Here is a 934,565-nt window from a genome sequence, read left to right on the forward strand (position 1 = left end):
TTACACTACGGTACACATTCATCAAAACTCACTGACCTATTCACTTAGGATGAATTTTGCCATATGGAAATTACACTTTAATCTTCAAAATATGAAGCCAGCATTGGCATTTGTCTTCGGTGTAAATTCCTGTGATGCCGTATCTATGTTCAGTCTTCTTCAGTGGGGCTTGTCCATGCTTCTCTCTCCCCTCTCAGAGTCACTGAAACAAATGCAGGTTTCCCACAGGCTTCCAGCCCTGGAGGAAATTGCTATGGCTGCTTAGTTAGCAGAAGTGACACTAGTAAAGAAAGCCAGCTTGGGATGCTGGCTAAATAGACAGGGAAGGGGCTCTGTCAGAGCTGCCCTTTATACACGGTAACATATCCTCAGTGATCACACAGAGAGTGGAAGTCACTGAGGTTGAGCATGGCCACCATAAGCCGTTTCTCACCTAGGCTCCAGGGTGAAAGGGATTGGAAGCAGCCCTGCCTACCAGGTGGTCAGCACCTGACAAGCTTAAGTAGGCCCCCAAATCCAGCTAACTCCATTCTTCCCTCATCCCAAAAAAGTACTGCATGTCATGGGGCCACTGTCCTTGTGAGCAATGCCGCACTCTTCAGCCAAACAGCCATCTGACTTTGACTTAGAAAAGGCAGAGCCAGGCATCACTCCAAATGGATAGACCCCAAATGTCCCTTGTTTCCATGATGGGCAAGGTCCATTTCAGAGCCAGTTTGGGAAGGTGGCTTCTCTCCATCACAGGAAGCATATGTTTCTGGAAGCCAGCCTTCCACTGGTTCTGGAAAGAATCCTTTGGACCAGAGATGAAGTGGGGCCTGGATTGCTCTGCCAGATGAGTTCCTGTCCGGTCAGCCATGCCCAGGGTGGAGCCCTACCAAGGCAGACCACTTCCCTACCGCGCGGAGGCCAATGGGGGCCAGGATGTGCACCTGACTTCCTGCTTCCACCTTGCCCCAGCTCTGGGCTTCCAGGCTTCTCTCCATTATTTTTCTCTTGTCGTTTGTTCCTAGATCTTGGCTACTCTGACCAGCAGCTTTCTCTCTCTCTCTGTCTATTAAATGGCATTATTAAGGTATAATTGACATGAAATAAGCTGAGCATTTAACTGTACAATTTGATAAATTTTGACATTCATATATACCCAGGTAACCATCACCACCAAATCAAGATAGAGAACACATCCATCACCCCCAAAAGTCTCCTTGTGCCCCCTCGGTCATCCCTCCCTCCTGCCCTTGCCTGTCCCCCATTCCCAAGAAGCACCAATCTGCTGCCTGTCACTAAGGATTAGTCTGCATTTTCTAGAGTTTTACATAAATACAATCACACAGTATGTGTTCTCTCTCTTTCTCCCTCTCTCTCTCTCTCTTTCTCTCTCTGGTCTGTCTGCTTTCACTTAGAAAAATTATCTTGAGATTTATCTATATTGCTGCATGTATCAATAATTTATTCTGTTTTCTTGCTGAGTAGTATTCCATCATATGGCTATGCCATAATTTCTTTACCTGTTCATCTGTTGGTGGATGTTTACATTGTTTCCAGGTTTGGGGAAGCCTTTCTCTTCAACCAGCTGGGCTGGCGGTCCTTCAGAAAACACCCAGCACTCCTTGCTGCCAAGGCTTCTTGCTCTGACCACTTCTGACTTGCTGCAGTGGGAGCAGGAGAGTCACTCCACAGAGTGCAGGAAGATTTGCGAGGAGAGGTGGTCGCATCTCCATACAACCCCTCCACTTCTCCCTGCTCCTCCCCACTACCTCTATTTCAACAGCCTCTCAGATCACAACTGCCCCTTGACTTGAGCCAGGAAGAGAAGGGACCAGATAGCAACTGGGAGGAATGGGACAGGTCAATAGTGACACCTTTCATTTCATGAGTATTTCCCACTGTTTGCCCTTTGAGGACAAAGCAAGTCCCTGTGGAGCGGTAGTTTGCTGACAACTTTTATAACACTGACTCTTAGAATATGTCTTTTAAGAGATTAATAAAGAATGTTTATGGCAGTGCTTCTTAACCTTTGATGTGGACACAAATCATTAGAGGGTCATGTAAAATGCAGATTCTGATTCAGTAGGCTGGGGATGGGACTTGAGACTGCATTTCCAGCAAGCTCGCAGATGACTGGATCCTGCTGTCTTCAGGCTGCATGCTTCAAGGGGTCATTCGCAGGTGTTTAGTTGTTTAATAATTGCTTTTTAACAAGTGTTTAATCACTATCTATAAAACTCTAATAAGTACAGGCTAATGCAAGTTGTCTTCTCTCCTGGAGATCCCCTGCAGCTATTCTGAATTAACCAGGGCCTCCTACTGAATACCCCAAGTGTTCCCTTGAAACTAGGATTGGTGTTAAAGCTAGGTGGTGTCAGATTTTAGCCTGCCAAGAACAGCTCCTCCTGTTGGCAAAATATCTACTGTTTCTCTTGTTTGCTGCCTTATACTGATCTTGGTTCCTGGGAAGTTTGGAACTTATACTGCAAAAATGGGTTATGGTGAAAACAGATGGACTACAAGGATGCAGGAAAAAATGAAAAAAATAGGTTATGGGATAACTTGAATAAGATCTTTTTTCTGTGGGGCCCAACTATCACAGACCCATCTAGGGTGGAAATGAGCTGGTACTGGTAGCTGTGGAAACCACAGATCTCTGGATGCAAAGTTGTGATAAAGTGATCCATTCAATCATGCAAATGAATGTTTATGTCCTGAAACATGCAAGGCACTGTGAATACAGTCCCTTCCCTCAAGGGAGAGCAAGACACAAACTGATATAGCACTCATTTATACCCAGAGGTACAAACTATACAGGAAAGCAGGTGGTGGTTACCTGAATGACAGCTGGGAGCTGGCTAGGACAAAAGCAAGGGAGATATTCCAAAAAGAAGGAATGACTGGAGTAAAGCCACAGGGTAGGAATGTCCAGTGTGTCTTTGGAGAAAGGAAGTTTCAGTCTTCATGTCAGGAGGAATGGAATTGGAGGATGTGAAGGGAGGCCAGAGGCCTGTCTTGACTCATTACCACCCGAATGAAATTTGGTAGCTAATTAGGGATACAGACATCAGAACCAAGATGGTGTTTTATGATTGATTTGGTGGCAATACGCTTTGATGGAACAGTGGAGTGAGTCAGGAGGTAAAGAGAACAGGTAGGAGGCCACTGTATCGATTGAGGTGTGCAAACCTCAGCCAGATAGGAGTTCCAGCGATAGAAAATGTAGGTTAGATGAAGGAACAGGGGAAGAAGACACCCCAGGACTGGGTAGCTGTATGGCAGGGGTGATGGAGAGAGGACAATGATCATGCTGCAATTTTGAGTCTTTCTGAGAGAATGGCAGTTCTGAACCATGAGTTTGGTTTTAGTTAAACTGAAACACTTATGTGAAAATGTCCAGCAGGCCAGCAGAGACATTAATCTGCAGCTTTAAAACCAAAGGGCTCAGCTGGACATGGTGGCTCACGCCTGTAATCCCAGCACTTTGGGATGCCAAGCGGGGTGGATCACCTGAGGTCAGGAGTTTGAGACCAGCCTTGGCAATATGGTGGAACCCCATCTCTACCAAAAATATGAAAGTTGGGCAGGCGTAGTGGCGGGTGCCTGTAATCCCAGCTACTTGGGAGGCTGAGGCAGGAGAATCACTTGAACCTGGGTGCAGAGGTTGCAGTGAGCTGAGATCACGCCATTGCACTCCAGTCTGGGCAACAAGAGCAAAGCTCTGTCTCAAAAAAAAAAAAAAAAAAAAAGCAAAGACCTCCTGGAGACAGACATTTAGGTTACCCACACTGAGTTATTTCATTTTTCCTACAAACAAGCAAGCAAAAACATGAGACTCTCTGGTAGTCTACACTGTGCTACTCACTGGGGCTACAAAAGTGAGAAAGATGGGTTTCCTCCCCTTGGAGTTGTCAGATCCATGGAGGAAACATGCCTCTCCTGCATTAACAGATTCCAGCACTGCAGTGGAAGGGGTTGCCGAGCGAGGTGGGGGAAACCCTTAGGTAGATGAGAGCACTGAGGAGGGAGGGCCCAGAGGGGGTAGATTCTTTCCTTGTAAGTTTACATCTTTCTATTGCTCACAATGTGCCAGGCACTGGTTTGAGCACTGCCAAGTGCAGACTTGTGACCACTGGAGTATACTGTCCCACTCAGTGAGGTCGGCAAGCAGTGGGAGAGAAATTACTCGGAGAAGGAAATAGAGAAAGGCCCCAGGGATAGGAAATCAAGTTACTGAGAAATCCCTGAGGTCAAAAAGGAAGTGATAACAGTGGTCATCGGTGTCAAACGCTAACAAAATGTCAAGAAGGATAAGAATGAATTGGAGATGGTTGATTTGGGAACTTGGTGAAGTCACGGTCATCTTTGGCAGCAATTTCAGTTAAGAAGCATCAGAGAAAGTCACAGAATGAGAGAGTTATGAGGAAGTGGAGAAACATGGAGTGTAGATATCTCTTTTTTTGAGAATTTTGGTAGTAAAAGGAAAAATGAGTGCCAGCAGTTCAAGGTGAGAGAAATTTAGGAATTTTGGGGGGTGGGATTATAAGAGAGTCTGAGGCATGTTAGTAACCAGAGGATGAAGGAAACATTGGAAATGTTCACAGATTGAGGAGAAAATGAAAGGAATAGCTTCCATGGAGAGTGTGTCAACTCTGCTTGGCTGCTCACCTGCTCTTCATACAGCACCACTTAGCCCTGGCTTGTGGTCACTGCCCTTGAGGGGTTGGCACTATAGCCTTCAGAACACTCTGGTTGGACCCTAGTCCTCCTGGAGCCACCAGGCCCTAATCAGTGGTTTCTCCTTTGTGCTGCATTTCCCTGGGAGTGAATTAGTGGTCTAAAGCCCAGTTTTCTCGGTGAATGTCTGTGTTCTGGCTTGTAAACAAACTGTTGACCAGATCTAGAGATTTCAGGAAACTGGTTTTCCTAGTCCTGAACACTAGAATGCTCCAATGACAGCTCCTCCAAGTACTGAGCATTTGTCAACCCAGATTTCTACTGAACCCCAGCTTTGCTTCTGTAGATTTGGCATTTGGTTTGAAAATTTTGCTGATTGTCCTAATTTCAAGAGACTTTACGTGGAAATCACCTTTTAAACCCACAGCTAGCAAACAACTATTTTATTTGCACTAAATAGCTAGCTTTAGGCTCTCTCTGGGTTAGTTTAGTATGCATTGCCTTGGCTTCAGTGTTGACAGCAGGAGAGACTGTGATAAAGAGCAGAGGTAGGTGGGGTGCAGCCCTTCCTTCTGGAAAGTTGAAAGGAGAAGAAAGGGCGGGGCATAGTGGCTAATGCCTGTAATCCCAACACTTTGAGGGGCCGAGGCATGAGGATTGCTCGAGCCCAGGAATTTGAGACCAGCATGGGCAACATGGTGAGACCCTGTCTCTACAAAAAACTGTAATAAATTAGCCAGGCATGGTGGTGTACACCTGTGGTCCCAGCTACTCAAGAGGCTGAAGTGGGAGGATTGCTTGAGCCCAGGAGGTCGAGGCCACAGTGAGCTGTGATTGTGCCCCTGCACTCCAGCCTCAGTGACAGAGGCAAGACCCTGTAAAAAAAAAAAAAAAGCCAGGTATGGTGGCTCACGCCTGTTATCCCAGGACTTTAGGAGGCCAAGGTGGGCAGATCACCTGAGGTCAGGAGTTTGAAACCAGCCTGGCCAACATAGTGAAACCCCATCTCCACTAAAAATACAAAAATTAGCTGGGTGTGATGGTGCACAACTGTAGTCCCAGCTACTCAGGAGGCTGAGGCAAGAAAATGGCTTGAACCTGGGAGGCGGAGGTTGCAGTGAGCCGAGATCGCACCACTGCACTCCAGCCTGGGGAACAGAGCAAGATTCCGTCTCAAAAAAAAAAAAAGAGGAAAGATTAGGAAATTCAAGAAGCAAGTCAACCTAGAGATCCTCATTCCCCAGCCAGTCATCCATCCATCTAAATATTCATTTACTCATCCTCTTAATTTTTCATTTATCTGTTCATCCAGTCAACAAAATTTGTGGATCACTCACAATATGAGCCTCCAGAAATAAGAGACAAAAACACTGAGAAAGCCGCAGGAAAGACTGAAACTAGCCCATCAGTGACTCAGAGGCCTAGACACGCCTAAATTATCTTTTGCTTTCAGCTAAAGAGAAAGGGAAAAACCTGTTTTATTCACATACGTCGATGCTGGGGCTTCGACCAATTAGGATCTCAGTCTTCTCTCTCCTGTCCAGTTCTCCCCCAAGGAGGCATGAGTAAAGCTATCATTTAGCAATTCTGGGCAATAAGGCAAGTGCAGGGTATCAAGTCACTTAAAGACCTTGCCAAATCTAGAGGTGGGGAGGAATGCTACTTGCATAATATTTCTTGCTATTCATTACAGCAACAGGAAAATAAGCATTTTATAACAAATTTAACACCAGGTCCTGCCCCAGCAGGAGCTCCTTTAGGTACCAGAGGTTTTGCAACCTCCCACTGCTTAGCAGTTAGCGACCCAGCAGGGGCCCCCACTCATCACAGTTTCACTCTGGAGATGCTGCCCCTGGCTCCACTTCCTTGCCTGGGATTATCACAAGACCCAGATTCCCACCAGCTTCAACTGCTCCTCCAGGACTAGAGTGGAGCCCAGCCTTGGGCCAGGGAAAGGAAGAGGCAGGGGTATCAATGAAAAGCAGGAAGAATGTTCCACCTCATTCTACCACTGTCAGACACTGAACATGAAACAGACCCACATCTAAGTCACGCTCATTTAAAACTGGATTCTTATTTTTTAAATTTCCAACTAAAAGCAAAAATATTCCTGTAGATCATCTGAAGCAGAAAAAATAATAGGCAAAAAATATATAGAATAAATGAGACATTTAAAAATTAAGAAAACAATCAAAAATATTGTTATACTGAAAATTTGTAAAATACTGAAAAGGACTGAGAAGAAATAAAATCATCCCAAGCCCTTATCACTCAGAAATAAACACTGTTAACATTTAGTCTGTTGCCAGTCTTTTTTCTTTGCCTATATATACATAATGTATTTATAACATTGTTATCTGTGTTATGAATACTCTTTTGTGATCTGTGTAATCTGGGATTACAGGCATGAGCCACCTACAGATCACTTTTGTGATCTGCTTTTTATTTCACTTAATATATTGTGTCCATTTCCCCATGTTTTCAGATGTTCTTTTACAGCATATCTAATGGCCATGTTGTATGCACAGAAAAAATGATAGTAGCTAACACTTAGAAAGTAGCAGACACTTTACATGGAGTAACTCATTCTCACAATAATTTATTGAGTCAGATACTATAAAATTATCCTCATTTTACAAAAGAGGAAACGGAGGCACAGAGATTCCACACAGTTATTAGGCAGAGAGCCAGAATTTGAACCCAGGCAGTCTCAGGGTCCAGGCTCTGAACCACTAACCCACATTGCAATGCAATTTACCTCACCTATTCCTGATTGTTGGGTGTTATTCTGACTCAGGGGCTCTTTTTTGCTGTCATAAACAATGCTGACTTGAACATTCTTTGTTTTTTTTTATCTATTGCCCAGGCTGGAGTGTAGTGGTGTGATCATGGCTCATTGCAGCCTCGACCTCCGGGACTCCAGTGATTCTCCCACCTCAGCCACCCAGGTAACTGGAACTACAGGTACCTGCCACCATGCCTGGCTAATTTTTGTACTTTTGTAGAGAGAGTTTTGCCTTGTTGCCCAGGCTCGTCTCAAACTCCTTGATTCAAGGGATCCACCCGCCTTGGCCTCCCAAACTGCTGGGATTACAGGTGTGAGCCACTGCACCTGGCCTGAACATTCTTAAATACACACTTTTGTACACATGTTAAATTATTTCCTTATGATACTTCCTAGGCCAAATGGAAAACTTACTTTTAAGGCTTTTGATACATATTGCCAAATTTTAGAAACATACCAAATTATGTTCTGCATATATAGCAGTACTACTTCTTAATGAACTTTTACTAATGTTGGTTATATTTTTCTTTGTAATTTATTTGGTGAAAATGTTTCCTTATGATTGTTTCAATATGCATTTTCTTGCTTACTAGTTTTATGGAATTTAAAAATAAAATTATTGGTAATTTGCATTTTTGTCTTATTTATTTATTTATTTAGAGACAGGGTCTCACTCTGTCACCTAGGCTGGAGTGCAGTGGCGCGATCTCGGCTCACTGCAACCTCTGCCTCCTGGGCTCAAGCGATTGTCCCACCTCAGCCTCCCAAATAGCTGGGACCACAGGCACACTGCCACCGGCTAGTGTGTGTGTGTGTGTGTGTGTGTGTGTGTGTGCGCGCACGTGTATTTTTGGTAGAGACAGGCTTTCACCATGTTTCCCAGGCTGGTCTCGAACTCCTGAGCTCAAGTGATACACCTGCCTCAGCCTCCCAAAGTGTGAGCATTTTTGTTTTAAAAATAATTCATTTGCTTACATATTTTTATTTCTTTTATTTTTATTTTTGAGACAAAGTCTCACTCTGTCACCCAGGATGGAGTGCAGTGGTGTGATCTTGGCTCACAGCAACCTCTGCCTCCCAGGTTCAAGCAATTCTCCTGCCTCAATTTCCCAAGTAGCTGGGATTACAGGCATGTGCCACCATGCCCAGCTAATTTTTTTATTTTCAGTAGAGACAGGGTTTCATCATGTTGACCAGGCTGGTCTCGACCTCCTGACCTCTAGTGAGCCACCTGCCTTGGCCTCCCAAAGTGCTGGGATTACAGGCATGAGCCACCGCACCCAGCCCATACTTACATATTTTTCTATTATACTCTTTTATTTGTAAGAGTTCCTTGTATTAAGATTTTAAATCTTTTGTCTGCTATGTATGTGGGAAACATTACTCAAGGTTGTCATTTGATAGACAAATGGAATTACTTAAAACTAAAAAGCTTCTGCACAGCAAATGAAACTATCAACAGAATTAAGAGATAACCTACAGAATGGGAGAAAATATTTGCAAACTATATATATGAGAAGGTGTTAATATTCAGAATACATAAGGAATTCAAACAACTCAATAGCAAAAAAAATCCAATTTTTACAATGGGCAAAAGATCTGAATAGATGTTTCTCAAAAGAAGAAATAAAAATACCTGAGGTATATGAAAAAATCCTTCAACGTCATAAACATCAGGGAAATGCAAATTGAAACCACGAAAAATATCATTTCACTCCAGTTAGAATGGCTATTATTAAAAAGACAAAAAATAAATGCTGGTGAGGATGCGGAGAAAGAAACTCTTATACACTGCTGGTGGGAAGGAAAATTAGTACCACCACTATAAAAAACAGTAGAGTGATTCCTCAGAAAATTAAAAATAGAACTACCACATGATCTAGCAATCCCACTACTGGGTACACATCCCAAGAAAATGAAATCAATATGTCAAAGAGATACCTGCACTCCCATGTTTACTGTAGCGCTATTCACAATAGCCAAGACATGGAATCAACCGATGTGTCCATCAGTGGATGAATGCATAAAGAAAATGTGTTATATTTATACAAGGGAATACTATTCAGACTTAAAAAAAGAATGAAATCCTGTCATTTGCAGCAACATGGATAAGACTGGAGAATATTATGTGAAGTAAAATAAGCAGGTGCAGAAGGGCAAATACTGCATGATCTCACTCACATGTGAAATCTAAAAAAGTTGATCTCAGAGAAGTAGAGAGTAGAACAGTGATTACCAGAGGCTGGGAAGGGAAGAGGGGAGAGAGGATGAAGAGAAGTTGGTCAATGGATTCAAAGTACAGATAGGAGGAATAAATTCTAGTATTCCATTGCACAGTAGGGTTACTATGGTTAAGAATAATGTATATTTCAAAACAGCTAGAAGAGAAAATTTTGGATGTGCTCACCAAAATTTTAATTTTGAGAATTAAAATGAGAAATGATCAATGTCTGAGGTGATGGGTATGCAAATTACCCTAATTGAATCATTACACACTGTATACATGCATTGAAATCCACTATATCCCATAAATATGTACAATTATTATGTGTCAATGAAAAATTAGAATAAAAGAGATTGTCATTTGCCTTTCCTTTAGTATTGTTTATAATGTTTTCTAAAAAAAAAATAGTTTTAGTTTTTACTTGGACAAATTAATTGACCTTTTCCCTTACGTTCTGTTTTTAATGCCATGCTTGGAAAGCCTTTCTCTATTTCAAGAAAAATTCACTGTCCTAGCGTTCTTTTTAGGCAACATCATTTAATGACTTTCTGATCAAATGAGGAAAACTACAGATAATCAGAACTTATCCAATGACTTGAGTGATTGTCCAGCACAATATCTACTTTTCTGCCATTTAGAAAATGTCCCCCTTGGGGGAAGACAGGACTCAGTGCCATTTTGTGTGTCTCCTGGGAGCAGCGTGTCATTCTGACTCAGGGACTTTCATTCCCTATGTCCCCCTGAGGCTTCATTTCCTATCTCAGACGTGGCCTGCTTGAGTCAAGATGACTTCTTTGCTGCTGTTGATGGGAGTTGTGGGTTTACAATCTGTGTGCACTTGGACCACTTTCCCTGTCTCTCCAGGCTTCTCCAAAGAATATGTTTAGAAAAAACAAATACCTAGAGCTTCCAAAGACATTGAAAAATTGGTTCAAGGACTCACCCATTTCCTTTCTTAAAAAAAAAAAAAAGACAATGGTCTTTATGTAAGTTTGTTCAACCTTGTCCATGCAGGAACAACCCCACCCAGGGGACCAACCTCTCTCTCAGGCCATGATCCTGATGCAGTCTGGTTGTTTTTCAAGCCCCACCCAGGCCCTTGCTGAGTGACAGGAAGACAGAATATTGAGCTGCATTCTCTCTGCAGCCAAGAAATACAAAAAAGATCATCTAAGTGCATGAGCATCATTCACTGCTAGCCTAGTGTTTCTCTCTAAACAGGCTTTACCAGGTGGGGATGAAGGAGATACAGCATAAATGCCTGAGCAAGAAGCTAGCATTCAGGCAAATGGAGCCACTTGTGACGAAAAGCCTATGAATTCACTGTTCTTTTAATATATCTCCCTCCTCCTTTTGAGGAAAAGTTAAAAAAAATACTTTCTTTGCATAATTTATCTTTATCCCCTAACTTTACCATCTTTTTTATTCCTCTAGTAAAATTGCTACCAAGGTTTTTCAAGAGAGTTCTCTAAGAGGTGTTTGCTGTTTACCATGACAAAGCTATAAGTGAAAGGAGCTGTTGCAAGAGATGGGGGAAAGGGATTAGGCTCAATCTGCTTGAATTGCTAGAAAACAACATTACTGTGTTAATAGCACAATTTTCTCCCTATAATACCCCCCAACTCCCACCATCAGGAAGATGCAGGCCTGCCAAAGCGGCTGCAACCCTGAGGCAAGGGCCAGCAGTGAATCTTAGGTTAGCAGCCACCTACCTGTTCCTTCTCCCGAAGCAAAGAGGACTCAAACTTACAAAGACAGAATGACTATAAAATGTCAACTTCCACTCACTTTCCATTTCTCCCCCTGATATGGTTTGCATTTGTGTCCCTGTCCAACTCTCATGTCAAATTGGACGGGCCTGGTGGGAGGTGACTGGATCATGGTGGCAGATTTCCCCCTCGCTGTTCTGATAATGGGTGAGTTCTCACCAGATCTGATGGTTTAAAATTGTATAGCACTTCCTCCTTTGTTCTCTCTCTCTCCTGCTGCCATGTGAGGAAGGTGCTTGCTTCCCCTTCACCTTCCGCCATGATCGTAAGTTTCCTGAGGCCTCCCAGTATGCTTCCTTTTAAGCCTAAAGAACTGTGAGCCAATTAAACCTCTTTTCTTCATAAATTACCCAGTCTCAGGTAGTTCTTTATAGCAGCCTGAGAACGGACTAATACACGCCCTTTATAATCTTTCTCACACAAACGTACTTAAAACAGTTTTAGATAAGGATTGAGGGATTGCTGGGGGAAAACATTCAAAGTAGAAATGACAAATTCTTTTTTTTTTTTTTTTTTTTTTTGAGACGGAGTCTCGCTCTGTCGCCCAGGCTGGAGTGCAGTGGCGCGATCTCGGCTCACTGCAAGCTCCGCCTCCCGGGTTCACGCCATTCTCCTGCCTCAGCCTCCCGCGTAGCTGGGACTACAGGCGCCCGCCACCACGCCCGGCTAATTTTTTGTGTTTTTTAGTAGAGACGGGGTTTCACCGTGTTAGCCAGGATGGTCTCGATCTCCTGACCTCGTGATCCGCCCGCCTCGGCCTCCCAAAGTTCTGGGATTACAGGCGTGAGCCACCGCGCCCGGCCAGAAATGACAAATTCTAAGAACTTCAATACAACATACTGTAACCAATAGGTTTTAAAAATATATATACTTTCTATTTTAGCCTGAGAAATTTATTGTGAAGATTGTATAGAGAATGTCCATATACCCAGTTTCTCCTATTATTAATATATTTCATTAGTGTGGTACATTTTGCACAATTAACAAATATTGGCTGGGTGTGGTGGCTCACACTTGTAATCCCAGCACTTTGGGAGGCCAAAGTGGGTGGATCACCTAAGGTCAGGAGTTTGAGACCAGGCTGGCAGATATGGTGAAACCCCGTCTCTACTAAATATACAAAAATTATCCAGGTGTGGTGGCAGGTGCCTGTAATCTCAGCTACTTGAGAGGCTGAGGCAGGAGAATCACTTAAACCTGGGAGGCAGAGGTTGCAGTGAGCTGAGATTGCATCACTGCACTCCAGCCTGGGCGACAGAGCGAGACTCTGTCTCCAAAAAGTAAAAATAAATAAATAAATAAATAACAAATATTGATATGTCATTATTAACTGAACTCCACACATTATTCACGTTTTCTTAGTTTTTACCTAATGTCCTTTTTCTGTTCCAGGATTCCATCCAGCACACATCACATTTGTTTGTTAATATCTCCATAGAATCCTTTGGCTATGACAGTTTCTCAGACTTTACTCATTTGTGATGATCTTGACAATTTCAAGGAGTCAGGCGTTTTGTAGAGCATTCTTCAATTTGAGTGTATCTGATATCTTTCTCAAGATTAGACTGGGTTAATATGTTTTTAGGAGGAAGATCAAAGAGGTAAAGTATCATTTTCATCATATCATATCAAGGGCACTTATTATCAATATAACTTCACCACTGTTGATGTTGACCTTGATCACTGGCTTGAGGTAGTGTTTGTCAGGTTTCTCCACTGTAAAGATGCTCTTTTTTCTCCCCCTTTCCATTATGCTCTTTGGAAGGAAGTCACTATGTGCAGCCCACACTAGGAAGTGAAGACTTTACCTCCTTAACGATGGGGTATCTACATTAGTTATCTGGAGCTCTGAATGGGAGATTTGTTGCTTCTCCCACATTTATTTATATCACTATTGACTCATGGATATTTATTTTACAATTTAGGCTATAATCCAATACTACTTTACCCAGTAGTTTAAAAAAATTATTATGAAGAATTTTTAACAGATACAAAAGTAGACAGTGTAATGAGCTTTATGTACCAATTACCCAGCCCCAATAACCATTAAGCCATGGGCAGTTCTGCTTTCCAAACATCATATCATTTCATCCCTAAATATCTCTGTATGTATCTCTGAAAGATAATGATTTTTTCAAATACCATAATACAATGACTACAGCTTACACAACTAACAATGGATCTTTAAGAGCAAATATTCAGTCAATGTTCACATTTCAAATTGTTGTTTTCTAAAAATTAGTTCTTTTTAAACAATGGGACCCCTTGTTGGAAGAAGCATGGTTTTAGGAACCCAAAATGACAGCAATTACAATGAGAAAATAAAAGAGCAAGAAGGGAAACCCCAAAGGGGTTTAGGATCTGGGCTACGCACACAGCTTCCCCCACCCTCAGTGGTCTGTACATGTATGAACATGCCAGCATGAGAAACATATACATTAACACGTGATTTAAATATTCACATTTTAAACTGCCCAGCGCAGGAATTCCTCTATAACACTTCCGACAATGATCATACCACTCTGTTTGAATATTTAATAAAGGTAATTTACTTTAAAAGGAAATTCTTCTTGTTTGTTTAAAATGCTTACATAATTAAATTTATTTTTAAAAATCGCAACTTCTCAGAAATTTTATTTTATTAATTCATTACACAATTTCTTATCAAGCATTGAGTTCTAGATGCCAGGGATACAGCAATGAACAAAACAGACATAAATTCACATCATGATGAAACTTCCATTCCCATAAATCAACTATGTTAAATAAATTGATGAAAATAAATTATATAGTATGTATCTTCATCCTTTTGGGCTGCTATAACAAAATACCATAGGCTGGGTGGCTTATAAACAATAGAAAAATATTTCTCACATTTCTGCAGGCTGGGAAGTCTGACCTCAGGGCGCCAGCATGGTCAGGTTCTGGCAAGGGCTCTCTCTGGGTTGTGGGCTGCCGGCTTCTGGCTGCATCCTCACTTGGTGGAAGGGGCAATCAAGATTCCTCAGGCTGGCCAGGTGCAGTGGCTCACACCTGTAACCCCAGCACTTTGGGAGGCTGAGGTGGGTGGATTACTTGAGGTCAGGAGTTCGAGACCAGCCTGGCCAACATGGCAAAACCCCGTTTCTACTAAAAATACAAAAATTAGCTGGGCATGGTGGCACATGACTGTAGTCCCAGCTACTTGGGAGGCTGAGGCAGGAGAATGGCTTGAACCCGGGAGGCGGAGGTTGCAGGGAGGCAAGATTGTGCCACTGCACTCCAGCCTGGGTGACAGAGTGAGATTCCATCTCAAAAAAAAACAAAAAAAGAAAAAGAAGTTTCCTCAGGCCTCTTTTATCAGGGCACAAATCCACTCCATGAAGTCTCCTCTGTCGTGATCTAATCACTCCCCAAAGTGCCCACCTCTTAATCCCATCGCCTTCCGAGTTCGGTTTCAGCATATGAATTTGGGAGGGGACATAAGCATTTAGACCATAGCAGCGTCTTAGAAGGTGACAAATGCTGAGGATAGATACACAGCAAGGTAGTGGGTCGGGGGTTGCATTCTTAAATAGGGGGTTAAAGGAAGCCCTGTCTAAGAATGAGTCACACTGGAAATCTGGGGGAAGAGTGTTCCACATCAGGGAACCACAGGAACAAAGCCAAGCTACAGCCAGGCAGCCAGTGTGGCAGAGCCTAAACCTATATTTTGGGTTTCAAAACCAGACAGGTATCCCTTACAGATTCCATGTTACCTCATCACAGTGTTTCTCACTATATGAACTTACCTTGTTCTGTAATTTGTTTTTCTCTCCACTAGAATGTGAGCTCCATTAGAGAAGGAACATTTTGTTTTTCTTATTCACTCCGTACCACTGTACTCCAGCATCTAGAACAATGCTACAGTAGTAGGTGCTCACTAAATATGTGTTGAATGACTGACTGGCAATGCATGAATGATAGCTTAACCCAAGACCATCTCCAGGGCCCCATTGCCCTTGCTCTTCTGCACACTGCTGACCCAGGGAAAGGAAAGGGGCCGATGATGTCAATCACACTGGCTGGTCCCATCTCCCGCTGCAGCTTCTCAGGAGTGTGAGACATTTCAATTAAAACAAAGGGAGAGGACAGTGCTATTGCTGGAAAGGCAAACATCTGTGGAAGAGATGATTGGGGTGGGCAGAAGAGGAGGATAAAAAAGGGAACTTGTCTGTCTTTTGAATCATTTTGCATAAACAGAGTTTAGGTCCCATCTTCCCTTTCAGCTTCTAAATCTTCATGTGTGGAGGTTGTGGGGATTGCTGCTGGGTATTTGATCTTTGGTCAGCAGCCCTCTTTTATCAGAAACAGGAATTCAAAGGTGCAAAGGTTAAAATGCCCTCACAGGTTCCAGCATGGACTTCACAGCCTGTTAGAATTAACCGCTTAATGTTGGGGTATAACCCACCTACTGATTTTATGATTATTATTTTTCAATCTGGAAATATACAGTAGCAGGCCTGATTTAAAGGGAGATGTACATTGACCTGCTTAGAATGCTGATGATCTGCCAGAACACAGTGGAATCCAGGGCAATATATTTTTTTTCATAATTTTTAGAAGACAAGCCTATTCAGGTGCCAAGAACAAAAGAAAAAGAAAACAGCTGGGCTGTAGATCAAATAAAATGGTAATTCTGGACCTTAAAAATCAGAGTTGAATATATGCCACAGGGCTCAGCACTCTTGTCAAACATGTTTCAAGAACAGCAGGTTTCTTAAGTACATCACCACATGTGGTATTGGCAAGCTTGTGCGGTCGCTTCCCCGCCTTGTGAAAATCTGTGCATTTATTCATCTTAAAATACCTCGAGATTGTCAAATATTAAAACGTAAAAATATGACTCGTGCTGTCATGTCAATAGGATTCATGAACCAGATAGGACTTGCCTGCCAGAGAGCAAACACTAGAAGCGTCTAAGAAGCTGGAAGCTTAAAAATCTAAAGGGTTTTTGAGGTCCGGTGCGGTGGGTCACGTCTGTAATCCTTGCACTTTCGGAGGCCGAGGTGGGCAGAGGCCAGGAGCTCAAGACAAGCCGGGACAACCTGGCAAAACCCTGTCTCTCCTAAAAATACAAAAAATTAGCCGGTGTGGTGGTGCTTGCCTGTAATCCGAGCTAGTCAAGAGGCTGAGGCAGGAGAATAGCTTGAACCCGGAAGGCGGAAGTTGCAGTGAGCCGAGATCGTGCCACTGCACTCCATCCTGGGCGACAGAGCGAGACTGTGTCTCGGAAAAAAAGCGGGATCAGGGTGCCGGGAGGGATTTTATATTACTCCCCAAAGCCAAGGAAGCAAAATAAAAGTGATGCCAAATTACTGTTTCTGCCAGAGAGTTTAAAATCTTTCTAGGGAAAAGTCCACTTGTTTAGACAAAAGAACACCAGTCCCTTGGCCATGACACAGGTAAGCAATCTTAAGAGATGTGGCCCTGTGCCTCAGACTAGGCACACCAAGCCTACAGATATGTCAAATATGGAGGCGATTCCCTCCAAAAACAAACATCAGTCTAGCCATTTGGCAAATGAACAGGTAAGCACCCTGTTGGCAGACAGATAAAAACTGAAGCAGAAAGCTTAGAAGTTTCTGTAGCTTCTCTCACAATCAAAGACACAGAAAGTTGTTTATATCAGTCAGCCCAATATGGACTAGAAAAACTGGTATCAAATATTCAACTGCAGCAGAACTTGTATCATATGAATGATAAATCTAACTACTGTAAATACATATACCAGTCAGTAGGTATCTACTTTAGAAGAATTGTCATCCTTTAAGTTTTATCATGTCATCATAGGTTTTAAGAACAAACTTAAAACTACTAGCAAGTTAAATCAAATTACTTCAGTTGGTAAATAGGTGTCTAAAGATGACATAAGGAAATGTAAAGAAAGGCTGAGTCCATTGTCTTATTTTTCTTTGCACCTTTACTTCTGTTTATTTTGCTTCCAGGCTGTAGCAAGTCCTTTCTTAATGTCTTAGAAACTGAAGAATGGGTAAGAGCAGATATAGGGACATACATAAAATGTTGAGATATCTTCTAAAACACATGACTTAAATGACAAAGAATATTTTAAAAAATAGTTTGAAATCTGAAGCTATTTTCTTTTCTTTTTTTTTTTTTTTTTGAGATAGAGTCTTACTCTGTTGCCCAGGCTGGAGTGCGTGGCGGCCTGATCTCGGCTCACTGTAACCTTCACCTCCCAGGTTCAAGGAATTCTCCTGCCTCAGCCTCTAGCTGGGATTATAGGTGTGCACCACCACACCTGGCTAATTTTTGTATTTTTAGTAGAGACGGCATTTCACCATGTTGGCCAGGCTCGTCTTGAACTCCTGAGCTCAGGTGATCTGCCCTTCTCAGCCTCCCAGAGTGCTGGGATTACAGACATGAGCCACCGTGCCTGGCCTGAGACTATTTTCTAAGACTTACGTCTAAATATTAATGTCAAACAACTTTTTAAAACACCAGGCTTTTCCCAAGATTAGACTACAGAGAAAAATAAATAAATAAAACACCAGGCTTTCATGAATTTACTTGAAAAAAATGTTCATTATGCATGTTGGAACCAAAACATCTTTAATTTTTTAATCCCCTTTTCTTCATTCATACAAGCAAAATAATAATTTCCATCTTGCTGCTGGATAGAAAAATATGCCCCCACACGAAGATGCTCAGCAAAGGAGGCTGATTATGTGGACAGCTTTGGTCTCTCTTGTCCATAATCTACAGCATTCATCCTCTATATTTACTGAGAACTACAACGTTCAGGAAAATGAGCTAAGGGCTTTGGTGCATATAGAGATGGTTCAGATATGGATCATTTTGCATGGGATGTCTAGGACAAGGAGCACACAGGATTAGGAATTGGGTGGTTGAGTTCTAGTCCTGGCTCTCCCACCAACTAGGTGGCTCTTGGCAGATCACTTAACCCCTGGAGGCTTTGCTTCCCTCACCTATAAAACAAGGGAGAAACTAGATCAGTATTTCTTAACCTGGGGTTCATGACCCACAAGGTGTTCAAGGATAGTATGTGGGGTCCATAAACTTGTATGGAGAAAAAATTGTGTTTGTTATTTTTTTTCTTGACACAGGGGGGTCTTCCTCTGTCACCCAGGCTGGAGTGCAATGGCACAGTCACAGTTCACTGTGACCTCGACCTCCCAGGCTCAAGCAATCCTCCCACCTCAGCCTCCCAAGTGGCTGGGACTACAGGCATATGCCATCACGCCCAGCTAATTTTTTAAATTTTTTGTAGAGATAAGGTCTCGCCACGTTGCCCTGGCTGATCTCTAACTCCTGGCCTCAAGCAATGCTCCTGCCTCGGCCTCCCAAAGTGCTGGGAAAATTGATTTTTATTTTCACTAATTTCTCATTGCAAATAGGCATTTCCTTCAGTTGTGCTGTAAGTAACAAACCAGAGTAGAATTAGCAATGTATTAGCTGTGTTTTGGCAAACAGAAATCACAGATACATTCATATTATATGGCAGTTGTTGCAGATATCTCAAAATATTGTTAAGGCTTATCATTACTTTGATATTATGGTAGCTATTAGACCAGCTGCTAGAGTTTTTTTTAACTCATATGCTAGTAAAAGCTTATAAATTACTATATAACAAATTGGTTTTTAAAAATATATTGAAAACTCCACCTCATATCTATTAGGATAGCTACTACCAAAAAACAGAAAATAGCAGATATTGATGAGGATGTGGAAAAATTGGAAAGCTTGTACACTGTTGGTGGGAATGTAAAATGGTGCAGCCACTATGGAAAACAGATGATAGTTCTTCAAAAAATTAAAGTTAGAATTTATGTATGATCCACCAATTCCATTCCTGGATATATACCCAAAAGCATTGTAAACAGGGACTTGAACAGGTATTTGTCTGCTAATGTTCATAGCAACATTATTCACAATAGCCAAAAAATGGAAACAACCCAGCTGTCCATTGACAGATGAATGGGTAAACAATATATTGTAGATACATACATTGGAATATTATTCAGCCTTAAAAAGGGAAGGAAATTCTGACACGTTGCAACATGGATGAGCCTTGAGGACATTATGCTAAGTGAAATAAGCCAGTCACAATAGGACAAAGACTTTATGATTTCGTTTATATGAGGTAATTAGAATAGTCAAATTCGTAGAGACAGAAAGTAGAAAGGTGGTTGCCAAGGGCTAGCAGGGAGAGAAGAATGGGGAGTTATTGTTTAATGGGAATGGGTTTCAGTTTTGCAATACAGTAAGAGATCTGGAGATAGATGGTGGTGACATTTGCACAACAATGGGAGTGTACTTAATGCCACTGAACAGTGCACTTAAAAATGGTTAAGTAGGTCAATTTTATACTATGTGTATTTTGCCACAATTAAAAATAATAATCAAAAATATATATTGATGACTATTTCAGCATCACTTACATTTTTAGGATTTTGTGCATTTTATTTTATGCATTGAAAAATTATTCTGGAGGGGGTCAGTAGGCTTCACCAGAATGCCAGAGGGGTCTATGACACAAAAAGAAACTGCTTAAAAATCTCAAAAGTCGCTGGGCATGGTGGCTCACTCCGTAATCCCAACATTTTGGGAGGCTGAGGCAGGAGGACTGCTTAAGCTCAGGAGTTTGTGACCAGCCTGGGCAGCATGATGAAACCCTATCTCTACAAAAAATTTTAAAAATTAGCCAGCACAGTGGTGATGTGCACCTGTGGTACCAGCTACTTAGGAGGCTGAGGTGGGAGAATTGCTTGAGTCCAGGAGGTTGAGGCTGCAGTGAGCTGTGATCACATCACTGCACTCCAGCCTGGGCAACAGAGTGAGACCCTGTCTTAAAATAAACCAAAAGACCCCTAAAACTCAAAGGTGTTTTCAGTTCTGAAATTCTATAATTCTCTGAAATGGAAAAGGAAGCAAGAGAAAAATAGATGTTTTATAAAATGGATGAATGCATTCCTATATGTAGGAATATTTAAACCTTCAATAATAAATTCAAATCCTTTTTTCCTTTTAACAATTTTAAACTGAATGCAGAAATATTGAAAATGTTCTTTTTTCTTTTTCTTTTTTTTTTTATTTTTTTGAGACAGGGGCTTGCTCTGCCACCCAGGCTGGAGTGAAGTGGCATGATCACAGCTCACTGTAGCCTTGACCTCCTGGGATCAAGTGATCCTCCCACCTCAGCCTCCTGAGTAGCTGGTACTATAGGCACATGTCACCATGCCCGGCTAATTTTTATATTTTTTGTAGAGATGGGATTTCACCATGTTTCCCAGGCTGAAAATGCTCTTTAAATCCTAAGAAAAAAACAATAGTTTTATAAGTTCTCTGCTGTCCTTTTCTTCAAAATATTTACCATGAGAGTCTGGTCAAGGACTCTATGGATGATTTCAATTGTTGATTATAACCAATTAAATCCAATTTTTTTCAACATTTATCAAAATATTCTAGCAGGTTAAGAACAAAGACTTTGACATCGTTTCGCAATAGGAAAAAAGTAGAAAGATCTCCCTCCACTTTTTAAAAAATATCTTTACTTAAATTCAAACGGGAAGAAGAAAATATCTTAGATTTTTAAGGCAGTTTCTCTGCTCTGACGCCACTGGGTAGGAACTGAGCCTCCCACTGCTTGCCCCAGTTGGCCCTGCCATAGGAGGCCCCGGGCAGTTTAAGCAAAAGTAAAAATAATTTCCTTTCTCAGGGAGAGGTAAAGTCTTCTTGATCAATTCTGTTTCCCCTAAATAATCTCCAGAGTTTTATCTAATTATCTAAGCTGTAAATAGGTCGTTTTCAGTTGCATGTTAGTCCATTCTTGGGTTGCTATAAAGGAATTTCTGAGGCTGGCTAATTTATAAAGAAAAGAGGTTTAATTGGCTCACGGTTCTGCAGGCTGTACAAGCATGGTGCTGGCATCTGCTTGGCTTCTGGGGAGGCCTCAGGAAGCTTTCATCATGGTGGAAGGCAAAGGGGGGAGCCAGCATGTCATATGGCGAAAGCGAAAGCAAGGGTAGGGGAGGTTCCAGGCTCTTTTAAACAACCAGATCTTTTGTGAACTAGAGCGAGAACTCACTCATCACTAAGGGGATGGCACTAAACCATTCCATTCATGAGGGATCTACCACCATGATCCAAATACCTCCCACCAGGCCCCACCTCCAACACTGAGGGTTACATTTCACCATGAGATTTGGAGAGGACAAATATCCAACCTATATCAAGTTGTAAATAACTTTTATATAAACTGCTAAATAATATGTCATTGTTATAGTCTGTATGTCTAACGGAATGCTTTCTTCTTCTTTTTTTTTTTTTTTTTTTTTTTTTGAGACAGAGTTTTGCTGTTGTTGCCCAAGCTTAGTGCAATGGTGCAATCTTGGCTCATTGCAATCTTCGCCTCCTAGGTTCAAGCAATTCTCCTGCCTCAGCCTCCAGAATAGCTGGGATTACAGGCGCACGCCACCACACCCGGCCTTTTTTTTTTTTTTTTTTGTATTTTTAGTAGAAACGGGGTTTCACCATGTTAGCCAGGCTGGTCTTGAACTCCTGACTTCAGGTGATCCACCCACCTTGGCTTCCCAAAGTACTGGGATTACAGGCGTGAGCCACCACATCTGGCTGAAAATGCTTTCATATCCCTTACTTCAGTGGTTCTGAACCAGGGTGATTTTGTCCCCCAGGGTAGGCTTGGCAATATCTGGAGACATTTTTTAATAGCCATGACTAGATGTGAGGTGGAGAAGTATTGGGGGTGGTGCTACTGGCCTCTAGCAGATAAAGGCCAGGGCCGAGGATGCTGCTAAACCTCCAACCATGCATGGGACAACCCCCATGACAAGAATTTATCCATCCCAAAGTGTCAATAATATAGAGATTGAGAAACCCTGCTTTATCTGATTTTGTTAAAAAGAAAATGATTCCCAGATGCCTCTTGAGAGCCATCTTGGGTGAGGAAAGGGGAACATAAAATACATAAAATCAAATTGAGTACTTTAGGCTTTGCTTATTAATACCTGTAATGCTCACCACAACCATGTGTTTTAGGTATTTTCTCCATTTGCACAAGTAAAGAAACAGGCTCCCTGAACTTAAATCACTTGTCTGGGTCACAGAGTATTGGAAGCATATTAAGCATGGGTCAGTTTGACCCTAAAGTCTATGCCCTGTCCATAATCTGTGCTGTAAGCAGTAAAAGTTCAGCTAGGGTGTCATAGAATGGACTCGCCCAAATAGGAGTCCCAGTCTTCACTAAGTCCTCTCATGCCAGGGACAGAGACCTAGGGTCTTATACAACACCCCATCTAGCCTAACTCTTTGTTGCTAAGTGGCATACAAAAGAACTATGAGATTGCTCTGAGGGAGAAGAAATGAATTGAGAAAAAAAGTGAAACTGTATGAAACTATTAAAAATAACAAAGTATATTGTGGCGCAGTATGTTGGCATTGGAATAATAGCACAATATATTGGTAAGTGTTGAATTGCGTGGCATGGACAGTGAGTGCTGCTGTGTGAGTTTGGGAGGGAACCCTTCAGTGTGCACTAGAGTAGACTGGACAGTTCCATGGAGGGAGTAAGAATTGGGCTCTCAGCGAGCATAGCATTTGAAGGCAGAGTTAAGTTCAGGAGGCTAAAGCTATACACACACACACACACACACACACATATATATATATATATTTGAGATGGAGTTTCACTTCTGTTGCCCAGGCTGGAGTGCAGTGGTGCAATCTCGGCTCACTATAACCTCTGCCTCCCGGGTTCAAGCGATTCTCCTGACTCAGCCTCCTGAGTAGGGGGGATGCGCCACCACACCTGGCGAATTTTTTTTTGTATTTTTAATAGAGACGGGGTATCTCCATGTTGGTCAGGCTGGTCTCGAACTCCTGACTTCAGGTGATCCGCTGGCCTCAGCCTCCCAAAGTGCTAGGATTACAGGCGTGAGCCACCAAGCCCGGCCTAAAGCAATATATTATTGCGATGAGTATGAGTATATTATTGTGATCTCTTGAATCAGATTCCCTAGGTTTAAATCTTTTTCTTTTTTCCCAAACAGTGTCTCACTCTGTTACCCAAGCTGGAGTGTAATAGTGTGATCACAGCTCACTGCAGCCTCAACTTCCCAGGCTCGAGTGATCCTCCTGCCTCAGTCTCCTAAGTAGCTTGGACTACAGGCCTGTGCCACCATGTCTGGCTGGGTTTTTTTATTTGCTTTATAGAGACAGGGTCTCCCTGTGTTTCCCTAGCTAATGTCAAAATCCTGGGCGCAAGTGATCCTCCCACCTCCACCTCCCAAAGGGCTGAGATTACAGGTGGGAGCTGCTGTGCCTCTCTTCCCTAGGTTTAAATCCTATTTCTGGCACTTAGCAAGCCATGTGACTTTTGGCAAAGCAATGAACCCTTTTGCATTTGTTTTGTCACCTGCAGAATGCAGATAATAGTACATTTTACACTGGGTTGCTATGAGAATTAAATAAGATAATGCATGTAAAGCCTTAGCATGGTGGTGTTTGCCCTATAGTAAATGCTCATTGAATGTCAGCTTAAAAAGACAGGAGGGGTGTGTGTGTGTGTAAAAGTTCTTATTTGAAAGCAACAAAAATTTAGTTAGTTTAAGGGGAAAATTATTAGAAGGCTACAAGGGAGCTCATAGAATTGACAGAAGGCAGGATAACCTAGATCAAGAAACCAAGGAGGAACCAAGGGCAGCTGGGTGGAAGAAACGGCAGCCACATCATGTGGTGACAAGCAGGGTCCCATCTCCCATGGAGACCACACAATGGGGAAGTCCCTGAAGTAGGAGAGGATTAAGATATTGGGTAGCTCCTAGATTAGCAAATAGCTACTAAGGTAGATATTATGTTTGGGGGAATAAGAGTAGATTCTAGGGTTTGATGGTGAGGGATAGGAGGAGGAAACCATGAGGGGGTGCAGGGTCTGGGGGTGCAGATGGAGCCCTGACAGTGCCAAGGACAGCAAGGAAACGGAAAAGTGGCTGTAGTGGAAGGCAACACTTCTAAGTCTTCCCACTGAGGCAGCTTAACCGCAGGTAGAGGAGAAGGAACTCATGCCCTTGAGGGACCCGAAGGAGCAGCCCAGAGGGACCTGAGGAGAAGGAATTAATGACTTGGAAAGACCAAAGGAGCAGCCCAGAGGGACCTGAGAAGAAGGAACTCATGCCCTTGAGGGACCTGAAGGAGCAGCCCAGAGGGACCTGAGGAGAGGGAACTCATGCCCTTTAGGGACCTGAAGGAGCAGCCCAGAGGGACCTGAGGAGAGGGAACTTATGCCTCTGAGGGACCCAACAGAGCAGCCCAGAGGGACCTGAGGAAAAGGAACTCATGCTTCTGAGGGACCTGAAGGAGCAGCCCAGAGGGACCTGAGAAGGAACTCATGCCTCTGAGGGACCGGAAGGAGCAGCCCAGAGGGACCTGCCACAAATTCAAAATTTCTTTGAAATGCCCTATTTAGTCTTAAAAGTGCTTGTGAATTTGATACTCTTCTTCATAACAGATGTTTGTTTTGATATACAATGTAATTGGAGTTACATATTAAATTCTTTAATATTTTCCCCTCAAGTCTTCAAGTATAACAGATGCTGCAGGAAAATATACTTTATTCACGTGACTTCGCGTATCTCCACCCAAATTGGCCTTGTACTCTGCAGGGGCATATGCAAACTATCAAGCATCCATTCAACAAACATCGACTAAGCTCCTACTGTGAGCTAGAGGCTAGGTATACAGAAGCAAGTCCTAACCAATGTGGTGCCTTCCCTCACCAAACGATGGTCTATTCTGCACTCCAGTCTAAGGAGCATAAATCCTAGAAAACTGTGAGCAAATGTGATTGAAGAAATATGGTTGGGGCAGATCATAGAGTCAGTCTCAGCTCAAGAAATACTAGGTCTTGGCTGGGCACAGTGGCTCACACCTGTAATTCTAGCACTTTGTGGGGCCAAGGCAGGTAGATCACTTGAGGTTAGGAGTTTGAGACCAGCCTGGCCAACATGGTGAAACCCCATCTCTACTAAAAATATAAAAATTAGCCGGCTGTGTTGGTGGGCACCTGAATCACAGATACTACTCGGGAGGCTGAGGCAGGAGAATCGCTGAAATCGCTTGAACTTAGGAGGCGGAGGTTGTGGTGAACCAAGGTTGCGCCACTGCACTCCAGCCTGGGCAACAGAGCCAGACTCTGTCTCAAAAAAAAAAAAAAAAAAAAAAAAGAAGAGAAAAGAAATACTAGGTCTTGAAAAAAGACTTTACACCAAGTATGAGAGGCAGATAGGAAAAGGAAAAAAATCAGACTCAGAAAGTGGGCAAAAAATACATAACACATATGATACTTGTGATGTGGCACCTAACAGACACAGGCATAAGGGACAGCACAAAGGAGGCAGGAATGAGTTCTGCAGGGGAGGATGTGCTTGCTGAAAGAAGGTTTTAAGAGATGACTAGGAGCTGATGAGGCAGACAAGGAGGGCAGGGCATTCTTGGCAGAGAAAGATGCAGTGTTGTGAAAGGGCATGGCGTGTTGGGATGTCTTAAGTGTAAGGAAGGAATGAAGAGAAGAATGGAGAGATGAGCAGGGGCCGGGTTGTGGAAGGCTTTGTCTGCCTGCCATGTGAGTGCTGGGACTTTCACCTAAAAGCAGTGGGGAGTCACTGAAAGGCTTTTTGATAGGGATGTCAAAGGATCAAATTTGTTTTCAAGAAATGTAAGTCAGGAAGCAGTGGGTGTGTCTAAACGAGGCAAAATCGGTGGCTGGAAGACAACTTCTGAGACTACTGAGATAGTCTAGCAAGAGATCATGGGAGCCTCAAGTGAGGAAACTACTGTAGGGACAGGAAGAGGGGAGAACCCAGTAGCAATGAGGAAGATGATGGTAATTATAACAATTTTTAAAAATCAGGTAAGATTAATAAAACCATTACTATTCTTGCTAGGCACTGTTCTAAGGACATTAAATGAATTATTTTCCTTTATTAATTCATTTAACAAATAGGTGGGTCAGGTGCAGTGGCTCATGCCTGTAATCCCAGCACTTTGGGAGGCCTAAGTGGGAGAACCACTTGAGCCCAGGAGTTTGAGACTAGCCTGGACAACATGGCGAAACCCCATCTCTACACAAAATAGAAAAATTAGCTGGGTGTGGTGGCATGCACTTGTGGTCCCAGCTACTCAGAAGACTGAGTGAGATGGGAAGATCACTTGAGCTCAGGAGGTCGAGGCTGCAATGAGCTGAGATCGTGCCACTGCATTCCAGCCTGGGCGACAGAGTGGGACCCTGTCTCTAAAAGACAAAACAAAACAAATAAACCAAAAACAAACAGGTGAATAAATCAAACACTGATCCAGGCAATAAGATACAGCAGCAAATAAAACTAACAAAAATCCTTACTATGATGGAGCTTACATTCCACTGAGGAAACAGACCATAAGCAAGATAAATAAATAAAATTTAGTAGCATGTTAGATAATATTGAGTGCTAAGGAGAAAAAACAACACAGGAAAGGGGAAATAAAGTGCTGGGGAGGAGTGTAAAATTTTAAATAGCAGAGCCAGGCAAGACCTCAATAAAAGGCGACATTTGAATAAACCTGAAGGAAATGAGGGAACTAGCCACAAAAATATCTGGGCAAAGAGCAGTCCATGCAGAGGGAACAGCATGTGCAAAGGCCTAGAGGCATGAACACACCTGCTAAGTTCCAGTAACAGTGGGAAGGCCAGTTTGTCTAGACTTCAGTGAATGAGGGGAGAAGTTGGAGATTAGGTAAAGACATAGTGGAGTCCCAATCTTCTTGAACCTTGGGGGCCCTAATGAGGCTTTGGCTTTTACTCCAAGTGAGCTGGGAGCCACTGGAGCATTCTGAGCAGGATAGCAATATGATGGAACATACATGTTAACAAGATCACTCTGGCAGATTTTTGAGGATAGATTGCAAGGGACAAGAGCAGAATCAGAGAAACCACTAGTGCTATATTCCTGGAGAAAAATGATGGTAGCTCAGAACAAGATGGCTGCAGTGGAGCGGGTGACAAATAGACAAACAATCAATTTCTGATTATAACTTGAATATAGAGTCAATAAAACTTGAGGGATCTCTGATGGATCAAAGAGAGAGAGAGAGGAAACAGGGATAAGTCTAAGGGATTAGGCTGAGCAGCTGGAAAAATGGAGTTGCCTTTAACTGAGGTAGGGAAGACTGGAGAGAGCAAGTTATGTGTGAGGGGAGGGAGATACCAGGAGTTCAGTTTAGGACCTGTCAGATTTTAGATGTCCAGATGCCAATTGGATACACTGGCCTGGACTTCAGGGGAGTGGTCTGTGTTAGAGATAACAATGTGAGAATGATCCGCAGATAGGTGATATTTAAAGCTATAAGACTAGATGAGATCAAATAGGGAGTGAGCATATAGACAAAAAGAAGGGATCTGAGGACTAGGCCCCTGGACATTCCAACGTTCAGAAGTTGAGGAGTTGAGGAATAAGAAACTATTATAGGAGATGAAAATGGGCTGGGCACAGTGGCTCACGCCTGTAATCCCAGTACTTTGGGAGGCTGAGGTGGGTGGATTGCTTGAGTCCAGGAGTTTGAGACAAGCCTGGGCAACATGGCAAAACCCTGTCTCTACAAAAAAATACCAAAAAAGTTAGCCAGGTGTGGTGGTACATGCCTGTAGTCCCAGCTACTTAGGAGGCTGATGTGGGAGGATTGATTGAGCCTGGGAGATGGAGGCTGCAGTGAGCCGAGACTGCACCATTGTGCTACAGCCTGGATGACAGATCAAGACCCTGTGTCCAACCAAAAAAAAAAAAAAAAAAAAAAAGGTGGGGAGAGAGGGAGAGAAAATGGAACCATCAGAAAAGTTGGAGGAAAACTAGGCAAGTGTGCTATTCCGGAAGCCAAGTGAAAAAAGCGTTTCAAGGAGGACAGCATGATCAAACAACTGTGTAAAATGCTGCAACAGGTCAACTCAGATGAGGATTGGGAAAGAATCACAGGATTTAGCAATATGGAGGTCACTGGTACCCTGTTCAGAGCAGTTTCAGAGTAGAGATTCAAGAAATAATGGGAGAAAAGACATTGATGTCTGTGAATCATATGGTTTGGATCTGCATCCCTCCAAATCTCATGTTGAACTGTAGTCCCCAGTATTAGAGGTAGGGCCTGGTGGGAAGTGCTTGGATCCTGGGGGTGGATTTCTCATAAATGGTTTGACACCAGCCCCTTGGTGCTTTTCTTCTGACAGTCAGTTCTCGAGAGATCTGGTTGTCTAAAAGTGTGCAGCATATCCCCCCTTGCTCTCTCTTGCTCCTGCTCCCACCATGTGAGATGCCTCACCCCCCACCTTAATTGTAAGTTTCCTGAGGCCTCCCAGAAACTGAGCAGATGTCAAGATCATGCTTCCTGTACAGCCTGGAGAACTGTGAGCCAATTAAACCTCTTTTATTTCTTTTTTTTTGAGACGGAGTCTTGCTCTGTCGCCTCTGAAGCCGGGCTGGAGTGCAGTGGTGCGATCTCAGCTCACTGCAACCTCCGCCTCCTGGGTTCAAGCAATTCTCCTGCCTCAGCCTCCTGAGTAGCCAGGATTACAGGCACGCACCACCACACCAAGCTAGTGTTTGTATTTTTAGTAGAGACAGGGTTTTGCCATGTTGGCCAGGCTAGTTTCCAACTCTTGACCTCAAGTGATTCACCTGCCTTGGCCTCCCAAAGTGCTGGGATTACAGGCATGAGCCACCATACCCAGCCAAACCTCTTTTCTTTATAAATTACGCAGTCTCAGGTATTTCTTTGTAGCAATGTGAGAATGTACAGTGAGTATAGACAATTATTTGTGTGTGTTTGTTATTGTTTTTTAGAGGTAGGGTCTCACGCTGTTGCCCAGGCTGGAGTGCAGTGGTGCAATCATAGCTCAGGGCAGCCGAAACTCCTGGGTTCAAATGATCCTCCTGCCTCAGCCTCCTGAGTAGCTGGGATTACAGGCATGTGCCACCACGCCTAGCTAATTTTCATTTTTATTTTTTATTTTTGTAGATACAGGGGTATCAATGTGTTGCCCAGGCTGTTCCTGAACTTCTGAGCTCAGGTGATCCTCCCATCTAGGCCTCCCAAAGTGCTGGGATTACAGGTGTCAGCACTGCGCCTGACCTCTACAATTCTTTTAAGGAGTTTTGCTCTAGAAGGAATTGGGGGAATATAGCAATAGCCAGATGGGAAGCTGGGGCCAAGAAATATTTTTTTAAGATGGGAGAAATAGCACCATGCTTGGAGGTTGATGGGAATAACCTGGTAGAGAGGGGGAAACTGATGAAGAAAGGAAGGAGAATTTTTTTAGGAGGGAATGACCTCTAAGGTACTAGTGATGAGTTGACCTAAGCTAGGAGCTAAGTTCCTCTACAGGAACAGGAGTGAACAAAGAATACAAACACAGATAGATGCTTCACATTTACATTAAATATTAAATAAAATTTGAAATTCAGTTCCTCACTTGCAGAAGTCACATTTCAAGCACTCAGTAGCCCTATGTAACGTGTGACTGAGGCTATTTTATTGGACAGAGTGGCTGTAAAATATATCCATCATTGCAGAAAGTTCTTTTGGACAGCACTGGCCTAGGGTGTGACCATGGGTATAAGTGGCTGAGTTGGATGGAGGACAAGATCACTAGAGAGGCCAGGGTGTTAGAAAGATCATCTGTGTGTAACTTGAAATTGCTAAGACCCAAGACAGAGGTAATATTGAGGTGAGTGAAAGTGGGTCAGTTATTAAAATTATAAAAAAGTGATTAATAAATGACTGGAGACTAAGTGATATGGTCTGATGATAAGATAATTATGGAGGAGGCAGGGGGCATGGTCTAGAAGCAGCAATGAGAAGCAAGAAGAACCCTACCCCAACCTTCAGGTCCTGTGGAAGGGAAGCCAGCTACCACTGCAGAGGGCTTCAGGGAAGCAGTGTCACCAGGGGACAGAGCCAAGTTTCAGTTACTCCTCCAGGGGGAGGGGAAGGACACACTCAGAGGAGAGCACGAAGGAAAGGATTCTGCTGACGATTGCAAGTGAAAGGGTTTCGGGAGATGAGGAGGATGGCGAGTGAGGCTAGAAAAGGGGATGGGCAGAGTCAGATGGGGATTAGATGCCCAGGGATGAGAGGTGACCTGGGAGTCTTGGGTTTCTTGTGGGACAGACATCAGTGGGGATAAGGGACATGATGAAATTAGTCCTGATGGTCACAAGGTACATAGTGAAGGATTGGGGGTGGGGTGGGGTGTCTTGACAGGAGCTGGAGGGGTTGGGGATCCCCCTTGATGGTTGCTAGGAGAGGCGTGGAGTCTGGCTGAAGGGGCATCTTACACTGAGCCATGCCCTTTCTTGGTGGCTGCCTAATGGAGGCCTTACTTGATCCCCACAACTCTATAAAGTGCACACTATTGTTATTCCAATTTTACAGAAGCAGATATATTTAAAAAGCAAGGACTTGGTGAATGAGGGCCTTTAAATTGCAGGTTGAATCTTAATCACCAATGAGGAAGTTGAGAAAGGGAGTCTATTTGGGTGTGAAAGTGGAGGGGAATAAAGGACTGGGAGGTGGATTCTGGTTTAACATGTCTGGAGTTGAAGTTGCAGGCAGCGGGGACTGCCACGTGGAAATGAGTTGAAGGTGCTTGGAACTATGGAAGTTGGCTCGGCATAGGTGTCAGAGCTGGAGAAGTGGATTTAAAGTCAGCAGTCCAAGCCAGAGCAGATTTTTCACCCCCAGATCTTCCCAGGTCTTACCACCTCAGGGAAAATGGAATTGTTTTCTAGGGGTGAGAAACAAGAAGGGATTAGAAATAAATTTCAAGGCCGGGTGCAGTGGCTCATGCCTGTAATTCCAGCACTTTGGTAGGCCAAGGCAGGCAGATCATTAGAGGTCAGGAGTTCGAGACCAGCCTGACCAACATGGTGAAACCCCGTTTCTACTAAAATACAAAAATTAGCCAGGTGTGGTTGTGGGCATCTGTAATTTCAGCTACTTGGGAGGCTGAGGCAGGAGAATTGCTTGAACCCAGGAGGCAGAGGTTGCAGTGAGCTGAGATCTCACCACTACATTCCAGCCTGGGCAACAGAGCAAGACTCCCTCTCAAAAAATAAAATAAAAATAAGTGAATTTCAATTTAGGAACCTGATAAAATCCCAGCTGTTGCCCTCAAACTACCTGTATAATATCTTTTCTCTCGCAGTGTTCTGAAGGATTTTCTCAATTTTATTGCAGGTTGAAGGCTAATGCTTTTGAAATATTGCTTTAATAGTGACCCCTAGTGTTATAAGGAGATATCTGCTAACTGATGAGGTAGTTTGGAAACGAAAATTCCCTTAACCTGAAAGTCATTGCATAGATTGATATTGCCAGAAGGTATCTTCATAAATTATTCAGTCCATCTCTCTGCCTTTAGGGAGGATCACACTTGAACAATTCCAGGTCACTTCCCTTCAAGAAAGATGTAATGGACCTGAAGAGAGTTCAGAGAATGGCAAGTAGCATAAACAAGGAGAGAAATGTACTTTCCTGTGAGAATGGATTGAAGAAAAGGAGAAAGAAGAGGACAAGGAGGAGGAGGGACAAGAAGAAACTGCAGACTAGAAAATGGACACATACAAAACAGTGAAGTAATATAACAAATCTTTACATACTAGCTCTAAGAGGCACCTCTTTGAAACTATGAAGGGGCTGCATTAGCATAATCCTGGCGACCATTTTTGAGCATTTGCTCCATGGCAGGCATGCTTACAACCACCCATAAGGTAAGAACCATTATGATCTCCATTTTAGAGATAAGGAAACAAGGTATAGCACTCAATTACTCAGCCGAGGTGCCAGATGCTATGTCTCACACCTGTAATCCCAGCACTTTGGAAGGCTGAGGTGGGGGAATTGCTTGAGTCAAGACATTTGACACCAGCCTGGGCAACATAGAGAGACCTCATCTCTACAGAAAATAAACAAAATAAGCTGCATGCAGTGATGCACATCTGTAGTACCAGCTACTCGAGAGGCTGAGCTGGGAGGATCACTTGAGTTCAGGAGGTTGAGGTTGCAGTGAGCTGAGCTCATACCACTGCCCTTCAGCCTGGGCAACAGAGGGTGAAAAACATAAAAATAAAAAAATTGCTAAGCTGAGACAGCTCCAAGGGGCAAAATCAGGATTGGAACTCAGGCTTTTTGACTCCTAAGTGTGTGCTTCTAACCTCAATGCAACAGCCCTTAACTAATAAATAGGAATGCTAATTTATATGCAGAAAGCACATAAGTCATTAAACTGGCAAAGGCTAAAAATATAAATTTGTTCTAGAAAAGTGTGGATGTGGACATGGCAGTTTGGGAACATCTGTGATGTTTTCAGGCAAATCCCCTGATCTGACCCGGTGTGCTAATTCTCGTGTCCTTACTACACATCAAATCTGCGGATTTTCAGAGTAGAAACCTCATGCAGACCAAGCAGTACATTTCAATTTTTTAAAATCTGCAACAGCAGAGAAATTCTTCATGTCTAGCTAAATCCCTCCTGTTGATGCCCATTTTCTTTTATCCTGTCATCAATGAAGATGGAAAACAGCTGGACATAATCCTCTCTAACCTTTTCTATATGTGAACACCATTAAGTCTCTCCAGGTTTCTGCTCTATCCACTTTCAAGATACATAGTCCTCCTTCCCTTTGAATATCTCCACAGGTTTTGTTATTTATCTTGTGATTTTAATGACCCTTAGGGAAGCATTTCCAATCCTAAAGAGAAGTTTGTGCTGATGTAATTAGTAAACCATAAAAATGTCTTCATTCATAAAAGCAATGCAATGCCTCTAATTTTCAAAGGAGTTCCATATTCCTTATCTTGCTTGATTCTCACATATTTGTCCCTGTTTTACAGAAGTGAAAGTGAGGCTCAGAGAAATTAAGTGATTTGCCCAAGTTCATATAAGGAAATAGTGGAAAAAATTAACAAGATTGTTAAAAAGAGGGAGCAAGGTATATGATGACTGAGAAAGTCAAAGGGAAATTTTTAGAAGACATGTAAGTGTCAAAAAATAATCCTTTTTGCCTTTCTGTTTGTCTTTGGTAACTATCAGCATCTGGAAATATAAATATTCAGCAAACAAAAGTACAGCCTCCCTTTCCAGTCACCCATACGGCTTTCATTTTCAAAACTGGAGCCCAGAGACCCTCCTTCCACTTATAGGACTTAGGGAGCTGCCAACTCAGTGCCACCTAATTATTATGAAGCCAGGCACTCTTCCCACCATCCCACCTGTATTCACTTGCGGAATCTTTACAACTCTCTGAGCTGGGTGTTATTGTTACCTCCCACTTCACAGATTTGGAAACAAATCCAGTTAAGTTAAATAATTGGCCCAAGGTCATACAGAGAGTCTTGGTAAATATAAAGGTAAAGTTTAAGTAAAAGCCATGTAAATTCTGCATTTAAATTATTAAGCAGTAAGTATTCATCACAGACAATGATCCAGTATAATGGCTGTAAGATACGTAAGACAAATACGATCCCTTGAACGCACATGGAAATTGAGTCCCAGTGAGGTTAAGTCATTCCGTCTTGATCACACAGTGAGGCAGGGCTGATACGGTTAGCATCCATTAGCATGGCCATATTAGTTCTTAAAATGTTCAGTATTTCTGTACAAATTGGTATTAGTTGCTGCCCCAAGCCCTCCATGGGCCTCTCCCCTGTGAAACCTTCAGATCTCCCCATAGTCCAGCAACTTGTGGGGTCCCTGCTCGGTGATGATTGCACTCAGCCCTTTGGCAGGCTCCCTTTGGAAATTGGCATGGGGGACAGAGAGGAGGAGATGCTCTGCAGTAGGTCAGGTGCTTGGGAACAGAGGGTAGCCCAGGACAGGAGCCTTTAAGAGGTATCTGCTGCACAGTCGGTTTTACCCTTCCCCTCTGCATTATTACCCAAAAGGCAAAAATAGGGTTCAGGAACAGCAGAGAAAGTATCTTTCCCTTCATTCACACATTAGCAGGAGAAACTCTAGGTGTTAGAGCAAAGTAACAACCCTGCCTATGGTGCAGTGGTACCCTGGGGGGACTTAGGAGAAAGAAGACCAGTATTTGGGGAGAGCCAGAGGGCTGGAAATGAAGACTAAGGAGTTTCTCTCTTTCCTGTTTGGTGTATACATGATGATACACATACAAGAACCCCTGATACAGTGTCAGGCCCTTACCTGGTGCACAATAAATGTTTCTGAACTTTCTGGACTGATTAGATTATGATGTGAGCTGTTTAGAAAAAGGCCGTGGGAGTCTGCTTTCAGCCTTGAATTTAGTAGAGGATTATTACTAAGGCACCAGAGCAGATATGCAGGGGCCAGGGAGGAGCTGCCAAATAAGAGGACATTGTCTTGGTAAAAAAGAGAGTCTCTGAAATGGGCCAGCAGTTATAAATATCAATGGCAAATGCCTGAGCACTGATGTAAGAAGATGAATGCAAGAAACCTGACCGTCTTGGAAAAGACCTGAGCATGATGGATTCTTCCAAATCTAAATCCACTAAATTAGTTCTGAGACTACTCAGTGTTACATGGAAAGACGACAGCAGACAAGGCACCCCTCCATCTGCAAAACACTCCTGCTAGTGCTTCTAGGGGCACAGGAAGGGGACAAACAGAAACAAAAACAGTTGAGAGTCAAGATCATGAAATACGACCAACACAAAGGAGTTTGTGAAGTGAGAAGTGTTACTTATTCAACAGAGAGATTCCACAAAGAATCTCTTGTATAGTTTTATGACCTCATTCTTGCAAAGGATATAGCAGAAAAAAGAATTGAGTCATAAAAAGCGAAAGATATTTCTCAATTTCCTAATCATAACTTCGTGACTTAAAACAACAAAAGCTTATTCTCATAGAGTTCTGGAGGCCAAAGTCCAAAATCAAGGTGTTGGCAAGGCCATGCTCCCCAAGAAGGTTCTGGGGCAGAACCCTTTCTTGTCTCTTCCAGCTTCTGGTGGCTCCTGGCATTCCTTGGTTTGGGGCAGCCTAACTCCAGTATCTGCCTTGGCCCTCACATGGTCTTCTCTGTGTGATTTTGTGCCCTCTATATTGTAAGGACACTAGTCATTAGATTTAGGGCCCACTCTTAATCTATGATGATTTCATCTGAGCTCCTCAACCAATTACAATTAATTACATATGCTAAGAAAATTACATCCCTATTTCCACATAAGGTCACATTCTGAGCTTTTGGGTGGCCATAAATTTGGGTGGGGGACATTATTCAACCCACTATAATGTGTGACACATGCAGAAAATAGACAAAAAAGAGAGATTATGCATTTATAACATAGGAAATAGATTTACTCTTTGTGATTACCTTGTTATTCTTTACTACAGCCAACTATCTAATGATTGGTGACAATCAGAAGCAAACTTGACCTTTATCTACATGCTGTAGGAAAATGGTTCCCAAATGCTAAACAATGAAACAGCACTGGTCCGAGGGAAAGCTTTCATAGGCCAAGGCATCTTTTCCACAATCCCTGTGGGCTCTCGATTGAAGTCCCAGGGCCTCAGTTGCTCAGCCTTAGCTAAGAGGAGCTACTGAGTAAGAGCTTGCTCTAGGCACCTGGGCTCTACCATCTGCCCCCGCCAAGTTCTTCATGGCCCGGTAAGGAATAAGGACAGCATCAGAGCGATCAGGAAACTTGCTTTCATTTACATAGAATATTCCAAATGAAGGGAAATGCCATTAAGAGTGTTACTTCCATCTTTGCTAACAAACCTTTGAGAAACTGAGTTTCATAATGAATGATAAAGATATGAGAACAAATTGAACATTGATGCTCTACTTTGTGGTGTCCTATTGAATATATAACCACAAGCTGATAAATGTGTATCAAACTAACAATTATGTACAATGCAATAGGATTTCATATAGTAACTCTTCTAAACTCAAAAATTATGTATATATTTATAAAAATATATTTCATCTGTGTCTCTCTGTTGTCAGATTACCAACTATCCTTTATGCTATGTCCTTTTTACTTTTTACATGTAAAGTATGATTTCTTTTATGAAATAGTAAATATAGATTCTTACCTTACAAAATACAAAGGGCAACTTTTGTTGGTTCCATGCTTTTTAAACATTTTCACTGAATATATTTTATATTTCAGTGATTTCTTTTTTATTGCTTTGGAGTACAGAATTATTACAGAAATAAATTTCAGAGTATAAAGGTATTTCTCCATAAGAAAACCTGCCATTTAAAAGTCAAGCTTATAGGACATATTGGTTAAAATATAATTGTATTGTTTTGATTTAAAGTAACAGGATTTGCACTTAAGAGAAGGTATACCCTAGATTTCCTTTGCACAATAAATTCCTAAAGTGCATGTATAATATGATTCCATTTTATATTTAAATCCAAAATTTCAAGAGCACAGTCTTTTCAAATTAAGTTACACCTCCTTCTATTTTTCCTGCAGACAGCTGTCAATAGGCAAGATATTCCCACTGTAGCACTCACCTCTCCTATCCATCTGTCTTTCCACCAGGCATTTAGAGATCAGGCAAATAGAAAGACTGTGTCTGGGGTAAAAAAATGACTGCAGAGGGAAAGCTGAACCTGGCTGGACATAGTTGCTCTGCCCAGAACATTGTTTTTTCTCTTTTATGGGCCTTTACTCTGATTGACTACCATTTAACAAAAATGGTAGTGAGAGCAGCGTCACCGGATAATTACAATCTCCTTAAGTGTCAAAAGACCTTGGTCTTCCTTCATATGGAAACTCTCTACCCTCTCATTTAAAGCAATCGAGGCTGGGTGCAGTGGCTAACGCCTGTAATCCCGGCACTTTGGAAGGCTGAGGTGGGCCGATCACTTGAGTCCACAGTTTGAGACCAGCTTGGGCAACATGGCAAAATCCTGTCTCTACACAAAATACAAAAATTAGCCTGGCTTGGTGGCACGCATCTGTGGTCCCAGGCACTTGGGAGGCTGAGGCAGGGGGATGGCTTGAGCCTGGGAGGTCGAGGCCTCAGTGAGCCGTGATTGTGTCACCGCACTCTAGCCTGAGTCAAACAGTGAGACCCTGTCTAAAAAAAAAAAAAAAAAAAAAAAAAAAGCAATTGAATAACTTTCATGCGCGTCCGTGTGAAGAGACCACCAAACAGGCTTTGTGTGAGCAACATGGCTGTTTATTTCACCTGGGTGCAGGTGGGCTGAGTCCGAAAAGAGAGTCAGCGAAGGGAGATAGGGGTGGGGCCATTTTATAGGATTTGGGAAGGTAATGGAAAATTACAGTCAAAGGGGGTTGTTCTCTGGTGGGCAGGGGTGGATCTCACAAAGTACATTCTCAAGAGTGGGGAGAATTACAAAGAACCTTCTTAAGGGTGGGGGAGATTACAAAGTACATTGATCAGTTAGGGTGGGGCAGGAACAAATCACAATGGTGGAATGTCATCAGTTAAGGCTGTTTTTACTTCTTTTGTGGATCTTCAGTTACTTCAGGCCATCTGGATGTATACGTGCAAGTCACAGGGGATGCGATGGCCTGGCCTGGGCTCAGAGGCCTGACATTCCTGCCTTCTTATATTAATAAGACAAATAAAACAAAATAGTGTTGAAGTGTTGGAGTGGCAAAAATTTTGGGGGGGTGGTATGGAGAGAGAATGGGCGATGTTTCTCAGGGCTGCTTCAAGCGGGATTAGAGGCGGCGTGGGAACCTAGAGTGGGAGAGATTAAGCTGAAGGGAGGTCTTGTGGTGAGGGGTGATATTGTGGGGATGTTAGAAGAAACATTTGTCATATAGAATGATTGGTGATGGCCTGGATACGGTTTTGGATGAATTGAGGAACTAAATGGAATAAGAGAAGGAGAAAAACAGGTATAAAAGGTCTAAGAATTGGGAGGACCTAGGACATCTGATTAGAGAGTGCCTAAGGAGATTCAGCATAGTCCTGCCAGCAAAGATTATTTATTTACTTCAAGAGTTTAGAGTGGCAGTTTGGGGATAGCACCAGGAGATATCAGCTGTGATGGCTTGGAGAAACAGCGTAAACCGGCAGTGTAAACAAGAGCAGGGCGTATATGAGTAGTTGAGAACGGTGAATAGGAGTATGACTAGATAAAAGATAGTAGGGATGACAAGTTTTTTGGGGGCACAGTCTAAGTTGGTCTGGTGTCAAATGAGACTGGGGCCTAATAAAAAGGAGCATGTATACAGGAGCTTAAATGGGCTGTACCTTGTAGAAGCGAAAGTGGTAAAAGTATTGTCCAGTCCTTTTTAAGTTGGTGGCTGAGCTTGGTGAGCTGTGTTTTTAAAAGACCTTTAGTCCGTTCTATTTTTCTTGAAGATGGAGGACCGTAAAGGATATAAAGGTTTCGCTGAAACCTACTAAGAGCCTGAAAAACTGCTTGGCTGATTTGACTAATAAAGGCTGGTCTGTTATCAGACTGTATAGAGGTGGGAAGGCTAAACTGAGGAATTATGTCTGACAGAAGGAAAGAAATGACTGCGGTGGCCTTCTCAGACCCTGTAGGAAAGGCCTTTACTTATTCAGTGAAAGTGTCTATTTGGACTAAGAGGTATTTTAGTTTCCTGACTCGGGCATGTTGAGTAAAGCTAATTTGCCAGTCCTGGGTGGGGGCAAATCCTCAAGCTTGATGTGTAGGGAAGGGAGGGGGCCTGAATAATCCCTGAGGAGTAGTAGAATAGCAGATGGAACACTGAGAAGTTATTTCCTTGAGGATAGATTTCCACGATGGAAAGGAAATGAGAGGTTCTGAGAGGCAGGCTAGTGGCTTGTACTATAGCATAGCCTGCCTTTGCTGGTGTGTGGCGATTAGGCCTGGTGGAACTGCCATCAATAAATCAAGCGTGATCAGGGTGAGGAACAGGAAAGAAGGAAATTTGGGGAAATGGGGTGAATGTCAGGTGGATCAGAGAGATACAGTCATGGGGGTCAGGTGTGGTATGAGGAATAATGTGGGAGGCCAGATTGAAGTCCGGGCCAGGAACAATGGTAATTGTGGGACTGAAAGAGTGAGTACAGCTGAAGGAGCCGGGGAGCAGAAAGTATATGCGTCAGGTATGAGGAAGAAAATAGATTTTGGAAGTTACGAGAAATGTAGAGAGTGAGTTGAGCATAGTTTGTGATTTTTAGGGCCTCTAAAAGTATTAAGGCAGTGGCAGCCGCTGCACGCAGACATGAGGGCTAGGCTAAAACAGTAAGGTCAAGTTGTTTGGACAGAAAGGCTACAGGGTGTGGTCCTGGCTCTCGTGTAAGAATTCTGACCACGCTAACCATGCCTAGGAAGGAAAGGAGTTGTTGTTTTGTAGAAGGTGCTGGGGTTTGAGAGATCAGTTGGACACGATTGGCAGGGAGAGCACGTGTGTTTTTATGAGATTATGCCGAGATAGGTAACAGATGAGGAAGAAATTTGGGCTTGATTGAAGTAATGGGGGCTGTCTGTGAAGCTTTGTGGCAGTACAGCCTAGGTAATTTGCTGAGCTTGATGGGTGTCAGGGTCAGTCCAAGTGAAGGTGAAGAGAGGCTGGGATTAAGGGTGCAAAGGAATAGTAAAGAAAGCATGTTTGAGATCTAGAACAGAATAATGGGTTATAGAGGCAGGTATTGAGGATAGGAGAGTATATGGGTTTGGCACCACGGGGTGGATAGGCAAAACAATTTGGTTGATAAGGTGCAGATCCTGAACTAACTTGTAAGGCTTGTCTGGTTTTAGGACAGGTGAAATGGGGGAATTGTAAGGAGAGTTTATAGGCTTTAAAAGGCCATGCTGTAGCAGGCAAGTGATAACAGACTTTAATCTTTTTAAAGCGTACTGCGGGATGGGATATTGGCATTGAGTGGGGTAAGGGTGATTAGGTTTTAATGAGATGGTAAGGGATGCATGATCGGTCGCCAAGGAGGGAGTAGAGGTATCTTATACTTGTGGGTTAAGGTGGGGGGATACAAGAGGAGGACGCAAAGGAGGCTTTGGATTGGGAAGAAGGGCAGCAATGAAATATAGCTGTAGTCCGGGATAGTCAGGGAAGCAGATAATTTAGTTAAAGTGTCTCAGCCTAATAAGGGAACTGGGCAGGTGGGGATAACTAAAAAGGAGTGCTTAAAAGAGTATTGTCTAAGTTGGCACCAGAGTTGAGGAGTTTTCAGGGGTTTTGAAGCTTGGCCATCAATACCCACAAAAGTTATGGGGGCAAGGGAAACAGGCCCTTGAAAAGAAGGCAATGTGGAGTGGGTAGCCCTCGTATCGATCAAACAGGGGATGGACTTACCCTCCACTGTGAGAGTTACCTGAAGCTCGGTGTCCGTGATGGTCCAGGGGGCTTCCGAGGCGATCGGGCAGCGTCAATCTTCAGTCGCTAAGCCAAGCAGATCTGGGAAGGAGTCAGTCAGAGAGCCTTGGGCTAGAGCTTTAGGGGCTCTAGGAGTGGCTGCTGGGCAAGCTGGGCAGTCTGATTTCCAGTGGGTCCCTGCACAGATGGGACATGGCTTGGGAGGGATCCTGGGCTGCAGGCATTCCTTGGCCCAGTGGCCAGATTTCTGGCACTTGAAGCAGGATCCTGATGGAGGAAGTCTTGTAGGAATGCTTGACTGCTGCAGCTTAGGCATTTTGAAGTTCTTGTATGCAGGAGGTGTGGCTGGGTTTTGTCTCACAGCAGAGGCAAGTAATTGTAACTCAGAAATGCGTTGCCGTCTGGCTGCTTTCTATTATTGTACACCTTGAAGGCGAGGTTGATTAATTCCTGTTGTGGGGTTTGAGGGCCAGAATTTAATTTTTGGAGTTTTAATGTCGGGAGCAGATTGGGTAATAAAATGTATTTTGAGAATAAGACGGCCTTTTGACCTTTTAGGGTCTAGGGCTGTAAAGTGTCTCAGGGTTGCTGCCAAACGAGCCATGAACTGGGCTGGGTTTTTATATTTGATGAAAAAGAGCCTAAACGCTATCTGATTTGGGATAAAGAAAAAGGAGCATTAACCTTGACTATGCCTTTAGCTCCAGCCACCTTTTTAAGAATAAATTGCTGGGCAGGTGGGGGAGGGCTAAGTCACGGAAGGAAACTGTAAGCCGGAGCAGGTGTGAGGAGGGGAGGCGATAAAAAGATTATAGGGTGGAGGAGTGGAGGCTGAGGAAGAATTGGGACCTAGCTCGGCCTGGCGAGGAGGGGAGAGGTCAGATGGGTCTGTAGAAAAGGAAGATTAGAAAGACTCAGCGACGCTTGGGGTTGGTACTGAGGGGACAGGCGGGAGGGAAAGAAGGAAGATTTGGGATGAGTTGCACTGGGCACAGAGACTAGGAAGGGACTGATGTGTAAAAGAATGCCTGGACGTCAGGCACCTCAGACCATCTGCCCATTTTACGACAAGAATTATTTAGATCTTGTAGGATGGAAAAATTGAAAGTGCCGTTTTCTGGCTATTTGGAACTACTGTTGAGTTTGTATTGGGGTCAAGCGGCATTGCAGAAGAAAAACGCTTAGATTTTAGGTCAGGTGAGAATTGAAGAGGTTTTAAGTTCTTAAGAATACAGGCTAAGGGAGAAGAAAGAGGAATGGAAGGTGGAAGCTTGCCCATAGTGAAGGAGGCAAGCCCAGAGAAAAGAGTAGAGACACGGAGAAGGGGTGGGGGTTTCTTCCCCTCCAGAAAAGCAGAGAAAGGGTTGGGGCACGGAAATAAGGGATTGGGGCACAGAGATAAGAGATTGGGGCGTGGAAATAAGCGATTGGGGGGTTCTTGCCCCCTAGGAAAAGCGGGACTTGCTGCTAAGGGTGAAGGAGAAGGGGTTGAGGGGTACTTGCCCCTGCCCCAGGAAAGCGGGACTTGCCACTGAGGGTGAAGGAGAAGGGGTTGAGGGGTACTTGCTCCTGCCCCAGGAAAGCGGGACTTGCCACTGAGGGTGAAGGAGAAGGGGTTGAGGATTACTTGCCCCTGCCCCAGGAAAGCAGAGAAGGGGTAGAGACAAGGAGAGAAGGGGTTGGGGTACTTGCCCCTTCCCCAGAAAAGCGGGACTTGCCGCTAAGGGTGAAGGACCAAGGCAGGCGTCCCTGCGTGGTCTGACACCCTTGAAACGTGGGTGTATAATCAGAGAGGCATCCCTGCAATAATTAAACACCAAGGGAAGGCTGCCTTCCCAGTCTGTGACTGGCGCCGGAGTTTTGGGTTCACGGATAAAACATGTCTCTTTTGTCTCTACCAGAAAATGAGAGGAATTGAAATTAGGAGAAGGGAGAGATTGAAGTGTGGCACCAAGATTGAAAGGAGAAAGAGGTTGAGGGATAGTGAGGGAGGTTGGAGAAGAGAGTAAAAAGAGGCCGCTTACCGGATTTGAAATTGGTGAGAGGTTTCTTGGGCTGGTCGTTCTGAGGACTGGAGGTCGTAGGTGGATCTTTCTCATGGAGCAAAGAGCAGGAGGACAGGGGATTGATCTCCTAAGGGAGGTCCCCCGATCCGAGTCACAGCAACAAATTTCATGCGCATCCGTGTGAAGAGACCACCAAACAGGATTTGTGTGAGCAACATGGCTGTTTATTTCACCTGGGTGCAGGTGGGCTGAGTCCGAAAAGAGAGTCAGCGAAGGGAGATGGGGGTGGGGCCATTTTATAGGATTTGGGAAGGTAAAGGAAAATTACAGTCAAAGGGGGTTGTTCTCTGGTGGGCAGGGGTGGATCTCACAAAGTACATTCTCAAGAGTGGGGAGAATTACAAAGAACCTTCTTAAGGGTGGGGGAGATTACAAAGTACATTGATCAGTTAGGGTTGGGCAGGAACAAATCACAATGGTGGAATGTCATCAGTTAAGGCTGTTTTTACTTCTTTTGTGGATCTTCAGTTACTTCAGGCCATTTGGATGTATACGTGCAAGTCACAGGGGATGCGATGGCCTGGCCTGGGCTCAGAGGCCTGACAATAACTACTCTGTCCAAGGTGTTCCAAGCATTGCTTACAATCTAACTGTGTTTTGTCTTCATTTCCTTGATGACTCTTTTGTGCAATTGCTTCTGGGTGTCCCTTTCTGTATTCTTAGGGAGAAAAGGCAAAAGTTTCTGGCACCTTAATAGGAACTGTTTTGTCAGCTGCTCATAACTAGAAAAGCTGAATCAAGTGGTCTTTTAGTCTTTCTGAATATTTCAAGCATCTAGAAACCAAGGTCTTATTCATTTTTGCATTTTAAATGTTGTTTGAATTACAACCAGAGGCCTTATTTACCAATATCCAGTAAAAGTCATATTTTAAGAGATATGTACATAATATGGCTGACTTGCTTTCTAGCTGACTCTCATGAAAAAGCCATATACTTACATATATGAAAGCAGATATATGCATATCTCTGGCTGATGCCAAATGAAATATCTTATCCACCTGCATGACACATAGTTTAATTTGGTACATCAAAACTGGTTGGGTCTTGCCTTCCAGAAAAGGAGCTGGCATAGACACAAGGGTGGCATGAGTCAGAAAAAGATGAAAAATACTTATCAGTTTCTTCTTGGACCTTCGTGTGCTTTTGCACTTCATGCACAAAATATATTATGTCCTTGGAAATAGCCCTTTATACCTCCTCTCCTCCTACCATCGTGTCAGTCTAATATATCATAGAGTAAGCCAGATATAAGCATCCTTTTGGACTGAGCTGGCTGGTAAATTAACTTATGCTAAACGGCTGTCTGCCCATGACTGTCAACTCTATCATCCTTGTCTGTCTCCTTTTCCCTTTCCCAGACATTTCATTTCACTATGGATGACATTTCATTTTATTCTCAGTGCATTTCATCTCCTTGCAATGTATGAAAATTTTCAGTGAACAGAATACTCCACTGACCCTTCTGAAACTGACAAGGATATTTGTGTGCCCCAAACTAGTTCAGTAATACAACACTGCCTGGCTTCCTTTTCAGTTTACACTGGAGAAGCTGAGTTCATAAAAGAGAGCATTTGTCTCACCTGCACTTGAATCCCAAAACTGAACTTAAACATTATAGACACACGCTATGTCTATAATTTTTGACATTACAGACATGAAGGTCCTTAATGGGCTAGTGGGCAAAAGCCATCTAGGAATCAGAAATCAACAGATATTTTCCGAGCACTTGTAGTGTGACCTTGGATGCTAGTTTCAAGATCACCTTAATGATAGTAGTGGCATCATGGCAGCGGCTGGGGAGGCACGGCCTAGGCTACGCACTCCACAGAGCCAGCGGGAGCTGGGAACAGGTAGGAGCCTCACCCCCTTCCGAGTTAGAGGGGCAGGAGCCCCAACCTCCCGGGCGCACTGCAGCTGCCCAGCCACAGCTGCAGACCCGGGCATCCCTTCACTCTCGGAGACCCAGGAAGCCCACCTCCCCTCGCAGGATCGGAAGTGTCTGCTCCAACTGCCAGGCCTCTCCCTGCTCCCAGTGCCCGCTCTGATTTTGGAGCAAAGTTGAGGCTAAACCCAGGCACTGTTGTGACCCAGCTGGGTGTGCACGCACTCAGGGCAGTGCTGACTCACCAGCCCTTGCCACCTCAGCCCCCTCCGGACTTTGGGCACCGAGAAGCATGGGAGGGAGGCCGAGGGGTGGTGAGGGCAGCTCGGCACAGGCCTGCAGGCCCACCTCGACATGAACAGCCTGGGCACTGTGGGCTCGTGGACAGCAGGTTGATGGCGGTAGGGGGCAGACAGGTTCCTAGGCAGAAAGCAGTGGGTCCTGTTCTGTTCCATTGATCTATATCTCTGTTTTGGTACCAGTACCATGCTGTTTTGGTTACTGTAACCTTGTAGTATAGTTTGAAGTCAGGTAGCGTGATGCCTCCAGCTTTGTTCTTTTGGCTTAGGACTGACTTGGCGATGCAGGCTCTTTTTTGGTTGCATATGAACTTTAGTTTTTTCCAATTCTGTGAAGAAAGTCATTGGTAGCTTGATGGGGATGGCATTGAATCTGTAAATTACCTTGGGCAGTATGGCCGTTTTCATGATATTGATTCTTCCTACCCATGAACATGAAATGTTCTTCCATTTGTTTGTATTCTCTTTTATTTCCTTGAGCAGTGGTTTGTAGAACTCCTTGAAGAGGTCCTTCACATCCCTTGTAAGTTGGATTCCTAGGTATTTTATTCTCTTTGAAGCAATTGTGAATGGGAGTTCACTCATGATTTGGCTCTCTGTTTGTCTGTTGTTGGTGTATAAGAATGCTTGTGATTTTTGTACATTGATTTTGTATCCTGAGACTTTGCTGAAGTTGCTTATCAGCTTAAGGAGATTTTGGGCTGAGACAATGGGGTTTTCTAGATATACAATCATGTCGTCTGCAAACAGGGACAATTTGACTTCCTCTTTTCCTAACTGAATACCCTTTATTTTCTTCTCCTGCTTAATTGCCCTGGCCAGAACTTCCAACACTATGTTGAATAGGAGTGGTGAGAGAGGGCATCCCTGTCTTGTGCCAGTTTTCAAAGGGAATGCTTCCAGTTTTTGCCCATTCAGTATGATATTGGCTGTGGGTTTGTCATAGATAGCTCTTATTATTTTGAGATATGTCCCATCAATACCTAATTTATTGAGAGTTTTTAGCATGAAGCGTTGTTGAATTTTGTCAAAGGCCTTTTCTGCATCTATTGAGAGCCCTCAGAAATAACACCGCATATGTACAACTATCTGATCTTTGACAGACCTGAGAAAAACAAGCAATGGGGAAAGGATTCCCTATTTAATAAATGGTGCTGGGAAAACTGGCTAGCCATATGTAGAAAGCTGAAACTGGATCCCTTCCTTACACCTTATACAAAGATCAATTCAAGATGGATTAAAGACTTAAACGTTAGACCTAAAACCATAAAAACCCTAGAAGAAAACCTAGGCATTACCATTCAGGACATAGGCATGGGTAAGGACTTCATGTCTAAAACACCAAAAGCAATGGCAACAAAAGCCAAAATTGACAAATGGGATCTAATTAAACTAAAGAGCTTCTGCACAGCAAAGGAAACTGCCATCAGAGTGAACAGGCAACCTACAAAATGGGAGAAAATTGTTGCAACCTACTCATCTGACAAAGGGCTAATATCCAGAATCTACAATGAACTCAAACAAATTTACAAGAAAAAAACAAACAACCCCATCAAAAAGCAGGCAAAGGACATGAACAGACACTTCGCAAAAGAAGACATTTATGCAGCCAAAAAACACATGAAAAAATGCTCACCATCACTGGCCATCAGAGAAATGCAAATCAAAACCACAGTGAGATACCATCTCACACCAGTTAGAATGGCAATCATTAAAAAGTCAGGAAACAACAGGTGCTGGAGAGGATGTGGAGAAATAGGAACACTTTTACACTGTTGGTGGGACAGTAAACTAGTTCAACCATTGTGGAAGTCAGTGTGGGATTCCTCAGGGATCTAGAACTAGAAATACCATTTGACCCAGCCATCCCATTACTGGGTATATACCCAAAGGACTATAAATCATGCTGCTATAAAGACACATGCACACGTATGTTTATTGCGGCAGTATTCACAATAGCAAAGACTTGGAACCAACCCAAATGTCCAACAATGATAGACTGGATTAAGAAAATGTGGCACATATACACCATGGAATACTATGCAGCCATAAAAAATGATGAGTTCATGTCCTTTGTAGGGACATGGATGAAATTGGAAATCATCATTCTCAGTAAACTATCGCAAGAACAAAAAACCAAACACCGCATATTCTCACTTATAGGTGGGAATTGAATAATGAGAACACATGGACACAGGAAGGGGAACATCACACTCTGGGGACTGTTGTGAGTGGGGGGAGGGAGGAGGGATAGCATTGGGAGATATACCTAATGCTAGATGACGAGTTAGTGGGTGCAGTGCACCAGCATGGTATGTGTATACATATGTAACTAATCTGCACATTGTGCACATGTACCCTAAAACTTAAAGTATAATAATAAAAAAAAAAAGAAAGCGGTGGGTCCTCGGTGAAACCCCCCTTAGGCCAGAAACGGCCTGAAGCCTGGGGGCTGAGCTGCCAGTTCCGCCGGGAGTGAGAACTTATGGTGCTTTTTCCAGGTCCGCCCATTGCTGCCCATGGACCAGTCAGCACACACTTCCTCCCCTCTGAAGCCCACCCCCAACCCCCAAGCCAGACCCTGGCAGACTAGGGGACGACCTGCCTGCGGATGGAGCCATCCACTCTGGGCCTCCTCTTCACTGAGGGCTGCAGAGACAAGGAGACAACCTGCCTGCAGATAGGAGCTACTCACTCTGGGGCCTCTCACTCTGTCTCCTCTTTGCTGAGGGCTGCAGAGAGGGTGGGATGACCTGCCTGCAGATAACAGCCACTCACTCCAGGTCTGTCTGGATGACCTGTCTGTGGATAGGAGCCACCCACTTGGGTCTCCTCTCCCCTGAGGGCTGCACAGATGTTGGGATGACCTGCCTGTGGGTAAAAGCCACCCACTCAGGGTCTCCTCCCTGCTAAGTGCTGCACAGATGTTGGGATTACCTGCCTGTGGATAAGAGCCACCCACTCAGGGTCTCCTCTCCCCTGAGGGCTGCACAGATGTTGGGATGACCTGCCTGTGGGTAAAAGCCACCCACTCAGGGTCTCCTCTCTGCTAAGTGCTGCACAGATGTTGGGATTACCTGCCTGTGGATAAGAGCCACCCACTCAGGGTCTCCTCTCCACTGAGGGCTACACAGATGTTGGGATGACCTGCCTGTGATAAGAGCCATCCACTCTGGGTCTCCTGTCTGCTGAGGGCTGCACAGATGTTGGGGTGACCTGCCTGTGGATAGGAGCTACCCACTCCAGGTCTCTTCTCCACTGAGAGCTGGACACTCATTGGGACAACCTTCCTGTGGAAAGGAGCTACCCACTTTGAGTCTCCTGAGAACTGTTCTATCACTCAATGAAGCTCCTCTCCACTTTGCTCACCCTCCAGGTGTCTGCCTACCTCATTCTTCTTGGATGTGGGACAAGAACTCAGGACCTGCTGAATGGCTGGTCTAAAAGAAATGTAACACAAACAGGGCTGAAACATGCATCCCCTGCTTGCCACATTGCGGGGAATGAGAAGGAGGGAAGAGCTGTGGTCCCTTGTGAAGCCCAGACCTAGGGGCTCCCTGAGCCAGGGCTGTGACACCCTCTTTGGGGTTTTGCAGTTCCTGGTGTCTTCAAGCTTCAGGGTGCCATCACATTCCCCTTGTCCAGAAGCGGGTGCCTGCAGTGGAAGCCAGGCACCTTAGAGACTTTAGAAGAAGGCAGAGCAACCAGTGCTCAAGGCCCATCCACTCCCATCCCAACCCCAATCTCAGCTAGAGCAGCTCTTCTTTTCCACTGAGCATTTGCTAGAAGGCATTGGGAGGGGTGGGGAAAGCAGCCTCAACAATAATAATGCATGCATGTACTCTGTAAATACTATCTGGGGATGATGGTGATATTATTGGGAATTCTAACCTATATATGAGAAAGGGAAACAACAGCTTCCTAATTTCCAAATGCATTATGTTTCATTGGGGAGAATGGTTCTATCAGGTGGATCAGGCAGAAGTAACATTATATCCTGTGAGAGAAAGATCTGAAACTTTTAATTGATTTATATTTAAACCCCAACCCTCCAACTGGTGAGCTGTGTGAACCTCAGTTTTGTCATTTGTAGTAATGGAACTCATGAACCTCCTTTATGGGATTATTGTGAAGAACCACTTTGTTTTTTGTTTTACAGCTGGAATCTCAATGCCTTGAATAGTACCAGGTGGTGGTAGGTGCTCGATAAATATTTGTTGAATTAATAAATGAAATGACGGTCATGAAACTGTCAAACCCAGCATCTGGCTCATCGAAGATGCTTCATTTTCTTCCTGTGCAGATGACTCAATTGGATGGAGTCAGAGATGTTTTCAGGGAGGGTGTAGAGTAAAATAGTAATAATAGCTAACACTCTATGTACCAGATACTGTTCTATAGGCTTTCCACATATTAATTTCTTTAATCCTCAATTCCTAGATCTTCACCAACCTGAGAAAATTTCCTAATCTTTGCCCTTGGGAAAGTTAGTTAACCTATCTCTGCTTCATTTTGCACATTTAAAAATGGAAATAACAGTACTCACTACTGACCTCATAGATTTGTTATGAGAATGAAATTGGTTAATCCATATATAATTCTTAGAACAATTCCTCATACAGACTAAGCACTCAATACGTTTTTAACTCTGATTAGGTTGTGAAATCTCTATTACTCTGTATTTTACTAATGATGTTCTTCTGAGTTCAATAAGTAAATGCTTTAAGAATTCTGAGATGAGAGAGGTCAATGTAGGCAGTAGGAGCACTTACTAGAGAACTTACTAGGATTTAAGCTGGGCCTTCACAAAATGTGGGTGGGCAAAGAGGAGTGGGAAGGACATTCTAGGAGGAGAAATATATGTAGCTAGGGGTAGTGTTAGAGTCATCCTCTAAAGTGCTTGACTTCTGGTTTGCTATTTAATAGTTTTCCCATCTGTAAAATCAAGAAAATATCTGCCCTATGGGTTACTTTTATTAGGATGTTATATGAACTAATGAACATAAAATGCTTAGTACAGTGCTGGGCACATTGTAAGCATATAGGTAGTTGGTACTACTGTTTACCATTAAGGGCAGACATAGGCCAGGTCCAGCGGTTCACATCTGTAATCCTGGCACTTTGGGCAGCTAAGGCAGGTGGATTGCTTGAGCCCAGGAGTTCGAGACCAGCCTGGGCGACATGATGAGAACCTGTCAAAAATTAGCTGGGCATGGTGGCACACACCTGTAGCCCCAGCTACTTGAGAAGCTAAGGTGGGAGGATGGCTTGAGCCCAGGAGGCAGAGGTTGCAGAGCCAGACCCTGTCTCAAAAAAAAAAAAAAAAAAAGAAAGAAAGAAAGAAAAAGGAAAAAAAGGGGGTAGACATAGAAGTTTATGAGACAATGCGAAAAATAGCCAATTCCATTCAAGAACTGAGCTAGTCGTGGTTCCCCAGAATGTATCATTAACTTTGTGATTTTTCACTTTTATATAAGACCTTATTAATAACATATATCTGGTTTAAGTGGAGTCTTAAGTTTTAATGGTTTGGATTTGGGGTATGGAGTGGGAATTGGTTTTAAGTATATGACTTAGAATAACTTTCATACTTTTATACTTGTATTTAAGTTGGTTAAAGTTACTTTGCAACTGAATTACTGAAAAGTAAACCAAATAGTAAATTTAGTGGAGAGGTGATTTGCTCTTTCTTCAAACTCTTTCATGCAGACAGAGGTTTGCTCCTTTTAACTTGCTGCCAGGGCAAGGAACAAGAAGTAACATGAGACACATGACTTTCCAGCCACTCCTTAAAATGCTTAATATAAACTTCTAGCTCCCAAAATACTTTTCTTGACCTCAGTGTTCTTTTAGACTGGTATTTCCTACTTGATCCTTTTATCCAACTCCAACCCCAACCCCAATATCTTCTTTTTTTTTTTTTTTTTTTTTGAGATGGAGTCTCGCTCTGTCGTCCAGGCTGGAATGCAGTGGCACAATCCCGGCTCACTGCCAGCTCCGCCTCCCAGGTTCTCGCCATTCTCCTGCCTCAGCCTCCCGAGTAGCTGGGACTACAGGCACCCGCCACCATGCCCGGCTAATTTTTTGTATTTTTAGTAGAGACGGGGTTTCACCATGTTAGCCAGGACGGTCTCTATCTCCTGACCTTGTAATCTGCCCGCCTCAGCCTACCAAAGTGCTGGGATTACAGGCCTGAGCCACTGCACCAGGCTAACCCCCATATCTTAAAGGAGCGTGAGTTCAGGCCTAACTTTTCCTTTCATATCTATTGTGGGAATTATTTTAATCATTTAAAAAAGTTTCTTTGTGAAGATTACATGCACACTTGGAATGAAATGGCATTTTCTCGTTGGAACTTCATGCAATCAAGGGTGGAGTTTGCAGATTTATCTACAACACATGCAAGCTCTAGGTGAATTAATAGACTCATCTTCTACAATCTATATTTGGAAATATTGTAAATGTACACTTTCTTCTTTATATATGACATGAAAGATCAAATTAAAGACCTTTACAAATTTTTCCCAAGTGCCTTGTTCATTTCTGCCTCAGGTCCTTTGCCCAGTTTTCCTTACCTGGATTTATTTCCCTGCACTTTACCTGTTCAGGCTTGAGACTCTCTGCATGAAGCCGTCCCGACTACATAGCTCATACCAAGCTCTTCTCTGCACTTTTGGAATTATTTTATCTCACTGATTTGAAACTTAGCTTTATCATTCAGTGCATTTATTCTGTCTTCCCAAATTAAAGGGTAAAATCCAAGGTAGAGAACAGGTCTTTAGTTCCTGTGTATCCCAGCTCACTACCTAACACAATGCATTGGCAGAGAAGGCCCTCAAAATAACATTTTTATGTTTATGTGACAGTCTTCTTCTCAGTTCTGAAATAGCTTCGCTAATAATGATTGCATGATTGAATAATTTTCTTTGCTCTGAAAACAGAAAACATGTCATTCTTGTATTTCTGATACTTCACTAGTTGATAATATCAGAGAGTGTCACAATGAGCAAGTCATTATGGAGATTCTGCCTGGTACTAATTCCAGACTCTATGTTCAACTTCTAGAGAGCACAAGTCCACAGATAGTTCTATTTATTAATTGGATTTGGCAAGGAGAGTTAATTCCTTGCAAAAATAGACAAGCAAACTATTAAAAATAACATTCAAAGGAGAAGGCTAAAAATAATATACAAAAAAGCGAAATTGCTTAATTCAAGTAAAAGTGTAGAAAAAGAATTCTATTAAAATTCATTTAAGTATTTAGTGATAACGTTGAAGTGTTTAAAAAAGAGGCCAAATGTGGAATGTTAGCTCAATCTCCTCAGCAACTGTTTTTTTTTCTTTCATTTTTAAGATTTTGTTCAGCTTTTAATAATGAAGACTTTATAAGTAGTGAAAAGACGAAGCAAGATTTCTTAACAGTGAATCTTCTGAAATGTTAAATAAATTTTATATACAGTTGGCCCTTCATATTCATGAGTTCCACATCTGTGGATTTAACCAAACTCAGATCAAAAATATTCCGGGAAAAAATAACAACAAAAAAAAATGGATGGTTGCATCTGTACTGAACACGTACAGACTTTTTTCCTTGTCATTATTCCCTTGACAATATAGATAACAACTATTCACATAGCATTTATATTGTACTAGGTATTATAAGTAACTTGAGATGATTTAAAGTACATAGAAGGATGTGTGTAGCTTATATGGAAATACTAAACCATTTTATATAAAAGGTTTGAGCACTCATAGATTTTGGTAACCAAGGCGTTCCTGGCCAATTCCCCGTGGATACCAAGAGATGACTGCACATGTCCCTTTTCTGGAGAAAATCCAAAGCTTTATTTGTATTCCCAAAGGGGAGCTTGTAATCAAAAGAGATTTTAAAAACACAGCGTTCTTCCTACTCACTACTCTGTTTGTTTGTTTGTTTGTTTGTTTGTTTGTTTGTTTTGAGACGGAGTCTCACTCTGTCGCCCAGGCTGGAGTGCAGTGGCACGATCTCAGCTCACTGCAGCCTCTGCCTCCCAGGTTCAAGTGATTCTACTGCCTCAGCTGGGACTACAGGTGTGTGCCATCGCACTCTGCTAATTTTTGCATTTTTAATAGAGACAGGGTCTCACCATATTGCCCAGGCTGGTCTTGAGCTCCTGGCCTCAGGTGATCCGCCCACCTTAGCCTCACAAAGTGCTGGGATTACAGGCGTGAGCCACTGCACCCAGCCTTACTCTGAGTTTAATAGGAGAGATGAAGATACTTCCAAATTACCTTTATTCCAAGTATGTCTCGAGTTTCAGTGCATTTTTTACTTACTTTGAAGCAAACAAAAACCCTCTACCTTTATCGGTCTCAAAGTTAAAAAGAAAAACAAAACACAGGTAGCATTCAAAGGCTTAACTTATATAATAATCCCTTGGACCTAGGGAACTTGACAAGGATTTCTAGAGTTGCTCTTGAGAGCTTTGAACATCTGGAGTCCTCATAGGAGTGGGGCTGCTAAGTCATTAAAAAGTGTTAGCTTTTTAGTTTGCCTGATTAAAAATATAGTATCATCTCCCTTTGGTCCCACAAAACCCACTAGAAGCACTTAACTGACTCCCACATAGTTAAACCATTCTCTGGGCAGTTAATTAGGAACTATGCCTTTCCCAGACTCCAAGAAGTTTTCAAACTGCTCAGCATAGTGTGTCTATTACACACATTATTAAAAGAAGAAAGGTTGCCTGTGCTTCTGGTAAAAACTCCTGCAGAAAATAAAAATCAAAACTATCTTGTAACCAGGAGGATTATGTGGAATAAAGTCAGTTTTCAAGAAGTCTGGCTTTTTATTTATTAAACAGAGTGGGAATGGAGCAGGGTGAGAAGAAACACCAGCTTTCAGTGAAAGTCATTTTAAAGACGCTTGTTCCTGTTTAATGTGCTCATCATAATGCAGTGAATGACACTCCAGCGGAGAACATCGGTCACTCCAGTGATAACAGAATTTGGAAAGGATGGTGAACAGTTCTAAAAATATTTTTTAAATCTTTTATGCTAAGGATAGCTGCAGAATATAATTAAAATACCAAAGAAAATACCCCAAATTAAAAATTTGAGAAAGAAACTTATCTTCTGTGCTTCACATATCCTAAAATTAAACTTTTTACTCTTCCTTCTTGACACCTGAGCCCCAACCTGTCCTACAGAACACATCTTGTTACTATACTGAATGAGAATAAAAAAGAATGGGATATTGTTTATTAATCACTTATTCTCTCAATAAATATTTGTTTTGCCTTTTGTAATTTTTTTTTCTTTGAGTGTTTTCAAATCTTCCTTTTGAGGTTCAAACCTTAAAATACAGTTTTCAGGTGGATTATTTACTTCTTTTCCAATTACTCTCCAAGTAGGATGTTAATTACCAATGAGGCCATTTGAGATCACTGACCTAACATAATTCAAGCTGCCCCATGAAAAACTATACCTCAACACAGAATTAGGAGAGCCCTGGTTATCATTCAGTGTGTGCTTTATTATTACATACTATATTTATATATATTTGTAAAGAAGTGGCAGAAAGGGAATCAGGAATATTAACAATAATATTAAAATCCCTATTATTGTTTTTGTAAGGATGTCTTTTATAGCATGACCTATGTATTTGTTCCACATATGCTCATTCTTACCAGCTTATAATTTATGGATGTTTGGTGCGGGGCAGTTACAGGGATCTCAAATGGGCTCAGTTCAGGTTCTATTTCAAGGGTAGGTATGGGAAGATTTCCCTTCCTCACCCTTACAATCTCATGAGGTCTCCAGGCCCTACTGCCCTTCTCTGGGGAGTTCAAAGAGAGGTTGCCCACATAGAGAAGTGGACAAAATAGGCCAAAGTCTAAGGCTAAGACTGGAATCATTTCTGCAAGGTGGTCACCAGGAAAAGTACTGGCTGCTGTCAAAGGAAGTCCTCTCTAGAGATGCTGAGAGGAGGAAGAGGCATTAATGCAAGCCCATAGGTCCAGGCAATGGACATTGCTCATTCCAGTGAGGGCTGGACCATCTGCAGAGCCAACTCAGCTCCCACAGCTCCTTGAACTTCAAATAATGTCCCTCCCAGTGACCTTGGCTCTAATAGTCCTCATTATTGGGAGGCTCCATTGATCTTCCTGCTCTCAGTCCCCCCATCCACTTTCTTTCCATGCCTGGAGGGAATCCTTTTTAATGTTGAGAGGCAAATCCTCTTTCCTCAAACTCTACTTTCTTGCTAACACTTGGCTATGCTCCACGTCCCACTATTCTGCTTATGATCCAGGCTTTCAAAAACAAAGATGGGAAGACTTCTCCCTCACCTCCTACATTTTTTTTTTCCTGTAAATAAGATAGCTACTACTTTCCCAGCCCTAATTACAGGTCAGTCCCTGCAAGGCCTGCCCTCTACCTCACCACACTTTTCCTTACTCTAGAGGCTTTCAGTTCCTGAACTGATACAGCCTCTCTCTCCCCCAGAGCCTTTGTCCAGAATGGTCTTCTCCTTCCTCTAGTTGCTCATGTCTACTTAACTCCTATTTATTATTCAAATCTCAGGTCTCAGCTCCTGATACTTCAGTGAATCTTTCCCTGACCTTGAGTCTAGGTCAAATTCCCATATTATGCAATTTTATAAAAGTAGGTACCACTCCTTGAGAGCATTTATAGCAATTGCAATATTATATTTGTTAGTGTCTTTATTGGGTAGTGTCTGCTTCCCACACTACACTGCCAGTTCCTTGAGGGCAGGGATTTTTTAATCACTCTCATCATTAAATCCTCAGTGCCTAACAAGAGGAGCATGACAGGCTCTTGCTGAATAAAGTCCTTTTTCTCCCCCACTGTAATCTTTAGAGTCACTAGGATTGCATCAATTCTATTTGTGAAAACCCCCTCAGTAACTAAATAAATTAGGTCAGACCAATCTGGACTTCCAAAGGATTTAGTGTAATTTCTCTAACAGAATAACTAAATCTGGAGGACAATGACCAAATTTAGAAGAAAAAGGCTGAAAGTTGAAATTCCACTTGTACATGTAGCCTAATTACAATTCCTAATTCCGCTTGTACTTGTAGCCTAAGTACAAGTAGATGTTGTAAAAGGTTATTAGCTTCATAGTAGATTTAAATTGCACATACTACAATCCAGGAATGAAGAAATATTCTTTTTTAAACAAGTTAAACTTTACTTGCTCTCAAGCCCCCATTTCTGTTTGGTAGCAGAAAAATAACAAACTTAATTTTTCCACTTAAATATAACTGTCTTGGGCTGGGTGCAGTGGCTCATACCTGTAATCCCAGCACTTTGGGAGGCCAAGGTGGGCAGATCATCTGAGGTCAGGAGTTCAAGACCAGCCTGGCCAACATGGTGAAATCCCGTCTCTACCAAAAATATAAAAATTAGGCAGATGTGGTGGCACACACCTGTAGTCTTAGCTACTTGGGAGGCTGAGGCAGGAGAAATGCTTGAACCCAGGAGGTGGAGGTTGCAGTGAGCCAAGATCACACCACTGCACTCCAGCCTGGGCAATGCAGCGAGACTCTTTCTCAAAATAAATAAATAAATACACACACACACACACACACACACACACACACACACACACACGTTATTTAGACATTGTAATCTTTAAACTGTTCCCTAGCATAACCTCTGGGTGCAGATGCAGGACTTGTTACACATAGAAAAGGCATAACTAAACAGTAAACTAGTCACTCTATGGTGTGGGGTGAATATCTTTCTGCAAAGTACTCCAAGAGTTGAGAGATGCAATTCTGGATCTTTTTGGGGGAATGGCTCCTCATTTGAGCAGGTAGTGACATGAAAATGGCTCCTATCTCTATGCTAAGTCTATTTTGTAATACAGAAAATAAGGTGTTTGGGAGGCTGAGGCAGGCGGATCACCTGAGGTCAGGAATTCGAGACCAGCCTGACCAACATGGAGAAACCCCACCTCTACTAAAAATACGAAATTAGCTGGGCATGGTGGCGAGCGCCTGTAATGCCAGCTACTTGGGAGGCTGAGGCAGGAGAACTGCTTAAACCCGGGAGGCAGAGGTTGTGGTGAGCCAAGATTGTGCCATTGCACTCTAGCCTGGGCAACAAGAGCAAAACTCCAAAGAAAATAAGGTGTAATACCAGCCAATAACCCAGGCAGTGACCTTGCATTAATGATTAGAAGAGTTTTTTGCCTTAGAAGAAAAAGTTAGGGGAAAAGAAAACAAAAGCCAAGTCTTTATTCCTAATACAGGAAACAAGACTATCTGTATCTTTTAATTTACTTTTTCCATTGAGCAAATATTTAATCATATCAATAGTCTGCTACGTATTTAGTAGGTACTCTTGGGGAGATACAAAGGAATTATACGATAGTCTCACCTTTAAAAATATTCACAATCTTCTTGAGATTTGACAACTAAGAAAAAAATAATTTAAAGTGGAGTGAAGTGGGGCTCTTTATCTTTTGATTTTCTCCTTGACACAATGGCTAAGAGTTTTCTGATCAAAGAAGCCGACTCCTTTGGCCTTAAATTAGGCTAATGTACAAAGATGAACATATAATTAATTATGTTAAACCAGCAAGTCTACTTTTTCACCAATTCAATACCATCCTATAGTTTCTATTTTACTTGGCAAGGAATTTTCTAGCCCTGTGGTGATGGTAAAATATTCAACAAGAAGAATTTGCAAGTCAAATTTAGAAAATACCCTCTTCAGTTCAGGCCAACATCATAGCATATACACTCAAGTATAATAAAAGAAGTTAAAAAAAGTTTGAGCCTTCACATTTCATTCAATATATAAACATGTATATTGAGTCAATTCTCTATTAGAAACATTTAAATAGTTTCAATCTTTTATTTTTGTTTTATGCTATTATAGTACTGCAACCTTTTTTCCAAGGTTCTGCAATACAAAAAGCTCTGAAAACTTTTGTAACCCATTTTGTGGTAAAAGCTGAATGGACGTGAACTTATTTAGCAATAAAACCTACAAAGTTATTAAGCTACTTATGATCTTCACTTAGCTGACTTCACATGAATATATGTTTCACTGCAGAATTATTTTATTGTAGGGTGTTGTTCCAGTACCTACTGGGGGTGTTATACAATATACAGCATATGCAATATTATCTTTTTTAAATATGAGAAGTTCTGAATTCTGAAACACATATGCCCCAGAGTTTTGAATATGGGACTTTGGAACTGTAGGCATTGCAACAAATATCCTTAACATTTTTGTTTTGTCAGGATAAATGTATATCGTGTATACATATCAAGTCAAATTATCTGGGTTTGAATCCTTGTTCTGTCATTTATTAGCTGTAGCTATACTTAAATTTTTTCATCAGTAAAATGGGGATAAGATTTCGAATTATTCTAGGGATTAAATGAGGTAACATATGCAAAACACTTAAAATGTCTGGCAATTAGTAAGCATTTAATACATGTCAGCTATAATTATGATAACATAAGAGTGCACCAATTTATAACCAATTTATCTTTCTAACAACAGTGCATCCATTTCCCTATGCTTTTGTCTACATTTGGTATTATCATTTTTGTCTATTGTGACAGGCCAAAAAACAAAGAGAGAGAGATCCCATTGTTTTGCTTACATTTCTTTGATTTCCAGCGATGTTGAAAATATTTTCCTAATTTCATGAACCATTAGTATTTTTACGCTCTTTTTCTTGAGTGTCACAATTTTATAAAGATCTTCCCTATTACAATATTTACATTTCCTATTACAATATTTACATCTTCCTGTATTTTTTCTTAGTATTTGCAAGCCTGTTTGTTACTGTCTTTCCTTCCTTTCTTCCTTTTCAGAGTTTAATCCTTTTAGGATTAATTTTCGTATACGACTTTAAAAATATCCTATAGAGTTAGCCAGTTGCCCCAGTACCAGTTAAATACCAGTTACTGAATAATTCATCTTTTCTCCACTGATTAAAAACTCCATTTTTATTGCATACTAAATTACTGGTATTCTTCTAGATATTATATATTAATCCTTTGATTGATCTATTATTTCTTTTCTTTCTTTTTTATTTATTTTTTTGAGACCGAGTTTCGCTCTGTCACCCAGGCTGGAGTGCAGTGGCGCAATCTCAGCTCACTGCAACCTCTGCCTCCTGGATTCAAGTGATTCTCATGCCTCAGACACTGAGTAGCTGGTATTACAGGCATGCACCACCACACCCGGCTAATTTTTGTATTTTTAAATTTTTTATTTTGTAATTTTTGTATTTGTAGTACAGCCCCATGTTGGCCAGGCTGGTCTCGAACTCCTGACCTCAAGTGATCCGCCTGCCTCAGCCTCCCTAAGTCCTGGGATTATAGGCATGAGCCACTGCACACAGCCTGATCTATTATTTCTCTTGCCCACACCATATTGTTTTGACTTCTGGTATGTCAAATACTCCATTATTTTGATTTTTCAAAATTTTCTTAGGTATTGATACACATTTATTCTCCCACATGAAAATCAGAATGCATTGGCAAAGTTTTCAACAAAACTGCCTGGGGATTTTGATTGGAATTAACTTGAGGAAAACTAGCATATTCCATATTGAGTCTTCTCATTTATTCAAGAACATAAAATGTCATTTCTTCATAAACTTTATGTATGTTTCATAAACTTTAAAGTCCTTTTTAATAGCTATAGCTGATTAACAAGTTCTGAAATAAGCATGCCCTTTTAATTTTTAGCAAATGGAAAACTAAATTGATTAACATGTGAATACCTTTATTTGTACTAGGTAGTTGTGAGGGACTGAATGTTTGTGTCGACCCCCGACCCTCGGCAAAATTCGTATGTTCAAGCCCTCACCCACAATGTGATACTTGGAAATGAGGGGGAGGTAATTAGGGTTAGTTGGGATTTCATGTTGGGAGTTAGTGCCTTTATGAGAGACACCAGAGAGCTTGCTCTCTCTCCATGCTCACACAAAGAAGAGGTCATGTGAGCACAGAGTAAGAAGGTGGCAGTCTGCAACCCAAGAGGAGAGCCTTCATCAGAAACCAACCATGCCGATGCCCAGATCTTGGACTTCTAGCCTCCAGAACTGTGAGAAATAAATTTCTGTTGTTTAAGCCACCCTGTCTGTGATACTGCAATATGGAAGTCCAAGCAGACAAATACAGTAATATATTTGTTACTTAGTGTGTCCCCAGACTCTGGGTTACTCCAGGCTTCACAAGTTAATTATAGCCCAAGGAAATAGGAGAACTGAAACAGCAAATATGGCAATAGAAAGGGCTATTTTGTTTGTAAAGTGCATTTTACTGTATTGCTTTGCATAAGGATTCAGAAAAAATAAAGGATTCTAAGTCACCTTTTTCCCTCATTCAAAATGAAAACCTCTCTGTTTTTATTTATTTTTTGAGACAAGGTGTCTATCACCCATGCTGCAGTACAGTGGCATGATTTTAGCTCACTGCAGCCTTGAGCTCCCGGTCTCAAGTGATTCTCCTGCCTTACCCTCTTGAGTAGCTGGGACTACCAGCTCCTGCCACCATGCCCAGCTAATTTTTATTTTTAAATTTTGTGTAGAGATGGAGTCTTGCTCTGTTGGCCAAGCTGGTCTTAGACTCCTGGCATCGAGCAATCCTCCTGCCTTGGCCTGAAAATAGTTTCTGGGCTCCACATTTCTAGAAATGCTGGTTTCCCTATTTTATTGCATAGAAGAATGCCAATGAGAAAACTGTTATTGATGTTTAGTGACCACGTTACCATTTGGGCATATTTGGAAGTGGTAACATGGAAGTACAATGTAGTCATTCCTTATACTTGTGGAACACTTTACTAAATACATTTATATATATATATATATATATATATTTTTTAGTATTTATTGATCATTCTTGGGTGTTTCTCGGAGAGGGAGATTTGGCAGGGTCATAGGACAATAGTGGAGGGAAGGTCAGCAGATAAACATGTGAACAAGGGTCTCTGGTTTTCCTAGGCAGAGGACCCTGCGGCCTTCCACAGTGTTTGTGTCCCTGGGTACTTGAGATTAGGGAGTGGTGATGACTCTTAACGAGCATGCTGCCTTCAAGCATCTGTTTAACAAAGCACATCTTGCACCGCCCTTAATCCATTTAACCCTGAGTGGACACAGCACATGTTTCAGAGAGCACGGGGTTGGGGGTAAGGTTATAGATTAACAGCATCCCAAGGCAGAAGAATTTTTCTTAGTACAGAACAAAATGGAGTCTCCTATGTCTACTTCTTTCTACACAGACACAGTAACAATCCCACCCCTCTTTCCTTTCTCCACATTTCCCCCCTTCTATTTGACAAAACCGCCATCGTCATCATGGCCCGCTCTCAATAAGCTGTTGGGCATGCCTCCCAGACGGGGTGGCGGCCGGGCAGAGGGGCTCCTCACTTCCCAGACGGGGTGGCCGGGCAGAGGCGCCCCCCACCTCCCGGACGGGGCGGCTGCTGGGTGGGGGCTGCCCCCCACCTCCCTCCCAGACGGGGCGGCTGGCTGGGCGGGGGCTGCCCCCCACCTCCCTCCCGGAAGGGGCGGCTGGCCGGGCGGGGGCTGCCCCCCACCTCCTGGACGGGGCGGCTGCCAGGCGGAGACGCTCCTCACTTCCCGGATGGGGCGGCTGCCGGGCGGAGGGGCTCCTCACTTCTCAGACGGGGCGGCCGGGCAGAGACGCTCCTCACCTCCCAGACGGGGTGGCGGTCGGGCAGAGACACTCCTCAGATCCCAAACGGGGTTGCGGCCGGGAAGAGGCACTCCTCACATCCCAGACGGGGCGGCGGGACAGAGGCGCTCCCCACATCTCAGACGATGGGCGGCCGGGCAGAGACGCTCCTCACTTCCCAGACTGGGCGGCCGGGCAGAGGGGCTCCTCACATCCCAGACGACGGGCGGTCAGGCAGAGACGCTCCTCACTTCCCAGACGGGGTGGTGGCCGCGCAGAGGCTGCAATCTCGGCACTTTGGGAGGCCAAGGCAGGAGGCTGGGAGGTGGAGGTTGTAGCGAGCCGAGATCACGCCACTGCACTCCAGGCTGGGCAAGATTGAGCACTGAGTGAGCCAGACTCCGTCTGCAATCCCGGCACCTCGGGAGGCCCAGGCGGGCAGACCACTCGCGGTCAGGAGCTGGAGACCAGCCAGGCCAACATGGCGAAACCCCGTCTCCACCAAAAAATACAAAAACCAGTCAGGCGTGGCGGCGCGCGCCTGCAATCCCAGGCACTCGGCAGGCTGAGGCAGGAGAATCAGGCAGGGAGGCTGCAGTGAGCCGAGGTGGCGGCAGTACAGTCCAGCCTCGGCTGGGCATCAGAGGGAGACCGTGGAAAGTGGAAGACGGGAGAGGGGGAGGGATTTATATTTTTGTATGCAAAATTTTCTTTCAGTCTCATTCTATGAATGGAGTAAACTCAGATTCAGAGAAATATACGTCTATCACAAGTTAGCAGAGAACTACAGTTTGATTTGACTTATTCCACTGAATGAAACTTTTTCTGAGAATGTATTGTATGCACACTATGGTCCCCACCCTAGGTCTTTCTGTGCTGTGGTGGTCGGATTTTCTCTTAGCTTCTTGACAGACTCAAGCCATACTGTACTTACTTAGCTCAGGCTAGATCTAAGGATCTAGCCTACCACTGGAGTCTGAAACCACAGCCAGATGTGTAGTGCTGCCTCTCCTAAGGTGCAAACCTCTCTCTGCCAGTCCCTACCAAACTGGAGCCCCTACTGGACCAGAATTGAAAAGGGTGTCTCTTAACAGCTGAGGTATTTGCTTGGAAAGCTCTCCTTCAACCCTCTCTTTCCTCTTTTCCCCATTCTGGTTAATCTGCTTTGTATACAGTGAAAAGAAGGTTTGAGATTTGATCTCAGGTCCAAATGGGAAGCCAGGCAGGCCACATGAAACTCATAGGCCTTAATTTACTCATTGTCCTACTTTATCCTGAACTAAACCTTTCACTAGTAGTTAAGTGGCCATTGGAAGTGAAATGATGTCCCAAATTCAACATAAGACTTGCTCTTGATGAAGTAGAAGGAAGCAAAAACATTGTTGAAACAGTAGGGATTTGCAAGGCAAGAATAATGAAAATAATGCCACATTAAATTGAAAAACAGGCAAACTAAAGTTGTGTTTTGAAAAGACAAGTAATATTTAGTTCTAACTTTGTAATGATTGTGTACGTAGAAGATAAATCAGGAGCAAGATATGCAGCAGTGATTGTCATCTGAGGAAAAGTTAATTTCTAAAATTTTTATTCAAAAATTGCTTATATGTCTTCTAAACTACAAAAGAGTGCACAGTAACAACTTATCTTTGAATTTAAATCTGTGGGCATTTTAAATTCTTATTTATAATAGCTTTGTCTTATTTTTTTTAATTAATTTTACTTTTTTTGATTAATTTTACTTTTTTTTTGGTCTCACTCAGTCACCAAGGCTGGAATGTGGTAGCACCATCACTGCTTGCTGCAGCCTCAACTCCTGGGCTCAAGCAATCCTCCCACCTCAGTCTCCCAAGTAGCTGGGACAACAGGCACGTGCCACTGCATCTCGCTAATTTTCTTATTTTCTGTAGACATGGGGTCTCCCTATGTTGCCCAGGCTGGTCTTTAACTCTTGGGCTCAAGTGATTCTCCTGCCTTGGTCTCCCAAAGTGCTGGAATTACAGATGTGCGCCACCATGCCCAGCCTTGTCTTATTATATTATCTTTAGATACATTATGCCTCAGAAATATTTATGGATCATGGAATGGATCATGTCATATAGGAGAAAAAAAAGAGATTGCTTTCAGTACTTTGGAAATATTGAACTTATTTTAAATATTTTCGAAAGAACTACGAACCTCTGTGATTGACTGGTACAGAATTACCAAATCTGATGGCGTCCCAGTATTTCACTAGTGATAGTGTTCTCAGAAGAGCTCTTATGAATAGTGCTACCAGCATGGATCCAGCATATTTTCTTTGCCCTCAGTCCCCTAAACTCAAGGGTAGAAAATAATACAATTTTCCTTCATAGAGTATAGATAAGAAGCATTGTGGTACATAGAGGAATACAGGACTAGGTGACAGGGAACAGCTGCATTTTAGTTTTGGCTCTGAGATATTTTTAACCAAATCATTTCATCTTTCTAGGTTTTAATTTCCTCATCTATAAAAATGGAGATAACAATTCTTTTATCATTGAATATCTGGAATGATTAAATAAAACAGACCACAAAAAAAGAAAAAAATTATTGAGGAGCCAATATATGCCAAGTACTATAGTTAAAGTGGAACTCCTAAGAGCTCCATTAGACCCATGATTGTACCAAATTACAATTTTAAATCAAATCATTAATAAAATGCTTTCAAGTAATCCTTATTTCACTCTAAAAGAAACTTTAATTTTAATACATTTTAAGGCTTACTATTACCAACTCTCAAAAGCAGAATAAATCAACAGTTGAAAAATAAAAATGCTTCCTAAAGATATTTCCTTCCAAATGTGTCATCTGTTGGCAGACTAATAATTCATAGTAAAAATAATCTGTATGTTTTACATTTTTATAAAATATTTTTCAAAGGGGATACTAAATTGAGTGTAATAAGTTAAATAAGCAAACTAGCTAAAATTTAACAATGGAAAAGTCTCAAATTATTGTTACAATATTCTACTATCTAAAGACTACTTTATAGATGGAAATCAATTAATTCCATACAATATTTTAAAACATTCTATAGATAAAACTTCCTCAAACAGAATTTTAATCCAAAGTGTTACCCATCAAATTTGGGGGAAAAAAGGATTACATACATCAAAATATGCTAAAAGGACATTTAGTTTTACCTGAAAATAAAATTCAGTAAAATCCAAAAAATAATTACATATTATAGATTAAAAACTTGAGCTGTTAAAATTAGAAAAATATCTAGGCATAACTATTACACTATAAATATCACAAGAATTTAATAAATGTTTCAATAATATATTTTTCTATTAAACACAAATATACATACAAATATTTAGGAAGAATCCATAGCTTCTAGTTACAGATGACAAACCTGATAGGGTCACAGCTTTTCATTTGACCTGATATACAAATAACTTGAAAGTAGTAAGACTCATATTTTTAATCATTTTGGTATATAGTTAAGTCAGATTTTATTTTCAGCAGGTTTCCGTAATTTCTTATTAGAAAGGTCAGCTAGTTATTTGAAAAATAATTTAAAATTACTTTATCTTTGATATTTAAGTCTAGTTAGAATACATATGGCATATATATATATATCTTTATAAAAATAAACTATTGCTAGATTTTTTTCTGAGATTAGGTAGATAAATTAAAATATTCTAGAACATAATCTGAACTTAAAAAAACAAAATAGAAATCACCAATTCAATGTGTAAATATAGCAGAAGAGTTCCTTTTATGTTTGACATATTGACCATGTGTCTAGTATAGCCCTTTGAAATACTTTTACTCCCTAAAACCTTGTTAAATAGAAATTTGTACTTTTTTATTCAATCATTATTTACTAGGGAGTTTTGCTATTCAAACCAAAGGTTTTTGCAATTAAACCAAGGATTAGCAGTTTTCCATTTTTTATGTTTAAGTGGTGTGGTACAACTCCTTTACATACCTTATATAATAAAATGTATCAGGAAAAGCTATTACTCTTTAGATGTACAATACATAGTTACTTAGGTGATAAAGAGTTAATAAAATTTTCAAGGTCTGCTAAAGAATTTTGAAGTCCGTCATTCATATCTTGACTTCTGAGAAATTTTTTCAGAGTATCTAAAGCAGTTATTGCCTCAGATTTTGATGGTAAAGGGAGTTCAGTTCCTGGAGATCCATCATCATCCTCTTCATCAGAAGTGTAAAATCCAGTTTCATCCGATTTACTTTCTTTGGTGCATATGGAATCACCATTTGGTGCTGCTTCACATGTCTCCAAATCATCATCCAGGGCAGCATATTCTTCTATAGATAAACCTTCAGGAAATTCTACTCCTGCCCCCAGAGCATCAGCAACCAAATCCAGACCAGTATCCTTCTCTGCATTTGTTATGTCACTTTCTCCCTTTTGAGATTTGAATCCTGCCTCTTCATAGCTTTTAACAATAGTCTCTGGGGTTACAGCCCTCCAGCAAAGATGCAATGTATCAACTGCATCTAGTAGTGAAAATGTAAATTCTTTGCTACCTTCAACAGAGCTTAAAAATTTCTTGATAAGACAGTGTCGATATTTGATTTTAAGGCTTTTAATAACACCTTGTTTCATAGCTATACATTTGGAAGATAAACATGATGGAAAGAATGCTAACTCAATGGATTTTAGGTTCTTTACCTCTGGATGTGCTGGAAAAGACTCAACAAAAATCACCACTCTTCGTTGCTGGGCTTGAAATTCCTCATCAAGCTTTCGCATCCATTGTTCAAATACATCGGAGGTCATCCATGCCATTCTGTTAGCTTCATAACACACAGGCAATGATTTTAAACCTTTGAAACAATGTGGAGTTCTCTTTTTTCCAATGACAAGCAAAGGAAGTTTCTCTGAGCCATCCATGTTTGTGCCAACCACCAGAGTTATTCTGTCTTTGCATAACTTTCCAACTGAACATGTTTCGCCTTTAAATGCAAATGTATTGGTAGGTAACATTCGATAAAGCAGCCCAGTCTCTTTTATATTAAAAACATTTTTAGGATGATAATCATTTAAATAATAAGGAAGTACATTTTGGTACCAGACAGTCGAAGGGTCTACTGGTACACCTGTAGCTTCTACAGGTTGAGCTCTGAATACTAAACCATACCTGGATTTAAAACGATCCAGCCAACCATTACTGCACTTAAAATCATTATGGCCCAGTTTCTGGGCAAAATCATTAGCTTTTAGACGTAACATCGGACCATTAACTGGTACATTTAGACACTGAGCAATTCGATACCATCTCATTAATGCCTCTTCCAGATCTGTGTAAAAAGCAGTTCTCAGTCTTTTTCTCTTTGGATCAAATCTTAGAGATTCAAAGGCTTCTAGAACTTTGTCTTTATTCTTCATAATAGAAGACAATGAATTTTTCTTTATTCCATATTCAGCAGCAATCTCTGCTTTTTTCTTGCCACTTTCCACTGCATTTATGATGTCGATCTTTTCCTCAATGGATAGGCTTTTCTTTTTCTTCACTGTTACAGGCAGAGTTGAGGCATCCACAGAAGCTTCTGCCATCTCAGCCAGTGCTTATGTAGAGATTACTCTTCTTAACTTCCTGGTGACTGTTTCTTTAATTAAATTTGTTTTCCAGTATAATATAGATTGCTGCTTTCTATCCTACTTTATACACTAAAAGTTGGTGTCTAATAGTCTTATTTTGTAGGAACTTGATGACAAAATATGCTTTTTCAAAGATCTGAAGAAAAATATTATATGCAACTAGAATATTTTAGAAGAGAAACTTCCTTCCTAGTACCTTGTATAGCTCAGTTTATAGCTTATTCAGAGTTGTAGAAGTCAAGCTAAAATAGAAATCTCATTATATAAAACCTGTCCAGTCCTGCTGATGTATTTTTGGAACTTCAATCCTTTAAGATGATCCATTTTATCCATGCACACATTCAACCTCCTATTAATTCTCCATAGAAGGCCTCAGAGATAAGAAAAAACGTTCAAAAGTTTTCATGCAACTATTACCCATTAATTTTCAAGTTTGTTCATGGTAAAGAAGAAAATGGTAGAATCCTTCTAGAACTTGCCAGTATATCTTCTTCTGTTGTTTGAAAAATTAAAAAAAAAGCAATTTTAGCGATATGTCAATTGAATATTAAAATAATGCTTATACCCAATTATTATGTTCTTAATAATGAAAATAATAGAAGCATGGTTCTGAAAATACAATAAAGTTTCCAAGAGAAATGCTTACCTCCCAAAGGCCTCTCTGTAAAAGCTCTCTAGTTCTGTTCTACAGATTTGAATTCTCACTTGCCTTTGAATGCTTTATAATATATAGTTCTGAAATAAATCAGATAAATTTAATCTATTTTGAAAATGTGGGCTTACCAAAATTAAAGAACTAAAAATGATGCTGGATAGATGCTTGGTGGCTATTTTTCACATGAGGTCACAGACTGCACCCTCTAACTTCTCCAAAAGAAAACATACTCAGACAGTAGTCACAAGGTTCAACTTTTAATAGCATATGGGAGACAGTGTCTCTTTTATAGGAGTCTGACAGAAAATGCTTCCCTAAAAAATCAAGTGACAATTCTATTTAAAAAAAATCTAAATCCCATTCGACCTAAAAGCTTAAAAACCCAATACCTTTTTATTTTTATGATTTAAAATTTTTCTCTCTTTTTTCTTTTTTAACCCTTATCCTGTTAGTAGGCTAAGAACTCAGTAACTTTTGTATTAATTTGACACATTAGCTGAAGGTACAGAGGCCAGAAATACTGGACAAAAGGCATAGAAACAAACAATTAGGAGAGTATAATGCAGAAAAAGATGTAGACTAAGAACAGGAAGGATAGTGACCACAAGTCTTAACGTCTCAGGTCTTCTACTTTCTATCTGTAAAAAAAAAAAGGTGCCAGGCAGTTCTGAATTGAGAAGTGACTCTGCTATTTAGTACTCATGTGATCCCAGGTAATTTACTTAACCATATGAAGCTTCAGCTTCCTTATCTGTAAAATGGGAGTAACTACAGCACCTATCTCATTATTGTGCATTCAAAAAGATTCAATGAAAGAGTGTAAAGCACGTAGCACAGTATTTAGTACTTTAAGAAAGTGCTCAACAAATAGGTGGTGATGATCTCATCATCATTATCTCTCTCATGTCTTTTGGCTGTGTGAATCTACAATTTGGAAAACTATAAAATCCTACTTGCAAACAGAAGCAAGAATCCCACCTTAAATCTATACTCAAAGTAGGGCTTTTCTTTTTTTTTTTTCTTTTGAGATGGAGTCTCACTCTGTCGCCCAGGCTGGTATACAGTGGCACAATCTCGGCTCACTGCAACCTCTGCCTCCCAGGTTCATGCGATTCTCCTGCCTCAGCCTCCCAAGTAGCTGGGACTACAGGCACACGCCACCACGTCCAGCTAATTTTTGTATTTTTAGTAGAGACGGGATTTCAACATGTTGGCCAGGATGGTCTCAATCTCTTGACCTCATGATCTGCCCGCCTCGGCTGCCTCCAGCCTCCCAAAGTGCTAGGATTACAGGCGTGAGCCACTGTGCCCGGCCTAAAGTAGGGCTTTTCTTAAGCCATGAGAACAGTCACATGGCCCCAGATAGGCTCACCTCTACTTTCCCAAGTCAGCACCTCCCTTATCAGAATCTGTGGGGCAGCCAAGATAATAACAAGCTAATTTGATGAGCAGTGTTACTTCTGTGTGAGTGTGGGCACTCCATTCTTCTTGCTGGGCTTCCTGGTTTCCCAGGTGATGCACAACTTTTTGCACAAAATCTTTTGACAAAACTTTTGCCAAAATTCTTCTGCCCTTGTTGTCCAACTCAAAGGAGGAATTTTTATCATAGGAATTACAACCAGTAAAGGAATTCTTTTTTTAAAAAAGTGTCATTTCGAAAAAAGTCTTAAAAATAATGATAGCCCAGGGTTTTAGTTTTTAAATGGTTTTACTACCTGTATTCCAAATAACTAAGGAGGAAGGTAAAACTGGATTTCATTGGTCCCACAGTTACAATGTGGTTAAGAGCAGTCCAGAATCCAGGCTTCTAAATGTCAAGTCAGCATTCTTTACAACTATATTACAGTATCTTTGAATCACACTGGTGGGACCTCCTGTGACCATAGTTACGGATTCTATGCTCCCAGCACCAACCTAAGCCAGCATTTCCAATGCCTTAAAAAAAAAAAAAAAAAAAAAAAAGCAACATTAGGCCTCCATGGAAGAATAGGCCATTATGAATTCTGTGAACACAAATAGCAACTCTATCTGTCAGCGAGGGCAAACCTAAGTAATAAGATTTGACCATACAACTAACATTAAAAAAATCTTGCTTGTATATGGGATCTCTTCTTATATTTTCCTACAATTTCCTATAAATATGCAATTATTTCAAAATAAAAATAAAATTCTTGCTCTTATTAGGAAGATACCAACCTTCAGAAATTGACATAGCAAAAACTAATTTTTCAAAGACAAAACCAACCAAATTTACTATGAGAATCTCTCAACTTCGTCCTTCCTTCTTTCCTTCCTCTTTTCTTTCCTTCCCTTTTTTCTTTCCTTCCTTCCCTTCCTTCCTCCCTCTCCCAATCCCTCCCTCTCTTCCTCCCTCCCTTCCTTCCTCTCTCCCTCCTGCCTTATCTCATTTATCAGAAATAAAATCTATCATGTCAAACAGCAAGGATTATAGAAAAAGTAACTTGAATTTCTTCTTTTCCCATCCTGGTTAAAGTGACATAATATATACTATCAGAGATTGCTCATTATCTTGAGAAAATTGAAAATGTGATAACTTTATTTAGGAAGATTAGGTTTTTCCCCTGAGTTAACATTAGTCAAAGCTACAATTTTCCATGATAAGATACATCTTTATTCCTAAAAATAATCACATTTCTAATGCCAAACAGACAAATTAGACTTTTTCCCTAGAAAAGAATAAGGCATCAATACTACCTGATCAATGAAGCTGACATTCTCCAAACTCCAACAGTATAACATCTGGGATATTCTTTTGCAAGGAGTAATGGCAGCAGCTAATATTTCTCAGAATAGTCATCCTTTCAAGCTCATTAATCATTCTCCCTCTTGAAAATATTACAGCAGAGAAATGCTATTCTACATGTTAGGGAATATTTTCTCTATGTCAATGGTTAAGCTAATCAGAAAATAAGAATATGCAAATCATCAAAAAAGACTCACCAAATTAATTTCAAATAAAGAAAACAATGGTCAATCCTACTATTAATAAGAAAAACATAATCTTCTTTTAAAAAAAACATTTTTGTTTTTGCCTATCAGAATGTCAGTATCTAGCGTTTGCTGGGGTGAGGTAACAGGTTGTTAGGAGGCACATAAATTGTTACAATACGCTTATGGAGGGCAAATTTGCAATATGATATACAAACCTTAAAACTGTGTATAACGTTTTATCTAGCAAGTCTATATCAAGGATTTTTTTTTTTTTTTTAAGAGGGAGTATCGCTTTGTCACCCAGGCTAGAGTGCAGTGGTGCAATCTCAGCTAACTGCAACATCTGCCTCCTGGGTTCAAGCAATTCTCCTGCCTCAGCCTCCCAAGTAGCTGTGACTACAGGCATGTGCCACCACGTCTGGCTAATTTTTTGTATTTTTAGTAGAGACGGGGATTCACCGTGTTAGTCAGGATGGTCTCCATCTTCTGACTTCGTGATCCGTTCACCTTGGCCTCCCAAAGTGCTGGGATTACAGGTGTGAGCCACCATGCCCGGCCTATATCAAGGATTTTATCCCAAAAGAATAATTATAGATGTAAAAATAATTTCTTACAAATGTATTAGTTTTCTACTGCTAATGCAACAAATTACCACAAACTCAATGCCTTAAAACAACACCCATTTATTATCTCACAGTTCTGTAGATCTTAAGTCCAGGTGGGCTCAACTGGGTCCTCTGTTTAGGGTCTCACAAGGTAGAAATCAAGATGTTGGTCAGAAGCTGGGCTCTTATCTGGAGGCTCTGGGGAAGAATTTGCTTCCAGGCGCAATCAGATTGTTTGCAGAATTCAGTTCCTTGCTGTTGTAGGACTATGGTCCCTAGTTTTTTTGGTTGGCTGTTGGCAGGGACTACTCTCAGCTTCTAGAGGCTTCCCTCAGGTCCTTGTCTGTGGGAAATTGTCATTTCAGCAATGGAGAACATTCCTCCTGTAGAGTCTCTTTCACACTTTGAATCTCTCTGACTTCCTCTACTGCCACAAGCAGGAGAAAACTCTCTGTTCTTAAAGTGCTCACTTGATTAGGTTAGGTCTACCTAGAATATTGCCCTTTTGATTAATTCAGAGTCAATTGATTAGCAACCTTAATTATATCTCCAAAATTCCCTTGCAAGTAACATAACATAATCATGGAAGTAATATCCCATCATGTTCACAGGGAGAGGGAATTATACAAGGTAAGTGTCACTGGAGTTCATCTTAGAATTCCACCTGCTACACGGGACTATTCCCTGCATTGCTATATAATTACAGACAAAATTGAAAATATGCAACAAAAAGGATTCATTCAATAAATTACAAAATATCTACATGCTGAAATACTATTGTGCCACACAAAGAGAATATTTAATGATATGAAAAAATTCCATGATACATTAAGTGAAAAAAGCAAAATATAAAATTATATGTCAACAAATACAACATACACTAAAAATTACATCAGAGCAGAGGCTCATGGTTATTCCTACACAGCTCACTTCCAGCAAACCATAGGGTGTCAGTAGCAATTTGTTAAATAAATGAAGAAATATATATCTACATAGATATAAAGAAAAAAAATACATTGACCAAAATGTTGAATGTTCTCTCTAGGTAAATGAATTATAAATAAGTTCAGTTTTTTCCTCTTTATAGTTAAAAACATTTTTACAACTCTAATGTTCTACCTTTTTTTTCTTCCACAACAGTCATCTTAGAATAATGTTCTACTTTTGCACCAAGTTATTAAAAAAAAAATCAGTATCAGAAAACATAAAGCTGGCATTCTTCCCATTCAGAATCTCTAGGAGTAATGAGTCACTCTCCTTTCATCAGTAGTTTATACCCCTCTGCAGAGAATCAACTACTTTCCAAACTTAAGACAGCACTCACTCATTGTCTTCTACAGATAGATAGCAACTATATCCACTTAATCCTACTTGTACCATTACCCTAAGTAGCAGGAGTTGCTGGTATTCTTGAACTTGCCTGGTATGCAGCAGACAACATATTTCCATAACTCAACTAGAATTGGCCAATTTCCTGGTGTTATAAGAGAATCAAGTAAGTCCAAAGTTCAGTTTCCCAAAAACCATCTTATTTATCATGGGAAAACATGCAAGACAGTAGTATAAAGCAGACTGAAATGGGGGCTCAAATCAAAGGCTGTAAGATCCAAAAACAGGGAAAAATGAATTCTCACAGGGAGGATAAATAATGGGTTCATGACAGAAGTAGCATCTGAACTCAACTGTAAAGGATGGATAGGTACATCACAGGTAAGGAAAAATAGGAAAACATTTCTGCTGATAAGAATAGACAATAAAGCATGGAAGAGGGAAATATGCACTTTGAAGCATATTAAACATTTCTTTGCAACTAAAGTTTCATATCTATGTCTATATTGGTATTTATACCTATCTCTATTAGTTGGCTAAATTAGCACTTTTCCTTCAGGTATATAAGAGAGTGCTCATTTGCAAGATTGAGGCCAGATCTTGGTAAGCCTTTAATGCCAGGATAAAGAATTAGACTTCATTGAGTATGCCACAAATGCCATTCAGGGCTACTAGAGTTCCCCACAAGCCCAATGAATAAATAGCACCTGATTTTTCAAAAGCCAAATAAACAGCCAATAGCAGTGCAAAGTTAAATGAGTAGATAATCTCCATGTCATAAGTATATATGGAAGGCAGCTATTCCCTTTTTTCTTACCTCTCTAAAAATAAATGACAATTCAGAGAAAAGTAGTAATCTTCTATTCTAAACAAAATGAGCAGGCAGGGTCCCCCAAGTTTTAGGGCAAAGGAAGAAAGGAAGAAAAGAAGGGAGGGAGGGAGGAAGGAAGGAAGAAAAAAAGGAAGGAAGGAGGGGAGAAAGGAAAAAAGGAAGGAAGGGAGGGAGGGAGGGAAGGAGGAAAGAAAAAGAGGAAGAAGGAAGGAAGGAGAAGGGAGGGAGACAAGAAGGAAAGGAGGAAAGAAAAAGAGGAAGGAGGGAAAAAAGGAAGAGAGGGAGAGAGGGAAGAGAAAACAAGTCTCCTCTAAGCAGGGCCAGGCTTAAAATGATGTTTTTCAGTTAGTACCAAAAATATTCCCCAATCCAAAGAACGCTGGTTTGCTGCTTCCATTGTCTCAAAGGATGTATAGAATTCCACTATTTTCCATCACCAGCTGAAGTAGTTTCTAGTGTTTTCTTGGAGCCAGACTACATTCTAATTTCCTTCAGGGCAGTGGAAATCATGGAAAGATTAATCCTGTGTATATATAGCCTTGCACAGCGTAATACTGTGGATGAGGATTAATCGTACACAGTACCAGAATTCACTGAAGAGTATCTAACTTGGTTAGCATCTTCACCAAGCAGAAGTTAGCATTAGTTCCAAATCCATCTGAATCTCCATCAAAACCATCAGCAGCTGCCAAGGAAACTATGAACAAACTAAAGCAAGTCTTCACCTTTCCAAAATAAGAAACACTTCAGAGTCTGACAGTCTAATAGTTAGACTAACTTTAGTCAAGCTAAGCATCTCCAAACTCAAGAGACAGCTAGCAGGAATCTTTAAGATAACAGCCAGCAAAAACAATTTAGTATTCATTGTCCACATCATTCAAGCACCGCTGAGTCCTACCGTACACTTCCTCCAAGTCACCCTTCTGAAACCCTAGGAACAACACTTGTACTTAGCTGCAAGTTCTGTAGTTGCTCAGTTCCTACACAATTACAGCAGTAATTAATTTAGATTGGGATTATTTTCTTATAATTGAGAAGACTAATGGTCTCCAAACCAACAAGATGGCTTTGTACAGAAAAATCCACAGTAAGCTATAACAATTGAAGTTACAGTTTGAGTGGGTTGGCATATATATTTGCTCCTTTCTTTTGTTTAAGACAGAACCACTTAAGATAAGAGATTTATGTTTTGGAATTTCAGTACTATTTTTTTAAGAGGTGGTATCCTAGAGAGCTCAATCAATATTGTTATACATTGGAAACATTTATGGTGCCATAGGTGTTTACTATTCACAGATCTGGGGAAGATACCTGCCAGGGATATTTCACTACACTGAAACTCCCTGGAAATCTGTAGAGGTAGAGCTCTGCCTTTGGGCATTAGTCATTAAAAATATCTTGTCAGCTACTGTGACAAGTAAAGGCAGCTGAGAAGTACGGTCTAAAGAAGGGTAAATCTCGCCGTGTGCACAGTTACCCTTCGCATTTCTACAAGTGAAATGGGAGTAAAAATGAGCATTCAAAGCTGTCAAAGGAAAAGCAGTCCAGCAGTTCGAAGGGATATTCTGTGATGGACCAACTGTATGGTACAGTGTGTAAATGAACTTCAGGTCTATCTAGCGCCACGGGGGAGCCACGCTTTCGCACCACTGAGCTCTGGGGATGGGGAGAGTAGTGCAGGTTGGGGCCCCGTTTAGGAAACTACGAAGGGCTCTGAGAGAGCGAATTGTTCAGCAGTTTCCGTGACAGAACAATGATCTATTTAAGAAGTAATGGGGCAAGCAAAGAAAGCAGAGCTCGGTCATCCGGAAAAAGAAAGAGGAGCCGGAAAGAAAAGTATCAAGGAATCTACTGTGAGAGAGCGAGCAAAAAGCAAAAAGCGATCACAAATCCAGAGCAAGTAAGAGCTCAGGGATGCCGGGCCCGGGGGTCTAGCCTTTCTGAAGGGAGAGGGCTCCCCAGGCACGGGGGCAGCGCGAGGCAGCGCCCGCATTCCGTCTGCTGCCTTATCTTCGCATTCTCCCTACCACCCCCACCTTCCCCCCGGGACTGGAATAACCTTCTTCGTGCTCTCCGGTGGCTGAGAAAGCAGCTTTCGCTCTTCTGTGGTAGCGTGGAGGTGAGGTACATCTACCTCCACCCTCCCGGCACCAGCTCACGGTCTGTTGGGGGGGTCCTCCTAACGTGTGAGGCTAGGGTGTGTGAATGAAAAAGAGGGAGGCGGAGGCCTCCTGGAGACCTTCGACCTCTCAAGACCAGGCAGGGGCGCCCTTCCGCAAGCTCCCAGCTCTAGCCGGTGCCTCTGGCCCCGCGCGCATTAGGTCGCTGCCAGAAAATTACCCGGGCAACGACACCGCCGGAGTCCCGGATGTGGTTGCTAGGGCAGCAGAGGGAGGGGCGTAGCCCGCCTCCCGGAGAAGGGCGGAGGGATCCTCGTGGGAGGTGCGCTGACACCACCGAGACGTGGCCGGGCAAGGCCGGATTGAGGGAGAGAGAGGCCGTCCAGGGCCAGGGACAACGCTACTTCCGGTCTCCTCACTTCCGGCTTCGCTGCTCTTGGTTCTGGTTCTGGAGGCTGGGTTGAGAGGTCGCCGGTCCGACTGTCCTCGGCGGTTGGTCAGTGTGAATTTGTGACAGCTGCAGTTGCTCCCCGCCCCCGAGCAGCCGAGGTGCGTGGGGGAAGGGGAAGAAGGAAAAGGTCCGGGTCGCGTTTCCGCTCAGTTTTTGCCAGGGTTGAGGCGATTCCAGAGAGCGGCGGAAAGGATAAGCCTCGACTTAGAAGCTACCGAGTTACCCTAAGAAAGGTGAGGGCGGAGCTGGCTCGCCTGGGAAAAGGCGGGGGAAAGATGGTTTGAGGTGGCTGGTGGGGCGGGCACGTTGCCTACGGGTTCACCGTTCCGAACTTTCACAGGGCACGCCTCTCCTTAGTCTGTGCCGTATCTGCCCAAGTGTTATGCCTTTGGTTTCTTCTGTCCTTCATTCCTTCTGTCCCTCTGAGTGTGCCCCCGAAACAGTCGAGTGAAGGTGTAGGACCGGCCCTTGCAGGGAGGCACTCTCTTGGCTTTGCATACATTGGGTGGGAAAAGGAGTTGCAGGATCCAGAATCCGGACCTTTCTTGACAAAGTGTCGGAGTGGGCCACCTTCAGGCTTGCTGTCCAACCCTCATTTCTCCCCTCTTCTCCCTGCATCCCCAGCTTCCTCTCTCCCGCAGTGGGAGGAAGGGAGATAGTGACAGTCCCTCTGAGAGATTCATCTGGCAGTGGTGCAGAGAGGAGTCTTGCCTGTGAAATGTCCCAAGCCTGACTAAGGAATGCTGGAGTTTTGGAAAGGGAGTTGTTCGATTGTCTTCTGCTCCGTTCCTGTTTGCCAAGTTACTACTGTTTACGTGTCTAGGAAAAGGAAATAATTTTTTAAAAACAGTTTTTAGATGCTAGACGTTTTTCCCTTTTACTTTATTTTGTTATTACTTCCTTTGTTTTGTTCTTACCTTCCTCTTGAGCCCTTTGATTTCAAAAAGTTTACACTTTATACTTCCTGCAGATCCTTTGGCCACTCTTAGGATTTCTGTCCCCCGCCCCTACCCTGTTTTCTCCTAAAGTATAAAATTCATCTAACTACATTATTATTTGATAAGGAAAAGCCGGAAGAGATCCAGAACTTCGCATAAACTTTTGCTTTCATACTTTCACCTGTAAGGGTGTGTTCATGTTTGCCATTTAATTAACTTAATTGGCATAGAAATGTGCACCAGAAATGGTTACCTTAAGTCAGCCGTCTGTTAAGGCTTCAGGAATTGGCCTTTTCTTTTTTCTTTTTTTTTTTTTTTTTTTGAGACAGAGTCTCACTCTGTCGCCCAGGCTGGAGTGCATTGGCACGATCTCGGCTCACCGCAACGTCCACCTCCCAGGCTCAAGCTTTTCTCCTGTCTCAGCCTTCTGAGTAGCTGGGTTTACAGGTAGGCGCCACTACCGCCTAGCTAATTTTTGTATTTTTAGTAGAGACGGGGTTTCACCGTGTTGGCCAGGCTGGTCTCAAACTCCTGACCTCAAATGATCCTCCCTCCTCGGCCTCCCAAAGTGTTGGGATTACAGGCGTGAGCCACCGCGCCCGGCCGAATTGGCCATTTCATTGCTGTTCTCTCAGAGCGGCTACAGATTACTATATTTTACTGCTGCCTTAATTCTGCTTTTCTTTCGTTTGTCCTGTGGTGTTTTTTGTTTTGTTTTCCTTGCTTAGCATGACCCACGTCTTCTCCCAACTACCAAGTCTAACACACTTTTATCTGAGAAAAGAGAAAAGATTTCTAATGTATTTTGTGGATTAAATCCCTGCCTCAGTTACTTTAGTTTCTTTCCAAATTGATAAACTGGTTTTCCTTGGATTATGATTTGCCTTAATCCTGGATGATGACTTGGGGTTCATGGCCTAAGGGTCAACAACTTTCAGGGGTCTTCCTCATTCCCACCCCTGAAATTATATGCAGTTTTGTTTGAGTGAATTTTTTTCCCCCCTGGGGAAAGTGTCCATTGTTTTTATCAAATTCTCAAAGGAGATATACAGCCTCTTGATAGATTAAAACCACCACTTAGGCAGTGTCTTGTTGAAGTTAGTGAAAACAGGTTTTGTGTGTGTATGTGTGTGTGTGTTTTCCACTTAGGCAGTATCTTGTTGAAGTTAGTGAAAACAGGTGTGTATGTGTGTGTGCTTTCCCAAACTGTGCAAAGGAGATATATAGCTTCTTGATAGATTAAAACCACCACTTAGGCAGTGTCTTGTTGAAGTTAGTGAAAACAGGTAGGGGTGTGTGTGTGTGTGTGTGTGTGTGTGTGTGTGTGTTTTCCCAAACTGTAAATTGTTTGCTTTGGGACCAAGGAAAGGAGAATGCAGGGATTCTTCTAGTTTGATATTGAAATCTCTCCTTTAAAACATTAGTGTTTCTAAATTCCTTCCTAGACTTACAGAAGGAAATGAGGCTGCCCACTTTATTTCCTGATTTGTGGTTTTGAGGTTTCTTCTTAGGGATAGCTGTTTGTGGTCCATGCTCTGGAGATCCAGTGGATTTACAAACTGATGTGCCTATCTTTAATATGTATTAAATATCACCAACCAACTAGGCACAGTTCAGAGTAAAAAATTTAAATTCTAGTTGTATTTTGCTTTCATTTTCTTAATTTTTTTTGCTTGAGGCATGTACCTTAGGATTTGATTTGGCTTTGCTATGAAAAACAAACAAGATGTTTCAGTGGTGTGGTCCTTTGGAATGTTGTTGCTTATCTTGACATCCCCTTTCCCTCCATTCTGTATGAGATATTTTAATGATTGTTTCTCTCTTGTGAATACGTTAGTATCCTTCCAAGCTTAATGTAAGTTTTAGAGTACATATTTGAACTTACTGATTTGGTTGTGAATTATTTGTTGATTGAGGGTTGCAGTTCTAAAGGTCTGATACTTTTTTTTTTAGAATGTTAACTTGAAGAGACCTATACAGCTCATCATAGTCTATCATGAGTATCCAGTTTCTTCTGCTCACAGAATAAGTTTTCCTCTGTCTAGCAACCTCACTTGGGGGAGCAGTCAACATAAGTTTATAGAGAATAGCGTATGCTAGGCTGGGCACGGTGCCTCACACCTGTAATCCCAACACTTTGGGAGGCTGTGGCGGGTGGATCACTTGATGTCAGGAGTTCAAAACCTGGCCAACATGGTGAAACCCCATCTCTCCTAAAAATAAAAAAATTAGCCGGGTGTGTGTTGCATGCCTGTAGTCCCAGCTACTTGGGAGGGGCTGAGGCAGGAGAATCGCTTGAACCCAGGAGGCGGAGGCTGCAGTAAGCCAAGATCCCACCACTTCACTCCAGCCTGGCCAACAGAGTGAGACTCCATCTCAAAAACAACATCAACAACAGACTAGCTTATGCTAAATTAGTTTCCTTTTAAGGTAATGACAAATTCGGAAGATATTTTATATCTAACACTGTAACAGTTACATTTATTTGCTTACCATGTGCATTAAGCTAAGTGCTTTACATTATTATCTCAAATGATAACCTTATAAAGTGGCTAAAGTCCTCATTTCTGTAGGTGAAGAAAATAAAGCTGAATGATTAACTGAAGCTAAAGTAGTCTGCTCAGAATTGCGCTGGTGGAGCCAGTGCATGGCTCCACCTACGTTGTCTGACTCTAGACTACTACTGTAGACAACTTCTACCATGCGTCCATTATGTCCTTTTTGAAATGAGTTGGAGATATATCACCTGACTTTCTATCAGGTGTTGAGAAAAGGTTGTTTCCTTTCTTAATCTTCAGTGGATGAACATCTGGTTGAATATCATACTGAGAAGTTTGACAAAAAAGTGAATTTGGTGGAGGCAGTTGGTAGGGGTTTCCTATGGGGATGGATATAAGTCTCTGGTGTGTGTGTGTGTGTGTGTTAGAACACACACACCTACTTGAAATAAAGAATTGTAAGTATTATAAATTCTTGAAATGAAGATTCAAATAATAAGCAGATGGTGTGTGTGTATATGAGGAGGGGAAAATGTGAAAATGAAGATTATAAGTAATAAACTGGGCATTGTAAGAGTCTGGAAGTATAAATAAATTTTAGAATAATACATTTGGGATGGAAAGAATAAATTCAGAATGGAAGAAGGAGTAAATTAAACAGGAAACTTTAATATGGTTATGGATGAAAAACTAAAATATTTGTACAGAATGGAAAGTGAGTTGTTCCACTTAATATGGAAGTTGATGACTTAGGATCATGACAATCTAAAAGTCAGATATGTAGCACTACTTCTGGATGTATGAAAAAGACTATTGGCCTGAAAATAATTTTGTTTTCCTTGATCTTTAGTAGCTTTTGGCAGTCATGGAAGCTGCCGAATGGCTCTTGCAGATTAACAGATATTCTTTATGAGACAAAAGTATTTATTTTCTTTTTCTTTTTCCTTTATTCCTATTCTCCTCTTTCTCCCATCTCTCATTCCATTCTCCTCCATTCCTTCTAAGCCTTTGTCTTAGGATGGGCATAGGCAGGTGTTGCTCAAACCTTTAGTTGTTCCTGAAAAAGGAATATAAAGTCTCTTTATGAAATACACTTTTTTCCCTTAATGAACATACTTATTTAAGTGAATGCTGTTTTTCAGAGTAGGCAATCTGCTTTGAAATCTTCTTCTAGTATGACTGTCGGTTCAGATTGAGACATACAAAAATGAAGTTCTTGCCTGGCTTCGTCACTTCGTGACCTCAGTCACCAGAATCTGAATAACTTTGGGTATTTGGAAAAAATCAGATCCTCTCTTGAAAGACAAAGATTTGGGGATCTGAAGGTAGTTGCAAAACAGGCAATTGCTCAAATCTTTTGTGAAAATATGGCAGTGTCTTTACCATGTTCTCACCTAAGATAAGAATTTATATTTTATTTTTGTATATCTGTGATAGCATTGGACTAGCAGCTCCTTGATGTTGAAGCTTGAGCCTCATTGGTCCCTGGGGAACAGTGACATACTGCCTTTGGAACAGGATCATAAAAGCAGCAGAGTTAGTGGTAAGCCCTAAATCTTCCAGAGGAGGGAGTCAGTTCGCCAACTCCAGTTTCTGCTAGCCTGAGATACTCATCATGGCACACATAAAAAATGATTATAATTGTATGGCAGACTAGAGCCAGGCCCTCCTTGGTTCCTTGGAAGCTGTGGAGTGGGGGAATGGGTCACAATTTCAGCACATCTGTAATCCATTCTTGGCACACTGTTTGGAAATCTTTGCCCTAGAGAAAAGGAATATGTTACTCTGTTTAATACCTTCTGTTTGTTTAGCATGTAATAATTTACAAAGCACTTTCACATACATCCTCATTTTATTTTTACTCCAGCCATACCAAATAGGTAGAGCAGATAACATCACCACATTAGAAATAAAGAAATTGAGATTTAGGTAAAGTGCTTTGTCCAGGGTCACATACCTAAAAAGGGATGGATCAGGAATTTATACCCTCAGTGGAAAGAGCCCCTGGGTTTAAGCCCGTGATCTGTAATCTCTAAAATGGCCAGGACCTTATCTGTTTTGTTTCAGTGCTATATATTGCCCAGGGTGGTCTTGAACTCCTGGGCTCAAGCGATCTTCCCGCCTTGGCCTCCCAAAGTGCTGGGATAACAGGCATGAACCACTGCATCCAGCATAAGTATTATAAATTCTTGAAATAAAGATTCAAGTAATAAGCAGAAAATGGAAAGGATGTTTTTTCTATTCCTCTAATCTCTCCACCCACCACACCTCTCTCCCAGTTAATTTGAAAAGTAGGTATTGGGGAATCAGATGAAATATATGAGAAAGCTGTAAACCTGCACTGTCTAATGCCAGGGATGCTAGCCACATGTAGCTATTTAAGTTAGTTAAAATTAAATACAATAAAAGATTCAGTTCCTCATTGTACCAGCCACATTTCAGTGTCAGTATCATATGTGGCTGGTGGCTACTTTATTGGACAGTGCAAATTTAGAACATTTCCAACAACATTGGCCAGCCCTGATAAAACTTTAAAATGCGACATGATATGATGTGATACATAATTCCTATATTGTTGAACCACGAGTTTAAAAATCTGCTACCCATGGTGCCTAGCAGTTTTTGTTTTAGCTGATGAAATGTTATTGCCATGTTCTCTCTCAGCTTTTTGTTTTAACTAAATCCAGATGGTCAAAGTCTAAGTCTAACATTTTTCTTGGATATTTGGGGATTATAGTTAGCTGCTTTTCTAGGATAAAGATGTCAGCTTCATTAAGGGCATGAGTGTTTTCTGTCTGCTTTGAGCTGTAGATCTGTATGTCTTGCTGTCTTGTTGACATCCTTTCTTGAATATCTTAAAGGTATCTCAAATCCAGTATGTCTAAAATGAAACTGATTTCCCCTTCCCTCCCTACAAAACTGCACAACGTTGGTTCTTTCTTTGTTCCTTTTTTCAGTGAATGACACAATTATCTTTTCATTGTAAAATCCAGAAAACTAGAAGTGATCCTTAATTCCCTCTCCCTGATAGATCCAATGATTGAACAAGTTTTTAAAGTCTTACTTTCTACATGACTCTTGAATTTTTCTATTTCTTCCTGTTTCCACTACTGCCACTTCATCTTGCCTGAAACTTTTACAATAGCCTCCATTCTTATCTGTCCTCTCTAATTCATTACCCATCTTGAAGGCACAGTGATTTATTTTGAAACACACATTGGATTATCACTCTCCTTCTTCCTCCCCCAGTGCTTTTATGGCTTTCCATTGCTTCTAGGATCAAAATAAAACTGCTTAACAGCCTTTAGCTCTCCAGACTCATCTTGTACCATGTTCTGCATAACTCTCCAGTTCAACCATGCTGGCCTTCTTTAGTCCTTTGTATGCACCTTGCTCCCTGCCATTTTTGCAAGGCTTTTGTACATGCTTTTCTCTCTGTCTGGACCATTCTTTCTTTACTTTCATTTCATTTCACTTGTTAGTTCCTAGTCATCCTTCACACCTCAGCTGAAGTTTTGCATCCTTAGAGAATATGCTCACTTCCCACATTAAGGTAATAGCATCATACATTTCCCGCAGTTTGCAATTTACATTTATTCATGTGACTGTAAGATTTTCTTTCTGTTCAGTGGCCTATAAACTTCATGAAGGTAAGGTCCATATCTTGTTTTCTTTTTTGGCTCATTTTTGAATCCCTAGAACCTAGCTCAGTACCTGACACCTAAATTTGACTCATTAAATTTCCAAGTTAATGGTATTAAGGATTTCAGTTCATCGAGTTTTGTAATACAAGAATTTGAATATGAATTTTTATAAAAATAGTGTTAAAATGGTAGTACAGTTTGAACATTCCTAATCCAAAAACTTGAAATCCAAAATGCTGCAAAATTCAAAACTTTTTTGAGCCCAACATGATGCTACAAGTACATAATTCTACACCCAACTTTATGTGATGAATCAAAGTCAGAATGCAGGTGTACAACAGTTTCTCCAAGAGAAAAAAGACCTGCCTAGCCCCCTTCAGCTGCCATATATCTTTTCCTCACACAGCCAGATGCACCTACGCAAGCATGCCCGCAAAGGGCAATACAATGCCATGTGTATGTGTAAGAAATGATTGGTTATACGTAGCATATAAATTCAGAGACGGGAATGATAGTGATGTCAAACAACCACAGACTGTCCACATGAGTGGCTGAGATAGTGACACCTTTGCTTTTGGATGGTACAGTGTATACAAACTTTGTTTCATGCAAAAAATTATTAAAAGTATTATATAAAATTACCTTCAAGCTATGTGTATAAGGTGTATATGAAATGTAAATGAATTTTGTGTTTACACTTGGGTCCCTTCCTGAAGATACCTCATTATGCATATGGAAATATTCCAAATGCCAAAAAAATCTGAAATCCAAAACATTTCTAGTCTCAAACATTTTGGAAAAGGGATAATCAACCTGTAATTAAATTTTCAGTTTGACTATTTCTTTCAAGTGTATGGAAATAAATTATTAGGCCGGGCACAGTGGCTCACGCCTGTAATCCCAGCACTTTGGGTGGCCGAGGTGGGTGGATCACTTGAGGTTGGGAGTTCAAGACCAGCCTGGCCAACATGGTGAAACCCTGTCTCTACTAAAAAATATACATATACAGATTAGCTGGGCGTGGTGACCTGCACCTGTAATTCCAGCTACTTGGGAGGTTGAGGTGGAAGATCGTTTGAACCTGGGAGGCAGAGGTTGCAGTGAGCCGAGATCGTGCCTCTGCACTCCAGCCTGGGCGACAGCAAGACTCCGTCTCAAAACAAAAAATGTGTTATTAGTAGCTATATAAAATATAGCAATATAGCACAGTATTCTTACACTATTTTGTAATAGACCCTTTTATTTTTGGATGGTTTTAGTTTTACAGAATTACTGTGAAGATAGAATAGAGCTTCCCATACCCACTTTCCCCTATTATAAGATAGGCTGTGCACAGTGGCTCATGCCAGTAATCCTAGCACTTTGGGAGGTCAAGGCAGGTGGATTGCTTCAGCTCAGGAGTTCAAGACCAGCCTGGGCAACATGGTGAAACCCCATCTCTACCAAAAATACAAAAAATTAGCTGGGCATGGTGGTGCCCATCTGTGATCTCAGCTACTTGGGAGGCTGAGGTGGGAGGATTACTTGAGCCCAGGAGGCGGAGGTTGCAGTGAGCAGAGATTATGCCACGGTACTCCATCCTGGATGACAGAGCGAGACTCCATCTCAAAAAAACAAAAACAAAAACATACTACATTAGCATAGTACATTTGTCACAATTAACCAATATTGGCACGTAATTATTAAAGTCCATATTTTATTCAGATTACCTCACTTTTCCCCAATGTCTTTTTTTTTTTTTTTTTTTTCTGTTCAAGGATCCCATCTAGGATAGCATATTACCTTTAGTGGTCATGTATCCTTTCATTTTGACAGTTTCTCAGATTTCCTTGTTTTTGATGACAAGTTGATAGTTTTGAAGATTACTGCCTGGTCAGGTATTTTGTAGACTGTCCCTCAGTTGGGACTTGTCTGCTGTTTTTCTCATTAGACTGGGTGATATGTTTCTAGGAGGAAGATCACAGAAGTAAAGTGCCATTCCCATCACATCATATCAAGAATACAGACTTTTTTTTTTTTTTTTTTTTTTTTTTTTGAGGTAGAGTCTCACTCTGTTGCCCAGGCTGGAGTGCAGTAACGCAATCTCGGCTCACTGCAACCTCCACCTCCTGGGTTCAAGCGATTTTCCTGTCTCAGCCTCCCAAGTAGCTGGGTCTACAGGTACATGCCACCATGCCCGGCTAATTTTTGTATTTTTAGTAGAGAGAGGTTTCACCATGTTGGCCAGGCTGGTCTTGAACTCCTGACCTCAGGTGATCCACACACCTCAGCCTCCCAAAGTGTTGGGATTACAGGCGTGAGCCACTGTACCTGGCCAAGAATACAAACTATTAATATGACAGTACCATTGATATTAACCTTGACTACTTGGCTTGAGATAATGTTCATCAGTTTTGTCCACTGTAAAGTTACTCTGTTTTCCCCCTCCTTTTGTATATTGTACTTTTTAGAAGAAAGTCTCTCTGTGAAGCACACAATTGGGAATTGGGGAATTATGCTTTACCTCTTTAAGGGTGAAGTGTCTACATAAATTTTTGAAAAATCTTCTATAAGAGTTTTTTGTCTATTCTCCCCTTTCAGTCGTTTATTTATATCAGTCTGACTCATGGATATTTATTTTATACTTAAGGGTAAATCCAGTAGTACTTTATTACTTTGTTGCTCAAATTGTTTCAGCTGTGGCCACTGGGAGCTCTTTTAGTTGGTTCCTGTATTCCTTTGACATACTCCTGTCATTGTGAGACTTTTGTTCTTGTTTTGTTTGTTTGTTTGTTTTTGAGCACTTTTAACTTTCTGGTATTACAAAATGCTCTAGGCTCACCTTGTGTATTACCTACCACAGGCCTAGAATCAGCCTTTTCTCCAAGGAGCACTGATTCCTTCTATTGGAGAATAGTATTAGAAACCAATATCTGGGCACTATGTTTGCTCATTGCTGTTGGAATGTCATTGCTTCTAGGCCCTCCCAGTGGACAGAGTAAGGAAATATATGTGTGTACACTAACTCATGTATATACACATATCTATAAATATTTCTATATGTAACTATATATATGTTAAGCTATATTTTCAGTTTATTTCCTGTGAGCATTTTTCATTAAAAAAATTACCTGTGAATATTGAAGGGGTTTATTTTACATGGTTTTGGGAATTTAGTAACAAAAAGTAACTCTCCAATTATCCATTGCTAAGGGACAAAAGCAGTTCAGATAATACCAAATAACAGGTAACCTGTTTGATCTTTGAATGAAATCAATTACAACAACAGAGATGACCACCTCTCTTGGTTCTTGGTTGGCTTCACTGCTAATGTTCTGGAACTGAGCCATCTATGAAGAATGAGGCCACAGCATACTGAATAATTTAGAGTTAATTTACAGCTAGTTTTCTTTTCAGAGAGTAATTTAGTTTTGAGAGTCTTATCATTTTACTTCTCATTGGTTTCTCTGTAACACAGTCTGAGTGGGGAAATTTAAAAAGACTTCTGCAGACAGTCAGTTTTGTTACCTAAGAGTTGGTTATGGTGGTAGAGATAGGCATAGTTGAAAATCTGTTAGGTTAACTTTTAAATTGTTTCTTATTATGCATATAATTCAGAAGTAACTATTTTGTCAGGGCTTTCTATTTTTGAATTATCTAGACTGATGTGTTTATCTTTTTTTTTTTTTTTTTTTTTTTGAGGCAGAATCTCAATCTGTTGCCCAGGCTGGAGTGTAGTGTCACAGTCTCGGCTTACTGCAACCTCTGCCTCCCAGGTTAAGCGATCCTCCTACCTCAGCTTCCTGAGTCACTGGGACCCCAGGTGCGTGCCACCATGCCTGGCTCATTTTTGTATTTTTTTTTTTATAGAGACGAGGTTTTGCCAGGTTGCCCAGGCTGATCTTGAACTCCTGGGCTTAAGTGATCCACTGGCCTTGGCCTCCCAAAGTGCTGGGATTACAGGCTTGAGCCACCATGCCTGGCCCGATGTGTTTATCTTAATAAGCAACCTGAACTTAATTTATCAATATGTAAAAGAACTTGTAGGTATTTAGCAAAATAGCTTTTACAGATACCAGATAGTTGTTAATATAAAGACAGAAGAATAATGTAAGTTATTCTGTATTATCTTCTTTGGTTATTCTATTTATAAAAATAAATGTAATATACTTTGAACATATTGTGTGGTAAGCCATTTCCATTTCTTTTGCATTGGACAGTAAGGAAAATGATTCGTTTTTCTTCTTGTTAGGAGAACTGTCATCAGAAAACAAAATCATTTTAAATTGTTTTGACTGAAAAGCTTCTATATTTTGGATATTTTCAACTCTGAACATATAGTTTTAAAATGGAGTCATGTATGGTAACTCAATTTTTTATTGTAAACAAGTCAGTTCAACTTGAAAATTAATATTCAGTTACGAAATCAAAACAAGTCTTTTCCAGGTTTTAAGCAATGTCATCTTGGTATAAGCTCTGTTTTCTGAATATAAACCTATTTTCATTGTAATTTCTAAAAATCCAGTAGGTTTCTGGATTTTGTAAAGACGTAAATACAGATATAATTTTGCAAATTTCTTAGTATTTTATTTTGAGGTGAGAATTTTGTTATAGTTTATAAAAGATATTTTCCTCTTCAGACCTCAGGGCTATTTTGGGACCTACAAATAAGTATGACCACCAGCTGCTTCAATTCTTGCTATTCAAAAGGTTAATAGTCTTTAAGTTAAATATAATGTGATATTATTCAACAGAAAGAATATGTTTTTCCTTTTTAACCTCGAACAAATTCTGTATCTGATGTTTAAAAAGTATTTTTAAAAGTTGTGGTAATATAAAAATATGTGGAAATTGTGGCTGAAGCATTAAAAATAACTTGCAAAATAAATATATTCTAATGGTAAAGAAAAAACTGATCTTACCATTCTGTTCCTGTTTATCCATGAATGAGAAAAGATGGGCATATTCCAGTAGATTTCATCAAAAGTGAAAGAAATAGAGCCACTTAAAAAAATCTTTAGAATAATAACTGATCTCTGGAATATCAAGTCTAAAGAAACTAAGCAAAATCACTTTAAAACAAGCCCAAGTTTTGCTACTTTTTGCTCTCAGTGTTTTCTATTTACCTCCTTTTATTGTCCTTGACTCACCAGTCAGAAGTTCTTGATGCTGTATATCATTATTTATAGTACTTTTCAAACTTTTTTTTACTAAAGTACCTTTAGAAAGAGTAATAACCCTTTAGACATTTCTTTGAAGACTCATATTTTATCATAAAAATTCAGTAAATTTCTTTGAAGACTTATGTGTGTTGTTTTATTCAAGTGAATTTTGCTTTAGATTCTATATTTAGTGAAAAATAATGTAAATTCATATTCCAGTATGATGTGCCATGTTTATCTTGTCTGCTATGGTTGTATCTGCCCTCCTGTGTCTTGGGCATACCACTTCAGACCACCTGTTATATGAGTACCTGAATTTGAAAAGCTCCCATTATGATTTATGTTCAACAACACTCCTGCCACAGATCCTTTATCATTAGACTTCTGAATCTTTAAACTCAGTGTTGTCATGGAGACTCTGAAGGGGTTTTAGGGATCCTGGCAAATCTAATACCTCCTGCCCTCTCTTTCCTGGGTGCTAAGAAGACCTTAAATGCATTTAAGAGTGGTAGAGTATAAAACTCTCCCTCACTAAAATTTGGGAAATGATCTTACAAGGTTTTCCTCTGTATAGATTTGGTCTATTCAGTATGTATATATAAAAATGTGATTTTTATAGTAAAATCAAAGCAGCTACAAAGAGTTGGATGGATTTTAAACTTGAGGTGACAAATTCTAATTAATAATTCACTTTGTAGGTCTTTGGTTCTTACACTCTTTTGTTAGCAAATACCTCTGGCTGATTTACAGTAGAACCCCCAGAGATGACTTAATGACATTTTGGCCTCCAATATAACTGGTTTGTGAGGGCTGAACATCAGTGGTGGTTTTGTAATAGTAATTTATCACTCTGTTTTAAAGACAGCTTTCAAAGATAACTGAATTCATACAAAAATTAGAAAATGTATAACCTAAACAGCATAAATTATATAGGTCATTAACTTCTTAAGTCTTGTTACTCCCATGTATTTTGTTATCAAAGTTATAAACAAGAAGACCTTTAAGAAATAAATATGAAGTGGATCAGAGCACTTAAAGAATGAGCCGAGATAGCACCATCGTACTCCAGCCTGGGCAACAAGAGCGAAACTCCGTCTCAAAAAAAAAAAAATGATATATATATATATAATATATATATAATATTTAGTACCTATCTCTGTAATTCTCAGAAATTTGATTTATGTTTCTCTATCTGCCTTGAGTTATTTGGTCTTTTCCAGAGCTGAATGATAATGATGTACAGTGGTCTTCCCATAGTCTTGGGGGAGATGTTCCAAGACCCACATACCTGAAACTGTGGATAGTCCCAAACTCCATATGTACTAAGTTTTCTCCTATACATACATACCTATGATAAAGTTTAATTTGTAAATTAGACACAATAAGAGATTAACAACAGTAATAATAAAATAGAACAATTATAACAACATATTTTCTTAGTCTGTTTGAGTTGCTATAAAGGAATATCTGAGGCGGAGTAATTTATAAAGAAGAGAGGTTTATTTTCAGACCATGGTTGACAGCTGATAAACTGTGGGAAGCTAAAACATGGATAAGGTGGGGGACCTACTATATTTTCCTCATTGGTGCTGTTTTATACAGGCGGTCAAATGATAACTCCTATTTCACAAGAAAGTAAGACAGCAAAAACGAACTGCCTGAACCTTCCATTTTTCCATGTTACTCTTCACTATCTCTACAGGTTCCTTCTTCCTTTATTCTGGCCTCACTGGAAGAGATTTTCTTCTTTTATTTAAAGGGTAATTCCTCTACCTTTGTTCAGAATTTCTTACTGTTTTTAAAAAACTTTTCATCTAATTTTAGACTTGCGGAAGAGCTGCAAAAATAGTAGAGTTCCCTTACATTCCTCACCCCATTTCCCCTAATGCTAACATCTTACATAACCATAATATAATTATTACAAGTAGGAAATGAACATTGATATAATATTATTGATTAAACTATAGCTCTTATTAGAATGAAACCAAATTTTCAACTACTGTCTGTTTTCAGTCCCAGGGTCCTATATAGGAACTCACATTGAATTTAGCAATTTCTCCGTAGTCTCTTTTAAAGTTTCTAACATTTTGCTTGTCTTTTATGACTATGACACTTTTGAAGAATACTAATCAGTTATTTTTAGAATATCTCGCAGTTTAGGTTTGTCTGATGTTTTCTCATGATTGGACTGAGCCTATGCATTTTTGGCAAGAATACCACAAAAATGATGTTGTGTCTTTCTTAGTGCATTGTATTGAGGGGTTTATGATATATGTCTTACTACTTATGATTACTTGATCACTTGGTTGAGTGTGTTGTTTTTACACTGTGAAGTTACTATCTTTCCCTTTTTAGTTGGTAAGTATCTTGTTGGAGCTACGTGGAGACTGTGTAAATCCTGTTTCTCCTCAAACTATTGCTCTCTAATTTTAGCATCTCTCAAGTGGATCTTGTCTGCAGTATTTGTGATATTTGCCTGATGTTGATTGTTTCCCACTTTGCTTCCTATGTTAATTTACTTATCGTCTATTGTGAAGAAGAGTTGTCGCTTTTCCTCCATTTACTTATCAGATTGTTTATATCAATATGGACTCATTAATATTTTACTCCTTGTTTTTGATCTAGTACTATCATTTATTTTGTTGCTGTATTCGTTCCAGCATTGGCTGTTATGGGCTCCTTCAGGTTGGCTCCTGTGTTCTTTCAACAAACCCCCATCTGTTTTTGAAGTTTTCTTTATTTTCTGACACCATGTCAGCATGTGGAAATTACTATGGTTCTGAGAGTCAGAATTATTACAAAATATATCGTGTATCCAGAGAAGTGTCACTCCATCCTTAGCCTTGCTACTCTGTTCCCAAGCCCTTTCACTCTTCTTTCCACCCCTTTCTCACCTGCCCAGGGTAGGTAACCTATCTCTTTAGTTTCTGGTTTATCCTTCCGGTGTTTTTGTTTGTTTGTTTGTTTGTTTGTTTGTTTTTGCTTTTTCAGTAGAAATGTGTATTTTCTTATATCCCCCTTCATTCTTACATGAACATAACATACCATAGGGATTTTTTTGCTTTTTTCAGACTTTGCTTTTTTCAGTTAACACTGTGTCCTGGAAATCACTTCATATTATAGAGATTTTCCTCATTCTTTATTTCCCCCCACAGTTGCATAACTTGGATGTACCATAGTTTATTCAGTCACTTTCCTATGTGCCATATTCCTACCATAGAAAGGTAATTGAATATGGCACATCCAAGTTTCCAATATTTTACAATTACAAAGAATGCTAGAGTGTGTATTTGTCTTTGTATATTTGGAGGTATATTCCCAGGGTGGATTCCTTGAAGTGGAATTGCTGGGGCCAAAGTTAAGTGTATATGTCATTTTGTTACACATTACCAACACTCTCTCTAGAATGGTTGTACCAATTTGTATTCCCATCAGCAATGCATGTAAGTGCCTGTTTCCCTTACATCCTCACTAATGGAATGTTTTGTCATATTTTAAAATTTTTGCGAGTCTAATAGATGAGAAATGGTATTTCAGTGTTGTTTTAATTGGCATTTCTCTAATTTTGAGTGAATTTGAGCGATTGTTACTTGAGGGCCCTTGTAATTTTTTTTTTTTTTTTTTTTTTTTTTTTTTTTGGTGAATTGACTGTCTTTTTTCCTGTATCTGATTTTTGGTCCTTTTTCCCTTTGTTTTGTTTTTTTCCGCCCCATTTTAATGTTTACAAGTTAATAATCTCTTGATGATTGCAGACAGGTATAGCTGTTTGGTAGTACTCAGAAACATTACAGTAATGGTAGTTTTTTCAGTTGGTGTGTAGTGCTCAATAATTATATATAAAATTGCTGTCAAACCAGTAAGACTGCATTTATGCATCCATCATTTTCAGGATTGTTGATAACCTGGGCATATTTCCCCAAATAACTTTGCCTCCCTGTGTCACAAGGCCCACTTCACTCACATTTACCTCAGTGACAGTCTTTAGTAATAACACCCAAAGTTGTATACAGCGGGAATGACGGATTCTTCTTTACACCAAGTATTGGTAGGCAAAAGGTGGCTTTCAGTTCAGGTTGTGTTACATGGACTTTCTTGAAATGCAAGCCCATTGGCCTGATGAATCTTTCATATTTAGGTGGTTTTCTTGTAAAGACATCTCTAGCAAAGCAGACTTCAGTAACCATCCTCTTCCATGCCTTCTTCTTTCTCTTTCCTGTTTGAATAACTTAATGCTTCTGTTTCTCCCTGGGCACATACTTTAGGCAGAGGGACTTCCCATTTTCCCTCATTCTCTTTTCGTTTCTGTTTAATCATATTGGAAAGTACTTTAGCTCGAGATTGTCTCTCTGTCCTGCTGATAGGCAGGTACTGCTCCCTGTGGAATCTTTTCATCATTCTTTTGTTTGGTGTTTCTCTTTTCATGCATCTTGATGGTCTTTTTTATTTGTATTTTCTCAGCATGGCGCTGTTTATGATTAAGCTTAGCCTTCAGACCAATCATTTTCTTTGCCTTCTTTGAACATTCTTGAGCTTCTCGACTTTCCTTCTTTCTCTTTCTCTCATGGTAATCCAAATGGTATAGCATTTATGGTGTAATTCAATATATTCATTCTGTGGCACAGTGACGGCTGCAGAGCACCCAGAAGCAGCCCTTGGGGTGCAAAAATGCTCTCCTTTACCTTTGTTTTTAAGAATTCTTTATATATTAGCCTTTTATGGTGTATGTTGCGAATATTTCATCTTAGTTTGCTTTGCATGTACTATGTGTGTTGTCCAATTAAAAAATTTTATGTAGTCAATATTTTCTTTTATTGTTTCTGGATTCTCCTTTCCCTATACCAACTTTGAGCAGAATTCATCCATTTTTTTCTAGTACTTTCTCTGGTTTCATATTTTATATCTAGATTCCTAATCCATTTGGAGTTTATTCTGGAATATGATGTGAGATAGAGATCGAATTTTATATTTTCCAGATGGATACCTAGTTTTCCTGGCACCATTTATTGAAAAGTCCATCTGTACTTTAGTGATTTGAGATGCCACCTTTGTTATTTACTAAATTTCTGGGTATATTTGGGTCTAATTCTAGACTTTTTAAATTCCACTGGCCTATTTATGTGCTAGTCCCACACTGCTTTAATTATAGATGTTTTTTGGTGTTGTAGTGTTTGATAGAGGTGGTCTCCTTGTGGTTTTCCTTTTTCAATGATTTCCTACCTATTCTTGCGTGTTTGATTTTCCACACAACTTGAATATCAACTTGCCAAACTTTACAAAATAGCTTGTTAGTATTTTCATTGTATTGTATCGAATTTATAAAGTAAGGGAGAAATGACATCTTTATAATGTTGTCATCCTGTCTTAGAATGGGGATATCTTTCTCTTTGCTCAAGTGTTCTTCAGTGTCTTTCAGTGGTGCTGAAATTTTCCTTGTGTAGTTTTTACACATTGTTTAGTTTATTCCTAACTATTTAGTCTTTTTATTGCTATTATAAATGGGATTTTCTCTGCCATTATTTTCCCTGATTATTGTTTTTGTATAGGAGAACATTTTTGTATGTTAATTATCTTGCTACTTCATTGAATTTTATTTTTGAGTTAATTTTATTATTGATTCTTCAAGGGTTTTTAGGCTACCATTATATCATCTGCAAATAGAGATAGTTTTACTTTCTCCTTACCTATTATTCCTCTGATTGATTTTTCTTAACTAGTTGATTTGGCTAATACCGCTGGTATGATGTTGAATAATAGTAGAAATGGCCGGGCGCGGTGGCTCATGCCTGTAATCCTAGCACTTTGGGAGGCTGAGGCGGGTGGATCACCTGAAGTCAGGAGTTCAAGACCAGCCTGGCCAACATGGCGAAACTCTGTCTCTACAAAAAATTAGCTGGGCATTGTGGCAGGCACCTGTAATTCCAGCTACTCTGGGTGGTTGGGGCAGGTGCTGAGGCAGGAGAATCGCTTGAACCCGGGAGGCGGAGGTTACAGTGAGCCAAGATCGCGCCACTGCACTCCAGCCTGGGCGACAGAGCGAGACACCGTCTCAAAAAACAAGAATAGTGGTAGAAATGGTGGGCATCTTTGCCTTTTTCCTGATCTTAGTGGAAATGCCTCTGTTATTTCTTTATTAAATAATTTAATGGTTGTAGGACTAAAATGTATATATTTTATCATGTTGAGAAATTACGTCCTAATTCTTGTTTCTTTGAGTGTTGGGTTTCGAATGGGTGTTGAATTTTGTCACATACACTCCATCTTAGTGGTATGGAGAAAATTGTATGTTTCCTACCTGCCTTAGATTTATGAATACGGTATGTACTAATAGATTTCCTAATTGAACCAATCCTTTACCTCTAGGATAAATGCCATTTGGCCATGTTGTATTATTTTCTTAATGTATTACATTCTGTTAGCAAACAGTAAAATCATTCCCTCCAGTGTATTTCTAGAGTAAAAATTTGTTTCTTTGCATTATTGTAGCTAAAATGGTGTCTGGTACTTATTTGTGTGTATATTTATCTCTGTGATTAGATTCAGAGTGCTTTTAGAGCTGGAACTAGAGTTTACTTTTTATTACCCTTAGTGCCTAGCAGAATTCTTCATATGTAGTTGGTAACATCTAAATTTTACTGAACAAAAATAGAAACAGAAATAGCACATTAAACTTTTCTTGAATGAAATTTGAGTATAATGTTTCACTTAGCAAACAGTCACATCAGTCCTAAAGAGCACTAACCACCACATGAAGGTCAGGGAGATCTGAGTTCTGGTCTGGAACTTTGTTTTACATAGGTCACAAAAACTAACATTTTGGCATCAGACATCACAGTTTTTTCATTTGTCAAATCAGTTGACGCTCTGATCTTTTAAAATCTGTTTCATATCTAAATGATCTTATGAAATTAATTTTTACTTATTGCAGTGTGCATTTTTACATTTTGCCAAATAATTTTTCTGAATTTTTATTTGTCTTTAGAATGGTTTGCCTGTTGTAATGAATAGATATACATATGATTATGGATAATTTTGAAAAGCAAATTCTGAATACAAATAAATTAGTTATTATTTTCCCCATTTTTTAGTTGAACAAATTTAACCTTCAGAGAAATGGCGACTGATTTAGAGGAATTGGTAAGGCTGGAGCACAATATGGGGTTTTCTGTCTCCAGTTACAGTGTTTCTGTGCCAATCTGCCATCTGTTTATGTGACACAGTACTAGGCACAGTGTTTCTTCAACTAAGCCAAGCTACTGTGATTCAGTGTGATAAGTTTTAATGTAGGATTTAGAGCTGGATTATTTATGTTTAGTCCAAAAATCAAAGACAAATTCTTTGCACAATATGTATTCCTTGCGGGGGATTCAGGGTTCCTTGTGATTTAAAATAGCTTGAGTGTTTCACATTTGGCAAAGCAGTGTTGTAGTTACAGGTAATCCTGAGAAGCTAGAGAATTATGTATACGGTACGTATCTTAGTTCATGGATTTGATTTTTTAAGATCAGATCTCTGAATCTATCCTGTTGAGAGATGATCAGAGGAAGATTGTGCATGTGTGTTCTAGGAAAGATTGACAGCCTAGCCAATGATGGGATTCATAAAAATAAATGAAAGTATTCTGTTTGTGGTTTACTGTTGTGAGTTTTGTCTTTGTAATTGTCACTCTGATAGATGCTAAACTAGAAATTTCCTGCTCAATAGGGAGTTAAGTCTGGATGACGGTGATCTGAAGGAAACTACTGCCAAGCAATTGATTGTTCATACTTGTCTGGAAATTAACATTGAAATCCATGTTATGCATTCCTTGTGTTTTTAGCTATACCCAAATATGCAGCATTCATGGGGAACATTCTTATTAAATTTAAAAAAAGAACAGGTACGTGAGTATAAGCTGAATTTATCCTCCAATTTAAAAGCATTATATGAGTTTACAGTTAACAAAAGTACAGTTTAGGAATATTTTATGACTTTAAAATTCCCTACTCATTAGTATTCTACTAATTTAAACCTGCATGTTTAAAACTTATGGGTCAGATTTGTTACCAGAAGAACAGTAGCCTAATAGGCAACATTCATTGAGGGCCTATTAAGTGTCAGGCGTTGTATTAGGTTTTACATATATCATCTCGTTTAATGCTACAATAACCCTGTTGATGTTTTTCTCCCATTTTATAGATTAGGCAACTAAAACTTGGAAAGGTCAACATAGCTTTTAAGGAGCAGAGCTATGATTTGAGCCTCAATGAAAGAAAAGATGAGTAAATTTAGGAAACTGTATAGAAAAAAACTATTTAAAAGTAGAAGCAAGAAATTGGGGAAACAAGCAAATTAGGTATATTTTTATAACAGTGACAACAAAAAAAGCAAAGAAATTGCATTAGATATTTATTAGTTTATCCTGAGATTGTAGTCTTAATTCTTCTGTCTGTCCTTCAATATAGTAACACTAGAACATATACCTATTTCTAATATTTAAGGAAAATATACAGATATTTGCACTCTTCTTTTGTGTAACTCAGACATCTAAAAAGTGAAACGAGTACAGATCCTGCATCCAAGGTCGTATTGTTTAATAGAGGAAATTTAAATGAAATAAAATGCAGAATAATAATTCCTTTAGCGTGGTACAAGTCAAGCATTGTGGCAGTTCAGAGGAGTAGCAGCCAGGAATATCAGTGAAGGTGCCATTTATTCTGAAGTCTTATAGCGTGGGTACAATTTGAACTACTTGAACAAAAGCACAGATAAAGAACATTGAGAAATACGTATGGAGAAGAGTAAGTTTGATTTCATAGGGTATCTGAAGAAACATGATTGGTAGAAAGAAAACAGGTCAGACCATAGGAAGGATTTTGAGTGTCAAGCTGAGGAGTCGGCTTTTACATTGTAGACACATCGGGGAGGGAGACAGACCATGTTAAAGATATACGTAAGTTATTTTATAATGTAATGTAAACTAGTGTTTACTGCTGTAAAGCATAAGGGGCTAGAGTGATCAAGAGTGCTAATTGACATAGATTGGTCAATGGTAGCCCTTCTGAGGAGTTGATGTTTGAGCAGAAACCTAAATGAGGTGAGGAAGAGAATCGTGAAAATCCAGGAGTAAGAATTTTCCAGACAGAGCAAAGAGCAAGAGCAAAAATATTAGTAAGATTGGTGTGTTTGAGAAACAGTGGAGAGGGCTCTGTGGGTAGAACTGCCTGTCAGGAAAGATGGAAAGGAATGTGGTTCAAGATGTAGCTAGCAGCTAGGATGGCTTTCCCTAGAGTAAATGAATTTCTGTATCATCTGTGTTCAGTAATTATCCGGATTTCACCATATTTGCCTTATTCATTCATTTATAATAATAGGTTTGAGAATTACCTTCCTACTGAGGCCATGAAATTGCCAAGATAGATAGAAGAAAGAAAGAAACACAAGGCTGCAGACAGTAACGTTTATAATCATATTTCAAATCTGTCTTGATTGTGGTCTGTTTTAGAAAAGTACATTTAGGGTACCCATAGTGACAAAGTTACAAAGAGTAGCTGTGCTGGTAAATACTAGTATTATTGGAACTACTTCAACATTTGTTCTGTTAGTCTTGAGCTGAAATCAGTGTGCTATAATTTTACATTTGATTTTCACAACAGCTGTGTTATATATAGGTGAGGTTAAAAATCTCATTTTATAAATGAGGAAACAAAGTTATACAAGTAAAGTGAGATGCAAAGGATAAAAAGAGACAGAGCTGGACCTTAAGTCCATGTCTCTTAATATGTTGGTTAGTTCTGCAATTTCATTAAGTAGGCTTATTCACCTAATAGTTTTGAACCATGTTGAATTACCACATTGTAATAAATACATTAACCACTTTTCAAAGGCCATATTTTTACTAATACAGAAGGAAATTCCAAAAACTATTTGAATTATGAATTTAATAGAATTACTTTCTTTTTTCGTAGGCAAAAATCTGAATAATTTCATCTGACACAGAAGGCATTTGTGTTTTTTGGTATTGGAACAAAATATGATCTCTCTTGAGATGCATAATTAGTCCACTAAGCACTGCAGCCTTCATTGTCTGAAGCCATAACTAAAACAGTTAGGATTGAATTAGCTTTGTGTCTTTCTTTTCTTCTTTCACTTTCTTTACTTTCTTCATTGCTTTGCCTGGAATTGACTGAACTTAAGAATTTGATCCTTTAAATAGGAAGAAAATATAACTACTTGATAACAGAACAAAATAGCTACTTGACATATGTAGTTAATAACCTGAACATTGGAAATATTTCACAGTACTTTTTATTGCATTTTCAAATAACTTTAAAAAAATAGTAGATTTAAGAAACAGCTAGAAATACTTTATTATACCACTTTGTTTTTGTTTGCTCAGTGGTAAACTGGATTAAAGAGCAATGTAAATGTGTTTTAGAAAATATAATGTCTTACGCAGTTCCACAAATCTAACCAAGGCTAAGGCAAGTTCTTTTAGATCCTTTCTAGAAAGTTTCTACATTGTTTCTAAGCATTTTAGAAATTACGTTTTACTATGAATAATGTAATGAATAGCAGGAAACTTATTTCTGGTGTGCCTTTCTTTTGCATTATTAAGATAGTGTTTTAGTCTTTGGATGACTCTTATTTTCCATATGGTATTAGCCTATAAATGCTAAATTGTCAAATGTAAAGCTATTTATGTTAGTGTCAAAGTGTATTTTCAGGATTTGAAAAATGTAAGTAGCATGAGAAAAAAAGTACATTGACTTTTAAATTTTAGCCCTGCCTTGGGCAGCTACAGAAAAGGCTATACAGTAGGGGTTGAATTGTCAGGGAGGAGAATTACTGTGTATCCTCAGGGTAAAGATGAAGTTAGTGGAGATTTGTCCACTGTCCAAATTGGCCAGTATGAAGAAAGGAGGGGGAGACTATGGTATGAGAAGCAGCTAGAGAAGTAGGTAGAGGTCAGACTGTAAGCAGTTTTATGAGCCACGTTATCACGATTGTAGTACTGAGAAAGTTTGCTGGAGTGCTGTTTGGTCCACCAAAGGACAGGAGGGAAGCTGTTCTCCCCCAGTGCAGTTGAAATGGGTTACATTTATGACATTGAGTGAAAAGACCCATAGGGCCTGCCAATCTAAGAGGCAATTTATAGCATCAGGCAATTTACAGAATTTCTCACCCTTGACACTATTGACATATTTGGGTAATTTTTTATTTTGGGGAATTGTCTTAAACAGCATTGTACAATGTTTTCCAGCATCTCTGGCCTCTGCCTTCAAAATGCCAGGAGGACACCATTCCCAGCTATAACAACCAGACATTGCTAAATGGTGGGTGGTGGGGAGGTGGTGTCAAAATCCACCCCCAACATCCCCAGTTTGAAAACCACTGAGCTGTCATGATCAATGATAACATGTGCATATTTTTGGGCGGTTGATGCCATTTTCAACAACAGGCTTGTTATCCTGGCACTCCTAATTTCCAGGTGTCCTAGTTTAATTCTGCAACTGCCAACTGCTAGGAGTAGGAGGTTCCTGGATGCAGCTGTCTCTAAGGCTCTGGGATTAGCAGAAGACAGCCCTAATGATATAAATGGAGGTTAATGCATCAGTCTGCAGTTGTTGGAAGTGAAGGGTCAGAGTAAATTAAGAGGGGTGCTGCTCTTAACTGCTCATGATAATATGGAGATAAAAGAAACAACAGTACAAGTTGTCAACATCAAGAAAGCAGTGTGTTTGATTCATATAAATGTCTGAATGTGTATATATATAACATGTATTATATATATTTTATATATATAATATAACATGTAATATATATATTATATATAATATAACGTAATATATATATTATATATAATATAACATGTAATATATATTATATATAATATAACGTAATATATATTATATATAATATAACATGTATTATATATTATATATAATATAACATGTATTATATATTATATATAATATAACATGTATTATATATTATATATAATATAACATGTATTATATATTATATATAATATAACATGTATTATATATAATATATAATATAACATGTATTATATATTATATATATAACATAACATGTATTATATATATTATATATATATAACATAACATGTATTATATATATTTTATATATATAATATAACATGTATTATATATTATATATAATATAACATGTATTATATATTATATATAATATAACATGTATTATATATTATATATAATATAACATGTATTATATATATTATATATAATATATAATATATATAATATATATTATTTATATATATATAATATATATATATATATAGTTGGGAGGGCCTGTTCATGTATTTCAGTCACTCTAGGAGAGGCAGTGTAATATAAAGATTAAAAACTTAAACCAGGTTGCCAGGTTTGAATCCCCACGTCATCACTTGCTAGCTGTGTATCATTAAGCAAATTTCCTAATCTTTCTGTTTTCTTATGTGTGAAGAGTATTGGTGTGAAATAGGAATAATAATGGTACCTAGGTCAGAGATTTGTTGTGAGGTTAAATGAGATAATGCACATAAAGTGAGTAGAATTAAATCAGTTAATATGTAAAATTAATGTGAAAAACATAGACTAGTTCCTGATATATGGTGAGTACTCATTAAATGCTAGCTCTTATTGTTGTAGAGCTTCATTTGCAAGTGGATACATTATTTAAATTAGTTAATTTCCTTAACCTTTTTAGGCTGCAGTCTCCTCATCTGTAAGATTGGGAAAATCATATTTACTTCACCAGGGTAGTTGTGAAGGCTGAATGAAATGATTTATGTAATGTGCTTAGCACAGTGGCTGGCATGTAGTAAACTCTCAATAAAGGCCAGATTTTTAGTGATGAGTGTTAGGATTAGAGTAGGGAACTATGAAGGTATCAAACAAATTTTATAGCATTCTGACATTCTAAAAACTTGCTAGACCATTTCAGAGTTATCACCTGATACTCAAAAGCATTCATAAAGATATTGGAAGACCATATTCCATTTATCTACTTCCTGATTGTAAATCTGATGTCAAGGTCTTATGTTGTAAGCAAATGAAACCAGTTCCAGCTCATTTACTTAGAAAAGGGATTTACCAAGAGGCTATGAGGTAGTGTATAGAATTGCCTGGAGCATTGGAAAACCAGAATCCAGGCCCACATATCTAGGAATATTGATCCAAATCATGGTTGAGCAGTGGTCCAATGACGGCATCATTGCTTAACACTGGATTTGGCAGTTTGCACTGCCAATACCTGTAGCTCTGGTGACTGGATGCTGCCACTATGGTCACTTCTGACCTGGAAATTTGATCTTGCTGATTATTTTTGCCCCCTAGTGAGTTCTTTGATATCTTTCTTCGTAACCCTAGTTTCTGATTCTAAGTCTGGGGCAAGTGGGCTTTGATTTGGCAGAGCCTAGATCATGATGGCAGTGCCCTAGAGCTTGGGAAAGAATAGTATTAATGTAACTGAATATAGCACTCATATGTCAAGCGCTCTTCTAAATACTTTATGTTTTTATTTTGTGCCACAACAATGCTATGAGGTAGGTACCATTATCATCTTACAGATGAAGGAAGAGAGCTTTAGGAATTTGCCTAAGGTTCACAGCTAGTGGAGGAGCCATGAATTGAACACAAACAATCTGGCTTCAGATATTTGCTTGAATGTCTGGTATTTTGAGCTTTTATGTAATACAAGGCGGGCTCTGCCCTTTCCCAAGCCTCACAATGTGGAGGCTTTCCCCAACTTTGGTTGGGGCCTGGGGCTGGGCAGCCAAAAATAAGGAAATATACATCATACTTGGCTAAAGTCTTACTTGGCAAACCAGTTATGCCTGTATTGCTATTTTAAAAGATCTAAAATGAGGAACAGAAGAATTTTTTTTCTTCGTGATTGCATTTTATGTTCTGCCACTCTTCAGATATTTGCCTTTCTTTAGATATTCTCTTTGAGGCAGTACTTCTAATTTTCAGACTCTGGATCAAACACAGGGAAAATAGGTTTGTAAATGACACTTAGAACTATGCAGTCATTTTTCTAGTGAGAGAGTATTAGTGTAATTTATTTTTTGTGGGCAGGACACATTTTGGAAAATGACAAACTTCTTTTGCTGCTGGGTTGTGGAGCTGATATAGTTCCTCTTTGTAGGTGGGCACTGTGATCAGGGTCACACACACCTCCCGCCACCAGACTGGTATGGTATGGTTGCTCTCTGGGTGGATTGGGGGCCTGCAGGAAAAATAGGTCCTCTGCCATTAGAGATGATAAAATGTAATTTTTACCTTTTTTTCAAAATCAACAGTTTATTGAGGTAAAATTTACATATAAGTGTACTCATTTAAAATGTGCAGTCTAATGAGTTTTGACACATATATAAACTTGGAAAACCACAGTCATAATCAAGATACAGAATGTTTCCATCACCATACAGTTAGTTTCTTGTGTCCCTTTGCAATCAGTTCTTCCCTACATTACTTGTCTCCCAGGCAACCACTGATCTGTCATAACAAATTAGTTTTGTATGTTCTAGAATTCTGTACAACTGGAATCATAATAGTATGTATTCTTTTTGTGCCTGACTTTTTTTTTTTTAGCTCAACGTAAGTTTTTTTTTCTTTTTCTTTCTTTTTTTTTTTAGAGACAGGTCTCACTCTGACACCCATGCTGGAATGCAGTGGCAGAATCATAGCTCACTGTAACCTTGAACTCTCAGGCTCAAGTAGTCCTCCCACCTCAACCTGCTGAGTAGCTAGGACTAACAGGCATGTACCACCACAGCAGGCTAATAAAAAAAATTATTTTTAGAGAGCATCTCGCTATGTTGCCCAGTTTGGTGTTAAACCCATGTTTCGAAATTAATCAAGAGTTGTTGCATGCATCAGTAGTTCATTCCTTTTGTATTGCTGAGGAATATTTCATTGTATGGATATACCACAATTTGTTTATTCATTAACCTAGTGATGGACTTTTTTTTTTTTTCTAGTTTTGGGTTCTTATAAGGAAAGCTGCTAGGAGTACATGTCTACAAGTAAGGACGTTTATTTTAATTTCTTTTTGGTGAATGTTTTTGTATAGAATGGCTAAGTCATATAGTCAAGTATATATTTACCTTTACAAGAAATTGCTAAACAGTTGTCCAAAGTGAAGTACTTTTTGCATTTCCTACATTCATGTATGCAAGTTCCAGTTGCCCTTCACTCACATTTGGTATTATAGTCATCTTTACTTGAGCCGTTATAGTGGTTATGTAGTGGCATCTTATTGTGGTTTTAATTTGCATTTCCTTGATGACTAATGATGTTGAGCATCTTTTAATGTACTTACTCGCCATTCCTGTACTTTCATTTGTGAAGTGTTCTGTTACGTTTTGGCCATTTTTCATTTGTGTTTTCTTGCTATTGAATTGCAAGAGTTATTTATATGTCTTTGCTGTCAGTCATTTGTCACATATAGATATTGTAACTGATTTTCTCCTAGTCTGTGGTTCACCTTTTTGTTTTTTTTTTGATGGTGTCTTTTGAAAAGAGGTTTTTAATTTTAATGAGGTCCAGATTATCAGTATTTTTCTTTTCTTGTTTTTGCTTTTTGTGTCTAAGAAATTTTGCTTACCCACGGTCATGACTCCGTACTATTCCACCCCAAGATAACCACTGTTCTGCCTATATCATCAACACTTACTGGTTTTCTTTTTGAATTGGATCATGTAATATGTACTCTTTGGTTCTGGTCTCATTTGCTGAACATTATGTCTGTGAAGTTTTTTCCATTTTTTTTTTTAAGACAGAGTTTCGCTGTTGTTGCCCAGGCCGGAGTGCAGTGGCACGATCTTGGCTCACTGCAGCCTCCGCCTCCCAGGTTCAAGTGATTCTCCTGCCTCAGCCTCCCAAGTAAATGGGATTACAGGCATGCGCCACCACGCCTGGCTATTTTTGTATTTTTAGTGGAGACGGAGTTTCTCCATGTTGGTCAGGCTGGTCTTGAACTCCCGACCTCAGGTGATCTTCCCACCTTGGCCTCCCAAAGTGCTGGGATTACAGGTGTGAGCCACCACGCCTGGCCTCCATTTTTTTTTTTTTTTTTTTTTTTTTTTTTTTTTTGTAGCAGTAGTTTGTTGTGTTCTATTGCTGTGTGGTAGTTCATTGTATGACTCCACCACAGTTTATTTGATAGACATTTGGATTGTTTCCAGGTTTTGGCCATTATAGGTAAAGCTGCTATGAATATTCTTGTACTTGCCTTTTAATGGACATGTGTATTTATATTTCTTGGGTATATTTCCTAGGAGTGGAATTGCTGGGTTATAGGATAGTCGTATGTTTAACTCAAATAGTACTGCCAAATAGTTTTCCAAAGTGATTTTTACCAACTTTTACTTGTACCAGCAATGTATAAGAGTCTAGTTGCTCTACATACTGGCTACTACTTGGTTTTGTCAGTCTTTCTAGTTTCCGCCTTCTAATGGGTGTATAATGGTATCTGGTGGTTTTAATCTGCATGACAAGTTGAGCTGAATGACTTTGTAGCTCCTTCCCAATGCTAAGGTTTTCTGTGTGTTTTACAAAGTGGAGCCGGGCGTGGTGGCTTTTGCCTGTAATCCCAGCACTTTGGGAGGCCGAGGCATGCAGATCATCTGAGGATGGGAGTTCAAGACCAACTTGACCAATATGGTGAAACCCCGTGGTGTTTCACCACATGGTGGCATGTGCCTGTAATCCCAGCTCCTCAGGAGGCTGAGGCAGGAGAATGGCTTGAACCTGGGAGGCGGAGATTTTAGTGAGCAAAGATTGCACCACTGCATTCCAGCCTGGGCGACAGAGGAAGACCCGTCTCAAAAAAAAAATAAGTGGCAAGTGTTGTAGCATGTAAACACAGGTCCTTAAATAACAGTAGGTGTTCTTGGGTTTTTGTGTAAATACAAAAGATATTTGTATAGCTAATTTTGCTGTATTAACCTTCCTCTCTTATATAGGGCATGCTTATAGCACTGGTTCTACTTGGCTGCACATTAGAATCACCTGGTGAGCTTTTAAAACTACTTTAAATGCATAGTGGCCATTCATATGGGTCCTGACTTGTAGATGTGTATTCATAGCAGCTTTACTTACGAGAGCCCAAAACTAAAAAAAGTCCATCATTAGGTTAATGACTAAAGAAATTGATATATACATACAATGAAATATTCCTCAGCAATACAAAAGGAATGAACTACTGATGCATGCAACAACTCTTGATTAATTTCAAAAGATTAAAATTATGATCTCCGTGGAGAGGCAGAAAGCTCCCCTAGTAGTTCTGAGATGCAGAGGGTTGATAATCGTTGGCATGTACAAATGGAATATTCCATTGCTTCTCAAGGGGGCTTGCTGTACCCTTTAGGAATGAAGCACCAACTATAAAATCTTTATTAGATATGTGTCATGTTAATTTATCCCCAACTTTGACCCATTGACAGGATTCAAGAAGCTAGTTCCCAGCCTTCACTTTTTTGGTTGTACAATATACTAGCTCTCTAGGTAAGTTCTATGCTCATATTTTTAATTTTGCATTACTCTTCATGTTACAATGCTAATTCTGCTTTTAAAGTACATTCTACATACAACTCAAGAAAATCACCTATTACAAATGCACTCTTTCTGTTAGCACTGGAGCAGTAGTCATGGTCATGTAAGAGTATTTGCTCAGCTTTGATCTTCTCCTTTAACATGATTGTGGATTTAGAATGTACTTGAACTTAACAAGGAACAACACTAAAAAAGGCACATGATTTGATTGTTGCTTTGTAAAATAAAAAAATGAATAAAATGTTCAGTTTTTTGTTTATGAATATAATAGTGAATCTCACCTTCTGTTGGTATGCAGGTTTGGTACATGACGATGCCTTTAGATCATCTCCAAAAAAGTAACATCATAATTGGAATGTGACATCCATATATATTGGATTTTTAAAGATTGTTTCCAAAGATTCAGCTGTACAGAGTGTGTGCCTAATACTTTTCTAACTTGGAAATAATTCAGTGGTGGCTAAAGCTGGCTTGTACTGCCTGCAAAAGCTGATTGGTAAATTTTCAAGAATTTGTAAGCCAACTGTTAAACACAGCCATTATTTTAAAAATTATGTAAAGTTATTATTAAATACATATATTAAAAATAAAAGTAATACCTCCTCAAACTTAGTAGTTCCTAAATATGTTACTGTCTTTTACTGTTATCTGTGCTCTTAAAGTTGTGTCTGTGGTGTTTCCGTGGTAGAAATACAATATGATGTTGTGCTGGTGTATATCTCTTTCTACTATACGATGGTGTGCTGGCCAGGCATGGTGGCTCACGCCTGTAATGGCAGTATTTCGGGAGGCTGAGGCGGGTGGATCATGAGGTCAGGAGATCGAGACCATCCTGGCTAACATGGTGAAACCCCATCTCTACTAAAAATACAAAAAAAAAAAATATTAGCTGGGCGTGGTGGCGGGTGCCTGTAGTCCCAGCTACTTGGGAGGCTGAGGCAGGAGAATGGCATGAACCTGGGAGGCGGAGCTTGCAGTGAGCCAACATCACGCCACCGCACTCCAGCCTGGGCTACAGAGCGAGACTCTGTCTAAAAAAAAAGATGGTGTGCTATTCCACATCTCTTCCTACTATATGATAGTGTGCTGCTGCGTATCTCTTTCTACTGTATGATAGTGTGCTGTGCTTATCTCTACTATATGATGTTGTGCTGCAGCGTATCTCTTTCTACTGTATGATGGTGTGCTATTGCATGTCTCTTTTTCCTGCCTCTGGATTCAGTGAGGTCACGTTCGAAGCTTGAAATTGGCCACTGTAGAAGTATTGGCAACATGGAAATCGACAACAGCCACATGCTAAGGTTAAGCCTTTTTTTTTTTTTTTTTTTTTTCAGTTTGGAAAACTGGTTGTTAAACATTTACTAGCACACCCACTCTGGAGACATTGTTCTTTATTCAATGAATGCCTTCTGTGTGCCGGCTACCCTTCATAAGTGCTTTGAATAAATCTTTACTTAATTTCCTCAAGTATTATCCGATATGTTTCTTAATATTATAGATGAGAAAAACAAGATTAAGTAATGAAGATCAGAAAGCAGCTGTTATATTGTACAGCTGGGATTTTAACCCAAGTCCAAAGCCCTTAGTCTTCTCATTATAGTGTGTGGTATCTCTGAGGCTTTGGAATAAGTTTTATAGAAGAGAGATCATTTGAGCTGAGCCTTAAGTTATGGGCAGGATCTTACTAGATATTGAAGTTGGAAGAATATTTCGAGCATTGTGAACAATTTCAGCAAATGTTCATAGATATCAAAGTACATTTCATGTTCCAGAAATGGTAAGTAGTAGATTCAGTAATAGAGGATATCTAGAAGAGTAAAGTTAAAAGAAGTGAAGCCCGAAAAGTTGATTGGAACCTATTGTGAAGGACCTTAAATAGCCTCAACCTTAGAACAAAAGAGATTGTTTTTATTCCTAAAGGACATAATTATGTCCCAAAGCATTTTGTATAATTATTTTGGTTGTCTAATTTGAATTTAAATTCAATTTCAATTTAAAGCATGAGTGAGGTATCATGTATATTTTTTGTCCAGGGAGATAACATGGAGCTTTTGGTTTGGGGCCTTATTCTGCCGATTTGTATGTTGGCTGTTAATTTTCAGTACTATAATTAATGGTTAGTAAATGATGTTCCCCCAAAATGGGTCATTCTTTGTAGGGAAGAAAATGAATAGATAATAGTTGCAATGTTTGCATATCTTTTGGCAAATGAGTATTCTTGTTACCTACTTTACGGCATAAAGTAGTATTGGTTTATCATTGTCTTTCTGATTTTCAGAACATCGGTTTTTTATTTAAAGTCACAAACCCGGAACAATACATAGTTCCATTGCTGTAATTTTCTCTGCTGTATCTGCATCATGAACCATTTACTCCCCTTACCCCCAGAATCTTTTTTGCAGTATCTTCTGCCTTTTGTTGTTGTTGTTTTGAGATGAGTTCTTGCTGCGTCAGCCAGGCGGGAGTGCAGTGGCACGATCATGGCTCACGGCAACTGTGACCTCCCTGGGTTAAGCAATCCTTCCACCTCAGCCTCCTGAGTAGGTAGGACCACAGGCACATGCCACCAAGCCAGGCTAATTAAAAATAAAAGTACAGACAGGGTCTCCCTATGTTGCCCAGGCTGGTCTCAAACTCCTGGGCTCAGGCCATTCTCCCTCCTGGCCTCCCAAAGTGCTGGGATTGTAGGTGTGAGCCGCCCCGTCTGGCCTTCTCTTCCTTTTAATGTTCCACACGATTCTTCTCTTGAGTTCTTTTGTCATTCTTAACAGTTAATGCCATCCACATCCCTAAAGTGATGATTTCCAGGTTTATGTTTTCAGCCTGGAGCTCTAGACTTGCATTTTGAAATTCCAAATGAACTGGTGGACTTGGATACCCCACAAACATTCTCAAATTCAGAATGTCTACACTAGACTCAATCTCTGGCCTTTCCAAGCCAAATAAACCTCTTGCTTTCCTTATTTTGGTGAGTGACATGTTTATCTTTCTAGTTGCCCAAGCCATAAATTGGAGGACAGTGAGAAGAGGTAGGTCATTCTAGATTCCTCCTTCTTTTTCATTTCCACAATCCAGTTACTCTGTAAGTCTCTTATTTCTGCTTCCTTAATATCTGTTGAATCCACCTTTTTTCATTCCCACAACTTTGATTCCAGTTGTTATGATTTATTGACTATATTGTAAAATAGTCTTTCAAATAGCTTTTCTGTCTTCAGTCTGTGATGCTTTCCTTCAGTCTAGCCTCCCACCAGGCTGTTTAAAATACTGTCAGCCCTCCCTGTCCATGAGTTCTAATCCATGGATTCAGCCAACCTTGGATTGAAAATATTTGAGGGGGAAAAACAATAAAAAATAATACAGTGTAACAGTTACTTATATAGCATTTGCATTGAATTAGGTATTACAGATAATCTAGTGATGATTTAAAGTGTACAGGAGGATATGCATAGGTTATATCCAAATATTACATCATTTTATATAAGGGCCCTGAGCATCGGTAGAATTTTGTATCCATGGGATGGGGAGTGTGGGCTGGGGGGTCCTGGAACCAGTCCCCCACAGATACCAAGGGATGACTGTAAATTGATCAGACTCCTCTTGCTTTCTTATTCCTTTCAGTTTTTTGTTTGTTTTTATGCTTCTCTACTCTGCGTTTTTCCTCTCCTCCTCTTTTCCTGCCTTTTCATTTATTATTTGATAATCTGAATATTTTTAATGTTGATTATTGGAATATTTTTATTTGAATTCCATTTTTATTTTTCTGATTACTTTTTAGCTGTACTTCTTTGCATTATACTTTTAGTGGTTGCCATAGGAGTACAGTATATATCCTGAAATTTTGTAGTCCACTTACAAGTAATAATGCACTGCTTCACTTGAAATACAGAAATCTTACAACCTTTTAGGTCCATATTTTCCTTACCTTTCCCCTGTTTTTTGATAATAATTGTTATTATAGATATTATATCTTGATACATATTAAGCCCCAGAAGATAATCTTATAACATTTTCTTCAAGCAATTATGTGGATTATAAATAAATTAAGAGGAAAAGGCAAAAGGGAAAAAATAGGGTTATTTTTTGTATTTACCAAGTTATTTACCGTTTCACTTCCTCCTCCTTCTTTTCTGAAAATCCACCTTTCTCTCTGATTTCATTTCCCTTCAGCCTGAAGAACTTCCTTTAATATTTCTTGTAATGCAAGTCAAGTCTTTTGGTTTTGTCCAAAAATATCTATTTCTCCTTTATTCGATATAGAATTCTAGGTGGACAGTTTTTCTTTTGTTCTTCTTCTTCTGTCTTCTTTCTTCTTCTTCTTTTTTTTTTTTTTTTTTGTTTCACTCTGTCACCCAGGCTGGAGTGCAGGGACATGATCATAGCTCACTGCAGCCTCGACCTCCCTGGGCTCAGGTGATCTTCCCACCTTAGCATCCCAAATAGCTGAGACCACAGGTGCGCACCACCATGCCTAGCTAATGTTTTTTGTATTTTTTGTAGAGACGGGGTTTTGTCGTATTGCCCAGGCTGGACTTGAACTCCTGGGCTCAAGCCATCCACCCATCTCAGCCTACCAAAGTGCTGGGATTATAGATATGAGCCACCACTCCTAGCCAGTTTCTGTCTTTCATCACTTTAAAAATGTTTCAGCTCAGGTGCATTGGTTCATGCCTGTAATCTCAGCACTTTGGAAGGCTGAGGTGGGAGGATCATTTGAATCTAGGAGTTTGAGACCAGCCTGGGCAACATAATAACACCCTGGTCTCTACAAAAAATTAAAAAACAAAAAATTAGCCAGGCATGGTGGCACACTGAGGTGGAGGATTGCCTGAGCTTGAACAGTCAAGGCTGCAGTGATTCATGATCACCCTATTGCACTGCTAGCCAAGGGCAACAGACTGGGACCCTGTCTCAAAAAATAAATAAGGTAAGATAAGGTAAGGTAAAGGTAAAAGAATAAGCAAAAGTAAGACTACAACTTTCCCCCTGGGTACCCTGGCCACTGCTGGATGCACAGCATGGATAGCACTTAGCTCAAAGCTAAAAGCCTAGGAGACGGAAAGTTACTTGCATAGATCCCTGTTTCCATTCTGCAAGTGAGCACGACCTCCCCACCAGAGTTTCTGTTTACTTTCTGATACTTTCAGGGGATTTCTTTTTAAATTGTGTTCAGTTTTGTAGTTGCATTCTTGCAGGTGTGGGGAGGTTCAGTAGGGTCTTTGTCATCAGTCTCAGAAGCAGGAACCTGTGTTCTTTTTACCTGTCCTCAGAAGCCCCCTGTTATGTTTCTCCTTCTACCTTACATGCCATTCTTTATGAGTTTTTTCTGCTAGTGCCTCTTCATTTCCCTGTATCTCAGATTTTGGGATATCCCAGAGTGTAGTTTTTAGATTCTTCTGCTTCTTTTTTTTTAATCTCTACAGACTTTCTAGGGCAGGAGTCAGGCCAAATCCATGCTCATTCATTTGCATACTGTCAGTGGCTGCTTTGGGATTGCAACAGCAAAATTGAGTAGTTGCAACAGAGACCTTATGGCCCACAGAGCTTTAGATATTTACTGTATGACCCTTCATAGAAAAAAGTTGTTGACTCCTGTTCTAGGTGATCTCATCCAGTCAGAGATTTAAGTGCATTTACACACTGATGTCTTCTAAATTTCTTATTCCCAGCTTCAAGCTTTTGTCTGGACCTCAGGCTCATAAATCCAGTAACCTACTTACCTTCTTTGCTTGCATATAATAGGCTTGTAAACTTTGATATGTCCTAAACTAAATTCTTGATATTTCCCTTACATTGTGCTCTTCCCCCAATCTTGTCCAATGGCAATTCCATCTTTCCAGCTATTCAGCCAAAACTCTTGAGAGTTATCCCTGACTTCTCATTTTTCCTTATCTCACATCTGTCTGTAAGGAATTCGTGTTGTCTTTACCTTCAGAATATACCTGTAATCTGACCACTTCTTTTTTTTTTTTTTTTTTTTTTTTGAGACGGAGTCTCGCTCTGTCGCCCAGGCTGGAGTGCAGTGGAGGGATCTCGGCTCACTGCAAGCTCCGCCTCCCGGGTTCACGCCATTCTCCTGCCTCAGCCTCCCAAGTAGCTGGGACTACAGGCGCCCGCCACTACGCCCGGCTAATTTTTTGTATTTTTAGTAGAGACGGGGTTTCACCGTTTTAGCCGGGATGGTCTCGATCTCCTGACCTCGTGTTCCGCCCGCCTCAGCCTCCCAAAGTGCTGGGATTACAGGCGTGAGCCACCGCGCCCGGCCATCTGACCACTTCTTTACATCCTCAGCTACTGTTCCCCTACTCCAAGCTACTATCATCTCTTGCCTAGACTATTCCAGTAGGCTCCTAATTGTTCTCCTTCTGCCTGTGCATGATTATTGTTTAATTCCAACACAGTAGCAAAACAACAGTACTTTAAAAACCTGAGTCAGATTGTTTTACCCCACTGTTCAAAACTCTCAGCTAGATTTTCATCTTACTCAGAATAAAATCCAGAGTTCTCGTGATAATTTTTGAAGTCACACACGTTCTTGCCACTGGCCATCTCTCTGCCATTTCCTCCTTTTCTCCCCCTTGCTGTCTTCCCTCAAACCACCTGGCCTTCTTGCCATTCCTTGAAAAGCTGAGCATGATACCACCTCCTGATACTTGTACTTACTGTTCTCTCTGCCTGCAGTGTTGTAGCTGTCTTTATGACTTACTCCCTCACTTTATTCAGGTCTCACAAAAATATACCTTTTCTGAGGTTTTCCCTGACCACCATATCTAAAACAGCACAAGTGTGAACACATATACACATACATGACCATGAACATTTATGACTATATGACATGTATATTTGTTTGTTTTTCCCAACTAGAATGTAAGCTCTATGAGAGCAGGGGGCTTTGTCCGTTTTGTTCTTCACAAAACATCACAAAATATACTGTATGTCTGAAATTGTACCTAGCACATTATAGAGTTTGATAAATTAGTTGGACTGATGAATGTGTGAGTGAGCAATCACCATTCTAGCCAAGTTGCTTTACTTGCAGTTTCTAGAATATATGACTCTTTTTCCACTCTCCTTCTTATTCCTCCTATTGAGGATCTTTCCTTTACTATATTCGTAATCTGTTATCGTACAAGATTTAGCTTAAATGTTACCTCTGTTAAGTTTTTCATCTTATTGCTCACAACATTGTTTCCCTCTTCATGCTCACAACACTGATTATAATTTTTTATCTGCCAAAAACACTTTAAGTTTCTAGAAGGCTGAAAACTGATTTATATTTCTGTTTTATCTCATGCACATTGCCCACAATAGTAGGTATATAGTAAATACCTGTTGAATCACCAGCTGTTTTTAGGAGGAATGAAGTAGAACATAATAGCGTAATTTGAAAAGGTAGTGATTATTTAGAGAGCTGGATCTTAGTCTTCCTAATTAGAGTCCAAATACTAGTGTGTGTATATCTCTTATTTGCAAGGAACAGAAACTTAACTCCAGTAGCCACAAATAATCTAGATGTAGTGTGAGAATGCAGTGACAGGAAGGAAAATAGGTATTTCAAAAATGCCAAGACCATTAAATGGAGACAGGATAGTCTCTTTAACAAATCATGCTGGAAAAACTGGATATCCACATGCAAAAGAATGATGTTGGACTCTTACCTCACACCATATACAAAAATTAACTCAGAATGAATCAAAGACCTAAATGTAGACCTAAGACTATAAAAGTCTTAGGAGAAAACAGGAAATGTTTTCTGACATCTGATTTGGCAAGGATTTCCTGGTTATGAAACCAAAGCACAAGCAACAAAAGTAAAAATAGACAAATTGGACTAGAAAATGAAAAACTTCTGTGCATCAAAGGACACAACAGAGTGAAAAGGCAACCTATAGAATGGGAGAAAATATTTGCAAGTTATGCATTTGATAAGAAGTAAATATCCAGAATATATAAAGGACTTGTATAACTCAACAACAACAAAAACCCCCTAACAACCCAATTTTAAAATGGGCAAAGGACTTGAATAGATATTTCTACAAAGATGATATACATGTAGCCAACAAGCATATGAAAAGATACTCAATATCATTAACCATTAGGGTAATGCAAATCAAAACTACAATGAGATATCACTGTACACTTATTAGGATGGCAGCTATTAGAAAAAAACAGTAAATAACAAGTGTTGGTAAGATGCAGAGATTGGAATCCTTGTGCACTGATGGTGGAAATGTAAAATGATGCAGCTGCTATGGAAAACAGTATGGTGGTTTCCCAAAAAATTAAAAATAGTTCTTTTTTCCCCAAGATGGCAGACTGGAGACATTGTTAGCATGCCTGTCCCACTTGGAAAAACAAAATAGTGTGTAGAAATTCACACTGTGAACATTTTTCCAAGAAGCAACATAGGAACTTAACAGAAAAACGGAAACTACAGACCCTCTGAAAGAAGCAGCAGGCAGTAGCCTACACCATGAACCCGACAGAAAATGGTGTCTCCAGAGCTTGGGAAGGGGAGAGACAGCTGCCGTGACACACACTCCCACTGGGGAACCCAGTAATCCAGGCCATGAGGGGAAGGCTTTAACCCTGTCCAGCACTGGAGCTGATTTAGTGAGCAGTGGGGAATATATGGGAAGGAGCCCCATCAGGATGGGCTTTGCATGCACGCCCAGACTCCAGCAGGGACGGAGGGAAGCCATTCCCTATCACAGGGGACCTCATGTCAGCTAACTCAGGCTGAGGTCACAGGTTGAGAGAAGCTCCCAACTGAGATTTGTGCTATAAACTTGAGTGAGGATGAACACCTTTGGCCAGAATTAAGGGAGGAACAGTAAGTGTGCTGTAGCCACAGGCACAGAAACTGGGCACTCCTGCTTCCACAGACTGGGAATGGTGTTTCTCGGAAACTGTGATTTCTGTGTCTCTGAATAGGTTGGTGGCCTGGGGGCAGTTTTGCCTTCCAAATGTAGGCTGCCTAGGACCTAGGTGGCTGCTGCTAGCAGAACACTATGGGTTGTGAGACCTGCCTTGCCAAGTGCATAGGAGCTGAGTGGGACTTAGTGCTGCCTGCAACCCCTCCTTCCCACGCAGATTCTTTTGTACAACAAAAGCATGTGCGCTTCTCCCTGGAACATTACCCCAGCAGCCAGGAAACTACCTTCTGAACACAAGGTGCTGCTGCTTGTGCTCGTACCTGGGGAGCCAGAGAAAGGACTTGCCTGACCCAGCCCCCACCCAGCTTTGCTCCTTCACTTGCCCTGGTCGTGTAACACAATGGGCAGGGGCCTTTGGGAACCCCATGGCCCTGCCCATTACCTGAGGCAGCAGAGTACCTCCCCTGGGTAACATAAGGCAAACACAAATTCCACCACTACCACTGTAGCTGGTGCAGTTGCAAGTGCTACCTCCTGGCTGATGGACAGCTGGCACAGCCCCGTTACAGCATCTGCAGGCACAATAACACAGCACTCAGGAAAGAGAAAACTGTGGCATGACCTCAACTATTGCCATCGCCTGCATCACCCTGGCTAACTAGAAGGCCTTCAGTCTGTTCATGTACCCAGTACATTACTGCTATGCTGGCATTTCAGAAAGGCAACACACTAAGGCTCTTTACAAGGAAATCTCCATCTACGTCACTTCCCTCCCACCCCCATCGGAGCTGCTGCTGGTACCTGCTGCTGGGAGACTAGAGGACAGGTTACGTCACTGAATCTACTGCAGACATTCCCCAGCACCAGCCTGGAGTATGGCAGCTTCACTGGGCAGCTACACCCAGAGGAGCAGCAGGATTCACAGTATGGGCCCTCAGCGACTGCTACTCCTAGGGGAAGGGAGTGAGTGAGTGAGCCACATTAAGGGAGTACCCCGTGGGACAAAGGAAACTAGACTGCAGGCCTTGAATCCATGAATTTTCTACTTGGGGGAAGTTTCTTTCAGCAGAGGCACAAGTGCAGTTCTGGGCTTGGTAGACAAAGTGCAGCTCTACCTCAACAGTCAGGCAGCCCTGGTGCTCCTGAAGGGTCTTGGAGAAGGAGATTACTTCTCCCTCTTGCCCACCACTGCAAACATAGCTACAGCTTCTCCTAGGGAGCTCATTGCGGGTGCCTCTTTAGACAGCATTTCTGGAACATTTCAGGGTGACTACATCCACATAGGAGGAGTGCCTTCCAGATTCAGGTTTGCATGAGAGGTGGAGTCACAACTCTTCTGTATGTGTAACATCAGCATTCCTGCAGATGAAAAGAGGTGCCTGTCTGTGATCTGAATAGCTGGAACACTGGGTCAAGAGTGTGATTGGGAGGTAGACTGCTTTCCTGCTGGCTTGGAAGAAGAGCTGTGGTGGCCCCCCCACCCCCAAAGAAGACCTCAGTGCATTTCACCGAGAGCTTCCACAGCCACTTCTGTCAAGGCTGGGACCTCTGCCCACCATTGCAGTATTGCATTTACCCACCTGTCTTTGCTGCGGCCAGTTTTTACCCATGGGCACCTCCTACTGGCATAAACCCTGAACTGTTCAACCTGGTGAATAAAATACTGGGGAAAAAAATTTAGAAAGTGCACACTACTGGGGAACAATAAGCTTCATGAGACCTCTGCCATTCCAGCCCCATAGGAGACAGTGAACCTTCTCACACACTGTATTAGTTTGTTCTTACATTGCTAAAAAAACTATCTGAGACTGGGTAATTTATGAAGAAAAGAGGCTTAATTGGCTCATGGTTCCACAGCCTGTTCAGGAAGCATGGCTTGGGAGGCCTGAGGAAACTTACAGTCGTAGTGGAAGGTGAAGGGGAAGCAGGCACATCCTATATGGCTGGAGCAGGAGGAAGAGAATGAAGGGGGAAGTGCTACACACTTTGAAACAACCAGTTTTCATGAGAACTCACTATCGCAAGAACAGCAAGGGGGAAATCTGCCCCCATGATCCAATCACCTCCCACCAGGCTCCTCTTCCAACATTGGGAATTACAGTTCAACATGAGATTTGGGCAGGGACACAAATCCAAACCATATCACACACCCAGCACATTTCTCCTGCGACTGGCATCTGGCAAAGCCATCACACAAAGACTCTACATAACCAAGGAACTCATACAGAGTCTTCACCACTGAAAGCACCCGGAGCTGAAGCTAAGTGACAATAAACTACAAACATTTAAGTCACATGCTCAAGGGGGAGAAAAGGAAATTTTTAAAAGAACCCAGTACAATAAAAAATAAATTCAAAAAATAGTTAGAAGAAATAGTCTGCTCACATGAGAAGGAACCAGAAAACTAATTCTGGCAATATGAAAAAACAGAGGGAGAGTCACCCCCAAGAGATCACACCACTTCTCCAGCAGTGGATCCAAATTAAGATGAGATCTTTGAAATACCAGATAAAGAACTCAAAAGGTTGATTATTAAGTCACTGAAGGAGATACAAAAGAACAGAAAGGCTAAAACCAACATAAATTTAAAAAACAATTCAGGATATGAATGAAAATTTTCTAAATTGATATTTTAAAGAAAAACCAACCAGAACTTCTGGAAGCGAAAGACATATTTAGGGAACTACAACATGCAGTGGCAAGCTTTAACAATAGACTAGACCAAGTAGGAAAAAGAATTTCAGAACTCAAAGACAAGACTTTTGAATCAGCCCAGTCAGACAAAAATTATGACAGAAGAATTAAAAGAAATGAACAAAGTCATCCGGAAATAGGGAATTATACAAAATGGCCAAACTTAACAATTATAGGTGTTCCTAAGAGAAGAAAAAGAAAAAAAAATTGGAAAACTTATTTAAGGGAATAATTGAGGAAAACTCCCTGGCCTTGTTGGAGATTTAGACATCCAAATAAAAGAAGCTTAAAGAACTCCTGGGAAACTCATTGCAAAAAGGACATCACCAGGGCATATAGTCATCAGGCTATCTAAAGTCTGCATGAAGGAAAGAATTCCTAGAGCAGTTAGACAAAAGCATCAGGTAACCTATAAAGAAAAACAGACTAACAGCAGACTTCTCAGCAGAAACCTTATAAGCCAGAAGGGATTGGGGTCCTATCTTTAGTCTCATTAAACAGAATAACATCCAGCAAAACTAAGTTGTATAAATGAAGGAGAAATAAAGTCTCAAGACAAGCAAATGCCAAGGGAATTTGTCAATACTAGACTAGCCCTACAAGAAATGTTAAAAGGAGTTCTAAATCTTGAAACAAAAGGTTGATACATATCAGAATAGAAATTTCTGAAGGCATAAAATTCACAAGGATTTCATAAAACAATAATACAGTGAAGAAAACAGTCACTAGGTAACAACATGATGATCTATTTAAAAGATACAGATTGGCAGAATGGATAAAAAAATTGCAAACCAAGTATCTGCTGACTTTAGAAGACACAGATAACACATAAGGATTCTTACAGACTCAAGGTAGAGGGATGGAAAAAGATTTCGCACAAGTTGAAATCAAAAGCAAGCAAGAGTAGCCATTATATCAGATCAAACAGACTATAAAAGCAACAGCAGTAAAAAAAAAAAAAAAAAAAAAAAGACAAGGTCATTATATAATAGTAAAAAGTTCAACAAGAAAATGTTACAGTCCTAAGCATATATGCACCTAACTTTGGAGCTTCCATGTTTGTAAAGCAATTACTGCTAGACCTAAGAAAAGACACAGACAGCAACACAAAAATAGTTTGGGACTTCAGTACTCCACTGGTGACAGTAGACAAATCATTGAGGCAGAAAGTCAACAAAGAAACACTGGAGTCAAGCTACACTGTAGAACAAATAGATCTAACATATTTATAGAACATTCCACCCAGGAACCGCAGAATAAACATGATTCTCATCAGCACACACAACATTCTCCAAGGTATATCACATGATAGGCCACAAAACAAGTCTCAATAATTTTTTAAAAATCAGAATTATATCAGGTATCTTCTCAGATCACAGCAGAATAAAACTGGAACTCAATTCTAAAAAGAACCCAAAACCATACATAGACATGGAAATGAACAATCTGCTCTTGAATGTTGTCTGGGTTAACAGTGAAATGAAGATGGAAATTTAAAAAATTTTTGCAGTGAATGATAACAGTGAAACAAGTTTTCAGAACTTCTGGGATACAGCAAAAGCAGTGCTAACAAATGTGCTAAACACCTACATAAAAAAATATGAAATATTATAAATTGGCAACCTAACATCACACCTCAAGGAACTAGAGAAACAAGAACAAATCAAACCCAAAGCTAGCAGAAGAAAAATAACAAAGATCAGAGCATAATTAAATGAAATTGAAACAAAAAAATACAAAATATCAGTGAAAAAAAAGCTGGTTCTTTGAAAAGATAAGCAAAACTGATAAACTACTCGCTAGATGAACCAAGAAAAGAACACAGAAGATTCAAATAATCTCAATTGGAAATGAAAATGGAGACATTACAACTGCTACCACACAAATACAAAACATCATTCGAGACTACTGTGGACACCTGTTATGCATACAAACTAGAAAATCTAGAGGGAATAGATACATTCCTGGAATCATACAACCCCTCAAGCTTGAATCAAGAAGAAATAGAAATCCTGAACACATCAATAGCAAGCAGTGAGATTGATTCAGTAATTTAAAAAAAATAAATAAAACTGCCAATTTTAAGAAGCCCACAGCCAGATGGAGACAGCTGAATTCTACCAGATATTCAAAGAAATGATACCAGTTCTGGCTGGGCACAGTGGTTTATGCCTGTAATCCCAGCCCTTTGGGAGGCCAAGGCAGAGATCACTTGAGGTCAGGAGTTCGAGACCAGCCCAGCCAACATGGTGAAACCCCGTCTCTACTAAAAATACAAAAATTAGCTGGGCTGTGGCATGTGCCTGTAGTCCCAGCTACTTGGGAGGCTGAGGCAGGAGAATCACTTGAACCCAGGAGGCGGAGGCTCCAGTGAGCCGAGATCACACCACTACACTCCAGCCTGGGCAACACAGCAAGTCTCCATCTCAAAAAAAAAAAAAAAAAAAAAAAAAAAAGAATTGGTACCAATTTTACTGAAATTTTTCCAAAAACTCGAGAAGGAGGGATTGCTCCCTAACTCATCTTATGGGGCCAGTATCACCCTGATGCCAAAACCAGGGAAGGACATAACAAAAAAGAAAACTACAGACCAATATACCTGATGAACATAGATGTGAAAATTCTTAACAAAATATTAGCAAACTGAATCCAATAGCACATCAAAAAAATAATTCCCCATGAGGCCAGGTGCAGTGTCTCCCGCCTGTAATCCTAGCACTTTGGGAGGCCAAGGCGGGTGGATCACTTGAGGCCAGGAGTTCCAGACCAGCCTGGCCAACATGGTGAAACCCCCTCTCTACTAAAAATACAAAAATTAGCTGGAAGTGTTGGTGCAGGCCTGTAATCCCAGCTACTCGGGAGGCTGAGGCAGGAGAATCACTTGAACCCAGGAGGCAGAGGTTGCAGGGAGCCTTGATCATGCCACTGCACTCCAGCCTGGGCGACAGAGCAAGACTCTTATCAAAAAAAAAAAAAAGTAAAAAGGTAATTCTCCATGATCGAGTGAATTTCTTTCCAGGGATTCAGAGATGGTTCAGCATATGCAAGTCAATAAATGTGATTCATCATATGAACAGAATTAAAAACAAAAATGGTATGATCATCTCAATAAATGCAGAAAAAGCATTTGATAAAATTCAGCATCCCTTTATGATAAAAACCCTCAACAAACTAGGCATAGAAGGAACATACCTCAAAATAAAGCCATATGTGACACACTCAACAGCCAGCATCATGCTGAACAAGGAGAAGCTGAAAGTATTCCCCCTAAGGACTGGAACAAGGGAAGCATGCCCGCTTTCACTGCTTCTATTCAACATATTATAGTACTAGAAGTCCTAACCAGAGGAATCAGGCAAAAGAAAGAAACAAAGGGCATCCAAATTGGAAAAGAGGAAGTCCGGTGATCTCTGTTTGCCAATGATTGGATACCTAGAAAACCCTAAGGACTCCTCCAGAAGACTCCTCAATCAGATAAATGAATTGAATAAAGTCTCAGTATACAAAATCAGTGTACACAAAATAGTAGCACTGCTATACACCAACAACAGCCAAGCAGAGAATCAACTCAGTAACTCAATTCCTTTTACAATTGATATATATATACACACACGCACACCACACATACATACACACACACACACATACATATACACACACACACTTAACCAAGGAGGCAAAAAATCTTCACAAGGAGAACTACAAAACACTGCTGAAAGAAATAATAGATGACACAAACGAATGAAAATACATTCCATAAGAATCTGTATTCTGAAAACGACCATACTGCCCAAAGAATCAGTGAAATTCCTATCAAAATATCAGCATAATTTTTCACAGAATTAGAAAAAAAAATCCTAAAATTCATATGGAACCAAAAAAGAGCCCAAATAGCCAAAATCCTAAGCAAAAGGAATAAATCTAGAGGCATCACATTACCCCACTTCAAACTATACTATAAGGCTATAGTAAACCAAAACAGTGTGGTACTGGCATAAAAGTAGGTACTTAGAATAATAGAACAGAATAGGGAACCCAGAAATAAAGCCAAATACAACCAACTGATCTTTGACAATGCATACAAAAGCAGAGTGGGGAAAGGACACACTATTCAATAAATGGTGCTGAGGAAATTGGATAACCATGTAGAAGAATGAAACTGGACCCTTGCCTGTCACCACATACAAAAATTAACTCAAGATGGATTAAAGACTTAAGATCTGAAACCATAAACATTCTGGAAGAAAACCTAGCAAAAACTCTTCTGGACATTGGCCTAGGCAAAGAATTTATGACTAAGACCCCAAAAGCAAATGCAAGAAAAACAAAGATAAATAAATGCAACTTAACTAAACAAAGCTTCTGCACAGCAAAAGAAATAATCATCAGAATAAACAGACAACCTACAGAATGGGAGAAAATATTTGCAAATTATGCATCTGACAGCCAATATCCAGAATCTTCAAGGAACAAGTAATTCCATTAAAAAGTGGGCAAATGACATGACCAGACATTTCTCAAAAGAAATACACAAATGGCCAACAAACATGAAAAAATGTTCAACATCACTAATCTTCAGGGAACTGCAAATTAAAACCACCGTGAGATACCACCTTACCCCACCCAGAATGGCCATGATTAAAAAGTCAAAAAGTAGATGTTGGCATGAATGTGGTGAAAAAGGAATGCTTATACGTTGCTGGTGATAAAACAGTATGTAGAGATCTCAAAGAAGTAAAAGTAGATCTACCATTTAACCCAGCATTCCCACTACTGGGTATCTACCCAAAGGAAAAAAAGTCACTATATCAAAACTGCACATAGGTGTATTGCAGCACAGTTCACAGTTGCAAAGATATGGAATCAACCTCAGTGCCCAACAACCAATGAGTAGATAAAGAAAATGGGGTTTATATATACCATGGAATACTACTTAACAAAAAAGAATGAAATAATATCTTGCAGTGACTTGGATAGAACCAATAATGGTAGGCCATTATTCTAAGTGAAACAACTCAGGAATCAAAAAACCAGATACCACATGTTCTCACTTATAAGTGGGGACTTAGCTGTGGGTACACGAAGCCACACAGAGTGGCATAATGGACATTGGAGACTCAGAAGAGGGGAGGGTGCTGGGGAGTGAGGGATAAAAAACTACCTATAGGGTACAATGTACACTACCGGGGTGACGGGTGAACTAAAACCTTAGACTTCCCTACTACGTACTTCATCCATGTAATCAAAAACCACTTGTACCCCTAAAGCTATTGAAATAAAAAATTTTATTTAAAAAATAGAATTACAGTATGATCTAGTAATACTACTTCTGGGTGTATATCCAAAAGAATTGAAAGCAGGATCTTGCAGGATCTTGCACACCCATGTTTGTAGCAGCACTGTTCACAATAGCTAAACGTTTGAAGCAACCCAAGTATCCATCACGGGATGAATGGATACATATATGTGGTATATACATACAAGAAAATATTACCCAGCCTTAAAATGGAAGAAAATTTTGACACATGCTACCACATGGATAAACCTTGAAGACATTATGTTAAGTGAAATAGCCAATCACGAAAAGATAAATACTGTACAATTCCACTTACCTAGAGTAGTCAAATTCATAGCAACAAGTAGGGTAGTGGTTGCCAGATTCTGTGGGGAGGTGGAAAATGGAGAGCAACTTAATGGGTTATACTGTTTCAATTTTATAAGATGAAAAAGTTTTGGAGATTGATTGCATAACAATGTGAATATACTTAACAGTACTGAACTATACACATAGGTTAAGATGGTAATTTTTATGTTACGTGTTTTTTACAATAATTTTTAAAAATAATCTAGGAACAATTCTTTCATAAGGTCATAATTTAGAAGCAGTGGCAGATTTAGACAGCATTATTACTATTTTTAATTATTTTCAAGAGCAGTTTTCACAGCAAAATTGAGAAGAAAGCACAGAGAGTTCCCCTGTACTGCCTGTTCCCATACATGCACAACTGTTGACATCCCTCGCTAGAGTGGTACATTCGTTAAAATTGATGACCCTACATTGACACATCATCACCCCAAGTTCGTACTTTACCTTAGGGTTCATTCTTGGTGTTGTACATTCTGTGGATTTTGACAAATGTATAATGACATGTATCCGCCACTGTAGTATACAGAAAAGTTTCTCTGCCTTAAAAACCCTCTGTGTTCAGCCTGTTCTTCCTTCCTCACTAACTTCTAGCACCCTCTTGTCTTTTTACTGCCTCTATAGTTTTACCCTTTCCAGAACATCATATAGTTGGAATCATACAGTATGTAGCCTTTTCAAATTGGGTTTTTTGTTTGTTTGAGACAGCATCTTGCTCTGTTGCCCAGGCTGGAGTACAGTGTTGTGATGTTGGCTCACAGCAGCCTCTACCTCCTGGGCTCAAATGATCCTCCCACCCCAGCCTCCCAAGTAGTTGGGACTACAGGAATGCACCAGCACACCCAGCTAATTTTTGTATTGTTTGTAGAGACGGGTTTCGCTATGTTCCCCAGGCTAGTCTCAAACTCCTGGGCTGAAGCAATCCACTGCCTCAGCCTCCCAAAATGTTGGGATTACAGACATGAACCACTGCACTTGGCCTAGGTTCTTTCATTTAGTAATTTGCATAAATTTCCTCCATGTCTTTTTGTGACTTAATAGCTTATTTACGTTTAGTGCTAAATAATCTTCCATTTATGTATGTACCACATTTTATCTGTTCACTGAAGGGTCTCTTGATTGCTTCCAAGTTTTGGCAATTATAAATTGTTATAAATAAATAAGGCTGCTGTAAACATCTGTGTGTAAATTTTTCTGTGGGTAAGTAAGTTTTCAGTTCATTTGGGCAAATACCAAAGAACACAATTGCTGAATCATATGTAAGAGTATGTTTAATTTTGCGAGAAACTACCAAACTCTGTTTCATAGTGGCTGTACCAGTTTGCATTCCTTCTAGCAGTGAGTGAGAGTTCCTGTTGCTTCACATCCTTGTCAGCATTTGGTGTTGTCAGTGTTACAGGATTTGGCCATTCTAATAATTTTGTTATAGTATCTCATTATTGTTTTAATTTGCAATTCCCTTATGACATATGATGTTGAACATCTTTTCATATGCTTACTAGCCACTTTACATTGTCTTTGATGAAACATCTGTTTTGATAAAACATCTGTTCTGATCTTTTGCCCATTTTTAGTTGGGTTGTTTTCTTAATGTTGAGTATTAAGAATTCTTTGTATATTTTAGATAACAGTCCTTTATCAGATGTGTTCTTTGCAAATACATTCTCCCAGTCCGTGGCTTGTCTTCTCAGTCCTTCATATGTTTTCTGTGGAGCAGAAATCTTAAATTTTAATGAAGTACAGCCTATCAGTTTTTTCTTTCATGGATTATGGCATTGGTGTCGTATCTAAGAAGTCATCACCATACCCACGGTCATCTAGGTTTTCTCCTATGCTCTCTTTATGAGCTTTATGGTTTGCATTTTGCACTTAGGTCTGTGATCCATTTTGAGTTAATTTTTATGAACAGTGTAAGATCTTTATGTGGATTCATTTTTTGCATGTGGATGTCCAGCACCATTATTCCAGCACCATTGTGGAAAATACAGTCTTTTCACCTTTGCATTGCCTTTCCACTTTGTCAGAGATCAGTTGACTACATTAATGTGGGTCTGTTTCTGGGCTCCCTGTTCCACTGACCTATTTGTCTGTTCTTTCACCAATACCACATTGTCTTGATTATTGTAGCTTTCCAGCTAGTCTTGAAGTCTGGTGATAGACACGGAATTATTTTGATAACACTTGTCAACTAAAGTTTGTGGATTTTTAAGCTAGTGATCTGTTACCAACCTAATTCTACTCTGCCCTGTGCTCTCATTTGTCTTCGCAGTACTCCAGTTGGAAAAATGGAGCTGCTGTAGTTGAATTAACAACCAAGCTTGGCTTTCTGTAATTTTTTTTTTCCAATTGTAAGTGGTGTTCTATCATAACACTATTTAAGAGGCAAGGATAGTGCCTCTGGTACCTACAACAAATATGTAACTCATTTTTAATTAAGAAGTTTAGGTTAAGTGAAGTTAAAGCAGCCAGATGGAATTTTAAAATTATATATGTATTCTGTTTATTATACAAGTATTTGGTAGGTTGCAATGATAAAAAATATTAAAACGGTGGCTTGTAAGTACTATAAACATGAATATAGTCTTTATGATTTGGTATTAGTTACGGCGCTTTTTTTCTTCTTTTGTTTTAGGAGTCTACCATGGCTCAAGAATCTCCCAAAAATTCAGCAGCAGAAATTCCAGTGACTAGTAATGGAGAAGTTGATGACTCTCGTGAACATAGCTTTAATAGGGTAAGAACACTTTTCTTTCTCTTAATGCAAAGAATCATGGTAAGTCTTTAAATGTTGAGATGAAAGTAATAGACAAAATTTAATATAGGATTGTTTTCTTAGATTGGCTTCAGTCAGGAATCTAATGTTATTATATAGGGATGACAAGGAAGGCCATTTTAGTAGTTTGTCAAGATTAAGCTCCAGGCCAGTAAACTATTAGGCTTTGGTTTATTTTCAGTAATTGATCAGCACAAAAGTATGTCTGATGATTTTGGTATCTAACTTTATAAGACTATTAATTCTGTTTGTAATAAAAAGATTATCCTTTTAAAATTGGCACTAATAACTTTTCTATATATATGTCATTTAGTACATAATTTCTAAATAGCCACTTCTGATTTTGCTGTTCATTTTCTAAAGTGCCATACTTGACTCAGTGGAAAATGATACTCGGGGTGCATTTAATTTTGATCTGTCTCTCAGTCGAAATTTAATTTTATTGCATTTTAATGGGAACACCATGGGTTTGAAGATAATCTGGGTTCAAATTTCAGCTATGCCACATTTCTAGCAGTATAACCTTGAGCCAGTTATTTATTTAATCTCTTCAGGTTTTTGTTTTCTAATCTCTACAATGAATATCTTATTTACTTTCATGAAGATATTAATATTAAATGAGATAATATGTCTAATATAGTCATAGAAATGATAGTGATGGTTATTATTTCTGGAGATACTTGCATTAAACATTCCTTTTTATGACATTTGATGCAAGTGTACAACTTTAAAAACAGAGTTTTCGTATTTTTGAAAAAGTAGTGGTTGAAATGTACTTAAATTATTATGTAGTTTAAATAGGACTCTTTACTCCATGTGTTTAAGAATAAAATCTTTTAGTTAGCAGAAGGTGATAACTTAAATCAGGATTTCTCAGTCTTAGCACTGTTGACATTTTGGGCCAAATTGTACTTTGTTGGGTGTATTGGCCTATACATTGTAGGATGGTTGGCACATTCCTGGCCTCTTCCTACTATTTAATAGATGCCAGTAGTACCCTGCAGTTATGACAAGCAGATATGTCCAGATATTGCTGAATGTCTCCAGGAGAGGGGACAAATTCCTCCTTGGTTGAGAATTACTGTTATAAATAGATCGGTTTAAATAATAGTAGAAGTGTCCACTGAATTTCATTTATTTTTGCATTAACAGTCTTTTGAAAAGAACTAGTATGTCTTCAAGCTCGAGGTTTATTTTAATGGCAAGTGCTTTAACTTGGTTTCTGAGCACTTGTGGTCCAATATAGAGTGACTCATAGAACCAAGAGACTTTTAAATTCTGAGCACACAAAAGAAATTTTCATTTCAGATTTTAGTCTTTCCAAGACACACCTGCATAATAAAGAAACTCAAGTTAGCATCATTAGACTATACCAATTACCTGATAAACTTTTACTAATTTTAATACTAATTATGCCAAGATTCAAGTTAATGATTTCTTCATCTTATTTTTGGTAACAGCTCTTTTTGCAAACTTACTATGCAAGTATTTACTGAATATCTGCTCTGTACCAGGTACTGGGGATATACAGTGAACAAAAATATCTGTCATCAGGTAGTTGATATTTTAAAAGACAATCTGATGAAAGCTGAGGACCTTTATCCAAGAGTAATGCAATACATAGAAAATGTTGCATTCATGGTTAGGGAAGTCACTTGCCATCTTAAGCCTATTTTTTTTCTTCTTCTTCTTTATTGAGGTATAGCTTCTACACAGCAGAAAGCACAAATGTTAAGTGTACCACTCAAGAGAACTACCGCTCAGATAAAGATGTAGAACATTTCCAGGACCTCAGAAGGCTTCCTTATGCCCTCTAGGCAATACAACTCATCCCATCCTGGGATAACCACATTAACCTAACTCTATAATCATAAATTGCTTTTGGCTGTTTCTGAAATACCTATCAGTGGAATCATACAGTGTGTACTCTTTTTCAACTGGCTTTCACTCAACATTATGTCTGTGAGATTCAGTCATATTGTTGCTTATAGCAGTTTTTCTATCTTTTTTTTTAAATTTTAAGTTCTGGGATACATATGCAGAACGTGCAGGTTTGTTACATAGGTATACATGTGCCATGGTGGTTCGCTGCACCTGTCAACCCATCATCTAGGTTTTAAGCCCTGCATGCATTAGGTATTTGTCCTAATGCTCTCCCTCCCTTTGCCCCCCACCCCCCGAGTATTTCAGTGTTTAAAATTGTAGTATAGTTTTCCAGTGTGTTAATATACCACAGTTTGTATATCCATTCTTCAGCTGATTGTTATCTAGGTTGTTTCCAGTTTATGATTATTATGAATAAAGCTGCTGTGACCATTCTTGTGCAGATTTTTTGGTGTACTTGATTATTTGTTTTTATTGAGTACATACCCAAGAGTGAAATTGCCAGGTCACGAGTATATGAATGTTTGGCAAATGGTTGGACCAGCTGGCAACACCAGCAATGAATGAGAGTTCTAGTTGTTCCACATCCTTACTAGCTCTTCATATTGTCATACATTTCAATTTTAGCCATTCTTTTAATGGTATCCCATTGTGGTTATAAAATGCTGTTCCCTGATGACTATGATGTTGAGCACATTTTCATATTCTTATTGACCATTGGAGATTGTCTTTTATAAAGTACTTTTCCAAGCCTTTTGCCCGTTTTTCTACTGGGTGTGTGTCTTTTTTTCTAATCTATTTGTAGGAGTTCTTTATATATTCTGGGTATATGCCATTTGTTTGGATGTATATATGCAAATATCTTCTTCCAGTCTATGTCTTGTTTTTGTACTCTATTAATGGCATCTTTTGATGAACAGAAGTTGTTAATTTTAATGAAGTCCAATTTCTCAGTGTTTCCTTCTGTAGTAATTTTTATGTCGCATTTAAGAAATCTTTGCCTACTTCAGTATCTTGAAGACACTTTGTTTCTTCTAAAAGTTGTGTTGTTTTGTTTTTCACACTATGGTCTGTGATTCATCTTGAATTAGTTTTTGTGTATGATGTGAAGTAGGGACCAAGATTTTTCTTCCTCTCATGTAAATATTCAATTGATCAGCACTGTTTTTTGAAAAGACTCTTCTTTCTATACATATGCAAAAAAATTAAATTGGATCTTTATCTTACACCATACACAAAACTAACTCAAAATAAATTAAAAGCCTAACTGTAAGACCTGAAATTATAAAACTTCTAGAAGAAAACATAGGGGAGAAGCTCCATGACATTGGTCTTGGCAATAATTTTTTGATATGATGTCAAAAGCACAGGCAACAAAAAAATAAACAAGTGGGACTACGTCAAACTAAAAACTTTCTGCACAGCAAAGGAAACAATCAACAAAATGAAAAGGCATCCTATGGAATGGGAGAAAATATTTGTAAACCATATATCTGATAAAGTGTTAATATCCAAAATATGTAAAGAACTCATACAAGTCAATAGCAGAAAAACAGCTCAATTTAAAACTGGGGATTTGAGTAGACATTTTTCAAAAAAAAAAAAAAAGTACAAATGGCCAACAGGTATGTGAAAAGGTGCTCAACATCACTAATCATCAGAGAAATGCTAATCAAAACCTCAGTGAGATATCAGTTCATACCTATTAGGATGACTATTATCAAAAAGTCCAAAGGTAAGTGTTGACCCTTATATACTGTTAGTGGAAATGTCAGTTGGTACATCTGTTGTGGAAAACAGTATGGCAATTTCTTAAAAAATTAAAGTAGAACGACCATAAGATCTAGCAGTTCCATTTCTGGGTATATATTCAAAGGAAATTAAATCACTGTCTTGAATAGTTATCTGTACTCCCATGTTCTTTGCAGCATTATAAACAATAGCCAAAATATGGAAATAACCTAAGTGTCTGTTAATGGATGAATGGATAAAGAAAATATATACATACACATACACCCACAGACAATGCGATATCATTCAAGCTCTATTAAAAAGGAAGAAATCCTACCATTTGTAACAGCATAGGTGAACCTGGAAGATATTAGGCTAAGTACAATAAGCCAGACACAGGAAGACAAATACGGCATGATTCTGTACTTACATGTGGAATCTTAAAGTTGAATTCATAGAAACAGATAGTAGATAGGTGATTATAGGGAGTATGTTAGTCTGTTTTTGAGTTGCTATAAAGAAATACCTGAGGCTAGGTAATTTATAAAGAAGAATTTTGTTTTGGCTCACAGTTCTGCAGGCTGTGCAGGAAGTATGATGCCAACATCTGCTCAGCTTCTGGTGGGGCCTCAGGGAGCTTTTACCCATGGTGGAAGGCAAAGCAGGCACATCACATGGTGAGAGAGGGAGCAAGAGAGAAAAGGTGGAGGTCCCAGACTCTTTTAAACAACCAGATCTTGTGTAAACTAACTGAGCAAGAACTCACCTATTACCAAGGGAGTGGTGTTAAACCATTCATGAGGAATCCGCCCCCATGATCCAGTCACTTCCCACAAGGCCCCACCTCTAACATTGGGAATCACATTTCAACATGGGATTTGGAGGGACAAACTTTGCCCCTAGCCCCCTAAATCTCTTGTTCTCACATTTCAAAATGTAGTCATGCCTTCACAGTAGTTTCCTAAAGTCTTAACTCATTCCAGTATTAACTCTCAAGTCTAAACTCTCAACTAGAGACGAATTTCTTCCACCTATGAGTGTGCGAGACCAAAAACAAGTTATTTACTCCCAAGATACAATGGTAGTACCGGTATTAGGTATACATTCCCATTCCAAAAGGGAGAATTTGGCCAAAAGAAGGGGAATAGGCCCCACACAAATCTGAAACCCAGCAGGGAAATCATTAAATCTTAAAGTTCCAAAACCATCTCCTTTACTCTGTGCTCTGCATCCTGGGCACACTGGTGCACGGGATGGGCACCTCAGGCTTTGGGCAGCTCTGCCCCAGCCTCCATGGCTGCTCTCACTGGTTGGAGTTGAGTGCCTGTGCCTTTTCCACACTGAGATTGCAAGCTGTTGGTGGTTCTACCATTCTCGGGTCTGGAGGGTGGTGGCTCCCTTCCCACAGCTCTCCTAGGCAGTGGCCCAGTAGGGACTCTGTGTGGGGGCTGCAGTTGCCAAACTTCTTTCAGTCTTGCATTCTCTGCACCTACAGGCTTAACACCACATGGAAGCTGCCAAGACATATGGCAGCTTATATTCTCCAAAGTGGCAGCTGGCACAGCTGGGATGTGGGGAGCAGTGTCCCAAGGTTGCACAGGGCAGCAGCATACTGGGTCTGGCCCACAAAACCATTCTTTTCTTCTAGGCCTCTGGTCTTGTGATAGGAGGGGCTGTCCCAAAGACTTCTGAAATGCCCTTTAAGGCCTTTTTCCCATTGTCTTGGATGTTAGCACATGGCTCCCCTTTAGTCACGCTAATCTCTCTAGCAAGTGGCTGCTCCACAGTCTGCTCGGATTCTTTCTCTACCACAGGGCCAGCCTGCAAATTTTCCAAACTTTTATGCTCTGCTTTCCTTTTAAATATAAGTTCCAACTTTAAGTCATTTATTTGCTCTCATATCCAATCTTAGGCTGTTAGAGGCAGCCAAGTCACCTCTTGAATGCTTTGCTGTTTAGAAATTTCTTCTGCCAGATAACCTAATTTGTCACTCTTAAGTTCAAACTTCCACAGATCCCTAGGACATGAATGCAGTGCAGCCAAGCTCTTTGCTAGGGTATACCATGGGTGACTTTTACTTCAGTTCCCATTCGCTTCCTCATTTCCATCTGAAACCTTGTCAGCCTGGACTTCACTGTCCATATTTCTATCAGCATTTTGGTCACAACCATTTAACCAGTCTCTAAGAGGTTCCAAATTTTCCTTCACCTTCCTGTCTTCTTCTGAGCCCTCTCAATTCTTCCAACCTCTGCTCATTACCCAGTTCCAGAGCTGCTTCCACATATTCAGGAACATTTATAGCAATACTTACTCCTCGGTATCAATTTTCTGTGTTAGTCCATACTTATGTTGCTATAAAGAAATACATGAAACTGGGTAATTTATAAAAAAAAGAGTTTTATTTGGCTCACAGTTCTGCAGGCAGTAAAGGAAGCGTGGTACCAACATCTGCTCCTGGTGAGGGCCTCAAGAAGTTTCCAATCATAAGTGGTAGGTAAAAGGGGAGCAGACACATCACATGGTGAGAGCAGGAGCAAGAGAGAAAGGGGAGGACCCAGAGTCTTTTAAACAACCAGATCTCATGTGGACTGGGTGAGAACTCATCACCAAGGGGATGGTCCTAAACCATTCATGAGGGATCTGCCCTCATGATCCAGTCACCTCCCTCCTAGCACCATCTCCAACATTGAGAATCACATTTCAGCATGAGATTTGGAGGAGACGAACATCCAAAACCATATGTTGAAGAGGTGCGGGAGGAAGATTTTGATAAAAGGATACAAACCTGCAGTTGACGGGTAAGTTCTGGAGATATAATATACAGCATGCTAACTATAGTTTATTGACTATGTGATGTTTTATATACTTGAAATGTGCTGAGAGTAGATCTTAAGTATTCTCACCCACACATACAAATAAAAATGATAACTGTGAAGTAATGGATATGCTCATCAGTTTGATTGGTAATCCTTTCATAGTATAAATGTAAATGGAAACCACGTTGTACACCTTACAATTAAATACAATTTTAATTGTCAATTATACCTCAATAAAGCTGGGAGAAAAAAAGACTATCCTTCCTCCACTGGGGGCTTTGTTTTCAGATGATTGTATATGTGTGGGTCTGTTTCTGGTATCTCTTTTCTTTCTTCTTTTTTTGGTCTGACCTTGAAGCAATAACACATTGTCTTATTTATTTACTACAGTAATTAAAACTGGAGTAAATGTCAGCTCCAATCTTGATACTGGTAGTTTATTTCTCCAGCTTTGTTCTTTGAGGTTGCCTTGCACATTAAACTCATTCATGAGTCTTAAGAACGTTTATTTGCCTTTGAGTAGCACTGAAACAAATTTTTTTCCCCTTCCTCTCAAATTTTAACTTTAGAATAAAAAGTTTTATTTTTTATTTTTATTTTTATTTTTCCGCAAGTTATTGAGGTACAGGTGGTATTTGGTTACATGAATAAGTTCTTTAGTGGTGATTTGTTAGATTTTGGTGCACCTGTCACCAAGCAGTATACACTGCACCATATTTTATCCCTTGTCCCCCTCCCACTCTTCCCCCCAAACCACTAAAGTCCATTGTATCATTCTTACGTCTTTGCATCCTCATAGCCTAGTTCCCACATAATCAGTGAGAACATACGATGTTTGGTTTCCATTCCTGAGTTACGTCATTTAGAATAGTAGTCTCCAATCTCATCCAGGTCACTCCAAATGCTGTTAATTCATTCCTCTTTATGCCTGTGTAATATTGCATCATATATATACACCACAGTTTCTTTATATACTCATTGATTGATAGGCATTTGGGTTGTTTCCATGATTTTGCTATTGTGAATTGTGCCACTATAAACATGTGTGTGCAAGTATCTTTTTTGCATGACTTCTTTTCCTCTGGCTAGATACCCAGGAGTGGGATTGCTGGATCAAATGATAGTTCTACTTTTAGTTCTTTAAGGAATCTCCACACTGTTTTCCACAGTGGCTGTACTAGTTTACATTCCCACTAGCAGTGGAGAAGTGTTTCCTGTTCACCGCATCCACACCAACATGTACTGGTTTTTGATTTTTCGATCATGGCCATTCTTGCAGGAGTGAGGTGATATTGCGTTGTGGTTTTGATTTGCATTTTCCTGATCATTTAGTGATGTTGAGCATTTTTTCATATGTTTGTTGGCCATTTGTATATCTTCTTTTGAGAATTGTCTATTCATATCTTTAACCTACTTTTTGATGGGATTATTTGGTTTTTTCTTACTAATTTGTTTGAGTTCATTGTAGACTCTGGATATTAGTCCTTTGTCAGATGTATAGATTGTGAAGATTTTGTCCCACTCTGTGGGTTGTCTGTTTACTCTGCTGACTTCCTTTTGCCATGCAAAAGCTCTTTAGTTTAATTAGGTCCCAGCTATTTATCTTTGTTTTTATTGCATTTGCTTTTGGGTTCTTGGTCATGAAATCCTTGCCTAAGCCAGTGTCCAGAAGGGTTTTTCCAATGTTATCTTCTAGAATTTTTATAGTTTCAGGTCTTAGGTTTAAGTCCTTAATCCATCTTGCGTTGATTTTTGTATAAGGTGAGAGATGAGAATCCAGTTTCATTCTCCTACAAGTGACTAGCCAATTATCCCAGCACCATTTGTTGAAAAGGGTGCCCTTTCCCCACTTTATGTTATTGTTTGCTTTGTCAAAGATCAGTTGGCTGTAAGTATTTAGGTTTATTTCTGGGTTCTCTATTCTGTTCCATTGGTCTACATGCCTATCTTTATACCAGTACCACACTGTTTTGGTGATGGCTTATAGTATAGTTTGAAATCAGGTAATGTGATGCCTCCAGATGTGTTGTTTTTGTTTAGTCTTCCTTTGGCTGTGTGGGCTCTTTTTTGGTTCCATATGAATTTTAGAATTGTTTTTTCTAATTCCGTGAAGAATGATGGTGGCATTTTGATGGTGACTGCATTGACTTTGTAGATTGCTTTTGGCAGTATGGTCATTTTCACAATATTGATTCTACCCATCCATGAGTATGGGATGTGTTTCCATTTGTTTGTATCATCTGTGATTTCTTTCAGCAGTGTTTTGCAGTTTTCTTTGTAGAGGTCTTTTGACTCCTTCATTAAGTATATTCCGAAGTATTTTTTTATTATTATTTTTTGCAGCTATTGTAAAAGGGGCTGAGTTCTTGATTTGATTCTCTTCTTGGTCACTGTTGGGCTATAGAAGAGCTACTGATTTGCCTAGATTCATCTTGTATCTGGAAACTTTGCTGAATCCTTTGATCAGTTCTAGGAGCTTTCTGGAGGAGTCCTTAGGGTTTTCGAGGTAAACAATCATATCATCAGCAAACAGTGACAGTCTGATTTCCTCTTTACCAATTTGGATGTCCTTATTTCTTTCTCTTGTCTGATTGCTCTGGCTAGGACTTCCAGTACTATGTTGAAGAGGAGTGGTGAGAGTGGGCATCCTTGTCTTGTTCCCATTCTCAGAGAGAATGCTTTCAACTTTTCCCCATTCAGTATTATGTTGGCTGTGGGGTTTCTCATAGTTGGCTTTTATTACATTAAGGTATGTCCCTTGTATGCTGATTTTGCTGAGAGTTTTAATCATAAAGTGATGCTGGATTTTGTCAAATGCTTTTTCGGCATCTATTGAGATGATTGTTTAACTTTTGTTTTTAATTCCGTTTATGTGGTTTATCACATTTATTGACTTGTATATGTTAAACCACCCCTGCATCTCTGGTATGAAACCCACTTGATCATGGTGGATTATCATTTTGATATGTTGTTGAATTTGATTAGCTAATATTTTGTTAAGGATTTTAGCATCAATGTTCATCAAGGTATCAGTCTGTAGTTTTCTTTTTTGATTATGTCCTTTCCTGGTTTTGGTATTAGGGTGATGCTGGCTTCATAAAATGAATTAGGGAGGGTTCCTTCTTTCTCTCTCTTATGGAATAGTGTCAAAAGGATTGGTACCAATTCTGTGTTGAATTTCTGGTATAATTCTGCTGTGAATCTCTCTGGTCCTGGACTTTTTTTGTTGGTAATTTTAAAATTACCATTTCAGTCTCACTGCTTGTTATTGATCTGCTCGGGGTATCAAATTCTTCCTGATTTAAGCTAGGAAGGTTGTATTTTTCCAGAAATGTATCCACCTCTTCTAGATTTTCTAGTTTATGTGTGTAAAGGTGTTCATAGTAGCCTTGAGTGACCTTTTGTTTGTCAGTGGTGTCAGTTGTAATATCCCCTGTTTCATTTCTTTGTGAGGTTATTTGAATTTTCTCTCTTCTTTTCTTGGTTAATCTTGCTAATGGTCTATCAATTTTATTTATCTTTCAAATAACCACCTTTTTGTTTCATTTATCATTTGTATTTTTTTGTTGTTGTTTGTTTCAATTTCATTTAGTTCTGCTCTGATCTTGGTAATTTCCTTTCTTCTGCTGGGTTTGGGTTTGGTTTGTTCTTGTTTCTCTAGTTCCTTGAGGTGTGACCTTAGAATGTCAGTTTGTGCTGTTTCAGTTTTTTTGATGTAGGCGTTTAGCACCTCTTTGCACTTCTTAGCACCACCTTGCTGTTTCCCAGAGGTTTTGATAGGTTAATTTCCACCTTGTTTTCATTTTTGAGCCAGTGCTCATTCAGAAGCAGGTTATTAATTTCCATGTATTTGCATGGTATCAAAGGTTCCTTTTGGAGTTGATATCCAGTTTTATTCCACTGTGGTCTGAAAGAGTGCTTGATATAATTTCAATTTCCTTAAGTTTATTGAGGTTCGTTTTGTAGCCTATCATATGGTCTATCTTAGAGAAATTTCCACGCGCTGTTGAATAGAATGTGTATTCTGTGGTGGTTGGATGAAATGTTCTATATGTATCTGTTAAGTCCATTTGTTCCAAGGTATAGTTTAAATCCATTGTTTCTTTGTTGACCTTCTATCTTGATGACCTGTCTAGTGCTGTCAGTGGAGTATTGAAATCCCCCACTATTATTGTGTTGCTGTCTATCTCATTTCTTAGGTCTATTAGTAATTGTTCTATAAATTTGGGAGCTCCAGTGTTAGGTGCATATTTGTGTAGGATTGTGATATTTTCCTGCTAGACAAGGCCTTTTACCATTATATAATGTCCCTGTTTGTCTCTTTTAATTGCTGTTGCTTTAAAATTTGTTTTGTCTGATGTAAGAATAGCTATCCCTGCTCGCTTTTTGTGTGCATTGGCATAAAATGCCTTTTACCACTCCTTTAAGTTTATCTGAGTCCTTATGTGTTAGGTGAGTCTCCTGAAGGCAGCAGATGGTTGGTTGATGAGTTCTTATCCATTCTGTGGCTCTGTATCTTTTTTTTTTTTTTTTTTTTTTGAGACAGCGTCTCGCTCTTGTTGCCCAGGGTGGAGTGCAATGGCGCAATCTCGGCTCACTGCAGCTTCCACCTCCTGGGTTCAGGTGATTCTCCTACCTCAGCCTCCGGAGTAGCTGGGATTACAAGGCACCCACCACCACGCCCAGCTATTTTTTGTATTTTTGGTAGAGACAGGGTTTCACCGTGTTGGCCAGGTTGGTCACCAACTCCTGACCTCAGGTGATCCACCCGCCTCGACCTCCGAAAGTGCTGGGATTATAGTCGTGAGCCACTGCACCCAGTCAGTTCTGTATCTTCTGTATCTTTTTTTTTTAAGATGGAGTCTCGCCTCGCTCTGTTGCCAGGCTAGAGTGCAGTGGCGTGATCTCGGCTCACTGCAACCTCCACCTCCCGGGTTCAAGTGATTCTTCTGCCTCAGCCTCCCGAGTAGCTGGGATTACAAGCACGTGCCACCATGCCCAGCTAATTTTTGTATTTTTAGTAGAGATGGAGTTTCACCATGTCGGCCAGGATGGTCTCAATCTCCTGACCTCGTGATCCGCCCCCCTCAGCCTCCCAAAATGCTGGGATTACAGGCATGAGCCACCGTGCCAGGCCAGTTCTGTATCTTTTAAGTAGAGCATTTAGACCATTTGTATTCAATGTTAGTATTGAAATGTGAGGTACGGTTGCATTCATTGTGCTCTTTGTTGCCTGTGTACTTTTGTTTTTTGTTTTTGCTTTTTAATGTGTATTTTTGTTTTATAGGACCTGTATGATTTATGCTTTAAAGAGGTTCTGTTTTGATGTGTTTCCAGTATTTGTTTGAAGATTTAGAGCCCCTTTCAGCAGTTTTTGTGGTGGTGGTTTGGTAATGGCTGATTCTCTCAGCATTTGTCAGAAAACGACTGTATCTTTCCTTCATATATGATACTTAGTTTCACTGGATACAAAATTATTGGCTGATAATTGTTTTGCTTGAGGAGGCGAAAGATAGGGCCCCAATCCATTCTAGCTTGTAGGGTTTCTGCTGAGAAATCTGCTGTTGATCTGATAGGTTTTCCTTTATAGGTAACCTTGTGCTTCTGTCTCACAACTGTTAAGATTCTTTCTACCTCTGGACCAGCCTGCTAGCCCACATGCTCCGATGTTAATGACATCGAAGGCACCCGTCTCGAGGAAATCTCAACTGCACAACCCCTACTACACCCCAATTCAGCAGGAAGCAGTTAGAGCGGTCGTCAGCCAACCTCCCCAGCAGCACTTGGGTTTTCCTGTTGAGAGCGGGGACTGAGAGACAGGACTAGCTGGATTTCCTAGGCTGACTAAGAATCCCTAAGCCTAGCTGGGAAGGTGACCGCGTCTACCTTTAAACACGGGGCTTGCAACTTAGCTCACACCCAACCAATCAGATAGTAAAGAGAGCTCACTAAAATGCTAATTAGGCAAAAACAGGAGGTAGAGAAATAGCCAATCATCTATCGCCTGAGAGCACAGCAGGAGGGACAATGATCCGGATATAAACCCAAGCATTCGAGCCAGCAATGGCTACCCTCTTTGTGTCCCCTCCCTTTGTATGGGAGCTCTATTTTCACTCTATTAAATCTTGCAACTGAAAAAAAAAAAAAAAAGATTCTTTCTTCATCTTAACTTTGGATAACCCGATGACATTGTGCCTAGGATCTTTTTGCAATGAATTTTCCAGGTGTTGCTTGTGCTTCTTGTATTTGGATGTCTAAGTCTCTAGCAAGGCAGGGGAGGTTTTCCTTGATTATTCCTCTGAATATGTTTTCCAAGCTTTTAGAATTCTCCTCTTCCTCAGGAACACTGATTATTCTTAGGTTTGGTTGTTTAACATAATCCCAGACTTCTTGGAGGCTTTGTTCATATTTTCTTATTCTTTTTTCTTTGTCTTTGTTGGATTGGGTTAATTCGAAGACCTTGCCTTCGAGCTCGGAATTTCTTTCTTCTACTTGTTCAATTCTGTTGCTGAGAATTTCCAGAGCATTTTGGATTTCTAAAAGTGTTTCCATAAAAGTTTCCTGAATTTTTTATTGTTTTTCCTTTATACTATCTATTTCCTTGAATATTTCTCCCTTCATTTCTTATGTCTTTTTTTTTGGATTTCCTTGCATTGGTCTTCGCATTTCTCTGGTCCCTCCCTGGTTAGCTTAATAACTAACCTCCTGAATTCTTTTTCAGATAAATCAGGGATTGTTGGTTTGGATCTGTTGCTGGTGAACTTGTGTGATTTTTTGGGGGGATGTTGAAGAGCCTTGTTTTGTCATATTACCAGGGTTGGTTTCCTGGTTCCTTCTCATTTGGGTAGGCTCTGTCAGAGGGAAGGTCTAGGGCTGAAGGCTGTCGTTCAGATTTTTTTTGTCCTATGGGGTGTTCGCTTGATGTAGTAGTCTCCCCATTTTCCTATGGATGTGGCTTCCTGTGAACCAAACTACAGTGATTTTTGTCTTTCTTCTGGGTCTAGCCACCCAGAGAGTGTATCTGGCTCCAGGATGGTACTGGGGGTTATCTGCACAGAGTCCTGTGATGTGAACCATCTGTGGGTCTCTCAGCCATGGATTCCAGCACCTATTCCATTGGAGGTGGCAGAGGGTGCAATGGACTCCATGAGGGTCCTTAGCTTTGGTGGTTTAATGCTCTGTTTTTGTGCTGATTGGCCTCCTGCCAGGAGATGGTGCTTTCCAGAAAGCATCAGCTGTAGTAATGTGGAGAGGGACTGGTGGTGGGCACTGCCCTAGAACTCCCAGGAGTATACGCATTTGTCTTCAGCTACCAGGGTGGGTAGGGAGGGACCATCAGGTAGGGGCAGGGCTAGTTGTGTTTGAGCTCAAACTATCCCTGGGCGAGTCTTGCTGCAGCTGCTCTGGGGGATGGGGGTGAGATTCCCAGGTCACAGGAGTTGTGTACCTAGGAGGATTATGGCTGCCTCTGCTGAGTCACACAGGTTGTCAGGGAAGTGGGGGAAAGCCGGCAGTCACAGGCCTCACGCAGCTCGCACGCAAACTGAAGGGCTGTTCTCACTTCCACTGTGCCCCCACCAACAGCCCTGAGTCTGTTTCAAGGCAGAGAGCGTGATAGGCTTGAAAACCTGACCCAGGCTACCCACCTTCCAGCTGCGAAAGAAAAGGGCTTGGTTCTTGCATGGCCTGTGGAGTCTGCACACGGGATTTGTGCCCTCCCCTGACTTGTGGCCAGGAGGCTTCTACCACCGTTCAAATTGTTACAAAGTTCAGCTGGAGATTTCCTTCTCACTGTGGAGTTTTACCCCCTGCTCCTCTGGTCACCCTCCTGATGGATCCCTGTGGTACCAGGCAGGAATGGCCTGCTAGGGGACCCAGCGAGCTCCCAGGGCCTTTCTGCTGCTTCGTGTACCACTGTATTTCTCTTGGCTCTCTAAACTTGACTCAGCTTTAGGTAAAATCAGAAACTTCTCCCACGAACAGACCTTCAGCCTCTCCAGTGGGAGTGTGTTTGGGAGAGGAGGCTCTCCCTTTCCCACTTCCGTAGTTGGGGCACTCACAGTACTTGAGGTGTCTCCTGGGTCCTCCGGGAGCAGTCCGCTTCCTTCAGAGGGTCTGTGGGTCCTCTCGGGATTGCTGATTTGTTCTTGCAGTCAATCTGGAGCTAAAATTTACAATGAAAAGTTTTATTAGAATGAAGTGAATTAAACTGCAACATATCAGTATGAGTTATTTGCTTATTCAAAGCCAATAATTTCCTCCTTTGTGAATTGATTGATTGATTTAAATTAAATTCTCTTTTTAAAGATTCCCTTGCAATTATTTTACTTCCTATTGGAAGGCAGAAAAGGAAAACATAGGTTGTCTTGGTGGTCTCTCCTTATTGAATATGAACCTTATCAGTGGGCAAGCCTCCATAGAAGCAATAACCTATTTCACCTCCTTAAAGAAATTCAACATAATACAAATTAATTATTTCTGTTTGTACCTGCTGTTATTAAAAATAAACACATCAGATGACACAAACTAATAGGAAAACCTTCCATGTTCATGGTTTGAAAGAATCAATACCATTAAAATAGCCATACTGCCTAAAGCAGTCTACAGATTCAGTGCTTTTCTATTAAACTGCCAGTATCATTTTTTCACAGAACTAGAAAAAACTATCCTAAAATTCATATAGAACCAAAAAAAGAGTCCAAATAGCCAAAGGAATCCTAAGCAAAAAGAACAAGGCTGGAGGCATCACATTTTGCAACTTCAAACTATAAGGCTATAGTAACCAAAACATCATGGTACTGGTACAAAAACAGGCACATTGACCAATGAAACAGAATAGAGAACCCAGAAATAAAGCATCACACCTGTAGCCATCTGATTATTGACAAAGTCAACAAAAATAAGCAATGAGGAAAGGACTTTCTATTCAATAAATGGTGATGGAATAAATGGATAATCATGTGCAGAAGAATGAAACTGGACTGCTATCTTTCACCGTATATAAAAAATTACTTCAGATGGATTAAAGATTTAAAGATAAGACCTCAAAGTATAAAAATCCTACAAGAAAACCTAGGAAACACCATCTGGCCATTGACCTTGGGAAATAATTTATGAATAAATCCTCAAAAGAAATGGCAACAAAAACAAAATTGACAAGTAGGACCTAATTAAAGAGTTTCTGCATAGCAAAAGAAACTACCAACACAGTAAACAGACAGCCTACAGAATGGGAGAAAATATTTGCAGACTATGCATCTGACAAAGGTATAATATCCAGAATTTATAAGGAACTTAAACAATTGAACAAGCAAAAAACAACCCCATTAAACAAATGGGCAAAAGACATGAATAGACGCTTTTCAAAAGAAGACATACAAGTAGCCAACAAACATATGAAAAAATGCTCATCACTAATCATCAGAGAAATGCAAATCAAAACCACAATGAGATGCCATCTCACACCAGTCAGAATGGCTTTTATTAAAAAGACAAAAAATAACATACTGGCAAGGCTGCAGAGAAAAAGGGAACACTTATACACTGTTGATGGGAATGTAAATTAGTTCAACCACTGTGGAAAGCAGTTTGGAGATTTCCCAAGGAACTTAAAACTACCATCAGACCCAGCAATCCCATGACTGGGTATATATCCAAGAGAAAATAAATCATTCTACCAAAAAGACACATGCACTTGTATGTTCATCAGAGTGCTATTGACAGTCACAGAGTCATACAATCAATCTAGGTACCCATCAATGGTGGATTGGGTAAAGAAAATGTGGTAGATATACATCATTAAATACTGTGCAGCCATAAAAAAGAACAACATTATGTCTTTTGCAGGAACATGGATGCAACTGGAGGCCATCCACCTGTTTTTGTTGCTGCTGAATTAACACAGGAACAGAAAACCAAATACCATATATTCTCACTTATAAGTGCTAGCTAAACACTGGATACTCATGGACATAAAGATGGCAAGAATAGAAACTGGGAACGACTAGAGTAGGGAGGGAGAGAAGGGGGCAAAGGGTGAAAAACTATTGAATACTATGCTCAGTACCTGGGTGACAGTATCAATGGTACCCCAAACCTCAGCATAATGCAATGTATCTGAGTAACAAACCTGCACATGTAACCCCTGAATCTGAAATAAAAGTTGAAATTAAACGCACACACACGCACACACACACACAAAGAGCATATGAGTCATTTACATATTTAATAGTTTTGAATTAAAATAAAACTCAGCCATGTGCTCTCTTAACCCGTGAGTGAAAACAGTATTTCAGAAGCATCATTTGACTATTTTGAATAAATTCCCTCAAGATCTTTTAAGCATCTGTTTACCTCAATTTTGGCTTACTTTTCCCCATTTATTTTTCTGAGGAATAAATAGGAAAATTGCATTTAACTCCAAATTCATTTTTCTATTTTAATAGAGATAAAATTTTATAGAGAAAATAAGTATATTAATATATTTTATAGACTAGTGAAGAGATCTCATATGTAAAACTGAATCATAACCAAAGTTTTCTGAGGTACTTTACTTATATACATGTTTCTTTTATACTTGTTTAAAATCTTATAATGGCTTTTGTTGAATGCATAATGCACTTTTAAAAGTTTAGTCTGTTACATAAAATAAAAGTGGTAGGTTATTACGTTGTCGTAACCTGGCTGGCCAGCTGGTGTCACTGTGGCACAGGCAATGAAATTACAATTTTTTTTTTTTGTTCTTGTTTGTGTTTCTCATTGCAGATATTTGATTTTTCATTTTACTTCCTTTCTTAGTCTGTCCTAAGAGAGGCCCTGGTTAGCTTTACACTCAATATTCACATCTATGTAGAGATGATTTTGTCCTAGCAATCCCTTTGCCAGCAGTTTAGTCATTGCCTCGTATGTTAATGTTTTTAGGTTTGTTCTTTTTTTTTTTTTTTTTTTTTTTTGAGACAGAGTCTCACTCTGTCGCCCCCAGGCCGGAGTGCAATGGTGTGATCTCGGCTCACTGCAACCTCCGCCTCCCAGGTTCAAGCTGTTCTCCTGCCTCAGCCTCCCAAGTAGCTGGGACCACAGTCATGTGCCACCACGCCCGGCTAATTTTTGTATTTTCAGTGGTGACAGGGTTTCGCCATGTTGGCCAGGCTGGTCTTGAACTCTTGACCTCAGGTGATCCTCCTGCCCTGGTCCCCCAAAGTGCTGGGATTACAGGCATGAGCCACTGCACCCGGTGTCTTCTTTTTATTAAGATGGGGCAGCAACAGCCAGATGTGGAGAGGATAATCATCTTAGTATTATCTCAGTTTTTTACAGCAAAAATATTTCTGCTTCTAAATAAATGCATTTTATTTAGAAAATAAAAATAAAATTATTATTTTAAGAATTATTCTTTAAAATTATTCTTTTAAAAATTATTCTTTTAAAAAAGAGTATTACAATTTAATCTAAATAATTCAAATTACTCTGATTTGTAAACTGTGTGTAGTATTTGTAATGGATGCTGTTATAGTGCTGGTCAAAATTAATTAGAAATTTGCAACTCATACCATGAGTTTAAGAGCAGAAGCAAATCATACTAACTCCACATGGTTGAAACTTCTTGTGAATTAATTTATAGTTGGTAGATTTAAAGACATTGCCTCCTTAGACCTAGCTAAAATGGAATTTTTCCCGTGGAAGGCCCAAAACAAAAATCCACTAATGTAGGGTGTTTTTACCTATGAACACTTTCTCTAGCAAAATGTCCATACACAAACCTACCAAATTTTGCATTCAGATTTAGTGAGCTTAGGACCCCCTGAACCCTGCATAAGGGTTCTCAGGTTCCCTGAGTCTTAAGAACCCCCCACCTGTAAGTTTTAAGTGATATCACAGAGTATTCGTTCAGTAGAACTACCTTAGAGATCTCGGAGTCTCACTATGTTATTTTATAGTGGAGAAAAAAGGCCCTTGAAGTTGTTATGGAATTACCCAGTATTAATTAAATAGCTGTACCAAAAGCTTATGTGATTTGACTATAACTGCAGTGAGTGCAAGAGCGCTCTCTTTCATTACCTTATTTCCAGGGTTTGGTAACAGTTTTTGGCACTTACTACCAAAGAGGGCCTTTCAATAAATGGTGAATAAATGAATGTTTATTCACGTAAGAACGAGGACGAGGACTAGAAACCAGATTTTTAGACTTCTCTGAAAAACCAGGGAAGAGATATTGTAATCTTATATTTGATACATCTTGTGTCCTTAATTTCCCTGCATGTGGTATTTGGGTTTGTGAGTGTGAGTCTTTGTTGTTATAGTTTTATTTTTAATGATTTTGTTGAGCTAAGTCGTTTCTTCATTCCCTTGTACTTAGCAGTCTGCAATATCATACACTACGATCTGCAGAAGATTTGGGAAAGAAATACAAGAAATTGTTGGAACACTGTTCCTCCAACTCCTACCCCCACCAGTCACATGTTGTAACTTATTTATCTCCTTTTCCCAAGAGATTGGAATCACTGTTAGGTCAGAGATAGTGTGTATACACAGCACAAGTTTTGGTTCATAGTAGTTGCTCAATAAAAGAATGAATTCTAGTAAATAGACTTAAAAGTTGACATCTTTTCTCCTTCAGCCATCCTACCCTAGGGTTTTCATAGCATGTGATTACAGTTTGTCTCCATTCTATATAGGAATGCAATATAATGTTTCCACGTTACTCACACATAAAAAATGTAGTAGCTCGGTCAATGGCAATAATGATTTGATGGGGGCTTTTTCAGAGAGCCAGTTTTGACCAAATATGTATGTTGATCCCTTTTAGAGGTATGGCAAATGGTTTTCAAGGATTGTTTAACCCATACAAATCTAGATTCATTTTAATACTGTTTGCTTTTCAGCTATAGGCTATACTTTTAATACTATTACTACAAATTAAAATTTTAAGTATATTTTTAATATACACATACATTAAATTAATTCTGGATTGAGAGTCCTGTTGAAAATACAATTCATAATGAAAGGTTGAAGGCTTATCTGTCTTAATTATAATCTGAGAGTGTGCCCTTATTTATAAACAAAAGCTATTAGTAATATGTTTTTTTTTATTTCTTGGAGGAATTTTGTTGAAAATACAATTCATAATGAAAGGTTGAAGGCTTATCTGTCTTAAATTATAATCTGAGAGTGTGTCGTTATTTATAAACAAAAGCTATTAGGAATATGTCGTTTTTAAATTTTTTGAAGGAATTATTTTGAATGTAGATACATATAAATATTTCCACAGTGATAGTATGTGAATGAATTCAGTATTTCTTTGATGCAAGTTGGTACATGATTCAAGCTTTTGAACTACTTAGAATCTAGACTAAGTGGGTGAGGCCAAGAGGGTAGGCAGTGAACCACCAAAAGGTACTTGTAAGTTCTTGTTAAATATTGTTGAATGAATGGGAGAGAGGGAGAAAAGAAGATTGAAATTGTGTGTCTGTGGCAGGCAGGTGTGTGTGTGTATGGTGGTAAATGGAAAAAAATCAATAAAAATGTTAGATTTACTCTCTTGATTAGATGGAATAAGATACAGGAGGATATTGTGATCATAAAGTGAGTTATTAAACTTATTTAAAGTGAGAATCTAGAAGTGTTGCTTCCGAAGTGATGACAAGGTCTAAGAGTGGCAATTTGAGTTTAGGTTGCCTGAGTGGAATATGGGGTATGAAAGATGAAAGGCATTAGAAATGAAGATGTTAATGAAATCTGAGACTAAGGTGTAGATTGGGTTATACTAAGTCTAAAATGTCTTTTATCTGCCCTGACACTTTTTTGGCATGTTGTCCAACTACAGATTCCCAAACCTGATCCAGATTACCAATTTTACGCATTTCTGCAAGTATACGGAGGGAAAATAAAATCACATACCTTTACATATCATTATTACTATCCCCTGTCATTCTGCATCAGCATAGGTAGGCAGGCTCATGGAACAGATTTTAAGTGTTTTACAATTTATATTTTAAAATATAGCAACTTACTACCTACCATAACATTAGTGGACTGTATTTTTAATGATCGGTGAAAACTTTCAGCCTAGACAGCGAATATATCAGCTTGGAAGGAATTGCTAACTGAACATCTATAATCATTTCCTGAAAATGTGCCCACCAACATGCAAAAGGTTAGAAACACCCAGTTTAATGGTGAGAGTTAGGGATAAAGCAGAAGCCCTAGATGTGCCAAAGTCTTCAATAAATATTTGAAATTGACTGGAAAGAAGGTAGATGACAATGTTGAGGTGGGGACGAGGGCAGTGAGGAAGGTGACACACAGGAAACGGGGGGGTTGGGTAGGGGCAGAGTTGCACAAGAATGGAAAGCAGTTCTCTACAACAGTTCCTCAAAATAGACTAAGGATCGCCTGCATCAGAATCACCTGATTTCCTTGTTTTGAAATTCGGATTTCTGGGCTTCACATTCCAACTCAGTGAGAATCACCACACAGCTAAGAGCAATCTGCATTTTTAACAGGATCCTCAGGTGATTCCTACTGAAATTAAGGTTTGAGAACTGGTTGTTTAGAAGTACCAATAGAGAGTTTAGAAAATGCTGACCCTGCCTTCTAACAATAGAATATTGATAAGTAGAATGTTGGAAGATAATCAGTTTTATAAAACTCAAGATAATTGTGGAGAAGCAGAGAGGCCACTTAAGGGGGGTTAATAGTGTTACAGAACTGGGGATGTGGAGGCTGTTGTAATAATAGCTTTGCTTCTGGCAGATACTTTTTATAGACAGCTAACTGTTAAACTAACAAAGGAGATTTTAAATTAACAGAATTCATCAAACATTTAACATAAGTGTTTTAGTTTGTTTCTTTAAAAAATTTATTATGTAGATGCTTTGGAAGGTTTTGTCCCTTTTGAAGCATGAGATGTTACTGAGAAAATTTCTTGCCAAATGAAGTAATAGACACTCTGCTAGATGTCAAGAATACAAGTGGTGAACAAGATAGATAAGCTTCCTGATCTTAGCATATGGTCTTCGGAATGGGAAGAGAGGATATAGACAAATTAATTTTAATACCATGTGAAAAATGTTGTGCTAGGCCAAGTATAGCATGGTCTGAGTACTGGTGGGAGCATGGAAAGATTACCTGAGTGATTACTATATAAGCTGAGGTCTGAAGGATGACCTAGCCAGATAAAGGGTGAAAAATATTCTCATCAGAAGCAACTGTAACAACCCGAAGGAAGTGTGAGACCATAGAACTGGAAATTCATGTTGTTGGAATGGAGAATGTGAGGGCAGGTGTGTGAGAAATGAGGCTAGAGAGATAAGTAGATAGTAGATCCTGCAAAACCTTGAAAACCATATTGAAGAGTTTAGTCTTTACCTAAAAGGCAATGGAGAGCCACTAAATGCTATAAAAATGGGAGTGTCTCAGTTGGGTTCACATTTTAGAAAACTGTCTCTGTCTAGTTTGAAGAATTGATTGCGGGACTGACAGTACTAGAGACATGGGAAACAAGTTCAGTCATCAAGGGCAAAAGAGGAGTGAGACTTAGGACATTCTCAAGGATATATATTTTAAAACAAATTTACTGAACATTTTGTGTTCTTCATGTGTTGGTTTTACACTACAGTTCAAAAGTATTACCATGCTAAATTTTAAGTTCTAAACTTATGTTTTTAATGTCATAATTATAGTAACCTCTATTAAAATATGCAAAATGGAGACGTTATTTTTCACAGCTTTATGAAAGCTATTACTACAAATATTACTTTGTATTCTTTTAAAAGTACCTAAAATGTACAAAAATGTATTTGGAGCTTTTGCCAAAAGCATATTTTGTTTTAGCTTAATTGTTTGAAAAATATTTTTAAAAACTATTAAATACTCAAGCATTATGCTAAAAGCTTGAATAAAAGGTTAACTCAGGTTTATCCCATTTTATTATACACTTGTTAAGCTTGGCCTTGCAAAGTGTTAAACTTTGAATTGAATGTCAGCAACATAAAAATGCAAATTAGGAATTTTATGTTGTTAATTATAAATGGGTCCATTGTCTCTGAAATATAGTCTGGAAAATATAGGAGTAAATTCAGTAGCAGATACTTTATAAGTTGCTAAGCTAGGCACAGACTTATATAACTGATACACTTAAAAAATTTAAGGGTTGGCCAGGCGCGGTGGCTCATGCCCGTAATCCTAGCACTTTGGGAGGCTGAGGCGGGCGGATTGTCAGAGCTCAGGAGTTCGAGACCAGCCTGGGCAACACGGTGAAACCCTGTCTCTACTAAAATACAAAAGAAATTAGCCAGGTGTGGCAGCGTGTGCCTATATTCCCAGCTACTCAGGAGGCTGAGGCAGGAGAATTGCTTGAACCTGGGAGGCGGAGGTTGCAGTGAGCCAAGATCACGCCATTGCACTACAGCCAGGTGACAGAGCGAGACTCCGTCTCAAAAAAAAAAAAAAATTTCGGGTTATGTAAAGAAAGCACATTTAAAATTTTGGTGAACTGTGAGGCTATATAATATTACTTAGAGAATGAGTATTTTATTGAAAACAACAAACTCATAAAATCCCTAGTATTATCTCACAAGTCATAAATTCGTCTCACATAGCCCCTATTATTTTGTGTTTCATTTAGCTGCCAAACCACATCAGAATGATAGTTCTCTTCAGAATTGGAATTCAACCTATTTGTATCATTTTTGGTTAGGCTCCTTCTGTTAGTAGCAGCTTAGGCATAGGAAGGCCTTAGTGATTTTCAGATTTTACACCTGTTTTACCTATAGGACAGTAGAGTTTTCTTCTGGAAGAACTTTTGTTTGTTTAGTAAAGAACCCCAGCAGACAGTAGGGAGGGATTTGAGTGACTGTAATGTCCTCAGCTACAGTTGTCTCCATTTGCATTTAAGATTTTTATTGATATGTTTTGTTGTTCTCATATTGTTAATTGGTTTTTGGTTATTTTGTATAATCTTTGTTCCTTTCTTTTTGCCTGATTGTTTCTCATTATGGTTTGGTGGTTTTCTGTATTGGTGCCGTTTGAGTCTTTTCTCTTTGTCATTTATGTGTTTGCTTTACCTGTGAGTTTTGTATGTTCATGTGTTTTGATGATGGTAAATGTTGCCCTTTTGCTTCCAGGTTTAGCGCTCCGTTGAGCATTTATTGTAGTGCCTGTCTACTGGTGATGAATTACCTCAGCTTTTGCTTATCTGGGAAAGACTTTATTTCTCCTTCTGGTAATTTTGTTGGATATAGTATCCTTGGCTGGACAGTTTTTTTCTTTCTATACTTCAAATATGTCATACCATTTTCTCCTGGCTTCTGTCTCCTGAGAAATCCACTGATAGTCTTATGGGGGTTCCTTTATAGGTGATTAGACACTTTTCTTGCTGTTTTTAGAATTCTCTATTGTTGACTTTAGACTTTTTGACTATAATGTGCCATAGAGAAGATCTTTTTGTATTGTATCAGTTTGGTGATCTGAGAGCCTCCTGTATCTGGATGCCTAAATCTCTTGCTAGACTTGGACAGTTTTCATTTATTGTTATATTAAATAGGTTTTCTAACACTTTCATTCTCTCTTCACCCTCTGGGACCCCGATAATATGAATATTTGGTCACTTTATGTTGTCTCATGTCATGAATACTTTCCTCATTCTTTTTTATTCTTTATTTTTTTCTGATTGGGTTCTTTCAAAAGACCTGTCTTCAAGTTCTGAGATTCTTTTTTTTTTTTTTTTTTTTTTTGAGACTGAGTCTCACTCTATCACCCAGGCTGGAGTGCAGTGGGGCACGATCTTGGCTCACTGAAACCTCCACCTCCCGAGTTCAAGCAATTCTCCTGCCTCAACCTCCTGTGCAGCTGGGATTACAGGCACGTGCCACCACACCCAGCTAATTTTTGTATTTTTAGTAGAGGCGGGGTTTCACCATGTTGGCCAGGCTCGTCTCAAACTCCTGACCTCAGGTGATCCACCTGCCTCAGCCTCTCAAAGTGCTGGCATTACAGGCATAAGCCACCGCACTCAGCCAAGTTCTGAGATTCTTTCTTCTGCATGAGCTAGTCTATTATTGAAGTTTTTGAATGTATTTTGTATTTCAAGCAATGAATTCTTCAATTCCAGAATTTCCGTTTGGTTCTTTTTTTATGATCTTTATCTCTTTGGTAAATTTCTCATTCATATCCTGAATTGTTTTTCTGATTTCTCTCTATTGTTTTTCAGAATTCTCTTGTATCTTCATCTTGAGAATCAGTAGTTTGAATTCTTTTTCCAAGGTTTCCTGAATTTCTTTTTGGTTGGGATCTGTTGCTGGAGAATCATTGTGATCCTTTGGAGGTATTATATTTCCTTGCTTGTTCATGTTTTTTGTGTCTTTACATTGATATCTGGTGTAATCGTTTCTCCATTAGTTTGAATTTGCTATTGTAGGGGAGGACTTTTTCCTGAAGTTGTATCTATGCTATTGGGTGAGTAGGCTACTTTGACTTTGATTCTTGTGCAAGCAGTAGTGTACTCTCTGTATAATTTCTTTGGCTGTATACAGCATTAGTGGTATCTGTGATTTTCCTCAGTGGATTAAGTGTACAGTTATTAGTGGAAGCTGTGGTGAAGTTTTGCTTTAGATGTCAGATAGGTCACTCTTTGGGCCCCAGTTGTAGCAGTGGTGGGCTGAGCATGCCTGTCCTTTGGCCCCAGGGTGGTATATGCCGGCACCAGTGTTAATGGGTCCAGGCGAGTGGATTTTTGGGCCTCCAGATGGCTTACTTGGATGCCAGTAGTGGCGGCAGTGGGCCAGGCAGGTGGGCAGGTTCTTGGACCTCTAGGCAGCTAGCATAGCATGGGCAATGGCAGTGGCAGTAGCAGACGACCCTTTGGGTCCTGAGTAGTGTGCATGGGTATTGGCAGTGGCTGTGATGGGCTGGGCGGACCAGTCTCCAGGTCCTCAGGGAGTGCATGCAACTAGGTGCCAGCTGAGGTGGTAGCAGCTGAGTGGGTAGTCCAACCTCAGGTCCTCTGGAAGAGTGTTCAGGTGCCAGTGGTAGTGGACTGGGCTGGGCAATGCTGTGGCCCCCAGACTATGTGTTCTGGCACAGCTGCGGGGGGTGGGGAAGCCAGGTTGGGTAGGCATGTCCTCAGGCCCCCCATGGTGTGTACAGGTGTGCTAGCTGTGGTGGGGAGGGGTGGGGTGCAGAATGCGTGAGTAGGAGGTGGCAACAGCTGTGCTTCTGCACTTCCACTGGAGAGGGTGGTGCTGCCTTTAGTGACTGGCGGCAGCCTAGGCTGGTGGATAGAGAACATCTATGCCCCTTAGATCTCGGCCCCTGCAGTGCTTGTGCCTCAGCCCTGGATACAGTAGTCTGCTATCACTTGCACCTAAGTCCTAGGGCCTGCAGCCCATGCTTCTCTTGTTTTTCAGGACAGTGTGAGATCTGTTGGGAGCAGAGCTCTGAAATGGCACCTTGCCGTATCTGCTTAGATCTCAGGGAGCATGTGGGACCCAGAGTGAGCTTCCTTTCTGGGGCAGTGCCATCACACAATCTCCTGGCAGCTCCCTGCATTTGTTTCAGGGCCCATGAGGGTCCAGGGGCTCTCCTGTAGCTAGGATTGCAAGAGTCCACAGTGGGAATGTAGACTTCTTAGGGTCTGTCATTTACCTCTTTCCCATATTGGGAAGTCTCCCTTTGCCTCCCAGCTGATCCTGGCAGAGCAGGTTGCCTTGCTTCCTTCTCCTTCCTTGCTTTAGATATTTCCTGTCACTTTTCTGTTGGATTCCAGTGGTCTCTCTTGGATGATGTATTCGAGGTGTGATATCTACTCTTTTGGTTCTTCTTAATGGAGGAAGGGAGTGCGAAATGCCTCTAATCAGCCATCTTGAAGCCCCTCTCTTAAGTTTTCTTTTCTAAGAGGCCATAGGTGACAAGATGAAAGGTATCTCTATAACTGCTTGAAAAGTTAGGTAATCAGAATTATCTATCATATGTACTATTTAATAACACATTACTTAGCTCCCCTCCTCTCAGATAGTACTGCTATTATATCTCTTTTCCAGAAATTTACACAATATTCTATGACAGGAGAATGATTCAGATGAGTGTTGTTCTTTCTGATAAAGTTCCAAGGATACATCTAACATAACCATTCTGGACCTACACAGTCAGCTGTCTTTATCCCAGCTTCTGTATCCCAGGGTCCACATCCACAGATTCAACCAACTGCACTGAAAATGTTTGGGGAAAATGAAATAAAATGAAAAATAACAATACAATTAAAAATAATACAGATTTAAAAACAATATAGTATAACAACTATTTACATGACATTTACATTGTATTTGGTATTTTAAGTAATCTAGAGATTAAAGTATACGGGGAGGATGTGTATAGAGTATAGGCAAATATTAGGCATTTTATATAAGGGACTTGAGCATCCGCATGTATTTTGGTATCCAAGGGATCCTGGAACCAAACTTCCAAAGGACAATCCTGTGCCATTTGTATGTTGTTTGTGTTCAGATGTTAGGGTTTTCTTACATTTTTTGTATTTTGAGGGGTGTTTTGGTACTTTTTTCCTTAAGGAAAGCTGTTATACTCACTAAAACATAAGCCACTGAAAAGCTGTCAAGACTTAAGCAAGGCAACATTCAAGGAAGCCATTCCAAAAATAGTTGACCTAATGACCAAACTTGCAAAGTTTACAAATTATTTCAGTGATTTGACAGCATTTTATTTTGTCTTTCAGAGAGGGAAGATTCTAGTAATATAAATATGAATGAAAGGAATGCTAATATTTAAAACTGGAAACCATTGATTTTAGATATTGAAAACTAACTGGGAAAGTTAAAGGTCACTTATTCAGTGAAATGAACAGACTTGGAGACTCGGTTTAAAAATAGGAAGTAAATAAAAATTGAGTGTAAGGAATGTTTTCTTTTTGACTCTCTAAGTGTTCTTTAAAACAATATGTAGTTGAAGGGCGTTGTCCTGTGACAAGAGGTTTTAAGTGATATTAGGAAATGAGTGAATGGGATAAAGGCAGTTCATCTGTTTTGTACCAGTAGGAAATTACAGTTTGAGAACATATTTCTATTAGTGCGCTTAAACCGAAGCAGGTTCTGAAATAATGTTTTTTTAAAGCTATTTATTTAAATAAATCTTTTAGAAAACATACTAACTAAAATAAATTCTAAGTCTCCAATAAATTGCCTATGGCTGCTTACATTTATCATACATTACAGTTAATATCGTTTCTGGAGGCTTAGTCCTAACCATATTGCTAGTTAATATCAAAATGACACACTTCTGTGTCCCAGTTTTCTCATCTGTAAAATGGGAGTGAAAGCACTTCAAGTGTTTGTCAAGATTAAATGAGGTAATATATACACAGTTCTTGCTTTGTATAGTTCCAATATACATTAATTTCAGTTAGCACAGTTTAGTTAAATAACACCAGTCCCTCAGCAACCCAGCTTATTACTCTCTCACTTTGTTCAGGACTCTGTTCACAATTTATCTCATCAGAGAGACCTTCCCCAAATACTGCATCTGAAGTGGCAACCTTTATCTGTCACTCTCTATCCCTCTTATCCTGCCTTTAAAAACAAAAACTTATTTACTTGTTTATTACTTAATTACAGGACTTGTTACCACCTATGTTTGTTTACTATCAATCTCCTCCCTTCCTATGTCCCCACCCCCCAGAACATCAGTCTATGTGGGCAGGGACTTTATCTGTTTTTCTTTCACTGCCGTGTCAGTAGTGACTAGAGCAGTGGCTGTCATGAAGTTGGTGGTCATTAGATGTTGATTCAATACATAAGTAAATAAATAAGCCACCCCTGTTGGGTCACACCTGCAATTCCGCCACTTTGGGAGGCTGAGACGGGCGAATCACTTGAGTTCATGAGTTTGAGACCAGCTGGGGCAACATGGCGAAACTCCATCTCTACTAAAAATACAAAAATTAGCTGGGCGTGGTGGTGCATGTCTGTAATCCCAGCTACTCGGGAGGCTGAGGTGGGTGGATGGCTCGAGCCCAGGGGGTGGAGGTTACAGTGGGCCCAGATCACACCACTGCACTCCAGCCTGGGTGATAGAGCCAGACCTTATCTCAAAAAAGTAAAATAAAATAAGTAAATAAATAATTTATGTTCCATAGCTCAGGCAGTACTTCCTTCCTTCCTATTTTGTTTTTTATGGACTTAGTCTATTCTGAATTCTTCTGATACTTAGTGTTTTTACTTTGGCACCATGTTCAATTTTTATGTTAATGTCTATCTTGTCTCCAATGAGATGGCAAGGAGTGTACCTTATCTCTTTCTCTGACCAAAAAGTCTAATGTAAGAATAAGCAAATATACATTAAATTATATTTCAAAATAAACCCGTTATTATTGCAGCTTCTTAATCTACATGGCATTGAATCATAAATCCTTTAGTTCATTCAACAAATTCATTATTTATCTATTCAAATATTTATTTGATCCCCCTATATCTCAGGTACTATTTCAGGTGCTGGGTATATAGCAGTAAACAAAATAGGCAACAACCCTGCTGTCATGATGTATAGTATAGTGAGGGGACACAAAAATAAACAAATATACACATAATATATCACTTAGTGGTCATTGCTATGAGAAAAATAGAACAAGGTAAGGGGAATAGGGATTTCTTTTGTGGGGGTTGGAGGGGATTGCTATGTTGTATGTTATCTTTAAAGGAGCAAGCGCTGTAAATCTCTGATCCAAACCTCATATCCAAACCAGATGGTAAAAAGACTTTTAGTAGGAAATCTAACGTTTTGAGAGACCCATTTGAGACCCAAGACCAATATTTTTCTTTTCCTTTATAAGAGACATACTAGTTTATCTCTCTTTTTTGTTTTTTGTTTTTGTTTTTGTTTGAGGCAGGATCTGGCTCTGCTGCCCAGTCTACAGGGCAGTCGCACCAATTGGCTCACTGCAGCCTCCGTCGCCTGGGCTCAAGCCATCCTTCCACCTCACCCTTCCAAGTAGCTAGGACTATAGGCTCATGCCACCATGCCCAGCTGAATTTTTGTATTTTTTTAGAGTTGGGGTTTTGCCATGTTGCCTAGGCTAGTCTCAAATTCCCGAGCTCAAGCGATCCTCTTGTCTCAACCTCCCAAAGTGCTGGGATTACAGGTGTGAGCCATCACATCATGCCTGACCAGTTTATCTCTTTGAAAGAAAGAGTTTGATTTGGATTTTATGTACAGTAGGTAACCAATCATGTCTTGAGGTCTAGAATTCCTCAGATGCCTCATTTATTGAATATAGAGTGATGTTCTTCAGAATACCCAAGCTTGTAGTCTTTTGAGGATTTTCACAAGTGTTCCAATGACTGTTTCAAAGACCAGTTTATCTTTCAAATTCTCTTTAGCAGCCTTTCTTTGTTTATGAAAACATTCCTATCCCTACTGAAGGTACTTATTTTTAATGATCTTCCAGCTGGGCTTTTCTTGCATTTTTTGGTTTGTACTCTGTATATTCCTTACTTTTTGTATCAAACTCATCACCTTCCCTTTAAAGCATGTCTTTTTTCCCACAGTTTTTGGTCTCTTACTCAGAAACTCTATTTCTACTAAAGGTGTCGTTTTATAAATTTTAAAACAGATCTCTCCGACTTGTAAATTCTATCTAGTTGCCCTGTTTAAAGTCACTGGATATCAGAAGTTAATTATATGGTTAGTTTCCCATCTAGGCATGCTCTAATATAATTAAGATGGGGTTGTAAGTATAATAAGGGTGGAAATACTTATAATTTCATGACTTTGTCACTCAAAAAATAAAAATCACTCATCCTAAGTAATATGAAAATACATTCTTAGATATAATGGTCAGTTTTACATATAAGAAAATAATCTTTCATCATTCCAACTTCTAGTCTCCAGAAGAGTTCTATTTAAAAATTGGGATGAAGGAGAAAGACATTAATACTTGAAGTACCAGATGTTGTAGTGTACTTTTTGTATGTTGTCTATGAAGTAAGAATAATTATCCCTTAACATTATCATGTTACAGTGAAGAATCTCAGCAATTCAGACTATTTGCCTGGGGTTATGCAGCCATTAAGTGACTGAAGCCAGGATTCAAACTCAGGTATATCTGAGCTGACTTCAGAGCCCACATTGCATCCATTATATCAAACTGCCTCATCAAATGATTGCTAGGTATTATTTTTTTGAAATAATGGATGCATTTGAAATCAGAGCCAGTTCTCAGACATTTTCACTGATGTCCAAAGTGCTAAACAATTTTGTTTGCCTTCTGAAACTCCACCCTGTATCTCTCAGTCCAAAAAGCATACTAAAATGCAACAAAAGAGTCACAGAGATTACCTTGAACCTACCGTAATATAAATACTTTACACACTGAAGTTGATAAGTGTTTTGCTTTCAACTACTATTAGTAACAAATCACTTTACACACATCTCACTGCCAGTGTGATGAAATCCCAGGTTTGAGAACTACAGGATAAAGGAGCCATTCCCAGACACAATCCCCTCCGTTTAATTTATTTCCAATAATAAATTAGTCACTAACTGGACAGATATTTGTTTAGCTAGAAAAAGGAAACCAAGCTGCAAAATTGGAGATTTAAGATTGAATGGATAAAACTAAAATGGCTAAAACTAAGCAAAGATACTTATGACAGGGTAGATTTTTAGATTTCATAGACAGCCTACAAATGTTGTTAATAGACAGTAGAAGGTAAGTATATGGGTGTTTGCTTTTCCATTCTTAGGTGTTAGGATCTGGAGGGAATTTTAAAAACTATTTTTAATTTAATTGAACCAAATTGGCTTTTTTATACTTCAGTTTTTAAAATGCTTTAGTAAAAATATCTAAGAATAGTTTTAAGCAATGTAAAACTTGACCTTTCAGAATGGAAATTATATTAAATCCTGTGTACTTAATTTAAAATCACAGATTCTAATAAATGTTCATGGTTAACTAAAGAAGTTTAGTGATAGAGATTCAGCATGCTCTGGGCCTGGGTACCTAATCGTAATATAGTCCCAGAGAGTCCTCCAAAGATGATGCAAAGTAGAGAAAAGCATGACTCCATGGCCTAGCACCTAGAAGATTCTATTCATCTTTAGGAACTGTTTTGTTTCTATTCTTTATAGCCACCTATTTTCATTTGCAGCATATACCTTTTCTCAGAAGTATAGAGATGATGAACCAAGTTATCCTTACTGTATTTCTATGACGTTGTATAAGTTAGTAAGTTCCTCATTGAAAACAGTGAAAAACTTAAGGAAAAAAAGGTAATTAAGGGTTGCTTATACATTGGTCAAGAAAAACATCAAGTACATTTAAGGAGTACATTTAGAACATTAGAATCCAGATGGAAACTTCTTCAGCAAACATTCCAAAATAGGGTGTTTTCAAGTTATATTATACAACATGTCACTTAACTTGTCCTACAATATTTTTACTTCAGTAGCAGAGTAGATATAATTGTTTAAGATTAAATCTTCTTGGCTAGTGATTTAATAATCCCTTTGCATTTTGGTTCATGATTATGGAAATTAACTTCTGAAAGGGCTTCTTATTTCAGTAGTATATATTATCTTAGCTATACCACTTCATTGTTATATTTAATGTATGGCTATACCTTGAATTTTCATTAAAAGTTTGTATTTTAATTACTCTTAATTATTCTAAATTTCATCCCTTCTGTCTGTTCTTTTGGTCACCTCTCCATCCTAAACTTTAGCTGTTGAATACTTGAGATACGGTGGTATCTTATGATTAATCTTGCCTCAGTTTCTAACTCTTCCAAGCTGTTCTTACATGTCTACCAAATTAATATTCTTTAAGCAATGCTTTAACCAAATCAAGTAAACCCGTTACTCAAAATTTTCTAATTCATTTACCGCTATCTCTCAACATAGACCTTTAGCGACGTTGGCCATGGTAGCCTAGTTGCTGGCCTCCATGCTATCCCAATAATATGATAATGACTGCCCAGTGCTACCCACCCTCTTCCCTGAAAGTTTTTCTACTAGGTTGAAGATGAACCCTTCCTAACCCTATTCCATCCCTCCAGCGTTCCATATCATCCATGTTGGTCACTGATGCAGCTTAGAATCCATCTCTTCCATTAAGACTTTTTCTTCTATTGAATGCACACTGATCATTTCCTCTTCTGAATTCTTAACTACATTATAAATTGTTGTATACTTTCCTCTTTGATTGCATATTGCCTTCACCTGATTAAGATGTGTATGTTTTGTCCTAGGTTTAAAAAAAAAAAAAGGATAACTATCTTTGGAGAAATATCCTGGACCCCTGCTATAGGCTCTATACTTGTACCAGTACATCAAGAAAAGGTGTAATGGTTTAGAAAAAATATATAACAGTAGTTATATATATTTATGATCTAAAATCTGCTATCTTAAACTACGATCAGTCTAAAAATTTAGCTTACTAGCTGTGTTTACTTTTAACTTGTCATAGCCCTGAAATTCCCATGAAAATTTAATAAAGGTAAATAGAAAAGTGATTTTATTGTAGATTTAATGCCTTCATTTCAGTTTGATTTCTCTGAAGTTCTAGTCATGTGGATAGGCCAGATTTAAGTCTACATTATTCATAATTGTTGCATCACTTGAAGCCAGCAGACTGTAGCCTCAGCTTTACTTCTTGGTGATTTTACAGTTTTACTTGGCCTTTTTGCCTAATCATTACTTAAGCCCTGAGATTTAATTTACAAAGTTCTGGGAAAAAAAACTTAGAATATACTTAACTAGGATTGTGCCTTTTAAAGAACATTGTGCTTCTTGACTTTTTATACTTTTTAAGCTCTTAAGACCCAGTGTTGAATATTATTTTTATTATAATAAGGTTCTGTTATAGGCTAATTTGCAGTTAGGTTAACTATTATCATTGTGCAATGTAAATCTAAGTAATTTTTGCTTACCTCACCCTGATTGAAGTCAGAGAAGCCCTCTTGAAATGGAAGGGAAATTAACATGGCAAGTGAATGATTTGTTTATACTGTGCATTAGCCAGGCTCATTGTGATTATATTAGGTGTCAGTCAGCTTTTACATATTAGACATGGAAATTGAATGATCTTAATTTTGCTCATTAAAATAATTTTTCTGATGTATCAGTAAGATTAAAATTTTTACATTGAATTTTAATATCTGCCTGCTGCTTAATTCCAGAATGATGAAAGTGTATTGTATGTGATGTACACAATACCACTTAATACAAATCTTGCTGTATTTGCTGCTGATTATACATCATTATAGAATGCCATGATAGCATAAGGGAATACCGCATAGCAGAGAGAAAAATAATCTAAGATTTGATTAAAAGGATACAATTATTCTGAACTGTTACGTCATGTGGGATTTTTTTACAAAGTTTTTTCTTTTATTTAAATCTTGCTAAGGATTTGAAGCATTCATTACCATCTGGACTTGGTCTCTCAGAAACCCAAATTACATCTCATGGCTTTGACAATACCAAAGAGGGTGTTATTGAAGCAGGAGCATTTCAAGGTAAGAGCCCATATATTTGTAAAGATGGCTGGGATAGAGGATGGGAGAAGTTCACCAAATGCTACCTTTATTAATAAAGCACAAGAATGGAGCCCTTTCATTCTGTGATAAAACATTGATTATAAATGTATTCCTTTTTCTCTTCAATTTAAGTAATAGAATTATTTGAGTAGTCTCCTTTATATAAACAGATCAATGTACATGATATCACTGGTTATTATTTAAGAATAGGTTATAAAATACTGAAATAAAAACAAAAATTATGTCAGAAATGTAGATGTAGATTATTTTAACTTGTAACCATGAAATTTATAAATCAATGTTGATTTTTATAAATACATATTTCTTATTTCAAAGCAAATAGAAAAATGAACTTTTTACGTTATATAGGAGGTCTCCAAGACCACACTCATTAAAAGTTTGTATTTTAATTACTCTTAATTATTCCTAAATTTCCTCCCTTCTCTCCATACTTTTGACCACCTCTCTATCCTAAACTGTAGCTGTTGAATACCTGAGATATAGTGGTATCTTATGATTGATCTTGCCTCAGTTTCTGACTCTTCCAAGCTGTTCTTACATGTCTGCCAAATTAATATTCTTTAAGCATTCTTTTAACCAAATCAGCAATTTGCTAGGAGAATTCACAGGACTTACATAGTGACACTCATGGCTATGATTTATTGTAATGAGAGTAGCAAGCACGATCAGTAAAGGCAAAAAGTGCATAAGCTAAGTCTGAGGAAAACTAGGCATAAGCTTCCAAGAGTCTTCTCCCAGCTTAATCACACAGGAATTGCTTAATTCCTCCAGCAGTGAGACTGACAACATAGGTGAAATTTTGCTAACTAGGGAAGCTCATTTGAAACTCCATGCTTGGGATTTTTACTGGGGGCTGATCACATAGGTTTCTCCATCTGTTACATACCAAGATTCTAGACTTCCAGAAGGAAAGCAGGTAAGCAGCATAAGCCACATTGCAGGTAAACAGCTTAAGCACAGTGAGGCACTCGTAATCATTCTGGCAATGGAGGAAATCCTCCCAAAATTCAAGTTGCCGCATGCCAGCCTTTTTAAGGATAGCAGTTAGACCTGCTGTGTTAACTCTTTTCTGCACACATCTCATATCTATGTCTATTTTTAATAGAAAAATATTGGCTCCTTTCTTAATGCTTTTACTTGTGATAACTTTTTTAAACTTTTTTTTTTTTTTTTTTTTTTTACTCGAGTGAAAGTAAAGCCGTGTAAACATTTAGATGTGGGAAATAGATTTTCTGGACAGTACTGTAAAGTAGTAGCTACAGTTTATGTTCAGTTCAATTAAGCACATATTAATTTTAATGCTGCATTACATTTTACAAAATGAAGAAACAATTATGTCCATGCCTTTGTAAACCATAGCCCTCATGCAGATATTAGTATTCTGTATTTTTTTTTTTTAAAGATGTAGTCTCACTCTGTTGCCCAGGCTGGAGTGCAGTGGCATGATCTTGGCTCACTGCAACCTCTGCCCCCGAGTTCAAGTGATTCTCCTGCCTCGACATCCCAAGTAGTTGGGATTACAGGCGCCTGCCACCATGCCGGGCTAATTTTTATATTTTTAGTAGAGACGGGGTTTCACTATGTTGGCCAGGCTGGTCTCCAACTCCTGAGCTCAGGCAGTCCTCCTGCCTGGGCCTCCCAAAGTGCTGGGATTACAGGCATGAGCCACTGTGCCTGGCCGTATGCTGTATTTTTTATTGTACAGTTGGCCAATACTTTATTTAAAGAACAGTTTAGATTTTGAAGTATATTCTCTGCTATATGGGTCCTGGAAATAGACGTTTAGGATAATCCAGTATAATATCCTCTCCTTTAGGCTGTGAAATGAATGGACTGTCTACTGACATCATTTTTTTCTCTTTTCATACTTATGTTTAGAAAAATAAAGGGAGCAATCACGTCAGTGTCTTAGTAGTCATTCTGAAGCATCATGGCATTCTTATATCAGGGATAATTTTGAATTTGGAAGGGCTGACTGAGTACCTAAAACTAAGAGTGCTGAAAAACGTAAGGCTTACTTTGCATAATTTGGTACCATTTTTTGACTAATCACCAATTCTAAAATTTAAATGTCAACATAGAATAAAAAACTAATTTTACTATTAAGATATTTTAAATATATATATTTTTTAATTGATCATTCTTGGGTGTTTCTCGCAGAGGGGGATTTGGCAGGGTCATAGGACAATAGTGGAGGGAAGGTCAGCAGATAAACAAGTGAACAAAGGTCTCTGGTTTTCCTAGGCAGAGGACCCTGCGGCCTTCCGCAGTGTTTGTGTCCCTGGGTACTTGAGATTAGGGAGTGGTGATGACTCTTAACGAGCATGTTGCCTTCAAGCATCTGTTTAACAAAGCACATCTTGCACCGCCCTTAATCCATTTAACCCTGAGTGGACACAGCACATGTTTCAGAGAGCACAGGGTTGGGGGTAAGGTCATAGATCAACAGGATCCCAAGGCAGAAGAATTTTTCTTAGTACAGAAAAAATGAAATGTCTCCCATGTCTACTTCTTTCTACACAGACACAGCAACCATCCAATTTCTCAATCTTTTCCCCACCTTTCCCCCTTTTCTATTCCACAAAACCGCCATTGTCATCATGGCCCGTTCCCAGTGAGCTGTTGGGTACACCTCCCAGACGGGGTGGTGGCTGGGCAGAGGGGCTCCTCACTTCCCAGTAGGGGCGGCCGGGCAGAGGCGCCCCTCACCTCCCGGACGGGGCAGCTGGCCGGGCGGGGGCTGACCCCCCCACCTCCCTCCCGGACGGGGCGGCTGGCCGCGCGGGGGCTGACCCCCACCTCCCTCCTGGACGGGGCGGCTGGCCGGGCGGGGGCTGACCCCCACCTCTCTCCTGGACGGGGCGGCTGTCCTGGTGGGGGCTGACCCCCACCTCCCTCCCGGACGGGGTGGCTGCCAGGCGGAGACGCTCCTCACTTCCCAGACGGGGTGGCTGCCAGGCGGAGGGGCTCCTCACTTCTCAGAAGGGGCGGCTGCCGGGCGGAGGGTCTCCTCACTTCTCAGACGGGGCTGCTGGGCAGAGACGCTCCTCACCTCCCAGATGGGGTCGCGGCCAGGCAGAGGCGCTCTTCACATCCCAGACGGGGCGGCGGGGCAGAGGCACTCCCCACATCTCAGATGATGGGCGGCCGGGCAGAGACGCTCCTCACTTCCTAGATGGATGGCGGCCGGGAAGAGGCGCTCCTCACTTCCTAGATGGGATGGCGGCCGGGCAGAGACGCTCCTCACTTTCCAGACTGGGCAGCCAGGCAGAGGGGCTCCTCACATCCCAGACGATGGGCAGCCAGGCAGAGACGCTCCTCACTTCCCAGACGGGGTGGCGGCCGGGCAGAGGCTGCAATCTCGGCACTTTGGGAGGCCAAGGCAGGCAGCTGGGAGGTGGAGGTTGTAGCGAGCCGAGATCACGCCACTGCACTCCAGCCTGGGCACTATTGAGCACTGAGCGAACGAGACTCCGTCTGCAATCCCGGCACCTCGGGAGGCTGAGGCTGGCGGATCACTCGCGGTTAGGAGCTGGTGACCAGCCCGGCCAACACAGCGAAACCCCGTCTCCACCAAAAAAACACAAAAACCAGTCAGGCATGGCGGTGCGTGCCTGCAATCGCAGGCACTCAGCAGGCTGAGGCAGGAGAATCAGGCAGGGAGGTTGCAGTGAGCCGAGATGGCAGCAGTATAGTCCAGCTTCTGCTCGGCATCAGAGGGAGACCGTGGAAAGAGAGGGAGAGGGAGACCGTGGGGAGAGGGAGAGAGGTGAGACGGGAGAGGGGAGAGGGGAGAGGGTCTCGAAACAATTACTTGTAAAAGCAATCTTTTAAATATTTTTAATGAAATTATTTAGCTGGCATTTTTCCCCTTAAAGTTATTGTATAATGGTATTATACAATAATTGAAATCAGTTGGCCATCATGAACTGATATACATGAGCATTAAAATGCCCATCAGTTTCACTTGCTTATAGATACATCCTAATCCTTCCAATTGGAATAAGAAAATATATTTCGTGATAATGGCAGTAATATATGTCTCTCTGAACTGAGTTTGTAAAACATTTTAAAATCCAAACTGTATTGTTGATCAGTGTATTAGGAAAATAATCATTCTGCTGCTATACTTAAATTAGTTAAGCATTTGTTGGAAAGTTGTGATTGTTTTAAGATATATGTAGATAAATTGGAATGAACATGAGAAAGAATAACATACAATGGTTACAATCTGGAAAATAGGTCTTATGAAAAAATGTTAAAGGAATTAGGGCTGTGTTAGCTCTCTGGAAAGATGACTAAATGATAAATTATGACTATTGCTTAAACAGTTAACAAGAAGAGTATAACCATCTACTTTTTCATCTATCTAGAGCAAATTAAAAAGTTATACTTAAATTCAGCTTAAAAACAACAAATATTGAAATCGGCCTAGCACCAAAGATGTTGCAGAATCAGTAATAGTGGAAATCATGAATAAATCAAAGCTCACAAGAGTGAAGTGTACTTGGTACCAGGGTTTTGTTTTAATGGGGGTATAAATCTTTGCACATATGTATTCATCTTTCTAGATTTTTGTTGTTGAGATGAAATAGATTTAATTCCCCAAATTTAGCCAGTTAGTAAGATCCTGTATTATTGAGAGATCCTGTATTATTATTTATTTTTTAGTTGGTATTGGTGAATGATTTTGGTAACAGTTGTTTAAAGGGTTAAAGTATTAAAGATACAGAAAAGTGATAATTACCTTTGAAGGTAAATCAAAAAAGCTGAAGTCCCAGTTACAGCCACACTACATCATTTGCTATTTTACTTTGAAAATTTACATATCATTTGTTATATATATTATACACATCCCATGTAGTGCTATGGTTTATTTCTTATGCAAGATTAAGAAACTGTAATAACTAGAACAATAGAGCTCCTATTCCTGGGGTCAAGACATGGAAGTACAGTGGTCTTCTTTTATTTTACACTTTATTTTAGAATCCCTTATGCCTTGGACGGTAGAGATACAGTCTTTGTTTAAAATGGTGATTGAACTGGATAACCTATTAAAATGCCTTCCAACTCAGCAAGTAACTTGTAGATTAGTGATTTCTATATTGAATTTAATAATGGAGATATTATGGTGTTCAGAACATCTGAGTCTCTAATAAGAAACTATTTTAACTTCTCTGGGCTTCATTAATCTTACCGTTTAATGTGACAGTTTAGTTGATTTCCATCATCCCTTCTGGTTTTAAATTTTATAATTTAACAGATTTAAAGAGAAAAATATCTCTCATTTTGAAAGTTAACAACAATCTATTTAGTTTAGGTCTATTGCATGTTTGAATTTTAATGTGAGATCCAGTTCAAGTTAAGGTATATTTTATACTGTTAGAACTCGTGACAGTTTCTATGTCAGAATTTAGTACATCTGGAATATGACCAGTTATTACTAATAGTAAAGAAAGTAGACATGTCTTTCTTATTAGGAAATTTAATTATGTACTTAATGCATGTATTTTTTCCAGAGAACTGGGGAAGAGTGTAATTGAAATAAAAGTACATTATAGACATTAAAATATTCTCAGCTAAACATGGAAGGACTTTAATATTTTTTCAGTTTTAGAAACCTATTACTCCCTTTTTTTGTTTAATGCTAGACATTAGCAACAATGTTGGGTAGTCAGTGTTTCTTTCTTTCTTTCTTTTTTTTTTTAATTGAGACAGAGTCTGGCTTTGTCACTCAGGTTGGAGTGCAGTGGTGCGATCTTGGCTGACTGCGGCCTCCTCCTCCTGGGCTCAAGCAGTCCGTCTACCTCAACCTCTGAGTAGCTGGGACTACAGGCTTGTGCCACCATGCCCAGCAAGATGGTGTTTTGCCATGTTGCCCAGGCTGGTCTTGAACTCCTGAGCTCAAGCAATCCATCTGCCTCTGCCTCCCAAAGTGCTGGGATTATAAGCATGAGCCGCCGCTCTCAGCCAGTAGTTAATGTTTCTTACTTTGTAGCTAATTAAGGCTCAGAGATGTTTAGTAATTTGCCAGGGTGTTCCTGATATCATGTGGTAGATAGAGCCAGAATTTTAAACTCAGTGTTAGAATTTAAAACTTAGTTGTGTTTCATTCAAAAATTGTGTTGTTTCCTCTGGTTCTCAAACTTGGTTGTGTTTGAGAATCATCTTGAGTGGCTTTTGCAAAAGAATAGATGCCTGTTTCACTGATAATCAGTAGATCTTTTTGAGTATCGCAGGTATGTTTTAAAAGCTCCAAAAGTGATTCTTATAATGTCAAAAAATATTCTACATCAGCACTTCTCAAATTTCAAAGTACATACAAATCACCTGGGGAAATCTTATGAAAATGTAGGTTTGGGTTCAGTAGGTCTGGGCAGGGTCTGAGATTTTGCATTTCTAACAAGCGTCCAGGTGAATTGAAGAAGGTCCTCTATGTCCACATTATGAATAGCAATGAGACACACTATGTGACATTTGATTTGTGATTTGAAATTTTTGGCTACAATTCCTGTGAAGGCTGTAGTTCATTCACATTTCTTATAAGAGATATGAGAGCATGTTTTAATATCCCTTACATGCCTTTGAATTTTTACTTGAAGAGCTTTTCCTTTATATATGAGAGTAGCAAGTTATGAAATATTTACTGAAGCTTTAAATCATCCAGCTATGGGACTGTATTCACATTCTGTTAACTGATTTTGGAAATAGTAGAGTCCAGTTAAAATCCTGGTTAGATGTCATCTACCAGATTTCATTATATAGTTACATATTCTGTTTAGTTTTGATAGTTTGATGAAAAGTTTATATAAAAACTGAGCCTGGTAGCATACATTTATTATTAGTCCTTCCCTGAAAGAAAACAAATATATTAATTCCAACTTTTAATCCTAGTGTTTGAATATTTTAAAGGAAATATCAGTAACCCTATATTCAAAATGTACAGTATGTGGAGGAGGAAAAGGATTTTCACAGTTAAAATGTCTACCTTTTCAGGTTCCCCAGCACCGCCACTGCCATCTGTTATGTCTCCTAGCAGGGTTGCAGCTAGTCGACTGGCTCAGCAAGGAAGTGATTTAATTGTTCCTGCAGGTATTCACTGCACTGATTGGATAAAGCACTTATTGCTACTGCTGAAGCTACACTAATTTACTCAGTTTCATAATCACTTGCTTTATATTCTTAGGTGTGTGTGATTCTGACTTTTTTGGTGGCTGCCTTATTAACAATAAAGGAAATAATTTTTCTAACTGTATCCTATCTTTGTGGCTTTTCAGAATAATTCGGCTGTATCTCACACCTGAAACTTAATCCATTTTAAAATTAAAACATTATAAAATTTGATTTGCTTTAAATCATTCTTTCTTTGCTCTGGAAATTGTAGGTTTACTGTTTGATCCTAAACTCTCATCTTTGCAGCTCTGCCTTCTATTTTCAGTTAAAGGAAAAACAACCTTCAACAATTAGGTTGGTTGTTTTTAAGAATGGATTAAATGAAAAAGGTCTTGTCTTCTTACTTTTAGCTTTAACTTACAAATAGTTTGCAGATTGCAACACAATACTGTTAATTTACCAGTTATACCCAATGAAAAATACTTGGGAAAATCAGTATCTTTACATTCAATTTGCTCTGCACTTTACCGTTACTGGACTATAAAAATGGGAGAAAAAATGAACTCCACGTTTCTTCTTATATGAAATGTTAACATTTATATTTTGTTTTGTGAGAATTTTGTAAATTCTTAAATGTGTTCTATTTTATATACCATTCTTGTTCTCGGACTGGTAAAGCTATGGGAAAGATTGGTCTGATTATAGGAATAAGTGAGAGAAGAAATTTTTGGGGATTTTTACTGGGGGCTGATCCTAATTTTTTCTTTTCCTTATTTCATTATTCTTTTTAAATTATTAGAAAGTTTCCATCCAAAAACTGAAATGAAAAATATTTTGACTATGAAAAGTATTTTACTATTAAGAACTATATAGTTGTAGAGTTGCTTTCATATCAAAAATTCTTAATTGTTGGAAGAGTACATTGTCAGGAATTTACACTGCTTCTTTATTCATTATGGCTCTTTTTGGTTTTCTTACCTTTTTTTTGTGGTCTCTTGAGAAAAAAGAGGTACAATATAGATCTTGTTTCAACCCAGCCTTTCATACTAGTGATAGCATATCTTTAATGACTATTTGAATTGAACTACTGTATGAAATTTGAATTATTTTTTTCAAATTCTCCAAAATTATAGCAACATTCTATTGTTGTTGTAGTCTGCACATTACAGTGAAAGATCACTGTGGGGAATACGTGGCCTTTTAGATTTTTATCGACCAAGATACTTCTTTTTTAGTGTCATTAGTGTATAAAATTAGTTGTGGAAATTTTATTTTTCTTGAAGTAAGCGGCAGCTTATATAGAAAATAAGGCTGATTGCAGCAAGAGTTTTTTTGTTTGTTTGTTTGTTTAAAGAAGACAGATAAGTCACATGGCATTTGTGTTTAATGGACAGAAGTGTTGTTTAAGTAATTAGGAAACTATCCTCAGCGATTCCAGGAAGTTCTAGTTCTTTACTTTGTGGGAACCTTTTTTTCTTTTTTTAGATGCATAAGAATTTCAATTTGAACAATATCAGGGTTTTGTTTTCTTTCCCTGCTTGTCTTCATCTGGATTGTGTTTTTATCTTTTGTTATCTTGCAGGTGGCCAGAGAACACAGACAAAAAGTGGACCAGTTATTCTAGCAGATGAAATTAAAAATCCTGCAATGGAAAAGTTAGAACTTGTTAGAAAATGGAGTCTAAACACCTATAAGGTTTGTAATTATTTAATGTTTCCACCCTAAATGGCTCTAAAAAAGTTCATTTATATGTTTATTCAAGTCATTATGTTGCAATTAAATGCACATAGAGAAGAGAAAATGCCATCTAAACATGGTAGAAATACAGTTTGAAAATGAAGTATTTGTTTTATCATTGATCTTTGCATGTAATTTAAGAATTTAGTACAAAAGAGTAAAAAAGCTATTAAAATGCTTATTAACCGATAATGTACATAATTGAAGACATGTACTGCTTTGGAATTTATTTAGCTGTAGAGCTACTATAGATATATTTGCTCCTTCCCCTCCTTTTGATACTTTATAGGAGCTGAAGGTGAAGAGAGGTATATTAGTTCTCCAAAGTTTGAAATTCTCTGATTTTACTATAATAACTAAGCATTAACTATATGGGCAACACCAGATTGCAAATTAGTTGTGTTTCTAAAGTTTGTTAACATTCTTAGTTGCATTGCTTCAGAGTAATTGGTGATTATTTTTCTTATGCCCTCCATAAAACAAATAAGCAAATTATTTAACCCATATTGTATTTGATGTATTACAAACAGCTCAACCCCCAAATCCACTTAGTACCTTTTGAATTTTAACAGGGACAAGACTGTAGAATTCGTGGAATAGTTAGGATGAAAGCCCTAGCAGCTCAGGTTAGAACATTAGCCACAATTCTCCCTATATTCGTGAACTGATTGTGGGTCTAGTGATTGGTAAATTAGGAATTGTCTGTATTTTTATACAGAACAGGCCTTTCTTACATCTTCTCAACAGTAAAACAGAAGTGAATTTATTCTTTCAGTTAATACCTTAAAAATATGATGTAGAAGTCTTCTACAAAAGTATAGGTTTTCTTAAGATGGTAAAACCTCCCTGAAACATGTTACATGAATCTGTCCAAAAATTATTTAGCTCATGAAAGTGTAGAATCTGAGAAATCCCAGTGGTAGTCTTCAAAAAGTGATGCTTGCTTAAACTAAACTCTTCTTCTAAAATATTCACGGATTTCTATTGCATCTTCTTGCTGATTCCACATAGCCAGTCAGTCGTTAAGTCCTATGCATTCTGCCTTCTTAATATTCTTTCACCTTTTCCCCGTTCTCCTCCATCCCAGCCTTCACAGCCATAGTTCATATTTATTACTCTCTCACATTACTGTAACAGCTTCTTAACCAATTCGCTAAGACTACATGTTCGACCCTGCCTAACGTGGGTTCGCTCCTGCTTAAAATCCTTCAGTCAATCCCCACTGTTTTTAGAGTGGCATGAATCTGACCTCTATCTACCTTTCCCACTCTGTCTCTGCCTCTTTTCTATCTATGGATCAAGTGATTCATACCAAATTTCCCAGAAACTTCCTAAACAATCTGTGCTTTCTCATACTTCTGTAACTTTGTTCATAAGACTATATCTGCCTCCTCCTTGGAATTCCCTTTCATTTTACTTGTTCATCTTTCATACTAGACTGAGCAAGTTTAAGCTTTTTGTTCATTTGAGTCTTCCTTTCATGTTGTTTAGTTGATGTTTTCATTGTTCATTATCTATTTGTTCCTATGTGTTTATGTGTTATTATCTGCTATTCTTGCATCTCTTATCTCTACAATAATCTGAATTGAATCACTATTAAGATTCCATATTTATCTCATATTGATATGCCACATTTAGCCTATTAAAAATTTGTGTTAATGAAAATGACAACTCTTTAAAATGTTATACATATGGTATAGTACTATGTGAAGGAGGCATTATTTTCTTTAAACCTTATTTTTAAATGACAATTTTTTCCATTAGAACTTAACTTGGATATTTTAATCTAGGTCAAAAAAGAAAAAGAAAGTATCTGACTTACATGATTCTGTGGAGTTAATAGTCCAGTGTGTCCAGGCTGACATATTCCACTCAACCAAAAAAAGTTCATAGTGTAATGACCTCATGGGGTCTGCATGACTCTCTGTGTTCTTACTGCTTTTTGAGCTTCTCAGCTCAAATTTTAGCTAATGTTGGGCATTCACTATCATTTGGATAATGCTTCAAATACTGATTCTGATTTGGTTGATTCAGGACTGTGCTTGTTATCCATTTACTGTTTGTTTGTTTGTTTGTGTAGATAGGTCTCACTCTGTCACTCAGGCTTGAGTGCAGTTGTATGATCATGGATCACTGCAACCATAACCACCTGGACCCAAGTGATCCTCTCACCTCAGCCTCCTGAGCAGCTGGGATACAGGCAGGCATCACCACTCCTGGCTAATTTCTTATTTTTTGTGGAGAGCGAGTCTCCCTATGTTGCTCAGGGTGGTCTTGAACTCCTGGGTTCAAGCAGTCCTCCCACCTCAGCCTCCCAAAGTGCAGGGACTTACAGGTGTTGAGCCACCAAGCCCGGCCCCATTTTACTCTTGAATAACTTGATTCTGGCTATGTCTTTGGTCCTCTCTCTTTCATGCTTTCTACCTTTAATTTCTTCGGTTTCTATTCTGTAACAAATGCTTTAATGCTTTTCCTTAAAGGGAATATTTAGCTTCATTTATTGGTTGTTAATTTTGGTCCCAAGACCAACATGGTGATTCAAAGCAAATATATAATAGGAGCAATTTTAGGTTTAGACATTGAACCTATCTTCTTAAATATTATTTTAATCTACCTGATTTTATTCACAAAATTTGAATCCAAAATCTATTTTCTTATTTATTTTCATCTACAGAAATAGTTGAAATAATAAACTATGGTTTACTTAAGTTTTTGATTTTTATTTTTTCCTAGTCTAAAGTAGAGTGCTTTTTGAAGTTTGTCTTTTTTTATAAAAAAAAAAAAAAAAAAAAAAAGAATAATCTCTCAGTTTCAGCATTCAGAGCTATTTGGCATCTTTCCCAAACTTTTTTCTTAATGTTTAAGAATTTGCCATTAGCATTCACACCCTTATCAAGTTAACCTTTGATGTCTTTAAACCAGTATCTTTTAAACTTTCATGCCTGTTTTTCTTGTCATGTTGCCTCATTCATTTATTGGTTGACTTACTTCCCCTGTTCATTTTCCTTTTGTGCTACCTTCTCTATCCCTTACCTTAATAATCCTTGTTGTATCTGTCAATTGTTGCCATAAGTTTATTCTTTTGCTTGTACTTAAATATCTTTATTCTTTTTTTTTTTTTTGGCACTACAGAAGAGCTCTTGGTGCTATTTGATAGGGTTTGGCTGTGTCCCCATCCAAATCTCAACTCCAGTTGTATCTCCTAGAATTCCCATGAGTTGTGGGAGGGACCTAAGGGGAGGTAATTGAATCATGGGAGCCGGTCTTTCCCATGCTATTCTCGTGATAGTGAATAAGTCTCACAAGATCTGGTGGGTTTATCAGGGGTTTCTGCTTTTGCTTCTTTCTCATTTTCTCTTGCTGCCACCATATAAGAAGTACCTTTCGCCTCCTGCCATGATTCTGAGGCCTCCCCAGCCATGTGGAACTGTAAGTCCAGTTAAACCTCTTTTTATTCCCAGTCTCGGGTCTGTCTTTATCAGCAGTGTGAAAACCAACTAATACAGTAAATTGGTACCAGGAATGGGTTGTTGCTGAAAAGATACCCAAAAATGTGGAAGCGACTGTGGAACTGGGTAACAAGCAGAGATTGGAACAGTTTGAAGGGCTCAGAAGAAGACAGGAAAATGTGGGAATGTTTGGAACTTCCTAGAGATTTGTTAAATGGCTCTGCCCAAAATGCTAATAGCGATATGGACAATAAAATCCAGGCTGAATAACTTATTGGGAACTGGAGCAAAGGTGACTCCTGTTATGTTTTAGCAAAGAGACTGGCGGCATTTTGCCCCTACCCTAGAGATTTGTGGAACTTTGAACCTGAGAGAGATGATTTAGGGTATCTGGCAGAAGAAATTTCTAAGCAGCAAAGCATTCAAGTGGTGACTTGGGTACTGTTAAAGGCATTCAGTTTTATAAGGGAAGCAGAGCATAAAAGTTTGGAGAATTTGCAGCCTGACTATGCGATAGAAAAGAAAAACCCATTTTGGGGGAGAAATTCAGGCCAGCTGCAGAAATTTGCATAAGTAGCAAGGATCCTAATGTTAATTGCCAAGATGATGGGGAAAATGTCTTCAGGCCATGTCAGAAATCTTCACGGCAGCCCCTTCCATCACAGGCCTGGAGGCCCAGGAGGAAAATGTGGTTTTGTGGGCCAGGCCCAGGGTCCCTGTGCTGTATGCAGCCTAGGGACTTAATGCCCTGTGTCCTAGCCGCTCCAGCCATGGCTGAAAGGGGCCAATGTAGAGCTTGGGCTGTGGCTTCAGAGGGTGGAAGCCCCAAGCCTTGGCAGCTTTCACATGATGTTGAGCCTGTGGGTGCACAGAAGTCAGGAATTGAGGTTTGGGAACCTCTGCCTAGATTTCAGAAGAGATATGGAAATGCCTGGGTGCCCAGGCAGAAGTTTGCTACAGGGGTGGGGCCCTCATGGAGAACCTCTGCTAGGGCAGTACAGAAGGGAATCGTGCGATCAGAGCCCCCCACACAGAGTCCCTACTGGGGCACCTCCTAGTGGAGCTATGAGAAGAGGGCCACCATCCTGCAGACCCCTGAATGGTAGATCCACCGATAGCTTGCACCGTGTACGTGGAAAAGCCTCAGACATTCAACGCCAGCCCATGAGAGCAGCTGGGAGGAAGGCTGTACCCTGAAAAGGCACAGGGGTGGAGCTGCCCAAGACCATGGGAACCCACCTCCTGCATCAGCATGACCTGGATGTGAGACCTGGAGATCATTTTGGAGCTTTAAAATTTGACTGCCCTGATGGATTTTGGACTACATGGGCCCTATAACCCCTTTGTTTTGGCCAATTTCTCCCATTTGGAATGGCTATATTTACCCAATACCTGTACCCCCATTGTATCTAGGAAGTAACTAGCTTGCTTTTGATTTTTACAGACTCACACGCATCTCAGATGAGACTTTGGACTGTGGACTTTTGGGTTAAGACTTTGGCTGAAATGAGTTAAGACTTTGGGGGACTGTTGGGAAGGCATGGTTGGTTTTGAAGTGTATGGACATGAGATTTGAAGGGGCCAGGGGTGGAATGATATGGTTTGGTTGTGTCCTCACCCAAATCTCAACTTGAGTTGTATCTCCCAGAATTGCCATGTGTTGTGGGAGGGACCCAGGGAGAGGTAATTGAATCATGGGGGCCGGTCTTGTCTGTGCTATTCTTGTGATGGTGAATCAGTCTCACAAGATCTGATAGGTTTATCAGGGGTTTCCGATTTTGCTTCTTTCTTATTTTCTCTTGCCACCACCATGTAAGAAGTGCCTTTTGCCTCCCGCTATGATTCTGAGGCCTCCCAGCCATGTGGAACTCTAAGTCCAATTAAACATATTTTTATTCCCAGTCTCAGGTATGTCTTTATCAGCAGCATGAAAATGGACTAATACACTACTTAAATACTCAGAGTACACAGTTGACTGTTGCATAAATTCATAAACCAGTATAATGCTGATTCATGGTATTTTGTACACTATCACTGTATTTCACCCACCCTTTCCCAAGTAGAGAATCTACATAGGTCAGTAATTTACTTTAGCTTCCTTTTGCCTCTTGAATTTAGCATCATTTGTCCTGTTCTTCAAAATGAATTTTTCATTTATATGGAAAACTGAATAGGACCACCAGCTCATTGTAAGTGATCTCCATTTTCAGGGACTCTGAGGAAGGTTAAATAATTTAGATTGTTAATTCTCTTCCATTTTGAACTTGCTTTATAATATATACTGATCTCCAATATTACATTTTATTTCAGTATATACTGGAAAGCAATTTAAATAAAAATCCACTGTAGAGATCATCTAAGACACTTCCTCTAGGACCCTGATGAGTTGGGAAATTGGTGGCAACTTTATATCTTCTCACTACAACTTCCTTTACAAAGCTTCCTGTAGGAAATCTGTAGTACTCTCATTTCCAGATTCTTTAGGTTTTGCTGAAAAGTGTAGATTTATCAGATTGGAATATATGTGAATCTAGTTTTACAACTTCTTTCAAGTGTCCAGTTTATCTTAATTTGCCTTATAATCAGTATCATCTTACTCTTCCCACTGCTTTGGCTTCCTGGAAACAAAAAACATTTCCTCATTAATTCTTCACCTCTATGCCTGCTTGTAACCGTTATTTCTGTGGGGGAAAAAAAGGCCACTCAGACAGCAGTGAGTACATTTCTCTCACTGTGCTAAGAAACAATCCTTCTTCAATGAATTCTGACTTAATGGATTATTATATCTAGGCTGTTGTGACAGTACCACATGCTTTGGCTTTTGAATAGAGTAAATGTCTCTGATAATATTGCATAGGGAAAACCCTGGTGTGGAAGAAAAATATGGGAATAAGTGATGTATCTATCTCCTTTATCTTGTTAAAATTTCTGGCATTATTTCTTGCTGATGGTTTTCTTGTTAAAATCACATCTTCAGTTCAAGTTTCTCTTGTGATTTTCATTTTCTAGGAGTGTTTGTACGTTTTCCACAGTAATACTTTATCCCCTTCCGTGGTTTTGATCTCTCACCCGTCCTGTTATTTGTGATTAAGGATTTCTCTACTTTTAAAAAATAACACTCTTTTGTTAAAAAAAAAAAAAGTTTATAAGGCTCCTTAGTTGATGAGAATAGAAAATGTGTTGGGAAGTAGAAAAATATATAAGCAGATTTGTGTATATTGACAAGAAAAAGTCTCAGATTATTTTGTTCATAGAAAAGAAATATTCAGGATATTATATATAGCATAATCTCATGTTTACTCTAAAAATATCTGAGATTGTATATGTTTGAAGGAAAGTCTAGTATACCTATCAGACTGTTAATAGTAGTTTTCTACTATTCAGTGTGATTAAAGGAAGAGGAAATTCACCTCTTATTTCATGCATTATTTTAATTTTTACCACAGACATTAATTCTGTAACCAGAACTTTGAAGAACATGATAAAGAGCAAGTTTTAAAAATTGTAGTACTGGCCAGGTGCGGTGGCTTATGCCTGTAATCCCAGCACTTTGGGAGGCCAAGACGGGCAGATCACTTGAGGTCAGGAGTTCGAGACCAGCCTGACCAACATGGAGAAACCCCGTCTCTATTAAAAATACAAAATTAGCCACGTGTGGTGTCGCATGCCTCTAATCCCAGCTACTCGGGAGGCTGAGGCAGAAGAATCGCTTGAACCCGGGAGGTGGAGATTGTGGTGAGCTGAGGCTGCACCATTGCACTCCAGCCTGGGCAACAGGAGCAAAACTCCATCTCAAACAAAACAAAACAAAACAAAAAATTGTAGTACTTATTTACTACTTTTTAAGAATATTTCTGATAACATTTAATGATGAGGTATATATTAATGCCCCAGTTATTCTTAAAATGTATTATCGAATGAAGTTGAGAGTAAAACATTAATACTAGGAAACTTATTTCCATGTGCTTTGAAATTAGATACTTTTTAAAAATTACAGGTTTCTAGGCTGAGCACAACGGCTCACGCCTGTAATCCCAGCACTTTGGGAGGCCAAGGCAGGTTGATCAGTTGAGCCCAGGAGTTTGAGACCAGCCTAGCCAACATGGCAAAACCCCATCTCTACTAAAAATACAAAAAATTAGCTGGGCTTGGTGGCGCACGCCTGTAATCTCAGCTACTTAGGAGGCCGAGACATGAGAATCACTTGAACCTGGGAGGTGGAGGTTGCAGTGAGCCGAGATTGGACCACTGCACTTCATCCAGCCTGGGCAATAGAGAGAGACTCCATCTCAGACAAAAAAAAAAAAAAATTATAGGTTTCTGTATTATTATTTCTGGGGCAGAATACAATAACATAACATCATATAATACCACACTGTGTGAGTAAAAGTAACTTAGTAGTTTCTCTCTCTTCCTCTTCCCCCCCGCTTTCATTCCTTCCTTCCTGTTTCTTCTTTCTTTATTCCTCATTCATACACACATATATATATACAAGTCATTTAAGGGGGAAGATAGAAGTAAAAGAGCATTTGAAAGCAGTAGGAGAGTAGTATTTTGGTGTTCTTATTATTCCTATATTAACAGTCTATATTAGTCTTAATGCCAAATATCTCTGTTTTAGATAATCTACCCAAATGTACTAAACTTGCAAAATAATTATGTGAGAGAGTTCTTATGGCAGTATATAAGTTTGCTAGATATGTCTTAAAACTTCCTTTGATTAGTAATAATTATTAGACACATCTGGTGAATTTACTTTCTGAGTCCTGATCAAGTAAGGGAGCTGACAATTTTCAGTTTGTTACGCTAGCTTGTTTGAATCCAAAAAATGGTGTATGCCATATGCTCTAGCATTTATATTTTGTTTTGTTTTTTCTTTCTAAACAAAATGCATCTTCCACTTTTAGTGTACTCGACAGATTATCTCTGAGAAGCTAGGCCGTGGCTCAAGAACTGTGGACCTTGAACTTGAAGCTCAGATTGATATATTAAGGGATAACAAGAAAAAATATGAAAATATTTTAAAACTGGCTCAAACATTGTCGACCCAGCTTTTCCAGATGGTACATACCCAAAGGCAACTTGGAGATGCATTTGCTGACCTGAGTTTGAAGTCACTAGAACTTCATGTAAGATTATTCTAAATAACTATTAGGGATGGGAGAAAATGATAATAGAAGTATTCTAAGAGGTAATTTGTTATTGTGATTTGCTGAACTCTTAATGAAGATGGAATTCTGAGATTCTCTTTTAAGATATTTCATATCACTTTAAGAAGGCCCTCTTAAAGTGATATGACTTCTGTTAACTTTACTTTTTATGAATTATCATATGTATATAAATCTTTCATATTTTTCTTCCTGTTTGTTAATATTTTATTTTGCCTTTTACTCCTTAATCAATATCAAGGGTTACTGTTGTAATATGTTCTGTTAACTTTTTCTAAAAGTTGTAAAAATGTTGTTTTCTGTATTATTCTATTTCCAGTAACATTTATGTAGACTTCAGTGAAGTGTGTAACTTAGCTTGTGGAAATTTGGTGCCAAAAATCTTAAGCTGTCCTGCTTTTCATTTTAGTTTTTACATGCATTGATTGGTAATCTTTTTATGTGGTCCTTTATCTGCCAATATTTGCAACAAATCAAGGTCTATAATATTTTGAAGACTGAGTACAGAGTGGAGTTACATGGACATCTCTTAAATGGAAAATGGTTTTAGCATAATAAGGATAATTTTACTTTCCTGCTATTTTCTGAATTATTGAATACTTTGTCACCTAAGAAACGTAATTACAGCTATTGCAATAGCATTAAATTTGTATCTTCTAATATTTTAGTTAATTTAATATTACATTATTTGTTTCAACTGAAATTGAAAAGTGTTTTGTAACAAACTGGAGAATTATCAAATTAAATGATACATCTTAGAATATGTGATCGGTTTTTTATTTGGTTAGGTGCATCCTGATTAATCTGTTAATTAGTAAAACTTGCACTGGAAAGCTTTCACTGCTGAATATACAGAGCTAGAGTTAGTTCTTGCCATATCTGAAGGAGTCATGTGTAATGTTTACTGCACCAAGATGCAGTTTATTCAAAAAGAATGAACTAAAGCTGGTGTTGAGTGATCCTTCCTCAGTTGTGTGCCTAAATAGAGCTGAGCTTGGGAGTCAGCTAGTCACCAAGTTTACAAAGAAATATGTATTGTTAATATTTATACTTTGAGGAGAATCAGTCAAAACACAAAAAAAATGCACTTTGTTTTATGTCTGAAAGTTTTAACCAATTATTACCTAATTTGGCTGTGAAAGTTATAGTTTCTCTGATTAATAATCTGCTCTATTTTTCTTTCCAACAGCTGTGCTTATAGTATAATAGAAACAAAATGTAGAAATGAAAATATTGTTTCTACTACAAAGTAACTTAAAAAAATTATTTAGCTTTTAGGTATGTATCTGAGCTGATGACAATTTTGGTTTATTAGACTTTTTCAGTAATTATATGGCTAGCTGTGATTTCGATTCTTAAAGACGGAAAGGAAAAGTAAAACTGCTACAGCTAGATCTCTATCTAAATCACATATTTTCCCATTAGTGACGTGCTTGAGATTTTTAAGTCACTTTTACTGATTTATTACTGAATAAATTAAGGTGACTTCTTTGTTTTAGGAAGAATTTGGCTATAATGCCGATACCCAGAAACTGCTGGCTAAAAATGGAGAGACTCTTCTTGGGGCCATTAATTTTTTCATTGCTAGTGTGAACACTTTGGTGAATAAAACCATTGAAGATACATTAATGACTGTGAAACAGTATGAAAGTGCCAGGTAAGGTATACATTTTCACTGTGTTGTCTGTTTTACAGATGGCATATAATTCAGTTAATTTTTTGGTTACAAACAACAGAAACCAACTCTGGCCAATATGGGCAGGAAAAAAATGTACTGGAAAGTTATAGGATGCCTCTACAGACCTGGCAGAAAGGGAGAGAACAAGATTCTGGAAACAACCAAGAACCAAAGCCAAGTTAAGCCTCAGAAGAATCTAATTAGAACCCCTATGCTGGGTGCCTCTAGTACTTGATGCTGCCACAGCTACCATAAATAATTTCCTAAATACCCATGAATACTTGCTTCATTGCCTTGAGATTATCTAATTGAGCCTTGGTCATGTGCCCAAACCCTGCCTTCTAGTGAGTAGGGAAATGGAGGATCTCCCAGCTCTGGCTTCTTTAGAAGAGGACAGGGCCCTATGTTCTACCAGGTAGGTATTACATGGTCCTCTATACTCTCGCCTAAATTTACCTTTCATCCTTATTACCACTGCTTCCACAATAGCCAGACCCATACTTTCAGTTTCTATTGAATAAATAAGCTCATTTTGCCTCCATGATTTTTGTTTGTTAGGATATCAGTCATCTTCCATTTATCCAGATTATAACAAGCCTTCAAACCCTTTCAAATTTTACCTTTTATATAAATTAAATATTTGACTTGTATTTTGATAACTGTTCATAATGCAGTGTTTTTATACATCCTATTTTAATGGGTTTTTGTATATCCATATTCATATATATATGTATATATACAGTTTCCCTGTCTCATAACTATCCTGTTAAATGGTGAACAAAATATATATTAATAAATATATTAATAAATATTTTGAAGGGTCTAAAATATGGCAGACCTATAATAGCCTTTTTCACCTTTTGATTCCAGGCCCAATTTTTTCCCCATATGCCCTACCCCTTTTATTTAAGTATCATTCTAGTCCCTTTTGAGGTTTTTTTCTTTTGAGCACTCAAAATTCTTATTTTCCATTATACTTTTTATGCATAGTTGAAGATAAACTTTACCTTTTAGAAGGATAACTTTACTCTTTGGCCTCTTATCCTAGTTTAATGGTATGAGAAATACCTGTAAAAAACTCCAAACTCATCTAGTATTTTTGCAATTGAGTGCTTATTAAATATATATTTCCTTACACTTCAATTAAGTAAAAGCCCAAATCATTTTGAAAAGTTAATTTTTGATGTTTTCACAGGAAGAGATGCTTCTGTCCCATACCATGTTTATTTTGTCATTTTCCATTTAGTATTAAAGTATGAGATTCTTATTGACTTGAAAATGAAGGTCAAACAGCTGTGGTTGTATGGAGGGGTAAGGGTGAGGATAGCTGTTAGTAAGATAGCCTTCCGTGGAAATCTCTTCAATAACATTCTCAGTAATTGGTGTTTCAGTCTCAGTGTAAATCCTTTCATGGAAATTATATTTTTCAAAGGGTTCATTATGTATATGAATTTTAAAATTCATTTATATAAGTTTTACTTGATCCTTTTCTAAATTTTTCTGTTCCTTGTTCATAATGTCCTAATTTGTTCATAATGGTACTGTTTCTTTTATCTCTAATCATTTTAAATATTCATATTTTCTAGTCCTTCTGATTGTTTTAACATGTATGGGTTTTAAAGATGGATATTGTTTTCTTCCAAAAATACCCCCACCACCTCCTAGTTGAGAACTTTGTGAATCTAGTTTCTCTACTTTGCAATTGTCTACCTATCCTGAAATATATTTTCGTTAATAATAATCTCTTTCCCTTCAGCTTTTATTTCTAAACAGTTTATAATTAATTTGTAGAGGAGAAAACACTCTAGAGGTTAAATGGTTTGCTCACTTGTAGTCAATTTCAAAGGCAAAATAAGAACCCATTGGTTCTCTATGGTTCACATTTTATCAGTAGGCCTTATACCTGAGTATTAGTGCCCTAAGTATAATGTGGTATAAGATCTCAGATTATAAAATACAGTATATAGGTTCATTTGGAACTTTTGAACAAAATTATAAATCAAGTTACATGTACTTGGTGGCTGGTTTCTTAAGGGAAACCCTTACACAGCCTCTGTGTGTACTTTAAAAAACAACAACAGTAATGTTGTTTTTGTTTTATGTCATCCCGTAATTTATCCTTTTTTATTCAAATTACAATGTATGATCTTATTCATTAAGCTTAGCTTGGGGTTTGACTTTTCTGTTGTTTATGAAATAGCTGTGGAATTGGCTAGTTGTTAACACTAAAACCTTGCCTACTGATGGATAATAGTCAAAAAGAATCCAAGGTTAAAAGTTTTTCAGTAGCTGAATTTCCTTCTCTGTCAAAGCCAGAATTTACTGACTTTTAGGGCAAGGGTCATCTATTTGATCAGTGCAAAAAGTGGTAATTTAGGCAAATGCCCGAGTGGCCTTTTAATCCTCCCTATTATGCATTGTGTACAAGTATTTCCTAGCCCTCTGGTGCTTCATGTATAGAAAATCTTGTAACAGCCCATTCAACACTTCTCCACAGCAGCACCAACAAGGGAGTCAATTGTGGTCGAGACTTTTCAGATGTGGACACCTGTTCTCTAGAAGTTTTACATAAGCCATAAAGTAACCGTCACTAACTTTGTTGATACGGACTCAGTTCAGACGGGCAACCTTGAAGTGAAGTTGCTTTTTGAAAACTTAGTGAGCTTCTCTTCTTGGTGGTAATGAGCACTGTTAGAGAAGCTATTATGGAAAGTTTTACTTTGGTACCACCTACAAACTCTGAATGTAAAATTAAGAAATATAAGGTCAGTATTATAACTTTGAATATGTTTGAGTTAATCACTGTTGTTTAGAAATGCGCTCCAAGGCTATTGAAGGATATTTGTCCTTAGATTAAATCACCATGTATTACTATTTATTTAGTTCTACTTTTTTCTCTTTTATTTCCTATTGTTTTTAGTGTGCTTGCTTCTAGATACCCCTCTTCTAATTTGGCCATAATAATAAGCATTCTAAAGGTATCAGTTATTACCAGGTATCCTGTGTGTTTTATCTATATGAAGTTTTTGTGGAGATTTTTGTTCACATTTATAGATTGAAAAACTGGAGCACAAAGAGATGAAATAACCAGCTCAAGAATAGAGCCAAAAGGCAGAGAGGTCATTCAGCTTGGCTCCTGAACCCATGGATTTAACTAACTAGTTATTATTGCCAAGTCAGTCTTGCCTCCTAAATCTTTTGTATTTGTCTCCTTAGCTCCAATGCCTTTGTCCTGATTCAGTGACTCATTTCTTATATGTCCATCGTTTTCTAATAGGTTTCCTTGCTCCTGATTTTTTAATCATTTATTCTATCCTCCATCTCTTACACTACCACCAGGGTCATCTTTCTATCCTGATACAATCATGTCATTTTTATGTCAGATCAACATTCTTCAGTGGCTTCCCATTACTTCTCCTACTGGATTAAATTTAAACACTTTAACATGGCCTGTAGGGCTGCTTACTTTCAATCCTGCCTGCCTGTCTAATGTTAATTCCTTCCATTGTCATGTTCCAGCTTCAGATTCTGACATACCGAATTCCCAAATGTGTCATTGTATCTTACAAATCTATGCCTTTGTCCATGCTATTCTCTTCAGAATCAGAGTATCCTACTGATTTCTGTATCCCAATTCACCTAGCCAGCTTTTACCATCCTTCAAATTTTAATTATAGTATTTTAATTCTGTCTGAGATACCTTTTCAGATATCTAATTAAATAATTATTCCTCTTGATTTCCATTATACCTTACCCTCATTTATGGTAGTTCTTATTATCTCATTTTGTTGTAATTGTTTACAAGGTTCTCTTCCTCTAGAATGCGAGCTTCTTGAGGATAAACATATCTGTTCATCTTTATAGCTCTACTTTCTAACACAGTGCCTGGAACGTGGAAAGTGCTCACTTGAGAATTGTTGAATGAATCAGTGTATCAGTGAATGAATGAATGGTTCTCTTTTGACCCTGAAAGAGGCCAATTAAATTAAATCTTAACTCATACTGCTAAATTCAGTATGAGTTAAGAATAAATTAGGATCAGTGTGAAGGACTGATGTATTCTTTCTCAAGTCATATATACAATATAGATTATGTTATTTAAAGTATTGTTAATTCCCAGAATAGGAGATGTGAATTATACACCTAATATCTCCAAATAAAGAGCTTTAGTTTTAGGGTATAAGCTTTGTGATTCTGATCTTGACTAAATTAGAGGTCACTTTGCTTCTTCTTTGCTGAGTACCGAATAGTTGAAGCTGCTGGATAAATCACTGTTTAATAAGCAAGATAGTACTATACTTAGACAGGCACTGTGATAGAGCTATTATGAGGAGTTATGGGATCTTGGAGTGATGACAGTGGTGGGGTAACTATTTGAGTTGATGGGGGGAGAATATCAGAGTGAGGCATCTTACAGAACACAGGATGGTAAGTGCTCTACAATAGATACTGTTGTTACATTCTGAATACTGATGTTACAGAAATTCATCTAGAGTTGTGTTGTCAAGTATAGTAGCCACACATGTCTGGTGAGCACTTGAAATGTGGCTAGTCTGAATTGAGATGGGATAGAAGTGTAAAATACACAGTGGATTTCAAAGACTCACTACCCACTCTCCAAATGTAAAGTACCTATGAATAATTCTGTTACATTGATTACATGCCACAATGATTAATATTTTAGATATATTGGGTAAAATGAAATATATTGATAACAGGTGAAATTAATTATTATTTCATTGTAACTACTAGAAAATTTTAAATTACATGTGTTACTCACATTACATTTTTGTTGTGCATTGCTAACCCAGACTTTTTTCAGAACCATTTACACTTCCGTTAGTTTTAGTATGCCATTCTAGAGTCTGCTGTCCTTACCTGCTTTGCCTAATCAGTACTAAGCAATTCACTTGGGGTATTTATTCTACCCTTGATCTTGTTTTGACATTTATTTTTTTTAACTGGTTTTTAGATTTTGGAAATTTTACTTGTCAGTTAATACTGTGCTTTGAGAGAAATAGTTAATGAGATTAACCAGCAGCTTTGTTCTTATTTAAATAGCTCTTTGTTTTTAAAGAAATAATGATTTCAAAAGCGTCAAGTAGAATATGTGTGAGAATTTTATATATTTTATTGTATAGTATGAGACTGAATATTACGTATTTCCAACCCATTTTTTGAACATACTTTACTGTTCTTGTAGTATGCTTCACTTACTCTCTTCTTTCCAGGATTGAATATGATGCATATCGCACTGATTTGGAAGAACTGAATCTTGGACCACGTGACGCAAACACTCTGCCAAAGATTGAGCAGTCACAGCATCTCTTCCAAGCACATAAGGAAAAATATGATAAAATGCGCAATGATGTTTCTGTCAAATTGAAATTTCTAGAAGAAAATAAGGTAAATTCTTTACCTTCTAAGGTCTTTCTGTGGACTTTGAAGTCACCCTAAAGAGAGATAGTCAGTTTTTCTGTTTCTGTTAACTCTCTTGTATGACAATTGCAAGAAGGAATTCCATTTGTAATCAGTGTTTGAGTTTTTAGAAGCATACAAAATATATTTACCTTTCTTTGATAAAAGTTATCAATGCCACCGTCCCAGTCTTTCACATATAACACATGGCAAAAAGTATTTGATGGACAGCCATTGATCTTTGGATTGGCGTTGATAGCAAGTGCTTTAAAAATTGAAATAATGATAGATTATGCTCTGAATATTTTGAAGCTTTTCTATTAATGATAGGTACAGATTTCAGGAAAAGAACTATGGCATTCTTCTCAGCAATTGATAAGTGAAAAATAGCTAAAAGGTCCAGCTTAGGGCTGCAGTTAGCATAACCTAGGAGAAGGAAGCCAAGAGATCCATTTTCCACATTTTTTTCATATGTGAACACATCTAAGGACTAGAGCAACGAGGGCTGAACTGGACCAGCTGTAGGTTTCAGCAGGAAGTGGATTCATATACTAATAGGCTCCTGTGTTTTGGTTTAAGTAAAAGGATGGTTTCTCATGTTTGACATATCTCTATTACTTGCATATTCAGCTTTGTATGCAGGATTGCAGTTCTGGAAATGGGAAATGAGTGAGCATGGTACGGAATAGGTGTAGTGCAGTCCTGAACAGATGGGTCTCACCATTGCACGTTGGTAGTTTTTTCTGTGCATTTCACATCCTGTGAAGTCATGACAGGTCTTCAACTGTACTCTCTTCCAGGTACCCTCTTAAAATTGTTTTTCAGTTCTCTCAGGAAACAGTCATGTTTATATTCTCCTCCATAACATCAAAGGGCATTTTAGTAAACTATAACTGTCAGTATCTTATTGTTTTCTTTAACATTTCCTTAGAAACTCTCATGGCTACTATAAAACCTATAAAATAATATATTTCTTTGGGATCCACCTAGTCCAGCACTTTCACTGACTTGTTTTTAAGCTGCTATGGGTGAAAATTACTCACCAGAAAACATTATAGTGGCAATAAAGGAAACCTCAGCAGAGTTGTTAGAAAAATTGCCTGGCATCATTCAGACAGAGCCCAGTGCAGCCTTCTGGTATTCATTAGCTGAGCACATAAGATTGCATTCATTTTAGTCATATATATATATATATATATATATATATATATATATACACCTATTTTTGTGTGTGTGTGTATATTTATGTGTATATATAAATATATATACACATAAATATATATATACTATATATACATATATATACTATATAGTATATATATGCACTATATATAGTATATATACACTAATATATACTATATAATATATATATGCACTATATATAGTATATATACACTAATATATACTATATATACTATACTATATATACTATATATTATATACTATACTATATACTATATATACTATATATTATATACTATACTATATACTATATATATACTATATATACTATATACTATATATATACTATATATACTATATATACTATATATATACTAATATATAGTGTATGTATACTATATATATACTAATATATAGTGTATGTATACTATACATACACTATATATTTTAGTCATATATACATATTTTAGTCATATATATTTAGTCATATATATAATGGATGTGAATATATCAATATTTAGATAATAGACATTGTACATTTTAAATATAAAAATATTTTTGGCATTCCACCCTATCATCACTACACAATAATACTAAAAGAGGTATGCTAGAAGAATATACGTGTTTGATAGAAAAGTAGACTAACATAGTGAAACATAAGGTTCATGTGATTTAAAGGAAGAGTGAATCAAATGGTAATTGGAAGCCAGATTATACTAAGCCTTGACCACATACAGACTTTGAATTGTGGCCTTGGAATGTGTACACTGAGCAGGGAGGGAAGAAGGAGACACTTTCGTTTACAGAGGGAGGGAAGGAGACACTTTTCATTTATAGAGCCAGGTCGTCTCTATAAATTTTAAATGTCAATCAGATGAATGTTACTTCTGATTTTATCTTGTAAATATTGAAGAATTTTTAAAGTTGAGAGTAGCAGGAAAAAGTCATTTAGAAAGTCTCTTTCTTTCTTAAGGGAAGAAAGAAAATAGAAGCACATGTACTAATTAGGGATCTTTTATAGCCAAATGAAATGATTAAGAGCCTGAACTAGGGTCTTTGCAATAGCAGCATGAAGGAAGGAATATGGTGATTTTAAGGCTGCACGACAGGGGTCGGAAAACTAAAATGGGAAGCTGGTGTGGCCTGAACGGGGTAAGGGTAAAGGATTGGGAATTTTTTCTGTTTGATCCAGTGTTTAGTTTGAGATGATGACAGAATACTCAAGTGGAAACAATTGGTAGGAATTTGATGATGTGTGTTTAGAGTTTGGATGAACAGGGTCAGGGCTTCAGATATAAAGGCTTGGAAGTCATTGCTTTAAGAATAATGTTATTAGTACTATTAAATAAAAATAGAAAATTGCTTCTATTCTCAAGGATTTTATGTTCTTAGATGATGTCTTCGTCTTTTTGGGCTGCTGTAACAAAATACCATAAACTGAGTAGCTTATAAACAAGAGAGAATTATTTCTTTCAGTTCTAGAGGCTGGGAAGTTCACAATGAAGGTACCAGTGTCTGGTGAGGGCCCACCTTCTGACTCGTAGATGGCTCCTTGCTATATCCTCACGTGGTGGAACAGGGAGGGGTCCCTCCCATTCCTTTATCATGAGGGCACTAATCCCATTTATGAGGACTGTACCTCCCAAAGGTGATTAGTACCTTCTAATACCATCACATTGAGGGTGAAGATTTCAGCATTTGAATTTGGCAGGGACACAAACATTCAGACTGCAGCAGATAGCATAGATATTCTTTGTTTTGGCTTTCCACAGTTGTCATCAAGGTTAAGTTTGAATTTGAACTGAGTAATCAGCTATGTCTAAAGTAAAATCTATAAAGAAACTTTGGTCTTTGTATATTTTTTATTTAACTCTTCAAAACGATAAGTATTGTCGGACTGTTCTTTTAAGTAGTAATTGTCATTTAGAAGAAGACAGAGATCCATGAGAGAACTTTTCTTTGTTTTTTTGTTGTTGTTGAGCAACGTTTACTCTTTTTTGTTTCTTTTAATAGCTTTAAAAAGGAAGGAAAAGCAGGTTTTTAGCCTAGGAACTGTCATCCCTGTTTGCTTTCTTGGTAATTTGAAATGCCTCAAGTCTAGGTTTTTTGTTCTTTTGTTAAACTAGGTGAATTTGTACCTCAACATCTCTTTTATGTGTGGTTGCCAGGTAATCTACTTAGCACTTTAATTTGTTTGTTCGTTTGTTTGTTTCTTGTTTTTGTTTGAGAAGGAGTCTCGCTATGTTGCCCAGGCTGGAGTGCAGTGATGTAATCTCTGCTTACTGCAACCTCCACCACCTGGGTTCAAGCAGTTCTCTTGCCTCAGCCTCTCTGTAGCTGGAATTACAGGTGCGTGCCATCATGCCCAGTTAATTTTTTTTTTTTCTAGTAGAAACAGGTTTCACCATGTTGGCCAGGCTGGTCTTGAACTCCTGAGCTCAGGTGATCCACCCACCTTGGCCTCCCAAAGTGCTGGGATTACAGGCATGAGCCACTGCACCAGGCCCAACACTTTAATTTGAAGAAAACATAGTATACTTTTCCTATTTCTTCCCCCCAACCACTCACCATCCTCTGCTTTTTTTTAAAGATACTGGCTCTCACTATGTGGCCCAGGTTAGATTTGAACTTCTGGACTCAAGCAGTTTTCCCACCTCAGCCTCCCAAGCAGCTGGGACTACAGGCGCATGCCACCACATCCTGCTAGTCATCCTATTTCTTAACAGGAAGAAATGAAACATCAATGAATGTGCTGTTCTGTAATTTGATAATGTCCTAAAGAGTACTGCAGTATATACACCTGTTTTTGCAGCTTTTCTCTCTCTCTGTCTCTCTTTTTGGCTTTCTTTTGGTTCTCATGTCATGACTTTTGGAATATCTTTTCATAACACTTCTCTTCTAAAATGAGAAGCCAGATAACCAAACAACGAGAATAGGGCATAAAGTAAAAGCAAGTAGTCCTTGAGTATGGGACTAAAAGCCAGCCGTGTGACTATAGTAATAAGCTTTAGCATTTAGTGTTTTTCTTTGTTCCCTCTTAGAACTTTTTTAAAATTTTGAGACAGATCAGGAGTTAGGTTCTTAGCTATAAAATTGATGTGTTTATATGTACTTAGTCTAGCCTTTCTTCCGTATGGCAAAAGAAAGAGGTAAGGTATGTAAAATACTCACATTTCTGCATATATGTGTGATAAATGCACCTAAGGGTATTTGTCATTTACCCTTAATGAAAAACATGTGTTGTTCTACTAGTTATAGTTCGTATTTTCTGTCTCTTCACCCCGTGATTTAGTTGTGTTTGCCTTTAACCTAAACAATCCTTATTCATCTCTGATATTCTCTTCTTTGTTTACTAAACCACATTGAGTTGTGTAGCAGTAAAGACATAGCTCATTTGTCTTCTGATATTTCTCCTTTCATCAGTATTTCTTCTTTTTGAGACCTTTAAATAATGTAACTTGAGCTATTTTGTGACTTAAGGCAGTTTGTTTACCTGTTATTGTTTCTTTCAGAGTTCAAAACAAAACATAGGCTAGTTTAGTAAAGAGAAAGAATAATAGACATTTCTGGTGCTTTGTAGACTTTGTGAGAGTAGATACCATGCTTTCTTTTACAGCCCTCATAAAGCCTAGCAATGGTGCAGGTATATAGTACTCATTCAGCAAGTGCATGTTTGCCTTCTTCCCAGAATTAGAGGCGCACTACAGGGATTGGAAGGAGAAGGAAGTGAATGAAAGTCAACTCGGAGAGGATAAAAGGCAGAATCCTGATTACCTCACTCTTTGCTTTCATGAGGCCAAAGCATAGTCTCTCAGAAATGCTTCTGTTTTCTGCAATGTTTTCTGTTTGCATAGAAAGAGGAGGCAAAAAGTTAAAGAAAAATATGCAGATCAATGTAAGCAACTCATGTTTTTTTTTTAGATAGCTTTTTATGTGGCTTGGAAGTATAAAGATGTGAAAAAATAGTTGAAGGTTAATTTTTTCTTTAAGGTGACTAATTTAACTTGGGAATGATAAATCTCAAGGGCAATGAATATATTGGGAGTGGGATCTGAATGTATCAGAAGATTCAACAAAGCAGTTTGGGGTATAAATATAAAAAGCAAGGGTTTTATTCTTATTTTAAGAAGTGTAAAATACACTCCTACTCTAAGGTAATGTCAAATTAGCTATAACTATTAAATGCAGGTTTGTTTCATTATTATGTTATATTTTAGTGACTTAAAGGATGACAGAGGAGGCAGAAGAAGATGAACCAGACTTGGGATCTATCCTGGACACATATTTGATTTATATAGCTACTTAATTTAAAAAAATTTCTTAAAATTTATAGTCATTCCTAATCTTAGATTGATATGAAAACTGTTGTTTTCACTCACAGTGTTTCATATATAATCACAATACAGTAACATTCCTGTATATTAGGATTTCTTTTCTAATATATTATTTAAGACGCCTGTAATCCTAGCACTTTGGGAGGCCGAGGTGGACGGATCACTTGAGGTCAGGAGTTTGAAACCAGCCTGGCCAACATGGTGAAACCTCGTCTCTACTAAAAATACAAAAATTAGCCTAGCGTGCCCATAATTCCAGCTACTCCCAAGGCTGAGGCAGGAGAATCATTTGAACCTGGGAGGCGGAGGTTGCAGTGAGCCGAGATCGCGCCACTACACTCCAGCCTAGATGACAGAGCGAGACTCTGTCTCAAAAAAAAAAAAAAAGAAAGAAAAAAATGCTCAAAGCCTAGTACTTTTTTGTAAAAATACACTAAAGGTTTGGAAAAGCTTTGAGGGCAGAAGTATTCTTTGCTTACTAAAACTTCTCTTTGAGAGGAAAAAATATAAACCTCAGAATTTAAAAAATAGATACTTGTTGCCAAAGTTTAAGGAGCATGTTAATACCTAATGTGCACAAGGAGATAGATACATTCTTGAAATCTCTTTTCCCATTGTCAAAAGAAAAAGAACCCCTATTTCTTCTTGAGTACTTTAAAAATATTCATGCCAGTGACTTAATGTCACCTTTACTTCTAAAGCAAAAACAGTAGTACTTCTTGGTGTGTGCTCCTAGGGAAAGTGAGATTAAGTTATATAGGTGAAAGAACTACCTGGTTCTAAATTTTAAAATAAGCATTTATGGATTGATGTCTGTAAGCATAACAAGCAACCAGGGAGTTCATAGTGCTGGACACAAAAGAACCTGCCTTTCAACACTGTGCCAAATATTATTACATACATTTGGATTCTGTGAGTCATTCTCTTATTCATGCAACTTTAATTCCAGACTTAATTTTGGCTGTGACTGGTGCTCTCAAGGGAAGGTACATGGTCACTTAAGAGTGGTTGGGGAAGGCCTTCATGAGGGAGTGATGCCGAACACTAACATCACTTAATGTTGAGAAAGTGAGAAACTGAGAACCAGAGAGTATTCCAGGAAGAAATACCAGCATGTGCAACTGCCTTGTGGCAGGAGAGGGTGTGGTATGGTGAAAGAATGAATGTAACTAGAGCCAGTTTGACCAGAGCATAGGGAGACAGCTGGATAGGTAAGTGGTGGCCAGACTATGTAGCCCTGATAGGCCATATTAGGGAAAAGTTTAATATCAGTGGGAAGCCCTTGAAATAATTCTTAGCAAATGATAGGTCTAAAATATGGAGGATAGATCTTAGTAGGGCCTAAGAGTAAGTATAGTGGCTTAGACAAGAAATGGTAGGAAGTTGGATTACAATAGTGATAGTGGAAATGGAGTGAACTGAAGGCTTCAGGAGATATTTAAAAGGTAAAACAAATATAGGTAAAACAGTAACACAGACTGATGCATAATTAGCACCTTTCACATTTTATTCCTTTATTCAGCAAATATTGATGGAGTGGTCTTTTTATTTGTATTTATTTAGTTATTTGAGACAGGGTCTCACTGTGTTGCCCAGGCTGGAGTGCAGTGGTGCAGTCATAGCTTACTGTAGTCTTGAACTCCTGGCCATAAATGATCCTCCTACCTCAGCCTTCCAAGTAACTGAGACTACTGGTACATGCCACTGCACTTGGCCTTTTTTTTTTTTTTTTTTTTTTTTTTTGAGATAGGGTGTTGTTCTGTCATCCAGGCTAGAGTATAGTGGTGTGATCATGGCTCACTGCAGCCTCTACCTCCCAGGCTCAAGCACTCCTCCCACCTCAGGCTTTAGAGTAGATGGGATGACAGGCATGTGCTGCTAGGCCTGGATAATTTTTTAATTTTTTTGTAGAGACAGAGTTTCACTATGTTGCCCAGGCTGTTTTCAAACTCCTGGCCTCAAGCAGTCCTTCTGCCTCAGCCTCCCAAAGAGCTAGGATTATAGGCGTGAGCTGCCATGCCAGATCTTGTGGATTGCTTTTTATATGCCAGTCACTGAGTTAGGTGATAGAGGTATAATGGTCTTACACTCATAGAGCTTATAGTCAAGTAAGACAGATAGGCATTAACCAAACAATTACGTAAATACAAGCTGTGGTAAGTGTGATGAAGGGAAAATAGAAATGTCATGTGTGTATACAGAGGACTTGGCCAGGTGTGTGTGTTGCGGGGGAGGGGCTGGGGTATCATGGAAGGCTTCCCTGAGGCAGTGATATTGGGGCCGAGATAGAAAGAGAGAGGAGTAAGGTAAAGGTATGTGATGGAAGGAGATTTTAATTAGAAGAAACAGCATATGTTGACGGTCAGTGAGGCCAGAGCATAATGGGAACAGGGGAGAAATAGCACTGGATGAAGCTGGAGAGGTAGTTTAGGGCCTACACAAAGGTGAAATAACATAGGTACAAGGTTATTCATTGCAGCATCACTTGTTATTTCTACAGATGAGAAAGAACTCAATGGTTCAGCAGTAAAGGACTAATTGAATAAACTGGTTTTTTCATACAGTGAAATACTTTGCAGCTATTTAAAAAAATGAGAATGCTAATGATAGAAAACTCCTCAGGACAGACAATTAAATGAAAATAGCAAAGCACAAAGTAGTGTTTATTGTACAGTATCTTGTATGTAAGAAAAGAAGGAAGAATGTATAATCATATTTTCTTGTATTTGCACAAAGAAAAACGGGAAGGATTAATAAAATCAGTTACCTATAGAGGGAACAGGGTGAATGGAAACAGGAATGAAAATGAAACCTCTCACTGTATACTTTTTATATCTTTAATTTTGAACCACATATATGTCTTACCTATTCAGAAAAATAATACTTTTAAAAAGATAGGAAAATTAAGTTAGCTAAAAAAAAAAAAGTTAGCTAGAAAATGTTTCTTAAATACTGTGCCTTATCTTTTTTTCCAAAATGAGACTTAAAATAGACATGTATTTCCCAAATATAGTCTTTAATTTTCCTCTTAGCTCAAAATTAGATGATTAATTCTGTGTTGGTGAGAATAGAAAAAGTTAACTTAGAATGTGAGTTCTGTTGCAACATCATTCTTAAATGACAGAGTAGAAATAGTGCAATATCGTACCTTTCATTTACAGAAGAAAATATCTTAACATATGGTGCAACATTTGCTGCTGTTAGTGGTTTGTCTTTTTAAACACACATGGAAGAGGAAAAATTTGCTTGTGGTTTGCATTGCCTCCTTTCTCTCTTTAGAAATGAGGCAGAAATTAACTGTCTTTATATAAACCATACAACCAAAAAGAATTGTGAGTTGTAGGTTGATTTTTAAACTAGACTCATCCAACCCATACCTGTTTGGAATAAATCAAGGTAATTGTAATTGTTGAAGAGTGAGTAGGGATGAAAGCCTGAGTGGGTGCTGGGGAGAAGCACACCTAGCTAACCAATTCATATAGTTTTTTTTTTTTACCAGTTATGCTAAGATTCCGGCATGACAATTTTTGTAAGGGAGGGATATTTTGTATACAGTATTGAAAAGCTTTCCAGGAAGGATAGCTTTATAATTATGAATTACTGTTCTTATAGACTTGGTTCTTTTTTGGCAATCATAAGGTACTTACATATTTTCTAACCCTTTTTGGTCAGAAGCTATCAACTTACTATAGAGTAGGATTAGAGTTTCTTATTCTGCTGTATATGTTGGAGGTGAGGGAATTGTTCCTTTCACTTTGAATGAAAAGAATTCACTTTAAAAATTTACTTTTTAATCATTATTGCTGTGATGTATCTGTTCTAATGGTTGATATACATGTGTGCTCTTCAGATCCACATTTCACTTATTTTGCCAGCCTTGGGTATTATCCAACTTGATTTGCCAGGTTTGTGATAAAGGTGAGTTTTTAAGTGATCAATGTGATACTTGAACAGATCACTAATAACTGCATTGGTTGTGCTGTTGATGATGGTACTGGGTGCTTATGGCTGTGACTTTGCTATACTTTTTTAGTTCTTAGTAGTTATGGTTCCTTCAGTTTGCTTAAAAGTAAAACCTTTAATTAGCATTTCTGAGTAAAGTCTCAGAAGACACTAGCAGTGTTTAAGAATTTGACTTTGCAATGTTCTTTTTTTTTTTTTTTTTTTGAGACGAGTCTCGCTCTGTCGCCCAGGCTGGAGTGCAGTGGCGCAATCTCGGCTCACTGCAACCTCCGCCTCCCGGGTTCAAGCAATTCTCTGCCTCAGCCTCCTGAGTGGCTGGGATTACAGGCGCCCACCACAACGCCCAGCTAAGTTTTTGGATTTTTAGTAGAGATGGGGTTTCACCATCTTGGCCAGGCTGGTCTTGAACTCCTGACCTTGTGATCCACCCGCCTCGCCCTCCCAAAGTGCTGGGATTACAGGTGTGAGCCACTGCGCCCGGCTGCAATGTTCTTTTTAACCTTTTCTTGAAATTCTCTCAGTAATGACTCAGCGTTTTCATGTTGACCATAATTTCCTTCCATGACTTATCTATACTTTGCTGTGTTAGATTAAAACATTCATAACTTTTTTCCTCATTCCTCATAAACTTAATAACATCCTGATTTTCTATCCTTATTTCTTCCCTTAAATTTTCAAAGATGCTTTTTTAAAAATTCACCTTAAGTTTTTTAAGGTGCTTGTTTTGTGCAATTATGCCTGATCCTAAAGTACTATATAAGGTATTATCACAGACTGCCTACGGAGAGGCAACTTACAGTCTAAAGGAGGAATTTAAATAAAATCAATTATATATAAAATGCTAACTTAAACATGAGAAAGAAATACAGAATTTGATGAAGAAAAATGTTAGTGTGGGCTCAAAGTACCTGGTAAGCTAGGCAGTTTGACTTGAGCAGGACCACACAAGAATGGGTAACATGTGCATAGGCAGGAAAGAGTCAGGAAAAAAATTCTTGGAGAAACCCTGGATCATATGTTTAAGTGATTTGTAAACTTCTGTTGAATCATCTGTTCCCTTCTTGAAGCACAGCATACTATTACTACTTACAGGCTTTTTGAAAAGAAGAGTAATTGTTTTGTCCTAACAAATTTTGATAAGGCTTTTCCATTGGATGGGCCATTGGTTTGACTAGTTCCTATTGCCCAGTGTCCAAAAGCTGGTGAGCACAGGGTCTGCTGATCCCTGCGGTGACTTGGCCCCATTTCGTCACTTACCAGATAGCTCCAGCAGATCTGGATACCTGAGCTTTCTGTTTCTTGTTATCTAAATATGGAATTCAGTGATTCCCTCCACCCCCTCCAACATCTGCCTACATATGTATCCCTTTTTTTTGGATTTCATAGGGATTTTGTGAGTACCTCAAGGGACAGGGACTAATTCTGAACTTGAGATCAGGAATGGGGTAAAGATCTGAGAGAAGTTATAGGATGGGTAAAAAAAGAAAACATTGGTGGGATCCCCTCCTCTTTCTATTCCCTATGACCTTGCATGCTATTCCTGGGATCTCACTACCCCTAACTGTAACTATGGACTTCTGTGTGGTTTTGTAAAGAGGATTCAGTGCTGTCAAGCCCATGATTGTCAAACTTCTCTGTTAGGTTAATAACGATCTCCCAACTTTTTTTGAGATAACTTTATATCTCTCATCTAATTGATGAAATGAAATACCCAATTCCTTACCTACCCTTTTGTACCTAAATTGATTTTGGACTCGGAGATCAGATGGGAAGTTATGATACTTTATATTTTCTCTGCCAACTTGAAAGTGTGTTCATCCCTTCCTCCTCCCCATAGTGCCCAGGCCTTTCTCCAGTTAAAGCACATAACATACTATGTTGTGATTGCCTGCTAGTCGGTTTTTGCCCCTAGAGGTGCTCCATGGAGCACGGCCTTCCTACATTGAGTATTGAGTTAGTCAGTGGACACTAATCTTTGAGTACTATAATCTGTAAATGGAGGAAAGTTGCTATAAGGATTTTTATATATATAATACCTATATCTGTATAATATGTGATCTAGATGATTATATACCAGTGCACAGATGATAATGCTGGGGTTCAGAGAGGTTGAGTAGTTTGTTCAAAGTCTCACAGCCAGACTGGGATTCAAATCTAGATCTCTCCGACTCCACAGCCCTGCTTTTAGTTAAGTATAATACAATGCTGTAATGCTGCCCAAGGTGAGATTGTTCAGATAGCAGAGAGAGAAGATGGAAAGATAACCTTGGAAAACAGAAGCTATATTGATCACGTCTAAACTTGGAGCTCTTGGAAGGAAGGAAGGAAGGGTGGAAGGAAGAAAAGGAGGGAGAAAATGAGAGAGGGAGAAGGGAGGGAGGGATCAAAGGGCGGGAACTAACACTGTAAAAACATAGAACAAAAAAGGCGAAAGACTTTTTTTGCTAAAGGTGAGAAAATCTCCGCACTCAGAATGTTAATGTATGTAATTATTCGATAAAGAATTATAAGACGTCACCACAGTTCTGTGACCTGCTGTTACTGGAGTCTATAGGTAATGTTTCATCAATTTTCTTCTCTTCAGAACTCTGCCTTTTGTTTTTCCTTCTTAAGGACTTTTTTTAACCTTCTGCTTGTCAGTGATTTGTTGAAACCTATCCCAATGCATCAGAAGAATGTAAAAACCTATTTTTCTACCCCACTTGTAGTTCATATTTGTCTTTCCTTCTCTCACTCCCTTCCCAGTGCCCACACCCATATTTTTATAGTGTTTCTCTTTCTCAAACAGTAGTTGCTTTAACATGACAGGCATTTCCAAAGCCATTGCAAACTAATAAAATTATACTCCACAAACCTAATAAAAGGCCAAGGCAGGTATATTTTCTTGCCTCTTATTCTTCTGATCTCTTTCTGGGAAAAGTTCAGTGATGGGCAGGGAAAGCATAGAATGGTATATTTTTTAATAGGAGTAAAGAAAGGAGTTGATACCTTACATGTTAGCGGTTGGGGACCTCTTACCAAAATATGATTTTTACACTTTTTTCTTACACACCTTTTTCTTACAACCAGCTACTATCCCAATATTTTTGTACATTTAATATAAACCCCTATTTCATAGAATTATTGGGAAAGCCAGTAACTGCTTTGAAGAACTTAACAATCATAAATATTAGGTTGGTGCAAAAGTAATTGCGGTTTTTGCCATTACTTTCAATGGCAAAACCTGCGATTACTTTCAGTGGCAAAACCTGCAATTACTTTTGCACCAACCTAAATATATGAAGACTAATAACTTATTTTAACCAGGAATTGCTTTTTTAAACAAATTTAGTGCCTCTGAATAGGAAGGTCATATAATCTAAATTTTATTTGAAAAAAGTTAATTTGGTAGAAATAAACTGTCTTTTATATTATTTTGATGTGGACAAGGTAATGCTTATCATTAGTTTTTTCAGTCAGTAACTTTGTAAATGTTATTTATGTTCTATTGATACATGCTGTGTAGGCAAGAGAAAGTTTTCGGTGTAGTCCACTTGGCATCATCTATCAGTTCTGCTCTTAAATTTCAGTTACCTAGTTTCTATTTAAAACTCCAGCTTGTCTTTCTGCCTTAGTAGTCAGTGTTAGAGTTTGTTTTGCCCTTTAACAATGAAAGTATTGTATGATATGTTTAGGTCACTCAACAGATGTTGCCGTAGTGGTTTTGCTCATTGTTTGGCAGATGTTTACGAAAGTTCTTCATAAGTGAGTTTGTAATGATTTAGTATATTTCTAAATTGCTGTAATTGTTTCTGATATTAGGTTTTCAAAATCTGTCAAATTTGCCGCCATTCCATTATAATTGTTACCTCTATCTTCTTTTGCTCCTGTTTTAAATCTCTGCCTTTCTGTTGTATTAATATTTTATATTTTAAATCATTTCTAACTTAGGACATAAATAGTTCAATAAAGACTTTTTCCTACTCTGTAAATATGGGAAGATTATATAAAAGTTTAATGTTTTATTAATCTTCATAGTTTTAGCAAGAATTAACTTTTATTTCTTTCGTCTGCTCCAATCCTGTGTTAGATCCTTGTCCCAAGGATGTTTTAATACAACTTCAAGGCTAGAGACAAAATTGGGAACAAGGTTAAAGTGCTGTGTGTCTTTTCTACACTACCACTTTTCCTTTAAGTGCTCTGTTGCCCTTTCTTGTCTGTTTCAAATTTTGTTTCAAAGGTTTCTAAAATGTCTATTGCCCATGAATAGAAGCAGATTAAAATAGGTGAAAGGACATACTTGGAACTTGGAATAAGACATTCCTGAGTTTCCCAGATCCCAATCCATCTATCACCTGTCTAAACTTAGGCAAATTACTTAACTTTCTGAGTTTTCTTTATTTTTTGTTTTTCAACTGTATCATGGACTTAAGACTGTACAAGGCCAAATGTAGTGGCTCACACCTGTAATCCTAGTGCTTTGGTAGTCCAGGGTGGGAGGATCACTTGAGGCCAAGAGTTTGAGACCAGCCTGAGTGACATAGAGAGACCCGGTCTCTACGGAAAATAAAAAAGTTAGCCAGGTATGGTGATGCGCACCATTATTCCTAGTTATTCAGGAGGCTGAGGTAGGAGGATCACTTGAACCAAGGGGATCAAGGCTGCAGTGAGCTATCACTGTGTTGCTGCACTCTAGCTTGGGCAACAGAGTGAGACCCTGTCTCGGGTCTCGGGGTGGGCGGGGGGAGACTAAACAGAGTAGATATAAGGGTAATGCATTATGTGTCATATAGAAGGTGTTTCCAAAAGTTAGTGCTCCCCCAGTATAACAAAGCATAGTCTACCAAAAATAGCTGAAATACCTGCTCTTTCTTTCATTCTGTGCTCCTCAGTTCCTGTGGGCTGATAGCTTAAATATAGAAGTAAATTGAAAAAAGGTAAAGACCCTGAAATATTTCCTGGAACATTTTGGCTTTTTGTCCTTTCTCCTAAAAGTGGGATTTGAACTTCCTCTCACCTCACTTTCTTTGTCTCTCTCTGAAAGCCAGCGAGCGGTATTTGAGAAACCAGAATCTTTCCCAGGTTGACTTTTACAAGGTCAAATTGCCTGGTAAAGTGAACCTGATAAACCAAGTAAGCCAAATAAACTGAAATAATAATTTTATGTTCTACTGAAACTGCTTGTATAGTAACAGCATGATTCTCAAAATTGCAAAAATTTCTTATTTTAAAAGTTGTATTGCAATTCCTTTTCTAATACTACTTAATTATTCCCTTTAATTGGTAATTATTTCAATGTATTTAATAACCAAAATGTTCTGAGGATTCTCTGTAGCATATCAGGCAGAATGGCATTGAGGACATTATACACATGCATATCATAGTACAAATTAGTTAATAAAAAATAGGCAGAAAATCTTCTAAGTTTTTAATTCATTTAGTTGAAAAAGAATGTTCATATTGAGGATTGTTCATTATGTTTTGATTGGATGAGTCAACACACTATTCTTACGTAAATTTGTATCTGATTTAGAAGATACACTACCAAAGTTAAGCTTGTACTACATTACAGTAACCAATACTAATAGAAAAGTGAGATAAATTATCTGTTTTGTTATAAGCCAAATTGAGAACAATTCGCTTTTTAGAAAAAAAAATAGCTTCTTATATTTGAGGATTAAATTTTATACTTCATTTCCATTTGGAGTTTTTTTTTTTCTTTTGTTTTTACATTATAATTACAAAATTGTGAATCCTCAAAGGTCCCCTCTATACCAGGGAACTGATCTGATGTGCATGTATACTTTAAAAGGCTTTACACATCAGTCTTCTAACAATTACTGGGAGAATGTTTCTTGTGTATATGGGTATTGTATCATTTTGTTGTGAAAACTAGAATTCAATCCTAAAAAGAACCATCTTTGATTTCCCATGGATTAAGTTGCATTGTGGGGTGGGGGGCCAGTTTAAATACAACAAATACACTGAGCCTGAGCCTTTGTTAGTGGGCTACTGAGTCTTCCTCAGCTACAAAAGGAGCTGTCTCTGTGTTTAGTCAGCTACTTGGGGGTGGGGAAACAAACTGACTTATATTGACATTTGCAGGGCTAGTTAAAAATTTTTGGATGCCCTTCCCACTTTCTTTCTGACTCTCTAACTTTCTAGACTATTAACAGCAGCTCCCTGCAAGGCCAGTACATGAATTAAATCCCATACTCTGCTTTTATTCTCTCCTCTAATTCTAAAAGATTGGAAGTTAAAATTCTTTTTTTTTAAGTTATTTTTATTTTTAAGTTCATGGGTACACGTGCAGGATGTGCAGGTCTGTTACATAGGTAAACGTGTGCCATGATGGTTTGCTGCACCTATCAACCCATCACCTATATATATATGTGTGTGTGTGTATATATATATATATATATTTTTTTTTTTTTAACGGAGTCTCGCTCTGTCACCAGGCTGGAGTGCAGTGGCGCAATATCGGCTCACTGCAACCCTCCGCCTCCATAGTTCAAGCAACTCTCCTGCCTCAGCCTCCCGAGTTGCTGGGACTACAGGTGCGTGCCACCACGCCCGGCTCATTTTTCGTATTTTTAGTAGAGACAGGTTTCACCATGTTGGCCAGGATGGTCTTGAACTCCAGACCTCGTGATCTGCCCGCCTCGGCCTCCCAAAGTGCTGGGATTATAGGTGTGAGGCACCGCACCTGGCCCCATCACCTAAATATTAAGGCCTGAATGCATTAGCTATTTATCCTGATGCTCTCCCTCCTCCGGCAACCCCCCGACAGGCCCCAGTGTGTGTTGATCTCCTCCCTGAGTCCATGTGTTCTCATTGTTCAGCTCCCACTTATAAGTAGAACATGCAGTGTTTGGTTTTTTGTTCCTGTGTTAGTTTGCTGAGGATGATGGCTTCCAGCTACCTCCATGTCCATCTAAAGGACATGATCCTGTTCCTTTTTATGGCTATATAGTATTCCATGGTGTATATGTACATTTTCTTTATCTGGTCTATCATTGATGGGCATTTGGGTTGATTCCATGTCTTCACTATTGTGAATAGTGCTGCAGTAAACATATGTGTGCATGTATCTTTATAATAGAATGATTTATATTTTTGGGGGGGTATATACCCAGTAATGGGATTGCTGGGTCAAATGGTATTTCTGGTTCTAGATCCTTGAGGAATCACCACACTGTCTTCCACAATGGTTGAACTAATTTACATTCCCACCAACAGTATAAAAGTGTTCCTATTTCTCCACAGCCTTCCCAGCATCTGTTGTTTCTTGACTTTTTAATACGCCATTCTGACTGGCATCAAATGGTTGATGGACATTTGGGTTGTTTCAGTTTTAAGCTATTACAAGTACAGCTATTATGAACTTTCATGTAGAAGTCGTTGCTTTCATTCCTCTTAGGCAAATACCTAGGAGTGGAATAATTGTGTTACATAGTAGCTGCATGTAAGGTTTTAAGAAACTGACAAACTTTTCTAAGATGCTTATACCATTTTGCATTCCCAACAACTGTGTATGATAGTTTCAGTTGCTCAGCATCCTGGTCAGTAAGGAGTATGGTCAAGGTTTTTTAATTTTAGCCATTCTAGTGTATGTGTAGTGGTTTTAATTTGGATTTTCCTAATAACTAAAGATGTTGAGCATCTTTTTATGTGCTTATTTGCCATCTGTGTTTTCCTTGATGAAATGTCTGTTCAAATTTTTTACCTGCTTTTTGGTTAGGTTATTCTTACTGAATTGTAAGAATTGTTTTTTTTTTTTTTTTTTTTTTTTTGAGATGGAGTTTCACTCTGTTGTCCAGGCTGGAGTGCAGTGGCGCGATACGGGCTCACCGCAGTCTCCACCTCCCGGGTTCAAGCGATTCTCCTGCCTCAGCCTCCCAAGTAGCTGGGATTACAGGTGCCTGCTACCATGCCTGGCTAATTTTTATATTTTTAGTAGAGACAGGATTTCATCATGTTGGCCAGGCTGGTCTTCAACTCCTGACCTCAGGTGATCCACCCACCTCAGCCTCCCAAAGTTCTGGGATTACAGGCATGGGCCACCGTGCCTGGCCAAGAATTCTTTATGTATTCTAGAATCAAGTTCTTTGATACCTGTTTTGCAAGTATTTTTTCCAAATATATGGCTTTTTCACTTTTGTGTCTTTTGAAGAGAGAAATATTTTTGAAGTCCAATTTATTGATGTTTTTCATTTATAATTTATGCTTTGTGTATATTGTTTAAAACTCTTTGCCAAACCAAAGATCATTAAGATTTTCTCTTATGTTTTTTTCTATAAGTTTTTGTAGCTTTAGCCCTGACACTTGGGCCCATGATCCATTTCAAATTAAATTTTGTATGTAATTTGAGATACAAGGGTCAAGGTTCATTTTTCATGACTTAATCCTTGAATCACTTCTCTGTCCACTCTCTTAGGCGCTTATCTAGTCATGTGGCTTTAAATATCATCTGTATATTAATGACTCCCAAATTACAACTCTAGCCCAAACTGCTATTTTAAGAGATATCTCAAGCATGTCCAAAACTAAGCTGTTAATATCCACCTTTTCTCCTCTTCCATGCCTGCCCCTCTCACAGTCTTTGCCATTTCGGTAAATGCAACTTCATTCTTTCAGTTGCTTGGAGCAAAACTCTTAGCACATCTTTGAGTGTTCTCTTTCTCTGTCACCTCCCATCTTGATCTGTTGTCAGATTCCATTGGCTTCATCTTCACATTATATTCAGAATCCCACCTCTTCTCACGATCTCCTCTTTTACCACTGTAGTCCAAGCCACCATTACCTCACCCAGGTTATTGCTGTAATATTCTAATAGGTCTCTCTCTACTTCTACCTTTGCATGTTTATTAAATTAAGTGTTGTCATTTTTCTGCTTAGAACCTACCAGTAGCTTTTCATCTCATTCAGACAAGGAGCCAGATCTTTTTAATGATATCTAAGGGCCTGCACCATCTAGCAACCCATTACCTGTCTTACCGCATATACCAGGCCCTTATTCACTCTGCTGCAGTCATAGAGGCCTTGTTGGTGCTTCTCAAACATACCAAGCACACTGCCTACCTCAGGCCGTTTGAACTTGCTATTTCCTCTGTGTGGAATGTTTTTCTTCCAGATAACTTAAAAGTTTATTCTCTCACTTCCTTAAATCTGTATTCAACTGTTACCTCAATGAGCCCTTCCTATTTAATTGCAACTCTCACCCAGACATACATCTCACATTCCACATTGCTGCTTTATTTTTCTCTGTAACATGTATCACCATCTAACATACTATATATGTTAGATGTTTCTCTTTCTTCCCTCAATAGAACATAAACTTCTTTTGAGAAGAGATGTTTGCCTTTTTTGTTGATTGCTTGCATTCCCAACCCCTAGAGAAGTGCCTGACACATAACAGTATGACCCTGTGTAATATTTATTATATGAATGGAGGTAAGTAACATTTTAGGTGGTTTTTTCCCTCTGAATATAAAATGGGAACATTGTGAACAGTGCAAGTCTTCAACAAAGTTGATGTAGACAGACTTCAGCTCTCATAATCTTTTTCTCTTTTTTAATAAAAGAATGTTTAACATACAGACAAAATATAAAGAGTAACAAAAATAACAAAAAAAGCAGCCATGTTCCCACCACCCAAGTTAAGAAACAAATATTATTAATACTTTTGAAACATCCTTTGTGCTTTACCCTTACTTTATCCTCTCTACTGTCCTCCCTCTATAAACCTATTCTGAATTTGTTTATTGTTCCTATTGGTTTTCTTTATAGTTTTGCCACATATGAATATATCATTCACATATGAATATATCATTCAGTTTGAACTCTATGTAAGTGGAATCCTACCACAGGCATTCTGCAAGTTGTTTTGCTTGACCTGATACTCCTGAGTTTCATCCATAGTGATGCATGTAGCTACAGTTCATTTATGTTTACTCCTATATAGTATCCCCATTGCGTTGAGAGACCACTCTATCTGTTCTCCTGTATATACAACTTTGTGGTGGTTTTCTTGCTTTTTTAATGCTAAAAACAGTGCTGCCATGAACATAATTGTACATGTTTCATGAAACACACATGCAAGTTTTTCTATGGCAGATTCTTAGCGGTAAAATTACAGTTCCATAGGGCATTTATATCTTTCATTTTACTAGTTCGTGCCAGATTGTTTTCAAAAACAATTGTACATATTTATACACCCGTCAATAGTATATAGTTGTTATAATATTTAGTTTTCTTAATGTGGAGGGTATAAAGTGGTGTCACATGTTAGTTTTAATTTGAGTTTTCCTATTTCCTAATGAGACTAGATATCTTCTCAGTTGTAATTAGCCATTCCTGTTTCCTCCTCTGTGAAATGTTTATCTGTGTTATTTGCTCTTTTTTAATTGGGCTGTTTTTGGTTTCTGGGAGTTCTTCATATATTCCAGATACACATTCTTTGCCAGTTACATATAAAGCAGATACCTTTTCCCAGTATGTAGCTTATCTTTTCACTATATTTTCATGAATGTAGCTTATCTTTTCACTATCTTTTGATGAATATTAGGCCGGGCACGGTGACTCACGCCTGTAATCCCAGTACTTTGGGAGGCCAAGGCGGGCAGATCACGAGACGGTCTTGGCCAACATGGTGAAACCCCGTCTCTACTAAAATACAAAAAATTATCCAGGCGTGGTGGTGCGTGCCTGTAATCCCAGCTACTTGGGAGGCAGAGGCAGGGGAATCGCTTGAACCCGGGAGGCAGAGGTTGCAGTGAGCTGAGATGGCGCCACTGCACTCCAGCCTGGCAACAGAAGCAAAACTCCATCTCAAAAAAAAAGAAAAGAAATTCTAAATTTTAATGCAGTTTAATTATCAATCTTTTTCTTTATAATTTATGGGTTTTATAAGCCTTACTTAAGAAATTCTTTCACATATAACATCATACAGTGATTTTTCTACCCTCTGTCAGGGCAGATTGCCCTTGAAGCGCTCCCTAGACCTGTCCCTGACAACCTGTTCTACAGAAGAGATCTGAGACTCAGTCACAATGGCAGAGGTGACCGAGACCAGCTCAGTTTTGGAAATCATTTTCAGAAATGGCTAGAGAGAAGTGTGTGTGTGTGTGTGTGTGTGTGTGTGTGTGTGTGTGTGTGTGTGTGTAATATAGTGAAACAAATTTTCTATCCTGTTTTTTCATTTAGCATCGTGTTTCAAATATTTTTACATCATTTATTATTAAAGTTCAATTTTAATGAATGTCATATTGGATGGGAATCAGAATTCTTATTTAACATTTTGCAGTTGTAAATAAGACCTCAGATGTCCGGGCTTGGTGGCTTACGCCTGTAATCCCAGCACTTTGGGAGGCTGAGGCAGGCAGATCACCTGAGGTCAGGAGTTTGAGACCAGCCTGGCCAACATGGTGAAACCCCATCTCTACCAAAAATACAAAAATTAGCTGGGCATGGTGGTGCACACTTGTAATCCCAGCTACTCGGGAGGCCAAGACATGAGAATCACTTGAACCCTGGAGGCAGAGGTTGCAGTGAGCCAAGATTGTGCCACTGCATAACAGCCTGGGTGACAGAGCAAGACTCTGTCTCAAAAAACAAAACAAAACAAAAGAAAAACAACCTCAGGAAACAGTTTATAAATCTTTTTGATGCATTGTTTATTTCTTTAAGAAAGACTTATAGAGGTAGTATGACTTGGTTAAAATATACTCTTGATATCAGCAGAAGTAATAAGCAGTTGAAAATAATTGAGAGTCATATGAGCGTTAAGTAAATTGATTTTCTGAGCAACACTTGCTACTTGCTTGATTCTTTACAAAGAAAGTCAATATTTAAAAGTATCCAGCCTACTTGGCTTACATAAAGCTTAGATTTAATGATGTCCATATTTACTATTCATACATTGTGTAGCAATTATATATAATTTTCCCTTTTTGATATCTCACATGATTTTGAATGTACTTAGTTTGAGGAGGATTTAATGATATTTTTAATTAATCCTCTCAATAATGTTTGAAAATGGTTAATAGGGTATATATTTGGGCATCTTAAAACTGACCTATTCTCTTTAGGGTAATTAAAAAGTCATCAAAGGTTCAGTGACCCTGCAAGGCAGTGTACACTTGGTATGTGTGAAATACTTGGTCATTATTAAGCCAGCTTTTCTTCAAGAGAGATACACTATTTAATTAAGGAATGTAATAAATCACTCTCTATTTTATTGTTATTGGTGTTAATGCTTGGTCTTGTAACTCTGCCCTGTCCACAGGTTAAAGTATTGCACAATCAGCTGGTCCTTTTCCACAATGCCATTGCCGCTTACTTTGCTGGGAATCAGAAGCAGCTTGAACAGACACTTAAACAGTTCCATATCAAATTGAAAACCCCTGGAGTGGATGCCCCATCTTGGCTTGAAGAACAGTAAAATCACAGCGGAAAATAAAAAGAAAGTCGCGTTGTTATATTTCTAAACCAACCTAACAAGAATTAAGCAGAGTTGGGGGAAGTGGGAGGGGTGACAAGCATTATAGTGATTCTTGCACAAACAGCTTTAATTTTTCCCTTTTTCATACTTTAACAATTGAACTGTTAAGGGTGGTTTTAATGTAAACATAGTTTCTATAATCTGAACACAATAATTTTCCTTTTTGAGAAATCCTTTTGTATTGTGAGGGTTGATGGCTATTTCTGTAGTTTGAAAACATCTAATAGAGATTTGCACTGACAAGATAAAAATTCAAGGTTTTTGGTCCTGGAAATGAGGGCCGATTGTAACTTTTCCAAAGGGAGGTTTACATGATTTGTATCAACATCAGATATTTTATATGTGAATATATTAAACATCTTTAAGAGATTCATTTTCATGTATTAAAGAAAAAAGAAACTATTTTGCAGAGTAAAGTTATATGGTGTTCCTGCAGCGTCCACACAGAGGCAGCAGCTCTAATGAATGATTAGCTTGTGGAGTTGTGGCAAATACCTTTTTAAAAATGAATCTGTACCACTGTAATTTTATTTAGACTTTTTTTTAAAGACACAGAAATCACACTGTCATTTCTGTGAGGCTTTTAAGCTTATGAATTTGCTTCACCCGAAGTCATTGGACAGTTACATTTGCAATTTCTTTTGGTTCATAACAAAACCTGCTTAAGAGAATTTTTTTTTTTGACAGGTGGACGTGGGAATGGAAATTCTTAATGGTTTCTGGAGTAGAAATCTGTACTTAGAAAACTAGTTTTTGGGTCAGTTCCATTTTGATAGAAGTGAATACATAGACAGCTTTTATTGACTTCCATATGTAACAATACCGTTTAAGCCTTAAATCACAGATATGTGCCTTCTCAGATACAGTAATTCTTGTTCAACCAATGTACAAAATCCATAAAGAAACCCCTGTTGGATAATGTTTGATGTGTCTATTCCTTCCATGGAATGGAGCACTATGTATGAATGTTGGGTTTCTTTGTACTTGTTAAGCCACATTTGAGGTTTATGGTAAAAATCATCTTTTGAGTTTGCTCTTTGGTTTTTCTTCATTCCTTTTGAGGATTGGGAAAACAGAAAGATTCTTTGATTTGGGTAATGAAGAGGTAATTTGGGACAGTGTGGTGGTACCAGGAAGAAAGAGGATTGGAAAGGCCAGTACTGTTTTAGTTGCTCGGCACTGTTGGTTTTGTTTTAATGTGGTTGCCCTGTCCACTACATGGTTCTATCAGTAGTGTAATCCATTTTCAATGTAAAGCTCTTTTAGTTTTTGTCATAGACATAAATTAATATTTTGAGAGGCATCCCTCACCTGTTCATTTCTTCTGTGTTGAAATGAAGTACTTAAAATTACCGTTATACATGAACTTTGTGGACTGTAAGATTTGTTATATATGTTCAAATGCCTTTTAGCTGGCTTTTTAATTAATATGCCTGTTTTGAGTGCTTAATACAATGTAATGTGATTGTAAATCATACCTATTTTAAATCATTCCTTCCTGTATATTTGTACTCAGAGAGCCTTATTTTATTCTTCCAGCAGAATTACTACTTGTGATAGTTCATTTACATTCCCCAGAATGTGCCTCTAGTGTGAATTTTGTATTCTTATTAAACGTGTTTGCTGCAGTAAATCGTTTCTCTGGACCTTCATAGTTTAAGAAGTAACTATTTGGAAATTCTGAAGACACATAATTTGCGTTTTCTGAACCTTAAAAAAAAAGGTACTTCTGTCACTTATAATTGTTTTAGCTCAGTAAGCTATTTTTTTTCAATGTGAATCTCTTTTGAGAGCTGAACATGTCCATTCTTAACCACATTTCAATAACAGTTACTGTAGCTAAGGAGCTAAATAGTTTCATGGATTAATTTTTTTCAGAATAAATTTAAAATATCCATGATTCTGATAGTGGGCACATGACCAAAAGAAAAAAGTAAATCAATATATTTAGCCAATGGTACATTTACTTTGTTAGGAATGTAATTTATGTTCATTATAGAAAAGAATTAGAAGAAAATTTCAAGTAATAGAAGATAAGTACCTTCCCAAGTGAATAAATACTGCATGGAACCACTCAACACCTCTGAAGTTGGATATTTTAGTTTTGGATTTTAATATACAAGCTCTATTTTGAATATCCTTTAATATACATTTACATCTTTGCACTTTTACTTACTTACTCCCTTAGGTTATAGTCCTAGAAGTGAAAATGGGCCCTCAAAAGTATATACATACTTCTAAAACTTTGTAATATATTGCCTGTTTGCTTTCAAGAAAGACTGTGCCAATTTACACCTCTAAGAGCATACACATGTACCTGTTTAGTATATTTTTTAAGCCAGTGCTGTATATATAAAATGAAATAATGAAAGAGAAAAACAGGAAGATAAAGGCTGAACAATCACCAACTGGAGAGTTTGGGGATGCTGGGTGTGAGAGCAGGGAATGGATGAAAATGGCTGGCTTTTCTGTCATTAAAATAGAAGTTGTTATTCTAGAAAAAATAATGCACTGAGGAACTGGTCTGTGAAATTAAACTTTTCATCCCAAAGCTTCCAAATCTTAGGGTCCAGGAACTATCTGGGTTTGCAAAAGCAATTTAGCTGAAATCTAGGCTTTAAGAAGCATCTTTTCCATATTCAAAACACACTGATAATGTTACTGAAGCTTATCCTATAGAGTGTGAAACTAGAATGTTCCTTAGAGATTATGTAACACACTTTTTTTTTAACAGATGAAACTATCAAGGCTTCAAAATATGTTAAACTGACTTAGCCAACCCCCATCTCCAAATGTAATGCTGGATGAGTATTTGCAACTATATACTTCAATTCCCCTTTAAATCCTGCCATTTCAACCGCATAATTAAATCAATGTGTCAAAAGTGTCAAGTTTCTTCTAAAGTTAAGTTTAATGTGTATTAAATATCTTCCCATTGGGGAAAAAATCCATCTCCCCGCAAATGGCTTCATACTAGGTAGATTGCAAAGTATGCAAGATGCTTGCCTTTCTATCCACTGACCTTTAACTTGCAGTATTCTGCAAAAGAAATCAGGTGAGCTTGAAAAGTGTTACATAAAGTAAAATTATGTATATTGAAAAAACTAAAGATAAATTTCTTCTAATCATGGAACTGTTAATTGAAAGAATAATGTAGCTACCTCAAAATGTGCCCATTCTTTAGTTTTCACTGGAGATGACTGTAGTTTTGAAAAATAAAAGTAAATTATCTGAGTTGCTAGTCATTCAAGTATAATTTATGCTAATTTCGTAAAGTACTACTTAAATACCTATTTGCAATAGTCCTAAATATCCTTTGCCAGTAGCTCTTTTCTTTTTTAACCTTTCAGTTTGCCTGGGAGAGTTGAAACTAGCTGAAATCTTTGATCACTCATTTATTTATTTATTTATTTTTTTTGAGACGGAGTTTCACTCGTTGCCCAGGCTGCGGTGCAATGGCGCGATCTTGGCTCACTGCAACCTCCGCCTCCTGGGTTCAAGCGATGCTTCTGCCTCTCAGCCTCCCAAGTAACTGGGATTACAGGCATGCGCCACCACGCCTGGCTTATTTTATATTTTTAGTTAGAGACAGAGTTTCTCCATGTGGGTCAGGCTGGTCTCGAACTCCTGACCTCAGGTGATCTGCCTGCCTCCACCTCCCAAAGTGCTGGGATTACGTTACAGGTGTGAGCCACCACACCCAGCCCTAATCACAATTTTAACCAAATTTAGGTATTTTCAAAAATCTAATTCCCCTTTAAGACTACAAATTTTTACATTAGCTAAGACTATCCAGTTGTAAGTAGGCTATTTTCTGATCAGAAGACCAGCTGTATTTTGCATTATTTCAAAGCTTTCCCAAGGTCACAGTTCCTTTACTATTTTTACAGTATAGCAGGACCTATTAAAATAGGACAATGCAAACAATTTTTTTGAGGACTTTCATTAAATTCAGTTCTATGTTCCCACTTGAAGGTTTCCTGTTCAACAGATTTTGCGCATAAATGGGCCTTTATAATAAATTGCCAAGTGGTCATCGTAATGTACAGGAAACGACAAAGTTCAGCTTTGTTTTCATGAAATAAAGTTTGACTCTTAGTAGTTTATGTATGTTAAGTGAGGACTGTTAGTCTGGTATCAGCTCTGGTAGGGAAAAAGGAGACTAGAAATATGAGGGAATTAGGTCCAGTCTGAGCACCATAACTCTACTCTTGTGCAGTTAATTGATTAGTATGCTATCAGAACTGAGAATTCTGGGTTTTTTAAACAACGGAAACTGTTCCACAAGAACCAAAATCACAGTTTTGTTTGGGTCCAAGCTAGGCTTTGCCATAAACTCTGTCAAAGATTGCATGAATTGTTGATTCATAAGGAAGATGTAAGAGGAACAGGATACCATTTTGTCGATTTTAAAAGTAACTTTCTATGACTTAGACTTTCATATCACTTTGCCTTTGGTACAGGTGTATATGTTCATATAAATAACTTACAGGTGAAATGTACATCTAGCTGGTATAGGGCACATAGGAAGAAGAACCATAGCCATATACCTCTCACTACATCTTGAAGCTTTGATTATTGACATTCTACTAAAAGCAAACTCTGTAAAAACTTTTTTTTTTTTCAAATGAGTGTAAAGCATTATAGAGTAGTGAGAGGAAAGGTAACTTTAATCTTGCCAGCCTTCCTGAAAAGTTTTTAAATTATGAAGCCTTAGAATAATAAAGTACTCAAGATAAATTATTTATATATGCTACTTTACTGTTATTCTCCTCCTAAATGATTTCTGATTCTATGTTAGGAAGCTTTTTATAAAAACTGCCTAAGGCTTTAGGCAGATAATTATTCTTTCCTTTGAGGAATATATACTTATTATGACTAGACATTCAGCTCTTAAGAAAAGCACGGGGTAGGCTGTCTTATTCACCCTGTATCCCCAACTCCTTGCATAGTTTTCTTTTTTGAGACAGAGTCTCACTCTGTTGCTCAGGCCCAGCTAAGTTTTGTGCGTTTAGTAGAGACAGGATTTCGCCATGTGTGTCAGGCTGGCCTCAGACTCCTTCAATATACGTAATTCCTCCCGCATCGGCTTCCCAAAATGCTGGGATTACAGGCGTGAGCCACTGTGCCAGGCTTCCTTGTATAGTTCTTAATTCAAAGGAGCCATGTATAAAAATTTGTTTTTTTGATCCAAAATTCAAATGCAGAAAAATATTCAGTGCTTGCACTGCAATTTCATTTGAATGAGTTACAAAGAGGCAGTACACTTATAACTTACTCTAAATTAATGTCAGGATGTTACCTAAGACAGTAGGATGTTTACAGAAGAGTGGCCAGTTTTTTAAATAGCCGTTCTTCTGTAATGGCCATTCTTTCTGTAGTAGAAAGAATGGCAGAATTAGAGAAATCACCATGTTGAAACCATGACTGAAATAATTGATTTACACAGGGATGGCCAATGGATGCTAATATCATTAGGTGAGAGATTAATGGAAAACAGACTATTTCCATAATACCAAAGTATTACCCTACAAATGGCTCAATTTGAAATGGGAAAAAGTACCATTAATAAGAAGAGATTTGTGCTTACAACCTAAATTGTGATCAAATTTAGAATCATGAATAGTAATCATTGTGCCTTGGATATAATGAGATATAAATTATACAGTATCACGTATTTCTGCTGGAATTGTTCAATCTGCAGCTAATCAAGTATTTTACCTTAAATTCCAGTGTACAGAAGATACAGGGGGTTAAGGAACAATTTAAATGTTACCAAGAAGAATCAATTGGACAAATCCAGAATCTGAGACATTCTACAACATAATTGGCTTGGTTTCTTCAAAAAGTCCATCACAAAAGAAAAAAAAAATTAGTAATACTGTTAGAAAACAAAAGATTTGAGATCATAATTCAAAAAAAGTAGCTATATAAGACATTTGAAGGAAAAACTGAGTCACTTGAGTGTGTATTTGACACTGCTAGGAACTTATGTTTTTTTAGGTATGATATTATATTGTGGTAATATAGGGGAACAGCTTTATTAGGAATGCATGCCTAAACTACTTAAAGCCAAAGTGGCATGATGTATGCAGTTTACCTTTAAATGGCTCAGCAAAAATACATACATTCATATGTATTCACATATATGGAGAGAAAGCTGGAAGAGAAAAAGGAGAGAAAGATGTCAAAGTAAATATGGCAAAATGTTAGCAATTGTTGAAATAAGTGGGTGGATATGTGGGGTTCCATAGTACTAGTCTTTTTCTTTTTAAAAATGTTTTTCATAATAACATTAAAAAAAAAAAAGGATATTTGGTCCAGAAAGGCAGCAGGACCCACTAAATCTTTCCTCTTGCACCAGGGTTGCAATCAGAGGCTTTTTTTTGTATAGAGAGTGACACCACTTGCTCTACTCCTACAGATACTACAATTTCTCCTCTAGCATGGGAGATAAATTGATTTGTATTTGGAAACAGAAATTCAAGTAAGCATAAAGTTGAGCAGTTTGTCAATAAAGAGTACAGGACAAGTGAAGAGGCAAAAATAGTTTAGGATATGACTATGTAAAAAGATTCCATATAGGAAAACATGCATTCACTAAACTGGACCTTTTTCTCTTGTTTTTTCTCCTCGGCTCATTTCCAAATTGAAGCTTTTCGAAAAAATTGCTATATTTACTACAGGTATGTGCCACCATGCCCAACTAATTTTTGTATTTTTTGTAGAGACAGGTTTCGCCATGTTGCCCAGGCTGGGCTCAAGTGATCCTCTCGCCTCAGCCTCCCAAAGTGCTGGATTACAGGTATGAGCCACTGTTCCCGGCCCCAAATTGATGCTTTCTAAATAGCTATTTGAAAGTTCAAGGGAAGTTAAATTCAAAAACAAAACACTAACTTTCTTTTAGCCTAATAATGATGGTTTTTTCTGTCTCAATTTTTTTGCCCTCTTGTAAATTAGCATATACTACTATTCTGTACTACTATAGATTTTTTTAAATGAAGCTGCTTAGAGCTTTATTTACTATAACAACTTGAGACCGCTTAAAAATAAGTATTTATACACTGGTAATTTTTAATAATGGTTATTTCCAATCCAAAAATATATTTTGTGAGATGGCCACGTTTTCCCTAATTCACACTTCTAAAATTAATAAAATTGCTTAACTCTTTAAAGCATTCCTCAAATAAGTAAAGGATATTTATTTATATTGTTCTCAAATTCTCTTTTTCCAATTCCCCACCCCATCTCAGATAAGAACAAAGAAAATACTATGGATTAAAATTTTCTGACTAGTTTATATCAATAACAGAAGTAGCAAAAAGGCCAGGCAATGTTTGGAGAATTGAGTTTTAACCATGGCAATGGTTACTATATAATCACTAGTACTATCAAGTGAGTTAGAAAAAAAAAATGTAAGTTTAAACAGTCATGAGTATTTGCTGAATGACTGGTCAGCTTGCCTGTGTTGACTTTCATTCGCCGCCTGATTCCACTAACACCTTGAAGAGGGTCAGATGATTCCTGAAGTGGGCACTAACAATTTCTTTTTTCTCAAAATTTTGTTTCTCTGAAAAGGTTCACCATATTTTCTCTGTGAAGCTTAGTTAATATTTTTCTCCAATGAAGCCAGCCATAAAATGAGGAAAAAAATTCGTTAGAAATAGCAAATGAACAGCCATGTCTAATGACAAAATTTTGTGTGTGTCTATAAGAGACCTTGCCTAAACTCACAAGGGAAAGGCAAGTATTAAAGCTTCATAGTAGGCTGTGGCCCTAACTTGCCCCTTTGTTCTTTTAAAAAATATATAATGACATACTAAGAGGCTATTGTGCTGTCTTCAAGTTTTCAAGCTTTTGGAGTCACTATTTATGCTTATGACTAGAGCAATGAAAACAAGTCTTTTTTCCCCAAACACAAGTAGCTTCAGTCCAAGCCACTCCAGACTTCCTTGCCAGTGACCTCAACACTGACCTTGATTTATTCTAGGAAGAACTCTGCCTGTTTAGTTCTTTTAGCTCATTTTTATGTGAATTCCCATTCACTAGTAGTGAACTAACTTCAACAATTTCATTTCTAGTCTGCTGACTTTTCATTATTATGGTTTTGTTTTTCCTTACAGTAGCCTCTTTGGAATCCTGTACACCTAGCTTATGGAAACGTGTTAGCCCAAGCCATGGCAGAGCCAGGTAATTGTCTTATCAAGGCCATACTTAGTCTTGTTTAAAAGCAGGCATCCCCATCTCTTTGGCGTAGCCCTAAAAGAAGTGGAGGATCAAAGCCACATGCTTCAATTCTCAGTCCTCTTTGCCTGATCACTTTATCAAATTTCTGAAGAAAGAACTCAATCCATCCCTCTTCTTCCCAAACTGTGTCAAAGCTGGAGTTGTTTTTCAGTCCAACACTGAGCCACGTTGCTCTGGGTGGAGCATCAGCATGTCTTCTGAAAGGTTTCACTTAATTGGCCTGTATAAGTCTACATTTCTTGGTTCACCTAAAATCTTATGATACCTGGCTGTTCCCTTCATGCACTCTTACATCTTAACTCACTGGTACTATCAAGTAGATTATTTTTTAAATGTAAGTTTAAATGGTCATGAGTATTTGCTGAATGGCTGACTGGTCAGCTTACCCACGTTGACTTTCACCACCTGATTCCACTAACACCTTGAAGAGGATCAGGCTTCAAAGAGCTTGGATCTAGCAGATTTGCTTCTGGCCCATAGAAGCCTCTTGAGGGCAAGAACTGTTTTGAACATGTTTGTAGCCCTCCTCGTGCTTTGCACGTAAAGGTCACTCAATGTTTTCAATAATGATAATTAGCATTGCTGGGGCACTTAGCCTTCAATGACTGGAGGCCCACTGGCAACATTTGCTGGTGATGAAAATCACAAGCAATGTGAAAATACATTGACTACTAACAGCTGTCGAGCCTTGAAGGTAAATACTACAAAGATGTGAAGTTGAATAAGACAGGCTTGCCCTTAAACTTTTGGGTTTAATGGGGAGAAAGTCCATACAAATCATAAGGAGTGAATGGTCAGGAGAAGGGAGGGATCAGTGTGGAGAATATACAATTAGTGGTTGAGGATGGAGGCAGCCAGCCTTCAGCTCCAGACTGGAATGTCTTAATTCTGAGCATGTGTGTTTGTTGGGTGGGGAAGAAGGCATTTTACCATTCTACCATGGCAGCTAGGTCAGTGAAGATGGTCCTATCCATGTTGCCAAATAAATCTCACATAAATCTTAAATATAGTACAATATTATTTCTGTGTAGCCTTTGAATCTTAATACTTTCTTTTTCCCCACCAGACATTCTTAACATAGAATGCTTGACTCTTTTTTACCTAGTAGCACTAGAATATATTTGGACAGTTGAAGTGGCAGAATTCATCTGAAGCTTCTAGGTCATTAGGGTCATTGTTGGCTAGAACATTTAGCAATTTATATGACTTTAGTTTTGATTTAGAGGCCAGTCTAACTGCTGCCATTTTTTAGAAGGAAAATAAGTTAATAACGAGTTAGCCTACCTGTTCAAGTGTGTGGATTCTAACTACAGGCACACAAGGACTGGGTTGCATGGGTGTTTCAAGGTCACCCAGGGGAGACAGAGTCTACAAACATGGCTTTCTGGAATTGGAAGGCAATTCTGGTAGGGAAGTTCTTTTTTTTTTTTTTTTTTTTTTTTTTGGAGACTCTCTGTGTTGCCGAGGTTGGAGTGCAGTGGCGCAATCTTGGCTCACTGCAGCCTCTGCCTCCTGTGTTCAAGCAGTCCTCCTATCTCAGCACCCAAGTAGCTGGGATTACAAGGTGCCTGCCACCACAGCTGGCCAATTTTTTGTATTTTAGTAGAGACAGGGTTTCACCATATGGTCAGGCTAGTCTTGAACTCCTGACCTCAGGTGATCCACCCCCATTGGCCTCCCAAAGTGCTGGGATTACATGCGTGAGCCACTGCACCTGGCCTGGGAAGTTCTTTATTATAGTATCTATTTTTGCAATCTGATGAAGAAGAAATTGACTGATTGTGACAGAGAACACACACACACACATAAAATGTGTCTTCCTTGGTTATCTCAAGAACTTTGGCTAAAGGTAGAATAGTATATGACTTTTGTTAAAAACCTTGATGCCAATAAAAAACTGAGGATAAGTCATAACCTTCAAGTCAAAACTAATGAAAAGGGTACTTGAATTAGTTAGACATAGGAAGTGTTTCCTGAGTCATAGTGAAAATTTTCTGATTTGTAAAACAATTTAAAGCCAAGAGCACAGAATATTAGGTTGGAAGGAAGCATTTCCTTTAAGATAAAACATTTTTAGCATCAGGCCACAACAAACAGTTGGAACCCAAACAAATAAAACTTATGGGAGCTAAAAATTAGTTGAAGGATAGAGTTATCATTTTAAGCCTTTAAAATGAGGAGAGAAAGCTGAAAACAGTGAGATGCAATAAAAGTTTAAACTTTGGGTTAAAAAAATAAAAATCTCTTGTAATTTTATTAAAAGTAAATCAATACCTTAAGAAAATTTCATTGTTCTACCGAATTCTTTAGTATATAAGTGTCTTTTTAAAAAAAAAAACCCAATCTCTAGAAAGACCATTATAAATAATTTCCCTTTAATTATAGACAACTTGATCATATATAAGTTTTTTCCTTAAATCCTCTTGTTATGACTTACACAGACCATTCATGACATGCTTGGACTTTCTGGTTTGTCCTGAACATCCCTTTTTCTTAAACAACCAGTCATTTTATTCTAAGGCAGAAATCTACCATATAAAATTATTTCTCATATAAAATTATTTTCCTTTTAACCTTTCTTGCTAAAAATACCTGTTATATTTATAACTTCCTTTACCTTGCTTTTATTTACTGGTTACTTTTACCTTATTTCATAAATAACTTTTAAATAACTTTTGAATTAGACAAAAATTATTTTCCTTTAAATAAGAACACATTTCTTTTTTAGAAAAAATATTTTCCTATAATATATATTTTTAAAAAATTGGAAATGACCCAGACATTTAATGAGTATCCATTATTTAACTTAATATAACTTTAGATTCTAACTTATATGACAAGTTTATTTACAAGGATTTATTCATCACATTTATCTAATTAATTTTTTAATATTTTACCCAGATTACTTATGAAAACTGTGATAGTTATCATTTAATGTTATTTCCCAGTTAATCATTTTTATAGTCTGTGAATTTCAGGTTTTCCTAAGTAAGAACCTTACAGTTAGATAAATATTTTCTTTCCTTCCTTCCTTCCTTCCTTCCTTCCTTCCTTCCTTCCTCCCTCCCTCCCTCCCTCCCTCCCTTCCTCCCTTTTTCCCTTCCTTCCTTTTTGCCAATAACTCAGAGTTTAGCTGTTTCCATTAACTGAACAATATTAAATACCTTATTTATCAAATTTTGCACAAGCAAAGATAATTTTCCTTTGGGCTGCATTCATAGCTTTATAACCCTCATGCCAAATTTTGACATCTAGCAGAGATAAATATGAAATCATTTTACCAATAAATTTCGACACAACATACCAGAATCTCTGGGACACATTCAAAGCAGTGTGTAGAGGGAAATTTATAGCACTAAATGTCCACAAGAGAAAGCAGGAAAGATCCAAAATTGACACCCTAACATCACAATTAAAAGAACTAGAGAAGCAAGAGCAAACATATTCAAAAGCTAGCAGAAGGCAAGAAATAACTAAAATCAGAGCAGAACTGAAGGAAATAGAGACACAAAAAACCCTTCAAAAAATTAGTGAACCCAGGAGCTGGTTTTTTGAAAGGATCAACAAATTGATAGACCACTAGCAAGACTAACAAAGAAGAAAAGAGAGAAGAATCAAATAGACACAATAAAAAATGATAAAGGGGATATCACCACTGATCCCACAGAAATGCAAACTACCATCAGAGAATACTACAAACACCTCTACACAAATAAACTAGAAAATCTAGAAGAAATGGATAAATTCCTCGACACATACACCCTCCCAAGACTAAACCAGGAAGAAGTTGAATCTCTGAATAGACCAATAACAGGCTCTGAAATTGTGGCAGTAATCAATAGCTTACCAACCAAAAAGAGTCCGGGACCAGATGGATTCACAGCCGAATTCTATCAGAGGTACAAGGAGGAACTGGTACCATTCCTTCTGAAACTATTCCAATCAATAGAAAAAGAGGGAATCCTCCCTAACTCATTTTATGAGGCCAGCATCATCCTGATACCAAAGCCGGGCAGAGACACAACCAAAAAAGAGAATTTTAGACCAATATCCTTGATGAACATTGATGCAAAAATCCTCAATAAAATACTGGCAAACTGAATCCAGCAGCACATCAAAAAGCTTATCCACCATGATCAAGTGGGCCTCATCCCTGGGATGCAAGGCTGGTTCAATATACGCAAATCAATAAATGTAATCCAGCATATAAACAGAACCAAAGACAAAAACCACATGATTATCTCAATAGATGCAGAAAAGACCTTTGACAAAATTCAACAACCCTTCATGCTAAAAACTCTCAATAAATTAGGTATTGATGGGACATATCTCAAAATAATAAGAGCTATCTATGACAAACCCACAGCCAATATCATACTGAATGGGCAAAAACTGGAAGCATTCCCTTTGAAAACTGGCACAAGACAGGGATGCCCTCTGTCACCACTCCTATTCAACATAGTGTTGGAAGTTCTGGCCAGGGCAATTAGGCAGGAGAAGGAAATAAAGGGTATTCAATTAGGAAAAGAGGAAGTCAAATTGACCCTGTTTGCAGATGACATGATTGTATATCTAGAAAACCCCATCGTCTCAGCCCAAAATCTCCTTAAGCTGATAAGCAACTTCAGCAAAGTCTCAGAATACAAAATCAATGTACAAAAATCACAAGCATTCTTATACACCAATAACAGACAAACAGAGAGCCAAATCATGAGTGAACTCCCATTCACAATTACTTCAAAGAGAATAAAATACCTAGGAATCCAACTTACAAGGGACGTGAAGGACCTCTTCAAGGAGAACTACAAACCACTGCTCAAGGAAATAAAAGAGAATACAAAGAAATGGAAGAACATTCCATGCTCATGGGTAGGAAGAATCAATATCATGAAAATGGCCATACTGCCCAAGGTAATTTATAGATTCAGTGCCATCCCCATCAAGCTACCAATGACTTTCTTCACAGAATTGGAAAAAACTACTTTAAAGTTCATATGGAACCAAAAAAGAGCCCGCATCCCCAAGTCAATCCTAAGCCAAAAGAACAAAGCTGGAGGCATCACGCTACCTGACTTCAAACTATACTATAAGGCTACAGTAACCAAAACAGCATGGTACTGGTACCAAAACAGAGATACATCAATGGAACAGAACAGAGCCCTCAGAAATAACGCCGCATATCTACAACTATCTGATCTTTGACAAACCTGAGAAAAACAAGCAATGGGGAAAGGATTCCCTATGTAATAAATGGTGCCTGGAAAACTGGCTAGCCATATGTAGAAAGCTGAAACTGGATCCCTTCCTTACACCTTATACAAAAATTAATTCAAGATGGATTAAAGACTTAAACATTAGACCTAAAACCATAAAAACTCTAGAAGAAAACCTAGGCATTACCATTCAGGACATAGGTATGGGCAAGGACTTCATGTCTAAAACACCAAAAGCAATGGCAACAAAAGCCAAAATTGACAAATGGGATCTAATTAAACTAAAGAGCTTCTGCACAGCAAAAGAAACTACCATCAGAGTGAACAGGCAACCTACAAAATGGGAGAAAATTTTCGCAACCTACTCATCTGACAAAGGGCTAATATCCAGAATCTACAATGAACTCAAACAAATTTACAAGAAAAAAAAACCAACAACCCCATCAAAAAGTGGGCCAAGGACATGAACAGACACTTCTCAAAAGAAGACATTTATGCAGCCAAAAAACACATGAAAAAATGCTCACCATCACTGGCCATCAGAGAAACGCAAATCAAAACCACAATGAGATACCATCTCACACCAGTTAGAATGGCAATCATTAAAAAGTCAGGAAACAACAGGTACTGGAGAGGATGTGGAGAAATAGGAACACTTTTACACTGTTGGTGGGACTGTAAACTAGTTCAACCCTTGTGGAAGTCAGTGTGGCGATTCCTCAGGGATCTAGAACTAGAAATACCATTCGACCCAGCCATCCCATTACTGGGTATATATCCAAAGGACTATAAATCATGCTGCTATAAAGACACATGCACACGTATGTTTATTGCGGCACTATTCACAACAGCAAAGACTTGGAACCAACCCAAATGTCCAACAGTGATAGACTGGATTAAGAAAATGTGGCACATATACACCATGGAATACTGTGCAGCCATAAAAAATGATGAGTTCATGTCATTTGTAGGGACATGGATGAAATTGGAAATCATCATTCTCAGTAAACTATCGCAAGAACAAAAAACCAAACACCGCATATTCTCACTTATAGGTGGGAATTGAACAGTGAGAACACATGGGACACAGGAAGGGGAACATCACACTCTGGGGACTGTTGTGGGGTGGGGGGAGGGGGGAGGGATAGCTTTAGGAGACATACCTAATGCTAATGATGAGTTAATGGGTGCAGCACACCAGCATGGCACATGTATACATATGTAACTAACCTGCACATTGTGCACATGTACCCTAAAACTTAAAGTATAATAAAAAAAAAGAAGAAAAATAAATAAAAAATTAAATTTAAACAATAATGTATGTTGACGATTCTGGAGCCGTTTCTAATTTCTAGTTCATGAATGCCTTTAAAACCAGCTTATTTACTAAAGATTTATTCAAGTTACATGAACTTGAAATAGCATTTGACTTAAAGTCTCTATTTTTTCTGATAAGGTATTTGATTTAAAGCAACTCTTTTTTTCTTTAAGCCAATTAATTAGACCTCTTTTATATATTTTTAGCAATGAAACATATGACACATAAATGCGTAGATGTATTAGACATGCAGACAGAAGTAGATCTTTTAGGTTCATAAGACCTTTTTTTCCTTCTATTTTAGACTTCCAATTTCTTGGTAGCCTATTTTATTACCCTAGGCAGTTGTCAGCTAGATAGCCCTAAATTTGTACATTAAAGGAACTCTTAGGTGAAAAAATCAGATAGCTAAATTTACATCTCAAGGTACAGAGAGAAAGAGTCTGATGGAAATAGAGGGAAATTAAAAACAAATGCCAAATCAAACATAAAATTATAGAAATCTATCATAGGATTGTATAAGAAGACCAATTTTATTTAGATAGGTAGTTCTAAACTGGATCTCCTCTGGACTGAGCCCACACTGAATCCTGGGTCTCCAAAAAGAGAATTAATATGAGGCTAAGACCACATGATGCTTTTACAGTGCATCCTCCTTTTTTTTTTTTTTAACAAAGACATTTCCCTAAGTGTCTAATCCATACTCTTCCTTACTTTAAACTCCCAAGGGTAACCTCTGTTATAGTAACTATTTTAGTGAAAAAGAAGAAGAGGGAGAAGGAGAAGAAGGAGAAGAAGGAGAGGAGAAGAAGGAGGAGAAGGAGGAGGAGGAGGAGGAGGGAGAAGGAGAAGGAGAAGGAGAAGAAGAAACCAGGTAACATAATACAAAAGCAAGGAGTTTAAGACCTGAGATGAACTTGTCTGTTTACGCTCTTGGGATTCCATAAGGAAAAACAGAGGTTTCTCCCCAAAAGAGAGTCTGGCACCTCCTCTGTTTTCTTTAAGGAATGCCTGTTAGAAACAGGCTGTTAGAAACTATTTTAGGTTCCTCATGCAGCAGAGGGTGGCAAGAAAAAGGAGAGACAGCAGAAACAAATGAAAAAACAGATTCAGTCCACTGAGAAGAAAAAAAAAACTTGATAAAAACAAACAAACCAAGGTCCTAGGAGGGAAAAAAACAAAACAAAACATGAAGGCCTTTAAAATACAGACACACACACACACACACACACACACACACACACACAAACAATACACACAAACACATCTTGGATGTTAGCTTTTAATTAAGCTGACTTTTAACCATTAAGCTCCCTAAAAAAAATTCTTTTAAATCTCATTTCCATATTTTAGCTAGGACACATTGCTGATATTTCAAAAGTTACACGAATACCAAACCAGAAAGGGCTTGATTTAGGAACAAAACCCAGGCTGATGTGATGAAAAAAAAAGGGCAGAACCTTAGTTACCAAACTGCAGTGTGAGGTGATGCCATTGCTTTTTTAGTTTGGCTTGGTTAGTTAAAAAAAAAAAAAAAAAGGTGGCCTTGTTATGTAACTGAAGCCCTTTAGGTAATCTAAATAAAAAATCTTTCCCTTTTTTTTTCTTTTGCTGGCCGTTTTTTCTTTTTCCCTTTTTTTCTTTTTCAATTATGGGAATTTAGCCAATTCAGAGGCCTTGTTCCCCACAATTTGGACTTTCCTTTGGATTTCATCAAGGCTGATAGAGTTGGTCAAACCCAATGGGAAAAAAAAAACAAAACAACAAAAATACAAACAAGCAACAGTAACAACAAAAACAGCTAAGCAAATCAAACAAACAATTGCACAATTTATATGATTACTGAGTACTCTAATGGTAAGAATTTAAGACCAGCTGATTGTGAATCTTAACTTTAGCTAAGACAGAACCCTGATTCGGCTACTTATCTAAGAATGGGTCTCAGGCTGAAGACTGCTCTCTACCATCCTAGAAGCAGGAAAAATCTCAAATTGTTTTGAAGTGAGCTCAGACTCCACAAAAGAGTTACCTGCCTTCCATTGTCATGGAAGTAGGAAAACTTGCTCTCCTTGTTGGAAGCAAGTGAAACTCCAGAAGAGGGGTTGTATAGCCAAGGAAACTTTAGATCTCGACCAAGTTTTGGGAGATCAGGGATTCTCTAAACGGGAGGCTCCCAGGCCTCAGCCAAGTATCCTATTGGTTTGAGCCATAAAGTAAGCTCAAGCTGGTACCAAGCACCAATAAGAAATTTGTCAAAGGTCAGGGGAACCTCCACTCAGAATCCCGTTGTGGTTGCCAATTGTGAACCCAAAATATCTGAGACAGGTCTCAGTCAATTTAGAAAGTTTATTTTGCCGGGACTCTATAGTGGCGATTGGTTGTTTCGTTATGGATGGAGGGGATGATGGTAACCTTGTTATCAAAAAGAGGTTTGTGTCTGAGGCAGAACTAGATGAATGGTGCAAAAGGAGGCAAGAAGAATGGGAGAAAGTTCGAAAACCTGAAGATTCAGAAGAATGTCCAGAGGAGGTTTATGACCCTCGATCTCTATATGAAAGGCTACAGGAACAGAAGGACAGGAAGCAGCAGGAGTATGAGGAACAGTTCAAATTCAAAAACATGGTAAGAGGCTTAGATGAAGATGAGACCAACTTCCTTGATGAGGTTTCTCGACAGCAGGAACTAATAGAAAAGCAACAAAGAGAAGAAGAACTGAAAGAACTGAAGGAATACAGAAATAACCTCAAGAAGGTTGGAATTTCTCAAGAGAACAAGAAGGAAGTGGAAAAGAAACTGACTGTGAAGCCCTTAGAAACCAAGAACAAGTTCTCCCAGGTGAAGCTGTTGGCAGGAGCTGTGAAGCGTAAGAGCTCAGAGAGTGACAACAGTGTGAAAAGACTGAAACCGGACCCTGAGCCAGATGACAAGAATCAAGAGCCCTCATCCTGCAAGTCTCTCAGAAACACCTCCCTGAGTGGCTCCTCCATCCACTGCCCCTCTGCTGCAGTCTGTATCAGCATCCTCCCAGGCCTGTGCACCTACTCTGGGAGCAGCAACTCTGAGTCCAGCGCAGACAGTGAAGGCACCATCAATGCCACCGGAAAGATTGTCTCCTTTATCTTCCAAACCAATACCTTCCTTGAGGCCCCTAGTTTCTCTGTCCTTACACAGGGAGCTCCTCCCCAATGGTAGATCGGACCATTCACGCTGCCTTACAGGCATTATGTCCCTCAAAAAAAAACTCCTTTGCCTGCATCCTGTGCACAACATGACATTTTTAACCAATCCAATCTAAAAATGTGCTAGAATCCATCTGTGGCCTGAATCGTGTTTGGTTTCTCGTTCTACTCCAGTGCAGATGACCAAACCTGTCCTGCTGCCACTTTCCTCACTGATATTGGGAGGAGGGAAAGGCCCAGCTGAAGTTCTACTAAAAATGCCCTAGGAGAATAGGCACCGGTCGACTTGCCAAAGGGTTTAGGCTTCATTGCTTTCTGTTTTTTACTTTTCCCCAACAACACAAAGAAGTAAGGGCAGTTATTGGACAGGTGTTATTTAAACATTCTATTGTAGATGAATGTGTTGTTTGGTTCTACTGCATTGTGGAGCATGTGGGGGAAGAGAACTGACCCGGGTGATGAAATGGAGCCCTTCCCTGGAACTCACCAGTCCTTGATGTTGTGTGACTAAGTAAAGATGATAAACGTCATCTGCTGGGGGTGTCACTTCACACTTGGCATGCACTGTGAAAGCTTTCCGTATCCTTGGCCATTCCCTCTCCCCTCTCTATCCAACCCCATTTATGCATGAAAGGACTGCTAACAAGAAAGCTTCCATCTCAAACCTTTTCTCTGCTTGGGAAATTATTTTATGTTTGTTTTTGAAATAAAGGATTTAGTTTAAGATTCTAAATTTTAGAGAAAAAAAAAGAAAGTTTATTTTGCTAAGGTTAAGGACACACCCATGACATAGCCTCAGGAGGTCACAATGACATGTGCCTAAAGTGGTCAGGGCACAGCTTGGTTTTATACATTTTAGGGAGACATGAGACATCAATCAATATATATGTAAGATGTACATTGGCTCAGTCCAGAAAACTGGGACAACGAGAAGCACAGAGGGGCTTCCAGGTCATAGGTAGATAAGAGAGAAATGGTTGCATTGTTTTGAGTCTCTGATTAACCTTTTACTAAATACACAACTTACATGTGAGAGGGGGCATAGAGGAATAGTCACTTATACCTTGGTCTGGCTTAGTGAAACAATAAGGCAAAGGAAGCACAGATATGCATTTGTCTCACATGAGCAGAGGGATGACTTTGAGTTCTGTCTGTCCTTTGTCCACAAGGGATTTCCTTGTGTGCAAACTGTGAGGGAGATATGTCACTTTTTAATCTTGGTAGCTATCTCATTTAGAAACAGAATGGGAGGCAGGTTTGCCCAACGACGCAGTTTCCAGCTTGACTTTTCTCTTTGGCTTAGTGATTTGGGGGTCCCGAGATTTACTTTCCTTTCGCACCATCAAGGGACTTCTGTAGACTCTGTACATGAGTTCAGGGATCACCAGAGACCCCCTTTTTATGAGTTCCCGTGCAGTGGAGCTGCTGAGGTAGGATTAATTTCTCTGCCTTCTTCCCCTGCCATAGACAATGTTTAACCTGATTATGCTCTGCAGGCAAGTAGCCACCCTTGGATATTAATCTCCTTATCGAATAAGATAAACTGTGAAGAAGGCATGCCGTAAAGGAGGGAATGCAAAGCTAGAAAATATGTTCGAATCTGTCATGGGAAGCATGGAGGGAGAAATGAAGATGTGTGGACATCTAGTATTTTCTCTGCTTTCCCTTCTCTCTGGTCCTTTAAAATTTTCAATTCTCCTGAAAAGAAAAATTGTATCTTGTTTTTGTGAAGCCATTTCCAGCATGAAAACAATTCCATTTGACAGTGTAAACTGTCCTATGCTTAGCTGTGTGCTTGCCCTGCACTCCCTCCCTGCCCCCAACTGTGTGAAACAGATGCCTGCAGTGACACTGCCCATCAATCACCCCACAGGAAGCAGGGCACAATTCAAAACCCCAAAATGCAGAAACGTGTTCACCTGTGCCTTCCACACAGTGGTGGGGTAGGTAGGAAGCCTAGGGTATTACTTGGAAAACAAGCAACATTTTAAGACAGATTAAGTGTAAACTTCTTTGCTCTTTTCTCTGGCATAGTTTTGAGAAATCACCACTAATTGGATACATTGTAATGTACAGATAAATTTTCTTCTTTTTTACTATCTCATTTACAATTTAATATCTAACATACAAAAGTTGATCAAAGGCACAAAAACACTAGATAAAAGGTTGAATATTTAATACCAACCCTTCTGAGTTAATTACCAGATCCTTGTTTTTCAGTAGGAGGCCAGCAAGTTAGGAGTTAAGATGAAAGGAGTCCTAGATTTAACCCCAAAAGACCCCCCTTCAATTTTAGCCAGGTCAGGCCCACAAAGAGATGTAGATGTAAACTGATTATGATGCTAAGTGTTTGACAGGGATCCTCTTTGTGTCCAAGGCCAGTCAAAACTTGAATAATAGTATTTCCGACAAAAAGCTTGCCCCCTTTGCTTTTTAATGGTTCATTTTAATTATTTCTATAAATCTGCTTGAGAAATATTAAGATTCTGATTGTTGTGGACTGGTTTATTATTTGCTACCATACCCGAAGTATTTGCCTTCTCATTATAGAAGCTTAGTGCAAAGAACTGTCCAGAGCTAGTTCACTAAACTAAGCACACACTCGATTTCCAAGGGGAGCAGAAAGGGCTTTACCAATTGCTAAGTCACCAACATGTCCCTTTGCCCATCTTTCTATGTCCTACAAAGACTTATGTGGGGTGTGCACATAGTATTTCCCCAGGGAAACACACACACACACACACACACACACACACACACACTCTCTCTCTCTCTCTCTCTCTCTCTCTAATATTGTTGATTGATTAGGTTTGTTTGGAGACTGCTTAAACTGTGTGTGTTATGGTTTCAAATTACTGTTTGCTCTTCTAACTTCTTAGAAGGGTAAACAATTTGAAAACAGTTTAAACCCATAGCAAAAGAAACTGGCATCTGACAAACTCTTTAACTTAATTCCTCTTATTAAGACTCATATACTGTTTTCTGGTGGTAAATAATGGAAAGAAATGATAGGTTTTGATGTTATATTTTACAGCTATTTTTCTCCTCAAGGTTTGAATGTTATAACAGCCAGACCCTACACAAACACCAACCAGTTTTCTAAGCACTGAGTCAATTGTAAACTAAAAAGAGCTCTAGCTGGAGGTTTTCTGGGTGAAAGCTCAGTGATATCTACAGTTTTTTTTTTCTTAGTCTCCTCTTCCATCTCCAGCCTCTAAAACACACACACACACACACACACACACACACACACACACACACACACACACACGAAAAACAAATGGATGGACAATTTGCTCTAAGGAAATACAGTATAGATAGGCAGGCATGAGAGTCATCACATTATCTTACTACCTCATTCCTGTATGTTGGGTAAAGGTTGTCTTTAATCTCTCCTACCTTCAAACAAATCAGGCACTATTGTTGACAAAATACCCCTATTTACTTCTGGCAAGGCAAATGTCATTGATGCTACCTTAGATACTAACATCACATGTGGAAGCATTTTCTATTTTAAACTTTCAACCCTGTCTTTACAAAAAATACAAAAGGTAGCTGGGCGTGGTGGCATGTGGCTGTAGTCCCACCTACTTGGGAGGCTGAAGTGGGAGGATCAGTTGAGCCCAGGAGGTTGAGGCTGCAGTGAGCAGTAACTACGCCACTGTACTCCAGCCTGGGTGATGGAGCGAGAACCTGTCTAAAAAAAAAAAAAAAAAAAAAAAAAAAAACTTCAAAAATCACTACTTAGCATTCAGAAAAATATTTCTCCCTTTTCTCCCTCTTAATGATCAGAGCCTAGTCATTACTTACAGTATTTAAAGGCAACTTACTATTTAAATTTCTTAGCCTTCAAAAATGAAGTATTGGCTGGGTGTGGTGGCTCACATCTGTAATCCCAGCACTTTGGGAGGCCAAGGCAGGAGGATTGCTTGAGGTCAGAAGTTAGAGACCAGCCTGGGCAACACAGTGAGACCCTGTCTCTATTAAAAAAAAATTAAAAATAAACTAAAAAAATCAGAAATAAAGTATTATTTTTCAGTTCAAAAGTTGTTTGGGGCCAGGCACAGTGGCTCATGCCTGTAACCACAGCACTTTGGGAGACTGAGGTAGGAGAATGTTTGTGTCACTGTACTCTAGCCTGGGCAACAGAGTGAGACTCTATCTCAAAAAAAAAAAAAGTTATTTGGAAAATTGCCAGTAAGGTATTTGATACAAATTTGCATTTTATAGTAACAGTAACAATTCTGCTGATTTTATTTTGCACTTGCCACTCTTTGAAGGAAACAAGGTCAGAGGATTGGCAAGCCTTTGCATTTGTCTGCAAATCTGTTTAACCATAATGTGGACAGAGTTTGTTTCTTTCTGCAGTTTCCAATTTTAAAAGGCAAAGATAGCCTAGAATCTTAATACTGAACAACTGATCTAATCAAATATATATTTTAAGAAGAATAACGATTAAAGATTAAGTAAAGATCTCAGTCTGTACCCTAGAGGGCCCATGAAGTAGCTCATGAATTAGACTCTTACTCCTTAAGCGAATACTAAAAGTCTGTTTTACATGGATTCTGAAATTTGATTCATTTTGAAGGCTTTGTTTAGTTGTTCCTAATGACAGATTGAAATACAAAATACTTGATGTAGGAGAAACTAAAAGCCTCTCTGGGCCAAGGAGGCAGAAGCCATAAGAATCAAAATAAACTGGGTGTAGGAAATAAAGCATTCTGGAAAGGGCAACCCAGGGAGAGGGAAGAGCAAGCTGCAAATCGAATCAGGAAAACACAGCAGTTCTTCTGCAGGGCCTGGTACCAGTGCCTGGTACAGACCCATTTTCTGGGCCACACTGAGTTATCTAACACACTTTCTGGGAGGTTTGGCCTGGTTGGAAAAGTGAGAGCTGGTCACACTGCCCACTGCTCAAGAGGCCTGCAGTGGCAGCAGCGCCACCTCCAAGCCACGAATGCCAGTAGCTGGGCAGACTTTGGGCACACTGGGCTTCAGGAGCCTTTCCAGCCTTATTTAAAGGCTGGTTGGCACATTTGGGGGATACAGATGGACAATCAGCATATTAATAGATGAAGAATAAATTGTCTTCTAGATTTTGCAGCTTTAGATCCAATCCATCAAGATATGAACTCTATTGAAGAGTTGCGCCATGCTTCATTCAAGCACTTTTTGACCACATCCTATGTACAATTTGAAAAATAAGAGTCAAAGTAGGCCAGGCGTGGTGGCTTACATATGTAATCCCAGCACTCTGGGAGGCTGAGGCGGGTGGATCACAAGGTCAGGAGATTGAGACCATTCTGGCCAACATGGTGAAACCCTATCTCTACTAAAAATACAAAAATTAGCCAGGTGTGGTGGTGCATGCTTGTAATCCCAGCTACTTGGGAGGCTGAGGCAGGAGAATCGCTTGAACCTGGGAGGCAGAGGTTGCAGTGAGCTGAGATCGCTCCACTGCATTCCAGCCTGGCGACAGTGAGACCCCGTCTCAAAAAAAAAAAAAAAAAAAAAAGTCAAAATAAGCATGACATATTCAGGGGCAGTACGTCCCACTGCTTGAGTGAAATGGGACGCATCCAATTGTGGGAGATAAACGTAGGATGCTGCCGGATTGTCAGACTGAAGAATGCTGCCTTCTTCCTGTAGGAGCACATGGGAATCTGCAGAAGGTTTTGAAGAGGTAGGTAGTGTGATGAAATCAGACTTTTAAAAACAGTGACCTGACAGCAGTTTTGGGATGGATTTAGGAAGAAGAGAGAAGCAGAAAGAACACCAAGGTAGTGGATGTAGGTATCCAATTTAACTTCTCTAAGCTAGGAAATCAGAATGCTTATAGGATCATGGTGAGAATTAAGTGTGGTGCCTGATATGTGGCCAACAGCAGATAAATACTTGTTCCCTCTTCCACTACTTGGGGTTACTGCAGTGATGGTGCATGTGAAAAATAAAACAGGTTACTTGGGAAAGAGCAGCAAATTTAGCAAATACTTGAATTTTAAAGAATTTAAGAGAGACAAGCAAAGGAAAAGCTAGGATTTCAAACAGAAAAACCAGGTCTTAGGTAAAGAGGGGGAGGTGGTGGGTGTGGGAAGAGTACTAGTTTTGAGGGAAAGATGAGTTGATTTTTGGATATTTTTATTTGGACTTGAAATTTTACAACGATAATATGGATTCAAGAGTCCCTGACATTGAAGAGAAACCCGGAGATATACCTTGAAGCTCAAATTTCCAAGCCCCTCATTTTCCCTGGGCCCTTCCAAGGATACATGTCTAGTATTATGTTTGTAAGTTTTTATTGCTTTCCTTTAAGAAGTTCCCCCAGGAGTTATACAAGCTTCAGGTCCCACGACATCTGGATGGGTTCAGTTTGAAATCAGAAGGTATTTCTTTGGGATACTGGGAGATCGAGAGTTGGAAAAACCTTGTTACTGTCCTCAAAGGAAGAGAAGGGTCAGCAGAGAAGTCCAGAGAAGCATAGAGAAGGCCTTAGGGTAGGATGCTGCCAAGGAGATCAAAGGGATGAGGGGCTGAGAATGGGTCACCAGACTTGACTTCTCAAAAAGTAACTGTTTTAGAGTGCATGCTCAATACAGTTGGGGGGAGGCCCACTGTCACGGGGTTGAGGAGGGAGGAGTAGGCAAGGGGTGTGGACTCCCCATTTAACAAGGTCGACAGTAAGAGAAAAGAAGATGCCACTCAACTCCTCACTTTCGATCTGCTGTAATTTAACTTGAGCCTGAACAGTCAATATTCCTTTGGGATTCATATTAGCTCCCTGAGCATGACATTGTCTTTCTCTTTATTACATTTTCTTATTCCTTAAGATTTTAAGATTTTCTTAATTGGATCCATTTCTCTTCATGCACCATCAATGGCCAAGAAATGGGCTATTGGCAGGCACAGTTTTGGTTTTGGGGTTGATTGGTTTGTTTACACTAATAGTTTCTCTTTCTCGATCCAAGGCTTGACCAAGGAGGTCAGGAATTCTGTCCTGGGAGTTCAGGGACTGAGGACCAGGATGGAGGAAGCAAAAGGCGTCAGGCATTAGGCTGGAAACGTCTTGGTCGGTTATCTAGGATCAAAGAGTCAAAGGTAGCGATGACTTCATCCCCGTAGAGGGCGCCTCCCTACCCCGACAGTGGATTTTCGGTCAGCCGGTTTGCCCGGGATGTTTTCTTTGACTACTTGCTTCTCACTGGCGCCCCAAGTCACTTTGAAGAAAAAAAAAATGTGATTAAATCGATTCCCCTGTTTCTTTCTGTGAGGAGTGTGCCTTTCCCAGACAGCGTGCGTTCATTCGATGAGGCCTGGCAAAATTTTTGAGGGGTCTTTTTACGCTTTAATACAACCTAAAGGTTTCTGTTACCATCATCATTGAGAATTAAAAACAAAAACAAAATAAAAAACGGTAACAAATTTACAGCTTGGCAGGCCCCAGGGAGGAGCTGACCTTTGCGAAGCTCTAGCGCAGCCAGGTTTCAGCTGTAGGGGTTGGGACAGGTCAGTTCGCCCAAGTGCTGCTAGCTCTCCAGGGAGAAGCAAGTGTTGGGGCAGAGGGTGGTCTGGCGCGTGCGTCGGGGGGCGTGTGCGGGTGTGTGTGTGTGTGTGCGCGCGTGTATATAAGAGTGTGTGCGCGCCCGTGTGCACAAGAGAGGGTGCCTGGGAGGCTGTCGCAAAGGCTCCTTTGTGAAAGGCACTTGCAGGTTCAGAAGCCAGCTTGGCGCCTCCTCTCGCCCGTTCCCCGAGGACACCTGGCTCTTCTGGGCAGCCCAGCTATCTCCGTCTCCTGCCGCCCCTACTTCTCTCGGTGGCCCCCGGCCTAGCCCCGCACCAGCCTTCGGGTGCGGGAAGCAGTGTGCCCCGAGGCGTCTCCCCCGGGGCCCCGCGCAGGTGAAGGTGAGCGCGTGGCGGTGACGGTGGCGCGCGTAGGGTGGAAGGGGAGGCGAGGGAGGGGCGGAGCAGGAAAGGGCGCGCTGCCCTTCCCGGCCGGCCAGGAGCAGCGAGGCCGCAGCTTTGTTACCTGAGGCTGCCGCTGCGCCCCGCCCCGCCCTGCCCCCTCGCGCTCAGGGTTGGCTGGGCCTGCAGTGACCGGGAGGAGGCGGCTACGCCGACACAACGGCGGGAGGCTGCAGCGGTCTGCGCGCCGGGAGCGGGGGCGCGCTGGCCGCGGGTGAGTGCGGGTCGGGCGGCCGAGGCGGGGGCGACCGCGGCGCGGGACACGGGGAGCTGGAGCCCCGCCGCTCGGGAGGGTCAGGGTTGGGGTGTTGTCCGGGACCCGAGGCTGAGGCGCCGAGAAGCGCGGCTGATGGGTGCCGGGTCTCGGCTTCCTCCGAGCCTCACCGGGAAAGCTGGAGAGGAGGTTCCAGTTCCCTCCACATCCACCCCGGTGACTTTGGCGGCCGCCCTTACCCGGCCACGGAGAACAGCGATCGGTCCCTGGAGGCGAGGACGCGCCGGTGTGGACCCGCGTCTGGAGAACGAGCTGCATCGCCAAGGCTGCTGCGGGTCGCACCTGGGCGGTTGACTATTAGTCGTGGCTAAGACTTTCAGATCAACCGCCCCCTAGTTTATCCCGACCCTTGGGAGACAGCGGCGTCCCGCACGGAATGCGCAGCCGCGGCGCCGCGCTCGGTTCCCTAGCCAGCCGGGGGCCACGCCTGGCCCCTGACACAGTGGTGGGGCGGTGGCGGGGACCTAGTGCGGTGGTGCGGACCGAGGACCAGGCGCTTCTCGCCCCGACAAACTTGCTCCGGCCGCGCGAAGTTCGGATTGCAAGTTGCGCCCCGCGCCTGCAGGAGTGTGGGGAGGGGGAGGAAGCGGGTGGGCTGGGGATCAGCCTCCAAACAAGGGGTGTCCCCAGCTCTTGGAGAGCGGGTTCTGACCGGTTTCAAACGCCAGGAGTCTCCCCTCTGTTTTTCTCAGCGGCTCGACCCGGCTCCCTTTTGGCAGAGCCGCAGTGCGGCCGTGAGGCTTTTCCCCCGCGCCTGCGACCTGGATGGGGGACGTGGGAAGATGTCGCGGCGGAGGCTCCGGGTGGGTTGGGAGCGCGCGGCCGCCGCAGACCCGGTGTCTGCGAGCCGGAAGACCCCCCCTTTCGTTTCATTCACACGGACACCTCCCCTAGTTAGCCGTCTCCCACCCAACTTCTGGGCGCAGCGTGCTAAACCCCCGCAGAGGGGCTGGCGCCCTGGGGGGCGTGGCGTGGGGAGCGTGGGCTTTCCAGCGTGGGCCCCTCGGGGAGGGGGGCGGGGCCGAGACCCCCTCCAACTGGAGGGGCCGGGAATGGGCGAGCGGGTGCGGCGGCCGACCCAGCAGCTGCAGCCGCCGGACGGGAGAGCGGTCGGCGCTGCGGAAGGCCGAGGGTCGTGCAACGCCCGCGCTGGGCGCCCGCCCCGCAGTCCCCGCCCCGCAGGCCGCGGCTTCTCTCCCCGCCGCAGAGCTGGCGCGGCGCGTGTGGGCGTCGATCTCAGCGCGCACCGGCGCCCCACCCTCGCGCCGCGACGCCCTTCTGCCCGGCGCTGATAAGGACGCAGCTGGGGCTCCGCGCGGCCCGTGGGCCGCCCACTCGCGTTCAGTTTGCTGACCCCAGCGCGGCTCCCCGGGGATTCGCGGCCCAGCCGGTGGCGGCTGAGCCGGTGGCTTGTTGGTGAGTGGCTCGGGCGGGGACCGGGGTGCCGGGTTGGGGATGTAAGGAGGCTGCGGACAGCTGTCTAACGCAGAGAGCTGGTGAACTACTACGTATCCAAACTTGAAAGAAGTGGTGTCCCAGGACCCCCCAGGCCGAATTTCTTCCGGACTTAATGGTCGGTTTTCAAACTTCCGTGTGGACAGAAACGACCTCCGGGATTCGGCCGTCTGTGACCCCCTTCAACTGACCCACAGTTGTCTTCCTGGAAGGAGCAGCCGGCGCTCCCTTCCCTCTCTCTAGAGCATCCTTTGGCACGCATGTGCTTTTTTTTTTTTTTTTCTTGGTTTTGGGACAGTGAGAGAAACTGAAAATGAACATTCAAATACAGGCGTTTTTCCTCTGCTCTCGGGTGTTGGTCTCGGGCGCCTATGAATATTTACATTGTGCTGCAGATTGAAGGCGCTTACTGGGAACGCGTTGTCCTGGGTTCTTTCACTACTGCCTGGAGCACAGGCAGACGGAACTCACAGAAGAGCTGGACGGTCCGGCTCTGGCCCGACTGCGTAATTGTACCGACTGACATTCTGTGTTTAATAATCAAGAAAGCTTTTGAAAGATAAGTGGTGGTGGAGGAGCCTTTTCCCGAATTAGTGGAGTGGGAGTAAAAATTCCATAGTTTAGAATTGTCCGTACTTTCCCCATCCTTTTCTTCTCTCCCAAATACAATAAAATAGGGCTGTGTGTTTCTCTACCTCTGCTCTCCAAACTCGGCTTGTTCTACCCTGGTTTGTCATCAGAAGCATGTGGGCCAGCCCTTCCTGCCCCCACCTCTTCTGTGGCACATGCCAGGAGTCAAGGAGAAAGGTTTTCTGGCAGGTTTTCCTTGATGTTCCTTTTGATTATTGTTGACCAAAGGAGTGAGTGACCAGCTGAGCACCAAGACCCTCATTCTGAGCACCAGAACCACTGGTGCAGAACCACTCATTCTGAGCACCAGGACCGCTGGTGCAGAACCACTCATTCTGAGCACCAGGACCACTGGTGCAGAACCACTCATTCTGAGCACCAGGACCACTGGTCCTCGTTCAGGAAAGCCCTGAGCTCCAAACTGACGGCCAGGAACATGCTCTCCCCTTAAATACACTGTGAGATGAAGCCTATATACTCTTTTTTCTTGGCTCCCTTCAAGAGACTAGAACGTCTTTTTTTTGGTTATTGTTGTTTTGTTGTTGCGACGGAGTCTGGCTCTGTCGCCACGCTGGAGTGCTGTGGCGTAATCTCGGCTCACTGCAACCTCCGACTCCCTGATTCAAGCGATTCTCCTGCCTCAGCCTCCCAAGTAGCTGGGACTACAGGCGCGCCACCACGCCCAGCTACTGTGTGTGTGTGTTTGAGTGTGTGTGTTTCAGTGTGTGTGTTTGAGTGTGTGTTTATGTGTGTGTGTATTTTAGTAGAGACGGGTTTCACCATGTTGGACAGGATAGTCTTGATCTCCTGACCTCGTGATCTGCCCACCTCGGCTTCCCAAAGTGCTGGGATTACAGGCGTGAGCCACCGCGCCTGGCCGAGACTAGAACTTCTAGGGGTGTTTCTGACACCAAGGAAAAAGTACAGCGGGCTGTTTAGGCAGGAGAGCTTAGGAGGGGGCCAGGGGCAGCTTTGAAGACCCTTAACGAACGTTCTAAGATTTTTTGTCTGCCAATTAACTAAAAGTTAAGTACGTGATCACAGCATCGCCTTATTGAAATTTCACATAGTTGAAAGATGCTCAACTGAGCTACAGCCTCCTTGGGAGAGTCCATCACTCAAACACAACTCTGATGGGTCATGAGTAGCACTCAGGGGACTTGAGGAGACATTCCCATCTTCAGAGCCCAGCCATGACAGCTCTGCATTTTACTCAGAGCTGGGCACTTGTCAGCCTTAGCAGCTACCTCATCCTGTTGCTGAGGTTTCCAACCTGTAGCTGAGATCTTACATACAGGCCTGTCTCTGTCTGCCCAGGGGCAGATTGATGGGACTACTTAGCATTTTCCAGACAGAGTGGGGGCTAATCCCATTGTCCCTACTGGCAGTTGTCAGCTGTGAGAAACAGGCAGCCAATGTGGTCTGTTAGGGCTGCAGCATCACCTGCGTTCTCCTAGCGTACCTGGAGAGTGTGTGTTTGCATCTCTACTGCGGGCAGTACTGCAGCAAATCCATCGTTCTTTTGTGTATTCTCTATTTTAATTTCCATGTGGCTGTGGAAAGGGTTAGAATTCTGTCTGTACTCCACTTTTCCTGCCACCTCTTTCACATTGGACATCCTGGCCCAGGGGGAAACCCTATTGGAGTAAAGGTAGTAAAAGCATTAGCGTCTTGGCTAATCATTGCTGGCGAACCTATTCATTAGAAGCCGTTGGGGGGCTAGGATCCTTGTGTGTTACCCTTGGAAGAAATTAATCAGACAGCATACCAGGGACACTGTTGTACATTTTCTTTTGTTTCCTTTAACTTTTAAAAATAACATTCTTTTACATGGGGCATTGGTTAGAATCATCCCAATGCAGAGCTAACAAGTGTCACTTTTTACTTTGACAGTCGTTTATCTGGTACTTCCTCTGTGCAAAGCACAGTACTAAAACACGCACCTTTCTGGCTTTGTTGTTAGGAGACAGTGAGGTTGCATAACCTTGGAGTATATAGTCTTCCTTAGTCTTTGTCAGTATCTCTGTATTTGCATTGTGAGGTTTAGTGGCGCATCTGTCCATATACAGCACTGAATGAGTTACTGCTTTCTAGATTGGAGACTTTTTGAGCTTATCACCATTCTTAACAGGGATAATCTATAAATAAGTCAGCATATCTGGAATTGGAGGTAAATTGGAGGATTAACAGCTCTTCTATACATGAGATATTTTATGTACAGAAGTATTTTAAAATATGTAAGGATAAACTGCCAAAATTACCTGCACAGTCTTGAAAAAGAAGAGTTCAGATATAACTATAAACTGTAATTGACAATGAGTCATTTGCTTTAAGGGTGCCAACTATGAAAACAGCCTAGTTATGCCCCTAATGATAATTATGAAAACTCTTTCTAGAAGCCAGTTACATCTCAAGTGAGCTGTATGTCAGCTTGGAAAAATATTTTCTATTTTACTTATTTAAAAATTATTTGGTGGTGATGGCTGCACAACACTGTGAATGTACTTAATGCCACTAAATTGCACACTTAAAAGTGGTGAAAATGATTTTTTAAAGTATCCAATTAATAGCTGGAGATGCCATTTTCCTCCCATATAGAGGCAGTTTTCAGAACTCTAATATTCAAATGTTTCACTAAAATATTTGCTTTTGTAATATGGAGACAATTTAATAGATGATCACCAAGCATTGAGAAAGGACAGCTCTCACAAACTTTGATAGCAAAGAATGGAAATATTACAAGTTTGTTCCTAGCAGCCAGGGGTAACTTGGCATTTTATCTATAAACCCAATACATATTTTAAAGCAAATGTAATGCCTGTGAAAATAAAGGGAAATTATATGCACATATGATAACAGCTTGTTATTGTTATAAATAATAGCTAACTATGTACCAGGCATCTTGGTAAGGACCATACATGTGTTAGCTCTTTATTTTTATACAAACCAATGGAACAAGTATTTCCTCATATTGTAGATGAGGATGCTGAAATGTAGGTGACGTTACCAACCTCAGCTCATGTTGCACATCTTGAAAGTAGCAGAACTTTCTGAGAAAAAGCAGTCTATTCCTAGAATCTCCACTCTTATTCCCAAGGCAGCCCTGCCTTTTGGATGTAGTTCTGTGTAAATCATTTTGTAATATTTGAATTTGTGAGATCAGATTGTTTACTTCTGTGTAGTCTAAAATTATTTCATCAACTTGTGTTTGTAAGTATGGGCTTTGACAGTGGTGCTGTAAAAAGAAAATTACACCCCGAAGTGCCGTGTAAAAAGCCATTGTGTATGGCCCTTTGTGATCTGGAGGAAATAGTCCCCTTTCCACACTCCCATCTAGTTGGGGTACTCACTCAATAGCCTGCATGGCGTCCTTTCTACACCCCACTTACCTGTTCTCGTATCTGAAGAAATTTAGTAGTTTTGACCTCTCTTTCACATCAGATCGGTAACAGCCCAGCATGAAAAACAAACGTGAAGTTCCATAAAAATGCAACCCACTAAAGTAAGTTGGTGACTGTGTATAAGGGACATGTGGCAGATGTGACATGGGCAGCGTGTCCTTGGGCGTATCTCTTCTTTGCTAAAAGTGTCAGAAGCAGAAGAGGTAGGTGATGGTTTCCAAAGAGTGGCTTAACTAGAATCTAAGATGATAGAGGTCATTTAATGTGTTCTCCTAATTTTACAAATGAGAAAACTGAAGTCTGGTGAGGCAAAGTGACTTGTCTAAAACTATAAGCAGTAAAGCTTGATTTAGGGCTGGAATCTCATTTTTCATATCTGCTGTTCTTTTCTCTATTTGGGGGAAAGCCACATCACCAAGTAGAGCATAAATATGGTGGCCCTGATTCCAGGGAAATGAGCTAGGCCATTATTATATCATCTCCAAATGCCCTGTCTTATCCGTCCAAGGTGCAAGATGCCTTTTTTGACCCACTGATTGGTAGGAGACATGTCCAGACTGGAAAAAGGTAGGGTCACTCATGCCTAATGCTCCAGCAGTTTGGGCAGTTTCCCTAGGGGTTGGGCAACCATTGTCCAAAGAGAACGAACTAGTTAGTAAACAAGTAGTTTATTCATAAAGTGAGCAATACTTACTGAGCCTCTAGCAGGCTCTCAATATAAATGTGCTTTGTTGATTAATATAAGGTTTCCAATTGGATTTGTTGCAATTTCTCTGGCAGAATTTCCAGGTGGTAAAATTTGATTCACATTTAGAAAAGCGTTGGGTCCTTGTAATGCAACTTGGGATGTGTTGCCCCTCATTGATTTTCATATCCAACTCATATGGGAGGATTGATACTAGCCTCTGAAGGGAAATGCTGATGCGAAACTGTTTGTCTGTAACTGATTTGATATTTATTTTATCTTGCTAGGTTTGGAAGAGGACAGTTGCCCTTTATTCTGGCGGCAGATAGCAGCAGGTGAAAAAGTGCTACACAAGTTTGATGTTTGTGTCTTCTTCTCCAAGGCCAAGAAATTATCTCCATAGGAGGCAACAGTACTATGCATGTTATGAATTGTGTCTCCTTGGTCAGTGATAAAGAAAATGGGAATATTGCCACAGCACCTGGATTCATGATTGGGCAGACACCTCCTCCAGCACCTCCTCCACCTCCTCCTCCACCCCCTCCATCTCCACCATGTTCATGTTCAAGGGAAGAGTGTCCTTCCTCCCCTCCTCCACCCCCACCACCTCCACTTCCTGGGGAGCCTCCCATCCCACCTCCCCCACCAGGCCTACCCCCAACTACTCACATGAACGGCTACAGCCACCTTGGTAAGAAAAAGCGGATGAGAAGCTTTTTTTGGAAAACTATTCCGGAGGAGCAAGTTCGAGGCAAAACCAACATCTGGACCTTGGCAGCCAGGCAGGAACATCACTACCAAATTGATACAAAGACCATTGAGGAGCTCTTTGGGCAGCAGGAAGACACCACCAAGTCTTCCCTTCCTAGGAGAGGAAGAACTTTAAATTCATCCTTCAGAGAAGCTCGAGAAGAGGTAAGAATGCAAGGTGGAGGGCTAATCCTCCACACACTGCATTGTTTTGTGTTTTGGGATGTGTGTACATTTCAAATAATTGCTAGACACCCCTAAGAAATGAGATAATACAAGCGAATCTGCCTTGGAAATGCTAGGCAGGGTCTTTACGATGAGCTTGAGCTGAGTATTGAGAAAGCGTAAGAAGTATGCGTGCTGTATCCTCCCAGACGCCCTGGTGGATTATGACCTCATGCAGAGAACATGCTATTTGGGATCACTGCCCCTATCTCTAGCACATCTGCTGAAGGTTCCCCTGTTGGAGAATTCTGCTCAAGTCCGGATTGTTAGTCTCTGTTGAAACAAAAACTGAGTTTCTAAAATTGGTTGTCTGGAATGAACTAGAGCTGACTGGGGCAGACTACCTTTTGTTAAATAGCATCATCAGCTGACGTCCATCCTTAGGATTTTACCCTTATTTTCTCCTCTAGTTTTTATATAACAAGTGTTTCTAGATGGCCTTCATTCCTCAGATCTCTGAACTAGATTATGGCCATTGGGGAACAGAGGCTTCCAAAGAGACAAAGCATAAAGCTGTTTTCAGAGAGATTGTGTAGGAAGGATGTTTCTAGTTAACACTAAATATGTTACTATGAGAAAAAATAAAGCTATTAAATTACAGGAAGTTAACTGAAAGCATGACCCCAGAGCTGCAGATCACCATGTATTACAGAAACTGCATCAAAAATTACATTTATAAGTATTGTCAGTTTAGAAACTTGAAGAAACCTCTACCTGCTAGAAAAAATAAATAAAAATAAAAAGGAAAGAATGCTGCCCCGCCCACATGCACACACAAAGCACAACAACAACAACAACAACAAAACAGAGAAAGACAACAGAAATTCATCATTTAAAAATCTGTCATAAAGGAGCAGAGAAAACAGGTCAAAGATGCAGTTGATTAGATAAGAGAGTAGGCAGGGCCCTGGGATGGAGTAGCAGCTCCATGCATTATTGAATTCTTGAGCCAACAATATTGACCTCTTTTCTCTTTCTCTCTCTTAACTCCTTCTCTCCACTAATTCACTGGGGGGCCCTTAAAGCTGATTGTGTGATCTCCTGTTGAAATAGCCAAGAGTCTGTTTTTTATGAAATGCAGAAAACACTGGGGTTAGAATTCTTGAAGTGTAAACTATGGCATAAATTTGAGAAGGAAATCTTCATGAGAACCCTTAGTGCCGTCAGTGCTGAACACAGGCTTGCCTGTCTCTTCCTTTTATGCAAAGTCCTTTTATTTGCTGGAGTATCCTTTCAATATTGGAAGGAGCAAGAAGTCATTTCCTTAGTACCCTGGCCTTTGCCCCAGCTCCCAACAGAGGTTCTTTATTGTACAGTAGGTCATTTCTCACTATTGTCTGCCAGCTCTCTTTACTGAAATTCAGGAATACTGAAGTAATTATTGGGTGGACCCATGTGGAAATGAGGCCTGTGTCTCAGCAGAGCACCTGTAATAGAAGAGGGCTAGCTCACCGTGTCCCGGGGAGGCAGCTGTCAGGCTAGAGTAGGTGGCATCGTTTGTGAATTGGGAAAATTTCAAGAGGCTAAGGGGAACTTGCTGCTTTATGTTTCCACATTAAAGAGAGGTTAAGAACCACTCAGAGAGAGAGAGAGGAAAGTGGCAGGGGTGTGGCATCTTTTCTCAACTATGATAGAAGCAGAGATGTCCATTTCTAAACCAGATCTGAAATTCAGGGAAAAAAATAATCTTTCTCTTGCCTTCCTCCACCCCTGCACCCTATGCAGATTTTTACACTTTTGTCATTAACTTATTTTTTAAGAATTATGTTTTTAAATGGTTTAAAAATTATTTTTAATTGTGGTGAAATAACATATAAAATTTAGCATCTTAACCATTTTTAAAAAGTATTTATTTTTTTGAGACAGAGTCTCATTCTGTCACCCAGGCTGGAGTACAGTGGTGCACTCTTGGCTCACTGCAACCTCCACCTTCTGGGTTCAGGACATTCTCATGCCTTAGCCTCCTGAGTAGCTGGGATTACAGGGGCGTGCCACAACACCCAGCTAATTTTTGTATTTTTAGCAGAGATGGGGTTTCACCATTTTGGCCCGGCTGGTCTCGAACTCCTGACCTCAAGTTATCCGCCCACCTCGGCCTCCCAAAGTGCTGGGATTATAGGTGTGAACCACTGCGCCTGGCCTAACCATTTTTAAACAGCTTGTTGACATTAAGTACATCCACATTGTTGTGCAACCATCACCACCTTCCCTCTCCGGAACACTTTTCGTGCTGCGGAACTGAAACTCTGTACCTGTTAAATCAGAACTGTCTGTTCCCCTCTTTCCCTAGCCCCTGGCAGGCACCATTCTACTTTCTGTTTCTATAAGTTGGACTCCTTTAGGTACCTCCTGTAGATGGAATCATATCATATTTGTCTTTTTTGTCACTGGTTTATTTCACTTAGCGTAATGTCCTCAAGGTTCATCCGTGTTGTAGCATGTGTCAGAATTTTAAAGCTGAATACTATTCCATTGTATATATAGACCACATTTGTTTATCCGCTCATCTGTTGATGGACAGCTGGGTTGCTTCCACCTTTTGGCTTTTGTGAATAATGCCGCTGTGTACATGGGTGTACAAAAATCTTTGCTTTTAATACTTGTAGGCCCTAGTCTGAGAGACAACATACTAGAAAGAAAAATTAAATCACCATGACTGTGTATCATAAGATAATCTAACTTTGCAACTCTTCAGTATTCAAGTATGATAAATAGTTGAGAATGATCCCTTTAAGTGCATTAGGTAATGCTGTCACATAACAGAGATTATCCAGAATTACTTTCAATTTTCATGTTATCTGTAGCGTGGCTAGGAGTATTATATATACTTTTTTACAGTAAAAGAATATGGTACATGCTATTTTCTTCCTTCAATTTTCTTCTGAAGAAGTTAGAACTCAGCAGGGTTCTTGTCTAACAAAGATCAGTAATAAATCTTCCAACTCACTTTGCAGTAAGCGGAGTCCAGGGTCAAAAGTAATAGTCCTACCATCTGTTTGTGTGGACTGCAGAATTCCCTCCACAGCCTGTTCAGCAGAGGGACTGCTCCTGAGCCCGGAGCCACAGCATCACCATATTACAACACAGGCTGCAGTTCTGGAGGTTCAGACTTGCCCAGGCACAGATTATGACCCTTGAAATATCATAACCTCCTACAGAAACAGCCCGACATTATGTGATTGGCTTATACTTTAAAGCCTTATACTAATAAGTTCCATTGTACTCGTGAGGAAGAAATTTGCTGGAAGATAGGGAAGATTGGAGAATGGCTGAACTTAGAAAGAACAACACTTAAATAGTGAGTTAGAACATTTAGTACAGGGCCAGGCACGGTGGCTCGCACCTGTAATCCCAGCACTGTGGGAGGTCGAGGCAGGCAGATCACTTGAGGTCAGGAGTTCGAGACCAGCCTGGCCAACATGGTGAAACCCCGTCTCTACTAAAAATACAAACATTAGCCGGGCATGATGTTACACACCTGTAATCCCAGCTACTCAGGAGGCTGAGGGATGAGAATCGCTTGAACCCAGGCAGGGGAGGTTGCAGTGAGTGGAGATCGCGCCACTGTACTCTAGCTTGGGCAACAGAGCAAGACTGTCTCAAAAAAAAAAAAAAAGAAAAAAAGACATTTAGTATGGGAAGATATGAAATGTTACTATCCTTGTATCTTTGTTAACTAAAAATTAACTCAAAGAGACTGTAGATATGATGGTATAATAATAATTAAACTGTAATAAAGCAATTAGAAATAAAGACATATTACTGGGGATGAGACGAGAGAGATTCAGCTCAAACTCATCTTCTTCTCAGAGTTGGCTGATCCCATCCCCTGAGAAGCTCTGTAGTTCCTGACCCTCTATTACTGACATTCCTCAGGCCCCCTGGGAGCCTTCCACCAGTGTTAGCTGAGGGTGTGCGTGTCTGCCTCTACAGTTTGACCAGCTCTTAAGGGGAGGGCTGTATCTTAGCCATTTGGTATCCTCTAAAGGAAACAAAAGGTTACTGAACTGGACAGAACTGAACCAAGAGCACAAAGGGATCAGCTTATGAGGCATCAACAGATCAAAATTGGGGCTCACAAAGAAAGCAGAAATATTGAAACACCTCAGGTCATTCACTATGATGTCTGTAGCAATATAACATTGACCATCTAGGAAATAAGTAAAGTGGCTAATTAGAAAAAGAAGACCACAGAAGAGAGAGAGAGAGAGAGAGAGAGAAGGGAAGGATGGAAGGAAGATTGGTTTTTCTAAATTTATGACAAGTAATAAATACTTTATTCTCCCACACTATAATTCAGCTGTCAGTCATTCTCACCTTTTGTTATGATGCCGGTATGTTCCAGAATTTCGGGATATGCTCACAGTCCAGAACTGTAGAACTAGATAGAGCATTTCAAATACATTTGGGAAAAAATGTGCTTCAACTGGATTTTCATTTTTTTTTCCCCAAAGTTGGGAGAGAGGACAATTTCCAATTGACAGCCAACTAAAGTGAAAAAGAAAATGAAAAACCATCAAAACCCGAAAGCTAGGTCCATATTGGAGGATAGAGGAAGATCTTCACATTTTTGTTTTTCAGGACTTGAAGTGGGATGGAAATAGCCACTATGTAGTGTTACTCAAGTAGGTAAAGAAGCCCCCTTTGACATAAAAAACAAAAGTGGTTTAAAAGTTTCTTCCTTCACCTTGAGGACATTATGCTAAATAAGCCAGTCGCAAAGGACAAATACTGTATGATTCCCTCATAGGAAGTACTTAAGTAGCCAGATTCATAGAGACAGAAAGTAGAATGGTGGTTGCCAGGAAATGAGAGAGGGGAATGGAGAGTTAATTGTTTTTTGTTGTTGTTGTTTTGAGATGGAGTCTCCCTCTGTCACCCAGGCTGGAGTGCAGTGGCATGATCTCAGCTCACTGCAACCTCCACCTCCTGGTTCAAGCAGTTCTTCTGTCTCAGCCTCCTGAGTAGCTGGGACTACATGCACATACCACCACGCCCAGCTAATTTTTTTGTATTTTTTAGTAGAGATGGGGTTTCATCATGTTTGCCAGGCTGGTCTTGAACTCCTGACCTCACGTGATTTGCCCACCTCAGCCTCCCAATGTGCTGGGATTACAGGTGTGAGCCACCACACTGGGCTGAGAGTTAATTGTTTAATGGGTACAAAGTTTCAGTTTTGCAAGATGAAGTGCTCTGGGGATGGATGGTGGTGATGGTTATACAACAATGTGGATGTACTTAATGCCACTGAACTGTATTCTTAAAAATTGTTATGGAGCCAGGGCAATTTAGTGAGACCCCCATCTCTACAAAAAACTTAAAAATTAGCCAGACATGGTGGCTCGTGCCTGTAGTCCCCGTTACTCGGGAGGCTGATGCAGGAGGATTGCTTGAGCCCAGGAGCTGGAGGTTGCAGTGAGCTGAGATAGTGCCACTGCACTCCAGCCTGGGCAACAGAGCAAAACCTTGTCTCAGTAATAATAATAATAATAATAATAATAATAATAATAAGAAGAAGAAGAAGAAGAAGAAGAAGAAGAAGAAGAAGAAGAAGAAGCAGAAGAAGAAAATGGTTATGGACCAGGCATGGTGGCTGAAACCTGTAATCTCAGCACTTCTGGAGGCCAAGACAGGAGGATAGCTTGCGGCCAGGAATTCAACACTAGCCTGGGCAACATAGTGAGACCTCATCTCCACAAAAAAATGTCTTAAAAATTATCCAGGTGTGACAGCATGCATCCCTAGTCCTAGCTACTCAGGAGGCTGATGCAGAAGGATTGCTTGAGCCCAGGAGTTTGAGGCTGCAGTGAGCTATGATCACACCACCGCACTCCAGCCTAGGTGACAGAGCAAGACCCTGTCTCTAAAAAAATAAATAAATAAAAAGTTATGATGGCAATTGTTATTTGTATTTTACCACAACTGAAAAAAAGTTTCTTCTTCCTTCAAAGGATATGGGAGGCAGATTTTGTAGTGGATTGATGAAGTGAATTGAAACTACAAAAGTTGTAGTAGAATAAACTAGAAGAGCTGATTTGGAGGTTTTAGCAAGAGTGATGGTGTAGCCACATGTCTCACTGAGTGGCATAGTGCTGCTGACTGTTTCAGTGGGTATCAGCACAACCCTGGCCCCCTGGCAGTTGCGGGGAAACTGTGAGTAGAGCCCAGGCCCCCTTCGCATCCTAGCAGGAAATCCTTGAAATGTTGAAATGAGTTGAGTGCGTTAATTACCTCATTACCTTATATTTCAAGCTGCCTTGTTTGCCACTCTTTGGTAGGAATTTTGGGGGAAGAGGTAACGAACTCTGCAGTATGCTGACTGTACCCGTGGCACCGACTTCTGTGGCGGTCCTGCCTGCATGTCCTGGTGTGACCAGAGGAGTAATTACCGGTTGATCGGAGCTGGTGGGAGGGAGGGGATGATGCAGCTCACTCATTGGCTGGGTTTGTTTATCCCTCTTCTTTGGGCAGTTTCTTGCCTCTGATTTGTCAGCTTGTGCAGCCAGTGAGTCCCACTGGGATCCCATGTGCAGATTCCACTGCTCTGAATGATTCCAAAACACCACCCAACCCGACCCGACTTTGTTTCTGAATGGCCCAGCTTTGAGAGAGCAAGCATTTGGGAAGTGAGATAAGCTAATTTACATGTGCAGTGATAACCCTCTTTAAAGGACTTCAACAGTCACCCTTATAACATTGCTTTGGAAGGATCGAATGCGATAAAGTGGAGAAAGAGACTCCTCAGACACCAGGCAAATCTGAGGATGCCGGGAGCGAGTGGGACTGTCCCTGAATGATATCAGTTGTCTCATTTTAATGTTGTTTGGGTGAAGTGCTGGGCTCTGTTTTTCCTGTAAGGTGCTCAGTCACAGCCAGCTCGGGTTTTCCCTTAGGAATATCACCCAATTCTCTTTGTTTCTGAAACACAGCTTGAGCTGTAGAGACGCCTGCTTCTACAGCTGGGCTGCCCCTGTGTTGGGGCACCGTGGGCTGCTCCTGTAGGGCCAGGGCTCAGGCCCCTGGAGGCTCTCTTGCCTGGGGAGAACATGATTCCCATCTGTCATCTCTCAGATACAGCTCTGGGGTCACCAGGGGACTTGGCCAGGCACACGTATAGCTTCTTACACATCTGTCCCCATTCCTGGAGAAAACTCACAATGCAAGCACCATGCTGGTAGGGAACGTTTGCTACGTCTCTATAGGAAGCTCAGTAATGTGAAAACCCACAGAAACTAGAGTGAAAAGGAGTCAGAGAGAACCAGGCTAACCTATCAGTTCAACACTGCTCTGGGAAAGTTATAAAATGATGTCTATGAGGCTTAGTTTCCTTACCTGTCCAGTAGAGATCATAAGAGTAATTTTCTCCTTCACTTTTCCTGCAGCAATGTCTCCGGATCTAGGCTGAGTGAAGAGAGTCCCAGAGGGTTGAGGGGTGAACAGGATGAGCGTGGGGCTTGGTTCACGTGGGGTGTGGGAGAGCACTGCAGTCAAGGGTTGAATGTAGCAGAAGGTGGCACTTTCATGAAAGGAATACGAAACAAGTCATTTATCCATCCTAGGTGAATGCAGAGGAAGTTCTTTGAACGTGCTGTGTAACTATATCAACATACAGATTCTTATGCATGGCCTTTTAATTTATTAATTCTAATGAACCCAGTTTTCTGTCTTAATAAATCGAGATTCCTTTTTTGGTATGACCTTTTAAAGGGTGTTGAGTTTGACAGGTTTTATTCTCACCCTTTCTTTCTCTCCTCTCCTCCCTTTACACTGAACTTGAACTGCAGTCCCCAGATAGGATTCCAATAAGGAGGCCGCCCTTTCAGCTTGGGAGTTTTTACCTTATGGCTGGCAGGTGATTGTGTTAACATGAAATAAACCCCTAGGTTAGTAAATAATGTGACTGTTAAAGATTAGTCTTCAAAAGAAGGCAACCATACTCTTGTAAAAATTTAACCTTATAGCCAGGAAGTGACATTAACGTTGGTTAACAGTCTCGCTGCTGGTTATCAACTCAGAAGCAGACCCAGAGATCAGGAATTTAGCCTGAAACCTGATTCTCTTTTGTTCACAGTGAATCACATACATTTGGAAAGGAAGAGCATTATAACAACATTCCTATTTTAGCTAGTCTCCCGTTACCAAAAAACAAACGGGAAAAAACTGCAGCAGTTTTCAGGTTATCTTTCCTCCACGCAGCCGGGATGTTTACATCCAGAGACAGAAATGGCTTCTGTATTTAACAGCCAAAAAAAGTTCTCATTTCTAGTCTGATAAAGCCACCTGAAATTTTGATCAGTGAAAACCTGCTACAGCTCAATCTGGGTTTTGACAGAATAGCTATCCCATATTTCATTAAATAAAAAGATGCCATGTATTGTAAGGCACATCCTGATTCCAGAGATCAGAAAAATGCAAAAACAAACAAACAAACAAACAAAAAAGTATCTTATCCTTGGTGAAATGTATACAGCACAAGATTTTTCGTTTTAAAATTGTGAGTAAACAAAATGTAGGACACTACCTTACACCCTCCTAAAAGGTCTGTTGGACATATGTAAACTTTTTGAATGAAATGAAATTTTTCTTTTAGAAAAAAATTTAATGATGTTTCCGAAATATGACTTTATTGGTTCTTTTACGTCCATAAATCAGGGTTGGGACTCAATCTGCCTTATCTTCAGAGTTGTTTTTTATTTTCTCAGTTCAAATCTCACGCGATTCTTGTTAGGCCAAGACATCCATTTCTAAATTGGGGCTTTTAAATGTGGGTGATATTATTCTAAGAGGAAATTGCTAAATTTAAAACATTTAAAGTGTATATTTACAGTCCTCCCTCCATGACTGCAGATTTTGCATCCTCAAATTCAACCAACCATGAATCAAAAATATTCAGAAAAAAGTAGAAAATAACAATACAACAATAAAAAATAATACAAATTTAAAAATACAGTATAACAACCCCTTACATAACATAATTTACATTGTCTTAGGTATTACAAGTAATCTAGAGATGGTTTAAAGTATGCAGGAGGTTGTGCATAGATTATATGCAAAATACTATGCAATTTTATGTAAGACTTGAGCATCGTTAGATTTTGGTATCCCCAGGGGTCCTGGAACTAATCCCCTGTGATACTAAAGGATGACTGACTTTACAGATACTTCTCAACTTACGATGGGGCTGCATCCTAAAAACCCATTTGTTAAGTCAAAAATATTCTAAGTTGAAAATGTGGCTGGGCACAGTGACTCATGGCTGTAATCCCAGCACTTTGAGAGGCCGAGGCAGGTGGATCACTTGAGGTCAACAGTTCAAGACCAGCCTGGACAACATGGTGAAACTCCATCTCTACAAAACATACAAAATTTAGCCGGGCATAGTGGTGCATGCCTGTAGTCCCAGCTGCCCTCGGGAGGCTGAGGCAGGAGAATCACTTGAACCCGGTAGGCAGAGGTTGCAGTGAGCCAAGATGGTGCCACTGCACTCCAGCCTGGGCAACGGAGCGAGACTCTGTCTCCAAAAAAAAAAAGAAAGAAAATGCATTTCATATCCCACTAAACTCATAGTAAACTTGAAAAATCATAAGTTGAACCATCATAGGTCGGGACCATCTGTATATTAAAAGTTATATAATATTAAAGTAGGTATGTGTTATTATTACATTTAAGGAAATATAATACCACTGTAGAAAGTTTGGGGAGATGATAATCTTTTAATATTTGTAAAACTATGTTAGGAATATCTGTTAATCACCAGATTTATACATTGGGAATTATTCTCTGATAAATTAGTGTTGCATTTTGATCGGTTTTAATTATCTTCTTTCTCCATCTCTTTTTATTTGAATTTAGTAATCCTATGTGTCCTTATTTTTTTTTCCAGATTACTATTTTGGATGCAAAACGGAGCATGAACATTGGGATATTTCTTAAGCAATTTAAGAAGTAAGATTTTGCACACATTTGAAACTTTAGTCATATCCCTGCTGTCAGCATCAAAGTCTGTGGGTGTGACTGAGCTGGAATTCAAATTCCTCACACCTTCAAATCCTTCTTAGACGCATGGCTTGATGAGCCTGCAAGTGACTGTCACTTTCTGCTGTTTTTCTTCAGGGAAACATAACATAGTGGCTTGAAGTATATGGAGAATTGCCCCAGGGCATCCATTCAAGCCTGTCCCATCAGGGACACCTTCAGAGTCACCTTTAGTGTTGCCCCTTCAGTGGAGGTTGGACTGATGAGTCAAATAGCGGTCAGAGTTTTGTGTTCTGAAGTATAAGGAGAAGGTTGTGCAGGGGTTTCAGTGAGACCAAAGAGGATTATTTTTCTCACAACAAAAGAGACTCCCAGTGGTTGTTGCTGCTTTCAGCCTTTTTGGGATGCCCAAGGATGGTGCTCTGGGTGAAGGGCCCTTGAGTGGAGTGTTGGGTTCCCTGTTTTGAGGCAGTGGGGCTGTTATGAGCACTCACACAAAACTGCCAGCCAGTCTGGGAAGGAGGTGGGTGGGAAGGAGGGTGGAGGAGATTTAATTTCCACTGGCTTGCACCTCTGTTGGCACTCCAGCAAACGTGAAATGGAATGTGATTCATTGTCTTTTCAAGGTCTCCTCGGTCCATTGTAGAAGATATTCATCAAGGAAAAAGTGAGCATTATGGATCAGAGACCTTGCGAGAATTTCTTAAGTTTTTGCCAGAGTCAGAAGAGGTAAGAAATTCAGCGCATGAGTTGTAGATGTTAGGAGTGATCATAAAAGCTTAATATTTTTAAGTGTGTCAAAGCTCACATGGAAGGCCAGGAGCAGTGGCTCACACCTGTAATCCCAGCACTTTGGGAGGCAGAGGCAGATGAATCACCTGAGGTCAGGAGTTTGAGACCAGTCTGGCCAACATGATGGAACTCTGTCTCTGCCAAAAATGCAAAAATTAGCCCGGTGTGGTGGCAGGCACCTGTAATCCCAGCTACTCAGGAGGCTGGGGTATGACAATTGCCTGAACCAGGAAGGCGGAGTTTGCAGTGAGCCAAGATCATGTCACTGCACTTCAGCCTGGGCAACAGAGTGAGAATCTGTCTCTAAAAAAAAAAGAAAGAAAGAAAAAAAGCTCACATGCTCACATGGGAAGGGCACTCTCCTACCCAGAGCCAGAGTTTTCTCACATAAAAGTAAAAAGTGACCTGGTAGAAAAAGCATGGATTATGGAGTCAGAGAATCTAGATTCAGATTTGAGCTATTCCCTTAACTGAGAAAATGGGGCAAGGTTCTTAACTCCTGTGAACTTTAGTTTCCTCACCTGTAAAGGGAGGATAATGATGCTGACCTCATTGGATTGTCAAGATGATGAAATCCTAGTTAATGCATCTAACATGGCACTTGGCACGTGGGAGCTCAATAAATTCTCATCATCCAAAGAACAGGATTCCTTTTCTATCATCTAAACATGACCTTTGCATAGTATAAACCCAGGTTATTTTATAATCCATATACTTTTTTTAAAAAAAAAGATGAAAACAATCATTTTTGAATAAAGATGCTCTAAAATTTTGGGGAGGTAGGTAAACTGTTAATAAAATCTTGTCTACATAATTAACTCAAAGGTGGAAATTGTTGTGATAGTAATACATACTACCATGATATAAAGTTATTTATTTTGCTTGGACTGAATGAGTTAACTGCATTGTTGAATGGTTAGGAGCTTGATAGAAAAAAAACCCAGAAAAACAGTTGTATAAAACCTTCCAAAATTTTGATATTGTCCTTTATTTCTAAGGAAAAAATTCCTTGAAAAATTTCAGTAAGAAATTACACAAATACCTATGCTTATAGATACCTAAATAATATAGATTCTTACAAAGTTTTTTACTTTATAAGTAAAAGTAATAGATGACTTTCTTTTTTTGAGACAGTCTTGCTCTGTCGCCCAGGCTGGAGTGCAGTGATCTCAGCTCGCTGCAACCTCCACCTCCCGGATTCAAGCGATTCTCCTGCCTCAGCTTCCCAAGTAGCTGGGATTACAGGTGCATGCCACCACGCCCCGCCTAACTTTTGTTAGAGATGGGATTTCACCATGTTGTTCAGGCTGGTCTTGAACTCTTGACATCAAGTTATTCACCCGCCTTGGCCTCCCAAAGTGCTGGGATTACAGGCATGAGCCACTGCACCTGGCCAACTTTATAAGTAAAAAGTAAGGGTGACTTTTTAATATGTTATCCTTTTCACAGGCACTTCTGACTTCTCCCTCCCCTTTCCCACTCTTCTTCCCAGACATAATGTATGTAGCTTTACTTTAGTGTCAGGAGATCTAGTTATATCTAGGTGTTCCTATCAACCTGGCCGCTCTCTCTCCCTCAGGTTTTCTCTTTGCACATTAAGTGTAATTAACCCAAGCCAAGATTAATTAGCAGCAGTTATTAATGTTAGTAGTAGAGTCTTGAAGTCTTAAAGGAAGGGCACATTAAATCATAATTTACCCTGGATTGTACATACTGAACAGTCCTTAATCTTTTCTGTAAAGGATAGGAGTTCCAAAATCTTTGTTAGGATAGATAGTTTTTAATTAATTTGAGTTTTAAAATGATGTACTTGCTCTTGAAACCTTATTCCTGCTTGGGCTGTTTTCAGGCCTCCTTTAGGACCTCTCTATACCCACTCCTAATTGACCTCATCGTGTTGTTAAGTGAGGATCAGATTTGACAGCGCATGTGAAAGTGCTCTGAAAAGCTTTAAATTGCTAACTAAATCAAAGTTAGGCACAAGGGAGGCTGCCAGCTCAGCTTCATGCAGTGGTGAGGTGGGAAACTGAATACAATTTTCTTAATATCTTCATTTCTCATTTAAAATTCAAAGGTGATTAGAAAATGCAAAGGGATTTTTCAAAGAAGCAAGTAAGCTGTCAAACCTCATATTTAAAAGAACTTTGTATTTTTGGGTTGTGTGGGGGTATAATTCAAAAGGAAGACTGTTGAGGGCAAAGTGATGAAAACCCATCCAGGCACTGCCTTGAATCCCCGAGACTCTGTCACCCCCAGTTAGCTAACCCGGGAGATGGGGTCCTGCTGAAATGAAAGTATTGGCCTGGGACCCTGAAGTGCCTTCCCAGCCACTGAACCAGGCAGCAGCTGTTTCTCCCCACAACCTCCTGCTGCGGGGTCATCCTCAGTCTGAATATCTGGCGTGCTTGGTCACACTTCGCCTCCTTGTTTACATTACTGACTCTGAGCTTCAGCTCACCACACCCTCCAAACTCAACTGGGAGTTTCCTTCAGCAGGAACACCCTGACAGTCCCCAGAGCCGGCAGGAGCCCCTTCCTAAACCCTCCCGGGTATCTGTGCTGTGGGAGGGGGTCTCGGGGAAAGCCGAAGCCGCTCCCTGACTGCTGCCCACTGTAAGGACAAACTTTTTTGTGTCCCCTGGCACCAGTCAGACCCAGGGCCAACCCTGGAGTCTTTGGGTCTCTGGATGGAGGTTGGAGGATGCGGAAGAGGCCAAGGAGGAGACAGGGCCAAATAAGAGAGGTTTAGGAATGTGGCAGAAATATGCTAATAAATTCGTAAGTGGACACATTACCACGTGGCTCTCAGCCTATGTGTAACGCTCTGTGCTCATTTTTAGCACAAGTAAGGACTAAACCTTTATTGAGTGCCCCCATGTACCAGGCACTGACTGGACAGGGCAGAATGAAGTGACTGAGCCTAGTGCCTGGCACATAAAAAAATCAATCATAGCTATGATTCTTTTGTGTATTTTTCATTTAATCCTTGCAGCAATGTTTTAAGACACTCCTTGTTTTACAAATGAGAAACTGAGGCTCACACAGGTTAGTTATACCTTGTCTGGTGTCACATGATTGCTGAGTGATACAGCAGCGGGGTGGACTTGAGCCCTGATTCCGCTGAGCCCAGTGTGGTTCTGCTGCACTCCACTGCCTGCCTTGGAGGAAGGAAGGGCAAAGGTTGTCAAAACCCCGCCTCGCGCTGCTGGCCTGCCAGCCTTTTCATCACCTCTGCTATCACAAAGTACTGGTGTGAATAAGTGTCACTTGAATAATACTGTAATCTTATCAGCATGCTGAAAGATATAAACGGAAACAGCCCTTTTCTCTCCTGCCTTCTCAGCTGACAAGCCGACCAAAGCCAAGGTTAATTCGTTGTTGAGAATTTCTCTGCCCTCTACCACAAATCTTTTATCTGGCATGTTTGTTCATCTTTCCTCTAATAGAGGTTCACACTTGCAGAGGAAGAAGGTGGGCCCAGAAATGAAACTCTGGGAGTGTGTTCTTGTCCAGCACGGAGTTCCCAAGCCAGGGAACACCCCCACCACGCCTGACCAGCCCTTCCTCTGTTGTGGGCTGGTGCTAGACGTGGTAGAAACTTTCTGTTCTCCTGAAGCAGTTTGAGTTGCCTCTGCTGGACATTTGTAGTATCTCTTTCCCACCTTCTTGGTTGACTCTGCTGCTGGGAAGGGAATGACAGGAAGCCCATGGGTCTTCTGTTGGGTGGGTGTGTTTGTGGGAAATCCTGCCATTTCAAGCCATGTGACTGGAATTAGATAGGATGAAGGAGGTGTGCCCTTTGGAGTGTGAGAGTCTCAAGGAGCCTGCTCTCACTGTTAGGACAGCAACCAGGCACAACCAGGGCCATAATGAGTGTCTCTTGGCTCAGCCCACAAAGTTATGCCTAACCATGTTTAATCAATGTTTTTTTTGGTAATGAGAATGCATAATAATTATAGGGTCTGTTCACCTTTCTTTTTTACTTCCCTGCCGCTGTGAAGATACAATAATCCCTCTTAAAGAACATAAATCTCATCTTGAAATTGAACAAAGAACTGTATACATGGCATTTAAATTAAATACGGTCTTTCCATCACCCTTCTCTTGAAATCCATACATTTTTTTTAGCTTTTTACATAAGTGAAGGAGATTAATCATTGTTCAGTTACAGTTTAGCACATGTTTAATAGAAACATTTACCGAGTTTACTTAGCATGACCTGTTCTTACACTTTAGACTGAAAACCATGCTGTGATTTTCAGAGGTTTCACACATGCTACATATATGGTCTTATACAACTTCCCTCTGCCCCTGCCCATATATAGTGAATTGTTCAACTCTAGCTCAGAAGGGATTAGAATTCATCGTGTAGGTTTCTCAGCACAGAAGCCAGGGACTGATTTGGGCTTAGCTAAACCAGAAGTGCCATGTGCCCTTAAATTTAATAAGGCTAAAAATGGTCAATTCACTTTGAGGCTCTACCAGTAAGGGAAATGCAATTATATAAATGGCTATTTTCTGTCCTAAAAGAAGAAAATAGTCTTAAGAGTCAGACTTAATACTAGGGTGTGAACTCGAAGTGTTACATTTTATATTTTCAAATAATTGAGGTAGATGTTTCACTTTGTGGATCTTTGCAAATACTCCTTTCTTTATATTTTTGAACTGTCATTTCCTATTTTGCAAGGAACTTAAAATCACGTTATTAATCATAACCAAGGGAGTGGAAGATAATAAGCTTTATAAAGAATAATATGAAGTGTTAGCTACTTACTGGCAACAGTTAGCTGCAAAGATAGGCTGTACACTTCACTAATAGTATTAAGGTACTACTTACCATAAAGAATTTTGTTGGATGACTCTCTATTTAAACAGTGGACTTAGAAGTGGTTTTGCCATGGGAATGGCCCAGTGTTCTGTGTGGGGAAGGCATGATTTGTGATCTAATGTTGTTTGAAAACTTTCCTTTCATCTCCACTCTCACCTATTTGCTTTTTGGCTATATACCTGTTGTCAGAACTCTTCTCTTTTTCCTGTATTACGGGTGAAGGAATAATTGTTTGTGTGTTTAAAAACTTAGTTTAGTTTATTTTTTAAAGAGTGATCATGTTCATTGTAGATATCTTAGAAAATAAAAATGAGCAACAGAAGAAAATAGCAGACAACTGTAATCCTATCACCTAGTGTATGTGGGGCTTTTTGGGGGAGGGGCTTCCCTATGTTGCCCAGGCTAGTCTTGAACTCCTGGCCTCAAGTGATCCTTCTGCCTTGGCCTCCCAAAAAGCTGAGATTACAGGCATGAGTCACTACCTGGAGATGTGGGGCTTTTTCATCTTTTTCCTGTGTATGTAGGTGTGTGCATGGGAGGATTGGAGGTTAATAGATACCTTTTAAAAAAATTTATAGAAATAGATGTACATATAGTATGTACATCCTAGTGTACATACTATTTTATTGCCTAGTCTTTTCAGGCTGGAACCCCGCTTTTCCAGAAGCTGACCTCCTTTCCAGGCATCCACAGTACAACTCTTCTGCCAGGGTCCCTGGGGGCAATCTTAACGTCCCGTTGTTTAAGCAATTTTCCTATTTGTCTTCCTGCTGAAGAGCAGATGCGTACTCACCTGAAGACACAATAGACTCTTCCTTTAAAGCTATTGTATGTGAAGTGGGATTTGACCACTGAAAGAAAATCTGTGTTAGATCTTACTCAGTCTAAGTATTTTATATACAAAATACTCAAAATAAGATTTTTTTCCGTTTATGACTTAAAGAACCATATTATAATGACTCTACAGTCTTTTATTTCTTCTCCCAATGATCTCATTTCCAGATTATTGCTTACAGAAAATTTTCATCCTTAGAACTGATTCCTTTTTAGTCCCTCCCTTTTGTAACCTTCCTGAGGATTCTGCTGGCTCCAGCTCTCCAGTTTACACGAGACTGTGTATCTATAGCTACATAAGTGACGCTAGCTCTTTGCTTTCAAATTTGTGAGTTTGTATTTTTCTTTTAAAAAAACCAAATAGCAGATGGGAGGATTTCCTTTTTTGTCTTTTCTAAATTAATTTGAATTTAGCACTAAAATCCTATTTTTTTAGAAGAATTGGAAGATGAAATTTAAATAATCTTAAATTGTATTCGTAAGTGATTTTATATACCCCCCCTTTCCATTTGTCTTTTAGGTAAAGAAGTTAAAAGCGTTTAGTGGCGACGTGTCGAAGCTGTCTCTGGCAGATTCCTTTCTGTATGGCTTAATTCAGGTGCCAAAGTAAGGATACAGTCGCTGGTTATTATTCTTCACGCAGTAAGATTTTTAAACTAATGACATCAAATTCTACAGTTTTACTTTTTTATTTTTCAGCTATTCACTTCGGATTGAAGCCATGGTGCTAAAGAAGGAATTTCTACCTTCTTGCTCTTCTCTATATACAGATATAACAGTTTTAAGAACTGCTATAAAAGGTGAGTCAACATATGATCCTTCGCAGAATTTGTTTTTATTAATTTCGATAGCAGTTTTTTAAAAAAGCCAAATGAAATTGGACATGGAAAGTCCTGAATTTCTGATATACCCTTAAAAGGGAAATGAGATGTTACTAGGGATGCACTTAAGGTTGATTTCCATTGACATTTTTCCCCTGTAATGAATGTTAATTTACATATTACCCTCCCACAGAAGGGAATTTCTTTCATCTCAGGCTTCAGAGTCAACCTTGCTGGTTACGGCTTGCTCTTGTTTCTCTCCTGGATGAGCTTTCTCTGTGTATGTTGGTATGTGGTGTGTGCATGTGTGGTGTGGGCTGTGCACGTACACAAAGCCCGGGCCCCTGGCCCAGCTGCCTCTCTCCTCCCTGTCGTGGCCTCTTGGTGGCTGGGACCCAGCCTTTCCAGAAGCAGACCTCTTTTCCTGGGGTCAACCGTGTGACTCTTCTGCCAGGGTTCCTGACGTTTCTGTTCTGTGGTGTCGTCTCCCACTCCTCCATACTCCAATTTCTGCTGAGCTATTTAAATTTGAGAGGGGCAGATAGGCCATTTTCATTTATTTGAAAAACTCTTTAAATTCTTGCCTGCCCAGCTTGGATAGCCTCTTCTCAGAGCTGCCCTGCCGTCTCCTTCCGGAGGGGTGGGAGCTTTGGTTTCTGGCATCTTGGCACTGAGAATCCCGGCGGAGTTGCAGCTGGCTTCTTTTCAGCTCGGGGCCATATTCTCTGGCCCTCCCTGACCTTCACACTTTTCAGCATGCGTCAGTGCCAGCCTGATTTCCTTTTGGTCATTTTCTGGATTTCTAGTTATTGTTTTAGAATTGTTTATTCCTATTTGGTTTTCCTGTTTACTTGCTCTGGCCTGTTTTGAGATAAAATTTTTCTCTTTGGTCCATCGTATTTTCTTCATTTTAGAGAGGAGACTAAGAAGGAAAAAGATTTTTAAAAATTTCAACATAGAGGCCTTTAAACTTTTTTTCCATACACACTATTGCAGCGACTTTGGAAGGTTTGTTCTGGAAGAATGTGTTTTTATATTGAGCAATGCAAACTTGTGGGCATGGTAGAAACATTTCTTATCTGGTCATCCTTCCAAAACTGGCCTTCTTAGATAACACAATATAGGCAGTGATCCAACTGTAATTTTTTGAAAGTATTACCAGACTTAATGGAGAATATTAACTTAAAAATGTCAGTGACATTTTATTATTTGATAGTATAATTTTAATAAGTTTTCTTTTTACCTTTCTAAATGTATTAAAAATTTTAAATTTTGTTTCTTTGCATGGGTGTACAAAGGATTTGGTGTTAATAAAGAACTAGTTTACCAATATATTACAATGATAAGTTTCTTTCTAAAACTTTCAGCCAATCCAAATGAAATGTGTGGCTTTGAATAAAATGAAAAGATTCCCTGGATGCCTGGGCCCTCGCGGTTTGTGCTTTGCAAGTTATTTACATGTTCTCCCAGCTTGTTTATTTTTTATCTCTTCATAACTCATTGACTAAGCAAAACGTTGCTTGCTGTTAGTTTTCATATTCCATAAATGCGGTCTCTTTGAGACTGCATACTCAAAGAGTAGTGGATATACAAGGAAAAATTAAATAACTGCTGAGAAGGAAGTTAACTCCTATCTCACGGGATACTGCTTTGCATTAGGCTTTTGCATTTTTCACTAATTGAAAATTTTTATTATTGAACTATTTTGTGCTATTTAACTATCATACCTATTTGATTTCCAAGTAAACACTATGACACGGATTGCCGGTAGCAAATGATGTGTTAGGTATCCCATAGAATGTATTGCTTTGTTTGTTTTTTCCGTTTTATATACAGTTTAAGGTCACAGTTTGCTTCAGATACACTTGAACTTGGATGTGGTAGCTGTCTTTTGTGCATTTGAAACTGAAGGCATCTCTAAGGTGCTGTGATGTGTTCTTTTTGATAGAACTGATGTCATGTGAAGAGCTACATTCAATATTACACTTGGTGCTCCAGGCTGGGAATATCATGAATGCAGTAAGTAAAATCCAAAACAATTGTAATGTTATGTTTTCAACCTTGTCTATCTAAAGGTGTGTGTGTGTGTGTGTGTGTGTGTGTGTGTGTGTGTGTGTATGTATACATAATTTTTTCTTTTTGATTTGTCTTCTTTAGGGAGGGTATGCCGGCAATGCAGTAGGATTTAAACTGTCTTCTTTGCTCAAATTGGCAGACACAAAAGCAAACAAACCTGGGATGAATCTCCTGCACTTTGTTGCACAGGTATGTGGAAATGATTAGGACTTAGAGAACGCATATGAATACCCCTTGGAGGCAGTGAAGTTTTTCCCAGGCATAAGATGGTGTCCAGCAGGGTTAGGAAAGGGCATGGCAAGTTCCAAGATGGTTCTGTTTGTAGAAGCGCCATTAGCAGATTCCTGAGTTGTACTGCACCCAGGGCTATAGGGCTGAAGGGAAGTGGGAGAGTGAAGCAGAGAGGCTGGTGAAGCCAGCTATGAAGGATTTAAGTGTCAAAGGTGGGGAATTTGGATTTCATGCTTTAGCAGTGGGGAACCAACAGGAGTTTGTGCACAGTGTAATAGCTTGACTGGATCTCTTTTGTTTTTGTTTTTAGGCAAATAAGGCACTGTGGAGGCTGGGTTAGAGTAGAGAAAGAACTAGAAATAGGAATACACCTCCGCAGAAGTTGGCTGTAATTGTTTGGTGAGCGTTGAGGGGGAGGGTAATGGTCATAGGGACAGAGAATAGAGGATGGAGGATTGAAATTTTCTGATGTGGAATTGACTAGATTTGTGACCAGTTATGTGTAGAAAGGTCACTTCTGTCTTTCTCCGTGAACCATGCATTTGAGCACCATGCTGCTAGCACAGGGTTTGGAGTCTGATCCTATCCATTGCTTTGTTTTTTTTTTTTTTTTTTTTTTTTTTTTTTTTTTGACTGGATCTCTATAACACCAAAAAAGTGAGGAACAAAGTGGAAAATCAAGGACAGTTATATCTTTGTTTTGAAATGATCTCAGCTAATGGAACTGATTGGCTTTTCCTCCATTGAATCACTCAGTTGTTTTGACATCAGTGCTGTAGTCGTAGCTTTAACCTGGGGAGGAAGCCGTGGTGCAGTCTTGTTTTGAATGTGAGCTTCAGAACAGGACAGGACTGGGAGATTTTGACTGTCCTTTGCTAGCTCTACTTCCTCAGGCAAGTTATTTAAACCTGAAGACCCTCAATTTCTTCATCTAATGGTGAGAGTAGTGATAACTTACCCCAAAACTAGGTAATTGAGAGTGCTGAAGGAGCTGACTCCATAAAGTGCTTATCTCAATGTTTGGCCTATGGTGAGCTCTCCATAAATAACCATACACACTATTATTACTATATTCTTCAGAAGACAAAGGGCCATGTTTAGCTTGGGACTTAATTGAAAGGTTAATTTTCAGGCATTAAAAGAAGAAAATGTGTTCCTTGCCCAGCAAGGGTCGTGGATAGTATTCGGGCAAAGCTCTCCTGAATCCAAGTGTCCAGGCCCTCTGGGTAACTTGGTCTCTGTCCATGTGGCGAAGCCTCCTGGGTCAGTCATTGCTTCCTTCCCACTTGCCTTCCTCTCACCTCCTGAACAGGTGAAGAATCCAAACACTGCCATGGCTCCTGTACCTTCTGATTAAACTCTGTTTGCAAACTGGTTTAACAGCTGAAGGTATCTCGCTCATTTAAAGGCATGCTCACAGGTATGGGTGGTATTTAAGCAGGATATATTGGATTCTTTCAGAAACAAGGGGCCCTGCTGAGCTGCAGCCAAATGCTCATTAATTGTATTTTGTGTCAAGATCAATTGCTCTGGAAAGGTAAATGTATCTTGAGAGTAGGAGAGTTCTAGCAAATCTTACTAAGAGTATCAGAGTTCATGTCTCAGTGAAATGCTTTGAATGTGTCAAGTTTAAAAACAGGAGCAGTGATTTTAAGATTCCTTTAAGCCCTAAGAAAATTATTTCCTTCCAGTTTTATCAACATAGTGAGATAAAATTCTGTTTTTGTTCCAGGAAGCCCAAAAGAAAGATACCATTCTTCTAAACTTTTCAGAAAAATTGCATCATGTTCAGAAGACTGCTAGGTGAGCAAGTGAATTGTGAGAATTCAAGATTCTTTACCTTTTTATGAAAACTGATAAATAGTTAAAACTTTTAGATTCCAGTTTGAAGTCTAAAAGGTTTTGTTTCATTGAACTTTCAGACTGTCCTTCATTTGCTTAACACAGGTGTGTGTGCACCTTTGGAATTTGGGGGTTTTGAAAAATTAATCTTTATTTGTAAACTAAAGAAACTATTTCAGTCTATTCTAATGAATATCATCAGTATAAAAAATATGGATTAATAATTTCAAATCCCTCCACGCCCAAGAGATAGAGCTTAAACAGCACCACCTATTTCCTTGGGAGTTGGTATATATCAATCAAACTTTCATGGCCACATTTCACTGTTTCCTTGTAGAATCTAACATGGTACATTTATTTTCCTTTGCATTAAAAGAGTTTGTAACCGTACCAAGAGCTGTGAAATGATTTTACTTTAAATTAGTCACTCACAGAGAAAGGCACATACAGAGAAAGTATCTGCCAAACATAAGGCTCTAATTACATCACTCTAATTTGCTTCTGATCCTAATGTAGATATGTATCTTAATGTAGCTAGACTCTGTGTGTATATACTATTTTGACTTTTGTATATGTGTTTTAAAATTTATATTACATCCACACATCCCACGGTAAATGTTCAATAACCAGCTGTTGGAGAAAAAAGTCCTGATTTGTAGCATTTGCTGATTTCCGTGTTGTAAATACCGTAACCATGGCTGATGTCAAGCTGCTGACATACATTACTGAATGCAAATTAGGAAGAGACACCCACAGTTGGTTCTCATGAGCAGGTTCAGCCACCGCTCATGTGTCAAGCCAGTTCCTAGCATATACTTACTGAGTGTATCCAACTATGACATCTGTGAACCATATGCATATAAATAAATGAACCATAGCTCACAGCCCTGCCACTGGCCTGTACCTCAAAAGTTACTGATTCTATGAATATCTAGCCACAGATTACATGTCTTTCCCAAAGTGGGATTATCAGTTCAGAGGTGTAAACAGTTTATAATTCATGTTTACAGATCTCTAGATTGTTCTCTAAAAAGAATGGACATCTTATAAGATAGGAACTTTTGACTTACTGAAAGAAATTTGTGTGGGAACATTTTTACTGTAATTAGTATAAAAATATTCCTAAGAGATATATAGATAGAAATTAGCATTATATTTTTGAAATGGCGTTTCTGGTCAGAGCTGGATTGGAGCTAGATATTGTCTTAGAAAAATCCTATTCAGCAAGCTTGTTTATTTGAAATGGAAGGTGAAATACACTTGGGAAATACAAACAGGTCTCAGATATGTGCCGGTGACCAGTGAAGGTGGAAAACTTTATTGCACAAAGAAACATTTGAATTGACAATGGAAGCATGAATGCATCCTAATTTATGAATTTCACATGCATTTTAGGTTTCGCCTACTCAGTTTTCTGGGTAACAAAACCATCATTCACATTCTGCCTATCTTTTGTTTTTTTTGAGATAGAGCCTCGCTGTGTCACCCAGGCTGGAGTTCAGTGGTGCAATCTTGGCTCATTGTAATCTCTGCCTCCTGGGTTCAAGTGATTCTCCTGCATCGGCCTCCCAAGTAGCTGGGACTACAGGCACCCGCCACCATGCCCAGTTAATTTTTTTGTATTTTTAGTAGAGACAGGGTTTCACCATACTGGCCAGGCTGGTCTCGAACTTCTGACCTTAGGTGATCTGCCCGCCCCACCCTCTCAAAGTGCTGGGATTACAGGCCTGAGCTACCATGCCAGGCCCACATTCTGCCTATCTTGATTTGATGTATATAACAAAAGCATTGCAATCAATCCAACTGTTAATTTGCAGAATTAGGGCTGGCTGTGGTGGCTCATGCCTGTGATCCCAGCACTTTGGGAGGCCAAGGCAGGAAGACTGCTTGAGACCAGTAGTTTGAGACCAGTCTGGGCAACATAGTAAGACCCTGTCTCTACAAAAAATTTAAAAATTAGCTGGGTGTGGTGGCGCACACCTGTGATCCCAATTACTTGGAAGGCTGTGGTGAGAGGATCACCTGAGCCCAGGAGGTCAGTGCTGCAGTGAGCCATGATCTTGCCACTGCTCTTCAGCTTGGGCAACAGAGTGAGACTGTCTCTTTAAATAATAATAATAATAAAAATCAGCTGGGCCTGGTGGCTCACACCTGTAATCCTAGCACTTTGGGAGGCTGAGGTGGGCAGATCATTTGAGCTCAGGGGTTCTAGACCAGCCTGGCCAACATGGCGAAACCCCGTCTCCACTAAAAATACAAAAATTAAGCTGGGCATGATGGCACATGCCTATAATCCCAACTACTCTGGAGGCTGAGGCATGAGAATTGCTTGAACCCAGGAGGCAGAGGTTGCAGTGAGCCAAGATCAGGCCACTGCAATCCAGCCTGAGTGACAGAGGGAGATTGTGTCTCAAAAAAAAAAAAGTTGCACATTTGTTAGCTATGTTTTAGTTCTCTGTAAAATATAGAAAGCCTGCTCTGGCCACCTGTGGAATCTGCTATTTTCATGGAATCTGCTATTTTCTCACTGTTACCCTTAGTGTTAGAATTATCAACATATATTGCCTTGCTTCTTGTGGGTTAGAGTTTCCTATTTGTGTTTAGTGGCCCATGGAAAGCATATGAATCCCGGAAGCCGCTGGCATTTAGTTTGTAATGCTTATTGCATAAAGGTGTTCAGAGCTAGTTTATGAAAACGTTTGCAGATCCCATGGTTTTGTTTATCTTACCATCAAGAGTACAGTTACAACCTGCTCTCTTTGAACCAGTATATGTCTTTAGAAACGAATCACTTCTTAAAACAGGAGGAAACACAAAAGATCTAAATACAGGGGTAGATAAATATCATCACAGTAGCTCTCCCCTTCTGTTTCCAAGGTTGAACAACAGTTAGTCTTATTTAATATACCTACATGACACATGGCTTCCTTGTTCCAACTGCCCACTCTCCCCTTTCTTCTTTTAGATTATCTCTGGAGAACACGGAGGCAGAACTGCACTTGCTGTTTGTCAGGACAAAATCACTAAAAGAAAACATCCAGCGGGATGGTGAACTTTGTCAGCAGATGGAAGATTTTCTTCAGGTTTGTAGGTGACTCAAGTCAGTCCCTCTAATCTCATCTCCCAGCAGCACCCCGGGGCTGGTTAAATTTGCATGGGTGTATTTGTGGAAGCAGCAGTTCCCATTCATATTTTTTTTCTCCAAGTTAGTCAGAGGAACTTGGTATTTCCATGCCCATTCTTTGCAGAGGATGTTAAATGTGATCTAAGCCTGATATATTTTTTTTTTTTGTCTCTTCGTTTGTTTGACTTGTTTGTTTGTTTGTCTTGAGAGGGAGTCTTGCTCTGTCACCCAGGCTGGAGTATAATGGTGCGATCTCGGCAAACTGCAACCTCCGCCTCCCTAGTTCAAGCAATTCTCCTGCCTCAGCCTCCCGAGTAGCTGGGGGCTACAGGCATGCACCACCACACCTGGCTAATTTTTGTATTTTTTCAGTAGAGACGCGGTTTTGCCATGTTGGCCAGGCTGCTCTCAAACTCCCGACCTCAGGTGATCCGCACTCACTGGGCCTCCCAAAGTGCTGGGATTACAGGTGTGAGCCACCGCGCCCAGCCCAAGCCTGATGTATTTGTTTAGGGACAGTGCTTCTGCGAGGCTCCTGTTGTTCACTGCTCAGTTTGCACGATTGCAGTTTACTGTGGTGAACTGGTATCAGCCATGGAGTTGCACTTGGGCTATACCTGGCAACTCAAGTTTTGTTTCTAAACCAGTTAAACTTTCGGATAACAGAACAAAGTTCCACAGAAATCAAGATGCCTTAGAACTTGGGCTGTCATTTCTTCACTTGTTTATGTTGAAGAAACAAGCTGCGTTTTGGCATGTTTTATAATGAGAGCAGCAGAACACATGAGAGCTGTGCCCGTCAACACCAGGAGTACGCAGGGCCCACAGGGTGTGTCGGGAGCTGCTCCAAATAACATCAACAAAAAACAGCAGAGTGGACATGTTTGTGACAGCTCACTGTGACTCACTAATCGCATAGTCTGACATACTTCTTTTATCTTCCTTATTAAAAAAAAAAAAAAAGGCACCATCTCATGCTTTTAGTCTTCAGCGAAAGGCTATGCTACCTGAAGTGTTGTTAGTGTTTTGAGACCTGTGAGGTGGAATCATGTAGCAGGGCTGCCCTTGGCACTGGGGAGGAACAGTGTGCTCCTGAGGTTGTGCCAGCTGAAGCCTTCGCTTCTTAATTCAGCTCCTTCAAAATATTATGGCCTTCGGCGGATGCTTGATTTTGTTTGGCTCTGCTGTGAGTTTATTTTTATTATTAAACATGTGCTCTGTATTTTCCTTCAAGTAAAACCAAACTAATTTTCTTGTTACAAACACCACCACCAATACCACAAAAATACTGAACAGTAAACGAATGCATTAAACAAATCCGGAAAATCAAGAATAAGGACCATTGCACATCAAGACTAAAATTCTGGATGTTTCATTCCTCCAAGTTCTCATATTAACTATTACCATCTCAGTCAATATTCACACAGAGAAGCTTAGGATGAAGAACAGCTCTGACTTAGCCTCACCTCTGGACTGCTTTTCATAGTCAGTCTTGTTTTAACCCTTTACACTTCTTTCTGGCAGTCGTTTTTTTTTTTTTTTTTTTCCCGAGACAGAGTCTCACCCTGTCACCCAGGCTGGAGTGCAGTGGCACGATCTCGGCTCACTGCAACCTCCACCTCCTGGGTTCAGGTGAGTCTCCTCCCTCAGCCTCCTGAGCAGCTGAGACTACAGGCGCATGTCACCACACCAGGCTAATTTTTTGTATTTTTAGTAGCGATGGGGTTTCACCGTGTTAGCCAGGATGGTCTCAATCTCCTGACCTCGTGATCCGCCCACCTCCCAAAGTGCTGGGATTGTAGGCATGAGCCACTGCGCCAACCCAGTCATTTTTATCTCTATAAGTAAAACGTTTCATACAGCTGCATACTTTTCTTTCTTAAATTCAACTTCCTTTTGAATAGGTGAGATAAAATTTTTCGAGGTAGGTCAGGGTCAGGGCACTCAGGTCTCTGAACACCAGTCTGAATGCTGGACTCAAACTCTATGCCATAAGAAGTGGGGAACTCTTCAAGGATTCAGAGCAGAAAAATAACAGGAACACATTTTTGCAGATCTATTTCAGCATTTTCACCCTTGGGGTAAGAAATACTGAGTAAACTTGTTTGAAACTTCAGTGTGTAGCAGGCAAGTTAGAGATGTAAGGTTGACTTGGACACTACAGCTGCTAACCTGTTGACATTCTTGCTTTGCCAGTGTAGCTTTGAACTTTTCCATTTCTGGCCCTAATCATGTAGAACTCCTGCCCGGTAACTTCAAGTGTGGTTACTGTTCAGATCCACATTCAGAATGTTTCATTTTCCCAAGTCCAAAGGGTGACTTCAGTGTGTTTAAGATTTTCCTTCCTGGTACTCTGTCAATCCCCACAGGATCTAGAGATGAAACATACGAGGTGGAGCTGAGCTCCCATGTAGATTCTTGTCAAGAGGCCTATTTTTCTGCAGTTGAGCTGTTCTTGGCTGGAATCCATCTTTCCCCCTGTGGAAGAATGACAGGCAAAGATTTATCCTTTCATTAATACCATTCCTCCATAAAGAAAAATACAGCATGAATGCACACACTGCCTTGGGCTACTGACTCAGGTGGTTACTTTCTCTGGTATTTGGTTTCCTACATAGTTTTCGTTTCTTACTACCTCTTGAGTGTGTTTGGTTTAAGAGAAGGGCTTTTAAGGGGGAAAGTGGGTTGGAGTGGGTAATAGGTGGCGTCTTCACAGAATTTCCCTGTAGGTTCTGTAGCTCTCCACACAGGTTCAAACAGCAGTTCTACCCCTCCAAAGTGGGCAACTTTAGCTTTACCATTTCCCAGCCCATCCCCACTTCACTCAAAAAATGTTTTCAAATATAACCTTTTTTAAAAACATGATACATGTGATTTCATAAAGTAACATACTTCATTCATTCCTTCTTCATATAACCATTATTTCCCAGTAAACAAGGAAGCAACATAGGCTAGGCTCAGTGGCTTACCCCTGTAATCCCAGCACTTAGGGAGGCTGAGGTGGGAGGATGGCGTGAGGCCTTCCTGGGAAACATAGGGAAACCCTGTCTCTACAAAATATTTAAATATTAACTGGGTGTAGTGGTGCATAGCTATAGTCCCTGCTACTCAGGAGGCCGAGGTGGGAGGATTGCTTGAGCCCAGGAGGTCAAGGGTGCAGTGAGCCATGATCACACCATTGTACTCCAGCCTGGGTAATGGAGTGAGACCCTGCAGGTCTCAACATAAGACTTCAGTGTGATTCCAAATGTTCATTCTCATGGGCTGTGGCTGCTGTGGAGCCCTTTTTCTCCGCACCATACTGCTTCCTCATGCAGCTCCCCATGTTGTCACTGAACTGCCATCGGGGAAGTGTGTGTGACCCTTGGACATGGCAGATTCCATGCTGAAGGCCTTGGAAATCATTGGAGGAAAACAAGCTTCCTTTCTTCCCATCTCTGTGTTGAGGCAGTACCAGAATGCACAGGGGCCTCAGAGACTTATTTGTCCTAGAAGAATTAGGAGAAAATGAAGAAGCAAAGAGGGTGGTTTTGTAAAGGACAGTAATGCCTAGCCATTGGGACCCATCAGAATCTCCTGGGGTGGTGCTTTCAGAAAATATTAGTGTTGGGTCCACCCCAAACCTGTGAAATCGAACGGGAGGAATACAGGCATGGCCTGTTGCCAAGCTTCCCAGCTGACTTGGATCAGCACCCCGGGTTTAGGCACGAGGGTTTTGGTCCTGTGGGGGTGACCCTGACCCTCACAGAGCTCATTTGGGATTAAGCTTAGACACCCTCTCAGTGGGGCAAAATTGATAATGCATCAGTAGAGCGAGTAGCTTCAGGGACCCTAAAGTAAACTCTTGACCAGTGTAAGACTCAATTTTAAGAGGAAGAAGAACAGATGCAAAATGGATCTTCCTTGGTAAAAACCAGTTGTATACCTGTGTAATTTTTTTCAGTGACATTAAAAGTGAACATTTTGTTAGTGACGTTCTGCAGGTTAAAGTTCTTAAATCTATCTTGTTGCTTAGTCTAGGTCTCACACGGGACTTCACCTTGCTTTCCCCGAGGTTTGTTCTGGGTTGAATTATTTTCCTTTTGGCTCTGATTGCATTGGCCTTGCAATAAACCTTCCTTTTCCAAGACCTGAAATGAAACCCCAGAGCACGTCTTCTCTGGGCACCGGATGCAGTGCCCAGCGCCGCCTCAGCTGACAACGTTTACCTCAGTGTGTGTTCGTTTGTTTTTCCGCAGTTTGCCATAGAAAAGCTGAGGGAACTGGAATGCTGGAAACAAGAGCTCCAGGATGAGGCCTACACCCTTATAGATTTTTTCTGTGAAGACAAAAAAACCATGAAACTGGATGAATGCTTTCAGATATTTAGAGATTTCTGTACCAAATTCAACAAAGCAGTTAAGGTACATCTGGCAGCATCTGTGTCTTGGGGTTGTTTGGATTTTTATTTTCCTTCTTCTCGACCTAGTCATCTGCTCACCACAGAAAGGCACTTTGCATCTCCACGGTTTCGGGGACATCTGGCCCAGGTGGTATTGCCAGGCTCTCGGCTGGGATTGCTGGAAAGTGGCTCTGCCATCCCAGCCCCGAGGGCTTGCATAGCATCAGGGGGAGGCATTTGACTGCCTCTGCTACTTTGGTGCACAGGCTCCCTGACACTCACATTAATGCCTTGAGAGCATTTTGTTAGTAAAGTTCCTCCATGATGGCTGTCATACCATTTAAAAGTCTCTTGAAGATCCTGAATGTCTTTCTCTCCCGCTCCCAGAAGAGAACGTCCTCTTCCAGGGAGACTTCTGTTGTGGTGGGATGATGGAACGGCCCTCCCTTTCCCTTCTTCCAAGCTCTGCTGCCGTCACTGTGGGATTGGCACCAGGGCAACCATGTGGTCCTCCCCAGAGCGGTCTTCCAGATTCCCAAATAACCACAAAGCCTGCTGCCATACTGAGCAAGACAGCTACCTTTCTTGCCCTTCAACCACCAATTCCAGTCATCTCTGGGTTTAATGTAGAAGCCAGAAAACTCTCTGGGTTGCTTGGCTTTCAAGTAAAACTTTAATTCATCAATTGAAAGCAAACCGGCCACTCACATCCCTTCATTTCGGGTGGTGTTGAGGAAGCAAAGCTCGTGAGTCATCTCTCCCCCTCCAGTTGGAATGCAGCTTAGTCCATAGCTGAATTTCTTTGAGGGATTGGTCAGATTTCTCTCAAGCCCAGAATTGCTTTGTGTTCTCGACCCCTCCTTTCTCTATCCAGTTAAGAGAAGGAGGCTCAGCCTGTGGCCACGTTTGCACTCCTCTGGCCAAGAAGTGAGCTCAGCTGTGGGAGGCAGTGGTGGGTGTCAAGGCCAAGTTGGCTCTTAATGAGGCCCTCACTCCCAGGAATTCCATAGGCCTGTGAGGCCACCTGTGTGATGCTCTCAGCCCCACTGTCCAAAGAGCCAGGCACCGGCCCCACCACCACCACAGGCAATCTTTAAAGAAGGCCCGAGAGACTTGGGGACGAGGTGGGAGGCTGAGGCCAGAGCTGCAGGCGGAGCCAAGAGTCCCCGGCTAGAGCCCCACAGAAACTTGGAAGGGAAAGGCCATCATTGGAGGAAATTGATTGTCAAGTAAAACTGCTAACAATAACACATTTGGGCTGTGAGATCCACATATTTCCATGACACAAATCTATTTAAAGTGCATGGCCAGGTGGTAGAGTGTGCTTTGGTATGTGAGCTTGCTCTGGTGCAGTTTCGATGGGAAGGGCTGGGTTCTCTGGAGCAGGGTGAAGGTTGAAAGATTTGTAAAGCACACCTCCTCCTCTTCCTCTTCTCTGATTGTGGGAACAGGCTAGGACGTGAGAGGCAGAGCCATGTGCTGCAGGCTGCAGCTGGCAGAGCCACCATGCCACGTGTGGTGTTGCTTTACCAAGGAGCAGTCAGGGAACAGAGCTGAACAGAGCATCTCTTAATATTGTGGCTATACATTAATACATCCAAATCACTGTTAAGTAGAATGTGCTACACATGAATGTGTGTAGGACAGATCCATGCTGCACAGAAGTACAATTTGAGGCTCGCTCTTTAAATACCCACAGTATTTTTCTCAGCTATTGCCTATATAGCCCTTTCCTGGAAGTCCTCTGTGTCTTATACTGCTCAGAAACAGAGTTGGCTTTCCTTGGAGTTGAGGTCGCATGCTTATGTGGAATGGCAGCCTCCACTGAGCAGTGCCTTGGCTGGAAAGCTGGAAGTTGGGCCCAAGGATCGGATAAAAACTGTAGACAGATTGTTGGGCCAGGTCTACAGCACTCACCCCTTCTGCTCAGATCCCTAGTAGCTTTGAAGAGCCTCACCCTCCCTCTACACACACACACATGCGTACACACACACACATGCATGTGCACACACACAGCCTCTTTCTCAGTGTAAGACATGACCCTGAGCTCCCCTCCATGCCTGTATCTTTCTTTGGCTCTTAGCGTAGGTGGCTCTGGAACTGCACATTGGTCCCACATGTCTCATGCATCTTCGGGCTTCTCTCCATCCCTCAGGACAACCACGACCGGGAGGCGCAGGAGCTGAGGCAGCTGCAGAGGCTGAAGGAGCAGGAGCAGAAGCAGCGCTCCTGGGCAACTGGGGAGCTGGGGGCATTTGGCCGGAGCAGCAGTGAGAATGATGTGGAGCTGCTGACCAAGAAGGGTGCAGAGGGCCTGCTCCCTTTCCTGCACCCCAGGCCCATCAGCCCCTCCAGCCCCTCCTACCGGCCCCCGAACACCCGCCGCTCCCGCCTCTCCCTGGGTCCCTCTGCTGACCGGGAGCTGCTGACCTTCTTGGAGAGCTCCACCGGCAGCCCTGAGGAGCCCAATAAGTTCCACAGCCTGCCCCGGAGCAGCCCCCGGCAGGCCCGGCCCACGATAGCCTGCCTGGAGCCTGCAGAAGTGAGGCACCAGGACTCCAGCTTTGCACACAAACCTCAGGCCTCGGGGGGCCAGGAGGAGGCCCCCAACCCACCCTCAGCACAGGCGCACCAGCTTGCAGCCGCCCAGCCTGAGAACCATGCCTCTGCCTTCCCCAGAGCTCGGCGCCAGGGCGTCAGTGTCCTCCGAAAGAGGTACAGTGAGCCGGTGAGCCTGGGCTCAGCACAGTCCCCTCCTCTCTCGCCATTGGCTCTGGGAATTAAGGAGCATGAGCTGGTGACAGGGCTGGCCCAGTTCAACCTCCAGGGTTCCCAGGGCATGGAGGAGACCTCCCAGCTGACTCTGAGTGACTTCAGCCCGATGGAGCTAGAGTCTGTGGGGCATAGGGGCCCGCAGTCCCTCAGTGCCAGCAGCAGCAGCCTGACACCCATGGGCAGAGATGCCCTGGGGAGTCTCAGCCCAGCGCTGGAGGATGGCAAGGCTGCCCCCGATGAGCCTGGAAGTGCAGCTTTGGGATCTGTGGGTAGCAGCGACCCTGAGAACAAAGATCCTAGACCTCTGTTCTGCATCTCGGACACCACCGACTGCTCACTGACCCTGGACTGCTCAGAGGGAACCGACTCCAGACCCAGAGGCGGGGACCCGGAGGAAGGCGGGGAAGGGGATGGCTCCATGTCCTCTGGGGTTGGAGAAATGGGGGACAGCCAAGTCTCCTCCAACCCTACATCCAGCCCCCCTGGGGAGGCTCCTGCCCCCGTCTCTGTGGATAGTGAGCCCAGCTGCAAGGGCGGCCTGCCCAGGGACAAACCCACCAAAAGGAAAGATGTTGTAGCACCAAAGAGAGGCTCCCTGAAAGAGGCGTCTCCCGGGGCCTCCAAGCCCGGGAGCGCCCGGCGGAGCCAGGGGGCAGTGGCCAAGTCTGTGCGGACCCTGACCGCCTCAGAGAACGAGAGCATGCGCAAGGTCATGCCCATCACCAAGTCCAGCAGAGGCGCCGGCTGGAGGCGACCAGAGCTGTCATCCCGGGGGCCCTCCCAGAATCCCCCCAGCAGCACAGATACTGTGTGGTCACGCCAGAACTCCGTGCGGAGGGCCTCCACAGGCGCCGAAGAGCAGAGGCTGCCGCGGGGGAGCAGCGGCTCCAGCAGCACCCGTCCGGGGAGGGACGTTCCCCTGCAGCCCAGGGGTTCTTTCAAGAAGCCCAGTGCCAAACCACTCAGGAACCTCCCCAGACAGAAGCCTGAGGAAAATAAGACCTGCCGCGCCCACTCCGAGGGCCCTGAGAGTCCCAAAGAAGAGCCCAAGACCCCGTCAGTGCCCAGCGTCCCCCACGAACTACCCCGTGTCCCGAGCTTTGCCCGGAACACAGTGGCCTCCTCCTCTCGAAGCATGAGAACAGATCTTCCTCCCGTGGCCAAAGCCCCCGGCATCACTCGGACAGTGTCGCAGCGGCAGCTGAGGGTGAAAGGGGACCCCGAGGATGCCGCTCCCAAGGACAGCAGCACTTTGAGGCGAGCCAGCAGTGCCCGGGCCCCCAAGAAGCGCCCAGAGTCTGCGGAGGGTCCCAGTGCCAACACGGAGGCCCCTCTGAAGGCCAGAGGGGCTGGGGAAAGGGCCTCCCTCCGTCGGAAGGACTCCAGTCGGACCACGCTGGGGAGAATCCTCAATCCCTTACGGAAGTGATGGGTGCCTGTCCTCTCCTGCCTCCTGGGATTCAGACGGTGAAGACTGACTTCTGGGACGAGGATGGGGAAAGAGGCAGCATGTCTTTGTTACAGATAAAGCAGCCACTGGTGCCACTGCTAGTGACGCTGTTGGGATGGCACAGTCCAGGAGGCCTGTGGACTGCAGCCTGCTGTGCTGAGCCCTGCTGCAGTCCAGCGTCCAGATGGATGCACGTTCACTACTGTGACGGCCGCACCTCCCCCATGCACCCCACCCTCCCCCAAAGCCCGGATCCCGAGAAAGATTTAGTAGGAGTGTAAAGTGACATTCTTATGAAACAAGTCAAAAAAGTTTTTTTCAGGCCAGTTTTTATATATCAAAGACTTTCTTTTTAATATAAAAATTAGCTAGGTGCAGTGGTTCATGCCTGTAATCCAGCACTTTGGGAGGCTAAGATGAGTGGATTGCTTGAGCCTAGGAGTTCGAGACCAGCCTAGGCAACATGGAGAAACCCCGTCTCTATCAGAAATACAAAATTTAGCCGAGTGTGGTGGCACATGCCTGTGGCCCCAGCCACTCTGAACGCTGAGATGGGAAGGTCACTTGAGCCCAGGACCCCACCACTGCACTCCAGCCTGGATGACAGAGTGAGACCTTGTCTCAAACAAAACAAAACAAAAATGAAATGTTCTAGTTTTGGTTCCTTTTGCAGAGTGAAATGCCTCCCAGGAAAAAAATACATATGTATTTTTTTGCGACAGGGTCGTGCTCTTGTCTCCCAGACTGGACTGCAGTGGCACAATCATAGCTCACTGCAGCTTTGACCTCCCAGACCCAAGTGATCCTCCCACCTCAGCCTCCCTCAGAGCTGGGACTACAGGCGTGCACCACCACGCCTGGTTAATTGTTTTTTTTTAATTTATCTTTTGTAGAGATGGGATCTCACTATGTTGCTCAGGCTGATCTCGAGCTCCTGGGCTCAAGTGATCCTCCCACCTCAGCCTCCCAAAGTGCTGGGATTACAGGTGTGAGCCACCACACTTGGCCAGTATATCCTCAGTATGAAGATATTTTTATCTTCCTGTGTTCTCTGGCTTCAGAGTTTCACCTGCCCACACAGGGTCCGTTGCTGGCAACTGGACTTCCCCATAAGCCTTGGGTATCCTGTGATGGGCTGTGTCTCCCTGAAGATTGTCTGGCTTGCCCACTTCTCCGTGCATGACTCTGGGTGTGAGTCTGTCTAGGAACAGGAGGGAAAGTTGGACTCAGACAGAAATCAGATGCTTCCATGTATTCAGGGCGCGCATTGTGAGCAGTGGAGTATGAGCCTTGAGGGCCTCATGGTTGCAGGGCAGGCTTCCCTGCAGATGGGTGGCAGCCCCTGGTAGAATGCTGGATTTCTCTGGAATCTAGAAGTGCCATATTTTAGTGGAAAGGCATCAGGGCTGTTTGACAGTGTGCGTCTTTCCAATCCCATGTTCCTCCATTCGTGTGTCTGTTATAAAACTGAGTGAAGGCTGCTATGACCTGTGTTCACTCTGGTTACAGGGAGGTGCAAACCATTCTGTCTCCCAGCCTTTCTTCTCTCTTTGTGTGCTCCCAGCACTTCCTTCTTTTCTAACATGGCCTGGAGAGAGTCTCTCTCTCCTTGTCTCTGTCTCTTAATAATAGTTTTTAACGTGGACATCTCTTCCTTGGTACAGTGGTTTTTAAATACTGAGAAGAACCAAGTCAGGTTTTTTAAAGCAGACTAAAAGCATGAAATTGCTTTCAGAAGAATGTATATCATCGGGAAAAGTTCGGGGGCAGAGTGGGGGAATCAGGCTTTATTCAAAAGAAACAGTTGAAAACATGGGACTTTTTCTACCCAATGCCCATTTCACGACTCCTCTGAGACTAATTGGGAAACGGGGAAATTCTTGGAATTTTTTTTTTAAGAAACTTTTTTGTGTTTTTTTTAATTTTAGGTCACTTATTAGTGAAACCTCATTTTAGATCTGACATTGGTAGATAGATGGATTTAGGCAAATATGATGCGTTTGTGGGGAATCCACGTGGTTGACGTTAGAACCTCCCTTCTGCAGACTGTTGCCTGTCATCTAAGCGAATTGGAAATGCTGAGCTTCCATAAGTCAGCTGAGTTTTAAAGGTAAACGTTATGGCTGAAATAGTAAAGCACCTGACCACAAAACCTCTTGTAAAAACAGCCCTGAGTAGGTATTTCCAGGGCTCCACAAAGTTGCTTATGGGAATCCTGAGCTGCTTTTCACCATCTCAAGAAGCCTAAGAAGTTATATATTTAATCAGGTAGACAAAACAGTTCAAAGCATAAGGTCCATGGTGGTGGAAAATGGATGCAAGTGATTCTAAGTTTGTGGATTTGTGGATAGCAGAGGGATCGGGACCTCTTGGAGGAACCCTGGGTACCAAGCTCCCAGGCCCTTCCTCTATCATGGATGCTGGGTGACTTTGGGAAGTCACCACCTCTTCCCAAGCCTGTTTCCCATATCACAGATGTGGGGCCATGGCCTCGATGATGGTCTCCACAGGTCTTTCCACCTCTGTGAGTCCAAGTCAGGTCAATCAGCAAGGACCCATCTCTGCCCTGGGTCAGCTCCTCAGAACCAACCCCCAGCATCTCTAAAGCAAAAGCCTCACCTCAAGGGCTGCTCAGAAGAGAGCACCTTCAGCATGAGTTGTTGCTGGAAGATCTAATAAGCTGTGTTTCCTGGGAAGTGGTGCTTTACTTAGCCCTGTGGACAACTTCTCTATGCATCTGTGTGAGCAGATGATCATTGTATTACCTTTTATCGGTAGTAAGCTTGGAAAAATAATTTAAGAATACAATGGAGAAATGTAAATAAGTATCTATGTAAATTTGTTTAAAATAAACTGAATGTATTTAATGGTCCATTTATATGTTCTTTTATGTAACATGTAGTTTAATAAAGTTCCTGTTTATGAGAGTCATGTTTCATCTCAGCTTCTTCCATGGATGTGTCTGTGTGATCTTGCTGGGAGAGTATTCAATTTCCTGCCCAGAGAGAAGCAGAGATCCAGGAGGCTAGGGAGGGTTGGGATACAGCTGACTTGTCCTCCAAAGGCTCAAGAGCCTAAATGAGGCTGTTGGCTGTGTGTCTTCTTGATAGCACAGAACCTGCTCATAATTGAGGGCTTAGGGAGTGGGCCTTGCCCCAGGCCGTGGGGATGTAACCCCGCCTCTGACACGCAGGCTGTCGATGAAGTGCGCAGCTCACGTTATTCCATGCTGAGCTGAGTTTTTTGTCATCTCCGTGGGCCTGGCAAGTCTAAATGGTGTCCTGGGTGTCCTGCATTTTGGTTCAGGACACCATTAGGAAATCACAACTCACCTCATGGCTGACTCAGGAATGAGCAGAGAGGAGGGAGAGATGGCTTGATATGACCGGCATTGTGCATATTTGAAAAGGAGTGGCGATTGTGCCTCAGATACACCTCATACCTCGGATTATGTCATGTTTCAGTCCTAGCTACTTGCCTGCTTTATCTGAAGTGGGCTAGAGGAACATCCCTGGGTCAGAATCAGCAGATGAGAGTAAATTATGTTCTTGTTGGGAGTTGCTGCTTGCTCCCTGAACATGTGGAAGTTGGTCTTGTCTGTGTTATAAGCAGTTTGGGACACCAGACTCCTCCCTAAACCTTCAGTCCTGCTGCTCAAGGGATTACTGACATGTACTGCCCCCGTCCCCCCACCAAGAAAGCTTTTTATTTTTCTAATGGGTCTCAAGTAATCTTCCATTTCTCCTTCCCTTTTATTTTATGGCTTTCATAAAGAATCTGTGGCTTCATCCTCCTAAAGAAATTCATTAAATTAAAGGGGCCACCATCTCCTAATTGTTCATTCAAGACTGCATATTTATGTGTTAGGGTGAGGGACCCCAGAAGACTTTGGAAGAACTATTAATCCACCTTCGGGGGTGTGTACATTTGTGAATTTCTGCCTCTAAGGGTGCAGTATCCTTTCCCTAGCTCCCCCCGTATGGCAATGATGACATTTTGCAATTTTACAGAATTTTCCATTGAAACTTAAACTTAATTCATCATTATATTTTTGCTGCATGCTCCAACCCTGTCAGAAAAATAGAAGAGAGAATTTTTTTGGTGCGTGTCCCCAAACACATATAATCATCAAATGTATAAACCAAATTTGAATAAAGGACATTGCATCTGATCACTCATTAAGTGCTGCTTAAAATTATTTGGGCTGTGAGCACAAACAAACTGGGGCACCGGGGTCTCTGCAAAATCACCCTGCTCAGCATCTGTGGGGAAAGAATGCATAGCTCAGGCCGAATCTGCGGCAGGGTGGAAAACACAACCCAGAGCACCCGCTCCTCAGGGCTTTTCGTCCACTAATATCTCCCGGTTTGGATGTCCCACAGCTCACTGGATCTCCTAAGTGAAGACAAGAGTAACGTGGTAGTTGAAGAAAACGGCTTTTCTGTCTGCTGGGCCAGAGCTCTGCAATGGGGCTTTTGGCTTCCTGATTGGTAGGTAGGACAATTGGACTGGCCGCAAGCAGCATTCATAGTTGTTCATTCACAGACCCTTTACCAAGGGCCCACCAGAAGCCTGACATCCCTGACTATGAGCTGTGGAGGGAGGCACCTGGGCGTTTCAGGGAGGATGCCTATTCCAGGTTCTCACTGATGGAGTCGTGCCAGGCTCCTGGAGTCAGGTCCTGGGCTTTCCCCTGCCCCCGTCAGAAACACACTAAAGGGCTGAGTCATGCAGGCAGTCCCCAGCTCACAAGCAGAGGATGTTCCCCAAGTTTGCTTGCGGTGAGATTTGAGGATTTCAGAATGCCCTTTCCCAGAGCAACCATGTCATGCATTATGGGTATGTTTTCAGGATAGCACATTAGAAAACTATTTAACCTGTCCGCTGTGGTCTGAATGTTTGCTCCCCCTCAAATTCCTGTGTTGAAATCCTAACCCCCAAGGAGGTAGGATTAGGAGGTGGGGCTTTTGGGGAGTGATTAGGTCATGACCTGGAGCCCTCATGAATGGGATTAATGCCCTTATAAAGAAGGCCCGAGGACGCGCAAGCATCCCTTCCACCATGTGAGGACACAGCAAGAAGTGACCGTCCGTGAACGGGTTCTCACCAAACATTGGGTTTGTCAGTGCTCTGATCTTAAACTTCCCAGCCTCTAGAACTGTGAAAAATACATTTCTGTTGTTTGTAAGACCTTAGGTCTATGGTATTCTGTTATAGCAGCCCAGGCGGCCTAAGACGCCAGGTGTGGGTAGATTACACCACAGGAATTTCTACAGAAGAGAAGCTCACTTACAGCAGTGTTCCTGAAGGAAAAGGTCAGGAGTGCCGGGAATGTTTCTCTTCTACCTCCTGCCATCAAGTGGAGGTGAAGGCACTGCAGCTTCAGGGCACTGGTGACCGGAGGAGTGGTGTCCACTCTCCACTGCTGGAGAAGAAAAGATCTCTCTGCTCTTGAGGTGGGGCTGAATGCAGAGGCAGACACAGGGGTTTCCATCTCCCAGGACAACTCCAGGAAACATGGGTCATTTCTATAACTGCAATTGCCTTTTGGCTGTTCTTCCTAACAGAGAGCACACTGGGCCAACAGAAGGGTGCACATCCTCTGCCTTCATTTTCTGGGAGGGAGGCTGGATTCAGCCTAGCCTGCTAGACAACTAATGAGAAGGTGGCAGAGGCTGTGGGGAGGCCACCTGTGTGGCCAGGGCCGTGGACCCATGAGCCAAGGCTAGCTGGTAGCTGGGGAAGTGAGCCACCTTGGTGAGAGCTGGGATGTTCACTGCAGGTGGTGAGCTTTCCTCGGTGCTCCTGACTTGACAGTGTTGGAGCATCCAGTGGCACTCACAGCATGGAGTGCTCCTGCGCACAGCAGAATTACTTGGGGGTGGTGATTCCTAGTCCCACCCCAGACTCACAAGCCAGAATCTTTCTGATGGGCCCCCAGATTTTCACTTTAGCAATTTTCCACTGATTCATTTTCCCTTCTGCTGTTGAGACCCACTAAGCTGGAGAGAGGCAAGAAGGCAGACTGGTAAGAATTCCACGATTCCCATGCAGGCTAATGAGCTGTTCTCCATGCTGGACCCCTCTTAGAGCCTCTGTCCAGGCAATGTAGGTGTGTTTCACTCTGAGCAAGCAAGACAGAAGCATTTACTCTGAGCTCAGCATCCGATTAAGAGGAGAGCTGCCTCAAAGGAGTCTGGGGAGCTGGTCTAACTTAGATCTTAAAACATAAAGACTTGCAGTCATATGCATGGCCACCGAGAGTCTGGAGCTCTCAGTCACACAACATTAGAGCTTCCATAACAATGGCTCCTGGGGGAACATTGGAAGTGACACTTCACTAGCATCTTGCCATAGCTGCCCTTTGGACAGATTATAATTTAGTGTATGTGAAGCATTTTACTAACAAGTGCTGAACAATGCCACACCCCTGTCTGAGTACCCCAGTAAGAATTTTTTCAGCAAAGCTATTCTTTGGAACCCTGTTCCCTGGACTTCATGGGTGTTGGAGCTTTCCACAGCCTTCACGAGGATCACTTCAACTTGGGCCTTGGGAGCCCCATCTAGCAGCTTTGGTTCCTTCCCTCTTGCTCTGTGCTGGGGCCAGGCAGGCCGGCCGGCATCTGCCCTGACCTCACCGGTCAGGAAGGGGGTGGGATGCAGCTCTCCAGGGTGCTGACTCAGAATGCAGGCAGAAGAAGGGATGCGGCAAGACAGGCTCCCACCCTATTTTAGGATGTGGAAACCCTCCCCGGAAGAAGGACTGAGCCTGATTCTTTCCAAAGTGGCCAGCATAGAATAATTGACCATTTTCCCACTCCCGTGCTGTCAATGGCTGCTCATCAGTCTGACAAGGTTGTTGGAAGAATCTGGACAGTCTTGCTACGTTCAGGGACGGTCTTGCTAGCCTAGGCAAGTGCTGAAGAAGGGTTTGAGCTATATTTGAATGAAAACGATAGTTCAGCCAGGCTCAGTGGTACACGCCTGTAATCCTAGCTACTTGGAGCCCAGGAGTCTGAGACCAGCCTGGGAAACCTAGTGAGACCCCATCTAAAAAAAAAAAAAAGAAAAAAAAGAAAATGATGATTCAGCTTTGGAAGCTGCCTCAGCAGAAAGAACAGTGCCTCCATTCAGCTATGGCTGAGTGGAGCCGTCAGCTTCCCATTGGCTTTATTTCCTTCTTTCCCAAGGCACAAGAGGTTCCCACCAGCTGATTCATCCCCAGGGAGGAGAGGGAAGAGGTGGGCTCCCTGCAGGGCAGGCTTCTTCACCACTGCTGAGAGACAGAGGCAGCAGAACAGCTTCCCCACCCCCACAGGGCCTCCTACTCCCAAGTTCAAGATCGACTCCAATACAATAGAACTGGAGTCACTAGATAAGCAGCGGGGTAAAGTGTCTAATTGTTCTCAGCTCTTTCTCAAGCCCCTGCTTTTCTCAACCAGCTCACAATGGGTTGAACTCTGGCTGGAGCTTGTCTTCCAAGAAGCTCGTGGCTTTGCACACAGTTACTCACCACATTCCTGCTGTCCTAGTGACCAAGCAGGAGGTGAAACGTCATTCCCATTTGTCAAATATCATTCCCACTTGTCAAACATCATTCCCACTTGTCAGGGAGGAATTCCTTCCAGGAGTTGTGAAGGGGGAACTTGTGAACCAGTGGTTCCGTGTGGCTAGCATTGGCAATGTTCCTGGAACGATAGCACCAGAATGAGGCCCACCTGGTCACTGGACACTGTCCTCAGCCCTGGAACCTCCCTTTCAGGAGGAACCTTGATGAGCTGGAGTAAGACGAGGAGAATGACCAGGCAGTCAGAGTGTGGGCACCATGCTTCACGGTGAGCAACTGAGGCTGCCAAGACCATTTAAGCTTAAAAAAGGCTAATAAGAACCTAGTGGTGTTATTAATCTTATTCTGTGTTGTTCCAAAACACAACAGAGATAAATCCTCAGGGTCAGGATGAGTTCATGCCAAAGCTGCACATCTACCTACCTCCCTGGGCTGGAGGCCTCAAAGCCCCTTCCACTGGGATACTTGAACTTGTGAAATGACTGCCCCAAACTCAGTTGCTGGGCTGATCAAGTAGGCCCTGAAGGCCACTTGTCCCTCATGGGGGTCACCTCCTGGGAAGGCCAGCTGCACCTTAGCATGCCATGAGAAGAGGCTTCCTGGTTATCATCATCATCATCATCATCATCACATCAAAAGTGTTTTGTTTTGTTTTGTTTTGTTTTTGAGACAGTGTCTCACTCTGTCTCCCAGGCTGGAGTGCAGTGGCACAATATTGGCTCACTGCAGCCTCCGCCTCCCAGGTTCAAGTGATTCTCCTGCCTCAGCCTCCTGAGTAGCTGGGATTACAGGCACCCGCCACCAAGCCCACTAATTTTTGTATTTTTAGTAGAGACGGGGTTTCACCATGTTGATCAGGCTGGTCTCGAACCCCTGACCTCAAGTGATCCACCCACCTCAGCCTCCCAAAGTGCTGGGATTATAGGCATGAGCCACTGTGCCCGGCCCAAAAACGCTTCTTGAGCAGCTCCTAGGTGTAGGACCCACTGTCACCTTGAATAGCATTTGTACATTCCTCTTGGATTCACCCACATGGCAGAGCTCTGGAGTACAAGGACCGTCACCTTATAACAGATTCACAGTGGGAGTTAGGAAAAGTCTGTGACTCCTGGAAGTGCTGAGTCTTGCAGGGATTCTGGAAATGAGGTGCTCAGGTCTGTGTTGTCTAATGGCTCCTCAGAGTCCCAGTCGTCCTCCACCCCAGCTCGAATACGTCTTCTTCTTCTTCTCCTTTTTTTTTTTTTTTTCATTTTAAAACATTTTATCAAGGAGAAATTTGAAGATACACAAAAGTAGAGTGGCATCATTTCACCAAAGAGGAGATATGGATAGCAAATAAGCACATGAAAAGACGCTCCTGATTATCATTATCCATTAGGGAAATGCAGATTAAAATCACAATCAAATAGCACCATATACCTATCAGAATGGCTAAAATAAAAAACAATGAGAGGCCGGTTGAGGTGGCTCACGCCTGTAATTCCAATGCTTTGGGATACCGAGGTGAGCAGATCACTTGAGTCCAGGGATTTGAGACCAGTTTGGCCAATATGGTGAAACCCCATCTCTACCCAAAAATACAACAATTAGCCGAGCATCGGGGTGCACAACTGTAGTCCCAGCTACTCAGGAGGCTGCAGTGGGAGGAGCACTTGAACCTAGGAAGCGGAGGTTGCAGTGAGCCCAGATCACACTACTATACTCCAGCCTGGGCAACGGAGTGAGATTGCATCTCAAAAAAAACCAAACCAAAACAAAACAAAAAAACAGGGACAACATCAAATGTTGGAGAAGGTGCAGAAAAACAGGATCACTCATACATTGACTGGTGGGAATTGAAAATGGTAGAGTCCCTATGAACAGCAGTTTGACAGTTTCTTACATGCAGCCATAAAACCCAGCAATTGTTCGACTTGGCATATGTGCCAGAGAAATGAAGACCTAAGTTCATGCAAAAGCATGTACACTTTTATAGCAAATTTATCTATAATAGCTAATAACAAGAAACAATCCAGAAGCCCTATAACAGGCCAATGGGTAAATAAACTGTGGTATATTCATATAATGGAATACTACTCAGCAATAGCAAGAAATGAACTATGGATACATGCAAACACCTGGGTTAATTTCCACAGAATTATGCTGAGTGAAGAAAAGCCAATCACAAGAGGTTACATACTGTATAATTCCATTTGTACGCCATTCTTAGAATAACAAAATTATAGAAATGGAGAACAAAGTAGTGGCTATAAAAGGGTGACACGAGGGATCCTTGTATTGATGGAAATGTTCTGTAGCTTCACTGCATCAATGCCAATATCCCGATTGTAAGATTGTACTCTGGTTTTGCAATATGTTGCCATTGGGGGAAACTAGGTGAAGGGTATAAAAAATCTCTCTGTAGTATTTCTTGCAACTTCATGTATGTGAGTCTACAATTTTCTTTCTTTTCTTTCTTTCTTTTTTCTTTCTGTCTCTCTCCTTTCTTTCTTTGTTTCTTTCTTTCTCTTTCTTTCTCTCTCCTTCCTTCCTTCTCTCTATTTTTCTTTCTTTCTTTCTTTCTTCTTTCTTTCTTTCTTTCTTTCTTTCTTTCTTCTTCCTTCCTTTCTTTCTCTCTTTCTTTCTTTCTTTCTTTCTTTCTTTCTTTCTTTCTTTCTTTCTTTCTTTCTTTCTTTTCTTTCTCTTTCTTTCTTTTCTTTTTTTGGATGGAGTTTTGCTCTTGTTGCCCAGGCTGGAGTGCAATGGGATGATCTTGGCTCACTGCAATCTCTACCTCCCGGGTTCAAGCGATTCTCCTGCCTCAGCCTCTGGAGTAGCTGAAATTACAGGCATGTGCCACCAAACCTAGCTAATTTTGTATTTTTAGTAGAGATGGGGTTTCTCCATGTTGGTTAGGCTGCTCTGGAACTCCCGACCTCAGGTGATCTGCCCGCCTCGGCCCCAAAGTGCTAGGATTACAGGCATGAGCCACCGCACCTGGCGGGGTCTACTATTTTCTAAGAATACAAACCTTAATTTAAAAAAGTCTTAGGGCATATAAAAATAAAGCAACATTACATTCTCATGCCTGATACAAATGAAGGCCGGGCACGATGGCTCATGCCTGTAATCCCAGCACTTTGGGAGGCTGAGGTGGGCGGATCAGTTGAGGTCAGGAGCTCGAGACCAGCCTGACCAACATGGCGAAACCCCGTCTCTACTAAAAAAAAGCAAACAAAAAAATTAGCTGGATTTGGTTGCACACTCCTGTAGTCCCAGATACTCGGGAGGCTGAGGCAGGAGAATCGCTTGAGCCTGGGAGGCAGAGGTTGCAGTGAGCCGAGATTGCACCACTGCACTCCAGCCTGGGCGACAGAGCGAGATTCCATCTCAAAAAAAGAAAGTATATTACACACATGAAAACAATTTCTGCTATAAATATTACCATATTGTATTATAATAGCAACAATCAAAAATTGAAGCAAAGTAACTAATTAGTTTCATAATCGGTAGATGCAAAAACCAAAGAAAATATTCTGAAAAGAATCTGGACACCAATAATGAAAGCAACAAAAACACAGAACTCTTTCTACTTATCACAGGCTCTTATGAGAATTACGGTTAAATTTTTAAAAATCAGAAAATAAAAGTAATGTTAAAATGGCATTAACAAAAGGCAGCTCATTGGTAGCAAGGCCCCAGGGGAGCCATGCGTTCACAAACTAGACTGATGGTGTGGTTTTTTAAAGCCAACTTAAAACTGGCAATTACAAACATAACGAATTCGATTATAAGAAAATATGGAAACTTATGATGAGAATTTACAATAATGACAAGTGAAAGCTCAGAGAAGCAACATGAAAAGCGTCAGCCAGCTCAAATGCTTCCCTCCATCATCTTTCCTCTGACCCCTGGCCTTGGAATAGATCTTTCCCTCTCTTGAGCTCTTGGAGCACCTGGGGTCATCACACTGATCCCCACTTGCCTGGCTCGACAGTTGTTCTGTTTGTTTGGCTGCTGAACTGGGCAGTGACCTTCTCAGGGTGTGTGTGTGTTGAGGGGGTATATTTTTTCATCTGTGAAGCTCTCCAGGACACAGTGAGGGCCAGCATTAAGTGGGTGCTCACCGTGTGCAGGCTGATGGAATTGAATACACGAAGGGAAGACGCTGGGATCTCCCTGGTCCTGGGGGATCACATGATCAAGACCCACTGCCCAGGGCCCTGCTCATGATCAGATCTCTGCCTCTGCCTGGGCTTGGCCTCGGCGGGAAAAGGTGACAGCACCCAGGGCTTCTGTTGAAAGCTCCCATAGAGGGAGCAAAGAAATGGCTTCTGGTAGGGGAGGGTCCTTTGAGGCCAGAAAAGGGACAAGAGCAAAGATAAAGAGAGCACCAAGTGCCCCAGTCACCTAATCTAGGCTTTACATTGAGAGGAATGGCAAACTCATGGCATCCCAGAAATCCTCAGGCTTGTCAGGAGGCAGCTGGAGTGGCCACAGCCCCCCTGCAGGCGGCTGCCTCCACCTGTTCTGAATGCCCCTACGCCACACCCTCAAGCCCTGAGCAGGAAGGAGCAGCCATTGTGCATTTCAAGGCATGTCCCACATCTGTAGTTTGCAGAGAGCTCACCATATTCCAGGCAATATTGGGAAATGGACAAGCTGGGTGCTTGCCCTCTACCAGCAGCTAGGTAGGGCCAACTAGGCCATTTATTAGCTATTTGGCCTTAGGCAAATTGCTGAACATCTCTGCTTGGGAACAATAGCTGTATATAATCGCAGAGCAATTGAGAGGGTTAAATGACTAAATGTGTTGAAACAGTATAAGTGTTTGCCATTATCACTCTTCTAGGTCATAGCACAGACATGGCAACTTCTCAGTTGGAAATGCACCCCTGGAGTTCTGCCTGCCAGACAGAGATGGATGTAGAGACTTGTATGCATCAGGTGGGGAGTCACAGCAGCCTAATGACTCAAGGCAGTGACCTTTGATGCCTTGATGTCACCTGTATCTGCTTGGTGACCTTGGGTAGGTCATTGAACCCAGCTATGCCTCTATTTCTGCTTCCTCCTCCACTGGAGAAAGCAAGGCATGGTTCCATGACACCTGACAGCACATTAATAGCCAGATTGTGTCTAATTTATTGGATCTATAAAATGCATTTGCTTCCAAAGCCCATGATCTCATCCTCAAGGCCAAAGTCTTCAGGGGAACCCCTCCCACCCAGGACTCTTGGCATCCCTCCCTCCCGGAGAATGTTTGCCCAACACTTATAAGAATGGAAGGTGCCATCTACATAGCAGCAGGCACTGTGTCCCTTCAGGGAAAGGTCAAGGGAACACACTGTGCCCAGAGCTCTCCCTTAAGGTCAATAAAGCCCAGCAGAAGAAGGAAGAACAGGGAGGCTCTGTCTCTGGGGCCCAGGACTCCACCTTGGGATCACCTGCTTCCCAGGCACCACCTGCACTGGTGTGTCCTCCACCCACATTGATGCTGCCACCCCAGCTGTGAAGAAGGCAAGACAGGAGGGGAGGAGACATTTAGTGCTCCGGTGACTGTGGAGCACTAGCAAAGAGGATGCCACGAGATGTTAGGGAAGGAGCAGAGGCCTGGAGCTCATGAAACCTCCTGGCCTTGTCGTGGGCTGACCTGGGCAGTCACACATCCTCTCTAAATGTCTGTTTCCTCATTCTTCCAAGGGAGGTGGGCTCAATGCCTAAGTTCCCATCAGGGCTGAAGTTCTTTGATTCTCATAGCACAGTTCTTGGTAAGAGTGTTAGGGTGTTGACCCCCACTGCGGCCCACCCCTCTGCTCCAGTGCTCACATCTTATGCCAGTAGCCTCCACCCATCTCCTAGAAGGGTCTCGAACAGCCCTTCCCTCGCTGCTCTTTGTGATCCCTTCCAGAACCCTGGGGCCTCTTTGAGGACCTGTGAATACTGATGGGTGATGGCATGAGCTTTGGAACAAGACAGACCTGATTGAAATCCCAACTTTGCACCTACTGATTGGGTTACCTTGGGGAGTCACAGGTTCTCATCTGTAAAACAGTAAAAACCATGCCTACCTTTTGGGGTGGTTATTTAAGTGGTGCATAGGAAGTGCTCAATAAATGGTCAATTGAATTATTAGGGAAGTCTGTTCTGCGACTATTTCCTGTATGCTTCATGACAATGGCTGGCACTTTGTTCCCTGATGGGGACACATGTCAGAAAAATGGTGGCTAGTCAGACAGGCTTACACCCCTGTTCCATCACAAATGAGATACAACCGTAAGATAAAATAATGATGGCTTATCATCCAGCACCAAAGGAATTTCCAAAAGAGAAGTTCTCCAAGTACTTTGAGCATACCAGACCATTGCTTCTCACATAAGGGTACACTGTTTGGCTGTTTCTAACAATGAAACACATCTCTAAGGCTTGTCACCATGGAGGCTTCTTGGAGGAAAGGACCAGGAATCTCCCAGGGACCTCTATCACATTTCAAACCTGTGGCCCTCCCAGCATGGCTCCGGTGGCTCAGCACAGAGCTTCAGCCTGTTGGATGCTGCTCACGGATGTCAGATGGTGCGGGGCGAGCTGGGAGCCAGCCTGGGTTCCTGGCTGATTGTCCAGGTTTCTGCTAACTCATTGTGGGACTTAGTGACTAAGCAAGCCACTCGTTCTCTTTGTGCCTCTGCAGCCCAGAATGGAAAGACGGCTTGCCACCTGCCTATCTCACTGGAGTGTAGTACGGTGAAGGGAGCTCATTTTAAAAGGGCTTTAATCTTGAGTGACAGGTGGCATATTGGAACCAAATAGTGGTTTTAACCACATAATATTCTTCCCAGGAGCTAACTCTGAATGTTATTTTGCTGTAGATTCAAAATAACATTGCTCCGATATTTATATGTTTATAGCATATATTTATAAACATACACTCAGATGTTCATAAACCTGAGTGTAAACATAGCCATCAGGAAAAAAGGTTCACCTAGCTGTTTCTTTCTTCATTCTGCTGGTTGATAAATTGGCCTCCCTGAGAAATTTTCCAACCCCTCAATTCCAACTCAGTCCAGTAACCAATAGAACTGGTGGCATGTCCCATCTACGTCAGGATGGAATTTCTAAGAGCTTCAGACTCCAAGTCAGTTGGAACCCCAAACATTTGGAGCTAAATCAAGTAGCACAGGTTATCTTGTCTGCTGACATCTGCTGACTCTGGTCCCCAGGGAGTTGAAACTAGGGATGCAAAACACATCTGTCCTGTTAGAAGTCAGGAGGCCAGGTGGTGACCTGAAAAGGACACAGGGCAGGGAAAGAGGGATGTGGGGGGAGGGGTTCTGTGGTCTGGCATGGCCTGTGTCATGCATGATCTGGATGCTGATTACTTGGGCGTGTGCAATTCGCGAAACTTCATCTTTACAATATGTACAATTTTTTCTATGTATATATACAGTGTTTTAATAAAAAAAAAACACACACACAACAGGGCCATGCAGGATTTGGGGGCATTCATGATGGAAACCCATTTTGAAGGCTGCTTCTTTGAGAGGCACTCTGACACTTACCGTTCAGACCCCTGCTTCAGGAAAAGTCCTGTCATAAACCTTGACCAACTGCCCACATTAATACCCTGCTCAATTTCCTTGCCAGCAGCTTTATGGGTCCATGGGTTCCAGCAAAACTTTTGACTTCAGCACATCAACACATCATACCCACACTCTGCAGAGGCTTCTGGACGTGTTGTGCTCAGAGCGAATGCTGAAAAGGCTGTGGGAAAGATTGGGCCTCTAAAGGCCCTCAGCCCCGCAATGACGTCATTTCCTCCAGCCAGCATGCACTCCCATTAGAGCCGTCATTTCCTCCAGGTTCTGTGCTTACCTGCCCAGGTGAGTCAATGAGCTCATCTGAGGTTTGAGGCAGTTGTCCTGGAAAGAGAAAAAACACTAAACAACAAACATGAAGTAGTACCTGTGCCTCCTGCCCCCTAGGAGGCCTTCACCTTGAACTTCACATAGGAAAGGCCAGCTAATGCCAGTGCGTGACTTCAGACTGGGCACTCATGTGCTGAGATAAACACGGCCAAGCCCTTTAAACAAACATTGTGGAAATGTTAGGCCGAGCGGTCAGAAAATGGAACCAGGCAGAGGATGGGACACAGGGAGTGTCAGCTGGGGGCTAGAATCTTCTCCTGCCACCAAGGAGCCGTGTGACTGGGGCAACTCACCTGCCTTCTCTGGGCCTTGAGTTCCTTAACCCAAAAGTAAGAAATTGGGTCAGAGTAATTTCTAAGTTCCCTGAAAAGAATGGAATGAAATCACCATGCCCATGCAGTCAGCATTTGTACAGGCTGGTGGGCTGGGTTTGCATTGTCTTATTTTGTGCTGGACTGCAGGAGCAGAAGAGGAAGCTGACCACATGCCTCCATTCTTGGTGCACAGTTGTCATCAGTCTGTGCAAAGCCCTTCCATGCCAAGTATTATTCTATTCTCCCCCTTTATCCCTAGTCTCCTCTTCTCAGCAGGCACCCACCACAATGTATTTGATATCTGTTCTTAGATATGTGTGGTTATATATGTGGGTGTGTGTGTGTGTGTGTATGTATATCTATCTATAGATATATCCTTGTAAAATACGTAGCACAGTTTGGGGTATGTTTTAAATTTACATAAATGGTAGCATGTTGCAAATCTCATTCAGTTTCTTCACTCTGCACTCTGTTTTGATGATCCTTCCACGTTGCTGTGTGTACATCTAGCTTGTTAATCTTGTTAATTCTTACTGATGCATAGAATTTTTTTTTTTGAGACAGAGTCTTGCTCTGTCACCCAGGCTGGAGTGCAGTGGGGTGACCTCGGCTCCCTGCAAACTCCACCTCCTGGGTTCACGCCATTCTCCTGTCTCAGCCTCCCGAGTAGCTGGGACTACAGGAGCCAGCCACCACGCCTGGCTAAATTTTTTTATATTTTTAGTAGAGACGGGGTTTCACCGTGTTAGCCAGGATGGTCTCGATCTCCTGACATTGTGATCCGCCCACCTCAGCCTCCCAAAGTGCTGGGATTACAGGTGTGAGCCACCACGCCCTGCCAGAATTCTCTTTTTCTCTTTTTGAGACAGTCTTGCTGTGTTGCTCAGGCTGGAGTGCAGTGGCGAAATCTCGGCTCACTGCAACCTCCGCCTCCTGGGTTCAAGTGATTCTTCTGTCTCAGCCTCCTGAGTAGCTGAGATTACAGGTGTGTGCCACTATGCCTGGATAATTTTTATATTTTTAGTAGAGGCAGGGGTTTCACCTTGTTGGCCAGGCTGGTCTTGAACTCTTGACCTCGGGTGATCCGTCCACCTCGGCCTCCCAAAGTGCTAGGATTATAGGCATGAGCCACCGCGCCCGGCCTGATGCATATAATTCTTTGGTATGGGTTAACCACATTGTTTTTATCCATTTCTCTCACGCTGGACACCTATGTTACTTATATACCATGTAGCACACATAGCACCACTGTGAACATTTCCACATCATCCCCTTAAAGACCTCAAAGAGAGTCTCTTGGGAGCTGCTGCCTCATAAGGCAGAGGTATGTGCAGTGTCCTGACTAGATGGCTCTAGGGGTCAGGGCAGAGGAGATGGCGGCACAATGTTGGGGAGGGAGAGGCTGGAGAGGGGCCTGCTGAACAGGAGCCATTGTCTGGCTGAGTTGTTTGGTGCTGGTTCCAGATTCTCTCCTCTGGGGAAGGCACAGTTTTTTCACTGGATCCTATTTTAAGAGCTGTGCATCCCCTTACTTTATAGCCCGCATCATGGTTTGAGTTAAAGGTGAAATGATTTACTGTTTGACTGTCTGTCTCTCCTCCTAGACCATGAGTTCTCCGAGGGCAAGCACGGTGGCTTTCTCACCCACAGTTTTATTATGCCCCATGCCTGAGACAGAGCTAACACAGCAGATGCCCAGCAAACAGCCAGTGGCTTTATAAATCAGTGAGTGAGCTTGAGCTGTGACAAATATGAATGAAGCCTCCAGGGACTAGGGAGGGAAGAGCAGTGTCCAGGCCACAAAGCTTAAGGAGCCCTCACTCTCTGGTGCCCATCTGCATAGGCAAGACCTGGGAATGAGGGTCTCCCTTGTCTCATCCCAGACACAGCTCTGAGCCTCAGACACAACTTTCACCTGCTTTTTTTTTTTTTTTTTTTTTTTGAGATGGAGTCTCACTCTATCACCCAGGCTGGGGTGAAATGGCGTGATCTTGGCTCGCTGCAAACTCCTCCTCCCAGGTTCAAGTGATTCTCCTGCCTCAGCCTCCCAAGTAGCCAGGATTACAGGTACCTGCCACCATGCCCAGCTAATTTTTGTATTTTCAGTAGAGATGGGGTTTTATCATGTTGGCCAGGCTGGTCTCAAACTCCTGACCTCAGGTGATCTACCAGCCTTGGCATCCCAAATTGCTGGGATTACAGGCATGAGCCACCACGCCTGACTTAGGAAAGCTTTTAACCACAAGTTTAGCATCTAACCTGGTGCCTTCCTCTTCCCTCTCTCTTCTTTCCTCTCTCTTTCATTGAGCATCAATTATGTGATAACCCTGTGGTAGCATGTGGGCTTCCGAAACTCTCAAGAATCACTGTCCAGTGGGGGAGGGGGTTGTGAAAATAAGTCATTGCGATGCGTAAAGAAGAGTTTTTTTTTTAATGACAATGTCGTCACCTGGGACACTGGAGGCAGAGAAGAAGTGCTGGTTAACTCGGGCAGCATTGAGGAGGGGGACTCTTGGGGCTGAATTCTGTCAGGAGGGCAGCGGTGAAGAGCCATCTGAGCCAGGGCCACCATGTGGAGGTCTGAGTGAGGACAGCACAGCGCCTTCAGGTGGCGTGAGGGTCCTGAGTTTCTGGAGCAGGAGGCTGAGGCCCAGAGGCTGGGTGGTGATGGGCTGGGGCGCAGGGAGGTGAGGCTGCAGGGGGAAGGGAGGGAGGCAGAGCATATCCTGGGGGCAATAATTCATCAAAGAACAGAGGGGGAAAGAACACATTTGCACTTGAGAAGATCCTCTGGAGGTTTCTGGTGAGGAAAGACTCTGAGGGCAGGCAGGGATTGTGAGGCTATGACGTTGGTAGAGGTGACAGAAGCTGAAGCTCTGTCCCCGGCAGCTGTGGTGAAGGGAGATGGGCAGCAGGAGCAGAGGGAGGAGGCGTGGCCCTGGGCACCTGGGGCCATCTGAGTGGAGACGGGGTGGGCAGCCTTGGAAGCCCAGGGTCACTGCTTCACACACATTCATGGAAAGCTATAGAAATGTGTAGCCCTGGGTGTCCAGAGAACTGAGGATCTGCAGTCCCAGTGAATAGGGTGTCACCGGGGCAAAGAGTGAGAGAGCCCTTCTGAGCCAGAGAAGTGCCTCCCCTGTGGAATAGGGGTCCCCAGTCTCGTAAAGCAAGCAACCATCAGCAAGTTGTTTTCCAAAAAGGAGAAAAGGCCACGGGGCCGACTGTCAGCCTTGCCTGGAAGACGGAAGACATGTCCTGCCCACTTAGACCCTGGGAAAGGTTATCCAGGTTGCATGGCTGTCCCCATCCTCAGGACAGAGAGGATGTGGCCCAGCCAGGGGGCAGGCGCAGCTGTCTGGCAGAGCACTTCCATGGGACACCCACACATGGGGAGGATGGCTTCGCTTTGTTCTTGTGCTCACCGGCCATGACAGGGGAGCCTCTTCTTTCCCCTCTCCTGAAATGGAAACCTAAACGCAGCCTCTGAAATTAGTAGGGCCATCTTGACTACACCATACTGAGGAAGCCGCATTACCTGAGGGAGAAATAATTATCTTTCTGCTTACTTCAACGTTGACTTTGCTGAAGAGAAATTTTCTTCTCCTCTCCACCCATTCACCAAACTGGACTTTCAGGCTCTGCTGCTCTCTGGGAAAGTGTTCGGGGTTACCAGTGCCTCAGGTCTCTCTTCTCCTCCTCCTCCCACGGGCCCCCTATCCCCAACAGCTCGGTTTGTTTGTTTGTTTCCTCTGAATCCCTCTTTTGTCCCCTGACCTCAGATCCATGGCCAGGTGGCCAAGTTGAACGCAGGTGCAGCCTCGGCAGTCCTCCTTCCCCTAGGCAGTGCTGCCAGGCTCTCTCCAAGGGCCCTGGAATCTGTCCTCAGCACAGCCTTGTCTGAGCAGGAAAACCCCAGGCTACAGCCAGCTTCCTGGCAGAAGTGAGCTCCCTATGCTTAGAAATGATGCCAAAAATTGGCCTCTGAGGCCGTTTCAACGCTGGCCATACTTGCTTCCTTCCTGGGCCCCTCTGGCAGCTCCGTGCCCTTCCGGAAGGAGGGCCACTTTCTCTACCCTCCTGTGGGAACAGAAATTGGGGGGATTTTTCAGCCCAGCTTGGTTAGAGTGACACATAGCTGTGGACGTCTGGTTAGGGACATGTCAAAACCGCTGGGAAGCTTATGTTTTTTAAATAAAAATAGAACAAATTCAGTTGGTGTTTCCAGAAAGTTCACCCTGTGGCACTCTGGTGACCTCCCTTCCTTCCTGGCCTCCTTCAGCCCTTCCTTCTGTCCTCCCTCACTTCCTACCCTACCTGGGCTGCAGGAAGACCCCCTAGGAGGCTCAGTGGGGTACAAATCCTAGCGAAAGCTGCCCAGGAGGATTCGGATACAGCACAAAGCTTGGGAAGCTCCACCTTATCACATGTTGCTAGTGCACTGCCTGCTGTGGCGGGAGGCCGTGTCATTTAGATGAAAAATCTGGGCCTGAGTCTCTGGAGAGAAAAGGCCTGGGAAAGTGGGTAGGAAAAAAGAAGGCGGTTGTCTGGGACTGGTGGGGCAATTTGTGTCCATGAAACCCAGTGAACTATTTGTCCCTTCGGTCAATAAAACATTTGACCTCATTCCTGCAGGGTCTAAAAGTTTGAAGCCTAGACTTTCTTCCACATCTTTGAATTAGACCATTTTGCTATGATTTAAGCCAGAGTTTTGAATTCCTGGGTCTACCTACAGCCCAGGTAAAATAGGAAGAGAGAGAATATAGAGGGAGTGAGAGAGGATGTGGGGACAGCAGTTATTTTGGATTCTCAAATATTATTTATTTTGTGAGATGGGGTCTTGCTCTCTTGCCCAGGCTGGAGTGCAGTGGTTGATCATGGCTCACTGCAGCCTCAACCTCCCTGGGCTCAGGTAATCCTTCCACCTCAGCCTCCCCAGTAGCTGGGACTACTGGTGTACACCACCACGCCCAGCTAATTTTCATATTTTTTGTAGAGATAAGGTTTCGTCATGTTGCCCAGGCTGGTCCTGAACGCCTTAGCTCAAGCAATTCACCCGCCTCAGCCTCCCACAGTGGTGGGTTTACAGATGTGAGCCACCGTGCCCTGTAAGAATTCATTTTTAAGAAATTGTTTATAGTGGTTTTTATTTCAAACATTTATGCTATAAAAAAGTGCAGTGTACAAAGTAAGAGCCACCCTCCCTGAATATGACAGCCCCAAACCAAGTCCTCCCCTCAGGACACCCACTCTCAAGCGGTGCATCCCTGAGGCCCTTTCCTCTGCACCGATGCTCGGACTCTCCGTGTGTGCCATTTTGCAGTGGGGTCACGCTCCACGTGTTGTTCTGCCACTGCCTTTGGTTTCTCGACACTGCCTCGTGGACACGCAGGGAGAGCTTGCAGCTGGTGACAAGCTCTCCAGCAGGTGAGTAATCCAGCAGCTCTTTCTGCCTCGAGGTGAGTGAGGTAACCTCTCTGGGTGCCAAAGGCAGGAGCGAAGAGAGTGATTCACAGAGCTGTTCTCCTTATTTGTCCAATTGGGACCAGCCTGGTTCACTGAAGTAAGAGTCCAGGAAAGATGAGCGTTTTTATTTACCTGAGTGAGTCTCTGGTTTAGTGTTTCTTCTTAAACACTGAGTTCACAGGGCTCTTAAAGCAGACCGGAGTCGCAGAAAAGGGCACTGGACAGAGTCAGTCCACAAGTATCTGCTGAGGTCCTACTATGCGTCAGACACTGTTCAGGCACAGGGTTGTGCTGAAGACGAGAGCAACAACATCCCAAAGCTCTGTCATGTTGGTGGATGTGTCATGCTGGTGGGGGAAAGACAGAGAAGAGTCAGGTAAACATGTAAGTACCTTTAGACACTGGTCACTGCTTACAGAAAATACAGTCGGGTGAGATCATGGTCCCTTGAAGGGCAGACAGAATCAGCAGACTTGGGGTCCAGCTTCCATCCAGCAAGAACTGTGTGACATGGAACACGACTCTCCCCTCTCCTGGATTTCACTTTCCTCAGCTGCACAAAGACAGCGCTGGACCCAGTCACCTGGTGCCACCTTCTAGCCATAGAAAAAGCACACAGGAGGTGCAGACACAATGTTCTGTGACTATTTCTTCCCAGAGTTCCTGTTCTACGGTTGCAGCCTCTAGGAAGGGAGATATTGATTAAAAGTCCTTCAACCAAAGGCCAAAGCTCTAGAGAACACAGAACAGCAGGAAGAGGAACCCAGCCTTGAGACCAATATATTTTATATAAATTCAAAGCAACTTTGTGCTCTCTGGGCCTTTGCTGCCAGCCCAAGTGAGAGGAAAGTCAGATGATTCTCCAGGTTTGGGAAGCTAGGCTCCCACGGCCAGAAACTGCCGGGCAAGGCAGAGGCCCGAGACCTGGGGAGGAAGGTGGAGGGAGGCGGCGCTGGAGGAGAGGATGGCAGGAGCTTCCTAGGCCCTTGGGAACCAGGGTCTGCCACAACCCCCGTCAGCTGAACAGGCTCCCCTTCCACGTGTGACCTCCCAGCTCCACCACATTAATCCCTCATGGCACGGCCCCGCCACAAACAGGGCCAGCAGATCTCGTTTGCTGAACACTCCCAGGACCAACCCGAAAGGGGACCTGAGTTCAGGCACCACCAAGAAAATCCTGCTTTGCAAACAGGACCAGTTTAGCCCTGGAGAACCAGAGGTGGCAGGAAGGAGTGGAGAGGATCTCCGCCTTCCCCTCCCTCAAAGGAAAGTGACTCCTACAATTTCTTTCTTTTTTTAAATTCACAGGTTCACGTGCCATTTAGAAAGTGGGTTCAGTGCCTGGGGACTTGACCCTGAGCATTATGGACTCCAACAGCGGTAGGATTGTGAAGTTTAATCAATGATGAGATTTTCCCACCTCAGCCTGACAGGAATGACACTCAGCTGAGAAGATGGCAGTGGTGCTTTTCCTTTAGGGGAAGAAAGGAGGGCCCCCGGAAACCGTCTGTCCTATCTGATTCATGCTCATTCATAATGCAGCAGGCTTAGGAGCCGCAAATAACATACTAGTGCAAGAAGGCAAGCCAGTCAGGCAGTCTCATATATCACTGCTCCATCTGTCACACTGACACAAGGATTCAAGCTACTGAGGCCTGTGGCTCTTCACAGGGAGTTGAGATGGCAAGAAGCAGAGGCAACTTGGGGGAGATGCCCATTTTAGGGTTTTGATGAAAGCGGAGTGAAATAATGCTCAGTATAATAGTCAGACACAGTAAGACTGAGTGCCAACCATGTGACAGGCACTGTGACAGGCTCAAGGAATCAAATATCAGATCAAATAAGACGCTGGCATGGGTGGACCTCAAGGACGCATTTACCTGGGAAGGCCCCTGGCAGGTGCCCAGTGCCAAGTACAAAGTGCAATAAACGCAACTTAAAGTCCTGACGTTCCCAGATCTAGGATGACCCAGGAGTCCAATGGGAAAGTCCGAAGGGCAGCCACAAGCCAGCAAGGGACCGCTTCCTTTTTCTCCTCTCCACAGCCCAAGGAAACACTCCCTTGGAATCGTAGAAAGGACTAAAGATTTCTCCATTTTACAACCAACAGACATTAAGCAATATGAAAGAAATGCTTCCCTGGACTTAAAGTAAGGACTGGAGATGTGCTGATTTTGTACCTAAAATAGATGGAGATTCCTGGGAAATTTTGGCCTGAGATCCTGAACCATCTGGCCATGCCCTAAGCCTTTGCCTTTGCTGGCAGCAAATACGTTCCAAGCTCCTCTAAAAATTTGTCAGTCAAGCATTGATACATTTACAGGGAGAGTGAGAAAAAATATTACTGAGTTTGGGAGACTAAGGCCTTAACTCTGACTTTGAAAGTCTCACTAGGATTTCTTATGGGCCTTGGGGCTTGGTTTATTTTCAAAGGCGACCACTTCAAGCTGCACCCAGAGAGAAGCTCAGGTCGCACAGCGCCGAGTTTCTGAGAAGGTTACTAACAGCCGTCCTTAAAATGTACCACCTTCCCTGCCTCTTCCCTCCTTGGGAGGAGCTGTATAAAATGAGGAGCCGTGGCCCTAGGGGAGCTGGAGAATGTTCCTGAGAGATTATAGATCTGGAGGTCTGCACGCATTTGCGGAAGCTCAACTCCATCTCTTTCCCATCCTTCTGTTTTGAAGAGCCAGGTCCTTCCGCGTGGTCCTCAACAGGGTGATGGGGGTGGGCGATGTGTCAGAACAACCTGGAGAGATTTTAAAAAATAGATTTGCCACCTCCACCACCTCTTCCAGTTCTCTGGGGATGAGGGGATGGGGGAGAGTGGGATATTTGGAGAAGTGTTCCTGGGAGGCCTCATTGACTGGCCTGATGGCTTACCACCACCCCTGACCCCACAAACTTTTTGTTAGTTCTTATGTTAGTTCTTTTTGTTAGTTCTTATGTTTCAGAGAACGGGCTCCGGAGTTTGCAAGATGTGGATTTGAATCCCAGATCCACCACTTGCTTTTTGCTCATTTTCTCACCTCCCCAGGAGGGTCGGGACGATCATGAGATAATGCAATATGTCCGGTAGGTAAAGCCCCCAATACAAGCCGTCCTCTTCTTTCCCTCAGGCACGTGGGCCAGGACAACAAAGAGAATTGTCTGCTGGCAAAGGCAGCTGTGGCAGAGTCTGCTACGATGGCCACCCCCAGGAGCTCTCTCTGCCATGGCCAGGGAGTACTGGGGCAGTCCCAGAAGGCAAAACCAGTGAGAGGGGCTAGGACCCCATGGCTGCCTAGGGGACTCCTCAGGAAAAACCAAAGCTGGAGTGGCCCTGAGGAAGCTCTGGAGTGACTGAGGACCTAGTGATTTTGGGGACATGGGGCTTTCCATGCTCAAGACAGGACAGTCTGGGGCAAACCCCACATATCAGCCACTCCAGCAGCTTTCGTCTTCCTGGGGGTAGCTGGGGCATGCTGCTTAAGGACGGTCACTCCTAGAACAGCGTCTAGGATGAAGAAATACGGCTCATGAGGACATTTAAAACAACAAACCTGATCTCACTGCCACCGGGGCCACAGAACCCCACATGGGTGGATGGGGCAGGCTGAGGCCGCTCAGTGGGGTGCTGGAAAGCTGGGAGGCAGGTCAGGGGCCTGCTCTGGGAGACTTCTTTTCTTTCTGTTTCCTCCTTTTTTCATTCAAATCTCCACCTTCAAGGGAGGGGGCCTTGGACAGCTGTACCCTCATGAAAGTAAAGAGTAGCTCTTTCCGGTCTGCCACCAGGAAGCAAAGGATTAGGGGACCCCACACAGCTTCCTTTGGGGGCTGGTGGGAACAGCCAGCACTCTTTTGGGCTGAGTCACATGGAGGTCCCGTGCGTCCTCCCCTTTTCCTGCCTGAGCCATGATTTGCCCGTGGCCAATGTGTGGCCTGTGGAATTGGCACTGGGCAAGCCTGCGGCTGGGTCCCAAGGCTCCTGCTCTAGGCAGGCATCTGCTCTCTTGCCTGGCTTTCCTGCTTGTTCTCTTCTCCCTGGCCTCTTCAACCTCTGATAAATAAGTCCCTTTCTCCTCCACTCTTTACCCCACTTTCATTTCTTTCTCTTCCATCTCCGTGTCCTGAGGAATAAAGGAGGGCCTAGGCAGCTCCCTGGCCCCATGCCTTCTCCCTGCCCAAGAAGTTCTTAAATGTTTAAGGGAAAGATGGTTTTTCACAAAGGAAATGTTCACTCCTCCACTGGACTGTGAGTTCCACGAGGTCAGGGACTGTGTTTTCCCTGCCCCTTGCTGTCTCCTGGTATTGGGCATGTAAACATGTGTTCATGGATTATACAAATAAAAAAGAAGACTGCTTTTAACAAGGGTGGCCTCTGAGGACAAGTGACGTAGAGAGAGAAGGAGAAGATGTTAAAACTTTTTATTTATTTACAATTTCCTTCTCTTAAAAATGTTGACTTTGGTCAGGCCTTCTGGCCAAGTGGAATGTAGCCTGAGGTCATTGTCAGGGTCTTCTCAAGAGATGGATGTTGCAGGAGGGGCTGCTTCACCTCCAGTTCCCATGGGAGCTCCACTTATACAGGGAGAGAAATCAGGGAAATGAGAAGCAAGGAAGTGGGAGGAAGGTGCACATTTAGATGAATTTTCTCTATCACTCCATCTAGCCAGCATGTAAGCTTTGTCTGTCCTGGTTCAGAAAAGCTGGTTTCTCTCCAGAATCCAGAGGAGGGAAGGAAGGAGCTAATTTTATTCAGCATCTACTGTGTGTCATGCACATCACATAATTTATATCACTGATTCATAAGAATCTAGTTTGATTGTGATCCTTATTAAACAGATGAAGTTCAATAATTCACCTAAAGTCATGCCCACGAGAGGGAAACCCGGGATTTAAACTGACCTTCCTACGCTTAAGCCTGTCACCCTCCTTCCATTATGTTATGCTACCTGTGGTTACAAATATAAAGAAAAAATCAGTTGCCAGAGTAGAAGAGGGTAAGGGGGAAGCATCCTCTAAAAGTTGGATGAGCCTCACAGGCATATGAACAATGCTGGACGTAAGTGGGTACTTACTGTAGGATCCTATTTATATGATGCTCAAGAACAGGCAAAACTAACCTAGGATGCTGGAAATGAGAACAGTGTTTGTCTCTGTGGGTGGGGATTGATTGAAAAAGGACAGGAGAGAGCTTCACTGGGATAATGGAATTCTTCTATATTTTATTTGGGTGATGGCAGGAATAGTGTTTGTAGGAACATACTCTGGGAAACTGCTCAGGTTTTTCTTATGTTCTGATCTAGGTTCATCAAACCAGGCCAGGCACAGTGGCTCACACCTGTAATCCCAGCTCTTTGGGAGGCTGAGGTGGGAGGATCACTTGAGGTCAGGAGTTTGAGGCCAGCATGGGCAACATAGTGAGGCCCCATCTCTACAAAAAGTATGAAGAACTTAGCCCAGTGTGGTGGTGTGGGTCTGTAGTTCCAGCTACTTTCGAGGTTGAGGCTGAAGGATCACTTGAGATGCAGGAGTTCGAGGTTGCAGTGAGCTATGATCATACCACTGCACTCCAGCCTGGGTGACAGAGCAAGACTCTGTCTCAAAAACAAACAAACAAAAGTTAGAATCATGTTTGTAAATATTAAGGACTTGCATTCAGCTTTGGGCTCAAGGCCAGCTTGTAAAATTTTAGAGTGGCTCCCACTGTACATTTTGAACCCAGCTATCCCTCCTGCGGCTAAATCGATATTCCATGATGGAGTCATCAGCTGTCTATTGATTTAAACTCTTCAAACTTACTTATAATATCATCAACCTGTATTCTATCCTGGGCTAATGAATTCTTTTTCACCTGTTTAAAAAGTAGTACTTGCTTTTACCTGTTCTGTAGCTACTTTCTCCAAGTCTCAAGGAAATACTTGTTAGCTCAAGTATTCCAAAATGTTTTCCTTGTCTGAGATGTGCATGATGTCTTACATTTGAAGCATATTTTCTCTTCGACCTCCACCTTCCAGAACTGAGGTTCCCTCCTTCTTGTCTGGCCTAGTTGATTCTCTGGGCTCATCTAAATGTCACCCCCTAGTCCCCTTCAATGTGGCTCTTTGTGCCAATAATATCTCAGGACAGCCTCCCTACTGTGGTATTTAAGTGAACCTCTGGGTAATAAGATGCTCATGTCAAATTCGGTGATTTGTTGAGGGCCAGCTGGGCATTCACTTTTAATAAAAAGCCTTCTATTCCTCCTCTGTTCCTTGAGATAATCAGAAGAGAGAGCTCCAGCAGGGCCATTCTTCCGCAAGAAAGCCTTGAGCACTTCCCCCAGAGTGTGTGGGGAGGAGGAGGAAGGCCACACCCAGGCACTTATGTCAGTGGGAGCCAGTGAGGCTCTTAGCTGCATCAGCCCCAGAGACTGGTGCCAAATTCATGCTCCAGACAAAAGGTGTCAAATTCATGCTCCAGACAAAAGACGAATTCCTACCTGTCCCAGAGCTCTACTTCCCCTTGAATATTGGAAACTGTGATGGTGCAGGGTCTGCTGAATATTGAGAGAAGTGATCTCTCTTCTGCTTACTCTGGAGCAGGTCCTATGATGGACAGCCTCCTCCCAACACCCAGGGAGAGAACAAGCCAGTGTGGAGTGATTCTGTTTCTCCTCTGGGCGGGGACTTGGACTGCCCATCACTGAGCCCTTGGAGTCACCGCTCACCTCAGCCGGCCCCCATTCTGCCCCATCAGGGCTGAGACCCAATGCTTCATAGGCAATGCTTTCATGGGCATCCCAGGGGGGTGGCTGACTTTCCAGTGACACCTGAGTTTGGGGAAGGTTCAGAAGGACAAGCTTGTCTTTCTAGCCTGGGAGTGTGTGTTCTGGTTTCCCCTGAGCTATATCATTAATCTCTTTCCAATTCCATCAAGGCTAAATTAACGTGGGAATTCCTCGTGTTATGGGTTGAATTGTGTCCCCCTCCTCCCTATGTTGAAATCTTTATCCCAGTACTTCAGAATGTGACCTTATTTGGAAATAGGGTCACTGCAGATGCAATTAGTTAAGGTCATTCTGGAACAAGGTGGGCCCCTGATCCCATATGACTGGTGTCCTTATGAAGGAGGAAGTTAGGACACAGGCACACACAGGGAGAACGCCACATGAAGATAGAGGCAGAGATCGGGACGGCGCTTTTACAAACCGAGGGATGCTGAAGATTGCCGGCAGCCTCCAGAAGCTGGGAGAGAGGCCTCAGGAGGAACCAGAGTCCGGAACTGGGGGACAATACACTTCTGTTGTTTAAGCCACTGGTTTATGCCACTTTATTACGGCGACCCTAGCAAACTAATACACCTGTGCCAAACATTTTCTCAACTTCAGAACTTCTCAGAGCCTTTACTAGAAACAATCTGTGTGCGATGATTTCCATATTTGACCAAAGGATACTTTTTTTTTTACACTGGGCATCTGGCAGGGATTTCTTTACAGGAACACACCCTGGGAAACACTGTTGTAGCTTCATCAGGATCTACCCATTAGAAAGAGAAGATACTGTTTCAAAACCACAGCCTGAGACTTGTGTCGTGTGTCCTAGCACCCAAATCACTCAATGTTTCTGTGCCTCAGTTTCCACATCTGTGTAGCCAAAGTAGGTGGTCTACTCAGCGCCCGCCCTGGGTGTGATGCATTACAGGTACTTTGCAGATGCCTGGGGAACACCTTCTAGTGTTGTTTTCAGGAATGGTACCATAAATGATGCCAGGGTTGGAGGTGTGTTGGAGCTGGGGTCTCCTGTCAGCTCTGCCGTGGAGCTGGGAACACACGCAGCAGGGACCACGGGATGGGGAAAAGCTTCCCTAATCAGTCTGCTTAAAAACAATAACAGCAGCAGCGTGAGCCAGAGGCCTTGAGGACAGCCTGAGACAAGAGTTCCCAGAAGGCAGATTCACACAGTCTGGAGGCAGCCTCCTTGGCTCCTCTTCTCTCCAGCCGCCAGGCAGCTCATGCTTCACCCAGGGCTCTGTGAGCTGCACTCTCCATGGTTTCCAGACAGAAACTGTGGCCAGTGTGAGCTCTAGGAAGGGGCCGAGGCAGGCAGCATGGAAACTGGTGGCTGTGAGCTGAAAATAAAACAACACTGAGCCAGGGAGTGTCACTTCCTAATTCCTAGCTCAGGATGGATCTGGCAGATAAGTGGGAGGAGTAGGAGATGAGGGCAAAGGGGTGAGGGACACCGATTGTTATGCCGCAAAGACCCCGCCTCCAAAAGCACCCAAGAGCACCAGGGCCCCTGCACTCACCTCGCAACTGTGAAACCCACTTCTAACAGCTCACGCCCAGTGGAGGAGGAGAGGGTGGGTGGCAGGGCTGGGCAGCTGCTCTATGCGTGAGATAAGTGCAGTGACATCAGGTTAATAATTCCCCCCACCCTCAAAGCCTCTGAGAGGGGACTCCGGAGAAGCAAAGGAAGCTGCAGCCGTTCTGTGGGCCGGGCAGGGTGGGTGTGAGGTGCCTGAGAAAAATGAGGCTGGAAGGTGGGTGGAGGCCGGACCATGGGGTCTTGAAAGTCCAGCAAAGGATTTCAGGTCTTATTCTGAGGACTATGGGGAAGTGAAGTTTTTGGGGACCCAGAAAGTGACCAAGACAGGAATCTCTGAGGTACCTCCCTGAGAAGTGGTCAGGGTGGTACAGAAATCACTACAAAAGCTCAGGGCCTACGAGGCTGGTGAAAGAATAAGATAACCTTTATCCCTCCTCATACCTGCTAGAATAGCTAGACTTAAAAGGATGAATGATACCAAGTGCCATCAAGAACACGGGCAGCAAGAACCGGCACACGCTGCCGCAGGAGGCCCTCTGAAAGAGAATACAGGGGAGAGGAGAGCCATGTCCTGCCTCTGCTTCTAAAAGATGAAAACTCAAAGCTCTGACTGAGGTCTTTCTGAGAAACTGCCAAACAATTTTTCAAAGCGGTCTTGCCACTTTGGAAAGAGATTGTAAAACCACTGTGGAAAGCTATTTGACAGTTTCTGATAAAATTTAACATATATCTACCCTATCTTGCAGCAATCCTGCTGCCAGGTATTTACCAGGAAAAATGAAAGCGTATGTTTCAAAGATCTATATGAAAATGTTCATAGGAGCTTTTTTCACAAGGCAAAAAACTGGACACAACCCAAAATTTCCAGCAACAAAAGAATGGATAAACAAAGTGGGCATATTCATACAATGGAATACTACTTAGCAATAAAAAGGAGCCAACAGCCAGGCGTGGTGGCTCATGCCTGTAATTCTAGCACTTTGGGAGGCCAAGGTGAGCAGATCACCTGAGGTCAGGAGTTTAAGACCAGCCTAGCCGACATGGTGAAACTCTGTCTCTACTAAAAATACAGAAATTAGCTGGGCGTGGTGGCAGAAGCCTGTATTCCCAGCTACTTAGGAGGCTGAGGCAGGAGAATTGCTTGAACCTGGGAGGCCGAGGTTGCAGTGAGCCAAAATCACATGCCACTGCACTCCAGCCTGGGTGACAGAGCAAGACACCATCTCTAAATAAATAAATAAAAATAAGGAGCCAACTACAGATGTGCACACATGGATGAGCCTCACAGGTACATGAACAACAGATACAGTGGGCACTTACTGTATCATGCTCTTCATAGGAAGCCCAAGAACAGGAGAAACCAATCTAGCCTGCTGGAAATCAGAACAGTGACTGAATTAGTGGGTAGGAGTTGATTGGAAAAGGGTAAGAAAGGCTACACTGGGATAATGAGATTCTTCCATGTTTTATTTGGGAGATGCCAAGAATAGTGTTTGTAGGAATATACTCTGGGAAACTGCTCAGGTTTTTTCTTATGTTCCGGTCTAGGTTCATCAAACGTACCCATTAGAAAGAGAAGAGGATGCTGTTTCCAAACGGCAGCCTGGGCCTTGTGTCATGGATGCTGGCACCCAGGTCAGTGAACTTCTCTAAGCCTCAGTTTCCACATCTGGACAGACAGAATAGGCAGTCCACTCAGGGTCTAGCACAGGAGGTGATGCATTACAATAAGAACTTTTCTCAATAAAGAAAAGTTAGCTAAAACATTAAGCCAGATTAGCTGTAGTCCCTTGGAGTTATTCACTTCAGCCATATCCTCATCAGCTTTGCATTTGTTCCCTTTAGAGGGGAGTGAGAGATGGCTCACCCTTCTGTTCCTCCTCTGCCAGGAAAGGCCCTAGCCACTTCTCACTCCCTTCCAAAAGAGCCAAATGAGCAACCTAAGAGAGAGAATGTGGGGCTGGGCACAGTGGCTCACGTCTGTAATCTCACCATCTTGGGAGGCCAAGGTGGGAGGATCACTTAAGGCCAAGTGTTTAAGACCAGCCTGGACAACATAGTGAGACCTTGACTTTACAAAAATAAAAAAATTAACTGAGTGTGGTGGCATGCACCTGTAGTCCCAGCTTCTTGGGAGGCTGAAGCAGAAGGATTGCTTGAGCCCAGGAGTTTGAGGCAGTAGTCAGTTACGATCATACCACTGCATTCCAGTCTGGGCAACAGAGCAAGACTCTTTCTCTAAAACAATTTAAAAAAAATAAAAATAAAAAGAGAGAGAAAGAGAATGTGAAAGACAAACAACACGAAGGCTCTATGCGTACAGGAGCTTTTACGCGCTTCATCTCATTTCATCCTCAAAACAGACCTCTGTGGTTTCAGGATAAACACTAACCCCGTCCTACAGATGGTTGAATTACCCAGCTCAAGCGTCATAACCCAGATATGAACCCTGTTCTCCTGGCTCCTACCAGGTGAGGGTTAAAACTGCAGTGGGAGTGGTACATCTCAGTTCCTAAAAAACTTGAGTTGCAGAGGAAATGGGGTTATTTGCATGCAAACAAACAGTGATTAATTAAGAGAGGCAACTATATAAGGTACTTTCCCTGGGCAGGTTCGAATTGCAGAAGGAGGGACTGCTGGTTGTATACAGTTCACCTTGGTGCAAGACGGTGATCCGGGTGAGTATGTGCCCAATCCTCGCGAGTATGTGCCCAATCCTCGCTGACAGCAGCTGGCCAAGCTCTATGTTGGTGAGGACTACTTCTCTCTCACCCCCGTTCCCAGGGAAATCATTAGGTGCCAGGCTGGCACGTTCTAGAAGATGCATTAACTTGGAGTTTTCTGGAGGAGCAAACGCAGAGGATTCTGAGGAGAGGACTTGTCAGAATCCATTCTGTCTCCAGACAACCAGGTTAGTCAGCATTTTCCTCTTGGGCCTGGGGCCCTGTGCGGCACAAAATCCAAATGGGCCGGAAGTTCGCGAATATTCACATTCTTGCCTTCCTTCCCATAACTCAATTTTGGAGGTTTATTTTGTTTGTCAGAGTGGTTTTTTCTTTTTCTTTTTTCTTTTTTTATTTTATTTTAATTGCTCACTTGGGGACTGAGGTCTGACAAAAGATCAGAACTTTATGATTATGCCGAGTTTAGAAGTCAGGCTAAACCCAAGGACTGAAAGTGTGCTTTAGAGGAAAATGGGTGCATCCTACTAATAGAAAACTGCGTAGAGCGCTTGGAAGAGGTGATACTGAAAATACTTCATAACCCAGGAGGTCCAGGCCCTGGCCAGTCTTAATAAAGGCGCGGGGCCTTGGAGAGTTCAGCCGCAGCAAACATTTGGGGGAGATGAAGGAAAGTGGGAAGGCCCAGGGCTGCTGGGGAGCCTCCTGGGAACTCAAGACAACAGCTATCCACCAACTGCTACCAAAGTATTTCATTTTCAGCAAGCAGTTTCCCTTTACTTGTGCAAACATCTGAATACGAGCCCCGCAGCTAGCATTACATTTTAAGATGGAGAAACTAAAGCTAAGGGAGATTAAAAGATCCAGCTAAGGTCATGCAATAATACCCCAGCTCAGGCTATGACCCTTCTCTTTAGATCCTCAGCCTAGTACCAGGAAAAGCATCTCTCTAACATTTTGTAGTTAGCCTGCCTACCCATAGGCTTTGTCAATACCATAATATTTTGAGTTATTTATAATTAGATAGAAAACAGGCTAAGAGCCAAGGAAGTGTTATCTATATGAAGCGTTGGCAAATGTTTTCTGTAAAAGGATTTTTGTAAATATTTTTGGGTTTGTGGGCCATGCAGTCTCTATCACTCTGTCTTTGTAGTAGCAACAATACAAATAAATAAGTAAATGGGTGTGGCTATATTCTAATAAAATTTTGTTTATGGGCTCTGCGTTAAGCTGTTCTTGCATTGCCATAAAGAAATACCTGAGACTGGGTAATTTATTTAAAAAAGAGTTTTAATTGGTTTGTGGTTCTGCAAGCTGTACAGGAAGCATAGCAGCTTCTGCTTCTGGGGAGGCCTCAGGAAACTTACAATTGTGGTGGAAGGCAAAAGAGGAACAGGCATGTCACATGGTGGGAGCAGGAGCAAGAAAGAGAGTGGGGAGAGAGGGGCCACACACTTAAACGACCAAACCTTACAAGAACTCACTGACTATCACGAGGTCAGCACCAAGCTATGTTGCCCCCATGATCAAACACCTCCCAACAGGCCCCACCTCCAACATCAGGGGGTTACAATTCAACATGAGATTTGGGCAGTGACAAATATTCAAACTATATCATTCAGCCCCTGGCCCCCACCAAATCTCATGTTCTTCTCACATTGCAAGATGCAGTCATGCCTTCCTAATAGTCCCCCCAAATCTCAACTTATTCCAGCATTAACTCAAAAGTTCAAAGTCTCATCTGAGACTAATCTCCTTCCACCTATGAGCCTATAAAATGAAAACAAGTTATTTACTTCCAAGATACAATGGGGGTACAGGCATTGGGTAAACACTGGGAGAAACAAAGGGAGTAAGTAGTTCTTTACCCAAATGTTTACATTGGGGTAAACAAAGGGAGAAATTGGACAAAAGAAAGGGGATACAGGCCCCACGCAAGTCTAGAACCCAGCAGGGGAGTCATTAAATCTCAAAACTCCAAAATAGTCATTTGATTTCATTTCCTGCATCCAGGGCACGCTGGTGCAAGGCGTGGGCACCCAAGGCCTTGGGAAGCTCCACCCCTATGGCTTTTCAATGCTGATATTGCAAGTTGCTGATGGCTCTACCACTCTGAGGTCTGGAGGGCAGCAGCTCCCTTCCCACAGCTCCACAAGGCAGTGCTTCAGTGGGAACTCTGTGTGGGAGCTCCAAACTCACATTTCCCCTCCATGCTGCCCTTGTAGAGGGCATCTTTGGGGGCTCCACCCCTTCAGCAGGCTTCTGCCTGGGCACCCAAGCTTTTCCATACATCCTCTGAAATCTAGGTGGAGGTTGCCAAACATTCTTCACTCTTGCAGTCTGTGTGCCTGCAGGCTTAACATCATATGGAAACCACCAAGGTTTATGGCTTGCATTCTCCAAAGTGGCAGCCTGAGCTGTATGTGGGCCCCTTTGAGCCATCGCTGGAGCTGGAGTGGCTAGGATGTGGGAACCAGTGTCCCGAGGCAGTACAAAGCAACAGGGCCCTGGGCCAGGCCCACAAAAACATTCTTTCCCCCTTGGACTCTGGGCCTGTGATGGGATGGGCTGCCACAAAGATCTCTGAAATGCTTTAAAGATCTTCAAGGTCTTGGCTGTTAGCACTTGGCTCCCTTTTAGTTACACAAATTTCTCTAGCAAGTGGTTGCTCCACAACCTGCTTGAACTCCTGCCCTGAAAATGCTTTTTCTTTCTCTGCTACATGGCCAGGATGCAAATTTTCCAAGCTTTTACTCTCTGCTTTCTTTTTAAATATGAATTCCAAATTCAAGTCATTTCTTTGTTCCCGCATCTTAGCATAGGTTGTTAGAAGCAGCCAGGTCACATATTGAATGCTTTCTGCTTAGAAAATTCTCCCACTGTATACCCTAAATCATCATTCTGAAGTTCAAACTTCCACAGATCCCCAGGGCAGAGGCGCAACGCAACCAGGTTCTTTGCTAAGGCATAACACATGTGACCTTTGCTTCAATTCCCAATAACTGCCTCATTTCCGTCTGAAACCTCATCAGCCTGGACTTCATTGTCCATATCACTATCAACATTTTGGTTAGAACCATTTAACTAGTCTCTAAAAAGTTGCAAACTTTCCCTCATCTTCCTGTCTTCTTCTGAGCCCTCCAAACTCTTCTAACCTCTGCCTGTTAGCCAGTTCCAAAGTCATTTCCACATTTTGGAAATGCTGCACTCCTGGCACTAATTTTCTGTATTCGGCTGTTCTTGCATTGCTATAAGAAATATCTGAGACTGGGTAACTTATTTAAAAAAAAACAGGTTTAATTGGCTCATGGTTCTGTTAGCTGTGCAGGAAGCATAGCAGAACCCTCAGGAAACTGAAAATGGTGGAAAGCAAAGGGAAAACAGGCACATCACGTGGCAGGATCAAGAGAGTTGGGGCGGGGGAGGTGCCATACATGCACACAGCTAGATCTTACAAGAACTCACTCACTATTGCAAGGAAAGCAGCAAGTCATGAGGGATCCACTCCCATGACACCTAAACACCTCCCACCAGGCTCCACCTTTTACACTGGGGACAACAGTTCAACATGAGATTTGGGTGGGGACAAATATCCAAACTATATCAGGCACTAAAATTTGAATTTCATGTAATATATTCACATGTCAAAAAATAGTATTATTCTTTATTTTCCCTCCACTTTACCATTAAAAAATGTGAAAAACGTTATTAGCTGCAGGTCATATAAAAACAAGTGGTGGGCAGGATTTGGGTCCTGGGCTATACTTTTCCAATCCCTGGACTGGATGGTTCAGGCCTGTTAAGATTCACCATTTCTCCAGCATAGTGTTTATATAAAATGGAAACTAATGGGTGGTGTGGATTGTTTAACTCACCCACCTGCATGGGTAAGCCTGTAGGAATCCCTGAATTCCAGAAATCTGGAGGCTGCAGGTGCACGGTGGGGAGCCTGCCCAGGGTTTTGTGTGTGTGCAGAATTACCCTGTGGAACCAGGCACAGGCTCCCCATGCCAAGAACATCCTTCCTAAAGCCCAGCCACAGGCCCTCGCCTGATAATTATCCTGTTCTGGTTCTCTCTATACTTATTTGAGAAGACGCCTGTTAAGAGCCAGTATTTAGACTTCTTAATCTTCATCATGTTATTTAACATAACAAAATAGTTGTATGCATGGGGCCTAGACTGCCAGAGTTTGAATCCCAGATATCACTGTGCTTTCCTTGAATAAGTTGATTATCTTCTCTGTGCCATATTTCTTCAACCATGCTGTGGTGAGAATTAGCTGAGTCAATACATAGAAAGGAGCTTTAATGTGCCTAGTAAAAGTTTGGCATTATTATGCCTGTTCTGCTTCCCTCCTCTTTCTCACCTGAATCCATCCATCCAACATTTATAAAGTGCCAGGCTCTGTGTGGGAAAGGAAATGTAAAACCAGGGGAGACTTGGCGCTGGTCCTGGAGTCCTTCAGTCTATTCAAGATTTGAGCTGTTTCAGTTAGCTATTGCTACCATCTCAAAACTTAGTGACTGCAAATAGCAGCAAACATTTATTTGCCTACAGTTCAGCAATTACAGCAGAGTTCAGTGCAGATGGCTCGTCTCTGCTCCACATAGTGTTGGTGAGGGTGGTTCTACCAGAGCTGGAGGATCCAAGATAGCCTTGCTCACAAGTCTGGTACCTCTGCAGGGTGGCTGGAGCACCCAGGAGCTGGCTGAGTCAAATTCTCTCCCCTCAGCATCTCTCTCTCCATGTGGTTTCTCTCTCTAGCAGGACAGCTGGATTTGTGTACATGGCAGTTGGCTCCCATGAGGGTGAAAACAGAAGCATGTGTTTCTAGGAAACACACGCCAAGGCCCAGAGTCATACAGTGTCACCTGCACCACGTGCTATGGCCAAGGCAAGTTATAAGCCAGCCCAGATGTAAGAGGAGGCCAAGTCATCTCCACATCTTGGTGGGAAGAGCATGCAGGAGAGCAGGAGGAACTGTGGGTGCTGTCTTTGCAGCTCTTTAGCCACGAAGCTGGGGACAGAAAAACAAGGGAGTGAGCACCTTGTCTGGCTGCTTAACCCTTTACCACAAGAGCCTACAACAATGTTTCTGAAGTCACTCAAAAAATATTTATTTATCTGCTAGTTTTGAAGAGTTATCTTAATTTTGAAATGAATTGTCTTTTCAATGCTTTGTTCATTTTACTGAAAAAATATTGAAATAATGCTAATGAAAAATTACAGTTTCCATTCACTTACTCCACCCTAACTCAGAAACTTTGGCATGCCACTTTCTATTTGTATACATTCCATTTTTATGATGATAAAAGTTGTATAACATGATGGAAGATTTGAGAAGTAGACAAGCCTTTTACAGTCTGTTCCTATATAATTCTGTATTCAGCAATTTTTACTTATTACAATAGCAAACATTTTTTCCACCTCCCTACATGGTCTTCATAATTACCTTTTAAAAAATAGCTGCCATAATGTTCCATTGTGTTGATTCACCTCAATCCATTAAGTCCTTCCCCTTATGGTCATCTAGGCTGTCTCTGCTGTGAAACATTTTTCCATGTTTCAAGAGAACCTTCCTGATTATGTCTTTTGAAATGGCTGAATGATAGTTCATCATGTTTATCTTCCCTAATCTGTTAAAACATATGTCCCTCATGTTGGCCATCTTGGCTGTGTGCACAGACTAGGCCAGAATTGAGGCTGCTCACAGAGACACATGCTGAGATCAGGACAGGCTAAATCTGTGACTCAGGCAGAAGCAATGGGCAAGTCCAGGGGAATCAGGGCACCAAGGCACTGGGTCACAGAATAGCTTGACCAGCCCTTCTGAACTGCCTTTCCTCCTGTTTATCAATCAGTCTCACATGCCCAAGCTTTTGTCCTAGGATGTCTCAAAATGCCTCTTGCCTCTTCTCAGCTTCTTATTGTGATTTTTTTCAATGTTACAATAAACATATGGTGTCATAGGATTTTTTTATTTCTTTTGAATTATTTTATTAAGATAAAATTCCAGGGGTGAATTACTAGGTCAAAGGGTATGCATATCTTTGTGGCTTCTGCTATGAATTGCAAAATTGCTCTCCGAAACCGGGGTTGTTGTTGGATGTTACCGTTGAAAATCAGTCTGGATGCAAATGGGCATCTCCAAGTGTGCAGCTTTGGTTCTCTCATGTTCTCACTGTTGTCTTTGAGAGCTCACTTTTCTACCTGCTCCCTTACATTCAGGTCTCCAAGGAAAAGAGAGGCATCTTATCAATTTTAACATCCCCAATTCTACCACAGTGCCCATTTCTGCAGAGTAGAATGGAAATATTTAATAAATCAATGAATGATTATCTGCAATGAAAATTATTTTCTCAGGCTTAGGTTCAACTTCCATTTCCCTAGGCCTTGTTCATACTCCTGGGCCTCAGTTTACTCAACTATAAAATGGGGAGGACATCTGCCTTGCAGGATTTGTGTAGCGATTTGAGATGGTGTTTTTGAAGAGTCTACCATGGAATCTGACACAATGAAAAGCAACTATTTTTATTATGATGTCCTGTGCTCATTCACTGAATTTCCCATTGTGACAACCACTCATATACTTCTGTCTCTATGTTAGGATCTAGCTGTTTTGCTCACAAACTTGAATGCATTCTTCATATACTCCAGTTTTATAGTCTTGTCACATATTCTTCAAATATTTTCATCATTTTTCTTATAGAAGTTTATAATTTTATGTCTACATTTGTACCTTTTTTCTTAGAGATTTCTTTTATTTTTTGTTATATTCTCACAAATCTGATATATGTTCCATTGTCTACCAGTTTTTCTGTGATTTATTTTTTTTTATTTGAAAAATTTAACCCACCAGTCTATAGTAGAAGATGTACCTCTAAGTTAGTATTTCCCCAGGCTGGCATACTACCAGATTAGTTTACTTGAGCTGTTGAAGCACAGTACCAAAAGTTGGGTGGCTTAAAACGACAGAAATGTATTCTCTCACAATTCTGGAAGTCAGAAGTCTGAAATCCAGGTGCTGGCAGGGCTTGCTCCCACTGAAGGCTCTGGGGAAGATATGTTTCCTGTTTCTTCCAGCTTCTAGTGGCCCCAGGTGTTCCCTGGCTTGTGGCTGTATCATTCTAATCTCTACCTCCGTGCCACGTTACCTCCTTTTCTTTTCTGTTTGTTTCTCAAAACTCCCTTTGTTTCTGTCTTATTGGGACACTTGTGAGGGCATTTAGGACCTACTTGCATAATCCAGGGTAATCTCATCTCAAAATCCCTAATTTAACCACATCTGCACAGACCCCCTTTTCAAATAAGATAACATTGACCAGTTTTAGGGATAAGGACTTGACATCTTTGAGTGGTCACTATTAAATCTACTACAAGCACTTAAAAAAAACCCAACTCATTCTCTGTTCTTCGGGGGAAAGAACAGCATGTGTCCAAATGAGGTTAATACAGGGAGATGAACTCAGGAAGGTTGAAGGTGGGCTCTGTAGGGTGGGGGAGCAGCCCACCTCTGAGTTCTGATTTAGATCCTCAGTCCCACCTGTGGGGAAGGGGCCTATTTTAAATTCTATCCCATCAGTGCTGTCAACGGAAGCTCATGCTCTTGGGGTCTGGTGTGGAGACATCTTTTAGACTCTGGTGACTAGTTAGCTACCAATATCTTAGTGACAGAGTGCCCCGCTAGAAGATTATATCTCTCTGCCTTCCTTGCCTCTTGTTGTGGCCATGAGACTAAGTTCTGGTTAAAGATATGTAAATGAGAATTCACTGGATGGAATTTTCAGGGAAATTCCCTCAAAGGAAGACACATAACTGGGCAGTGACCTCGTTTCTCCTTACCGTTTGTCTTCTTTCTGCCCGAAATACAGATGTGATGGCTGGAGCTCTAGCAGTTATATTGAGCCATGATGTGAATGTAAAGCTTGAAGCCAGGTACTAGAAAGAGTGAAACAGAAGGCTAGACAGAGCTAGGACCCTGATGAGCTGCTGTACTAGTTCAGGGCTGCTTACTTATATATTTATTTTATGTGAGAGAAATAAGCCTCTAACTTAGTTAAGCCGCTTTGGTTAGTTGTTGTTAATAACAATACATCTCAGTGTCTAATTGGGATAATTTCAAAACTTTATTCCCTATCTTTCTTTATTGACGTTTGGCATGAGTTTTCTTTACCTATGGCTTTCAGTTCAAATGTCACTTCTTCAGCGCTACCTTCTTTTACCAACCACCGTATCTAAAGTTGCCACGCACGTTATTACATGCTCTGTCATGCTGTCCTGGCTGATGTTCTTTATTGTGCCTTTCATACCAGCAAACACCAGCAATTAATCCCTCCCTCCCTCCCTCCCTTCCTCCTTCCTTCCCATCCTCTTCCTTCCTTCCTTCCTTCCTTTTCTCTCCTTCCTTCTTTCCTTCCCTCTCCTTCTTTGTTCTCTGTTTTCCTTGCTGTAGACTGTAAGTTCTATGAAGGCAGGGACCCTGCCTGGTTTGCACCATGCCCGTTCCTGGGAGAGAGCTTTGCACGTGGCAGGTGCTGGATAAGTATGTGTGAATGGATGAGCCTGTGTGAGAACCAAAATGGGACACTGGGAGTAGGTGGTGCTGTTGAAAAATTTCCTTAGGGGAAATCCAAGAAGCCCGAGTGGAAAACCTGTCAGTGCAAGTGGTTAAGAGTCCAGGGTACTAAGGAGGAGGATGATGTAGACTTTCCTTAATCCTTCTCCTCCAGAGCGTAGAGCACAGCCACTCAGGGCCCCATTGCCTAAGCACAACATGAATTCACACTCATTGCTTGCACCCACTATTGCTCTTGGGGTCTGGAGTGGAGGCATCTTTTGGACTCTGGTAGCACAGATGACTAGTTAACTACCAATACCTTAGTGACAGAGTCCCCCACTGGACGATTATATCTCTTTGCCTTCCTTGCCTCTTGTTGGCCTCTACCAGCTGGCTGTGCTGTATGATCTCGAATTCCTAAAGCTTCCATGTCAGGATCTAGCTTGGTCCCATGGAGAAATAACCACCCTGAGACTAGGGAAGGAGGGTTGTTAACTAACTGAGCCCCCAACATCCCTAGTGGCACAGGCCTTTTTCTCCCTGGAAGATATTTGACAGAAATGGCTCTGGTTTCTCCGTCTCATTTCTGGGTTAAATCCCACTAGTCTCAGTTGCCCAGCCCAGGTCTTACTCTGTATTAGTCCATTTTCACACTGCTATAAAGAACTACCTGAGACTGAGTCATTTATAAAGGAAAGAGGTTTAGTTGACTCACAGTTCCACATGGCTGGAGAGGTCTCAGGAAATTTACAATCATGGCGGAAGCCAAAAGGGAAGCAAGACACATCTTACATGGCAGTAGGAGGTAGGGGGGAGGTACTACACTTTTAAAACCATCAGATCTCATGAGAACTTACTATCAGGAGAACACCACGGGGGAAACCGCCCCCATGATCCAATCACCTCCCACCAGGTCCTCCCTTGACACGTGAAGATTACAATTCTAGGTGAGATTTGGGTGGGGATGCAGAGCCAAACAGGATCACACTCCTTCATGGAGCCTTGCCCAGTTTCTTTGGTTCACCTGGGTTTTTTCTGTTCTGATCGCCATGCCTCTCATTTCGATGTCATTTGTTCATTTACTCTTTTATTCATTTAACTAAAAGGGCCTCCTCTGTGCGGGGCACTATGCCAGTCACTGGGGGTTAGAATGAGAGCAAACATAGACATGGTCCCTATTGATCACATATCAATTATCTAGCAGATGTTTCCAGTTTGCAGTGCTTTGGCAGTCACCAAGTAGAATAAATGCAAGGCCACAGTTAGGTGACATACACAAAGCAGACAACACTAAACAGCTTTCAGCCACCATACTGCAAGCACTCATCTCATGCCAGCTTGGTGACAGCTGCAAAAAAAGCTTTCCCATGGGCCACAACCTGTTTCATGCTTTTAAGGCGGCAGACTGTGCATATCTGTGAGCTGCTGTTTTGTGGGTCTCCTGGGGCTGGAGCTGAGAGCAGGACTGTCAGGAGGTTGCTGTGGGCAGTGGACTCTGAAGGGCAGCCCTGCTTTCTGAAAGATGGCTGCTGAGCACAAGTGTGGGAGAAGGAGAACTGTCACCCTACAGAAAAGTGAGACTTAAGGTCTGGGGGACTAAAAGGCAGAGGGGACGGAGGTTTTGATTCTTTGAGTGAAAGCCCATGAGCCCACAGCAGGGTGGCACAAAAGCCAACTAAAGAGTCACAGAAGAGCCTTAAATGGCACCATCCAAGGGGCAGAGAGGCTGTCCTTCTTCTTCTCCTGCGTGTGGGTGGGGGTGGGGCTGGGTCACACAGAGCCTGCCTTTCCCTGCTTGGCAAGCTCAAACATGCTCTTAACACAACTGGTCAACCAGTGCGCTCTGTTCCATGACCTCAAATACAAATGCAATCAACTCTCCATTTTAACCTTGCTTTTTAATCTAGAATCCAAACGACCCCAAAGCCTGTTGTTCCTATCATCGACTGGTGTGACTAAGAGGCAGCTTCTATGTTATATCACAGGGCCAGCAGGATGTAGCCAGTCCCCCACATGGCTCACAAGTGCAGCACTGTATCCATGGGTAATTTACACGCAGGGCGATGTCCCTGGGCCCCTGCTGGATTCTGAGGTGTCGACAAACCAGCACGGGTGGGCCGTGTTCTGGAGCACTTTAACCTTGGGTGTATTTCACTGGAACTTGATTCTCTGAAAATGGCACGGCGTCTCTGGCACCCAGTTAATTAGAATGTTGAAGCAACCAGACCAGCCCATGGTTGACCTTGCTGGGCCGGCTGTGTTTACTGAATGCATGTGGAGCACCCACTTTGTTATGATCTGTCTGTTTTTAATACCATCTGGCTTCTCCCTGCCACCCAGAACACTTTGGGCTTCTCCCACCCCTGTGCTGCAGGCTGCTCAGGGAACGTAAATTCATTTTTGAGATTAAGCAAAACATAATTAAGAGGGCAAATCTCTTAGAGGAAATAAAACCATAAACAGTGATGCAGACCAGCCAAAATTACCTGCTGCTTTAACCACCTGTTTATCCGCCCTTTCACTGAGCGTGGTGAGTATTTTGGAGTTGACCTTCATGGCTCTGTGGCTCCGGAAGCTTCGACACGTGGTTTTGTTGGCAGATCTTCATTCCTGGTGTTTCACCAGGCTGTGAACTCTCAATTGCTGGGGACCAGAGCTTCAGTGGACCTCACTCCAGCACATGCTCCACCCACACGCATGGGCCTGCCTTCACCGGGATGCGTAAGGCTTCCAAGGGAAATCACCAAGGTTCCTTGGGATCAGCAATGTGATGCTGCGAGTCTGTGGGAGTAAAGATGAAGCAGCAGCGCCGGCTGGCAGGGTGTCTGCTGAGATTCTGTGTCCTCCAGGTGGCCCCAGGAAGGGATGGAAGCTGTCCTCACCCAGAGAGCCTAGTGGAACAGCCACTGGTGACCTCCCAACCCTGTCTCCAGAATGATCCCCCAGCTTCTACCGCTTCACTACTGCCCCACTCCCCTCCTTCCCCACTCTCCTCCTGCACCTGTTATGGTTTGAATTGTGTGCTCCATCCCCAAACTAGAGATATGTTGAAATAGAGAAGCTCTTACCCCAATTCCTCAGAATGTGACCTCATTTGGAAAGAGGGTTGTTGCCGATGTGGTCAGTTAGATGGAGTCATACTGGAGTAGGGGGAGCCCCTAATCCTAGATGACTGGTGTCCTTATATGTACACAGCCACGTGAACACAGACACACAGGGAGAACATGGCGGGAGGACGAAGGCAAAGACTGGAGTGACGAGGCTGCAAGCCTAGAAACCCCAAAGACTGCCAGCAAGCCCGCAGAAGCTAGGAAGAGTCAAGGAAGGACTCCCCTGTGGCTTTCAGAGGCGGCATGGCCCTGCCAGCACCTTGACCTAAGTCTCGAAGCCTCTGGAACTGTGGGAAAATATATTTCCTCTGTTTTAATCCATCCGATTTGCAGTACTGTGGCACAGCAGCTAATAGGCAGGAAACCAACACACCCTCCTAGCTCATTAGGTTGCCCCAGAGGTTAGTTTATTGTGAAGCTTGTGAAGTGTAAGATTCGGATCCTTCCTTGTGCAGGCTCCTTCCAAAGCCCTGTACTTCATTTTGTGTTTGCAATTTTGTATGCTTTCTCTTAAAAAATGCTCCCCCCAACTGGGTAAGATTTGGACTCCCCAAAACCCGGATCTGGATCCACAGTCCTTGCCCTGCTTGAGCTCCAGCCCAGGCCCCTCTGCCAGGGCACAGCAGAGCCAGAGCAGGGCTCTGGGAAGCCCCCTCAGGGCAGACCCACACGTTCCGCTTGGGTTCTGCGGCATCCCTGCTCTGTGGACAGTATCACCATCAGGAGGCCATGGGAAGAGAGCTCAGTGTTAGGTTGCTTTATCCATTTGTCAGGGAAAAGACTGAATTAGAAACCTTCCGGGGTCTCTTCCAGCCAAGTGCCTTGGGGATAACTGCATAGACTCACATTCTTTCAGAGTCCCAGTGAGAAGCTAAAGTTCCAGCCGGCAGCCTCTGTTTGAATAGAGCCAAAGAGCCTGATGTGATGAGAGCCAGAGCCCCGGGGAGGCCTGTCGTGGCTGCAGCGTGGCCACCCTTAGCCCAAGCTGCTCTGCTTCATGGCTTCCCCACTTCCAACCAGCACTCATCTTCATTCCCTACATTCAGATGGGCAGAGATGGCAGAAATGCCTGCTCACCACCGCCATGTGCACACACGCACACACGGACACGTCGCTTGTCCCAGTGGGGCTTCGTTCTCATCCTGCTTTCCCACCTCCAGGCCACTCCTAATTCAAACCAGTATCTCAAACACTTATGTGGCATTTAGTCTGTGCTAGGTGCTGTGGCGAACGGCACAAGGGTCCTGGGAACAGTGCATTCTCTAAAGAGGGAGACAGATGTGAAAGTAAATAGCCACACCGCATATAAATAACATGAAAGGATGTGGTGAAGGCCCAGTGTGTAAGCAACATGCTATCTGACTTCTTGAGGAGCAATGAATTCGGATTTGGGTGGGGAGTGGGGAGGCTTTATGAAGGAGGCACTGCTAAAAATCATGTGATAGATTGACAGGCCTGACCCATCAGGGACGAGCAAAGTTCCTGGAGGGCCCTGATAGGAATCCTCAGCAGCTGGGCTTGGGAAGGTCCAGGCACCTCACGAGGTAGGTCCAGGTGACTGGGACACGGGAGGGCTCCAGACAGCCGCTATTTGCCACACGGAACCAAAGCATTTCACTGTTTTAACAAGCGGTTCAGCTGGTCCGGAGTATCCCTGCTGGCTCTCAGCCCTAAAGTGGCGTGAGGGCTGGGCACGTCGACAGCACTTGATCCGCTCCTTCCCTCTGGAAATGCATTTCCTTCCATTACCAGAACAGCCTCTCACAGTTTGGCCTGCCTCTTCTCATGCTATGTCGAAACAAAGCCACCTGCCTCCCATGAAAGACGGCATTGTTTTTCCACCTGAGCCACCCACACCTGGGCAGGTAGAACAGCGGGTCCCCACTCCAGGGAGCTCTCCCACTCGGGCCTGTCATGGCTCACACCCCGAGCAGCTGCTGTGCTTGCCCTGTGTGGAGGGTAGCAGGGTGCCTCCTGGGCAGCAGAATGGTGGGGTGCACTGGATAACGAGACAGTGGGTGTGGCTCCCATGAAATAAACAACCCCTGGGCATTGCACATTCAGGCACAGTGCTGCAGTTTTCTTAAAGATGTAATTATCTCTGGGAAAGCTACTCTCCTCAGAGCTCACCGACCCTTGGGGGATAAAATGTTGACAAAGGAAGAAATGTATGAGATTTTGTTTTGTTTTGTTTTTCTTTAGACAATTGAGCCACCCACAATCACAGTTATGTAAAAGTCTCACTCCTGTAATCCCAGCACTTTGGGAGGCTGAGGCGGGTGGATCACTTGAGGTCAGGAGTTCCAGGCCAGCCTGGCCAACGTGGAGAAACCCCGTCTCTGCTAAAAATACAAAAATTAGCCAGGCGTGGTGGTGCATGCCTGTAGTCCCAGCTACTTGGGAGGCTGAGACACAAGAATGGCTTGAACCGGGGAGGCAGAGGTCGCAGTGAGCTGAGCTCGCACCACTGCACTCCAGCCTGGGCGACAGAGAGAGACTCTGTCTCAAAAAACAAACAAACAAAACAAAAAAACACACTTCCATAAAAGCAAATTCTCATAACTGAAGTCTCCAGGAAAAGAGCAAAGACCAGAACCCCGAGCATACGAGTGAGGGTCAGGTGCAGGCCCTCAGGGTGGGGTCTAGGGGCACTAAACCCAGGCTGCTTCCACTGCTGGCTGCTTCAAGGGCTGGTGTTGCTAGGGGTGTGGCCCTGTCTTTAAAATGCCTGTTAAGACATAGATTACCTGGGCAGAGCCTTTGAGATGAGTTTTTAAATTTAGTGGAGTGCCTCATCTGAGACCTTCAGGCAAGAGTGGAGCACAGAGGAAAGGGGGTATGTGGCATGGCATTCTGCGTGTGGGGGTGGGGAGGGGGAGAGAGAAATGCAGAGAGAGAAGGCACCAGCCACAAGGCTTGTCGATGAGAGGTGGCCTGAAGACCCTGGGCCCCTCAGGGCTGGCACTCCTGCAGCTCTTGTTGTCTCTGCCCTGCCACAGAGCACATATGCTCACACCTACAACTTCTCCATTCTGACATCAGCAAAGGGACAGCAAGTTTTATGCTTCAGGTTGTTTTCTTGCCTCCAGTCCTGAAAAGCAAACCTGTAGGTGCTGGACCCACAGAGCACCTCTGAGCCATCCTGTCTGCACCTCCAGGTGCCTGCATGTCCCCGCAGGCCCAGGACTCCTCTGTGCTGGCTGGGCAACTCTTGCTCACTTCCGTTTCTCACAGCCTCCTCTTCCCCCTTTCTCCCGTCTTTGTCATTTTTAATCGTCTCACTTTCCTGTCCACCTTCTCACAGTGTCTTTCTCAAGAGAGAAGCAAACTGCGGGTCAAAGTGCACCACCAGCCACCAACAGCTAGCTTCCGGATCAAGTAGGATGGAAATGGTTTATTCCTCCAAAGACTCTTAAAAGAGCAGCCCCTGCTGCAGAATAGAAAGAGGCTCCAGAGGAGCAGTGAGCTCGAGGAACCCCCCTGAAGATCCCCAGTTTCTGTATGCAGCTGCATCAGGCCCAGACAAATTCTTCCATCTGGAGCGTGTCCCCGCAGATCTTCCCAGCCGCGGCTGTGGTCCGCGTTATCTCAGGCTGTCAGGTCTCAGAAATTAGAAACCATCTCATTTCATCAGGGTCATCCCACACCGTCTGCCACCATAGATGGAGAGGATTTCAAGTGATGTTTTCTGAAGATGGTTCTGTTGTCCCGGGAGAGCCCTTGGCGGACATGGTAGTGCCAGTCAGAGCCCTTGACGCTGTGCAGCCAGGTGGCTTATTGTCCCAGTGACTTTCCAACCAGATACTCTCAGTCAGAGTGAAGGGCTCCACTTAGAAACTCCCTTTCCCATTAACTCGTCAGAGTTATGCCATTCCTCTTTATTCTTTTTAAAATATTTATACTCAAAGAAATTGTATGGGGAGTGAGCACACACCAATCATATAACTGTCAAATGAAAGCCTTTCCTTAAATGTTCAAGGGCGCCGGAGGAATAAATTTGGAGTCATGCAGATCTTGTTTCACGAGTGTGTACATGTGTATGAAACTTTATGTGGGTGGAAAACCAACAAGAGAAAAAAGAGAGCAGAAACTGTTGTGTGATTGCGTTTTCCTGCCCGAGACATCCTGTGCTCTGCATCTGATAACCTGCCACCAGTGAGTATTTTTTATGGGTTTTGGAGAACCCATTATGTGCACCACATTGGCATGATTTGGGATTTTAAGACATGGTCCTTCTCCTCAAGAAGCATATGATCTTTGGGGGAAAATAGAAAAGTTACATGTGTGATTCACTATGGAGCCCCCTCCCCAGCGCACCCCCTAAGTAAAGTTGATGTATGCAGTGCTCGGTGAGGTGTTCTGAAGGGAAGTTTAGAGGGGGAAGAGTGGCGTGGGCTCAGGTTCCAGGAGAAGGCTCCATGGGTGGGTGCTCCAGGTCATTTGGGGAAACAGCAGGTGCCAAGGCACAGAGGCAGGAAAAATGAACACGGGCGGAGGCTTGGAGGGGCTGCAACTGTGCTGTCATTCTACTCCTTGGTTCAGGAAAAGATCAGGGGGCCAGGCAAGATGGCTTACACCTGTAATCCTAGCACTTTGGGAGGCCAAGGCAGGAGGATCGCCTGAACCCAGGAGTTTGAGACCAGCCTGGGTAACAAGGCAAAATCTCATCTCTACAAAATTACAAAAATTAGCTGGGTGTGGTGGCACACACTTGGGGAAGCTGAGGTGGGAGGATCACTTGAGCTTGGGAGGTCAAGACTGCAGCGAGCTGTAATTGTGCCACTACACTCCAGCCTGGGTGACAGAGTGAGAGTCTGTCTCAAAAAAATAAAATGTAATTTAAAAGATTAGGGCCTTTGATTCCTGAAAACTCTGATTGGAGACCATCAGCAGGTCACTTATTCTTGAAGCCTCAGTGTCTCATGAGCAGAAGGCTAAGAGGTGAGAGTCCAAACATGTGACCAACAGTAGCAGCACGGGCACCACCCAGTAAGATCTGATACTGGCTGAGGTCCCTGTTTGGGCCTTGTATTAACCTTTTAGCTGCAGTGTCATGAGGAGATGGCAGTACAGAGTGGCAGGGGGTGCCTGGGGCTCAGGGTGGCAGCTTTTACAGAAGCATCTTGTTATTTTAGCAGCCAGTACAAATGTACTGGTGTGTGCCAGGAGAATGTCAGCCCTGGTAATCATGATACTTGTTCTGCTGACCTTATATGGCTGTGGTAAAGATCAAATATCATAATGAACATGGCAGCACTTTGTAAAGTGTCACAGGCTATGCAAATACGAATTGTTGCTAATCCTGTCATTACAGGGTGGTATGTTACAGTGTGGTATGCTGGGTAGAAAACAGAAATGCAAGCCTGTAAAATAATAATGTAACCAGAAAGAGAGAGATTGTTGGGACCATTTATAATTGGATATTGCTTATTTTATTTAAAAAATATATCATTTAACATAAAGTGCTAAATATTAAAAACTTCTAATATGTCACATTCACAGCAAGATTATAAACCCAAGAGCAAGAATTTGTGACTTACTGCACTTTGTATCCTTTAGAGCAGAGGTTCTCAAACTCAAGACTCTTCACACTTTTATTTTTTAAGAGACAGGCTGGAGCGCAGCAATGTGATCACAGCTGACTGCAGCCGGGAACTCCTGGGCTCAACAATCTTCCCACCTGAGCCCCTTGAGTAGCTGGGACTACAGGTGCATGCCACTGTGCCCAGCTAAAGTCTTCACACTCTTAACAAATTATTAATGAGTCTTCTCCTTTGGGAAGATAGATTAGACAAAATTCCATATTCCTCCCACTATGTACAGCTAAAAACTCTGGACATTCTGTGTGAAACAAACATAAGAAAACTCTGAAAGGTGAACAGAAGGTGCCAGATTGGCTAGGAACCGCAGGACCCAAGGAGTCACACAGTGGTAAGTTCCTGGGTTCATTTTTTGTCCCGTATATTCCAGACTTGGAGCTGAAGAAGCAGGCAACCTGGAAATATCAATGGGCACAGACCAGAAAAGCCCCAACAAAAACCTCCTCTCTCCAGCCAGAAGCCCAGGAAAGGGGTAGCAAAACAAGACGGAAAACTTGTAGACAATAATCACCCTAGGCCAGCCAAAACCCATGACCACACCCAAACCCAGGCTAGCAGAGGCAGGTGGGGAGCCTAGGCCTGTACTCTCATGAGGCTGTAACGAGGCTCCTCAGCACCCTCAGCGGGCTACTGTCGGAGAAGGCCACAAAGGGAGCCAGGATATCATCTCTGCCAGCCTCTGAGTCTCTCTTTCACACACACACACATGCACCACACATATACACACACATACACACATACACACATATACACACGTATACACACCACACTTACACACACGTGCACACACACATACACCTACACTACACATACAAACACACCACACACATACACACCACACACATACACACATCACACACAACACACATACACACAACACACATGCACACATATACACACACATATACACACACGTGTACACCACATACATACACACGTAAACACACCAGACACAGCTACATACACATATACATACACATACATACACATACGCACACAAAACACATATACACACATACACAGACACATACACATATGCACACACATACACACATCATATACACATACACATACCACACACACATATGCACATACACACACGTGCACCAGACACACATATATACACACAGACACACACAAATACACTCACACCACACACACACACACACACACAGTGTTGGTCCATTTGTGCTGCTGTAAAGAAAGAAACACCTGAGGCTGAGTAATTTCTAAAGAAAAGAGATCTATTTTGGCTCATGGTTCTGCAGACTGTACAGGAAGCATAGTGCTGGCATCTGCTTCTGGTGAGGGCCCCACAAAGCTTCCAGTCATGGCAGAATGTGAAGGAGGACCAGCATACCACACGGCAAGAGCAGGAGCAAGAGAGAGAGGAATAAGTTCCAGATTCTTTTAAGCAAGCAGATTTTGTGTGAACTCACAGAGGGAGAACTCACTCATTACCTCAAGGACAGCACCAAGCCATTCATGAGGGATCTGCCCCAATCACCCATGCACCTCCCACCAGGCCCCGCCTCCAACATTGGGGATTACATTTCAACATGACATTTGGAGAGCACAAACATCCAAACAATATCATTCCACCCCTGGCCCCCAAATCTCATGTCCTTCTCACGTTGCAAAACCATCAGCCTTCCTCAAGAGTTCCCGAAAGTCTTAACTTGTTTCAGCATCAGATCAAAAGTCCCATGTCGAAAGTTCTGACTCTCATCTGAGATTCAAGGCATGTTCCTTTAAGCCTGTAAGAGCTTGTAGGATCAAAACAAGTTATTTACTTCAAAGATACAATGGTGGCACAGGCATTGGGTAAGCATTTCTGTTCCAAAAGGGAGAAGTCAGCCAAAAGAAAGGGGAAACAGGCTCCACACAAGACCAAAATCCAGCAGGGCAGACGTTAAACTTTAAAGCTTCAACAAAATCCTTGACTCCATGTTCCACATCTAGGGCACACTGATGTAAGGGGTGGGCTCACAAGGCCTGGCAGCTCTGTCCCTGTTTATTTGCAGGGTGAAGCCCCTGTGGGTGCTCTCATGGGTTGGAGTTGAGTTCCTGTGGCTCTTCCAGGCTCAGGGTGCAAGAGCCCCCAGCTGTGTGGGGTCTCCAACCCCACATTTTCCCTTGGCATTGCTCTAGTAGAGGCTGTCTGCAGGGGCGTGGCAGTGTGGCAGTCTTCTGCCTGGGCACCCAGGCTTTCTCATGTGTCCTCTTAAATCTAGGTGGAAGCTGCCAAGCCTCCTTCACTCTTGCATTCTGTGCACCTGCAGGCTTAACAGTGTGTGGTAGCTGCCACTTATGGCTTGTGTCCTCTGAAGTTGTGGCTTGAGTTGTACCAGGGGCCCTTTGAGCCATGACTGGAGCTGTAGCAGTGAGGATGCAGGGAGCTGTGTCCTGAGGCTGCACAAGGAAGTGGGACCCTGGGCCTGGCCACAGAAACCATTCTTCCTTCTGGGCCTGTGATGGGAGGGGCTGTCCCAAAGACTTCTGAAATGCCTTTGAAGCCTTTTCCTCATTGTCTTGGCTATTAGCACTTAGCTCCCTTTTAGTCATGCAAATCTCTCTAGGAAGTGATTACTCCACAGCCCACTTGTGTTTCTCACCCCGAAATGCTCTTTCCTTCTCTATCACATGGCCTGTTTTGAATTTTCCAAACTTTTAAGCTCTGCTTTCTTTTTAAATATAAATTCCAAACTTTAATCATTCGTTTGCTCCTGTATCTGATCACAGGTTGTTAGAAGCAGCCACGCCACTTCTTGAATGCTTTTCTGCTTAGAAATTCCCTCCACCAGATGCCCTAGGTCTTCACTCTTAAGTTCAGCCTTCCACAGATCCCTAGGACATGGACACACATAGCCAAGTTCTTTGCTAAGGTATAACATAGGTGACCTTAGCTCTAGTTCCCAATAACTACCTCATTTCCTTCCAAAACCTCATCAGCCTGGCTTTCGCTGCCCATATTTCTATCAGCATTTTGGTCCCAGCCACTTAACAAGTCTCTAAGAAGTGCCAAACTTTCCCTCATCTTCCTGTCTTCTGAGCCCTCCAAACTCTTCCAACCTCAGCCCATTACCCAGCTCCAAAGCTGCTCTCACATTTTCAGGTCTCTTTATAGCAACACCCCACTCCTTGGTACCAATTTTCCGTGTTAGTCTGTTCCTGTAGAGGAATCCCTGAAGCTGGGTAACTTATAAAGAAAAGAGGTTTATTTGGCTCATGGTTTCACAGGCTGTACATGAAACATAGTGCCAGCATCTGCCTCTGGTGAGGGCCTCAGGAATCTTACAACCATGGCAGAAGGCAAAGGGGAAGCAGGCATGTCATATGGTGAGAGAGGGAGCAGGAGTGAGAGCAGGGAGGTATCACACTCTTTTACAACCAGACCTCACATGAAGTCATAGAGAGAGAACTCAATCACTACCTCGAGGAGGGCACCAATCCCTTCAAGAGGGATCTGCCCCTATAACCCAAACAACTCCCACTATGCCCACCTCCAACGTTGGAGGTCACATTTCAACATATTTGGAGGGGACAAGACATTCAAACAATATCACACACCATACACACACACACACACAAACACACACACACACGGAGACCATGTCGGCACTTGGACATCCACCCTGACCTGGAAGCAATGAGGCAGGAACCCCTCCTCCCTCCCTGATAGGGTGATGTCAGAGAAAGTTTACTAGAGCATCACAGCATTCATTGCCTAGAGATAATGAGTTCACTTTCACCACAGTGTCAGTGGAGACCCACTGGGAGCTAGAACTCCCACCCCTACTGGGTATATGACATCTCCACCTCGGCTGTCACTGAGTTGAGTGGGAACCCTGGGCTTCCTCCACTTGTAGTGATGAGGTGCTACTCTCCCTTATTTCATGTCAGAGTGGCGTCAGAGACAGCCAATCAAAACATATGATTTAAGTAAGATCCACAGTCTCATAATGCAAAGGAGTCCAGGTTTAATAAAAAAAAAATCACTTATCATACCAAGAGCCTGGAAGACCTCAAGCTGAATGAAAAAAAAAAAAAAGGCTGTCAATAGATGCCAATGCCAAGATGACAGAGAAAGTAGAATTATGAGGCAAAGATTTTAAGGCAGACATGATAAAATGCTTCAACAAGTAATTTTGAACACGCTTTAAACAGATGAAAAAAAGAAAGCCTTAGCAGAAAGAAAAGATACAGAGAAGAACCAAGTAGATATCTTGGAACTGGAAGATACAATAAAAGACATAAAAAGCTCAGTGGATGGGCTCAACAGCAGAATGGAGAGAACAGAGGAAAGAATCAATGAACCAGAAGACAGAGGGATGGGAATTACTCAATCTGAAAAACAGAGAGAAAATGGACTGAAAACGAAGTGAACAGAGCCTCAGGGGCCTATGGGACTATCACAAAATCTCTTAAGAGTTATGTAATTGAAGTTATGGAAGCGGGAGGGAGAGGGGAAGAAAGCTGAAAACCAACTTAAAGAAATAATAGCTGAAAATGTCTCAATTTGGCAAGATACATAAACCTGCAGATTCAAGAATCCAAGCAAACCCAAAATAGGATAATCCCAAATAAATCCATGCCAAGACGCATCATAAACTTCTGAAAACTAAAAAAAAAAAAAAATCTTGAAAGCAGCCACAGAAAAATGACACCTTGCCTACAACCTCCTTCAATAAGCCAATGGCTAAGCAAACCATAATGTATCCATACCATGGAATACTAGTCAGCAATAAAAAAGAATAAACTGTTGATATATGCACCTGGATGAATCTCCAGAGAATTATGCTGAATTAAAAAAAAATAGCCAATTCTAAAATTGCAATTCCAAAATGCAATATTGTATAATTGCATTTGTTTAACATTCTTGAAATAACAACATTATAGAAAAGGAGAACAGACTAGTGTTTGCCATGGGTTAGGGAAAGGATCAGGATGGGAGGAAAGTGGGGGTGGCTGTAAAAGTGCAACATGAGGAATCCTTGTGGGGGATGGGAATATTCTTTATCTTCGCTGTATCAGTGTCAATCTTCTGCTTGTGATAAGGTACTATAGTTTTGCAAGATGTTACCATTGTTACTCAGGAAATTGAGTGAAAGGTGTCCAATATTTCTCTGTACTACTTCGTATAACTGCACATGAATCTATAATTATCTCAAAATAAAAAGTTTAATTTAAAAATTATTGGAAACAGCAAAGAGCTTACTTACATTGATTATATCTATTGATATTTAGTGTATTAAAAACTAATCCAGGCTAGGCGTGATGACTCACGCCTGTAATCCCAACATTCTGGGAGGCCGAGGCAGGCAGATCACCTGAGGTCAGGAGTTCGAGACCAGCCTGGACGAAAGGGTGAAACCCCATCTCTACTAAAAATACAAATATTAGCCAGGTGTGGTGGTGCATGCCTGTAATCCCAACTACTCGGGAAGCTGAGGCAGGAGAATCACTTGAACCCGGGAGGCAGAGGTTGCAGTGAGCCAAGATCGCACCACTGCACTCCAGCCTGGGCAACAGGAGTGAAACTCCGTCTCAAAAAATAAAAAAGATCAACTAAACCAGAAGTCAGGTACCCTGGTTCATGCCTGTAATCCCAGCACTTTTGGAGGCCGAGGGGAGAGGATCATCTGAGTCTAAGAGTTTGAGACAAGCCTGGGCAATATAATGAGACCCCATCTCTACAAAAAATAAAAAATGGCTGGGCGTGGTGGCTCACGCCTGTAATCCCAGCACTTTGGGAGGCTGAGGTGGGCAGATCACAAGGTCAGGAGATCAAGACCATCCTGGCTAACATGCAGAAACCCTGTCTCTACTAAAAATACAAAATAGCCGGGCGTGGTGGCGGGCGCCTGTAGTCCCAGCTACTCAGGAGGCTGAGGCAGGAGAATGGCATGAACCCAGGAGGCGGAGCTTGCAGTGAGCCGAGATCGAGCCACTGCACTCCAGTCTGGGCGACAGAGTGAGACTCCGTCTCAAAAAAAAAAAAAAAAAAAAAATTAGCCGGGCCTGGTGGTGCCTGCCTGTAGTCACAGCCACTTGGCAGGCTGAGGTAGGAGGATTGCTCGAGGTGAAGGTTGCAGTGAGCTGTGATTGCACCACTGCACACTGGCCTGGGTAACAGAACTGAGACGTTGTCTCATTAAAAAAAACAACAGAAAACCAAAACAGAGACATTTAAAAATATGTACTTAATTCATTTGAAAATAACAATGTAATATCATACCTAATATATATTAACATGAATAGCATATATTTAGGAAATTGACTGTTTTCCAAAACAAAGAAAAATTAGTGAGAAAAGTGGCATTGTTTTTCATCTTTCAGATCTCTGTGATGTCTGGCTTAATAGAAGACTGCTGGATTCTCAAATTTGCTTCTGCATTCTATCTCTTACAATATGTTGTTTTAATTGAAGTATATTAAGACAACTCAACCCCACTCGGAAGTGTAGTTGGAAAAGAGAAGAGCATTGTATTAGCCTTTCAAATTGTTGTAGATATTCTTTTTTAATACTACACAAAAAAATTGACAAGTGATACTTCTTTTTAAGATTAGTTATGCACGCCTGTAATCCCTGCACTTTGGGAGGCCAAGGCGTGCAGATCACGGGTTGGTTTCACCAACATGGTGAAACCCCATCTCTACTAAAACACAAAAAATTAGCTGGGCTTGGTGGTGTGCACCTGTAGTCCCAGCTACTTGGGAGGCTGAAGCAGGTGAATCGCTTGAACCCAGGAGGCGGAGGTTGCAGTAAGCTGAGATTGTGCCACTGCATTCCAGCCTGGCGACAGAGCAAGACTCCGAAGAAAAAAAAAAAGATTAGTTGTAATATGGAAGTGATAGTTTCTTTTAAAGATTACTTGCAAGTTGCAATCTGAAACTATATCGATAAGCTTTTCATACTCTGTTACATTAAAATCCACTTATCTATTTACTTTTGGCCTTGTGTTCCTGGACCCCTCTTTGAGAAGCCTTGCCCTAGAGTTCTTAGTCTGAGACCTGATATAAGTACCCAAAAATGCATTGATTTGCTGATGGAATGTCAAAACCCTTTGTTCAAAAGACTATCCAAAGATTGAGCAAATGGAGTGATTACAGGTAGGGGAAAAAGGCTTCCTTAGAAGAAGTAAAAGTGAAAATACATAAGGTAGAATGCATGGCCTTTGCCTCTTCGGTGTTTCCTCAAGCTCGCCCCACGGTGATCTGTGTGCCATGATGCTGTAGTGTTTCCTTAAAGAGGAAAGGACTGTTCTGTCAGTACACAGGCACTGTGTGACATTTAAGCATATTTAAAAGACATTTTATTCTCTTCTCATAGATGAAGATGTTGAATGATTAAAATGGCTTGTACAGGGAAGCCCGAATGGAGACCAGGTGCCAGAATCCCTGACCCTCTCTTCCCCATTCATATCCCCAGCAGAGCCATGAATGGTCCTTTGCAGCTGCTGTTACCAGCTTAAACTTCGCTTCTCTCAACAAGAGAATAAAAGTTCCCCTGTGAGTCTAAATCCATGAAACAAATAGTTCTTTCCCTTTCACAGTGAATAGTAACCCAGAAGAACTCGCTGCCACAAGATATTATTATAGCAAATAACTAAGCAGGGATAAAAACAAGATCAGACACTGTCCAAACAGGGAAAACCATAGCAAACTTTCAAACCCATTTGCTCTGAAACACTAAATGGTCTCTAACTCAAATCTGGGATGACATCTCAGTAAGAGATGATTAGGTGTGGTTTTTAGTTTTATTCTTTTTGTTAAGGAAAAGGTTTGCATTATTCTGAAACACTCTGGGCAAATCTAAGCAGGGATTTGTGTAAATTCTTATGAAGGCCCTGCTGAGTTTTCACTTATAACTATAGACAAGAAGTGCAACTTCACTCTGTCTAGCTTATCCCTAAGGGAGCATGGGTATAGTGTACCATAACGACCTGTTTACCTGCTGGTTTCTCCCTCTGAGAACTCCTTGTAGGAAGGGGCTGTGGCTTTCGGACTCGACATCCCTACTGCTAGCACAGTAAGTCGCACAGAATTGGTGCTTCATTTCTTGTTGAATTTTAACAGATCACATTTAGCTAGTTAGACACTGAGACATTGTAAAGTAGGTAGATAGGAGCTTGCCATTCCAGGTTGTTCTAGAACTCTATGGAAAAATGTTCTGGGATTCCACAGAGGGGGAAATTCAGTTGTGTGTGATGTTGCTTTATCTGAATTTCCTCAATTATTTTCTGTTAAGCTTAATTTGTCAAGCAAAGGGGTTCGGGATGGATCAAAATCATGTCTCAAAATGCCTCTCTTCTCTCTTCCCTTAGGACCTTACTTCAGGCACAAGGCTAGTATGCCATTAGAAATAATTTGAAACGACAGTTTTTAAAACCAGAAATTGTCTTCTTGGTATTATGCCATATCAGAAGCCAAGGGCTCCAGTCCCTTGAGGCATGTTGGAAATTGCTGCATAGATTGTAGCTCTCTCAATGGAAAAATATGGACATGAGATTATTGTCTTATACATTTTCTTTTCATTCTCATGGGTTTTGTGAGTGTACGCATGCTTTAGAAGAGCTCTTAGTTAAATCCAATTACAACACTTTTAGCAACAACAATGAATCTCTACACAATAAAACATTTCCAAGCCCCAGCTGGTGGCCTACGTACAACAGCAATTACACAGTCCCCAGGTTTGTTCTAATGAGATTGGATTTGCGTTTGGGAATCCCTGAGGAATGTATGAATAGAAGATTTTACTTTGGTTTGTGGCTGCTACTAGGGGTATATATATCATTGCTGCTAGATTTTTTTGCTCAAGTTGACTTCATTCATTTATTTTTTTTCACTCAGTCATTACAACTACTATAAAATAGACACTACGCTAGACAACAAAAAATAATTTTTAGGAAAGCACTTATGCATTCCTTACTATAGGCCAGGCACTCTTCTAGATACTTTACTATATGATATCACTTAATCTCCTCACAATCCTGTAGGAACTTTATTAGACCCTGCCAGGAGTTTATAGTCTTTTGAAGGAGACAGGCACTTACACAGATGAATGTGGAACAATATGGCAGGTGCAGTGATGGGGCCATTCCATGGAATTATGGGGACATGGGAGGAAACGTGTGACTCAACTTTCCCACAACACCAAGGTTGAGGGGAAGGTGAAGGATGCTTGAGCTATGACAAATTTCTTCTTTCATGTATAATTACTCTCATGATTTGAGAACATTCTTTAATATTTTATAACAGAGAATCCAATATATGCCACTATGTTTGCATATTTCTAAATATTTAAGTATTATAATTGGTTGTAAAATATACTTTCTCCTAAAAATGTGGACTAAATCTGGCTTCTGCTGTTTTGAGCAATCTATTGATTGAATCTGTATGGAAAGCTATGAGCTTTATTCTCAGAGAAATAAAAGTATGTGATAATTAGTTGAAATTATTAGAAAGCAAATCTAAATATGTTAGGGTGTAATACCTTCACCAAAATTTGCAGCATGGTGATTCACAATCTAAATCCAGATTCTAGATATGTTTTGTTGAGTATCTATGTTTGCAAAAATTTGAAATGTTGAAATATTCAGAAATTTCACATAAAAAATCGTAGGTTGATTTCTTATTAAAATTGAGATGGTTTTATGTCCCTTAGGAACAAAATGGAATATCTGGTAACCTTGGGCCCACATTTTAACTTGAGCAACAACTGGCTAGCCCTAAGAAGTAGCTTCCTTAGTATATAATGAGTTGGTCTTGGAAGGAAGAGAAGCCGGGGGCGAGGTGGGAGGGCATTAGAGACAGATTGTATAATATAAGAAAAGAGGAGGATTTGTATGTGTGTGGTGAACTACAAGTGATTCTTTGTGGTAGTGGTATAAAATTTGAGTCAACAAGAGTAAAGGTGAGGTTGGAGAGGTCAGAATGGGGCAGATTTTGGCAGGCTTTGCACACAACGGTAAGGAGCTTGAACTTGATCCTGTAGGTGGTAAGCGGCCATTCAAGATTTAAGCAGGTGAGCCTCGTGTTAGATTTCTATTCTTTGGGTGGTAGATGGAGGGAGAGTTGAGGCCACCAAGCCTAAAGTCTGGGAGTCTAGTTAAAAAGTTGTTATAGTTATCTAAGAAAGAGAGAGAGGCTTGAAATCTGGGAGTGACCGTGGCAATGGGAATAAATACACAAAGGACTTGAGAGATGGAAAGGAGCATTAAAAAATTCATGGGCTGATAAATAGTAATATGGAGCAAGGGGACGAGGAAAGGAGACAAGGACGACTCATGATTCCAATCACTGCGGGAGTGGCAGTGCCATTTGTAGTGGGAAGAGATCACAGAGGAAGGCAACATAGAAGAGAAGACAGGGCTCATTTCCAGGCATGTTGAGCCTGAATGCCTATGTGGATGGAGAAGTAAAGATGTCCACTAAGCAGTTAGAAAGAGGAGCCTGGGACTTGGTCAAAAGGACTTATTGACTTATTTTAAGGTAAAACTTTGGTTGTAATCAGCATATTAATGGTTGTCAAAACCATGAGGATTTTCTTTCTTTCTTTTTTTTTTTTTCTTTTTTTTAAAGACAGGGCTCCACCACATTGCCCAGGCTGGTCTCAAAGTCCTAGGCTCATGCGATCCTCCCACCTCAACCTCCCAAAGTGCTGGAACTACAGGTGTCAGCCACAGCCCCCTGTGAGGATGCTTAATCACTCGAGGACGGTATAAAGGTACAGAAGAACAGCGAGCCACAGGTAAGACCTGTGGGTCCCCACACCACCAGCTTCCCATGCAGAAGCACACAGACCCTAACAACTCCCGGAAACATTGTGGCAGCTCAGACCAAAGCCTGATTCTTGCCTTTTCAACAGGATGACTTTCTGTTAGTCATCATTTTCTTTCTCACATGCAATCTTCCTTCTATTCCTTCCTTGTTTTCCTTGTTATTTCATAATCCTCCCCCCTGAGGCTTTGAGAATATTATTATAAAATGCAACACTTAGAAAGAGGGCATAGAATGTATGTGTATGGTTTAAAGAAGAATAACAAAATAAACATGCTGTACCCAGCTTGAGAAATAGAATATTCAGATTATAATCTTCCCACTTTGATTTGCATCTCCCAGTATCCCTCCTCCCAGAGGTAATAACCACTATTCTGAATTTTGTGGGTTTAGCACTTTTTTAAAATCACATATGATATCACAAAACGGTATTTTGCCTTCTTGCAGAGGGTCTTGGTATAAATGGTATAAAACTGTGTATATTCTTTTTCATAGCCTTTTGTGACTGATGCTGTTTTTCAATATTCTGCTTTTGAGATTCTTTTTTTCTAATACACGCAGCTGTCATTCATTCTTTCAGTACTGTTTAGTCCTTTGCATACCACAATTTACCCATTCTCTTGTCAATGGACATTTGGGATGTTCCTGAGTTTTGACTCTAATGAACAGTATCTTCAAGAATATTCTTTTAAAAACTTTTTTATTTTAAATTTTTGTGGGTAAATAGAAGGTGCTTCATGAGCATTCTTCCCCATGTCTGTGGACAACATCTGCAACTACAGATATACCTAAAATTAGAATGCTGAATGGGTAGTCGTACTGGTTTCCAAAGGGGTTACACCAATTTATTTATATTTTATTTTATTTTTTAAAGAGACAGGTTCTCTCCATGTTGCCCAGGCTGGTCTTGAACTCCTGAGCTCAAGCAATCTTCCCACCTTGGCCTCCCAAAGTGCTAGGATTATAGACGTGAGCCATTGTGCCTGGCTGATGATACCAATTTATGATTTTACCTGGAATCATCATCTTTTTTAAGTTAAAAATGTCTGGTTTTTTTTTTTTTAAATCTGTATTGGCCGGGCGCAGTGGATCACGCCTGTAATCCCAGCACTTTGGGAGGCTGAGGGGGGCAGTTCACAAGGTCAGGAGTTTGAGACCAACCCGGTCAATATAGTGAAAACCCATCACTTTTAAAAATACAAAAATTAGCCAGGTGTGGTGGCATGCATCTGTAATCCCAGGTACTCGGGAGGCTGAGGTAGGAGAATCACTTGAACCTGGGAGGTGGAGGTTGCAGTGAACCAAGATCGTGCCACTGCACTCCAACCTGGCAACAGAGCAAGACTCCGTCAAAAAAAAAAAAATCTGCATTGATTAATTTTTAAGTAGAAAAAAAGTTACCCATGTCCTGTTACTCAGTTACCAAAAAATGATCATTTTCAGCATCTTTTCACTTGTATTTTAACTTTTCCATTCCACATTCTTTCTCCCTTTCAATTAATTTGTTTTCCATACTTTCTTTCACATATCCCATTCTAAAAGCCAAAATACTCTTTATACTTTTAAAGCCTTGTTCTCTTTTACTGCTCTTCTTACTCAACTCCTCCCGCCCAACCCCCAACCCTATTCTCTGCCACAGTCCCTTAAGGAAGCACCACCCAAGTTCCATCTCCAGGAACTCCCCTTGGATTCATAGGGTTAGAGCCAACTCCCAGCGTCAGAAAAGCAGAAGAGGGCAGGGTGCTGGTGGCCTCTGGAAAATCCCACCATTGGGCTCCCTGTTGAACTGAGTGCAGCCTGGTTCTTTTTCCTGTTTCTTTTTAACATGTGTCATCTGTAGAATTAGCCTGTGGGGCCCACTGGATATCGGGTCTGTTGAACTCCCTGTCTGTTTCCTGAGCGGAAAGGTAAATAGCACTGGGGACTACTCAGTATTTCCCAGAGGTTATTTATGAATGCAGCTCAATGGCCTGCAAATAGAAGTATTTGCACAGTGAGGTGTCCTAAGGTAATGGGGAACACGGACTGCTCATTGCTAGAAACAAACAGCTGTGACCCTAACAGAAGGAGCAGACCAGGGCTTCCAAGTTCCCTGCCAGGGCAGAGGAAAGCCGAGCACTTCCATTTGTCCACAGAGAGTGTCAGGGAGGGATGCACAGGCCACACAGCGCCCAGGCGGGGCTGGGTCCCCTTTGCAGCTGGCAGTGCTCTCTACTCTGCTCCCAGCCACCTGGTGTTTGGGCATCTTGACTCTGGGCTGTATGTGGTGTCTCCCGCGAGCCTTTGTAATTAGTACTGCGGCAAACAGAGAAGGTGCCCTGAGCAGGTTTATCACTTGGCTTTATTTCCAGTGCTTCCTTACCCGGGGTGCCCATACCCTGGAATCACCAGGGGAGCTTTAAAAAAGACTGATGCCCGAGTCCCACCCTCAGAGATTCTGATGTAATGGGACAGGGGTAAGGTCTGGGCATCTGGATTTTTCAAAGTTCTCCAGATAATTCCAATGTGCGGCCAAAGCCAAGAAATGCTGCCTAAACTCAAAGCTGAACAGTTCAGGGATACCAAGGGACCATGCATTGTTTTTCACTTTGCTTTAATAACTACCATTCCCTGAAGCCAGTGTCAGACAAGGTGCTAAGCTCTGAACACACATTAGCTCACAATGATTAACCCTACATTAAAGGTAAGGAAACAAAGGCTCAGAGAGGTTAAGGGACTCACTCAAGTTGACACAGCAAAAGGTCAGGTTTAAATTCTGATATTTCTGACTCCCCTACCTGTCCTCCAGACCCTTCACCACACTGTCTGAGGTAGCCTCTTGTTTGGAGGAATATCAAAGAGGGTTTGGAGAATGAGAGAGCCCTTTCACTTGATGCAGCAGGTTAGCGTGATTTAAAACATGAATGAGGGAGAGACAGAAGAATGCGAGGGAGTGAGGAAAGAGGAGGGAGTTGGCCAATTTGAATTTGGGATCAAAATCCCCTTTACAAAGAAGCCTTTCTTTATGGAGATCAGAGAAGCCACAGTCATCTGCTACAATCTGAGGCCCATCTTGCTGTGGTGAGAGGCAGGCCTGTGCAGAACTCTGACACAGCCTTGATGACAGAGATGAGAAGCACTCAAGTTGCGCCCACAATGTCCACCAGACCCTTCAGTCTGGGGCCCTGGGATCAGCACAGCCCACTCTGCATAGTGCTGGGGATACTGATGCAATTCTGTGGGGCATAGCCAGGTTGGCCAGGAAGGAAGTGGAGAAGAGAGAGCTGGAAATCTGGTGGTGTGGCTTTAGTTTTTCTTATTATCTATTTTCTTGTGTATTAGTTTTTGATGAGAAAAACGAATATGCAAGTATTGATTATTGTGTGAGCACTTATTCTACAAACTGTTGCTCTTGAATTTATCATCTGTACAAGGGCATTTATTATAGACTGAGAATCTATTTTAAAAATCACAACTATAGACCTAAAGCTATTTATTAACATGTACGTCATTTGATCACCTAATTTATATGCAGTGTTTGAATGTATTTGGGGGCCTATTTACAGTAGGAATACTAATTTTGCTCTTTTTGAGCCCAGATCCTCTGCTCTTTTAACCACTTCTAAAATTGTAGCATGTTTCTCTCTATTTCCTATCACCAGAATTTAGAATAATGACAGAAACATTATGCTCAGCCAGCGCTCCCCATAACAATTGCAGTGCAGCCAAGCTGTTCTCCCACACTACCATTTCCTTGCCACGGCTTCTGTCTTAGCCCATTTTCTGTTGCTATAACAGAATACCACAGACTGGGTAATTTATAAAGAAAAGAAGTTTATTTGGCTCATGGTTCTAGAGGCTGGGAAGTCCAAGAACATGGCGCCAGCATCTGGTGCGGGACTTTGTGCTGCATCATCCCACGGCAGAAGGGTGGACAGGAAAACCAGTGTTCAAAACAGAGAGAAAATGGGAGTTGAACTTACTCTTTTATCAGGAACTCATTCCCACCATAACTATCTTATTCCCCTGATAGCAATGGCAATCCATTCGTGATGGCAGAGCCTTCATGACCTAATCACCCTTTAAAGCCCCCACCACCCAATACTGCTACATTGGTAATTAACTTTCAACATGAGTTTTAGCGGGGACAGTCAAACCATATTGGCTTCTGTCCTGCCATCATTCTAGATTGAAGCAGAGATGCCCACATCCTGACCTCTCAAGGCAGAGATTTATCTGGTTTGTTTGTTTTCTAAGTTGGGCCTGGAACATTACCTGAAAGCACCTGCATAAAACTGCTCCATCCCTGCTAAGGAGCTGGGTTTCTTGTATTCTCATCTCCCTGGCTAGAAAGTCATTACCCCAGATATCAGGGTCAGACACAGCTCTCTACAATCACCGTTTTGGTGTATTTGTACATTTATGTTGAAGAGCCAGGAAATCCCAAGGAGTTGGCTTGCTGTTTCTCACTAAGTATATTGAGTGCATACTACACCTTTTATGGAGATCCTGCCCAAGTCTTTCTAACTACAACACAAAGGATCAAAGACTCTTAGCTAATAGCAGCCAAAACACTATTTAGTTCTACTGTAATGATTCTCTCAAGTATTTCAATCATCTAGGTCATTGAAAAAGATTTTGAGAATGTTTGTGTCTTATCTCATCTTATAAAGTCAGACTTAGAAAGTCTGAGCATGAGCATGTGTGTATGTGTGCATACATGGTTACACAGAAGAGTGACAATGGTTGTGACATAGGTGTAATAAGTAGCCATGGTTTTAGGATCTGACCATGGCTACTGTGGCATCATCATTTTGCTGACAAGCAAAGACATTTCTCAGACAGCATTTTTCTTCCCTCTCCAACAGTGGAATATACTGACTGGTGAATTCCCAAAGTGCTCACTCTTGGCTGCATGGGGTGAAGGTCTAGTTCTCTCTGGCCTCTTACTGGATCTTTGGTCCTATGATCCCTCTGCTGGGAGGACACTTAAAGCTAAATGCTAAATATGGTACCTGGGCATAGATACCCTGCATAAATATTGGGAGAAATGCTTTTTCCTTTGCTTGGCTTTTTCCTAGAGAGGCATAAAATTGTTGAGGAATGCAATACTTTGGAGGAGATAAAATTGCTTTTTTTTTTTTTCAGACGGAGTCTTGCTCTGTTGCCTAGGCTGGAGTGCAGTGGCACAATCTCGGCTTACTGCAAGCTCTACTTCCTGGGTTCATGCCATTCTCCTGCCTCAGCCTTCCGAGTAGCTGGGACTACAGGCGCCCGCCACCACGCCCAGCTAATTTTTTGTATTTTTAGTAGAGATGGGGTTTCACTGTGTTAGCCAGGATGGTCTCAATCTCCTGACCTTGTGATCTGCCCACCTCGGCCTCCCAAAGTGCTGGGATTACAGGCGTGAGCCACCACTCCTGGCCTAAAATTGCTTTTATTACCACAATTCAGACTCCCAAGCTTGAAGGTAAGACAAAGTTGTCTCTCATCAGGCCCACATAACAATGTGGCCTTGGCTTGTTTTTACTTCCTTGTGTGGAATTAGATGAGAGAGCTTTTGTTCCAGTTGAGTGCTATGGAAATTGTGAAAAGGGAAAGCATAAAGAAACTGCCTATGAGATGGATGTGTCACCACAAGAAGACATTTGATCCCACCAAAAAACTAAATGGAGTAGGAATGTGGGGGAACGTAGAGCTACCACACTGCACAGCTCTTGGGGCACCAGTCACATTATCATCTATCTAAACATAATGATGACCTAAAACACTATTGACAATTACGTACTTTGTAAGAATGTTTCCATCAACAATGGACTGCATGTAAGATGGTAGTGCCATTATAATACTGTATTTTTACTGTACCTTTTCTATGTTTAGATACACAAATACTTACCATTGTGTCACAACTGCCTACAGTATTCAGTACAGTAACACGCCATACACCTTTATAGCTTTGGAGCAATAGGCTGTACCATATAGCCTAATTGTGCAGTAGGTTTGTGTAAATGGACTCTGATGTTTGCACAATGAAATTGCCTGACAATGCATTTCTCAAAATGTATCCCCATTCTGAGAAGTAGTTCTACTGTAATCCCTAATGCTAATGGACTTTTTAAAATGTGATTCAGGGCAGTGCTTTTCAAGTTGTAGTCCATAAACTCCTGGAAGTCTGAAAATATATTTTTAAGGGTCTATAACTTCTAGAAGGATTTTGAAAGTCCTAGATCATCTGACGGTCACTTAGAACAGCAATGCTGTGGGGTCGTAGGGTTTATATTTGCTTTTGTGTTTACAATCACAGGGTCACCAAGTGATTAGTTAGAGTGATTGTGATTCATTTTTCTTTTAAATTGAAGTAAAATTCATGCAGCGAAGTGTACCTTTTCCCAAATCTACCAGGTGTCTTCTGTTCAACCTTCTCTCCCACCTTTCATTTCTGGGTCTGTGGCCTCACCACAGGCAATCATGCTGAATTTCCATCCTTGCGGAAGGCCTTGCTGAAGAGGTGGGATGGAACTGGACCTTGAGGAAAGGGTGAGACTTAGATGGTGGGGGAGAAGGGAGTAGGGTAAAGGCAAGAACGTGATGCCTTTCAGAGTCTACTCACTTCCAGTCTAGGCTGTCTCTCATCCCAGGGGTAGAGCTTTTGGATGGGAGTATTTGATAGTTTGATAGTTTATAAAGTACCACAGTTAATGAGTTGTATGTAATAAAAAAGAAGTTATATCAGTAACATGCCTTCTACGTACCTTCACCTTAGCACAAGATTAGTAATACATTTTGCTATAAGATAAATACATGAAAAAAATGAACTGTAAGAGAATGAAGAGACAAGCCACAGACAGAGAAAATATTTGCAAAAGACATATTTGATAAAGGATTGATATCCAAAATATACAAAGACTTCTTAAAACTCAACAAGTAAATAAATAACACACCTAAAAAATAGACCAAAGACCTGAACAAACACCTCACTGAAGAAGATACAGTATATAGATGACAAATAAGCATTGGAAAATATGCTATATATCATATGTCACTGGGGAAATTCAAATGAAAACAATAAGTGATATCACTATACACCTATTAGAATATCTAAAACCTGAAACACTGATAACACCAAGTGCTGACAAGGATGTGGAGGAATAGGAGCTCCCATTTGTTGCAGGTGGAAACGCAAAATGGTACAGCCACTTTGGAAGACAGTTTGGCAGTTTCTTACAAAACTCAACATGTTCTTACCATATGATCCAACAATCATGATTCTTGGTGTTTATTCAAAGAACTTGAATACTTATGTCCACACAGAAAACTGCATATGGTTGTTTATAGCAGTTTTATTCATAATTGCTAAAATTTGGAAGCAATCAAGATGTTCTTCAATAACCCAATAAATAAACAAACTGTGGTATGTGTATATGACAGAACATTATTCAGCAATACAAAGGAATGAGATGTCAAGCCATGAAAAGATATGGAGAAACCTCAAATGCATATTACTAAGTGAAGGAAGCCAATCTGAAAAGGCTACATACCATATGATTCCAACTATATGACATTCTGGAAAAGGAAAATCAATGGAGACAGTAAAAAGTTCAGCAGTTGCCAGGGGTTAGGGGGATGGGAGGTGGGAGAGATTAGTAGGTCACTGAGGATTGAGAGGGCAATGAAACCACTCTTTATGACACTGTAATGGTGGATGCATGTCATTATAAATTTGTCCAAACCCACAGGATGCTTAACATCAAGATTGAATGCTAATATAAACTGTGGACTCTGGATATTATGATATGTCAATGTAAGTTCATCAGTTGCAATGAATGTACCATGCTGGTGGGGTATGTTGATAATGGGGGAGGCTGTGTGTGTGTGTGTGTGTGTAGGGTAGAGAGTATATGGGAAATCTCTATACCTTCCTCTCAATTTTGCTTTGAACCCAAAACCAATCTAAAAAATAAAGTTTATTTTTAAAAAGTTAAATAATTTTTGTATTGGAATCTGCTTTCCATTCCCTACATGGAAGACAAAGGTAGTTGTGTTTTGGATTCATCCAGGAGCTGAGTGATTGATGGCACAGAACTGGCAAATATTCAGGAAAAGTTTTGGTTGACTTGGTAATCATTTATATCCATGTTTTGGTTTTCTTCTCATCACTTCACTAGGCTGAGTTCCACACTGGCACATACTGGGTTTAGAGAGAGGTTTGAGGAATGCTCCAGAAAGCCACAGTGTGGGGGTTCTATGGTTTCCCAGGCTAAAAGCAGTGATCTGGGAGGCTGAGAATGTACAATTGATCCATTTACTTTGGGGAAGCTGTCTTGTACCCCCAGCCTTCCTCTCACGCAACAATGCATTTTCTTCTGGAACTATAGTATTTGGTTTGGAGCCATCTCTTCCTTTCAACATAAGTGCAAAAACAACCCACCGGGCTTGTTTGATGTTTTAGGTGTGGTCAGCTAACTTGAGGTAGCATCTGTAGGAAAGTTTCCCCTCCGAGTCATCACTTCCCCATTCTTGATACTTTCTTTCCTCATCCCCTGCCCCCAAGTTCCCTTTGCCCAGGCCTCCCCTTTTGTACACACTGCAGGGGCAATCAATTTGAAATCCATCCTTACAAAGCCAAATTTCCACTTGTTTTTATTCTTTAATGAAAGCTCAAGATACAGCAATAAAACAGTTTTAATCCAGCCCTGCTACTAACCAGCTGGGTGACCTTAAGTGGTCAGGATTGTAGACACCTAAAATACAAGACATGAGCTTGCTCTCACTCTCAGCCCCTGTTACCTTCCTGCCTCAGTCCCAGGATCCTGACCTGGCTACAGCCCCAATGTCCACACCTCCCCTGGGCTGGACCAACTCCTGCACATGGGTTGCAACAACAGATCAGATACAAATAACTAGGACATTGTTCTGGTGTTAACTCTCTGTATTGGCCTTGCGCAAGTTACTTTACTACTCTTCAGTTTTCTCATATGTAAAATAGGAATAATAATAGTACTACTTCATATGTGTAGGACTATTGAAGATTAAATTAGAAATGTATGCTAAACATTTAGCACAGTTAGCTATTAATGCTGTATGATGGTGATGGTAACTCCAAATCTCACCCCACACCAGGATATTTTGAGGGCCTCAGCTAATAGTGGCCAGGGGAGAGTTCTGTCTTGACTCGAGACTGAATTTTCTTTCCTCTCTTGGGATTTTCGTCCACACTGGTGCATACTCTACGATCATACCCTGGCATCCTTGCTGACATGCTTATTGCAGAGAGTACTCAGGCTCTTCAATTGATTCACAGAATTCTACCCCTTTACTTTTATTTTCTTGCCATTTGTTTTCCTTATTTCTATAGTTCAAATGTGTCTATTATTGCAAGATGAGGGGTTCTTCCACCTGACTTCCCTGGAATGCCTGTGGATGCTTCTTGCCGCCATCTTGGCTTAGCAGTCGGGCACGGGAGCTCAGATATTGGAAAAGATGGAGGATGCCTGGAAGCCTTCCTCCTCACCCAACATGTAACCCCCTATCACCACAATGAAAAATTCTGCTGGAGTCTGACCATTTCCTTTATTTCCCCACAAATTTCTCCCTGCCGAGGCTCATTTTCCTTTGGAACTAAGTTTCCTCTCACTGAGCTGGAGCTCACTATTGAGACTTCATGATTTGAACCCACCAGTGGGTAGATTACAAGAGTTGCCTGCAAATCTAGAGCTGTGCTTATGTGGAAGTCTGCGGTAGACAAGTTACATGAATGAAGTTAAAAATAAACTTTGTGCAGTTCCTGGGTCCACAACATTTTTCCCAGAAAATGTTTCTATTTTTCCTTCCCATTTATCCAAATGTAGAATAGAATCACACTTTTCTTCTGTGTATCAGCTAGGATGAAACAGATTCCTATCTCAGAAAGTTTTTTTGAGGCATAGCATATATACAACGAGGAGCACAGATTTCAAGTGCATAACTCAGTGAGTTTTTGTACAACACATGCACACACAGAAAGGTATATACTTGACCTCCCAGATCAAAATGGAAAATATTCCCAACATCCCAGAAGCTTCCTAATGCTTCTGAATGCTCCTTACCTGATAATACCAACTGTTCCCCCAGACAAAATGACTTTAATGGTTTCTGTCAGCTGTGGATTAATTTTGTCTGTTCTTGAAATGCGTATGAATGGAATCATACAGTATACACTCTTTTTTTTTTTTTTTTTTTTTTTTTTTTGAGACAGAGTTTCATTCTTGTCACCCAGGCTGGAGTGCAGTGGTGTTATCTTGGCTCACTGCAACCTCCACCTCCCGGGTCCAAGCAATTCTCCTGCCTTAGCCTCCCGAGTAGCTGGGATTACAGGTGCCCACCACCATGCCCGGCTAATTTTTGTATTTTTTTAGTAGAGACGGGGTTTCACCACGTTAGCCAGGCTAGTCTCGAACTGCTGACCTCAGGCAATCTGCCTACCTCGGCCTCCCAAAAGTGCTGGGATTACAGGCGTGAGCCACCGCGCCTGGCCTCAGTATGTACTCTTTAGTTTTGGACTTCTTTTGCTTATCTCACATGTCTGTGAGATCCTTTCATGTCGTGTGTAGCAGTAGTTACTTTTTATTGCTGTGGTTTTCTATTGTATGAATACCTCATTTTTTATTCATTCCACTAGTGATGGACATTTGAGTTTTTTCCAATTTTTGGCTATTTTGAATTAAGCTGTTATAGACATTCTTGTACATGTCTTTTAGAGGGCAAACTCATTTCTCTAGACTGTATACCTAGTGGGAGTTTTTGGTCCCAGGGTAGACATAGTTTAGCTATAGCAGATACTGCTAAACGGTTTCCAAATTGTACTAATTTACACCCCCACCAGTGAAGTATGAGTGCACCAGATACTCAGTACCTTGTCAACACTTTGCCTCATTGCTTTTTTAATTTTAGTCATTCAGGCGGGTGTATGACAGTATTTCATTGCGATTTGTCTGCGCATCTATTGATGCATACTGACGTTAAGTAACTTTTATATACTTATTGGCCATTTGGGTATCCTCGTTTGCAAAGTACCTGCCATGGTTTGGATATGGTTTGTTTGTCCTCACTGAAGTTCATGTTGAAATTTGATACCCGGTGTGGCAGTGTTGGAAGATAAAGCCTAATGGGAGATGTTTGGGTCATGGGGGCAGATTGCTCATGAATGGCTGGGTGCTGTACTTTTTTTTTTTTAACTCCAACTTTTATTTTAGATCCAAGGGGTACGTGTAGAGATTTGCTACATGGGTATGTTGTGTGATACTGAGATTTGGAGTACGATTGAACTCGCCACCAAGGAAGCGAGAGCACAGTACTCAATAGGTAGTTTTTCAACCCTTGTCCTCGCCTCCTCCCTTTTGGAATCCCCAGTGGTTTTTGTTGCCATCTTGCTGTCTGTGTTTACCCAGTGTTTAGCTCCCACTTATAAGTGAGAACATATGGTATTTGGTTTTCTATTCCTGCATTAATTCACTTAGGATAATGGCCCCAGCTGCACCCATGTTGCTGCAAAGAACATGATTTCATTCTTTTTATGGCTGCATAGTATTCCATGGTGTATATGTACCACATTTTCTTTATCTAATCCACTGTTGATGAGCACCTGGGTTGATTCCATGTCTTTGGTATTGTGAATAGTGCTGTGATGAACATATGGGAGCATGCCTCTTTTTGGCAGAACAATTTATTTTCCTTTGAGTATATACCAATAATGAGATGCTGGATCAAATGATAGTTAACTGTTAGTTCTTTGAAAAATCTCCAAACTGCTATCCACAGTGGCTGAACTGACTTACATTCCCACCAACAGTGTGTAAGTGTTCCCTTTTTTCCACAGCCCTGCCAACATCTGTTATGTTTTTTACTTTTTAACAAAGGGCATTCTGAGTGGTTTGAGGTGGTATCTCACTGTGGTTTTAATTTGCATTTCTCTGGTGATTAGTGATGTTGAGCATTTTTTCATGTTTGTTGGCCACATATATGTCTTCTGAGAAGAAATACATGTCCTTTGCCCACTTTTTAATGGGGTTATCTGTTTTTTGCCATGGTCACCATTGCACTCCAGCCTGGGCAACAAAAGGAGACTTTGTCTCAGAAAAAAAAAAGAAAGAAAATATTCATCTACGTTTTCTTCTAGAAGCTGTATTTTTTACCTTTCACATTAAGACCTATAACCTATTTTGAATTAATTTTTGTGTGTAGCATTAAGCAGGTATGAAAGTTCATTTTTCCCATATAGATATACACTTGACCCAGGAACATTTATTGACAGAGTCCCTTTGTCATGAATCAATTTAAGCTTCTTATAGATTCTGGATAGTAGACCTTTGCCAGATGCAGAGTTCTGTGAATATTTTCTCCCATTCTGTAGGTAGTCTGTTTACTGCATTAATAGTTTGTCTTGTTGTGCAGAACCTCTTGTCAATTTTTGTTTTTGTTGAAATTGCTTTTGAGGACTTAGCATAAATTATTTTCCAAGGGTGATGTCGAGAAAGGTATTTCCTAGATTTTCCTCTTGGATTCTTATAGTTTGAGGTCTTATATTTAAGTCTCTAATCCATCTTGAATTACTTTTTGCATATGGTGATAAGTAGGGGTCCAGTTTCATTCCTCTGCATATGGCTAGCCAGTTATCACAGCACCATTTATTAAACATGGAGTCCTTTCCCCATTGCTTATTTTTGGTAATTACCCAGTCTCAAGTATTGCTTTACAGCAACACAAAATGGGCTAAGATGGTACCTGTTTAAATCTCTTGCTCATTTAGAAATTTTGATTATTTATCTTTTTTCATTTGAAGGTGCTCGCTACATATTCTGCACATAGATGCTTTATCAGATATATCTATATGAATATCTCTCAGTCCGTGGTTTGCCTCTTCACTCCCTTAATATATATTTTGGTGAAGAGAAGTTTCTTAATTTTAATGTAGCCCATTGATCAACCTTAATTTTTAATAGTTAGTGACTTTTCCGTTCTACTTAAGAAATCTTTGACTACCCCTATGGTCATGAAAATATTCTTTTTGGTTGGGCACGTTCACTCATGCCTATAATCTCAGCACTTTGGGAGGCCAAGGCAGGAGGATCACTAGAGCCCAGTAGTTTGAGACCAGCCTAGGCAATACAGTGAAAGTCTCTACAAAAAAATACAAAAATTAGCCAGGCATGGTGATGCGCATCTGTAGTCCCAGATACTCAGGAGGCTGAGATGGGAGAATCACTTGAGCCCAGCAGTTTGAGGCTATGGTGAGCCATGATCACCATTGCACTCCAGCCTGGGCAACAAAAGGAGACTTTGTCTCAGAAAAAAAAAAGAAAGAAAATATTCATTTATGTTTTCTTCTAGAAGCTGTATTTTTTACCTTTCACATTAAGACTTATAACCCATTTTGAATTAATTTTTATGTGTAGTATTAAGCAAGTATGAAAGTTCATTTTTCCCATATAGATATATGCTTGACCCAGGACCATTTATTGACAGGGTGCCTTTGTCATGAATCAACTATGTGATTTGTCACATATTGTATATGTGTAGGTTTGTTTCTGGGCTCTTGATTCTGTTCTATGGATTTATTTAAATATTCTCGTGTCAATACCATGTTGCCTTGATTACAGCCTCTATTTCTTGAATGCAAAGTCTTCTTCATAGCTATTATTTTTTTCCCAGAAAAAAAGTATAATTTTTTAGTAATTAAAGTCCTCACCCTCCTGATAAGTTTTCCCTAAATTTTTAGGTTGGATACTCTTAAACCACTTTTTAAAATAATAATAAAAAGCTAAACTAATATGTACTTTACCTTTTTCTTTTTTTTTTTTTTTGAGACAGAGTCTCACTCTGCTGTCCAGGCTAGAGTGTAATGGTGTGATCTCGGCTCACTATAACCTCCACCTCCTGGGTTCAAGCGATTCTCCTGCCTCAGCCTCCCGGGTAGCTGGGATTATAGGCATGCGCCACCATGCCTGGCTGGTTTTTGTATTTTTAGTAGAGATGGGGTTATGCCATGTTGACTACCCTGGTTTTGAACTCCTGGCCTCAAGCAATCCACCCACCTTGGCCTCCCAAAGTGCTAGGATTACAGGTGTGAACTTTATATTTTCAGTGGACGTTTTATTGAAGTATACCATCTGGAGAGAAGTACACACATCATAAATGTACAGCTTGACGAATTTTCACAAAATGAATGCACTCATGTGTCTAGCACCCAGATCATTATTAGCCCCTCCTGCCCCCGCTCGCCACTGCCCTGACTTCTGACACTACTGAATGATTTCTGCCCACCACCCCCAACCCAAGACGAAGTCTTGCTCTGTCACCCAGGCTGGAGTGCAGTGGTGCCAACTTGGCTCACTGCAACCTCTACCTCCCGGGTTCAAGCAATTCTCCTGCCTCAGCCTCCCAAGTAGCTGGGATTACAGGCATGTGCCACCATGCCCGGTTGAATTTTGTATTTTTAGTAGAGATGGGGTTTCACCATCTTGGCTAGGCTGGTCTCTAACTCCTGACCTCAGGTGATCCGCCCACCTCGGCCTCCCAAAGTGTTGGGATTACAGGTGTGAGCCACCCTGCCCAGGGTGTTGGTTTGGAAATCTATATGACTATGTAACACTTATTCTTCTGTGTTAGACATCTTTTATTCAACATTGCATCTGTAAGCTTTATCCATACCATTATATGTAGTTGTAGCTTCTTTATTATCATTGATACATAGTATTCCATTGTATGAATTTATGATAATTTTTTATCCATTCTTGCATTAGTCAATTCTCACACTGCTAATAAAGACATATCCAAGACTGGGTAATTTATAAAGGAAAGAGGTTCAATTGACTCACAATCCAGCCTGGCTGGGGAGGCCTCAAGAAACTTACAATAATGGTGGAAGGAGAAGCAGGCACATCCTTCTTCACATGTGGCAACAAGAAGAAGTGCCCAGCAAAAGGGAGGAAAGCCCCTTATAAAACCATCAGATCTTGTGAGAACTCACTCACTACCACAAGAATAGCATGAGGGTAACCACCTCCATGATTAAATTACTTCTCACCAGGTCCCTCCTGCGACATGTGAGGATTATGGGAACTACAATTCAAGATGAGATTTGGGTGGGGACACAGCCAAACCACATCAACTCTATTGTTGAATATTTCATTTTTGCCCCAGTTTTTGGCTACTATGATTAGTGCTACTATCAGCATTATTATATATGTGTTTTAATGGACAGATGCAAGCTTTTCTGTTGGGTGTATACCTAGGAGTAGAATTGCTGTTTCATAGGGAATGCATTATAAATAGCTTTAGTAGATGCTGTTAAACAGTGTTCCAAAGCAGATGAACAAATTTACACTCCTCCAGTGATGCATGAGAGTTCTAGTCACTCCACATCTTCTCTCAACACTTCATATTATCTTTTCCATAGTAGCCATTCTGGTGGTGTGTAGTGGTCACTTGCTATGGTTTGAATTAGAATTTATCTGATGACTCATAAAGTTGAGTATTTTTTCATCAGTTTATTTACCATTGCCCTCTTTGGTGAAGTGCCCATTTAAGTATCTTACCCTTTTTTCTGACTGAGCCGTCTGCTCAATATATCTATTAGATTATGCTTGATAATTGTGCCATTAAATTCTTCTCTGTTATTACATATGTCCTGTATGTTTGATTTATCAGGGTTTAAAAGTATCAGAATTACCTGAGAAATTTAAATAAATGCCCTTGGTGAGATCCCATCTCTGATGATTAAATCTGGATTTCTGATGAATGGAATCAGTGTAGCACAAGCATTGATATTTTTTAAAACATTAAAACTTTTTATTTCAAACATACAAAAGAGTTGCAAAATAGTCCAAAAAATCTCTATATCCCCTCTCCCAGTTTTCCAAAATGTTAACATTTTATCACTCTTACTTTATGATTTATTGTATCTATATCTATGTTTAGATCAAGATCTAATTTATTCTCTGAATAATTTGGGCAAAGTTGCAGATATGTTGCCCCTTTACCTCAGTCTAGTAGTTCTGAGAGAATTTTCTCCTTCTGATTTGGTAGAATTTTTGTTTTGTAAATTTCCAAGCTATGTTGTTAGGTCTAGATAGACATGATTATTCTATCTTCCTGGTGAATTGTTTCTTACTTTATCTTTTTATTTTTTAACCAACATGTAGTGCTCTTCATTAATTCTATTGTTATTTGTTTCCCTAAATTCTATAATATCCAACATTAAAATTACTGTATCATCTTTTTTATTAATATTTGCTTGAGATATATATATTTCCCCCTGCCATTATTTGTAAATTTTTTCTGTCAGTTTATTTTGTGTGACTATTGTGAACCTGGATTTATTATTTATTTATTTATTTACTCCTTTATTTTTCTTTCTTTCATTGAGTGCCTCTATGGCCTAACTGGCAAGGACAACATTATTGATATCATTAATAGTGCTATATTTAGACTTACACTTGCCATCTTATTTAGTAGTTTTTATTCATCATGTTTTTTCTTTCCTTTCTTCTTTTAGATTGATTGTGTTTTCTTTATTCCTTCTTCCTTTTTACAAAAAGGAGTTTCCCTTTTAAATTTTAAAGTTTTATGTTGACTTTCCAACAAATGTGTTAACCATTTATTTACTCATGATTACTTTTTGCATCCCATACTTTCTTTTGGCTTTAATTTTGTTTTTGTTTTTTTTTTTTTTTTTTTTTGCTGATGTCCATCATTTAGTAGTTCTTTGACTGATAATCTATAACTAGTAAACCCTCTAAATCTTTGTATGTCTGAAAATGCCTTCATTTTCTTTCAGGTTTGAAAGATACTTCGGCTGGTGTATAATTCTAATTCAAAAAATAATATTCCTCTCTTTTTCAAAAATAAAATTTTTTGTTTCGTAGAATACATTATCACTGATGAAAAGTCAACTGTCATTCTAATTGTCTTTCTTAAAAAAATACTGCCTTAACTCTTTAGTAATTTTTATAATTTTTGTGTGTGTGTTTTGAAGTTTCAACATTATGTGTTTGCATGAGAAATTTGTTATTTATTCAGCACACAACACAGATATTCTTTTCAATTTGAGAATACTTGTCATTCTTTAACTCTGGAGTATACTCAGCTATTTGAACATTATTTCTTTTCCATCCTCTCCTTTGAAACATGTAAGAGCTTTTCAGTATAGACTCTTGGTCTCCTCTCTCCATCTCTATGCTACATTCTGGATGATTTTCTCAGATTTATCTTCAAAGTGACTAATTTTCTTTTTGACTGTATCCCGTCAATTGTTCCACTTTGTCCATTGTTGTTTGTATATCAATAGTTATAGTTTTTTAAAGTTCATTATTTTTAGAAATATGAGACTAGCTTTTATATGCTTGCCTTATTAATTTCAATATTATTTTAATATACCTTTATCTTAAATATTTTTCAGATTTTTTTCTATTATTTGTAATTCTTGACTCTCCTTATGATAGTTTGTTTCCCTGTGTAATTTCTAACTATTGAATATAAATTAATTTTCAGGGTTATTGTTTTTGTAGAAATTCCATGTGCTCTGGGTTGTGAAAACATCTTTAGAATCTAGTCTTTCCTTTGCCTCTGCTAGGATCCTACATGATTCATGGATTCTGGAGCAATTTTTAATGTTAATTTATCAGTTTGGGCTTCCTATGTCAGAGCCTGCATGGCACCGATCAGGGTTCTAAATTTTATGATTGATTACTTTTCTACACACAAGACCAGGTGGAAAGCAAGTTTCCTTGACACTGTCTTAGTAGGCAGAGATTTTCTAGTCTCTTTTCATGGATATATATTTGAATCTTGATTTTACTCAGGTAGCCCAGTTCTAGTTCCCCTTCCATAATGGGCATATGGCTTGGACTTCCCGCTCTATGTATGAGTTATAACCTCAGCTTCCAGTGGTTAAAGCTGTTTTTTAGTTTTTACACCCCTGTGAGCCATTATGTTTCAACTCCTGTTCTGGCTTTGAGATCTCACTTTATTTCTGGAAGCTTCAATGTATTAGATATCTATTTAAGCTGATAATAGTTCAGAATTTATTGGTGTTTGAAATGGTAGAGTAGGTTTTTCTCTGTCAGTCCAGTTTGCCAGCCATATTGACTGAAAGTGTGTGAGTGAGTGTGTGTGTAGAATTAAAACACCAGGAAGGTAGAAATAGAACCAGAGAATGGTTTTGATATAGAAGCCAAGAGAGGAAACAACTTCGAGGAGACTATGATCATTGGTTGCCATTAAGGGGAACAAAACAGAAAAATAAATGAGGACTAGATGTGAACACAGGGTGAGTGACCCAGAGAGTGCCGGTTCATCTGGCCGCAGGAGGAAGAGGGAATGGTGGTGGGGAAATTGAAGCCATGGAGTCTATACCTCCTAGTTGAAAGTTTGATAGTGACATGAAGGAAAGAATTACAATGATCACTTCAGGGAACATTGGATGGTGTGGATTTGTCTTTCGGAGTAAGGGAGACTTCAAACTAGAGCCAATAATCCACTTCTCCATCTGGCTATCCTATCCTTCTAGCCTTATCACTCCTATTCTTCTAATCATCCATTTTTTGTTTTTTTGTTTTTGCTTCCTCTATAGAAAAGTAGTGTTTCTTTTTTATTTGATAAGTTCTTCCAGCCCAGGATGGCTTTCACAAAAACCTTCTTTTCTAGAATCTCCTTGAGCCTTATGGTTTGAATTTGGCCTCTTTAACCCGAGGTTCTGATTTTGAATCTGGGTCTTATCTTCTTGGTGAGGTAGATAAGGATGTGATCGATTGGGGTAAAGGCAAATTTAATCATATCAAAGCTAAGCAAGTGCCACAGTAAAATGAGACCATAAACAATAGGAGGAGTAGGGGTGAGGGGAGACGGGGAGTTGTAGTAGAGTAATAGATGGAAGTGAAGAAAGAGGGCGAGGAAGAGGTAAAGGGCAGGAAGAGGAGAGACAGAAGTGAGAGAGGAGAGGGTATGGCTATGGTTGATTAATTGAGGAAGGCTGTTGCAGAACTCATTACACTTGAACTTCTGGGAGGCTACTGATAGTATAATGCCCCACATCTCAACAGATATGCTCAGTTTAAAGATATCCTCTTCCCACTCCAACTTATTGTCAGTCATTCACCTTCACCTTTGATGTATCTAGTTGCTGTGCCCTTCAAGTGAATCTTCTCAAACTAAATGTAGCTGGTGTTTGGGGGAGTATAATGCTTGCAGGGTTCCCTCAGCCAGAAGAAATCCTCACTTCCAAATATAGGAATTGCCCTTAATTTTCTCTTTCTTGGACTGAGAGCCCCTGGGTTTATATTTCCTCCCTGATATTGCTCCTTGGTAGTTTCACCCTTGAGATTTTATTGGGTAATCCTCCCCCAAGACTCTTACAATTGACTCAATTTCAAACATTTTAGTAGAGTTGTAATGCCCTCCAAGTGCAAATTGAGTTGAATGAGCAGAATGAATGTTGATGTGGTTATTGAGGGAAGTGGCTATAGGAGTGGGGGTGGGACAAGGTCTCTGAGCTGAGAACAGCCTTTACGACCAGGTCCTTGAGCAGAAATAGTGGTAGAAGCCCAGTTGGTGGTGAAAATCCTTAGTTACAGCTGAGCTGCAGAAAATGGAGACCAGCAAAACAACTGAGCAGCCCTCCTAAGCAGCTGGTCTCACAGACAGCCTATTCAACGTTAAAACAAGAAAGAATAAAGCTGAACGCTGTGGAGAACAACCTCAGTAAAGCTTTTCAGTAATTGAAGTTGGATGGAAGCACTAGAATCACTCTGAAAATCTCCCAAAATTACTTAACTGCTTGGCTGAAACCAACAAATAGAAAGCTTGAGAGAGGGGACTCCACCTCTCTGTCTACTCATGCTGGTAGACTTTAAAAGGCAGACTCAAAAGAAACTGAGGGGCCAGAATAGTAGGGTAGATAGAACTGAGCCAGTGTCCCTACTGCCCAACTTTAGCCTTTGTTTGGGTTGGGCTTCTACTGTAGAGCCCTGCCAAAGAAGAGATGTCCTTGTTGAAATCACCACTTGCTGCTTCAGACCTTGCTAGGAGTTGCTTCCTTCAGGAAGCCTTCTTTGTCCCCTACATGCACCCCTTCCCCAATCCCACCATACGTGGGTTGGGTTATAGCTATCCCCTATGTTCCCATGCATCCTGTGCATACCTCTGTTAAGGCACAAATCACTTTGTGCTGTGATTGGTTGTTCTGCTGTCAATCTTTGCCAATTAACCATAAGCTCCTTTGTGAGGAGGTATATCTTAGCTGTCCATATACTCTAGCATCTATCCCATGGTCGAGCATGTAATAGTGCCCAATGTGTTTGGAACTGAATTGACATTAGAAACCTATTGAGATGGTGCTTTGGGAGGCTGAGATGGGAGGATCACTTTAGGTCAGGAATTTGAGATCAGCCTGGGCAACATAGCAAGACCCTGTCTCTACAAAGAACAAAAAAACTAGTTGGGCATGGTGGTGCACACTTGTAGTCTCAGCTACTCTTGAGGCTGAGGTGGGAGGATTTCTTGAGCCCAGGAGCTTGAGACTGCAGTGAGCTATGAGATGTTTACATGGTTTATTCTGGTATTATTGTAATTAGTTGCCACAAAAGCCCCTAAAGGTGGGAACTGGTTGTGCATGTGTGGATCACTGTGTGTATTCTAATGGTGCTTAACACATTGTCTATTACTGCCTTAATGAGCATCTGGGCTCACTAGAACCCACAAGCTAAGCAGGTGTTAATATTTCCAAAGCTAACCAAAACCCCTGGCACAGCAATGAGGTGCAAGCTCTCCTTGTATCTGCCTCCTTGCACCTGGGCTGCAAGTGACTTGAACTCAGTTAGACTGGAGCTCTTCAGTAAGGGTTTCTCATTTGGGGTTTTCCCCGAATAGCTCCACTTTGGGAATCTAGGTATTGTAAAAATAGAACACCGGGGGGATTTGAATTTACCATTACACAAAGAGTTCTTGGGGAGTTTTTTGTTTTTGTTTTTGTTTTTTCCCTTGCCAAAATGTTCTTTCCCTCAGAAGATCCACAAGGTGAGGATTCTTAGCAGAGGTGAGCAGTCATGGGGATCACGGGCTCCATAGTCTCACACAGCCCCCGGTACTGGGCAGGCACAACCCACACAAGAAACACTTGCCATTCTCTCTGGCCACCAACCGTCCATCTTCTTTCTCTTTCTTTCTCTTTCTTTCTTTCTTTCTTTCTTTCTTTCTTTCTTTCTTTCTTTCTTTCTTTCTTTCTTCCTTCCTTCCTTCCTTCCTTCCTTCCTTCCTTCCTTCCTTCTTTCCTTTTCTTTTCTTTTTTCTTCATCTTTCTGAAAGGGTCTCACTCTGTCACCCAGCCTGGTCTCGAACTCATGGGTTTAAGCAATCCTCCTGCCTCAGCCTCCCGAGTCACTGGGATTACAGGTGTGAGCCACTGTGTCCGGCTACACCCTTCTTTCTTGATTATTTTAATCCACTGGGGGAAAAAAAGTGAGTCTGGGTGAGAAGAGGTCACATGTGAAGCTTATCAGCAGCTAACACCTTATACTTATAAGTTAGTGCTCAGCTAGGATGAGTTAATGATCTGGAAGGAGGCTGCCCAGGGATGGGCAGGGTGACAAGTGGAAACTGCAGAGAGATGGGAAGTGCCAAAGATATACCACCTCTGCTTTAATGATTATGTGATTTTATGACTGCTCAAAATCACTTCATAATATTTTGGTATGTGTGCCCCAGGCTGCCAACTTCTTCCCTTGAGGGTTGGAGAGCAGGGCCGCCTCAGTTCTCTGAGGATTCCTTCTCTTTGCAGAGACAAGGAACTGGCACTACAAACAAACAAATAAATAAATGAAATAAGCCAGGACAGATGGGCTAGAGTTGCCAGATAAAACACAGGACACCTAGTTAAATCTGAATTTTAGATAAACAATGAATTATTACTTTTTAGTGTAAGCATATCTCAAATATTGACTAGGACATACTACATTAACAATTTTTGTGTTGTGGCCAGGTGCAGTAGCTCACGCCTGTAATCCCAACATTTTGGGAAGCCGAGGAGGGTGGATCACTTGAGACCAGAAGTTTGAGACCAGCCTGGGCAACATGGAGAGATCTCGTCCCTACAAAAAATACAAAAGTTAGCTGGGTGTGGTAGCACGTGCCTGTAGTCCCAGCTACTTAGGAGGCTGAGGTGAGAGAATCACCTGAGCCTAGGAGGTTGAAGCTGCAGTGAGCCATGATCTTAGCCACTGTACTCCAGCCTGAGTGACAGAGTAAGACCTCATCTAAAAAAAGAAATTATTTGTTGTTATATGAATACACTCAGTGCTACTAAACTATAATTCACTTAAAAGTGGCTAAGATAGTTTAAAAAAAGGAGTTTTGTTTTGTTTTTTGTTATCTGGGAGTCTAATTTAACCAAGTGTCCTGTATTTTTATTTGCTAAATCTGGCAACTCTAAAATGAGGGCTAAGAACCTTCCTTCCCTTCTCCCTTCACTCCAAGTCAGGGTGGCAGGTGTGACCAAAAGAATTCTTCTGGGCACAGAAATTCAACTCCTGAGGCTTCTTCTGATATGACTTGAGGTGCAGACAGTCTGGAATGAAGGATTGGGTTCCACGTGCAGAGCCTCACTCCTTCCTGGGAGAGGACTGATTGGGATGCCATGTAGGAACCCCAGGTTTCAGGGGCCCACTGACTGCCCTCCAGGGAGGGAAGAGACTGAGTCCCAGGTACCAAAAATCCTGCAAGACAGGCCCTGACAGAAGTCAGAAATCAATGGGCCGAATATGCCTGTCATCACTTCATCTCACACTGATGTCACACCCAAGTCTTTCAGCTGCAAAGACGTGCCTTGGTGCACTCCACTTTAAGCAAAGTCAATTCCACCTATAAAAATCTATATTTACCAAAAATACCATAGTGAGTGATTATTTTATCCTGTTGGCAACAAGACGATCATAGGCTTTCTTTAATTATTAAGCTCCCCTCATGCATTTAAAATAGGATTCCATTTGGAAGGTGAAAAAAAGAAGGATTGGCCAGGGGCTTGCAAAAGCAAGTTATTCCTGTATGAGGGATGGGCCACTGGCAGATACCTTCAGGGAGCAGGGACAACAGGTGTGCATGTGGCAGGTTTGGTGGGTGTGCGAAGAGTGGCTGCACAGCAGCAAGTCACTTCCCCAGGAGGTTTGCTGAGCCAGTCTCATTACGTTCTAGGCACACTGCAAGCCAGTGAGGTCAGGCTGCTGTCTGCTTCCATTTGCTATGTCCCCCCTCCCCTGGCTGTGGTGGGAAGAAGTCAGAGAGATGGTGACGATGACATGGAGAGCGGTGAGGGAGAGGGAGCTCCTGTGGTGGAGAGGAGTAATTTGCTCTGGCCAAGGAGTGCCTTGGACAGATGGATGGGAGCAGCCGGTGGAAGCCTTTGCAGAGACTGCTCATGAAACAGCCATTCAGCTGGCATTTGGTGATGGTCTGCTAGTGCAGGGTGCTAAGCTGGTTAGTAGTAGAAAAATAATGAGGCCGGGCATGATGGCTCCTGCCTGTAATCCCAGCACTTTGGGAGGTTGCAGCAGAAGCATCGACTGAGCCCAGGAGTTCAAGACCAGCCTGGGCACCATGGTGAAAACATTTCTATTTTAAAAAGAAAGAAAGAAAAATAATGAAAAGAGTAACAATAGTCATAACAACAGACAAGATCTTATCTTCTTATCTTCCAGGTAATGAGTTGAATTGTGTCCCCAAAAATAAGATTTGTTGAAGTCTTAAGCTTCAGTACCTCAAAATGTGACCTTATTTAAAAATAGGGTTGTTATTAAAAAGTGAACATGAAAAGAGATTTCTCAAAAGAAGACATTCATGCAGTCAACGAACATATGAAAAAAACCTCAACATCACTGATCATTAGAGAAATGCAAATCAAAACCACAATGAGATACCATCTCACACCAATCAGAATGGCTATTATTAAAAAGTCAAGAAACAGATGCTGGGGAGGTTGTGGAGAAAAAGGAATGCTTTTACACTGTTGGTAGGAGTGTAAATTAGTTCAACCATTGTGGAAGACAGTGTGGCGATCCCTCAAAGATCTAGAAGCAGAAATACCATTTAACCCAGCAATTCCATTACTGAGTAAATAATACCCAAAGGGATATAAATCATTCTATTATAAAGATACATGCACACATATGTTCATTGCAGCACTATTCACAATAGCAAAGACACAGAAGCAACCCAAATGCCCATAATTGACAGATTGAATAAAGAAAATATGGTAATAGAAACCATGGAATACTATGAAGCCATAAAAAGGAAGGAGATCATGTCCTTTGCAGGGACATGGATAAAGCTGGAAGCTGTTATCCTCAGCAAACTAACACAGGAACAGAAAACCAAACACTGAATGTTGTCACTTATTAAGTGGGAGCTGAATGATGAGAACACATGAACACATGGGGGGAACAACACACACTGGGGCCTTTCTGGGAGGTGGGAGGAGGGAGGGCATCAGGAAGATAGCTCATGGATGTTGGGCTTAATACATGGGTGATGAGCTGATCTGTGCAGCAAACCACCATAGCACACGTTTACCTACGTAACAAACCTGCACATCCTGCACATGTACCCCAGAACTTTAAATAAAAGTTGAAGAAAAAAAAAGAAAAATATATCTATATGTTTTTTAGAGAATATTTAGTTTCAAACCAGATAATTTTGTACAAGTCGTATGTAAGGGTCATATCCAATACACGCAAAAAAGAAAACATACAGATTGAATTATGCCCCAAACATTGATATAGTCTCATATTGCCCACTATGCTGTGCTAATATAGACCAAAAATAGGACAGAGAACATCTGGCTTACTAAGCAGCTCTGTTAGTCAAGGCTTTACAGAAAAACAGAACCAATAGAATATATATATATATATATATGTATATATGTACATATTCTTTAAAAAAGAAGAAAATCTGAAGATATTTCCCAAATGAATTTAGAGTGTATTCAAGCAACCATTAAGTGACTTATCATTTCAGATGACGGGTGAATTCGTGACCTAGAATTTGTGTGAACATTCAGCTATACCTCAAGAAGTCCTAGATTAAAGCTGCTGGTGCAGTTGTCCCTGAGTAATCTTGAGGCTGTGGCCTGGGATGCACTTCCCATGTCACCTGGCCATATGGCACAGGAGAGACAGCTCTTGCCTGCAATAAAGCCCTAAGGGCAAAAGATGACATCTGTAGCACTTCAGCTTGAAAAATATGAGCACATAGAAATATGCATAACCATTTGCTTTTTTTCTTTTAAAGTGAATATGGTATAGTCTAGTAATTGGTTTATATGTTATTTTTTCCTAGTGCCATTCACTTAAATGATTTTTTATATTATAAAATATTTCTTCAAAATATTTATTGAAGAAAATGTGTTTATTGAGGGAAATCCATGTTTATTCAGAAAAAAAATAGAGATAAGCAAAAAAAAAAAAAGAAAGAAAATAAGGTTGTTGCAGATGGAATTAGTTCAGATGAGGTCATGCTGGAGTGGGAAAGGGGAGCCCTAATCTGATATGACTGGCATCCTCATAAGAAGACACATGAAGACAGAGGCACGGGGGGAACACTGTGTGATGACAGAGGCCAAGATGAGGGTGCTGCAGCCACAGCCCGGGAGCACCAAGGACTGGCAGCCACCACCAGAAACTAGGAGAGAGGCCCAGAACAGACCCCCCCCTCCCGGGCCTCAGAAGGAACCAACCCTCATGACACCTTGACTTTGAACTTCAAGTTTCAACTATGAGACAACACATTTCTGTAGTCTAAGCCACCTAGTTTGTGGTGCTTTGTTATGGCAGCTGTAGTCAACTAATACACACCAGAATAATCATCGCCACCCACTGAGCTAGTACTGTGTGGTTTACACACATTCTATCACTTATTCTTCAGCACAGCCCTATGAGAAAGGAACTATTATTATCCCCACATCACAGTCTGGGAAAGGGAAGCTTGGAGAGGCCTGAGGTTGCCTGAGGTTGAGTTGAGGAAAGGGAAGCTTGGCAAGGCCTGAGGGCTCAACTCCAGTGATGTCTAAGATCAAGCCTGTGCAAGCCACAGAGACAGCAATGCCAGGCCAAGGTCTCAATAAGTGCCCTGCAGAAGTCACTAAAACCTAGGAGGTTTTAACTCTTAAAAGAGGACTAAAGGGAGAGGGCGATCTATAATTTTAAAAAAAAGGTGGAGGGGGGCAAGTACGATGGCTCACGCCTGTAATCCCAGCACTTTGGGAGATCAAGGTGGGAGGATTGCTGGAGGTCAGGAGTTCAAGACTACCGTGGGCAACATAGGAAGACCCCCATCTCTACAAAAAATTTTTTAAACTTAGCTAGATGTGGTGGTGCACACCTGTAGTCCCAGCTGCTTGAGAGACTGAGGCAGAAAGATTGCTTGAGCCCAGGAGTTCCAGGCTACAGTGAGCAAGGATTCCACCACTGCACTCCAGCCTGGGTGACAGAATGAGACTCTGCCGGAAAACAACAACAACAAAGAAAAAGAAACACAAAACACTTTAGGTAGAAACTTAGACAACAAAGAGAGAAATATTTTGGGACAATAACCTACTTCATTCAGGTGTTAGGTCGGCCCTACTCAGCACTCAGAGGGAAAAAAGTTTAAATGGGTAAAGTCCTGGTATGAGTCAGGATAGCCTAGGCTCTGCTGAGGCAGCAAATGAACCTTGAAATCCAGTCTCTGGAAGTCTCCACCTCATTCATTCACTAGGTAAAGTACGTGGAGTGTCAAATGCAGGTAGCGACTGAAAAGAAGGTCAATGAGAGCAAATTATTTTGGGGAGATTTAGATTTGTGACTGTTTAGTTACAATGTTGCTAAGAGAAAAAAAAACCTATGCTAGCGGCTAAACTACGGTTAAGTTTGTCACAGATTCCGTGTGTCAGGGATAAATATGATACCCATTTAAAACTTTTGTTTTATGTTGTTCACTTTTGAAATATTCAAATCTTTTATCCCGAATAAGTAATCATTACATCAACAAAATATTTATCCTGAATGTGGTAGATGCTTACTTAGTGTCTGCCCAATGACTAAATGAAATGCATGTTAGGAGTTTATAGTATGAAGTGAAATATAGGTAAACTAATCACAGAAGAAACAGGCCAAAAAACATCCTTGGAAGGCTTTTCTCCCCTGAAGTTTGAGTTTTCATGGGCCAGTAAAATTGAAAAAAAAAAAAAAAAGATGAACAAGTTAGCCAGTAAGGACATTAAAAACAACAGCAACAATTATCACCTATCAACCATCACCTATCAATAAAGTGAATCAAAACATCAGGCTTAACCTGCAATTAGAATAAGAACAGTCTTTAAATTCATTTAGCTTTGTGAAAATCTCACTACACTGTCCTTATTTTTCTCATTCTGTCAAAGCAAAATGCACTAATCAGGCTAACTGTCCCCCCTCCACGCATCTCCCTTTAGAACTGTGATAAACAGAGCCCCAGGACAGTAGGATCCGGACTCAGCTATGCAAGCAGGACTGAGGAGAGTTGCTGCCCGGCTTGTTGGGGGGCGGCTTGCTTTCAGGGACAGTGCCCTGCCTGGTTCCTGGCTGTCTCCCAGCCTACCCACGACCCTCTCCCTCTGAGCGGGGCGGTGGCATTAGCTGTCTCATGGGGCAGCCCAGGGCCCTGGCTTCTGGACTCCTGCCCTTGCTCTCCCCAGAGAACAGTTCTCACAGGGATTAGCCTGAGGCCCAGTCGCCCGGTCTCTCACGGGGAAGCGCACATTTCCTTTCCTGGCTCTCTGCACCTACCTGGGAAGGCGGCCCGCCTTGCTGCTACCTGCCAGTCTGCTGGCCCGCCTGGTCCTGTGGCTCTCCGTGGAGCTTTCTGGAGCAAAGAGGCTGAAGAATACAGCGGCACAGGGCCAGAAGCTGGCTTCTAGGGGCTGGGCCATGTCTCTCGGATCTTGGTCCTCTCCTCTCAGCTTGTTCTTGTGGCTTCAGCTGCCTTCAGCCTCCCGTGGAGCCGTGGGAAGGGGGTGCTGCCTGCTGACAATGGAATTTCAGGGCCTTGGGGACACGCAGGCTCCAGGCAGGAGCTCCCTTGGGTTGGGAGATGCGCCCCCCAGTACTGGTCATAAGAAAGAGAAGCAAAGATGAGTACAACTGACATGTGTAAGAATTTTCACCTTTATCGGCACACAGGGATGACATTCTAAGGGACCTGGGAGGCAGCAGACACTTTTTAATTAGTTTGATGACATGGCCATTTGGACAGCCGGGAAGACAGGTCGATGTAATCATTAATACATCTTATTGCTTTACAAGGCAATAAACTAAGGAAACGGGATCCAGTTTGTGGTTTTCTCCTTTTACCTGGGCTCCTGTTTGTGTATATGTGTGTGTTTATCCAAGTTTAAACTTTCAGGGTTATATAACCGTTCCCCTTGGCTTACAATCAAACTTCCAGATTAGCTGGAGGTGCCCTGCGCAAGTTAGGAGTTGGTGTGGGGGTGAGCCACGTGACCGAGCCTGGCTTCCTGGTTGGGGCTGCTCTCTAAGCAGAGGTGTTTGCTTGCAGCTCCGGGAAGAGCGTTGTCTGGAGATCCTGGTACCCATTCTTCAGGCTTTGGGGACAATGCCCTGAGCATCTCCTGTTCTCAAAACTGTAGCTATATAAAATTAGAAATCCTATCAAGCTTTGTTCCTTGTAAAGAATGTCCAGTGCACTGAGATGTCTATACTGGCAGGAACCACTTGAAAGGAAGTCAAAATTTCCAGTTATTCAAGTTCTTATCAAAGTGGTACTCACTGGGTTGAAACAATGTGATTCTTGGAAGGACTGTCTTATGAGGCTCAGATTCCAAATGTTTCCTTTCTTCTCTTGCTTGCCTCCTTCTTTTAACTGAGTTACTATCTCCTAGATGCTGATTACAGTAAAAATTATGTCTCTCTCTGTAGGATTTGTCAATGTGGTGAGAAACAGATTATGAGTGGGGCTGAACATTTCAAACTTCTTCTGGTAGAACACCCATCACCCAATCATCTGTGTGATGATTAATATTATACATCAACTTGGCTGGGCCACAGTGACATGAAACCTTCTGGGTGTTTCTATAAGGGTGACTTTGGATAATACTAACATTTAAATCAGTAGACTTTGAGTGAAGCAGAGTACTCTCCATATCACAGGTGGGCCTCATCCCATCAGCTGAAGGCCTTACAGGAACAAAGATTGACCTCCCAGTATAAGAAGTAATCTGCCAGCAGGCTGCCTTTGGACTCCAACTGCAACTCTTCCCTGGGTTTCCAGCCTGCCAGCCTACCCTGCAGACTTTGGACTTGCACCTCCACAACCATGTGAGCCAACTCCTTAAAATCTCTCTCTCTTTTTCTATGTACACACACACACACACACACACACACACACACACACACACACGCACACAGAGTTGCCCTTCAATATCCATGAGTGATTAGTTTTAGGACCCCCACAGATACCAACCATGAATGCTGAAGTCCCTGATATAAAATGATGTATTATCGGCATATATCTTACACACATCCTTCCATGTACTTTAAATCATCTCTAGATTACTTATAATACCTCATACAACATAAATGCTATGTAAATAGTTGTTATACTATACTGTTTAGGGAATAATGACATAACAAGAAAAAAGTCTGTATGTGTTCAGTTAGATGCTTTTCTTAAAAAATATTTTTTAGCCCCAGTTGGTTGAATCCACAGATGTGGAGGTTCCAGATGCGGAGGACCCAGTGTAAATATATGCACATCCTGTTGGTGCTGTTTCTCTGGAGAAGCCTGACTAATACAAACAGTATATGGATTGTTGGTAGAACCTCATGTCTCCCCTAAAACCCAGATCAACTTGTCCCTTTCTGCCTCTCATAGGCCTCCAGAGTTTAAGATGAGGATTAGTGGCTCAGGTGAGCGCAGTGGCTCACGCCTGTAATCCCAGCACTTTGGGAGGCCAAGGTGGGCAGAGCACTTGAGCCCAGGAGTTCGAGACCAGCCTGGGTAGCATGGCGAAACCCCATCTCTGCAAAAAATACAAAAATTTGCTGAGTGTGGTGGCACACACCTGTAGTCCCAGCTACCAGGGAGGCTGAGGCGAGGATCACTTGAGCCTGGGAGGCAGAGGCTGTAGTGAACCATGATTGTGCCACTGCACTGCAGCCTGGGTGACAGAGTGAGACTCTGTCTCAAAACAAAAGAAAGAAAAGAAAAAGAAATGGGTTAGTGCCTCCCAAGTCTTAGATCCCTAGTGAAAGGCCTATAAAAATGCAAAGCCCCAACCCAGCCAGAACTCCTCCCCACACAGAAATAACAAGCTGGAGTCTTGAGGACCTCCCAGACCTGATTTCCTGCTCTGCGGCCCTCTGGAGGGGGCCTAAAAGGGAGGCATATACCCCAGCAGCTAAGGGAAGGCAAACATTGAGTCCAAGCAAAGGATCTCAGTCCTTTGCACTATGTATGGTGCAGAGAAGGCCTTCCAGTCACTGTGCTGCACCACTTGAGTGTGCCACTCTGTAAACTCAGCAAAGGCATGAGTCACTTTGAGTTCCAAAGGTCCCCCCATCCCCCAATTCTTTCCTTCTCAGTTTGGTTTGCTATTTCAGTGGGAGGTTCAGAGGATAAGCTGGAAAGACAGCAAGCAGCACAGGAGAGTGACAGGATGGCCTGTGACTAATAGAGACCAGGTTATTGTCCCCTGACCTTTTATTTTTCACAAGAGACTAACATTGCTTTTTTTTTTATCATAAAAATGATGTATTACTTATTGGAAAAAAATTCCAATACTGAAAGTATTAAAAAGAAAGCCGAACTCTACCACTCTGAGATAACCACTGTTCCAATTTGGTGAATATTTTTCCAGATATCTGTGTAGGTATGTGTATTAGTTTGCTAGGGCTACTATGACAAAGTACCAAAAACGGGGTGGCTTAGACAGCAGAAACTTGCTCTCTCACAGTTCTAGAGGGTAGAGGTCTGAGGTCAAGGTGTCAGCGGGTCTGGTTTCTTCTGATGCCTCTCTCCTTGGCTTGTAGAGGGCTTTCTCCCTGACACTTCATGTGGTCTTTTCTCTCTCGATCATGTCTCTTTCCACATGTCTTCTTCTTACAAGGAACACCAGTCGTATTGGACTAGGGTCCCTCTAAAGAACTCATTTTCACTTAATTTGTTCTTTAAAGACCCTATTTCCAAATATAAACACATTCCGAGGTGTTAAAACTTTAACAAAGGAATTTTAACGGGACACGTATCAGCCTGTAACAGTGTGTATACGTGTACCTATCAGTAGATTTACAACAAGGAGATGTTACCCTTGTTTTTTTGTAACTGCTTTTTTTTTAACTCATCAACATATCTTTCTAAAGTGATAAATAGAACCAATTCTCATGACTACTTACTATTCTGTTGTATGTATCATAATTTATTAACCACCTCTGGTTTGATATAAATTTTTTCCTGAAGTTCACAATTATCAACGATGTTGCAATGGACATCCTTTGGATATTTGGCTGGTTATTTACTTAAAGGTAAATGTTTACAAGTTACATTGCTGGATCAAAGAGAAGTTTATTTTAAATTTTGGTACAAATACAATAGTATAGAAACCTTTGATTTTTAAAGAGGTCAAATTTATTAGTGTTTTGAGGGCCTATGCATAAAAATGTTAGAACTATGACATAATTATTAGTACAGTGTTAAGTTTGGCCTAAAGCTGCCTCTTTACGTATTTTAAGCTTGATCTAAAGGTTTCTCCTTGCATGGTGAAATCTAACCTAACTGGATGTGTAAACAGACTATGATCTGCTCTTATAACAAGTAGCCGAGTTTCAGTCCATCACAGCAGCCGTACTTCAACCACTCCCAGGCAGCCAACTATTCAAACTGTGTTCCAATAAGGCAAACGCAGAGCTGTAACCAGTCCGGCAGATTCTGTATTTCACTTCCATTTTCTGCATCTCACTTTCCTTGTTCTGTCCATAAGTTCTCTCCAGCCACGTGGCAGCGCTGGAGTCTCTCTGAACCTATGCTGGTTCCTGGCACTGCCTAACTCATGAATGGTTCTTTGCTCAATTAAACTCAATTAAATGTAATTTGTTAATATAGTTTGGATGTGTGTCCTTGCCCAATTCTCATACCGAACTATAATCCCCAGTGTTGGAGGTGGGGCCTGGTGGGAGGTGATTGGATCATGGGGGAGGATTTCTCATGAATGGTTTAGTGCCATCCCCTTGGTACTGTTCTCATGACAGTGAGTGAGTTCTCACGAGATCTAGTCATTTAAAAGTGTGTGGCACCTCCTCCCCTTGCCCTTGCTTTGCCATGTGATGTGCCTGCTCCCCCTTTGCCTGCTGCCATGATTGGAAGCTTCCTGAGACCTGTCTGGAAACAGATGTCTCTAAGCTTCCTGTACAGCCTGCAGAACCATGAGCCAATTAAGCCTCTTTTCTTATAAATTAATCAGTCTCAGGTCTTTCTTTCTTTCTTTCTTTTTTTTTTTTTTGAGACAGAGTCTCACTCTGTCACCCAGGCTGGAGTGCAGTGGCGCAATCTCGGCTCATTGCAGCCTCCGCCTCCCAGGATCAAGCGATTCTCCTGCCTCAGCCTCCCAAGTAGCTGGGATTACAGGCACCCACCACCACACCCAGCTAATTTTGTATTTTTAGTAGAGATGAGGTTTCATCATGTTGGTCAGGCTGGTCTCAAACTCCTGACCTCAGGTGATCCACTACCCTTGGCCTCTCAAAGTGCTGGGATTATAGGCATGAGCCACTGTGCGCCCAGCCCAGTCTCAGATATTTCTTTATAGCAATGTGAGAATGACCTAATACATTTGTCTTACATTTTTCTTTTAACAATGGAATAGTTACAGTGCATTTTAAATTGCAAATCTTAGCTCTAACAGCATTTCCTTTTGTGTATAAGGCATATTTTAGGCTCTTTGACACCCAAATAATTGACCAATTGCTTCAGTATTATTTACGGATAATTTATCTTTTCCCCTTTGATTTAAAATGCCTCGTTGACCACATATTAAATTCTCATTTATTACATGGTTCTGTTTTTTGTTTTGTTTTATTTTTAGAGTCAGGGTCTGGCTCTGTCTCCCAGGCTGGAGTGCAGTGGTGCCATCATAGCTTGCTGCAGCCTCAAACTCCTGGCCTAATGCGAGCCTCCTGCCCCAGCCTTCTGAGTAGCTCCTTAGCGTGTGTCACCACACCTGGCTAAGTTTTTTATTTTTTATAGAGACGGGGTCTCACTTTGTTGCCCTGGCTGGTTGATTTTTAGACTCTGTTTTTGTCCATTGATTTAATTGTCTATGTCTGTGCCAGCAACCATACTTTTTTAATAGTTGTATAATATATTTTGATATCAGATAAAATTCATTCCCCCCCCCCAAAAAAAAAACCTTGGCTATTTTTATGAGTTCTATTTTGACTTATTTTTAAAGTAGTTTTTGTTGTTGATTTAGTAGAAGCATATAGAAAAGCACACAAGTCAAAGTTCGTGGCTTGATCAATATTCAAAAGAGAAAACACTCATGTTCCCACTACCCAGGTCAGGAAATAGAACCTTTCCAGAACCTCCAAAACCCCTCATGTGTCCCTACCAGTCACTAGGGCCTCCCCAGAGGTAACCACTATACTGATGTCAATCATCACATCCATTTTGCCTTTGTCTATATATATTTAAATTTTTTTTTAATTGTGGTAAAAAATGCACAACATAAAATTTAGCATCTTGACCCTTTTTAACTTACAACCCAGTAATGTTGAGATCATTCACATTGCTGTGCAACCAATCTCCAGAACTCTTCTCATCTTGCAAAACTAAAACTCCATATCTAATAAACACTACTCCCCATTGTCCCTTCCCATAGCCCCTAGCAACCACCATGCTACTTTCTGTCTCTATGAATTTGGCTATTTTAGGTACCTCATATAAGTGAAATCATACAGAAGTTTTATTTTTTTTTGTGACTGGTTCATTTCACTTAGCATAATTTCTTCAAGGTTCATCCATGTTGTAGCATGTGTAAGAACTGTATTTCTTTTTAAGGCTGAATAATATTCTACTGTATGTATATTCTACATTTTATTTGTCCATGGGCACTTGAGTTGCTTCAACCTTTTCACTATTGTGAATAATGCTGCTATAAACATGGGTGTACAAACATCTCTTCAAGACCCTGCTTTCAATTCTTTTGGATAGGTATCCAGAGGTAGAGTTGCTGGATCAATAGTAATCCTATTTTTAACTTTTTCAGGAACCGCCATTGTATTAGTCCGTTTTCACATTGCCAATAAAGACATACCCGAGACTGCACAATTTACAAAAGAAAGAGGTTTAATGGACTTACAGTTCCAAGTGGCTGGGAAGGCCTCAGAATCATGGCAGAAGGGGAAAGGCACGTCTCACATGGCAGCAGACAAGAGAAGAGAGCTTGTGCAGGGAAATTTCCGTTTTTAAAACCATCAGATCTCGTGAGACTTGTTCACTATCACAAGAACAGCCTGGGAAAGACCTGCCCCCATGATTCAATTACATCCCACCGGGTCCCTCCCACAGCATGTGGGAATTCAAAATGAGATTTGGGTGGGGACACAGTCAAACCGTATCAGCCATACTGTTTTCCAAAGCAGCTGCACCATTTTTTATTCCCACTAATGGTGCACAAGAGTTTCAAACTCTCCACATCTTTGCCAACACTGGTTATTTTCTGAATTGTTGTTGTTGTTTTATTTTTGCTTTTGTTAATAGCAACCAGCCACCTAATGAGTGTGAGGTGGTTCACTTTGTTTTTGAACTTTGTATAAATTGAATCACTCAATACATATTATTTTGTTTCTAGCCTATTTTGCTTAATATTATTTTGTGAGAATCATCCATGTTATTGGATAGAGCAATATTTAATTAATTTTCAATGCTTTATAATATTTCATTAAGCAAATTTATTATCATTTACTTATATAACAAATTATAAATATTGAAGGACATTTGTGTTGTTTCTTGTTTTTATTATGAATAGTACTCCTATAAAGTTTTTAACATGTCTTTTTATGTACACATGCATGCATTTCTGTTGACTATATACCTAGGAGTAGAATGTCTGAGTCACAGGTATGCATATGTTCAGCTTTAGCAGATGCTGCCAAACAGTTTTCCAAAGTTGTACCAGTTTGCATACCCACCAACAGAGTATGAGACTTCTAGTTGTTCCACATCCTCACCAATACTTAATTGTTTACTATTGGCCATTCTGGCAAGTTAAAAAATGGTATTTAATTGTGGTTGACATTTGCATTTTCTTGATGAATAATTAGACTGACTACCTTTTCAGATGCATATTGGCCATCTGGATAATCTCTTGTGATGTACATGCTAAGTCTCTTGCCCATTTTTTAAATACTTTCCTTTCCTGTTTTTTTTTTTTTCTCTCAGTAACTTAAAGGACTTCTTTATTCACTCTGAATGAGTCCTTTGTTAGAAATATATATTGCATATCTCTTCTTTCAGTTTGTGGCTTGCTTCCCTTTTCACTATCTTAAAATGGTATCTATTGATGAACAGAAATTCTTTATTTTAAATAGTCTAATTTATAAACGTTTTCTCTTCTGGTTGGTGATTTTCATGTCCTGGTAAGAAATCTTTGCATACCTTACTATCATAAAGATATCTCCTGTGTTATCTTTTAAATTGTAATTGTTTCACTTTTCACATTTTAGATCTACTATCCAGCTGGATTTTTTTTTAATGATGTGAGATAGATTAAGATGAGGTTTTTTCCATTCTCATATCTATTGGCCCAGAACCACTCATTAAGCAGACTGTCCTTTCCCTTCTGTACAATACCATCTTTGTTATAAATCAAGTGTTGGTCTAGTTTTTGTACTCTATTCTGTTCCATTGATCTACTTGTCTCTCTTTCTGCCAATACCACAGTGACTGAATTATCCAGCATTCTTATTACTTGTGTTATCTAGTGTAAGTGTTTCAGTGATGTTCTTCAAGATTGTCCTAAACACTCTTGGTCCTTTGTATTCCACATGCAAACAAAACAAAATAAGCCTGCCAAGATATCTTTGAGGTTTACATTGAATCTATGGATGAATTTGAAGGGAAATTGACATTTTTACACTATGTGTTCCAATCCACAAGTATTATTTAGATTTATTTAGATTTTCTTAGATTTATTTAGATTTTCTTTAATGTCAGAAAATGTTTATAGTTTATGTATAGAGATCTTTTACTTATTTGTTGAATTTATTCCTAAATGTTTGATTCTATTAATGCTATTGTAAATGGCATCAAGTTTTAAAATTAGCTTTCTAATTATTTGTTGTGGATATTTTGAAATATAATTGATTTTTATGTATTGACTTTATAGCCAGCAAATTTATTGAATTTATTAATTCTAATAGCTCATCTGTAGATTTTATTGGACTTCTGAAAATAAAAATGGTGGTTTTATTTCTTCTTTCCCAATCCTTTTACATTTTTTTTCTTGCCTTCTTGCACTGGCTAAGGCCTCTGAAATGATGCTGAATAAAAGTGGTAATGGGGGCATCTCTGTGTCATTACCAATCTCAGGGAAAGGATTTTAATATTGGATGATTAAATATGATGTTTGCTATAGATTTTCTTGTAGATATCTTTTATCAGATTAAGCAAGTTCTCTTCTATTTTGTCATCAATGTATATTGAATTTAATCAAATGCTTTTTCTGCATCTATTATGTATTAGTCTGTTCTCACACTGCTAATAAAGACATACTGAGACTGGGTAATTTATAAAGGAAAGAGGTTTAATTGACTCACAGTTCCACATGGCTGGGAAGGCCTCAAAATCATGGTAGAAGATGAAGGAAGAGCAAAGGGACTTCTACCATGGTGGCAGGCAAGAGGGAATGAGAGCCAAGATAAAATTATCAGATTTTGTGAGACTTATTCACTACCATGAGAACAGTATTAGGGAAACCACCTTTATGATTCAGTTATCTCCCACTGGGTCCCTCCCACAACACATGGGAATTATGGGAGCTACAGTTCAAGATGAGATTTGGGTGGGGATACAGCCAAACCATAGCATATTAAGATTATTATATGATAGTTCTCTCTTTCAATGTAGATATTCTCCAAGTCCCTGTTCTGAGCCTTCTCCTTTTCTTCTTTCCCTACTCTTCTCCCATTAGTTACCACATTCAATTCACAACTTATATTATTACCTTAAGGAAGGTAACACCACAAAATTTATTTGCAATTGAATTTTCACTCTTCACTCATAATTCCAGCTACCCCCTGGATACCTATTCCTGGATGTCCTGCCAACATCTCAAACTCAAAATGTCCAAAAGTGAGTTACTTTCTCCCCAAATCTGCTACTTTTCCTTACTATTCTTTCTCTGTTAAAGATATCAAGAAGCTCCTAGTAACTTGGGCCTAAAAAGTCATAGTCATCATTGACTCCTTTTCTTGTTCCACCATCCAACAAATCAGACATTATATTCTGTTAATCTCTAGATATTTGTTACATGTTTACATGTTCCCCTTCTTTTCGTCATTATCACTCTTAAGTTATTGCTTTTACAGTAACAAGGTGCTTTAGTTCCTGTTTCTCTATCTTCTAATCTATTTGGCTTGCTGCCACCAGACTAATGTTGTTTAATATCTGTTGAATGAATAAAGCATAGTTTTAATCATGTTACCTGCTGGTTACCTCCCTCTTGTTGACTACATAAAATTCAGACTTCTTAGCTTAGTTCCAAGCCCTTTGAATCTGGTTCTAGACTCTATCTGTACTTCTTCAGCTTTAAACCTTTCATACACCCTATATTTTGGTTGAATACAAATCATTTTCCAAGTTGTGTTCTGCCATACAATAGAGCCCTTCAGGAGGCTAATACTATTTCTTGAATAAAAATGTTCTGTGGTAATTAAATTTAACCAAAGTCAGACAGCTTTCTTGCACAATCTCTCAAAGCCTTTACTATTCTAATGTACATTGTGAGCCTCCAATTGAGGGGAAAAGTATGTGGTATTTCTCAATGCTATTTGACCATGAATCCTGTTTAAGGGACTATCACTTATCTCACAAGACACTAATGTTCCAAGAAATACATTTTCAAACAGGCTGATACAGATGCCTCTTTATTCCCCAAACATACTCTCTTTCTCACATCATCCTCTTAGATTAGAACAGTGGTTCTTAACCAAGGTTGCCCTCCAAGGGAAATTCAGCAATGTCTGGAGACATTTTTGGTTGTCACAGCTGGGAGCTGTATCTAGCAAGTAGGGGCCAGAGATGCTGCTAAACATTCTACAATGCACAGGACAGCCCCCGCCCCCAGCAAAGAATTATCCACCCAAAATATCAATAGTGCCAAGGTGGGGAAACTCTGAGCTAGACAATCCTCTTCTCACTTCCTCTCCCTGCCAGTCAAAGCTGTATCCATTTCTTAAAGTCCAGATCAAATATTTTCTTTTCAGTTAATGCTTGATTTTACCACTTAGATTTTTCTCCTTCTAATCTTCTACAGGACGGTATATGTTGCCTTTATTGCATTTATCTAATTCTTTCCTATATTATACATATTAATGTATATTTATAACATCTCATACTTGACTGTAATGTTCTGAGTAGCGGGACAATGTTACAGTCGTTTGTTCTCTCTTCAAAGAGCTGACAATGGTAGTAACAGTAAGTTCTTGCTTAAAGAATAAAATGAAGCTTTATTTAACTCTTCTTTTTTAGTCTCCTCCCAAATGTAATTGCTCACCCGGTCTTGTCAGTTTTTCCTTCATGTTTTCCTCACATCTTTCTTAATCTTTCCACATCTCGTGCAGGCGTCCTGGCTTCATGCCCCACTATAGCAACAGGGAGGGAAAATGGTGTGTTGGAGAGAGCCTCATCTTGCATCTGATAAGCCTCCATTTGATGCCCCCCACCCCCTTGCCTTCCCTGGGAACTGCAGTTCTTCAAGCCATGGTGAAAGTGATTGTATCTGCCTTGCAGGGTTCTGTAAGGATTAGAGTGAACACAATGGGTGTTCAATAATGGGCTCTAATAGTCAATAGCCTGAAGGGCTCTTCCTACCTCAGCTCTAAAACTTTCTCAGATCCTCCATCACCCACACAGGCCAAGCTGCTGGAATTCAGGGCTCTAGGCCACTGTGACCAACTTACTCAAAGAAATTTACCCCTAATTCTCCTTTCCAAACCCTCAAACTCTTGATGAGCCGGTCCTTTCAGTATAGTATTCAAAGAGGCCTGAGCATTCTCATCTCCATATTCTGATTCATGGGTTCTTCCCTCTTGGAAACTCCCGTCTTCTGTCACAAATCCTGCTCAAATCCCATCCAGCCTTACCTCTTGGTTCAGTAAAGTCTCCTCAGACCACTCAGCCTACAGGGATCCTTTCCTTTTCTGGACATTTGGAGTCCTTATAGTCTGTTTCACTAACAGGCAATCAATTTCTATTACTTGATGATGTTTCTCACCTGGAGAACTATGCAAATACACCTTCTAGGACTGTCTAAACTTTTGTGCTTTCTCACTTTAGATGGTAAGCTGCTTGAGGACAATGACCATGTCTAATTCTTCTTCACCAAAGTTACCTTGCATATGCTAGAGGCTCCAGAAATATTCAGTCCAAATATTCTGTCTTCTTTCACCTTCGAGTGTGTCTTTAAATGCCCTTTTCATTTTAGGCCTCATGCGCACCTTTGGAGGGTTCCTCAGGCACAGGCAGGAATGAAGGTGATAGCAAGGCCCTGGGTTTCACTTGGGTTAGATGGGAGTGCGGAAAGAGAGGTGCCACACACCAGGATCTGAGAGAATTCTTATAAGCAGAGAATAATGGCAATCAGACACTAACATTTTAATTAACAATTTTAATGGCTTATCCAAAATAATCCTTCTGATTTGGAAGGATTAAATTCCACTTGACAGAACTACCAATCCATGTGGAAAGAAGTCTCACGTGCTGCTCTTGTAGTTACAGCAGGGCCTGGTGGGGCAGAAGGAGTTGTCCAGCAAAGTGCACAGCTGGTGGGAGCTGCTATCCCCAGGCAAGAAAGGGAAAACAGCCCTGCGCTAGCACCAGCATCATAAAACCAACAACAATAGTTTGAAGTGTACGGAGGAGTTATAAGAATAGGAATAGTAAGTAGCATACATACTTTATATGTTTATTTATTTATATGGTGTATAAACAGCATATATACTTTTATCAGAGTCACCTTTTTGTCCCATTTTATTATTTGTGCTCATTATCTCTCTCCTCCTCCCTGTCTCTCTCCCTCTACCATTCTCTTGCTCTATCTAGCTATTTTTTTAACCATTTGAGGGTGACATATTCCAAAGCTCTCTGCCCCTAAATATTTCTGTGTATGTTTACTAAGAATAATGCTATTCCCTTGCAGAACTACAGTGGAGTTATTAACTTCAGGGAACTAAATAGTGATACTATTCTTTTACCTAATCTATCAATTTGTTCTGCAATTTTGTTAATTGTTCTAATAACGTCCCTTACCATTTTTACCTGCTCCAATATGGGATGCAGTCTAGGATCAGGTATTCCATTTAGATCCTGTGCTCCTTTAGTCTTCTTTATTCTGAAATAGTTCCATAATTTTTCTTATTTTTTAATAATTTCAACATTTGCAAAGAATAGCATTCTTTTTTTAAAAAATAAAACATTCATATGTGGAAAACGCTAAAGATCACACACACACACACACACACACACACACACAGTTATAACTAATAAATGAATTCCATAAAGTTGTTGGAGACAAAATCAACACACAAAAATCAGTTTCATTTCTATATTCTACCAACCATTCAAAAGGGAATGAAGAAAGCAATCCCACTTACAATAGCATCAAAAAGAATAACACATGTATGAATAATACACATAGGAAAGACTTCTGCACTGAAAACTATGGAATATTGCTAAAGGAGATTAAAGAAAACACAAATAAATGAAAAGACATCCCATGTTCATGGATTAAAAGAATTAATATTGTTAAAATGTCCATGCTACCCAAAGTGATCTACAGATTAAATGTAATTGCTATCAAAATCTTTACCATGATGACTTTACAATGATGATTTTTCAACATGAAAAAATTTCAAACGTTTTCAACAATGATTTCCTCCACATTTACTGGCTGGCACTTGATATCCTGCTGCAAGTAAAGCCCTTTCTTTTCCTCTATTTATTTATGGATGATCCCCAACATATTTATCAACTGATTTATCAACTTTACGATGGTATGAAAGTGATACACATTCAGCAGAAACCATATTTTGAGCACCCCTACAACCATTCTGTTTTTCACTTTTCAAATTACATGAGATATTCAACACTTTCTTATAAAATGGGATCTGTATTAAATGATTTTGCCCAGCTGTAGGCTAATGTAAGTGCTCTGAGCATGTTTAAGTAAGTTAGGCTAAGCTATGATGTTCAGCAGGTTAGGTGCATTAAATGGATTTTCAACATGATATTTTCAACTTACAACGGGTTTATTATGATATAATCCCATTGTAGCTCAAAGAGCATCTATATTTGTTGGTTGGTTTGTTCATTTTTTTAATGTATTTATTACTGGTGTAGACCCATAGATTCCCATTTTTAATAATCTATTAATATAATTTATTACTGCCCTTACCTCATTATTTCGTGCTCAAAAGGCTCCAGAATTGCCTAGGAGGAGCCCCTTCCAGCTGCTCCTGTGTCCTTGTGTGACATCATTTTTTTGAACATTTTCTTACTTTCTATAAGATGTTTAGCATCTTTTAAAAACCCAGTAAAATTAGGAAAGAGAAAGAAGGAAAGGAAAGAAGGTTAAAAAAAAAATAGAAAACTGGATCAGGGAGTAGAGGAAAAGGACAAAAGTTAAATAAGGAGGGGCATTGAGGGGATATTGCCAGCACAGATTCAGATCCATTGGCCCCTCTGGGAGAGGCAGCCCATCTCCTGCTGCCCCAAAGGGCAGAGCAGGTTATGTGAGAGGCCTTGGTGGATTCTGTATGCTGAGCCTTTGGAGCCGATGGGCTTTGTGTATTGGTCCTGACTTTGTCTGTTGCAAATGATGGAAACCTAACCCAAAATGGAAAAGAGAGAGACATATAATTTACTGACTTGTATGACTGAAAAATATAGTATCGATTTTAAACAAAGTTGGGTCTAGACGTTTGAATGGATGCCAGAAATCTCACCCCAACCTCCCGCCCCCCTACCCACCTCTCAGCTCTGTTTGGCTTTATTCTGTGTGGCTTTATTCTTGGTCAGCCTCTTTTCCCAATTTGGCAGAGGTGCCCCTGGCCCTTCTAGATTAATCCTACTAGTTTAGCAACTCTAGCAGAAATAAAGCATCCCTTTCCCAACGACTGTGACCAAAATCCCAAGAGTGTCCCCGATCGGCCATGCCTGGGAAGGGCAATATTCTCACTGGCCAGGCTGGGCTACAAGCTCCCTGTTAGGGCTCATCTGGGCTGGGCTGGGAATGGAGGAACGGGTGGTTCCCCAAGAGGATGTAGAAGTGCTCTTACCAAAATGGGGAAAGAGGTATTGGAAAAGCTAACACAAAACTTCATTGCATGTGGATCATAAGAGCACTTGATGGTGTCAGAATTTTGACTTTGAGATGCACAAATAAACCACAGCCCAGCCATTTTGTCATGACAACTTCTGTCCCCTTCACACAGACCGCTTACCGGAAACAAACCTTGAACTCCCCCTGCTTAAGACTGAAGCCTCTGTCCATCTGACCTTCCCTTGGCCTGGGAAGTGTGGGTGGGCACCAGGTGCTCACCCAAAGGAAGGAGAGGAAGGAATTGCCCTGGGAGCACAGAGGAAGTGAATAAGCCCTGAGCACTTTGTGGGGTGGCTCTCCCTCCATGTAGACAGGTTCTCGTTTCATCATTTCTCCGGTGGCCCAGCAGGCCCAACAGGGACATGTCCGTCACGGTGGTGTGTTACATCATGTCAGATGGCAATTGAATGCGCTGTTAACATAAGCTGACAGGAAGGCTCTAGCAATCTGCTTATCTGGATGCCACCCTTGCTGAGTAAAGGGTCATTATCAGAATTATTCACACAGAATTATAGCAGTTGGAAGTCTGCAGATTATTTATTACATCACCCTCATTTTAGTCACTCAGCACAGATGGAACCACCTCAAAGGAGCCTGCCTCCCGTCTCCCCCTTTCCCTCTCCCCCTCCCTCCCTTTTCCTGCCACATTAGAGGCTTACCCCAGCACCAGTAGCAGCAGCAGCAGCCAGGAGTGTGAAGCTACCTTAGGTCAGCCTCAGGTATGGCTTTTTCTGTGCCCAGGATCCCTTTTCTGAGTTCTGGCACCGGTGTGAGCAGTTACACACCAGGAAGTGTCTGGATAAGGAGAGCTCAGGACTCTTCCCAATTAGACCCATTCCTGGAGTGGTCTTGCCAACCTTGGTACCAAAATGTCAAAACAAGGTATTTAATTGATCTGTTAAATTTCAGGTCTGGCTTCCATAGCTGCTGCCAGTTTCATAGACATCTTGCAAAGGAAAAGATTCTTTCCTTTGCAAGATACTATGAAAAGTATTCATAGGAGAAGGCATCTGCAGGAATCCATAGACCCTCCAAAACATCCCCAGCTTGCTGTCATGTGCCAACCTTGGTGTCCACCCTCACCACTCCCCTCCTGCACCTCCTCATCCAACAAGCACTATACCTGCAACCCAAACACACTCAGAGTTCACCAAACACATGCCTATTCCCAGGCAAAACCAAACACAATTGATGGTAGCAGCTGTGGAAAGAGGCGGTAATAGAGAATGTGATTAGCAAGATGCATTCAGATGCATGGGCTTCTTTATTACTACCATCCAATAATAGCACATACGAACAATGCACCCTGAACCTGAAGGCCAGCATGGCTGGAGGAGGACCAAGGCTTGTAAAGAAAGATAACTCTTTAACTGATTTACTGACTTATTTTAAATGAGTTTCAAATTTAGCTCTATACTATTTTAAACAACGCTTCAGAACCAGGCAGTAATTCCCAGCCCATCTCTAGGCTCAGCTGCCTTTGGAATGTGGTGATTTGGGATGTGTTGCACAAAAGCAGGGCTCAGTCTGTCAACTCTTTAGGTTCTGAGGGGGCCAGATGCTCCCCGTTGTTATTCCAGGCCCGGCGGCTAGAAAGTCAGAGTGTTGGGCTGCAAGGGATTCTGAATGTGTCTGGTTGAACTTCTAATTATCCAGAGCAGTGGAGGGACCTATGCAAAGACACAGACCCTGCGTATGCTATTGTGAGGGCTGCCATCATGAAATACCACATCCTGCTGGCTTAAACAGCAGCGATGTCTTGCCTCTCAGTTCTGGAGGATACCAGTCCAAGGGTTCTTCCTCCTGAGAGTTATGAGGCAAGGCTCTGTTCCAGGCCTCTCTCCTTGGCTTACGGATGGACAACTTCATGCTCACATGGCATTCTTCCTGTAAATTTCCCCTTTTACAAGGGCATCAGTCAAGTTGGACTAGGGGCCCCCTCATGACCTCTTTTTAACTTGATTACCTCTGTAAAGACTCTATGTCCAAATAGTCCCATTTTGAGGGCTGAGCTCCCAGAAAGCCAATATATATTTGGCGGGGGCGGTGCACAAGTCAACCCACCACACTCTGGTTCTCCTGACCTCTCCTCCAGTTGTGTTTCTGTTCCCAAGGTGGTGCCTCGGTGCTAATACCTCGTAATTTTTCTGTCAAACCTTTCCAGTGGCTGAGTACAATTGATGAACTCTCACTTCCCTGGCTTATGGGGAGTACTTGACATCTGAGAAGTCATGAGGTCAGAGCGGGGGGGAGTCCTGGACCGGCCCCAGGTAATGGAGTGCTCCACACTGTGGGGTCTTCCCCTTGTCCTCTCTCTGAGCCAGTCTGTGGCAGTGGCCTCTGCATTCCAGAAGGCTGCAGCACAACAAGTGGCCTCCAGGATGCCTCTCCTTGGGCACTTAGAGATTACTCCAGCTAAAAACAAACAAACAAACAAACAAAACAGTCCTGCAGTACCCTGTGTGTAACTCTGCTCTTTCTCCTTATTAACTGGAGTCCAGCTGCATTCGGCCTCTTGAAACAGCAAACTGATGAGTGGTGCCATCCTTTGACCTTTGCAAATGGGGGTTCATTGGTGAGCCCTCTAGCGTTAAATATAGTGTCCAGGCAAGTGAGTGATAAGCAGTTGTCCTCCTTTCTCCCCTTTCTAGCCCCAAACAAGGAAACCCAAGCCAATTCGTGCTGAGAAAACTTTTCCTCTCAGTGGCACCCATTCCTTCCTCCACACCCCGGCCCCCTCCTGCACCAGGTTACTCGATCTGTGAGGTGAACAGCTCTTCTGAGCTGGGTTCCTGTTTCATCTTCTTCCTGTTAATTAGTGTGAACTGCCCGTTTCTGAGAAGTGCCCGACTATTTATTTCAGACCAGGCAAGTCTAAACACAGCTCTACCAACCACAGCAGGAGACAGAAGTGGTAAAGTTTCTTCGCTCATGCAGACGAGAGCCATGGGCACGGGGCCGGCACCAGGAAGAAGCGCGTTCATTCATTGGGTGTGAAGCTCAGGGTCTTAGGGCTCCTCTCTGTAGGGCCAGCCTTACCAGCAGGCAAAGCTGTGGCTCTCCACATTCAGGGGCTTCAAGCAGGGTCTACTCCCCAGAGTCATGTGTCACAACTTGTCACCCCCTCCCCAGATGACATGATTGGAAACTCTATCCTTTGGCTCATACAGGTTTTACAGAGCCCCTCCCTGGTAATGTGGAAATCCTCTGAGAGAGCATTTCATCCTAGCAAGCAAGACTTTCCAGAATTGAGACACACCCCCACACCTCGGTCAGGATGGGTCAATAGCGGGGCTGGGGAGAGAAGGGGGTGAAGGGGATGGATACGGGCGGCTGGAGTGGGGAGAAGGGACTTCAGGGAAGAACTTCACTCACTTGGGAATTTTGCTTAGTGATGGCCTTGCTCTGTGGTTGCTTATTGAAAAATGTCAAGTTGGGGTCACTTTAGTCATTGCCATCTGTCAGGGAGGACAAAGGCCAGTCTGTGGTCAGGGAGCCCAAGGGGAGAGGTTGCACTTGGGGAAGGGTAAGTCTGTAATGCACTTGTCTTGTAAAAATGCTCTTTAGTCAATTAAGAAGGTTTTAAATGAGAAGAGTAACCGGACAGGCAGGATCTTCATATTTTTTCTATGTACTGCAGAATATTCATGAGGAAAAAAAGTAGGATTTCTTGGGCATCTTTTCCTTTCAAGAACCTTCTAAAATGTTACAGCCCAAATGGCTCTTTCTTTTTCTCAAGCTGTGAAGACCTCAGGGGGTGCTCCCTCTCTGGGCTTCGTGGTGAGGATGTTGTTATAAAACTTGGGGCTGAGGACTTTACACTGGGACAAACCTTTAAAAGAAGCCTGCTGTGCTGTGGAAGTGTGGGTATTCTCCAGCTTTCCCAGGTCAGGCCGACTGCTTCCGGGCAGCCTACAGATCAGAAGGCAGGGCTCCTTTGTGCGAGGAATTTGCATCTGAGGCAAAGATTTATAGTAAACGGCCACCAGATGGTGCCTTAGTCCTCCTCAAGCTAATATTCTGGCTTGCTTTGTTCTCTTTGCTGATGAAAGCTGACATTTCACGGGAAGAACAGTCAATCCCTGGGAAGATGCTGGGACCAAAGGAGCCACAAGTATTATTTTATTTGTTCAGCCTGACAAGACTCCAAGCTCATAAATGTGGGGGAGCCACAGTCATTGACCTAGAGCTAATATAAGTGCTTATTTCTTCACACAGTGGGATGCAACAATTAAGGTCGTATCAGCTCCCAACATGCATGCGGACCTGACTCAGTGCTAATTGCTCCCAACAAGCATGCTGATGCTGGATTCATAGCTGACTTCTAGCTCTCAGAGGGTTTGGGTGACCTTGCTTTAGGGGGAGATAAATGCTTCATTCTTTACACTGGGTTTCTAAATAAATCACTTCAGTTTAACTTTTTTTTAATTCTCTTTCGGAGACCAATATTGGGTTTTTTTTCTCTTTCACTAAGAAAACAGGAATTTAATTTGGAAAACTCAGTTTTAAATGAACATAGTGACCTTTATAATTTTATTTTCCTTAGCAAACATCTTTTACTGCTTTTCCAAAAGACTGAACTTAGCCAGAATTACGACAGGTAAAACTTCTCACTTCATGAGTTTAATGAAATGACTCGATCTCCCCACAGACGTTTCCAAAATCTGGAGAGCGGCTGTGAGTTTGCAGTGCAGTATGGGGAGAGGTAAGAACAATGCCTTTGGAATTTGGAATCCTTGTACCCCGGTGAAATAGTCCTGCTCACCTCCCTGCATTTCACTTTCTCTCCATGGCAACGTTTGATGTGGGGCAGTCACCCAGTTTTATTATTTAGTCTGCATGCACACACACACTCACACACTCACCCTTAGGCAGAGGACTAGAAGAACCCATCGCCACTTTTACCCTTCATTTCCCAAGTCCTGAGGCATCACTGTCTCATTTCCACCCTCAGGGTTTAATCTCAGAGTGTGAGAACGAGGCAGGCCTCTGCTGGGGTGGCCAGGATGTCCCTGACCCCACCAGCAGGGAAGAGTCAACACACTGAGGACAGCCCCTGCTCCTTCTCATTTGGTTGAGGTTGTCAGAGCATGCATGTGGCAACACCATCCATGGTTCCGTGACGTCTCCCTGAAGATGCCATCTGTGGGCTCAAAAGCTGGATCGATGGGAAGCCAGCCCCGGGCTGTGCATCTGTCACAAACCGTGTCTTCATCTTCCCAGGCCAAGTTCAGTTCATTCTTATTTTCACACATCCAACTGGGCGCTACCAGTTAGAGGCCTCACTGGGGCTTCAGGGAGTGGGTTCGTGTTGCTATTGGCAGCAGTTCAGTCCTTTGCTGATCAACAACATCCACCTTGGGATGCCATGCACCTACTTCTTTACCTGTAGTTACTTTGAATGTTGGTTCCAACACACCATTTGCAGGAACAGAGCCGCCAGGAACTGGTGGTGTGAGATCCCAGGGTCTCCTGTGTTACTTGTCAACTAAGCAGTAGCAGCTGCAGCTGATGGAAATACATGCCCATAGGCATTCGACCAACTGGTTAAACTCTTGACTCTGCCACCTTAGAAGTTTTGTGGCTCGACACCAATTACTACTGGGAACAAGTTTCCACTCCATTCCCACGCCACAGTCAGACAGGGTTGAGGGGGATAATAGGTCTTCGCCCTGCAGCCCAAGCAACCCGTTTGCACGGCTGGCTGCCCGCCACCTGGTGGTAGATGGAGGTAAAGCAGCCTCCTGAGGAGAACTGCCCGGGTTTGGAGCAAGAGGGACTTTCTAAGTGATTCAATCTTGTGCTGTCATTTTCACTGGAGGAAATTCAGGCTTAGAGATGATGGCAGGCTTGTCTGAGCTCTCAGAGTGGTAGAGTACGGTGGTTAAGAGCAAGCATTCTGGCGTCTTAGTGTCTGAATCCTGGCTTGGCAGTCAGGAACTAGTGTAACCTTGGAGGAGTTTCATAACTTCTCAGTAATCACTTTCCTTATCTATGAAATGAGGGAAATCATGCTCCTTACCTCAAGGGTTTTTAAACAGATTAAATTAGGTGGTGATGTGGAAGTGCTTAGTCCTGTGCCTGACCCTGGTAAGGGACACATCTCTAGATGACTCTGTCTTCACTCTGGAGCTATTTAACTGTATTTGTAATGCCCCCTACAATGGGTGACACTCCTTACATTCCCCATTTAGATCTGAAAGTAGGAGTGAGGACTCCAAAGACCACTGAAGAAAGCGTGAAAGATATTTTGCTTTTGAATGGAACATTAGACTTTGGTTACTGAGTGAAGGAAGAGTGCAAATGACATTTTGGTGCCAACATGGCTCAAATTCATTGTCATAGATTGAATGTGTTGGGTATTCTAAAAATGTTTGTTAGATGAAGGAAGGGGAAGGGGCGTGAGCAGAGGTCAGAAGTGGCCCCTGTCTCAGGAGAGAGGAGCTGGAAAAAGAGAAAGTCTCATTTTACACTATCCACAATAGCTCAGAAGACCAGCTGGGAACCCTTGCAGTAGAAATCTCCCTGGCTGCCTCTGTTTTTGTAACAATGACATTAGAAAGACCAGGTACTCCTGTAGATGCTGTATTCTTTAAGTAAGTGTGGACACCTTTATCCTGTTTGAGACTGGACTGGCAGTTCTGTTGAAAATAGGACAGGTGAGCCTTGCCAGGAGCTAAGGAGACAAGGAGAGAGAAAAAGAAACAAATACCTCGACTTTCTCCCCCTTCTCTTTAATTTACTAATGGTGTGTGTCCTATGGTCATGATCTAAGTCAGAGCTAGGGAGTAAGGAGCCCAACTGATGCAGCTTATGGATGCCTTCCTCCCAGGGCACAGAGCAGGGTGGAACTGGATCTTAGAACATAGAGGAACATGCACAGCCAACGGCTTATGCATATGCACCCAAAAATATTTGGGTGATTTATATTCAACTCTGCTTCTCTCAATTTGAAGAGGTTGCTCATTTATAATACTGTATTTCTAATGGTATTACCAAAAAAAGTGTGATGTTTTTTGTTGTTGTTGTTTTTTCTCCTCTCCTCTCCTCTCCTCTCCTCTCCTCTCCTCTCCTCTCCCAACCCCGGTCTCTGCTCTTCTTTGCCTTTTAAAGTGGTTCTCACACAATATCCAATATGAATGGGGTTAATAGAAATGTAGATGGAAGTAAAGAGACAAACACAACTTTCTAGAACATTCCCCTTCCTATGCCATTGCCCAACCCCAGCATGTTCTCGGGCCTGCTGATGACGCTGGTGCCTATGGTGAGTTGGGGAGAAAAAGGGAGAAACAGGGTAAAATGGGAGAGTGATGGAGAGAGAAGATGGCTTCATGGTGTCTGGAACTGCATTTGGCATCATGGGTATGATGCCTTCACTCCATTTCTTCCTGGCTGTAGATCCATTTAATCAATAATACTTATTAAGCATATAATTTGTGCCAAACACCATGTCAAGCACTGATGAATAATGCACAGCCCTGCCCACAGGGATCTTACAGTCTATATTCTCTAGGTGCTTATGATGCACTGCAGTTGGTGTCAACCACACAGTGAGATAAAGTCAGCACAGAGGCACTCCCAGGCACAGAGAGAGGCGGAAGAGTCAGGGAAGGCCTCCCAGGTTACTGACTCTTAGCAACAGAGTTAGAGGCCAAGAAATTAACAAGTGAAAGGAGAGGAAGGTAGGGAGGATGCACTTGGCAGAAAGAGATCTTGGCAAAGGGATAAAAATCATGATGTGTTTGGGGCTCATTCTGGATGACTGAGGCAAGGAAATGTGTAGGCAGCTGCCAGAGGAGGTTTGGAGAGGTAGGCAGGTCTCAGAGCAGGGAGGACATGAGGGCTTAAGAGAAGGAGTTCAATTTTATTCCGAAGGCCATGGAATGGTGTCAAGAGTTTCCATAAGAGACTAACTAGGCCAACACCATTTCTAGAGCAATCGTAGTGGCAATAGTATGGAGGCTGAAGGGAGCGGAGAAATGGAAGAAGGTTCTTTCAGTAAACTGGGCAGTCAATGACAAAATCCCGACGTGAGCTAGCAGCAGGAAGAGATGAAGCGGGGTGTCACAGTCTATAAAGAGAGGCCAACGATAGGTGGCAACCTCGAACATCAGCCTCAGGTTCTGCCTCACGTTGTGGGCTTTTCCGACTGCACTACTTGGTGAATTTTGCTATCTGTTTCAGTTAAATTCAACGTGCAGAGGGGAGAAAACTCTTTCTGGATGAATATCTATTCTTTTCAGAACAGAGAGCCTCTATTGTCTACTTTCTAAACAAATTTCTACTGGATATCAAAGAAGCCTTTCAGAGCTTGTTCTGGGACATGCTAAGTCCCATGAAACCTCACTGGAATGAAATGAAATGAAATGTAGAAGCAGCACCAAGAGGGGCTGGTGCAGCAGGCTCAGATCTAGGGTACGACATGTTCCCTACATATGCCCTAGCTATGCCCTAGGTATACCATACATATGCTTTACATAAACCCTACATATACCCTACATATGCCCTACATATACCCTACATATGCCCTAGGTATACCATACATAGGCTGTACATAAACCCTACATATACCCCACATATGTCCTAGATAAGTCCTAGGTATGCCCTATGTATGCCCTACATATACCCTACGTATGCCCTAGATATATCCTAGGTATGCCTTACATACGACCCAGTATGCCCTATGTATGCCCTAGATATACCCTACATATGCCCTAGGTATACCCTAGATATACCACACATATGCTCTACATAAACCCTATATATGCCTTAGGTATGCCCTAGGTATGTCCTAGGTATGTCCTACATATGAACTAGTATGCCCTAGATATATGTATGCCCTAGATATACCCTATATATTCTCTACATACACCCTATGTACGCCCTATGTATGCCCTAGATATACCCTATATATTCTCTACATACACCCTCCATATGCCCTACATATACCCTACATCTGCCCTAGATATACCCTATATACACCCTAAATATATCTTAGATAAACCTTATATATGCCCTACATATGCCATTGATATACCCTAGATATGCTCTACATATGCCCAGATGCTTTTGAGTGTGGGCACCAATGTAGATCATCTCCTTAACTGTAGGAGAAGGGACCCCAGCTCCATTTTGTTTTTACTGCCTCCCATCTTTAACTAGACGACTTTCTTTTTGGGTTCTTCCTGTGAGTTGATGTGGAAAGCTAAGATGAACGCATGTTGCACAAACCGACTCCACAAGCTCACCTGGTTTATCACTGACTGGCTGGGTGTCAAACTCTTGGCTTATGCCCTGGAGATTGGATGCTGCCTCCATTTATAGAAAAGAACGGTTTGGGGATGAGGGCTGAGGCTACTGGTCATTTTCTTTGGGAGCTTCTTCCCAAATATGATGAGATGTCTCAGGTGGACAGTTTTGGAGCTACCTACAGCCTGTACACAGGAGGGCTTGCCACATCTGTAAATTTTGAATCTGAGTTAAGATTGGCTGACCTCTGAATCAGAAAGGTTTGTTTTGGAAGTACTGACTCAATTTCTGTTCCAGTTATAAATAGCAAGATTAAAGCTATAGCTGAGGATTCTGGCAGTACATGTTTTTAAAAACCTAAGTGACAATGAAATAGCTTAATGAACTAGTAAATTTCTTTGCAGGAAGTGTAAGGCTTGTAAAATCATTGAAGAAAAGCTTTAAGATACCATATAAATACAGTATGCATTGCTAAAGTGTGTTTAATTATGCCAGTAGATTGTTATTTTAAAGCAATTCCAAAGACAGTTGTATAGGTTAATCATAATAAAGGCAATTACAATACTGATGCTTTTGAAATAAGAAGGGTTATGTTTTTTAAGAGTGTAATTATGTTTCTGAATGAGTCTATGTAGAGAAAGGCAAAGGAACATAAGGGCCTCTGCTTGAAGCCTTCAGCTGCTGAGTTAGAATTTGCAAGTCAAAACTTATTTGCATCTAATTCTCAGAACACACAAAAAAAGTCACGAAAGCTTACTTTAAGGAGAAATTCTAAAGATTATTAGAAATTTTTTTAGAGTAAACCGGGAGGAAGGAAAACAAAGCAGGAAAACCAAGTGAGACTTGCAATTTTGTCTACCACATGTAAATGTGCAGATGGTTGACATATCTAAAGCAATCCTGGCAAAGGTCTTGCATGCATCATCCCAGTAAGCACATTTATAACAGGCAGCCCATGTACCCAGCTCCACGCAGGATGCAAAACATGTATTAGACGTGGCTCATTCCAGACCTGGTCCCTGGCTTCAAGCTAATTCACCATGTAGTTGGCAATATAAGACACATGACAAGTGGACACACAAGCGCAGGCATACAATTAACGCCGCAGAGCAGCCTTGCCTGCGATCTGAATGCATCCCTTTCCTCTTTTGGAACTGAAACCACACAATGAGGCATTTCAGTCACAACAAATGGGTGACAGAGGCATAATAGGCCTGGCTTTAAAGTTATCTTAAAACAGCTTCTGTATTTCGGCTTCGTCTTTCATAAAGGCAGAATCAGAACACTTCCCACTACATGTCTTCTCTTTGCTTTCTCTAAGTGGGGACAATGATGCTGGCTGAAATTAGAAGGGTTTGGAGACAATGAATCTCTGGTCAAGCAAGGTCACAAATAAGGGTGGCTACGATTGAGGAAAGAGAGGTTATCAGTTTTGGCTAAACCCAAAATAGCAGCGGTCTCATGTGAAAGAAGACTGAAGGCAGGCAGTCTATGCCCATGCTTCAAGGACCAAAGCTGCTTCTCTCCTGCTGCTCCACCAACCCTCACCATGAGGCTTCCACCTCATTGCTTTAAGATGGTTGCATGGGCTCCAGCCATTATGTGTGGATTTTAGCCAGCAGGAAAGAGGGTGGAGAGAAGAAGGGCATGCCCCTCCCTTTAAGGTTGCTTCTTAAAAGTCTCACACAGTTCCACCTGCATCCCATCAGCCAGAAATTAGTTGTATGGCCCCACCTAGTTGCAAGGGAGGCTAGAAAATGTGGCCTTTATTCTGGGCAGCCACACGCCCAGCTACACACCAGGGGCTGTGTTGTGAAGCAACAAGGGGAGAACAGATACTGGGGGTCTCTGTCATAAGGAATTAGCCAAAGGTACGAATGCATGAAGGAGCCTGGGCACTGTTCTTTGAATTGGCACAATTTCTCTGCTTGTCTAGAAAAGGAAGTTACACCTGTGTTAGCAGAGGGCAAAGACCTGCAATGCTCACCTGGCACCAACCAGTACAGGAAACCAGCTCCCCCATGGCACCAACCAGCCTCCTGTCTGGCTCAATAGGTTTGCATTTATGTCTTTATTAAGGAAGAGCCAAATTTCATGTCTAGTCTCACTTTTTCTTCCACGGATCACTTATAAATCTAATTCTCAGGGATGTCATTCCAGACCAGAACCCACCGGAAGCCTCCAGGTGCTGCAGTGAGGAGGAGCTGGAACCCTTCTCCTCCAGGTGCCAGCTCGCGCTGCTGTGGTTCTCATCTGTAGAGGACGTGGACCATCCAGGGAATCACCTGCAGCTGACAGAGGAAACTCTGAAGCCCACCAGGCCTGTACAGACTGGGGAAACACCAGTGCCTGAGGATAGTGGCTAAACTGCCAGAGAACATGGGGCTGAGGTGGAGCCTGGATGACTCTTCTGCCTCTGAGCAAAGCTGCTTGCCCTACACACAACAGTATTGTCTTAACATCTGCTGAGTTCCCAGGTCCTCTTAGCAGCAGGCAGAGGCATTCAGAGCCCAGACCCCAAAGACATGCTGATCTGGTTTAAACCTGACTGTGCTACTCATCAACTGGGGGACCTAGGCAGGTTACATTGTCTTTTTGTGCCTCAGTTTCCTCATCTATAGAATAGAGGTATTCTAGTTTCCTGTGATTTCTGTAATAAATTTACAAACTTTGTAACAAATTACCACAAATTTGGTGGCTTCAAACGATAGAAATTTATTCTCTCACAAACCTGGAGACCAAAAGTCTAAAGTCTCTATCATTGGACTGAAATAAAAGTGCAGGTGGGGCCAGACACAGTGGCTCACACTTGTAATCCCAGCACTTCGGGAGGCCAAGGCGGGCGGATCATGAGGTTAGGAGTTTGAGACAAGCCTGGCCAATATGGTGAAACCCCGTCTCTACTAAAAATACAAAATTAGCCAGGCGTGGTGGTGCATGCCTGTAATCCCAGCTACTTGGGAGGCTGAGGCAGGTGTATCTCTTGAAACCAGGAGGCGGAGGTTGCGGTGAGCCAAAATCATGCCATTGCACTCCAGCCTGGGCAACAAGAGCGAAACTCCGTCTCAAAAAAAAAACAAAAAAAAAAGTGCTGATGGGGCAGCGCTCCCTCCAGAGTCACTAAGGGGAGAATCCTTGCCTTGCCTGGCCCAGCTCCTGGCTGAGCCAGCATTCCTTGGCTTAGGCTGCAGCCCTCCAGTCTCTGCCTCCACGGTCACATGGCATTCTCCTCTTCTGTGCATTCGTAATGCCCCACATTTCTCTTATAAGGATCCTCTTGATGGCATTTAGGGCCCACCTGGATAACTCAGGGTGACACCCCCACCTCAAGATTTTTAACTTAATCACACCTGCAAAGATCCTTTTTCCATATAAGGTCACATTTGACACGTTCTAGGAATTTGGATCTGATCTTTTTGGAGACAGTTACTTAAGTCTACTTCAACTGTTAATAATAGTGCCAACTTCAAAGGGTTGTGGGGAGGCTCAAATGAGCCAAGGTACATAAAAAGCTTTGAATTGAGTCAGGCCTATTGAAATCACTGTGGAAGTGTTGGATTTTATTATCTCCTTTTATTTATTTATTTATTTATTTATTTATTTTTTGAGATGGAGTAATGCTCTGTTGCCCAGGCTGGAGTGCAGTGATGTGATCTCAGCTCACCACAACCTCTGCCTCCTGGGTTCAAGTGATTCTCCTGCCTTAGCCTCCTGAGTAGCTGGGATTACAGGTGCCCACCACCATGCCTGGCTAATTTTTGTATTTTTAGTAGAGACAAGGTTTACACCATGTTGGCCAGGCTGGTCTCAAACTCCTGACCTCAGGTGATCTGCCCACCTCGGCCTCCCAAAGTGCTGGGATTACAGGTGTGAGCCACCATGTCTAGCCTTATTATCTCCTTTAAAAGGTAAATGGTACAGAAAGGATAGAGCCAGGGAACTCAGGTCTGCAGATGGCTGGTGCAGAGACCTTTCTGCTAATTCTCTAGTCTCGCTACAAAACCTACTTCTGCACTCCAGCTTCCCACTGAAAAGATCTCGGAATCAACATGACTGTCAACGCCTGCAAATCAGCACTCCCAAAATGCTCAGGCATCCTTTCAAAATGCCTGCCCTTTGGCTGTGCTTTCATTCCATCTCCATTCTCCCTCTCCACACTTTCGCCTCGGTCTGCATTGATATTTTTTCTTCCCCACAAAGAAAACTAGATCTAGTCATAGCCAATAGAGACAGTATTGTGAGAAAGTAGTTACAGGACCTGAAAGATGTATATGTTTTCTTAAACTTTGGAAAAGCAGGGGGGTGATAGAAGGAGAGTGTATATGTGTGCTGTATATAACTATATATGTACTGATAAATATAATTTTCTGTATTATCAGAATAGGCTAGATTAAATAGGCTAGATTACTTACCCAAGGTCATACAATTTCAAATTGACCTCCAAATTTCAATGACTCATTACAGTAGTTTTTTCTTATTCATGCCCCTGCCAATGCGGGTTGGAGGTAGAGAAGTCCTCTGCTCCATATGGTCACTCAGGAGTCCAGGCTGATGGAGCACTGCTGGTCACTGTGGCAGAGAGACAATGTGCTTTGTCCAAAAGCACACAGTACATTGTCACTGTGCTCACAGCACATTGTCCTTGCCTTACTGCAAGGGGGCTAGGAAGTTGGGGAGGGCACGTGGCTGTTTGGTGAGCCAGAAATATCTCTGGTACAGTGACAGAGAATTTAAATGTATTCCTTTTCTGTCCTAGAATAGCTTCACAGGAGAAAAAGGGTCTGAGCCATAGGAATTTAGAGCTGCAGAAACATGAATGAAGTGCTTCCATTCATATTTATGTCCATTCATTAAGTATAAAGGATATTATCAGACTTGCATTGCCTTTTATGTTTCTACCATAAGTACTTCCACCTGTATTCTGACAGATTTTTAAAAATCAAGAAGATAGCTTTTCTCCTTAATTTTTCCTGAAACAACAGGCAGACTTTATCCTAATTAGGAGGAGTAATATGTGAAAGCTAAAGTTTCCCCCTTTGCCACCCTCTGGGGGTGGGTGTAGAGATCATCCGCACTTGCTCACTAGTGTGTCACTCCCACCCTCCCCTGCTCTCCTCAGCCTGCGCCTCCCTCCCCACGGCTGCCCATTAGTGTGTATTCAGGCCTGACTGAAATCTGATAACTGGGTTTGCAATTCATTTTTTGAATGGGAGGTACAAAAAGCACTAAACCTGAAACTTAGAAGCAAAAGAGACTTAAGTATGTATGCCACCTCGAACCACTTGAAATCATGTCCCCAGATCCTCTTTTCCCTCCAATTTGCAGAGTTTCAGTTAAAGCATTGCTCCTCTGAGCACTGAGGACTTGGTAAAAGGACTCTCAGAGGCAGTGGAGAGAGGTCTGCTCTGCATCTAATTTGGGCCAAAGGAGTAAAGTGTCTGTGACCCTGACAGTGGGGATGGGTGTGGAGTTATTTCCCAGGACACCTGATTCCATATAAACCCCAATCATACCTTCAGCTGAATAAATGATAGCACAACCCTCATGTGGGGCCCTGCAAGATGTTTTGATGTTTGGGCTAGAAATTGCTGAATTTAGAATGGCAGGTTTCCAGATCTGTGATTCTAAAAGAGAGAAGAGTCAAGAAAAAAAAAAAGGGAGCTTCTCAGAAATAAAATTCCAAGCAGAGAAATATGAATGGGTCTATTGTTGGGGAAAGGGCACCTTTGGAAGCCGACATGAATCCTGCTGGTTCTGCCCTGCGGTCTCTCTTTCTTGGATCAGGCCTGCTTCCTCCTGGTGTCCTGCAGGCCTGGAGTAAGGTCCTGTTCCCGTCCTCATCAGACCTACACCCACTATGCTTTTGGTTTCTCTCTCCTCCAAATCCCTGGCTGAGGTGGACAGTCCTGAGGCTCAATTTTTTTCCTGCCACTCCTGCAAATCTGCATCCAACCCCTTGGGCATAAGGTGTTTTATTGGCAATTCACTGAGAAAGACAGAAGAGGGTCAGACATATGCAATGATGAAGAAATCCCAGAGGCGGCCAACATCTCAGAGCCTCAGAGCAGCCATTTCCACAGGTGACACCAAGGTCAGCTGCCCCCTGTTCCTGCCCCCTCCTTCCTTGTCCCCTTTGCTCCACCACAGCCTCCCCCTGCTCCAGACACCTGGTGGCTCTCCTCGGGGTAGGAGTGGCTGTCCAGGTGTGGAAGGCAGGAGTGAAAGCACAGGTGCCATCGGAGTGTCCCAGATGATGATTCACATCTCAGGGAACTTCGGATGAGAGGTTTAACTTCAATGAGAGATTTTCTCCCCAAAGGAAAGTCACCTTCAGATGCTTCCTCATAGGACCTTAAAGGATAGATACACCTTACAGAGGGCCCATCAGGGAGCTCACATTTTAAAGGTGGGAGGAGAGTGGCAGAACAGAACAGCACAATAAAAAGGCCATGGGACCTTCAGCTTAAGTGCTACTTGCCAACTCAGATGCCCAGAGCAGGCCAGGCAACAAGACAGAGCTGCCCCAGGTCCATATGGCATCTCTGGGTCATTGATGCAATGGGGCCCTTCTGCTGAGACAGGCATCTCCGTGTTGGGGCCACTGCTCGGCAAGCAGAGCCTGGGCACCTTCCAGGCCCTGGTACCATGGCAAGGAGCCTCGCGTGTGACACACCTGCTCTCTGTGTGCAGTGCCCGGGTATGGCAGCAAGGAGGACTGTGGAGTTCACTTTCACAAGGGCTGTCACTCAGCCACATGCCCTATGGGCCTGACGTTGTCAGATCTTTCCAGTTTGCAAGAGACACTAAGGTCCAGACTGTAATAGGAACTCTCCTGATTTATAAACATAGGCAACTGTTTCAAATATTTTAAACATCACGTGGGCCCAATGAAACAATGAGTGGCTTCTGAAGCAGAAGGTCAGGGAGTCCAGGCACCAAGTGTGCTCAGGCTTGAGGTAAAGCCCTTAAGTTGACAGCGGTGGGGTTCCAGAGTGTGAGGCAGAGAAGAAAGGCAAGCGAAGAAGCTCTAGGCCTTTCACTCGGGGTGGACCATGAGGGAAACGAACTGTGGGAATGCTCTGCTTTTTCTTGTTTCTGTGCCTTCTATTATGAGGAAGGCTGGAGGCTGGGCCTGGTGGCACATGCCTGTCATCTCAGCACTTTGGGAGACTGAGATGGGAGGATTGCTTGAGCCCAGGAGTTCAAGATAAGCCTGAGCAACATAGCAAGACCCCATATACAAAATATGTAGGCATGGTGGCACGCATCTGTAGTACTAGCTACTCAGAAGGCCGAGGTGGGAGGATCGCCTGAATCCAGGAGTTTGAGGCTACAGTGAGCTGAGATCACATCATTGCACACCAGCCTGGGAGACAGAGCAAGACTCCATCTCTGAAAAATAAAAATAAAAAGGAGGAGGGCTGGAGAGGGTGGAACAGGCTAAGAGTGAAAGGAAAGTTCACGTTGAAGTAGCACTCAGCTTCTGCAACAGTCCAGACTTCTGGCCTAGCAAGGCCATCCTAAGAGCTGACACATTAGTGTAGACAAAATGGCAGACACCATTTTAGGCATTTCAACTGATTTAATCCCATCAACATCCCTATTCAACAGGTCTTGCTATAATCCTCACTTTACAGATTAGTACATTGAGGCACAGAGAGGTTAAATCACTTGCCCAAGGTCACACAGCTAGCAAATGGCAGAGCTGGGATTTGCACCCAGGCAGCCTGGCTCCAGAGCTCATGTTCTTAGCCACTACCTCCGCTCAGCATGAGAAACACGGCAGACAATGCTCAGCTTCAGGGGCCATCTTTGAGAATCCTGGGGAAACAGAGGGAAGCAGAAGACTGCAGAGAGACATGATGTGTCCTGATTTTTTATTTTAAAAAGCTTTAAATAAAGTATATTCATACAAAAATACAGACAATCATACAATGACATACCTGCGTACCCACCACCCAGCTTAAGACGTAAACATTTCAGTTATTTGTTGCCTGTGGCCCTTCTACACCCATTTCCGTTGCTCCCTCCTCACCTCCCTGCCTGTTTGTACAATTTTGCCACATCTGTGTATATTCATAAATGGCATATCAAATAGTTGGGCAAGTTTTAAAACTTTATATAAATGGTACTACACACACACACACACACACACACACACACACACACACACATTTTTTGAGACAGGGTCTCAGTCTATCACCCAGCAGACTGGAGTGCAGTGGTACGCTCACAGCTCACTCCAGCCTCAACCTCCAGGCCTCAAGTGATCCTCCCACCTCAGCCTCCCCAGCTCTGGGACAACAAGCACGCACCACCACACCTGGCTAATTTTAATATTTTTTGTACCTAGTTTCACCTTGTTGCACAGGCTAGTCTCAAACTCCTGGGTTCAAGCAATCCACCCACCCACCTGAACCTCTTGAGTAGCTGGGACCACAGGCTCACACCACCACATCCAGCTAATTTTTAATGTTGTTGTTGAGACGGGAGTCTCATTATGTTGCCCAGGCTGTTCTCAAACTTCTGGGCTCAAGTGATCCTCCCACCTCGACCTCTCAAACTGCTGGGATTACAGGTGTGAGCCACCATGCTCAGCTGTACTATATTTTATGCAACTCATTTAATCCCTTCAGCAACATATGTAACTCATTTATGCCTTCAAAAACATATGTTTTTTGAACCCTGTGGTTTTGAGATTGATCTATGTGACACATGAATTTTACATTCATTTATTTTTGTGCACTTTTTTATTGGAGCATAATATCCATTAATAAAATTCACAAATCTTAAAGGTGCAGCTTAAGGAATTTTTCAAAGTTGTTACACCCGTGGAAACATTATTTGTTTAAAAAAATTAAGCAGCCGGTTACCAGGACTTAGAAGCTTTCCTTGCACCCCCTTTCATGTTCATTCATTTAAATTGCTAAGTAGTATTCCATTGTATAAACATATTATTTCTTAATCCATTTTTTAATTGATAAACATGTAAGTTGTTTGCACTGTTTCTCTTAATAAACAACGCTGTTGGAACATTTGAGCTTATCGCAGGTGTGTACCTGGGCGTTGTCTCGCTGAGGGGTGGGGTCTGCAGCTTCACTTGCTGTTGTTCGCCAGAAAGTCCCAATTCTCACTCCACTGCAGTGTGTAAGGGTTCCCTTCCTCCACATCCTCACAGCGCTCAGAACTGCCAGACTTATAGAGTTCCTAACATAAAGGGTGTGAAATTGTTGCTCACCATGATTTTAATTCATGCTTCCCTGATTACAAATGAAGTTGAGCATGTTTTTGTATTTTTATGGGCTGTTCAGTTTTCGTCTTCTGTGAATTGCTTATTCACGTCCTTTGCCAGTTTTTCTATTGGGTTGTTTCTCTTTTTCCTCTTGATTTACAGGGGTTCTCTATATAATCTGGGTATTATTCTCATGTCAGTTATAGATCAAGGTGTGGTGCTTTACTTCAGTTCTCCAAAGAGGGAAGAGGATGAGTTTTATGAGCTATAGGCCATTGAGTTTGTAATAAATTTCTAGCAAAATTCTAGAACAGATTATTAAGTGGATGATTTGTGAGCACTGAGAATGGAAAGTCGTGATCATTGGGAGAGACCCAAATGACAAACAGGTCATTCCGGACTCTCAGCCTTGCCTTGGTAGGATTTCAACTTCCAACCACCGCCATCTGGGTGACACTCTTAAATTATGAGCCACAAAGTGCTTTACATACATCATCTCACAGCAGCCTCTGAGCCTGCTGTCATCCTCATCTTTATTTTACAGACAAGAAGAGTAAGGCTCTAAGTTACCCAGCAGCACAGGGAATGAGGAAGCAGCCTGGCCTGGTAGACCAGGGAGTGCTGATGTATCTGTGCTGCAATTTCAGCAAGGCCTTGAACCTTGGTGTTGTCAACATGTGGAGAATTGTGGACTGAATCATAGACATTAGATGGGTACAGTTACTGTGTTCTGTGAGTGTTGGTCTTACAAGAGTTTTCTAGAGACCTGCACCTGGGCTCTGTTCTGATCTAGTCAGTAAACTCACCAATGTCTTCTTAGAAAGCAGAGACAAGGCTGGGCGCAGTGGTTCATGCCTGTAATCCCAGCACTTTGGGAGGCCAGGGCAGGAGGATTGCTTTAGCCCAGGAGTTTGAGACCAGGCTGGGCAGCATAGCAAGAACCTGTCTGTACAAAAAAAAAAAAAGTAGGGTGTGGTGGCACACGCCCGTGGTCCCAACTACTTGGGACATTGAGTTGGGATGATCCCTTGAGCCCAGGAGGTTGAGACAGCAGTGAGCCACGATTGTGCCACTGTACTCCAACCTGACTGACAGAGTGAGGCCCTATGTCAAAAGCAAAAGGGGAGTTGGGGATAAAACACAGGATAGCTGAAAGAAGCAACTAGTGTGTGTGTATGCCACTATCATGAGGAGAAATAGATGGGGGGAGTAAATACAGCACCTTCAATGAAACACCCAGGTGCATGCATTTGAATTCGTCACGAAAACAACTCAACCCATAGAAAACTGAGAAAAGCAAGGCAAGATGACAGCATAGCCAGGAACAACATGGAGCCAGGGGAGCCTCCCCTGCCTAGGGAAGTGGTGAGTGAATGAGCAACCCCAGGGACCCACCTTTGCCCACGGATCTTTGCAACCCTAAGGTCAGAAGATCCCCTTGTGAACCCACTCCACCAGGGCCTACAGTCTGACATGTGGAGCTATGTGGAGTCTTGGGAGAGCAGCTGCCTAGGCACATGTGGAGCCCCAGGAGCTTTAGATATCTGGGCTTCCTGGCAACAGTGACTGCAACCCCAGTAAAATGGGAGGTTAGAACCTGGTACATACCCCTAAGAAAGGGGCTGAATCTAGAGGACTGAGCAGCGATGGTCTGCAGACCCTTCTTCCATTGCACCTTGCAGGATAAGACCCACTAGTTTGGAACTCCAGCCAGCATGGGTAACAACATTACATCTCCCTGGGATGGAGCTCCCAGGGAGAGAGGTGGCAGCCATCTTAGCTGTTTAGCAGCCTTAGCTGTTTTTGCCTTCGGGCTTTGGAGAGTCTGAGGCAACTGGGGCTGGTGCAGGCCCCCAGCACAGCACAGCTGTTCTACAAAAATGTGGTCAGACTGCTTTTTTACACAGGTCTCCATGAAATTTCATGAAAATTAAACAACTGGCTCCTGAATGACTTTTGGGTAAATAATGAAATGAAATTAAGGCAGAAATCAAGAAGTTCTTTGGAATTAAGGAGAACAAAGATACAACATACCAGATTCTCTGGGACACAGCTAAGACAGTGTTAAGAGGGAAATCTATAGTATTAAATAGCCACATCAAAAAGTTAAAAAGATCTCAAATTAACAACCTAATATCACAACTAAAAGAACTAGAGAATCAAGAGCAAACCAACCCCAAAGCTAGCAGAAGACAAGAAATAACCACAATCAAAGCTGAACCAAAGGAGATCAAGGCACAAGCAACCATTAAAAGATTAACAAACCCGAGCTGTTTTTTTGAAAAAGTTAATAAGATAGGCCACTAGCTAGATTAATAAAGAAGAAAAGAGAGAAGATCCAAATGAATACATTGAGAAATGACAAAGGGGATGTTACCACTGACCCCACAGAAATACAAACAATGATCAGACTGTGACAAACACCTCTATGTACACAAACTAGAAAACCTAGAAGAGATGGATAAATTTCTGGACACAGAGACATTCCCAAGACTGAACCAGGAAGGAATTGATTCACTGTACAGACCAATAATGAGCCTGAAATTGAATCAGTAATAAACAGCCTACTAACTGAAAAAAGCCCAAAACCAAATGGATTCACAGACAAATTCTACCAGATGTACAAAGATGAGCTGGCAGCATTCCTACTGAAACTATTCCAAAAAATCGAGGAGGAGAGGCTCCTCCCCCAACTCATTCTATGAGGCCAGCATTATCCTGATACCAAAAGCTGGCAGAGACAAAACAAATAAAGAAAACTTCAGACCTTAATGAACATCGATGTACATATCCTTGATGAACGTAGATGTAAAAATCTTCAACAAAATACTTGCCAACTGAATCCAGCAGCACATTAAAAACCTAATCCACCGCAATCAAGTAGGCTTTATCCCTGGGATGCAAGGTTGGTTCAACTTATACAAATCAATAAATGTGATTCATCACATAAACACAACTAAAGACAAAAACCACATGATTATCTCAATAAATGCAGAAAAGACTTTTGATAAAATTCAACATTCCTTTGTGTTAAAAACTCTCAATAAACTATGTATTGAAGGAACATACCTCAAAATAATAAAAGCCATCTATGACAAACCCACAGTCAACATCATACTAAATAAGCAAAAGCTGGAAGCATTCCCCTTGAAAACCTGCACAAGACAAGGATGCCCTCTCTCACTGCTCCTATTCAACATAGTATTGGAAGCCCTGGCCGCAGCAATCAGGCAAGAGAAAGAAATAAAGGGCATTCAAACAGGGAGAAAGTCAAACTATCCCTCTTTGCAGTGACATGATCCTGTATCTAGAAAACCCCATTGTTTCAGCCCAAAAGCTTTTTTTTAAAAAAAATTTTCCATAGGTTATTGGGGTACAGGTGGTGTTTGGTTACATGAGTAAGTTCTTTAGTGGTGATTTGTGAGATTTTGGTGCACCCATCACCCAAGCTGTATACACTGCACCATATTTATAGTCTTTTATCCCTTGCCCTCCTCGCGACCTTCCCCACAAAGCCCCAAAGTCCATTGTATCATTCTTATGCCTTTGCATCCTCATAGTTTAGCTCCCACATGTCAGTGAGAACATATGGTGTTTGGTTTTCCATTCCTGAGTTGCTTCACTTAGAATAATAGTCTCCAGTCTCATCCAGGTCACTGCAAATGCTGTTAATCCATTCCTTTTTATGGCTAAGTAGTATTCCATCGTGTGTGTGTGTGTGTGTGTGTGTATCACAGTTTATCCACTCGTTGATTGATGGGCATTTGGGTTGGTTCCACGATTTTACAATTGCAAACTGTGCTGCTATAAACATGAATGAAGTATATTTTTGTGTAATGACTTCTTTTCCTCTGGGTAGATACCCAGTAGTGGGATTGCTGGATCAAATGGTAGTTCTACTTTTAGTTTTTTAAGGAATCTCCACACTGTTTTCCATAGTGGCTGTACTAGTTAACACCAACATCTACTGTTTTCTGATTTTTTTATTATGGCCATTCTTGCAGTGGTAAGGTGATATCGCATTGTGGTTTTTGACTTGCATTTCCCTGATCATTAGTAATGTTGAGCATTTTTTCATATGTTTGTTGGCCATTTGTGTATCTTCTTTTGAGAATTGTCTATTCATGTCCTCAGCCCACTTTTTGGTAGGATTGTTTGTTCTTTTCTTACTGATTTGTTTGAGTTCATTGTAGATTCTGGATATTAGCCTTTTGTCAGACGTATAGATTGTGAAGATTTTCTCCCACTCTGTCGGTTGTCTGTTTACTCTGCTGACTGTTTCTTTTGCTGCGCAAAAGCTCTTTAGTTTAATTAGGTCCCAGCTATTTATCTTTGCTTTTATTGCATTTGCTTTTGGGTTGTTGGTCATGAAATCCTTGTCTAAGCCAATGTCTAGAAGGGTTATTCCAATGTTCTAGAATTTTTATAGTTTCAGGTCTTAGATTTAAGTCGTTCATCCATCTTGAGTTCATTTTTGCATAAGGTGAGAGATGAGGATCCAGTTTCATTCTCCTACATATGGCTAGCCAATTATCCCAGTACCATTTGTTGAAAAGGGTGTCCTTCCCTCACTTCATGTTTTGTTTGCTTTGTCAAAGATCAGTTGGCTGTAAGTATTTGGTTTTATTTCTGGGTTCTCTATTCTGTTCCATTGGTCTATGTGCCTATTTTTATACCAGTACCATGCTGTTTTGGTGACGCCTTATAGTATACTTTGAAATCAGGTAATGTGATGCCTCCAGATGTGTTCTTTTTGCTTAGTCTTGCTTTGGCTATGTGGGCTCTTTGGTTGGTTCCATATGAATTTTAGAATTGTTTTGTCTAATTCTGTGAAGAATGATGGTGGTATTTTCATGGAGATTGCACTGAATTTGTAGATTGCTTTTGGCAGCATGGTCTTTTTCACAATATTGATTCTACCCATCCCTGAGCATGGGATGTGTTTCCATTTGTTTGTGTCATCTATGATTTCTTTCAGCAGTGTTTTGTAGTTTTCCTTATAGAGATCTTTTGCCTCCTTGGTTAGGTATATTCCTAAGTGTTTTCTTTTTTGGCAGCTATTATAAAAGGGGTTGAGTTCTTGATTTGATTCTCTGCTTGATTGTTGTTGGTGTATAGAAGAACTACTGATTTGTGTACATTAATCTTATATCCAGAAACTTTGCTCAATTCTTTTATCAGTTCTAGGAGCTTTCTGGAGGAGCCTTTAGAGTTTTTGAGGTAAACAATCATATCATCAGCAAATAGTGACAGTTTGACTTCTTCTTTACCAATTTGGATGCCCTTTATTTTTTTCTCTTGTCTGATTGCCCTGACGAGGACTTTCAGTACTATGTTGAAGAGGAGTGGTGAGAGTGAGCATCCTTGTCTTGTTCCAGTTCTGAGGGGGAATGTTTTCAACTTTTCCATTATGTTGGCTGTAGATTTGTCATAGATGGCTTTTATTACAGTAAGGTATGTCCTTGTATGCCAATTTTACTGAGAGTTTTAATCGTAAAGTGATGCTGGATTTTGTCTAATGCTTTTCCTGCATCTATTTAGATGATCATGTGATTTTTGTTTTTAATTCTGTTTAGTTGGTGTATCACATTTATTAGCTTGTGTATGTTAAACCATCCCTGCATCCCCAGTATGAAACCCACTTGATCATAGTGGATTATCTTTTTGTTATGTTTTGGATTCAATTAGCTAGTATTTTGTTAAGGATTTTAGCATCTATGTTCATCAGGGATATCAGTCTGTAGTTTTTTGGTTGTGTCCTTTCCTGGTTTTGGTATTAGGGTGATGCTGGCTTCATAGAATGACTTAAGGAGGGTTCCCTCTTTCTCCATCTTGTGGAATAGTATTAGTAGGATTAGTATCAATTCTTCTTTGAATGTCTGGTAGAATTCTGCTGTGAATCCGTCTGGTCCTGGACTTTTTTTGGTTGGTAATTTTTTAATTACTGTTTCAATCTTGTTGCTTGTTATTGGTCTTTTCAGGGTATCTAATTCTTCCTGATTTAAGCTAGGAGGATTGTATTTTTCCAGGAATTTATCCATCTCTTCTAGGTTTTCTAGTTTATGTGCATAAGGGTGTTCATAGAAGCCTTGAATAATCTTTTGTATTTCAGTGGTGTCAGTTGTAATATCTCCTGTTTTATTTCTTATTGAGGTTTTTTGGATTTTCTGTCTTCTTTTCTTGGTTAATCATGCTAATGGTCTATCAATTTTATTTATCTCTTCAAAAACCAGCTTTTGTTTCATTTATGTTTTTTAATTTTTTTTTTTTTTTTGGTGTTGTTGTTGTTTCTATTTCATTTAGTTCTGCTCTGATCCTGGTTATTTCCTTTCCTCAGCTGGGTTGGTTTGGGTTTGGTTTGTTCTTGTGTCTCTAGTTCCTTGAGGTGTGACCTCAGATTGCCAGTTTGTGTTCTTTCAGACTTTTTGATGTAGGTGTTTAGGGCCATGAACTTTCCTCTTAACACCACCTTTGCTGTTTCCCAGAGGTTTGGATAGGTTGTATCACCATTGTCATTCAGTTCAAAGAATTTTTAAATTTCTATCTTGATTTTGTTTTTGACCCAATGATTATTCCAGAGCAGGTTATTTAATTTCCAAGTATTTGCATGGTTTTGAGGGTTCCTTTTGGGGTTGATTTCCAGTTTTATTCCACTGTGGTCTGAGAGAGTGCTTGATATAATTTCAATTTTCTCAAATCTATTGAGGCTCATTTTGTGTCCTATCATATGGTTTATCTAGGAGAAAGTTCCATGCACTGTTGAATTGAAGGTGTATTCTGTGGTTGTTGGATGGGAGGTTCTATATGTATCTGTTAAGTCCATTTGTTCCTAGGTATAGTTTAAATTCATTATTTTTTTGTTGACTTTCTGTCTTGATGACCTGTCTAGTGCAGTCAGTGGAGTATTGAAGTCCTCCCATTATTATGTTGCTGTCTATCTCATTTCTTAGGTCTATTAGTAATTGATACATTTGGGAGCTCCAGTGTTAGCTGCATATATGTTTAGGATTGTGATATTTTCCTGCTGGACAAGGCCTTTTACCATTATATAATGTCCCTCTTTGTCTTTTTTAACTGCTGTTGCTTTCAAGTTTGTTTTGTCTGACATAAGAATGGCTACCCCTTCTTGCTTTTGGTGTCCATTTGCATGAAATGCCTTTTTCCACCTCTTTACTTTATCTGAGTCCTTACTTGTTAGGTGAGTCTCTTGAAGGCAGCAGATAGTTGGTTGGTGAAGTCTTATCCATTCCGCAATTCTATATCTTTTAAGTGGAGCATTTAGGCCATTTACATCAATGTTAGCATTGAGATGTGAGGTACCATTCCATTCATCATACTATTTGTTGCCTGTGTACCTTTTGCTTTTTAAATTGTATTTTGTTTTATAGGTCCTGTGAGATGTATGCTTTAAAGAGGTCCTGTTTTGATGTGTTTCCAAGATTTGTTTCAAGATTTAGAGCTCCTTTTAGCAGTTCTTGTAGTGGTGGCTTGGTAGTGTCAAATTCTCTCAGCATTTGTTTGTCTGAAAAAGACTGTATCTTTCCTTCCTATGTAATGCTTAGTTTTGCTGGATACAAAATTCTTGGCTGATAACTGTTTTGTTTGACGAGGCTGAAGATAGGGCCCCAATCTCTTTTAGCTTGTAGGATTTCTGCTGAGAAATCTGCTGTTAATCTGATAGGTTTTCCTTTATATGTTACCTGGTACTTTGGTCTCACAGCTCTTAAGCCTAGGCAATAATCTTTTTGCGATGAATTTCCCAGGTGTTCTTTGTGCTTCTTGTATTTGGATGTCTAGGTATCTAGCAAGGCCAGGGAAGTTTTACTCCATTTTTCCCCCAAAATATGTTTCTCAAACTTTTAGGTTTCTGTTCTTCCTCAGGAACACTGATTATTCTTAGGCTTGGTCATTTAACATAAACCCAGACTTCTTGGAGGCTTTGTTCATATTTTCTTATCCTCTTTTCTTTGTCTTTGTTGGATTGGGTTAATTCAAAGACCTTGTCTTCAAGCTCTGAATTTCTTTCTTCTACTTGTTCAATTCTATTGCTGAGACTTCCAGTACATTTTGCATTTCTACAAGTGTGTCCAATGTTTACTGAAGTTTTGATTGTTTTTTTTTATGCTATGTATTTGCTTCAATATTTCTCCCTTCACTTCTTGTATCATTTTTTTGATTTCCTTCCACTGGGCTTTGCCTCCCTGTTTAGCTTGATAACCTCTTGAATTCTTTTTCAGGTAAATCAGGGATTTCTTCTTGGTTTGGATACATTGCTGGTGAGCTAGTGTGATTTTTTTAGGGGTGTTAAAGAGCTTGTTTTGCCATATTGCCGAAGTTGGTTTTCTGGTTTCTTCTCATTTGGGTTGGCTCTGTCAGAGGGAAGGTCTAGGGCTGAAGGCTGTTGTTCAGCTTCTTTTGGGTTGGCTCTGTCAGAGGGAAGGTCTAGGGCTGAAGGCTGTTGTTCAGCTTCTTTTGTCCCATGGGGTGTTCTCTTGATGTGTAGTATTCTCCCCATTTTCCTATGGATGTGGCTTCCTGAGAGCTGAGCTGTAGTGATAGTTATTTCTCTTCTGAGTCTAGCTACCGAGCAAGTCTACGAGGCTCTGGGCTGGTACTGGCATTTGTCTGCACAGATTCCTGTGATGTGAACCATCTATGGGTCTCTCAGCCATGGATACCAGCACCTGTTCTGGTGGAGGTGGCAGGGGAGTGAAATGGACTCTGCGAGGGTTCTTAGCTTTGGTGGTTTAATACTTTATTTTTGTGCTGGTTGGCCTCCTGCTGGGAGATGGTGCTTTCCAGAGAGCATCTGCATGGTAGTGTGGTGAGGGCTCAGCAGTAGGCAGAGTCCTGGAACTCCCAAGAGTATATGCCCTTTGTCTTCAGCTACCAGGGCGGGACCATCAGGTGGGGGCAGGGCTAGGCAAGTCTGAGCTCAGTCTCTCCTTGGGCAGGTCTTGCTGCAGCAGCTGTAGGGGATGAGGGTGAGGTACCCAGGTCAATGGAGTTGTGAACTTAGGAGGATTATGGCTGCCTCTGCTGAGTCCTACAGGTTATCAGGGAAGTGGAAAAAGCCAGCAGTCACAGGCCTCACCCAGCTCCCACACAATCCAAAGGGCCAGTCTCACTTCCATCATGTCCCCACCAGCAGCACAAGTCTGTTTCCAGGCAGTGGGCAGTGGGCAGTGGGCAGTGGGCAAGCAGAACTGAGAACTTGCCTCAGGCTACACGCCTCCCGGCTGCAAAAGAAAAAGGCTTTATTTAGGTCCCCCCGCCCCCCATCCCCAGGTCTGCACACCAGATTCGTGCCCTCCCCCGAGTTCTGGCCAGGAGGCTTCTCAACAGGTTACAAAGTTCAGCTGGAGACTTCCTTCTCCCTGTGGCATTTTCCCTGCACTGCTGGCCATCCTCCCAAAGGATCCCTGTGGTGCCAGGCAGGAATGGCCTGCTTGGGACCCAGCGAGCTCCCAGGGCCTTTCCCACTGCTTCCTCCACCCCTGTATTTCACTCGGCTCTCTAAATTGACTCGGCTCCAGGTAAGGTCAGAATCTTCTCCTGCAAACTAGACCTTCAGTTTCCTGAGTGGGGGTGTGTGTTCGGGAAAGGAGGGTGTCTCTTTCCCACTTCCACAGTGTGGGCATTCGCAGTATTTAGAGTGTCTCCTGGGTCCTGCAGGAGCAGTCTGCTTCCTTCAGAGGATCTGTGGGTCCTCTCAAGATTCCTGGTTTATTCCTGCAGTTCTTCTGGAGCTAAAATTCACAATGTGAGCCTCCTCATGCTGCTCCGTCCATCCAAGTCAAAGCTGCAATCTAGTCCTCCCTCTCACTGCCATGATGATCCTGGATGTCCGAGCATTCCCCAAAGCTTCTTAAGCTGATAAACAACTTCAGCAAAGTTTCAGGATACAAAATCAATATGCAAAAATTACTAACATTCCTATACACAACAACAGTCAAGGCAAGAGCCAAATCAGGAACACTATCCCATTCACAATTGCCACAGAAAGAATAAAATACCCGGGAATACAGCTAACCAGGGAGGTGAAAGATCTCTACAATGAGAATTACAAAACACCACTCAGAGAAATCAGAGATGACACAAGCAAATGGAAAACATTCCATGCTCATGGACAGGGAGAATCAATATCATTAAAATGGCCATACTGCCCAAAGCAATTTACAGATTCAATGCTATTCCCATCAAACTATCAACAACATTCTTCACAGAACTAGAAAAAAACTATTTTAAAATTCATGTGAAACCAAAAAAGAGCCCAAATAGCCAAGGCAATCCCAAGCAAAGGGAACAAAGCTGGAGGCATCACGCTGCTTGTCTTCAAACTGTACTACATGGATGAGTAACCAAAACAGCATGGTACAGGTATAAAAGCAGACACATAGATCAGTGGGATAGAATATAGAGCCCAGAAATAAGGCCACATACCTACAAGTATCTGATCTTTGCAAAGCTTACAAAAACAAGCAATGGGGAAAGTACTCCTTATTCAATAAAAGGTGCTGGGATAACTGGCTAGACATATGCTGAAGATTTCTTACACCATATACAAAAATCAACTCAAGATGGATAAAAGGCTTAAATGTAAAACCCAAAACTTAAAAACCCTAGAAGACAACCTAGGCAATACCATTCTGCAAATAGGAATGGGCAAAGACTTCATGACGAAGAGGCCGAAAGCAATCGCAACAAAAGCAAAAATTGACAAATGGGCTCTAATTAAACTTAAGAGCTTCTATACAGCAAAAGGAATTATCAACAGAGTAAACAGACAACCTACAGAATGGGAGAAAATATTTGCAAACTATGTATCTGACAAAAGTCTAATATCCAGCATCTATAGGGAACTTAAACTTACAAGAAAAAAGCCATTAAAAAGTAGGCAAAAGAGGCTGGGCACAGTGGCTCATGCCTGTAATCCCAGCACTTTGGGAGGCCAGGTAAATCACTTAAGGCCAGTTCGAGACCAGCCTGGTCAACATGGTGAAACCCCATCTCTACTAAAAACACACACACACACACACACACACACACACACACAAACACACACAAAACAAAAATTAGCCAGGTGTGGAGGCACACACCTGTAATGCTAGCTACTTGGGAGGCTGAGGCATGAGAATCTCTTGAACCTGGGAGGTGAAGGTTGCAGTGAGCCAAGATCACACCACTGCACTCCAGCCTGGGCAACAGAGTGAGACTGTCAAAAAAAAAAAAAAAGAGAGAGAGAGAGAAAAAAAGTGGGCAAAGGACATGACACTTTTCAAAAGAAGACATACATGTGGCCAACAAGCATATAAAACAAAGTTCAACATCACTGATCATTAGAGAAATGCAAATCAAGACCACAATAAGATGCCATCTTACATGTCAGAGTGGCTATTATTAAAAGGTCAAAAAATAACACATGCTGGCAAGGTTGCAGAGAAAAGGGAATACTTACACATTGTTGGTGGGAATGTAAATCAGTTCAGCCATTGTGTAAAGCAGTGTGGTGATTCCTCAGAAAGCTAAAAATAGAACTACTGTTCAATCAACAATCTCATTCCTGGGTATACACCCAGAGGAATATAAATCATTCTACCATAAAGACACCTGCACATGAATGTTCATTGCAGCACTACTCACAATAACAAAGACATGGAATCAACCTAAATGTCTATCAATGACAGGCTGGATAAAGAAAATGCGGTACATATACACCGTGGCGTACTATGCAGCCATAACAAAGAATGAGATCATGTTCTTTGCAGGAACATAGATGGAGCTGGAAGCCATTATCCTTAGCAAACTAACGCAAGAACAGAAAACCAAATACTACATGTTCTCACTTCTAAGTGGGAGCTAAATGATGAGAACACATGGACCCAAAGAGAGGAACAAGAGACACTGGGGCCTACTTGAGGGTGGAGGGTGAGAGAAGGGAGAGGAGCAGAAAAAACAGCTATTGGGTACTACTCTTAGTACCTGGGTGACAAAATAATCTGTACAACAAACTCCTGTGACACAAGTTTAGCTACATAACTACCTACGCATATATCCCTGAACTGAAAATAAAAGTTACAAAAAGCAGAGATAACATGCAAACATATTTATAAATGGCTTGAAACCAATTAAGATTTAAAAAGTTTTTAAGGTAGGTCGGTTTGAACTGAATGCAAATTCCTGGAGCAACATAAGAAGTTGACTAACACGGTGAAACCCCATCTCTACTAAAAATACAAAAAATAAGCCGGGTGTGGTGGCAGGTGCCTGTAGTCCCAGCTACACGGGAGGCTGAGGCAGGAGAATGGCGTGAACCCGGGAGGTGTAGCTTGCAGTGAGCCGAAACTGCGTCACTGCACTCCAGCCTGGGCGACAGAGCGAGACTCCGTCCCCCCACAAAAAAAGAAGTTTTCTCTCCAAATCTTCCCTGGTCATCTCTCTGATTCCAAAGACCAATCAGGGAGGAGGTGAAATAGACAGTCCCAAAGAGTCCAAGAGAGGCTGGGGCATCCTGTGGGGGGTAGGATGGAGCAGAAGGAACCGGACACTAAGGATGAACCCAAGGGAGCAAGACAAGTTAATACCGGCTGAGACCCAAGAACAGGGGAAGTGCCAGAAAGGGCATCTGAGGCCAGGGATCAAGAGGAGATGGGGGAGCTGGAGAGGAGTGGAGGGTGCTGGGAAGGAAGGGAGGGCCCAGTGGGTCACTGCGCCACCCACTGAGGAGCAGCCAGAGGAATGATGGCAGAGTGCCCTGGACACCCTTAAAGGCACCAGGTGAAGGCCGGAAGTCTTAGAAGAAAAAAAAAAAAAGCTGCACACGTGGTGGGTGTCACACCCAAAAGGCAACAGACCTTGTCCAGGAGGTCACTCGTCTAGGACATTGTAGAAATGATTCACTGACCCAGGTTGGGCCAGATGAGCACACAGTCATTCCAAGCCCAGATCCTTGGATTCGGTGTTGCAGGGACAGTTAGGGCTCACATTGGAGAGGCACCTGCCTTGAGCAGGGCAGAGCGCAGGAGTGGGAAGGGAGCTGGGAGATGAGAAGGCTGAGCTGGAGGGGAATGGGGTCTCACACCTACTGGGAGCCAGAGGCAACCATGAGAATCTCTCCAAATACTCCTATCAGAGAGAGGGGAAACAAGTATTTGAGAAGTGCGTTAGGACCAATTTTCTTCCTTTTTTTCTTCAGATCATGAAAGTGACAGACATTCATCATCCTTTTGGAAAATACAGTAAAGTAGGAGGAACATACAGATTTCCCTTACTCGTATCCACACAGGACTGTTGTTCTTTTCATGTATAGTCTATTTCCAGGTGTCTGTATGCCTGTGGATAAACGTTTGTTCATTAGTTAGCTGGGTTGGGATCATCTGGTAGGATTTTTGCACTTAACTACCTGCTATAGTCAGAATGTTTGCGTCCCCGCCACATTCATATGTTGAAACCTAACCCCCAAGGTGGTGGTATTAGGAGTGGGTGCTACTGGGCGGTGATTAGGTCATGAGGGCAGAGCTCTCAAGCATGGGTTTAGTGTCCCTCGAGAGGAGGCCCTGGAGAACCCCTGGCCCCTTCTACCAGGTGAGGACACAGGGAGAAGGTGTCACCTGTGAACCAGGAAAAAGGTCCTCACTAGACACTGAATCAGCCGACACCTTGATCTTGGCCCCCACCCCTTCCAAAACTGTGAAAAATAAATTTGTTTATAAGCCCCCATGTTTATGGCACGGTGTCATGGCAGCTGCCCAAACAAACCAAGACACTATCTGTTGTGAGCATTTTCCCGTGGTTTTCAACCGCATAATTTGTAATGGTCGCATAGCCTCCCATCATATGAATGTATTGTAATTTATTTAACAGATTGCTTATTGTTAGACATGCATTAATATAAATCCTGAGATATAATCTGGGCATCAATCTAGACAAACGAGCTCCAAAGCTTTAGTTTAGCTCTGCCCTTAGGGCAGTATTGGAAGCTGTAAAGACAGCTGTGAGCTGGAGCAGTCCCGAGGCACCCGCATGCAGGTGTGCCGGGAAAGCCTGTGGTGGCCCAAAAGGCGTCATCAGCTGTCAGAGGGAGCAGTCTTCAAAGGCCAACAATCAAGCTTAGTGCCAGGAAGCACAGCTCCTGCACATGGCCCGCAGCCCTCTCAGGACAGAAGAACTGGGTGCAGCAGGCCTCACGTGCCTACTGGCGGGGTCCCAGGAGAGGTCCTATAGCTTCCATCCAGCTGTCCCCACACCCTGCTCCGCTCTGCTCTCTCCATGCCCCCACCCCGTGGAGCATAGCCCCTTCTCACCACACCCAGCCCTGCTGTGGTCCGCATGCTCCCACCTCTTCGGCCCCTTCCTTGCTTGGCCCTGGTGTCTGTGTGGACTGAAGGCCAACTGTTCCCTGGGACTCTGGTCACCTTGGAGCCCCCACCCCTACTGCCATTTCCAAATTACATCTCTCTCTTTTTTCTCTAGAACCCACAGCTTATGTGAAGCTGTGCCATTCAGCTCCACCACATCCTGCCTTTCCTCATGATGGTCCTTACCAACCTCTGATTATCCCATTCATTAAAAACTCTAGTTCTGCCTCACTACCTTCTCCTCCACATTTCCTCTGATTTTTACATCCGTATGGAGGAGCTGACCAACACTAGAGCTTCTAAGTCTCAGTAGCAGTTCCCTAGGGCCGCTGAAACAAATTGCTTCAAATCGGTGGCTTAGCATAACAGAAATTGATTATCTCACAGATCTAGAGGCTGGAAATCCAAAATCAAGGCATGGACAGGGCCACAGTGCCTCTGGAGGCTTTGGGCGAACTCTTCCTGGCCTCTTCCAGCTTCTGGTGGTTCCTTGGCCTGTGACTGTGTAACTCCAATCTCTTCACTTGGTCTTCTCCTGTGTCTGTGTGTCTGTCTCCCCTTCTTTCTATTACAAGGACACTTACTGGATTTAGGGCCCACATGGCTAATCCAGGATGATCTCATCCATTGATCTTTAATTGAATTATATCTGCCAAGACTCTTTTTCCAAATAAAATTATAGTCACAGGGTCGCAAGTTCCAGGACACTGACATATCTTTTTGGAGCCCACCATTCAACTGAACTCAGTGCCTTATCCTGTTTCCCACCTGAGCCACTCTAGTCTCATGGTCACACCGTAGACCTTGTCATAACAAGCATCTCAGCCACCTTTAAATTATCGATCTCAGACATCCTCCCAGCTCTCTTGTGCTCTAGGACTCTAGCCCAAGGGCTCTCATTCACTGACGTCCCTGCCTGTGCGTTTTCTGTCATTCCTTCCCTCATTGTTGCCCTCCTTACTCAGCTCAGACTGCAAGTTGCCTCATTACAACCTCTCCCTGGCAGAATTCCTCAACCCCTTGCTTCTCTCTTCTCTAAGTCATACTTATCCTGCAAAACCTCAACCTTGGCTGATTCTAGTATTGACTTGGATGCACAGCTGACCACAACAGGAAAAGTCACACTGTCGGGCTGACTGGTTTCACTTTAAGTTCATGGCCACAAACCTCTAATGGGCACTGCTTAGCTACTCTGTCCATTTCCATTGTGAGTTGACTTTCCCCGGCAGCATCTCTCTCTTCACATCTCCCATGGTGAATGCATGACCTGCCCCACATGGAGCTGAGTAAATACACATATCAGAGGGGAGCGCAATTCTCTTCTCATCTCCAAATGCACAGGTAGACTCACAGCTACATCTGTCTTGTCACACCCCAAGCACCCTGCTCCCCGACCTGAACTCACTCCAGCACAGGCGCTCTTGAGAGAGGCAGCCTTGCCCAGGCCACTTGGTGCTCTGTGGCTCACACCCAAACGATGCCTGGCATGGGAAGCTCTTGGTGTTGGTTGAATGAAGGAGGACTTCCTTCCTCCAGTTATCTCCTCCTGCACCCTCGATCTTCTCTCCACTGAATCATTTCCACTCACACACAAAGACGTGCTGGAATCTCTCATTAGAAGAAGTCTTTCTGTGGCTCGACAGACTCTCAGTGTTCCCTCCCTTTCCCCATCCTGTTTCATAGCAAAACTTCTCCCACAAGCGGTCTGCACACTAACATCTTGGCTTCACCCATCCTTCCTTCTGCTTCTTCACCTACTCTTCAGTCTCCTCCAGTCTGGCTTCTGGCTTCTCCACTCCCCCGAAACTCCTTTTGTCAAGGGTGTCAGTGACCTCTGTGTCAAGGGCATCGATAAGCTCCATGCTGTCAAACCCAACTTTGTCTATTATAAAAACACCTAGAAGAAAGAAATTGACAGAGGAGAAGGCTGTAAGGTGAAACACAACTGCCCACCCCCTCTTCTTAGACCCCTCTCCTCTCTCATTGCCCATGATACAGCAAATAGATTTTTCTCTTATCCCACCAGACACTTCTAATCAACCTTCCTCACTAGGTCGCCCTCTCCCTGACCTCTAGATACAACCTCTTATTCTTCTCTGTCGATGTATTTTTCATTCTTAGCTTTAAACACCATCCATTTGCTGATGAATTCCAAATTTATTTTTTCATTTGAATCTAGACTCTTAAGCCCTCCGTATCCTTCCTTGGTGACTTCTTTAGGTATTTCAGGGGCATCTGAAATTTAACATTTCCTAAATGTCACCCTTGATCTCCCCAACCCCCTCCCCACCACCCAACTGGTTCCCTCCATCGGTCCTCAGAAAATGGTGCCACCATCTCACTTGCAGTCATGCCCAACAGCTAGCATAGTCCTTGTGGGAGTGTCTCTGGAGATAAAGTCATAGACCGGGAAATGCTGTGCCAAAAGGCGTGTGCCACTTCTTAAAAGTATAGAGAGCTCTGATGCCCATTCACCACAATAACAAACGAGGCTTTGAAGCTCCTGACGTTATCGTCTCTGAAACTGTGAGGATTTTTTTTTAACTGGGTAGTTTGCTTTGCCTGGAACTCTTCCCTCCTCTGAGGCGTTGGTGAGTCAGCTGGGGCTCGTAGATATAAGCAATGGACACCAAGCTCTGGGTGTTACAAGTAGAAAAAATGGACTGAAAGAGTACTGGGTAGCTCACAGGGCCACTGGGAAGACTGAAAAACTGCGGGACTAAAGGGAGCCCTGAGGTCAGCCCCAACCAAAACCATACCCTAGAACCTGTGCACACCAGACTCTGGACGTCATCACTGCCTGCTGCCATCGTTGTCACTGCCTGAAAAACAGCCTCCTCCTCTCATCCCTGACTCTGCTTCACTAGGGTCGGTGCCTGTGCCCTGGCTTCCCAGGAGGGGGAAAGGCAATGGGCCATTTTGACTGCACCCTTAAGACTTATCAGGTGTCACTCTGGGTGGCTGCAGAGGTGACGGCCGCCCATGGTGCTCATCCTGAGGGTCCGCAGCTCTCATTGCTGTTCAGCAAGACAACACTGGACCTGTTGGCTGTTACAGACTCTGGGGCTTTGGGAAGGGAACGTGAATGGAGCAGGGGAGGGAGGCAGGGTGGCACAATGTTTAATTATGCCATTCCAAAGTTCTGGCCACCAGTCTGTCCTGTCTGTCTGTCCTGCTAGCAAGTTCTGCATGTGGCATGTCAGCGGCCATCTTCATGTTCCTGCTGGGCCTCTTCTTTGATGTCATAACTATGAATATGTTGCCCACATTTTGTCCCCTTTTTATAGAAAGGCTCCAAGCACTTTGCAAACATTAGTAAGTGATTAGTCATCAGTACACAGTTGTTAATAAATCAGGGACTTTCTCAGCTGGATTCCTCCTGTTTTTCTCCCTCTGCCCATCAAGATGGGAGGTGGGGTGGTAGGGGGGAGAAAGACTGGACTCCTTTTTCTTAAGCACTGCCTTACCATTTCTCTACCAACCCTGGCACTTGCAGTGGAAACTTGCCGCTTCCGTTTTTAGCCACAGAGGTAATCTACTTTCATTTTGGCGACTAGGCTGGTATTTTTTTCCACGAAGCTGGGTGATGAGCCTTGCCCTGGTTTCTGAGGTTTCATGTTCACCAGCAGTAAGCCAGGCCTCCTTTTTCCCCTGGTTTCTTTTCTTTTCTTTTTTTTTTTAAAGAAGAGGAAACCAAGGCAAGTATTTAGTGAAGGTGGCCAAGACGCTGGAGCTGCTGTTCTCAGAGCGCAGTCTGCAGGCCAGCACATTAGCAACATCTGAAGTGCACATTAAAATAACTCCATCGCCACCTCCCAAATCAGCCCACCTCCCCCACTTCCCTCCACCCCACCTCCATCCACCCCACCTCCATCCACCAAATCAGTGTCTTTGGCATTAAAACCAAAGAAATTGCAGTTTTATTAAGTTCGCAGATGACACTCTAATTTAAAAACCACTAGTTCAGAGTAGACGTAGGCATCAGAGCAGTGACATGATTTGAAGCCACAGGCCTCAGTCTATGCACCTGCAAGGTAAGTGATGAGCAAATGAATGCAATAGGCAGCACGTGGACACTTTTGGGGGTGCCTATCCATTATACAAGTTTGTTTTTGTTTTTTTGAGAAAGGGTTTCATTGTGTCACCCAGGATGGAATGCAGTGGCAGGATCTCAGCTCACTGCAACCTCCACCTCCCAGACTCAAGCAATCCTCCCACCTTAGCCTCCTGAGTAGCTGGGACCACAAGTGCATGCCACCACACCCGGCTAATTTTTGTATTTTTTATATAGACAAGGTCTCGCTATGTTGCCCAGGCTGGACTTGAACTCCTGGACTCATGTTATCTGCCTCTCTTGGCCTCCCAAAGTGCTAGGGTTACAGGCATGAGCCACCCCGCCCAGCCTCCATTTCACAAGTATTTGAATGACTGCCTACTATGTGCAAAATATATGCCAGAAAATAATCAGGAAATTTTCCATCTATAAATTGCATTAGATAGATAGATAGACAGATAGATAGATAGATAGATAGATAGATAGATAGATAGATAGATAGATGATAGATAGATAGATGATAGATAGATAGACAGACAGATGATAGATAAACATAAACATTAGCCCTACTGTTTTCTGTCTTCTAAGATAAGGGAGCTGAATAGATGGAGCTGAAGGGTCTTCTAGTTCCAATTTCCTACAATTTATGAAGTGGTTGGAATTAGCCCTGACCACTTCCTAGACACTCTTAAAAAAAAAAAAAAAAAGACTTCAAACACACACAAAAAAGCACTAAAAAACAAAAACAGAAACAAAACACAGATGCCCATGTTTCGACCTCCAACATTGAACACATTTTAACATTTTTCAATCAATCTAAATCTTTATAGATACAGTTGAAGTCCTCACTTTCAACCCATTTATCTCCTTCCCTTCCTTTCTATCCAGAAGTGATGATCCTGAAACTGGTATGTGCCTTTTACCAATGGTTTTATAAATTCAAAATATATACTGTTGTTCAGTGTTTTTATAAACACATATATAGTTTATATATATCCATCATGTGCCTTTTATACCTATTTTGCAGTATTTTCAAATCTATCTATATTGATACATGTACATCTACTTTGTTCATTTGTATGACATTCCAATATATGAATATCACCACGATTTATTTAACCAGTTTCCTACTGATTAGCACTTTCCATTTTCCATGTTTGCTGTTTAGATGACAAATTGCTCTCCCACGTGATGGTGCCATTTATATTCCCGCCAGAGCTCAATGAGGCTCCACATTTACCCACATCCTTGCCAATACTGTGCTTGGTTTTAGGTTTTTAACATTTTTGCCAGTTCGATAGGGATGAAATGCCATCTCATGGTTATGCTGATTTGCGTTTCCTTGATTACTAATGAGGTAGAACATATTTTTCATTTTTTCCTTTTTTTTTTTTTTTTAATTTGAGACAGGGTCTCACTCTGTCCCCCCTGGCTAAAATGCAGTAGTGCTATCTAGGATCACTGCAGCCTCGACTCCCCAAGCTCATGTGATCCTCCTGTCAGAGGCGTTTGAACCAGAGCAACTCTGTCTTGAATAGGAACTGGGTAAAATGAGGCTGAGACCTACTGGGCTGCATTCCCAGAGGGTTAAGGCATATCTAGTCACAGAATGAGATGGGAGGTTGGCACAAGATACAGGTCATAAAGACCTTGCTGATAAAATTTTGCAGTAAAGAAGCCGCCTAAAACCCACCAAAACTAAGATGGCCACGAGAGTGACCTCTGGTCGTCTTCACTGCTACACATTCACCAGCGCCATGACAGTTTACAAATGCCATGGCAATGTCAGGAACTTACCCTATATGGTCTAAAAAGGGGAGGTATGAATAATCCACTCCTTGTTTAGCATATCACCAAGAAATAATCACAAAATGGGCAACCAGCAGCCCTCAGGGCTGCTCTGTCTATGGAGTAGCCATTCTTTGATTCCTTTACTTTACTAATAAACTTGCTTTCACTTTACTCTATGGACTCACCCTGAATTCTTTCTTGCGTGACATCTAGGAACCCTCACTTGGGGTCTGGATCAGGACCCCTTTCCTGTAACTCTCTCATCTCAGCCTCCTGGGCAGCTGAGATTACAGGCACCTGCTACCAGGTCTGGCTATTTTTTGTATTTTTTTAGAGAAGAGGGTCTCACTATGTTGCCCTAGCTGGTTGCAAACTCCTAGGCTCAAACAATCTGCCTGCCTCAGTCTTCAAAAGTGCTGGGATTATAGGTGTGAGCTACTGCACCCTGCGTATTTTTCATTTTTTAATAGCCATACACATTTTCTCTTCTGTTAATCATTAATTTATTTGTTCTTTTTTTTATTGAATTGCAGGATTTAAAATTTTTCTGGAGTCAAATGTTTCACTAGTTACACAAATTGCAAATATCTTCTCCCGGTCTGTAACTTCACCTGTGGAGTTGGGGTGCATCACTCTCCTGGCACGTGCATGTATTGGGTGCATCACTCTCCTGGCACGTGCATGTATTGACCAACCCAGAAACTCTGTGAACCCCTCTATGTAGGGGTTTTTATTGGAGGTTCCACTTATTACATAGACATGATTGATTAAATCATCAGCCACTGGTGATGGACTCAATCTTCAGTCCCTCTCCCCTCCTGTCCAGCTGAAAGTTCCAACCTTCTAATCCTGTGGTTGGTTCCTCTGACACCAGGCCCCATCCAGAAGCTATCTAGGGCCCCAGTGAGAGTCACCTGATCAGCATAATAAGGTGTGGTTGAAAGGGGGCTTATGAGAAGTGACAAAACACACTGCTGTCACCACTAATGCTCAGGGAATTACAGGGGTTTTAGGGGCTCTGAGCCAGGAACCATATTACAAAGACGAAATATGTGTTTGTTATTATATCACAGTGTCACACATCTTATTTCCTTCAAGCTCAGAAATGAATGTTATGAATTCATGTTATCGTTTAACCAGCATTGCTGTGGATTTTTTTATCTGGGAGGTGGCGGTGGTGTACTGGGATTGGCCAGTATCAGTTCACAAGAACCAACTGTTAAATATTTAGGAATGTTGTCAGTGTTCGATGAAAGGGCTGCATTTGCAAAGTGGTCCTCAAATGCTGACGGAGCCAAGAAACCAAAGAACAAGGCAGACAAATTCAGTTTGTTTTATTGGGGAACTTACAGACAGAAGCGTGGGCTTGGGTGGCCACAAGACAGGTGGATTTCCACACTGTTCCTCCCCACACTGAGGGCTTATGTACTATAGGGAAAGGGTATGCGTGCTCCAGTGAGACAATTAAAGGCAATCCTTTGGAACAGGCAAGAATGTTCTGTGCATCACAGCCTATAATTTGTGTGATAACATCAAGGTTGCATGTTCCTATGCTATGGACAGTAAATAAAGTAGGAATCAGGAGTCATTCACAGGACTGGGCTAATCAGAAGTCAAGATGGCAGATTAGCATCCAAGATGGAGTCACTTTTGTCCCCACAAGGAGGCAGTTGCTGAACATAGCCATTATTAAAAATTAAATTGTATAAACTCAAAAATCAATAAATTATCATAATAACAAAGGTAAAAAGAACTCAAAACTTGTCACTCCAAATTTTTGTACTACATTTTTCTGTTCTCTCTGCTCTGAAGGTTATTAGCATGTTCTGTGTCTGTGTGTGTAATGGTGTTCTACTGAGCACCTCTCCCTGACTGGAGTTCACACCGGTAACTTGAAATTGGCCACGATGAGAGTATTTCCTACTAACACAGTGGATCAGGGCTTGATTTGTTGTTTTGGTGATCAACTAGATTAAGGGTCGACAAATTTATTCTGTAAAGAGCCAGATAGTAAATATTTTAGGCTTTGTGGTCCATACAGTTTCTGTTATAACTACTCAACTCTGCCCTTGTAGTGCAAAAGCCGCCACAAACCATTGGTAAATAAATGGGTGCAGCTGTTTGCCAATAAAACTTTATTTGCAAAACAGTCTGTGAGCCTGATTTGGCCCACTGGCCATAGTTTGTCAACCCTGGTCTAGAATTAAGAAAGTGATGAGAAAATGTTAATAATTCAGATTAAAGTTAAAAGTAGGTCATATCTAGTGCTGAAGCTTAAAGAGGTTTCAGCTTAATGAATATAATTTACATAAGCATAAGAAATAGTTTAACAGTAGATCACATATCAGATTTTATAACAATAAACTTATTGGGAAGAGAGTTAACAGATTACGATGCAGCTCTATTTGTCAAATTATGGTTAAATTGCAACCATAGGTTGGCTACAGTAAATGTTCTGCAAAACTCAACAAAAATATTCTGTGAGAATCAATTGGCTATACAGAATTTACAATAAAAAAGATTATGTATTTAATTATTATTTGTAAATTGTATGTTATATACATCCTTTATATCAATAAAATGTATGATACACACACACACACACACACACACACAAATATATGGCATTATTTTGGAAGAGCTGGTTGTTAAACATTTACCAGCACACCACTGGGAAGTGGTCATCTTAGCTCAGTCTGCCGTGTTGTCAAAACTGCTTTCCAAATTCTGTTGACTTAAAAGTTCAGATAGGCCGAGCGCGGTGGCTCACGCCTGTAATCCCAGCACTTTGGGAGGTCGAGGCGGGCGGATCACGAGGTCAGGAGATCAAGACCATCCTGGCTAACACGGTGAAACCCCGTCTCTACTAAAAATACAAAAAAAATTAGCAGGGCGTGGTGGCGGGCTCCTGTTGTCCCAGCTACTTGGGAGGCTGAGGCAGGAGAATGGCGTGAACCTGGGAGGCGGAGCTTGCGTGGGCCGAGATCGCGCCACTGCACTCCAGCCTGGGCGACAGAGCGAGACTCTGTCTCAAAAAAAAAAAAAAAAAAAAAAAAAAAAAAAAAAAAAAAGTTCAGATAAATCTAACACCTACAGCTAGAATGCTCTTGAAATATCTAGATATTTTCATATTGTACCTTACTTAAGAAAATCTGTCATCTAGTTTCTTTCCTTTATAGTGTATATTGTATGCAGCATGTGGCTGTGTTTTCCTGAGCCATACATAGGAATGAAAACAGCAGAATGGAGGTGGAAACCTCCTGGTTAATGTCTTCATTTCACCATGTGGAATAAAGCCAATGTCAAGAAACACTCACCTCCAACGCTTCTTTGGCACCCGGCCAGGAGAAGAGGGCTGCCTCAGAGGGATCTTTGCACAGATGGGCTTATTAATACAAAATGCTACTGGCTGACTTTTTGTACCTTGAAGTGTATTCGGTTTTATAAGCATCACTCTGGAAAAATTTCTTTTCTAGTTTGTAATCTAAAATAACACAATATGCTGGCTAGGTGTGGTGGTTCATGCCTGTAATCCCAGCACTTTTGGAAGCTGAGGCAGGTGGGTCACTGGAGGCCAGGAGTTGGAGACCAAGCCTGGGCAACCTAGCGAGACCCCATCTCTAAATAAAAATCATTAGCCAGATGCAGTGGCTTATGTCTATAGTCCCAGCTACTCAGAAGGCTGAGGTGGTAGGATCACTTAAGCCCAGGAGTTCAAGACAAGCCTGGGCAACATAGAGGACCCCATTTCTACAAAAAATAAAAATAAAAATTAGCTGGGCATGGTGGCACACACCTGTAGTCACAGTTACCCAAGAGGCTTGAGGTGAGAGGATCTCTTGAGCCCAGGAGTTTGAGGCTGCAGTGACCTATGATTGCACCACTGCATTCCAGCTTGGGCAACAGAGAGAGATCCTGCCTCTAAGAAAAAATAAGCCTGGGCACGGTGGTTCACACTTGTAATCCCAACACTTTGGGAGGCTGAGGCTGCAGTGAGCCACAGTTGCCCCAGTGTACTCCAGCCTGGGCAACAGAGTAAGATCCAGTCTCACAAAATTAAATTAAATAAATTTAAAAATTATACAGTATGCTAATTTTGTGATAATTACAGAGGAAGCCTTTATTTCCCCTCTGGTTTTCCAAGTTCAGTTTTGAAGTTTGGGCCAGAGAAAGAGGGAGTAAAGAACGTTTTTTTTTTTCAGCTGCCTTTGGTTTTTCTAAGTTGGCAGTAGTTACAGGGTCAGAACTTACAGCCTTATGTGGGGTACTCTTATATATCATATTCTGCTAGAGAAAAAAAAATGGAGCAAAATTTGAAGTGACCCAGAGCCTCACAGAGCCCAAAGCTTTGACTTGCTGTCAGATTTAAAAATAAGGTCATTTTAAACCTAAGATCTACTACCTTTCCTTATTGCAAAATATCAAATGAATCTGGCCTTTTTAAAACAAGATATAAGTGAAATCTTGAGCCCTAGGCCATGAATTCCATGAGTGCTGGGACCATGACCCTAGCACATGGCCAGCCCCTAATCAATACTTATCGGTGGGGGAAGAAAGGCAAAATAGGCCAAGAGGACTGGGTCTAGAATGTTCCTTATCGAGATCCTTAATTTGAACCCCCGCTCCTGAGAAAATGACTCATGCCTGCTATGTGATGGTGAGTGAGAAAAATACAGGTTTCTATGAGCACATTACGTAGAAGAATAGTACTCATTTCTGGGCCATGTGTTCAATGTCAACACAAATATACAGGCCATCTGCCATCTCAGATGCTGGGCTCTCTTGGCATCAAGGTTTGTCAGGCAACTTGAATTCCTTTTTTTATTGGCGTAGAGGCTCAGGTGGAATTCCAAAAGCAGAAATTTCATCACCAAATACACATATCCTAAGTACTAACTGTGCACAGTAGGTACAATGAAAGCTAGGCCCGGATTGCAAGGATAAAAGACAGAGTTGGAAGAATGAGCACACAGTTACAACACAGTACTAACAGGGTCACAGAGGCAGGCAGTGGGCAGACAGGTTCACAGAAGAGGGGCGTGTCACTCACAGCAGTGATCAGAGGGCACCTTCTAGGGGAGGTGACAGGTGAACCGAGAGTTCGGAAGAAAAGGTTCAGATATGCTACGGTTTTAAATGTAAAAGCCTCTCCCTTCCCTCCTGACTTAATGCGCCCTTACAGAGTCACAGTCTTTGGTCCATGATGGAGTCAGATGGTGAATTTTATGTGTCAACTTGGCTAGGCCAGCCCAGTTGTTTGGTCAAACACCAGTCTCACTGTTGCTGTGAAGGTAGTGTTTAGATGTGATTAACACTTAAACCAGCAGACTTTGAGTAAAGCACATCACTCCATACCATAAGGTGGATGTAATGGACATAGGGGTGTCACCCATTACACATTGAACATGTTAAAGACAGGCTCCCCTAATGAGGAAGGCATTGTTCCTAATATGGTAACATGGAAATTCTGCCCGACTTTCCAGCCTCTGGACTCAGGACTGCAACATCAGGTCCTGTCTGAGCTTCTGGTCTGCTGGCCTGCCCTACAAATTTCAGGCTTGCCAGCCCCCACAACAGCATGCACCAATTCCTTAAAATGAATCTCTCTTTATATATCTATGTATGCATTCGACTGGTTCTGTTTCTCTGGAGACCCTTGACTAATACAGAGAGCTTTGCATTTAACCCTTAGAGTTGGTCAGCTTGGGGCCCTACCCTCATGCTTGCAAAAAGGGACACAGAACACACAGCCAGTATGGAGTAAATGAGCCCAGGCAACTCATGTCTTAATCCATCTCTGCTTCTCTGTGTCTTTGCTCCTGTGGGCCCACAAACTCTGGGCATAATTAGATCCCAGGCTCTCCTGGCCACTTTTGCTGTATTTAGTCTTCCGGCAGCCACTTCCCAGCCCCATACCTTTAGCCCCAACTTCCCTCTTATCTCCAATCCCAATCTGTCACTTGGCAATACCTGTCAGCCCTGTCCTTGGGGTTGCCAGATAACTAATGTCTGTGTGCTGGTACATCAGATACCCTCCAGTCGCTCCAGAGTGCCTTGGTAGGTAGGTCCAGAGAGCATACTATGTTTTATCTGCGTAGGTTTACATTTTGAGTCTCAGGGAAAATTTAAGAGACTGGATGTTAATCAGTGCCTCTCCAGTTACCAAGGGCATGGGGCTGACCACTCTCGAAGCTCATGTCACAATATATTTTGATTAACTGTGGCTCCCCACCGCCTGCTCCTGACAGGAGGGACTAAACTGAATCTTTTATCTTTCTATCCTTGGTGTTAGGCACAATGCTTTGAATACAGCAAGTGCTTGATAAATGCTTGTTGAAATATACCAATAGATGAGGCTGACGAGGAGAAGGATGAGTGCTTAATATATGTCAGACCTTATTCTCAGCTCTGTATGTATTGAGTGACTGTGAGTGCACACACGTAATCCTCACAGCAGTCTTGCAGGGTGCCTGCTACTCTCACTCCCTCTCTACACTAATGAAACTGGGTGCATAGGGCGAGATGGCTTCCCTAAGGTCACGTAGTAAGAGGCAGAGTCAACATGCAAACTCAGGTTCCAGACTCCACACTCCTAATGATATGCTGCTTACATGAACTCTATAAAGTCTACTCTACAACAACTCTATAGATATGCAACTCGTCTCTCTCCTGCAACATCTTCCCACAATTTCCAGGATCAGAACTAGAAGAACTTGACCCTCATGAGTGATATTACAAGAAGCAGGGTTGAGAGGAGATTCAGATGCTGGTCCTGACACCTGCCCTGTGTGACTTTGAGACTCAGTTTCCTTATTTATACAATAAAGGGTTTGGATTAGGTGATCTCCAAGGTCCCTATATGTCATCTAAATGCTAGGGAAGGATCTGGCAAGCTCTTTTTTTCGTCTTCTTCTTGAGACGGAGTCTTACTCTGTCACCCAGGCTGGAGTGCAGTGAGGCGATCTTGACTCACTGCAGCCTCCACCTCCTGGGCTCAAGCGATCCTCCCACCTCAGCCTCCCAAGCAGCTGGGATTACAGGCACCCGCCACCACACTCAACTAATTTTTGTAGTTTTAGTAGTTTAGTAGAGACAGGATTTCTACCATGCTGGCCAGGCTGGTCTCGAACTCCTGGCCTCAGGTGATCTGCCCACCTCAGCCTCCCAAAGTGCTGGGATTAGAGGCGTGAGCCATGGTACCTGGCCCAGTGAGCTCCTTAGACTCTTCTGCCTGTCACGACTTGACAGCTGTGGCTTAACGCTGACACAGTGCAGTGTCTCCAACCTCGGTTCATTCACAGTCCCCCTGGATTGGTTTCTACGGCCTTTTGGTGGCTGTAAATTCCTTTGAGAATCTGGTGAAAGCAAAGGGTCACCTCTCAGGACAAAGGAAACATATTTATAACCACACATTTTGCAGATGACTTTAGAGCATTTCAGCCCCCTTAAGGGTCCATCCTTAAGGCCCCAGGATCAAAACTCCCACACTTGAAAACGAGCAGGAAGTAACTGGAGTTGAAGTTAAAAATGGCACCAAGGGAAGATGTGATCAGAGGGAAGGGTGAGCTTGGGCTGAATAGGGCTTGGGTCTGCAGAGGGTCTGCAGAGGGTCTGTAGGCTGCCTAGGCCTCAGCCTGGTTTCCTAAGCCAAAAGTAGGCAGTCAAGACAGCTCAGCGAGCCAGGCAGCAGGTGTGGGGAAGGCATGCTGGGGAGGGCTCTCTCATTTGCCTGTCCCCTGATTTTGCTCGTGGAGACCCTCCTGGGTGTGGGCAGGCAGAGATACACCTGAGTCCTGTCTCACACCTGAGTCCTGTCTCACACCTTCAGAGGGCTCCTACCTGAGCAATCTGCCCCATAGGGAAAATGACTGCTGAGAGCAACAGCTCTCAACTCCTTAGTAGCCCTCATACTGAGGTGCACCTGATCTTTTCTAAATGCCTTAAAGCTTGCGTGCTCCAAGTCTAGCTGCTTTCTTTATATATGGAGACTCTTGCATCTTAAAAGGAGACTTGGCCAGGAGTGGTGACTCATACTTATAATCCCAATGCTTTGGGAGGCCGAGGTGGGAAGTTCACTGGAGCCCAGGAGTTTTATACCAGTCTGAGCAACATGGCAAAACCCCCATATCTACAAAAAATTTAAAAATTAGCTGGGCATGGTGTCTCGCATTTGTAGTCCCAGCTATTCGGGAGGCTGAAGTAGGAGGATCACTTGAGCCCAGAAATTCGAAGCTGCAGCAAACCATGATCATGCATCACTGCACTCCAGCCTGGGTGACAGAGCTAGACCCTGTCTCAACAAAAAGGCTGGGGAGACTCATTTAATTCAATACCTTAAGGTCCCCTAGGCCAGTAGATATCTGTATAGATAGAACTCCAAGGAGCTCAAAGCTTTTAACCTAATTGCTTCTAAATATACCTTTTGGAAAGGCATGCTGAAGTTAAATGTAATACTTTCAAACAGACCCTAAGAAAAAGCTGTGGCTGAATACTTCTCACACACGAATCTGATGGCTGTTTCCCGTTCTGGGTCTTTGCCCCAAATTCGCTAATGCCTCACTATAACTCATGCAGAGGAGCTTATTTTCCTAAGACTTCTTGCCTGTTGCTCTTCAGCACCGTTCACTCTCCTTTAGTCTGTTGGGGGACAGTTAACCCACCTTTCTGGGGCAGCCAGATCTACCTCTTTATAGGTTAAAAGCCCTGTTGTTTGCTGTAGAAAAGAAAATGCACAGGAGACCTCAGAAACTCATGTCAATATTAGGAGCTTGAAGACCCGTAAGTAAACAAGGGGGCTGGGTTTTCCTTTTGTGTGTTTGCTTTGAGTTGCCTGCTCTGAGATATTGCTATCTTTGCCTTTGCTGAGGAATATTTACTGCTTTCTTAAAAGCTGACCATGAAAGTGGCTATAACTAAGTTTTAAAAAGCTTTATCAGGCCAGGCGCCATGGCTCACGCCTGTAATCCCAGCACTTTGGGAGGCTGAGGTAGGCAGATCACTTGAGGTCAGGAGTTCGAGACCATCCTGGCCAACATGGAGCAACCCCATCTCTAGTAAAAATACAAAAACTTAGCTGGGCGTGGTGGTGCGCGCTTGTAATCTCAGCACTCGCGAGGCTGAGGCAGGAGAATCGCCTGAACCCGGGAGACGGAGGTTGCAGTGCAGCCGAGATTGCGCCACTGTACTCCAGCCTGGGCTACAGAGTAAGACTCTGTCTCAGAAAAAAAAAAAAAAAGCATTATCATTTGAGTGGAGCTATTCATGTGGATGAGATGCGTTTTTCACTGGTAATGAGAGCAAACAAAGTGAGGGGTGAGAATACGAGGCATTATTTGGGGGAATGCAGTGTCCCACCACGATCTTACAAAATGGAGCATCTATACTTTTGTCTCTACTATGTACTGGTTTTGGATTCAGCGATGCCCACCTGTATCTCATAACGGGAAAACACAACTCAGGCAGAATTGACTGTTGAATAAATAGGCATTACCCGGATGGAATTACACCAAGCAAACGATATCTGTTTTAAAAACAGCTGCTTTCCAGTTTGTTTTTTACAATGTAATATTCAGCCTGCCTGTGACCAGCTGTGGCTGAGTTGTAGGGTGTTCGTGGAGATTATGGGAGGCAGCGTTAAATGTTGCGTTTCTTTTGCTTTTTAAAATCCACCCTTTTGTTCTGTCCTCAGAGAGGAATGTGCATCTTTTGTTCTTAGCTACTCAGCTTCGGCCGGGTCTGGCGGCGCCTTTGAGTAACATGGGCAACGCGCGCCCTCTTCTGGACAATCCACTAATTGCAAATTCTGTAAAGCATTGGTCTGGTTATCAAGCGGGCCCTGAATTTGAATGTTCTTGGTAGAGAACACAAAAGAAATTATGACATGTTCCCTGCATTCAAAGGGCCTGCTTTTATGTTAGAAGATTAAACAGCTTGCTTTGGGATTTTCAGTGTGATTTGGAGAGACCAGAGAATATATTCTTTTAATCGTGTTTCTTAAAAAGGTATTTCTTTTATAGCCAAAATTTCATTTTAAAAATCTAACGATTTATTTTCTTTCTCTATTTGAATTATTTTTGAATTTATATGATTTAAACGGCTTCCTGGCCTGGCGCAATGGCTCTCACCTGTAATCCAAGCACTTTGGGAGGCTGAGGCAGAAGGATCGCTTGAGCCCAAGAGTTCCAGACCAGCCTGGGTAACATAGAGAGACCCTGTCTGTACAAAAAATACAAAAATTAGCCAGGCATGGCGGCCATTTCTCTAGTCCCAGCTACTCAGGAGGCTGAAGTGGGAGAGTCCCTTGAGCCTGGGAGTTCCAGGCTGCAGGGCACTGTGATCGCGCCCCTGCACCCCAGCTTGGACAACAGAGCAAGACCCTATCCCTAAAAAACAAACAAACAAAGCCTTCCTTTTAAAAGAGTAGAAACAAGATAAATAGCAAAGGTGTGTAGGACATTTGTTTTCAGTAAAGATAACTGGATCTTTAAAATCACTACATGAAGATCAATTATTCCATGTAAATCCCAAATAAAATCAATAATTTATCACAAAGTGCTTAGAGCAATATTCTCTACTCCCCTAAAGTCCTGTTTATCAAAAGTGAAACATTTATTTCAGTCTCTCCAGACTGAAGATTACAGAGCAAAATACTCTGTATTTACTTTTTTTTTTCACTCAGCCGAGAAGAGGGGAATAGAATCCCCATGGCCTTGCCATTCCCTTAACCTCACTTGTGGGACTGTTCAGTTTGTGGATCATCAGCAAATTTCTGGTCTATCACTCAGTAACATAAGACCTTGGGAAGATTACTTAAAGTTTGTAAATCTCAGTCTCACTATATGAAAAAGGGGGATAATAGTGGGGGGAATTAAATGAGCTAACCTGTGGTAGGTGCTGGGCCAGTGCCTTGCATTTAATAAATGTTCAATAAATGTTAGCCACCACCATCACCACCACCACTACCACCATCACCACAACTGCCACCATTACCCCCACCACCACTACTGTCACCACTGCCATCACCACCATCAGCATCACCACCACCATTACCACCACCACCAACATACCACTACCTCCACCATAACCACTACCACCACCACCATCACCACCACCATACCACTACCACCATCACCACCACCACCATCACCACCACCACCACCATCACCACCACCACCACCAGCATCACCACCATCACCACCACCACCACCATCACCACCATCACCACCACCATCACCACCATCACCACCACCACCACCACCATCACCATTACCACCATCACCACCCCCACCACCACCACCACCATCACCACCACCACCATCACCACTACCACCACCAGCATCACCATCACCACCACCTTCACCACCACCATCACCATCACCAACATCACCACCCCCCCACCACCATCAACACCATCACCACCACCATCACTACCATCACCACCATCACCAACACCACCATCACCATTACCACCATCACCACCCCCACCACCACCATCACCACCATCACCACCACCATCACCACCATATCACTACCACCACCACCACTACCATCACCACCATCACCACCCCCACCACCACCATCAACACCATCACCACCACCATCACCACCACCACCATCACCATTACCACCATCACCACCCCCACCACCACCATCACCACCATATCACTATCACTACCACCACCACCACCACCACTACCATCACCACCATCACCACCACCACTACCACTACCATATCACTATCACTACCACCACCACCACCACCACTACCATCACCACCATCACCACCACCACTACCACTACCATATCACTATCACTACCACCACCACCACCACCACTACCATCACCACCATCACCACCACCACTACCACTACCATATCACTACCACCACCATTACCACCCCACCACCACCACCAGCATCACTACCACCACCACCCCCACCACCAATAGCATCACCACTGCCATCACCACCACTGCCTCAATCACCACCACCATCAAAATCACTTTCTTTCTGTATTTCTCTGCTCCTCTTTTACTTTTTATTGTAAAATAAAACATATAGAAACCTTCCAAAATAAAAGTAGAACTTAATGAGTCATAATAAGGTGAACGCCCATGTAACCAAAAGAACCAGTCACCCCAGAACGCTCCATTGTGCTGTTCCAGCCTCAACTCCCTCCCTTCCCCAAAAAGGAACCACTGTCCTTTTACTGTAGTGACTTTCCTGTTTCTTTTTGGTTTTAGGACCCAAATGTGCCTGACTAGACACTTTAGTTTAGTCTGTACCTCCCCCAATTTTTCTACCTTATGTCTTTTAAGTTTATTATAATGTATAGGCTTCTCTCCATTCCTTGCAGTTTGCCTGCTGAAGAAGCTGGGGTATTTGATGTGTAGAACATCTCAGAGTCTGGCTCTGAGGTGACTGCAGGCTCATGGTGCAATTCAACATGTTCCTCTGTCTGTCTTTCCTGCCAGCTTGGAAGCTGGGGCCAGAGGCTGCGTCAGACTCCTCTTCTATCCCTAGACTCGTGTTGTCTCTTTGGCAAGATTCTAGGTAGTGCTGTGTCCTTTCATTAGCTCAGTGGCTAGATTTATGTGGTCTGCAAAATGACGATATTCTAATGTCACCATTTATTTTGCATCCTTTAGTTAAAATACTTTTAGTAAGCATTTCTGCCCTTCATGCTGTATTTGATTTCTCCGCGGTACAGTTCACATAGGAAAAAAAACTTGATTTTCTTTGCTTTAATTACCCAGTTTTCAAGAAAGTGAATGTGTTCCCGTGGTGGTTGTAAAACTTGACTGCAAATTCTGCAGCGCTTCTGCCTTCAAGAGATGGGATCTACATCCCGCTTGTTGAATCTGGAGGGGCATAGGAGAGCATTAAAAATGACAATTTGTGCCGGGTGCAGTGGCTCCTGCCTGTAATCCCAGCACTTTGGGAGGCTGAGGCAGGCAGATCGCCTGAGGTCAGGAGTTTGAGACCAGCCTGGCCAACATGGTGAAACCCTGTCTTTACTAAAAATGCAAAAATTAGCCAGGCGTGGTGGTGGACACCTGTAATCCCAACTACTCAGGAGGCTGAGGCAGGAGAATTGCTTGAACCCAGGAGGCAGAGATTGTAGTGAGCCAAGATTGCGCCACTGCACTCCAGCCTGGGTGACAGAGCAAGACTCTGTTTAAAAAAAAGAAAGACAATTTGTGACTTCCATGCCTACATCATAAAAGGCCACACAGCTTCTACCTTGTTTCCTCGGACACATGCTCATGGAGCCCGTGGCTGCCCTGTGAGAAATCCAGCTCCGCTGAGAACACTGCCTCAGAAAGGCTGCATATGGGCACTCTGGATAGCAGCCCAGCTGAGCACAGGCTTCCGTCATCCCAACCCAGACCCAAATGTGCAAGTGAAGTGGCCTCCAGATGACTCCAGTCCCAGCCATTTCGTCTTTCCAGCTGATGTCCCAGATGTCACAGAGCCAGGTCCACCAGGCCCTATCTGAAGTCCTGAAATACAGAATCCATATGCATGATAGAACGGGTGTTTACACTGCTTCGTCTTGGGGGGAGTTTGTTATACATAATAGTTAATGATAACGGTTCCTCATCGCCCTCTAAAGGTGACCAATGAGATTTATTTATATCCTTGTAAACTCATGAATTTAAAAAATATTTCATGATTTCAATCAATGGATTCATTATGCTTCTTGACACTCAAATTGTCCCTTATTTGACCAATGGCACCTCTTCATACTGGATTCTGAGTCCTTTTGACATAGCTCTATGAATACACAACAAACCATTGAATTATACACTTTAAGTAGGTGAACTGTATGCTATGTAAATTTTTTTTTATCAAAAAGCTCTTATTTAAGGGAAGACAATTACAAAAGACAAAATAACACAAATCAGAATTAGACAAATTCAAAACTGCGGTGATAGAACTCAGAAAAAATTAGAAATTAGCAGTCACTACCTATGTCTTTCCCCGCTCTCAAGGCAACCACTAATCCACTTTCTGTCTTTATAGATTTGTCTATTCAGACATTTCATATACATAAAACCATACAATATGTGGTCTTTTGTGTCTGGCTTTTTAGCACAATGTTTTCAAGGTTCATCCATGTTATGGCATGTAACAATACTTTATTACCTTTTATGGCTAAATAACATTCCATGTATAGACATAATATTTGTCTACCCATTCATTCGTTGATATACATTAGGATTATTTCCACTTTTCAGCTTTTATTAATGACACTGCTATCAATATTCATGTACATGTTTTTTGTTTGTTTCTTTTTGAGACAGAGCCTTCCTCTGTTGCCCAGGCTGGAGTGCAGTGGCACAGTCATGGCTTACTGCAACCTCCACCTCCCAGGCTCAAGCAATCCTCCCACCTCAGCCTCCCAAGTAGTTGGGACTACAGGTGCACACCACCAAGCCGGCTAATTTTTTTGAATTTTTTTAGGGATGGGTTCTTGTCATGTTGCCCAGGCTGGTCTCAAACTCCTGGGCTCAAGCGATCCTCCTGCCTCAGCCTCCTGAAGTGCTGGGGTTACAGGCATGAGCCACCGTGCCCAGCCTCATGCGCAAGTTTCTGTGTAGACATGTTTTCAGTTCTCTTGGGTATAAAACTAGGAGTAGAAATGCTGGGTCATATGGTCCTCTATGTTTAACCTTGTGGGGCACTGCCAAGCTGTTTTCCAGAGTTTCTGAACCATTTTAAATTCCCACCAGCAGTGTATGAAAGTTTCTATTTCTCCACATTCTTGTGAACACTTGTTATTACCTGTCTTTTATAGCCATTCTACTGAGTGTTCAATTGGGTTTTTTTTTGTTTTTTTTGTTTTGTTTTGTTTTTTTTGAGACAGAGTCTCGCTCTGTCACCCAGGCTGGAGTGCAGTGCAGTGGCACGATCTCGGCTCACTACAGCCTCCACCTCCTGCGTTCAAGCGATTCTCCTGCCTCAGCCTCCTGAGTAGCTGGGACTACAGGCATGCACCACCACATCTTGCTAATTTTTGTATTTTTAGTAGAGATGGGGTTTCACCATGTTGACCAAGATGGTCTCAATCTCCTGACCTCATGATCCACCCGCCTCGGCCTCCCAATGTGCTGGGATTACAGGCATGAGCCACAGCGCCTGGCCTACTCAAGTGGTTTTTCATTGTGGTTTTGACATGCATTTCCCTGGTGGCTAATGATGGTGAATATATTTTTATGTGCTTATTGGCCATTTGTATGTTTTCTTTGGAGCAATGTCTGTCCAGTCATATCATTTTCTTAATGTCTCTTAGCTCATTTTCAAAGAGAAAGTTATAGTTGCGATCTTTTCTGTGGACTTTTTTTTCCTGGTGTGCTTACAATGTCTATAGTATTGTTATTCTGCGTTTATTCTTTTTTTTAAGACTTTTCTATGGAATTTGGTTTTATTTTCCTATTATTCATTTATAAGCAAAATCAATTGCCCTTAAGTTTAGAAGGAGGCAGCGTGAATTTTCTGTCTTTACAGAGCACCCTCTGGTTTTTCAATGTGTGAGTGTGTGTGTGTGTGTGTGTGTGTGTGTGTGTGTGTGTGTGTGTAACTTGCTTTCTGAGATTTCCTGACGCTGGTCCCCTCTACCACTTTTATCTGGACCTTGTCTTTTCCTGTCTGAGCAGTCCACATCCTGATCTGTTTTGACTGTGCTCCCACAATTTGTCCTCAGTGTGGAGTTCTGTGCCCAAAGGGTGCCCTGGCTGGACTGGTTAGAGAGCTCATCGGGGTTAGGCAGCTCTGGCCTCCTCTGAGCTACCAGGGACTTCTCACGTGCACCCACCATGAGCCTGGGCGAGGCCCTTCTGGTTTCAGCTGCTCTTCTCAAATGGCTCCATCTTGCTTTCCAGGGAACACCTGATGACTGCCTCGGGGGTCTCCTGTGCTGATGCCCCACTGCCTCCCTCACCTTTCTTCTGCACCGATACTGATTACCATGCAGGCCTTGTAGGTGTTGGTGGTTTGCTCTTTGTTGCTTATAGTTTGGGAGTTGTGGGGACAGCCTAACTTCCAGTTTCATTATAAAGGTCTGTGGGTTTTTGGTTTTGCTACTTGGTTGCTCTTCTGGTTTTATGGGGGAATTGGTGTGATTAAAGGACTATGCTGTCACCACGGCTGCCTTTCCAGAATCCTTCTCAGACCACTTCCTTGACAATGAAAATTCAATTTGCCTTTCATTTTGCTATTTGCTTTGAACCTGATCTATTTGAATCATGCAGATTCAGGCCGGGGTTATTAATCATATCAAGGATAATTAGTTACCTCAAAAAGAGTATGTTCTTTTTTTTTTGAGACAGAGTCTCGCTCTGTCGCCCAGGCTGGAGTGGCACAATCTCAGCTCACTGCAACCTCCGCCTCCCGGATTTCAGCGATTCTCCTGCCTCAGCTTCCTGAGTAGCTGGGACTACAGATGCATGCCACCATGCCCGGCTAATTTTTGTAATTTTAGTAGAGACGGGGTTTCACCATATTGGTCAGGCTGGTCTCGAACTCCTGACGTCAGGTGATCCACCCACCTTGGCCTCCCAAAGTGTTGGGATTACAGGCGTGAGCCACCACCCCTGGCCAAAGTGTATGTTCTTTATTACTCTGGCAAACTAGATCTGAACGCTATGGGAGCTCTGGGTACTTTGAAATCTCATTAGGCAATCAGCAATCCTCAAGGCCTGTGACTCAGCAGGTCCACCCAAGGCCTGAGCCACTCCACGTCAAGCTGTGGCTCTTTTCGCCCCGTGCCTTTGCGTGTCTACCCAGCGTCTTGCTGCTAGATTCTTTCTTACTGAGAAGTTACTACAGGAATGCTTCTTGCAAATGTCAGGCTCTCCCCTCTAATCCCATGTGCTAAATGTCAAGGCTCCCATGGACTCTGGACTCTGTACAAACAGCCCCTTGAACAGCAAAAATTCCAGGCTAGACTCATCTTGTCTGATTACACTGTACTTGTAATCACTCATTCAACAGGCACTTATCAAGTGCCTACTGTGTACCAGACACTGTGCCGCACACTAAGAACACAGACCTACTGTGTGCAGACACTATGCCACACACTAGGAACATAAAGATAAATATGACCCTTTCTCTCTCCTCCAGGAAAAGGGGAGATTGGTGCACAAATATTAATTGTGGTGCAGGGAAATCATGGCTAGAATAGAAATACAGATTATATGATATGCTGTGAGGGCAGATGCAAAGAAAAGCACAACTGTCAACTGTAATTCCTATATCAGAAAATAAAACTGCATGTGTTCTGTGATCCAACATACAAAACGTATGTATTTGGCAAAGGTGGGGATGGAATACACCATTATGAATATAATTTTTACTTAATCCTGTAATCCCAGCACTTTGGGAGGCTCAGGCGGGAGGATTGCTTAAGCCCAGGAGTTCAAGACCAGCCTGGACAACATGGTGAGACCCCATCTCTACAAAAAATTTAAAAATTAGTTGGGTGTACTGGCATGCTTCTGTAGTCCTGGGTACTCAGGAGGCTGAGGCAAGAGGGTCACTTCAGCCCAGGAGTCTTAGGCTGCTGTAAGCTATAATCGTGCCACTGCACTCCAGCCTGGGCAACAGAGTAAGACCCTGTCTCAAAAAAGGAAAGAAAGGAAGGAAGAAAGAAAGAAAGAAAGAGAGAGAGAGAAAGGAAGGAAGGAAGGAAGGAAGGAAGGAAGGAAAATCATTGTTGCATCAATGAAAGAATAGTGGGTGATTTTTTTCCTTGTCAAAATGTATTTTATTGTAGTTACTTTTTTTTTTTTTTTTTGAGATGGAGTCTCACTCTGTCACTCAGGCTGGAGTGCAATGGCACAATCTCGGCTCCCTGCAACCTCAGCCTCCCGGGTTCAAGCAATTCTCCTGCCTCAGCCTCCCGAGTAGCTGGGACTACAGGCGCGTGCCACCATGCCTGGCTAATTTTTGTATTTTTAGTAGAGATAGGGTTTCACCATGTTAGCCAGGGTGGTCTCGATCTCCTGACCTTGTGATCCGCCCACCTCGGCCTCCCAAAGTGCGGGGATTACAGGCGTGGGCCACCACGCCCAGCCTGTAGTTACTTTTTAATAATAATTTTGTTTTATGTGTAAGTACATGGATATATACTTGCATACATAGACACACAGCTATTTTCTTGATGTGCTTTCACATGATTGATAAAGCAAAGCTCCTGGCCCTGTGGTAGACACTTGTGAGGGTTTTCATGCTCTTTCCCTCGCCATATGTACTAGTTGGAAAATACTGTGGGATTTCACATGTGTCACCCTCATTATGATTTTCAAAAGTGAAAAGTAGAAAAAGCTGACTAGGACAATGATTGCGGTGTAAATCCCAGATAGAATGGTTTCGAAGCAGATACTCCAGAAGGGAGATGCCAAGTGAGTGTTTCCATAATTGTAATGAGACTTTCTGCAGGCAGGGCAGCATCTTTGCTGATAGAGAGGCACTGGGGAAATGGCCCTACGCGTGAAGAGCTGCAGCTGAGAATACTCTGGCACTTCACGGTGGGCGCTGACTAGCTGATGTCATTCCCCTGAAAAGTCCACAGGCCCTGCTGGCTACACCTGGCTGGGAGGAGCATGGGGATTTTAACAGAGGTGGAAGTAAAGTTGCGTTTTGGAGAAAATGACCCACTTGCATTTTTCATGCAGACAGAATAGGAGAGTCTGAGCTGTGAAAGAAAGGGAGAGACATTAGATTACTCATGGGAGATTGTCAGCCAGGTGCCAGAAGATACATCTGCGGTGGCCATTAAAGTACCATGAGGAATCGGTTCCCTGGAACCCAACTCCTTCTGCATCCAGTGCCTGGTCCCATGTCAGCTATGGTGGGACAGATAACCTTACATCTGAGCAGTGTCAGGAACTGCAGAATAACAAAAGCAGGTAACGCCCCTCTCTATTGAGTTGGACCATATCTGAAAACCATAAATGAAGGTCTGGAAGTTTCAGGAGTCACACTCTCCAAGTACTGCCTCTCCTGGCATGCTTCTCACTCCTCCCCCAGGCCGAGGATGCAGAATTGCAGATGACTCACAATCTTCAGGAGACTGCTAGACGGAGGGCGGTGTTAACTTGGCATCGAACTTGCCAAATTACAGTGAAAGAATTGCTGTGCGTCTGATCAATGGAATCTTTCCAAATTAAATTGTATTTAATATGTCTTAGGGGAGCTCTCTATTTTTTTTTAATGTTTCAATATGAGAAAGAGGGAAGGGAAGGTCTCAAGAGGATGGATCCCCCCATTACTTTATTGCGCTTTCTAAAAGAGGTGGGTTTTTATTATTATTATTATTATTATTATTATTATTATTATTATTCAGTGGCAGCGATAGATGCATGGCAGGTGTTTAACACCAAGGATCCTTCAGTCTGAGTTACTGAGAAGGAGCACTGTAGGAGAAAGGGCAGAGGATGCTGTGTGGGAGGATGAAAAATAAAAGCATGGCTGGGTACAGTGGCTCACACCTGTAATCCCAGCATTTTAACTGGCAGAGGTGGGAGGATCACTTGAGGCCCGAACTGGAGCCCCGCCTGGGCAACACAGCAAGACCCCATCTCTGCAAAACTGAAAAAAAAAATGGGCATGGTGGTGGGGACTTGTATTCCCAGCTACTTGGGAGGCCAAGGAAGGAGGATCCCTTGAGCACAGGAGTTCAAGGCTGCAGTGAGCTATGATTCTGCCACTGTACTCCAGCCTGGGTGACAGAGCAAGACCCTGTCACTCCAAAAAAGGAGAGCGAGGCCAGAAATTACCAGAATTAGCAGCTGTTTCTCAAGCTGAAGCAGCCCAAGAGGCTCCCGAGGGAGAAATCTGCTTCTCAGGTTCCAGGGGTCGGGCACTGGATTCCACCAGCCCTGAACAACCCCGATCCAGTGTGAGCCTAGAATCACTGACCACACACATCAGGGGGTCTGGCATTCCTGGGAGACAGCTCAGGCTGGCATTGGTTGAAAAGGAGAAAGCACCCAAGGACCTCATTGGCATCAGCATCTTCATCCTCCTCACAACTGCTGTTTGGGTTTTATTTTATTTCCTGCCTTGGTCATACACAGTCCTTATCTGAATGGGGACACCCACCCCTGGCCTGTGGGTTCTGGTTGGTGGCTGGCGGCTTATCTAAAATGACAGAAGCCTTCTATGCCTTAGAGAGTTAAGTGCCCTTTTTCTTCTTTTAAACAAAAGCCATTGGTAGTAGAAATGTTCATTTCTGTCTTAATCGCTGCAGGGCATAACAATTACTGAATTGTGATCATGGCTTTGACAATGCAATGTTAAATTTGCCTCAAAATATCTTGAGTGAACTATATGAAAGTGTGTTGCACTTAAAATTGGATAAAATAAAAATAAAATCTGATAAATGAAAATCTGAATAAACAAAATGGAAAGATTTATGGTACGATTGTCTTCAGTACTTAATGTTTCTGTTTTTTTAAAAAGGATGCATCAATAACCTCATATACAGCAGGTTCCACTGTGCTTTTATATAACAGAAAGCATGAGGGGCTCTGATATTAGGCCGCCTGCAATGGCTTTGCCATTTATTGTCCCCTGGGATCTGGAGTAAGCTAAATTATCGCTTTGTGCCACAACTTCCTCATCTGTGCCACCAGCCTGCCACATAGGGCTGGGATGATTACGTAACCTACAACATGAAAAACAATTAGCCCAGTGCCTGGTACAGAATAACACTCAGTAATGTTAGCTGTTATTATCATGTTTTAATAACTAATTTTCTCCCCACTCCTTCGTAATATAACATAGAGTCATACCTGTGGCACTTTAATACACTGCCCATTTTGAGTCAATTTCTGAATTTTACAAACCAGCCAATGCTAATATAGGCAATGTGAACAGAGAACATTGTTATGCTCGCTGAAATCAAGGAAGAAACTAGACACTATAAAACATCAGAAAGGGGTCCCTGGCTCCACCCCCAGAAGATTCCATACCCCGGGGCCTCTCCTGTACCATGTGTTGGAGAAAACACTTTGTTTCTAGTACCTGCAGGAAAGGAGATTTTATGCCCAGTACCTGCCTTAGAAACGCCAGTGCTGCCAAAAGCTCTACATATGCATGCACTGTGCCTTCTCAGGCCAGTGAATTCTATGCATGCCTTGATTTATATTGTGTCTAAAATTGCAGACACTGGCACCAAAGCTTCACCAGGCCAAGAGGAGCAGGGACCACTGCTCTGTTTTGACGGCAAATACCTTGTGATGGTTAATATTGAGTGTCAACATGATCGGATTGAAGGATGCAAAGTATTGATCCTGGGTGTGTCTGTGAGGGTGTTGCTAAAGGAGATTAACATTAGAGTCAGTGGACTGGGAGAGGCAGACCCACCCTCAATGTGGATGGGCTCCATCTAATCAGCCGTCAGCGTGTCTAGGATAAAAGCAGGGAGAAAAACATGGAAGGGATAGACAGGCTGAGTCTTCCAGACTTCATATTTCTCCCGTGCTGGATGCTTCCTGCCCTCGAACATCAGGCTCCAAGTTCTTTTGGACTCTTGAACTTACACCAGTGGTTTGCCAGGGGCTATTGGGCCTTTGGCCACAGACTGAAGGCTGCACTGTCAGCCTTCCTACTTTTGAGGTTTTGGGACTCAGACTGGCTTCCTTGCTCCTCAGCTTGCAGATGGCCTATTGTGGGACCTTGTGATTGTGTGAGTCAATACTCCTTAATAAACTCCCTTTTATATATACATCTATCCTATTAATTCTGTCCCTCTAGAGAACCCTGACTAATACAGGCCCCCTCCCCCCATGCCCACCCACCTGACCCCTCTTGTCCAGTCCAGACTGGCCTCAGCTTGTAGAAGTGTGAATGAGGCTGAAGTGGGGGATGGAATGGGTGGGGAACATTTGGTACAAGCCTCTAGAATGTTTCAGTGTGGCCATAAAGTCACAGTACCTAAGTATAAGTCAGTGAAAAGTTTGGATAAGCACGTTTTTATCACAGTTTTTAATGGTGGTAAAATATACATAAAACTTACCATCTTCACCATTCTTAAGCATACGGTTGCATGGCACTAAATACGTTCACATTGTTGTGCAACCATCATCACCATCCATCTCCAGAAAGACATGTTTTTGTTGGGGTTGTTGGAGACAGGGAATAGAGGATGACAAAATGTCATAAAACCACATAATGAATGTTCATATGACCAGGAAAGATTGAGGTTTAACAGGAATTCAGGGGAAGGCCCTGCTCAGCAGAAAGAAGCTACCATGGAGTTCTGAGCAACAGTGAGACTGTGACCTCAGTCCCCCGGGATGCGGCAGCCCTTACCAGGCCGCTGCTGCCTGCACTCCCCATTAAAGCTGTGGCTACTTTGGGCAAAATGAAGGGAACAAAAAGTTGGGTTTTTGCTTCTGGTCCTTTGCCACACTCCTTGTCTCTTGTCTCTTCCCCACTTCCCTGACGTTCTTTTTCTTTTCTTTTCTTTTCTTTGAGATAGGGTCACCCAGGCTGGAGCACAGTGGTGCAATCTCGGCTCACTGCAACCTCTGCCTCCAGGCTCAGATGATCCTCCCAGCTCAGCCTCCTGAGTAGCTGGGACCACAGGTGTATGCCATCACATCCAGCTAGTTTTTAATTTTTTTTTAAAGACAGGGTTTCCCTATGTTGCCCAGGCTGGTCTCAAACTCCTGGGCTCAAGCCATCCTCCCACCTCAGCCTCCCAAAGTCCTGGAATTATAGGCACGAACCACTGTGCCTGGCCTCCCTGTTGCTCCTGACTCTAAGGCCATGCTCTCCTCAGCCTTTTATTAGGTGCCACGTGGGGACTTAATTCCTGCTTTGATTGGCAATCCTGGTGGCCTTTGGTACGGCAGTGCTTCTCATTCTCAACCTGAAGGCCCAGCTGCCCCCAGCCCACAGTCCTGGCTTTTCCCTGGGTGGTGCAGTATGAGAGCCTAAGCATTAGAACCACACAGCCTGGTTCAAAGAGTGGCCACACCACTGCTCTGTGACCCTGGGCAAGTCCTCCTGTCTCCCCATCTGTAAAATAGGAATAAGATACCTGCCTACTAGAGTGTGGGGCAGCTCAAAAAAAAAGACATGCATAGAGGAGCTGGGTAGGTGCTTGCAAAAATCCCAGTTCCCCTTGCGGAACCAGCCAGCCAGTGACAGACCACACTGCTGTTCAAATACTTTTCTTTCTTTTCCTCTTTCTTTCTTTCTGTTTTCTTTCTTTCTCTTTCTTTCTCCTTCTTTCCTTCTTTCTCTTTCTTTCTTTCTTTTTCTTTCTTTCTTCTTTTCCTTCCTTCCTTCCCTCCCTCCCTCCCTCCCTTCATTCCTTCCTTCCTACCTTCCCTCCCTCCCTCCCTCCCTCCTCCCTTCCCTTCCCTTCCCTTTCTTTCTTTTTTTTTTTTGCTTTAACAGAGTCTTGCTCTGTAGTCCACACTGGAGCGCAGTGATACATCTCAGCTCACTGAAACCTCTGCCTCCTGGGTTCAAGTGATTCTTCTGCCTCAGCCTCCAGAGTAGCTGGGATTACAGGCATGTGCTACCATGCCCGGCTAATATGTATTTTTAGTAGAGACAGGGTTTTGCCATGTTGGCCAGGCTAGTCTCGGAATCCTGACCTCAGGTGATCCACCCGCCTTGGCCTCCCAAAGTGCCGGGATTACAGGCATGAACCACCATGCCCAGCCTCTTTCTTTCTATTTCAAAAAAAAAATTGTTGACAATATATTAGACCCATGCTATGTGCTTTTGTGCTTCAAGAATGAGAAGGGGCAACATTTTAAGAGAAAGCATGAGACAAGTGCACAGGGAAAACAATGGAGCCCTGTGCACAGGTGTGCAGCCAGCAGCTGCCAGGCAGCCACAGAAATGAAGAGGAGGTGGAAGGGCTCTAGGCTTCTCCAAAGGAGCTGCCTGCTTTGGTCTGCGAAAGGGAGATTTCCGACTGAGGGTGCCCAAGATTTTAACTGATGGGTGGGAAAGCAAAGTGTGAATCTCCAAACCCACAACTTTCCCACTTCTGCAAGGAGTTCTCTCCTCCTCTGTGTCAGCCCTGAGAGACAAAGAGTGGCAGGAATTTCAGGGCAGGTGGAGGGTGGTTCATTTACAGAAAAGAGCTTTCATGATCTCCGGTTGGATTAGGGTAAGGTAGTAATGAATGACTGTTGTTTGGATGAAATACTGGAATGATTTCAACTGTGGTAGACAGGTTTGACTTGAGAAGAGTATGGAGAACTGGTTAAGAACAGACTTGGCCAGCCATGGTGGCTCACGCCTGTAATCCCAGCACTTTGGGAGGCCGAGGCAGGCAGATCACTTGAGTTCAGGAGTTCAAGACCAGCCTGGGCAACATGGCGAAACCCCGTCTCTACTAAAAACACAAAAATTAGCCGGGTGTGTTGACACACACCTGTAATCCCCACTACTCAGTGACTGAGGCACGAGAATTGCTTGAACCTGGGATGCGGAGGTTGCAGTGAGCTGAGATGGCGCCACTGCACTCTAGCCTGGGCAACAGAGGAAGACCTTGTCTCAAAAAATAAATAAATAAAATAAATAAATAAATAAATAAATAAATAAAAATTTTTTAAAAAAATTACAAATGAAAGTGATTTGCACAAAATACAAAAGGAAATTGAAACCAGGCTGGCCTATAAGAGAAAGGTAGTTTATTGACTTAATGGTAACTAAAACTCTAAAGGTAATAATTTCAGGTGACATTTGATCCAGCAGCTCAAAAAATGTCACCAACAGCCTGCCTTCTGTCCTCAATCTGCTTTATATGGTGTTGGCTTTATCCACAGATTCCACAAGGTGGCCCCAGAGGCTGCTCCAGGATCTCGATTACTGGAAAAAGGCTGTAGCTGCTCCAAAATTCACCATTCGGGTAAAAAGGGTGGTCTCTTTTTCAGAGCTACTATAAAATAGGTTTATTCTTCCCAAAAGCCCCGGCAAATGTCCTCCTGGCTTGTTGCCTCTGATTTGGTAGTGCCAGTCTCCAAACCAGTCCATTTGGCTTGGGGCCATGGTGGGTGTGCCCATTGGTTTAAGCCAGCCAGAAACCACTCCAGGCACTTGGGGAGGGTTCAGTCCCACTCAAGCCAAATTCACTCTTGAAATCTGTGTTCTTGTATCCAGGAGAGAATATAGATGCAGGGTATCAAATAGCCAATGTGTACTACATTACATTTTAAGAGAAGCCACCAAATTTATACAATTTGTGCTTACAGATTTCTATACAAAGACAAGAGAAATGCCTGATTCTTGTGTGTGTGTTTTGTTGTTGTTATTTTTTGTTTTGTTTTTTTCCTGTTGATCGATCACAATAACCAGGAAGGATTTTGGCATTTGGCATTTTTGCACCTTGGTTCTGACCTGGAAAGGAGGAGGGTGTGGCATTTATAGATAAGTAACTGAAGACCAAGGTCAAATGAATGGATGATGTAATTCATTCCCTAAACAGAGAAACGTCTGGTGCCTTCCTGGCCTCAGTCCTCTCCGAAGGGGCTGTTGGCTCCAGCCCAAAGGCCTCTGCATTCTTTGGCTTCCATTGATTTCTCACCTGATTCCAATCACATTGCCCTCTGACTAATACTATGTTTTAATGCTTAGACGAATTATGTATGCATTAAAAGGAAAACCTTGGATTTAAGCCTTGAGGTGAAATAGGATGCTTAGTCTGTGGTAACAAAAGAAGACTGGAAATGGAAGGAGATCAGCGAGGTCAGACACAGCAGCCCACAGACGCAGCCCTTGGCTGCTGAATGTCCTCCATCTCAGCCCATATGGTGACACTCTTGAGTGCACACTGGGCATGCAGCCCAGATAAATGCAGCCAGGATAAGTGGTTTCTATAACATAATGGGGTTAAATGAAAGATTTCTAACTCTCCCACTTTCATTTGTGGCTCAGAAAAGATTTTAGTAATGAAATCGAAGGTAATCAGAGATCAGCTGGAGGAAAGATGTATAATCAGATTTTCCAGTGTTCAGATTTGCTCTGGGGGAGGGGTTATGCATTTATTCAACAAATATTTCTTAAAGGCCCAGTATGTGCCAGGTATGGGTACAATGGTGGCCTGTCCACTTGGGTTTACGGTCTAGCACAAGGGAGCTAGGTAATCATCAAATACCTATGCAAGCCCACCTACAGTAAGTGCTATCGGTTAAAATATAGACATATTTAGGCATGTTAAGAAAGTCTCACGTGAATTTTGTGAATTAAATGTGTAGAGAAACTCCCAATATAGAGCATCTTAAACTGCTGAATGAAGTATTTAAAAAAGACTGTTTTGCCAATTTTGTTGTTATAATTTACATACAATGAAATTCGCTGATTTTAACTGTACAATTCAATGAGTATTGACAAATGTATAGAGTCCTGTCACTGCCACCACATCATGACATAGCACACGTCCATCACTCCTGAAGTTCCCTTGTACCCCTTTACAGCCAGTCCCTTCCCGCTACCTTCTGACCCCAGGCATCCACTGATCTGCCTCCTGTTTCGCTTTTTCTAAAATTTCCTATAAATTAAATCATATGTAGTCTGTCATGTAACATGGTGCTTCTGAGATTTCTTCTTGTGATGCATGTCAGGAGTCTGTGTATTTCTCTTGGTAAGTAGTATTCTACAGAGTGGATATACCACGATTTGTTTTATTAATTCACCAATTCATGGACATTTGAGTTCATTCTGGTTTTTAGCTATTATGAATAAAGTTGATATAAATATTCACCTACAAGTCTTTGGGTAGACATATGTTTTTACTTTTCTTAGGTAGATACCTAGGAGTGGAATGGCTGGGTATGGTAAGCAGAGCTCTAAAAATGACTCCTAGTGACCTAGCCCTCTGATAATCACTACCTCTTTGATTATGGGTCAAATTTATGATTATAAAACTTAAGCTATCGCTCCCATGATTATCTTACAGGGTAAAGCAAGATTATCTGAGGGAATCTAATCTAATCATGTGAGCCCTTTAAATGCTGGCAAGAAAAAAAGAAAGTCAGAGAGATTTGAAGCACAGGGGGGATTCAATGCATCCGTACTGGCTTGAAGATGAAGGACTCCCCTAAGAAGGAATGTGGGTGGCCTTAGCAGCTGAGAGAGGCCCCAGCTGACAGCTAGCAAGAAAATGATGACTGCAGGCCAGGTGCGGTGGCTCACGTCTTTAATCTCAGCACTTTGGGAGGCCAAGGCAGGCTGATCACCTGAGGTCGGGAGTTCAAGACCAGCCTGACCAACATGGAGAAACCCCATCTCTACTAAAAATACAAAATTAGCCAGGCATGGTGGCGTATGTCTGTAATCCCAGCTACTTGGGAGGCTGAGGCAGGAGAATCACTTGAACCTGGAAGGCGGAAGTTGTGGTGAGCCGAGATCGTGCCATTGCACTCCAGCCTGGGCAGCAGGAGTGACATTCCATCTCAAAAAAAAAAAAAAAAAAAGGGAAAATGGTGACTGCAGTCCTGCAACTTCAAGGAACTGGATTCTGCCAACAGCCTGAATGAACTTGGAGGTGGATTTCATCCTACAGCCTCCAGAAGATAATTCAGCCCAGTCAACACCTTCAAGTCCATCCTGTGATACCATGAGCAGAAAACCCGCCACAATGTTCAAGCCTGCTGACCTATAGAACCATGAGAACTGTGAGCTAACAAATAAATGTAGTTATAAGCCACTGTTTGTGATGATTTGTTACAACGATAGAAAACTAATATATATGGTATGTGTATGTTTAACTTCATAAGAAACCTGCTCAATTGTTTCCAAAAGCAGCTACACCATTTTACACTTCTACCAGCAATGTAGGAGAGTTCCAGTTGTTCCACATTCTTGACAATACTTGATATTGTCAGTCTTTTTGATTTTTAACCATTCTCATATAGTGGCATTTCATTGTGGTTTTAATTTGCATTTCCCTAATGACTAATAGTGTTAGGCATCTTTTCATATGCTTATTTGCTATCCCTGTATATCTTTTTTTTTTTTTCTTCAGACAAGTCTTGCTCTGTTGCTCGGGCTGAAGTGCAGTGGCATGATCATAGCTCACTGTAACCTTGAACTCCCTGACTCAAGAGATCTTCCCATCTCAGCCTCCCTAGTAGCTGGGACTACCGCCGTGCACCACAAGGCCCAGCTAATTTTATTTTTTATATTTGTAGAGACGGAGCCTCACTATGTTGCCTAGGCTAGTCTCAAACTCCTGGGCTCAAGCAATCACCCTGACTTAGCCTCCCAAGGCACTGGGATTACAGGCATGAGCCACCATGCCTGTTCATTCTTTAGTAAAATGTCTGTCCAAATCTTTAGCCCACTTTTTAAATTGGATTATTTGTCTTATTATTTCAAAGCTCTGCTTGGCTGATGGTAAAGTTAATAAAAGACAGAACTGGCTGGGCGCAGTGGCTCACGTCTGTAATCCCAGTACTTTGGGAGGCCGAGGTGTGTAGATCACCTGAGGTCAGGAGTTTGAGACCAGCCTGGCCAACCTAGTGAAACCCCGTCTCTACCAAAATACAAAAATTAGCTGGGCATGATGGCATGCACCTGTAATCCTAGCTACTCCAGAGGCTGAGGCAGGAGAATTGCTTGAACCTGGGAGATGGAGGTTGCAGTGAGCTGAGATCACGCCACTGCACTCCAGCCTGGTCGATGGAGCGGGACTCTATCTCCAAAAAAAAAAAAGAAGAATAAGAAGAAGGCCGAACTGTAAGAAAGCTTGATTGCAGGAGGGAAACAGGGTAGAGCAGGCCTTTTTATGGGTGGGGGTGGAGAATGTCTGCCAACCCTCCATGGCTTACGGTTTGAATTTGAATGAGCCACATACAAGGGAAGAAGATAAAAAGCCTGGGGCTTGAGCAGGGCTGGAGGCCAGATAAGAGATGCCCAATCTGAAGCCAGAACCCCTGAAAAGCAACACAATGATTATACAAGGGAAAAATGTACCTACATAACACCATGTTACCTATCTCAGGCTTGGCTCTGGGTGAAGTATGGAGAAATGCTCAGAACTGCCCAACCATATGCTCCAACTCACAAGTGTGTGAACCTGAAATGTACACTTGCTACTGGGCTTGAAAGCTTTAAACATAAAATTTATTTTAAAGTGGTTTCATGTGGGAAGTGTCTCAATCTTCCTAATTCACCTACCTGGGCATTGCACTTTAACACAGAGTTCCCACAGGATAAAGCTTCCAGATACAAGAATTCACCATAAATAAAAACCACTAAATAAACAGGAAAATAAGACATGAGTAAGTGTCAGCTGAGACAAAAAGCTGCTGACTTAAACCTGCAAAGGCTGAATACTAGAGTGATCGGTATGGAATATTAAATAAGTGTGTTTGACATTTTGTAAAAATAATATAGTGGAATACAAGCATAACATGAAGCAAAACACCTAAAGTTGACAGATTAACTAGAAAAAGAAGCAAAAATTAGATGGCAGCTGATTCCTCAATAGCAACAGTGAAGCTGTAAGACAGCGGAATTATATTTCAAAGTATTACTTGAAAATAACCATGAGACTGGGCGTGGTGGCTCACATCTGTAATCCCAGCACTTTAGGAGGCCAAGGTAGGTGGATTGCTTGAGGCCAGGAGTTTGAGACCAGCCTGGGCAACATGGTGAAACCCCGTTTCTACAAAAAAAATACAAAAAATTAGCCAGGCATGTGGCAGCTCCAGTCCCAGCTACTCTGGAGGCTGAGGTGGGAGGATCACTTGAGCCCAAGAGATAGAGGCTTCAGTGAGCCATAATCACAACATTGCATTCATTCCAGCCTGGGCGATGAGTGAGACTCTGTCTCAAAAAAAAAAAAAAGAAAGAAAAAGAAAAAGAAATAACCGTGAACCCCAAAATCATGTCAAGTGAAACTGTATATCAGAACAAAACCAAAATGAAGACATTATCAAACCAAAGCTGAGATAATTCAGTAATAAAACACTCTATGAATCTTCCCAGGGATGTACTTTAAGGAAAAGGAGAATGATCCCAGAAGGACATTCTGAGAAGCAAAAAGGAATGATGAGAAATATAGGTAAAAACTGTGTACAAATATAAGCAATGTTGCATTTATAAAATATTAATAATAGTGGGCTGGGCACTTTGGGAGGCCAAGGTGAGAATTGCTTGAGCTCAGGAGTTCGAGACCCACTTGGCAACATAGCAAGACCTCTTCTCTATTAAAAATTTAAAAAATTAGCTGGGAGTGGGGGCATGTGCCTGTGGTCCCAACTACTCAAGAGGCTGAGGTGGGAGGATCACTTGAGCCCAGGAGGTGGAGGCTGCTATGAGCTGTGATCTCGCCACTGCACTGTAGCCTGGGCAACACAGTGAGATCCTGTCAGAAGAAGAAAGACAAAGACAAAGGAGAAGAATAAAAAGAAGGTCTAATTGAAGGGTCAAAAATGTGCAATGTAGAACTAAAATCCTGGAAAAAAAAAAAGCCTACAAATTAGGATAAACACATTTGCCAAAATGAGCACATTCTTCCATGTGCCAGGTCCTGTGCTGAGTATTCTTCAGGCATTATCTCACTTAATCCTTCCAACCATGCTGAGTAACGTGCTATTATTAATCCCATTTTTCAAATGAGAACACACAGGAAGTAGCAGCTGAGATTTAAAGCCAGATCTATCCGACTTTTGGGGGGGTTGTTTGTTTATTTTTTAGAGAGTCTCACTCTGCCACTTAGGCTGGAATGCAGTGATGCAGTCAAAGCTCATTGCAGCCTCAATCTGTTAGGCTCAAGGGATCTTCCCATCTTAGTCTCCCGAGTAGCTGGAACTACAGGCACCCACCACCACACCCAGCTAATTTTTTATTTTTGGTAGGACAAGATCTCCCTGTGTTGTCCAGGCTGGTCTCAACCTCCTGGCCTCAAGCAATCCTCCCACCTCAGCCCTGCAAAGTGCTGGGATTACAAGCATGAGCCACTGCACCTGGCCTCTGACTTTGAATCTACCATCTTAACCACTCTACCACACTGCTCTCCATGGAAATGTTTGTCATGGAAAATATAGGGGTCAAAGCAGGAGCATTGATTGAGGCCAGGAGTTCAAGACCAGCCTGGGCAACATAGCGAGACCTTGTCTCTAAAATAAATAAAATAGAAAATAAAATGAAATAGAAAATATTGCCAGGCATGGTGGCTCATGCCTGTAATCCCAGCACTTTGGGATGCCAAGGCGAGAGGATTGCTTGAGCCCAGGAGTTTGAGGCCAACCTGGGCAACATGGCAAGACCCTGTCTCTACAAAAAAAAAATTTGTTAAATTAGTCAAGCATGGTGGTACACACCTGTAGTCCCAGCTACTCAGAGAGGCTGAGGCAGAAGGATTACTTGAGCCCAGGAGATCAAGGCTTCAGTGAGCCATGTTTGTATCACTGCACTGCAACCTGGGGGGCAGAGTAAGAAAAAAAAAAAGAAAAAAGAAAAAGATGAAAGGAAAAAGAAAAAAAATTGGCAAGTATAAAGCCAAGAATTCCCTCAAATCATCATAGTCGTAAGTATACACACATATAATTTTGAAAAAGATTGGAATCACAACTATCTACTGTTTTGAATCTCACTTAATATTATCAGTTAATATAATATTCTGAATATAATCGTCCTGCTCTTAATTATCCTTTAGAAAGACATTTTTCAATGACTGCATTCTTAGTATCTTTTAACTGACTTCTACAATGTTCATTGTTAATTTTTGTTAAAAGTGAAGATGATCTGTTTAGAATTTTCTGTTTTCTCAAACATGAAATGTATTAGGAGATGCCTATGTAGGGATGTCTATTCTATTGCTGGGTATACATATTTCTGCTTTAGGGATCTCCATTTGCAAATAAACATGTGTGTCACATGTTTACAAAATTTGTGCTTCAAAGCAGATTCAGGATACAGCATGTGAATTTTCAAAACAGAAATTAGGCTAGGCACAGGCTCACACCTGTAATCTCAGCATTTTGGGAGGCTGAGATGGGTGGATCACTTGAGGTCAGGAGTTCGAGACAGGCCTGGCCAACATGGTGAAACTCCGACTCTTCTAAAAATACAAAAATTAGCTGGGCTTGGTGGTGAGCACCAGCTACTTGAGAAGCTGAGGCAGGAGAATGGCTTGAACCTGGGAGGCAGAGGTTGCAGTGAGCCAGAATCACACCTCTGCACTCCAGCCTGGGTGACAGAGTGAGACTCCATCTCAAAATAATAAATAAATAAACAAAATTTAAAAACAGAAATTAGATGATTTTTCTCTTTCTTTTTTTTTGAGTTGGAGTCTCGCTCTTGTCGCCAGGCTGGAGTGCAGTGGTGCGATCTTGTCTTACTGCAATCTCTGCCTCCCAGATTCAAGCGATTCCCTTGCCTCAGCCTCCCGAGTAGCTGGGACTACATGCGCATACCACCACACCTGGCTAATTTTTTTTTTTGTATTGTAGTAGAGACAGGGTTTCACCATGTTGGCCAGTATGGTCTTGATCTCCTGACCTCATGATCCGCCCGCCTCAGCCTCCCAAAGTGCTGGGATTACACGCATGATTTTTCTTAACAAAAAGGTTTTTTTGCTTTATGAAGAAATTTTCTTGTGTGTTTTATTTTGCATAAACCGTTTCCCTAGAATATGGAAATATCACTTGCTTTGTGAAAATTGGATGCATGTGAAACTTTTCAGAAATGAATTTATGACTTTTTAAAGGATGCATTTGTATGTACATATTTCAGTCTCAACCCAGAGATTAATATAATCATATTACCATAATGTGTATAGTAAAATCTCATTAATTCAAACATGCCACTGATCTTTAACTTTTAATAGCTCAAATACGGAATACATAATTGATCATAGGATAAACCAGTACGGGGCATGTGTAATTTTTTTTATATACAATCTTCTTATGCCTTAGATGCAAGCTCATTAACTTGTTTCATTTTACCTTTTAGCGCCTATTTGTGGTGTGATTAGTATGATATGTCTGTAACCAAAAGTAACAAGATAGAGGTCAGGCAGTGGCTCACACCTGTAATAGCTGTACTTGAGAAGGTCAAGGTGGGCGGATCACTTGAGGCCAGGAGCTCAAGACCAGCCTGGCCAACATGGTGAAACCCTATCGCTACTAAAAATACAAAAATTAGCCTGGCTTGGTGGCTCACGCCTGTATTCCCAGCTATTCGGGAAGCTGAGACTCGAGAATCACCTGAACCCAGGAGGCGGAGGTTGCAGTGAGCAAAGATGGCACCACTGCACTCCAGCCTGGGCAATAGAGTGAAGCTGTGTCTCAACAAACAAACAAACAACAACAAAACCAAAACAAAAGGAACCAGGTGGCATGTGAACATTTAAATGTTTAATAAATATGCATAGTCTCATCTACACTTCCTCTTTTCTCCATAGAAACCGACTGAAATCATGAGTGAAATTTCATAAGCATCATGGCCTGATGATGCAAGACTGTATTTGAAACAATTCTTGAATTTCTGTGCACGAGATCATCTATAGCCAAATATTATTCCCATGAAGTCTCACCTCTGTTTCATACATCTTTATGGGCTTCTCCTCACTCCTACCTGGAGCCAGCTAGTGCTCTGTCAGTGCAAAATAACTGTTTAAATAGTATCTTAAGGAAAATAAATAGAGAAAAGGAAATAAGCCGAAGGGAATGATGGAATTCATTCTAAAGCCAGGTATTAACTCACTGGTAGGGAAGGGCGAGCGACGCAGTCCCTCGCCTGCGATAGCCACTGACCCCACTCAGGCTCGCGCGGCCCCTCTTCCATTCCCCCAAATCACTGCCGTCTTATTCCTGCCCAACCACCCTCGTCAATCTCTTTGAATCTGTGATTTAAAACAGGCATTCATGGACATTCTTCTTAGAAGGCCTAGTGCTAAGTCGCAGTTGTCAAGGGAACCGCGTGTCTGGAGGGAGAACAGGCTCTCCGGAGTTTCCCGGGAAACCACCCCCCGCAGAGGCAGGTGCGGCTGGCTGGGCCTCGCGGGGAAGGGCTCTCTGGGCGGAGTCGGGGCACTCGGGGCCTGGGGCGTGGTCGCCGGGCTGCCGTGCGCTCGGGATCAGTCTTTTTATACATATATATATGTGTGTATATATATATATATATATATACACACATATATATATGTTATAAAATTCTAACTTCGGTGGAGTACTTTACTTTGATATTCCACTTGCAAAACAGAACCACTGATTCCTTCCTGCTTGACAAGATTGAGTCGCTATCAAGGAGCTGCCCGTGCTTTGGAAATGGTCCAAATCGACGAGGAACTGCCAAGGAGCCCCCTCAGACAGTAAGGTTCTGTTGGCCAGGGTCCTGGGGACAGACACGAGTGTTGGTGCGCGCGACTGAAACGGGAGCAGAGCAGTTGAATGAGCTTCTTACGCTTTGCATGGTGCGCAGAATATCCCACCGATACCCAGAAATCCAGTAGAAATAGGGACGAGTGTTGCTGCGAAAGAGCCTTTTGCATTTGAAATGCATGTTAGGTTAACTGGAAAGGCGCCTGCCTCTTGTTTTGTTTCAGAAATACTGTTGGGAAAAGGATCCGATTTCTGCTCGGAGTGAAGGAAGTGGTCTCTGGAGAATTCCTAGGTCAAGGCTGGCATTTGCACCTTTTCATGGTCTTTCCCTGCACAGTCACTTCAGCGGCGGCGTCGCTGGGGCTGAGGCCGGGTGACTGCGGCTAGGCATGCGGATTTAGTTCCCCGCCTGTCATCTTTGTGGCTCCTTGTGGGGGAGGGGCGGGCGGTCTGACACAGTTATTAAACCTGGCAGCTGCGCTGGCGGCACTGAGGAGCATTTTGAGTGAGCTTGCAGAAAATGAGGGGCTTTCAGCTGGTCGCCTGCTTGTCACCTCTCGCTGCCTGAAAGGCAGCTCTCAGAGCCCTTTCCTGTCCTTCTAATTACAGCGGCGGGGGCAGTGCGCGCTTCGGGACGCAATTGGAAACGTGAGTATCTGTGTCCCCCGCGCTGCTGGCAGGCGGCTAGGCGCTTAAAGCTTCCAGACCGGTGGCGGGGACGGAAAGGCAGGGATAGGAGAGGCGGGCGCGCGTGCGGCGGGGCTGCGGGAGGGCCCCGAGACGCGCGTCGCCACGCCTCGTCTGGAGGTGGTGCGCGCTGGCGAGGAGGCGACAGCCCGGAAGGCTGCAGACGGGGGCGTTGAGTGCAGGGTTGCCAGCGCCGGGCTTGGAACCGCCCTATGCTTTGGGGATCCACACACAAAGGAAATAACCTTGGCCTAGGCAGCCAGGGCAGGCAGCCCCGTCCCGCCCCCGATCTTTCCGGCCCTTTTTGAAGATGGAGAGAAGGCGCGTTTTACGGTTGGCTCGAAACGAGATGAGGCCAGTGTTCCAGCCCGTGGGGACCTTTGTGCGCTGCGCAGTGGCGGCTGCGGCCGGTCCTGCAGGGACACGGGCGTGGCGGCGTCTCAGGGAGCGGCGCGCATCGCTGAGTCCGGGCCCCGGAGGGGGCGCGTCTGGGTTTCTTTGAGATCTCAGCGCCTTTGGGATTTCAGAGCCCTGCAGGCCTCAGTCTCTCGCCGCGCCCAGAACTCGTTTCTTCCTTCTCTTCGCACAAGGGGTTTAAGAGGGCAGACATGAAGTGAAAAGACCTCAATTCCCTCCTTTCTCCCCAAAATATGAGTGTGGGGGGTGTGGTTTTTTTTCCTTACTATAGATTGCTAAAAGGAATCTTGAAGTTCAACTCAGTTTTATATTTAATTCCAGACAAGGTTTTAATTTTACAGAGCTGGCATCATGCAAGGGTGTGTGTCTCTGTCGTTTACACATTTCTTAAAGAAACTCGGCCCTTCCCTAAAGGTTCCGAGGAGCGTTTCACAGAGTCACGTGGTTTCAGAACGTCCTGTTTAATGTTTCAAGTGCATTTCTGTGTTGATTTGGCTGAGGCCCAAATATGTGATACAGAGGCAGGCGGACCTGAAGTCTAACTACTGCAGTCTCTGAGGCTCAGGTTTCTTGATGTGGTGTCTGGCCTCCACGGTCAGGGGCTGATAGCCAATGGAAGACCTCACCTTCCCCAGAGGGGCTTACCAGAGCCAGGACCCTGTGTTGGGAGTGTGAGCAATGAACAGTGAACAACTACTTAAACTTTCCAGGTCTCCGTTTCCTCATCCATATAATGGGTGTAACAGGATAATATCAGATATCCATCAAAGTAATATCTAACTCCTAGCCTAAGAGATAGGCTACGATTTCTGCGTGTCTTCCATCTCCCACCAAGCAGCTTTTCTTTTAACCTGACATTGGAGGATTGGCTTAATGAGAGCAAGTAGAAAAGACAGAAAGACTACAAAGTGGAAAAATTAAAATATAATAATCCTCAGAAAAGTAGTAATCAGTATAGCTTAGAATTTGCCTAAAAATACACTAACCAATTGCTTGTACACACATGGTGTCCATATGGACACATATGGTCTCTTTAATTTTATTTATCAGGTTATGGCCCTGGGGAAAGATTGATGTCTGTCTGCCTCAAAAATAATGCTTGACATTTGGTGCTTAAATTTGCCCCAAATTGGCCAGGCACAGTGGCTCACGCCTGTATTCCCAGCACTTTGGGAGGCCGAGGCAGGCGGATTACCTGAGGTCAGGAGTTCAAGACCAGCCTGGCCAAAATGGTGAAACTCCGTCTCTACTGAAAATACAAAAAATAGCCAGGCGTAATGGTGGGCACCTGTAATCCCAGCTACTAGAGAGGCTGAGGCAGGGGAATTGTTTGAACCCAGGAGGCAGAGGTTGCAGTGAGCCGAGATCACACCATTGCACTCCAGCCTGGGCAACAGGGTGAGACTCCGTCTCAAAAAAAAAGAAAGAAAGAAAAAATGTGTCCCAAATTTTGGTTTTCCATCTCAGAGTGGGGTTTCTCAGATTTTTGCACATGAGTTTCTTGTTAATAAAAACCAGATGATGATTAAGTAGAAGTGTTGTTAAAAGAAATAAATGTGATTCTGAAATATTACATATGACATATCAAAACTAGAAATAAATACTTCTACTGAATTCTACTCTAGTAAAATAATGGTTAGGGTATTGTTCTTAATTTTGTCCACTGTACTTTAAAAAGAATATGCAGAAATTGGAGGGAAGGGGTTCAGAATGGGGAAATCAAATAATGAGGTGGAAAGAGGAGAGACTAAAAGAACCGAGGCTGTTTTAGGGAGAGAAGGTGGAGTGGCGACTTCGTTACTGTCAAATGTGTGAGGGGCTGAGAAGGATGGAGTAAGAGAAAACCAGATTTTGATTGGATATAATGAAAAACTTACAAAATGGCGAAAAAGTAAAATTAACCACCAAGAGGCGTCTAGAAGTGAACAATTTATCATCTGCCGTTCATGGCCCCAGCCCAGCCATTCTTTACCCTAGCTGCAGGCTAGAATCACCTGGGGACTTAAAAACTCCTCTGAACCTGGATCCTTCCCCAGACTCCAAGATTCTGACTTAACTGGTATAAGCCCAGGTATGGATATGTTCTAGGAGCTCCCTAGGCAAAACACTAGGTAGAGAAACGTTGGTCCATGCCTAAGAGGACAAAGTCTACCACTGCAGGGCCAGGCAGGGAGCATAGATATCCAAGGAGGGCCAGGACCTGCTGGGGTTCACTTGCTGAGGAGGCAGCTGTGAGCCACACTCAATGTTCTCCAGATCTTCTGATTTGCCAAGGGAAGCTGGAATTTTTGGTTTTTACATTTGTGAATATGACATCTCCAGATCTTTAGAGGTTGGCAACTAATTAAGGGTAAAGCATTTTAAAATGTTTCGTGCTTGCTGAACAAAACACCCCAGCCGAAGCTGGCCCCTCATCCAGATAGGCAACTGCAACCAGACTTTTGCCTTCTTTGTGGGTAACGGGTGTGAATGGGAGCTCTCCCGGGGCCTCTTCTAGCTTCAGTTTTATGATTTGATGCTTTCTTTTTAACCTGAAGAAACATCTCTTGGCCTCAGTCTTTTTAAAGGCATGTCATGTCTTCCTGGCCGAGTGTCTACCCCTCCATAGATCTCTCTGGATTGTTTGAATAAAGGAACGTTTCTAGTTCCCTAATCTTACCCTGGCTGTAAATTAAGGAGGCTGCCCCCTGGAGATTCTGAGACAGTGAGAATTCTAACCATTCTTAACCACGCCTGCCACCTCCCCCACATCCGCCACTCACAGCTCCCTTGCTCCCTCCACTGGTGATGTAGATGGGGTGAGTGGGGTTCAGGAGGCCTGGGAAGTGTCCTGAAGCTGCCTCCTGGTGCCCCATCTCTTGCAGGGGAGGGGAGGAGTATGGATTGATCATATATATAAGCTTATAAGCAGCACCATTGTTGAAGTATGATTCTTACAAATGAGACTCTAAAATTCCCAGTTCACTCATCTCTTGAATTTCCCTCTAGCCTCTCTAAGCCACACAAGCCACGGAGTATAGTATGTCTCCATCACCAAAGAGGAGCAATCGACACCTCTCTGCATAGACAAGACTATCTTGACCAGAGGTACAACAAATCCAGGCGGACTAGCACTGAGAGTTGACTGGATTCTCCCTGCCTCTCCCCTGTGGGTTAGGGCTGTTGTACTTTGGATGGTGGGGCCAGGTGGTGAAGTAACAGGAAGGCAGATCACCTGCCTCTCTAGCATTCCCCGCCCCTGCCTGCCCACCCTGCTGTAGTGCTAAGACCAGGGTGACACCTCTCTTCTTTCCCAATGATGAGGCACTGACAGCCTTCCAGGGTGGCAGAGAGACCTGTGTGTGCAAGGTGGCAGAGATGTGGCGCAGAAGAGATGGGCACTTACTCCAGTGCTGATACACAGAAGCCAGCTTTGTTCAAAACAGTGTTGTTTAGCAAGGTTGCACTGTATATAAATTAAATCAACATCCTTAAGCAGCTGCCTGTTTTCAGTTCCCACAGGCTAAGCAGGCAAAACCAGAGCGACTATGAGCAGGTGTCAGGTTCCCCTCCAAAGGTCACAAAAAAAGAAAAACCCCAAAGCCATGGCCATGCTGTCTCCAGTCCTTTTGCCAGCCTCTTGGTTCTCCAAAGTCAAATCTTTGGCTTGTGGTCCAAAGATTTCACTATCAATGAGAAGGTAAGGGGAGTTTTGAAGTTAGAATGTGTAAATGGCCCAGGGAAAAGGAAAGGAAGTAAGATCCAGCTGTTTGGTTGGATTCTGGTTGTCAAACACAGAAATATGTTTCTTGGAGGAGCAGAAGCCACATCAGCCCCAATTTTGAGTTGCCAAAACCATAGGCTCGGGCTGAGATGCTCTACCCTGGCATAATCTCTCTCCCTCTCTCTTAGTGACTGCGTAAAAAATGTGGTTGATTCTTTTCCTGGAATCATAGATTAGCACATTCCACTGCATTACCCTCTGCCCCCAGCTAGACCAGATCCTGAGGAGCAGGGGATGAATAGTGGGGTGCTCTGACACCCATTTAACAGTCTCACAGTGCCTTGCTTCGAGCCACTAAGCAGCCTCAAAGCTGTGCCCCAAAATGGGCTGCACACAAGGTTCTTCCTACGTGCTCCTTTCAGGCATGAGACCAACCTTGGGGATCAGTATTCCTGTCCTCTTTTCCAGGGCAGTGGTTAAATACCATCCACTGCTTTGCACTGGCACCTGGAATGTCAGGCTCTGACTATTTCTGGCTTGATAATGACAGGTTCCCTATGGAGAATTTTGGCCTATGAGCTTGTCAGCCAGGGTTTACACAGTCAGTTTGTGTTTTTTCTTGAGGTAGTTTACCCGGTTGCCTCTCTATTCTAGAGCTTTCCTGTTGGCTCTTTCTTTTTGACAAATTGACTACTTAACGGAAGATCTACTTAAGTGTGTCCAGGGACAGAGAGAGAAGGTAAAACCCCAGTCTATTGCTTTGAACCTTGTTGTGGTGGTAGCAGAAAAATCAACGAAGGGGAAATTTCATACTGTTGGCTAAAATGCAACTATTCAATTCATCCCTGTCCTGATCAATAATTCTTATTATATGAAATTAGTAAGAATATTAGGAAAGCTCAATTATGCAATCCTATGAACTATAATTGGTTTGTAAAAACAATTTCATTGGAAATTTTATTTAAAGTAGATTATTTTGATCATTGTATAGTGGCAAATCAAAAAGTAAATTCTCCTCCTAAGGTATAGTGATATGTAATGGGCAACAAAAATGCAGGAAACTTTAAATCTGTTAAATAATCACTCTTGTTCCTACTGAGAATGAAAAAAAGCAAAGGAAGCATGTGACAATTTTAAAACATTAGCTCTTGCCATCATGTTTAGAAGAAAGATTTGCACAATTAAAAAAAAACAGATAAAAAATAAAACAAAGACAGTGTCAGGTGGAGTGCTAGACTGGCTAATCAAATGCTGGGACAAGTGGTGCGGATAGCCTGTTCTACACCAAGGCTAGAAGAGGGGAAACTGATATTCTTGGACACAATCAGGTTATGAGTGCTGGCTCTAGGGCTTTGAGCGGTGATCTAGAACTGGAAAGGTAAGCCGAGAAGGTGGAAATACTTTTCACCTAAAGGCAAACAGCTTGAGCAGTGGCTCAAAAGGCTGCAGGAGCATGGATTTGGCAACTCATTTGATATGGGGAGAAAGAAGACAGGCTTTCTTCTTGGAGACCGGTGGTTGGGGTTTGTATTTCAAAGGTGTGTGACCTTGAGCAATTTGCTTAAGATGCAGTGTCTCAATTTTCTTATCTGTAAATGAACAACTGAGCCATTGCAGGTTGTTCTAAGGATTAAAGAAAATTGATATAAAGTGTCCGGCACTGTTCATTGCATACAGATGATTAGTCTGTGATGAGTATTTTTTTCAGGACAAAGACATAAAACGGAACTGTATCTTACTTCAATATCAGAATGAGGACTTTGAACTTGTTCTCAAGACCATACGAAGCCACCCTATGGTGGCTTTAGGAAGTGAAAGCATTTTTATACCACTTTACATTAGAAGTTCATTGAGTTTTTACAAAATCTTTTTTTTTTTTTTTTTTTTTTGTAGAGACAGTATCTTACTCTGTTGTTGAGGCTGGAGTGCAGTGACATGAACATAGGTCACTGCTGCTTGGTTCTGGACTCAAGTGATCCTCTCGTGTCAACCTCCCAAGTAGCTGGGACCACAAGTGTGCACTACCACACCCGGCTAATTTTTTTAAATTATTTTTTGAAGAGACAGGGTCTCGCCATATTGTTCATGCTGGTCTTGAACTCCTGGGCTCAAGCGATCCTCCAGCTTCAGCCTCCCAAAGTGCTAGGATTACAGGCATGAGCCACACCAGCCTAAAAATTCTTATATGACCATTTGAATCTCTGCTTAGATTTTTTTTCTTCTCTCTTGTGCTTGTAACTCAAACTTTAATACTTGAAAAGATTCATGAAAATTTGAATATACTTTTCTAAATCTGTAAGAAGACTGTCTCCCAAGATGGTTTGTCAGTAAACCATGTGGTTTATGGTCAGCATTGTGTTATCTCCAGCCTTTCTGAAGAGCTAACAGTAGCTCCGAGTTTAATTATGTAATAAGCTATGCCTACTATTTGATGCCACGAGAAATAAACTTTGAAAAAATTCAGTACTTGAAAATATTTATCAAATACGTAGGATCGTCTATTTCCATTAGTATATTATTCTTGAACATTTTCCCACAACCCATTATTTTTAGCTATTTTAAGTAAGAGTTACAACTTTGCTATGCTTTTGGTTTGGTGATGAGTAATGTTTCCATTGTTATATCTCTATTTTACAACTTCCCTGAACTGTTTAGTGCAATTTTTAGAATATGAGTCAGTTACAATCTTTACACTGCAGTTTTGAACCATCTTTTTATGACCTTCTAAGCGAAATATTTCTCTGAAAATTTCCCCTGCTTTCCCTCTCCCCTTTCCTTAATTCCCTTAAGTTAGTCTTTGTTAAGCATTATAATTGAGTAGAGTAAGCTGTGTTATCTAACACTTTTCTACTGCTTTTACAAGCACAAAGATGAATCGGAGATTCAACAAAGCTTCAAGGTTCTAGAAATAAGCGCTTTTGAGACAGGCGAGCAAAAATCACCAATCTCATTAGCTTCTCCAAAGGAAACAAATAAGTCTTGTGAGCTACTACTGGGATTTTTAGAGTTTTCCAGGCCTCATTTTAAAGAGATGGGGACTCACTGTGTTGTCCAGGCTGATCTTGAACTCCTGGCCTCAAGGCATCCTCCCACTTCAGCCTCCCAAAGTGCTGGGATTATAGGCATGAGCCACCATGCTGGCCATCTAGGCTTCAAGGGATGTTTGTTTGTTTGTTTGTTTGGAGACAAGGTTCCCACCCTGTTGCCCAAGCTGGAGTACAGTAATGTGATCATGGCTCACTGCAGCCTCAACCTCTCAGGCTCAAGCGATCCTTATACTTCAGCCTCCCAAGTAGCTGGGACTATAGGCATGCACCACCACACCTGGCTAATTTTTAAAATTTATTTTTTTCATAGAGACAAGGGTCTCTGTATGTTGCCCGGGGCTGATCTCAAACTCCTGGGCCGAAGTGATCTGAGCCTCCTGCTTTAGCCTCCCGAAGTGCTGCAGTTACAGGCGTGAGCCACCATGCCTGGCCAGGCTTCATTTTTAAAAAGGGGAGGGGAGGGTTGGGAGCTAGCTCTCTGGCTCACAAACAATAATGACTTCAATTTCTGTTCTTTCAATTGATTTTTATGTTTCCCTGGGAGGGAGAGGAAGACTAGGCATGCTCATCTTGCCAAAGTGATTAACTCTTCATTGGCCAGCCTCTTTGGACACCCATTTACTGCTCATTCTCTAGTATTCTAAGGAACAAAGATTTTGTTGTACTTTAAACTAAAATAGCTTGTTTGTTCTAAGAACGTAATACTAAATTTTGAGATGGAGACTGTATTTATACAGAAACACTTTGCAAGCAAATGTTTATAACCAGCCCCTACTGCTTTTACAAGCACAGAGATGAATCAAATATACACAAAAGCTTTGTGCTAGAAAGAACCTCCATGAATTGAACGTACGTGCTATATGGTAGGCATCATTCTTGTCACTGTGCATGCATGATCCCATTCAGCCTTAACAGTTATCCTATGAAAAGTTATTATCCTCGTTTTAGAGATGAGAAAACTGAGACTTAGAGAGATTGAGTACATTTGCAAAGTCGCTAGCTGTTAAAAAGCAGGTGCAGGAGTTGGAGTCATGTCTGTCTGAATTTAAAGCCGTTGCTTTTCCTGATATACTCTGCATATGACATGATGCACAGCAGAATCCTTGGGAATATTCTGCTCCCCTTGGAGTTCCCTGCTTAGTGAGTGCTTCGTGCTCAAAGAACTCTCACAGACAACGCTAGTACACTTATTAGTTTTCTTTGTATCCTTTGGTTCTCACAGGCCAACTGCTACAAGGCAGGTCCAACAAATTTCCTAGATGACTGAATATTGGGCAGTATTCCAAGGTGGTCAATTATGTCTAAGACTCACACAAAAGCATTAGCAAGGATTGCTCCATGGATCAAGAGCAAATCAATGTACAATTGTCCTCTGCAGCTAACTTATTAGGGAACATAAAGTTGCAATATTTCACTGGAAACTTCCATCCACTAGAAAAAAATGAGTGCTTAAGCAAATATGGCCAGACTCTGATTATGATTAAGCATAAACCTCCGAAATGAAATTCGTGTGTACATTCTCTCTGCGTGGGACCAATTTGGCCAGCTTACTTTAAGGAAAAGCTTTCTGTTGTCTGCATTCTTGCCAAATTTCTAAACTTTCAAGGGTAAGGACTGTAGTTTTAACTCTTTATTCTGGCATTTAGTCATTTAGCTTACTGCTTGGCATATAGTACATCTTCAAGAAATACTTGTTTGGATTGAGTGTATCAGGGTTCTCCAGAAAAACAGAACCAGTGGGAAATATATACATATAGATATATAGATGATATAGATATAGATGATATGGATATTGATATATACAGAGATTTATTATAAGGAATTGGCTCATATGATTATGGAGATAGACAAGTCCAATCTGTAGGATGGGGCAGCATGCTAGAGACCCAAGGAAAGCCAGAGTTCCAATTCCAAGGCCTTCAGTCAGAAAGAGCTGATGCTTCAGCTGAAGTCCACAGACCATCTGCTGGAAAGTTCTCTCTTACACAGGAAAGCATTCATCCTTTTGTTCTAGTGACACCTGCATTAGTTAAATAAGATCCACCCACATTATGGAGGGCAATCTTCTTTACTGATGAAAACGCTAATCTCAGGCAAAAAGACCCCCATAGAAATACCCAGAATAATGTTTGACCAAATATCTGGGCACTGCATGGCTCAGGCACATAGACACATAAAATTAGCCATTACAATGAGTGAATGAGTAAATAAGAAACAGTAGTTTCTGAACTGTGGCAGAGCAAGTGGACTTCAGGCATTGGCCTCTGTTGTAGCCTTGAGTTATACCACACCTCAGTAATAGGAAGAGCTCTTCTTTCCAGTGAGGCAGCACCAACAGACTATAGGGCTTGAACCCAAGATGCCACCTGAGGGGAATTCTCATGTGGCCACTTGTGTCCAAGTGATCAGTTACCACTGAATTATGTGAATTAAAGAAACAGGTTGGGACATGGACCATGCTCTCCAGAACTGAGGGTGAAAAGGGTGTCTTTCTAAGAGGTAAGATTTTTTGGAAGTGGAATCCTATCATGTAAGACCCTAGTTTTTCTAAGAATTTGTGGGAAAAAAATAACCTTTACCTGAGTGTATGTAGCCACATTTGACTGCTTTGTTTAGTTGATTTAATGCAACTCAGTGGTTACTGTAAATATCTGAAACTTGTAGATTATTGCTTCTCTAAAATTATAATGGGATCCATTTCTAGATTTACATCATTTTTTTTTCTTTGAGACAGGGTCTTGCTCTGTTGCCCAGGCTGGAGTGCAGGGGCGCAATCTTGGCCCACTACAGCCTCCAACTCCTGGGCTCAGGCAATCCTCCCATCTCAGCCTCCTGAGTATCTGGGACTACAGGCATGAGCCACCATGCCTGGCTAATTTATTAGTTTTGTAGAGATGAGGTCTCACTATGTTGTCCAGGCTGGTCTCAAACTCCTGGCCTCAAGCTATCTTCCTGCCTCAGCCTCCCAAAGTGCTGGAATTATAGGCATGAACCACTGCACCCAACCTAGATTTACATCTTTTTTTTTTTTTTTTTTTTTTTTGAGGCAGAGTCTTGTTCTGTCACCTAGGCTGGAGTGCAATGGCATGATCTCAGCTCACTGCAACCTCCGCTTCCCAGGTTTAAGCAATTTTCCTGCCTCAGCCTCCGGAGTAGCTGGGATTACAGGCGAGTGCCACCATGCCTGGCTAATTTTTGTGTGTTTAGTAGAGACAGGGTTTCACCAGGTTGGCCAGGCTGGTCTCGAACTCCTGACCTCAGGTGATCTGCCCGCCTCGGCCTCCCAGACTGTTGGGATTACAGGAATGAGCCACCGTGCTCAGCCGATTTACATCTTAAAACGTGCTGCAAACTAAAGAAGCCTAGGAAACATATCCCTGCTTTGTGATTTAAGCTGTATTTTTGTTATTCACATACAAATCCATTTTAGACTGTACCTTTTAAGACAATGTTGTGGGAAAACAAAAAAACTGTTATTAATGATATTAGCATTTTGCTCACTTGGCTTGGGACTGCACAGATTTCTTACTGTGGCAAGTTTTTGTTTATCTAATTTAGTTTATCTGTACAATTAAGCTAACTTCTCCCCGAAAAGAAGCAGTTCTCATATTCTAACTTTGTTTTAATAACTTTTTACTTATATAAACACATGTACTTATTGTTTTGTTTTGTTTTGTTTTGAGACAGGGTCTCCCTCTGTCACCCAAGCTGAAGTACAGTTGTGCAGCCATAGCTCACTGTAACCTTTAACTCCTGGCCTCAAGCAATCTTCCTAACTCAGTCTCCCAAAGTGCTGGGATTACATTTACAGGCATATACCACCATGCTCAGCTCACATGCACTTAATTTTTAAAAATAAGATGGTACTTTTAAAAGCTTATATCTAAATACAGCAGTCTCTTTTCTCCTTACTAAAAGAGGCTTCCTCCCTAAAGACAGCCCCTTTCAACATTCTTAGCCATTCTTCTGCTAGTTGCTTCCATGTTTCTAAAAATTGTCTTCTTTCTGCTATTTCTGTTACATTTTTCATTCTTTTATTCAAATAAGTAATATATTTACATAGTTCAACATTCAAGAAAAAAAAAGATAAAAACAATCAAAGTCTCTTTCCTACCCTGGTCCCCAGCCTCCCGAATTTTCTTTTGGCAGGCAACCAGTATTACCAGCCTCTCCCATATCCTTCCTGAAATGTCCTTGGATATACATATACTACTGATTATTGATAAATTTTTTGTATTATCTGTTGACTCTCACTTATAGTAGATGAGAACTTAGCTTTCTCTTCTACACTCTACTTTCTGTCTTTCCTTTCTTATGACTTACTTATAGTACAAGTCTTGATTACGTCTGTATTTATATTACTAGGACCATGTAAATATTGTCACTGCTGAGTCAAGTAGTTTACTATAGTTGTGTTTCCTTTCATAGGCTGGATTTTTTTTTGTTTTGTTTTATCCAGAGCTAATTATTACTTCATTTTTTTATACTAGATTTTCTATGGGTTTATTGTTAGTCTTCTTCAAATGGTCCAACAGATATGTCACGATTATTAAAGTTTTTTGTTTAATTCAAAACGTTCCCGACACTTTATGGGTTCCACTTCTCCACTCCCTCTGGGATTTTCCTCTCTTAGTTCTCAATCCCACCCCAATTTGGACTGGTTTTATTTCCGCCCCAAGATGCTATTGTTTGGGGCTTGCTTTTGTAATTCTTCTACATTAGATTCTCTTTTCCTAGAACCCCATATCTTTTCCTTGCTTGGTTTAATTCTGTTTTTCTGAAATAAATCCTCCAGTAGTTTCTTAAGAAAGGATACATTGAAGGTAATTTTTGAGCCCCTTGCTTTTTAGTTTTTAAATTTTTACTTATTTTGAGACAGGGTCTCACTCTGTTGCCCAGGCTGGAGTGTAGTGGCATGATCATGGCTCACTGCAGCCTCAACCTCCTGGGCTCAAGTGATCCTCCTGCCTCAGCCTCCCAAGTAACTGGGACTACGAACACATGCCACCATGCCTGGCTATTTTTGTTTGTTTGTTTATAGATATGGAGTCTCACTGTGTTGCCCAGGCTGGTCTCGAACTCCCGGGCTCAAGCCATCCTCCCATCTAAGCCTCCCAAAGTCTCAAAATTTATTTATTCTACCCCGACGCTTCTTAGTTTGGCTAGATATAGAATCCTCAGGTAAAAAATTATTTCTCTTCAGAATTTTGTAGGTGACTCCATGATTCTGTACCACTCTCCACTATGCCCTGTGTTCCTTCTAGTCTCTACCATTGCTGCTGGGTCCTCCATAGCCATCCTCACTCTCCTTTTCCTTCCTTATGAACTATTTTTTCTTACTGTGTATTCTCATATTTCATGGTGACTTGCCATGATTTGAGGGGTTTTTCTATTAATTATTTTGATTACTTGGCTCTTTTAAATATGGAAATGTATGCCTCTCATTTATGGGAAGATGTCTTCTATTTTTATCTTTGCTAATCTTCTTCCTTTTATTTTCTCTGTTCTCTCTTCTGGAACTCCAGTTGGCTGGAAACTGCACCACTTAGATTGATCCTCTAATTTTCTTATCTTTAATGCCGTTGAAATCTTTTCTTTTCAAACTTTCAATTTCCAAGGGCTCACTCCTTGTTCTTTTTTAAAAAAAAATCCTGTTCTTATTTCACGGATGCAATAGCTTTTTTTTGCTCTGAAGATACTAAATATAGTGAATTTAAAAAAACTTTTCTTCTACCCCTTGTATTGTTTCTTTGTCCTTTGAGTTCCTTTTTTCCATTTGTTTGTTTTTGTTTATTTGTTTCAGACTTCTTATTTTCACAAATGTCTAGTGATCTCTGACTGTCCATTCGTATTTAAGAGTGAGGTTCTATAACACTTGATTGGAGTCTTTGCGTGATTGATGGGTTTGGTAATTGGGACAAGACCTTTGTAGGGTGATCTGGCAGTAATCTAGGTTTTTCTTTGGGTGATCCCAAAAGGCAGTGCTGGAAGGATTTTCCCTCCCTCCCTCCCTTCCTTCCCTCCCTCCCTCTTTTCTTTTCCTTCCTTCCTTCCTTCCTTTTCTCTCTCTCTCTTTCTTTTTTTTTGGAGATGAGGTCTCACTCCACCACCCAGGCTGGAGTGCAGTGGCACAATCATAGCTCATTGCAACCTCACCCTCAACCTGGGCTCATGTGATCCTCCTGCATCTGCCTCCCTAGTAGGTGGGACTACAGAGGCTTATGCCACCATGCCCAGATGTATTTTTCTTTAATGGGACCATTTAGTTTCTTCTAAGACTAAGAAGCCTCCTAAGAATACTTCTGCTTTGGGTAAATAAAAGTGACTTCCACCATTCTAGGAGCATGAAATGGAACAGAATCTGGAATGCCTACCATTCAGTATACAGATTCACTTTAATCTCCAGCTTTCAGTTTGGTATGCTTCCACCTCCCGGGGGTCTGTCTGGAGACCTCAGATTAAATTTCTCCTCTTGAATAGAGGCTGTTAATTTTTCAGCATTTTACTTAACCACAGGGCTGTCAGGGTGTGTGTGGTAAAATTAGCCACATAATGATCTCAAGAGTATGGACCCTACAGCCAGAATGTTTGAGTTTAAATCCTGGCTGTGGTAGTTACTAGTTGCATGACCTTGGTCAAGTTCCCTAAGCCCTGCAGTTGGTGACTCCACACTAAAGGTGAATACCACAGTGTCCAGGGAGGTAAAGAACACATTTGGATTTTATTTCTTTTCTTCACGGTCTATTAGTTTTGTACTGTAAGAATGCTTTCTTTTATAACACATAACCAAACCAATGAAAGCACAAAGGAATACAATTGCACACATGATCTTGCCGCGAAGATGGTATGGTGTTTCCCACTGAAGTAATTCATTGTTCACAGAATTTGGCAATAAGAAAAGGAAAAAAGTCTCTAAACAAATAACCCATTGAAAAACATACCATGATTTGAGGATGACGCAATGGCAAATTGCAACATGGAAAGAAGTCCTGAATGAAAATTTTATATTACAAAAAGATCAAAAACTGTCCAACAAAATGGCAAAGAAACAATGTTTATTTTGAAGTCTTACTCAGTTTTCATGTTTGACTTTACTCTCGCAGTCTTACCAAGTTATTTATTTTCAGTTTACCACCATACTTAGAAATAGCATGGGATCTTTCTCAGCTCTTAATTCCCTTTGCCCCTGGGACAAGTATAAAACTATGGGGGTGCAGTGAATCCTACACCCTCCACAGTAACTGGAAGGAGAAAAACAATTGCCTGGAGAAAACTGCAGGAGAAAAGAGCGCAGACTTAGGTCAAACCTTCACAAACAGTGCCTAATTTAAAGGACACAGGCATGAGGTTCTGTCCACCAGTGGTCCTAGGCTTCCAGGGGTTGCTGAAAGTGATCCTGAATCCCTCTGCCCAGAATTTCTCTTCTGCAGACTTTCTGACTTGGAAGCACAGGAAATGGTAAAACACATAAGTGTTGGATAACATGAAATATAAAAACATGTACTTTATGAGGCTCATTTGCCAGTTTCTTTGCCATTAATTAATTCTTGGTTTATTTGTGATTTTTAAAAATAGAGAAAATGTAGCCAGCTACTTATAAGTAAACATTTTAAATAGGAAAAATTTACAAAGGTGTCTGTACAAGGATTTTTTTTTTTGCATTTGTTTATATTCATTTACCTACATTAGGGAATTGGTTAAATAAATTGTGCTACATTCATAAAATAGCATGCTATGCAACCACACACACACAAATGAGCATATAGAACTAAATATTTCTATAAGGAAAGTTATCCATGATATATTCTTGGTAAGAAGGCAAAATAAATAATAAATTACATAAATTGTTTTGTTTTAATAGGCACTGTTTTGATAATATGTTTTCCTAGGAAACCGTCTTGCATGATACTAAATTGTTAAGTAATGATTTCTCTGTGGTAGGATGTTATATGAATTTTTGCAAAGAGCATTTATTGCTTTGGAACTAGAGAAAAAAGTGACCAAAGATAGGCAGTGACCAAAGGCAGGCACTGGGAACCACAGAGTTAGATGAAAATGATCTTAATAACAACAAATTAGATAATCATGATTGCCTGGGATTAACACTGTAGAGACTTTAAGGGAAATAACTCGAAACATTTTTTTCATTTTCTCAAATAAAACCAGTTGGGTGAGGAGGCAAGGGAGTGTCAAAGAAGTTTTTCTGAAAAAAAAAAAAAATCAAAGAAAATCAATTGAGTAGGCTTAAAGATATAAAATAGTGTTTCTTAAATTAGGAAGTATATTTGTATATAGCAGTTGGTTTAATTGCATTTTTAGAAGTTCTCTAAGGCTGGGTGTATTGGCACTCACCTGTAATCCCAGCACTTTGGGAGGGACTACTTCAGCTTAGGAGTTCAAGACCAGCCTGAGCAATATAGCAAGACCCCGTCTCTACTAATCAATCAATCAATCAATAGCTGGGCATGTTGGCACATGCCTGTAGTCCCAGATACTCAGGAGGCTGAGGTGGGAGGATCACTTGAGCTTGAGAGGCCGAGGCTGCAGTGAGCTGATTGTACCACTGCACTCCCACCTGGATGACAGAGCGAGACTTATCTCAAAAAAAAAAGTCTTTAAAATACATTCTCATAGTGTTGATTCTTCTCAGCTCTAACCTAGCACTTATTCAAAATTCTTTAAGAGTTTCATTTGATTAAAAAATCCTTCCACAGTGGAGGCATCTTGTTCTCTTCAAGAACTTGATACATATTGAAGAGTGGAGAGGCTGTTACTTACGACACACTTGGGGCCAATATTTCAGGCAGAGTCTTGAAAGAAACTTTGCTGTGACTGACCTGCCTCAGAAAACTTAGACTCCCACACCATGCTTTAATGTACACATTGAACCTATCCAGTTTGCTTTATTTAACAGTTCCCTACGTTTGTTTTCTGGGAGACAGCAGGCTTAGTTATCAGATTATTCCAAGATAAACTGTGTAATATGCTCTTCTTATGATGATCTACCTTGGTATGTGACTTTTGATTTAATTTCACTTGCCTATTTGAGGTAGCATTTTTTTGACCTATCATTTTTCTGGCATATTTCAAGTTTTGTAAATATATACAACTGTATGTGTGTGTATATTGTATATATGAATGTATATGTATTTATATGATGTTTTACTAAAAAACAAAAAAAATTAAGCCATAGAATTTGTAAAGATTTTAATATTGATGAAAGCTCTCTGTGATTCTTCACTCTAACATTGACAAAAGAATCAACCTTGTGAAATATTCCTCCAGACTTGCACATAGTCTATAATTGGAATGTATTTGAATTTTCAAGATTTCCAAATGTCTACGTGTGGCATCTTTCCATGCCTAAATATGGGATACGTGAACCATGTTCATTTTCCTTTATAGCACAGCACTTCGTGTGAGTGAGGCGCGTGTCTCTCCACAATGGCCGTCTACACAATCAGGCACATTCTAACTTCATCCGCATCTAAAGAACAGATGTGCACTTGTGTGGCCATCCATGGAGGTATTCATGGCGCCTGCAGCTGGGATGTGGATGGTACATTTCAATCCACTGCATAGCAAAATACATGCTGAAGTGAATGGCCTGATTGTTGAGGATAACAGTGTTAGCCTTTTTACTGAAGAAGAAGGAGAAGGAGGAGGAAGAGGGGGAAAAGGGAGGTGGAGGAGAAGGAGAATGAAGGGTAAGAGACAAGACAAGGTTTAATCAACCTCAGTTATACAGTAACTTTCATTCTGATTGTAACAAACAAGTTAATCTACATTGACAAATTAGTTACCATCTCTATCACCACTTTTCAGTGAATATGAATATGTTCATTAGAATATGTTTTTAAACTAATCAATATAATTGTCTGGTATCCCTTGAACACTAGGAATGGCATGTTTAACCGGACCCCAGCCTGGTGAGCTTCAGGCTGATGGTGCAGGGCATTGTGGCTATAAAAGGGGTGGTATTGGGGGTGGCGGCAGGGAGCAGATTAGTTGCAAAGCATCTGCCGCATGGTTGCTTTTTAAAAAAATCCTGCAGTTATGCCACAGCAACCCCCAAACACAAGCTGGTTAGTACCACACAACTGCTTTTTGAATGCTGAGCACATTCACCCACAAGCTAAATTGTAGGCAAGCCCTGGAGCTTTTACTCCTCTTGGGAAATTTGCTGGGGATGAGGTGAGCCTGGGAAACCTACTCAGAGGCCCTGTATATGATGTCCAGATTGAACCCTATGCCAGGGAGCTCAGCCAGGGGGTAAAAACAGCTGTCCCTTTGCTCATCAAGCCCTTCACCCTGTTGAGGGCTATGTCAGCCCTGAGAAAGGGACACCTTTTTCTAATCACACAAAGGGCTACTGGTGGGCTGCCCAACTAGATGTGATGTTAGCTATAACCACTGACACCTGACCAGTAGACTTGGCAGGCACCAGGCTAAGACTATTATTATCTTACTTTACACTCATAACTACCATTAGCTGCTTTTTATAAATGAGGAAATGGAGATCTAGAAAAAGTAAGTGGCTTTCCCAAGATAGCTTTCATAGTCCCACCTTCCCTTTTTTAGTAAGGATGGGTTGCTAGCCTTAGGACCGAGGCTGTGGGACAGCAGGTCCCAAGAGTTCGTTGAATCAGCATATCCAGCATCTGGGAAGGGTCAGCGTTTTCCATGCCCAGGTGGCCAAATGTAAACTACTATAGATACTTATCCTGTACATATTTGATACTTGATCATGTCTGATGTAGCTCTGCACCCCTCACAAATCCTACCAGCACACTTTAACACAGCAAAGTTTCACTCAGTATGAATTGGGGCTAGACGTGGTGACTCACACCTGTAATCCCAGCAATCTGGGAGGCTGAGGCAGGCGGATCACCTGAGGTTGGGAGTTCCAGACCAGCCTGACCAACATGGTGAAACCCCGTCTCCACTAAAAATACAAAAATTAGCCAGGCATGGTGGCGGGTGCCTGTAATCCCAGCTACTTGGGAGGCTGAGGCAGAAGAATCACTTGAACCCAGGAGGCAGAGTTTGCAGTGAGCTGAGATCACATAATTTCACTCTAGCCTAGGCAACAGAGCGAGACTCCATCTCAAAAACACAAAACAAAACAAAAAAATATATATATATGAATTGGATTGGTTAATGGAAAAAAAAGATAGTACGTCCTGGTTTAAGGGCTTCAGTGACATTTAAAATATGTTTCTTTTGGAAAATTGGAAAATTACACAAAAGTAGAAAGAGCATGAAACCTCCATGAATCCAAATTCAGTGTCAACAGTTACCAACATTTTGCCAACCTTGTCCCTCCCCGCATCCCAGCTTTTTGCCATATTTTCGTTTTGGGGCTTTTTTTTTTTTTTCGCTAATGTATTTTAAAGCAAATCTCAGATATTTTGATTCACATGTCACTATGGATAACTAACAGATAAGGGTTTTTAAAAAGTAACCACCATGGAATTATTATACCTAATATTAACAATAATTTTTAAATATAATGTAATACCTAGACCATATTCAAATTGATTACCTCAAAGGTGTCTTTCTGCAGTTAGTTTGTGGAATCAGAATGGAAATTATGTGCACAGTGTATTTGGTTATGTCTCTTGTATTTTCTCTCATAGTTTCACCTCCCCTTTTATGATAGTAATTTTTTTTTTTTTAGAAACCACGGCATTTATTACAGTGATTTTTATTTTTATTTTTTATTTTTTGAGACAGAGTCTTGCTCTTTCACCCAGGCCGGAGTGCAGTGGTGCTATCTTGGCTCACTGCAAGCTCCACCTCCTGGGTTCACGCCATTCTCCTGCCTCAGCCTCCCGAGTAGCTGGGACTACAGGCGCCCGCCACCGCGCCCGGCTAATTTTTTGTATTTTTAGTAGAGATGGGGTTTCACCATGTTAGCCAGGATGGTCTCGATCTCCTGACCCCATGATCCGCCCGCCTTGGCCTCCCAAAGTGCTGGGATTACAGGCATGAGCCACTACACCCAGCCTATTACAGTGATTTTTAACTGACTCTGGAAACACTTCCTGGAAGGGAGTTGATGCTCAGTTTTCAGGAGATTTGGGAATTCTCGGTTAGATCATAATTGTTCATTCAGCGCAAATGTGTACTGAATGCCCACTGTGTGCCCACCCTCTGCCCAATGCCGGAGATACAGTGGTATCCCAGTGCCCTGTCTGCTGGAAAGTGATGAGTGGCCATAAAACAGGATAGGAACATAGAGAATAACCAGGATCAGGGGAGGGAGGTGGTGGCTTTAGAGGGGGTAGTTCGACAAGGACTGAAGCAGTAACATTTTGAGACCTCAGTAATGAAGATCTGGAGAGCAGTGTTCCAGGCAGAAGGAACAAGAGCTCAAGACAGAGACAGCAAAGAGCTCAGTGAGTTACAGCCAGAGAAACAAGCACACTGCATGAATGTGGGAGGTAGAAGGGCTCCTTGGGGCCACAACCCCAGGGGGTTGGGAAGAGAATGGATTTTAACCTGGGCACAGTGCAAAATGATTGATGTCATGTTATCACCCCTGATTTAACCAGGTTTCAAAAATTTCCTTACCAGCTAATGGCATGGGGATGTGGCTGGAGTCCAAAGTGACACCCTTCGGCCTGGGTTTAGGTGTCTCTAATCGCCCTCACCTGCACTTGTGCCATCGCACACTCAAGGCTTAGGGGTTGAGGAAGGAGTGCTGGAAGGGCCCAGAAGGCAGAGCACTGGTGTCTGCACTATCAGGTTCAAAGCCCAGAAAGGCCAGGCATGGAGTGGCTCACGCCTGTAATCCCAACGCTTTGGGGTCTGGAGGATTGCTTGAGGCCAAGAGTTTGAGACCAGCCTGGCCAACATGGTGAGCCCCTACCTCTATTTAAATTTTCTTAAATTAAAAAATAGACCAGACACAGTGGCTCACACCTGTAATCCCAGCACTTTGGGAGGCCGAGGGGGGTGGATTACGAGGTCAGGAGTTTGAGACCAGCCTGGCAACATGGTAAAACCCCATCTCTACTAAAAGTACAAACAATTAGCTGGGCGTGGTGGCGGGCGCCTGTGGTCCCAGCTACTTGGGAGGCTGAGGCAAGCAGAATCGCTTGAACCCGGGAGGCGGAGGTTGCAGTGAGCCGAGATCGCGCCATTGCACTCCAGCCTGGACGACAAGAGCAAAACTCCGTCTCAAAATAATAATAATAATAATAAGGCCGGACGTGGTGGCTCACACCTGCAATCCCTGCACTTTGGGAGGCCAAGACGGGTGGATCCCTGAGGTCAGGAGTTCAAGACCAGCCGGACCAACATGGAAAAACCCCATCACTACTAAAAATACAAAAATCAGCCGGGTGTGGTGGCACACGCCTGTGGTCCCAGCTACTCAGAAGGCTGAGGCAGAAGAATCGCTTGAACCTGGGAGGCAGAGGTTGCAGAGCCAAGATCGTGCCACTGCAGTCTATCCTGGGTGACAAAGTGAGACTGTCTCAAAATATAAGAATAATAATTAATAAATACATAAAAACAAAAGGAAATGCAAGCAACACATTCTCAAGGTGGCCACAGGAGGGACAGTAGCAGAAGCCCCAGGCCCCCGGGTGGGAATAGCCCTCGTGGGTGCCTGAAGTGCCCGATGGCAGAGATGACAGCACCGTTTTCAGTGGAAACCCTTGCATTGCCTATGGGTTTTATTTCTCCTTCTCCTTACACTTCTGGGGATTCTAAGTCAATGGCACTGCAGTTTGAAGATGTGGCAGTGCCATTGACTTAGAGTCACCAGAAGTGTAAGAACGGTGGCCCCCCCTGAAAGTGTGGCTGATGCATTCCATTTGCCAGGAAAGCCAGACCTTTCCATCCCTTCCCTCTTTCTTTCCTCTCCTGGTATAAGATCCAGGAATCAGTCCTGAGACTCAGGGTGAACAGAGAGAGAAGGACATAAGCACCTCCCAGGCCTCCCAGTACCCGCTGTTAGTGTGGGGGCTTCTCTGGCTCCTGGTCAGGCCCCCTGCCCCCACCGGGTGTGCAAAGGAGCAGGGCCTTTTTGCCCACAGATCAGACAGGCTGCCCTTTCCCAGGGCTGCGGCCAACCTGCCAGCACCAGGATTCTTCCAGAACAGTTTCCTGAGAGCAGGGCGGTGATTTCAGCAGCAATATACTCACCAATTATTCATCTCACTGAATTTCATTAGTTTAAAAAATTATGTTTCTCTTTATTATAAAGGCAGGCAATTGACTACTGCCTGAAGAATAAACTCAGTGACGCTAGAGAGAGCTCGGCAGTATGTGAATAAAAGGTCATTAACAAGCCTAGTTCTTGCCATAAAGACAGGTGAGAGGAAAATAAACTCTCAAGGATGAGTAAATCACATCTCCTCAGCCATCTTTATCAAATACATGGCAAGATTGCCACTGTATGTGAACAGAACACAAGTAACCGTTTAATGGCTGCTTCCATTCGGGAGGCTTAGATGATCCAAGTTCCCACATCTTTGTCAACTGGTGCAGTTTTTGTTGTTGTTGTTGTTTTGTTTTTGTTTTGTTTTGTTTTTTTTTGAGACAGAGTTTTGCTCCTATTGCCCAGGTTAAGGTGCAGTGGTGCAATCTCGGCTCGCTGCAACCTCCGCCTTCTGCCTTCCGGTTTCAAGCGATTCTCCTGCCTCAGCCTCCCAAGTCACTGGAATTACAGGCGTCTGCCACAATGCCCAGCTAATTATTTTTTTGTATTTTTAGTAGAGACAGGGTTTCACCATATTGGTCAGGCTGGTCTCGAACTGCTGACCTCGTGATCCACCCGCCTCGGCTTCCCAACGTGCTGGCATTACAGGCCTGAGCCACCGAGCCCGGCCCCAACTGGTGCAGTTTTTTTCCGGCGTATTGATTTCCTTGGGCAGTTATCGGAAGTGATGTGCACAGCCGGATATTCCCTATCCTTGAGCAATGCAAGAACTCTCACACTGCCGTGATGGTGGCCTTCACCGAGACTGGACTCTCAGAACTGGATTGGGAAACAGCGGGGGGAGGGGGTGCATGGCAGATCTAGGAAAACACACTCAGGAAGCTTCCATGGACAGGGCCTGGGTGGAGTTGAATAGCAGGAGGAAGGCGGATGGTGAATTTGGAAGAGTAAGGAGGTCAAAGTGGCAATAGGCTACATATGCAACATGATGTCTTTTTAATTTGGAGTTTTCTCCTCTTTCTTTTTACAAAATACTCTCTTAAAAAGTGATATCTGAGACATGACAATTAAGTATGTGATCCTGATTGGATCCTGGACTGGAAAGGACATTATTGGGATAATTGGTGAAGTTGGAATATGGACTATAGATTAGGTAACAGTGCTGTATTGTGAAAATTCCTGAATTTGATAACTGGTTATGTGGGAACTCTTAGGAAATACACATTAAGGTATTTCAGAGTAAAGGGGCCGCCGAGTGCTCTGGTATGCACCTGTAGTCTCATACTTAGGAGGCTGAGGCGAGAGAATCAGTGGGGCCCAGGAGTTTGAGGCTATAGTGCACCCTGATCGTGCGTGTGAATAGCCATTGCACTCCAGCCTGGGCAACATAGTGAGACTCCACCTCTAAAAAAAAAAACTTTTTTTTAAGAGTAAAGGGGCACGATATATGCACTTCACCCTAAGATGGTTAAAATTTTTATATGTATGTGTGAAGAGAAAGATATTAAGAATGATAAAGCATGGCTAGGCACAGTGGCTTCCACCTATAATTTTGGCACTTTGGGAGGTGGAGGCAGGCGGGTTACTTGAGCCCAGGAGTTTGAGACCAGCCTGAGCAACACAGTGCGACCTCATGTCTACAAAAAATAAAAAATTAGCCAAGTGCAGTGATGTGCACTTGTAATTCCAGCTACTAGGGAGGCTGAGGTGGGAGGATTGTTTGAGTCCAAAATGTTGAGGCTGCAGTGAGCTCTGGTTAAACTACTGCACTCCAGACTGGGCGACAGAGTGAGATCCTGTGTCAAAAAAAAAAAGGAATGATACAGCAAATGTGGCAAAATGTTAACAACAGGTAAATCTAAGTCAAGAGTATACCAGAGTTCTCTGTATTATTCTTGCAAATTTTCTATAGGTTTAAAATTATTTCCCAATAAGAAAAATTTCATGTGCTACTTATTGCTTATTTTTATTTTATTTTTGTGACAGAGTCTCACTCTGTTGCCCAGGCTGGAGTGCAGTGGCACAATTTCGGCTCACCACAACCTCCACCTCCCAGGTTCAAGAGATTCTCGAGCCTCAGCCTCCCAAGTAGCTGGGACCACAGGTGTGTGCCACCACACCTGGCTAATTTTTGAATTTTTAGTAGAGACAGGGTTTCACCATGTTGGCCAGGCTGGTCTCGAACTCCTGACCTCAGGAGATCCACCCGCCTCGGCTTCCCTAATTGCTGTGATTACAGGTGTGAGCCACCGCACCTAGCCTACATGCTATTTATTGTATTGGTTAAGACTTAATTCAGCTGTGACAGAAAACCCATGAAAATAGCTTAATCAAGAGTGAGGTTTACTTCTCTTCAAGTAGAAGGAATCTTCCAGATGAGCAGTCTAGTTCATAAAGTTTCCAGGTCTCAGCTGCATCTCTTTTGTTGTTGGAGAATCCCCAGCAACTGGCTTCCGCCTCAGGAGCTAGCATGGCTAAGTACCAGCCATTTCCTACATTCCAGCTGGCAGGAAGGGAAAGGCTTGAAGAAAATGGGGAAGGGAACAAAAGGGCTCCTGCTGGCTCTTGTCATAAGACGAGGTTCTCTGAAAGTTGTCACTCAGTATTTTCACGTACACCCCATTGGCAAAAATATAGTCTCATGACCACAGATAGCTGCACAGCAACCAGGAAATGAAGTCTTTATTCTGGGTATTCCTAGGCCCACTTAAAAAACAGGAGTCTGGCTGGGCGCAGTGGCTCATGCCTGTAATCCCAGCACTCTGGGAGGCCAAGGTGGGTGGATCAGGAGTTTGAGACCAGCCTGGCCAACATGGTGAAACCCCGTCTCTACTAAAAATACAAAAATTAGCCAGGCATGGTGGCACATGCCTGTAATCCCAGCTACTTGGGAGGCTGAGGCAGGAGAATCACTTGAACCTAGGAGACAGAGGCTGCAGTGAACTGAGATCATGCCACTTCACTCCAGCCTGGGCAACAGAGCAAGACTCCTTCTCCAAAAAAAAAAAAATCAGGAGTCCTAGAATATGGAAGAAAGGGAGAATGGATGGTGGCTCGCTCCTTCCTTCCTTCCTTCCTTCCTTCCTTCCTTCCTTCCTTCCTTCTTTCCCTCCCATCCTCCCTCCTTCCTTCCTCTACTTTCTTTCTCTTTCTCCCTTTCCTCTCTTCCTTGATGGAGTCTCGATCTTGTCACCCAGGCTGAAGTGCAGTGGGGCGGTCTTGGCTCACTGCAACCTCCACCTCCAGGACTCCAGTGATCCTTCCACCTCAGCCTAACGAGTAGGTGGGACTACAGGTGCACACCACCACGCCTGGCTAATTTTTGTATTTTTTGTAGAGATAGGATTTCAGCAGTTTGCCCAGACCACTCCCAAACTCCTGGGCTCAAGCAATCTGCACACCTCGGCCTCCCAAGGTGTTGGGATTACAGCTGTGAGCCACCGCACCTGGCCATGATTAGCAGTTTCTATCAAATCAAGTTCTCTTCAGAAGACAGTTTGGCTCCTGGCAGCCTCCATAAAATCTGGGACCCAAGAGCCCCACTGAGAGGTCAGGCTGGCCCTGTCTCGTAATGCAGCTCGGTTAGCACAGGGGCTGATGTGCAGGCTGTAGGTTCCGTAACCTCCTGCCATCTCAAGCATGCACCCCCAGCGCCCCAACCCCACGCCGAACTCTGTGGACTGTAGGAGATCCACTTGTCGATGACCAGTTACTGTACTTGAAGGTTAATCCCTCACGTGGCTTTTGTCTAAGAGAACAAACGATTAAAAAAGAAAACAAAACTGAAGAGAATACCTTGAGTCAGAATGAAGGCTCTTGTGCCTTCTGGCTGCCTCCTGTGCTTATAGTGAAACAGAAGTCACACTTATTTTGCAGTTTGAGAGAGGGTAAAAATGCCTGTTTTGTTGAAAAGCTCACTATGCTAGATAATAAACAGTGTTTTTGGTTCCTTGAGATGTTGGCTTTAAGGCAGGGGATAATACAGAATGACTCCTGGTCAAAAAAATTTGAGACTCATGCATCCTGTAGCCTTCTCTTAGAGATTCACAATGCACATTAATACTTTAAAGGCTCTGAGAGGCCCTCTGTTCCTGCAACTTTTCTGTAAGTTTAAAATTATTTCCCAATAAGAAAAATTTTATGTGCTATTTATTATATTAGTTAAGACTTAATGCAGCTGTCACAGAAAACACATGACAGTAGCTTAATCAAGAGTAAAATTTACTTCTCTTCAAGTAAAAGGAATCTGCCAGAAGTTTTCTGAAAGTTGTCAGGTCTCAAGCTCCAACACTTTGGGAGGCCAAGGTAGGAGGATGGCTTGAGCTCAGGAGTTTGAGACTAGCCTGGGCAACAAACACAGTGAGACCTCATCTCTACAAAAAATTTAAAAATTAGCCCAGGTATGGTGGCACTTACTTGTGGTCCCAGCTACTTGGGAGACTGAGGCTGGTGAAGGTCAAAGCTGCAGTGAGTCATGATCTCACCACTGCACTCCAGCCATTAATTAATTGTTAATTAATATCAAATATTAACAGTAATTTGTTAATAGCAATTTTGATATTAATACATTAATTTTATTTTTAAAATAAATAATGTTAAGTAAATACCTACTTAATAATAAAATTAATTTATTAATATTAATACTTAAATTTATGTTAAAATAAATTTTAAAGTATTTAATAAATTATTTTATTGATATTAAAATTAATATTTAATGTTAAATATTATTATTTGATTATTAATAAAATAAAAGCTCTGAGAAGTCCTGCAAAAAGATGTCTATTTAATTCACAGCCTCCCAGACTTATTTCCCCAACTTTTTTCCTCTGTTGCCACCTACCTGCTTCACTCCTGCAAGTAGGAGCCTCCCTTGGAAAATGCCGTACCAAGACACGCTTTTGGATCTTGAAGCCCGCACTGCACAGACTTTAGCTTTTATTCTGGAGCAGGGATTCTGGGTTCTGGGTATTTCACAGAACAGGCACTTAAGTCACTGTTTACGCATAATGACAAGATTTTTTTCACGTGGCTGAATGTGAAAGCAAATGGAAGCTGCACTCTCAAGGGGGGAGGTGTATTGACACCTGAGAGTTTTTAAAGGGGTGTTTAGAAAATCAGCACCTTATTTGTGGCAAGGCTAGACTGCAGTCACTGTGTGTGTGACACTTGGGCCGTCGTGGCCCTACTGAGGCTCACAACGGGAGCCTCTATTTAGATATCCAGCCACTGTGTTGAAGATGCCCCTCCAGACGGAGGACAATCTTTAATGGTGAGATTTTTATTGCTAAATCTATACGGTTAATTGGCCAAGCATTGGAGGCCTGGAGTTTTCGTCTAAACCATGTCAAGTTATCAGAATTCAGTACTCAAGTGAGTTTTATGTGAGCTGGTGAGAAGATGAGGACAGATATTTTCACCTTCCATATGCAACCCGCAGTGAATGAAATGTATTTGCTTTCTCTTGGGAGAGTCAAGTGATAACACTGCAGCCTGGCCTCTGATGCTAACTAAACGGGCAGAATGATTTGCCTTCAAGAAATCAACAGCCCCATTAACTCTACTCATTTTGGGTACATTTTTCATTATTTTGCTGTGTAGTAATGTCAGGCTCTCTTTTGTGATGCTCATGGCACATTTCACATGCTGTCTCATTAATTTTTACAATACTCCTAGGTGTTAGTATTTTTGCCAGGAAAAACAAGGTTCTCGACAGCCTGGGGTCATGCAGCTAATTGGGACCTGCCAGAGACAGAGCCTTGAACCCCCTGGTCCTGAGGCTTAGCTGTCAGGGCACACAGCCTGTGAAAGGCACGTTTTCCCAGTTGCCATCTTACCTACAAATATTTTTGTTTGTTTATTTGTTTGTTTTTTGAGACAGAGTCTTGCTGCGCAATCTTGGCTCACTGCAAACTCCACCTCCCGGGTTCAAGTGATTCTCCTGCCTCAGCCTCCCAAGTAGCTGGGATCACAGGCGTGTGCCACCACGCTCAGCTAATTTTTGTATTTTGGGTAGAGAGGGTGTTTCGCCATGTTGGCCAGGTTGGTCTCCTACTCCTGAGCTCAAGTGATCTGCCCGCCTCAGCCTCCCGAAGTGCTGGGATTACAGGCCTGAGCCACAGCACCTGGCCACCTAGAAATATTTTTAAGAGTCCCTTGGGAAAAGTACTAACACTCCTCTGCCAACTCCTGTGGGCATCCCACAGAGCACTCCATCCACCCATCCATTCATACTATAAATATCTATTAAGTGCCTGCTTGTGCCAGGCATTGTCCTGAGTGCTGGGGAAGCCCCTGCCCTCAAAGAGATTGCCTATACACTTGTCCCAAGTGTCACAAAGAGCCCCAGCAGGGGTTGGTGAGCCCACCTTGCATATAGAAAAGTGAGAAGGGCTGAGGAGTGGGACCTCAGGGTGGGTGTTTGTAATTCCAATAATAATGATAAAAAGAGAGAACTCTCACAGGATGAGCTGGCATGATTCTAAGTACGAACTTATGTATTCTCCTAACACCTCTTTGATGTGGATACCATTATTGAATCCATCTTTTCAGATGATGAAATTGAGGCCCATAGCAGCTCCATGACTTGTCCAGGTCTCACAGAACAGGTGGGATTCAGTGCAGGCATTTAGCATTTAACTGTGCTCTCCTGCTCTCTAGAAAGCCTTTCAAAGGCAGGCAGGAAACGAAGACAGTTCTGGAGGCCCTGTGGGCCCTGGTCACAGTTTCAGGAGAGGGGAATGGTTCCAATAAACAAGGCAGCGACCATGTGATGGCCAGGTTCTGTGTCAGGCTGAGTCACCATTTGAGCAGAATGAAGGCTCACTTGCCCTCCTTGCCCCAGGGGACAGGCCAGGGAGACACACAGAGACCTTCTAGGCCATGAGAGGCTCATGACCACACATGCTGCCACCTCCCAGGCTGAAGACAGCTCTGGCGTTCAACCTTCCCTCATGCGCCAGGGATGAGATGTATGTATGGGGCATAGGGCTAGACACGCTCAGAGCACAGGAGGTGGGATGTGGCAGCGATGAGTCCCCAGGGCCCTTCTTGTCTCGTGTGGACTCATCCCAGCAGCCTTGTACACCTGGGCTGGAGGTGGGCAGGTGAAAGGCATCCCCTCTACTCAGGATCGTTGGGTGCCCGTTCCCTGCCTTGCCCCTTTCTTGGCCCAGCTCATGTCTCCCCAGATGACTCAGGAGGGGGCTGTGTGCCAGGGCGGGTGCCTCACAGGAGTCAGAAGACAGAGGTTCCTACCCTGAGGGCCTGGCAATGGAACACTTTGCTTTTAGAAATGGGTGTGTTCTAGAAAAAGACGTGACTGGGTCCTAATGAACAGCTTTACTCCACCCTCAACTCTGATGCTTTCTTCATATTTTAAGGGAACAAGATGCATGAGGCTCCCCACCCATCTCAGTCTACCGAGTGCCCAAGCAGCCCATTTTACAGATGAGGAAACTGAGGCCCTCAGAGAGATAAGATGTGGTAGAGGGGAGGTGAGGAAGAAGCTCTTTGCTTCAGAATCAGAACCAGAAATGAAGCCAGAAGGGGTAAGAGCGCCAAGGAGGGGCACCTCCTAAGGCTGTAGCCAGATACCATTGGATCTGCAGATGCTAGGTATTTTTGTTATTGTAGTGCCTGGAAATGGCAAGTGAAGAGACTGGGGTCCAACCAGGCTCCTTGATGTAATTGCCCACAAATGGGACCTTGGGAAAAAGAGTCCTGAGAGGTGTGTGGTGTCTCAGCTGAACACCACCGTAGAGTCCACCTGCACAGCTCACGCCCACTGACCCCACTTCTCAGCTCTGTGACCTTGGGCAACATGTTGCCCGTGACTCGGTTTCCTCATTTGTAAATAGTACACACCCCATGGGATTGTTATTAGGGCTAAGTGAGCTGATTCATATAAATAAAAGCTGTGAGCACAGTGCCTGCCCTGCAGCAGGAACCACTCAGTATTCAAACCATAAACAAGAGTTCATTTCAGTATTTAGGGTGCACACAAATATGGAATGGCTCATTTTATGATCTTATGGATTTCTCCTAAAATCTGTTAGGTGTTTCAGAATAACCTAATACTTGGGTTAAATTATTTAAAATGTTACTTAGATTCTCCCAGCCCCGTCATTCCCCTTTTTGTTCCTTAGTCTCTAAAAGTGCTTCCCTACCTGGGGGCTATTGCACTTGTTCCTTTCCCCTGTCTAAGATGCTCTACCCACCTTCTCAAATGCCTTTTCCCTGGGACCCTCTATCCCAATACCCCAGTTATTCCTTCAGAGCCACTGTCCCAGGCCGTGACCTTATTTGTTTATTGTCTAATTTCCCCCGGGTGCTTGTTCACTGCTGTATCACCTAGCATAGCACTTGGAACATACTAAAGATTTGATGAATGAAAGAATGAATAAATGAATGAATGAATGAGTGGCTGAATAGGAAGTGTGGGCTGGTGTGTTTAGCCTCAAAGCCTGTGATCCACTGACTGACCCTGCCATAGTCCACTTCCTCCAAGGCCTCTCATGTCTTGCCAGTGCAGAGCTGCCTCTCTCCTCTGAACACACAGCTGTCGTGGTCTGCACCAGCACTGGGCAGTGATGCATGGGCTGCTTCTCCTCCTTGTACCTGCTTTGATGATTTGACAGTTGCATTATTTCACATTCCCCATGATAAAGCCCAGTGCCCAGCTGAATGATAAATGTTCCTTGAAGGCATGTATTGTGAAGTAGAAGAAAAAGTCCTCTGCTGAGGGGCGGAGAACAGCTGCTTTAAGAGAGTGACAAGGGTTGGAGCAGCGATGTGGAGCATGTCTGAGGCTCCAGCTCTGAGCACAGGTGTGGGAACCTGAGCGACACCCAAGGAGTGGGGCATGATTGCCCAGAGGGCCATAGACAAAGGAGGAAGGGTGCTATGGGACCAGGTTCTGGAGCACAGCTGAACCTGAGAAGCAAGCAGATAATATCCCCAGGCATGGTTGTGCAGGGATGAGCAGAGGCTGAAACTCATATGAGAGGACGGGCTGGGTTCAAGACATCAGATCAGTGTATCTGAGTTTGTACCAGTGTGTAAGAAGTTTGGCCAAAGGAGGAGGCCTGGAGTGCAGGGGCTTTGCTAAGGGTTAGAAAGAGCCCAGGGGACCCACTGAAGGAAAAGCTAGACCACACTGAACAGAGATTAGGATCCCTTGTAGGTGTAAGGGAGACAATCTCCTTGCAGACCTGTGTTCCAGTTCTAGCTCCTCTACTTAGTCAGTCTTAAACTGGGTAAGTGTCTTAACTTTTCTGAGCTTTGGCTTCCTCCTCTGGGAAATTAAGGTAATATTGCCTACCTCATAGGGATTAAATGGGAGGACAAAGGTGAAGCATGTAGCACTACCCAAGAATGTAATGTCTGCAGCAGTGGAAGGCTAAGCTGCATGGGGATGAGCTTCCTGAAGGGCATGGGTGAACCAAGGGTCTTTACCTTGGGCAGGGATTCTAGCTCATGGGGGAGACAGGGTGTCTTAGTCTGCTCGGGCTGCCATAGCAAAATACCATGGACTGGGTGTCTTCAACAACAGAAATTTATTTTCTCACAGTTTTGGAGGCTGGAAGTCGAAGGTCAGGGTGTCAGTGTGGTTGGTTCCTGATGAGGGCTCATTTCCTGGCTTGCAGACAGCTGTCTTCTGACTATGTGCTTACATGGCCTTTCCTTGATGTGCACACGTGGAGAGAGAGAGAACACATGCTCTGATGGCTCTTCTTATAAGGACACTAATTCTGTCAAACCAGGGTCCAGCCTTATGACCTCGTTTAACTTAATTACTTCCTTAGAGGCCTCATATCCAAATACAGCCACATTGGGGGCTAGGGTTTCAATGGATGCATTTAGAGTTGACACAAACATTCGGTTCATAACAAGTAGGGTAAAGGGTAGCTTAAGTGACAAGAAGTCCTCTGAGCACTCTGAACAGAGCCCCAGTCCAGTCTCCCCAGTGTGGCCTGGCTTTTCATACCAGATATGAGAATGGTTGAATTCAGTTTTGCTCACCTGGAATTGTCCTTAAAGTGATATTCCACTGTGCATATTGGAAAACTCAGTCTTCAGAGTTCATTGGGAAATCACCATCAATACTGCTGCTTTTATCCTGTCTTTGGGAAGTGGAGTAGGGTCTCTCAGATACGAGAAACCTCATCAGAAGGAAAGCACATGTTCTGCTGCCACCTTCATGCCTGGTGACACATTTCCATCTGGAGCAGCCACAGACCATACCACTGAGACCATACCACTGCACTCCAGCCTGGGTGACAGAGTGAGACTCTGTCTCAAAACAACAACAACGTTTTCCCTGTGGGGAATGCCATTTCTTCTTTTTAGAGTCAAATTGTGTCCTATTCCATTTCCAGATACCGTTTTCTAGGACAAGTTCCCCAGACAGGAATCTCGACATTCTTTCAGCAGCATCGTTCCACAGTGATTTGCCCTTTGTATTCTTTTTAACGCATTCTTCCTGTGTATGTATTGAATGAATTCCAAAACAAATGAGTGAGTGAATGAATGAATGAATGAGTTGTTTTCATTGTGATTGTGGTTCCCCAAGAGCAGAGTTTATTCTTTCTTTCCACACACACAAAGAAACCCTACTGGCCAGTAGATCGCCCAATAAGTGTTAGCTTCTTACATGACAGGCTCCCCGTCAGAGAGCTATTCACTCAGTTCATAAATTTGGAAATCTCAGGAATATTTTGATTTTCACTGCATTGGCCTTTTTACACCATGTTTACTCAGTTTCAACCTTACTTCAATAAAGCAGAGGCTTGATCATACTCTGCACAGCCTACTGCATGTCTCGGTGTGATGAGTGGATCTTGAGCCACAGCAGGGACTGCCAATCTGTCATTTTCTGAGGAATACTCCTTTTTTATTGGCTCTGATATTTTCATGTGTGATCTCAGCAGCTGTGCCTTTGTGTTTGAAAAGAGCCAGGTCTCACTGAGGAGCTGTGTAGCCAGTAGCATTTATTGAGTTTCTGCTTTGTCCCTCCACGTAAGCAGTAGGAACCCTGGGATAAATTGTGCCCATCAGGGAGGAGATGCCTCTATCTCTGGGGAGCTTAGGAAGGAGCTGGGGAGACAGGACATACACAAGAGAGGTTCCATGAGGAGCACTGAGAAACCAGAAGATGGTTTCATGATTCCTGGGGGCCAGTTAACCTGCCAGGGCTTCTCTCTCCCTGAGGAGGAGTTTGATAAGAAAGACTGGGTTCAATTAGCAGCTGATTAGGAGACATGAACAGAGTAAAGTGCACTTTCCAGACAACTATTGCTGACTGCTCCTGTGGGCAGGGGGCTGAGGAAATTGCTAGACCAGGGGTGATTTTGCCCCCAAGGGAAAATTTGGCAATGTCTAGAGACATTGTTGGTTCTCACAACTAAGGTGGGGGAAATGCTACTGGTATCGAGTGGGTAGAGGCCAGGGAGGCTGGTACACATCCTGCAATGCACAGCACAGACCCCCACCACAAAGAATCATCTGTCCCACAACATCAGCAGTGCCCAGGCTGAAAAACCTCATGGCAGCCTGAGTGAGCGTCGGGGCGTGGTCTGAGTGCTGGGAACTGGGTCACTTTTCCTCCTTGGGTCTCAGTTTACTTATCTGTGACGTAATGATCTCTTAGGTTACATTCAGCCCTAACATTCTGTGATTTGGTGAAGCTAACTTTAACTAGAGATTAAAGGTGGGATGTGAATGTCTTTAGAATATCGTGCTTTAAAAAAATCAGAAGAAATATGGAGGGCATTTAAGAGACTTTCTAGGAAATAGCGCTTAACCTCAGGTAAATACTTAAAACTTTGAACCATTTCACCCTCTTAAGGAGCTGTACAAGGAGCTGAAAGGGCCTCGTTCTAGTGCTTTGTCTCTAAGGAAGGAATTTTTGTTGGCGCTCAAGGGACAGCCCAGAGCAGAATCTTCTCCTCGAGTTACACAGGACTAAGATGCCAGCCAAGGGCACCTGAGGGCCCCTTTTCAAGTCTTGTCCCCACTGCCAAGTCCCCGAAAGGGGAAGCCTTTCCCACGCCTGCACCATTATTCCACCTCCTCTGGCTGAATTTGAGCCACACCCTCACCTGATACCTGTCTCTGTTCATATCAAAAAAAGCCTGCTCCTCTAGACCTTAAGAAATGACCAGAGGGAGAATATGAGAAAAAAAACAAGCTCTACCTGTGTGGGGAAGCCAGCCTAAAGGGAGAACAGATTGTCAGAATTGCCATGCTATTACATGTACTGGGACTTTCCAGAAAAAGCAATTGCTTCCAATAGAATCCCCTTGCCACAAAATAGTAAAGGCTGTTTAATGAACTATTTTAAAAATCCAATGTTAAAAATTCAAATCATCCTTGTAAAGCATGCTGTTTATGAAGAGAAAATTCCACAGGAAGATAACCCTGATGAAGGATCTATCACCAGGTCGTACGTATGATAATTTTAAATTTCAGAATGTTTGGCAATGTTTTCATGGAAGTGTCAGGAATTTCGTTACAGTCACAAATCATGTATGTGTAATTAGAATGCTAAAACAGCACATTTTTTCTATCAATGTAAACTGGGGCCCCAAAGGATGAAAAAAAATTTGTAGATGCCCATTACTCTCATATTACAAAGCAAGGTAAGTCCACCGTCAAGGACTTACTAAGGGGCCAGCCGGTAGCTGTTTTGCAACCCTAAGCCCATTTACCGACGTGGAGGATTACTCTGGATCTTTGGAAAGGTTGTCAATGTGTCAGCTTCTCTGACCCACCAGGGCCATGGCAGAGGGAAGAGGTGCTTCCTTCTCACCAAGTGACAAGGGAGAGATCAAGAGGAATACTGAGAGAGCTTGATGCTCATCCGCAGGTTAGAGGAGTGCAGGAATGGATAAGAGCAGAGAGAGAGGAAGAAGGCTGCGTTGAGAGCCACTGCTGTACCCCAGCTGTTGGGGCAAGAATGCAGTTTTTCAGTAGGCCAACCAGACCTCTCCTGAGGGTCCAGTGAGGAGCCTGTCACAGAGCCTCGCCCAGGTGGGCTGCATGGAGGAGTGACTGGGCCCTGACAAAGGGGAAGTCTGTGTGAGGTAGACCCCTGGATGATCCGGCACTGAGGTTCAGTGACAGGCAGAAAAATGGCGGCCGCATCATAGGTGTTTCAATGGGGGATTCACAGCAGAGCCATCTCCAAGGCCCCACACAAGCTTTCCTGGAGACAAATGCCAGCTTCAGACGTCCGCCAAGTCCTGAGTGCACAACGTCCTATTATATCTGGTCCTATTATATAACCCAAAGACTATGACTATTTTTTCCTAAGTCCCCTTCATAGGCCAACTCTGGGAGGACCTCACAGGCTACAGGAGGAGGAAGTAGAATCTAGAAGAAAGAGAAAGAAGCAGCCAAGCTTTCCCATATCTGCCCTTCAGGTTCCTAGGACGAAAGCACAGAAGCTCTAAATCATAAGAAGCTGGAGTTGTTATTCTAACACTGGAAGGAACATTTTTAAAGTGTACAGAATACTTGTAAGAGCGAGGGCCAGGCGCGGTGGCTCACGCCTGTAATCCTAACACCTTGGGAGTCTTCAGTGGGTGGATTGCTTGAACCCTGGAGTTTGAGACCAGCCTGGGCAACATGGTGAAACGCCTTCTCTACAAAAAATACAGAAGTTAGTGGGGCATGGTGGCGCACACCTGTAGTCCCAGCTACTCAGGAGGCTGAGGTGGGAGGATCATCTGAGCTCGAGAGGTAGAGGCTGCAGTGAGCTGAGACCATACCACTGCACTTTAGCCTAGGTAACAAAGTGAGACTCTGTCTCAAAACAACAAAAACCCCATAAAAAAACAAAAGCAAAAAACTGATGGCTCCTCAGTCAGTCTATTAGCCTTGTTCTTCCCTGGGGTTCCCTGAGGGATATAAACCCATGCCCCAAGGCACCCATTTCTGAATTCACTCCTCTCTTTTGCAGTTAGAATGGTTCTCTGAGCATCCTTGGAAGGGATGAGGGGCTGGCACAGTGGCTCATGCCTATAATCCCAGTGCTTTGGGAGGCTGAGGTGAGAGGATCACTTGAGGCCAGGAGTTTGAGACCGGCCTTTCCCTGAAAACAAAAAAAAAAAAAGGAAGGATGAGGAAACAGTCATCCAAATCATTTTCTGTCCTGTCCTGTGTTCACATAAAGAATCTTGTTTTACATTAAAACATTTTACCTTCAGAAGAAGTTTAATTTTATTTCTCAAACTGTACATTTTATACCCAGAAAATCCAAAGTCTTTCATAACCTGGCCCCTGCTTACCACTCCCCATACTCCCTTCATTTGTGGATAATCATTTACATCTCCATGGCTTTGCACAGGCCATTTCTTTCTTTAAAAAAAAAAACAATTAATTTTATCAAATAGAGATGGGGCTGTTGTCCAGACTGTTCTCGAACTCCTGGGCTCAAGCAACTCTCCCACCTCAGCCTCCCAAAATGCTATAATCACAGGCATGAGTCACCGCACCGGCCTGGAGAGGCCGTTTCTAACTAGAATGCTGTTGGCTTCTTGTACTTCAGTAAAGAATAAAATGAAGACTGAGAGACCAATGATTGAGAGATGAGGGGAAAAGTTTCACTGCCAAGCAGGAAATCTAATCCAAAACAGAGTCTAGTTTCCCTGGTGGATGAGATTCAAGGGAGAGGAAATGGGGTAGGTCTTTAAAAGCCAAAACGTATTGAACTGTCTCTATCCTATTTTAGGAGAGCAAAGTCTTGGCATGTTCTAATTGGTGACTGATATCTGGGCTTGTTGATTAGGAAACCACAGAGCTGGCTGAAGGTGACCTGCTGTGGTCGCATCTGGATCACGGTGTGTACTTGTCTGTGATGTGGCTGTGAGGCACTAGAATGGGGATTATGGTGTCTGGGAAATTCTCCTGCCTAATATCCCCTGTCCACTATTCCACCCTACACGCCAGCTCGACTGAGGGAGGCCCCTTCCTCTGTGCTGCTGTAACTCTCAGGCTCATGCCTCCCTGTGACGGCACTCACCCTGTGTCTTGTTTAATCATTGATTAATCCTTGTGTGTCCAGCACCCAGAACAATGTCTGGAACACTGTAGCCACCTGCGGTTTATTTAATGAATCAGTAACAATAGCATATGCAAATTGAAGATTTATCATTTCTATTGTTTCCTCTAAAGTATACACAACAGACATTTCTTTAGAAGTGACATTTCAAGATTCAAAAGAATGTAGTTTTGAATTGAAGTGGGGTGTAGAGAATGATGGTATGAGGCAATATGAATATCTTGGTAGGGGTTCAACTTATCCTAACTAGTGATTTAAATTAATATTTATGTAGATTTGATTTAAATCAAATCCATCTTGGAAGGGAGAAATGTTTATAACAGATGGGCATATAATAGAACCCTGTAATAAAATCTAAGTTTAAAGCTCAGCAAATTCCTTTCGGCTTGCAGATGGAGTTGGGAAAAACAGTTGACATTGGTGAGTTACAGTTAGTTTCTCAGGAAAGCTAGTGATTCAAGAATGAAGGGTGTTTTTCTGCTAGAAAGGAAGTACTGTAGAGAAGATGAATTCTGTATCCAAAGACATGTAAGAGAAGATGTGGGAATGACAGCAGGAAAAAGAGGCTGTACCTTAAACAATAGCCAGATGGAAACAAACAGAATAGCAGATAGTGGTGGGTATGACTTGATTTTTAGTGCCATTCATTACAGTAAGTAACATTTACTGAGCACCTACATTGTGCCTGGCACTGTGCTAAGTGCATTTTATGATTTATCTCTGTATTCTTCACAGGACTTAGGGGAGGATGCTAATATTATCACCAGTTTACATATGAAGAAGTTGAGGCTTAAAGATTTTTTTTTAAAGCAGCCCAAAATCTCAAAGCATATAAGTTATGGGGCCCGACTCCAGAATCTACTGTTAACCATCTTTTCATGACAAGAAATAGAAACAAAACTCAAACTAACTCAGAAAAAAGATGGATGTCATTGGGAGGAATACTAGGGCATCTGACAAGACTCAGAGATGCATTTGGACATTAGGGACAGCTGCAACCAGGGTCTGGAATGCTATTCTTTTCTTTTTTTATTTTGTATTTTTTGAGATGGAGTCTCACTCTGTTGCCCAGGCTAGAATGCAGTGGCACGATTTCAGCTCACTGCAACCTCTGCCTCCTGGTTTCACGCAATTCTCCTGCCTCAGCACCCCGGGTAGCTGGGGTTACAAGTGGCCGCCATCATGCCCAGCCAATTTTTGTATTTTAGTAGAGACAGGGTTTTACCATGTTGGCCAGGCTGGTCTCGAACTCCTGACCCCAAGCGATCCACCACCTCAGCTTCCCAAAGTGCTGGGATTACAGGCGTGAGCCACCGCGCCCAGCCTGGAATGCTATTCTTTTTCTCTGTCTCTTATTTCTCCTTCTCTATGCCTTTTAGCTTTATTCTCTTCTTCTGAAGCTTAGCTTTTTTCACTTGGCAGGAATACAGATGATTAAAGCTGGTGACCTCCTATCTTATGGAGTCAAGCAGCAGGAAGGATTGGTTCTTTTCCCTTAGTTTTAGTTCAAAAAGTCCAATGATGGGCTTAGTTTGAGTTGGGGCCTCCCTTGTTTTCCCCAACCCCTCTTTTCCAGATCAGTCATCTATGGCTAAACAGTCTGAGAAAAATTATTGGCTTAGCTTGGATTAATCATGAGCAAGATCATATAGCACAAACACGGCCTTGGGGGCCATCCCTGTGTCCCGGACAATCCTGGAGAAAGAGATAACACTTTAAATTGAACATCCATCCCCGAGTGGATGCTTAAAAATGCAATAATGAGGAACACAGGTTACTTTAAACGTAAAATATTTAAGTGAGAAATGCATAGCTGTATAACTGAGTTGTATGGGGATTCCCCAGAAATCAGACAGTCTGTGCTTTCAGAAAATGTACCCAGATTTTTTGTTCTTAGGCACAATTCTGGAGAGGCATTCTAAGCTATTGTTTGGTACTTCTTATTTATTTTTTAAACAGTAGATTTCCTTCATGATGATATAGTTCTGAAAATAAGTGAGCCTGATGACAAGGTTGAAAGGATTTTTGTTTTCATAAGCTTCTTCATTTCAGTAATTTCAGAGACTGGGAGTCACACAGTCTGCAATGTTTAACAAGCCTTCCTATAGTATATAGAAGCTCCTTTTCATAAACATCCCTAAAGTCATCGTGCCGCAAGTTAAGCCTGTTTTCTTTGAGTTTGTTCTCAGAAGAAATGGGTATGAGCATAGAAGCTTCCCTTCATCAAACCACGTAGTTGCATCCTCAGTTCCTAGCATGTCCCCTCTGGGTTTATTGTCCAGTCAGCCCTTTTATTATCTCAGTTACTCTCTGTGAATCTCCTCTGCCATCTCCACGTACCCCTTTTTGTTGCCAAGCCCAGATCTAATTGGTCAGTCTTTTAGTGAAACCCCAGAGCAACAAAGACAATTCCTCACCCCACACCCTTCCCCAGGCATCCCGCACCACAGTGATTGTTTAAGCACAGGGCCACAGGCCAACTTGTTGCATTTGAATTCCACTATAACCAGCATTGTATCTGTATTCTAAAAAGTGTCAAGTCTCTACATTACAATCAAAGCATCAATCTCTAAACAGTGGGGGAGAAAATGTACCTCAAGGTTAAGAGAATCTAGGCTGGGAGTGGTGGCTCACACCTCTAATCCCAACACTTTGGGAGGCCAAGGCAGGTGGATCACTTGACCTCAGGAGTTTGAGACCAGCCTGGGAAACATGGCAAAACCCCATCTCTACAAAAAATACAAAAATTAGCTGGGCATAGTGGTGGGCGCCAGTAGTCCCAGTTACTCAGGAGACTGAGGTGGGAGGACCACCTGAGCCTGGAAGGTCAAGTTTACGGTGAGCCATGATCATGCCATTGCATCCCAGCCAGAGTGACAGAGACCCTATCTCAAAAAAAAAAAAAAAAAAAGAAAGTTAAAAGAGTCTAACAGCAAGTAGAACAAATGGAATTAATGATGACAGTTCGATATATTGTGCCCATCACAGTCAGCAGATCCAAAACAGCCACTAAGCACTAGATCCAGGAGTCCCCGGGCCTTTGCACCCACTGTTCCAAACACTACCAAGGATGCTGTTTTCCCAGACAGCCCATGGCACACTTGATGGGCCCATCCAGATCTTCTCACAGAAAGTGTTTCTCAGTGAGGCTTTCCTTGACCATCCTATTTAAAACTGTGACTTTCTGGTTCAGACCAGCCCACCCAAGTCCACCATCAGTTGTTCCCAATCCTCTTTTAAAGCTGTTTTATTTTTCCTGGCAGCACTTACTGGACATGGTCTATAGTTTTAGTTGTCTATCTGTAATTGTCTGTCTACCCTAGTAGAATGTAACTTCTGTATGTTTTGTTCACTGCTTTATTCCTCATCTCTTAGGAGCATGCCTGCCTACCACAGAGGGACCCTTAGTGAATAATCTTTTTTTTTTTTTTTTTTTTTTGAGGCAGAGTCTCACTCTGTCGCCCAGGCTGGAATGAAGTGTCGCGATCTCAGCTCCCTGCAAGCTCTGCCTCCCAGGTTCATGACATTCTCCTGCCTCAGCCTCCTGAGTAGCTGGGACTACAGGTGCCTGCCACCACGCCAGGCTAATTTTTTGTATTTTTAGTAGAGACAGGGTTTCACTGTGTTAGTTAGGATGGTCTCGATCTCCTGACCTCGTGATCCGCCCGCCTTGTCCTCCCAAAGTGCTGGGATTACAGGCATGAGCCACCGCGCCTGGCCCATGAATAATCTTTAAGTGAAGAAATCTATGAATGCAAGTAGAATTCTTTGTGGTGAGGAAGAGCACTTGAACATTTTTATTTATTTATTTTATGGAGAATGTATATAATGCTTGCTATATGCTAAACACTGTTCTAAATGATTGACAACTATATCTCATTTAATCCTCACAACAATCATGTGGGGTAGGACTATTATCTTCCCCATTTTGTGGATAAGGAAACATAGGCGCAGTCATGAATCACAGTGGGCGTGTGGCCTATTCTGAGTCTGCTCTCAAACACTACCATGCTGCCTTTATTAATTAAATAACTGAAATATAGCAGAAACACAAAATTGGACAGATTTGGGCTGGGGCGAGCCACGGAGAGCTTTCTGGGCAAGGTGAATTGAGCACAGATGCTGCAGAGGAGGCAGTGAATCAAATCCAAGTGTGGGAGAGACGAACTGGGAGACTCAGAAGTGGCAAAAGAAATGGAGAGAAGGATGTGCAGGTGAGAACAGGGATGCGGGGCCCCCAGGATATACAGAGAGAAGCACAGGCACTAGGAGAGACTGACTGAGAAGCCTGGACAAACTGAATGAGGCGTCCACTGATGGCCCCCAGGGACCCTTCACTACGGCCTGGAATTCAGGAGCCAGCATCCAGCCAGTGGCTTACGCAAAACAAGGGTTGGGGAAGCAAGTGTGGGCATGAGCCTAAGTATATGTAATTTAAGAGTGAGATGGGGAAAGAGTGAAGAAGGAAAGAGAGAGGAAACACAGATTCTCAGAAATTTGCATTCATAATCTCTCATCTCTCCCCTAATCTTAGATTATCAAATATATTCATCGATTAAAACTTCTTTAAGAAGTGAGTGGATAAACCAATTGTGGTATGTGCATATAAAGAAACACTGCTTAGAAATAAAGAGAATGAACAACATTTTGGTTTCTTTCATTCCACTTAATCAAAATGAAATCATTTTCATTCCACTTAATCATTTTGGTTGATGCAACAACATGGATCAACCTCAAAATGATTAAGTGGAATGAAAGAAACCAAACAAAAAGTATAATCTGTATGATTCCCTTTACATAAAATTTTAGGCAATGCAAACCAATTGATAGTGACAGAAAACGGGTCAGTGGATGCTTGGGGATGGAGCTGGGGGATGCAGGAAGGACTGGAAGGGAGGGATTACAAAGGGGTCCAAGGAAGTTTTTGGGGTGATAAGTATATTCCTATCTTCATTGTGGTGATGGTTTCACAGGTGTTCACTAGTGTCAAAATGCATCCAAATTTACACTGTTTTCCCAAGGTTTTTAAGTTGGGAACTCTCATCTTCTCCTAAGATTTGATAAATAATTTCTTGTCTTCTAGGTTTTCTTCTTAAGTTGGAGATGAGGGGTGGTGGTTAAAAACTCCTGCTTAGCTTATTTTCCCTTTAGGGATTGATTACACTTATTTCTGTCTCCCTTGCCTGTGTGAGAAAACCTCTCCAGCCCTGGAGCAACTTCTTGGGGCTTCTAAGTGGATTGAATTCTGGTCCCCAGAAGATATGTCTACGTAGAACCACAAAATGTGACCTTATTTAGAATAAAGGTCTTTGCCAGACCTTATTTAGCATAAGAGTCTTTGCCATTGTAATTAAGGTAAGGATGTCAAGATAAAAATCATCCTGGATTAGGGTGGGCCTTAAATCCAATGGTGATTGTCCTCATGAGAGATAGAAAAGGACAGAGACACCATAGAGGGAAGGCCATGTGAAGACAGAGACAGAGACGGGAGTTCCTGCAAGCCAAGGAACACTAAGAATTGCTGGCAGCTAGGCACGGTGGCTGAGGCCTGTAATCCCAGCACTTTGGGAGGCTGAGGCAGGTGGATTACTTGAGCCCAGGAGAGCAGCCTGGGAAAACTGGCAAAACCCCATCTCTACAAAAAATACAAACATTAGCTGGGTGTGGTGGCATGTGCCTGTGGTGGTCCCAGCTACTCAGGAGGCTGATGTGGGAGGATCATCTGAGCATAGGAGGTTGAGGTTGCAGTGAGCTGAGATCGCACCACTACGCTCCAGCCTGGGAGAAAAAGTGAGACCCAGTCTCAAAAGAAAAAAAGAAAAAGAAAGAATTGCTGGCAGCCACCAAAGCTAGGAGAGAGGCGGATTCTCCTTCAGAGCCTCCAGCAGGAGCCCTACATTTGTGTTGTTTTAAGCTCATAGTAATATGTTATGGCAGCTCAGGAAATCAGGCCACTAGGTACTTTTGTTGCTACTGTCCTTAGTTCTACCACTGTATTTTGTTTCCGCTGTTTGTTCTTCATTCTCTGAACTAATCCTGTTAGAATTTTATTCTCTTAGTATTTCACCATTTCTACCTAGCTGAACATGTTCATTAACTTCTTTTTTTTATTATTTTTTGAGATGGATTCTTGCTTTGTCGCCCAGGCTGGAGTGCAGTGGGGCAATTTCAGCTCACTGCAACCTCCGCCTCCAAGATTCAAGCAATTCTGATGCCTGTCTCCCAAGTAGCAGGGATTACTGGCGTGCACCATTATGCCTGGCTAATTTTTGTGCTTTTAGTAAAGACGGGGGTTTGCCATGTAGGCCAGGCTAGTCTTGAACACCTGGCCTCAAGTGATACACCTGTCTCAGCCTCTTAAAATGCTGGGATTACAGGCGTGAGCCACTGTGCCTGGCCAGAAAAGGGAAACTTTGAGAAGTTAATGAACATTGGCCGGGCAGGGTGGCTCACACCTGTAATCCCAGCACGTCGGGAGGCTGAGCAGAAGGATGGCTTGAGCCCAGGAGTTTGAGACCAGCTTGGGCAACATGGCAAGACCCCATTCCTACCACCCCCCCCCACACACACACACACACAAACTGGGTGCAGTGGTGCATGCCTGTAGTTCCAGGTACTCAGGAAGTTGAGGCGGGAGGATTGCTTGAGCCCAGGAGGTCAAGGCTGCAGTGAGCTATGATCACACCACTGTACTCCAGCCTGTGGGACAGGGCAAGACCCTGTCTCTTAAAAAATCATAAAAATAAAAAAGTAAACAAAGTTTCCATTTCCTTGTCTGCAGAATGAGCGTGAGTTCCTATGCCTGGGGTTGGTTGTGAGGATTCAATGAATCCATACATGGAAATGCTTTAGAACAGTACCCAGCACGTAACAAATGCTGTATTCATGTCATTACCGTTATTACTAGGTACTGCTCACACTTTCCAAGGGGTGGCTCTCTGGTAGCTTCTTCAAAATTAATGGTACATTTTCTTCCATCAGGGTTATTGATGAAATGTTGCATTAGTCTTGGATCTTGGGTGATGGTGTGAGAAAGTCTTTGCATGGGTCCTGGGATTAATTCTGAACTAGGTTTTCAGCAAATCCCCTTATGATCTCTCCCAACAAACGGAAAACCTCAGTGGTGTTAAAACTAGTCATGGTTTACCTCAATGGTTGGAGATGAGCAAAGGGCTCCCAGGCCATTGCTTGGTCCACCATCGAAGCCAATTTACTGTTCTTTGTTCCACAGCTTCAGCCTAACTTTAGGCATCCTTTTCCATGTGTGGGCCATTGGTCATATGCAGACCGAGCAAAAAAATGTAGGAGGCTTATAGAAAACCCATTGGCATGTTTGGAAAGACAGAAGTCCACACTGTGTTGATGTGTGGTTAGCAGCATCTTCTTCACTGTCTGACTACATATGAAACTGACTTTAGGCCTTGCCACCACTTTCTTTCTCAAAGAAATATGAAGAAATTATGTAGAATAATAAATATGGAGCTTCCAGGTAGTAAGTTTAATGGAATGAGTTTAGAACTTTTCACCTCCTTAATGGGTTGTGAGTTAACCTAAGAGTATTTTTTATCCATAATTTGCAATGCACTGAGGAACAGGTAAGCAAAACAAAATCAAAAGCTTCATCAAAGCCAAGAAAGATTGCAGCTTTCATTCCTTCTATTTGCAAAGCCCTTCAATGTCACTGAAGGCTAAGTGTCTAGCTCCCCTCTTTATCAAGCCATGCTGCCTGTGCATCTGCTATGGACTCGATGTTTGTGTCCTCCCTTAATCCATCACTGAAATCCCAGCCCCCAAGGTGATGGTCTTAGGAGGTGGGGCGTTTGGGAGGTGATTAGCTCATGAGTGCAGAATCCTCATGAATGGGATTAGTGCTCTTATAAAAGAGACCAAGTGGCTCATGCCTGTAACCCCAGCACTATGGGAGGCCGAGGCGGGTGGATTACCTGAGGTCAGGAGTTCGAGACCAGCCTGGCCAATATGGAGAAACCCCATCTCTCCTAAAAATACAAAAAGTTAGCCAGGTGTGGTGACGGGCGCCTGTAATCCCAGCTACTCAGGAGGCTGAGGCAGGAGAATTGCTTGAACCCAGAAGGCAGAGGTTCTAGTGAGCCAAGATTGCACCACTGTACTCCAGCCTGGGCAACAAGAGCGAAACTCCGTCTCAAAAAAAATTAATAAATAAATGAGAGACCCGAGAGCTCTTTTGCCCCTTCTACCTTGTGAGGGCGGCAAAAAGACAGCTGCCTCTTAATGAGAAAACAGGCCCTCACCAATGTGGAATCTGCCAGCACTTTAATCTTGGACTTCCAGCCTCCAGAACTGTAAGACATAAATTCCGGTTGCTTATAAGCCACCCAGCTTATGGCATTTTGTTATAACAGCCCAAATAGACTAAGACAATATTCTTTTTATTATTTTAAAAAAGAAATTAAAGGATTCTAAAACACATAATTTAAGCTTAGAGATTTGTGATTTCCAGAATCATCTGAGACTTAGGAGGTCTGAGCATTTGATATGGTTTGGCTGTGACCCCACCCAAATCTCAACTTGAATTGTATCTCCCAGAATTCCCGCATGTTGTGGGAGGGACCCACAGGGAGGTAATTGAATCATGGAGGTTGGTCTTTACTGTGCTATTCTCATGATAGTGAATAAGTCTCATGAGATCTCATGGGTTTATCAGGCGTTTCTGCTTTTGCTTCCCCCTCATTCTCTCTTGCTGCCACCATGTAAGATATGCCCTTCACCCTCCACCATGATTACGAGACCTCCCCAGCCATGTGGAACTGTAAGTCAAATTAAATTTCCTTTTCTTCCCAGTCTCGGGTATGTCTTTATCAGCAGCGTAAAAACGGACTAGTACACCATTCATCTATGTATTATCCAAAGGGCCTCTGTTGTGACTTCACCCAGTTCCATTCACCATATTTATATGGTCTCTTGACATGAGAATATAGTTTTATGTGTATATCATTTTTTTAAAAATCAGAAAGCAATTTAATGTTTTCCCCTGGTAAAGTGTTTTGTATGTTGGCAAATCAGGGACTTGATAATGAGTGCAGTACTGGATATTGAGCTAAGTCAGTTAATTGGGCTTTGGCTCTTTAGAAGGGTTTGGTGAAGCTCTGCTTATGGGTAATTGAGGCTTCAGGTTGCCAAGAGTTGGGTGACTAAGAGGTAGCTGTTTTGGATCAAGGGTAAAATTTTAATTAGATGATGAGCATTCTCAAAGGGCATGTAGCAATTTTCTGAACTGCATAATCTAATGGTTCGAAATTTAGAAAGTAGTGATGTCATCTCTCCATCTTTTCAAAGAACACACATCTGCCTCTGTAATCATTTTGTTTATTATTTTTAATAACAGCAATAGGCCAATGCTAAGTAATATGATGATCAGGAAAGAAATAGGCCCCGGGGATATGTGAAACAGCTTTGTCAGACAGTTTCAGCTCTACAGAATTGTGTTTTCTTGATGAAATTTCTGGCAAAGTCTTCTTTCCATGTTTTCAAAGTCTCCTCTTCCTCCTCGTTGTCAGTTCATTTCCTGTTTCAACCTTCCAAGGGGTTTACCTATGTTAAAATGAACTGAGTTCAAATATAGTCCTTCCCAGATAAAAACTTGTGACTTTCTCTTTTCTTGATTGATTTTAATGAAATATATGCTGAAAGAAGTAGGAAACTCACTGAGAATGTCAAACATAATCTGCAGGTCATTATATACCCAGAGTTTACAGAGGGTAGGAATGATATCTATTAGTACTATAACGAATCTGTTTGCTTGCAGAGTGGCTTTCTGACTTGCTGCCAGCCTGTGCCTATTCCACACTTACACTTTTTGACATTTAAAATGCTTCTTAATAAATCTTAGTCAGTTATTATTATTATTATTTTCATTTGCATTGGAAAACAGCATTCTTCCTTACCTTCCATAGAAAGGGTGCAAGCAGGTCTACTGGCACCCACCTGCCTCACAGTGCCTGGAGCTTAATAGATGCTGAGTGATGCACAAATATAATGGATGAATTCATTTAATAAATCCTCTTTTTATTTATTTATTGTTTATTTTTATCATATTTTTTAAGACACAGGGTCTTGCTCTGTTGCCCAGGCTGAAGTGTAGTGGTACCATCATAGGTCATTGAAGCCTAAAATTCCTGTTCTCAAGTGATCCTCCCGCCTCAGCCTCTGGAGTAGCTGGGACTACAGGCAGGCACCACCATGGCCAGCTAATTTTTTTTTTTTTTTTTTTGAGATGGAGTCTCACTCTGTCGCCCAGGCTGGAGTGCAGTGGTATGATCTTGGCTCACTGTAATCTCCGCCTCCTGGGTTCAAGCGATTCTCCTGCCTCAGCCTCCTGAGTAGCTGGGATTACAGGCACCGCCACCACGCCCACCTACTTTTTGAATTTTTAGTAAAGACAGGGTTTCTCCATGTTGGCCAGGTTGGTCTCGAACTCCTTACCTCAAGTGATCGGCCTCCCAAAGTGCTGGGATTACAGGCGTGAGCCACTGTGCTCAGCCGGCCAGCTAATTTTTAAAATTGTTTTAGAAAAGGGAGTCTCCCTGTGTTGCCCATAATCATACAATATGCAACCTTTTGTGTCTGGCTTCTTTCACTTAGCATAATGTTTTAGGGATTCATCTTTGTTGTAGAACTTCATTTCTTTTTATGGCTGAAAAATATTCCACTGTATATAACCACAATGTGTTTATCCATTCATCTTTTGATGGACATTTGGGCTGTTTCCATCCTTTAGCTATTGTGAATAGTGCTGCTATGAATATGGGATGTACACGTATTTGTTTGAGCCCCCGTTTTCAATTGTTTTGGGTATCTATCCAGAAGTAGAATTGCTTGCTCATATGGTAATTCTATGTTTAGCTTTTTGAAGAACTGTAGAGCTGTTTCCCACAGCAGCTGAACCATTTTACATTCCACCAGCAATGTACCAGGGTTCTTGTTTCTCCACATCCTCCTCAACACTTGTTTTCTTCCTTTTTAGTAAGAAAAAAAAATATATATATATATATATATATATATGGCTATCCTAGTAGGTGTAAAGTGGCACCTCATTGTGGTTTTTTTTCTTTTTTTTTTTCCTTATTATTGTTATTATTTTTTAATAGAGACCGGGTCTCACCATGTTCCCCAGGCTAATCTCTAACTCCTGGGCTCAAGTGATCCTCCTGCCTTAGCCTCCCAAATTCCTGGGATTACAGGTATGAGCCACCACGCCTGGTCTCATTTGGTTTTTTGGGTTTTTTTTCTTCTGAGACATAGTCTTGCTCCGTTGCCCAGGCTGGAGTGCAGTGGCATGATGTCAGCTCACTGCAACCTCCACCTCCTGGGTTCAAGCAATTCTCCTTCCTCAACCTACCGAGTAGCTGGGATTACAGGCATGCACCACCACGCCTGGCTAATTTTTGTATTTTTAGTAGAGACAGAATTTTGCCATGTTGGCCAGACTGGTCTCGAACTTTTGACCTCAGATGATCCACCCAACTCGGCCTCCCAAAGTGCTGGGATTACAGGCGTGAGCCACCGTGCCCAGCCTCATTGTGTTTTTGATTTGCACTTCCCTAATGACTAATGTTGAGCATCTTTTCATGTGTTTGTTGGACATTTATGTATTATTCTTAGAGAAATATCTATTTAAGACCTTTGCCCATCTTTAGGTTGGGTTGTTTGTCTTTTTATTGTTGAATTGCAGGAGTTTTAAAAATATATCCTGGATACTAGAACCTTATCAGATATATTATTTGCAAATATTTTCTCCCATTCTATAGGTTGTCTTTTCACTTTCTTGATAATGTCTTTTGAAGCACAAAAGGTTTTAATTTTGGTTATGTGCTGTGGTTTCTGAGCACTAGGGAGGCCCAAGCAGGAAGATAGCTTGAGGATGGGAGGTAAAAGCTGCAGTGAGCTATGAAGCTATGATCTGGCCACTGCACTCCAGCCTGGGTGACAGAGTAGGACTTTGTCTCTAAAGAAAGAAAAAAAGAAAGAAAAAATTTAAAATTTTAACGAAGTCCAATTTATCGATTTTTTTCTTTTGGCTGCTCATGGTGTCCTGAAGCTTTTTAAAATGACAGGATCCTAACACTTGTGAAGGCTATGTCACGGGCGTGTCCTCAACCTTGGAAAAATAAACTTTCTAGGTTAATTGAGAGCTGTCTCAGATTTTCTGGGTTCACACACCTTAGAAGAAAACTAGATTATTTCAGGAAGGTAACCTGTACCTTAAAGTCAAAATTGTGAAAGTATGGATGTAACAGCTCTTTTGAAATAATTAGAAGGATACAAGGGCCAGAAGGAGCCTCATACATCATTTAGAAAAGGTTCTGGAGGAATTTTACTTTAATACAAATTAAACACCAGTGGCAGAATCATAAACATTTTCAAACTAATATAGATTAGAAAGGATGGCATTTGGGGATTATTATTTTTATAATCAGAAGGGCTTGAGAAAAAGTTTGCGGAAAATAAATACGTTTCAACATTTTTCTCTGATAATTCATTTTGACAACTACTGTGTTCATTTTGATAACTACTATATCACTTTATAAATGATGAAACTATTTCAAATGTAATGACTGTACTTTTCACAGTTTGTATGCCTATAATTTATGCAATGCCACACAATCAACCAAACAACTCTTAACTTTATTTTTACTTCAGTGTATTATTTAGAAATGATATAAGGAGGCCAGCCGCGTTGGCTCGTGCCTGTAATCCCAGCACTTTGGGAGGCCAAGGCGGGCAGATCACGAGGTCAGGAGATCCAGCCATCCTGGCTGAAACCCAACTCTACTAAAAAATAAATAAATAAATAAATAAAATTAGCCGGGCATGGCGGCATGCGCCTGTAGTCCCAGCTACTCGGGAGTCTGAGGCAGGAGAATGGCCTGAACCCGAGAGGCGGAGCTTGCAGTGAGCCGAGATCACGCCACTGCACTCCAGCCTGGGTGACAGAGCGAGACTCTGTCTCAAAAAAAAAAAAAAAAAGAAATCATATAAGGAAAAAAAGCCCTACAGTTTACTTTCTGGTTCTTGGTTATTATCAAAGGGCATTGGAAGGTTAAGCTGCTGTAATAGCTTTAAAAGGGGAATTTAAGGCCGGGCGCGGTGGCTCACACCTGTAATCCCAGCACTTTGGGAGGCCGAGGTGGGCAGATCACGAGGTCAAGAGACTGAGACCAGCCTGGCCAACATGATGAAACCCTGTCTCTACTAAAAATACAAAAATTAGCTGGTCGTGGTGGTGCGCATCTGTAGTCCCAGCTACTCAGGAGCCTGAGGCACAAGAATCACTTGAACCTGGGAGGTGGAGGTTGCAGTGAGCCAAGATTGTGCCACTGCACTCAAGCCTGGTGACAGAGCGAGACTCCATCTCAAAAAAAAAAAAAAAAAAAAAAAAGTGGAATTTAGTTAAGTTTGGGAGACAGAAAGAAGCCACGGCTCTCCTGCCTTCTTCCAAATATACTGAACTTCTGATATGTTTGATCAAATGAAATGCTCATGGTCTGGCATGATTATAGGTGCAAGCCTGTAATCCCAGCTACTAGGGAGGCTGAGGCAGGAGGATGACCTGAGCCCAGGAGTTTGAGGCTACAGTGCACAATGATTGTGCCTGTGAATAGCCACTGCACTCCACCTTGGGTGATATAGTGAGACCCACATCTCTACACACACACACACACACACACACACACACACACACACGAAGAAGAACATAAACACATCAAATGTGAGCCATTTTGCTGACTTGGGCATACAATAAATCCATATCTCTGGGTTCTAAAGATGTACCAATCTTGCAGTGAGCTGAGATCACACTACTGCACTCCAGCCTGGTCAACACAGCAAGACTCTGTCTCAAAAAAAAAAAAAAAAATAGTAGACCAGGCGCAGTGGCACACTCCTGTAATCCCAGCACTTTGGGAGGCCAAGGCGGGCGGATCACTTGAAGCCAGGAGTTCAAGACCCACCTGGCCAACATGGCGAAACCCCGTCTCTACTAAAAATACAAAAATTCACCAGGTGTGGTGGTGCATTCCTGTAATTCCAGCTACTCAGGAGGCTGAGGCAGGAGAATCACTTGAACCCAGGAGGCTACGGTTGCAGTGAGCCAAGATTGTGCCACTGCACTCCGGCCTGGGCAACAGAGCGAGACTCCATCTCAATAAATAAATAAATAAATAAATAAATAAAATAAAGATGTGCCAATCAAACAAGTGTTTGCTCTGTAGATGAGGTGAGTGCTCCTGATCAGATAGTATATTCAATAAAATAAGCATGTCATCAAACTAACTTTCTTGGCCTTTGTTCTTTGGTTGAAAAACTCCCGTTGACCTCATGAATACCACATTTATTAACCCCGGAAGACAACAGATAGCTAATGCAACATAAATATCTGTGGCTTTAAAAATACATATTATTATGTGTGCAGTCTACAAACACTTTCCTGAAATTGGTCTTCTGTGGGCAGTGATTTAAACTTTTCAACTTGGACGCTTTTCCTACTGGGGGCTGTAAAGATGATAACTCAGCCCTTACTCTTCAGTGTTTCTCATTCCCGTCTCCCCTACTTCGGAATGAAACACAATATCTTAAGCAAACAGAGCCCAAAGAGGCTGATCATTGGCTCTCATTGTCCCCTGATACTGTAGCCCCGCCCCTTTGGCTTGTGCTGACTAGCTGTTTATATTTTAGTAAGGGCCACCCTTTAACTCGGCAGCTTGATGACTATAATGGGCCCAGTTGTCTGCGGGCTGCGGGGAGCTAAGTCCCCAGATTGGAGGAGGCTGGCTCTGGTCTTCGATGCACAGGAGTGGCCGTTATGGAACGCAGGTAAGGACGCTTCTCAATGTGGGATAATTCTTTTTCTGGGCCAGCTGGTTAATCCGGGGCTGGGAGAAACAAGTTGTGATTGGGTTGCTACTTTTTCCTGGTTTTAATTTTTTCCCTGCAGAAGAGGGAAGGAAAAGACTGGGATTTGCTGACAAAGCTCACAGTGAGCTCTGTTAATCCAGGCAGGAAGGGAGTAAGGAAGCAAAAAATCGAGGGAGAGACACAGCTGGATTTGACACCAAAGCAACATGAATGTGGCAAAGCATAAGGCCAGTTCCAGTGATGTTGTGAGACTCAAATGCTGTTTTATTTCCTAACATAGGTAGTCACAGTCAGGAGCTTAGCTGGGCCTCTCCGGGGTTTCTGTAAGCCAGCTGCTAGCCGATGTAACTCAGTCGACCCCATTTGAAAGGACCTAATATCTGCTAGTATTTTCAAAGGGCAAACTGTAGTAGTCTTGCATGTTATAAATAGGTCTATTCAGAAATGTGGGAACAGTTTAGAGCAGACAGGAGACTGTAAAGTTTTACTGCCCCATAAAAGTGCTCAAAGGGTACTATGTCCCTCTGCCGTGCGACTGTGGAATGAAGAAATAGCCCCAGGTGAATAGAGCGTTTGTCCTTGACTACCCAAGTGAGAAGTCAGCAGAGCCTGGGGACGCCATGTGAGTCGGGGGTGAAGCCTGATGTGGGCTCAGCCAGCCACACCTCGGGGTGCTTGCTGGTTTCCGGGGTGTGAATGGGTGAGGGTGGAAAACCACTCAGGCACCGGTCTTTGGTGCCTGCTTTATCTCTTGGCTGGCCCATTCGGTGCTCAGTGAGGCACCTGTCGTAGCTCACGGGGTGCGCAAAGGGCAAGGAAAGGGTTGTGCTGTCATTGCGACCTGTAAGGTGGGGAGGGGGCTACAACATCTCGAGTCCTGGGAGTTGCTTTAGAAAGTCCTCCTCCTCCTGCTGAAAAAAAGAATCACCTACGGCAGCTTTGATCAGATAAGTTTCTGGTGAGCCCCGTGGTGTGGAGTCAGTGAACTTGCGGTTTGTGTTTGTTATCGACAGGAGCCTGATAAAATGAAAAGGTGAGGTTTAATTTTTACATAAAGCTAGAGGTGAACCATGGGACTTTAATACATTTAATGCTTTGAAAGTCTCCCCACCTCTCCAAATTCCCTCAACTTGTATCTATTATCTAGGTACACCTTGTTTAAAGCCACCATGCTGTTTGCGGATCCTGGAGGTATTAAGTCAGAATACAAAGGGTGTTTTTCAAATGAATTTGACGCCAAGCAACATGAATGCTTGAACCCATTGTATGAAAACAGGCAGTCTCTAAGTGAGGCCAGGTTCTCCTGGTGCGGTCCTAGAGCCCTGGAGAGGGATGAGTCACCCCACGAGGAGGTCCTGACAAGGAATGGAAATTCTGACTCTGCCAGTGAACTTTTGACTCTCCCAGGTGGGGTGGAGGCTCCAAAGGGAAAGGACAGGTGTGCATCATTCACCCTCCAGGCCCACCGCAGGCCTCACAAATCCCATTTGGTCAGGTCAATGCATTCTCACCTTCCCACCTAAGTAGGTGTCCCACAGTTTAACTCAATTCTGACACTAACTGCAGTGAGTGCAGACCCTGAGGTTTAAGGGCTCAGTCCTACCAGGCTGCCCCGACCTCAGAGGCCAGTTGCAGGCTGAAGGTTGTCACTTGTGCTTCTGACTAGCTGGCTATCCATGAGAAGTTCTCACGATCCTTCCTCAGGTAGATTACAAGCTGTGTAACTTTGTCTAACTTTGTGCTGTAAGTCAGAGATTGACTTCTTGGGGTCACTGTTTTGTTAGCATAGCTCACGGAACTCAGGGAGACACTTAATTCCATTTACCAGTTTATTATAAAGGGTATTACAAAGGATACAGTTGAATGAATACATACAGCCAGGTGAAGAGATGGCTAGGGAGGGTCTTGGAGCTTTCATGTCCTCTCCGGGCGCCACTCTCCCAGCGTCTCCATGTGTTCAGCTATCCAGAAGCCCTCCAGACCCGCTCCTTTGGGTTTTTATGGAGGCCTCATTACAAAGGCATGATTGATCAAACCATTGGCCATCGGTGATTGAGTCAACCTCCTGCCCCTCTTTGCTCCCTGGAAACAGGGTCAGGGGGTGTGTATGGGTGGAGTAGGGAGAAAGGGGCTGAAAGTTCCAACTCTCTAATCACTTGCTTGGTTCCCCTGGCAACCAGCCCCCTCCAGAGGCAATCTGGGAGCCCTCAGTCGTCAATCATCTCATTAGCATACAAAAAGGCTCTTTATCACTTTGTACATTCCAAGGGGTTTTCTTTCTTTCTTTTTTAAATTTGAGACAGGGTCTTGCTCCGTCACCCAGGCTGGAGTGCAGTGGCATGATCATGGCTCACTGCAGCCTTGACCCCTTGGGCTCAAGCGATCCTCCAGATCCTCCCGCCTCAGCCTACCAAAGTGCTGGGATTACAGGTGCATGCCCCCATGCCCAGCCAATTGCAAGGATTTTAAGAACTATGTGCCAGGAAGCAGAGACAAGACCAAATATATATTTCTTATTATAAATCACAATATCACACCTTCCTCATGATTCACACTTCAGGTCACTTACTCACTGTGTAACTCTGTGCAAGTTCCCTAACCTCTCTGTGCCCCAGTTCCCTTATCTGTAAAATTCGCTAAATTCCAGGAAGGGCCAGCCACACTGGTAGGCCTATGCGGTGCGGTGGCCGATGGGGGACAGACGACACACAGAGGCAGAAGCCAAAGAACACGGGTTTAAAAACAAGGGGTTAAGAGCAAGAGCTTTGATTCAGACGAACCTGGAGTCCAGCCTCACTTTCGTTGTTTTACTTATATGTTATTGGGCAAGTTACCAAATCTCCCTAAGTCTGTATTCCTTCAGCCAAATAATGGGATGACAATCTGTTTCACTGGATGATTGTGAGGTTTAAATGTGGTCATGCATCAAAGTTCCTTATACAGCACTCAGTGCACAGCAAATATTCAGTGAATATTAATTATTTTATTATGACTGCTACCAGCATCTAACGACAGTCCTAAATACCATCTAAGTTTACCAAATGTCTCTCTGATTTACTGGTGACATTGGATAAAGGAAATGCTAAGAGAATGCAGTGCAGTGGAAAGAAGGGCGGGCTGGACATCAGCGTTCTGGTCTCCATCCGGGACTGGCCAGCAGGTGGCTCTGGAAAAGGGAGTCCCTCAGGGTCACGGTTTTCTATCTGTCCTGAGGCATGATCTTCAAAGTCCATTCTAGCTTCTGTCTATGACTTTAGATCTGACAGAAATCTCCCCGGAGGAACTCATGAGCCGTAAGTTAAACATGGTTTGAAATCACCCTTGAGCTCCTTGCTGATCATGCTTATCCATGTTGAAGGCTCATCCAGGAATAATAGATGGGTCTTGTGTGTGGTTTGAAAAGTTCACTTCTGGCCAGGTGCAGTGGTGAACCCTGTAATGCCAGCACTTTGGGAGGCCAAGGTGGAAGGATCGCTTGAGGCCAAAAGTTCAAGACCAGCCTGGGCAACATAGTTAGACTTTGTCTCTAAAAAATAAAAATAAAAATTAGCTGGGCATGGTGGTACACACCTGTGGTCTCAGCTACTCAGGAGGCTGAGGCGGTAGGATCACTTGAGCCTGGGAGGTGGAAGCTGCAGTGAGCTATGATTGTGCCAGTCCACTCCAGCCTGGGCAAGACCTTGTCTCAAAAGGAAAGTACACTTTTTATTTTCACAGGAGGTAATGATACATTCAAGTTGGTTACTTTACACAAGAAGAAATTTGTGTAATTTCTTACACAAAGAAATTACACAATTTTAGATAAATTTATCTTTATCTAAAATTATAATAAATAATTTTATTATTTAATAAACAATAAATAAATCTAAAACTCATTTATGTAAAATTTGTCACTATCTAAAATTTTCATAGTAAATTGTATGGAAAATATAATATCCCGTAGATGTGTCAAGACCAGAACATAGGTCAAACAGAGCTGAACTCGAGTCTCAGGTCTGCTGGTTGACTGCTAGTGACCTTGGGCAAGTCACTTACCCTCTCCAGTTCTTGTTTTCCTCACCTGAAAATGGGAACGATATTGTCTGCCTTATCGGGCTATGATGAGAATGGAAAGCTAGAACATGTAGACTGCCCTCCATAGTGCTTGGCATGGGGTCGTTCCTTTTCCCTCCCAGATGGAACACTGCATCCATCCCGATGGAGGTTTCTAGATGATGCTCCAGAGGATTCCAAGCAGAGAACATTTACAATTTCCATACATTACAAAAGTGTGAGCCTGCAAGGCAAGGTCTGGAGCTGGGAGCACATCTGGAGCAGTGGGTGGGTACTGAGAACCATATCCACACACACAAAGAAATGTGTTCGTTCAGAAGATCCAGCATCAATTCCTTCTTCCTAAGATTTGACAAGACTGGAGTCATTTCTTCACCAGGCCCATTTTATGAAAAACCCTGGGAAAACTGAGGTCCAGCAGCCAAAGATCTAACACAGCGGAATCAGGAAAAATGGTGGACAGGCCCCTGAAGGCACGTAAGGAGCAGGGAGCCTGGTGACCTTGGTGCACCCAATGCCTCCCTAACTAGAGTAATGGAACACCAATGTGGTTTACATTCATAATCCCTTGCATTTGAGAATTTTTAAATCTACTTAAATTTTCAAACAAGGGACACTCACACCACCTCCCACACTTATTAGCATGCTGTTTTATCACTCCGATATGTTCAAGGGACCCACCCCCATAAAAGATGGAAGATGAATCAGAAAACTCAACTGGAATTGCACTCCCTAGAGGGGCCCTGGGAGTTGTTTAGATATGCATAGTCTCACCTCAAGGCACATGCTGGGTACAAGATCCCTTATCACACCTCCAGTCCTGCTCAGCTTTTTAAGGGAGCATTTCCTGATATATAGGTCTTTAACTACCAGGTGTATTTGCCCACTGTCCACCTGTGCCTTCAAGTACCGTACTTAACAAGTTGGAACCGAGGGAATGGTACACTTCACATTTTGCAACTGTTATGCAAATAGAACTTCAATGAAATTCCTCAAACTGTTGACTCTAGAAACCGTGGGAGACAAAGGGTCAGTGTCTGACTTCACGAACGTTACCAACTTGAAAAATGAGATCTATTCCTTAGTGTGTGGGAGGAAGACATTTAAATCTGTAGTACCCTCAAAGCCTCACTCTAAACCTGGTCTGGCACTTTTCAATGTGTGTTCTTTGATATGGTAAGTAGTTAAGTATATCCCACCAGAGACCTTCCAAGGATGGGTTTTTTCCTCCATATGACTTCTCTCACTCTTTGCAGGAGAATAAAATAGAGTTTCAACTGAACTTTAAAGCTGTAACCTGATCTCAGAATCATGCACCATAAACAGCATTTGTGCTTTTCAAGATACTTTCAAATCCATATAGTTTTCCAAGATATTCCTAGTTGCCACATTGGGTGATTTAATTTTTTTTTTTTTTTTTTTTTTTTGAGATGGAGTCTCACTCTGTTGCCCAGGCTGGAGAGCAGTGGCGAGATCTCGGCTCACTGCAACTTTCACCTCCCAGGTTCAAGCGATTCTTCTGCCTCAGCCTCCCAAGTAGCTGGGATTACAGACACCTGCTACCACGCATGGCTAATTTTTGTATTTTTAGGAGAGACAGGGTTTTGCCACATTGGCCAGGCCGGTCTCAAACTCCTGACCTCAGGTGATCTGCCTGCCTTGACCTCCCAAAGTAATGGGATTTCGGGTGTGATCCACCGTGCCTGGGCTGGGTGACTTAATTTTAAATGTAGGGACATCAAGCAAAATGTTGCTGAGGAGTCTCTTTCGCAGCAAAAGTCCTGTGAAATCTGCAAGGCCATCTTTTTCATGGGTCCCCAAATGTTTCACAGGCAACTGGGCAATAATTGCATTTCCAGGAATGCCAAATGGAGCCAAATCCTTTTAATAGCTCACTGACATGCAGGTTATTCCACTGGGGACCAAAAGGAAGGAACTAGAGCTCTCAAAATATTTGATTCTTGATTTGTGCTCTTCACTGGATGATTCTATTTTCTTGAGAGCATTTTTAACGAAACAGCAGCAATCAGTGATTTCTTAGAAATGTGGCCCCTTTAAATACACTTCAGTGAGGCTAGCTCTTGTGTTTCCTGGACACTCTGTGTGTTCTGGACATACTGGAGGCACAGCATAAATATTAATGCTGGCCATTACAAAAAGAAAATGAAAAGACCCCATAAGGCAGCAGTGACCCTAGAAGCCCCAGAAGCCGTGTTGGAACTGTGACAAGGAAGGATAGTGACAAGATCTGAAAAAAGCAGCCCTCTTCCCACACTCAACACATGCAGTAAACCCAGACATGCAGGGCACCATTGTCTGAGCTGTCACTGGAGGGCTGGGAGGAGACAGGGGATGGGGCAATGGCAGCCTACCCACCCCTCCTCATCACTGTCCAGGGGCATTCAGGAAACACAGGCTTCCAATATGAGGCTGCCTTTTTTTCTCACAAGCCATGCTCACTAGGAATCCATAGCGGCCATCTGCACACCGACCTGGTGGTGTCTCAAGCTTCCAGGTGTGGTTTTGGGGGCAGGGTCCTTGAGGAAGGGGGTGCTGCTGACAGTGAGGTAACCTGAGGTCAGCTCTGGACAGGGCTGGGTGGAAGAAGAGTGTAGTGACTGCTGATCCCTGTCCTTTCTAGGAATTGGGGTTACTGGGTCAGAGAAACATCTCAATACCTTCCAGGCTTCCAAGGCTGGTTGTAAACCTGCTCCTTGATAAAAGAAACTACATCCAACCTTTAGGAGCAAGGTGGGGTAACATGGGAGCAGATCTTAGTTCATTTGTTTGTTTGTTTTTGCTTGCCTGCTTGCTTTTTTGTTTTTTCTTTTTCTTTTTTTTTTTTTTTTTGAGACAGGGTTGCACACTGTTGCCCAGGTTGGAGTGCAGTGGTGCAATCATGGCTCACTGCAGCCTTCACCTCCCAGACAGGTGATTCTCCCACCTTAGCCTCCCAAGTACCTGGGACTACAGGCATGCACCACCATGCCTGGCTAATTATTTTTTATTTTTTTGTAGATATGGGATTTTACCATGTTGCCTGGGCTAGTCTCTGAACTCCTGGGCCCAAATACTCTGCCCACCTGGGCCTCCCAAAGTGCGGGATTACAGGCATGAACCACCTCACCCAGCCTACAAATTCTTATATGACAATTTGAATCTCTGCTTGGATTTGTTTTATCCTCTCTTGTGCTTGTAACTCAAACTTTAATACTTGAAAAGTTTCATCAAAATTTAAATATACTTTTCTAAATCTGTGAGAAGGCTGTCTCCCAAGATGGTTTGTTACTGCACATCTTTTCCCCGGTAGATGGAAATATCCCTTCTCTATTCTCTTTCCCTTAGTCTTTCAAAAACTCAGTGAGGAGGAAGTGCTTGCTTCTAGCTTCTGGCGGTAGGCTACATTTCCCAGCCTGTCAGAATGGCCTCTCTGCAGGCTTCAACCCTTATGAGAAATAAAGCTGTCCTTTAGCAAAGTCATCAAGCTAAGTGTCTGTCAACAGATGATGATTAAAGTGTGGTACATATACACCATGGAATACTACTCAGCCATAAAAAGAATGAAATCATGCCTTTGGCAGCAGCATGGATGAACCTGGAGGCCATTATCCTAAGTGAAATGAGTCAGAAACAGAAAGCCAAAAACTGCATGTTCTCAGTTATAAGTGGGAGGTACACAGTGGGTATATGTGGACATAGAGAGTGGAATAATAGGCATTGGAGGCTCCAAAAGGTGGGAAGATGGAAGGGGATAAAGGATGAAATATTGCCTATTGGATATAATGTACATTACTCAGATGATGAGTACACTAAAAGCCCAGACTTCACCATTACGCAATATTTCCATGTAAGAAAGCTGCACTCGTGGTGGTGTATGCCTGTGGTCCCAGCTATTCAGGAGGCTGAGGAGAGAGAATTGCTTGAGCCTGAGAGTTCGAGGCAGTGAGCTGTGATTGCACCACTGCAGTCCAGCCTGGGCAACGAAGTGAGACTCTGTCTCTAGGAAAAAAAGAAAAAGAAAGAAAAAGAAAAGAGGTGGATGCAGACTGGAGATTTAGGAAAGCCTTTTCAGCTCCTTTCTCTTGCCAAGTCTTGTTTGTGGCTTTGGTGGGTGGTTTTGTTTGGGGGCCTGTCTTCTTTATTCCCTTTTCTTTTTTCTCTTAATCAAAGCAGTCTGTTCTGGTACTGCAGTGAAACAACTCTTTCCAGTTCCTTTGCATGGTGGTTGTGCACGTAGCCTCCAGGCCTGGGCTTGCATCAGTCATTTTGTCTATTCATACAAAGGGAAATTTAGGCTTTGTTCAGTTCATCTCCTACCAGGGCATGTACTTTCACAGCTACTGCCTGGGAAGCTTTGTGTGCATGAGATATCACCAGTCTGCCAGGCTACCAACTTGACTGTAAGTGGAGAGACTAACTGATGAAGCAATGACTGTGTGCCAGGAACTGTTCTAAGTGCTTTATGTGTATGAGCCAGTCAGCCCACTATTACTGTTCTTCTCCATTTTCAGGTGAGGAAACTGAGGCTCAGATTGTTGAGAAAATTGTCCCAAGCCGCACAGCTGGTCAGGGGCAGGCCAGCATTCAGTTTCCAGAGCCTGTGTTTTTAACCATTATGTGATGCCTCCAGGGTACATTATATTCTTTTGCATGAATGTGCAAAAATATGTCTTCATGCTTCTATTTCTGTTCATTTAACTTGTTTCAATTTTTTTCTATCACAAATAATACAGCAATGAATGTTTTTGCAATAATAGCTTATAATGATAGTTAACATTTGTCGAATCGCTAACAAAGTGATGGGCTCTGTTTCAAGTTCTTTATGCATCTTAATTAATTTAATCTTTGTAGCAATCCCACTATTATTTTTTACTTATTTATTTATTTTTTGAGACAGAGTCTCGCTCTGTCGCCCAGGCTGGAGTGCAGTGGCACGATTTTGGCTCACTGCAACCTCTGCCTCCCGAGTTCAAGCAATTCTCCTGCCTCAGCCTTCCAAGTAGCTGGGATTACAGGTGCATGCCACCATGGCTGGCTGACTTTTGTATTTTTAGTAGAGACGGGTTTCACCATGTTAGCCAGCTGGTCTTGAACTCCTGACCTCAGGTGATCCACCCGCCTCGGCCTCCCAAAGTGCTGGGATTACAGGTGTGAACCACTGTGCCTGGCAAATCCTACTATTATTACTATTTAACGAATTTAATCTTTGTAACAAACCTACTATTATTACCATTTAACAGAAGAGGGAAACGAGGCACAGGACAGTTGGCTACATATTTTGTTCCAGATTGCACAATTAGAAAGTGGCAGCTTAGCACCATAAGACATAGTGAGGAAAAAAGAAAAAAAAAAAGTGGATGGGCTGGCATTGAAACCCAGAGCTGGTACTCTTATGATAGTGTCTAGACAATATCTGTGACCACACCTCTGATTGTACCTCAAGAAGAAAGATTTTTAAAGTGAAATTACTAGAGCATAAGATATAAACATTTAAAAGGTTTTTGATACATCTTACAAAAGTGCTTTTCAATAACACTGATTGATCATGCTCATTTGCATTTCCATGAGCACTGTGTAATTGATCAAGGACTCTAAAAGTTAGATAAGCCACTGATAAATGGAGATGCCCCTCTAAGTCCCTGGGCAGTAAAACCTGACCAGCATAGCCTCCAATAACCTGCATAGTGTTGAGGAGAGCTTGGATTTAAGAGATTAAGAGGGTCAAACTCTTTTCTGTCCATTTTAAAATGCAAGTTTTATTTAAGAGGAACTATCTAATATGCTGAAGACAGTATCAGGTATCTGTAAAATTGCTTTTTGTAACTCAGAATCTTGGAACAAAAGAAACAATAAAGAAAATTTGGAACCAGAACTGTTTACCCTACGGAAAATTTTTGTCCAAAGCAGCCTCTCAGCGTTCCACATCATTTTCATCATTATGAATAACGACAACAGCAACTAAGGTTTATGTTGCACTTTTGACTGAACACATGCCTCTTTCGTATTTCTTAGACCAAGCCAGTGTTTCTTGTACTTTCCTGATGATAAGAAGTACCAAGAGGTGTTGTTAGCTAGATCGTCATAAATAATCAGGCCTCCCCTAGGTAAGTTCTGATTTAGGAGGTCTGGGTTGGAGCCTTAAATCTGTGTTTTGACAAGCATACTAGGTGTTTTTTATTTTCTGAGGATTTTGGAAACTACTAGAAAACACAATAAAATTGCTGTAGTAGGTTCTTTTTTCAATGTTAAGCTATTAACATTAGAATGCTTGCTTTTAATTGGAATCAGGTGTTAAAGAGAAAATCTACAACGATCAGTCATTGCAACAGAAGTAACAATTATATACTAGCCTCACTTAGCATTCTTCACCCACACTGGTTCCCTAAATGTACATTTCTTAATTCTCTTGAATGTCTATTATACAGGCAGATGCAACTTGCAAATCACACTAACTCGAACATACACTTCAGTGCCTCACTAGAACCCCTAACTGACATCTTTTTCCTAAGTCAGTATACCTGGCATATGCCTGGCTAAAGTGCCACTTTCTCTTGTTTAGACCCTGAAGCTGATGTAGACTGGGAACTGATTACTGAGATCTAGACATACCTCCTCCTCTCCTCCACATAGGCCCACCCACCAAGAATCCCTACATTGGAAACCCTTGGGGTTCAAGGATCATGAGTCTGGGGCATGCACCCTGGGATCACTGTTCAGAGCTGAAAATGCATTTCCCCATGGAAACATTGATGTTGATGTGGTGCCGTTTTGCTAGAGTCCAAGTACATTTTCTGGTTTTTGTGGGCTGATCTGGGCTCTTGCTGCCATTTATCATATTTCTATAAAAAAAAAAGCTCAAAACTACATTAGGGAGGGGTGCATCTGGAGTGTTTGAAATATCCCAATTCTTGTTCTGGATGGTGTTTTTACCCTGTTACTATCCCTTTGTGATATTCCGTTGAGCTGTTGCCTTAGGATTTGTGCACTTCTCTGTTTTTGAATTATATTTATTAAAAATTTCAACATATGGGGGTTTGCAAGAAAAAAGGTTTCTTAAATAAAACCCCTCCATATGGAATATAGCCTTTTGGAAATTAAAAACAGGCATTGAAATCTATGATTAATATAAAGAATAAGAAAATAAATCAATTATCATTTTTTTTCACACTGTGGATAGAAGATTTCAAAAGAAACCCTTTCATGGTTCCTTTTATTTGTTTTTTCATCTGTAATTTGAGAATTAAACATTCAGTCACACTAGTCCCAAGCAATACAGTTCAAAAAACTTTTTTGCCTGTTTTTATTTTTTTGTTGTTGGTTTATGCAAATGAGGTTTTTAGCTGGAAACTTCAAAAGCCTGACACATATTAAAAATAAGCAGATTTATGATGAGTGGGATTTTTGGCAAGCAATTGAGAAAAATCACCAAGACTCCAAAGAGAGTTGTTCTCTTTCTGTCTTGGCTTTGTCATGTGCTCTTTCTTAATATTTGGTTTGAAGCAGTGTATGGTTCTGTAATGTGACCTGGAGCCTCTATTGAGTAAGCATCCCTGGAGACTAAGAAACATCTTTCTATGCTAATGGATTAGTCAAAGAAGATCAATGTATCATCATTTCAAGAAAATATTACAAGAAAGTATGCTCTTACTCTAATGGAAGCCAGTAGCAATTTTCTTGTCAATTTCCCAGCTATTTTTTAATATTATTTTAGTACTTACTTTCCTGTGCTGACTCTATGTTCAATCTAAAATTAATTGTTTGTCCCAGTTCACTTCCTTAGTCCCTAGACTCCAGTTGCAACTTTCATGATATTCTGTTCCTCTCCTGCAGAGGGTTTAAAGGGCTGCAGAATAAGAGGGCAGCTTGTACATTCTTTTGACAAAAGGAGGCATGTCTCTCAATGCTTCCCTTAGTTTCTATCCCCAGAAGTTCTCAAGATGAATGTCCAAGTCCATTTGTGCTACTATAACAAAATGCCTGAGGCTGGCGAATTTATAGACAATAGAAATTTATTTTTAGTTCTGGAGGCTGGAAAGTTCAAGAGCAAGGCACCAGGAGGTTTGGTGTCTGCTGAGGGCTGCTCTCTGATTCCAAGGTGGTGCCGTGAGCGTCTTTACATTGTGAAGGGGATGGAAGGACAAAAGGGCTTGCTAGTTCCCTCAAGTCCTTTTATAAAGGCATTAATCCGTTCATGAAAGGGGAGCCCTCATGATCTAAACACTTCCTAAAGGCACCAACCTCTTAATACTATCACATTGGCAGTTAAGTTTCAACATACAAAGTTGGAGGCACACATTCAGGCCACAGCAATGAGATTCTGTGAGTTCTTTGATTTAGATGAACTTTGTTTAGATGAACTTTTATTTCTCCCCAACATCTTACCATGAGCACAGTCAATACAACTGAAAATTAAGCTTTGATTTTCCTTTCAAAGTGGCTCTTTTTTTCTGCTCATGTTTCTGTTAAATGACATGATTTTATTTTTTAATTTGTAAAATGTTTTGGGGTTTCTGCTAATTGAATTATGGGACCCTAGACATAAAGAAGACATAAACTCCCCACGGAGTATACAGGGTAATAAGCAGATGAGGTATCTGTACATGTACAGATAACCCAAGTACCCAGGAGGCTGGAAGTGCTGTCACTGAAATACAAAGTATATGGGATTCAGAGAAAGAGGTCATTCTCATCCATGGGTACCAGTTGAAATTCGTCAGGAACAGGCAAGATTTGGACAGGGGAAGATGAAGAAAAGGCCACCCCAGACTCAGCAGGAACAGACACTTCAAAGGCAAGAAAGTGCAGGTCAGTTGAAACTGAGGGAGTCAGTGCAAGAATTGCTGTGAAGTTTAATTTTACAGCATAGGAGGAAGTTAAGTTCTAAAACCAGCACTTAAAAAAGAGAGTCATAGTGACTCAGTGATGCTTGACAATCTGAACATACTGCCTCTCAGTAATTCTCACACCACCAAGATGTCCTTCCAGTGTTGCAACAAATCATGATTTCTTTGATTGATCACCAGATGAAGCAGTTGGCTATGTTTAGAGGCTATGTTGGAGAGCAGGGAGAGACAGAGAATAAGGATAAGAATTTATTTTTAGAAAGTAAATCACACTTACCATGGCAGGATGTTCACACAGTCATAGCCACAGGGGAACCAAGATTGAGAAAATTTCAGATTTTCTCCAAGTTCTCCAAAGAAAAATGTACAAAGATCATGAATAGGCAATTTAAAGGAAATAGTAATGGTTAATGATCATATGTAAAATGTTCAACATCACCAATGATCCCATAAATCTAAATTTCAGAAGGAAGTTATTATTTTCTTCCTATCATTTGCAAATATTTAAAAATAACACTGCTGGTGAATATGTGTATCTTAATTTCATGCATTGCTAATGAGAATGTAAATTGGTACCACCTTTGTAAAAAGCAGTTGCGTACAAGAAAAAATAGAGACTATAAATGGTAATATAATTTATTCACCTATTCAATTGTAAATATTTATTAAGCATATTGTATGTCTGGCAATGGATTTATCTGTAGGCAGTGGATCTGTAAATGATTTCTATTTTATGTCTTGCTCTGTCACCCAGGCTGGAGTGCAGTGGTGCAATCACAGCTCACTGCAGCCTTTTGCTCCTGGGCTCAAGCAATCTACCCACCTCAGCCTCCCAAGTAGCAGGGACTACAGGCATGCACCACCACACTCAGCTAATTATTTTATTCTTTTTGTAGAGACAGGGTCTCTCTACGTTGCCCAGGGTGGCCTCCCATTCTTGAGCTCAAGTGATCCTCCCACCTTGGTCTCCCAAAGTGCTGGGATTCAGGTGTGAGCCACTGTGCCCGATCTATTTTATTCTTTATACTTTTATGGGTTTTCCAAATTTTCTAGAATATTTAATTGCCTCTTATCAAAAACATGCATTTTAATACATCCTTTCCATCTTTTAGGTCCCAAGTCAAGTCTACAAGTCTACCCTTTCCGTATAGTATTTCCTGGGCTTTAGGAAGTGCTCTCTCATTTTTCTGTGACCCTTCCAAATGAGTCTTTTCATATATGGTCTTGAGTTGTAGCCACTTGTATGTATGACTTTCTTCCCAACTAGTAAGGGAGTTACTGAAGAGTAAGGATTGTGGTGTAGAAATTGTAAATTTTTAGGCAAAAGACTAGTTCTCCTTCCCTACCTTCTCCAGGAAGCCTTTTCTACTACTCAAAGAAGAAAAAAAAGGTGATTACTTCTTCCCTGAATTCTCAAAACAGTTTTTTATGCCTCTATTATGGAGAGTAAAACACCCCGCTTTGCTTTGGATTACAGATGATTGTCCTTGTCCTGACCCCCCCCATTCTGCTTTGGATTATAGTTAATTGTGTTTATCTTAACCATAGCACCCATTAGTCATCCAACTCCTTACTATAGGAAACGAATCTCATATCTCTGTGTGCCCAGGGTAGTGTTTTACATAAGGTGTGTGCTCAGTAAACATTGGTTGATCTTATGACAGAATGAAACTGGCTCTTTCCAGCTATTTCAAAGAGGTGCATTTCAGTTAGTCTGGAATCCAAAGTTTCAGAGTGCCATGCAAGAAGCAGACCCAACTGTTGAGGAGTGGCAGTCATAAAGCCCGATCCGCCAGAAAAAAACCTACCAGGAAATGAATTCACCTTAGACTTCTGATCCCTCAAATAATACTACTTAGTGCCTTTATGGGTCCTGAGAACTTTATCTGTGAAGCCCTACCTTCTTTGACCATCTCACAAACTTCTAAAAATTATTTTGCAAAAGAATTCCACCTTTTCATTCCTAAATTGAACACCACAGATTTGCCCTGAAACCCAGTTTCAGGCCCTCATCTTCCACATGTGGCCATTGAGAGAAAAGTTTAAAATCAAGGACTGCATAAATATTATTTTAGAATTTTAAAAATGGGCCTAGAACGGTAGCTTACGCCTGTAACTCAACACTTTAGGAGGCCAAGATGGGTGGATCACTTGAGCTCAGGAGTTCAAGACCAGCCTGGGAAACAAAGTAAGACCCTGTCTCCCTGAAAAATATAAAAATTAGCCAAGTGAGGTGGCACATGCCTCTGGTCCCAGCTACTCGGCAGGCTGAGGTGGGAGGATGGCTTGAGCTTGGGAGGCAGAGGTTGCAGTGAGCCGAGGTTGTGCCACTGCACCCTAGCTTCGGTGACAGAGTCAGATCCTGTCTCGAAAAAATAAAAATAAATAAAATGAGTAAAATAAAATAAAATGAAGGAAATAGAGCACAAGATTCATTTCCATTTAATACACATTTATTGTAATCCAGGATTTTGCAAAGCCCTGTCCTGGGCACTAAGGATGATCCAGAGATTAAATAGGACGTTGATCTCATAAGATCCCATGTGGCTATGGCAATGTAATTGAGGAAAGGGAGGAACAGTGTAAAAGGAGTTAAGAGACGGGGAGTTCATTGCCCTTGACTGCAGGGTTTTGAGCCAGAATTGGGTTAGAAGTGGGAAATAAATAGGAAGGCCACTGGTAACTGCTCATAATTGTGTTGGTGGTGACTGCTGATGCTTTGAGTCTGTGCCCAGTAAATATAAGACGTAGGTGGGATTCAGATAGAATGAGAAAAGCTTTAGGAAAAAAAAAATCAAAGTTCTAAGGCAATATTGGATAGAAGATATGATGAGAGACAGGTTGTTATAGAAAAGGATGGCATTTAACAGGACACAGTGCATCTGTGAGTGTTCTTAGCTTCTGACAACAGACTAACTCTAGTTAGTCTGAAAGTAAAAGAAATGTATTAAAGACTATTAGGACACCATCAAGAAAGTGAAAGGACAGCCCGTAGAATAAGAACAAATATTTTCAAAGCACACATCTGATAAGGAACTCACATCCAGAATGTGAGAACTCAACAATAAAAGACAAGTTTAAAAGGACAATTTAAAATGGGCAAATAGTGTTGGTTTTGCAACAATGTAAATGTACTGTTCACAGTATATATACATTTTGATGTAACAAATAGTAAGTTTTGTTATATATATTTAACCCTAATTTTAAAAATAAATTTTTTTAAATGGGCAAACATTTCAGTAGGCATTTCTACAAGGAAGATACCCAAATGGTCAACAAGCACATGAAAAGATACTTAACATTATTTGTCATTAGGGAAATGCAAAGCAAAACCATAATGAAATACCACTTCACACCCACCAAGAAATTGAAACCCTCATACATTACTTGTGGTAGTGTAAAATGGTGTAACTGCTTTGGAAAACAGTCTGGCAGTTCCTCAAAATGTTAAACATAGAATTAGCGTATGACCCAGTGATTTCACTCCTAGGTAAATACCCAAGAGAAATGAAAATATATGTCAACTCAAAAACTTGCATTCAAATGTTCATAGCAGCATTATTTATACTAGCCACCAGTGGAAACGATCCAAATGTCTATCAAATGTTAAACAGATAAGCAAAATGTGGTGTATTTATATAATATAACATTCTTTGGCAATAAAAAGTCATGAAGTACTGACACATGCTACGTGGATTCCTGAGTAAACTGAAAAAATTTTGCTGAGTGAAAGAAGCCAGACACAAAAGCCCACACATATTATATGATTTCATTTATATGAAATGTCCAAGTGTGGCGGTGTGCCTATAATCCCAATTACTGGGGAGGCTGAGATGTGAAGATCGCTTGAGCCCAGGAAGTCAAGGCTGCAGTGAGCCATGTTTGTGACACTGCACTCCAGTCTGGACAACAGAACGAGACCCTGTCTCAAAACAAACAAACAAAAAAACCAAACAAATGCAGCCTCCTCTGGGAGGCCTTTCTTCGTTTCCTGCTTCTATGTTCCTATAACCCTCTGTCCATACACTTCTATCATTTCATAGTGTTTTGAAATTGTAGGTCGTCCCTCCCCACCTTCCCCTCTGCCCCCCAAAGAAGATAAGGCCCTTGAAAGTAGACTCATGCTTTTTCAAGCTTTGTATTCTCAGCCTTGTGACAGATGAAGGAAGGGAGGAAGGTAAGGAAGGAAGGATGGAGGGAGGAAGGAAGGAAGGAAAGAAGAAAAGAAGGAAGGAAAGAGTGAGGAAGGGAGGGAGGGAGGAAATAAGGAAGGAAGGAAAGAAGAAAAGGAAGGAAAGAGCGAGGAAGGAAGGGAGGGAGGGAGGAAATGAAGGAAGGAAGGAAAGCGCGAGGAAAGAAGAGAGAGAGGAAGGAAGGGAAGGAGGAAGGAAGGAAGGAGGGAGGAAGGAAGGGAGGGAGGGAGAGGGAGAAAAGGAACGAAAGAGTGAGGAAGGAAGGAAAGAGGGAGGAAGGGAGGAAGGAAGGAAGGGAGAGAGGAAGGAAGGAAAGAAGGAAGGAAAGAGCAAGGAAGGAAGGAAAGAGCGAGGAAGGGAGGGAGGAAGGAAGGAAGGAAAGAAAGAGAGAGAGAGGAAGGGTCCCTACTCCAACTTCTTTTACGGAGTAAAAAGGCCTAAAGAGACAGTCATGACTTATCATTTGCAGGACTGATTGTATCATACTTGACTCATTTGTTAACATTCACTTGAAGGAAACGCAGAGATTTTTTTTCTTCGCTCACATTCAGGAGCTGTGCTTGCTTATAATGAACTGTCATGATGGAGGCCGGCCCGTTTCAGCTCTCTCAGCCCCGTCAAGCTGAACTCACTTCCCCTGAAAGGACAGTGTTTGCATTTGTGTTTACGGGACTGGGGAAGAGGATGCGTTTTCAGGAGACCTGAAAACCGAGCCAACCCCCTTTTCCTGCCCCGCTGTGCTGCGATTGGCCCATCTTGGAGGCTGGCTGCAGGAGCCTTTAGTCATCGCACAGGGAAATCTTTCTGGAACCGGGCACCAACTTGCGTGTTTGTTTTCATGCTCTTTGTGCGGGGATTAGCTGTCGTGCCGGGCCTGAAAATGCTGCGAGCGCCGGGCGACATCTAATCCAGGATTTGCCTCTGCCTCGCGGTTGATGGAAAACAGATGTCTTACTGCTCTGGGCCTGAGCACAGAATGGAAATGACCGACCAGAGAGCCATTTGGAGCCGAGGACACCCGGTGAAAGCCATTCAGAGTCCAGCCAGGAGGCCGACTTTCCTCCTCTGGTCTGTTTTTACTACTTGAGCCGCTCGCTCAGAAAACGGCCTTAGATAAAGCAGTTTCACCTTCAGATCGCCTGAGGCTGCAGAAGGGCGGCTGCGGGGGAGGAAGGAGGAGGCGGAGAGGAGCGGGTGCGAAGTCCTGGGTCGCCTGCCCGCTGCCTGATGTCGTGAGCTAGGGCACCTCGGCCCTGGCTGGGCGCGCAGCGAGGCCCAGGCCCGAGGGGTGAGGCCCAGGCCACTCCGGAGCGCGCGCTGTTCCCGCGAAGCGAGTCGCCGTCTCGTAGTAAGTCGTGGCTCGGGCTGTGCCCTGGGAACCCTCCCGCCCGGGCAAGGTCCGGTGGCCGGAGCGTGCGGGAAGCCTGCCCAGAGTCCATTTCCGGACGGGCGCTGCGGGGCTGGCAGCCGGCCTGGAGCGGGTGCAGTGGGTCGGCGCGGCGCAGAGCTGTCAGCAACAGGGCCGCTGAGCAGCAGAACCTGGACGCCGCGCGGCTCCCAGGCCCTGCCCGCGGAGCTCTCCCGGGAGTCGCGGACCTCTGCCGTCCTCAGTCACCCGCGTCATGCAGGATAGCTTTCAAAGTCATTTTGCAGAGAAAAAAAGATACTGAGCAATCTGAAAGCAGGACTGTAGTAATTTTGAAAAGATCGGCTTCCTCTTTTTCTTTAAAAACATGTTTGGTCATTTTCCTAAAACTACTTTCCTTCCTTTAGCCTCCTCTTTTATTCTTTGCCCCAGCTCGTACTACAGTTCGGGCTTATTAGAGCAGGGAGATGGTGACTTTTGAGGGTTTGCAGGGCTCTTTCTGGTTGGTGTATGTATTCTGAAAATACTTGCCCGGTGTTGAAAGCTGCATGCCGCTGACAAAGTAGATAAAAAGCTGGGAGTGTGGAGGACGGTTCGTCTCACTAAATGCCTGTCAGATCCAAAGCATTCTGTGAACCCCAAATTCGTTCCGACCTGTAATCCAACCCCATGGAGCAACTGATGCCTTCCACCAGGCCCCTTTGCTTTCCCGGGAAATCACCAGCTTTAATTTATGGAACAGAGACAGCTTTAGATTCAAAGACTTTTAAAGAGTTAATTTTAGAGCACTTAGAATTCCAGCCATCCAAAGATTAGGCTAGCCCCTTAGGGTGTGAGGGGTTGTTCTTGCAGCAGTATGCACATCTATGCCTTTTTTCATTGTTTTCTTCTAAAAATGGAGATTAAATTTTACATCAATATTTTTAGAATGTAGTTAAGAGTTGTTGCCTGACAACTTGTATTGAGGGTTCCTTTCCCAGGGGGTGGGAGGAGGTATTGTGCTGGGTCCACTGCTTCCCAGCTCCACGTGACCTTTCCTCTCAAATTTCCACTTGATTTCATCTTTGGCAGAACTGGTACCTGCCCTTCAGCTCCAAGAAACAAAAGAGCAGGGGTGAGTCAGAAGGCTTTGACTACCTCACCCTTAACTAGAGATAGAAAGTACTTGATTAAATTCTTTGTGATACACATTGCATTTCCTTCCCTTTCCAACTTAGGTTCATATAACAATGAAGGATCAATTAAAATGAACTCCACCTCCCTTCTCCCTTAGGGTAAATATGGATTCCCTTAGGGCTGAGTTGGGCAGGGCCATCTACACTAATGAAAAGTCTTCTAGGTGAGGTAATCTGGCCTGTTCTGGGCTAGGTACAGAACACCACATCCCATTTGCCCTCATTAACTCATTCTTTTAACTCATTCTTTTCCTGGCAGCCTCCCTTTTCTTTCTATCCTTTTCTGTATAATCCCATTTAGCTACCCACCATAACTCTACTTTGGATCATGGAATCTAGGATACCATCACTGACAAGGTTTGTTTAGATGACTGTCTCTTATCAGTATTCCCTGAGAACATTTTTCCAATTCCTGCCTTTATTTTCCTGGAAAATTCTATGTCGATTAAATCCTCCACTAGAAATTCCATTGTATCTGTCAAAAATAAGCATCACACTCACATCTTGAATATTTTTCTTGCATCATCATTTTAATGCTGACTTGCACAGCTTCCTGATTTCTACTTCAAATTTAAATACAAATGGAAGGAAGTTGTTATAAGACACTAAATATAAATGGGTTAGATAGTCTCAGTGAGAATTAACATCTTATTCTCTGACCTTTTCTTTAGTCTGTCCTTGGGTTGAATTCTATCCTTTCAATTTCTGACCATTGACTACTCTAGAAAGAGGTTGGATAGTTATTTTGTGTGTCAGGAATGATCTGTTTACTTGGCCTTTTCTGAGCAGCAGTTACTCACTACCTCTCCTAGTGCTGATTGGTAAGAATTTGGCCTATTCAATGATGATAACTCAACGGGGTAATATAGCAAGGCCCTAGGAAGCTTTGAAAATGACATCTTGAAGCCCTGAAATCCTGGTGCAATAACATTATCAGAACTTTCTCCTTCTTTCACCACTCCATGAAAAATGACACTGCTTGGTTTATATCAAATATGTCTTAGATTATAAATTCCCAAAGACAGCTTTAGCTTGATTTGTACAGGTACTAAAAGTTTATGCTGGCGGGTCAGCACCTGGCAAATGCTTTTGATGCTGCTACTAATGATGAAGACAGGAACAATGATGGTTTTCCTTTTTGGTTTCTTGAGAAAAGACTTCCTGCTTAGAATGTCTGTTTGAGAGGCTATTCTGTGAATGTTATCTTAAAAGGCTTGAGGCAAAGGCTGGCATAATATCATACTTAGTCCCAACATTATTTCTTATACTTTTACATTTTAGACCTTCAGCCTGACCTGTTAGTTGGCATGTCTGAAAAAGTCCACCTATGAGTTTAATTTAGTATTTTCTCTGGAAGAAAATGACAGGTCTTTTGAAATGGGTAGTATTTGGTTTAAGGGTTAAAAGAATTGGCAAGTGCAACCTTTGAGATAAATAGGTAGAGAGGAAATTAAGGGGAGTGAATTTCATGACCTTGAGCCACTATTTACTAGACACTCAGCTTTTATGTATGGTTAGAGGGTTTACTGGAAATTAAATCTCAGAAAGTGAGCTTTTGTTGGCAAATATTTTGTATTACTAATATAGTTATTTCCTATGTAACGCTATATTATTTTTGCATATCCTGCCTTTGGTTGTTTGTGGTTTTACTTTTTTAATTTTTTTAGAGACTTTGTCACCCAAACTTCAGTGCAGTGGCACAATCATGGTTCACAGCATCTTCCAACTCCTGGGCTCAAGCTATTCTCCCACCTCAGCCTCCCGAGTAGCTGGGACTACAGGCATGTGCCACCACACCCGACTAATTTTTAAATTTTTTGTAGAGACAGTGGCTCACTGTGTTGCCCAAGCTGTCCTTGAGCTCCTGGCCTCAAGCAATCCTCCTGCTTTGGCCTCCCAAAGTGCTGGAATTATAGGCTCGAGCCACTGTGCCTGGCCTATGTCCTGCCTTTGAATCTCATCTTAATCCTTGAACAGAAATATTCTCTCCCTAGAATTTTCAATATTTTCCTTTTTCATAATATACTGTATATGTAGATGAAATTTGTCTATGCAGAAGGGCTGGCCCAAGAGACTAAAATGTGTTCTTGAGTCTAAAATAAATACCATATATGTCAGCATCTTTATTAATTTAAGACTGTTTAGAAGTGCTCAAATAGAAGCTGTGGATACAGGTTTTGCTTCTGTCTTAACTGCAGTAAAACGAACTAACCTAAGACATGCTGACTTCTGGAACAAGGGCAATTTGTAGAAATATGCTGCAGGCAGTTGGAGTTTTGAGAGATGAATACCCTTTTAAACTGACATCTCTTCAGTGTAAGTGTTTTTCAGGTTTCAGAATGTCTGCTGTTTGAGGGACGCCTTTTTTAGTTTAATGCAGTCATTGGTCCAACCTAAAATATTAAGAGAGGCACAGAGTTGCTGACCTACTTATCTCCCATTAGGATGAGGACTAGCGTTTTAGTACTCTCATTGCTGACCTTCGGGGATGATGACTTTGAGGACCAGGAAGCAAACAAATTGGAAAGCCTCTCAGATTAAGACTCCTGAAAAGAGAGATCTAAGACCAAAAATGTGAAAGATTAGAACAAGTTTCCTTTTAGAATGTTCTGCCCAATCAGGTAGAAGAAAGGAAAGATAATTTTCAAGCCCATGCCCCAGTCTGCTAGCCAACAAGGATTTATTGAGCAAATACTATGTTCTGAGCCCCCTGCTTATGATCTGGAAAGTACAATAGCCTAAAAGGCAAAGAACAAGTCTTGAAGGAATTTTCAAGTCCTGGTGGTACCTTTAGGCATTAGTGAGCATCCTTCTCCCTCCTGTTCTCTGAGCTCCTCAAGTCTTTCCTCAGTGAGGAAATCAGCTCTGGCTGTGGTAGAACCCTCTGCAGTGGTTCAGCTACAAACACTTTCTGAGAGAATCAAGTTGGCCCCAACCTAAAATTTGTTTCCTTTGGCAGTGAAAGGTGTGTTGGTAAAAGGCTCTTTCAGCATTACCTGGATGAAGTGGCATTTGCTACTTAACCCCAAGACTCTTGTTCAGTGCACGGTTCTATTCCTAAAATGTCCTCTCCTCAGCTACCAGACAATTCAACAGTGGCCCTGGGTAGCGCCAAAATAACCCATCATAGAAACACTGCTTGAGAGTGAATAGTAGATAGGCTTGAGCTTTGCCTTAATTAAGAGGATGAGATCGGGTCTCTTTAATCGCCAAAATAGCCTCTCAGACTACACAAAGACAGAACTGTCTCTTTTGCTGACTACATGCAATTTATTTAAATTAGTGTTGCACATTCAACGATGGTGTGGAAGCTATATTAGAAAACCACCAAATTGAATGAGTTTTCTAGGTCTTTGGTTAGGGATAAAAAGGGCATTAGCCACATTGAATGGGATTTGCATCTCGTTAGCTTGCCCGTATGTCCTCAGCTATTGGACACAATGGAGGGTGCACGTCTCTCTTTTCAGCTGGGTAGTCTGCTTCAGTTGTGATTCTCCTGGGAATTAAAATTGTGAACTAGAGTCATGGTGGGGGAAGGGGAAGGGCTGGAACTTGTCTGACCACACCCTCCCCCGCTTTTTGTAGTTCAAGATTATAATAGTTTGCCTTAGCAGCAGCAAAATCTATCTCAGTGTTTAGTACTCTCCTCGGTATTGGCTGTGAACAATCTCCTTGCAGATATTGGGCAGCTGGCTCTCCTTATTGTTCAGCATATGTCCAGGGTTCCCTCCAATGCACTGGATTCTGCTTATGGAAGGCAAAATAATTACCATGTTAGTCCAAGAAAGAGATTATAAAAGTGAACCTCTTATGCGAAGTAAACATTTTGGATATCCCCTTATTTAGCGTGACCAGTGAGATGTCACCCACAGAAAGTGGATAAAAGGGTACCCAAATGGGCTGAAGGCCACAGGATCAGCTACTCTCTATCCATAAACACCCTTGTCAACTGTGTGGATGCTTCATCTGACACCCTGTCCTTCCTCTCCTTCCAAGTATGAATCATCCTTGTCACTCCATTTCCTTCACCACCCAAATCCTGGCCCTATACTTAGTACTTCCTGAGACCTCTAGAACAGAAGTACCCATGGGTCCTCAGCCACTTTACCCCATGTGTGGGTCTGATGGCTAAGATGAGCTGTCCTGAATAGCTTTAAAAGTAACTCCAGGGAGAAAAACTAAATGTGGCTCGCTAAAAGATAACACTTAATCTATACAGTTTCGTAGAGGGTATTCTGGATGTTCGGATCTGGGTTGCTGCAGAAAACAAATGGCAATAACTGGGTATCTTTAGCTTCTCAATCTTAGCCAATAACAAAGCCAGCAATCAAAACTCAATTCAACAGTTACAGAATATGGTCTCCAGACTCCTGCCACCATTAAACAGAATTCTTTCTTACAATGCTGCTTTCCATCTTATAAAAACAATGCTTTGTCCATCTGTTGTGGCACACACGCTGTACAGCAAATGAGCCTTCAATGATAAATGTTCTCTTTTGCCCCAGGTCACGCGGCAGTCATAGTCATGTACAATCAAGTGACCATTTATTTAGAGGAAGGATGAGCAGAGGCTAACTGCAGTCTTTTTGCTGTTTTTCCCTATTTTCTGCCTTCAAGTAGCAATTAGCCTTTGAGTATCCTTCATCCTTTTCCCCCCACAAATGGTGTCTCAATCTAGTAACCTCACGTATAAAGCAACCGATGACTGAAGGCTAAAATCCACTCAGAGACCACAAACCACCCACTAAAACAACAGGAAAAGATCTGGGAGCCTGGAAAGGGAAGAGGTGGGAGTGAGGGTACGTGGGGCCCTGTGCAAAGTGCTGGTTTTTCTTGTGACATTTACTCTAAAGTCTCTGCTTAAGCTACAGACCTTGGAGAAGAAAGTATATTTTACTCATTTTTAACACAATTTCATTAAAGGACAAAGAAATTCGATTTCTTAGGGATTTCCTCTATAAGCATTTTTCTTGTAGTCCACATATATTGTTTCACTTAAACAAATATTCTGAATTTTTTTGTTTCGTTTTGACTTGTTTTGTTTTGTTTGAGACAGAGTCTCACACTGTCACTCAGGCTGGAGTGCAGTGGTGCGATCTCTGCTCACTGCAACCTCCGCCTCCCGGGTTTAAACAATTATCCTGCCTCAGCCTCCCAAGTAGCTGGGACTACAGGTCCCATGCCTGGTTAATTTTTGTATTTTTTGGTAGAGACAGGGTTTTGCCGTGTTGCCCAGGCTCGTCTCAAATTCCTGACCTCAGGTGATCCACCTGCCTCGGCCTCCCAAAGTGCTGGGATTACAGGCATGAGCCATCGCACCTGGCCAGATTCTGAATTTTTAAACAGTATCTACTAGAAATCAAATTCATTTTTCTTGTTAAAAAGCCTTTAAACATCAAGAAGGGGAAATAATTATTAAGCATTTGCTTGGAACAGTTGAAGTAGTTTCTGTAATAGAAGGAAGACAGATTTGCCAGGGTATGAAATTCTGAATCCCATCTGCACGGAAGCTGGTTTTCATTTGTAATGCAGTACAAAATATTCTTGGCATCTTTGGTGCTTATTGCACACAGTATACTCCATGCTAAAACTAAATCTCGATAGAACTAAATACATTTCTTTCGTTAGATTTTTTTTCTAAGCATTTTCTCTCGTTCAAGTCCCTTGGATAAATGCATTCACCAAGTACTGCCAGGTCTTTCTACCTCTGCAGAGTTTAGTCTTCAATCTTCCTTATTCAGCCAGTTCATTCAGCTACTATCTATTGATGGGGGCCGAGGGGGACAGGAGTTCACAGGCTAACCTGAGAGAAGAAGGCAAGGCACATACACCCCTGCCCGTGTCCTAGATCTGTCTTTCAGTCTCTAGGGGCCTAGGCCCTGGCTTTCTGAATTTTACACATGATGACTGCTACGGTACTTACAGCCTCAATACGTTTGCCATCCACACTATTTTTTTTTTTTTAAGAGACAAGGTCTTGCTCTGCTGCCCAGGCTGGAGTACAGTGGCTTGATCATGGCTCACTGCAGCCTTTGCCTCCAGGGCTCAAGCGATCCTCCCATCTCAGCCTCCTGAGTAGCTGGAACTGCAGGTGCATGCCACCATGACTGGCTACTTTTTGTATATTTTTTGCAGGACAGGGTTTTGACATGCTGTCCAGGCTGGTCTCCAACTCTTGGGCTCAAGCGATCTGCCTGCCTCCACCTCCCCAAAGTGCTGGTATTACAGGCATGAGCCACTGCACCCAGCCCATGTTCAGTCTCAAAACCAGTAGAATTCAGTTACAAAAACAAAAAACACACCAAACAAACACTTGTCTCAGGCATAACATATTACCTTGTTGATTTATTGTACCACAGCTGGAAATATGGGGACTGTCAGTTTCTCCTGAGAATCTGGGATACTGCATGCCTTAAGGGAGATTGAGGTGACAGTATGCTATCTGTCTTTTATTTATGAAGATAACCCTGTTGACCCACCAGGATATGCTTTGTAGTTTTCTCCATCCATCCTATCAATTTTTATTAGTTATGAAATTTACTGGCCCCTGTGGCACAAATCTAGAAGAACCAGCTCACTTGGTTCAAGCCTATAATTTCATCAACATAGCAGGTAACTAGCTGAGCTCACTTGGAACTGAGATCATAATAATGATTTAACCTCTCATTTGAGCAAGGCTTTACTGTTTAAAAATCACTTTCACAGAAATAATTCCATCTTATCTTGACAATGTCCCTGAGAGGTAACATCTTAGAAGCGAGGAAACTAAGTTTCCAAGAAGTCAAGTGACTTTTCCAGTAAAGGGGGAGTCAGGACTCACACCTAGGATGTCTTTCTCACTAAAATACACGCTCAAGTATACTTGATTGGTTGACATATGATAAATGGATACAAGAATTGTGGGAAGCTCTAGAAGAAAGGATGTTTTGTTGAGAAAACAAATCTAGGAAAGTGTCTGGAAAAGTGGTTTTCAATAGAGATTGTTTACTTTAAATTTAACTCTAGACCCAAGAATATCACATAGGAAACCATTAGGGAGTCATGTGAACAAGACAATCAAGTGTCAACTCATATGATACAGACATTAAGTACAATGATGGTTCAGAAAAGAGAGAGAACACAATAAGGTAATAAATCAAGGATAATATAATTGAGGAAGAGGGACTAAAGTTAGAACTTAAAGAATGTGCAAGATTTAGATGGAAGAGGGAAGTGGGAAGGGCACAATGGGCATTGGGAACAACCCAAGCAAAGGTGGAGAGTCATTTTCCAGACAGGGATTAGGAGCCAGACACATCTGATGGGAGGAGGGACTGAGCAGGTCTAGGCAAGGAAGTCGTGGGCATTGAGGTGAAATAAGGAGGTGGAATCAAAGAGGATCTTCAGTGCCTATTGGAGAAATACAGACTTGATGCTTAGGTGCTCTAAAGGGTGGCGGCATGAGGGAGAATCTGCTCCATGCCTCTGTCCTAGCATCCGGCTGTCCCACGCTTCCCTTGGCTTATAAATAGTGTTCTGTGTCTTCACATAATCGTCCCTCCATGCCTGTCTCTGTGTCCAAATTCCCCCTTTTTGTAAGGACATCAGTCATATTGGATTAGGGCCCACTCTAATGACTTCATTTTAACTTGATTACCTCCCTAAAGACCTACACTGTACAGGTTGAGCATCCCAAATCCAAAAATCTGAAATGCTCCAAGTCCAAAACATTTTGGGTGCTGACATGATGCTCAAAGGAAATGCTCATTGGAGCATTTCGGATTTCAGTCTTTTGGATTGCGGATGCTCAACCAGTCAGTATCTGCACATATTCCAAAATATGAAAAAAAACCAAAATCCAAAAATACTTCCGGCCCCAAGCATTAGGATAAAAGATACTCAACTTGTAGTATTTCCAAATACAGTCACAATCTGAGGTACTGGGAGACATCAATATATCTTTTTGGAGGGAGGGGGACACAATTCAACTCTAACAGCCACCTTTAAAGAGTCATGAGTAGCCAGGCGAGGTGGCTGACGCCTGTAATCCCAGCACTTTGGGAGGCCGAGGCAGGCAGATGGATCGAGACCAGCCTGGCCAACATGGTGAAACCCCGTCTCTACTAAAAATACAAAAATTAGCTGGTCGTGGTGGCGCACGCCTGTAGTCCCAGCTACTTGGCAGGCTGAGGCAGAAGAATCGTTTGAACCTGGGAGGCAGAGGTTGCAGTGAGCCAAGATCATGCCACTGCGCTCCAGCCTGGTGACAGAGTGAGGCTGCATCTCAAAACAATAAATAAATAATAAATTTTCAAAAATAAAAAAAATTGAGTCGTGACCAGCACAGTGAGAGGCAAAGAGGTGTTTTAGTGAGAGTGGACTGACCCCAGCATGCAGAATATGCTGGAAGGAAGGGAGGGAACTAGAGGCCATAGGTTGGGGCGGGGGTGGAGAAAAGTAGATAAAATCAAGACACATTTCAAAGGAAGAGTTGAAAAGATTTAAGTAGTAGCAATGGTAATGTGTCGTTAAGTCTAGAACATAACAGTTTACAGAACATTCCCATGTCTCCTTTCTCCTTTGTACCTGACTTAGGGGCTGAGTGGTGTCTTCAGGGTTTCTGGCCCTGGGAGAGAAGCTCCAGTGATAAGGTCAGCCACTCCAGTGAGAGTGGCTAGCAAAGGCAGCAGGGGGAGACTCAGAGCTGCAGGTGCTGAATTGGAGGTGGTGACAGAGCCGGGTGGAGCTGTCCCCTGGGCCACTGGAAACCTAAGCCAGCTGCCCCCTCTCTAGACATAGATTTGGAAGTCAAATGCATTCCAGCAGTCATCTAATCACAAGAGTGGGTGCGGCCTCTGAGTGAGTGAATGTAGGAGAAGAGCAGTGGCTTGATGTTTTGGCAAATTCCCGGAGTTAGAAGATTGCTAAGAATAAGGATAAGAAGCATTTAAAGTAGAGGAGAAATGGTAAAGTTCTCTACTTCCAAAGCCAAAGAAAAAGAGTTTCCAGTAGAAGGTGGGAGGAGAAGAGGGACGACTGGGAGAAGACTTTGGTTTAGCTAAAATGAGGACATGGGGAAAAGAAAGTGCCAAAGAAAGGAAGGAAGGAAGTCAGATGATAATTACAGGGTGGCAGGATTTAGAAAATGGTGTGGGGGGTTTTTATTGGAAAGTTGTGGGGTTTTCTTTTTGAGATATTGATTACTTTACTTACAGTCAAATTCACCTTTTCTGATGTTCAATTCTGTGAATTTTGACAAATGAATATAGTTCTGTAACCATGACTACTGTTGAGATAGGACCAATTATATCACCCCCAAAATTCTTTGTTGCTGAGGTGCTTTTTTGTTTTTTTAGAGGAAACCAATGTGTATTTGAAGTCAGAAAGGAAGAAACCCATGGGAAAGGAGGAGATGATGGTGTTAAAGAGGAAAGGGTTGAAGGAGTGAGGCGTGGAGGTGGTAGGGAGGCAGGTGGGCCACTGAGAATGCTTCAATTTTGGTGGGAAGGAACATTTCCTCTCTTCCTATGAAGTAGAAGGAAGGATGGATGCATACATTCAGGGTCTATGATATCTTTTTATGGTTAATTCCAAAACTCCTGCCAGCAAAACCATTTCCTGCTGAGAGAGATGTTAAATGTTGCATTGCATAATTTCTGCCACGGAGGTATGATTTCCTGTTGCAATCACTGTTTGCAGGAATTACATGCAAGGGGAGTACAGGCACCGGGCTGCTTTGCTTTGGGATATGTGCCCAAATCCTGCTCTAATGTAATACCATAGCAATTTTAGAACTAACAACTTTAAAATTCTTCAAAGTTAAGTGCATCTGCATCTTTTCCTGCACCATACAGTGAGAAAGCTTGGCAGCAATAATGGCTTCAATCCCCATAAATACTCCTGACAGGTGTAAATGAGTCACTGCGGAAGAGCTAGCTTCCACAGACATGTCCTTGGGGCATTATTTGGCAGAAGAGATTGAATTCTCATCATTTTATGCTCAAGACTCACAACCACTCAGAAGTGCAGTTTTCTCCTTGACATCTATGATGTTGCTTGCATCTCCCTTTATCCTTGCAGTCACACTGTGATTCAGGGGTGGGAGGAAAGAAGGTGTTGGATAGCGATTCTCAAACTGTGGGCTTCATGAGCGGGTTGTGAATCAAGTTAGTGAGTTGCAGCCAGTTTACTGAAAAATGAAATAGAATAGGAAATAGCAGAGGGCATCGGGCTAAATGTGATCTCATGCAACCTTTGTTTCAGTGAAATATATGTATCTATTACTGGACTGCAACATAAAATACATTTCTGCTGCGGATCTCAGTCACAAAAGTTTGGAAACTGAATGTAGAAGTATGCAGATCCTTTATGACCCTAGGCAGGCTACTGAATGTCCTTGTGGCTTAGAGTCATTGTCTGTAAAATGAGGCTCATAAGTTACCTACTCTGTATGGCTGTTGAGAGTGTTAAACAGAAAATGCATAGGTAGCATTAGGTGCTGTGCCTGGTTAACAGTCAATGCTTGTGATGATGATTTGTTTTCCTGCCTAGATCTATAGGTCAAATTTTTATTCAATGCCCAGACCTTTCTTCTGAGCCTAGAACTATAACTCAGCAGCTATTTGACATCTCCAGGCAGTTGTTCTACATGCATCTCCAACTCAGCATGTCCAAAGTGGAACTCAATTAATTGCCACTTTCTCTCTCCAATTCTTAACCTTCCCCGTGCCCTGTCCCACCCTCGAGCACACAGACCCCTCTGCTGCCCCCAGCTGTGTACTTCATATGTGGTGCTTCCAAACTGCTTCTAGTTGGTCTTCCTCCACTAACACACATATGTCTTCAGGTTTCCTCTGCCTTGAATGCTTGTTCCACTTTTTTGTTGTATGACTCACTCTTTCCCATCCTTCAGGGCTTAATACAAATTGGTTTTCCAGTCAGAAAGATGTAGGCTTGAAGTCACTAATCATTGGTGACAGCTGTGTGACTCTGAGAAGCAAATTTCTGAAGCACTCAAAGTCAGTTTGTTCCTCTGTAAAATGGGAAAAGCTGTGCCTGCTTCATAGAGTTAAGATAATTTTTTTTTTTTTTGAGACAAGGTCTTGCTCTGTTGCCCAGGTTGGAGTGCAGTGGCATGATCACGGCTCACTACAGCCTTGACCTCCCGAGCTCAAGGAATTCTCCTGCCTCAGCCTCCCAAGTAGCTGGGACTACAGGCAGGCACAACCATGCCTGCCTAATTTTTTGTATTTTTCATAGAGATGAGGTTTCACCATGTTGCCCAGGCTGGTCTCGAACTCCTCAACTTAAGTGATCCACCTGCCTCAGCCTCCCAAAGTGCTGGGATTACAGGTGTGAGCCATGGTGCCCCGCCAAGTTAAGAGAATTAAATGAATTCTTGTGTGTATAGAATAGTACCCAGCACATACAGAGTAGTTAATAAATGGCTGTGATTCTTTTTCATTTTTAAAGAAGGCTCAATTCACCTCTTTCTAGAGCTTCTTACAGACCTGAATGTGTCAGGTTGTTGAAGAGCTTTGCAGTTTTGCACCAGCTATTCCTTCTGATCAGATTACCTTTTCCACACTTCTTCCTTTGACCAAGCCCTACTCCTCCCTCAAGGCTCAACCCAAGTGTCACCTCCTCCGGGACCCTGCCAACATCCTGTGCTCACCTCCATCAGAATTCTTGACCACCTAAACTATGATTACCTTCTTTCCCCCTAGATTCTAAGTCTCCTGAGGGCTCCATGTGACATGTGTCGTGGGAGGGATCCGGTGGGGATCAAATCATGGGGGCAGTTTCCCCCATGCTGTACTCATGATTGTGAGAGAGTTCTCTTGAGATCTGATGGTTTTATAAGCATCTCGCATTTCTCCTGCTTGCACTCATTCTCCCTCCTGCCACCCTGTGAAGAGGTGCCTTCTGCCATGATTGTAAGTTTACTGAGGCCTTCCCAGTCCTGCAGAACTGTGAGTCAATTAAACCTTTTTTTTCTTTATAAATTACCCAGTGTCGGGTATTTCTTCATAGCAGCATGGGAATGCATGGATACAGTTAAGGCCATCCCCAACATGGCTTCTATTGCATGTTCTAGCCTTTTCTTCTACTTATCCTCACCTTGTACCTCATACCATGGAAAACTAGGCTCCTTACTCCCTCACTGTGCCCCATACCTCATTTCCTTGTATGCCTATTCATGCTGGCTCTTTCTGTTTAGCCCCACAAACCCACTAAAGCCCTCTCAAATGCTACCACATGACAATTCTAGAACCTTTAGTGATCTACTTTTTTTAAACAAACAGTAGTAGTTGTCCTCAATTCTGCTTTGCATCCCACAGCAACCCACTATGGACTTTTCTTGTGGAGAAGATTGTCCTTTATACAGCAGTTTCTTTACATACTTGTTTTTTTATGGCAAGTTGTTTGAGTCTGAGGATTGTGTCTTTTTCTTTTCTTTTCTTTTCTTTTCTTTTTCCTTTCTTTTCTTTTCTCTTGAGACAGGGTCTCACTCTTGTCACCTTGGCTGGAGTGCAGTGGTACAATCACAGCTCACTGCAGCCTCGACCTCCTGGGTTCAAGAGATCCTCCCAACTCAGCCTCCTCAGTAGCTGGGACTATAGGTGTGTACCACCATACCTGGCTAATTTTTAAATTTTTGGTAGAGATGGGGGTCTCACTATGTTGCCTAGGCCTGGTCTCAAACTCCTAGGCTTAAGCAATCCTCCTGCCTGGGCCTCCCAAAGTGCTCATGTAATATGCATGAGCCACCTCGCACAGCCAGAGGATTATGTCTTAAACATCTTTGTAAACTTACAGTATCAAGGACATTACATTGCTTGTCTTTTCTCATAAGTGTTTGAGGAAACAAATAGAATTGAAAATCAGCTAGATTTGGTTGTGCTTTCTGCTTGCTAATTTAACTTTTGGGGGTTGGGGTGTGGGAAATTAAGGTTTAACTTGTCTTTTGACTCTTAAATATATTTCTTCTACATGCAATTGGAGCTGGAGTTGCTACATTTAGCAATTAGGCATGTAAACATTAGTACCATATTATAACCACATTGTTGTAGGCATTTTTGATTAATTGATTATTAATATTAATTTTAGTACTAATATACCTTTAATGCTATTGTTTATGGCTCTTAGTTACTTAGGAGTGTGCATACTAATAAAAAGAGTCAAGAGGCCAGGAGCAGTGGCTCATGCCTATAATCCCAGCACTTTGGGAGGCTGAGGTGGGCGGATCACGAGGTCAGGAGTTTGAGACCAGCCTGACCAACATAGTGAAACCCTGTCTCTACTGAAAATACAAAAAATTAGCCGAGGGTGGTGGCAGGCACCTGTAATCCCAACTACTCAGGAGGCTGAGGCAGGAGAATCACTTGAACTCAGGAGGCGGAAGTTGCAGTGAGCTGAGATTGCGCCATTGCATTTCAGCCCAGGCGACAGTGCGAGACTCCGACTCAAAAAAAAAAGAGTCAAAATATATGAAATGTGAAAATGTAAATACATAAACACATTTATGAGTGGTAGTTGTATACATACATACTTTCTACTTTATCAAAGTCAGGACATCTATGAATGGTTATACAAATGGTTATACAAATATTATACAAATATTACAACTTAATTGTATCTTTTTTTCAAAAAAACAGAAGATCCATTGGTAGTATGCTCTCCAGCTCCCTCCCTCTGTGACTTACACCTTCGCTAGTCATTTGAAAGCTTCTGTGGGAGTGTGTGGTAAGTGACCTGCCATTGTGGGGAGTGGAAGTGGCATGACCTCAGGAGCCAGTTCTGAGTCCAGGTGAACCAAAGCTCAGTTTCTTTCATCTTTGAACCTGAACCTCTTACCTCCAAGAAAAAGGGCCCAGGAATTTGGGCCTTCTTGTTTATTTGTCCTTCTGCCCCTCTCCCTATCTAACCCCTGGGTAAGGGTGAGCTTGAAGGTGATGGTGACAGTGGCTTCTGTGTGTGTCAGTCCACCCTCCAAGCAATGCTTAGAAACCAGTCCATAAGCCAATTAACACATCATTTTTAGGGCAGATTTGCAAGTTCTCAGTTGTTTACATGTTTCGTTAAGTACTAACCTCCAAATTAATAAAGCATGACACATGACATCACACATTTCACAATTTGTACCCAAGCAAAGTTCATGGAGGTAAAGGTAATGAATTAGCGGTTGTGAAAAATCACACATTCCTTTACTGGAGACAGGAGAGACATGTAGAATATATTGGCAATGACCAAAAATTGACTTCTAAGTACTTTTGAGATTGGCCCTGGGAAGCATCGTATGAATCTCTGGCAAGGGAAGAAAGGACTGGACTCCAGGGAGAGGAAAAGCATGTATAAAGGTATAACGGTTTAAGAAAAAGAGAGAACTGGAATAACCCAGGATTCTCTGGAGGCATAGAATGAGTGCATTTTAAGTCTTTTAAAGAAGACTTGTTGTAAGGCAACAAGCCTGGAGCCAAGAAATGTAGCAATTCCAGCTCCAGTCGCATGCACTAGACCTGCTGTGCTTAAATGTCCTGTGATTGGGTCATGGAATTGCAGCATGTCCAGCACTTGAAGAGGTTTGGATGCTTTAAGTCACTGCAAGAGGCCAGGAGATGGGGTCACAGAGACAGAAGAGACAGACTGTCTTGTACAGAAACCTAAGGGCTCTCTATTATGGACTGAATGTTCATGAATCCCCCCAAAATCATATGTTGAAGGCTTAACCCCACTGTGACGGTATTTGGAGACGGAGCCTTTGGAAGGTGATTAGGGTTAGATAAGATCATGAGAGGTGGCTGAGGCCTTGTTGACAGGATTAGTGCTCAGTCTCCTTAGTTAGAAAATAACTCTGGCGGCCGGGCGTGGTGGCTCACGCCTGTAATCCCAGCACTTTGGGAGGCCGAGGTGGGTGGATCACGAGGTCAGATGATCGAGACCATCCTGGCTAACACAGCGAAACCCCATCTCTACTAAAAATACAAAAAATTAGCCAGGCGTCGTGGCGGGCACCTGTAGTCCCAGCTACTCGGGAGGCTGAGGCAGGAGAATGGCGTGAACGCGGGAGGCAGAGCTTGCAGTGAGCCGAGATCGTGCCACTGCACTCCAGCCTAGGAGACACAGCGTGACTCCGTCTCAAAAAAAAAAAAAAAAGAACTCTGGCTTTGATAGAATTGTTTTGGAGATTTTATCATAAAGATAGTGCTCTCTCTCTCTCTCTCTCTCTCTGCCTTTCTGTTATTTTCTTTCTATTCCTTTCTAACTAAGAGAGAAAGTTATCCTCTATTTGTAAGTGTTAAAGAATGCAATCACCATGATACTGCTTCACATCCCCTTTAGTGTAAAAGTGCCTTGTGTCTAGTAAGCAGTTGCATCATCATTGCATGAAAGTGGAATAAATGAATGAATACATGAATGTTAGAAGTAAGTGGCCTGCACCAGGTTTTCTTCTCGTTCTGTCTTCTTCTCTCTTGCCTTTCTTGTTCTCCTTTCTCTTCAACACATAACATCTTTTATTAGGTATATACATGTCTCCTTTGTTCGTCTTTGCCTTAATAAGAAACAACATTTTCGAGCAATATGAAATGTCTATGCATGACAGCATCCTAACTTTCTTTCTCTTTTTTTTTTTTTTTTTTGTAAGATGGAGTCTCGCTCTGTCACCCAGGCTGGAGTGCAGTGGCGTTATCTGCAACCTCCGCCTCCTGGGAGGCAGGCTCAAGCAATTCTCCTGTCTCAGCCTCCCGAGTAGTTGGGACTGCATCCACGCGCCACACGCCCAGCTAATTTTTCTATTTTTAGTAGAGAGAGGGTTTCACCATGTTGCCCAGGCTGGTCTCGTACTCCTGGGCTCAAACAATCCACCCGTCTCAGCCTCCCAAAATGCTGGGATTACAGGCATAAGCCACCACGCCTGGCCAGCATCCTAACTTTCTGCAGCAGTAAGTAGGATCCCTAATAAAGGCTGAATATCATACTCATACCCACAATTCCTTACTTGGTTTAAATACAAAAGATTATCGCTGCCAAACTGTGCATAAGAATTGGTAGACTATGTTTGAAAATGTTTTCCTTTAATAATATTGCAAATACCTGAAGCCAGGCAATAAAAGTAAGACACAATATCTTATTTGGTAGTGTTTTCTTTTCAATATTGTTTTCAGACTCCCAGTTGGAAGGAAGAGGTTTTGTATCACAGTTTATACTACATATTTGCATAAACAGTAAATATTTTTCTCCTACTTAAAACAAAAATCAAATAATGTTTAGTAATTAGACTACCTTCAGCCACTGTGAAAGGACTTAGTTTAGGGTAAATGGTGTCTTTTCCTACACTGCTTCTATTATCAGTAGAAGGTTACTACCTACGCTTCTAGGGCTCTCCAGATTTTAACAGCTCATGAATTCAGAATACATGAAAAAGCAAGAGTTAACTACAGAATATTTAAACAGTTGTTTTAATTTTATTACTTCCAGTATTTGCATGTATCCAATAACCATATAACCATGTAAATATATTATAAAGCATACCTCAATGACTGGAGGAGAATATTTTCAGTAAGTATATTAAAATCGTTTCCCTGGCCGGGCGTGGTGGCTCACGCCTGTAATCCCAGCACTTTGGGAGGCCGAAGCAGGCGGATCACAAGGTCTGGAGTTTGAGACCAGCCTGATCAACATGGTGAAACCTTGTCTCTACTAAAAATACAAAAATTAGCTGGGCGTGGTGACGCACAGCTGTAATCCCAGCTACTCCGGAGGCTGAGGCAGGAGAATCGCTTGAACCTGGGAGGCGGAGGTTGCAGTGAGCCGAGATTGCGCCACTGCACTCCAGCCTGAGTGACAGAGCGAGACTCCCTCTCAGAAAAACAAACAAACAAAAAAACCTTTTCCTGTAGAGTATGTGTCACTCTTAAGTAGGTTAAGATGATCTTGCTTACACCTAACAGATCCCTTCTACAAGAGCTCAAAGGGATCTTTAGCAGATGTCCGATCATAACAAGTAGTTCTGAGGTGTCTCACAGGAGTACCTGGTCTAGGAGGCTGTGTTCTCCAGAGCAGCGTTGATCACACAGCTCTGGCTAATGTCTAGGCAGGCTGGACACCCAGTCCTTCCTCATCGCACATTGTTGGAAGCCATGTGCCAAGACTGCATTTGTGCTGCACCATCGTTGGGGGATGGTCCTGCCCCCTCCCCGATGGAGGTCACAGGTTTGTGGGCGAGACACCTCTAACTAAACAAACAAATATTCCTTTACGAACTGTGACAACTGCCATGAAGGATTCAAAGGGGGCAGAGTGATACATAACAAAGGGGCACACCCACTTAAGTCAGGAGGGTTAGGAAGGCCTCAGAGAGGAGGCAGCATTTGAGCATGTGAGCAGAGAACCCAGGAGCAGAGAACCCAGGGAGCAGGAGCAACAGCAGGGCTAGGAGGAGCGGGAACCTTGCATTAAGAGCGCCTCGTTGCTCATGAAGATCCATTCATTTAGCCATGAACTAAAACAAGGCGGCCTCCTTTTCTGAACTTATCTCAGAATTTCGACCTGAGGAAACGGGTGCACAGATTCTTGAAAAGCCAGAAACAGTACAGAGAGAACGGAGGAGAGGCCACACGTATGCCGGATAAAGGTCCCAGGATGCTGCTAGGAGAGCACTGGCCATTAGAGTAAACAGAAAAATAGAAATGAAACCTGTTTTTATAATGAATAACTTTTATAGTCTAAGTTTAAATGAAGATTGGGTTTTCCCATTTCTGGGGGCAAACAAACATGTGTTAATAGCTAATTAAAAATAGAATGGGAATTCTACTGAGGCCCATTATGGAACAGGGGGCAGGCAAGGTGCTGGAACATGCTGGCCATCTGATGCCAACCACGTGGGTCCTTTGAATAAATCTGTGTGCTTTTATCACTTCACCCTGCTCACCAATTTGACCGGATTAAAAGGCTTCATAACAGTCTGCACAACTGCTAATGATGTAACTCCGCTCTTACATGTTTATTTTAGTGTTGGATTTTTATTGTTAAGGTCACTCCGAGGATATGCGGATTCTTAACTACACAAAGTTGGTACTTAGCCTTGGTCTATTTTGTCTTGTATCTTTTTTTTTTTTCTTTCCTATTCCCAGGAGTCTGCCTTCTCTGTGAATCCCCCTCTAACAGGATGTCGTGGTTTATTTATTCCCTGCCCTTTGCCATGTGGATGGGCGGATTTTTAACCTTTTAGTACCATAATCCTTTGTGGTAGGTTCCTGTTTCTCTGCTATCTTGGGAACTCCTGCTGTTCGACCTTGGTGTTTGCATATTTATAAACTCTTAACCATTAACTCTTCAAGCAGACCAGCTGCAGCATGAGAGCTATTTGCTATTCCTCAGCATCGTTTTCTAGTCTCACTTAGCAAGACCTTTGCTTGTTGTATTCCCATTTGTGTCTGTTGTGGAACAGGCTCGACAGAACTACTGAAATTGTAAAGAAACTCAGGCAGCCTGCACAGACCTCCAGCTCCCTGGGTCTGCCTGTAAAGAGAGGACGCTGGGGCAGATGGAGAGCAGCAGGCACTCGGAGTTAGGCCTGAGATCTGCGAATGGCTTTGCCACTTGCAGGTTGTAAGGCATGGTGGGGGCTGGGATCAAATCACCTCCCCAGCTCTCTGTTTCTTTGTCTATACAATGGTGATCAAACTGGATATCTCCACTGAGCACCAGGTGTCCTGAAGAGATGGGCGGGGGTGGAGGCAGCATGAGTGGGAGGTGAGCATGTTGGCAGGGGCCCCAGGGCCCGGGCAGCTCTCTAGAGAAAGGATTTCATGGCTTTAAAACCACAGGACTCTGTCACCTCCAAGGTCCTTTCCAACTTCAAACACACCTCTGATTCTATGAAAGGATGACAGTCTTCTGCCTTCCTGCTTCATTACTGGTGGAGAGGCCCTGCCAAGGCAAGGAGGGAAGTGGACTAGGAGGTAGGCCTGAGGCTAGGGTGGAGCCCCCAAGCTTCCTATCAGTACCGCCAAACTGAACTGAAGCCCCCCACACAATTGGAAAGTGATAGAGAAGGTGATGGAGTTTATGCCCTTGATTCAGGTTGTTGGGTTTAAAACTGAAGATCCACATGAAGGGGTGACTCTTTTCGTTGAGAGAGTACCAGTGCTGTGCCATGTGGCAGGGCAAAGACGAAGAGCAGTGCCAGGTTCCTTGACTGTGGGCTTTGCTTCTTCATGGCTAGGGATGGGGAGCACTGGATGCAGTTACATCCTTGCTAGATCCCAGATCCTCACTTTTTGCTTTTGACAGAAGTCTCAGGTAATAGACTTGCTTTCTTTCTTCAGCAGATAGTAGTTAAAACCAAGTGGCAACCTGATAGGCAGCCAGCTGTTATCTATGACTCAAACTATTAAGGATGGAGACATCTGTACCTGGGCCATGTTCTTCCCAGAGGAGAGCCCTTACTAAGTCAGAGGGTATTATTGTGACATCTGACCTTGAGGACAGTTCAACATGTCAATCAGGCTAGATAAGCAAATTCTTTATCTAGTAAAAATGGCTAGGCATGGATAATATGTGGTTTCTTATTCTCCTTCCTCCTCCCCCTCCTTTTTTTTTTTCCCCCCCCCCTTGAGACAGGATCTCTCATTCTATTGCCCAGACTGGAGAGAGAGCAGTGGCACAATCACTGCTTGCTGCAGCCTCAACCTCCCGGGCTCAAGTGACCCTCCTGCCTCAGCCTCCCAAGTAGCTGGGACCACAGGCATGCGCCATCACTTCCTGCTAATTTCTAAATTTTTTTGTAGAAATGGGGTCTCCCTATGTTGCCCAGGCTAGTCTGGAAATCCTAGCTTCAAGCAATACTCTTGCCTCAGCCTCCCAAAGTGCTGGGATTACACACATGAGCTACTGTGCCACTGCCATCTTCTTCTTCTTCTTCTTCTTGTTCTTCTTGTTCTTCTTCTTCTTCTTCTTCTTCTTCTCCTCCTTCTTCTTCTCCTCCTTTTCCTTCTCCTTCCTCTTCTCCTCCTTCTTCTCTTCTCCTTCCTCTTCTTTCCTCCTCCTCCTCCTCCTCCTCCTCCTCCTCCTCCTCCTCCTCCTCCTCCTCCTCCTCCTCCTCCTCTTCTTCTTCTTCTTCTTCTTCTTCTTCTTCTTCCTCTTCTTCTTCTTCTTCTTCTTCTTCTTCTTCTTCTTCTTCTTCTTCTTCTTCTTCTTCTTCTTCTTCTTCTTCTTCTTCTTTTAATTAGAGAGGAGGCCTCACTATGTTGCCCGAGCTGATCTTGAACTCCTGGGCTCAAGCAATCCTCCTGCCTCAGTCTCCAAAGTAGCTGAGATTACTGGTGTGTACCACTGCACCTAGCAACACATAGTTTTTTGAAGATGTACAAAAATTTGATTCTTGGAATGGATTTATAAGAAAGCTTTGCATTTCCTCTGGGTTGAGGGAAACAACTTTATTAATTGCAGTGTCTTTGGAACAGGTACATATTTTAATATTATTAGAGAAAGAATTTCTGGCCTGCAAATAATTGGATATGAACTAGAGAATAAATATCTTCCTACATTGCAGGAGAAAGTAAAACATAACATCCTGTTTCTATCCACAGATACTTAAGAGGGAAAGGGAGAAGGAAAGGAAAGAATGGAATTGGGAATTACATGGCATAACTTGGGATACCTGTTTTACAGCTAAATCATTTGTGATCTGATTTCCATGTTGGTGGGACTTGGCCTGTTTCTGGCAGGTTCCTCCTGCCTTCCCTCATTTTCCCCAGCTTTCTTCATTCATCACAGGTTCTTTTTTCTACCATCTTCTGTGGGTAAAATCTAGGGGGCTTGTGACCCTCTGAGATGGTTCTTGCTGCACGTGTCTGTGCACAGCACTGAGAAGCAAAGTACACACACAGTCAGTTCTTGCACCAGTCAGGAGCAGCTTGCCTCCACCTACAAAACACAGGGTGATCATGCGTCTAAGGAACTGATTATCTTTTCCATTTCTTATCTTCTGCACAAGCCAATGGTAAGTTCTGTTTACTTACTTATCTTGGCTTATGCACAAGTAAACTGTAGGTATTGTTTTTCATTTACGAGGTTTTTGCTATCCTTGGGTTGGTTTATAATGTTGTTAGTCAGACCAGGTTGTGTCTTAATGTCCAGACAGTGAGTTAGGGTATTACAGACCCACCAACTGGATTTTCCTCTGAAGCAAAATCTACTAAAGGTGTGTCAGCCATTTTGTTAGGCTTGAGCAGGGGCGGGCAAACTATGGCCTGTGAGCCAAATCTGGCCCACGGCCTGTTTTTGTACAACCAGTGAGCTAATGATGGTTTTTATGTGTTTAAATAATTTGGAAAAAACCAACAGAAAAATAATATTCTGTGACATGAGAAAATTATTTCAAGTTTCAGTGTTTATAAATATAATTTTATTGAACACAGTTATAATCATTCCTTTAACAACTGTTATTTATTTGTTTGTTTATATACTTATTTATTTTGAGACAGGGTCTGTCTTTGTTGCTTAGGATGGCAGTGCATGGTGCAATCACAGCTCACTGCAACCTCTCCTCCCGGGTTCAAGCGATCCTCCCACCTCAGCCTCCCAAGTATTTGGGACTACAGGTGTGCACCACCATGCACGGCTAGTTTCTTTGTATTTTTTGTAGAGACAGGGTTTTGCCATGTTGCCCAGGCTGGTCTCAATTTTCTGAGCTCAAGCAATCTGCCTGCCTCAGCCTCTGAAAGTGCTGGGATTACAGGCATGAGGCACCACACCCAGCCCCTTTACCTACTGTTAATGGCTGCTCTAACACTACAATAAAATTGGGCAGTTGCAACGGATACTGTATTGACTCACAAGTCAATAAAGTGTTTGCTATACTGGCCCTTTACAGAAAAGGTTTGCTGACCTCTTTGCTTGTATAATTAAACAGCAACAATAGTTCACATATTTTGAGTCTTCCTATGTGCCAGGCAACGTGCTAAGCATCTTTTGGGCATTGTTTAATCCTCATAACAACCCTATAAAAAGTATCTCTTTTAAAAAGTAAAAAGTATCTCTTTTACTTTTTACAGATGAAGAAAAGGAGGGTAAGAGAGGTGGTGTAATTTGGCCAAAATCACACTGTTGGGCAGTATCAGAGCTGGGATTTGTACCCACATTTGTCTGATTCCAGAGCCTGGATTCTTATCCACCACAGAACACCAACATGCCTGTATTTCCTAGGTGGGTCTGAAGTAGAGGCCACAGATAAAAATTGTTAATTGTCTGAAGCTTAATTAACTTCTATTTCAAGTAATTTAATTTAGTTTATTATTTGAGATTTAGTATCTGTCTCTGTTATGAGAATGTGTACATTCCTTAAGGATAGTGACTATCTGTGGCTCCTAACACAGTGCCTAGCACATAGTAGAAGCTAAGTTAAAAATCTGTTGAATGAAGTGGATAGGGAGTAGGAAAGAGGGTGGGAGAAAGGGGGAGGAAGAATAGAGGATGAGAGACATTATCAAGGAAGAGTCAGGGTGCCTAGCATTGGCCCTAAGGTCATGGATGGCTCTGCTTGGCACTGGGCTCACCCTGACCAAGGGCTCACAACACCCTCGGGTCAGGCCTCACCTGACCGTGCACACATTCCATCTGCTGCTGCTTGACTTCTATTCTTCCGCCCTTGCTCTTCCCCTCTGCCTCTGGTGGCCTTGTGGCTTCCTGGCACTGGTCCAGATGCAATGCCAACCTTGAGAGGCGCATCAATGTTTGTTTAGAGTGCATTCATTTGGAGGAGGATGTGGAAGTGAGGCCTCCCGTTCTCATGTCCAGAGACGATGACTTACATCAAAGGGCAAAACTGACGCTGGAAGGGGACCAAAAGGAATCATTTCTCTTCTGATCTTTTTAAGAAGGCTGCTGGCTCTAAGGGAGAGATGCTGGCCACTGAGGACTCATTTCCACAGGCCGCTGACCAGCACAAAAGTCCAGGTTTCTTTCTCATGAGAACCAGTGGCAGGTAGGCATGAACAGACTCTCTTCCTTCCTGGGACTGGCCTGGGACTAGAGTTAGTGTGAGACCTCAGCAAGAGTAACAAAGTAGCACTGCAGCCTCTCAGCTGTGTCAAAAACAGCAGGGAGACACCAGTGCTAAGTGGGTGAGGATGCAGAGGGAGGCTGTGTCCAGCCTGGTGTGATAAAAGTGTTTAGGCACCAGGCGCGGTCACTCACGCCTGTAGTCCCAGCACTTCGGGAGGCCGAGGCAGGCAGATCATTTAAGGTCAGGAGTTTGAGATCAGCCTGGCCAACATGCCAAAACCCCGTCTCTACTAAAAATACAAAAAAATTAGCTGGACATGGTGGCACATGCCTGTAATCCCAGCTACTCAGGAGGCTGAGGCAGGAGAATTGCTTGCACCCAGGAGGCTGAGGTTGCTGTGAGCTGAGATAGCGCCACCACACTCCAGCCTGGGAAACAGAGTGAGACTCTGTCTCAAAAAAAAAAAAAAAAAAAAAAAACTGTATAGGCATATCTCTTCTGATTTTGCATGATTCTGCTCGCTATCATTTATTGATGTATTTTATTTGGCTTATGAAAAGGTGATGAAGTGTAGTGTTTTATTAAACTATTCATATGCCCAAAAAAACCCCACAAATGCTTACTGAATCCTTAAATGAGCCCAGCTCCAGGAGTAAAAAAAGTGAATTATCAGTCATTTCTAAAGGAACTCATAAATCTAGTAGTGGCCATAATAATGATAGTAATAATTTATGTTCTGACTGCTTATGATGCATCAGGCATTGGATCATGTGTTTTTTTTTTTTTTTTTTGAGATGGAGTCTCGCTCTGTCCCCCAGGCTGGAGTGCGGTGACACAGTCTCTGCTCACTGGCGCGTCCGCCTCTGGGATTCAAGCGATTCTTGTGCTTCAGCCTCCTGAATAGCTGGGATTACAGGCGCCTGCCACCATGCCCGGCTAATTTTTATACTTTTAATAGAGACAGGGTTTCACCATGTTGGCCAGGCTAGTCTTGAACTCCTGAGCTCAGGTGATCCACCTGTCTCAGCCTCCCAAAGTGCTGAGATTACAGGCGTGAGCCACCGCACCCGGCCTAGATCAGGTTCTTTACATAGACTAAACAAACCATTTCCTTCTCCTAACAACGCTATGTAGTCAGTACCCTTGTCATCCCCCGTACACTTGAGGTAATTGAGGAATACAGGTTAAATTACTTACCCAGGGTTATACAACTTGTAAGTGGCAGAGCCAGGATCCAAACCCATTCTTGGCTCTAGAGCCCATCCTCTTCTCCACTACCGCACCTGAGACTTACTGTGTGTTAGGCATGGGGCTGACAGTGACACACTGGATCATTTAATCATCACAATGGCATTAGGAGGTAGCATTTTACAAACGAGCTAACAGACAGGCAAGGAGCAACCTGCAGATAAAGCAAATCCAGATATGTCTCCAGAGCCCGTGCCTTAATCGCAGATGCATTCTGACTTTCATCATAGGATTCTAATCGTGGATGAAAGTGACCCTGAGTTGTAGTGCCAGGCAGGTTGCTTAGGAAAATACTCTTCTGGTAACATGTTGGAGGGGCAGCCTTCTGAGGATGGTGTCAGATTCCCCTGTCCTCTGATTAGCTCCCTCTGCCAAGGTGCCCAGGCTCCTACTTCAGTGTCACCTCCAGGTTTCAAAGCATGGAAACCCAAGCATGTTACTCGGAGAAAGTCCCACCCCCAGCATGGGCGCATCGGCTTAGAACCCTCCAGGGTTAGCAGGCAAAGAGCTGTGGACCCCGGACACGGGAAAAGGCCACAGTCGGGAGAACTCCTGTTGCTGGAGGGCCAGGCGGGGGCGATCCCCAGGGCTCCCAGCTTTTAATGCTGTCACCGCGGGCCTTACTCCCTCCTCTTCCCCACATCGCCACCACTTGAATCAGTTCTTTTACAAAGTGGTTCTATTTCCTGGTGAGACAAAAAGGTTAGAAAAGGAAACCTAGAGGGGGTGGGGGAAAGACAGAGGTTCGGAATACCGGCGCGCAATCGCCATCTGGGTGGAGGGGACCCGCCTTCTTTTCTTCCGCCTGAGCGCAGCTCGGCTCCCGCCTCGGGGCGGGGCCTGTTGCTATGGAGCCCGGGCCCCGGCAGAGCCTGCGGGGTGAAAGCCCCTAGGGCTCCGCCTGGCATGCGTGGCCGGGGCTGTCTGAGATTTCCCCAGGTCGGTGGTTATGACCGCAGGATGGAATCGTAGAGGTCGGGTGATTTGGTCAGTAGAGAGGAACATTTGCGAGGTTCTCTCTGAATTACATGTTGGTCTAAAAGTAATCCACTATCTGGGACCGAGAGGAAAGCATGTGTGGAAGAGGCAGGCATTATTAGCAGCGCGTCCGCCTCGGCCACCTCCCTGCTCCCGCCTCGGCCACCTCCCTGCTCCCGCCCCGGCCCTGGGGGCCTCTGTTCAGCCTCCACCAGCTCAGTCGCCCACGGAGACTCCCGAACTCTTAAATCCCAGCCCTGTAGTCAAAACCACTGCATTAATTAAACAAGGTAAACTGGTGAGGCAAGCAGGAACTTGACACCGCCTTGAATTTAATTGTTAAAATGAGAAGTGTGGTAATGGAGCTCTGCTTAAGAGAAAAACAATACTTGATACCGATGTGCACATCGATGTGGACACGGATGCAATCAGGAACCCATAGTTAGCACCGGGAGATTACATTCCGGGTATACTCAAGATAGATAGAGTCAACTTTGAATTCTCGAGGCCAAGCAATGGGCGAAACAAAAGAGCTTTGTGTTTGCGTGCTTTTGCTTTTTGTTACAGTCAGAGCAGGACAAAGAATAATGAAGGAGTAGACATGTTATTACTTGGGCATTTAATAATCAGTGCATGGCAGAGCCTTGTGTTTTGCTTGTCTTTTTTTTTTTCTTTTCTTTTCTTTTTTAAAGACAGGGCCTCACTCTGTCACCCAGACTGGAGTACAGAGGCCCCATCTCAGCTTACTACAACCTCAGCTTCTTGGGTTCAAGTGATTCTCCTGCCTCAGCCTCCCAAGTAGCTGGGACTACAGGCACGCGCCACCATGCCTGGCTAATTTATGTATTTTTAGTAGTGACGGGGTTTTGCCATGTTGACCAGGCTGGTCTCGAGCGCCTGATCTCAAGGGATCTGCCCACCTTGGCCTCCAAAAGTGCTGGGATTACAGGCGTGAGCCACCACACCAGGCCTACTTCAGTCTTTTCTACAAAACTACAGAACTCCCTATCAAGAGTAATGCTAGAGAAGGAATATTAATGGGATGGTTTGTTAGTACCTAGAAAAAAAAGCATCCTGAGTTCCATAAGAATAAATGATACCAGACCAACCAAAATTCCTCCTTGGATAGGGTTGCTGGGCATGAATTTATGTCCAATATGAGTCAATATGAGAAAAGTGCCAGGACCTCAGAGGTAATTAATAGAAGGATAGAGCCTGGAGCAAGCAAAGTGATGGTCTTGCTCTGCTCTGTGCTGGGCAGATCCCACCTGGATATGTCTTCAGTTTGGGGCAGCTCCCTGTGGGAAACATACTGGGCAGGGAGTCAGGGGTGCTTGACCTGGGTCACCTTTACTGCAAATACAGCCCGGCTGCAAAGGGCTATCCTGATCCTTGAGACTCTGAGCTGAAGGCAGATAACTCAGTCCCCAGGAGTGATTTTGAGAGGTTCTGTTTGTGTCATTTATTTTTTTGTCACCAGTGCCTTGTATACCACCTGGCACACAATCACTTGTGCAATGTATAACATTAAAGGGTCATCTGAAGGCCAGGCCACTTCTGGTGTGAATTCTTGGGTTGGAACTGGGTCAGCTGGTTCCCAATTAATCTACTCCTATCCACATAACCCCAATAGGTTAAGGCCAACTTGCACCTTTTCTCTTTTAAGGATGCTTAAGAGAAAGTCCTTTCTGCTTCATTCACCATTACTTCCTGACAGTCCTGTTTGTCCTTAAAACCTCCCCCACAGCCACTAATGAATGATCCCAACCCCTAAACATAGGAGGCCTCACCAGGGCTACTGCCAGTAGAGAGGAAGGGGCTCGGCCTCTTGGGGTCCAAACCAAACCACTCAATCAAACTGACTACAGAGAGTCTGGACTGTCCAGAAGGAGCTTGGCTTTGAGGGCCACACCTGGAGTGCTGAACTGTGAAATCCATCATAACAATACTTCCTCTCCAGTTGCTCATGACTGAACTGAAGGCTGGAAATAATTACTTCTTACCATCTTCTTTCATAAAACCATTGGGCAATACTTTTCATAAAGTTTTTATGTTTGTTTTTCTTTATATCTTTAAAATTTTTTTCTACTTGACATGTTAATGAGGTACAGTGTGATGTTTCCATATGGATGCACATTGTGTAATAATTAAATCAGGGTACTTAGCATATGCATCACCTCATACCTTTATTATTTCTTTGTAGTGAGAACATTCAAAATTCTCTCTTCTAGCTATTTTGAAATATGCAGGCCAGGTGCAGTGGCTCATGCCTGTAATTTCAACACTTTGGGAAGCTGAGATGGGCATATCACTTGAGCCCAGGAGTTCTAGACCAGCCTGGGCAGCATGGCAAAACCCTGTCTCCATAAAAAAATACAAAAAATTAACTTAGCATGGTGGTACACGCCTGTAGTCCCAGCTACTGGGGAGACTAAGGTGGGAGGATTGCTTGAGCCCAGGAGGTCGAGCAGCAGTCACGCCACTGCACTCCCACTCCAGCTTGGGCAACAGGGTGACACCCTGTCTCAAAAAATACAAGTTAAAAAATGAAATCTACGATACATTATTGTTAACTGTAGTCACTCTACTGTACAATAGAACACCAGAACTTATTCCTTCTATCTAACTGTAGCTTTATATCTGTTGACTAATCTCTCCCTATCTGCCTCCTCCAACCCCAATAAAGCTTGTTGAAATCAGAGACACAGAAAATGAAATGATTGCATTAGGCAGCGTTTATAAGCTCCTGATTTGTTTGCCTCTTCTAGTTGGTTATATCTATCTCACACTGAAACACATCACCTCTCTACTTAGCTGGCTTTGTTCTACTCTGGAGTTGCCTGATTACTGTTCCTGTTCTTGCACATCCTGGGGCAGGTGACATACTGAAAGAGGAACGGTGCCAGCCACAAGACCTGGACTCTAGTTCACCTCTATTACATTATGGTTACTCCATCCTGGGCTGGTCACTTTACCTTTCTAAATCTCAATTTCCACTAAAATAACAATGCCTGCTCTACCCGTTTCTGGGTTAGCTTTGAGGATCAAAGAGAAAATCTATGAAGGTACTTTCTTTTTTCTGAGATGGAGTCTCACTCTGTCACCCAGGCTGGAGTGCAGTGGCATGATCTCGGCTCACTGCAACCTCTGCTGCCCAGGTTCAAGATTCTCCTGCCTCAGCCTCCTGAGTAGCTGGGATCACAGGCACCTGCCACTGCACCCAGCTAATTTTTGTAGTTTTATTAGTGACGGGGTTTCACTATCTTGGCCAGGCTTGTCTTGAACTCCTGACCTTGTGATCCACCCACTTCAGCCTCCCAAAGTGCTGGGATTACAGGCGTAAGCCACCACTCCTGGCCTATGAAGGTACCTTCTAAATCATAAACTACCAGATATGAAGAATTGCCTATCCATAACAGTCTCTGATCCAACTAATTCTGAGATGAACTTTCACCTTTATGTCATATTATGTCATTTGTTCATTCATAGAACTTTCATCATTCCCTATCTACTTATTGGGCACCTAGTATGTGACAGGCACTGCACTAAGGGTTAGTGAATTAAAGGTAAAAGATGGAACCTTCAACAGTTTCTAGCAAGAATGCTGTGGAGTACACAGGAGTGGTACTCAATCCAGACTGTGGGTGGGAGGATCTGGGCATCAGAGGAAGACTCAGAGAATCCTTCCTAAAGTGAGTGGTGGCTTTGCTGAGTTCTAAAGGAGCGCAAGAAGTTAACCAGGGGCAGGAGGCAGGAGAGGCTGAGAGTGTTCCTGGCAGAACAAGTGGTAAGTGAGCCTAGAGATTAGTGTTTCTCAAAGGAGATGCTACTGACATTAGTGTTGTGGGGACAGATGTACTTTTAACGTACTCTCCCAAGCATTGGAGCAGGTTTGGCATCCCTACACATAGGCACTAAATGTTAGTAGTTACCCACCCCCACACACACTGGGTATGACAGCCATAGTGCCCCTTCACATTTCCAAATGCACACCCTACTACCCCATGGGAGGGGTTGGTACCATTCCTTGGCTGAGAGCCACTGCTAAAAAAATACATGTGGAACTGTCAGAGGTGTTTGAACCTGAGCAACTCCATCTTGAATAGGAGTCAGGTAAAATGAGGCTGAAACCTACTGGGCTGCATTCCCAGATGGTTAAGCCATTCTAAGTCATAGGATGAGATAGGACGTCGGCACAACATACAGACCTTGCTGATAAAACAGGTTGTAGTAAAGGAGCCGGCCCAAACCCACCAAAACCAAGATGGCCTCCAGAGTGACCTCTGGTCCTCCTCACTGTTACACTCCCACCAGCGCTGCGACAGTTTACAAATGCCATGGCAATGTCAGGAAGTTACCCTATATGTTCGAGAAAGGGGAGGCATGAATAATCCACCCCTTGTTTAGCATATCATCAAGAAATAACCATGTAAATGGGGAACCAGCAGCCCTCAGGGCTGCTCTGTCTATGGAGTGGCCATTCTTTTATTCCTTTACTTTATTTATAAACTTGCTTTTACTTTGCACTGTGGACTCGCCCTGAATTCCTTCTTGCAGGAGATCCAAGAACCCTCTCTTGGGGTCTGGATCGGGACCGCTTTCCAGTAACAGAATGTCTTATGAACAGAGTGTGACTAGGGAGGACAGAAGGTGGAAAATAATCAGGAAGCAGATGCCGGATTGTAAATTACTTTGTATGCCATCCTAAGATGTTCATTTTCTGGGATAAATTTTCTTGAGCAGGGATAGGCAGACTGTATATAAAGTGCATTGGATTGAACTTGGCACATCATACAGGGTCAGTAAATACTGGATCGCTATCTCTCATGCTCCTGCCAATCCCAATTTAGTAGCGTACATCCTCTTCTTATGCATAGGCACTGTCTGTATACTTCTCCAGTGCACAAATCATAGTCAGACTGGCTGATGGCAGTTTAGCTCTAATCTCCATTCAGCTGGATGGAAACAGTGGGGAGAGGCAAGACAGCTCCAAGAAGTCAATAAGGTGTGCAGTGGCTGTAATCCCAAGAATCCTGGGCTCTTCTCTGCCCTTGAGACCCCCGAGTCCGGCCACTTGAGGCCACAATATGGGAAACTCCAACTCAGAAGCATAACCAGCAGCCACTATTACCATCTACCTACCTGTTTTCAGGAAGTGCCAAGGAGATGATGCTTGGCATTTCCGTGGGGGCCTCCCACGGTTACCCAAGCCCCAACTTATAAACAGTTGGACTCATTTGCCAAGACATATGCTAAAAATGAGGCTGCATTTTCCTATAATAAGCAATATTATGTGTGTTTGTTAGATTCACAGCTGAGCCCCCAAAACCCATTTAACCCATATAGTAGTTAAGCCATTGTGGTGAGGGTGTTTGAAACCCAGCTATCCTATGTAATGCTATTTCCAGGGGAAAAATATTCCCAATTCCAGGTAAAAGATCAGAAACAGATATCACCTGCATTTGTTCCACCTTTACCCCAGGCTTCAGCTATACTTAGGTATTACTCGCTGGTCCCATGAACCATCTCATGCCTTTGACTGTGCTGCACTCAGTGCTTGAAATGCTCCGCACACCCCGCACACCTCCCTGGCCCTGTGTATCCCTTCTATGGGCGCCCAGAGCATTTGCTTCCTCTTGCTCTCAAGCATTTACCACTCTGCATTGCAATTGCTTGCTTACTAATCCATCTCCCACACTAGATTGTGACCTCCCTGAGGGCTCAGAAATATTAAATTCTTCTCTGTATCCTCATTGCCTACTCAGTGCTTGGAACACATGACACTCAACAAGTCTTCATTGGAATGAATGATTGAATGAGTAAGTTAACATCCTCTGGCTGGAAGCCCAGCAACAAGACCAAAGATCTCTCCCACTTCTCCACCTTCAGAAAACAGAGACCTGGTCTAGTTATAGGTCTCAAGAATCTGGGTTGACTGGAAGAAGAGAATGAGAGAGATCAGGACAAAGAATGTGCTGGGGGGCGGGGTCAGCATTTGATGAATTTGGCTTTGGGATAGGCTTAGTAGCAGAATGAGAAGAAGAAAGGACTCCTGTTGTAGTAAGTCAGACACCTGTCTGATGGCCTGTCTTAGGCTTGTAAAACTCAGTGGGGGTAGCCTGCTTCCAGTTTTAGAAGTGGGTCCTAATTAAACTGTAAACTTCTAAAGCAGAACATACGTCCGCACAAAACCTTGTGCACAAATGTTTATAGCAGCACTGTTCATAATGGCCAAAAAGTGGAAACAACCCAGTGTCCATCGACTGATGAACAGATGAACAAAATGTGCTAAATTCACGCAATGGAATATCGTTCAGCCATACAAAGGAACGAAATACTGACACATGCTACCACATGGATGAACTTGGAAAACATTCTGCCAAGTGAAAAGAGCAAGACACACAAGACCACATATTATATGATTCCATTCCAGAATAGGGAAACCTTTAGCGACAGAAAGTAGATTAGTGATTGCTTAGGACTGTGGGGATGTGATGTGGGAGGGAAGAGAGAGATAGCTAAAGGGTATGGGTTGGGTGTTTGTTTGTTTGTTTGTCTGAGATGATGAAAATGTTCCAAAATTGGCTGTGGTAATAGTTGCCCACATCTATGAATATACTAAAAGCCATTAAATTGTACACTTTAAATGGGTGAATTATATGGTATGTGAATTACAATTCAATGAAGCTTTAAAAAAATCCACAAAACTTCTAAAATAGGGTGTTAACTGGGATTTTGAGAACTGTGTATCACCTAAAATGGCACGCCAAAGTTGGCATGTATGTGCATTTCTGGGGTCTGTCAATTTTGCTGTATTCTCTGTGATCCCCCTCCTCCTACTACCACCAAAGGTAATCACCACTGCTCTGCAGAGCTGAGGCCCCTTCAAGGGCTCACTGTAATGCTTGACTGCGTGGAAAGAATGTGATAAATATTAATGTAATCAAATATGCAGATGCCCAGTTTTTTAAAATAAACATTATTAGCAATCCCTTTGAAACTAATAACTAACCAAGGAATAGGATGCAATACTGTTCCCTGCGTTTATTGTTGTAGAAAAAGGAACGGTTGTGAATTCTACTCTGATATGTAAGATTTTTTATTCTAAATTATTATTTGTAATATGGAGACCTAATCACTATCATATGGCTACTTGCTGATCATTTTTACATTATTTATACCTTTTACAACTAAGTTTAATGACTTGGCAGGAAATTAAGTTATGTTATTTGTCAAGTTTCTCAACTTTTAACTGAAAACTTCATGATCAGAAGAAGAACAAGGTCTGGTTATCCCCGAATCAAAATATGTACCATATGATTTTTCTCTGAATCATTAGAACCACAAAAAGCAAAGAAATGTCATTGCATGATTTGACTTTGTGGAACCGTACTTTATAGACCCTGCCCTGGGGTAAATACCAAGAGAGGAAAAGTAGTAGGGGCTTGTGGAACTGGACTGTTTGTTTGTTTGTTTGTTTTTTGCATTTAAAAAAATTATGATATGTGTTTAAAGCTACTTGAGACATCTAAGGAAATCAGTCGTCTCTCTTTCTAACGAGCAAGTGTGTGCTCTCACACTCACGCAAAGCTCTTCTCTAAATGTGAACTTTTCATATTGAGGTACCATATGCCCAGTTTCTTCCTAGAATCTATTCTCACTGCGTTCACCGTTTGCGTCCCAGCACTCCCTTCGTCTGATTTGTAGCACTCCCTGTACCTGCCCCGGCTGCGTTGCACGGAGACTGCACTGGTCGCCTCTCCCCTGGTGAATCCTGCAGTCACTTTCTGGTGATGGAGCTCAGCGGCCCAGCACGAGAGCATGGAAACAGCTGACTGCTGACTCAGAGGGAAAGCAAGCCACCCACGAATCTCATTGCAGCTCGCTGCTGCATCCCTATCCCATAATCCCTTGCCTGGTTTGCTGCAGTCTTTTCAACAGACGCTCAGTGAGAAAAAGATGTCCTGTAAGATCAAGACCGATTGGTGTGAATACTGAAGGGGGTCTTCCACTTGTTAATGACCCAGAAACATTCCTGCCGACTTCCAGCCTTCTCTCATTTCCTCCATTTTTCTCTTCCTCTGTTCTGTGCATGAACTGGCACATCACTACTTAGAGCAGAAGATATGCTGGGCTTCTGATGATGGCTGCACTGCATGGTAGGGAATTTTAACCAGTCTCTTTGCATGGTGCTTCCCAACTTGAAGTGTTAGCAGAAACGTGCGTTGTTCTTTTGGATTGCCGCGTAGCTGCAGCGACAGACTTGGGAGGATTTAATTCTTTGCCTCGTTGGTTAGTCTGTTTGTCTTCAGAAATGGGTAGGTCCTAAATGTTCAGACTGCTTAGTATTGTGCCAGGTGGATAACTGATTTCTCCTGCTCTCTCGGTTCTTTTTTCTCCCTTCATCTCTCATGGTGATGCTGCATCCTCTGTAGCTGTAAAATGCAGACCCATTCTTTGCTTAAACAAAGGCACCAAATTAACAAGTATGGGGAGAAAATCATGCAAGATTTTCTTATCAAGTTCTAATGTGATCTGACTAGATTTGTATTTTTACCAGTCTTTATTTTAGTGTGTATCTTGGCTTGTTTTAAATAGAAGAATTTTGCCCCCTGCATCTCTCTGTTGGGTGCAAACATGGAGATGAAATATTTGATTTGCAGGATTCCTTCCTCGCTGCCCCAGGGTAGAGGAGAACGTGCGACCCTCCCCCCACTCTGTCCTCTATTAGAGAATCCTGGGGTTGAGTTCCATGGCTGGCAGTTACCATTGGAAACCCATTCATTCATAATGCATGACTCGACCCTCCGAATTCTGAATGCCATTGAGGGCCAGCAAACAAACATGTAGGAGATAATTTGCTTTTTTTCTGACAATTTTTTTTCCTGTCTTTGAAGTACAGTCAAATCTGGGTGGAGCTCAATGATAGCATTACACAGGGAAAAGAAAAAAAGAAAAAAAAAAACCCTTGGGTTTTGGGTTGGTCCTTAGGTTTGCTTCCTGAAACAGTGGGGATTATTTTTGTGTCAGAGCTTTTTCTACAAGTATGCCCCACCCTGACATTATTCCTTCTTTTGGGGGGATAGGAGAGCAAGTAGCAAGGCAGTTTGTTTTAAATTAAAAATTGAATGTTAATAAATGGATTTCTGAACCAAAAGATAAAATGGTATTATTGTCTTAAGGAAAAGACAGTTTCAATGTAATAGCTTTCAAAATGAGGTGTTTAAAAGATTGTTTCTCTGGCTTAGATCATGTTACAGCAGTTTTATTCCTTATGAAAATTTGTTTTAAAAGAAGGTTTTAAACTCCAGTTTATATGTAAGGAGAGCCATTTGTTCATGCAGAATTCTTCAAATGACGTCTTAGTGTTAGGATTCAGTTCTGCCTAGTGTGAATCTGTTTTCTGGTGTCTTTCATTATTTCAGGCAGAGGCTTGAGCCCCACTGTTCCTAACCCACTATAATGTTAAATAATGCACGCCCCTCCCAAGCAGCACACAATGAGAAGTTTCATGTGTGCTGTGGTATGAGAAAGCAGCTTTCGGATGCAGAGACAGGAGTAGTAACCCTTCCTAAACCTTTAAGTGTTTCTGTCCAATTTTCTCCTAGGAAGACACAAGTGATTTGCATTGGAAAGGTTAAAACACAGCTGAATGTAAAAATTTTCTCTGATAGAACGTGCTGTTTCAAGATATATGAATGCAGCATATATAACCCACACATTTTTTAAAAGAAGACTAAAATCTATACACGTTTTTTCCATAGGTAATACTATAGTCCTGCAATGACTTAATTTTTTTTTATTATAACAAAAGCTTCATGGATTTTGTTGCTTGTGAAATAAAGTTAAAACATTCATTCTTTGTCTTACTAAGAAATGAAAATGTTCTTTATCTGGGTATCCTTAGGCGTTAATTTCTCCATACTTAGGGCTTTCTTTTATCTCTTTTTATTAGGTAGGGGAAAATCCCAAATATGTAGCAATTTCTAAGACTCCCTTGTGCCTCTTTTAATTATTTCTCTTATAAAACTAAAACTACCCAAATATTTGAGGTATTATTGAAATGTGTAGAAGAGAAATACTTTTGAATTTTAAAAAATGTGCTGCCAAATTATTTACTGTCATAGTTTTTTCTTCAAAAAATATGACTTCAATTACTTTTTACTATGGCAAAATGATGATTTGCACATACCTGTGATAGCCTTTTTCTTTAATCTCTGGTGCCATCTCTGTCCCTTTATTACTTATATAAAGGCTGTAGTTCAGAGTAGAATTTGCTCCATTATAGGGTTGGCTATTAGGGTTTTCTGAATATTTTCATTGTGCAGATGGTCTGAATTTAACGGATTAGATTTCCTCATAGAAATTGGAGCTTTAGATTGGACCAGAAAGTGAGAAAATAATGAGCCAAGTATTCAAATAGCATCACTGCAGGAAACAGATTTCTGCTTTTAGTATGCAAATGTTTCTATTCCCTTCTACTTTACCTCTTCGGTCTTCACATTCTCGACAGCCTCTATTTTTCCATTAAGTGCTTTTTGTTATTGTCTTTAAACATTATTAATTTAAGTACTTATTCTAATCAACAACAGAATTAAATAATGTGCTTCGTATATACCAGGAGCAAACAGGAGGTTCCTATTATGTAGAGCTGTGTCTCTTAGTTCTGTTGTGAAATAATTTTCTCTTTTCCCTTCTTGCTAGTTTCTTCCAACCCCTAGAATTGGTACCAGCACCTAGTCCCCTTGCTGACCTCTACCTTTTTTTGTGGTCCCAGAATACTTAGCCTCTTTGTGTAGTCCCCAAGCAAAGCAAGGGAGGAGACCTGGCAAAGTGATGGGTGTGGAGAGAGGAGACCCCGAGCATCTTGACTGTCCCAGAGTGCTGTGAGATGAATGTCTATTAGCCTGACCACTTAACATTCCACCACACAGACGCAGCCTAATCTTAACAATCGGCTGCCAAAGGTGAGGCAATGGCCTTCTTTATATACTAAAGAAAGAGGTAGGGGAAATATGTCTTTATGATATATCATAAAGACAAGTCAGGGGCTCAGCTTAAAAATCAGCTTCCATTTGGTAAAAACCAGTTCATCTGAGGAAGCTGTCATATATCTGACTCTGAAAATAAGGAGAAAAAGAACCTTGGAGAGCTTGGACACACCCTGCCTGAAGACAAAAGTTAAAGGGGATGGCTTCTGAATGCCTTCCCCCCAAAACACACACACCCACCCACACACCCACCCCCCCCCCCACACACACACACACACACACACACATCATCATCATCATCATCATGATCATCATCATCATCATCAGGAAAGATAATGCATCTAGCCTTCTGATTTACAAAATGGCCCATCTGGGATAGAGGCTTGATTTAACTGGAAATGGGTCACCCTGTTTTAATTTCACTAAAGATTGTCCTCTTTTCTTCTAATTGAGACCTCAGTAACAATGCAATTCAATTGCAGGCAAATTATAATAGGCTGAAATTTTAAAAATTAAGAATACCCTTTTCATCATGTTTTAATTTATACCACATGTTCTGGCAGGTACAGGGTAGCATACTGTGATTTATAGATAATCCAAATGGTTCAGGATTTCCTTTCTATAAATGTACCAGAAGATTTGTAATTGCTTGGAAAGCAGATGTTTGCATGTCTGCATGAGAACAATAAAAAATGGGCTGGGCCAGGCACAATGACTCATGCCTGTAATCCCAGCATTTTAAGAGGCCAAGGCCGGTGGATTGCTTGAGCCCAGGAGTTCGAGACCAGCCTGGCCAGTATGGTGACACCCTCTCGCTACTAAAAATACAAAAATTTAGCTGGTTGTGGTGGGGTACACCTGTAATCCTAGCTATGCTGGAGGCTGAGGCAGGAGCATCACTTGAACCTGGGAGGTGGACGTTGCAGTAAGCCAAGATCACACCACTGTACTCCAGCCTGGGAGACAGAGGGAGACTCTGTCTTAGGGAGAGAAAAAAAAAGGCATCTTAATAAATAAGTCCAACTAAAGTGGCACCAAAGAGAAGCAATAACGCAGGAATGCCATAAAATTAGACTGTAGGAATGTAATTGAGTACCTTTAGGATGATGTATAATCAAATATGTGACCTCTTACCCACAAATCACATGTTAAAATTTTGTTTTTCAGTAGAATCTTGGCCTCTGTTACCCTACCACATTCCCTACAACAGGCAAACAAGATTTTGCCAGCTCCCTCCCCTTCTCCAGAAGAGCGATTTAACTTTGGCTTTTCTCTGCCATTCTTTCTTCCTGCTCTTACTCACTGTGGTGTCAGCAATAAAGAGTGTGGATAGTTTTCTGATCTAAATGGTATAATTTGGGATGGAAAATGTGGTCTAAATCTTAGAATTGTGGACATAGGCATTTTTCTCTCATTTCAGCTTCTCCTATCAAGTTCTTTTGCATTTGGGGGTTAATTGCCACCAAATTGTAGGAGATTTGAGAAAGTGAGCCAGGAAAAACACCAGAGATGATGTGAGGGAAGAAACGCTGGAGCTGGATATTTTTATGCCCAAGGATTTTGTTATGTGATCATTGAATTGCTTTTCCCACAACAAGCTCTGTTTAGTTGGCAAGCCCCCATTAATAAGGGATTTATGTGCCAACCTTCTTAGGCTTTTTATTTTCATGCATATGTGTCTGTAATTGCCCAATAGTTCTTCTTGCCCAGTGCACAGATACAGCCGATTTACCAAGACAACAGTATTGCAATAGAGAAAGAGTTTAATAAATGCAGAACCAGCTAAGTGGAAGACTGGACTTTATTACTCAAATCAGACTCCCCCAAAATTCCAAGGCTAGGGTTTTTCAAGGGTAGTTTGGTGGGCAGGGGGCTAGGGAATGGGGAGTGTTGATTGCTTGGGTCAGGGATGAAATCATAGGAGGTCGAAGCTGTCTTCTGGCTGTCTTCACTTCCTGGATGGAATTACAAAACTTGTGGAGCCAGTTTACTGGTTTGGGTGGTGCCAGCTGGTCCATCAGAATACAGGGTCTGAAAAATATCTTGAACACCAATCTTAGGTTTTACAATAGTGATGTTTTTTATTTTTTATTGTATTTATTTATTCAATAAAATCCAGACCCTGCACAATACAATAGTGATGTTATCTGTAGGAGCAATTGGGGAGGGTAGGAATCTTGCGACCTGTGGCTACATGGCTCCTTACTGAACCATAATTCTAACCTTGTGGCTGATTTGTTAGTTTTATAAAGGTAGTTTTGATCCTGAGCAAGGAGAGGCTTGTTTCAGGAAAGGGCTGTTATCATTCCTGTTTTAAAGTTAAACTATAAACTAAATTGCTCCCAAAGTTAGTTCGGCCTACATCTAGGAATAAACAAAGACAGCATGGAGGTTAGAAGCAAGATGGAGTCACCTATGTCAGATTCCTTTCACTGTCATAATTTTTCTATGCCAGATGTTTCTCACTGTCATAATTTTTGTGAAGGCGCTTTCATGTACTCAATAGTTCTGTTTCTTTTTCTGCATCTATGAACATGTTAAAATATGTCACTAATGTTTACCCTCTGGATGATGGTTTATGTTGCTAAGCATTAGACTATCACATGGGAGGCTGGGCATGGTGGTTCACGCCTGTAATCCCAGCAGTTTGGGAGGCTGAAGCGAGAGGATCACTTGAGCCCAAGAGTCCGAAACCAGCTGTGCAACATAGTGGCACCCCTTCTCTACAAAAATACAAAAATTAGCTGGGTGTGGTGGTGCCCACTTGTGGTCCCAGCTACTTGGGAGGCTAAGGTGGGACTCTCACTTAAGCCTCGGAGGTGGAGGTTGCAGTGAGCTGTGAGCATGTCACTGCACTGCAGCACGGGTGACAGAGGGAGACCCTGTCTCAAAAAGAAAAAAAAAAAGACTATCACATTGGGAAGCAGGTAATGTCCAAGGTCAAGTGCAAACATTCAGATGACCGGCAACAACCACACTCTTTATCATGGAATTCAGCAAGTGCTGCTCTTTGCTGCTGCTGTGAATAAGTCCGTTTCCATGTTATATTTCGCTAGTTTGATTCATTCAAAAGATAATGTCTACTATGTACCAGGACACTTCTAGGTGCTGGAACTACTGCAGTGAATAATCAGATGCAAATCTGTGCCCTTGTAGGCCTTACATTCTAGGGGGAGGGCGGAGACAATATCCAAAATATATAAATTACATAGTATGTCGGAAGGCTTAGTTCCAGCTGCTATAACAAAAATGCCATGGATTGGATGACTTAAACAAAAAGAATGTATTGTCTCACAGTTCTAGAGGTTAGGAAATCTGAGATCAGGGTGCCCCCATGGTGGGTTCTAGTGAGGCCCTCTTCTGGCTTTATAGGCAGATGGCCCACATGGCAGAGAGCAGACAGAGTGGGAAAGCAGTCTCCCTCTTATCTCCTCTTACAGGGGCACTAATCCCATCATAAGGGCTCTACCCTCATGACCTAATCACCTCCCAAAGGCCTCACCTCCTGATCCCATCACATTGGGGGTTAGGGCTTCAACATATGAATTTGGGAGGGACACAGACATGGAGTCTATAACAGGAGGTGACCCGTGCTACGGAGAAAAACCTAGCAAGGACTGGGGATAGCAGTGCTAGGTAACTGGTGGCAATATGCAATTTTGAACAGAATGGTCAGATTGAGCAGGTGACACTGAGCTGGACAAAGGGGAGTGAGCTTCTTTGTAAGAGGTCTTGCTGTTTGTTTTCCACAGACAGGGAACCTCAGCTAGTCTTCCATATGAAAACTCTTTTTGGCTAAGGTCAATATCAAACTAATGTTGACCATTTGTATTATTTTAAAGTGGTTCTTTCTGCGTTTGCTACCATTTCCTTTCTACTGGCTTTTTGTCAATGTGTCTGATGTTAGTTCCTACATCCAAAAGCATTCGAGCTTCTTTACAGGCGAAGTCCACCCCAGGCATGTTTTCACACGGATCCCTTCAGAAGTTAGTTTTGCAGCTCTCCAGCATATAGAAGAGCAGTTCTATATTCTGATTTCTTTCATTATAGTGCACTGACTTCCACTGGTTATGTGGGTAAGAAGGGTCTCTGACAATTTAGAAAACAAGATGGGGAAAGGAGACCAGCAAAGCATGTATATAAAACATTTGTTGCTTTTTTAATCAAGGAGACCAGAAACTGTGGTAGTGCCCCAACGCTTTGATTGAAGGCCGTTGTATATTGAGTGTATTCCTCATGACATATTCGGACTGATTCAGACTTTCCACAGTGCTTATTAGCTCATTCTGTGCCTCAGTTCTTCTGAGCACATTGTCCCATTAGGAGTAGTCAAATGTTCTTCCTAGTGTGGGTATCCAGGGAAGGATCATTATCCTGGCAAATCTGGGGATCTTTGGGGATTGGAAACCTTTTGTGTCGATTCTTGGAGTTCTAAAAATCCAGATGCCTTCAACAGGTCACTTGTGACAGATCTGTGATACTGTCATGATTTTAAATTAGTGTTAAGGAGTAAACTTAATTAATTTACCATGCAAATTAACAATACTACAATATAGAGACTTGCTCTCACCCACTACAATAATTATCATAAAGTTAGAATGAAATGTTTTCATTTTTGGCTTTAGAGCATAAAATATTGGCTCAAGAAATTTCATTTAGTCAACGTATATCATTTGATTAAAACAAATTTTTTTCTTGCCAAAAATCCAAAATTCTAAGGTTAAAAAAAAAAAGGAATAAAGTCCAATATGATGCTTTCTCTCTGCTTTTTTCAATACCCAGCATGGCTCTGATTATTTCAAAGGGTACTATGAAAAATTTCAAAAGCTATTCAAAATAAAATTATTTTTAACTGATTTCGACGGAAAAGTTTTTTTTTGTTTTGTTTTGTTTTTTGTGTTTTTTTTTGTTATTTTTTTTTTTAAGATGGAGTCTCACTCTGTTGCCCAGGCTAGAATGCAGTGGCATGTCTTGGCTCACTGCAAGCTCTCCCTCCTGGATTCACACCATTCTCCTGCCTCAGCCACCGGAGTAGCTGGGGCTACAGGCGCCTGCCGCCACGCCTGACTAATTTTTTGTATTTTTAGTGGAGACAGGGTTTCACTGTGTTAGCCAGGATGGTCTTGATCTCCTGACCTCATGATCCACCCACCTCGGCCTCCCAAAGTCCTGGGATTACATGCTTGAGCCACCGCGCATGGCCAGTTTAACATCTTTTTAAAGAAAATATGGAACACTTCACAATTTGCATGCCATTCTTGCTCAGGGGCAATATTTTCTGTATCATTCAAATTTTAGTGCTACAAAAGTGAGCACTCATCATTTTTACAAGTTACACACACACACTCTAGTGAAGTGTTAAACTTACGTCATCAATTTATCAGATAAGGCAGAAAACTTGAAATCTGACCTTTCTGATTCACTGATTTTACTGAATGACCTTGGGCCAGTCATTTAAACCCTCAGCGTTGGTTTTGATTAAGACAGACAAGTCCATTCCTCCCCTAGTCTGATGTCATAGGGATGTGGTTAAGAAAACAGACAGGCTCTCAACATTTTGAGCCCCTGAGAGATGAGCTACTTTAGAGAGACACTCTATGGAAAGTCTAGCAGATAATGGTGGCTGATCAGACGTCATACCTATACCGTTTAACTATGCAGTGAGTTCTGTCTGAATGTGACACTCTTGTATAGCAGGTGCTTCACAAGGTTCTATATGTTATTTTATTTTATTATTTTATTTTGAGCCAGAGTCTCACTCTGTGAGTGCCCCAGGCTGGAGTGCAGGGGCATGCTAACGGCTCATTGCAGCCTTGACCTCCCGAGCTCAAGCACTCCTCCCACCTCAGCCTCCTGAGCAGCTGGGACTATGTATGTGTGCCACCATGCCTGGCTAATTTTTGGGTTTTTTTTTTTTTTTTTGAGACGGAGTCTGACTCTGTCACCAGGCTGGAGTGCAGTGGCGTGATCTCGGCTCACTGCAACCTCTGTCTCCCAGGTTCAAGCGATTCTCCTGCCACAGCCTCCTGAGTAGCTGGGACTACAGGTGCGCACCACCACGCCCAGCTAATTTTTATATTTTTGGTAGAGATGGAGTTTTACCATGTCGGCCAGGATGGTCTGGATCTCTTGACCTCGTGATCTGCCCACCTCGACCTCCCAAAGTGCTGGGATTACAGGTGTGAGCCACTGTGCCCGACCTTTTTTTTTTTTTTTTGTATTTTTTTGTAGAAATGGGGATTCACCATGTTGCCCAGGCTGATCTTGAACTGCTGGGCTCAAGTGATCTGTTCACCCGAACTCCCAAAGTGCTGGGATTACAGGCATGAGAGATGACACCCAGCCTGTTTTAAAAATCATATCTTTAATAAACTTATCTAAAAGGTACAGAGTTGGAAAATGGGTGTGTCATGTTTGTAACTATACTCATACATAAACAGCAGAATTTTCTGGGTTTTTTTTTTTTTTTTTTTGACTAGTCAAGTGAAGCAGTGGGAGTGGAGAAGGAGAAACAAAATCTGTAACTGGTTGTGATCGGTTACCTGTAAACACCACTGCACTTGGACCAGCCAGCAGCCGAATTTTCCTAATAAAAGTTGACACGCTTTTTTAAAATTTGGTGACTTGGTAGGAAGGAAAACTATTATTTATATTTGGAAAAGAATGTTTTCTTTAGAAAGTACAGAAGTGTTGCTTCTGTAAATATGGAGTATTTCCAAGCTTTAAAAACAGGCACCAGGCCAAGTTAAAGTGTCATATGTAAACCAAGCTTCTGTAGTGCAGCCTTTTTAAAACACAAGGTCAAGGGCGGTGTTGTGGTTTAAGTAGTGAAAAGGCCATGGGTTTTAGAGACATATACTCCTTGGATTTGCATTCTGGTAAACTTCTTGACTGAGCCTCTGTTTTGTTTCTTCTAATCTATAGAATAAGAATAATAGTGTGACCCCTCATGCCTGTAATCCCAGCACTTTGGGAGGCTGAGGCGGGTGGATCACGAGGTCAGGAGATCGAGACCATCCTGGCTAACATGGTGAAACCCCATCTCTACTAAAAATACAAAAAATTAGCCGGGCGTGGTGGCGGGCCCCTGTAGTCCCAGCTACTGGGGAGGCTGAGGCAGAGAATGTTGTGAATCCGGGAGGCGGAGCTTGCAGTGAGGCGAGATCGCGCCACTGCACTCCAGCCTGGGTGACAAAGCGAGACTCCATCTCAAAAAATAATAGTAATAATAAAGAATAAAGAATAATAGTATGACCTCCTGCCTAGGGTCATATTAAATATTAAACCTCTTTTCTTTCCTTCCTTCCTTCCTTCTCTCTCTTTCTTTTCCTTCTTTATTTCTTTCTTTTCTTTCTTCCCTTTCTTTCTTTCGTAACCACCCAACAGGTTCACCTCGCCTGCTGCCTAGATAGAGCCAATTTATCAAGACAGGGGATTGCAATGGAGAAAGAGTAATTCACTCAGAGCCAGCTGTGCAGGAGACCAGAGTTTTATTATTACTCAAACCAGTCTCTCTGAGCATTCGGGATCGGAGTTTTTAAAGATAATTTAGCAGGTAGGGGCAGGGGAAGTAGGGAGTGCTGACTGGTCAGGTTGGAGATGGAATCATAGAGGAGTCAAAGCGAGGTTTTCTTGCTGCCTTCTGTTCCTGGGTGGGATCACGGAACTTGTTGAGCCAGATTACCGGTCTGGGTGGTGTCAGCTGATCCACTGAGTGCAGGCTCTGCAAAACATCTCAAGCACTGATCTTTGGTTTTACAATAGTTTTGTTATCGCGAAGAGCAATTTAGGGAGGTTCAGACTCTTGCAGCCAGAGGCTGCATGGCCCCTAAACCTTAATTTCTAATCTTGTAGCTAATTTGTTAGTCCTACAAAGGGAGACTGGTCCTTAGGCAAGAAGGGGTCTTTTTGGAAAAGGGCCATTATCAATTTTTTTCAGAGTCGAACTATAAGCTCAATTCCTTCCCAAGGTTAGTTTAACCTATGCCCGGGAATGAACAAGGACAGCTTAAAGGTTAGAAACAAGATGGAGTCGGTTAGGTCTGATCTCTTTCACTGCCATAATTTTCTCAGTTACAGTTTTTGCAAAAGCAGTTTCACTTTCTCTCTGTCTTTTATTTTCTTTTTGGTAAAGAGTATTTCCATAGGGAATTAGAGGGCTCTGGACACCTTACCAAATATTTAGAAAATGAAGAGGTAAATTTTAGCTCAGCCTTGGTTTATGCCTTCGGTGTAGAAGCCAGGAATTCTTTAAGGTGGTAAAAGGAGCTGTGTTTTGTGTTGTAACTTTTTCCTCTCTTGTGCTCTCAAACTCTTTGCTGTCTTCTCTTTCTGTGTTGCCCTCTTCTAATTCTCCTTTCCTGGCATGATCCCTAACATTTTGAAACCTTCTCTGAATTAATTCACTTCACCAGGTCTTTCAAATGCCCAGACATGAATACCAACAGATATTTCTTTTAAATTATAGGGAATACCTCTAGCCTTTGTCCCTACCCCATAGCAAATATATTTTAGTTTCAAATCTATAAACCTTTAGTCCTGAAGAAAACACTCTGAACCATATACAAAATCTTTAATTAAAATTCTAATTTTCACCCCCATGCATATTAATAGCATGTAGGGGAGGAAAAACTTTTCTTCTGCCCTCCTAGAGTATGTGCCTAGGGTCTATAAATTAAAGTGACAAAAGACAGATTAACGGGAGAAAAAGGCATACACTTTTTTTGATACTATTTTTAATTTTACATTATCAAGGGCTTCACAACCTCCTCTTTGGGTTTTATATACCATTTTGACAAAGGACAATATATTGCGGAGAACTGCCTAGACAAAAGAAAGAGGGGTTTGGACTCCTGGGGCAGTAAATTGTAGGAAATGTATGGTAGATAAGGTTTGTTTAGTAAGATCATTTTGCAAGATCATCTCCTTGCAGTCTTCAGTGTTTAAGAGACTTCTCTTCCTGGCTCTGGAGAGAGAGGCACCTTTACAAATGGAAATTTCCTTTACAAAAGAGAAATTTATGCTCTGCTTTTAGGCAGATGGGGAAGGGCAGAGAGGTCCTTTTCTGTCTGTTCTTTCTATATAGCTTTCAGCTCAAAATAATCCTTATATCAAAGTGACATATTTTGATGTGACACAGTCCAACCTCTTCAACTACGATAGTTGGAAAAACATATTCAATTTCAATAAGAATATGAAAGGTAAATATATGTTTAAATATAGTCATGGCTAAAGGCATAAGCAGACATAGCTATATAAAGTATTTATCCCCTTAGTTACCACTGCTTTGAAGCCCAGCGAGCATACCTCTTTGTACAACATGCCCTCTTTTAATTTGTTTTGTTTGCCTGGCGAACATGTGAGGATTTTATTGATTTACAAAATAAACAACAGGGAGCTGACTGTACTTGTACAGCAATAAGGGTTGGCTTATTGGTCATTTTGAGGTCACTGGCATTGACTTCTACCTTTATTTATTTATTTTTTATTTTATTTTTTATTTTTTTGAGATGGAGTCTCACTGCACTCACCCAGGCTGGAGTGCAGTGGCGCGATCTCAGCTCACTGCAACCTCTGCCTCCTGGGTTCAGGTGATTCTCCTGCCTCAGCCTCCTGAGTAGCTGAGGCAACAGGCGTGTGCCACCACACCCGGCTAATTTTTTGTATTTTTAGTAGAGACGGGGTTTCACTGTGTTAGCCAGGAGGGTCTCGATCTCTTGACCTCATGATCCGCCCACCTCGGCCTCCCAAAGTGCTGGGATTACAGGCATGAGCCACCACACCTGGCCGACTTCTACCTTTACTTATAGCACAATGCTTATGGTGAAAGAGCCAGTGATTGACTTGTACCTACAGATCATTATATGTTTTTCTGTTTTGATTTTCTGTCTGACAGCAGCAGCGTGCAGGGTCAAAGACAGCCGGCCCCCCATGTCAGTGGTCTAGGATGGCCAGTGAAGGCACCAACATCCCAAGTCCTGTGGTGCGCCAGATTGACAAGCAGTTTCTGATTTGCAGTATATGCCTGGAACGGTACAAGAATCCCAAGGTTCTCCCCTGTCTGCACACTTTCTGCGAGAGGTAAGCCTCCTTTGTGCTTGGAGAAGGGAGTTTCGCAGGCTGACCTCCTACAACCTACTGCAGGATTCTTTCCCAGAATTCTACAGTTACCTTTGAGAGAAAACTAATCTCTTGTGCTTCTGCCAGACATTGAAAAACAGAATCATGAGTTGCAAATAATTTACTTTATTTCAAACCATTATAAGCAAGAGAAAGCAATCCAGTAACTACTGATTCGTTTACACAAGAGATGGAGCATTAAATAAGAATGTTAAGTTGAAAAATCTTTTAAAACTTCCCTTTGTTCTTTGTGAAACAATTTTTGTCCACAGCAGATCCCTACAGAGGGTCTTTCAGAGTCAATTAAAAAAATCTATCATTTCCTCCCATATAACAAATCAGGTAAAACATCTGCATACATGAGTTGTTACTTCAAAAGGTATAGCTTCTTTTTCAAAGATTCTTCAGACACATACTAATGTCACATTTGAATGCTATGATGTTTTAGATAAAGAAAAAATATATATTAAATAAATTACCTGACTATGTAATTTGCTGTATGTGAAAACAGACTTCCTTATTTATCTTCTTCATAGAGTATTTGTTTTTGGAGAGGGGCGTTAATCAGTTATCAAAATATACTTTTACCCCATTGTTTAACTTACCATGTAAGCAATTAAGCATAAGTTTGTTAGTAATTAGTTTATCTTACTTATAAATATTTCCCTAGTAAAGTTATGTATCTTTCTTAAAAATAAATATGGTAATTGTGTTTTATAGCATTTTGTTAAGTACATTTTTATCATTATTTAATATACATACTTAAAATGCTTTACTTCCTGTGATAGAACTGGAAATCAGTATTTCAAATGGCTTCAAATCTATGCTGATTACACAAATATCTGATTTAACATGTCTTTATTATCTGATTGACCATTTTTTGAGTTGATTTACTTTGCAAGGTTCAATTGCAAAAGAATAACCATATCCTTCATGGTGGTGATGGATAGAAGGAGAAGGTAGATTTGTTACTAGTAGTTGTGGCTTTTTTGTTTGTTTTGGGTTGTTGTGGGGTTTTGTGTGTGTGCGTGTGCTTGTGTATATGGGTTTTGGTTTGTTTTAGTGGTGGTATATAGGGCACTTTTTATTTTATTCATTTTATACTTTGGCTTAAGTGCTTGGTAATTCATATTACAAAATAATTAGAGTGTGATTCCTCCATCCCCTTAATGGGTGCACCTAAAACATGAATACCAGCTAATAGTCCATGTGTCCCTGGGCACACATGGGAAGATCGTTACCTGATGTGCAGCAGTCGGCATAGCTTGGCTGATACTCTCTATAGAAGTGCATTCAGAGCCACTCAGTCTGAACTTGGCAGAATTGCCCCATATCCCAGTATTCAGTGTCCAGCCTATCTATTGTTTGGGTCCTACTTCCTCACTCTGACAGGTGAGAAGCAACACTCTGGCTGCCCTAGGTCTGCCCCTGCTATCTTCTTTGGGGATCTAGCCCAACCCACTTCCACTCCCCACCCAATAGCTGGTGGTAGAGATTTGTGAGATTCTGCTACAGCAAGTCCTTACACAATGCTCTGTGTTAAAATTGTTCCAGCCTCATGCATGTTGAGATGATTTCCTCTTCTTTTTTTATTTTATTTTTAATTTTGAGATGGAGTCGCACTCTGTTGCCCAGGCTGGAGTGCAGTGGCGCAAACTCAGCTCACTGCAAGCTCTGCCTCCCGGATTCACGCCATTCTCCTGCCTCAGCCTCCTGAGTAGCTAGGACTACAGGTGCCTGCCACCACGCCCAGCTAATTTTTTGTATTTTTAGTAGAGACGAGGTTTCACTGTGTTAGCCAGAATGGTCTTGATCTCCTGACCTCATGATCTGCCCAGCTCGGCCTCCCAAAGTGCTGGGATTACAGGCGTGAGCCACTGCGCCTGGCCAGATTTCCTCTTCTTTTATTTTTTATTTTATTAATTATTTATTAATTTATTTATTTTGAGACAGGATCTCACTCTGTCACCCAGTCTAGAGTGCAGTGGCACAATCACAGTTCACTGCAGCCTCAATTTCCCAGGCTCCAGAGATCTTCCCACCTCAACTTCTTGAGTAGTTGGGACCACAGGTGCACACCACCATGCCTGACTATAGAGACAGGGTTTCTCCATGTTGCCCAGGCTGGTCTCAAACTCCTGAGCGCAAGCAATCCAACTACCTTGGCCTCCCAAAGTGTTGGGCTTACAGGCGTGAGCCACTGCGTCCAGCCGAGAAGATTTCTGTTTGAAGGTGTTGAAGGTGCTGGCAACTTTCCTTAAAATGGGGTTTTTTGTTTGTTTGTTTGTTTGTTTGTTTTTGAGACGGAGTCTTGCTCTGTCACCAGGCTGGAGTGCAGTGGCGCTATCTCGGCTCACCGCAACTTCCGCCTCCTGGGTTAAGTGATTCTCCTGCCTCAGCCTCCCGAGTAGCTGGGACTACAGGCATGCGCCACTATGCCCAGCTAATTTTTGTATTTTTAGTAGAGACGGGGTTTCGCCATGTTGGCCAGGATGGTCTCGATCTCTTGACCTCGTGATCTGCCCATGTCGGCCTCCCAAAGAGCAGGGATTACAGGCATGAGTCACTGCGCCCGGTGGGGAAATTTTTGTTTATGCAGAGACAAAACTTTACAGCTTGTCTCACTGTCAGGAGAGTGAGCTCTAGGACCCCCATGTTCAGCCTCTGCTGGACATTCATACTGGCTACTCAGTGAGCACCTTACAGTCACTCTTTTTTTTTTTTTTTTTTTTTTTGAGACAGAGTCTCGCTCTGCCGCCCGGGCTGGAGTGCCGTGGCGCGATCTCGGCTCACTGCAAGCTCCACCTCCCGGGTTCACGCCATTCTCCTGCCTCAGCCTCCCGAGTAGCTGGGACTACAGGCGCCCGCCACCACGCCCGGCTAATTTTTTTTTTTTTTTTTTTTTTTTGTATTTTTAGTAGAAACGGGGTTTCACCGTGTTAGCCAGGATGGTCTCGATCTCCTGCCCTCGTGATCCACCCGCCTTGGCCTCCCAGAGTGCTGGCATTACAGGCGTGAGCCACCACGCCCAGCCCTTACAGTCACTCTTATCCCACATCTTCCAAAACAGCATCAAAAGGCTTGAAGGAGAGCAAAGCCAGACATAGCTGCTGGCCCCTTGGAACTCACAGCCTAGTGGAGGAGCCAGTCACTAACCCCCTAATTGCTCAGACTAATGTGAAATTAAACCAGTGACAAGTGCTGTACACCAGAAGTATACAGGAAACAATATAATAGAGGAATTTGCCCTAATCTGGGAAGGCTTCCTTGCAGAAGTGATGATTACGCAGAAACCCCAATGATGAGTAAAAATTAACTAAACAAAGGGGAGTGAATAGAATTTCAGGTATGTGCAAAGGTGCTATAGTGGGAGGTTGCTATAGTGAGTGAGAGGTGCTACAGTGAGAGGGTTATTCAACACTGAGGAAGAACTTAAATAAGTCCACTGTGGCTGGTATGCAGCAAATGAGGGGAAGAGACAGAAAGTATGTAGGTGCTAGGCCATATGAGATGTGTAATCCATGTTGCCATATATGGATTTTTGTCTTTGTTGTAAGAGCAGTGGAAGTGGAAACCATGGCATGGCTTTCATCTCAGATGGTGTGGGAGGGAGATTTAAATGGCTCTCTTTGAGTTTTGAGAAGGTCACTCTGGTTGCAATGTGGATAATTGTTAGAGGGTACAAGGATGGTTATATAGCAGGGCATGAAGAGAACTGGAGAGGTTAGAAAGATATGTAGGCATTTGGACATGCTTTGGTGATGGGTTGGATATGGAAAATGAAGGACAGTAAGGGAGTTACTGTTTTAAGAATGACTCCTAGTTTCTGGTTTGTTTAAATAAATGGATGGAGGTGCTATTCATCAGGAATGGGAGAGGATACAGTCTGGGGTTCAGATAATGGGTTTGGTTTTGTTCATGTTGAGTTTTAGGACCTGCAAGACATCTAAGAAAAGATGTCAACAGGTCAGTTAATGAGGCTCAAAGGAGATGTCTGTGGGAAGAAATATAATTTTGGGAGCCTGATGCTTGTAGCCACACCTGTGATATGAATATAATATTCCAGAAAGAGAAGAGGTCTCATGATGAATGGAACCTTGATTAACTCAAAACTGTATTGACTCAGAAAAGACAGAGCAGACAGGAGAACCATGTGAGTGTGGTGTCATAAAGTCAAGGGAAGAGAAATTTTTCAATAAAAAGGAAGGTGAGCAGAGCAATAATCAAGCTTAATGATACTTCCCAGAAGTCTAGTAAGATAAAATTGAAAAACATCTGCTGGATTCAGACGTCGTTAATGACCTTAGCAAAAGCTGTTTCATGTCTGGTATTGGTTCAGGGCTAGCTACCTCTGTGACATAGACAAGATCAGTGAATGTCTCTGATGTCAGGTCTATTCATCTGCAAAATAAGGGGAATGGGGCTAGGTTGGTGTGTTTTGAATTGTTTGGCTAGGTACTGGAAAAAATTGTATAGTCTAATTATTGAGAGCTTAGATTATGGTGCCAAACTGCCTGTGTTTGAATTTGTACTTTGTACTCTGCTCCTGACCAGCTAAGTATCTTGGACAAGTACGCTGGCCTGTCTCTGTCTGTTGCATCACGTGTCTCAAGGAATCATAACAGTACCTATCTCATAGGCTCATTGGAAGTACTTTGAATTCAATGAGCAGCATATGTGTGAGTCATTATTAGTGACACACTTCTTTAACTAAATGAGTTAAGTTGATACCTGTTGAGTAGAGACAAGGAGAAGAGATGGTGTGGCTCTGACTCTGGGTGTCCCATTCTTGCTTCAAGCAAATATTTCCACTTTGATGTGTTTTTTATATCTCATTATGATTTTGTACGTAAGAAGAATTTTATTGCTAACAAAAATATTTGATGTGTTTCTTTCAATTTCAAAGTCCACACATTTATGAGCCCACTGCTAGATATTGTGGGCCAGTGCTTCTCAAACTTTAACATGTATGCAAATCACATGGGGAGCTGACTCAGCAGGTGTTCGATAGGGTCTAAGATTCTGCATTTCTACCAAATGCACCCCCCAGGGAGGCTGACGCTGCTCATCCATGGACCACACTTTGTGTGCCAAGGCACTAGAAAACACTACAAAAGTCAATGACATTTTTTATTTCCTTGAGCATAATCATTTGCCTCATTAGTGTGAGTACAGCTTACCTGTTGGTTTCTGAAATATTATTTTCCTAGTAAAGGAGACTGGGATGGGAGTTTCTGCCAAATACCTTGTGTAGTCACTGAGAACATGTATGGTACCTGTGAGAAGTGGAGGTTCTGCACTGTGCTAAGCTCTCCACCTCTGCTTCTGCAACAGGTGCCTGCAGAACTACATTCCTGCCCACAGTTTAACCCTCTCCTGCCCAGTGTGCCGCCAGACCTCCATCCTGCCCGAGAAAGGGGTGGCCGCGCTCCAGAACAATTTCTTCATCACAAACCTGATGGACGTGCTGCAGCGAACTCCAGGCAGCAACGCTGAGGAGTCTTCCATCCTGGAGACAGTCACTGCTGTGGCTGCGGGAAAGCCTCTCTCTTGCCCAAACCACGATGGGAATGTAAGTGGCTGGGATGGCAGATACTGCCCGGGAGCATGACTACTGTGGCCTTGGGGAGGCTTTGGGTACATCAGAGATTACAGATTGAAACAGAACTCCATGTGGAAAAATCAGTAATTAAAAAAGATTTTTACCAGCCCTCAGACTACCTGCTCACTTTCTTTGACCAGAACTATTTAAATAACGAAATCAATCTCCACTGTGTCTCCTTCACACATATTGTTGGTATCCCCAGGACAGCAAACCAGTAGCTATTTGCAAGCTGACCTACATAAACATCTGTGTAATAAATTTATGGATACGGATTTAACAATGGATAAGTTCTGTAAGTTGAGAATGATTATTAAAATGTTAATTAGAGTTCTTTATTTTTCTTGGGAGGGAAATTTTCTCATGCTACATTAGACCTTATTCCTTATTAATAGATAGAATTTGAAGCTATGTGAATCCCTGATAGTAGATTATAGATTATGAATTCCAAACATATTTCTTGCTACTAGTGAGTACAATAACTGTTAGAAGCTCAGGAGGACCTGTGGGTACCATCAAGTAACTGATTCACAATAGCTATGTAACCTGAAGAGGCAGCATTGTGTAGCGTCTAAGGACATTGGCTTTGGAGTCAGGCTGCCTGATTCAAATCCTGCTCTTAAACTTATTCCCTGTGCCAGCTTTGGTAAGTTTATTAAACTCTCTGCGTCTCATTTCTTTATCAGTTAAAAAAAAGTAATAATAGTATTTACCATATAGAATATTGGAAGAATTAAATGTTCAAGTCATGTAAATCATATAGTAGGATCTTGATAAATGTCAGCTTTAACATTTTTTCATTAATTACTTTATATTCATCTCATTTGTATATTGGTCACTTCAAAAGTATTTGAAACTGCTTAAAACAAAAGGCCCAGGTATAACAAAACCACTAAGACAAGCAAGCAATCATTAGAGCAAAGCAATTCTTATTAGCCACACTACTGTTTGTTTACCTCATCTCCCAGCATTCTCTCTGCACACTGTGCTGGAGCCTCACCAGCCTCCTAGAACCTGCCAAATGGTTTCCCTCCTCGGGGCCTGGCTGTTCTGTTCCTTCTGCCTGGGTTGCTCTTTGTTTCCTCTTTATGTGGCGAGCTTATTCTCTTCCTTGAAGTCTCACTGCAAATTTCTCCTGCACACAGCAGTCTTCTCCACCTGTACCGTCTAACACAGGTTGCCTCTTACAGCTGGTTACCCTCCATCATGTCCCTGCTTTCTTTCCTCCCTGGTGCTCACTGTGGTCTGCTTGCCATCAGCTGTGTATTTGTGTACTTATTAGTCCTGGCTTTCCCTCTAGAATGTGAGCTCTGGGAGGGCAAGGACCTGTCATTAGACCCCTAGCACTGAGGGCAGTGTCTTATACATAGAAGTCAATAAATATTTGTTGAACAAATTTGCCAGACACCGTATTTGGCTCCTTAAACCCCCCTCTGCAAAGTAGTTGTTGGTTACTTTCACTTTATAAGATGAAGAAACTGAGGCTGAAACAGTTTAAGTCACAAAGCTTGCTGGGCACATTGTAAAAGCTAGCCCTGGAAGAAATAGCATCCTGAGCTTTCTGGTAGCCAAAACAAGAGAAGGACACCATGGCTTACACATCTGTAATAATTTAATTGAAAGCACACCAGGCTATTAATAGCTATCAGTTTTCCATGCATTTTATGCCAAGGGAAATTGATCATCTAAATTTTGTAAAAAGAACTTTTAAATGCTGCTTTTGAAAGCAGGTTGAGTATTTTCCTCATGACCACTTCTCACACTGGTGCTTAGTGAATGCTGAGGCTGTCTATGCCTGGAGCTTGCACTCTAAATACTAGTTATGGGAAGGTATTTCTATCAGGTGTAAGAGTGCCCCTTAAAATGAGGCTCTCTGGAGACGTGACTTGATAGAGGAGTAAAGTCTTAGAAACATTAGGTTGTTTTATTTTTTATGGGTTTTTTAGTTTTTGTTTTTGTTTCTGAGACAGAGTCTCAATCTGTCATCCAGGCTGGAGTGCAGTGGCACGATCATGGCTCACTGAAGCCTCGACCTCCTGGCTTAAGCGATCTTTCCACCTCAGTCCTGTCCTCTGCCCCAGTATCTGGGACTACAGGTGCATGCCACCACGCCCAGCTAATTTTTGTATTTTCTGTAGAGACAGGGTCTCACTATGTTGCCAAGACTGGTCTCAAACTCCTGGTCCCAAGTGATTCACCTGCCTTGGCCTCCCAAAGTGCTGAAATTACAGGTATGCGCCACTGTGCCCAGCCAAGCTAATATTTCTAACTGTCATTATTTCTCATTCTACATGACAGCCCCTTCATATCCCAAATTTACACCAGTGTCTATAGTAGGTCTCCTAATGTTTCTAAGGGCCAGACATGGTGGCTCATGCCTGTAATCCCAGCACTTTGGGAGGCTGAGGCAAGCCAATCGCTTGAGCCCAGGAGTTTGAGACCTGACTGGGCAACATGGCGAAATCCCACCTCTACCAAAAATACAAAAATCAGCTGGGCATGATGGGGCTGCACCTGTAGTCCCAGCTGTTCAGAGGCTGAGGTAGGAGGATCCTGTGGGTCCAGACATTGAGGCTTCAGTGAGCCATGATTGCGCCTCTGCGCTCCAACCCAGGTGACAGAGCAAGACTCTATCTCAAAAAAAAAAAAAAAAATTAAGAAAAAAAAAATAAATGTTACCTCCATAAGTAAAGTGAGAATGTCATGAAATTCAGGCAACAGCTTATAGCTCAAGGAAGCGGCTAGAACATGGAGACAGCGGAGTTGAGGGTGGGACACAGGTGGGCCTGAAAAGATAGATGTGGAGAGATTGGGATGAGCTGTGAATATCATTAAGAACATGTTTGACGTCAATTTCTTAAATTGCAAAAGCATCAAAGCCTTCTGAACAGGAGATAGGTATTTTATTGACATTTTGGAGGAATGGGGTGGCAGACACTAAAGGCTGGGAAACCAATTATGAGTTTACTGAATTGTCCAAATGAGAGATAAGAGATGGAACTAGAATGGCATCAATGGGCCTGGGGAAGACAGCGTGAATTTCAGAGAAAAGAGTACTCTTTGACTCAACAATCTGCCTCCCACAAATAAAAAGGCCTGTGCTAAAGTCTGTTAAGCTAAGCTATTAGATCGTGAGAACTTCAGCAACTAAAATTAATCTTATACTAGGTCACAAAGAAAATACCACTATATTTTCCCATTGTGTAAAGCAAGTTCCTGCCCTACAATGCACTAAAATTACATTAGTAACACATGTTTATGGGGAAAAAACAAATCTCCTTTAAAAGTTAATAATTATTTAATCAATAGAAAATAATAGAAATAATAGAAAATTGGACTATTTACAAAGTATTGGAAGTGGAAACTTTTTATATCCAATGTGTAGGGTCAAATCTCTACCCAGGAAATTTTATAGGTTTAAGTATTTTCCTTTATTTAAAAAGAATTCCAGCCTGGGCAACATAGTGAGTCCTCATCTCTACAAAAAAATCAAAACATGAGGCCGAGCACAGTGGCTCATACCTATAATCTCAGCACTTTGGGAGGCCGAGACAGGTGGATCACCTGAGGTCAGGAGTTCGAGACCAGCCTGGCCAACATGGTAAAACTCTGTCTCTATTAAAAATACAAAAATTAGCTGGGCATGGTGGCACATGACTGTAGTCGCAGCTACTCAGGAGGCTGAGGCAGGAGAATTATTTGAACCTGGGAAGCAGAGATTGCAATGAGCCAAGATTGTGCCACTGCACTCCAGCTTGGGCAACAGAGTGAGACTCTGTCTCAAAAAAAAAAAAAAAAAGCAGGGGGGGATAGTGGAGCAAGAGGATTGCTTGAGCCCAGAAGGTTGAGGCAGCAATGAGCTGTGATCGTGCCAAAGTACTCCTGCTTGGGTGATAAAGCGAGACCCTGCCCCTACCCCCACCCACCCCCCAAAAAAAGAATTCAACTCAAGTTAGAAAAAGAGTAATAAAATAAACATATGGAACATACACAAAGAAAGAAAAGAACAGAAATATCTACACATAGTATAGTAAGTTTATTAAATACATAGTATATATATTTCTGCATTGTAGGAAAAGCTAGAAAGGTCTCCCATTTCATTTGTGATACGCTTATAACCCTGATACCAAAACCTAATGAAGATAGAACAAAAAGAAAATCATTAGTAGCTTAATTAATGACATTGGCTGTAAAATTATTAATTAAAATACCCCAGCAAATTCCTTTTTTTTTTTTTTTTGCTGGGTCTCACTCTGTCACCAAGGCTAGAGTGCAAGTGGCACTATCTATCATGGTTCACTGTAACCTCCAACTCCAGGGCTCAAGTGATACCCCTGTCTCAGCCTCCAGAGTAGCTGGGACTACAGGAACATGCTACCATGCCTGGCTAATTCTTTAAGTTTTTGTTGAGAAAAGGTCTTATGTTGCCCAGGCTGGTTGCAAACTGGCCTCAAGGGATCCTCCCATCTGGACCTCCCAAAGTGCTAGGATTACAGGCATGAGCCACTATGTCCAGCCCACCAGCAAATTCTTTTTTTTTTTGAGACGGAGTCTCGCTCTGTTGCCCAGGCTGGAGTGCAGCGGCACGATCTTGGCTGACTACAAGCTCTGCCTCCCGGGTTCACACCATTCTCCTGCCTCAGCCGCCCGAGTAGCTGGGACTACAGATGCCCGCCACCAAACTTGGCTAATTTTTTGTGTTTTTAGTAGAGATGGGGTTTCACCATGTTAGCCAGGATGGTCTCGATCTCCTGACCTCGTGATCTGCCCGCCTCGGCCTCCCAAAGTGCTGGGATTACAGGTGTGAGCCACCGCGCCCAGCCTGCAAATTCTTAATATGTAAAAGCACTTACAAATTAAGAAAAATATGAGCATCATAAAAGAAAATGAGCAAATAACTCAGAAAATCCACAGAGGATATATAAATGCCTAAAAATCATTTATGGAAAAATGTCAAGCTTCACAGATAATCAGTTCTTTTCAAATTAACTACAAATTTTTTAAAAGGTAGTAACCAGCGCTCTTGAGAGTATGTATGGTGAGACATTTTCATATGCTGTGGGTGGAAGGGTAAATTGCTCTTCAGAAAGTTTACGTCAATTTGACAAAATATAATGAGTGTTTTATACAGCCTCTCATCTTTTAATCCAGTAATTCCACCAGTGGAAATATTTCTAAGGAAATAGCTAGAGCGGAAGATAAAGCTCAAAAATTGGAAATAATCTAAATGTGCAACATTAGGGGGCAAGAATGCTTGGCAAATTAGCAGCATGTGCCTTAAATCATTCTATTGTTTGATTATAGATTGTAGAAGTTCACTGCTGCTGTTTTGAAACAGAAGTCTTCATTGCATATTCAAGCCAAATTCATGCAATGTTCCAGATAAATTGCTGCAGTTAGTTGCTGTGAGTAGATCTTTAAAAACAATCCAAGCATCTGAAGGTTAATAAAATCAATTCATTAACAATAAAGCAGGGTGCTGCCATCCCCACTGTCTGATGCTGATTGGCACGTGTGGATGAAAGCCTGTCATCAACTTTAAGTGCTGTGACACTATCTGTCTTCTAATTAAACTGCCATGGTGGCATTGTTCAAATACAAAAGAAAAAGAAAAATAATGGTCAGTGATCTAACAGGTTCTTTGCACTTAAAGCAGACACTTGAGCTCATGCCTCATGGTCCCTGGAACACAAATGATCATTAAACCCTGTTATTGGTTGCTTAGGCACCTGACTATCAAGGGTGTCAAAGGTGCAAAGGAGAGGTCCTCATTAAGACTGCCCTGCCACTAACAAGTTTCCACTTCCATATCAGGATCAACTGTCAGTGCCCTTAAGAAGCCAAGCCTCAGGGTTGGCTGCAAGACCTTGACCATCTTTTTTGCATGTTAGGAATGCATAGGATCCTGCCAGTCTCTTCTGGTGAACATAAATGGTGACTATCCATCAACAACAAGCTCATCCTAGCTTTTGGCCTGCCCACCCACCCCAGGCCGCACCAGCATCATCTCACTGGAGATGGATGAAATGGATGAGCTCAGCAGAATTACACGCCCCACACAATTAGCTCTCAGCTTAAACCAAAGCTGTCAGAACCGAAGCACGAGCCTTTGAAAATGACTAGCTATTGATAATTCAAAATCATTTCAGGGCCTTGGCTTCCCAAGACACACTTAAGATATTGAACTAGGAATAATAAGCCAGGTCTGCTGCTGTCTCTTCAAAGCTGAGATCAATTTTTGTTTGTTTGTTTCTGAAGTAAAATTCAGGCTGGGCTTGGTGGCTCACTTTGGGAGGCCAAGGCAGGAGGATCACTTGAGGCCAGGAGTTTGAGACATGCCTGAGCAACAAAGTGAGACCCTTTCTCTACAAAAGTAAATAAATACATAAATACAAGATAAAAAATAAAATTCACATCACATAAAATTTAATATTTCAACAATTTTATTTGTTTGTTTGTTTTTTTGTTTTGAGACAGGATCTCACTCTGTCACCCAGGCTAGTCTCAAATTCCTGGGCTTAAGCAATCTGCCTGCCTCAACTTCCCAGAGTGCTGGGATTACAGGTGTTAAGGCACCGAGCCTGGCCTGTTTTTTTTGTTTTTCTTTTTATAATGATGTTTTTTATTTTTAATTTTTTTTTTGGAGACAAAAAAGTCTCACTCTGTCACCCAGGCTGGAGTGCAGTGGCATGATCATGGCTCATGGCAGCCTCAATCTCCTAGGCTCAAGTGATCCTCCCACTTCAGCCTCCCGAGTAACTGGGACTATAGGCGCATGCCACCAACCTAGCTAATTTTTTTTTTAAGAGATAGGTTTTGCTATGTTGCCCAGGCTGGTCTCCAACTCCTAGGCTCAAAGGATCCTCCTGCCTGGACCTCCCAAAGTGCTGGGATTACAGGAGTGAGCCACTGCACCAGGTCTCAACCATTTGGAAAAGCACAACTAATGTGGTTTTTAGTATAGTCACAAAGTTGAGCAAACATCACCACTGTCTAAATTTCAGAACGTATTCATCACCCCAAAAAGAAACTCCATGCCCTTTAAGCAGTCACCTCCTACTCCCTCCTCCCACTAATCCCTGGCAACCATCAGCCTGCATTCTGTCTCTGGATTTGCCACTTACGGACATTTGATATAAATGGAATCATACAATATGTGAGTTTTAGAGTCTGGCTTCCATCAATTAGCATGTTTTCAAGGTTCATCCATGTTATGGTATATTAGTACTCTTTTTAATGGCTAAATAATATTCCATTATATAGATATACCACAATTTATCGATTCATTCATCAGTTGATGGACATTTGAGTTGTTTCCACTTTTTGGCTGTTATGAATAATGCTGCTGTGAACATTCATGTACATGTTTTTGTGTAGACATATGCTTTCAGTTGTCCTGGGTATGTACCTAAAAGTGGAATTGCTAGACCATATGATAATTCCATGTTTAACTTTTTAAGGAACCGTCAACTGTTTTTTTTCTTTTTTTTTTTTTTTGAGACAGAGTTGCTCTTTTGCCAGGCTGGAGTGCAGTGGCGGAAACTTGGCTCACTGCAACTTCTGCCTCCCAGGTTCAAGCAATTCCCTTGCCTCAGCCTCCCAAGTAGCTGGGACTACAGGTGCATGCCACCACGCCCCGTGAATTTTTTGTATTTTTAGTAGAGACGGGGTTTCATCATCTTGGCCAGGATGGCCTTGATCTTTTTTTTTTTTTTTTTTTTTTTTTTTGAGACAGAGACTTGCTCTGCTGCCCAGGCTGGAATGCAGTGGTGCAATCTCAGCTCACTGCAGCCTCTCCTCCTGGGTTCAAGCAATTCTCCTGCCTCAGCCTCCTGAGTAGCTGGGATTACAGGTGCATGTCACCATGCCCAGCTAATTTTTGTATTTTTTTTTTTTTAAGTAGAGATGGGGTTTCACCATGTTGGCCAGGCAGGTCTCAAACTCCTGACCTCAGGTGATCCGCCCACTTCGGCCTCCCAAAGTGCTGGGATTACAGGCATAAGCCATTGCGCCTGGCCTGGTTTTTTTTGTTTTGTTTTTTGTTTTTTGGTTTTTTTTTAGACAGAGTCTCACTCTGTTGCCCAGGCTGGAGTGCAGTGACGTGATCTTGGTTTACTCCAACCTCTGCCTCCTGGGTTCGAGTGATTCTCCTGCCTCAGCCTCCTGAGTAGCTGGCATTACAGGCGCCCACCACCATGCCTGGCTAATTTTTTTGTATTTTTAGTAGAGATGGGGTTTCCGCTGTGTTGGCCAGGCTGGTCTTGAATTCCTGGCCTCAAGTGATCTGCCAGCCTTGGCCTCCCAAAGTGCTGGGATTACAGGCATGAGCCACCATGCCTGGCCTGGAACCACCAACTGTTTTCACAGTGGCTGCACCAGTTTACATTTCCACTAGCAAAGCATAAGGGTTCTAATTTCTCAGCATCTTTACCAACCCTTATTATTATTTGACTTTTTCATCCTGACTTTTGATTCTAGTGAGTATGCAGTGATATCTTGTTGCGGTTTTGATTTGCATTTGCCAAATGATTAACAATGTGGATCATATTTTCATGTGCTAATTGACCATTTGTATATCTTCTTTGGAGAAAGTCTATTCAAGTTCTTTGCCCGTTTTTGAATTGCGTTGTTTATCTTTTTGTTGTTGAGTTGTAGAATTTTTAATATGTTCTGGATTATTATACCCTTATCAGATATATGACTAGCCATATTTTCTCCCATTTTGTGGGGTTTCTTTTCACTTTCTTATTAGTGTCCTTTGATTCAAAAATACTTTTAATTTAATGAAGCCTAATTTCTCTATTTTTTTCTTTTGTTGCTTGTGCTTTTGGTGTCATAGCTTAGAATCCATTGCTGATTCAAGGTCATGAAAATTCACCCCTGTTTCCTTCTAAGATTTTTATAGTTTTAGCTTACATTTAGGTCTTTTATGTATCTTGAGTTAATTTTTGTATGTGGTTTGAAGGAAGGGTTAAATTTCATTCTTGTACATGTGAATTTCTAGTTACCTCAGCATAATATGTTGAAAAGGCAATTTTTCCCATTGAGCTGTGTTGACACCCTTGTCAAGAATCAATTGACCATGGATGTATGGGCTTCTTTCTGTACTTTCCATCTTATTCCATTGATCTATATGCCTATTCTCATGCCAGTACTACATTGTTTTGATTACTGTAGCATTATAGTCAGTTTTGAAATTGGTAACTATGAGTCCTCCAATTTTGTTCTTTTTCAAGATTGTTTTGGCTATTTAGTAGTTTTCAGTATTCAAGTCTTGCACTTCCTTGGTTCAATTTATTCCCAACTATGTTATATTCTTTTTGATAATATTGTAAATGGATTTTTTTAAAAAAATAGAGATAGGTCTCACTATTTTGGCCAGCCTGGTCTTGGGGCAAGCAATCCTCCTGCCTCAGCCTCCCAAAGTCCTGGGATTACAGGCATGAGCCACCATGCCTAGCTGGGAATTGTTTTCTTAATTTCACTTTTGGATTATTCATTGTTAGTGTTTAGAGATACAACTGATTTTTGTTTGTTAATCTTGTATCCTGCAACTTTGCTGAATTCATTTATTAGCTCTAATTGTGTGAATGTGTGTGCGTGTGTGTGTGTGTGTGTGTATTCTTTAGGATTTTCTGTATATAAGATCATGTCATCTCTGTATAGAGAAATTCTTAATTCTTCCTTTCCAATTTGGATGCATTTTATTTCTTTTTCTTGCCTAAATGCCCTGGTCAGCACCTTCAGTACACCGTTGACTAGAAGTGATAAGAGTGAATATCCTCTTGTTCTTGATTAAGTATGATGTTAGCTGTGGGTTTTTTGTAGATGCTCTTTATTAGGAGGAGGAAGTTCCCTTCTGTTTCTAGTTTGGCATGAAAAGATATTGGATTTTGTTAAATGCTTTTCCCACATTAATTCAGATGATAATGAGTTTTTTCTTTCATTCTATTAATGTGATGTATTACATACAGTAATTTGTCTAGGTAAGCCACCCTTGCATTCCTGGGATAAATCCCACCTGCTCATGATATATAATCTCTTTAATATACAGCTGGATTCAGTTTGCTAGCATTTTATTAAGAATTTTTTCATCCATATTTATAAGGGTTATTGGTCTGTAATTTTCTTGTGGTATCTTTGGCTTTGGTATCAGGGAAATACTGGCCTAATAGAATGAGTTAGGAAGTATTACCCCTCAATCTCTTCTATTTTTTTTTAAGAGTTTAAGGAAGATTGGTGTTAGTTCTTCTTAAAATATTTGGTTGAATTCACCAGTGAAGCCATCTGGTCCTGGGCTTTTCTGTGTTGGAAGTTTCCTGATTATTGATTCAATCTCCTTACATATTACAGGTCTATTCAGACTTTGTATTTCTTCATGTCAGTTTTGATAGTTTGTGTGTTTTTAGGAATTTGTCCATTTCATCTAAGTTATTCAATGTGTTAGCATAAAACTATCCACAGTATTCTGTTATAATCCTTTTTATTTCTATGATGTCAGTAGTAATTTCCCCACCACTTTCCTTCCTGATTTTTGTAATTTGAGTCTTCTTTCTCTCTTCTCCCACACCACCCCTGCCACACACACACACCCACCACCCCGCACCCCCCCACCATCTCACTCTCTCTCTCTCTCTGGTCAGTCTAACTAAAGTTTTATCAATTTTATAATATCCTTTCTGTCAATTATATACTATCCAACTTTTGTCTTAAGTCTATTTTTTCTGATATTAGAATAGCCACTCTAGCTCCCTTTTGGTTACAGTTTGCATGAAATATTTTTTTCATTCTTTCACTTTCTTTTTTTTCTTTTCCTTTTTCTCTCTCTCTTTTTTTAAGAGATGGTCTTGCTCTGTTTCCCAGGCTGGAGTACAGTGGCATGATCATAGCTCACTGCAGCCTCATAATCTTGGGTTCAATTGATATTCCTGCCTCAGCCTCCTGAAGGCCAGGACTACAGGCACACGCCACTATGCTCAGCTAATTTTTGTATTTTTTTAATAGACAGGGTCTCTCACTATGTTTTTCAAGCTGGTCTTGACCTCCTGGACTCAAGCAATCCTCCTGCCTCTGTCTCCCAAAGTACTGGGATTACAGGCATGAGCCACCATATCTGGGCCATCCTGTCACTTTCAACCTATTTGAGTCTCTGAATCTAAAATTAGTCTCTTATAGAGAGCATATAGTTGGATTATGTTTTCAATCCAATCTGCCAGTATCAGCCCTTTGATTGGAGAGTTTAATCCATTTAAATTAATTAACTTAATTACTGAAAAGAAAGGCTTTCTTTCCTTTTGCCATTTACTATTCTTTTTCTGTATGGCATATCTTTTTGTTCCTCTATTCCTCCATTACTGCCTTCTTTTATGTTTAATAGATATTTTCTAGTGAACCATTTTGATTCCCTTCTCATTTCTTTTACTATACATATTTTTATTTTTCTTTATTGTTTGCCCTGAGGGTTATAATTAACATTTTAGCTTATAATGATTTAATTCAAATTAATACCAACATAATTTCAATAGTATGTAAAATCCTTGCTTCTTTTAGCTTGTATTTATATGTTGTATGCTCAGCTACATAGGTTTGTAATTATAGATTATGCTGTTTTATGCAGTTTTATTTTATGTCATGTAGGAGTTAGAAAACTAAAATACATTAATACTGACCTTTATATTTATCTGTGTAGTTACCTTTACCTGCTTTCCTTGTTTTTTTCATGTGGACCCAGGTTACTTTGTAGTGTATCAAATCAGGTCAGCTTGCAGGAATCCCTTTGGCATGACTTGTAGGGAAGGTATACTAGCAACAGACACTCAGTTTTTGTATTTCTGGTAATGTGTTAATTTTTCCTTCATGTTTGAAGGATAGTTTTGCCAGATAAAAAATTATTAGTTGTCAGGTTTATTTTTTTTTCAGCAGTTTGAATATATTACCCCATTGATTTCTGGCCTCTATAGTTTCTGATGAGATATCTGCTATTAAAAAATCTGCAGCCGGGCATGGTGGCTCGCACCTGTAATCCCAATAATTTGGGAGGCTGAGGCAGGCGGATCACCTGAGGTCAGGAGTTTGAGACCAGCCTGGCCAACATGGTGAAACCTTGTCTCTACTAAAAATACAAAAATTAGCCAGGGATGGTGGCGCGCACCTGTAATCCCAGCTACTCAGGAGGCTGAGACAGGAGAATCGCTTGAACTTGGGAGCCAGAGGTTGCAGTGAGCCAAGATTGAGCCACTGCACTCCAGCCTGGGTGACAGAGTGAGACTCATCTTAGAAAAAAGAAAAAAAATCTGCTTATGGAATATTTCTTATACAAGATGAGTCACCTCTGTCTTGCTGCTTTCAAGATTCTCTCTTTGTTTTTGTCTTTTTATGGTTTGGTTATACTGTTTCCTGGTTTGGATGTCTTTGAGTTTCCTGTTTGGAGTTTATTAAGTTTTTTGGATGTGTAGATTTGTGTCTTTTATCAAATTTGGGAAGTTTCCAGCCATTACTTTTGCAAATATCGGTTCTTTCCCTTTCTCTCTTCCTCTCCTCTGGGACTCTCATTAGGTATATTTGGTACACTTGATGGTGTCCCACGGGCCTCTTAGGTTTTGTTACTTTTTCTTCCTTTTTTTTTTTTCCTGCCTCACAGACTGTATAATCTCAATAGGCCCATCTTCAAGTTAACCTTCTTCTTCCTGCTTGAATTTTCTGTGGAACTTTTCTAGTGAATTTTTCATTGCAGTTATATTTTTTAACCCTACAATATTTCTATTTGGCTTTTAAAAAATAATTCTTATCTCTCTATTAATATTCTCCATTTAGTGAGACATTGTTCTCATAGTTTTTTATATATGGTTTCCATTAGCTCTGTGAGCATATATGAAAGAGTTAAAGTCAAGTAAGTCCAATCTGGGCTTCTTTAGGGAGAGTGCCTATAAATTTCTTTTATTCCTCTTTGTGAACTTTGTCCTTTTTTGTGTGCTTCACTTTTTTCCATTGGAAACTGAACATTTAAAGTACTATATTGTGGCAACTCTGGAAATCAGAGTCTCCCCTCTCCCTAGGGTTTTTTGTTGATGATTATTATAGTTTTTTGCTGTTGTTGTTTGGTGACTTTTCTAAACTAATTATTTTATATTTTTTTCGTTCCCCACTTTTATTATCCAATGCAACTAATTTTGTAAAGTTTGTATGTTTTGTCATATGTGGCTAATGAAGTCTGTTCCAGTAGATTAGCTACCAACCAGTGACCTGACATAGATTTTCTTATGCTGCTGTTTTCAGTAACATCACTTCCCTGTAATCATTTAAAAATATGAATTAAAAAGAAGGATAATAATAGTAATGGATGCTGATCTTTTTTCATACATGATGAACTCTGGTCTTGAGGATTTTTTACATTTTTCGCGACTCTATATTATTTTGCATCCTTTTCTGTCTTCCAATGAGTATTCTTTGTCATCTCGTTTCTTATACTGCTGGGGAACTTCAACTCAGACCACAAAATGCAACAAATATGATATAGTATTTGCAACTTCTAAATGCAATGTGCACACTGATTCCCAAGTAAAATTTGCCATTGATCTAGACCCATTCTAGACATGAGGCCATGCTCCCTTCTTCCAGTGAAGATGTGGGAACTCAGTCCCAGGCTAGATTGGTTTGGGAAGAGTGCCATTGGATTGACTAAGCACTGTTAATGTGGCATATTCCCTCAGTCCATACACTTATATTTGCCCCAACACCCGAAATAACCTGAGGGAAGAAGTCTTTTCACATTCTGTTTTTGGGCTGTCCTCTGGTACATGTGACTGGCAGTGACAACCTGCTTTAAAGAGACCTCCTGAGCACTGACCATGAAGATGAAATATTAGTAAATGCTATTCTAGTTATATATAATCTAGAAATAAAATGTCTGGTAAAAGTAAACCACCTCTGGCTGAAGCCATGAAGTAATAAAGAAGCTCAGCCTTGATAGGAATTATGTTTCACAAACCCCAGGGGATGAAATTTTTCCAAAGAAATCTCAGAATTTAGTGGGGAATGCTCATTTATCCTGCCTTCTGCCAGCCCTTTGAAAAACAGGAAACTTCTTGGATTAAGAATTTTTTTCTAATAACAAGTAAAATATTTATGATATGAGGCTTATATATTGTTACCAAGCATTTGCTGACACTGCGTATAGTTTTAGATCGTTCTATTTCCTGAACACATGAAGGAAAGCAATATGGTAAAATACACAAATGCAACCCAAAGTATAGTCTTCCCTCACTGGGGAAATCCCTTGGAAGTACCCCTTAGCTCATATTGCCCCTCAGCGAATAATTATTGAACAGCTTCTATAAGCTGTGCTTTCTGCTGGATTGTATCAGACTTGTACCAAAATAAGGTGCAAATGACCAGTATTATAGTCTTTCTGTGGGATATTTGAATTTTCATTTGAGTTTATTAAAACATATTTTAATGAGAAGTGTGAATACTTTTTTGCTTTTTGAAATAGGATCTTGCTCCGATACCCAGGCTGGAGTGCAGTGGCACAATCATGGCTCACTGCAACCTCGAACTCCGAAGCTCAAGCAATCCTCCCACCTCAGCCTCCCAAGTAGCTGGGACTACAGGCATGTGCCACCACGTCCAGTTAATTTTTTAAATTTTTTTCTAGAGACAGAGCTTTGCTGTGGTTCCCCGGCTGGTCTCAAACCCCTGGCCTCAAGTGATCCTCCCACCTTGGCCTTCCAAAGTGCTGGGATTACAGGTGTGAGCCACTGCACCCAGCTGAGAAATGTTTTTGAGCAGAGAATGCATACAAGAAATTTCCAGTTAATGTTTCAAGCCTATTCCTAAAAGGCCTGCAGAGGAGCAAAGTACATGAAATTACAGCCTTATATGACAAAAAAAAAAGTGTCTTTATATGACAAAAAAAAAGTGTCTTTCTAAACCTCTTACTATGTACCTACTTGAAACTATGATAAATATGAAATTTAAAATTATCTTGGACATGGTTTGAATGACTTTTATCTGAATTTGGTTCACCAGAAAAGGTTTTTTCCAAAACACATGTAGTATGAGCAAGCTGAGTGCTTTATTCCTAGGAGAATCTTCTCCAGAAAGCACTATGTAACATAGTGAGTCTTAATGAGGAAGGAGGTGTCCCTTGGTTGGTCTTACACATGCCACCCGAATCATGGCTAAGAGCCTCCTCTCATTTATTCATTCAGTAGTGTTATTGAATACCTACTAAATGTATGGTATTATCTAGGCTCTGGGTGGGAGAGTTCCTGGGCTTAGGAATTTAAAATCTTTTATTTCATAAATTGGGTATAAATAAAAGTGATTTGGTGACTGCCTTCACTTTGTGAAAATCCATCAAGCTGCATTAAGATTTATGCCCTTTTCTGTATTGTGTTATATGTCAAGAAAAAGTTCCTCCTAAAAGTGCTTTGGGAATTGAAAACTGGAAGACATTATTTCCAGCTGAGAAAACAAGGTAATACCTCTGCAAGGAAGCTAATTTTCTGGCTTTATATTATATTGTTACTGAAAGTTCGTCATTGTCAGGGTCATATTTTTTTATTTTCAGGTAAGCAGATGATGTCATCATCATCATCATCATCATCCCCACAGCAGCTACTACATATTAAGAACTTATTATGTACCAAAGCCAGGTGCCATCTGAGTTCTTCGTGCATACTAACCTACTTATTCTTCATAGTAGCCCTGTGAAGTAGGTTACTGTTACTATCTCCATTTGACAGAGACAGAAGTTGTGACACAGTGAGGCTGAAAATTTGTCCAAGGTCATTCAGCTAAATAAGTGGTGAAGCCAGGAGACAAACTGCTCAGTCCAGACTTCTTATTTGGATAAGTCTCTTAGCCAAACAGTAGCAGTTCTCAAAGTGTGGTCCAGGAACCCTTGTGGGTCCCAAGACGTTTTCAAGCAGTCTTCAAGGTCAATACTATATTCATAATCATATGAAGACATTATTTGCTTTTTTCACTCTCGTTCTCTCAAGAGTGCACAGTGGAATTTTCCACAGGCTATGTGATGTATGCTATCACAATGGACTCAATGCAGAAGTGGATACAAGTCTCCAGCCATCTTCTGTTAAGCCAGACGCTGCAGATATTTACAAAAATGGAAAACAATACCATTTTTCCCACAAATTTTTTTGTTTTTCACAATATATTTATTTTCATAAATTACATTATTCACATTAACATTTAATGGGCTTATTACTGCTTTTAATAAATTAAATACTTTAAAATTTTTATCCGTTCTAATTTTTAAAAATTTGATTAAATACTAATTTTAAAATTTTTTGTAGAGACAGAGTCTCGCTATGTTTCCCAGGCTGGTCTTAACTCCTGGCCTCGAGTAATCCTCCAGCCTTGGCCTCCCAAAGTGCTGGGATTATAGGCATACGCCACTGCACCCAGCCTAGTTTCAATTTTTAATATAAGAAATATCTATAAATATAACCCACATACACGAAAGCTCTTTTGGAGTCCTCAATAATTTTTAAAGATTATAACGGGGTCCTGATATAAAAATGTTTGAGCACCACAGCCCTATACTGTACTGCCTTGGGGCAGTGGATACCCAAAAGCTGGTTTTATGGTTATAGAAGCAGCTTAGAAGTCAGCTCCATTTCTGAGACCTGTCACATAAAAATGTGTCCTTCCTTTTCTCCTGTGAAGCTGGACTTAATAATGCTGACATTCTGGGGTGGCTCTCATTTAATTATGAGAGACTGCAAGGCAAGTGCTTAGTGTAGAGTAAGCCCTCAACCCATGGCCCAGAACCAGGAACTTTTCTTGTGTCATCCACAGGTGATGGAATTTTACTGCCAGTCCTGTGAGACTGCCATGTGTCGGGAGTGCACGGAGGGGGAGCACGCAGAGCACCCCACAGTTCCACTCAAGGATGTGGTGGAACAGCACAAGGCCTCGCTCCAGGTCCAGCTGGATGCTGTCAACAAAAGGTGGGGGACCCCTCCCCAAACCCCCAACTGGCTGCCTGTACTTGAGGCCTGGCCTCATGGCCTCTTGTCTAGGTACAAGAGTAGGTTCATATTTCCCTTGAGATATCAGGCTTTGTGGGTAAATAAGTTCTTTTATCATGGATTTGTTGTCATAAACTAATGAGTGAGGAAGGTTGTCTTCTGCCTGTTGGTAGAACTCCAGCCTCCTTATGAGTGGCATTTTTGTTTTAGTACCTAAGTATGATTACATGAATTAAAGTACACTCAAATAAACTGCTCTCAGGAGAGTTCTGAAATTCATCCCTGAAACCAGGCTCTCTGAGGAGCCTTCCTTATCTGCTGTTCCTGACACACATACAGGCCATTTTGTTGGCTGTGATTGGCTCCTTTCTGTCTGAGCTCTGCAAAATGGTCTTGAGCAGTGATTGCTAATTTTCCTTGTTTTCCTGCTTCCAAGTTCCTTCTTTGGCACAGAAATGAAAGAACAGAGTAGCTGAGTGGTGCATGAAAAAGACCAAAGAGAGGAAATGAGAAGCCAGCAGAAAAGCAGACAAAATAAATCTCTCCACTGATAGCTGTAGTGAGAAAAGTGTGGTTGTTCTATAGTAATTCAAAGAACTTGGAAACTTACGAGAAGTTCTCAAGAAACTGGGTTTGGATAAATGTTTTATGTGGCTAGGGTAAAAGATACAGCTATCTAGAATAGTGGTTCTCAGCCATTCGGCAATGCCTGGAGACATTTTTGGTATCACAACTGTGTGTTTTGGCAGGGGGTTGGGGAGAGGGAGGCAGGGCGGGGAGAGCTATTGGTATCTGGTAGAGGACAGGCTGCTGTTAAACATCATACAATGCACCAGACGGCCCCTGCAACGAAGAATTAACCTGGCCAGAATGGCTTTTCAGAGAGCTTCAAGTCTATACACTTAATTAATTATTAAAATTGGACAATTGATGGTAGATTGAAATTGACAATTTTGATTGTCTCTGAAGAGACAAAATCTCTTCTCTCTAAGGCAGTAATTATGTCATATCTTATTCTGTTCTCTGGTTATTGTTTTTTTAAAGATGATGAAAGGCATAGAATTTTTTTAAACAAAATGTAGTGTTTAGATAGATTTTGGAATATTTCTGGGTTGAGGTTAAATAACGACCTTTAACAACTGTCCACCAGGCTCCCAGAAATAGATTCTGCTCTTCAGTTCATCTCTGAAATCATTCATCAGTTAACCAACCAAAAGGCCAGCATCGTGGATGACATTCATTCCACCTTTGATGAGCTCCAGAAGACTTTAAATGTGCGCAAGAGTGTGCTGCTTATGGAATTGGAGGTCAACTATGGCCTCAAACACAAAGTAAGACCAGAATCATTACAGATGTCCTGGAAGAGACATGATATCCAAGGGCACTAGCTTATTGTTTCCTAATAGCAACAAGGGGTCCTTAAGTGTCATCATTGTATAGTAAACTATAGTTTTCACTGAATGTAATATCCAGCTATTTTTTCCCCTATTTTCAGCAAAATTCGATGACTCTGTGACTTTAAGTACTAGTTTATAATTTGACAAGAGGCAAGGTTGAATATAATGTAATGCTTTTAGCATTTAGAGTTAAACTGGATTGTTTTCATTCCTCAGTTATAACATGAAATAGTTTCTTAATTGCTCTCTCACCCACACCAACCTGTTAGTCAGCTTCAAAATGAACCCTGACTGCAGCCTTTGTTTAACTCTGCATGTCTGTTCACAAAACAGGGATGAGAAACCTCTGATGTTCAGGTGTGGAGAGTTTTCATTTGTTTACTTCCTGTTCCTTTAGGTGGTGATGGACATGGGGACATGGGGAAAGATACTGAATAATGAATATTTCAGATGTCAGGCATAGCAATTAATTTGCTATGCTCTTGGTAGTGACCTTTCTGTTTTCCCCTCTCCAAAACACATGAGCCAAGAAATACATGTGTGGAAGAGAGGGCGAGGCGGAAGGGAAACCTCGAAAAGGTACTGGGAATGCAGTTTAGGACTTTGCGTTAGCACTGGGTTCCCTGGGTTGACAAACACCGCTTGCTCAGAGCCACCTGCGTGGGCAGGTGTAGAGTCTCCTTCTCGCCGGTGGAGGGCACTGCCCCGGGCTAGGCCCCGCCCTGTGGGACGAGCTCACCAGGCCTCCGGTTTTCCCGCAGGTCCTCCAGTCGCAGCTGGATACTCTGCTCCAGGGGCAGGAGAGCATTAAGAGCTGCAGCAACTTCACAGCGCAGGCCCTCAACCATGGCACGGAGACCGAGGTCCTACTGGTGAAGAAGCAGATGAGCGAGAAGCTGAACGAGCTGGCCGACCAGGACTTCCCCTTGCACCCGCGGGAGAACGACCAGCTGGATTTCATCGTGGAAACCGAGGGGCTGAAGAAGTCCATCCACAACCTCGGGACGATCTTAACCACCAACGCCGTTGCCTCAGAGACAGTGGCCACGGGCGAGGGGCTGCGGCAGACCATCATCGGGCAGCCCATGTCCGTCACCATCACCACCAAGGACAAAGACGGTGAGCTGTGCAAAACCGGCAACGCCTACCTCACCGCCGAACTGAGCACCCCCGACGGGAGCGTGGCAGACGGGGAGATCCTGGACAACAAGAACGGCACCTATGAGTTTTTGTACACTGTCCAGAAGGAAGGGGACTTTACCCTGTCTCTGAGACTCTATGACCAGCACATCCGAGGCAGCCCGTTTAAGCTGAAAGTGATCCGATCCGCTGATGTGTCTCCCACCACAGAAGGCGTGAAGAGGCGCGTTAAGTCCCCGGGGAGCGGCCACGTCAAGCAGAAAGCTGTGAAAAGACCCGCAAGCATGTACAGCACTGGAAAACGAAAAGAGAATCCCATCGAAGACGATTTGATCTTTCGAGTGGGTAAGGAGAGGGCTTCTGTGCCCGACGCCTGAGCTGGCACTGGTTAAGGGGTAACTGGGCACGTGTCATTGCAAATAGCAACACTGCAGCCCAGAACTCTACCTGCAGGTGTTAGGAGATGTACTGCTATAAAATTTGATATATTTTGTTAGTCGAGCTTATGCAGTCTCCTCCAGAGATGGTATTTCCTTCTCCTCCGCCTCTAGTCTCCTCCCTACTCCCTCCTTTCTCTTCTTCCTCTTCCTTAAGACACAAGTGCTGCATATTCATTGTAGGAAATTACAAGCTGAAAATAAGCAAAAAGAGAAATAGAAAAATCATAGCACCCGTAATCTGAAAATCTTGAAGGAAAAATTGGCAATCCTCCCCCTAACCCCCACCACCAACGCCCCTCTTCCCTGGGAGGGTCTTCTTGTGCCAGAGCTGAGGCTGTACGGTTGGCAGAGCATGTGATGCCTCCCTGTCACTGCATCGGCATTGCAGGAGGGAGGGGATGTGTGCATTGCAAGTTGCAACCACCTCCAGCTGTGTGTAGCTGGAGAGCAGCCCCAAGGAGAGGAGGAGGGGTGGAAACTTGGAGAAAGAATGGGGTTGAGGCGGGGTTGGGGTGGAAGCAAGAAGGTACCCGATGAGCCAAGAGAGTTAGGAATGCAAATAGCCCTTCCCTCCTCTGATTTATGGTCTCTCTCTTTTTAAACTTTCTATGTTCTCAGTAGAAAGCAACTAAATGTAAACAGCAAAGGGCTTGATGATTCTTAAGGGAGAAAAGTCTGCATTTTAGTTAGCTTCAAAAAGTAGCTCCAGCAGACTTCTTTTCCTCCCTCTTCCATTTAACAATGCAGTATCTCTGAAAGAGTGCTGCACTGTATATTAGCTGGCACATGTAGAAAAACAATTCTATGGTTCAGATAAATTTGGGAAACCTTAGGCTAAATGAAGGAAGTGGACTTTTTTAAATTGCAGAACTTCTTAAAACCTTTAGAATCTGCTGATGTACATTGTAGGTCTCTGAGGCAGGAGAGGGATAGATAACAGGCAGCACATCCAAACTTCCAACCATAGAACTTTTTCCCTGGAACGTCTTGGGAAATGAAGGCTCTGTGGAACGTTCTTGGGCAGAGCTGCTCAATGTTAATGCTTCAGGCTGAATCTTCGCAAAGACGGTGATATGATATGTAACTTGTCTGTTCAGAGCATGGAAGCCCTCATACATTCACGGCCAGATGTGCGATATGGGTGCAGGGGTTGTTGATTCTCCACCAGAGCAGAGTGGACGAGCTTGGGTGGATGCAGGACTGGGAGGCGCCCAGGTCTGCCACTCCGGTTCAGCCACTTACTTGAGCCTTGGGCAAATCTTTCAGCTTCCCTGTACTTCAACTTCTATGTCCATGAAATGAAAATGCAAAAATATCTGCTTATCAGAACTATTCTAAGTTCCAAGCTGAATGCCTGACATGTAGGAGGAGCTAAATGAATGAGAGCTATTGTTTTTGTACATGTAATTGTTAAGGCTTTTAGATTATCCCTACTACCTTTTCTTTTCAAAAAACCTGCTGGCTCCCCACTGATCTCTTGCATTACGAACAAATTCATTTTCCCATTTAAACCTCCATCCCCCACACCTCCCACCAAGTGACCCCAGTCTACTCCCCTAGGCCATGTGCAGTGAAAGACTCAGAACTGGAATTGGGCAGATCTGGGTTGGAATCTTGATTCTTCTCACCAGCTGGGCAACTGGCTTACTTACCCTTTTTGAACAGTGTTTTCTCCTCTGTAAAACAAAGGGAATGAAATATTACCTAAATCTTAAGGTTGCTGTTGGGGGTGAAATGAGAGAATTCTTGTAATATACGTGGCATGTGCCTGTGTACAGCAAGAGCTCAATTAATGGTAGCTAAGATTTTACTCTTGTTATTCATCATCATCATCATCATAATCATCATCACCTCTGATACCCACTTGAGGAAAGAGACATGTCTTTCAGGAGTTTCCTGTGCTCAAACTATATTGGTTTTGATTCTCCAGATCCCACCCCAGGGACAAGGGGGTATATCTTCTCCCCTCGTACCTACTGAGAAATGCAGCCATAGTGATGTATTGGCACTGCTGGAAAGGTGTTGAAATGTGTAAACATTTGTGAAGAACTTAGAACAGTGCCTGGCATGCAGCACGATGTCTGAGTTTATCAATGAAGTAAAGATGCTGTCTTAGTTTGCTAAGGCTGCCATAACAAAATTCCACAGTCTGAGTGACTTAAATGATAGACATTTATTTTCTCACAGTTCTGAAAAACTGGAACTGTTTTAGAGTTAGAAGTCCAAAATCCAGGTGCTGGGAGGGTGGGTTTCCTCTGAGGCCTCTGTCCTTGCAGATGGCCACCTTCTTGCCTCTTTGTCCTCACATAGTCATCTCTTTGTGGCTCAGCCCCTATTGTCTCTTCCTCTTCTTATAAGAACACCAATCATACTGAATTAGGGCCCCGCTTTAACAGCCTCATTTTAATTTAATCACCCCTTCAAAGACCTAATCTCCAAATATGTATATATTCATGGTGTACAACATGATGTTTTGATATATGCATACCTTATTGAATGGCTAAATCAGGCTAACATATGCATTACCTCACATATTGATCAATTTTTTTATAGAGAACACTTACAATCCACTCTTTCAGCAACTTTCAAGTGTATATAATATATTTCTTTTCTTGTTATTGAAACAGGGCCTTGCTCTGTTGGCCAGGCTGGAGTACAGTAGCGTGATCATGGCTCATTGTAGCCTCTACCTCCTGGGCTCAGGTGATCCTCCCACCTCAGCCTCCCAAGTAGCAGGGACCACAGCTGCATGTCACCAAGCCCAGCTAATTTTTGTTTTTGTTTTTTTTTAGGGGTTGGGTCTCGCCATGTTGCCCAGGCTAGTCTCAAACTCCTGGACTCAAACAATCTCCCCATCTCAGCCTCCCAAAGTGCTGGGATTACCGGCGTGAGCCACCATGCCTAGCCATAATATATTAACTATAGTCACCATGATTTACAATAGTTCTCTTGAACTTATCCCTCTTATTTAACTAAATTTTTCTGTCTTTTGATCAACATCTCTCCAGTCCTTTTACCCCCACCCTCCCCAGCCTCTGGTATCCACTATTTTACTGTCTGTTGCTATGAATTCAACATTTTTAGATTCCTCATATAAGTGAGATCATGTATTATTTGTCTTTCTGTGCCTGGCATAATGTCCTCCAGGTTCACCCATATTGTCACAAATGACAGGATTTCCTCAATTTTTGAAGCTGAATAGTATTCCATTGTGTGTGTATGTGTATATATATATATACACACAGTGAAAGACTGTGTATATATATACCACATTTTCTTTATCTATTCATTTGTTGATGGACACTTAGGTTGATTCCATATCTTGGCTATTGTGAACAGTGCTGCAGTGAAACATGAGGATGCAGATATCTCTTTGACATCTTGACTTCAGTTTCTTTAGATATGTTAGATACAGTGAGTTCTAGATTTCTTTTCAAAGAATCAGTATGTCAGTATGTTCAGTTCTTTGTCCTCCATTTTAAAGTTTAACTTCCTTGTAGTTTCAGTAAACAACTTTTTCCATCAGTTTTAATCGGTAGTTCACATTTGTTCCCCTGGTCACCTGCTCTGTCCTGACTCATCCCTATCACCTGCTTTGACCCGAGTCACCCCTGGTCACCTGCTCTGACCTAAGTCACCTTTAGTTACCTGTTCCTAACCATCCTTCCCACAAACTACTCACCCCACCACTCTGGCTCATACCTGTACTCTCTTTAAAATAGCCAGTCGGAATTAGCTTAGACTGTGTGGTCCAACCCTAGCCAATAGGTGAACAACACAGCAGTAGGAGCTACCTGCGTCAGGAATAAGAACCCCTTCCCTCCCTTGTCCAGGTGTGCTCTCACCATTACTCCGTTTGCAAGTCGCACCCTTCTATAGAAGTAAAAATTGCCTTGCTGAGAAAATTAAATTTATGTTTGAGTGCTATTTCTTTGCGGCACCGAAAATTTGTTTCTAACAGATATATACCCAGTACTGGGATTGCTGGTTCATATGATAATTGTATTTTTAATTTTTTGAAGAACTTCTATACTGTTTTCCATAATGGCTGTACTAATTTACATTCCCACCAACCTGTGCCAGGGTTCACTGTCTCCACATCTCTGCCAACACTTGATATCTTTTGTCTTTTTTTTGAGACAGAGTCTTGCTCTGTTTCCCCAGGCTGGAGTACAATGGCGAGATCATGGCTCGTTTCCCCAGGCTGGAGTACAATGGCGAGGTCATGGCTCACTGCAACCTCAACCTCCAGATGCTCCCACTTCAGCCTCTCAAGTAGCTGGGACCACAGATATGTGCCGCCATACCTGACTAATTTTTTCTTTTGTGTTTTTGGTAATAGCCATTCTAACACGTATGAGGTATTATCTCATTGTGGTTTTAATTTTCATATCCGCGATGATTAGTGATGTTCAACATTTTTTTTTTTGAGACAGATTCTTACTCTGTCGCCAGGCTGGTGTGCAGTGGCGTGATCTCAGCTTACTGTAACCTCTGCCTCCCAGTTTTAAGCTTCCCAAGTAGCTGAGACTACAGGCACGCACTAGCACACCCAGCTAATTTTTGTATTTTTAGTAGAGACAGGGTTTCACCATGTTGGCCAGGATGGTCTTGATCTCTTGACCTTGTGATCCACCCACCTCAGCCTCCCAAAGTGCTGAGATTACATTTTTTATATACTGGTTGGCCATTTGTATGTCTTCTTTTGATAAATGTCTATTCAGGTTCTTTGCCTTTTTTTTTTTAATTTTATTTTTATTTTAAAAATAGACATGGGGGCCGGGCACAGTGGATGATGCCTGTAATCCCAGCACCTTGGGAGGTCCAGGTGGGCGGATCACCTGAGGGCAGGAGTTTGAGACTAGCCTAGCCAACATGATGAAACCTCATCTCTACTGAAAATACAAAAATTAGCCAGGTGTGGTGGCAAATGCCTGTAGTCCCAGCTACTCGGGAGGCTGAGGCAGGAGAATCACTTGAACCCAGGAGGCAGAGGCTGCAGTGAGCCAAGATCGCGCCACTACATTCCAGCCTGAGTGACAGAGCGAGACTCTATCTCAAAAAAAAAAAAATAGACATGGGGTCTCACCTTGTTGCCCAGGCTGAATACAAACTCTGGGCTCAATAGGCTCAAGTGGTTCTCCCATCTCAACCTCTGGAGTAGCTGGAACTATAGGTATGCACACCACACCCAGCCAACCTTTGCCTATTTTAAAATCAGGCTATTTTTTTCATTCTATTGAGTTGTTTGAGTTTCTTGTGTATTTTAGATATTAACCTCTTATCAAGATGTAATATTCTCCCATTCTGTAGGTTTTCTCTTCACTCTGGTGATCCTTTGCTGTACAGCTTTTTAGTTTGATGTAATTCCATGTATCCATTTTTGCTTTTGTTGCCTGTGCTTTCACATTCATATTCAAAAAATCGTTGCCCAGAACAGTGTCATGGAGCTTTTTCCCTATGTTTTCTGCTAGTGGTTTTACAGTTCCAGGTGTTATGTTTAAGTCTTTAATCCAGTTTGAGTTGATTTTTGTATATGGTGTGAGATGAAAGTCTGATTTCATTGTTCTGCATGTAGACATGCAGTTTTCCTAGCACCATTTATTGAAGAGACTGATCTTTCCTCATTTTGTGCTGTTGGCATCTTTGTTGAAAATCAACTATAAATGTATGGATTTATTTCTGAGCTCTCTATTCTGTACCAGTGGTCTATGTTTTTAAGCCAGTACCATGCTGTTTTGATTACTATAGCTTTGAAGTCAATTTTGAAATAAGATGGTGTGATGCCACCAGCTTTGTTCTTTTGGCTTAACATTGCTTTGGCTATTTGGGAGTTTTTGTGATTCCATACGAATTTTAGGATTGCTTTTTCTATTTCTGTGAAAAAATGTCATTGATATTTTGATAGCAGTTGCATTTTAGATCACTTGGGGGTATGGGCATTTTATTAATATTCTTCCAATCTATGAACATGAGCCATCTTTTTATTTATTTATGTTGTCTTCGGTTTTTTTCATCAATGTCTTATAGTTTTCTGTGTACAGATCTTTTACCTCCTTGGTTAAATTCATCCCTACATTGTTGTTGTTGTTAGTTTTTTTCTTTTTCTTGCATTCGTCTTTAACTTTACATTCAAATCCAGTATCTAGTCAAAAGACAACACTCACTATGCAATAATATACCTCAAAAAACATTTCTAGGGCACCTAGTGCCTGCCAGGCGTTATTCTAGGTGATGGGAATATAGAGATGAAGGAAATGACATCTCTGTCACCCTCTTCAGCTGACAGTTTGGGATGATAGATGTATGAGCAACTAACAGCATGAGATAGGTGATGGTAAGCTGTAGAAATGGGAAGGAATTTAAACTGGGACTTTAATGATGGGTAGGACTTACCCAGGTTGGCAGGCAGAATTGGTATCCCAGGCAAAGGGACCAGTGTGAAGAAGTACAGAAAGGTGAAGAGGAGAAGACATGATTGTTATTTTGGAGACACATCCCATATAGTGTGAAAAGGTCAAAGGGATTAAAAGTAATGAGGTTGGACAAATCAGCAGTGGAGGCTACTTGAACTCCCTCTGTGCTCTCACACACCTTTGTGCATGAATTCTTTTCCCAATTTTATCTTCCCTCAAAAACCACCTTCTCTTTCAAAATACACTTTGATTATTGTTACTTATGCCTGGGTCTTATTACCCAAGATGGTAAATTCCTTAAGGTCAAGGATGGTGTCTTTAATCATTTATAATTCCCAAAAAATACACAGAAGAATGCTTTGCATAAGTACTTTGCCCATTTGAATAGGATAAGTTGTGAACTACCTCATGATTTAACTTCCCTCTCACCACCGTCATGCTCGTTTGGAGGCCCAGGAACACACAGATCAGGTGACAATGCATTCAGCTGCAGGGGTAATCATTCACATTCACACGCATGGGACTATGCTAGGCAATATCAAACAGCACTGGCCTAAGAACTTGGCTTTTCAACATCCATACCTTTGACTACAAATCAGTAGAGTTTATGTTATCATTAAAAGATTCAACTTTTGGCTGGACGCCGTGGCTTATGCCTGTAATCCTGGCACTTTGGGAGGCTGTGGCGGGCGGACCACCTGAGGTCAGCAGTTTGAGACCAGCTTGGCCAACATGGTGAAGCCCCATCTCTACTAAAAAAAAAAAATATATAAAAATCAGCCAGGCATGGTGGCACGCACCTGTAATCCCAGCTACCTGGGAGGCTGAGGCAGGAGAATCGCTGGAACCCAGGAGGCGGAGATTGCAGTGAGCCAAGATCTTGCCACTGTACTCCAGCCTGGGTGACAGAGTGAGACTCCATCTCAGAAAAAAAAAAAAAAAAAGAGTTCAACTTTCTTCTACAATTATGCCTTTGTGCTGCTAGGTATGTGATAACAGAACATTTATGAATTGAATAATCATTTTGTGCATGTGGTGAAGCCTGCCACATGTAATCCAGAAATCATTCAAAGCCAATCACATACACATGTGAGATGGCAATGGTGATTCTGCTTTTCAGCCGGTGACATACATACTAAGCTTTTTGTAGCATTAATTTTATGCTTAAAGATACATCATTTCATAAAACATGTATTGGTGTTTATACAACAACCCTAAATACATGTATTAATTTTATAGATTCATGACATTCGTCATTTTCTGGGCAATACCTTTATATTTTTTGGGGTAATTTCAACTCAGATTTTCATCTTTGCCCATTCATTATCCAGCCTTCTAGTTGGATGTGACTGCTGTTTGAGCACCTTCTATGTTAGGTCATCCTTATAAAAGACGATGAGATGCTTACTCTGATCTAGAGGAGGCCACAGTTTAGAAGGAGACAGACATGTAAAAGATGGAGTGCCTTCAGCATAAATCAAGGCACAGAAGTCAGGATGGTGGGGGGAGAAGGCTGGCATGTGGAAGGAAGTTAAGGAAGGTTCCTAGAGATGACTTTTTTTTTCTTTCTTTCTTTCTTTTTTTGAGACAGTGTCTTGCTCTGTTGCCCAGGCCGAAGTGCAGTGACATGATCTCAGCTCACTTTAATCTCCACCTCCTGGGTTCAAGTGATTCTCTTGCCTCAGCCTCCCAAGTAGCTGGGGCTACAGGCGTGCACCACCACACCTGGCTAATTTTTGTATTTTCAGTAGAGATGGGCTTTTACCATGTTGGCCAGGCTCGTCTTGAACTCCTGGCCTCAAGTGATCTGCCCGCCTTGGCCTCCTAAAGTGCTGGGATTACAGGCGTGAGCCACCATGCCCGGCCCCTTGAGATGACATTTAAATTTAAGCTGGGTTTGAAAGAGAAATAATTTGTCAGATGGAAGGAGGAAAAGAGTGTTTTATAGGAAGGGAAAGCAGGTACAAAGGCATGAAAGTGAGAAACTGAGTAGTTTGAGGAACTGTAAATGATTCCATTATTTTGGAGCATCAAATGAAATGAGATACAAGCAGAGAGGAGGTTGTTTCCTTGATAAGGAGCTGGGACTTTGTTCTCTGAACCTGTGTTCCTCAAAGTGTGGTCCATAAACCACATGCACGAGAATGCCTTGAGGTGCCTGGTATAATTTAAAATCTCTGAATTCCAAACTGCTCTTACAGAATTAGAATCTCTTGAGATGGACCAAGGATCTGCATTCTGCAAGCTCCAGTGCTACTTATGCACACTAAGGTTTGGAAACCATAGTTATTATACAGGTGGTGAGAAGGCTTTGAATGGTGTAATGTAGTGTAGTGACTTACTAAGATATTTACTTTCCAGAGAACCTGGAGGCATTATAGGAGATCTATTGGAAATGTTTCCCAAGGGAGCAGGGAGATGATTAAGAAGCTTTTGCAGTAGTCCACATGAGCTATTATAAGGGCCAGGATTTAGAGTGATGTGATGGAGTAGACAGAAAACAGCATGTTTATAAAATGTTTTGGAAGGAGAGAGAGAAATTTGGTGAACAATTTAAACTCCCAGCTGTTAGACTTGAGTGCTGTAGGGAAGTGATGCAGTAGAGTAGATAGTTAAGGCTGTGAACTCTGAAGCTAGACTGCCCCAACACTGCTACTTTTCTATCTGTGCAATTTTTGGTAAGTTGCTTAGCCTCTCAGTGCCTCGGTTTCCTTTATAAAGTTACAAAGTTTCCTTTGTTTTGAGAATTAAATTAATTAACACCAAAAAAAGCTTGGAACAATGCCTGGAATTAAATAGTGTCCAGTACATTTTAGAGAGGCAAAGTAGGTAGTACTAGTTAGCATATTCACAGTTGTAGTCTAGAACTAATAGTTAACATAAATAGAAATATGGTAGATAAAGAGCTTGTCTCGGTCCCTTTTCTGTTGCTATAACAGAATACCTGAGACTGGGTAATTTATAAAGGAAATAATTGTATTTGGCTCATGGTTCTGGAGGCTGTGAAGTCCAGAGGCATGGTGGCAGCTTCTGGCTAGGGCTTCTGTACTGCATCATAATATGGTGGAAAAGCTGAAGGATAAGTGAGCAAATGCAAAAGAGACCACAAGAACAAGCTCAGCTCCCTTTTAAAACAACTCATTCTTGTGAGAACTCACCCCTCCAAAATGGTATTGATCTATTCATGAGGGCTCTGCCCTCACAACACAATAACCCCTTAAAAGCCTCACCTCTCAACACTACCACTTTGGGAATTAAGGTTCTAATAACAGTAACTTTCTGGGGGGACCCATTCAAACTATAGCAGAGATCAAAAGTTTAATTGCTCATGCCTGTGGGAGCACTTTGGGAGGCTGAGGTGGGCAGATCACGAGGTCAGGAGTTTGAGACCAGCCTGACCAACATGGTGAAACCCCGTCTCTACTAAAAACACAAAAATTAGCTGGGCATGGTGACGGGTGCCTGTAATCCCAGCTACTCAGAAGGCTGGAGAATCGCTCGAACCCGGGAGGTAGAGGTTGCATTGAGCCAAGATCATGCCATTGCATTCCAGCCTGGATGACAGAGCAAGACTCCATCTCAAAAAAAAAAAAAAAAGTTTAATTGCTCAGTTTGAATCCCAGCCTGCTATTATTAGCCATATGACTTAGGGGAAATTATTTAACCTCTCTGTGCCTTAGTTTCTTTATCTGTAAAATGGGAATGATATTAATGTATACCACATATGGTGAGGATTAAAATAATGCATGTAAAGGCTTACAACAGTGCAGGCACATGGTAAGGACTCAATAAATATTGACTGCTATTGTCATTATCATTATTAACCAAGAAAAGGAAGCCAAGATGAAGAGCAGATATGTGTCAGTTTTGATCTTCCAGGTTGAAGTGTATAGTAGGCAGTTTGCAGTATAGGTTTGGAGCTCAGCAAAGAAGTCAGGGCTAGAGACATCAATTTGGAAGCAAAAAGTATAGAGAAGTTACTTTAAATCATGAGCTTCAGTGAAATGTCAAAGATAGGCGTTGTAGTTCAAGAAGGAATAGATGGGGAATGGAAGCAGGAGAAACGAACAGGCATTCTCTGAGCCAGGCAAGAATTGCTACTTACAATTCTTAGTAGATATAATATACTTTCCATTCCCAATAACCCTACAGCATCATATTTGTTATGCTGGAGCCAGGCCATACTGGCTTATTCAGTGACTTCATATTGGTAGCTTGCAATTGGCCTGGATGAAAGCATTTACACTGCAGAAATGGGAAATGCTACATATCAGAGCTCCCCTGGCCTCCCAGGCTCCCAGTCCTTGCCCTGCCAAGAGCCATATTACTAGGGCAACATATAATTATCCTTACTGTTGAAGAAATGGAAGCTTAGAGAAGTGAAGCCCCTGCCTTTTAAATTGCACAATGATTCCTCTTCATTGAAAATGCCCTTTAACTATTTGGTTTTCCAAAGTTGATATATTTGATGCTTCTAATACTTGAAAACTTAAGTGTATGCCCACTGTGAGTGAGTTATTACATTACTCTAATATTGTATTAGAAAACAATCCTGAATGAGTTTAGAGAAATAGCTTAGAGCATCTGTTGATGATGATTTAAAACACAGGGATTATATTTCCTTGACTGTTAAAGAGTTTGCTGACTAGAAACCATGAGCTGGTTTTATTAGCTATTATACTAAAAAGAGTCATTGAACAAAGGGTAAGTCAGATGATGTGGGAGGGAATGAAAGAATTACAGGTGAATAGTCTCAAATTATTTAATTCATTATACACCATACCTTAATGAGTAGATGAAAAGTTGAATGAAACACTCATTTTACTCTAGAACAGTGTAATTTAAAATGGATGTGTAAAATCGCTTAGCATGAATTCAGAGACTTTACAGGAAAAAAATATATATTTTTTTACTTGTTTCTAAAGTACAAATTCAGTTTATTAATCCGTTTATGACACAGTACACAGGAGGCAAAGTGTTTCACATCATAGACTTCACTTCCAATTCCTTGGAATGTTCATTTCTTTGGCTTACAGGAGAGACTAGACAGGAAAGCCAGGCAATGCTTAGGCAACTAAAATGAGGTTGGGGGCAATGCTAACGTCATCCTCACAGGAACAGCCACAGGGACTGCTAGTCACAAGCGGGTTTTCTAGACCTGTTAGCTGGAAGCATGGGGAGCACCATTTCTGGACGCTCGTGCTGTGTCGGACTTCAGCCATCTCCACCACACAGGTACAGCACCCTTAGTGTCTTGCTGGATGTAATAGTACAGGGACTTGCTATACTTTCTCTTGAATTCAGACCTAATTTTCAACATGTCCACTTCATTGTGGGAGACCATGATTCTGATCAGGACCTTATCTTGAGTCCCCATGCCCATTATGGAGTCGTACAGCCGGTCAGCGAAATACAGGGGCTTGTTCTGAATACACTGGACCAGGTTCAGGAAAGAATTTTCCAGGTCTCCTTTAACCTCTTTCTTGATGCTCTCCAACATGTCATAAGGACTGTAGCTCTTGTACCTATCAAATACTTTCTGGAAGTGGGACATGCTCCGCTCGGTCATGACGCTGATCCACTTGGGAACTTCAGTTCCTTTCCTCTTCACCCCAGCGTCATAGAGATCCCGGGCATCTTGGTCAATCAGTTCATAATCAATGACAGAGCCATCCTCTGCTCTTCTACCCTTTGCCAGGGCAACCATCAGCTTGCAGAAGTCACCAGATGTGTCCGAAATAATGTCCTTCTCCAGATCAGTCTTGTACATTTCCTTGTAGACTCTGTTAATTTCCTGCAGCTCTTGGTTGGTTCTTGAGCAGATGATCTCAATGAGGGAGTCCTTGTTGGTTCCCAGCCCCTTCATGGAAGATTTTAGCTCAGAAGCATCATACTGAGCAGGTGTCTTTAATAGGCCCAAAGCCACTATCTAGGTGGCCAGATAAGGCTGACTTAAGTGCTGATACAAGTTCCTTTTTGGTCCTTCTCTGGTAGGTGAAGGCAATATCCTGTCTCTGTGCATTGCTGTGGTTAGTCAAAATGTTGACAGTGGTGATCTCATCCACACCTTTGGTCTTGATGGCCATTTCAATGTTCAAAGCATCCTGCTCAGCATCAAATTTGGTGTAGGCTTTGACTGACCCAAATGCACTTGGGAGTGTAGAGTGTTCACCCTCCAAGCTGAGCTTGCACAGGATTTCATGAACAGCAGATATTTTGAAGGAAGCTGGGCTGGGCACCAAGACCTGAGAGCGTCCCCAGATGCTGAGCTGAAAATATATTATTTTATGCCCCTCTCCCCTGCCCCACCTCTGCAAACTACCACCTTTCCTCCCTAAAATATATGAGGAGGGAGGTCGTGCTAAGTTGGCATCTTAGGTCATTATAGGACCTTCACCCCATCCTTGAGAATCTCATCCTTGGGAACTCTTCTTGCATTTCAAGTGGAAAAAGATGCAACTAATATTGACTAAGTGCTAGGCACTATGCTGTGTTATAGGGTGCAATGGTGTACAGGACAGATGTTGCTCCTGCCCTCAAGCAACTTACAGTGTAGTGAAGGATACAGACAGTTAAATAAAGTATCATGTGTTAAAGGATGGGGTTTTCTAAAGGATTTTAAAGAGAAAACATGATTCATGTGAGCCCAAAATGTAATTATCTTCACCACCAAAACCCAGAAGAAGCCATGTGTGTATTGGGGAAAAAAGTGTTATGTAAAGGATCAGGAGAACCAGGTTTTATTCTTCCCCCTGTCTCTGATGATCTCGGTAATGTGTCTAGCTTCAACTTTCTCATCTATAAAATGGGGATGATAATGTTTGTCCTGCTATCTCATGGGATGGTATGTGAGAAAATGTACATGAAAGTGCTATAAATATAATTGAACATTTTGTTTTCCAGTGATACAATGGGGGTTGTAATTTACTCACTCATTAATAACTTATTCATGCACTTTTTCATCCAGCAAACATTTGTTAAGCACCTACTTGATTGAAGATCCTGTGTTAGATCTTACACTTGGCTCAGTTTCATCTTGTTGCATGATTCCATTCAAAACATCTAGATTTATTTAGCATTAACTTCTTTTTTTTTTTTTTTTTTGAGATGGAGTCTTGCAGGCTGAAGTACAGTGGCATGATCTCAGCCCACTGCAACCACTGCCTCCTGGGTTCAAACAATTCTCCTGCCTCGGCCTCCTGAGTAGCTGGGATTACAGGCATGCGCCACCATGCTCAGCTAATTTTTTGTATTTTTAGTAGTAGGGATGGGGTTTCATTATGTTGGCCAGGCTGGTCTTAAATTCCTGACCTCAAGTGATCCACCCACCTTGGCCTCCCAAAGTGCTGGGATTACAGGTGTAAGCCATTGTGCCCGGCCAGCATTAATTTCATATTAAGTTGGAGTGGGTGGTGAGAGGAAATCTGCATTTATTGATCCCCTATTTCAGTCTAAGGGTTCACCTTATGTAATCTTCCTGGAGGGGTAGGTGGAAGTGACCAGGAAGAATATGGGTGAGAAGCTGTTGAATTAAAAATTCATTTTGTGCTTCATAGGCTAGACTTGCATCTGGAAAAACAAAATGATTTAATTATGGAATTATAGAATAATTGTTAAATTGATTATAATTACTTTAAAAATTCTTGTTATTCATTCTACTAGCTAATATGTAACCATCAAATGAAATCTTTTACATTAAAGTAGATAGAAAAATATTTTATAAGTATTATATGTGTTTTGTGTTATTTATATTTGTTATGAAAGAACTAGTTTTTATTATATATTTAGAATACTTTAGAGAGAGAGAAGAGACTTTCTACAAATGAAACAGAATTTACTGAAAAGCTTGAAGAGTAAGGCATGATCCCAAATTATTTCTAACTTCTGGAATTGCCTTAAGACACTTTACAAACACTTGAACATTGCAGCATAATGACAATCTACTGTAGTGCTGCATCACCATCAAGATATTTCTAGTTTAACTGTTGGTGAAAATAGTTGGCATCAATTGTCTTCCCAAGTATATGCTAGTGGTGTCCTTTTAATCTTCAGGAGTAACACACTGATTCTGCTGTGCTTTCAGGTAGAGTTTAAAAAATAATAATAATCAATAATCTCCAATACGACAAAAGAGGACCGTAAGAATCAGGAGATGTTACCAGGAATCCCAACCAGCCATTCAGAAACCAAGCCATAGAGCTTAAAGAAAAGATTTTTTAAAAACAAATATTGCAAAATAAAAATGGTAGTGCCTGTTTCGTTTAGCTTCTTTCAAAAATATATAAGCAATGTTAGACAAACAGACATTCCTCTGACCTTGTGATTTAATTTACATGTGGGCAACAGACTTGAGCTCTCCTTAAATTCAAACCAAGAATAAGAGCTGGGCCAACACATTGCCCTTGAGTTCAGCAGAGGTCATGGAACCTCTTTCCAGCAGTGTGGTCTTTTGCAACACAGTCCATTGCTCTTGTGACCTAGTATTAGCAGGTATGGAACATCTCACATTCATGTCAAGCTAAGCATAGAGTCTTCCTTCTCCTTGCTCTGAATGGTCTATTACTATGGAATCCAACTAAATATCTTCCCAAGTTTTAAAATTATACCCCAAAATACAACTATTGCCCATTTCTACTCACACTGAAAAAACGTGTGCTTATTTCTGTAAAGAACAAAAAGTGTTAGTACTTTTTCCTCATATTTTCCCTCCTCCAACATCATGTCCATATTTTCAAAAGGAAAACAGACTCTTTTTGACTAAGACACCTCCTTGACTAGTACTAAAGCACTATTTTCTCTGTTTTTTTTTCTTTTCCTTTTATAAGCTGCTACTGTCTGCATGGTCTTCTGAATAGAATAGGCATCATTCTAGCAGGATAGACAAAAGGCTAGAGGAAGGAGAGCAGCAGGCAGTTTTTGTCCCTACCTGGACCACAAAGACAGTAAATCAGTGTTCATCTATTCTGTTCAGGTGCTTTTTAGCCCCTTCTCTCCTGTTTTTCAGTATTTCTTTCCCTTCCTTGTATGCCCTCTAAGCCTGGGTGCACTTTCAATTTTATATAAGCAAGAATCTAGAATAGCCTGGGTTTTATATAGTCACTTCTTTGGTTTATGGTCCAGCCTCAGTTAATTGGTCTTCATTTCCTCATCTTGTTTAATTCCATGCTTGTGTTTATCAATTTTTTTTTTTTTTTGTAGAGATGGGTTCTTACTGTGTTGCCCAGGCTGTCTCGAACTCTTGGCCTCAAGCAATCCTCCTGCCTCAGCCTCCCAAAGTGCTGTGATTACAGGCACGAGCTATGATGCCTGGCCTATAAAATGTTTTTGATAAATGAAGTTTTTATTCTTTTATTTATTTATTTATTTATTTATTTATTATTATTATACTTTAAGTTTTAGGGTACATGTGCACAATGTGCATGTTAGTTACATATGTATACATGTGCATGCTGGTGCGCTGCACCCACTAACTCGTCATCTAGCATTAGGTATATCTCCCAATGCTATCCCTACCCCCTCCCCCCACCCCACAACAGTCCCCAGAGTGTGATGTTCCCCTTCCTGTGTCCATGTGTTCTCATTGTTCAATTCCCACCTGTGAGTGAGAATATGTGGTGTTTGGTTTTTTGTTCTTGCGATAGTTTACTGAGAATGATGATTTCCAATTTTATCCATGTCCCTACAAAGGACATGAACTCATCATTTTTTATGGCTGCATAGTATTCCATGGTGTATATGTGCCACATTTTCTTAATCCAGTCTATCATTGTTGGACATTTGGGTTGGTTCCAATTCTTTGCTATTGTGAATAATGCCGCAACAAACAACCCCATCAAAAAGTGGGCGAAGGACATGAACAGACACTTCTCAAAAGAAGACATTTATGCAGCCAAAAAACACATGAAAAAATGCTCACCATCACTGGCCATCAGAGAAATGCAAATCAAAACCACAATGAGATACCATCTCACACCAGTTAGAATGGCGATCATTAAAAAGTCAGGAAACAACAGGTGCTGGAGAGGATGTGGAGAAATAGGAATACTTTTACACTGTTGGTGGGACTGTAAACTAGTTCAACCCTTGTGGAAGTCAGTGTGGTGATTCCTCAGGGATCTAGAACTAGAAATACCATTCGACCCAGCCATCCCATTACTGGGTATATATCCAAAGGACTATAAATCGTGCTGCTATAAAGACACATGCACACGTATGTTTATTGCGGCACTATTCACAACAGCAAAGTTTTTATTCTTAAGAGACCCTGGCTTGTCCATACCACCTTTGAAAAATTATTTCTAAGCTGAGCATTTTAGAATTGTTTCTGTTTCTAGCCCATCTGTTTTGCTGTACCTGTTACCTAGCTATTATTCAGACATGGGGGAAAGACCAAAAATAATATTTGTTTTAAAACAAATATAAAATAAAAATGGCAGTGCCCGTTTCATCTAGATTCTTTCAGAAATATATAAGCAACGTTAGACAAACAGATGTTCCTCCAACCTTGTGATTTAACTTACATGTGGGAAACAGACTCAAGCTCTCCTTAACTTCAAACCATGTTGGCACATATCCCCCTTCGAGGGCCAACCACTCCTTTCCTGCTCCCCACTACCAGAAACAACTCGCCATTTCACGAGTGTTCACTGCTTCCATATTCATGCATATTATGGGGATTCTATGTGGGTCGTGTATTGAAGATCCTTTCTTCTGATACATTTGAATTAAAATATGACAGTATCTGGATCTCAAATTTTTCTTTCACGCTAGTGCGAGTAGATGAGATGCAGAGTTAGTGAGTAAACTTGATAGGGTCCATGATTCAATGAACTGACCACCACCTGGGTCTGGTGAGAACCAGCTCATCTATGATGATTCTGCCCAGCAATTTTGTTGTTGATTTTATTCTAAGTTTAATCCATCACCAATTTCAATTCCTAAACCCAAAAATCTGTTTCAGACAAGTCTATTCCCAAACAGTGCTTAAGCAGGTGTTTTACATTAGCCACCACCAGTGCATCCTTGTCTACCCTTTCCTAAGGCACTGCATTGATGTCGAAAAACAAAATAGCAATGGCTCTTTTTTTTTTTTTTTTTTTTTTTGAGACAGAGTCTTGCTCTGTCATCTAGGCTAGAGTGCAGTGGTGTGATCTCAGTTCACTGCAACCTCCACCTCCCATGTTTGTTTAAGCGATTCTCCTGCCTCAGCCTACCGAGTAGCTGGGATTACAGGCACACACTGCCATGCCCAGTTAGTTTTTGTATTTTTAGTAGAGATGGGGTTTCACCATGTTGGCCAGGCTGGTCTCGAACTCCTGACCTCAGGTAATTCGTCCATCTCGGCCTCACAAAGTGCTGGGATTACAGGCATGAGCCACTGTTCCCGGCCCAAATTGCTCTTTTGAATATAAATGAAATTATAAACCTGAAGAATGGTTCTCTCTCTCTATGAAAAATTTATCTTCCTTCCTGGTCATTTTTGAGCAAAATTCATTGTTTCCATTCATTAATATTTACATCATCCTATTGAAATAAATCATAAAAACTTCTTTTAAAACAAAACCAGATGTCCGTTAACCTGTAGATGATTTGCTGTTTTTCTCTCTGCCTCATCTATTCTTTTAAAAGAGAGTCTAGCCGAGGCGGGCGGATCACGAGGTCAGGAGATCGAGACCATCCCGGCTAAAACGGTGAAACCCTGTCTCTACTAAAAATACAAAAAATTAGCCGGGCGTAGTGGCGGGCGCCTGTAGTCCCAGCTACTTGGGAGGCTGAGGCAGGAGAATGGCGTGAACCCGGGAGGTGGAGCTTGCAGTGAGCCGAGATCCCGCCACTGCACTCCAGCCTGGGCGACAGAGCGAGACTCCGTCTCAAAAAAAAAAAAAAAAAAAAAAAAGAGAGTCTAGTATGGCCAGGTGTGGTGGTTATTGTGGTATGTACCTATAGTTCCAACTAGTTGAGAGGCTGACACAGGAGCATCGCTTAGGCCCAGGAGTTTGAGACCAGCCTGGGCAATATCGCAAGACCCTGTCTCAAACAAACAAAACAAATCAAAAAAAGAATCTAGTATGGGTGGAAATATTTTCTTGGATTAATGAATTTCCTTTTGCCTTTCTTATCTAATCTACAAAGCACCCTGCGAGAATATCTTTTTATAATTTCAGGAAGAATATCCAGCCTCTGAGATATTGAATCTTTGAAAATAATCTATAAGTAAATCCATAATATGAAAATCGCCTACTATTTTTATAACTATCTGTGGCCTTCGGTTTGTCAAATGTACTGAAAGCCAAGCGTCCACATTTCTTCCAAGAGCTGCTGAGTGAGAGGGTAGAATTTTGGCAAAACTGTAAAATAAGGCCCTTTCCTGTTGCATATCCTTAGGGCAAGGCCCCTTTGCCAGGTTTCCCTCTCCCACTAAAACCAAGAATGGCAGGACCCAAACTGAGTCTGAACCATCCCAAATGCCCCACACACCCCAAATGCAAACCAGGTCCACAAAGATAGAAGACAGAGGCAGAGTGACCAGGGCTGAGAATGTTTATTGCCATGCCCAAGGCAGCACAGACCTGACAGATAGCAGTGCCATAGGGTAAAGTGGGAAAGCCATGTCAGATAAAGGCAGGCCGTATTAGTTTTTATTATGATGTCTTTGTGGGATCTAAGAATATTTTAAACATGTTAATATGCAGCTACAAATTAATAAGAGAAGATTGACATTTACTTAAAAAAGTGATTTTGCAGAGACTGTTGTCAGGAAGAGAGGTTTAATAGCATATGGATTAGGTTATTGGGGAGGGAGGGTGCCCTTTTTTTAAAGTATATTTAAAAACAATGCATTCTCAGGTACCTGTGGAAATCTGAATTATTCTCTTGCTGAAACAGAGAAATCTAACCCTTTAGTGCTTAATTTTTATGATTTTATCATTTATTTTAGGTACCAAAGGAAGAAATAAAGGAGAGTTTACAAATCTTCAGGGGGTAGCTGCATCTACAAATGGAAAGATATTAATTGCAGACAGTAACAACCAATGTGTGCAGGTATAGCCCCTAATTATATACCTTTAACTACTTATATTGATAAAAATATATATAGTTACATATATTCCTACTTTAGACTTCAGATACATGGTGTAAGGAAAAAAGCTTATGTTTATGTAGACTTTTCTTCAAATAGAGTTTGCGTGTTCTGATCTCTGTATGTATGGCAGATGTTTCTGCCTATGCCTTCCTCAGCAATGCCTGTACTAGTTCACATTCCAATGAATGTAATTTATCTTACAGATATTTTCCAATGATGGCCAGTTCAAAAGTCGTTTTGGCATACGGGGACGCTCTCCGGGGCAGCTGCAGCGGCCCACAGGAGTGGCTGTACATCCCAGTGGGGACATAATCATTGCCGATTATGATAATAAATGGGTCAGCATTTTCTCCTCCGATGGGAAATTTAAGGTAAGATTAACTACTAATTGTTCACTAAACAATGGAGAGAAGGAACAGGAAATACAAAATGAAATTGCATATTTCTTTTTTGAGATGCAGTGCAACATTCAACAATTCTTCATACACAAAGATATCTGACATCTAAGTTTGTGAAGTGAGAGTAACAGTGATAATTTCATAAATCTATTCATATATATCCTAAATGTGGCTTTGTTTTTTAAAGCAATTAGGTTGCTCAGTCACTTTTTTTCTTTAAAACCATAGATTTACAGGGAAACTGGTCCTGTTACCTCAATTCAATGAAAAACAACAAGGTTTTCAAAAGAGTTATTAAGAGGCAGTTTATATTTCTCAAATTAGTCTACATGTTGTCACTTAGGAAGTACTTTTTACTTTCTCAGGCCTGTGACAGATGATATGGGAGAAACAGAATTGTAAAAAATAGTTTCCACCTTTTAAAAATGTACAGGCCCATTTTGGAAAAAAGACTCAAACACAAGAAATGACAGAAAACAATTTATGTCAGTCTCTAATGAGTCGTACATTGATACAATCTGAAAACATACGTACATAATATGGGACTTGGAAAAAAAAAGAAAAGGCTGAATTTCCAGAGAAAATGGAAGTGGAGCTACACTTTGAGGGATCCCATTGTTTGATATATTTGCTATCATTCCCAGCGTCAGCTTTTTGCAAATAAAAATTTAACTCAATGTCTTCACCTAATTGCCAAAGAGTAGAGAGCCCTCTGGTGATAACAGAAATCTCTCTTATGAAGTGTCATCAAAGAATTGTATCAGCCCGCCCATTTTCTACATTTGCTCATAAAAAAATTGTGAGACACGTCGTCAAAGATCTTTGTAAGGGCCATTTGCATTATGCCTTTTTTTTTTTTTTTTTTTTTTTTTGAGACGGAGTCTTGCTCTGTCACCCAGTCTGGAGTGCAGTGGCGCGATCTCAGCTCACTGCAAGCTCTGCCTCCCAGGTTCACGCCATTCTCCTGCCTCAGCCTCCTGAGTAGCTGGGACTACAGGTGCCCGCCACCACGCCCGGCTAACTTTTTGCATTTTTAGTAGAGACGGGGTTTCACCGTGTTAGCTAGGATGGTCTGGATCTCCTGACCTCATGATCCGCCCGCCTCGGCCTCCCAAAGTGCTGGGATTACAGGCGTGAGCCACCACGCCTGGCCGCATTATGCCTTATATATTTCCCTGTCCAGCCTACTAGAGGCTTCTATTTCTGTTGATAACATGAGTTTTAACTCAGATCAACACATTGCCATCCCAGCTTATTACTGTTTGGCCATCTGCAAATCGTAACTTCCTTGAGCTTCAATAGCCTTGTTTTTAAAATTTTGATTTAAAAAAGATCTATCTTGGCCAGGCGCAGTGGCTCAGCCTGTAATCCCAGCACTTTGGGAGGCCGAGGCGGGCGGATCACAAGGTCAGGAGATCGAGACCATCCTGGCTAACACGGTGAAACCCCGTCTCTACTAAAAATACAAAAAAATTAGCCGGCCGTGGTGGCGTGCACCTGTAGTCCCAGCTGCTGGGGAGGCTGAGACAGCAGAATGGTGTGAACCCCGGGAGGCGGAGCTTGCAGTGAGCCAAGATCGTGCCACTGCACTCCAGCCTGGGCGACAAAGCAAGACTCTGTCTCAAAAAGAAAAAAAAAAAAAAAGATCTATCTTGCCTGGGCATGGTGGCTCATGCCTGCAATCCCAGCACTTTGGGAAGCTGAAGCAGGAGGATTGCTTGAGCCCAGGAGTTCAAGACCAGCCTGGGAAACATGGCAAGACCCTGCCTCTACAAAAAATAAAATTAGCCAGGTGTGGTTGCACAGGCCTGTAGTCCCAGCCACTTGGGAGGCTGAGGTGGGAGGATTGCTTGAGCCCAGAAGTTAGAGGCTGCAGTCACCCGTGACTACACCTGTGCACTGCAGCCTAGGTGACAGAGTAAGACCCTGTCTCAAAAGAAAAAAAAGACCTATCTCATAGGATTTAAGCAAAGACTAAATGAGATTTTATGTGCCACATACAAAATAAGGATCTAAGAAATGAATGTTCTTTTCCATGCCGCTAGTAACCCTGTCCAAAAAATGAAGTCTTGTTTGGTCAGCTGTGATCTGGGCTTCATGTCCTCATGCAGGCACCTGGTGGTCATCACTTTGTCTAGGAGTTTGGAGATGCTGCTTTTCATAATCCAATCTGGAATTCTAAAGATTACTCAAAGTGTACTTATTGGTTTCTTTCTGGAAGAATTTCTGTTTTCCTTTTTAAAGTCTTCAGACTGCTGTAGTCCCCTCATTGTTTTAATGAAATGAGTTACGTAATTGTGAAACTCTCAGATTTGAGCCTCTGTTTTGTGTGAGGCAGCATCTTGTCAATTTTGGAGACTGAAAAACTGTCATTTTTTATTCCATAATATTGCATGCAATTCTTCAATCACCCTTGAATTTTTGGTTTCACTAGAAATTTAATGGCTCTGTATGATGACCACATATATATAAAAATCTCCTGCCTTTCTGTAGCTCTAACTTCTTCCCCCTTTTTTGCATTTTAATAATTGTATATGTGGTAAGACATACCCAAATATGACAAGTTTAATGTGAATATTTATATCTTGAATATCTTGAAAATGTTTATATAGTTTGGAGGCAACCCATTTGTTTATGTTTTATACTCTAGCAAAACCGTGATCTGTCTTTGTAAATTCAGAAGCTAATACTAAAATAGGTTCACTTACGGAGACAGGAGTTTTATGTCTAAGGAAGAAGGGCTCTCTAAGCATTTTTTGTTCAGTGGTTCAATAGTCTATCTGTAATAGACACTCTTAGAAGAACTGGGTTCTTAGAGTTGGAATATTAAAGGTAATAATGAGAATAAACTCTAAAGAACACTCATGCCCCCTAGAGGATTGGGGGAGTGGAGGTGGTGTAGTTTCAGCAATACCCTCTTCTATGATAGGTGTTGATCAAAACCCAAAGGGTAAAAGGATAGCATGTAAAAACACTTTAGGACCCTCACAGGAGTTCATCCAAGTGGAATATCCACAGGTATAGACAGAGATACTTATTTTCTTCTTTTTCTTCTTTGGTGGGACTCAGTAAAATTAAACAAGTGCTGAGAAAGACACACGTTTAACACCAGTGTAGACTCTTTGTATTTATTCCTAGTAGTTCCAGAGATGTAACATCTTATCTCCTTTTCTTTTATTCACCAATTTATTAGCCCTAATTTTTATTTCTCTCTGCCTCCTCTGAATTTATTCTATCTTCCCCACTGCCTCCTATCTTCCAGCCCATCTAGAAACCTTTTCTATCCAAACAAATGGAAACACCTCTGGCCACCTTACTCTAAAATATCTCATCTCTTTCCTGTTCAATTTAAGGAACTATTTGTTGAGTTAAATACCCTGATTAAACCATTCCAAAGGCAGGGTTAAAATATTTTTGCTGGGCCGGGCACAGTGGCTCACATCTGTAATCCCAGCACCTTGGGAGGCCGCAGCGGGCAAATCACCTGAGGTCAGGAGTTCAAGACCAGCCTGGCCAACATGGTGAAATCCCATCTCTACTAAAAACACAAAAAATTATCTGGGCATGGTGATGGGCGCCTGTAATCCCAGCTACTCGGGAGGCTGAGGCAGGAGGATCACTTGAACCCGGGAGGCAGAGGTTGCAATGAGCTGAGATTGCGCCATTGCACTCCAGCCTGGGCAACAAGAGCAAAACTCTGTCTCAAAAAAAAAATATATATATATATTTTTTGTTGTTTACTATTCTGTTTAAGATGGGGTTGACACAATCAGGGAAATGCAGGGATTCTTACCTTTCACTTGGTTGAATCCAGTGCAGCTAAACTAGGAGTGATGAAGGGAAGTGTAAAGAAATTTTGGTTCAATGTTTAAGTTATTCTTTCAGATCTGCCCTAGTTGTCACTACATGATAGAATGGAAGTAACCCTTTATTTTCTCTTTTTATTCTAGATAATTATCCATTTGATATTATTTGGTTGAGTCATCTAAGCAACTACAAGTGTTCATAATGTTAGGTAGTAATGACATTCTTGTTTTAATCATCGAAGTGCCTTCTCTCCCTTTTGATCTCTGCTGACTTACCCTCCATTTAGACATGAAACAACAAATGCCATTTCTTTACCCACCATTGTGTTATAGCCTCTTTGATCTTTGGGCTAGATTGGAGAATCAGAATCAAATTTACACAGCAGTTCCTCTTGCCAAGAAAACCACTGTTTCTTTCCTAAGTAATTGTGTTCCTTTGCTCTAAAGAGATGAAATCTGAATCTTCATCATTTATAAACTTAGAAGAATAAAAGGAGCATATAAAGTCTAAAGTCCCCATCATGCAAAGTCCCATCCTGCTACTAGAAAATTTAAAAATACATATGTGGTTCACATTATATTTCTATCAGACAGCACTAATATAGAGAGATAAAATAAGAAGGCTAAAGCATAACCTATGAGAATATAACTTTTTGGGTTTTCTAAGATATAGACGCTGATTTCTCACTTTTCCTTCCAGAAGTCTATGTACATACATGCACACATATAACACATGTGGACTCAGACTACACTCATTGTTCCTTACCTTAATTTGTTTAATAGCATGTCTGAGAGTTTTTGTTGTTGTTGTTGTTTTCGAGACAGAGTCTCGCTCTGTCACCCAGGCTGGAGTGAGGTGGCGCGACCTTGGCTAACTGCAACCTTCATCTCCCAGGTTCAAGTGATTCTCCTGCCTCAGCCTCCTGAGTAGCTGGAATTATAGGCACCCACCACCACACCCAGCTAATTTTTGTATTTTTAGTAGAGATGGGGTTTCACCACCTTGGCCAACTGGTCTCGAACTCCTGACCTCAAGTTATCCACCCACCTCGGCCTCCCAAAGTGCTGGGATTACAGGTGTGAGCCACCGCGCCCGGCGAAGAGTTCTTTCATAAAAACACATAGATCTGCTTCCCTCCAACACGTCAAGCCTGGGTGCCAGGGAGAACTGTGGTTCTTATAGTTTCCCTGACTTAACATACATTCCTTCCTGCTGTTTCCTCACCTGGGGTGGTCCTTCGCCTTCCTTGTCTGCTGTGGCGTCATCAAGTTTTCACTTCACATGCATTCTGAGATGGCCTAATTGAATTCTCCCAAGTATATTAAAATGAAGACTCAATACCACACTCTTTAAAGAGATACAGTAGACATGTTTGTCCCTGCAATGTGACTGAGACATACTTGAGGGCAAGAGCTACGTCTTATTTGTGTTTGTTTGCCATGTGCCTAGAATACCGTCAGGCACATAGTGGGTGCTTGGGCAGTGTTTGTAGAATTAGGAAATAAATAAGTGAATGAGTGAAGCACTTCTTTATACGTAGTCTAGAAAATTAAGCTATAGAAAGAAAAGTAAAGGTACAAGACCTGTATCTCATGGCAAATAGACATTTAAATACACACCACAGTCTACTCAAGAACAGGAATAAAATTTAAAATACGGTATATGATTGATAGAAATCAAATGCTTTTCCCCTATTTTAAAATATGATAAAAAGTGGAGCCATTTAATCATTATGATTGCCCTATAATAATGCTAGACTTTTAAAATTAATGTATCCAATAGATATTCATTGAATATTTATTATGCACCAAGAAGTGTGTTGCCCCTGAGTACACAATGGTGAATAAAACAGATGTGACTCCCGCCCAAGGAGAACTTAATTCTCGTAAAGTTTAATGCTAGATGCCAGGCAATTTTGATATTATGATCTATAACAATGACAGTGATGGCTTCCCTACAGTGACTGCTTGCTGTGTGCTACACTCTACAGTAAACCCTTTACCTACCTTATTTTACTTAATACATCTTCCAAAAATGCCATTAGGAGTTGTCGAGTTGTCATTTTTTGGACATTTTTTAATGTATAAGGAATCTGAAGTTTAAGGAAATGAAATCCATCTGTGCTATTCCAGGTGTGTTTAAAGCAAGCAATGGAAGTAGGTCATTCTTCTGAGTCATAATCCAGTGATCTTTCACCAGATCACACCGCCTCTTCAGCAGGGAACTGTGACCCCAGTTTAGGGGATCCTAGACTATTTTTGGTGGTGATCTCTTTTAAGAATAAGGATTTTAAGGGCTGGGCACGAGGGCTCATGCCTGTAATCCCAGCACTTTGGGAGGTCGAGGTGGGTGGATCACAAGGTCAGGAGTTCAAGACGAGCCTGGCCAACAAAGTGAAACCCTGTCTCTACTAAAAATACAAAAAAAATTAGCCAGGCATGGTGGTGCACGCCTGTAGTCCCAGCTATTCAGGAGGCTGAGGCAGGAGAATTGCATGAACCCAGGAGGTGGAGGTTGCAGTGAGCCGAGATTGCACCACTGCACTCCAGCTGGGACAACAGAATGAGACTTCGTCTCAAAAATAAATAAATAAATAAATAAAAGAATAAGGATTTATATAGATATCAGCAGCAGATAATGGATGTGACAAAGCCAGTTTTCCAAGACAGAAGTTCATTGTGATATATGAGTAGCTGTGTACCCGTTTGAACCTTCAGGTAAATGTTGACCAAAACAGTGTTTATCTTCATGTTCTGTAGTGGTTTAAACTTTGACTCTATACTGTACTTCTATTTCTGTACTTGTTTCAAACAGACAAAAATTGGATCAGGAAAGCTGATGGGACCCAAAGGAGTTTCTGTGGACCGCAATGGGCACATTATTGTTGTGGACAACAAGGCGTGCTGCGTGTTTATCTTCCAGCCAAACGGGAAAATAGTCACCAGGTTTGGTAGCCGAGGAAATGGGGACAGGCAGTTTGCAGGTACACTCGATGGTAATATGTAAACCCCCTTTTTTATGCTTCTTCTGCTCACATTTGCATGATGTTGGAGCATGTTGAAGACACCGCATCCCTAGTGTGTTTGCTGGCTTTGGGAAAGATGCTGGGGATAAAATCTAAGCAAAAGCATGTTTCGTTGCTTGAGCCTTAGTCACCGCCACCCACCCGGCAGTAAGTTGAGCTGCAGTCCTTGTGTGGTTTTTATCGGTGGCAGTTCACAACTCAGAAGTCTAGCTTTGAAATATTCATATTAAATAAGGTATAAATTTTAAAATAAAAATATTTGAAAAACAAGGAATAACTACTGTTTCAGCCTAGCTGTAACTTTGCTTAAAAAGCCACTGAATGAGAATTTTTTTTCACCTTTCTAGGTTATTGTAAGAGAACAGGAGTCTAGAATATTTGCTAGGTTTAAGGAGGGCAGTCTGTTTTACGTCTCTTTGGTGTAGCACTTTGCAATCACAAGCTTATTTAGGTTTTTGCATTTGCAAGAAGAGGCTGAAAATAGCTTATTAATTTTCTTTTTGAAAGGATGCTTTTGGCACTTAGTATTAATTTGCATAATATTTGTTTATGCTTTGTCTCCAGTTCTGCCAAGTTTCTGAATGTCACCCAGAATTATAGTGTGGGTTTTCTGTTGTTTTGTTTTGTTTTGTTTTGTTTTTGAGACAGGGTCTCGCTCTGTCACCCAGGCTGGAGTGCAGTGGCGTGATCTCAGCTCACTGCAGCCTCGACCTCCTGGGTTCAAGTGATCCTCCTGCCTCAGCCCTCCAAGTAGCTGGGACTACAGGCATGTGCCACCATGTCCAGCTAATCAATTTTTAAAAATTACATATTGGAGTCTCTTTTCCAATGCTGAGTTGCCACGTCTTTCCTTGGTGGGAGCTGAGGGCTCTAAAATGACTAACAGATACTCAGGGAAGCTGGCAGATGTGACTTTTAGATGGTGGCACGGAGAATGAATTCTGATGCTTACTGCTCCTCCCACTTCATTAGGGCTGCTAGAACTCCCAGCCTGCTTGAGAAAGAGTCAGAATAGACTGGCGCAAGTAGAGAATAATATAGGATCCATGTTATCTGCAACTGGAGGTCTGGCTGAATGATCTTTCAAAGACTGAGTCTATGATTCTTTGTACTTTCTTAAATAACTAAGTTAATATATTAAGTTTGTTTGTTACAGTAACTGCTATATGTAATCACTTTTGTTGTAGTCATCACATATTTTTTTCCATCTTTATTGCAGGTCCCCATTTTGCAGCTGTAAATAGCAATAATGAGATTATTATTACAGATTTCCATAATCATTCTGTCAAGGTACTACAAGCACATGAGTTGTTGTTAACTTTTAACTGCTTTTATGGAGAAATTGGTCTGCGAGAAAATAATGCAATACTTACATATGGCACCAAAGGGAGTTAACCAGCAGAGTAGACTTTGTTCTGCTCAAAGATGCCGGTTTTAACTTGGACTTACAGACCTTGGAAAGTCAGGAAATTGAATAAAATGTGGTGGCAATAAGTTGCTTAATTTGAAACTGGTGCAAATGAAGAGGACTTGAAAATTAAATTTTAAAAAGCAATTCGTTGAACTTAGAGGCAGAACTTTCTGAAGCTTAATGTTTTGTGGCTAGTCAATAAATTAAAATCACTTTTTCAATTTTCCGCATCTTTTTGTTAAAAAAAAAATTAGATGTTCGACTCTGTTACAACAACAGACAGCATGGGGAGGGGGATAATCCTAGCATACATTCATACAGTATATTTTATACTTCTTAGAATGCTTTCACACATTTGGTGTTCTTTAGAAAACAGTGACCTATAGTATATCTTTCTTACTAGGTACCAGGGGAGAGAGAATTGAACTTTATTATGAGAAAATCAGGAAATAATAAAATGGTTCAAAACACATTACTCACTTACTGAAATGATGAGGAAATATTTAGTAATATCCTAGATCAGGCTTCTCAAGGTGTGATGCATGTTCCACTGAAGGTATGATCCGTGGCCATAGGCAGTACACTGGTGGATATTTTTATTTTAAGTTATGCATTTATTTTAGGGCTACCTTTTGTTTACATCAAGTGATGCTGTTTTGCACTTACAGACATAATAAAGTTTTTCTTTTAAATACATTAATCTAAATTTTAAAAGGTGAGTCATTTTAAAGGAAAAATGATAAGGAAACAGCAGAGGATGGTATGCCAGTGAGTAAAGTTTGCACTTAGAAACAATGACTGAGCAACCAAAATTAATAATGACTTATCAGTGCTAATGACTGCGATAGCTAGATAAGGGGTAGGTTTTTTAACACCCAAAGGTACTCTCTGTGATGTCCTTTCTGCATCCTGGAGAGCCTCTAACCTGAGTAAATGGAGAGGGCTTGGATCTTTTTGATGGGTGCCAAGTCCCTGTGCAGACAGTAGCGCACAGTGGGCTGCGGAAATGGGGTCAGGATAAGGGAACAGGGTGCCCACCGTTGCTTTTTTCTGAAACTGCTCCCTGCCATATTGTCTCTCCAGAGATGCTCACATGGTGGCATAGGTCCCCCCTACACTCAAATGCAGATAATCTGCATTCTCTGCTGAAACTACTGTCCATGGGAAGTGTCTTGGTAAAAGGAATAGGATAGTGGAAAAAGTTGGTAGCCAAAGAAGGACGGAAGTAGAGAGCAAAGAGGCAGCAGTAACCGGGCTGGGGACTGCCTCCCCAAGAGTTATAACAGTGCTGGAGAATGAGCACAACTGTCAAAGGATAACACAGGTTGTTCTCATACTTCCTACTCTCACTCACTTTGTAGAGGAATCATTCATATAACTACAGGGCATTCAGCAAGAAGGAAACCCATATGAGATCCTAATAGTACAAAGGCCAGCAAATGCTTGCATAGGTTCTGCCCACTCCCAGCTGAAAGACAGTCATAATTAATCAAGTGGCTCTTTTCTACTAAGCGCAACTGTGATCTCAGAGCCTTTCCTGTCCAGTGCTCCAGGCAACCTCTAAGAATCAACTGGCATTGGTATGTGGGACGGCTCCTATTTACCAGTCCTGGCTGACACTGTAGAAAGAATTAAAACATATGTAAGTAGCCAAAATGCAAGGCAGGTAGCACTAAATAGTTTCATAAAATAGGTACATATAAAGTTTCCTAACTTTCCAAAAGAAAAGAGAAGATTTCCTTAATTAAGATGATCAGAGGAGACTTCCAAGTGGAGATGGTATTTGACATGAGCAGAATTTTGAAATCAGGAAAGGGCTATCATCAAGGTGATTTTTTTAAAAAACTTGCTTTAAATATTTATTGTAAAAAGCAAAGCTGTAAAAACTATTTAAGCTGATACTTCTGCCTCTTAATTTGTTTTCATGTGAATAATTTTTAAGTAATTAAATGGCATTTTAGTCGGGAAAAATAGAAAATATGAAACATTTATAATTCTTAATATTCTGAAAACTCTTCAAGTTTTCAGCATGGTAGAAGTAGATTATTTTAGCTATTTATTTAAACTCAATTTTCTTCTTGTTTTAAAAAACCATAGCCTTTCGTTGTTGTTTCTCTTCTTTTTGACAACTATTGCCAAATAAGTTTTATGGAATACTTGGGTTTTTCTTCCCCATGTAATGCTGGGCAGTTAGCAATAGTTCTGAATTCAGGTCACTTCTCTGTTGATAAGTGTAAAATGCATATCTATAGGTCAGTGCTAACAAGGGGTCTAGTTAGCTTCTTAGCTATCTGCAGAATATATTTTCTTTTCATCACAAAACAAGTAAGACTAGATTTGGCATCCTTCATTATCCCAAAATGAAGCAAAACTACTTGAGTCATTTGGATTATGCCCAGGAAAACATATTGACTCAGAAAGATAAACAAGGCTGGGCGCAGTGGCTCACGCCTGTAATCCCAGCACTCTGGGACGCCAAGGCGGACAGCTCACCTGAGGTCAGGAGTTCGAGACCCGCCTAGCCAACAGGGCGAAACCTCGTCTCCAGTAAAAATACAAAAATTAGCCGGGCGTGGTGGTGGGCGCCTGTAACCCCAGGCCCTCAGGAGGTTGAGGCAGGAGAATTGCTTGAACCAGGAAGTGGAGGTTGCGGTGAGCCAAGATTGTGCCACTGCATTCCAGCCTGGGTGACAGAATAAGACTCCATCTCAAAAAAAAAAAAAAAAAAAGAAAGAAAGATAAACAAAATGACTATTTGTAGGGCTTAGTAAGGGAAAAAAATAGAGAATAATAAATTGTGTCCAGCATAAACATGTTCCCACTGGTCTTTAAAACTACAATGTGTTATGTAAAAGGAGACAAAAAGAGTCAGAAAAAAAATTTAAATATGGCATCTTAGTAAAAGCTGGTTGTTCTTGCCCTGGTCCTTTCTAAAGAACCACAAAGGTGGCTTGCTTTCTTGGCAAGTACGTAATGAATTCAGGAAGTAGCCATGACTCTTTCTTTTTTATCGTAATGTGAGTTTAGCCTGTAGAGATGGAAGTGTCCTACTTTCCCAAGGTACTTACCTAAAAGTAATGGTCATTTTGATCTTCTGTAATCAGAGATGACAACAGGTGGCTCTCTAAAAGGTCTTGAGATCATCCCCAAATGAAGATCTGTACTCAAATATAGTGAGCTCTTTCAGTTCTACATTTGAGGAAACCTTACTCTCAAAGTGCCTTTTACATAATACTTTCAGATTTGTCAATGAATATTTCTATGCATCTAGGCATCATGACAATGGAAGTTAAAAATAATGTCCTGGAGACATTTCAAAACCATTAGGTATCATCTGAATCATCAAGATACAATTATGCTTACTATAGTGTTATCATTAAACATTAACATTTACTTTTTTCAAAATCAGTGATCTGTATTGATACATATTTAGTAGCACTCTATTAATAAGAATATGTAATTAACCACAGCACTCCACTGCTTGACCATATCAGATGTTAGAGAATTTGCTTAAGAGTTCTGTTTAGCCCCCTACTTCTAACAGCTTCCCGTCTCTCTACTGAGAGATAAAAGAGTAATAGAAAATAGAGTAATAGAAACTACTTTTATATTCATCAAAGCCTTAGGATCATATAAACTCTCGAACTAAAATATCTTCTGAGGGTAAATAAAAAAGCCCTTCTCTTATTTCTCACCTGCTGCTACCACACATGTGCACACACACATGCAATGAATTTCTCCCATTCTAAGTATGGAGTCCAGCCTACTCTTTCTAGTTATGTTGATGTAGTAAAATGATAATAAATTCTGAGCATCTGGCATAACAAAAAACTCCTACTCTCTGATCCAACTTTTAATGGTCATCCATCCTGTTAGAAATATAAATATAATGCCCATTCTTGAAATTAGCAATTTCTTTAAAGGTGGGAAGAATAATATTATTGAAAATTATAGCACTTCTTACTCATACTTACTTGTACAGTATTTTATAACAAAGGTATCATTCACATAAGGATTTAATAACCAGATATAAGCCAAAAAAAGTGATGATTTAACAAATGATAAATCAGATTTATACAGTAATTTGGGGAACCACAATGATATGCAGTCTGTCTTGTAGATTTCATTTTCTTTTTTTAGAATGTCTTAAATGATAAGTCTTGTTATAAATAACCTGCTCAAATAGATATTTTTTTAATCCATCATGTTGGTTCAAGTATTTTGATGTAAAACAAAATAATTTAAAAATATTTCATACAGGTGTTTAATCAGGAAGGAGAATTCATGTTGAAGTTTGGCTCAAATGGAGAAGGAAATGGGCAGTTTAATGCTCCAACAGGTGTAGCAGTGGATTCAAATGGAAACATCATTGTGGCCGACTGGGGAAACAGCAGGATCCAGGTAGATCAATGTGCTAATGTATATGGTTAGAGTGTTTGGTATTTGTTAAAAGTGAAGAATTTGCTGTCCCCCAAACTGGAATGTTTTCTCTTTTCCATTGGTTAGGACATAGAACCATAGATACTCTCACCAGAAGGACCAAACTCAGCAAGATGGAGTAGAAAAAATGTTACCAGACTGAAACCCTCTAAATTGGGGTTTTAATATGGACCCCACAGACCCCCACAAAGGGTCTGAAGATAGAATTCAAGGGGGCCATTGAATAAAAATACTACATTATTATATTTATGAACCTCTGGCTGAAAATTATCATTTCCCTTAATCATGAATATAAGCAACAATCATAGTAATTTTAGTAATGCCTATGACTTTGTCACCAAGAAAAATCACAGAAATTTTCATATCATATTGTTGCAAAAATCTTGAATTGTCACTTATTCTCATCACTACTTCAAAATTACAGTAATTATTAGACCCATTACTATTTCTTATTATTTAATGTGCTAATTTTTAGAAGCACACACATATTGCTCTATCATAATTTAGTAATATTTCAATAGCTATATTTTAATATGGTTTTTTACAATCCCATGTGTTTTGTTTTATGAATTTTAAAACACTATTGTGCTAAATGACCCTTGAGTCAAAGAGGGAGTCTCAAGGAAAATTGTAAAATATATTGGACTGAATGAAAATGCAAATAGAACGTATCAAAATTTGTGGAATTTAGCAAAAACAATGCTGAGAGGGAAATTAATACGCTAAATGCTTCTATTAGAAAAGAGGAAACATTTTAAATCAATGGTCTAAGCTGCCATCTCAAGAAGCTAGAAAGAAAAGAGCAAACCCCAAACAAGCAGAAGGAAGCAAGGCCGAAATTAAAGGCTGGGCGCTGTGGCTCATGCCTTTAATCCCAGCACTTTGGGAGGCCAAGGCAGGCAGATCACTTGAGGTCAGGAGTTCGAGACAAGCTCGGCCAACACGGTGTAACCCCATCTCTACTAAAAATACAAAAAATTTGCCAGGTGTGGTGGCAGGCGCCTGCAAGCCCAGCTACTCAGGAGGCTGAAGCAGGAGAATCGCTTGAACCCAGGAGGAAGAGGCTTCAGTGAGCCAAGATCACATCATTGCACTCCAGCCTGGGCAACAGAAGGAGACTCTGTCTCAAAAAATTAAAAAAAAAAAAGAAATGAAATTCAAAACAGAAAAGCAATAGGGAAAATCCATGAAATAGCAAACTGGCTCTTTGAAAAGATAGTAAAACCAACAAAACCCTAGCAAGACTGACAAAGGAAATAAGAGAAAAGACACAAAATACTAATATTAATACATGTTCTGTAGACATCAAAAGGATAATAAGGGAATTCTGTGAACAACTCTACATACACAAGTTTGACAACTTAGATGAAATAGACAACTCCTCAAAAAATACCAACTCCACAACTCCCGTATGAAATAATTTGAATAGCCCTATAACTATTAAGAAAATTTAATTCATAATTTTAAAACACCAAAAAGAAATGTCTAGATGGAGATGATTTCACCATGGAATTCTTCCAAATGTTTAAAGAATTTAGTAACAATTGTATACAATTTCTTCCAGAAAATAGAAGATAAGAGAATACTTCCCAACTCATTTTCCAATCAGCTTTTGAAGCCCTGATACCAAAACCAGGCTAAGACAGTACAAAAAAGAAAGCTACAGACCATATTCCTCCTGTGTGTAAAAATTCTTAAAGATATATTAACAAATATAATTCAGCAATATGTAAAAATTGCTCCATGACCAAGTGGAGTTTATTCCAGGAATGCAAGACTGGTTTAGTATTAGAAAATCAGGGAGTCTCTGAGCTACTCTGGCTTGGGAGGCTGCCCTTTAAAAAATAAAAATAAAAATAAAGAAAATCAGTCAATGTAATAATCCACCATAGTAAAATTCTAAAGAAGAAAAACTATATGATCATATCAATTGACACTGAAAAATCATTTGACAAAATTTAATACCCATTCATGACAAAACTCTCAGAAAACTAAGACTCTCTCAACTTGATAAACAACATCTATGAAAACCATAGCTAACACCATACTTCATAGTAAAAGACTGAATGCATTCCCTATAGAGCAAGGATGTCTGCAAGGATGTCTCACCATTCTTGTTCAATATAATACTAGAAGTTCTAGCCAGCACAAAAGGTAGAAAGGAAATAAAAAGCTTACAAATTAGAGTGGAAGAAATTAACCACTCTCCCTGTTTGCAGATAACATGATGTTTACATAGAAAATCCCAAAGAATCTATAAAAACAGTTCCTAGAATAGGTGAGTTCAGCAAGATTGCAGAATATAAGATCAACATACAAAAATCAATTATGGTCAGGCACGGTGGCTCATGCATGTAACGCCAGCACTTTAGGAGGCCAAGGTGGGAAGATTGCTTGAGGCCAGGAGTTTGAGACTAGCCTGGGCAACACAGGACGACACTATCTCTACAAAAGAATACAAAGATTAGCCAGACATGGTGGCACATGTCTATAGGCTCAGCCACTCAGGAGGCTGAGGCATGAGGATTCCTTAAGTCTGGGAGTTGGAGATTGCAGTGAGCTATGATTGTGCTACTGCACTCCAGCCTGGGTGACAGAGCAAGACCCTGTCTCTTAAGAAAAAACAAAAAAAAATTATATTTTTATAAACTAGCAACTAACAGTGAAAACCAAAATTAAAAACACAATACCATTTAGAATCACTGAAAAAATATATACTTAGATATTATAACAAAACATATTCAATATTTGTATGCTGAAAACTATAAAATGCTGGCAAAAGAAATCAAAGAAGTTCTAAGTAAATGGAGAAACAACTGTGTTCATGGATTGCAAGACTCAACAATGATGTCAGTTGTCTTCAAATTAATATACAGGTTTAACACAAAATCTCAGCAGGATTTTTTGCAGATATAAATCTTATTTTAAAATTTATATGGCAAGGCAAAGGAAATAGCTAAAACAATTTTGAAAAAGAAGAATAAATTGAGAGGAATCACTCTACCCTTACAAACCCATAGAGTAAGCTATATGACTTACTATATAGTTACCATAATCAAGGCTATGTAATATGGTGGAGGAATAAACACATACATCAGTGGGACAGAATAGAGAATCTAGAAATTGCTCCCACAGTTGTACAGCCTATTGCATTTTGACAAAGGTACAAAAGCAATTCAATGGAGGAATGATGGCCTTTTCAACAAATGGGACTGGAACAACTAAGACCACCACAGAGGAAAAAAAGAATGAACATTAATTTGTACAAAAAGTTGACTCAAAATGGACTGTAGATTTAACTGTAAAATGTAAAACTATAACATTTTTAGAAGATAATGTTTGAGGAGATAAACTTTTAGAATAATTTAAGAGAAAATCTTTGGGACCTAGGGCTCCATGAAGAGTTTTTAGACATAATACCCAAACTATAATCCATAAAAGAAAAACAATTAACAAATTGGGTTTCATAAAAAATAAAAGGTTTTGCTCTGTGAAAGATCTCTTTAAGAGGATAAAAAGATAGGCAACAGACTGAGAGAAAATATTTACCAACTGAATTTCTGACAAAGGAATTATACCTAGAATATGTAAAGATTCTCAAGACTCAGCAGTAAAATAATTTAACAATCCAATTAGAATAATGAACAAAAGGCGGCTGGGTGCTGTGGCTCACATCTGTAATCCCAGCACTTTGGGAGGCCAAGGCGGGTGGATGACCTGAGGTCAGGAGTTTGAGACCAGCCTGGCCAACATGGCAAAACTGCGTCTCTACTAAAAATACAAAAATTAGCTGGGTGTGGTGGTGTGTGCCTGTAATCCCAGCTACTTGGGAGGCTGAGGCAGGAGAATCACTTGAACCCAGAAAGCGGAGGTTGCAGTGAGCCATGATCACACCATTGCACTCCAGCCTGGGTGACAAGAGTGAAATTTCGTCTCAAAAAAAAAAAAAGAAAAACGAGCAAAAGGCATAAAGAGAAATTTTACTGAAGAGGATGTATACATAAAAAGATGTGCAATATCACTAGACATTAAGGAAGTACAAATTAAGACCATGGTGAGATATTACTGCACACTTATAAGGATAGCTAAAATTAAAAATATTAATAATGCCAAATGCTGGAGAGCATGTAGAGAAACCAGATCTCTCATGCATTGCTGGTAAAAATGCAAAACTACACAGTCAGCCTTGAAAATAGTTTGGTATTTCTTTAAAAACTAAACATATACTTACCATACAACCCATAAATTATACTCCTGGCTGTCTGTCCCAGAGAAGTGAAAACTTACGTCCACACAAAAACCTGTACATTGTTGTTCATAGAAGATTTATTTGTAATAGCCCAAAACTGAAAATAACCCAGATGTCTTTCAATAGGTTCATGATTAAACAAACTGGTATGTCTATACTATGGAATATGACTTGGCATTAAAACGGAACAGACTAATGATACACTCAACAACTCTGATGCATCTCAAGGGCATGATGCTGAGTGAAAAAAAGCCATTTTCAGAAGGTTACATACTATATGATTCTATTTGTGTACCATTCTCAAAAAAATAACAAAATTATAGAGAAGGAAAACAGATTAGTGGTTGGCAAGGATTAGAGATGTGAGGAAAGGGGAGTAAGTAGCAAGAGGGAGATCTTTATGTTGATGGGATAATTCTGTACGTTGGTTGCAGTGGTAAATCTACACACATGATAAAATGACATAAAACTGTACACACACAACCCAAAGTCAATGTATTGGGTTTTGTGTGGTACCATAATTATAGAAGATGTGACCATTGGAGGAAACTGAGTGAAGAGTACACAGGACCTTTCTCTACTATCTTTGCCACTTCCTATGAATCTATAATTATTTCAAAATAAAAATTTAACAGAAGTAACAAAGCAGAAACCGATAGACCAAAAGAAAGTGATTTCACATCCAAACATATAATCAGCCCCCCGTACCCCCAAATCTCACATTTGTGAATTCAACCAAATACAGATCAAAAATTTCAGGAAAAATAATTTGTTAAATACAATGATTAAAAATAATACGAATTGTAAAAATACATAATATTATTTACATTATATAGCATGCTCTAGGTATTAGAAGTAATCTAGAGATGATTTAAAATATATGGGGGGATGTGCACAGGTTAGGTGCAAATACTAGGCTATTTTATATAAAGGACTTGAGAATCTGAAGATTTTGGTATCAGTCTCCTGGGATACCAGGGGATGGCTTTACCTGTTGAACCATTGACTTCTTACAACCCACTCTTTTCTAAAAAGGAAAAAATAATTTCTACTGTCTCATTGCTATTATGACTCAGGAACATTCTTCCATCATCTAGTTGCTGATTTTTCCCCTTATAAGTGTGGGGGAGGAAAAGGATGTGAGGCTGGAAGTGGAATAAGTGAAGATTTAACATGAACAATAAGCTTCATTCATTTTTAAGCACCATCTAGGGCCCTTCCCACCCAATATTTGTTGTGACCACTATAGGAATACAAGTGAAAGCTAGCAGCCAATGGCATATTCTTCTCCACCACCTGGAAATAGATGGGGAGAGGAGAGAAAGCAAGGTAAGTGGAGAGTAGGATTATAGATATGATAGTGACATAAACAAAGACATATCCATAGATGGATAGATGATTACTTAAGTGCTTTTTTGTTTTGCTTTTTTTTTTTTCTGCTTTTTTTTTTTAAGAGACGGGGTCTCGCTATTTTGCTCAGGCTGTTCTTAAACTCCTGGCCTCAAGGGATCCTCCCACCTTCACCTACCAAAGTACTGGCATTACAGATATAAACCACTGCACCTGGCTTATGCTAATGTTTTAAATATAAAAGCATATATACTGGGCATGGTGGCTCATGGCTATTATCTTAGCACTTTGGGAGGCTGAATCAGGAGAATCGCTTGAGCCTACGAATTAAAGGTTACAGTAAGCTGTCTTCACACCACGGCACACCAGCCTGGGTGTCAGAGTGAGACCCTGTCAAAAAGAAAGAAAGAAACAGAAAAACATTAGCATCAAGAGTTTTCTAACCCATGTTCAGCATATTACTATAACTTCTCCTATAACATTCTGACTTCCTATTTGTTTACAGGTTTTTGATGGGAGTGGATCATTTTTGTCCTACATTAACACATCTGCTGACCCACTCTATGGCCCCCAAGGCCTGGCCCTAACTTCAGATGGTCATGTTGTGGTTGCAGACTCTGGAAATCACTGTTTCAAAGTCTATCGATACTTACAGTAATGGTGGGCAGGTGGATACCCGCTTCCATGGTCTTGCACTATAAACTGGAATGGATTTCTCAATGCGGGACCAGATTATGACTAGAGTTTTTATGCCAGAAGGAATCATTGGTGAACTTTCCAAGGTTATTTCTGAATGTAACAATTTCCTTAAAAATGACTTATCCAATTTCTGTATTTCACCTTTAGGGTTAAAAAAAACTCTTCTACTGAATCTATAAAAACTGCAGTTTTACATCTGTGAACTATGGCTTAAGGGACAGGATTTATGTAGCTAAACTAATTTTGCAAATCAAACAGACACTTAAAAAACTAGCATATGTAAAGGTATTCGTTAATCCTGTGAATGGTAGCTTTTGCACAGAACTTCCAAAAGCAAAACAAAAACAAAATCTATTGTAGTTATATACTTCATTTAACCTAGGTCACAAGACCCAGGGAATCTTCTAACCTCACTTTTACAGTAGGTATTACTCTTGTGACATTTTTTTGGTTATCAACAACTAAATATAAATTACTTTGGAAAAAGTAAGGCTGTCTTGCAAAATGATCCCAGCTCTGATTAGCAGCCCTCTGGAGTTCAGAACTTAAGTATCAGTGCAAATTTCTCAACCTTTCTGGGTTAGACAAAGATCCTTTTTTGTGTGTTCTTTTCACCACCCCTTTGGCTCACCTTGTATCAGCAAACAAAGTACTTCTTCAGGGAAACCTGAAATTTCTAATGCCTTGAAAAGCATATTACAAAAGTAATGCTACCTTTTGGGAAACAAACTGCCCCGTTAACTCCAGATCATTGCACTGGAATGTAATCAAGAAAGTTAGTCATGTTTTATGTACCATGTTTTCACACGTGTCTCTTCTCTTCGACTTCCTGAAAGCGAAAGCTTTACCTCCTGCAAATGTCAGCACATGTAGTAGGACACCAGTATCCTAGGACAGAGAGCCATAAGTAGCCCTTTGGAGGACTGATGGTGTCAACCAAAGGCATGTGATTGATTAATGATTCCCCCTTAGAAAGCAAGTGTTACCAAAGTTGTGTTATCTTGAAAGCATTACAGGTAAGGGCATGTTATGGTTATTTATCATTGTTTAATGAATAGTAGAGGTGTCAAGGGACTATGTATACATGATTAGGGTAAGATAGAATGTATTATATATATATATATATACACACACACATATATATAGCTGAATCTTTGGTGTATTGAAATAGGCAGCACTCTGAAAGACAGAAGCTTCGTCCAGCCACTCTTCAGCACATTCCTTTACTAAGCAGTTTAAAGCCGTCCTAGTGGAGCAAGCCCTAAAGCAGATTTAATTTTTGCCATTTTCCAAGAATGACGGTGGTGGCTTTTAGTCAGAAAATGGCCTTCTGTGCTTTCAAAAAAAAAAACAAAAAAAAAACCACACACACACATAAAAAACCCAACAGGTCAAAATAAAAGTTGAACTTGAGTTACATTTAATTTAAATATAAATGCATTTTGAGAAATGTTAAGAACAATTTAGTCAATCGTTCATCTGTCATTGGTACTGTAAAATAAGCTGTGGTCTATTTCCACTGTTTAATTTTCTACTCAGTTCTACCAAATAGGATGTCATGTTTGACATTTTTGATAGTGACTTTGGGGTCTTCTTCACTGAAAGCACCTTAGAACTGTACTATAAGAAAACATTTCCCCTATGTATAATTATATGAATGTGATGTTTATTGCTTATTAATTTATAATTCAGTCATTCTCTATATAGGACTTCTTAAAATTTAGAAGGGAAATCTAGCTACTTCAAATTGTCTGTTAAATTTATTATGCCCAAATCAACCTCTGAAAAAAGGTTTTTCCAGGAAGATTTACATTTAGGTTTAATATTTTTTTAGTTAGGTAGAGTTTTAAAAAATACTTGAGCCTGTCCGTGATAAAGCTATAAAATTCAATAACTTTTTAGAATGTTAAATGAAGACACTGTTTCCTAACATCAGTGAGATACATCTTTGAATTTAAACATTCATATTTACTGAGTACCTACTAGGTACCAAGTACTCTTTTAGGCACTGGAAATACAGTGATGGACAAAACAGGTAAAAAATCGCTGCCCCCTCAGAGCTGACATTCTGGGGTGGGAATTTCATTTTGCCACGTACTAACGTTCTGCACAAAAGACAGGCTAGACTCTTGTCTAGATTGTTTAAAAGAAACTTTTCAAATTGGTTACATTAATTTTAGTTTATTTTCACAAGTAAAAATGGCTTTTTATTTAGATTCTTTCTGTCCCAGGCTGTTGATCTTAAAACTAGTTGATTTAAAGAGTTTTTTTGCACAACATTTCAATTATATTTGTGAACTTAGAAATTAACTTACAATCTAACCAGCCATCATATCATATCCTATCAGGCTAGATATCTCAATAGTAGACTGAATACAAAGCTAATTTTTTTTACATGTCAATATTGGCACAAACTGGAATGAAAGAATAGTTTGATTCAGACCTGCTCCACTATGTGTTGCTAAAACACATGCTATGAGCACTCCAGGAAACACTATATTTTTTCCAAAAAATATGTGATTATATATGTTAAAGTATAGATAACATTTCACACTTGGATACATATGTGCATTTACTGTATTTCTTGGTAAGCATATTTTTGGGGGAAAGTGCTGCTGATATGATACAAGTAGACAAAATTTAAATGAAATTTTGTCACATTCTATGGAAAATGGTTTCTGGTAAACTGAGAAGGATATTAAAATAAGTGGCTTTTTTCTGGGCTACCATTATTGTTTGATTTCTCTTTGTCAAGTGTATAGAACCTGTCATACATTCATGATAAGTAGCACTGAAAAATTACTCATTCAAATTTCCCCTGGGCACGTAAGGCAAAATATTGCCGGTTGGGATTTCAAGGTCAGTGACGACGCATTTCCTCCCAGTACAGACCCCCCAGCCCCCCTTGCTGGACATGGGGAGGCAGAGAGTCACTTGACCATCCAGAAATACATGACTACAAGTCCTTTATGACTGTTTGCCATTTTTTTTAATGGTACTTAGTATTTTGATCAAACTTTAGTCTCCAGAACTAAACAAGTCCCTAAGTTTCCTTATTTTAATTTACTGTGACTAGATTTGAAGCAAATAAATACTCCAGATCCATGCAGCTAGAACACACTTGCTTCCACTACTAAATATACAGGGTATGTCCTAACATGGAGTTAACTGGAATAGCAGTACACTAGCAAGTATCTGTGAATCCTTAGCACTGACGGGTTAACAGAAATGCTTTGGTAATACCTACTTAGTTAATTGGAGGAAGTAGTAAATAAACATTAGGTAATCTGCAGATTACTTCAAATGGGAAAAATCTTTTTGTAGACTCTATAGTACCCTCTCTATTCACTAGCTTCTGAAAAGGGAGGAGTATTTTTAGTTTGACAATTTAATAATTTAAAAACAAGACATCTCCAGGTAGGAAAAAATGAAAGCTATTTCATGCAAACATTATCTAATTTAGCTTAAAAGTGAAAGTGGTAATACTGTTGGTTTCTGTAAATGTTGCAGGGTTTTAAACTTTATAATTACTTTAATATTTTTGATAACTAGAAATCTAGTATTGCCATAAAGGAAACTAAGTGCCCATCAAAGATTTGTTTGGTATAAATAAAGAATTATTTGTTTTGTTTTCAATGACAGTAAGCTACAAATCATGATGCTTAAAAACTTTCTAAAGATGAATTGTGTGGCAGTGATTGGTCTGTTTGTGGAGAATGTATGAAAGCTATTAATATTCTAGAATAGATTAATAAATTGGCTATGTTGTTCCAATGAATGTACAGCACTTCCATTAACTTTTGAAAGCAACACAGCCTTAAACTCAATGCTTTTGCTTTATGACATGGGAATGTTCTGTCATCAATGGAGTGTATTCTTGTAATAGAATTCTTTATATCGTTCTCAATTCTATAGACTTTCAAGCCTATGTATGAATATGAAGGGGTTTTTTTTTTTTGCTTTGTTTTCTTTTTAGATTTTGTACATTCCATCTTTATAGGTCTGTTTCATATGTTTTATGTATAGAACACTAAGTCTTGCACTCTCTGACATTGATACTGATATATTCTCGTCATTTGTTCTTTTATGAATCAAAATGTTGACTGCCTATTTAAAGAAAAGAATGAACGCTGTGCATCAAAGTGTTTGTATGTTCGTAGCTACATACGTACCACAGTATTTTGGATGCTTTAGTCTACAATGAAACTTTCAATTAATTCTGTCTTGAAACATAGGAGAAACAGGATTCATGTGTATCTCTTTACCATGCACAAAATCTCAAATCATTATAATAAAGCTTGTTTTCTCCATTTGCAGAGTGAATATTTATTTATTTAATATTTCTCCATTTGCAGAGTGAATATTTATTTAATATATTCTCTGCCTGAAGGGAAATTGAGGAACATCCTGGAATCTGTGGAAGATAGCAATACTGCAACCAGACTATTTATACTAGTGAGGAAAAGCTCAAGAAAATTTTTGTTGGCTATGACATTAATAATCCATTAGTATTTAGGATGTATCTTAAGTAGGAATTTGGAAAATCCTGATACATACGTAGAACATGTACATTTAGAAAGTTATAGAAGTAGAACAACCTTACCAACCTTTTTTTTTTTTTTTTGAGACAGGGTCTGGCTCTGGCTCTGGCTCTGTTGTCCAGGCTAGAGTGCAGTGGTGTGATCATGGCTTCCTGCAGCCTCGACCTCCCTGGCTCAAGCAGTCCTTCCACCTCAGCCTCCCAAGTAGCTGGGACTATAGTCACTCACCAACACGCCTGGCTAATTTTTTAAATTTTTTCTAAGAGATGCGGTCACTACTTTGCCCAGGATGGTCTGAACTCCTGGGCTCAAGCAATCTCCTGCCTGGGCTTCCAAAGCGCTGGGATTACAGGCGTGATTGTGAACAATGACGGAACACAATAAAAATTCGTTTTGTTTTCTTGAGGGTTAAAAAAAATCCAGCATAGATGGAAACTCTGGAAGAGGTTACATGAGTCAGTCTTGGAAGGAGAGATGAAACAACAGAAATTAGGAAGACCTAACATGGAGCTAGGCATGGCGGCAGCGCCTGGAGTCACAGCTGCTTGGGAGGCTGAGGTGGGAGGATCACTTGAGCCCAGAAGTTTAAGACCAGTCTGGGCAACATAGTCAACAGACTGTCTCTTTAAAAAAAGACCAAATGTGACACTGCTGACGATGAACTGTAAATATTAATATTATTGAATTCTACTTCCATTCTTCATTTGTTTTTTCTTTTACCCAAGCAGGCCACCATCATGGGCTCCTTGGAGGTTTTCAGAATCAGAGAGAGGGTGGGTCCCTCCATAAGCCACTTGCATAGTTCAGCATATCTGAGATTGTCCTCCAGGAGCACATTTCACATGAAGCCAGATGCATCCCTTTCCAGAGGAGAGAACGAGTTCAGTTTTGCCTAAGGAGACTGGAAGGGCAAGTGGACATTTGATGTTCTACTCACTCTTCTGTCTGTTTTTCACTGTTAAAGTCACTGACCAAACAAACGTCTAAGCACCCTTGGTCCACCAGCCTTTTGGCTAGGTGGACGGGATACCGGGATGAATACTGAAGCCTGTACCCTCACAGAGCTTACAGCCTGCTTGGAGAAACAGACCAGATACTTACAGTACCATAAACTGCTGTATTCATTAGCAAATATTTACTGAGTGTAGAATGTTCAGGTACTATGCTAGTCTCACTAGGGAATAGCAGTAAACAAAAAAAGCTCCTCTTCTCACAGACTTTCATTTTACTGGGATGAAACAAATAACTGAATACATATAGAGCTAGCTACATAATTACAGAGCCTGGTGCAAAATGAAAATGCAAGGCCCCTTGTTCAAGAAGTATGAAAAAGACATTTTCCTTTCTTCTGTGGTGTCTCCACCAGTCACAGTGTTTTTTATTTGCTACTTAATGTTATACTCTCTTGGCCATAGGGATACTTGCTGGGTGAGTGTAGACCCACAGGCACCTGGAGTCACCCTGGAACTCAGACTCCCCCCAGGCTTGTGCTAAAAGAGGGCACCAGAACATGAGTTGTTCAGGGAATAACAAATAGTCTGATATGGCAAGACCACAGAATTTCTCAAGAAGAAATTACTGATGAGGCACCGTTATAAAGAGTATGTTACTGTGCCTGTTCTTAAGGAGTTTACATTCCAGATGGAAAGATTAAAAGAATAACTATAAAACAGGGAAAATTAAAGAGCCATGGAGAAGGGTTAATAAAGTATAATGGAAGTTCCATGTTATCACATAGCTGATGGGGACAATCCTCTTTATGCCTGTGTCCTAGCATAAATAGGAATAGCATTCCCTTCTGTTCTCAGAAGTGTCTCAGTTCGGATGATAAATTATATATTCACTAGACATCAGTCTTTCTCAACCTTTTTTCTCATTACCATTCCCATAAAGAACCTTTTTAGATGTTTTTTCCCTGTTCACAATGCCATCCCCAGTCCCATGAAATTTTAATACCAGAGATATACTGTACATCTGTTTATGTACTGAGAGCCACAAACCACTGGAGCACAAACCATCTAAGATCTTTTTGTCTCCCAGGAACCCATTTTGATGTCATCCCATTGAGAATGACGCCCTACCCAAATGACATGATTGCATTGTCATTTCTAACTCAGAAGCTGTGTTGTGACTGACAGGTTGATAATGTTTACTATTTCTTCCTTAAAATTTTGTTAAATAAGCAGGCGGCCATTGGCTTGAAGCTGTCTCCACACTTTGAGTTCCTACCTAAGGAATTGTAAGGAACTGCAACCTAACGTGGTACACAAACTGAAAACCAAGCATGGTGTGTAACAAACCCCCAATTCTCAGCCAATCACAAGTAGCTGAGCTTCAGCCCACAGGCTGCCGACAGTGGCCAAATAATTCAAACAAGGAGCTGTAATCAGTCAAGCTATTTCTGTAACTCACTTCCCTTTTCTGTCTATAAAAACTTCCTGTTGGCTAGGCATGACTCACACCTGTAATCCCAATACTTTGGGAGGCTAAGGCAGGAAGATTGCTTGAATCCAGGCGTTCTAGACCAGCCTAGGCAACATAGGGAGACACCATCTCTATGGAAAATTTTTAAAAAATTAGCCAGGCATAGTTATGCACATCTGTAGTCCCAACTACTTGGGAGGGCAAGGCAGGAGAATCCCTCGAGCCCTGGAGTTCTAGATTGCAGTGAACCATGATTGTGCCACTGCACTCCAGCCTGGGTGACAGAGTGAAACCCTGTCTCAAAAAAACAAAACAACAACAACAAAAAACCTCTCTGGCCACGTTGCCGAGAGGAACTCATTTGTCTAAAGTTTTTCTTTTAAAATTTTCTCCTCTCTTGGTTTTGCATTCTCCTACTTCTTTTCCTACATTGCAGACTTTTTCCTCAGTCTCTTCCAAGTGACTTGACTTTGTTTTCCTATTTCCTTTATAAGCTCCTCCTGCCAGGCACGGTGGCTCACGCCTGTAATCCTAGCACTTTAGGAGGCCAAGGCGGATGGGTCGCCTGAGACTGGGAGATCGAGACCAGCCTGGCCAACATGGTAAAACCCCATCTCTACTAAAAATACAAAGATTAGCCGGGGGTGGTGGTGGGCGCCTATAATCCCAGCTACTCAGGAGGCTGAGGCAAGAGAATCGCTTGAACCTAGGGGTTGGAGGTTGCAGTGAGCCAAAATCATGCCACTTCACTCCAGGCTGGGCAAAAGAGCGAAACCCCAACTCTAAATAAATAAATAAGCTGCTCCTATAGGTCATGCTTTTCAGAATGTCAAGGAAGGGGCATCAGAAGGTTATCTGAAGTTTAAGGTATTTGTACTGAAAATGCAAAGGAACCAGAGGCAGTAGAATGTGTCTTCTTTCCTAGGTGGCGGTGATTCCCAGGTCTGGTTGATCAAGACTGCAATGCACAACAGGAACCTCAGAGAACTGTCACAGCAGCTCTCAGTGACACTTAGGATACAGATGCAGCTTAAGTGACCCTTTTTTATATCCATTTAGCACTCATTTTTCCCAAAAGAAGACCTGTTTGGGTCAATTTGTTACTGTCCCAGGGCAGGCTTTTGCACTGTGTCGCTTTAGAGGCAGGGGCGGAGGAAAACTTGGGACTGTAACATCAGTACTGCACAAAGCCCTCTTCCGTATACAGCATAAGCACTATTCTATAAAATCCCCAGCAAGCCTTTGTTTCCTTGCAGTCAGCTCCTTTTCTGCTGATTCTGCCCATTGCTCCCTTGCAACGTATTTTCATGCTTTCTCTAATGATTCTGCCTTTCTTTACTTACAACTGCCTTGGTAAATTTTTCTGCCACAGCGCCACTGGCCTCAGATAGTCACCACTCACCTGCAACAAGCCTGAGAGCCAATTAAGACAAGGCTTTCCCCAAGTAGCACAAATGTATATACCACTACTGTAGTTACTTAATGTACTCATTTATCATTTTAAAATTACCTTATGTACCATCAGTTACATGGTATAACTCTTACAGGAAAAACCAAATTAATGGAACTCTGCAATTCAATGTACCCCTTCCTCTGCCTCCAGCAGAAGCAACAGGGGACATAAATTCCAACTTTAGATGCTACTCTTATAGCATCTACAAGACTTACTACACTGTGTGTGTGTGTGTGTGTGTGTGTGCGTGCGTGTGTGTGTGTTACAGAGTCTCACTCTGTCGCCCAGGCTGGAGTGCAGTGGCGGGGTCTTGGCTCACTGCAACCTCTGCCTCCTGGGTCCAAGCGATTCTCCTGCCTCAGCCTCCCGAGTAGCTGGGATTGTACAGGCGTCCGCCACCACGCCTGGCTAATTTTTGTATTTTTATTAGAGATGGGATTTCACCATGTTGGCCAGGCTGGTCTCAAACTCCCTACCTCAAGTGATTTGCCCGCCTCGGCCTCCCAAATTGCTGGGATTACAGGTGTGAGCCACAGCGCCCAACCGTACTTCTTACACCTAAAAATGGTTCAAAACACCATAGAATAATTTTCAAAATAATTGAATTCTGAGTTAAAATTTTTCAGCACTTTCAGGGGCCTGAGCTTTTGCTATGAATCTGGATCTATTCTCAAGCCATGAAGTAGCGTATTTTTGACCATGTTGATTTGAAATTCATTCCGTTGTTTCCTTCTTTTTTAAAACCTAAGGGAAAAACAAACAGACATACACAGGATTTGAAAAGCTGGAAAGCAGTGGGTAGCGGCTCGGGAGAAGATGAGGGGTCAGATTAGAAGACGAGAAAGGAATCCAGTCCGCCCCAGACAGGACAAGTCCGGAAGGATGGAGGCAGCGTTTCCTTCCTCAACAGCCTAAACGCCTCTATTTTTTACATCCAAACTTAGGCCATATTTCTGCGGCGCCAAGAAAACGCAGTAAAAGCAAAGGCAAGATGTCCTTAAAAAAAAAAAAGGTCACATTCACAGAATACCGAGGAGACGGAGGCAGCTCTGCAACCCGTCCACTGAGACGCGGACACGCTCCCCACAGCCCCGGCCCCAGGCCCGCGCCCCTTCCCCCGCCGGCGGCTCGGATGGGTCGCTAGGGGTCGCTGCGCGCCGCGCGGGCGAGGACCGGCCTCTTTCCCCCACCTCCACCGTCTCGCTGCTCCGCCCCCGCGGCGTAGTCGGCGCCAAAATCAAACGCGTCCTGGCCTGTCCCGCCCCTCTCCCCAAGCGCGGGCCCGGCCAGCGGAAGCCCCTGCGCCCGCGCCATGGTAAGGACTGAGGCTACGGTCCCGCGTCTTCTTCCTCCCTAGTGTGTGGGCTTCGCCGCCCCTCGGCTGCATGTGGATCCCGGCCTGGCGTTGACCGCCATTCCGGGCCGCGGGAGCGGTCGCCCGGCTCTCGGCCTCACCGTGTAGGGGCCCAGCCCGGCCCCGCCGCAGCCACTCCGCACTCTGCGGCGTTCCCCGCCGCTCCTGTCCGGAGTCCCGAGGCGCGGGGGCATCCGCGGCCTCCCCGCCGGCTGCACCCCGCGTCTGTCCCCAGGGCCCGTTCGGGCGGGTTAGGTTAGAACGCGGGAAGCGTTCGCGAACGTGACCCGAGAACTTCACCAACCTGGATTTATCTAAAAGACCACGGGGCCCTTGAGAACCTGGGCTCCCTACGCCTCCAGCTTCGGCCCCGCGTGGTGTAGCCCCCCCCATTAAGAACGGGGAGAGAAAGCGCAAGTGGGCGGGAGGGACTGCGGGGAGCGAACGTCTTGATCCCAAAGCGCACTCCTGGTTTGTCACCATTGAGTGGTTTTCTGTATTGTAATATGTAGAGCACATTCCAGAACTGCTCAGTTTCGAGTTACCTAATGGATCTTCACTGTGTGCCAATTAGTCGATTTCTGTGAAAACGCCCCGGTTTCTGCCAAAGGGCAGGAGTCGCTGCTCTTGTGCCGGGTGCTGCTGGTTGTGTAGGGCGCTGTTGCTTTTTTAAGGACGCTCTGCACTGAATTAGGCTTCCTCGTGGGTCATGATCAGTTAAGTCCTGGTAAGATCGGCTTTGTGAGCTTAACGTCTTTCTGCTCATCAAATCATTTTCATAAACCTTCAAAGTTTCATGCCGTTTTTTCTGCTTCAGTTGGCGAAGAATCAACATCTGGTTAAATGGATCTAAGATTTTAATATCTTCATTTACTTACGTGGCCGTTAAATGTTGCCGAGCTAAGGGGGGCAGGGTGGGACACCAGGATCCAGTTGTATGGTATTTATTTGAAGATATTTGTCCAGATGTAGTTATAAATGATAACGGCTTCTTTGTGGTTAAACTAACAACCCAGCCACCTGGGCGTGAAGTGCTCTAAGGAGCCAAACAGGACTACAGTTAAAACAAATCTGTTAGCAGTGCCCTTCTGTGTTACAATTTTTCTCTGCAGAGTTGCTGGCCTCGTATAACTGACTTGGAGAACTGTGCAGCTCAAACGCGCGTTGTCCTTTTACCTAATCTATCTCTCTACACATGAATCACCTGCTAATACTAAATGTGTTAACTCTTTAGAAGCTTACCTCCGATAATAGAGAATCCTTTTAAAAAATTAAAGCTTTTGATAAGATGTGGACTTCCTATTTTTTAATATGTGATCGAGAAATAAATTTAGTGTTGGTCAAAGGTAAACTTTTGATTGATTATGAATTAATAGCTGTTTTCATTTGGTTAGGCATCCTAAGTAAATAGTTAATGAGTTCAGGCAATTTTTGAAATTGGAGAAGTGCAGTGCTGAACTCTGAGAGCAGCAGTGATGTCTACTTAATAATTCTTCATAATTTTATCGTAATTGATTAGTAGGGCTGGCTGTAGGAATTCCATAACTTCTAACTGAGAAGGTTCCTCAGATAACATGATTTTTTAAGTGGTTTAAAATACTTCCAGAAAGCTTCATAGTCCTTGAGTCAGGTTTTGAGTCTCCTGACTTACTAATTTGAATGCATCTCTAACTTATACTATCAGGTTTTTCCTAGTCTTAATTAAATATTAGATAAATCCTCATTGATTTTTTTGAGAAGTTTCTAAATATGAGTATTAATATGGCATCTTTTTACATTAGTTATTTTAATTCTGGCTATGATACTCCTACTGTGGTTAATAATAGAAATTATTTCTAGTCATGAAAGAGACTGATGAATAAATCAGCCTGAAAACAAGGTAAATGGATGATACAGCTCATCCACATTTCTTGAGTAACTTTCATAGCTGCTGAGCTGAGTGTTGAGAGCTTTCCTAAAACTGGGTACCCCAGGACGCTAGATTCTCCTCATTGCCTGCCTCTGGGGGGCAGATTCTTGTGGAGTGCAAGGAGCTGTTTCGAATATCAAAATGTTAGGAGTCTTTCCTAACACTTCAGGATCTGCTTTCTGCTAGTGCAGCGACACACTGAAATTCTAAAGGGATTCCCATTGCCCCGCAGCGCCCTTGACATGGCCTTCAGATTCTGGGCTGACAAAAGTAGGGTTCTCAACCCTGGGGCACAATTAAAAAATATGTTGGAGAGGATTTTTAAAATAAGTTGGAGGATTTAAAAAATATGTTGCCCAGGTCCCATTCCAGAGATTTTGATTCCATTCATTAGAGATGAGCCTGGGCATCGGTATTTTTTAAAAACTCCTGAGGTGATTCTAATGTATGGCAGTTTAGGACCTATTGGACTAGAAAAATATGTTGAAGGAGTCTTCTAACTGTTATGAATTTCATGCTTGATTTGTCAGATACTGCAGAGGTGAGAATGAAGGGAGGCAAATAGAGCAGTCCTGGACCCTAGCTCTCAGCCCTAGGTTTAGTGAGCAGATCTGTATGGGTTCCTGGAGTTTGCCTAACTGAGATTTCTCTGATTTGTCTCTTCAAGCCAGGCAATACATGATGTCACTGAATTCACTATGATTAATTCACCTGTTATATCTATGGGAGTATGGTAGGTGTTGGGGGGCTTAGGAGCCTGAGCAGCCTCAAATTTTAGAGTTGGGGGCTTTAGATACATGGTCCTAAAATTAAGAGCTTTATGTCTCCCTTGTCTAACTTGGCACTAAGCCCTGGAAAGGCAAAGGCAGTTCATGTTCTGAAGAAGTTTTTCAGTGTGCTGATACGGACAAGTAAACATCTTTTCAATGTAGTGAGTGATTTGATGAAGGTGTGTTCTGGGAATACATGCTTAGCCTGTGAACTCAGGGAAGTTCTGGAGGGAGAGTGCCTAAACTAAGCCTTGGGAGATGTTTTGGAGTTTTGACTAGGCAAGAAGTGAGGATGTTCTAGGTGGAGGAACATTTTTTTTAAGGATGGAAATGAGAGCATTCTTCGAGTAGATAATTACAGGCAGTTTTTGTATTACAAGTTGCTTAGGTCTCCATACTGTTAATGGCAAAGTTTGAGGTGGGGTGTGGTGGAAGAGGCTATAAAAGGTAGGTTGGGGTTAGGTGATAAAGGGCCTTGTATATCATACTGGGGTACTCAGAAACGTCTGGATGTCTGGGAGCCACTGGAGGGTTTTGAGCAAGGCAGGGAAAAAGGTCTTATTTATGTTTTCCCAGTGCGGAATGTGAACATAGAGGGTGAGTCAAAGTGTGGTTAGGGGACTGGAGGTATATTGCAGGAGATAGATGATGAAGGCCTGAATGAGGCAGTGGTAGTAGAGATAGAACAGACAGGACAGATAAGAGAAATAATTAAATGCTGAAACTGGCAGAACTTGGTGATTGGTTGGATGTGAGATAAGGAGGTGAAGGTACCTAGGATGACTGTCAGGCCTCTGGCTTGGGTCACGAGATAGTATCTGAGACTCAAGGTCTAGAACAGCAAGTTTGTGGGGAGTAGGTATGAGAGAGGAAGAGTTCAGTTTAGACTGACGGAGTTGAAGTTTGTCCAGCAGGCGGGTAGATGCATGACACTGAAGCTCAGGAGCACACCCAGGGGTGAATGTAAAGATTTGAGGTCTCAGCATAAGTGTTAATTAAAACCATGAAAGCAAATGAGATCAAAGATAAGATATTAGGAGATGGGATCAGTAGCCAAACCCAGCAGAAAAACAGTGTTTGAAAGTGGACCGAGGAAGAAGAGAAAAATATAAACTTTAAGCTATTTATTTACCCATATTACTCATCAAGAAACACCTGATCATTTTATTCCTGTGGGAATGAGTTAGTGGGTTGTTGTTTTTTTTTGTGTGTGTGGGCTTTGTTTTGTTTTGTTTTGAGACAGTGTCTTGCTTTGTTGCCCAGGCTGGTCTCAAACTCCCAGCCTCAAGTGATCCTCCAGCCTCAGCCTCCCAAAGTGCTGGGATTACAGGTGTGAGCCACCGCCCAGCCAAGTTAGTGGGTTTCTAGGTTTTACAAGAATTAAGACTCACTCACTCCAGTATGTAGCCAGAATGGCAATTCCAAATCCTTGTCTTCACTTATGTAAACTCACGTTTTCTGATGATGTTTTTGGTTGGATGGGGCAGTCTTTAACTGTTGTTTTATGTCTGCTTTTTAAGCAAACAATTTATATTCCTTTATAATCCCCTACAATTTTTGAGAAAGATGCAGATCACATAAGAAATATTAGTGTGGAGTTTTTTTATTAGAGAACTGGAGGTGATAGTTCTCACTCTTTTTTTTTTTTTTTTCTGTAAACCTTTGGTTTGGAGGAAATTTGGCTCCTTTCTCTTTTAACTTAGGATTTAGCTTTATATATTCTATGTACAATATATTGTAAAATTTATTATTAACATATATTTCAGCTACATATTGTCTTAATTTCAAGTTGGCTAAAGGGTATTACAGAAGAATAACCTGAGTGGGCTTCCATTTTCTACTTGGATAGGCCTTTCCCCCTTCCATCTTCTCTTCCACATTGCTGCTATAATTAACTTAACGAAAATGCAACTCTAATCTTGTCACTAGTCTGCTTTAGAAATTACTCAGCAGCTCCTCATTGTCTAGAATGAAGTCCACTGTCAGCTGGACAGTCAGCTTTCCATAACCTGACCCCACACCTTTCTCATCCCATCTGCCAATCCCCCTACATACTTCATACAATAACTGTCCCCCACTGCTTATCCTTCTGGGGAATTCCATGTACTTCCATAACATTGTGCCTGTGTGTGGTCTCCCCAAGATGTGCTTCTAACCATTTCTCAATTTGCCAAAATCCTTTTAATCTCTGTCCTTAGGTAACCCTTCTTCCTCTGCATAGTGGAATTCATTGTGTTCTGGGTATTTATGTAACAATTGGTGCATGTAGCTGTTCATTAGCTATAAATAGTTGCATCTATATATTTTCTCTGAGAGATTGTAAGCCTTTGGAAGGTCAATACAGTGGCTTATCATTGGTTTACTTTATAAATGCTGAATTTCTACAAAATGCCAGGCTCTGCCTCAATTTACAGTTACCATCTTGGCAGCACCTACCACAGTGGTTGGCAGATAGTAATTAAAATGAGTCTTTAGGTCTGACTTTGAGAGTATCAAACCTGTTGGCATCAGATAAGACCATGCATAAAATTTCAAATGTTGCAAATCCAGTTGTTTTCAAAATGTGTTTAAAAGCATTGTTTACTTGTTAATTTTTTTGCTTTAGTCAAAGAAAAAAGGACTGAGTGCAGAAGAAAAGAGAACTCGCATGATGGAAATATTTTCTGAAACAGTAAGTCATTTTCTTTAACACTTATAATTTTGTGTAATTTTCATCTTAAGTATATGTCATCCAATGTTAACTGTCCCCTCTTTGTTAAACATCAATACTGATCAATTTCTTGAAGAATGGGTAAGATTCTGCAAATATTTGTGGTTCCTGTGAGTTATGGAGTGTGAAAAACCATATCCCACTGTTGGTAGAGTCTCTTTCACCCAAGCAGTCCTGCATACTGGCACCAGAATCTTCTGATGCATATATTTGATTATCTCCTCTTTCTGCCTGAAAAATAATAATGATGAAAGCCCACATCTCCTGAGTGCTGCCTAGGTGCCAACCAGTCTTGGATCTCAAACAATAGAAGCCATAGTTCCAGGATTCAAACCAGGGAGGATCATTTGATTTCAGAGGGAGTACCAAATACTATGTCTTTGCATTTTAAGTCTGTCTATAGTGTAACACACAGTCGATGGTACAGAGGCCTTCATTTATTCCAGATATTTGTGCCTGCCATCAACAGGAAATATGTTTAAAGTTTCATCTCCTAAGTGAAGAGCCAGAGTTCAAACCCAGGTACCTGGCTCTACAGCCTACTGTCTCATGGCTTTACACTGTTACTGGAAGGCTTTTCTATGTCTTCAGGTTAAAGGCCACATAAATCTTTGACCTAAAAGAACACCGACTTCATATGGCTTGGCAGGACCTACAAAGCCTAGTTGGCCCCAGTCTACTGGCTATTTTCATCATATACAAATGTGAAGAAGATGGGGAAAAGTGGTAGAATTGAATATTAAATTGATAAAATCCCTTTTCACTTTAAGGCAGATTCTTAGTAAAAAAAAAAAAAAAAAACAAACAAAATACACGGGATTTGCCCACTAAGTATAATCTTATTGTTCTTAAAAGTCATTGGCAATTCAGAACAGGGTGTCATATTATGATGATGATATGGTTACAAAGATAAATTGGTGAAGTCTCTATGTGAAAATTATAGCAATTCTTCTGCTGAGTTGAAATATTTTTCCTATGGTCTCAGCAAGAAAAGTAAGTTTAATTCCTTCAAGACAGTAGAAAGCTGAGGAGAGTGGTTGGGGAAATTATTTTGTCATTTACAATATTATTATCTCAAATATAAAAATTGGCTGTTTCTAACTGAAAAATTTTAAACCTTGTCCTTAGTAACATCAAAACATGAAAGACTCTGAGGATCAGCAGTTTAAGGAAGTTCAGTAATTAGTGAGGTTTTCCATAAAGCTGGGAATTAATTGTACTGATTGATTTATTTCATATATTCCTGTTTCTTTTTTTCATTATAGCCTAATCAGTTGCTGCTCATTTAGTCTATCAGTTTTTTGACGGAATTGAAAAGTATAAGAGATTTGGGAAAAGTAATGGAGGCCATTTCATTTGTTCTTTCATGAATGGAATATGGTATATCCGGGATCCAGACTGATGTCAAAAGTTGATGAATATTAGATTTGCTTCAACATCTCAAAGCAAATCGCCAATAATGGTGCAAAGTGAAAAGCATGGATTCTGGAATTCAGATTCAGGAATTTGGATTCTAATTTCGTTGTTGCAATTGGCAAGTAAAAATTCCAACAAAATCAAATATGGCTACTCAGGATTTGTTACAGAATTTGATTTTCTATAGATGTCAATAGTAGCCCCCTTTTCAAGACAAATGTCATGGGAAAATGCTTATAATTTAATGTTAAGTAGAAAATGTAGAATATAAAAAACAAGACATGATGACAAATATTAACAATGGTAAGATACAGGGGGATTTTGTTTTACACTCTTTTCTTTGTTACCTATAGTGAACAAATTTTAAATCAAATTAGAAAATCAACTAATGAAGCAGCATATACTATATTGCCTCTAATCATAAGTGGGCTGTCTGTGAGGTTTTGGAAACCTTTTAAAAACACAGTCATTGGTAATAATGACAACTCATAGAGAGGGTAGGAACCTTCAGGGACTGTTTGAGGCACAAAATAGGCCACCAATAAATGTGTTGAGCTTTTTAAAAAATTACTTCAGCAAACACTTAAATGAGTAGCTTTCCATTGGCACACAGATCTCTGGAATGGCCATGCTTATGCCCAGATAATTTAATATAAATATGTAAATGGAGAAAAAGAGACATAGACATGATCATGTATGGATGGATATATATGTGCGTGTGTGTGTGTGGGTTTTGGAGCTGCTAATGTAATAAATTATTTGCCCGTTGCACTTAGGAAGAACATGAGAACAGTATAGCTCAATAACTGAAAGCTTGCATCTGGAACCTGTTTCACTCAATAGCTTCGTGACCTTTAAGCAAGTTACTTGACCTCTCTATGTCTGTTTCTTCATCTCTTAAAGAAGATGATAATAGTACCCAGTTCACAGTGTTGGTATGGGGATTAAATAAGATAATATGATTAAACAATGCCCAGGTCGTAAGTGCTTTATTAAATGTTATCTAGGGCCAGGTGCCACGGCTCACACCTGTAATTCCAACATTTTGGGAGGCCAAGGCAGGAGGATCTGTTGAGCCCAAGAGTTTGAGGTTGTAGTGAGCCATGATCACACTCTGTCACTCAGGCACTCTAGCCCAGGTAACAGAGTGAGACCCTATCTTAAAAAAAAAAAAAAAAAAAAAACACAACGATATTATCTAGGATTATATGTCTTCCATGGTACCTTACACATAGTTCTTTTTACACTTTCTTCATCCCTCCTTGATTCTCTCTGCTTAATGCTGGGGAGTCTAAGAACTAAGATTTACTTGAGATCATTTGCTCTGTCCACTTCAATGACCGCACTTGAGTTCTGAGGCTACTTCTTTCCAAGCCTGTTTATTTATGCAGCAGCCCCACTGGGGCAGCCAGTACATCTGGAGCTCTTCCTTGGTGCCTGCATTTAGGCAGATATCTCAGTGGTTCATGTTCTTTTTCTAGGGAATTTAAAGTATTTGCAAAGAGGTTTGATTAACTGTTTTTTCTAATGCATTAAAGACTTAAAGTCAGTAATTTATTACATGTTCCCTGAGATTCTAAAGTATTATGTTTAAATAATTTATTCCTCGATGAGCAAAAATTGATCTCATACTCGCACTAAGTTCAATGACTTAATATTTTCCTAAATTTGCGAACTCTTAGGTGTAGTGAGATGAAATTTTTTCAACATTTTATTATGAAAATTTTCAAACATACAGCAAAGATGAGTTTTTCAGTGAATACCCATATGCCTACCACCTAGATTCTACCATTCACATTTTATTCTACTGACTTTATCACATATATATATATATATATATATATATATATATATATATATATATTCATCTATCCACTTATCTCTCCATCAACTCTTTTTTATGTACTTCAAAGGAGTTCTTTATATACGTATATCCTGGGTAGCACGCCTTTTTCAGGCATATGTTTTGCGATTATTTTAATCTAGTTGGTATTTGTCGTTTCATTTTCTTTATAGTGCCCTTGGATGAGTATAAATTTTTATGAAGTATAATTTCTATCTAATTGCAATTGCCTTTTCAAGTTTTTTTTGGAAGAACTGTATCCCAATTTTTTCATAACAATAATCAAAATATTTCTAGGTTTTTTTGTTCTTATTGTTTTGTTTTGTCTGTTGCCCAGGCTGGAGTGCAGTGGTGTGATCTTGGCTCACTGCAGCCTCCACCTCCCAGGTTCAAGCGATTCTCGTGCCTCAGTCTCTCGAGTAGCTGGGATTACTGGTGCCCACCATAACGTCCAGCTAATTTTTGTATTTTTAGTAGAAACAGAGTTTTGCCATGTTGGCCATGCTGGTCTAGAACTCCTGAGCTCAAATGATCCACCCGCCTCAGCCTCCCAAAGTGCTGGGATTACAGGCGTGAGCCACCATGTCCAGCCACAGTATTTCTTTTCTAATTACTACATACTTTAGTTTCTTCAAGTGATTTAACTTTTGTTATGCAAGTTCTTTTCACCACTTCAACCAAGGCTTATTAGCAGTAGAAAATAATATTCTAGACAGGTTTTTTTTTTCTGGCCATAAGATTTAAATATTCTACACGCATATTTTCCCTTAATGTTTTGCTTTGCATGTGGTAGACATGCAACATGTATATGTGAATGATTGATAGGTAGCCATGAAATGTATAATTTCCCTATTGTTTAGGTATAGCTCTTCCATGAAACCTTAAATGTAAACAAATTTTGACAGTTGCCTGTTTCGCTTTTAGTTAGAACTGCTAAATCTGTACAGTGTCATACATGTTAAGCAAAGCACTGTCTGTGTTTTCTTAAAGTGTCAGAAAAGGTAATTCGTTCCTGTTACCAAGTGATCCAGCATAACTAGGATGGTGGTTTTTTGTTATTGTTTTTGTTTTGTTTTGTTTTGTTTTTTGAGACACAGTCTTACTCTATACTCTTGCCCAGGCTGGAGTATAGTGGCACAGTCATAGCTTACTGCAGCCTCAACCTCCCAGGCTCAAGCTATTCTCCCATCTCAGCCTCCCATGTATCTAGGACTACAGGCACGCACTACCACACCCAGCTAATTTTTTTGATTTTGTGGAGATGTGGTGCAAGAGTGGTCTCACTGTGTTACCCAGGCCAGTCTCCAGCTCTTGAGCTCAAGCAGTCCTCCCAAAGTGGTGGGATTATAGACAGGAGACACCATGACTGGCCTATAACTAGTTTTTATACTTAAGTGGGAAGATTGTTCTTTATGTTCTGATCTCCAAGAACTTTAAATAATTGTATGCTGCTGGCCAAGCATGGTGGCTCATCTCTGTAATCCTAGCACTTTGGGAGGCTGAGACGGGAGGATTGCTTGAGTCCAGAAGTTCAAGACCAGCCTGGGCAAAATGGTGAGACCCTCTCTCTAAAAAAATTTTTAAAAATTAGCCAGGCATGGTGGTGCATGTCTGTAGTCCCAGCTACTCAGGAGGCTGAAGTGGGATGATTGTTTGAGCCCTGGAGGTCAAGGCTGCAGTGAGCCATGATCGTGCCACTGTACTCCCATCTGGGCCATAGAGTGAAACCATGTCTCAAAAAAAAAATTGTATATATATGCAAATTGTAAATGTATGCAAAAATCTCTTAAGTTCTATTGAAGGTATGGAATGAGATAATCAAAGAGTTTCTAATAAGCTCTAAAATGCTTGATTCTATTATACTGTTCATTTCCAGGCCAATTTTTTAAATACAATTTTTCATGAACATAAAATTATGATGTATATATAAATATGTAGTAGAACACGATAGGGTGACTATAGTTAATAATATATTGTATATTTAAAAATACTAAGAGTGAAATTGGAATGTTCCTAACACAAAGAAATGATAAGTGTTTGAAGAGATGGATACCCTAATTACCACAATTTCATCATAACACATTGTATACCTATATCAAAATATCACACATACCCTGTAAATGTATACAACTATTATGTACCCATAATAAAAATTTTTAAAAATGAAAATATACATAGTAGAAAATAAACACGTGCTTTTCATTTTCTTTAAAACCCTTTAAACAGAAAGATGTATTTCAATTAAAAGACTTGGAGAAGATTGCTCCCAAAGAGAAAGGCATTAGTAAGTACCAAAGTTATACTGGAATGTTTTGGGAAATATACTGGGATGTTTTGGGAAATATCTTAATATTCATTAAGTCATCTTTTCTGCAACAGTCTTTCACTTTATGGAAAACCTAAATTTCTAGAGACAAAGAAATCATCACCATCCAAAGATAACCACTGTCATGTTGTCCTTTATTTTTCTGTATAATACATCCTGTATATTACATTTTGAATATATATCCCTGTCATTAAATATCCTTTTATAACATAAATGATTGTATAGTATCCCATTGCAATAAAAAAATACTTTTAAAAATCTAGTTGATAAGCTGGCTGGTAGCGCACACACACTTGTAGTCCCAGCCACTCTGGAGGCTGAAGCGGGAGGATCACTTCAGCCCAGCTAGGCAACATAGCAAAATCCTGTCTTTAAAATAAAAATCCAGTTATTAGACTGGTTTCCAATTCTTTTGCTGTCGAAAACAATGTGTTGACAGGCATCCTTCTACATATCTATTATTTTTTGTTTGGCTGTATTTATAAGGTGGAATTTCCCCAGGAAAGATATGTATAAATTGGGCTGGGCGTGGTGGCTCACGCCTATAATCCCAGCACTTTGGGAGGCCAAGGCAGTTGGATCATGAGGTCAGGAGATCAAGACCATCCTGCCTACTAAAACCCCGTCTCTACTAAAAATACAAAAAAATCTTAGCCGGGCGTGGTGGCAGGCGTCTATAGTCCCAGCTACTCAGGAGGCTGAGGCAGGAGAATGGCGTGAACCCAGGAGGCAGAGCTTGCAGTGAGCCGAGATCGCGCCACTGCACTCCAGCCTGGGTGACAGAGTGAAACTCAGTCTCAAAAAAAAAAAAAAAAAAAAAAAAGATATGTATAAATCTGAAGTTTTAGATACAGATTGCCACGTTTCTCCACCCATACTGAGAGTACCCATTCAAGTATCCTTGAATTCTTTATTGTATTTTTTAGTGTTTTTAATTTGGTAGTCAAGTCATGTCTAATTGCTTTATTTTCGATTTCTTCAGTTATTAATGGGGTTGAACATTTTTCTCATATATTGGCCATGCATATTTTATTTTATTTATTTATTTATTTGTTTATTTATTTATTTGAGACAGAGTCTACTCTGTCACCCAGGCTGGAGCCCAGTGGTCCAGGCTGGAGCCCAGTGGTGCAGTCCTGGCACACTGCAACCTCTGTCTCCCGGGTTCAAGCGATTCTCCTGCCTCAGCCTCATGAGTAGCTGGGATTACAAGCTCCTGCCACCATGCCCACCTAATTTTTGTATTTTTAGTAGAGATGGGGATTTGCCATGTTGGCCAGGCTGTTGTCAAACCGCTGACCTCAAGTGATCTACCTGCCTTGGCCTCCCAAAGTGCTGGGATTACAGGCATGAGCCACCATGCATATTTTATAGATGCACATTGATGTATTTTTTGTGTGTCTTTTGTTGTGTTGTTTCAAAATGAAAAAACCTCTTTTATTATGAGTATACATACAAGTGAAACCAGACAACCACTGAGAGTCCCTCACACTTTTATGTACACCACACAATTATTCTCTTTACAGTCATCAGTGAACAATTGGTTCTGCTACTTCTTAAAGATATGCAAATTTCTTAAGTTTAAATACACAGTTGACCCTGGAACAACACCTATGTTGTTCAAGATTGGGATACCAATCCCCCACACAATTGGAAATCTGCATGTAATTTTTGACTCCCCCAAAACTTAACTACTGATAGCCTGCTGTTGACAGGAAGCCATACCATGTATTTACTATTCATTAAGTGGCAGTGGATCATCATAAAGTTCTTCATCCTTGTCATCTTACATTGAGTAGGCTGAGGAGGAGGAGGAAGTGGTGTTGCTGTCTCAGGTGGCAGAAAATCCATGTATATAACTGGACCCATGCAGTTCAAACCTGTACTGTTCAAGGGTCAACTATACAATATTAATTACACCAGTGTCCTAATGTCCCCAGACAAATTGTAGGTAATGGAATCTCAACTGTATCTTGAAGGATCAAAAACAAAAAACAAAATTCAATCCAGTCTACAAGATGGAAAAATTTATTGTATTAACTAAATTCCTTTTCTTCTTACCTATTTTCCCTCCCAGTTATTGACAATTTTTTTCTGCAGTATAAGATGATGGCCAAATTACCCAACATCTTTTTTAAAAAAGAAACATTATTTAGAAAAGGAAAAGATACCATATAGCAACAGACTATGAGTGTTAACACCATTAAAATTATTTACTAAGCACTGATGCTAGCATCTTCTATTACTAGATAATCTATTGGGAGAGAAAAACTTGCATTTCTGTAGTTTTGTTTTGCTTTTTCAAAGGCTTCTCACAAGTAACATTTTATTGACATTACTGCTATGCACCAAAGTAAGTATGGAAATGATCATATCTAATAGATTTTTTAAATTAGGCATAAAGAACAATTTGCCCTAGAGTCATCCAGTGTTACTGCTAAGAGTTAGGATTAGAACTCAGGTCCTGTTCTTAATCCTGTATATTACTTGTTTTCCCCTAGGCTCCTGTATAAGTCATGCTTTGCTTAAGGATGGGGATACATTCTAAGAAATGTTTCCTTAGGCAGTTTCATTGTTGTGCATGTTGTTATTTTTAAGAGCTTATTAACTTTTTAACTCTTGATTTGTGATATGTTTTGCAAGTGTTTCCCCAGTTATTTGTCCTTTAATTTTATTTATGGTGTTTTTCTAACATAGAGTCTTTAAAAATTGTCTCTTAGCTGCTATGTCAGTAAAAGAAGTCCTTCAAAGCTTAGTTGATGATGGTATGGTTGACTGTGAGAGGATCGGAACTTCTAATTATTATTGGGCTTTTCCAAGTAAAGCTCTTCATGCAAGGAAACATAAGTTGGAGGTTCTGGAATCTCAGGTAAGCTGCCACAGTTAAAAAGAATAGAGTTGCTTTATAACGGAGAGTTGTTTTACTTCATCCTCTTTTTGTTTAGCAGTTTCTTTTGAATTTTTGATATGCATTATTTGACTGAAAGTCTAAAGATAATTAACATCTGTTTCTCCTAAACAATATGAGGAACTTAGAACGTTTTAATTTTCATCTTCCCATATGTCAAGATATTGTTTTTGTTGTTGCTGTTTTTATTGTTTTTTAATTTTCTCTTTATCAATAGATGGTTTTTTGGAAGCAGTTTTAGACTTACAGAAAAATATTGATGGAAAAGTACAGAGAGTTCCCAAACGTGCCCTTTCTCCCTCACCACGCACACAATTTTCCCTGTTATTGACATCCTATACTAGTGTAATATGTTTGTCACAATTGAGTCAATATTGATTTATTACTAACTAAATTCCGTAGCTTACATTAGGGTTCAGTCTTGGTGTTATACATTATGTGAGTTTTGACAAATGCATGATGACGTGTATCCACAATTATAGTATTGTACAGAATAGTTTCACTGCCCTAAAAATCCGCTGTTTCCTACTTGTTCATCCCTCTCTTCTCCCGAAACCGTAGCAACCACTGATCTTTTTACTGTCTCTATAGTTTTACCTTTTCCATATAGTTGGAATCATACAGTATGTAACCTTTTCAGATTGGCTTCCTTCCCTTAACAAAATGCATTTGAGGTTTCTCCATGTCTATTAATGGCTTGATGGCTCATTTCTTTTTATTGCTGAATAATATTTCGTTATATGAATATACCACAGTTTGTTTATCCATTGAGCTATTGAGGAACATCTGGGTCACATCCAAGTTTGGGCAGTTACAAATAAAGCTGCCATAAGCATTCATGTGTAGGTTTTGTGTACACATAAATTTTCAACACATTTAGTACCAAGGAGCGTGATTGCTGGATTGTATGGTAAGTTTATGTTTACTTTCTAGGAAACTGCCAAAGTATCTGTTTTTGCATTCCCAACTACAGTGGGTAAGAGTTACTATTGGTTCACATCACTGCCAGGATTTGGTGTTGTCAGTGTCTTGTATTTTAGCCATTCTAATAGATGTGTAGTGGTATCTCATTGTTGTTTTAAATTGCCATTCTCTAATGACATATGATTTGGAAGATCTTTTTTTTTTTTTTTTTTTTTTTGTGAGACGGAGTTTCACTTTTTTTGACCAGGCTGGAGTGCAATGGTGCGATCTCAGCTCACTGTAACTTCTGCCTCCCTGGTTCAAGTGATTCTCCTGCCTCAGCCTTCCAAGTAGCTGGGGTTACAGGTGCACACCACCACACCCAACTAATTTTGTATTTTTAGTAGAGACGGGGTTTCACCATGATGGCCAAGCTGGTCTTGAACTCCTGACCTCAGGTGATCCACCCACCTTGGCCTCCCAAAGTGCTGGGATTACAGGCATGAGCCACCACACCCAGCCCTGGAACATCTTTTTTTATGCTTATTTGTCATCTATGTAAAAGGAGGTGTTTAGATCTTTTGCCCATTTTTCAATTGGGTTTTTGTTTTCTCGTTATTGAGTTTTAAGAGTTCTTTGTATATTTTGGACACCAGTTCTTTATCAAATATGTGTTTTTCAAAGATTTCCTCTGAGTCTGTGACTTATCTTTTCATTATCTCAACAGCATCTTTCACAGAGCAGTTTTCAATTTTAATGAAGTCCAACTGGTCAATTTTTTTCTTTCCTGGGACATTCTTTTGGTGTTGTAACTAAATAGTCGTGGCCAAATCCAGGGGCATGTAGATTTTCTCCTATGTTACCTTCTAGGAGTTTTGTAGTTTTGCATTTTACACTTAGATTTATTATCCATTTTGAGTTAATTTTTGGGAAAGGTGTAAAGTGTGTGTCTAAATTCAATTTTTTGTACATACATGTCCAAAGTAACTGTATTTTAGTATAATTTACTTCTTTTCTGTATGTGTGTGTGTGTGTGTGTGTGTATATATATATACACATAAAAATACACACATATATACACAAAAATATATAAATATTTTTATATAAATAAATAAATAAATAAATACTATAAATATTTTTGTGTGTGTGTGAGACAGGGTCTTGCTTTGTGTGTATATGTATATACACATATATACACACATATACATATACACATATATACACATATATTCATATATACACATATATACATATATACACATATATATACACATGTATATATAACTACTAAAGTACCCAGGGTCTTGCTTTGTCACCCAGTCTGGAGTGTAGTGTCGCAAACATGGCTCACTGCAGCCTCGACCTCCCAGGCCCAAGCCATCCTCCCGCCTCAGCCTCCTGAGTAGCTGGGATTATAGGCACACCACCAAACTCTGCTAATTTTTGCACTTTTTTGTAGAGACAGGGTATTGCCATGTTGCCCAGGCTGGTCTTGAACTCCTGAACTCAAGTGATCCACCTACCTCAGCTTCCCAAAGTGCTGGTGGGTGAGCCACTGCGACCGGCCTGTAACCCTGTGCACTTTATGGATTTAAAAACACTTCAAGAAGGAATCCGTACTGAAGGACATCCTTTAGTAATTTGTTCAGCCAGAGTTTAAGAGTGGTAAACTCTCAATCTTTGTTTGAAAATGTCTAATTTATCATTGCTTCCCGAATATAGAATTCTTAGTTATTTTTCCTCAGCATTTTGAAAATATTACTTCATTGTCTTGTGGCATATGTTGCTAATGAGATGTTTTGCTATCATTCTGATTGTCTTGTTTTCCTTAGTAATCTCTCTTCTGTTTGCTTTTAAGATTTCCTTCAGTCTTTGATGTTATGTTTTGATGTTTTATCATGAATCCGAGTTTGCATGTTTTTATTTCCTCTTCTTTAGGACCCTGGCTGCTGCTTCCATGAAATAATTAAAGTCTCCTATTATAGAAAATTCTGGCTGGGCGCAGTGGCTCACGCCTGTAATCCCAGCACTTTGGGAGGCTGAGGCGGGCAGATCACGAGGTCAGGAGATCAAGACCATCCTGGCTAACACGGTGAAACCCTGTCCACTAAAAATACAAAAAAAATAGCCGGGCGTGGTGGTGGGTGCCTGTAGTCCCAGCTACTGGGGAGGCTGGGGCAGGAGAATGGCATGAACCCGGGAGGTGGAGCTTGCAGTGAGCCAAGATCGCGCCACTGCACTCCAGGCTGGGCAACAGAGCAAGACTCAAAAAAAAAGAAAAAAAAAAGAAAATTCTAAGGTGGTATTACTTAAGCTGTTTCCTGTTCCCTAATAGCTCTGTTCTTTCCTTCTGGGATTCCTATTTGTATCCTCATTCTATCGTCTATGTTGTTTAAGAACTCTTTATTTTTTCCATGTCTTTCCATGTCTGTGATTCATTGCAGTTAATTTTCTCAGCTCTCTTTCACTTACAGTTCTTTCCATAACTATTTCTAATCTGCTACTTAGCTGTTCATTAAGTCTTTATTTTAATAATTAGATTTTATCTCTAGAAATTCTATTTGGTCCTTTTTCAGTTCTGCCTATCCTGTTTTTCCTATACTGTTCTATTTCATTATGGCTTCTATTGCTTTCATCTCTTTTATAACTTTAAACATACTGATATGGCTTGGATCTGTGTCCACTCCCAAACCTCATGTCAAATTGTAATCCCCAGTGTTGGAGGTGGGGCCTGATGGCAAGTGATTGGATCTTGGGGGCGGTTTCTCATGAATGGTTTGGCACCATTCCCTCAGTGCTGTTCTTGTGATAGTGAGTGAGTTCTCATGAGATCTGGCTGTTTAAGTGTGTAGCACCTCCCCCGCTTTCAGTCCTGCTTCTGCCATGTAAAATGCCTGCTCGCCCTGAGTAAAGGATCCCTGAGGCCTCCCCAGAAGCAGAAGCCACCATGCTTCCAAGTAGAGCCTGCAGAAGCATGAACCAATTAAACCTCTTTTCTTTATAAATTACCCAGTCTCAGGTATTTATAGCCATGTGAGAACAGCCTAATACACATACTTAACTTATATTTTCAGATTACTTAAATATGTCAAATTTGGGGAGGGCTATTAATTTGATCTGTGTATCTGCTGGCTACTACCATTTGTAGTATTTTTTTAACCTGTATGTTTTTTAGTTTTTATTTATGAGCTCACATTCAATTGGTGATGTTTAGTCTGTGGGAGCCACAGATGCTCTGTGAAATAGTGGTTTAGGCTTGTTTTTTTTAGTCTCTGGGTACTTTAGTAGTTATGGACCAATTTTTATATTAATTTCTTGGCTTACAGTTCCACCGCCTCATGTTTTATACAGGATGAGTACTGCATAAAATTTAGTATGCATGTCTATACATGGCATGGATTGAGAGATTTGTTTTCCTATAGGTGACTTTCCCCCACCCCCACATGAAGTGCAAGATGGAGGTAAGCTCCTTGTTATTTTCCATGGAGTTTGCTGGTACTTTGAGCTATATGCTGGAGCTCAGTTCTAGCTCTCCTTGTCTCATGACCCTTCACACCTGTTTTCCTGGTGTGCATGTTAGACTCCTAGCCCCTAGTTACTTTTCTGTTGTTGCTCTTTGTTTTTTCATTTCTGTCACCTGGGGATAGTTCTTTTTTTTTTTTTTGAGATGGAGTTTCGCTCTTGTCACCCAGGCTGGAGTGCAGAGGCACAAACTCAGTTCACTGCAACCTCTGTCTCCAGAGTTCAAGCAATTCTCCTGCCTCAGCCTCCCAAGTAGCTGGGATTACAAGCGCCCGCCACCACACCTGGCTAATTTTTGTATTTTTGGTAGAGACAGGGTTTTGCCGCTTTAGCCAGGCTGGTCTCGAACTCCCGACCTCAGGTGATCCACCCGCCTCGGCCTCCCAAAGTGCTAGGATTACAGGCATGAGCCATTGCACCCGGCCTTATTTTATTGTTTTATTCATCATTCAAAAAATGTTTTTGCATGTTTTTTGAGTAACAGAAGATGTGCTGGATTTTGGAAATACATGCCCTCAGAGAGCTTTCAGTCAGTTGTAGGAGGACAGTGGGAGAAAAGGAAGAGGCTAGAGAAGGATTGGTGAAGAGATAGGTAGAGGCCATGTCTTATAGGTTCCTCTGTGGCATGATCAGGAGTTCGGACCTACCTAAGAGGGATGGAAAGCCAATGGAAATTTTTACCAGAGAAGTTACATGATGATAAATGCCTTTCTGAAGACAGTATGAAGAGCAGGTTGAGGGAAATGGAGCCTAGGATCAGAGAAATCAGCTATGCGGCTATTGTAATTGCATGGTTAACAAATGAGGACCCATATTGAGGTATCTGCACACTCACTAGGATGGCTACTATCAAAAACACAGAGAAGGCCAGGTGTGGTGGCTTATGCCTGTTATCCCAATACTTTGGGAGGTCGAAGTGGGAGGATCACTTGAGCCCAGGAGTTCACGGCCAGCCTGGGCAACACAGCAAGATTTATTACAAAATAATAATAATAAATTTTTTTCAAAAGAGAATAATAAGTGTTAGCAAGGATTTGGAGAAATTGGAGCTCTTGTGCACTGTTGATGGGAATGTGAAATGGTGCAGCTGCTGTGGAAAACAGTATGGTGGCTCCTCAAAGAGTTATAAATAGAATTACCCTATGATTCAACAATTCTGTGGTGTGCATCTGTGGTCTCAGCTACTTGGGGGGCCTGAGGTGGGAGGATCACTTGAGCCTAGGAATTCAAGACCAGCCTGGCAACATGGCAAGACTCCATCTCTACAAAAAAATGGTAAAAGTAGCTGGGGATAGTGGCAGGCTCCTGTGGTCCCGGCTATTCGAGAGGCTGAGGTGGGAGGATCGCGTGAGCCTAAGAGTTTGAGGTTGCAGTGAGCTGTATTCGTGCCACTGCACTGCAGGTTAGGCCACAGAGTCAGACCCTGTTTAAGAAAAAAAAAAAAAATCCATTTTTGGTACATATCCAAGACTTGAAAGCAGGGTCTTGAAGAGCTATTTGTACACCCACATTCATAGCAGCATTACAGTAGCTGAAAGGTAGAAGCAACCCAAATGACTTTCAATGAATGAATAAACAAAATGTGAAAGTGGAATATTATTCAGCCTTAAAAAGGAATGGAATTCCTTTTATTTATTTATTTAGAGATAGAGTCTCACCCTGTTGCCCAGGCTGAAGTGCAGTGGCACAGTCATAGCTCACTGCAGCCTCAAACTCCTGGGCATAAGCAATTCTCCAGCCTTAGCCTCCTGAGTAGCTAGGATTGCAGGCTCATCCCACCACAAGGAATGAAATTCTGACGAATGCTACAAAATGGATGAACCTTGAGGGCAATATGCTAAGTGAAAAGCCAGTCATAAAAAGACAAATACTCTATGATTCCACATATATGAGGTATCTAGAGTAGTCAAACTTACAGAAATAAAAAATAGAATGAGGCCTGACATTGCTGACCTTGGAAGATAGTTCCACTGGCACTCCTGTCCCTGACTGAAGAACCAGATGTTGTTGCCACCAAAAAAAAAAAAAAAACTATCCAAGCTACCAGTGACAATTCTGGAAGGTATGTGTCATTGGCTAAGCCTGGGTCACGTGTCCACACTCTAGTTGCCAGGAGAGCTGGCGAAGTAAATAATTGGGGTTTCTAGATTTTGTAGTAGGAGTTAGCTGCTTCCTGTTGGCACAAACAGTTCCCCAAAACAGAAGCAGGGTTCAGATGCTGAGCAGCACCCTTGCTCCCATGATAGATAACTCATAAAATAAGAGAAAAAACTCTAGAAAGGAACACAGGACATGGAGTCAAAATAACAACAAATTTATTGAATACCACTATCTGTTGTGTGTTAGATACTGTTCTAGGCACTTGGGATCCATTAGTTAACAAAGGTTGAAAGCAGGGAGATCAGATAGGTTATTGGAATAATCCAACTGTAAAGTTACAGTGGTTTTTTTATTTATTTTATATTTTTTATTTAAGAAAAAGGAAAGAGAAGGCCTCAGAAAAGAGAGGATCTTTTTTTTTTTCTTTTTAAGAGATGGGGTCTTGCTCTGTCACCCAGGCTGGAGTGCAGGGGCACAATCATAGCTCACTGCAGCCTTCAACTCCTGGGCTCAAGCAGTCCTCCCATCTCAGCCTCGCAAAGTTCTGGGATTACTGGTGTGAGCCATTGTGCCTGGCCACGGTAATGATGGTTTAAACCAAAGCAGTGGCAGTGGATTTGTGAAAAAATTGTTGGATTCTGGACGTAGTTTGAAATTAGAGCCAGTAGGATTTCCTTATGGAATGGATGTAGAGTGTGAGGTCAAGAAAGGAATTGTATTAGTTTTTTATGGCTGCCATAGTAAATTAGTGCAAACTTGGTGGCTGCAAATGCAAAAATTTATTCTCACAGCTCTGGAGGCCAGAAGTTAAAAATCAGTGTTACTAGGCCAAAATCAAAGTGTTGGCACAGCTGTTGCTCCTCCAGAGGCTCTCTGGGATAATCTTCCTTGCCTCTTTCAATTTCTGTGGGCTGCCAGCATTCTTTGACTTGTTGCTGCATCACTCTAATTTCTGCCTCTTGGTCACATTGCTTTCTGCTCTGCTGTATGTGTCAAATTTCCCTTTAATAAGGATACATGTGATTGCATTTAGGATCTGTCATAGTAATCCTTGAGATCAGTAATCTCATCTCAAGATCTTGAATCCCATCTGCAAAGTCTTTGCCACATAAGGTGCCATTCACAGGTTCCAAGGATTGGGACCTCCTATCTTTGGGGGACATTATTTAACCTACCACAGCAGTTGTGGATGAATTTTTTAAAAATTCAACTAAGATAGGGAAGACTGCAAGAGGAGCAGTTTCCTAAAGGAAAATCAGAAATTCAGCTTTGACCATGTTAAGTTTGAAGTGACTGTTAGACAAAGAAGTGGAAATATCAAGTAGACAATTAAATATATGAATCTGTAGTTCAGAGACAAGTCTTTATAATTTAACCAACGGCTTCACTAATCTCACTGCAGATGGGGGAGTCCTCACTGAACCCTGACTCTCAAGTTGTTCCACATTTTCTTTGAAGTTATATATTTAGAGTGTTATTGGTTACAAGTACTAGGACATTACTCACACTAGTGGGTTTGTTTTAAGGAACTAGAAATAGGAATGGGAAAACATGTAAGAATAATAACTGGTATTTATTGAGCACTTGTGCCTGGCAGTGAACCATGGTCCTAAATATATTATCTCATTTAATCCCCACAGTATTATGAGGTTAGTATTATATTTGTTTTATAGATGAAGAAACTGAGACACAGAGAGATTAAGAGCTTGTCCAAGGTCTCACAGTAAGTGTGGAATTGGGATTCCGTCTCAGGTATTTTGACTCCAGGGTCCTCATTCTTAATCACCGCTTCTCAAAACAGGTAGCCTGTCTTTCCATTCTCCCCTTCTTACTCTCCCCGCCTCTCCCCTTGGCTGCCAGAGTTGGGTGGAATGGAAGTCTCAAAAGAGCGGTGGCTGGGCAGATATTCTAAAAGTGCTCACCTTATCTCTCTTTTTTTTCAACAGCCTTGCTGAGATATAGTTTATATACCATATAATTCACCCATTTAAAGTGTATGATGTAATAGTTTTTAATATGTTCATTGATAGATGTACAGTCATCACTACAGTCAATTTTAGAACATTTTCATTACCTCAAACAGAAACGCTCTACTCTTTAGCTATTATTCTGAATCTTCTCAGCCCACTCCTCCCACACAGATCTAGGCAACCACTAATCTACTTTCTGTCACTGTAGATTTCCCTGTTCTGGACATTCTATATGAATGGAATCATATAATATGTAGTCTTTCATGACTGACTTCTTTCCCTTGTCATAGTATTTTCAAAGTTCATCTATGTTGTAGTATGTTTCAGTACTTCATTACTTTTTATGGCCAAATAATACTCTGTTGTACACATATACCACATCTAATTTATCCATTCACAAATACACCACATCTCATGTATCCATTCATCTGTTGATGGGCATGTGAGTTTTTTCCACTTTTTGACTATTCTGAATAATGCTGCTCTAAACTTTGATGTACAAGTTTTTGTGTGGACATATGTTTTCATTTCTCTTGGGTGTATACCTAGGAGTAGAACTTCTAGGTCATATGGTAACTCTGTGTTTAATTATGTGAAGAACTGCCAGACTGTTTGCCAGAGCAACTGCGCCATTTTATAGTTCTGATAACAGTGTGTTAGGGCACTCATTTCTCCACATCCTCCCAAAACCTATTTGAATTTTTGATTCTAGCCATCCTTGTGGGTATGAAGTGGTATCTCATTGTGGTTTTGGCTTCCATTTCTCTGATGACTGGTGATGTTGAGCATCTTTTCATGTGCTTCTTGGCCATTTGTATATCTTCCTTGAATAAATTTTTATTATATTCTTTGCCCATATCTCTTCTCTTAAACGTGATGCTGTATTTTTCTTTCCTGCTAGGAAACAACGTGCATATTCATCACTCAGCAAATTTTTAAAATCTTAGTTATGAATTTAGAAACTTTATACAAGGTAATTTACTTATGGGCCTTACTGAACTTCCCTGTCTTCATGTTTTTTTGTTCTTGCTTTTATCCTTTTTGAGAATTCCCTTTTCTCTCCTCTCTATTTAGCCAAATTCTAAACATCTCTCCTCTCAGAAACCTCCTCAAGCTCTCATTGCTTAAAATATTCTTACCCTTCTCTAACCTCCTGTAATATTTTTTATCACAAGTAAAATATATTGCTTTGGCATGTACTGCTGGTTGCCTAGCTAGTCAACATTGTCCTCCTCTTCTTCACTAACAAAACACTTTGTTAAAGGATAGTGTGTCTTACTAAAAAATACTCATCTTTCCAGACTCCCTGGCAACTAATGGTGGCAATGGGAAGCAGGTCTGATAAATGAGATGTAAGTAGAAGACTAGCTTTGACTTTCCTGGGAAAGTTTTCACTTTCCTGAAAAAGGCAAAGCTTCTTTCTCCTCTTTTCTGTGATATGCATTACTGAGATAAAAAGCATAAGGATGAAAGTTCTGTTCATTCATGTCCATATCACATTCTCAAAGAATGACAGAGCCTGGAAAAAAGATCTTGGGTCTCTGGTGGCATCATGAGATACTGTACTAGCCTTATTTAATCCAGTTTTAGTTAAATATTGTTATTTGTGGCCGAATGTGTATTCTAAATGAATACTACTGTTTTGTAGCCTTTAAAAAAAAAGTGTGATTTAGATTTTGTATTAGTTATCCATTGCTATGTAACAAAAATATGTACTCCAAAACAGGGTGACTTTAAGAAATACCAAAACAGGGTGACTTTAAGAAATAGACATTACTATCTCACAGTTCTTGTGACTCGTGAATCCCAGCATGGCTTAGTTGGGTACATCTGGCTCAAGGCCTTATGTGAGGTATAGTCAAACTGTTGGCCAGGGCCATATTCTCATCTGAAGGTTTATCTGGGAGAGGATCTGCTTCCAAATCCAATCATGTGGTTATTGGATTTAGTTCCTTGCAGGGTCTTGGGCTGCAGATCTCAGTTCTATGATGGCTTTTGGCCCAAGGCCTCCCTCAGCTCCTTACCACATGGTTTTCTCCGTAGTACAGCTCACAGTATGGCAGCTGGCTTCTCTCAAAGCAAGCTCATGTGTGAGAGTCCAAGACAGAAGCAGTAGTTTTTTTGTATCTTAATCTAGGAAACAACATCCCATCACCTCAGCCACATTTTATTCCCTAGAAACAAGTCATTAAATTTAGTTTACACTCAAGAGAGGAGATTACACATGAGCATAAATACAGGCATACCTCAGATATTGCAGGTTCAGTTCCATACCACCACAATAAAGGGAATAATGCAATAAAGTGAGGACAGAAACTTTTTGGTTTCTCAGTGCACCTAAAAGTTATATTTATACTATACTGTAATCTATTAAATATGTGATAACATGTTTTTAAAAACTAATGTACATTAATTTAAAAATACTTTATTGCTAAAAAATGCTGATGAGCATCTGAGCCTTCTGTGAGTTGTAATCTTTTTGCAGGTGGAGGGTATTGCCTTGATCTTGATGGCTGCTGACTGATCAGGGTGATGGTTGCTGAAGGGTAGATGGCTATAGTCGTTTTTTAAAAATAAGACAACCGTGAAGTTTGCTCCATTGATTGATTTCACAAAAGATTTCTCTGTAGCATGTGATGCTGTTTGATAGCATTTTACCCACAACAGAACTTTGAAAATTAGAGTCAGTCCTCTCAAACCCTGCCTCTACTTTGTCAATTAAGTTTCAGGAATATTCTAAATCCTTTGTTGCCATTTCAACAATGTTCACAGCGTCTGCATGAGGAATAGATTCCATCTCAAGAAACCACTTTCTTTGCTCATCTATAAGAAGCAATTCCTAGGACCAGGCTCGGTGGCTCAGTCCTGTAATCCCAGCACTTCGGGAGGCTGAGGCAGGCGGATCACTTGAGGATAGGAGTTCAAGACCAGCCTAGCCAACATCGTGAAACCCTGTCTCTACTTAAAATACAAAGATCAGCCGGACGTGGTGGCATACGCCTGGAATCCCAGCTACTCAGGAGGCTGAGACAGGAGAATCACTTGAACCTAGGAGGCGGAGGTTGCAGTGAGCTGAGATCACACCACTGCGCTCCAGCCTGGGTAACACAGCCGGACTCCATCTCAAAAAAAGAAGCAATTTCTCATCCATTTAAGTATTACCATAAGATTGCAGCAATTCAGTCACATCTTTATTCTCTGCTTCTCCTTCTCATTCTTATTCTTGCCATTTCCACCACATCAGTTACTTCTTCCACTGCAGTCTTGAACCCCTCAAAGTCATACATGGGGGCTGGAATCAACTTCTTCCAAATTATTATTAATGTTGATGTTTTGACCTCCTCCCCTTAATCACAAATGTTCTGTTTTGTTTTGTTTTTTGAGATGGAGTCTCACTCTGTCATCCAGGCTGGAGTGCAGTGGCGCGATCCTAGCTCACTGCAACCTCCGCCTCCCGGGTTCAGGTGATTCTCTGGTCTCAGCCTCCTGAGTAGCTGAGATTATGGGCAGGCACCATCACGCCTGGCTAACTTTTGTATTTTTAGTAGAGACAGGGTTTCACGATGTTGGCCAGGCTGGCCTTGAACTTTTGACTTAAGTGATCTGCCCACCTCAGCCTCCCAAAGTGCTGGGATTACAGGCGGGAGCCACCATGCCTGGCCACAGATATTCTTAATGGCATCTAGAATGGTGAATCCTTCCCAGAAGGTTTTCAATTTACTTTGCTCAGATCCGTCAGAGGAGTCACTGTGGCAGTTATAGCCTTACTGAAAGTTTTTCTTAAATAATAAAACTTGAAAGTTGAAATTACTCCTTGATCCACAGGCTGCAGAATGGATATTGTGTTATTAGGCATGAAAACGTTAATCTCCTTGTATATCTTCCTCAGAGTTCTTGGGTGACTAGGTACATTGTCATTGGGCAGTAATATTTTGAAAGAAATCTTTTTTCTGAGCAGCAAGTCTCAACGGTTGGCTTGAAATACCCAGTAAACCATGCTGTAAATCGATATGCTGTCATCTGAGCTTTGTTATTCCACTTATAGGGCACAGGCAGAGTAGATTTAGAATAATTCTTAAGGGCCCTAGGGTTTTCATTGAGCATTGGCTTCAACTAAAGTCACCAGCTGCATTAGCCTCTAATAAGAGTGTCAAGTGTCACCCTGGCCTTTGAAACTTTAAAGTCAGGCATGGACTTCTCCTCTCTAGCTATGAAAGTCCTAGATGGCATCTTTTTCCAACAGAAGGCTGTTTTGTCTACCCTGAAAATTTTTTGTTTAGTGTAGCTTGGCTAGGTCTTCTGGATAACTTGCTTCACTTCATAGTACTTGAAACCTCGTCTTGCACTTTTACATTATGGAGATGGCCTCTTTCCTTAAACTTTATGAGTCAACCTCTTCTAGCTTCCAACTTTTTCTGTGCAGCTTCCTCACCTCTCAGCCTACAGAGAATTGAAGAGAGTTGAGGTTTTGCTCTGGATTAGGCTTTGGCTTAAGGGAACGTTGTGGTTGGCTCGATCCTCTACCCAGACCACTAAAACTTTCTCTATCTCAGCAATACGGCTGTTTTGCTTTCTCATCATTTGCGTGTTTACTAGATTAGCACTTTTAATTTCTTTCAGGAACTTTTCCCTTGCACTCACAACTTGGCTCTTTGGCACAAGAGGCCTAGCTTTCCGCCTGTTTTGGCTTTTGACTGTATCTTCCTAACTAAGCTTAATCATTTCTGGCTTTTGATTGAAAATGAGAGATGTGTGACGTTTTTTCACTTGAATGCTTAGAGGCCACTGTAGGGTTATTAATTGGCCTAATTTCAATATTGTTTTGTCTCAAGGAATAGGGAAGGCCAAGGGAGGGTGAGAGATGGGGGAACGGTGAGTCACTGGAGCAGTCAGAATACACACAGCATATATTAAGTTCACTGTCTTATGTGGGCATGGTTTGTGACACCCCAAAACAATTACAATAGTAACATCAAGATCACAGATCACCGTGACAGATATAATAATAATGAAAAAGTTTAATGCAAGAATTACACAGAGACAAGAAGTGAGCACATGCCATTGGAAAAATGACACCAATAGACTTGCTTGACTCAAGGTAGCCACAAACTTAATTTGTAGAAAACACGCTATCTGAAGTGCAGTAAAGCAAAGCACAATAAAAACGAGGTATGCCTGTGCAAAGAGGGATCGTTCAGGCCATCTTAGAGGATATCATAGGATTTTTTTTAAAAAAAACTTTTTATGTGTGTATATCTTCTTAGTTTTTTAAAAGCAGCTCTAATGAGAAATAAATGACATACAAAAACCTGCTCATATTTAAAGTGTATTCTTTTATAACCTTTGGCATATGTATGTGTCCACGAAACTATCACCACAATCAAGGTAATTGAACATACCAATCAACCCTAAAAGTTTTTTTAATTCCCCTTTGTAAAATCATTCTCTTCCTTCCCTACACTGCTCCCCTCCTCCTATCCCCAGGAAACTTGCTTTGCTTTCTGCCACTATTCATTAGTTTGTATTTCCTAGAATTTTATATAGATGGCATCATGCCGTAGTGTGTACTTTCCCCCACCCCCAGCTTCTTTTACTCAATAAAATTATTTTAAGATTTACCCATGTTGCTTTATGTATTCATTCATTTCTGTTGCTGAGTGGAATTTCAGTGTATGAATATACAACAGTTTATTGATGAACATATAGGTATTAAGCTCTTTTATTGAATGCATAGACATTAAGGATTATGTGCCCTTGATGTATTTATCATTATGAAATGACTTATTTATTCCAGGTAATATTCTTTGTTCTGGTGTTACATAGGAACTCTTTCTTTTGAGTAACTCTTTCTATAGGAAATCTTTTTTTTTTTTTAATAGTAGCATGGCATATCTTTTTCTGTTTACTTTTAATCTTTTTGTATTTTCATATTTAGAGTAAGCTTCTTACATATAGTTGGGACTTGCTTTTTTTGTATAATCTGACAATTTCTGCCTTTTAATTAGGGTGTCTAGACCATTTACATTTAGTGTGATTACCTATGTAGTTATGTTAAATCTGCCATCTTATCTCAACTAGTCTCAAAGTTACTTGAGGACAAGAACTGTGTTTTATTTATTCAACAAATAATTATTGAGCCTCAAGTACTTACCTTCTTACCAGACAATCATTTCTTCCTAAAACTAGGCATAATGGGGGCTGATTCAGCATTTCTTGGTTGACTTCAGAGAAATTCTTTGCATTTGAGGGAAAAGGTCAAATATACGGTTTTTATTTCTTTACTTCTGGATTTCACATAATTTCTACTTAGAAAGTGGGGAAGCTTGCCAAATCTTAATAGAAGTAAGCAAGGAATTCTTGTTAGTACAGTGAATCTAGCTTTTAAAAAATTGAGCTTAATGTCAGTGTTTATTAATTCTGAATGAGAGAATTGGCATCCAGTGTATTTTGTGACATGGCCCTCTTTCCCCACTCTCACGTACCGGAGATCAAAGCTTAATCTGACACACCTGCTCATAAGTTGAAGTCACATCAGAGGCTAACACATAGGTAGATCCTATACCTCCTGTTCTAAGCAGTCCAGAAATAAATGAAGAGCAAGGTTTTGATACGTCATTTCTAAAAGGTTGATAGCCCTTGGCATTTGCTATAGATAACTATTTTTTTAACTCAAATAAAATGACCCTAATGCCATTTCGCAGACCTAAACCTACTTTAATCTTTCACTGGATGTTGAGAAGTCATGAGAGTATCACCCTGTGCCCCTCAGCCATTGTTCTGAAGATCACTTATCATTTTAGAGAAGCAATATGGCTTCATGGAAAGAGTAGTAGTTAGAAAGCAGACATGGATGGAAATCACAGCTTCACTTCTTGACCAGCTGTACAATATTAGAAAAATATCTTAAGCCTTTTAAAGCCTTGGTTTCCTAGTTTGTGAAAGAAAGCTTACACCTACTTCAAGGCGGTTGTAGTGAGGATTAAGTGGTATGTGTAAGATGCCTGGTACTTTAGGCAGTCAGTATATGGTGGCCGCAGATCAGCTAAATCAGTATTGACTCAGGAATAAATACCGTAAGCTTTTTCATTTAGTTAGAACAAATATTTGAGGGTCTACTGTGTGTAAAACATTTTACCAGATACTGAAGGTAGTTCATAAAAGTAGAGGTCAGGGTCCAGACTTCATAAGAAGGAACTTGTAACCTGTGCTGAAGATGAGATATATACACTTGGAAGAGTAAAATGAGTGAAAAGTAATACATGCCAGACTGCCTAAATGAGCATTAGAGATGAAAAATGCTTCAAGAGATGGTGGGATTCACATAAAGATAGAAGCCACTCAGTTCATGTTGGATTGAACTAGGTTCCAAACTTAAGGTTATAGTAAAGATCAGCTTATTCTACATATTGCCAAATTATAATGTTAACTTCCCTTGAGTTTCTTGTTAATTACTTCCAGATGGGGGTTGGGGGAGACTCTTTAATTTTTTTTTTTTCATCACTCTTCTGCCAGTGATTCCAATTATGTGCAGGAATGTTCTTGTCCCTTGAGAACAGACATTCTTATAAGCTGAAAAATCAGGAAACATTTTTTTCTCTTGCCTTTAGGTTGTATGTGTTGATTATTATTAAATACAGTCTATAAGCCTCATGGTTATAATTAACGTTTCTCTTTAACGTCTTCTAAGATAGCAGACAAACCAGCAACTGCTCATTGGCTGTGTTAACTTTGGCGGTTATTTTCTGTGTGGCTGCTCCGTGCATGTGCTGTGCTAAGTTTTTTGGGCAATAAAAAAATAATAGAATATGAGGTTCACATCCAGAGAATTTACACTTTAATTGGTAAGGCAAAATGAATTCCTGATATAGTTAATTAACTTATTGGAAAAAGTTATTTAACTGTGTAATGTTTAATGTATACTCAGTGCCAAATACTGTCTTTGCTATGGGTCCTAATTGTTATACAAGTTTAAAGGATGGCAGGATTTTTATACATTTATATAGCTATGGGAGACTTCTTAGAAATGATTATTTTGAGCTGAAAATTGGGTAGGTTTAGAGGGATGGAGGAAATTCCCAAGGGAAAACAGAAGGAATATTTATTGAGCACTTAGGTACAGTTTTAAGAGCTTTTGCATGTTTTGTATCCTTTGATTCTTACACTTGCATGAAGTACGTATTGCTGCTAACTCTATTTTATGTAAGAGAAAATGGAGGCACTAAGAGATTGAATAATTTGCCCAAGGTGACAGTATTAGTAAATGATGAAGCAAGATTCAAATCCAGGCATTCTTACTCCATAATCCTTGTTTGTAACCACAGATAAACAAAGCTTTAAAGCAGATTACATTTAGTGGATAGTTGGTGACCAGCTTGGAAAAGATATGCAATTTTTTGTTATATAGTAATGGGAAAATAAGGTTGGAAATCAAATGGAGGCCATAATATGGGGTGTTTTATGTTTGGTTGAATTTTGTTGTGTACATGTACACCAAGCAGAGGAAGCTGGAAATTTTCCTGTCAGAATGTTTTTATATTCTTTTGCTTACCTAATTGCTTAAAACAATTAGATTATATGTAAGCTTAGAAAATAGCTGTTATATTCTGATATTAAGCAAAAAATTTTCCTTCTCTGTATATGTGGTTGAATTTTGCTGAAAATAATTTGAGGTGTAGTGATTTATTTCTGAAAAGCTGAAATAAATCTTTGTATTGGCTTGGAAAAATAATTGTTAAACTAACATCTCTAGCTGTGACACAGATGCATTTCTGAAGACTTTTAACATAAATTAATAATTTTAATGGGCAAGAAAAGCTTTATGTGGAAGTGATGAAAGTGGTAGTGCATGTTCTAATCTGCTAGTTCTCCTGAAATATATGTAAATTTTTTTAGTATTTGGATGATAGTGAAGCAGCTATTTTGGCTCGACAGATAATAATTATAAAGATTAATTATGTTGTAGAAACTTCCAACTGAAATGACATTTCTCTGTATGCTGAAGAATATATAGAAATTATTAAAAGTCAAGAGATGACTTTTTCTTCTTGATAGCTATTTCTAGAATTTTAGCTGGAACTTGTTCATTTTCCCCCGTGTGGTAATGATTTAGTCACTGTGTGTGTGGATGTGTGTTTGTGGGTGTGTGCACACACACACTTGAAAGAGAAAAGGAGTGAGTGTGTTTGTGGTCTTTCTGAATATTTTTTCTAAGGAAAAGCCAGGTAAAAATGTGTAAGGATAGGTTCTTCCCATCATCTTCTGGTTCTCTTCTTTGCCCTTCCCAAATAACTTGGTCTTAAGAATGAAAGAACAATTCAACTTCAAGGGAATGACTTCCTCCATTTTACTTTGGCTTGTGTTAGTGGACATAGCATGGGGTACTGTGATGTGCACACAGCCAGGAAAGAGCAATGTTGTAACTGTTATGTTTAACCTGCTATTCCCCTGGAGTCACCTGGCAATACAGGAAGTAACTGACCACTACTGACTTGAAATGCACATTTTTTAGTCTTTTTCCAAAAAGAATAGAATTTCCAAAATTTATTTTTGTATTTGTACCCCTGTCCGTCCCTTCCACACTTCCTGTTCTGACTTACATATTCCTTTTCTCTGGTGCTGTGGTACCCCGAGCATAACTCTAATCTGCTGGACTATGCTACAATTGTTGGCTTACTCAACCCCATGTCTTAGTCAACTTGTATCAGTACCTAGCACCGTTTTTGGCATGTGGTAGATTCAAGTATTTGACAAGTGAATGAAAATTAAAGGAAATAAAGGGTATGAAGTTATTCTTAACAAAAACCTTATACTAATTTGGAGAATTTTATTAATATGGCAGCAAGTCTATGTAGTGGTTTTTGACTGAGTTTTATTTAAAGTTAATGGGTCAGAATTATGAAAATCAAAATCTTTATTTTGTTTTCTTCCCCTGCTGACCTCTTCCTTAGTTCTTCATCCAAGTTCTGGTTTATACCCCACTTGTTGCCACTGGAAGGTAGTTTGGGGACATATTTTTTAGGGATTGGCTTATGATAAGGATTACATTTTGAAATCCATACTAAGCTGAATTTTAGATATTGTGTATTGGTTTAGGGAGGACACTAACAGATATTCTTAGGACAACTTAAGTATTTGTTTTGTTTTGTTACCAATTTTTAGAAGTGAATATATACAGTTCTTTATAGCTAAAACTGAGTGCATCAAGAGTAGGTTAATTATTGGGCTGTGTAGATAACTTGAAATGTTTTTGAATAAAAATAGGCATCTCTACTGAAGTTTATTCAGTTCTGTAAATGTTTAGTGAATGCTTGCTATGGCAGGCATTGTGATTGATGAGAGGGACATAAGAATGAATTAGGTAGTTTCTGTTCTCTAGAACCTCTCACTCTAATGAAGAGATGGCCATGTCAACAAATCATTGCAATATGGTGTGATATATGCAATGCTGAAAAATAATGATAGTACAAAAGAGGGTGAAAGTCAGTTCTGCTTCCGAAAAGGCTTTATAGTTAAGGAGACGTGTAAGTTGGTGCTAGAAAGATCTGTGGGAGCTCATAAGGGAATTGAAGGGTGAAGGGCACTATAGCGCAGTGATTTAAGGGAGTAGACTCTAGACCTAGACTCCCTAGATTCAGATTTAACTTCCGCCATTTACATGCTGTGCCTGGCTTTTTTCTTTTTCTTTATCTATAATGGACCAATTATAGTTGTATGTGCCTTGTTCTTTTTGCTTGGAAGTTTTTTAATCCCTTCCTCCTCAGCAGAGTATAATACTTTTTTGTGCTGTGACTGTCTTTTATATATATCTTTTCTCAAGTGAAGTCCTTATGTGCCTTGTTTTCTATGGCAGACTTTCTTTGAAGGCAGGGTCTATATCTTAATCGTTTTCTATCTCCCACGTGGAATGCAGTCTCTGAGACACACTGAAACATACAGAAACATGATGAATTTTGAGTGAATGCATAAATCAATATATCACAGCCTTGTTTCTGTCCCAGCTATTGTGTACTGGGTCCAGTAGTCTTACTCCCTGGCCCATACCTTTTCTTTGACTCCCAGTCTACACATACAGCAGAAAAGGTGGTTTCCATTAAATAGTTATTTTAGTAATCTTGATTTTTTTTCTAGAACTCAGCTTCAGAAATACATATTGTATAGAAATAATTAAATGTGAATTTTTAACTTTTTTTTCTACTAGCTTACCTGAATTATATTTTGCTGGGCCTGAGCTCAGCATTACCCAAAGTAATTCTGTGGAATGGATATATGATAAGTGTTACATAAAAGGGGGTTCTATAATCAAAGGAATTTGAGCAATCCTGGGTTGACAAAGATAAACTAGTTTGACTTTTCTAAAGCTTTAATATGCCAGCATGCATTGTGAATCTCATTCAACCCATTTTTATGAGGGATTGGTGATCCATGGAATACACTTTGGAGAAATGCTGCCTAAGTTTATGGGTTCATTTTAGCAAATAAGACTATTTACTGTCCTAGACTACTTTTTCTCCCCAGAGCTGACATATATTCTATGTTGATACCTGGAATAGTCTCACCAGTTGGCAAATCATATCCCAACATGTGCAAAGTGCTGTTGATAACAACTGGTGTTTTTTGACTCCTTTGCTAATTAAATATACCTGTATGGAGTCTCTGAAAGAGCCCAATCCACATTCCTTATCCTTAACAACTCCCTTCTTATAAGGGACTTCAGTATAGTAGTCAACTTTCTTAGTGCATGTATAAGTGTCTATAGATTAAACATCTGTTCTCTCCACTGATTTAGCATACTTTAAATTTGTATCTCTAACATGACATTAGCAAGTGAGAACTTTTGAAACCACAAAAGCGGGCTGCGCGCGGTGACTCACGTCTGTAATCCCAGCACTTTGGGAGGCCTAGGTGGGTGGATCACAAGGTCAGGGGACTGAGACCATCCTGGCTAACACGGTGAAACCCCGTCTCTACTAAAAGTACCAAAAAAATTAGCTGGGCGTGGTTGCAGGCGCCTGTAGTCCTAGCTACTCGGAAGGCTGAGGTAGGAGAATGGCGTGAACCCAGGAGACGGAGCTTGCAGTGAGCCGAGATCCTGCCACTGCACTCCAGCCTGGGCGACAGAGCGAGACTCTGTCTCAAAAAAAAAAAAAAAGAAGAAGAAGAAGAAGAAAAGAAAAAAAAAAAGAAACCACAAAAGCTACATATTCTATTTTAAAATACTGATATTTCCATTTTTTAAGTAAGTCTGAACTGGACAGAGCCATTCTAAAAGGCCAGGAACAGTGGCTCAATCCTGTAATCCAGTGCTCTGGGAGGCCAAGATGAGGATGGCTTAAGTCCAGGAGTTTGAGACCAGCTTGACCGTGATAGCAAGCCTCATCTCTGCAAAATAAATAAATAAATAAATAAGAAAAATTAGCCAGGCGTGGTGGCTCACGCCTGTAATCCCGGCACTTTGGGAGGCTGAGATGGGTGGATCACGAGGTCAGGAGTTCGAAACCAGCCTGACCAGCATGGTGAAACCCCGTCTCTACTAAAAATACAAAAATTAGCTGGGCATGGTGATGTGTGCCTGTAATCCCAGCTACTCAGGAGACTGAAGCAGGAGAATCGCTTGAACCCGGGAGGCAGAGGTTGCAGTGAGCCGAGACCACACCACTGCACTTCAGCCTGTGCAACAGAGCAAGACTCCATCTCAAAAAAAAAAAAAAAAAAAAAAAAAAATCAGGTGTTGTGGCGCACACCTGTAGTCCCAGCTACTCAGGAGGCTGAGGTAGGAGGATGGCTTGAGCCCAAGAGATTGAGGCTACAGTGATCTATGATTGTTCCACATATTTCAGTCTGGGCAACAAAGCACGACCCTATCCCCCCATACCAAAAAAAATTATTCACTGTAGATGAAAAGAATAAAGAAAATTAAATGGTCTGTGGTATCATTCAAAACTAATTACTGTGGACATTTTTATATAATTTTTTTTCTCTTTTATATGCATGAATCAGGATATTTTTAGCCACAAATAACAGAAAAGTAGATCAAAGTTGGCTTAAATAATAGGAGTTGATTATCTTATGTAACAAATTTGGAGGTAGCTTCTTTCAGGATTGGTTAATCCCACCACACATTGATATCAGAGGTCTGGACTAGATTTCTTTTTTTTTGGCATTTTTTGGATTTTCCTTTTTACATGCAAGTAGTTACTGCAGCTACTGTGTCCTACCATGACAACACCAAAGCAGAAAGAAAGATGAACTGTCTTCTTGGACATCTCTCTTTATCCAGGAGAAGTATCCCAGAATGTCTCCTGTCCCAAGTAGGCTTTCTTTTATGTCTTATTGGCCAGATCTGAATTCCTTGCTCACACTGAAAGGATCTAAGTGAAAAAAATTCATGCTCTGGGAAGGGACCATCCTCTGAGCACATTACCACCTCAGTCTGAACAGAAATTGTAGTTCTCTTAACGAAGAAGGGCTGGCTTTGGAGAGGCAACTAACAGGATCTGCCAAATTATATCTCTGTGCACTTAAAAGCCACTTTTTCTAAACCGAATTGTCTTATTACTTCTCTGTTGACCTGGATAATCCAGAATTAGATATATAATTGTTGAAATTAAACGACTCAAAGATTGTGGGGGGAATAAGGTAAATAAACTAAGATTTTTTTACTGGTAAGTTATTTTAAATAATGCTGAAAAGTATAATATTACAACTCTGAAGCTTATATGAATTTGTGTGGTATAACTTAAGACATCAGAGTTTTTTTTTTTTAAGGCAGACTGTCGCTCTGTTGCCCAGGCTGGAGTACAGTGGTGCGATCTCGGCTCACTGCAAGCTCCGCCTCCTGGGTTCACGCCATTCTCCTGCCTCAGCCTCCCAAGTAGCTGGGACTATAGGCGCCTGCCACCACACCCGGCTAATTTTTTGTATTTTTAGTAGAGACAGGGTTTCAACGTGTTAGCCAGGATGGTTTCGATCTCCTGACCTTGTGATCCGCCTGCCTCGGCCTCCCAAAGTGCTGGGATTACAGGTATCAGCCACTGCGCCCGGCCAGAGATTTATTTTTATATTTATTGTCTGTTTTGCTTTTGTGGTAGGTAGCTTTGGGCTGGGCTTCCAAACCTTCCTCCAGCAATGATTCTCCTTTGCTGTTGAAGCTATTTGGTAGATGAACCTGAGAAGGCTGACCCTACAGCTATAGAATTCCCATTCCCAAACACCCCTCAGTGTTTCATATGAGATACAGGTTTGTGGCAGCCATTCTTCAAAAATATACTCCCCCCAAATCAGACAACCTTGAAAAGATTTATTCTACAAAAAACTGGGCCTACAATTTTGATGCTGCTACCAGGTAGTGGCAGAGTGTCAAAGTTATATATATTCTTACTTTCCTGAAATAGCCTTAATTTCAAATTGTTTGGGCTGTTTTGCTGCCCCCAAAGCATATCGATATTTCATAAATTTTAAAATTTCAGTATTCATAACATCTCTGGCTGCTATATATATAATATATATAATATAATATATATATATATATATATATATATTTTTTTTTTTTTTTTTTTTTTTTTTTTTTTAAGAGATAGAGTCTTGCTGTGTTTCCCAGGCTGGAATGCAGTAGCTATTCATGGCCATGATCCCACTACTGATCAGCATGGGAGTTTTTACCTGTTCCGTTTCCTACCAGGGCTGGTTCACCCCTGCTTAGGCAATCCAGTGGTCCCCACTCCCAGGAGGTCACCATATTGGTGCCAAACTTAGTGTAGACACCTGATCAGCATAGCACACAACAGCCTAGAACTCCTGGCCTTAAGCGCTCCTTAGCCTCCTAAGTGGCTGGGACTACAGGTGCACACCACCACACCAGGCTATATACTTAGAAGTTTCATAAAAATAACCTTGTTAGGAGGGTGCTTTTTTTCATTTAAAGTCTAGCTCTTACTTGACTCAAGGGCATGGTTTAAACATCCAGGCCTGTATTTCATCACATTCAGATACAGGGCCTTGTTCAGGTTCCTCAGTATTTATATTTACTTAACCATAACTTTTGTATATGATAACTTATTTTGAAAAAAAATAGCTTAACTTTAGATTCTAAAGAAAGCAATCTCAGTTTTAAATTATATTAATTGTTATTTTTTAAAGTTATATGCATTCACCTTTCAGATAACCTCTAACACTTTGGTTTACCATCAATCTTTGTTTGGTGGGTTGCTCACAACTCTTGAGCTAGTTTGCCATTAGAATGTGTTCGCTTGCTTTCTTCGCTCTTCTTTAGCTATATAGCCCATGGAAGGGAAGGCATTACTTTGCCCTTTTAATTTTTTGAAATCCAAGTCCTCTTGAACCATTCTACTGTAAGAGGCAGAAGTAGAAAAGTAAGAGTATTATTCTCTTAAAAAGATAAAAGCCTTTATGGCCAGGTACTCTAATCACTGAATATTTCTCAGACTTTATAAATTTAATGGGAAGTTTATTTTAACCTGATCTAAATAGAAATTTAAATCTTTAAGTTAATTCTATTTAAGTAGAAATTGTAGTTTAAACTCTTAACTGGTGTTTCTTAGCAAATAATTTGTTTTATTTTAGATCGATGCCTTCTAATAAACAAAATTAAAGGAACTGAATAACATTACATTAAAACATTTAAAATAGTAATTAAACAATATTTTCATTAGAAATTTCAATGGTGGACAATCTTAATTCTCATAAGTATTCAGAAATGCCAGAAGTAAAACTGAATCAAGTATGAGAAACTTTCAGCCTAGACAACTTGAGTGACATGATGGAGACTACTGAATAGGCTAACTTTTAGGCCCATTCTTTCCCAATGCTCTTGGAAAAAAAATAGGAAAAAAGCAATTCCATATGTGAAAATAATTTTGCTGATCTTTAGCATCTATGTAGATCTGTTGGGAGGTTCTTTCAGTTTTTATAATACATAAAATTAGGACCTTGGCCAGCAAGCCTGAAATTTGTTGAGTATATGAGTATTTCCATGGACTGCATGTGACCCACACACAAAAGTGAGAGAACAAGAGCTCACCTCGAACTGTGTTAAATTCTGTCCCAGAGAAGGGCATTGAAACCTAACGGAGAGTCTGTGTACTATGAATCTCTGAAAACCCAGGCTGGGAGGAAATTGGGGGCAAACAGAGAAGCCGGATGGTGAGAGGTGGAATGTTGGGTAGCAGCCAGAAAAATAGAATGTGTTTTCTACATCATGTGGATTGCAGCTGGGGAGTGTCCAGCAGGGACACCCACAAAGAACCCAGAAGTGTGGCCTAAAAGGATTTAGCTTAAATATATCCTAGGCCCAGAGAACACTGAGGCATTTTAACAACAATACTTGTTAAGTGTATTTCCTGTCTCGTTTACCTCCTCTCTCTTTCTCTCCTTTTCTCCAGGCCTTGGTTGGGATAAGGGACAGGAAGCTGAACTTGCAGTCAGTGGACTGGTAGAACTCTAGACTAAAAAAGAGACAAAGATTACGTGCCCTCCCTAGCAGACTTCTGTTGTGACTCCTGAAGCACTCTCCATCATGTCCTTATTACAGAGGTAGCATGAAGGAGAGAGGGAAGGGTAAAGGGCACATCCGCTTCCAACATCTGATCCCATTTCATTGGACAAAACTTAGTCATATGGCTACATCTGATTTGAAGTAGGCGGGGAAATACAGTTTCTTGTTTTTTATTTTTAGCTAGACCTATTGTCTGAGGTCCTGTTACTAAGAAAGAATGGATATTGGTAGACAATTAGTGGCCTCTGCAACTTAGCCCTCATCTCTGAATTTGTTATAGGAGAACCCATTTCTCAGGTCTAAACAGTCTGTAAACATTCATAAGTTTATATGTAACTTCCTTCATGGCATCAGTTGGATTTTGCATGTCTTTGACTCTCAAAATATCTGAATGGTTTCTAACTGGATTCTGCGTAAGCCTTTGACTGTAGCCACGACCAAGTTCATTGTCCTGACACTGTTAGGCTTCTGTTGGATCTTTCATATCTCTTAACTACTTCTTAATATTTTTAATCCTTCCTAGAAGTTAAAAATGGTTCCTTTTAAAATCTGCCTGCTTTTTTTCATCCATATTTCCATTTCTACTTTCTGCTTTTTTTTTTTTTTTTTTTTTTTTTTTAAAGAGCCAGGGCCTCACTCTGTTGCACAGGCTGGAGTGTAGTGGTGCAATCATGGCTCACTGTAGCCTTGACTTTGTGGCTCAAGTGATCCTCATTCCTCACCCTCTTGAGTAGCTAGGACTACAGGTGCATGCCACCATGCCCAGCTAATGTTTAATTTTTTTTTTTTTTTTTTTTTTTTTTTTTGTCAGAGATAGGGTCTTGCTCTCCTGGCCAGGCTGGTCTCAAACTCCTGGCCTCAACCGATCTTCCCACCTTGGCCTCCCAAAGTGTTGGGATTACAGGCGTGAGCCACTATGCACAGCCTATTTCTACTTTTATTACTTTAGTCTTATTAAATCTAGTTGAGGTACTAGTCACTTGTTAGGCTCTGACTCTGCCTGACAGTTCGTTTTTTCACATTGTAATTGATTGTGGTCCTATCTTTAGCAGGCATTATTTTATGTGTGTCTCAGCATGTACTTATTAAGTGGCTTCACTTGTCCTTTATGTTTCTTACTTGATGGGATTTTCATACTCTTTATGTCCATTATTTAGGATTTCTGGACTACATTTCTTATTTCCAGGTTCTTAATGTGTTCCTCAGGGTTGGATTGCTGGAAATTTAACCCTCTGGTTAAGTGGAACATGAATATGCTGTATTCTTGCTAGCTTCACAGAGTGTTTTCTTTTAATGACTACTGTCTTACAGCATATAATGAAAAATAAGTTAATCCAAAAATATTCAACAAACATCCAGTACTCACTACATGCAAAGCAATACCTTAAGTTGTTCATTACCCAGCTATATTTTGTGAAAAGATCTGAGCCAATAATACTGTAACTGTATATGTAGTAGGTACTTTATAAATGCTTATTGAATGAAGAGCTTTCCTGGCATGCATTACTTCATTCCAGCCACTCTTATTCTTGGACACTTTGTTGTATGTCCCAAAATAGAGGAATAGGATGTTTTAAATTTGATATCTCCCGAAATTTTTCACAACCTTCATAGTTGGCCAGCACTATATGAAAGAGATTATTATTAAAGCTTTATGCATTGTAACAGTTAAAATATTTACTGTGTTAAAGGCAGAAAATCCAGGTTTAAGAGGGGAGATTGATTTAACGACTCATTTAAGTTCAAATTTTTCAAAAGTAGAGTATGGTCCAGGCACAGTGGCTCATGCCTGTAATACCAACACTTTGGGAGGCCAATGCAAGAAGACTGCTTGACTCCAGGGGTTCAGGACCAGCCTGGTCAACATGGTAAAACACTGCCTCTACGAAAAATACAAAAATTAGCCCAGTGTGGTGGTGCACACTTGTTTTCCCAGCTGCTCAGGAGGCTGAGGTGGGAGGATTGCTTGAGCTTAGGAGGTCGGGGTTGCAGTGAGCCACAATCATGCCACCGCACTCTAGCCTGGGTGACAGAGTGAGACCCTGTCTCAAAAAAAAAAAAAAAAAAAGAAAAGAAAATGGTAGAGCATGCTTCAGACATCATTTAAGACTCTGACTCCATTTCTCTGCATTTATCTTGGCTTTGCCTTTTGTGTGATGCTCATGTCCTCAGGTTGGCTTTCTTCATGATGACAAGGTGGATGCCAGCAGTAATTTGGGCTGTTTGCCTCGTTGTAGCTATGTAGTTTAGAATCCAGAGGGCAGGGAGAGTTGTTTCCCACAACCACTGAACAAAAGACTTTGAACTCATGTAGACAGTGGACTTTGGATGATAATGATGTCAATGTAGGTTCACTGATTGTAGCAAATGTACCATCTTGCGTGGGATTTTGATAGCAGAGGAGGCTGTACATATGTGGAATTAGGTCACCTATGGGAAATCTCTATACCTTTCATTCAGTTGTACTTTGAACCTAAAACTGCTCTAAAACATTGAAGTGTTTTGTTTTTTGTTTTTTGTTTTTGTTTTTTTTTAATGAATGAGTCCAGGCTTGGTGTTCACGCCTGTTATCCCAGGACTTTGGGAGACTGTGGCAGGAGGATCGCATGAGACCAGGAGTCTGAGACCAGCCTGGGCAACATAGTGAGAACTCGTCTCTACAAAAAAAAAAAAAAATTTAATTAGCCGGGTATGATGGTGCATACCTGTAGTCCTAGCTACTCGGGAGGCTGGAGCAGGAGGATCACTTGAGCCCAGGAGTTTTGAGGCTACAATGAGCTATGATTGCACTAGTGCATTCCAGCCTGAGCAACAGTGGGAGACTGTGGATCATGAGGTCAGGAGTTTGAGACCAACCTGACCAACATCGTGAAACCCTATCTCTACTAAAAATACAAAAATTAGTCAGGCGTGGTGGCATACCCCTGTAATCCCAGCTACTCAGGAGGCTGAGGCAGGAGAACCACTTGAACCCGGGAGGTGGAGGTTGCAGTGAGCTGAGATCACACCACTGCACTCCAGCTTGGGCGACAGAGCAAGACTCCATCTCAACAACAACAACAACAAAAAAGAAATCAAAGTAGACCTAACTATATATGCAGATGTGGAAATTTCTCTGAAAATAGCAAGGCATAAGACACTAAGTAAAGTATAATCCCCTACATGTTTTTAATGTTATCCATATTGATCTATATCTAGATGTAAAGCAAAGAAATAAGACAAGAAGGATGCACACTGGGCTTTACAGGGGTCACTCTGGGGAGGGTGTTGTAGGGATGGTGCAGAGGAGGTGGAAAGGCAAATGAGGATTTAGCTTTGAGTCTTTTAAAACGAGAATGCTCACATTTTAATCTTTTGAGAATATATTCATATAACAGGAAAATAATTTTTAAAATACTAGTTATATATGCTCATTATATAGAAAACTTAAAAGTATGTTTCACAACACAGAGATAACCATTGCTTAGATTTAGTGCATTTTCTTGCAGTGGTTTTTGTTTGTTTGTTGTTTTTTTGGTCATAGATAGGCTGTCATTGTATTATAGTTTTCCTTCTAGCTTTTAAAAAACTCAGTTGTATCCCACGGGAATTTTTCATTAAAAATACTTTGAAAACACTTCCATTGGTTGTGTAATTATGACATATTTATACCATGAAATATGAACATTTCTCTATTGCTGAGACAGGTATATTGCTCCCATCTTTATATATAAATATATCTTTACAGTGTTTATTGTTTCCTTATGATTAATTTTTAAATGGAATATTACCTTTATTAGAAGATACAAATTTTAAATTTTAACGTAAACAAGGCCAGGCTCAGTCACTCATACCTGTAATCCCAACACTTGGAAAGCCAAGTCAGGAAGATTGCTTGAGTTCAGGAATTGGAGACCAGCCTGGACAACATAGTGAGACCCCATCTCTGCAAAAAAATGAAAAATAAAAAAATTAGCTGGCATGGTGGTGCCTACCTGTAGTCGTAGCTACTCAGGAGGCTGAGGCGGGAAGATTGCTTGAGCCTGGGAGATCATGATCACACCACTACACTCCAGCCTGGGTGACAGAACGAGACCCTGTCACAAAGCAAAACAAGGAAACAAAAAACCCAAATAAATAAATAAATTGTATGGCTTTTTTTTTCTTTTTAAAGCAGAATGGAAATATAACCTTTTTTTTTTCCACAACATACTGCACGAATTTTGATAAAGCAGTAGACTGATCTAGTTGCTTTTGCTATTATCTCTTTCTCATTCTCTGTTCCTTGGCATTCTTTCCCATCTGTGACCGTCTCTATATTCCTCCCTTAATGCTTCGACATTTTTTTAATTTCTAAAAAAGAATAAATCAGAATTCCAATGCAGCCAGCTTGAATCAATTATTCTGTGTCTTATGAATAGTCAGTTCCTCCAGGCAATGAATTAGCCCTTTAGAAAACATTGGCATTATGTTTCTCAATCCTGATTATCTGTATAGGTGACCTGGAATGCATTTAAAGAGAAGCACTGTGTCAGTTCCTCAGATCTAAAGATGAAATCCTAGGCTGGGCGTGGTGGCTCATGCCTGTAATTCCAGCACTTTGGGAGGACAAGGCGGGAGGATCACCTGAGCCCGGGAGTTTGAGACTAGCCTGGGCAACATAGTGAGACCTTGTCTCTACAATAAAAATTAAAAATTAGGCATAGTGGTACATGCCTGTAGTCCCAGCTACTCAGGAGGCTCAGGTAGGAGGATTGCCTGAACCCTGCATTTCAAGGCTGTAGTGAGCCATGATCATGCCACTGCATTCCAGCCTGAACAACAGAGTAAGACCCTGTCTCAAAAAAATAAATAAAGATGAAATCCTGTTTTTACTAATTATAAGTAGTTTTTATTGTTGCAGCTGCAGTTTTGTTCTGGGTTACTGAGTTTTTAAAAATTATTATTTACTTTAGTGAAATTTGGAAGTGGATTTGTTACAGTATATAATTGTGACACAAGATTTTTCCCAGCCACTTTGCCAACTGGAGACCTCCACAGCCAGCAGCACCCCACTAGCCCCAACCCGGGCCTTGCTCAGCCCCAGGCCTGCTGCTGGAGGTACCCTGCCCACTCAGCCCACCTGTGTTACAGCTTGTACTGCCATTGGCGGTTCCCGAGCTCTTATTCTGCTTCCAAGAAGAACAAGAATATACTGACAGTTGAAGGGTAAGGATGGACAGAGAAGAATTTCACTGAGCGACAGAACAGGTCTCAGTGGAGAGGGGACTCAGGGGATGGTCCCCTACCCCATAGTCCGATGGTTTCTTTCCCAGTGTGGCTGAATCTGGGGCTTTTATGGGCACAGAATAGGGGAGTACATACTGATTGGTTTGTGAGTATGCAAAGAAAGACTAAAGGCACCACTCAGAGGTGAGCACAGCAATATAGAAAACCAATTAGGAAAGGGTAGGTATATGTAAAATAGGTGAAGCGTGCGGATCAGAGGAAAGCCACCAAATGGGAAGACGGGTTCTCAATCTAGTCCTTGGATTTAATTTGTAGCTTGGCTTTCAGGCTTTAAACTGTCTTCAGCTTGGAGGCGAGGTTTCACCAGGGACCCGCCTCTATCTGCCTAGGCATTTTTCTGCCTCCTGCCATTATCAATTGCATTATAGAATGTTGAAGACTTTGCTCTTTAAGGGAATATTATGGTAAATACCTTTTTATTTATTTATTTATTTATTTATATTTTAGATGAAGTCTTGCTTTTTCACCCAGGCTGGAGTGCAGTAGTGCAATCTTGGCTCACTGCAACCTCTGCCTCCTGGGTTCAAGCGATTCTCCTGCCTCAGTCTCCTGAGTAGCTGGGATTACAGGCGTATGCCACCACACCCAGCTAATTTTTGTATTTTTAGTAGTGACGGGATTTCACCATGTTGGTCAGGCTGGTCTCGAACACCTGACCTCAAGTGATCCACCTGCCTTGGCCTCTCAAAGTGCTGGGATTACTGGTGTAAGCCACTGCGCCCAGCCCATGCCTTTTTAAAAGTATAGGCTATCACCTCTCTATTTTTGTAAATGTGGACTTTTGTATTTCTTTTAAAGACAAACATTAAGATGTTTTCTACTTCAGGCTACAGTATTTAGCAATAATTCATCTTTGCTTGTGAGCTAGATAATATTTTTCTGTATATAAATATCCTGTGTGTTTTAGTTGGGTTTGTTACTGTAAGAAAATAGATTCTTGTTTAGTTCACTAATTCTCAGAAATGTGGTGTCCCCAACTAGCAGCATCACCTGGGAACATACTAGAAATGCACATTATTGGGCCCCACCCCAGATGTGCTATTCGGAAACTCAGGAGGTAGAGCCCAGCAACCTGTGCCTTAAAAAGCCCTTTGGCTTTTTTTTTTTTTTTATATGCTAAAGTTTGATAACTACTGGTTCAGATAGTTTATATATGGCGACTAGAAATCTCAGCTTTTATCACATGAGGACTACATTTGGTTTATTTCCAAGGTGTAGGTTAGGAACTATGGCAGTAGTGCAGTTGTATAGATGAAAAGCTGATAGCATGGGCAGCCCCACAAGAGTTGCTTTCATTGTTTGTTTCCAGTGGTTGGGATTTTAAGAACTACGCAGTGAGCCAAGAATCCTTCACTATTGAGTTGAACCAAATTATTTCAGTACTTAGGATAATTAGCAGAAGCTTTTCCTTTAATAACATCATTTGGATTGTGCCTCCCTGTATTACCAAGATACTTAAAATGACAAATCATGAATTCCATGCTTCACATTTGAAATATGTAAGATTATTTTCATAATTAAGGAATTTCTGAATGAGCTCTCTTTCAAATGCTTTTAAGTTGTAAATAATTCCAAACAGATGTATAGTACCTGAAAGACTCTTAATTAATATAGTTAAGGTATATATCCTGGCTGGGTGTGGTGACTCATGCCTGCAATCCCAGTGCTCTAGGAAGCCCAGGTGCACTAATTGCTCGAGCCCAGGAGTTCAAGACCAGCCTGGGCAACATGACAAAGTTCATCTCTACAAAAAAAATACAAAAATTAGCCGGGCGTGGTAGCATGTGTCTGTGGTTCCAGCTACTTGGGAGGCTGAGGTGGGAGGATTGTTTGAGCCTGGAAGGCAAAGGTTGCAGTGAGCCAAGTTCGGGCCACTGCATTCCAGCCCCTGTCTCAAAAAACAAAACAAAACAAAAAAACAGAACCAGCCCGTCTCAAAAAAAAAGGTATATATATGTGTGTGTGTGTGTGTGTGTGTGTGTATATGTGTGTGTGTGTGTGTGTGTGTATATAAAATGTTCTTTAATTATTGGCTTTTATATAATTAGTAACTTTTTGGATAATGTCTACCTGTCTGGTTATTTTAAAAACACTTTTAATGGAAAAATGTTATGCTAAAATATGTATTTTTTTAATTGGAAAAAATTATTTACTCCTAAATTTAAATGTTATGTATATATTTTAATTAGTCCAGGTAGGTCCTTCAGGGTGGAATATTAACTTCTTTTTTTAAATTTTTTTTATTTTGAGATAGAGTATCACCCTGTTGCCCAGGCTGGAGCACAGTGGTGCGGTCTCAACTCATTGCAACCTCTGCCTCCCAGGTTCAAGCGATTCTTGTGCCTCAGCCTCTCGAGTAGCTGGGATTATAGGTGTGCGCCACCACGACTGGCTAATTTTGTATTTTTAGTAGAGACAGGGTTTCCCCATGTTGGTCAGGCTAATATTAACTTTTAAATTATGACTTTATTTTATAAATGGGAACTCTTTTTTAAAAGAACTAGACTCCGGCCGGGTGTGGTGGCTTACGCCTGTGATCCCAGCACTTTGGGAGGCTGAGGTGGGTGGATTGCTTGAGGTCAGGAGTTCGAGACCAGCCTGACCAACATGGCGAAACCCCATCTCTACTAAAAATACAAAAAATTCGTCGGATGTGGTGGTGGGTGCCTGTAATCCCAGCTACTCCAGAGGCTGAGGCAGCAGAATCGCTCGAACCTGGGAGGCGGAGGTTACAGTGAGCCAAGATTGCGCCATTGCACTCCAGCCTGGGCAAGAAGAGTGAAACTCCATCATACACACACACACACACACACACATACATACATATATATATCACACAGCAGATTTTTTTTTTAACTTAGGAAGATAATTACTCGCAAGGAGAGGTATAACTGGTTTGTGGTGGTGTCTGCCTGGCATTATCTATAGATCTTGTTCATGCTATGGATTAGAATCAGTGACTGGAAAACTGTTAAAGGAAAGCTTGCAACAGTTCCTTTATGCGTACTGAGAAGTGAAAGATTTCCCAAAGCAAGGGTAAACCTACCAACTTTTTGAAGATAGTATTTCTGAATTTTAAGCAAAAAAAGGGTATCTATTATCTACTCTTTACATATAACTAGATCATATTGTGAACAGTTAGGTTTTTGTTGTTTTTTTGTGGGGGGCAGTTTAGTTTTTTTTTTGAGATGGAGTCTTGCTCTGTCACCCAGGCTGGAGTGCAGTGGCGCGATCTCGGCTCACTGCAAGCTCCACCTCCCGGGTTCATGCCATTCTCCCACCTCAGCCTCCCAAGTAGCTGGGACTACAAGCGCACGCCACCACACCCAGCTAATTTTGTTTTTATATTTTCAGTAGAGACGGGGTTTCACCATGTTAGCCAGGATGGTCTCGATCTCCTGACCTCGTGATCGGCCCGCCTCAGCCTCCCAAAGTGCTGGGATTACAGGTGTGAGCCACCATGCCCGGCCGTAAACAGTTAGTTTTTTATAATCAGCCAACAGAAATTAAATCTATCCAATTATTAATTATTTTCTAAGTGTTTATAATTCAAGAGTGAGGGAGGAGTGGAATATTTTTTAAGAAGGCCCTTACCTAATCACATGAATCTGTAATTTCTAACTAGTTTATAGCAAAAGATGTGGAGAATTTGGTATTTGGAATTCCCTGTGATTATTTGTTCCCTTGTAGACCCAGGTGAGATTAATAAAATTGAGAAAAGAAGCCAACACTCTGAAATTAACCAGTCCTTTTTGATGTGTAGGCCTACCCACATGCCAATCAACATTCAATATCTATAGTCTCCTTATGCTAGTATTATTTAATCCATTTCCACATATAACTTACCTACTTTCTAAGCTGAGTAAAAAGTTTAAACTGATGACTTTTAAGATATATAAAACAGGCTGAGTACCAGGGTGCACACCTGTGATCCCAGCATGTTGGGAGGCTGAGGTCGGAAGATTGCTTGAGCCTAGGGATTCAAGACCAGCCTGGGCAACATGGCGAAACTCCAGCTCTAGAAAAAATTATTAAAATAGCTGATTGTGGTGGTGCACACCTGCAGTCCCAGCTACTGGGAGGTAGAGGTTGGAAGATGGCTTGAGCCTGGGAGGCAAAAGTTGTAGGGAGTCATGATCGTGACACTGCACTCCAGCCTGGGTGCCAGAGTGAGACACTGTCTCAAGAAAAAAAAAGAGAAAAAGATATAAAACATAGCTAAAATTGGCAACAGGCTAACATTTTTTTCTTCTTTGAGAACATAATATGTAACTATGCAATTCTTTGTAAAGTACTTTAATAAGTGACAAATTTATTATTGACTTAGTGAAATAAGTCAGGTATTTTGAAAAGACTTTAGTCAGAAGTGAAATAAAATTTGCAGAGAGAATTTATATAAAAGATTTTTTTGGATTTTCAAATTCAATTTCTTTCTTTTTTTTTTTTTTTTTTTTGAAACAGGGTCTCACTCTGTCACCCAGGCTGGAGTGCAATGGGGTTATCACAGTTCACTGCAGCCTGAAGCTCCCAGGCTCAAGCAGTCCTCACACCCTCACACCTCAGCTTCCCGAGTAGCTGGGACTACAGGCTCATGCCATCACGCTTGGCTAAATTTTTTTGTATTTGTTGAGATGGGGTTTTGCCGTGTTGCCCAGGCTGGTCTCCAGCTCCTGGGATCATGCGATCTGCCTGCCTTGGCCTCTCAAAGTGCTGGGATTGCAGGCATGAGTCACCGTGCTTGGCCTTCAAGTTCAATTTCTAACTAAATAATAGACCTCAAGTTACTTGGAGTAGGAGTGGGGAACCTAATAAATGGAGACTATGTGGAAAAGATTAAAGGCATGCTATTCGTTTTATCTATCTGCATGGAATAAAAAGAAAATGTTTTTTAAACTCTTTTTTTTTTTCAATGTACCCTAATGATTCATGGTCCTTGGTTTTCTTCAAATTGGAGAAATTAGTTCCCAGTATAGTGTTTGACTTTGTTTTCTTTTTTTTTTTTTTTTTTTTTTTTGAGATGGGGTCTTGCTCTGTCGCCAGGCTGGAGTGCAGAGGCGCAATCTCAGCTCACTGCAACCTCAGCCTCTCGAGTAGCGGGGACTACAGGTGTGCGCCACCACACCCAGCTCATTTTTGTATTTTTAGTAGAGATAAGGTTTCACCGTGTTGGCCAGGATGGTCTCCATCTCTTGACCTTGTGATCTGCCTGCCTCGGCCTGGGGCGAGTGCTGGGGCGTGAGCCACTGCACCTGGTGGACTTTGTTTTCATCAACTACTACATGTCAGTTTATCTTAGCAAGCTGTTTTATTTGTTTTTGATTCTCTAGTTGTCTGAGGGAAGTCAAAAGCATGCAAGCCTACAGAAAAGCATTGAGAAAGCTAAAATTGGCCGATGTGAAACGGTAAGTTTGTGTCTATAGATTATTTTAATAATGGCAATTCTAAATATTAGAGTAAGCGACACAGAGCTTCCTGTGAGGAGGATGCATTTCTACCAGAAGAGAAGGGGATCATAGCCAAGGATAGGAACGTTTGACCTGGTAGGATTCACCAATTGTGAGTCTAGATTTTATTATTATTATATATGGCAGCATAGCATAGAAGCATAAACCCTAGAGCCAGACTGCCTGGATTTGAAAGTCTCCTAAATTCTGTTTTCACTTCTCTCTGCTGCAAAATGGGGAATAACAAAATCTGTTATACTTCATTGCGTTATTGTGTGGATTAAACTAGTTAATATTTGCAAAGCACCTAGAAGAGGACCTGGTACATGGTAAGCCCTATATAAATGTTTATGTAAATTTTTAAGACTCTTTTAAAAAAAATTTTTGCATAGAACAAACTGAAAACTATCAACATAGTATCTTTGGCCTTGTAATATTTTAAAATATTAAAAATAAATATTGACCTACTATTTTATTTTTTAAAGTACAATATTTTTCTAAGTATTAGGTTAGAGATTTTAAAAGTCATTTCACTTTCTATTTTCATCATTATCTAAACTATAGATTTATGACTTTAAAAAATATTGAAGATCAACATGAACCACTAAGCATTTCATCCGGGTCTCTATTTGTATCACTTGATTGGGAAAGAAAGCAACTGGAAAACTTGTCACATAGTAGAAAGGGATATAGCAAAGCTTTACAGTGGCTTTATGCTTTCAAAGTTATTTCACATATATTCTTTTATGTGAATCATCAGCACAGTCACAGATAGGAATTGGAGAATAGTCATTTCTGAAGAATATTCAAGGAAAAGTAAACTCTGGGCATAACCTGAAGCTGTTCTATTTCCTCTTCAGTTGACAGTAGCAACTACTACTTCTTTATTTGTTCCTTTTGTTTGTTTTTTTTAAACACTGGCAATAACTTGTAGAACCACCTTCAACTAATGGTGACATATGCTTGCCCAGAAGTTGTCAGCCAGTCTACTGTTAATCCACTGGAACAAGTGCATCTTGCGGGGAAAAACCCACTAGCAAACATAGTTGCCGCCTGCAGATATCAGAAGAGTTTAGTGGTTCAGAAACGTTCCTAAGAAAGATGAAGTCTTGTGCTCATCCTGATCTTACCAGCCAGGACTTTTCAGAGCTACCTAGCCCCTATCTGCTAATTATTCTTGATGATGGTGGTGATCCTGCTGCTGGTAAAGAAGAAAAATAGCTAACGTGTATTCTCCTTACTCTGAGCCAGGCAACTGCTGTTCTAAATGGATTTTGTATATTTATTGAATCCTACCAGCAGTCTATGGCGGTGGCTACCGTTACTGTCTCCATTTTGCTTTCAAGGAACTGGAGGCACAAAGAGGCTAAATACTTTGGCAAAGATCTCAGTGATAGTGATTGTCTAAGATTGTTTCAATGCATGATACCTGGAGAACTATTATTATATTCACATTGGATGTTCACCACTCTGCTTCTCCTGTCTTTTTTTCTCCTCTTGATTTTGTTTTGTTTTTTGGTTTGTTTTTTAGAGATGGAATATCTCTGTATTGCCCAGGCTGCCCTTGAACTCCTGGGCTCAAGTGATCCCCCTGCCTCAACCTCCTGAGTAGCTGGTACTACAGGCAGGCACCACCACACTTGGTGACAGTGTTCCTTTTGAAGCATTTTTATTTGGGTATTGATGGCAAATAATGACCATCTTCTTATAGTTATTTTAAAATCTCTCCTGAGCTGTGCTAATACGATATACACTAACCATGTGTGGCTATTTATATTTAAATAAAAATTAGCTACAATTAAATTTAGTTTCTCGGTCCCAGTGGCCACATTGCATATATTGAGTAGCCACATGTGGCTAGTAGGTCTTGCAGTGAAGAGTGCAGATCTAGAAAGTTTTCCTCACTGCTGAGATTCTGCTGGGCCGTGCTGCTTCTGAGCGTGCTGCTCTGTATATGAGTCTCTTGTACAAATGCTAGCAAAGGAACTCTCTTCACTTTGGAACCAAAAGGAACAGCTAAAAGCAAAGTAGAAAAATACAAATAAAAAATACAAGGTAGCTGGCAACCTTACGAGTCGTGTTAGGCAGTTTGAACTTTACTTGATTTTGCCTCGGATTTATCCTATGATTCTGTACTATAATCTTTGCCAACATTTGGTTTTTGTTTGGGCTTACTTTTCAGGTTTCAGAAATACAAATTGAATATGTATAGCACTATGACTTCTACCTGCTAGTGAGAAATATGGCTAGACATTTCAAATGGTTTTTATTGGATCATATTGTATTTTGAAGCTTTATTCTGGTTTACCTTTAAAGAATAGGTGGTGGGAGGCCTCAAACTACAATTGTATTATTTCTTTAAATGTATATAAAATATAAAGGATATATTAAAATATTCTTAAAAATTGAAAAATTGTCTAGAACACTTTTAAAGATAATTGTATAATGATCGATGTCTTAAAATGTTACTTACACATATAGACATAATCTTGTGAAACTACTCAAAAAGTAGTATAATTTTTTTCTGTAACATACAACGACATGGTCATCTTAGAGTTCTAACATGAACCTCCCACCTATTTATGAGCATTCCATTCTACATATTAACTCCCATTTAGTTATTCAATATATATAAAAGATACTTGAGATTTCAGGAAAGATGAGAATTGAGCTTATTCTTATACTGTGAATATCTGTGTGTGTATACTTATATATATAATGTCAAAAGTCTAATGCACATCATTTATAAGAAATAAAATGAAATTGTTATAAAATGTATTACCTTACAACATATAGAATTTTGTTTGTCTTAATTGAACATAAAACTATCTGGAATGCAGGAAGAGCGAACCAGGCTAGCAAAAGAGCTTTCTTCACTTCGAGACCAAAGGGAACAGCTAAAGGCAGAAGTAGAAAAATACAAAGACTGTGATCCGCAAGTTGTGGAAGAAATACGTAAGTTTGTGTCATACCTTAGGGATCTTTAACTTTGATAATGAAGAAGACTTTATTTTTCTAGTTGCCTGCTAACTATTCTCCATGTATATGAGAAAATAAAACTAGTTAAGGTAGTATTCTGTTTGTAGTACTCTAATTTTGTATTTGTAACATAGTAGGAAAATATTGCTTTAGTATTGCCATTAAAAAGTCTTAATGTGCCGGGCACGTTGGCTTATGCCTGTAATTCCAGCACTTTGGGAGGCTGAGGTGGGTGGATTGCTTGAGCTCAGGAGTTCAAGACCAGCCTGGCCAACATGGTGAAATCCCATCTCTACAAAAAAAAAACACAAAATTAGCCAAGCATGGTGACAGATGCCAGTAGTCCCAGCTACTCAGGAGGCTGGGGTGGGAGAATCCCTCAAGCCCAGGAGGTTGAAGCTGCAGTGTGCTATACGTGCCATTGCACTCCAGCTAGGGTGACACAGTAGAACTCTGTCTCAAAAAAAAAGAGAGAAGTCTTAATGTTAGAGCATTGAACAGCGACAATTTTGAAATTATAAGCATTTTAAAATTAAGGAAGAAGTGTGGGATAGAAGGATAAAGACATAAAATATAAGGTTAGAGAACTGAGGAGTTAGTAAAAGAGCTAATTTGGCCTCAAGAACTTTGATTCTGTAAAGAAATCCATCATTATCTTCTAGGAAAAATGATACCATAAGTAGAAGAGTTTGCAAGTTGCAGAAAATCAGTCTGTACATTGAGTTGCCTTTTAAATATACCAGTCATTTTTTTTTCCTTGTTTTAGACCAGAGTCCCCAGAGCCTTGTTTTGAATAATGTTTATATTTTTTTAAAGATAGAAATGTGAATATTTAAGGAGATAAAAGAGTGTATTATAAAGGCATAGCATTTAATTGTTTGGGAAAATATTTATAACTTTTTAAATAATTTTCTGTCTTAGCCTGTCTTTTATTTAGGAAACTTTACCAAGTGAAACTCATAGAAAAACTGATATTATAGTGTGTGATAGAAGGCTTTGAAAGAAATGGAAAATATTTGGTATGTTAAAATTAACCTGAGGATAGTTTGATTGCAACTAAGCTGGCCTAGTCCTTGGCAGTGGTCTTTACAATTAAAGAATTGTAAGCAGTTCAGTTAGTGTAAATCTAAAGTTAAACTTCATTTAAGAGACAGGTCGCTGCTTTGCGCAACTCCAGGAGGCACCATTCACATATATGGAGTACATAGCCTAGGTGGTGATATGTAGTGCCACTGGTTCAGCTGATTACCCAGGGTGATTTTCAAAGAGAGGTGGAGGCAGAAGAACTCCCTGAGCCAGTCATTGTCTGTAAATTAAGTATTTGGGGAGAATGTCAGCTCTTTTATGCTGACCACAGATTTATTTGTCATCATCCTGCAGAAGAAAGTGCTAATCAAATCTACACCTACAAAAATAAATACCTTAATCTGTTGGAAAGTTTTAACTAATACCAGGTGATCCTCAGTGAGCACAAGCACATCACAACAGGAGAGTACCTCACAGGTAGAAGGTTACTGTTAGGAAGCTAGGCCTGCGTATGATTCATCTTCAAAAGGAAACAGACTGCTTGTTCAGGAGGACTTAGAACATTGTGTACCTTATCTAGAGCACCTTCTCATTCTCTTGCAAGAGAACTTCAAGCACAGTTTTCTTAACTAGGTTGAATACTTTCAGGTGATTTATTTTCAGGATAGCATGACTGTGCCCTCTAGCAGTTCATCATGAAAAATCTGAGTTTCACGATAACCAAATCGGACCCTTCATTTACTCTTACTTGCCTTTTTTCCTGATTTCAGTTTTGTGTGATTCTTGTACTTTTTCCTTGGTGTGCTACCTCTTTGCTTACCTGTTTCATTCTCTTATATGTCTAGGACCTACAACTCTTAGGTATATCCAAAAAGACGTAAGCTTTTCCACTCCATGGTCCCTATTGTACTGCCACAGCTATTTCCATGGGCAGGTGACCCTCACTGACATCACCTCCAATTGACTCCCCAGTCCTTTTCTTAATTTTGATATATTCTGCCCACTCAGGAATGAATAAAACTCTTATTTAGGCTTACTAAACTACTGTAACCTACACTGATAGTGACCCTGAGCCAGTGGATCACATTAAGGTTCAGGAAATTAACAGGGATAGGGAATTGTGCCAGACCAATTCATGAAGTGGGGAAAACTTGTATTTTAGGCATGTAATTTAAGATGTTGCCATTCCTTGTAGGTCTGATTCGAGTAGCACTTTTGGCAAACACATCACCTCTTAGGTAATAAAACTTCAGAAAAGAAGTTCAGGGTATACAAAGGACGGTGAACTTTCTGGAGGGTGGAATAACACAGTTGAGGAGGCGGCAACTGAAATTTTAAACTGGTTGCCTGCATTCTGCTGTCTATCTTAACCCTTAAATTTATAACTTTGGTAATTTATTTCCCAACCCAAGGAAAACATGCCATTGTGAATGAGTATTATGAGTATTACAGTATATGAGGTCTCACTGAGAGAACAAACCTGAAATTTTCTGTTTTTTCAGTGAGATTTTTTTTTTTTTTTTTTTTTTTTTTTTGGAGACAGGGCCTTGCTCTGTCTCCCAGACTGAAGTGCAGTGCATGATCAGGGATCACGGTAGCCTCAACCCCCGCAAGCTCAAGTCATTCCCCCACCTCAGCTTCCCAAATAGCTGGGACTACAGGCACATGTCACTACACCCAGCTAGTTTACTTTTACTTTTATTTTTTATAGAGATGGTGTCTCGCTATATTGCCCAGCTGGTCTCGAACTCCTGGCCTCAAGCAGTTCTCTCCCCTTGGCCTCCCAAAGTTCTGGGATTACAGGTGTGATTCACCATGTTTGGCCTTTATCATTTTTCATCACCATCAGACTAGGTTATCTTTTAATAGTTATTTATGCAACCATGTAAAGATGGATCCTGGAGAACTTGTAATGGAGTCTATTAGAGATATATTAATTTTTTACTTGGGAATGAGAGAGTAAGAATCCTTCCTTCCTGGCTTTGTGCATTTTAAAAAATTTATTAAAGATTATCATCTTTTTTGCAGGCACAGTGGCTCATGCCTGTAATCCCAGCACTTTGGGAGGCCAAGGCAGGAAGATAGCTTTAGGCTAGGAGTTTGAGATTAGCCTGGGCAAGAGAGTGAGACCCTATCTCTACAAACAATTTAAAATTAGCTGGTCATGCTGGCATGCGCTTTATTCAAGTTTTCTTCCTCCAGTTTTATTACCTTTCTACTTGAGAGGCTGAGATGGGAGGATTCCTTGCACCCAGTAGTTCAAGGCTGTAGTGAGCTATGGTCGTGCCACTATACTCCAGCCTGGGCAACCGAGTGAGACCCTGTTTCTTGAAAAAGGATTAACATCTAGCAAGATAAAATTCATTATGTCTGGCATACAAGCAAAGACTACCAGGCCTGGAGAGAAGTGGGAAAACATTATCTATAATGAGCAGAATACTCCATCAGTCAAAATTGACCCAGAAATTAGGATCAGAAGACCAGAACATTTAAAAAGTTATTATAACTGTATTCCATATGTTCAAAAAGTTAAGTGGAAATAGAGAAGATATAAAAAAGACCCAGGTCAAACTTTTGAACATGAAAACTACAATGTCTGACATGAAAAATACACTATGGTAAATTACCAGCAGATTAAATTTTGCAGAAGAAAGAATTGATGTTAGTTGAAGATATAGCAATAGAAATATCCAAAATGAAACACAGAAAATAAAGAATTTAAAAAATATGAAAATGGGGCCAGGCGCAGTGGCTCACGCCTGTAATTCCAGCACTTTGGGAGGCCAAGGTGAGTGGATCACTTGAGCCCAGGAGTTCGAGACCAGCCTGGACAGCATATGGAGTCCTTGACTCCCATATAAATAAAATAAAAATTTTAAAAATATGAAAATGGCATCTGAGCCTTAAGACAACTTCAAGGGACCTAATATATGTGTAATTACAGTCCCAAATGGAGTATGTTTTGGTGGGAGGAGAGGTTGCTGAGCCAGAAAAATATCTAAAGAAATAAAAGCTAAAGTTTTTCAAATTTGATGAAAAGTATAAACCCACAAATCCAAGAAATTTAAATATTTAAGTAGTAGATGCCAGTGATCCCCTTATCACTAACTTTAGAGAACTTCTTAAGACTTTAACCTCTACTCACCCCAAATCTCCATTCCTCAATGAAATTATTGTTTTTAAAGTGCACTTTTTGATAGGGGTTTCATGGGATTTCAGCTATCATGTTAACGCAGAACAGATTATACTGGATTAAAGGCTTATGAGTTTCACAAATTGATTTTAATAGGATTTGGTTCTTAGTAGCATGGCTATTGCCCCCCATATTATATTGCTCAGGCTTATCTCTAAGTCTGTCATGATTTATTCAGAGAACAATTTGGTGACTGTAGCCATAACCATTTGTTCATATGGGGCATGGCTATGTATTTTCTTATTTCTCACTAACACCCATGAGAAATACATATATTTAATTATGCCAGTTGAATTATTGATATCATTAAGCAAGTATTTAGAAGACTAATTGCTTTGGAGGCAGAGGCAGGCGGATCACTAGGGGTCAGGAGTTTGAGACCAGCCTGGCCAACTTGGTGAAATGCTGTTTCTATTAAAAATACAACAATTAGCCAGGCATGGTGACACACACCTGTAATCCCAGCTACTCTGGACGCTGAGGCAGGAGAATCGCTTGAACTGGGGAGGCGAAGGCTGCAATGAGCCAACATCATGCACTGCACTCCATCCTGGGTGACAGAGCGAAACAGTCTCAAAACAACAACAACAAACATTAATTGCAATATCAAAGAAGTGATATTTAAAAGCAACAATTCTTTAAACAATTTTTTAATTTAGCTATTCTGACCATTATTCAAATGTGACCAGATAAAACATGTTAGTAGAAATTAAATTCCCACAAAAATACTTGAAAATATCTTAGAGGTACTTAAGTAATTTTCTTAGAAATAAATGCCAGGATGACAGTAAAAAGGTGGAGTAAGGACTTCTGAAACTTTGCCCTTTCAGAAAACTTGCAAAAATTGTTGTAGTCAACTTTTTCAGAACTCTGGAAATTAACCAAAGGCTTACAGGAGCCTACTGAGGAAAATTAGCAGACTCTGAGTAAGAATAATGAGCTTTGTGGTATTGAATTTGCCTATACTCATTTCCCAGTCTCACCGCAGCAGTGACCTTGAAGGATAACAACCCTGCATTCCTACTGTCTAGAGGAACAAAATGCCCCTGGAACTCTGTAAGAGCCTTGATCCCAAAGAATTGTCATTATTTACATGTTTGGTGGTTCCCTGGAGGACACCAATAGGAAAAACTGTCTTTATTTGATCTGGCCTCGGGTATGCCCAATGCTAAAATCCTCTCTGTGGGGAGTGTTTGTCTATAACAATTATAAACAATAATTTTAACTTCTCAGTTAACCATTGTTGATGAATAACAGTTGAGGCAAACAGTAGACTAATCAAAAAGCTTAAAAGGGCCAGATGCAGTGGTTTATGCTTGTAATCCTAACACTTTGGGAAGATTGCTTGAGCCCAAGAGTTCAAAACCAGTCTGAAGAAAATGGCAAAACTCCATCTATGTAAAAAATTTAAAAATTAGGCATGGTGGCATGTGCCTGTAGTACTAGCTACTCAGGAGGCTGAGGTGGGAGGATCACTTGAGCCGAGGAGATCAAGACTGCAGTGAGCCATGATCGTGCCACTCTGCTCCAGCTTGGGTGACAGAGTGAGAACCTTCTAAAAAAAAAAGGAGAAACTAAATGATATGTTCATGAGAGCCTTGAAGAGCAACATATTCCTGGAAATATAGAAGGCCTACATGCATGCTTAGGGTTGTTCACATTCTCAGTGAAGACCTGGGACAGTCCCCACATCTAGCTGACCTTGATACTCTGTGCAAGCAAGAAGCAAAGACTAAGTCAGAGTTATAAACTGCCTTGCTGAGAACGCATGTCGCAGCACATGCAAACCCTCTTAGCAAAGACGGCTGAGCCCTTTGGAAAAGAGAACCTCTTCATAGAGGTTTAGTCCAAGTGTTTAAGGAAATCTCTGTTCAATTAATAGCTTGACCACTAAGCTAACCAAGTAGAGACTTAAGTGGCCACACTTAAGAACACGGACTTTACAGATTGAGTTCAGGAAAGTTACTAAACAAATTGTAACAACTCTACGAGCAACAATCCTGGGGAGGGGGAAGAATCTGCTTTCTAGGGTTGCTATGAGACAGAATCTTGCTCTGTAACCCAAGCTGGAGTGCAGTGGCACAATCTTGGCTCACTACAACCTCTGCTTCCCGGCCGGGTTCAAGTGATTCTCGTGCCTCAGCCTCCCAAGTAGCTGGGATTACAGTGCCTTATATTATTTTTTAAATTAATTATTACTTTTTTTTTTGAGACACTCTCACTCTGTCACCTCAGCTGGAGTGCAGTGGCATGATCATGACTCAGTGCAGCCTCAACCTCTTGGGCTCAAGCAATCCTCCTGCCTCAGTCCCCTGAGTAGCTGGAACTACAAGCACATGCTACCATGCTGAGCTAATTTTTGTAGAGACAGGATTTCACCATGTTACTCAGGCTAACATTATTTTAAATGTCCAGTTTTGCAACAAAAAGATTGCAAGACATACAAAGAAATAAACTATGGCTCACACACTGGAGTGAAAATGTTTCAATGGAAACTGTTCCCGAGAAAGCCCATGTGTTGGACTTACTAGACAAAGACACTTTAAATATATTCAAAGAGAAATGAAAAACGAGAAAATCAAAACCAAAAATTGGTTCTTTTTTTTTTTTTTTTTTTTTTTTTTGAGGTGGAGTCTTGCTCTGTCACCAGGCTGGAGTGCAGTGGCGTGATCTCAGCTCACTGCAACCTCCGCCTCCTGGGTTCAAGCAATTCTTCTGCCTCAGCCTCCTAAGTAGCTGAGACTACAGGCACGTGCCACCACGCCCAGCTTTTTTTTTTTTTTTTTCTGTATTTTTAGTAGAGATGAGGTTTCACCATGTTGGCCAGGATGGTCTCGATCTCTTGACTTCGTGATCTGCCCGCCTCAGCCTCGCAAAGTTTGCGATTACAGGTGTGAGCCACTGTGCACGGCCTTTTTTTTTTTGAAACGGGGTTTCAGTCTTGTGGGAGTGCAGTGGTGCGATCTCGGCTCACTACAACCTCCGCCTCCCTGGTTCAAGCAATTCTCCTGCGTCAGCCTCCTGAGTAGCTGGGATTACAGGTGCTCACCACCACGCCTGGCTAATTTTTTTTTGCATTTTTAGTAGAAACGGGGTTTCGCCATGTTGGCCAGGCTTGTCTTGAACTCCTGACCTCCGGTGATCTGCCCGCCTCGGCCTCTGAAAGTGCTAGGATTACAGGCATGAGCCACCACACCTGGCCCAAAAATTCGTTCTTTAAGCGGATCACAAAGTAGACAAACCTTTAGCTAGACAAAAGAGAAATAGAAAAAAATTAGTAGCTGGGACTAGAAGTGTGCACCTCTACACCTGGCTAATTTTTTTTTTATTATCTTTTTTGTAGAGACGGGGTCCCACTATGTTAGCTAGACTGGTCTCGAACTCCTGGGCTCAAGCAGTCCTCCTGCCTCAGCCTCCCAAAGTGCTAGGAATCCAGGTGTGAGCTATTGCACCTGGCTGAAAGACAATATTATTAAGGAAATACTCCCCAAATTGATCTACAGATTCAATGCTAAACCTATCAAAATTTCAGCTGCTTTTTTGCAGAAATTGGTAAGCTGATCTTAAGTTTCATATGGAAATGCAAGAGATCCAGAATAGTCAAAAGAATCTTGAAAAAGAACAAAGTTACAGACTCAAATTTCCCAATTTCAAAACTCGCTACAAGGCTGCAGTTATCAAGACAGTATGGTAGTGGTATGAGAATAGACATGCACACTTCGGGAAGCTGAGGCGGGTGGATCATGAGGTCAGGAGATCGAGACCATCCTGGCTAACACGGTGAAACCCCATCTCTACTAAAAATATAAAAAATTAGCCAGGCGTGGTGGGTGCCTGTAGTCCCAGCTACTTGGGAGGCTGAGGCAGGAGAATAGTGTGAACCCAGGAGGCGGAGCTTGCAGTGAGCCGAGATCATGCCACTGCACTCCAGCCTGGACGACAGAGCAAGACTCTGTCTCAAAAAGAAAAAAAAAAAAGAATAGACATATAGATTAATGGAATGGAATCAAGAGTCCAGAAATAAACCCAATTGATTTTCAACAAAGGTGCCAAGACCATGGAATCAGGAAAGAAATCATGTTTTTAGCTCATGGTATTGGGCACAACTGGATATCCACATGCAAATGAATTAATCTGAACCCCCACCTTACATCAAAAAAATTAACTCAAATGGATCAAAGACCTACATGGAAGAGCTGAAACTATGAAACTCTTAGAAGAAAACAGATTTATATTTCTTTTTTTTGAGACGGAGTCTCACTCTGTCACCCAGGCTGGAGTACAGTGGCATGATCTTGGCTCACTGCAGGCTCTGCCTCCCGGGTTCAGGCCATTCTCCTGCCTCAACCTCCGAGTACCTGGGACTACAGGCGCCCACCACCACGCCAGGCTAATTTTTTACATTTTTAGTAGAGAGGGAGTTTCACCGTGTTAGCCAGGATGGTCTTGATCTGACCTCGTGATCTGCCCGTCTCGGCCTCCCAAAGTGCTGGGATTACAGGCGTGAGCCACTGTGCCAGGCCGGATTTATATTTCTTTATCCTTGGGTTAAGCAACAATTCCTTGAATATGACACCAAAAGCAGAAACAACCACAGAAAAAGTAGTTAAATGGACTTCATCAAAGTTAAAAAGTTTTGTACAATATCAAGAAAGTAAAAAGAGGCTGGGCGCGGTGTCTCATGCCTGTGATCCCAGCACTTTGGGAGGCCAAGGCAGGTGGATCATGTGAAGCCAGGAGTTTGAGACCAGCCTGGCCAACATGGTGAAACCCCATCTCTACTAAAAATACAAAAATTAGCCGGGTGTGGTGGCACACACCTGTAATCCCAGCTACTCGGGAGGCTGAGGCAGGAGAATCGCTTGAACCAGGAAGGCAGAGGTTGCAGTGAGCCAAGATTGTACCACTGCACTCCAGCCTGGGTGACAGAGACTCCATCACAAAAAGAAAAAAAGAAAGTAAAAAGTGAACTCAGGATGGAAGAAAATAGTCACAAGTCCTGTATCTGACAAGTGTCTAGTATCCAAAATATATAAAGAACTCATAATACAACAATAAAAAGACAACCCAGTTGAAAAATGAGCAAAGGATATGAACGGACACTTCCCCCAAGAAGATACACAGATGGCCAATAAGCACATGAAAAGATGCACAAAATCATTAGCAAATGCAAATCAGAACCCCAGTGAGATACTACTTCACACTTCTATTAGTCTGTTTTCACACTGCTAATAAAGACATACCTGAGACTTGGCAATTTACAAAAGAAAGAGGTTTATTGGACTTACGGTGCCACGTATTTGGGGAAACCTCACAATCATGGTGGAAGGTGAAAGGTACGTCTCACATGGTGGCAGACGAGAAGAGAGCTTGTGCAGGGAAACTCCCATTTTTAAAGCCATCAGATCTTGTGAGACTCATTCACTATCATGGGAACAGGGCAGGAAAGACCCGCCCTCATAATTCAATCACCTCCCACTGGGGTCCTCCCACAACACGTGGGAATTGTGGGTGTTACAATTCAAGATGAGATTTGAGTGGGGACACAGCCAAACCATATCAACACCCATTAGGATGGCTATAATGTAAAAATAGAAAATAATGAGGCCGGGCACGGTGGCTCACGCCTGTAATCCCAGCACTTTGGGAGGCCGAGGCAGGCGGATCACCTGAGGTTGGGACTTGGAGACCAGCCTGACCAACATGGTGAAACCCTATCTCTACTAAAAATACAAAATTAGCTGGGTGTGGTGGCACATGCCTGTAATCCCAGCAACTCAGGAGGCTGAGGCAGGAGAATTGCTTGAACCTGGGAGGTGGAAGTTGCAGTGAGCCAAGACCGCGCTATTGCACTCCACCCTGGGCAATGAGCAAAACTCCATCTCAAAAAAAAATAGAAAATAATAAGTGATGAGAATGTGGAGAGACTGGAACTCTTAGATTGCTGGTGGTATTATAAAGTGGTGCTACCACTTTGGCAAACAATTTATCTCTTCGCCAAAATATATACCCAAGATAATTGAAAATATGTCCACACAAAAATTATTCGTATTAGCAGAAACAGCCCAAATGTCCATCAGCTGATGAATGGATAAGCAAATTGTAAAATAGTACTTCGCATAAAAAAGAATGAGGTATTGATACATGAATGAACCTTGAAAACATTGTGTTAAGTGAGAGAGGCCAGACCTAAAAGACCACATATCGTATGTTTCGTTCATATGAAATGTACACAAAAGGGAAATCCATAGAGAAAAGACAGCAACTAGGTTAGTAGTTGCCAGGGGACGGAGGGAGAAGGAATGTGGAGTGAGTGCTAAGGGGCACAAGGGTTTTTTCTGGGTGATGAAAAAATGTTCTGGAATTAAATAGTAGTAATGGTTGTACAATTTTGTGACTATCATAAAAACCACTGAAAGCCAGGCATGGTGCCCCATACCTGTAATCCCAGCACTTTAGGAGGCCAAGATGGGGTGGATCACTTGAGGCCAGGAGTTGGAGGCCAACCTGGGCAACATAGCAAGACCCCTATCTCTACAAGAAATGAGCTGGGCATGGTGGCGCATGCGTGTAGTCTCAGCTGCTCAGAAAACTGAGGCAGGAGGATTGCTTAAGCCCGCCAGTTTGAGGCTGCAGTGAGCTATGATCACACCATGGTACTCCAGCTTGGGAGACAGAGTGAGACCCAGTCCCTAAATAAGTAAATAAATAAATAAAAATTACTGAATTATATAGTTTACTATGCTGAATTTTGTGACATATAAATTATCTTTCAATTAAAAATGCCATCATTGTAAGTAATAGTTAATGCCCCATTAATCATGGCATTGTTACATGCTGTGCAGAGTAACTCGAAGTACATAATATACATACAGATACATTTGATAGCACGATGTGTATTTAAAGTAAAAGTAAATACTTCCCGCTATGAGATTACTTTCTTATCCCTAAAATTTTTTTTAGAGTCACACTTATTGTGGTCTTATAATGCCTATATAGTAAAATTCTTATCGTTAAATTTAACTTATTTTGTTGTATTTTGGTATGGTGAGTTGTTTGAAAAACATCTCATTTAAACTTACATGTTGTCTTTAAAGGAGCAAGTACAATGATGATGGACACTTAGGAAAGGGAAATTGTTCACTTTGACTTTCCATTAATTACTAATACTACTGCAACTCCCTAAATTTCCTTGGGAATTTGCAAGAGTTTGTAAAATACAATATTATGTCACTATTTCAGCTTTTTTCATAGCCATTTTATACATAAATTTTATAAAAATTTTGTTCATATGAAAAAATACAAATGTATACATAGCTAAAGATCATTTTGTGTGTATATATATATATATATATATAAATACATTTCATTTTATATATATAATTTTTTTTCAGGCCAAGCAAATAAAGTAGCCAAAGAAGCTGCTAACAGATGGACTGGTATGTACTATAATAATGCTGATAAACTATAGCTAAATTCCCTTCACACTTACTGCGACGTGAAATTCAGATACCTTGTGCTAGCTTTGTTCAAGAAAGGACGTTAATGAAAAATGTATGCATTACTCAAATGTTTACATATTAAATCATTTCAGTTATTTAAGGTTTTTTTTATAATCTTATGAGTCATTTTGTAAAGCATAAGATATTTTTGTAAAACTAATGATTGCTTCCAGTTTAACTTTTGTGCAACTTTTCCCAAGATAAGTCACCTGGGCTAATCACTTAACTTTCATATACATTAATGTAAGATACACTTTTAAGATAATGAAATCTTAAAGATTTATCATCTTGCTAATAATAATAATAATAATAGCTAAGGTTTGTTGAGGACTATTTGCCAGTTACTGTAATGTCTGTGGTTCATTCTCATTTTATCTCCATGATAATCTTGAGGTAGATATGATTATTATCCCTAATTTAGGAGACAAAACTAAGACCCTCAGGAGTCCAAGGCCACACATGTGTCAGACAGCAGAACAGGAATTATAATCCAACTTTTCTGGCTGGACTTAAAATGACTATGTTTAGTCAAAGGCGATTAGTCACTGCAAGAACAGATGCTGGAGCCAGGTTTCTCTGACTCCCTGTCCAGGCCTCTGTTTCACACAAAAAATATAATAATTTTTTTTCCTACTCTATTTTAGAATTAAATAGACTGGTAAAATCAATATAATTGGCCTTTCGGATTTTTTTTTTCTGAAATTGCAGTTTTATTTATTACAAAGTTATTTCTTAAGTAAGGTAATGCTTTAGTGATAAGAACAGAGGGTGAAACAGCAAACTGACATGAAGTAAGTGTCCCACAAAGTATAAATAAATGTGGATTTTTAGGTTAAAAATAAGATACGAATCCAAGGTGATTTCCCCCAGTATTTTCAACAAAGAGGCTCAGCACACAGTAGGCACAGGCAGCATGTGTGTGTAGTGGGAGGAACGTGGCTTTGAAGAGAATCCAAGCTATTCTCCTTACTTGCTGTGTGACCTCTTGACCCTCTCTCAGCCTACTTCCTCATCTGTTCAATGTGGATAAATAATACCTACCTCCCATTTTGGGAGGATTAAATAAGACAGTTTGTAAGCCCTTCAGCACCATGTTGGACACGTAGATAAATACTCCCCTTTTCCTTTTCTTCTCTTAAAAAAGTTCATGTTTTCCAATTGATCATAAACTTCCAAAATTATAATTGGAAAAACATTTGGAATGGCTTTTTTTTTTTCCTATCCTATTAGCTGCAGAAGAACCTGGGACTTTTAAAACCATGAGGAAGAAAGATATTTTTAGAACAGCAGAAACAGCTGTTAAGAACCATATTTCCATTTAAAGTTACAACTTACTCCTTCCAGCTTAAACATGTGTTATGCAAAGACAGAGATAAGAGAGAAAGCATCACACCTCAGAAAACCGCCACCTTCACAACAAACAAAAAGAAAACAGTAATAAGAATTATTTTTTTCCTAGTCTATTTTAGAATTAGGTAGATTGGTAAAATCAATATAATTGGCCTTTAGTTTGTTTTTTAATGAAATTGCAGTCTTACTTATCATATAGCTTTTAAAGTTTGTTTTAATATTCATATTAAAATTATCATATAGAAAGAAAGTTTGCTTTATTTTTACTTAAAAAAGTCCTGGCCGGGCGTGGTGGCTCATGCCCGTAATCCCAGCACTTTGGGAGGCCGAGGCAGGAGGATCACTTGAGGTCAGGAGTTCAAGACCAGCCTGGCCAACATGATGAAACACTGTCTCTACTAAAAATACAAAAATTAGCCAGGCATGGTGGCGCACACCTGTAATACCAGCTACTCAGGAGGCTGAGGTAGGAGAATTGCTTGAACCCAGGAGGCGGAGGTTGCAGTGAGCTGAGATGGTGCCACTGCACTCCAGCCTGAGCAAGAGTGAGACACTGTCTCAAGAAAATAAAAAAGTCCTTAAAAATGTAGCTAGAATTGAGAATATATACTGTTCAACAATTCAGTATCTCAGTTCTATAGGATGAGATTACCTCAGAGTCTAAGTATAGAAATGCCACATCTAAATGTTTTATGATATTAAATACACTTTAAGTGTGACTTCAATTATATCATATGAAACCTTGCTTAATAATTAAGATGGTGAGGTTTTTGTAAACACATATGAGAGGAATCTTAATGAGTGAAGAGGGACAGGTGTTATGAGGGCCCAACCTAGATTCATTGCAAATGATATTGCCCATCCTATTCCTATAGGTATCTTTGCTGTGTCACCGTATAAATCAAACAGAAATTCTGCCCGTCTTAAGGTTGTTTCTTTAAAAGAAAAAAATTATTCTATATCCATTCATAAAAATTTCTACATTAAATAGGGAAATTATTTGACAGAGAATGAACTATCAAGATTCTCAGTGGCATTTTATCTTGAAGGCCGACATCCAGTGGCTCAAAGAAATGTTTAATCAGAGTCTTCTTTGAATTGGTCCATTAGGCATTGTTGTGGAGAGGTTTTTATTTGTTCTTTTTCTTGCTTTTAACCTTTAAATGTTTATAATGAAATGGTTTCTTATCCTCCTATGAATCAGGAAATCCTTCCTGTAGAGGCTGTTCAATAGTCTTACCCTGGTGCCTCATTCTCATTTCTGATCCAGGTTTGAAGTTTGTTCCCTACAAGCTTCCTACATTGTTGTATCTGTTCTCTCATTTCCTAGAAATCTTTCTGTATTCATGAAGCCTATCCTGTAAGCTATACACATAAGACTTGGCCTTTTCTCTCTGAGACACCTATCACTTTGTAATTGTTTAGTAATAAATTATTTTTTTTCACTCTTATGTCAACTTGAAGGCATAGGTTTTTCACATTCTGTAATACCTGCAGTGCACCTGATACTTGTCTTATGTAGCAGCAGACATAACATTTGGATGTGATTAGCAAGAATGTACTGGTTGGGCAGAGACTGGTAAAAATTATCCTAGAATATCTTATGGTGTTATTTTAACATTCTCTCTTAGGTTGTTAGGAAAAGTAAAGATTCATTTTAGATTGTTACAAAGAGTAAAGATCATTTTAATATCTGTTGACATTCCATAACACTTTGATTGAAAGAAGTTAATTTTGTTAACATTATTCTATTTGATGCAGTAGTATTCTCCATAAAATTCATTCCAGAAATGTGTTTATCAATATTTGATACTTGGAAATAAACTTCCATAGAAAAAATATTTTAAAAAGTGATGAAACTCCATGTATTAGTTTGCTAGAGATGCCGCAACAAAACATCACAGATAGGGTGGCTTAAACAACAGAAATTTTTCTCACCATCCTGGAGGATCAAATTTCAAGATCAAGATGTTGGCAGGTTTGGTTTCTCCAGGTCTTCCTTCTCCCTGTGTCCTCTCACAGTTTTTCCTGTGTCTCTCCATGTGTCCAAATTTCCTTTTTTTTTTTTTTTTGAAATGGAGTCTTGATGTGTCGCCCAGGCTGGAGTGCAGTGGTGCAATCTCAGCTCATCGCAACCTCCACCTCCCTGGTTCAAGCAATTTCCCTGCCTCAGCCTTCCGAGTAGCTGGGATTATAGGCGCACACCACCATGCCCGGCTAATTTTTTTTGTATTTTTAGTAGAGACGGGGTTTCACCATGTTGGCCAGACTGGTCTCTCGAACTCCTGACCTCAGGCAATCTGCCTGCCTCGGCCCCACAAAGTGCTGGCATTACAGGCGTGAGCCACCGCAACCAGCCAATCCTTTTCTTCTTTTTTTTCTTTTTTTTTTTTTTGAGACGGAGTCTTGCTTTGTCGCCAGGCTGGAGTGTAGTGGTGCAATCTTTGCTCACTTCACCCTCTGCCTCCCGGGTTCAAGCGATTCCCCTGCCTCAGCCTCTGGAATAGCTGGGACTACAGGCGCACACCACCATGTCCAGCTAATCTTTTTGTATTGTTAGTAGAGACAGGATTTTACTATGTCGGCCAGGATGGTCTCGATCTCTTGACCTCATGATCCTTTTCTTATAAAGATACCAATCCTACTGGATTAGGGCCCACCCCAATGACCTCATTTTAACTTGATCACCTCTTTAAAGATCTGTTTCAATATAGTCACATTCTGAGGTAGTAGGGGCTAGGACTTCAACATACAAATTTGGGGGGAAATGATTCAGCCCATAACATTCCAGAAGAACCTATTCTAACCCTTTACTTCATTATCACTACTAACAGAGTGTTTAACATTTTACAGAATACTCCGACAAGCTATAAAATCTTATACCATTATTTTTTCTGTGAGTGTAATACATTTTCATCATAAAGGTTGTGTATGTACATTAAAGAAATGTATGAAATTAAGAAAAGAAAGGCTGGACACGGTGGCTCACACTTGTAATCCCAGCATTTTGGGAGGCCGAGGTGGGTGGATTTCTTGGGCTTGGAGTTCAAGACCAGCCTGGGCAACATGGTGAAACCTCATCCCTACAAAAAATACAAAAGTTGCCGGGTATGGTGGTGCACGCCTGTTGTCTCTGCCACTCGTGGGGCTGAGGTTGGAGGGTTGCCTGAGCCTAGAAGGTGGAGACTGCAGTGAGCTGAGATTATACCACTCACTGCCCTCCAGCCTGGGAGACAAAGCAAGATCCTGTCTCAAGGGGAAAAAAAAAAAAAGGAAAAAAAATCCACTGTTCCTCCCACCCTCCCCAGTGCAGCCACTGTGAGCACACTGTCACGGTCCTGCCTCCCTCACTAGCTTCCTGATGAGTAGACATTTAGATTGCTTTTATTTTTTCTATTATGGCACTGGGATAAAGACCCTTGACCAAAAGTCCTTGTACACAGTTTGTTTTATTTCCTTGGGATAAATCCCTTGAAGTAGACATACCACTTTTTTTCAGTTGTTAATGCATTTTAAATCCCCCCAGGAGATGCTGAGGACATTTCTGTTCTTAGTCTTAAGAGAACCCCTTTCCCTGCTCCCCACCCCCTCTCCCTAGTACTGGCCTGATTGTCTGGAAGCCATTACTGTCTGTAGGACAGGAAGAAGAGTCTGGAGAGAATGTGTTCCCTTTGGGAATAGGAGCAACTTTAATTCCTGAGGCAACAGTCCTGGCCTCTGCTGTGGAAATGTAGAAGAGACACCATTAACCTGTCCCTGTTTTTCTATTATTCTTAAGTCTGGTATTTAGCAGCAAGCAGCTTACAGAATTTTTAAATATGAGATCTATTAACTTGTTCAAAATAGTATTTAAATACTTTTTTTTTTTTTGATACGGAGTGTCACTCCTGTTGCCCAGGCTGGAGTGCAATGGTGTGATCTCGGCTCACCACAACCTCCGCCTCCCAGGTTCAAACGATTCTCCTGCCTCAGCCTCCCGAGTAGCTGGGATTACAGGTGCCCGCCACCAACCATGCCTGGCTAATTTTTGTATTTTTAGTAGAGATGGGTTTCACCATATTGGCCAGGCTGGTCTCAAACTCCTGACCTCATGATCACCCTGCCTCGGCCTCCCAAAGTGCTGGAATTACAGGCATGAGCCACCGCACCTGGCCTTAAGTACTTTTTAATTAGTTGCCATTACTCTTAAAAATACAGAAAACTCCTTATTTTGATATATCTGAAAGTTAATAGAAGGAAGTAAAAGAACAATGAAGATAATTATACTTGAAATGTTTTATGATTGTGTTTTTCTCAAAATTATTTCTCAATTTTCTTTATAGATAACATATTCGCAATAAAATCTTGGGCCAAAAGAAAATTTGGGTTTGAAGAAAATAAAATTGATAGAACTTTTGGAATTCCAGAAGACTTTGACTACATAGACTAAAATATTCCATGGTGGTGAAGGATGTACAAGCTTGTGAATATGTAAATTTTAAACTATTATCTAACTAAGTGTACTGAATTGTCGTTTGCCTGTAACTGTGTTTATCATTTTATTAATGTTAAATAAAGTGTAAAATGCAGATGTTCTTCACCCCTTTTGGTAGAACAAAAGCAGGATGATAACCATATCCCCCCAGTGCTCATCAAAGTAGGACAATAAAAATCCATCCATCTCAGTCCAGGCAGATTTACAAATGATTTTTTTTTTAAGATCAAAACCATGACGTGATAATGCTTTAGTTTTGTTTAAATATTAATATTAACTATTAAGGGTATATTTGGGCTGGGCATGGTGGCTCGCACCTGTAATCCCAGCGCTTTGGGAAGCCGAGGCAGGCAGCTTCACTTGAGCTCAGGAGCAGTCACTTGAGCTCAGGAGTTCAAGACCAGCCTGGCCAACATGGCAAAACCCCGTCTCTCTTAAAAATACAAAAAGTAATTTCAACTACTTGAGAGACTGAGGCAGGAGAATTGCTTGAACCCAGGAGGTGGAGGTTGCAGTGAGCTGAGATTGTGCCACTGTACTTTAGCCTGGGCAACAGAGCAAGACTCTGTCTCAAAAAAAAAAAAGTGTATTTGAAGGATCCATCATACATATACACACACCTAAATGCTTGGAAATAACCTTTGAAATCCTAATGGCTGCTCTCCTATTTCCCAACAGTGACTGAACTCAGTATTCTGCATTATCTTTGCAAATTTCCCACAAAAAAAAATACAGAAAGTTGGTATTCCTCAAATTTAGTTAAGTAGTAATTCCTCAGACATGAAAACTACTTTTTTCTTTTGAGTTTTTGATAACTTTCTATTGGAAAGAACAAGTGCATGGCCATTTGTCCTGATTTATGTACTTTTTATAAGATGATATACAGTCATGTGTTACTTATCAATGGGGATATGTTTTAAGGAATGCATCATTAAGCCATTTCGTCATTGTGCTAACATTACAAAGTGTACTTACATAAAGCTAGATGGTATAGCCTACTACACACCTAGACTAGATGGTATAGCCTACTGCTCCTAGGCTGCAAGCCTATACAGCATATTATGGTACTGGAGACTGTAGGCAATTGTAACACAATGGTAAGTATTTGCATATCTAAACATAGAAAAAATATAGTAAAAACACAGTATAGGACCGCCCTGTAATCCCAGCACTTTGGGAGGCCAAGGCAGGTGCATGACGTGAGGTCAGGACTTCGAGACCAGCCAGGCCAACATAGCAAAACCCTGTCTCTACTAAAAATAAAAAAAGTTAGCAAGGTGTGGTGGTGCGCACCTGTAGTCCCAGCTACTCAGGTAAGCTGAGGCACGAGAATTGCTTGAACCCAGGAGGCAGAGGTTGCAGTGAGCTGAGATTGCACCACTGCACTCCATCCTGGGCAATAGAGCGAGACTCTGTCTCAAAAAAAAAAAAAAAATACAGTATAAAAGATAAAAGTAGCACACCTGTCAAGGGCACTTACCATAAATGGAGCTTGCAGGACAAGAAGTTGCTCTGAGTGGCCAGGTGTCGTGGCTCATGCCTGTAATCCCAGCACTTTGGGAGGCCGAGAAGGGCGGATCACAAGGTCAAGAGATCAAGACCATCCTGGCCAACATGGTGAAACCCTGTCTGCTAAAAAAGAAAATACAAAAATTAGCCAGCCGTGTTGGTAAGCGCCGACAGTCCCAGCCACTAAGGAGGATGAGACAGGAGAATTGCTTGAACCCGGGAGGCAGAGGTTGCAGTGAGCCTAGATTGCGCAACTGCACTCCAGCCTGGGCGACAGAGTGAGACTCCATCTCAAAAAAAAAAAAAAAAAACAGTTTCTCTGAGTGAGTGAGTGGTGGGTGAATGTGAAGGCCTAGGACATGACTACATACTACTCTAGACTTTGTAAACACTGTACACTTGGGCTACACTAAATTTATAAAACTTTTTTCCTGTAATAACCTTAGCTTACTACAATTTTTTACTTTATAAATTTAAATTTTTTAAATGTTTTGACTCTTGTAAAACATTTAATTTAAAACGTACAGCTGTACAAAAATATTTTTATTAAAAAAATTAAATATTAAAAATAATAAATTTTAAAATTTTTGAGGCCAGGTGTGGTGGCTCACGCCTGTAATCTCAGCACTTTGGGAGGCCAAGGCAGGTGGATCACCTGAGGTCAGGGATTCGAAACCAGCCTGGCCAACCTGGTGAAACTCCATCTCTACTAAAAAAAAAGAAAAAATTAGTCAGGCATGGTGGTGGGGGCCTATAATTCCAGCTACTTGGGAAGGCTGAGGCAGGAGAATCGCTTGAACCTGGGATGCAGAGGTTGCGTGGGCCGAGATCACACCACTGCACTCCAGTCAGCAACAAGAGCGAAACTCCGTCTCAAAAAAAAAAAAAAATTATCTGTGTGTGGTGGCTTACACTTGTAATCCCAACACTTTGGGAGGCCGAGGCAGGCGGATCTCTTGAGCCCAGGAATTCGAGACCAGCCTGGGAAACATGATGAAACCCTGCCTATACAAAAAAATATAAAAATTAGCTGGATGTGGTGGTACGTACCTGTAGTCCCAGCTACTCGGGAGGCTGAGGTGGGAGGATCGCTTGATCCTGGAAGTCAGAAGTTGCATTGAGTGAGATCATGCCACTGACTCCAGCATGAATGACAGAGTGAAACCCTGACTAAAAAAAAAAAAAAAAATTAAAAACTTTTTGTTAAAAACCAAGGCAAACACACACATTAGCGTAGGCCTACACAGGTTCAGGATCACCAATATCACTGTTTCCACCTCCACAATCTGTCCCACAGGAAGGTCTTCAGGAGCAACAACATGCATGGAGCTGCCATCTCCTATGAAGAGAATTTCTTCTGGAAAACCTCCCGAAGGACCTGCCTGGGGCTGTTTTACAGTGAGCTTTTTGTTTTGTTTTGTTTTGTTTTTGTTTTCCTTGAGACGGAGTTTCGCTCTGTCGCCCAGGCTGGAGTGCAATGGCACGATCTCAGCTCACTGCAACCTCCGACCCCTGGGTTCAAACGATTCTTCTGTCTCAGCCTCCTGAGTAGCTGGGATTACAGGCATGCACCACCATGCTCAGCTAATTTTGTATTTTTAGTAGAGATGGGGTTTCTCCATGTTGGTCAGGCTGGTCTCGAACTCCTGACCTCAGATGATCCGCCCACCTTGGCCTCCCAAAGTGCGAGGATTACAGGCATGAGCCCTGCACTCGGCCGAACTTCTTTTAATAAGTAAAAGGAGTACACTCTAAAAACATGGAAAATACATAAACCAGTAACATCGTCATTATCATTGTCAAGTATTACGTACTATACATACTTGTATTGCCACACTTTTATTCAGCTGGCAGTGCAGTAGGTTTGTTTACACCATCATCACCACAAACACGAGTCATGTGTTGCACTAAGACATTGCCGCAGCTACGATGTCACTAAGTGGTAGGAATTTTTCAGTTCCATTATAATCTCATAGGACCACCATGATGTATGTAGTCTGTTCTTGACACTGTTGTTAAACAGTGGATGACTGTAGTTGTCTTTGTATAGCACACATCACCAGCTATATAGAATTTTAGGGTTTTTTTCAGCTATCTAAAAAAGAGTAGGTTAAAAATGACATATCCCACGTATATATCTTTTTATAGTTCAGCTTGGCTATTTAGATAATTTGCAGGCACTCCACATCTAAAGAAATAAAATCAAAACGTATGTAATGCCCTTTACACACAGGCTTATTTTTTTTACATTGTCCAATTTTGATATTCTTTTAAGTAACTCGAGTGAAATACTCCATATGTCTGAAATGACCCAAATGGCATCCAAACCATTTGTTAGTGAATCTGGCCTTTGTATTGCATGGAGTTGCTCTGGGCCTACTTAATCACTTCCTGGAGGTTGGTGGGGAGCAAATTGGCCTATCTTTGTTCATGAGGCCAGTTTATGTTGCCTTAGGCAACAGCTCTTCTGACAAGAGAAAGTATTTGATGTAAGAGACAGAGGACAAAAAATAAAAATAACCAATTTTTCTAAAACTAATCGTGGGAATTCCAAAACTTCTCAGGCCCAATTGCCATTATTATAAAAGATACTTGTTTAGAAAGGAAGTATGTGTGTTCAAAAAAGAAACCATTTCTAATGATCTCTAAAAGATGCTGTTTAATATTTAGTTAACTTTTAAGAATTTAGTTCTCTATAGGGCTAGCACGAGAGTGAGTGAGATGGGGGTCTATACATGAGCTAACCAGAGGCTGTAGCATCTTTAGCCAGCAGTGTGCTGCTAAGTTTAATAGCTGGCTGTCTGGAAGAGGGAAGCTGACTTATAGTGTTTGCCTACTTGCGTGGTGTAAGTACTGCCAGCATAGCCGATTTGAGGTTACCAGTGCAATGCCAGTAGAGAAGGGGAAGAGATGCTCGGCAGCACACCATTATGTAGTACCTCCACCATAAAGATGAGGTAGATAATAAAACTCAACAGCACAGGGAACGGTAAAATGTAGTGAAGTACTTAGGGAGTTATCACTCTTCAGTATTTGGCGTCTTTGTTTTTAATATACAGTTCATCATCCTTTACATAACTTCATCTTTAATGCTGGCTGCGTTTAACCACTGGCTCTCTGTTTAACAGCTGACTTACCTGCTCCTGTCCATCACTGTTGTTAATCTTTAAGAGCGGTATTTGAGTTTATTCTCACCTGAAGTTCGAGATACTAGTTAAGAAGGCAGGAAGCCAGGCATGGTAGCCTGTGCCAGTAGTCCCAGTGTATTAGTCCGTTCTCACGCTGCTAATAAAGACATACCCCAGTCTGGGAAATTTATAAAGGAAAGAGGTTTAATTGACTCACAGTTCAGCATGGCAGGGGAGGTTCTCAGGAAACTTACAATCACAGCGGAGGGGGAAGCAAACATGTCCTTCACGTGACAGCAGCAAGGAGAAGTGCCAAGCAAAAGAGGGGAAAGCCCCTTGTAAAACCATCAGATCTTGTGAGAACTCACCCACTATCCCGAGAACAGCAGCATGGGGGTAACTGACCCATGATTCAATGACCTTTCACCGGGTCCCTCTCATGATAAGTGGGGAGTATAGGAACTACAATTCAAGATGAGGTTTGGGTGGGGACACAGCCAAACCATATCACCCAGCTACGGAGGAGGTAGAGGTGGGAGGATTGCTTGAGCCCAGAAGTTCGAGGCCAGCCTGGGCAGCATAGTGAGACCCTGTCTTTTAAATAAATTTAAAAAAGAAAGAAAACAGCAGCCCAGGGGCGTGAGTCTAGCTAAGCTCAAGGTAATCCTTAGTCTTGGGTTGGTTTTGTTACTGATTTGAAGATTTAGGACAACTTGGGTAGACCTAGAATCATATTACAAGTTATCCAGGACCAAATTTGATTCAGTAAATCATGCTATAAATGATAATCCCAGTGTCTTTTCAATGAATTGTGAAGTTTAAAAGGCATCCTATCAACCTCTTTTATGTGTTTTTTTTTTTTAAATCTCAAATAATATCTGTCCTATTCTTAAGGGATTCTAAAAAAGTTTTTACAGTCTCCTGGTAAGTTTCACAATTGTCCAAGGCCAGATCAAATCTGTGAAATGTCTGTTCTGAGGTTAGACCAGGACCAAAGCACTCTGTAAGGACGAATTGGGTAAGACTTTTCTCCTGATGTTGACCACATCATTAATCTAGTGGGATTATACAGTTCTTGGCCTGTCTCAGAAATATATGCTATTGTTCTTTACTTTATCAAACATGATTTTCAGACATGCACAGTGGCTCACACCTATAATTCCCAGTGCTTTGTGAGGGCCAGGTGGGAGGATCCCTTGAGGCCAGGAGTTCGAGACCAGCCTGGGCAACATAGCGAGACCCCATCTCTATGAAAAAAAAAAAATTAGCCAGTTGTGGTGGCGCACACTTGTAGTCCCAGCTAACAGGAGGCTAAGGCAGGAGCATCACCTGAGCCCAGGAGTTTGAGGCCACACTGAGCTGTGATTGCCCCACTGCACTCCAACCTGGGCAATAGAATGAGATCCTGTCTCTAAAGAAAAACAGAAACATGATTCTCTTTAAAGGGTTAAAAAAGGAAATGAGTATAGCTGCCAGTCAAGAAGCAAGAACCACCCTAATAATTCTTGAGCAGAAAAGTCTAAATTGTAAATCTGATAATACTGTTTTTTGAGAGCCATGACTGAAGTAAAGTATCTAGAAAACATTTTTCAGTTGATATGGTACCATCTGTAAGAGCAGTTAAAATGTGACAGATGGTGGGATGACATCGCAATATTATGCATAAACTCCCTTTCAGGATATGCTTCTGGATATTGTTTATTTGCCAGAAAGAAAAAGCACTGCATTACAAAATGACCCACTGCAGTGAATCTATATATTATACTTATCCCAGCATAAGTTTAAAAAAAAAATTGTGAGAGAAGGCCGGGCGCGGTGGCTCACACCTGTAATCCCAGCACTTTGGGAGGCCAAGGCAGGCGGATCACCTGAGGTCAGGAGTTCAAGACCAGCCTGGCCAACATGGTGAAACCCCATCTCCACTAAAAATCCAAACATTAGCTGGGTGTAGTAGTGGGCGCCTGTAATCCCAGCTATTCGGGAGGCTGAGTCAGGAGAATCCTCGAACCCAGGAGGCAGAGGTTGCAGTGAGCCAAGGTCATGCCATTGTACTATAGCCTGGGTGGCAAAGCGAGACTCCAAAAAAAAAATAAAATAACTGAGAGATAGAGGTCAGAGATGGAAGTGGCTTGCTGTCTCCTTCCAAGGTACTCATTGTTGAATCTCAAGGCTAATGGTTTCTGTTAACCAAGATTAGTAAATTACCACACTGAGGGCCAAACCCAAGGTCTATTTTTACTGTCTTTTTACATTTTTTAATAGTATAAAAATAAACAGGAATATGGGACAGAGACTGGTAGTGGCCTGCAAAGCCTAAAATGTTTGCTATTTGACCCTTTCCAGAAAAAGTTTACCAATCCCTGAAAGGTCAAAAACAGCCTGTGAAGTAGATATGATCTGCAAGATGTATTTTATTTTTCCCAAAATGTATTTTATTTTTCATTTAAATTAGTTGCAAATATATTCAGACTGTAAAATGTCACTTGCAAATTGAGATGTTCAGCTTCTTTTGGAAACTGGATGATTTGGCAACCCTAAGTCTTCATTCCATATGGCAGCAAATCAGCTAGAGGTAAGTGGGACTGTCTCAATAGGATTATAAGGTAGTGAGTTCATGTATTAGAGGGACGCGAGCATGCTTTCTCCTTTAAGTCACAGTTTCGTTCTGAGTTGACAAACTGACTTGAGCTCAAACTTTAGTTTCAACTTTCTAATTCCAGGAAAAATACCTGCCTTGAGGCTGTAATCCTAAGAAATAAAGTCTCCTCTTCTCCTCTTAAAAAAAAAAAAAAATTGGCTCTATTTTTATTGAGATTGTATTACATTTATAAATTAAGCAGAACTGATATCTTGATGATGATGAAACATTCTATCCAAGAAAAAAGGATGCCTTTCTATTTGCTCAAGTACATTTTTGTTTTTTCTGGCAGTTTTGTCGTTTTCTTCACGTAGATTTTTCACATTTCTCATATATATTCCTAAGTATTTTGTTGTTGTTGTTGTTGCCATTCTAAATGGGGTGTTCTCTTCCATTTTTCCTCCTATTTAGCCTTATTTATGTATCTGAAGCCTATTGATTTTGCACATTACTTTTATACTCTGCTTCTTGTTAAATTCTTGTTTATTTTATAATTAATTCTCTGAAAATTTTCAGGTATATTGTCTTTTTCCAGGTATAATCTTTTTCCAGGCATAATCTTCAAATGGACATAGTTTTAGTTCTCTTTCAATCTTATCCTTCTAATTGTTTTCTCTTATTCATTTGCATTGGCTAATATTACTCATAAAACTGTAGTGGAGCCCGGGCGCGGTGGCTCAAGCCTGTAATCCCAGCACTTTGGGAGGCCAAGGCGGGCAGATCTCCTGAGGTCAGGAGTTCAAGACCAGCCTGGCCAACATGGTGAAACCCTGTCTCTACTAAAAATACAAATATTAGCCGGGCGTGGTGGTGTGAACCTGTAATCCCAGCTATTAGGGAGACTGAGGTAGGAGAATTGCTTGAACTAGGGAGGTGGAGGTGGCAGTGAGCCAAGATCATATCACTGCACTCCAGCCTGGGCAACAGAGTGAGACTCCATCTAAAATACACAAACACACACACACACACACACACATATATATATATATATATTTATTAGAAGTTTTCTTTCCTTTCATAGGTCCCAAAACAATTTATGTAGCATTGGGACTATTTGGTCTCTAAAGATACTCAACTATAGGCCAGGCACGGTGGCTCACACCTGTAATCCCAGCACTTTGGGAGGCCGAGGCAGGTGGATCACGAGGTCAGGAGTTCAAGACCAGCCTGGCCAAGATGGTGAAACCCTGTCTCTACTAAAAATACAAAAAATTAGCCAGGCACGGTGGCAGGCGCCTGTAATATCAGCTACTCAGGAGGCTGAGGCAGGAGAATCGCTTGAACTTGGAGGGCAGAGGTTGCAGTGAGCCGAGATCACGCCACTGCACTCCAGCCTGGGCAACAGAGTGAGACTCCATCTCAGGGAAAAAAAAAAAAAAAGATACTTAACTATAATTTTAAAACAAGAACAAAAACAAAAATTAGATAATTCTGTACATATTGGTCAACATTGTTTTATCTTTCATTTAAAACTGTTACTGAGCCAGTTACAGTGGCTCATGCCTGTAATCGCAGCTTTGGGAGGCCAAAGTGGGATGATCAGTTGAACCCAGGAGTTCAAGACTGCGGTGAGCCATGACCACGCCACTGCACTCCAGCCAGGGCAACAGAGACTTCCATTCAAAATATAAGAAATAAATTAATGACCCTGATTCAAAAAACAGTCAATAAAATGATTATTGGACATCTTCACATATTAGTCATAGATTTACCTCGTTTGTCTTACTTGCTATATAGTATTTCTTCATAATGATATAGTTTATTGGCCAGGCGCAGTGGCTCATGCCTGTAATCCCAGCACTTTGGGAGGCCGAGACGGGCAGATCACGAGGTCAGGAGATCGAGACCATCCTGGCTAACACGGTGAAACCCCGTCTCTACTAAAAATACAAAAAAAAATTAGCCGGGCGTGGTGGTGGGTGCCTGTAGTCCCAGCTACTCGGGAGGCTGAGGCAGAAGAATGGCGTGAACCTGGGAGGTGGAGCTTGCAGTGAGCTGAGATCACAGCACTGCACTCCAGCCTGGAGGACAGAGCGAGACTCTGTCTCAAAAAAAAAAAAAGATATACTGTAGTTTATTAAACCAAAATTGATGAACATTTGGTGTGTTTTCAGTTTCATGGTATTTCAGACAATATTTTCAAGAACTTTTTTTTTCTTTTTTTTTTTTTTTTGATATGGTCTTGCTCTGTTGTCCAGGCTGAGGTGCAGTGACATGATCACAGCTCATGCCACCACACCTGGCTAATTTTTAAATTATTTGTGGAGATGGGGATCTCCCTATCTTGCCCAGGCCAGTCCTGAACTTCTGGGCTCAGGTGATCCTCCTACCTCAGCCTCCCAAAGAGCTGGGATTAGAGGCGTAAGCCACCTTGTCTGGCCTCAGAGAACATTTCTAAATATATCTGTTTGCACATTTGTGGGAAATCTAAGGATGAATTCCTTGACAAAAAAGAAGAAAAGAGTTCATATTCAGAAAGAATTGATCCTCGAAAAGGAATGTGAGATGTAAGATAGAGCTGAATTTTATAGAAAAGAAGAGGAAAGGTAATGGCTTTGAGGACTTCTAAAATTGCTTTTTCCAACGGGTTTCAGAAATGAACTCTTAAGTAAGTTTTTTATTAAAAAGATTTGTGGGTTGGGCACAGTGGCTCATGACTGTAATACCAGCACTTTGGGAAGCCGAGGTGGTCAGATACCTGAGGTCAGGAGTTTGAGATCAGCCTGGCCAACACAGCAAAACTCTATCTCTACTAAAAATACAAAAATTAGCCGGGCCTGGTAGTGCATGTCTGTACTCCCAGCTACTCCGGAGGCTGAGGCAGGAGAATCACTTGAACCCGGGAGGCAGAGGTTGCCGTGAGCTGAGATCGTGCCACTGCACTCCAGCCTTGGTATCAGAGCAAGACTCCTTAAAAAAAAAAAAAAAAAAAGATTTATATAAAATGAGCTGGGTATCTATTATAAAAAACATATTTATTGGCCAGGCGCGGTGGCTCATGCCTGTAATCCCAGCATTTTGGAAGGACGAGGCGAGCGGATCACAAGGTCAGGAGTTCGAGACCAGCCTGGCCAATATGGTGAAACCCTGTCTCTACTAAAAATACAAAAATTAGCCGGGTGTGGTGGCAGGCATCTATAGTCCCAGCTACTCCAGAGGCTGAGGCAGGAGAATCACTTGAACCTGGGAAGCGGAGGTTGCAGTGAGCCGAGATCACGCCACTGCACTCAAGCCTGGGCAACAGAGTGAGACTCCGTCTCAAAAAAAATAAATAAATAAAAAAATAAAATTTGTTAAAAATACTACCTTTTAGGGTCCTGTGCGGAGGATTACGCCTGTAATCCCAGCACTTTAGAAGGCCAAGGCAAGTGGATCGCTTGAGCCCAGGAGTTAAAGACCAGCCTGGGCAACAAAATGAGACCCTGTCTCTACAAAAAATTAAAAGGATTTATGTGGGTGTACTGGTGTGTGCCTGTAGTTCTAGCTACTCGGGAGGCAAGAGGATCATTTAAACCCAGGAGTATAATGCTGCAGTGAGCCATGATTATGCCACTGCACTCCTGAGTGACAGAATAAGACTCTGTCTCAAAAAAGAAAAAACAAAAACAGAAACAAAAAAAACCTGCCTTTTGGCCAGACGCAGTGGCTCATGCCTGTAATCCCAGCACTTCGGGAGGCTGAGACGGGCGGATCACAAGGTCAGGAGATTGAGACCATCCTGGCTAAAACGGTGAAACCCTGTCTCTACTAAAAATACAAAAAATTAGCCAGGTGTGGTGGCGGGTGCCTGTAGTCCCAGCTACTCGGGAGGCTGAGGCAGGAGAATGGTGTGAATCCAGGAGGCGGAGCTTGCAGTGAGCCGAGATCACGCTACTGCACTCCATCCTGGGCGACAGAGCGAGACTCTGTCTCAAAAAAAAAAAAAAAAAACCTGCCTTTTAGTTGGAATTAATTAATGCAGAAGAAAATTTCTAATGAATATTTATATGTCTTTAGGTTAAAAATTGGCTTTCTAGGCTGGGCGCAGTGGCTCACACCTGTAATTTCAGCACTTTGGTAACCCAAGGCTGGCAGATCACTTGAGCTCAGCAGTTCAAGACAAGCCTGGCCAACATGGTGAAACCCCATCTGTACAAAAAATACAAAAATTAGCTAGGCATGGTGGCCCATGCCTATAATAATCCCAGCCACTCAGGAGGCTGAAGTGGGAGGACCGCTTGAGCCTAGGAGGTCAAGGATGTAGTTAACAATGATCGCACCACTGTACTCCAGCCTGGGTGACAGAGCGAGACACTGTTTCATGAAAGAAAAAAAATTGGCTTTCTAAAGTTAAATCCCAAATGCTTTCTGGAAAACCTCTTTAGAATATAAGTTACCAGTTTGGAGGCTGAATCTGATGCAGAAAGGGTGAGCTGTTTTGCAAGCCTGAACTTGGAAGGCATCATGTTTCTCACAACATTTTGAAAAGTAACTATAGGAACTTTTAACTCATTTAAATTGAACAGATGTGCGGTTTTTTCTCTGTTCAGTTGTGGTTGTTGCTGTGTTTAAGTAAATGTACTTCTTGCTTGCATGTGTTTCCTGTGAGCTCTGGAAACTCACACCTGACTGAATTTAACTTGCTTAGATTTGATTTGATTCTTAGGTCAACTGGAACAATTATTTTGCCTTTAAGTACCCTAACAAAATGTTTATATGTACAAGGATCAAAAAGGCCTGTCTGTCTGTTTGTTACAGATAAAAATATAGTTTTTATAACGATGCTTACGTTAATAAGATCCAGAAAAATAACTTCTTTTTTGGAAAAGTGTCAATCTTTGATGTAACACAGCTTCAGGGAATAAAATTATTTTGCATAACCATAATTGAAAGTGCTATATCTTCAGCAGGAAGGTAGGATAAATAAATTTTTGTTTAGAACAAAATTTTTTAAAAAGACAGTATGGGCCAGGCACAGTGGCTCACACCTATAATCCCAGCACTCTGGGAGACTGAGGCAGGAGGAGCCTAGGAATGTGAGACCAGCCTGGCCAACATGGTGAAACCCAGTCTCTACTAAAAATATAAAAATTAGCCTGGTGTGGTGGTGTGCGCCTGTAGTCCCAGCTACTTGGGAGGCTGAGGTGGGAGGATCACCTTCTTTTCAAGGCCATCTGTCCCTTCAAAATATATTTAATTCCAACATACCACCTTACTCCTAAAGTGACCTTATTATAACATTGTTAACATTGCGATATAGTTGTCACTGCTTCTAAATATTCTGTTGAAATATGTGAAAAGTTAACTTTTTTTTTGAGACAGAGTCTTACTCTGTCATCCAGGCTGGAGTGCAGTGGCACGATCACACCTGCACCTTCTGGCCCCAGTATTTTCAACTTCCACTCTAAATTTTAAAAATCATTAGCATGCAAGTGTGCTTCCGTGAGCCCTCCATCAGGCATGCCCTCTATCTAAACCCATTTCTTCAAGGCACAGCTTAAGTCCAACCTCCTTGATGAGGCCTTCTGTGATAATTCCAGGTCACAGAAACCACCCTTCAGCTCTTACTCTGAACTAAATAACAATGTAAGGTATGTACATTCCTCTGGCACTGGTCATCTTCATAAAGTTACCCAAATGTTCATGTTTGGATGTCTTGTATCCACTACATTTCTAGCACCTTCCTCCTTGAATGGTCCACATAGAAGGCACTTAATATTTCTTGAATGAGTTAATCCAGTCCATTCATTGCGGGTGATGATTATTGCCTCAGTTAAAGCTGTTAACTGGGAAACTAAATAAGCTGTTGGAAATGTTCCTCAAATCTCTGGATTTGAGTATAGAATAAGTGGATTTGGAGTAAAGCCAGCTTGGGTTCCAGTTCTGGCTCTAACTATATAAAGTTAGGCAAGTTACTTAACATTCCTAAGCCTTCATTCATGTCCTTTTTTTTTTTCTTTTTGAGACAAGGTCTCATTCTGTTGCCCAGGCTGGAGTGCAGTGGTAAAATCACAGCTCACTGCAGTCTCGACTTCCCAGGCTCCAGCAATCCTCCCACCTCAGCCTCCTGAGTAGCTGGGACTACAGGCACATGACACCATGCCCGGCTAACTTTTGTATTTTTTCTTTGGAGATGGGATTTCACCACATTGCCCAGGCTGGTCTCAAACTCCTAGACTCAAGTGATCCTCCCGCCTCGGCCTCCCAAAGTGCTGGGATTACAGGCATGAGCCACCACGCCCAGCTCGTGTCCTCTTTCTTGAAGGCAGATAACAATTGGCCTCACAGACGTTGAGCATGCTTGGAGAATTAAGAGAAATAAGGTAGATACAGCAATTAACTCTGTGCTCTAGTATATAGAGTATGTGATCAATAGAAGGTAGTTACATCATTCTGAACATTTAGGGAGTTCCTACTAGAAAGAGATACATCCTCAATGTATAGTTGCGGAGGTTACTGGCACAGGCGCACAGCCCTGCAGGGCCCAGACTCCACCAGAGTTCACTTCCATCTCAGAGTCCTTACTTTTGCACTGGAAGAGCCTACTTTTCCCTGCCCACCCCACTACCACCTCCCAACCTGCCTCTGTACGTCTTTACTGGAAGTCAGGGCATTCTGCACACCTTCCAGGGCAAGGGAAGAGGAGTTACAGAAATTGCAATTGTAACTTAGAAGTTGGGAAATATTTTCTTATAAAAAAGTATCGTTATACATGGTGGTTATCTTTAGTAAAATTACTTAGGACTAAATAGGCTTCTTTGGCCATATCTGGAAATCTAAACCACCACGTCTAAAATTGTTTCTATGGGAAACTATGTTCTGAGTTCCTAGTAACTGACTTAGAAATGAACTATTGGAATGCATCTTATTTGGGGACAGTCTGTAGGTCAACATTCATAACTCATTGTCAGTGAAAAAGGAAATGACATTTGCTCTGCCATTACTGAAACATACTGCACATGTATTTCTGTAACTGTTCCTTGTGGACACCAAGTATCTAAAGTTATTTAAAACAGCAACATAACCCTATCAGATTTAATTGATATCTGCATGTTATTATATTTCAGCTACTAACTCCCCAGCATCTAAGATGTGCATATTAGGTGTCTTTTAGACATTTTTAGAATTTAATACTTTGAAGGAAGGCAGAAGGAGCCTTTTGCTTTTGCAGCGCTCCTCGTGTGTTATATAACTGCTGTGCTGCAGTGATGTTCTCCCTCCCCCTTTTCCTCCTCAGAGCTTCTCTGCCCATGTATGGTAACTGTTCCACAACAGTTTTTGGTACTGAAGTAAGCAAGTAGAATCCTTATTAGGATCCAAGCTTAAAAGTCAAACAGTTTTGGAGCTAAGAGTGAGAATCTTTCATGTGTAGAATCCTGCAGATACCCTATGGATCCACAAAATTAGGTTTAGGACAGTTATTCAAAGAGAAAGAAAAATGTATGAATTTTGATCTGTATGAGATTGGTGTCCTAGCAATAAACCAATCAGTTGCCCTGTTTTAAATTTCTCCTAAGTCCCAAGAAAGCATTTTTCTAACTCTTTTGTTTCCACTTTTGTGTGATTACCATGAAGAGAATCAGAAATGTCTTGCATTTCCTTTCTCTTCTCTTTTTTATGTCCTAGTGTATATGGACAAAAGCAACTTCCATGTACTCTTAGCTGTTTATTACAGGCTTACATTCAGTGCCCCAGTTACTCACCCTCTTTTTTTTTTTTTTTTGAGATGAAGTTTCGCTCTTGTTGCCCAGGCTGCAGTGCAATGGCGTGATCTCAGCTCACTGCAACCTCCACCTCCCCAGTTCAAGCAATTCTCCTGCCTCAGCCTCCCTAGTAGCTGGGATTACAGGCATGCACCACCATGCCCAGCTAATTTTGTATTTTTAGTAGAGACAGGGTTTCTCCATGTTGAAGCTGGTCTCGAACTCCTGACCTCAGGTGATCTGCCCACCTCGGCCTCCCAAAGTGCTGGGATTACAGGCGTGAGCCACTGTGCTTGGCCCACCCTCTCTTTTTAGATCAGTTTCTCTAAGAGAGAGAGAAGATAAAAAGCAGAATTAAGCAGAGCATTCATTCTTTTTCCACTCACTTGTCAAAGCCAGCTCTCAAGAAGGGTTGGATGTAAGCATTATTTAATATATTACTGTAAAGCTTAAGAAGAAATCTCTCCTGGAGTATTTGCCTTGTTCTAAGGGATAGTTGTAACTTTTTGAGAACTATGGAAATTAAACAAGCTGAAACTTTTTTTTTCTACAAAAGAGATTCTTGGAACACCAGAGCTTCTCCAGTCACTTTTGAAATGCCTACTTTATACCATTCACAAAGAGGAATGGCAAGGTCTGAGTCCGAAAGATAATCGGTCTTGGTGCAGAAACAGAAATCGAATTGGTAGTGCATGTCAATAAGCACTGTAATAAAGATTTTCAGAGGATACTGGGGAGGTCAGGAGAAAGACAGCAACTGTCCAGGGGCATCTTAATTTGCCTTGCAGAGGAAGAGATCCACCATCAGGGCTGAGCTTTAAGGGTACAGTGTTCACAAAGCATCACGTTCTCCATAAACGTGTATGATTATTATTTGTCAATTAAATTTTCTTTAAAAGGTAAAGTGTTTTCCTGTAGTAGGGTAGAAGAGTACAAGAAAGATCAGATATTCTATGAGGTGATAATTTGAGGATTCTTTCAGGAAGTAAGAGTGTGATGAATATTGGTACTTTCATTCATTCTTTCACTCAATGAGTATTTACTGGGCACTTAGTAGGTGTTGGAGGTTACAATGGTGATCAAATTCTCATGAAGATTGTGGCCTAGTTTGGAAGACATTGGACAAAAATCTATAAATAGCACTTGTAATATGTGCCCTGATGGGAAAAGCAGGGTGCTAGAACAGAGTTTAACTGAGGATTGGAGTGGCATGGGATCGGAGGAAGTTCAGAGAAGAAAATGACATTTAAACCGAGACCTAAAGCTTTATGGAGGCAGAGGGAACAGCATCTGTGAACATTTCCCATGGGAAAAACCTGACTTTGAAAGGACAGAAAAGTCAGAGCCCTGTGCACAGAAAAAGGAGTAGGTTGTAGGGAGATCCGGAGAATTAGACGCATCCTTCAAGGCTTGTAGGAACTGCCACAGATTTTGGACTTTGTACATAATGGGAAACCATTGAGTGGTTTAGGATCTGTATTTTTAAAATCACCCTGGGCTGGACGTAGTGGCTCACGCCTGTAATCCCAACACTTTGGGAGGCCAAGGTGGGCGGACCACTTGAGGCCAGGAGTTCAAAACCAGCCTGGCCAACATGGCGAAACCTTGTCTCTACTAAAAATACAAAAATCAGCTGGGTATGGTGGCATACGCCCATAATCCCAGCTACTCAGGAGGCTGATGCACGAGAATCACTTCAACCCGGGAAAGCAGAGGTTGCAGTGAGCCGAGATCGTGCTGCCGTACTCCAGTCTCGGTGACAAAGTGAGACTCCATGTCAAAAAGAAAAAATAAATAAATAAATAAATAATTAAGTCCAGCCGCCGTGGTTTACACCTGTAATCCCAGCACTTTGGGAGGCCAAGGCAGGCAGATCACAAGGTCAAGAGACTGAGACCATCCTGGCCAACATGATGAAACCCCGTCTCTACTAAAAATGCCAAAATTAGCTGGGCGTGGTAGCACGCGCCTGTAGTCCCAGCTACTTGAGAGGCTGAGGCAGGAGAATCACTTAAACCCAGGGGGCAGAGGTTGCAGTGAGCCAAGATCATGCCACTGCACTCCAGCCTGGGTGACAGAGCAAGACTGCGTCTCAAAAAAACAAAACAAAACAAAACACAGAAAATGCAAGCCAGGCATAGTGGTTCACACCTGTAATCCCAGCACTTTAGGAGGCTGAGGCAGGAGGATTGCTTGAGCCCAGGAGTTCGAGACCAGCCTTGGCAACATAATAAAACCCTGTCTTTACAAAAAAAAAAAAAAAAAATTAGCTGAGCATGGTAGCATGGGCTTGTAGTCCCAGCTACTGGGGGTGCTGAGGAAGGAGGGTCACTTGAGCCCAAGAGGTTGAGGCTGTGGTGACCAAGAACCTGTCTCGAACAAGCAAGCAAAAAAGAAAAACAAAGTGCAGAAATAAACTTTAGTGTAGCATGTCCAGGCAATTCTACACACTTTGGAATAGCGGGGTGTGAATGAATGAGGGTTAACCATGCCACCACCCTATAATGAAAAGATACAGGAGGGGTGGGTTTTCAGTCCAAGTCAGAGTCATTTAAACAGAGTCAACTGAGATGAGGCTTAGAAGCTCATGTAGGGGATAGGTTTGGAATTTTTTTTTTTTTTTTTTTGAGACAGAGTCTCACTGTATCACCTAGGCTGGAGTTCAGTGGTATGATGTTGACTCACTGCAACCTCCACTTCCTGGGTTCAGGCGATTCTCCTGCCTTGGCCTCCTGAGTAGCTGGTACTACAAGGGCATACCACTACACCTGGCTAATTTTGTATTTTTTGGTAGAGAAGGGGTTTTACATGTTGGCCAGGCTGGTCTCAAACTCCTGACCTTAGATGATCTGCATACCTCGGCCTCCCAAAGTGCTGGAATTTTTTTATGTTTTTATTTTTATTTATTTTTATTTTTTTGAGCCAGCATCTCACTCTTTCACCCAGGCTGGAATGCTGTGGCACTGGCATGGCTCACTGCAGCCTCCAACTCCTGGGCTCAAGGGATCCTTCCACCTCAGCCTCCCAAGTACATAGGACTACAGGCCAGCTGCACCATGCCTGGCTAATTAAAAAAAAAAAAATTATAGAGACAGAATCTCACTAGGTTGACCGGGCTGGTCTTGAACTCCTGGCCTCAAGCAATTCTCCTGACTCAGCCTCCTGGGTAGCTGGGATTACAGGTATGAGCCACAGGATTGGAATTTTTGACAGGAATTTTTGAAGGCCCTAATGAGGTTTTTGGCTTCAGAGGTAACTTACGCAATAAAGCTCTATTTCATTTTTACTTTTCGAAAAGCCACCGTTGAGGTGAAATGGGGACCCGTAGCTCCAGAGAAACAGCGGGAGGCACAACCTCCTCTGTGAAATTCCTCTGTGAGTAGCCAGAGAGCGCCAGAGAACTCTGGTGGTGGAGAGCAAATGAAAGCAGCCAGAAGGGAAACCGGAAATTCTCGCCCAAGGTCTGTGGTGTGAAAAAGTGCCAAGAATGACCAATGAGAACTGCAAATATGAAGAGTAATACTGAAAGTAGAGCATTGTGTTTGGTATAAAGACAGCCTGCCAATGCCTTTTTTGAAATGGAACTCAAGACATGAAGACAGCCAAGCATGGCGTGCCTGTAGTCCCAGCTACTTGGGAGGTTGAGGTAGGAGGACTGCTTGAGCCCAGGAGTTTGAGGCCACCTTGGGCAACACAGTGAGATCTTGCCTCTAAAAAATAAACAAATGAAAAATAAAGATGTGAAGGCAGAGAAAGTAGCAGTAGCAGGTAGACAAACCCAGGAGAGGTGTCGGGGAGAAATGAAAGGGAAATGACAGGGAAGGAAGAGGAGAAAGCATTACTCCCACGTGGGGATTTCTTATGGGAGGGGAAGTGAAAACCACAGAAATTGAAAGAGGAACTTGGGGACCAGAAGGCTTTATTTCCCAGTGTGCTCCCCAACACCCCTTCCCCAAAAGAAACCATCATGTTTGGGGAAAGGTACAAAGGAAATGTCCTATTTGTGCTTAGACTCTGATTTTGAGACTGGGTAAGTTGCCCTTTCCTTGATAGGGGATTGCCTAGGTTGAAACGGTAGGAGGGAGTGTTCCCAGAGTGGAATGCAGCCCGACTGTGTTCAGAAGAAGCATGAAGGTCCCATTCTACTTTGATACTAATACTTGAAAAAGGAGAAAAAATTACAAACTGCCGCTTTTTATGTGGTATTCATGAGGGAAGGAAAGGGGGTGGGAAAGCAGGAGGAAAGCACCATGTAAATCAAGTCTTCCAAGAACTTATTTTATCAAGCATTTAATCAGCTCTTGCTCAAGGCTAATCATAAAAATAAACTGCGCATTTTTACCTGCTGCAGGCAGCTTGCAAACTGCAGGTGTGTTTCAAGAAAGCCACTGTCAAGTCCCCAGTTGCAATTCAAAAGATATTAACTAAGAGCTAAACCAAATTATGGGTCTTACATTATGTTATAAGAACCAGACATAAATTACCACCCAGTTAAAATATCTAGAAATGAGCCAGCAAATGAACTGTCACCAGATGAAGGCCTACACTTTAAAAAAATGTTTTACTTTGTGGTTAAATATATATGAGTAAAATCTACCATTTTAACCATTTTTAAGTGTGCGGTTCAATGGCATCAAGTACATTCACATTGTGCAGCCATCCCACCATCCATCTCCACAACTATTTTCCTCTTCCCAAACTGAAACTCTGTACCCATTAACAATAACTCCCCATTCCCCCCTCTCCCCAGCCCGTGGCAACCACCATTCTACTTTCTGTCACATGAACTGACTACTGTAGGTACCTCGAATGATTGGAATCATACAGAATTTGGCCCTTGTGATTATTCAATAATGCATAATGTTCACCCATGATGTAGCAGGTGTCAGAATTTCCTTTTTTAGGCTGAATGCGCCTACACTTTTTAAAGGGAGACATGATATTAAAAATCATTTTCTAAAAAAATTGCATATCCACATCATTTTTTTAAAACTGCCACAGCACGGCCGGGCACGGTGGCTCACACCTGTAATCCCAGCACTTTGGGAGGCCGAGGCAGGCAGATCACGAGGTCAGGAGTTTGAGACCAGCCTAGCCAACATGGCGAAACCCCGTCTCTACTAAAAATACAAAAAAAAAAAAAAATCAGCTGGGCTTGGTGGCGGGCTCCTGTAATCCCAGCTACTTGGGAGGCTGAGGCAGGACAATCGCTTGAACCCAGGAAGGTGGAGGTTGCAGTGAGCCGAGATCGCGCCACTTGCACTCCAGCCTGTGTGACAAGAGCAAGACTCCATCTCAAAAAAACAAAACAAAACAAAAAAACTGCCACAGCATTGAATAGGCTTTTTAGCATTCATTAGGTTGCAAAAGGAGGCTGGAGCTGGGCTTCAAGGTAGCATTGTTCAAAGTCCTCTTACTTTCTAGGGTGGGATTTTTGTTGTTGTTGTTGTTGTTGTGTTTCCTTTTGTTTTGTTTTTTGAGAGGGAGTCTCACTCTTGTCGTCCAGGCTGGAGTGCAGTGGTGCGATCTCGGCTCACTGCAACCTCCTCCTCCCGGGTTCAAGCTTCTCCTGCCTCAGCCCCCTGAGTAGCTGGGATTACAAGCGCCCGCCACCACACTCGGCTAATTTTTGTACTTTTAGTAAAGACAGGGTTTCGCCATGTTGGCCAGGATGGTCTCGAACTCCTGACCTCAGGTGATCCGCCCACCTTGGCCTTCCAAAGTGCTGGGATTACAGGCGTGAGCCACCGCTCCCGGCCTGTTGTTTTTTAGAGAGGGCTCTCCCTGTGTCGCCCAGGCAAGAGTGCAGTGGCTATTCACAGGTGCAATCACGGCGCACGGCAGCCTGGAACTCCTGGCCTCAAGTGATCCTCCTGCGTCAGCCTCCAAAGTAGCTGAGACTACAGGTGTGTGCCACTGCACCCAGTTTAGGGTGAGTTATTCTTAATCTCACAGGCAAGAGACCAAATTTAGACACTTCCCTCAGTTAGTGGATGAAACTGAGCATTCAACTAAATCCTCTATCCCTTTGATCCCCGTTTCCCTCCCCTCTCCGAACCTTTACCCCCACAATGGTTTTCTGTTTGGAATACACGGTAACAAAACTAGGAGGAGGCATGCGTCTGTGCTTTCAAGTGGAATTTACCATTACAATAAAGTTATCACCATTGGAAGATATCAATTTGACATCCATGGCCTCGGGGCCTCCTCAGCCACCACAGGGTTTCTCCTCTCCATACACTGTTCTTATGAAATTCTGCTTTGCTTCCCCCAAAACTTCAGTAGTTTCTCATCAGCCCCGCAGTCACTGTAGCCAGGTCCCTGCCTAACATTTTATTTTATTTTGTTTTGTTTTATTTATTTATTTATTTATTTTTGAGACAGAGTCTAACTCTGTCGCCCAGGCTGGAGTGCAGTGGCGCGATCTTGGCTCACTGCAACCTCAGTCTGCTGGACTCAAGCAGTCCTCTCAAATGGAATTCTTTAGACAGGAATTCCTCTCCTGGACCCAAATTTTGAACACTTTTATTGTGTGTGTTGAACTGGGTTCTGGTCTTTAGAGAAAGAGAAACAGATTAATAACTTTCTTCCTCTCGGCTCTATCCTTAATCTCAAAAGTCTGTGACTTTTACTAAAATAACATTCTCCTCGCCATAATGGCGTCTTTTGACCTTATTCCCCCAAACCAAAATTTTCTCCCTCCCTCCCTTCCTTCTTTCTCTTTCTCTCTTTCTCTCTTTCCTTCTTTCGAGACAGAGTCCCACTCTGTCACTCAGACTGGAGTGCAGTGGTGCAATCTTGGTTCACTGCAACCTTCGCCTCCTGGGTTCAAGCAATTCTCCTGCCTCAGCCTCCTGAGTAGCTGCGACTACAGGTGCCCGCCACCACACCTGGCTAATTTTTGTATTTTTGGTAGAGATGGGGTTTCACGATATTGACCAGGCTAGTCTCGAACTGCTGACCTCAAGTGATCCTTCTGCCTCAGTCTCCCAAAGTGCTGGGAATACAGGCTTGGGCCATGGCGCTCGGCCACAAAATGTCCTTTTGCTGCAGGGCACCTGCTGTAATGGCAGCTGGGGAGGCTGCATGATCAGTCTCACCTTGGTTTTTAAATGATCAGCTGGCCCTGAAAATAGTTTCCAAAACTCATTGAGCTATGAAATTTCTGTTAAACACAGCAACCAGGCATCACCAAGATTTATCAATAACACAGTGGCCCATCTAGTAATGCCCAGAGCAGGAACCTAAGAAAATATCAGCATATACTTACAGCCAATACACAGATCTGTCTCCCATGGATATAACTCAGAAATTACAAAAGGGAAATAGTAGACACTATAGTTTTTAAGCCTTTTAATTTTTTTTTTTTTTTTTTTTTTTGAGATGGCATCTTGCTCTGCTGTTGCCCAGGCTGGAATGCAGTGGCTTGATCATAGCTCACTGCATCCTTGAACTCCTGGGCTCAAGGGATCCCTCCGACCTCAGCTTCCTGAGTAGCTGGGACTACAGGTGTGGGCCACTATGCCTGGCTAATTTATTTTTTATTTTTGTAGTGACAGGGTCTCATTTTGCTGCCCAGGCTGGTCTCGAACTCCTGGCTTCAAACAACCTTCCTGCCTTGGCCTCCCAAAGTACTGAGATTATAGGTGTGTGCTACCACACCCAGTTCCTTTTTAATTTTTAAAAGATTTTAGATTTTTTTTTTTGAGGCAATCCTTTCACATTTCTCACAACTCATCGTGAGTTGTTTTAATGTAAAGTTATTTTCCAGCAGATTGAAACAGTGAAGACCTCTGTATTCCAGGAGGGCAAGTGTTCTGCCTCTTCAAGATAGCTGAAGGAAAGGAAACTGTATAGCTCCCTGCAGTTTAAAAGTTAGTTGCGCACTGATTGCTTCATGAATAAAGCTGGAAGATCTAAGTTTGGGAGTGAAGGAAAGAGGATCTGCGGCCGGGCGCGGTGGCTCACGCCTGTAATCCCAGCACTTTGGGAGGCCGAGGCGGGCGGATCACAAGGTCAGAAGATCGAGACCACAGTGAAACCTCGTCTCTACTAAAAATACAAAAAAAAAAAAAAAAAAAAAAAAATTAGCCGGGCGCGGTGGTGGGCGCCTGTAGTCCCAGCTACTCGAGAGGCTGAGGCAGGAGAACGGCGTGAATACGGGAGACGGAGCTTGCAGTGAGCCGAGATCGCGCCACTGCACTGCAGCCTGGGCGACAGAGCGAGACTCCGTCTCAAAAAAAAAAAAAAAAAAGAAGATCTGAAAGAGAAAAATTGGAGAATACAGTCCCAGAGATTCATATTTCTAGACTCAGATCTCATGGACATTTTTGCCTGATGTGAAAAAACATTGTCCTGGCCAGGTGCAGTGGCTCACGCCTGTAATCCCAGCACTTTGGGAAGCTGAGGCGGGCAGATCACCTGAGATCGGGAGTTGGAGACCAGCCTGACCAACACGGAGAAATCCCATCACTACCAAAAATACAAAATTAGCCAGGCATGGTGGCGCATGCTTGTAATCCCAGCTACTCAGGAGGCTGAGGCAGGAGAACTGCTTGAACCCAGGAGGCAGAGGTTGTGGTGAGCCAAGATCACACCACTGCACTCCAGCCTGGGCAACAAGAGCAAAACTCCATCTCAAAAAAAAATACACTGTCCTGCCCAACCACACTCGCTGGTTTACTGCTCCCAAACCTTGAATAAAATTCTACAAGAAGATGGTGTATTGATGATCCATTCTATGCCTATCATTCTGCATCTGACTTCAAGTCTGTTTTATGACAGTTTCCATGTCTCCTTTAAAGAGCCCTTTGCTTTTGCAGGAAAATGAAAGATATTACCAGTCTTACAAAAGCATGTGGCTTCATATATTTTGAGTGCTATGAAATATTAATTTTTCTAAAACTGACATTATTTAGCAATTGGAAATGTGTTAGCTCTAACTTTCTTTTATGGGTACTTTTCTGTGGTTATAATATACAAAATTAAATTTACCACTTTGATCATTTTTAGGTGTATAGCTGTGCGGCATTAAGTACATTTTAGGGGCATTTTAAAATCTCTTCCTACTCTCAGTGCAGAGGTTCCTTCCTGCTTTCTCTATAAGTCATATCCAGCAGATAGTATTTAGGAACCCTTCATTTCTCAACTTTGTTTTGACAAAATTAGGAGTAATTCTATTACCTCTTTTTAAAAATCGGGATTCTAGGCCGGGAACAGTGGTGCACGCCTGTAATCCCAGCAATTTGGGAGGCCAAGGCAGTCAGATCCCTTGAGGCCAGGAATTCCAGATCAGCTTGGGCAACATGGTGAAACTCCACCTTTATTTTTTCAAAAAAGCGATTCTAAAGTGGAGTGGATGAAGGACTATGTCTTTCTTACTGGTTTATTGCTCGTCTGTGACTTTTTATTCACTAAAGATCCCTCTTAGGTAGATCTTAAACTTTCTCTCGCTCAGACTAAGTGATTTCAGTTTCATTATCTATTAATAGATACCTTTGCCCACACTTTAGTCGTGGAGTTCTCACAGTGGTTCTTCTCTGATACCTTGCCCAAGGTTATTTATATCCTGTTAATTTAAAAGTCTAGTAGTAGTGTCTGTAAACGCCGCTTAAAATAAAACTCACCAAGGGTTTGCCAGAATAGGTTTCTGGAGAAGAATCGCTGGTGTGAGCAGGAGCTCTGTCCCAGTGGGGCTGCTGAGTGTCACCCACTCCCCCACTGCGATTTTCTCACTGTCAGTCCCACCGCTTCCTGCCACTTGGTCTGGCTGGTCTTTTTTTTTTTTTTTTTTTTTGAGACAGGGTCTTGCTCTGCCACCCAGTGCCCAGGCTGCAGTACAGTGGCATGATCTCGGCTCACTACCTGGCTCAAGAAATCCTCCCACCTCAACCTCCTGAGCAGTTAAGACTACAGGCACATGCCACCATGCCTGGCTAATTTTTTTTTTTTTTTTTTTTTTTTTGTAGAGATGAGGTCTCACTATATTGCCCAGGCTAATCTAGAACTCTTGGGCTCAAGAAATCCTCCCGCCTCGGCCTCCCAAAGTGCTGGGATTCCAGGCATTAGCCACCGTGCCCAGGCTGGTCTCACCTTAAAAGCAACCGCCCAGATGAAGAAAAGCATTGCTTTCTTCAGTTCCTTATAGTTGAAACAGTATGACAGTAGGATAAACAATGGAGATGTTAAACTACGTTTTCCAGAGCAGACCTGATTTCAAATACCCTGAGCCATTGTCATACCTCATGTCAGGCAGTTGATTTGCTTATTCAGAAAACGTCCAAACTATCAATGGAGACTAAATGGAGGAGAAGTTACCCAAGCACCCCAAGAATAAGATGCGCCTCGAGACCATCTTAGTGCTCACTCGTGCCCCTCCCAACACGGTTCCTTTAACGTTGGTCCTTGATGAATATTTGTTGACTGAATAAATGAGTGGGGGATGGCCAGGTGCGGTGGCTCACGCCTGTAATTCCAGCACTTTGGGAGGCCGAGGCGGGTGGATCACCTGAGGTCAGAAGTTCAAGACCAGCCTGGCCAACATGATGAAACCCCATCTCTACTAAAAATACAAAAAATTAACTGGGTGCGGTGGTGGGCTCCTGTAGTCCCAGCTACTCAGGAGGCTGAGGCAGGAGAATCGCTTGAACCCAGGAGGTGGAGGTTGCAGTGAGCTGAGATCGTGCCACTGCACTCCAGTTTGGGCAACAAAAGTGAAACTCCATCTCAAAAAAAAAAAAGAGTGGGGGATGGACAGGTTTTAGAGACATAACAGCCCCTGGTAAGCAGAGTGACCCAAAAGGGGAAGCAGGGGCAAGTTCGGCAAGTTAGAGTGAGAGTAATTTTTGACCTAACGCAGGTGGGGAAGAAAATGAAAACCTGAATAGGTTTGAATTTGATCATATCGTGCTGGCTGTGACAACCCTAAATGATTTACAAATGGCTCATTAAAAAAAAAAAAAAAAAAAAAAAGTGTATCATCCGAATCCTCAACAAGAAAAAAAAGGAGCAAGAAAAAAGAATTCTCTTTTGTCCCTCCTACCCACATCTTTGCATGCCTGTCACCCCTCATGGATGCCATCCTCACTGTTCAGCGTCCTGTCCCCCTGATGCCCCATGGCTCTCACTTTACACTGATACAGCCAAACGTATCAGGAAGAACCAAATGTCTTCCTCCAAACTACACTTTGTCCTAAAACTATTCCTTTTAAAAACACACTTCAAATAAAGTTTTCAGTTCCTCAGAGTTGGGAAACTGTTCGATTGCCTTGTTATATGCATACTTAAGCCATACTCATCAGGTACTTAGTGATCAATACGTGTCTCCAATTACTTGATTAAAATACTGTAAGTCTGAATGACTGATAGGCTTCATTCTCCCAGGGAACATCTATGTTTTCTAAATTTCATTAGCCTAAATGAATCTAATTGATAAAATATATTAGGACCCTTCTGTGACAATTGTGGGCAATGTTCTCTGTCTACTGTCAGGCTGGAAATAGAGCTGTCAGTGACTTGGTATCCCAGTTTTATCCTGTTATAGTCTGTGGGAAGCCATTGTACATCAGTAGGGGAAAAGGCATAATACAAACATTTTAGAAAGTTTACTAGAGCAGGCCGGGTGCGGTGGCTCACTCCCATAATCCCAGCACTTTGGGAGGCCAAAGTGGGTGAATCACCTGAGGTCAGGAGTTCGAGACCAGCCTGGCCAACATGGTGAAACCCTGTCTCTACTAAAAATACAAAAAAAAGAAAAAATTAGCCTGGTGTGGTGGCACGCGCCTGTTAATTCCAGCTACTTGGCTCAGGAGGCTGAGGCAGGAGAATTGCTTGAACCTGGGAGGTGGAGGTTGCAATGAGCCGAGATTGTGCCACTGCACTCCAGAGTGGGAGACAGTGCAAGACTCTGTCTCAAAAAAAAAAAAAAAAAAAAAGAAAGAAAGAAAAAACAAAGTTTACTAGAGCAGTAAAGTTTAGTCTAGAGTTCCAGGAGGACTCTACCAGGTGATTTCTACTGCTGCTGGTCCTGGTGCTCATTGCCATTTAGGCTGAGTCCAGTGGAGGAAAGTAGGTAGATTCTGAGCTTAGTGATCCTGAGGAGTGCTACCTGGTTCTGAAACATGCACCAAACACTTAGGATGTACTAGGGGTTGGGGATACAAAGTAAGTGAGATAGAAAAAGGGTGATCAAGTCTACCTGAGGGGAGCACAGAAGAGAGGGTGACCAACTCTGCCTGAGGGAATAGAGGCGACAAGTAACCAAGTCTACTTTGAGAAAATGTAGACAAGAAGGTCATCCACTCCACTTGAGAAAGCTGCAGAAGGCTTCACCAAATAGAAAGGACTGAGCCTCACAGCACTTGCCATCTTGTTCTCATGTAGTTATAAAATCTTTTTGCCGGGCGCAGTGGCTCACGCCTGTAATCCCAACACTTTGGGAGGCCAAGGTGGGTGGGTCACCTGAGGTCAGGAGTTCAAGACCAGCCTGGCCATACAAAAATTAGCTGGGTGTGGTAGTACATGCCTGTAATCCCAGCTACTAGAGAGGCTGAGGCAGGAGTATTGCTTGAACCCAGGGGGCGGATGTTGCAGTGAGCTGAGATCACGCCACTGCCGTCCAGCCTGGGTGACAGAATGAGACTCTGTCTCAAAAAAAAAATAAATAAAATAAAATAAAATCTTTTTATAAATCTGGCTTTACTACTCTGCTGCTCCTTGAGGGCAGAGATTGCTTGTTCCAAGGTTTAGGGTAGATTAATGTACTACTTGGTATAGCATAATCATTGCTATAATTACTATTTTTAAATTTATTATTTACGTATTTATTTTTAGAGACATGGTTTCCCTATGTTGCCCAGGCTGGCCTTGAACTCTTGGGGGCTCAAGTGATCCTCCCACCTTAGCCTTCCAAGTATCTGGGACTATAGGAGTGAGCCACTGTGCCCAGCTGTAATTATTTTTGAAAGAGTTGACATCTTTTGTCTTGAAAGATGAGTAGAAATGCATAGGAAAGAAAGGATAAGGTAGCACATGTGGAGAGAGAACACCATAGCAAAATCACGGAGTTGGGAAATCCAGTGTGGTTGTTAGGAACACAATTAATTCATTTCTGGGGTTTGGAGTGACTGGGGGATAGGGATTGGAATAGAGGAATGCTAGAAGTGTGGCCAAGGATCAGTGTGAAGGGCCTTATAGGCTCTGCTAAGAATTTGGACTTCATTCTGCAACAGGAACCCATTCACAGTTTTAAAGCAGAGAATTAATTAGGTCAAATCTGTTTTAGAGGGATTACTGGCAGCAACATTGAGAGAGATAGGAGTGAAGGGAGGTTAGAGGCAACAGTCGGCAGTCCTTTTGTGAGTGGGGAGTGGAGGGACAGACATTTGAGAGAAAATTCAGAGTAGCACTCTTAGGATTAAGAGAATAGAAGGAGTTGAAGATTACATCAAGTTTTTAGTTTGAATTTGAACATTTGAGCATATAAGAAGAGAAGCAAGAAGGGGGAAGGAAGGAGAGATGATTAATTCAATTTTGAATACTTTGAGTTTGAGGAGCCTGCACATTCCAGGGAGAGCCATTGTATATGCAGCTGGTAGCCTGGAGGACAGGTTGGGGCCAGAGATACAGTTTGGGCTGCCGTAGTTGGAACCATTTGATTGGGTGAGGAACCCAGAGAGATCACATGGAGAGAGAAGAGAAACAGTCAAGCCCAGGGGAAACTGAGATTCCCTCCGTTCTTTTTGAAAGTTCAATGTCTTTCTCCCTTTTATAGAAATTATCTAAAAACCAACAACAGATCACAGTAAGTAGAAATGCCAATTTTTACCCCCAGAAATTCTTTAACTTCTGGCACTCTAAGAGGTGAGCTGGCACTTTCAGATTCAGGAGTGCTTGTCTGGGAGTTGACAGCTGTGTAACTTTAGGTAATGCAAGGCCTTTGGTGGAGTCAGCTCATTCAGGAGTCTACCAACAGCTCTTGAAATGTCTGCACATGAATCCCCAGGTGCAGGAGCCAGCCCAGCGCAGAGGGAGAAGCTTGAGTCAGAGCATCAACACAATGGAACTTTCAACATCCCTGTTCTTTTTTTCTTTTCCGTTGAAGTGGAGTTTTGCTCTGTTGCCCAGGCTGGAGTGCAGTGGCACGATCTCCGCTCACCACAACCTCCACTTCCCGGGTTCAAGTGATTCTCCTGCCTCAGCCTCCTGAGTAGCTGGGACTGCAGGCGCCTGCCACCATGCCCAGCTAATTTTTGTATTTTTAGTAGAGACGGGATTTCACTATGTTCAAGGCCAGGCTGGTCTTGAACTCCTGACCACGTGATCTGCCTGCCTCAGCCTCCCAAAGTGCTGGGATTACAGACGTGAGCCACCTTGCCCAGCCTCAACATCCCTTTTCTTATTCGCTATCTTGAAATATCTGAAGACTTTGTGATGGCAAGTGGTTCAAGCATTTTCTGGTGGTGACCACTGCGGGGAACCACAGGCCAGGTGAATGAGAGAGGCCTCTCTATCCATTCCTCTCTCATCTCATCTTCTGTACTCTCGGCCTCATCCTGCACTAGTCACACTGGCCTCATACAAGTCACTCTCCTGCCACAAAAGCCTCGGCTGTGCTCCACCTGGAGTGCTCTTCCTAGATAGCTGCAAGGTTAACTCCTGCCCAAATGTCATCTTTTTAATGAGGCCTACCTTGGCCTCTTTAGTTTAAATTGCATCTGTCCAGGCCAGGTGTGTTGGCTCATGCCTATAATCCCAGCACTTTGGGAGGCTGAAGTGGGCGTATCACCTGAGGTCAGGGGTTCGAGACCAGCCTGGCCAACATGGTGAAACCCCATCTCTACTAAAAATACAAAAATTAGCTGGGCATAGTGGCACATGCCTGTAGTCCCAGCTACTCAGGAGGCTGAGGCAGGAGAATCACTTGAACCCAGTAGGTGGAGGTTGCAGTGAGCCAAGATCACACCACTGCACCCCAGTCGGGCAACAGAGTGTGACTCCGGCTCAAAAATAAATAAATAAATAAATTGTATCTGTCCTTGTCTGCAACTTACACCACCACCAAGTAACCTCCTCCTTGAAGTTATGTGGGAGAAATTTCTCCAGCTCTTCTAAAAGGGGTTGTGAAAATACTCTCATCTCACAACCAGCTAGAGCAGACCTCTTTTCTTCCAGAGAGTTCCAACGTTCTGGCTTGGGACTCATGTCCATGAGTCCAATTTTTTTTTTTAATTATACTTTGAGTTCTAGGGTACATGTGCACAACGTGCAGGTTTGTTACATATGTATACATGTGCCATGTTGGTGTGCTGCACCCATTAACTCGTCATTTACATTAGGTATATCTCCTAATGCTTGTCCAATTGGTTTTTACAGTCAAATGCTGACCGTAATATCTGTTTACTAAAATAAATAGAAAAAACATGAGAGAACATTTCTCAAAAGGCCCTTTTAACATATAGACTTACTTCTTGATATTTAAGAAGAATCCACTTTTTTGCTATACAATTACACAGTTTAAACCTAGTGTTACAGCCATTGTTCATAATTTGACTTTTCAGTAAATGAAAACACCTATTATACCTAAAAAGACTTGAATTGGGCCAGGAGCGGTGGCTCATCCCTGTAATCTCAGCACTTTGGGAGGCTGAGGTGGGTGGATACCTGAGATCAGGAGTTCAAGACCAGCTGGGCCAACATGGCGAAACCCCCTCTCTACTAAAAATACAAAAATTAGCCGGACGTCGTGGCAGACGCCTGTAATCCCAGCTACTCGGGAGGCTGAGGCAGGAGAATTGCTTGAACCTGGGAGGCGGAGGTTGCAGTGGGCTGAGATCGCACCATTGCACTCTAGCCTGGGAGACAAGAGCGAAACTCTGTCTCAAAAAAAAAAAAAAAGACTTGAATTGTTCCTTCCTATAAAACCTTATGTATTACCACTCCTAAACAGATATAATTATACCTTTAAAAAATTATAGACTAGGCCGGGTGCAGTGGCTCACACATGTAATCCCAGGACTTTGGGAGGCCGAGGTCGGCAGATCATGAGGTCAGGAGTTCGAGACCAGCCTGACCAGCACAGTGAAACCCCCTCTCTACTAAAAATACAAAAATTAGCTGGGCATGGTGGCTTGTGCCTGTAATCCCAGCTACTAGGGAGGCTGAGGCAGGAGAATTGCTTGAACCCGGGAGGCAGAGATTGCAGTGAGCCGAGATTGCGCCACTGCACTCTAGCCTAGGCGACAGAGCGAGACTTCATCTCAAAAAAAAAAAAAAATTATAGAATAAGGTTAGAGTTCGTTTATTTTGATAATATATACTTCTTCTTCAAATATTATTATTTTCATTCTCTAAAGGTTTTATCAAGATCAAAGAGATCAACCTAGAAATAGACATTAAAATGTTTCAATGTCTCCATTTTTTCTATCAAAGAACTAAAGACCTGGAGAGCGTCAGTGGCCTGCCTGAAGTCACTCAACTGGTTGACCATAAGCTAATCCTGGGAGCCAGGCCATGTGAAGGCTACTAGAATCATATCTCTGTTATCCCAGACCACCTTCAAAATAGTTTGGGCGTAGTTGTTCTGTTAGCCAGATTGTATTTATTTATTAGCTAACACTAGCTAATAAATTTGGGGAAAATCAGACCAAGCCACTATTACAGCATAACACTAGCACTCTTACATATGTAATGAGATTTAATTTGAAAATATGCAGAACCCTCTTCTATAAATTTTGAGTGCATGCTCTGGCAGTTTACCCTCTGGCTTTAGCCAATTTATCATAAAGTATTAATTACCTCCGTGTTTCTGTGTGTGCGTATGTAGCTATTTCTTAGGATTAATGAGGAAGAGTTGGATCAAAAGGAATGGGCTTTGTATTCTCAAAAATGGCTGAGTGGAGTTTAAGGGTTCTCACTACAAAAAACAAGTATATGTGGTGACATCTGTGTTAATTCCCTTCATTTAGCCATTCCACAATGTATACATATTTCAAAACCTGTTGTACATGATAAATATATACAATTTTATGTCCATTTAAAATGATTAATTAGTGTTTTTAAAGGAATGAGCTAAATGTTCACCACATAAAGAAACATTAGAGACCTTGTGGAGTGAAATTATTGGAATGAAATAGTATCACCATGGGCACCAAATTGAGGCTCCTCAGACACTGTGGGACCAGGGACCTCTGAGAAGATTCCATCAACCTCCTGCTTCTCCTTAACATATTCTCGATGGCAGGTTGCTAGTGACATTTGGTCCCTCTCCTCCCCCTTTCCACTTCCAGTTCTCAAGTCACAAACATGAAGACAAGTTTTAGCCATGTTACTCTGTTAATCTACACACTTACTTCAAGGAAAGAATAAATTGATAGGCCAGGCACGGTGGCTCATGCCTCTAATCCCAACACTTTGGGAGGCCAAGGCAGGAGGACTCCTTCAGGCCTAGAGTTCAAGACCAGCCTGGGCAACATAGTGAGACCTCGTCCCTACTGAAAAAAAAAAAAAAATTAGCTGGGTGTGGTGGCACACACTTGTAGTTCCAGCTACTTGAGAGGCTGAGACTGGAGGATCATTTGAGGTCAGAAATTTGAAGCTGCAGTGAGCCATGATTGTGCTGCTCGCTGCACTCCAGCCTGGGCAAAAAAACAAGACCCTGTGTCTTAAAAAAAGGAAAAAAATAAATAAATTGATAGTAAACTCCAGTCTCCAATATGGAATGGCACAGAGCTGAAAATATATTATTCCTTATCTGTCTTCTGTGCTAGGAGTTCATTTGTTAGAGTAATTGCAGAGATTTTGCAACTGTTTATACAGCATTTGAAATCCTAGACTTTTACTCCCATGAGACTACCATAGTCAGACTGTTTACGTCTCTTAGCAGTAGAACGAGAGTCACTTTATTATCTTAAATGTGAGCTCCCCTCATCTTGCCCTATTTCCTGATCACCAAGCTTCACCAAGAGATTGGAAGAGACATTAACAATTGAGGAGACTGGGGAATTTTAGGTAGCCCATTGTCACTAAGGTATAGCTATTTTCCAGAAAAAAAAAATTCTAAAGAAGCAAAATATCTTTAACAAACTTATTCATGCTTACACCAAATTAAAGGGGGGACCATGGCAAATTCTATTCTACAGTTCGTTGTCCCAGAGCCTTGACAATTTGGAATGCAGGCTGTGCCCGGATGGCAGGAATTTGGAATCAGTTTACAATGTGTGATATGATAACACATGTTCTGGATCAGCGGCAGGGGAATGTTTGGAGCCGTAATTCTGTCCGTCTCCCCATTAGCAGGAAGCCATGCTAAACTCACAGCTGGAGAAGTGCCTAAAAAGAACTAGGTTCTTTGTGTGTGTGAGAGAGTGTATTTATAAAGACAACACAAAACCCAGCCCCAGGGATAAATGCTAAATTAAGGTCATCAAAAATGAAACAGTACATTCATCACATGGATAAATTGGTATCTCGTTGAGATCACTACTTTTCTCAGCTAGAAGCGTGGCTCTATACCCTCATACATCTGGGCTTCATGTTACAGGGGATGTTTAACAACATTAGAGAAAGAAAACCCTAGACCCATTGGCAAGCAGAAAGTCAAATGGAAAATGTTCACTTTAATAAGGCACAAAGGGATGTATACAAGATTCAAACAACATGAGTTGAAACCTGATATCCCTGAGGCTTGAGGTAAAAACGGACTCTTGGCTCTGGTGAGCCAAACATTAAGGAAACATGTAAGCACGTGTAAGTGCAAGCATGAAGCTAGCATAATTCAGCAGGCTTTGTGAAGCCAAACGCTGAGCTTAGGCAAGAAAGACTGAACGTTGTCCTTTGAAAAGATGTAAGTTATTGGCACATTGAGGTTAGCAGAAAGAATGATTTATATAATGTAGTCTTGCTTTCATGTCTCTCTCTCTCTCTATCTCTCTCTTTTTTTTTTTTTTTCCTTTTTGAGACAGGGTCTTGCTCTGTAGCCCAGGCTGAAGTGCAGTGGTGCAATCACAGCTCACTACAGCCTCAACTTCCTAGGCTCAAGTGATCTTCCTGTCCCAGCCTTCCAAGTACCTGGGACCACAGGTGCACGGACACAATGCTCGACTAATATTTTTATTTATTGTAGAGACAGGGTCTCACTACATTGCTTAGGCTGGTCTCGAACTCATGGGCTCAAGCGAAAGTGCTGAAACCGTAGGTGTGAGCCACTGCACCTGTCTTCTCTCTCTCTCTTTTTTTTTTTGAGACAGAGTCTCGCTGTGGAGTGCAGTGGCGCAAATTCTGCTGACTACAACCTCCGCCTCCCAGTTCAAGCAATTCTCCTGTCTCAGCCTCCTGAGTAGCTGGGACTACAGGCGTGCACCACCATGCCCAGCTAATTTTTTGTATTTTTAGCAGAGTTGGAATTTCACCATGTTGTCTAGGCTGGTCTTGAACTCCTGGCCTCAAGTGATCCACCTGCCTCAGCCTCCCACTGGCTTCTCTTTTCTTAAAGTCTATAGTGTTCTGTACTTTTCTAATGGTTTCCTACTTCAACTGTACTTACATAGACACAGCACTTCTCTCATGATTATCCTGAATGAATGAATTAGTGATTATGTTATTTAAAATATTCAAACTATGAAAGTACTGAGGCAGTCATGGTTGATTTGGTGTTTTTATACTATTTCACTAATTTGCAACATCATCAATTTAATTATGGCTGGCTTAAAGTCACCAAAAATCTACTAAAAAGTCAATCTGGTTTAATAATCAAGATAATATCATAGCTTCAGATAGGAAGATGATCATGATTTTACCATCATGATCCCATCTAATTGTTCAAATAGATACCATCTAATTGTTCAAAATTAGAACCATAAGACTTTGTAAGGCCGGGTGTGGTGGCTCACGCCTGTAATCCCAGCACTTTGGGAGGCTGAGGTGGCGGATCACAAGGTCAGAAGATTGAGACCATCCTGGCTAATACAGTGAAACCCCGTCTCTATTAAAAATACAAAAAATTAGCTGGGTGTGGTGGCAGGTGCCTGTAGTCCCAGCTACTCGGGAGGCTGAGACAGGAAAATGGTGTGAACCTGGGAGGTGGAGCTTGCAGTGAGCCGAGATCGCGCCACTGCACTCCAGCCCGGGTGACAGTGCTAGACTCCATCTCAAAAAAAAAAAAAAAAGACTTTGTAAAACCATCAACTGATTTAGTGTATAGTTAAAGAACACTGTGGCTAACTCTGCAGTCTTTTTGTAGAGGGAAGCCCTAGTTTTCAGGGCAAGGATTTATAAAGCATTTTTCTGTTGGCAAAGTGCTTCTACACACATTTAATTGAATCCTCTCGACCTTGTACCTTTTTACTCTAATATACGATTTGGGCTTCTTCTTCAGAGGTGATCAGAAGTATTTGGTCTTAGTATTTGAGCAACATTTTTCCAGAGTTCTGTCTTCATTACATCAACTTCCTCTGACAGCTAGAAAGACTGTCTTAGCCATTTCCTCTTCAGAGCCCTGTTGCTTTCGAGCCAGTGACCTGTGTACCAGTTTCCTGCTCCACAGATGCCTTTAGTGAGAAGAGTCCAGTCGCTGACTCCATTCCCATTTGGGTCACAGCCCCAACCCATCACTTCTCTTTGATGACCCACTCTACAATCTTCCAGTTTGTATCCCATTAAACCACACACAAGTTTTCCCCACTTTCCATTGAAAATTAAAAATCTTTTGATAGAAAAATACATAAACTAACAAATTGCTTATGACCACAGCATCCGAAGGTTTTTGGTTCTCGGTTTGTGTTTAGGTGGACAATCGTCATTAGCGTTGATCCTAGCACTCACACACCTTGCAAGTGGAACTGTATCGATCTGCCTCCCCAACCCCACATCCTGCTCATGTGGGAAATGCTTTCCTCCACTCTTACTCAACTTTACAGCCTCCAAGTCCCTTCTACTCCAACCTCCTGTGTGTGTATAACATTCTTTTATGCTTTTTTCTCTTTACAATATTTTAAAAATCCTTTGTCATTGTCTTGAGTAGTTTCTTACTGAAGTTATTGTAGTATTCTTTGCCATTTCCATGTTACTGGATTTATTTTGGGTGTTTCCAGTTTGGAGTTATTACAGATAACCTTGCCATAAATATCTGGTAAAATATTTTTCATTTAAAATTATTTTCTCAAAATAAATTTCTAAGAATACCGTTGTGGCAAAGGGTATAGTCTTTTTTTTTTTTTTTTGAGATGGAGTCTCATTCTGCCACCCAGGTAGGAGTGCAGTGGCACAGTCTCGGCTCACTACAATCTCTGCCTCCCAGGTTCAAGCGATTCTCCTGCCTCATCCTCCTGAGTAGCTGGGGTTACAGTCGCCCACCGCCACACCTGGCTAATTTTCGTCTTTTTAGTAGAGACAGGGCTTTGCCATGTTTGCCAGGCTGGTCTTGAACTCCTGACCTCAAGTGATCCGCCCGCCTCGGCCTCCCAAAGTGCTTGGATTACAGACATGAGTCACCGCGCCCGGCTGGGTATAGTCATTTTTATGGCTGTTATTCTGTATTCGGGTTGCCTTCAAGAAAACATACTGCCAGCGTGGTGGCTCGGGCCTGTAATCCTAGTGCTTTGGAAGGCTGAGGCAGAAGGATCACTTGAGGCCAGAAGTTCAAGACCAGCCTGGGCAACATAATGAGACCCTGTCTCTATTAAAAAAAAAAGAAAAAGAAAAAGAAAAAAAAGCTGGGCATGCTGGCATGTGCCACCTGTGGTCAAAACAACAAAAAAGTACCAACTCATCACGTCCTTGGCACTAGAAGAGTGGGCTTCTTTGAGTTATTTCCAAAACTGGGTTTTATAACAAGTCACTTTTATTGTTGTTCTTTATTATTATAAAATGATACTACAGTTAACTTAATTTACATTTTGCAGTGAGGCTGATCTATCAGTATAAAATTTCAGCTCTGAACCAATCTTTAACATAAAGGGAAAATAATTTCAAAGGAGGGTGGGGTAGGTCATTCCTTCAAATGTATTGGGCAAACTCAGAACTGGCCTCCACCTTGCAGAGAGAAAACCCTGGATTGCTGTGCAGTAACGCGCTGCCACCCTCTAGTCTAGATACTTATTTCCTCACGCACAGATGATTGCCCAAGTCTCTTAACCAATTCACCAAACTTCCAGCTTCAGCTCTCCAAGTCATCTACCACACAATTTCCAGTTTGATGTGCTCACAGAGGACGTGCGGCCCTAGGGAGGGGACAAGGGCCGCAGGCAGCTCACACTGGAATCTAAGTCTCCAGATCCTCAGCCAGCGTCCTTTCTCCTACATCTTGCCCTTCTCACTACTTTCTGGGAGTTCCGACGTCTCAGCAGGGCTGCTGGGCGATGCCGTAGCCTTTCTCTGCAGCCCTCTGGCAGCAGCCGCCAGGGCCACTGCATGAGGTTCACACACCCGCTGATTGTGATTCTGCCCCTTGGCTCTGGCGGCCTGGAGTCCTCGCGCCTCTGAGAGCTGCATTCGCTCGTCTGGGCTGCGTCCTGCTGTTTCCGAGAAGCTACTGTTGGCAGTTGACTTGCTTTGGGTCGTGTTCTCCACGGCCCGGCCCGTTTGCCTCCTGCCTGGTTTCTCTTCCTGAGCTGACAGACCCTGCTCTCTGTGTGTCTGCCACGGCCAGCCAGGGTGTGAGGACTGTGATTCGCATGGAACCAATTTTCTTTGCTGGTGGAGGCCCCCTCTGATCATGTTCTGCAGCTTCTTTCCTGAGGGAAGGGTAGAGGGAGGTCTGCGCTCACACTGATGTGGAGTCAACTGTCAGGTTCTGTATGCTGTGAGGGGCCTCTTCAACCATCCAGCAGGCGTTCCTCTCAAACCACTTAGGGTGGACTTTTGTTCTCTTCTTCACACACACACACACACACACACACACACTGAATTTAGTCTGTCATTGGCTCAAGATGTCTTGGTTAGTAGCACACAAGCACACACTTTGGAGTCAGACTGCCAGGTTTGAATCCTGGCTCCACTGCTTAGATCTGTGACCTTGGGAAGTTACTTAACCTCTGCCTATGTAAATGTTTGCTCCTATTATTGATTAGTCCTTGAAGAGAAAGGGAGATTTTAGGAGGATAGACAAATCAGTCCTTACCTAAGGCACTCCTTTTTCAATTAGTGGTCTGTTTTATTTTGTAATTGGAGGAAAAATAAGGAAGCCCTATCTTGACTTGGGAGCCTGAAATTTCAACATGTGTCTAAATGGAAGAACTGAAATGGGGTCATTTTCACAATATGAGGGCATTAGTTTCATGTTGGCCTGGCATTAAAGTTGACTTGGTGGATGCATTTAGTGGGCCATCACCTGAGCTCTTCTGACAGGCCCATCCAAACTCATAGGGTTTGCTTTCTTCTGGTTCTCACTTTGTTTTTCTTTTCTTTTCTCCCTCCCTCCCTCCCTCCCTCCTTCCCTCCCTCCCTCCCTCCCTCCCTTCCTTCATTCCTTCCTTCCTTCGTTTCGCTCTTGTTGCCCAGGGTGGAGTGCAATGGCGTGATCTCAGCTCACTACAACCTCCACCTCCTGGGTTCAAGCGATTCTCCTGCCTCAGCTTTCCAAGTAACTGGGATTACAGGCGCCCGCCACCACGCCCAGCTAACTTTTGTATATTTAGTAGAGACGGGGTTTCACCATGTTGACCTGCCTGGTCTTGAACTTCTGACCTCAGGTGATCCACATGCCTCCGCCTCCCAAAGCGCTGGGATTAGAGTCTTGAGCCACTGCACCCGGCCTGTGTTTCTTAATATAGGAAATAACAACAAAACAACATTGCATAACACTTCCTATGTGCAGGGCACTCTTCTATAGCCTTACATATACTAACTCACTTTTCTGCCACAACCTGCAAGGCAGACTACTTCACAGTTGAGAAATGAAGGCACAGAGAGGTTAAGAAACTTGCTGAAGGCCCCACAGGACACCAGATTCTATCAACTGTAAACTTGGCCAAGTGGCCTTAGGCTGGCAGGCTAGGTGTACAACAAAGGAAAGAACGGATCTTCCTTTATCACCCCTTTTTCCTAATATCTGCCTCCCACTGCTGACCTGGTAGCTGTTTATTTGAACTTTAAGTGCCAAACTTAACATGACTGTAATTTGAAAGCACACAGATTCAGGAAGCTGTGGAGTTGCTTTATTTGGTGGATTTTGAAGCAGTAAGAAATGATTGATTAAAAAAGTTCAGGCTTCCTCCTGTCAAGCTTACAGGTCAAGACAGAAATTCATTCAGTGTTAGATATGGAAAGGACCTTAGAGGTAACATCATTTTTTGGCTTTATTTTACTAGGCAAGAAAAAAAGTCCATGGGAGGTAAAGTGCCTTGTTCAAGGTTGTGAAGCATATTTTCCAAAATTACAACTAGATTGTTTAGATGGGTAAGTCAGATAAATGTTGCTGAAGTACTACAATTAAGGTTCTAATTATGGAAATTAAAGTATGATATTAGTTTGGGGAGTTCCTACAGCATCAAAAGTTCATATGACTTAATTCATATATCAAGGTTACCTCACCTAGACAGAAAAGTCCCGTATCCACTACTGAGCATGACATCGTTTCTGGAACTATGAAACATGCAATAGGCTGGGTGCGGTGGCTCACGCCTGTAATCCCAGCACTTTGGGAGGCTGAGGTGGGCAGATCACGAGGTCAGGAGATCGAGACCATCCTGGCTAACATGGTGAAACCCCGTCTCTACTAAAAATACAAAAAATTAGTCAGGTGTGGTGGCGGGCGCCTGTAGTCCCAGCTATTCGGGAGGCTGAGGCAGGAGAACGGCATGAACCCGGGAGGTAGAGCTTGCAGTGAGCTGAGATTACACCACTGCACACCAGCCTGGGCAACAGAGCAAGACTCTTTGTCTCAAAAAAAAAAAAGAAAAAGAAACATGCAATAACCAGAAGTTGGTTATGTAGTATTGGTGTCCTCTTAAAAACAGATTTTGTGGTGCCATAATGGCTTTTATTTAGTGTTTTCATTGTGCACATTTCTACTGATCGCTGTTACACCAGTGGTCAGCAACTGACCTCCCACTCACTCAAGGGTATAAAGGCAGTATTGCCCTGGTGGCTGAAAGCAAGGATTCCGGAGCTAGCCTGCCTGGGTCTAAATTTCAGTTCTGCACTTACTGGTTTATGACTTTGGGCAATTATACCTTACCTATGTGTGCTGTGGTCTGAATGTTTGTGTCTTCATAAAGTTAATATGTGGAAACCTATTAATAATTCCCAAGGAGATGGAGGTAAGGCCTTTGCAAGGTAATTAGGTATAAGAGCATAGTCCTCATGTATGGAATGAGTGCCCTTACGAAAGAGTCCCCAGAGAGCTGCCTTGCCTCTTCTACAATGTGAGGACACAATGAGTAGGCAGCATCTACAAACCAGGAAATGGACCCTCACCAGACACCGAATCTGCCTTGAGCTCAGAGTTCCCAGCCCCCAGTATTGTGAGAAATAAATTTCTGTTGTTTATAAGCTACCCAGTCTGTGGTATTTTGTTATAGCAGCTAGAATGGACGCAGACATTGTATCTCAATTTCCCCATCTGTAAAATAGGCATAATGATTGCATGGGGTTGTTGGAAGGATGAAATCATTTAATATATGCAAAGCACTTAGGAAAGGGCTGGGCACATCATAAGCACTACACGAAGGCTTCTATCATTATTGCTAAAAGGAGAAGCTGAGTTACTATGGAATCACTTCAGATTGTTAAATGATGATGGAGCTGAAAAAGTACTAATCATTTCTGCTTCCCAGACTAGGGGGCTAGGCCTTGTTTTATAGCTTAAGAGAGACCTTTAAAAATAGGGTGTTTCCAAGATCATCTACTAAGAAATTGACTCAATTTCCAGAATTAAATGCCAATATTCTAAAGTATACTTCTATATCTTTTCCAATAACAAGGAAATGAGAAAGAAAACAAGGAAAAGAAACATAAATTCGCCGGGTGCGGTGGCTCACGCCTGTAATCCCAGCACTTTGCGAGGCCGAGGCGGGCGGATCATGAGGTCAGGAGATCGAGACCATCCTGGCTAACACAGTGAAACCCCGTCTCTACTAAAAAGGCAAAAAATTAGCTGGGCGTGGTGGCGGGCAACTGTAGTCCCAGCTACACGGGAGGCTGAGGCAGGAGAATGGCGTGAACCCGGGAGGCGGAGCTTGCAGTGAGCAGAGATCGCGCCACTGCCCTCCAGCCTGGGCGACATAGCGAGGCTCCGTCATGAAAGAAAGAAAGAAAGAAAGAAGGAAGGAAAGAAAGCAAGCAAGCAAGCAAGCAAGAAAGAAAGAAAGAAAGAGAAAGAGAAGAAAGAGAAGAAAGAAAGAAAGATCGATTCTACTCCCTGGTCTGCATTTCAAATCCACAAGTAGAAGATTTCAATAATAAGTGCAAACCATTAAGTATGTTAATGCAGTTATTATTTTAGAGGTTTACACAGATAACTTTCCCAATAGACTATAAGCTAGTATGTACAAAAGTATGTAGAGGAAAAAGGGGGAAAAAGTATGCAGAGGGACAAGAATTCTATGTTTAAAAGTGTGGAGACTCAAAAGAAAAATGACAGATTTTACTAGATTTTGTACTGCCCTTAATTTATCAACTGGAGATGATATTGCGGGGGGGTATTTTTGTTTGTTTGTTTGTTTGTTTGTTTTTTGAGACGGAGTCTTGCTCTGTCACCCAGGCTGGAGTGCAGTGGCGTGATCTCGGCTCACTGCAAGCTCCGCCTCCCGGGTTCATGCCATTCTCCTGCCTCAGCCTCCCGAGTAGCTGGGACTACAGGCGCCCGCCACCACACCCGGCTAATTTTTTGTATTTTTTTTAGTAGAGACTGGGTTTCACCATGTTGGCCAGGATGGTCTCGATCTCTTGACCTCGTGATCCATCCGCCTTGGCCTCCCAAAGTGCTGGGATTACAGGCGTGGGGCACCGCGCCCGGCTTTGCGGCGGGGTATGTTTTATAGCTATATGTCACAATAGTAACTTACTTTTTTGTGTGTGTGTGAGACGGAGTTTCGCTCGTTGCCCAGGCTGGAGTGCAGTGGCGTGATCTCGGTTGACGGCAACTTCCGCCTCCCAGATTCAAGCAATTCTCCTGCCTCAGCCTCCCAAGTAGCTGGGACTACAGGCATGCACCACCACACCCGGTTAATTTTGTATTTTTAGTAGAGACGGGGTTTCTCCATGTTGGCCAGGCTGGATCCCGACCTCAGGTGATCCACCCACTTCAGTCTCTCAAAGTGCTGAGATTGCAGGCGTTAGCCACTGCGCCCGGCCAGTAACTTAATGACTATAGCCGGGCCTTCATAGATTTTTCTACCTATGAGCATCCTAAAATAAGTAGAATTAAAACATTAAAAAAAAGGAAGTTTCAAAGTGTGTTCCTGCTTCTTTGTCTTTAGAGACAGTACGGCACAATGAAGTTGGAGGTCAATTTTAACTCTGGATTGGCTACCTACCCCTCTCAGTCTCAGTTTCTAACATGTAAAATAAGGACAGTAACATGATTCCTATTAGATTTTTGTGGGGTTTACATAAGACATGCATGCAAAGTAAGTGCTCAGTGACTGTTCTCCCTTTTCCTTACACATAAGAAATACTTTGTTTGTTTGCTTGTTTGTTTGTTTTGAGACGGGGTCCCACTTTGTTGCCCAAGCTGGAGTGCAGTGGCAGCATTATTGCTCACTGCAGCCTTGACCTCACAGGCTCAAGAGGGGCGAGAGTAGAAGTTTGGATTTCATTCTAATCGTATAGAAAACCACTGGAGGGTTGTATACGTAATCTGAATTGTATTTTTAAAAGATCATTTTGGCACTTATAAAATTGAGATATAAGGGGCAAGAGTAGAAGCAAGGAGACCACTAGAAGGCAACTATAGGAGTCTATGTGAGAAATTAGTTCTTCTTTTTTTTTTTTTGGAGATGGAGTCTTGCTCTGTCACCCTGGCTGGAGTGCAGTGGTACAATCTTGGCTCACTGCAATTTCTGCCTCCTGGGTTCAAGCGACTCTCCTGCCTCAGCCTCCTGAGTAGCTGGGATTACAGGCATGCACCAGCACGCCTGGTTAATTTTCATATTTTTAGTAGAGATGGGGGTTTCACCATGTTGGCCAGGCTGGTCTTGAATTCCTGGCCTCAAGTGATCTGCCTGCTTTGGTCTCCCAAAGTGCTGGGATTACAGGCGTGAGCCACGGTGCCCGACCAAGAAATGAGTTCTTAGATGAGGGTAGTGATGAAGAAAAAGGCTAGGTATGGGAAACAGTGTGAGGGAGGGCACCATAGGACTAATTGATAGATTTAAAGGCTGTGAAGGAAAGAGGAATTAAATATGACTCCTTGGCCTTCTTTTTTTCTTTTTTTTTTTTTTTGAGATGGAGTCTCGCCCTGTCGCCCAGGCTGGAGTGCAATGGCACGGTCTCAGCTCACTGCAACCTCTGCCTCCTGGGTTCAAGCGATTCTCCTGCCCCAGCCTCCCAAGTAGCTGGGATTCCAGGTGTGTGCCACCACGCCCAGCTAAGTTTTTGTAGCTTTAGTAGAGATGGGGTTTCACCATGTTGGCCAGGCTGGTCTCGAACTCTTGACCTCGTGATCCATCCACCTTGGCCTCCCAAAGTGCTAGGATTACAGGCTTGAGCCACCGCGCCCGGCCTGACTCCTTGGCTTTTTAAAGAAAATGATTGTTAGTTTTTTTAGAGATGCGGGTCTTGCTCTTTGTCCAGGCTGGTCTCAAACTCTTGGGCTTAAGCCATCCTCCTGCCTCAGCCTTCTGAGTAGCTGAGACTACAGACGTGCACCACCATGCCCTGCTGACTCTTTGACTTTTGGCTTGAGCAACTAGGTAGGTAGTGGTGTTGTTGACTTGAAGTTAGAAAGACTGGGGATTTAACAGCTTTGGAAAGGCGGAATCAAGAGTTTTGGACCTGTTAGGGTTTAAGATGTTTATTACTGTTTAGAAGAGATACACTTAAATAGACAAGTTTGGTTAAAAGTATAATAACAGGATGGGAAAATATATTACAAGCACGCACCATAGAATTCAGAGGAAAAAACCTTATTGGATATTTGTGTGCGGAAATTCAGGTCAGGGCTAAAAGTATAATTTGAGACTGTATCAGTCTGTTTTCATTGCTCAAGTCAATACCTGAGGCTGGGTAATTTATAAAGAAAAAGAGGTTTAATTGACTTAAGGTACTGCAGGCTGTACAGAAAGCATGGCACCAGAATCTGCTTCCAGTGAAGGCCTCAGGAAGCTTCTAATCATGGCAGAAGGCAAAGGGGAAGCAGGCATGTCACATGGGGAGAGCAGGAGCAAGAGAGAGAGGGAGGAAGTGCCAGGCTCTTTTAAACAACCGTGTGAACTAACAGAGATGGGGAGGGCACCAAGCTATTCATGAGGAATCTACCCCCATGACCCAAACACCTCTTACCATCTTCATCCCACCTCTAACAATGGGGATCACATTTCAACATGAGATTTGGAGAGGACAAATATCCAAACCATATCAGGGATAGTATTTAAAGACACAGGGCTAGCTGAGTGAATCCAGAGAAAGAATAAAGAGTGTCAAGGACCAAGACCTGAGGTACTCTTACTTTTAGAGATTGGCCTTAGGAGGAAAAGGCAAGAAAGCAGACTGAGGAGGTAGGGGGAAATGATCACAGATGGTATCCAGAGCTATAGGTGGCACATGCCAGGAGTGCCGTTGGCATACACTTAAGGTGACGGTCCTGGTAATAGCAGATTGTCCTTGGAAGAATAAACTAATTTACTAACTAATAAGCAAGGCTGGGTGTGGTGGCTCATGGCTGTAATCCCAGCACTTTGGGAGGCCGAGGCAGGTGGATCGCCTGAGGTCAGGAGGAGACCAGCCTGGCCAACGTGGTGAAACTCCGTCTCTACTAAAAATGCAAAAATTAGCCAGGCATGGTGGTGGGCGCCTGTAATCCCAGCTACTTGGGAGGCTGAGGTAGGAGAATCGCTTGAACCCGGGAGACGGAGGTTGCAGTGAGCCGAGATCACACCATTGCACTCCAGCCTGGGTGACAGAGCAAGACTCTGTCTCAAAAAAAAAAAAAAAAACAAAAAAAAAAAGCACTGTTTCTCTGCAGATATCTAATCGGTACTTTTAGTACTTTGATTTATTTTGCTAATTTAATTGACATAAAATGTTTGTTTTTACTTGCAGTTGTAAAATAAACTAAGCACTATTTGCTATTTGTCTCATATGCACATTCTGTTAACATCATTGAGACTGGTTTTTGTTAATGATCATTGTTTACATTCATTTTTGTTTTGATTGACCTTTTTTTTTTCTGTCACTTGGGAATATTTCTGGCTGAAAGTAACAGAAAACTTGACCATAGAAAGGGTTACTTTTGCTTATAAAACAAGATGACTAAAAGCAGTCTACAATTCCATAATTCCACCAAGGATCCACATGTTTCCTGCCTTTCCAATCTACCATCCTCAGCATGTAACTTTCTTCATCAGGCTTGCCTGATGGCTGACATCAGGCATCAGGCTCTGGGCCTGATGGCTCTGGGCATCGCATCTGTGTTCCAGCAGGAAGAAGGACACGGAGCAAAAGGCTTGTGTTAGTCTATTCCTTTTCATCAGGAAAACAACAGCTTTCCTTGAATCCAACCTAGTAGAAGTCTACTTATATTTCATTGACCAGAACTAGGCCACATAGCCATGCCAAGATGCAAGGGAGGCTGGGAAGGTGACTGTTTTCTTCTCATTCATCTATCATTCATTCAATCATAGTTAAATATTTAGCAGGACCACACCCAAGGCATCATATATAAACCACATTCTAGCTTTCTTAAACAATTTTTTCTTAGGGCTCTGTTCCGTTCCATTGGTCTATATCTCTGTTTTGGTACCAGTACCATCTCAGAAATAATACCACACATCTACAACCATATGATCTTTAACAAACCTGACAAAAACAAGAAATGGGGAAAGGATTCCCTATTTAATGGTGCTGGGAAAACTGGCTAGCCATATGTAGAAAGCTGAAACTGTGTCCCTTCCTTACACCTTATACAAAAATCAATTCAAGATGGATTAAAGACTTAAATGTTAGACCTAAAACCATAAAAACCCTAGAAGAAAACCTAGGCAATACCATTCAGGACATAGGCATGGGCAAGGGCTTCATGACTAAAACACCAAAAGCAATGGCAGCAAAAGCCAAAATTGACAAAGGGGATCTAATTAAACTAAAGAGCTTCTGCACAGCAAAAGAAACTACCATCAGAGTGAACAGGCAACCTACAGAATGGGAGAAAATTTTTACAATCAACCCATCTGACAAAGGGCTAATATCCAGAATCTACAAAGAACTTAAACAAATTTACAAGAAAAAATCAAACAACCCCATCAAAAAGTGGGCGAAGGATATGAACAGACACTTCTCAAAAGAAGACATTTATGCAGCCAACAGACACATGAAAAAATGCTCATCATCACTGGCCGTCAGAGAAATGCAAATCAAAACCACAATGAGATACCATCTCACACCAGTTAGAATGGCGATCATTAAAAAGTCAGGAAACAACAGGTGCTGGAGAGGATGTGGAGAAATAGGAACACTTTTACACTGTTGGTGGGACTGTAAACTACTTCAACCATTGTGGAAGACAGTGTGGCGATTCCTCAAGGATCTAGAACTAGAAATACCAGTTTCTAGAAATACCCAGCCATCCCATTACTGGGTATATACCGAAAGGATTATAAATCATGCTGGTATAAAGACACATGCACACGTATGTTTATTGCGGCACTATTCACAATAGCAAAGACTGGGAACCAACCCAAATGTCCATCAATGATAGACTGGATCAAGAAAATGTGGTACATATACACCATGGAATACTATGCAGCCATAAAAAAGGATGAGTTCATGTCCTTTGTAAGGACATGGATGAAGCTGGAAACCATCATTCTGAGTAAACTATCACAAGGACAGAAAACCAAACACTGCATGTTCTCACTTATAGGTGGGAAATGAACAATGAGAACACTTGGACACAGTGTGGGGAACATCACACACTGGGGCCTGTCGTGGGGTGGGGGGAGGGGGGAGGGATAGCATTAGGAGATATACCTAACGTAAATGACAAGTTAACAGGTGCAGCACACCAACATGGCACATGTATACATATGTAACTAACCTGCACGTTGTGCACATGTACCCTAGAACTTAAAGTATAATAAAGTAAAAATAAAAAAATTTTTTGTCTTTCATTTTCAAACTTTAAACTTTTTCAGACTTTCAAACTTTTCACAAAGTTAAAGTTCTAATTTAATCAATTTATTTTTAAATTACAGTAAAACTTACTCTTTATTTTACAGTTTTATGAATATTTTTTAAAATAGAGAATAAACTGTGAATACTGCTGCTACTCACCCAAAATTACATTACAGTCCCATAACAGAAAAGGTCAGTTGTTTAACACAACAGAGTTTGAGAAAGGAGAGAATCCTTATCCTTATCCAATGCATTTAATTGAGGCATTATAAGATGAGATGGAATAAAGTTATAGTAAGAAGGGTCCTCTAGAGGTTGGGTGTGGTGGTTCACACTTGTAATCCCATCACTTTGGGAGGCCAAGGCAGGAGGATTGCTTAAACCTAACAATTCAAGACCAGATCCTATGTCAAAAAGAAAAGAAAAATAAATAAGTAAATAAATAAATAAATAAAAGCCAGTAGAGATTTAGCCATTCATAGGTCTTTTTTTTTAAAAAAAACAAAACCATTTTATCTTATATGAATCTAACTTAACATTGATATACTCCACTAAGACATCACCTTAATGCCTCTTCCACACTTTAGTTGTGCGTATATAATTTTCTTTTCTTTTTTTTTTGGAGACAGGGTCTCACTCAGTCACCTAGGCTGGAGTGCAGTGGTGCAATCTTGGCTCACTGAAGCCTTGAACTCCTAGGCTCAAGCAATCCTCCCACCTCAGCCTCCTGAGTAGCTGGGAATACAGACTACAGGTGTGTGCCACCATGCTCGGCTCTTTAAAAAAATTTTTGGGCCAGGTGCGGTGGCTCACGCCTGTAATCCCAGCACTTTGGGAGGCTGAAGTGGGTGGATCACGAGGTCAGGAGTTCAAGACAAGTCTGACCAACATGGTGAAACCCGGTCTCTACTAAAAATACACACACACACACAAAAAGCCAGGCATGATGGTGGGCGCCTGTAATCCCAGCTACTCAGGAGGCTGAGGCAGGAGAAATGCTTGAACCCAGGAAGCAGAGGTTGCAGTGAGCTGAGATCACGCCACTGCACTCGAGCCTGGGTAACAGAGTGAGGCTCCATCTCAAACAAACAAACAAATAAACAAAAATTTATAAAGACAAAGTCTCACTATGTTGCCCAGGCTGGTCTTGAACTCCTGGGCTCAAGCAATCCTCCTACCTTGGCCTCCCAAAATATTGGAATTACAGGCCTGAGCCACCTTGCCTGGCCTATAATTTTCATATTGAGTTAATTTGTGTTTACATTAATTTTTTTTCAGTTAACATTATTTCATATATACTTCTCCATAACTCTGCCACTAAAAGCAGCTCTGGCTGGACAGGGTGGCTTGCACTTGTAATTCCAGCACTTTGGGAGGCTGAGGTGGGTATATTGTTTGAGCCCAAGAGTTCAAGACCAGCCTGGGCAACATGGTGAAACCATGTCTCTACAAAAATACAAAAATCAGCCAGGTGTGGTGGCCTGCCTCTGTGGTCCCAGCTGCTTGGGAGGCTGAGGCAGGAGTATTGTTTGAGCCAAGGAGGCAGAAGTTGCCGTGAGCCAAGATTGGGCCACTGCCTTTCAGACTGGGTGAAAGAGTGAGATCAGAGTAGTAATGAAGAAAAAGGCTAGGTATGGGAAATAGTACAGAGTAGGGCACCATAGGACTAATTCATAGATTTAAAGGGTGTAAAGGAAAGATGAATTAAATATGACTCCTTGGCTTTTTAGAGAAAATTATTATTAGTGTTTAGATCTAGGTATTTCCCACACCTAGCCTTTTTCTTCATCACTACCCTTGTCTCAAAACAATTTATAAATAAAAATTTTTAAAGGAGTTCTATAACTTGGATTTTAAAATTCTCTATGGGCTTTGGTTTCTTCTGTAAAATGAGGCAGTTGGGCTATTAAATGATTTCTAAAAAATTTCCAGCTCTAATATTCTGTGACAATATCTAGGATTGACAAGGGGAATAATGGAAATATAGCACAAATGACACAGGAGTCTTCTTTGAAGAACAAGGTTACTCCAAAACATGGATGCTGCTTAATGGGCCATAACTTTCCTGTTGTCCATGAGTCAGCATGAAAAATAACTCCAGAGGAGGCTAAGTAGGTCAGATTTATCTAAGAAGACAGCTGTGTAATCCCGTATCCCTCTCCAACCCCATGGCACAGCAGATACATGCTTTTGGCTCTGTGAACAACAGTCAAATAGCATTACCCATTTTGTAAAGTCCACAAGACCACAACTTGAAAAATCAAGCTGGCCTTACAAAGTCTAGAAAAAGCTATAGCAGTATTTACATATGGTCCATAGCAATGTTAGTCTATCTTTTAAGTCATTTCCATTGATGCTGTGATACTCGTTAATGTGGGAAAGACTTTATTAGTAAAAGAGTAAAGTAATTTAAATGTTAGCAAAAAAGTTTTGTATCACAACTTTGAATCTGTTTAACAAAACCGGTTAGGCTGTTAATGTTTGCTTGCTTTCCTTTATACGTATTATACTCATATGAGGACTTAAAATTACATTCTGTAAATAAATAGGCCCATGAGAGAACTTTCATTTAGAAGCAAACTTTGAAGGTGCAGTTACTGCTTAAGTGGGCTGTGCAAATATTCCTGTCACTGGAGGTCCCTTTAACTGCGTGGGGGACCTTCAGAATCCAAGGGGCAAATAGAAACTTGGAGAAGTGAAGAGAAAAAAAGGGCACATTGAGATGGCACTGGAGATCCTTGCTAAATAAAGGAAGATGTTGGCAAGGAATACAGAAAAAAGTATGAAACAGAGACTACTGGAGGTATTCAAGTTGGAAAATGCAAAGTGTCCCTTTTTTTTTTTCACATCAACAACTTACGTTTATGCTAATCTACTTAAATGTTAAGTCTGGCCAAGCAATTAGACTATTTAACCTTGTTTGGAGTTAAATGCAGACAGTGTGTGAGACTGTGTTCACAGTACTGTATTACGTCTTTAGGAAAGAGGATCTAGATTTCATTTTGTCCTTCTCAGGATTGTGTCTGCTATGCAAGCACTGGTTTTCTATAGTCTGGCTTGTAAGGCACAAGGAGCAATTAAACAGAGGATTAAGGTAAACAGGTGTGTCCCATCACTTCCCCTCTTCATACTATATTGTTCATATTCTCTGAATTTCATACAAGCTACAGTGGAAGCAGTAAGTTAACTTTAAAAAATCATAAGATTGCCCATACTTCTAGGTTATGCAAATTGATTTCTGAATAAGCCCTTGTTTGCGACATCGCTGGTAAAGGCAGGATGTTAACTTAAAGAGATGCCAGATTTTGGACTTGTTAGTTATAGGCATCAAAACCTGGAACTAGGAAATGTATTTCCACGTATTACTTCCATTATCCTACTAATGTTAGAAACAGGCAACTAACCACATCCTCGACCCCAACCATATTTCAGGAGAGGCTGGCTGAATTTTGCAATATGATTCCAAAAGGGAGTATTTGCAGGGTCTTTGAAGCTATAAATCCCCTAGGAAGAGTCTTCCCCACCTGTCAGGACCTGGACAGTGTCCACAGAGGGTGCCGGGCGCACTACCGCCACGCGGCGCTGAGGTCTGCCTCTCGGGTTTTGGGAGAGCTCTTTTTATTCTAAATTACAGACTTTGCAGCCACCGGATATCCTCGCTGCATAACTGGCAGTGGCCATGTGGCTGCACTCGCGTTTCCTGACAACCACTGCATTATTTCCACTAATATCCTGTGTCCAAGGCCTCTCGCTTGGCGACTCCTCGTTCCCACCTCCACCGCCACCTCTTCCCTCGAGGGTAATCTCTCGACCGTGGCCCAAGCGCCTCGACAAAGCGGCAACCACCCAAAAGTTCATGAAAATGCACTTGGCAAAAGTGGGCCGCTAGTCCCCGCGGACAGCTCTAAGCGACCCCGTCCCAGCCGAGGAAAGCGCCCGGGCCCCGCAGAGTGCGCGCTGCGGGGCGGGCCCGCGGCCATGTGCTCCGCGCCGGGGCGGGGCACCCGCGGGTTCGCATTGTCCACTTTCCCCCGCACCCCGCCGCGTTCCGTCCCTCCCTATCTGCGGCGCACACGCGCTCAGAGCAAGCGGCGCGCCCGGGTCTGGAGCTGCAGCAGCTGCGGCAGCGGCGGGGGTGGTGCGGCGCGGGGCGGGGCGGGGCGGGGCGGGGCGGGGCGGGGCGGCACGGGGGCGGGCCCGGGGCGAGGCAGCTGGGGCGCCAGCGAGCTAGCGGCGAGCGCGGCGAGCAACGGAGAGGAGCGCGAGCAGCAGCATGGCGGGGCTCCGACGCCCGCAGCCCGGCTGCTACTGCCGCACCGCGGCGGCCGTGAACCTCCTGCTGGGCGTCTTCCAGGTCCTGCTGCCCTGCTGTCGCCCGGGAGGGGCTCAGGGACAAGGTCAGCCTTGCGCCGCTGGGCTCGCTCTGCCTCTCCACCCCGCCCCCGCTCTTTCTTTTAGGGAACTGCTGAAATCTATAAGAGGGCGAGGGGAGGAAAGGGAAAGGGGCAGGAGGAGGAAGGAAAGCTGTTGCGATTCTCCGCTGATAACATTTTCTGACCACAGCGTCCCGTCCCGCGCCTCTCTGCCCCGTACAGCTGGAGAGCGGGGCAGTCGCGGGGCTTGGGGACCGCTAGCCGCTCGCGCCCTGGAGCCTTTGTGCGCGGGCCCCTGCGCCCCGGGCGCAGCCCCCGCTTTGTGTGGCGCGCGCGGGTGCCCCGCAGCGGCCCGGCTTCCTGCAGCTTTGTTCCCCCGAGCCTGGCCGCCCAGGGTCCACACTCCAGATGCTCGGGCTGCGGAGCCCGGAGTGCCTCGTGGGGTGTCTTCACTCCCACTTCGTCCCCCCACCCCCAGCACGAGCACCCCGAGCCTGCCTGCACGCTGTCGCCTTCGCGTCCGAGGGGCCGCCGGCTCACACCCCACCCATTGTATTTTTATCCTTGGCTCGCCCCTGGGATGGCCTCTGTTCCCAGGAGGAAAAAGAGACGTGTTTTGGTGAGGCGGGGGGCACGGAGGGACGGTAGGGGAAACAGGAAGCGTTTCTTTAGCGTGCATTAAAAACGTGGTGTATTTTTTGGTGTTCCTGCAGCGATTGAGCCGTTGCCGAACGTGGTGGAGCTGTGGCAGGCAGAAGAAGGGGAACTCCTGCTGCCCACTCAGGTGAGGACGACCAGGTGACAGGGCGGCTGTGGGTGTACGAGGGAGGAGAGGCGGGGAGGCCCCCGGTCCTCCCCACCCCCTGTCCAAGCGGCACAGGCGTTCGGGCCACTTTGCAAGGCAAATAAACGTTAGGGGCCGAGCCTGAACACCTGGCAACGGTGGCCTTCCCGGCTCCTCCCACGCCATGTGACAGGGCCTGAGGCAGGCCGGCCCCAAGTTCAGAAGGTGGGAACCCAGGCCACCTCAGCAGGGAAGCGGCCAGCGGTCTGTTCGGCCGTGGGTGTCCTGGGTGCACACTGTTCCCTAAGTGAGCTGGTGCTGTGTGGATGGCAAGTGGCTAAGAGGTTGAGGACAACAGGAGTATTGATTTCATAAATGTTAGAGTGGTATTTGCCATTAGCGTTAAGTAGCTTTGGGATGGAGATGTGACTCTCAAGGATTGTCATCTTGGATTTTCTCCAAGTGCCCTTAATTCCTGTTAAAATACACCCACTTAAGAACTTGAATTTCTGGTTTTTTTCTCTGTATGATGATATGATGATTGCGTGTAGAAAAATAATTACTGACGTTTTATTGGGAATCTGTAGCATCATAGAGGGTTTATTGCTGCAACAGATACAGTACTGCAAAGCTTTTAACTTTTACAAGAAATTCCCATTGACTGTGAAGTGTGCACATTTAAATATAATGTTGTTGACTGCCTTTCACCAGTAACGGTAGTGATCCAAAATGCATTTTTTGGGTGGGAGTGGCTTGAATTATAAGGAAATATTTAGCTTGTGTGCAGTACTTTTTAAGATGTTCATTACTTCCCACGGTGGTGGCAGCACTTAATTCTGTGTTGTGTCTTGCGGCTGTTTAGAAAAACAGGATGTCTAGCTATAACTTTACCGGAGAGGCTGTCCAGTTTTACATTTCAGTTTTCTCCCTCCTATGTGAAACATTCAGAGTGCTGGTTTTGAGATATTTAGAATATTCATTTTGATCAGGGCTAATGAATAACAGCTTCAAGGCAGAGAGGTGATTTTAGAGGAGAATTTTCCTGGACCCTCCTTGAAGGCCAGCAGCCTGAATGAGACAGGTCTTTTGAGAAAGGGCCCCATCAGGATGAGGAGCAGATAGTTTTTCCTTCTCCTAAAAATTTATTCCCAAATGGATTTTTTCCCCGATTTTAAATAATATACATGTGTTTTTGAAGGTTTGGAAGATACAGAAATATAAAAAGAACAAAATAGAAATCCGTCGTATTCCTACTGCAAGAACGACATTTAACGCGATGTATTTATTTTAAAAAAATTATGTTTTTGTATATCAGAGTTGTTCAACAGTGGCACTGGTGACATTTTGGGCTACAGAGTTCTTTGTTGTGGGGGCTGTCCTGTGCACTGTGAGATGTTGAGCAGTTAGCATCCCTTGCCTCTACCCACTAGATGCCAGTGGCACTCACTGCTGCTTCCCCCTCTCCCCCACCCCCTCCTGATTTTGACAACTAAAAATGTTTCCAGACATTGCTAGATGTCCCTGGGGAGCAAAACTGCCCTGGTTGAGAAGCACTGGTGTATATCTATGTATATGTATTTGCATTTTTGCTCAATTATAGTTTCTATCTCTTACTGGCTAGTGTTGGAAGCCAACCCAGACTAAAAGGAAAGTAAATTATAGGTGATTGAGTCTAGTAGTATATACTCTCATTTGTTAGAGCGTTAGTTGAAGATTTAGTAGGTGTGCTCAGAGATGGAAATGTCAAGGCCTAAATGATTATTTGATTTATGGGCTCAAAAGTTATTTTATACAATTCTTAATTTCTGGTTTATTTGTATAATACAATTTGTTTTGATAATAGATGTCAGAATTCAGAAGCTGTCTGGGATATTCAGTATAGAGGGATTTATAGCTAAGCTATTTTAATCAAAGCTATAATGAAAGTGAAACTGGTTTTCAAAATAATTTTCTAAATACTTCATCCATATCTCTACGTATACCTTTTAGAAACTATCTTGCCCTGCTTATACCTGGGCCCAAGGGTAAGGGAGACACACACACACACACACACACACACGTGTGTATGTGTGTGTATATATATCTCATAAGCTACAGAGAGTTTTGAAGAAAGTTATTTTAAGTGAATTATTTTCAAAGTATTTTGAATTTTTTCAGCAAAAATTCCCTCATATGTGTCAAACGGAGTCTGTTGAAAAGAGAATATTTATAGGTGTTAATTTAAATTTGAGGGTTTTCTGCTTAATTAACCAGTACATTGGGTTTCTTTCATGCAGGAAGACTGAAAGATGGCTTCAGAGGCTAAGATTTGTCAGTAGTAGATGAAATAGGAACTTTAGAGGATGTGGCATTAAATAAAATACTGGCCAGGCTGGTGGCTCACGTCTGTAATCCCAGCACTTTGGAAGGCTGAGAGGGGTGGATCACCTGAGGTCAGGAGTTTGAGACCAGTCTGACCAACATGGACAAACTCTGTCTCTACTAAAAATGCAAAATTAGCCGGGCGTGGTGGTGCAGGCCTGTAATCCCAGCTGCTCGGGAGGCTGAGGCAGGAGAATTGCTTGAACCTGGGAGGCGGAGGTTACAGTGAGCTGAGATCGCGCTGAAGCACTCCAGCCTGGGCAACAAGAGCAAAACTTTGTCTCAAAAAACAAACAAACAAACAAACAAACAAAAAAACCAGTAACATATTTGCCAACACTGTTTGTATAGTTATTTATTTTGGAGATGTCTCCTGTTGATTAAGTCTTTTTTTTTTTTTAATGACAGGTCTCTAAGTGATCAAGACTAACTTACTATTAGTAAAACCATATATGACAACTAAATTGTTGTAAACTGTCAGAACCTCTGGCCAGGTCTCCTGGGTTTGAATCTCAGCCCTATCCCTTTTTAGCTCCATAAATTCACCTGTTTGTCCTGTTTTCTCATCTGCAAAGTCTGGGGAATTATGGTGCTGGTTTCAGAAGACTTTGAGAAGATTAAGTGCCTGGAACTTAGTGAGCACCTACTGTAGCTTACCTAATATTTTAGTGGTCCCTGAGCTGACTGGTAGACTTGGGCATTGGAGAGCATGAACGGCTTTCTTGTTTTGAAAGGTCTGAATAGTACAGATAACTCAGCACTATTGTGTGCTCTATGATTGTAAAGTTGTACTAGTCATATCTTTTTGTTATATACTCTCATGTCATAAAATCATTTGGTGTAGGAACATACAAACTGTATATCCATGGTGATCATGAGAGGAAGGAGGAAAAATATATATGATTTTATTCTTACATTTACAGAAATTTTCCTCTGCTCTGACTGTACTTGAACACACTGAATGCAAAGTGGTGATGGTGTGGAAACCAAACAGGTGTTTCATTAGCTTATTTTCAAGAAGTAATTGGGTGTGTGCAGGATACGGCTTTGTGTACCTTCTTACTTTGCCTTCAAAGTCAGAAACTGCGATTCCATGTGATCCACGCATAGGTGATGTCCACCTGACCTGCTCTGTCCTGCAGGGCCTTCCGTGTCAGTCCTGTGGTACGCCCACTCCAGCCCCACCCTTGGCCAAGCATGTCCAACACGTATCTGTTGAATTAATGAATGCAACAGCCCCGCTGGTCATTCAGGGCCTGTCCTTCCTGACTCCTGCCCTGCAGTGGCATTGTCATCGTTTCTCCCTCTTTGAGTTTCTTGTAGTGCCTTCGGTTTTTTTTGTTTGTTTTCTTTTTTTTTTTTGAGACTGAGTGTTGCTCTTGTCGCCTAGGCTGGAGTGCAATGATGTAATTTCGGCTCACTGCAACCTCCGCCTCCTGGGTTCAAGTGCTTCTCCTGCCTGAGCCTCCTGAGTAGCTGGGATTACAGGCATGCGCCACCATGCCCGGCTAATTTTTGTGTTTTTAGTAGAGACTGGGTTTCACTATGTTGGTCAGGCTGATCTTGAACTCCTGACCTTGTGATCTGCCTGCCTCAGCCTCCCAAAGTGCTGAGATTACAGGTGTGAGTCACCGTGCCCGGCCCATGTCTTCGTTTTTCTCCTTTGTCTTGTGCATGTCTTGTTGCCTTAACTGGGTTCTCCTTTGAGGGGCTGGGCTGCTAAGGGTTGGTGCCCTGCTGTGGCCACAGTGTCCTGCATACAGTAGACATTCAGTACTGCCCATGAAGTCGTCCTAGTGCGGGAGAGGCAGTTGTCAGTGTCTTGCCGAGTTCCCCTATTTATGAGGTTGGCTAAGTCTGCAGGTAACAGGTGGAATGCCTTAAATGGTTATTTCCTAGTATTGTTTGACAATCACATTTTTAAAAATCAGTTCTAGCTGCAAGAAGGGCAGTCTAGAATCTGTTCTTTCAATCCATCCAGACTTCTTTGAGAAGAGAAGGCTCACTCCTGATGCCCCTTGGTTAGCAGGTTTGGGAACCAGGGACAGGTGCTGAGTAGGAGCAGCCGTTACCTGATACAGAATCATGTTGGTGCTAGGCAGGGCTGGGCAGGCTCAGTGCTCCACTGCCGTTACTTGTTCATTTAGCAAAGATGGACCTTTGGGGCGGGCCCAGTTAGGTCTCCAGAGATACAGTGATGAATAAGAAAGAATCTGCCTTTAAAAATATCAAGTTTATTTTCCCGCATCTTAAGTCAGAGGGTGTAGATAACGGAAATTGGTAGAAAGTGAAACAGGAAATGATACACAGAGTTTTTGTTATCACAGGTACTGTGTTATGTAATAGCATCTTGCTCCAGTGAATCATTGACCAGTATTTGGTAATCTTTTTGTCATAGAGATTTATTTTTGGTTTAATCAACTTCCATCAACATTAAAAAAAAATAACTAACATGGGTTGGGCACTTCTGGCATCATTTAAATGCTTTATGAGTATTAACTCATTAACACACTAAACACTATGAAGTTTACAGATGATGAAATTGAGGCACAGAACAGCGAAATTACTTGGCTCAAGGTAATAAGAAAGTGACAGTCCTAGGAGAGTAAGTGTTTAACTATAGAGCCCAAGTTTTTAGCCATTACGTATGTTGTGTGAGTTTCAGTACAGTTTGACCAGAAAAGCACTATTATGGTGGTAAAGTTTCTGTGTCTGAGGGGAAAGCATGTCATGTTCTATTTTGATTTAGAAAAAGTTGCTTAGTGAAGTTCCCATAATAGTCATATCCACATGTAGTTAAGAAACAGCTGGCTTGTACTCAGCTCTGCAGATGTTTTATTGAGCACATACTGCAGGCCAAGCAGTGCTTTAGGTGTCAGGGATATTACAGTAGACAAAAAAAAACAAAAAACACCTGCCCTTGTGATGCTTGCAGTCTAAATGGAAGCAGAGAGATAGACAGTAAACAAGACAGAGAATAAATTTATTTAGTCTGTTCGAAGGGCATACATGTTGTGTGGTGGCAATGTGGGGTGGTGATGTGAGTTGCGGTTTTAAGAGGTCAAAGTGTACCACTCTGAAAGGGCAATATTTGAGCCAATCTTTGAAAGTGGTGAGAGAGAACAGCCAGTGCAAAGGCCCTGAGGCACTTCCCAAGAGGCAGTGGGGGAATTACATGCTTTTGTCCCTGCCCTTTGTGGTTGGCAAGATCAGACTGGTAATACCCTGGGACCACAGTCAAGTGCTGAAATATAGGAACTGAGAGAAGAGGCACCCTGCTTTGGAGAGGTCAGCTAAGGCTTAGGGACAAGGGAGGCCTTAGAGATCTGCAGCAGCAAGTGTGTGCCTGGGGCCTAGCCCAGAGCCTCGCCTGGTAGACAGTTAAGTTCAGCATTTTCCCTCGGACATTTTAAATTGGAGCCCAGGTGCTTGCCGCAATGTGGTTGTAGGGGTAGGGCTGGGTGTGTCAGGGCCTGTGTGGGACAGTGCTGTATGCTGTTGAAGAGCTTGGTGTGCATCTGACCAGTTGGAGGGAGCCATAGTAGGTTCTTGAGCAGGGACTGAAGTGATGACATTGAGTGCTGGGTCCTTACTGTGTGATAAGGGTGATAAGGAGTGAATGATATGAGGAGACTGGTCTTTGCTGCACAGAGTGCGATGGTGCACCGGATGGTTGCAGGCAGCAGTCTGCAGGCAGAGAAGAAAGCTGCGTTTGTCTTCTAATACAGCCGGGGCTACTGATGGTGTGGGCTGCTGTGTTGGAAGAAAGGACAGGTAGGAACTGGGTTTCCCGTGAGTGGGTAGGTCTTTCTGGTAGGAGGTGAAGGGAGGAGAGCAGTGCAAGATGACTATAAGATTTGCCCAGGGGTGGCCGGGCACAGTGGCTCACGCCTGTAATCCCAGCACTTTGGGAGGCCGAGGCGGGTGGATCACAAGGTCAGGAGTTTGAGAACAGCCTGGCCAACACAGTGAAACCCTGTTTCTACTAAAAATACAAAAATTAGCCAGGTGTGGTGGCATGTGCCTATAGTCCCAGCTACTTGGGAGGCTGAGGCAGGAGAATTGCTTGAACCCAGGAGGCGGAGGTTGCAGTGAGCCGAGACCCTGCCATTGTACTCCAGCCTGGGTGACAGAGCGAGACTCTGTCTCAAAAACAAACGAACAAACAGAAACAACGGTTAACACATGTTCTTTTTCAATAGGGTGATTCTGAAGAGGGTCTGGAGGAGCCTTCTCAAGAACAGAGGTAAGGAAAAAATGGGGGTGGAAACCTGCATGCTGAATGTCCCTGCCCACTTTGGGTGCTCTCTGAAGTCTCAGTATATGTCCATGTTTATGTATTTAGTAGTATCTGTAATACACCTTTCTCTTTGGCATTTGTCGTATCTATACCTTCTAATACATTAATACGATTTTGTTTTAAAATAAGGTTGTTTAGAAAGCTGTTAGAAATAGCCCCTCCTTCGCCACTCACCAATTTCACTTTTTCCATGATGTGCTTGTGCCCTCCCTCTTGTTTATAAACATCTATTGAGTGCCAGGCACCGTGCTGGGTGCTGAACATGAAACACAAACAAGACCTCTGTTTCGTGTAGTGGGCAAGTAAGACTTTACTGTAAGTAAAATAATTATGCTTATGACAAGAGCTATCAAGAATTAGTTTCCTGTAGTAGAGAATAATGAGGTGGATGGGCTCCTTTTGGGAGGTGACATTCCAGCTGAAGCCTGGAGGAAACAGGAGCAGCCACACAGCAGCGGGAACAGTGCTTTGGTCAGAGGGAATGGAGGTGCAAAGGCCCTAAGGCTGGAAGCCCTGCCGGCAATCCAGGAACTTGGAGAAGGCCAGTGTGGTTTGTAGGATGGTGAGATAAGGTATGTAGTCCTTTAGAAGTCGCAGTAAGGAATTTGAGTTTTGTTTTTAAGTGTGGTGTGAATTGTTAAAGAATTTTAACCAGGGGACTGGAATACAGTGGTATGATCCTGGTTCACTGCAACCTCCGCCTCCTGGGTTCAAGCAATTCTCCTGCCTCAGCCTCTCAAGTAGCTGGGATTACAGGCGTGTGTCAACATGCCTGGCTAATTTTTGTATTTTTAGTAGAGACAGGGTTTCTCCATGCTAGCCAGGCTGGTCTCAAACTCCTGACCTCAAGTGATCCGCCCGACTTCGCCTCCCATAGTGCTGGGATTACAGACATGAGCCACCGCACTCGGTCCTGTGAATTCCATTTTTAAGAGAATACCATGGGGCAGTCTTGGTCACTTGTCAAACTGGGTCCCTTAGAGGTACACGAAGACACTCTAAGTGGTGTATAAGTGGGAGGATAACTTGCAAGGACTACGCTTCCAGACCCCCAGGGTGTAGGTATCTCCTAAAGCTGATCTGAGTTGTAAGTTACCATTTTCCACCTCTGCTTTCACAATCTCTTTTCTCCACGTTACAAAAGAAAGCTGTATCTTCCACCCAGCCCCAATCCTGCTGTTGGCTTCATCTTGGGCAAAGAGGCAATTTGAAATATTGGTGTTTGTTAGGAAAAAGTGATCCACTCTGATTGGATGACAAATTCTTTAGTAACTTTGGTGGTTTTCAGATCGTTCCTTTTAGTAAAATTGAAGGAGGACCCAATGAATTTGACAACTGATAGATCATTCAAGTTACTTTTAATGATGGCTCACTGTGTGATTTTTAGATGAAACACTGAGGTAGTTTAGAGAATATACGGATAGTGCTGTAATAAAGCTGTTTCAGTACTTACAAGCTTTTTCAGTACTTACATTTAAAAAAGTTAAAAAGGAAAGGATTAAGTTGATAAAAAACCTGTCTCATTCTAGTAGTGGGTAATGTTCACATCAACCAGTTGGGGGGAAAATAGCTCTGTTCATCTCATTAAAGGATGCATTTTCAATAAGATTTTACTTTCTGTGTTTAATTACCTATCAAAATTTGTAAAACTTGTTGGTTTGATCAATTGTATGCAGTCGGCCCTCTGTATCTGTGACTTCTGCATTCGTGGATTCAACAAACTGTGGATCGAAAATACAGAAAAAAAAAGTATCTGTACTGAATATGTACAGACTTTTTCTTGTCATTATTCCTTAATACAGTATAAAAACTATTTACATAGCATTCACATTGTATTAGGTATTATTAGTAACCTAGAGATGATTTAAAGTATACAGGAGGATGTGCATAGGTTATATGCAAATACTATATACCATTTTATATCAGGGACTTGAGCATCTTCAGAATTTGATATTCTTGAGACGTCCTGGAACCAATCTCTCAGGGATTCGACTGTACTAATACAAATTGTATTGATAACTTTTTTTGTTTTTGGAAACAGTGTCTCACTCTGTTGCCCAGGCTGGAGTGCAGTGGTGTGATCTCGGCCTACTGCAACCTCCCCCTCCTGGGTTCAAGTGATTCTCCTGCCTCAGCTTCCTGAGTAGCTGGGATGGCAGGTGCACACAATCACGCCCGGCTAATTTTTGTATTTTTAGTAGAGATGAGGTTTCACCATGTTGGCCAGGCTGGTCTTGAACTCCTAACCTCAGGTTATCCGCCGGCCTCAGCCTCTCAGAGTGCTGGTATTACAGGCATGAGCCACCACGCCTGGCCTGAATTGATAACTTAATTCAGAAGGAAAAAAATTAATATTTAGACCTATGGTCATAGGAAAAATGTTTTAAAAACCTGAAATTTCAATTTATATTTATAGTCTTGTAGCAGAAGGCTTTGAACATAACTATGTATTCAGTTAAAATTCCTTGGGTAGGGCCAGGCGCAGTGGCTGACGCCTGTAATCACAGCACTTTGGGAAGCTGAGGCAGGCGGATCACGAGGTCAGGTGATCAAGACCATCCTGGATAACACAGTGAAACCCCCTCTCTACTAAATACACAAAAAATTAGCCAGGTGTGGTGGTGGGCGCCTGTAGTCCCAGCTACTCGGGAGGCTGAGGCAGGAGAATGGCATGAACCCGGGAGGCGGAGCTTGCAGTGAGCTGAGATCGCACCACTGCACTCCAGCCTGGGAGACAGATTCCATCTCAAAAAAAACAAAAACAAAAACAAAACAAAACCAAAAATTCCTTGGGTGACGTGGAATAGAAATGAGTTCATGGAGGAAAAGGAACAACATAAAATATCCAGCCATGAAGTTTATTTTTGTATTTAAAAAAATGGATAATGGTAGATATCATTTCAGTGGTATTTAGATTCCATTGAATTTATTTTAAAAAGGGATTGTGAGTTTTATTAAAAATGCCAGTACGTACAGTGTGGCAGAGATTACATTTTTACAGCTGGTAAACGCCCACAATTGTAAATGTGACACAACTTAAACATCCTTTTTGGGTGTGTGGGAGCAAGAAAAATTGAGGAATGTTGATATCAGGGTAGGGGGTTGAAAGTGGATGGAGGGAAATGGAACATTTTGAGATACATTCTTGAGGCGGGACAGATCCTTTACTTGTTGAATTTGTTGTGGAGTGTGAGGGAAAGAGAAATCATGGAGAGAGAGCATCTAGATTTTGGCTTAAATGTCTGGAGAGATGGTGATGACTGTGCTGGGAAAGGATTTAGTGGGAGGGAATCAGGAACTGTGTTCGGCTGCCTCCTGGGAATCTCAGACTTGATATGACACGTCTACAGGGAGATGGCAGGTAGAGTTGATACCACTCTGGAGCTCGGAGGCCAGGGCTGCAGACCCAGGTGTGGGTGTGTGCAGCCCATAGAGAGCTGTGTTGCACGTGCCTTTGTATTTGTTTTCTTTTGTAGATGCAGTTCTCTTCATTCTTATTATTCAGCACTAGTTTCTTTTTGCCAGTTTTTTCAAAAATCAAACTTTAAGATATTCGTAGATTTTGTCCTTATTGGTCTTTTCACATAGCATCAGATTATCAGAATGAAAGATGTGGGAATGAGGGAGAACAGTGTCCTTTTTGACGATGACTTATATAAAAAAAAAATTTTACATCATGCCTGTGTACTTGCAAGCATATACATGGATGTATGAATATATACATGTGTATAATCTATGTGCTTTTTTATTTATAAAAATGAATTAAAGTTTCAGAAAATAGTACTCACTCTTGTTGCCTGCAATGTATTCTATTTTCTATTGCATTTTCTTTTATCACCTACTGGCTTTATTTATTTTTTGGTAATAGCTTGATTGAGATGTTGTTCACGTAGCATATAATTCACCCATTTAAAGTGCACAGTTGGTTTTCAGCATATTCAGAGTTGTATAACTGTTACTACAATAAATTTTAGAAGAACATTTTGTCTTCCCGAAAGAAGTGCCTTACCCTTTAGCCATCAACCTCCAATCTCCTATCCCTGCCTGGATTCATTTTAAAACTCAGTACATCATAGTTCACAGTCTGATCAACCTTAATTTATATGTTTTATCTTCCTGATATTAAATATTCCAGTATTTTGCTATTTTATCTCTACTTTTTAAAAACTTGACTTGCAAACCTCTTTGTTTCTTTTGGCTTTTTTTGGGTTGAGGTCTGTTCCTCATGTGTAAAGAAATGATCATGATGTGGGTGGGATGCTGCTTTTAAAAACCTTTGTGTCCATTTTTTGAAAATGCAGATTCTGAAGCTGTCTCCAAGAATTAGCTCTGTAAGTGTAATGTTCTGTGATTGGTAAATTAGTCACCTACGTACTTACTATTCATTTACCTTCTACCTTCTTAATTTTGTAACTTCCCCAAAACCCACCTTATTTCTTGCTACTTTGAAAAGAAAACTTTTGCTTTAGAGTAGATTTAAATTTATAGAAAAATTACAAAGATAGTACAGAGACGTCCTGTATACCCCTCACCCAGTGAACCCTAATGTTAATGTCTTATATTACTGTGGTACATTTGTCACTGAGAAACCAACATTAGTATCTTACTGTGAGCTAAACTCCACACTTTATTCACATTTCACTAGTTTTTCCCTAATGTTCTTTTTGGAGGCAAGTCATTAAGTGAAGTTGAGCTTCACCGACACAAATTATATGAAATTCTGTATGGGAGATTTGTCGGTTCTCATTTATTTATATCTTGTGAGCTCATGGATATTTATACTTTGGGTTATAATCCAATATTAGGTTTGCCCTGCTGTTTTAATGTCATTTATCCTTAATCTTATTTATGAAGTTATTAACATTTGTTTACACATTTTTCAAATTTTATTATGATTTTAATTTTAATAACTACCCCACGATACCAGCTTAATGAAGGTCAGGTGGACTTAAAGTTAATAGAAGAGCACCATTTATCAGTTCCACAAAATGAATGCATTGTCTCTTAAGAACCCATACAGAGGAGTCACTACTAACTTTGGACTTGAGAAATAATTTGCCTGTAAGACAGTCTTAGCATGTTCCCCAAATGTAAAGGAAGCGCTGATGTCTATCACTGGACAGAAAGAATCTAAAGAGTGAGGAGGTCTCTGTTTTACTGGCAAGACTGCCCAAGGTGGGGCTGGAACGGGACCAGTGTGAATTCTGGGCAGCAGGCTTCCTAGAGCAGCTTGCCTGTTACCTCAAAGTCTGGGAAAGCTTTCAGGGTAATTGGCCTCATTGAAGATTTTGTTTATGTTATTCTGCCTTCATCTTCTGTGGATGCTATGTAATTGTATTTGGTCGAAAGCCAAAAAAGCAATATTTGAGAAATGTTCTTCCCTCTTTCCTCTTCATCCCCATTTTTCCCTGGGTATTCTCAAATATCAACAGTAATATGTTCCTTTGCTGAGAAAGATCGTTTTTGGGAATTCAGTGATGAGAGCAAAGGGGAACTGACTTCAGCTCTTACTAGAACTGAATGCCCTGGGAAGCATGTCTGGCTCTCTGTATATATCTCTCTCTGGTAAGCCTTTTTTTGAGTTATATTTGAATAGCAGAAGTTTAAGCATTGACAATGTATGAGTAGTATATTCAGGTTTTAAAATGCGTACAAAAATCATAAATACTGTCTAGGTACAATGTCTATGAAAGTTTTTTTTTTGGTGGTTTTTTGTTTTTAAAATGTACTTTTATCTGATTAGTAGTAACAGCAGCAAAATGTGTTCTCCTGAAATAGTTTTAACACCAGTGAAAGGTGGATCTTGGGAGCCAGAACATGAAGAGAATCTCATTGTCCTGTCAGCAACATACTGGAAGATACAATTGCAGACAAGAACAACTTAATCTTTGGGGACACTCGCTTTTGGCAGTGAAACATTTCAGAGCCCCCACAGGGAGTGGAACTACTTCTCACTTTTCTTTGTTATTCAGAAATGGAAGTTCTGGGCTGGGCACAGTGGCTCATGCCTGTAATCCCAGGACTGTGGGAGGCCAAGGCGGGCGGATCACCTGACGTCAGGAGACCAGCCTGGCCAAAATAGTGAAACACCGTCTCTACTAAAAATACAAAAATAGGCTGGGCGCGGTGGCTCACGCGTGTAATCCCAGCACTTTGGGAGGCTGAGGCGGGCAGATCAGGAGGTCAGGAGATCGAGACCATCCTGGCTAACAGGGTGAAACCCCGTCTCTACTAAAAATATAAAAAATTAGCTGGGCGTGGTGGCGGACGCCTGTAGTCCCAGCTGCTTGGGAGGCTGAGGCAGGAGAATGGCATGAACCCGGGAGTCGGAGCTTGCAGCGAGCCGAGATCGCGCCACTGCACTCCAGCCTGGGCGACAGAGCGAGACTCCGTCTCAAAAGAAAACAAAACAAAACAAAAACCAAAAATAAGCCGGGCGTGGCAGCATGAGCCTGTAGTCCCAGCTACTCCAGAGGCTGAGGCAGGAGAAGTGCTTGAACTCAGGAGGTGGAGGTTGCAGTGAGCTGAGATCGCGCAACTGCACTCCAGCCTGGGTGACGGCAAGACTCCATCTCAAAAAAAAAAAAAAAAAAAAAAGGAAATGGAAGTTCCTTCCCTGTTTATAGGATCTCACATTTTTTAACCTGAAGTATCTCACCAGGGTTCCACTGGGGACCTTCCTATCTTCCCACCCTGTCATCTACCTAGGTGACCCAGCCTGTTCTGTTGGCTTTAAAAAAATTAAAAGAAAAATTTTTTTATGGCTACACAGCAGTGTATATATTTGTTGCTCTGTTGGCTTTTTATATACTCTCTATATAGAAGGAAGTTGAACATGGATCATACCTTCTCCCCAGAGTTCTCCTTTAGCTTGCAGGTGCCACAAAATTACTGTGTCCTGAACTGAGCTTCTGGGCCTCTCGCTGTCCCCAGTTCCTGTGCCTGCCGTCACGAGGTGTGGTTGAGTCTTCATGTGGTCTTCTGTCTCCATTCTGTAGCCACCCCATCCTGTTCTCCTCACGTCCATTTGTCCTACATCCTTTCCTGTCATCCCTTTGAAGAACAGCCTTTTATGGACTGCAGTACCTTGGGGACGAAGTGCAGGGTCCTGAGCATGGCATCAGTGATGTAGAAGCCCTTTGGGGATTGAGGCCTCTTCAACCTCTTCCTCCAGTCTCACTTTCTGATCATTCACCTGGGCTCTCTTTTTTTGCCAAAACACTTTTCTCTTCCCCAGCCATCTCCCTCCATCCTGCTTTCCATAGCACCCTGGCACTTATCTTAGCAGAAGGCCGTTACTCCTCTGTTTGGAAATTACCTTTCTCAGGGTACCCAAGTTTCTGAGTCTCATGCACCTGTCTCCCTAGCACCTAACCTCATACCTGACACCTGGGTGAAGAGCTGAAGGAATGGGTGAAGGGCTGACAACTGGGTGAAGAGCTGCAGAAGGAATGCAAGCTCATGCTTTTACATTTAAAGCTTTTACATTGATTACTTGTTATGTTTTGCACGTCCTCCACGTTCAAGCCTGCAAACCATATTTGCCATTGAAATAACAGGACTAGTATTTGTGTTAGAGGCTGTATTCTTTTATTTTTAGTTTTATTTTTTGAGACAGGGTCTCAGTCTGTCACCTAGGCTTTAGTGCAGTGGCATCATCTTAGCTCACTGCAACCTCCGCCTCCTGGGCTTAAGGGATCCTCCAACCTCAGCCTCTTGAGTAGCTGGGACCACAGTCACCTGCCACCACGGCTGGCTGATTTTTGTATTTTTTTTGTAGAGTTGGGGTTTCACGTTGTTGCGCAGTCTTGTCTCGAACTCCTGGGCTCAAGTGATCCACCCGCCTTAGCCTCACAAAGTGCTGGGATTACAGGCGTGAGCCACTGCGCCTGGCCCAGAGACTGTATTATTATTATTATTTTTGAGACGGAGTCTCACTCTGTCAGCAGGCTGGAGTGCAGTGACGCGATCTCGGCTCACTGCAGCCTCCATCTCCCAGGTTCAAGGGTTTCTCCTGCCTCAGCCTCCTGAGTAGCTGGGACTACAGGCAGGCACCAGCACGCCCAGCTAATTTTTGTATTTTTAGTAGAGATAGGGTTTCACCATGTTGGATAAATGGTCTTGATCTCTTGACCTCGTCATCTGCCTGCCTCGGCCTCCCAAAGTGCTGGGATTACAGGTGTACACCACCGTGCCTGGCAGAGGCTGTATTTTTATACTGAGTTTCTGTAGTTGGTTGTTTTTTTCTTAAAGAGGATGGGTTATTCACTCTATCCATGTATAGCCTCATGGTACCTTCTACAGGGTCCTGTGGGCTCTGGGAGCTTTGCAGAATGAATGCATTCAACCATGGTCTGTGCAGCCATAACAATGTAAAGTAATTTTTTTGACTGTTGTAGAGCTCATAATTTAGGTGTTCTCCTTAATACAATACAGATTTTTAAACAGGGTTCTTGGTATATATTAAAATTGTATTCAAGCCACAGAAACCTTTTTTTTAGGTGAAAAAATTGTGAAATTTTTAGCAAAGCTTTTGACACCTATTTATATAGTTATTTAGCCTTCAGTTGAAATAAATCAGAAAAATAGTACAGTAAGATCAGAATACTAATTTTGGTTTTCATTGAAATTTTTAGTTCCTAAAAACTTTTATTTTATTTATTTTTTGAGATAGGGTTTTGCTCTGTTGCCCAGGCTGGAGTTCAATTGTGCTGTCATAGTGAACTGCAGCCTGGACTTCATGGGCTTAAGCAGTCCTTCCGCCTCAGCCTCTCCAGTAGCTGGGGCTACAGGTACACGTCACCATGCCCGGCTAATATTTTTTTTATTTTGTTTTTGTAGAGATGAGGTCTTCCTATGTTGCCCACACTGTTCTCTAACTCAAGCAGTCCTCTTGTCTCAGCCTTCTAAAATGTTGGCATTACAGGCGTGAGCCATCGTGTCCAGTCCCTAAAAACACTTTTGGTTCCTCCTAGATAACATGTTTTTACAAGCACCAGGGTGATTAGGTTCGTATTCATTTTTATCTTTATATTGAAAGGTTATTTGAACCTTTAATAATTCCATATTAAAGAATTACTTAATTCTTTAAGAATTTTGAAAAAAAAATAATTTTGAAGGGTTAGTCTAGAATAAAAATAGGCAAAACACTTCGTTAATGTCAACTTTCCTGAAACAAAAAAAGTAGAATTAAGGTCTGGGGAAGCTGGATATTATACGTAAATGTAGTGATGCAGTTCCAGAAATTCGTTGTTCCTTACTTTTTAGACTAGAGATTGCCTTTGGGAGAAGTGGTTTAACTCAGCATTAAATTCTGAATCAGCTTTGCTTCATTCCATATGCCACTCAGTGGCTTGACTATTTATTGCTACATGTCATAATATTTAACAGTAAAATAACTTAATGGAATCATTCAGTAAGATGTGCGTTCTGAAGAAAGAGCTAGACAAATCCAACAACCCAAGAAGAGACTTAGGAGGCTGGGTGTGGTGGCTCATGCCTCTAGCACTTTGAGAGGCTGAGGTGGGAGGATCGGCTTGAGCTCAGGAGTTCGATAGCAGCGTGGGTCACAAAGTGAGACCCTGTCTCTACAAAAACAAAACAAAAAAAAAGTGGGGCGTGGTGATGTGCACCTATAGGCCCAGCTACTCGGCAGGCTGAGGCTCACTTGAGCCCAGGAGGTTGAGGTTGCCGTGAGCTGTGATTTTGCCACTGTACTCCAGCCTGGGTGACAGAGAGGCCCTATCTCTAAAAATAAAAAAAGGCTATGAGAAGCTTGTTTTAGGCAAGAATGAAGGTATTGCTGTGTAAGAAAGAGAAGAGACTTGGGTGTTTTGCCGTTGAGAACCAAACTTACATTTCTTTAGGAAGGCTTCTAGCTAGAGAGTCAGGTATAAGCTGACATTTCGGCTTCTCTTATGCAGTGGACATTGTGCTTCAGATTGCTTTCACTTGTCACGGTGGGTCAGTGAGAAATGAAAGTACTTTTTGGATGGATCCCAACATCGGCAGCAGTATTAATTCTGTGAGGGTGTTCTGGATATGTTATGATATTAAGCTTCTTATTGCTTAAGAAGGTAGCAGAGCTTGGAGTTTCCAGGCTCAAAGGAGAAATTTCCCAAGGCAGTCTTCTCTGTCTAGGAACACCAATATTAAGATAATGGGGTCTCCTGGGAGCTTGTTACTTGTTTTAAGTGAATTGTCACCAGAGTATTAGTTTGTTGTTAGAGTCTTCCACATATGAAATATGACCCTGAAGTAAATAGTAATTTTCCCCCCAATCAATTAAACAAAAGAATGTTATCATGTTACAAATAATTGCTGTGGTAGTCTAGGCAGTATTTTACAGATGTGTGGTGCCCAATTAATGTTTTTGGAACCATTGTTTTAGCATTGTCTTTGCAACCAATTTATAAATGATATGAGAAAAAGTCTTGTTTGCTTATTGTAGTCTTTCTCAATGTTTTCTCCCAAAGTTTTCTCCCAAAGTAGTAGGGATGTAGTTTTTATTTTTATTATTTTTATTTTATTTTTATTTTTTTTTTGAGACAGAGTCTCGCTCTGCCACCCAGGCTGGAGTGCAGTGGCACGATCTTGGCTCACTGCAAGCTCTGCCTCCCGGGTTCATGCCATTCTCCTGCCTCAGCCTCCCGAGTAGCTGGGAATACAGGCGCCCGCCACCACGCCCAGCTAATTTTTTGTATTTTCAGTAGAGACGGGGTTTCACCATGTTACTCAGGATGGTCTCAATCTCCTGACCTTGTGATCCGCCCGCCTCGGCCTCCCAAAGTGCTGAGATTACAGGCGTGAGCCACCGTGCCCGGCCATAGGGATGTAGTTTTTAAAGTCTCCTGTAAGCATGAAAATTCTTTGGAAATTAAAAAAAAAAAAATTCAGGCCAGGTGCAGTGGCTCACGCCTGTAATCCCAGCACTTTGGGAGGCCGAGGCGGGCGGATCACGAGGTCAGGAGATCGAGACCATCCTGGCTAACATGGTGAAACCCCGTCTCTACTAAAAATACAAAAAATTAGCTGGGCGTGGTGGCGGGCGCCTGTAGTCCCAGCTACTTGGGAGGCTGAGGCAGGAGAATGGCATGAACCCGGGAAGTGGAGCTTGCAGTGAGCCGAGATCACACCACTGTACTCTGACCTGGGCGAAAGAGCGAGACTCTGTCTCATTAAAAAAAAAAAAAAAAAAAAAAAATCAGCATTTGTTGAGAATTTAAATACTACTCACTGTTGATTCGTTTTTATTATGTTCCAAAAATCTTCTAGTACAATTTATGTTTCAGGAAGGTGGCCATATTTAATTCATTGCGTTGCCTTCTCTAACATACATGTACACATCCCAGTTTGAGAAACATTGTCCAGTCCCTATTGTTCTTACCCAGTTTGTTCAGGTATTTTATTTGGAAAACATGGCTCCGAATGATACATGCATGTTGGATTAAAACTGAACTTCTTCTGTAGGAAAGATGATTTGCCCCCCTGTGAAGTGCCCAGATACCCACTGTTGCATTTGAAGGTGGATCCCAGAGAATAGCCTCAGTAAAAGCATAGTCATAGTGTGTGGCCTGCCAAGTGAACCATGTAAAATGTATATAGTAAATAATTCATATTGATATTGTGCCTTGTACAACATTGACTTTGAGGGTTGTAACTACCTTGTGGATGTTGCTGCCACTAAATTATTTACAGTAAAGGTTCTGTTTGAATTACAATCCAAACAGTGTTCGATTGGTAGTTATGACAGGTGTATGTAGTATGCATTTTTGGTGGAGTAATTCTTCTAGGATTGTAATTAATCCTGTTTCTTCAAATCAGGTCATGTTAATCCACTTAATCCATAAAAATTGGATTTAAGTAATTGCCCTTGTGTAAACCTTATGGTTTACAAAGTGCTTTCACATGTATCTTCCTTACATAACCAGGTGGATATGTGGTAGTATTCCCATTTTATAGATGAGGAGACAGGTTCATCAAGGTAAAACAATTTGTTGAAGGTTATAGAGCTATGAAGTGACAGAACATGTGCGTGATCCTAGGTGTCCTCTCTCTGTAAGTGCATACTTGTCTGCTTTGGAGTGGAAAGCCACTTTCCCAATTAGATGTACAGCTGTCTGTCGAAGGAGACTAAGTCCGAGATTAACGGATGGAAGCAACTGAATACTTTCTTAGGCCCTAGTATTATATGGTTCCTAGCAAATCCCTGAAAAAAAAAGAGCATGACTCGTGTAAGATAGACCCAGGGTTGGTCCTTCAGTAATATTTTACTGTATGCTAGATAACTTCTTTAGTTTTATGCTAATTCTAAGTGTGGATTATCCACAGATATTCAGCTACATAGCTTTTGAAATGTGGAAAATTTAAATCTGAAATATTGGGATTAGTTTGTGGAACACATGCCATTGTAATGTGTGCTGAGAGGTTGCCTTTAGAGGAGCTGTCCTGTCAGCTTGCTTTGCTTTGGGATTATTTTCAGCAGCAAGTAACAAAACCCTGACTCAACCAGCTCAAACAATAAAGAATGCATGATGTCACTTAACAAGAAGCCTGGAGGCAGGGTGGTTCTGGGTTGGTTTACTCAGCAGGTTAGTGTCAGCACCTGGGAGCCTGGTTCTTCGGACCTGTCTGTTCTGTTGGACTCTGTGTGCCGTGCAGCTCCCCTCACGTTTGCAGGAGGTCTGTGTGCTTCACAGCCTCCCAGCCTCCCACCTGAACATCCAAAGGCAGGTTAAAAGAACCCCTGGCTACTTTCTCAGAAGTACTCCCCAGCAGACTTCCCCTTCACATCTTACAGGTGGGTCTGCACTCACCTTGAACCACTCACCCACCCACGCCTGTGGAGTGGTGGAACCACGTGATCAGCTCTGTCCTGCAGGGTTTAGTCATAGGGAGCACAACCCGGCTTTGCCTAAGTGGGAGGAAGGGAATGGGCAGTGGGAAGGCCGACAGCAGTGTGTGCTATGCTGAGTGCTATGCTGGGCCACCTGAGCTCAGCGAGAAATGAGCGGTCTAGGGCAGTGTTTCTCGAAGCCTGGTCCAGGGACCTAAATCAGCATCGCTTGGGAACTCGCTAGACTGGCCGGTTCTCAGACCCCACCCCAGACCTGGTGTGAATCAGAAGCTCTAGGGGAGGAGCCCAGAGATCTGTTTTAACAAGCCCTCCAGGTGGCTCTGATGCACGCTCAAGTTTGAAAACCATTGGCCCAGGGTGAGGCAGCTCAGGGACCATGTTACAAAATATACTTTTTGTGGAGGATTAAATAATGAGAGGTAGAAATAGTCTTGTAGGTAAAACAGTGGGTGGAAATTGGGAGATGGTTGCTTTTCAGCCTGACTTACCACCACTGGCCCAGGATTTTATCAAACCTAGAATCCGTACGTATTCTCTTCATAGGGTATGGAGTGTTAGCTGGTGGATCGAGTGTGTCCGAAGAAGTTCTGCTGCAATGATGCACATGGGGGTGGGGTTCCAGGCTGAGCTTTGGTGTCCACCTATCAGGGTCTCATATGTCCTGGCATGCCTGGTAAATAGGTGGGTTAGGCCATTGCAGGTCAGCTTCCAGGGGAGGACTGAGGAACCTTCTGAGGGAGAATTCATTCATTATAAGGGAAGTAAGTTTGGCAGAAAACCTTGGCCCAGTAACAGAAAGTCTCAGTTGTTGGATGGGAGTGGCCACTCACAGCACAGGGTGGTATGTGTATTCAGATCTGTCTCCTGGCCCAGGCCCCTGTGGAGCTGCACAGGCGTGTGTGTGTGTGTGTGTGTGTGTGTGAGAGAGAGAGAGAGAGAGACACCCTCGTGGGCCTGTGGCTGAGCTGTATGTGTGTGTGTGGGAGTGTGCGAGAGAGAGGAGCCAGGGACAAGGAGAGAGACCCTTGTGGGCCTGTGGCTGAGGTGTATGTGTGTGAGAGAGAGTGAGAGAGACAAAGAGACAGACAGACTCTGGTGGGCCTGTGGCTGAGATGTGTGTTTGTGAGTGCGAGAGAGCAGACAGGGACAAAGAGAGAGACCTTTGTGGGCCTGTGGCTGGTTGTGTGTGTTTGTGTATGTATGAGAGACAAGAGAGACTCTTGTGAGCCTATGACTGAGGGGTGTGTGTGTGTATGTGTGCATGTTGAGAGAGACCCTGGTGAGCCTGTGGCTGAGTTTTGTGTGCGTGTGTGTGTGTGAGAGAGAGACCGAGACCGTTGTGGGTTTGTGGCTGAGTTTTGTGTGAGAGAGAGAGACCCTGTGGGCCTGTGGCTGAGTTGTGTGTAAGAGAGAATGAGGGTGCGTGAGTGCACCAGTGTGAGTGGGGTTGTTGGGGCATGAGGAAGGATATTACTTAAGGCAAAACTGAAAGAAGTGTTCTAAAAATTCTGTGAGAAACTGGGGTGGGCGGAAGCAGCACGGGGCACTGCCCACCCCAAGGGGACTTCCACACCCCGTCCTGCAGCTGGAGGGCCAGGGCTGCCTGTGGGAGGAGTGGGGACCGGGCCCTGGTGAGGGCAGGGCCCAGAGGAGGCAGCCGGGAACTTGGAGAGAAGGAACAAAATTGGGACAAGGGCCTGGGCCTGGGATAGCCCAGCCTGTTGTGTGCCACTTACAGGGGAGAAGGGCCTCCCCAGCCACACAGCAACCCGGGGATTCCCTGCGGCTCTGTTGTGGTGGAGTGGGAGCATTTGCCAGCTGAGGGGGCTGGATGGAGTAGGGCAACAGGAAGCAACTCAAGTTCAAGTGTGGTGTATTAATTTCCCAGGGCTGTCTAACGAAGTGCCACAAACTGCGCGGCTTTAGAACAACAGAATTGTATTCTCTCCTCACAGTCCGGTGGCTGGAAGTCCTCTGTCAAGCCGGCAGGGCCACGCTGCCTCTGAAACCCTCGGGGAGTCCGCCCTCGCCTTTTCCTAGCTTCTGCGGGCTCGCCGGCAGCCTGTGGGGTTTCTTGGCTTGCAGCTGCGGCACTCCAGTCTCTTGTCGCACAGCGCTCTCCCTGGGTGTCTCCGTGCTTTCACGTGGCTGTCGTATAAGGACACCAGTTATATTGAAGCAGGGGCCCACCCTACTCCAGTCCAGCCTCATCTGGACTAATTGCATCTGCACCAACCCTGTTTCCAAGTCAGGTCACATTCTGAGGTACTGGGGTTAGGACTTTGACATATCATGTTGGGGTTGGTGGAGACACAGTTTAACCCATAACACATAGTCCCCAGCGAGACTCGTCTGTGAGCCCTTGTGAATGTCCCTCACTTGTTTTCCTTGCCCTCCCCCAACACCAGGGCTCCTGAGAAACGCCTTTTTGGTATTGGGCTGGTGATGTGTGAAGCGATCCACTGTGAAGCTTCCTTCCTGAGAGCTGCACAGACCAGTCTACGGCAGCTTTGGACTCCTGGGCTCCAGCCGCAGCTGCAAAACCCACGCAGTTTCTTCCCAGCTCATTGAACCTGGCCTTTTGGTTGAATGGATTTTATTTCTGAATTATTTCTTTGTGTATCTGTAGGAGCACGTCCAAGGAAAATTCTTTATTTTCACAAGATTGTGAGCACTGGGGAGAAGTATTTTTTTCTTGAGACAGAGTCTCACTCTCTCACTCAGGCTGGAGTGCGGTGGTACGATCTCAGTTCACTGCAACCTCTGCCTTCCAGGTTCAAGCGATTCTCCTGCCTCGGCCCCCTGAGTAGCTGGGGTTACAGGCATGTACCACCATGCCCGGCTAATTTTTGTATTTTTAGTAGAGACGGGGTTTCACCATGTTGGTCAGGCTGGTCTCAAACTCCTGACCTCATGGTCCACCCACCTTGGCCTCCCAAAGTGCTGAAATTACAGGTGTGAGCCACTGCGCCTGGCCCAATTTTTTTTTTTTCTTGCGGAAAATAAGTGGGCAGATTTAATAATGAGCAAATAGGCAAAACCATGAAATCAAACCTCGTTCCTTGTGTCAGAATTCAGAAAAAAGCGACTAATGTAACTGGTGCCAGGCTGTGTGTGCTGTGGTGTGTCTCTGTATGTGAGTATCTTAAACTTGTTTCATTATCAGTTTAATTTAGCAAATGAATACGAGTTGATTCCCAGGCTGAAGCAGGTCTTGGTGGGCCATTCTGTTGGTTTGCCAGGAGAATCCTTTTGTTATTTCCTGGAAATGCTTGAATCATAGATGAGTCTCTTCCTGCGTCCGTGTATTTCAGCTGCAGTTTTCCAAGTGTGTAATAGTGCTGTCCATAAGGAATAGCTGCTGTTACTGTGAATTGAAATACTTAACAGGTCTACTTTCAGGTGGATAAATGTCACATCCAAATTGCGTGTTAGTTTGACTTTCAGGTAACTTAATTAGCAGATTCATGTTTTGGGAAAATCTGATCTGTGATCCTGAAATTGGTTACAGTTGGTGTAATTCGTGGGTAATTAGGCGCCTTTACAGTGACTACTCTAGTCATTAGAGGGCTGGGGTAATTTGAGGTTGAAATGTGAGAGTGAGATGGAGAAGGCACTTGCTCTCTAGTCCTTAATCTTTTAATCCATTTAACCTGGGTTGTAAATTCAGGCCTTATTTTAATTTGAAAGTATGTTTAGGGAGCTGGGAAGGGGTTTCATTAATTCACCACTTTCAGGTAATATAGTTAGGAGAGGGAGGTTATTCCTAGTTGTTTATTTGGGTAAACATAAAGTTATTGTGAGTACTGGAAGGGCTCATGAAAGTTATGTTGCTCCTTGTTGGAAACAAAAGCTTCTAGATTTAAAAAATGAGCGGCCGGGCGTGGGGGCTCATGCCTGTAATCCCAGCACTTTGGGAGGCCGAGGCGGGTGGATCATGAGATCATTAGATCGAGACCATCTTGGCTAACATGGTGAAACCCCATCTCTACTAAAAATAAAAATATTAGCCAGGTCTGGTGACATGGGCCTGTAGTCCCAGCTACTTGGGAGGCTGAGGCAGGAGAATGGCGTGAACCCGGGAGGTGGAGGTTGCAGTGAGCCGAGATCACGCCACTGCACTCCAGCCTGGGCGATAGAGTGAGACTCTGTCTCAAAAAAAAAAAAAAAAAAAAAGAAAGCCTAAAACCCAAAGAAAAGCACCACAAAAACAAGACCCCGTTCAGAGATGTGTCATATAGGTATTGTCCGTGTCGAAGTCAGAAATACATTTGTGGCATGTGGAATAGGCTTTATGGACACACAGATATCAAGTAACCTGATCTCTTGCTGAGTTTAAGGCCTGTCACGTAAATGCACACTGCTTACGTTTTCTTTTTATTTCCACTTTTGAATTGGGGATAAAAGGGGAAACTGGTGAAGGAAAGACATGTTCCTAGAGAGCTGAACACCTGTAATATTGACTAATAGAAGGGAAGAGAGTAGGTAGGAAGTAAGTGCAATAGGAAACTGGTAAACAGAGAAGAGAAAAACCGTGTTTTGAGATGGATTGGAGGCATTTTTTGTCCACACACTTGCTTTGGGGATTTTTATTAGGTAGACGGTAATTAGAGGTGTCAGTCATATGAAAGTAAATCACTAGTCTTTCGTATTACTGTTTTCTCAGTGGTCCTTATCAGTTTTTTTTGTTGCTCTGTAATCATTCATATGGTAAGACTTAACTTTTAGTCATGTAAATTTGTTTAGGGACAATTTAAACTATTTTGTCAAATTAGTCGTTTTATTCCAAGTTGTACGTCTTATGCATTTATTTAGTATAGTGAAAGCCTTATATACACATTTAATATAATTAGTCTCTGGATATTTGGATTATTTTTTAGTAGTACTTTTTTAGAGTGTGGGTTTTTTCTTTTCTTTTCTGTTTTTGAGACAGTGTCTGGTTCTGTCACCCAGGCTGGAGTTCGGTAGCCCAGTCTTGGCTCACTACAACCTCAGACTCCCGGGCTCAAGCCATCCTTCCACCTCACCCTCCTGAGTAGCTGGGACTACAGGCACTTGCCACCGTGTCTGGCTAATTTTAAAATATTTTTTGTAGAGACAAGGTTTCATGTTTCCCAGGCTGGTCTTGAACTCCTAAGCTCAAGTGATCCACCCACTCCCCAAAGTGTTGGGATTGTAGGCAGGAGCCACCACACCTGGCAGTTTTTTCCTTCTTGTTTTGAGATGGGGCCTTGCTCCATCACCCGAGCTGGAGTGTAGGTAGCATGATCATAGCTCGCTGCAACCTTGAAATCCTGGGCTCAAGCGATCCCCCTGCCTCAGCCTTCCAAGTAGTGGGGACTATTGGTCCATGCCACCATGCTTAGCTAATTATAAAAAAAAAAAAAGAAGGTTTTTAAAAGATGGAGGTCTCACTATGTTGCCCAGGCTGGCCTCAAACTCCTGCGCTCAACAGTTCTCCCATTTTGGCCTCCCACAGTCCTGGGATTACCGGCATGAGCCACTGCACATAGCCCAATTTTTTCTTTTTAGTTCACTTTAAATTAAAAATAGAGTTTGAAGAAAATTAGAATTTTAGCTAAACCTTATCCAAATTATTACATTTTCCAAATTGATGAGGCTTCAGGGAGATTTTCAAATATTCTGAATCCTTATTAATATGCACAAAACTTTGTTTAAATCATAGGCGGAATCTCAAGGTTGTGTGTAAAATAAGTCTACCACTTTGGACTTGGGAAAACAAATATTCTGATGTAATAAGTGATTAGAAGAAAATATAATAGTAATATGAAACTGGCATGGCATGCCTGCTAGACAGCCCCTGAAGCATATTGGTTAAACTAGTAGGTTATAAACACAGTCTGTGCTCTGAAGGAATGTATATAGTTTTAAGAGAAGGAACATGTGACTTGGGCTACACTTAAAGTGTAAGGTGTGTTTATGAGCAGAGTTTTAAATTTAGGTGTTTTTTTTAACTTATATATCTTTTCTGGCTTTGTATAATTTGGCTCAGGGCTGGGGGCAGGGTGGAAAGAATAGACTGGAAAGTGGGGACCAAGATGGAGGAGTTGAGTGGATAAGAGCAGCAGGCTGAGCTCAGGAGGAGAACTTGATAAGGAGTAGGGGAAAGGAAGGTCAGGAATGAGCCAAGGCTGGGAGATCAGATGGTGAGATACAGGTGGATGTGGTAATGATGACCTGAGGCAGGAGATTTTTGTCTAACCTCAAGGTAGGGTAGTAGCTCAGTGGCTAAAAGATATGCTTGGGACTGGGTGCGGTGGCTCACGCCTGTAATCCCAGCACTTTGGGAGGCCGAGGCAGGTGGGTCACAAGGTCAGGAGATCGAGACCATCCTGGCTAACATGGTGAAACCCCATCTCTACTAAAAATACAAAAAATTAGCCGGGCGTGGTGGCAGGCGCCTGTAGTCCCAGCTACTCAGGAGGCTGAGGGAGGAGAATGGAATGAACCCAGGAGGCGGAGCTTGCAGTGAGCGGAGATAGTGCCACTGCATTCCAGCCTGGGTGACAGAGTGAGACTCTGTCTCAAAAAAAAAAAAAAAAAAAAAAGATATGTTTGGGGCTGGGCGCAGTGGCTCACACCTGTAATCCCAGCACTTTGGGAGGCCAAGGCGGGTGGATCACAAGGTCAGGAGTTCGAGACCAGCCTGGCCAGTGTGGTAAAACCCTGTCTCTACTAAAAATACAAAAAATTAGCCGGGCATGGCGGTGCGCACTGGTAATCCCAGCTACTTGGGAGGCTGAGGCAGGAGAATCACTTGAACCCAGGAGGTGGAGGTTGCAGTGAGCCGAGATCGCACCACTGCTCTCCAGTCTGGGCGATAGCACTAGACTGTCTCAAAAAAAGAAAAAAAACGCTTGGAGCCAGACCGTCTGGGTTTGAATCTGATGTCATACTGCTTAGCTGGTGACTTTTGGTGAGTTGCCAAACCTCTCCATGCCTTAGTTTGCCCCTCTCTCAAATAGGGGTATTGTTAATAGTACCTACCACAGAGTTTGTTTTGAAGATTACATAAATCTGTGTAAGGCATTTAAAAGCCTTGCATGTAAATGCTCTAATGTTACCTGCTATGAAGTTGAAAAGGTCATTTTCTTAGTGGTGGCTGCTGTGTAACAGTGATAAGGTTTCCTGATCTGGCTGACACCGTTCCCTGGCTTCCGGGTGACAGAATCCTTTTTTTAATGAGTTGTGTCTGAGAAGCTAGAATTGTTGTGGGTAAGGACCTGGGCTCTGGGTTTGAATCCTATCTCTGTGGCTTTCCAGCTATGTGATCTTGAGCCTCAGTTTTCTCATCTGTAAAAGTGGGCCAGTAGTACCTATCTCGTAAGGTAAGGATCCCAGGGGTTAGTCTATGTGAAAGAAACTGTTAATAGTGGAATTTGTAGTTGGCATCGCATATCAAGGTGTGTGCGTGCTTTAGCGAAATTCCATTCTTAAGAATTTCTTAAGGAAGTAGGATAAATTTACAAGCTGTATTTACAATTATATCCATCTGTTTATATTGGGGAAAAATTAGGAGCAACTTAATGTCCAATAGTACATCCATATGGATAATGTAGTACAATATTTGACAGAGAAAGGTGTTTATGATACTTCTTTACAGAAAAATTTTCTGTGGAGTCTGGAAGAATCTTCTAAAATATTCAGTGTTTTCATTTGCTAATGAGATTGTATTTTTTTATTATGCCATAAGGTACATTAAAAAGTAAGACATCTTGACTTGGGGAAACTCACAATAAGGGGAAACAGACGTTTAGACATAACTATCTTTAATATCTGATACAACAGTCTTATTGTCCTGAGCACCGTGAACCGAGGAAAGCCCCTTCTGCCAAAGTTTTCATCCTGTTGCAGACCTTGCCTATGGCTGTCTCACCTAAACAATAGGAAGTTGTCTTCTTGCAAATGAGGAGTGATTATGAGGCTATGGAAAATGGAAAAGCTGGAAAGTTCTTTAGCTAACAGCTCTCCGTCGGGAGCGCTAAGAGGGCCTCAGCACCAGTGGGCTTGGTTAGGGGGATATTTTAGACATTTGCTCTGAGACCAGTGCATTGGGTGACCTGCCGGGGCTCCTGCTCTGCCGGGTGTTCACCCTTTACCTGCGTGATCCGGGGAAGTGTGAGAGGGGTCTGGGGAGGGGCAGTAGCTATTCACCAAACTCTGAACCCAAAATATCTGAGACAGATCTGTACCAAATTAGAAAGTTGGTTTTATGGCCAGGCATGGTGGCTCACGCCTGTAATCCCAGCACATTGGGAGGCCGAGGCGGTGGATCATCTGAGGTCAGTAGTTTGAGATCAGCCTTGCCAACATGCTGAAACCCCATCTCTACTAAAAATACAAAAATTAGCCGGGCGTGGTGGTATGCACCAGTAGTCCCAGCTACTCAGGAGGCTCTGAGGTAGGAGAATTGCTTGAACCTGGGAGGCATCCTAGGTTGCAGTGACCCGAGATTGTGCCATTGCACTCCAGCCTGGGCGACAGAGTGAGAATCCGTCTGAAAACAAAAAAAAAAAACAAGTAAGTTAATTTTGCCAAGGTTAAGGATATGCCCGGAACACAGCCTCAGGAGGTCCTGTGCCCAGGGTGGTCGGGATACAGCTTGCTTTTATATATTTTAGGGAGACATGAGACATCAATGAGTAGGTATAAGGGGAGGGCAGGGGCTTCCAGGTCATAGGTGGGTAAGAGAGAAAAGGTTGCATTCTTTTGAGTCCTTGATTAGTCTTTGAGTGAATACACAATTTAGTCTGCCTCAGTGAATGCATTTTTACATAAACAATAGGTCAGAGGAAGCAATCAAATATGCATTTTTTTCAGGTGAGCAGAGGGATGACTTTCTGTCTCCACCTGTGAAGATGAGCTATCAGTTTACATTGCCAGGGTGAAATCCAACAGAACGTTCTGGGGTAAAGATCTTGAGGCCTACAAGGAATTTCCTTGTGGGTAAATTGTGAGGGAGGTATGTAACTTTTAAAATCTTTGTAGCTATCTTATTTAGGAATAAAACGGGAGGCAGGTTTGCCTGGCATGATTCCCAGCTTGACCTTTCCCTTGGCTTAGTGATTTTTGGGTACCGAGATTTAGTTTGCTTTCACAAAACAAGTGTGGAACTGTTTCAGTGGAGTAATGAGGATGTGGCTGTGCTGAGCTTAAAGGGGCGGATGTCAGCCCTGGCCAGAAAAGAAGTCTGAAGATGGATTCCTAGAGTGCCAACAAGGCCTCCGAATGCCAAGCTAGCCCCTCTCGAGGGCGGCGAGACCTGAAATCAGAAAGGCAGTTTCTTTAAAATAATCCCATTCAGAGTTGGGGCATCAAAATAGATTAGGCTATGGGTTTAACGGATAGGAATTCTTTAGAAAGGTATCAAATTATCCTTGCCTAAGCATTACTTCACAGGCTGGTCCTAACCTAGTTTTGCAAAACAAATCAAAACATTTTAAATCCATGGAACACTTTATTTAAACAGAATTTTCTGTAGAAGCCTGGTACAAAAATTAAATACGGGGCTGCTCCATTGCATCGAAAACGGGGAGGCCCACTGAGGCACAGGGATAGTTGCTTTTCCAGGACCACCCCCCTCATGTCAGTATTATTCAGCAGGGAACACAACCCGTTCCCCCAGCCCCACAGGGATTTCAGTAATCTAAGTCCCCTCTGCATAGGTCACTGTGACAGTGTCATTGTCATTCTCTTTGGTTTTGTTAGTGAAAGATTTAGGATTCAGTGTTTATGAAGACTTGTTTTGTTTTTGTTTGAGACAGGGTCTCATTCTGTTGGCCAGGTTGGAGTGTGGTGGCATGATCCTGGCTCACTGTGGCCCCACCTCTCAGGCTCAGGTGATCTTCCCACCTCAGCCTCCTGAATAACAGGTGTGAGCCACCAGTCTGGCTAATTTTGTTTATTTTTTTTGTAGACATGGGGGTCTCACTATGTTGCCCAGGCTGGTCTCAAACTCCTAGGCTCAAGTGATCCACTCGCTTTGGCCTCCCAAAGTGCTGGGATTACAGGTGTGAGCCACTGTACTTGGCCTATGAAGACTTTTTTTTTTTTGTTTTTGAGACAGGGTCTCATTATGTGGCCTAGGCTGGAGTACAGTGGCACGATCATGGTTCACTTCAGCCTTGAACTCCCAGGCTCAAGCGATCCTCCCACCTCAGCCTCCCTAGTAGCTGGGACTACAGGTGCGTGCCCTCATGCCCAGCTAGTTTTTGTGTTTTTTTGTAGAAATGGGGTTTTGCCATGTTGCCCAGACTGGTCTTGAACTCCTAGGCTCAGGTGATCCACCTGCCTCAGCTTCCTGAGGTGTTGGGATTACTGGCATGAGCCAGCACACCTGGCCAAGATTTTCGAAGGGAATGTTTTTGAGGACTTTGGGGAAAGTTTGTCTCCCCTCTGAAGGATGCCCGTGAGTGTGTGCTGCTGAGAGGATGGCAGAATGGCAAGGTGGGAGCATTCTGCAAGCATCATGACATCATTGAGCTACTGAATCAACCTTCCCTAGAACTGGCTTCCAGGACTTTGGGTCATATGAGTCATGTGAGAAAAATATTCTCCTCTACCTTTTTCTGAGTTAGGCCTCATGCTGCTTGAAGCTGAAAACATCCTGTTACACCTCGGTTTTAAGCACCCTCCCCTGGCCTCTGAGATAAGCCTCTCAGGAACCTGTGGCTCTCTAACCCAGTTTGAAACGTTTTGCTCTCCATAGAATTGTGTACCAGGAGAGTTATATTGATTAAATTAGGTCTTACATTTTATGTTATATATTCAGAGACATATATTTGTAGTCTGCATTTCAGGTAAAGCGTTTTCCATGTTGGAGGTCAAATCCCACGAGGTTCACGTATCTATTGCTGCTGCTTTACCCTGTTCTGGAAAAGAAAGTTATTTGCCTGCCGAACGCACAGACATGAGATTAGAAAGTGATGACAAGCGTTAATGCTTGGCTCTTTTTATCATAGACTATACTCTTTTCTACTCTATTATTTCATCTGTGTTTGTGTAACATGTATCTCACAATGCAGAAATCTTTTTTTTCTTTTTGTTATGAAAAATTTCCAAAAAAAAAAAAAAAAAAAAAGAAAAGTTGAGAGACTTGTACGGTGAACACCCAGATACACATCTCCTAGCTTCTACAGACATCCTTAAGGGTTCTGATGGCAGAGATCCGTGTGTAAGCATTTTGAAGTTTTTGGCTAAAGAAAAACGTTGTGTTCCGTTCTTTTTTTATTGTGTCGGATTTAAGGCACAGCTCCTGTTCAGCCTGCCTGCTATTCTCTGAGTTTATGTAAGTTTGAGGAGGTGGGTGGGAGAAGATGTAGGAGGATGGAAAATGAGCAGCTTGCTTTATTCACAAATGATGCTTGGTAGGCTCTGGACAGAGCCAGGGGTTTGGGGGAGTCCTGAGCATGGTGCCCTTGATCTGCTCTTGCACCCTCTGAGGCTGAGGGGCCTGGGAGGAGCCCTCCTCTGCTGGGAACTTTTCCTAAAAGCCCACTTACGGACAGAGAGGCAGGGTTTACAGCAGCAGAGCCAAGGAGGGCTGAGGCCAGCTTCCTTTGCTCTCCCACTCATTCCCAGCTCGCTATTTAATTTGACATCCTGGAACATGTGTTTCAGTGAATTGGTTCATAAAAATGTTTTTTGCAGGATTCTGGAATAGAGGCTGCACATTCTTTAGATACATGGCTAATCGCACTATGTGAGAGAGCGTGTGGGTGTGTGTGTATTTTTGGAGGTGGGTAGGGAAGTGGGGGGTGAGCAGAGTTCTTTCAAGCTCTCTCTTCACAAGATGCAAATGTTTTTCCCCTTAGGGTTTATAGAGAGTGTGAACAATGAGGAGTTGAGATCCTGTGGCCCTTTGGTCCCCAGGGTCTTCTCATTCGGCCCTACTGAGCAAGGCTGGCTTCCCATTTGCTCTCATCTTTTTCTCCTTCAGTCACTCTGGAAACTAGTAGTTAGGAGCTGGAAATTGAGAAGCTGCCATTTAGGAGTTTATGCAACAAATGCAGAGGAGAGTCTGTTCCAGACTTTGCAGTTATATCAACTTAGAGCTTTTGCCAACCTTTCTTGGAAAAAAACCCACTGGAATTAAGTGAAACTTCACAACACTGCACAATGTAGCCAATTCTGCATTTGGGGTATGTAAGCCTGGAACTGTGGGAAGCTGGAAGTTGCCCCTTAGTATTAACGTTTGTTTTTGTTGTCCTTTTCCTTGAATGTAGTCTTACGTAGAGAACTTGGACAGCCTGTCATTTTCCAAAACCTCTGTGGCTCATCCTAGGCACAACTCATGTCTCTCCTTTCTTCTGTTAGTGTTTAGGGATGGGCCAGGCCTGAACTAACCGTTTCAGGGCTCCGAGGCTGCGCCTTGTAACTTGTGAGCACTGGTTCTGGGCAGTCGCCTCCCTGCGGTTAGTGGTGCCCAGCCTCCAGTCGCTGTAGCTCAGACATGGCCTCGGGAGGTTTGGAGGATGCCCAGCGCTTGTCTGCCCATTGTTGCTGACCTGCCGCATTGTGTGATATGGCTCCATGTGCACATCTTCCATGGATTTATCAGTCTTGACAGGAGTCTTCCACTTTCTGCCAGTGATGAAATAGATCTTTATGATTTTTTTTTTTTTTTTTGAGATGCGTCTCGCTCTGTTGCCAGGCTGGAGTGCAGTGGCACAATCTCAGCTCACTACAACCTCTGCCTCCTGGGTTCAAGTGATTCTCCTGCCTCAGCCTCCCAAGTAGCTGGGACTACAGGCACGCGCCACCATGCCCGGCTAATTTTTGTATTTTTAGTAGAGAGGGGATTTCACCATGTTGGCCAGGATGGTCTCAATCTCTTGACCTCGTGATCTGTCCACCTTGGCCTCCCAAAATGCTAGGATTACAGGCGTGAACCGCCGTGCCCAGCCCCTTATGACATTCTTACCCTGATTGGTTATTCAGCTTCAGCTTGAGCACTTCACGTGATGGGAAGTTCACCTTTGAAACTGACTTTCCATTTTTGAGCCTCTCTCATTGTAAAGATGTTCTCTGATTTTGACTTCACATTTGCTCTCTTTAGTCTTCCACCGTCAGATCCCAGTCTCACAGACTTGAGACAGTTATCACATCTCTTCTCTAGGTTGGTTTTACCTAAATTTTTTTTTTTAACTCGCCCAGGCTAAATTATTCCTCATGTTTTTCAGTCAGTCCTAATGTTAACTTGGTCAGAACCAACCTTCCTTCCTCCCTTCCTCCCTTCCGTTCCCTTCCGTTCCCTTCCCTCTGTCCCATCCCTCCCTCCCTTCTTTCTTTTTGCAAGAGTAGATAGGGTCTCACTCTCTTACCCAGGCTGGAGTGCAATGGTACAATCATGGCTCACTGCAGCCTCAAACTCCTGGGCTCAAGCAGTCATCCTGCCTCAGCCTCCCATATAGCTAGGACCACAGGCTTATGCCTCCCCACCCCCAGCTAATTTTTATATATTCCTTTGTAGAGACAGGGTTTCTTTATGTTGCCCAGGCTGATCTTGAACTCCTTGGGCTCGAGTAATCCTCCAGCCTCAGCCTCCCAAAGTGCTGGGATTACAGGCGTGAGCCACCACACCCATCCCAGAACTTTTTTAGTTTAAATTTTGCCAATAGTGGATAGAGTGATTCTGTTGAGATCTGAATGGTGCCCTATGTAGTGAATCCATTTCTTTTTTGGTCTGGACTCTACTTATTTTAATGAAGCCCAAGATTTCATTAGCACTTCTAGTAGCAGTGTCTTTCTACTTGGATCGTGTTATTTTATGGCCAAACAAGATCAAACACAAACAAAAACCTTTGGGTCCGTCATCTTCTTTTTATTTTAATGGGAACTGCTAACTTCTCTTTCTCAATATACACTTAAGTAATGAATTGCCTTCTTTAAAATACAAATATTTACATTTGGCCTTGTTAAGCTTTATCTGGATGATTTAGAACTATCTTAGCCTATTGAGACCAAAGAAACACACACGCTCACACACGCGTGCATGCACACACACACAGGCATGTGCACTTTTTTCCTAGTTGTGAAAATCGATGGAATGACTACATGGCTTAGTCTCCTCTTTCTCCAGAGACGCCGTTTAATGATCAGATAGAAATTTAAAAGGTTAATAAAAACCTATAGTGAAGAAATGCTATCAGTTGATAATAGAGTTAAAAAAAAATTCTGGAAGATAGAAAGTGGATAACTGATAGAATATGGTAACTGATGAAAGTGGAAGATTAACAGGGTACGCCAAGTACCCTGCACAGTGGATTTAGAGAATCCCACCAAGCATATTGTGAAATTTTAGAATAGCAAGAATAATGACCATACTGGATGCTTAACTAAAGAAGTGGGACTTATAATGCCCACCTCACAGGGGTTTTGCAAGTTTTTTTTTTTTTTTTTTTTTGAGACGGAGTCTCGCTCTGTCACCCAGGCTGGAGTGCAGTGGCGCGATCTTGGCTCACTGCAACCTCTGCCTCGGGTTCAAGCAATTCTGCCTCAGCCTCCTGAGTAGCTGGGACTACAGGCGCGTGCCACCACACCCGGCTAATTTTTTGTATTTTTAGGAGAGACAGGGTTTCACCGTGTTAGCCAGGATGGTCTCGATCGCTTGACCTCATGATCCGCCTGCCTCGGCCTCCCAAAGTGCTGGGATTACAGGTATGGGCCACTGTGCCCAGCTGAGTTTTGCAAGTATTAATGTAAATAATGTGAGTAAAGCCTCTACTGTATTTTCTGGCACATGGTAAGGAGTCTCAGGGTATGTGTGCAGGTGTTGTATTACTTCTTGCCATCACTTTTCTTACCATCATCACTGTCACTGCTATGGTGGTGAAGAAGCATATCAGTTAGGATTAGGACCAGTTTCATGAGACAGAAAACCCAGTAACATAAATGAGATAGAAGCTTTCCTCTATACTGCTTATCTGAGAGAGCAGAGGGCAGGCCAGGACTGAGGTGACAGCTTCATAATCATCAAGGCCATGCCTCCTCTGTCTCCTAATCCAAGGTGACTGCCCAACCCGCAGGATCATCTTCATTTCCCCTCCAGGATGGAGGAAGGAGCTAGAGTAGGATTTCCCCTCTACCTTTTCCAGGTCACTTCCTGGAAGTATCCCCCAAAGGGTTTTTTTTTTTTTTTTTTTTTTTAAATGGAGACAGAGTCTTGCTGTTACCCAGGCTGGAGTGCAGTGGCATGATCACGGCTCACTGCAACCTTAACATTCAGGGCTCAAGTGATCCTTCCACCTCAGACTCACAAGTAGCTGGGACCACAGGTGCCCGCCACCATGCCTGGCTAATTTTTTGTAGAGATGAGTTTTCACCGTGCTTCCCGGGCCGGTCTCCAACACCTGGGCTCAAGCAGTCCTCCCACCTTGTCCTCCCAAAGTGCTGGGATTACAGGTGTGAACCACCGCGGCTGTCCCAAACTTGTATATACATCTCATTTCCAGAACTTAGTCATATGGTTGCATCTCAGCTGCAAGTGGTAGACTGGGAAGAGGAGTCTTTTCTGCAGCCATGTGCCTGTTTCAAAATGTCTTCTTAAGGAGGACAGGAAAACAGCTACTGGGTTTGGCAGCTAGCATTCTCTTTGTCACAGTGAACCTTATTAGTATACTCAATCCTAGGCTTCTGTAAGGTATCATTTATTCTGACTCTTTGGGAGTTAACACGAAGGATCATTGATATATTAACTTGTGCGTTGGTTGAAAAATGAATTATGTGTAAACTAATCATTAAACCATAGAAGCTTTTCAAATGGCTGAATGTGCATTGAAATGGCTTCTGCTGAAAAAGTTCAGTTTAACATTACTTTGAAAAACTTCTGCGTATAGAAGAAAATTGCAAATTATTGAAACTATCTTATGACACTGGTATTAGTCATACATTATTTGGGATGGAGATAATTCATGCAGATTGCTTTGAGTATGAGAAGATGCTTAGAGCATTTGGTGTTTATAATTTCTTGTTACTTGATCTCTCTGCCCTGGAAGTGCTATAACTCTTGATTGTCACTCCTGAGAAATCTATGTCTTAGGTTTTTCACATTATTACCTTCTATTATGAAGATAACTAGGGGTCAATGACCCTTTTCCTAGATGTAACATTTCTAGAAAGCCAATTACTGCAAAGTCTCATTTTGCAGGGTCATCTTTTTTTTTTCCTCTACTCTTCCTGACCATGTTTATTCCTATTGACCCAAATACTTGAGATTTATTTTTAGTTAGAAGAACTCAGAGATGCCTAAAGGCTAATCTTAAACTCTATAAACTACATTAAAACAAAGATATAATTTCAGTTTCTCACACTTAACTTGGAGAGTGTTTTCTCACTTAGAAACTTTCTCAAAAACCTTAACACTTAGCAAATGCACATGTGATGTTTTCCATTGCTATAACTTTCTCATTTAATTCACTTTTTCCTTTATTCATTTTTAGAATACGGGGGAACATTTCAGGGATTTGGTTATTCCTCCTTTCTCTGGGAGCATAACATCACTTGTAAAATTGTACAAAGATAGGACAGGATTAACCTTTTAGGTAGGATAGAGTAGGATAAGGTTCAAGTGACTTGGCATAAAAGGGACAGCTTTTTAAAATAAGGCAAAATGAGTAGCTTCTGTCTATGAGCTACTGTTATTTTCAGATTTACTCATTATTTATACAAAATTCTATTTAAAGTAACTAAGATATTTTGAAAAAACCTGTTAGGATATACTATTGGGTAAACAGAAATACTAATAGTTAAAAAAAATTGGTGCATATTAAATTAATGCCTTCATTTCATGGCCGGACTCAGGACAAAGAGTCATGATGTGGGTCCTACAACTTACTAGTGATATGATTTGGGGCAAGTCACTTAACTTCTGAGTTAGACGGGGTTTTACCAGAAGCAGAATGAGGCTAATGTCTGTCTTGCTAGCCTCATTGCAAGAATGTAATAAGACACGGGTTATAAAAGTACTCTAAAAGTGATGAAGGGTCATGAAAATGTAAGGTTATGTTTTACAAAACTCACAGCTGAGTCTAGAAACAATTCTTTAATAAGGAAAGACAATTAGAAAACCTCACTTCTCTGATTTTTCAACGTATATTGAAGCCTTTGCTTTTAAATATACTGTATAGTGAATGTTAAATGCACTTGTGTGGTTTTTTTGTTTTTTGGAGATGGAGTCTTGCTCTGTCGCCCAGGCTGGAGTGCAGTGGTGCTATCTCGGCTCACTGCAAGCTCCACCTCCTGGGTTCACGCCATTCTCCTGCCTCAGCCTCCCGAGTAGCTGGGACTACAGGCGCCCGCCACCACGCCCGGCTAATTTTTTTTGTATTTTTAGTAGAGACGGGGTTTCACTGTGTTGGCCAGGATGTTCTCGATCTCCTGACCTTGTGATCCACCGCCTCGGCCTCCCAAAGTGCTGGGATTACGGGCGTGAGCCACCGCGGTCGGCCTTTTTTTTTTTTTTTTTTTTTTTTTTTTTTTGGAGACAGAGTCTCGCCTGTTGCCCAGGCTGCAGTGCAGTGGTGTGATCTCGGCTCACTGCAACCTCCACCTTCTGGGTTCAAGTGGTTGTCCTGCCTTAGCCTCCTGAGTAGCTGGGATTATAGGTGCGCACTACCACGCCCGGCTAATTTTTGTATTTTTAGTAGAGACGGGGTTTCACCATGTTGGTCAGGCTGGTCTCTAACTCCTGACTTTGTGTGACCTGGTGATCCACCTGCCTTAGCCTCCCAAAGTGCTGGGATTACAGGCGTGAGCCACCGTGTCTGGCCACTTGTTCTTTATGCTAAGCAAGAGAAATATTATTTTGCTGATTGATCAGTCTGAGTTGTAATATAAATTTTCTTATAAATAATGATTTTTTTCACTTACCCTGTAGAATTAGCAAAATTTTATAAGTCTCTTAACTAGGTTATGAGATTTGCTTTCACAGAAAGACTTTTCCCATAAACGAATGAAACTTAGGATACATGAGAAGCAGAATCCTTGACATTTTGCTTCTTCATCTCATTTGCCACAGACAACATGCCATTGTCAAGGATGGATGCATTCACTTGAATCTCAGCTTGTTTTTTCAGAGTGACCAGCCTTGCTGAGTTGTAACAGAGGTTAGGTTTCCAGGGGGGCATGTGTGAGCAGAGGATGGGTTGGCTAGGAGCGAACTGTGGGGTGCAGAGCAAATGTCAGGGAACTAGGCTCCTTGGCCTTTAGATGACTATCTTCTCCCTATGTCTTCACATAGTTTTCCCTTTGTACTATCTCTTGGTCCAACTTTCCATTTCTTTCTTTCTTTCTTTTTTTTTTTTTTTGAGATGGAGTCTCGCTCTGTTGCCCAGGCTGGAGTGCAACAGCACAATCTCGGCTCACTGCAACCTCTGCCTTCCGGGTTCAAGTGATTCTCCTGCCTCAGCCTCTCGAGTAGCTGGGACTACAGGCACGCACCACCACACCCCGGTAATTTTTGTATTTTTTAATGGAGATGGGGTTTCACCATATTGGCCAGGCTGGTCTCAAACTCCTGACCTCGTGATCCACCCGCTTCAACCTCCCAAAGTGCTGGGATTGCAGGTGTGAGCCACCTTGCCCAGCCCTCAACTTGCCATTTCTTACAGGGATGCCAGTCATACTGGATTGGAGTCCACTTTGATGACCTCATTTTAATTTCTTTACCTCTTTGAAGATCTTATCTCCAAATATAGTCACATTCTGATAAATGGGATGAGGACTTGCAGATAGGAATTTTGTAAGAAACATAATTCAGCCCATAACATGTCCTGAAGGGGAAAAGCAAAATGTAGGTCATGGTTCCTGGTATTCAGGTTGTCATTGTGTTTAGAGGTAAGTTCAAAGCTCATGACACATTACTGGTATGAGACAGTACTATAATTTTATTTCCCAGCTAAAATATCTTATACCCCTAAATGAGTTGAGCAGCGAAATCATACAAATTCAGAAAAAGAGAGCTAATTTGGGGCCAGAATGGTGAGAGAGGGACTTGTGAAATAGCAGGAAAAGGCTTGAGAGGAACTGGAGACATCAAGTTGGAATGAGTAAGAGTGTGCCCAGGGTGTGGTGAGGAGGCTGCCTGGCCAGAGCAGGGGGCTTGTTTTGTGTGTCCAGCATGTGTCTCAGATATTTCGTACCAGATCTTGATAGCTTGAATTCTTGTCTTTGAAATTACAACTTTTTCATGTAGTAAAAAAGATCAGAGGGAAGTATTTGAAGTAGAACTAACTTAGGTATAATTGCGCTGTGAAGGTGAAAAACAATAGTAGAGTCGAACTAATATTTAAAATCCAAGAAAAGGCTCTAAAACAAAAGATGACCTGAATCTACATATTGGAAGAGCCCACCAGGTGATACCTGGGAAAAGTAACCCAGAATTATAAACTCTGAGATACATTCTATTAGATTTCAAAGATAAAGAGAAAAAATTTCTCAAGGATTCCTTGCAAAAAAAGATCGTATGGTTTACGGGGACAAAATAATTTGACTGTCATCACATTTCTCAAAATGATGTACAAAGCAAGGTAACAATGGAGCAGCATTTTGAAAAGATTTTAGGGAGTGACAGCCAAGGATTTTATCCCAGCCAGGCTGTCCTTCAGGTATCAAGAATAGAGAAACAGTTTACACAGTGACTCAGGGAATTCTGTACTTTAAGCCCTTACTGTTAGAGGGTGAACTGCTTCATTCAACCAAAAAATGAGTAAATTTCAGCAAAATGACTGATACTAAGTATTTACGCCGGGTGCGGTGGCTCATGCCTGTAATCCCAGCGCTTTGAGAGGCCAAGGGGGGGACTCATCTGAGGTCAGGAGTTCAAGATCAGTCTGGCCAACATGGTGAAACCTCATCTCTACTAAAAATACAAAAAATTAGCCAGGCCTGGTGGCACATGCTTGTAATCCCAGCTACTCAGGAGGCTGAGGCAGGAGAATCGCTTGAATCCAGGAGGCAGAGGTTGCAGTGAGCCGAGATTGCGCCATTGCACTCCAGCCTGGGTGACAGAGTGAGACTCTGTATCCAAAAAAAAAAAAAAAAAAGAAGAAAGAAAAAAAGAGTATTTACTACTTTATTTACAGATCTGAGACTAACACAGAAGAGGAGACCAGAGTGGGGAATAAAAACCTCCCCTGTAACCATAGCTGAAAACTCTTGAAGGTGGTTTGCTGGCACAGTTTGGGTTCTTTAGAAGTGGATACTGAGACAGTTTGGTGTACAGGAATGCACATTTTTTAAGGATTAACACCTGTGGAAGGGAGGGGGCAGAAGCAGAGTTGGGCAGAGCGAGAAGTCAAACTGCAGTATAGGCCTGCAGAGCCTTGAACAACACCACGGGAAGCTTTGGAGTGTTTATGGCCCATCAGAGCTATCCAGTGTTGGGTTGAAATGGCCAGGCTTGTTTTTATCTGCCTGTCTTCATCAGTCTCTGGATGTGAACTGTCCTTTGGAGGGTGTGTTTTGGGCGGGTGGCTGTTAGTAGCCGAGGCAAACCCTGAAGGACTAACTGCTAGAGGCTGTCTCCAACTAAGGCAGTGGGGTCCTTGAAGTGGGATCTGCGTGGCACATCTCCACGTCCCCCATGCTTGCTTTTTCTCTAGTAGAAGACTGTGTTTACAGTGGTAAGTTAGGAAGATGAGTTTCTTCTCATTGCTGTGGACTTCTGTTACCTTATGGCTTCCAAGAGTCTGGAACATCGTGTTCACATTTGTATTATTCTCCACATTGTGAGTCCTCATGTCCCAAAAGAGAATACAAAACAAAACAAAAACGTAAGAACCTATCAAACCGTATTACCCAGATTCTCTTGCTGTTAGGATGCAGACTTTTGACTTAAGTTTCTCCCATTTGAGTGAGATCTTGTAGCAAGACTTGGATTCAGGAGTGAGATGCAAAACAAAAAAACAAACAAACAAAAAACCAGGGAACGCTTATGTGGTGTGGGTGATTTCAGAGGCAGCTTCCTCATCGTAATACAGCTGGGGTGCATCTAGTGGCCATGTTGGCAGCTGCTCCCTTACCAGACCGGTTCTACAGTGGGATTCAGCCCAGATCCTAGGGCTGGGTATCACCATCCTCTGCTGCAGTAAATGACTTTGAAACACATAGAATGGATTCTGTAGTTGGCAGCTAAGAACGCTGACACATTTCGTGGGTGAGTTGTGTGGAGGAAAGACTGGAGGCAAGGAGACTGATTAGAATGTGAAGGCCTGAATTAGGATGGGTTTAGTAAAATAGGAATTGATTTGAGGAGAATGTAAAAGAGGGAATGAATCATATTTAATGATGTTAGGACTAAGGAACTGAATCAGGGAAAAAGTCATTTAGCATTACCTCTGGGGAATGGATTTGGGTGTAACATAGGAATGGGTATTGGATATTTGGGTGTATGTGAATAATAGGAAGGCAGATAGACTTTTTAATTTATACCCAACTCTATGTTGTGTTTACTGCATGCGTATAATATTTTTATAGTCTTAAAAAAGATTGCTCTAAAGTTTGAGCCAGGATGACCAAAAATATTGTGGTGTCCATATGAGATGTTACTTTTTCTAACCTGAGAAGTCACAGTAAGTAAAATGAACGGAAACCATGAAGACTGGAATTGTTGAGTAAGAAAATTATGTCGATATTCCATCTGAATCCTAAGTTCAGAACTTTAAAAACACAATTACTGAGCACCTGCTGGGTGCCAGGCAATGTGCTAGGTTCCTTAAGTAGTTTCTCATTTAACCCTTTATTCTCACATCTGTATCGTTGATAATGTTTTCCACTAAATAGACTCCCAGTAAAAATTGATGAATGATGTATCTCATCGAATTCCTTGAATTGAGAGATGTGATTTAATGTTTTTTTTTAATTTTTTTTTTTTTTTTTAGCTCGGACACCCAGGCTGGAGTGTAGTGGCCTCAACCTCCTGGGATCAAGCGATCCTCCCAACTTAGCTCCCCAAGGAGCTGGGACTACAGGCACATATCACCACGCCCTGCTAATTTTTTATTTTTCATAGAGAAGGGGTCTCACTATCTTGCCCAGGTTGGTCTCAAACTCCTGAGCTCAAGTGATCTTCCCGCCTTGGCCTCCCAAAATTCTAGGATTACAGGCATGAGCCACCACGCCCAGCCTAGTGTTTTTCTTTAAATGGCTTAACTTAAGTAAGTTAAACAAATGGTACATTTTTATTTGCATAGAACTATATAACCTATGATGCTTTTTAATTGTAAATAACACATCTTAAAAAGAGGGCCGGGTGTGGTGGCTCATACCTGTTATCCCAGCACTTTGGGAGATTGAGGCAGGGGGATCACTTGAGGCCAGGAGCTCAAGACCAGCCTGGGCAACATGGTGAAACCCTGTCTCTACTAAAAACAACAACAACAAAAAAAACAAAAATTAACTGGGCATGGTGGTGGCATGCACCTGTAGTCCCAGCTACTCTGGGAGGCTGAGGTGGGAGGATCACTTGAGCCTGGGAGGTGGAGGTTGCAGTGAGCCATGATCCTGCCACCGCACTCTAACCTGGGTGACAAGAGCTAGACCCTGTCTCAAAAAAAAAAAAGAAAGAAAAAGAAAAATCTACAAATTAGAAACATCCATTACCCTTCTACAATAAAAACTATCATTTTGGCTGGGTGTGGTGGCTCAAGCCTGTAATCCCAGCACTTTAGGAGGCCGAAGTGGGCAGATCACTTTAGACCAGGAGTTTGAGACCAGACTGGCCAACATGGTGAAACCCTTCTCTACTAAAAATACCAAAATCAGCCAGGTATGATGGCACATGCCTGTAGTCCCAGCTACTCCTGAGGAGGAGGAACGAGAATTGCTTGAACCTGGGAGACAGTGAGCTGAGATCGTACCACTGCACTCCAGCCTGGGCGACAGAGCGAGACTCTGTCTCCAAAAACTCCCAAACACCTCATTTTAATACTTTCATATTAATTCCGTGATTCTTAACCCTGACCCACACTTTAGAATCCCTGGGGAGTTCTTTAAAAAAGCTACTGATTATATTGGCCCCACCCTAAAGTAACTGGATCAGGATATGGACAGAGTTGGAAATCGCTGCGTCGGGATTGCTTTTGTAGTAGGATGGCAGCTGCTTTTATGGTGCCCTTGTGTTGATTTTGCTACATGAAATATGATCTGTCAGGAAAGGAACTACAAAGTTCATTTTGTAGAATGCTACCTTTTCATTTTAAAAGCCCATCTGATCGAGTGAAAGTGTATAGAAGCACTTGTTTTGTATTAAAATTTTGATACCTGACTCTCATTTATGAAAGAATCTGTGTATGAAATAGCCCAAATTAGTATCAGCCTTTGGATAGTTTAAAAAATGATTTTTTTTTTGGTATGCTTCCCTATCATCTCCATCTGCCCCAGAACTCAAGGTCTGTCCATGCTGGTGACTTAGAGTAGTGGGATTTAAACCAGAGGATGCACACTTGGAGGCACTTGAAGATGTTTCAAGGGACATGCAGGCATTGAATATTTAAAGGAAATTAATTGCCGATTCTTAGATCTTGAGTGTTAATCAGTTCTAACACTGACCGTCCTGAGAAAATGCCTATGGCCCAGGTGACCTGCTGGTTTTCCTTTCACACCTTCTCTTTCATGATTACCATTCTTTAAAGGGAAGACATACCTTTCACCTACCCCTTATCAGAGTGCCAAGTAGGGGGATAATTAAAATACTGCTGGGGCTGCTGGGAAAGTGAGTGACTCTAATGACTGGGCAAAGGAACCTTTTGCAAATGTTTCCCATTTTTGCATTCAGTAAAATTGGGCAGGGTGGCTCATGCCTGTAATCCAAGCGCTTTGGAAGGCTGGGGCAGGCAGATCAGTTGAGCCCAGGAGTTCAAGACCAGCCTGGGCAACATGTCAAATCCTCATTTTTACAAACAAAACAAAACAAAATTAGCTGGACGCGGTGGCACGTGCCTGTAGTTCCAGCTACTTGGAGGGCACTGAAGTGTGGGAGGATTGCCTGAGCTTAGGGAGTTTGAGGCTGCAGTGAGCCATGATCATGCCAGTGTACTCCAGCCTGGACAATGTAGTGAGACCCTGTCTCAAAAAAAAAAACAAGAAAAGAAAAAAACCGGAAAGATGACTTAATCAAGTGGTCAGCTGATAGATTATTAAATAGTAAGCCCATGGATACATATTACTTTTGTTCAAAAAGACCTTTTTCCAAGGAATGCTTATACACGGTTGGTAGGAGTGTAACTTAGTTCAACCACTGTGGAAAGCAGTGTGGTGATTTCTCGAAGAACTAAAACCAGAACTACCATTCGACTCAGCAATCCCATTACTGGGTATATACTCAAAGAAATATAAGTTGTTCTATCATAAAGACACATGCACTTGTATGTTCATTGTAGCACTATTCACAGTAGCAGAGACATGGAATCAACCTAAATGCTCATCAATGGTAGACTGCCTAAAGAAAATGTGGTACATATACACCGTGGAATACTACACAGCCATCAAAAAGAATGAGATCATGTCCTTTGCGGGAACGTGAATGGAGCTGGAGGCCATTATCCTTAGCAAACTAACAGAACAGAAAACCAAATACCACATGTTCTCACTTGTAAGTGGGAGCTGAATAATAACACGTGGAAACATAGGGTAGAACAACAGGAATGGGGCCTAACTGAAGGTGGAGGGTGCGAGGAGGGAGAGTATCAGGAAAAATAACTGAGTACTAAGCTTAGTAGCTGGGTGATGAAATAATCTGTATATCGAACCCCCATGACACGAGTCTCCCTATATAACAAACCTGCACATGTATACCTGAACTGAAAAGTTCTTCCTTTCCCTACTGAAAAAATACAAAACCTTTTTCCATCTATATATGTATATGAACACATTTTCTCAGTGCCTACATCTATAAGAACTAAACAAAATAATAGATTTTGTGCTGAATCTTGTCTCATTCCAGTAATAAGTAATAGTCTTCTACAGAGACTGACCTGATTGGAGAAAAAGTTCCATCTGTCTCATTAAGATACTCGTTTCCAATAAAATGTTATTTATATTGAATAACTTTATAGTTTCTTTTGAGCAATTTTGCCTTTAAAATTGTATTTAACTCCATTTAAAATAAACATTTAATACTGATTTTTATGGTTAAATACACAAATTTTATTTGCAGAATTTTTGTTGCAGCGTAGAATAGACTTTCAAACTTTAACAAGATGGAATACTGTGGAGGAGGTGGAATGGAAAGTTGAGATCGAGGAGAAAGGGAAATGATGTACTGTTTCCAACTCTTTTGAAAGAGTTTGTTCATTTATTTTTTTAAAATGGATATCGGTTGTGGGGATGGCTATGGCATTTAGGTCAGAATGGATACGTTTAAGAGATGTAATGGTTTTATTTAAAACTCAGTATTTATAACATGCCAGAAATTATATTCTTTGCAACCGTTTAAAATTACAGTGTGAAAATTTGAATATTAACCTTAAAAATGTGTGAAAGAGTCTATAGTTTCTCCAGGTCTCTTTCTGGGGTTATGCAAACAAAGATGTGAAGAACTGTGGGCAAAGGCTATCATGGGGGCAGAAGTAATGAGGAGGACAGTAAGCATTTATTTATTTTTTCCCCTACTTAAAATTCCTGGAAAGATGAACTGATTGGATATTTTTAAGTCATAGCAACATTTTAACAGAAAAGAATACTTGCCAAACTTTAATATGACATCCAAAATACACTCTTTCTAAGATCACTTTTACAGGCCCTCTCCTCATCCCTGAGCCTTTCTTCATGCCATTCCTGACATCTAGATGTCTTCTGCTTTCATCCTTTATCTTTTGAGACAGAGTCTTGCTCTGTCGCCAGGCTGGAATGCAGTGGCTCAATCTCAGCTCACTGAAACCTCCGCCTCCTGGATTCAAGTGATTCTCCTGCCTCAGTCTCCTGAGTAGCTGGGACTACAGGCTCGAGCCACCAAGCTCAGCTAATTTTTTGTGTTTTAGTAGAGATGGGGTTTCACCATGTTGGCCAAGATGGTCTCGATCTCTTGACCTCGTGATCCGCCGACCTCAGCCTCCCAAAGTACTGGGATTACAGGCATGAGCCACCGTGCCCAGCCCTTTATTTTTTAAGGTGTTATTTTACATGTGCAGGCTATCTGCATGATCAGTAGCCATTAATGAAGTTTTAAATCACCAGTCTGTCATGCCCAGGTACTATACCCTTCATCTTTTATTAATTTTCTTTTTTCATCTGCTGGTTTTAGTTATCAAGGCGTCTAGAGAGGTTGGGGAGGCATAAGGCAGTCAGTAGAGCTCTGGAGGTAGGGGGTCAGGGTATTCTGTGGTCTAATCTGGTTCTGTTCTAGCAGGCTGTTTGAATTTACTGTCATGCTGGCCTAATGGAAAAATAAAGTTTGGCGTTTGCCTTTTTTGTTGCCTTCGCCAGAGCACATTTATTAATATATACTTACCAGAGAAAACTGTGAGGCTTGACTATGTAAGAAGCTTATTTGTGTTGGCTCAGGTTCTCTACTCAGTAGGATAGGAGCTCTATTCTGATTTATTTTGGACAGTTTTGAAGAGATAGAACCAAAAGACATTTATCAAATGAGTAAACTGAAGACTGAACTGGGGCAGAAGGGGTTCAGTTTTCTTTTCAAATTTTTGAGCACTTTAGGTATCAGGCAGCATAGGTGTTCTTGTTTTCTTACTTACTCTTTGAGTTCCAGTTCTGAGGTTGCACAGAGCTGCAGAAGCTGTCATAGCATGAAAATATTTAATAATAAATGTAATACTAATAAAATTGCTCTCCATTCGAACATGTCTTCCTGCTTAAAACTGGCTTTTGTTGCTCCCATTTCCCATCTGGTCTGTAGCCAGTGTCTTTGTGTTGGCAATTGACAAGGATAATGTGTTTGATGCTTCAAAAGAGGATGGTTTAAATGTCAAAACATTAAAAGATGGCCTTGTGTAAATTAATGTGGTTCTCAGATGTTTTAGCAAAAATCACCTCTTTATGACCCTCTCTATGTCATTATCATGCTACAATTTTGTCAAGAATTACACTAAAAATTCTTGACTCTTGACTCATTCTTTGTCATGCTGAGACTTAGGTCATGGTTGGGATTATAACAAAATTGATTAAATATGAAACACTTATTTTCATAACATTTTTTAGGAAAATCTCAGATAAGTCTCATTTTTTTTCTCTGTCTCATAATTGTGGATTTTAAGTGGATTCCTTTGAGTAGCTTTCTTTTGAGGTACCAGTTTCCCTCAGATACTGCATAGCACAGCTTTGGAATCATAAACCTTGGTTTGAATTCTGGCTCACCCTCTTGCCCTGGGTGACCGTAGCCAATTAATCTTTGCAGCTTTGATTTTCTCCTCTGTAAAACAAGACTAATGGTACCTTTTCTAGAGGATTGTTGAGAAGGCTTAGTGGTGCAGTTCACATAAAGATCATTGTGTGAGGTCTACACAATGCACATGCTCTGTAGCAGGACCAGAGGCTATCGTGAATTATTGCCCATGTTTCTCTTGGATCTCAATTGCTTTTCACTTGGCATTTGTCTCGGCTGAGTAGAGAATTGCTTTTTAAATGATGAGAAATGAGTCAACAATGCATGGTGATGTAAATAGGAGGGCATGTTTTGGTTTTCAAAGTGGAAATAGCCACTTCTATTATAAAAGTTACAATAGCTGATTATTGAGGGCTTACTTTGTCCTAGATTCTCTTTAAAGCCCTCTACAAATGGCATCTCATTTAATCATTCCAATAAAACTATGAACTAGGTACCATTAAGATAGGTATCATTAGTAGCCCCATTTTATAATAGGAAACCAAAGTTAGTACTCATTCAAGCTTGTCTAGCTGGTAAGTGTAATGCCTGTTAAAAATTTTTTTGTAAAGAAAATACTATAAAATATAAAGAAGAAAAATAAAAAATAACAGCTTTATTGAGATAGAATTTACACTTCATAGAATCCCACATTCACATTACTTCACCCTGTTTTTTTCTTTTCTTTTTTTTTTGAGATGGAGTCTCGCTCTGTCCCCCAGGCTGGAGTGTGGTGACGCAATCGTGGCTCACTGCAACTTCCGCCTCCTGGGTTCAAGCAATTCTCTGCCTCGGCCTCCCGGATAGCTGGGATTATAGGCGCCTGCCACCACACTCGGCTTATTTTGTATTTTTAGTAGAGACAGGGGTCTCCCCATGTTGGCCAGGCTGGTCTCGAACTCCCGACCTCAGGTGATCCACCTGCCTCGGCCTCCCGAAGTGCTGGGATTGCAGGCATTAGCCACCGTGCTCAGCCTACTTCACCCTTTTAAAGCATACAATTCAGTGGTTTTTAATATATTCATAGTTTTGCAACTATCACTGCTATCGAATTTCAGAAATTTTCATCAACTTATTAGAAAACACCACTCCCATCAAGCAGTCACTTCCTGCCCCTGGCCACCACTCCATTCCCCTGACAACCTCTAATCTACTTTCTGTCTCTATAAATTTGCCTGTTCTGAATATTTCATATAAATAGAATCATGTAGCATGTGGCCTTTTTTGACTGACTTCTATTTAGCTTAATGTTTTCGGGGTTTACCACATGGCATGTAACAATACTTTATTCCTTTCTGCTGCCAAACAATATTCCATTGTATAGATAGATCACATTTTATTCATCATTTGTACATTTGGATTGTTTCCAATTATTGGCTATTATGAATAATGCTGTGAACATTTGTGTGCAAGTGTTTGTGTGGACGTATGTTTTCAATTCTATTGGTTATATATCTACGAGTGGTATTGCTGGTTTATATGGTAACTTTATGTGTTCCATTTTGAGGAACTGCCAAATTGTTTTCCAAAGTAGTTGTACCATACCTTACTTTTCATACATGACTTTTCTACAGGTAAAGTATGATAGTTGCAATTTTTCTACATTCTCACCAACCAACAGTTAATAGATGAGTTTATTATAGCCCTTCTAGAGGGTGCGATGTGGTATCATTGTTTTGATTTGCATTTTTCTAATCATGTTGAGCCTCTTTTCTATGTGCTCATTGACCATTTGTATATATTCTTTGGAGAAATGTCTGTTCAAATCCTCTGCCCATTTTTTTTTTTTTTTAAAGATAGGGTCTCACTGTGTTGCCCAGGCTGATCTCAAGTGATCCTCCCATCTTGACCTCACACAGCGTTGGGATTATAGACGTGAGCCACTGGTCTCAGCTCAAATCCTTTGCCCATTTTTACGTTAGATTAATTGTATTTTTATTTTTGAGTCATGTACTATAAATGGTATGTTATTTTTATATATTTTTAAATGAGATTAAATGACAATTTTGTAAGTTGCTTTTTAAACTTAATAATCTTCCCATGTCTATATCTAAGTACATCAGTTTTACTGACTGCCTTATAGTTCATTATATGAATGTTCTATAATTTTAAAATCTAATTCTTTGTTTTTTCACCCAGGCTGGATTGCAGTGGCAAGATCTTGGCTCACTGCAGCTTCCACCTCCCAGGCTCAAGCGATCCTCCCACCTCAGCCTCCCAAGTAGCTGAAACTAGAGGCATGCACCACTGTGCCGGGCTAATTGTTATATATTTTTTAGAGACAGGGTTTCGCCATATTACCCAGGCTCGTCTTGAAATCCTGGGCTCAAACAATTCACCTGCCTCAGCCTCCCAAAGTGCTGGGATTACAGATGTGAGCCACTGTGCCTAGCCCTAAAATCGAATTCTTTATACGTGAAGTTTATTTAAAAGGAAAGAAAACCCCACCAGGCTATATCTACATTTGAATGCTTGTGCAATCATTTCTTTAGGATACATTACTAGAACTGGAATTGCTGGGTCAAAAAGTGGGCATGCTTCAAGGCCTTTGAAAAATATTCTGTACTTGCCCTCCAGAAAGGTTGTTTCAGTTATACCCTTATGCTAATGTCTTGAGATTGTCAGTTTCTTACGAGCCTCCCAGCACTAGGTACCAGTACTTTTTGTTCATCTTTTAAATTTTATTTATTTATTATTATTATTCTTTTGAGACGGAGTCTTGCTCCGTCACTTAGGCTGGAGTGCAGTGGGGGCGATCTTGGCTCACTGCAACCTCCGCATCCCGGGTTCCAACGATTCTCCTGCCTCAGGCTCCTGAGTAGCTGGGATTACAGGTGCGCGCCACCATGCCTGGCTAATTTTTGTATTTTTAGTAGAGATGGGGTTTCACCGTGTTGGCCAGGCTGGTCTCAAACTCCTGACCTCATGATCCACCCACCTCGGCCTCCCGGAGTGCTGGGATTACAGGCGTGAGCCACCACGCCTGGCCAGCTCATCTTTTAAATTTTAATCTAAGAGGTCCAAATTGGTATTATATACTTCTTTTAGTTTGCATGTACTTATGAAGATGAAGTTGGTTGAAGTTTCCTTTGTTTCCACCATTGGACTTATTTGCTATGCCTGGAGATCACTTCCTGTGCCGCCTCCAGACCTCTGCTGGGACATCCCTTAATCTAGGAAGCATTTCCCACCTCTTCCCTCAACTGCACAGGCACAGACATGTTCTCTCATCCTCCCTTGCACGGGTCCTTTACAAGGCCCTGGGCGGGTTCCTAGGAATGTTTTTACATGACTGTGTTTTTTATTAAGTCTTCAGAAGTAATATATAGTGTGTATTTTTTTTTCCTTTAAAATACTCCACTTTGCCCTCTCACATAAGTTTCAGAGCTCCATAAAACCTGGATCTGCCCTGCCTGGGACATTAGGTGTCGAATGTAATGCTGAATTGAATGGAACCCACTGAGTATATTGCTCCTTAGCGCTCTTAATGTTTAGGTCAGGAGCCTTTTGTTCAAGGAAGCTTGGTTACCAGTGAGTGGGCTCCTGAAAACTATGGTAGCAGTGAAAGAAAGACTCTTGGAAAATGGTTATGATTAATCTTGTGTGCAGTGTCTGTGTATATGCAGTCATGTGTTCCCAAACCTTATTAACAAGATGAAATACCTATTTTAGTACACACTTGATTTTCTGGATAACCCAATGGTGGTAGTAGGCACCCAAATAGCCTCTCTCCTAACTCTTTGGTTCACCTTGTTTAAAGCCTTTAGACTGAGTAAGAATCTTTTGGACCCTGTTTTTTTGGCTTGAAAATTTGCCCAATTTGAGTGGTGGGTGATATATTTACTAGTTTTCTTTATTCCTTGAACTTACGATGAGTGTGTGTTTTATAATGGGGTGAAAAAAAAAACAGTAACCTTTTTGTTGAACAGACAGAAAATTTCCAACTTGCTTTTAGTGAGAGCTGAGACCTGACAATGGGAGTGAACATGCCGGGCTTGATTCCAGCCAGGTTCCTGTTTAGAATTGAGGCCGAGGTCAGTCAGCAGGTGCTTGCGTTCTCACACAGTCCTTGGAACCAAGCATGCTGTGCACTGTGATTGTAGGACTGAACACTTGCACATTAAAAACTCCTCCTCATTTCCCGAGCACTTCTTGTGGGATGCTGCTGCGCATTTCGAAAGACAGTGTTTTTGCTATAATAGAAAGCTGTGTCCACCAGGGGTAGAAGGGAACACACGAGAGCAGGTCCAGAGAGAAAAAAGAATCAGAAGAGGCTGAACCTAGTATTGAGGCCTATGAAAATAAGATGCAGACATCATACTTGAGAAACTGTTAATGGAATAGAAAAGCTTGAAAACATAGTGAATACATTCAATTTTTTGGTCTCAGCACAAAATCACTGGAGAGAAAAATGTACGTAACAAGTGTGATGTGTTTGGTGCTACAGGGAAGGGATATAGAATAGTGATACTCTTAAGCATCATAGAAGCGATGGGAACATCAGGCCAATTACTGAGAAATTTCCTATTGACTGAAATCATGTGTGACAGTTTCAGAAATAATGATAGGCTCTCGTATATGTTGGTACGAGTTTACTGTAAAAATCAATAGCCCGACTTGGTGCTCAGGCTCTGTTTTCTCCTTCGGTGATATCGAAACTGACTTTCAGCCCTTTCATTGCACTTGTGACTCCGGGGGACACGTGCTGATTTCCTGGTTCTATCCTAACGGTGCCTGCCCTTTTCTGTTTACTCCATGTCAGTGCAGGCATTGATAAGAATTCTAGTCGGTGGGGTGGTGAAGACATCAAGAGACCTTAACCTGGGGTTTCCTTGCTGTATCTTAAACTTTTGACCACCATTCTTACATTTGCTGTGATCAGTTTGTAGTCTTTATGTGTAATACTTTTTCTCCCCACCTTCCTGGGGGGAAAATTCCACATGTAAAGGATTTGTCAAATTGGTGATAAGACCAAACAGCCTTAGGGGACATGAGAAGTCTTATGAGCATTGTAGACCTGCTGGTGAGCTAGGGGGTGTAGGCTGTGTGGGGTACTTTCTGTTCTTTACTTAGAGATTTGGTAGGGAAAGTTCTCTGGAATTTCAGCAGTTGTTCTGATGTCATGTGTAAATATTATCTTTCTGTGTTGCAGCTTGGGGCCAAGCTTTTCATGGAAACTGCTGAAAATTATTTAGTGGCATAGTAGTTGTTTTTGAAGTTGAAGACTTTATACCCAAATCCAGATGGACGAATCTTTCACTTTCTTGCTACAGATTTTGTGAAGAAGTGTTACTCAAACTTTAGGTGACATTAACACCATAAGTGTGTTAGGGGAAGAGCTGGGATAAAGGGATGGAGATGCTTTGAGCTGCTACAGTAGTTTGCACATTCTTACCTGTCTGACTCTATTTGCCATCACATATAGAATGTGGAGAATGACCAAGCAATCTTAAACTTTAATAATTGGGTTTACATAGGAAGGAAACAACAGGCAAATCTAATTGTAAAGCAGAGACATGCATTTAGTACATAGATAATTGGACCAATTTCAGAGACAGAAATGAAGGAAAAATGAGCCCCACAGGCTTGAGGGTCAAGCTAGGCTGTAAGACAGAAATTCACTCTGCATTTCTAGGAAGATGGCTTGTGGCTTTTACACAGGAGGACTCTGAAGAACCTGCTATATCAAGTGTCAGTTATGTGCAAGAAACGGGATTAGATACTGTGGATGAATAGGGAAGTTTACTAGTCCTTGACCACAGGGAGTTCACACATTAATACACATGAAAACAAAACTGCCAGGGTAAAGCCCAGTACATCCTAAATGCCAAGTGAATGATATACACAATAGCCAGTTGCTCAGTGGAAGAACCAGAAATTTGCCTGGGGAAGGTCTGTGTAGACTTGCTTCCATATCTGCACTGACTTTGGGGGTCAGGGGATCTCTTAAGGCTTTGAACAAACACGGTCCATCTTTCTTGGTGCCAGTTTTACTTAAGATTTGGAAGGAAGATTTTTATATTAAAATAAACTCTGCCAGGCACGGTGGCTCACGCCTGTTGTTATCGCAGCACTTTGGGAGGCTGAGGTGAGAGGATTGCTTGAGCCCAGGAGTTTGAGACCAGCCTAGGCAACATAGGGAGACCCCACCTCTGCGTTAAAAAAGAAAAAAAAAGATTAAAAAAATTAGCTGGGTGTAGTGGCACTCGTCCGTGGTTCCAGCTACTTGGAGGCTGAGGCAGGAGGATAGCTGATCACTGGAGGTCAAGGCTGCAGTGAGACATGATCACACCATTGCTCTCCAGCCTGGGCAACAGAGTGAGATCCTGTCTCTGATAGATAAATACATAAATAAAAACTCAAAAGCTGGAAGAGAGTGCTCAGTTTGCATACATCTTAAAAATAGATGACTAGTCCTCAATATTTTTCACACTTTGGGCAGGAAACTGGGAAGGCCCTAGGTCTCCAGTGCAGATCGTTCTCCTCTGTCAGTAATTTGGGGGCAAAGTTTGAAAAGCGCTGATGAGAGATTAGCAAGGGCTATCTCTGTGCCCTGTCTCTTCTTCTTTCCTTAATAACTGAGCGGGTTTAGTGAGGAGCAGTTATTTCTGTGACATAAATGGGTGTGCTAGAGATTCATGATTGGAAGTGATTAATAATTAACTGTGAAGAATTGGAGCACGACTTAAAGTACGTCGTGTTTAGAATTAGTTAATGGGAAGGACTGGGGACCCTTTCCCAGGGGTAATTGTAGCTTCTGCTTTTTCAATCAACGTCTTTGGATCCTTTACTTCCTGGAATTTATAGAGCAGCTGTTCAGTGTGTCTGCATTAAAGGAATGAGTAGGTGAAGTGACTTGCAGTCCTCCCTGGGAAGCCAGTTCTTTGTGTGTGTGATTTTGGGGAGGGGAAGTGGTTGTAGGGAGTATCCACTGGGGAGTAGCACTGCCCACACATTAACTTGAGCCACTTTCCGGCTCTGTGATCTGGGGCCTTGTTTCTGCATGTGTAGAATGGGGATGATACTGACTCTTCTAGGCTTGTGAGGATGGAGGTAATGTGAATAACCATTAGGGATTCAGCACCATCAGGGTGGTGGCTGTGGCGGCTGTCAGGGATAATGGTGCTGATATCATTGAGAAGGGGCGGGGTGGTTATTGCTCCAGGGAAAAGTCTGGGCCGTGGCCTTCCAGGCAGGACCGTTTCAAATGCGTGTCTCCTCTTGATGTTCTAGCTAGGAAGTGAGTCTACATTATAATCACTAGAACCATTGTACATTGCTATAGGAAAGGACACGTGCTGTTAAATACAGATAGACCTTATTTTGCACCAAATACATTCCTGAAAACTGTTCTTTTTACTTAGTTATTTTTTAAATTGGGGTACAATAGACGTAACATTAAATTTACCATTTTGACCATTTTTAAGTGTACAGTTGAGTGGCGTTAAGTATACCCATGTTACAGAGCAACTATCGCCACCATCCGTCTCCAGAAATCTTTTCATCTTGTAGAACTGAAACTGTGCCCATTGAACAATAACTCCTCATTCCTCCCTCCCGCTCAAGCCCGTAGCACCCACCCTTTTACTTCCGTCTCTGTGGATTTGACTACTCTGCGTGCTTCATAGGAGGGAGAATCATACGTTACTTGTCTTTTTAGGATTGGCTTCTTTCATTTAGCGTAATGTCTTCAAGATTTATCCATGTTGTTGCATGTGTTTTCTGTGTTTTTTTTTTTTTTTTGTTAACATCATGTTGTTATTACACAAGAAGTGCATGTTTATTTTACAGTTTTTCAACAGTATACAGAAGAATAAAAAGATTACATTATTCCCCTACCCAACATAACTTTTGTTATTTTGGTGTATGTGCTTCTACTGAGCCTGCAACTTAAAGCAGAATCGTTTAGAGTGAAATCTTACACGTGCTGCCCTGGGACCTCTGGTTTTCTTGGGTGTGAGAGGAACTGTTGAATGTAAATTTTCAAGAGAGTGAGAAATCAAGTGTGGGTCTGTGAGGCTGTGGTGAAGGAGCCGGAGGAGAAACGTGGAGTGGTGAAGTGGGAACCCTCAACCGCCATTTGTGAAATGGGACGTTCTCACCTTTGAAGCTTGAGCTTGTGGGTTTTGAGTTCCTGTTTTGTGCCCTTTTAATGTCAACTTTCTAAGTTCATAAGTTGGTAGGAAATAGGTGTCCTAACTTCCATTGTGTGCAGATAATAGGAGACTTAAATAAAAGGTGGGTGAGAAGCAGGGATGTTGCATGCCAAGCACTAGGGGAAGGAGGAGACCGGGATGGAAGTAAACGTGAAGGCAGTGCTGCGGGCAGAGGGACCGCCCTCTGGGCTCCCTGGGACTCGGTCTGTGTGGCTCTTCCAGGAAGCGTGACCCTTCCCCCTGCCTCATGCTATTTCTGCCAGAACGCTTTGGTGCCCTACCGAGCTCTCTCTTCTCGTTTGGCTCCACCCAGTAAGATGGAGTTCCTTAAGAGCAAGGTCCTTCAGTTATTTCTTATTTTTTATCCCCAGCACCTAGCTGGGTTCCCTCGCCCTAGCCAGTCTTTAATAAATGCTTCTTGGAATGAAAGAATGAGAGCCTGCCCAGAAGGTGGTCATTCCCATATCTCATCGTGTGCCACAGCCCATTTCATTTCTCACCTCACCTCCCCATCCCCATCCTTTGTGAAGTCCCCTTCCTGGAGGGCCTCCCCATCCTCCCACTATCACTGCCCACAGACTACTTTGAGCAATGGGTTGCTTGAAGCCCTGCCTTGAGTTACACTGGGTGATCTAGACCAGGCAGAGGAAATCCCCATTGCCTTTGCCTGGGCTACAGAGCTTGGGTTTTCCCTTAGTCCACTCTGATACATGGTAGTTAGACTTTATAGGACTTAAGGATGAGTAGGTTTTTGTGGCTTGGTTTGCTCACCTAATCATCAACGTACTGTGTTTCTTAGTTCTTAAAAAAAATAGTTTAAGGCCATAGGATTACCTGTATTTTTAACTTTTGTGCCCTTAGAATTTTATGTTAGAATAAAATCTGAAATATAGTTTCTTGTGACTATAATTCCCAAATGTTATGTCAGGCATTGGCAAGCCATGTTATTTAAAACTGCCAGAAGTATGTTGCCTTTTAAGTGGAAGTATTTGTGAAACGTATGAATTTCCTAGTATCCCTCTAGGCTGCTGTGTGTTGAATGGAATTCCTTCTATAAGACGTGAGATTAGGCAGTTTGCCTTAAGCTAGCAGAGGGGACTAGCTATTCATTTTAGGAATGAATGGAGGCCAGAGAGAAGCATAATAAGCCAAAACTTAAAATTCAGAAGGGAAATAGCACTACATTGTTTAGGAGGAAACTAAATCTGTGGCATAAGTCTGAAGGTAAGACTTGGTAAAAAGAAGGGGAAGTCTTTGAGGAAGAAGAATTGAGGCTTTAGAAAATGCAAAGGCTGACATTTGCAGAGCTGGTCGGCTAGTTGTTTTGAAGAGGGTGCTAATGGGAAGCACTCAGGAGGTTGTGTGCTTCTAATTGGCCTCAAGTTTTATAGTTGAATTTTCATGGATCGTTATCATATTATTATTGATGGGATTATGGAGAAAAGTCTGCGGTTAGTGTTAAAAGAAAATTAAAATATTTCCAAATCAAGGCCACACCCAGAAAAGATCTCACCTTTACTCCTGCAGTCAGGCTGATAGATTACATAGCAAGTTGTATTTTGTTTTGTACCCCATACTCAGGGTGATACCCAAGGTTTTACCTAATCAGAGGAGGCCTCAGCCTTCCATAAAGGGAGCATGTTCTGTTTGATTATCAGCCCTGCCCTTACTTCATGACATAGTTTTCTCATTAGAAAATTCATGTTTATTGTAGGAAGATTAAGTAACTCAGAAAAGAACAAAGAGAATAAAAGTCGTCATCACCCAATCTCCTGGCTGAGAACTGATTTACCAGCACGTCTCACTTTAGGTTTTCTGTCTTTCCCATGTTTCACTTCTGTTTTTTTTTTTTTTTTTTTTCCTGTCTTAGCTGCAAAGTCTAGTGGGGAATTTGGCCCCTGGCTGCTCTGGATTGCCATTCTCAGAGCTTTGCATTCTCAGGAGTTCCCTTCCAGGGCATGTAGCCCAAGGACTCTGATGGACCTGCCCTAGGTCTCTCAGCAGAAGGAGGGGCAGCAGCTAAGTTGTGTGTGTCGGTTGAGGCCATAAGCGAGGGCTACTCCCTGCTGGCAGTCCAGGTCTTCTCCCACAACACTTTGTAAATTTTAAAAAGGCCAAAAAGAAAAATAGTTGCTAATATCAAGGACACAGATATATGTTTTAATGACTGACATTGTTTGCAGGTAAATATGTCAAAGGGAGAGTTATATTTTTATGAGCTTTATGTGTGTCTTATTTTGAAGACAGTTTATACAATAATGATGCATGCTTTTTATTTTAAGGGACTTTGTAAAGAAGATAAGCTTGTCTAATAGTGCATGGGATTGCTTGGTAGGAGGCCTAGGTTTGTTTCTTAGCTCAGCTGTTTAACCAGATCCTTGACTTTGGGCAAGCACCCCTCTGGGTTTCCATTTCGTGGCCTGGAGGAGGAGAAATTTAGACCCTGTGGTCTATTAAGGTTACTTCCAACATAAAACTCCCATGTTATGGGTTGAAGCCTGATTTTATCACTTTATGTTATTTAGAGGATTTGTAGCTGTGTCATAGATTTTGTGCAGTGTCGCCATTGCTGTGATTTATTTGGTGCCTTTGGCCAGGATGTAACCCTTCAATTACAGTGTAGTTCCCATGGGAAGGTATGATATTGGCTTCATGTTGTGGGTTCTAGGAATGTTCCATGGAGGTAAAGCAGGGGCTATCTCTGTAAGTAGTTTCATTGGATGGCTCGTGTTTTAGGACCACACTGCTGTTTGGCTAGTGAAGCATACGTAATGATGCTGAGTGTAATAGCACACTGTCCAGGTATTTGACAGGCATTTCTCTCTGGTTTATGGGTTGATGCGACTTGATACATAATGATTATTCTCCTTCTTTCCAATGTGTTTGAGTGGTGCACACAAATCAGGCATATATTGGAAAGTTTTAGGATTTTTTAAAAGGATTTTTCCGTTTTTAAAAACTTGAAATAGTGATTGTGATAGTACCTCTAGAGCCAGTGCCTGTTCTTTCATCACAGGTTTAACAGCCTCATAAGTAAATCCTTTTCCTTTCAGTTTCTTTTTTTTTGAGACTGGATCTCACTCTGTCACCCAGGCTGGAGTGCAGTGGCGCTATCTCGGCTCACTGCAACCTCTGCCTCCAAGGTTCAGGCGATTTTCGTGCCTCAGCCTCCCAGGTAGCTGGGGTTACAGGTGCACGCCACCACACCTGGCTAATTTTTGTATTTTTAATAGAGACAGGGTTTCACCACATTGACCAGGCTGGTCTCGAGCTCCTGACCTCAAGTGATCAGCCTGCCTGGGCCTCCCAAAGTGCTGGGATTACAGGCGTGAGCCACCGTGCCCAGCCCTTTTTCTTTCAGTTTCTTAATTTCTTTTTATTACTCTTGCTGCCTAAGTCTAACTGATTCTTCTCATTTGTTAGTGGGTTTCCCACTTAAATCTTCTCTGTATCAGTGTTTTTCAAATATTAAGGCGCACAGGAATCATCGAGGGATCTTGTTAGCTTGGAGATGCTGATTAAGTAGGTCTGTGGTGGGGCCTGCGATTCCACATTCCTTTATTTTTTATTTTTATTTTTTTTTTGAGATGGAGTCTCGCTCTGTCGCCAGGCTAGAGTGAGTTGGCACGATCTCGGCTCACTGCAGCCTCTGCCTCCCGGGTTCAAGTGATTCTCCTGCCTCAGCCTCCCAAGTAGTTGGGACTACAGGCACGCACTACTGCACCCAGCTGATTTTTTTGTATTTTTAGTAGAGATGGGGTTTCACCATGTTGGCCAGGATGGTCTTGATCTCTTGATCTCATGATCCGCCCACCTCGGTCTCCCAAAGTACTGGGATTACAGGCGTGAGCCACCACACCCAGCCTGCTACTCCACTTTTCTAACAGACTCCCAGGCGATGCGATGCTGCTGGTCTGTGGATCATAGTTTGAGTAGCAAGGGCATAAAGTTTGTGTAGGCCACACTTGGTCCACCTGTCCTCTCATCCACAGGCCTCTCTTCTCCTGTCCACTACCTGTATTGTTCATCTGAGAATCATTTATCCCTAACTTCAAGTTTCCAACACATGTTTTTTGAGCACTCCCTCCTGCAGATACTGTATTGGATAGAGGATGCAGGGATGAAGGACGCACTCCCTGCCCTCAGGAAGCTTGCTGTCTTGGCCGGGCACGGTGGCTCACACCTGTAATCCTAGCACTTTGGGAGTCCGAGGCAGGTGGATCACGAGGTCAGGAGATTGAGACCATCCCGGCTAACACGGTGAAACCCCGTCTCTACTAAAAAATACAAAAAAAAATTAGCCGGGCGTGGTGGCGGGCACCTGTAGTCCCAGCTACTCAGGAGGCTGAGGCAGGAGAATGGCGTGAACCCGGGAGGCGGAGCTTGCAGTGAGCGAGATCACGCCACTGCACTCCAGCCTGGGTGACAGAGCAAGACTCTGTCTCAAAAAAAAAAAAAGGAAGCTTGCTGTCTTATATGAGGCCAGTAGCACTTGTAAATAGCTCCTGTCGTGTTGTGAAATGTGCTATAACAGAGATAGGTGTAAAATGCTGCAGAAACACAGAGGAGGGGTAAATTGTTCTGGTAATTAAGGGTTCACATCATGTCTATTCTGTTGAGCGGGCGTGTAGGTTTTGGGGCCTTGAGAGAGGGCCTGCATTTATTGTTTATATGTATCTTTGTGTCCCTTTTGTCTGGGACAATACCTGAGACATGGCAATTAAATGTTGAATGCATGAGGTTATTTAACCCTCCATGAAAGACTGAAGATCCCTTTTTAGGAATCAGATGACCATCTTTTTTCAGTTGCACTTCTGACACAAAGCTCATGTTGGCTACAGTCCATTGATGTTTTAGGATTTGGGGTTATTCTAGCAGGTACTTGTGACTGACAATAGTAAATGAATCTTGCAAGGGGGAGGTGAAAGTAATTTTCATCGTAATTATCATTTGGTGACTTGTTGCCAAATCTTCAGTTTTTTTTCTTTGTGGGGGGGCGGTGATGAGGTCTCATTCTGTTGCCCAGGCTGTAGTGCAGTGGTACGATCTCAGCTCACTGCAGCCTCCGCCTCCTGGGTTCAAGCAATTCTCCCACCTCATCCTCCCGAGTAGCTGAGATTTCAGGTGTGCACCACCATGCCCGGCTAAGTTTTTGTATTCTTTGGTAGAGACAGGGTTTCACCATGTTGCTCAGGCTGGTCTTTTGAACTCCTGGGCTCAAGTGATCCGCTTGCCTTGGCCTCTCAGTGTGCTAGGATTACAGGCATGAGCCACTGGCCCAAATCCTGAGTTTCTTCTCGTCTTTTTTATAGTGCATTGATCCAAATCAGGCAAGTGTATGTGACCCCACCCCTGCCCTGATTTAATGTTTACTTCCTTTTCTTCATAGTTTTATAACTTGTTGCCAGTGAAAGGATCAGAATTTGGGGGTCTTTCGTGTTTGAGGAAACGCAGCCCAGGAAGGGAACCCAACACGTTTTACCTGGCAGCGTGTGGCTGAGCCTGGAGTGTCATCTTGGGCCCCTGACTCTGAGGTGAAGGCTGTTTCTGCAACATTTGGGTCTAACCTCGTCCTTTTACTGCGACCTGCCTCAGGACCACCTTGCATTTGTCTCTCTTCAGTTTCCTCTTTTTTGGTACTATATGCGTACAACTTCGAGAAGCTTCTGTAATTTTAGTTCAGTTTGTGTGTTGTGCAGCCATACCATTAACTGAGCAGGTTCTTTTCCTCACCGTCTGGTCTGAATTTCCTTGTCCTGCGGAAAGGCATTGCCTGCCACGCCTTGTTGAGTTCTCTCATCTCTGAAATAAAGAGGAAAATAGACGTTATACATTTTGAAAGCCTCAGTTTACTTCCAGGTTTTGGCATAATATAAAACAGGTTACAGCTTGCCTCTTCAGGTGGATTATTTAGTCGTAAAAATGGAAACTTATTGATAGGGAAAACCCAGCCTACGAAAACAGAACAGAGCGCAAGACTGCGTTTGAGCTCCCAGCAGTTGGCATTGGTAGATTTGTGTGGGTGATAAAACATAAGTTTTGTATTTGATGTATCCTTTTCCAGTGAAGTGGGAAAACTGTGACATGTTTCACAATATTGAAAAAAGCGTACCAGTTTTAATATAGAGTGTGAAGTCTGGTGGCAGTAATGCAGATAAACCATTCCCCTTTGGAAATTTAGGGGCTTTAAAAACAACAAAACAAATCACAATAAGGTAAGAAAAAGTGTAAGTTCAAAAGCAGGTAAAGGAGGAAAATACTTTTAAATTTAAGGAGGAAATTGCTTTCTCACTTGCATTCTTTTTAATGTTTTTCCTACTTTCCCTAAAATAACAGAACCTGGTCTCTTATAGGTTCTCTGCCTAGGCTGTCTCGTAATGTGTTCATATTAAAGTTGCTGTTCCACAAGCAAAGCAGGTACAGCGTATGCCTCTGTTTCAGAGCTTCCAAGCCTAATAGAAATAGTCTTGGGGAGAGAGGGATTTGGTTGGGGGTGGGGGAGCCAACCCCTCCCTCGGAGAGTGTGGGCCACAGATAGGGTAGACTTTGAAACTCAAGAGAAACATCTGCAATGGTTTCTTATCTGACCATGCACAGTGTATGGTGGGTCACACCAGTCTTTGAATTTTGGCACCCTTTCGGTAGGGTAAGTTTCTGTGGGTCTGGCCTCCGAGAGTTGTGGCCTCCGGATTAAAGAGGTGGGATCCAGTGAGCTGAGGAAGAACCTTCCATTGCTTTTATCCCCACTGTCCAGAGGGTCCCAGAGACTGCCCATCAGTTGCCTGTTCTGTGATCACTGGTGATTTCTGGGAGGTTTTGTGATTAATTTTATCTCGGTGCTTATGAGAAATGACACTTAACCTCATGTCTTTGAACCTTGACTTTCATCTGTAGAAAATGGAAATGTTCTGTTCCATAGAGAGTCAGTTGTACTTGCACTGGTAAAAGAAATGATTGATTACTTTGAATATTCTATTTAAGGAAATGGTACACAGCATACTTCTAAAATGTAGATGGGATGGAATCCTTTTTACAAAAGAAATGAAAGTAAAATTTCCACTAAAATTGGCAAGCTTTTGTGGGTGTACCTGTTTCATCTTCAGCATGACTTGAAGAGGAACTTTAGTCAGTGTATATGTTTCCACTTACTGAAAGTGAGTATGTAAAGTAACTAAACCTATAGTGGACTCTTTATTTAGAAATAGATACTGCTACTTTGGAAGGGAGTGGATTGAAAGAGTTGAAAAACTAAAGAGAAGAGAAAACTGAATCCTTGGGGGGAAAATCTTAATGCAAGCACAAATATAACACCAAATTAAATCTAGGAGGAAAAGTAGTTTGAGCACAAGGGAAAATAAATTTTAAAATTTAAGGGTATGTGTACGTTTTATGTCACGCTGTGGTATACTCTCTGGTCTGAATCCTTGTGATAGGAATGATTTCATTTGCTTCAAACACCTCCCTTTTTCTCCCCTACCCCCTTCACATAACCTGTGGGAGATTTTCTGTATTTGGCTTATGCCCATGTTTTGAAGTCACACAGTGTATTAAGTAAGATCTGATTGCAAAAATGGTCTCTGTTAAAACAGGCTGTTACACAAGATGTTACCATATGTTCATTTCACGAGACCTCACACATGCTTTAAGGACCATCATTATTTCAAATCTAAGTAGTTTATAGTTCATATTTGTGTCAAATATTCCATTTGCAGCCTCTAAAATTCTTGCCATCTCTGTTGTCCTTTTTTTTTTTTTTTAGGTCTGTGCTGCTTCCTGGAGAATACAAACTCCTTGTAGTCAGGGTCTGTGTTTTATACTTTTATCCATTCACTACACCTAATGCTGTGTTGGATATAAGGTCCGGGAAATACTGTGTAAAAATTGCTGGTTGAATTTTGGCAGATCTTGGTAACGTGATTATCAGGATATTCCAGGGGAAGTGGCATTAGTATACTTAAACTGATAGTTTAAGTGTCATTAATTTGGTGGATGGTGGCATTTTGGGGAAAAGAGCCGGTTTATTGGATGATAAATCAGGACCCTGATCTAGACAGGCTGCATTATGAGCTAAATCAAAGAATAAATTCAAAAGATATTATTAGGTATGGTACAGTACTGGGACATGAACGAGCAGTTTCCCCACAGGAAGGGGAAATAGAAAAACGCCCAAAGGAAGTACTGTAGGTGAGAGAGACTTGAGGGTTGTTAGAGACTGCTTGAAAAGAGAATGCTGCATAGGCGTAGTTTGAAGTTGAGGGTCTTCTGTCCAGGGTAGGCTGGCTTGCTGTACTTGGTGCTGGCAAGTACCTTTAAAAGGTATTCATTGGGTATTTTCACAAGCACATTTCACTCATGCAAGTTCGACCTCTGGAGCATAGCAAAAAGTGAGTGATTTCGTCCCACTGTTTGACTGAGTTGATATCTGACATTGGACCAGCAGCAGTGACAGAGGTAGCTCTTAGGTCTTAGGATCGCAGCTGAGAGGATGTGGCTGACTCAGTAGTTCCAAGATAGCTTCCTGAGGCCCCCCCACTTTCCTGATGTGGCAGAGGCACCAGCACCCCTTGTGGGCCAGTTCCATGTGGTTCTGGGAGTCTTTCCTGGAGGCCCGGCATAGAGCCTGCTCCCTTGAACTCTTCAGTGATTTTATAAGCACCTAATTCTCTATATTAAATCCCTTTCTGCTTAAAATAGCTAGCTCATTTCCTGCAGCCTGACTCTGGCTGAGGCTGAAGAATTTTATAATGGGAATGAGCTGCATTGGAAACAGAAGTGTCACTGCAAGTATCCTGGAATGAGCAGCAGATAGATGGATAAATGGATCAGTGGTTCCCAAATGCATGTACTCAGGTTCCTTCTGCTCCCCTAGTGGATGCATGTACACTGGAATTGTCTGAGAGAGCTATTCCTCAAACACAGATTCCTAGGCTCTATCCCTAGAAATTCTGATACGGGGGAAGTGCTGGAACCCTTGAATCCATATTATCTCTGAGAGATGGCCACATTGGCTATTACTGGACTAAATTATTTCTTGACTCTAGGAGCCAGTGCCCATGAGAATTCTTTTTAAAAGGGAGGAAGTGTTTAGGAGCTACACATTTTTAAAGATTCCACTACAGAGGATATACCTTTTCTTGGATATAAAGGGATTAATCCTGTAAATACTGTCAGAATGTGAACTCTACAGGATTTCCCTCTTTTGTTATTACTGGAGGAAAGGAATATATTTCAAAAATGTTACTGAATCCAGAATAAAAATTGAGTTGTCTGTAATGAGAGTTAAAAATTCATGTGACTACCTTATTATACAGTATTTTATTATATAAACGTGGCATTTTACAGTATAATACGCTATTTTATTGTATAAAGTGCTGTTAGTATATTTTCTTATCTCTGTTTATAGTTAAAGGAAAAAGACAATGGAAGTTATTTAAAATCCGGAAATGCCTCCTAAGAAGAGAGGTCAAGGGATTATTTGGAGAACTGGCGAATTTAGGATAATTTTGTACTGTTAGAGTTTGCTGAGCTCTGGAAGCCAGGTGTTTTAAGGATCACATGTCTGGTGTAAGCACTTGTTCTTCTCTTATTCTATTTCCCCACCTCTCCACCACCTCCCCACCAAACCCCAGTCCTGATTTCTGCCCTTCTCTTCATCTTCTGGCCCTTTTAAGGTGCATGCTAACAGATGAAGAAGGAAATCACCATTGTTCTCCAGTCTAGTAGAGCCTGCTTGATTGAAATTGATTAGCTCTAGATGATTGGAGTCCTTGTAGCAGCAGGGGTTATATGTCAAATGGATCTCCACTGAAGGCCAAAGCTGTTCTTCCTCTGCAGCTGCCAGGCTGCTTGAAATTAGGCAGAATGATTTTGCACTTGGATAATAGTCAGGAATTAACTGCAGCTTACAAAGCACTGCATAATTATGGGAAATGTGGATGGTGCTAATCAAATGCATCTGCATATGGCATTTTCATTATGTACAGGAGGCGTATGTGTGCACAGAAAGGGAATGAGCTTGTGTAGAGCTTGTATGGGTACATGTGTGAGAAGATGCATCTGTAGAAATGGCCTCCTCTTTCCTACATGGAATCCTGACAGAATGATTGAATTAGGAGTCTGGCGTGTGTGCTTACTTGCTATTAGTGCTTTTTTTTTAAAAAAAAAAAAAGCTTTATTGAGATACAATTCACATGGCATACAATTTGCCCACTTAAAGAGTGCAACTCAATATTTTTTAGTGTATTTGTGGGGTTTTGCAACCAGCAGCACACTCTAATTTTAGAACACTTTTATCCCTCCTAAAATAACCTGTTGGTTCTTTTATAAAGAAAATGTAGTTTGTACTTTTCGACGGACACTTTTTCTTTTTTTTTTAAGTGGGAATTTCAGATCATCTTCAGCCTTTTGCAAAATTATACTGTTTCTCGGAAAGCATTTGTTTTTATAAATAGTCATAAAATGTTTCTTAACGTTCCAAAGGTTACCTGCTGACTTTTGGACACAATCTCATGAATTATGTTTTAGTTGCTGGGTTCATGTACCTACTAGTTGGAATCTTTTCAGCTTCAAGTGACAGATTTCACTCAGCTAGCTGACGCATTAAAGGAACTCATTGGCCCTGGTAACCTGGAAGAAGCAGGGGTATTAGCTTCAGGCACAGGTGGATTTAGGGATTCTCTCTCTTTCTCAATTCTTTTTTTTTTTTTTTTTTGAGACAGAGTTTCGTTCTTGTTGCCCAGGCTGGAGTGCAGTGTTGGCGATCTTGGCTCACCACAACCTCTGTCTCCCGGGTTCAAGCAATTTTCCTGCCTCAGCTTCCCAAGTAGCTGGGATTACAGGCATGCACTACCACACCCGGCTAATTTTGTATTTTTGTAGAGACGGGGTTTCTCCATGTTGGTCAGGCTGGTCTCGAACTCCCGACCTCACTTTATCCACCCGCCTTGGCCTCCCAAAGTGCTGGGATTACAGGCGTAAGCTACCGCACCCAGCCTCCTTCTTAATTCTTTTATTTCCACATTGGCCACGTTCACCCCATTATAAGTAGGGGGACTGCGTGTGGGAGTGGGGCGCACATCTGCAGCAGCAGTGGCGGAGGGGAGGCTGCCAATCAGGTGCTGAGCCTCACCTCAGTTTGCCTGTATTTTGTGTCACTGGCTTATAAATTACTCTAGGTTTTGATTTATTTCTTCATTCTGGGATTACAGATCTATTCATTCAAGCAGTGGAACTAAAAGAACCATCTCAGGCATGCTGCAATAACCAATGTTGCTGATTCAGATGGTTAGTCAAAGCATTTGAACCAGGCCCAGGCTGTGGGTGCTACTTTCTAAAAGATTCTCCCCAAGCCAAGGGTTACCAACTTGGACCTCCTCTTACAGTCCTGTTTGAGCATGATCCACCTGATCAGGCAATTTCTAGCTTAATCTCTTTCTAAACTTTTCATTGCCTGGTTCAGTACCTTATTTTCCTTAGTAGGATCCTATGTTTTTTGCATTTTTAAGTTTCTTAGTTGTCTTGCCCTCTAACATTTACAGCATTCGTAATTTAGCAAATCACTAAATGTTGTATTTGTGATTGGCATGAATAGACCCGATATATTTTTTAAGCTGAAAAAGAAATATAACCAACCTGACATTGGTTTTTAAAAGTATTCTATACATACTTTTATTGTTTTGGTAAATTAGATTTGGTGAAGGTTTTGGTTGAAGTTTGGGAAACGTTTTTTATGATTCTGCAGTTTCTGACATGCTAGGATGAAGCCAGCTTTATACTGAGTAATTAAAAAGAAATATTATGAGGCCTGAATTGTGATTTTATAAATCAATGACACCGGTTTGGGAAGGTTTTCTTTCACTCAACAAATGTTACCGAGTGAGTGTTCTGTAAATACAAAACAGCAAACCAAATAGACCAAAATCTAGTGGACCTTGCAGTCTAATAGGATGTGAGAAAGAGAAAACTGCGAAACTAAATTTTATGGATGTTATAAGGTGATATGTGGTATAGAAAAAGTGGAAACAACCGGTCAAGGGAAAAGAGGATGAGGATTGTGGTGTGGGCTGCAGCTATAAACAGGAGGTTGAAGCTTATTAAGAGGGTGAGATTTTACAAGGATTTGAAGGAGGTGGAGGATTTATTTTTATTTTTTATTTTTTTTGAGACAGAGTCTTGCTCTGTCGCCCAGGCTGGAGTACAGTGGCGCAATCTCAGCTCACTGCAACCTTTGCCTCCCGGGTTCAAGCGATTCTCCTGCCTCAGCCTCCCTAGTAGCTGGGACTACAGGCGTGTGCTACCACGCCCGGCTAATTTTTTGTATTTTTAGTAGAGACGGGATTTCACCATGTTAGCCAGGATGGTCTCTATCTCCTGACCTCGTGATACGCCCGCCTCGGCCTCCCAATGTGCTAGGATTACAGGCGTGAGCCACGGCGCCTGGCCAGGAGTTGGAGGATTTGATGGAGATGAGGGAGTTTGCCATGAGGCTGTCTGGGTGAAGAATGTTCCAGATAGAGAGAACAGCCACTGCAAAGGACTTTAAGGTAGGAGGACCATATACTTGGGATATTCCCAGTGAAGCCAGAAGACCCTTGTGGTGAGAGCACCGTGGGTACAGACCTGGAGAGGGGTGTGGAGTTGGTGAGGTCACAGGGAGAGCACAGCGTGAGGCCTTGGAAATGCGGAGTTCTTGTGGGGATTTTGAGCAGAGCAGTGATGCCATTTGAATTAGGTTTAAAGAGGCCATGCTGGCAGTGCTGAGCCTGGGTGGCAGGGAAACCAGTGAGGCCCTTACAGCCAGGAAGCAAGAGATGGAGAGACATGATGGGTGCTTGGATCAGGTGTGGCAGTGGGCCTGGTGAAAGCGGAGCTCATGGGATTTCCGATGGATGGGATGCGGGGTGTGAGAAAGAGAACAGTTAGGGATGACTCCAGGGTTATTGGCTTGAACAACTGAGCGGAGATGGCTGTGGGCAGTTGGGTGTGGGGGTAAGATCAGGAGCTCAGTTTCACACCTGTTGAGTTTTGGGATGTCTTTTCGACATTCCAGAGCACATGTGGATGGGCAGTTGGGAAGGGTGCTGGGCTAGAGATGTAAATTTGGGGTGGTGTTTACAGCCTTCACGTTGGATCAGATAAGCATTGAGTCATTTTAGATTGCTTAGAAAAGAGGACCAGGGTCTGGAGCCTGGGGTGTCTCTGCATTCAGAAGGGTGGTAGAGGAGACTGAGAGGTGGCCAGCGAGTTAGGGGAAGTGAAGCAACATAACAAAACCAATTATTTAAAAGCTAACTTTTGTTAGCTTTTAAATAATTTATTAATGTGGAAATATGCTGTTTGAATCAAAAAAAGAAATAACTATAAGCTGTATTTAGGAAGAGTGTACCTTCCTATTGCTCTTGAGTTTTCAAAAAGCACATCGTTCTGAACATCTTTAATATTCTCACAGGTTCAGAACCATTTTGGAGAGTCAGGCAAAAGGAAAGTGTCTGATATTCTACTCATCCTAACGTTGCTGTTAATATTTTGGTATTTGCCTTCTCATTTTCCTTTGTATATTTTTTTTAGTTGTAATCTTGTTGCACACAGCAGCTTTGTTTCCTTTTGTTTACTTGTCACGGCAACGGCAGCACTTTTTTCATGTTGCTGTTTACAATCTTCAAAACACAATTTTTATTGGAGCGCTCTGCTTCTTTTGGAATGGGTATTTATTGAGAGAAGGATTGAATGGACAAAACCACGTTGCTACCAGCTGATCTTTGCTTTTCCCTGCCTTCCTGCACATCTGCATAGGATTCATACCGTGCTTTGTCTGGGGATGGAGAATGCTGGAAAGACAGGGGAAGTTGTTAGGATCTGGGCTGAAAATCCAGGAGCAAGACTGGGGCAGACCTGGCCACTGGGGGGGTTAACAAGCTGCTGATGGGGCAGAGGGAGTGAGGGCCTGTGGAGAGGGACTCCTGGGCTTGAGGGACCACGCAGGGCCATTCTTTCTTTTGCAGACATCTTCAGCAATAACACTTCAGTGCCTCAAGGGTTTGAAAGAAGAATTACAATTTAAAAGGAAAACTCTTCATGTATGATTTGCATATGAGTGGCATCTGTATAATTAAGAACAATTAAGTTCCCTGAGCTGAATTGAAAGGGAGGCTCCTGCTTCAGTTGCTGCAGTGCCTGCAGTGCAGCCTCTAGCTGTCAGGGCACTGGAGTTCTGTTGGAGGCATTCTGCCCACCTCCCCACAACCTCTAATAAAAGAAATCCTGAAACACTTTGCTGGGTGCTTGGCAAAACTCTTTACAAACACATTTCATTTAATCCTCACAATGGATTTAGGGGGTCTGTGTCAGTCAGATTCTCTAGAGGGACAGAACTGACAGAATCGATCGATCTATCTAGCTATCTGTCTTGTCTGTCTGTCTGTCTATCTATCTCCCTCCCTCCCTCCCTCCCTTCTATGTATATATATAAAGGGGAGTTTATTACAAAGTATTAAACTCACCCGATCACAAGGTCCAATAGGTTGTCTGCAAGCTGAGGAGCAAGGAAACCAGTCCGAGTCCCAAAGCTGAAGAACTTGGGAGTCTGATGTTCCAGGGCAGGAAGCATCCAGCACGGGAGAAAGCATAGGAAAAAGATGTTGGCTGGGAGGCTAAGCCAGTCTAGCCTTTTCATGCTTTTCTGCCTGCTTTATATCCTGGCTGCGCTGGCAGCTGATTAGATGGTGCCCACCCAGATTAAGGGTGGGTCTGCCTTTCCCAGCCCACTGACTCAAATGTTAATCTCCTTTGGCAACACCCTCACGGACACACCCAGGATCAATACTCTGCATCCTTCAATCAAGTTGATACTCAGTATTAACCATCACAGGGTCTTACCTTAATTTTATAATAGTGGAAACTGAACTTCTGATCACAAGAGCATTAGATGATCTCTTGTACTCATCTTTATGGTTAACTCCACCTTTGTAGATTGTTCCTGATTGGGACCCAGTGAACCTGTTACAGGAAAGAGGTTCTGATCTAGACCCCAAGAGAGAGTTCTTGAATCTCACACAAGAAAGAATTCAAGGCAAGTCCATAGTGCAAAGCAAAAGCAGGTTTATTAAGAAAGTAAACGAATGAAAGAATGGCTACTCCATAGTCAGAACAGCCCTGAGGGCTGCTGGTTGCCCATTTTCATGGTTATTTCTTGATGATATGCTAAATAAGGGGTGGATTATTTATGCCTCCCCTTTTTTGACCGTATAGGGTAACATACTGATGTTGCCATGGCATTTGTAAACTGTCATGGCGCTGGTGGAGTGTAGCAGTGAGGACAACCAGAGGTCGCTCTTGTGGCCATCTTGGTTTTGGTGGGTTTCGGCCGGCTTCTTTACTGCAACCTGTTTCATCAGCAAGGCCTTTATGACCTGTATCTTGTGCTGACCTCTTATCTCATCCAAGACTTAGAATGCCTTAACTGTCTGGGAATGCAGCCCAGTAGGTTTCAGCCTCGTTTTACCCAGCTCCTATTTAAGATGGAGTTGCTCTGGTTCAAAAGCCTCTGACAAACCTGTAGGAATTTAGCCTCATTGTTTCTTCCACTGCTGTGTTATATCTGATGGACTCCTTTCTCCCTAGACTAACTGGGAAGCAAGATGCAACTTTCCCTGATTTTTTCTCTTCTGATTTTGCAAGAACTCTGCAGTTTCACACAACACTGAACAACTTTAAGTAGAGCGGGAACACAAGTATTTTCCCTTGTAAGGTTCCTGCCAGCCACCCCACAGGAAGGAGGTAATGTGTATCGGTATTTGAGGATGTTTTAAGCAATCTTCAAAGAGTAGGATAATTCTTACCCCTTGCCTTCCCTGAAATGTAAATGGCAGTGGTTCTTATTGACTATGCTCCTTCCAGGACTTTGTTCCTTCCAGGTGGGGATGTCACCTGTGTGCTCCTTCTAGCACCTCTTTTCTTTCTGGTGTGGCCACATCAGTCTGGAATACCCTCCCACCTTTGGTTCCCTGAAGCATCTCATGGAGGTCCTTGTACGTCCCTGCAGGTCTAGTTACGAAGCAGAAGGATAGGCTCTAAACCAGTCACATGCAGGCACTTCCCAGTTTACATCAGTGCAGGGCCAAAGCCACCCTAGGCCCCCACCAGAACCAATGGGTTTTCCCAGTGAAAGACAGCAGGAACCATCCTTTCCATACTTAGGATTTTCTTTGTTTTACCATCAGATTTGGGTTATGTTTGAGTGACTTTTATTGCTTCAGCCACTTAGCTTTCTGGTTTATTGGGATGCTCTGCTTCTGGCCGCCCTGAAAGGCTGGCACTGCTGAAAAACCCGCCTCCCTCAGGGCAAGCAGGGGCTGGAGTGATGAGGCCATGTAGTATTAGTTCCGCTGAGCAGCTGCTGCTGGCAATTTCTGGTGTTGGAAAAGAATGGGAAGCTGTTCCAGTTAGAATTAAAGCTTACATCTTAAGAGAGTGTTTTCTCTCTCCTGAGAGAGTCTGCAGATATGCAGCCGCTGGCTCCAGGAAGTCTTTAGGGACCCCACGTCGCCTTCCCCAGGGTACTGGGATCTCCTACTCGTGGGACAAGGTGGAGACGTTTGTTTTCCTGGCAGCAGTTTGGAAACTGCCGGCGCGATACTTCGGCTTTCACCCCATTTGCTGGAACTTAGTCCCGTGGCCGTACCCAGATGCAGAGAAGCCTTGGAAATATGCCCACTTAAAAATTCCATTATGTGAAAGAAGACGAGAAGGGGGGATATTAGGGGCCAAAGAGCAACCTCTGTCACAGAACCTTGGGAAAGAAACAGTGAGATCTTTACCATTATTTCTCAAGGAAAAATTGCTTTTCATACAACATATGTTTAAGTCACATACCTCCCCCAAAAGGGGGGGAGGCGGAAAAAAACCCAACAAAACAAACACCCAGCAGTCCTCTGACTTGTGTTAAGGAGTCCTTGTTTTTCTGGGCACACTCTAGACTGGTTTCTCCAGTGCCAGTGTTTGTTGGGTTTCATATAAGAAAAATCGTTTTTAAAGTCCTCCTCTGACAGTGGGGTTATATTATATAAGTGAGCTTGGTGATAGTAAATTATACTTTATGGGCAAGTGTGTGGTCTATGCTAGTCTGCTGAATGGACAGCATGAAACTTCAATTAAAAAGGTTTCTGCTGCATTCCGTTTTAAAAACATTATGTTCAGAGGCTAGATTTTTTTTTTTTTTTTTTTTTTTTTTGAGGAGAGAAGACTTAACTTTTTGAATAATGACATATTGTCTGGGTATTCTGAGAGATGGGACTGGGCCCTGGTGGAGTGAAACACTGATATACATGTTAGTATTGTGCTCGACTGTAACAGCTGCTGTGAAGCAGGAGGCTCCCTTGCTCCTGCCGGCTCCTTTACTCATGAGGCTGGTCCTTCAAAGAATAGTTAGAAATTTTTCATTAGATTTTTCTGGCAATCTTGTTAACATTCTTTGTATTTGTCTGAAGATCATTTTGAGATATTTGCTCATATTGGGACTTTAAAAAAAAAACACCTGTCAGGGCCGGGCACGGTGGCTTACGCCTGTAATTCCAGCACTATGGGAGGCCGAGGCAGGCGGATCCCCTGAGGTTGAGAGTTCCAGACCAGCCTGACCAACGTGGAGAAACCCCGTCTCTACTAAAAATACAAAATTAGCCGGGCATGGTGGCGGGTGCCTGTAATCCCAGCTACTGGGGAAGGCTGAGGCAGGAGAATTGCTTGAACCCGGGAGGCGGAGGTTGCAGTGAGCTGAGATCGCGCCACTGCCCTCCAGCCTGGGCAACAAGAGTGAAACTTTGTCTCAAAAATAAAAACAAAAAAACAAAAAAAAAAACCCCAAAACAAAAAACATCTGTCAGTTCAGTGTGTTTTAGTAAAATATTATTCCGGGTCATAAAGTTACATAGGATTGTTCTTCGGTCCTACTGAGAAACTCTAGAAATTAATTATCTTTTGTACTTCACTTTTTATCTTATCAGCCTTTCTGTGATCTGTATGCCTTAACTTGTGTTTTTTCACTTCGTTAAAACTCTTCCTCCAGCCTTACCTGAAGACAGCACGTTCAGCCTTCTAGATCCTACTCAAATGCCACCTCTTCCAAAAGGCATTTCCTAACCTATTCCACGCCAGGTGATCTCTTCCTCTTGTGGATACTTAAAGTACTGTGGACTGTGCTCTCCCTTGTATCATATGTGTTATGTATTGTAGGAGGTGTGTGATACATACATAACACTGTGAGCCTGTGAAAGTTAGGCAGCCTGTTTTTATTTGCCTTTGGGGATTTCTGAATCTAACTGCCTTGGGTAGATAGAAGAAATGAATGTTGGTGGGATTTGGCATGTCTGCCTTTACAGTATGAATAAGTTCAGCTACCAAGTTGCTTAAAGTGTTATAGATGAGCTTTAAAACGTGGCTAGTGCACCTTTAGGAAACTAATAACTTAAATTTTTATGGACACTTTGAGAACTCACGGTTGGTTTTCTAAAAATAACATGCACGGTAATGCATGAGCTTGCATTGTCCACCCATGATCAAAGAGGAAAAAGTCCTTCATCCCTAGACTCCCTTATCTGCTTAGGGTTCGTGTGAATTTCTGCTTTGGCTTCTTTTTTTTATGTATAGTGTCTGGCAAACTCTGTTAATGCTGGAGGTATCTAATACTGAATGTTCGTGCTAACTTGTCCTAGAGCTGAAAGGTAATGCAAAATGTATTTTGTATTTTGCAGATGTTATAATCACATTTCATTATTTTAACATATAGTAGAGTGACCTACCCTAGCGTCTAGGAAAGATGTCAAATCTTTAAACCACAGAGGAGAAGCCATGAAAGTAAGGAGAAAGTTGGAATGGGAGTTGGAGTAAGGAGAAAGTTGGGATGGGAGTTGGGGAAATGTGAGCTTAATTGCTGGCCTATTCTTTAATAGGGTTTTGCAAAGTCCTTTAACTAGTTGGCTAAAGTAGATCTTTATAGTATGTGGAATGTGGTAAGAGTAAATATGTAAATATAATAATGTATTTTAAAATTCTTTGAATTGGAGAGAAAATGCCTTTTGGTCCTCATGGAATGTGGGGGTGAGGGACAGATTTCTTTGGTTGCACATGGAGTTATGGAAGACACAAGAGTCAGGGTATCAACAAAGCTTTCAGCTGGGCAGGTAGGCCAAGGCACTCACTGGCGTGGGAATATAGTACAGCCAGCTGAGGGGCGTTGCAAGCAAGATGGTGAACTGCATCTTTTATTCCATTGGGAGGTGCCTGTGGGCCATCCACGGGATGAGGCCTGGTACAGATGGAAACACGAGTCAGGAGCTCAGCAGAGTCTAGGCCACAGATACACAGGCTTGGGAAATGAATCAGTCAAACCACAGAAACCAAACTTTGGCTGATTTGAGCTGAAAAGATGTTGGGCAGCTGACAGAATCTCTAGGAAGACCAAAGAACCAGGCCCAGAAACCAAGCCGGCAAAAAGAGGGATTAGCAGCTAGAGCCACAGCCAAAAATATTCCATGGAAATAGACTGCTGAGAACCCCACCCCATCACTTACCCTGCTACAGTACTGCTGTGGTCCCCCAGGACAGATTCTTCAACTTCTTTGCTTCCTTGTGGCATCAGCTTGAGGAGGCCCTGCCTCAGGCGGGTAAATCTGGAGAAGTCTGGGTCATGGGCTAGCACCCCAGCTGTTAGTGGGGCTAGGTAAAACTAGTATCTGGCCCTTTCCGAATCCAGGAGGGATGACCATGGGAAATGTACCAATGCAGTAAAGGAAGATGCTGAACAGCTACAGTGATCACAAATGTCAGTGAAGGAAGCATTAATCTGTGGGTGATAGGCAAACCCACTGGATAGGTACAATAGGCTAGAGTGAGAAAAGAGTAGAGGAAGAGCTTTGGAAATGACAGCATGGAAGAGATAGGCAGAGGAAGAGGAGTTAGAAAGGGAGAAGGAGCAGCCACAGAGGTAGGAGGTAGTGGGGAGGTTTCCTGGAAACCAAGGGAGAGCCATTCAAGAGAGGGTAGCCAGTGGAGAGGCCAAGTCAGCTCGGTACTTGATTTCGCAGGCTGTGATCATTTATGACCTCAGCAAGGGCCACGTTGCAGAGAGGGCTGGGGCCAGAGAGCAGTCAGGTGGAGGCAGTGTAGTGAAGGGGCTGTGAATGCACGATCACATTCCCATTCAGCCACCCCACAGCCAGGTGCGCTTCGGCAAGTTGTTTAAATCCCCAGAGCATCTTTGTGTGCGAAAGTGCAATGGATGATTATTGGTATCCACATAGGGTTCTTAGGATTATATATAATAAAGTGCTTGGCACAACATCTGGTATACTACAAGTACTTAATAAATTTACTTGCTGTCATTGTTACATCACCTATGGTTTGGCTTCAAAGGGAAGAAGAGGACTTGAAGCGGCTAGGGAAGGTGAAGAAGGATCTTAAGTGAGCAGGGCATGATTCTTTTCATGTAAGTAAGTGGAGGAGACAGAGCTGGGAGGGAGATGGAAATCCTGGAGAGGGCAGGACAGGGGGCTGTGAGCCTGGGATGCATCCAGAAAGAGCAACTGTGGGGTTAGTCTGACAGACGCAATGTCTCCTCCTTGGATAGTGTGGATGCATAGGTCATCAGCAATATGAGGGACAGATTAGTGTGGATGACTTTTGTCGCTGTCTTAGGAAGGCCAGCCATCAACACGCTGGGCTGCTGTACATCCCCAGGTGCTGTTATTAGCGAGAGCGCCTCCAACAGACCACTCTTGGTATCGCTCCAAGGACTTTTTGATTCCTCTCTTTTGGTTTAATAATTGCTTTGACCTTGAAGCCTGAAGCTTTCTACAGTGAAAGAAACTAGGAAAATCATGTCCTACCAAAAAACTTTTTCTTATTGGTAGGATTTTAATGGAGAAAAATACTGGTTTCTGCCTCTATTGTTAAATGGTTCTTTTCAAGTAGTTAATTGACTGGTAAGAATGGCAGTTCCAGCTTAAGTAGCAATGCCTGTGTCTTTTATGTTTTTTCCTATCAGTAAACTTCTGGGGAGAAGTATTTTTTAAATTAAAAATAAAAACAGAAAAAACGACTTGTACTAAGATCATGATGTAGAATTTTATAACTATGTAGTTGTGTAACTCATTTAATAAATTGTGCAGCTTAGGCCATTTGTTTTTCAAGGAAGGCCCTAAAGGTCAGTGCCTTGCCTCAGTTCATAGGCGTTTCCAGGCAGTGAGAGCCTGGGGAAGGCCGCCGCCTGGAGTAACCAGTCTGATTGTTGGCATGCATCGGTATAGACACCCCCCAGGCTGGGACTTTTTATATCTGTGCAGGGATCGATTTGAAGTCCAGTTGCATAATGGAAAAATACTGAATTCCTCTAAGGTCCCAGGAGGTAGCAGCTGGGTCTTAGAAATACCTGTCTCCTGCTCAGAGGAAGATGGTGGTTGACTAAGTATCCCATCAGACACACTGTTTAGAAGAAAGGGACCAAGGAGATTAATGCAGGGATTTCTGCCATTATGGAGTCTCCAGGTCTCTTCCAGCATTTCCAGCTGTGGGATCTCTCATTTCTTTGAATAATGAGAACAGCCCAGTAAGTGTCTCGTTAGCATAACATGTCATTCCTTGAGCACTTCAGAGTCTTGATACAATAACATTATTCTGGTTACCGTGGTCTACTTAGTTACCTTTCTTGAGGCAGAGGGGGTTTGTGAAATGGATGGGAAACCTTTCCTCTTGTCCATGCAACCTTTTGCCAACATCCAGCGGCTAAAGCCATTGTTGCTGTGGCCACAAGGTTTTTGTTTTTGAAACACCCACTGTCCTTTCAGGTGTTGGAAGAGTTTGCATCTCAAAGACAGCTAGCTAGATGTGGGGGCATCAAGAGATGGATGAAACCCAGTTCGCTGAGGAATATGGAAACCCAGACAGTTCAGTCCTCGATGTAGGTGCTCACTGTTGTGTCTCAGATCCCTGTTAGGAGGTGAAGCTATTTTTCACTTGTTCGAAAGGACAGGCCCTCTTCTGAAACACTGTGGTGTTCTCCAAGAGCTGAGTAAACCCTTAGGAATAAGGCCAGCACACATCCACAGCACGTCACCTGGGGAAGTGTCTGCTGAGTTTCCCTCGCTATCCTCCTCATGGGCCAGCAAAGCCTTCCTGGGTAGCTGCTATGGGGCCCAGGCTGCCCTCTGCCTTGGGCTGGCCCTCTTCCCTTACCCCTCACACTGGCTTCCCTGCCTCACTCTCCTCACTCCACCCCTGGAGCCAGCAGGCCAGCTTGTGAGTGCACTTTCTGTGCTCAGTTCTCCAAGGTGGTCCATGCTATCTTCACTCCTGCCATTGGCCTTACTGGAAGCAGCCTTTGTTCAGTGTCCCTCCGTGGTAGCTGCTCATTGAGGCCCACTCAGATAGCCCCATTCTCCAAAGGCTTTGCTGAGTTTCTCCGGTGGGTTTTCGCTCTTCTGTTTTTGGACTCTCCTGATCTCTGGGTTTTGATCGTGGGCATATGAGGCAGTCCAGCCTCCTGGGTGGTAAGCCTGAGGGGAGCATCTTCCTGGAGCTGACCACCTGCCTCCGTGCAGCTGAGCCTTATTAAATTGCCAAGAGCTTTGAGGTGGGGTCAGCAGTCTCTGGCCCTGCCTCTCACTCTGGGGAGATGAAGCTTTGTCTTTGAAATGACGTGTTTTGGTTGGATAACATTTGTGAACAGCTGGAACAGTTGGTTACAGCCAACTCATTTCCATGTCTAAGTTACTGGACTCATTTTTTAAAGTGTGTCTGATATCAGCAGACAGATTTAATTTTCCTAGGCATAAGAAATCTGGGCATCTACATGCTTTTGAAGGATCTTGGAGTCATCCAATGCAGCTTGCTCATTTTGTTGAAGAAGAAACTGAATCCCTGTGTCACATTGGCGTTCACGTCACACTAGGACCTGACCCAGCACCTTCTCATTTCCAGTGAAATTTCTCTTGTATCAGCCACTTTTTCAAACTTTTTTTTTTTTTTTGAGATGGAGTCTCGCTCTGTCGCCCAGGCTGGAGTGCAGTGGCGCGATCCCGACTCACTGAAAGCTCCGCCTCCCGGGTTCACGCCATTCTCCTGCCTCAGCCTCCTGAGTAGCTGGGACTACAGGCGCCCGCCACCATGCCTGACTAATTTTTTGTATTTTTAATAGAGATGGGGTTTCACCGTGTTAGTCAAGATGGTCTCGATCTCCTGACCTCATGATCCACCCACCTCGGCCTCCCAAAGTGCTGGGATTACAGGCATGAGCCACCGTGCCAGGCCCAAACTGTTTCTTTGTTGTATGTCTGTAGAAAAAAATGTGGCCAAAGTTTTTAAAAAGATTTTTTTCTTTTAAAAGATAAAAGAAAAAAGGCCAGGTAAAATCTTAGGCAAAGATCAATGTTTTTTCAAAATAAGACATGTGGAAATCCTTGTCTACAGGTCCTGCTGCTGAGAAAGCTCAGCTCTTTGCAGAAGGTCTTCAAAATAAGGACTAAGAGTGTGTGGAACAGGATCTGTATCAACAAGAGCTCAGACACTGCAGATGGCTCTTGCCTTTATTTCTTATCCTCGTGCCTTTCTCCTGTTATAGAAGCAAAATGGCCCCTTTTATGTGTTGCCCAGGCTGGAGTGCAGTGGTGCGGTCATTGCTCCCTGCAGCTTTGAACTCCTGGGCTCAAGGGATCTTCCACCTCAGCCTCCTCAGTAGTTGGGACTACCAGCGTGTGCCACTGAGCTCGGATAATATATATGTTATATATATAGTAATAGAGATGAGGTCTCACCGTATTGCCCAGGCTGGTCTCGAACTCCTAGGCTTGAGCAATCCTCCCACCTTGTCCTCTTAAAGTGCGGGGATTACAGGTGTGAGCCACTGCACCCGGTCCATTTTTCTCTTTTAACTAGGAGCTTTTTTTTTTTTTTTACAATTATCTTACAGATGGAGAAGGGGTGAAAATTAGAAATATGTGGCATAAATTTATCATTGATTTCTACAAGATGCATGTAATTATTTGATGCCAGGTTGTGGGGACTCCTAAGAGTAAAAGAGGCCAGGTGGTCTTTGACATACATGAATCATTATTATTAAGGGTGAAATATGAGAAGGGTGAAATGTGAAATGCTGACTTTCGCAAGAAAGGGGGGAAAAGGAGGAAATTTTATCTTTTATTGCTATAGTTCTTGAGATTTAAGTTATTTCTTTGAAGCGAACTTTGGCATTTCAAACAGGATATAATTTCTTGGCACTGATATTTGAGGATAATTGTTCATGTCTGTAGCTGACTAAATTTTAGCAGTTTGTTCTCTCCCACACTCCCCCAGTTTTTTAACAAATATTTGAGCCAGGCGCAGTGGCTCATGCCTGTAATCCCAGCACTCTGGGAGGCCGAGGCGGGCAGATCACCTGAGGTCAGGAGTTTGAGACCAGCCTGACCAACATGGAGAAACCCCATCTCTGTTAAAAATACAAAATTAGCCAGACCTAATGGCGCATGCCTGTAAACCCAGCTACTCGTGGGGCTGAGGCAGGGGAATCGCTTGAACCCGGGAGGTGGAGGTTGCAGTGAGCCGAGTTCATGCTATTGCGCTCCAACGTGGGCAACAAGAGTGAAACTCTGTCTCAAAAAAACAAACAAACAAATATTTGAAACATATGCATGTGTAAGTACTCTCCAGATCATTACCTATGTCTGAAATAGTTTTACCTGCAAGCGCTTTTAAATTTATATACTGACGTTAAAACTCCTTATAACTTAATGTAGTATTTTTCAAGCTGTAAAGTCAATTAAGCTGAAATCAGCCAATGAGAAAAATAACTTATTTTATGACTCTTAGAGAAAAAAAAATTGGCATGGTTTTATTTCTCTATTTGGGATCAAAATAGAGTTTTCTTTGAAGTTAGAGACACTCTGGCTATTTCTGCCATATTACTCTAGGTTTGGCCCTAAATGTCTGATTTTTATTGGGTATGTAAAACTTTCTAATTGTGGAATTTAAAAACCTCTATCAGAATATGAGACAGCCAAAGTTTATATTTCATTTATTCTATAATATTCAGAGCTAATTATTACCATCCCGTTTGGGGCTTTTAATTCCAGAGGTCGATATTGACTTTAAGCTCAATCAGCTTCTCCATCTGTTCTCTTTGCTTTTCTTATTAGATGAGGGTCATCCTCTTAGTAATATGAGCGAATATTTATTGACCTTAATGAAGCCTTTGCTTCATATCTGGCACATCATTTTATCTCATCCTATTATTTCATTTTATTCTCATGATAACTATGGGGTAGATCGTTTCCATTTTACAGAGAATAAGGTTAGGACTTGAGAGAGGTTAAGTGACTGATACTCTCAGGGCTGGAAGGTGATGGCCATAGGCCTCGAGTGCTCTGCTTCCCAAGCCGTCATCAGCAGGCCAGACTGCATCGGTTCCTTGGATAGGTCGTACAGTGCCTGAACTTGACACAGGGCTCATGTTTCCCACTTCCACAGATCTGGATTGGAATTTGGGCTCTGCCTTTTAGTAGCTATGTGACCTTGGGTGAATTACTTAAATCCTCCAAACCTCATCTGTTCATGTGGAGGTTGTGTAAAATCTGATGGCAAATTCACTTTTCAGTGCACAAGACAGGAAGAAGACTGTCATTAATTGCTTTATGCTATGCAGTAGCCTGACTTTTCTCAAAATTATTTTTGGTACATGAAGTTGCCTGTTTTTTTTTTTCTTCTTCTGAAATACTGAGCCTGGCCAGCTCCGTCTGGAGTAGGGTCCCTGTGGTGGACCTGCTGTGGGCACCTCTTCACCTTCGTTACCACCTGTGGTTCTTCACGTCGTTTCCGGAGGCAACTTCTCTGCAAGCCAGTTGTAGGATTAGTGCTGGCCTTTTAGGGTTTGAGTAAATAGCATACCTCTTCTCCGACCGTGTTCAAAACAAGTGAAGAGATTGACAAGAATTAGGCAGATGGAGCCCAAGGCATTACTTTATTTTTTTTTAATTTCTTTTTATTTTTTTGAGACGGAGTCTCGCTCTGTCGCCAAGGCTGGATGGAGTGCAGTGGCACGATCTTGGCTCACTGCAAGCTCTGCGTCCCGGGTTCATGCTATTCTCCTGCCTCAGCCTCCTGAGTAGCTGGGACTACAGGCGCCCGCCACCACGCCCAGCTAATTTTTGTATTTTTAGTAGAGACGGGGTTTCACTGTGTTAGCCAGGATAGCCTTGATCTCCTGACCTTGTGATCTGTCCGCCTCAGCCTCCCAAAGTGCTGGGATTACAGGCGTGAGCCACTGCGTCCGGCGGCATCACTTTATTATTAATACAGCTGGTGCTGGAGATAGAATAAAGGAGGTACAAACAGACTATAATGGAGAGAGGATAGAGAAAGAGAAGCTTAGGTAAAGGCAGAAAGTGGAGGGAGGAAGAAAAGATTGCAACTAGATTCTTCCTGTGAGACAAGGACTTTGGAAGGGTTCTCGGGTCTCTGCATTGTTTGTACCTTCAAGAAAAATGGGGCCTTGGAGAGGGAGTTGCTGAAAGGTCACAAAGCCTGTTGGCCAGCAGGTTTAAAAGTCAAATTTCCATTCCTGGACCAGCCTTTGAACCAGCTTGGTTGATGGCTGCTCGGTGGGAGGAGAAAATGGAAAGATTCTATTTACTTATTTATTTTTGAGTCAGGTCTCAAAAATGGTCTTGCTCTGTCGCCCAGTCTGGAGTGCAGTGATGCTATCATAGCTTACTGCAAGCTCAAACTCCTGGGCTCAAGCAATCCTCCTGCCTCAGCCTCCAGAGTAGCTGGGATTACAGGCGCATGCCACCATGCCTGGCTAATTTTTAAAATTTTTTAGTAGAGATAGGGTCTCACTGTGTTGCCCAGGCTGCTCTCAAACTCCTGGGCTCAAGTGATCTGCCTGCCTTGGCCTCTCAAAGTGCTGGAATTACAAGCATGAGCCACCATCTTCAGCCAAAAAGATTCTATTTTGGAAAGCTTGTTCCAGTCTTTGAAAACAGTTGTTCGTATTACCTTTAGGAGCTTCTTCAGTTAAACCTCTTTAGATTAATAGAGCTTTTAAAATGTCATATGGAAGTTGATGGTTTTTCATACTCATATGTGTATTTTGTATTTTATGTTTTTAAGTATGTTTATATGTCATGTATCTTTATTATGGTTTTCTTTTACATGTTTTTAAAAATATGTTTTGATATGTTTTTCTGCTATATTGATTTGTGCCTTTTGACTATGAAGGAAAATGAAATCATAGTGATGATTAATAACTGAAATGTGACCTGCCATGTGAGATTGTGTATGATTGTTATTCTTATGCAGGCTTGTGATGGTTGTAGCCTCACCAGCTATGCGACACTGTCCTTGCCTTGTTATAAGAAGTCTTAACAAAGTCAGAGGCCACAGTCCCCCAGGCCAACTTTACTTGTATATCATTTCCTGATTTAGGGTTTATGAAAATAGCCATGTCATCCAAATTCACCCAGAAATGAAGGCTATTACAAATTAAATCCATCTCTATTTCTGTCTGAATGCTTAAAAAATCTGTACATTTGATATGAAGTTCTACTAACCGTAATCTTAAATTATCTTAAGTTTACAACTCTAGAATTATACCAGACTTCTAATAGTTCAATTTTATCATTTAAAATCTATGAGGGAGTAAAATTATATGTCATGCATTGAGAGTCATTAGTCTAAGTACGTTATATCTCAGCATTTAAATGTTAAAACTACAACAAAATCAACCTCTCTTTTCTTTTTTTAGCTTCTCGGACAAACTATTTAGTGGAAAAGGCTTACATTTTCAGCCATCAGTTTTAGATTTTGGAATACAGTAAGTATCTTTTCTTTATAATTAAAACTCATTTTATTTATACTATTTATTTTCAGAATTTTTTTTACATATATGTACAATGTTAAATTTTAGGTATATTGATAATATGAAGGGATATTGATCCTGGGACTTAAGAGAAATATTTTTGTGAAAAGGAGAGTACAAGAATTGTTTCAGCCCTTTCTTTAATTTTTTCTTTTTTTGAGACAGACTCCTGCTCTGTCCACCAGGCTGGAGTGCAGTGGCGTGATCTCTGCTCACTGCAAGCTCTGCCTCCCGGGTTTACGCCATTCTCCTACCTCAGCCTCCCGAGTAGCTGGGACTACAGGCACCCGCCACCACGCCCGGCTAATTTTTTGTGTTTTTAGTAGAGACGGGGTTTCACCGTGTTCGCCAGGATGGTCTTGATCTCCTGACTTCGTGATCCGCCCGCCTCGGCCTCCCAAAGTGCTGGGATTACAGGCGCGAGCCACCACTCCTGGCCTTCTTTAATTTTTAATAAGTATACCTTTTAATATTTTGTAGTGATTGAAATTTAATAAGTCAATGTTGTTTTTCCAAAACAAATCCGGTTATTTTATAATGAAAAACTAAATATTGATGGTCTCTGAATTTTTGTACACTAGATTCATTTGCTCACTTGGTTTTACTTCTTGCTGTGCCTTCTGGATTCAAAATTGCACCATGCTTACAGTTGTTAGGATTAAGACTTTGGAGACTCAAGATGGGGAAGGCAGTGCATAAACTGTAATGACTTTACAGTATCATGTAAAGAACCGCAAGATGAAGACAGTGTGATATGAGTGTCAGTTGAGGGCCTAACTTGGGAACCTGGAAAAATTAAGGAAGGGTGACGCTGTGGAGATGAAAGCAACATAAGGACTCTTGTTGTCCGTGATAAAGTTTGGATCTTCAAGTGTTAAGCTTCCTGGATGCAGAATATAGCGCATTGAAAAGAACTTCTAATTAGTAGTTTCAAGAGCGAGAGGTAAAAGCACTGCTTGTTTCCGGGGCTGGCAAATAACACTTCAATTTCATGGAGAGCCTTTTGAGTGACAAGCAAAGTTTTGTGAATGAAATAACCATGGCCGTAGGAGAGCATCTGGGCTGGGTTAGGGTGGGCTCCTGGTGTGCCCTCCTTTATGCATCTGGATTGCTTTACATTCCCTTCTAATCATCAAAATGTTAGAGCTGCAGTGAAGGAGAATGAACTTGGAATTTTTTTTTTTTTTTTGAGACGGAGTCTTGCACTGTCACTTAGGCTGGAGTGCAGGGGCACAGTGTCGGCTCACTGCAGCCTCCGCCTGTTGGGTTCAAACGATTCTCCTGCCTCAGCCTCCTGAATAGGTGGGACTATGGGTGCCCGCCACCACGCCTGTAATTTTTGTATTTTTAGTAGAGACAGTGTTTTGCCATGTTGGCCAGGCTAGTCTCAAACTCCTGACCTCAAGTGATACGCCCTCCTTGGCCTCTCAGAGTGCTGGGATTACAGGCATGAGCCACCGCACCCAGCCTGAACTTGGAATTTAAAAGGACCATGTTGAGCTTTTTAGAAAAAGATTCTATAAAGGGAAGAAGAGAAAACTGGGAGTTTGCCGACTTTATAAAATTCTAGGTGTCTGTTTTTTTGAGTTTTTATATTTTTACTCTTATGTAAAGAAAGTTTAATAGAAGCTGAATGCTTAGTAGTTTAGTTGATAATATAAATAAGCTGAATTTATCATAACCTCATTGATTTTACATTCTGAGAGGGTGCTATAATTTTGTGAAAAATCTTTATTGTGAGGCTGAGCGCGGTGGCTCACACCTGTAATCCCAGCACTCTGGGAGCCCGGGCTGGGCGGATCACTTGAGCTCAGGAGTTCGAGACCAGCGTGGCCAACATGGCAAAACCCGTGACTCTAATAAAAATACAAAAATTAGCCGGACATGGTGGTGAGCATCTGTAATCCCAGTTACTTGGGAGGTTGAGGCACAAGAGTTGCTTGAGCCTGAGAGGCAGAGGTTGCAGTGAGCCAAGATCATCATGCCACCGAGTTCTAGCCTGGGCGACAGAGGGAGACTCTGTCTCAAAAAAAAGAGTCTTTATTGTGAAAAGAAATTTTGATTCAGGACCTACTTTAAAGAATATATGTTATAGATTGGTAGATAGAATAATAGTAGTAGTAAGTATAGCTATTAGGATAATAATTCCAGTTCATAGGTTCCTGGCTGTCTAAAATATTTACTCTTCAGTAACGTAAAAAAATCCTATAGTCGATGCACATGGGGGTATGTTTACAGTTGTCCCTCGTTATCCACATGGGATTGGATCCAGGACCCCCATGGATACCAAAAGCTAAGGATGCTCAAGTCCTTGGCATAGTATTTACACACAACCTCCCATATACTTTAGATTATCTCTAGAGGCCGGGCACGGTGGTTTATGCCTGTAATCCCAGCACTTTGGGAGACTGAGGCAGGAGGATCACTTGAGGCCAAGAGTTCAAGACCAGCCTGCGCAACACTGTGAGACCCTGTCTCCATAAAATTTTTTTTAAAAATTAGCTAAGCATGGTGGTGCACACCTGTACTTCCAGCTACTCATGAGGCTGAGGCAGGAGGATCACTTGAGTCCAGGAGTTCAAGGTTACTGTGAGCTATGATCATGCCACTGCACTCCAGCCTAGATGACAGAGTGAGACCTTGTCTCAAAAAAACAAAAACAAAAAAAACTCTAGTTTACTTATAATGACTAATATAGTGTAAATACTATGTAAATAGTTATACTGTATCTCTTTTTTCTTGTGTTGTTATTTTTTGTGTTTTTTTTTTTCCCTCAAACACTTTCAATCAAGGTTGGTTGAATCTGCAGATATGGAGAGCCAACTGTATATGATACACTTTTGTTAATTAGCAATATACATTAATCTCTGGTCCTAATAGTCGCATGCTGAGAGAATGCTGAAAGTCTTTGATTTGAAAGGATTTCTGATTTTTAGATGGAATCACCTTTGGAGGACTTAGTTACGTTTATATAATACTTTATGGTTCCCAAAGTGTAATCATGTCCGTTGTCATTTGAGTTTTATATCAGTCCAGTGAAGACAGGCATTATCTGAGTCTGTGTGTATCGTTTTCAAATATCTCTTTGTTTGAGCATGTACTACAAATGTGTTCATACATTTGTTGCTGAGAAGGAATGCCATTTGCTCAAGGTCATTTCACTACAAGTGGTAGAATAAATCTTCTGATTTCTAAGAGCACTCATAATGCTATTTTTCTTGTTAGTGAGATCTGGAATATGATTATGAGAATTAGTCATTTTGCTGAAGTTAAAAAAAAAAAAAACCTCAGAACAAACTTTAGCCTAAATTAGAACACATTTAAGATTAGTTGAGTTTTACCTTATGTCTGACAAATGGTCTAATATATAGACATTAGAGTAAAACTTTAGCCTGAGGGTTCTCCTCCTGATTTCTTCGCTGTCCCAGTTCAGCTTTTGCTATGGTTTATTTTGATGTTGGCCTCGAGCAAATCCCAACCCTCTTCATAGCTTTGATTTTCCTGGGGGGTTGTAAAATCGGGATCTTGTTACTCGGTTGCCTTCTGCCTACTTCTTAGGGCTTATGTGAAGGGTTAATATTCTGTTGGTCCTGAGATAAAAAGTGCTAATCATTCATAGAGATTTTAATCATTCTTTTGTAGTGTTAAATTAACAGAGTATCTTCCAGTTGTCACTAGTGAAGGAAATTTATATCCTCATAACACTTTTAAAAATAGAATCTAAAAAATAGAATAAAAATAGCAGTGGTGACTAGGCTTCAGCTGGCATTCTCTGTTAGGTCTGGAGAGATTTCTGGTGGTGCAGTCACTGGCTCTGTAGCATTGCTGTTTTGCATTCTTATTTTCTCATGTATTTCTCTGATAGACATTTGTATTCTTAGAAACCTTGTATTTCAATTATGTACATGGGATATAAAGCTTTGAGGATAAGTATTAATAACTTTGATGATTGATATTATTTACTTGAAACCCAAAACCTCAGAAGTCCTTATTTATTTAATTTTAATTGTGGGAAGAAAGGCAGATACAAGCCCACTGCTCTGAGGTAAGGCTTTTCTGAAGTGACCCTTTATGTGTATGGTAGTGTTGAACATTTTTTAAAAAAATGGTATTACTTAAGAACACTTTGAAAAATCAGGATTTTAATCACATTGATGTTGGTATTTTATTTGTAATGGGATGTGAAGAACTACGTTTTGAAATACACATTGGATATATTAAACCTTTCGTTAAGACTAGTGATTAAAAGGAAGGGTGAAAGCCAAAAGAAAAATTCCAAGGATTTGATGGTAGTAATACAGTATTTTGGAAATCTCATTGTATATAAGAGAAGCAACATCCATTTCATGTTTCCTAAAGGATACATTTTTAATATCAAAGATTTTACCTAATTTTACGGAATTCATTCATTATGCTGATATTTTTCCAATTTTATTCCAATTATAGATATAATTCATTCAGCTTAAATTAGAATATAATTTTATTTCTAGGCCATCCGAATGACAGCTGTATATTTGGCTCTCTCTGCCACTGAGGCTATTAAAACTGAAGAAATGACTTTAGTGAAATTTTTGCTGGCTCCCTGTTCATTGCAACATAATTGAACAAGACTGAATTTGGTCTTGAGCAGTAGGAATCAGAGTTAAGTGATTAGAGGGAGCATTGTAGGTGGCTCCAGGTAGGTGGGCCTGAGCCCAGCTCCTTTCCTCTTGGCAATTCCTTTATCAGAGCCGAGACATTGGAGGTGGAGAGTGCTGCTGAAAAGAATGGGTATCAAACCCTTCATGAATTAGTGTATTTGCCACGGAGCAGGGATTCTTACTCTGAGGTTTGTGGAAGGTTTTGAAGCTGTGTATGAAACTTTTCGTAAGTGTATGTTTGTGGAGGGAAGAGCCAGAGCTTTCATCAGAGTTTTTGGAAAGGCTCATAATTTAAATGGATGAGAACCTCTGCTGCAAAGTGCTGCCGGATTTTCAGTTTTCTCAAAAGAATAGCCTTTAGCCATAATTAAGTTTTCCTTTTCTAAGACCTAATAAAATAACATCTCTTTGTGAGCTGAAAATACATACCTCCCCAAAAAGTCTCTTTTACTCAGAAAACATAACCCTAAGAAAAATTGGGTTTTTCTGTGAGTACAGTTTCTTACCTAAACATATTTTCGTTTGTTTCAATATTTTCGAATGAATATTTCAGTGAATTTTCATTCATACTTTCATTGAATTATTCAACATATTTTCATTGAATTAGAGACCCAGGTCCGAGAAGTGCCAGTGAGTGCCTACATGTGTTTTGTTTTGTTTTTTTGCAAGCATTTTAATGGCCTAGATGGGTTAAATTTTTCTAACACTGAAACCAATGGAGTGCTACTGTGGGTTGGCCTAAGCCTTATAAAATAAAGTTGTTTTTTGTTTTATGACTTTTGACTGTTGTGAATTGAATGCTTTATTACCAACACGATTGGATAATTTAACTTTGTGATGAACAGCAACAGCTTTCTGGGTTTAAAAATCTGTGTGTATATATATAATAATACATATATATGTATGGTAATATTTATAACCACACAATACATTGATTTTTCTCTTTGTTTCTCCTCCTAGGTTCCTGGGACATCCTGTAGCAAAGATTCTCCATGCTTACAACCCTAGTAGGGACAGCGAGGTTGTGGTGAATTCAGTGTTTGCAGCTGCTGGACATTTCCATGTACCGCCAGTTCCCTGCAGGGTGGGTGTTGATGGACTCCTGGAAACTATGCCGTGGCAGGCAGCCAGGTTTTCTTGCTTTCTTTGGCCTGAAGTTTTTACTTTCTGCTCCCTGTCTCCCGCTTTTTCTGGTACCCAAACCTTTTCCTTCTGTGTGTTTACCTTAGCATTTACTTTTCCAGTTGCTCATTTTTATAATTTTGGTGGCTCTTGATATCTACTGGGGCCGGGGGGAGGTGGGGGGTTGGGGGAGAGTTTGAAGGCTCTCAGCTGTGTAGTAATGTATGTATATTTAACATGGCTCTATTGTGACTAAGGAAAGTTTATATTACTTGTCTTGAAATGACTCCAAATTCTGAGGCATTTAGTAACTAATACAAGTTTATGGTTGAGACCTCTTCCATCTCTCAAGCCTACTAGGAAAGTTAGGTCTCCTTTCTAAATCCAGAACTGCAAGGTATAGTGAATGGCTCCTTGTAAAGCTGATTGGCACCATAACACAGAGCTCAAACTTAGTCTTCTAATAGTTTTAATTTCAGTGGTCTTTAACATTTAGTGAAGATCCTAATTGCTAGTAGGCTTTTATTTATTTTGCTTACTATGTCTGCCTGATATTATGTACTTAAAAAAAAAACTAGGACTAAGGATATGTTGTAAGGGGAAGCCCAATATTTGGTTTATGACAGTCTGTCTGGGTAAACGTTGTTCCTGATTTTTATTACATATCAACATGTTTGCACGTTGGTTATTGTCTATATTTAAGTAGAGATAGAACTGTGTTAGCTAAAGACAGTTGGACCTGTGGAGGTGGAAGAGGAGGGGAAGGAAAGATGTGAGACTCACAGCTCCAGTCTGAAGCGAAAGGATTCATCCTAAGTTAGTGGTAATATTTGCTATATCTAAGAGCAGATAATTGGATGCTGATCAGTTTGGGGATTCTTAGGGATTCATAATACTGATAAGGGTGCACAATATACAAATGTCTGTTAACAGAAATTGTCAAAAAAAGAAAGTCTGTGAAAGACAGTTTATCAAAGGAGGCCATTCCAAGTGGCTGACTGGGGACCTTTCTTTCAGGTAATTCCAGCAATGGGGAAAACTTCCTTCAGAATTATTTTCTTACCTACTGAAGAAGGAAGCATTGAAAGTTCCTTATTTATTAATACCTCTTCGTATGGAGTCCTTTCCTATCATGTGAGTAACTTTTTCCTTTTGTCACAACTTTGGTTGGTGACTTAACTGTAGGGGTGTGTGTGTATATTTTTAAAAAGACTTTTGGAAATGTTGTCACCTGGTTTATGTCGTTAAAATACAAGACTGTTAGTGATGTTAAAATCATCAGCATTCACCCTTTTCTGCCTGACATGCCACAGTTGGCTGGCTTTCCTACTGATGACGGAGCTATAGTCCTACTGTGGGTCTTTGGAGGATACTAGAACAAAGCAAAGCAATCTGTCACACAGTTTCCCATCATAAAATACAGAAGGCTTTCAAAACTCATGGCTCTCACCTCACGGGCGTTCAGAAGGAGGTGCTCTAAGGACAGTCTCTAGTGATTTTGCCTACCTTCCCTCTTTGGCTCAGGAATATTTCTAATTAGGAGACATTGATTGTGTGCTTGGAGGCTGGTTCCAAGGGAGCTCACTATTCATATCAAGGTACCAGGAAGGGAGCTTGAAGAATCTTGTTGCTATTCTCAGAAATAGGAATCTTTACCTTAAATGGTACCTGATATGGCATTTAACAAGATCTGGCATCAAGTAATTTAAGTTCCAAGATCAGTAATTTTTGTGGTTATTTCTTACTGGATTCCATTAAAGAGGTCCCATATCAGAAGAGTTGCCTACTTGTGAACAGATTTGCTACAGTGAGGAACATTCAGCTTAAATACAGCATTCTAATCTGTTTCATTTTTTATTTTTTAGTTTTTGAGGCAGGGTCTCACTTTGTTGCCCAGGCTGGAGTGCAGTGGTGTGATCAGGCTGACTGCAGCCACCTCCCAGGCACAAGCGATTCTCCTGCCTCAGCCTCCCACCACTGCCTGGCTAATTTTTGTATTTTTAGCAGAAACAGGCTTTCACCATGTTGGCCAGGCTGGTCTCAAACTCCTGTCCTCAAATGATCCACCTCCCTGGGCCTCCCAAAGTGTTGGGATTACAGGCGTGAGCCACCGTGCTCAGCCAGCATTCTGCATTTCTGAAACATTCATTGTGTTTTTTGTAGACAAAGATAAATAAAATAATTGGATTAGTAGAGTCTTGAAGGCCATGCTGATGAATACAGATTTCCTTTGGAGACGTGCTTTAGCATTATGGCAAATGTGTTTTAAAACTCTTAACAGAGGAGCAATTCTCTCTCTTTTTCCGCAGGTATCTGGAATTGGCACTCGTAGAATCTCTACAGAAGGGTCTGCAAAGCAGCTACCAAATGCTTATTTTCTGCTTCCAAAGGTCCAGAGCATTCAGCTGTCTCAAATGCAGGTCATTTTAATAGATTTACTTTGAATGCTGGTGGCCACCAAACTTTGTAACCTTCTCAGAATTGGTTATTTTACTATTTTCTGCTTTTTGAAAAAATTATATAGAAGTAATATACATATATAAAATATCAGTGGATTCCACCTAACTTCTTTTTAATGGCTGTGGAGTTCACAGTGTTGATATTCCAGAGTTTGCTTAATCTTATTGTTGGTCTTTTGAAATGTTTCCTGTTTTTCACTGTTATTACCGTTAGGCCATATACCTATTTTATAAGTTTCTTTAATTTTCCTTCTGAATCCTCTGTTTCCTTGGGGCATGTTTCATAAAGAGGAGAGATTCTTTAGTTAAAGACTGTGAACGATTTTGTAGAGCTTGTTAAATCTTACCAGCTTGCTTTTCAGGGAGGCAGCCCCCATGGTCACAAGTAATAACAGGCCCCTAAGGATGTCCTGCTTTTAGCCCTGCCCGGATGGGGCTTGGTGGGAAGAACTATTTCTGATGTTATAGTAGATGTATAATGATAAGTTTAAATTCTTTTAATATACATTTCATGAATCATTTTATAGGGTTGGCTACTTTTTCCCTTTGATTATCCATATTTCCTTGTAACTGGATAATTTTATAATTGAGAAAAGCTCTTGAACCAATATATTATGAAACTTACCTCTTCTTTCTGATTGGTAAATAAAGAACATTGCTTAGAATTTGTAGTCAGTACCATTAGTACCTGGGGCTTTCATTCATTCAGCGGTTTTCCTGAGCCTCTGCTTTGTGCCAGGCCTTGGTCTAGAGTTTGTATCTGCGTAGAGCCTACATTCCAGTTGGGGAGAAGAACCAAATTAATTTACCTCTAGGATTATATCTGGAATCTTTATCACCAAGTACATAATTCTTAGGGATCTTAAATCATATTTTTATTTTTATAAAATGGAAAAGCCCCTCCTTGCAGAATTTTAAGGAAGACTTCTTTTAATTTGCAAATTTATATTTGGTTTAAATCCTAAAACCAGGGGGCATGTGTTGAAAGGTTTTAAGCAGGAGACTGATACTGATGTGCTGTGGCTTGCATTTTTGGAGGGCCAGATGCCTCATCAGTGGAGATCTAAATATTGGAATAGAGACAGGTATTCAGAATACCTTAGTTATTGGGGGTTAATGTAAGGATAAGTGGAATGAAGGGAGAGAGGAAACTGACTCTGCAGGCCTCCTAGAGAGCTAGAACAGCGTACCCATTCTCTCATCCCCCTGGCCTGGCAGATCCTGCGTACTTCTCATGATGCCCACTGCCCTTTACCACACCCAGGACATCCTCATCTCTCTGATGGCCAACTGATAGTATCCCATTAACTGCCAGGATCTACTTTAGTCCCTTCCTACCTCTTTCCAAAAAATTCAAGTTGGACCCCATTAGTCCCCTGCTTGAAACCCTTCAGTGCATTCCCATAGGTCTTAGAATTTAAACCAAATCCCGCTTATGGCTGTAAGACCTGCGTGGTGTGGCTGCTGTCTCTCTTCAGCCCCAGTGCTCACCACCTGTTCTTGGTCTCTAGTTCATGGCCACAAGAGCCTTCCCCCGCTCACTTGTGCAATGCCGTTTTCCCTCCTGCCACAGGTCCCTTGTGTCTGCAATGTTCTCAACCTCCACCTCCAATTTTCTCCAAATTAACCCTTATTTCATCCTTCCTTTTTCAACTCACACTTGAGCTCTTCAGGGACTTTTGCGTCTCTCCCCATCCTAATTTCTGCTCCCATATTTATCTAGACTTCCGCTCCCATACTTATATCCATTAAATAATCACATGCCCACATGATGTAATTGCTTCACTATTCTTTTCATCACCCATGGAATGGAAGCTCCATGAGAACAGGGACCATCTGATTGAGCTTCCCGTTGTACTCCCTGCACCTCACCTGGGAAGCAGTGGTTGAGTGGAGTTTTGGCCTGAGGTAGCTCTGGGGCTGTCCTCACAGGCCACGTCTCTGTCTCTCCCTGCACTGTAGCCTACCTTGGCAGTGCCTTGGCTTTTCTTGGTCTTTGTTTCTGCTTCAGAAGATACCCAAACTCTGTTTCTTTTCTTTTTTGTATTTTTAAAATGTATTTTGTAAACAGTGTTATGAAATATAATTCACATACCACAAAATCTGCCCACTTAAAGTGTACCATTCAGTGGGTTTTAGTATATCCAAAGTTGTGCAGCCCTCACGATCACTGTCTAATTTTAGAACATTTTCATTGCCTCAGTCTCTTACTTTCTGTCTCTAAAGATTTGTCTATTTTGAACATCTTATATAAATGAAATGTATGGTCTTTTGTGATTGGCATCTTTCCCTTAGCATGTTTTCAGTTTCATCCATGTATTTCATTCCTTTTTATTGCAAATAATACACATTGTAGGATATGCCACATTTTGCATAACCATTCATCAATTGGTGGACATTTGCGTTGTTTCTACTCTGGCTATTATGAATGACATTCTTGTGTAAGTTTGGGTGGACATATCTTTCATATCTTTTCTCTTAGGTGTATATTTAGGAGTGGAATTTTGCTGGGTCATATGGTAATTCCATGTTTAACATTTTGAGGAACTGTAAAACTGTTTTCTAAAGTGGTTGCATCATTTTACAATCCCACTAGCAATGAGGATTCCAGTCTTCTACAACTTTGCCAACACTTGTCTTCCATTTTTGTTTGTTTTTTAAATAGCCATCTTACTGAGCATGAAGTGGTATCTCATGTGGTTTTGATTTGCATTTTTGTAATGACTAATGACATGGAGCATCTTTTCATGTGCTCAGTGGCCATTTGTATATCGTCTTTGGGGAAGTGGTTGTTCATATCCTTTGCACATTTTAAAATTGTGTTTGTCTTTTTATTGTTGAGTAGTAAATGTATTAAATTCTGGACATTGGACCTTTATCAGGTACATGGTTTGCAAATATTTTCTCCCTTTCTATAGGTTGTCTTTTCATTTTCTTGATGATGCCCTTTGAAGTACAAAAGATTTAAATTTTGATGAAGTCAAGTTTTTCTGTTTTTCTTTTTTCACTTTATGATTTTAATATTATATCTAAAAAGGCCTAATGTTGTGAAGCTTTACTCCTATGTTTTCTTCTAAAGTTTTATAGTTTACATTTAGGTTTATGACCCATCCTCACTTTAAGTTTTAGCATATGGTGTGAGGAAGGGATTCATTTTCATTCTTTTGCATGTAGATGTCTGGTAGTTCCAGTACCATTTGTTGAAAAGACAGTTCTTTGTACATTGAATTGTCTTGGTATCCTTGTTGACCTCTCATCTGTGGCCCCATTCCTGGCTCTAGATTCTCTCCTTCATTTTTCATTTATCCAAGGATCTGTGAGTTTAGTTAAGTCACTTTCTAAGGCTGCTCCTTTTGCCCATAGTTCTCTCCCATTAGTCAAAAATAGTTATTGAACATTATTTATTGAGTGTTCCAGTAAATGATAGGGCAATGAACACACACAGTGTCCCTACTCTTGTGGTGTTACGGTATAAAATACTTCAGAGTTTGTAGATGAAACTTAATTTTTTTGGCTGGTCTTTTCTTAGAAACCAGTATTTAAAAATCTGAATATCAAAAAAAAAAAACCTCTTAAAAGTCAGTTATTTTAATTTCTTTCACTTTTACTGTGATTTAAGAAAATAAATTTTAAATTTTTTTTTTTTTTGAGGCAGAGTCTTGCTCTATTGCCTAGGCTAGAGTGCAGTGGTGCGATCTCAGCTCACTGCAACCTCCGCCTCCTGGGTTCAAGCAATTCTGCTGCCTCAGCCTCCTGAGTAGCTGGGACTACAGGCATGCACCACCAAGCCCAGCTAATTTTTGTATTTTTAGTAGAGACAGGGTTTCACCATGTTGATCAGGCTGGTCTCAAACTCCTGACCTCGTGATCCGCCCACCTCGGCCTCCTAAAGTGCTGGAATTACAGGCATGAGCCACCGCACCCAGCCTAAAGTATTTTTTAAGGCTTGCTATACCTAAAAACAAAAACTTAAAAAATTTAAACCTAAGAAATAATTGTGGCATTCCTCTAGAAGAAAAAAATCTTGACTATAATATTTCTGCATCTAAATTGCATACATTATGTGAGTTATTTCTTGTATTTTAAGTGGCTATAAAGTTGTCAACTGTTCTTAGAAAGGAATGTCTTTATTTTGATATTCTACGGGTTTTATGTTTTTTACTCTCTGCCTGTTGTCAAGAGCCCATTGTCCAGGGTTGGGGAGTTAGTGGATTGAGGAGGTCAGACTTCAAAGAGGATAAGAGGGTGTGGAAGGTACCAAAGGCATAATTGCCTCTTCTCCAGTATAGAGCTAGAAAGTATATCTGATAGAAAGCTAAGCAAGAAGGTTTAGACAGAAATATGTCATCAGCTTTTCTTTAACTTGTTCCCTTAGTGCCATGTGAAGAGAAAATAACTCTGTTTGGTTTAGGAATAAAATTTGAAATTGAGAGAAGAAATACTGTTGTTTTATGTACGTCAGTTGAATCATTATGAAAAAGAAAACTGAGACTAAGATGATAGTAGTAATTTAAAAGTATTTTCACTGAAACAATAGGGCCATCTAATTTTTAGATTTTTATATGTGAGTGGGTAAAAAGTACAGGCTGATTATATGTTTGGGTCTGCCTTACATATGGGTCTAAATATGGATTTTAGTATAATTCATTGAATATTTAAAAAATTATCTGGCTTCAGCATAGGCAGAGGGTAGAAAGGCATGTACCCAAGGATCCCTGAACATAAATAGTCTGGAAGGTGAAGGTTCCAAAATTTGCAGGTACTGCTTGACTCATCCATCTGTGAAATGCTGATCAGAGAAGGAAAAACAGCAGGAATATTTTATAAAACTGTGGAGCATGGATTGTAAAATGGGAGATGTGCTTGATGTAGTATGTTGAGGACACATAATTCAAATGGCATTTAAAAGATCGTTATGAGTTATCTGTTGCAAAACTTGAAATTTGGGTTGCCAGAATAATCTCAGAAGGTAACTGATCTTTTGCTGCTGCAAACTTAGCAAAATTCAATCATGAGAAAGGAAAGCAGTGAGAAAACGGATATGTACCCTTTTTTTTTTTTTTTTTTTTTTTTTTTTTGAGACAGGGTCTCGCTCTGTCACCTAGGCTGGAGTACAGTGCTACTGTCTCAGCTCACTGCGACTTCAGCCTCCTGAGCTCGACCCGTCCTCCTGCCTCAGCCTCCCGAGTAGGTGAGATCACAGGTGCATGCTACCACGCCCAGCTAATTTTTGTATTTTTTGTAGAGACAAGATTTTGCCATGTTGCCCTGCCTGGTCTCAAACTCTTGGACTCATTGATCCACCCACCTCGGCTTTTCAAAGTGCTGGGATTACAGGTGTAAACCACCACGCCTGGCCTGGATGTGTGATTTTGTGTGCAGCGTTGTGATATACACGAACCACGTGTGGTATTTCTCTTCACATTTATTACAACACTGCACACAAAGATATGCATTCAGTTTTTCTTATTCCTCCCAATTCATATGCTGAGTTGAATCCTCAATGCAATAGTATTAAGAGGTGGGGCCCTTGCGAGGTGACCAGGTCATGAGGAGGGGCCTTCATGAATAGGATTGGTACCTTTAATAAAAGAGGCCCAGCCAGATGCGGTGGCTCACACCTGTAATCCCAGCACTTTGGGAGGCCGAGGTGGGCAGATTACCTGAGGTCAGGAGTTCAAGACCAGTCTGGCCAACATGGTGAAACCCCGTCTCTACTAAAAATACAAAAATTAGCTGTGTGTGGTGATGCATGCCTGTAATCCTAGCTACTGGGGAGGGTGAGGCAGGAGAATTGCTTGAACCCGGGAGGCGGAGGTTGCAGTCAGCTGAGATCATCTTATTGCACTCCAGCCTGGGAGACGAGCAAAACTCCGTCTCAAAAAAAAAAAAAAAAAAAAAAAAAAAGGCCCAAGGGAGCTTGTATGCCCCTTCTGCCATTTGAGGACATAGATGGCACATAGCAGGTGCCATCTAGGAGGAACCAGCCCTCACTAGAATCTCTTGGTACCTTGATCCTGGACTTCCCAGAACTGTGAGCAATAAATTTCTGTTGTTTATAAACTACCTAGTTTGAGGCATTTTTTAATGGTTGACCATGTGGACCAAGATAATAGGAAAACATGGAGTTAAGATTGCTTTTTTAAACCTTGTCATTTGGTCCTTCTTTTTTATTGTTTTGACCTTCATGCAGAGAGAATTCCTAGTGATGAAAGTCACTGTCGTGGTGGGTCTGAATGACAGGCTGAGGCTCTCCTCCTTTTGTTGCATTCTTCTTGTTGTTTGTCACTTGGTTTTCTTCCAGTCATTCTCTTTCTGCTCCAGTTCACATGTCACTCTGCTGCTGGTGATGTCATGTTACACAAAACTGTTTGTTAATTCCCTGGCCACTGGATTAGCTGAGCCCTCTCTTGTTTACAGGATAAAGTCCAAGCTCCTTTGCTTGGCATACAAGGTCCTTGATAACCTGGGACCAGCTTCTCCCTCCAGGCTCAGAGCTTCTACCCCTCTTTTCTGAACTCTGGCCTCACAGACCTTTCATCATTCCCGGAACATGCCATCCCTTTTCCACAAGCTCTCTTAGCCTCATAAGCTTTTATCCCATTCTAATTATTCTTCTAATTCCATCCTTCAAGACCCAGTTCAGATATCGCCTCTCTGGCACCTCTCCAGGTTCCCAGGCAGCCTGTGCTCGAGGTCTGCATGCCGCTTGGTCCACACCCTGCCTTAATGCTTAGAGTCTTGGATGTCTCTCTCCTGCTCTTCCATGAAGCTCTGCAGGAGGGACAGGGCCTGCTTTTTCATTATTATAATCTCTATCAATTTCGTGTTTAGTGCATTGAGGACTCCCAGAGTTTTTAATAGATAAATGAGTCAATGGGCATCTGAGTTGAGATCCCCAAATAGCATATCTACTAGTCATAACATCTAAGATTTGTATAACTTCACCTTTTCACCACATCAACCAGTTTGACCTTCAGCAGATTTACTACCGGGGCAGGTGGTATTATTCTTATTTTAGAAATTATAGAATGGACTTAGAGTTTAAGTTACTTGGTGAAGGTTGAGAGTAGAGCCAGTGAATGATTATTAACTTTTTGTAATTTTTGTAATAAGGGCACATTTTGGTCCTTGGCAGTGCCAGCTCAGTATGCTTTAAATTTTTCCCAAATTTAGTAAATGCTATATTGATTTTCATATCTATTGCTTTAGTAATCCATGATCCAGAAAAGATAAATGCAAATACAGTGTTCTCTGAAGCATTTTTATTATGGCTAAAAAGAAGATGCAACTTAAAGTCCCAACAGTAGAAAAAGAATTTGATAAATTTACGTATATTAACATAGTAGAATATTAAGTAGTTCTTTGAATTATAATTATGATACCTATTTGGGAATGTGTGACAAGTATTAAAATTAGACTGCGATTGTAACTAAATATATGGCGAGGTTTATGTTGTGTTAGGCTCATGAGAAGGCAAGAAATTTTATTATTTAAATGTTTTCTCCAGTAATGTATTGGATTCAAGCCATTGAGATTTGGGGAGTGTTTCAGTGACTTATTTGGGCAAAACAGAATATTTGAAATTGGCATTGTCTCAGAATCTGGCATTTAGGATCATTAGCCATATACTTTGTCTGAAAGATTGAAAAGAACTTAAATTATTATTATTGGAATCATTGTAAATAATGTTGTTGTTAAAAATGTGATTATAAGACAATGTGGGAAACTTTTTTTTTTTTTTTGAGACAAGAGTCTCACTCTGTCGCCCAGGCTGGAGTGCAGTGGCGCAATCTCGGCTCACTGCAAGCTCCGCCTCCCAGGTTCACGCCATTCTCCTGCCTCAGCCTCCCGAGTAGCTGGGACCACAGGCGCCCGCAAGCACGCCCAGATAATTTTTTGTATTTTTAGTAGAGACGGGGTTTCACCATGTTAGCCAGGATGGTCTTGATCTCCTGACCTCGTGATCCGCCCGCCTCAGCCTCTCAAAGTGCCGGGATTACAGGCATGAGCCACTGTGTCCGGCTGAAACTTGGTTTTAAAGTTAGAGGAAAACCCTGACACAGAGTTCTGCCAAATAAAGGTAGTTTTGTCTTTGTGTGTGAGTGTGAGTGTGTGTGTGTGTGTGTGTGTGTGTGTGTGTGTCTCAACATAGTATCAAATTATTGAATTGTCTAAGAGATTTTCTCTTAAGGATATTTTGGGATTATCAGAAGGTATAATGTGATTATAAGAAAACATGGGAAACCCAGAGAAATGAAACATTAGAAATAAACCTTAAGACCACAGTCATACTTGGCAATGATCATCACAATTAATAGTTGGTTGTCTCCTTGCAGTGTTTTTTCTAAGTTTATGTGTGGATGAGAGATTTTCTCCCCTGCCATGGCAACATGTTGCTGGATTGTGTACAGGAGAGATTATCTCTGGATATTCTGTGTGATATCTAATACATTTCAGACCAGGAATTCCTAACCTTTTAAAACTGGCACAGCCCTTGCTTTCAGCGTGTGGTGTCAAACCCTCGTGCCCGCCTGCCAGGGACAGGTGCTGGGCAAAGGTTGCGGTCCCGGGCTGCCTACAGCGTGGTGCCTGCTAGATTTGGCCTGGGGTGGGTGCCTCAAGTTGTTACCTGCTACTTGCCTTCTAAGGTGCTGATCCCTGTCAATTAACGTGGCAATCTAGAAGGGAAGCTGTAAAATCAGGGTAAGGAGGAGAACGTGGAAAGCCTTTCAATCACAGTTTGATGAGGAAATGGAAAGGGGCACATTTCTCCCTAACAAGTTACAAAATACCTGATCTAGGATTTGAAGATGGAAAAAGAGATAACAGAGAAAGGTTAAGGGTCTTTAGAGCTGTCCCATTTTCCTGATAGTCTTACATAATTAGTTAAATGGAATAAACAGTATTGTGATAGCTGAGAATTCCTACAAATACCTGTGTAAACATAATGTATTTAGTAACATTTTGTTGTAGTTTTAGCAGTACACCAAGATGTAACTGTTTTTTGTTGTTTGAGAGAACACCTGGAGTTTTTTGTCCTACCTCCAAGAGGATTAAGGAGCACCACATGAAGGTGAGGTTAGAGTGAAAGTTTAGTAAGTGAAGCAAGAAAGCTAGATTTTTTTTTTCCCCCAGGCTTTTTTTTTTTTTTGAGACAGACTTTGGCTCTTGTCACCCAGGCTGGAGTGCAATGGCACGATCTCGGCTCACTGCAACCTCCGCCTCCAGTGTTCAAGCAATTCTCCTGTCTCAGCCTCCTGAGTAGCTGGGATTACAGGCACGCACCACCACACCCAGCTAATTTTTGTATTTAGTAGAGATGGGGTTTCACCACGTTGGCCTGGCTGGTCTCGAACTTCTGACCTCAGGTGATCCTACTGCCTGGGCCTCCCAAAGTGCTGGGATTACAGGTGTGAGTCACCAAGCCCAGCCCCCAGGCTGCTTTTTATGTTATGTGGGAATAAGGCACCAAACTTTGAACTGGGGGCTCTCTGGAAATCCTTCCCTTGCTATCTACCTAAGGCAAGCTAGCACTCCTTTCAGTTTCTTTGAGTGATAAAAGTTGTTTGATCTTTTTTACATAAAAATGATAGGCTGTCAATCTCTGGAAAATGATTATATGTTAAGGGGAAATTAAGTGATGTTGTACATTTACTTATCTACCTACTTCTGAATATAGCTTTTTTGTTTGTTTGTTTTAAAAGGAATTGCTTAAACTTCTAAAAATTTTCTTAAGTTTCAAGTGAGAATGCTTCTGTGGAATGGGAACTTGGGAAGAGGGGAGGTAGAGGAGGGTTAGTGACTGGAAGAAAGGAGGGGCGCGTCATGAAGACTCTAGAAAGAATACCAAGATGTGTGAGTGGGGGTGTTCTCCCTCCCCTCACTTTTGTTTCAGACTCAGTGGAGTGTCTTCACGCTCCGTCTTCCTCCTTGTTTGTGCTTTAAAATCTCGGCTTTCTTGGCTACTGTGAGGACACAGTTTCCTGGTCCCTCTTTTAACTCAATGTTTACCTTGTCTCTTTTTATTTTTTTGCCTCCCAGGAGAATTGACTAGTTCCTTACTGAAAACCCTAAGAGATCCCTGCTGTAGCAGCTATAATACTCAAAAGCTTTTGTTTTTATGAATTTTTCTGTACTAGATTTAACCCCTTAAGAGCAAGAATTATGCCCTAATCTTTGTTTTCCTATTACCTGGCAATATAACATGTAGTAAATCAATGATTGACAACTGGATAAATGAATCTTAAAAAGGAAAACATTATAATAAGCTATTTATGAAGATATGACACACAGACTTTCCTTTGACTTCCTTCATTTATTCTATTAGAGTACTTTAGAAACTTTTGTTAGAAGACTTAGAGATACCTAATAAATAACACCTCTCTTCCTGACCAAGTTCTGAATCATTGGATATTTAAGAATCTGGAGTTAGAGAACTAAAACCGGCTTTGTATTACTGATAAGACATATTCTCCTGTATCAGCCAGGGTAAGAGAGCCAGGAGTTACTAACTCCTTCTCCCCTAGGGTAGACTTTGGGGTGGCCCACTGGAGGGGAAGTTTGGGTCTGAAGGACAGATGCTTCCCAAAGTGTAGAGAGGAGGAGGAAAGAAACCAACTCCTCCAAGAGCCCCTGCCCTTCTCACCCCTTCCTACAGCACAGGATGCTTCTCTGTTGCCCACCAATTAGGTAATTCCTTGACCTCCAAGGAGAGAGGAAGGCTTGGGATAAAAGGACAGTAGTGTTTAGGGAAAGAGAAGCCTCTCATTGTGACGTCCTTGGTTTCTGTGCTCTTGACCCTTTGGAATTACCTGTTAAGCCTGAGATCAGCCGATTTCCAGCCCTGTGCTTTCACCTTCTTGGACCTGTTCCTCCTTCCCCTGAGAGCCAACCCCTCCCCTGATTTCTTTGTTGACCCTCCTCGGACTGCTGGGGTCTGCTGTTGAGTTTGCCCCTAGACAGCTTTGAGATGGATTAGATAAATTCACTAATAATCTGCCCCAAGGCCACACTGTAACCAGGGTTGAAAGTTCACATCTTCCTCTGTTTCCCCATCCCAAATTCTTTTCAACTGCAATATCCGGTACAGTTTATCAGAGCTTTTGTGATGCGATTAAATAACAGTGTTAAAATATGGCAGTAGAAAATATCAGCCATATAAAATGCCTGTCATAGAGATGCATAGTGGGAGTGAATAAGAGGGTGAATTCCAAACCAGACCACCTGGCTAAAAATCTTGGTTCTGAGTGACTGTAGCCAAGTTACCTAATCTCCCTGTGTCTCAGTTTATCTGTAAAATATGTAATAATAGCCCTTTCGGATAGGGTTGGTGTAGCAATTGAATCAACCAATTTATTTAAAGAGCTTAGAACTAGTCTCTGGCACATAGCTGAAATGCCTTAATCACTTAACTTTTAAAAAGAACCTTCTGAATATAAACCCTCTTCTATTATGAAACTCCGGGAGAACTTTAATATTCAGAGATTAGAACCCCCAACGGGACATGAAAGTTCAAGGCTATGGTAGTGTATCCAGTTATCTTGGCCTGTGAGTTAACATTCAAAGAATTTGAAGTCCTCTTCAATTTCTTGTTTTTATTTTATTTTATTTTATTTTTATTTTAATCAGAAGTTCTCCATGCCTCTGTGCAGCTGGGGAACTTTTAGTAGCTACAGGCTGGATTTGTTCTTGCTAGAATGTGCGTGGTTTCCCCACGGTTTCAGAATTTATAGTGGTTCAATAGTAAGTCATTTGAGCCTCACTTGAATCTGCAATCTTAATGAAACGCACAAGAATAACAGATTATTAACTTCACATCCAAAAAAATTGGAAAACGTGTCCCCCCACTTCCCAGCCCTCCAAGCACTAATTTTAAGCAGAATCGTCCCTAGTACTTCGATTTACCAAAGAGAGGGAAGGAAGTTGGAGAGAGCCTCACCTTGGTTTCCGCTTGAATTCATGCTGGTTGTGGAGTCTCAGACCTTTGCACTTAACGCTTGGCAGGGAGAGATCACCATTAGTCAGGAGGCTAATCTGGGTACTTTGGGGGTTAGAGAGGAGCCACCTGTGCATACCACTGCTCTACTCAGGAAGGGGCACCTGAGATGCTCTGGCCTTCCCTCAGAGTTTATAAATTTGCCTGGCGGTAGCCGACATACTCGGCCTGCCTTCCTTCTGTTTTCCATGTGTGGATTTCTGTTTCTTCCTTGGGCCCTTGTTTCTGGCATCTCCCGGCACTTTTGTGCTAGTGGTATGGAAGCTGTGTTAGGAGCAGAGCTTCTGCAGTCTGTGGGCAGTGACGTTGAGATCTGTGCACAGGGTGGTTTCCATTGCCTCTCACTGTGGACTTGCGGGGGCTTCTGAAACCTGCTTCTTAGGGAAGTTTGTTTCCTTTTTGTCCACTTATTTCAACTGGAGTGGTGTTCTCAGCAGATGCCCTGAGGTGAGCAGTTGTTGACACTTTGGAAGTGTGAGTCCATCAGGGCCTAGTGGTGATAGTTCCTTCTTTTTCTGTGTTAGTCGGCTGTTCCCCCAGGACTTGCTTGTTCTCCACTGTTCAATTTAACCAGCTTTTTGTGTTGCTCTCTTTCTTTTTAAATTAGTACATTCCTTTAATTTTTTTTTAACTTTTTGGTCTAGATATTTATTTTCCCTTTAGATCTTTCTCTAGATTTTTTTCGGTGTGTTCTCCCAAAGCAAAAGAGATAAAATCAAGTTCTGGGTCTACTAAAAACATCTATAGTTCAAACAAATCTTTTTTCTGTTTGTTGCGTTGCATAATCTTACATAAGAGATACTCTCCTGTCAGCCCAGTATCCCAGTCAGGCCCAGGCTCGGTTTATCTTGTCCTGCCTGGTTCTCCTTTAATGGTTTCCTCTTTGCTGTGCCTTCTTTTGATTGAGTCCTAAATGCCATAAACTTCTCAAGCATATTCCCTCAGGGCACAAGCAGTAATTGTATCTCCATTGAAAAATGCACTGAGCATTCCACACTCACCTTCCTGGTTTCCTTTCACCTGTCCAGGTTTGTGTAAGGCTTGGTGTAGCCGCCTCAGTCTTTGATGGTAGAGCTCCTTAATTGTTTACTATGGGGGATTTAAGTGTATTTCTTCACAGTTCCTAGAACTCAATCATGGTTTCTTAATTATTTTTATTTTTACTTTTGTTTTAAGACAGGGTCTTGCTCTGTTGCCCAAGCTAGAATGCAGTGGTGCAGTTACAGTTATTACAACCTTGGCCTCCCGAGCTCAGGTGATCCTCCCTCCTCAGCCTCCTGAGTAGCTGGGACTACAGGCATGTACCACCATGCCCAGCTAAGTTTTATATTTTTTTGTGGAGACAGGGTTTCACCATGTTGCCCAGGCTGGTTTCAAACTCCTGAGCTCAAGTGATCCACCTGCCTCGGTCTACCAAAGTGCTAGGATGACAGGTGTGAGCCACCATGACTGGCCTATTTTTTGAGGAACAATTCCAGTCTGCTGAGATCTTGCCTGTCTTCCTTTATTAGAGTCTTTTAAAAGCTCCATTTAGCACAGATATATTTCATTTTGAATACCTGCACAATGAGATCTCAAAGTATCTCCACTTCTCTTTTTATATCTGTTTAACCTGACTTTCTAGATGTTGTTTTCTTTTTTTTTTCCTTTTTAGTTGGCATGTAATAATTGTACTTAGGTATGGGATAGAGAGTGCTGTTTTGATACTGTATACAATGTGTAACGATCCACTCAGGGTAATTAGCGTATTATCACCTCAGACATTTATCATTTCATTATGTTGTGAACATTCAAAATCCTCCCTTCTGGCTTTATTGTAGTCAACTGCAGTCACCCTGTAGTGCTGTAGAACACCAGAACTCATTCTGTCTGTCTAGCTGTAACTTTGTGTTGGTTACCCAGCAAGGTTTGGTTATTTCTTTTTTGTTTTGTTTTGTTTTTTGAGACAGAGTTTCGCTCTTGTTGCCCAGGCTGGTGTGCAGTGGCGTGATCTCGGCTCACTGCAACCTCTGCCTCCCGGGTTCAAGTGATTCCCTTGCCTCAGCCTCCCAAGTAGCTGGGATTACAGGTGCCCATGACCACGCCCAGCTAATTTTTGTAATTTTAGTAGAGATGGGGTTTCACCATGTTGGTCAGGCTGGTCTTGAACTCCTGAACTCAGGTAATCCACCTGCCTCAGCCTCCCAAAGTGCTGGTATTTCAGGCATGAGCCACCGCACCCGGCCCAGTTTGGTTATTTTAAACCATTTCAGCTGTGTCTAGCTCTTGCCTTCCCCTTTCCCTATATATATGGGGTAAAATATACTTAACACAAAATTTACCATTTTCACCATTTGTATGCGTACAGTTCACTGGCAGTAAGTACATTCACAGTGTTGTACAGTCATCACCTCCATCCATCTCCAGGACCCTTTCATCACCCCAAGGGGAAACTCCATACCCATTAAACACCTTCCCTCAGCCACCATTATTCTCCCTGGCAACCACTATTCTACTTTCTGTCTCTATGAATTGGACTATTCTAGGTCCCTCATAGAAGTGGGATTATACAGTATTTGTCCCTTTGTGTTTGGTTTATTTCATTTTGCATAATGTCTTCAAGGTTCTCCCATGTTATATAGCATGTATCAGAATTTTATTCCTTTTTAAGGCTGAATAATTTTCTGTTGCACATATATATCATGTTTTGTTTATCCACCTTGTGGCATTTATGAGTAGTCTTGCCATGAAGATGGGTGTATAAGTATCTGAGTCCCTGCTGTCACTTTTGAGTGTATGCCTAGAAATGGAATTGGTAATTCTGTTCAAGTTTTTTGAGGAACCACCACAGCGTCCTTTCTTTTATAGCCTAATTCTCGCCACAGCGATGCCTGCTTAAGTATAAGCTGTGCCCATGCTACTCAAGGTCAAGCGACGGCAGCCTGCATCACAAAGCTTAAACTTTTGCCGAGCCTGGATCTTGTTTCAGGGCCTGTGCCAGACATGCAGGGCCTACTTGTCATTTGTTTGAGGCCCAGCATCATCCAATTGTATAAAAATAGTTACTTGCCTTTGGACAGAGCCAACATACGCTGCCTGACCTATCAAGGTGAAAATCCCACATGGCTCTGCTGAAGCTGCCAGCCCAGGTTGTAATAGTTAAAAGCTAGTTATCCAGGTGTAAAAACCAAGGTGTTGCCCAACACAGATGACTTCCACTTGGCCAAACCAAAAGTTTAGATAGTACAGGGGTTATCTTAGTCTCCCAATTGTTTTTTGTCTGTCTTTCAGGGTTTCTGGCACATTTCAGGGAGTGGGAGGTAGTGTCCAGTAAATGACACTTCTTTTTTTCTTGAGTTCTGTTCCAATCATGAAATAAAAAGAACTTGAAGTGTTTTAGGGGAAAAAAAATCTCTTAGAAACCAAAGGAGTGTGGTAAAGAGTTATCTTCTAAAAGCTTTAATGTGGGAAAAATGCTTCCCCCAAGCATCTAAATTATTTGTTGTGGAATTTTATTAAATAAATGCATTAATTGTGAATGAGCAAATCAATATAATCTCCCCTTTGAGGCCTACTGTGTACCCAGTGGTTTGCATATGTATCTCATTTAGCACCCATCATATTGCTGTGAATTCAATAACTTGATTTCATAGAAGAGGAAGCTGAGTCTTAGAGTGGGTGGGGAATGTCCCCAGGCTTTTATGGCTGGGGTTTGATCTCAAATCTGTGTTGGCTAAGCACTTGGCCACACTGCCTTTTCTAAAATGATGTGGATAAGGAAAAATGCTATCCATATGCAGTAGCCTCTTTTTTCCTCAAAGCAAACTAATTTCAGCCACTTCCTAGGTTTTTGCAAATGTTTGCATGAGTGGGTCTGGCAGTATAGTTAGATTTTGTTTTAGTGGTTAATATCTGAGGAATAAAAGGGTAGTGGTGGTGGTGGTGGGGGTTGAAACACAATTGCTATTTAATATCAGGGAAAAATAGCTGTACAGTACTTATTAATAACTCAGCTGAGCCTGCTGTTATGCAGGAAACACTAAATTAGGAGTGTGGTTATAGAATCTGAGTGTTATGTGGAAGGCACCCAAGATAGCTCTCATTTTATACAAGATCATTTGCCATGTGCATAATACTGTGTGTGGGGGCCACCTGCTGGAGCAGTCAGATGGCTTATACAGAATCAGTGTTCCAGATGCATATGTTGGCATAAGAGATTTACTTTTTCTTGTCTTTTTGAGATGGACTCTGTTACCCAGGCTGGAGTGCAATGGTGCAGTTGCAGCTCCGCCTCCCGGGTTCAAGCAATTCCCCAGCTTCAGCCTCCCGAGAAGCTGAGATTACAGGCGTGTGCCACCATGCCCAGCAAATTTTTGTATTTTTACTAGAGACAGGGTTTCACCATGTTGGACAGGCTGGTCTCAAATTCTTGACCTCGAGTGATCCGCCCTCCTTGGCCTCCCAAAGTGCCGAGATTACAGGTGTGAGCCACTGCGCCCGGCCGAGATTTACTTTTATAATGACTTCTAATATTTAGCATTCAAAATTGTGAAAGGGGAGAAAGATGTCTGAGAAATACAGAATCTAAGATTGGGATTTGTCTAAGTAATTCTTTCATATTTCATAAGTTGTAGTCCTTAAATAAAAAGGTTTCATGTGGTTATTACCAGGAACATCAAGCCTCTTGTTCATTCTGTCTGGATTAATATAGATTCTCAAATATATTTATTTATTAGGCTGTGCTTTACTCTTGTTGATAAGACATCAGAATGACTTAATACTTTAAGTCTGTTATTTCCTTTCCTGTTTAATTGCACACAGTCCCCCCAAATCACACCCTTCTTGTGGCCCAGGGCACCAGCAATTCCTTAGCAAGTGAAGGGAGATGATTCCTTTCTCTCTAGTATCCAGTTCCCTAAATTCATACTTCTTCACCACAAAACTGTGGAAATACATGACATACAAAAGGAGTTTTAACATTTCTATTTTCTTGACCTTTGCATTTTATCTTGGTATGGTTTTCTAATATATATCCCTGTGTTGATGGATTTTTAGGCCTTTAGGTACCTAGGAGAAACAGATTTGATCTATTTTAATTTGTTAAAAAAGTACTGACTGCAGTTGAAAAACCTGATTTTTTTTTCTGTTTTTCTACTACCTAGCCCCAAGATCTTTGATAAGTCTCTTAACCCCTCCAAGCCACAATTTCCCCCATCTTCTAAAAGGGGATAATACTTTATATGAAATAATATGAAATATATAAACTATATTAATACTTTCAATGAAGACTACTTAAGAAAAAGTTGTTTATAGAGTTACTTTTTCTTTTTTCTATAAAATATCTGATCTGATTTGTTAAAGGAGTATGGGAGGTTTCAAAACTAGAGAATTACGTTTTTATTTGTTTTTCCTGTCTAATCAGCCCAGGCTCACTCTGGATGAGGGCGTGTCCTGTTGTCACACAGTGTGCTCAGTTGGGGACAGTTGGGGAACTTGTAACCCTAGTATGTGGTTGCCCCCTGGCTAACATTTTGGTTAGAGTTTCTTTTTTATCAAGTTAATATTGCTATTGTTTTGTTCTTTTTTTTTTTTTGAGATGAAGTCTCACGCTGTTGCCCAGGTTGGAGTGCAGTGGCCCGATCTCGGCTCACTGCAAGCTCTGCCTCCCAGGTTCACGCCATTCTCCTGCCTCAGCCTCCCGAGTAGCTGGGACTACAGGCGCCCGCCACCATGCCCGGCTGATTTTTTGTATTTTTTAGTAGAGACAGGGTTTCACCATGTTAGCCAGGATGGTCTTGATCTCCTGACCTCGTGATCTGCCTGCCTCGGCCTCCCAGAGTGCTGGGATTACAGGCGTTGGCCACCGCGCCCGGCCCAATTGTTTTGTTCTTTTGAGAAAGATATGGACTTGAAACTTTTTCTTTTAGAAAAATTAGCATACTTCTGAAGGGCAGTTTGGAGGTGCTAGAACTCCCCCTTGTGGGATTCTGAAATATGTCCTACAACAAAAGAAACAAAATAGTGATTTTTAAAATGCCTCTCGCTAATAGAAGAATCTTAATTAAAATGGCAAGTTATAAATATATCCGTCCAGAGATTTACTAAGAATGACAAAATATTAGGCTTTAAATCATAGCAAATTACTCTGCGAAATAGGGTTGTTAATTGTGTCAAAAACTGTTAATATGAGTGTGAACTTTTAACATCTTTTCATTTGAAGAAATATTGTAGGGTAGAGAATTGCCTTGTCAGGTTAAGACCTTAACATAGTTAAATTGTTGTAGATTTCTTAAAAAAAAAAAAAAAACTTATAAATGTGTACTTTAAAAGTGTGTTAATATGATTTTTTTCTTTAAACATTTTTTGAAAGTTTCAGATCAGAAATACACACTGTTAGGTTTTTATTCTTTTATTTTGTAGGCACCGTTTACTATTTTCTGTTTCTTGCCCTTTTCAAGCTTCTCTTGCCCTTTTCAAGCTGATTCCCTAGCATCTGTGGCTGTATGCCCACCTCTATCCACTCATCAGCTGTTTATTGAGTGCTGATGAAGTGATAGGCATTGTGCATTCGAAGCACGAGATGCTTAGAATCTCCTGGCGTAGGTAGACCTTGACCATGTTGTTGTGAGAAGTGTTACAAAAGGTCAGGTAGAAGTTGCTGTGGTGTCTGAGAGGGTATTTAAGCCAGGACATGAAGCATAAATCAGATTTAGCTAGGTGGAGAGGTGGGTGGGTTGGAGGAGTGGGTGCAAGGCAAAGGGACAGAAAATTCAAAGGTGTTGAGGCAAGCAGAGCAGAAACGAGACCAGTGAGGTTGGAGCATGCGCAGGGAGGTCGAGACTAGGCAGGTGCCGGAGTTTTATAGCGACAGCAGAGGATTTGGGACTTTTGCCAAGTGAGAAGTCTTTGAAGAGTTTTAAGCAAATAGTGGCATGACCAGATTTGTATATGGGTAAATTCACTCTTGGTGCAGTGTGGAGAATGGAGTGGAAAGGGCAGAGGTGGATGCAGGGAGACTAAGAGGAAGTTACTGCACCATCATTTTTTTGTGTAGTTTTGTGGTGTTAGAGTATTTATTTTGACTTTGTAGGCTGTACAGTCTCTGTTGCAAGTACTCAACTCTGCTATCATAGCACGAAGGCAATAGTAGACAGTCCATAAAGGAACGGGCATGGCTGTGTTCCAATAAAACTTTGCTGACAAAAATAAGCAGCAAACTGGATTTAACCTGTGGGCATAGTTTGCTAACCCCTGATATCTGGGGTATTTATTAAGAAAGAGGAGAAGTGAGTGGGTTTAAGGGCTCATGAAGGAGGTACAATCAGTATGACTTGGTTATGGATTTGTTTGAGGAGAGTATGAGAAGCTGAAGTGAAAGGGGTTTTCAGGTTTCTGGCTTAAACAACTGGATAAATAATGATAGGGTTGATGAATAATGGTGCTAAGATGAGGCACACAGCAAAGGTGGCCAGGTTGGGGTGTGTGAAGATTCAGGTGGATGCCCAGTCACTGGTTGGACATATAGGTATGGAGAGGACTAAGCTAGGGGAATCGATGTGGGAGGGTTCAGCATGCCAACAAGCTCCCCTGGGAGAGAGTGAAGAGGGCATAGGCAGCATCCAGCATAACTCAGTGTCTGATGGTTAAAGGAGCAACAGCTGGCAGAGGAACCAGAGAGAAAGAAAAACCGAGAGGGACAAGTGGTTCAGGCTGTAACAGGACAGGGGGCTGGTGGCAGCAGGGAGAGTGGTGAACAAAAGGAGAAGTTTCTGTTGGATTTGGCCGTGTGAGGATCATTTGTAACCTTAGTTAAAGCAGTTTCAGAGCTGGGCATGGTAGTGCACGCTTGTAGTCCCAGCTACTCAGGAGGCTGAGGTGGGAGGATCGCTTGAGGCCAGGAGTTTGAGGCTGCATTGCGCTATGATTGTGCCTGTGAATTGCCACTGTGCTTCAGCCTGGGCAGTATAACAAGTATTTTATTTTTTTTTGAGACGGAGTTTCACTCTTGTCACCCAGGCTGGAGTGCAATGGCATGATCTCAGCTCACTGAAACCTCCACCTCCTGGGTTCAAGTGATTCTCCTGCCTCAGCCTCCCAAGTAGCTGGGACTACAGGTGTGCGCCACTATGCCCAGCTAGTTTTTTTTTTTTTTTTTTGACGGAGTCTCGTTCTGTCGCCCAGGCTGGAGTGCAGTGGCGCGATCTCGGCACACTGCAAGCTCTGCCTCTCAGGTTCACGCCATTCTCCTGCCTCAGCCTCCCGAGTAGCTGGGACTACAGGCACCCGCCACCACACCCAGCTAATTTTTTGTATTTTTAGTAGAGACGGGGTTTCACCATGTTATCCAGGATGGTCTTGATCTCCTGACCCCGTGATCCACCCGCCTCGGCCTCCCAAAGTGCTGAGATTACAGGCGTGAGCCACAATGCCTGGCCATTTTTTTTTGTATTTTTAGTAGAGACGGGGTTTCACCATTTTGGCCAGGCTAGTCTCCAACTGCTGACCTCAGATGATCCACCCACCTCGGCCTCCCAAAGTGCTGGGATTACAGGCATGAGCCACTGCACCCAGCCTAACAAGTCTCTTTTAATTTTAAAGATAAATTTTAAAAATTAAAAATCAGTTTCAGAAAGTGGGCTTTTTCTGTTTGATGTTGGGATTTGTTCATAGACAAATTTAAAAATCTAGTTCTTCAGGCTGGTGTATTGGTGCACACCTGTAATCCTAGCACTTTGGGAGGCTGAGGTGGGTGGATTGCTTGAGCCCAGGAGTTCAAAACCAGCCTGGGAAATATGGTGAAGCTCCGTCTCTATAAAAAATACACAAATTAGCCATGTGTGGTGGTGTGTGCCTGTAGTCCCAGCTACTTGGGAGGCTGAGGTGGAGGTTGCATGAGCCAAGATTGCACTACCCGACTCCAGCCTGGGAAACAGAGTGAGACCCTGTCTCAAAAAACAAAAAAATCTAGTTTAAGATTTTAGATTCATTTTACAAATCATATTATTCTATTTAAGAATACTAGCAGATATGAACAATGATTTCTTTAAAAGAGTGTTTAATGTTTGGTCCCATTTACAAACTTAAACTCCTTAAATATTTTTACTGCATTAAAAATATATTTTATTCTTTTTCTTAAAAAAAGATTAAAAGAGTCACGGTTCACTACAGCCTTGACCTCTTGGGCTCAATCAATCATCCCACCTCAGCCTTCCTAGTAGCTGGGACTATAAGCGCACATCACCACGCCTGGCTAATTCTGGTATTTTTTCTAGTAGAGACGGGGTTTTGCCATGTCTCCTAGCTGGTCTGCAACTCCTGGGCTCCAGTGATCCACTGCCTTGGCCTCCCAAAGTGCTGGGATTACAGATGTGAACCACTACTGTGCCTGACCTATTCTTTTTTTTCTGTATTTTAATTGCCTGAATGACAATTGAAGTAGTTTAAAATGTATTCTTTTATAATGTACTTGGGTAAGTTTTATAAATCTAACAAACATAATTGTAGTGATTCTTCTTAGTAATGCATCTTTCCTGGGTTTTTAAATAGGTACTCCCTATTAAGCCAGCCTAGGCTTTGGAGAATGCCTTCTTACCTTGCCAAGATTTGATGTTAGGACTGTGGCTCCCGGGTGGAGTACCTTTTTCTAATCACTATGCCAGAGACATTAAACTTAATGAAAGAGGAAGTCTCATAGCCCATGTCTTTTAGATTCACATACTGCACTGAGTAACTTTTTGCTGTATTCACATGCCTGTAGCCCCCACCCTCCTACCCAAGGTTGTATCCCTTGATTTGATTTTTCATTTTCCTTTTCTTAAATATGTGTTGACATCATCCCAGGGGCTGTTAAGATCTTTAAATTTGACAGAGTCTTGCATTCTTTTTATATGCTTTTGTCTCTTTCATCCATAACTCTTCCCTGTTAAAAATGATAGTCAGTTGAATTTTGGACATCTCTTTTTTTTTATTTTTTGTTTTTTTGGTCTAACTTGAGGGTCATGGTTTCTAGGTCATTGTACTGATGGAAGGCACACTTAGAATTTTGTTACTTTGTAAACCTACTTTAAAATAACAATAGATTCCTGTGTTTAAATAACATTTTCAACAAACATCAGAAACACCAAACTCCAGTGTTCCTGTGTATATTTAGAACATATTCACCTGCTTATAGGTGTAATAAGGAATTTTCATGTTGCCCGAGGGAGAACTTATGATTTTCATTAGAATGTAAGCTCAGTGACAGTCCTGAGAACAGATTTCTCTGTTTAGCTTACTGTTGTGTATCCACTAAAAAGAATAATGCCCAGCATTTAGCAGATACTCAGATATTTATTGAATAAATGAAAAAGTGTAGTTTCTGAATACTTGATAAATTGTTTATTATTAGTGTGAGATTGAGCCTTTTACTTAAAGTTCTTTTCCTCCTTTTTTCTTCTTTTAGGCAGAAACCACTAATACTAGCCTCTTGCAGGTGCAACTGGAATGCAGTTTACATAATAAAGTGTGTCAGCAATTAAAGGTAAAATAAAATGTGTAGTGTTTTCTCTCTGCTTTCCTCCTGCCTCTTTGCTTAAAAATAAAACACAAGGCTGGGCGCTGTGGCTCATGCCTGTAATCCCAGCACTTTGGGAGGCCGAGGCGAGTGGATCACGAGGTCAGGAGATTGAGACCATCCTGGCTAACACGGTGAAACTCCGTCTCTACTAAAAATACAAAAAAATTAGCCAGGCGTGCTGGCGGGTGCCCGTAGTCCCAGCTACTTGGGAGGCTGAGGCAGGAGAATGGCGTGAACCTGGGAGGCGGAGCTTGCAGTGAGCCGAGATCGCACCACTGCACTCCAGCCTGGGTGACAGAGTGAGACTCCGTCTCAAAATAAAATAAAATAAAATAAAACACAAAACAGCATATTCTGTTCTCACACACGTCCCATTACGTTAAATGCTTCTCCTTTCCTCCATAGTTTGAAACCACAAAGTTGAGATGATTTTTTTTTTCCTTTTTTCCTCCTCCTTCCAACCATAGGGTTGTTATCTGGAATCTGATGATGTTTTGCGTCTACAAATGAGCATAATGGTAACAATGGAAAACTTTTCAAAAGAATTTGAAGAAAACACACAACATTTGTTAGATCATCTCTCTATTGTTTACGTAGCTACAGATGAATCTGAGACCTCAGGTAAGGTGGAATGTTTAAAAATTTTATTATATTTTCATCAGTCTGCATCATCATTCTATAGCATTTATGAACAGATTGTATCATAGCAAACCAAGACAAATAGCCTTTGCTTTAATTATTAAGTGATTGTAGTAGTAACTGGTTCTCAACCTACAACTGCTAAGAAGGCTGTATTATTTTGGGGAGAAGTGACAACTGCAAACTATTCTGAGTTTCCTTAGGAATAATTTTTCTTCATGTTTGGAGACAGTAAGGAAATTAAATGGGCATGACAGTTTAATATAAATATTTACAAAGTATTTGAAGTCTTGGGTTTCTTGTTCCACTTTTAATGATTTGCCTAAGCTCATTTAACCACATCATGCTGTTTTGTATTTTAAATAGCTAATAGGTTGCGGTTGTTCCTGGATGCTTGACAAGTTAGGTAGAATTTTAGTGTTCAGTTTTATGAATTTTATCTTTGGAAATGTGTGTCCTACTTATCAGAAATAAATGCATTCATCTGTTTAACTTCCTAAGAACTTTTTTCAGAGACACATTCTGTGATCCATGAAATTCCTAACGTAGAGTATACTAGTATCTTTTGGTTATCAAGACTTCTGAATGTGACTGTATATTTGTATTCATATTCAAGAAAGTATGGTTTTTATTCTTTGGGTTTTTTTGTTTGTTTTTTGGTTTTGTTTCTGTTTTTGTTTTTTTTAGACAGGATTTTGCTGTGTAGCCCAGGTGGGAGCACAGAGATGTGATCTCGGCTCACTGCAACCTCAGCCTCCTGGGCTCAAGCGATCCTGCCACCTTGGCCTCCCAAGTAGCTGGGACCACAGGCGCACACCACTATGCCTGGCTAATTTAAACCGTTTTTTTTTGTTGTTTTTTTTTTTTTTTTTTTTTTTTTTGTAGAGACAGGTTCTCCCTGTGTTGCTCAGGATGGTCTTGAACTCCTGGGCTCAAGCATTCCTCCCCGCTTGGCCTCCCAAAGTGCTGGGATTGCAAGCATGAGCCACCGTGCCCTGCTTTGGCAGTCTTAATTGGTTAAACAGCCTTTACCTTTCAGTCTTCAGAGCTGGCTGTGGTAGTGCTGGATCAGCAGGAGAGCTCTCCTGTCCTCAGTGCTTGGTGATTCTCATAGTGGCCAGTGAACATCTATGAGGGCAGATCCCTGACCCATGGGGACCACTTCTGTGGGTGAGGGCTAAAAGGAAGCCTGAAACCTGAGATCTCAGGATTTTCTTCTTTCCAAATGTGGTTATCCAAATGAGGAAATGAGGAGCTTTCTAATCAACAGGAGAACATAGCTTTATTTGAAGTCGTCCAGTTGGTTAGTTTCATTCAGAAGAGCATTGTGTGACCCTAAACTCAGAATTTTGCTCCTGGTAGTTCCTCATCATTTAGAGGGCTTAGGTTGGTAGGCATTTTTATGAGGATCTTTTTTCTTGTGATTAAAAAAGAAAAAAAAAAAGAAAACACCTCCTAGTTTTGATTTCAGTTTTGAGAAACAAGTTAACATTTTTTATAGAAATGTGTAATGTGGTATTTTAATGATTATATGAAGGTGTGAGAATGAGATGGCTCTGTTTTAATCTCTGATTAAATACTCTGCTTTAATACTCTGATTCTTTTGGACAGATGATTCAGCAGTAAATATGTATATATTACATTCAGGAAACAGCCTTATATGGATACAGGTAATTGTAAATGCTTACCTAAAGTAACTTTTAAAATTGCAAGTGTGCATTTAATTGTAGAATATGAGGGTTTTTCAGGAACAGAGACAGAAGCACTATCTTTATTCTTTTTTGCTTTAATTTAAGCCCATTTGCCCTTGCTTGAACCTCTGTTTGTATGAAGATTGTCAGCATCCCCTCCATATGGTTATGGCACAGATGCTGAGCAGTTGCTATGTATGGCTGGTCTGTGCTATTTATTCTAACGGTTCATTCAAACTGGATAAATACTCTCCCAGCTGAGAGTAGTCACATGGGACTTTTCTTTTATTTCAGGATATACGCCATTTCTCACAGAGAGATGCTCTGTCTCTGCAGTTTGAACCAGTACTACTACCTACTTCTACAACAAACTTTACAAAAATTGCTTCTTTTACCTGCAAAGGTACAGATTTTTAAACAGATTGTCATTTGACTTTTGTTATCTGGTTGTCATGATGGCAACTCTTTCTACAACTACAGATTAGGCATGGTTTCAAAAAAGTGAAGGGAATGCGTTTGATTTCAAGAAGTCCCAGCCTTAGTAGTTCTAAGATAGTATGATGTAGAAACTATTGTTGATGCCACTTTTATTCTGCCACATATGTAGAATTTTGAGTTTAAAGCTTAATATTCTGTGTTGATAACGATTAGGAAGGAAAGCACTGTTAGGTTTTTGACAGGAGTCTATGCAGGCTGTTTTTGAGGGAAAATTGGCAAATCTCTATGAAAATTTAAAATGCACATATTTACTCTTTGATCCTTAATTCTAGTTTTAAGAGTTTATCCTCCAGATATGTATGTATTCAAAACTGTACCTATAAGAAATGTGTGTTTGTTAGGACAGAACAGCTGATCATCTGTGTTCAGATGTGAGAGAGTGTTCAGAAACATGCATGGACAGCGATGCGAGCAGTGTGTGTACATTTAATTTTTTTTTAGAGGATATCTGTGTACTTATACATGCACAGAACACCTGGAAGGATGTTGCAGAAACTGCTAACAGCTGCCTCCTCCAAGATAATTGGGAGTCAGGGTGAAGAAAGGTAGATTTTATTTTCACATTTTTTTGTTAGTGTTTGAATTTTTAAAAACCATATATATAACTTTAAAAAAGTTGGTTATTAGCATCAGAGAGTTAAGAATTGAACACAAGCGACTCAATATTATAACCTAATCAAGGAGAGCTTAAAAGTATTATTTTGATCAATCAGCACTGCTTTCAAATGCAGCCCACTTTTTGCTGGTCAGCTCCCTTTTGCTCTTTAGGTTTTATTCCTTTCTTGCTCGTGCCTCCACACATTTTACTCTGCCAAGTGAGCTTCTTGTTTCACTTTTGTCATTTCTGGTAGAGAAGTTGGTTTTTAAAAGTATGGACTTCTGGATAATTGGCAACAAAGAAGATGACAGGAACATTTGAGAAAGTAGTTACCTTTTATGTCTGATTCACTATTTTAATGGAGACAGAAAAGTGAATAAAAATTTATAAATAAGACATATATCTTTTGTTCAGGCTTAATGAAAGAAAAGGTACTTAAGCTTCACATTTATTTCTTTATACCACAAAGCAGCTACATCATGTGACAGTGGAATTATAGAAGATGTGAAGAAAACAACACACACTCCAACACTAAAAGCATGCCTCTTCTCTTCTGTGGCTCAGGGGTAGGTTACTTCCACTTTCCCTGAAATCTTGTATGGTTGTTGTTGTTGTTTTCCCCTCTAGAAATGGTTTAAAAATATAGTGATATGATTTGTGTGATTCTCTCTCTCACTGGCCTTGCCTCCCCTTGCCTTAGCATTGCTAACAGGCAGTGAAAGGGATATTAGCTGAGTGGGGAAAAGGAAGTGAAATAATTCAGTTTATGAAATAGGTTCAGCATCAGGCATCCAGATGTGTGAAAAGAGTACATATTCACATGGTGTTTCTGAGTTGGCTTCAGGTTCTGGTTTGGTCCTGGCGGCCTCTGTGAGCTGTGCTGGCCGCAGCCTGGTTGCTTCCCCTCGGGCTTCCAGTTGCTCCCTATGTGAGCCAGAAGGTTGAAGGAGGCGATTGCCGAGGTTGTCTCTGGCGCTAGCTTTCATTTAGTAACGTTTTATGATGCTCCTGTTTTTGCAATTAGAGGCTCATAAGAGGGCTGACTGTTGTCCCACACTCAGGCCTGATAGCATGCATGTCGTCTGTTCACAGGTATTTTAGAATGGACTCTTCTGCAACCCAGTTTCACATAGAGACTCATGAGAACACATCAGGACTTTGGTCAATATGGTACCGCAACCATTTTGACCGTAGTGTTGTATTAAATGATGTGTTTCTTTCCAAGGAGACCAAGCACATGTTAAAGGTACATATAGTATTTTTTCCCCAAGTTTTAGCTTATTTTAAGCTTTGTTTAAGGTCAGATGCTGTGAAATTATTTCTATAAAATAATAAAAAATATTCCAAATGCTATGAAGTTATTATTTATATAAAATTTTATGATTTTTAAAACATGTATTTTTCTTTTAACATTTTCAGAATTACTTTTAGGAGACTTCTCTTTCTCTCTTTTTAAAAAACTGTTTTTAAAAGAGCTCAAAGGGACCAGGATATAGCCTTTCAAAATTATTTGCTCTTACCATTATTCAAAAATATTATGTATATGTATTGTTCTAAAAAGATTAGTAAAAATGAGCCTGGTTCATGATAAAATAGTAGGTTTTTTGCAAAATATCACTTACTGAAATTTCAAGATTACTTTTGTGAAATTTAAAACAGTGTCATCTTAAGCATTATTTGTAACCTATCATTTCTATAAAAATATTCCAACTTTTGATCTGGAAATAACTGAGTAAAATCATACTTTCTGAAGTATAGAAGAATGTTAGCATCATACTTTATAATGATTTTAATCATAATTAGTGTTAGGAAAAGTAATTTCTCTTGCTTCTTTTCTTTTTAGATTCTGAATTTCACTGGCCCTTTATTTCTACCTCCAGGCTGTTGGAATATATTTTCTTTGAAACTTGCTGTTAAAGACATTGCCATAAATCTATTCACCAATGTATTTTTGACTACAAACATAGGTGCCATTTTTGCAATACCTCTACAGATTTATTCAGCACCAACCAAGGTATTTTCTACAATACTATATGTGTGTTACAGTTTTCTTAATTACTGTTGCTTTTTATTAACCTTTAGTGCTTGAGTTTTATTAACTGGGTTAAGCTCACGTTCTTTAAGGCTAAGAAACTGAAGGATATTACCAGGCCAGTCTTGGATGATAAATTGTTCAGACATAAAAATCTTTATTTGGAAAGAGTTTTCTTTTTTATAAAGTAATTTGAAGTTCTTGAATGAAATAAGGCATGACCAATAGATTAATAGATGTCATTTTCATTTATTTCCAAAATTTGTAGAGCAACCAGTATGTGTTTGCTATAGAAAACACAGGTTGGCTTTTAGTACATACTTGCAATGACTTAATAAATTAAATTGTTAAATGCTTTATTTGGATCTCTTCTAAGTGACTCTTAGTTGCTCGTAATCCTTGAATTTGCTTAGTGGGCCAAGTATAAAGCCTGAAAAGATTCACAGTTAAGAAAATGCTTTCTAAAATCTGGGTAAATTATATTTAATTTAGACCGTCTTAAATATGTCTCTTTCTTTAATATTTATTTCTTTTCATTTGGTTATTATTTTTGCTTCTTTTTGCTCCAAGCTATTTTGTATAACTCTGGGTTCTGGTTTTTCTATGCAACATTCATGCAACCATCTTTATTTTTTTTCTCACTTATAGTGTGGATCTTTCATAGTTAGAAATGCCTCATGCTTAACTAGCTGTAAGCGTACAGATAGGAATTCTAAAATTAAACAATGTAAGGTTAATTCCATTTATCCATATTTTGAGCAGGGGTGGTTTCTTAGAAATTTTTTTTCTATTCAAGAGATGCATGTCAGCAGAGTGTGGGAGGAGCAGGCAGGTTTCAGGTATACCTGTAGGAAATGGGAAATTAAATGTCCTGAATAGCTAGGAGTTGTTATAGATTGGCATACTGTTTCCCAGAGGATTAGAGTTCAATTAAAAAAAAACAAAACTTCTGACCACTGAGAATGTCCTGAGACTAATCTAATCTTTTTTTTTTAATTTTTAATTTTTTTTACAGTTAGGGTCTCACTCTGTTGCCCAGGCTTCAGTGCAGCCATGTGATCATAATCTTTATTTAATTCAGATGGCAGTTTGGTGTCTTGTGGGCCCAAGGGTCATTATTGTCATTGATTATTGTGCCTGCAGAAGCCACTCAGTGACCCTCCTAGGGAGAGACAGTTCAGATTTCTCTGAAAATTCCTTAACAATTAGAAAGTAATTTTTGGCTCGTGGTTAAAGGGAAGTTCACTGAGGTGCAGACCAATGTCTGCTTTGAATTTTAGTGCATTAGAATTTTTATGTTTAGTGCTGTGTTTTAAGTTATTCATATATTACTTTTCAATCTAGGAAGGGAGTCTGGGTTTTGAAGTGATAGCACATTGTGGCATGCATTATTTCATGGGAAAATCAAAAGCAGGTAAGTATTTTGCCCTTAGGCTTTCTGTAGATCTCTAGTTTGGGGGATGGGAAATAGTGAGGAAAATTAGCATTTGTCAATGGAATAATTAGTTCTGTAAAGGCATCATATTCTATAGAGAGGATGATCATTAACAGAATGACTTAAAATTGTTAAGAACCCTCCAGAAACACCTGGGGTACTGTAAATAATGCCCCTTTATTATCTAGTAGCTTGTACTTCCGCAAGGGTTTTTTTTTTTTTTTTTCAAATAACATTGTTCGATCATCACAGCACCCATAGGAAAAATTGGAAGATTCTGATTCTTTTATGAAAGAACTGACTAGAAGTTAGTAAAAATAACTTGGAATTGTATTTGAGGACTTAAGTTATAGGAGTGTAAACATCTTGCAGATGGTGCTAGTTGTGATTTGAGACTGAAGGGCCTTAGTGTTGATGTACAAGCTGTTTCTTGTTTTGAGTTTTTTTTTTTGTTTTTTTTGTCTTTTGATTTATAGAGATATTTAGGGAGAGTTTTAAAGTATAGTTTTTTTTTTTTTTTTTAAAGATTCCCACCTCTCCTTCCTGATACCCTCCTTAGCAAGACAGAACAAATCTGTTGGTAGAATGAGGTGAACAATAGACCAGTTATAAACATGCATCTTCTCTAGGATCGGCTCCTGGTCTGTGCCCCCTTTCAAGAACTACTGTTTTCCCTCGGCACTCTAGATAGTGACCTGGAAGACTCGTTGATGATTAGCATGTGTGTGGAAGGAGTTTCGCATTTTAGATTTAAAGCTGTTAAAAATGTTCCAAGTATAATTTTGTTTCAGGCTGTATTCATGAGCCATGTGTCTTTTACGTTATTACCTTTACATAATTCGATTTAGTTTTGTTTTATGACATGTTTGTTTAATTTGATATCATTTGCCATTGAGTTAGAGGGACTTTTAATAAATAAGCAGCAGAGACAGAGGTGGCATTTATTAACTCTACAGTCCTCTCAGTTTAAGAAGTTTAATATTAAGCCCTTGGCATTATTTACTAATTGAATTATGTTTTCTGTAAATCTAAATATGGAATCTGATCTAACTTTTAGGAAATCCTAATTGGAATGGGAGCCTTTCTCTGGATCAATCTACCTGGAATGTGGATTCTGAACTTGCAAATAAATTGTATGAAAGATGGAAGAAATATAAAAATGGTGACGTCTGCAAGTACGTCTCCACTGTCTTCTTTTTTGTTCGGTGGTGGGGAGACACTGTTACAGTAGTCCCTCCTTACCTGCGGGGACACATTCTAAGACCCCCCTCTCACCCCACCGTAGATGCCTGAAACTGTAGCAGACCCTATATACTATGCATGAATTTATTTTTCCTTCATCATAATTTCACAAATAGAAGATTCATTCTTACTGTAAATCTTAGCAGTCTCAGCATACAATTTTTTTCTATTAAGTCGACAACTTTCACCTTTTTGGGTAAAAGGAAGCACTTTATGGCTTCTCTTTGGCATATCTGAATTGTCAGCATCACTCTTCTTGCACTTTAAAGCCATTATTAAGTCAAATAAGGGCTACTTGAACAAAAGCACTGTGACGCCAGGACAGTTGACCTGATGACTGAGATGGCTACTAAGTGACTAGCAGGCAGGTAGGGGATCCATGTGGATATGCTGGGCAGAGGGATGATTTGCATGTCCCAGACAAGATGGAGTGGGGCGGCTTGAACTTTCATCATGCTACTCAGTACTGTGTGTAATATAAAAGTTATGAATTATTTCTGGAATTTTTCACTTAATATTTTCAGACCCCAGTTGACCACAGGTAACTGAAACTTTGGAAAGCAAAACTGCATAAGGGCCAACGACTGCACACAGTATTTTATTGACATTACAGTCCGTAGTTTCTAGTGATCGATACTTCTCTCCAGCTTTTAATTTTGACAAATTTCAAACCTCAGAAGTTGAGGGTAGTGCAGTGAATTCTCAAATATTCCTCATCTAGATTTTGTTCACCAGATGTTCACATTTTATCACTTTTGCTTTATTTCTCTATGTGTACACACACACATAGAAACACATACACGCACAGACTTTTGGCCGAGTCATCAAAAGTGAGCTGTAGATGTCATACTTCAACTCTCAATACTTTATTAGGAAATTCTTTATTTCCTAAAGAGAATATTTTCTTATGTATAACTATACTACCATTGCATACCCAACAAACTTGACATTCATGTAATTATATTGTTTAATATACAGTCTATGTTAAAATTTTCCCTAGTTGATCCAGTAGTGTTCATTATAGCTGCTTTTTTATCTTTTCTTTTAACCCAGAATCCATTTAAAGGCCATGCATTGCATTTGGTTGTCTTGTTTTCTTAGTTTTCTTTAGACTAGTGTTCCTACCTTTCATCATCTTTCATCATGTTGATACTTTTTAAAAGTTCAGGCCAGTTGTTTTATAAAACATTCCACACTCTGGATTTTTCTGATTGTTTCCTCAAGTTCATGTTCTGGTTAAATGTTTCTGGCAAGAATATGAGTTATCTGGTTGAACTTGTGTCTGTATTATTTCATCTCATCAGGAAGTACGTAAATGTCAGTTTGTTCCATTATTGGCATTGCTGAGTTGAGTCGCTTGGTTTAGGTGATGAGTGACAGAACTCTCCATTGTACATACCTTTTTCCTTGTGTAATTAATAAATCTGTGCTGTGATAATTTGATAAATTACGGTATAAACGCCCTGTTCCCTAAGGATGTTTTATCCCATGGTTTTAGTATCTATTGATAATCCTTGCCAGAATCAATTGTTAGACTAATGGCTGCAAAATGATGTTTCTGATTATTTTGTTCATTCTACATTTATTGGCAGATTTTTTTTTTCTAAAAGAGTGTTTCTCTTGCTTTTAAGCATCACTCTGATTCTTTAGTTGCAGTGTTGTACTCTCTTACCATCACTATTATTTTTGATGATAAATTGTTCCAAATTTGGCTGGTAGGAGCCCTTCGGCTGGCTTGTGTGGCCCTTTGACATGTTCTGTTGTTTGAGTGCTTCCTTGCTTTCTAGTAAAACAGGGCCTTCTAGGATCAATCTTGTACTTTCCCATCCCCAGACCTAGAATAAACCATTTCCCCAAGAGCCCTTTTCCTTTAAGTGGGAATAGTATTTAGTGATTTCCCTAAATAACAAAATTATTAAATATTAAATTTTTAAATATCAAAATATTTTTCATAATAGTTTCTTTATCAATTAAACAGGAGGAATGTTTTGGGAACAACTCGATTTGCTCACTTGAAGAAATCCAAGGAGTCAGAGTCCTTTGTTTTCTTTTTGCCTCGTTTGATCGCAGAGCCTGGCCTCATGTTAAACTTCAGCGCAACTGCCCTTAGGAGCAGGATGGTGAGGACAGTGTGTCTTTTCATTTCTTTGTCAGTGACTCCCCAGTGCTTGGGTTTTCAAAGTACCAGATTGTGTCCACCTTTAGCTACCATTTCAAAGCCAAAATTAAGGCGATGTCAAAAGAACTAGATGAGCAGTAAAACTCTAAACAGACTGAAAATGCAGGAAACAAATAGACTTTGAATTGAGTGTACCCTCCATAAATGTGTCAGTTAAGAAAGTACTCAACTGCAAACAGCAGAGAAAATCTTGACTAGCTTAACTAGGAGTCATTTTATAACAAGAAGCTCAAAGGGGAGAAGTCCAGAGCGAGTCAGGTTGTGCTCTCTGTGATGCCATCAGGGACTGAGGCTCCCCTCCCTGTCTACTGTCCATCCTTAGCGTGTTGACTTCGGTGCTTGTCTGTGCCTCTCTCGTCCAGCTCCGGTGGCGGGAAGACTGGGCAAAGGGAAGGACGTGCCTCCAGCAGACTTCCATTTATGTCTCATAAGTCTCATGGCTAAGAACTCTATACCACACGTGACATGAATTATAATGTATGACTTATCAGGTGCTCATAGATTTTCTTAGGGATGACATCCTTAGGCTGTTTTTTAACTTTTTATTTTTAAATGATTTCAACTTAGAGAAAAGTTTCAAGAGTAGTATATCAGGAGCTCCCAAAAAGAAAATCAGGAGCTTGCAAAAAGAAAAGAATCTTTTTGCAAAGATTCATCAATTTTTAATGTTTGCCACACTTGCTTGAACATTCTCTTTCTGCATACATGTATCTTTGTGAGCCATCTGAGTGTCAGACGTTACGCCCTCTTACCTCTAACTTTCAGTGTGAATTATTTAAGAACGAGGGCTTTTTTCTGAACCATAGTATAATGATCAAAATCAGAAAATGCAACAATCATGATGCTGTTATTTAATCTACAGTAAATATATACAGCATATATGTATATATACTACATATATACAGTATATGTAGATCAAGTGTTTTCAGAGATCCCACTGTCATACTTTCCAGCATTTTTTTTTTTCTGGTTCAGAATCCAGTCCAGGATTTCTCATTTCATTGGCAGGTCTTTTTAGTCTCCTTTAATCTTCCCCAGCTGTTCTTTGCCTTTTATGACATAGACATTTTTGAAGCGTGCTGGCCATTTATTTCCTATGATGTTTCTTGATTGGAGTTACATGATATTTCCTCATGATTAGGTTATGCTTTTTGGCCAGAATATCTCAGGAGGGATGCTGTGTCCCTCTCGGGGTTTTAACTTTTCTTTCCTCACACCTAGATCAAGTACTTTGTGGTGCAGAACCCGTCCTCTTGGCCGGTCTCCTTGCAGCTCCTGCCTCTCTCCTTGTACCCTAAACCCGAAGCCCTAGTGCACCTGCTCCACAGATGGTATGAAGACTTTTTTTCTGAGAGGCAGTTTGGGAAGTACTTGGGAAGACTTAGAATTACTTAATGTCCTACACTTTTTCAACCAGGACCTGTGTGTGGATGTGGACACAGTATTAACCGATTAGCTCATGGACCTTGGGCATCCTGCCCCTTGGTGCATGTGATTTGATGGAACTACCTGGCTCTGTGTGTTATGTGGCATCTTCAGTGTTACTATGCGAAGTCCACTAACCAACAGATCCTTTTCTTTAGCTAGGGAACCTTTATCATGTTTTTTTCACATATACTCCTAATATTTAGACTCACAATCATGGTGATTTCTAGGCAGCATAAATAAGTTTAGTGTTTTAGTCCAATTGGCCCTCCATATCTGCAGGGGAATTGGTCGCAGGACCCCCTCGGATACTAAAATCTCAAGGATGTTCAAGTCCTTTAAAACCATTGATGGAAAAATTGGCCCTCCTTATTTGAGGGTTCTCCACCTGCGGTTGGTTGAACCTGCAGGTTTGGAACCTGCAGATGCAGAGGGCTGAATGTATATTCTTGTCTAGCATTAAACAGGAAGAGATGATAATTAGTTCATGTCTGTTATATCTTATTTTCACACAATCACAGTTTTACTTAGAATGTTTCCAGCTTCTCGTTTAGTAAGATCGACCCTTATCCCAGGGTTTCTCAGCTTTCGCAGTATTGGTATTTTGGACCAGATGGTTCTACCATTCTGTTTGGTGGGGGTGGGAGGAGCCATCTTGTGTGTTGAAGGATGTTTAGCAGCATTCCTGGCTTCTCCCACTAGATGCCAGTAGGAACTCCCCAGCTGTGACAACCAAAAATGTCTCCAGACGTAGCCCAGTGTTTCCCGTGGGATAAAATTGCCTTTGGTTGAGAGTCACTTTTTTTTTCAAAAAAGTTGCTTTATATTTAGAGCTTCTGTCACCATATGCTTCCTTACATCCTGTGATGCCAAAGTCATTCATTTAGCAATATTTATTGATCATTGACAATATGGCAGATATGGGTGTGGGAATGTGGGGTGGAGCTGGGTGGGAATGTGGGGTGGAATGTCGGGTGGACAGGATGGGATGAATTTTGTGTGTATGTGTGTGCAAATGTACTCACCTATGTATAAATGTATATATGTGCACACACTTATTAAATCTTTCTTTACTGGCAGATGTGAGTGCTGTTTTAAACATTTGCTTTTTTCCTTATAGGTTTGGCACTGATATGCAGATGATTAATTTCACAACTGGTGAATTCCAGCTCACCGAAGCTTGCCCTTACCTGGTAGGATGTTATCCTAAAACAGAAAAAAGAATGCCGACAAACTAGACACATGAGCATACGGGCCTCATTGATTTATGTTTAAAATGTCTTTTATTTACTATATATGGCTCTTTTATTTTGATTCTCTGGGCATTAACGATACATAGCAGATTTTTCCAGTTAACTAGTGCGGTAGGAGCTGGGTTTATGTTAGCTCTAAATCATTTTAATTTGATTATTTAGAATCATGTGAGTAAAGAAATAACAGTTGAACAGAGCTTTGTAGAAAACCATGAAACTTGAGACCCCAGAATTTATAATTCTCTTAAGATTCCTTGGCCCTCAAATTCTTTTTTAGGGCAAGATAAGGAAAAACAAATACATTAAAAAAAATCTTCTCTTACTAAACTGTGTTCCTGTTTTTAGCAAGTCACCCAATTTCTGTGATGTTTACCTTATCTATAAAAAAGGACTACTCTAAAATTCTTAAGCCTGTGGGCAGTCATGAGGTCTTGCCCAAATACTTAGGAGTAGGAGTAAACATGTCATGTGGTGAAGATGCTATTTGCCTGGGGACTTGGCAGCCTTACTTCTCAGTTTCCACTCAGTCATTCCGTGGCTATTTATATACAGCTGAGTGTTGGCCTTACAGGTATTCTGTGTTTGAGATCAATTCAAAAGTGGAGCATCTGTTGACAAAAAATACATACATACACATGTAAACTCACATATGCGGATAACTCTATTTTTACTACACTATATTTAAGCGCCTTGGGTATTTTCTTCTTTCTTTATCTTTATCCCTCCAAAAATATACTGTTGGCTCTAGATTACTTTCAATAACAGAAGGAGGGAGACCACAGATAACCCATTACCACAGACTCTCCTTTCTTTTCTTAAGTGTTGAGGCAGCACTGGGCGAGTTGGGGGGAGTGGTGAAGCCGTGCACCCAGGTGTGGTTTTATTCTTGTTAGCGAGTCTGCCCCTCTCTCTCCTTCTCATTTTCTCCACCAGGAGGTCTTCAAGGCTATTCAGGATAATTAGTCCAAAATACTAAGTGATATCTTGCCTCACTGGTATTGAATCATGTATAGCTTGAAATTCCAAAAATAATGCCCGTTTATTTTAAATCTAAATATTCTATTTAGATGTGAACAAATGATGTAACTCATTTGGAAGAAGTTTTTATCTATGACTGTTTTTCCCAAGAAATATTATATATTTTGGGATAAGAGAAATTATTACTATTGTTAATTTATTACATTGATGAAAAGAATAGTTAATATCAGTGCCTTGAAAACACTGAGTTAAAATTTAACTCAGAATTGTTATTAGAATTCTTCATCATGTAAAGAAAGGCTTCCTGCATTTTGATTTTGCTGATTTGCTTTTAGAAATATAGTTCCTTGGGTTAAGAACATTGGAGTTTTTTATATACCCTAAAAATGTCAGTGCCTGGCATATAAGAACCATTTAATAGAGGTGCTGTTTTTACTATAAGTTTAACACCAAAAGTCAGCAGCTTTTAAATTCAGTATTCATATTACCTGCGTAAAGCAGGGTTTCTTCCTTCATGGAGTTTATAATTCTAATAAAAATGAATCAAATAATCAAATACTATTACTATTCTCTTTTTCAGATGGCATGGGTAACACTAGCAATAACTGAAACATAAAATTAAAAGTTAAAAACAAAGAGAAATAATATTCTTCAGGATTATATATTAGCTCTAAGAAGTGATACATTGCATTGTTTTTAGTGAGATGGAGCTAGAAAAAGCAGTGGAAAGAGGGAAAGTCCACTTACCAAAAAGATAAAAAGAATTAAACCTTGGATACTAAACTTAGAGCACAAGTTTTATGCCAAAAAAAAAAAAAAACACGACATCTTGGAGAAAATAGAGGAAGATGTGAATAAATAAAGATCTTTCTTCTGACTGGAGATACTAAATATAATAAAGATGATTTCTATATAAACTTAAATTCAGTATAAAGAATTTATATAAAGAGATCTTTGGGTTGTCCAGTGGTGGGTGAGTGGTCTTGTCAGATTGCTCTAGCATTCAAGCAGAGGCTGTTGGGTCTGTTTTCTGATTGATGTTGTACATTCAAAGCATCTTTGTGTAGAAAGCTTCTAGCCCCAACTTCCATTCAAACCAGGAAGCAAATCCCCTCTCCAGCATCTGTGTGAGGTTGTCTTGTAGTCTCTGCCTATATTTCTTAGCTATGGCTCAGAAGCTGTTTATTGGAGTGAACTCTCAGGATAAGCAAGTTCTAACAGGTTGATTAGGAGGATCAAATCTGGACATTAAAAGAGAAGCAATCGTGTTTAAACTCTAGGATGCACTTAATGACAATGGAAGCTTGCTTTCTAGGAGTATGACATGGTTTAATTTGTTAATTTGCAGGGTACGCATTCTGAGGAATCCAGGTTTGGCATCCTCCACTTACATCTGCAGCCTTTGGAAATGAAAAGGGTTGGCGTAGTTTTCACACCTGCTGACTATGGAAAAGTTACCTCACTCATACTAATCCGGTAGGTGTGTTCCTGTTGTAGAATCTGTTTCTTTCTCAATGACTCATCTGTGTAAATCTCTTTAGCTGATAGTTGACGTTCACTTCTCAGTCAGACCTTCAGGATGAAGGCTGTGTTGCGGGGTAGGAAGAAGTGGAAGCTGAGAAAGAGGTCACTGGAGGCTTGACAAGTAATCCCCAAGGCCTCAGTCTCCTCTCTTCTCCAATAGGGAGTGTGCGTGCATGTCTCCAGGAGAGGTAGTGCTTTCCACACAGCTTCTCGTCTGTGCTGTCTCAAAAGGCAGAACACACTCATGCAGATCTACTCCTCTGTCCTTAGCATAGAAAGATCGTTAAAGGACTGCTGTAGATATTTTCAGTCTTTAGTATTTGAACAAACTTATATCACTTTCATCTCTTTTTTGCTCCTGGAATTCTCAGTAGCCCAAAGGACAATAGAAAAGGTGTTTCATTGAGCCCATTGGCTCTTTTTATTCCTTTTCTTCCTTTGAAGTGAGTTACTGCTGACTGATTTAAGCATGCTTAATGTGTTTATTTTTTAATTGTTTTCATCTTTAGGTAGTCTTGAGAGTCTTTTAAAAATTTACAGTAAATACAGATGTATCTTGAAGCTCTCCTCATCAGTGAGAAGTCCAACACAAATTTAATTTTTAATAAATGACATTTGAGTTATTTTTTCAAAACTTGTAGTATCAGATCACCTGGCAAAAAATTTATTATTCAGAATTTTCTTTAATATATAAGTTTGTTCTTTTGCAAATGAATGATACTAAAAAAAGTTAAAGTTCTTCAGAGTTTATTCATTAAGCATTTTAACTAAAAATACTTAATGCCCTGTTGACTTAGTGTTTCTTTTTTTGTTTATTAATTTTTTTCTTTTTTTAATTAATTTTTTTTTTTGATTTAGTGTTTCATTTAAACCGACTCTTCTTTGAAGAACTAAGGTCCTAGGAAGTACAGAGACAAACTTTATTTCATCCCAGGTTGAACTATCTCAGGCTTGAAAAGAAAGTCTAAATTTTTTGTAGAAATTAATTTACTTTCGGTGGTTTCTGTCCTGTAAATAACATCAGTCATCTATTGCCCCAGCACTTAAAGGTTTTTAAATGGTTAATAAAGGCTTTTTAATCCTTTAAAGATGTAAAGCTATTTCAGTGTATTCTATATAATTACAAAAGTAAAATGAATTATCTTGCTGCTTCTATAGTATTTACATTATGAGGAGTGGCTTTCACTCCAATATGCATCATTTAAAAATCATTTCCAGGCCAGGTGTAGTGGCTTATGCCTGGAATCTCAGCACTTTGGGAGGCTGAGGTGGACAGATCACCTGAGCCCAGGAGTTCGAGACCAGCCTGGGCAATGTGGTGAAACCTCGTCCCTACAAAAATACAAAGTATTAGCTGGGCATGGTGATGCTTGCCTGTTGTCCCAGCTACTTGGGAGGCTGAGGTAGGAGGATTGCGTGAGCCTGGGAGGTTGAGGCTGCAGTGAGCCGTGATCATGCCACTGCACCCCAGCCTGAGTGGCAGAGCAACATCCTATCTCCTAGGTAAATAAATAAAAATTTAAAAAAAAATAATTTCCACCTTTTTGTCCTGGAATTTCAACTAATGAAAAGACACATGCTAGTCTGAATTACTATTTGATAAAAACCTGACTAGATACATGTTATTTATGGGGTAATATTTTAAATCTTCACTTCAAAAGAAACAGTAGAATTTTACGTCTAGTATCATCCCTAAGGCAGAATTTCTTACGATTACTATGAAAACACCTTAATTCACCCTGTAAATAAGTTTTATCATTTTGTCTAAATTTGTTAGTGTTTGTCTGTGTCCCCCAGTTTATTTCTTCAGTTTTTTTTTTTCTTGAATGTCTGATCACTACCCTGGTTTCTAGTTATTAGAAAAATATATGAGGCTACATGTGTGGGCTGTGGTTGGAAGGGGGTCATCATTGTTTACATGTTCTTGCTGCAGTCAGCTCACTTTGGTACTTGGCAGTGGCAGCTTTTCTTGCCTGTGGCTGCACCCTTATTCTGTGAGATGGAAGAAGATACCACACTATTTAAATTGATTTTCTTTTTTAAAACTTCAAAAAAGTTTAAAAATATTCTTGATAACTGGGAATATTTAAATTTAAGTACATTGTACCTTGTGACTCCATGTAATGCCTTTTTATATCTATTTCCTTTCACTACAGGAATAACTTGACTGTTATTGACATGATTGGCGTGGAAGGATTTGGAGCAAGAGAGTTATTAAAAGTGGGTGGAAGACTTCCTGGTGCAGGAGGCTCACTCCGATTTAAGGTGCCCGAGTCCACGCTGATGGACTGCCGTAGACGTGAGTTCATATGTGTGGCACTCTGACAGGGGAGGTTGGCATTAAAGCTGAGAGTGAAAGGATTCTATAAATTCTAAATTTTAAATTCTAAAATTTTAAATTTTTAAATTCTAAAAATTTATAGTAAATTCATTGTATTGATGCAAATAATTAGGCAAACATTTGTGCATATATAGGCTGGTACCCCTGGATTAGAGTGGTATCTTTAGATATTTAACTCAACTTAGATAATAGACATAAGTTAGATAGTGGTGCAGGCCTTTATTAGTCTGTTCTCATATTGCTGTAAAGAAATTCCTGAAACTGGGTAATTTATGAACAAGAGTTTTAATTGGCTCATGGCTCTGCAGGTTGTGTAGGAAGCATGATGCTGGCATCCGCTCAGCTTCTGAGGAAGCCTCAGGAAACTTACAATTATGACAGATGATGAAGGGAAAGCAGGCACATCTTACATAGCTAAAGCAGGAGCACGAGAGGGGAGAAGGTGTCACACACTTTTAAACAACCAGATCTCACGACAACTCACTATCACAGTGACAGCATTGCGGGAGTCGGGGGAGGGTGCTAAACCATGAGAGACCACCGCCATGATCCATTGACCTCCCATCAGGTCCCACCTCCAACATTGGGGATTAGAATTGAACATGAGATTTTGGTGAGGACGCAGATCCAAACCATATCAGCACCTGTAGTCCCAGCTACTCAAGAGGCTAGGGTGGGAGAATCACTTGAGCTTAGGAGTTTTAGGCCAACCTGAGCAACACAGCAAGACCCCTTCTCTAAAACAAACAAAAAAGATACAGAGGGAAAAAAGATTGTGTAATTGCTAAATTATCAGAGTACTGTTAAATATTTAAAATAAATACATGAAGCAGTTAATTTGGCTGTCAGTTACTTAACCACAGAAAATCACTGAAATGATGACTGGAGAAAACATCAAAAGTGTGCTAACCAATAGCACTTTTTGTGATGATGAAAATATTCTGTATCTGTGTCCTCCAAGACAGCCACTAGCCACATGTGGTTAAGAAGTCTTTTAAAATGGCCGAGCATGGTGGCTTATGCCTGTAATCCCAGCACTATGGGAGGTTGAGGCAGGTGGATCACCTGAGGTCAGGAGTTCGAGACCAGCCTGGCCAGCATGGTGAAACCCCTTCTCTACTAAAAATACAAAAATTAGTCAGGCATGGTGTCACTTGGGAGGCTGAGAGAGGAGAATCTCTTGAACCCAGGAGGCGGAGGTTGCAGTGAGCCAAGATCGTGCCGGTGTACTCCAGCCTGGACGACAAGAGTGAAGACTTCGTCTCAAAAAAGGAAAAAGAAAAAAATAAATCTTTAAAAATAACTAGTTGCTGGGTGTGGTGGCTCACGCCTATAATCCCAGCACTTTGGGAGTCCAAGGTGGAAAGATTTCTTGAGCTCAGGAATTTGAGACCAGCCTGGGCAACAAAGCAAGACCTCATCTCTGCTAAGAATAAGAGAAAATTAGCTAGGCATGGTGGCAGATGCCTGTAGTCCCAGTTAGTCAGGAGGCAGAGGTGGGAGGATTGATTGAGCCCAGGAGAGCTGGTCTGCAGTGAGCTACGATCATGCCACTGCACTCCAGCGTGGGTGACAGAGTGAGACCCTGTCTCAGAAAAAAAAAAAAAAACATCAAAAATAAAAATAACTGGTGTGACTGATGAAATTGATTTGAAATTTAGTTTAAATAGCTGCATGTGTCTAATGGCTACTGTAACAGACAGTGCAGATTTAGAAATACATTAACATGTTGCACTGGAAAATTTTAAAATTATGCATGTATTTAAACGAAATGCCTTTAAACTACTTATGTTAGTTTCAGCAACTTCCTCAGGAACTGAAACAGAAATAAACAATGTAAAATGCTTTTAGTGAATTCTTATTTTCCTATTACTATTTTTAATTTTATAAAAACACAGAAAGCATTTTAGTGTAACTATGTTTTCTACAGAGAAACCTGGCTGGTGAAACCATTGGATAATTTGCAGGACTATTTTAATGGCTGAGCAGATTTTTGTTTGTTTGTTTTAGAAAACTATACTAAATGGGCACTGAGTTTGAAAAGATTTATTAGAGGCCAGGCATGGTGGCTTATGCCTATAATCCCAGCACTTTGGGAGCATGAGGCAGACGGATCACTTGTGACCAGAAGTTTGAGGCCAGCCTGGCCAACGTGGTGAAGCCCTGTCTCTACTAAAAATACAAAATTAGCTGGGCGTGGTGGCACATGCCTGTAATCCCAGCTACTTGGGAGGCTGAGGCAAGAGAATTGCTTGAAACTGGAAGGTAGAGTTTGCAGTGAGCTGAGATTGTATCACTGCACTCCAGCCTGGGTGACAGAACAAGACTGTCTCAAAAAAAAAAAAAAAAGATTTGTTAGTAATTTTACATTCCGAATTCTTCTTTACAATATTTATTATTCCATTTATTCATTCAGTTATTTAGAATTGACTTTGAATGATAGAATTAAGAAGTAATATAAAAACTATAGAACCAGACCTGTCGCCATAGCTCATGCCTGTAATCCCAGCACTTTAGGTTTCTGAGGTTGGAGGATTGCTTGAGCCCAGGAGTTCAAGGCCAGCCTGGGCAACATAGTGAGCCCCATCTCTACAAAAAATTAATTACCTGGCTGTGGTGGAGTGTGCCTGTAGTCCTAGCTACTTGGGAGGCTAAGGTCAGAGGATTGTTGGAGTCCAGGAGTTCAAGGCTGCAGTGAGCTATGATCTCACCACTATACTCCAGCCTGGGCAACAGAGTGAGACCCTGTGTCTAAAACAAACAAACACCTGTAGAACCAGATAAAATATTAGTCCTTATGTGGGATAGATTGTGTGTTATAAATTCACAAGGATATTTAAAAATTGTCATAATCTTTCTTTTTTCAAACTCAGTATAAAATGTGTTCTCATAATAGTATAGCACATGTTTGAACTGTGTTTCTAGCAGCTGTGATGGATTTATACAGAAGCACTTATACATCCTCTTAACTGGTGCCTGGTTCAATGTGAGTGAGAATTACAGGGCATGGGGCATATGGTGGCTTATAGTAAGTAAATCAAACTATTTGACTTTTGAGAAGAACCAACTTTTAACCTTAACCTTTAACAAGTAAAGGGACCAAAGAAGAGATTTTAGTTACTTTTTGTATCTTGGTAGAGCATTTCATGTAAGAAAAGTCTTGCCTACTTAAGTATCTCTGTTATATCCTAGAACAGAATCTATAATTGTTCTAGAAATTAGGTAGAAATCATTCTTTGAGCTTATGTTGGATTTTTTTCGCATTTTAGTAATGTAGATCATGGTTTGGTTTATTCAATAAATATCGATCCAATAAATTATTTTAAATAAATTTTATAGTTCACATATACTAAATATCTTTTTTTGGTTCCCATTAGAACTGAAAGACAGTAAGCAAATTTTATCTATTACAAAGAACTTTAAAGTTGAGAATATTGGACCTCTTCCTATAACTGTTTCGTCTCTGAAAATTAATGGGTATAACTGCCAAGGTTATGGATTCGAGGTGCTGGATTGTCATCAGTTTTCCCTGGACCCAAACACATCCCGCGATATCAGCATTGTGTAAGCATTGGGCTTTAACTTGATTTCAGTTTTGTGGTGCGTTTAACAATGTGAGGAGGAAAACTTTTTCTATTGTTAAGACATCTTATGTTGTTTTAATGTAAATATTTCTTTTGTAGGAGTATGATGTGTTGTCATTATTTTGCCTTGTGGCTAAAATCAAAACAATTAAAAGTTCATAAAGATGACTCTTTTATTTTCAGGTTCACTCCAGACTTTACCTCCTCCTGGGTAATTCGGGACCTAAGTCTTGTAACCGCAGCGGACCTAGAATTTCGCTTCACTCTCAATGTGACTCTCCCTCATCACCTGTTGCCCTTGTGTGCAGACGTGGTTCCAGGACCCAGCTGGGAGGAGTCATTTTGGAGGCTCACGGTCTTCTTTGTCAGGTAAACCACTACTGTCTCCCTTGTTCTCTCACTGAGTAGAGAAGTCATCCAGGCAAGTTGTGTGAAAACGTGAACTGCCCGAGTGTAGTCAAAGTATATGAATTGAGTGGAATTGTTACTGCTTCAAGAACTGTGACATCCATGAAGTATTCACTGGTACACTTTAAGGTTATAGTAAACTAATCGTAAGAGAGTCATAGGACCTAGAAGTATCATAGACAGTTGTGCTCCATATATAGTGTGTTCATAGGCAGTCATGGTGGATGATATGAATGTTAATTACTTGTGTTAGCTCATGCAGTGATGATTTGAGATTAGGAGGCTGGAATGACCCTTTTTGAGTGATTTCATAAAAATGGAATTGTAATGTCAAATTTATAAATATGCACAATTTTGGAAACTTTTGTGTGTGTGTTTAAGGAACATCAGAAATTATGTGATAAATCTTAGGGAATTTTAATACTGCATCTTCAGATGTTTTTCGTAAATCATTCCCCACTCTTCTGTAATGAAACTAGTCTTTTGAATGCCAGTCAGAACCATGCAATACTGAACCTTGTTGCTTTCTTCCTCAGTTTGTCCCTGTTGGGTGTGATTTTAATAGCCTTCCAACAAGCACAGTACATTCTCATGGAATTCATGAAAACAAGACAGAGGCAAAATGCTAGCTCCTCTTCACAGCAAAACAATGGTCCTATGGATGTAATCAGCCCCCATTCTTACAAGTAAGAATTCTTATAGTGTGGTTGGGAGCGGGGGCGGTTTCTCACTTTTGATATTACTCATTTCTGATTTAATTTTAAGTAAACATAAATTTTGATTCTACATTTGCTTTCATAAAATTTTAAGTCATTATGTGAACAGCTGCCCCATTATTATTATGAGATAGTCTCCATGCAAGGACTTAGTTGATGGGTATTCTCATTGGCAGAAAACTCTTGGAGCTTTGGAAGAAGGGAAGGTAAAACTTACACTCAGTACTGATTGCTACCCTTTTCTCATGGATATGGAAGCAGACAAGTAGAGTTTGATTTGATTTGCCTCTATGCTAAATGTTTTTCTTCTTAAATTCAGAAGCAATTGCAAGAACTTTCTCGATACATATGGCCCCTCTGATAAAGGCAGGGGGAAGAACTGCCTTCCAGTGAACACTCCCCAAAGCAGGATCCAGAATGCTGCAAAGAGGAGCCCAGCCACCTATGGTCATTCTCAGAAGAAGCACAAATGCTCAGTGTATTACAGTAAACACAAAACCAGCACAGCTGCGGCCAGCAGCACCAGCACGACTACTGAGGAAAAACAGACTTCACCCCTGGGCAGCTCACTGCCTGCTGCTAAAGAGGACATTTGCACTGATGCCATGCGTGAGAACTGGATCAGCCTCAGATATGCAAGTGGCATAAATGTCAACCTGCAGAAGAATTTAACCCTTCCCAAAAACTTACTGAATAAAGAAGAAAACACACTGAAAAACACAATTGTTTTCAGTAATCCTTCTTCAGAATGTAGTATGAAGGAGGGAATACAGACATGTATGTTTCCTAAGGAAACTGACATTAAAACTTCAGAGAACACAGCCGAGTTCAAGGAACGGGAGCTCTGTCCACTGAAGACCTCCAAGAAACTACCTGAAAACCATTTACCAAGAAACTCACCTCAGTACCACCAGCCAGACTTGCCAGAAATTTCCAGGAAAAATAATGGTAATCTTTTCATCCCCTTTGATAATTCTCTCCTGTTTGTACCCAGTCTGTTTTTAATGGAATTGTTCTCACCTGTGACCGTTAGTTTTAATTGTGGATGCTGAGTTTTAGCAAAGGTTTAAATATTGAAAAAAGACAAAATGAAAAGTTCAAGACAAGACATCAAGCTTTTAAAATGTTGTGACTAAGAGGTTTAAATTTTAGTACATAAGTTTAGAAGACTATGAATATCATATTTTCTTGTTGGGATGGACATGGACACCTTTTTCTAATTTTATTTATTTATTTATTTGAGATGGAGTCTTGCTCTGTCGTCCAGGCTAGAGTGCAGTGGTGTGATCTTGGCTCACTGTGACCTCCGCCTCCTGGGTTCAAGTGATTCTCTTGCCTCAGTCTCTCGAGTAGCTGGGATTACAGGTGTGTGCCACCACACCTGGCTAATTTTTGTAATTTTAGTAGAGACGAAGTTTCACCATGTTGGCCAGGCTGGGCTCAGACTCCGACCTCAAGTGATCCACCCCTTTGGCCTCCAGAAGTGCTGGGATTATAGGCGTGAGCCACCGAACCTGGCCTAAATTATTTTTTTTAGCTCAGATTTTCAGACTATCTGTAAAAATTAATCAGCCCATGAAATGTTTCTGACTGAACAAAACTTCAGCTATTTTATTTAACAGCTGCCACCATCTCAGGTTGCCTGGCCCTGGTTCTTCTCTAATTGTATTCCTTGGTTAAAAGAAGACAGATGTTCTCATGTACCAAAAACAGTTAAGGAAAATACAAGCCAAAGTAGACTAGGAGGATGACCTCCATTGGGAATTGTCATTATCCTTTAATAGATCCCTTTGGCCTCTAGCATAAGGGCCTGTGCTTATTTATTTTCTTTTTTTGTCCACCCTGACCATTTGAATATACGTATTTCTGTACCTGTTATAGTCAGATTTGTTTTATTTTGTTTGAAATAAGGTCTGGCTCTATCACCCAGGTTGGACTGCAGTGGCGCAATCTTGGCTCACTGCAACCTCCACCTCCGGGGCTCAAGCCATTTTCCCATCCCAGCCTCCTGAGTAGCTGGGACTACGGGCACATGCCATCATGCCCAACTAATTTTTGTACTGTTTTGTAGAGATGGGGTTTCACCATGTTAGCCAGGCTGAGCTCGAGCAATCTGCCTGCCTTGGCCTCCTAAAATGCTGGGATTACAAGCGTGAGCCACTGCTCCCAGCCTATGGTCAGATTTTTGACAATTTTTAATCTGGAAAACTCAGTCACCTTTTGTCTTATTTGAAGCATCTAAATATAACTTCATCTTTTTCACTTCTTGATATTGGAGAAGAGGTACAGAAATATTATGGATTGACTACTTCTGATGAGCTTTTATGCATTTGGTGAAAATCCTCAACTGAATTTTAAATGTTCTGTATAAGGACATTTCTAATTTAAAAGAAAGTTGGAGTCCTCTGAGGGGAATGTGGTCTAGGCAGCTGCACACATGCATTCTTGGTGCATTTAGTCCAACCCGTTTGTACCGTTTCCCCTGGCAGTGGTGCACACGCCTGAAGTGGACTTATGTCTGCAGGGTGGACACTGTGCCCTGTCTCCTCCACCTGGCGTGTGAGTATGCCCCCTGGTAATGCAGTTCACCCAGATCTTCAAATCAAACCATGGCATACCTTGTCTGTGGATGTATTATGATGGGGTGATTGGGTGTCTTATTCTGTTTCTCTCCCAGACACTCTCTGGGGTCTAGAATACAAAACATTTGTGAAAAGGTGAATTATGGAGTGAGTCCTGTTGGACATTTCCCCTGTTACGTGAGTCTTTTAGGCTTGAGCACAGTCTTTGACATAGGATGACTTTGCACACACTTGAAATTAGAGTTGAGGGAATCCTCCCTCCAGAAGTGCTTCTTCTGTGATCGCTTGTGCCCACAAGAGATATGTGCCTGCAAGATGCAATGCCCGTGGCAGTGTGGTAGATGGATGGGAGGGACCTTCTATATCTTAATACTTTAAAGCAGTTGAAATATAAAGGCATGGATGAGAAATGTAGTGTCAGAGTAGGTCAGAGGATTTGAATTCTTCTTCAGGATCCTCCTGTCTAGTACTTGACATTCAATGCCAATAGCTGAGCCAAGATGAGCAGGTAATAACACTTTAATAAGCGTGAGTAAATTTAATATGGGAGTCTGGAAACATAGAGTTTGCCTGTATCATTGTAGATGGTAAACCTGCCCAGAATCTTTCCTTCCTGTACAGATTACTAGTATGCTTATAATGTTTTAAATGGCAACAAATCTTTCACTGCCAGAATTTAAAAATACTGTTTGGCTGGATCAGCAGCATGTTAAGTGGTACCAGAGTGATTGTTGATCAGATCAAGTAAGAGCTGAGGAAAGAACTTTTGCTTTCCACCATGTTCAGACCAGCAAATTCAGAGGTGCTAATTCACAGTCCTCTACGTGTCTGCAGAAGTTATATGTTAGCAGGAGATTCCTCCCAGGGAAGTTTGTACATGGACATGCATTTTGTTCTGACTGTTTTATGTTCACAGCACTGTCCTGGGAAAATATCCGAGATGTTAAAAAGTGAATAAATTGCCTGCTATCCATGTACAATTTAAAATTGTTCAAGAATTTTAAATATTAAAAATAAGAAAGGACTGAAAAATCTAGGGAAAGATAATTATAGTCTGAAGGGAGGGTTTGGAGTTTTTTTAGTAATATTAAGGGTTTGGGGCTCTGTTGAATTTCAGAGGAAAGCATTGCAATAACTTGGCAAATGATAAACGCGTATAATTGACAGGTAAGTCACAAGTGCAAAGAATGCTTGAGAATGAGAAAAGCATATATATAAGAACCTTTAAGTTTTTACTTCCAGCTTTGAGCATTAGTTCTTTGCTAGCTTTGAAAAGTATTTTACTTTGTGAAATGTGTGCTGTTTCCATTGTAAGATCTTTTCTAGAATCTGAAGAAAACAGCTTGGTCTTTGAGCTGGACTCAACCTGCCTGATAGCTGAGAATCCTAAGTGCCAGTCACGTTGTCTCCTGTGTGACTGGCAGTTAGGATTCCAGCAGAATGGGAACTCACTCAGTGTGTTTGCCACATTTTAGCCATTTCTCCCAAAGTATACAAATGGTCTGTAGAAACCATTCTAGTCATAAGATTGCCTTTAAAGGGAAAAAGGGAAAGGTGGGGACAGTCCCGCCTCTTAAGAATACCTTAAGTGATTTTCCTAACTATCAGAACTCCTGGAGGCACCTGAATAATCTGCCTTCTCCTATTCTGAGGCTTCCCCCCACCCCCGGGTGTAGCTTATTGTGTGAGAAGAAAATGTTCTAGGGTATGTATGAATGGCTTTGACTACATACTTGCCATCAAGAAACATAATATTTTGTAAGTAATAGAAAATGTGTCATATTTGGGAGGCCGTGATGGGCAGATCACTTGAGCCCAGGAGTTCCAGGCCAGCCTGGGCAACCTGGTGAAACTCCATCTCTACCCAAAGAAGTATATGTATATGTATAGTAGCCAAATGTAGCCAGGCATGGTGGTACATGAGCATGGGCCTGTGGTCCCAGCTACTTGGGAGGCTGAGGTGGGAGAATCACTTGAACCCAGGAGGTCAAGGCTGCAGTGAGCTGTGATTGTGCCACCGCACTCCAGCCTGGGCAATGAGTGAGACCCTGTCTCAAAAATAAAAGCAAAAACAAAAAATGAAAAAAAAAATGTGTCCCTTTTCTACTCCATTTCCCCTGCCTGCTTCGGAGAGGCCTGTAGTAAATAATTAATTAAAATTCTCAATAGAAATAAAGTCTGCTGACATTCTTTAGGGCTCTGTTTTTCTACACTTGTTTTTTGGCATCAACTTGTCAAACAACTATCAAACAGTTAAACTTGTCAAACATTCGTTATACGTTCCAGAACCTCTTGGTCATCTGACAAGAGTGGGGCTTTATGTGTAATGTAAATGATCTTGTGAATATAGCTCTTTTTAAATGTTTGTAACCATTTTCACTGTCTGATCAAAATAATGTAGATTAGAGTTATGGCTAAAGACAAGCTATGGTTGGCCGCAGCACTACCAAGGAGAAATAGTGAGCAAATTATTTCACGGGTTTCTACCTGTAATAATGTAAAGGTATAATTAAATTTGATAATAGCTCAAGCCTTGAGCTTAACAGTACCTGAAAGTTTTCACTGAATTACATTCCTCACCTTTCTGAAATTATTGGTATTTGCAGAAATTCCAAAAATGTTCCTATTTACTTACAGATACTATTAACTTGAAATGAAGATTTAATGGTTTATTCAAAACAGACCACGTGATTGTGATTAGATTTGAGACAGTACAACTTTAAGCAGGTTACTGAGGAGATCACTTGTGTCTTGTTCTTCCATTTGTTTCTGTTTTTTAACCACTTTTAAAAGGAATTACTGACCTATAAAGCTGTACATACTTAATGTATGCATCTTGATGAGTTTGGGAATAAGTGTACATCGTGAAACCATTACCACCGTGAAGGGCATTAACATGTGCACCTCCCAACGTCTTCTCCTGCCCCCTTTATTATTATTAGTGTTCTTTCCATTTGTTTTTGATTTTTAACTGTGGTACACTCTTACTCAGTGAGGTCATGGGGAAGTTGCACACTTAATAGGATGACTTGGTGTATTAGGCTGTTTTTCACTGCCATAAAGAAATACCAGAGACTGGATAATTTATAAAGAGGTTTAATTGGCTCACAGTTCTGTGGGCTGTACAGGCTTCTGCTTCTGGGGAGACCTTAGGAAACACAGTTATGGTGGAGGGGTAAAGGGGAAGCAAGCACGTCTTGCATGGTGGGAGCAGGAGGAAGAGAGAGTGAAGGGGGAAGTGCTACACACTTTTAAACAACTAAATCTCGTGAGAACTCTCTCACTATCATGAGAACAGCCAGGGAGAAGTCAGCCCCCATGATCCAGTCACCTCCCACCAGGCCCCTCCTCCAACATTGAGGATTACAATTTGACATGAGATTTGGGTGGGGACACAGAACCAAACCATATTGCATGGATTGACCCCATTTGTAAATGACGTATGTGTTTGGTATCCCATATTCTTGAATGCTTTCATGTTAGAATTTCTCAGAGTCACTGCAGAACTTGTTGTTAACATTCATTTTATTGTTTGTCCTGATTCTTGGCCCCATAGAAGGCATTACTGATTTTCTAAAAGTCTGCACATTATTACTTTTTGGGGATGGTTTTGTACTGGCTATTAAATTTGGATCCTTCCTAAGAAACTTTGATGACTAATACTTTTAGTACTATATTCTTGGCCTGAAGAAAACTTAAGGAAATCCATTTTCTCACAAATTAGGACACCAGGAGAGTAATGGCACCTATTTTTTTGAGGCAAATATCTGTATTGTATTTCATACTTATGGCTTCCAGAATCCAAAGGGATATTCTTCTTATGCTTTCTTTTTCTGGTACGGACCCTGTCTGCCTTGCTTTTGGCTGTCTGCTTTACTGTTTCATAGTGCTTGATGTTTTCCTTTGTGGATATCTAACCGCCAGTTTGTGTTTTAGAAGGAATTAAATTTCAAAGGTGATCTGTCCTAAAGAATGACTTTTAATTTTGACAAGGTAGGAAATGGAGGGTAATGATGATTCCACAGGGCTGCTGTTAGATGCTCTTGGTTCGGAAATGCACAGGTTTGAAAGGGATCTGAAAGTTGTGTCCCAGCAGTCCTCTAAATGAAGTTGATCTAAACCCTCTAGGCAAATAGTTGACTGTCCTATAGAGACAGAAATTCCCGGGAAATAGCATTAGTAGCCTTTGATTCAGATCTTCACTAATTCTAAGTTATTCCCGGTTATTAAAGGAAGCAGTTGATAGTGATCAGCTTTGTCTCTGGATATGACTTTGGCCATTGTATTTCCATCACAGCCAAAAGCATTAAAAACATGCCATGATGCTTTATTTTATTTATGTAATGAGTCTGGCCAAAGGATTATTTTCTGTATTCATTTTGTGACATTTGGAGAATATAACCTTAATTTTGGGATAGAGCCCCTTTTTCTGAAAGTATAAGACCTAATATGTCCTGGTTGTACTTAAACCGTAAAAGCCTGCATTACTTTACAAGGTGTGTGCCATTTGCTTGCCTGGCATTTTTATGGTTACATAATATTTATATAATTTTCTGTTAACCAAATAAAAGTATGTTTACCTGGTAAGTGTTATTTGAAAACTTTATGTATCTTGCTTTGAGTGAGTTTAATTTGTAGCCTCAGAATTTCAGAATCAGAGGGGACTTGACTGCTCCTTTCCTTCTGTGGGTGAGAGACCTGCCCTGCCTCAAGTCCCACAGAAGGGCTGGATTGGAGCCTCTGCTGGTAATCTGGTTAGATGTCCATCCTACCAGAGCCTGCAGTCTGCTTTGCTGGGAAATATTTGCTCTGCCCTATGGTCATCTAGACGTCTCAAATTTCAAAGGTATTGTTAGGGATTCTTAGTTCAAGAAAAAAGAAGAAGGTACTGAAATACATCGTTTCAAATTAGAAAACAGGCCAGTTATTGTGGGGTTGAAGTTCATTTGCCTTTATTGTGGGATAAGAGATAGAAGAAGTATACTTATGAAATCACTTAAAAGAAAAATGGAAGAAAACATATTTTCAGAAAAGGTTCCTCCCAGCACCCACTTTTGCCATCTGATTAATCAGCTGTTGGCTCCTCTGCCGATTGGCTGCTCCACAGGGGCAGGGCGGGCATTCACTGTAGCAGGGAGGACCTTCCATGAAACAGTCATGTGTCCTTTGGTGGGGATGCTTTACGTTTGTATCTGTTCTGTTTTCATCTTTACAACTGTCAAACAAGAGAGGCAAGGAAGCTGGGGTTGTGTTCATTTTATAAATAAGAAAACTAAGGCACAGGCAGCTTAAGAGACTTAACTTTGACTGTAAAACTAATTAGTGGCTGTCGTGACCAGAATCCAAGTCTTTATCCTTCTCTGCCTCTTTGCCAGCTTAAAAACATGTATATATAAAATATACATCACAGAAAACTTATTTTAACCATTTTAAATTATCAAATGCAGTGGCATTAAGTATATTCACATAGTTGTGCAGCCATCACCACTGTCCATATCCTTTTCCATTTCCAGAAGTTTTAATAATCTCAGACAGTAAATCTGCACCCATTACATAATAAATACCCATTATCTCCTTTCCCCAGCCCCTGTTAACCACCAGTCTACTTTCTGTCTCTATGAATTCGATTACTCTAGCTCCCTCATGGGTGGAATCATAAAACATTTGTCCTTTCATATCTGGCTAAGTTCACTTAGCATGATGTCTTCAAGGTTCATCCATGTTGTAGCATGTGCCAGACTTTCATTCCTTTTTTGAAAAAACCATCTTGACCATCTTAACCGTACAGTTCAGTAGTTTTAAGTATTTCACATTGTTGTGCAATGAGTCATGCTGAATGGTATTCTGTTGTATGTATATACCATATTTTGTTTATCCATTTATCCGTCAATGGACACTTGGCATTTTCCCACCTTCTGGTTATTATGAATAATGATGCTGTGAATATTGGTGTCCCCCCCCACCTTTTTCCCTTGACCTCTTTTAAAGACTTTTTGTAGAACTCTTAATATAAGTATACTTTCATCTATGAACAAAATAAATTTCTAGAGCATCATGGATGTTAAAAACAATGCTAAATTTAATTTAACTCTCATGAAGTCAAATTAGATGTTTGGTGTAGGAAAGAAGATGGGGAATGTGAGTGGAAACTATTAGCTAGAAATTGAATTGTTTTTGTTTATTAAAGGGAATAACCAGCAAGTACCTGTCAAGAATGAAGTAGATCATTGTGAAAATTTGAAGAAGGTGGACACAAAGCCTTCTTCAGAAAAGAAGATTCACAAAACATCTAGAGAAGACATGTTTTCTGAGAAACAGGACATACCTTTCGTAGAGGTCTGTATTTTTTTTCTTGCCTATTAAAAACAAAATCCATTTTTAGGACTGTGTATTAAGTGAATATGTGTATTTCATATGTTTCACTGCATTTGAATCCATATTAATAACTGGTGAGTTTGATGTGTGTGTGTTCAGAGAATTTTATTTACCTTCTAATTATATAGACGTTACTACAGTAATTTTTAGAGAAACCAGATAGCTTTTACTCTGAAGAGAATCTGTTCTTAAGCAAATGGGTCATTCCTAGGTAATGATGGCAGAGTAGAACTTGACTAACATATTCCTTCTATCTAGTTATTACTGAACATCTATATTTTAGGGCATACTCTTGCTGAGTTGTATTGCTTTTTGTCTGTCTTTGTCCTCATATCTATTATCGTCTTCTGTCTAAAAGATGAGAAAAGGATTCATGATATAATAGAAGAAAATTTTCCTGATATGAGGGAAGAACTAACTTTGCAGATCAAAAGGGGACAATGTGTACAACAGGAAAAATTGATACATCATAATGGGAATAGGCACTTAGTTAAATTAATTGAACTTCAAATATAAAGAGTTGTGCATAGACAGAAAAATCAAGAAGTACAAACTTAAGCTTGCCTCAGACTTTTCAATAGGAACATCTAACACCAGGAAACAGTGGAGCAGTATCATTGAGAGAATGGAAATGTAAACAAAGAATATTGCATCCAGCCAAGTTAATACTCAAGTACAAAGGCAACAGGCAGACATCCTTAAATACAAATGAAATCATAAGCTGTTCTTGTAAAATCAAGTTAACGAAATTTATCCAAGCAAGATAGAAGTTCAAATAAACACGCAGATGGAAGAAGGCATAATAAAGGTCTCTTGTTGAGGTTTCAATCCATTTTATATCCAGAATGAAGACTAAAAATTTGGCAATTATAACCACAGAACAGATTGGAAAATTGAAATTTTAACCAAGTAAAAATAGTAATATAATCTGCAAAAACCAGGAGGTGGGATTGAGAGGTAGGTGAAAATAAATTTTAATTTTAATCTTTCTCAGTAGAGAGCCAGTTCTATGAAAACATGAAACGTGTAGTTTAAAAGGGTGATAACTTAAGAAAACATTTTTACAGTCTTTTTCTTAACCTTAGAGAGATCCTTAGGGAATTAATATTGTATGTATTGAAGAAATAATTATTTGAAACTTGACAGTTCCCTTGGTTCTACTTTGGTTTATTTTTCTTATGTTAAATTTATATAAAATTGACCCTTACATTTTTAGTTAAAAATTATATATATTCCTAGTGTTATAAATTATTCCCATCATCTGTACTGCCGTTCTTTCATGTGTGTAGGCTCATAGAAAAATACTCACAAATGAGGTTTGCAAAGTAATTAATGGGAGACCCTAGTTATTTCTGAGTGGTGGGATTTTGGATTATTTCTTTTTCCTTCTTTATTTTCTTCTCTTTTATTAAAACTTTATAACAAGCATGAGTTTTTTGATTCAAATAAAGTAGAAATGATACAAAATAAGTATGTTGCAAGCAGTCCAAACTACGAATTTACAGTCTGTTTGGAAAGACAAGAGGTTTCTGTGTAACCAAACACCAAGATTCATAGTAGAGGGGACTTCAGAGATTGAAAAGTCTGTGTAGGCCAGGGTGCCGTGGAAAGCTCCCAGAGGAGGTGGAAACTTGTGCAGGTAGCATGTGGAAGAACAGGGAAGGGAAGATGGGCAGCGGGCAGCACTGAGCCCTGCAGGTAGAGGAACCATTGAGGCATAATTGGGTGCAGTTAGGGAGCCATCCGACTTGGAAGAAGCTACCTTTGGGGAAGTAATGGGAGGGAGGGGTCAGAGTCCTCCTAGGTCGGAAGGCCATTGAATGCTGATTGAAAGTTCAGACTTTCTTCCCTAGGTCTTGATGGGAAGCACAAATGGTGACATAGGCTAAGTGAAAGCAATAGGAAGGTGGTGGTATCCGTAGAGAACTGAATTGTTGCCTGCTAAGGAATTTCAGAATCAAATTTGTTAAAAGCACATTTGGCCAAACAAAAAGTTGTTTTGGAGGATTTGGCCTGACGATTGCTGCTTTGGCACCTTTCTGCAGATTTGGGGGAGCTATTGAAGGTTTCTGAGTTGGTGGGGGGCGGCGGGGTGGACAGTGGTTAACAAATTGAAAGCAACCTGTGGACTGTGATCTTCCTGAATGAAGGTAATAATTGGATGTTGTTCAATTCATTTTTATAAAGACTGTCAGGATGCCTGTTACGTAGAATCAGTGTAGTTGAATAAATGCTTGAATGAATGTGAATATAAGACATTATTGGAAGATCATTCTCAATGTTTTGGCAATTGAATTAGAGAGGGAAGAAGTGGATACCAGCTCTTTTCTAACAAAGAGGCTGTTACTCTGCGGGGAGATATGATGTAATCAAGGCTTACATTTGAGCAGGAGTAAAGGATAGGAAAGTAGATAAGAGACATTTTAGAAGAGAAAACCATCAGGACTTCTTAGCACTAAATGCATACAGGAGAGGAGTCATTTTTTCACATGGCCATTTACAAAAGATAGCTCCAAGGTTCCAAGCCTGGGTGACTAGAATGGGGAATTCTGATGGGGGTGATGAGCTCATTTTTATGTCTGTCAAAGCAATGCTGTTATCACGTTAAGAGCATGCACTTTACAGCCAGGCTTCTTCTGGGTTTGAATCTGCATCATCATGTATTCATTCTATAATATTCGGTTAGTTATTTAACATTGCATTTTTCTCCTTCTGCAAAATAAGGATGATAATTGTATACCTACCTCAAAGAGTTGTGAAGATTAAATGGGCTAATTGAGAATTACCTTAGAATGGCAGCACTTACAAAGTATTGACAAGCAGTAAGTCTCAAAGTGATAGGTATAATAATGATTCCTACCAACAGAGAGGGATGGCTGAACATTGAAGAGAGATGTGTAGTAGACAGTGGGAGGTGGGGAACTAGAGCTTCGGCAACAAGTTAGGCCTGGAGCTTGAGGTTTGGGCGTTACCCATGTGGTGGTTGGACATGGAGTCTGTGAGGTGTGCACAGAGAAAAGGCGAGGGCCTTGAGTTCAAACTTTGGGGAGGAGGCAGTGTTGAATTTGCAGACTGGCTGAGGGTGCAGGTATAGCAAGTATACAAAAAGCTAGGCCTAAAGGTGAGGATAGGGCACACTTTCAGGAGCAGAAATAGTCATTGAATTTGGGATAGGTGGGAATGAATGAAGTTAGGAGTTGAACTTAACATCCTTTTGATATGGGCTTTGGAGTCTTACCTGTTGCCCTGCAATGAAGTAGAAACTGATGCTGCCATGCACTGACTCCAGCAGATACATAGCGTTGTGTGCTGGGAGGAGAGGCTGGAATGGATTATCCCAAGGTCCCTTCAACCTAAGATGGCCCTAAGGAATAATGGTGCTGCCACTGGCCTCCACCTGCCACATGCATGGGTGCCATCGCCTATTTCAAACTCTCCTCCCAGTACTGAAGTCTTCCTGGCTCTCTGTGCCAGGCTTAGCTGTGCCCTTGGTTATGGCAGTTTTCTTAATTTCTTCAAGTTATTTTCTTCTGTGTGTCTTTACCATTAGATCCCTGAGGGCATGGGTCTTGCCGTTTACCTCTGTCCCTAGAGCTCAAGGCGGTTCTTGCTGTCGGTCTCAGTGGTTATATAAGACCCTCCCTCCTTGTTTGGTCTGTAAACCTGTGTAGGACAGACGTCTGCATCTAATGGTGGCATTGGGTTCACAGGAGACAGGCCCATCTGAGGGATGTGGATGGCATAGGCTGTACTTTGTGGCCCAAGGTTGTCCCCAACCAAGTCAACCAAGGTGGATTCTCTGGTGCAGATTTGCGGGCAGTGGTTTGTCATTTCTTTCCTGTCTCTGTGACTCACTCCTTGTTTTGTAGAGCTGTTCTTTAAAATCCCTTGAGTGTATTAATACTTTCCATTTCATTGTTCATTTGGCGAAAATCATTCTTAATAAGTACATTCTCAAGTGCAGTGCCCAGTGTTTGTTTTTCTTGCACATTCTTAGAGCCTAATTTTGCAGCTTACAAAATTGTATAAATCTGTCTGTATAATACACGTGGAACATTCCTCTGGATTTATTGGCAAGGAAGGTTGAAGCCCAGGTTTGGAATCCGCAAACTAAATTTTAACCCTAGCTTTGGCTTTTTATTTTCTTTTAAGCAGACTTTTTTCCCTTAGAAAAGTAATTCATGATTATTATAGAAGCATAAAGAATAAGGTAGAAGAAGATCTATCCAGAATAAACCACTTTTAACATTTTTGTATTCTTTTCTATGCAGATTTTTAAAAACTATTATCTTAAAATAGTTAAGATAATTATTATTGTCTGTAGCTTTGCCATAAGATTATAACTAAATTTTCTATAAAAATTAAATGGGGAGCTTTGTTTTCAGTGGTTACATAACATTTCATCATTTAACTGTGCCATAATTTAAACCATTCTCCTGCAGTTGGACATTAAGATTGTTTCCAACTTTTTACTTTCATAAATAAGTCTGTGATGAACAATTTTGTTCCTCTTACCTGTGTACCTGGTAAGTCTTTGTTATAGATGTCAAAAAATAGAATGAAAGGGTATTGATATGGTTTGTCTGTGTCCCTACCCAAATCTCATCTTGAATTGTAACTTCTACAATTCCCACATGTCATGGGAGGAACCCTATGGGAGGTGGTTGAATTATGGGGGTGGGATTTTCCTGTGCTGTTCTCGTGATAGTAAGTCTCACGAGATCTGATGGTTTTAAAAATGGGAGTTTCCCTGCACAAGCTCCCTTCTCTTGTCTGCTGCCATGTGAGACCTGCCTTTCACCTTCTGCCATGATTGTGAGGCCTCCCTAGCCACATGGAACTGTGAGTCCAGTAAACCTCTTTCTTTTGTAAATTGCCCAGTCTTAGGTATGTCTTTATCAGCAGCGTGAAAACGAACTAATACAGGGATCAACTGTGTAAAGCTCCTATGTGTGCTGACAGATTGCTTTCCAGAAAGTTGGTAACAATTTGTTCACATGTCATGTCTGAGAATGCTACTTTCATTCTCCTCTGTGCGGCAAAAATTGTTTGCAAAATCTTAGTCAGTGTGATAGGTGAGCAGTTGTGTTTTGGTTTTCTTACTAGGGAAAGGTGAGCATTTTCCTTCATTTTTTGTAGAAGGCTGAAAAACACAAAAAAAACTATCCATCCAAAATGCTACCACTGAAAAGAAGTTCTGGAAATGTAGAGGTAAATGTCTAACCTAGTTCTGCTTCCACACTTCAGAGGCAGACACAGTGAACAGGATCCTGCTTCCCCAGCCATTTCCTAGTGCTTATGCATCATAAACACATTTGTGTTTTCTAAAACCAAAATGGAAAGAGGAGACACAAGGTAGTCTATAATTCACCTTTTCTAAAAACATTATTTTATGATGGAATATTTTAGACGAGCTCTTCGTGGTTTTTTTTTTTTTTGCTTTTGCATTTGTTTCATGAATTTATATTTCATGTCCTTTGCCCATTTTTCTTTTGAATGTTTTATTCTCTGTAAGAGCACTTTCTGTGTTAAAGATATCAACTCTATCAAATATTGTGTATCAGAGATTTTTCTTAGTTTGCTAAGAAACTAAGCAAACTTAGTTATTGCTTATTTGATTTTACTTATACACAGTGAGTGGCTTTAAGAATGACTTTTGCAGTAAGTTTGTGATTTCTCTTCTTTGATTTCTTCCTTTGCTTTTAGTAAAGCTTAGGAAATGTTTCTCCACACTGCCATCTGTGAAATCATCACCTCTATCAGAGAGATCAGCAAACGTAACTAGTTCAAATAGTTCAGCTGACGCAGGAGAATCTCTTGAACCCAGGAGTTCAAGACCAGTCTGGGCAACACAGCAAGACCCCATCTCTGCAGAAAATAAAAAAAAAATAGCTGGGCATGGTGGCACTTGCCTGTAGTGTCAGCTACTCAGGAGGCTGAGGTAGGCGGTTGCTTGAGCCTGGGAGGTTGAGGCAGCAGTGAACAATGATTGCCTCACTGCACTCTAGCCTGAGCAACAGAGCAAGACCCTGTCTCCAAAAAAAAAAAAAAAAAACCCACCAAAAAAACCTCCAAATAACTCAATAATAATGATGACGATAACTAAGTCTCATTTAAATGGCTTATGAGATGCTAGGTAATTTAGTCCACACAATGCTTTGAGGATGACTCGGGAAACTGAGGCAGAGAGGCTAAGTAACTTGCCCAAGGTTACACAGCCAGTAATCAAGGCACGAGATTGAAACTAGGCAGTTTAGCCTCCGAGATATACTCCTAATTGCAGCTCCATGTGACTCTTCAGTTTCCTGGTTAGTCCTGTCCTTCTCTCTCTGGGATCCTCTGCACCAGAAAGCAGGCAGGTGGTGCTTTGCTCTTCCTCGGATTTCTTGACAAGTCTGTTGCTGTGTGCTCTGGCTCACTTTCCCTCCCTGTTCTACCTGCTGTCTCCATTGCAGGCCTGTTCTTTCTCAGCCACATCCCTCCTCACTGCCCAGTGCTTCAGAAGGTGCTCCCTGCCACTCTTTCTGGGATATGTCTCACGCCTCTGAATCTAGCTTGTCCTGCATTCCCCTTTTCTTTGTCATACTCACGGAGAACTCTTTGATGCTTCTGGTCACCGAGTCCCGCCTCTCAGTAGTCCTGAATGTACTCACCCTTTCGCTTGCACAGGATGACAGTTCCAACCAGATGGATTTGAGAAAGGCAGCCAAGTATCAGTGACTGCTTACCAGCTCACGCTTTCTCAGACCCCACTGAGAGACTGATTTTTTATTTGTACCTGACCTTGGAGGGATGGATAGGCTCAAGTACTTGCTGTGTCGACAAGCCTTTGCTGGCCCTTGAGTGGACGGGGGTGGGAAACCTCCCCACCAAGTTAGAAAGACACAAAGGAACAATACATGAAGAAATGTGGTGCATGTCTGTTTAACATTAAATCCCGAGTCTGCATATCCTTCAGTTTAGCTTCAAACTTAAGCAATTAGCATAAGGTCCTGTACAATAGGGCTTTGTATGCTTAACTTGTCAGGTTTTTAAAATACCTTCAGAATCAGAAAAAGGTTAATACATACTTATTGGGGGAAACAAAGGTGTATAAAGGAGAAATAAAAAATGTCATAATCCCACTGCCTACGCAGTTACAAATCCCATTTTGCTTCTAGTTTTTATTTACTGTGGTGTGCACATTGCTTTAATAGATGCATAAGGGTTCTAATATCTCAGACATAGAACTTGTAGGTATTGCAGGTTACCTAAAACCTTTTTCTCCTTCCAAGTTATTCGTGTTAGTTGAGTGTATGTTTCAACTTCACAATTCCTACTCTGATTGCTGGGCCAACCTTCTGAAAGAGAAGGTAAAATGAGCCAATCTTTGCTTTCCATGAAGTGTGAATCCTTCAGTCAGTAGGAAGGGGACTCTTCTGGATCTAGGGAATTTGCCTCTGTGAGGTGCCTGGAGAAGATTTATCTTCCTCCTGAAAGGACCTAACACACTGAAGAGTTGTGTCTTTTAAGCCCTTGGGTCTCAGTGTGTGAGCTACCACCACCGCCCACCCACTGACAGTGTCTCTGTTTTAAGAGGGCAACATGTGGAAGGAAGAAGAATAATAAGGATTAGAATATGTTAAAGACTTGAGCTACTTCATAGTTTGAAAGGGCAAAGGGAATCCCTCTCCCGTTGGGTCTGTTAATAGACCATGCCTGACATTGAAAAGAGGAAAAGGCTCCAATTGAGGAAACTATACTTATTTAATACTTATGTATATAATGTTTATGCATCTCATGCTGATGCTTTTCAGAACCACATTTTTGAAACATCAGGCATATTCTTGCCTATTTACCTGAGAAGCTTACACTAGTTTGGAGCATTCTATAGAGATTTGGCTGTTCTCCTAAAGTTCGTCTATAAACAAAAACATAAAGACACAACTTGATCCTAAGTTGAGTTTTTACCTAATTTTTCTTCATAGTACAGTAATTTATGTGAGTTGCACATACCAAATTAACAGGTGAAGGTTGGAGGATTTATTGCTGCAAAGTTAACAGCAAGCTGGTCATAAATTGCTAGCAGATGTTTTTCCTTTTTAGCCTCTTAGGAATTTTATAGGCAACAATTCTTTTTTCTTCTTTTTCTGTGGAGCTTGAGGGAAGTAGCGCAAGAGGGGAAATGAAAACAAACTAGAGGCTGAGCAACATACTTCTCAGTTTTCAACAGCACTGGGACATTCTGAATTCAGATGGAGTTGGTCTTCAAACATTTAAACATGTTTTTATTCATATTTAGTTTAAACCATTAAACATTTACTTTCTCTTCTTTAGCAAGAAGATCCTTATAGGAAGAAAAAGCTTCAGGAGAAAAGAGAAGGAAATTTACAAAATTTAAATTGGAGTAAAAGTCGAACATGTAGAAAGAACAAGAAAAGGGGTGTTGCTCCAGTCTCAAGGTGCGTAATTCTTACTATCTCTAATATTTTGATCTATTTTTCACTTTATAATTTTGCATTTGGCTATTCACTTTTAAACTTATTTCGGTGATATTAGATACCGATAATATGAGAGTGTAAATGTTTATCTCTTAAGATTAAAATACATTTGTAAAATTAACATTTTCCCATTATGTTTTTATTTTGTTAAAAATACCTTAAAGTGACCATTTTGTATCTTTCCTTTATAAAATGCTAACAGATTTGGTAGTTTTTAGGGGAAAAGCATAAGCCATCCCTCCGTGTGGAGACCTTCATTCTGCTTATGAGAGGCAGGGGCATTTGTGGAGCAGGAACTAGAGAAAACCACGGGGCACAGGCAGGCCTCTGCTGTTCCCTGTTCAGCCACTGACCCACCTGCGCTATCTGGGGTCATAATAATGAAACAGAATAGTTACCCCTCAGGTCACCCTTGCTTCAGTCCTGCAGAAGGTAGGTTCTTACAGCTGCAGGAAGTGAGGTACCCAGACAATATGTGGTTTGACAAGCTGGTAAGGGGCAGATCCAGAATTCGAACCCAGGCAGTGTGGCACTCTGTCTTGGAAACCTTGCTTCTTTGAGACACTTAATTTCCCTGACAAAATCATTTTCTTATTGGTATCCCTTTCTGCTCATCATACTCTTCCACCAGACCCAAAGAGAGGAGGACTCCTATTGTCCCAGATTCATATTTTCACCTCTAATAAGTGTCATGGAAAGGAAGTCTGCATGTGTACATGATAAAATACAGATGTGTTTTTTTGTGTGTGTGTGTCTTTTCCAGGCCTCCTGAACAGAGTGATCTAAAGCTTGTGTGCAGTGACTTTGAGAGGTCTGAGCTGAGCAGTGACATCAATGTAAGAAGCTGGTGTATACAGGAAAGCACTAGGGAGGTTTGTAAAGCAGATGCCGAAATTGCAAGCAGTTTACCTGCTGCCCAGAGAGAGGCAGGTATGTAATGATACTGAGCTACAAATGGTGCTTCTGTGGGAATTTTTGTTTCCTCAATGAAGTATCTAATAAGAGAAATGACACCTCAGTGATTTTATCTCTACAGGCAACTTAGCTAATAACTAAAGCCCCAGTGGAAAGCTTTCAGGGTGAGACCAGAAAACTAAGATTTGGTTGAGTCTCAGTAGGCCTCTAGTGCTGCCCCCCAGCCCCCCAGTCTGGCCAGTCGCAACTATCCTCAGGCATATTGCTGAAGGAATGATGCTTGCTTGCTGCAGATAGGTCCCCTTTGGTGAAAGGGGGGAGTAGCCAAGTGAGATAGTGCTACCCCCGTGCCTGAGTCCAGCAGTTCTGCAGAGCCATGCTGCTGCCCCACCCAAGGCCTGCTGGGCAGTGTCCCTGGGAGTGGTAGGCAGAGGGACACCCAGTGCTGAGTCCAGGGTCTGGTACCGGATAGTGGGGGCTAGGGCAGTACATGTGGGGTATGGGGTGGTGGGGGTTGCAACCCTCCCAACCAACACCCACTTTCTCCAGACGCATGCCCCATGTCCCGACACAGGCCAGCACACTTAGCTGGTTTCTATCTCCACCCTCTCTTTTTCATTCCCTTGACACGTGTGTGTTGCTTTTGGTCTTACTGAAGAGTCTTCCCATTCATGTATCAATATTTTGAAACTCTTAGTGGATATCTTATTAAAAGAGAGGGGGAAAATCACCTATGAATCTCTGGTGCAATAGAGTAGCCTCAGTCTTCTTGATATAAGTTATTTGTTAATTCTAGAATCATTATTAGATCATGCTTATGTAGTTGGTGTTGGCCCTCTTAGCCCCTAATTGCTCCTGCCATAGGCAGAGTAGACGGCCCATCCCCTATTATTTCTCAAAGTGCAACCATTAGTTTCCATGAACTCCTCCTTTCTTGCTAGATGAGCAGAGGTAGCTGAAGGTGAACCTGGCCCTACTCCTCCTGTCACCTCTCTCTTTCTGTTAGAAATGCATGAGGTTGACAGTTGTTTCAGGGAAACATGACTCCTTTCACTTCCTCCAGAAGGTTACTACCAGAAGCCTGAGAAGAAATGTGTGGACAAGTTCTGCTCCGATTCCAGCTCTGACTGTGGGAGCTCCTCTGGCAGCGTGCGTGCCAGCCGGGGCAGCTGGGGGAGCTGGAGCAGCACCAGCAGCTCCGACGGGGATAAGAAGCCCATGGTGGACGCCCAGCACTTCCTGCCGGCCGGTGAGTCCTGAGCAGAGCCCCAGGCACTCTCGGTGGCCCTTCCCTCTGCCCTCCCACGTACCCAGTCCACACAGTCTCGATCTGCCTTCAGGAGTGCAGAGGACAGATGGGACAGTGGCCTTGACCTTTGCTTTGGACTTACTCACTTTCTTTTTCTTTCCTCCCTCCCCCTTCCCCTCCATCCTTGTCATAATCATCATCATTGTTTGTTAGTGTCTGTCTTGGAAATAGTTCAGAGAGCTTCTGTATTTAGTTTGTCATTTGTACATTCTTAATGACACCGCATTTGCCATTGTGATGTTTCTTAGGTGTGGACTTCTATGGCACTAAGTGCATCACATTGTGCAGCCATCACAACTGTCCATCTCCAGTATTTTTTATCTTGCAAAACTGAAACTGTACCCATGAAACAATAACTCTGCATTGCTCCCTCCCTGTAACCCCTGCTCACCCCTCTTCTACTTTCTGTGTCTATAAATCTGCCTACTCTGGCTATCTTATGTAAGTGGAATCACACAGTATGGTTTTCTTTTTGTGACTGGATCATTTCAGTTAGCATAATGTCTTCAATGTTCAAAAACATTGTAGCATGTGTCAGCATTTCCTTCCCTTTTATTGCCGGGTAATACTCCATTGTATGTGCAGACACTTGGATGATAACTTTCACCTTTTGGTTTGTTCTAATAATGCTGCTGTGAACATTGGCTGTCCCTTATTTTTGAGAAAGTTTGAGAAAGTTAAAGATGTCGGAGAGGTCACAGAAGCATCTGTGTTTCAGTTACCCAGAACTAACAACTCTTAATTTTGCCATATTTGCTTTTTTTTTTTTAAATCATCTGTTCACTTCTCCCTTCCCAAGAGAATCACTGTTTACTGTCATGAATTTGGTCTGGGTACTTTTAGTCCATTTTAAATTTTACATTCATATATCCATCAACAAAATATTGACTGTTAGTCTTTAACTTACATAAATGAAATCATACTTCAGTGTAGCCTTCTGCATCTTGCTCTTTTCACTCAGTTTTTTTTTTTTTTTAATTATTTATTTTTTTTTTGAGAGAGAGTTGCTCTGTTGCCCCGGCTGGAGTGCAGTGGTGGGATCTCGGCTCACTGCAACCTCCGCCTCTCGGTTTTAAGCGATTCTTGTGCCTCAGCCTCCCAAGTAGCTGGGGTTACAGGCATGTGCCACCATGCCCGTCTAATTTTTGTATTGTTAGTAGAGACGGGGTTTCATCATGTTGCCCAGGCTGGTCTCTAACTCCTGGCCTCAAGTGATCTGCCCGCCTTGGCCTCCCAAAGTGCCGGGATTACAGGCGTGGGCCACTGCGCCCGGCCTACTCAGCATTGTTATTTTTACCTTTACATCTATATGAAGATGTAGTTCCATTCCTTTTAACTGTTGTTTTCAACATAGTAAACTTTTAACTTTAGTAAAAAGAAAGGGTGGTGAGATTGTGCAGTTCCTGTTTGTATGGCACCTTGCATTTGTCAAGCATGCTCATGGGTGCCCACACGCCCCGTGAGAAGGGCAGGGCAGGTGTCCCTGTTCTCACTGTCATCTGAAGACTCAGCCTCAGAGAGGATGCCCGAATCCTTTGACACCATGCAGTCAGTAGCTGAGTCTTGAACCCCGGGCTTCTTCCCCCAGATCCCAGTGCACTTCCCACCTCATCTCCTATTCTCCTCATGGGCTGTTCTACATGATGAACACAAGCCATAGAGAATTTCCTTCAGCAGCCTGCAAGCTGTACTATTTCTTCTCTCTCCCACCAGCAGTGAGACCTTAAAAGAAAGTCTTGTCTGAGAGACTAGTGCAGTAGCAGCCATGAAAACCTAGAGGAAGTGCCCACGTGTACGCGATTCCACTCAGCAGTTCTCCGCGTTTTCAGTTTTCCCTGTCTTGTCTCGCTCAGCCTTTTTAGACATTGTTGTCTTAATGGCCCCGCATAAAATGTTCACAGCACTGATAACGTTCTGTGCATGTGCATCTACCACAGAAGACTGAAGGTTTGCCTGATGATTCCAGTGTGGGATTTTAAAAATGGAGGCCGGGCGCAGTGGCTCACACCTGCAATCCCAGCACTTTGGGAGGCCGAAGCAGACAGATCACTTGAGGTCAGGAGTTCAAGACCAGCTGGCCAACGTAGCAAAACCCCATCTCTACTAAAAATTCAAAAACCAGCTGGGCGTGGTGACGAGCGCCTGCAGTTACAGCCACTGGGAGGCTGAGGCAGGAGGCGGAGGTTGCAGTGAGCCGAGATCGCCACTGCACTCCAGCCTGGGTGACAAAGCGAGACTCTGTCTCGACAAAAAAAAAGGGGGTACATTAGTTAAGAAAAACTACAAGTGTGTCTTTTGCTTGAGGGAAAGGCTAACATTAGTAGAATGATGAAAATTATTAATGGTGTTGCTGTACAGTAGCATAGTATGCAGTCTTCAAGTTGCATTTGAAGGTTATATAATAGTAGGGAAATGTCCCCAGTGTAATAAATGGTGTAAAAAAACAAAAGACAATGTATATGTGAAATATGATTCCAATTTTATACATATACACACACATAAAGGAGACTGTAAAGAACTTTGGGAGGCCGAGGCAGGTGGATCACCTGAGGTCAGGAGTTCAAGATCACCCTGGCCAACATGGCAAAACCCCATCTCTACTAAAAATACAAAAATTAGCTGGGCATGGTGGTGCACACCTGTAATCCCACCTACTTGGGAGGCTGAGGCAGGAGAATTGGTTGAACCCGGGAGGTGGAAGTTGCAGTGTGCCGAGATCACACCATTGCACTCCATCCTGGGCAACAGAGTGAGACTCTGTCTCAAAAAAAACAAAACAACAACAACAAAAAGAGATTGTAAAGAAATATACCTAAATGTTCATAATTGTAGTATAATTGCACGATTCATGTTTAATGTTTAATTAAAAAATGTGAGAATATCAGTTTAAAGTGAAAAATCAGTCATGCATTAATGATATTAATAACCTATGCATTTTAATACCGAATATACAGTTGAAGTGTACTTTTTGAAACTTGTGATAATGTGTTTCTTTTAATGCAGGAGACAGTGTTTCACAAAATGATTTTCCTTCTGAAGCTCCCATCTCCTTGAATCTTTCTCATAACATCTGCAATCCCATGTAAGTTTTTTATTTTCCAGCTTTTACAGTATGTTTTGTGTACTGCTTTTTCTACCAATTATTGTGTTTCTTCTTTGTACTTGGTTCTGCAGGTTAAAATATGAAAACTTTTTAAAGATGCAGGAAAGTAAAATCTGATTTTATTAATTCAGGAGTGGCGCAAGTAAACATGGTTCATGTGGGAGAGGCTCAGGTATCGCTATTTTTTTTCAGACAGGTAGCCACGTTGGAAAATACCTAAGTTTTGAGGCCAGCCGTGGTGGTTCACACTTGTAATCCTAGCACTTTGGGAGGCCAGGGTGGGAGGATCTCTTGAGTCCAGGAGTTCAGGACCAGTCTGGGTAACATAATGAAACTCCATCTCTAAAAAGAATTTCGTTTTTTCTTTTTAAATTAGGCGTAGCGGCGCATGCCTGTATTTCCAGCTACTCGCTGAGGCTAAGGTGGGAGGATCCCTTGATCCCAGGAGATCGAGGCTGCAATGAGCTATGATCACACCACTACACTCTAGCCTGGGTAACAGAGCGAGATCCTGTCTCAGAAAAGAACACCTTATTTCTGAATATAGAAGGAGGAAGCAGTAGTTATTATAAAGATGGGAATCATTTACCCTTTGCTAGGCCTTGAAATAAAACTGAGCATTGATAATTGAGGAAATTTTGCAAGAACCTAGTAGATACATGTTTCCAGTTCTGCCCTATGATGATTTCTGCAGCACTGGACAAAATAAACAAGTACAATTTATTGAGTGAGAGACGAGGAGCGTGGGTAAGAAGGAGGAGAGTTCAGTGTGAGAAATGAACTTGGTTTCTTAGGTACCTCCCTCTTGGTAAGAGGACAAAGGATGCAGTTAAGAGGGTGAGTTTGTGAGGAAGGAAACTTGACTAGTGCACAGGAAAGCTCTTCATGGGTTTATTGGGGGTAGGTTGTCAGCAAAGGAGTAAGAGTTGCTGCTAACTGCTAGCCTAGGCACACTCCCCAGTCAGCCTCCTTCCCTTGGGCCACGCATCTCCCTTCTGTACTTTTCTGTCATCTCTGACTAGGGAAGGTGAACTACCTGGAAATACAGACAGGTGGCTACCTGTCTGAAAATCTACCTGACGGGTAGATTTAAAACCACAGGTTACCTCATAGTTATGTTAGTTAATTTTTTTTGTTGTTGGTTATGACAAGACTTTGCTAGATTTGGGAATTTAATATTCCTCAATTCTTTTCTGGCTGTGTAACTTTACATCCTTTATATCTGTATGTTTCTTCCCCAAGAAACTCTTCCCCAAGACTTCAATTGAGTGAAAACTCAATCAGACGTGGTTATACAATATCAGTATTTCCTCGTGCAGAAAAAATGAGTCGTTCCTCCTTTGCCCTCTTCCCCACAGGACCGTGAATAGTCTCCCACAATACGCAGAGCCTTCCTGTCCCAGCCTTCCTGCCGGGCCCACAGGTGTTGAAGAAGATAAAGGTGAGATGCATTCGTCTTGCTGCAGACATCAGCCAAGGGTTCTGTGCTGTCTGTATTCCTGGCTGATGAGTTTGAGAAGACAGAGCAGGCGGGGTGGGACAGGGCCATTTCCCCACCAGCCCCTTCTGCAAGCCACACGTTCATACATCAGGAAGGCACCTACTCTGTGGACGGGCATCATTGGGGCCCCAGCTGACCTTGTGCATCAATAGTGAGCCCCCTCCCTACAGCTGAGGCACAGATGCCCTATGTCCTGGAATAATCCCAGGCCCCTCACAGCAGACTCCTGATTCATTTAGTTCACCTTCCCTAGTCAGAGATGACAGAAAAGTACAGAAGGTAGATGCGTGGCCCAAGGGAAGGAGGCTGATTGGGGAGTGTGCCTAGGCTGAGGGTGCAGCACCTCACCTGCTTACCACTTTCCCTGGCCTGCTTCCCTTCCTCCCCAACTCACTTTGTGTTAGAAGCCTACTAATTCAGCCTCAGCAGCCTTGGGGACCCGCCTTGCTCAGGCATCAGTGCTGAGACCTTCTGCCTGCGGGGAAGGCAGTTGCCTAGGTGCATGGAAGTAGGAATGGGTGGGAAGGAAACCTCTCCTGCCTGGGGGCTCTGATGGGAGGTGAATTCCAGTCCTCCCTCATTTTTCTTCTCTTTTCCTCCTCTTCTGCCTCTCTTTGTCTTTTGTTTTCTGTTTGATTCTAGGGCTTCTTTCTTGCCTAACGTGGGTCAGGAATTGTGGCAGGATAAACCTGATTTTTATTCTCTGTGTCTTTAATACACATACTTGCTTTTGGTCATAGAATTTAACACTGGATTTAAAAGCTGCTCTGCACATTGGAGAATTTTAACCCTTGAAGGTGAAATACTTTATGTCGTTCCTTGGATGAATTTTGGACTTGTCCAGTTATCAACAGAAATAGCGAACCTAGTGACTAGTCCAGTAAAATAAGTGTTTTCAATTAAAAAAATCTAAAATTAAATAATCCATAGTTTGCAAAGGCAAGATGTGGGGGCGGTTTAGATGGTACTACCTTTTTTTCTGTGAGAGAAAGGTAGGATTTTAATGGTGTGGAAAAATAAAAACTGTCAGAGCATCTACCCTTCAGCATGTGCCGTTCTGCTTTGCTATCAGTTGGAGATATACGTGCGGTTTGGTGTTCTAACCCAGGTTTGTGTGTGTACTTCAAGTGCCTTTACCTTGGCCCCACTGACAGAGTACATCTTGTCTGCAGTCTGTTGCCTGCAAAGCTGTGGGCCCATCACCTTTGTACTCCCTCACCTCCCTCACAGCCGTGTTTTCCTTCTTGCCCAGCTGAAATGGCCTGATCCATTGTTACAGTCATTTCCTCGACTCCTCTCCCTTTATTGCAAAGCCCCAGCCATGGTTTTGCCTAGTGCCCCACCTGCTCCTGTGCAGGCAAGTGAAGCTGGAGAGCAGCATTCCCCATGCCAGCTGCCCCTGTGGATTCCCCACCACCCACTTCACATAGTGCCTGTGTCCTCCCGCCCTGCCCCTCTGTCACCACAGTTCCAAAGCCTCGTGCCTCGTTTACTTGATCTTGCTTCTTGCTTTACTAGAAGAGAGAGAAGTGGTTACAGGCCTTCAGCAAGCTCCCACTGCCCTCTCCACCAGCCCACCATGTCATGCCATTCTCTGCCTCTCTCCTGTTGTAGCCTGAAGAATTGTCAGTGCAGCCCTTCTCTCCAAGGGTATTACTGCAGATTTCCCTTCTGCATCATCAGTTTTTCTCTAATGGGTCATTCTCATCAGCACACAAATCTACTATAATACTTCCCGTCATTAAAAATTCAACAATAGCCAAAGCTCTCTCTTGACTGCCTTCTTCAGTGGCTGCTCTGTTTCTCTGCCCCTGTCATTAGGAGACTCCTTAGAAGAATTATGTGAGTTGCCCATTCAAATTCCTCTCCTCCCTGGAAACCCCTGTAATCTGGCTTTTGCCACCATTGCTCTTTTGAAACCGTGCTGTCGGGGTCCCTGGTGATTTGCACATTGCTGAGTGCTTGGTTAAGTCTTTTCAGTCCCCATATTGGCCTGTGACAGACACTGGACGTTCTATTCTGGCTGGTAGACCTTAGGTTCCTGACCCAGCTTCTCCCCATCTCCCCACCTCATGACCCTGGAGCCCTCCAGAGAGCAGGCCTTGGTGCTGTGCTTTTCTCTGTCTGTGCACACTTTCTTGGTGATCTCATCCACTTTCAAAGGTCTGAGTCTTTCTTTGACCCAGACAACTACCAAATGTATATGCAGGAGACATTCACTCTATTGTGTTGTACTTGAAGCAAACTTGTGCCTGGCCCCAAAGGGAGACACTCTTCCTTCTGAGACTTTGCATAACAAATGCCCTGGGAAAGATAGGTCAGAATAAAGGAGCCAGTGTTGCTTCTCATAAGAAGCACAGAAACCTGAAAGACCCAGGGAGAATTGTCTCACAACATACACACCCCTTATTTCTATGTAGCCCTGGCTTCTGGTAGATTTTCACATGCGTACATCATTCCATAAGCAATTCTTAATCAGACCTAGGGAAGGTGGAACCAATCTGCTTTGTCTGTCTCATACATTTATTAACAGCGGCTGTCCACAGGAGCCTACGCAGCAGGATGAGGCCACTTTGCAGTATTGACCTCAGCCATGCCCTAGAGTCTCAGACCCAACCAGCTGAACAAATCCCACAGACCACCAGGGTCTACCTTAGAGAGCCAGATGGCTTTCTCTTTAAGTTTCTGTGTTGATCTCTCCACTTGGCCAGAGGCATTACTCCAGGTACAGCAGGATGTGTTAGTGATTGCATAGACTGCACCTTGGCCTGCAAGGAGAACATCTGGAGCCATTCTGTCATCTGTAACAACCACGGCCAGTGAGTTGAGGCTGATCCAAATGCCTTCCAGGGACCAGGTGCTGTCTTCAGTCACTTCAGCTAGTATCAGCAAATTCCATACCAGCCATTTCTAACTGGATAGCTCCTTCCTAGTGATTACTGCCCATAGGATGTGCGTGAACCAGTTATCCTTCCAGGAAGCCTACTGTGTGCCCGTTGTGTGATGCTGGAAGTGTTGCCATGTCTGGGGCAATGATGCACCCAGGCAACAACAATGGCAGCCTGGGTGATGCAGACCTGATCAGTATCTTGATTCCAGCTGGCCGCAGTGGAGAACATACCCTTACCAAGGACCTCTATCTTGACTGGCTGTAAGGTTTAATCAGAAGCCAAGATCCATTTTCACATTTCAGAGCCCTGGAGAACAGTGTCTTCAATCTGCCCATCTGTTGCTTCCCAAGTGGCAGACCAAGCACCTAAACCATTGGCAATAGCCTGAGAGTTGTTTACACCTAGCAGGGTTTCTTCAGGGCAGAATTAGCCAGAGCTGTGAGAACCACTTTGGGTTCTGCCCACTGATCAAAATGGTTGTGGTCCTTTTCAGTTCTGCATGGTGGGCATTGAGGTGGGACAGCTGCAGCCTCCCAGTAGATGCTGTCTGATTTCAGCCTGATCCAGCCATCAGTGAGCCAGGCCCAGGCATTTAAGGGAGCCCTTGGGAATTGAGGGCCCACTGAGCCAACAACTTCACTTCAGGTGCAGAGTGGGGGATAAAGTTTCCCTAGAGGGGTACCTGCCATTTTTCCACATAAAGCTGAAATATAGGTGGGGCAAGCCCACTGCATGAGCACCAGCCTCTTTGCATGAGTTCCCCTGAGCCCCATGGGGATATTTAATCACAGAATATCTAATATCTAATATAGGGGTGACTCAGACAGCCCTAGATGGATGCCACACACAGTGGGTTGTGCTACAGGAGAAGAACCCTGAGCTTTGGGACCCCAAAGCTTTTATAATAGGCAACAAGCATGCCTGCCCTTTGCTCCAGAAAGAGACACTATATGTTCCGAGGCTTTTGCTTAGCAAACATCTATGAAAAGATAGTCCAGGAGAAAGGTTGCCAGTGCCTCTGGCAGAAATGGGAGAGATCCCTAGAGACTTGTGTCCAAGAAGTCAACTCTGCTCAAAACCTTCCAGTAGCTTCAAAGTAAATGCCTAAATTCTTCAAGGGGCCCACAGGCTCTGTCTTCTCTGCTCCCAATCCGCTCTCTATAGCCTCATCCCCTACTCTTCCACTTTCCCCTCTCCTTCCTGGCTACACTGATATCCTTGCTGTTTGAACTCCCCAGGCACACCTTGCTTCAGGGCTTTTGTGGTACTGTTTCTGCTGCCTGGAATGTGCTTCCCTGTACCCACTGGACTCACTTCCTCACGTCAATCACGTCTTTGAGGAGCTGTTTTCTCAGTGAGGCCTTTGACCATCCTATCTTAAATCATTGTATTTGGCCAGGCGTGGTGGCTCACGCCTGTAATCCCAACACTTTGGGAGGCCGAGGCAGTGGATCAGTTGAGGCCAGGAGTTTGAGAGCAGCCTGGTCAACATGGTGAAACCCTGTCTCTACTAAAAATATAAAAATTAGCTGGGCATGGTGGTGTGTGCCTATAGTCCCAGTTACGCAGGAGGCTGAGGCATGAGAATCACTTGAACCTGGGAGGTAGAGGTTGCAGTGAACCAAGATGCCACCACTGCACTCCAGCCTGGGCAACAGAGTGAGACCATCCCTCCCCCCACCCAAAAAAAAATGCTGTATTTGCCATCATGGCACGCACATTATCTGGCATGCTACACTTTGTTTGTTGTTTGTCTTTGCTCACTTGAATGTAGCTTGTTCACTGCTGTATCCTCAGTATCTTTAATGGGGCCTTGCAGAAAGTAGTTCCTCAAATATTTGTTATGTGAGTCTCATCTTGTCATCCAGGTCAAGAGACAATCGGACACTGTCTGAAGAAACGGTCAAAACAATATGCTGTATTTCAGAATTATATCCTGAAATTATATTCCGAAAGGAGTTAGTCAGCATGTGTGGGTGACATTAGGGAGTGTTTTCTGGAGGGAAGGGCAGGTGCAGGAAGGGTAGGATGAGGGCCAGGTGAGGATAGGGTGGACTCAGGCCTTGTTCTCTTCCGTAGGTCTTTACTCACCTGGAGACCTGTGGCCCACTCCGCCAGTGTGTGTGACAAGCAGCTTAAACTGCACCCTGGAGAACGGCGTGCCTTGTGTGATTCAGGAGTCGGCCCCGGTTCATAATAGGTACAGCTTCACTTCTCTGATTGGTGCCTTGCTTAGTCTAAGGGCTTGCAGTTGGAATTTGAGTTCAGTTTCTTAGGGTTTCCTTACAAAAATGAAGGCTAGGCTTCTTCCTTGGTGTACTTTAGCTGTGCGTTTCCTTCTGCCTTTTAGAGTTGCACTGGGACTAAACCAGGCATTGAGAGAAACATGAAATAAAAGAAAGAAAGCTGGTGACAGTGTCGTTATTTTTTAAAAACGTCTTTAAAAAAGACGATTTTTTCATATATTAGAGGCAGATTTGAAAAAAAAACACTCATAATTCCTAACTGCTAGCAGAGCAAAGCTGTTCATTTTTCTGTGGCATTATTCTTGAACACGTTTAACGTTGTATTTATTCGTTTGTTTATTTATTTTTTAGAGACAGAGTCTTGCTCTGTCGCCCAGGCTGGAGCGCAGTGGTGCAATTATAGCTCACTGCAGCCTTGAACTCCTGGGTTCAAGCGGTTCTCCTGCCTCAGCCTCTCAAGTAACTGGGACTACAGGTGTGTGCCACCATGCTGGTCTAATTTTTAATTTTTTTTTTTTTTTTTTTGTAGAGACAGGATCTTGCTTTGTTGCCTAGGCTGCTCTTGAACTCTTGGTCTCAAGCTATCCTCCTGCCTTGACCTCCCGAAGTGTTGGTATTATAGGCATGAGCCAATACACCTGGCCCAAATTTAAAGTTTTAAAAGATCAAATAATTTGAATATTGAAAAATAGTTACACAATGGCAGTTTCTCAAATTTGCTATTTGACATTAATATGTCATTCTATTAGGGAGTCTTAAGAAAATGTTAGATATTTAATCACAGAATCCATTTGATGGTTTTCTTGGTTCAGCTTATTACAACAGTATTTCCTATCTCATTTCTATAATAAGAATCTAGGTTGCAATAGGGATCAAAGTATAATGAAGTATAGTCTTTATAGTTATGCTTGTCTAAGATGAATGCTGGTCTTGCTCTGAGTGGACGTTTTTAATGGAACATGTTTAAGTCCTTCAGATGTGCACAAAGACACTTAAAGGTATTCCAGCTGTTCTTTCACAGTGCTGATAAAGCCACGGCTCTCTATTCTGTCTCTAGTTAGACTTAACAAGCATAGTTAAAAACAAGTGTGCTCCTAGTCCAGCCGTCCATCCTGCAGATGGCATGTCACTAGTGATCAGCATTTAGTAAGCCTTTGATTCTGTGACTTGAGAAAGTACATCTTTTATTTTCCAAAATTGGGGAATTCACAGTGATTAGGATGCTAGGCAGTAAAATCATTTTCCATTTTCTTTACTTGATGTCTTGACATCCTGTTTCTGATTAGACCACTTGTTTTTTGTGGCAGTTTCATTGATTGGAGTGCAACATGCGAAGGCCAGTTTTCCAGCGCATACTGTCCATTGGAATTGAACGATTACAATGCCTTTCCAGAAGGTAAGGGCTCTTCAGACAATCCCAACGCCATTATTTTATTCTTAGAAGGTCAAAGCAGGAAGTGTGTGGACTAAGAAGAATCCTTTTAACAGCGAGCAGACTTTGAGAATGAGCTTGCAGTAGACTGCCGAATGGCTTCATGTGGATCCAGTTGTGCACTGATGCCATATATAATTTTATATGACCCTCAAAAAGCCCTCAATTTTGGGTGTCTGGGGGCTTCAAAAATAACCCTAATCCATTTAGTCCTTCCAGTTAGGTAGAACTAGGTCATTTGGATCCATGTAGATGTAACATTGTTGGGTATCCATTGGGAAGCCGGGGCTTTAGCTGCTCGCTCTTCTTTTTAGGCAGTCAAGTCCCATGTGAAATAGAAACATTGGCCTGCTTCCTATTATGTCCTTAACTTCTCTGCCCTTGGGTGGTGCTGCAGAAGGAAGGAAAGAAGCTTGGAGGGGAAATTGTGGAAAATTGCAGATGCTTGGGCTCAAGCATCTGTAATAATAAAAAAATGAGAGCTATGGGATATCCCTGGTCAACTGGAAAATGCTCTATTGTGCACTACTGTTGGATCATGGTTTCTTATACTAGAGCTGCCCTTTCAGGGAAGGGATGTATCATTCTTATCTAGATTTTGATACATGCATTGCTCCATGCTAACCACAAGGGGGTGCTTTGGGAATGTTATGATTGTGAGGGTCTGTGTTCATTATGTTCTTAATGGTATCTAAGGAGTCCTTGGTTTTGGATTGCTGTATCAGCCCAGATGATATATGTGTAGGTCGCTGAGGTTGGCATGACAGGTAATAAAAACATTTTAAAGACTGGCAAGAACCTTGACACTATTTAGATATCTAGTAGTATTTTAATGTATTTTGTGTAATAGAAAGATTCCCATCAAGTGATCAAATAGAGAAAAACAAGCCAGGAGGAAGACCTTCCACATTGAGGGCTTCCCAGGTTGTGTGTCTGATAAAAAGTTTTAATCTTGAGAATGATGTTGCAACGACTCTCCTGGTCCACACGGACCAAGTATTTATGTCTGTAACTTGTCAGTATAGTGAGACCTTGAAAGCTTTTTTGCCTGAGAGTGAGAATTCAGTTCTCAATGAAAATGTTTACCTATGATGATATTCTCCCATTCTTTGTAGAAAACATGAACTATGCCAATGGCTTCCCCTGTCCTGCAGATGTTCAGACAGACTTTATTGATCACAACTCTCAGTCTACCTGGAACACCCCACCCAACATGCCTGCTGCCTGGGGACATGCCAGTTTCATCAGCTCTCCGGTCAGTGTTGCCCATCCTGTGCCGTGAACCCCTGGGCAGCTCTGAATTGTTTCCACTGCTTCCTTAATCCTGGTCTCAGCTAGCTTTAGCGTTGGGTTTGGACCAGCCAAAGCCTGGCTTGCTTCTTTTAGATCACAGAAGCCAGGGCTGGCCACCCTCTGAAGGAAACTGACATGTAATAATTAGATGGGTGGGGTCTTGCAGACATTGACATTCTGGCCACCCCAAATGAAAAACATCCCCAAACACACCAAGCAATGGTCCTTTGTAGATAAAATTGAACATGGGCCAGCCCTCTGTGTGACACAGCTGTCTTTATGTGGACTCACTGATCTTTACTTCACCGATACGAGATGAAAGTCCCAGGAAGGTCAGTGGGTGGTCAGGGTCCCAGAGCTCCCTGCCTGTGAGCACACCCTCCCTGCTCAGAAGCCCGATGGCTTCTCCTTTCACATCCGCTTGACACTTGTTTTTGTTTTTTTCCAGATAAAGGGTATTTGGCCTGTGGGTTCTTCCCCGGGTTGCAAATAAGTTCATCCCATTAGATGAGGATTTCACAATCCTCCCTTTGAGAAAAAATGGAGTTAAAGCAACCCAGATTTAAATTGAGAGTAGTCTAATAACTTCCAAGTAACTTGATAGCATTGTAGTATTCGCTGATGTGTATTCACCTTTCTAAGGCTTTTTTTTTTCTTTTAACTTATTTTTCCTTCCTCATTTATACTTCAGCCCTACCTCACAAGCACCCGAAGCTTGTCTCCAATGTCTGGACTTTTTGGTTCCATCTGGGCCCCGCAAAGCGATGTGTATGAAAATTGCTGCCCCATCAACCCCACCACGGAACATTCGACCCACATGGAAAACCAAGCGGTCGTGTGCAAGGAATACTACCCGGGGTTCAACCCGTTTCGCGCCTATATGAACCTGGACATATGGACTACCACAGCGAATAGGAATGCAAATTTCCCACTGTCTAGAGACTCGAGTTACTGTGGGAATGTGTGAAAATAATTGGATTTTTAAACAATGTGAATAAAGAGGCTTGTGTTTTGATTACTAGTGTAAACTGGTTATTGAGATAGATTATGACATTGGTGGATATTTTGGCACTTTTATATGAAAATAAATTTTTTAATGAAATCTGGGTGCTCTGTTTTTTTTAACTCTTCATAAATCAGTGGTAAAAACAAAGCATCCATATGTCAGAACTTTCAAAAGTCAAGAAGTGTGTCAGGCATGCCGAATGTTTTAAATCTGAACACGGGAGACGTCTTTTTTTTTTTTTTTTTTTTTTTTTTGAGACAGAGTCTCGCTCTGTCGCCCAGGCTAGAGTGCAGTGGTGCGATCTTGGCTCACTGCAACCTCTGCCTCCTGGGTTCAAGCAATTCTCCTGCCTCAGCCTCCTGAGTAGCTGGGATTACAGGCGCACGTGTGCCACCACGTCCAGTTAATAGAGATTTTCAGTAGAGACGAGGTTTCACCCTGTTGGTCAGGCTGGTCTCGAACTCCTGAACAAGGGAGACTTCTAAGAAGGTAGGAGTTGAGCAAGAAATGGCTGCTATGGTTTTCCTCCTCCTGAGCATCACAACCATCTGGGGAGCTTTCAAAAAATGAAGTTGCTCAGCCGTTGAGAACTGCTGGAAAGCCCAGCTTAACAAGTTGTTTGCTTGGGTGGACTCTGCTTGGGGGTGCAGCGGGGGGTTCTTTCCAGTCCTGGTGTGTTGCTGGGATGAAGCAGAGAGCCCTAGAACTGTTCTCTCCATCCCACTTACGGCAAGGGCTGTTCCTCTGTCAGGCCAGTCCTTGGGGGCAATGACAGCAGCAGGAACATTCTGGTAAGTGTGTGGTTTCCCTCCCAGTGAGCAGGCTAACCCTGAGTATAGGAACTTAGGGGAGGTTAGGTGGCTGATGCATGTTTTCCAGACCGGTTTGTATCTGCTTGTCATTGATCTTAGAAGTTCATATTATGGTGGAATTATCTATTTGCATGTGTAAACTTTGAATATGTTTTTAACTTTTAATAAAAAGTTATTTTTACATTTTGTTTTGTCTTTATATTAGAAATTCAGTAGGCGTGATTTGTGAGTGGAATGCAGGGTTTGCTTGCTTTGAATTTATTTCTCTTTGCTGTGGTTGTGTGGAGGCCTGAGACAAGTGTCTTGTAAGCTTGGGGGGCTGCCCTGCACGGAGAGCCTCCAGGCATGCACTGCCTCTAGAAAGTCCCAAGGTTGCCAGGTTAGAATCCTGATCTGCGTGAAGCAGACACTTCCCTCCCCGACCCCCAGTATTGAATAACATTAAAAATAATTATGTTCTAGGCATATAGCCAAAAGAAAGCAAGGATTAGACATATTTTCACACCCAGGTTGATGGCAGCGTTATTCACAATAGGCAAAAGGTGGAAACAGCCCAGATATCCATTAACACATAATGAACAAAAGTGTAATGTGTCCATACAAAGGAGTATCATTCTGCCCTAAAAGAGAATGAAATTCTGATACATGCTATACTATGGATGAACCTTGAAAACATTATGTAAGTGTAATAAGCCAGACACAAAAGGACAAATAATATGTGATCCCACTTCTATGAGGGATCTAAAGTCAAATTCAGAGACAAAGAACAGTGGTGGGCAGGGGCTGGGGGAAGAGGGAACAGGGAGTTACCGCTCGATGAGTGCGGAGTGTGTTTGAGATAATACGAAGTTCTGCGGATGAATGGTGGTGATGTCTCCCATTCCTACTAGAGAG

General features: G+C 41.7%; 6 protein-coding genes, 3 long non-coding RNA genes and 5 pseudogenes across 102 annotated transcripts, besides 87 other annotated features; 6 read left to right on the top strand and 8 right to left on the bottom strand.

The window, feature by feature from the left end:
* Nucleotides 3,371-3,872: an enhancer, noted in NCBI's record as "H3K4me1 hESC enhancer chr4:153628279-153628780 (GRCh37/hg19 assembly coordinates)". NCBI's record gives its function as "activates a minimal SCP1, AML or CMV promoter by ChIP-STARR-seq in primed H9 embryonic stem cells {active_cell/tissue: H9 hESC(primed)}" and the evidence as "EXISTENCE:reporter gene assay evidence [ECO:0000049][PMID:30033119]".
* Nucleotides 24,876-25,431: an enhancer, noted in NCBI's record as "NANOG hESC enhancer chr4:153649784-153650339 (GRCh37/hg19 assembly coordinates)". NCBI's record gives its function as "activates a minimal SCP1, AML or CMV promoter by ChIP-STARR-seq in naive H9 embryonic stem cells {active_cell/tissue: H9 hESC(naive)}" and the evidence as "EXISTENCE:reporter gene assay evidence [ECO:0000049][PMID:30033119]".
* Nucleotides 36,962-37,462: an enhancer, noted in NCBI's record as "H3K27ac hESC enhancer chr4:153661870-153662370 (GRCh37/hg19 assembly coordinates)". NCBI's record gives its function as "activates a minimal SCP1, AML or CMV promoter by ChIP-STARR-seq in naive H9 embryonic stem cells {active_cell/tissue: H9 hESC(naive)}" and the evidence as "EXISTENCE:reporter gene assay evidence [ECO:0000049][PMID:30033119]".
* Nucleotides 44,865-45,365: an enhancer, noted in NCBI's record as "H3K4me1 hESC enhancer chr4:153669773-153670273 (GRCh37/hg19 assembly coordinates)". NCBI's record gives its function as "activates a minimal SCP1, AML or CMV promoter by ChIP-STARR-seq in primed H9 embryonic stem cells {active_cell/tissue: H9 hESC(primed)}" and the evidence as "EXISTENCE:reporter gene assay evidence [ECO:0000049][PMID:30033119]".
* On the bottom strand, nt 65,598-75,974 carry TIGD4 (tigger transposable element derived 4). 2 transcript variants are annotated; one of them, XM_005262807.5, is made up of 3 exons: nt 75,726-75,974; nt 67,940-68,028; nt 65,598-67,786 (listed from the first exon to the last, which is right to left on the bottom strand). In XM_005262807.5, the coding sequence occupies exon 3, from the start codon at nt 67,246-67,248 to the stop codon at nt 65,710-65,712; it is 1,539 nt and encodes a 512-aa protein (XP_005262864.1). In that variant the 5' UTR covers nt 67,249-67,786; nt 67,940-68,028; nt 75,726-75,974; the 3' UTR covers nt 65,598-65,709. The 2 variants fall into 2 exon arrangements, with proteins under 2 accessions (XP_005262864.1, NP_663772.1); NM_145720.4 differs by lacking the exon at nt 67,940-68,028.
* Nucleotides 75,416-75,625: an enhancer, noted in NCBI's record as "active region_22045". NCBI's record gives its function as "activates an Ori minimal core promoter by ATAC-STARR-seq in GM12878 lymphoblastoid cells {active_cell/tissue: GM12878}" and the evidence as "EXISTENCE:reporter gene assay evidence [ECO:0000049][PMID:35858748]".
* Nucleotides 76,076-76,235: an enhancer, noted in NCBI's record as "active region_22046". NCBI's record gives its function as "activates an Ori minimal core promoter by ATAC-STARR-seq in GM12878 lymphoblastoid cells {active_cell/tissue: GM12878}" and the evidence as "EXISTENCE:reporter gene assay evidence [ECO:0000049][PMID:35858748]".
* ARFIP1 (ARF interacting protein 1) lies at nt 76,198-208,601 on the top strand. 6 transcript variants are annotated; one of them, NM_001287432.2, is made up of 10 exons: nt 76,198-76,470; nt 87,003-87,119; nt 125,869-125,970; nt 159,850-159,958; nt 166,997-167,092; nt 168,696-168,808; nt 177,207-177,428; nt 178,967-179,124; nt 184,377-184,551; nt 206,308-208,601. In NM_001287432.2, exons 3-10 carry the CDS (start codon nt 125,878-125,880, stop codon nt 206,461-206,463), a joined length of 1,122 nt encoding a protein of 373 aa, NP_001274361.1. In that variant the 5' UTR covers nt 76,198-76,470; nt 87,003-87,119; nt 125,869-125,877; the 3' UTR covers nt 206,464-208,601. The 6 variants fall into 6 exon arrangements, with proteins under 6 accessions (NP_001274361.1, NP_001020766.1, NP_001274362.1 ...); NM_001025595.3 differs by lacking the exon at nt 87,003-87,119; NM_001287433.2 differs by lacking the exon at nt 166,997-167,092 and having other exon boundaries at nt 76,198-76,335.
* Nucleotides 76,426-76,475: an enhancer, noted in NCBI's record as "active region_22047". NCBI's record gives its function as "activates an Ori minimal core promoter by ATAC-STARR-seq in GM12878 lymphoblastoid cells {active_cell/tissue: GM12878}" and the evidence as "EXISTENCE:reporter gene assay evidence [ECO:0000049][PMID:35858748]".
* On the bottom strand, nt 92,552-93,131 carry NSA2P6 (NSA2 pseudogene 6; annotated as a pseudogene).
* Nucleotides 104,734-105,415: an enhancer, noted in NCBI's record as "OCT4-NANOG hESC enhancer chr4:153729642-153730323 (GRCh37/hg19 assembly coordinates)". NCBI's record gives its function as "activates a minimal SCP1, AML or CMV promoter by ChIP-STARR-seq in naive and primed H9 embryonic stem cells {active_cell/tissue: H9 hESC(naive and primed)}" and the evidence as "EXISTENCE:reporter gene assay evidence [ECO:0000049][PMID:30033119]".
* Nucleotides 130,967-131,467: an enhancer, noted in NCBI's record as "H3K27ac hESC enhancer chr4:153755875-153756375 (GRCh37/hg19 assembly coordinates)". NCBI's record gives its function as "activates a minimal SCP1, AML or CMV promoter by ChIP-STARR-seq in naive and primed H9 embryonic stem cells {active_cell/tissue: H9 hESC(naive and primed)}" and the evidence as "EXISTENCE:reporter gene assay evidence [ECO:0000049][PMID:30033119]".
* Nucleotides 139,397-140,596: an enhancer, noted in NCBI's record as "MED14-independent group 3 enhancer chr4:153764305-153765504 (GRCh37/hg19 assembly coordinates)". NCBI's record gives its function as "activates an origin of replication core promoter dependent on BRD2, BRD4, P300/CBP and CDK7 cofactors, and independent of MED14, by STARR-seq in HCT116 cells {active_cell/tissue: HCT116}" and the evidence as "EXISTENCE:reporter gene assay evidence [ECO:0000049][PMID:35650434]".
* Nucleotides 139,486-140,093: an enhancer, noted in NCBI's record as "H3K27ac-H3K4me1 hESC enhancer chr4:153764394-153765001 (GRCh37/hg19 assembly coordinates)". NCBI's record gives its function as "activates a minimal SCP1, AML or CMV promoter by ChIP-STARR-seq in primed H9 embryonic stem cells {active_cell/tissue: H9 hESC(primed)}" and the evidence as "EXISTENCE:reporter gene assay evidence [ECO:0000049][PMID:30033119]".
* Nucleotides 143,449-143,949: an enhancer, noted in NCBI's record as "H3K4me1 hESC enhancer chr4:153768357-153768857 (GRCh37/hg19 assembly coordinates)". NCBI's record gives its function as "activates a minimal SCP1, AML or CMV promoter by ChIP-STARR-seq in primed H9 embryonic stem cells {active_cell/tissue: H9 hESC(primed)}" and the evidence as "EXISTENCE:reporter gene assay evidence [ECO:0000049][PMID:30033119]".
* Nucleotides 146,661-146,955: an enhancer, noted in NCBI's record as "tiled region #8200; HepG2 Activating non-DNase unmatched - State 24:Quies, and K562 Activating non-DNase unmatched - State 24:Quies". NCBI's record gives its function as "activates a minimal TATA promoter and a strong SV40 promoter by Sharpr-MPRA in HepG2 and K562 cells {active_cell/tissue: HepG2 | K562}" and the evidence as "EXISTENCE:reporter gene assay evidence [ECO:0000049][PMID:27701403]".
* Nucleotides 146,661-147,500: a biological region, named in NCBI's record as "Sharpr-MPRA regulatory region 8200".
* Nucleotides 146,842-147,500: an enhancer, noted in NCBI's record as "OCT4-NANOG-H3K27ac-H3K4me1 hESC enhancer chr4:153771750-153772408 (GRCh37/hg19 assembly coordinates)". NCBI's record gives its function as "activates a minimal SCP1, AML or CMV promoter by ChIP-STARR-seq in primed H9 embryonic stem cells {active_cell/tissue: H9 hESC(primed)}" and the evidence as "EXISTENCE:reporter gene assay evidence [ECO:0000049][PMID:30033119]".
* On the top strand, nt 207,583-275,915 carry FHDC1 (FH2 domain containing 1). 6 transcript variants are annotated; one of them, XM_047416336.1, is made up of 14 exons: nt 207,583-208,246; nt 213,252-213,328; nt 214,647-214,713; nt 239,172-239,799; nt 249,743-249,804; nt 250,461-250,563; nt 256,809-256,894; nt 256,988-257,088; nt 259,058-259,128; nt 259,267-259,374; nt 261,149-261,219; nt 264,224-264,341; nt 268,621-268,785; nt 270,919-275,915. In XM_047416336.1, the coding sequence occupies exons 4-14, from the start codon at nt 239,302-239,304 to the stop codon at nt 272,965-272,967; spliced, it is 3,432 nt and encodes a 1,143-aa protein (XP_047272292.1). In that variant the 5' UTR covers nt 207,583-208,246; nt 213,252-213,328; nt 214,647-214,713; nt 239,172-239,301; the 3' UTR covers nt 272,968-275,915. The 6 variants fall into 6 exon arrangements, with proteins under 6 accessions (XP_047272292.1, XP_011530691.1, NP_001358045.1 ...); XM_011532389.2 differs by lacking the exons at nt 207,583-208,246; nt 213,252-213,328; nt 214,647-214,713 and adding an exon at nt 232,131-232,379; NM_001371116.1 differs by lacking the exons at nt 207,583-208,246; nt 213,252-213,328; nt 214,647-214,713 and adding an exon at nt 232,567-232,653.
* FAM192BP (family with sequence similarity 192 member B, pseudogene) lies at nt 223,657-225,228 on the top strand (annotated as a pseudogene).
* Nucleotides 226,601-226,895: a silencer, noted in NCBI's record as "tiled region #1071; HepG2 Repressive non-DNase unmatched - State 22:ReprW". NCBI's record gives its function as "represses a minimal TATA promoter and a strong SV40 promoter by Sharpr-MPRA in HepG2 cells {active_cell/tissue: HepG2}" and the evidence as "EXISTENCE:reporter gene assay evidence [ECO:0000049][PMID:27701403]".
* On the bottom strand, nt 230,760-233,081 carry LOC729870 (uncharacterized). The gene is made up of 2 exons (NR_136614.1): nt 232,893-233,081; nt 230,760-231,694 (listed from the first exon to the last, which is right to left on the bottom strand). It is a non-coding gene; the product is annotated as an uncharacterized LOC729870 (long non-coding RNA).
* Nucleotides 232,523-232,612: a silencer, noted in NCBI's record as "silent region_15753". NCBI's record gives its function as "represses an Ori minimal core promoter by ATAC-STARR-seq in GM12878 lymphoblastoid cells {active_cell/tissue: GM12878}" and the evidence as "EXISTENCE:reporter gene assay evidence [ECO:0000049][PMID:35858748]".
* Nucleotides 233,945-234,204: a silencer, noted in NCBI's record as "silent region_15754". NCBI's record gives its function as "represses an Ori minimal core promoter by ATAC-STARR-seq in GM12878 lymphoblastoid cells {active_cell/tissue: GM12878}" and the evidence as "EXISTENCE:reporter gene assay evidence [ECO:0000049][PMID:35858748]".
* Nucleotides 246,161-246,455: an enhancer, noted in NCBI's record as "tiled region #8192; K562 Activating non-DNase unmatched - State 20:ReprD". NCBI's record gives its function as "activates a minimal TATA promoter and a strong SV40 promoter by Sharpr-MPRA in K562 cells {active_cell/tissue: K562}" and the evidence as "EXISTENCE:reporter gene assay evidence [ECO:0000049][PMID:27701403]".
* Nucleotides 252,655-253,474: an enhancer, noted in NCBI's record as "H3K4me1 hESC enhancer chr4:153877563-153878382 (GRCh37/hg19 assembly coordinates)". NCBI's record gives its function as "activates a minimal SCP1, AML or CMV promoter by ChIP-STARR-seq in naive H9 embryonic stem cells {active_cell/tissue: H9 hESC(naive)}" and the evidence as "EXISTENCE:reporter gene assay evidence [ECO:0000049][PMID:30033119]".
* Nucleotides 268,012-269,211: an enhancer, noted in NCBI's record as "BRD4-independent group 4 enhancer chr4:153892920-153894119 (GRCh37/hg19 assembly coordinates)". NCBI's record gives its function as "activates an origin of replication core promoter dependent on BRD2, P300/CBP, MED14 and CDK7 cofactors, and independent of BRD4, by STARR-seq in HCT116 cells {active_cell/tissue: HCT116}" and the evidence as "EXISTENCE:reporter gene assay evidence [ECO:0000049][PMID:35650434]".
* Nucleotides 269,300-269,820: an enhancer, noted in NCBI's record as "H3K4me1 hESC enhancer chr4:153894208-153894728 (GRCh37/hg19 assembly coordinates)". NCBI's record gives its function as "activates a minimal SCP1, AML or CMV promoter by ChIP-STARR-seq in naive H9 embryonic stem cells {active_cell/tissue: H9 hESC(naive)}" and the evidence as "EXISTENCE:reporter gene assay evidence [ECO:0000049][PMID:30033119]".
* Nucleotides 269,821-270,340: an enhancer, noted in NCBI's record as "H3K4me1 hESC enhancer chr4:153894729-153895248 (GRCh37/hg19 assembly coordinates)". NCBI's record gives its function as "activates a minimal SCP1, AML or CMV promoter by ChIP-STARR-seq in naive H9 embryonic stem cells {active_cell/tissue: H9 hESC(naive)}" and the evidence as "EXISTENCE:reporter gene assay evidence [ECO:0000049][PMID:30033119]".
* Nucleotides 287,292-288,491: an enhancer, noted in NCBI's record as "P300/CBP strongly-dependent group 1 enhancer chr4:153912200-153913399 (GRCh37/hg19 assembly coordinates)". NCBI's record gives its function as "activates an origin of replication core promoter dependent on BRD2, BRD4, P300/CBP, MED14 and CDK7 cofactors, with strong dependence on P300/CBP, by STARR-seq in HCT116 cells {active_cell/tissue: HCT116}" and the evidence as "EXISTENCE:reporter gene assay evidence [ECO:0000049][PMID:35650434]".
* Nucleotides 287,292-288,520: a biological region, named in NCBI's record as "P300/CBP strongly-dependent group 1 enhancer GRCh37_chr4:153912200-153913399".
* Nucleotides 288,019-288,520: an enhancer, noted in NCBI's record as "H3K27ac hESC enhancer chr4:153912927-153913428 (GRCh37/hg19 assembly coordinates)". NCBI's record gives its function as "activates a minimal SCP1, AML or CMV promoter by ChIP-STARR-seq in primed H9 embryonic stem cells {active_cell/tissue: H9 hESC(primed)}" and the evidence as "EXISTENCE:reporter gene assay evidence [ECO:0000049][PMID:30033119]".
* Nucleotides 288,521-289,020: an enhancer, noted in NCBI's record as "H3K27ac hESC enhancer chr4:153913429-153913928 (GRCh37/hg19 assembly coordinates)". NCBI's record gives its function as "activates a minimal SCP1, AML or CMV promoter by ChIP-STARR-seq in primed H9 embryonic stem cells {active_cell/tissue: H9 hESC(primed)}" and the evidence as "EXISTENCE:reporter gene assay evidence [ECO:0000049][PMID:30033119]".
* Nucleotides 317,419-318,214: an enhancer, noted in NCBI's record as "H3K4me1 hESC enhancer chr4:153942327-153943122 (GRCh37/hg19 assembly coordinates)". NCBI's record gives its function as "activates a minimal SCP1, AML or CMV promoter by ChIP-STARR-seq in primed H9 embryonic stem cells {active_cell/tissue: H9 hESC(primed)}" and the evidence as "EXISTENCE:reporter gene assay evidence [ECO:0000049][PMID:30033119]".
* Nucleotides 319,861-320,402: an enhancer, noted in NCBI's record as "H3K4me1 hESC enhancer chr4:153944769-153945310 (GRCh37/hg19 assembly coordinates)". NCBI's record gives its function as "activates a minimal SCP1, AML or CMV promoter by ChIP-STARR-seq in primed H9 embryonic stem cells {active_cell/tissue: H9 hESC(primed)}" and the evidence as "EXISTENCE:reporter gene assay evidence [ECO:0000049][PMID:30033119]".
* Nucleotides 324,703-325,351: an enhancer, noted in NCBI's record as "OCT4-NANOG-H3K27ac-H3K4me1 hESC enhancer chr4:153949611-153950259 (GRCh37/hg19 assembly coordinates)". NCBI's record gives its function as "activates a minimal SCP1, AML or CMV promoter by ChIP-STARR-seq in primed H9 embryonic stem cells {active_cell/tissue: H9 hESC(primed)}" and the evidence as "EXISTENCE:reporter gene assay evidence [ECO:0000049][PMID:30033119]".
* Nucleotides 381,473-381,532: an enhancer, noted in NCBI's record as "active region_22048". NCBI's record gives its function as "activates an Ori minimal core promoter by ATAC-STARR-seq in GM12878 lymphoblastoid cells {active_cell/tissue: GM12878}" and the evidence as "EXISTENCE:reporter gene assay evidence [ECO:0000049][PMID:35858748]".
* Nucleotides 403,575-404,075: an enhancer, noted in NCBI's record as "H3K4me1 hESC enhancer chr4:154028483-154028983 (GRCh37/hg19 assembly coordinates)". NCBI's record gives its function as "activates a minimal SCP1, AML or CMV promoter by ChIP-STARR-seq in primed H9 embryonic stem cells {active_cell/tissue: H9 hESC(primed)}" and the evidence as "EXISTENCE:reporter gene assay evidence [ECO:0000049][PMID:30033119]".
* Nucleotides 408,515-409,014: an enhancer, noted in NCBI's record as "H3K4me1 hESC enhancer chr4:154033423-154033922 (GRCh37/hg19 assembly coordinates)". NCBI's record gives its function as "activates a minimal SCP1, AML or CMV promoter by ChIP-STARR-seq in primed H9 embryonic stem cells {active_cell/tissue: H9 hESC(primed)}" and the evidence as "EXISTENCE:reporter gene assay evidence [ECO:0000049][PMID:30033119]".
* Nucleotides 432,751-433,252: an enhancer, noted in NCBI's record as "H3K4me1 hESC enhancer chr4:154057659-154058160 (GRCh37/hg19 assembly coordinates)". NCBI's record gives its function as "activates a minimal SCP1, AML or CMV promoter by ChIP-STARR-seq in primed H9 embryonic stem cells {active_cell/tissue: H9 hESC(primed)}" and the evidence as "EXISTENCE:reporter gene assay evidence [ECO:0000049][PMID:30033119]".
* On the top strand, nt 448,407-635,561 carry TRIM2 (tripartite motif containing 2). Of its 36 annotated transcripts, none has more exons than NM_001375512.1 (13): nt 500,687-500,804; nt 518,487-519,283; nt 566,582-566,763; nt 572,137-572,374; nt 589,226-589,377; nt 590,549-590,729; nt 591,557-592,280; nt 611,729-611,832; nt 612,076-612,243; nt 618,892-619,060; nt 620,322-620,392; nt 624,774-624,914; nt 631,058-635,561. In NM_001375512.1, the coding sequence occupies exons 3-13, from the start codon at nt 566,630-566,632 to the stop codon at nt 631,208-631,210; spliced, it is 2,235 nt and encodes a 744-aa protein (NP_001362441.1). In that variant the 5' UTR covers nt 500,687-500,804; nt 518,487-519,283; nt 566,582-566,629; the 3' UTR covers nt 631,211-635,561. The 36 variants fall into 36 exon arrangements, with proteins under 36 accessions (NP_001362446.1, NP_001362443.1, XP_011530098.1 ...); NM_001375516.1 differs by lacking the exon at nt 518,487-519,283 and adding an exon at nt 534,114-534,201; NM_001351057.2 differs by lacking the exon at nt 518,487-519,283 and adding an exon at nt 577,709-577,809 and having other exon boundaries at nt 566,579-566,763.
* Nucleotides 449,608-449,697: a silencer, noted in NCBI's record as "silent region_15755". NCBI's record gives its function as "represses an Ori minimal core promoter by ATAC-STARR-seq in GM12878 lymphoblastoid cells {active_cell/tissue: GM12878}" and the evidence as "EXISTENCE:reporter gene assay evidence [ECO:0000049][PMID:35858748]".
* Nucleotides 502,238-503,143: an enhancer, noted in NCBI's record as "OCT4-NANOG-H3K27ac-H3K4me1 hESC enhancer chr4:154127146-154128051 (GRCh37/hg19 assembly coordinates)". NCBI's record gives its function as "activates a minimal SCP1, AML or CMV promoter by ChIP-STARR-seq in primed H9 embryonic stem cells {active_cell/tissue: H9 hESC(primed)}" and the evidence as "EXISTENCE:reporter gene assay evidence [ECO:0000049][PMID:30033119]".
* Nucleotides 505,444-506,269: an enhancer, noted in NCBI's record as "NANOG hESC enhancer chr4:154130352-154131177 (GRCh37/hg19 assembly coordinates)". NCBI's record gives its function as "activates a minimal SCP1, AML or CMV promoter by ChIP-STARR-seq in naive H9 embryonic stem cells {active_cell/tissue: H9 hESC(naive)}" and the evidence as "EXISTENCE:reporter gene assay evidence [ECO:0000049][PMID:30033119]".
* Nucleotides 518,151-518,652: an enhancer, noted in NCBI's record as "H3K27ac-H3K4me1 hESC enhancer chr4:154143059-154143560 (GRCh37/hg19 assembly coordinates)". NCBI's record gives its function as "activates a minimal SCP1, AML or CMV promoter by ChIP-STARR-seq in primed H9 embryonic stem cells {active_cell/tissue: H9 hESC(primed)}" and the evidence as "EXISTENCE:reporter gene assay evidence [ECO:0000049][PMID:30033119]".
* Nucleotides 518,151-518,777: a biological region, named in NCBI's record as "H3K27ac-H3K4me1 hESC enhancer GRCh37_chr4:154143059-154143560".
* Nucleotides 518,448-518,777: an enhancer, noted in NCBI's record as "active region_22049". NCBI's record gives its function as "activates an Ori minimal core promoter by ATAC-STARR-seq in GM12878 lymphoblastoid cells {active_cell/tissue: GM12878}" and the evidence as "EXISTENCE:reporter gene assay evidence [ECO:0000049][PMID:35858748]".
* Nucleotides 519,168-519,357: a silencer, noted in NCBI's record as "silent region_15756". NCBI's record gives its function as "represses an Ori minimal core promoter by ATAC-STARR-seq in GM12878 lymphoblastoid cells {active_cell/tissue: GM12878}" and the evidence as "EXISTENCE:reporter gene assay evidence [ECO:0000049][PMID:35858748]".
* Nucleotides 535,031-535,532: an enhancer, noted in NCBI's record as "H3K4me1 hESC enhancer chr4:154159939-154160440 (GRCh37/hg19 assembly coordinates)". NCBI's record gives its function as "activates a minimal SCP1, AML or CMV promoter by ChIP-STARR-seq in primed H9 embryonic stem cells {active_cell/tissue: H9 hESC(primed)}" and the evidence as "EXISTENCE:reporter gene assay evidence [ECO:0000049][PMID:30033119]".
* Nucleotides 535,533-536,032: an enhancer, noted in NCBI's record as "H3K4me1 hESC enhancer chr4:154160441-154160940 (GRCh37/hg19 assembly coordinates)". NCBI's record gives its function as "activates a minimal SCP1, AML or CMV promoter by ChIP-STARR-seq in primed H9 embryonic stem cells {active_cell/tissue: H9 hESC(primed)}" and the evidence as "EXISTENCE:reporter gene assay evidence [ECO:0000049][PMID:30033119]".
* Nucleotides 537,310-537,810: an enhancer, noted in NCBI's record as "H3K4me1 hESC enhancer chr4:154162218-154162718 (GRCh37/hg19 assembly coordinates)". NCBI's record gives its function as "activates a minimal SCP1, AML or CMV promoter by ChIP-STARR-seq in naive H9 embryonic stem cells {active_cell/tissue: H9 hESC(naive)}" and the evidence as "EXISTENCE:reporter gene assay evidence [ECO:0000049][PMID:30033119]".
* Nucleotides 540,878-544,783, bottom strand: LOC105377496 (uncharacterized). The gene is made up of 3 exons (XR_939360.4): nt 544,664-544,783; nt 543,058-543,292; nt 540,878-541,386 (listed from the first exon to the last, which is right to left on the bottom strand). It is a non-coding gene; the product is annotated as an uncharacterized LOC105377496 (long non-coding RNA).
* Nucleotides 545,926-545,975: an enhancer, noted in NCBI's record as "active region_22050". NCBI's record gives its function as "activates an Ori minimal core promoter by ATAC-STARR-seq in GM12878 lymphoblastoid cells {active_cell/tissue: GM12878}" and the evidence as "EXISTENCE:reporter gene assay evidence [ECO:0000049][PMID:35858748]".
* Nucleotides 553,473-554,118: an enhancer, noted in NCBI's record as "H3K27ac hESC enhancer chr4:154178381-154179026 (GRCh37/hg19 assembly coordinates)". NCBI's record gives its function as "activates a minimal SCP1, AML or CMV promoter by ChIP-STARR-seq in naive H9 embryonic stem cells {active_cell/tissue: H9 hESC(naive)}" and the evidence as "EXISTENCE:reporter gene assay evidence [ECO:0000049][PMID:30033119]".
* Nucleotides 555,859-556,375: an enhancer, noted in NCBI's record as "OCT4-NANOG hESC enhancer chr4:154180767-154181283 (GRCh37/hg19 assembly coordinates)". NCBI's record gives its function as "activates a minimal SCP1, AML or CMV promoter by ChIP-STARR-seq in primed H9 embryonic stem cells {active_cell/tissue: H9 hESC(primed)}" and the evidence as "EXISTENCE:reporter gene assay evidence [ECO:0000049][PMID:30033119]".
* On the bottom strand, nt 561,906-561,999 carry RNU6-1196P (RNA, U6 small nuclear 1196, pseudogene; annotated as a pseudogene).
* Nucleotides 603,713-605,055, bottom strand: ANXA2P1 (annexin A2 pseudogene 1; annotated as a pseudogene). The gene has a single exon (NR_001562.2). The product of NR_001562.2 is annotated as an annexin A2 pseudogene 1 (transcript).
* Nucleotides 640,701-641,010: a silencer, noted in NCBI's record as "silent region_15757". NCBI's record gives its function as "represses an Ori minimal core promoter by ATAC-STARR-seq in GM12878 lymphoblastoid cells {active_cell/tissue: GM12878}" and the evidence as "EXISTENCE:reporter gene assay evidence [ECO:0000049][PMID:35858748]".
* Nucleotides 640,893-711,362, top strand: MND1 (meiotic nuclear divisions 1). 6 transcript variants are annotated; one of them, NR_045605.2, is made up of 10 exons: nt 640,932-640,984; nt 646,308-646,373; nt 651,898-651,955; nt 654,718-654,866; nt 657,747-657,868; nt 659,231-659,269; nt 690,506-690,580; nt 693,463-693,577; nt 705,215-705,259; nt 710,995-711,362. NR_045605.2 is itself a non-coding variant. In NM_032117.4 (8 exons), the coding sequence occupies exons 1-8, from the start codon at nt 640,982-640,984 to the stop codon at nt 711,099-711,101; spliced, it is 618 nt and encodes a 205-aa protein (NP_115493.1). In that variant the 5' UTR covers nt 640,932-640,981; the 3' UTR covers nt 711,102-711,362. The 6 variants fall into 6 exon arrangements, 5 of the variants coding, with proteins under 5 accessions (XP_005263332.1, NP_001240790.1, XP_047272203.1 ...); NM_032117.4 differs by lacking the exons at nt 657,747-657,868; nt 659,231-659,269; XM_005263275.3 differs by lacking the exons at nt 657,747-657,868; nt 659,231-659,269; nt 705,215-705,259 and having other exon boundaries at nt 640,893-640,984.
* Nucleotides 641,141-641,300: a silencer, noted in NCBI's record as "silent region_15758". NCBI's record gives its function as "represses an Ori minimal core promoter by ATAC-STARR-seq in GM12878 lymphoblastoid cells {active_cell/tissue: GM12878}" and the evidence as "EXISTENCE:reporter gene assay evidence [ECO:0000049][PMID:35858748]".
* Nucleotides 641,781-641,840: an enhancer, noted in NCBI's record as "active region_22051". NCBI's record gives its function as "activates an Ori minimal core promoter by ATAC-STARR-seq in GM12878 lymphoblastoid cells {active_cell/tissue: GM12878}" and the evidence as "EXISTENCE:reporter gene assay evidence [ECO:0000049][PMID:35858748]".
* Nucleotides 641,921-642,040: an enhancer, noted in NCBI's record as "active region_22052". NCBI's record gives its function as "activates an Ori minimal core promoter by ATAC-STARR-seq in GM12878 lymphoblastoid cells {active_cell/tissue: GM12878}" and the evidence as "EXISTENCE:reporter gene assay evidence [ECO:0000049][PMID:35858748]".
* RN7SL419P (RNA, 7SL, cytoplasmic 419, pseudogene) lies at nt 677,973-678,259 on the bottom strand (annotated as a pseudogene).
* Nucleotides 718,344-718,483: a silencer, noted in NCBI's record as "silent region_15759". NCBI's record gives its function as "represses an Ori minimal core promoter by ATAC-STARR-seq in GM12878 lymphoblastoid cells {active_cell/tissue: GM12878}" and the evidence as "EXISTENCE:reporter gene assay evidence [ECO:0000049][PMID:35858748]".
* Nucleotides 722,798-722,997: an enhancer, noted in NCBI's record as "active region_22053". NCBI's record gives its function as "activates an Ori minimal core promoter by ATAC-STARR-seq in GM12878 lymphoblastoid cells {active_cell/tissue: GM12878}" and the evidence as "EXISTENCE:reporter gene assay evidence [ECO:0000049][PMID:35858748]".
* Nucleotides 729,403-729,592: an enhancer, noted in NCBI's record as "active region_22054". NCBI's record gives its function as "activates an Ori minimal core promoter by ATAC-STARR-seq in GM12878 lymphoblastoid cells {active_cell/tissue: GM12878}" and the evidence as "EXISTENCE:reporter gene assay evidence [ECO:0000049][PMID:35858748]".
* Nucleotides 746,546-746,695: an enhancer, noted in NCBI's record as "active region_22055". NCBI's record gives its function as "activates an Ori minimal core promoter by ATAC-STARR-seq in GM12878 lymphoblastoid cells {active_cell/tissue: GM12878}" and the evidence as "EXISTENCE:reporter gene assay evidence [ECO:0000049][PMID:35858748]".
* Nucleotides 762,065-762,244: an enhancer, noted in NCBI's record as "active region_22056". NCBI's record gives its function as "activates an Ori minimal core promoter by ATAC-STARR-seq in GM12878 lymphoblastoid cells {active_cell/tissue: GM12878}" and the evidence as "EXISTENCE:reporter gene assay evidence [ECO:0000049][PMID:35858748]".
* Nucleotides 762,285-762,434: a silencer, noted in NCBI's record as "silent region_15760". NCBI's record gives its function as "represses an Ori minimal core promoter by ATAC-STARR-seq in GM12878 lymphoblastoid cells {active_cell/tissue: GM12878}" and the evidence as "EXISTENCE:reporter gene assay evidence [ECO:0000049][PMID:35858748]".
* Nucleotides 762,475-762,574: a silencer, noted in NCBI's record as "silent region_15761". NCBI's record gives its function as "represses an Ori minimal core promoter by ATAC-STARR-seq in GM12878 lymphoblastoid cells {active_cell/tissue: GM12878}" and the evidence as "EXISTENCE:reporter gene assay evidence [ECO:0000049][PMID:35858748]".
* On the top strand, nt 762,604-932,955 carry TMEM131L (transmembrane 131 like). Of its 42 annotated transcripts, none has more exons than XM_047449899.1 (36): nt 762,604-763,360; nt 763,455-763,525; nt 770,089-770,132; nt 846,317-846,385; nt 852,031-852,154; nt 853,210-853,326; nt 854,502-854,612; nt 877,070-877,147; nt 877,651-877,804; nt 879,434-879,492; nt 879,808-879,916; nt 881,079-881,175; nt 881,702-881,855; nt 882,453-882,623; nt 883,986-884,055; nt 885,134-885,251; nt 887,297-887,438; nt 888,719-888,828; nt 890,043-890,115; nt 892,502-892,629; nt 894,834-894,976; nt 898,396-898,582; nt 898,786-898,971; nt 899,547-899,696; nt 900,046-900,674; nt 908,496-908,644; nt 917,000-917,124; nt 917,927-918,093; nt 919,142-919,327; nt 922,391-922,469; nt 923,849-923,931; nt 924,732-924,788; nt 928,962-929,082; nt 930,436-930,524; nt 931,676-931,815; nt 932,545-932,955. In XM_047449899.1, the coding sequence occupies exons 1-36, from the start codon at nt 763,150-763,152 to the stop codon at nt 932,818-932,820; spliced, it is 4,977 nt and encodes a 1,658-aa protein (XP_047305855.1). In that variant the 5' UTR covers nt 762,604-763,149; the 3' UTR covers nt 932,821-932,955. The 42 variants fall into 42 exon arrangements, with proteins under 42 accessions (XP_047305855.1, XP_047305857.1, XP_047305856.1 ...); XM_047449901.1 differs by having other exon boundaries at nt 919,145-919,327; XM_047449900.1 differs by having other exon boundaries at nt 881,082-881,175.
* Nucleotides 762,945-763,304: a silencer, noted in NCBI's record as "silent region_15762". NCBI's record gives its function as "represses an Ori minimal core promoter by ATAC-STARR-seq in GM12878 lymphoblastoid cells {active_cell/tissue: GM12878}" and the evidence as "EXISTENCE:reporter gene assay evidence [ECO:0000049][PMID:35858748]".
* Nucleotides 763,615-764,280: an enhancer, noted in NCBI's record as "H3K27ac-H3K4me1 hESC enhancer chr4:154388523-154389188 (GRCh37/hg19 assembly coordinates)". NCBI's record gives its function as "activates a minimal SCP1, AML or CMV promoter by ChIP-STARR-seq in naive H9 embryonic stem cells {active_cell/tissue: H9 hESC(naive)}" and the evidence as "EXISTENCE:reporter gene assay evidence [ECO:0000049][PMID:30033119]".
* Nucleotides 763,615-764,294: a biological region, named in NCBI's record as "H3K27ac-H3K4me1 hESC enhancer GRCh37_chr4:154388523-154389188".
* Nucleotides 763,775-763,864: an enhancer, noted in NCBI's record as "active region_22057". NCBI's record gives its function as "activates an Ori minimal core promoter by ATAC-STARR-seq in GM12878 lymphoblastoid cells {active_cell/tissue: GM12878}" and the evidence as "EXISTENCE:reporter gene assay evidence [ECO:0000049][PMID:35858748]".
* Nucleotides 764,235-764,294: an enhancer, noted in NCBI's record as "active region_22058". NCBI's record gives its function as "activates an Ori minimal core promoter by ATAC-STARR-seq in GM12878 lymphoblastoid cells {active_cell/tissue: GM12878}" and the evidence as "EXISTENCE:reporter gene assay evidence [ECO:0000049][PMID:35858748]".
* Nucleotides 765,546-766,046: an enhancer, noted in NCBI's record as "H3K4me1 hESC enhancer chr4:154390454-154390954 (GRCh37/hg19 assembly coordinates)". NCBI's record gives its function as "activates a minimal SCP1, AML or CMV promoter by ChIP-STARR-seq in naive H9 embryonic stem cells {active_cell/tissue: H9 hESC(naive)}" and the evidence as "EXISTENCE:reporter gene assay evidence [ECO:0000049][PMID:30033119]".
* Nucleotides 766,047-766,547: an enhancer, noted in NCBI's record as "H3K4me1 hESC enhancer chr4:154390955-154391455 (GRCh37/hg19 assembly coordinates)". NCBI's record gives its function as "activates a minimal SCP1, AML or CMV promoter by ChIP-STARR-seq in naive H9 embryonic stem cells {active_cell/tissue: H9 hESC(naive)}" and the evidence as "EXISTENCE:reporter gene assay evidence [ECO:0000049][PMID:30033119]".
* Nucleotides 769,314-769,403: an enhancer, noted in NCBI's record as "active region_22059". NCBI's record gives its function as "activates an Ori minimal core promoter by ATAC-STARR-seq in GM12878 lymphoblastoid cells {active_cell/tissue: GM12878}" and the evidence as "EXISTENCE:reporter gene assay evidence [ECO:0000049][PMID:35858748]".
* Nucleotides 772,206-772,345: an enhancer, noted in NCBI's record as "active region_22060". NCBI's record gives its function as "activates an Ori minimal core promoter by ATAC-STARR-seq in GM12878 lymphoblastoid cells {active_cell/tissue: GM12878}" and the evidence as "EXISTENCE:reporter gene assay evidence [ECO:0000049][PMID:35858748]".
* Nucleotides 783,787-783,836: an enhancer, noted in NCBI's record as "active region_22061". NCBI's record gives its function as "activates an Ori minimal core promoter by ATAC-STARR-seq in GM12878 lymphoblastoid cells {active_cell/tissue: GM12878}" and the evidence as "EXISTENCE:reporter gene assay evidence [ECO:0000049][PMID:35858748]".
* Nucleotides 783,847-783,896: an enhancer, noted in NCBI's record as "active region_22062". NCBI's record gives its function as "activates an Ori minimal core promoter by ATAC-STARR-seq in GM12878 lymphoblastoid cells {active_cell/tissue: GM12878}" and the evidence as "EXISTENCE:reporter gene assay evidence [ECO:0000049][PMID:35858748]".
* Nucleotides 784,047-784,166: an enhancer, noted in NCBI's record as "active region_22063". NCBI's record gives its function as "activates an Ori minimal core promoter by ATAC-STARR-seq in GM12878 lymphoblastoid cells {active_cell/tissue: GM12878}" and the evidence as "EXISTENCE:reporter gene assay evidence [ECO:0000049][PMID:35858748]".
* Nucleotides 784,267-784,336: an enhancer, noted in NCBI's record as "active region_22064". NCBI's record gives its function as "activates an Ori minimal core promoter by ATAC-STARR-seq in GM12878 lymphoblastoid cells {active_cell/tissue: GM12878}" and the evidence as "EXISTENCE:reporter gene assay evidence [ECO:0000049][PMID:35858748]".
* Nucleotides 784,517-784,686: an enhancer, noted in NCBI's record as "active region_22065". NCBI's record gives its function as "activates an Ori minimal core promoter by ATAC-STARR-seq in GM12878 lymphoblastoid cells {active_cell/tissue: GM12878}" and the evidence as "EXISTENCE:reporter gene assay evidence [ECO:0000049][PMID:35858748]".
* Nucleotides 784,837-785,046: an enhancer, noted in NCBI's record as "active region_22066". NCBI's record gives its function as "activates an Ori minimal core promoter by ATAC-STARR-seq in GM12878 lymphoblastoid cells {active_cell/tissue: GM12878}" and the evidence as "EXISTENCE:reporter gene assay evidence [ECO:0000049][PMID:35858748]".
* Nucleotides 785,677-785,736: an enhancer, noted in NCBI's record as "active region_22067". NCBI's record gives its function as "activates an Ori minimal core promoter by ATAC-STARR-seq in GM12878 lymphoblastoid cells {active_cell/tissue: GM12878}" and the evidence as "EXISTENCE:reporter gene assay evidence [ECO:0000049][PMID:35858748]".
* Nucleotides 790,699-791,696: an enhancer, noted in NCBI's record as "H3K27ac-H3K4me1 hESC enhancer chr4:154415607-154416604 (GRCh37/hg19 assembly coordinates)". NCBI's record gives its function as "activates a minimal SCP1, AML or CMV promoter by ChIP-STARR-seq in primed H9 embryonic stem cells {active_cell/tissue: H9 hESC(primed)}" and the evidence as "EXISTENCE:reporter gene assay evidence [ECO:0000049][PMID:30033119]".
* Nucleotides 793,938-794,017: an enhancer, noted in NCBI's record as "active region_22068". NCBI's record gives its function as "activates an Ori minimal core promoter by ATAC-STARR-seq in GM12878 lymphoblastoid cells {active_cell/tissue: GM12878}" and the evidence as "EXISTENCE:reporter gene assay evidence [ECO:0000049][PMID:35858748]".
* Nucleotides 809,065-809,564: an enhancer, noted in NCBI's record as "H3K27ac hESC enhancer chr4:154433973-154434472 (GRCh37/hg19 assembly coordinates)". NCBI's record gives its function as "activates a minimal SCP1, AML or CMV promoter by ChIP-STARR-seq in naive H9 embryonic stem cells {active_cell/tissue: H9 hESC(naive)}" and the evidence as "EXISTENCE:reporter gene assay evidence [ECO:0000049][PMID:30033119]".
* Nucleotides 817,238-817,739: an enhancer, noted in NCBI's record as "NANOG hESC enhancer chr4:154442146-154442647 (GRCh37/hg19 assembly coordinates)". NCBI's record gives its function as "activates a minimal SCP1, AML or CMV promoter by ChIP-STARR-seq in primed H9 embryonic stem cells {active_cell/tissue: H9 hESC(primed)}" and the evidence as "EXISTENCE:reporter gene assay evidence [ECO:0000049][PMID:30033119]".
* Nucleotides 819,023-819,072: an enhancer, noted in NCBI's record as "active region_22069". NCBI's record gives its function as "activates an Ori minimal core promoter by ATAC-STARR-seq in GM12878 lymphoblastoid cells {active_cell/tissue: GM12878}" and the evidence as "EXISTENCE:reporter gene assay evidence [ECO:0000049][PMID:35858748]".
* Nucleotides 819,246-820,086: an enhancer, noted in NCBI's record as "NANOG-H3K27ac hESC enhancer chr4:154444154-154444994 (GRCh37/hg19 assembly coordinates)". NCBI's record gives its function as "activates a minimal SCP1, AML or CMV promoter by ChIP-STARR-seq in naive H9 embryonic stem cells {active_cell/tissue: H9 hESC(naive)}" and the evidence as "EXISTENCE:reporter gene assay evidence [ECO:0000049][PMID:30033119]".
* Nucleotides 822,860-822,949: an enhancer, noted in NCBI's record as "active region_22070". NCBI's record gives its function as "activates an Ori minimal core promoter by ATAC-STARR-seq in GM12878 lymphoblastoid cells {active_cell/tissue: GM12878}" and the evidence as "EXISTENCE:reporter gene assay evidence [ECO:0000049][PMID:35858748]".
* Nucleotides 822,960-823,009: an enhancer, noted in NCBI's record as "active region_22071". NCBI's record gives its function as "activates an Ori minimal core promoter by ATAC-STARR-seq in GM12878 lymphoblastoid cells {active_cell/tissue: GM12878}" and the evidence as "EXISTENCE:reporter gene assay evidence [ECO:0000049][PMID:35858748]".
* Nucleotides 824,194-824,253: a silencer, noted in NCBI's record as "silent region_15763". NCBI's record gives its function as "represses an Ori minimal core promoter by ATAC-STARR-seq in GM12878 lymphoblastoid cells {active_cell/tissue: GM12878}" and the evidence as "EXISTENCE:reporter gene assay evidence [ECO:0000049][PMID:35858748]".
* On the bottom strand, nt 824,292-838,187 carry LOC105377498 (uncharacterized). The gene is made up of 3 exons (XR_939363.3): nt 838,098-838,187; nt 833,034-833,116; nt 824,292-824,337 (listed from the first exon to the last, which is right to left on the bottom strand). It is a non-coding gene; the product is annotated as an uncharacterized LOC105377498 (long non-coding RNA).
* Nucleotides 830,661-831,237: an enhancer, noted in NCBI's record as "H3K27ac-H3K4me1 hESC enhancer chr4:154455569-154456145 (GRCh37/hg19 assembly coordinates)". NCBI's record gives its function as "activates a minimal SCP1, AML or CMV promoter by ChIP-STARR-seq in primed H9 embryonic stem cells {active_cell/tissue: H9 hESC(primed)}" and the evidence as "EXISTENCE:reporter gene assay evidence [ECO:0000049][PMID:30033119]".
* Nucleotides 831,238-831,813: an enhancer, noted in NCBI's record as "H3K27ac-H3K4me1 hESC enhancer chr4:154456146-154456721 (GRCh37/hg19 assembly coordinates)". NCBI's record gives its function as "activates a minimal SCP1, AML or CMV promoter by ChIP-STARR-seq in primed H9 embryonic stem cells {active_cell/tissue: H9 hESC(primed)}" and the evidence as "EXISTENCE:reporter gene assay evidence [ECO:0000049][PMID:30033119]".
* Nucleotides 832,328-832,833: an enhancer, noted in NCBI's record as "OCT4-NANOG-H3K27ac hESC enhancer chr4:154457236-154457741 (GRCh37/hg19 assembly coordinates)". NCBI's record gives its function as "activates a minimal SCP1, AML or CMV promoter by ChIP-STARR-seq in naive and primed H9 embryonic stem cells {active_cell/tissue: H9 hESC(naive and primed)}" and the evidence as "EXISTENCE:reporter gene assay evidence [ECO:0000049][PMID:30033119]".
* Nucleotides 857,297-857,436: a silencer, noted in NCBI's record as "silent region_15764". NCBI's record gives its function as "represses an Ori minimal core promoter by ATAC-STARR-seq in GM12878 lymphoblastoid cells {active_cell/tissue: GM12878}" and the evidence as "EXISTENCE:reporter gene assay evidence [ECO:0000049][PMID:35858748]".
* Nucleotides 932,956-934,565: the final 1,610 nt, after the last annotated feature.

The sequence above is a fragment of the Homo sapiens genome, chromosome 4, assembly GCF_000001405.40.
Source record: "Homo sapiens chromosome 4, GRCh38.p14 Primary Assembly".
NCBI lineage: Eukaryota > Metazoa > Chordata > Mammalia > Primates > Hominidae > Homo > Homo sapiens.

Excerpts from the sequence above, each read along its gene's own strand:
- TIGD4 (NM_145720.4), bottom strand. The coding sequence starts at position 67,248 with ATGGCAGAAGCTTCTGTGGATGCCTCAACTCTGCCTGTAACAGTGAAG.
- ARFIP1 (NM_001287432.2), top strand. The coding sequence starts at position 125,878 with ATGGCTCAAGAATCTCCCAAAAATTCAGCAGCAGAAATTCCAGTGACT. Across the intron at positions 167,093-168,695 it reads TGATTTAATTGTTCCTGCAG|GTGGCCAGAGAACACAGACA; the intron begins GTATTCACTGCA and ends GTTATCTTGCAG. Across the intron at positions 177,429-178,966 it reads TGAAGTCACTAGAACTTCAT|GAAGAATTTGGCTATAATGC; the intron begins GTAAGATTATTC and ends TCTTTGTTTTAG.
- FHDC1 (XM_047416336.1), top strand. The coding sequence starts at position 239,302 with ATGCATGTTATGAATTGTGTCTCCTTGGTCAGTGATAAAGAAAATGGG. Across the intron at positions 256,895-256,987 it reads GGCTTAATTCAGGTGCCAAA|CTATTCACTTCGGATTGAAG; the intron begins GTAAGGATACAG and ends TTTATTTTTCAG. Across the intron at positions 259,375-261,148 it reads TCCTGCACTTTGTTGCACAG|GAAGCCCAAAAGAAAGATAC; the intron begins GTATGTGGAAAT and ends TTTTTGTTCCAG.
- TRIM2 (NM_001375488.1), top strand. The coding sequence starts at position 500,775 with ATGCACAGGAGTGGCCGTTATGGAACGCAG. Across the intron at positions 572,375-587,057 it reads GCCCAAACCACGATGGGAAT|AGACAGAGCTTTGCTGTGGT; the intron begins GTAAGTGGCTGG and ends ATTTTTTTCTAG. Across the intron at positions 611,833-612,075 it reads GTAACAACCAATGTGTGCAG|ATATTTTCCAATGATGGCCA; the intron begins GTATAGCCCCTA and ends TTTATCTTACAG.
- MND1 (NM_032117.4), top strand. Across the intron at positions 646,374-651,897 it reads TGGAAATATTTTCTGAAACA|AAAGATGTATTTCAATTAAA; the intron begins GTAAGTCATTTT and ends CCCTTTAAACAG. Across the intron at positions 651,956-654,717 it reads TCCCAAAGAGAAAGGCATTA|CTGCTATGTCAGTAAAAGAA; the intron begins GTAAGTACCAAA and ends ATTGTCTCTTAG.
- TMEM131L (XM_047449899.1), top strand. The coding sequence starts at position 763,150 with ATGCTCGGGCTGCGGAGCCCGGAGTGCCTCGTGGGGTGTCTTCACTCC. Across the intron at positions 877,148-877,650 it reads AAGTGTGTCAGCAATTAAAG|GGTTGTTATCTGGAATCTGA; the intron begins GTAAAATAAAAT and ends TTCCAACCATAG. Across the intron at positions 892,630-894,833 it reads ACCTCACTCATACTAATCCG|GAATAACTTGACTGTTATTG; the intron begins GTAGGTGTGTTC and ends CTTTCACTACAG.